This window comes from Ambystoma mexicanum, chromosome 9, assembly GCF_040938575.1.
Source record: "Ambystoma mexicanum isolate Mex_15411 chromosome 9, UKY_AmexF1_1, whole genome shotgun sequence".
NCBI lineage: Eukaryota > Metazoa > Chordata > Amphibia > Caudata > Ambystomatidae > Ambystoma > Ambystoma mexicanum.
In genome coordinates, this window is record NC_090931.1 from 1,138,580,830 (window position 1) to 1,139,734,262 (window position 1,153,433).

General features: G+C 47.7%; 1 protein-coding gene and 1 pseudogene across 3 annotated transcripts; both read right to left on the reverse strand.

Moving 5' to 3' along the window:
- Positions 1-112,730: 112,730 nt before the first annotated feature.
- On the reverse strand, positions 112,731-966,147 carry ACVR2A (activin A receptor type 2A). 3 transcript variants are annotated; one of them, XM_069616513.1, is made up of 13 exons: positions 965,119-966,147; positions 814,851-815,015; positions 785,721-785,928; positions 720,607-720,716; positions 651,335-651,489; positions 618,341-618,364; positions 564,244-564,387; positions 502,713-502,856; positions 347,885-348,030; positions 314,542-314,656; positions 234,604-234,742; positions 189,747-189,877; positions 112,731-116,410 (listed from the first exon to the last, which is right to left on the reverse strand). In XM_069616513.1, the coding sequence occupies exons 1-13, from the start codon at positions 965,171-965,173 to the stop codon at positions 116,216-116,218; spliced, it is 1,731 nt and encodes a 576-aa protein (XP_069472614.1). In that variant the 5' UTR covers positions 965,174-966,147; the 3' UTR covers positions 112,731-116,215. The 3 variants fall into 3 exon arrangements, with proteins under 3 accessions (XP_069472614.1, XP_069472615.1, XP_069472616.1); XM_069616514.1 differs by lacking the exon at positions 618,341-618,364; XM_069616515.1 differs by lacking the exon at positions 814,851-815,015 and having other exon boundaries at positions 965,119-966,146.
- LOC138488992 (ATP synthase F(0) complex subunit C2, mitochondrial pseudogene) lies at positions 239,223-239,976 on the reverse strand (annotated as a pseudogene).
- Positions 966,148-1,153,433: the final 187,286 nt, after the last annotated feature.

A 1,153,433-nucleotide genomic window follows, 5' to 3' on the forward strand; every position in this document is an offset into this window, starting at 1 on the left:
CTGTTCCAATGCTACCCTCAATATGCTAGAGGCATAACTGGTTTTCCAGAGCAGTCCTGTCTCCAAATTGCCTCAGTAGGGGATAAAGAACATCCCTGTTTTTACCATAACTCTTTTTTCCTCGATGCTCGTCCCTGTATTTCAATTAACTGCACAATGGACGTCATATTAAATCCTTCCTTAACCAACATGCATTGCCCTGTTGCTTGCCTTACGTTCTTTACATCACTCTCAAATGTGATTGGGTAATAGGCTGCTTTTTTGGCCTCTAAATCTGTGGCTTTGTTTCCACAATATATTAAATCTGTTCTCTTTGAATGGGCTGTGCATTTTACAATCATTATGGTCTCTGGGAAACTGAACGCTTCAATACATTTTTCTAATAATCCTGCATGTTGCACTGGAGTGCCGTCTGCACGAGGAAACCTGTCCTTTTCCAACGTGACAAGCCTGCTTGTACAGTTGCTGTCACATGGGCGTAATCAGACTACACTGTAATTTCCTCATCCAAAAAGCTTTGCAGCATGTCAATAAGCGTGGCTAATTCTGCAGCCTGTGCTGAATGATTTGGGAACAATCTCCTACTAATCATTACCTAAAATTTACCCTCTCAGTACAGTTTTACCACTGCAGATCTTGAATGTCTCACCCCACTCTTTTGGTCAATTCTCGATGACCCGTCAATGAAGACCTAGAGCATTTTCTCTAACGTGGGGAATTTCATCATAACACACGTTATACGTTATTCAATCACGCATTTCATCATCTTCTCTCACTGGTTCCGCTATGAACATGGCTGGATGCACTGTGCTCCACCTTGACAATTTTAATTGCAGGGTTTGAGATAATTACCTCATATCCTGACGCTTTTTGTGTGGTCAATGTGCTTTTGAGTTTTTCCAAAATTGGGAATAATGCATGTTCTACGAACAACCTCACTGAACACTACATGGTCATGCTTGAGGCTTTTCCAATTGCAAAGGCAGCTGCTGCCAAAGATGGCTCACAAGGATAATGTCATTTCATGACTGCATCTAAGATCCCACTATAATAAGCCAATGGTTTATGATCATGTCATAATGTTGTTCTCTGTGTGAGCATGGCTGTCATGACTTCTCCATTTGAATGACAGAATAAGTCAAATGCTTCATTGTAATTTTAAATTCCTAACACAGGGGCTGTGCTGATCGCCTCTTTTAATTCATGAAATCCTTCAGTTATCTCTTCTGTCCATATTAGTTCATTTATAGTCATCTGTGCCTCTAAGTCCTTTTAAAAGGGGTTGATTAGATGTATTGTAACCAAAGATCCAGGCACTGCAATAATTGTATAGGCCTAAAATTGGTTGCATGTGTCTCATTGTTGTTTGCTGTTCAGTCCTCATAATAGCCTCTGCTCTTTCAGGTGTCACTTTTCTCCCTTCGTGCGAGATCAACTGACCTATATACAGTACTTCTTCTTGGCAATATTGTAATTTCCTCTTATCTACTTTGTACCCTTTCTCTGCCAGTATAGTCATACGTTTGACAGGTCTGCTCTGCATCTTTCTTCTGTCTCACTGCACACTAAAATTTCATGAACATATTGAATTATGGTACTTTCCAGTTGAACATTACCCATGTCCATCTGAAGGACTCTAATAAAAATGGATGAGGACTCACAGTAACCCTGTGTCAAACGAGTATGTTTCAGACAAATCATTCTATATGAAAAGGAAATCAAGTCTTCTGAGGCTTCATGAAGATGAATTGAGAAAAATGCATTTTTCAAATCTACAACAGTAAAATCCTTTGTGTTTGATGGGATATTACACAATATTGTCGCAGGATTTGGAACTAAAGGAATTCTGCTTTGACTATATTGTTTAGGGGTCTCAACTCCTGGATGAATCTCCACGGCCCCCCGTAGATTTTTTGACAGGGTACACAGCCATGTTACACAGGGAATCAGATGGTACCAAAATGCCTGTTTCCATTAAAGCAGATATTGTTTCTAATATATATCCATCTGCTTCTCTAGACATCGGATACTGTTTTGCACGTGGCAGAATTGCTCTTGGTTTGAGCTTTGTTTACTGCTCCCACTCCGTTCAGTAAACCCACATCATATGGACTTGTAGTCCATAAGATACTTGGTACTTTTTCCAAGTTTTCCTAAAGAAAATGGCAGTTTCTTTTTTACCAATGCCATTCTCTGTGGTATTTCTACATTCTCTACTTTAATCTTATGAAAAATACTACCTCCTCATTTGAATAGTCATCCCTAAATAGCTCCCCTACCGATAAACCTGCCAACCTGTATCCTTCATCGAGGGCTATCAGGGTCGGACTGGGACAAGACATAGGCCCGGTCACCCAAACAAAGTGGCCACCCCTCGCCTCATAAAAGTGGCCCACCCCTCACGAACCTTGACCTCACCGGAAGTGATGTCATTTGACCCCACCCCAAAGTGACATCCCGGGAAGTGATGAAACACGACCATTCACCCCTTGACAAAACAGGTAGCGTCATCAAATAGCATTGCTCCTAAGTACACTAAATAACTGTGAATCCAAGCAGACGTCCGAGGCCAAATGATAGATAATATGTTATTGTATAGCACTTACGCTTAAGCTCTTTTTTATAAAAACAAATATGCATACAATTTCACCCAACCTGTGTTGGTACTCATTTATCAACCTAAGAAGGTTTTTTGAAAGAAAAAAAAAGTGATTTTTTTTTTCAATTTTCTTTTTCAACTGGTCCAGGCATGGCCAGAAACTGGCCCCCACTCCCCAGGGACGGTTTCGGCCCGGCCACGGGCCGAAAGGCCGAGGGGCCAAAACGACCCTGAGGGCTATCACCGTTCTCCATCACCTTTACTCATCGTCTATCCCATGAACCATCACCCGTACTTCTCATACTATTGCGGCTTCTAGTTCCAAAGGGATAATTTGCCCTTCCTCATCATCCATAGAAATCTCTGGCGTGAACAAAAACGTATCAGGTATCCTCAATAGCTTCCCGATCAATTTAGGCAACCATGATAATAAGACTCCATACAAAAACACTTCCTCGTCTAGGAGGTACTCTGCGTAGAACTTTCTTTCCTGTGAATGCTAGTAGGAGCTCCCTCACATTTACATAATGTATTCCTAGAGTAGAACACACTATCCCTTTGTTGTTAAAAGATATTGTCATGTTAAGTTTCATCATCAAATCACGCCCTTGAATGTTTGTCAGTGTTTGTCTAGAGTATAATGTCATACACTTATCGTGTTCACCTATAGAAATTGGTAATTCGTCTGTAAATAGAACTAAATTCATTGCCCCAGAAAATCCCTGCGCATTCATGACAACACCAGACATTGGATATTTTACCTCACGGACACAGGAACGAGTTGCTCCAGTGTCCACAAGAAATGAAAGCATCTTGCCTCCTATCATCACCTTGAGCCTTGGTTCCCCTCTGGGGTCTGGTGTTACAGATATCCCTGAACACATCAGGTCCTTCTTTGGGCTGTCCTATTGTGGATATAAATCCATCCCTGTACCTGTGAAAAGATTTCCTCCCACCACAGTCATATTCCCCGATTTGGGTGTGGCTACTTGCGTGAGTCCCGTATCCAAGGGCCATAATAATGCACCTGCCTGTGTTGTTATCAGTGCCTCTTGTGTCTGCATAAGTACTTGCTGTTGTTGCCATCGTGGCAACTGCAGCTGCATTGGGACTTGTTGTATTTGCTGTGCTTGCGATGCATACATCTGAGTTTGCGTGTGACCTTGGGCATAATATCCTTGTGAATCTGTATTGTACTGTTGAGCATATCCCATCCCCTCCTCTTGGAGATTGCCAGTTCTGTTGCTCTATTCCTCCCCTGCTTCCGCATACTCTAGCTAAAAGTCCTTATTCACTGCAACTCCAACATTGCGGTGGCTGTCCACCATTAAATCCTCCCCTTCCTTGATGGTTTTGAAATCCACCTTGTCCGTCTCCTCGAGGCCCATTCCCTCCGTCTCTAGGCATAAAATTATATCCGTTCTGATCCATGGCATATGCTGCATTATTCTGTTGCAGTAACTGCACTGTTTGTGCTATCGCTCCCTCATTGTTTGTCAATATGGCTCCTTCTATGGTGTGTTTGATAATTCTTTCTGCATCAACTTCACTTCTTCCTGTTCTCTACCATCTACTTCTTTTTGTCTTTCTTCCTTAAAATTATACAGTAATGCACAATTGCCAAGTGTATCTTTGGCCATGGCCTTTCTTCCATTCCTACCTCTTTCTTTAGCTGGCGTTTGTTGGGAAGGGGACAGCCCCCCACACTCCAGGTGCTCTAAAGTTAGGCGAGATGCATTTGAGGCACTGTGATGGGCCAGGGGGGAGGGGGAACAGTGAAAGGGATGACTTCCCGTTTTACTGGACTCCATTTTTATATAATCAAATATAGTCTAACTACATGGTGTGGTCCAAGGCACGAGTGGCAGCGCTATTTTGCGTAGATATTAGTAATCAAAGGTAGAAGGAAAGGCCTGCGTGGTATATGCAGCTTTGTATGCACTAGGCCCACGTTTGTGAAGCCACAGAAAGCCCCAGCCATGCCCTAGCTCTCATAAGGACAGTTCACTCCCCCAAACGCCACAACGTCTATTAATTTTTCCAAAAGTGTTGCAAAAATGTGTTTTTCACCCAAGAGGAATGTGCCCTACAAGGTTGCGATCAGAGACCGGCACCTGGTGTGTATTTTACCTCACACTGGCCAAAGCATGACCCGGCTCATCCCGAGTGACCACGAATTATAGCCCATATAACTGACTAAACCCTAAAACCCCAGAATTCCTACTACCAGGTGCCCTTTGACCACCAACCCCAAAGTAACAAGTCCTGAAATGTTCAAAGAGGAGTGACAGGACATATCAGGGAAGTGAAAAGTGTGTGATTTGTATTGCGAGATGCTGGGAGGGCCTCATCGGCACACCCGCTACCTCCTTTCCTGTCACTCTCTGGCCGGCTTCTATGGGCCCTCCACCTGCGCCTGCCTGTGAGGCTAAAAACCTTGGGGTCATCTTTAACTCCACACTCTCCTTCTCTCCTCACATCTCTGACGTCTCTAATAAGTCACACTACCAGCTGCACCTCATTAGAGGTATTCTTCCCTTCCTCTCCTTCCCCCAGAAGCTCACTGTCTCCAGAGCTCTGGTTCTCTCTAGGCTGCATTACTGCAACAGCCTCTTTCTAAATCTACCTGCCTCTACTCTCCGCCCTCTGCAGCTTATCCAAAACAGGACTACGAGACTTGTCCTTGCCTCAAGCCCTGGGATTGTATCTGACTGAAATCCCTTCACTGGCTCCCAGTGGCTGTGAGGATTAAGTTTAAAACCCTCTGCATTGTCCACAAGGCCTTCTGTGGCCTGGGGCCTCATTACCTTAAACTCTCTCTCCCCAAATATCTTCCTTCTCAAGCCCTTTTCTCATCCACCTCCAACGAGTTGGTGGTAGATCTCTTTCCTCTGCTGGGGCCTCCCTCTGGAACATCCTCCCTGAAACTCGAGGAGAATCATCTCTGGTTCGCAGACATCTCAAAACCTTTCTCTTTGCTTCTGCTTTTTCTCCTTCTCTCCCCTGCTGACTTCCTGACTGAATCGGACACTGCACTGGTTACCTGGCCACCTTCGGATCTATGGCCCAGGTCCCCTCCCCTGCCAGTTGCACACCTGCTCTGCCTTCCTGGCAACCCCCACACTTGGGACTGTTTCTGTTTCCCTACTAGTCCCACCACCAGCACTCGACACCCGATGTCTGCACTTACCCTTGCCACCTGCTGGCCGCACATATTTACTTGTTGTTATTTATTTATCCCATGTACATCACTGTCCCCCTCTCCCGCACTTTCCCACTTACCCATCTCATGCACTTGCATGATCTGAATGACACTTGGCCTAGTAGGATCATTGTCCGTCTTCCCTTTGTTCCCCCCTCCCTTGCCTCGTCGCACCTTGAAACACTTGTGTATAGGCGCTTTACAAATGTCATATCATATATCATAAATGATAGTTCAAAAAGAGAGTGGAGAACTTGGGACCAGATGGCACGGAGGGGGTGTGTGAAATGTGTGTGTGAAGGTTAGAGTGCCCCAGAACCTCTTATGTGTCCGTCTTAAGGCCTCCCAAGTGCACAGTATGAGTGATAAAAACAAGCTCTATAGTGGGAGTATAATTAATTTGTTTTCTGACCTTGGACGTGAGGAGAAGATGAGCCCTTCAGCACCTATGTGATGGAAGATGGACAGACTGGGTTGGGGCCAATAAACTGCCGTCCTTTATGGATAAAGGTGGTACATGTATAGGGTCCATTCAATCAGCCGCGCAGGTTTCTATTGTATGTTGTAGCGTCATCATGACGCGGTGTACCTTTAAATGTTTCTGCTTGTACCTCTTTTTGGCAGAATGTTCTTAGCAGCAGAGTTCTTTGCTGTTACTCTCATCTGCGAGTGAGATTTAAACTTGCTAGCCTTACAAAATCGACTTCGGCCTTTCTTCCCTAGCGGGTTGTATTCTCTCTGCTGTGAGCGTTCAGGGGCGTACCTTCAATTGGTGACCCAGATGTGATCCCAGCAACCCCAGTACCTGCAGAGGCTTCCAGGCTGCTTCTCCAGAAGATACCGTGCCCACCTACAGCAACCGCCCCCAAAAAAACACATGTTTCGAGTGGTTTAGCAGGAGCCATTTTAAGAAAAGTCTTCTCTGCTCTATGAAGCAGGACGGTGTTGGACCCTGTGACGGAGGAGTTTGGGTGAGCATGCACATGTGAGTAGACTCTTGTAAGAGATAACAAGTAGGGGACAAATGCATGGGGAAGTGTGAAAGGTGTGAGTACGTGGAGAGCGAGGTCATCAATGTGACGTGGATGAGGTCAGGGTTATTTGCTGTTAAAATACATATTATGAATGGAGTGTTTCGGTAAAGTATTATAGGGTAAGGCATTATAAGGTAAGGCAAAGGTGAGGCAGGGGAGCCCCTCCTTGGAAGGGGAGGGAAGGTGGTACCACAAGGGAGTATAGTATTTAAAGGAGGTATATGGGAATAAAAAAGAAGTGGTCTCGTATAAGTAGTAGGCCTGGAAAAAGTAGTGGTTTGTAGTTTAGTGTATTTCAATATATTTGGGTTGTGCTTTTTAGGTGAAGAACAGGCACTAGAAGGGGCGGTAATTGTGTGCGTTACGGTGTGGCGTGGTGTTGGACGATTTTGTGGATCAGTTTGTGCGCGCATGGAAGGGTGAGAGAGAAGGGCGAGGGTTGATTGTCTTTGTTTTTATTACTAGCAAACGGCAGTGTGCGCGCCACACTAGAGAGACTTTGCAGCATCTGTAAGAGATAGACATCACTAGCATGGGGGGAGGAACACCAATAGAGCACATGTACAAGGCCCTGCAACTGATTGTGACAGGGTGGAGAAATATAAGCAGTGGATTGCATAGACAGGAGGAGGGGGGGATACTCTGTCCATGGCCAGGGCAGAGCTCACACAACAAGATTATTTTGGAACACATGTCTACATTTCTAGTAGCAAAATATAAGAGGAAGCTGCTAAAAGAGTAAAGAAAGTCTCGATCTTTGGTGCATTTTCAAAGACGCAGAAGATCGATGGAATGGACTGGAGGTGCAGAGGCAGAAAGATGGGAGGTGCAGAAAGGGAGAAGGAGAAGGCGGGGCAACAGTGATAGGTAGGAGATTATATCCCTTGACAACATATCACGCAGAAGGGTATACTAATCCAAGCTTTGTTCCCACTGCGATAGGGACCCCTTATGCTACGGTAGGGTCTTTCGCAGCACCAGTAACACAACAGGTAACCACTCCCCCACCTCCATATACTCACCTGCCTAAAGTACCAGCATCAGCAGGTTACAGGTCTAGGGAGTTCGAGGATAGGTTGACAGGATTACTGACAAAACTGAGAAGGATGCAGACATCCCAGGAACAGCAAGGGATATAGGTGCATTAAGAGAAGGGTCATGAGAATGGAAATCAGGGGAAGTGATGCTTAGGATGAACACTGAAGGAATACGACGTGTAGGTGTTCAGAAAGAAAGAAGCCTGGGTGGGTGGATCATCCTGGCAGAGGAGAATACGTTGTTGGGAGAGAATGTGGAGGGAGAGGCTGCGGATATGTTTAATGAGGATTCGAGCAGAGGAGAAGGGATGGGTGAAAAGGCGGCTGAGAATACTGCCCAAGTAGAAGGTCTATGGGCGGGGAGCAGGTTGAGGAATAGGGCCGGCTGGATGCGGTTGGTAAAGAAAAGAAAAATCATGAAGAAGGGTGTGGGAAGTAGGTCAAAGATGCAGTTGCCCCTCATATGTAAGGGGGCAGGGAGGACACAGTATGCGGCCTGGCCCCAAATAGATAAGAATAGTTTAATTAAGGTACTCCCGCAGCTCACAGCAGGGGTGAGCAAGTAGATATACAAATTCAAAACGAAAACAGCAGGGTTGCCCCTGGCAATAGGGTATCTTAAGATCCTGGTGGTTGCCATAATTGGGGACCAAGCTGGGGACGATTGTGTGAAGGCCGGATACCAGGAAGTAACCCCGGGGGACGATGCACATGATGGAGCATCATTTAATGGAGTTAGGGCAATGGTATGAGATGTACTACGGAGGGCATTCCCAGATACACCCTAATTTACAGTCTTTAAAGCAGTATACTATGGATGATGAGGACCCAGCTAGATTTATTCTTAAAATGCAAGAGATGTAGAGAGCTGAGATGGGAGGGCCGTGGAATTAATCAATACCATTACTCTATTTTATTGTAAAGAGGGGCTTGCTGAAGGAAGAGCAGAAGGCACTGGATAAGATCATCGGTATTGAGGCAAAGGTGGTGGCCAGAAATACAGAGGATAGTAGTGAATCATTGTAAAAGGATTAAGGAGCGAGAGGGGGAAACAGTCCAAAGGCATCAGGGGGATGAAGCGAAACTGGTTAGAGAAAAAGTTGGCAAAGGTAGTAGTCCAGGTGCCTGTATCGACGCCAGTACAGGTGGAAGGAACAGAGAGTATCCAGCAAGTGTTGAGTGACGCTATTGCTGTGCTCTGGGCTGAAGGAGGACAAGGACAGTGGGGCAGAGGGCAACAGTACTCCAGCCCACAGTGGCAGCAGCAAGGAAGAGGGGGATTTTGAGAAGCAAGAAGAGGAGGAGGATTTGGACCCAAGGGGTGGGTTCAGACAGTCTCAATGTTAGAATTGATTAAGGTGGGGGCATTTTGCAAGGGAATGCATGAGCAGGTCTGCAGTGGGGTATGATTATGGGCTGCACCAACAGGGTCAAGGGCTCCAATAGCCCCAAAGACCAGGGTACCCACAACAGGGTCAAGGGTATCAGAATCAAGAGTATCCATGGGCACAGTATTAAACCTATAATCAGCAGTTCCAAGCACCGGACATACAAGCACAGCCCCTGCCACAACAGCAGGGTGGTACTGCCCTGGTGAACAGGGTACCAGGTGGGACTGCTGCTCCCTTTGCGGGAGCAGCAGTGGTAGGAGGTAGTCCCTTTTTGTTCCCTGGAGCAAACACATATCATGATTAGGACAGCCCACAGAGAGCACTCATGTGTCCAGTCTTGTTGACGACTACCCACCCTGAAGAGGAACCATTGGTGGGGGCAGAGATAGGAAATAAGCAATTCATATTCATGGTGGACTCTGGTGCAACAAAATCATGTATCATGGAAGGAAACTTTCCACTATCAGGAAAATATCTTGACATGCAGGCATTCTTTGGGACTATTTCCAAGGTTCCATACACTGAGGAGTTGGACGTAAAAGTGGGAGGGAAGGTAGTACAGGCGCATTTACTATATTCCATGAGTTCTCCAGTCAATTTACTGGGTAGGGACCTGCTCAGAAAGTTAAACATGACTATATCATTGACAGATCATTGGATAGTATGTTCCACCCCTGAGATGTGCGCTGTAAGAGTGATGTTGATAATACACAATAACAAGGGAGGTGGAAGTCCGCAGGATTTCCGTAGACCCGGACATGTTTATGGTATTACAGTGCTTGTGAAGGCGGTGCCTCAGATTGCCAAACAGTGTTGGCAAATGCCCACTGATTTAATCTTTTGTCCAGCGGTATCACCTGAGGTGGTGGCAGGAATGATATTGTCATTGGATTTACAGGGGTTTTTGGTGTTGGAAAAGAGGGTTGTCCTATTGCGAATGGACAGGGGTGGGTGTGAGTGGTGCACAGTGCTCTGTGTAGATCCAATAGTGCAGCTAAAGGAGATGATGGATGACAAATTGTTTGAAAAAATTGATGAAGAGGGGAAATAGTCCTAGAGATCTGCATCCCATGTGACATAATGATACAGTACCGAAGAGTGCAGAGTCCCTTAATGGCAGCATTAACTCCATCTCCATTTTTTTTTATGAAGACTTACAGGACGTGCCTTCACAGTTGTGGACTGCACATATACATGATATAGGATTATTGAAAGACAATATCCACTATCAAGAGAGGTGTAGGAGGGAATTAGAAAAACAATGGAGGCTCTACTGGACCAGGGGATTATTGTGCCATCTACGTCCCTGTGTAACACGGCAATATACCCTGTTAAAAATCGACGGGGGCAATTGGAGAATGATTCAGGACTTGCGCTCCCTAAATGATGTGGTGCAGAAAGAATTTCCAGTAGTTCCGAATCCTGCGACAATGCTATGCAGCATCCCCAAAGGCGCCACGTATTTTACTGAAGTGAATTTGAAAAATGAATTTAATTGATTCCACTCCATTCGGAGTTGAGGTACCTCTCAGCATTTATACAGGACCAGATGCGGTTCGAACACACTAGATTACCTGGGGGAAATTGTGAGAGCCTGAGCATATTTAACAGAATACTGCATGCCGATTTTAAGAATATTCAGGTGCCTAGCACGATTATCCAGTACATGGACAATCTGCTAGTGTGTAGTGACAGTGAACAGCATTGCTGAGGGACTCCATTGAACTCCTACAATTGCTGGCCTTTAAGGGGTATATGGTTGGCAAGGCGAAATTGCAACAGGAAGTGCTCTATTTGGGGGAGATCATATCAGCAAATGGTAAAAGAATACTACCAGACAGTGCAGCATCAGTACTCGCTAGCCCCAGACCTGCCTCAGTTAAAGAGATGCAGACGTTTCTGGGCCTGTATAACTAGTGGAGGACTTGGATGGTAGATTACGCAGCGTACACAAGACAACTTCTACAGGCCCTTAGGGAAGCACAAAAGACAAAAGAACATAAGTTATAGTGGAAGGCTGAGATGATCAGACAGTTGGATGACTTAAAAGAAGTCATTAGTTCGGCACCCGTGCTGGCCACCCCAGATAACACGCAGGGATTTGATTTGTTTTCAGACTCTAATGGTCATCTTATGACAGCGGTGTTGATGCAGAAAAGGACTATAGGCCATAAGCCATTGGCCTATTATAGTGGCACTTTGGATGCAGTGATGCAAGGGCAGTTCGCTTGCGAACAAACTTTAGCAGCTGCTGCTTTCGCAATAGAGAAAAGTTCTACAATCATAATGGGGTTTTCAGTGACGTATGTGGAACATTCTTTGTTTGCCATTCTAGAAAGGTCAAAATCTACCCTAACTAGGTCATCGGAATATGAGATCATCATTTCTAAACACCATATTCATGTGGTTAGGTGTAAAACAGTGAATCCTGACACCTTTTTAGCAGACATGCCTACTGCAGAAGACCTGACAGCACACGACTGTGCCACAAATGAGAGGGAGGAGGATGACACTCCCAAAGCAAGGGACTGTGCATTGACAGAGGGTGAGATACTCTTTATCGATGAGTCGCCCACAATTGATCAAGAGGATGGGCAGAGTCAGACAGGTACCGGAGTGGTATGACTTGAGGAAGGGGAGTACAAGGCGGGGGTCATGAAAAGGTTGCCTATGCATTATTCTGCAAAAGCGGCAGTACTTGTGACGCTCATCAAAGCGCTGAGAGTGTGACAAGGGCGTCATGTCACAATATATTCTGACTCGGTGTACGTTACAATGGTACGTACCTGTCTATCCCATTGGAAGAGGGGTTTTCAAAGGGCGGATGGATCCCCAGTGCAACATGCAACAAGGTTAGAAATGCTGATAAAAGCGTTATCACAGCCATCTGCCGTGGCGGGACACACAAAATATCGATGGGGAACGCAGCCACCGATACAGCAGCCAAAACAGCAGTATAGTTGCCAAAGTAAATATTCACTGAGTACGTTGTGACTGCCCCACTCAGTAGCGAACATTCAGCACCTTACGCAGCTTTGCCTATCCCCCAGATTATTGAGCTACAATGAAGGGCACCTGAAAAGGAAAAAGTTGTGTTTACAGAGAGGTTGCAAGCAATTCCTGACAGATCTGTCATGGAGGCAAGAGACCTCTGGGAAGACAGTAATGGCCTAGAAGCTGCTAGCAGCAGCTTTTTTGAACAGTTACATTATCTATCCCGGAGTTCAACGCTGCACATAGCCACAGACATACAGGAGGGCTGGTTTATACCAAACAGCCAGGAAAGCATTACAAAATGGTCAAATATTGCACCACATGCCAATGTTTCAGTACAGGGATGACACTACGGACGTTACGGCACCCTGCAGCACCCTATTGGGCCATTCCATGAATTATACATAGATTATGCTGATATGGGTGAGCATTGTAATGGATCTAGGTACCTCATTGTGGTGGTCTGTTCTTTCTCCAGGTGGGTGGAAGCAGGTCCTTGTGCATACCCAGATGCAAAGTGTGCTACAAGGTTTTTAGTGTGGGAAGTATTCCCGTAATGGGGTGTGTGCGAGATTTTAAGGTCAGACAACGGCACATATTTTCCAATGCATTATTTCAACACGTTACAGCACTGCTTGTCATTAAGCACTGGATGTGTTCAATTTATTACCCATAGGCCAATGGCATTGTGGAAAGAATAAATGAGCTTCTTAAGAGTAAATTATCCAAACTGTGTACCACATTGAAGAAAAACTCGGTGCCCCAGGCCCTTTTTTTATGCACGCAGCCAAGCAAGGACCACCATTTGATCACATGACGAAGTTGTCATTGGCCAGTGTATGCATACTCCCTTATCCCCTGTAAGGGGTTCTGATGCACATAGGGTGGCAGTGGTGCTAGGGGAGAAGTTTAAAGAATATTTGACTACACTTACTCAGGCCATTAAATGTATCTCACGGCAGATTGCACCTCCCATGATTGTGTCGACAGACTCCAGATGCTGAGACTACTACAGTGACAGATCCTGAGCATATGACCACACAACCACTGCAGCCTGCGGTCCTTATTTATGTCTGCAATTTTGTATGCAGATGGAATAACCTTCGGTTCCAAGGGCCTTACGAGGTGGTGTTTTGTACTCCCTTCACAGTAAAATGAAAAGAATTACGTTATCGGGTCCACCTCTCTGACGTTCTTAGGGCACCTCCAAAGAACACACTGGTGCATCAGTTATCTTGAAATGAGGGGTAACGGTCCTTGTACCCTGACTATTTCACTGGCTTGTCCTGGGGTGATACAGGTGTGGTGGCACGATCAAGTGGCAGGCCAAGGCTCAGCTGCTAGTTCCACATTTTTCTTTTTTCTGGGAGTGCTTTCATTCTCTTTCTTTCTTCTTCTTTTGTGTACAAGGTACGTCTTGGACGTTTCTCCCTTTTTGTTGTCTTGTGTGTCTGTGCTTCTATTTCAGGAGAGAAGAAGATGGACGCAACTAATGTAAATAATTTGTTAAGGAGGGACCCGAAACATAGACACACAAATGAGAGAATATGGACCTATATCTATTATTGTGGATCAGTTATTGCTGGAGGACTGTGTTTGATATTACTAGTACTGTTGGGAGTGTGTTGGGGAGGGTATTATAGGTCGACAAAAGTGTGACATGTATCAAAGGCTGGGTTTTGATGTGATTGAGGGTATTCATCACCCGAGTTCACTAATTCGTGGTACTCTGATATGAGTGGTGTGGGGGGAAACGCTGTCAATGGGAGCTCTTATGTGTGTTCACTCATTACACACGCATCCGCGGCTCCCATGGTGTTAGTACCGCAAGCAGTCCCAATTATAAAGACACAATGCCTAGTTCATCTTGCGACATGCAGAATAAAAGGAACGTTCCAGGCACAGTGTGCAATTGCAAATGGTGGGCCCCGATTTTGTAAAGTGCAATGAAGACCCAGAAAACATCAAGTGTGTGGAACTACCCGATCTGATGGTGGAAGGCCGAAAACATGTAAGTAACAACTGGCAGGACGACATACTACCTTGCTTGGCAGAGGGACTGGTAAAATATAGCAAAGAAGGGATAGTGGTCACTTTCTGTGCGCAAATCTGGACAGAGAATATCACAAAGCTGACGTGGATTACAACAATGGAAAAGCTGGTGCGAGTGCATAAGGAAGAAGAATATAGACTGTTTTCGCAGTAAGGGTACAGCCTTTGTTGGCACAAATGAACACTGCAATAAAACTCTCTTCATCACACACATGAAGAAAGGAACGGCTGCCCTGATGGATTACTACTGGGTGTGTGGCCGACAAGCTTACTTGCACCTCCCACCATCATGAAGGGGCTGTTGTTCGCTGGCCTCCCAGAAGAACACCTGAAGGGGGGAGTACTGCCTGCAGAGGGGCCAATGAGTTTCCCCACAGTCGGAAATGAAGATAAGAGCGTGGTACCCACAGAAGAGCACCACATATGGTTGGGAATAGGACAGTTTCAACAACCGCAGAGGATGAGAAGATCAAATTACATATCCAAAGACTTTCCCACATTGCTTGCTGAAATACCAGAAGAATACACGTTTTTCAGCTCAGCACAATCCTTTATCGCATCTATACTCTTGCCGGGATTGCAGGCTGCAGCCAATGTCAAATGGTTGCAAATAGTGAGGTGGGAATGGATCCAGCTCGCAAATGACACATAGGGCCTCATTATGACCCTTGCGGTCCCGTAATGAAAGGTGCCATTACGGGACCGGCACCCTTCATTACGGGAGCTCTGATTACGAGGTTCCCTTTGCGGGACTCGGAACAGACGTCTGGTAAAACCAGACGTCCTTTCCGGTTCCACGAGGGGAAGAGCGAGGTAATAACGGGCCATTTGTAATGTACCCGTTATTACCTCCCTCCTCATTCCCCTTGAGCCCTATGGGGGCTCAATGGGAATGGGGAATGGTTCCTTCAAGGAGGAATTACTGGGTCTTCCAATGTTGGAATGACCCAGTTATTCCTCATTGAAGAAACCCGGTAATGGAGCCAGGTATGGAGGCAGCCATGGTGCTACTAGAAGTTCTACTAGCACCATGGCTACCTCCAAACTCGTAATGAGGCCCATAGAATGGATTCAACGTGATCAAGGTCGAGTTGCAGGCATTGAGATTTATGACTATGCAAAATCGCTACGTGCTGGACATGTTAACAGCGATGGAGGAAGGGGTATCCAAACAATTTGGTGATTCTTGCCGTAAATACGTGCCTCCGGAGGACTGATGGTACCAATTGGGGTTCCAAAAGCACCTTGCAAATCAGAAAATATTGAAGTACAAACTGTGGCCCGAAGTATGAAATGTTCCCCATCCCGTATGGAGATGAAGTTGATCCTCTATAACACACTATCATTTCTCCACCCCCTGATACTGAAAATTACACATAGGTTTGGGTGGACCTAGCAGGAGATGGGGGATGCAATTATATGACTTGTTCACCTGAAGGGAATCTACGTAGGGGGAGAGTTTCCAATCAGTGTATAGGGCTTGGGTGCCAATAAAGGGGACTCAGCCATACATGAATGCAGAGAAGGGGGAGCAGGAGTGCAGAAACATTCCAGAATTTGTTACTGTAGAAGTAACGAAAGGGGGAATGTTAGGAAGGGGACAGCTCTGCCCCCCAAGGTGCTTTAAAGTGAGGTGAGATGCTTTCAAGGCACTATGATGGGCCAGGGGGCAGGGGGAACAGTGAAAGGGACGCCTTCTGATTTTTCATGACTCCATTTTAATATAATCAAATATAGTCAAACTAATGGTGTGGTCTGAGGCATGAGCGGCAGCGCTATTCTGCGTAGATATTAGTAATCATAGGTAGAAGGGAAGGCCTGCACGGTAAATGTGCCATTGCATACACTAGGTTCAAATTCGTGAAAACCACAGAAAGCTCCACCCATGGCCGAGCTCCCCTAAGGACAGTTCACACCCCCAACCGCCACAATGTCTACTCATTGCTCCAAAAGTGTTGCAAAGATGTGTTTTTCACCCAAGAGGAATGTGCCCTACAAGGCCGATCAGAGACTGGTGCTTGGTGTGCATGTTATCCCACACTGGCCAAAGCATGACCAGCTCATTCCCGAGTGACCACGAATTATAGCCCATATAACTGACTAAGACCCCAGAATTCCATGGCAACCAACCCCAAAGTAACATCCTGAAATGTTCAAAGAGGACGGACAGGGCATATCAGCGAATTGGTAATCATGTGATTTGTATTGCAAGGTGCTGGGAGGGCTACATTATAGTTGAAAATGAGGGTGGAGACCTTGGGGCTGGATGGCGTGGAGGAAGTGAGTGAAATGTGTTTGTGAAGGTTACAGTACCCCAGAACCTCATTTGTGTCCATCTTAAGGCCTGCCAAGTACACAGTATGAGTAATAAAACAAGCTGTACAGTAGGAGTATAATTAATTTGTTTTCTGACCTTCGACGTGAGAAGATGAGCCCCGCAGCATCCATGTGATGGAAGATGGACAGACTGGGCTGGGATCAATAAACTGCCGTCCCTTATAGATAAAGGTGGTACATGTATAGGGTCCATTCAATAAACTGTGCAGATTTTTACTGTATGTTGTTGCGTCATCATGACGCTGTGTACCTTTAAAAGATTCTGCTTCTACCTCTTTTTGCCAGAACGTTCTTAGCAGCAGAGTTCTTTGCTGTTACTCTCATCTGAGTGTGAGATTAAAACTGGGATTAAAACTGGTTATCTTTGCAATATCGATTTGGGCCTTTCTTCCCTACCGGGTTGTATGCTCTCTGGTGTCAGCGTTTAGGGGCGTACCTTCAATTGGTGACCCTGATGTGATCCCTGCACCCCCGGTACCTGCAGAGGCTTCCAGGCCGCTTCTCCAGAAGGAGCCGCACCCACCTAGAGCGACCAGCCCCAAACAAAAACACGTGTTTCGAGTGGTTAAGCAGGAACCCTTTTAAGAACAGTCTCCTCTCCTCAATGTAGCAGAGTGCGACTCTGAGGAGAGTGGAGGCCAGTGTTGGAACCCCGTGACGGAGGAGTTCGGGTGAGCATGCACATGTGAGTAGACTCTTGTAAGAGATAACAAGTAGGGGACAGATGCTTGGGGACGTGTGAAAGGTGTGAGTATGTGGAGAACAAGGTCATCGATGTGACGTGAGGTCAGGGTTATTTGTTGTTAAAATTCATATTATGAATAGAGCGTTTTGGTAAAGTATTACAGGGTAAGGCATTATAAGGTAAGGCAAAGTTAAGGCACGGAGTCCCTCCTCGGAAGGGGATGGAAGGTGGTACCACCAGGGAGTATAGTATTTAAAGGAGGTATATGGGAATAAAAAGAAGTGGTCTTGTATAAGTAGTAGGCCTGGAACAAGTAGTGCTTGGTAGTTTAGTGTGATCCAATATATTTGGGTTGTGCTTTTTAGGTGACGGTGACAGGTGAAATATATTTGGGTTGTGCTTTTTAGGTGACAGGTGCTTTTTAGGTGACACAGGACCTAGTGGGGACGGTAATTGTGTGCAATAAGGTGTAGTGTGGTGTTGGACGATTTTGTGGAGCAGTGTGTGCGCGCATGGAAGGTTGAGAGAGAAGGGTGGGGGTTGAATTTTGGCAGCATGCACGGTGCATTAGAGGGACTTTGTGGGGTCAGTAAGAGATAAACATCACTAGGATGGAGGGAGGAGCACCAATAGAGCATGTGTACAAGGCCTTGCCATTGTATCGTGACAGGGTGGAGAAATATAAGCAGTGGAGTGCAGAGATGGGAGGAGGGGGGGTGCCCTCCCCATGGCCAGGGCAGGGCTCACACAAGAAGAGTATTTTGGAACACATGTCCACATTTCTAGTAGCAAAATATAAGGGAAAGCAGCTAGAAGAGAAAAGAAATTCTTGATCTTTGGTGCATTTATGAAGATGCAGAAGATCAAGGGAATGGAGTGGCAGTGCAGAGGCAGAAAGATGGGAAGCACAGAAAGGGAGAAGGAGAAGGCGGAGTGCCAGTGGTGGGTAGGGGATTATATCCCTTGACAAAATATCCTGCAGAAGGGTACACTAATCCAAGCTTCTGTAACGCTCACCTGGTATCCATGGTGACGTCACTCAGCCTGTTCTGACCTCTTATGACCTCGAACCCTTCCCTGGAGTCTACTCGACAGGAGACTGGGCCTGAAACACAGGATTGGTAGAGTTTAACTTCCTATTGTCTCTGTGTGCTTGAACCCCTTCTTCCCCGGGATCCAACCCTCCCCGTTGATCCACAGCTCACCTTGTTTTCTTGGAAAGTGTGCTCATTGATTGATGCGGGGCTCATTGCTGCCTAGTTACTCCACTGGCAAAAGTCTGACAGGTAAGTATAATGAGTCTTTTGAACAGTTCTCTAACTTTGTTCCTTTCCTTCCTTAGATGACGGCCGGGGTCCGGGGATGACAACGTGCTGCTGAGATGAGTAGCGCTGAAGGTGAGTGAGAGCGCGATGCGACCCTTTCGTATTTGTATTGAACTGAGTTCTTTTTCTGTGTCTTTTAGGTGCCGCAACATTTTCAGCGTGGATGCCATTTATGAAGAAGAAATGCGGTGAGTAAGCGCGGTATGCAGCGCCTCTAGATGTTTCCATGCTAACCTGGAGTGTCTTTTCCCTCTTGCAGATGGATGAGATGTTCTGGAGACAGAGTTCCCCCAGAGCGGCTGGGATTCAGGTAAGCGTTTGAAGCTCATACAGTCTTTACAAATAAGCAAAGATTTGCTGAATGCTTACTAATGCCTTTTTTCTGTTCTTTTCCCTTTCCCTTAGGAAGCGTCGTGCCGGGATGGCACTGACACCGCCGAAGATGCCCGCAGAACAGAAGGAGCGATGAATGATGGGCAGAAGCGCCGCAAAGTAAGACTGTTCCTAACAGTGTTCTTGTTCTTGCAGGAGCTGAGCGCAGAAGAAAGATGCAGGCCTACTGGAGACCGATCCAAACACGGTGTCACGCTGCAGGTGCAGAAAACACAAATCATGTTTCTCAGCCTGGGCGTGGCTTAAATAGTCTCTGGGTATCCCAGGTGTCTCTGGGCTGAACCACACCCAAAAGACTAGACTGCACATGCAGTTCTGGGAACCGAAATATGTGGGGGCATCCATCTTGTCCCCATCAATGCACTACAAGTCCAATCCCCAATGTTATCCCATGGGAGTGAGTGAGTCTGGTGCCACAAGCGCCAGGTCTGACTCCAAGTGGGTTTTTGGAGGGATGGAGAGGCCCTTGAGGGCCATGTAGGTGATCATGGCATGGCTCCAGCCTGATATCTTGGAGGGCTGTGGACATGAGGGGCAGGAATCATGACAGCACTCCCTCCCAAGGCCCCTCTCAAGGTGGCTCTTCTGTCTGGTCCTACTTTGTTTGGATGGTTTTGATAAAATCGTCTAAGCAAGCGAGGTGCATGGATGTACTCACAAGGCTCCCATGGCCTCTCCTGTGGACCATACCCCTTCCAGTCTACTAAGTAGTATAATTTGGATCTGACGTACTTTGAATCCAGGATGTCCTTGACTTCGAATTCTGGCTCCCCGGTTACTACTACTGGCTGCGGTGGCGTTGCTACCCGGGTCCCAGGTTGAACAGGTTTAAGGAGAGACACGTGGAACACAGGATGAATCTGCATGTTTGACAACAGAGCTAGTCTGACCGCCACAGGATTTATCAAGGAGGTAACAGTGAATGGACCCAGGTATATTGGACGGAAAGTTCGGGTTCCTTTAATGGACACATGTTTAGACGCCAGCCAGACTTTGTCTCCCACTTGGTAGTTGGGGGCCTTTGCTCGGTGTTGATCAGCAAACTTCTTTTGGCGATTCTTAGCTTGAAGTAGGTGTTCAGCTGCCCTTTTAAAGGTTTGAGAAATGGTTGTGTGCAAGGTTTTGACTGCTGGCATTTCCAGGGTTGTAGGAACGTCCAACTCAGAAGTATGTGGGTACCTGCCATAAATGGTATAAAAGGGTGTCTGCCCAGTGCTGGTGTGTAGGGAATTATTATAAGCATATTCAGCTATCCATAATAGGTCGAACCAGCTTCCTTCAGCTTGGTGTAACATGCAACGCAGATACTGCTCGAGCGTCTAATTTGTCCTCTCAGTTTGACCATCCATTTGGGGATGGTGACTGGTAGATAGCCGGATGTCGATCTGGGCCATAGAGCAGCATTTTCTCCAGATGTTAGATACGAATTGAGTCCCTCGGCCTGAGATCAAAACTGAAGGAAACCCATGGAGCCGTACGATGCCTTCAAGAAATACCTTTGCGAGAGTGGAAGCATTTGGGAGCCCCTTAAGGTCAATGAAATGTGCCATTTTTTAAAATAGGTCTACAACCACAAGAATAATGTTAAACCCTTGACTGGGTGGTAAGTCAGTAATAAAATCGAGGGACAACGTGTGCCAGGGTGCTGGATGGATTTCCAATGGTTGTAATAGCCCAGCAGGTTTCTGCTTGGATGACTTGTTTTGAGCACACACGCCACAAGATAGGATGAATTGGATAATGTCTTTACGCCACATGGGCCACCAATAATTTCGTTTTACCCTGGCTAGGGTTTTGGCGATTCTGGGGTGGCCCTCGATCAAGGAATCATGATTACCGGACATGACTTGTTCTCGTAGTTCTTGGTTTGGTAAGAATAAACGATTCCTGAAGTAGGGCAACTGATCTTTTATCATGTAATGTTCTCCTTATGCACTCCACACTTGTAATTGCTCCGGGCTCATCAGATTTTGGATTTCTTCATGTAATTCTTTCTGAGTTATGGTTGCTGTAATTCCTAGGAGCTTGTCACTCGGGAGGATTGCTATTGGGTCAGGGGTCTGATACCCTTGCTCTTCCACCCCCATATGGGAAAGGGCATCGGTCTTCCCTTTTTTCACCCCTGGTCGAAATGTAATCACGTAGTCATATTCAGCAAAAAAAAAAGACCAACGTAGTTGTCGTGAGGATTGGAACTTTGCCGTTTTTAGGTACTGGAGGTTCCGGTGGTCAGTTATAACGGTGATTGTGTGTCTGGCACCCAAGAGGTAGTGTTGCCATGCCTTAAAGGCAGACTTAATGGCCAGGAGTTCTTTGTCTGTGATAGCATAATTGAGTTCAGGGGGTGTGAATTTACGCGACCAGAAGGCAACAGGGTGTAACTGGCCTGTTTCGGGGTCCTTTTGTGAGAGGACGGCTCCGATAGTCATGCTTGTGGCCTCCGTTTCCACCAGGTATGGGAGATCAGGGCAAGGGTGGCGTAAGATTGGGGCAGATGTAAATCTTGCTTTGAGTTCCTGGAAAGCTTCCTCGGCTTCTGTTGTTCACTGGAACTTTTTGTTGCTTTTCCTTAGCAATGACGTGATGGGATGCACGATTTGCGAAAATCCTGGGATGAACCGGTGGTAGAAGTTTGCAAAACCCAGCATACTTTGAACCCCCTTGAATGAATTTGGGGATGGCCAGTTCAGGATAGCATCTACCTTGTGTACATCCATTCGGATTCCATTCGGGCTGAGAATAAAGCCCAGGAATTCCACCTCAGAGACGTGGAATGAGCACTTTTCGAGCTTGGCGTAGAGCTGGTGTTGACGAAGTTTCTCCAATACGGATCTGACGTGTTTAACGTGGTCCTGCTTTGATGCGAAATATACTAGAATATCGTCGATGTACACTAGAGCACAGACATCAATCAATTCCCGTAAGACATCGTTCATGAAGTTTTGAAATGCTGCAGGTGTGTTGCAAAGGCCAAAGGGCATTACTTGATATTCGTACTAGCCGTATTTGGTGCAAAAAGCAGTTTTCCATTCGTCCCCCTGTTTTACACGAACAAGGTGATATGCCCCCCTCAGGTCTATTTTTGTGTAGATTTGAGCATCTTTGACTTGATCAAGCAATTCAGGGATCAGTGGCAGGGGGTAGCAGTTTTTTACGGTAATCTGGTTCAGTGCGCGATAGTCGATGCACGTTCTCAAGTCCCCCTCCTTTTTCGGTACGAAGAATAGAGGACTGGCTGCTGGAGACTTCGAGGGATGGATGAACCCATTGGCCAGGTATTGGTCTAGATAGGCCTTCAGGTGCTGGTTTTCTGGTTCCGTGAGTGCGTAAATTCGCCCACAAGGGATTTGTGCGCCGGGTATCAGGTCGATTTGGCAATCATATGGTCTATGCGGTGGCAGGGTGTTAGCCTGTTCTTTCTGAAAGACATCTTGAAAGTCCTGCTATTCACTTGGTAGGGTGCCGATTGCCACAGTCGCAAGCGTGGAGGTTCTGGTGTCTATTGGTTGTTTCTCTTGGCGATAACCTGTGTGGGCGCAAGTCTCGGGAAAGGCCAATTCTTTTGCTCGCCAATCGATTCGAGGATTGTGAGCTACCAACCATGGCATTCCCAAAATCAACCGGAACTGTGGTGCCTTAATGAGGTCAAAAACGATAGATTCTTGGTGTCCATCCTGGCACAGAAGGGTTCAAGTTGCAGTGCATTGGGATACTTGACCAGAAGCTATTTCCGTGCTGTCGACAGTGGTAACAGTGTCAGTGGTTGATTTAGGGCGTAACGGAAGCCCCATCTTTGCCGCAAGATCCTGGTCGATGTAATTCCCAACGGCTCCACTGTCAATGTACGCGCTTACTGCGTGCATCCAAGATGGTTGTTGGTAATTGATCAAGACCACAGATAGTGCAAAATGGGAGGTCTGTAGTTCACTTTCGCTCGACAAGTGGACCCCTACACTTGCCAGGCTGGGGAGTTTTCCGATTCCTTGATGGTATCTTCCTTGTCCGTGACCCCTACCGTCCTCCTCGGTGGCTTCACAGTGCACTCATTAAGGAAATGACCTGGCCTTCCACAGTACAGACATAACTGCTGCTGTCTCCTTTTATCCCTTTCGGCTTTAGTCAAGGGGGATCTGACCCCCCCGATTTGCATTGGTTCTCCTAAACCTTCTGTTGTGCGGGCAATATTGTCCTTTGGACGCACATACATAGGGCGAGGGTCCGGTCTGGTTCGATCTGCTCTTCGGTCCTGCAACCTATGATCAAGTTGAACAACAAGGTCAATGAATTCTGAGCAGTCTTTCGGGGGGTTCACTACTTGTGCAAGAACATCCTTGAGCTCCCCCTGCAACCCCTGATGAATTAACGTGGTTCTCTTCTCCACTGGCCATTCTGCTTCAACTACGAGTCTATTGAACGTGGCTATGTATGTTAATAGGTCTTGATTCCCTTGGTGTAGGGACAGAAGTTTGTCGTCTAATGCCTGCCCATGAGTACGACGGGCGAACAGCTTTTCCATCTCCTGCTGAAAGCCCTTGAAGTCATTCAGCAAAGGATCGTCTTGGGCCACAAAGGGTACAGACCAGTCCGCGGCACTACCACTCAGGTAGGATAGCACAAAAGCGACCCTTGATTGGTCATTCGGTTAGGCCCCTGGTCTACAAAGGAAGTGCAGGTGGCACTGGTTCATGAACGTTGCAAACCTCTTGGGATCCCCTGTAAATCGTTCGGGCGGGGCCAAGGGAACTGCCCCAGGAAGGGTTATCTGAACGGGATTGGCTGATGGTGCTGGCATCGAGGGCACGCTTCCCGGCAATGGTGCATCCCCTGCTTGTGACTGGAGAAGTTGCCGGCTTAAATCATCAGTGCGTTCTTTGGCTACTATCAGCTCTCTCCTCAGGGTGTTGGTCTCCTGCCTGGCTGCATGTACTTCGGAACGTAGCTGCCCCAACATGTGTGCTAACTGGTCGGTTTGTGACGTTTACATGATGCCGAGGTGGATTTTGATGTGAGGCTTTGTGTTTGTAACGCTCATCTGGTATCCACGGGAAGGTCACTCAGCCTGTTCTGACCTCTTACGACCACGAACCCTTCCCTGGAGTCTACTCGACTGGAGACTGGTCCTGAAAGACAGGATTGGTAGAGTTTAACTCCCCATTGTCTCTGTGTGCTTGAACCCCTTCTTCCCCAGGGTCCAACCCGTCCCTTTGATCCACAGCTCACCATTTTTTCTTGGAAAGTGTGCTCTCCGTCCTGCTTTCAGCGCAGGCGTGCGTTGATTGATGCGGGGCTCGTTCCTGCCTCGTTACTTCACTGGCAAAAGTCTGACACGTAAGTGTAATGAGTCTTTTGAACAGTTCTCTAACTTCGTTCCTTTCCTTCCTTAGATGATGGCCGGCGTCCGGGGATGGCAACGTGCTGCTGAGGTGAGTAGCGCTGAAGGTGAGTGAGAGCGCGATGCGACCCTTTCGTATTTGTATTGAACTGAGTTATTTTTCTGTGTCTTTTTGGTGCAGCGACGTTTTCAGCGTGGGTGCCGGTTATGAAGAAGAAATATGGTGAGTAAGCTCGATATGCGGCACCTCTAGATGTTTCCACGCTAACCTGGAGTGTCTTTTCCCTCTTGCAGATGGATGAGAAGTTCCGGAGACAGAGTTCCCCCAGAGCGGCTGGGATTCAGGTAAGCGTTTGAAGCTTGTACAGTCTTTAAAAATAAGCGAAGATTTGCTGAATGCTTACTAATGCCTTTTTTCTGTTCTTTTCCCTTTTCCTTAGGAAGCGGCGTGCCGGGATGGCAATGACACCGCCGAAGATGCCCGCAGAACAGAAGGAGCGATGAATGATGGGCAGAAGCGCCGCAAGGTAAGACTGTTCCTAACAGTATTCTTGTTCTTGCAGGAGCTGAGCGCAGAAGAAAGATGCAGGCCTACTGGAGACCGATCCAAACACTGTGTCACGCTGCAGGTGCAGAAAACACGAATCATGTTTCTCAGCCTGGGCGTGGCTTAAATAGTCTCTGGGTATCCCAGGTGTCTCTGGGCTGAACCACACCCAAAAGACTAGACTCCACATGCAGTTCTGGGAACCGAAATATGTGGGGGCATCCATCTTGTCCCCATCAATGCACTCCAAGTCCAATCCCCAATGTTAACCTATGGGAGTGAGTGAGTCTGGTGCCACAAGAGCCAGGTCTGACTCCAAGTGGGTCTTTGGAGGGATGGAGAGGGCCCTGAGGGCCATGTAGGTGATCGTGGCCTGGCTCCAGCCTGATATCTTGGAGGGCTTGGGACAAGAGGGGCAGGACTCATGACAGCACTCCCCCCCCCCCCCCCCAAGGCCCCTCTCAAGGTGGCTCTTCTATCTGGTCCTGCTTTGTTTGGATGGTTTTGATGAAATCGTCTAAGCAAGCGAGGTGCATGGATGTACTCACAAGGCTCCCATGCCCTGTCTTGTGGGCTGGGGACATGAGGGGCAGGAATCATGACAGCTATGTACCCACTGCGATAGGGACCCCTTCTGTTGCAGTAGCGTCTCCCGCAGTGCCAGTAACACCACAGGCTACTGCTCCCCCACCTTTGTATACACACCCGCCTGAAGTACCGGCATCGGCATGTTACAGGTCTAGGGTGTTCGAGAATAGGTTGACAGGATTACTAACAGAACTGTTACGCTCACCTGGTTCCCACAGGGGCGTAGATCGAACCCAGAAAGCTGCGGCCTCCACCAGCATGAAGCTTAGGGCAAAGATGACCGTCTGGACGGACCCCCTTAGTCTTGTAAGCTTGACTCGTAGAAATATTCTCCTGTAGATGGAGAAAGGTATTTAGCCCCGTGGGTGTGAATGCAGACCCCCCTTCCTGCTCCCGCTCTCCCCACTTGCCACCTCCGATATTCCCAGTCAGTGTCCTTACCTTATGTTTTTGATTGGTGAGCTCTCCATCCCGTGTGGCATGCAGGGGCGCGTAGATACCAGTTACTTCATTGGTTTTAGGTGCTGGAGTTCTGGATGATTATTGAGTCTGGAGTTTGTCAAGTTTAAAGAGTTCAAAATGTCCAATGTTCACTCTTGCACTTCCCTGTTGATTTGCAGCGACAAATTCTGTCTGGAGGTGCTGGCGGCGTTCAGGTAAGAGTCTGTATCACCCAAACTATCCTGTAAAGTTGCGTGAGTTTAGCTCATTGTCTTTTCTTTTTTCCTAGATGCGGCGTAAGAAGATGCGGGATGCGGCGTATTGAAGGATAAAGCCTCCGGTGATAATCAGGTAAGTCTTGTAATGTAAGTGATTGTCTTTTTAGTCTCTTTAGGCTCACCTTGCTATTTCTTGTTTTTTCCCCAGATGTTGAAAATCACTGAAAAAGTGACGGAGGCAGCGTTGAGTTAGAGATGCTGTGGGCTGGTGAAAATGGAGCGGCACTGCAGCTGGGATGCGACGCGTGCCGGAAGAATGTCCCTTCCGGCTCGGGGTGATGTAAGATCCGAAATCAGGTAAGGAATCAGATTAAAGTCCGTAATCTAACCTCTTCTCCTATTTTCCTTTCTCTCCTAGGGTCTCCGTGTTCGAGGTGGGCGTGTCAGAAGACTGGATGCAGGTTTGCAGGCACGGTGAGCGTTACGCTGCTAAATGCAGAATAACGCGAAGCGTGTGTTGTAGATTGGGCGTGGCTTAAATAGCTTCAAAAGTAGTCCCAGGTAAGAAGTCCCTAGAACCACACCCGAGTGAAAAGTAGTCCTTGTGGAAAAATAGTCCCTTCCACGTCTCATGTTGGCCTGGATGCATGTGCAGCATGGTCTGCCTGAGGTAAGTGATGACTATGAGCCTGGTGCCTAAGGCACCAGGACTGAACCAAGATAGCCCCTAGCCGGGGCTTCTGAGGTTTAAACAAATGTCTGGATGCCTGCTTCCGGGGCGGATGGGCTTGGTCCAGCTGCCCGGGGGTAGATATCATGACAGCACTCCCCCTCAAGGTTGTTCTTCTTCTGGGCCCTGGTTTGTCTGGGAAGTTCCAATGGAATTTCTTCACTAATCGAGGTGCATGGACGTGGTTACTGGGTTCCCATGACCTTTCCTGTGGTCCGTAACCTTTCCAATCGATTAAATAAAAAACTTTAGATTTAACCATCTTAGAGTCCAGGATATCTTTTACCTCGAATTCAGGTTCTCCATCTATTAGGATGGGGTCAGGTGGTTTGGCTAATCTTGTTCCGGGTTGAACTGGTTTTAAAAGTGAAACATGGAAGACAGGATGGATCCGCATACTAGAGGGCAATTCTAATTTAACTGCTACCGGGTTGATAATGTTTTTAATGGTGTAAGGCCCCAAATATCTAGGATTAAAAGTTCGAGTCCCTTTTAGGGGTATGTGTCTGGCAGCCAGCCAAACTTGATCTCCAAACTGATAATGGGGAGTGTCACTCCTATGCTGATCGGCATTCTTCTTGTATTTCTCCTTTTCTTTTTTCAAATGTTCAGTTGCTTCCTTAAAGGCTTGAGTAATAGTAGAGTGCAGATGGGTCACTGCCGGCATTTCCAAGTGTTGGGGTGAATCAAGTTCTGAGGTTCGAGGATGATGACCATAAATGGTATAAAAGGGGCTTTGTCCGGTTCCTGAATGTACTGAGTTATTGTATGCGTATTCGGCAATTCATAATATATCCTTCCAATTGCCCTCGGTCTGATGTAACATGCAACGTAGGTATTGTTCCAGAGTTTGGTTGGCCCTTTCCGTCTGACCATCGGTCTGGGGATGGTGACTAGTAGATAACCTCACGTCGATTTGCGCTAGTTGACAACATTTCTTTCAGAATTGCGAAATGAATTGACTACCTCGATCTGACACCAATACAAAAGGAAATCCATGTACTCGAACGATGTTTTCAAGGAATTCCTTGGCCAAAATTGAATCGGAAGGTAATCCCTTTAAAGGAATAAAGTGAGATATCTTGGAAAAAAGGTCAACAACTACTAGAATGGTGTTAAACCCATTACATGGAGGTAGATCTGTAATAAAGTCTAGGGACAACGTGTGCCAAGGTGTAGGCGGAATATCCAAAGGCTGTAAAAGACAGGCTGGTTTTCTTCTTCTGACTTTTGTTTTGGGCGCAGATCTCACAAAACAACACAAATGACTTTACGTCCTTTCGCCAGGTGGGCCACCAGAATTGTCTTTTAATTTTAGCTTCAGTCTTGGCAATACCTGGGTGTCCTTCCATCAAAGCATCATGGTAATTGGAGATTACCAGTTCTTGCAGTTCCTTGTGTGGTAAAAACAGACGCCCTTGATAGTAGGGTAACTCATTAATGACTGAATAATCTGGGCCTTTTTTTCCCAGTCCTGCAGGGCTGTTGAATCGAAAAGTTGTTGGATCTTTAAATGAATATCTTCCAAAGTCTGTAAAGTAGTTACGCCGAGGATTCTTTGTCCTGGAATTATGGGTACTGGTTCTGGGTTCGAAAATGCTTCTCCCATTCCTATTCGGGATAAGGCATGTGCCTTACCATTCTTGCAACCAGGTCGATAAGTAATCACAAAATCGAATTCGGCGAAGAATAGTGCCCATCGGAGTTGACGGGATGATTGGGCCTTGGCTGTTTTTAAATACTGCAGGGTCCTGTGGTCAGTGATTACTGTGATGGTGTGCCTAGCGCCAAGAAGGTAATGTCTCCAAGCTTTGAAGGCGAATTTGATGGCTAACAATTCTTTATCGGTAACTGCATAGTTTAATTCGGGGGCCGAACACTTTCTGTACCAAAAGACTACAGGATGAAGTTGACCGGTTTCGGGATCCTTCTGGGACAGGACAGCCCCCATGGCTAAACTAGACGCATCTGTTTCAACTATGTATGGAAGTTCGGGACGTGGATGCTTCAAGACAGGTGCTGATGTGAATTTCGACTTCAACTCTTGGAAGGCTCTTTCAGCCTATTCGGTCCACAAGAAGCGTTTGTTTTTTCGCAAAAGTGCTGTGATGGGGTGTACAACCTGTGAGAAGTCTGGAATAAATCTGTGGTAGAAATTGGCAAATTGGAGCATGCTTTGTACTCCTTTAACTGAATTGGGTGATGGCCATTTGAGGATTGCATCCACTTTTCGAGAGTCCATTCGGACTCCTTTTGGAGTCAAGATAAATCCTAGGAATTCTACTTCTGTGGTATAAAAAACGCATTTTTCCAGTTTCGCAAATAACTTGTGCTGACGTAGTTTCTGAAGGACTGCTCGAACGTGCTCAAAATGATCTGATTCTGAGGAAGAGTACACTATAATATCGTCAATGTAAACGAAAACACAAATGTCGATGAGTTCACGAAGGACATGGTTCATAAAATACTGGAAGGCTGCTGGTGCATTGCACAACCCAAAGGGCATCACCTGATATTCGAACAATCCGTATTTGGTGCGAAAGGCAGTCTTCCATTCGTCGCCCTTCTTTACATGTACCAAATGATATGGGCCTCTGAGATCTAATTTAGTGTAAATGCAAGCATCCTTTACCTGGTCTAGTAACTTGGGGATCAAAGGCAATGGGTATCGGTTCTTCACAGTAATCTGATTTAATGCGCGGTAGTCTATACATGTTCTAAGGTCACCTTCCTTTTTCGGTACGAAGAACAAAGCTGAGGAAACAGGGGACTTGGATGGACGAATGAAACCATTAGCAAGGTATGGTCTAAATATTGTCGTAGGTGCAGGTTTTCGGGTTCCGTGAGGGCGTAGATTCTGCTGCATGGGGGTTGTGCACCAGGGATGAGGTTGATTTGACAATCGTATGATCTGTGTGGCGGTAAGGTATTTGCCTGTTCTTTTTGGAAAACGTCCTGGAATTCTTGGTATTCCTGAGGTAACTGCACGACTGGAGTAGTGACTGTGGCCAGGTCTTTGTTCAAGGGTTTTTCCGGGTAGCATGTGTGTGCACAATCTGCGAAGGTTATTCTAATCTCTCGCCAATCAATACAAGGATTATGTGTTTCTAACCAAGGTATCCCGAGTATTATTTGGAACTGTGGGGCTTTGATTAAGTCAAACACAATAGTCTCTCGATGCCCGTCCTGACCCAGCAATGTCATCTCCGTAGTGGAATGAGTTACAGGCCCTGAGGCAATTTCAGTTCCATCGACTGTGGTGACGACATCCGGAGCAGTCTTTTTGCAGAGAGATAGATTCATCCTAGAAGCCAATTTATGGTCCATATAGTTTCCTACAGCCCCGCTATCGATATATGCCCTTGCTGCGTGCATACGTGATGGGAGTCTTGGATCAATGAGGACCATTGGTATGATTAGATGCAAGGTCTGAGTGTCCTTCTTCAAGCTCGGCAAGCGGACCTCTACGCTTGTCGGGCGTGGTCGTTTCCCGATTCAGGCTCTGTTTGATTTCTAATAGCTACTCCGACTACTTTCTTGGTTGGTTTAATAGGGCAATCCCTTAGAAAATGTCCTGCAGCCCCACAATAAAGGCACAATTGCATTTGTCGTCTTCTTTCTCTCTCTTTTTGCGTTAAGGGTCCCTTAACCCCCCCGATCTGCATGGGTTCTGATGGTTCAGTTCCTTTGGAGGTAACATGTGGTTTGACCAGTACTCGATTCTCGAATTTAGCTCGATCAGCCTTTCGATTCTGGAGTCGGTGGTCTAACTGGACTACTAAGTCTATATATTCTGTGCAATCCTGGGGTGGGTTCACCACTTGGGCCAAAACATCTTTGAGTTCACCCCGAAGCCCACGATGAAATAAAGTAATTATTTTCTCCTCTGGCCAGCCGGTTTCCACAACTAACCTGTTGAAGGTTGCAATATAGGTTAGCAGATCCTGAGTGCCTTGTGTAGGGATGAAAGTTCGTTATCCAGGGCCTGACCCTGCCTATATCTGGCAAATACTTTTTCCATGCTCAATTGAAAAACTTGAAAATCCCAAAGAAGAGGGTCATCCTGGTTGACCAGCGGGATTGACCAATCTGCTGCGCTGCCACTAAGGTACGACAGTACAAAGGCTACTTTGGCTTGGCCGTTTGGGAAAGCTCCTGGTCTGCATAGAAAGTGCAAGCGGCACTGGTTCATGAACACGGCGAACCTTTTCGGGTCCCCAGCAAAACGTTCGGGTGGAGCTAAAGGAATGCTCCCTGGTAGAACCACTTGCACAGGATTGCTCGAAGAGCCAGGAGTTGGATTCCCTCCAAGTCCAGGTAGTGGTGTTTGGCCGGCTTGGCTTTGCAGCAGTTGTCTTGCAAGAGCATCAGTGCGTTCCTTTGACAAAATAAGTTCTCTCCTGAGGGCATTAGTCTCTTGGCGTGCAGAGTGCACCTCTGCCCTAAGTTCCCCTAACAGTTGGGCTAGTTGGTCGGTTTCAGAGGTTTCCATAACGCCCGGGTGGGGTTTTTTAGGTAGGCTTCGCGTTCTGTTACGCTGACCTGGTTCCCACAGGGGTGTAGATCGAACCCGGATAGCTGCGGCCTCCACCAGCGTGAAGCGTAGACAAGGATGACCGTCTGGACGGACCCCCTTAGTCTTGTAAGCTTGACTCGTAGAAATATTCTCCTGTGGATGGAGAAAGGTATTTAGCCCCGTGGGTGTGAATGCAGACCCCCCTATCTGCTCCCGCTCTCCCCACTTGCCACCTCCGATATTCCCAGTCAGTGTCCTCACCTTATGTTTTTGATTGGTGAGCTCTCCATCCTGTGTGTCATGCAGGGGCGCGTAGATACCAGTTACTTCACTGGTTTTAGGTGCTGGAGTTCTGGACGATTATTGAGTCCGTAGTTTGCCAAGTTTAAAGAGTTCAAATGTCCAATGTTCACTCTTGCACTTCCCTGTTGATTTGCGGTGACAAATTCTGTCTGGAGGTTGCTGGCGGCGTTCAGGTAAGAGTCTGTATCACCCAAACTATCCTGTAAAGTTGCGTGAGTTTAGCTCATTGTGTTTTCCTTTTTTCCTAGATGTGGCGTAAGAAGATGCGGGATGTGGCGTATTGAAGGATAAAGCCTCCAGTGATAATCAGGTAAGTCTTGTAATATAAGGGATTGACTTTTTAGTCTCTTTAGGCTCACCTTGCTATTTCTTGTCTTTTCCCCAGATGTTGAAAATCACCGAAAAAAGTGACGGAGGCAGCGCTGTGTCGGAGATGCTGTGGGCTGGTGAAAATGGAGCAGCGCTGCAGCTGGGATGCGATGCGTGCCGGAAGAATGTCCCTTCAGGCTCAGAGTGATGCAAGATCCGAAATCAGGTAAGGAATCAGATTAAAGTCCGTAATCTAACCTCTTCTCCCATTTTCCTTTCTCTCCTAGGGGCTCCGTGTTCGAGGCGGGCGTGGCAGAAGACTGGATGCAGGTTTGCAGGCACGGTGAGCGTTATGCTGCTAAATGCAGAATAACGCGAAGCGTGTGTTGTAGATTGGGCGTGGCTTAAATAGCTTCAAAAGTAGTCCCAGGTAAGAAGTCCCTAGAACCACACCCGAGTGTAAAGTAGTCCTTGTGGAAAAATAGTCCCTTCCAGGTCTCATGTTGGCCTGGATGCATGTGCAGCATGGTCTGCCTGAGGTAAGTGATGACTATGAGCCTGGCACCTAAGGCGCAAGGACTGAACCCAGATAGCCCCTAACCGGGGCTTCTGAGGTTTAAACAAATGTCCGGATGCCTGCTTCCGGGGCGGATGGGCTTGGTCCAGCTGCCCGGGGGTAGGCATCATGACAAGAACTGAGAAGGATGCAGACATCCCAGGAACAACAAGGAATATAGGTGCATCAAGAGAAGGGTCGGGAAAATGGAAATCAGGGGAAGTGCTGCTTAGACTGGACACTGACCGAATAAGATGTGTAGGTGTTGAGAAAGAAAGAATCCTGGGTGGGTGGATCATCCTGGGAGACGAGAATACAATGTTGGGAGAGAATCTGAAAGAAGAGGCTGCAGATATGTTTACTGAGGATCCGAGCAGAGGAGAAGGGATGGGTGAAGAGGCGGTTGAGAACACCTCCCAAGTAGAAGGTCTATGGGTGGGGGGGCAGTTTGAGGAATAGGGCCGGCCGGATGGCATTGGTAAAGAAAAGAGGAATCATGAAGGAGGGTGTGGGAAGTAGGGCCAAGATGCAGATGCCCCTCATACGTCAGGGGGGAGGGAGGACACAATATGTACCCTGGCCCCAAATGGATAAGAATCATTTAATTAAGGCACTCCCACAGCTCACAGCAGGGGCGAGCAAGTGGATATACGAAGTTGAAAAGCAAATAGCAGGGGTCCCCCTGGTGATCGGGGATCTTAAGAGCCTGCTGGTTGCCATAATTGGCGACCATGCTGGGGATGTGTGGGTCAAGGCCGGATACCCGGAAGTAAACCTGGGGGACGATGCACATGATGGAGCATCATTTAATAGAGTAAGGGCAAAGGTATGGGACGCACTATGGAGGGCCTTCCCAGATAACCCTAATTTACAGTCTTTAAAGCAGTATACTATGGATGATGAGGACCCAGCTTATTCTTAAAATGCAAGAGAAGTGGAGAGCTGAGATGAGAGGGCCTTGGCATTAATCAATACCATTCTTCTATTTTATTGTAAAGAGGGGCTTGCTGAAGGAAGTGCACGAGGCACTGGATCTGATTTTGGGTATTGAGGCGAAGGGGTGGCCATAAATACAGAGTATAATAGTGAATCATTGTAAAAGGATTAAAGAATGAGAGAGGGAAACAGTCCAAAGGCGTCAGGGGGATGAAGTGAAACTTGCCGAAAAAAAGTTGGGAAAGGTAGCAGTCTAGGTGCCTGTATCTGCACTAGTACAGGTGGAAGGAACATAGTCCCCAGCAAGTGGTGAGTGCTGCTATTGCGATGATCTGGTCTGAAGGAGGACAAGGGCAGTGGGGTGGAGGGCAATAATACTCCGGCCCACAGTGGCAGCAAGGGGGGGCTGCAGCAAGGAGGAGAGAGATTTTGAAGAGCAAGAGGAGGAGGATTTGGACCCAGGGGGTGTGGGTTCGGACAGTCTCAATGTTGGAATTGTTTAAGGTGGGGGCGTTTTGCAAGGGAATGCAGGAGCAGGTTAGCAGCGGGGTATAACTATGGGCTGCAGCAACAGGGCCAAGGGCTGCAAGTGCCCCAAGGACCAAGGTACCTGCAAGAATGTCAAGGCTATCAGAATCAAGAGTATCCATCGGGACAGTATCAAACCTATAATCAGCAGTTCCAAGCACCAGACATACAAGTGCAGCCCCTGCCACAAAAGCAGGGTGGTGCTGTCCCGGTGAACAGGGTACCAGGTGAGGCTGCCGCTCCCTTTGGGGGAGCAGCAGTGGTAGGAGGTAGCCCCTTCTCGTTCCCTGGAACAAACAGCTATCATGATTAGGACAGCCCACAGAGAGCACTCATGTGTCCAGTCTTGTCGACGACTACCCACTCTGAAGAGGAACCTTTGGTGTGGGCAGAGATAGGAAATAAGCAATTCATATTCATGGTGGACTCTGGTGAAATGAAATCATGTATCATGGAAGGAAACTTTCCATTATCAGGAAAATATCTTGACGTGCAGGGATTCTCTGGGGCTATTTCCAAGATTCCATACATTGAGGAGTTGGACGTAAAGGTGGGAGGGAAGGTAGTACAGGCGCATTTACTATATTCCGTGAGTTCTCCAGTCAATTTACTGGGTAGGGACTTGCTCAGCAAGTTAAACATGACTATATCCTTGACAGATCATTGGATAGTATATTCCACCCCTGAGATGTGCGCTGTAAGAGTGATGTTGATAATACACACAATAACAAGGGAGGTGGAAGTCCGCAGGATTTCCGTAGACTGGGACATGTTTATGGTATTACAGTGCTTGTGAAGGCGGTGCCCCAGATTGCCAAACAGTGTTGGCAAATGCCCACTGATTTCATCTTTCATCCAGCAGTGTCACCTGAGGTGGTGGCAAGAATGATATTGTCATTGGATTTACAGAGGTTGTTGGTGTTGGAAAAGAGGGTTGTCCTATTGCGAATGGACAGGGGTGGGTGTGCGTGGTGCACAGTGCTCTGTGTAGATCCAATAGTGCAGCTAAAGGAGATGACAGATGACGAATTGTTTGAAAAGAACGACAAGGAGGAGGAAATAGTCTTAGAGATCTGCATCCCATGTGACATAATGATACAGTACCGAACAGTGCAGTGCCCCTTAATGGCAGCATTAACTCCATATCAATTTTTTGATGAAGACTTACAGCACGTGGCTTCACAGTTTTGGACTACAAATCCACATGATATAGGAGTATTGAAAGATGTGATACTTGTGTGTATAACATTAAAGCCAGGTGCAGTGCTGTCCCGGGTAAGACAATGGGCCTCATTACGACCTCGGCGGTAGCCATGCCGCTATTGGCGGCATGGCTGCCGTCGAAATAATGTCCGGATTCCCAGAATGAGGAATTGCTGGGCCATTCCGAGTTCGGAGGGCCCGGTAATTCGTCCCTCCAAGGACCCGGACCCAGACCTTCCCCATTCCCATTTCAGCCCCCATAGGGCTGAATGGGAATGGGAGAGGGAGCAAATGTTACGCTCACCTGGACCCCACGGGGGTGTCGATCGGACCCGGACAGCTGCGGTCTCCTTCAACGTGATGCGTAGTGCAGAGATGACTGTCTGGACTGGCCCGCCTAGTCTTGTCTGCTGGACCCGAAGAAGTATTTTCCTGCAAGTGGAGACAGGGATTAACCACCTGTGGGTTTTAGTGATGGCCTCCCAACTGTTCTCGCTCTCCCCCACTAATCACCTCCGATATCCCCTTAGAAACCTCACCTTAAGTTCACCTTAAGTTCGTAAAAGATGAGCTCTCCATCCTGAGTGTCTTGTAGGGGCGCGTAGATACCAGTTACTTCATTGGTTTGAAGGCGTTGGGAGAGTTCCGGTAAGTATTGACTCTGAAGTCCCTGGCGGGATTGGTAAGTATCAAGTTCAAAGAGTTCAATGTGCCCGATGTTCACTCTTGTCCCCTTCCTTCCTTAAGTTGCAACTGAGTTCGTGAGAAGAAGGTCTTGTAGCTGCTGCTGGCATTCAGGTAAGAGTCTGTGTTACCCAACGCTGTCCGGTAACTATTGCATGCGTTAACGTGTTGTTTTTCTCCCTCTTTACAGATGCGGCATATGAAAATGTGGAGAGTTATGGAATAATACCGCCGGTGGTAAGTCTATGGTGGTGAGAGGTTGTATTTGTTGATTCTCTTGGCTCACCTTGTTTTTTCTTGTGTCCCCTAGGTGCCGGATTACGGCGAAGAAATGATGGAGACAGTGCCAGATCGAAAGATGCTGTGAGAACTGGTGAGTATGGCGCCGTGCTGGAGCTGGCGAAGCGACGCGTGCAGGACTGATGTAATTTCCAGGTCCAGAGATGAAATGGTTCCGGAATTAGGTGAGGAATTTGAAATAAGTTTGTTTTCTAACCTTGTCCTTTTCTTCTTCTTTATTCTAGGAGCTCCGGATTCGAGGCGGGCGTGGCAGAAGACTGGATGCTGGCTGCAGGCACGTGGGCCTGGCAATAGACTGGATGCTGGCTGCAGGCATGGTGAGCGTCAGAATAACGCGAAGCATGTGCTGCTGTTCGGGTGTGGTTTAAATAGCCTCCAAAGTAGTTCCAGGTAAGAAGCTCCCTAGAGCCACGCCCGAGTAAAAAATAGTCCCTGTAACAAAATAGTCCCATCCAGGCCTCATGTAGGCTTGGACTCTTTTGCAGCATGGTCTGCATCAGGTAAGTAAAGTCTATGAGCCTGGCGCCTATGGCGATTATGAGTGGCCCGTTGTTTGCTCCCTCTTCCCCTCGCGGGACCCGGTAAGCACGCCTGGTTCTTCCCCCCGAGAGGGGACCTCGTAATGTGGCGGAACGGGTTTAACGGGTCCGCATCCTTTTGCGGCACCCCTTAACCCATTCCACCAGGGTCGTAATGAGGCCCAATATCCACTATCGAGAGAGTCGGAAAAGGGAATTAGAAAAATAAAGGCTCTACTGGATTATCGTGCCATCTACGTCCCTGTGTAACACGGCAATATACCCTGTAAAAAAATCGACGGGGGACAATTGGAGAATGATTCAGGACTTGCGCCCCCTAAATGTTGTGGAGCAGAAAGAATTTCCAGTAGTTCCGAATCCTGTGACATTGTTATGCAGCATCCCCAAAGGAGCCACATATTTTACTGAAGTGGATTTGAAAAATGCATTTTTCTCGATTCCACTCCATCCAGAGTCGAGGTACCTCACGGCATTTACACAGGACTAGATGCAATTTGAACACACTAGATTACCTCAGGGGTACCTGCGAGAGCCCAAGCATATTTAACAGAATACAGCATGCCGATCTTGGGAACATTCAGGTGCCTAGCAAGATTATCCAGCACGTGGATGATCTGCTAGTGTGTAGTGACAGTGAACAGCACCGCCGAAGGGACTCCATTGAACTCTTACAATTACAATTGCTGGCATATAAGGGGTATAAGGTTGACAAGACTAAATTGCAATATTGCCAAAAGGAAGTGCTTTGTTTGGGGCAGTTTGTATCCGCAAATGGTAAAAGAATACTACAAGATAGGGCAGCGTCAGTACGCGCTACCCCCTGATCTGCCTCAGTTAAAGGGATGCAGACTTTTCTGGGCCTGTGTAACTACTGTAGGGCTTGGTTCGTAGATTATGTGGCATCCACAAAACCACTTCTACAGGCCATAAGGGAAACACTAAAGACAAAGGAACATAAGTTACATTGAACGGCTGAGATGATAAGACAGTTGGACGACTGAAAAGAAATCATTAGTTCGGCACCCGTGCTGGCCACCCCAGATTACACGGAGGGATTTTATTTGTTTTCATACTCTGATGGTCAGTTTATGACAGTGATGGTGATGTAGAAAAGCACTATGGGCCATAAGCCACTGGCCTATTGTAGCAGCACTTTGGATGCAGTGATGCAAGGGCAGTTCGCTTGCGAACAAACTTGAGCAGCTGCTGCTTTCACAATAGAGAAAAGTTCTACAATCATAATGGGGTGTTCAGTGATGTATGTGGAATATTCTTTGTTTGCCATTCTAGAAAGGTCAAAATCTACACTGACTATGCAAAGGTCGTCGGCATATAAGATCATCATTTCTAAACCCCATATTCATGTGGTTAGGTGTAAAACAGTGAATCCTGACACCTTTTTAACAGACATGCCTACTGCAGAAGTCCTGACAGCACTCGACTGTGCCACATACGAGGGGGAGGAGGATGACACTCCCAAAGCAAGAGACTGTGCATTGACAGAGGGTGAGATACTCTTTGTTGATGGGTCACCCACGATTGATCAGGAGGATGGGCAGAGACGGACAGGTGCAGCAGTGGTATGACTTGAGGAAGGGGAGTACGAGATGGGGGTCATGAAAAGGTTGCCTATGCATTATTCTGCACAAGCGGCAGAACTTGTGGCGCTCATCGAAGCACTGAGAGTGTCACAATAGCGTCATGTCACAATATATTCTGAATCTGTGTACGTTACAATTGTACATGTTGGTCTATCCCGCTGGAAGAGGAGGGTGTTTCGAAGGGCAGATGGATCCTCAATGCAGCATCCAACAAGGTTACAAATGTTGATGGAAGCATTCTCACAGCCATCTGCCGTGGCGGTTAAGTGTGCACCCACACTAACAGGATAGACAAAATATCGATGGGGAACGCAGCCGCTAATGCAGCATCCAAAATGGCAGCATATCTGCCAAATGAAATACTCACTGAGTATGTTGTGACTGCCCCGCCCACAAGTGAACATTCAGCCCCTTACACAGTGTTGCCTATCCCCAGATTATTGAACTACAATGAAAAGCACCTAAAAAGGAGAAAGAGTTGTGTTTACATAGAGGTTGCAAGCAATCCCTGACAGGTCTGTTTTGGAGGCAAAATACCTCTGGGAAGACAGTAATGCCACAGGAACTGCTAGCAGTAGCTTACAAACAGTTACATTATCCATCCCACAGTTCAAGGCAGCACATAGCCACAGACATTCAGGAGGACTGGTTTACACCAAACATCCAGGAAAGCATTACAGAAATGGTCATACATTGCACCACATGCCAAGGTTTCAGTACAGGGATGAAACTACGGATGTTACGGGGCACCTTGCCCCGCCCCACTGGGCCATTCCATGAATTACACATAGATTATGCTGATATGGGTGAGCGTTGGAATGGATCTAGGCACCTCAATGTGGTGGTCTGTTCTTTCTCCAGGTGGGTGGAAGCAGGGCCGTGTGCACACCCGGATGCCAAGTGTGCTACAAGGTTTTTAGTGTGGGAAGTATTCCTGCGATGGGGTTGGTGTGAGATTTTAAGATCAGACAACGGCACACATTTTTCAATGCCTTATTTCAACACGTCACAGCACTACTTGGCATTAAGCACTGGGTGTGTTCAATTTGTCACCCACAGGCCAATGGCGTTGTGGAGAGAATAAATGAGCTCCTTAAGAGCAAATTATCCAAACTGTGTACCATGTTGAAGAAAAACTGGGTGCGCTGTTTGCCCCTGGCCCTTTTCAGTTCACGCATGCAGCCAAGCAAGGACCACCATTTCGTCACCTCACGAAATAGTCATTGGACAGCATATGCATACTCCTATATCCACTGTAAGGGCTTCTGATGCACATAGCGCTGCAGCGGTGCTAGGGTAGAAGTTAAAAGAATACTTGACTACACTTACTCAGGCCATTAAATGTGTCTCACAGCAGATTGCACCTCCCAGGATTGTGACGACAGACTCCAGATGCTGTGACTACTACAGTGACAGATTCTGAGCATATGACCACACAACCGCTGCTGCCTGGGGACCTTATTTATGTCCGCAATACGCAGATGGAATAATTCTTGGTTCCAAGGGCTTTACGAGGAGGTTGCTTTGTACTCCCTTCACAGTAAAAGTAAAAGAATTCCGTTACTGGGTCCACCTCTCTGACGTTCGTAGGGCACCTCTAGAGAACACACTGGTGCATCAGTTATCTTGAAACATGGGGTAACAGTACTTGTACCACAACTATCTCACTGGCCTGTGCAGGGGCGATATGGCTGTGGTGGCACGATCAAGTGGCAGGCCAAGGGTCAGCTGCTAGCTCCATATTTTTCTTTTTTCTGGGAGCGCTTTCGTTCTCTCTCCCTCCCTTTCTCTCTCTCCTTTTGTGTACAAGGTACGTCTTGGACGTTTCTCCCTTTTCGTGGTCTTGTGTGTCTGTGCTTCTATTTCAGGAAAGAAGAAGATGGACACAACTAATGTAAATAATTTGTTAAGTAGGGACCCGAGGCGTAGACACATGAATGAGGGAATATGGACCTATATCTATTACTGTGGATCAGTTATTGCTGGAGGACTGTGTGATATTACTAGTACTGTTGGGAGTGTATTGGGGAGGGTATTATAGGGGGAGGTCCTATAAAGGAGGTGAAGGGGGAAAATATCATTGTATAATACCCAAATGGAACTATGCATATAAATGTTAATAATACAAGTGGATTTCTATATATTCACACTAATGTGAACAGTAACAATAATAAAGGAATGCATTTAATGACTAATATGGAGGATACGTCAGCTGGGGAGGCAGAGAACAGGGTGTTTACAACAAGTAGGGGATTGTCTACCACTATGGAACGATATGTTATTTCCGATAGTACTGGCCATCCCTGAGAATGTGTATAGCAGAATTAAAAGAGTACGACAAAAGTATGACACGCATCAAGTGCCGGGTTTTGATGTGATTGAGGATATTCATCACACGAGTTCACTTATTCATGGTACTTTGATATGAGTGGTGTGGCGAGAAACGCTGTGAATGGGAGGTGTTATATCTGTTCACTCATTCCGCACATGTCAGGGGCACCCATGGTGTAGTACCGCAAGCAGTCCAAATTAGAAAGACACAATGCCTAGTTCATCTTGCGCTATGCCGAATAAAAGGAACGTTCGAGGCACAATGTGCAATTGCAAATGGTGGGCCCGGATTTTTTAAAGTGCAATGAAGACCCAGAAAACATCAAGTGTGTGGAGTTACCTGATCTGATGGTGAAAGGCCTGAAACATGTCAATAACAACTGGCAGGACATCACACTACCTTGCTTGGCAGAGAGACTGGTAAAATATAGCAAGGAAAGGATAGCACGAATGGTCACTTTCTGTGTGCAAATCTGGACAGAGCATATCACAAAGCGGACGCGGATTGCAACAATGGAAAAGCTGGTGCCAGTGCACAAGGAGGAAGAATATAGACTGTTTTCGCAGTAAGGGTACAGTCTTTGTTGGCACAAATGAACACTACAATGAAACTCTCTTCATCACAGACATGAAGAAAGGAACAGCAGCCCTGATGGATTACTACTGGGTCTGCGTCCAACAAGCTTACTTGCACCTCCCATCATCATGAAGGAACTGTTATTCGCTCACCACACTGCACTCAGTGCTATTAGTAATCTCAGAAGAACACCTGAAGGGCGGAGTACTGCCTGCAGAAGGGTCAACAAGTTTCCCCACAGTCGAAAAAAGGAAGATAAGAGCATGGTACCCACACAAGAGCACCACATCCGGCTGGGAAAATGACAGTTACAACAACCACAGAGAATGAAAAGATTGAATTACATATCCAAAGACTTTTCCACATTGCTTGCTGAAATAACAGCACAATATAGGCTTTTCAGCTCAGCAGAATCCTTTTTTGCATCTTTACTCTTGCCCGGAGCGCAGGCTGTAGCCAATGCCAAATGGTTGCAAATAGTGAGGTGGGAACTGATCCAGCTCGCGAATGACCAAGAGAATGGTTTCAACATGATCAATGTTGCGTTGCGGGCATTGAGACTTACGACAATGCAAAAATCGCTACATGCTGGATAGGTTAACAGTGATGGAGGGCGGGGTTTCCAAAAAATCTGGCGATTCTTGCTGTAAATACATGCCTCCAGAATACGCAGAGAACGCATTATTATCCCACATCATTGCAGCTGTCCATTGCTGGGGTGTTTGCATGAAGGAGGAGGGAGGAATACAGGACAATGATTGGCTGAGTGTCGCATTTAACTAGGCCTAGTTGTGGCTAGGAGCGATCGTGAAAATGTTAATGCCCATCATTGTGTTCATCCTGGTCATTCTCTGCACTTGTCAGCTGGTCCTTCGATGCTGTGCCACTATGGCACCTGATAGTGCAAGATTGATGGTACCAATTGGTGTTCCAAAAGCACCTTGCAAAACAAAAAATATTGAAGTTCAAACTGTGGCCAGAAGTATGAAAATGTCCCCATCCCATATGGAGATGAAGTTGATCCTCTATACCATACTATCATTTCCCCACCCCCTGATCCAGAAAATAATACAGAGGTTTGGGTGAACCTGGCGGGGGAGGAGGGATGCAATTATATGACTTATTCACGTGAAGAGTATGTACGTAGAGGGAGAGTTTGCAATCAGTGTATAGGGCTTGGGTGCCAATAAAGAGGACTCAGCCATATGTGAATGCAGAGACGGGGAAGCAGGAGTGCAGAAGCATTCCAGAATTTGTTGCTGTAGAGGTAACGAAAGGGGGGAATGTTGGGAAGGGGACAGCCCCGCCCCCTAGGGGCTTTAAAGTAAGGCGAGATGCATTTGAGGCACTGTGATTGACCAGGGGCAGGGGGAACAGTGAAAGGGGCACCTTCACATTTTACAGGACCCCATTTTAATATAATCAAATATAGTTTTTTTATTTTATGGTTGCATTTGTGGTTTGCAGGAAACCTTACACAACATAGTAGAAACAGAAGAAAATACAAAACTCATATTTCATAAAAGAGAGAAGAAGCATTAAAACATCTGCATAAAAAAAGAAAAGGAAATAAAAATCCATCACATTACATCAAAGATAAACAAAATCACTCGTTATTTGTTCCATTCTTTGCATCCAATTGTTGGTTTAGAAAATTTGAAAAATTCTTCAAGCTCAAAATAAAGGATACATTTGTGCCCCACATCAAACGACACCAGAACATATCCGTAAACACCACTGTGGTGCCAACACCCAGGCCTTTGAAACATAACCTATGCTTGTTTTGGAAATATGGGCATACTGTCACCAAATGCTTCAAGGTTTCGTACGTTTCCTTCCCACTGCAAAATCTAAAATCAAGATTGTTGCCTAGAAAAATAGTATACTCTTTGCAATGCTTTATTCGCTCAGCAGTGTGAAACTGATTTAGTCTGAAACGCATATCGGTTGTGCGTCTCACATGGAAAGCGTTGGATATAGAGGGGTAAACAATCTTTTGAGTGTGCAAACCTTGAATATTCCACATACGTAGCATAAGATGAAATACCCTCCAAAGTTTCGACCCAGTCAGCTCGAAAAAGACGAGTCTTAACCGCACCAGGCCCTTGTATTAAATCAAGCACAGTAAGCCCAATAGAGTTTAATACCCTAATCATCCTGATTCTAAACTGTTTAAAAGAGATGACAGTTTCGGCTTCCATCACTACATGCAATGCCTCATATAAGGAGTTGGCAGGAGGAGCAAGAATTTTCCTGAAGGTGAATAGTTGTCTACACATAAACCGAGCCTTCAAGGAAGTGAGGCAAAGTTCCTGTCTAATGACAGAATTAGGTACTGCCATAGACAGACCCAATACCTCTTTCAAAGCTTTCCTGGAATCTGATTAAGCAGATTACCCAACTCATGTAAAGAGATGTCAAGGCCGAACAGGATTATCGATTCAGATTTGGCAAGGTAAAAGCGCTGCAGAGGAAGCAAAGAAAATGTACACAATCTATTGAGCAAAAATATAAACTGGGCGGTCAGCTTAGTCACCTTCTAATATAGGCTAGTTTTCAAGGATTCCAGGGATGACCTACTAGAGAGCTTATATGCCAGATAGGTCACCTCTAGAACCTGCTCCACTTTATCCTTGCCCATAATCCAGGCTCTGATTTGAGTATATAGCCCCTGGTAAACACCAAAACCTTAGATTTAGTAGCATTGGGAAGTAGGTTGTTAGCCAGACCGTAGTCACAAAATAAATTCAAATTACAACTCAATCCTCTAGGGGTCCTATCAAAAAGAATAAAATCATCGGCAAAGGCCATCTAGTCCAGTTTGATGTTACTTAGCCTTGTTGGTGCAATGGAAGGACCTTGCCAGATGTTAGCTGCATCACACACATACAAATTGAAAAGGATAGGTGCTAGGGCACAACCCTGTTTTACCCCAATAAATGTTCTAATAGCTCTTTACAGGGCATCTTCCTTGGCTAGGCGTATGCGAATGGACGTGTTGGTATGAAGAAGGGCAAGGAGTTGAACCAAGTTTCTGGGCACGTTCATTTCCAGATGTTTCTGCCATAACCTGCATCTGATGACTCCATCAAAAGCGCTGGTCAGGTCAAGGGATGCCATAAATACATTCCTGACCTGAGTATGATGTACTTGATGTCTGACGTGGGCCAGGATCATGGCACTAAGCGGAGTACCCAAATCAGGCCTAAAGCCAACCTGAAATTGACTTAGTAATTTGTTATTTTTTACTAATGTGCTAGGATCCCTCAAAAGAAGGATTGCAAAAACGTTGCTAATAGCGTCAATCAGGGCGATCGGCCTATAGTTGTTAGGATATGATACATCCCTTTTCTTCAAAATTGGTGTGATAATGGATTGGGTCCATGCGTTAGGAATGAGAGGAGTTAGAAATATCTGGTTGAATAGTGGTTTTAATACAGCTGCCTGGGTATGCAGGCATTCTTTCAAAACAAAGGGGGGTATTCCATGAGGATCCAGGGCACAGGGCACGGGAGGGTTTAACTTCATTTATGGCCCACAAAATTTAATCCCCATCGCAAGGGCAAATACCCTCCTCCACACGACCCAAGTCTCCCCTCTTCTCCCCCACAGCCACTAAACCTATTAGGTAAGGAATATTTCTGCTCATAAAATTTGACCTAGGAAAGTTCCGCTATCGGACAGTTCAAATCTTTCTCTCTGGTGCCCAGAGTCTGATTAATGCTTTTCCAAAATTTGTTTTCACAGCCCTTACATAAGAACTCCAGGGTGAGTTGATGTTTTTGAAGGCAAAGCTCTATCTTAAGAGATTTAACCAAATTCTTGTGGGCTTCACACATTTTATTTTTCTTAGCCTGATAAACAGAATCATCAAGCGATAGCTTCCGTAGAGCAACCAGTTTCCACAGTTTAGCGATCTTAGACTTGGATATTTTGTCACCCCTCACGTACGTTTTAACAATAGTTGGGGGGCATTTGCGCATCACTTTATTAATACAGGCCAAGATTATATTGTATTGAGAGCTATTATATCCCTAAACCCAACTCTGGTCAGCAGAGGACAAGGACCAGGAAAACAACATTTTGGATAGCAGTCCATTCAACTCGGCCACCAACTTTCGATTCTATTTGATAGTGTTCCCGCTCACATTCACTGAAAGACTGACCAAATCAGATCTAACAGCAAAACTAGAAAAAGGGACGGTCAGGGTAAAAGAGAGAAGCAAGTGATCACTTAAGCCATTATCAAAATGCTTCAAGTGGGCACAGTGGGTTCTAAGGCCATTAGAAATATAGAAATAATCAATCCTAGATGACAAAGGGCCGCCTCTTTTCCATGTGTAGCTAGGAGAAGGGGAGGATGGACAACAATCCCACAAAATCATATCCCATTCCGTAAGAAAAAGATCCCATCTCAAACCCCTTAGACCCTGATGTTTCAAGTGAGTAGGGGTAACACCTGCTTCAGTCCACTGAGTACCCTCAGCGCAGTAGGAGTTGAAATCACTTCCAACAATTATTCATTCACCCCACCCCTTGTGGACCAAGCCGAAAAGATCTCACACAGACACTCATGGATGTTTTTCATCTCACCACTCACAGGGGTTCCAGTAGAGGTTTACCTATAGAATGGACAACTGCCACAAACCTAGATCCAGCTTGATAGCCAAATTACATTCATTGCTGTGTGCCAATTCCCAACTGATCCCCAAGTTGCAGTCATTGGAAATTGCAAGGCCCCCCTAAGATGCCCCGCATTTCCCTTAACTGCTGGACTTGTGATGACATGGAAGCCCTTAAGAGAAAAGTATGATTGGATCATGGTCTCCTGGAACAGATAAATACGAAGAGAGTCTGTCCCATTATTAGCAGCCATAAATGTTTTCAAATTTACTCCTCCACAAGTGTTCCAGGAGATCACTTCAACTTTGCTGGTTTCATGCAAGCCCTGCCCCCTGTCTAATGTTCTCAATTGTTTTCAGGACCGGTTGTAACCATGACCAGTCAGAGACAGCACGTCACCATGCTCACTTGAGGCCTGTTCTTTCGGTACCCCTAAATCCACTTTAGGTGTTAAATCAACCAGTCAATAGGCCAGAAACGTCTTGGCCTCCGTAATACTTTTCAGTCCCACCAAGTCGTATCCCAAAAATGCCAGGTTTTCCCTTTGTCCCCACACCATATTGACCACAATTTCAGAATGGAAGTAGGTGGTTATCCACGATTGGCAAGGAGATGGCATCAATATCCTCTGATGTAATAGATCTCAAGAGGGGTATCTTTTTGAAGATAGACAAAAGACTAGATCTATTAAGTCTTAACTGTATTCCAGCTGAATTTTTAATAACCCATCCTACAATTTTGGAGACGGATTGAATAGACTCTTCGGCATGAAGAGGAGGTTGAGCAAGCTCTAAAGGAGCACCCTCATCCGCCATGTCGCCATTAGGCTGAACCTGGCTATCCAACACTTCATGTAGTTTGCATTGATTCTTTCCCTTAGCTTCAATACCCTTTAGAGGATCAGTAAGGTCAGCCTCTTGGTTCCTATGGGACCCTCCAACGCCCATGGTACCCAACATGTTTACCAAAGCATTGGATTCTGTAGAGACACGTGCATGTGTAGTACTAGTAATTTTTCCAAAGACAGTGATCTTGGTCTGCTTGGCCTGTACACGCTCGGGCATAGCCCCAGTCACAGCCACTGCGTGCCCTTGGGGAGCACTCAGAGAAACTTCAGTTGTTTCTTCATCACCCACCAGCAATACTGATTGGTTACAATTGTTATTAGTGAGTTCCTTTGAGCATCTTTGCCTATTGTCAGTATCCCTATCTAGCCCAGATATTTGATGAATGGCCTTTAGATTAGAATTCCTCCCTTTTATCTTAGTAGTTTTCTTCAAGTCATTCTGTTTGTTCTTATGTTTCCTTCTCCTAGGTGGAGATATTCTACGCAGAACTGTTGGGTTATATATGTTAACATTTGAGTATGTATCCCCCATCAAGCTCTTGTTGCTAGGATGTTCTTGAATAGCCGCCAAACTCGCAGCCGCTTCCACCAAGGCCGATGGACTATCTGGGAAACAAGAGCCAGCGCTCCCTGTAGATTGTCAATGGAGGCAGACTCCGCTGATGGTACCTGGGTATCACCTGCCTTAGCCTCCAGGTCCCCACCCAGATCTTTTAGAGTATTTTGCTGCATGTCCTCAATTGTAGAAAGTTTGGCCAGAACAAGCAAAACCTTGGTTTCTAGGCCCACAATTATCTCCATATATTCATCAGATGTGACCCCTACATGTCTTGGAGGTACCATCGATGGAGCCAAACCCCTCACAAAGCCCTCCAAAAAGGTTATTTGTGACATCAATTCATTAAATGCAGTTTGTTGTCCCGCAAGTACTCCCCCAGGCTATCATGGGTTTCAGCTTGTGTCTTGAGAGCTACGTTAAGGCTAATATGCAGATTAGCAAGTAGGGGAGTCTCCCGATCTTGAGCCCCCACAGACTGGTTGTATACACCTCGACCATTCGAGGGACGAGATTTGGGATCCATCCCAGGCCCTGTGCCTATGGTCACATGTTTAGGTGATATACACAGAGCTCTAGTTCAGTAATAAAGACTTGCCTAGCTCGACACAGATCTAAACAACTCATTCTCTCCTCCAGAGGGCTAGCTTGAACATTGGACAATAGTGAATTAATCAGAACCCCAGGTGCGATGTTCACCTAATCAGCCTTAGCCCTCCCAGTTCAGTTAGGTCTACCCCTTGTCCAGCCCCTTTATTTAGAGAACCTGCCACAAGAGGCACCCTTTCAGTGAGAGTAGTAGATGAATCCCATTGTACCCCACCTCCCATACTAGAGCCAAACTCTGACCCCTCCAGTTTACCAACACTTGACAACCTCCTGTGATTCCTTATAGTGGATGACTCTTCCAGAATAGAAGCCATATCCAGATCAATAACATCCTTCAGTAGCTTTTTAGTTGCAGCGGCTGCTATGTGGAACAAGTCTTCCATGCAGAGACTCTCCCGTTTCAATGCATGTGCTTCATCACTGTCCCCTCTCCCTCCACCCCCAAACTCTGGTTAACTACAGTACCGCCAATCTCAAATACTCTGAGTTCTCAATAATGAATCACAACAAGATTTACCAAATACAAAAACATTTGGTACAGAGGATGTAGAAGCGGGAGATGAAGCCATAGAATCTCTTAACAATTCACCAGAGCCCCTGTTTTTAGGTAAAAGGGAAAGATGATTATCCCCAGAAGGGCCTGCAGCTTTTATTTTGTTTGCTGGTCATTTGAGAATAAAGCAGCACCCCCCCTTCTGCAATCACCACCCTGACCAAAGCCACTCCTAAGAGTCAGCATTTCCAAAAGGTGTGATATCTGAACCTTAGGCAGCGTACGTTACAATCTTGTAGAATCAATATATCCTCTAGTAACCACTAATATCCATGGTGAGTAGCAAGAGGGAACCGCAACGGCTCAAAGCCCACAGTCACCGCCCAGCGCCGTAAAAAGACCCAATACAATGCTCTTAAATCAATCAGCTGAACCCCAAACAAGGGCTGTCGCAGCTTAGTACACAAAACGTTGCAAACCTAGTTGCCAACACTTGTATTTTGATGTTATGGCAACATAGGATCAAAGGCAAGAGAATGCCCCCAGTCACGACCCAATGAAAAGACAACAGGTAGTCTGCCTGTATAGAAACAGCAGCCGCTACCTCAGTGTGACCCTGGACAGCAAACTCAACTGGGAATGCCACATCGAAAATACTCAGCAGAAGGCAACAGGAAAGATGGCAGCGCTGTACCCACTCCTGAAGACCAAGTCTATGCTCCTCCGGACAAAGATCAACAACTACAAGGCGATCATCAGACCAACCCTGACGTATGCTTCCCCAGCATGGATGACCTGCCAAGAGCGACACCGGAAGAGTCTTCAGATAGTCCAGAACAAGGCCCTGCGGATATCGTCTGGAGCTCCAATCTTCACAAGGATAGCAGACCTTCACAGAGATCTGGACATCGAGATGTTGGACGAACATCTAGCAAGCTGAGTAAGAACTTCTGCCAAGGACTGGATTAGAACCTGAACCCTCTGATCAGAAGACTCATTGCCACCGCTGCAAACCCCTTCGACTGCTACCCGCGGCCCATCACTGCGAAGACCCTGTGAAACCAGCCCTACTGTGACAAGACCACACAGACCAAGAAGAATACAAACCCACGACTTCATACTCAACCCGAGAAGATAGAGTAATGAGGCTCAAGCCATGGTGTCCAAAATCACAGCTGATGGATAAAAATCTATCAGCAAGAAGAAGAACAAGCACCTGTATAGAAAAAGTGTACAACAGTAGCTGTTAGTTATTACAAAGATGTACCCAGTGCGGGTCAAATGCACTAGGCCAACAGTCCCCTCCTGGAAGAAAAAGTAATCAGTGATTAATGGGACAAACTATACTCAGCAGAACTCAAGTGTAAATACCTACAGTTGCCAGTAGTATACTACCAACGCAGGTCAAAGGCCCTAGGCCCACAGTTCCTGGCTGTTATGAGAATGTCCAGCTAGTTTGGGTAGGAAGTTAATAAGACAAGCTAAGCCCAGACGCTGTATCACATGCAGTACAACAGACAAAACAATTTGTACCGCTGGGACATTCACAATCTGATGTCTTGGTTTATATGCTTGTGCAATATGATATGATATTATTGGTTATTTATAACACTCTTAATACCCAGAGGTTTCTAAGCGTGGACCGGGGATCGAACCTGTGTTGCTCTGTGTGTCTTGTCCCTGAGCTATCCTCCCGAGCTAGAAGATTGCGCCACAAAGATGCAGGTGTGTATTATGGGAATTGTAGTTCATTGAAAGTTTTATGTTCTCAAAGTACTCAAAGTGCAATGTCCTGCCTTCCAGTGAAAGAATCGCGTAACAAAACCCACTAGATAGCAGGGTTATGGAACCAATTGCAGCACTGCACAAACAGCAACCCGCTGAATGTCAATAACGAGAGAAATGAAACAAAATGTAATAATAGTTTCCAAACGGGCATCGTCGTAGCCAAGCTACAGCCCGTGCTTCCCCAAGTGCACACGCGCCCAAAGAAATGTGCCTCGCTGTTGTGAAAAGACCAGTAGGCCCAGCTGAGAAGGTCCTGCAAGTCGTTGATATGCAGTCAAATCAAAATGACAATCGAGCTCCCGTTGTGATGACGGTCACAAGGTAAATGTGATAATAAAGGAGGTATTCAAATCACCCGCTTCGAAAAACAGGCCAGGGATCTAGCAGATAGCATAGGCAATCAACGCAGAGAGGAATCCAGCGACTCGTTTTACCTTATGGGAGCAGCATATAGCACTTCACCCCTCCCGAATCGTATAACCACTGACTGACAGGACTAGCCACTTCACTGCCCAGTCCGGGCCCGGTGTTCCGACGTGCCCACGTTCAATGGGCTCACCTTCAATCAGCCACTGACCCCTCTTGTGCCCCTTCTTATATGGCCCGAAATTGGTCCACTATGCCCTGTTCCCTGTGCCCTGGGATAGCTTCAGACTCGGCTTCCTGTCACTGGATACTTGGCTTGGCTTCACTTTACGAAGTTAGAGCAAATTCTCGCCTGAACTCGCTACAGCCTCACTTCACTGGAGTTGCTGCTAGAGGTAATGACCAGGAAATGAGCGTCAAGCCGCATTGCATTTTGGTAAGTGTGCTCAAAGTCAAATATGGTCTAACTACATAGTGTGGTCCGAGGCACTAGCAGAAGAGCTATTTTGCGTAGATATTAGTAATCATAGGTAGAAGGGAAGGCCTGTGCTGTAAATGCGGCATTGAATGCACTAGGCCCAAATTCACAAAAAACACAGAAAGCTCCACCCGTGGCTGAGCTCCCATATGGACAGTTCACACCCCCAACCGCCACAACGTCTATTCATTGTTCCAAAAGTGTTGCAAAGATGTGTTTTTCACCCAAGAGGAATGTGCCCTACAAGGCCACGATCAGAGACCGGCGCTTGATGTTATCTCACACTGGCCAAAGCATGACCTGGCTCATTCCCGAGTGACCACAAATTATAGCCCATATAACTGCCTAAACCCTAAGACCCCAGAATTCCATGGCACGAAGCCCAAAGTAACAAGTCCTGAAATGTTCAAAGAGGACGGCCAGAGCATATCAGCAAAGTGATAATCGTGTGATTTGTATTGCGAGGTGCTGGGAGGGAGAAATTATAGTTCAAAACGAGGGTGGAGACCTTGGGGCCCGATGGCACGGTGGGAGTGAGTGAAATGTGTGTGTGAAGGTTAGAGTGCCTCAGAACCTCCTTTGTGTTCGTCTTAAGGACTGCCAAGTGCACATTATGAGTGATAAAAACAAGCTGTATAGTAGGAGTATAATTAATTTGTTTTCTGACCTTTGACGTGAGAAGATGAGCCCCGCAGCACCCACGTGATGGAAGACTGATAGACTGGGCTGGGACCAATAAAGTGCTATACCTTATGGATAAAGGTGGTACATGTATAGGGTCCATTCAATCAGCCACGCAGGTTTTTACTGTATGTTGTCGCGTAATCATGATACTGTGTACCTTGAAAAGTTTCTGCTTGTACCTCTCTTTGGCAGAACATTCTTAGCAGCAGATTTCTTTGCTGTTGCTCTCATCTGTGTGTGAGATTAAAACTTGCTATCCTCACATCATCAACTTGGGCCTTTCTTCCCTAGCAGGTTGTATTCTCTCTGGTGTGAGCGTTTAGGGGCATACCTTCAGTTGCACCAGCTCTGGCAGCCCTTGACATGGGAAAATAACACTAATGTCTTGTCCCATGATTAACGCGTTTCCAAATTCCATCTTTTCTGAATCTCCTGAATAAAGGCAATGGGGTCTTCAGTTTCTCCCAGTTTCCTAGTCATTATTTCCTCGTTGAAGGAAACACCATCATTACCTCCCGCGTCTCCTGGAAGTTTGCAGTTATCGAACCACATCTCTACTTCCTCAGGGCGCACCCTGGCGTTTCCGGAGGATGCACAGTGTCCACGTAAGTCTACGAAGCCCAGACCAGCTAATCTAAAGAGTCCGCGTTTAAGGAAAGCCAACATGCCGATGCCTGAAGATTGTGCCATCAGAGCCCTGTTTATGGACAATAGAAACTTCATCACCACCAACATCTTGAAACCCCTGCACAAAGAACTCTGAGAGGCCCTTCATAACAAAATCCTGGCCTGGGTACATGCTAGATCTGGGCCTGGGGTTGTTCGATGTGCTGATCTTAAATGCCTGCACAGGATGAAATTGGATGAGTGGTGCACACAGAGGAATAGGGATTGTATCCTGGTAGGATGTGGTACTAGTACATTACCCCTTTTTCTGAGACTATGCAAACATTTGCATCCACTGCCGAACCCGTGATGGAGCAGGAGCTCTCCCCAACAGCACTGCAGGAGCAGTGCTAAAAAGGGCTTGTGCAACTACCTGTTGCTAGGGAAGACGGATGGCCCCTCCACATTGCTAATTCCAAGCAGAGTATTTAATTTTGTCTAGATGACAGATCTGCGGCGCATTGAAACGCGCTGCACGGTCAGATCTGCACCCTCATCCAGCAGACCTCCATTGCCTACCATGAGGCAGATGCTCTCCAAGATGGCCGCACGCTGATCCGAACGACCAGCAGCGTCCTGAGTGCCTAGGCGGCACCAACACAACCACCGATTGGCCGCCGGCCCACTTTTGCTGCCCAATCAGAGCCGGCAGGCAAGAGCCAGCTCTCCACACTAAGGTAGACACACAAAGGCTACCCCTGTCTAGACACTGTCTGGAGCCGTAGGAGCCTGGGGCCCTAAACGCTGCCCGAGGTAAGCACGACCACTGCTTCACCTTTTTAGCCCTCCATGAGAACTTGATTGACCTTCACAAAAGGACTCTGCCACTGTCGTATCGACACGCAGGCACTCTCCTCCCAGGGAATTTATAAATGCAAATCCTATTGTTGCCTTTATTTGTAATGCGATCTCTTATCTTGCATATCCTGTTTATATTATGCGCGCTGAAATTCAGTTTATTCTCCTCTAACAAATGCAAGTTCTTGCTAACGATATACTACCGCCTCCAATATGTCTAGCAAAAGCTGTATTTGGAAAAAGTGTCGCCCTAACTATTACTAATTTTCTAGTAAGGATTACTTAGTTCATTGTTGTCACATAGCTATACCTTTACTCCAGCTTCGACTGTTAAGCCACTACTGTCCTAAATACTGCACATAGTAATATCTTTATACTATAGAGATCAGGGCACGCTGACACCAGTGCATCCGACACTAGGGTCAGACCTCTCCCTCCACCAAGCACTAGATAGCCTACCGCTGTCCATGCTCTGAATGGATAGCACTTGCTAATCAAACGTGCACCTCTCAGCACACCTCGTAATTAGAGCATTACATCTATTTCAGCATGTACACCTTACATCCCCTCATATGCATACTAGGCACCGTACTCACACCCCAGAAGAGTACACAGAAGACGCACAAGCTACACACAGCCAATCACATTTACTCCAGCAGCCTTCACCTCAATTCCTTGAACTCTCTGCCTAGTCCCATCCAACCTACTCCGCATGCAGCCATGCACCCACCTACACTTCATTTCAGACAACACAGACTTAGGACACGCACCCACCCGATGACCTTTGCTGCCATTCCCAATCCTGTAACTCTCAGAAACATCCGCTTGGGATTGCGGACCACCTACAGAGCAAACGCCAGAGATCTCTGCCTTACAGCTAGTACCCCTAGTATCACGAAGGTGAGCCACCTAAGACCAGTCCACAACTTCACTAAACAACACTGCGTGTCTTGTAAAACAGGCACCCCACCTACAACTAATAAGTACAACCAGCCCCTGTTATACAAACGCGCCCTACTCAATGTACGCTCTCTCAATGCCCATGCGAAAGAAGTTAATGACCTAATCACTAGCCAAGACCTAGACATAATAGCCGTCACGGAAACATGGCTTCACGAGGCATCCGGCCCGGCCATTACACTAACACTTCCTGAAGGTTATTCTATCCTCAGACAGGACAGGCTTGGCAAAACAGGAGGGGGAGTAGCATTAATCTGCAAAGAGAATATAGCTGTCAGGCCTGTACCCCACCAAAGAGAAGGGAATGTAGACATCTTATCAGCTAAATTAGCTCTCTCTCCTGAAAATACTATAAATATCCATGTTATCTACCGTCCACCGGGAGCCACCTTTGACTTCCAGTATCAAGTCACCCACCTTTTAGGGAATAATATTAAAAAATCTACAAACACACTACGCCTAGTCACTTATCCCACTCACACAAAAGGTTGCATCCTAGACTGGGTTATAGACCATAATTGTGACACATCCATCGTGTCTAATACTGGCCTCCCATGGACAGACCACAACTGCCTCCAATTTACCATCCCAGCAACACACTGCGCCAAACCTACTATACCAGCACCTTCTACATTAGCTAGAAGCGATAAAAAACTCACTGCGGAGAACATTAGTGCTTGTCTTAACCTCCCATGCCTATCACCTCCATTCTCACCAGACCCTTACATCTTAGCTGAATTATTCAAAGTCACACTTACCAATGCCATCAACACTATCGCACCACTAGAAAATAAAGAGAAAAAAATCATTCGACTCCAACTCCTGGTTCACAGAAGAACTCCAAAACATGCGCAATGCCAAACGCCGGGCACTTAAAACATGGTAGACCAACCCCTGTGACATCACCAAAGCTAACTTCCAATCCATTGCTAAAAAATACAAAGACTCCATATTCAATGCCAAATCAGAAGCTTACAATAAACAAATTTCCTCTGCAAACTCCCAAACTAAAGAACTCTTTACTGTCTTTAAAGAACTAACAGTACCTCCCATTTGCACTGACAAGATCATTAAAGATGAAGCTTGGTGCAATGGCATACAATCTGCTATGCTAAAAAAATAAACCTCCTCCAAAACAAAATCTCAGACCATTGCAAAGCACTCCCCAAGCAGAACCACCAGAGGCAGAACCGGCTGAAACCCATAAATATCAACCATCCTAAATTCTCATTTACAGAAATCGCTGAAGCAGATGTTATAGACATCTTTAAACATCTCAAACCCTCCCAATCTAAGGGCGATGCTTGCCCACCTAAAATCATCAAAGAATGTGCTGAGCAACTCGCTCCTCTCCTAACTGCCTTCATCAACGCCTCATTCAAATCAGCCATAGTCCCCGACAGCCTCAAAGAGGCCCGGGTACGACCACTCCTAAAAAAAAACACGCTAGACCCCTCTCAACCTAATAACTACCGACCCATAACAACCATGCCATTTCTTCTTAAAATTCTAGATAAGGCTGCCCACAGACAAATCCAACTGTACCTTGAAACTAACTATCCTAGGTAAGAGACAGTCGGGGTTCTGCAAAGGACACGGAACTGAAACAGCCTTACTAGATTTAAAAAAACAAATCACCAACATCCTTGAAAAGGACAAGCCTGCACTACTCCTGCTCCTAGACCTCTCAGCAGCATTTGATCTGGTTGACCACAACACTCTCACCAATCATCTCATGCAGGCTGCGCACTTCTCCAATCATGCAGCAACCTGGGGCACATCCTTCTTAGAAGGCAGAGCTATGAAAGTGTTCTCCAACATAACCAATGCAGAGCCCACTATCATACACTGTGGTGTCCCACAGGTATCCTGTACCGCCCCCACCCTTTATAATCTATTTACCAAGCCTCTTTTTGATAAGCTGGATGCACTTTGGATCACATACACAAACTATGCTGATGACACCCAGGTGCTCCTTCCACTCACTGGGTGCTATCACCAAGACGCTACTACCCTACAGCAAATTTACATCACAATCCAAGCCTGGATGACCATGAATGGCTTGTGCCTCAATGGGGGCAAAACGGAAATCCTCATTCTTGGTCAAAAGTCCACTCTAGTTAAATTAGGATTGGCCTATCTCAACTTCAGTATCGACAACTGTGTCATCCCAGTTCTATCTTCGGTAAAAATGCTCAGAGTCCACATTGATGCCACACTATCCATGGATAAACAAGCAAGCGCCATTGTCTCAGCCTCCGCGCTGAGTACTAAACTGATCAATGGTATAAAGCCATTTCTAACAAAGGACAACTGCCTTTCTATTGCTAGAGCCACTATAGGGGCAACACTGGATTACTGCAATGCACTTCTAGCTGGCACCTCCAACAGAAACCTAACTCGACTCCAAACCACCCAAATAAATGCTCTCAGAGCAGCTCTTAGTATAACCAAAAGTGAACACATTACACAAGTAAGAAAAACTGTTCATTGGCTCCCAGTCAAAGACCGCATCACATTCAAAATCCCAACCACCACTCACAAATGCATGAACTTCTCAGCCCCCTCATACCTATCAGACACACTAACTAGAACTCTATCAACAAGGCCCACCAGACTAGGGTACACCAACCAACTCTCAGTGCCCTGAATCAACAGGGCTAAGGCAGGAGGAATAGGCTTCCCATATCTTGCACCAAAGCTATGGAACACGCTCCCTACTGCCTTCTCTCCACACCTTCCGCAAAAACCTTAAAACTACCCTCTTCAATTAATTAGACACATTAACACACCCTCTATCTGTACTCCTCTATTACACATAACAGTTATATCCAATATCACAGATTTACACGCTAGCATGCTTGCTCAGCTTCTGTATTTTGTATGCATCTAGGCTATGTTCATCTACTGCAATTAGTGCATCAATAACTCCATCTCCTGTTCTGCTCTCTTGTATGTAACTAAGCTATGGTTAACCACTGTTACCAGCGCTACGATGCCCATTGGCTGCTGCATGCTTAACAAAAATGAATAAATAAATAAATCTGCCCAGGGGCTCCTCGGACCTTGGACTAGTGGATTAAGTTCTGCTCGGTCTGTGGGAAGTGACTTGAGGGGCCACCATCATCTGCTTTTGTTGCCTGTTTTATATTATGTTTTCTGTTCTTATTGTGTTATGTAGTATTTGTTTTCTGTAATGTGCTTTGAGCCCTATGGGCATTAAGCGCTGTACAAGAATTTGAAATAAATAAATACATTATTGCCCCTATATCCTATATTCAGGATATTGTACTCTAAGTGATCGCCATACATCTGTTCTACAATTATTAAATGGCAATCCATTGTGCACTGTGTTTTGTGCAGTGACTTTCGGTTATCCTGCTCTTTTCCAAACGTCGGCAGCTCTCTCCCCCAGGATGGCTGATAATAGAGCTTTAAGGTCATCTACACCTAAAGTTGCTCCTGACGTTCTTTTCTCTAGTTCAGAAATCCATGTTCCTGCACCCGAAGTTAAATTTGGTAGAGTGCACTCTAAATTCACTTTATCCATTTGGGGCCACAGTATATATTGTGGTCGACCCCCCCCAGTGGAATACCCCCTCTCGGGACACTAGTATATAGTCTAACCTGGAGCTGGTACCGTTGACCCAGGAGTGGTATGTGAATTCTTGGTTTTTTATGGCTGAGTCTTCATGTGTCAATCAAGTTGTAAGCTGTACAGATTTCCTGTATCTGAAGGCTCGCCTTGGTGAGCGTATTCGTGGCAATATGAGATTTGTCCCATGCAGGGCCTAGGGTAGTGTTCATGTCTCCACCACAGATAATCGTGACTGTGTTAAACTCTGCTAAGTGTGTGATTACCCAGTCGAATGCATTGGTGTTATCTACATTCGGTCCGTATGTTTTTACCAGGATGACTAGTTTATCTTCAAGTACCCCATGTACTAGCAACGCCCTCCCTGCCTCATCTTTTGCCGTTGATAGCAAGCGGTACTTCACACTTCTGTTTATTAGGATTACCACCCCTCTGGCATAGGAAGAGAAGGAGGAGTAATATCAGTGGCAGTCCCAGCTGGTGGCCCATCTACCTTCAAAGGAAGGGAAAAGCTGAGTTTCTTGTGTTAGGGCGATGTCGACGTTATACCATTTTAGTTATGGGACTATTCTTCAAGTTTTAGTCAGGTTATTCCCCCCTCTGATGTTCCATGTTGCTACTTTGAATCTTCCTGGCACTTAGTATGTTTATACAGTATGTTTTTAGGCTTTTATTTGCGGTTTTGTTTGTGTATCTCTGCACTGCCTTTTTTTTTTTAAATATCTAGCAGTGTATTTCGCTGACGGGGACCAGACACCCAAGTAGCGTTATCCCTTATGAAATTCCCCTTCCCAATTCGGTGCACTCTATTCATGCTAGCTTCTGGCAGAGGGTGCCACCTTTTCCCTCCTTCACAGGTTACCCCCAAGCCGCCCGTCAACTGTTCCCTCCCCTTCAACATATAACTTTTGCACAGTGCTGAGCTTGGGGTGCTAGTGCCCAGCCGAGTCCGATGGCTCCCTTCAGGAGTTATACATGGGAACGTCCCAGGTGTGCAGTCAGTATATCTGAGGTGTGTTATATTGCCTCCCTTGTTTAAGTGTCTCTTTGTCAGATTTGTGCTTTAAGGTGTGTGGTTTGTCATTTAGTTTGTCACATACCAGGTGGTCTCAGGTCGGATCTCTTCGGCCTCGGTCTTCTCTCGCTGGTCTCGGATTGTTGTTAGGAGGTCGACAGCCCATTTCATCAAGAAAACTGCTCGCTGCTTCGCGTGAGTTGAAGAACTGTGTCCTCCCGGCATGTTGAATGCAAAGTTTGGCAGGAAACAGCATAGAGAATTGTATTTGACAGTCTCTTCAGTGCCTTTTCACTCCTTCGAAGGACCTACGCGATGCTTGAACCGCTGATGAAAAGTCGGGATATATTTGGATTTTGTCTCCGTCATAATGCAGCTCTCTTTTCTCTCTGGCTAGTCGCAGGATTGTGTCGCTGTAATTGTAGTTGAGCAGCCACGCTATCATGGGGTACGGGGCTGCCCCTGGGACTGGATGGCTGGTAGGAACTCAGTGGGCCCTTTCAACCACGAAGTGTTGGGACAGGGAGGGCTCTCCAAACAGCTATTTACACATGGCCTCTATGAAGTCCTCAATCTTCTGTGGGTTTCGTCTCTCGCTCATCCCGACAAAGTGGATATTATTGCAGCGGTTCCTCCCTTCTAGATCTTCATTTTTGGTCGTTACTGCTTTTACTTGCACCACCAGTGCAGAGACTCTGGCTATTTATGCAGTGCTTCCATCCTTTAGGTCTGACACCCTCTGTTCGGCTGTGTCTAATCGATCGCCGTGTTTATCTAGTTGGTATTTTAGCAGATCGACTTTTGAGGATAGAGTCTAGGTTCCCAATGCCTGCTTTGAGGTCCAACAGAATCTCTCGGATGTCAATGTTCAGAATTTGGGTCTTGTTCTCATTATGTTCCATCATTCTTTCTGGAGGTTCTGACTGAAGTTGTGGCACAGGGGTCTTGGTGGAGGATTCACTCTCGAAGTTCAGTTTCCTTTGTGATTTGTCAGATTTTCCCATATTCAGTGTCTGTTCTTGTCGGGGTTGAGATGATCTTATCGGGAGGTAGCATGACGAATATAGAGGATTAACTGTGACTGGGGAGTTGACGCTGCGGGTCAGTTGTTTCGGGGCTCAGTGACCTACTATCTACCAGTCTTGGTCGCTGGTGCTAACTTGTTTGTGTCTCCAGGTGCCTGATGTTGCTTGGCTTGGTTTGGGGTGTTGCCTAGTGACTGCTGTGGGCCCTACTGCCGCACTATATGTGGACGCCTTGTCTCTGTCCGGGCAGGTGCAGTGTTCATTAATCCCTTGGAGTCTGTACCCTGAATTCTTACTGAGTCTTCTTCCGCTCTAGACGAGTCTTTTACTCACTCTCAGTTTGTTCTGTCGTCGAGACAGCTCATTATACAGCGAGCTGTTTGCTAGTCATGTAGGTGGTATGTGGTACCGACACTTTTCAGTGAGAGGTATCACATAGGGGTGATGAGCTAATTCCAGTATTTTCACAACCACAATCAAGTCAGTAGGTGTGGAGAGTGTTTACAGCTGCTTACGGGGTTGCTTCAGTTGGGTGTTGCTGGCATTGCGCTTTTTACCATACCTGCCAGTCAGCTGATCGCCGCAGATTCAGAACTTAGTGTGGTTGTTATTACTGTGGCCTGTTGTGCTTGTGTCAGTGCATCACTCTGGAGGTGTTGCATATCTTGTACACTGGTATTGTGGTCTGCTTGGTGCAACCACAGGGAGGATGTGACGGCACTATGATGTCAATTTCTGGGCGCATGGTTGTTATGTACAACTGTTCATTTTGGGGATAATGCTGCAATGGGGACCGGGGGATTGGGCTCCAAACTACCTCCAGCCTCAAGTCCACTTCTTCTGTGTTGCAGGTGATTGCTACAAGGAGAGAGGGCACTGACACACTTCTTTAGGCCTATGTTGATGTGGGTCCTTGTTGGCAGTAGTTCCTGTTTGGGCCCACTCTAAGTGTCACCGCTGCTGCAGGGGGGAAGACGCAGATCCACCCTTACCTATGTTGGGGTGAGGGGGGTGCACCCCTTTAAGCTGTGTTGCCCTAGTGTTAGAGGGTACACCATGTACCTTGACGCTGAGGCAGTTGCCGTGTAGTGATCAGTGTCCTTGGTGCTTTTATCCTCTTATTCACTCCACCCCTGTTGGGCCGCCCGTTCTCTCAGCCGGGTCTGTTTATCTGCTGTCACAGAGCCGGTTCTTGTCGGCTCCGCTCTGCTTTCTGGTGCGCTCTGGGCGGGTCGGTCCTGCCGTGTCCGAGGTTTCCCAGGTGGCTGTCGGCGACCAGGGGGCCCGCTGCGCACACGGCCGTGTCCTGTGCGGCCTTGTTTGTAATCTTCCTTCTTCCTATAGCATACGTTTCCCAGCTGTTCCGCCTCCAGCTGCAGATCAGTTTGTCCCGCGATTCGGATCGTGGCTCGCTTCCTTCATTCGAGCTAGTATCGAGTGCCCTATCTACAGGTTGGGCTCATCCTGTTCCCCTTCTGTGCCATTCGGTGGACTGGTGCCAGCTGCTCACATTGGGTTATTTGGGTCACGTGCAACACTGCCGTATTCAGGGTGATTATGAACTGTGTTTGGTGGTTGCTGCTGTGCTCGGCCCAGCACCAGGCTCTACCCTCAAAGCGTTGGCAGGGTTTTGTAGACTTCTTGGGTCTCGTCTGGGTTTTAGCACAGTGTGGGGGACTTTGGCTGCTACTGGCACCCTTCTTTTGCCACCTTAGACGTTGCGTTGATCAGCATCTTTAGGAGCTCTATCCGGAGCTCACAAAGGAGGCACCATTACGGTTGGGCTCTCTAGAGCCCTCTTAAATATTCTATTTCATGATCTTTTAATCCCCTAGTCCTGTTAATTTCCTTTATTGCAATTTATTTATTTTCAATCTTTGGGCCTTAACCTCTATTTCTCCTCTTGCAATCTCGCCTGCTCTTTTCTCCTCACACCTTTTCTGTTCCTCCCTTTGCTTACATTCTTTGTCCCTTTTTTCTTTTTATATTCCATTTTCTTTTTCTCTTGCTCTTCCCTTTCCTCTCTTTCCTGCAGTCCATCAATGCTCTTCTCGTCTAGTTTGAGCAATATTTGTCCTCCCATCCATTCTTTCTGTGATATTGTCATGCCCTTAGCTACATCCTTTGTTCCCTTCTGCCTTTCTACCATTTCCTCTGTTTGTCTTGTTTTTCTTTTCTCTCATCATGCTGTTTATGTTCATCGCGTGTTGATATATTTTTGCATTCTCTATCCCCGCTCTCTTCTGAGTTGCCTTCACTGTTATAAGCAGGAGGCTCATACGTTGGATTACCATACCCCACTGCTGCCTTTAATTCCTTTAAAGGATAAAATCCCTTTTCTTCAATGTTTACATCTTGCTTTTCAGGAGGTAAAATAGGCCCTGAAGGTGTTACATCTTCTCCTTCATTCTGATTAAGCATACACTCCCTTTTAGCTGCATCTTCTTTCTCACTCTGGTACATTTTCCAGATTTCTAGAATTGCCAATCTTTTCTCCAACTTCTTTCCTTTTATGAGTGAAATGTAAGTATGTTGTCATGTGATGTAATACCGGTTTTGATAATGAACCCTCTTGAGTGCCTTATTAGTTGTGAACTTGACCCATTCAGAATGGTGGAACTTTATTATGAAAGTAACAAAAGACTAAGTCACCCACACGAGACCCATGCTGTGTAAGTGGCATAGAGAGAATGTCTAATTGGGTGTGAGCACTGCTAATAAAGAGCTAGGAAATAAAGGAGGGCTCACTCAGACTATTATTTTTATTTTCATTTTTTCCGTGATTGCAATACGCCCATTGATAGGATATCAACACATCTATGAGGTTTTGGTTTAAGAAGAGACCATTCGAAAAGAAATTGAATATTACCTGCGACCACTCACATCGGCGCAAGGTAAGAGAGAGATGAAATACAACATGATTCTATGTGAAACACATAAGCATTAATAGATAGATGCTGAACATAGGAGTAATGATCATTGCTCAACATTAAAACGGGCACATTATCCCAATACAGGAGACCAATCATCAAGATGATGATCCCCATTCTACAAACCCTGGAGATGATCATGGGATTTTTGTCGTGGGTGTTAGTCTTAGCAGTGCACGGTGGTGGCGTGAGTTATGGTTACTTAGCTTACCATAACTGCCGAATTTAAAGGGTTTTTCGGTTTTACTTGGAACCATAACGTCCCTGAATGAATATATATATATATATATTCAGTGAAAAAACATTGTTAAAGGGACATTATGGTTAAGTTGCGCTACTAAAAACCTATGAAATTCAATGAATAAAACTTTGTTAAAGGGACGTTATGGTTCCAAGTAAAACCGAAAAACCCTTGAAATTCGCCATTTATGGTAAACTCAGCAACCATAACTCGCGCCACCACTGTGCACTGCTAAGACTAACACTCAGGACATCAAAGATGACATCACAAATGTCATTGATGACATCACATGTCTGGCTCCCTCTTTTTTCCTTTACTGACATTACTAGACCAGTAGCAGTCAGGAACCACAAATTCATATACTCATAATTCATATTCAAGTACTATATTTGTAGAGTTGTACTTCAAATATGTTCTTACAGTAATTCACTTGGGGTTGACTCACAGCATATGAAACATATACATATGGGAAAACACAGATTTGGAAAACAGTAATGCTTTGTGTGTATAAAGATCATCAGTGAGGTTATCAACACTTTCTTATAGTTCTGCCTTTTTTAAATTACTTTACTTTCCTGGATATGCTCATATTTGTATACATTGTATGCACACTACTATCCGTAGGGTCCAGTCACATTGTATGATAGTTATACATAGCGAAGTAGTAGCTTTGAAGCAGAGCGATCATTTCTGTGTATACAGTTTATCAGTTGGGGTATGAAGATTGGCTGGTAATACTGTTGTTTACTTCATTTTCCCTGTATATGCTCATATTTGTATGTGTTGTTGTAATTTGTGTTTTGTTTCGAATAATGTGATTATGTAGTAAGTGGGTTTAATTAGCTAGTTATTAAATGTTGCACAGTTGACAAAACTGTAATAAAAAGCATTCATCATTTTATTATTCAACATGGTAAGATTAATATTGTACATCCATCATGTATGTTGCACACAATGTGTCATGATCTCTGCTTCCAAAAGGTCAGGGTTTTCCCAACTCCCTTGGAAGCAGATCCATAACCCAGGTTCCGAGTGCCTACCAGTCCCAATTGGGACCTTTTGGACCCAGTCCTGGCGCCAGTGGCACCAGGCTCATAAATATGCCCATTCCCAGCGCTGGAAGCGCCGGGCTCATAATGCTTGGGTGGACTTACCTGCAGCAGACCATGCTGCTTACTTGCCTGCCAGTTGAGCCTCTGATCCTCTTCTGTTTGGAACTACTTTTCCTGTTGGGTGGGGCAGGAGCCACTCCCTAGATTCAGAACACTGGAACTCTTCTGGAAAGCAGGAACTCTTTTCTTACCTAGGCGTGGCTGTGGAAGGAGACACCTAAGCACTACAGGAGGCTATTTAAACCACACCCGATGGATGAATCTTGCTTTGCGTTATTCTGCATCCTCTGCAGCAGAACGCTCATCGTGTCTTCTGCATCTGATCCTGGGCCTAAGGAAAAAGGCTTACCATCCTGAATCCAGTCTTCAGCAACACCTATAAAGACAAGAAAGAACAGGTTAGCATTACGGTCTTCAGTGACAGCTCTTCACTTACCTGGTCCATCGGCTGTCACCAACGCCTCGCGCTGCATTCCGGCATCTGAAAGACAAAGGCTTACCTACTGTTCGTGCGCTCCGGAGGTCTTCACACTGCATTCCGGCATCTGAAAGACAAAAGCTTACCAACTCTTCGCACGCTCCGGAGGCCTTCGGCGCTGCATCCCGCATCTGAAAGACAAAACAAGGTGCGTTTAAAGACATTGGGGAACTTTAATACTCACGTGCCATTACTCCTTTCCACATCTAACCCAGTGGGTATTCCGGCACCCTGCAGCCGCTCCGAACTTGTACCTGCAAAATAAAAAGACAGTTAGAGCGCATCGTGAAGCAGGCAACAAGTGCTTACCTACGTGCTTCCAGGCGCTTCTATTCATCACACAGGCTCCATCTTCAACTCACTTCAGCCCGTCATCCGCCATCGCCGGAACCCTGCAAAACAAGAAACATCATTACTAAAGACTGTAAAGACATTAGAATTACTCGAAACTTACCGTTCGTGCAGTAAACGACGGACAGCAGTCCTCTGAAGTCAAGAGGCCTGCTCCCCTTATCCAGTGAAGAAACTGGTTACAGCACCCTGCCCCGAGGCAGATGGAGAGCACAGCGTTCACTTACCTAAGGTGAGAGCGTTAACCTTTGGGGTTCTACAGGAGAAGAGAAAGGGAAGAAGAGAGAGACATTCAATAACCCAGTTCCTTAATCCCATATTTTCTATCTGCAGACATCTTACCCTTCGAGTCAGACATACAGTGCACAGAGGTCCAGCCCAAAGAGCCAGCCGTGTGTTACACATCACCTTTGAAGATACAGTATACGCCCAGTCAAGACCGGCGCCTCTACGGGAATCAGGTGAGCGTTACACAATGCCTATGTTTCTACATGAGTAGCTTAGTATACTGGAAAGAACCTGATAATAGAATGGTATTCGTATCAATGCATTACTTAATGCACTACGTACCTCATGATATTTATGCCAATAATCCTTCATTTTTTTTAAATCAACATTACTATAAGAATCCCTTGTACAGACTTTTCATGAAAAGTAAATGCACATGTGATGTCATCAGTGATGTCATCAATGACATTTGTGATGTCATCTTTGATGTGCTGAGTGTTAGTCTTAGCAGTGCACGGTGGTGGTGCGAGTTATGGTTGCTGAGCTTACCATAACTGGCGAATTTCAAGGGTTTTTCGGTTTTACCTGGAACCATAACATCCCTTTAACAAAGTTTTTTTTACTGAATTTCATAGGTTTTTAGTAGCGCAACTTAACCATAACGTCCCTTTAACAATGTTTTTTTCACTGAATTTCATAGGTTTTTAGTAGCACAACTTAACCACAATGTCCCTTTAACAACTTTTTTTTTCACTGAATATAAATATAGATAATGGAAATGTTTACTAAGACTCCCTTACCTTACATTTATATAACATAGAAAATACTAAACCCCCTGTCCTGCTAGTGATTTTGATGTCTGTGGACCGTGCGCATGTCCGTGGGCAGACGCGGACACCATCAACACTATCCAAAAACTCAGGGGGTATCTTACATTATTGTATCATACAACAAAAACACCAAACATATTAAAAAAGCACCACATAAATACATTAAATGTAGTAATAAATAAGAAGTGGAAACTGTATATGCAAGACACCAACCATCCACTGAAGTAGCATTTCCAATATTATGGAAAATACCAAAACAAAATAAATATGCCTCCAACTGAATTACCTCACAGAAACTGCACAGCATGAAGCAAGAGCATACTTCCACAGCAGTAACAGCAACAGTTTGTAAAAAAACTAGTAAGTACAGTACATTTATTTCATATACTTATACATTTTCTGTATTAGGTACACTAAAACTAATATTTATTTATTTTTACACAGAAATGTCCAGTACTTTGGAGTGGCTGGAGGAAAATTTCCCACGAGATGAAATGAGTGAAGAGAGTGATAATAATGGTAGATACAACATTTCTCTATATAAGCCAATTAATAACCATTACTTTATGTGTACTTAACAGACCAGACAACCAATACAAATATATACCAAAAGAGATATTAGAAGATCCTCTGAAATGAATGGAACTAAAAATGGATTTGTTAATGCAACACTTCAATCAATTAAAAGAGTGTGTTGTGGACCACATTAAAGAAAACATTAAATACCACTGTCCCACATGTACCTGTTCCCCCTCTCCGTTTCCCAGCCAACTATCCCCTAACCCTCCTCACCAAGAAAAATCGTACAATGAGACTTCCATCCCTTCCTCCCCTCCCATACATCTTGTCCAAACCCCTAATTCCCCTGTATTTGTTTCCGTTTCTGCTTCCCCATCTCTTTCCCAATTTTTCTACTGTTAAACAATAATAACATTTTAAGTGTGTTCTTAGTATATGCCTGTGTCTTATTTTGTTTTTTTAAAGGCTGTCAGGGTGTCCGCAGACAGCACGGCTGTCCGGAGTGTCCTCAATTAACCAAAATAAGAACAACCCCGCTGTTCGTAATGTCCGCAACCAGAATGAATATATCTGTAGAACACATATCCCGTCCGCCTGTCCGCAAAGTTTTGACGCACATTTATTTTATTCGGGGACTTCAACATTGTTCGTAGAACACCCGCGCACATGCACATCACACAACTGGGTCCTACGAACATTGCGCCTCTCCACAACTGTCTGCCACATGTGTGTCGCACTTTTAATTAGTTTGGGGACCCGAACACTGTCCGTAGAACACCCGCGCGCATGCGCACAACCGTCACTGCGCATTTGGTGTCCTGCGGACAGCCGCCCCATTTGCGAACGTGTCCGCGATGTCATCATGTGACCGCACCCACACTGAGCGTGTGTCCCAAGGTATTTTACAGTAAAAGTTCACCATTGCACATGTCACAGACAATGTCCCTGCCAATCTACATCCTTTTTGGAACTTTTTGAGCCCTTTCTTGGTGTTTGAAGTGTTCGGGGACGCGCGGGTGTCCGCGAAGCATACCCCAGCATCCCAATAAAAGGCCACACCCCAGAGCTGATCCTCATTCCGCTTTTGGATTTCCAAGATTTACAACAGGACAATTGTGCAGGTTGCTGTTCTTGGTTCCTGGTTTCTAGTTCCTGGTTATTAACCTTACAGATGGCATCCCAAATTGCTTCTGCTGCTACTGCCTCTGAATCAGCACCCTCACCCCCTCCACCACCACCACGTTCCCAAGGGCCTGCAGAGGGGAATAGGCGTGAGGATGCAGAGGAGACGGATGAAGAGGATGAGGTAGTGGAAGTCCCTACTACTAGCACTCATTGTGAGTCTTGGGTGTGGCGCTTATTTACCACTGTTGATGGAAAGTCAAAAGCTAATGCGAACAAGGTGATCTGCACTCAGTGCCGCATGGTGCTGAGTCGTGGCAAGCCTGGGTCGTATAGCTTTGGTACTACATCAATGAAGCGATACCTAAAGTCATTCCACGGTGCGGCTATTCATAAGGTTGTACCTTGCAATAAACATAGTAGGTTGAGTTCCTCTGCAGCATCTTCTGTTTCCGCTCCTTTCACCACAAAAGACACTCCTGTGGGACAGTGCATCCCTCCACCTGCCTCACAGGCCATTTGTCAGGTCTCAGGCAAGTGTAGGGGTAGTGGCAGGAGTGGTGATCCCTGTGATGTGTATTGCAGGGAGCTGGGAGGCCCTGAGGCATCCAACAAGGTTCTTCAGATGTGTTCTCTACCCTTTCCTCAGGACCCAAGTCCAGGGTTGGAGAACAGCCCAGAGACTACATCACCCAGCAGGCCGTGCGCAGCACGTGACTGCTGGGGAGAAGACAGCCACACCCCCAGCTGCACCCACACAGACACGCATGCGCAAGCCACGCCCCACGAGCGCTGCTCACAATCCTGACCGGCACTGAGGCAAGACGTGTTACCTCAGAGCTCCTGTCGGCAAGCCTCAGTGGGGCACCAACCTGCCTGCAGACACACCCTAGGCCCTGCGTACACTGCCAAGATAAGTAGTGCTACTTGATTTCCTCACGCAGCAGTTTACTGTATGGAAGGAATCCGCCCAGTTAAACCAACAGCTTAAAATCGGAGCTACGAACTAAATGGAACTGATCGCGTGGGGCTCTCTCATTAACCCTGCATGGGCATTTCCTAAAAACTCCCTGCATGCATCTTGGGGACACTTGTTGTCTGAACTCTGTAGAGCGGTCGCTAGGCACGTTTCAGTGGCAAACGAAACTGGAGGACGGTGTATAGACCAGTCACTGCGAAAAGGCCAGAAACTCACAGAACTCGCGCTAAAAACGAAGCTAAGTGTTTATGTTTTTCTTCTGTTGAAGGGGCACGTTCTAGCATGGGGAAATGTGAGTATCCTGTTCAAACTGCATGGTGAAAATGCAGAACCAATGCCTTGCATGATGTAATATGGGGAAAAAGTCGGTGCTTACATGATGTAATGTGAGTTAAGTTAAGGAGCATTTTTTCTTTGACAAGATAATAGTGTGCAGGTTAGCACGTGCACTAGTGCTGCATAGGCACAAACATACTGGTTAGGGGCTCCAGCACAAAGGCCCTCAGGCACTGGGCATATTGTGTGATTGTGAAGTGTGCAGGAGTGAGAGGTCGGAGATCTCCAAGTTCAGAAGCAGGAGCCAAGGATCATGTTATCCTGACTGTCCCCCAGTACAGAAACTTTCCCTCCTCTATCAAATTGTAAAACGAAACAGAAAGTGATTAACAAGACTTCAGCTACCACTACTGCTAACGCTGTACCTATAAATCTTGATGTAGTGGCAAGTAAGCATACCAAGAAAAATGTTTTCCAAAAAATGTTCCGCCACAGAGTCCTTCAGAACCTTTTAAAAACAGGAGAGAAATCATGCACAACCCTTAAAACCTACTGTAGAAAATGAATCCTAGAAGCTGCCATACACAGTGCAATCCTTCTCAAAAGGAAGTTATTTATTTTAGTTTTAAACAGGATGAAACCACTAACATAACTAACTACTAAACTACAAAAAAGGCTTCTCAATAAATGGAATATCAACAAAAATAGCTTCTTAAACATCTGTGGAGGTGAATGGAGTCACACCACGACCACAGAACCATATTTTAATGAAGAAGCATATAAACAAAAGCAAACAAAACCAATTGCCATACATAGCAGTGGATGAGGGTATGAAAAGCTTAATAATACCATTATGGAACAAGAAACTCTGCTCTCAAAAATATCCCCAGAAAACTCAGTATCACCTCCCCATTCTACTCAACCAAAACGTCCAGTCTACAAAGGGCCGTGCACATCAATGTGTAACATTGCATAAAATCTTTCAAATCTTTACGCCACTTCCGTAATCAGTATATAAAAAGCAAAGACAAATTCAAAATGAAACTACTACAAAATATGGATGCCTGTCCATTGCACAAATACACAGGAATACAAGGACATTCATTAGCCTGCATTTCAGGAACTATTTACAAAAGCACCTTCCCTCATATCAAAATGATATCAACAAGTCATTCAACTATAAGAAATCTGGTTCAAAAACTCTACTATGCTAAAAGTCCTGCTTTAGCATTAGCCAATTTAAATAACAATCTTCTACATGGTACAGCCAAACAACTACTTGAAGAAATAGAGCATATCCAGAGAAAATATTTTGGAATTGAAACCCACTTACAAAATGAAATAGATGTACAACAAACTAGCAACTACTGTACAAATAGCAACCTTCTATTAAACACATACAAAAAAGAAATACTAAAGATTAAAAGTACCTCTGCTGAAGTACCAAACCATGTGTGTGTGTGTTGCCGCAGGACTTCTTATAAAAGTACCACGAAAACTATAGACATAACGTACAAAATAAAAGACAATGAAGATTCCAAATGGTTCCAATTAGCTCTCTACCATATAGCGGAAAACAAATAAGACATTACTGACCCCTTAATACTTTGCAATGACTGCACTGTAAAACTTGACAACAAACAAACACCTTCACGTGCTATCACAAATAACTTGGAATTATTCCCACTACCAAAACCCCTGCAACAACTAAATTTATATGAGAGCATCATAATTCAAACATTGCACCCATTTCAAGCAATAATACGCCTCCAACCAAAAACAGCAAAATTACCTCCCTCTGTATTAGTGAAAGGCATTCGTGGCAGAGTGGTCTATTTACCATTTGATCTCAAAGAAAATGTACACACTCTAGGAGTGCAATGGCCAGTAGATCAATCTTTAATTGTCTTTGTAAATGGCATACCTACAAAAGACAAAATCAATTGGCAACAACTCGTCTACTTACATAAAGTTAGACAAGCCCTGCAATATCTAAAAAACAACAATGAATACTACAAAGAAATTAATATTGAAGAAAACCTGAGAGAAACCATTGAAATAATTCTAGAGTCACCAGAAACTGGTCAATTTGAACTTCTAAATCCTGCTACAGAATCAAATATTTTAGACCATTATACAATTCATCCTTTACACTCTAAAGACACTATAGATGATACACTGGAAACATACCAAATGCGACAAGCCAAAGGATCTCCAATGAGCATATGTGAAAAAAGTATAGAAGCACGGGCCTTTCATCTAGTCTTTCCTACTGGAAAAGGAGGAAGGTACGATGATAGACCCACACAGATAACAGCATCAGAATATCGCTCTCTACGAACGTATTCTGATAACCCCAGATTCAGACAAAACATGGAATACATATTCCATCTTCTCTTTGAAAGTGAACTAGCAACTCTATGCTACGGAGTTGCACACACATTAAAATCAGGTACCCATTTTCAAAATTATGTTAGCTATGCAATTATTACAAAAAGTGCAAGAAAAAGATGAGGTTTTGCAGTCAAGTATTACAAATCTTTTAGAAAACATGCATGGTACAAAAGACTTCTGGTTCTGATGTCATGGATATGTATGCTGTATGATAAGAAACCTTGGCCCACCCACTTGGTTTGTTACATTAAGTTGTGCAGAATATGTATGGGAAGATTTACACAATTTCTTATGCATAGCAAACAAAAATAAAACAAACATAGATATAAAAACACCAGGAGAACTCTGCTCTCTAGATCCTGTAAATTTATCAAGATATTTCCATCATCGCTTCATTACTATGCTACACTTTATTTGTAATACGACTGTTCCTACCCTCAGAGAAGTTCAACACTTCTTTTGGAGAAAGCAATAGCAAGCCAGAGGAGCACCAGACATCCACATGCTATTATGGATTAAAGATGCTCCTAAATTTGGTCAGGACAATGATGCCACTGTTTTGCAGTTCATCCAAAAATATGCCACTTGTGAAATCCCTTCACAAACAACACATAGTGACCTTCATGCACAAATTTTACAATTTCAAAGACACAAATGTGGGAAATATTGTCGTTGCAAATATAAAAAAAAGGGAACTACTACACCAAATGCCGCTTTGGTTTCCCTAGACCAGTTTCAGAAACAGGTCAAGTAAACAACTTCATGTCTTCAGTTAGACATGGGGCCTCATTAAGGGTCGGGCGGTCCGGAATTAACAGTGGCGGTAAATCCCGAGTCCTGCAGGCGGGAGGTGATCTTCCCGCCAGGTCTGACCAGGCGGGTTGAACACCTCCCGCTTGCAGGTGGCCGAGGAAACACCAGCACCATCACGAGATGGTGCCGGTGTTTCCACTTCCCCATTCCCATTGAGTCCTCTCGGACTCAATGGGAATGGGGATTAACACCATTCCACCTCCGTGACTCCCGGGACACCGGGGCTGTAATGCCCTGGTAATTCCAGGAGTCACGGAGGCGGAATGGTAATACGAGTCTGGTGGTAACCAGGCGGTTTTACCGCCGCGGTTACCGCCAGACTCGTAATGAGGCCCATAGTGTCAAAGGTAAATCACCCAAGAACACATATTACATAAAAAGAACAGAAGAATCAAAATACATCAATGATTACAATGCAATCATTGCCCTCCTATGGAATGCAAACATAGATGTGCAGTACGTTGCAGTCAATTCCACTGTACTTGCATGATATGTCACAGCCTACTTAACCAAAGCAGAGAAAACAGAGCTTCAGGACCTCTGGGATGACTTATCATCTGATCTGACAAAACACTATCACAGAAATTGTACAGCTTAGGCATAAAAATCCTCTCTCATAGCGAATGTGGCTGCTATGAAGCTGCAGACCGTTTAACCAGTACTGTCTTGTATGGAAAATCTGACAATATAGTATGGCTAAGTCTCGGTCCTGCTAAATCTAGAAAAAGAGTTCTCAAATCACATGAGGACATAGAAACAATAGCCAAAAATGATCACAACAGCCAAGACATTTTGAAAAATCATTTACTAGACACATACTACCCAAACAGGAGTACCACTTTGGAAACCCTGTGTCTCTACCACGTAGCCCAAAACTTCACATACAAAAATATTAAACCAGATGAAAAGAAAGGTAGATACAGAGTGGTAAACTGTGAAGGCAGCTTAGTGAAACCTTCCAAACGCAGCTTAATTAATCATATCAAATGGTCATTAAAAACTCCTCCACATAAAGAACTGTATTACATGTCCCTGCTACAACTTTTTAAACCATGGAGAAAAGAAGAAGAGTTACTGGATACATATGACTCCTGTGAAGACATTTTCAAAGTAAATGAAAGCACTATAACAGACGTAAACTTTACACAGTACCAAACAATGTTGCACAATGAACAGCAACACGAAGAAGAACTCCAGGCCCAACTACAAGTGGCAACTCCCGACAGTAGTCAACCAGCAGAATTAGCCATGATAAAAGTAGAAAACACCATGTGTCAGTATGAACAAGCTATAGAAGACTTTGCTGTACTAAAATCACAACTGAACAATGAGCAGCGTAGCATTTTCCAAGAAATAACAAAAGAAATTGAACATGGTGTGGAACATGAAAATAAAAACTGTACCTGCCAAGACTACAAACCTATACTGCTATATGTGAGTGGTGAAGCTGGTTCAGGCAAAACATTCTTCATCAAAATCATCAAAATCATCAGCAAGTTCCTTCAACAATTGACAAACAACAAACTGTCAGCTGTTGTAACTGCCCCCACAGGTTTATCTGCCTACAACATAGGCAGTGTCACTTTACACTGATTACTACTCCTTCCAGTAGAACACCAAAACAAATTAGACTATTACAAACTTTCCACAGAAGCTGCAATGGAACTACGCAGAGTTTTCAAACAAATGAAAATGCTGCTAATAGATGAGGTGAGCATGGTCTCCAACTTAATGTTGGCTTTGATTCACCTCAGATTACAAGAGGTCCTCAAAACAGACTACGAACAGCTCTTTGGAGGAAAACACATTATTGTTTTCGGAGATCTTCTTCAATTGACACCAGTGAAAGCTGAACCTATTTTTAAAACCTTAGGGCACAAACTGTGCAGTAAAACTCTTGGCAGCATAGGAAATGTCAACCTTTGGCAACATTTCCAATACACAGAATTAACAGAAAACATGCGCCAGTCTGCAGACCTCACATGCGCCAAAATTTTAAAAAGTATTAGAGTTGGTGCACTATCTCAAAAAGCACAAGCAAGATTAAAAACCAGGCACATCCATGCACTCTATGGCCATAACTCATGTTCTACTGATGTCATGGAACAATTAGTACACAAAAATGTCAATTGTATGTTCTTGATGCGAACTCTTGCAAGCTGTTCAAAATTCAATGAAACAATGTTGAAAAAAGAAATGCAACCAATAATTGAAATTTGCTCCACAGATACACTGGATGACATGGTATGACACTACCCATGTGTCATCAAGCCACAACAAGACTAAATACCCTAGAAAACTATCTCCAACACAGCTGGTTTGAAGAAAATATTAAAATTATCTTTAAACTGTAGAGTAATGCGTAAACGAAACCTTGATGTAGAGCAAGGACTAGTTAATGGAGCACTTGGTACAGTTGTTGGCTTTCAAACATACCCACGTGACAACAACATTCAATTTGTCAATATTCTCTTTCACAAACTATCAGAAGTCAAAAGGATAGGACGCCCAACAGCCCGCTTCCTTCTTTTCAAAGACATTTATGTACGCAGAGAATAATTTGCACTAACTCTAGCATACGCAGTTACCATTCACAAATCACAAGGTCTTACCCTAGATTAAGTATTAATAGATATTAGTAGCACAGTCTTTAAAGAAGGCATGAGCTATGTAGCACTATCACGCTTACGTACACTTGACAGGCTATTTCTAATCAACTTTGATGCAAGTAAAGTAAATGCAGATATTCCTTGCATTCTAGAATACAATATGCTGTGTTCACTCCACACCCCCCATTTAAAAACCTATCCTGTTCCACAAAAAGCAAAACATTATAAAAGAAAACGACTTCAAACTGAGACGATACAGGATATCACTAGAATTCCTCCAAAGAAAAAAAAGAAACTAATACTTCATCAAGTACCACAACCAAAGAAGAATCTACTGGTCAAAGTAACTCAACTACTTCTGCAAAGAAGCAACACACACTCCGAACAAATGACTTCGACACAGAACTGTCAGGTCCATTCAAATTTTCAAATATAACTGCTGTAAATTGCTACTCAAATGTAGCAATAAATATTCTATTCCAATTGCCACCAATTATTGAGAACATTTATTTACAAAGTACAGACCAATTGTGTTTGCAAATGTTACTCCTACATAGAAATGCAACCAACAATCCTGACAACACTTAGTGTTCATGGAATGAGACAAGAATTGGAGTACTGTGCTGGAATTGTCCAATTCACTATAAACTCACAGGAAGATCCACAAGAATGTCTAATGTACTTACAAGTACTGGAAAACAAAAACATACCTATAAATGAAATCTTTCAAATTCCATACATGTGGAAACATACATGCACTCTCTGCAACCATGTGGCACAGCAAGAAGTCCCTAATGAACGCTTCGTGTATGTATCCATACTTAACTGTGAATCCATTCCATTTCAGCAACTTGTACAAAATGCAAACCATGGCAGATTATGTACTACCTGCAATTCAGATAATCGCTCCACCTTACAAATACAGACACATAGTAAATACGTAATAGTAATGCTTTTAAGTTACAATGCAGATGGATCCAAAAATAACTGTAAACTGACTGGATTCACACATGGTCATGTATCACGTGGTAAGAAAACCTTCACAACAATAGGTATAATCTACCACGCAGGATCCACAACCAATGCAGGTCACTACACTGCATATATAAAAAAGAATTGTGGATGGTTCGAATGTAATCATAGTACCATTACTCTAAAAAAGAGATGGCCAGCAAATCTTGTAAACGCTTACTTAATATTCTTAAAAGCAAACTTTAATACGTAATCTGTATATGAACATAAGCAAAACTTCAACTTCAAAACTGTGCATAGAGTATGCCAACACGTATCTAACTGCCCCAAGATTCTGCAACAAGCAAACAGATAAATAAATACCACTAGAATCTAAAAAGGAATATACAGTTAGAATATGCCAACAGGTATCTAACTGCCCCAAAAAATCTGCAACAACCCAACAGATAAACAAATACTGATAAAATCAAACAAGAAATATACAGTTAGCATATGCCAACAGGTATCTAACTGCCCCAAAACATCTGCAACAACCCAACAGATAGATGAATAGCATAAAAGTAGAAATAAACAATTAGAATACGCCAACACGTATATAATTGCCCCAATAATATGCAACAAGCCAAAAGTTAGAAGATTAGCAAGAAACAAGAAATAAACAGTAAAACAATGAAAGACATATATTTTACCACAACATAGAAGTTTTTTTTTTTAAACCAGCATGGATTTTTTTCCCACAGACCCAATGATTTAGAAAACAAACACAGAAACTGAGAAAATTGCACAGTATACTGGCTTGAACTAAAGTACTTGTAAAGTACTAATTATGAGGGTAAAAGAATACAGAAATCTCTATTATGCAATGCAATAACTCATTATGAACTACCTGCTCTAACATATGATCTGTTCTTTTATCACAGAGATCGAAAAAGTATGTCTGGTCCAGGTACCCATGTCATGAAAAAGCTGCATACAACCACAAAAAACTCAACCAGTAAGTATACAATAAATAGACTCAGAAACACCATACTCCTTGTTACAAACTCTACAATCTTAACTGCATAGCCTAGCCAAAACTTCACATACAAACTCTACAAATGAAACAGTACACAAACTTTTGGGTTGTGGATATTTGATGGGTGTTTGATTCTATGGGTGTGTTATGCTGTGGTGGTTGTGATCAGGGCCTAGAGTTTTAGGGCATGGCCTTTGGCCTTCGGCCATGCCCCAAGACTCTAGGCCCTGGCCACAACCACTGCAGCATAACTGTAACGCTCACCTGATTCCCACGGAGGCGCGGGTCTTGGCAGGAAGGTGTCCGTAACACGAAACGTGATGTGCAGGATTCGGTTGGCTTCTGGGGTCGAACCTCTCCGCACTGTGTGTCGAACTCGAAGGGTGAGGTTTCTGCAGGTGAAATAATATGGGGATTAAAGGTCTGGGTTGTTGAATGTCCCTATCTCTCTCCTCCCAGCTTGTCTGTTGAACCCCCCTCCCAGGTCAACTTGCTCACCTTAGATAGGTGAATGCTGGGCTCTCCATCTGCGTCTAGTGCAGGGTGCCGTTGCCAGTTCCTTCACTGGTGAAACATTAGCCTCTTGATGTCAGAGGATGAGTACCGTCGTTGTCTGCACGACCGGTAAGTTTCTGGACACCTTTAGTCTGTAAGTATGGCAAGCGCTCTTACTGTCTCTTTCTTTGTCTTTGCAGGCGACGATGCAGAAAGAAGAAATCCGGAAATCGCCACGTGCTAGTGAGTGTAACACTGCTGTTGTCTATGCAGGTGAAGATGCAGCGTGAAGAATCCGAAATGCACAGCGTGCCGGTAAGTAGAATAATGCTGTTTGTCTTTGTGCAGATGCGGCGTGAAGAATCCGGAATGCACGGCGTGCCGGTAAGTAAAATAATGCTGTTTGTCTTTGTGCAGATGCGGCGTGAAGAATCCGGAATGCACGGCGTGCCGGTAAGTAAAATAATGCTGTTTGTCTTTGCAGGCGAAGGTGCAGCGTGAGACACGGCCGCTGCCGATGGATCAGGTAAGCAAACACTGCGTGTGAAAGTTTGTTCTGCTAACCTGTGGTTTCTTATCTTTTGCAGGTGCTGATGTTGCTCGGGTACCGGAATGGTGAGTATAATTCTTGCAGGTTCAGGATCCAAAGAAGAAAAGCTGGAGCAGACTCGGTGAGCGTTCTGCTGCAGATGCAGAATAACGCGAAGCACGTTTCCTCAATCGGGTGTGGTTTAAATAGCCTTGGAGTGATGAGGCGTCTCCTTCCACGGCCCCGCCTAGGTAAGAAAAGAGTTCCTGCTTCCAGAAGAGTTCCAGTGGAGTGGAGCTGCCCCACCCAGGTAAGAAAAGTAGTCCCAGTCCACCGAGGACTTTTAAGAGTCTGGCAAGTCAGCAGCATGGTCTGCCGCAGGTAAGTCCACCCAAGCACCTTCACACTTATGATGAGCCCGGCGCTTCCAGTGCCGGGACCAAGGCTTCTGATGAGCCTGGTGCCACCGGCGCCAGGACAAGGTCCAAAAGGTCCCTGTGGGGACCGGCTGGTGCCTAGGATCAGGGTTAGGGGCCTGCTTCCAAGGACGTTGGACTGATCCCGGCTCCTTGGAAGCAGTGATCATGACAGTATCCCCCCTCAAGGCCCCTCCTAAGTGTGTCTTCTCCGGGGGCTTTGGCTTGTCGGGGTGATTCAGATGGAATCTCTTGACCAGACGAGGTGCGTGGACGTGTTCTGAGGGTTCCCAAGACCTTTCCTGGGGACCGTATCCTTTCCAATCAACCAGATAGTATAATTTAGACCTGGAAATTTTGGAGTCTAGGATGTTCTTCACTTCAAATTCGAGTTCTCCGTCTACCAAAACGGGTTCCGGGAGTTCAGTCAATCGGGTTTCTGGTTGTACTGGTTTTAATAAGGAGACATGGAATACTGGATGTATTTTCATATGCGTAGGTAATTCCAATTTGGCAGCCACCGGATTAATTATGGCAGATATGAGGTAGGGCCCCAGGTATCTCGGAATGAAAGTGCGGGGTCCTTTTAAAGGCAGGTGCTTAGTGGATAACCAGACTTGATCTCCTACAGCGTAGTGAGGGGCCTCTTTACGTTGCCGATCGGCTGCCTTTTTGAATTGAGCTTTAGCTCTTTGCAGATGGGCAGTGGCTTCCTTAAAAGCACAGGTGATCTCCGAATGCAAGTGATCCACAGCAGGTGCTTCAATTTCTTGGGGAGGATCCAGGTTGGAGGTTCTAGGATGGTGTCCATATAACAAGAAAAAAGGAGTCTTCCCGGTTCCAGAATGAGTCGAATTGTTGTACGCGTATTCAGCGATCCAAAGAATGTCCTTCCAGGGGTTTTCTGTTTGTTGGAGCATGCAGCGTAGATATTGTTCTAGTGTCTGGTTTGTCCTTTCGGTTTGTCCGTCAGTTTGGGGATGGTGACTGGTCGAAAGTCTTACATCAACTTGGGCCAGACGACAGCAACTGCGCCAGAAGTGGGAGATGAATTGACTTCCCCTATCGGAGACTAAAACCGAAGGAAAACCGTGTAAGCGAACGATGTTTGCCAAGAATTCCCGGGCCAATACTGAGGCTGAAGGTAGACCCTTCAAGGGTATGAAGTGAGCCATTTTCGAGAATAGATCCACGACTACTAAGATGGTAATATATCCCAAGCATGGAGGTAAGTCCGTGATAAAATCCATGGACAGGGTATGCCATGGACATGGAGGGATGTCAAGTGGTTGTAATAGGCCGGCTGGTCTTTGCTTTTGACTTTTATTCTGGGCACACACACCGCAGGAGATTACAAAGTCTCTAATATCCCTTTTCCACGATGGCCACCAGAAATGTCTTTTAATCTTTTCCATGGTTTTGGTAATGTCAGGGTGCCCCTCCATTAGAGAATCATGATAACCGGAGATTACTTGTTTTTGTAGTTTCTCACAGGGCAAGTGCAATCGTCCTCGGAAATATGGTAGGTCTTGATCTACTGAGAAATCTTTTCCCTTTAATTGCCAGTCCTGCAAATCGGTCGGAGTTAGGAGCGATTTCACCGTGGTCTTGATGTCTTCAAAAGATTGAGTGCTGACCAAACCCAAAATCCTTTGTTCTGGGATTATGGGTATTGGATCTGGATTGATCAAATGTTCATCTACTCCCATCCGGGAGAGGGCATCTGCTTTTCCGTTCTTACTGCCTGGTCGATAAGTAATTATAAAGTCAAATTCTGCTAGAAACAGAGCCCAACGAAGTTGTCTGGAAGACTGAGCTTTGGCTGTCTTTAGGTATTGTAAATTGCGGTGGTCAGTCATTACGGTGACTGTGTGTCTGGCTCCTAGAAGATAATGCCGCCAGGCTTTAAAGGCCGATCTGATGGCCAAAAGTTCCTTGTCTGTAATTGAATAGTTGATCTCAGGAGGCGAAAACTTGCGGGACCAAAAGGCAACCGGATGTAGTTGGTTTGTGACCGAATCTCTTTGTGATAACACTGCACCCATAGCAAGACTAGAAGCATCCGTTTCCATGATGTAAGGTAGTTCTGGGCGAGGGTGTTTTAAAACAGGTGCAGAAATGAATTTAGCTTTTAAGTCTTGAAAAGCTTGTTCCGCTTCAGAAGACCACTCAAAACGTTTGTTCCTTTTCAGCAGAGCGGTGATGGGCTGGACTATCCGGGAAAATTCAGGAATGAATCTGCGGTAAAAGTTAGCGAATCCTAACATGCTTTGAACTCCTTTTACAGAGGTTGGTGATGGCCACTTGATAATTGCATCAACTTTCTTTGAATCCATATGGACTCCGTTAGGTGACAGTATGAATCCCAGGAACTCGACTTCCGTTGCGTTGAAGACGCATTTCTCAAGCTTAGCAAAAAAACTATGTTGACGCAATCTCTCGAGAACCTTTTTAACATGTCTCTGATGTTCTTCTTCAGATGATGAATAGACGAGGATGTCGTCAATGTAGACAACTACACATACGTCAATGAGTTCTCTGAGGACATCGTTCATAAAATATTGGAAAGCAGCAGGAGCATTACACAGTCCAAAGGGTATCACTTAGTATTCGAATAGCCCGTACTTGGTGCGGAAGGCCGTTTTCCATTCACCGCCCTCTTTGATCCGTACCAAGTGGTAGGCTCCTCTGAGATCCAGCTTTGTGTATATACAGGCATCTTTGACTTGGTCCAGGAGTTCAGGGATCAAAGGTAACGGGTATCTGTTTTTAACAGTGATCTGATTCAGGGCGCGGTAATCTATGCAAGTCCTAAGGTCTCCTTCCTTTTTCGGAACGAAGAACAAAGCCGATGAAGCTGGAGATTTTGAAGGACGGATAAACCCATTAGCTAGGTATTGGTCCAGGTACTGTCTGAGGTGAATGTTCTCTGGCTCGGTGAGGGCATAGATCCTGCTGCAAGGAGGGGTTGTTCCAGGTATCAGATCTATTTGACAGTCGTAAGACCTATGAGGAGGTAGGGTGTTAGCTTGATCCTTCTGGAAGACGTCTTGGAACTCCTGGTATTCGGGAGGCAATTTGAGAATCTCCTCAGAAGAGATCGTCGCCAGTGAAACATCAGGTCGAGGATAACAAATGGTAGAACACTCCGGAAACTGAACCGTGTTTGCTCGCCAATCAATCTGAGGGTTGTGCTTCTCTAACCAAGGGATTCCCAGAATGATCTGGAACTCAGGGGCCTTGATTACATCAAACACTATTCTCTCCCGGTGTCCATTATGACTCAACAGCGTCACTTCTTGGGTGGCATGCGTGACTGGTCTGGAGGCTATCTCCGTGCCATCCACAGTAGTGATGACGTCTTTTACTGCCTTAGGGACAAGGGGTAGATTCATCCTGGATACCATTTCATGGTCCACATAGTTACCGATTGCTCCGCTATCAATGTAAGCTTCAATTGCATGCAAACGATCCGGACGTTCAGGACTACGGAGGACCATGGGTATCACGAAATGCGAGGTCACGGGACAGATCTTAACGCTCGGCAAGAGGACCTCTACTCTTGTCGGGCGAGGTCGTTTCCCTGCTCAGAACTTGTGGTACAGGTATCAGCGGCTCCTACAGTCTTCTTAGCTGGTTTCACGGGACAGTCCCGAAGAAAGTGTCCTGAATTACCGCAATAGAGGCATAATTGCAGCTGCCTTCTTCTTTCCCGCTCTTTCTGGGTTAAAGGTCCTCTCATGCCCCCTATTTGCATGGGTTCCACAGTGTCAGCTCCCTTATTCAAGGTCTGTGGTTTGGAAAACACTCGGGTATCAAATCTGGAACGATCTGCCTTCCTGTTCTGTAGTCAATGGTCTAGTTGGACAACCAAGTCAATATAGTCTGAACATTCTTGTGGAGGATTCACAACCTGCGCTAGCACATCCTTGAGCTCTCCACGCAGGCCTCTGTAAAAAAGCGTTATTCTCTTGTCCTCGGGCCATTGTGTTTCCACTATGAGTCTATTGAAAGAGGCTATATAAGCCAAGAGGTCTTGGTTACCCTGTCGTAATGAGAGAAGTTCATTGTCCAAGGCCTGCCCTTGTGCATGTCTTGCGAACAGTTTCTCCATGCTGGACTGGAAGGCTTGAAAATCGTGTAAAACCGGATCATCCTGGGTGACTAAAGGGATCGACCAATCTGCAGCACTGCCACTGAGATAAGAAAGCACGAAAGCTACCTTGGCCTGGTCCGTTGGGAATGCAGCTGGTCGACATAAGAAATGCAGGCGGCACTGGTTGATGAACACTGCGAATTTCTTTGGATCACCAGCAAAGCGTTCGGGCGGAGCCAAGGGCACATTACCGGGCAGATTGATTTGCACTGGGTTTGAAGCTGATGCAGAAGGATAACTCCCTCCTGGAACGGGCAAAGGTGTCTGTCCTGCCTGAGTTTGTAACAACTGCCTAGCAAGGTCCTCTGTTCGCTCCTTAGAAAATATCAGTTCTCTTCTTAGGGAGCTTGTTTCCTGGCGAGCTGCGTGTACTTCTGCTCTTAATTCCCCAAGCAACTGGGCTAGTTGATCGGTATCTGAAGTTTCCATTGCGCCTGGGTAGGAGTTTAGTGGTTGGCTTCGCGTTCTGTAACGCTCACCTGATTCCCACGGAGGCGCGGGTCTTGGCAGGAAGGTGTCCGTAACACGAAACGTGATGTGCAGGATTCGGTTGGCTTCTGGGGTCGAACCTCTCCGCACTGTGTGTCGAACTCGAAGGGTGAGGTTTCTGCAGGTGAAATAATATGGGGATTAAAGGTCTGGGTTGTTGAATGTCCCTATCTCTCTCCTCCCAGCTTGTCTGTTGAACCCCCCTCCCAGGTCAACTTGCTCACCTTAGATAGGTGAATGCTGGGCTCGCCATCTGCGTCTAGTGCAGGGTGCCGTTGTCAGTTCCTTCACTGGTGAAACATTAGCCTCTTGATGTCAGAGGATGAGTACCGTCGTTGTCTGCACGACCGGTAAGTTTCTGGACACCTTTAGTCTGTAAGTATGGCAAGCGCTCTTACTGTCTCTTTCTTCGTCTTTGCAGGCGACGATGCAGAAAGAAGAAATCCGGAAATCGCCACGTGCCGGTGAGTGTAACACTGCTGTTGTCTATGTAGGTGAAGATGCAGCGTGAAGAATCCGAAATGCACAGCGTGCCGGTAAGTAGAATAATGCTGTTTGTCTTTGTGCAGATGCGGCGTGAAGAATCCGGAATGCACGGCGTGCCGGTAAGTAAAATAATGCTGTTTGTCTTTGTGCAGATGTGGCGTGAAGAATCCGGAATGCACGGCGTGCCGGTAAGTAAAATAATGCTGTTTGTCTTTGCAGGTGAAGGTGCAGCGTGAGACACGGCCGCTGCCGATGGATCAGGTAAGCAAACACTGCGTGTGAAAGTTTGTTCTGCTAACCTGTGGTTTCTTATCTTTTGCAGGTGCTGATGTTGCTTGGGTACCGGAATGGTGAGTATAATTCTTGCAGGTTCAGGATCCAAAGAAGAAAAGCTGGAGCAGACTCGGTGAGCGTTCTGCTGCAGATGCAGAATAACGCGAAGCACGTTTCCTCAATCGGGTGTGGTTTAAATAGCCTTGGAGTGATGAGGCATCTCCTTCCACGGCCCCGCCTAGGTAAGAAAAGAGTTCCTGCTTCCAGAAGAGTTCCAGTGGAGTGGAGCTGCCCCACCCAGGTAAGAAAAGTAGTCCCAGTCCACCGAGGACTTTTAAGAGTCTGGCAAGTCAGCAGCATGGTCTGCCGCAGGTAAGTCCACCCAAGCACCTTCACACTTATGAGCCCGGCGCTTCCAGTGCCGGGACCAAGGCTTCTGATTAGCCTGGTGCCACCGGCGCCAGGACAAGGACCAAAAGGTCCCTGTAGGAACCGGCTGGTGCCTAGGATCAGGGTTAGGGGCCTGCTTCCAAGGACGTTGGACTGATCCCGGCTCCTTGGAAGCAGTGATCATGACAATAACACACCTATACTACCAGACATTTTGACTGTGGTATGTGGGCTGCTTATAGGGGATATTAATTACAATCAATCCTCTACTAACAAATGAAAACCAACATCATACTAAAGTAAAATAGCCAGTAGTGCATTTATTATGTCCGCGGACAGCCGCGACGACCGCTGATATGACAAACACATCAGGGGCACCTGCCACCTAAACAAATACAGTACTGGACCCATCTCTTACTCCCCAACCTTCCCCAAGCACTTCTTCACACCAACACACTCCCCAAAATTGCATTTTGCCTCTGTTCGCCACTGCAGTGCGGCGGATCCAAGATGGCGGGCGCATTGAAACAATGTGATGCACCTCACGCCTCATCCCAGCCAATCAGAAAACACGTTGTGTGTCCGCGGACATCACGCCAGTCGATTAGCCAATCGGTGTCCTGTCCGCAGAGCGAACAGGGAAGTGTGTCCGCGGCATAGATATTACTAATTTTTTTGCCTTACGTTTTGGCCATTAAAAAAAAACTACTGCATGGATTTACACCAAATTAATAAAAGTACGCTTTCAGGACTAAACCGCCGCTTCTGCCGCAAATTTGGTGGAAATCTATCCAGCATTTTGAGTTGTAGGCGTGCGCAAAGTTATTTCCTGTTATGTCGATGGAAAAAAAAATAATTTTGGGGCCCCCCCTATATTTTTGCCCCCCCCCCCCCGCGGACCAAACCTCACCAAATTTTGAAAAAGAATTCTGAGTGGGCCATATACTCTTTTTGCAAAGTTTGGTGTGGATTCGTCCAGGGGGAGCGAAGTTATAAGCTGCCCAAAAAGTGCTCTTCTTATGGGATTAGCAATTTAACCATAACTACACAGCCACTACCGTGGGCTGTGTAATATATATATATATATATATATATATATTTGAGAAAAGAGAGGGACTGGAATCCAATCCTGGACGCAACGGCACTCAGGCTGTGTTCATGAGAAAAAACATCAATCTTCTTCACAAATCCACACGCAGTCAGTGTTTTCTTAATGCAGCCAAAAACGTCCTTTATTAGTTAAAAAGTACATGGACAATGGAAGGCAGCAGCAGTTTAAAACAAAAAAGAAAGAACGACGCGTTTCACCCTACTCGGGCTTCGCTTGGTACATAACATGGAGAGAGGACTGCAATATTATAGATAATCATGTATAAGTCCATCTTCAGTGTTTTGCACTTAAGCAAGTTAGCTGAAAAGCACACAGCAAACAAGCAAACAAAACGGGCAGCCATGTTGGAACATTGTGTGCATTACTTTTGTTCTCTGTTAATGTATGTGTTTGTATAGAATACTTGCAGTTCACTATTATAGCTGTACATGAGATCGATCCAAAATTAGATGATCCCAAGTGGGTTTGGACAGGATGATATATAAAAAACTATTTAATAATTTATACTTTTTAATTAATATTATAATGTATTAATTTGTACTACGTGTATCATCCGTTCAAATGTTTGACATTATGAAAATAGCACGGCAGGATGGTTATTCTGCATTTTCTTTTATGCAGACCTAGATAATGTTCGTCTTCCCAAGTGGGTAAATTTATAACTAGGTACTGCATAATACAACAAAGTGATGTGTGCTTTTCAAAAATGCGTATTGTTAGACTATGACTAATTCATATATATTAAAGTGCTGTGTGCTATGTAAACATAGATGAACTGTTCAATAGTAAAGTGCTGTGTGCTGTATAAACATAGATTAACTATTTAATAATAAAGTGCTATGTGCTATCAAAGTGCATGTTAGAAAGATATATATGATTCATATATTAGCATAGGAGGCTGTGTGTTACCCTTGCGGGTGCCTCTATAGTCTAAGTGTGTACTATGTGAACTTAAAAATATTCAAAATACTAAGAGATACTAAATGATCCTGGGGCCCAGATGATTCTAATAGCACTGATGGAGGCTGTATGTTGCCCTCACGGGTGCCTCTACAAAATAAATTGACCTGCCTAAGTGATTACTTTTGAACAAGGACAGGGAGATATGTGATTTCAGGCCATAACCAGAACATGAGTTGTTTATAAGGCCTAAGTGGTTCTGTTGGGACAAAGGAGGCTGTATGTTGCCCTTGAGGGTGCCTCTGCAGTGTAACCTAACCCACCTAATAGGGCTTTCTAGGCAAAACAAGAACGAGAAGGGATTTAAGATATTATGCCATAATCAGAGCTTGGACAGTTTGTTGCCCTTGCGGGTGTCCAGCTATGATCAAACCCTGAAATATAATCACTCTTGTGATTTACAGGAAGGGGCAACCATAATGGGTACTATGACCATACTCCTACTCCTATTGTTGGAGTGTTGACTCAAGTATATTAAAGTGCATAATGCTATATATAAGAAAATCACATTTCATAGTGAACCAGCAAACATGTTAAAATGTATAGCTCACAGTTTTACAAATGAAATCATTAGATGGTTAAAAACAACTGAGGGCTACAGATTAAAGTACAAAATATTAAATAATACAATCATATATTAAAATCTGCGTGTTTGAAGCATTAATGTAACAGTGTTTAGGCATTAAGATTTTGTATCACATTGTCCCTTTCTCAGTCTCATTGGTCATTGTGGTGGGCTCCCTACCAAGTTGTTCTATTCTTGAGAATTTTTCACAAAGATCACCTATTTAAAAATTATACATATTGTGCACTATTGACAGCAAAGCACTTAATCTATAAATGCTTGCCAATCTCTCCTATTTGTGCATGTTAAAACTGTGATTAAAATATACTTATTGGAAAAATAAATAAAATATAAATGCAAAAAACTGCATTCTGCTGAATAGGTATCCAAATCGTACATAGTGTACTGAGAAACTTCACCTATCATGTTATCGCACACTACGTACAGAGAATAGGAAAATGATCGGGAAATTTTTACACTCAAAACACCTGGCAAAAACGGAGATACATACACAACAGAGTATAACAAGCATGACAAACATAGGATTTCAGATCCCATGAATACAAGTAGTTCTTCGTCACGATTGTGACCTCCTGGGTGTTTAGTGTTAAAATCTACTTTGTATCTTGATTCCATTTGTCTCAGAGTCCGCAATCTGTCCCCTCCTCTTGGATGGATTCCCACTGAATAAATGATGAAATACTTGAATGTGTTAATGTCATTCTGGTAGAACTCTTCAAAATGTTTGGCAAGTGGGTAAGACATATCGTGATTCTTGATTGCACGTAAATGTTGTAGTATTCGTAGTCTGGCTTCCAGTTTGGTGCTACCGATATAGCATAAATTGCATGCACAGGTAATCACATAAATGACAAATTGAGTGGAACACCTCAGATCTTGTTTAATCTTAACGTCTTTCCTAGTTCGAGGATGTAAGAAAGCTTTGGTGTTCATTCCATAACGGGATGCTTTGCATTTGGCACAGGTATAGAAACCTTATGGTTTGGTAGTCAACCAGGTATTGATGCTTGGTTTAGGCGATTGAAACATACTGGAAGATAGTTTTGTTTGTATAGATGGTGGTTTCCTATATTTTACAGTGGCATGGGACGATAAGTGTGGACCGACATCAGAATCTCACTTCAAAAGATACCAATATTTATTCAAGATCTGTTTGGTTTCTTGAGCTCCAGAATTGAATGTAGTAATAAACCTAAGTGAGCAATCTTCATTCAGTTGATCTTTGGTCTGTTCTTTAGACACATTGTTTTTGGCCAAAATCATCTCCCGGGTTTTATTACAGCTGTGGTCATAGGCTTTGTTTATAATTCTTTTCTTTTAACCTCTCATTACAAATCTGGCCGCGGTCTTTTTAGCATTGGTCTCCCATACTTCATTTTCGTTGCAGTTTCTCTTAATACGTAAGAATTCACCATACGGGATACTGTTTTTGAGACACTGTGGATGTGCACTTGTAGCATGTAACAGTGTATTAGTACTTGTCTCTTTTCTGTGTAATTCTGTACTGATATTATTTTCAATGACTTTCACCTTAATGTCTAAATAGACTATTTCCGTCTTGCTATGATGTTCTATAAATTGCAAATTCTGTTGATTTAGATTCAGAGAGTGAAAGAAACTTGTCCATTCCATAGCCGTCCCGTTCCAGATGATAAATAGATCATTAATGTACCATTGTCTGTGCATTCTTTCTGATTGTCATCTGAGAAAAGTTTTTCCTCCCATGCACCCATATATAGATTCGCAAAAGTAGGAGCTACTGCTGTGCCCATTGCCGTTCCACAAATTTGGTTGTAGTAGAATATATATATTCTCAACACACCATAATACAATCCCTCTCCCCTTTATCTTTTCCCATATTCGATGGTCTACACACATCCGCTATTTAGCTTGAGTCCCTCAGCATCGACTCAACCACAATCGACCAGTTCGCCTTCAGTCGGTGGGGCGCCTGTGGGGATCGGACAGGAATTTCATCAAAGGTCACCTGCCAAACCGGGCCTTGAACATGTTCTCTTTTACGCTCCCCTCTCCGCAGGAAACTCTGCAATCGTCTGGCTAATGGTAGGAGTCTGCAATTGTCTGGCATATGGACCCGGGCCTAGATCTAGGTCTTTGGACCAGAACCATCTGCCCCGCTACCAAATGTGCTTTAGCACCTTGAGATGTCTTCTATGTGATAGATGGAATTACCAGTAAATATCACAGACCAAATAACTGGACAGACCACAGGAAGATGGTAAAATACTGCTTTTATCTCAATGAAAGAAAGTAGGGCGATATGACAGCTATCAAAGTAGATGTTCAATGTTCACACATAATTTTGCTTGCAGAGTTTATATACTTTCACATATGTCATTTATGATGTCATCCTACGTGGCATTTCATAAAACCTATCACCAGGAGGGATTGGATTAGGGGAACATATCTACTTATGGAATTGTATAAGGGTTAATATCTCATTGGCTTCCCCTTGTCTGTAAGACACACCCTGAGCTACTTCTACGTACATCACATACTGATTATAGCAGAGGGCGAATAACTGCAACATTGTGTATGAAAGTGCATGACAGGCCTTTTCATTGGTTGGCAACCGTATGCAACCTTGGACATTCGGCTCCTTAGCAGCACGTGAACAGAACTAAACCCAGGTGTTCAAGCTGTGTCAATTTATTCTCTTGTTTTCCCAATTGGTCCATCACATTTCATCAACCCGATCCTTAGCCAAGGTCTATCGTTTGTAGTTGACTTCGTAGTGTGCTCAATCTTCTGGGACATTCAAAGGACTGTGACCACATCACTATCTGAGCTCAAGCTCTAATTAATAGTTTTTGTTTTGAGTTCTTCATCACATGTTAGGAGACCACGATTGTGTCCATTACAGCCTCTCAGTTACTGCTCTTTGATTTTATTAAACAGGGTGTAATTTTCCCTTTCTATCCTTTGGAGACTTGCTGACTCCACCTCACAGAGGCTTTTGCCTTTGGATTTGTTCAATACTTGGCATCTGAAAAATGTTCTTGTCCCTCCTAATCTTAGCAGAAATATATCCTATGCACATGGTCCGTTAATTCGACTCCCTTTTTGTGTCTTGCACCCATCTCTCAGAATAGCCTCTTTGACTTCAAGCCAACGTACTCCCTTATTTTACACACAAAAACAGCTTCATAAATTCTGCAATCCTAGGCTTGTATTTTTAGGTAGCTGGGTTGCTTCTTTAAGATTGGACATTGTTCATTTTCTTTCCAATGGCCATCCTAAACGTTATGTATAGAACTCTTTTTAGAAACTTTCTATATGTTTTTTCTACCTTGCATTACAGCGTATTTACAGTTATTGGTCAGAAAGTTACTTCATCTTATTTGCATGATTACTTCATTTTTAGGTACACATTTCTCTTTGTGCTTCAGTTACATCGTCAGACTTAAGTATTTTCATACTTTTTCAACATAGCATGAACGCATCCATGATTCCCATATACACATTCTGGCACTTTAGCAGTGGGCAACATCCTTCCACTGTCTCAACATGAGGGTATCTTCTGAATGGCTGAGTGCATATCAGCTTTCATACAATCGACGCGGTATGGACATGTCGCACAAACTCATGCATGGATTACCAATTGTAGCTCTTCGTCTGCAACTCCAATAAGACGATGGTGAGGGGGCGGGGAGTAGAGAAGAAGTGGCCACCTGCTCCTCTACAGGCTGTTTATACATTCATATTTTTGCAATGCAAAGGATGCTACAACTATATTGGACTGAGCTGGTGGTGACATTGTAGTCCACATTTACTTAAGTGATGCAGTCCCTCCAACCTTTTAGTTGTAACCAAACTGGGTGCTTTTATATAGCTTCTTTGAGCAAAACCACCTGGAAAGCAATGCCCTTTATGTTGGGGCCCTCACACTCTATTCCATATAAGTGAGAGTACTTCGACCTTGGCAATTGGGGATTCTTGTAATAGGAATGTTCACAAGTTTTAGTATGCACTCACGAAATGCTCTACCTAATTGAGACCGCAATAACTTACTGAAGGCCACCCATGACCCAACTCATAATAAATGGGCCTATACTGGAGGTTCTGTGACAAAAGGTCATGTTATTTGGTAGCAGAGAAAGGATTACCAAGGGCACCACAAACGATTGCATGTTTGCTACTGTCGTCTCTAACGGTCTATTATAGTATCTGAACGGCCAGAAAGAGCACAGGTGTGGGAGGACACCTAACCACAACAGAGGGCCACTCACTTCCATCATAAGAACAAGAAATATGCTGGGGAAGATTGGAAGCAGTAAAACAAAAAAACACTGCCTCCTAGTTTAGTATAAGCAAGCCGAAAGGGCAGAGAGCGCAAAGCGGGCACAAACACCAGTCATATCCTGCAACTGGCATAAAAGTGAAGAGTATTGGAGGAAAGGGGGGGGGTCATAATAGATGCATCAAAAGCATAAACCCAGTATCAATTCTTAAAAGAATCTTCCTAATCGAAGAATTGCTGAAAGGTTTTGAAGCCATAATTTCCCCATCAGCTTAGTCCGTACATTTGCGCTGCCGTTTTAGTGCACACCAGGCGTATACGTTGTGGGCGACCGAGGAGAGAAACTAATGAAGATTGTGTATTTTTGCTCAGTCAGTCGGCATACGGAAGACATTGTGCTAATCCGCAAACCTTTCTTTTTAAATGATGCAAAGGTTCCACTGTTAGATGGAATTAAGTTTAAGGTCCTTGTTAAGGTTTCCATCCTCAACCCTTTTGAAGGCATTTGAAGCATGCTGTAGTACTTGAACAGTCTGCATTAATCTCGGGGTTAGCACCTGGAATGTTGTCTTGTTATTCCAAATCGGACACAAAAGGCAGGTTTAAAAAGACCATTTGACAAAAGCGCTTGTAGTTTTCTGGCTATGCTGTACCTCAGAAGCGGTTCTGGTGATAGGCTGGGAGATGACACCTCAAGCCGAGAACCGGTTAAAATATATGGAAGATGCCCATGGAAAATTCTCCTGAGGATTGAGGATTCATGATTTCCCTACCAGGATATGGGCAGTGAAAAATGCTGGGGCAAGGAGCCTATGGACAAAGGTGTGCTAAGCTTCTTCGTTTTATTAAACCTATTTCTAGAGCAAATACCTCATCTCAGGTGCTTTCCGGAGAGCTTTCCATACATATATTAAGCACCTCCTTGTCAACAAACCTAGGAAGGAGAAAGAAGGTACACTCCAACTAACTCTAAATTATAACTTACTTTACTATAACATTACTCCACATACCTCTTAACAAAATATGGCAGTCCCATTTCAAGTTGATTTAGTGCCACAAGCTATTTGGGAAAAATATTTGTTTTAAATCTCTGAAGGACCAATTGGGGAGCTAAAGGTGAAGTTACAGGGAGTGTCAAGAATGATTTTCGTTTTGCTGCTTTACTCCCTTAGAAATAAAATGGTATGTCCCATAGACGTCTATGGTCTGCTTGCTTACCAGACTTTTAGGAGGCAAGTTAAGCCCTCAGCTTTACTTCCCTTGCTTTTTGCTTACTCTTATGGGGAATGTGATCAGTCCCTAAGACTATCAGTACTGGCTCTATTATTGAATATCTTGTATTTTTTAAACTGCACACATCACTTTAAAAAGTGAAGTGTGATTAGGATACTTTGTATCCTTCCAATTGTTATTGTGACCATAAAGTTAGAAAAGAAAAAATGTGTTCTGGTTGCAGTGGAGATGCTCCTGCAGAGTGTTTGACCTTTCACTCGTGCCATTTCGCATTTTACTTCATAATGAAATACAAAGTACCACATACTAAAAATGGCCCTGCTATGAAAATTTCACCTGTACTTTGGCCTTAGTGTCCACTCTAGTCCAGAATTGCCACATATGGAAAACTGTTTCCTGGGCAAAGCTCCTGCATTCCTGGGCAAAGTGGTGGTCAGTGTGTGGTGCTGGATGTGGTTGATACCATCTAGTCCTGGTTCACATCCAAGCCACAGAGTGTCCATCGCTGGGCAGAATGTTTGGCTAGTAGCTGGTCATGATTGGACCGCTCCTGCCAATTTGAAAGGTGCAGATCCTTACCACTGGTGGACCTGGTAGCAACTGAAGTCCAAATCCTGGATAAAAGTAGGACTGCAGCAGCCCATCAACAGATAATCATTGAAGCCAAGACTCCCAACGAAAACGTGCAGCTCGCTGAAGACCCATTGAGGACCACTGCAGCTAACCAGTGTCAACTCTAGCCCAATATATGTGAAGCCCTGCTACTCTGCCCTGATCTCAAGAAGGCCTAGTTGGTGCTTCGACCACTGGAACAGTAGGAGCAATTTGCTCTGACCAATGATCAAGTATCTGTGTCTGCTGAGCCTTGAGAAGTATCCATGGTCCACCTGGGGGACGGACTAGCTCTCTACTGGGCTACCTTGCTCCGGCAGAATCCAAGTGATTTGCCCGCGGCTGAAACTACCGCGGGCAAATTGTTTGCATGAGAAAGGTGCGAACTACCAAACGTTTGCACCTTTCTCATGAGAACACACATACATAGTCACACCCACACACACAACACCCATGACACCTCCCCCACCCACACCCCCAACATAAACAAACCCCACTTACCTTCATCTTCACGCTGGGTTCCTGCAGCGCCAGTTCCATTTAACTTCCGTGATCGGGAACCGGCACTCCAGGGTCCTTTTCTTTTCTTTTTTGTCTTTTTAACGGAAGGCTGCAGGGGTGTCCCCCGTAGCCCCCACTCACTATACCATAAAGTATAGTGAGCGGGGCGATGCGTGGGACAACCCTGCAGCCCCCGTATCTTTTTTTAAAAAATTTTTTACGGAAGGCTGCCGGGGTGTCCCCCGCAACCCCCGCTCACTATACCAAGAAGTGTAGTGAGCGGGGCGATGTGGAGGACACCCCCGCAGCCCCTGCTTTTCCCTTTTTAATGCTACCACCAAAGGTTCAAACTTTTGGTGTTCGACCCTTTGGTGGTAGCATTTTTAGAACTTTTGGTCATTGCGACCATTTTTTTACAGTAAAATCTTCCTATACCACTGCGGCATTCGCTGCTACAAGTGCATTTATTTATTTATATTTAGATAGCGCATAAGACGGGGCCCTGGGCATGGTAGCACTAAACAAGACAAACAGAAACAAAAAAACACAAGGGGATAAAACGAGATAACAGTAATCACACATGCAGAAAAAAAAGAGTAAGCTGGATCAAGACAGAATATAGACCCTACTTCTGATAGTGTCCTTATACAATAGAGTTCACACAATTCAACTGCAATGGCATATCAATGGAGTTGTTGCAGTTTGCTAAGAACAGTGGAAGGTTACTACTACCGCAGCCAGCTAACATGCAGTCTCTGTTCTGTTCTCCTGTGAGCACCATTTATCAATATTAATTCTCTGCAGGACCTTAAAGTCAGTGGTTCCTATGACCCCAGGGACAATCCTTTTTCTGAGCCAGATCATAACCTTATTCCTGTCTTAGGTTCAAAACCTGCTGGTGTCAAAACATTAGAAATAATGAAATTTGAGGGGCGCTGTTGCACACAACAAAGATGGCCGACTAGCCTGTGAGCTCCGGCTTCAATGAATCCTGGCGATCGCCTATCCGTGCTCAGGGCCGCCCTCGCAGCATTAAAAACGCACCGGTGTGCGGCGGACGGTTGTGGCCCCAATCTGGCTTAATCTGGGGTTTGGGCACTGCACCGCGTGGCAGATATGTTGTCTTGAAGATCCGGCGGCTGGGGCCGCGTCGTTGGCCGCCTGCGGGCTCCACGCAACATCCCCTTGGAGCGGCAGGGGGAGGGGTCATACATGGCTACCCAACCTGAGACAAGTGGAGCGCCGGCGCCAACATCAGCGCGAAGAGAGGTCCCGACGGGGCCTGGCAGCCACGGAGGCTCCCTGCTGACACTGAATCGCAGCCCCCCAGGTGGAGGATTGAGGCGGCGGCGGGCTCTGCCGGCGGCTAGTTGCAGGGAGAGCGACTGCGACGCTGTGCTGGGTGGCCGCCCCCCGGCCTCCCTGGGACTGCGTGGGGCCCGGACCTCGCGGATGACATCTGCGACGACACCTGGTGTCGCCTGCTGGGCGGGAAGCCCCCTCCCCGAAGGACTTCTCCCACAAGTAAGGTCGAGTGGAGCGGTTGGTGGGGGGGGGGTTCGCGCTTCATGGGAAGCCGGCACTGGAGGAGGTGAATATTTTGGAGGAGGGCTCCCACCGGACAGTAACTATGTCGGAGGTTGTGGGGCGAGGGTTGAATACACTTGCACACCGTGACACATTGGGGCCTGGGCCTGCTCGCCGCGGATTGCACCTTGGGCTACTCCCCTGATGCAGACTTGAGGCCTTAAGCGGCCAGAGAACTGGATTGAGCACCATACTACCATCTCTGTGCCTGAACTTGGTGGCTGCACACAGCGGCCCACAACGGTCAACGGTGTGTGACACCACATACTGTACTGCTGATCCTGAGAGACTGGCCGCCTACCTACACTGTGCTCGCAATACCTCCTTGCTGGTGCCACTAATACTTGGTTCTACTGGGGTCCATTGCGGCCCGATCGCTCCCCTGGCCCCGCTAGATGAATCCTGCGGTATTGACATTCTTTGAACCCACGCCGCGCGGCGACTGTGCTCGAACACGCTACCAACCCCATATAACGCCTCTACAGCACGTGGATACAGGGGACACTGGAGGTGCTAGAGGCTCCGGCCCACCCTCCTTTGCACATGGGCCGCCACGAGCAGAAGGGAGTACGCTCCAGAAAAACCGGCCCAGTGGACTCCTTTGCTAGTGCCCAGCCTAGCGGGTCCGCAGAACCTTCGTCGCAGCAGGCAGTTAGCTCACCCGAAATGCCAATGGAGGAGAGGGTGGATAGACTGATGGCTATGGTCCAGAATGGCTTTTTGGCGGTAAACACGAAACTGGACGACATTGGGGCAACAATCAGTTCCTTAAAGGCGAGGGTGGACAAGGAGAGTGCACGCACTACTGAGGCTGAGGGCAGAATTGCTCCCAACCAAGACGCGATAGCACAACATGGTCGTGATATTGCCCAACTGAAGGGGGACCTCCGAAAAACCCTTGATAAATGCGAAGATTTGGAATCTCGTTCCAGGAGGAATAACATATGGTTGGTCGGGGTGGCCGAATCCTTTGGTAAAGGATCCATGGAGCGCCAAGTAGAAGCCCTTCTGAAAGAACTCCTGGGCCCGGATGCATTCTCGGACCACATTCTGGTGGAGCGAGCACACCGGCACCTCCGCCCAAACCGGGCGCTCTGCCTCGCACAATAATTGCCCGTCTTCTAAACTACAGGGACAGAGACGCTATCCTGCGAATATCCAGGGAAAAGGGCACTTTACTATATGAGAACAACAGGATACACATATATCCGGACTTTTCCACAAATGTCCAAACACTTAGAAGATCATACGAACCCGTCAAGAGGCAACTAAGGCTTCACCAGGTCCCATATTCACTGGTCTATCCGGTGAAAATGAGGATACGGCATGGTGGCCGGGCTCATTTCTTTGAAAATCCAACTGAAGCCATGTTGTATGTTGAGGCCTCCATCCCGTTGCCGGCCTGGGAACCACAATTTGCCGCCCCGGGGTGTAGCGGAACCCGATGACCTTGCGGGTTGATGTGCCTTCCCTGATGCTGCACCATTATAATGCTTTCACTTGTTGGCCACAGGGCGGCCCTGAATGTTAATGTTTGTTTAAATGAAGCTGTGCAGATCTCTTGGGTTGAAGGCCATGTGAGTGCGGCTCATACCCCCCAGGAGCGTTCCTAGGTTATGGTTCTAGGGGTACATCGTCCAGTTGGGGTTGATGATGCGGGTGGGGGTGGAAAAGAGGTATGGTTGGGCCGGTTGTTATGCCGGATCTGTTTGAGGAGTTTATGTTTAGAGTTGTTATGATTAAACCAGAGAGCGGTTCTGCAGCAGGAATTCCACTTCCCTTGCGGAAGGGGCAGGAGTGTGGACATACGCCCAATTTGTGGTACGAACATGACACAGGTCAATAAGGGATTAGACATTAAGCTCCTTTCCTGGAATATCCGGGGCCTAAATAACCGGATCAAGGCAAGAAAGATCTCAGCGTATGTGGTGCAGCACAAACCCCAAATTCTGTTTATGCAGGAACCACATGCGCTTGGGCAGGTTAATGTTAAATTTTTGCCGGGATGGGGACCCCACAGGTACTTCACAGATTATTCATCACAGTCCAGGGGAGTGCTGACCCTTATACACCCCAGACTGTGCTTTAAATATCAGTCCGGATCTATTATGCCGGATCTGTTTGAGGAGTTTATGTTTAGAGTTGTTATGATTAAACCAGAGAGCGGTTCTGCAGCATACGCCCAATTTGTGGTACGAACATGACACAGGTCAATAAGGGATTAGACATTAAGCTCCTTTCCTGGAATATCCGGGGCCTAAATAACCCGATCAAGGCAAGAAAGATCTCAGCGTATGTGGTGCAGCACAAACCCCAAATTCTGTTTATGCAGGAAACACATGCGCTTGGGCAGGTTAATGTTAAATTTTTGCCGGGATGGGGACCCCACAGGTACTTCACAGATTATTCATCACAGTCCAGGGGAGTGCTGACCCTTATACACCCCAGACTGTGCTTTAAATATCAGTCCAGTAAAATAGACCCACAGGGTAGATACGTGTTAGTGCTGGGGGAGTTGGCGGGGTACCAGACGATCCTGATAAACACATATGGTCCCAACCTAGACGATCCACAGTTCTATTGTACACTAATGGATATGTTAACCTCATCTGGGGAGGCGCGAATACTCTGGGGTGGAGATTTCAATATGATACTAGACCAATCCTTAGACCACTCCTCGACGGTCCACAGGAATCCCACCAGGGCTGCACTTGTGGTTAAACAACTGATGGAACAGATGGGCATTTTTGACGCATGGCGGGCATTACATCCAAACAAGAAGAAATACACTTTCTATTCGTCAGTGCACGATTCTCATTCGCGCAATGACTACTGGATCATTAGTCAATCCCTGGCTGGGGCTGTCTCTCGGTGTGATATACATCCCCGTACCCTTTCGGATCACTCGCCGATAACACTTGATATCAACTTGAGGGACGTTTCCCCCCCGGCGAGGAGATGGAGGATGCCATCCGCAATCCTAAGAGACCCTAACATATGTGAATCGTTGCATACTGAGATTGCGGAATTTCTAGAATTAAATGAGGGTTCGGTTTCCACTTATGCGATTCTGTGGGATGCATTTAAGGTCTGGGTCCGGGGAGCCATTCTGGGTAAGTCAACAGGTATGTTGAGGTCGGTACGGGAGGAATTAGGCTCGACCGAGGTTAAGCTTGATCTATTACAGACTGAATATAGTACTACACAGAACAAAGAAACCCTTTCACAACTTCACACTACACTGGGAGAATTCCATAAGTTGGCCCATAGAGAAGTCCTGTACATGGCCGCACCGGCCAGAGCGCGACGATATGGGGAAAGTAATAAGGCTGGGAGATTCCTCGCCAACATGCTTAGAACTGACAGGCACCATAACCCGATCCCGAGTATACACGCCCCCAATGGTACGCTGGTGAATGGAGAACAGGACATCAACTCCACATTCTACTCCTCTCTCTATTCTAACCACAATCAAAAAAATAAAGAGGATATGTTCCGATATCTGGACAACCTCGACCTTCCCACATTTACTGCTGAGACCCGGGGGGCACTGGATAGACCAATCACTGTGGAAGAGATTGTTGAGTCCATAAAAACTTTATCGAATGGTCGCTCCCCTGGTTCAGATGGCCTGCCTGTGGAATCAGTGATGAACTGGCCCCAATATTGTTGAAGGTTTGGGAGGAGGCGATGGACCAGCGGGTGCTTCCAGAGTCAATGAGAGAGGCGATTATCACCGTCCTCTTGAAACCCAGCAGACCGGCACAAGACATGGCGTCTTACAGGCCCTTGTCCTAAATTAATACTGATGCAAACATTTTTGCAAAAGTACTGGCCACCAGACTTCTCCCGTACATGTCGATCCTTGTCCACCCTGACCAGGCGGGCTTTGTTCCAGCTCGGTCTACGGCTCTGAATCTGAGGCGCCTATTTAATGTAATGGCACAAATAGACCCAGATGCCAAGGCGGCTGTGGTCGCATTGGATGCCCAGAAGGCTTTTGATTCGGTGTCCTGGACCTATCTCTTTCTGGTGTTGGAGCGGTTTGGTCTGGGTCAGTATTACATCAACTGTGTGCGTCTACTGTATACACAGCCGACAGCTAAGGTTTTGACCAACACCACTCTTTCCCCGGCGTTCCATCTATACAGGGATGCCCCTTTTCGCCCATACTTTTTGCTCCGACTATCGAATCAATGGCAGAATACATACATCAACACCATGCGCATAGAGGACTTAGGATGACCGGGCCCCCTCAGATAATTTCGTTGTATGCAGACGATACCCTGTTATACGTCCGAGATCCCATCGAGAATGTAAAACACATCATGGCAGACATCCAGGAATTCTCAGCACATTCTGGATACAGAATTAATGTGCCTAAGTCTGAAATATTCCCTCTTACGGACGGCATGGGAGACCTAGCTGAAGTAGAGGGATTTCGATCTGCCCCCACTAAAGTGAGGTACCTCGGGATACTAGTGGCTAGAAATAAAGACCTGCTATACATGCACAATCATGGGGAATTACTGTCAACCCTGGTGACTAAGTTTCAACTATGGGCCAACCTTCCGCTATCACTATATGGGAGGGTAGCATTACTAAAGATGCTGGTTCTCCCCAAGCTCCTCTATTATTTCAATAATATCCCTGTCTGGCCCGGTAAGCCTTTCTTTGCTAAACTTAAATCTCTTGCCTCCTCATTCATCTGGAATGGGAAGACAGCTAGGATGGGTTGGGATAAAATGGTTGAGCCTTTTGCACAGGGTGGCATCGCTGCACCAGACTTTGAGTTATATTATTTATGTGCGCAAGCTCAATTCGTAAAACACCGGTTTGACCCTGAGGACACGGCCCCACATATACTGATCGAGAAATATTCTGTTCGCCCAAATGACATACGTTCAGTCTTCCTTAACCCACGCTACGGAGACATATGCCGTTTGACCCAGTATATACAACCACTCATGCATGTGCCAGGATATATAGAAGGATCTGCGTGGAATCCCCCTATGACCCGGATGTTCCCTTGTGGGACTTTTCTGGCATCTCCCCCACGTTTGATCGGGCCCTTCAGCAATCCTGGGATCCCAACAAGCTTTTTACATTACGTGATATGTTCCCTGATGGGGAGTTCTGTGACCTCACGAATTTCATTGAGGTGGTAGGCAGGGGACAACTTAAGCACCTCCAATATTATAGAATGAGGGCAGCCTTTTCGGCAAAATGGCCAACATTCCCACAAGAACCCCGGTCCCAATAATGTATCAGGTCAATGGTGTCCACAGATGGTTGCGGCAAGGGGGTCTCCATGCTATACACCCTGGTTCAGGCCCACTCCCCTTCACGCAACACGATGAGGGAGGTTTGGGAACGAGACACAGGCACTCAGATTGATGAGGTCCGCTGGGCCTGGAACTGTCAATTAACCCGATCGGTGTCCATGAATTCTGGGCTCAGGCTAATCCAGTTTAAAGTATTGAACCAACTCCACTACTCCCCCTCCAAGGTGGCTAAATTTGTGGATACTTGCACGGGGGCCTGCCCTAAATGTGACGCCCCCGATGCGGGACCTTATTATATGTACTGATCATGTCCATTGGTTGCTGAATTCTGGAGGGAGGTGGCGGTACTCCTTGAAGACATCACAACCATTCAGGCAACTCTCTTGCCCTTGAAATACCTCCTGGGCGATATAGGAAAGGTAAAGGAAACCACAAGGAGGTTATTCAATATATCACAAATTTACCAATTTCACAAGTTTAACCATATTTAGAGTATCCAGCTCAGTCCGACGAGTATTATCCTCTGCACATAATGCAGTGCTTAATAGGGTCCACTATCTGGACTTCTATATTAGGAGTACATACCAGTTCACTGCAGTCCATCTGAACGGTTTGGCAGCTCTTAAAATCGGTTTCCATTGATAGGGTCCAAAACAAAAGGATTGAATGCCTTTTGATCGACAAAGGATCGGAAAAAAAGGGTCGATTTTTTTTTTAATGGGGGTGGGGTTCACCCCACAGCCCCCCGTTTTCTTTATTAAATACATTTTTTTACCAATCCAAACTAAAAATATATATAAATAAATAAAAATAAAAATTCGACCGTTTTTTTCGATCCTTTTGCATTTGAGCAAAAGGTCACTCGATCATTTTTTTTCGATCGTTTGACTGGACACCCTTAAAATCCATATTAACATGTAAATACTAGTTAGACAGGAATTGTGCACCTTAACAGGAACTACATATTGTGCAGATTTATCTAAGAAGTCTAACCATATACACCAAAGTCACAAACATTTCTGCATTTCTGCAATTCTGGAAATCAGCAATAATTCTATTTTTAACTATATGCCACATTGGTTCGATATTCTAGGGATTCACATTAGAAGTCTCCACTGGATCCATCAAGGACTGTGAAAAGGTGTTCAACTGGGTTTCTGGTTTTCTCTTCTTTTTCTTCTATTTCCCTGCAAAGCTGATGGGGCAAATCGGGACATGGCGGTGACGGGGCCAAATACTCATCTACTAGTTTGCAAATCACCTTCCCCATCACGTAAATTACTAATCTCCTTGTTTAGCTTGGCCATCTCTCATTGTTTCCATATCATTAGTATAGGGGCATTTTATTTCTCCTGGAATCGCCTTCTTCTACAGGCACAGACAGTCAGGACATCTGTTAAGCTGTTCCTATTGGGATTGGAACTCTCCATCACATGACCCCTCTTAAGCCCAGCCATATCCTATGGACGTGCCTCACCTGTTCTTTGCCCTCAAACCAGCCTCTGGGCACCTTTAACTATTTGCCACTCAAATATTCCCAAGACCTGTTGTGCTAAGAGACACAAATAAGCATAGAAGATCAGATGGGTGATGTAAGCAGGGGCGAAACGCCCAATGGCCCAAGCCCACTCAGCTGTATAGCACCCATCAACACAGTGCCATGTAAAAAATAAGGGGAAGGGTTGAGGCATGGTGAGGGACAGGGCAGGTTGTGATATTATGCCCAAGCGTCACAGGCTCAACTTCCTGCTGTGCACCCCATCCAATGCTCACCATTGTACTGTATCTTTCACTCAAACTCTACCCATGGTGCCGGCCTTGGCAACCCAACAAGCTTGCCAGACCACCTCAGCAGACACAAAAACTGGCTCCAATGATCCCTGGGATTTGCCCCACTCTTGTGCTCATCTCCACTTAACGTAGAGCCCAAGCAGTGAAGCGCCACGCTCTGCTTCCTGGCGGCCAGCAATTCCAGCAGTTAGAGAAAGGGACCTGTGAACGTCCCAACAGTCAAGCCGCACCCTGGTAATGCTGCTTCCGACAATCGCAGGCTCACAATTGGTGATAGTTCAAATAAGACACCAAAGCATCCTTGAAACTTGATGGATCTTGATAAAATAAAACATCTGCTTCTGCAGTTTCAGCCTCCTACACTGAAGAGAAGCAGTGCAGGGACTGCTCCTTTGTTAGTCAAATAAAGATTGGCAGTCACCAACTGATGTGTTGACTCCCCCCCAGAATCCACCTTTTGTGCTCTGGAGATCTCCTGAGGTCACCTGACCCATGGAGGTCTGCACCTCTTGCCAAGGGTATTCAGCAGTCCATTCTTCAGAAATGCATCACCAGAGCCTGAATTGCTTAATAGTTGGACCTGATGCCAAAATGTACCTCTGCAGCGGCCCCTCCACCTCCCTCGACCAACTTGCATTGCAGAAATAAGAGAGCCCAGTGGATCTAGGAAACAGTCAATTGGTCCCTGGAAGAATCAGCGTATGGATAGGGTAAGTTATTTTCTGTCGCCCCGTCCCCCACCCCCACAGAGATAGGGTTTTTAATGGGCATAAAGTCCTCACCCCATCTCTTCCTAGCCTGACTAAGATCAGTGGTGATGTGGTCAAGGCCCCCTCCCCTTGAGTGGTGGGACTTGTAGAGAAACCTTTCTGAACTTTCCTGAGCTTTAGAAAATGTACTTGCAGCCTGTGTAATTTGGGGTAGCTGTTGTCGCAAACCCACATTAACAATGTTTTTTTTTTAACTGGTGACTTTTGGCCACAAGGTCTCATTCCTTGTCAGGACTATGTATTACGTGCTAGTGACCTTGTCTTAGGTTCACCTGTAAGTGTTCTATCCATATCACTTACCCAGGTGTACTGTTACGGAAATGGACTGTTTATTTAATTGTTGCTTTTGCTATGACTGCATACTGTTTAAATAATAAGCACCAATGCTGGGCCCCCGGTGCTGTTCCCAGCTGAAGCCCCCAGAACAGGCACTTATTTCCGTTAGCACCCCAGGTTTTCAATTAGGAAACCCATGGTGCTAACAGCAATGTATTTTGTTTCAATCAGCGTGACACATCGTTGTGTGCATTCAAACAAAATACTTACCCAAGATGACCGTAGTAGAGATGGAAGACGGGGCTCCATACAGAGCCCCTCTTTAATTTCCATGACAGCCAGCGAGAACAGGAATCAGGTACATGGGGTGGGAAGGGATCTAAAAACCAAAAGGGCAGGAAAAGATGTAAGGGCGAGCAGCCATCAGGCTGCGTGGAGCATGGGCTGAGATCATGGGATTCAGCCCACTATCCGAGCAACCCGATAGGTTGGCTTTCCCCAGCCCCAGGTACTAATAAAAGTAAATGTTTTTCATAATTGTAGTGTGATGAAACTGACCTAACATTTTCATTGCTTAGAGTATATCTTACAAAGGCACACATAGTTGCATGTTTCTGAACTGGAATTATTGGAGTGTGCCGAGTGTCTCATTGTAGCCCTAGACCTCACTTGCACCCCTCCTCAGTCTAAGCCTTAATGCTCTGCTCCACTACCTTTACTTGGTTTGGCTAGACTTCATTGTCTTTCCTGTTCACCATAGTAGGTCAGTGCTTCTTCGGACTCTGGTAATTCCCATCAAATAATGTTGTCAGCCTTTATCACACTGGTGTGTAACAGTGTAGTATTTTGCCACTAACGCAGTAAGAGTGGCTTCTTATTTATGTGCTGGGAGGTTATCAGCTCCCTGGTGGAGAAGAAGAAAACAACCAGAGGTGCCTGCAGCACCCCCAGTAACTGCTGAAGTACTGCAGCTGTCCTGACCCTGGAATTGACATGGAAGCTCCCCCCCCCCCCCCCCCAAGGATGACTTCCTGTTCTGTGCTGCTGGGCCTAACCAGCCTCAAGACACTCTTCAATTTGAGCTGTCCCCTCGACGTCCTGCTTCCCAATTTGACCACCTTGATGTGCATTGCCTTGTCTTAGACTAATCGTAATGGAACTTCAGTGGAATCTGTGTGGACCTCCAGAAGAACAAATCCTCTCCGTAGAGTCCCCTCACCAGAGTGCAGGACCAAGAAACCAAAAAGATTACAACTGGCAGTGGTTGGTTGTTAGCTACTGGTGCTGAGAAAAAGGTGCCAAAACAAAAGCCGACGCAGGAGTATGAAGATTTCTGTGCTGGCGAGTACCTCTTGACTACTGCTGCAGGAGTCCATGCAGGGTCCCCTCACGACCAAGGATAGGAGTTTGGGTTTGCAGCTCTGCTTCCAGAAGGCATCCAGCTACATCAGCTTCTTCAGTCACAAGGTACTGTGGGGCTTAAGGGAAACTTACCTGAAGCTGTTTATGTCGCTCCTTTGCTTTTGGAGCACTGTTTCTACTGTTTGGGTGTTCACCCATTTACAGCAGCCATGGGCTAACAGCCTGTGCTCCTCCAGAAACGTTTCTCCTAAGCCCCTGAACTTATGCTAAGACCAACTAACCTGGTACTTCCTTGTGCTAAGTAGATTTGCATCAGAACTGTTGCATTCCTATTGACTTGGACATTGCTGGTTTCCCAACAGTAAATCCCCGGAACCTCTTTGCTTGTGCATTGCTCGTTCCCTCCAAAACCTGAACCGAATACCTTCTTTCTTATTAGGGAAAAGACTGCCTAAACCATAAGATTTGGTATTAATATTGTTTACCTGTGATTGTTGCTCTTTACATTCCTGAATTTACCTAAACCTGAATACTGCAGGGTTGATTTAAAAATAAGTACTTTTACTGTCCCTAACTGAAGTCACTCTGTGTGGATAAGAAACGTATGCTACCATTTACTCACCTGCTTTATTTTTCTTAATATTCTTAAATAACGTTTGAGGTTGCTAGTTGATACAATATTTGTCTGAGTTTATAACTGCCTTGTGTATATAGCAAACAAATCCCTATGTTTTTATATAACTGCAAGCGTGTAAGTGTTTCCTTGGATATATGTATGTTCTGATTTCCTTGTACTGATTCACAGCTCACATTCCTCTTCTTAAAATAAGCCTGGCTGCTCTGCCACTCTACCAACCTTGGGTAGTACGGGTTTATATTAGAAGTTGGGGCCTTGACACCAAGGTATAAGTCTTGTAGAGTCCAAAACAATTGCACTGTAGAAAACCTTACCTATAAATTATCCACCTACCATCTACAGACCAATTGGTTTGTTGAAAGATTCAACAGGACCCTCAAAAGCATGATTGGAGCTCTTGAGGAGCACCAAAAAAAGGAAGTGGGTCATTCAAGTGCCATGCTCATTTTTCTACATAGAGGTGCCTCAGGAAGGGGCTGGCTTTGCCCCTTTAAACTTATATTTCGTCACCCGGTAAGGGGCCCCCTTTGGCCATAGTTAAGGAAGAGTGGGAGATCTTATACTTCAGCTACCTTAAAGGTGGTAGACTAAGTTCTGGGACAAAAAACTAAAATACAACAAAAACAAATAAAGGACAATTTGAAGGCTGGTCAAGCACTGGGTAACCAAGCTTCTCTTGTACCTTTTACTCCAGGCCAAAAAATCATGATCATGGACCCGATAAGGATTAGGGCCTTACAGGACAAATGAACAGGCCCTAACCAAATTGTTGTAACTAGACAAGATAACCTATTCAGTGCAACTGGGGGTGGGGAGTGCCCAAAGAACTTTAAGTGTTCCATGTAACCAGGATGAAGGTGTTCATCCCAAGAGTTAAAATGGGAGCCCTGCTACTGGCTTCAGATAGGAAAGAAAAGGAATCTGAACCTCAACCTGATCTGTTCCAAAGCAGCTCTTTAGACCGCTCCATTGAGGGTGTCAAGTAGTCCCCTCAACTGACTTGAGCAGTAAGGTGAGAAGCAAACGTTACTTCGGCATTTCACCCCTTGTTATCAATCCAGGTTTGACACCTTGGTGTCAGCATGACAGACACTAGTCTGTAGTGTGCCTACCAAAAGTAGGAGTTACAGAATGTCAGATAAAGTCAGATCACAAATCACGCCTGAGATTACTAAAGTGTTGGATCCTGGGCTGATGGAGCCCTCTAGTAGTCCATGGCACTGTCCAGTGGTTCTGGTAGCAATTGCAGACACCGGAGATTTGATGTGTGTGGAAAATGTACCTTGTAATGCATCCCCATCCCGTTCCACAAACTGATTAGTAAGTGGACAAAATGGGTGCTGCCAAGTAATTCAGTACTTTTAATCTCACACCAAGGTATTGACAAACATCCCTGAATGTAAATTCATAGGAGAAGGCTGCATTTTCTACACGGAGGGAGGTAATCAGTTCAGGTTAATTACCATTGTGTTAATAGAATGCACCTTCCCCTTTGCAAATGTCCTTCACGGTAAACATGGCTTGGACGATTTCTGCATGGCATATCTTCATGACATGGAAGTCGTCACCCCTATGTGGAAAGAACAGGTAAAACCCCTTGGGACTGCCTGGCAGGCCATTGGACAGGTCAACTTGACCATATAGAATAACAAATGCCACATTGGTCAAGGTTCAGTGACCTACCGTGGGTGTGAGATTGGTGGTGGAAAAACTCAGCCTCTAACCAGCAAAGTAGAAGTTGTACAATACGGAGAAACACCTACCACCCAACCCTGAGGGAGAGTTTTTCTACGGTTTTAGAATAACTTTGTGGCAGACTAGGGCACCATAGCAGCTCTTTTGACTGCATTCACCTCTCCCAAGAATCCCCAACAGAATCCCCAACAGGTAGCATGGTTTATGGAGTATGTGAAGGCCTCTCTCGGCTTAAAGAATTTCCATTTCCAGGAGCCTGTTCTCAGGGCACCTGATTACCAGAGACTCTTTATTGTACAGGCTCATTCCTCGGTCACAGGAATAGGAGAAGTCCTCTCCCAGTTAGATAAATAAGGCAGGGAACACCCTATTTGTTTTATCTTCCGGCAGCTTAAGTGCCGGGAGTTCAGGTGGGCCACAGTGGAATAGGAGTGTTATGACATTGTGTGGGCCATACGAAAGCTGAGAACTACCTCTTTGGGACTCACTTGACCATAAGCCCTAAAAACGACTGATGAACATTAAGGGAGAGAATCCAAAACTGTTGTGGGGGTCCATGAGCCTCAACATCTTTTACTTAACCATTGAACACCCAAAATAGCAATGTGGATGGGATGTGAGGAACGTATAAGGGACGAACAGGAAACCCATCCCCGGGTAAATTAGATTCCCCCTGTCCCTAGTGTGTGTAATTGTGGGGGGCAGTTGAGTGTTAGGAAAGATTACATTTGCTGCTTTCTTCCCATAGTTATATGGGATACCCTATCTGTATGATATTGTTTGCTTATTTACCTCAGCTTTATTTCCCTTGCTTTTTGCTCATTCTTATTGGGAAACTGATTGGTCCCCAAGACTATCAGTACTGGAAGACTGTCTCCCTTAGTGGATTTCTTGTATGTTTAAAACTGCACACATCACCTTGAAGGTGCGGTTAGGCTACTTTGTATCCCTATAACCTTTTATTTTGTAACTTTGTGGTTACAATGATATGATATATAATGTGGCATTTATAACGCGCCTATACACAAGTGTTCCTTGTGTATAGGCGCACAATGACAATGTGTCCAGGATGGGTTGACGATAGCGGATATTTGTTTTTGACTTTTTACTCATGCAATTTTGCATTTTATAGCATAATGCCATAAAGCGTACCATATCCTCTAAATTGACATGCCAAGAGATTTTTGCCTGTCCTTTGGCATTGTTGTACTTCGGCCTTCTTTCTGCCCTATTGGGTCTGGAATTGCTATATTGGGAAAGCCCTCTCCCAGGTAAAGTGGTGATGTGTGTGTGTGTGTCTGGATGTAGAGACTGGGACTGTCTGGTACCAGTTCATATCCGAGCCACACAGTATCAGTTGATGGGAAGAATATTTGGCCAGTGGCTGTCCATAATTGGACTGCCCCAGCACATTTGAATGGTGCAGATACCTACCATTGGCGACGACTCCAGTCCAAATCCAGGATGAAAGGAATACTCATGCAGTCATTCGACAGATCTTTGTTGGAGCAAGACGCCTACGAAGTACAGCCCGATGAAGATCTGTAGATGACTGTTGTAGATGACCAGAACCAACTCGAGCCCAGTCCCAGTGAAGCCCTGCTCCTCTGTCCTGATCTCAAGAAGGCCTTGTCATGCTTACCAATCTGGAGTGGTTTGAACAACCTTTCCAGACCCCCTGCGCCAGGATCAGTGTTAGGGAGAATTCTCCAAATGTGCTAACTTCCCTTACCTTTTGAGACCCACAGCAACTTTGCTGGATTTCTAGGATTGAATTTTTTTACCTTGGAAGAGTGTGAGCCTTTTTTCCACTCGTCCATGTATTTTGTGTGGGTTTTACTTTTGTGTTCTTTGGTTATGGAGTTTTAAAACAACTCCAGTGGCATCATCTTTTTCTGTGTGTCACACAGCACCTTCAGTGCAGTGGCACAGGGGTGTCTTTTCAGACTCTGCAAAGGTTTAAATAGCTTCTATTGGACTGACTGCTGTCTCCCAGAGCATGTAAAGTTAAATTGGCTTTACTAGTCTTTTTAAATTTACTGACCCAGCACACCCCATCTTCCTATAGAGTGCTGGAGGGGTTGCCTATCTTCCCCCGAGTCAAAACACTCGTGTAACAGTAAAATGTTACGCTTTCCTATTTGAAATGACTGGTGGCAGTGGTTTAGATCAACTACCATGCTTTTTCCCCGACCGTTAACAACAGTAGCTCCAAATCGGATCAGCCACTTTTTTCAATATGGCGCCCAAGACCTATCTGTAAAAACAGACTCCGGTCATCTATTTTCACCATTTCTTTTAGGAAAGGTCCTTCTTGTGTTTGTCTCTGTGCGCCAAACCAGGTTTGGTCCCTTTGTTCACTGGCCTTTGGCGGGCTTCAGTGCTGAAGCCCTCCTCTGGTGCCAGGGGTGGACAGGATGTGAGGGAGGTGCCCGAAACTCCCTGTGCTTAGTCTCATAGGAGACCTGAATGCACTCTGGCGTGATGGGCCGGCTGGCTGTCCGGCAAGGACAGCCATCTTGCTGTGCGAGTGACAGCCAGGCTGGAATGAATGGGGGAAAACAGTTTAAAAGCAGGTCTCTGCGACTTGGAAAGCAGAGTCTACCACTGGAACGAAAGAAACGAAGAGGAGAGGAAGGAAGAGGACTGCTGTAACTCGTGAACGACCGGTGAAGCCCTTCAAGGTTAACTTCTTACCTTGAGTTTGGTGGGAACACCCAATTTGCAAGCCTCCTGGACACCGTCCTATTCTGGTCGAATTTTCATCAGAGTGCTCTTGAAAACCGGATAGCCAGAGGGAAGGAAACCAGCTTCTGGACGTCAAGGCACCCACACCATAAACGAACGTCTTGCTACAGCTTTTGGCCTCTTCACCTTACCTTGGCAGTGCAGGAACCTTCCCATGTCCTCCATCTTGTCCCCACAACTAAAGCTCAGGAACAGCGAGATCTGCTCGAACTGCCATGAACTGCCTCAGCTACAGCTTTTTTCATTGACAAAGGTACTGTGCAAACGCGGTCCGGAAATCTTTTCGGCCATCGAGAAAGTGCGTGAAACTTTCCTCAACTACAAAGGCTTGTCCTTCCCTAAACATTCATCAAACTTTTCGCCTAGCCAAATCCTTCAAAAATCTGTGGCAAAGACTTAACCGTTATATACCAGAACTGTGCTATCCTATACAAAATACTCTGAACCATTGACTTTGGCCCAGGCCTATTGAGAAGAATTGCTGGTTGTATCTAACTGAAACCCTTTGCCCTCCCTATGAATATATTTGGGCTGTCTATTCTTATAACCTTGTCTTTTCCCTCCTTTATTAAGTATCTGGAGTGCCATTTTGCTCCCACTTCATTTTGGAGCTAAACTTGTTCAGTTACTTACTGGTTTGATTTTTGTGGTGCATTAGTGTGTAATATTGAACTGCTTATGCTATATGTTTTCTAACTGAGTAAATAAATGTATATTCTTTTACCAAGAAACCTTAAGTATTTACTTGAATCACTGTATTTGTTAGTCCTTTGTGTAACTTGTTCTACTACTCAAACTCTTGAGATAAGTCTGGCTGCTCAGCCATTGCTACCACTTTACTGTGTAGTACAGGCTTGTACCAAAGGTGAAATTGTGCATACTCTTGTAGTCCTAATTGCCTGTAGTGTTCCCCAAGGGTACTGCAGGTGATTCTGCCTGACAAGCATCCATGTCTAAGAAGCCTCCGGAAGGGTCCCTGGATCACCCAGTGGACTGCTGAGCTCTTTCTTGGGCTACCTCACTGACTGAAGCTGTTGCCGTTCCAAGTGGATCTTTGGAACTTTGCAGATCTTTAGCTTGTGCCACAAGTCGCCTGCTCCATTTTTAGCAGTCTCACTCCAAGGGAAGCTGTGCTTGGCCTGCTCCTGTATTTGCCACCTGACCATGGTGACACCTGTTACAACACTCTTTAAATCCTGTGAGGTGTCCCGTAGGGGTCGGCCCCTCAGAAGTCTTCATCTTTCCTAATTTTTGATCTTCAACTTGTACAACAAGAAGTCTGCTACTGCTGTTTCAGCCTCCTACACTGAAGAGATGCTGTGCAGGGCCTGCTCCTTTGTGCTACAAAGATTGCCTTTTGCCGCCTGTTTGTGGGGACTCATGCTGGAGCCCATCTTTGTGTCTTGGAGGTCTCCTGAGGTTACCTGACCCATGGAGGTCTGCATCTCTTCGTGCCAAGGGTATCCAGTCTTCAGAGCCATATCACTGGAGCCTGAACTGCGTAAAAGCCAGACCCAATCCTGATGCTGAAATGGACCTTGGCACCCCTGGGCCTTCATCAACCGGACATCATTGAAACATGAGGGCTCCGTGGATCCCGGATCCCCTGACATGGTCCCTGGAAGAATCAGTGTAAGGGGGTACATTTTACTACCAAATCCTGCCACCCCTCCCACCACGGTTGCATGGGCGTAAGGTCCTCCCTCTATCCGGTCTAAGATCAGTGATGATCTGGTCAATGATCCTACCTGCAGCCTTCCCTTGAGTGGTGAGAATGCGAGAGCAACATTTCCTTTCTGAACTTTCCTTAAATTTGGAACACTTGCCTGTAGCCTGTGGTCTTCAGGGTAGCTATTGTCACAATCCAATAGTAAACCTACCTGAACAGTGTGTGCTTTTAAAATTGTGGCTTTTGGGCACAGTTACGTGTTGGGGCCTGATCACGACTTTGGCGGCAACCCTTAAATCCGGCGGTCCCGCTATTACCGCCGGATTTAATGGTCCGCCAAATCAGGACTTCGGCGGATTTCGCCCCAGCTCTGAGCTGGGGGGAAATCGGCCGAAAATGTGCGCTATTACCACCGGCGGGAAATCCGCTGGCAGTAAGAGCACACATTTTCCCCATTGAGCCCAATAGGGAATGGGGCATTACATTACCGCCGAACTCGTGATCCGGTGCTAATAGCGCCGGGGAGTTTGGCGGTACGGCTAATTACCACAAAAGTCGTGAATAGGCCCTTAGTGTTCTACTAGTGTGATAATACTTAAAGAGTTATGCTTCAAGTATCTTAAAGGCCTAATAAATAATTGTATGTTATACTTCTCTGTTTAACTGGAATTATTGGAGTGCTCTGTGCGTCTCATTGTAGCCCTATACCACTTTCACACCACTCTGAGTCTAAGTCTTCCCTCTCTGCTACAGCAGCTTGACTAAGTTTGGCTAAACTTCAGTTTCTTTCCTATTCACCATAATAGTTTGGCCTCTCAAAATCCGCCCCCAGGGTTGATTCTGAAAATGCATCTCAACAGGGAGGCTGTTGCAAAAGCAAGGACCCAAACAGGAGAAAGCATGTATTTGAATCTAAGCATTCTTAGGAGTTTCAAGAATTATATTTGTCCTACTGCAGGCATGTTTGGGTGTGAAACCCTTAACACATGCAGTGGTGTGACCTGATTGAGAGCTTGTTCTCCCAAATAGGAAATAAAACAATTGACGTGCTATACCATTAAATATAGGTTGCACCAACAAAAAAAAAAGTGTCAATTTTATTATTTTCTATTGGAGAGAACAAGCTCTCAATCCAAACACACCACCCCCAGCTCATGTGTTAAGGGTTTCACATGCAAACTTGCCAAACCCCAGTCAGGGGCAGTACCGTTCCATGCTAACCCTATCACACGCAGCAGGGTAATTACCTATCCACCAGACCAAGCACAGCGTCCCTCTTACACTACTGCAGTAACATCTGTTGTCTCCAAGAATGCAACATTTTAAAGTCAAGTAAGGAGGATAACCTAAATGAATAGCTTTAAATTAAACAATTTTCTTACAATCAACTAGGTAGATAATACAAATCGTCGTCGGTTATTTGTAGCAGTTAGCTTCTAAGATGCTCCCATAATTTTTATGAAGTACTACTGTTCTTCTCAATTGTTAACATTTTCGTTCATATATTCAAATATTCAAAGCTGTTGGAAGAAATCCACAGCGCACAGGAAAGTATGTAAAATGATAAGTCATCAGAGCAAGTATGCAGTATAGAGGACAAACACTACGAAATGGATTATGCTTAGGCATCTCTATTCTTACATATGCATCCAGAATAACCATTGTCCAGCCCACAGGAGTAGATCAATTCTATTGTGCTGTATAATGTGCTGTAGTTTGCAAACCAACAAAGAAAATATAGAAGCACACAAGTTTAAGTTTATGTATATTTATTTACCTTTTTTGGTGGGGATAGCATACACTTTTATTTGTACAATATTTAATCACTTTTATCGAGGGTGTTTCTGTAGATACTTGCAGAAAAATAGCAAGTACTTATTACAGTTGTACAACAACCTGTGCCCTAAACATTGACGGAAATACAGAGTAAAGCTAAAATAATTGCTTACCAATATTGAGAGGTAACGGATAGTATATGGATTGAGACTGCATAAAAATGTACTGCTGGTTGAATATCTGAGGTAAAAGATGTTCAAAGATACTTGCATCATTTTGCCCATAAACCATGAATAAATACGGCATGTGTATGCAAAATGTTTTGAATAAAAGTTATGCATAAAAAGTTTTAAACAACTCTGAAAACCTTGGTAGCTGGACAAACATGTGCTCCTACTACAACCAACAGTTTTTCTGTAATTACGATCAAAGACTTCTGTGATCAAATACTGATTACTTATAGAGGATACATTCAGGACGTGTCCAGGGGAATTGGATTTAACAAAAGTACAACAAATGCCTAATTTCTGGTGATGCATTACAGGGTATATCAAACCTGATGTATATTATGACTACATCTGCAAGTAGTTATTTAATGAAAAAGGAAACCAGATGGATGATGTGTATAACTGAGGAGTGACTGTATGCCAAGCCAGAAAATGGCTAAATCATTTAAATGACCCCATTCATAAGTGGGAAAACGGTACAGTATTAAGTACACAACTAATTTATATAGTTACCATTATAGGAAGCAATGTCAAAACACCCAAAACCTCTGGGCTCTTATTAATTTGTTTCATTCATGGTTTTAGATCTAACCCTGGATACAAATATCCACTGGTTTTGTCCACCTCTGTACATCCAAGCTACACAAAAGGTTCAGTAAAATACACTGCAATATAAAGTATTTTTCTATATACATGGCAGACAAGATCATGTTAACTTTGCTAGATACAGATGTCTGTTAATGATGCATATCATAACTGGCATGCTGCCTTTAAAAACAATGTCATCACTAAAATCTGAAAACAGTACAATACTCAATTGTAGGGCATTACGAAGAAACAGCAACAAGGTTCTCCATTACCACTGTTTAAAACTTTATTTGGTTTCAGTGTAAAAAACTGTTTGGATAACCTTACCATTTGTTGATGGGAACAACAATTTGCCAACAAAACCCACCAAAGCAGAATGCAGACGGTGCAATGCAAAATTACTCAGTACCATGGCGTTGCAAGAAAAACAAAAAACATATTTCCCATGTTTTCATTTTAGAGATAAAAGTGCTGCGTTTGAGTAAGATCTAGATTAATTTGTGTGCATTTTTCAGGCATCTGACTAAAATTCATTGACAAGTTTCAACAATGATCTGAGGCGAGTCATGTGCTTTTTAATAGTATTATTAAGGTATTATGTTTGCCCTCAACAAATCGATATCCGACCTCTAAATAACCAGTGCAGGGCCCACACACATTAGACCCTGCCTTCCTAAAATTCTGATGCAAATCATTGTGTCAAGGGATTCAACACCTCGGTACAACAAAGTCAATTCCAAGAAAAACCTAAAACACCAGCAAAAGTTAAAAAAATGTACAAACCAAAATTAAGCAAATTGCACCCAACAGTACCAGTAACTCATTAAAAGGGGCAGAAATATAGCTACAGTGAAACCAGAAGAAAATGACAAGAAGCTGCGCTAGTTGGTATGTTATATTTAAAATTAGCTATTACCCTTCTTTCCATCCCTGCTCAAGTGTTATTTGTGTATTATGATGTACATTGTTCCCAGAGAATGAGTGCATAAGGTTTGCAAAATGTAGTGTACTGTGATTTATAAATAATTATAATATAATACATTCACAGTGAGCTCCTGATTGCGACATTAAAAGCTTCATAAAAAAAGTAATGCATGAGAAATTACAGGACAAATATATACTATAATACTGCCTATTGGTGTTTCTGCACCGTCGAGCAAATTAGAAAAATCTATGTACTTTAATTTGGCCTTTCTAAATTAAAATCATCCAGTTTAGTGTTATATTTCTCATGAAAAAAAAAACTTTGGCACCTAGAGCTACTGTTAATTGAATTTCCATTCTTTATATGGTAAGGCTTTATGTGCCTGAAGTTATGGATGAGCATGTGAGCAGTTAAATCATTAAAATCGTTGCTTTAAAGCTGACTGATTGAGCTATAAGTGTATAGTAGATAGTGATTTGGGATATTTTTAACAAACATTTTAAATCTGGATAAAACATTTCTTTTGAAGAAAAGTTGTATATAAATGTTAAATTGACAATATGGCATCAAGCTACTACTTGGTAAAGGTGCACGTCTCAAAGCAGAGAATGAGAAGTCTGGGTAATGAAGATTCCTGAGGTGATCCTGAAACAGTGATACAGAACAAACTGCATCCTGCTTAGTGAAACTTAACATACACTAGGCAGAACCTTTTACATACATAAATAGGAATTTCTTTTTCAATTGAATCAGCAAGAACAGAGTTCCAGTGTCACAGCTCACGTAGAAAGAAATAAAAAAAAAAGTCATGCTAAAATGTTCAAATATTCCTCGGACACAGCAAACCTAAATTGTACTTCAATATATGCAATATTTGGAAATTAGAGGTAAGATGCAGTTTTAACTGAATGGCGGAAAAAAATAAAAGTTTTCATATTATGTACAGCACATTTTCTTTATACAAGTTATTACGAGTAAAGGGTAATATGTTGCTAACTGAATGGCCATTAACTTTTGCCATTTCGCATAGCTTACCCTTTTTTAAATAACATTGAATTTGTAACATACCATTACAAAACATGGATCATTTTAATAATCAAATTCTCTTAGTGTTATCTCATAATTTAGCAAACGTGGAACTGAGGTATACCTTGTTGAGGGAGGTTAAAGTAATGCTTGGAAGCCTCTTTGCTATATCCCACTTTGATTACTTTTTTATGTACATATAACAGCAGCACACTAAACATTCACAAGCTGTGTCATATTGGCATTACAATAGTCAATTATAGAAACACAACAGCAAATGCAATAAAAACGAGTTACCCTTTTTTTAAATCTCAAATGAAATGTTCCGATTTAAAAAAAATAGCAGTAGTTCATTTCAGGAAATAAGTCTTTCGGACATAGTACGAAACTGATGTCAACTTCTAAACACATGATTCCAGGTGTCGGTCAATTTTTCTTCATTTCCACTTTGCTTTCCTCATTTTATACTTGCCACTGCTCCTTTAGTCGCAAGTCCTTCTAGCAAATGCATGGAATGAAACAAGTCCCCTGGATTCATGTTGGAAATACCAAAGTCTCCAAAGTGCTGTTCCAAAACTTTCCATTCCATTCTTCTTTTCAAATGAAAAGTCAACATGGTCAACCGTCAGCGGTCCGGTAGCTCAGCAGCCCCTTATACAAGTCATTTTGGTCAGTTTACATGACCACTTCCCCTATCATAGACTAGACTCTTTGGGGGGATAGTCCACATTCGTCACCATCGTGACCACTGTCACAATGTCCTCTGTTGTTATAATGTTTGTAAGTCTTTGCATCTGAATAATCCGTTCTTCTACACAGCCGGCTGATAATCTGGCTTCTGCCTCATGATCCCAACATTCTTCTATTGTTTCACAGAGCATTGCCATTCCCTAAAAGATACAATCAGATAATGTGTTATTTAGCATGCGCTATATTGCAATATAGTAAAGTGTTTCAACAACATTTAATTTGCAAAATAATTGATAAACATGTATGTCTTGGACTACAGAAAGATACTGCTCCCACACGTTAGATGGAACCACTTGTGGAAATAGGAACATTTTTTAGCAGGACCCCCAACACAAATTGTATTGATAAAAACAAAGTATAGATTAAGTATTGTGCAGAAGGTCGTTTTTTTAAACTTCGAAAACACTGGTCTTGTGTCCCATACAAAGACCTGCGTTTATCCCTTCCTGACCATTCATGCCAAATGGGTTCTCCTACCCCGCCCCTTACCCTATCAAATAATGCAAACAAAGTCTACCAACCTTTCATGGCTCAAAAATAAGATCTGGTATAATGAAAGCGTTGCAATATCCCCATCTCCCATTGTTAGGCAGAGTTTGTATGTTATGTTACGTTAATGTCTTAAGCGCGCTGTCACCCGAGGGCATCATGGCGCTAGGGAGGGATGCCAAGTTCAAACCAGAAGTCAAGGTCAGCAGAGGTACATGCCTAGAAGAGTGCAGTTTTAAGTGCTTTTCTGAAAGCCAAATAATTGGGTAGCTTCCTAATCGGGGGGTGGGGGTAACCCGTTCCATAGGTTGGCTGCGGCTATAGAGAAGGCACGGCCAACTATCCTTGTGCGACGGAACCTGGTTACAATAAGGAGACCCTCTGCAGTACCCTCTGGGAACACTACACACAACTATGACTACACTCTGCATGAGGCTGGATACAGTGAGTTTGCCCCCAGATGCCCCATGTACCATTTTAAACACTGTAAAAGTGTTTAAAATAGCAATCCAGCGCGCTCGAGTCCCCTCCTCCTTCCCCCCCTCCTTCCCCAGCGCAATCCCACCTCCCAACCCTCCCCCGGGCATCCCGATTGGTCTCCTGGCCACATCTCATGAACCCTCCCAGGGCAGCCCTCTGCCCGGCAGCCCCTGTGGCTAAGGGCCCCAAGGCCAAGGGCGGCTCCGACATCGGCGGCTCCAAGATGTGTCTGCAGGTGTCCGCAGGGGACGCCAATGAAGCCAGCCGCTAACAGACACCAACAAAAACAGTGTGGCATGGGTGGGGAGTAGAGCAATTACTCTACTCTAGAAAACCACTGCCACTCTATCTTACCTCCCAATAACAGAGTGCCATAATATTAGCATGTCCACACTTAGATAGAATTGTGAACATTAGCCTGCGTCGCATCTAGATGGAATTGTGAATATTGGCATGTCCACGCTTAGATAGAATTGTGAACATTAGACTGCGTCGCATCCAGATAGGATTTTGATTGAAGGATAGCATGCCCGTGCCTAGATGAAACCTGAATGTTTGCATGTGCCACACTTAGAACTGTGAACACCAGCCTGTGCCGCTTCTAGATAGGATTGTGAAGGCCAACAAGTGCCACACTTAGACAAAACTGTGAATATTAGCATGCTTAAGGTCAGGTAACCCACTAACCAATATAACGTCAAACTCTGCATACTTATCGCAGTCAAAGACTCACACAACCATCTCTCGCACCACAAGCCGCACGCACTTCACAGCACTGCAACAACACATAAGCCGGAGCAACAGCACACGCGGACTGACACCGATCCAATACCCGCACCAAAGCTCAGCACCCGGTGTATACCGAGTTGAAGCTGCCAACAGAACACCACTCCTCTCACTATCCTACTCCCTCTTCCCCTTACTAACCCATCCCACCTTATCGTTTACAGATTCGCCAGAGCGCCTGGGGATCAATTCCGTTGTAGTACACAGTTTTAGTAGCGGGGCTGAGCAGCCAGGCTTGTCTCAAAGGGTTAATGTGAGCAGTAATGACGTTACACAGGGGTCTACAATCACAGGTGTTCAAATAAACTCTTACACTCAAGGTTTCTTTGATAAATACTTATTAATGTATCTGTCAGTTATAAAACATTCATAAGGAGGCAATTATATAACACACAAATATACTTCAATACTATTTCAGAATACTTTTCAAGAGGAGTAAAAGGCAAAGATTATTAGACCATGAAAGGTTCCAATTATTCTTAGACAGTGCAAATACTTGGAGTTTACCAGAAGAGTCAATTCAATTCAATAGGCTAGGCCAAAGTCAATGGGCTAAAGTCTTGGATAGGATAAAGCGGTTCTGGTAAGTAAACGGTAAAGTCTCTGCACAAGTTCTCAGAAGTAGTTTGTAAAAAGAAGAATCATATGTTGGGTCACAAGCTGATTAGGCCTGCGAGTTGCAAAAGTTTCAAGCACTTTCACTGCGAGAGGTAAGTACTCTCAGTCTCGTTTCACAGTACCTTACAATGAAGAAAAAGATGCAGCTGATGACTTCTGTTCCTGGCAGTTCCTGCAGATCTCGCGGTTCCTGTGCCTCAGTCGTGGGGACAAGAGGGAGGACGTCGGGGGGAACTCCTGCACTGCACTCAGACTGGTCAAAAAGCTTGCAACTGGAAAACTTCAATTCCGGTGGCTGTAAGTAATGCACACAAGCTGGTGTCCCTTTCCTTGGTCCTACGGTTTCCTGCAGCAACTCTGAGGAAATTCAACCAGCTCCGAGATGGGTATCCAGGTGGCTTACTTTGGAGTGGATTGGTCCTACCAACTCAAAAGGGAGAAGTCGTCCTTTGCAAGGCTTCTCTGTCGATGCAAACTTGGTGATTCGGATCTGCAGCAGGGCTTCACTGGGCAAACCAATGGTCCAGGAGTTGAAGTAGCCGTCCTCTTCAAGCTCTTCTTCGGTTCCTTCGTTCCAGTGGTCGACTCTGCCTTCCAAGCCAAGAGACTCGCCTTTTATTCAGTTCTCTCCCATTCATTCCAGCCTCGCTGTCACTCACCCAGCAGGGTGGCTGTCCTTGCCGGACAATCAGCCAGCCAATTACCACAGAGTGCATTTGGGTCTCCTAGGAGACTAAGCACAGGGAGTTTCGGGCACCTCCCTTACTTCCTGCCCAACCCAGACACTCAGGCGCCAGAGGCGGGTTTCCCTCCTGAAACCCACCAAAGAGACCAAACCTGTTTTGGCGCGCCGAGAAAAAATTCTAGAAGGACATTTCCACAAAGAAATGGCGAAAAAATAAGACTGGGACCTGTTTTAACAAAGGGGGCTCAGACGCCATCTTGAAAAACATGGCTCCTGCGATTTAACGTTACCAGAGCTACGAATAGTTCGCGTTCGGGAAAAATCATGGTAGGTCATTGTAAAACCACTGCCACCAGCCATTCTGAGAGGAAAGGGTAGCATTTGACTGCTACATGAGTATCTAGACACAGGGGATAGTAAGTAACCCTTCGAGCACTCTACTGTAAGATAGGGTGTGCTGGCTCTAGGAATGTAAAAGACGAGTAAAGTCAATTTCACTTTACTTACTCTGGGAAACAGTAGTTTATCCCAAAGTAGGTAGGTAAACCTTGGGAAAGCCTGAAAGGCTTCCCTGTGTCACTGCACTGAGGGTGCTGTGTGACACAATTTAACAAGATGATGCCTATGGAGTTGGTTAGACTCCATAACCAGAGAAAACACACAGGTAAAACACATCAAAATACATGAGAGAGTGGGAATAAGGGTCACATTCTCTCCAGGTAAAACATCAAGTCCTCAAAATCCAGCAAAGTTGCTGGGGGTCTCCAAGGTGAAGGGAATTAGCACATTTTTTAGATGTCTCCCTGACACCCATTAGTCCTAAAGAACTCTGCTCTCACACTATTTTTTTCTAATGAAAGAAAACCTCTTGAAATGATAAAACCACATAAATTGAACCCAGAACCCGTCAGTGAACGCCATAGTTAGCAAGTAAAGTAGGGGTTGGGATTCCCAAGATTCAGCCAGGGAGGAACTGAGTAAGAGAACAGTCAAGGTGTGGCAAGTGGAGGGAGGGTTGTGGGGGAGAGGGGAGGTAGAACACCTCGAACAGCTAGCAGAGGAGGGAAGTGGAACACCCAGAACCAGCTGAGCAGAGTGGCAAGGGACACTGTTGAACCACCCAACTCACTGCATTCCGAGGCCCAACAGAAGCATCATCTCGACAGACTCCCCTGCTAAATCAACTATTGGGACCAATTGGCTCGAGGTCAAACTCCCAGAGAGCCCCATACTGAAGCCGACTCGCCACTGGAACGCAACTGAAAGTCTAGACATTGGCTCGACTTCAGGAAAGTGACAAAAGCACCCAAGACAATAAATAAAGGTATTTGCATTGTTCTTGTTAGCCTGGTACCCATTAAAGGGCCGTATTGACTTTGAAGACTTAACAGTGCCCTCTCTTAAGACATTTCCACATACTCTTCATATTTTCTGCTCATATCAATTGAGTGCACCAATCTTCACCCAGAGTGCCCCTTTTGCTCTCCAAGTCTGCATTCTGTGTTTCCTTTGCCTAGGAAGGTATTTAGAGTTTTAAATTGTGTGCATTGTTAGTTAAAGTTGTTTGTGTTGCAACTGTATAAGCCCCCACCCATCCTGAAGCGTATAGCCTGCCCTCAGCCCACATTCCCCAACAAGACAAAGTATACCAGTCAGGCTCCATCTGTTTCACCTTTATGGTCCGAATCACAGCTGGGTTGATAGTGTGGGGGCTGAGTAGGTGTTTTAGACACTACCCATCCCTGAACTCTTGCATAGCAGTAGTCATTTCATCACAGGTGGGCAGAAGTGGGATCTGATACAGACAGTGCCTACAGCTTAGTCAAGCAAAATAAAAGTATGCATTCAGTGTTCAAAGCACTGACATGTATTTTTTTATTTTTGAACAATGGAACTGAACACAGGCTCATTGAGTGGCCTGAAGTCCAGTAACTGTCCCACCCCGCTCCGCCTTTGCAGTAAGGTAAGTAAATCCAAAATGCTTAAGGGTCACCAAGCTTTTGGGAAGATATGGTGGCAGAGGAGACCCAGGGGGCCAGTAGTGATCTGGTGCCCCCAAATCGGGTACCCATTTTAGTATGGCGATATGGAAGTGGATGGAGATGATATAGATAGTTGTTCCCTCCATACCTCCAAAAGGGCAAATAGAGTGGTTTCCAACAAATCCTGGGGTTTAACTTGGGGATCAGTTAGACACCAAGGCCCTCATTACAACCACGGCGTTAACCAATGGCGCTATTAGCACCATGGTTAACGCTGGTAACTTACCGATTCCGCCATGGTGAAATTGGGAATTACCACCCCATTCCAAGGTTGGCAGGGCGGTAATTCCCCATTTACCATTGGCCCTGCCCCATTCCCATTTTTGCCCCATAGGGCTCAATGGGAAAGGGGAAGGCGGTAATTACGGTACCGAAATTTGCGGTACCATAATTACCTTCAAGGTCCCTTTGCGGGTCCCTACCTTAACGGTTGGTCGGGAGCCGCAAAGGGACCTCGTAGTAAGGCGTTAACGGCGCCGCAACCTTTTACGGCGCCGTTAACCCCTTAATGCCTGGGTCGCAAGTCTCAGCCAGGTCCGTGTGAGGCATCTCTGAGTCTGTCTCGACTGCAACAAAGCTACTTCTAAAGGAAAGGAGGGTGGCCCTAGAAGAACAGAAATAGAAGGATTGGGTAATACTGTATTTGTGCACACAGAGCTTCCGGAGAAAAGTGTGAGACACAATCTTCTGAGGTGGACAGAAGTATTTGGGGAATGCCTAGTCGCCAAGGACTTCATCCAGCCATATAAGGTGGGAAAAGACATCTTGGATTGGTTCGAAGCACTGATGTTAGCCTTCCAGTTCCAGGAGAAAGAGAAATTATAAGTTACTCACCGTAGTGACTAACGTACTCTAAGTCCTAGTCCCCTTTCCTCTATACTGCATGGGCGTTCCTTCCAAGGGATGGGAGACAGAACCTTTTTCACCAGAAAAAACCTACTTCCCATTTAAATTCAGAGGGGTGCGGCCCTGAAGCATGCGCTGCCCTGACTCCGCCCTCCGGTGCCACACCTCAGTCCCCATTGACGCGTCAACAATAGATTTAACATTGCCTAGTGACACCAGTATTATAAGGGCGGAGGATGGTGGGACATATGGAGGAAAGGAGACGTTAGTCACTACAGTGAGTAACTTATAATTACTCTTACGTCCCGTCCCCTTTCCTCCATACTGCATGGGCGATTACAACTGAATGCAACCCCAGGGTGGAGAGGAGACCCTCCTTAAGAAAATAGGTTCTTGAGAACCGCCTGTCCGAAAGCCGCATCAGATCTAGAGGCGGCATCCAAACAGTAATGCTTGCAAAAAGCTGAGGGTGTGTCCCAAGTGGCCGCCCTGCTTATGACTTGCCAAAGGACATGGCGCTGGAATGCGATGGACGTTGCCTTGGCCCTGACTGCGTGGGCGTGCATGTTGGCCGGAAGCGGCTTGTACTGGCCCTCGTATGCCTCTTTGATGGCCAAGACCATGCAGCGGGATATGGAGGCCTTGGAGGCCTGCTGGCCTGGTCTTGCACCTCTGAACGTGACAAACAGGGCGTCTTATTTGCGGAAGCCCTTGGTCCTGTCAAGGTAGAATTTCAGGGCACGCCTGACATGTTTGTTTATTATTTATAATGCGCGATCATACCCTCGGGTAACAGGGCGCAGCGGTTACATGTATATGCGAAGATTGGTTACAACAAAGAAGTTATTTACATACAGGTATTAAATACAAAAATATACAGGTTAAGTCCTATTACTGGAAATTACAAAAAAATATATACAGTAATTCCTGTTACAGACAGGTAGAACAATGGTGAGAATATAACTGGTGCATGGCAACTAGCTGATGTCGGCGGTGTTAGCATGTATGGGTGATAGTGGCTGAATGTGTAGGGAGTGCAGTGGGGTAAGGGGAGGTAGTCCTCACAGTGGGAGCTAGCTACTTTTAGCATTGGTTTTCAGCCACAGGATGGTGTTTGGTCCTGAAGTTTTGGTAGGGAAGGTCAGTTCTCAAAGTGGGAGGTAGGGAGTTCCATAATTTAGAAGCTTTCACTGAAAAGCTGTTGCCACCTATTGTGGATCGATTGAAATTGGAAATAGAGAGGCAATCTTTGTAGGCTATTCTGGAGGATCTCAGGGAGGTCTGTCTGTGGAATCTGTCGGCTACGTAGATATGTGCAGCGTTGTTAAGAGATTTGTGCGTGAGTGACAAAGTTTTTAAGAGAATGCTGTCGTTAGTTGGGAGCCAGTTATTTTGTCTGCTACTCTCAGAGATGTGATCTCTTCTGGAGATACCTAATGCCGCTCTAAGGGCGTTATTTTGTAAGGTTTGGATTTTTCTGGTGATGGCTTTGGTGGACCCTAAATAGAGGGCATTACAGTAGTCCAGGCGAGACAGGATGAGGGCTCTAGCCAAGATTGTGCCGCTATGGTCAGATAGAAAAGGTTTAGCTGTGCGGATCAATTTGCACGTAGAGGATGCTAAGGAATTGACCTGTATGGTAAATGAGAGTTTTGAGTCTAATTAAAAGCCAAGCGTTTTTACCTCATGTCCTACATTGATGCTGTTACCATCAATTATAAATGAAGAGTAATTGGGACCTCGTTTTTTTAGGTTAGTGGTGGTGCCCAGAATGATGAGTTTTGTTTTGTCATCATTCAGGCATAGTCAGTGTGTGGCCATCCATGCCTGGATGATGATATACACTCTGTTCACCAAGGCCAAATCCATTTCATAATCCCCAGAAAGCGGGAAGAGGATCTGGGTGTCATCTGAATAGTTAGTGTAGGTGACACCGAGATTATCCAGATCGAAAAGGGGCTTGGTGAAGATGATGTATAATGTGGGCGAGACACAGGAACCCTGTGGCACACCACAGGTGATTGGTATGGGGTCTGCCGCTACTGTGGGAGAGAAGACCCTCATGGTTCTGCCATTTAGGAAGGATCTGATCCAGAAAGTGGCTTCTTCAAAAAAGTGAGCAGCTGTGTTAAAGTGGTTGCAGAGAATATTGTGGTCGACCAGGTCGAATGCAGCCGAGAGGTCTAGGAGGAGGAGTAAGGCGGCTTTGCCATTGTCTCTGATCTCATCGATTTGGGACTTGAGGTCGATGAGTGCTGTCTCGGTTCCGTGTTGTGGACGGAAGCCTGATTGTCTAGCTCCTAGTAAATGGTGTTCTTCCAAGTATTTCTGGATTTGTACGTAGGCAACCTTATCCAAGATTTTTGGAGAAAAGGTACAGTCGTGATAGGCTTGTAATTAGTCGGTGTGGTAGGGTCAAGGGTAGGTTTTTTTAAGAGTGGAAGTACCCAAGATTGTTTAAGATTAGTGGGGATAGTACCGGTGGAAAAGGACGCGTTAATAAGTTTCGTAATGAATGGAGCGAGGTCTCGAGCAGCATCCTTGATAAGCTGCGCAGGACACAGATCGCCCTGACGATTAGGCGGTTTCAGAGACAGAATGATTCTTTCCACTTCAAGGGTTGAAACTTTGGTGAAGTTAAAACAGGTGGAATCATTGGTAGTAGTACTCTCGGTTGTGTTCGATGGGAGAGGGTTGTTTAAGGAGGCTCTTTTACTAGCAATTTTATTTTGTAGGGTAGACATTTTGTTAGCTAGTGTGTTTTGGATCTCTGAGCGCCATTTTTTATCTTTCATGCAGGCGTCGGGTGATGCTATGGGGGTCTCTAATTCTTTTAGGATAGTGAAAATCTCCTTCGTATTGGATTTGGCTTGGGAGGTGCGCGTGTCGAAAGAAGTTGGTTTTGCTAGACAAATTTCTCTTTTACAAGGCTGAAAGTTTAGAAAGTTTGTATTAGTTAGCTGCTGACGGTAGTTTTTTCCAGGCGGCCTCGCAATTTCTTTTTTGCTGTCTTGAGTTTTTGAGGAATTGTGTAAACCATTTATTCAGATGAGTTTTGGGCTTACTTGGTCTAGGTTTTTTTTTTTATAAAGTATTTTTATTGTTATTATTGTATTATAACAATCACAAAGAACAAAAACAAATCAACATAAGGACTATCATGGTCATTCTAAATCAACAAAGGCAATACACATATCAGCAGTGGTCAAGAGTCTTCCTTAGTACATATATTGGCGTGTAGTACATAGTACCCATTGCACGCTCCCCAGCATGTCGAAGGGAGTCTTAGATCGCTTCTTCCCATCTATCCCAAATTTTCGAGGCTTTGTTGGGACAGCCCCTTGCTGAGTAGATCCTATGCTCCATCCTGGCGCACACGTCCATATCCAGTTTCCATTGATCCATTGTCGGGGAGTCAGGAGCTCCCCATTTCTGCGCTATATTACGCTTAATCAGTCCTGTTGCCGTGCGTAGGAGCAATCTCTCCCACTTGTTAGCCTTGATTTCATTAGGTACTCCCAGGAGTAGGGCCTTTGGGTCCAGTGGTATGGTCTGGGCCAGAACCTTGGAGAGCTCCCCACAGCATGCATTCCAAAAGGTTTGTATCCGGGGGCATGCCCACAAGATGTGAAAGAAGGTTCCCTCCTCCTCCCCGCATCGGAGACAGTTTGGGTTTGGGGCCCTTTTCCAGCCGTATAGGCGCGTCCTAGGGTAATGTACCCGGTGCAGTATTTTCAGCTGCACCAGTCGGAGCCTAGAGGGGATAGCAATTTCTCGGGGATGCATGAGGACTTGTATCCAGTCCTCTGGATCTATTTCCCCCACATCCGCTTCCCATTTCGCCTTGAGCTCGTTCAGTTTGGGGGTAGCAAAGGAGGATATGGCATTGTATAAGATGGAAGTGCATTTGGTGGGAATATACGCTGTTAGGATGTTGCGCTCTATGGGGGTGTAGTCCGGTACCCTTGTGTCTGCTGTTAAGTGGGTTCTTAAGGCGTGGGCCAGTTGTATGTAATGATACCGTTCCGTGTTTGGGTTCTGGAATTGTGACTGCAAGTCTTCAAATGAGGTCAATTTCCCATCTGTAAGCATATCCCCCACTCTCGTGACCCCTGCTTTCACCCAGTTGGGCCATGGCTCAAGTTCCCGGGATGCAGCTAGGTTATTATTTTGCCAGAGAGGTTGTGCGATGGCAACTTTATTGTCCCACCCAATGAACCGGTGTGCTTGTCTCCAGACCATAGTGAGGTTTGTTGTAGTTGTGGGTGGAGGGGTTCTCGGAAGGGGTTGATAAAGGAGGGTCAGTGGATCTGCATTTTGTATAGTAGCTATCTCAGCGCGTATATGAGGTAGGTCTCGATTTCCGTGGAGAAGATCATTAACCACAGTCAGTTGTGATGCCCAATAGTAAGTTTGGAGATGGGGGACTCCCACTCTTCCCTCCCAGATCGATCTCTGGAGTGTGGTTAGCGCTATTCGTGGTTGACCTCCCCCCCCATATAAGGTCTCTAAGAAGTGTCTCTACTAGGTGAAACTCTGAATCTGGGATTCTGTGTGGGGCATTCTGAAGGATGTAAAGGAATCTGGGGAGGGTCATCATTTTAAAGAGTGCCGCTCTACCCATAAGGGTCAGGGGGAGAAGTTTCCAGTGTTGGACATCGATAATGAACCGGTCTGTGATCGGTCGGCGATTGTGTTCTACATAACTTGTCAAGTCCCCGGATATCCAGATTCTTGTCGTAAGCCTTGTCGTTCAACACGGTACGGGCACTCCTGGGGGATGGCCCGCTCTCCTCCCTTTACAGGAAAGAAAACTGATTTATCCCAGTTGATTCTGAGTCTGCAAAATTTACCAAAGCGGACGAGCAGCTGCGTTACGATGGGGCAGGATCGAGGTGGGTCTCCCAGGTATGTAAGGAGATCGTCTGCGTAGAGAGATGTACGATCATCATAGCCCTCAGGCCATCTAAACCCCGTCCTGGCAGTATTTTGGCGAAGCCAAATAGCAAGTGGTTCGATTGCAAGGGCAAACCAAAGGGGGGAGAGCGAGCATCCCTGCCGCGTACCTCGGCCCAAAGGGAAGGATCGAGAGGACCATCCATTTACTTTTACCTCCACCTGGATGTTAGTATAGAGTAATTGTACCCATCCCAGAAAGGCTTCTCCGAATCCCATGCGGCGCATGATCTCCCAAAGGCTGTCCCATCAAATTGAATCAAATGCTTTTTCGAAATCGATTGCCAGCAGGGCCAAAGGTCCGAGTATAATCGGAGATCTCTCCATTGCCAGATGGAGACGGCGTAGATTCATCCGGTTCGATTTGTGGGGCATAAATCCACATCCGGTTCGATTTGTGGGGCATAAATCCACATTGGTCCGGGTGAATCAGGGTGGATGCAACCAGTTGTAATCGGTTCGCTAGGAGCTTTGCGAGGACCTTGGCCTCCCCATTAATCAGTGATATAGGTCTATAGGAAGCACATTTGTGTGGAGGTTTGTCAGGTTTTGGTATGACCACGATGGTTACCCTACACAGGTCTGGTGGGAGAGTCCCTTGTTCCCGGGCGGCAAGAAACATTCTGTGCAGGGGGGCAGCCATTTTGTCTGCTCCTAGCTTTTGCCAGGTTTCAACGGGGAATCCGTTTGGGCCCGGTGTCTTCCCCGGCTGGAGCTGAGATAGCGCCTCTGAAATCTCAGCCTCTGACAAGGCGGAGTCCAAATGTTCCCTCTGCTGCACGGAGAACGTCGGCAACAATACCCCGTCTAAGAGAGAGGGGTCTAGTGGAGAGGATGGGGCTCGGTACAGGTCTGCGTAGAACTGTCGCCCTGACTATTTCCTGGACATGGCGTTGTCCTTCGTCTCTTTTCTGCAGCCAGGCGAGCAGTTTGCCTGCTTTGTCCCCCAGCTCGTATACCCTTGCTTTAGCCTGCCAATGGGCCTGCTTAGCGTCATCCATCGCTCTGTTCCGAAGGCGCTCTTGAGCGCGTTGGAGGGATCGATGGGTTTCAGACGTGGGATCAGAAATATGTTTAGCCTCCCAGTCGCTCACTTCCTTCTCGGCCTCTAGTATCTTTTGGAGCCGGGTGTTCCTTTTATGTGTCGTCCAGGAGAGAATTTCACCCCTGAGCACTGTTTTATATGCCTCCCATACTGTCACAGGGTTGTCTACCGATTCTTCATTAATTTCAAAGTATTCGGCGGATATTTCCTCTAGGCGATCTATCAGCTCTGGGAACCCTAGGTAGTAGCTATTAAGTCTCCACGTTCTGGGGGGGGAGGGCGCCCTCCATACATATTTCCATCGAAAGTGGTGAGTGGTCCGAGATGCCCCTAGGGAGCAGTTCTGCGGACATTGCCCTGTAGAGGTCGGTATGTGGTAGAAGGAAATAATCCAGTCTGGACATAGAACCGTGGGCACCAGAGTGGAACGAATATTCCCTAACATCAGGGTGTAGCTCCCTCCACATATCCCGGAGCCCAAGAGCAGATGTAAAGTTGGCTAATCTGGTAGGGGTATCTGGGTTAGGATTCCGGAGGTGGGAACGGTCAGTGTTGTTATTCATGGTGTCATTGAAATCCCCCCCTAGGATGTACGTGTCAGGGTGATGTTTCCCTATAAGGGTGGTGAGCTAATCCAGTAATTCCTGTCCCAGACCCGGTGGAGAATAAATCGAGGCAATTGCCACCTTTTGACCCCCAGATCATTCCCAGGATGAACACGTATCGGCCCCTGGGATCTTGTTCTACGGTTTGTTGAATAAATGGTATACTTTTGTGTATCAGAATGAGGGTGCCCCTGGAGCCCATTGTGTACCCCGCATGAAAGGCAAGGCGATAGTTCTCTGGAAAAAAGCACAGTTTACCCCAGCCAAGTGGGTTTCCGTCAGGAGGGCCACATCAGGGGAATGTCTATTTAGGAATTGCATGATAAGGCACCGTTTGATTCCTGACCCCATCCCATTCACATTCCAAGTGAGGAGTTTCAAGGATTTAGTGTGCTGCATGAGGGATGTGCGAGTTTGTGTAGAGGACATTTACTACGTATGATGGGGATTTTCAGGGTATAGCGATCCATAAGAGATGGCGGTATACTTCTCGCCTGTACTAAGGAAACAGGGTTGCCTTGTGGAATAGTGCAAGACGTCCCTAACAAGGGACAGTGATTAGTTCGGCCCATGAGCAAGTGGCAGTCCTGAAATAACCAACAAAGTTTTGAACTTTCCCAACACACCCCCACCCCATACTCCACCCCAACACGAAGTACCCGTGGCCCAAACATGCTGATCCTTCAACTTAAGGTGTCAGCTCAAAAACCAGACCCGTAGATAGGGTCGAAACAAGCAAGAAAAAGAGAGGGGGGGGGGAAAGAGAGGTCTGACCAGGGGAGAAATCAGATCTTTCCCCAGAGTTCCCACATTTGCGCCCATTGTCGACAACTTCCGTGGTGGGTAGATTACGCGTTGAGATCGGAGGCGCAGGCGGTGCACGCTCGTGTGTCCCAGCAGTGTTCTTAGGTCCTTTAGTAGGGGACTATAGTTAGTTCATTCCTCTTCTTGTTGTGCCGCTGGCTCCAGGATCTCCTGTCCCCCCCGTTCTGGGTGTCTCCTCTGGGAGGCCTGCCTAGGTCCGGGTCGTCCTCTCGGTCTCCTTGGTCTTGCAGTCTAATCGCCCTCTATGTGAGCCTCTGCCCACTTCCAGGCCTCTTGTGGGCCGTTGAAGTGGACAGTAGTATTTTTATGATAGATCTTAAGTTGGGCCGGGAAGAGCAGGCCGTATTTCACATTCATTTGAGCAAGTTGTTTCTTGAGTGGTTCAAAGGATTGCCGTCCCCGCTGCACTTCTCGGGTATAGTCCGGGAAGAAGGCGATTCGGGAGCCGTTATGGGTGATCGTCCCTTGTGAGCGTGACAGTTGCAGAAGGGCATCCCTGTCGCGGTAGTTAAGCAAGCGAGCAATGATAGTCTGGGGCGGAGCGCCCGGGAGTGGTTTGCCCGAAGGTATTCTATGAGCCCTCTCCACTGAAAAGAATTTTGAGAAGGATTGGGGCTCGAAGATGTCCACGAGCCACTGTTCCAGGAACAATTCTGTGCATTGTCCCTCTTCCCCCTCCGGCAGGCCCAGGATGAACGTTGTTGCGGCGGGACCTTCCCTCCCCATCATCCACTCTCGATTCCAGGGCTTTCAGGCGGTTTAAGGCTTGGGACAGCTGACGATTGATCCCGCCGTTGTTGTCCTCCGCTTCGGAGATGCGGTGTTCCACCTCTCCTGTTCTGGAAATCAACTTCTGCAGATCGTGGCGCAGGAAGGAGACATCCGCCGCCATACTGTCTATCTTGGTCTCCATGGAGGAGCGAGAGTTGGCGATGGCCGCCATTACGTCCCGTAAGGAGAGGGAGTCATCTCCCATGGGGGAGTTTGGTCGTGCTGCTGGGTCCGCCGGGGCCGGGGTGGTAGCGACGGCAAACTGGTCCATGCTGCTCTGTGTAGATGATTTCTTCTGTCTGTCCTTCCCCATATTTTCGGGAGTTGTGGAGTGTCTGCTACGATGGGGCAGGAATTGTTGTATGTACGCAGTTGGAGTGGTCGTACCCCCCAGGTGTGTGGAATGGTGGCCGTGCATCTGGTCAGGTGGAGGGCTGTGAGTTCCAAGAGCCTCCTCCACTAGGGACTGGGGTTTATATGGCGAGAGTACTTTGAGGCCCAGCGCCCTTTGCTGGGCCTTCCACAATACGCGCGGACCTCCGGCGCTTCTAGCTGTTCACCCAGGCAGGTGGTGGTCCCCCTTTCGCTGGTGCGATACGGCCCTCAGCGGGCACCCTGTTAGCAAGGTTCGATCACTTACTTCTGACGCGGCTGTCCTCCGCCGTCCGGGGAGGGGGGGGGGGTGCGGGGGGTGTGTTCGGGGCGTGGTGTCTCAAAGTAGATACAAATCAGGAGGCAGGAGCTGCACACCACCGGGACCCCAGGAGGGCCGCTATTTCTCCCCCCACCTCTCTCGCAGATCGAATCCGTCCAGGCGTCTTCCGGGTGTCAGCGGGGCTCGGCCGGTGAACAGTCTCAGATTCCGCAGGGGAAGAAGAGAGGATGGTCACGGGCGTCCGTCTCACGTTCTGTCCCCTGCCCCACCGTGTCAGGTCGTCTCGGGCCTCTCAGTCGGAGGAAGTCCGTCCTCAGACACCGGCGGCCATCTTGGTCGCGTAGCTCCGCTGTCGGGCCTCGGCAAAATGTAGATTTATCTCCGTCGTCTGGGTAGATAGGTGACCCCACCTCTGTCAATCCGAGCCCGCAGCTTTATGGGCTCGGTCACAGTGTTTATATCGCACGAAATCCCCAGGAATCAGGATGAAAATGCAGGATTATTTCGGCGCTTACGGGAGCTCACTCGGCTCACGTCCGCGCGCTGGCCACGCCCCACTTGGTCTAGGTTTGATGGGGGCAATCAAGTCCAAGGATGTGGACATAATTTTATTATATTCCTCGACCAAAGACTCTGGATCCAACTTCACAGGGAGCATCTTGAGGGTAGGGAGTAAGTTCGGGATAAGTCTCTCCACTGTAATATTCTTTTTATTTCTGGTTAGAGTGGGTGGAGCCCTAATGGCTGGGGGCAGTGGGGGTCTATTGGTAGAGAGCAAGAATGAGACAAGGTGGTGGTCAGTCCAGGCTAGAGGTGAGATAGAGAGAATATTGGCATGACAGTTGTAGTCAGACACCCAGTCGAGTATTCTGCCTTGGTCATGGGTAGGTGCGTTGCTTCTTTGGGTGAAGCCTATTTCAGCAAGGGTGTTACTTGTGGTGAGGGCGAGCTGGTCTAGAGGGTAATTAAAGCCCATATTGAGGTCCCCAAGAATAAGTACTTGTGAGGAACTTTTGAGGTTACTGGACAGAATGGTGTTGATGTCATCCTCAAAGGTTCCGGGGGTGTCTGGGGGGCGGTATATCAAGTGGATGTTAAGAGTTTGGGCATTGGTGAGTGGAACTTTGACAGATAGTAATTCACATGAGAGGACATCAATAGGAGTGGCTAATCTAATGGGGAGGCTACTTTTGTGAATAATAGCGATACCGCCTCCTCTAGATTTTATTCTGTCTTGTCTCAGTATGGAGTAACCATCCGGGACTGCTAGCATAGGCATAGGGCCTGCTGCCGGGTGTAGCCATGTCTCTGTAATGGCGAGGAAGTCAACGTCCTCTCTTAAGATCAGGTCAGCAATTTCTGTAGCGTGTGCTACTAGCGATCTGGAGTTGATTAGAGCTCCCTTGATCTGGGGGCTCACGGTGGTTGTGGTAGTAGCATGATGCGCTTGTGTTATTTTAGGTTTACTATGCTTGATTAGATTTGATAAGGTCAGAATTACGAACAGTATTCGAAAGGTTGGTCTGGATAGGCCAGGTTGGCTTAGTCCTTCGTTCTATTGTGAAGGGAATAGAACTAATGGGAGTTTCATAGATTTTAGCTAGTCTAGCTCTAAGACGCAAGTTCCTAGCTATAGTTGGGCATGGATTACTTGGTAGTGGGGGTTGGGAGTCATTCATGTTTAGGAGTGGAAGTTGTAATGTTATAAGGGTTAGAGGTGTGTGTTGGGATGGGTAAGTGTAGTGACATGGTGTATACCAGGATACAATTTAGCAGGGCTACGGTGTAAGCAGTCTGGTTCGAGGCTAATAGAAGCATGCTAAGCAGTGGTTGCAAAGCTTTCGCGAGCAATGTGTAGGTGAGCAATTGGTATGGTAATAGGCCACCAGGGAACAGGTAAGGAAAGGCAAATCATTCAGTGTCCTTGGAGGAGTTGACCTTGATTTTGACCATAGTTTCCAGAGAGGAGGTGGAGCATACAATCAGTACCTATCACAGCAGATAAAGAGGGGCGCTGGCCTCAAACTCACGAAGAGTTCACAATCAGTTAATGCGGCAAAGCAATAGGTAGGGCAACAAGCATGCACAAACACTCTGTATATGAGCGAGCAGTCCTTACTGGCATGAGCCACCACAGGTCAAGTTTAGGTTAGGCAGATCGTTTAGATCATTAAAGGTGCTAGCACTGTGCTGGTAGCAAATTCTAGGCAAACGGTGGGACATGCGGGATATCAGTTCGGGACATGGGCGGATTCAGGGCCAGTTAGGGCAAGCAGACATAAACTGCCATTGGCTATACAGGTGAGCAATTAGAACAGTGGAGCAGAATCATAGGTCATTCAAGGCTAGTGGGCAAGCCGACATGAGATGCGCAGGCCTCAAGACGGCATGCAGTGAGATAAACATTCAGTGCAGATGCGGTCGTCAGAGCATGATGGGACCAATGTACACGTGAGATTAGATCGAGGTTACATTGGGAGGTGGTGTACTTGAGTAGAAACAGGGTCATGCGTGGTTAATCAGGCACTAGCAGAGGGCAATATTAGGCATGACAGACAGGCAGACATTAGGCATACTTGTGCAGATGTTGTGGATGATACGCTTAATTTACAGGCAAAATATGCGTTCAAAGTGTTCGAATTGATCATCCGCAGGCCTCATGCAGTGATCGGTAAAGTTTGGGCTTCTATTGTCGCGGAGGAGGATTCAACAGAAGTGGGCAAGTAGTTTGATGGTATCCCAAAGGTTTGAGTCTCTCAGGAGGTTCTACATGTACGATCAGCTGCTAGGGAGTGGGCTGGAGATTAGGTGAAGGCGTGGAACGCACAGTATCTTACGTGATGAAAAAGGGAGGACACATGGAATAATCTGCACAGTTGCAAACGGGGAGCATGGGCTAGGAGAATCACCGTAAGTAGTTTGGATATTGGAAGTCGACACTGTTGAGCACTCGAGCACAGCCAAGCTCGGTCAGGCTCAGTCAGGTGGAGCCTTCGTCGAGCCGGCTTCGCCTGCCGGTGCTTTGCTATTGGCTATAAGCCGGGGGCAGCCAATCAGGATCTGGCGAGTGTTTAGAGGCCAGGCAGGAGGACTAGCAGTATGGCGGCGGCCATATTGGAACGGTAAAGCCGCGTGGGTGAAGAGGTTTAAAGCCACTATACATTTCGTTTTGGGCACGAACAACTTAGCGTATGCAAGCAGCAATACGGGATAAGGGACATCAATGGAATGCAAGTGGGTGTGGGTTGCATCGGAGGGCACGGCCTCTGTACGCTTCTAGGGGTATAGCCTCCAGGCTTACCTTGGACACAACACTGCTATCGAGGGGGAATGATCTGCTCCTGTAGTCAGCTGGATGAGGGAGCTCCTGCTCATACCTCAGGGGACAAGCAGTGCAGAACTCTCTGTGCCTCATCCTTAGGATCGGCAAAGAACGTAGGAAGGACTTTTTCTTTGCTCAAATGGAAAGCAGACGGCACCTTAGGCAGAAATTATGGATGTGTCCGCAGGACTACCTTGTCCCTGTGAAAGCTAGTATATGGTTCTGAGGTGACCAGCGCCTGGATTTCGCTGACTCTGCGAGCCGGTGTGGCACCATCGACCTGTGGGCCGGTAGAGCTGCGTTTAGGTGCCCCCTCAGCCGTATTGCTGGTACTAGGGCGTGGCCCCTCAGACATAATGCTGGTAAAAGAGTGGAGCCTTCGGGTGTAGACCCGGTCAAAGAACCTTCTGGTCCCTCAACACCGTCACCGGGAGGATCCCTTGGCCAGTAGGCCAGTAGCTGGAGCAGCCTCGGTGCACGTGCTGGTACAAGGACTTGAGTGGTCCCTCCCACATGGCAAGTCCTTAGTAAGGGGTGCTACCTTGGACCTGGCTCGATGTTTCACGAAGCTCTTGAGGTCCTCTGTAGGTGATTTCTGGAAGAGCTCCCTCCACCTGGCTAGTCTGTTCTTCAGCGACCTCGATGAAAGGGTGTTGCATGCTGTACAAGCTTGCCAACCGTGGTCTGGGCCAAGGCAACGTAGGCAGAGGACGTGGGGGTCTGAAGTCGGGAAGAGCCCGTCGCAGGATGGACACCTGCTGAACCCTGTGGAAGTCGACACGTACCAGGGAGGAGCGTGACGCCCGAGGACCGAGCACCTGAATGATAAAAAAGACAAAAAAGATAAAGAGAAGAAGTATCCGTGCGTGGAATTACATGGCCGAAGCCAAACCCAGGAGCAATGGTGAATTCGGCCTGTTCCCGTCAACACGGAAAAGGGGACTGAGGTGTGGTGCCAGAGTCAGGGCAGTGCATGCTCCCAGGGCTGCACCCCAGCACGCCTCTAAATTTAAAAGGGAAGAAGGTTTTTTCTGGTGAAAAAGGTTCCGTCTCCCGTCTCTTGGAAGGGACACCCATGCAGTATGCAGTATGGAGGAAAGGGGACGGGATTTAAGAGTATGTGGGATGTAGCCCCAATGAGAAATCTACAAATCGCTGGCACTCATTTGGGTTCATTTATGCCAAAATGAATGCTGCTACCCTCCGGAAGTTCAGCAAGACCCCAGAACAATTCCTCAACAGCTTTTGAGAGGTCACAAAAAGAGGATTTAAACTTTTGAGGAGTTTACACGTTTGTCCATAAAGTATCAATGGGTGGGTTACTGGTAACCATGCAGATAGATTTGAAGGAATGTTAAATTTGATTACACTTGAGCAGGTTCTAAAAGCTGTGAGGCGAAGTTACACCAGCATCTAGTGAACAAGACAATCACTGACACTACGGGGCAAGCAAGGGCTGCTGATATGTATGGGATTACTCGTATCGAGAAAGAGCCAGCACAAGGAGGGTAAGAACTAACATGGCTTGTGAGCCGTTAAAAAAGATTTGTATGTTTGCTGCTTTCCCTCTATTGACTTCAATGGGACACCCAATTTTATTTCTATGGTTTTCATACTTTCCAGACTTTTGGAGGCAAGTGGAGTCTTTTTGCTCAACTTACCTTCCTGTGCCTTCTAAGCCTCTAAGTAAGGACTGTAGGCCAGCTCCAGTCAGACAGCAATGAGGCGGCTGGTCACGTGACCAGGACTTGCCACTCAGTTGCTCCGCCCACAACCTATTTAATCAGTCCTCTTTAGGAATCCTCATCGCCTGTGTCCTCAGGAAAGCACGTACAAAAACAAGGGCCTCACCTGTTTGTGCCTGTTCGGGCCAACTAAACTACATTTCAATTACAGACTAATCACTACTACTGTTACTCACCAAAAGATATCACCATGCGTCTCTTCCCTCCACAGCCGATCCCCCCCACAGCCGTTCCCTACTCTCACTAGTGTTCGAATGGCCAAGTGCCCTGGGAAACCCCGGCAAGCAAGCAAGCCTAAAGAACCTCATCAATATTGCCCTTGCCCCCCCATCCAACACCCACGGACCACATGCCCCATCATGTTGATCAATGCTCGCTATGCAGTTGCTCATGCTGCAGAGATCACTGACCTCATCTTGTACAACAACCTTGATGCCCTGTCCATCGCTGAAACATGGTTTACCCCATCCTCGCCACGTTTTCGTCGTACCCCAAGGCTAATGCATCCAACATGCTGCATTGACCAGCCAGGAAGGGCAGGAGGCGGAGTGGCAAACATCAACAGGAGCAATAGGGCATGCGCCATCATCCCCTCTCACATGACAGGCTCATTTGAATCACTTGCCTAGCGGTTCCCTCTATTGCACAAGTAATTCACCACCTTACCCCATCATCTACAGACCACCTCACAGGAGCGCATTTCATTGCAGACATCTCCAACTTATTGTCCTGTGCCAAATTAGCACAGTCTAATAATGTCTTTCTCTGCGATTTTAATGTCCCAGAGTCAGAGGCTGACAACCACACTCTAAGCACGCTTTTTCCGCACTGACCGATTCCATGGACCTTAAGCAAATTGTGCTCTCCCCCACGCACAAAAAGGTATTTGTCTTCACATCATCCCCTGCTTCACCTGTGCAGACCATATCCCACTTGAATGGTTTGACCACGCTGCCATCCCATAATCAGTCACCCACTCGACTATGGCGCACAAAGGTCAGGCTAAACACCCCACTCATTCAAAACCTTCCCAGTCAATGAGCTGGAAGAAACCTTTTCAGACTTCCCCACCACAGGGAATGCCTCGGGCCTCCTGGAATTATTAAGCAACTCTATGAAATGTGGACATCATGCCTCCCTTAAATCCAGCCGGGTTAGACTAAACCATTCGCCTCATGGTACACCCCCAAGCTAGCCTCCAACAAATGATCAATCGGAGCCCTGGAGAAATGGTGGCCAAAAACAATAACCTCATCAGCCTTAAATCTCTGCGTACAAACCATAGGATTCCGATAATCATGGTCAAAGCTGCTTATTACTCCCTTATCATTGCGGCAGCCTCCAACAAGAGCAAAGCCCTCTTTGAAGTAGTAAAGCATTGTTCCAAACCTGCACCCGGCCAAGAGATACCAGCAACTCAGGAGAAATGCGACAGAATCAACTCATTTATTTATTGAAAAAAAAAACAGGACATTGAGAGGCCATCAAATCAGCCTCTCACAGCATTACCATCCTCTGCACCGCAGCATGGACACTGACCCTGTGGACAGAATTCTCTCCTCTTTTTCCCCCGGATCTTCTAAAAATGATTGCCTCCCTGAAACCTACTTCTTAATCTGACAATACAATTCCGGCCTCCATCATTAAACAATTGACAGACCTGGCGATCAAAGAGCTCCTCCGCATCATTAATGCCTCCTCCGCAGAAGGAAGATTCAAAGACACCCTCAAGACTGGTCTCACACAACCCCTTTTGAAAAAACAACCCTAGATCCATACAACCTGGCCAACTGCAGGCCAATTCTGAACATCCCATTTACTGGCAAAATGTTGGAAAAAATTGTTGCTACACAACTACTCGCCAGAATCGAACAACTCCACCTCCTAAATGACTATCAGTCAGTGTTCCGCCCAAAGTGTAGCATCGAGACAGTCCCCATCAAGTTGGTGGATGATGCTTCACAAATCATGGATAAGGGCGACTAGTGCCTCTTCGGCATCCTTGACTTCTCGGCTTCATTCGAAACAGACCACTGCATCCTTCTCTGCCTCCTTGCTGACGATGGAATTCTGTGGCACTGTCCTGTATTGGTTTATCTCCTACCGCTCAGGCAGACACCAGGCTGTGCAGATGAACTTGTCCCATTCTAACAGACTCCATGTCTCCTGCGGAGTCCCCCAAGGCTCCATCCTCTCATCAATCTTTTTTAACCTTTATATGGCACCTCTAGGTACTTTCCTCAAAGATCCCAATATAGCCATCTACCATGATGCTCAGTTATACATGAGAGTAAATAGATTGCAGGATATCATTTGTCTCCGTGATTACCTAGCCATCATCCAGTCCTGTATGTCGACTACCTACCTCAAACTAAACTCATCCAAAACGGAATTCGCCCTCATCGGTCTGCATGCTAAAAAAAACAACTTGTCCAATAATGGCTAAATGATATGCGCCCAGAAAGATTTGATCCACAACTGTCACCATTGACAGCAATCTGTCATTTCTGAAACATAGCCAAGAAGGCCAAATAGCCTGGCTCAGAAGATCTACCCTTTGAAAAATCAAACCCTTCATCCCTCCACAGGACTTACAGACCCTAATGCAGGCCCTTGCGGTCACGCCTTTCGATGTTGGGAAATGCTCTCCCGACATGGGGCGTCCAGCTGCTCACTTGGCTCTCCTAAAAGCAGTCCACCACGCTGCAGCACTTATTACGGGAGCACGCAAATTTGATCGAATTACCCCCAACCTAGCATAACTACATTGGCTTCCACTCCAAGCCAAGATGCTGTTCAAGACTACTTGTATCATCTACAAAGGAGCCACGCGTATCACACCAGCATTCCTGGCGGCTAAACTCCACATATCTTGAGGCACACACGCCTCTGGCAGCAAATCGACCAACTTGTACGCAAAGAGAACCATCAAACAATACTTCTCTTGTCGTGCACCCATCCTCTGGAACTCAATCGCAGTGTGTAAAGTAACCACCGGTGGGGGGCGTCTGTACTCCTGCTCTTTATATGGCAGAGGAGAGGCACAGAGGACCCCAGCCAAGATTCTCTATTGTTGGTAGCAATGGACGAGCAATCAAGGCTTAGCTCTCAGGAGGTGATGCGGGCTGGTTCTTAAGTACATTGTAGTCCCCAAGCACCCACAAAGGAATGTCCACACACTGTATTGGTGAAAACAGTCTTTATATAATTTAAGACAGCAAAACGATATCAACCATAGACTTACGAGGGGAAACAAGCTGGTTAGACAATTGACAGAATAAGGGCCCCTATCGCTAGGCACAGTTCTGTATGAGGATCCCCCCCCCCAACCTGGGCAACCTGTAAATGAAGATACACTACAAGCCCAGTCCAGATTTTGTCTTTTGGAGTTTTATCACCTTCTATAGAAGTTCTTCTGTCCCAAAGTACCTGGTTTCCTAGAGTTCTTCGGTGAGTCGTCGACAGGCCCTTCTTGAGCACACTCCCTTTAAGGCAGGAGCAGCGGGTCATCAAGATTTGGTGAAGAAAGAGGCCAATGTTGTTGTGGAGGGACCAGCTTTGATCTTCGTGGTGCTCGTTGATGAAAGCTTATGAACGTCCTGTGAAGAAGAGGCGTGCGGGGCACCTCGACGACAAGTGTTCATTGCTGCAAAGAGTAAATGAACTTTGGCCCAGTAAGGGCATCGGGTCATCAGCGTCTGAGACGTGACCACAGCTGGCTTCTGTAGCTTCGTCTGCATCTCTGAGGTCTTTGGGTGGCTGGAAACCCACCGGCGTATTCCCCGCGGTCGTCGGTGACCTTGAATTTCTCCGGCAGGACGAAAGCGGTCGACGAGGATGAGCAAGGGAGTCCTTGTATCGAAATGTTCTTAGGCAAAGGGGAGCGCTGCGGCTCTGGTCAGCTACGGCTGTCCGTTGCTTCTCTCCGTTCTCCTCGGCAGTACCCTTCTCCGGTCTGCAGCCTTTCGTAGGTCTGTCTACCAGGGAGCTTTGGCAAAGATCAGCTGGTGCACGATGGTCCCTCATAGCTTGGGAAGAGGTCTCCTAGCCAGGTCCTCTCTTGGATCAGTTCCTTGAAGGCACAGCAGCTTTCAGATTGCAACGAAGGGAACAGCAGTTCACCGTCTTTTTCTGGCTCAGCTTTGAGAGTAAGCAACAAGTGTCAACTTCAGCTTCTGAACGATTTCTAGCTTGTCTAACAGTCAGAGGCCCCCAGATATACTGTTGATCTCCCATTCACTCTGCTGGGTCACTCAGGCGACCAGTCACTCAGAAGGGCATTCAGGCAGTCAGGTAGCCAATCAGGTGCACATTGCATTCAGGCCATTCTTCTCCCTCCAGACACTCACAACATAGAATGTGGATTCGGACAAGCACTCTGCCATTCAGCATTACACACTGCATTCATACCAGTTTCGGGCAGGGCTGTCTCATTCATTGTGTCAAACACCAGATACTAGACACCCATTGCACAGAATGCACATTCGTCATACACTCCATTCACCCAGGTCCCACCCCACGGGCGTACCCACAACATACAGTCATTGGGAAGGCTCCAGCCGGACTGGCCTGGACTTCCCCGCAAACACCATATATGGAACTTCCACCCAAAATTCAGTCAGGGGGAAGGAACAGAGTCAGGGCTTCACAGGACTTCGGAAAAAGTAAGGTAACAGGCGATAGAAAGCAAGAGGCCATAGGGGCCATCTTGTTTCCTATCAGGAATCCACTAATTCCAATGACAGGGCCTGGGCATCCCAAAATGGAGGATGTGCAGGGCACCTGTCAATTCAGCACAGAGCTGCCACCAGCCCGTCCCCTGCTCTGTGGGTCACACACAGGTGCCCAAAAACACACACCAGGAGTACAAGGTCTTACTCCCACCCATGGGCGCCATAAGGGTATCCCAAGGGTCTGTTCACCAAACCAAATACAGGAAGAGCCGCACCGCCAGGAGCCCCACTTGAACTCCTGCGCAGAAAACAAGACAGAACATACATGATAACGCGATAAAGGACAAGGATACGCAGGCCTTGTCCCCCCGATGCATTTCCAGCATCAAACAGTGTCGGCTTGGAATGCTTCCACAATTCCCCAATTTCGCAAATCTCTCAAAACATGCAAAACATGGATCTTTCAACATCTGACCAAGGGCTAATTCCAATGGACACAGATACCAGTGCTCAGACCTCACAGTACCGCACTACTGTTAAAAGATAGCAGCCCAAATGCCGGCTACCCACATTCGTGTATAGTACACCGCTGCTCTCTAGGTCTACGCTTGAAAAAAAAAAATGAAAACAAAAAGCTCATCTGTTTTGAGGCCAATGATTAGTCACTAGAACTCTGTTTTCCATGGAAAAGTTATTTGTTTAATGTTCCTGCACACATCACCTTCTGTGAAGTGTGGTAGGGACATAGTGTACCTGTAACTGTTTTTAGCAACTTTGTGGTTACTTGCATGATGTGTCCAGGATGGGCTGGTGGCGGCGGATATTTCTGTAGTATTTTCTTTTTTATAGTCTTGTGCACTTTCGCATTTTACTGCTTCGTGACAATTAGAGTACCATATACTCTAAACTGGCTCTGCCACAATATTTTCACATGTCCTTTGTCAATCTTGTAATGTGATCTTCCCTTGCAAAAAAGCAATCTGAGGGCAAAGTGGCAGTCTTTGTGTATGGCCAGATATTGGGGCTGTCTCTCTCTGGACCTAGTGCACGTCCTTGCCATTGTGTGTATGTTGCTGCGCAGATCTAGTGGCCAGAGTGCCCATGATTGACAGCTCCTGCACGTTGCAATGGTGCAGATTCTTAGGGGAGTTTTCCCAAAGTCCTCTGGACGGTAGGACTTCAAACTATCCCAATGGTTTGTAGATCCCCAACTCTTAGTCTGTACCTTGGTAGAGTGGCAGAGCAGTCTGCCACTTGTATGTAGCTGCACTCTCTATACCTAGGCATAGATAGTGTCACCTTGCTCGCGACTTCGCCCTCGCCTCTAACAGTCCTTACAGCACACATCTGTACATTTACCTCCTGTATAGATATTGACCTTTTATGTATGAAGATTTGTATACCTCTTATTCCTGTAATCCTGAATATTTTTCTCAGGAGTACCCACCTTTAACAGCCCTGTACATATTTGTATATTTACCCCTGCATAGATATTGACTTTGTATGCTTGAAGATTTGTACATTTCTTATGCCTGTAATTCTGATTATCTTTATCACTACCCCAAAGTGTATATTTCTGCAACATTGTAAGCTTCGAATTATCTTTTGCCTGCGCCCTGTTGCCCCTGGGTAAGGTGCGCGATATAAATAAACAAACAAGCAGTCGGCTTTATCTTAAGAGGAAGATGTGAGCTGTAGGTAAGTAAACTGAACCTAGTTAGTAATGCACATCAAAGAAACACTTACATATAAATGTATATTAAAATATGTTTTCGGTCTATTTGACCTAAAACATTTGACCTAATCACTTTTGATCAAATTTGACCTTCTTGGTCTAAAATGCGGGGGAAACCCCCTGCAATCCCCCTCCCACTTCCCCTCAACCCAATCTATGCCCTTGCCTATATATATATATATATAATACATTACTCACCGTAATCGTATTTCTGATGCTTGTATCTGCTTAGATTCACATGCTGTGCATAGGCCGACATCTAGTGGAAGCTGCGGAGTATTACAGTTTGTTTTTCGAAACTCGAAAATGGGCGTCGACACAGGGCGTGCCAGTAATACTATCCCTAGTGTCACGTCCACTGTACCCAAGATCCCTCACGCGTCTAGGATCCTCAGATTGTATTTTTTCTGACATGAGGTAGCATGAGGAGTAGCGTGAGTACAGATAATCCAAGCAGATAGACAGAAAGGTAAGACTACAAGCAATCCTGCGCCTTCGCTCGGAGGGGAGGAAGGGTGGGTCGCATGTGAATCTAAGCAGATACAAGCATCAGAAATACGATTACGGTGAGTAATGTATCCCTTCTGAGGCTTGTGGAATCTGCTTAGATCACATGCTGTGCATAGATTAGCGAGCAGTACCAGAAGAAGAAGGTGGGATGTGAGAAGGGTCATGAGCAAATAAGTGTCTTAGAACCGCTTGTCCCACTTGTGTATCTGCCTTGGAATGGGTGTCAATGCAGTAATGCTGAGTAAAAGTGTGAATAGAGCTCCAAGTAGCTGCTTTGCAAATGGTGTCAAGGGGTACATTTGCAATGAAAGCCAGAGTGGCCCCAATGCCTCTAGTAGAGTGGGCCCTTGGCGTAAAAGGCAGAGTCTTTTCAGAGAGTGAGTAACACAGCTGGATACAGTTAATAATCCACTTTGAGATGGCACCTTTAGAGACGCGATCCCCCCTCTCTGCCTGTAGCTACGGAGACAAACAGTTGATCTGTTTTCCTTAGCGGTCTGGTTTTATTTACATAGTAGAGGACCGCCCTACGCACATCTAGGGTGTGTAGTTTCACCTCAGCCGAGCTTTACGGGTTCTGGAAGAAAGCCGGAAGCTCGATGGACTGGTTTACATGGAATTTTGATATAAATTTAGGTGAGAACCTAGGGTGTGTGCGTAAAACCAGTTTGTCTTTATGGATAGTAAAGAAGGGATCCTGCACTGACAGAGCCTGAATTTCACTGACCCTTCTTATAGAAGTAATAGCTACTAAGAAGGCCATTTTATAAGTCAGGTGTTTGAGACTGCTTTTATGCATGGGTTCGAAAGGGGGGCCCATGAGCTTGGCTAGCACCACATTAAGGTCCCACCCTGGTGGTGGGTTTGAAATAGGAGGGTGAAGTCTCTTTACTCCTTCCATGAAGGCTTTAACTACTGGTACTTTCCACCACAAAACCTTGCTATGGGAAGTGGTGTAAGCCGAGAGGGCTGCCAGGTGTACTTTGTGAGTTAAAAACTAATCATGCATCTAGCAGGTGGAGCATGTATGTAACAATAGTGGAAGGGGTGCAATCAACTGGGTTGATTTGTCTACTCTGGCACCAGATAACGAACCTCTTCCACTTGTCAAAGTAACAGTGCCTTGTGTTTGGTTTCCTAGATTCCTTTAGGACGTCCATACACCTCTGTGGCAAATTGAGGTGTCCAAACTCTATGACCTCAGGAGCCATGCTGCCAGTTTCATTGAGTTGGGTTGCTGGTGCACTGTTTGACCTTGGTGCTGGGACAGTAGGTTGTACCAGGCTGGAAGTTTGATGGGCTTGCACACCGCCATCCTGCGTAGGTGTGGGAACCACGGTTGTCTTGCCCACATGGGAGCAACTAGGACGAGCGTCATTGAATCCCTGTTCATCTTGTTCACCACTTTCCTGATGAGGAGTTGGTGGAAAAGCATACGCAAACATCCCTGACCAGTTCATCCACAGGGCGTTCCCCTGGGAGTCTGGTTGGGGGAACCTGGATGCAAATCCTCGGCATTGTCTGTTTTCGCTTGTGGCGAATAAGTCTATAGTGGGGAAACCCCACTGAGAGAAGAGATCTTCTACGACCTCTCTGTGAAGAACCCATTCGTGTTCCTCTGGGAGGGAGTCTCTGCTCAGAGCGTCCGCTAGGGAATTGAGCTCCCCTGGAACATGTTGTGATGACAGGAAGATGTTCCGTCTGAGTGCCCATATCCAGATTTTCTGGGCAAGCTTGGACAGATTTGGCGAGCGAGTCCCTCCTTGCTTTTTCAGGTAGAACATGGCTGTAGTGCTGTCCGTCCGGATTTGCACTGACAGGTTTAGAAGGTGGGGCTCGAACGCCTGAAGCGCTCTGAATACTGCCAGAAGCTCTAGCAGGTTGATGTGGTTCTTGGCCACTGAGTGAGACCAGAGACCCTGAGCTGTGTGGTGGAGATGGTGAGCTCCCCACCCCGTCAGACATGCATCTGTAGTGACTACTGCCTGTACCTCGGGATCGTAAAAGGGTTTCCCCTGTGCGAGATTTTCTCTTGTCCACCAGTGAAGGCTTTGTACCAGTGTTGGCGAAACGACCACTAGATCGTCCCACTGACCACTTGCCTGAGACCACTGTTTCGCCAACTATTCCTGCATGGGACGCAGGCGCGCGTGGGGGACCAGGTAAATGCATGACGCCATCATGCCCAGTAAACGCATTGCTTTGCGTTATTTGTTGACCGGACTGATAATGCAGAATTTGCAGTAGTACATTCCGAATTCTTTCTTCTGAAGGAAAGGTCAACCCCTCCTGGGTATCCAGGATTGCTCCTAGGAATTGTTTTGAGGTGCTTGGCACCAGGCTCGACTTCTTCTCGTTGATTGAGAAGCCTAACTCGTGGAGGAGGTCGATAGTCCTTTGAATGTTTGTCCTGCAAATTCCTGGGGTTTCCCCCGTTATGAGCCAGTCGTCCAGATAAGGGTACACTGGGATTGCCTCCCTGCGTAGGTGTGCAGCCGCCACCGCCAGTACCTTGGTGAATACCCTTGGTGCTGAAGCTATCCCGAAGGGCAGTACCTTGAATTGGTAGTGGCGACTGTCCACCTTGAAGCGCAAGTACCTTCTGTGCGCTGGGAACATGGAAATATGAAAATAAGCATCTTTCATATCCAAGGTTGCCATGTCATCCCCCTTTTTTAGGAGGGGGATTACCTCTTGTAGCGTGGTCATACGAAATTTTTGGGGCTTGACATACTTGTTGGCAGGCCGTAAGTCCAATACTGGGCGCATTGTCAAGTCTTTCTTTGGCACAAGGAAGTAAGTTGAATAAATACCCTTGTTTACCCGGTGTCCCGAGACGAGTTCTATCGCGTCCTTTTGTAGAAGAATGGCGATCTCCTCGAGGAGAATCTTCTGATGTTCTAAGGAGTGTACTCTGTCGTGGAGGATGGTTCCCGGGGACGCTGCAGTAGCTCTATACAATATCCTGTGGATACTGTTGACAGCACCCATCTGTCTGATGTGATCCCTTCCCAAGCCTGGGTGAAGTTTGAAATGCGTCCCCCTACTGGGGTTGCGTGAGAAGGGACCCTGAACTGAGCGTCACTGCTTTGGTGGAGGCGTGCCGCCTCCCTTGCTGGGGCTGCCTCTGCCATTACCTCTGCCGTAACCCTGGGTAGACTGTTGGTTGTTATTCCACTGTGTACCCTGCCCCTGGGAATAGTTAGATCCTCTCTGGGAATTTTGGCCGCGTGGGCGACGAAAATTACTATTCCCTCTCTGGTTAGGGGGTTTATTGGTTAACTGGCCAAGGGATTTGAGTGTCTCGTATTCGTCCTTGGCATTTTTCAGTGCGTCTTCGACCGCCTTACCAAACAGATCGGCTTCCACCGGTTTGTCTAACAATGATGCCTGTGTTTCTGCCTTAAAACCAGACTGCCGTAACCACGCATGTCTCTTGATCACAGTACCTTCTGCTATCAATCTGCCTGCGTTGTCCGCGGCGTCGAAGGTTGCTTTCAAAATGCAACCAGACACGGCTCTACCCTCTGCGGAAATCCGAGCTAATTGGCCCTTTAACGGTTCAGGAGCAGAGGCTATGAGAGCCGCGACTTCTTCCCACTGATGGCAGTTGTAGCTAGCCAACAGGGTGGTGGAGTTAGCAATCCTTGCTTGATAGGCGGACGTTGAGGCTACCTTCCTGCCGAAACCGTATAGTTTTTTGCTCTCCTTGTCGGGAGGAGCTTCGGACGAAGACAAGGGTGTCCCAGCCCTCTTACGAGTGTTGGTGACAACTAGGGAGTCTGGCTTTAGATGTCCTCTTATATAGAGAGGGTCAGACTGTGCTTCCCTGAAAAGTTTTTCAACCCTGGGATTGACCGCTCTGGTGAGGTTTGGGTTCACCAGGGACGGATCTATTCTCTGCTGAATGGATTTAAGGATAGGGATGGTCTGTGCAACAGGCCTCCTTTCTCCCACTAACTCTTCTGCAAAGTCCCTTTCCTCCTGTACACCGTGGGTGTCAATGTGGAAAAGTTCTGCTGCGCGAGCGAGAACCTCATTTAGGAGGGGTTGGTTATCGACTGGGGAGTCGGTAACCGGGGAATCTACTCTGTATGTTTCCCGGTCATCCTCTTCTTCTTCCTGGTCCTCACCATCCCCATAGTAGCCCATCCCGGCTTGCTCTTCTATCATACCAAATTCTTGGACTTCACAAAAGGAAGCCTCTCCTTGAGTATGGTCTTGCGTAAGGTTGTACCTCGAAGGGTTCAGACCTCATCAGAGTTTCAAACCGGGCCTTCTTACTCGGGGGGGATAGGATCAGTAGAGCCTGAGGGTGTTGCCCCTTGTGGATCATACGAGAGGAAATGTTCTGGATTTTTATCATAAAAATCAGCCAAAGAAGACATTCTTGACATGACCCTATCTATGTCTTCACTGGACCATTTTTTGGAACTGGGAATGACTCTCTCAGCAAGCCTATGGGATTTATCTTGAGTAGCTTTGCTGGTTGTGGACCTATCAGCAGACCTGGGCTTGTCTGTCTGTTTAGGGGGGGGTGGAGTGTTTCACAGGTGTGGAAGAATGTACAGGTAGTTTCTTCTGCTGTTTTCCCCCCTCCCCGTGCGTAGAAAAATATTTTCCCTGTCCCTTAGTGGCTCCGGAGTTTTTTGACGCCTGGCGTCGAGGATCGGGAGAGGTGTCCCTGTCCTTCGAGCGTGGGGCCTTGCTGGCTTTAATTGCGGGCTCCGACTCCTGGAGCGCGGCCTGGGGGTGGAAGTCGTCTTCGTCTTCCGACAATCGAACTTCTGTTAGCCTAGGGAGCGAGGCACTCTTGGCAAGAGTGGATGATTGCCTGGAGTCATGCGGCGATCTTGATCGAGAGCGCCCAGAGGACACTGAATCGGACCGTTCTGTCTGTGCCTCTTTCCGAGAACTCGACGTCGTCGAGTCTCGGTTGGACTTAGTGTGTTTAGTGTGTGTAGTATGTGAAGCGCTTGTGTCGCCGGGGGTCTTCCCCATAGCCGCCCTGCCGGACGACCTTCCGAGGTCGGGGACCTGCGCTCGGCTGTCTTTCGACGCTGTAATGCCCTCGCCGTCCGAAAGTACGGCGTCGCTGCCATCGCTGAAGGCGCCCTCCGCTGCCATGGCCGCCTGCCTGGCGTGGTGGGCCCAACGCTTCGTCGAAAGGTCCTTAACTGTCTTAGGTTTAAACCTACTACACGCTCTGCAGTTTGCTTCGGGGTGGTCCCTCGGCAAGCAGAGATTGCACGTGGCGTGCCTGTCTACCCAAGGGTATTTGCGATTGCACTTGGGGCAGAATTGAAAAGGGGTACCCTCCATACGCAGCGGGCTATTAAGTGTAGGAAATGTATAAGGTGTACCTATATACCAAGAGTGTAGAGTATGTACCACCCCCCCACTCTCCCTACTTGCAGGGCCGAGGCCAGCGGCCTACCAGGCCTGGGCCGAGGCCAGCGGCCTTCCGAGGCCCAAATCCGTCATGCAGCAGCCGACGGTCGATTTCTTCTCCAGCCGGCGTCGAGTGTCGAAGTTCGACGTTGGGGTGGGGAAGGATATCAATAGATTATTATTTTAAATTCTAGCAAAAGTATGGCTAAGGCCAGGGGACTCCACAAAATGCTTCCGACCAGTATGGCGGAAAAAAACAATCTGAGGATCCTAGACGCGTGAGGGATCTTGGGTACAGTGGACGTCACACTAGGGATAGTATTACTGGCACGCCCTGTGTCGACGCCCATTTTCGAGTTTCGAAAAACAAACTAATACTCCGCAGCTTCCACTAGATGTCGGCCTATGCACAGCATGTGATCTAAGCAGATTCCACAAGCCTCAGAAATATATGTATAAAAATTGATCAAATGTTTCAGGTCAAATGTTTCTAGGTCAATTATGTCAATACCCAATATATAGATCATATTTACACAAGAATAATTTTTAAATACTTGACACTATAAACCTTTCAAAGGCCACTGCTTAGTTTGTAGTTCCTCGTGGTTTTATTTGTTACAGCTTTTGACAGTAATAACAGTTCTTTTATCTGTAATAATGCGCACTCGCAAATCTTAGCAGAAATACGGTAAAGACATTTACTTTGCATACACATAAAATAGTGAATTTTGGGAAGGAAAATCGTTGGTTAGCGTTATACTAGCAAGGCGTAAGGTTCTAGAGGCAGTTTCTTCGCACAGCAAGTCTTAAGTTCCAAAACGCAACCCTAGCTAAAGGCAGTTTGGAGAGGGATTAAAGTCTTGACAGGTAGCAAAATACGAAAATGTTGCTGTGGATACTTTAGAGTTTGTAGTCTTTTAAGACACAGCGAGATTAAACCAACGCAGGAGACCCTGGTTAAGGACTCGCTAAAAGGACGCAAGCAGTGGCTTGAGTTGGACATAAGAGGGGGGTTTCCCTGGACACTTCTACGTGCACGCCAATACTCTGGAGCATCTTTCCGGAGCAAGGTAAGCAATACCTTTTTTTTCCCCACAGTACCTTTGGTTAAAAATAAAGATTGTGGCTGGATTCTCCCCAAAGTGGCAGCGCTGGACCCGACCTATGGATTCCTTCTTCCGACTACAAATGGCAGGACAATGGACGGGATCTCTCGGCAGCAGTTTCGAGGAAGGGCATTTGGCACAGCTTTCAGCAACTTCTCTGGTCAATCTGCAGTTTTGGCGCCTTTACTGCAGCACCAACAAAGGATGCGATTTGTCCGGACAACCTTCTTTGGTTCCTGAAGTCCTGCACTCTGTTGAGGGGGACCTGGACGGGTCAGATTTTGTCTCTGGGGGTTCATCTGGAGCTCAGCAAAGACTTGGACGGATTCAGCGTTTTCATGACAATGCACTTCAGTTAGGTCATATGTATGCTGCTATTGGGGTTCTGCAGCTCTGGAGAGGCACAGCACCTGGGGAGATGGCTCGGATTAAAGTTAGTTTTGGGACTGACTGTTACCAGCAGTCAAAGTGAAGGAGTCGTCCTCTTTGGAGTTCCTCCGTCGCATAGAATACAGGGTCAGGACAGCAGTGGTCGCTTCACTGTGTTGCAAAGGTTCTGCAGGCGTCTCTGGTAGTCTTCTTTCACCTCAGGAGCCTCACCTTTTATACAGTTCCAGCACACACTCCTCTCCAATCTCTCTCAGCAATTTACAGAAAGGGGCGGGTGGCTGTCCAATCAGGACAGCAAGACCCCCCAGTGGGAGCTGGTTCCATTAGGCACTCAGGCAGACTGAGGGCAGGGGAGTGAAAATCTTACTCATTTCTTGCCTGTCCAGGCACACTGGAGCCTAGGCGGGGACACCAAGGGTTCCCGCCAAAGGCAAAAAACACACACAGGCCTCTGCCTCCCTAGGAGATTGTCTATGTGACATAAAAAGTCACAAGAGCAGAGAGAAGGGCACACTAAGTATCCCCTTGGCACTCCACATAAGGTGGTGTGTGCCAATCTCTCAGACTAACGTTTTTGGAGAGATACTAAGTATCTCTCTATCCTTAAGAAAAGATATAGAGGAACGTAGACCCCATAGGACAGTAAAACAAACAGGAAAGTTCCAAAAGAAAGAGCCATTAAGAATGAATGAGTGGAAAAAGGCTCATTCAGGATTAAAGAAAAAAGGCCCAGAAGTCCAGAAAAAAGTGCTTGGGGTCTCACTAGGAGAGGGGATGAAGCATAAAAATGATAAATCTCCCTAACACAGATCCTTGACATTAATGGGTTGGGGTCAACTCCAGCCCGGATCCTAGCTGAAAAGAGGACTAGTGGAGCCTTTATCAAGAACATTTCTGGAGCCAAGAACCCCCATGAAGGAGAGCAGCCCACTGAAGCCCCGAACTTGCTGTCGGAAGATTGGCAGCAGCCCTTTCTTCACATGCCTTAATAAATAACAGCACCCCCCCCCCCAAACTTCTTTTTATTGGTTTCATACAAGCAATAATACATCTGGCATTCTGTAACATGCACCGATTTCAGCGCTCGGTTGCTTGTTATCAAAGGAGACAGTAAACATAAACAACACGTCTATAGAGTCTCAGTGGGAATGAAGGGGACAGGAGGGACTGGGTCAACGGACAGCGGAACGAGATTGAGGTTGACATTTGCAGTTCAGCTCGGGATTGGGAGGGAGCTGTATCTCTGCGGCATGCACCTTCAATAGTCCGCATTGGCTCTCTCAGGAGGGATGGGGAAGGGGGTAGGCAGACAGTAGTCCCGGGCCCTTGTGCCTTTCCCGCTGGAATCCCCTGGCTGTGAGTTGTGTCCTGCTCTTCGGACCTCCTCTTCAGTCTTGCTTGTCCATCCAACGGAGAGTGGGAGGTCGTCTGGCCAGCCTTGGGTATTGCTGTGTGTAGTCCAGGAATGGGGCCCAGGTTTGGTAAAATCTGTCTGTTTCCAAACCGAAGGGCTGTGATTTTCAAGGCCGCTATTATGTCCCAACACTTTACATTTATTGAACGTCTCTGGGGTTCGGTACCACCTTTAGCATACCTTGAATGCCCCCTCCTTGTTAGATCTGCATTTAGAGCTTCTGTATGCTCTGGCTCAAATGTGGCCCCACTCCTCTTGTTCAATGGCCCTCCCTATGTCTTTCTCCCATTTGTGCATGAACGGTTCCTTGCAGGCTGGATCGGTTCTGTCTAGAAGCTTATAGAGGGTCGATATTTTTGCCTTGGGGAGTGTCGCTGTGGGAGTTCGCTCCAGTGCTGTAAGTTCTCTGCTTCCATGTTTTTTCATAACGCTGCTTGAGAGCCAGTGCCTAAACTGTGCATATCTGAACCTCTCGGTCTCCGGAACTTTGAATTTCGTGTGGCAGGCTTCAAAGTACAGGGGGTTTCCATTCTCGAAAAAGTCTTGGACCTTCTCTAGCCCTCCTTCTTTCCATCTATGAAAATTATTTGGGCTAGTACCTGGAGTGAAGTCTGGGTTCTTCCAGATTGGGGTGAGTGGGCCTGTTGTGCTTCCGCATTTCCACAGTTGCGCCGCTTTCCTCCAGTTCAGAACCGTGTTTTCTGTTGCTGAGAGAGGCTCTGTCCTTGTTCGATCGTTGGGTCTCTTCCTATGCAGCAGTGGGTCTAACGGGACTGGGCTCCAGGTTTCCTCCAGCTCCAGCCAACAGGGTTTTGGAGTGACAGTGTTCCAAGCGAACGCCTGCAAGAGCTGCGATGCAAGGATGTATCTTGCTACATTTGGTGCCCCCAGGCCTTCCACTGCCCGTCCTCGAAGCATGATCCTCCTCGGAATTTGTTGCTTCTTTCCTTCCCATATATATTTCATAGTGTTCTTTTGCAACTCCTGTACCGCTTGCTTCGGGATGGTTGCTGGCAAGGCTGAGCAGTGAGAGCAGTCTGGGAATTAGGTTCATTTCAGAGCTGTGATTCTCCCAAACCAAGAGATTTCCTGTTTCCGCCAGCGTATCAGGTCACTTTTGAGTTCTTTGAACAGTGGAGGGAAGTTAGCTTTATATGTTCTATTGGGTTTGACTGGTGGCTGGACCCCCAGATACGACAGTTGTCCTTTCGCCCAAGGTATTAGATAGTCGATTTCCAATGCTGTTGTCAGAATCCGAGGCAGGTAGATACTAATCACTGTGGACTTGGAGAGATTTACCTGAAATCCTGATGCCTCCCCAAATCCCTTCAGTTCCGGCCACAGTGCTTTCATGGACTCCTTGGGTTGGGCCATTGTTAACAGGACATCGTCGCGTATAGGGCTGCTTTGTAGACTTGTTCTTTGATTTCCAGGCCGTGAATTGCCAAGTTATGGTGGACTCTGCTTGCGAATGGCTCCATGGAAAGTGCAAAGAAGAGGGGATAGGGGGCATCCTTGCCTCGTGCCTCTCCTTATTTTGATTATGTCCGATCTAGCCCCATTCATTCTGAGCTTGGTGGAGGGATGTTGGCAATTGGCTAGTGTCCACTTTATAAAATTTGGGCCGAACCCGTAGTGCCTTAATGTTTCTTGGATATAGCCCCAATCTAGCATATCAAAGGCGCAATCGGACCATCCTTTCCATGCCCTTCCTATTGGCGGATTCGATAATATTTATGGTTCTTCTTTTGTTGAGGTTGCAACGGCCAGGGATGAATCTGGTTTGGTTCGGGTGGATTATGTTTGGGAGTAAGGGAGCCAGCCTGTTCGCTAGAATTTTCGCAAATACTTTGGCATCATTGTTCAATAGGGTGATGGGTCTGTAAGAGGCACATTGGTCTTGATCCCTCCCGGGATTCAGTATAAGCACCGGTAGCGATTCCTCCATGGAGGGGGTGGTGGTTCCCGATGAGAGGAACGACTTGAACAGGGCTGCCAGCTGAGTTATGAGGATGTAGGCGAATTTCTTATAGAATTAGGCCGTGAGCCTGTCTGTACCTGGGGTAGAGTTTTTTTAATGTTGAGATAACATTGCTCACTTCTTCCGTTGAGATTGGGTCTTCTAGGGCATTCAGTTGAGGATGCGGAGGGTCCGACCAGACTCCTGCTAGATATTGGACCTGTGCGGATTTTGTCGTCGGGGGCCCTGTCATGATTCCCTTGTGGTGTGTGCTGTCATGATTTCCAGTTTCTCTGCACCATTTCCGTTCTGATGGCTAGGTCAATCAGAATTTGGTCTTGTAACCTCCAGTATCGCTGAGCTGGCTCAGGCAGGCCTTGTACCCTTAGGTTCAACGTGACCGGGGCATGGTCCGATAGAGCTCTGTGTCCTATTTGGATGGTTTCGATGCAGGGGATGAGTGCACTGGACAGGAGCAGCAGGTCGATCCTCGAGTGCCCAAGGTGGGCGTGAGAAAAGAATGTATAATCCTTGACCCCCATATTCGAGAGTCACCATATGTCTATGGTCTCACTTTCCCTTAGAAATTCAGCCATGGCAAGTGCTTTGCCGAAGTCCTACTTTGTTGGAGGGAGCGTTTTGTCCAGATTCGGGTCCGGTGTTAAGTTGAAATCGCCACCCATTATTAAATGGCCTCCTGTGAAGGTTATGATTATGGGAAGGAGATTGCAGAGGAAGAGGCCTTGCGCGACATTCAGGCAATAAATTGCAGCTAGAGTGATGGGAAGCTCCACCAAGAGGCCTTTCAGTAGTATATAGTGCCCCTCTGGGTCTCTTTTGACAGTGATTTGTGTTAGCGGCAGGTCTCGGCTAAGTAGTATGGCTACCCCTCTTTTCTTTTGTCCCGCAGAGGTGAAAGATTCTTAGGTAGTGTTGGAAGGAGATACATTTTTTGTCTGTCGCCAAGAGGTGCGTTTCTTGTAAGCAGACAATGTCGGCCGCCAGCTGGGAGAGCATGTGCTCCACAGATTTCCTTTTACGTGGGGCATTTAGGCCCTGGACGTTCCAGGTCATCACCGAGAGTTTGCTATCCGGGCGGGCCATTTGTGTTTAAGATGGTTGAAGGATTTGTTCTGACCCTGGTGGATTGCGGACCATTAGTCTCTCCTGCCCCGGTGGGAAGGGAGCCCATTGTTGAGGATGTTTTGCCTCGAAGAACGTCTTCCCTTGAGATGTGTTTCTTACTACATGACTCCCCTCCCCTCCATGCTGTCCCTTTGGCTCCCCCCTGTCCCCCAAACCATAACCAAAAAGAGAAAAGAACAAGAACAAAAACAAGAACAGGTATTCCGGTCCAGCCTTCTACCAACGGGGCAACCAGCTGGGCCACTGCTACCAATTCGGTAAGAGGCCCGAGTGCCTCCCGCTATATCGGTGAAATTACTGCTATGTGGGCTTGAATTTCATTGGTTCCTTTGGCGACCGGTGTTATTGCAAGTGGCTGGCCCCTCTGGGGCCCCAGGAGTCGAGTTTATTTGTGAGGCCCTGGCCTCTATCCTGAGGTCCCCTGGGGGATAGTATGGAACCCCAGAGGCTCCTGCGTGGGCAGCCCCGAGCCACCAAGTTAGACAGATGTGACCCGCGGCAAGGGTGAGGTACCACCGGAGGGTGGCATCAGCAATTATTCTGTTTTTTCCCCCTGGCCAGCGGGCCACGCATTCTGTGGCGACCCTCCACCCGAGACCAGGCGCGTAGGGGTTCCCCCTCTGGATTTGGGTTTGAGTTCACAGAGGCTCCCCCTTCTGTGTCAGGGTTCATGAAGTTTTCAGCTTCTTTCGGAGAGAGGATCTGCCGTGGTTTTCCTTCCCATGTGAAGGCGAGGGCTGTAGGGAAATTCCATCGGTAAATGATTTTCCGCTCACTGAGCCAATCAGTCATGGGCCTGAGAGCCTTTCTTTTTGCTAGCGAGGATGCTGCTAAATCCTGGAAGAGGGAGATTGTTGCATCTCGGAAGTGGAGGCGCTCCATGGACCTGGCTTCACACATTATCTCCTCTTTGAGCATATAGAAGTGGACTCTCACTAGTGCTTCTGCTGTGGCTATGGAACTTTGTCTAGGTCTTGCCCTTTGCACTCGGTCGAGTATCATACTCATTCCAACTCGTTAATATCATTACAAATATTACTGAAATTGAAATAAATATTTGAGTGCCATAATGGCAAAGGTAATACCCGAGTGTGTTAAGCACTTGTTGCAGAGATGTGTTTCCACTTGCAAGATCAGAGTACCAAATCCTGAAACGGCTGACTCAGCCTTTCCTCTACAAGGTTGAGAAACTTAAGAATAGAAGCTTCTATGTCATAATTTTGCTTTTTGCAGGTCGCCAAACAAAAAGACAGATTTTTTTTGCCCGATTTTAGGCGACTTACAAAAAGAAAAAAGAAGAACAAAAAAAAAAGGACATTCCTCGTCCCCACTTTTTTGGTTGTCGTTTTTTCTAAAAAGGTCATTTGACCTTATAGCAAATATAAAAATTGGCAATAACAACGGCTATACTACAAAACAAACAAAACTGCACTATTAAGTGTTTAAAAACCTTACATCACTATTGTGGTCATGCCTTCTGCTTTTCCCCTCCAAATGAGGGTTGTAAAACCCAGGCAGATTGGACCAGCATGGCAACATAAGTACCACCTTAATGATGGAGATAATGGGTTAGTTGGGAGAGGTATTTAGGTAGCCAAATAGGAGCCAGCGGAGCCAAACTGCAGATCATATCATGGCTTTGCCAGTGCACAATAATGCGATCATGGAGCAATCATCTTATCTAACTGTAGTAATGTTCGGTCTTCTGTAAGCAGATTTGCCTTCTCATGTTATCTTAAAAGTTATTATACCGCGCACTGTCACCACCTGTCAAATCTGTAAGGCAAGAAGATGAGGGGGATGTAAGTTAGTAGGACTGAGCGTGAGAAAAAGAGGAAGGGTGCTATGATGTGCTGTGCCGTTGGCAGTTCGGTTTACACTGTTAGCTAAGCGTAGGTGTGTTTTTTGGCTGGTAGCCTTCATGTGTTGTTGTGCAAGTTTATGTGTGGTTTGTTTTGGTTGTGGTATTGGATTGTTATTATGGTGGAACAAGTGTGTGGGTGGAGTGAAAAGTGTGGCAGCGGCAACCTTAACTGTACATGTGCTGTTAAAGGCAGTTTCATCTGTATCCAGTTGCTGTCATGGGGCCTCCTCTTCAGTGCCATTCTACAGGTCCGTCTACAAAATATTGTGCTGTAGTACGTTGAGATTTGTCTTGCAAGTGGCCTGTAAGCGCTGCATAAAGGAGAAACTATTGGAATGGGAAGTGAAGATAGACAGATGGGTTGGGATGGACATACAACCTGCAGGTGCTTGTTTCATAACCACCCATAGCCATGCTAGCCACTTGGGCTTCTCTGAAATTGAGACGAGATGTAAGTTATTTAGCTCCCGATTATGGCCTAGAAGAGCCTGGTTAGCTTGACAGAAACAGCTACCAGGAACTACTTTCGGCTCCCCAAGTCAACTGATACTGAACAAGCACACCTATGTGGATTAAACTCTGTTTTTTTTGCTGATAACCATGGCTTATGAGGGAGAAAGGGCTCTAGGCAGTCAAATAACTTAGCGTATACAAATAGGCCAAAGAAACACGAACACCAAAAATTATATAAAAATAATGGTTTACTTTATATGAGATACATTACTCACCGTAATTATATTTCTAATGCTTCTATCTGCTTAGATTCACATGCTATGCATAGGCCGACATCTAGTGTTAGTCGCAGAGTATTAATTTTTTTGTTTTCGAAACTCGAAAAAGGGAAGTCCACCTGGCGTGTCATTAATACTATCCCTAGTGTGACATCCACTGTACCCAAGGTCCTTCACACGTTGAGGTCCCTCTGATTGCTTTTATTCTGACATGAGGTAGCATGAAGTGTAGTGCGAGTATAGATGAAATTAAGCAGATAAGAAGCAATAAAGCCAGAAATACATCTATGCACCTTCTACTCCAAGAGGGGAGGAAGGGTGGGTGCATGTGAATCTAAGCAGATACAAACATCAGAAGAACAAGTTACTCTCTTACCTGGTAACGTTCTTTCGATGGGATGGTCCGACAACGTATTCCATATCTATGACAGTAATCACCACAGCTGTGCTGCTTCGGAAAATCTTTTGGCGTTTGCGTCCTGCGTCGATGTCGATACGCCGTCCTCGAGGACCTCCTCCGACAGCCGATGTCACCAGATGTTATAAGTAGGACGCACGACGCCCGTAGCCTCAGTTGTAGTTTTTTCCCAGAACTGTGGCACCAATCTTCTGCCAGTATGACCATAGAAAGACTTGCGGAAACGTAAGCTGCAATCGCATAAGAAATTCTGTAGCGGGGCAGGGAGGGAGCGATATGGAATACGTCGTCAGACCATCCCATCGAAAGAACGTTACCAGGTAAGAGAGTAACTTGTTCTTCCAGAGGAATGGGTCCTCCGACGTATTCCATATCTATGACAGACTCCCAAAGCAGTACCAACGTAAGGAGGTGGGAAAAGAATTTAGAATATACAAATTTGGAATGCCCAATCAAATTGCAGAGTAAAGGGCCACCTTGCCAAAGGCCAGATACTGCCCCCGGATAGAATCAAGGGAGTAGTGACGTACAAAAGTATGGACCGAAGCCCAGGTGGCTGCATCACAGATGTTACGAATAGGAACACCCCTCTGCAGGGCAGTAGAGGCAGCCATTCCCCTGGTAGAATGGGCCCCTAAGCCTACCGGAGGGTCCTTACCCGCCAAGTGGTAACATACGGCAATTGCCAAGATGATCCATCAAGACAGTCTGCTTAGTAACAGCTTGTCCCAAACGCCTTTCAGCGTAACCAATAGAGAGTTGATCATCCACTCTGACCTGGGGCATGCATGAAATGTAGAAGCTTAAAGCTCTCCTAGGATCCAGCCTATGGAGCCTCTCCGTTTCCTTACCAGGATGTGGAGGAGGATAAAATGCCGGAAGAATAACCTTCTGGCTTAAATGGAATTCCGACACCACCTTCGGAGGAAACGAAGGACGAACTCTAAGGACAACCCTGTCCTTATGAAACAGTGAAGGGTGGCTTAACTGAAAGTGCCTGCAACTCACTCACTTGGCGAGCGGAAGTGACCGCAACTAAAAACACAGTTTTAAGGGTTAACAGTCTCAAAGGACAAGAATGCAAAGGCTCAAAGGGAGCACCCATTAGAAAAGTGAGAACAAGGTTCAGATCCCAACCGGGCACCTGGAAAGGTGACGGAGGGAACACATTAGTGAGCCCTTTCAGAAACTGAGAAAGTAAAGGGATTTTAAAATAAGAACAGCTTAAATATAGACTGCGCCACCAGGTAACCCTTTAACGGTACCCACTTGCAGGCCCTTGTGGGCCAAAGTAAGCAAAAAAAAAGACAGAACGACAGGAATGTCACATGAAAAAGGATCCACATTCTGAACCCTGCACCAGTCGCAGAACTTTCTCCAACGGCACAGGGACTTTGTTGCCGGCCGTCTGGCCGAAAGCAACACCTCCATCATGTCTTCAGGGAGGTCCCAATCCTTATACTTCAAACTTTCAGAAGCCAAGCGTGAAGGTTGAGGGATCTGACCTCTGGATGGAGAACCTGCCCCCTCTCCCGTGAGAGCAGATTGTCTCGGTAGGGAAGACGACGCAGAGGGCAGATGGACTAGTCGAGAAGGTCCGGGTACCACGTCCTCCTGGCCCCTGCCGGAGCAATGAGGATCATCCGGGAACCGAACCTCCGTAACCTCCGCAGCACTTGCGGAATGACGGGGACTGGAGGAAACGCGTACAGCAGTGGGAAGGACCACTCCACTACGAACGCGCCTCCTAAGGCTCCTCTTGGAGGAAATTCCTGCAAGCAGAACCTTTCGCACTTCCGGTTGACACTGGAGGAGAAGAGATCCACTTGACTGGTCCCCCAAAGGGCGAAGATCTCCAGGAGAATTTCCTGAGCCAACTCCCACTCGTGAGAGATTGCACTCTGCCTGCTCAGAGCGTCCGCTGTCTCGTTTTCTTCTCCGGCCAGATGAACTGCCGAGACCGAAATTTCCTGCTGGATTGCCCAGAACCAGAGCTGCATCACCTCCCTGCACAGAGGAAGTGACCCTGCCCCCCCTTTTTGTTGAGCTAGTGCATGGCCACTGTGTTGTCCGTCAGAATCAGGACATTCTTTCCTCACACAGTCGGCAGAAAAGCCTTCAGGGCAAGCCTGATGGCCCTCAGCTCCAACAGATTGATATGTAGTCTGGACTCCGACGGAGACCAACGACCGCTGACTGTCAACTCGTTGGCACGAGTTCCCCATCCCGTGAGGGATGCGTCCATCACGATCGTCACCTCTGGCCAGGGTAGCCAAAATGGAACCCCCTTCATCAGATTGCTTTCGACGGCCCACCACAGAAGGTCTTGGGCGACCGAGGGCGGCACCTGAACGGGGTCCGACATCCTGCAGAGGACTGAGACCACTGGAGCTTGAGTGCCCATTGCAAAGATCTCACCCGCAACCTGGCCTCTGACACCAGAAGAATGCAGGATGCCATGAGGCCGAGCAATCTCAAGAACTCGACTGCAGGGAGACTCTGGGCATGTTGGAACTTGTGCACCATCTGCTGAATGTGATGAGCCCTCACCTGGGGAGGAAAACACTGCCCCAGTGACGTGTCGAGCACTGCTCCGATATACTGGAGCCTCCGAGTTGGCGCGAAGTGGGACTTCTTTAAGTTGAGGGAGAAGCCCAGCTTGTGGAGGGAGTGGCAGGTGATGGACAGATGATCCAAGACTTGCTCGGGAGAGCGCGGCCTGATCAACCAATCATCCAGGTGGGGGTAGACCTGAATCCCCCTTTCCTGAGATGCGCTGCCACCACTACCATGAGCTTGGTGAAGACCCTCGGGCGGAGGTCAATCGGAACGGCAGGACCCGAAGCTGAAAGTGCAAGTCGCCAACCGCGAACCTCAGGTACTTCTTGCGCTTTGGATGGAACGGCACATGACAATAAGCGTCCTTGAGGTCGAGAGACACCAACCAGTCCTGAAGTTGAAGGGCCTGGAGGACTTGAGAAAGAGTAACCATCTTGACCTTGTCCTTCCTGAGGAGTTTGTTCAAACCGCGCAAGTCCATGATGGGTCTCAATCCCCCGTCTTTCTTTGAAATCAAAAAATAAGGGGAATACCATCTCTTGTTCTTCTCCGCTACAGACACCAGTTCTATGGCACCTTTCTCCAGCAGGGATTGAGTTTCCTGCGCAAGGAGTGGATCCTGACTCTTCAAAGAAAGGTTCCCTGGTGGATTGTCATGAGGCCTCTGCCGGAAAGGAAGACAGTAGCCGTGGGCTATGATCTCCAGAACCCACACATCTGAAGTAATGGCACGCCATTCGACAAGATGCTGCGCCAGCCTTCCCCCAACTGGCGAAGCATGGGCCTCATGACTGAGCAGAAGCAGCTGCGGCGTTGCCTGAAGGCAAAGAGGCAACTGCCCGTGTGGCCTTGGCACCTCGAGTACCTTGTTTTCCACCTCTGGCACTCTTATGGTTGCCCCTTTGACTTGCAGCTCCTCTCGCTTTACTAAAGGATGAGTAATAACGAAAGGAACCTCCCCTTCATTGCTGTCCCCTAGGACGAAAAGGCAGAGGTTGGCGGACTGCAGCGCCCAACGACTTCACTGCAGTTTTGGAGGTCTGCAACCTCTCAAGGCTCTCGTCAGCCTTGCTGCCAAAAAGATGTTCACCATCAAAGGGCATGTTGAGGAGCCTGGCTTGCACATCAGGAGCAAACCCGACTTCCTCAACCACGCAAACCCGCGTATTACGGTGCTCACTGCCATGGACCGGCTGACACAGTCTGCCATGTCCAAACCCGACTGAACTGACTCACACATGGCATCCTTGCCATCCTGAATAATAGCAAGAAAACCATCCCGCTCGTCCCCTTCGGGAATATGTTCAGCTGCTAAGGAAATACAGTTCCACAGAGTGTGCGTGAAACGTGACAAGGCACATACGGAGTTGGCCATCTGAAGAGCCATACCCCCTGAGGAAAACACTTTCTTCGCCCAGCCATCAAAACGGTTGTCATCCCTATCAGGAGGGATGGTAGGATACGACGCCTGCTTTGCTGGGGCCGTAGCCGCCTGCACCACCAAACTCTCCGGAGTGGGGTGCGTGGTCAAGTAGCAGGGGTCACTACTGGCTGGGCGGTATTTTTGCGGCAAAGACTTGCCCACTGCCGGGAGACTCTCCAGAGCAGTCTAAGCCGCTGCCGCCCTTCTTTGCAGAGCCATATGGAATGGCAGTACCGGGTCAGTGGGTGCACCTTGGTCGAGGATATCCTTCAGGTCATCCTGCACAAAATTAACTGGGGGGCGCCGACCACCCCAAGTAGTCCGTGACCCTCGACATAAGGCGGTATGATGACTCGGTATGGGTGCCAGGCTCAGGCCTACAGAACTCCAACTCCGGAGAGGTGTCCAGACCACTGGCGTCATGCAGTGACTGACGCAGGTCCTCAATCTGGCTATGACCAGAAAGAATCTCATCTGGTACCGTGTCCGGAACCAAGCCATCTTCAGAACCCTCTTCCACCTCGGTAATATACTCCATAGGTTAGAAATTGGGCATTAAATAAGGGAGAAAGACATGTTTTGCCTTGGCCAAAGCCTTTCTAGTGGGTTCCCCCGTGCCACGGGGTACCTCCGACACCACAGCCTCGAAAGGTGTTGAGGGCGCCGAGTGAAACGGTGTCGACATCGAGCGCGGCGCCGACAGCATCGACGTCTTCGTCACAGGCCTCAAGGGCAGAGCCCCGAGCATGTCCTTCGACAGCCTGGGTGCCGATGGCGTCGACGACTTCCTCGGAGGCGGAGCCTCGAAACAGTCTGTCAACTACCTCGGCACCACCGGCATCGACGTCTTCTTCGAAGACTTCACAGGTGCACACAGGCTCGAGCGCGTTGAGGACGGAGACCTGGAATGGGCATGACTAGAACGATTCCCCTTGTCCGAGCGGGACCTCTCCTGCAAATCGTGCCGACCACCCGAGCCCGAAGGCGTACGAGCGTTCTCTAGTACGGTCACGGCCGACTCCACTCGGAAGCACGGACGGACCGGTGCCCTGGTATTCAAGAATCGCCAACATTTTCTTCCCGAAGGAAGCCCATTCCTCCGGAGAGGAACGCTTGGTGGGTTAAGAAACCCACCAACGGGCGGGGTCCTCGGATGAGGACGGGGAAGGCGACCGATGACGGCGCTTCCAGGAGTGCCTCGAAGAGGCAGATGAGTGGTGGGAACCACTCCGGGACCGAGACCCCCTGGACTTACGACTACGATGCGGAGAGTTGCCCCTCGAACTGTCCGTCGAAAGCCCAGTGGACCGCGCCTTCCGGGGCTTGGACACCTTACCGACCGACAGCTTCTTCTTATGTTCCCGCAAGGCCTTGGACGTAAGCGACTGGCAGTTGACACAATCATCCGTGTCGTGGACCTCCCCGAGGCACCAGAGGCAGGCGTTGTGCGAGTCCGTCACCAACATCTTGGACCCGCAGACCCCACACTTCTTGAAGCCCGGACGGAGGGTGGAAGAAGAGGAAGACATCCCGATAATACTTCACAAAACGAACAGTTTCGACGAACCGAAAGAACAGAAACTCCAAAGAGTCGAGGCGCGCCAAGATCTCCGAAGTGAGCAGATCCGCGGAAAAAACGGAACTGAGGCTACGGGCGTCGTGCGTCCTACTTATAACATCTGGTGACGTTGGCCGTTGGAGGAGGTCCTCGAGGTCGGCGTATCGACGTAGGACGCAGACGCCGAAAGATTTTCCGAAGCAGCACAGCTGTGGTGATTACTGTCATAGATATGGAATACGTCGGAGGACCCAATCCCCTCGAAATACAATTACGGTGAGTAATGTATCCCTTCTGAGGCTTGCGGATCTGCTTAAATCACATGCTATGCATAGACTAGCGAGCAGTATCTGGAGAAGGAAGTGGGTTGTGAGAAGGTTCAGCAGCAAACAGATGTATTTGCAGCGCTTGCCCCACCAGTGAATCTGCTTTAAGTGTGTCAATGCAGTAATGCTGAGTATAGGTATGTAGGGAACTCCAAGTAGCTGCTTTTCAAATGGCGTCTAGAGGGACATTTACCATAAATGCCAAAGTAGCTCATGTACCGCGGGTAGAGTAAGCTCTTGGTGCGAAAGGCAGTGTTTTTGTTAGATAGAGAATAGCAGAGCTGTATACGCTTAACTATCAATTTGGAAATGTGATCACCCTCCCTGCCAGGTGCTATGGGGACAAACTGTTGATCTGTTTTCCTTAGCGGTTTTGTCTTGTTTACATAGTACAAAACTGTCCTCCTTTCATCTAGTGCATGGATGTTACTCTCAGCTGAGCTGGATGGATTATGAAAAAAAGTGGGTAGTTCAATAGACTGGCTAACATGGAACTTGGGTATGAATTTAGGTGAAAACCTACGGTGTGAACTTTGTACTTGTGGATAACAAAGAAAGGGTCTTGCACTGAGTGCTTGTAGCTCACTGACCTTTCTAATAGGGGTGATGGCTAATAAGAAAGCAGTCTTGTAAATTAGGTGTTTGAGGCTGGATTTGTGCATAGGCTCAAAGGGCGGACCCATGAGCTTGGAGGGTACTATGTTAAGAACCCAACCTGGAGGCAGGTTGGAAATTGGAGGGTAACGTCTCTTTACTCCCTCTATGAAAGCCTGAATAACTGGAACATCCACCAGGACACCTTGTTCTGTAAGTGGTGTACGCAGCGAGACGCTAGGTGAACCTTGATGGAGTTAAATACTAGGCCAGAGTCTAAGCAGAGCATGTAGTGAAGAATGTTTGATGGGGTACATTCAAAAGGATTTAGATCTTTTGATCATCACCATTTCACAAATCTTTTCCATTTGTTGAAATAGCAGTGCCTGGTGTGCCTCCTTGAGGATATCCATACACCTTTGGGGTAGTTTTAAGTGTCCAAACTCTAGGACTTCAGGAGCCACGTTGCCAAGTTCATAGAATGAGGATGTGGATGAGTGTAGTCCCCCTGTGCTGGGACACCATGTTCTAGGAGCACAGGAGTTTGATCGGGTTGTACATCGCCAGTTTGAGCAGATGTGCAAACTATGGTTGTCTTGCCCACATAGGGGCAATGGGGATTAGTGTGGCTTGTCCGTGGTGCATCTTGTGCACTGTCCTGATGAGGAGTGGTGTAGGGGTGGGGGAGCGTAAGCACATTTCCCTGACCAGCTCATCCACAGGGTGTTTGTAATGCCTACCTGATGCCCTGTGGGAGCCCCTGGATCTTCAAAGGGTGGCTGCGTGTTATCCTCCTCAGCAACTCTGGAATGACTGTTCACCACCTCCCATTCCTCAAAACGATCAGCGTGGTGTGAATAAACCCTGTCGTGCTAGGGGTAAGGGTGGGGGGGAGAGAATATGGGTGGTCGTTTGCCTTGGCCCCAAATGTGACAGCTAGGAACAAAGCGGCAATTACTACCTTGTTGGCTGTTTCCTACTGCTCCACCACTCCACCGGCTACTGGGAAAGGACTTGACTCACCTTATGCGTTTGTGTTGAAGGATTGCACCAGTATCAGTTACTTCGCTAATCCTGCTGTCCACACCTGCACGCTTGTGGTGCTGGGGCGTGAGAAAACCCCTTCTTGAGGGTCAGTGTCCTTGTCTCAGTCTGCGTTCCAGTTCCTTTGTCCTGTTGATGCTTTCTGCTTTCCTCCTTATGGTTTTGTCTTGTGCAGATTAAGCACTTGCTTCCCTGACACTTCTTCTCTTGCTTTACAGGTTGCAGACTGGCGGAATGTATGTGGATTAGTTAAGTGGTGCCTGATGGCCTTATGGTGAAGCGTGCACTGTTTTCATCCAGGATGTCTTTTCCCTTTCCAGCTGGATTGTCAATAGCGTGGCGCGTGCAATGCATTTTCCTTTCTTGTACCTGTTAGCGTGGCACGTGCTTGCTGTTTTCACTGCTGTTTCTCCTGTTGTCCTTCGGGAGCGGTCCGCTTCTTGCCATTTCTTCCTTTTCTGCTGTTTTCTCGCTGGTTTCTGTAGCGTGAATGCGTGTTTCTTATTGTGGCTTATTCCTGTTGCTGTCATTTTCACACAAATGCATGTTGCTTCTAACAAACCTTTACCAGCAAGGATTCCCACGCAGCACTGAGTAGATGTTCAGCTGCTTCCTTGATGAGCAGATACAACGAGAAGCAGGGAGTGTGCCTCTGGGTGTGGTCTCTATAGCCCTGGGCCGCTCCCTGGATGCATGGTGAGTGAGGTTTGCAAAACAACTGTGGAACATGGTGTCGCCATATTGGTTTTCTGTGAGTCTTTACTGAGGAGGCCATCTTGTAAAGGTTATTCAGTTGCATGTCTTGACTGCGCCTGTTGCCTGCGCCAGCCATGTTCCACAATAGTCTAGTCCTCCCCACTTGCCCTACCCTTGCTTCTTAGAAGTGCCCCAATGGGATTTGGGGCATGTGCCCTAGAGGGGATAAAGTGTGTCTTGAGCCCCATGGTCATGACAGTATTCCACTTTGGACTGTGGTTAGGGAATCCTGGACGCAAAGTCTGGGCATTGTGTGTTTAGGTTTGTGGCGTACAAGTCCAAAGGAGGACAACCACACAGGGAGAAGACTTTGTCTAGAATTTCTCTGTTGGGTTGCCACTTGCGCTCCTCGGGTAGAGGATTTCTGCTTAGAGTGTCTGCTAGAGCATTGAGTTCCCCTGGAATGTGTTGAGAGATAGGAACATGTTCCGCGTGAGTGCCCACTTCCAAATATTTTGGAATAGCCTGGACAGACTTGGAGAGTGTGTGCCTCCGTTTGGGAGAATTCTCAAAAATTTGCTAATTCCCTCTACCTTAGAGACCGCCAGCAACTTTGCTGGATTTTGAGGACTTTGATTATTTTTAACCTGGAGAGAGTGAGACCCTTTTCCCACTCTCTCATGTATTTTATGTGATGGTATACACAGTGTTTCTTTTTGGTTATGGAGTCTAACCAACTCCATAGGCATCTTTTTTAAAACAAATTTTTAATTTGTTTATTTATAACAGCATCTCGGAGAACATATACTTTAACATTTGTTTGCAACCCCTCGAAATGCATATGAATTGACATTACCCCTGTCCCTCCCTCATTATCCCTAGATGGGTCTCATCTGCCAGTCTCATTGGGTTGGACCAGGCACCGAGTGTTTGCTTGTTAAGTGGAGGGCTCTCGCAATCAAGCGTAGCTTATAGGTCAGGGGCGGGTAGTTCTGGTCATAGTCTAACAGCAGTGCCCAAATGTTCATAAAACGATGGAGAAGGCTCGCTTTGGCTGCTGTGACCTTTTCGGCTATTAGGATGTCCCAAATGTTAACCCACCAGAGGGTCATCAAGGGGCCTCCCGCGGACTTCCAGGTGCGTGTCCGCCAGCAGGAGTTGGGTTATCAGCGCTGCCTTCCGTCCTGTCCTTGGTTCGAAGTCTGGGATTTCGTTCCCCAGGAGGACATGCTCGGGGGCCAGCGGTATTGTCACTTGGGTAATATCCTTTATTGCGGCAAGGCATTGGGACAAGAACTGACTTACCTTAGGGCATGTCCACCACATGTGAAGATAGGATCCTGGGAGGCCGCAGAGGCGCCAGCAGTGTGGTTCCAAAGCCTGCTGGAAGTGGTGAAGGTGGAGGATCCTGGGAGGCCGCAGAGGCGCCAGCAGTGTGGGTCCAAAGCCTGCTGGAAGTGGTGAAGGCAGAGGAGGCATGGGGGAAGTTCCAGCGCAGCAGCAGTTTGTGGGCGCATTCCCGATTAGTGATGCAGGGGGAGGCCGTGCGCGTTCTCGACCAGATGTCCATCCAGATATGGGCCTCTATACCGTGACCCAGGTCCGCCTCCCATTGGGTCATATAGGAGGGCTTAATGTGCAAACGGTCCTCCTGCAGTAGTTTATAGAGGGCCGAGATCTTCCCCTGGGCTGGCAGATCATTTACTGTGAGCTCTTGTGGGGCGGGGGTTCGAGTTGCTGCAGCTCGGGTCTGGGGGTGGGAGTACCAGTGCCTCAATTGGGCATAGGTGAACCTGTCTGTTTCTGCAAGTTGGAAGGTTATTTTGCATTGTTCGAAGGTGCGAGGGGCGCCCCCTTCGAAGAGCTGCCCCAGTGATTCGAGACCACTCGCCACTCAATTTCTAAAGTTCATTGGCAGGAGCCCGGGGAGAAAGCTGGGTTAAGGAAGCTTGGGGAGAATGTGCTCAGGTCCCCTGGGATACCTTTGTGCCTCCAGGCCCAATCCCAGGCCCTCATTGATTGTTTAGTGGAGGTCAGCACGTCTGGCCAAGCTCAACGCAGTGCGGAGGGAATAAACGGAAGAAAGCGCAGGGGGAGAGAAAGGCGGGATTGTTCGATCTCCACCCATTTTGGATGCCTCAAAGCGATTCCCTATGCTTGAAAGTGGGCCAGCTATGCTGCAATTTTATATTTGCGGAGGTCTGGAACCCCCAGTCCTCCCAATTCCGCACTGCCCATCATGGTTCTTCGGGGGTTATGTGCTTTCTTGCCCTTCCAGATAAAGTCAATATTTTTCTGTTGAAACCGCTGAAGAGGGGGGAGTGGGATTGAGGTGGGAAGACGGGAGCGGGCGTAAAGGAACCATGGGAGAAGGTTCATTTTGCATGCTGTGATGCGGCCTAAGACGGAGATCTCTTGCGACTGCCAGCGGTTGAGGTCCTTTTCCATTTCTTCGAAGAGGATGGGAAAGTTCATCTGATACACTTTTACTGGATGAGCGGGGATCTGGACCCCCAAGTCTGGGATAAATATGACGCTCCATTGGAATGGGCTTTGCTTCTCTAGGGCTTCCCTTTCGCTTGGGCCCATCCCGCCACTAAGGCCTCCGTTTTTCCGAAATTGATGGCGAAACCTGCTAACCTCCCGAAACTTTGGATTTCGGCCAGGGCCGCCTTCATGGAAGCCTTAATGTCAGTGATGGTTAGTAACACATCGTCTGCGTAGAGAGCAATCTTATGTTGGGCAGGGCCTATCTGAGGGCCTCTTATCCGAGGGTTTCGGCAGATGCGTTGGGCCAGGGGTTCCATGGCCAAAGCGAAGAGTGGGGGGACAAAAGGCACCCTTGTCTCGTTCCACATGTGAGAGGGATCGAGTCCGACAAGAGGCATTTGACTCTCAGCTGAGTCTTGGGGGCTTGATAATTAGCTAGGACCATTCTCTGGAAGGTTGGGCCAAAGCTGAAGGCCTCGAGGGTGAGGCGTAGATAAGTCCAATCAACTTTGTCAAAGGCTTTGGTTGCATCCAGAGCAGGCAGGGCAAGTTGTTGCGCTTCCTGATTAGCGATCTCTATTAGGTCTAGTGCCCTACGGATGTTGTCTTTTGTCAGCCTGTGGGTTATGAACCAGTCTGGTCCGGGTCTATAATGCTAGGGAGGATAGGCACAAGGCGGTAGGCAAGAATCTTGGAGTATATGTTGGCGTCCAGGTTTAATAGTGAGATGGGTCTGTATGAACTATTGTCCTTGGGGTCTTTTCCGGGCTTGAGGATGAGGACTGTGATGGACCCCTGCAGAGTTGGGGTGCCATCCTCTGTGGCGGCAAATGAGTTGAAGAGTGGAGCTAAAGGGGCCACCAGTTGAGGACGGAATAGTTTGTAGAATCGGGTTGAGAACCCATCTGGGCCTGGGGCTCTGGATTTCATGCGGGCGTAAGGAGTGGGAGAGCTGCCTCTCGGATGTAGGACTGCTGTTCGTTTGGATTACTCAGGACTGCCATCATTATCTCCGATTGGTGGGCTACCGCCAGGCGTAGCTTCTCGCATTACGCAAATTGTATCACCCCCTGTGGGTCGCGGAGGCCTAGCATGGTGTTTCTTTTCTTCACTTTGGCCAGCTTGTTTACCAGCAGTTTATTAGCTTTGTTATTATTGACATAGTAGCATTGTTTTGTTCTGGTTAGTAGATTCGCTGTGGCATCGGCGTAATGTGCCTCCAATCTCTTTCTTGCCACCTGTAGGGCCCTATAAGATTTCAGGGACAAGCCCTTCCGCTTGCGAGTGGCTTCCGCTTCTCGGACCTCAGCTTCCAGGATGGCGCGGGCCGCCTGTTTTCGTCTATGGAAGGCTGCGCCTTGGGCAATCAGTTCCCCTCTGAGCACTGCCTTCATGGCGTCCCAGGTGATACCTGGGGAGGTATCCTCGTCATGGTTTTCCATGAATTCTTTATTTATTGTTCTGGCAATGGTGTCCCTCACTGCCATGTCACCCAGGATAGGGTCATATAGGTTCCTTCGGTGGTGAGGGGGGCTCCGGGTTGTGAGCTTGCAAGATTAGTGAGACTGGGGCATGGTCTGAGAGGATTTGGGGGCCAATGGAGACGTCGTCCGTGAAGGCCAGGACCTGGGGGGAGGCCAGCAGCAAGATAATTCTAGAGAAGGTGCGGTGCGCATATGAATAGAAGGTGAAGTCTTTCTCTTCCGAAAAATAACATTCTCCAGGTGTCAACGACATTCAGCGTTCGAAAAAGGTGGAGCAGGTCTTTGCACCCCCCGTCCCAGAGGGACCTAGAATTGGCGAATCTGTCTTTGAGAGGGTCTGTGTCACGACCCTTGCCCAAAACCCCCTCTGGCAAACCCACTGGCCAGGTGGAGTCAGGACTCGGGCCTCTAGAACCTGGCATCCTTTCCCAAAACCCTCTTGGGGCCACTCCTGGCGACGTGACGCTCACCATGTCCAGCTATTCCCTCGAACCTCGGAGAAGCAGAACCTGCAAGGAGACAAAAGGAACATCATTAGCAGCAGCATCTTACCTGCAGTCTTCATCTTTAGCCACTCGCAGCTACTGAGAACAGCTTCCTCGGACGCCAGCTTCCTCGGAGATGCACGCCTCTCGGACAGAACGACCTGAAAGAGGAAGATAGAGGCAACATTAAAGAAAGCAGTAGAGACATTTGCAAGTTATGAACTGCTCAAAAGGCTTACCTGGCTGGTCGCCTCTCGGCTGGCACCACTCGGACATTCCACTCGCGCTGAAAACACTGTGACCTACAAGGAAGGAAAACACAGGATAGCAAAGGCAAGACTTTGCAGCGCTGCGCATAGCGCTTACTTACTGCATCATAACGCTCTTAATAGCCCATCATTTACCAGCGGGGCTCAACCAAGCCAGCTTGCCGCGCTGAAGCTCCGCATACCTAAGGGAGACACAAAAGACATTTTTAAACAAAGAAAGGCATGCAGGATAGCAACAAAACTAAAGAACAGCAATAAGACCTACCTGAACAATATCAAACATGCCGGCATCAGTGAAGTAACTGGACCGCACACGCCCATGAAAGACAACCCGCCCCTGCAAAGAAGGCAGGACAAAGAGCACGCCTAACTCTACCACAAGGTGAGGAGAAGGACCCAGAAGGGCTGAAATCATTCGGGGGTGGAGGGAGGATACTTACCCCGGTCGGTCAGCCTTGAACACAGTCCTCCTGTATTTTCAGGCAGAACCTTCCCCGCAGACCACATCTGGGCAAAGCTGAGAAGCAGACCAGCGAGTAACCCGGCTGTGTGTCGTCCCTGTGGATACCAGGTGAGCGTAACAGAACACGAAGCTTACCGTAACACATCCACCTGGGCGCCATGGAGACATCAGAAATGGCCCAATTGGTCCAATTACTAGGAGAGCTTCGTGCTGAGGTTCATTCTGCCCGACAAGAGACTAATGCCCTCCGGAGAGACCGAATAGTGACCAAAGAACGCACTGAAGAGATTAGCAGGCAATACTTGCAATCACAGGCAGGACAGACGCCTCTACCTGGAAGCAATCCAATGATGCAAAACCCCGCCATACCACCCACTCGGTACAGATCACGTTACGTGGAACAGTTCCTCTGGCACCACCAGAAAGGTTCTCAGGCGACCCACGGAAGTATGCAGCATTCATCAATCAGTGTCGCCTTCATTTTCTTTGTAGGCCTGGAGCATTTCCAAACGACCAAGCTCAGGTAGCTTTTGTTTTATCATACCTGAGTGGTAGTGCAGGCAGATTGGTCGGTGCCGTTGGTAACCCATGATGATCCTCTATTACATGACTTTGGGGGGTTCCAGAGAGAAATGGAAAAACATTTTGCTCGCCACACCCAGGAACAAGCAGTAGACAATGAACACTTGTCCCTCCGACAGGGGAATCAGGACTTGTTAACGTACATTGCTACCTTCAACAGACTGGTTGCCGAAGCTAGGTGGCCAGAAAACAAAAGAACCACGTTATTCCAACGAGGCTTACGAGGCGAATTGAAGGACGTCTTAGCCCAGGTGGTTGATCAACCAAGAGACTGGGCAGAATTCATAAATCTGGTTGTGCAGCTAGACTACCGGTTGCAGGACCGAAAGGCAGATCGGTCTAAGACGGACCCTCGGACCGTGTATGTTCGACCAAGGGAAAACACACCCCGTGTACCCTGCAGATTGGAGGGATACGGCCTCCATTATCAAAACAAGAGCGGGACAAAAGAAGACAACAGCTTTGTTTGTATTTTGGGAAACCAGGACATTTCCTGAAGGACTGTCCAGTAAAACCCCCAAGAAGAACAGTCGGGGCCACAGAGAAGGATGAAGCTAAGGAATCGGAAAACTGCCAAGCTCGACAAACGTAGAGGTCAGTTTGTCGAGTGAGAAGAAAGTTGCTGACCTCGCACTTTGCAATATCAGTGATCTTAATTAACAACCAACAGTCTTCAAGAATGCATGCCGTTGAAGCATACATCGATAGCGGAGCAGTTGGAAATTATATTGATCAAGAACTGGCAGCAGAGATGGGGCTTCCTTTGTGTTCTAAGCCAACTATGGACAAGGTAACGACCATGGATGGGACAGAAATCGCTTCTGGACCAGTAACCCAGTGCACAGCCAGGGTAAGCTTGCTGTGCCAGGACGGACATCGGGAGTCCGTTTCATTTGATCTCATTAAGGAACCTCAGTTCAGGCTAATACTAGGGATGCCATGGTTGGTTGCTCGCAACCCTTTGATAGACTGGCGGGCACGAAAATTAACATTCCCCGGTGACTGCTCCCCTGCCTGCTATTACCAAGAGAAGAACCCCGACGTCTGTATCCCCATGACTCCCGGAGCAACAGTATCAACCCTCGGAGCAACTAATACCTTGCCCAGTGAATACCATGATTTCCAGGATGTTTTCCGAAAGGACCAAGCCAATACATTGCCGCTGCACAGGCCCTATGACTGTCAGATCAACCTTGCTCCTGGTGCACAAATATCTTGCGGCAGGATCTACGCTCTCACAGAACCAGAAAACCTTCATTTGAAATCCTATTTAGACCAGTACCTTGCAAACGGATTTATCCGTCCTTCGAAGTCCCCCGCAGCTAGTCCTTTGTTCTTCGTACCGAAAAAGGAAGACTTGAGAATCTGTATTGACTACTGCACATTGAACCAGATCACAGTGAAGGACCGCTAACCCTTGCCACTTATCCCTGAGATGCTAGACCAAGTTAAAGATGCCCAGATTTATACCAAATTGGACCTTCGAGGAGCGTACCACCTGGTCTGAGTCAGAAAAGGAGATGAATGGAAAACCGCCTTCCGTACTAAGTACGGCTTGTTTGAATATCAAGTCATGGCCTTTGGGTTATGCAACGCTCCTGCGGCATTCCAATATTTCATGAATGACGTCTTAAGGGAGTTAAGTGATGTGTGCACCTTAGTGTACATAGACAACATCTTAGTATACTCAGCCTCGAAACAAGATCACGTCAGGCACGTTCGTTCAGTCCTCACCAAGCTCCGTCAACATCGCTTGTTTGCACCGAAGTAGAGTTTCTTGGTTTTATCCTTACTCCAGGAGGCATCAGAATGGACGTGCACAAGGTAGATGCCATTCTGAAATGGCCTTCACCGACGTACGTGCACAAGGTAGATGCCATTCTGAAATGGCCTTCACCGACGTCTCTGAAAGGGGTACAAAGCATGCTGGGCTTTGCGAACTTCTACCACCGGTTCATCCCAGACTTCTCTCAGGTTGTGCACCCAATCACAGAACTATTACGAAAAAACAATAAAAAGTTTACTTCGACCAAAGAAGCAGAAGACGCCCATCAGGAACTTAAACGAAGATTTACCTCCGCTCCAATCCTGCGACATCCTCGTCCAGACCTCCCTTATGTCGTTGAAACTGGTGCGTCCAGTCTCGCAATGGGGGCTGTCCTTTCACAGAGAGACCCGGAAACCAGCCAGCTACATCCTGTGGCCTTTTGGTCGAAAAAGTTGTCACCTCCAGAGATTAATTATGCCATCACGGACAAGGAACTCCTGGCTATCAAATTTGCCTTTTTTTAAAAAAAATAATTTAATTAAATTTATGCAAACCAACAAAAAATACAACCAAACACGCAGTGCAATTCTCAACCAATACATAAACATCAATCAGTCCTTGTCCACTGCCCCCCCAATACCACCCCCCATTACGAGCCTGGTTGTCCTTCACATTCCGTATCTGCTGCATGAGGCAGGGTATCACTATCCTTGGATTCCGCTGCATCCAATATTGTTCCAAATAGTTCAGCTATTAATAATTTCCATGCCATCAGGGTACCCACTTCTTCCCCATTCATGTTACTTGCCTCTTGCCATACCACAGTTTCAGTCTCCGCCCATTTCTGCAATTCCTTCCACCACACCTCCACCCGTGGTCTGTGACACTTTTTCCACCCCATGGCAATCCTCCGCTTTGCAAGCACATATGCCAAGTCTTTCAATTTCCCAACATGTTTAAGTTTACGTGACCTGGGAAACCCTCCTAGCAGGCAGGCCCATGCTGTGTCTATGACGAGCGTGACCCCTTTCTCAGCTAGTTTTTGTGCCACTCCTCTCCAGAAGCACTCAATTACTGGGCATGACCAAAACATATGTCATATCAGCGTTCTACAAGTCGCACTTAGGGCATGCCTGTCGCCCAGCATTTCTAAACTTAGATATCCTCAGAGAGGTCATATATGCTCTATGCGTTACATACAGTTGTATTTGCTTCAATCTGGCATTCCTTGATACTTTATGGTATCCTAGGGCACGCTCCCACATCTCATCCTCCATCTGGGCTCCCACTTCCGCTTCCCAATCCAATCTCAAATGCGTCAATTCTTTCCCAACCTTAGTCATTACCATTTCATACAATCTAGAAATCTTGTGCCCTCCCTCCGCTATGTCATATATTGTCCCCATAGTGGCATCTGGTTCCTCCACCAATACTGTCTCAGGCCACGTTTTCCGAATTTTCTGCACCAACCTGTGATACGTAACATATTGGCCCCCCTGCAGTCCCGTCTCTTCCCTTAGTCCTTCAAAATCCTTGATGGTCCCCTCTTGCCAGATATCCCCTAACGTTACCAGCCCTACCAGCTCCCAGTAGGATCTGACAATCACCCTCAGTTGCTTATCTCCCCCTACCAAAGCAACCAGCGGTACCTGCGGGGAACACGGAAGCGGGTTACCCATCATTCGGCATGCTTGGCGCCACATTTTCCACCCTAGCATCATCATCCCAGAGCGCTCCTCCATTTCTGACTCAGGCAACCAGATCATTTCCTTCAAGTAAAACGGGGTACAGTGTCGCCCAAACAACTAAATTCAGGGGTTGCTTCATCGGAGAGCCATGTGGCCACATATTGTAATTGACCCGCTACATAATAAACCTCAAAATTAGGCAGTTTGATCCCCCCTTTCTCATGGAAATTCTGCAACTTCCATAGCGCCACTCTGTTCCGGGTGCCATGCCACAGGAAGTCCCTACACATACCGTTCAGTTTAGCAAAAAACCTCTTCGGGATCATATATGGAATATTACTGAAATAATGCAGAAGCCTAGGCAGGACCACCATCTTAAGTATCGCCCCTCGTCCCATCATTGCTAAGGGCAGCTTCTCCCAAAACTTCATAGATTTACGGACTTTTTCAATAGCCATCTCAGTATTATGTCTATGTTCCTCTTCCGCCGTATGATACACATCTATTCCAAGGTAGCGGAAGGAACTACCCGTCCACGGCACCGACAACACTGGTAATCTTTCTACAGGGGTTCCCTTATAACTACCCAACGGGAATATGCTCGATTTTTGGGGATTCACCGATATGCCGGACAGCCCCGCATACCTCTCCATCACCTCCAGAATATACTGAATATTTTCTTCTGGGTATCTCAAGTATAATAACAAATTGTCCGCATATAGGGATATCAGGTGTCTTTCCCCCCTACTTCAATACCTATCGTATCATATTGTTGCCTGAGGTATACCGCCATGGGCTCCAGAGCCAAAATGTACAACATCGAGGACCATGGACATCCCTGTCTAGTGCCCCTACTAAGTTGGCATCTCTCGGATATCACCGCTCCCGTTCGAACTCTGGCTAGGGCCTCACTATACAGCATCTTTGCCCACCTGATATAGCCTGGCCCCACCCCATACTCCCCCAGGGCCGCCAACAGCCACGGCCACCTAATCGAGTCGAAAGCTTTTACAGCGTCTAAAGACACAACCGTCATTTCCCCTTCATTGTTACTCCCCCATTCTACCACCCGATGGAGTCGCCGGTGGTTGTGAGTTATATTCATGTTCAGACATAGCCCGTTTGGTCTGAATGTATTAATTTACCAATTACTTTTCGCAATCTGTTTGCCTGGACAGCCATCAATATCTTGCCGTCCTGGTTCAGCATCGATAATGGCCTGTATGAGCCACAGCTATGCCCTGGTTTATTAGGTTTGGGGAGCAGTATTATGATCGCTTCTCTGAGCGACTCAGGCAACCGTCGCACTTCAAACGCCTCATTAAGCATTTCTAGTATTGGGGGGAGTACTTCCGCTCTATATGCTTTATAAAATTCACTAGGGAACCCATCTGCTCCTGGGGTCTTACTGGTAGGCAGCTGCCTAACAACCTCCTCCAACTCCTCCAAAGTAATTGGTGCATCAAGCTCTTCTCTTTCTTCTGCACTGTTTGGGCAATCCTATATACTCCAAAGTTTCACTTATCTCGTCCTGGCCGCCCCCCGCCTGTCCTCATACAGTACCCTGTAGTAATCCGCAAATTCCGTATTGACTCCCTCTTGGGTGTCTGCTACCTCTCCATCTTCTCTGGTTATTGTCCTAATCGGGGGCCTAGGTGTTTCACTCTTGTACAGCCACGCTAAGAGGCGGCCCGTTTTATCCCCACCCGCATGCTGTCTCTCAACATACTTTTTATAATTCAGGTTGCAGAGCCTATCCCAGTGTTCCGCGCACTGCTGCTGTAGTTTAAGCACTAGCTCCGTATCGACATTTCCCCTTCTTAATTCTCTTTCTAGTTCATCTTCTGTTCTTTGTAGGTCAGCCAGGGCCCCACCCTGCAGCCCTTTTGATTTAGCGATGGCAATCCCCCGCATCACCACCTTGAAGGCCTCCCATAGTGTGGCCGCCGAGTCAACACTGCCTGTATTCACCTCGAAATAATTGATAATCTCATCTCTGATATCCTCTCTAAAAACTGGGTCTTTGAGCGCCTCTGCACGGAGGCGCCATGTCGGAATCCGCGCCCTAGGGCAGCAATATTGCCACCCCAGGACCAGGGGCGAGTGATCTGACAGGACCCTCGCTTTATACTCTATTTGCAAAATCTCTATTTCTACATCTGGCGTGGCAAAAATATAGTCAAGTCTTGTGTGCAGCTGCTGCGGGGCTGAGTAGTGCGAATATTGTTTCTCCCCAGGATGCTTTGTTCTCCACACGTCGTCCAACCCAAAATCATCTAGTAGCGTCTGCAATGCTTTAGCTGCTGGGGCAGGCCTGTCAATCTTGTCATCAGATCTGTCTATCTTGGGGTTCAGTACACAATTGAAATCCCCTCCCCAAATCACTGCACTACCCACACACATACTTAGGTTGGTGCACAGGGTCCTGAAATATGCCGCCGTGTTTTGATTAGGGGCATACGTGTTTACAATGCACACCTCTTTATTCTCTACCACCCCTTTCACTATAACCATCGGCCCCTCAGTATCTACCACTTCCTGTGCCAGCTGGTACGGAACGTGCGGCGCCACCCAGACCAGTACTCCCCTAGCATAGGCAGAGTACGAGGAACCCACTACAGTACCTTTCAATTTTTTCCCAACCAGCTCCAACTTTTCACGCGTTAAATGCGTCTCCTGCAGCAATGCAATATCTATCTTTTGTCTTTTCAAGTATAGCATGACCTTGTTCCTCTTTAGATAACTGTTAAGTCCCCTGACATTCCATGTTACTATCTTAAGATCTCCCATAGCTCTTTTGTACCCATCTTCCTTCCTCCTAGCCAATCCCACCCACTCGCGCAATAAAGATACGACCCTCTAGCTCTTCCATATAGGCTCTTATGTAGACTTAAACTCCCCATAACTATGTACATACCAAACTCCCCTCCTCCCACCCCACCCCCGACCCATCCCTCCCCAAACAACTTTCGCCCAGCTCCATTCCTGGATCTCGGGCACTCCCACATCTAGCCCTGACTATCACACACCTATGTTCGGGGCCCAGCAGGGTAAAGCCGCCCTACTGGCCGCTTAACAATATTTGGGGGGGGGGGGATTGCTCCAGTTCTGTTACTCCTGTTTCTACATGTATTACGCTTTATGTGAATGCTAGACCACTATGAATACATTTGCACTATATTCCAGTCCATACCGAGCTCAAGGCCCCCATATTAATCAATGTTCAACTAGTCTCATTTCCCGTATAGACAGGATCACCCACCCACTTACCCCCGTGTAAATGGTGCAAGCTCCTCAGGAATCACCATCTCACTGGTCTCGGTCCACCTCCTTTTCCAGGCAACCCTGCAAATCCAACCATGCCATCACCTCCTCTGGAGTATCAAAGAAGAGGGCTTTGCCTTTATGCAACACCTTAAGCTTTGCCGGGTACAGAAGCATGTACTTAATGCCTGCTTCGTGCAGCCTCCTTTTGACGGCCACATAGTTGTATCTCTGCCGCTGCACCAGCATCGTATAATCCGGGTATGCAGTGATGTTAGTGAAAGCTCGTTCTATTGTTCCGCCTTTACGAAAGAATTCTAGAATCTTTTCCCTGTCTTTATAATTCAAAATCCTCGCGATGATCGGTCTCGGTGGAGCCCCAGGTCGTGGTCTCCTCATCAAAGCACGATGCGCTTGTTCCACCGCAAACCCTTGCGATAGTTTGTCAGCCCCTATCTCCTGGAGGATCATGTTCTCCACATAGTTAGTTGGGTCCTGGCCTTCTTCCCCATCCGGCAGGCCGACAACCTGTATGTTATTTCTTCTCGCCCTCCCTTCCGCTTCTTCTACTCAATTTTTGAGATTGGCAACCTTCTGTTTTAGCACATGGACTTCCTTGGCATTACTAGTGCTAACCTCTGTGTTGGTCTGTACTGCGCTTTCCAAACCACTGCTTCTTTCAGCCAGCGCTCTTACATCTTGTCTTAACAGAGTGAGTTCAGTCCCCACCGCATCAATTTTAGTTTCCAGGGCTGTCCGTAGGTCCGCCATAGCCAAGCCCCATTTCGTGCTCAACTCCGTTATAGCCTCCAGGATCTGATGTTTATCTCCCTCTGGGGCTTCCTCCGTAGAAGTCGCATCCTTGCTCTGCACCAACGTAGTAGGGGTCCTCTGCGTCTTCGTGAAGACCTCCATTGTCGATTGTTTGGTCTTAGACTTCGCTGGTTTCACCGACATGTCACCCCACGTACGTGTGCGGCACCAGCTCAATGTTGTTGTCAGCTCCATAGGTTCCGCCGGTCGTTAGGGCCTTTATCTCTTGATTTTTGTGTAATTACGACCATTGCAATCGCTCTGCAAATGGATTGCGGCCTCCCACCTATTCCTACCACTGGCTTAATCCTCCATCGTTGAGCTGCCCGAGCCCATGCGGCCTGTGCTAGGTCAAGCGTCTACTTTGGAGAGTGGTATTCAGTTCTTGCAATCAGTACCTGGCCTTTTTCCGTGCGCCACGGTGCTTCTACTAGTGGTGCGCCAACGTGCACCCCACTAGCCTCCTATGTCTCACAGGCCATTTTATGCGAGTTTACACGCTTTAGCATCAACCCTCCTACATTCACCTCTGCACATCTGCTGGCCACCTCTTTCGGTAATGCACGTATGCGGGCTTGTCTCTGCTTATCCTCAATCACTCGGCACCAGCTGCCGTACCAACTACGCAGCAGGGCCTTATGACATGGCCATCACAGTCCGCAGTGTCTCCTCAAGCCACATTGCACTGCTGCGATATGTTAAGTTCTTGTAGCGCAAGTCCGTTCCACGGGCGGTCCTTACCATCGGTGCCTCAGACTTCCCTCTCCCTGCGAGCGAGGCCTTCCTGCCCACAGACCGGCACTGCATCCAACTTTCGCTGCCAGCCATCCCGGCTATACGCAGCGAGACGTTCCCAGCTGACGCTTGCCTAGGCACCACTCCTCCAATACGGGGTCCAAGGCCCTCCTAGCGTCCTTCAAGTACGGCCGGCGCCCCTGATTTCACATGCAGCGGGGTCCAGCCGTAACGTGTGTGCCCACAAGCTCTGTGTCGCTTATTCAAGCAACCTCACATCGCAAAGTCGCCAACTCCAATCCGCCTCGGGGTTGATATATGACAGTTTCAGCGGGGACACTTAGTATCCGTGCGCAGCCAGGCGCCTGCAGACGCTCGTTACAGTGCCAAGCGCCAGTTTCGTTTCGGATCAGCTTTCCCTTTGTGTGCCACCATCTTGGCGACAAAGTATCTTCACACTGTATCCAAGAAATCTTTTTTCTCTGCGATCCGCAGGCCCAGCTCACTCTCCTTTTCAGATTCCTGTAGCATAGGTATTCCAATGCTCAATCCTGTGATTTCAAGGCACACATGCCAGTTGAAAAAGCGTAATTTAGCGAGATGTCGTCGGATCATCAGGAGCCCAGCACGGAGCACTTCCTACTCCATGGCTAGTTAGCCACGCCCCAAAATCTGCCTTTAAAGCCTGGAGGCACTACCTTCTGGGGACCTGACATACCATTACAGTCATCACAGACCACCGAAACCTGCAATATCTCAAAACAGCTAAGGCCCAGTCCTTGTGCCAATTATGGTGGGCCCTTTTCTTCGCCGAATATGATTATGTAATCACGTTTCAACCAGGAGTCAGAAACGGAAAGGCGGATGCCTTATCTCGCATGGGCATAGATGAAATAGTTTATACAACCCCAAGCCCAGTACCTATTATACCTGAAGACAAACTCTTGGGTATCACGACAGCCTACCTGGCGTAAGGACATCATTCAGTATATTCAGTCCTGCGGTGTCTGCGCACAAAATAAATCTCAGAAATAAAAACCATCTGGTCTCCTACAACCATTGGACATTCCTCCAGTTCCATGGCACACTATTTCCCTGGACCTCATAACTGATCTACCTCCAAGCCAATGGTTCAACACCATCCTTGTAGTTGTGGACTTATTCTCGAAGAGGGCCCATTTTATTCCTCTCAAAGGCCTCCCAGACGCAGCCACTTTAGCAAAAGTCTTCCTGGAGGGCGTGGTTAAGCTATATGGATTCCCTTCGGTTCTGGTCTCTGATCGAGGCAGCCAGTTTGTTTCAAACTTCTGGAAAAAATGTTGTGCAATGGCGCAGATCGATTTTCAAGTAGCCTCCAACGGGAGGAGTAAACTTCTAACATAGGCCTCCAACGGGGAGCCAGAACTGTGGCCAGGGGGACCGGATTTAATATATTGGTACATCCCCTCGCCACCCAGGCTGTCATCAGCCAACATGGTTGAATTTCACTCCAAGGGTAAAACGGTGATATCCACCTTGGAGAAGGGTGTGGACCACGTGGGGCCCACAGCAGGCTTAAGTAAGCAGGGTTCGTTCCAATGCTATGTGTTCTTTAGGTGTTTTGTTGATCTTCATTTAGGTTTGCAGCTTCTCTGCACCCTTGTCCAGGGGGCGTGCCTCGGCTTGGGAGAAGCTGTGCCCGGATCGAATGTTTCGGCCGGGGGAGGAGGAGCCTGTGCCCACTGGGGAGCCGATGCGTAGGGCTGACGCTGCGTCATCAAGGTGGCTGATGGTTCACGGAGTGCCATTGTGCGAGAACTGTAGAGCCGTTGGAAACAGCCACCCGTTAGAGGTCCTGGAATATCTGGAGGGGGAGCCCTGGAAAGATAGTTCATCGCGAGTGTGACCCATCGCCGAAATGGCCTCTTTGGTGGTGTAAAAATGGACTCTCGTGATTACACCCGGGGGGGAGGGTGGGGGGCTTGTTGGGGAGTCGGTCCTTCGACGTGGGTGCAATCTGTGGGAGCGATCGAGTAGGAGTGGAGTCTAATCCAGGTTCGGCAGCAGCGACTGGAAGAAATTGCCCATTTACTTGGGTAGCTCCCTGTCGGGGATTGAGGAAGGCACACCTTGGATGCACAGGTTATTGTGGCGGGAGCGGTTTTCTAGATCTTCCTGCTTGAATTTGAGGATCTCGGTTCTGTCCATTAGGGTCTGAATGATGCATTGCACTTCCGAAATTGAGTTGGAATGTTCTAGGACTAGTTCTTCAGATTCTGCCATCCTGTGCTCGATGTTACTGACCCTTTGCTCTGTTTGTTCTAGTTTTGTAGTAAGTTCCGACATGCAGGATCTAAACTCTGCTTTGATATTGGACATGATAGCTTGGAGGTCTTTGGTTGCAAGGGCCCCTCTATCATCTGGCGCTTTTTGAGGCGCGAGTTTAGGAGGGCCCGCTTTCTTCCCTTTTTCCGTTGCCAGCAGCATGGTGGAAGTGTCTGCGGATTTAGGAGGTTTCAGAGATTTGCCCATGGCTCCAGGGTAGGGGGGGCGACTCCCAGGGAGCTTTGCACAAGGTTAGAAATATTAACTGGCGGTAGAGTGCTTGCTGACCCGTAGGAATTCCTGAGCTGCCAGCTAAGGAACCACACTATCTAGGTATGGTGAGCAGACAGGATAGGCTTGTCGGTCCTTCGCCGCAGTGGGGTAGTGGTAAACACCTGTGTAGGGGGGGCGAGCAGGGCTCCCAAACTTAAGATGGCCGTTGGCCCTCTACTCACCAGCTGCTGCAAGCTCTCGGAGTGAAGGTGGAGGGGTCAGGCCCTTCCGTGCTGTTGAAGGTAGGGGGTGGGCAGATGCGCCCCAGGATGCTGAGGGAGGAGTCGATGCCAGCCAGGGCTGCAGTGGAAGATCTGGAGGTTCTGGATTCCAGGGAAGAGTAGTTGAGGCTCTGAGAGGGGTGTGGGGAGGGACAGGTCTTGTGGGACCCGATGGACCAGTCCCTATTGTAATGCGGCGAGGACCCCCAGAGGGAGTCTGGTTGCGGTTGGGCAGCTTTTGGAGGCGTCTGGGGGGCTCCGGGGCAGAGGTGGATGGAGTGCCCCTGCGTTTAGCTGAATAGAGGGGGAGAGGTCCCCAAGTGGCACCTGCGTGGGCTGAGCAAGGGCTCTGTGGAGGCGGTGACTGCTCCTGCTGAAATGGTGTGAGAGCTCAGCTCTCAGTGGAAGCTGACAGGTGCCCCCTGCTGTTCCTAGCTCGCGGGAGGTGGACCAGCTGCATCAGAGGCCGCTGTTCACTGGGGCCCCTTCCTGGGCACAAGGGTCACTGCGGGTGACAGACGGGAGCCCCCCTCCGCCCTCCAGGAGGGCGCCATGTGCTTGTGGGTCCACCATTCCCACATCCAGGAGGAGGGCTCAAACGTCCCACTGGTAGGGCACGCTGCAGTGCGGGCGAAAGGAGGAGTGTTACGGGACCTGGCACCGGAGGGGCGGGAGGATGCTGCCGGCGCTCTCCGCGGCCAGATCAAGGAGGGCCCGATGCGCCCCGGCGGAGATGGCAGGTGGGTCGAGGAGGGACCCGCTGTTTAGAGGCAGGCTGGAGGCGCTGGAGTGGGGGCGACACCCCAGAGGGACACAATCCTCGTGGGCCGGGTCCGGGCCAGGCTCCCAATCAGCCTCACTGTGCCGCGACCGCGGCTAAGGCACCGCCAAAGGAGCTGGTTGTCGTCAGGCTCTGGAGGCGAGCCCAGAGGGGATCCAGCCATCAGGGGCAGTCCCGGAGTCAGCGAGGGTTGCTGGAAGGCTGCAGGAACAGGACCGAAGCGGCGCGCCCGCCATTTTGAAGCCGCCTGATGGTCGCTGTCTGCGGGCCCCCTGCCGCGTTTTCGGGGATCTCGTCCGCGTTATGCGCTCAGGTTGCTGCTGTCGGTGCTTCCCACATTCCGCCACCTAGATCAATCGGTCACAAGCGCGGACCATAGCAGGAACTTGGGATATTCAGATGTTGCTGCAGTCTCATGTGGAGGCAATTAGAGGAGCTGCCACATCGCTGGCGATCCAGGCCACGCCCCCATAGCCATCAGCTTTTACAACTGTGTCACAAAGCACCTTCAGTGCAGTGACACAGGGAAGACTTTCAGATTTCCCAAGGTTTAAATACCTTCTCTGGGATCAACTACTGTTTTCCAGAACAGTGGAGGGAAATTGACTTCACTTAGCCCTGTACATTTCTAGACCCAGCACACCCTATCTTACAATAGAGTGCTTGCGGGGGGGTGGGGGGGGGGTTACTTAGTATCCCCTATGTCTTGTGACTCATGTAACAGTCAAATGTTACCCTTTCCTCTCAGAATGGCTGGTGGCAGTGGTTTTACAATGAACTACCATGATTTACCCCGGCCGCGAACTGTTCGCAGCTCCGGTAACGTTAAATCATGGGAGCCATGTTTTTCAAGATGGCGTCTGAGCCTCCTTTGTTAAAATGGGTCCCGGTCTTCTTTTTTCGCCATTTCTTTGTGGAAAGGTCCCTCGAGCTTTTCTCTGCGCGCCAATCCAGGTTTGGTCTCTTTGTTCATTCGCCTTTGTGGGGCTTCAGGAGTGAAACCCGACTCTGGCTCCAGAGTGTCTGGGGTAGGCAGGAAGTGAGGGAGGTGCCCGAAACTCCCTGTGCTTAGTCTCCTAGGAGACGCAAATGCACTGTGTGGTGATTGGCTGGCTGACTGTCCGGCAAGGATAGCCACCCTGCTGGGTGAGTGGCAGCTAGGCTGAAATGAATGGGAGAGAACTTAATAAAAGGCGAGTCTCTTGGCTTGGAAGGCAGAGTCGACCACTGGACGAAGGAACCGAAGAAGAGCTTGAAGAGGAAGGCTGCTGCAACTCCTGGACAGTTGGTTTGCCCGGTGAAGCCCTGCTGCAGGGTCCGAATCACCAAGGTGGCATCGACAGAGAACCCCTGCAAAAGACCACTTCTTCCTTTGAGTTGGTAGGACCAATCAAAGTAAGCCACCTAGACACCCATCTCGGAGCTGGTTGAATTTCCTCAGAGTTGCTGCAGGAAACCCTAGGACCAGGGAGAGGGACAACAGATTGCGTGTGTTGCTTGAGGGCTGGCCTAAAACTTTTAGAAGATTCTCCGGACTCCCACGAAGCAGTACTGACCAAGCTTGATCCCCCTCAGTTGAGTGCGGGACCTCAGATGTGAGGAAAGTCCACCTGGACAGCCAGGAACTGCGCTTATTGCTATTTGCTGAACTGCAAGGAGCTGAAACGCAAAACAGCCACTGAAAGTAAAGTTTGCTGGTTGCCAGCTTTGACTGTGCCAGTATAGTGCAGGAGTTCCCCAACGTCCTCCCTCTTGTCCCCACAACTGAGGCCCAGGAACCGTGAGATCTGCAAAGCTGTACAGAAACAGAAGTATTCAGCTGAATATTTTTCTTCTTTACTAAGGTACTGTAAAACTAGCCTAAGAGATCTTACCTCTTACTGTGGAAGTGCTTGTAACTTCTGCAACTCACAAGTCTAATCAGCTTGTGGCCCTACATTTGATTATTCGTTTTACTAAAGACTCCTAAGAACTTGTGCAAAGACGTTTCCATGTACTTACCTGAAGTGCTGCATCCTATACAAAGACTTTGGCCTATTGACTTTGGCTAAGCCTATTGAATTGAATGACTCCTCTTAATATCTGAAAGTATTTGCCCTGCTTATGACAATTTGTATTTCTTGTGTTCTAATAACTTTTGCCTTTTACTTACTTTTTAAAGAGTATTCTGTATGCCAAAAGTAAGGTATTAATGTCCCCAGCACCCTTGTTACTGAAGTCACCTGTGGGCGTAAGTTGTGTCTGTGGGCCATCCCAAAAGGGTCTTGTCCGATTCAGAAACTCAGTGTACAGTATTGAAGTATATTTTTGTGTTACTATTCTATTGCTCCCTCCTGAAGAAGGCTTTATAACTGACTGATAAATAAATTATTAATTGTTTATGCAAGAAACCTTGAGTGTAAGAGTTTATTTGAATACCTGTAACTGTGAATCTTTGTGTAACTCCACTACAGCGCACATTTCCCCTCTTGAGATAAGCCTGGCTGTTCAACACGCTACCAAAACTGTGTAGTACAAGCTTATACCAAAGGTTGGGTTGCCTATACCTGTAGTCCTAGTTGTGTGTAGTGTTCCCAGAGGGTACTGCATACAATCTTTGCCTAACAGGCACTTTGACATTTGTTTACCATCCGCGATATGGGAAGAGCACTTACCTCGGGTGGAGAAGCTTTCCCAGATAAGAGTCCAGGTTAGCTCCAATAAACTGCAGCTCCTGCGAAGTTGTCAAATGGGACTGGGACTTTTTGAAATTGAGGGAGAAGCCCAGTTTGTGGAGTGTGCAAGGTGCTGTCTGGATGTTGTAGAGCCTGCCACCACTGCCATCAACTTGGTGATGAACCTCTCAGCGGAGGTCAGCCCAAATGGCAGTACACGAAACTGATGAGCTACTAACAGCGAATCTCAGTTATTTCCTGTGCTATATAGGCAGATGAAAATAATCATCTTGAAGATCCAATGACAACATCCAATCCTAGAGCTGAAGGGCCTGGAGGATCTGCGAGAGAGTGACCATCTTGAACTTGCCCTTCCAGAGGAACTTGTTCAAGCATCTCAAGTCCAAGATTGGTCGCAACTCTCAGTCCTTCCACGGAATCCGAAAATGAGTACCAACCTCGATCTGTTGCTGCTGCAGGTACCAGTTCGATTGCACCATTCCCCAACAGGGCTAGAACTTCCTGGTAAAGGAGCAGATCTGGTACTTTCAAGGACTGGCCTCTCGGGACAGTTTGTAGAGTCCAAGCATCTGTAGTAATACTTCGCCACTCTTTCAGATGTTGGGTTAACCTGCCTCCCACCACTGTCATGTGCCCTAAGTCTTTAAAGTGTTTTAGAGGCAGCTGTAGGCACAAATGGAAAAGAAGCGGAGGGTGCAGCAGCACCTCTGCCTGTACGTCCACGGGAGCCCTGAGGCTGTATCCTCTGTCCTTTCTGCGAAAACTGATCTCTTGTTCTTTCAACAGAGTAGTACTGAAATGAATGGTTCCTCCATCGCTGAGCAGAAGATGGAGCAGAACGACCCTGTTGAGGCTGTCTAATCGCTAAACTAAGGGATTTAGTGGCTGCCTTAGATGATTGCAGGAGCACATTCTGACTTCCTTGACCAGGCAAAACCGGCTAAGAATTTTACCGGCGGCCATAGAACTACTTACACAGTCAGTTGTGTCCAGCCCTGACTGTAAAGACTGACACAGTTTCTTTGCCATCTTGAATGACGCTTAGAAATCCTGCCCTCTTCGCCTTCTGGGAAATGTTGAGCTGCCATAGAAGCCAAGTCCCATAAGGTCTATGTAAATTTAGCCAGCGCACAGGTAGCATTGACCCAGCAGAGAAGACTCTTCCCCAGAGTGTACACTCTTATCCCTGTCCGGTCGAATTGTGCTATATGCTGCCCCTTTAGAATCAGAAGTGGCTGTCTGTAGCACTAGACTTTCTGGGCTTGGATGTTTTAAAAGGAACTCCTCAGGGTTTATGGGGGATGGCCTACATTTTTTGTTTAAAACCTTATGTACCACAGGAGTGCAGTCTGGTCTTGTCCAACACACTATTTTTGACTGCAGTATGAAAAGGAACAATAGGGTCCTTAGTTGGCCCCCTAATCCACAACATATAAGTCAAAACATCCTGCTCATATTCAACTGAAGATCTCCTCAGCCCAGATATTCTATAACCTTAGACATGACTGATCTGTAGGAAGTATCAGCATGTCCAGGTGCCAAATTCCACTTATGGGGAAAGTGTCATGACCACTGGTCTGTTCAGGAGTTTCGAAAAGGCCACATTTTGGATTCTTGAGATACAAGCGCCTCTGTAACACCTGGAGTGCCATAATCTAGTCAAAAACATGGCTTTCCTCCTCCACCTCCTCCTCATAAATAGGAGGCCATATACTTAAAGTCCTTTTTTAGCATGATGTTTGGAAACCTGTGATAACCCTGAAGACGATGAAGGCTTCGACACGGTCGACTTCGAAGCGGATGGACTCTACTTCGACGGCATTGATTGGAGAGGCGGCAGAGTCTCTCCTCGAGATGCCGAGACCACAAGTGGAGCTCGAGAGGCCTTCTGGTCCTTGCTGTCTGGGCATTTGGGAGCGTGGCCAGCGGCTTTCGACGACTCTGTTGGCGATCAGCGCGAGGGGGTCAGAAGTCTCCTTTGAAGGGGTCAGTTCTGCCGCCTTTGCAAAAACCTACACCATTTGGAGTCAAAACTACTCCAACTCTGCTTTCGAAGCCCCTTTCCTTGGAAAGCTTAACAAATTGTCCTGCAGGAAAGGAATCTGCTGAGGTCCAGCTGGAGCGATGGCGCCTTTTCCTAGACCATCTCGATGAGGATGATTAAGGATATCGCAACCTTCACCCTGAGCGTTTAGCATGTTTGCCGTGCCTCTTGGCCCGTTGAAGAGATATACCTCTCAAACACTTCTCTTCGGACGATTTAGCCTTTGAAGGGGAGACCAATGGTGATTTAGGGGAAGGCCTGCCTAAATAGAGTTTCCTCTTCCTCTCTTTTAAGGCTTTTACCGTGATAGATTGGCACAAGTCAGTGCATGCCATCAATGTTGTGACCGACCCAAGCACCAGAGACATACCAATGCGGATTGGTTATGGACCCGTTTTCGGGGTTCAAGTAGACATACTTTGAAAATGTTTCTCAAACTCCACAGTTAGAAAACACTCTGAGGCGAAAGAACCATTTTGAGCAGCTGTGTGAAAAAATGGAACTGGGGCAACTGGCGCGGAGCGTGCCTTTTATCCCGAAGCCAACATAATAATCGAAAAGGATGAGGCCCTCGAGGGACACTAAGTTGGCGACGATGATGCACAGCGCTCTCTGCTGTGAAAAGTTTCCGAGCTGCAAGCAGGATATCGGAGTATATCAAAGAGGAGGAATACGTGGGAGGGCACAATCCATTCAAAAAGTATGTTACTGGATGAAAGGAAGGTGACTTGAGTAGTAGTGTAGAGAAGGGAGCAGTAGTGTAGAGAAGGGAGCAGTAGTTTGGATGAAGAAGCAGTAGTGTGGAGGAGGGAGGAATAACATCAAAGGGTATAAGAAAGAACTAGAAGGAGTGGTAGACATCGGAGGAACAGAAGATTTGAGGGAATAGTGACAAGTGGTTAGAGTCGAGGAAGGGGACTAGAAGAGAGCAAGAGTGGTGAGTGAGTGTGGTAGAAGAATTGAATTCAACATGGTGTCTGTATGGCACATTTTCCCAAATCCTAGCAAAGCACTTACAACTGGATAGAGTAGGGAAAGTTACAAAGTCCCTGAGGGGAGAATAGGTATTCTGCCTTTAGGTTCTAACCGCCAGTCGAAGGAACTAGACAGTAGGGGTCAATCGTCTGTATCCACTAACCTGGGGGTCACGAACATCTGTGTTAGGGAGAAGGTACAAAAGTAAAATGAAAGAGGGACAGAGAACTTACCGAAGTACGAGAAGCAGAACCCCAAACACAAGACCTCCCCAGGACCTGCTTTGATTGAATTTGCAAATGCTCAGAGGACGGATCCACTCCTGGACCAAATTCAGAAGAATCTGGTTTCAGAAGTCGAGCTGAACCCTGAAAACCCTCTATTTCGAAGGAGGACTCTTGTATCGAGAAAATGTGAACCCCAGGGGAGATGCCGTTAATCAATTGTTGGTCTCAAAACCGGGTCAGAAGGCCATACTTGAATTGCCCCACTCCAATCTAACAGCAGGGCATTTGGGACTACAGAAGACACAGAAAACATTGCTTAGCCAGTTCTACTCGACTAGGAGTATATGCAAATACCAAAGAGTTCACTGCTTGTTGTCCCATATGTCAGAAGACCTCTCCTGAGGATGTACCCCAGGCATCCCTGCAGCACTGTCACCAGGGGAATAAAACTGTTTTTACTTTTACATTGTTGTTGCAGTGTTAAGACTCCAATGAATGGCCAGCTCTATAAAATGAAAATTACTTACTGCATGTTTCTGCCAGCAATCCCTTAAAATAGGCCTCTTTTTCTTATGTACTACAACTTCCTGCATGTCTTCTAGAGATGGATGTTGACCAATTTCCTCCTCAAATGGCAACATGTACTCATCAACTGGACCTATATAGGACAAGAAGAATAAACATTAAACGTTTGAAACAGGCATGATTTTAGATCAAATTCTGTGCGTACTGCCTAACAAGTCAACATTTACATCACGAAGCAGAGTCCCCAGTCAGCATCTTTCCTCAGCTACCAATTCCTTTGTCTTTGGCACTCCCAAGTGGATACATTCTACACTGTGCACAACAGACCTATGGATTGACAGTGGCAAAATGAATAGGAAGCGGTCTGCAGGGGAAAGTGATAGGTTTGTGGGGAGTAGACTAGTGTTGTGCCTCACCTTTTCATGCCTTGCTAGGGCTCAATACTTTGTTATGCTGTGTCATTGCATGCTATGCCAGGTTATGCATTGCTATAACGGGTTGCTCGATTGTTTGCACCACTGAACATGCTCACTAGTCTACTTTCCACCTTTCATTACACACAAACAAGCTACTCACCCTGCAGAGGACTCTAGCCAGCAACCTCCTTGACACACCATGGTCCCATGCAAACTGTATGCCTCTCCCACCAGCTTGTCAACAGCCCTGCAGCAACCCCCCCCCCCCCCCCAACACATTCTTGTTTGCAGGGAATACTTGGTAACAAACCATGCAGGATACCTACATCGGGAGGTCCCTCCTGGATACACGTACCCCAAGTGCCCAACAGCACACAGAGCCTTTGTCCTTTCAAGCTGCAAGGAATTCTGATCTCACCTTGGGAAGGAGTCATGGATGCCTGGTTAGCACCACTATACCCTTATCAAAGGTAGTAAACTATCCAGACACAGAGCCTGCAGATTGTTCACTCTGCCAGATGTAGTACCTACAACTAAAAAGGCTGATTTCCAGCTCACATGTTTTACATCCACCATTGTCATTTTTTCCAAAGGCGTATGACCCAAGGCTAAGGAGGAAGGATAGCTCAGAGGCAACATGTTTGTCTTGGAAGCAAGGCAACGCTGCGCAACACAGGTTCGAAGCCCGATCCCACGTTTAGAAACCACCAGCTGGTATTACACGCATTATAAATGAATGAAAAGACCACATCAAGATCTCAGTGAGGGTGCTGTCTTTCCTGGGAGACTACAGATGGAAAAGCCCCACAAAGTAAAGTTCCACCACAGGATTCACAATGGAAAACATTTCTATCAGGGTTGAGATAAGCTCCAAAAGCGGATAAATATGTTCTACGTGACTATATTCAGCCACCATGGTGATACAAGGATAATGTGACAGGAGCAGGTCTGACTAAACCTATGACTTAAGAGAGGAATCGTAGGTAGAGATGCCAAGACTGCCTCTTACATTTCCTCCCATTATCTCCAAGGCAACCATTTATTTCCCCCAACAGCTGCCTCACGCTAGCCAGAGCTCTCATACAATCAAAGTTAGACTACTGCAATAGCCTCTACTTAGGTGCCAACCAAGCGATAATCAGCAAACTCCAAGTCCTTCAAAATAATGCGCTACGAGCAGCGCTAAACATTCCTAGGCGTAAGCACATCTCTGCCACCAGAACCACATGCAAATGGCTCACTATTCAACATAAAATCGATCTTAAATCCCTCTGCCTCACCTACAAAGCTCTCAACAACTTAGCCCCCCCCCCACCTTACTAGCAAATTCACCATGAGAACTTCCATCAGTACCACAAGATCGCCCAATACCCTATGTCTCACAGTACCTAGATTTACTTCCAAAAGAGCAGGTGGCTCAAGCTTCACTGTCCTTGCCTCCCAACTCTGGAACTCCTTGCCACTGAATATCAAGGAGTCCAAATTCTTCTAGTCGTTCTAGTCGTTCAGGAAACTAGCCATTGGGTGGCTCCTGTCAAAAAGCCAACCTTAAGTCTGAACCAGTTCAAACTGCTTACAAACTGCACATGTCTCTTCTGTTATTTCTGCTTGCTATTACTCCCATTTCTGTATATTCTTGCTACATTATGATTATTGTCCTCATTGTATACTCTGTATATACTTGCTACCTTACGATTAGTGTTTCCATTGCACTGTACCTGTAACCTGTACCAAGCGCCCTCATACTCCCGGGTCGGGAGCGCTATAGAAATAAATAAACAAACACCTAGGCACCCTACTGCCTGGCCGCAACTCAAGGTATAGTAAGGGCACTTTTGTTTGGTCCGAGTTGCTAAATGGCCAATTTGCAGAAAACCCCACTAGTGAAAACATGTCTAGGACTAATGCTTGATGAAGCAGCCATTCAAGATTTGCTAGTGAAAGACAATTCATCTTGTCTGCCTCGTCATTGTCTACCCCTGGGAGGTGTTCCTCTTGCAGATGGATCCCATGACTCTTGGCCCACAGCTACAATTGCACTGCTAGGACAAGAGGGGCAGATTTTGTCCCACCCAGCTTGTTCACATTGTACATTGCTGCTGAATTGAAAGTCTTAAGGCTAACTGTCGGAACAAAACCCTTGAGCATTAAGAAAATGACCTGTAGCTCCAGGACATTTGTGGGTTCCTTAAACACCTGATTTGACAAATCATATATCGCTCTCAAACCCAGTGGAGATTAATTTGTTATGATAATCGCCAAAGACACTGGTTCCTCGAAGGGATCCCCCTGCCATTCGATTACTCATCGAAGAACATCTGATGGACTTGTTGTGGAAACCTCAAAACCTGAATTAAGGCTCGGAGGCTTGAGATCCAAAATTTCAAAGAACTCGCTCTGCGCGCTTCATTTTCAGCCATGTCAGATGGACTGCCAGAACACAGGAACCCATGAAGCTTGGGAGCCTCTGGAATCACCATGCCAACGGTGCAGGGAAGCATTATTCAAGATGTCTGAAATCCTTTTCGCAGTTGCAAAAACACTTGACAGCATGGTTTTCCACTGGAAGCCTATAATAATCAGCTGTTAGGAGGGAGTTAAAGTTGACATTTGGAAGTCCACTGACAAGCCTAAGTCAAACAAGGTATACGTTATTTTGTCCCGATAAGCAGTTGTCCAAGTATGCTCCGTAGTTGGACAGCTGCCATCATTATGGTGAATACCTGAGCCAATCTAAGCCCGAATGGGAGCACCTTGTATTGAGAGTTCCGATTCACCACTGAAAAGCAGAGCAATCGCAAAGGAGCCCAAATGGGGATGTGTAGCAAGACATTCTTCAGATCCACTGAACAAATCCAGTCTCCCTGGCGAACACTACACTATTTGTGCAGCTGTGATGATCTTGAATTTTTTTGGGAAAGAAAGGTTGAGAATGGTGTGCAGGTCCCCTGTTCGGTTTTGGTGAAGTGATGTTAGGAAGCCTGAACGCGTGCACCAACACAGAACCTGGTTGATGGCCTCCATCTCTGATGGTGTCTCAATTCCCCCAAAGAGTAAGTAATTGGTAGATGAAAACCTTTGCTCACCATGGAAAGGACTGGAGGGGTTGGGGGGGGGGGGGGCGAAATGGGGGGATGATCTTTGATTATGGCTCGCCAGGCCTCGATGTGAGAGGTCAGCCTCCCACCAGAGTGACATGGGTTCTGGTCCGAAAGTTACTTTGACTTGTCTTTGTGTTAGGCAGAATCCTGTGCAGTGCCCTTAGGGACCACTACACACAATTAAGACTACAGGTGGCAATACAAGTTTTACCTTTGGTACAAGCCTGTACTACTATGTCAGAGTGGTAGCAGTGGCGGAGCAGCCAGGCTTATCTCAAGAGTATATGAGCAGTAGCAGAGATTACACAAAGGGACCACAATTACTGTGACTCAAGCAAACACTGACTCAAGGTTTCAGGTAGAAAAATATAAGTACATTTCTTTTTAAACCATTTGTTATAAACACAACACTTCTATTGAACTTCAATAAAAACCACACGTTAAATATACTACAACTAACCAATTCACTTTGTACAGTAAGTCTCAAGGTAAGTACCCTGTGTTTGAATGAACCGGTGTTATGAACAAAACACGCTACCGCGAATACGATTGCGATCACTTTTTGACAGTTCGGTCTACTAAACAAAAGCGTATCCGTGACATGAAATGCTACCGGGGCAAAAACACACTTAGCACCTGAGATACCCAGAGGGAGTTGGAGACAAAAATCACAGGCAATATTTTGGTTAGGCAGGCAGAATCAAGAAACACTCAGAGACAGGAGGTCAAAAGTCAAAGGGCCGGAGCCAGGGTCGAAAGACACCGGGGCCAGTTGCCGAAGATCACACGGTCAGACAGTTCACGATTCAACATAGCCAAAAGTACTTCGATATTGTCAATGTTCAGAAGCAAAAGTTATAAGAAGGAGGAAAGACAAGGGCAAGCCTTGGAAATGAAGAAAAAGGGGTTCACCCAGTTTCCTCAACAGAACACAGTACCTTGTTCCAGTGGTGCAGCTAGTGCCCTGGCATTTGTTCCTGTTGGTTTCCCGCAGGCCCACGATTCCTGGAGCTTCGTTGTGAAGGAGGACGTCTGAAGGAGGTCTGCACCACACAGGGAGGAAGCCGGCAGCAGCGACAAGGAATAAAAGGTGCGCTCCTTAAAAACAGGAGAGGCTCTTCAGGTGGCTATCCGGACCACTACAGCAGTGTGCAGCGATTTCGACCACGGAAGAGGATCCTCTGGCTGTAGAAGATGAGCTGGTTATCCCCACCAAGCTCAAAGGAAGAAGACTCCGGACTGGATCTTCTCTGAGTCATTGAAGGGCAGATAGCTCAGGTCTGCAGCAGGGCTTCACCGGGACTGGGTAGTTGCAGCAGCTGTCGTTCTCTCCGCTTCTCTTCGGTTCCTTGTAGTTCCAGTGCCGACTCTCTGACTTCTAGCCCAAGAGACCTGCCTTTTATGTGAAAAACCCCCATTCATGCAGCCTGGCTGTCAATCACCCAGCAGGGGGGTTGTTCAGCCCGGACAACTACCCTGGCCAATCAAGACAAAGTGCGACTTGGGTTTCCTAGGATACCCTGTGCAGGGGGTGACTACACCCCTCCCTCACATTCAGCCCATCTAGACACCCAGGCGCCTTGAGGAGGGCTTCTGGGCAGAAGCCCGCCAAAAGACAGTGAACAAAGAAGGCGAACCTAGTTTGCCACGCAAAGTAAAACACAAGAAGAACTTTAACAAAAAGAAATGGCGAATAAACCCAACCGGAGCCAAGAAAAAGACGATTTGGTCAAGCGGGTTTATGTTCGAGGCTAATATAATAGCCAAGAACAGTACCACGTTTATCTAATATAATCGCGGAAGAAAGGTTAGGGTAGATACCACTGCCACCAGCCAAGACTAAATGTTAAAAAAAGAGCGAAACAATGCTCTAGGAGGCACAGATACAAAGGGATACGAGTTAACCCTTTCCAGTACTCCATGGAAGATGGGGTGTACTGGATCTGTGGTAGATTGACTAAGTAAAGTTAATGGTAACTTTACCCTTTTCTGGGGGACAGTAGTCGCCTCAGAAATGGAGTCGAGGGAAGTCTCAAAGACAACGCTGTGCCACGGCACTGAAGGTGCTGTGTGACACACAAAAAGAAGGGGGCTACTGAAGGTGTACTTCAGAGTCCACAATCACAAAAACAGGTAGAAACACATAGCAAAACCCAGGTAATAGTGGGGGAAAAGCTCTCCCTCTTTCCAAGTGGAAAAAAATAAACTCCAGAAGTCCAGCAAAGCTGCTGGGGGACTCACTAGGTGAGGGAAATTAGCCATAAATGAAAATTCTCCCTAACACCTTGGAGGAAAGGGAAACTCCTGATGAGGTTGAGGATTTTGCAAAGAAACCCCTACTTGATCATTTCTGCTGCGTCTCTCTAAGCCATTTTTCTGGGTGCAGAGCCTTTCTTTCTTGGTAGCCCGAAACACCACAAACGACACATTAAATTCCTACCAAGATGAGCCTGAAAGGGCTTTGACTGAGTTTGTTGCTAAGCACAGAGAAGGATTTAGCAGTGTGTGCTAACCACTTTAATAGAGCGATCATCTATGGAGCTCTGTCATAAATCAGTTCTAAAGCATTGTCTTACACCTATTCAGATAATTTGGTTGCATATAACTATGCTTATCTAGAGATATCTGCACCCAATGCCATGAGCTGCTGTGTCAACATGGAGGAAGGGAGGGGGGGGGTGGTCGGGCAGACTGCAAAATATCCTGGAATGCAACCGTGGCATTTATATAGCTGACCAAATTGCTCCATCTTGTCAGGTGATGTGAATGTTTCAAAATCAGTGTACTCCTTCCACAATGTTTGTTTGGCAGCTGCCAACAACGATCACTGTTCGCATACATCTAGTGCATCTAATGCCTGTTCCCATCTTCCTAGGACTTTGTGCCCTTTGAAGATTTTGAATAAAGATTTATGGCTGCCACCCACTACAGCCAAAGAGGCCAGTGGCCATGAAGTACCTGTTCAAAGCCGAAGTGACGATATCTCATATCACTTCTTTTGTCTGTTTGAATGGCCAAACAAGGCTTAGCCCAAACCATTATAGCCTGAGCCAAACCTCTTTCTGTAGGTGGTTCCCAGATCGTTCCGATGATCAATAGGGGTGTCCTTGCCAACACCCTCGCTCTTTCTGTTGGGTCTTTCAGGAAAGGGATTTCTTGAAAATCCTTCATCACCATCACCCAGGTATGGAAAGTCTCTGCTGATAGACAGGTTTTTCGATTCCTCATCAGATAGTTCTGGGGAGCCAAATCTGGCTCTGCAAGGGTCTGCGGAGGAGGCAAAGGAGAGGTTGGAACCTCTATGGGGGTTCCATCTTGTAGTTGCATCTATATGAATTAGGAGGCAGTGGCAAAGGTAACTGTGGCAGAGAGAACCTCTTGTATAAGCTCGTTAAAATAGGTTTGCATAGGATAAAAATGCTTAGGCAGCAGAAAACATGAGATGAACTGATCCTCTGTCAGGGTGCGCAAAGAAGCCACGGTCGGAAGAGCAGGTTGTGTCAATGAATGTATCGAAACAGACTCCCAGGAGGGCCTTCATAGGGCATTCCCAACAACGGGATTAGAGATGTTGAAGAGAGAAGGTGACAGGAAGTGCATCCTCTAAGCAGGTTGCTCCAAAGACTACCCTGGAAGAGGCCTGGCATCCCTTCCTGTGTCTAGCTCGGTGAAACCCTGTTGGACTACCTGATCTCTGAAGACACTGAGCGGTGCTTCACCCCTTGGACTAGTGGGACCAACTAATCTTGACAGGTTTGTGGATGCAGCAGTCCCAAACCTTCTGTAGTGTCCTTGGACCACCCAGTGGACTGAACAGCTCTCTCGTGGGCTATCGTGCTTGCACATCTCCTTGCTGCAGTTGCACACGGAACGTTGGTAGTTGCCAGCTTGAGGTACAAGTCGCCTTCTCTGAATTACAGTGTTCCAGCATCAAGGGATCCTGTCCTAGATACCCTTCAACCGCAACTTAAATGACACTGGTTGTCGCCTGTGTGCGGAGAGAGTCACTGGAACTCGCCTTCCCCAGTCCTGTAAAGTGTCATGAAGAGGCCTGTGCTAGGCAAGATTGTATGCAGTACCCTTTGGGTGCACTACAATAACCTTGACCTCCTGGCAATAGGGACCAAAGATTTGGTATAAGTTTGAACTACACAGGTTGGTGGTGTGGTTGAGCAGCCAGGCTTATCTCAAGAAGGGTCAATGTGAGCAGTAATGTTGTGTTGTGACACAAAGCTTCACAGTAGCATTTATTCAAATCAACACTTACGCTCAAGGTTTCTTGATGAAACAATTATTAATTTATTTCAGTCAGTTGTATAAGCCTTCTTAAGAAGGGAGCAATATATGTAACACTTCTAATACACTTCAAAACAAACTCTTAGATTCTCTAAATCAGATGATACCAATTGGGGATTGCACACAGACACTTTCAACACCCTCAGGTGACTTAAATAGCTAGACACTGTGGACATTGATTTATCACTGGTACATTTAGAGCAATGCTGAGTTGGGTGTAAAAGATAGAATAGAGGCATAAAACAAAGGTTAACAAATAATTCATAAACTGGTAAGTACATTTTGAAACCTTCCAATGTCAAATAAGTTTAACGTTTTCCTGGGGAAAAGAAAGCACAGAGTGAAAGGTAAAGAGGAGTCACTCAGGGATCCAGGACAGCCAATGTTAATTGCACAATGTCAAGGGGAGAAGAAGATCTTCTTTGCAGGTAGGTAAAAAGGCTTGCACAATGTTTTTAGAAATGTTTGTAGAAAATACAACAGTTGAAGGGCCACAAGCTGGGGTAAAGCTATAGCAACTCTGCAAGGTAACCAAGACCGGTCTTAACTGAGAGCAAGCAAAGCTACACAACAAGAGGTGAGTTCTCTTAGACATTACACTACCTCTGGTTAGAAGAAATAGTTCCAGCTGGCCTCTGTTCCTGTACAGCTCTGCAGAACCTGTTCCTGAGCCTCAGTAGTGGGGACAAGAGGGAGGATGTTCTGCAATGGGAAGGTCAGTGGCAGCAATGGGAAAACTTCAATTTAGCAGTCCTTCAGTGTTTCAGCTCCTCGCGTCTGACAGCAAATAGCAACACTGCGGTTCTCCGATACCACTTAAGACTCGCGCATCTGCGATGCCTCTCTAAGCACAGTGAGAGGGAGACCACGTCTGGTTGCCCCCAGGAGACCTAGGGTTACCAATCCCAGGTTCCTTAAAAAATAGTTTTACAAAGGTAGCGGGCTTAGAGAGGCATCAGCTTCACCTCACTGATGATCCCCAACAAGGGTGAAACACGTGTATGGGGTTGCTGGTGGTACTCTCGTTCAGATTGGAGTTGCCATTGTATTTCGGTGCTGGACTGCCCCTGGGCAGGACAAAGACTGATATGCAAATGGATATTTCCCATCTGTGAAAGGCACAGTGAGTAAAAGCAGTGGCTGCGAACTCTCAAGTGGTTAATAACCACTGAACAGGTTATCATGTCTGTTCTTGCGAGAGAGGGGCGCCCGCTACCTTTGTAAAATTACTTTGGAGTTGATTGGTCCCACCAACTAAAAGGGAGAAGTAGTCCTTGCAGGGCTTCTCTAGTCAAAGCGATTTCGGAGTTTCAGCACAGCAGCAGGGCTTCACCGGGCAAACCAATGGTCCAGGAGTTGCAGCAGGTGTCTCTTCCAAGTTCTTCTTCGGATTCCTTCGTCCAGTCGTCTACTGCATTCCAAGCCAAAAAGCTTCACCTTTTATGCAGGTTTCTTCTATTCATTCCAGCCTAGCTGTAAATCACACAGAAGGGTGGTTGTCCTTGCCGGACAGCCAGCTAGCTGGCCAATCACATTTGGGTGCATTCCTGTAACCAAGGGGATTAAGCACAGGGTGTTTCGGGCACCTCACTCACTTCCTGCCCCTGCCAGACATGCTGGAGCCAGAGGCAGGCTTCACTCGTGAATCCCTGTATTCACAACAAAACAAAGGTCCTGGTATATCATAGGTTGGCCCATGTGAAGTGTAAATGAATTAGAGTCATTCACAAGGTCCCATCCTGTATAACTATTCAAGTTATAAATGTTGCATGCGTTAATGTGTGTACAGACACTCCTTCAAATGAAACATGAAAAACTATTAGATTTGAAATGAAACTTTTATATCAAAAGGGTAGTACACATGGTGAAATCTGACATGTGAAGACATATATAATCATATGTAATCAATAAAATAATTAGCACATACAAATACAGAGTGTGGAGTCCTTTAGACAATAAAAAACAAAGAATGGTGTGTGAAAGATAAATATGAAATAAAACTGAGCATTAACATAAATTAGTTCATAATCACTTTAAAGTTCAGTTTCAATCAAACCAGAAGCAATATAGGTTTAGGATTGAAAAACAATTATCCTGAAAATGACTGTGCTCTTGCTAGAAGTTCACAAGTGAAGCAAGTAACCAGTATTGTTATACAGTAGTGAAAATCCCAAAGTGAAATCTTATTGTATGATGGGATTGGGTCTGCCAAGGCCACTCGTGAATCCCGCCAAAGATAAAACAAACTAAGGGACCAAACCTGGTTTGGTGCGCAGAGTAAATCTCAAGAAGGACCTTTCCAACAAGAAATGGGCACCCATCGGTTCCTTACTGTGGTTGTGAACACAGCCCGCGGTAAAAACACACAATGGTCGTAAAAAGTAAACCACTGCCACCAGCCATTAATTGTAGAAAGGGTAACAAAAACATGTTTCATGAGAAACTAGACAAAGGGGATACTAAGTAACCCCTCCAGCACCCTATGGTAAGATAGTGTGTGCTGGGTCCAGAAAGTTACACAATGTAAGTAATGTCAATTTCACTTCACTGCTCTTGGAACAGTAGTTTCACCAAGAGAAGGTATTTAACCCGTTGGGAAATCTAAGAGACTTCCCTGTGCCACTGCACTGAAGGTGCTGTGTGTCATAATGTAAAGATGATGCCTATGGAGTTTGTCAGACTCCAAAGTCAAAAGAAACAGCGAATAACTCACATTAAAATTACATGAGATAAAAAAAGTCCTTAAGTCCAGCAAAAGAGCCGGGGTTCTCTAATGTAGAAGGGAATTAGCACATTTTTGAGAATTCTCAACAGCCTGCCCCCGTGAATCTTGCATATATTCATTGCTAAGGGTTGCACCTGGACCCGACCGGGAGAATCCTTGCACCCACAGCTCCTGGGCACCTCTCACTGGAATCAACGGCAGGAAATCCATCCCGCAGTTGACCCATCAGGTCATCTGGGTAAATTATATTGAGCGGGGCGGGAGAAGTAAACACACATCATTTGCAAGCCCTTCTACCGTCCCCTCCCCGGTCCGCGGCAGACTAACATTGGAAATAAGTCCCTCTGTTTCCTAAACATTCCATTCCACTGCCTTTTGGTTGTCGAACCTGGGAAGAATTTTGATAAGAACACAATTACTTACCATAATACTGTTTTTGAATATCTACTTTGAACAATTCCCAACACAAGTAAATTCTAACTTCCCTGTAAAGAGACATTCTGGGAAGAAGCATTGTGGCTCCTGTGACTTTTTGTGCACAAGGTCCCATTCTCCCTAGAGATTGATCGGCTTAAACTATGCAAATTACTTGCAAATTGGTTCTATCATATACTGCATTATTTACTTACCTTCTGTGTCAAGTCATTTGAATGCATTTTATGAACCTATGGTGAATTTATATGGGATACATCACTTACCGTAGTTGTATTTCTGATGCTTGTATCTGCTTATATTCACATGCTTTGCATAGCCTCACATCTAGTGGTACGTGCAGAGTATTGTTATAATATTATTATTTTTGAAGTCTGCAAAGGGACATTGACTAGGCGTGTTTATAATACTATCCCTAGTGTTACTTGTACTGTACCCATGGTCTCACATGCGTCGAGGTCCCTCAGATTGTTTTGTTTCTGGCATGAGGGAACATAAAATGTATGTGCGAGTACAGGAAAGCAAGAAAGGTGTAAGATGTCTTTGTACCTTCGACTCCAAGAGTGGAGGACAGGTGGGCGCATATAAATCTAAGCAGATACAAGCATCAGAAATAAGAGTACGGTAAGTATTGTATGCCTTCCGAGGCTGGTGGATCTGCTTAGATTCACATGCTTTGTATCAACTCCCAGTCCACAGGTTGCTCCACTATATCCTCGAGTGCCTTATAGACCCCACTCCAGCACTCAGTCTCCCACATGACCACAACATGTGCATCAGATCAGCTTCTTCGCCCCCATACCTACAGCATCTCTGTGTATTAGTTGCATATATTCTCTTCAAGCGAGCTGGAGTGAGGTGTACTCTGTTTAGCATTTTAAAATGGATTCACATGAACCTGGAATTGAGCGACACTTGTTTGGTGAGGCAGCACAGCTGAGACCAATGAGAATCCTTGAACGGGATCCCGAGATCCCTCTCCCATTCCCCTTTAAAATCAGGTAACTGCCCCTTTCTCGCCTCGAGTGCTATTCTATACAGTACTGAGGCGGTTTTCTTGGTTGCCCCAGAAGAGGCTATGTAATTGAGACATGATGTGACTCCGGCTTTTGTGGGAATCCGTCCCATGTCGTGTTATTGCATACCAGAGATATTGTAGCTTCTGAAGTGGAGTGTCATTTACCCTTTGTTTAATCTCCTCCCAGGGCTTAAATATACCATCATGGTACAAGTCTCCAAACTGTGTGATGCCCACCCGCCAGTGTGTGGCTAATGCTGTGTCTGTCAACGCAGCCAGATAGGGCGCATCCCAGAACGGCATTTGGGGACTACACATCACAGTGTTACAGGGCTGTTGCGTGGCCAGTTTCGGGTCTAGGTGATCAGTTTCCCCTCTTTCCAGCAGCTATCCTGTGTAGCAATGTGTCCTTTGACTTTCCTCGTGCTTCTAGATCAACATAAGAGGTTCACGGTGCATCTGCGACCCAGTTCATGGCATAGTATGCTTTGGCTGACAGGTAATACACTTTGTAGTCTGGTGCCGCCAGTCACCCTCACTCACATGCCTGCGTGAGGCGTTGCTAGTTGCCCTCACATTGCCCTTCCACACAAAGGCAGAGCAGGCAGCAGATATTCTCTCAAGGAAGGGTTTGCCTGGCCAGAGCGGTATTGTACTAAAGAGATAAAACTATTTGGGCAGTATGATCATCTTAACTAATGCTAATCGCCCCATGAGCGATATAGGTTCCAGCGATCGAGTTTAGCACACGTCGCCACGACTAGTGCGTCATAATTGAGGGCGCAGAACAAGCTAGCGTTGTGTGCCATCTCCACCCCAAGTATCTAATCTGCTGGGAGGTCCAGCGCAGCCCATTTAGGTCCATTGGCGGAGCCATGCCATCGGTCAGTGGGAACATTTCGGACTTAATTATGTTCAGCCGGAGACCGGAGTACCTCCCGAACTCCTGGACCGCATCTAATACTCTGTGGAGATACTTCTCGGGTTTCCTCACAAACATAATGTCGTCTGCATATAGTGTGATCAGTTTTAAATGCCCGGCTTTGGGAATACCAGCTCTAGCGTGTCTCATCCTCATGAAGTCGGCTAGTTGCTCAATTACAAGTGCGAATAACAACGGGGAGCGCCGGCACCCTGGCCTGGTTCCCCCGCCAACTCCAAAACTGCAGACATCATTCCATTCACCAATACCCTAGCATATGGTAGCATATGGTTGTGTGTACAGGAGTCGTACACACTTGATAAAATTAAGGCCAAAACCATATGCAGCAATCTAGAGAGAAACTGCCAGTACACAGTGTCAAAGGCCTTTCGCATTTCCAGGGATATGGCGACTCCCTTATAATCTGTGGTGATTCCCGCCAGTACATTATAAAATCTTGTGTGTTGGATGACGTCGACCTCCCCAGCACAAATCCTGCCTGGTCTTCGTGTACCATGTGGAGCATCACCGGGTTGAGGGGGCAAGCTAGTATTTTGGCGAAGATTTCCGCATCAGTGTTGATGAGTGACAGCGGACGGGGACTCAGGGGACTTCCCGGGCTTCAACAGCAGAGTAATGACTGCTTCAATACCGGTGTCCAGGGCCTCGGTTCACACCGCCATGAGGCGGGGCGCTAGTTCCTCTGCAAATTCCTTATAGAATTCAGCCCCCAGCCCATCCGATCCCGGGGCTTTCCCACCAGGGAGGTCCTTTATCACTGCCTTTATTTCGCCAAGCATTACGTGGGTCTCTAGGGCATTGCGCGTGTCTTCAGACAGCAGTGTCATGGGTATGGCAGCCAGGTAATCATCAATCTCCTGATCAGTGGCCACACTCTGGGGCAGGGGGGAGCAAGTATAGGATGCTGTAGAAGTTGTAGAACACTCCACTAACCTAATCCGCCTTCATGACTGCTACGCCATCCTGTCTAGTGATACATGGGATGGTCGTGCTTCCCCTTTCGGGAACGCATCCGTTGTGCCAGAAGTTTGCCTGGCCTTGGAAAGAACATTTGGATGCATTTGACAATCCATATTGAAATAGCCGATTTAGAGACAGGATTCTCCCTGCTATGGAAACAAAAAACTGATTTGGTTTCCTCAATGGCTTTGTAATATTTAGATTACATTACTGCTATCCTAACATCTAATGTATTGAGGCTTTTCTCTGCTGAATAAATTGAGTTTTGGAAGAAAGCTGAACGTTCTATGGACTAGTCGACATGGAACTTTGAGATGCATTTTGGAGAAAAACGTGGGTGTGTTCCTAGATCCACCTTGTCTTTATGAGTAACAAAAAATGGATCTTGAACAGAGGGCTTGCAGCTCACCGACCCTTCTTATTGATGTAATGGTTACAAGAAATGCAGTCTTGCAAGTGAGATGTTTAAGACTGGCTTTATGCATTGGCTCAAAGGGGGACCTATGAGTTAATTAAGTACAACATTTAAGTTCCATCCGGGATTTGGATTTGAATTGGGGGCGGCTGTATATTTGAACCTCTTCCATGAATGCTTTAACGCCCTGGTACTTTCCACCATGACAACTTATATTAAGAGGTGGTGTATAATGAAAAAGCTGCTAGATGGACTCTAAGGGAATTAAAGACTAATCCTGAGTCTAAAAGGTAAAGCAAATAGTGTACTATATCAGAAGGTAAGCAGTCACTAGGATTGATGCTGCATGTTCTACACCAAATGACAAAGCGTTTGCACTTGTTCAAATAGCAATGTCTTGTGTCGTGTTTACGTGCCTCCATCAAGATGACCATATATCTTTGTGGCAAGTTTAAATGTCCAAACTCTATGACTTTAGGAGTCCAGCTGCCAAGTTCATTGTTTCAGGGCATGGATGGAGTGTTGTCCCTTGATGTTGGGATAGCATGTTTTTTTTAAACATCTTTATTTATTAATCAAAGGCATACAAAAACAAAGCATAGATACATTTTCCGATAACAGGCTATTGTTGTCAGACAGGATGCTTTATGGAGCCTGCATTCCTGCTCTCCGGGACTAAAGTCGTTTGCTGACCTTCGAGGATTTTCAGGTTTACCCCCATCCCACCCCTTTCCCCGCATCCCCCCCAATCCCCAACATTTGAAATCCAACTTTTGGGATACAGAGTTCCAGTTGCATGAGTTCCTTCGTAGGCAATTGAGTCCGGGTTTTAACCGTGTAGAGAGGTTCATATGAAATGTGTGCTCCTGAGTAGACGTGGCTTGATGAATTGGGCTTCTCTGTCCTCCACCAGCTCGTGAAAGGGTGACCATATTGTCAGGAACCTTAGGTATTTCTCGGTATTGAGGGCACATATCTTCTCCATGGCCATTACTCCCCAGATCTTAACCCACCACCAGGCAGACAGCGGACCCGACTCGTTCTTCCAATTCTGTGCAAGGGTCATTCTCGCCACCAATAATAGGTGAATAATTAAGGTGGCCCCGGCCCCTGACATTGCGTATACTCCTTCTATGGGTACTCCCAACAGGATTGTTTTTGGGGACATAGGTAGCTCCACACCTGTAATGTCTTTAATGTGGCCTAGTATTTCCTTCCAGAACATGATCGCTTTGGGACATGTCCACCGCATGTGGAATAAGTCACCCCTCTTGCCACGGAATAGCATGTTTTAAGGGCACGGTAGTTTGACTGGTGTTCAATGAGACATTCTGAGCAGGTGTGAAAACCATGGCTGTCGTGCTCACAATGGTGCTATTAGGATAAGACTGACTTGTTCCTTGTGCAGCTTGTGGATTATTTTGTTCAGAATTGGTGTTGGGAGAGGCCGGGGGTGACGCATACACAAATCTTGTACTAGCGATTGCAAAATGACCATTAGATTGTCCCACTGACCGCTTGCTTGAGACCAATGTTTCGCTAAACATTCGTGCACTGGACACATGCGCAGACCTACCTGTGGGACAAAGTATATGCATAAAGCCATCCTCTCGAGAAGGCCCATTGCCTTTCGTACAGGTATCTGACAACCGGCTACATAATGAAGGATCTGAAACAGCATGTCTTGTCCTCTCTAGTGGGAGGGAAAGATGCAGCTTTCTTGGGTTTGAATCAATGCGCCCAGGAATTGTTTTACTTGGTTGAGGACTAGACTTGTTTTTTTCTCATTGATTGCGAACCTTAATTGGAACAAAAGGTTGTCACTTGTGTATGGTGTTGACACATTTGTGGCGTTGCCTGCTATGAGCCAGTCGTCTAGATAAGGGTACGCTGGGATGGACTGCCATCTTAAGTGTGCTGCCACTACTGCCAGTACCTTGGTGAACACCCTTGGCGCTGAAGAAATGCCAAAGGGGAGGACTTTGAACTGATAGTGTGTGTTTCCTTCCTGGAAGCGCAAGTATTTTCTGTGCGCTGGCGACATTGAAATATGCCCAACGTTGCCATGTAATCTCCCTCTTTTAGGAGAGGGATAACTTCATGAGTTGTCATTCAAAACCTTTGTTTTGTGGTTTGACATATGTGTTGGCTGGAGGCAGATCTAACACAGGGCGCATAGTTAAGTTTTTCTTTGGAACTAGGAAGTACACTGAATAGATACACTGGTTTACCTTGTGAGGTGGGACCAGCTCTATTGCACTTTTCTTTAGAAGAGACTATTTCTGCTTGTAGAATTGTGTGATGTTCTTGCAACATCTTTCTGTGTCTTGGTGGATAATGTTGGGGGTTTTAGAGAAACTAAATGGCCTAACCCTTGGACACAGTCGACAGCACTCACTGGTCTGACATGATCCCCCTCCCATACATGGGTGAAGAGAAAAATGCGAACTCCTACTGGGGAGACTTGGGAGGGAACTTGAATGGGTGTGTCATTGCTTAGGGGCTGCAGAGCCTCTAGCGTCTGCAACCCTATCTCTACGCCTTCCTTTTTGTAGTCCCTTTGAAAGGTGCACTGATAAGGGGATGATTGGGTCTGGGAGATGTACCATGGAGTGGAAGGTTGTTAGGGTAGTTCTTCTAAAGTCCACTTATGGTAGGATGTTATAAAACTATCCCCTAGGTATACAGAACCCGAACCTCTAGTATAAGTGTGTACTACTCAAGGTTTTGGTAGTATAGCAGAGCAGCCAGGCTTGTTTTAGGAGGGAGATGTGAGCTGTTAAGTAGAAAGACCACAACATATACATAGGCCCAAAGAAATCCTTACATACTTGTAGTTATAGTAAAATAGTTCTTTATTTTATATACACAAGGTTAAAGTTAAATCTCAGGTAATTAAGTACTATTTCAAACTAAGCAACACAATATAAAACTAATGCCATAGCGTCCATCCATTTCCCCTTGCAGTCCAGAGGGAAGGAACAAGTTACTTACCTGTAACTGTTGTTCTCCAGCGTGAGTCTGGCATGGATTCACATGCTCATGAATATTCCCCGTCGTCAGGCTGGGAATCCTCAGTAAAGAAAAAATCAGTTTCAGTTTCGTTTCTGAACTGTCTTTCTACTAATAACCAATCACTGGTCTCTGGGTCATACTGTCCCCAGCCAATGACTGCCCTCTACCTAAGCCCGGCCTCTGGCAGCCATCTTCAGATTTGATAACACAAGTGGCAGTAGGACCAAGAGAAGAGCCGCAGAGGGAAGGAGGGATCGCATTTGAATCCATGCCAGACCCACGCTGGAGAACAACAGTTACAGGTAAGTAACTTGTTCCTTCTCCAGCTTGGGGTTTGGCATGGATTCATATGCTCATGAATACAAGAATACATAGCAGTACACGTGCACAACCACAGGAGGTGGCAAGGCTCAACATTAAGCATCTCTTAACTCCTCACCAGGCTCACCTTCAAGCGAACAGGTTGCGCAGCACTGCCTGGCTGACTCTGGACTCCTCCCTGGAATCCCAGTCGACGCAGTAGAATCTTGTGAAGGTCTGAGTCAACCTCCACGTAGCAGCCCTGCAGGTGTCCAGCAGGGGCACACCAGACAGGAACGCTGTAGTAGCAGTGATCGCTCTGGTTGAATGGGCTCTCGGACAGCCAGGCAACGGTCGGTTTGCCAACCGGTGATAGTGCATGATGCAGCCGGAGAGCCATCTGGAAATGGAAGCCTTCGAGAGGGCCTTCCCTAGGTTCACAGGGCCAAAAATCACAAACAGCTGTGATGTCTTCCGAAAACTCTTTGTGCAGTCCACATAGAACTTCAGCGCTCTAGCCACATCCAGCGAGTGCAAAGTCCTCTCAGCCGGCGGCGAAGGCGACGGGAAGAAAACAGTTAACACTAAGGGCTTGTTGAGATGGAAGTCTGACGGCACCTTGGGCATGAAGGAGGGGTGCGTTCCTAGCATAAATCTTGTCTCGTGAAATGTCAGGTATGGAGGTGTACAGCAGAGGGCCTGGATCTCTCCCACTCGTCGTGCGGAGGTGATGGCCACAAGAAACGCTGTCTTCCACGATAGGAACTTCAGCTGTGCCGAATGCAAGGGCTCGAATGGGGGACCCATGAGCCTGGTCAGCACCACGTTGAGCTCCCACGCCGGGGCCAGAGCCTTCACCGGCGGGAACAAACAGACCAGTCCTTTCATGAACTCCTTCACCAGGCGGTGAGACCACAGCGACGAGCGCCCCAGAGTTCTGGTGTAGCGGGAGATAGCCGCCAGATGGATCTTGATGGAGGCATGTGCCAGCCCCGCCTTGGCCAGCGACAGCAAGTACGGCAGCACTTGAGGGGCCGTAATCCGTAGAGGGTTGATCTTCTGTGCACGGCACCAGACAGCGAACCTGTTCCACCTATGTCCATAGCACTTAAGAGTAGAGGATGCCTTGGCCTTTGCAAGTACCTCCTTGCAGTCCACCGGGATATTGTAGCCTCCGAACTCTAGTGCTGCAGGAGCCAGGCCTGTAGGTTCAGCGATCCTGGGTCGTGATGTAGGATGGCGCCTCCTTCTCTGGCGAGAAGATCCACGTCCATCGGCAGTTTGACTGGGGCGGGCAGGGGGGAGGGGGCGCTAACAAGTCCAGAAGGTCCGGGAACCATATCTGCCTCGGCCACGCCGGTGCGACGAGGATAATCATATACCAGGACCGTCTGAGTTGACTGACGAGTCGCAGAAGCAACGGCAAAGGTGGGAACGCATACAGGAACAGGCCGTCCCAGGGGAAGGAGAATGCATCGCCCACGCTCCCCGGCTGGGGAAACGTGCTGGCAAACCTCCGGCACTTGGTGTTCGCCGCCGTCGCGAACAGGTCGATCTGGGGACTGCCCCATTTTCGGAATAGGAGATCCACTTGATCCTGCGGAAGTTCCCACTTGTGGCAAGAGCGCAGCTCCCTGCGGAGTGAGTCAGCGACTGTTTTTGACACCTGCCAGATGAACATTCCCTAGACGACGGTCCAGTACCACAGGTCCTGCGCTTCCTTGGATAGGGCTGGGGATCTGGTGCCCCCCTGCTTCCGGATGTAGAACATTGTGGTGGTGTTGTCGGTGAAGATCCGTACCATTTTGCCCTTGAGGGACGGAAGGAAAGACGTGAGGGCCCAGAACACAGCCCAGAGCTCCAGGACGTTGATGTGCAGAGACCTCTCCTCCGGGAGCCAACGGCCTCTTGCGTGGAGATCTTTGGTGTGCGCTCCCCATCCCTCCAGGGAGGCGCACGTCGTCACCGTTTCCTCGTGCCTTGGGGTGTCTGGAAGTCCATGCCGCCACGAGATGCGCGTGGGTGCCCCACCACCGGATCACTCCACGGAAAGTCTCATTGAGGGAGATCTGGTCTTTGAAGCTCCCCGCCACTTGCATCCAACGGGCGTCGAGGAACTCCTGCAGTGGTCGCATCCGCAGCCTGCACAGGCGCACGAGGTAGATGCAAGATGACATCATGCCAAGCAGGGTCTTGATGGACCTCACCCTGGCCACTTCCATGGTCTACAGCCATTGTACGTTACCCAGGATGGCCTTCGTCCTCTATTCCGAGGGTGATGACAACCACGCCACTGTGTCGAGTCTGGCTCCCATGAACAGGGGGTTCTGCAACGGTTCCAAGTGGGACTTCGCAAAGTTGATCGAGAATCGCAGATCCGTGAGCAGGTGGACGGTCTTCGCTCTGTGGTTGACGGCAAGGTCTCTTGACTTTGCTCGGATGAGCCAATCGCCCAGGTAGTGGTAAACGTGGATCCCCTGCACGCGCAGCCACGCCACCACCGGTGCCAGGCACTTGGTAAAGGCTCTCGGGGCTGACTTCAACCCGAAGGGCAGGCCCTTGAACTGGTAGTGCCGCCCTTGGACCACGAAACATAGGAACTTTCGATGTCCTTTGTGTATGGGGATGTGAAAGTAAGCATCATCCAAGTCCAGTGACAATAGGAAGTCGCCTTCCTCCAGCTGTCCCAGCACGTGCTGAACTGTAACCATCTGGAACGTCTGGGCTTTGATGTATTTGTTGAGGCGCCGAAGGTCCAGGATGGGTCGCCAGCCGCCGGTCTTATTTCGGATGAGGAAGTACCGCGAGTATACTCTGGAGCCCCGGAGCCTCTTTGGGACGAGTTCTATCGCGCCCTTTCTCAGCATGGCTAGTACCTCCAGAAGCAGCAGTGGAACGTGGTTTTCTTTCCTGGCCACAGGAGGGAAATGGGGGAACTTTCTTTGAAACTCCAGAGTGTGCCCGTGGGCCAGGGCATCTAGCACCCAATGGTCGGTGGAGATGAACTCCGACACGCCGACGAGGTTCGGCAGCCTGCCTCCCACAGCCGGTTCAATCCTGTTTCGCAGAGACCTTGCCACCTGGGCTCCTTGGCAACGACAGCGGTATCCACCGGTCTTGCTGCGGCCTCTGTAAGCTTCCTGCGGCGAGGAACGGGCAGCTTGGCGGTACGACAATTAACTGCCGCCAAATCCTTTGGAGGCGCCTTGAGATATGCCTCCGGAGGATCGAAAGGACGGCCGTCGTTGATGAAGAGCGCCTAGGGCACGGGCCATCTCTGGGTCTGCTTTGATGGCCTGTAGCGACTCGTCCACCGCTTTCCCGAATAGGTTGTTTCCGTCAAAGGGCATGTCCAGTACCCTGGTCTGCACGTCCTGACGGAATTCAGTGGCCTTGAGCCAACCGCGCTGGCAAATGCTGGTGCCCATCTGGCGAAAGCCGGTGTCGCCGATGTCCGTGGCCACCGTGATGGCGTGTTCCGATGCCACCTCGCCTTCCTGCAGGATTTCAAGGGCTTCCGCCCTCTTGTCGACTGGGAGGAAGTCCAGAAGGGGAGCGATCTTGAACCACAGCTCCCTGTCGTAGCATGCCGCGAGGGCGTTGGCCACCTGGATAGTCGTGACCCGTCGTCCCATGGCGTCAAGCTTCTTCCCCTCGCCGTCAGGTGGGGGAAGTGGAAGTAGATGCCGTCGCCCCTGGCGATTTCTTCTTGGCCGCCACGGAGACCACAGAATCCGGGGAATGATGTGCCCTAAGGCACATAGGAGCAGAGTCTGGGACCCGGTACTCCTTCTCGTACCGGTCCCTCTTCTCGTCCCAGATGTCGTCCAGTAACGGAACTGAGATGACGGTCTTCCTCTTGGCCTCCCGTCATTGGTAGAGGAAACCTTCCTTCTTCTGCTCTTTGGGGCAAAGCTGGAAAAGCTCTGATGCCCCGGCGATCATGGCGTGAAAGGAGCTCATTTCGTCTTGAGTGGAGGCCCTGGCAGGGGGTGATGGGAGATCCATCCCGTCGTCACCACCGTCATCGTCTTTCCCCGTCGTCTCCGTTCCTGTCTCATCCCTCGGTGGAGGGGATGAAGGTGAAGGATGGAAGGGAGGGGGAGGATGGATTCGACACGCTTGTTTGGAGGGCTCCCCGACGGTCCAGGCGCTGCTGGATCGTCCGCTGGGAGTAAGGGTAACCTTGTCCTTATCTTCGTACACAGGGTCTGCAAAGCCATCAAGATGGCCCATGAATTGTCCTGCGGCGGAGTCATCGGTGCCGACGGGAGCAACCGTTGGGGCGCAGGGTCATCTGTTTCCTTCACGGCCCATGGCTCCTCGTCGGCTCCACCATTGCTCTCTATGTCCACCTCCTCGGGATCCCTCCTGTAGGCTTCAAACTTCTTGTCCAGGATAGCTTTGACGCCAGCCAGATCATCCTCGGAGGTGGTATCTGTGTGTTAGGGCTACCGTGCCCCTCCTCTTTCTCGTCCCAGGGTTTCACAGGGGTCTTCTCGATATGATTCCCTCCGTGGTATCAGGGAATCTCTAGGCCCGGAAGTCGTCTCCACTGGGGTAGCCTTCACAGGCTTAACCAGGGCCACCACGACTCCTCCAATCGAGGCCTTTGCCGGGTGAATCGGGGCCTTCACGAACTTGGGCGCGTCTGAGGCCTTCACCTTAGGGGGAGGGTCACTGCCTCACCCCCCCCTCCCCTTGGCTTTCTCCGTCAGGATCGACTGGGGCTTCTCCCGAAGCTTACCCGGGTTCTCCGACTTCCTTTTCAACGAGCCAAAGCGTTGGCGCAATGTCACCAACGTTGGCGTCGGTGACATTGCGCCCTGCCTGGCAGCCGAGGAGCCCAAACCAACGGCGCTCCCGGTGCCCGCGAATTTGCGGTGCTTTGCCTTTTGTTGGGCCCCAGCCGCCGGAGCGCCCTCAAAGGTCTTAGAAGACCACTCAGATTTCTTCTCACCTGCTGCGGGGCTCTTCGCCCACAGCCAGTCAGCGAGACGTTTACGGTAGTGCTTCATAGTCCGGACGGACATGTTCGTGCAGCACGCACAGTCCTCCTCCACGTGCGACTTGTCGGCGTGTAGGCATTAGAGGCACCGAGAGTGCTCGTCCTCCTTAAAGACGCTCTGCAGTCCACATCCTGGGCAGTTTCTGAACAGTTTGGATCCAGTAGGCGTTGAATCTCCTTTGTCCTGTGCCATGTCCAACGCAGGGTAGGCGTCAAAGATCTTCCGGAATCCTCCAAGAAGTGTAATTCGTAGACAATCTGCCCTTGGGTGACATAGAAAAATTCCAAAACGGGTCCCCATTGATCAGAAGAAGAATCAGTGGAGTTTGAGGCTCAAATTGACTGAAAAAATAAGGGTAAACTCTTCGAAAAAACGCAATACGCAGTAAAAGCTCGAGAGCTATAGCATGGATGAGGTGCCCCCAAAGGACTTAGAAAACCGCTCCTCGGACCGGCCGGTCCTGGGTGAGGCATGACCCTGCTCGGAGCACGGGTCAGAGGCCTTGGCGTCAAGCTATGCTGCCAGCCTACTACGCCTGTCCTTCATAGGTTTCTTGGAGAAGCCGAGGCATATCTTGCACTCCATCTCCTTGTGGTCCGGGTGCAGGCAGTAGAGGCATTGCAGGTGCTTGTCGTCCACAAACACATTCCGTAGCCTGCATTTGGTGCAGGGACTGAAGAGAGACCTTACTTCCTTCTCCTCCATCATGGTCGGAAGGCACGAAGTAGGCCCAAAAGCCTTGTAGAATCTTTGATTATCTTCGCCCTTGAGGGGCGCGGAACATCACAGACAATGGGTCCCCTCTGTCGGCAAATGAAGAAAAGCGCACACAAGCTTCTTTGAACAAAAAGCCAACTTTTTCTGTCAAAAACACGAAAAAACATACAAATAGCTCGGAGAGCAAACTCTAGGACTCCTAACACTGAAGCATGCAGTACAAATCTGAAGATGGCTGCCAGAGAAGGGGCTTAGGGAGAGGACTGTCATTGGATGGGGCAGTATGACCCAGAGGCCAGCGATCTGTTTAGAGGTGAAATGCAGTTTTTAAGTGAAAGTGAAACTTTTTTCTTTTACAGATGATTCCCAGCCTGACTGGGAATATTCATGAGCAGTTGAATCCATGCCAGACACCATGCTGGAGAATGACAAATAACCTAACGCCCACACTAGTCGAACATTAACAAATGGGGCATAGTCCAGATGAGATCATATGGTGGGTCATGGAAAAGCCAGAAGCTGCGGATGTACAGTCCTTAGAAAGGGTATTAGCCCTGAGCAGTGACGGATTGGCCCCTCAGCCTTTCGGCCTGTGGCCGAGCCAAAATCGTGCATGTGGGGGCCGGTTTCTGGCCATGCCTGGGCCGGTTTGGAAGAAAAAATAATAGAAAAAAATATATATTATTTTTTTTCAAATGTTTTATTTTTTTTCAAAAAGCCTTTCATCCTTCTTACGTCCATTCATGAGTACCAACACAGGTTGGGTGATATTGTATGTATATTTGTTCTATAAAAAAGAGCTTCAGCGTGAGTGCTGTACAATTACATATCATTTGGCCATAGACATCTGCTTGCATTCACAGTAATTTAGTGTACTTAGGTACAATGCTATTTGATGCCACTTGCTGTTTTGTCAAGATATGAAAGGTCATGTTTCATCACTTCCCGGGATGTCACTTTGGGGTGGGGTTCATCAGAAGTCAAGGGTCGTGAGGCGAGGGGTGAGACTTTTTTCAAGCAAGGGGTGGGCCGCTTTTTTTTGGGTGACCGGGCCTATTTCTTGTCCCAGTCCGACCCTGGCCCCGAGAGAACAACATCGGATGCACACCTTGGGCGCATCGTATGATGGTCTCGACTCTAAAGCTGAATGGCACCCCTTCGGGTGCATTTGATGGATCCAGCAATAACAAAACATTCGGTGCGGTCATTTGATAGTCTTAAAACCTTTCATATCATCATCCCCTTAATAGAATGGACATGTATGAGGCTGTTGCCTAAACGTTTTAAAGTGAGCTCTGTACGAGCACATTTATTATATAATCAACAACGGACAGACAACAGCATTTCTGACATCCGTCATACATTCTGAATTTAAGGAGTTTTGATAAAAAAAATGCATGTTTCGAACTGATGTGCGTTTATTAGAATGGCAATCATCAGATTACGAATTGGTAGAAGGTGATACATATTTAGCGCACTAGCTGTTGTAGCACTATGTAAAAATCACGTGACCACACAGCGAAGGTTTTTTTTTTTACAACACAGGCGACCAGGATGGCGTTGAACAGAGCGGTTGTGCAACACAGTACATAGAATGTTCCTTGAGTTAAGTGGGGGGATCATAAAGCCCAGAGCCACTTTACTAAATTTATGGCCATTTAGATATATAGAATCTGCGTGAAATTATTCACCTCACGGTGGGTTTGGCTAGCAGAACACGCCCAAGGCAAGCTCTTTACAAAATCCAATATGGCGTAGTTTTAGATCAATAACACATTTGGATGATATTCAAAATGCAGCACACTAAAGCGTCTTTAAAAACATTGTTTTGAAGGGGCGCACCACAGTTAAAAAAGCGGCAATGTGTTGAGATTAAAGGAATAAAGGCCACTGCACGATTTATTGGCACTTGACAGGTACGATTTCAAGTATATTGGGTAAGGTTGCTGAGGCAGCACACTTAGGCTGCACACTGCATCATGAACAGCAATATCACAGACAGTGCTGTCTTTTGTTTTGTTTCTTTTTCATCCAGCATCGATATGGACAAGACATGCATATATTTGTGATTGAGCCTATCTGACAGAAGGCTCATGGGAACAGGCAGTGACAATATTTGTATATCACCTAGTTTTGTGCGCGCCCACAAAATCAAGGGGTACATTTGTATGCCCATCTGTTATTTTCCGGCATGAGCTGTGATCGATGACGAACTTTTGATGTTAGACACTCCAACAAAATGAGAGTATAAGTGGAGTATAAATTCTCGCACTGGGTTTCACGTGGTGGATTTTCAGATTCAGTGGAATGGGTTTTTCCAACAATATTCATTGTGATTTTATCTAGATTAAATTGTAAAGAATCGGTCTAAAGTACGGACTTAAACGAGGGAACGCACTGCCTGAATGTTGAAACTAGAGGGGAGGACAACACTGACGCGTCCTTAATGAGCTCCAATTAGAAGACAACCATTTGATTGTCTCATCTAGTAGACTTTGCCGATTAGAGCCTTGGTACTATTATTCCGGACTATGGATTGGTTCTTTTCCCATTCGTTATTTCTGATGGTACACACTGGTGGTGATGTATTAGGTTTTGCTATATTATAGATGGTATTTTAATCACCAAAAATGATTTTCTAAGTATTTTTTAACAAAGATGTTTTAAAGCACTATTATTAAAACCTAATAATTTGTGATTATGTATTGGGACTTCACTTGTGTCATCCAGATTGAGAACTATGACTTTTTATATTTCATGGATTGAAGTTTGATTTAGGCTTACTTCTTCTGTTTGTTTTCACACACTGTTTTTCTTCTTAATTAATTTCCGTTGTGTGAAGATTCCATTGGGGACTACCTACAACGCCCCCCTCTTTTACAGTGTGAACAAAGAAAGAAACCATCATTTTGTGTCAAAGGTGACCCTTATGTATTACCGCGGCTGTGAACACAACCAAGGGAGGAAAAATTCACAAGTCTGTAGAAGACGTCCACTGCCAAAGAAATGATAGCATACATATGGTTCCAAGAGACACTGGTGCTCCAAGTATTGTAAAAATAATTGTTTATTTTAAATACAATAGGCCCAGAAAAATCTTGGGGAAGTAAGTACTATTCACAAGTTATAAACCCAACTCAATACTTATAGTATACAAACCAAAGTAGAACCTGATAAAGAACAGCAATAAGCAGCTCAAGGCAAGTCAAACCTACAGTTATACATTTGGAAAGTCAATATGCTATTCTTGGGCAATAAGACTAGGTTAGTTACTTTTAGATTACAATAAGTAATTTAAGGGTAGTAGAGCCTATTAGTCCTAACTGTTATTCACTTTCAGAATCACCCAGCTATTCCAACATTAGTTATGTGGAATATATTGACCCGCATAACACCATTTCCCCACATCACCAAACTGCATTTGCGCAAGAAACAGCAACCTGGCTGTGCTGGCTCCTGTGCGCACCAGGACCTCAAAACTGCATTCTTGCAGCAACAAAAAAATGGCTGCACCATCCTGCCAAGCACACTTCATGCAGGATTGAACAAGGGGACACACTGAAGGAGCGTGCCAGTGTGTTCTGAAACATAAATGGAATGAAGTGAAAAGGCAGCAGTGCTTTGCTGAAAACCCAAAATTCCCCTTCAAAATGAAATTCACCTTTTAAAAATACTGCTTTGATGCCAATTCCATCTGTTCATTCTGAGGGCACTGTGAATAAAAAGGCCCTGTCATGGCCAGGATATTTCACTGTGCTTCACCAAAACCAGGCATAATTCCTGAGTGACAGGCCTAGTCCAACCAACGCTGAGAGCAACTTCACTTTCACTCGCATGGGAAAACGTGTATTTATTTCCAAAAGTATCCAGGCTCAGCAGTTCAAAGAGACTTTAACTCTCTGAGCCAGGGCAGTGTCAATGTATCTATGCTTCAGATAAAACTCCTGCATACAAGGAAATGACTATAGCTGTAAAGACAGTGTGGGGAGCTGCCAAATATAAAGAAAGAAATGCTAGCAGTTATCAACACATGTAAAAATGGGCTTTGCTGACAGAAGAAAAAAAAATGGCCGGTTTAAAAATAAATTGTTGAATGAAAGCCTGCTTACTTAGCAATGTAAAGGGGCTTTGTTGCTGGCAAAAATACACACATGGGATATTTTCTTTCACAGGTTTGTTTAATCCAGGCCCTCTTCCCTTAGTAGCTCCTTTATGGTTTTACTGATCTCGTCCTCTGTTAGAAGCTTGTATTTCTGTCCATCTAGTTTGAAGGAGATGGCTATCGGCAATCCCTATCTATAGCGTACTCCTTTGCCATTTAGCCATTTAGTTAGGGGTATGCACCGACGCCTCTTTGCGAGGGTGAGGGAGGACAGGTCTTGAAATATAGAGATATGGTCTGTGCCCATCATTATTGATCCCTTTGTCTTGGCCTTGTCCAGGATCTTGAGTCTGTCTGGGTAGTTGTGGAACCGCACCAGGATTGACCTCAGGCCACCAGCCGGGCCCCCTGCTCTATGGACCCTCTCGATTTTCGGGACATCGATCGAGTCGTCGTCAGAGAAATTTCACAATTTGGTGGATCACACTTTTGAGGTCTCCCTCTGTCTCTCCCTCTTTCTCCAGAATCCCAAAAAAAGAGGTTATTTCTTCTTTCTCGATTATCAAAATCGTCCATCTTTAAGATAATTTCTGCCTCCCTACGCTCTATTTCACCCAACCTAGAGTCTATTTGGGTCTCCATGATGTCGGGTGAGGACTGGTTGTGTTACACCTCTTGAAGTCTGTCTTCCATTTTGTCCAATCTGCTGTTAATTTTGACTACTTTCCCACCAATGTCTGCTTGCATACCTCTGATTTCCTATAGCAATGAGGCAACATCTCCTTTAGTCGCAAGGAGTCCTGGCTTCCTGCCACCATTGCCTTGTTGTTATTCGAGTCATGGCTGTTCTTCCTGCTAGCTTCTCTTTGTGTTCCATATATTGGCGGGTCACCGCGCCCCAGTTTTTTAGCATTCCTCTCCTATCTCCTGCGTGAGAGGGTGCGAATCCGGAGAATGGCAGGCACACCAGGCTATTGTTGCCAAAGGTGAACTCTTGCAGTGGGCTAAGGAGTGTTACTAATCTTTTGTGATGAGCTGGGTTGTGCTGGTGTATGCGGGGGAAAGCTTCTACCAGCGGGCCGGGGTGGTGGTGATCTCAGGCACTCTCTGGTTCGTTCAATGCGTTTCAAGTGTGCTGGAACATGCCCCAAGTTGGGAGCCTCACACCTGTGTTATTTTCTTCTCATGTGTCTGGATTTCACCCCACTCATGTTCTAGGGGTCTCTCCTCCTCACCTGCAATGACACCTCCACTTCTTAACCCCAGGACCGGGTGGTCTACTGATCTGGAAATCAGTATCCAGGTTCCTTCAGGAGGTTTCGGGTCCCAGGTCACTGAACACAAAGGTGCACTTTAGTGCGGGGGGGGGTCTTCCAGTCAGTCCTTCTGTAGCAAGTTTCAGCTTGGCCCAGACCCCGTGCATATTTTTATTCTTTGGTCTGGTGCAGGTCTGGCAGATGGGCTTTTAGGTGGGTGCCTGGTTTCTTCAATTCCCTATGTTGTGATGAGTCGTTGAGGGGGGCACACGCCCCTTGGTAGGAGGCCCACACCTCCTAGGTCAGGCTTGGGTGCTGTCACTGTATTGATATGATTTCTCGGGGTCCTATGTGCATCCCAGTCTCTTATACACTTAGTAGTGGTGCTTCTATGGGACTTCTGACCATGGCACGTACGAGTGTGGGTTTGTCTCAATCCACAAATCTTGTATGGCGGTTTGTGAAGGAGACCATTTGTTTGTTCAGAAAGGGGGCTGCTGTAGGGCAGTGGAGGGAAGTCAAAGGTTGCTGGGGTAGATCTGAGTCCGGTCTAATTAGGTTCTGACCACCAACGTGATGGAGGAGGGCAGGCGTCGCACGTCTGTAGGCCAGTCCTTCAGTGTCGTGGTATTGCTCGTCAGAGTGGCACCCTCGCGTGGGGAACGTGACAATCCTCAAACCACATTGTATGCCCACATGAGCAGGGATCAATTCTACCAGTGGATGAAGGAGTTGCTGTGTGTCTCTGCTGTGGGGATTTCGTCATGCAGCATGTCAGTTCGGAGTCTGCACTGGAGGCTGGCGTATAAAGTGGTACTTGTGTCTTCCTGGGTACTTCGGAACCACAGTGTCTGATGCAATACATGTTGCCTAATTTCGAGCACTCTGGGGCTCTGTGTCGCGTGTTAGTGACTGTTCCTGCAGTCTGGGCTGCCCGTATGCACCTGCGGCTATGGGGTGTTCCCGCCGTGTGTCTCGGTGTCGATGGGCGGGTTGGAGATGTAGGAAACAGAGGGGTGGGGGGCTACGAATTGTTGCAGCCCTGGTGGCCGTCCCTTATTGCAATTTTAACCACAGCCCATTGCATCCCTTTAGATAATACCTTCCCACGAGAAACCAGTGTTGGAAACTGACATTGGGCACTAGGCCGCACACATCTTAGTGCTGGACTTCTTCAGCAAAGGCAGTTGTGCATGTGATTGTTTCTAATAATTTTTCCTCCATATGACTACTTAACAGTTTCACCTTGTTATTTATTGACGTATTTTAAGTGAATCTATTGGTGAATGTATATATTTGTGATATATGTTTTTTGTGCGATAATTTTAACCTGCTAATTTCATTTCTTAGTATTTTCTGAAAGGTCTAAGAAATAACTTTCTACACATACTGTCTAGCTGAATTATCATTGTGTTATTCTGTGTCGATTCATTGGGGCCCAGACCACTCACTCCTGAGACTAAGCCTTGCCTGCTCTTCCACATACTTTGATTGGGTTTTGGCACAGCTCTCAGAGCTCCCCTGTTCACCATACGCAGGGTGGCCTCCTAAAATCTTTCCCTTGGGGTCGATTTCAGAAATCCATCTTAACACTGACCCCCCCAACTGATGTCCACTTGTTCAAAGAGGGAGAAATTGAACCAGTCCTTAAGAGGGTGCCTTCCTGTCTTAGACTGCCACAATGAAATCAGATGCAAGTATAATATAAAGGGGAAATCATCTTGTGGGAAGTGATACTCTAAAGGGTAATACATTAAACCATTGCCTCTGTCATCTTCAAGTACTGAGGAGCAGGGGTATATAAATTGACTGTACATCCTGGGAAATAAGTAAATATTTCAGAAGTGTATGTGCTTCTGTAATTAAAGATTTTATTAAATAGATCATATGGTGTGTGTATACTAGGAGATCCCTTGATTCATTTTATTTGCAATGTGCAAGCATAGAAGAACAAAGGGCATCTCACTGTGTGCATACATAGACAAATGGAGTAACTCAAGTCATTTCCTGGTTACTTCACCATGCAGAGTTCCGTTACTGGTGCAGATCCATTCGGGAAAGTTGTATTAACTGCCAACTATTTCCCTGGCCTTTAACTTGCTCCCTGAAAATAAGAAACTTTCACCCTTAAAGATTAATGCAATAGGAACATCACTGGAAGGGAAATTTGTAAAGCATACATTTTCCTTTTCACAAGTAATTTACATGTGGGAGTGTTAAGTAGCTTGTTTCAATTGAGTTTTCTAGAACATGGTTTACAATTCTGAGCTGTCCATTGATTTTGGGGTGGCGGGGAGAGGGGATGTTCATTTCTAATGAATAAGGTCAGGGATTTATATAGGCAGGGATGTTCTGATTTTACTGGGTTTTCTATAAAATGATAATTTTATCCCGAGCCCTCATTAGCTTTTCAACCCATGGGAATGCACAATGCACAATCAGGATAAATCAAATATATTTGCGTGGGGATGCAGGCTTTAAAAATGAATTTTCATAATATATTTTGACCATTTATGTTGTAATTTTATAGATTCAGATTTTTTGTATTCTTCAACTAATGACATTTAGTTAGATTGTATTAATAAGTAGGCTGTTGGGAATCAACATTATTAAATTGGGGGTTGCAGGTTCATAAAAAAAACAAATTACACATGCCTGGTTTGGGATGGGTGAAAAATTCCCCCGAATTGGATGTCGCCCGATTAAAACATCCTAAAAAACTCACCATCTAGGATGACCAAGGAGGAACACATCCTGCTGGTCATCTGGGATGCCTTTGACAAAGCAGATCATACAAACATTATTCATTATATGACCCAAACTTGGATTCAAGGCCAAGCTCAGAAGTAGATCTCAGTTTCTTTCAGAGTTCAAATCATCTCCCTTTCACATCCAATCCTCACTTCATTCCCCTCCCCACAGTCTACGATTCTCCAGGGTTCCATCATCTCTCCTCATCCGTTGAAGATCTACTGAAGTGTCATCGCCAGAACAAGTGCCAACCCAAAGTCTGTTTTTCTTTTTGTGTTCTGCAGCTTAGTGGAGCAAAGCAAAGAATGTGCAACAGAAACCAAGTAGAAATGTAGAGATTGAGCAAGCACAGAGCAACATTGTGTAGCCAAGTTGCTACACCCAGGGCTTGGGAAGGGCCGCAGGCTGGCACTGTCAAAATTAATTTGCAAGCCAGTAGAGGGAAGACAAAGGGGAAAAACGTGCAATTGCTAGTGGTAGGAACAAGCTAGCAAGAAGCAAGGGGTAGAACTGTAGTACTAGGTCGACAAGAAGTGCTGTGAGACGAGCACTCCGAGACTGAAAGCATACCAAGGTGAAATACATTCCGAGAGCCAAAACCCAGACACTGGCCACCAATGTAGTGAAAGAGGCACTGCTTGAAAGAGCTGCAGGTTTAGGCAACAAGTAATTTTGACAAAGTTACTCATCGTAGTGACTACCTTACTCATAGTTCCCATTCCTCCATATTTTTGGGGCATTCCGTCCATTGGGATGGGACGGAGCACTTTAAGCATAAAAAAATAATTGCTTTTATTTTTACATGGGGCCACCACACATGAACATAGCTCCGCCTTCCTGAGCTCCACCCCATGCATCGCCCTTCAGCCCTTTTCTATCGCCAGGTAGAAGGACCATTTTAGCAAAATCGAGGATATTTATTAGAACAGACGGCGGGCGGGCGTATGGAGGAAAGCGAATTTTGGACTAGGAGTAAGGTAGTCACTACAGTGAGTAACCATCATACTCCTATGCCCAGTCACCTTTCCTCCATACTTTTGGGAGATTCCCAAGCAGTGACCAAAGAAAACAGGAGGATGGAAATTTCCCTTATTGAAACATGTTTTTAAGAACTGCTTGGCAGAACTGGGCATCAGCCCGGGAGCTCAGGTCAAGACAATGTCTGCAAAAAGGCAAAAGGGAAGCCCACGTAGCAGCCTTGGCTATGGACTCCCAAGGGACATATTTCTGGAAGGCAACAGCAGCCGCTTCGCCACTGACCCGTGCATGAACGCCCTTTGGGGGCTCAAGGCATTGAATTATGTAGGCATCGGAGATACATGAAGCTATCCAACGTGAGATGGAAGCTTTCAAAGCAGGTTTCCCTTTTGGGTCACCAAACAAAGAGTTGTGAAGAACTTCTAAGTTTGCTTGTTCCGTCGAGGTAAAACTCCAGAGTTCGTCTGAAGTCTAGGTTGTGTACAACCCTCTCGGCATCGAAGACCGGGTTCAGGAAGAAAACCAGTAAGGATATTGACTGGTTTAAGTGGAACTCCGCAACAACTTTGGGAAGGAAAGAAGGATGAGTGCGAAGCACAACCATATCCTTGTGGGATGTTAGGAACGCATGTTCGACAAAGAGCTTGAAGCTCACATACTCTTCTCGCAGATGTTACTGTAATCAAGAAGGCCGATTTCAAAGAAAGCTACTGGAGCTGGGTAGTGGCCATAGGTTCAAATGGCTTATGAAACAAAGCGGTGAAGACCACATTCAGATCCCATTGTGGACGTGGACACCTAACCGGAGGAAAGAGATGGTTTGCCAGTGAAAAGGAGCAACTGTCTGTAGACAGATAAGCCGCAATGGCGGATAGGTATGTCCTGCATGAGTAGACGTGGATGCCATAGGTCACAAGGTCTGATATAAAAGACAAGACACAGTCAATAGATGCTGGTCGAGGATCAAGCGGTTTAGCTAGACACCAATGACAAAAACAAAGCCATTTGCTCTTGTACCGAGCCCTCATAGAAGGCTTACGTGCCGCTTGAATTATGCGCATATCCTCTGAAAGGTTAAGGAACAAGTTACTTACCTGTAACTGTTGTTCTCCAGCATGGGTCTGGCATGGATTCACATGCTCATGAATATTCCCCGTCGTCAGGCTGGGAATCCTCGGTAAAGAAAAAACCAGCATCAGTTTCGTTTCTGATCTGTCTTTCGTAGTAATAACCAATCACTGGTCTCTGCGTCATACTGACCACAGCCAATGACTGCCCTCTACCTAAGCACCGCCTCTGGCAGCCATCTTCAGATTTGGAAGCACGTGGAGTGGCAGAATGACCAAGTGAAGAGCCGCAGAGGGGTAGGCGGGAGGGTTCGCATGTGAATCCATGCCAGACCCATGCTGGAGGACAACAGTTACAGGTAAGTAACTTGTTCCTTCTCCAGCATGGGGTCTGGCATGGATTCACATGCTCATGAATAAAGAATACATAGCAGTACACACATGCACAACCACGGGAGGTGGCAAAGGCTCAACATTAAGCATTGCATCAAACTCAACATTAAGCATCTTACCTCCTCACCAGGCTCACCTCAGGCGAACAAGTTGCGCAGCACTGCTTGGCCGACCCTGGACTCCTCCCTGGAATCCCGATCGACGCAGTAGAACTTCGTGAAGGTGTGCGTCGACCTCCACGTAGCAGCCCTGCATATGTCCAGCAGGGGCACACCAGAAAGGAACGCCGTGGTAGCTGCGATCGCTCTGGTGGAATGGGCTCTCGGACGGCCGGGCAGCGGTCGGTTTGCCAACCGATGACAGTACACGATACAGCCGGAGAGCCATCTGGAAATGGAAGCCTTCGAGAGAGCCTTCCCCTGATTGACAGGTCCAAAGTTCACAAAGAGTTGTGACGTCTTCCGAAAACACTTCGTGCGGTCCACGTAGAACTTCAGCGCTCTAGCCACATCCAGCGAGTGCAAAGTCCTCTCAGCCGGCGACGAAGGCGACGGGAAGAATACAGGCAACACCAAGGGTTTGTTGAGATGGAAGTCCGACGGTACCTTGGGCATGAAGGAGGGGTGCGTCCTGAGCACTACCCTCGTGTCGTGAAAAGTCAAGTACGGGGCCTTGCAGGAAAGGGCCTGGATCTCTCCCACCCGTCGTGCGGAGGTGATGGCCACAAGAAACGCTGCTTTCCACGACAGAAACTTCAACGGGGCCGAGTGCAGAGGCTCGAACGGAGGTCCCATGAGCTTGGTCAGCACCACGTTGAGCTCCCACGCCGGGGCCGGAGCCTTCACCGGCGGGAACGATCTGAACAGTCCCTTCATTAACTCTTTCACCAGACGATGAGACCACAAGGAGGTCCGTCCCGTGGTTCTGGTGTATCGGGAGATCGCAGCAAGATGAATCTTGATGGACGCGTGTGCCAGTCCAGCTTTAGCCAGCGTCAGCAGGTACGGCAGAACTTGGGGAGCCGTAATCCGTAGAGGGTTAATCTTCTGTGCGTGGCACCAGACAGAGAACCTCTTCCATTTGTGTCCGTAGCATTTAAGAGTCGAGGACGCCCTGGCCTTTGCAAGAACCTCTCTGCAGTCGGCCGGTATGTCGTATCCTCCAAACTCTAGCGCTGCAGGAGCCAGGCCTGCAAGTTCAGCGATTTCGGGTCGTGGTGGAGGATGGCGCCTCCTTCCCTGGAGAGCAGATCCGCGTCCACCGGCAGCTTGATTGGCGGGGACGCTGACAAGTCCAGAATGTCCGGGAACCATATCTGCCTTGGCCACGCAGGTGCGACGAGGATCATCCTGCACCGTGACCTCTTGAGCTGGTTGACGAGCCGGATTAGCAGTGGCAAAGGAGGGAACGCGTAGAGGAACAGGCCCTCCCAGGGGAACGAGAAAGCATCGCCCATGCTCCTCGCCTGGGGAAACCTGCTGGCGAACCTCCGGCACTTGGAGTTCGTTGCCGTCGCGAACAGGTCGATCTGGGGTGTGCCCCACCGTCGGAAGAGGCGATCCACTAGATCCTGCCGTAGTTCCCACTCGTGGCACGAGCGCAGCTCCCTGCTGAGTGAGTCGGCGATGGTGTTTTTTATCCCTGCCAGATGAAACGGCACCAGAAACATCCCTTGGGCGACTGCCCAATGCCACAGGTCCTGCGCCTCCTTGGATAGTGCTGGGGACCTGGTTCCGCCCTGTTTTCTGATGTAAAACATGGTGGTGGTGTTGTCGGTGAAGATCCTCACCACCTTGCCCTTGAGGGACGGAAGGAAGGACCTGAGGGCCCAAAACACTGCACGGAGCTCCAGGACGTTGATATGTAAGGATTTCTCAGTCGGGAGCCAAAGGCCCCTTGCGTGCAGATTTTCGGTGTGCGCTCCCCACCCTTCCAGGGAGGCATCCGTGGTCACTGTCTCCTGGTGGGCTGTGGTCTGGAAGTCCATGCCCGCCGTCAGATGCGCGCGGGTGCCCCACCACCGGATCGCTCGTCGGAAACTCTGGTCGAGTGTGATCCTTTCCTCGAAGCTGCCCGTCGTTTGGATCCAGCGCGCGTCCAGGAACTCCTGCAACGGGCGCATCCGGAGCCTGCACATGGGAATGAGGTAGATGCAGGAAGACATCATTCCGAGGAGGGACTTGATGGACCTCACCTTGGCCGCGTCGGCCACCAACATCCGCTGCACCTTGCCCAGGATGGTCCTGGTCCTCTCCTCCGACGGGGAGGCCAGAAGGGACACTGTGTTAAGCCTCGCTCCCAGAAACAGAGTGTCTTGCGCGGGTACCAGGTGGGATTTGGCGTAGTTCACGGAGAATCCCAGGTCCGTGAGAAGTTGGACGGTCCTTGCCGTGTGAACCACGGCGAGCTCCCTTGTCTTGGCTCGGATGAGCCAGTCGTCCAGGTAGGGGTAGACGTGGATCCCTTCGCGGCGCAGCTGAGCCGCCACCGGTGCGAGGCACTTGGTGAACACCCTGGGTGCCGACCGTAGACCGAAGGGGAGGGCTTTGAACTGGTAATGCCGCCCTTGGACCACAAACCTGAGGAATTTTCGGTGCCCCTTCAAGATGGGAATATGGAAGTAGGCATCCTCCAAATCCAACGACGACAGGAAGTATCCTTCCTCCAGCTGACCCAGGACGTGCTGGAGGGTGACCATCCGGAACTTTTGCGCCTTGATGAACTTGTTCAGACGTCGCAGGTCCAGGATGGGGCGCCATCCCCCCGTCTTCTTCTTCACGAGGAAGTATCTCGAGTAGACTCCGGAGCCCCGAAGCCTCTTTGGGACGAGTTCGATGGCGCCCTTCTTGAGCATCGCCTTCACCTCCAGGAGAAGTTGAGGGACGTGAAGTTCTTTCCTGGCCAAGGGGGGGACGCGCGGACACTTTCTTTGAAACTCGAGCGCGTGGCCCCGGGCCAAGGCGTCCAGCACCCAACGGTCGGTGGAGATGGACTCCCACACGCTGGCGAAGCTCGCCAGCCGGCCTCCCACCGGGGTGCTTCGGTGGGGGCCCGACCCCCCGGCCGGTTCAATCCTGCTTCGACGAGGCTTTAGCGCCTTGTCCTTGGCGACGACGGCGGGGTCCGCCAGGCTTGCCTCGTCCTCTGTAGGCCTCCTGAGATGACGAGCGGGCCGCTTGACGGTAGGAGGAGAAACCGCCGCCGGAACCTTTGGAGGCGCCCTTGCCTCCGCTGCTCCGAAAGGGCGTCCGTCGTTGTTGCAGAACTCCAAGGGCCCGGGCCGTCTCGGTGTCCGCTTTAATGGCCTGAAGGGAATCGTCCACCGTTTTCCCAAACAGGTTGTTCCCATCGAAGGGCATGTCCAGGACTCTGGTCTGAACGTCTTGACGGAAGTCCGTAGCCTTGAGCCATCCACGCCGCCCAAGGCAAACGCCGTTGCCCAACTGGCGGAACCCAGTGTCGGCGATGTCCGTCGCAACGGTAATGGCGTGGTCCGAAGCCACCTCACCTTCCTGCAGGATCTCCAGGGCCTCTGCCCTCTTGTCGTCCGGCAAGAAGTCCAGCAGGGGCGCCAGTTTGTACCAGAGCTCCCTGTCGTATCGGGCCACGATAGCCAATGGCAGCTTTAATCATCGTCGCTGCAGACGAGATGACTCTGCGTCCCATAGCGTCCAATTTCTTTCCCTCGCCGTCCGGTGGGGAAGTCGATGTGGAGGCCGCACCCCCCCCGCTTTTTTCCTGGCCGCCGCGGAGACGACGGAGTCCGGAGTAGGCTGCGCCCGGAGGCACAGGGGGGCCGTGTCCGGGACCCGGTACTTTTTCTCGTACCGGTCTCTTCTAGCTGGCGTCGTGGACGGGTTCTTGAGGAGGGTGAGGCCCTCATCCCAAATGTCGTCCAATAGAGGCACCGCGAGGACCGTCTTCCTCTTGGCCTCGCGCCGCTGATAAAGGAAACCTTCCTTCTTCTTCTCCTCAGGGCAGAGTTGGAAAAGCTCGGATGCCCTGGCGATCATTGAGTGGAACGATCCAATCTCGTCGGGCAGAGAAGCCCTGGTGGGAGGCGACGACGGTACATCCTCGTCGTATACCTCGTCGTCCGTACCCGTCGCTGCCGTGTCAGTCCCCGTATCATCCCCTCAGGTGGACGGGGAGGAGGGCTGGAAGGGGCGCGACGGCTGAAAAGGAGGTGGAGGGTGGATCCTTCTTTTCTTGGTAGGGGGAACACCAGAAGGTCCCGGTTCTGGGTCCCCCGACGGGAGAGGTTCCGTCGGCAACGGTAGTCTCGTCCTTATCTCAGAGCAGAAGGACTGTATAGCCAACAAAATGGCCGCCGAGTTGTCTCGCGGCGCTGGCAGAGGGGAATCCGACGGGCGATCAGGGGCCCCGTCGGTACCCTCGTCGTCACCTGCGTCGGGATCCATCCCGACGGGCCGGTCTTCTTCCACGCCGAGGCCGTGGCTTAAGACCTCGACCAGCTCCTCCTCCGAGGTTGAGGCCGAATCTACGACGACGCCCTGCCCCCCCTTTTTCTTCCCCACGGGGGATTTCACGGGGGTCCTATCGATGGGCACAAAAGAGGACTCCCTCCGAGGTGGCAGGGAGACTCTGAGTCCCGAGGTCGCCACCACTGGTGTAGCCTCCACAGGCTGAGCCAGGGCCGCCGCGACAGTTTCGATAGAGGGCTTGGCCGGATGGATTAAGGCCTTCACCACCTTAGGTGCGCTCACCGCCTTATCCTTGAGGGGGAGGACACTGCCTCGCTCCCCCTCCGCCTTCGAGCTCGACCGGGGCCTCTCCAGGAGCTTCGCCGGGTGCTCGGCCTTCCTCTTACCCGACCCAGAGCGTTGGCTCGTGGTTGATGGTGCCAGGGAGGGTGCGCCCTGCCTGGCGCCCGTAGAGCCCGACCGTTCGGCGCTCCCGGTGCCAGCGGACTCGCGGTGCTTGGCCTTATGTTGGACCCCCGTCGCCGGGGCGTCCTCAAAGGTCTTAGAAGACCGCTCGGATTTCTTCCTCTTCTTCTCGCCGGACGGGCTCTTCCCTTCTAGCCAGTTGGCGAGACGTTGATGGCGGTCCTTCATGGTCCGCTCCGACATGTTGCCGCAAAACGCACAGTCCTTCTCCACGTGCGTCTTGTCCTCATGTAAGCAGTAGAGACAAAAGGAGTGTTCGTACTCCTTAAAGACGTTCTGGAGCTGGCATCCAGGGCAGATCCTGAACAGCTTTCCGGGCGTCGAGCTTCCCTTCTCCTGGGCCATGTCCGGGCCTGAGAAACTTCTGGAGTCCTCCAAAAGCGTAGCTCGACGAAATCTTCACCCTTGAGGGGCGCAGACGAATCCGACACGGGTCCCCGTTGATCGGATGGAGAGTCGGTGGAGCTTGAGGCTCTTTTGACCGAAAAAACAAAGTTTTTGAGAAAAAACGTGAAAAAATAGCACTAACGCTCGAGAGCAATAGCACGAGGATCCCAACACATGAACGTGCGGTAAAAATCTGAAGATGGCTGCCAGAGGCAGTGCTTAGGTAGAGGGCAGTCATTGGCTGTGGTCAGTATGACGCAGAGACCAGTGATTGGTTATTACTACGAAAGACAGATCAGAAACGAAACTGATACTGGTTTTTTCTTTACCGAGGATTCCCAGCCTGACGACGGGGAATATTCATGAGCATGTGAATCCATGCCAGACCCCATGCTGGAGAAACTGCACTAAGGTACCAGGCCACCAAGCTGAAGGAATGTGGGGAGGGGTGCCACGACTAGTGATTGTTTTGGTGGCGAAGGTTGGGATATGCGGCAACCTGAGTGGGTTGCATACCAACTGGTGCTGCAGCTCCAAAAAGCAGAACCTGACTGGCCACCAAGGAGCTATGAAGAGGAGAGTGCAGTTGGAAGCGTTCCTGAGTTTCCAGAGGGACTGATGAATCAACGGCAAAGGCGGGACGTCATAAGCCTTCATGTTGTCCCAAGCGATCTCGAGAGCGTCCCTCGAGGAAGACACTCCGAGACCATCCCTGGAAGCATAAAGAGGAAGTTTCGTGTTTGTTGAGTTTGCAAAGAGGTCCACCGCTGAAGAACCCCATTGCTGAAAGATCCTGGTAACATCGCTGTTTATCTCCCAGGCAGAACTCCTAGCAGATTGGCAGCTCAGGGAGTTTGCCGCAACATTGATGTGACCCGGAATGTGCACTGCCTGAAGCCAGACATTGTGCTGGATCGCCCAATTCCAAATCTGGATAGCTATATCCACCAGAGGGGGGGACCTGGTGCCCCCCCTTGCTTGCTGATTTAGAACATTGCAACAGAATTATCAGTGCAAATTCAAACTACTCTGTTGATGACAGAGGGCTGAAAAAGTTTGAGCGCTAGAAAAACTGCCAGAAGCTCTAGGTAATTGATATGCGACCGTCTGTCCTGGGGCACCCACAGATCGTACACCTCGAGGTGACATAGCGGTGTCCCTCCCCCACCCTAGAAGGGAGGAGTCTCTGGTAACCGTGGCTTGTGGGCAGGGCTCCTGGAAGGAGGTTCCCACTGAACGGTTGCTGGAGGATGACTACCATTGAAGATCCGCCGCCATGGAGGATGGAACTGGAATCATTTTGGAGCCTGGATCCATAGCCTGAGACCAGCAAGAGGTAGGGCTAACATGCAAGAGGTAGGGCTAACATGCAAGAGGCCATAAGGCCCGGGAGTTTCTGGAACCACCAGGCTGCCATGTGGGAATACTGGAGGAAAAGCGGGCACATGGTTGATAGGTCTGCAATTCTCTGTCAGGGACACTCTCTGGCACCGACAGTATCCCAAGGAGGAACACTCTCTGGCACTGACAGAAGCCCAAGGGAAACCTAGAAAAATCAGGTCCTGAGCAACCGTCAGACGATGTCCGCCAGTTCACCTACAGCCCCAGATGGAACAGGAGCTGGAGGAGTGACTGAAGATTCGGCGTTGCACTTTGTGGGCAAGAACTACGCATAAGCCAATTTTCCAAATATGGATATACATGAATTCCCTGCAGTCTGAGGAATGTTGCGATGACCGCCATCGTCTTCGTAAAGACATGCAGCACTGAGATGAAACCAAAAAGTAGCACTCGAAACGGGAAGTGTCCTGTTCCCACAGAGAACCTCAGGAATTTCCGATGTGGGCCGCAGATCAGGATATGCATGTAGGCGTCTTGAAGATCTACCACACTGAGCCAATCGCCCTTCCGGAAGAGGACCTTATCCTGGGCGTAATCATGAATTTCTCTTGGGGTAGGAAAAGGTTGGAGAGGTTGAGGATAGTGCGCAGGCCAGCCGGGTTGGGGCACAGTAAACAGATGGGAGGAATTGCCCTCCCCTTGCTCCTGCAAGGGAACATGTTCCACTGCTCCAAGGTCTAGAAGTTTCTGTACCTCGGCTCTGAGGGAGGGCGACCCAGTACGCTGCAGAGGAGGGTGGGGTATGAGGGAGGGGGGCAAGCGTAAGCCCGCCGGGGGACGGACAAAACCCATCGGTCTTCTGTGATGGTCTGCCATGCCTCCAAATGAGACGATATTCGTCCTCCCACCTGAGTCTAGTGAGACCAATGGAAAACATCTTTTAGTTGGTTTATCGGTCGTGAGACCCCCCTGTTGCCGAAGAGGAGGCTGTTGACCAAAGAAACTGGCCACCTTGCCTTTGCTGCTTGCGGTGAGGCCCGCCAGAGCGACCTTTGGCATGGCAGTCCTGGAACCCTCCAATACCTCAGAAGGACCTTGTTTGGGTCCCCGACCTAACAGTATAAAGTGCTTGGGCAGGGGTTTTGGCAAGGCCCAACAAAGATTTAGCGGTTGGTGTGCTTGCCTTTGTTTTAATGAGTTCCTGATCAGTGGAGGAGTGAAACCGTTCCTTACCTTCGAAGGGAAGATCAAGTACTTTGGCATGAACCTCCTTCGAGTACTTTGTAGCATGCAGTCATGCTTGGCGGGAGAGGTCTACTCCAACCATAAGGCCCGAGCAGAAGTTTCAACATAATGGGCCGAGGCCTCCAGCAGGTCGAGCCAGCACTTGGGCATCGGATAAGCCGACTTTAAAATCTTCGAGCCTGTCAGAAGGAATACATTCCAGAAACTCAGCAAGCTCCTTCCACAGCTTGAGACTTGCAGCTGGCAGGATGATCTCAGTATTCACCTGTCACAGCTGAAGAGACGAATTGGAAAATACTTTTTCCAATAGCATCAAGAAGCTTGTGCTCCTTGAAAAGGACTTGAGACGCTGCCGTAGAGGATGGCTTAGACTGGAGCGTAGCTGCTGCCTCCACCATTGATGAGGGGAGTGGACATGCAGTCAAGGTTATGTGTTCTGACAAGTATAGCTTGCAGCGAGCCTCAATTTTCCTGTCCAAGTGCTGCTAGGAAGTAGGTTTGTCCAAGACCTTGCAGGCTTCAGCTAACGCATCCTTTTGAAGGAAAAGGCCTGTGCGCTCCTCTGTTGAAAGTGTAAAGGCTCCTGAAAGTACACCTTCTTGCAGAGCTGGAGGCTCGGGTATCTGAATATATAGCAACGCCATCATATCCACAACTCGGTCATGAAAGGCTCTGACAGAGTGGGCCAGGACTCCGCTATGCTGGTCCACTTGATCTTCACCCAATGCGGCGGGAACAGAAACCTGATCCACAGTACACGGCACCTCAAGAACCTGTGGGCAGTCCTGACTGCACAACGGGAGTCTTAAGTATAGGAGGCACTGGTGGTAGTGGAGGAGGGGGCCCCACCGGAAGAGGAGGTGGGACTACCGGAACCTGAGGAGCAGCCGGAGCAGGTTGCAGTTCGAGACACTTCGGATACATTTCTTTGAATAGATCCTTAAAGTATGCCTTCATTGGGTCAGAGTGCATAAGGGCCTGGAACTTGACAAAAAATGCGTCCTCGGGACGGTTTAGGCACAGGGGTAGAGGTGTCTCTGAAGGGAGATACCCCCAGGATTGCAAAGAGGCTGGTTGCCAGGATGGACCTCCACCACCTGGATCCATGTAAACCAAGGGTGCGGATGTAGGAAGGAGCGAGACTGTGTGGCAGCGGAAATCGAGCGTGCCAATCCATTGGAGGGTGCAACGGTTTCCTATTGTCCACATTACGTGGAAAAGGCTGCTCGGCCCCAAAAACAGGCCCCTCTGTACCAGCCGTTGAGAACGTTGGTGTCCGAGTTAGTCAAAATGGCCGCCTCAGACCGCAGGGGTTGGGCCGCCATTTTGTTATTGCCCAAGGTGAACTGCATCTCAGCGGTCATCCATTTTAGCCTTGTGGCAAGAAACCTCGGCAGAGCCGGTGCAAGCAGATTTAGGGCGCTTTTGGGACCCCTTATTTTCTGCTGAAGAATTAGCCCTCGATGAGGTAACCTCGGCAGGGCCGGTACTTAAAGACTTAAGGCGTTTGCTTTCCTTCGTTGCCCCCTCAGCAGGATCGGTTCAACAAAAGGATTGTGTGTGGGAAGGCTTAGGGTCACCCCCGTAGCCAGAGCCCTTGGAGGGGGCCCCTCGATCTTGCCGGTTTTAACTATAGCCCCCTAGTCAGGGATCCTCGGGGGTAATCCTGGTGCTTTTAGTCGCTTTACTGGAAACCTCAATACTAGTCTTGGTACGTTTAGTTCCAGACTTGGAAACCTCAGGAACTACCCAGGTGAAAACAGCCCCAGAAACACTGGGCTTAACTTCAGCCCCCAGATGGGGAACCTCAGATGAAGATCCGGTCCCGACATCCCCCTTACAGGGAACCTCGGAGCAAACTGTGGAGTCCAGGTTAAATCCCTTTCGGGACACCTCAGGGAGAGCCCTGGTACGAGAGCCACTTGGGCCCCTCCCGAAACCAGAAGACCCCGGAAAGGAGGCCCCTGGCCGGGGTGCCTTAACAAACAAGGAACTTACCGGACGCTTCCCTTTTTCTCTGATGAACTGCTGAAAATGAGGAGGAGGAATCCGCTGGAACACCTCCTCCAACCTGACAAGCCGACACTGGAGTGCACAGATGGAGAGAGAGTCGCAGTAGAAGCAAAAGTCCCACCAGTGTTCCATGCCCAAGCACTCCAGTCAGAGAAAATAGGGATCCGTCCTCGCGAAACGACATTTGCACGAAGAACAGGACAAGAATCACAGATGCTTCGGCATAGATGAAAAAAAAGATAACTGTGCAACTGGATCAGGAATATGAAGCACAAGGGAACAAAAAGAAAAAATTCCCTAAGATACAAGTGCGCCTGACCCCGACCGCGTAGAGAAAAGGACTGAAGGGCGATCCGCGGGGCAGAACTCAGGAAGGCAGGGCTAGTCACGTGCCGTGGGCCCGAATAAAAAAAATGAAAGGACAAAAAAAGGGATTTTCTCATGCTTAAAAAGTGCTGTGGTCCAGTCCCGAGCGACAGACTGTCCCAAAAGTATGGAGGAAAGGGGATGCGACGCAGGAGTAAGGGCAATGTAACAAATCACCCCAAATACGGCATGCACAATGAAACATTTTATCGTATGTTCTTTTTACTGAACGTGGACAGCCCTCATCTTTGATGGATTTCATTAAGTGGTGGGTGTAGTTGCCACGTTCCCAGAAACAGACTTGCATCTAGCACGAAAGATTAAGTAGTTAAAGAAATTAAGTACTAATCCCTTCAGTATACGCAAGGGCTAATACTAGCCAAATGCCTTTTGCTTTACTCTTTCTGTTTCACATGGTTAAGATTTACAGATAACACCGTACACCTGTTAAGGCTCACCTAAATAACCAAAGATGTTGCATGGGGGGGATTTGGTTTATGAAGTAGAAAACACTTTTTAGAGGTCAACATTATTGTAGATCGAAATAGTGGCAGGCTATTTAGGATGCTTTGATGGTGAGGTGGTACGTGAAACAAAACTGAAGCCATTTTCCATCCTTGAGAACGCCCAAGTGGACTCGAGTGAATTTGATTAATTTACCCATTAAAGGCTATGCATACAAATAAAACTTAAATGTACCTACCATCCGAGGCAGTGCATCGTGATGCCAGTTCCCAAAGTACTAATCCAATAGCATACATGTCGATTCTCAAAAATGCATCCCTTTGGAAGTTTATTGCACCTTCCAAGACTTCCGGTGCCATATACCTTCGAGTTCCGACCTTAATAAGATAAAAGTACTGCATTAAAATCAAACACTCATTGTAGGTTTGCTTTTCTCTCTAACAATACTAACAGGCGGCAAGATTATTTTTTAAACGGAGACCAAACTGCTTACTTTGTATTACATTGTAACAAACGCAGAAAAAAAGATGAATATACTAAAAGGTCCAAGTTTCATTGGAGATCTAATGGGGCAGATCTCTAAGATTAAGAGCTTAGTGTACACTTGTTGTAAAAGAATACTTACCTCCACGTGAAAATCCTTATTTGACTCTTGCCCCCATCGTGACTAAGTAGGTGAAGGTGTTTTTTGCCATGCTATCCGGATGCTGCTATGCAAAAATCATTGGCAAATATATGATCATATATTCAGTAAGTGCGATACGCTATCTCACCACACTAGAAATCAGTTCTGGAAAATCCATCCAATATCTATTAAGATCCAGTCAGCCAACAAACACGTGTATGATGCCTGCATTAAAGCAATGATGAGGGCACCCAGTTGGAGCGTTTGTAAGTAATGTTCTATTCACTAAACTCTAATAAAATAAGCAACCAGAAGTTCTGGAGAGTGTCTTGCTACTTATGTACAGACAAATCTGTTGTGATGGACACAATGAATATAATAGGACACACCAAACATATTTGGTGGCAAGTGGCCAAACATGGCCACCAGACCCAATATTCACATTCTCTTGGTATGCACACTTCATGGTTTCCTACCTTTCTGAAAGATTGTACAAAACACTAGCCGTTTGACCGGTTAGGCTAGCATTAATAAGATAGTGCTGTGATATTTCTGCAAACCTTCGAGAAGTACATAGTGTATAATAATACATATTTATATAATAATATCTAATGGATACCAAGCCCAGAGTCAATTCCAACTGCATTAGGGGCACAGCTCTGTGCACCTGGATTGCATTGCAACTGTATTTTGGATGTTAGGACAGTTTTTCTGAAGTCCAACTAAGGGCTTAGTAAAACAATTCAAGTGAGGCAGTACAAGACTCCACTCTTAGTATAAGGCTGTACCACCCGAGTAGATGGTAGCGCAGACAGAGCAGCCAGCCTGATCTTAGGAGGGAGAGAGGGCTGTAGAATCAGTACACATGAAATTGTAATACAAATGGTCCAAAGAAACACTGAAACACTATGTATGTTAAAATAAATGATTTATTTAAATACAAGTAGGCCCCGATAAATCTAAGGGTAAGTAAGCACTAAGACATTATATGAAATCACAATATAAAAAACACACCACTACACTTGAAGGCACACAGACCCAAGTATAGACCTTATTTGAAATACCCAGTAGTTCTAGGAAAGTCAAAACCTTTTCATACACATTCAGTATAGGTCACTCCTATTCTTGGGGAGTAAAAACCAATGATTACTTTTCACAATTACATTCAGTAATGCAAGGACAGTAGGCCCTACCAGTTGTACAAGGACTCTCAGTACAAATCACTTAATCAGTAAACTGGACAATATACTTTTTGTGAATAGTGGAACACTTATTCCAGGTGCAGTAGAAACCTAGAACTACTTTTGTGATAACAGTTCTACTAGGTGAGTAAAACCTAAGAATGTAATATACAATTACAGGTGCTTTTGAGATCAGTGAACCACAGATAGAGATAAGCAGTAACTCTTGTAACTTATTTTTGGTTGGCACACAGCTAACACAGGTAAGTAAAACCCACATACTTTTTTAACCTAACACTGAAGGGGAAAGTAAAACCCAATGTTACACTTTACTGAATGACTCAGTTATTCTAGGTAGGCAACAACCTAATGCAGACCTATTCTGGACAGGCTAGCAGCATGTCAGGGGAAGCAAGAGTTGGGGGACACTCATACAATTACCCTGCAGGAATAATCGGGTGAAACCAACACTTTACTTTTGGGAAGAGGCACAACCTAATCACAGGAGAGTAAAATACCTTCACATCTACTTTCTATTAGACTGGCAAAACAGTTGCTGAGGAAGAAAATATGTTAACAAAGCTAGGGGTAGAGGTGCACTCCTTAAAGTTTGACTAAAAATTGAAGACAACTTAAACAAATATCCTAATAGCTTTGTCAAATTCCAGGTGCTCCCTAGTGAGTCTGTGCTACCAGACCGTAGAAAATGTGCAAAAGAAGATGCCCTGAAATAACAGGGTATAACTAGGGGCACACACAAAGAACTACCTAGTTCAGTATTTTAATTAAACAAGAGTAGGTCATGAACATACATTCGAAAGAAATACTTTTGAATTGTTCAATACTTAATGAATAATCAAGCATATATGTCACTTCCAGGTAAGTGTCGATCTTTATGCAAGACTCTTAATTTCACCAAATAACATATGTATACAGAATTCCTCAACTGTGGAAATGCTTACATAAACATTTCATTCAATTTCTCATGAAAAGTACCAAACATAAAAGTTTGTATTCATAAATAAACAAATAATTTCATTTTCCAACACTTCTAAACATATATGTGTGTATGTGGATCTCCAAATCAACAGACAGGTAATGTTGTTCTATACCTATCTATCTAGCTACTACGCGTTTCGGGCCAATCCGGCTCTTCTTCAGGTAATGGAATATCCAGAGCAATACATTCATTAGGATTTCCCAACTACAAACTTTGTAAGAAACTTTTGTTTGAACCAAAAACAATTTATGTCTATCAATATACATTCATCATCATAAATAAATCAAAGAGATGCTGTTCTGTTCATCAGCCTTTACTGGGAGCGAGTTTTAGGGCGAGATCCGCCACTTAGGTGTTCTTGACTGCAGTTTCCTTCTTCACAAAAGGACCCTGTGAGAAGACATCATTGTATTACTACCTTCGATAGTATCACCTAGTACAGTCATCATCGGAGTTTGTGTGGGAATAGGCGCAAAAGTATGCGCTGGGTCCCACTCCAAACTCCTAGTTACATAGTTTCAAGTGTCATGTTCAACCATTCCAAAAATACTCACTCATAGTATTCTTTTAATCTGCTCCGAAATGATATCTGCAGATTCCCTTGGACTGCCCTGTCTGTAATGAGATACCCGAGTCTCCATTAGTGTGTTTTAGATTAGCCATAAGCGTGTCTCTGGTGACTTGTAAACATAAGAATAGATAGGCATACCTGTGGAACTACGATCCGCTTAGAAACGAGAAAACGACCTCCGTAGGCACGGATGAATCAGTTCTCAATGTTGCACTATAATTTGTGTCGCCAGAGCTGTGATAATGGGCTCCTTATGGATGAGACGGTTCCTATTAGAAATAATATGGGTCTAAGTTATGGTCCCGCTGAACTCCAGTATTTAGATATGCTAAGTAGCGAACTTAGAAAACAATTCAGGTATAAAGCCTACCTCGCGCGGACGCGCCACATGCAACACGGAGCGTGAGATGCGCCCGGCTGGTGCGCGTGAGCCGCGTTAGTGTTCGTCTGCTTCCTCCGTGGGTGGACAATCTGTCTGAGCTGCTAATTCTCCCGACTACTTTGATCGAGTGGCGGGTACTGTGAGTAAACACTGTACCTTGCTGGTTACTCCCTCTAATCTACGCTGCCACATCTAGTGCGTTACACTTCAGCACCTTGACCTCCATTTTGGGTGAGTATCAAAGCACTCACCCAGAATGGTGTAGATTCTGCAAGTCACGCGATACGTGTGTGAGGTCACGTGATTTGTATTTACTAGATGTTAAGATTTGAACCATCTATATGAGTCAAAGTACTCACCCAGGAGGGTGCAGATTCTGCAATTTGCTCACGTGATGGACATGTTATGGTAACGTGGTTAATATTAATTAGATACTGATAGTATAACCATCTATATGAATAAACACCGTGTTGTGCTGATGTCGGCTATATTTCTTTAAAAGTTGATAATAGATCAACTAAGAACCTTTTTTTAATAATGTAATCTACGCGTTTACAGACTGATTGTCGCGTGAACCAGCCAACAGCATGTTTTTCTAATATTACGCTTCAAGTAGGGAAATGTTAAATGCACATATTATACTAAATTCCTTACTTTGGACCTCAGTGAAATGATTCAATTGCAGCAACACAAATTTATGTACAACTCTTGCTAATATGTAATGACTTGATTAAACATGCCTCTTGTTCAAAAACACAGTATTGTCACATCTCCATAGAAAAGCACCATATCTTAGTTGGCATAAACAGCGATGTAACCAATTTCTGCTTCAGTGCTACTAGCAGGGTTCTCGGGTGACTCAATAGACAGAACAAGTCCAATATTGACAGGTGACATACCATCTGGTCTTATATGTGTATTCTTATTAACATTAGTACATGAAAACGTCAAAGCCAGGGAGCAAACAGTTTGGTATTAAAGAACAAATTTACAACTTGATCTTCACAGGTAACAAGATAGATCCCAATCTAAATTCATCCCCCGGGGGGACATTGAGTCGAGCTTGTCTATCCAATGCACTTCTCTCTGTTGTAACAATTTCTTTTTTTTTTTTCTCTATAATTACAGTATTTATTGACCTTCCTTCAGAGAAACAGACGTCCCAACGGATTACCTGTGCACAATGGACGAAAGGGAGCGCAAATAGGGAGAATTACAAGGGTCCCTGGGTAATGGAATGAATACCGCTACATACATCTGAAAATATGTTGAAAAGCCTGGGACAGGAGACACGTCTCACATGGCAAACAGGATGAGGAAGGCGACCATCAAACAAAAGAGGCCCATGGCTTCGGAAAGGGCGAATCCAAGGATGGCGTACGAAAAGAGCTGCTGCTTAAGGGATGGGTTTCTGGCATATCCAATAATGAGACTTCCAAACACTTCCAATGCCGGCCCCAGATCCAGCTACTCCAACAGTGGCAGCTCCAGCGCCAATAACCTTGGCAGCAGTGTCAATGTCTCTGGACACAGCACTGGTTTGAAACACACGACGGGAGACTTGGGCCAAGACATTCTGGACTGGCAGCACGGAGAGCACCTGCTCTGTACTGGCTTCTGGTCGGTTCAGCACAGAAGCGGAGAGGGGTCGACAAAGGAGCCTGGAGCCATTCTTCACCAGGGAGGGTGCAGACACGAACTTGGCACAGGCATACATGTTCAGATTCAGCAGGGATGGAGACAAACTGCTCAGGACACCTCTTCTGGGTAAGATCACATGCTCCAGGATTATAAACTTGACTTGTGCAACTGTATGTTTGTATTCTTTAAAGTGCATAGCCACCGGGGATTTAGGTGAAGATTGTCTGATGTTCGACTTGTGTTCTCCCCATCTAACTTTGGCCTTCCTGCCCGTCAGGCCTACATAGAAGAAACCACATGGACATTTTAACCCATAGATTACATTCATAGTGTCACATGTAGACGTGTGTTTTAGTGGTATTGAAAACCCTTTATGAGGGTGATTTACTTGGTTGCCTTGGATCACATTATGGCAGCAGCTACAATTATTGCATGGCAGTGTTCCCTTGTGGATCTTTAATGTGTCTTTCTTGTGACTGAAGTCTGATTTGATCAAAGAATCACGAATACTTCTACTCTTGCTATAAGCAAAGAGTGGTGTCGTTGGGAAGAGTCTTGCCAGATTTGGGTCAAGGGTTAGTAATCCCCAATTCTTCTTTAGTATTATTCTCACCTGATTGCTCTGCTGTGAATAGGTGGTAACATATACTAATTCTGTACCTGATTTCTTGGTACTTTGTGTGTGCCCCTAGTTATACCCTGTTATTTCAGGGCATCTTCTTTTGCACGAAGAAAATATGTTAACCATACTTTTAAGAATAGTGCATCACACATCAAAGGTAAGTAAGAACTTTTGTAACTGTTCACTCGTAGAATTACAGTTACCAACCAACTCTTTACAAGTAAGTAACTTTAAAACACTTATTTTCTTTTCTAGGCAAAAGTCCCAATCCCTTGAAAGTCTTTCCCTTACTCTTGGAGCATGAGGGTTCTCAGTGGCAGAAGGGGGTGGGGTCACTAGGACTAGAGACCAACAGGCAGGGTCGAGATAGGTTCTTTAGTAGCAAAAGTCAGAGTTCCTTAGGAATACTGGGCAAACAGGTGAGTACTTTGAGTTAGAAGAGGGTCCAGGGGCTTCACAGAAGACACACTAGCAGGATTCTAGCAGTGGAACTGTGTGCACTGGATGAGAAGCCTCCCCATCACATAAAACAACCCACAGCTGCACAGAAATCCTAACAGGATAAAGGTAAGTACATATCCAAGCCAACACAGTATCACAGCATTGAAGAAGATGTTGCAGCAGGAGGACCTCGGGGTCTGCAGCCAAATACCCGGCCAGTGGATTCCTTGTCGTTGTTAGGGAGAATTCTCATCTTATGACTAATTTCTCTTACCTATAGAGTCCCCCAGCAGCTTTACAGGATTTGAAGGGTTTGTTTTTTTCTCCTGCTAAGAGTGAGACTCTTTTTTACCACTCTTAGGCATTTTTTTTGCTATGTGTGTTCTAGGCTATTTTTGTCTTTAATGTCTATGGAGTTTCTCACCTCCATAGACAATTTCTCTCACCTCCATAGGAACCATCTTTATTCACATGTGTTACACAGCACACTCCGTTCAGTGACACAGGGGTGTTGTAGCAACCCCCAAACAGACTCCATACCCTGGGACTGACTACTGTCCCCAGGGCATGTAAAGTCCCCATTGACTTTACTAGTCAATTTTTGTGAACTAAACCAGTACAACCCATCTTACTATGGAAGTACTGGGAATAGTTTTTCCCTTATGTTTATTTTCGAGAGGGTACCATACAGTCCCCCTCACAAACGTTTCTGGCTGGTGGCAGTGGTTACTACCGAAAATATTCAAATGCAAATATTTTCCTATGGGATTTTCCCATTGTTCGAGGCTACCACATTTTCTGACAGCCTCTAACATACCGCCGGTGTATTTTAATATTAACTTTACAATTAACTTCTTTCTCGTGTCTTTCTCTAAACTCCTAACCCAGGTCGGGGATCCTTTGTTCGTCCTTTTGGCGGGCTTCTGCCGAGAAGCCCTCCTTTCAGTGCCACTGGGTCTGGGGTGGGTCCATTGTGTGGGAGGGGGAGTAGGACCCCTGGACAGGGTTGCCTCAGCAACCCATGTCGCACTCTATCCTGATAGGCTGGAGGGTCTCCCGCCAAGATGACCACTCCACTGTGCGAGTGACGGCTAGGCTGTATTAATGGGAATCTTTTTGCATAAAAGCAGGGTCCTGAGGACTGGAAGAGCAAGACGTCGCCACTGGAACTAAGAAGCCGAAGAGGAGATAAGCCAAAGACCGCTGCAACGACTGAACCACCAGTGAAGCCCTGCTGCAGCGTCTCACCACTTTTCTCCACACGACGAGAGAAGATCTTCATCTGAAAGAGCCTTCTTCCATTGAGCTGGTGGGGCCAACCAGTTTGCCAATCGTCTCCCCGGACCTGCCCTGGTTGAATCGCCAGTACCCTGTATTTTGAAACCGGATAGCCAGGCACCCGTCCACCCGGACCGCGATTTAAAGGAGCGTACCTTCTATTCGTCAGGCAGCACCGCGGCTGGTTTCATCCCTTGGTAGTGCAGTAACTCGAACCTTCCTCCACGACGAGAGCCTCTCCTCCTCTGCTGGATCCCCCGAACTGCAGGAACTACCAGGAACAACTGCCACCGCAGGAGCCACTTCTTCATTTTAAAGGTACATTGTTCCGCCAGGCCGCCCTTTCTTCGTGGTAGCTCTAAAGGTGTTCTAAATCCTTTACCTACCTGTTGGGTTGGGCGCCCCCCTCTCAACATTGTCTTTCATCTTCTGCATCCACCAAATCGTTAACCAAAGACCTGACTGCAGCTACAAGGTCATTTTGCTCCTGAGCCCTTGCTCTGTACCACTGACTCTGGCACAGGCCTACTGACTCTGGCTACATTTGTTAGAACTGCCTTCTTTAGCTTGCATTTCAATTAGAACTGTGTTGGTGCACCTACTTCTTATAACTACCCTTTTCTTCCCCCTTTTTTTTTAGAACTTGTGAAATGCCATTTTGCTCAGTTTTCATTTAAGTATTTCCTATACTGATGCACTGTCTTGCTTAAACTGGTTCACAAGCTTATGGGAAGTGTTGCTAGGGTGTGTAAGAAGATATTTCTATATAACTTGTGCTTTCCCTCCCTTATGAGAAATTGCTATAGTATCCCTTGTGTGTGGTTTTCACTGTGCCCTTTTGCTCAACAATTTAAATAGGGAGTGTGTATATTTTTCATTGACTTATTTTAACTTGCTTGATGACTGTGATGAATGTGTTTTACTAGAAGTGTATAAAATAAATATATATCTACTTTTTTTTTACAAAGTTTCGGTCAGTGTTTCCTTGTGGCATAGTACTGTAGGCTTATTGTGTAAACCCTGAATACTGCTCATCTCCCTATTGAGATAAGTCTGATTGCTCAGCCACAGCTACCAACTAAATCTTTATGGTACCGACTGATACCAAAGGCGATTTATTGCTCTCACCTGTAGTCCTAATCTTCTGTAGTGCTCCCTAAGGGAACTGCACAGGATTCTGCCTAACAGTTGTGGTGACTGTAAACAAGACCTCAGAAGGAACTTTAAAAAAAAAAAAAATGTTTTTATTTATTTGTATTTAGTTAATATAACCTTTACAAAACATTGTACATTCATTATTAAGTCCATTACATATTTACAATACTAAGACAATTAATTTACTTTCCAACAGATAAAAAAGACAAAAATTATCATATTCACAATATGTAAAAACGATTAAAATATCAAATTCATCTTTTTCTGCATAGGTCATCTTTAGGCATTCAAGGCCAGCTCATTTTCTATGATCCTTCAGCGATGGCCTAGTGCAAATATTATCGGATAGTAATTGCAATTCATCAACCTTTTCCACATGTATTCTTTTGAGTCCGCAAAGTCAGAATGTGCAAATTTCATTAGGAGCATAGAGTGCGCTGATTTGAAGTGTGGACATTCCAAGACCAAATGGTTCAGTGTCTCCAAGGGCTCGTAACAATCAGGAAATCGGCATTTCATACATTGCATTTCAGTTGACATATTGGCCCAATTTCTACATCGCTCCTTCGTATGATACGGATTCAATTTGAAGCACATATAATATGCTCTTATGGTCTTACTTCGAAAAATACAGATACTTGCTACACGGAACTCGCTTATGGATAAATTTGGCATATTCAGTATATGTTGAATATTGTTGTATTTGTTCAATAGTGTATATCCAGTCTTTCTCAAACAGTTTTTTTTTTAACATACGCCGGTCTGAGGTAAAGATCATCCGGGGAGATCAATAGACCCTCCAATACATTCTGCATACATGTTTTATACTGATTAATTGAAGGGACCGTTTGTGCCTTAATCAATGCTTGCAATTCAACGTATAGGCTGTTACTCGGAGGAATACCCTACGTGATAATGAAATTATCCCAACTCATGTCTAATGACACAATTAGGTATGGCTAATGCTAAATGCAATGCTTCTTTAATTAAACGGCCCTGTAACGTGTCAAGGAAAACGGTTAGGTTGTACAAAAGCATATCTAAAATGTAAATTATACAGTCTGTACTTTCATTATGAGAAAATCCCGCAACTGGATTAAGGAGAAACTACAGTATTTCGCAAAGATGATTTTCATTTGGCTTGCAAGGGGCCGTGCTTTTTTATTCAATCTTTCTTTCCAAAGGCTAACCGAGGAGTTGCTACTGAGTTGGTAACCTAAGTAGCATATCTCTGATGGCTGGGCCACCACCACGTCACCCAATTTCCATTTGAATGTCTAACTTCTTTCCTGCATGGAGGACCAATATACTTGTTTTTGCTGCATTAGGTGCAAGATTGATCTCGATATAAACCGGAGCCGCCCCCTTTATTTTTGTATTTGCCAAAATGTGTGACATCAGAGTTGCATTCAACATTGTCCCCATATTTTTTCTAAAACCAATCTGTGCTTTGGATAAGATGTTCTTCTTTGATGGAACAAGTTACTTACCTGTAACTGTTGCTCTCCAGCATGGGACTGGCATGGATTCACATGCTCATGAATATTCCCTGTCGTTAGGCTGGGAATCCTCGGTAAAGAAAAAATCAGTTTCAGTTTGGTTACAAGTAGAAAGACAGTTCAGAAACTAATCAATAGTCTCTGGGTCATTCTGCCCCCAGCCAATGACTGCCCTCTACCTAAGCCCCTCCTCTGGCAGCAATCTTTAGATTTGGTAGCACTTAAAGTGGCAGTAGGACCAAGAGAAGAGCCGCAGAGGGGTAGGAGGGAGGATTTGCATGTGAATCCATGCTGGAGAACAACAGTTATAGGTAAGTAACTTGATCCTTCTCCAGCATGGGGTCTGGCATGGATTCACATGCTCATGAATACAAGAATACATAGCAGTACACACATGCACAACCATGGGAGGTGGCAAGGCTCAACATTAAGCATTTCAACAACTCAACATTAAGCTTCTCTTACCTCCTCACCAGGCTCACCTTCAAAACAGGTTGCGCAGCACTGCCTGGCCGACTCTGGACTACTCCCTGGAATCCTGGTCGACGCAGTAGAATCTCGTGAAGGTGTGAGTCGACCTCCACGTAGCAGCCCTGCAGATGTCCAGCAGGGGCACACCAGACAAAAACGCTGTGGTAGCAGCGATCGCTCTGGTTGAATGGGCTCTCGGACGGCCGGGCAACGGTCGGTTTGCCAGCCGGTGACAGTGCATGAAGCAGCCGGAAAGTCATCTGGAAACGGAAGCCTTCGAGAGGGCCTTCCCTTGGTTCACAGGTCCAAAGTTTACAAACAGCTCTGATGTCTTCCGAAGACTCTTTGTGCGGTCCACGTAGAACTTCAGCGCACTAGCCACATCCAGCGAGTGCAAAGTCCTCTCAGCCGGCGACGAAGGTGACGGGAAGAAAATAGGTAACACCAAGGGCTCGTTGAGATGGAAGTCCGACGGCACCTTGGGCATGAAGGAGGGGTGCGTCCTCAGTACTACCCTCGTCTTGTGGAATGTCAGTTATGGAGGTTTACAGGAGAGGGCCTGGATCTCTCCCACTCGTTGTGCGGAGGTGATGGCCACATGAAACGCTCTCTTCCACGACAGGAACTTCAACGGTGCCGAATGCAGAGGTTCGAATAGCGGCCCTATGAGCCTGGTCAGCACCACGTTGAGCTCCCAAGCTGGGGCCGGAGCCTTCACCGGCGGGAACGATCGGAACAGTCCTTTCATGAACTTCTTCACCAGGCGATGACCACAGAGATGATCGCCCCGGAGTTCTAGTGTAGTGGGAGATAGCCGCCAGATGGATCATGATGGAGGCTTGTGCCAGCCCAGCCTTGGCCAGCGATAGCAAGTACGGCAGCACTTGAGGGGCCCTAATCCGCAGAGGGTTAATCTTCTGTGCACGCAGAACCTCTTCCATTTGTGTCCATAGCATTTGAGAGTCGAGGAAGCCCTGGCCTTTGCAAGCACCTCCTTGCAGTCCTTCGGGATATCGTACCCTCCAAACTCTAGTGCTGCAGGAGCCAGGCCTGCAGGTTCAGCGATCCTGGGTCGTGATGGAGGATGGAGCCTCCTTCCCTGGAGAGAAGATCTGCATCTGTCCATAGTTTGACCGTGGGGGTTGGGGGGGGAACGCTGACATGTCCAGAAGGTCCGTTAACCAGATCTGCCTCGGCCACGCCGGTGCGACGAGGATCATCCTGCACCGGGACCGTCTGAGTTGAGTGATGAGTTGCAGTAGCCAACGGGAACAGGGGGAACGTATAGAGGAACAGGCCGTCCCAGGGGAATGAGAAGGCATCGCCCATGCTCCCTGGCTGGGGAAACCTGCTGGCGAATTGCCAGCACTTGGCGCTCATCGCCGTCGATCTGGGGATTGCCCCATTGTCGGAATAGGAGATCCACTTGATCCTGCCGAAGTTCCCACTCGTGGCCCGAGTGCAACTCCCTGCTGAGTGAGTCGGCGATGGTGTTCTTTATTTCTGCCAGATGGAAGGGCACCAGGAACATCCCTTGGGCAACGGCCCAGTGCCACAGATCCTTCGCTTCCTTGGATAGGGCTGGGGATCTGGTGCCCCCCTGCTTCCTGATGTACAACATTGTGGTGGTGTTGTCAGTGAAGACCCTTACCACCTTGCCCTTGAGGGACGGAAGGAACGACCTAAGGGCCCAGAACACGGCTCGGAGCTCCAGGACGTTGATGTGTAGTGACCTCTCCTCCGGGAGCCAAAGGCCTCTTGCGTGGAGATCTCCGGGGTGCGCTCTCCATCCTTCCAGGGAGGCATCCGTTGTCACCGTCTCCTGATGTGCCGGGGTCTGGAAGTCCATGCCCGCCGCTAGATGCGCGCGATTGCCCCACCACCGGATCACTTGGCGGAAAGTCTCGTTGAGTGAGATCCTGTCTTTGAAGCTGCCCGCCTCTTGCATCCAACAGGCATCGAGGAACTCCTGCAGTGGTTGCATCCGCAACCTGCATAGGCGCACGAGGTAGATGCACGAGGACATCATGCCGAGTAGGGACTTGATGGACCTCACCCTGGCCACGTCCATTGTCAACAGCCGTTGTACCTTGCCCAGGATGGCCTTCGCCCTTTCCCCCCCCCCCGACAGCGAAGCCAATCGCGTCACTGTGTCGAGTCTGGCTCCCAGGAACAGGGTGTCTTGCGACGGTACCAAGTGGGATTTCGCGAAGTTGATTGAGAATCCCAGATCAGTGAGCAGTTGGACGGTCTTTGCTGTGTGATCGACGGCGAGTTTCCTTGACTTTGCTCGAATGAGCCAATCGTCCAGGTAGGTAGGGGTAGACGTGGATCCCCTGCAGGCGCAGCCGCGCCGCCTCTGGTGCCAGGCACTTGGTGAAGACCCTGGGTGGCGCCTTCAATCCGAAGGGAAGGCCATTGAACTGATAGTGTTGCCCTTGGACCACGAATCGTAGGAACTTTCAATGTCCTTTGAGGATGCGGATGTGGAAGTAGGCATCCTCCAAGTCCAGCTACGATAGGAAGTCGCCTTCCTCCAGCTGTCCCAGCACATGCTGTAGGGTGACCATCCGGAAATCTGGGACTTGATGTATTTGTTTAGTCAACTAAGGTCCAGGATGGGTCGCCAACTGCCGGTCTTCTTTCGGAGGAAGCACCGCGAGTACACTCCGGAGCCTCTTCGGGACGAGCTCTATCGCGCCCTTTTTAGCATTGCTCGTACCTTCAGAAGTAGCTGTGGGACGTGATTTTCCTTCCAGGCCACAGTTGGTAGACGGGGACACTATTTGGAATTCCAGAGTGTGCCCGTGGGCCAGCGCATCCAGCACCCAACGATATGGACACCGACACGCTGACGAATTTCGCCAGCCTGCCTCCCATTGTGGTGCTTCGGTGGGGGCCTGATGCCGGGGCCGGTTCAATCCTGCTTCGCCGAGGCCTTGGCCTCCTTGGCGACATCCTCTGGCCTTGCTGCAGCCTCTGTAGGCCTCCTGCGACGATGAATGGGCCGCTTGGCGGTACAACAAGGAACTGCCACAAAATCCTTTGGAGGCACCTTGAGACTTGCCTCCGGAGGTCTGAAAAAGCGGCCGTCGTTGATGGAGAGAAACCAAGGCCCGGGTTGTCTCGGTGTCTGCCTTGATGGCCTGCAGTGACTCATCCTCTGCCTTGCCTATTAGGTTGTTCCCGTTGAAGGGCATGTCCAGTACCCTGGTCTGCACATCCTGACGGAAATCGGTGGCCTTAAGACAACCGCGCCGGCGAAGGCAAACGCTGTTGCCCATCTGGCGAAAGCCGATGTCGGCGATGTCCGTGTCCGTGGCCACCGTGATGGCGTGGTCTGAAGCCAGCTTGCCTTCCTGCAGGATTTCAAGGGCTTCCGCCCTCTTGTCGTCTGGGAAGAAATCCAGGAGGGGAGCAATCTTGAACCACAGCTCCCTGTCGTAGCGCCCCACGATTGCGTGGGCGTTGGCCGCTTTGATGGTCGTCGCAGCCAACGAGATGAATCGTCGCCCCCTGGCGTCCAGCTTCTTCCCCTCGCCGTCCGGTGGGGAAGCGCAAGTTGATCTCATCGCCCCTGCCGACTTCTTCTTGGCTGCTGCAGAGACCACGAAATCCGGGGACGGCTGAGCTCTGAAGCACATCGGGGCAGAATCTGGGACCCGGTACTTCCTCTCATACTGGCCCCTCTTCGCAGGAGCCGTGGATGGGTTCTTGAGTAGCGGCAGTCCTTCGTCCCAGATGTTGTCTACTAATGGTACTGAGAGGATGGTCTTCCTTTTGGCCTCCCGTCGCTGGTAGAGGAAAACTTCCAATTTTGTCCCGAAGAACAGAAGAAGGAAGAGCTCCGAAGCCCTGGCGATCATGGCGTGGAAAGAGCCAATTTCGTCTGGAGGGGAGGCCCGGGTAGGAGGTGATGGGAGATCCGTCCCGTCGTCACCACCGTCGTCTGTCCCCGCCGTCGCCGTCTCCGTTCCAGTCTCATCCCTCGGTGGAGGGGAATGAGGTGAAGGCTGGAAAGAAGAGGGAGGATGGATTCGCCTCTACTTGCTTGGTGGACTTCCTCCTCTTCTCACCTGCTGCTGGGCTTATCACCTCCAGCCAGTTGGTTAGTCGGGTACGACCATCCCTCATTGTCCGCTCAGACATGTTCTTACAAAATGCAGTCCTTCTCCACGTGCAATTTGTCGTCGTGAAGGGAGTAGAGGCACCGAGAGTGCTCATCTTCCTTGAAGACATTCTGTAATCGCATCCAGGGCAGCTCCTGAACAGCTTGGATTCAGGCGTCATGTTTCCTTTGTCCTGGGCCATGTCCACGCGGGGTTGGCCTCAAAGATCTTTCGGAATCCTCCAAAATTTGCCTTTGAGGGGCGTAGAAAATTCCCTGTTGATCGGAAGTAGAATCGGTGGAGCTTGAGGCTCGATTGACCGAAAAAAATAAGAGTAAACTCTTCGAAAAAATGCAAAACGCAGTAAAAGCTCAAGAGCTATAGCACAAGGGCTCCCAACACTTGAACGTGCAGTAAAACTCTGAAGATGGCTGCCAGAGGAGGGGATTAGGTAGAGGGCAGTCATTAGCTGGGGGCAGTATGACCCAGAGACCATTGATTGGTTACTAGCAGAAAGACAGTTCAGAAACTAAACAAACTGATTTTTTCTTTACCGAGGATTCCCAGCCTGACGACGAGGAATATTTATGAGCATGTGAATCCATGCCAGACCCCATGCTGGAGAAATATAGTTCTCAAGTTCGGGCAACACTAACGACGCGAATATTTTTGCACTAGTATCGATTAGTGATATTGGCCGATAATTCCTACGATCGCTACAGTTGCCTTTTTTAAATATGGGGACTATTATTCAGAAGGAACTTTGCATCAGGAATTGATGAAGGCGGCTCTAGGCAAGGTTTACCTTGCGGCTGAATGCTGCTCTGCGGAAGAAGACAGAACATTGCGGTTGAATTCTTGTTGTTACGAAAGTCCAGCAGTCTGTTCAGGGGGACTCTGGAGATCCACTAGGATGCTCACGAAGTTTCAGCAAGATTCGGAATTCGTAAAGACCGTGCACTGCACGATGGCTCGAGTTCCCAGGATATTGGGGTATTGCAACAACGCAAGGTCGCAGCAAAGCGTGGGATGGCTCAAAATGCAGGTCTTCCTGTGTCCAGTGGGTCCCACCAGGCTCTGGGTCGTAGTTTTCGGAGTCCCCAGGTCGATTGGAAGGAAAGGCTACAGCAGGCTCCGGTTACACAGCAGGCTCGCCGGTCGCTGGAAATCGCTTCAGCCGCATTTCCTTCATCTTCCACTTCGGTTTCGGTTCCAGTGGTCAACTTTTCTTCAGCTTCCAGGTTTGCAGTATTTATCAGGAACTACAGAACAACCTCTACATTCTCACCCTGCATTTTACGGGTGGTCTGGTTGTCAAATCCCAGTGGGTAGCTGGCTGTCCTGATTGTTTTATGCCTTGCTTGAAAAAGGACCAAAGGGCTGACGAGTTTTGGACTGCTCCCTCGCTTCCTGCCCTCACAGACAGACTGGAGCCTGGGCGGGGAGCGCAGGGGACTCCCTCCGAAGATAAAAATCACACAAAGGAATTTCCTGCTCGGATTGTCAGGGGAAGGAGCAAAAAACGACAAGAAACACTAAAATTGCGAAAAAAGAAGATGGGTCATTTTGGTAAAATGAGCACCCTTAGGTGTCTTTACTGCAGCTGTGAACACAGCCCGCGGTAAAGGTGCACCAAATTAATACAAAGTATCACTGCCACCAGCCATTGAAGGTAAGCTTGTCCCTGTAACAGAATTGTTACATTTTAATGTGAAAGGGGATACATTGTATCTCCCCAGCACTCCACATAAGGTGGGGTGTGCTGGTTTCACTTAAAATGTAAAAGGGATCCAAAGATTTTTACCCTTGGGAACTATAGTTCATTCAAGGCTAGCAAAAGAAAGTTAAAAGGGGAGCCTCTAGGGTTACCCAGCAACAACAGGCACTTATTGCCAATAAGTTGTTAAAGAGGATAACTTTAAAAAGACAATATGGAGAGTCTTAAAAATGACACCAATAAAAAGAGTTGAATATTATGTGAGTGTGGAAAAAGGTTCCCACTCACTGAGGTATTAAGGAAAAATATCCCACTAGTAAAGCAAAAAAGTTCTAGGGTTGACCTAGGTCAGGAAGATTTACCACTTCTGTGAAAATCTTACCTAACATTGGGCACCCGTGGCCCTGGCACTGTGTTTGAATTGTTATTGAATTTTGAGCACCTACATCCACATGCTTATTGATTCCACTACTTGCACTCGCCATTACACAAGTGTTTCGAGAGATTAATTGTGTGTGCAAACCGCTGTCATGAGCCTTTGAGGGTTCACTTTACTTTTGTTCTGAGAACACTGGACCCTTCTTACAAGGTTCAAATTGTGTGGGGAGATCTCCCCCCCCCTTAGTTTTGGCTCCATGTTTTCCCATGATAGCACCCTCACCTTATGTGGTGTGCTGCCAGGGACCCATACGGTACATTTTGCAATGTCTTTTTGGGTACACTAGTGAGTCCCTAAACCCACCAATTGAGGAGTTGGCATCTGCTTTTTATGAGTTTTGTGTTTTATCTTTGATGGAGTGCTGTGGTGCCACTGTGTCCCCTTCTCTATGCTAGAAGTAGCATTTTTTTTTAAACACTTTCCAGGAATCTTCTGAAAAGGCTGGTGGCAGTTAAGTTTTGAAAAAAATGTGGATGCATTGTCCATTGCTTCTGCAGCCCTGATAATGCACTAAAGGGAACCACATCATGTTTGGCCCCTCTTAATTTGCGGAAGACATCTCAACTCTTCGTGAACTTGGGACCTGTGAATCGCAGGAAGGCCCTGTCTGAGGCTTCCATATTCAGGTGGCTGGCTGCATCATGCACTGTCATCGTCTGGCCAACAGACCTCTACCAAGCCGGCCAAGAGCCCATTGCACCAGAGTAATTTCAGCAACGACAGAGTTTCTCTCTGGTGTGCCTCTGCTCCACATCTGCAGGGCTGCTATATGGAGGTCTACGCACACAAAGAATTCAGGAAGAAGACTGGTAGAACCAAAGGCTTGTTGAGATGGAATTCTGCAGAACGGTTGGGGGGTCCCCAGTACCACCCTTACAGCACGAAAAGACAAATATGGTTGCTTGCAGGAGGGTGCCTGAATCTCCCTGACCCGTCTGGCTGAGGTGGTGGCCCCTAGGAAAGCCGTCTTCCATGAGAGGAACTTCAGAGGGGCCAGATGCAAAGGTTCGAAAGGAGGCCCAACCAATTTAGTCAGCACAAAGTTGAGCTCCCGTGCCGGAGCAGGAGCCTTCACCAGCAGAATTGTCCTGAAGAGGCCCTCAAGTAACTCCTTGACTAGCTTGTGTGACCACAGTGAGGGCTTGCATGGTGTTCGGGAGTACCTGAAAATGGCAGCCAGGTGCACCTTGATGGAGGTGTGAGCAAGCTCAGCCATGGAAAGTGAAAGCAGGTATGAAAGGAGCTGCAGGGCTGTGATGCACTGAGGTGTAATGTTCTGCATCCACTTCTGACTGTAGCATGACAGCGTAGAGGACACCCTGGCCTTGGACAGGATCTTCTTGCATTCCAGTGCGAGAGTAAGAGTGTAATGTCCAAATTCTAGGGATAGGCTCAGTGAGGCTGGGTCGTGGTGTAGTATCGTTCAGTTTTCTGTGGTGAGAAGGTCAGGAAGTGGAGGCAGTCGAATGGACGGAGCCACTGACGGAGCAGGACCGGTGACCAGATCTGCCGGAGCAATGAGGATCATCCTCCAATGACAACATCCGAGTGTGTTGATCATACGTAGCAGGTGCGGAATTGGAGGAAATGTGTATGGGGAGGGCTCCTCCCATGGGAACAAGAAGGCATCCCCCAGCTCCTAGGCTGAGGGAATCTGCAGTGAACCTCTGGCACTTGGGAGTTGGCCGTTGTCTTTAAGATTTCGATCTGGGGCAACCCGACTTGCTGAATAGACGAGATACTTGCACTTGCTGAAGCTCCCATTCGTGGCAGAACCGCAACTCCCTGCTGACCTAGTCTGCAATGGTGTTCTTGATGCCTGCCAGGTGAAAGGGTATGAGGAACATGGCCTGCAGAATGGCCCAGTGCCATAGGGCCTCCCGGGAAAACACAGGAGAGCACGTCCTGCCCCACTTCTGGATGTAAAACATGGTGGTGTTGTTGTCTGTGAAGATGCTCATCACCTTCCCCTTCAGCTGAGGTAGGAATGACCTGAGGTCCCAGAACACGGCCCGAGTTCCAGGAAGTTGATGTGGAGGTCCTTTTCTTCTGGGAGACAGAGGCCCCTGGTGTGGGACTGTCCGGTGTGGGCCCCCCACTATTCCAGGAGGCGTCTCTGGTGACCGTGGCCTCGTATGGAGGTGTCTGGCGGGCTCCCAACCATCATTGATGGTGTCGGAACTCCTGGTTGAGAAGGACCATGTCAGTCTACGTTCCTGTGATCTGCAGCCAGCGTGCATCCAGAAACTCCTGAAGAGGTCTCATCCGAAGTCTGCACAATGGGACAAGGTGCAGGAGGACATCATGCCCAACAGTGGCTTGATGGCTTGCACTATTGCATTCTGCGCCATAAACAGGCGCTGCACCTTCCCGAGGATGGCCGTCCCCCTCCTCTGAGGGGGTCGCCAGGACCGTGTTGAGCCGGGCGCCCAAGAACAGAGTGTTCTGCAATGGCTCTATGCAGGATTTCGGATAATTGATGAGAATCCAAGCTCTGTCAGAAGGCGAATTGTTTCTGTGTTATGCTGGACCACCAGAGAACAGGAGCGGATGAGCCAGTCCTCCAGATGGGGGTAGATGTGGATCTCCTTTGGGCGCAGATGTGCCGCCACCGGTGCCAAACACTTTGTGAACACTGTTGATGCCGACTTTAGGCCGAAAGGCAGAGCCTTGAACTGATGGTGCCGCCAGTGGACCACGAAGCACAGGAACTTCCAATGCTTTGGGTGAATGGGCACGTGAAAGTAGGCGTCCTCCAGGTCCAATGTCGCCAGGACATCCCCTTCTTCCAGCTGTTTGAGCACGTGCTGCAACGTGTCCATCCTGAACTTTTGGGATTTCAAGTACTTAAGGCGCCTTAAGTCTAGGATTGGCTGCCACCCTCCTAACTTCTTCCGTACCAGAAAGTATCTTGTTTTAACCTTTTATTTATTTGGCAAAACATAGAAGAGTACAGGACTGCATATTATCAGTCATACCGACATATATAGTATAACGTAAGTATCTTGGTACAGTACACAGTATTACAATACCTCCCGGTTAGATTATAAGTTACATTATACACAGGAAGGCGACATTGAAGACTTAGCGAAGTGTTCACCCTTCAATCATCAGCGTGTTTGGATAGATATGCAGTAAATTCAGTCCAAATGCTTTTGGGACGGGAGTGTAAGGGTAATAAATTCAAATAGTCCTCCTCACAGGTTTGAGCCCAGGTGAGTGCCGTAGGCCACATCTTAAAGGTAGAGGGGATCGATCTCTTGGCCAAAACACAACTTCGGTTTAGAAAGACTAACCATTTTTTGTGAACAGAGATATTGCATATGCACATTGGATCCCCATCGGTAGACACTCAATAGCAAGCCCTGCAATTTCAGTCAGTGCTCGTGTGACTCCATGCCAGAAGCTTTGGAGTTGTGTGCAGGTCCAAAACATATGTAAATGATCTGCCTCCTGCGAATTGCACCTTGGACATGTGTGGAGTGACTGACGCCAAAACGATTGAGCCTGTGGAGTGTAGTATAACCTATTTAGTAGTTTATATTGTATACATCGAAATCTGAAATTGAGGGAGACAGTATGCACATTAGTTTCCATTGGTCATCCGAGAGCTCCAGCCCTAGTTCAGTTGCCCACTTAACACGGGTTGTACCACTCGGATCCGGGCTTTTGTTCACCATGATCTTATAAAGGGAGGAAACTATCCCATGCGGGCTGCCTGCATTTTCTAATGTAATGCAGTTCCTGAGTCTCAGGGGGTTCATAAGGAAAACATGACCACAGTGAGCGCACCGCTTCTCGCAGCCTATAATATTGCAACATTTCCAATACTGCTCCCGAACATTCCCCCCTCCAAGTCTGGGGCGTAATGGACCTCCCATCTGGGAACAGGTCTGCCAGTGATCTAAATCCCAAGCCATGCCAACGGTGTACGAGTGCAGTGTCCCAAGTGGGTTCTAGTCCCGGGAATCTCCACACAGGGAGCCATCTATAGTATGGGCTGGATTTGCTAGTTGATAGTAGACAGCGCCACGCCAATAATGTGGCGGATGTGGGTTCAAGTGAGGAATCATTTTTTTAGGCATAGTTCAAAATGAGAGTTTTGAGTTCGAAGTCCGCTGCTGTCAGTTGCTCTACTTTGACATGTGGTGGGTGATGAGTCCTCATACCAGAACGAGGCGTACTGGGCTTGCGCTGCCACCCAGTATGATTCAAGGTTAGGTGCTGTGGACCCGCCTCTCTCATAGGGTAAGGGCATGTCTGCCCATTTCTTTCACACTGCACCAGCATGCCACAGGAAATGAGCACACATAGCGTGTAACTTGGTAAAGTATTGCTTCCCAGGCCAGATAGGGACATTTTCAAAAATATAGAGCAATTTTGGTGCCAACACCATTTTCACTAGGTAGAGCCTACCCGCCATTGTGATTGGGGGTGATAGCTCAGAGGCAACGTGCTCGCCTTGGAAGTAAGACGACACGGAGCAACACAGGTTCGATCCCCGGGTCAGCGCTTCGAAACCTCTGGGTATTAAGCGCTTTATAAATATCACATCATATCATACACAGCTTATCTTCGACGTGTTTCACCATGGCCCCATAGTAGTTGGCTAATAGCAAGGATTTAGCCCTGCTCACCTGCACCCCCAAGTATCTAATGCCCTCCGGCAACCAACAGAGTGGATACTCACACGTCGGTTGTGTTCTTTGTGAGTGGGAACATTACTGATTTACCATAATAAATTGTGAATCCAGCGAAGGTTGCCATCTGCATCACATCACTTAGTATCGGGTCAAGGTTTATACAAGGATCCCTAACATATAGCAATACGTCATCAGCATACTGAGATATAATATCCGGCTGGTCATTCAGGCGGACCCCTCGTTGAGCATGCCGAGATCTAATCCTGTCTGCCATGGGTTCCATCGCTAGTGCAAAAAGGAGTGGGGAGAAGGGGCATCCCTGCCCAGAGCAAATGAAGAGGATCTATGGGATTTAACCAGTACACTAGCTGTTGGGCATGTGTATGATAATTTAATGTATCTAATCATTTCCGGACCAATCCCCATCTTTTTGAGAACTACCCACATGTATTGCCATGAGACCATGTCGAAGGCCTTCTGAGCGTCCAATGCTACTGCCACTGCTTCAGGATCAATTCTAGACATCACATCGAAGAGATTTCTGATATTTAAAGATGTAGATCTCCCAGGGACAAAGCCTCCCAGGTCCTCCTGTATCAAATACGGCACACGTGGTAGGAACCTGTTTGCCAATACATTGGTATTGGTAGACCAATATTTTGGTATCTGCATTCATTAGGTATAATGGCCTGTAAATCCCGCACTCGCTGCTTGGTTAACCTGGTTTCAGGAGAACTGTAATGGTGTCATCACGTAGTGTAGGAGGAACGATAGAATTGCTAAGTGACTCACGCCACACCTGCAGTAGGCGTGGGACCAGCAGCGTTACATGTTCTTGATAGAATTCCGGGATGAAACCATCCGGTGCCTTACCTTTTGGTAGTTCCGATATTACCTTTACTATCTCCTCGAGAATAATCAGGTTATCTAGTTCTTCACTGGTCTGAGGGCTCACAGACGACATGGGGATGTCGTCCAAGAGGGAGTGAAGCGTGTGCTCATCATAAGGTGGACTTGCCGCATATAAGGAACCATAAAATCTAGAGAAGACGTTAAGGATCTCGTGGTCAGCTCATTGTGGTAGGCCTTGCTCATCAATAACGCACTCTACCTGGTTCTGCCCATTCTCCACTCGTGTAAGTCTGGCCATTGTTCTCCCCGTCCTTTCACCTTTCCCATATTTCCTGGCCGCCTGTGGGCGGGTGAGGTATCGCATCTCTCTATTAGCGTTGATTCAAACAGTTCCAATTCAGCCCGTATCTGTGCCAGCTTATACAGGCCCGGCTGTGTGTAGAATTCCTGCTCGAGTAGTTTGAGCTTGGTTTCGCAGCAGTGGAGATCCCTCAGAATTGTTTTCAGTATATCTGCTTCCCTAGAAATGGCCATGCCCCGTATGTAAGCCTTAAACACCTCCCATCCGGCCGTGGTGGTCTGTGGTTCATTGCGACTAAAGTATGTTTCAATGTCCGACCGGATCTCAGCTTTAAACACTATGTCGGAAAGCGCCTCAGACTTAAACCTCCAGGAGCTGCACGGTGGAGGTGAGGCTCCCATACTCAGTGACATCGTCACTGGGGAGCGATCAGATAGCGTGCAGGGCTGCATACCACTGTTAATGATCCTGCCCAACAAGGAACCCGATACCAGAAACATGTCTATCCGCAATGAGCTATCATGTACCGAAGAATAATATGAATACTGCCTTCCCTGGGGATGTAGTGTTCTCCATACATCCTGTAGTCCCAATGATGACATGTGAGTGAGTAGTCTACGGGCCGCACGCTAGAGAGGTCTGGTGGCCGTCCCCGTCCTGTCTCATACTGGGCCTCATTACGAGTCCGGCGGTAAAACCGCCTGGTTACCGCTGGACTCGTATTGCCATTCCGCCTCCGTGACTCCCGGAATTACCACAGCATTACAGCCCCGGTGTCCCAGGAGTCAGAGGCGGAATGGTGTTAATCCCCATTCCCATTGAGTCTGATAGGACTCAATGGGAATGGGGAAGTGGAAACACCGGCACCATCTCGTGATGGTGCCGGGGTTTCCACGTCCGCCGGCACCATCTCGTGATGGTGCCGGGGTTTCCACGTCCGCCTGCAGGCGGGAGGTGTTCAACCCGCCAGGTCAGACCTGGCGGGAAGATCACCTCCCGCCTGCAGGACTTGGGATCGGGCGGTCCGGAATTAACAGTGGCGGCGGGTTTACCACCACTGTTAATTCCGGACCGCCTGACCCGTAATGAGGCATTGTGTCAAGAATCAGGTTCAAATCACCCCCCGCCCCCATATGATCAGAATCCCAATGAATCCCATCAGTAGTGACACATTATCAAAACATTCAGGGGTATCCACATTGGGGCATTATGTATTCCCTGCCAGCAATTAGGCAGTGCAGTATGTAGTGCTTTTTCAGGGCGAACTTTATTTATTTGAATTTGTAAAGCACACTGCAGCCCAGAAACATCGAGGCGCTGTTGCATGAGCTTGTCTTGGTTAAATTTAAGAAGGCTTGGTTCATGGTTGTTGGTCAGGGTTACATAGAGCATACTTGCAGACATAATGAGTTTATTGCAATACCTGCGCATATATTTGTGAGTGAAAGTATTACTAAATGAAAAAAATGAAATATACCCGATAATTAATTCATTTAACATACATACAAAGGTGGTTGCAAGGTTAAGGTCTCGTACTGTAAAATCGAGAACATTAATGCTAGGTTTAGGTTAAGGTCTTGTACTGTAACATCGAGAACATTCATTACTATGTTTACACGAAAAGAACAAGTTACTTACCAACTGGTAACGTTCTTTCGACTGGATGTTCCTCCAACGTATTCGTCATCTTTGATATTTCGTCCAGCTTCGGCTGCTTTCGTAAAAAGAAATTCTCGGCAGAGGGAGCTGTGTGTCGAGTCGATGTCCCTCAGAGGCCTCCGTCGAGGGTGACATCAAGTAGCACGCGCGGCGCCCGTTGGCCTCAGTTCTGTTTTTCCCCCTCCTGTTCATGTGGGCTGTAGTGTAGGCAATCAGCAATCTACCCTGCGGGAGCTGAAGCTGTAACAGCATGGACAATTTTACAGAGCGGTAGGCTGGGAGGGCGATGACGAATATGCTGGAGGAACATCCAGTCGAAAGAACGCTACTAGTTGATATGTAATTTGTTCTTCAAATGGATTGTGTCCTCCAACGTATTCCTCATCTTTGATAGACACCCAAAGCAGTATGTAGAATTTGGAGAAGGGAGTAGAATTTTTAATTTTCGGCATTTTATAAGGCAGAATACAGTACCGCCTTACCAAAGGCAACATCCTGAGAGTTGGAAGTATCTAAACAGTAATGCTTTGTGAATGTATGCAGCGATGACCAAGTTGCTGCATCACCGATAGATTTAATAAGTACGCCCCTTTGAAGGGCTGCAGAAGAGGCAATGCCTGTGGTAGAATGAGCTCTCAAGCCTTCTGGCGGGTCCTTGCCTGCCAATTTCTAACATTCTGAGAGGCCAAGAATAATCCACCTTGATAAAATCTGTTTTGAAACAGCTTGACTCAATTTTCTTACGGTATATCCAATAAAGAGTTGGTCATCCACTCGGAGTTTGGAGAACCTAGAAATATACAAGCTTAAAGCTCTTCTAGGGTCAAACCTATGGAGTCTTTCTTACTCTTTACCGGGATGCGGCGGGGGGGTAGAACGCCGGCAGAATAATTTTCTGATTTAGATGGAAATCAGATACAACCTTAGGTAGAAAGGAGGGTTTTACCCTTAACACAACCCTGTCTTTGTGGAATACAGTATAGGGTGGCTTAGAGGAAAGTGCCCGCAACTCACTCACTCTACGTGCAGATGCCAATGCAATCAACAATATGGTTTTGAAGGTCGCAACCTCAAAGGACATGTGCGCAAGAGTTCAAATGGGGCACACATTAAAAACTTTAGAACCAGATTAAGATCCCAAACCGGGACCTGCAAAGAAGAAGGTGGGAACACGTTTGTGAGCCCTTTAAGAAATTGAATCACCAAGGGAATTTTAAAGTAGGAGCATTCTTCTGAAGAGTGCTTGAAAATGGAGAGCACTGCTAGGTTACCCTTAATGGTCCCAACATTGAGACCTTTGTGTGCCAATGATAAGCGGAAAGATAACACCTCTGGAGTTGAACAAAGAAAAGGATCAACTTTCTTTTTCCTGCACCAGTCGCAAAACCTGTTCCAACGGCAACGTTAAAGGGATTTTTGTTGCTGGCCTTCTTGCCGAAAGTAACACCTCCATGACGTCATCCGGGAGGTCCCAATGCTTATATCTCAGCCTTTTAGAAACCAAGCGTGAAGGTTGAGAGTGCTGACCTCTGGATGGAGAACCTGTCCCTCCATTTGTGAGAAAAGATCCTTTCTCTGCAGAAGACAAATCGGAGGACAGATGGACATATCTAGAAGGTCTGGGTACCACTTTCTCCTTGCCCAATCCAGGGCAATTAGGATCATGCGGTTTACGAACCGTCTCAACCTCCTGATTACTTGAGGAATGACGTGGATCGGTGGAAAAACGTAAAGTAGTGGGAACTCCCAATCCATCACGAACACGTCTCCTAGAGCTCCTCTCGGAGGAAATGCCCTTGAGCAATACCTTTTGCACTTCCGGTTGATCCCGGTCGCAAACAGGTCTACTTGAGGGGTTCCCCAAAGGGCAAAGATCTCTTGAAGGATTTCCAGAGCTAGTTCCCACTCGTGGGACACTTCTCTGCCTGCTCAGAGCGCCCGTCGTGTTTTCCTCCCTGGCTAGGTGAACTGTCAATAAGGATATTCCTTCTTGAATTGCCCAGTAGCAGAGCTGCATTGCCTCTCTGCACAGTAGTAGTGACCGTGCACCACCTCTTTTGTTGAGGTAATGCACAGCCACTATGTTTTCCGTCATTATCAGGACATTTGGCAACTACTAAAATCTCCGGCCATGGTTGACAAAAAATGTTCTTGTTAGGGAGAATGCTCATTCAATGGCTAATTTCCCTTACCCAGTGAATCCCTCAGCAGCTTTGCTGGATTTTTTAAGTTAACTTTTTTCCACTTGGTAAGAGTGTGAGCTTTTCCCTCACTCTTACCTGTGTTTTGCCATGTGTATCTCATCTGTTTTTGTGATTGTGGACTGTGGAGCACACCACTTCAGTAGCCCCACTCTTTTGAGTGTTACACAGCACCTTCAGTGCAGTGACACAGGGTTGTCTTTTAGACGTCCCACCGACTCCATTTCTGGGGCTGAATACCGTCCCCCAGAAAAGGGTAAAGTTGCCATTATTTTTACACAGTCATTAAACCACAGATCCAGTACACCCCATCTTACATTGAGTATTGGAAAGGGTTAATCCTTAGCCCTTTTTATTTGTACCTCCTAGAGCATTGTTTTGCTCTTTTAACATTTAGACTTGGCTGGTGGCAGTGGTATCTACCCTAACTTTTCTACCGTGATTACACTATATAAACGTGGTATTGTTTTAGGCTATTATATTAGCTTCGAACATAAACCCGCTTGACCAAATACTCTTTCTGTTGGCTCCGGTCGGGTTTATTCGCCATTTCTTTTTGTTAAAATCCTTCTTGTGTTTTACTTTGCGCTGCAAACCAGGTTTGAACTCTTTGTTCACCGTCTTTGGGCGGGCTTCTGCCAAGAAGCCCTCCTCTAGGCCCATGGGTGTCTAGGTGGGCTGAATGTGAGGTAGGGGTGTAGTCACCCCCTGCACAGGGTATCCTAGGGAACCCAAGTCGCACTTTGCCATGATTGGCTGAGGTGGTTGTCTGGACTTTACAACCCCCCTGCTGCGTGATTGACAGCCAGGTTGTGTGAATGGGGGATTTTCTCATAAAAGGCAGGAGTCTTGGGCTGGAAGTCAGAGTCGTCACTGGAACTACAAGGAACCGAAGAGAAGCGGAGAAGAAGACGGCTGCTGCAACTACCCCGTCCCGGTGAAGCCCTGCTGCAGTCCTGAGCTATTGATCCTTCGACGACCAGAGAAGATCCAGTCCGGAGTCTTCTTCCCTTGAGCCTGGTGGGGTCAACCAGCTCACCTTCAACAGCCAGAGGATCCTCTTCGTGGTCGAAATCGCTGCACCCTGCTGTAGTGGTCCGGATAGCCATCTGAAGAGCCTCTCCTGTTTTAAAGGAGCACACCTTTTATTCACAGTCGCTGCTGCTGGCTTCATCCCCGAGTAGTGCAGGCCCTCCAGACATTGTCGTCCTTACCGAAGCTCCAGGAACCATGGGTATGCAGGACACTACCAGGAACAACTGCCATGGCACCAGCTTAGTCATTGAATAAGGTACTGTGTCCAGCTGCAAGGAACTAGGGTGAATCCCTTATCTCCTCATCCAAGGCTTGCCCTTGTCTTCCTTCCCTCTTATAACTTTTGCTTCCTCTGTTGACAATATCCAAGTACTCCTGGCAACATTAAATCTTGAACTGTCTGACTGTGTGATCATCGACAACAGGAACCCGGTTCCACTTGACACTGGCTCCGGCCTATTGACTTTTGTATTTCTGTCAGCAAGTGTTCTCTGATTCTGTCTGCCTTGACAAAAGTATTGCCTATGATTTTTGCCCCCAACTCTCTCAGGTTAACTCAGGTCTAAGTGTGTTTTTGCCCCGGTAACATTTCTTACCGCGGATACGCGTTTCTTTAATACGAGTGAGCTGTCGGAAAGTGATTGCATATGTATTTCCGGTAACGTCTTTTGTTTCACAGCACCAGTCTGCCAAAACATAAGGTACTTACCTTCAGTGATTCTGTGCCAAGTGAATTGGTTGTTTGTAGTGTATTTTACGTGTGGTTTTGAATTTATAGAAGTGTTATGTTTTACAGATGGTTTAAAAATAAATGTACTTATATTTTTTTTTACCTGAAACCTTGAGTCAGTGTTTGCTTGAGTCACAGTAATTGTGGTCCCTTTGTGTAATCTCTGCTACTGCTTATATACTCTTGAGAGAAGCCTGGCTGCTCCGCTACTGCTACCACTTTAACATGGAAGTACAGGCTTGTACCAAAGGTGAACTTGTATTACCACTTGTAGTCTTAATTGTGTGTAGTGGTCCCTAAGGGCGCTGCACAGGATTCTGCCTAACAGTTCTCCCTTCAGAATTTTGTCCTCGCAGGCCCACCACAGAAGATGCTGTGCGACCCTGCTTGGAACCTGAAGTTGGTCTCATCTTTCCCGAGAACTGTGACCATTGAGTTCTTAGAGCCCATTGAAGGGACCTCATTCTCAGGCGGGCTTCTGGCACCACAAACATGCAGGATGTCATGAGGCCGAGCAACCTCAAGAAATCGAAGGGCGGAAGATTCTGGGCAGTTTGGAATTTGATAACCATCTGAAGAATGTCTTGAGCCCTCACCTTGGGTGGCGAGCTCTTACCCAATGATGTATGTACTACAGCTCCGATGTACTGGAGCTTCTGAGAAGGTGTCATCTGTGACTTCTTGAAACTGAGGGAGAAGCCCAGTCTGTGAAGGGAGTGGCAGGTGACTGAGATGATCCAGGGCTTGTTCGGGAGAGCACGCCCTGATCAGCCAATCGTCCAGGTAGGGGTAGACATGAATCCCCCCTCTCCTGAGACGCGCTGCCACCACCACCACCACCAGTTTGGTGAAAAACCTTGGGGCGGAGTTCAACCTGAATGGCAGGACCAACAGCGGACCTTAGGTATTTCCTGTGCTTGAGACGGATAGGGACATGAAAATAGGCATCCTGAAGGTCCAATGACACCAACCAATCCTGAAGTTGGAGGGCCTGAAGGATCTGAGAAAGTGTGACCATCTTGAATCTGTCCTTCCTGAGGAACTTGTTCAAGTATCTCAAGTCCAAGATGGGTCTCAGTCCCCAGTCTTTTTTTGGGGATCAAAATATATGGGTAATACCAACCCTTGTTCCTCTCCGCTACAGGTACTGGTTCTACAGCACCTTTCTCTAGCAGGGTTAACATTTCCTGCACAAGGAGCGGATTTGGAAGAGTGTTTCCCCGGTGGATTGTTGAGGCTGCGTTATAAATAGAAGGCAGTAACCTTTGGCTATTGTCTCCAGAGCCCAAGCATCTGAAGTAATGGCTAGCCATTCTTCGAGATGCTGAGACAGTCTGTCCCCCCACCGGTGATTCGTGAAGCAAGCTCTCACAGTGATTTTGGAGCGGTTGCTGCAGTTGCCGATGGCAAGGAAGCAGTAGCTGGCTTTGCACTTTTTCCTCGTCCACCACAAGGGTTTCTTCTTTGGCCTCTTTGACTGGCCATTCCTCTCGCATTTCCAAATGAGGAGTAGTAACGATAGGATCGCCCCCTCCATGGTTGTCCTGAAGAACAAAAAGGTTGAGGTTGCCTAAGAGCGGCCCCTAAAGACTTGGCAGCCGCCTTTGAGGTCTGCAACCTCTCAAGGCTCTCATCGGCCTTGTTACCAAAAAGGTGAGACCCGTCAAATGAAATGTTTAGAAGATGGGCCTGCACATCTGGTGCGAAACTCGACTTTCGCAACCACGCAAATGTGCGCATAGACGTGCTTGTAGCCATAGACCGGACGCTGTCTGCAGTGTCCAATTCAGAATGAAGGGATTCCTGCATGGCTTCTTTGCCATCCTTAACGATAGCTAGGAAACCTTCCCTCCCCTTCTGGAATGTTCTCCGCCGCCATTGATATGCACTCCCACAGTGTGTACGAAAATTTGGGTAAGGAACATGTGGAGTTGGCCGACTTAAGGGCCATACTCCCAGCTGAAAATAATGTGCGCGCCCATCCATCCACCCGCTTGTCGTCCCTATCTGGAGGGATGGTAGGGTACGCCGCTTTATTAGTTGTAGCTGTGGCTGCCTGGACGACCAGACTCTCGGGAGTGGGGTGTTTGGGCAGATAGCCGGGGGTCGCTAATGGAAGGGCTGTATTTTCTCGTGAGGGATATATCCAGCGCAGGGATTCCCAATTTTTGACCACCCTATTTTGTAAGGCCCCATGAAAGGGTAAGATTGGGTCTGTAGGTGGACATTGGTCCAGAATATCAGTAAGGTCATCCTGGATAAATTGAGCTGGTGGTTTAGCCCAACCTAGGTATTCAAATACTTTTGACATCAGGTGCCGGGAATCAGCATGTTCCCCCAGCTGTGGTCTACCAAACTCAGTTTCAGGTGATGTGTCAACACCACTAGCATTGAGTCAACCAGATCTCTCATCTTACTCTCCTCTGAGATTAAACAATTGGGGACATAAGGAGTTCCAAATTCAAGGCCAAAGGGAACCTCCTCTTCCTCAGATCTCTCCTCGTCCTCAAAAATCAAAGTGAGGGAATTGAAGTACTCCTTTCTAGGCAAAGGAGTATAAACTTTCTCAGGAACCACCAAAGGTGTAGGCTTTGATTTAGCCTCTTTGCCAGTTTTAACATGGTCAGAAGGCTGAGTTGAAGTCACAGTAATGTTTGGCGCTGATGATTTTGGTGTCGACGTCGACAAAGGCGTGGATGGCAATGGCGCTGAAGGCGTCGAGGATTCGACGGTAGTCTTCGAAGATTTCTTCTTTGGGGTATGTGGAGTCTTCGATAGTGTCGATGACTTTGTCTGATGACCAAACTCTGTGCACTGTTTGTTGAAGCAGGTGAGCTCCCCACCCTTTGAGAGATGAGCCTGTAGTTAGAGTGGCCTCCACTGCGGGGGTTGTGAAGGATTTCCCCTTCAAGAGGTTGTCCCTGGACCACCACCGTAGCGAGAGAACTAGGGCTGGCGAGACAACCACTAGATCGTCACATTGTCTGCTGGCATGACACCACTGGCTGTTGAGCCACTACTGCATTGGACGCATGCGCAAGTGAGGAACCAAGTACATACATGATGCCATCATTCCAAACAGTCGCATAGCCTTGCATACCGTTACCTCTTGACTGGCTACATATTGAGGGATTTGAAACAGCATGTTTTGAACCCTCTCGTTGGAGGGGAAGATGAGGCCGTACTTTGTTCGAATTGCTTGACCTGACTGAGGTCAAGTCTGGATTTCTTCTTGTTGATGGAGAATCCCAGATTGAATAAAAGATCTATCATTCTTTGGGTATTTGACAGACAGGTTTCGTAACAGTCCCCTGTTATGAGCCAGTCGTCGAGGTAAGGATAGACCGGGATAGATTGCCTGCACAGGTGTTCTGCTGCCACTGCTAGTACCTTTGTGAATACCCTTGGTGCAGAGGCTATGCCGAAGGGTAGTACTTTGAATTGATAGTGTTTGTCTTGTATCATGAACCTGAGGTATTTTCTGTGTGCCGGCAACATTCAAATATGAAAGTATGCATCTTTCAAGTCCAGTGTTGCCATGTAATCCCTAGGTGAGAGCAGGGGAATTACTTCCTGCATAGTGACCATGCAGAACTTGTGAGGCTTTACAAATTTGTTCGCTGGGCGCAGATGTAATACAGGGCGCATGTGAGATCCTTTTTGGGTACAAGGAAGTATACTGAATACATATCTTTGTTTACCTGTGAAAGAGGTACGACCTCTATGGCCCCTTTTTCTTGTAGTGTCTCGACTTCCTGAAGAAGGATACGCAGATGGTCTGGTGCCAGTCGTCTGAACGTTGGGGACCGGCTGAACTCTACAGTACCCGTGGGCCACGGCCTTCAGAACCCACTGGTCTGTAGTTATCCCCTCTCATGCCTGAAGGAATTATGTTAACTAGCCCCCGACTGGGGAGGTATGGGAGGGGACTCGAATCTTCGGGTCATTATGAACCTGAGGCCGGGGAGCCTCTGGGAGTAGAGTTCCGGCCCCTTCCCTTCCCACGACGCGGACCCCTTTAGGTATATGGGGTGGTGTATCCACTGGTTCCCTGTGGGGAGGACCAATTGCTTCCCGAGGTGTACTGGTGTTGAGGGAAGCGTTGACCACGAAAAAGGTGTCTGACCCAGATCCATGCCTCGGAGGGTCTGTGTGATTTGGTCTAGCGTCTTCAGGGTGTCGTGCTCCTTTGTGGCCTTGAGCGCCTAGTCGACTGCTCTTCCAAATAGGTTGGATTCTTCCAAGGGTTTATTAATAAGTGACGCTTGCGTTTCAGGCTTGAACCCAGAGTTTCTTAGCCACGCATGTCTTTTTAGGAGGTTGCCCTGAGCCAAAGATCGTCCTGCTGTCTCAGCGGAATCCAAAGTGTTGAGTATACTTTGGTTTACTTGTCTGCCCTTGGTTACCATGGCCAAAAGACGAGTCAGAAGCAGTTCAGGAACCTCCTGCATGCCTTCCTGTAACAAGCCCCATTGAGCGTCCGCGTAGCTGGCTAACAAGGTGGTATTGTTAGCGATGCGTGTAGAAAAAGCTGCTGCAGCCGTGATCCTCTTCCCAAGGGCGTAGAGTCTTTTACACTCTTTGTCAGGGGGTGCCTCGTCGGTTGACAGGGGAACCTCTGCCCTTTTCCTTGTAGTGGTCACCACCAGAGTCTCTGTGGTGGAGTGAACTCTGATATAAAGGGGATCAGAGGGGGAAGGCTGAAAAAGCTTTTGTATCCTTGGATTAACTGCTCTTGTGAGTGCAGGTGTTGCTAACGAGGGAGGCCCGACTCTTTTTAATCGAGTTCAGGAGAGGAAATGCCTCGCTGGCCGGCGGCTTCTCTTTAAGAATATCCTCCACAAATCAGCTTCAGGAACAGCTTTATCGGTGGCGATTTTGAAATGTTCTGCTGCCTTGCGCAACATGGAGTTAAACGTGATTTGATCGTCCACTGGAGAGGGCTGTCTAGTGGGAGTATTCTGGGGGGAATCCAAACACAGGGCATCAGGATCTGGTGAAGCGTTTGGAGACTGCCAGGGCTGAGGGTCACCCATATCCGGGTTTCCCCTCCACCCCTTTATGGGGTCATGCATATCCTCAGGATCGATGAAATGATCTTCGTCCTGAGTGTCTGCAGGAACTTCCTCCTCAGTGAGGTTTTAAGTGTACACATACTCCTCCTGAAGGGGGGGGGGGGTCAAAGAGTCTTGGGAATTTAGCCACATGGTCCAAAAGGCTTTCTTCTGGTGGTCTTTTGGGGGTGGATTGCTCTGAGAGGGTAACAAACCTGTCAAGCCTCTCCATACAATTCTCACATTTTTCTCTAGTCCAAACAGAATACCCAGAGGGGTCTAGAGGTGGAAAGGGCTCCTGTAAATGATTCTCTGCTGTCAAACGTCAAGATTTTTGTCTCAACCCCGAAGAAATACCTTCTTTGCCTTCCGAAAACTCCTCCGGGGGGACCGTGTCCCTGTGCTTCTCCTTAGGCTTAGCGGAAGGTTCCAGTATTCCCCTTAGGCTATCTATCTTTGGATTTAGACAGATCCTTGGCCTTTTCCGTAGGCCTCAGCGAATCCTTGAGCGTCGGCTGACAATTCTCACAATGCTTTCGGCAACGTCCTCCGCAGACGGGAGACGCGTAGCCCCGGCCTGCGGTTATGTAGTTTTCAGCAGAGCCGGGGGCTGGTCTCCGGCAGACGCCTTTTTTTGGCAGAGTCGGGGCCTTGCCGTCGACAGACGCCTTCTTACGATACGTCTCGACGGAACTTGATATATTGGTAGCGCCCTTTGTTTTCGAATACCCGGTCGGTAGGCGCATATGTGGCTGCGTGGAGGGCTGCCGATCGTGGCGGTCGGCGGGCAAGGCCGGAACCTCCGGTGTGCCCGTTGGCGCTGTGGTCATCTTCGAGCCGGGGGTTGTGGGTTTAGTGATTTGCAAATGTTCGTCTTTGTCGCCGGGGTGTATATTCCCCATAGCAGTGCCTGAGCCGTGCCTGGCGGGGCCGGGGACAGACGACACGGAGCGGGAGCGCTCCACCGAAATGTTAATGACCTCCGGGCCGGAGGTATGGCCATCACTATTGCCTTCGTCGCACTCAGCAGTTGCGGCAGAAGGAGATGACTTGGCCTTGGACATCCTGTAGGCTGCCCACCGCTTGACACTGTGCTCCTTCAATGTTGTAGGACGGAGGAGCTTGCAAGCCGCACAACCTTCTTCGTTGTGATCAAGGGGCAAGCAACGGTTACACCGTCGATGCTTATCTCTCCAAGGAAATTTGTCCTTGCAAATGGGGCAAAAACTAAATGGAGTCCTCTCCATAGCTGAGGATAGGGAAAGTGACGAAGACCAAAGAGGAAAGAGAGAGGAAAGGCATTCTCAGATTTGAAAGAAATGCCCACTCCGACCCCGCTCTCCCTACTGTGTAGGCTGGCTGGAAGGCCCGGCCACGTGGTCGGCAGCGCCGACTGGATCACCGTCCGTCGAAGGTCCGTTGGAGGTTTCGGCAGAGATCCGGAAGCCGTCTAAAGGGAGGACGGTTAGGGTGATCTTAAATATTATTATAATATATTCGAACAAAGGTCGATGTAAAAATTCTCTGAACGAGACCCGCTTAGGGCGACCAGTATGCTGGGCAGAAAAAAACAATTTGAGGGACCTCAACGCGCAAGTGATTTTGGGTACACTACACGTTACGATAGGAATAGTGATACAGGCATGCCCATGTCGACGTCCCCTTTCGATTCTCGAAAGACAAGATGCAATACTCTGCGGTGACCACTGGATCTCGAACTATATGCACAGCATGTGATTCTAAGCAGATTAACAAGCATCAGAATAGAGATACTTTTTGGGGGGGGGGGACAGCGGGCGGACGTATGGAGCAAAGGGGACTATGAACTAGTAAGATTGTCACTACAGCGAGTAACTTTGTTATACTCCTACGTCCCGTCCCCTTGCCTCCATTCTTGTAGGAGATTCCCAAGCACAACCAGAGGTAGTATGGGTGGATGGAAAATCCCTTCACTGAAATATGTTTTTGGCCAGGCTGTCCTCAAATTGGGCATCAGCCCTGGAGCTCAGGTCTAAGCAGTAAAGCTGATGGAGGCCAACGTAGCCGCCTTGGCGATGGACTCCCAAGAAACATACTTTTGGAAGGCAACAGCAGCTGCTTTGCCGCAGACTAGATGAGCATGGATGCCCTTAGGTGGTTGAAGGCCTTGGATCTTATAGGCCTCTGAAATTCATGAGGCAATCCAGCAGGAAATGGATGCTTTGGAAGCTGGTTTCCTTTTAGGGTCACTGAATGCAACAAAGAGTTGTGAAGAGTTTCTGAGTTCCCCTGTTCTATTGAGGTAAAACTTGAGGGCTCGCCTGACGTCCAAATTGTCAGGAACTCCCTCAGCATTAGAGGCCTGCTTCAGGAAGAAGACTGTTAAGGAGATAGACTGGTTCAAATGAAAGTCAATAACCACCTTAAGAAGGAAGGAAGGATGAGTGCGAAGCACAACTTTATCCTTGTGGAAAGTGAGGAACGGATGTTCCACAGAAAGCGCTTGTAGTTTGCTTACACACCTTGCGGATGTTATCGCAATCAGAAAGGCAACATTCCAAGAAAGGTACTTCAGATCAGTATTGACCACGGGTTCAAACGGCTTATGGCATAAAACAGCTAGGACCACATTCGGGGCCCACCAACCGGAACATCAGATCAGCGCACACGCGATCCTTAAAGCAGCTGAATCCAGAGAAGGACCGAGTTTGGACCCCTGACCTCAGTGTATAAGGGGCCTTACCTGGAGCTTTTGCCAGGATAGATATAGGCTTGGCTATTTGAGTACTCGCCTTAGTCTTCGTGAGTTCCTCATCTGTGGAGGAATGTAACAATTCCTAACCATCAAAAGGAAGATCCAGCACCTTGTCCTGCACTTCCTTTGAGAACTTCGTAGCATGGAGCTCCGACCATAAGGCCTTGAGCAGAGAAATCTACGTGGTGTGGAGCAGCATCCAGTAGATCCTGTGCCAGCACTCTGGCGTCCGACAAGCCACCTTTGAAGTCCTCTAGCCTATCCGCATGAATACATTCCTGGAAATCGGCTAGCTCTCTCCACAGCTTGACATTGGCAGCCACCAGGATAAGCTCGGTGTTAGCCTGATGAAGTTGGAGCGTCGAATTGGAAAAGACTTTCTTGACAATGGCGTCAAGAAGTTTGTCCTCCTTGGAGAGGTTTTGGGCGGCTGCAGTGGAGGATGTAAAGGCCGGCTTGGACACCAGGGTGGCTGCTGTCACTATAGTCGACGATGGGAGCGGACAAGCCGAAAAAGATATGTCTTCCGAGGTATGAAGCTTGTTTCGCTTGTCAATCCTCTTGTTAAGATGCTGCCCGGAATGAGGCTTTTCCCAGACCTTGCAGGCCTCAGCCAAGACGTCCTTTTAGAGGAACAGGCCGGTGTGCTCCTGAGGCGATACAGTAAAGGCCCCAGAAAGCACCCCTCCTGCAGCGCGGGGGCGTCGGGTACTGGAATGTCAAGCAGGGCCATCATGTCCAGCACCCGGTCATGAAATGCTCTAATAGAGCGGGGCGGCTCATTGCTGTCCTGGTCCGCCTGGTCCTCATCCAGTGAAGCCTGAGCCGAAGACTGATCCGCTGCATGTGACGCCTCAGGTGGTCTCAGACCTGGCGATAGAAAAGAACTGAAGGGCGATGCGCGGGGCAGAGCTTAGGAGGGCAGGGTTACAACCACGTGCTGTGGCCCGCGTAAAAATAAAAGGACAAAAACTAAATTTTTTATACTTTTTGACAAAAGTGCTCCAACTAGCCACGGAGTAGGACGTACTTGGAAGAGCTGCTCCTGAGGATCCGACAGATCCGAAAAAACATGCAGAAAAAACGATCCACGTTCCTTGAAAAATGAAAGCATGGACGTGGGAATAGGTGCCCTGCATTAACTATAAGAGGCAAACGGATTGGGTGGAGGAAGGAGCAGGAAAGAAGCTTTTCAGGAAGCAGCCGCAGCGCAATGATACAAAACAAAATGGCGGACAACAAAGGGAATGAATTTGTGATCGTGGTGGAAATCGCATAGACCCGTGCGGCGGAGGCTGGAGAGGAGGACCGGCGCCCAGTGACTGTGCGAGGCCTGGACGTGCCGGTCTGTGAGGGCGAGGATGGTTTTCACTCCACCAAGCACATTGCAGGACTCGGGGCGGCGAAGCGCTTTGCAACGTGGGCACAACGGTCGCATTCAGCGAGCCCCAGCAGACAACCACGGCAGAGCGCTTGATGCAAGCGTGATGTTCTGGGCGGCAACAAAAGTAGCAATGCGCTGATGCCAGTAGGGCTGAAATATTGTCAGTACTACAAAGGTCATGTAAGATCCACGCTGCGCGAGGATGCCAGCGCGGGTCACATCAGACAGTTCTGCTGTTGCACAGACGGCACCGAGTCTGAGCTGGCGGAGCTGATACATTGTTACTAGGAATTGAACAGCAGCAGCGGAGCTCCCAATGCGCATCGAACGCTCCGAGCAGCCGCAGATGTAATAATACGCGCAGAGCTGCCGGAGAGAAACATTTGAATAAACAACGGGGAGCAAGCCGAGCTGTATGAGGGGAGTGAACGAGGCTTGCAAGATACATTTTTTGATCACAGTGGGGTGCGGAAGGCACCAACCAGAACGCTTCCCTGCTATTACATTAGACAGAATAAGTGCCCCACAAAATGAAGTTTACACTGGTGCTCAAAGGGCATTGTGAGCCAGCTCTACTATCGTGCAGGGGAACATGTGCCCAGGGAACTGAACTAATCTGATATTGCCACCCCTAGGAGCAGATGGGACTTACGCAATGAATATAGACCCACACTAGCACGCTGCTGTGTAAATATAAGCATTGGAGAACACTGGCACTATGGTAAGCGGAGTGAACAATAAGCTAACTTATCTCGGACAGCTGCTGGATGATGGCACGATAAGAAGTAAGGCGGCAGGTGCTGAGTTGAACGCATAACACCAAACGCCACATAAGCCCGAGGTACGGTGGTAGTGGAGAAGAAGGTGCACCTAGGGGCCCCCGGGAACAAGTGAAGGGGGTATTGCCTGCAATAGTCAGAGAAGGTACGTGGGAGGATACAACCCACTCGAAACGTAACAGAGCATGCTACCATATACTGCAGCCCTCTGAGGAGGACGCTCCCGGGCCCAAACTGACCTTGTGGCGTCACAGAGATACCGGGAAACAGAACTTGCACGATACGGAGGGACTGGAATTGGATAAGCAGACAGGGTTGCATGATGTCGGTGAAAGGACTTTGGACCAAGAGTAAGCAACCCACAATGGAGGTCTTTGCCAAGACGCAACAGACTCCCACTGCTCCGGTACAAAGCTCAGCAGCAGCTTCTGCGGACGGCACTTCAGATGGCGAAAACCACCTGGTCCTAGCAGCTATAACAGAGCTAAGAACCACATGGGAGACAGCAATGGCGGACCTACGAACGGCCTTGGAGAACAAAATAGATGCAGTGGGAATAGAAGTCACCCGGCTGCGACAGGATGTCAGAGCGCTGGCAGAAAGAACAAGTGGTCTAGAGTGTGTGGTGAAAACCAACACAGATACCAGCACAAATAACGCGAAGGAGGTCCACATATTAAAGCAACAGGTGTCTAATCCTGAGAACCGAGCAGAAGAAGCGGAAGGAAGGGCAAGACAAAACAACATCCGTGTGGTCGGCCTGCCAGAGGGAGAAGAAGGCCAGGACCCCCACGGACTATGTGGAGAATATGATCCTGCAAGAGATAGGAGCAGACAAGCTCTCACAAGGGTTTACTGTTGAACGAGCACATCAGGCCCTGATGAGGAAACCACGGCCCGGGGCCCATCCTTGGGCGATAATTGCGAAGATCCTGAACTATAAAGATCGAGAGAAGATTTTAGAGTACTTTCGTAAAGGTGGAACGATAGAAAGGGCATCTACCAACATCACAGCGTATCCTGACTACACAATGTTGGTGCAGAGACAGCGATACAGCTATGTGGCGGTCAAGAGGAGACTGCGCACAGCATGCTCCTTTGAAAAACAGCACATATTCGATAATGCACCTCTCAATCGCATTGATTTAAAAGCACAATTTATAAATTTCAAGGGATTTTGACCATATATAACAGGTTTAAAAGTAACACAGAACCAGTATTAACTTAAGCCACGTAATTAACTTTGACTAACAATAACGTTGCCCGAAACATGGCCCTCATAATAGAAACTTTTGTAAGACCACGGCACTCTGAAACGTAATGCAGTGAATTAATCTATTTTATTTAATGGATTCACTAAGTTGGAAACACCCAAGATATCCCAGTGTGTCGTTTTGAATTTTGACTTGAATTTAAAGCAATCGGCAATTACCTTACGCAGAAATAATAATCTAACTACAATGCAAGCCCAAAGTATGGCCGCCATAAGTGGAAAAGGAAGTAGGACTTCGTTGCTAGGTAACAAGTGTTTACAGAAAAAAGCTTGGCAGGGAAGCGGAGCACACGAGGACACTTTCGCACAAGATTGAACGAGGAAGGTAAGCGTGCATGAGGGGCTCCCCAGGGAACACCACTGTTACAGACACACGCGCTATCACGTGGAATGCCTACATTTCAAACGGGAATTTGTATTTAGGTGTTTAATAGGCACCTCGAGTTACATGAGCACTTTTCAGTACCGCCATGATATATAAGCTGTTACAAATAATTAAGGGAAACTACAAGGGACACAGTGGATGCCTGCATGGCTGAGTGACACCAGAATGGGGCAATTAATCTGCACTTTTAGAAAGACCAAATTAGGAATCTCCTAAAAACAACGCGAGGCTAACGTTGTGCATTGTGCGTGGACTTTTTGATTCCCTTCAAGTAAGACTGGGACTACTTAAGGAGTGCTTTGTTATAGATTCTTGTCATCAAAACACAAGTCTTGACACAATTCCATTAACCTTTTCGACTAGGCTGGGATTTAACCCGTGACTAGATACCAAAGACAGAAAGAATTTAAATGTGGACAAGTACCATTGGGTAAGGGCTTTTCAGTCCAAACCTAAATACCATACAATACCATGTTTTTCAAGAACACATAAGCAAATGCAATGAAACATGAAATATGGTACTATTGGTGTCTGTTTACCATGTCAAGGTTCATACTATTTCAAACTAACCTATTTTTATTTTTTATTTTTCATATTTCTTTGATGTTCTTTCTACCATCCCTAAACACTCCTATCCTTCACCCCTCCCACAACGAATGACTAAATTGCAAAAATACATCAATATGGCTGCTTTTAATACCACATAATTGAATATGCGTGACAAATTGTGTACTACATGTAATGGTCAATATGAATGGTATTATTTCATTTTATTTACAAAATATGATTTGCGAAATTTCAATGTGCATTTTTAACACTACCAGCCCTGATTGAAGAAAGACGGTGATAACGTCGAAACACGTATAATCACAAAGGGCACTGCCACTTTGGGAAAACAACAGAAACATTAAAACCAAAAAAACACATTGGAAAACTGAGAAAAGGGTCATTTGTCTTTTTTCTCGGAAAAACGTGGGCGCATGGGTAACATGTTAATGTAACTAGATGAAACCGAATCAAAACACGGCGGCATATTTTAGAACCCTGTGTAATAGCCTTAGCATGTGTGTGGGGAGCGCAGTGATTTGGGGAGACTTCAATTGCGTACTAAACCCTAAGGTTGATAGATCAGATGGGAAAATGGATAGACCTACCCCAGCCGCTAAAGCCCTGCAGACATTGCTGAATGACTTTTGGTTCAGAGATGTGTGGAGGTCACAACACCCCCAAGAGAGGCAATATTCGCATTATTCTGCCCCGCAGCAATTACACACAAGGTTGGACTATGTCTTTGTCACACAAGAGATAATGACGGAAATTGAACGAGGAAGGTAAGCGTGCATGAGGGGCTCCCCAGGGAACACCACTGTTACAGACACACGCGCTATCACGTGGAATGCCTACATTTCAAACGGGAATTTGTATTTAGGTGTTTAATAGGCACCTTGAGTTACATGAGCACTTTTCAGTACCGCCATGATATATAAGCTGTTAAAATAATTAAGGGAAACTACAAGGGACACAGTGGATGCCTGCATGGCTGAGTGACACCAGAATGGGGCAATTAATCTGCACTTTTAGAAAGACCAAATTAGGAATCTCCTAAAAACAACGCGAGGCTAACGTTGTGCATTGTGCGTGGACTTTTTGATTCCCTTCAAGTAAGACTGGGACTACTTAAGGAGTACTTTGTTATAGATTCTTGTCATCAAAACACAAGTCTTGACACAATTCCATTTACCTTTTCGACTAGGCTGGGATTTAACCCGTGACTAGATACCAAAGACAGAAAGAATTTAAATGTGGACAAGTACCATTGGGTAAGCGCTTTTCACACAAGAGATAATGACGGAAATCACGCAAGCGGAATATAAAGCGAGGGTCCTCTCAGACCACTCGCCTCTGATCCTCGGATGGCAATATCGACCCCTGAGAGCGAGGATTCCGACATGGCGCCTCAGAGCTGAGGCGCTAAAAGACCCCTTTTTGTTAGGGAGGATATAAGGGAGGAGATTGTTAACTACTTTGAGATGAATACTGGTAGTGTGGACTCGGCGGGCACGTTGTGGGAAGCCTTTAAAGTTGTAATGAGAGGGTAGCCATAGCAAAATCTAAAGGATTGCAAGGAGGGATCCTCGCTGACCTGCGGGAAATGGAAGGAGAATTGGAAAGGGCATTGAAGGGAGAAAATAATACCAAGGAAGACACTGAACTGATCCTCAGGCTGCAGCAGAAATGTGCTGGGCATTGGGAAAGACTATGTAACCTTAACTATAAAAAATTTATAGAGAGAGCATGCGGGAGGGAATAAACCAGGAAGGATCTTGGCATGGCTATATGAAACCCCCAGAACCACGATTAGAACAATAACAAGGGAAGACGGAAGTGTAGTCGATACCCAAAAAGGAGTTAACCAGGAGTTTGCAGACTATTACAGGCTACTGTATGGAGCTGATGGGGAGAGTAATTGCACTATGATAGTAGAAACATTGGAGGATATAGGATTGCCGCAGATCAGTGCTGAGGAGAGAGAGGAGCTGGATGCACTGATCACTTTAGTAGAGTTAGAAGAGGTGGTAAGACAGTTGCCCACCAGCAAGACTTTGGGGGCTGATGGACTCCCAAGTGAATTATATAAAATATTTAAGGGAGATGTGCTCCCTCTGCTTTTAGAAATGTTGAATGAGGCATATGAGCTGGGCAGATTGCCAGAGTCACTTAGAGAAGCGATTATAATACAGCTTCCCAAACCTAACAAGCCTGGGCATAGCTGCGGTTCATATAGACCCCTATCAATGCTAAATCAAGACAGCAAAATACTGACGGCCGTTTTGGCAAACAGATTGAGGAGGGTTATAGGCAAATTAATACATCCTGACCAGACGGGGTATGTCCCGAACAGGAACATATCTAATAATCTCAGACGACTCCATCGAGTTCTTGCGCATGGGAACGAGAATGAAGGTGAATTGGCAATTGTGTCACTAGATGCAATAAAGGCCTTTGACTCGGTCAAATGGCCATGGTTGCTGGCGGCCTTGGCTGGCTATGGAATGGGGCCTGGATAGCTACAGTGGGCGAAAATGTTATATAGTGAACCGCTGGCCAGAGTTAAAACAGGAGCAGTGATATCTGAAAGATGGCAACTCCGTAGGGGTACCAGACATGGATGTCCATGGTCCCCTATGCTCTATATATTAGCCCTGGAACCCCTAGCGATATATTTGAGGCAACAATATGATACGATAGGTATTGCTGTGGGAGGGGAACAACATCTAATCTCCCTATATGCGGATGACATGCTGTTGTATTTGCGACACCTGGAGGAGAACATCCAATACATCTTGGAAGTGATGGAAAGATATGCAGGTCTGTCTGGTAGAGCGGTGAACCCTCAGATATCTAGCATGTTCCCATATAAAGGGATCCCATTGAAACAGCTACCAGTGTTACAGATACCATGGGAGGTTAGCACATTTCGCTATTTGGGATAGATATATACCACACGGTGGAAGAGGAGCATAAGCGCAATACAAAGGTAGCCATTAAGAACATTGAAAATTGCATGAGGTTCTGGGTGAAGCTGCCTTTAACAATGATGGGACGGGGGCAATGTTGACGATGGTGGTCCTACCTAGGCTTCTGCACTACTTTGGGAATTTGCCGCACTTGATACCAAAGAAGTTCTTTGTTAGATTGGACAGTATGTGCAGGGATTTCCTTTGGCAGGGCACACAAAATAGAGTGGCCCTCTGGAAGCTACAGAATTTCTATGAGAGAGGGGGTATAAAACTGCCTAATTACAAAGTTTATTATATAGCAAGCCAGCTGCAATATGTGGCTAAATGATTTTCAGAGGAGGTGACCTCTGAGTCCAGGCTGTTTAGACAAGATTGTGCCCCGTTTTATTTAAAGGAGATCATGTGGCTTCCCAAGGCAGAAATGGAAGAGCGCCCAAAGATGTTGGTATTTGGATGGAAGATATGGCGCAGGGCGTGCCGGATGATGGAGGGCCCATCCCCGTGTTTCCCGCAGGTACCATTAGTAGCACTGGCGGGTGAAGAGAAACAACTAAGGATGATAATCAGAAACCACTGGGAACAGGTTGGGATAGCAACAATGGGTGATGTTTGGCAAGAATGGACTATAATAGATTTTGAGGTGCTGAGGGAGGAAACCGGGTTACATTTAGGCCAGTATATCACGTATCATAGAATGGTGCGGAGAATCAAGAGGACATGGCCCGAAGTGGTACTGGAGGAAGAACCAGATGTTACCATAGATACAATCTATGACATAGCAGAGGGGGGACATGGGATATCCAGAATATATGAGATGATGATGTCCAAAGTAAAAAAGGAGGTAGTACAACTGAGACAAGACTGGGAGGCGGAGGTGGGAGCCCCGATGGATGATGGGATGTGGGAACGAGCCCAAGGGTATCATAAGAAGGTGTCGAGGAATGCAAGACTAAAGCAGATTCAACTGTATATTACGCATAGGGCATATATGACACCCCAGAGGATAGCTAGGTTTAAAAATGTAGGACGGCAAGCATGCCCCAAATGCGATGAAGACAATGCTGGTATGGTACATATGTTTTGGTTATGCCCGGTCATCGAGCGCTTTTGGAGTGAAGTGGCACACAGACTAGCAGAAAGAGGTATTAAGATTGTGGTCGATAGAGTGTGGGCCTGCTTGTTGGGGGGGGTTCCCTAGACCACAAAAACTCAAGCACGTGAGCAAGCTAAAGGACCTGGCATATGCACTGGCAAAGAGGAGAATTGCTATGGGGTTGGAAGACATGCCACAGACCACGACTAGAGGTATGGTGGAATGATTTGCAGAAATGGGCTGAGGCAGAAACCATGGTATGGCAAGAATCAAACAGTACTGGGGGGAGGAGGAGACAGAGACCCTGATGGCCTGGAAATTATTAATAGAGTTATTTGGGTCAATGCGAGACCCAACGGAACCCTTGGCAAGGGACACCCTATCACAAGATGCAGGAACAGAACATGAGAAGGAGTAGGCTCGAAAAGGGGGGGTGGGATAAGGGAAGCAGTGAACACAATTAAGCGATGCATATTTGAAATGTTACCGTATGCACTGCAAGTTTGGTTTGTATTGTTTATTCACACAAACTAATAAAATGTTTTTTTTAAAAAAGTATGGAGGAAAGGGGACGGGATGTAGGAGTAAGGGGACTATAGACTAGGAGTACGTTAGTCACTACGGTGAGTAACTATTAATTACTCCTATGTCCCGTCCCCTTTCCTCCATACTGCATGGGCGATTACAACTCAATGTAGCCCCAGGGTGGAGAGGTGACCCTCCTTAAGCAATCAAGTTCCTTCGAACAGCCTCTCCGAAGGCTGCGTCTGATTTAGAGCCGGGCTCCAAACAGTAGTGCTTACAAAAAGCTGAAAGGGAGGCCCCCCCTGCTGATGACCTGCCACGGGACCTGCCGCTGGAATGCCACGGCCGTGGTCTTGGCTCTGACAGCGTGGGCGTTCATGTTAGCTGGAAGTGGTTTGTGCTGCCCCTCAAAGACCTCCTTGATGGCCGAAACCATCCAGCTTGCTATAGAGGCTTTGGAAGCCTGATAACCTGGCCTTGATTGCCCAAAAGGAGACAGAGCGTCCGACTTGCGGAAGCTCATGATCCTGTCCAGATAAAATTTCACAGCGTGTCTGACATCCAGACAGTGTAAGACCCTCTGGGCATCATCCTTAGGATCGGCAAAAATCGTAGGTAAACATTCTCGTTTAGATGGAAAATGGAGACTACCTTAGGTAGGAAAGCAGGGTGCGTTCTCAGGGCCACCTTACACTTGTGAAAAGTAGTACAGGGTTTTGATGCCACTAGAGCCTGAATCTCGCGGACCCACCAACAATGTTGTTTTAATTGTGACCAATCTGATGTCGGTCGACGCCATTGGTTCGAAAGGTTTGTGCGCCAGTGCGCCCAACACTACATTGAGATCACACAAGGGGTGTGGCTTCTTGATGGGTGGGTAGAGCCTGGTGAGGCCTGCCAGATGCCGCTTAACCACCGGGTTGGAGGAGGAGAAGACCACCTCCTCAGAATTCCTGTAGGCCCCTATGGCTGCCAGGTATGTGCGGCAGGTGTCTAACTGCACGCCTGAGGGGGCGAGGTGTGCCGAGAAGGACAGCACATCGCCCAATGTGCAAGTAAAGGGCCGGGGGGTGGTGGGGTCGAGCTCCTTAGAGTCCGCCCAGTGACAGAACCTGGACCATTTACTCTTGTACTTGCTCCTAGTAGTCTTGCTCCTAGAGCCCTGAATTATCTCTAGGTTACCCTGAGACAGGCTCAGATGCTTCAGAGTGACCTCTTCAGGCAGCACGCTGCAAGGACTAATTTCTGTGGAGCTTGATGGATGACCCTGCCCCCCTGCTACGAGAGAAGGTGAGCTGGGCCCAGCGGTAGGTGAATGCGTGGCCTGTCGGAGAGGCTGAGGAGCTCCGAGAACCACGGTCTCGCCAGCCACTACAGAGCCATCAGAATGATGCAGAGGTGACACGATTCCCTGATCTTGCAGATCACCCTGTGGATCAGGGGGAAGGAAATGCATAGGCTGTCACGCCGTTCCACTGTATCTGGAATGCATTGCCCAGGGTGCCAGGGCCCTGCCCCTGCCAGGACGCAAACTGTTGGAAATTCCTGTTGGACCAGGAGGCAAAGAGGTCCACCTGAGGGTGTCCCCATCTGCTGAAGACCCAGAGCAGGACCTGATCGTTCAATTGCCATTTGTAATTGTCTGCTCTCAGCCTGCTGAGTCTGTGCGCTTCCAGGGTGGACTCCCCTTGGGAGCTGGATTGCAGTCAGGCAGATGATGTTCTCCAGGGCCCATTCCCACATGCTGACCACTAGGCTGCACAGCGGAGGGGACCTGCTGACACCCTGCTTTTTGACATAGTACATGCTAGTGGAGTCGACCGTCTGGATGAGGACGACCTTGCCCCAAATGAGCAGAAGGAAAGCCTTGAGAGCTAGCCAGATAGCCTTCAACTCCAGCCAGTTGATGTGAGATTCCTGCTCCTGCAGGGACCAGACTCCCTGGACACTGGTTGTCCAGCGTAGCCCGCAGCCTTCCAGGGAGGAGTCAGTGGTGATGGTGACCTGAGGGGGTGCCTGCCGGAAGGGCCTGCCGGTCCGCAGGCTGAACTCACTGGACCACCAGGTGAGGTCCAGGTCGAGATGAGGAATGCTGACCAGGTCCACTTGGGAGCCCCGCTCCCGATTCTATGAGGCTGCGAAGTGCAGCTATAATCTCCTCATCTTGAGTCTTGTGGGGGGGACGGGCAGTAGGACCGCTGCCATAATCCCCAGTAAATGCTGGTACCACCAGGCTTAGGTCACCTCTTGGCTGAGGAAGTGACTTACGGCCCTCTTGATGGCCATGATCTTGTCCTCCGAGGGGAAAACTCTTGGAGCTCGTCTCCCATATGAGGCCCAGAAAGGTCAGGCTCTGGGTAGGCTGCAGCTGAGACTTCTTGAGTTTGATAGAAAATCCCAGCTCATGAAGAGTGTTCATTAGAGCGGAGGAAGTGTGATGCACCGCCTCGGGAGTTCTCGCCCTGACGAGCCAGTCGTCCAGGTATGGGTAGACGTGGTGGCCCTGAAACCTCAAGGGGGCTGTCACTGCATTAATTAATCTGGTAAACACCCTGGGGGAAGTGTAGAACCTTGTATTGGAAATTGCAGCCCATGATCCTTAACCACAGAAAGGATTGATGGGGCTGCCAAATTGATACGTGTAGATAAGCGTCCATAAGATCCAGGGAGCACATCCAGTCTCCCTTGCAGAGTGTCTCTGCTATGAGTGCTGGCGTAATCATCTTGAATTTTTGAAGGAGGGAGAGGTTGAGGGTGTAGAGGTCCAATACAACTCTCAGACCAGCCTGGTTCAAAGTCCTGGAGTAGAATCCCAAGCCCCGGTGAGAGGCTGGGACTTCTTCCCCTGCCTGGCTTTCGATGAGCGAACAAATTTCCTTCAACAGAGGTGCTGTCCCAATCTGTGGGAGTGGAGGGGAGGAGGGAGGAATCGGTAGACAGTACCCCATGGAAACTACAGAAAGGATCCAGGGGTGCGACGCCAAAACTGTGCGTGTAGGGCTAGCCCGCCACCCACCGGAGACACGTGGACCCGAAGCGGTGCATCATGCATTCTTTCCCTCCGAGGCGGTTTGCGGAGGTGGGGGACTGAAAGAAGCCCTTGCCCTGCCCCCTTTTGTTGTTTGCGTCAGTGCTGACTCAGAACGGTCTGGCTGCTAGACAACGCTTCCTGGAAGCCCTGGAACCCGCCAAATGCCTGCCCCTTATCAGAGCATTGATGCGACTGGGTGTATGTCTTGGCTGTTGCTCTTTTTATCTAGCTCCTCATCTGTGGTGGAGTGAAAGAGGTCACCACCCTCGAATGGAAGGTCCAATATGCGTAGCTGGACGTCTGGGTGCAATTTAGTAGCACAAAGCCAGGCAGTCCTCATGTCCGTGGCGATGCATATGGCCCGGCCAGAGGTGTCAATGTGGGCCACGGTGGACTCCATGATGTCTTGTGCCACCAATTTAGCCTCTGCCAGTCCCGCCTTGAAACGTGCCTGGCTCTGCACCGCAGGTTCTGGAAGGAAGGCGGCTATTTCCTGCCAAAGCCTCTGGTTAACAGTTGCCAGCATGGCATCCGCGTTGGATTGACAAAAGGTGCAGTGTGGCGTTGGAATAAAGCTTCTTCCCGTAAACCTCAAAGATCTTCTCCTCCTCGCCTAACAGCGCCAAGGACGAGGTGGCCGAGGATGACTGAGGCTTTTGGTTGAGGGTGTGCCGACAGCAAGAGTGGATCCCCCTCCATTTGGCTATATTTGGCATAGAGGCGCTGATTGACTGTCTGGGCCGAGTGGGGCATAGGCCAACCCTTTTTGGCCAAGGCGACAACGTCCTTTTGCATCAGGATCCCCATTCTAGCCACAGGGCGTAGAGTGAGGACCTCAGCCAGGACCCCCCACCTCCGGTTGTTGGACCTTGGGTTGAGGAAGCCCCAAATAATCTGCCAAACCTGCAAGCCATTCGTGGAGGGCCTTGTCTGATGACGGCGTGTCAGGGTCTTCTTCCTGATCAGTGTCCACCAGGGTGTCCAGCTGGTCCGGAGAATGTGTAGGAGTGCTGAGCGCCGAGCGCTGCAGTGTGGAGAACGGAGCCAGAGGCTGCAGCGGAGGCTGGTGTGAAACCTCCTGAACTGTGGGAGGCAGGGGAGCCGGAATCGAAGGAGCCGGCGAGGGCAGCAGGGGTTGCCCCGGGGCCTGCAGCGCTGGAGCCATAGTAGGAATGACTTTAGGCGGAGGGAGCATGTCCCTGATCACATCCCGACGGACGGTCCCCATCGGAGGAGTTCTCATGAGAGTGAGGAACTTTTCAAAGAACCTGTCCTCACAGGTCAGTGGGGTGGCAGGTGATGTTGATGGGGTAGCGGATGGCTGCTGGGGCCGGTGCATACTCTGTCTAGCCAGTTGCAGGGTAAACATCCCCTGCAATGCTGATCGATGAGCTGTAGGCCCCATACCTGGTTGACACCAGTCCCACCTGCTCCGTTCCAAGGGGTGATATCGGACGAGCAGCCATTTTGTCTGGCACGGCACCCATCTTGTCGTGCTATGTGCCAAAGTCATGGTGCTTGGATCACTGGGCCCGTCCTCCTCCAAGACTCTTGATGGAGCATGACACCTACCCTGCACCTCAGGACGGGGCCTGGTAGGCGTGTTGCCCTCGGCAGGATCATTGGTAGTGCTGTGTGCAGGCGCCCCCTTGGACATCTGGCCGGTACTATGGCATAGCCACTCTGGTGTACACCCGGTAAAAGAGCCTTGAGGTCCCTCAGCACTGTCTCCGGAAGGATCTAATGACCTCTCGGCCTAGCGGCCAGTAGCTGAAATAGCCTCGGTACCAGTGCTGGTGCGAGAACCTGAAAGGTGTCTCCCATTCGGGCGTTTCCTTGGGAAGGAGTCGCCCTTGCGGGGTGCAATGGCAAAAAGCAGCCTACCTTGGGCCTTGACTTATGTCTGACGAAGTCCTTCAAGTCCACTGGAGGCGACCTCTCGAAGAGCTCCCTCCACCGAGCTAGCCTGTTCTTCAGAGCACGCGGTGTAAGCGCGTCACACGCTGTACAACCCTGCCAGCCGTGGCCGGGGCCAAGGCAGCGGATGCAAAGAGCGTGGGGATCAGATGTAGGGAAGAGCCCCTCGCAGGCTGGACACCTGCTGAAGCCCGCTGATGTCGGCATGCGCTGGGGAGGAGCGTGGCGCCGGAGGACTGAGTACCTGATTGATAAAAAGAAGACAAAATAGAAGAAAGTATCCGGCAAAGAGCGCGTGGTATTACAAGGCTGAAACCAAACCCAGGAGAGCTGGTGAAATCGCCCGTTCCTGTCGACGCAGAAAAGGAGACTGGGGAGTGGCGCCGGTGGGCGTAGTCAGGGGAGTGCATGTTCCCAGGCCGCGCCCCTGTGAGCCTCTAAATTTAAAAAGGGAAAAAAGTTTGGTCCCCCGTCCGTAGCGAGGGACGCCCATGCAGTATGGAGGAAAGGGGACAGGACATAGCAGTAAGTGTGGTAACTGTTTCTCTGTAAAAGAAGAAGTGACAGGGGGCCTCATTACGAGTCAGGCATTAAGGGGTTAACGGTGCCGTAAACGGCGCCGACCCTTAACGCCTGATTCCGAGGTCCCTTTGCGCCATGGTGAGTTTAACGCCTGCTTTTTGTAGGCGTTAAAATCCATGGCGCTAAGGGACCATGGTGCTAATTACGCCACCGTAATTTACGGTGGCGTAATTAGCGCCTTCCCCACTCCCATTATGCCCTATGGGGCAAAAATGGGAATGGGGAAGGGTAAATGGGAAATGGGGATTTACCGCCCCACTCAACTTGGAATGGTGCGGTAAATCCGCCATCCACCATGGTGTAAACGTAGTTTACACCATGGTGGTAAGGGTACGACCCAGGCGGTAACTTACCGCCTGGGTCGTAATGAGGCCCAAAGTGTCCTGAAGTTTATACATACCTTTAAGTTGCTGGTTGCGCTTTTAAAAAGTATATAAATTGTTTTGAGATAGTGTGTCAGTCTTCTTAAGAGTAATAGTGTTGGTACTGTTTTATTAATTATTCTCATCTGAATGAGTGTAAAAGCCTAACAATAGTGTCTAACTACTTTGAATAACAAAGTGTACCATTTTGGGTTTGCTTCCGCTGATCTGCTTAGTGCATATCTAAAACAGTCTTGAGATGTATTACTTACCCATGAGTTGCTTGTTGCCCCTCTGTAAAGTTAATGGGTCCTTGCTTACCTCAAACTGTTGACTGCCTTTCTAAAAAGTCTGCTAGAGCTCTTACTTATCCTAGAATTGTATCCCACCCTTCTGAAAAGTATCCTTGGTTAAACTGTCTAATCCTGTAGTATCTAGTGTAAAAGCGTATATACCAATAGGTTATACTGACCGTTCGGTAAGAGTTACACAGCAATGATAAATCTTCCTGACCCGAGTCAACCCCAGAACGTTTTGCTTTACTGGTGGATTATTTTTTCTTATATCTCAGTGAATGGAAACTTTTTGCCACCCTCAGTCTTTTTATGGGCGTCAAGTTTAAAACTCTCCACAGTGTCTTTTTAATTATATCCTCTGACAACTTTCGGCACATACTGCCTGTTGTTGCTGGGTTGCCCTTGGGGCTCCCCTTTAAACTTTCTCTGGCTAATCTTGTAGGAACTACAGTTCCCAAGGGTAGAAAGGATCTTTCGATGACCAGCACCCTCCTACCTTATGCAGAGTGCTGGGGGATACTGGGTATCCCTTTCTCATTCTGAATGTGCTCTAAGCCCCCCCCCCCCACCCCCTACCACCCCACCAGTATTCTGTTTTCGCCATTTCACTGTTCCTCATCCTTTCTTGTTCCTTTCCCTGACCTCCAGGGCGGGAAAATCCTTTGTGTTAACTTTATCTGCAGCAGGAGTCCTTTGGACTTCCGGCCCAGGCTCCAGAGAGTCTGAAGGCAGGAAGCCAGAGAGGAGTGCAAAACTCTGCAGCCCTTTGTCTTCCAGCCTGACTGCGAGAATCCACTTCAACCTGTGAGGCTGGCTGTCCAGAAAGGAGTGTCAACCCCCCGGCCTCCATCTAGCCACCCACGTTGGCTGGGTTCCTGTATAGAAGTCTAATCCTGGAAGCTGAAGAGTTAGTCGACCACTGGAACTAAAACCAAAGAGGATGGCCATTTCCAGCTACCCGAGAGCCTGTGTAATCAGAGCCCACTGTTACCCTTCCTTCCACTCAACCTGGGGACTCCCAAAACAACGACCCTGACCCAGAGCCTGGTGAAACCCACTAGACCAGTGGTCTTCAAATTGTAGGCCTGGCCCCCGTGGGGGGCCCCCGAAGGATGTCCAGGGGGGGTTTGAGGTTCTTCAAAAACAGAGTATGGTGACTGCTTTTAATAGAAAATATAAGCAGATATGGCATATAGCCCCCACTCCCTCAACAGATTGTGTACTCAAGGGGGTGGGGGGCACAGCATCAAAATGATTGAATATCACTGCACTAGATTCAAGAAGACATTCATTTTAAGCCATCCCACGTCGTGCTGAGACCTTGCAGGTTTCAATACCCCAATACCCTGGGACCTCGAGCCATTGAGTGGTGCAGTGTCTTCCGAATCGTGCTGAAACTTTGTGGGCATCCTTCTGGACTTCCAAAGATGTGAATCGAGTGCGAAAAGTCCCTGCACCAGAGTGCTGGATCTGGCAAACACTGAGAATCCGAACAGCGATATTCAGTCTTCTTCTGGCTCCTGAAAAGGGCGCCAAAACCACAGAGCGGCATCCAGCTGTGAAGAAACTCTTACCTGCAGCCTTGTGCATCGATCCCTGCTGAAAAAGCCAAAGCAGGGTCCTGTCTTCTGTCTGCATGATAAGGACTTCAGTGCCTGGGTTCTGGCAGCAGATCCTGAAGTCCTCCTGCTGCAAACAACTTCTTTGCTGGGGTACTGTGTTGGCTTGTGTATTACTTACCTTAAGTCTCTTGGGATACCAGTGTAGTCTTGGGGCGTTTTCTGTGATTGGGAGTCCTCTTGTCCAATTCACCCAGTATCCTGCTGGAATCCTCCTAGGGCGTCTTCTCTGAAGTCCCTTGACCTTCAAATAACTGTGAAAGTAGAATATGTACTTGTTTGGACAGTCTTGCTATGGAACTTTGCCTGCAAATGAGCCCCATCTCACCCTGACTCCAGCTGGCTCCTAGACCAATAGGGTCCTTCTGCCTCAGGGCGAACTCCAATAATAGAATTGGGAAGGGCTGGATATTTTAAGGGGTCTGCCTTGAAAAGTAAAATAAGTTGAAAAGTTGACTTATTTGTAAAAGTAGTTGGTTGGTAACTATAACTCAGAGTGAACAGTTATAAACTTATCTTGAAAGTGTTCTGCCACTTTTACTTTCCTTATGGCATCATGCTAATAGAAAGTAGATAGGTTAATTTACTAACCTGTGAATTGGGTTCCCCTCATCCCAGAAGTAATGCTGGTGGTTCCACTGCACTATTCCTGTTAGGATATGAATGTACCCAATTGGGTCTTGCTTCCACTGACTTGCTGTTAGCCTGTCCAGAATAAGTCTGCCTTAGGTTATACTTACCTTGAAGATGCCGATAGCTCCTTTTGAAAAGTGTACACGGTTTTACTTACCTTGTGTTAGGTGTGTGCCATCCTAAAACAAGTTAAGAGGTATTACTTGCCTTAATCTGTGTTGAACTGATCTAAAAGCAAAGTGTAATAGTATGGAACAAGTTACTTACCTGTAACTGTTGTTCTCCAGCATGGGTCTGGCATGGATTCACATGCTCATGAATATTCCCCGTCGTCAGGCTGGGAACCCTCGGTAAAGAAAAAATCAGTATCAGTTTCGTTTCTGATCTGTCTTTCGTAGTAGTAACCAATCACTGATCTCTGCGTCATACTGACCACAGCCAATGACTGCCCTCTACCTAAGCCCCGCCTCTGGCAGCCATCTTCAGATTTGGTAGCACGTGAAGAGGCAGTATGACCAAGTGAAGAGCCGCAGAGGGGTAGGCGGGAGGGATCGCATGTGAATCCATGCCAGGCCCATGCTGGAGAACAACAGTTACAGGTAAGTAACTTGTTCCTTCTCCAGCATGGGGTCTGGCTTGGATTCACATGCTCATGAATATAAGAATAAATAGCAGTACACACATGCACAACCACGGGGGGGTGGCAAAAGGCTCAACATTAAGCAATACAACAACTCAACATTAAGCGTCTCTTACCTCCTCACCAGGCTCACCTTAAGCGAACAGGTTGCGCAGCACTGCTTGGCCGACCCTGGACTCCTCCCTGGAATCCCGATCGACGCAGTAGAATCTCGTGAAGGTGTGCGTCGACCTCCACGTAGCAGCCCTGCAGATGTCCAGCAGGGGCACACCAGATAAGAACGCCGTAGTAGCAGCGATCGTTCTGGTCGAATGGGCTCTCGGACGGCCTGGCAGCGGTCGGTTAGCCAACCGGTGGCAGTGCATGATGCAGCCGGAGAGCCATGTGGAAATAGAAGACTTCGAGAGAGCCTTCCCTTGATTCACAGGTCCAAAATTCACGAACAGCTGTGATGTCCTCCGGAAACTCTTCGTGCGGTCCACGTAGAACTTCAGCGCTCTAGCCACATCCAGCAAGTGCAAAGTCCTCTCGGCCGGCGACGAAGGAGACGTGAAGAAAACGGGTAACGCCAAGGGCTCGTTAAGATGGAAGTCCGACGGCACCTTGGGCATAAAGGAGGGGTGCGCCGTAAGCACCACCCTCGAGGCATGGAAAGTCAAGTACGGTGCTTTGCAGGATAGGGCCTGGATCTCTCCCACTCGTTGTGCGGAGGTAATGGCCACCAGGAATGCAGTCTTCCACGACACAAACTTCATTGGTGCGGAGTGCATCGGCTCGAATGGGGACCCCATGAGCCTGGTCAGCACCACGTTAAGTTCCCACGCCGGGGCCTTCACCGGCGGGAACGACCGGAACAGTCCTTTCATAAACTCTTTTACCAGTCGATGGGACCACAGGGACGTCCGTCCTGTGGTTCTGGTATATCTGGAGATCGCCGCCAGATGAATCTTAATGGAGGCATGGGCTAGCCCAGCCTTTGCCAGCGATAGCAGGTACGGCAGTACTTGAGGGGCCATAATCCGTAGGGGGTTGATCTTCTGTGCTCGGCACTAGATAGAGAACCTCTTCCACTTATGACCGTAGCATTTGAGAGTCGAGGACGCCCTGGCCTTTGCAAGAACCTCTCTGCAATCGGCCGGTATATCGTAGCCTCCAAACTCTAGCGCTGCAGGAGCCAAGCCTGCAGGTTCAGCGACGCCGGGTCGTGGTGGAAGATGGCGCCTCCTTCTCTGGAGAGAAGGTCCGCGTCCGCCGACAGCTTGATGGGAGGGGACGTTGACAAGTCCAGAAGGTCCGGGAACCAGATCTGCCTCGGCCACGCCGGTGCGACGAGGATCATCCTGCACCGGGACCCCTTGAGTTGGCTGATGAGTTGAAGCAGCAACGGCAACGGAGGGAACGCATACAGGTATAGGCCGTCCCAGGGGAACGAGAACGCATCGCCCATGCTTCTCGGCTGGGGAAACCTGCTGGCGAACCTCTTGCACTTCGAGTTCGTCGCTGTTGCGAACAGGTCGATTTGGGGTTTGCCCCATCGTCGGAAGAGTTGATCCACCTGATCCTGGCGCAGTTCCCACTCGTGACACGCGCACAGCTCCCTGCTGAGCGAGTCGGCGATGGTGTTGCTTTCTCCTGCCAGATGGAAGGGAACCAGGAACATCCCCTGGGCGACCGCCCAGTGCCACAGATCCTGTGCCTCCATGGATAGGGCTGGGGATCTGGTGCCTCCCTGCTTCCGTATGTAAAACATTGTCGTGGTGTTGTCCGTGAAGATCCGCACCACCTTGCCCTTGAGCGACGGGAGGAACGATTTGAGAGCCCAGCACACGGCTCGGGGTTCCAGGACGTTGATGTGCAGGAGCCTCTCCTCCGGGAGCCAGAGGCCTCTTGCGTGGAGATCTCCGGTGTGGGCGCCCCAACCTTCCAGGGAGGCGTCCGTCGTCACCGTCTCCTGGTACGCCGGCGTCTGAAAGTCCTTGCCCGCCGTAAGGTGCGCTCGAACACCCCACCACTGAATCGCCCGCCGGAACACCTCGTTGAGGGGGACCCTGTCTTCGAAGGTGCCCGTCGCCTGCATCCAACGGGCGTCGAGAAATTCTTGAAGAGGGCGCATCCGTAGTCTGCAGAGGCGCACCAGGTATATGCAAGAGGACATCATCCCCAGGAGGGACTTGATGGACCTCACCCTGGCCACGTCCATGGCTAGCAGGCGCTGCACTTTGCCTAGAATGGTCTTCGTCCGTTCTTCCGACGGGGCCGCCAGGCGCCTCGCTCCCAGAAAGAGGGCCACCTGCGACGGCACCAGGTGGGACTTTGGGTAGTTTATGGCGAATCCCAGGTCTGTGAGTAGCTGGACGGTCCTCGCAGTGTGTTCGACGGCGAGTTCCCTCGTCCTTGAGCGGATGAGCCAGTCGTCCAGGTAGGGGTAGACGTGAATCCCCTGCAGGCGCAGCCGCGCCGCCACTGGTGCTAGGCACTTGGTAAAGACCCTGGGGGCCGACTTCAATCCGAACGGCAGTGCTCTGAATTGGTAGTGGCGTCCCTGGACGACGAACCTGAGGAACTTTCGGTGACTTTTGAGGATGGGAACGTGGAAGTATGCATCCTCCAGGTCCAACGACGATAGAAAGTCGCCTTCCTCCAGCTGTCCCAGTACGTGCTGGAGGGTGACCATCCTGAACTTTTGTGATCTGATGTATTTGTTCAAACGACGAAGGTCCAGGCTGGGGCGCCAGCCGCCAGTTTTCTTCCTGACGAGGAAGTACCTTGAGTACAGCCCGGAGCCTCTTCGGGACAAGCTCGATGGCGCCTTTCCTGAGCATCGCCCGTACTTCCAACAGCAGTTGCGGGACGTGATTTTCCTTCTTGGCCACAGGTGGAATGTGAGGGCACTTCTTCAGGAATTCGATAGAGTGTCCTCTTGACAGGGTATCCAGCACCAAACGGTCGGTGGAGATGGACTTCCACACGCCGACGAAATTTGTCAGCCGGCCTCCCACCGGGGTTCTTCGGTGGGGGCCCGAGACCACGGCCGGTTCAGTCCTGCTTGGAGGTGGTGGCCTGCTTGCCGCGACCCCTGTAGGCCTCCTGAGACGAGGAGCGTGCCGCCTGGCGGTAGGACGACGAGCCACCGCTGGATCCCTTGGAGGCACCCTGTCTGCCTCCGTAGCTCCGAAAGAGCCGTCGTTGCTGAAGGGCTCCTAGGGCGTGGGCCGTCTCCGTGTCCGTTTTTATGGCTTGGAGGGATTCGTCCGCCGCCTTCCCGAACAAGTTGCTGCCGTCGAACGGCATGTCCAACACCCTGGTCTGGATGTCCTGACGGAAGTCGGTCGCCCGGAGCCAACCCCGTCGTCGTAGGCAAACACCGTTGCCCAGCTGGCGGAACCCGGTATCGGCAATACCGGTTGCCACCGTTATGGCGTGGTCCGACGCCACCTCGCTCTCTTGCAGTATTTCCAGGGCCTCGGACCTCTTGTCGTCCGGCAGGAAGTCCAATATGGGAGCCATCTTAAACCAGAGCTCCCTGGGCCACGATCGCCAGGGCGTTGGCCGCTTTGATCGTCGTCGCCGCCGCCGACGATATGACCCGCCGCCCCATGGCGTCCAACTTCTTTCCCTCGCCGTCCGGTGGGGAATTCGATGTCGAGGCTCCTGACCCCGCCGCTTTCTTCTTCGCCGCCGAGACGACCGAGTCTGGCGTTGGCTGGGCCCTGAGGCACAGGGGAGCGGTTTCGGGGACCCGGTACTTCTTCTCGTACCGGTCCCGTTTGGCTGGTGCCGTGGAGGGGTTTTTGAGAACCGATAGGCCCTCCTCCCAGATGTCATCGATTAGAGGCACTGCAATGACAGTCTTCCTCTTGGCCTCCCGGCGCTGATAGAGGAAACCATCCTTTTTCTGCTCCTCCGGGCAGAGCTGGAACAATTCGGACGCCCTGGCGATCATGGCGTGGAATGAGCCAATCTCGTCGGGCGGCGAGGCTGTGCGATGCGAGACCCGTTCCGTCGTCGCCCTCAGAACCCGTCGTCGAGCCCAACGCACCGTCATCTCCTGACTCGTGGGAGGATGAGGAGGGGACTGTAGGCCTTACGGGGGCGAGCGGAGGAGAGGGTTGGGTCCTCCGTCGTTTGTTCTGAGGACTTCCCGACGGGCCATGTTGCGGATCCTCCGGCCTGGGCCGTGGGAATCTCGTCCTTATTTCAGAGCATAAGGACTGGATCGCAGACAAAATGGCCGCCGAGCCATCCTGAGGCCTAGGTTCCGGCCGCGCCGGAAGGGAAGGCTGCTCTTCCTCGCCATCGTCGTCTTCCTCGGTTATCTCCCGCAGATCTTCCTTAGGGAATCGAACCTTCTCGAATTGAACTTCGAGGTTCCTCACGGCCTCGGTCAGTTCCTCCTCCGAGGCTGACTCCGAGCTCGAGTAGGCTACTGTGCCCCCCCTCGCTTCTTCCACCATGGCAGCCACGACGATGGGCTGAAAAGAGGATTCCCTCCTTGGCGGCAGGGAAACTCTAGTCCCGGAGGCAGTCTCCGCTGGCGGGGTCTCTGCCGGCTTGGCCAGAGTCGCCGCGATCGCCTCGATAGAGGCCTTTGCCTGCTGGGTAGGGGCCTTCACCACCTTAGGTGCGTCCCGGGCCTTCTCCTTCGGGGGAGGGGCGACGCCTCGCTCCCCCTCTTCCGAGATCGGACGGGGCTTCTACCGAAGCTTACCCGGGGTCTCGGACTTCCTCTTCCCCGAAACGGAGCGCTGGCTCGTGGTTGACGGTGCCGGGGAAGGTGTGCCCTGCCTGGCGACCGAAGATCCCGACCTTTCGGCGCTCCCGGAGCCAGCGGACTCGCGGCGCTTGGCCTGGTGTTGGGCCCCCGTCGCCGTGGCGCCTGCACAGGACTTAGAAGCCCGCTCGGACCCTTTCTTCTTCTTATCACCCGTTGAGCCCTTCTCCAACCAGCTGGCGAGACGGGATCGACGGTCCCTCATGGTCCGCTCCGACAAGTTCTTGCAGAACTGGCAGTCCTTCTCTACATGAGTCTTGTCCCCATGAAGACAGTAGAGGCATCGCAAATGTTCGTCTTCCTTAAACACATTCTGCAGCCTGCATCCAGGGCAGCTGCGAAACAGTTTGGGTCCGGGCGACGAACTCGCATCCTGGGCCATCTCGAAGTAGGCCGCAAATCTTCTGGAATCCTCCAAAAAGTTGATTCGACGAAATCTTCACCCTTGAGGGGCGTAGGAAAATCCTGCAACGGGTAGCCGTTAACGGGAGTAGAAACGGTGGAGCTGAGGCTCGATTAACCGAAGAAATGTGAAAATTCACCTGAAAAAGCGCGAAACGCGCAGTAAAAGCTCAAGAGCTAAGCACGAGGACTCCCAACACTTGAACGTGCGGTAAAAATCTGAAGATGGCTGCCAGAGGCGGGGCTTAGGTAGAGGGCAGTCATTGGCTGTGGTCAGTATGACGCAGAGATCAGTGATTGGTTACTACTACGAAAGACAGATCAGAAACGAAACCGATACTGATTTTTTCTTTACCGAGGATTCCCAGCCTGACGACGGGGAATATTCATGAGCATGTGAATCCATGCCAGACCCCATGCTGGAGAAATATGACAATGCATTACTTACCGTAAAAGCATTTCTGATGGTTGTATCTGCTTAGATTCACATGCTGTGCATAGGTCCGACATCCAGTGGTCACTGCGGAGTATTGCATTTTGTTTTTCGTAGTCGAAAAAGGGGACGTCGACAAGGCGTGTCTAACTTCTTGAAGTGTTCTTAGGTATAGCTAACCTTGGTCTGCGTAGCCTTACAGCCACCCAAAAATAGTGTAATAAGTTCTTCCTGATCTTAGACTATTCCACTGAGCTGAAACCTAAGTGTAACTGCATATTACACCCAAGGCCCGTCTCCCCTAGAGTAACTTTTAGCCTGAATCAGAATTATAGGTTTATACTGTTCCTGAAACAGGTGTTCCACTATTCTGAAAAGTATGTCAAGTTGCCTTACTATGTGATTTCTTGCTGAGCGTCACGGTACAACTGCTAGGGTCTACTACCCTATATTACTGTAAGTAATACAAAAGTAACTATTGGTTTTGACTTCCCTACAACTACTGTAAGGTGTCCAGATTAGGTTATATGCTTTGGTCTGTGTAACTGTAAGCATAGTGTTGTGTTTTTTCTATAATGTGTGTATATGATCTTACTTATTCCCACCCACCCCAGATTTATCTGGGCTTACTTGTATTTAAATAAACAATGCATTCTTTACTATACATAGTGTTTCAGTGTTTCTTTGGACCATGCATATTACAATTTCATTGTACCGATTCTACAGCCCTCTCCCTCTCTCCTGCCTAAGATATGCCTAGCTGCTCTGTCTTCGCTAGCATACAACTCAGTTGGTACAGCCTTGTACTAAGAGTGGAGTCTTGTACTGTCTCAGTTGAATAGTTTTACTAAGCCCTTAGTTGCACTTCAGAAAAATCTGTCCCAACATTGAATAACTGTTGATCGTAAACTGGAATAGAGGGTTATGCTTTCCCTGAACTGCTTTAGTGCACTTACTAAAATAGTTCACTATGTTCATACTTCTCCTTGAGTAGCTTAAGGCCCCTCTGTTAGGGAGAATTCTCATGTCTGTGCTAATTCTAATTCCCCTTCAACCTTAGAGACCCCCAGGTCTTTTGCTGGACTTTAGGACTTATCATTTTTATCCTGGAGTGAGCGAGACCTTTTTCTCACTCTCTTAGGTATTTCTGATCTGATTTGGACTCTGTGTTTCTTTGTTTTTGGAGTCAGACAAATTCCACAGGCATCTACTTTGTGTATGGTGACACACAGTACCTTCAGTGCAGTGTCAGAAAAAAACCTTTAGATTTCTCCTAAGGTTTAAATACCTTTACTTGGGTGAATTACAGTTCCCAAGAATAGTAAAGTGAAACTGACTTCATTTTACTTTTCTCTTTGTAGGTCCAGCAAACACCATCTTATATGGAGTGTTCGGGGGTTAACTCAGTAGCCCCTTTTCCTACCTACTCATGTAAAAAATTATATTTTACCCTCACTACTTTAAATGGCTGGTGGCAGTGGTGTAATTTTCCTACCATTGTGCTTTTCTACCGCAGGCTGCATGCTCAGCTGCAGTATAGCAACCATGGGTGACCATTGTGTCAAAATGGCCCTGGTCTTTGTTCGCAATTTTCTGTATGTGAGATCTTTCTTGAGTTTTATGGTGGCGTGATCAGACGCTACCTCTCCTTCCTGGAAGAGAGAGATTGCCTCCATTTTATCGTCAGGGAGGAACTCCAAAATCGGCCCCAGCTTGTACCACAGCTCCCCGTCGTACCTGGCTAGGATTGCCAGTGCGTTGGCTGCCTTGATAGTGGACGCTGCAGTGTAAATCATCTTCCTTCCATCCATCCTCTTCCACTCGCTATCTGGAGGGCCAGAAGACGAGGAAGGGCTAGCCAACCGTTACTTTGCGGCCGCAGATACCACAGAATCCGGCGATGGCTGCAGCCTCAGGCAATTGGGTGCGGAGTCCGGTACCCAAAACTTATTTTCCAGCCTATCCCAAGGGTTCTTCATGAGGACCCGGTCCTCTTTCCAAACGTCATCCAGAAGGTGTACGGCCATGACTGTCTTTCTCTTGGCCTCGCACCTCTGGTACAAGAAGCCCTCCTTCTTGGTTTCCTCTGCAACTAGCTGGAATAGCCTGGAGGCGCTTGAGATCATGCAGTGGAACAATCCCACGTCATCTGGCGGACGCACCCTATGTTGAGCATCCAAATGTGGGGATTCGCCACCCGCTGGGACAATATCATGGTCAGACGTCATGGCCGTCCCCGTACCAGTGTCTGGGTCTGCTGGGGGAGAAGGAACCCGACGTGGGTGCAGAGGTTGGAAAGGGGGCATAGGATGACGCTTCCTCTTCTTCATTGGAGGCTGATCAGGGACCTGGAGAACCACAGGTACCGGAGGCGGAGGCATTCTCAACTGGATCTCTGACACCAAGGTGTTTAGGGTCGACAGAATATCCAAGGAAATGTCCCTTGGCTGAGATGGCAGAACAGGAAAACTAGGCCCTGTGCCGCCATCCTCTTCCACCACTGTGTGGAGCATCTTTTAAGGACTCCTGGTTGGTCTTCGTCGTCCGTGGATGAGACCTCCATGGCTTGGGCGTCGGCGGCCTCGGAGGGCTGTTTGGGGGCCTCCCCCACCCCCACACGAGGGTCTTGAACCAGGGCCTGAACTGGTTCCCCCCCTTTTGGCATGCCAGCAGACTTTGCCGAAGTCACTGCGGCGGTGTTGCGCCTTGGGGGTCGGGACACCACCTGAGCTGCGGGGGCTACCTTCGCTGGGTCAGCACCCTTAGCTGCAGCAGTCTCCAACTCCATCATCGACGAGTAGGTCTTCGCCTTAGCCGATGGGGCCTGCTTGGGCTGCTCGTCTTTCTCCGTTCGTGGCTTCTCCGATTTTTCACAATGTTTAGCCGGGATAGATGACTCCCTCTTCAAGGAGGAGCTCTATTGCCGGCTGGCAATGGAGGTGGATGGTGATGTCTATGCATCCTAGCCACCTTGGGACCCACTTCTGCAGCAAACCCGGTGGACTCGGACTTGCAGTTCTTGGCTTTATCTTGGGCCCACATGGATGAGGTGACCCCCACAGGACTTAGAAGACCGCTCCTCAGATCGTCCGGTCCTGGTCGAGGCATGACCCTGCTTGTCGCAAGGGGCAGAGGCCTTGTTGAGCCATGCCGCTAGTCTACCATGCCTGTCCCTCGTCTTCTTGGAGAAACAGAGGCACATTTTGCACTCCACTGCCTTGTGGTCCGGGTGCAGGCATTAGAGGCATTGCAGGTGCTTGTCATCCACAAACAAGGGACTTTTCTCCCTTCTCCACCGTCAGGGTTGGAGGGCGCGAAGTCGGGCCCGATGGCCATCTATAATCTTCTGCGATCTTCGCCCTTGAAGGGCGCTGAAATTCACTGACAATGGATCCCCGCTGTCGGCAGATGGAGAAGAGCACAGGGAGGATAGCACAGCGGCAGCGTGCGCGTCTTGGAAGCAAGACGACACAAAGCAACAACAGGTTCGATCCCCGGGTCCGCGCTTAAAAACCTCTGAGTGTTTAAGCGCGTTATAAATACGTAACTAAGACAAAGAAAAAAAAAACACAATTGCACAACTAAGAAAAACTAACAATTCCTGTAACAGCGCCTCGATGCCTGCGGGCTGTGTGAGCGCTTTATAAATGTAAATAAATAAAATAAAATAAATACAGGCTCTTTAGAAACAAAAATAGATCTTTTTTCTGTCGAAACCACAAAAAAACGTACAAATATTCAAAGAGCAAACTCGAGCACTTCCAACACTGAAACGTGCAGTAAAAATCTGAAGATGGCTGCCAGAGGAGGGGCTTAAGGGGAGAACTGTCATTGAATGGGGGCAGTATGAACCAGAGGACAATGATTGGTTTAAATGAGAAATAAAGTTTGTAAGTGACAGTGAAACTGTTTTCTTTTGCCGAGGATTCCCAGCCTGACGACGGGAAATATTCATGAGCATGTGAATCCATGCCAGACACCATGCTGGAGAAGGAAAATAATCTCTAAGGCGGTCCCCAGCAACACTGCCCATAAGGAGTTGTGTGCTGCAATAAGAAAATACAGATGTCTTTAAAGGTTATGCAGGAAAATAGACTCCATAGGACAGGTAGAATACAAAGAATAATTACAAAAGACAGAGCACATGAGAAGGAATGAGTGGAAAAAGGCTCAGCTCATTCAGTATTTGAGAAAAAAAATCCAGGAGTTCAGCAAAAAGTGCTTAGGGTCTCACTAGGAGAGGGGATGAAGCATAAAAATGATAACTCTCCCTAACAACCCCTACCGACACCTTTGAGTCAGATGAAGAAGGCCAAGGCAGCAACTGCTCCATTTCGGAAGACAATGACATTTCGAGGGAACCTTCAAGCTTCTGACTGTGTCAGCCACCAACCATAGAAGGGAGTAGCAGCGTGCTGCTTTGGGGAAAACTACTGGCAACAAAGACACACAGAAAAAGCACACAACCCTAAGCAGCATATGGCATACATTACTTACAAGCATCAGCAATAAAATGATGGTATCTGCTTGGATTCACATGCTTTGCATAGGCAGACATCTAAGGTAAGTGTACAGTATTGAACATGAAGTTTACGAAGTTCGAAAAGGGACGTCGACAAAGCGTGTGTGTAATCTTGACTGTACCCATGATCCCCCACGTGATGAGGTCCTTCCGATTATTTGTTTCTGACAAGAGGAACTGTAAAGCATAAGCGTGGAGAGTAGGTAGTGATCATGAGGTGTGTAAAATATCTGAGTTTTCCCAAGAACCTTCAACTCCAAGGGGGAGGAAGGGTGGGCGCATGTGAATCTAAGCAGCTACAAGAATCAGAAATACAATTATTGTAAGTAATGTATGCCTTCAGAGGCTTGTGGATCTGTATAGAATCACATGCTGCGCATAGATTAGCGAGCAGTACTTTGAGACGGAGGAGGGTTATTTGAAGGTAGAGCTGTAAACATGTATTTTAACACTGCTTGTCCCACCTGTGCATCACCCTTAGAATGTGCGTCTAAGCAGTCATGTTGGATCAAAGTGTGAATTGAACTCTAAGTAGCAGCTTTGCAAATGTCATGTATGGGCACATTTGCTATGAAAGCTACAGTTGCTAGGCTTAAATGGCAGCATTCTCTTAGCAAGAGAATAGCAAAGTTGGATGCAGTTGACAATACATTCTGAAATTGCTGATTTAGAAATCAGGTCACCTTCTCTTCCTGTGGCTATGACTAGAAAATAAACTCTGTTTTTCTGATCGGTTCAGTCTTTTGTAGGTAATACAACACAGTCCATCTTACATCTAGGGTATGAAGGCTTTCTGCCGAGTTTGTGGGGTGTTGGAAAAAAGCAGGACGTTCTATGGACTGATTCATATGGAATTTTGAGATAAAATGTTGGTGAAAAACATGGGTGTGTGCGCAGTACTACCTTGTCTTTGTGCCTAACATAACAGGATCTTGTACTGATAGTGCTTGCAGTTCCCTGACCCTTCTGATAGATGCAATAGCCACTAGAAAATATGTCTTATAAGTGAGATGTTTAAGACTGGCTTTGTGCATAGGCTCTAAAAGGGGCACCCATGAGTCATGCAAGTACAATATTTAAGTCCCAGCTGGGAGTAAGAAATTGGAGGGCATAATAAAAGCATTAACTAAAGGCACCTTCGACCATGACACCTTGTTTTGCAAAGTTGAGTATGCAGAGAGAACACCAAGATGCACTTTTAATGAGTTGAAGACTAAGCCTGAGTCTAACAGATACAGTAGATAGTGTACAATATTTGAAAGTGAACATTCAATTGGATGGAGTACGTGCTTTGCCCCATAACACAAATCTTCCATGCATGCTTCTTTTAGAATGTCCATGCACCTTTGCCCTAGGTTTAAGTTACCAAATTCTATGACCTCAGCAGCCAGGTTGCTAAATTCAATGTCTGAGGGCAGGGGTGAAGTGTTGTCCCTCGATTGGGACATGTCCGATGGGCATGGTGGTTTCATGGGAGGGCAAAGACATAATTTGTAGGTGTGAGAACTGGGTCTGTCGTGCCAGCACTGTAACTATCAGGATAAGTGTTACTTGTTCCCAGTGCAGCTTGTGGACTATTGTGTTAAGAGGTGGGGGAATGGTGGGGCCTGTATGCACATTTCCTTGACAAATGCATTAGTAGTGCGTTCCCTTTGTATCCTGTCTGGGGAAATCTGGACGAGTAATGTGCTCTTAATCTGTGTGCTAGATGGAATTACCAGTAAACATCACAGACCAAATAATCACACAGACCAAAAGAAGATGGTAAAATACTGCTTTAATCTCAATGAAAGAAAGCAGGGTGATATGACAGCTATCGAAGTAGATGCTCAATGTTCACACATAATTGTGTTTGTACAGAGTTTATATACTTTCACATACGTCGTTTATGACGTCACACTATGCTGCATTTCATAAAACCTATCGCCGGGAGAAATTGGAATAGGGGAACATATCTACTTATGGAATTGTATAAGGGCCAGTATCTCATTGGCTGCCCCTTGCCTGTAGGAAATGACCTCTGCTACTTCTACGTAGGTGACAAGGATTATAGCAGAAAATATGGCAGCTGGCAAATTACTGCAACGAAGCGAAGGGCAGTCGAACATAAGGGCAATTCCGGTTTGGATCTGTTCGGACCAGGAGGATCCAGGGCCCGATCCCCTGCTCAGACAGCAGGTAAGCATGCACCAACATGTGTTTACTCCCTCTGTCCCCACAAGCCATACCCACCCCTTTGGTCCCCCTGTGATGTTTCCTTGTGCCCCCCCTCTCGCACACAGGTGTTGCCTGTTTCGCTTGATTCTTCTACCCTGCTCCCCCTTACTCCCTCCAGCCTAATTCTGCATGAGTCTGTCCTGATACATTCTGGTTTCACCATCACTGTCTTGTGGCTAATGCTGGATTTGACTTTTATGGACTTCATTGATTCATGGTGCGCACCCTGAATAATGCTGTTCCCATCTTCATCTTGTATCCAGGCTTGCAGCATTATGTGTTACTACTGCCTTCTGCAATTGTATTCGCTCTCCCCTCTTGCTTCTCCACGCTTTTTACTGCTTACTCTCTGTTCTCTTCTCCTCTCCCTTTCCCTATCTCCTCCCCTTACTTTCCTCTATGCACTTACTCTATCAGAATTGTCCCTGGACCTAGTATGATAGCAACCTCGTCTGTCGGCTCCCCCTCCCCTTATTTGCCCCCCCAAACCCTTCCAGCACTATCTGAAATGTCATCAGGCCTAGTACGATAGTCGCTTGTTTTGTTTCTTCCCTCCCTTTCTGCACCCCTCTCCCTCACCTTTTGTTTTCTCCGGCTCTACAAGAAATGTCGTGAGGCCTAGTACGGTAGTCGCTTGTCTATTTCCATTTTCTTCCACTCCCTTCCTTATCTATGTCTTAGCTCTTGCACTATCTGAAATGTCATCAGGCTGAGTACAATAGTTAATTTCACATCCTTACTGTTCATGGCCTGTAAGAATGTCATTGTATTTTCACTTGTTCCCTTCCTCGCCTTGAAGCGCTTTAGGACACACTGTGTATAGGCGCTATATAAATAAACGATCATATCATAGTGTAGGAAAGTGTGTGGCAGGCCTTTTGATTGGTTGCCAACCCTAACCAACTTTGGACTTTCGGCTCCTTAGCAGCATGTAAATAGAACAAAACCTACGTGTTCAAGCTGCGTCAGCTTGTTATCTTGTTTTCCCAATTAGTCCAACGCATTTCATCAACCTGATCCTTAGCCAAAGCCCATCATTGTGAGTTGACCTCGTAGTCTGCTCACTGTTCTGGGACATTCGGGGAAGTGTGAGCACACCACTATCTCAACTCAAGCTCTAATGAATAGTCTTTGTTTTGAGTTCTTCATCACGTGTTGGGAGACCACGATTTTGTCAGTTTCAGCCTCTAAATTACTGCCATTTGATGTTATTAAAAAGGATGTAATTTCCCCTTTCTCGCCTTTAGAAACTTGCTCACTCCACCCCCATAGGCTTTTACCCTTGTATTTGTTCAATACTTGCCATCTGCAAATGTCCCTGTTCCTAATAATCCTAGCAGAAATATATCTTATGCACATGGTCTTTTTCATTCGACTCCCTGTGTGCCTTGCACCCATCTCTCGACATAGCCTCTTTGACTTCAGGCCAACATACTCCCTTATTCGGCCATCATATGGAAAGGAATGTGCAACACTTAGCAGACGCTTTTATGAGAGGGGATACCCGGATCAATCAATACAAGCAGCCATAGCCATGGCTAACAGTAGAGAACGCAGCTCGCTTTTGACTCCCAAGGTACCCACCAGTAAACAGGTAACAAATGACAGCCCAATAAGATACATCACCCAGTTCTGCAGTGATAGCCATCAAGTACAGAAGATTCTGAAGAGACAATGGCATATCTTATCAATAGATGAAGATATCAAGGCTTGGATCCCAGACAAGCCAATCCTAACCTATACCAAGGCCAGAACACTCAAAAACATCCTTAGATCATTCATGGCGCCTATTCCAATAACTGATGGCAACTGGCTCACCAGCAGCAAACCAGTGGGCTTCTACAAGTGTGGAAACTGCTCCATGTGCAAATTCGCTACAACGACCAAGACTGTGACTTTCAGTACCAGTGACACACATTCAATCAGAGAATACATCAACTGTAGATCCAAATTTGTGGTTTATGCTATTAACTGTGTATGTAATCGCAAATATATTGGGAGTACTAAGAGAGCTCAGAACAAGGATCAGGGAACACCTTGATTCCCTACATTCCCAGGACACCAGATATCCACTGGCATTACACTGGCAGGAAGTCCACCAGTGGGACAACAAGGAAGGCATCACCTTCGTGGGACTGGAGAAAATATCAACCAACATAAGGAGTGGAGACAGAGAACTACAACTAAGCCAAAAAGAAGCAAAACTGATATGCAAATATCGTGCCATTACTTTTGGATTAAACAGTGACCATGATTTCCATGTTTTCCTGTAAATCAGCAGCACACAAACCTGTGAGAGTTTCTGCCTACACATGCATTATGAATACAATTGTGGTAATTTCCTTACATGTACCAATCCTGTTCAGGCTCAGTCTGGGTAAATCCCCTACATTCTATTTTCACCCCTCTGACGTAAACCATGACAGGACCCATGACGTGGGACGGCCATTTTAGACCAATCACACTGCTTGACTAACCAACCAATCCGCTTCATGCTCTTATAAATTCCCGCAAGTAGGGCTGATCCACAGCACACTAATTCCTGAGAACGCTCGCACGCAACAAACTCGCCGGACCCGGCCAACGGTAAGCCTCTCAGCAGACGCCCTTAGACGTCCCTCCCTGGCCTCCTGCCCAATTGCTACTACCTTGCACCCCACTTCTCCCATTGATATGTAATTAACATCGGCCATTCATCCATGGGTCCCATCCCTGCTGAAAACCCTATCTATTGTCAGATCAGCTAACCAGCACCCCTGGCGCCCTTATCTGGGAGGACCAGCTTACAGTAATTGAAGTCCACCCTTCAACTTAATTGGGTAAGACTCTGCTTCCTTTACAGTTACCCAACTAGGCTGTCTTACCAAATTCTTTTGGCCCTTGACTCAACTAATTGACTCTCCCTTTTCTTTCTCTCCGTTGGTACATTGTCTCTTACTCTGTCTCAATTGACTTCACACTGTAACTATACATCTTGTCATGCCTAAATGTAACCATCAATTGCTATATGGTCTGCACTGTCATTTACCCCGTCACCACCACTCATGATCACGGGTTTTGCTAAATTACTAATCTGTTATCACAATGTGCTTCCTTTCCTCATGACTGGAACAAATTATTAAATACATGCATATTGAATGGAATATATATGGTATAAATAAACAATGGGTATCCCTATGTCACTTCACGGTGCACATCACCAAATCACAGCCTTGAAAAAGACTTGGGTTGAAACGCGGGTCGGCTGTGTAGCGAGTTACCATGTCAATCATTTCATTTGTACAAGGATGTTTTCTTTGGTGCTAACTAACCAAAAATAAACAAATTATTGACAATGACCTGACTGGACCATATAATTGATCTAATCGCTCAACAAGCGACCTTTGGGCCACCATACCCTACCAGCGCCCAACTGATCCAGAGTTTGTCATCCCCACTACTCCCTTATTCTGCACACAAACCCAGCTCCTTCAACAATTCTTCAATTTGCAATCCTAGGCTTGTATTTTGAGGTAGCTATGGTTTATTCTTTAACACGGGCCGTCGACCATTTTCTTCCAATGGTCATACTAAATGTTTTGTATATACATCTTTTTAGCAAGCGTCTACATGCTTTTTCAACCTTACGTTACAGCGTATTTACAGTTATTGGCCAGCAAGTTACTTGATCTTATTTGCATGGTTACTTCACTTTTAGGTACATGTTTCTCTTCATACTTCAGTCACATCGTCAGTCTTAAGTATTTTCATATCGTCTGCACATAGGTTTATACATCTTCATGACATCATTCTGTTGTCGTCAGGCTTTTACTTAGCGTTCCATCCATGATTCATATAGCCACATTTTGGCATTTTGGCAGTGGGCATCCGACTTGGTGACTTCCTTCCACAGTCCCAACATGAGAGCATCTTCTGAATGGCTGAGTGTATATCAGTCGATAAGGTATGGACTTGTCGCATAAACTGGTGCATGCGTTCCCAATTGCAGCTCTGTCTGCTACTCCAATAAGATGGTGGTGAGGGGCGGAGACTAGAAAGGAGGCATCCACCTGCTCCTGTACAGTAGTCTAGGCATTGTGTGTTCTCTCGAGTAGCAAAGAGGTATATTTCTGGGAATCCCCAGTTTGAGAAGACATTGTGTAGTACATTTGTTTAGTTGCCAGTCATGTTCTGAGGGAAGCATTGCAATTCTGCTTAGTATGTCTGCCAGAGAATTGGGTTCCCCTGGAACATGTTGTGCCAGGAGAAGGGAATCGTTTCTTACCTGTAACTCCATTTCTCCAGCATTGGTATCTTTCATGGATTCACATGCTTAGAATATTCCCCGTCGTCAGGCTGGGAATCCTCGGTAAGTTATATAGACGTTTTCCATAGGAAAAATTCCGACACTTGTGTCCTATCTACGTCGTTTTCGGCCACGTACGCCGGCGCCACTAGGACGTAGGGGTATATATAGCTCCGCCCCCGCGGCTCCCTCAAAGTATTACGGGGGGATCTCTGGTTTGCATGCTCAGGGGAGGCCGGCGGGCACATGTGAATCCATGAAAGATACCAATGCTGGAGAAATGGAGTTACAGGTAAGAAACTATTCCCTTCTCCAGCATTGGATCTTTCATGGATTCACATGCTTAGAATAGATTGTATAGCAATATCCCCCAACATTGGAGGCGTGTATGCAAACCAACATCACAACAATCACAGTGCCCACTTACTATGGCAACACATTACATTATAGCATGTTAACCGTAAAAGACACGACACTTTAAAGCATAGTTGCCGAAGGATGCAACCCCACTTGGGGCTTACCTTATTGGAACAGGTGACATAGTACTGTCCACCCAATCTGTGTATCCTCAGCATGTTGCTGTGCGAGACAGTAATGTCGGGTAAACGTGTGTGGTACCGACCAGGAAGCCGCCTGGCAGATTTCCCCCAGCGGAATTCCGGACCACAAAGCCGTCGACGACGATGTAGATCTCGTTGAATGGGCCCTTGGACGCTTTTCTAGCGGCTTTCCGGCCTTGGAATGACAATAGGAAATGGCCAGAGACACCCATCTGGATAGTCCTTGTTTTGAAATCGCTTTACCCCTAGCCGCAGGACCATAAACTACGAAGAGTTGTCTTGTGTCTCTGAAGCTTTGAGTGCGATGTAGATAACATTTTAAAGCTCTTTTCACGTCCAATGTATGGAGAGTCTTCTCTGCCACTGAAGACGGTGTTCGAAAGAATGTAGGCAACACAATAGAAGCGTGTTTATGGAACATGGAAGGTACTTTAGGTATGAAATGCGGGTTAGTGGCCAGCACAAATTTATCACTGAAAAACCTCAAATAGGGAGGGTCGATCACAGTGGAATGGAATGTCTCTTCCGAGTAAATCTCGAGATTGCAGCTAGATGCACCTTTATGGATGAAACAGGAGCAACTAGTATGGTAGGAGTTGTTCCGGTGTGATCGCCCGCGGGACCAGGCCTGGTTGACCTGCGCACCATATGCAGAACCTTTTCCATTTGTATGTGTATGAAGTGTTCGTGGAAGGTGCCCTTGCAGCTTGCAAAATACGACGACAATACGCTGGAATCGCTAACGCGCCAAACTTTGCGAAATCAGGAGCCAGGCCGTCAGACTGAGGTTGTCCGGGTCGTGATGCCAAGCGGTCCCTTTCTCCTGAGACAGAAGGTTGGGGATCTTCTGGAACCTCATTGGTACTGCCGCTGAGAGGTGAAGTAGATCAGAGAACCACACATGTCTGGCCCAATACGGGGCCACCAGGATCACCCGACAAGGATATCTGTGGATCCATTGCAGAGTCCGACGGATGAGAGGGAATTGGGGGAAGGCATACAGAAACTTGCCCGTCCACGGGAAGGAGAACGCGTCCCCTAGCGAGTCTTGTTGTGGCCACCTGCTCGCGTATTGGGAGCATTTCTTGTTATCTCTCGTCGCAAAGAGATCGAGGGCCGGATGACCCCATTCCGCAAAGACACAGTGCAGTTGCTGATCGTTCAGTTCCCATTCGTGTAGACAATTCATCTCCCTGCTGAGAGCGTCTGCTTGCACATTTTTTACTCCTGGTAAGTGGAACGCCAACAGATGTATGTCCTGTTGTACGGCCCAATGCCAGATCTCCTGGGCTTCCGTCGACAGGCTCCTGGAGCGAGTTCCTCCCTGTTTTCGTAGATAAAATATTGTTGTTGTGTTGTCTGTCATGATTCTCACCACTGAGCCCTTTATCTGTGGCAGAAAGGATTTTAGGGCCCAACGCACCGCCCTCAACTCTAGCAGGTTGATGTGGAGGGAGGACTCTTCCGATGACCAACGACCCTGAACCTGTAAGGAGTCCAGATGAGCTCCCCACCCAGTTAGAGAAGCATCCGTAACCACTGTCTTCTGAAACGCAGGTTCCAGTAAGGGCATTCCCTTTGTTAGGTGTATGGAGATTCTCCACCATTGAAGCACCTGTACGAGCTGGCCGTTTATGGTCAACTTGTCCGACCAGCGTCCTCGACTTTGTGCCCATCGATCCGCCAAGAATTCCTGAAGAGGCCTCATGAAGAGGCGACAATTGTCTATCAAGGGTATGCAGGATGACATGGTCCCCAGCAGAGACATGTACCTTCGTACTGACACTCCGGTGTCGACCTCCCATTCCGATGCCTTTTGTTGCAGTCTGTGAATCCTTTCGAGGGATGGCTTCACCAGCCCCGATTGTGTGTGGAACTCTGCCCCCAAAAAGACCAAGGTCCTTGAAGGCTTTAACGAGGACTTGTCGAAGTTCACTGCGAAGCCCAAACGTTGCAGGAGGGACAGGGTGGCATCTAGGCTTTCTTGTGCTCTTTCCGGAGACAGTCCCCTCACTAGCCAATCGTTCAAATAAGGGTACACATGGTGACCTTCCTTTCTTAACCAGGCTGCTATTGGAGACAGACATTTGGTGAACGTCCTGGGGGCCAATTTTAGACCGAACGGGAGGACCTTGAACTGATAGTGGGTTCGTCCGACGACGAACTGCAGAAATCTTTTGTGCCGTCGATGCATCGGGATATGGAAGTATGCGTCCTGAAGGTCTAGCGACAACAAATAATCTCTGGGTTGTATCGATCGGATCACCTCCTGAAGAGTCAGCATTTTGAATTTTAAATTCTTGAGCAGTTTGTTGAGCGCTCGTAGATCCAGAATGGGACGCCATTTTCCATTTGGTTTCTTGACAACAAAGAACCGAGAGTACACTCCCTGTCCTTTTTCTGCCACCGGGACCAGTTCTATAGCCCCTTTCTGCAGCATAAGCACCACCTCCTGTAGCAGTATTTGAAGGTGGGGCTGGGCCGAGAACACCGGTGGAATGTGTGGTGGCTTGCCCTTGAACTGTAGAGAATGGCCCAGATGAATCGTGTCCAAAACCCATCGGTCTGTTATGCGCTCCCACTCGTCGATGCGACGAGACACTCGGCTCCCCAGGACGTCCTGAAACATGTAATTGTTGGTTCTTGGTTTGTTTATCTTTCGTCGACGAAGGGTAGGCACCCCGCCGTCTGGAGGTTTGGTAATCTCTGCCTCTACGAGAAGATTGGGCCGCACGCCTGTAGCCTTGGGACGAGTAGGAGGGCCTGCTGAAACCTCGGTCTCTAGATGACCCAAACCGGGAGTTACCAGAGGCCCCTCTGAAAGGACCGAAAATTCCTACCACTCTGGAGGGCTCTGAGTGACCGCGCCGTGTCAGTATCCACTTCAAGGACTCATCAACTTTTTCACCGAACAGTTGCTCCCCATCACACGGAATATCCAAGACTTTATATTGCACCTCCGGTCTGAACGTAGTGCACTTGAGCCAGGCCTGTCTACGTAGAACTACGCCATTATTGATTTGCTTAAAACCGGACTCGGCTAGGTCGACGGCAATGTTTATAGCATGGTTGGAGGCCTCCTCTCCTTCCCGCACTAGCAACATGGTGTACTTTCTATGTTCCTCTGGCAAATGCTCCAAGATAGGAGCCAGTCGGTGCCACATTTCCCTGTCATACCTGAACATAATAGCCAAGGAGTAGGCTGCTTTAACTGTAGTCGCGCCGACGGAAAGCACCTTCTTGCCGAAAGCGTCCTGTCTCCTGGCCTCGTTGTCTGGAGGGGTCGTGCATTTATGTTGAGACCTGGCCTTTCTAGCCGCCACCGCAGATACCACCGACTCCGGCGAAGGTTGAGAGGTCAGGCACTTGGGAGTCGATTCCAGAGCCTTGAACTTCTTCGCTAAACGACCTTTCACTGCCGGCTCAGAGAACGGGTGCCGCATGGTCTTCAGGCCCTCTTGCCAGACATGATCCAAAATCGGGATGGCGAATATGGATTTCCTTCTCTTGCCCATATGATCAAAAAGAAAACGATCCTTTTTCTCCTCTTCAGGGACTAGGCCAAACTCCGAACACGCCTTACTCATCATGGCATGGAATGCACCCACGTCGTCAGGTCGCGATGGCTGTACCGGGCTTCTCGGAGCTTCCATCTCTGCTTCAGAGTCCCAAGTTGGGTCCCTTGAGGGGGATAGTGAGCTGTCTGAACCTGATCGTTCACGGTCAGAGTCCTGCAGTTCTCCTTCTTCTTGCAGGATAGGGCAATCTTCCGGCGCGTGGGACGCGGCCGTAATCCTGGTCGCCGAGCGAGGAGCCGGGCCCAGCTCGTCGACGAATGGTGTAGACTGTATCCGTGTCGGGGCCCTAGGCTGGGGTATTTGTGTGTCCAAACACTGTAATAGCTTCTGCAGCGTATTTAGCACCTCCAAGGACAGAACCGCCTGGGGGTTCAGTAATGACGAGGTTGTAGGGATGGAACCCACACCCAAGAGAGACATTGCGCTAGTCGGCTGCAGCCCCAGATCGGTTGGGCGCGCGACCATGTCGCGTTCCCCGTCAGCCGACGAGATGGAGAAAGTCGCCTCTGGTTGAAGCAGGGCCTCCGGCGGGACGGGATCAAAAACCTCCGGTTGCCATCCCATCGACGGGACCACCGTTGACGATATGTTTCCTACCTACCGCCGCAGTCTGACATGTGGGCGGAGCCGCCGATGACGCAGGCGTCGACGAGCGGGTCGTCGGCGAAGCCAGTGGCGCAGGGCCTTGAGGTGTTCCCGCCGCTTTTGGGGCCGACTTGCTGGCCGCGGCCTCTCGACTTAAGGTAGACTTACGACGGTCTCCGGAGGAGGATTTAGATGGTTCTTTTCTCTCCTTTTTAGATGAGGAGGAAGACAGCGTCTTGTGTGAAGAGGAGGAGGCCTTTGAATGTTTCTCCGAATGTTTCTCCGAGGTTAGTTTTTCGGCCGACTCCGAGGTTCGTTTTTTGGCAGCACGTGCCTTCTTCGTCGGGGGTTCCGATGTACTTTTTGAGGCCGTCGAGCCCACCTCCGAAGCCGGGTACGCACCTGCTGCGTCATTGAGCCAATCGACCAGGCGTCTTTTTCGATCTTTGAGGGTTTTCTGGGAGAAACCCTGACAGATTTCAAAAGTGTCCGCTGTGTGGTGAGGATGAAGGCAGTAAATGCAGTCCATATGACCATCCCCTTCGTACACCTCTTGAGAAGAACAGTCGCAGAGTAGAAAGTACAAACTAACCAAAGAGCAGATACGCGAGGTAATCCCACCACTTTGGAAGACGGTTGAAATCTGAGGGAGCCGCGGGGGCGGAGCTATATATACTCCTACGTCCTAGTGGCGCCGGCGGGCGCGGCCCAAAACGACGTAGATAGGAAAAATTCTGACACTTGTGTCCTATGGAAAACGTCTATATAACTTACTGAGGATTCCCAGCCTGACGATGGGGAATATTCTAAGCATGTGAATCCATGAAAGATCCAATGCTGGAGAAAAATGTGTTTTAGTGCCCACAGCCAATGTTCTGGGCTAGTTTGGATATCCCTGGAGAATGCACCCCCCTGTTTATTTATAACATAGCTGTTGTGCTGTCTGTTAGGATCAGGTCTATCTTGTGTACTAGCTGTGGTCTGAAACCTTGAAGTGCTTTGAAGATGGCTAGTAGTTCCAGCAGGTTGATATGTTTCTTGGTTAATGCTTGTGTCCCGTCCCTGTGTGCAGTGTGATGGCGAAAGTGTGCTTCCCACCCTGTTAGGGATGTGTCTGTATTAAGAGTGGCTTTCATAGTAGGTGTGTTGAAAGGTTTTCCATTTAAAAGGTTGTCCTTGGACCACCACTGTAGCGATTGAAGCAGGGGTTGCGAAACCACCACTAGGTTGTCCCATAGACCGCTTGCTTGCACCAATTGTTTCACTAGCCACTTTTTACATTAAATGCATGCGCAGTATGGCATTTGACACTAGATTAATACAGGAAGCCATCCTTTCTAGAAGGCGCATTGCCTTTTTCACTGTTACCCGACGACCGGCTATGTAAGGAGGGGTTTGAAATAACATGTTTTGTACCGTCTCATTGGAGGGGGAAGACCAGATCATCGTTTGTTCGAATTAGTGCCCCCAGAAATTGTTTTACTTGGCCGGGCACTTGACTAGACTATTTCTCGTTGATGGGGAATCCTAATTGAACATTAATTTGACTGTTTGCTGTGTGTACTGCCGACACATTTGAGGTGTGTCTCCTGCTATTAGCCAGTTGTCTAAGTAAGGGTACACGGGAATAGACTGCCTTCGCAAGTGAGCGGCCACTACCGCTAGGACCTTTGTAAACACCCTGGGGGCTGAAGCTATGCCGAAAGGTAGCACCCTGAATTGGTGGTGCTTGTCCCCCACATTGAATCTTAAGTATTTTTTGTGCGCTGGCAACACTGAAAAATGAAAGCATGCATCTTTCATGTCCGATGTTGCCATGTAACATTGCCTGTTTAAGCTGAGGAATTACCTCCTGCAGCGTAGTCATTCAGAATGTTTGAGGCCCGACATTTGTGTTTGCAGGGCGCAGGTCCAGAACTGGGTGCATTTTATATCTTTCTTTGGAACAAGCAAGCACACTGAATAAATACCTTGATCTTACTCTAGAGGTTGTACCAGCTCTATAGCTACTTCTCACAGTAATATATGAATCTCCTCCTGTAGAATAAGGAAATGTTCTGAAGACATTCTTGTACGAGGAGGGTGGTGTCGATGAATTCTATAGAGTACCCTTTGGCCACTGTAGCGAGCACCCAGCGATCTGACGTTATCCCCTCCCCTTGCTGGGTGAATAGGGGTATGCGTTCCCCGACTGGGGATGCTTGGGAGGGAACGTGAATTGGAACGCCTTTGTTGGCAGGGGAAGTTGAGCCTTCAGAGGTTTCAACCCTGCCTCGCCCTTTCCCTCTGCGAAACCACCTCTTTTGGGTCGACTGATAAGAGGAAGATTGAGTTTGGGAACTGCAGAAAGGATCCAGATGCTCCAAATCCAGGTTGGTTGGATCTATTAAACCCTCGGCTATGAAAAGTACGCTGCATGTTGAATGCGCTCTTTTATCCATATGGTTTATTTGTAATCTGTCCTAAAGTTTTTAGCGTATTGTTTTCTTTGTGGTCTCAAGTTCATCATCAACCGCCTTTCCGAACAGGACTGCATCGTTACTTGGCATGTTGATGAGAGCTGCTTGAGTTTTGGGTTAAACCCGGAATCACAGAGCCACGAGTGTCATTTAAGTAGGGTTCCCTCAGCAATGACTCTCCCTGAAGTGTCAGCTGAGTCCAAGGCATTTTTAAGTATGTTTTGTGCCACCTGTTTTTGCTCTATTGAGATCTTGATACGGTGTGAACAGGTTCAGGTACTGAGTCAAGGTGTTTGAGCAGCTCATCCCATTGTGTACTGTTGTAACCTGCAAGCAGTGTGGTATTGTTTGCAATTCTAGTTATGCACACCCCAGAGGTAGTTATGCGTTTGCCTAAAGTGTATAGGCATGGTCAATCCCTTATTAGGGGGTGCTTCTGAAGTTGAGAGTAGAACACCAGCTCTCTTTCTGGTAGTGGCGACTACCAGGGAGTCGGGTTTTACATGTCCCGGGATGTATAAAGGGTCTGAAGGCGAAGGTCTGAATATTTTTCACACTCTAGGGTTAACTGCCCTAGTAAGCGAAGGTGTCATGAGAGATTGGCTAATTCTCTTTTTAGCAAAGGAATGGCCTGGCTTTCACGATGTCAGTGCTATCAACTACTGTTTCCTTGGTGTGGCTACGGAAATGATGAGCAGCCTTTTTAAGTTAAGTTGTTGCACAACAAAGGATCGTCAACAGGAGATGCATGTCCACTGTCAGGTGCTGCAACATCTGGGGTGTCAATGGTGACATCGGGTCATCCTGATAAAATTCATCAGGGTCTTGACTAGGTCTGTCTTGGTCTACACACCATACATCCTGATCTGTGCGATTATTCCATTGTAGGGAGTCATGGGAGGTGTTTATGAATGTGTGTGGATGTAGGAGTGGGCGAAGGAAGGCACTGTGGGGACTTAAGTAAGGGTTGAGACATCTCCAGGTCTAATGTCTTCTGGAGAATGGGAAATTTGTTCATAAAAAAAAGAAAAAATAAATAAAAAGAAAATGGACAAAAATAAGAAACTGTGTCCATTGTTTCCTCAAAGCGTTCTTTTGTCCAAGTCCCTGTTTTAGGCGTTTCTGCTAAGAGGAACACAATTGCCACAGGGTCTTTTCTTCTTGTAAAGACATTGGGACAAAAGGGGAATGGGCCTCTTCATACTAATGTACATCTTCAGGGGCGGCACGAGTGTGAGATTTATGACTGATATATTTTATGGTGTTTTTCTGTCACAGTGTGACCTTTTTGTTTTTTCGACTGATGTTTTGATGCTTCTGAATCATCCGTCCAGTTGGTTTTACGCACGCTTATTGGCGCAGATTGTTCTTTGTTGCCTTCCTGTAAAGGCGGTTGCTGAATCGCAGCTGGCTTTTTTAGCGCTTAGTTGATCGGTCGCAAAGTGTCTTCCACTGGTGTGCAGCCTTGTTTCGACAGCTCTGTCGAAGAACGGCATGCAGTTGTGTGTTTGGGCATGCATGTGTGTCCTTATCGCCAGAGGTTCTCCCCATAGCAGTGCGCTGCGACTGCCACCCGGGGCTGGGGACTGATACCCGGGGCACAGGTTTGCTTTCCCTTTTTAATTTTCAGAATACTGAGAATAGGGTACTCCATTCCCAGCACTTGCTGTGGGTGCTTAGATCCGCAGACACGTATGGAGAAACAATAACCTGAGCATGATAGAACTAGGTGTTATACCCAAATTAATGGTGAAATGGCAATTGACTCAAGATGCTGTTGTGCAAGTAATTTAAGTGTTCAGAGTAAGTAGCACTGACATGCGTAGATGCCCTAGTATCCAAGCACTACATAAAATGGGCATATCTCCAAAACTGGATTTTTTCGGTGCTTTATGCAATTTGAATAGACAATCTGTTTCCCTCCATAAATTCATACAATTGTACACGAAATTCATTTTTTGGTTGAATCAACCCTTCTGCTTACCTGACCATGTGTATCCCCTGCAGACTTTCCAGCTTCAAACTTTAAAGCCAGTCCGAAATCAGCAATGCAAGCAGTGAGGTTGTTTTTCAGAAGCACATTCTTACTTTTTATGTCCCTTAAAAAACAGAACAGTTTATACTAAACATTTTTGAAAATGACAAAATATAATTGTCTTATGAGAATGTATTCAATGTAAAGTAATCTTGTAACAAAGTACAGATGTTGATTTAAAAAACAAGTTATTCTCATGCAAAATATTTTAATTTACTCTAAGCAGAAACTAATCTACAGAGTTCCCCACAGTCTCGAGAGCCATCAATGGCGTTCAGGATGGGACCAGAATATGCTCTGCTCAGCATAATTTAATAGGCATATTGCATTTCAAGAGAGCCAGAGCATATAAATCATGTGGGTATTCTCCCATCCACAAACACACTGTACACTGACCCCGTTTAATTTATGCCACATCTACAAATAAAGTGCAATACTTTCATGGGGACTATGGAATTGTGAGAACAATAGCAACTTGTACTCAGACTTTCCAGCCCCTTTTAACCCCCCACCCCCAAACACCATTCCAAATACTCACAGTAGTCTGAGAGGAAGGTGACACATTACAAGACACTATTAGATTTCCCAAATAGATTTCCCACAAGACCTGATTGAATGAAGAGTCGCTGCAGCAAACATTCAGAGTCAAGTGACTCAAAGGAGACAGAAGCTGCTTTGACTCCGACTGAAACATCTATACACTGAAGGAGGGGAGGGGATTACCGTGCACTGTAGATAAATAACTTATCTTGAAAGCAAGCCTTTATTTTGCTATGAGACCTTCAGATGGGTGCCTTTCCGAGTCAAAGACACCAAATGTTATAACAAAGATTTCAGACTGTTTGAATCTGGATCACCTGGGTCATTAGAACTTATGGTTCTTCCAAAATTACAGTGAATGAAAAACGTTCAGCAACGGAGAAGAAAGGTGAGAAACCAAGATCTGGATAGAATTATACGTGGAAAAGAGTAAGAAATGTGCAGTGTGTTCTGCACACCAAATCGACCATATGACAAGGCATACGTCACTCTTTATGGAAGTTAGATCGGACTTCACCAATGCTTCTGATTATGGTTGTGGCCAGAATATGGTTTTCAATGTCACCAGTAACTCCGTATGACATGCATTACTTACCGTAATAGCATTTCTGATGATTGTATCTGCTTAGATTCACATGCTGTGCATATAGTCTGAGATCTAGTGGTAATCGCAGAGTATTGCATCTTGTCTTTCGTCGATCGAAAGGGGAGGTCGACATGGACGTGCCTGTAACACTATCCCTAACGTGACGTGTAGTGTACCCAAAATCCCTCATGCGTTGAGGTCCCTCTGATTGTATTTTTCCTGTGTGAGAGAGCATTACAACTATCGTGAGTGAGTACAGAAAGAAAGAAGTAGTAGTAGTGAGAGGTCTATGTTCCTTCCCTCCCGAGCGGGGAGGAAGGGTGGGCGCATTTGAATCTAAGCAGATACAAGCATCAGAAATGCTATTACGGTAAGTAATGCATGTCTTCTGATGCTTGTGAATCTGCCTAGAATCACATGCTGTGCATAGACTAGCAAGCATTACCCAGAGTTGGAGGAGGGAGGAGAGAAAGAACAGTAGTGAAGAGATGTCTTAGTACCGCTTGTACCACCTGAGAATCAGACCTAGAGTGAGCATCCAGACAGTAGTGTTTTGCAAAGGTGTGTACAGAACTCCAGGTTGCCGCCTTGCAAATGGACTTGAGAGGGACATTTGCAATCAATGCTATGGGAGCCCCCGTGCCCCAAGTAGTGTGCGCTAGGCTTGAAGGGCAGATCTCTCTTGGCAAGAGTGTAACAGAGTGTGATGCAATTTCCAATCCACTTAGAGATGGCTGATTTGTTGGAGCTGTTAGCAGTGTTCAAAGCCCTGAAGGCCTTTCAGACAGTTACCCGGGACAGTACCACAGCCATGTATTACCTGAAGAAGCAAGGGGGCACTCGCTCTCCAGGGTTATCCAAACTGTCCCAGAACATATGGAAGTGGGCTCTCAAACACAAGATGTTCCTCCTGTCTCAACATGTTACAGGGGAACTCGATCTTCTGGCGGACGTACTGAGCAGAGACTTCTCGCTTCTCGAATGGCGAATACACAAAGACATCGTCTCCAACGCTTTCGCAGAATGGGGCTTCCCAGAGATCGATTTGTTTGGAACTCTGGAGAACTCACAATTCCCAGATTACGCCTCCAGGTACCCTCAGAACCACTCCAAGGGGAACGGTCTGGGGATAACATATATATTGAGTACAGTAGTACGAGACCAAGAAATAGGAGCCTTACAATTTGTGCAAAATTCGGCAGCAACAGACTAAACAAACACAGAGCTGTGAGGATAAAAAAAACAGGACCTTCAACTCCGGAACAATGACGTGACAACACGCGATTGGGTAAACGGAACCGCGCCTACCAACGAAAATGTAAATAAGAATACGAAAATAGTAACACGCCGGAAAGGGGAACCGGCAGTGACGCGGGCAAGTGCTTCCGGAAGAAGAAAGATTCAACAGACGTCGGTAGAAGCAAGAGAGCACTGGCAGTGACTCGCGAAGAAAGAGCAATCCAGCCCTCCAGATAGAAAGTAAGTAAATCGATGGGGGAAATGAACGATAGTCTATAAGAGAGCTACATCAATAGAGCGGTATCGCCTAAATTTAAAAATGCGTTTGTCCTGCTTCAACAGGTGCCTTTTGCCGTGTAATCGAGAAGCGGACTAAAGATTACGTGGGAACCGGAACTATCGATGTTACAAACAATAAGTAAGTGATACACTTTAAACAGCCAAAGTAATGAGACTTTCTGCAAACAAAAGGGACGCAAGATGTAACACGCGATATTGTGTCTATCTTTACCCTGACTCTGTTAGAGTAAAAGGAGGAATCTACCTCGGATAATGATATTTGAGGAGCCAGGAATAGCTGGGAACAGCCAACGCGGGTGACTGGGAAACAGGAATACATAACTAAGGTACACTATCTTGAGTTATTTAATTAATTGAGTCGTGCAGATCACGCGAAGGACATGAATGATCAGTCCCATTGAGAGTGGTGATAAGATACACCCTTGTATTTATATGTGCCCAAATAGGTGAATACAGAAAGATACATCACGGGCACCAAGAATAAAGGAGCATTCAGAGAGAAATATCTGGATGGAGGAAGATAAACGACCTATATGCAAATGCTAGAAGGTAAATGATTTACCTCTATAATAATATGGGGTTTGAGAAACTAAATATGTGAATGATGCCCCCTTGAACAATAGGGGTACTACTGCCAAATATAAAGAGGGTAGGTGACCAGCCTAATGGTAACCACCATAAGAAATGATATTGTGCTGTGATAGTGTTCCCTTCCAAACCGTGCATGTTAATGGTTAATGACTAAAGAATATATTCTCTTTCATGGTAAATAGTATACCTTAGATGTAGTAATATAATTGCATAGAAGTTGGTTTAATAATTAAATCCATTCTTTATACACTTGCTTCTCACAGATACCCTTTTGGAATTCTGGCCCAGAAATGAAACAGATGGGATTTGAACACAAGAGCCTTGACCAAGAAGCGTAAAGAATATAAGACGACCTAAGGGTCACTACATAACTGACTGTTGTGATACTAAAATTTACCCCTGAAGAATTTCCTGGAATTGTGAAAATCTATATAGGAAAGAAACATGTTTGGGTAGTGTGGATTGTAGAATGAAAGGATGTATGAATGACATAAGTGTGAATGAATAGAACGCTGCATCAGGGAATTTAGAGTACCCAGTTAGGCTAGGTGAGGACGAAAAAACAAAATGCAAACTGAAAAGCTTGTCCTCTATCGATGAACTAATTAACAGCGAAGCTTGGTATTAGGTAACAGAGTGTTATGTAGGTAATGTTGTGGTCAGTAGTGCCATAAATAGAGACACATGTGTAATAATGGATCTCAGACATAAGTGCAATATTTTGTATTAGAGATAACTATGAATGTATTTTTAGTGATGCTTTTATTGGAAGTATATTGGAAGGGGCCAACAAATTGAGAAACAACTTATATGAAAGAGGCTACCCTAAAGAATTGACAAAACGGGTGATGAAGAGAGCTGATAATAACCATCAGGAAGCAATACTGGAACAGCAATCAATAGCCAAAGAAAAAATGATAAATTAGTTTTTGTAAACACGTATACTAACTTGTCAAATCGGATTAGAAAAATCATACCGAAACTGGACGATTATGGAAAAAGGAAAAAGCCCATTGAAAAAACCACTAATAGCCTTCCGAAGAAGTAGGACTGTGAAGGACCAAATAATGCGTAATGATATTACAAAGCAGTATAAAATTCAACCTACCCTTACAGAGAGCTGGGGAATGAGAACACCATGGGTCCACGTCCCATGTGGCAGCTGTACTTACGGTCCACAAACTAAGAAATCATCTCAAATAGATTTAGGACTTAGTGTTTTCAGTTTCCTCTCATTCCTAACTAATTGTAACTCGAAATTCGTGGTCTATGTGATATGGTGCCCCTGTAAAAAAAATCTATATAGGGAAGACTGAAAGAAAAATAAAGACTAGGATAACGGAACATAAGAGCTGCATAAGGAATAGCATTCATTCTGCACCTATGGTAGGACATTTAATTGAAATGATCCATAAGCCAGAAGAACTTAAGTGGTCCGTGGTTTATCAGGTGAAAGTGAGTAATGACATTAATGTCGATAGGAAGAAACTACTGACAAAAGAAAAATAATTGATTTTTCTAACAAAATGCTGTGAGACAGGTCTCAACGAAAGAGTTGAGTGATGTATTAAGGACCAATGACAATGGATACTACAATATGAAATACACGCATAGTTGTATTTAATCGTGCAGTTGTGATCTGAAAACAACTTAGGATAATATATTGAAACTACCTTGCCCATACAACATGCTATCGCGGGACAATGCGGAGACACTGAACGCAAACTTTCAGCGTACACCACGTCCCAGAGAACGGTCTTGTGGTGGAAGATACCAGTGATTAAGGCTTTCATGGAAGAGGTTAAAAGACTTCATCCCCCTCTTTCAAATCGGCTGCCAGATGGGACCTAAATTTGGTACTGATGGGACTTATGGGATCTCCCTTTGAACCGATGCATAAGGCTAGCCTCAAGGCACTCGCTTACAAGACCGCCTTCCTAGTGGTAGTCACTTCAATAAGAAGAGTTAGTGAACTACAGGCCCTTTCAGTTCTAGACCCATTTGTCACTATCCACAAAAACAAGGTGGTTCTGCGCACTCACCCACGGTTTGCGCCCAAATTCATTTCCAAGTTCCATGTGAACTAGTCAATAGAACTACACACTTTTTTCCAGTACCCCACTAACATGGCAGAAAGAAGCCTACACACACTAGATGTGCGCAGTGCTGTCATTTACTATCTGGAAAAGACTCAACCACTAAGAATCACCAACCAGTGGCGGCTGGTAGAGAAGGGGACCCTGTCTCTAAATCAGTGGTTGGCCACTACTGCTGGGATCCAAACGCTGTGCGCCGTCTGCTGGAGGTGAGCACCACCCCTGCCCCATTAGGGATGCGTCCGTCGTGAGAGTAGCTTCTACTGCAGGGTTGGTGAAGGTTTTACCCTTCTAGAGGGTTTTCCCTTGACCACCATTGCAGAGAGAACACGGGGCTGCTGAGACAACCACTAGATCGTCCCATTGTCCGCTGGCCTGACATCAATGGCTGTGAGCCACTCTTGCATGGGGCGCATGCGCAATTGTGCGTGTGGGACTAAATAAATGCAGGAGGCCATAATTCGTAACAGTCGCATGCCTTTGCATACCGTCACCTCCCGACTGGCTACATATTGAGGGATTTGAAACTGAATTTTTTAAACACTTTCGTTGGAGGGGAAGACGAGCACCCAGAAATTGTTTGACTTGACTGGGGTCTAGGCTGGACTTCTTCTCGTTTATTGAGAATCCCAGACTGAAGAGAATGTCTATAGTCTTTTGTGTGTTTGAAAGGCATGCACTGTAAGGATAAACTGGGATGGATTGCCTGCGCAGTTGAGCCACCGATGCTCCCAGCACCTTTGTAAATAACCTTGGGGTTGAGGCAATGCCGAAGGGAAGGACCTTGAACTGATGTTGCTTGGCCTCTATCATGAACCTTAGGTATTTTCAGTACGCCGGCAACATTGAAATATGAAAGTATGCATCTTTCATGTCCAATGTTGCCATGCAATACCCCCGTGTTAGTAGTGGGATTACCTCTTGCAATGCTATCATTCAAAACTTTTGTGGTTTGACAGATTTATCGCTGGGCGCAAGTCTAGCACAGGGCGCATGGTGAGATCCTTTTTGGGTACATGGAAGTACACTGAATAAATACCCTGGTTTACCTGTAGAATGGGGGCGACTTCGTTTGCGCTCTTTTCCTACAGGATCTGGACCTCTTGCAGTAGGATTTTCAGATGTTCCTGTGACAATCGCCTGGTCTTCGGAGGTCGGTTTCAAGGTGGTAGGCTGAACTCGATACAGTAACCGTGGGTGACTTTCTTGAGCACACACTGGTCTGTGGTGAATCCCTCCCATGCGTGGAAGAATGATGTTAACAGTCCCCCGACCAGGGAGGCATGGAAGGCGACCGGGATCAGGGAGTCATTTCTGATTGGAGCCGGGGAGCTTCTAGGGGTGGTGCTTCTACCCCATTCCTTTGCCACTGTGCTGTCCTCTAGACTGATATTGGTTTGAGGCAGCTGACCCCTGTCCTGAGGACCATACGTTTCCCGCTTCATACTGATTATGAGGGGAACGAGGGAAAGATTGTCTGCGAAAGGAGCAGCGAGAGCTTCCACCTCTCTGCTGGAAGGGCCTTTGAGTTATCTGGTTTAAGGACTTCAAAGTCTCGTGTTCTTTCTTTGCGGTTTCTAGTGCCTCATCTACTGCTTTACCAAACAGGTTAGATTCCTCCACCGGTTTGGTTTGTTAATGACGCCCGCCTGAGTTTCTGGTTTGAACCCCGAATTTTTCAACCATGCATGCCTCTTCCATAGGGTACCTTGGGCAAGAGTTCTCCCTGCTGTCTCTGAAGCATCAAGGATATTCTTAACCCCTTAAGTGCCAAGGACGAGGTATCTCGTCCTTGGGATTACCTCCCCATTGCCAAGGACGAGATAGCTCGTCCTTGGCACTTAAGGGGTTAATGAAGGAGAAATGCTGGAAGGCTTTGCATGGTGAAATACCGAAATTACCAAAAAAGGCCTTGGCACTGGAGGGTGGGGGGGGGGGGGGAAGGTCCCATGACACCTGCCTCCCTGCCGACACAATTGCCAGCAGGCGTGACCGTGTTGGTTCAGGGACCTCTTGCAGGCCTTCTTACAGCATATTCCACTGAACGTCGCTGTAGCTGGCCAACAACGTGGTATTGTTGGCAATTCTGGTGGAATAGGCTGAGACAGTTGTGACACCCTTCCCCAGGGGATACAGTTTTTTGCAGTCCTTGTCCGGCGGTGCTTTGCCTGTGGACAAGTGTACTCCTGCTCTTTTTCTGGTCTTAGTCACCACTGGGGAATCCGGCGTAGGATGTCCCCGAATGTAGAGAGTGTCTGTAGGTGAGGGGCGAAAAAGCTGCTCTACCTGTGGGTTCACGGCTCTTGTTTACGATGGCGTTAGCAAAGAAGCAGCGATAAGCTGTTTAATGGAGTTCAATAAGGGTATAGCCTGGCTTACAGGTGGTTTCTCCTTCAGGATATACTCCACAAAGTCGGTGTCTAGCACTGCTTCTTTTGTGGCAATCTGAAAATGTTCAGCAGCTTTCTTCAGAACAGCATTAAATGCCATCTGGTCATTTAGAGGAGATGCCTGTCTTATAGGAGATGAGGGAGGGTCCATGCCCAATGTGTCTGGTGTATTGGTTGGTGACAGCCATGGTGTATTATTCACTGGCTACTCACCCCCCACCCCCAATCTGGGGCCTGGTCAATAGGGTCTTCAAAGGGATCATCTTCTTGAACATACGGTTCCCGAGGAACCTCCTCTGGTTCCGTCAAGTCAAACACCTCCTCATGAAGGTGGCAGGTGGTCCTTTGAAACTTAGATACGGTAGGGTTCTTCACTAGGCCTCTTCGATGTGGTAAACCTTTCTGAAAAGTCAACAAATTTGTAAAGTCTATTCATACACTGTTCACATCGGTCTCTGGTCCATAAGGAGGAGCCAGGCGGGTCTGGAGGGGGGGGAAGGGCTCCTTTTGAGGGTCAGAGTGGTTAGTGCGTCGAGATTTATCTGAAAGATTTTTAGCCTGGGGCTGGGGACCTTCAGAATAGTCTTCCTGCCTTTTTAGGCGTGTGGACGTATCCCTCGACCTGTCTTTAGGCTTACTGGCCGCTGAGAGAATCTTCAAGCTTGCGTATGTTCAGCATCTCTGGGAGATGTTCCGACTGTTCTAGTGGCTTCGCCGTAGTCTTCGAAGTTGCCAGTAGTCTCAGCGCTCTTGTGAATCTTGGTGCGGACGCCCTTGTCAGTAGAATGCCTGGACGCATACCGCTTAGGCGGTTGCAGGGAGGGCTGCTGACCCTGCTGATCGGCGGCTTCCGCTGAGGAAATAGACGTACCCGCTGGTGTCAGACTGTCCAGACGAGTCAGTTGAGGCGGTTCGGGGGGTTGTGCGTTTACCTTTGTGAGTAGCGTTTGCGTCCATGTCGCATGGTGGGATGGGGGAGAGGGGCTGGGGTGCACTCCCCATAGCAGAACCGGTGGCCGGTCTGCCTGACGAGACGACCCGGAGCGTGGCCGCTCCAAAGATAGGTCGATGACATCCATGTCAGAGCCACGGCTGTCACTCAATTCCTCATCACTCTTGGCGCCGAGGGGAGCTACCGTTTAACTCGGTATTCTTTTATCAGCTTAGGATGCAAGAGCTGGCAAGACCGTCAGGACACCTCGTGGTGATCTCGAGGGAAACACTTATTGCACCTCCGGTGTGTGTCCTTCCAAGGGTACTTGCCTTTACAAGAAGGGCAACATTTAAAAAGGTGTCCTGTCCATTGCTCAAGTTTATAGCAACAGCAAAACCAGAAGGGCAAAGAGGGGGGAGAAGGAAATACATTCTTGAAAAGAAATAGAGCCCCGGACCCCACTCTCCCGACTGTATAGGCCAGCCAGAAGGCCCAACCACGCGGTCGACAGTGTCGACCGGAGCACCAGCCATCGAAGTCTGGAGTTGTCAGCCGCGGTGGTAGATAAGTAATCGTCGATGAAGGGGATGAATATATATATAAACGACCGGAGGTCATGGACTAAGAATTTCATTTGCAATTTTAAAGAGCTCCGCATAAGGCGAACAGCTAGCTGGCCGGAAGAAAACAATCTGAGGGACCCCAACGCGTGAGGGGTTTTTGGTACACTACAACGTCCCGTTAAGGATAGTGTTACAGGCACGCTCATGTCAACGTCTCCTTTCGATCCTCGAAAGACAAGATGCAATACTCTGCGATTACCACTAGATGTCAGAAAATATGCACATCATGTGATTGTAAGCAGATTCACAAGTATCAGAAGCATTGATATAAATTGTTTGGTAAAGTAATGGTAGTAAATACACATTGAATGTGTGTCTTTAATGGGGCAGAAGTGCACTCCTAAAGTGCCTCCACCTAATCTTGTAATGAAAGACAATACTACAGATCAGGCATTTTGTGTTGCTGCCAAGTCTGAGCAGCGTTAGTCAACATGAATGTCGCACCTGACAAAGTCGAACATAAAAATTAAGAACCTCTAAAGAGGCAGTCTCCTTTCACATTGAAGCGCATGACACAAATATATGATTTAATATCTGGAGACCTGATGGAAGGCTTCATTCCCACCTGAAAGGTGGACATGTTCCCTTGACAGAAGCCTACTGTACAACAGTTATGTTCTTGGGTACCATGCAACCAAGGGAAGTGGTGAAGGATGCAACCAGTACTAAACATCACACATGGTGGAAGCAATTCATGGATGCTGAGTGGAGGATTGCGACCTTAATACCAAACCCATTTCTGCCAGCAAGCGGCAAATCAGGATTACTGATGGCGACACTTCATTTATTTGTGAAACACATCTGTAACATATGTAGAAGGAGAACCGCAACACAACAGGAGTACCCTCTCAGGATTAGAAGAACTCAGATTTAGGGGAGCCAGACTAAGATGTGGATGACTGGTGTTGGTAAATATTTCAATGTTGCTGCTTTCCTCCCATAGGTGTCTGTGGGACGCTATTCTTTGCTTGATGACCCAACCTATTTTTTTTTTTAGAGGCAAGTAAAGTCCTCAGCTTTAGGTCACTTGCTTTTTACTCATTCTTATGAGGAAACTGATCAGTCCATACAACTATTACTATCAGTATTAGTACTGGAACTGGGATACTAAGTCTCCCTTAGTGCATTTCTTGTATGTTTAATGCTGCACATCACCCTACAGTGAAGTGCAGTTATGATATGATAGGTAATTTATAACACGCTCAATACCCAAAGGTTTCTAAGCGCGGACCTGGGGATCGAACCTGTGGTGCTCCGTGTCGTCTTGCTTCCTTGGCGAGCACGTTGCCCTTGAGCTATCCTCCCTAGACAAAGTTCAAAAACTTTGTATCGTTGTAACATTTTTTGTAATTTTGTGGTTACATTTGCAATTTGTCCAGTATGGGATATGTTTATACAGTGTTTTTGACTTGTTTGAAATACACTTTTGCATTTTACCCCATAATGTCAGAGTATCATATACTCTAAAATGGCTCTGCCATGTGATTTGCGCCTGTGCTTTGGACGTCTACCTGCTCTCTCGGATCTGGAATTCCATATATGAAACGCATTTTCCTGGGGAAAGCTTCTGGTTTCTCAGGCAAAGTAACAGTCTGTGCGTGTGGCCAGATGTGGGGGTGGGGGGCTGGAACTGACTGGTTCCAGTCCACATCTGTGTAACAGGGTGTCTGTTCCTGGGCAGAATGTTTGGCCACTTGCTGTCCATAATTGGATAGCTGCTGCCAGTTTGAATGGTGCAGATCCTTATCATTGTTGGACCCGACTGCAACTCCAATCCAAATCCTGGATAAAAGGAGGACACATGCAGCCATTTGACGGATTATTGGAGCCCAGACCCCCCTACACAGAAGTGGAGCCTGTTGAACATTTATGGATGACAATTGCAGCTAAACAGTTTCAACTCCACTGTAGTCCCAGGGAAGCCTTCCTCCTCTGACCTGAAAGCCATTGTCTGTACTTTGACCCCTGTGTCAGTGAGAACCACCAGTCTCGACGCCCGCTCAAGGATCTATGCCTGTTGAGCCTTCCGAAGTGTCCCTGGACTACCAGGTGGACTGATCAACTCTCCTGTGCTACCTCGCTGCAACTGCCATCGTTCCGTGTGCATCCTTGGAACTTGGAGAATCTTTAACTTGGGCTACAAGTTTCCTGCACTTACATTTAAAGCCTTCTAGTCGCAACAGAAGCCATGGAGGGCCTGAGCATTTGTTTGCCAACCAAAGACTGTCTGTTGTCGCCCGATTGTGATGACTACTGCCAAATCTGTTGTGTCCTGGAAGTCTCACCGAGGTTGCCTGTCTGCATCCTTTGTGAAAATGGTATCCAGCTGTCGATTCTGCAGAACTGTATCACTAGAGTCTGAGTCGCGCACAAGTCGGGCCCTATCTAGAAGCCAAAACGGACCTCTACAGCTGCAGTTCCTGGCTATACCTTGACTGGACACATCACAAAAGAAGGCCCAGCAGATCTAGAAACCCCTGAATAGTCAGTGGAAAAATTGATGTACGGGGGTAAGTTGTAATACATATTCCTGCTCTCCTCCCTCCCATATTGTTATGTGGGCGTAAAGTCCTGCCCTAGGTCTGCTTTGCCTGAATAATACTGGTGTTGGTCTGGTCAAGGATCCCCCCCTGGGCCTTACCTAACATGGTGGGACAGAGAGCCACTTACCTGAACTTTTCCTGATTTCTGGAACTCTAACCACAACCACTGACATTGCTCAAATCCAATAGTAAACCTACCTGAACAGTAGAACAGTGGAAGTGGTGACTTTTGGGAACTAGGCCCCCTTTTCATATCAGAACTGAATTTAGTAAGGATTGGTATCTAATTACAGGATTGTTCATACATTTATTACTATGTTCTACTTGAGTAATTAACTGTCTACTGGCTTTGTATACACTTTTTCTAAATCTTCACTTGATTTACAACTCAGTTATGGAAAGTATTTCTTATGACTATGTTAACTGTGGATTAACTTTCTACAAGAAAGTTTTGGGGCTTCTAAATAGTTAATGTGTATATGTACTTTGATAATCGTTTGGCGACAGTACTTGTGTTCATACCACTCTCCCACCCATGCAGAGTGTAAGCCTTACCGCTCTGCTACCCTACCGTAACTGGGTTTCGCAAGACTTCAGTGTCTTTCCTGTTTAGCATAATAGGTTGGACTCCAAAGATGGATTTTTAAAACTGGGCTAGTGGACAGATTTTAGGAGGCCTCCCAAGTTATAGTGAGCAGGGGAACTCTGGGAGTGTAGTCAACCCCAATCAAGGGAAGCATGAAAAGTGGTCAAGGCAAAGAGTCAGGAAAGGCGAGTGGGGTCAAGAGTCCACACACAGTGAAATACACAATGATTCTACTTCGAGAAGCAAGTACAAAAAAACTATTGTCGGCCTCAAAACACTATAAAAATGAATCAAGCAGGTAACACTCAAAATATAAAAACATATATACAGGGGGCGTGGCTTGGAGCGCCACTGATGCGGTCGCTCCCTTGAAGCCTCCCGTGGAGAACCCGCCGCCGCCGCAATTATCATGCGGTTCCAGCGAAGCTCTGATCGCCAGTACCATCTTTGGTGACTAACCTCTGAAGCATGCCGAGATCGAGGTTGACCTGCTAACGCACACGTTATGCCTAAATTTGCCTCTCAAACCCAGCACCCAGCGTCCTCCTAGGAAAACAAGATGGTGGACGTCCACTAACCCTAACGAGGGGAACGGGCCGAGATGAGAGAAGCTGGCAGACGACGAAGAGGAGGGGCACACTGACAGCCGACAGCGCAAACAGCCGTGATCCCACCTACGGAACCCGCCCGGGGCCGAGAAGGAGGCAGAGCCGGCCGCGACCCTGGTGAGAACCGCGGCTACAGCTATACCTGCGCAGCCACCAGGGGCCCTCTCACCCCGGAACCCTGTCGTCGGAGCCAAGCGGCGACAAGACCTTCCCCAGCATTATCCGTCGGCCACAGGCCCAGACCGAATTTAGCAACAACAGGGGAATGCCCTCGGCCCCTAAAGCAGCGCAGGGCACAGCCAGAAACTCCAGAACTCAGCCTTCTCTCCACACGCAAAGAGCGCAGACCCTTCCCGGTGAAGGACTTCCAGCTAAGCCCCATTTAGATACAAACCCTCACCCCCCACATTCTTCCTGGGGCGCCCCGGCCCACATCCTCGCCCAAGCACGCTCATCCAGCGCTCATCAAAGCAACGGACCTCTGGTGCCCCCCCATGCAATTTGCCTCACGATAGCCACCACTAGACACACTTAATCAACCAGCCCGTCAACACTCAAGAAGTCGCAAGTCCTGGCCCTTGGGGGGAGTTCACCTACGAGCCCTCCTTTACACTCTTGGGGCTCCCTGGTGGCCGCCGGAACCTCCCCACCGCGACCCCTCCGTACAACCACCATGTCCAGGCAAACGAAAGCCGGCAAAGCCGCGGACATCCCCACTATGTTTGCAGGGGCGGACAAAGGCAAGAAACAGGACCCTCTCAAATTGACCCCACAGAAACAGCAGGAGGAAAAAGACACTCTTGCCACAAGAGGGGATCTGGTAGCCTTTATGGCGGACATTAAGGCTGAATTTCGATCTTGCCTAGCAGAACTCACCTCCAAAGTAGAGCAGACAGACCAGAGGGTAACAGAGGTTGAACAACGGCTGGGGAGGTCGAAGATCCGTCACAAGCCCACACCGCCTCCCTTGGAGAAATCCAGCAATCCATCAATGCCGTGTAAGATAAATATGAGATTCTGGAGTTTAAACAGGAGGACCTCGAAAATAGGGCGTGTCGAAATAATCTCCGGATCCGAGGGGTCCCATCCTCTGTCCCCGACAATAAGTTATCGGAATACATAGGGGATTTCTTTCAATCTCTTCTACCAGATCTAGACAAATCCCAACTACTGCTAGATCGGACCCACCGACTGCGCCTGCGCCGGGGAGTGGACTCAGACCCTCTCCCAGATGTGATCACCAGGGTTCATTTCTTTACAACTAAGGAGGCCATCTCAGCGATTAGCCGTACGGGAGACTCCCTCTCGTTCCAGGGCTCCCCTCTTCAGATTTACCAGGACCTTTCGCTGCTCACTCTACAAAAACGGAGAGCGCTCCGCCCCTTAACACTCTTCCTCCAAGACCAACAGGTGCGGTACAGGTGGTTGTTCCCAACGGCGCTACAATTCTCATACAGAGGCACTGTCCGACGAATCACTCATTTGGAGGATGCAAACTCAATCATGCAGCCAACGTCACCCAGAGAGACCTCCTCACTGAAACCGGAAAAGGCGGGGGACTCTGAACCACCCACCTCCCCAAAGCCCAGGCGGTCCTCTTGGTCGAAGATTCAGCGGAACCACAGGAGGAGATAACTAGGGGCGATGCGCACCTCAGAAATCTGGGCCACACTGTCCTCGGCCCTCGGCCGGTTCGCCCTCACTCACTACAGAACCGCCAGCTCATCCCTGAATAAATAGAGCTCTTCGGCGGTGGGACACACCCACGGTCCATACCCACCCCAGAGATAGTTCCAACATCATATCCTTGGAAACCCACGATACTTTACACCTTGACTCCTCCATCGGCCCAGTTGGCCAAGGGTGCGTCCGCACACACAATGTCGGCCCACCCGTTAATTAAGGTTACGCCCCCCCGTTGGGGGCGCATGTTAAAAACTCAAGTGCAGGATGACACACGTCTAAAGCTCAACAGTAATGGCAGTTGACCCACCTCCGCCCAGCTCCCCCCCCTCCGTCAGCTCAACTCACGGAACATGACCGGTTGGCAGACCACCAGGTCCTGAGGCTCCTCTCCTTAAATGTCAATGGGCTGAACTCACCTGCCAAACGGAAAACAATTCTGCTCAAACTTCAGGATGAAGAGGCGGCAATAGCCATGCTTCAGAAGACGCACTTACTACAGTCGGACACTTGCCGGCCCCGCTCCCGATCATTCCCCTTCCAATTCTTCACCTCAGGGGAACTAAAAAAGGGGGCACTGCGATCCTCTTCCGGAAGGACCTGAACCCACAGATTTTGGAAACAAAAGCCTGTTCAGAAGGCTGTTTCATAGCGGTCAAATGCCTTCTGCTAGGAGACCTATACACCTTCATCTCGGTTTACGCCCCCAACACCGGGCAGTCACATTTTTACGACTCACTAAGTACCTCCCTCTCATCATTTATTTAAGGCCAGACAATAATCGGAGGAGACTTCAACGTCGTACCTGACCCCATAAAGGACAAATCGCACCCCCCGACCCCGAGCGACTTCACCCAGGCACTGAGCCTCCTCAAGATGTTCCGTTCACTGGCAGTAGTAGACACTTGGCGGGTCCTTCACCCCACCGAAAAAGACTTCTCCTTTCATTCAGGCGTCCATCGAACCTTCGAGGATTGACCTCCTCTTAACCTCCCCCCAGACTCTAGCTTTCGTCAAGGAGGTGGCCATTGGCACGAGAGCCCTATCAGACCATGCCCCAGTGATCCTGGAAATCCGGGCGCAGAACCCAAAATCTGGACTTTATACGACCCCATCCTCAATGAGATGGCTACAAGGGACAAGAACGCGAAAGCTATCAAGAGCTTCTTTGAAGAAAACCCAGCATCCGATACCTCGGTGGGGAACACCTGGGATGCAATGAAAGCAGTCATCAGAGGTACCCGGATCGCCCAGGGAGCAGCCTATCATAGAAATAGGCGACAAACTCGGACAGCCTTGGAAGACGAACTGAAGGCCGCAGAAGAGACCCACAAGAAGAATGGTTGGTCCCCTAAGACACAGAAAGCCTTGCGCATAGCCAGAAAGAAATGAGAGGCCCATTATGCGGAACAGACCGCCCTACTCATGGCCGGAGCTAAACAATCTTATTACGCGAAGAACAATAAGGCAAATAAAATCTTGGTGGCCAAACTAAGACGTACCAAATTTATGACGGGCCTACGTGACCCCAAAGGAGTTACCCAATTCTCGGAACCCAAAAAGCAACAGCTAGCGATGGACTACTTCGCCAAGATCATGACGGCAAATCCACGAAACCAACCGCAACAAATGGAATAACTATGTAAAGCGGCGCTACCGCGGCTTTCTGACACCGAAAGGGAGGTGCTGGAGGCGCACATCACAGAGGAGGAGATTGAGGAGGCCATCAAGTCACTTAAACCACGAGCCCCGGACCCAGATGGATTCTCAGCAAGGTTCTATAAACTATTTAGGCCCCAACTGGTTCCCCACCTGGTCACACTTTTTAATTCCTTCAGGGAGACAGGATCTGTGACGCCCTCGATGCAGGAGTCGACCACCATCCTCCTCCCTAAACCTGGGAAAGACCCACAAGACTTAGCCTCGTACAGTCCGATTGCTCTATTGAACATTGATGCGAACCTATACTCTTAATTTTGGTGAACCGCCTGGGACCCATTCTACCAGGGATCATATTCAGCCAGACCAGGCAGGTTTCATCATACATCGGGCGGCAGGAGACAACATCCGGAGGACTCTCAACCTGGTGGACCTTACTGCCCGGAACTCCCAGAAGTTGGTCCTAATGGCCCTAGATGCGACCAAGGCCTTCGACAGGGTGGATTGGTCGTTTATGAAAAACACCTTGGGGGCCTTCGGCTTTGGGGCAACATTCCAATCAATGGTACTAGCTAACTACACTGGCCCGAAAACTCTCCTAAGAATCAATGGACACCATTCGGCCCCAATCCCCCTGACCTGCGGGACTAGACAGGGCTGTCCGCTGTCCCCACTGCTGTTCGCCCTGACCATGGAGCCCTTTGCCCAAAGAATCAGACTCAACAATCAGATCAAAGGCCCGAGGATCGGCCCCCCGCAACATAAAATCGCTCTGTATGCCGACAATGTCTTACTCATGCTTTCAGAAGCCAGCTCATCCCTCCGACACGCGCTAGAAGAGAGACAGCTATGGCGAGGTTTCCGGCTTTTCGGTAAACTTCGCTAAGTCTACGGCCCGAAGCATCGGCCTCACCCCGGGAGAACGGGAACCACTGGCTAAAATGTGCCCAACCACGTGGGAAGAAAGGGCGATCCCTTATCTGGGGGTCTATATCCCAGCGGACCCGAAAGACACATACAAGGCAAACTTTCCCCGGCTGTTCGGGGAACAGGAAGGTGACCTGAAACGATGGATGAGACACGAGATCTCGCTGCTAGGGCGCATAACAGCGTGCAAGATTAACCTCCTCCCGAGATTCCTTTACGCCTGTGCCTCCCTTCCAGTGGCGATCCCCGCTCCAGCCCTTCACAACCTACAGAGGAAGATGTTGAAATTTATGTGGAAAGGTAAGAAGGCGAGAATCCCCCTAAAAACGCTATTGGGGGTCCCAAATTGGGAGGTCTGGGAGTCCCGGACCTACAGGCTTACAGGGTGGCAGCCCAATTAGCGCAAATCCACACATGGCAGACAATCACAAACCGCCCCAGATGGGTGGAGCTGGAACAGTCACGGACACCACTACCACTTCGATTCTTGCCACACATCCCACCCCCTCTCCGAACACACTGGGGAGACCTTCTCCTGGCAACTAATCACACCCTAAAGTCCTGGGATTGGGCGCTAAAACGGAAGGGGGCCCCGAGAGGCCTGAGCCCTCAATCCCCGGTCTTCTTTAACCCGGCCTTCTCGCCTGGCACGAGCCCCTGCAACTTCCAAAACTGGATAAACGGCAGCCTTGAAACCATAGACCAGCTATACGGGGAAGGGGCACCCCTGACATTCGAGCAATGTAAAGAAAAATTCCAACTCCAGGAAAGATACAGATACACTTATATTCAACTGCGTCACTGGTGCACACCCCCCCAAACTCTGCAGGCAGCAACACGCCCCCCCCACCGCCCGGGAACTGACACTCAGGGACCTCCCGGCCAGCGGGAAGATTTCTACCCTATGCAGGCGAATTTTGGGGGACTTCCTGAGCACGAGAACGCGCTGCATGGCCCAATGGGAAGCGGACCTGGGTCACCCGATAGAAGACCGGACATGGGTGAACATCTGGACCCGGACGCACACCTCGTCCACCTGCATCACAAACAGGGAAAGCGCCTATAAAATCATGCTACGGTGGTATTACCCGCCCCTCAGACTTCATCATATGAATCCCCAAGTGGACTATCTCTGCTGGAGAGGGTGTGGCCTGCCAGGCCCTTTTTTCCACATGTGGTGGACATGTCCACGGATTCAGCAATTCTGGAAGACATGCCTAGAGACCATTGCGCAAATCACTGGGTCAGCGATCCCGCTGGAGCCGGAGCCCGTCCTTTGCTGACCCAGTGCCTACTAGCCCGGAAAACAACCCTGGCCCGCGCCTGGAAGGCCCCAGAAGGCCCCCTGATGGACCAGTGGTAGACAAAATTTTGGGACATACTGGTGGCGGAAAAGGTAACGGCGGCAAAGGCGGGTGCCCTACACAGATTTCAGAACATCTGGGCCCCAGTTCTGGAATATGACCTGCGATTCCCAGCCTTGACCTATAAACCCATTAACGCTCGCTGGACCCTGAAAGACCAAGAAAACCCCGAAAGGGACACATAGTGGCCGGGTGCGGGACAGACGGCCCCGGAGGGGGTGCCCAGACCTGGGGGGAGAGGGAGGGAGGGTGCACGGGAAAGAGTCTGGGGGTTAACATGCTTAAAATGCTTTAACGATGTTGCAAGTGGTTGTGTAATTGTCATCCTGCCTTGTTCAAAAATAAACAAAGTTAAAAAAAAAAAAAACATATATACAGTCACCGTTGGTTAAAACAATGCATACAATTCACTATAACACCTGAAAGGGAAGGTAAGTAATTAGGCAATTGTATAACCAACCAGTCCACAGGAATAGAAGCCCTAACTAAGTCAGGAAATGTTCCAGAGGGTGTGAAGATTGTCTTTCAAAAGTGATTTACAGTTGGGTAAAATACTTTTTATAGCTTCTAGAACAGCTTTTTCAACAAACGTTTAAAAAGCAATGGAATGGAATATAAATCAAAGTTCTTCACAAACCTTACAATGGAGGAGATCGGGGCACCGGTAACTATCCCCCATACGTGTTTTCAAAGCAACTTACACAATGTTTGTGTGATGGTTGTCGGGCAAATGGATATAGCCGATATTGTATGTTGAAAGAAGGTAGACATCAGGAATTTCCTTAGCTTGCAGTATTGAGCTTCTGTTCAAAACTTTATGCGTCTCTCCAGCTTCAAGTTGCTGTAACCAAACTCATGGGAAGGAAAATGGTTGACTAATGTTCACATTTAATCATTACTCCATCCGACTCTCGACTGATTTCCTCATACCAGTGGAAATAAGTGAAACTGGCTTCTGACTCTGCTATTGAAAAGTCATCTAGCCATCTATTTTACTCTCAGCCACGTTTCCTGATGTACCATCCTCCAAATGTATACAATCATTCTGTGAGTGGACTGTTGCTGTCAGTTTATTTGTATTTGTAGCTTTTGAATGATTTTTCCACAATAGAATATTGGCTACCATTGGACCGGCACTGAAGGTTTTTCAGTCTGTATTCCCCTGTGCCTTTTGGCGATTTAGCTTTTGCTTGCAAGGGTAAGGTATTACTTGTCGAGGGCTGTTCCATGTTGTTTGAAGAAATAACAATTTGACTCTGCATCACTTGCTTCTATGTTTGTTGTTCCACATCTTTTAAAGTTATTTGGATATTTTCTTAAATCTGTGTCCCAATCATTTTTTGCCTTGTTTGGTGCGCAAAGAAATTTCAATTTGGTTCCCTTTTTGACTTTTTATGCAACTTTTGATTTTTTGTTTTTGGCTCTTGTTGTTGACAATTATTTCAGCCCTTCTCATTTGCTTACTGGCATTTCCTATTCCGCTCATGTTTTGGAAATTCAGGCACACTTCTGGATGGTGCAATCATCTTTCCTCTTTCTCCACTGTCCTCCTTCGATCCAAGATCACTGGGTATCTGGGCTATCTTATAAACTCTTCCATTATGGATTGAGAGAGGTGGCTGTCATCAAAGGTGTTTGTCATGGCCTTCTTTGAGTGGATCTAAGCCCACATCAAGCAGTATATTATTCAAGTGATTGCCTTTTGTCAAATTACCCAGATTTGCCTCGACGTTGCAAGGTGGTTATTTGCCGTTAATGACTTTTCCTGCAAGTCATTCAAGAGAGTTGCATGTTGTCTTAGCGCTTAGCCTGTAAATGGCCCAGACTATCTGTAACTATTGTGGATATCAGAGATTTAAGGCCCACAAGTGACAAGTCGCAGCACTTAACCCCTTTTGTAAGTTCCAGGAGGATTCCAGAGCTCACCTGGACTGCTTCCTTAAGCAGTTCAGAAACCAATGAGTTCAAAACAAAGTTCAGAGCCGTTAAAGTGGTTTCAGTTGGACCTTTCAAATGGTCAATTGGTTGAATCAATATCAATGGTGATACATTATTGGGTTCGTTCACTGCAGTGAATCTGGGCGGCTGTACCAATTATTCTTGCATAGCTATTTGCGCCAATGTAATACCGATTGGGATCATAATAAGCTCCCTTATGGGCTGTTCGAGCAGCACATTTGCGGGGCTAAGCTACATAACAAGTGCAGAGTTGGTCAGTTCATAATTCTCAGAATCCCCCAAGCTACAACTTTGTCCATTTGAAAAGAACTCTGATTTTTCATTGCAATTGCAGACGGCATATATTCATAGCCATTGTCAAAGGTATGTTTCGATCTTTTTTTAATTAGTAAAGGGCTTGAGGTTGCATTTAGCTCTTCATCCAAGTTTTTTTCTTATTTTCTGCACTTGATTATTTTAACATGTGTGCCTCGTTTTCCACCCTACCCTACTTCCGGCCAGGTCAAATCAATTTCAATGGCCTTGGGATTGCCTCAGATTGTATACATTATTCATGTCAGACGAGTTGCAGAATGTTAACTTGATTTTTTCTCGACTATGTTGCCAACACACGGATAATAACGCTCTATCTTTACCATGACGCTCACGTGTTATTTCCGATACATTTGCCAACTCTTTGATTCAATGTTTTTTAATTGGCACCCCTTTGCTCGTCACCGCGTATTCGTGGGATACAGTTTTGTTGCAATAGACAATCAACGAGCAATGAAAACAGTGGTAAAAAACAAGACCCACTTTGCGCTCACCGTTAACTCAATGATTTTCAGTTTTACATTATTCCCATCTGCGCAACGAGGTCACAGGGCTTGCTGCAATCTTGACTTTTTAGGAATAGAGTCAAGGACACGGGGACTCCCGTGAATCACGGCAGACCACAAATTCTGCACCCTCTTCCGCTCCGCGCTGTATCTGGGTTTTAGAAGGAAAGCCCACCTCTTCCTGTGGCTGCACTACAAAGCAGTTAAAGGGCCAAAACACAGCTATAAGTTGAATTTTTCAAAACTCGACAGTCCGGGAACACAGAATATTGGTCAGACCACCACTTCCGCAATACATTTTATATCTACAACCAGTAACTTGGGAAAGCTCCTTTCCTGCATTGAGCAATAGTATGTGCTACTGTTGGACCAAGGATGATCCACACGTGGAAAAAATAAGCATCTGTATGCACCTAAGGTAGATTTTCCAACCCAACTCGGATATACTAGAAGCCACTTCCCATGTGCCACTCCTTTCAGTTTTAAAGACACTGCTGTCCAAGCAGCTGAACTATCTCCCCTTTTTATATTTCGAGCAGCTGCCTCTGTTCTAGATGCTGGAGTAGGTCACTGCAGATCGCAGTACAAACTAAGTATTAGGGGGCGCCATGCTACCCACACTTCAATGCTTGGCAAGAAAAACAAAATAGTGGGACAAGAGGAGATGCAGATAGAGGGAAAGTGACAACTGATAGGAATAGAAACGCGAGAGGTGGCATAAAAAACAAAGACCAGAGAAAGCAAGGCAATGAGAGAGAATGATGGGGAAAGAGAAAAGGAGAAGGAAAACACTAAGTGATTTCAACCCGGCACTCCACCTAAGTCAATGCCTAGCGTATGATGCACAGCTGGAACCCGTAATTATTTATTATGTCTATAAATTCTTTTATTTCTGAATGATATATACCCTTATATCACGCCCCTCTCTTTGAACCTCCCCCCCCCCCCCCTGTCACACTGTACCAGGAAGCAGGCTGTTTTGCAAAGTTAAAAGGATTTATTTGATGCATTTCACAATATATATATATATCACACTATTTAATGGTTTATACAATGATCACCAATGGGGTGATGACACAACAACTCTCTTTAATCACACGGAGTAATGATAGGAAAAATAATGCAGCATATAAATAAAACTTTGTGTGGGTTCAATCAAAATGATCACTCTTTCCCCCTGCACACTACTCAATCCCCCCAATATGCAGTATAAAGAGATGGAAGGAGAGAAGACAGGTTTCAGGAATACGCACAACAAATACAGTATCAATCCCAATTTCCCCCAACAAACACAGCGAAAAACAGGAATGATTGCAACTTGTCAAAATGGTTTTGAATGTGGCTTTAAATGAATGGGAAAACACTGAAAATGGATTTTATTCACTAAAATGGATTCAATACTAGTGGGAGCCGCTTTGTATTGCTTCAGATAAACGCTATCAATGAATATTGAGTAACTAGCAGGTTAAAAACTTAATTTTGAGGTCAGATGCAATGTACAGCTGTTTCACACGTGATAGATTTGAGCCAGACAAAAAATCTGCGGCAAACTTTTCCCCGCGCGGTAAGCGCGATTGCGGAATAACTAGAAGGGTTTGTTGGAAAGCCGAGGATGTTAGTTTCAATTTGACACTTAAATTTCATTTCTAGCATACACGTAAGTTATGAAGGTTTTTGTAGAGGTCGATTTTTTTTTTAGAAAGAGTCAAAATTGGCAAATTGTAAAAGAATTGTGCGCTTTTTTAAACTTAAACAAGGTTTCCTTACGCTAGGGGAGACTAGGAAGATACAAACTACCAACGGCACAGCCACCAGATCAGGCTCAGGCTTTGGCCCGCCGAGATGCTTGCCTTTCTTCAGCAAATATATTAGCGCAAAGATGATTTTAACACTACTATTAATAAAGGACTATAGGAATGAGAGAAAGATTTAGGTAAGACAACAGATTTTCTACAATGCAGTTCTGGATGTAAGAGTGGATTTGGATAGGGATGACTTATGGATAATACATATGCTAGAGACAATCCTATGCTATGGATACTCACTACTACTGGTTGGAATGGACCCGTCAGGGATCTGGTCAAAGATTTCTGGACTGGAATCTGCTAGCACACTGGACTGGACTCAAGGCGCTCTGGTTCTGCACTCAGCACGGCACTCTGGACACTGAACGGCGGAATTGGACTGGATCCAACGGGTTGGTTCTGGTTCGCAGCCATCTGGTCACAGCTCTACTGGATTGGATCTTTGGATTCTGACAATAGTGTGGAGCAAGAAAGTAGCACAGCTCAGCCAGGCTGTTCTTTTTTCTGTTCCCCTTGGAGGTCTGGGGTAAAATCTGGTTTCAGGATTTTAAAAGGCCAAGCTGAGAAGGGTTCAGCTTTGGAAATGGGCCTTTCTGCTTTCAAAGTTCTGGAGTCTGGAGTCTTGGATATGGATTTCTCTTGCAAAGTGCTCCGCCAGCAATCAGTTGATGGGTGAATCTGCCTGCCTCTAGGTCCTAAGCAATCTCTATGTATGTATTTTCTAAAGGGGTGGGCAGGCTGAATTATACTAGGCACACCCCTAGGGATTCTATTGGTTAGGGTCTTTCCTCGCCCCTAATTTGAGAAGGAAACATGGTGTCATGATGACGCTGTATTTTGTAATCCAGGGAGTACCTCCCCTTTGTTTCTGCACATGAAATCTATTTTTCATACAAGACAGATTTACAATTTTACAAACTTGCTAGCAACAGCATATTGATATCACAGATTTGGTGGAGCAAGTATTCCTCCCAGCCCCGTCTCAGTGAGAGCTTGGGTCTAGATTTGGCAATTTTTTGCACTTTTGGTCTGTTACCCATGTCAGATTTGTCCACATTGTTACACATATGTGCACATGACATCTGGGCATAATCATGTGAAGTTTCATGTTTCTGGCATCACCGCAATTACTACAAAACCACAAATTCTGTAGTCTTGTCCCTGAACAGAGCACAGAGTTCTGAGTAGTTTCAAAACGTGACCAGCATTTTCATATTACAATGCTGTATTGTACAAATTGTTGCAATTTTGCACAGTACTCCGTCAGTCTCTTACAAAAATATACTTTCTTGTGCTTTAAGAATACACATAGCTGTCTGTCCTGCCTCCAAAGTTTTGGTGGGTCAAGAGCAATCCCTGCCCCTTTCTGGCAGAGGTTTCTGTTGACACTCGCATCTGCATTTTCCTTTCGGCCAAGGGAGTCCGTTGTCTCTCTCGGGGGCAGCAGAGCAAAATCCCCTCCCCTTTTCATTAACATCTGACAGAGTTCCTGGGGCAGAAAGCAGAAGGAAGGCACCTTTTGTTTGGGGCACGCTGTGGAATTTGCTTTGAAACTCTGTGGCTGGCATCAGAGGTTACTTTAACTCACTTTGTTTAAAATTGTCTTTGATAAAATAAACTTACATTTTCAACAATAGGCAAACAGATCTCTAATTCCAGTCTTTTTAAACATAGAGATTGAATAGTGGCAACCTATATTGCTTTTGATGGCAAGTCACTTAATTTCAACCATTTGATTTTCTTGCACAAGTTTTAACTGCCAGTGTAATTAAATGACAGCTTTCATACAGGCGGCCGACGGTACTGCGCCCATAATTTGCAGATTTTTCACAGACAAGCACACTTTTTAATGTGGATATTCTATGATGAATTCTGCTTCTCCTGACATTGTGTGCTTATGTGGATTCTTTAAATAAAGTGACAGGTAACACCCAGCAAGGATGACCGCTCTTTTATGATGTTTGGGAAACATTATTTTGTAATTTCAGCAACCAAGGAAAACGGATTTCAGAGCACTTCTGGGTTTCCTTGCAATAAAGCACTGCCTTTCATGAAGTTTCCATTTGTACTCTGTGGGCAGCCCAATGACAGGTCCCCCCCCCCCTATCCGGCTTTCGGACTATCTTATTAAGAGCACTTTTTTACTAATTCTCAATACGTTGCTATCCTTCACCATTAAACATCATTTACTATATTATATGAGTAAACTGAGCAGCGCTTTATTTCGAGCTGTTGATAGTACTGTCTTTACATTCTTAATGACTTTTTTAGTTTGAGCTGGTGTACTACAGTATTGACGCTAACAGCACGCACCATAACGCTGGTTCCTTTATACTCACTATGTTCATTAGTAGCCTCTCTACTATGGTCGCCGCATTCACTACGGCTTTTGACATTTCCTTAGCAACCTAGGGTAAACTAGTATAAGTATTAGGCATGCGCACGGCGCGCCTTTGTGGCTTCCCCCGTGGATTCAGTCGCCTGCCGTTGCTGGGTAAGATACTTTCCCTTTCTGGACACTGCACAATAGCATTTAGAGACACTTTTGCTCTGCAAACATATTACGTATCAGTGAGCTAATCACCACGGTGCATGTCTCTTTCAGACTGAGTCTGCACGTGGATAGCAACGCTTTTCAGGAATCATTACCGTGACGACTTCAAGATTTGAATTTATGCTGTTTTTACGGCAATGTTAGTGTATTATCATTTGAATGATTTCACTAAACCGTAGAGAAAGAAATAGCTCATTGTTTTTTCTTCGTTTTATCTTCTACCTCTCCTCTCTTTACTATTCGTTCTGGTGCTTCATCATCATGGTGATTTAACAATATGCCAATCCAACTACACAAATGTTACGGCTTTGCACGTATGCATTTGCTTTTTTTTACCATCATATACGATATTGGTATGTGTTTATGTCTTTACATACATATAATCGATCACGTTTTGGGTTATCGATTTTGGACATTTATGCTTTTTGAATACGGGGTACTTACACGCAGTATATTGGAATGCTGCAACCATGATAATGTACTTGCTGATTGCTTTGTTTGCTTGTTTTTTTACACATTTTTTTGGCGAATTAACCTGACGAATGTTGTAGTTTTACTTAACTACTGTTTATATGTTATGAATTGCGGGTAATAGATTTGTTTGTTTATTTCCGACATTCGGATCTCAATAATTTGAGTATGAGCTGGCCCTGACGAAGGAATTCAGTTTCCGAAATGCATTGGCCATTTTTGAGCTCACCCTGCACATCTGCTTTCACTAAGATGTACAATTGCTAAATATTAAACTAAGAATAAACAGCCATACTTTGCAACAATTTGATGAAAACTGGTCATTTCTCTTGATCAAACAACACAGAATAGACACACCACGTTGTGGTGATTGGGAGTGCAGCCCGCACCGCTGGCTTAACGGCCTTGGTCTATACCCTCAGGTTTCGGCAGTGTGGTCTCCTGTTCCACCAATGACACAGGCAAAGTAGATTGGCAGCCAACTTTCTGGTTTCACAGCGCAATTCTCGGAGGTTTAGCGTGCATAGGGCTTTTTGCGGCCATTTTGTTGGTTCTGGTGCCACCAGCACACAGTGATGTCGCAGGGCAGTGCCTAGTGAGTCAATGCATCCCACAACATAAAGTGGGGTGGTGCATACATGTAACAAACCATGCAAGGCATTACCTGTCCCTGAATGGCATCAATAGGGCATTTGAGATTGCCTTGCGCATATCATGGCAGGAACTGGACATGGCAGACTGTAGTTAACATATGGTGACTTGCCAAGTAAGGCATTAACTGGAATAGATGGCACTGCATTGTAAGGTTCAATGTTCAAAATACAAGAATTGAAAAGGGAAACAATGTTTCCCAGTGCTGATAGTCTGAAGGACTGATCAGCTCCCCCATAACAAGTGAGCAAAAGGAAAGAGAAGTGAAGCTGAAGGACTTGCATCCCTTCAAAAAGAATGGGGTACCACAGGAAACTATGGTGGGAATGTTGCAAAAAAATAAAAATAAATTACAAAAGAAAATACTGGCACACACACATACGCCCCTTAGCCCGCAAAAGCTACAGCTGTCCCTGAGAAAGATTTTCATATAAGGCATTTTCTGACCCGAGATGGCAGGAAGAAGGCCAAAGAACACGCGGAATCCCCTGCCCGTGGAACGGCATTTTAGGTTGCTAGTCAGCTTCAGTAGCTTCAGTAAATGCAAAAGTGCACGAGTAAAAATACAAAAACAGTAAAAATACCAGTGCTGCCACTAGCTTGTCCTGGCGAATTGTAAAAGTAACAAAAAAGCCATTACATAAAAAGATATACGGATACAAATGTTCATAACTGTACTCCAATGTAAGGTGATGTGTGCAATTGTAACAATACAAGAATTCATAAAGAGACAGTCTTCTCAGTACTGACAATCTTAGTGACTAGTCCGTTTCCCCATAAGAATGAGCAAATCAGGCACCGGAAGAAAAAGCAGGATTTACTTGGCTCAAAAAGTCAGGACAGAGTTCAAAACAGGCAAAAAGAAAGGGTGTCCCATAAAAAACTATGGAGGGAAAGTTGCAAAAAGAAAAGCTTTCCTAACAGTGAAATTAGGTTCACCAGTTGAGGGGGCTTGTGTGTGAATGCACTTAAATGACTACAAACAGGAATCTTAGGAGGAAGTGATGTTGCATGAGAGCCCGTAGAGGAGGAAAGAAGTTTTAGAGTGAATGTGTGCAGGGGGAGTAAAGATTTGGTTGAGCGATGGGTGAGTTAGTGTATCTTTCTGATGTTCAATAGGTCTGGATGCCATGGCAACCCATGGTATAAAGTAATGGAGCCCGAGATCGCTGTCAGAAAACAGCAATGTTTACAGTCTTGGGGAATGGGGAGAGAAAGTGAATGAATCAGCATATGAAAGAGGGATGAGTGTGAGGAGCATTGTGCATAGGGAGGTAAATTACATCCTTTTTGCATGAGTTGAGCCTAAGACAACAAGGGCTATGCAGTGGTGGATGGCTGAGGCAGTTATAGACAAGATTTCAGGTGTGAAGAACAACATGATCTGGGCATCATCGCCAAAGGGATTAACAACCTGGTATGAGGTGAAAATGGGGCTAAGGTTCCACAAGCTTTTCCCATTACAAAACCAATCTCGAGAAACTTGGCACAAACTATCTTTTGAGGTGACACAAATATAACAGGATTCCTTAAAATATAAATAAACGAAGCAGTAGAAAACGATTTATGAAAATTGTGAAAAGACTAAATAAACATAGGCCAGAGTTTTAATACTGACAAATCAAGGGAATTTGTCCATTCTCCCCAGGGGGAATCCCCCCCCCCTCCCCTGTGAGAATAGGGAGGTGAGCCTGCGCCGCAATACCTTCCTTAGGGGTAGAGGCAAGTGAAACCTCACCAGGAGAGCCTCCCCCCTGAGGGGACAAGGGCTCCCGTTTGCATGAGGAACTACCCTAAGTTACATACTATAGCCTACATGGCATGTTTCAAAATGTCAGAAACCATAAAGTATCAGAACTGGGACGAAGAAACTCCTAATGGATATCGTTATCTTATGCAAAAGGCCATGTCCCTTTCATTCAGAACGCCCCATTCACAGGGGACGAGGACGTTAAAAAGTTCAAAGGATGGTGATCAAGAAGACAAGGAAGGGGGAGATGAATGCATACGCAAGCTGGGGGTGTCCCCATCCTGCGCAACACCTGGAGCCGACGTAAACCAGGAAGGGCACGAGTTTTAAACTCGCTGGAGACTGCAGAATGGAATGCCAGTCTTGTGGCAGCCTCGCAGCACGAGATCCTCACAGAGCAAAATCCCAGGAAGAGATGGTGGCGAGACCACGGAGGGAAATACATGGTGGATAGCTGGTCCGCATAACGTTGCTGATACTACCGGCAGGAGAAGGTCACAGTGTGTGCAGGCGAGCAGCCAAACACTGCAACAACGTGACGAAATGTAAGAACGAGAGGAGACCGACGCTGAAGAAGTGGAGTCGGCTGCTCAAGAGAAAATCGCTCCTGCGGAAGGCTGCTTCCAAATACGTTGCCCTTCAAGAACAAAGAGAAAGGGAAGCGCGAGAGGATTCAAGGGAATCATAACAGAGTTTACTGGTCACAGTAGAAGCTATGAAACAAAGTTTACTTTGAAACAAAGTAGCTACAAAGGTTGTGAGTAACGAGAAAGGATTGCTGAAAAGCTGTACTGTGTGAGAAAAAAAACAATGCATAAAAATACCGTAGGAAAAGGGCGATAACTCCTCATTCTGTACAAGACAAAGATAATAGTAAGAAAGGAAGAGATGAACAAGAGTTCAGAGGCACTAGGTAACTGAGCCACCCTTCCTCTACTGTGCCCTCCCTCTCTCACTGCTCTAACCTTCTCTACCCCCCCCCACTATCCAACCCTCCTCCCTCATCAACATTGCTCTCTGGAACGCTAGATCCCTCTGCAACAAGACCGCAGCTGTTCTTGACATGTTCCTCCGTCTCAACCTTCATTTCCTCTGTCTCACTGAAACCTGGGTCCCTCCTCACAACACTTCAGTCCCTGCCTCCCTAACCATCTCTTCTTCCTCCTTCTCTCACATCCCTCGCGCCACTGTTCATGGCGGAGGTATTGGCCTCCTCTTCAACCCCAAATACCTTTCCTCTCCCTTCTTTCCTTCCCTTCCTTCTTTCCCCTCATTCAAGTTTCTTTACAAATCCTTCTCCTCACCCCATCTCCTTTCTAATGATATATCGCCCTCTCTACCTTCTATGAAAACCTCGATCACCTCCTTTCTCTTATCTCTCCGTCTCCCTCCCCCTTACTGTTCTAGGCGATTTTAATCTTCACTTCCCTTATTCCCCTCACTCCTCTCCCCTATCGTCCATCCTCGATTCCTACCTTCTTTCCCCTCTTCCTTCCTCTCCTACTCACTCCTCTGGGTCCACTCTTGACCTTATCTTTAACTCTTCCTATCCCTCTTCTTCTGTCTCTACACTTCCTCTGCACCTCTCTGATCATGCTTTACTCTCCTTCTCTTACCCCCCTCCATCTTCCTTCGTCCCATAAACCTTCCCCTTCTATGTTCTCATGTTGTGACCTTTGTAACTTTGATCCCTCCCTTTTTTTTTTAAACCTGCTCTTCTCTCCCCCCTCTCCGCGACTTCTCCTCTCTATCAGCCAATGATGCACTTTCTGCTCTTTCCTCTTCTATCTCCTCCTCTCTTGATCTCCTCCACCCCATTTCCTTCTTCCGTCCAACCCAGAAACCGTCTGAATCTTGGCTTTCCCCTCAACTCCTCACCATGCAACGTCTCCTCCGACGTCTCGAGAGACTCTGGCTCAAATCTCCATCACTTTCCAACCAATCCTCCTACTTCTCTTATCACTCCCTCTATGTCTCCTGTCTCACCTCAGCAGAATGCTCTTACTACTCAAACCTTCTTCATTCCCAAACTTCCCACCTCCGTCGTATCTTCCAAACTCTCTCTTGTCTTCCCTCTCCCCAACCCCTGATCCCTCAACCTCCTCCACCCTCTCTCCCTCTGACTTCGCAAACTTCTTCTCCTCAAAGATTCTTGAACTTCGACAAAAAATCAATTCCTCTTCACTCTCCCCTCTCCCCCTTCATCACCCTCTACTTGCATGACTGAATTCTCCCCAGTGTCCCCATGACGTTTCTATCCTCCTCTCCAAAGCCCATCCCTCATCTGCCCCGTCTGACCCCGTCCCCTCCCTTCTTATTCCTAAAATCGTCCCTCTAATTATTCCCTACCTAACCTCCTTCTCCAATATCTGCCTTTCCTCGGCCTCCTTCCCCTCTGCTTTCAAGCATGCCACTATCATTCTGATTCTGAAGAAACCTACCGCTGATCCCCTGCTCACCTCAAACCTCCGCCCTATCTCACTTCTCCCTTTCCTCTCTAAATTTCTTGAGCGCCTTGCCTACTTGCAGCTCTCATCCTTTGTCACTAATCTCTCTCTCTCCATCCCCCCTCTCAATCTGGATTTCGCCCCAAACACTCTCCTGAAACTGCCCTCACTTACATCCTTAACTCCCTCCTCTCTGCCCAAAACGCTAAGCAATCCTCTGTCCTTATTCTTCTTGATCTCTCGGCTGCCTTCGACACTGTTGATCACCCCCTTCTTCTCAACACTCTCTCCTCCTTTGGTTTCAAAGGCTCTGTACTCAACAGGCCTTCCTCTTACCTCTCCCCCCGCTCTTTTACTGCTTCCTGTGGAGGCCGCTCCTCTCCCTCCCACCCTCTTGAATACGGAGTTCCCCTAGGCTCTGTGCTTGGTCCTTTCCTATTCTCACTCTACACCTCCCTCCTTGCCCCTGTGATTTCCTCTTTTGTCATCTCTCACCATTTCTATGCCGATGACACGCAGCTCTTTCTTTCCTTCTCTTCCTTCTCTCCTGACCTCCACCTTAAACTTTCCTCCTGTCTCACTGCTATTAAAAACTGGATGGCTTCTCGCTTTCTTTCCCTTAAATCTGACAAAACTAAAGTAGTTTGCCTCCCTTCCAACTCCCTTCCCCCTCCCTTGGCTGGCTCCCCTTTCATTCTCAACTTAAATTTCACTTCCTCTGCCTGGTCTTCAAATCTCTCGACGATCTTGCTCCCCCTTATCTCTCTTCCCTTCTCACCCTCCTGTCCCCTTCGTTCCGCTGACCACTTCCTCCTCACTGTTCCTCCCTCCCCTTGTGCCCCCTCCTGTTTCCGCTCCTTCCAACTCCTGGCCCCCCTGCACTGGAACGCCTTGCCTCTTTCTATCCGCTCTACTCCTACTTTTTCCTCTTTCTGCACGGCACTCAAATCTCTCCTTCTCCATTCCCAGTCATGGCAACCCCCTCCTCTCACTCCCCTCTCCTACCCCTTTCCCTTCTACCCCCCTTAACCTCTCCCCCCACTTTCCCCCTCCCAATCCTCCCTCCTAACTTTCCATCCCTCTTCCTTCTAGCCCTCCCCCTCCTCTCCCCTTTCCCCTCATTGAATAATTGCTCTACATACTGTTTTTGGTGACTGATTCATGTTTGTAATTTGCTTCTGTTGTTACAGTTTTTGTTATGTTAAATGTACCCTGTTGTAACTGTACAGCGCTTTGGTATAAAGCGCTATATAAGACTAATAAATACAAATACAGACAAAGACAAATTGACCAAGATAAATGGAACTGTTATTACCCAAGAGAAAAAGAATATCAAGTAAGATTGCCTGCCAAGAATACGCTGAGACTCGGGGCAAAGAACATCGAGCTAATAAGGAATCCCCGAAAGGGACATCCTAGACCAGGAAAAACCTCAGAGAAGACACAAGACTACTGGCTGATTGGCATTAAATACTGGTACTAGAGAAGGGAGTCATTCTCCTGACCCAAGTTAGTTTTCATAAGTGGTAGGGTCAGTTAGGATAGTTTTTGAACAGCAGACCTATTTCTTCGGGACACTTATGACTGACAAACTAGCACCTTCGTAACTTGGTAGGCACCACCCATAGTGATGGGGAAAGTTAGGCCTGATAGTGTTACTTTAATAAAAATATTGTCCATCATGCCATTTGAGAGTCTGTGACCTTTGTCCGACTGCACAATACCCATCATCCACATGATAAATAGAAAAGAAAAAATCATAGGTGAAGAGGCATCATTGGAGGAATCAAACAGTAGAGCCTCCACCCTTTCGAGTTATCCTAAATGAAAAGGAAGCTGGTGTGGTTCTGAAAGACCCTGGGCCCGAATTCCAAAAGCTTTTTATAATGGCACAATCCCATTGGAAAATGCATTCGTAAATCAGGCCCCCTGCCTGTTCAATAGATTAAACGTTAAAATGTCAAAAACAGATTTAAAGAAAGTGTTTCAGGATCCCCAAGTCAGACAGGGGTGGGCAGAGGAATGGTGAAGTATCTAAGAGTGCAGTGAACTGAGGAGGAGAATATTATAAACTAGGAAATGTAAAGTTAGTAAATTTAAGGCCTTTGCCCTTTTGGCAAATCAGGATTTCCTTTTGAAGCTTTTTCTGTCAACATATTTGTATTTACCTGTGAGCAATGGCAGGTTTGTGTCCATCCTTTATACCGGGTATATCCTCATGAAGATAAGCCAAGCCCCTCGCCATCGATTCAGCAATATGACACAGGTCACTCCACGAAACAATATTTGATTTGAGGAAATCAGTAAGAGAACTCTGAAGACAAAAACAAAATCACAAAGTGGTGTTCAAACAGCGATAACTATGTGCAATTTTGCAACCAATATTGAAAAAGTGTAACGTTACATGTACTTCACATGGAAAACTTGATTTTTCATTCAAAAAGTTATGGGCACACAACAAAACTGCTGACTTTATGCAAACCTCCGATTTATGAAATGCAACATTGTCTTCCTGCTTTCAAACAGGTTTGACTTCTCCCAATACCATCGAACTTCATTCAGAGAGATTTCAATTTTATTTTAAATACTAAAGAATTTAATTTGCTAATGTGAAGTTGAGAAACAAGAGAATTCTAATTGCAATAACCGTGACAATATTACACAATTTTAGGATTAGAGATTTTGCATATTTTGTTGCATTAACATTTACCTTCTAACATTTGTAATGTGCACTGAGCTCTATAGAAACATTGCACAACACAAAATTAGCTTTAAGTATGAACACTTAATTTAAGAGCAGTATCACGAAAGTTAACCGCTAACTTGAGTTTTAGCCCATCACTAGGCCTCGTTCACCGAATGTTAAATCATTGAATAATTTATTGAGCATTTGAAAGGCACCTATTGTCATCCGCCGCGACTGGCGGATTCTTCCGCATTGGCGATTGCGGTATGGGTGTAGAGGGCGGTAGTCCTTCCTCTTTTTTCACTGCTCCGGGTGCCGTTCTAGCTTTTGTAGCATGGAGCCCCCCGGGAGTACTTATTCCTCCTTCTCCCAGCGGACTCTGCGTTGCAACCCCTCTGGATTGTTTCACGGCTTCCGGGTTAACGCTTCTGTGCTACTGACACTCCGCCTTTGACTGTCAGTTTTCCTCCTCTCTCGCTGGCTTCGCTTCTTGTGCGAAGCCCCTTCGCTCCGCAGCTTCGCTGCATCTTACCTGTCTCCTGGTTTCTCTCGGTCCCCGTGTCTCCTTTCTTCGAGGCACGGCGTCTGTTCTTTCCTCCACTCCCGTTCGTTTTCTCCTCTCCTCCTGGGTCTTCCGGCGCCTTGGATTCTTCCTCCCATCCTCCACTTACCTGTGATCTGTGTTTCCTGTGTTCCGTCCGGGATACTGGGCCTCACCACACATACCTGCTCAACTTGTACTGCTGAATTTCTTCGCCATCCACGCCAGTGACTTTCTCCTGCTGCAGTTTCTTCCTCGCCGGCTATTCCACTTCAGAGGTTTCCCGCGGAGTTGGAGAGAGTACATCTTTGTGCCACATACGGGTTTTTTCTGCCAGCTTGGCTTTTTCCCTTGAATTTCGGCTCGCTTCCGGAAAGGGAGCCACAGGTTTGCTGTCTCATCAGCTTTCACTGTGGCTTCCTTCCGTGACAGGCATTTACCACCTAAAAAGGAGAAGGACTACCTAACCAGACGAACCTGCCATCTGAAAGCATCGACTCGAGCAGTTCAGGTGAGGAGAGTGTTGAAACAAGGGGAGAAGGGGGAAGGGGGAATTAAGAGGTCTCAGAAAGGACACCTATACAACAAATGGTGTTTCCAGGCGCCACAAGACAAATTGGGAGGGGGGGGCCGAGAAGAGGGAAAAAAAAACTGCCCTACTAGGTCTTGTGACATTCAGATTGTGCAAGTGCAGAAACAATAAGTGCGCAAAAAAAGGGGGGGCCCAGGAGATGGGCAAGTGCTGGGGGGAGCCACACGGGGGCTAAGTGCAAGGGGGTGTACCGCCAACTAAGTGCGAGGACCAGACTCAGTGTGAGTGCCAGTCAGGGAGGTGGGCCCAGAAAGGCAGTGCTGAAGGGGAAGGGGAGTGCTGGTATGCACTGGTCAAAGAAGGCCCAGTACCTGTAAGACTCAAGGGACCAGGCCGCCAGTCGCACAAGCAGATTAGATGGGTAATTAGAAGGGAAGGGCGAGTGGGAAAGAGGTGGAGAAAAGCAGGGTTTTGAGAAGTGTTCAGAATTTAAGGGATGTTTTTCCAGAGAGAGGCACCTGCCGAAGAGAGATCTACCCCCCCACTCTCTGCTTGGAAAAATGTCTGATCAGCAGAGAGTTGAAGCTAGAGGACCGAAGGGCTCTAGCAGGGTGGTATTTAGGGAGTGTTGGATATAATAGGGTTCCAGGCCCCAGAAGGCCTTGTGGATGATGCAGAGGGTCTTAAATGTTATCCTCGCAGCCACCGGGAGACAGTGGAGAGATTTTAGAGCTGGAGGGAGCCGGTCGCTGGGCTTGAGGCCAATGATGGTAAGTCTTGCAGTCCTATTCTGCCTTAGTTGAAGGGTCAAAGGGAGGAAAGAGGCAAATTAAGGAAGAGGCTGTAACAGTAGTCAAGCCTAGAGAGGACCATAGATCTGGAGACATTGAGTTTCTGGGGGAAGGTAAGGAAGGAGAGAATGCCTCTAGGGAGGTGAAGCTGAAAGTGTGTCTTCTTGGCAAGGTCCATGATGTGAGGGGAGAATGAGAGAGAGGGGTCTAAGAAGACATCAATGTTTTTGGCCTCACAAGATGGTGAGTGGAGATGACCCAAGGAGGGTGGCCGGGGAGAGAGAAACGGGGAGTAGGTGTCTCAGTCCTACTGGCATTAAGAGATTGTTAGCACTGCACCATGCCTGAATAGCAGTCAGGCAATCGGGAATGAGGGAGGGGAGGTAGCGGAGGGAAGTTTGAAGGAGAGCTGCGTGTCGCCGGCATAACACTGGAAATAAGGTGAGAAGTAGGAAATCAAGTGGGCAAGAAGGGCAAGGTAAATGTTGAAAAGCCACAGTGATAGGATAGAGCACTGAGGAACGTAAAAGGTAGAGAGCGAGGTGGAGGACAGGAAAGTGCCCAGTTGCACTCGAGAAGGACATTCATGATAGGAAGGAGGTCAGCCAGTCCAGTGCCAAGCCCATTATGCAGAGGGTATCGTTTTACGAGGATGGAATGATTGACTATGTCAAAGGCAGAGGAAAAATCAAAGAGGACGACGGCAGGAGAGTTGGAATCAAGGTTAGAGAGCAGGTCTTCACGGGTGTTCAGGAGAGCAGTTTCAGTGCCAGTGGATGCTCTGAAGCCAGAGAGATGGTCATGGAAACAACAAATTTGGTGTGGTTGCTCAGTTGGGAGATGCCCAACTTCTAGAGTTTGCCCAGGAAGGGGCTAGTGAAGATAGGGCGATAGTTAGCCGTGCAGGAAGGGTCAGCAGTCAGTTTATTTTTTAGGAGAGGGTGCACAAGGGAATGCTTGAGGGGTAAAGGGAAGGAGCCACTGGCAAAGTAGTGGTTACAGAAATTAGCTGAGGCAGGAGCGAGAGAAGAAACGTTGTCCTTGATAGTTAAGGAGGAGCAGGAGAGCACCTGTTTGGAGGAGACTTTCATAGAGCGGACACCTTTTGAGATCTCATCCGGTGCTAGGGGCAAAGAGTGCGCGAGAGGGGGGAGGCCAAGGAAGGTCTGAGAGCAGGAGGGGTAGTAGGGAGGTGACAGGATGTCATGTGTTTTAGTTGTGAAATGGGAGACCAGTGCAGTATAGAGGGACTGGGAAGGAAGAGGACAGGTGGAGACTGCAGTAGGATTGGCAAGTTCCTTGCAGATTTTAAACAATTCAGCTGTATTTTTGCTGGCTCCAGAGATGTGGGCTTGGATATTGGCTCTCTTCTTGGAGAGGACGGAGAAGCGGTATTGCCTTTGGAGCATGCGACAGGCCAGATTGTCCGTGGATGTGCCTGAACTCTGCCACTTCCGTTCAGCAGCTCTGCACTTTCGTTTCGTTGAGGCGTAGTCAGAATCGTACAAGCTTGCACTTTGAGGCAGGCATCATGCGGATTCTAGTGACAGGGGCAAGGGTATCAAGGGTGTTTGAGATGGAGAGGTGAAGGTTAGCGAGGGCAATGTCAGTGTGAGTCAATAGCAGGAGTAGCAGGGGGGGGATGAAAGTGGTGGCAAAAGCAGCGACTGACACTCGCTTCATCAGTCGAATGACGGAGAAGGAAGCTGGCTGTGCGAAAGGCGGCTCAGCCAGAGAGTCCAGGAGCTCCAGGTAGGAGGAGAGAAGAGCAGGGTCAGAGCAGGAGAGAGGATTAGTGAGCGGGTTAGAGATAGGGATGTCTGCGGAGATGAATGCATCCAAGGTGTGCCCAGCTGAATGGGTCGGACCGTAGTGAAGAATGGTGAGGAGAGAGTTGCAGAGGTCACAGAAGAGTACAGTGGCCACTTCAGGAGAGTCAAGGTGGATGTTAAAGTCACCAAGGAGGAGAAGCTTGGCGGTAGAGATCAGGAGAGAAGAGGTGAGGTCCGCCCATTCAAAAAGGAAAAGGGAGATCAGGCCAGGGGGCCTATAGATGGTGGCGAGAGTAAGCAACAGGGAAGGGGAGACACGAAGCATGAAGACGAGTGTGCTCTAGAACCTTGAAGCATCTCTTGTGCTAGATGGGATTATCAATATTCTCAATTTAAAAAGCAGGGTCAACTGGTAGACATCAGACTGATGCATGCACACACAAACTTGATTACACAGAGGTTTTATATCCCAATATGCGTCATCTAAGACGTCAACCCATGTGGCAAACTGTAAAACCTATCAACCGGGGGTGTTGTTAGGGGAACATATCTACTTATAGAATACATATGGGACAGTACTCCATTGGCTGTCTCTTATCTGAGAGGCACGCCTTTAACTACCCCTAAATACACAGGATGCTTATTATAGTGTACAAAATGGCAGCAGATTCGTCTATATATATATTGTTTAGCAGGTTGCCCCATAGACCCACTGAGTGGTTGGCATTCCCACCCAACCTTGGACTTTCGGCTTGGCTAGCCACACGTAAGAAAAAGAAACCCAGGTGCTTGAGTCACGTCAGATTACTCCCCACTTTCCCCAATTAGTCCATCTCGCATCAATCTGACCATAAACCAAGGTTCCCAGTCTGCAGTTGACCTTCTGGCTTGCTCTGTTCTGGGACATTCACGGGAGTGCAAGCTGATCACCATCTTCATCCACAGCTTAATGAATTGCCCTTGTTTTCGACTTCTGGATCATGTGTGAAGAGACCGCAAATGTGTCCATATCAACCTCCTATTTACAGCTATTTCATTTAATTATGCTGGGTGTCATTGCTCCTCTTGGCATCTAGAGACTTGCTCACTCCATCTTGTAGGATCGTTATCCATTGTTAATTGTCCAATACTTGGCTCTTGCAAATGTTGTCTTCTTTAATCTAAGAGAAATAGGTCTCTTGTCCATGACTTATCCGTCTGCCTCCCTTTGTGCTTTCCTTGAAATAGCATCCTTGATCCCAGGCCATCAGACTCCTATTCGTTTTGCACACAAAGTTAATTCTCCGTCTCCGGGCTCTGCAGCACTGGTCTGTTTCTGAGGTAGCTGAATTGAATCGTTGCGCAGCTGGCATCCATTTTACTATCATGGCCGTCCTTGCCACGTTACATTTTCCTCTATAGCAAGCTTCTATGCATTTCATCTACCTTGCGTTGCTGCTTATTTACACTTATTAGTCAACAGGTTGGTCAGAAACCTGGAGGCAGTAGCTTCCCTGTATTAGCCGCTAACAGGTTGGTCAGAAACCTGGAGGCAGTAGCTTCGCTGTGTTAGCTGCTAAACTGTGGAACACCCTACCACTTAAGAACAGAACCCTCCTTCCACCTTTACAGAAAAAAACTCTAAAGCATGGCTTCTCTCGCAAGAGAATTAAGAATTTCCCTAATCTGCTCATCTCTACCTATCGATATGTAAGAATTAACCTGTAAATTACTTTGAACATTAGCATGACTCTACTTAACTCTCACTGTACTATTGCTTCGGTTGTACACTAAAATCTGTCTGTAACAATGTATCATATGTACCTGTAAGATAAATGTGCCCAGATGCCCCAGGCTCGGTGCTCTATATAAATAAACAAATAAATACATTACTTCAGTATTCTTCGTATATATGATTACTTTATCGTTTCATACACGTTTCTCTTATCACTTCAGTTACATCATTACTCTTCAGTATTTTCATATCGTTTCAGTAGGTCCTCGTATGGTTTGGGTATATTTCACCGAAATGTCTTTAATCGCGGCAAACTGACCAAAAAATGTATTTGTCCGGGTCCCAATTTATATGCACATGCGTTTTCTTTTGTCCACAGCCTCCAAATTTAAGGAAGCAGCGGACACCCCTGCACCCCCAAAATATCAAACATGGGGAGCGGTGGACAACCCCGCTCTCCATGGTTATTTTGCAAAACATGCGACCAAATTGCCCAGAAGGCCAAATTACCCATGCAGAATTCGACCAAATTGGTCATTAGGTCAATTGTTTTAGGTCAAATAAGCTAATACACCTCGTATAGTTTCTTTATGACATCCCTCTGCCCATGTCAGATTTCACTCAGCACTACACGATATCCAGTAGTGCGTGCCGACATCCTTCCACTTCTTCAGTGCAAGGGTACATTCGATACGGTTGTCGGAGTGCATATCGATGTGGCATAGGCATAACACATGGAGTCCCGTACAAGTCTCTTGTCCTGCTGTTCTAGCAGGATGACAGGAATTAGGCATAATGCGTCTACCTGCTCCTCTACACAATGCATTCAAAAGAAGAGTAGGATTGAGTGGGTATGATACGAGCAGGGACCCATTCAGGGAAGATCAGGGACACTCCACCTCCAGTCCAGTTGGGCCTAGGCTAGGAGAGGATCTTAAAGCCCTCAGGAAGAAGAGCAGCGACAGAGCTGTATGGGCGAGGACGTCTAGGTGCAAGTCTTCAAGAAAGAGACAGATGGAGTGTTTAATAGCAGAGCGAGCAATCAGGGTAACTAAGTGAAGCTGGTTTTCACCTTTGGATGTTTTCAGAGAAGGGGTACAGGGTATGGTACGCCTGCTGGTGGTGATGAAGAGGTCAGGGTGGACGGTGAAGGAGGAATGGAAAGAGAAGGCAGGCAGTTAATGCGAGACGAAAGACAATGATCAAGAAGGCGGTTGGGTTAAGAACCCGGGGCCATAACAGTGCCATTGTGATAGACATTATTGATAAAGAGAAAAAGGGAAGTGTGCCAAGAGTGCTTCTCATCTGGTTCCACCATTGATGGGCGAAGAAGAGAAGGGGGGAGACGATTGAGACCATATGGGGAGTCCATAGGTCCGGGGAGCGGGTGACAAAAAGGGTGTCAGTGATAGTCTGTCTGGAGGAAGCATTGACGTATGTGTCAGCGATGGGCAGGCCTGAGTTACACACCAAGAGAGCTTTCTTAAATATTTTCCTTCCAGGCTTCAAGAGGGAGGTAGGATGGGTAATAGAGTAGCAGTTAGAGTAGATAGGGGAGTTGGAGAGCACCATGGGTGAAGTGGGAGAAAATAGACAGAGGAATTGCACAGTGCACAAAGAAGCTTACCAGGCAGCCTAGCAGCCACAGATGCCGAAGGATAGGGGAAGATGATGTCCTAACCAGACTCTTCACGGCTTCCCCGCCAGTCAGGCCCTCCTATAGGCAGGAGAGATGCAAAGAGGACGCAGCAGGTGAAGGCCATAGGATTTTAAGTCTTAGGTAGATAGAATTCCTCACCGGTGAAAGGCCTCAACAGAGGAGAGAGTACTTTGTTGGTAATGCCCAACTGCACAGTACAAACAAGCATCATTTGGAAGTGTGAGATTACAGATAGGAGGCCACCATTATATGGTACTGAGAGAGCTAAGGTGAAGGTCTGCCATAGCAAGCAGAACGGGCTGAGAGCACTAGCAGAAAGGAAATTAAGAGCACACGTTGATGCGATAAGGGTGAGGTGAGGCCCAGAGGAGGCCAATGTATCACCCTTTCATTGCTGCTGATGATCTTGGTGACATCATAAAGTTGAGCAAACAGGCTGAATCAACTGGAACAGCCAGAGAACGAAAAAGCACAGGGGATTAGAGTTAGGGGCGAGATGCGGCCCAGAAGGCGGGCCAAGGTGACTCAACACTTTGTTGATTGTTGTCATGGTGCCGCCATCACAATGTGGAACGGGCTGCATCAGCCAGAGAAGTGAGGATGCACACAAGGGTGAACAAACAGGCGTGATGGTCCCAGAGGTGAATCACCTCTTCGTTGAAGTGTACAAGCGTGGTCGTAATCAAGATGTGGAATGAAGCAAAGCGAAACGGTAGCAGGAAGTGAACAACACATGCGGGTATAGATAGGGCGAAGGAAAAAAGCCCAGGAGAACGGCCCAAAAGAGACACCCCGTTGTTGGTGTTGAAGAAATGGTGCTGCCATCAGAGCACACACAGTGAAGATGAGATGATATCCCTTTGCTGGCGTAATGGAATTGGTGCCTCAATCGGAGCACACGTAGTGAATACAAGTGCGAAGTAGGGGCCAAATGAGTCCCCCTTTCGTTGGTGTTCTAAAATTGGTGCTGCCATCGGAGCACAATGTGGTGAACGCAAGTGGGGGCGAGGTAGAGGCCAATGAGAAATGCCTTTGCTGGTGATTACAGAATAGTGCCGCCATCGGAGCACCCCTTTGTAAATGTAGTAATTGCAGCAAACTCAAAGCTATGCTGCCAACGCTAGTTGCGGAACGGGGTATAGCTACTGCAACTAAGGAAAAGACCAAAACACACGTGGGAGCCGCTGACAGGAGGAGAGAGGCTGCAGCATGGGCGTGCTATCCGCATGGAATACCTTAGGTGCAATGATAAAGAGGATCACAAGCAGGCCTAACTTGAGAGGCAAGGGTAATTGCCTGGCAATCGCCACGAGAAATCCTCAAATGAACAGCAGTGAGCCTGGTTAGCAGCATGGGCAAACAGGCAGGAATACAAATGGATCCACAGGTTGTGTCTGAGGGTAGCAAACTGCATGTCCAACCAACAACCCAACACCAAACACTCTCCATGACGGAGGGAGATTTAGTAGGGCTGGGTCTCCGGCAATAGAGATGAATGAATTAGTCTTAATTACATGAGTCTGTAATGCTTTTTTAAAGCTTTGCAGTTCATTGTTCACCATTGTTGCATTTTTTGGGCCATCAATCATCTACTTTTGCAATCTGTGATCATTCATTTTTGCTGAACACGACACAATACAGTATTCAGGTCTACAGTAAATTACATAATTACGGCTTCATCGTCTGTGCTGAATTGTCACCATTTCAGCTGTGTATGAGCAAGAGACACTGGAGGCGGCCACAGAGACCCAAACCAGCACATCCACCATTCACAAACTCACATTTCTGTACAAATTCTGGAGAATTTGGTGGCGTTTGAAATACATTTTTACTGTTTTTTTTCCAACTCTTTTTATTAGTTTTTCAACAATAAACACAAACACATCAAGACCATTAACGTTGTCAAAGTGTTATTACAATACTTATGAGACTGCCATGTGCCATGTTGCGCTTAGCAAACGTAATTGGTCTTGAGCCCCCCTCCCTATCCCTCCTAAAACACCCCCTATCCTCCCCAAAATCAGTAAGCTTACAGCTCTATATAACACCAAACCCACTCATTGGTATTTCTGAACTGAAAACCCAATAAGTGTGCACACCATCAGATATCCCCCCCCCCCCAACCCCACCAGGTCATGTTTTCCCACCCTACTCGTCCCCGGCCCCCCCCATATACTCCCTATTGGAATGTAGCCCTTCATCATGACTTAATTAGTCTGTGTGTGAGCATAGATCCTAAAAATAGTTCAAGTGACCCCCAAGTATCTGGCCGCCCGGTCCGTTTTCTTCTGCTGCCTGAGGGCCCCGTGTTCCATGTAGCATATTTTGGACAGGAGGGATTCCATTTGGCTAGAGAAAGTGGGCAAGGATCCTTCCATGCCAAGACCAGGGCTTTCTGTGCTGTGAAGAGGATAGTGTGTATGAGACCCCGGATAGTGAGCTCGTTGTGCCAATCTGCATGATGGGTCCCAAATAGCATCTGAAGAGGCGCCCAACCGACCCTAGCCCTATCTATTTTGTGCATTTTGTAGTGTATCTCTTGCCAGAATCCCTTTATGCATGGGCAGGACCATAGCACGTGCCCCATGGTGCTGAGCCCTCCACACCCATGCCAACAGAAGGGAGATTGTATCAGCCCCATTCTAAACAGCTTGCTCGGTGTGTAACAGAGCTGTTGGACTGTACTGTATTGAATATATCTGTTCTTGACGCAGAACGAGACTGCCGGTATGGCTTCAAACACAGACATCCCCCACGCCAGCCTCGCTGTCTAAGTCAGTCTCCCAGAGAGTCGGCAGGGTGTGGTTATGGTCTACATTGTTTGTAATACAAGTGGAATACAATGCCCGAAGCTTGGGAAAAGCATTCAGATTTTGTTCCATTTGTTTCCCCAGCTGTTGGGTCACTTGCCTGGATTCCTCAGTAGTGTGTTTGCGAACAACTGCCAAAATGGACCTATACTGTAGCCATTGGCCTACACCCAGCACAAGTAGCTGCCTAGCCTCTGCGAAAGGAAGGGGGACCCAGTCATCGAAAAAAATCCATGACTCTGACCCAGGGCTAGATTGTATCCTGTATTCAGAGAATGTTTTGGTCTAGTCCGATAACGAGTATCACCATTACACTAATCCAAGCGGGCGCGACACGCACATGCCACCCCTGAGTGGATCTGACTGTGCCACTGGGCGAGGGTGGGACCCACCACTGGGTGATGCCTCATTTCATTAGGGGGGTGCATGAGTGGTATTGTTAGGACCTCCTGCAGTGCCAACTGCTGCATCAACGAGAGCTCTGCTGATCGCCAGCTGGACTGGTCGTTTTGGTCTAGCCACAGTTTGGCCCAACAGACCTGCGCAGCCATGTGGTACGATTTCCAGGCAGGGAGTGCCAACCCGCCGTCTGCTTTGCTTGCCTGCAGGACCTCGAGCTGAATATGTGCTCTATTGCCTCGCCAGATACATTTTGAGATGTGGGAATCCATGTCACAGAACATTGACGGAGGGGGTTGGAGGGGAGGGGGGGGGGGGGGGGGGGGGAAGTGTGGCAAGGGCAGCGTCACGCCTAAATATAATTTTGGGAAGGTATTCATTTTTACTGCGTTGATCCTGCCTGCCTGATAATGAGAGCGGTAGCGTGGCCCACCTGTGGAGATCCTGTTGAAAGAACAAGTTACTTTCCTGTAACTGTTATTCTCCAGCATGGGTCTGGCATGGATTCACATGCTCATGAATATTCCCCGTCGTCAGGCTGGGAATCCTCGGTAAAGAAAAAATCAGTATCAGTTTCATTTCTGATCTGTCTTTCTTGGTAGTAACCAATTACTGGTCTCTGGGTCATACTGCCCCCAGCCAATGACTGCCCTCTCCCTAATCCCTGCCCCTGACAGCCATCCTCAGATTTGGTAGCACGTAAAGTGGCAGTATGACCAAGTGAAGAGCCGCAGAGGGGTAGGAAGGAGGGTACGCATGTGAATCCATGCCAGACCCATGCTGGAGGACAACAGTTACAGGTAAGAAACGTGTTCCTTCTCCAGCATGGGGTCTGGCATGGATTCATAAGCTCATGAATAAAAGAATACATAGCAGTACACAAATGCACAACCACGGGAGGTGGCAACAGGCTCAACATTAAGCATTACATGAAACTCAACATTAAGCATCTCTTCCCTCCTCACCAGGTTCACCTTAAGCGAACAGGTTGCGCAGCACTGCCTGGCCGACTCTGGACTCCTCCCTGGAATCCCAGTCGACGCAGTAGAATCTCGTGAAGGTGTGCGTCGACCTCCACGTAGCAGCCCTGCAGATGTCCAGCAGGGGCACACCAGACAAGAATGCCGTGGTAGCAGCGATCGCTCTGGTCGAATGGGCTCTCGGAGGCTGGGCAACGGTCGGTTTGCCACCCGATGGCAGTGCATGATGCAGCCGGAGAGCCATCTGGAAATGGAAGCCTTTGAGAGAGCCTTCCCTTGGTTCACAGGTCCAAAGTTCACAAACAGCTGTTATTTCTTCCGAAAACTCTTCGTTCGGTCCACGTAGAACTTCTGCGCTCTAGCTACATCCAGCGAGTGCAAAGTCCTCTCGGCCGGCGATGAAGGCGACGGGAAAAAGACTGGTAACACCAAGGGCTCGTTCAGATGGAAGTCCGATGGCACCTTGGGCATGAAGGAGGGGTGCGTCCTCAGCACCACCCTCGTCTCGTGAAAAGTCAAGTACGGAGGCTTGCAGGAAAGGGCCTGAATCTCTCCCAAGCGTTGTGCAGAGGTGATGGCCACAAGGAACGCTGTCTTTCACGACAGGAACTTCAACAGAGCCGAATGAAAGGGCTCGAATGGCGGGCCCATGAGCCTGGTCAGCACCACGTTGAGCTCCCACGCCAGCGCTGGAGCCTACACCGGTGGGAACAAACGGAACAGTCCTTTCATAAACTCCTTCACCAGGCGATGAGACCACAGGGACGACCGTCCTGCAGTTCTGGTGTATCGGGAAATCACTGCCAGATGTATCGTGATGGAAGCGTGAGCTAGTCCAGCTTTGGCCAGCGACAGTAAGTACGGTAGCACTTGAGGGGCTGTAATCCGTAGAGGGTTAATCTTCTGTGCACGGCACCAGACAGAGAACCTCTTCCACTTGTGTCCGTAGCACTGGAGAGTTGAAGACGCCCTGGCCTTTGCAAGAACCTCTCTGCATTCAGCCGGGATATTGTACCCTCCAAACTCTAGTACTGCAGGAGCCAGGCCTGCAAGTTCAGCGACTCCGGGTTGTGATGAAGAATGGCGCCTCCTTCTCTGGAGAGAAGATCTGCGTCCGTCGACAGTTTGACTGGTGGGGACGCTGACAAGTCCAGAAGGTCCGGGAACCATATCTGTCTCGGCCACCTCGGTGCGACGAGGATCATCCTGCACCGGGACCTCTTGAGTTGGTTGATGAGCCTGAGCAGCAATGGGAACGGCGGGAACGCATACAGGAACAGGCCGTCCCAGGGGAACGAGAAAGCATCGCCCATGCTCCTCGGCTGGGGGAACCTGCTGGCAAACCTCTGGTACTTGGAGTTCGTCGCCGTCGCAAACAGGTCGATTTGGGGTTTGCCCCATCGCCGGAAGAGATGATCCACTTGATCCTGGCATAGTTCCCACTCGTGGCACGAGTGCAGCTCCCTGCTGAGTGAGTCGGCAATGGTGTTTTTTTACCCCTGCCAAATGAAAAGGCACCAGAAACATCCCCTGGGCAACGGCCCAGTGCCACAGATCCTGGGCTTCCTTGGACAGGGCTGGGAATCTGGTTCCTCCCTGCTTCCGGGTGTAGAACATCGTGGTGGTGTTGTCGGTGAAGATCCTCACCACCTTGCCCTTGAGGGACGGGAGGAATGACTTGAGGGCCCAGAACACTGCTCGGAGCTCCAGTATGTTGATGTGGAGCGGCCTCTCCTCCGGGAGCCACAGGCCTCTCGCGTGAAGATCTCCGGTGTGCGCTCCCCACCCTTCCAGGGAGGCATCCGTCGTCACCGTCACCTGGTATGCTGGAGTCTGAAAGTCTGTGCCCGCAGCGAGATGCGCGCGGGTGCCCCACCATTGAATTCCATGGCGGAATGCTTCGTTGAGCGAGATTTTGTCCTCGAAGCTGTCCGTCGCTTGCGTCCAACGGGCATCGAGGAACTCCTGCAGAGGACGCATCCGAAGCCTGCACAGGAGCACCAGATAGATGCAAGAGGACATCATCCCGAGAAGGGACTTGATGGACCTCACTCTAGCCACGTCCGTGGCAAGCAGATGCCGTACCTTGCCCAGGATGGCCTGCGTTCTTTCCTCCGACGGCGAGGCCAACTGTGCTACTGTATCGAGCTTGGCTCCCAGAAACAGCGCGACCTGCGACGGAACCAGGTGGGATTTGGGGAAGTTGATGGAGAATCCCATGTCCGTGAGCAGTCGCATGGTCTTTGCTGTGTGTTCTACGGCGAGTTCCCTTGTCCCTGCTCAGATGAGCCAGTCGTCCAGGTAGGGGTAGACGTGGATCCCCTGCAGGCGCAGCCGCGCCGCCACTGGTGCTAGGCACTTGGTGAGCACCCTGGGCGGCGACTTCAATCCAAATGGGCGGGCCTTGGACTACGAACCTGAGAAACTTTCAGTGTCCTTTTAGGATGGGGATGTGAAAGTACGCATCCTCCAAATCCAACAACGATAGGAAGTCGCCTTCCTCCAGCTGGCCCAGCACGTGCACGAGGGTGACCATCCGGAACTTCTGTGCCTAGATGTATTTGTTTAGCCGACGCAAGTCCAGGATGGGACGCCAACCTCTTGTCTTCTTTCTGACGAGGAAGTATCTTGAGTATACTCCGAGCCCCGGAGCCTTTTTGGGACAAGCTCGATGGCTCCTTTATTTGAGCATCGCCCTTACCTCTAACAGTAGTTGAGGGACGTGGTTTTCCTTCCTGGCCATGGGAGGAATTCAGGAGCACTTCTTTAGAAATTCCAAAGTGCCTGTGTGCCAGGGCATCCAGCACCCAACGGTCGGTGGAGATGGACTTCCACACGCTGACAAACCTTGTCAGCCGGCCTTTGACCGGGGTGCTCCGGTGGGGGCCCGACGCGACGGCCGGTTCAGTCTTGCTTGGAAGCAGCCTGGCCTCCCTGGCGACGACGGCGAGATCCACCAAACTTGCCTCATCCCCTGTAGGCTTCTTGCGACGAGGTGCAGGCCGCCTGATGGTAGGTCGAGGAGCCGCCGCCGAATCATTTGGAGGCATTTTGCTTGCCTCCGGAGTTCCAAAAGGGCGGCCGCCGCTGCTGCAGAACTCCTAAGGCCCGAGCTGTCTCCGTGTCGGTCTTGATGGTCTGCAGCGACTCATCCACAGTGTTTCCAAACAGATTGTTCCCGTCAAAGGCCATGTCCAAAACCTTGGCTTGCACCTCCTGGCGGAAATCCGTCGCCTTGAGCCACCCCCGCCGTCTAAGGCAAGCGCTGTTGCCCAACTGGCGGAAACCGGTGTCTGCAATGTCTGTGGCCACAGTTATGGCGTGGTCTGACGCCACCTCCCCCTCCTGTAGGATCGCCAGGGCTTATGCCCTCTTGTCGTCCGGGAGGAAGTCCAACAGGTGGGCGATCTTGTACCACAATTCCCTGTCGTAGTCGGCCACAATCGCGAGGGCATTGGCCGCCTTAATTGTCGTCGCCGCCGACAAGATGACTTGTCGTCCCACGGCATCCAGCTTATTTCCCTCGCTGTCTGCTGGGGAAGTTGAGGATGAAGCCAATGCCCTCCCCCGCTTTCTTCTTGGCCGCCGCTGAGATGACCGAAACCGGGGTCGGCTGCGCCCTAAGGCACAACGGGGCGGCATCGGGGACCCGGAACTTCTTCTCGTACCGTTCCCTCTTGGCAGGTGTCGTGGACAGGTTCTTGAGGAGGGCAAGTCCCTCGTCCCAGATGTCATCCAGCAAAGGCACCGCGAGGACCGTCTTCCTTTTGGCCTTGCGCCATTGGTAGAGGAAGCCTTCCTTCTTCTCCTCAGGGCAGAGTTGAAAAAGCTTGGATGCCCTGGCAATCATGGCGTGGAAGGAGCCAATCTCGTCGGGCGGGGATGCCCGAGTAATCGGAGACAGGAGGCCAGTCCCGTCGTCACCACCGTCGTGGCCATGTCCGATGTCCGATCCCGTGTCGTACCTCGGGATCGGGGAAGGTGCCAAAGGCTGAGAAGGCCATGAGGGCTGAAGGGGCACTGGATGAATTCTCCTCTTGTTCGGAGGGCTTCCCGACGGACCCGGTACAGCTGGGTTGTCCGTCGGGGGTAGGGGCAGTCTCGTCCTTATCTCTGTGCAGAAGGCTTGGATTGCCGTCAAAATGGCCACCGAGTTGTCCTGAGGCTCGGGTTGCGACTGGCGTGCCGGGAGCGACTGTTCCTCCACGGGAACCTTGTCGTCGTTGCCACCCTCGCTCTCGTCGTCCCCCTCCTCGGGATTCCTCCCGTGGGGCGGGGCCTCTTCCAAATTCTCGGTCAGTTCCTCCTCAGAGGTTGTGTCCGTGTCGGCCACCGCCCCCCCCTTTTTACTACTGGGGTCTTCACAGGGGTCTTCTCGATGGGCCTAAAAAAGGATTCCATCTGCGGAGGCAGGGAAACTCTGGGCCCTGAGGTCGCCTCCACTGGAATAGCCTCCACAGTCATCGCCAGGGCCGCAGCGACTCCCTCAATAGAGGCCTTAGCCGGGTGGATCAAGGCCTTCACCACCTTGGGCGCGCTTGAGGCCTTCACCTTAGGGGGAGGGTCACCGCCTCGCTCCCCCTCGGCCGGTTCCTCCGAGATCGACCGGGGCCTCTCCAGAAGCTTAGCTTGGTTCTCGGATTTTCTCTTCCCCGAGCCAGAGCGTTGGCTCGCGGTTGATGGTGTCGGTGAAGGTGCACCCTGCCTGGCAGCCGAGGAGCCCAACCGTTTGGCGCTCCCGGTGCCCGCGGACTTGCGGTGCTTTGCCTTCTGTTGGGCCCCCGTTGCCGGGGCGCCCTGACAGGACTTGGAAGACCGCTCGGACTACTTCTTCTCACCTGCTGGGCTCTTGCCTTCCAGCCAGTGGAGAGACGGGTCCCGCGATCCCTCATCGTCCGATCCGACATGTTAAAGCAAAACGCACAGTCCTTCTCCACGTGCGTTTTGTCCTCGTGGAGGCAGTAAAGGCATTTCGAATGCTCGTCCTCCTTGAACACATTTTGTAGGTTGCATCCAGGGCAGATCCTGAACAGTTTGCCAGGAGTCGAGCTTCCCTTCTCCTAGGCCATGTTCTTCTTGTCCACGAGATATGCCTCAGAAACTTCTGGAATCCAAGAAGCGTAACTCGATGAAAACTTCACCCTTGAGGGGCATAGATAAATCCAAAACTGGTCCCCGTTGATCGGAAGTAGAAACAGTGGAGCTTGAGGCTCGATTAAACCGAAAAATGAGATAAATCTCTTTGAATAAGCGCAAAACGCAGTAAAAGCTCGAGAGCTATAGCACAAGGACTCCCAACACTTGAGCGTGTGGTAAAAATCTGAGGATGGCTGCCAGGGGCGGGGCTTAGGAAGAGGGCAGTCCTTGGCTGGGGGCAGTATGACCCAGAGACCAGTGATTGGTGACTACTAAGAAAGACAGATCAGAAACGAAACTAATACTGATACTGATTTTTTCTTTACCGAGGATTCCCAGTCTGACGACGGGAAATATTCATGAGTATGTGAATCCATGCCAGACCCCATGCTGGAGAATCCTATTTATAGTCGGTGGGTAATTAAGCTCAATTATATCCTGCCATTTGGGGCAGATCTTAATGCCCAGATAGGTGAAGCTCCTGAGTTGGAGCTTGAAGGGTGCAACACTGCCAGTGTCCCAAGGGATATCGGGTTGCAGCAGCATAAATTCTGATTTTGCCCAATTGATGACATAGCCTGCGATGGGACCTAGAACCTGGAGCAGCTTTCGTAGCGTAGGGAGGGACCTCTTATAGTCGCTGACATAAACTAACAAGTCATCAGCATATGGGAATACTCTGTTGGACGTTTGATGCCTGTCCACCCAGGGTCAGCGCGCAGCTTGGCTGCTAGTGGCTCAATGGTGAGTGCACTGGCGGGTGCCCGAGTGAAGGGAGGGGAGGTGAATCCGTTGGTGGTTACGGTCGCAGCGGGGTTCTTATACAAGAGACGCACCAAATTGATATAGGCAGTGGGAAATCCCAATTGGACTAAAACCTGAGAAACAAACGTCTTTTCGGCGTCCAGCGCAAGTATCCCCTCTTCAGGGTTGGTTCCACTAGAGATGACATGTAAAAGGCGTCTGACATTGTCCATCGAGTGCCTGCCCAGTATAAACCAGTTTGGTCATTATGGATGAGCGAGGGTATCAGGGATTCGAGTCTGCGCGCCAAGCACTTAGCTAATATTTTTGCATCTGCGTTGATCAGAGAAATAGGGCGGTATTAACCAAACGCCTTCGGGTCGTGCCCTTTTTAATGAAAGACAGTGTTGGCCCCGAGCATGGACTTCGGTAATTGGCCTTGCGCCACTGCGTCTGCGAACACCGCCACCAGGGCAGGTGCCAGCTGACTCTCCAATGACTTATGTAGGTCGACGAGGACGCCATCCGGCCTGGCCGCCCTCCCCCTATTCAGAGATTTGATCGCCTGGGCATCTTCTACCATGATAGGGGCGGCCAACCGGCCTGCTGAGGTGTCTGTTTTGGCAGTTCGACCGCATCCAAGAAGTCCACTGTGGTTGGAGGGCCTGATGGGGCGCCCAGGTATATAGTGCGCTATATAACTGTGCAAACCTGCCGTTGATGGCCTCTTTGCCCACTAGCTCCCGCCCGCCTTGGTTGTGGATTGCATCGATTGTCTGGGCTGCCCGTCTACTACGCAAGGCCAGCGCCATCATGTGCAATGGTCTGTTCCCTTCACTGTAATATGCCTGCGACCAGCTAGAGAAGGACTTTTGGGCTCCATCTGTGGTAACGCGCTTCAGATCTAGCCTTAACCTGCCCAGTTTTGCGAGTGTGGTAGGGTTGAGCGTGCACTTGTGTAGTCTCTCTGTGCTTAAAATGTCAGCTCGCAGCTTCGCCTCCTGCGCTCCCCAGCTTTTTAATTTGTACGCCCACCTGGAGATACACTGCCCCCGCAGATAAGCCTTAAATGCGTCCCAACAGGACATTGCTTTGAATTCATCCGTCAGATTCGTCAGCCAGAACATGTCCACACCCCCCTCTAGGATCTCCCTAAAGCCTGGCCAGCTCAGAGCCCTTCGATTCAAGCACCAGTGATGTCCCCTTGTAGAAGAACTTGGCAGGTCTATGCATAACACGACCAGTGAATGGTCGGAGAGAGTGATGGCCACAATGTCGCATGAGCGCATGAGGTGAAGGTTGTGCAAGGGCATGAGTCAATCTAATCTGGAGTAGCTGGTGTGTCTGGCCGAGAAGAAGGTGTAGCCCCTCTGGTGTATGTGTGTCACCCTCCAAACATCTACAACTTTGAGGTCCGTCATGAGGGCACGGAGGGCTGCAAGTTTTCTCGGGGGATGTATGTGTCATGACTGGGGAGTGCAGGCGGTCTATTTCTGGAACCAGTACTACATTGAGGCCCCCCAACTATTAGTAGTGCCCCCATGTGTTGGGCACACCTAGCGAATGTACGAGAGTAAAAGGCTGGCGTGTCAATTGTGGGTGCATATAAGTTGAGGAGGGTAATACTTTGCTGGCCGATCCGGCCCTGTACCAAAATAAATCTGCCCCCCCACCCCCTGTCTACCACCACTTGATCCACCTGAAATTGGATCAGTCTGAATTAAAATAGACATCCACCTCTTGCCCTGATACGGGGAATGTACTGCCATCCTCCCCCAGAACCGCGCAGGATTTTACGACTCTTCCGTGTTTACGGGGGTTCGGTCCCCTGTAAGAAGATATCGCCTTTCATATCTCGCATAAGATTAAACATCCGCTTCCTTTTGATCGGGTGCCCCAGCCCCTGTATATTGAGAAATATCAGCTTGAGGGGGGAGTGTTTTCACCTCAGGGAAGGAGCCTGTGTGCTGTAATCCTGGCTAGTGCCCCTGCTTTTTGGTCCCACCTCACAAGCCAGCTAATAGATAGGGGGAGGGCTTTTCCCCCAACAGCAACATGTCCCCCCCAACCCCAACTTATATAACCAAAAAGAATAACACTGGGTCCCCCAAACCGGGGCCCAGTACTGGACAATCTAAGCCCATACTTGAGGGAAGCCGGGACAGGCCCTGCATCTTGCCCCATCCCTGTTGCATGCCACCATTCCCTCAGCCGGGAGCATGGCTCAAGTTGTCAACCGATGCCCTCCCTTTGCCTGACACGCTCCGTATTCTGTGAGCTCTCCAAAGCCTAGATCATCAGCCCCACTGGCCCACTGGTGCATTTGGAACACTTTCCTGAGGCTGCAAGCCTCATCTGCATGCCCTACCTGACCATGTGCTCGTTAGCGTGGCATCTCATCTGTTTTGAGACAAACAAAATGCTGGGCGCATCGCGGGCCACCAAAGCGAGGCTCAGCTTCTCTTGGTGGCCATGCAATGCGGCTGAATATTTCAGTGAAGCATCCGCCGGTAGGCGGAACGAGCCAGCCCGACAAAGGCCAGATCAAGGCCCCCACCCGGAACAAATCTACGTTCAACAATAAAAATGGACACTGAATCATCTCACTGCCGCCCACACATACCTAAAAGGGAGCCCTGACTCCCACGTAACAAGGCTACAGTGAGTAGGTCACGGATCGGTCTATTATATGTTCCGCCGCATGACACGTGTCTGCCCATTCACTGCATCTTACACAAATTAACTCCAAAATTGTGCACAGGTCCTACTGCACCGCACTACCATGAACTCAATTAATGCACATTTATTAATGAATTATTAATGCACATTACTGTCTTCAATATTTCATTCACTACTACTGATATGCACAGTCCCTCTGAGCCCCCTATGCCACCATCTATACCTGCTCACAGGAGCCCATTAACTGTGCCACCATTTGCTGTGTACACCTACCCTATATTCCAACCCAGACTATAGAACCATCCACCAACATAGCCACACACCAGCCCAGCATACCACTCCACTCGCAAACCATTCCCCCTACAGCATCCCCCCCCCCGCGCTCATTATAGGCGAGCCCCACCTTGCCTCCTTCAAGATCTCTTCACTTCAGCATGCCACCAATACCATATCAAAGCCACCACAAGAAGGGCAGACCCACTCGCTTGCGCCACCTTTACATATCAGAAACCAAAGACTATGATCCCGCTCCTCCAGAGCAACCACTATCACACCCACACGCGCAACTAAAAACCCCCACGCGTTCCTCCAAACAAATACACATCGATATGTTCTCAGGAACTCAGCACTTCACACCCCGTGACCACTGTCATACCTAAAACCAGTAACAAAGCCAATACCCAAATTCAACTTGCACTGATAAATGCAAGGTCAATGCAAGCCCATGCCACAGAAATCCATGACCCGATTACTGACCTGGAGCTTGACGCATTAGCCATTACTGAAACCTGGCTACACGAAGAAACCGGTCCAGCAATATGCCAATCACTACCCCCTGGCTACTCAATCCTCCTCCAGGACAGACCACCCACAAAGGTGGTGGAGTCACTCTCATTGTCAAAGAAACCCTCAAGGCCAGACAAATCAAGTCTGCCTCATATGACAATTTTGACGCCCTCTCTATAAAAATCTCATTCTCGCCCTAAGACATCATTACAATGCACCTAGTATACCGTCCGCCAGGCGCCTTGCTAGACTTCCAAGCCAACCTCCTACACCTCATAGGCAATAACCTAAAATCCAACAACAGAGCCATCCTTCTAAGAGATTTCAACCTTGGATTCAAGGACATAAAAGAAAACAAAATAAAGCCTTTGCAAACTTTCTCCTTGAACTAGAATTCATCCAGAAAGTTGACTCCCCCAACCACGTCAAAGGACGCATACTGGACTGGGTTGCTGACCATAACTGAGGTGTTGATATCAGTTCAAACACCCCACGCCCATGGACAGACCACCACCTAATCCACTTCCACATTCCCTCAAAGGTCACAACCCAACAAAACCTTCCTATGCCAGCCTCATGGCCAGGTCAAAAAAACTGCTTAGCAAAGACAGAATTCTCCCCCTCTTGGAAGCATCAGCTCTAGCACAACCCCTCTCAAACAACCCAACAGAACTGGTCCATCTCTACAACTCCATTCTTAAAGAAGCAGTTGACACCATTGCCCCCTTAGAGAAAGAAAGAACAAAAAACATCAAGCACACCAACTCCTGGTACAATGAAGACCTCCTCGACCTAAAAGTACTCAAAAGGCAAGCCCTAAACAAATGGCAATTCTGCTCGTCCTACTCCACGCATGACTCCTATCTCTCCATTGCCAAGCAACACAAAATCTCCATCGCCTCAGCAAAAGCCGCTGCATACAACATCAGAATTGACAAAGCTAAATCCCAATCCAAGGAACTGTTCACCGTCTTCAATGAGTTGGTTGTCCCCCCTTCTTCCACACATCAAACAGTAAAGGACGAGAAATGGTGCAATGACATCCAACATGCTATGTTGGGTAAAATCAATTTACTACAAGAAAACTTCAACAACCTACCCAAAACCACACACCCTATACCTACCACTTCTAAACCCAAGTCTCCTAACGTTCTAGACCTCAAACCCCCACTGCTTTTTACCTTCAGAAATGTAACCATCCCTGAAGTCACATCAATCATGATGCATATAAAACCATCACTATGCAAAGGGAACATCTGTCCAGCAAGCATAATCAAAGACTGTGCTGCTGCATTAGCCCCCCTTCATCACAGCCTTCATTAATACTTTGTTTGCATCAGGCACTGCTCCATCCTCCCTTAAAGAAGCTTGGGTCCGGCCACTGCTAAAAAAGCCCACATTGGACCCTAACTCCCCAAACAATTACAGGCCCATCACCACGGTGCCATTCCTGCTGAATATCCTCGACAAAGCTGCATATCTGCAGATCCAATCCTACCTCGAGTTTCACAACATAGTGGGAAAGAGGCAATCTGGTGTTCGCCCCCGGCATTTCACCGAGTCAGCCCTGCTTGACTTAAAAAATCAATTACTAGGAAACATGGACAAGGGCAAATCAGCGCTCTTCCTGCTCCTGGACCTATCAGCAGCGTTCGACCTAGTTGACCACAAGATCCTAGGGAAACACCTCACAGACTCTGCATACTTCTCCCATGAGGCCACCACCTGGATAACATCCTTCCTCGAGGGCCGAACCATGAAGGTCTTCTCAGACCAGGCATCAGCCGCTCCGTCCCTTATTGGATGTGGTGTTCCACAAGGCTCATGAAGCCCCCCCCCACACTCTACAACCTTTTCACCTTACAACTATTCAATGACCTAGAAGACTTCGGAATAACGTTCACCAATTATGCCGATGATGCACAAATTCTTCTCCCACTTCCTGGTGACATCGCACATGACCTCACAACCCTACAAAACACATATGCCATCATCCAGGCCTGGATAGCAGCAAATGGCCTTTGTCTCAATGGAGACAAAACCGAAATCCTACTGGTTGGCCCCAAGGAGACCCTCAAAAAACTAGACAAGAACTATTGCAGTTTCAAAATAGAGAACACTGTAGTCACAGTCTCGCCTGCTGTAAAAACTCTGGAGTCTTTCTGGACTCAACCCTATCTATGGATCGACAAGTCAGCTATATCTCCTCCTCAGCAGCAGTCGCAACTAAAATTATCAACGCTGTAAAACCATACCTCTCGGCCACAAATTGTCTCAACATCGTCAGAGCAACCATAGGTGCAAAACTAGACTATTGTAATGTCCTCCTACTCGGCACCTCAGACAAAAACATCAACAGATTACAAATTGCTTAAAACAATGATTCACTCAGAGTAGCTCTCAGCATCCCTAGGAGAGAGCACATCTCTCGGGCAAGAAAAGAGGCCCACTGGCTCCCCATTAGAGAGCGCATACTGTTCAAGATACTCACAATAACCCACAGACGCCTATCCCAAACAGCACCCACCTATCTAGCTGAATGAATACACCAAGTTCAAACACTCAGACCTAAACGTGACATATACTAACACCAACTCACAATTCCCACCTTTAATAGAACCAAAGACGGTGGGTCCAGTTTCGAGGTAGTAGCACCAAAATCCTGGAACTCACTTCCACTTGAACTCAGAAGAGAAACTTCCCTCTTGGCTTTCAGAAAGGCACTGAAAACCAAACTATTCAAGTAAACTGCACCTGCTCCACTGTCTCCCCTGTAACCTTGGAACATGAGCAGCATATGTACCCAACCACTGAACCTGTACCTAAAAATTGTACCTATGTTTTAACCTGCTGCCAAGTGAAAATTCTGTAACAGCGCCTCAGTGCCCTAGGGCAGTTTGTGCGCTTTATAAATGGCAATAAATAAATAAACAGTGTGAACTTAAAAACCATCTGTGGGGCGTTGCTTGAGGCGCCGGCGATGCGGGCGCCCTCTTTAAGAGCTCTGGGGAATAACTGGGCTTCAGCTACCATATGCTCGTTCTACATGCTTGATACAGGCACAGAGGCGACACAGCGGGTGGCGGACCCCCTCCTGGAGCTGCCGCTCGAACGTGGAACAAAATCAGAGCAGCGAAACTTCTACAATTCGAAAAAGCCCCGGGCCGAGGTCCCCAATTCCAGATGGCGGCCTCCTGAAAGTGCCAGGCCAGGGGAGGAGGAGCTGGTCCCCTCAATGCAACGGCTCACGCCCTGTTGCCATCGGACCCCCCCCTGACGCCAGCAACGTGAAGCCTCTGTGTCCGTACTCACTAGTGAGCCACCGGGGAGCCCGAAACTGCAGGCGATCTCAAGCCTGCCCTACAAGCTGCCTGGGCAGAGACGCTTGACTGCGGGAGCATCGTGGTGTGGGGAAGCATCGGAAGCCAAGCGGAGGCCTCAGGGGGAATAAGGGGCCCCTGCAGCACCAGCCAGACCTTGGCTCCCCACCCCCAGCTCACACCACGTGAGCAACTGACGCCCATAGCGGCCGGACCACCGTTGTGGTGATCCCGCAGAGAGACCCAACCATACCGCCCGAGCACCTCACAGGGGCGAGCAGGCGAGTACTAACTCTGAGGCCACGGGAGAAAGGGGGAGGCTCGGCCACCCAGCAGCAGAGGACGCCGTCCCACAGTAAAAAGCCATAGTAGCTCGCTGCAGAAGAGGCGGCCAAACAGTGAGGCCTGCAGGTACCCGGTCCCAGCTACAACAGCCCGTATCCCTAGCAAGGGTGAGCACCAACTCCACAGGAAAGGGAGCCTCGGCCACCCAGCCACGGAGGGCATCATCCCGCAATTGAAGGCCACAGCAACCCAATGCAGCAGGGGCGGGCTATGTTGGGTGTCCTGACCCACGTTTAAGCTATCCTGCTACAACATTTGGTGCTGTGGGCTTAGAAAATTCAAGATGGCAGAAAACCCACATGTGCGCTGAAATCCAGGAAAGCTGCGCAGTTTGTGCGCCCACCAAAATGGTTGCCTCACTTGCCACCCACCAGTGCGAGAATGAAAGGCCGGGTTGCCATGAGGGAAATGGGTTGCCAAAGGAAAAACAGTAGCGCCGGTTAGCTTCAAAGCGCTTTAAAACCACCATTGGACTACCCGCACAGTAGTCTGAAACCATTGGGAATGGCAACGCTGATTGCCAAATGCAACCTAGAATTGTGGGGAATTCATTTCTTAAATCCCAAAAATGGGTGCAGTACCAGTACTCACCACTATCCAAAAGCCGGCGTTTTAAAACCACTCTGTGTGTTTTTCTGAAGGCAAGCAAAATGCCTATTTCAAACCTTGCAACATGTGCAAAATATTCACTGAACACCAGCAGACATTTGGCAGAATGGAGTTTTGTGTGCCTACAAAATCTGGGAAATGAAGAGCCCAAAAACAATGCTTATAACAAAAATGCTATGGAGTCAGCAGCTTAAGCCTAACTACAACTGGATTTAAAACCACCAAAATCGAAAATGTTAAATTAAATGAGTGACCTATGTTTGGTGTCACATGCCTTTGTAACTGTTGAAATGTCATAGTTTTGCGCTTAGAATCAGCATTCTAGCTGCATGTGTAAAATTACAAGTTATTTTAAAAGCAACAAAAAGTTAGCTGAAGGTCTGGCTTAAGGAACTTGATTTTGCCTAGCAACGGATCCCATCAGCAGTGAAACTTGAGTCACCACTATGTTCCCAGGCCAACCTTCCTTTTGCTGCCCAGGCTAAGGATATGCCATCTATCTGATAATTGAATTATCTGTGCTCTGCAAGAGGGTGAACAAAGCCCTCTTCACTCAGGCAAAGGTTTTTATTACCGCAGTCGTAAATTGTAGCTTCCTCTTGGCAGGAGCTGGGAGGAGCGCTGCCTGTGAGAGCAAGCTGGCTTGGCAGAACTGGAAAGAACCAGAAATTCAACCTTGTGCTGAGGGTAAACCACACCCCTTTGGAGCCAGAACATAACTTTAAAAAGATGAATAATTCATAGAGCGGACATGTGAAAATTTTATAAATGATACCATAATTCTTGTGATTTTTCTGCCCACAGTTTAAGACGTGGTAGGAACCGGTGGTATGTTCAGGGGGGTTTTAGCGGAAAAGTGGATATTACTCTAAATGTGTGCATGTTAAAAATCTGAAACTTCATCAGTTAATGTCCCTACCCCCTGCACACATGTATGTAAAGTTGGGTCCATGTCGGAAATTGGAAAAGCAGTTAAAAAGTCAATTATGTACACTCTTTGAATGCAAGCTCCGAGAATGAGCAGATTTGGACATAGACATGGCTAAATTCAGCCACACCATGTATATGTAATTTTAAACAAATGTGTACCTGTGCAAATATGTTTTTAGGTCAGATATAGATTGTGTGTAAAGTTGACAGGGGTGGGTTCTCTGTATCATAAACAGACCTCATCCTGATGACACTTCATTTCATTCCCCCAATCAAGTAAGAAATGGAAGTTTGACCAATTAGAAGCTGAGAGAGAGGTAGGGTCAGTGATGCTAGAACACACCCACATTCTAAACACATAAAAGCAGACAGACAGGACAGATAGGGACTTTCCAAATCCATTTGCAGCGGGACGCTCTGCCGGAAAAATCCATACTTACCTCCATCAACCTCCAGAAAGCCAAACTAGAGACTTCAATCTATCCAGAACTAAGAGACCAGACCAGAGGGAGAAAGCAGTGCTGTGCCCAGAGAGTGACCAGAGCCCAGTCTAAAACCCTGACCAGATCCATGGCGAGGCCCATTTCACCCAAGAATATAGTGTGAGTACCTAGAAAACTGTGCAGAACCAATCTCCTAGTTAAAATCATATAATTCAATCTATTTAACCTAAGTAGAACTGCCTCCTAACTGTCACCTGTCATTTTAGCTGCAAAAGCTGCACGTGTCTTTTTGAACTTTAAAATTTCGAATCTGAAAAACGACCTTTATTCAATCGTTCATATCTCCGCAGCCGTTTGGGCTAGAGACTTGCAATAACTTTCATTTGGAAGCTGAGATCCCAGGCTTTTCTAGGACCCCAAAACGGTAGAGATAGTCCTTGCGGTTCCTTTGTAATAGCGCTCGGCGCATCCGCGAATTTTACCGCGATTTGCAATTTCTTCACATGTAAAAACTGCTGCTGTTTGCTTTCCATTGGCCAGAAATTCGTTTAACCTGCTAACTATCCCTGCATCATTGCTAGTGTGAGCCTGGACTAATATTAACTAGATACCACTCACCCTGAACCTCTATAAGGGAATTAAAAGCAAATTTAGCATATTTCTCATTCATTGCCAGCACATATCCAAGCATTGCCTGTGTTTTCAAAACTCCTATCTGTTTTCTGTTGTCTAAGCTTGCTGGATTGAACTGATTACATTGATTGCATTTCTGAGAACTGTGTGCTTTCCTCCCATTCCCTTGCATTGCATAAAGAGGGGGGGAGTGAATAGCCAGAGAAAAGTGATTACATTGTTTGGTTGAAATCATATTGAGTATTTTCTGTACTGCATTCATTGAATATTGCATCCACCTGAGCTTACATAAAGCATCCTCTACCACATTATACTTTTGTTCCTATTTACCAGTGTGTTACCTTATCCATTCATGTCAACTCATTAGTGATTATAAGAAGAGTGCTAGTGCCAGATTCTCCGTTGTTGATCTTTATCATATCAGATTAAGTGTGCTATTCAATTATTAATTTATTATAAAGTGGGATATATATACCTATTGTTTAAATTATCAAATAAACCTTTAAACTTGCAAAACAGAACTACTTCTTGGCTCAGTGGGGTCAGGGGGATTCCAAGAGAGGGGTGTTATACAAGGGTAGTCATCCAGGACGCATGAACTGGACCTAAAGATATATCAATAAGGGTTTTCATTCAGTATTCTAGACTAGGCGTTAACTTGGCTGTAGTGCTGAATTGAATCCTCTTACAAAGTGGGGGCTCGTATCCGGGATTCTGGGTTAGAATACCACTTGTGCAGCTTAATACAGTGTGCTAACTGACGGGATACATACATCCAGTCGGATCACCGCGCTGCATTACGCTGTGAAGCATTCCTCAAAAGGGACACTCCAAGAAAAGTTCTGTTCTGCAAAACTAAAATACTAACTTCTGTAAGTCAGGACAGAGACCAATCTCTAGAATGACGACCTTAGTAGACATGAAAATAGCCAGAGAGCACCTCTTGCATAAGCTATTTGTGAGAGGTGAATGGACCGAACAGGGCCAGGATGTGTGGTTGCAGGCCATCACACAACAGGTCACTGAAACAGGGTCAGAGATATATAGAGATCAGGGTCCCTTACATGTGGCCCTGAGTGAACTATATATGGCTCCTAAGGCCAAAGATGAGCACAATAAGATCGCCAGGATAGCAGCATACCTGTACCTATATATGGGAGACATGCAGGATAGATGTGCTGAAAGCCAAAATCTGGCAAATAGGCAACAGATGGCGTTAGAGAAGGTCCAATCTGACCTGGTCTCTTCTGAGCAGAGGCTGCAGAGGAGCCGGGAGTCAGAAGATGATAGTAGGCAGCACATCATTAAAATAAAGAAGGATGTGGATGTGCTGCAACAGGAAAAGGTAGAACAGGATACCAGATTTCTGGCCTTGCAGAAGGAACACCAAGAAGGTTTGGACTCCCTACTGCAAAGCCAGAAAAAGCTGGAGCAACAACTGGACTTCAACAGGGTATGTGCTGAGCAGGTAGTCACCCTGCAAGGCCACCTAGATAGAGTGAAGGCAGAGAGCAACAAACTAATTCTGAAAGACCTGGATACCCAGGCAGAGTTTGATGAGGAGCGCCAAAAAGCTGGTGCCCTTCAACGGCAAAGGGACGACCTGGCGGCACAAATGCAGGCTCTTAGTCAGGAAAGAGACGCCACAGGCCAGGAAGTCTGCCACTTAAAAAAGGAAATTGAAGAAAATCACCTGGCCCTCCAGGGGCTGGGTGACCTCCAAAAAGAAAACCAGAACTTGGTAGAGCACACCAGAAGGGTGGAGGATGCTCTAGCAAGAAAGGAGCAGGCCAATAGGGACACAGCTCAGGAGGTAAACCTCCTGCAGCAAAGACTGGCCCAGTTCTCCAGGACCAACCAGGAAGCACAGAGGGAAAATGAGGCCCTCTGTCAACACAATGATAGGCTCCAACAACAGGTAGCGATGCAGGAGAGACTGATAGAGTCCAGTAAGGCCTTAACTGAAGAACTGAAGGCACAAATGCAGGCTCTTGCATTGCAACAGGGAGCAGGGGCGGATAGAGATGAGGTTCGCTGGGAAAGAGAGACTCCTGACCATAACCGCAGGAGCCCTAACACCAGGGGCCTTCATCTTCCCCAGTCCCTGGACTCTACCACCCCCGTGTCCCCTGGCGCACATGAGCACAGGGCCACAGGGATGGCAGATTACTATCCAGCTAAGAGTATGGGGCTCATAGGCCAGTACCATCCAGGAATGGAGGGGTGGGCATCCGGGTATGGGCACCCAAGTACAATACAGTTCAGTGGGGAACCCCAGGAGAGTAGGCCCATTAAGGGCATCCTGAAAACCTCTGCCCAGTTAGGTCAGTGGAGGGGGTACCCATCAAATCCTGACAGCAAGGAGGAATCTGAAGACTCCTCTGAACTGTGCAGGACACAGGAGACCAGGTCCCCACATTCTGCCAGCCATTCCCAGGCTCGCAGAATCCGGGAAAACCTGGAAGAACAGACGGGAACCTCTGGGAGCAGTGCCTCTGAGTCCGACGAAGAATGGACAAGGGTTACCCGAACCAAAAAGGCCAATAAGGCAAAAAGGGCCTTGCTCAAGGACCCCTTAAAGCAGATTAAGGCGATCAGGAGCGTCATCACGCCTTACCATAAGAACGCTAAGTATTCTGTTTGGGAGCACTTAGAGTTGTTTGAACAAATGATGGAGACTTTCCATTTGAAGGACAGCCAAAGCTGCATTCAATATGTAAAGTGGACCTTCTCCCCGGAATACTCCAGTTTCTTTGCGGGGCTGGAGGACCAAAATCATTTAAGATGGTCCACCTATAAGGCGGCCATCCTGAAACATTTTTCTGTTCACAGAAATCCTCAAGAGGCTCGCAAGGCAGCCTACAATTTGCAATGTGGGGAGGATCAGGCCCCACAAGAATTTGTGCAGGAGTTAAAGCGGGCTTTTGCACAGACCACAAGAAGGGTGCGCACGGATAGCCGTGAATTTATAAACACGTTTTTCCATGCCTTGCCCAAATATATCATGACCCAGCTCGTGAGGGATTTTCACGAGAAAAGATCTTTAGACTGGGTCATTGAACAGGCTACCCGCATCTATGAGGTGCAGAAGCCCATAGAAAATAAAAGCAATGCCCAGAAAAACCCCAAAGCCAACAGCACCCCTGCTGCTGCCAAGGTGGCAGAGGTAAAGGTCACCCCCGTTTTAGATTTGGAGATGGGGGGGCCTAAAAACCTACCTGCACCTAATAATGCTAGGCCCAGAAGGTCCTCGGGCCAGTCACAGACAGGGAGCCAGGGAGGCAGCCCCACAAATGGGGTCCCTCGCTCTCCTGACTATGTAAGTCCTCGCTACAAAGGTAACAGACCCATCCTGGGTTATGTGTGGACTCCTCCAGCCCAAGGGGGGGGATCCAGCCAAGCACCTAACCCAGGGAACTTCCCTCCAAACTTCCCACAGGAGGGCAGAAATTTACCAAACCCTGGGCAGAACTTTTTCCCCAGATATCCACCCGACTTCCAACCCCAAAATCATCCATCCTTCTTTCCTCAATTCCCTGAGCCCAGACCACTGAATCCGGGAGAGGGGAGGCCAAGGGTGGAGGGGTACCCAAATCTTCCCAACCCGGGGTATTACCAGAGGAGGGGCAGCTACCCTTCCCGGGATCAGCCCAGGGGAGAAAACAGGGCCCCGTATCAGCCAGAGCGGGTGTCCCAGTTAGAGCGCCAGGTTCAAAACATGGCGCGGGATATGGGTCATATACTGAGGGCGCAGCAGAACCCTCAGATCGGCGTGCCAGCGCAGAATGCACCCAACTCTGGACCTGGTGCTCCAGAACAATGACGGGGGCAGCACCCCGATAACTCACCGGTTCCCAGGGAGGAGGCACAAAGGGAAGGGGGGTGTAAAGCCTTGGAGGAAGCTTCCTTCCTCACTTGTAAACAGCCCCTGGAAACCCAGGAACCGGAAACGAAATCTCTTGCCCCTGAAAGTCTGCCTCCTAAGGAGCAGAGGGGGGGTAGGAGAAACAAAAGACCCAAACAGACTCAGTTTGAGGAGGAGGTACAGATCTTCCAATTTGAGGGAGAGGGATCCTCAGAGGATCCTGGGAAAAGGATCTTCTCCTTCAGAGAGGGGGGAACTCCTCCCAAAGAAAAATGGGTCCCTAGGGATGCAAATCCAGACTGGGGAGATGTGGAGACTGAGCTACCGCCGCCCACCATCTCATCCCAGAACCAACAGCAAGAAAATCCCCTGGTTCAAACCCATCCTGGCGACTGCCTCCAAAAAAGGGGGGGCGGCCCAGAAACGGAGCCAGGGGAACCCACAATGGCTCTGATCTCCAGTTGCAAATTTTTTCTTTCAGATTCCCAAGACTCTCCACAGAATTCTGCCCAAATCTCCTCGCTAGCGATGTCCAAAACCAGAAAATTAGCCCACCAGTTGTCCAAAAATGTACATTATCTGTGCCCCCTTGAGGAGAAGGAGGGAAGATATTATGCCCCGGTACAAGTACAGGGGCAGGGTACAATCTCAGCACTGGTGGACACTGGATCTCAAGCTACCCTTCTCTCCAGAAGGGCCTTTGATGAACTGAATGCAGGAAGGGGAGAGAATTACCAAATTCCTCTCACCTCACTTCCTGGACAACTCCAGAACTTTGACGGGAAGGAAATTCCCGTCGAGGGGACGGCAGACTTGGACATTAAGATCGGGCGACACAAGTTGAAACACCCGGTCATAGTTGTGACCCCAGAGGGCACCCCTTGTTTACTAGGGAATGACCTCCTGAGAAGGTTGTCACCCCTAATAGATTGTGTAAACAAGGTCCTCTGGACCCAGACTAGCCGACCAATAAAATTAAAACAGAGTGTCAACCATGTTAGTTTAAACGGCACATGCCACATGGTTGAACAAAAATCTGACCAAGTAGAATTTCACTTCCAGAATAGCCAAATTCCAGACGTGACAGTAATAGCAGTAGGACAAGAGACTGGTGGTGGAGGGTCCCCTCTATTTCTGAAAATCAACCTTCCTTCTAGTCTAAAGTGGTACTCCACGCTGGAAGGAAACACTCTGAAATTCTATACCAATCCACAATCTGAAACTCCCACTCCTATAGTCCAGAAAGATGTGAAATCAGCTCAGAGCCTGGCTGATATTCAGCAAATTGAAGAGCAGTTGTTCATCCCTGTTCAGTTAAATGATGGGAAGGACTCTGTTCTCGCTCGAGTGTGTGTGAACAACGGTAAGAGCTTCATCAGCGAAGCCATGTTCCGCCAACTCCCAAAAGATCCAGCCATTCCCACCTTCAAACTGATAGACAAATGGGAAATGGACCTGGAAGCACCTGACTCCAAACATCTCCTGCCAAGCAGGTGTATGCTCAAAATCTCCATTGGCAACAAGAGCATAGTCCATAATTGTTGGGTCGTGCGAGACGTCACTGCCGCCTTTTACTTAGGCAGTGACATTCTCAATCGCTTTGCCATTAGTTTGGACCTAATAAACTTCAAAGCTTGGTCCCGATTAGCGGATAATCCCATGGGCTTTGATGATCCAGAAAAAGCATTTAGGTCAGCTCAATTGCTACCTTATGCAGTTGAAATTCAGGTTAAAGAGGAAGTCACCATCCCAGAAAGGACCCGACAATTCTCCCTGGAAGTGAAAGTTAAAAGGGGACAAGAGTTGAAAAACCCTGATGCTTACATACATCTAAATGCTTCTCTCCAACAGCAAGGGTTAGGGGTAAACCCAACTCCATTAGTCAACATAGAACATGACACCATTCCAATAGAGGTGGATAACAGCGACTTAAAGAGTATTACTCTAGCCGCAGGCACCATTATTGGAATGGCGGTTGATGACCGACATTTCTCCATTGATCTTGTAAATGAACTGTTAGGACCAATCCCCAAGGACTGTGTTGACAGTGACAGTGAGGACAATACAACACCAGACAGGATCTTTACCCGGCATGGGGGGAACTTCCTGGTGTACACTTCCTGCCCCTATGGTAAGGAAGATGTGACTTGTGACTTCAGGAGGGATGAGGTGATTTTCCAGGTCCATGAGGGCTGCCTTTCCCACCTGAAGCCTCCGGTCCAAATCAGCACTCTGACCAGGGACTTCTCCACCCAGCTGGAGGAGGCCGCTGAAATAGCCAAACCAGAAGTCTTTCCAGGCTTCAGGCAGATGGTGGAAGAGAGAGTCAACCTAGCCGATGCCTGTGTGACTCTGGAACAAAAGCAAAAGTTGAAACAAGTTTTCTTGGATTTCCAAGATCTCTTTGCGGTAGACTCATATGACTGTGGTCGCACTGACATCCACACAACAACAATCCCCACGGACCCTGGCATGACTCCTGTGTTTGTGAAGCAATATCGCTTGCCTCTCGCATCAATGGAGTCCCTTACCGAAATAATTAAGAACCTTGAGTCCCGGGGAATAATCCGTCCCGTCCACAGCACCTTCAATAATCCGGTGCTGGGAATATTGAAGCCAAACGGCCAGTGGAGACTCTGCGCCGACCTCAGGGAGCTCAACAAACGGGTCCATACTTCCCGATGGCCTCTGCCCTACATTGACCAAGGGCTGGCCCAGATCCAGGGGTCACAGGTATTCACTGCAATAGACCTGACCAATGGGTACTGGACCGTGCCTGTCAGTAGGGAGGACCAATACAAACTGGCTTTTACCTTTGGGGGCCAGCAGTACACATGGACCCGGACTCCCTTCGGATACCTCAACTCCGGCAATGAATTCAACATTTTCCTACATAAGGCCATGCCCGACCTGGGTACGAGGGGTAACCTGGCTTATGTAGATGATGTCCTCATCAAAAGTTCATCTGTGGAGGAACACATAGCAGAGATCCGTTATGTTCTGACACAGTTGAGGGCCGCCGGAGCAAAACTTTCCTTTCAGAAAGCACAGTGGTGTAGAACCCGTGTTAATTTCTTGGGGCATGAGATTACTCCTCAGGGTCTCTGTCCCCAGGAAAAGAAAGTGGAAGCACTTCAGAAACTGAAAGACCCCACAACTCTGCGGGAACTAAGGAGCCTCCTTGGACTGACTAATTACAGCAGAAAGTTCATTGAGGGCTATGCAGAGATCACCAGACCCCTGATTCATCTCCTGAAGGGGGGGGGTCAAGTGGGAATGGGGTCCAGAACAAGCCGAGGCGGTAAAACAACTCAAAAGAAGCCTCTCACAAGCGCCTTGCCTAGCTTACCCTGTCAGAAACAAGGAGTTCTTCCTGGAGACGGGGTTCTCTGATACGTGCTTGACGGCAGTATTATACCAAAAGCATGACAAGGTCAATAAAGTAATCTCCTATGCGAGCAAAACTTTATCCTCTGTGGAGGAAAAATTCAACGATTGTGAGAAGGCACTCCTGGCAACGGTGTGGGCATTGAAGAATTACCGCCCGTTTATCCAGGGGGAACACATCATAGTGGAGACTCCACACCAGCCTCTGCAATATCTCCAAAGTGACAGAATCCGGGCCGGAAATGTGAGTAATTCCCGAATTACTTCCTGGATTCTGTCAATGCAAGGCTTTCCTGTGGAGGTCAGATATGGCCAAAACAAGAAGAGTCCCCTCGCGCAAGGTCTGGCTGACTTGCATGATTGTGCCAGAGAAAACTGTCTCGAGGACGAAAGTCTAAAAATAAAGGACAACATGGAGGCATACCTTAATTCCCCACACAAAGTCTTTGAAGAAGACAAGTGTGAGGGAATGCCCACTGTCTATGTGGATGGATGCTCTTACCATGTTGACTACAACGGGGAGAAAGAACTAGTGGCCGGCGTAGGGAATGCATGGGTGAATGAGTCCCCAGAACCCTCCGCCGGATTCAAAATCGGTCCCCGAAGTAGTCAGGTGGCAGAATTGATGGCTGTGCATCAGGCCATCCTCACTGCTGTCCAACATCAACTCCACGAACTGGTCATAATCACAGATTCGGATTATGTACGGAACGGGTTCGTGGAGCACCTGGTTAATTGGAAAACCAGAGGCATGTTATGTGCTAACAACAAACCCTTGAAACATGGGAAGTTGATCCAAAACATTGATGATCTGGTCACCTCGAATGGGATGACCATCTATTGGAAGAAGATCAAGGGTCATTCCAAAGTAGAGGGACCAGACAAAACTGGAAATGACTTAGCTGATCAGCTGGCCAAAACCGGGGCCATCCAAGGGGATCTAATTGAGATTGAGTCCCTGTTGGGGGAAATCCAGGTCACTGCCATCACTAGGTCCCAGACAAATGCTCACAACGACCTCTCAATTGCACAATGGAGTAAGGAGACCCCTGATGCTGATTTGATTACTGCTCAGAAGGGGGATCCAATAATTGGTAAATTTTACCAGCACCTTGAGGACCCTGAGAACTTTCCCCTGACGGATACCGATTACATTGGGAAAGAGGACCTAAGAGTGTTGATGAAATGTCCCAAAATGTTCCGGATCCAAGACGGTTTGTTGGTAAGGAAATCCAAAGCTGGCCACGATCAGTGGGTGGTTCCTACCTCATTCCGAAGCCTGATGTTAAGTCACGCCCATGATGCGGCCACCGCCGGTCATAGGGGGTTTCACACAACATTGGAAATCTTAAGAGAGGTTGCATACTGGCCACACATGGGGCAGGACCTCGACCAATACTTGAAGGGGTGTCTTGTGTGTGCACAATTTCAGCCATCATCCCTCACGCACCGGGCGCCTTTACAAAAGAGGGGAATGACACTGCCATGGTCAGATTTACAAATCGACTTCGTAGGCCCCGTGATTCGCTCGGCTAGGGGGAATAAGTACATGTTGACCGTCACATGCTTGTTTACCAAGTGGGTGGAATGTCTCCCAGCCCCAAATTGCAAGGCAGAAACTGCAGCTGCCTTGATGATTAACCACATCTTTTCCCGTTTTGGTCTACCTCAAAGGATTGAGTCAGACAGAGGTAGCCACTTCACCAGTGAGGTAATGACAAAGATGTGGGAGATACTGGGGGTCAAGAGAAAGCTGCATATTGCTTACCGGCCAGCTTCTTCTGGGGCAGTAGAGAGATATAACCGGACAATTGTGAGCATATTAAAGAAGTTTGTGGCAGATTCTGGGCCAAGTTGGGATATCCGATTACCTCTGGTCCTAATGGCTATCAGATCTACCCCTTCATCTGCAACCAAAATGTCACCATTTGAGTTGATGACTGGGCGCAAGATGGTGCTTCCTCAGCATTTGCTCTATAGGACCCAAGAGCAGACACTGATAAATGCCTCCACTACTCATGAGTATGTAGAGAATTTAAGGAAACACCTCCAACATGCTTTTGCTTATGCTCAGCGGAATCTAGAAAGATCAGCTGATAGCATGAAGACCCATTATGACCTGAAAACTTCCAGGAAGGAATATCAGGTGGGAGACCGGGTCTATCTATACAACTTCCAAAGGAACCAGGCCAAGCAGCGTAAATTTTTGCCTACATGGAAGGGACCCTTTGAGATCGTCGATAAGATCTCCCCTGTGGCCTACAAGATCCGCATCCCCAAAGGCGGTTCGGCAGAGGGGGAAGACAAGTGGGTCCACATAAACCAGTTGAAATGTTGCCATCCCAGGCACACTCTGCAACAACTGGAGGAATCCTCTGGAATCCTAGCAGGCACTGTCTCAGACTAATTCAGTTCCAACCATAAAACATACCACATCTAGTCTCTAAAATATTGTGATTTGCATGAAACTGTCTCTTAGTTATACTGTTTTTTTTTTTTCTCAAAATAAGAATGTAATGTTTCGTTATGATAAAATGCATATGCTGCCCCACTACCTCAACAGTGGTGGAAAAACGTCTATGAGTAGATATTGCCGCTTTTGCTTTATCATCCTAGGAGAGATGAAACCATGAAGGATGACCAAGGAGGACGATCCGGAGACCGGGAGCTGAGACGCAACGGGCTCGGGGTACCGCCCAATACTCCCATCAGGACCGGCGAGGAGAACCGATCGATCAGTACCGGATGGAGAAGAAGATGCTGAACTGTGCCATCTACAGAAGAGGAAGAAGATTATGCGGACAGACCGGTGCATGGGTCAAAACCCTTGTGCACGCGACTCCCCATCGACTCAAATTCAAAGTGCAGTCGCGTGGGGGGGACTTGTTGGGTGTCCTGACCCACGTTTAAGCTATCCTGCTACAACATTTGGTGCTGTGGGCTTAGAAAATTCAAGATGGCAGAAAACCCACATGTGCGCTGAAATCCAGGAAAGCTGCGCAGTTTGTGCGCCCACCAAAATGGTTGCCTCACTTGCCACCCACCAGTGCGAGAATGAAAGGCCGGGTTGCCATGAGGGAAATGGGTTGCCAAAGGAAAAACAGTAGCGCCGGTTAGCTTCAAAGCGCTTTAAAACCACCATTGGACTACCCGCACAGTAGTCTGAAACCATTGGGAATGGCAATGCTGATTGCCAAATGCAACCTAGAATTGTGGGGAATTCATTTCTTAAATCCCAAAAATGGGTGCAGTACCAGTACTCACCACTATCCAAAAGCCGGCGTTTTAAAACCACTCTGTGTGTTTTTCTGAAGGCAAGCAAAATGCCTATTTCAAACCTTGCAACATGTGCAAAATATTCACTGAACACCAGCAGACATTTGGCAGAATGGAGTTTTGTGTGCCTACAAAATCTGGGAAATGAAGAGCCCAAAAACAATGCTTATAACAAAAATGCTATGGAGTCAGCAGCTTAAGCCTAACTACAACTGGATTTAAAACCACCAAAATCGAAAATGTTAAATTAAATGAGTGACCTATGTTTGGTGTCACATGCCTTTGTAACTGTTGAAATGTCATAGTTTTGCGCTTAGAATCAGCATTCTAGCTGCATGTGTAAAATTACAAGTTATTTTAAAAGCAACAAAAAGTTAGCTGAAGGTCTGGCTTAAGGAACTTGATTTTGCCTAGCAACGGATCCCATCAGCAGTGAAACTTGAGTCACCACTGTGTTCCCAGGCCAACCTTCCTTTTGCTGCCCAGGCTAAGGATATGCCATCTATCTGATAATTGAATTATCTGTGCTCTGCAAGAGGGTGAACAAAGCCCTCTTCACTCAGGCAAAGGTTTTTATTACCGCAGTCGTAAATTGTAGCTTCCTCTTGGCAGGAGCTGGGAGGAGCGCTGCCTGTGAGAGCAAGCTTGCTTGGCAGAACTGGAAAGAACCAGAAATTCAACCTTGTGCTGAGGGTAAACCACACCCCTTTGGAGCCAGAACATAACTTTAAAAAGATGAATAATTCATAGAGCGGACATGTGAAAATTTTATAAATGATACCATAATTCTTGTGATTTTTCTGCCCACAGTTTAAGACGTGGTAGGAACCGGTGGTATGTTCAGGGGGGTTTTAGCGGAAAAGTGGATATTACTCTAAATGTGTGCATGTTAAAAATCTGAAACTTCATCAGTTAATGTCCCTACCCCCTGCACACATGTATGTAAAGTTGGGTCCATGTCGGAAATTGGAAAAGCAGTTAAAAAGTCAATTATGTACACTCTTTGAATGCAAGCTCCGAGAATGAGCAGATTTGGACATAGACATGGCTAAATTCAGCCACACCATGTATATGTAATTTTAAACAAATGTGTACCTGTGCAAATATGTTTTTAGGTCAGATATAGATTGTGTGTAAAGTTGACAGGGGTGGGTTCTCTGTATCATAAACAGACCTCATCCTGATGACACTTCATTTCATTCCCCCAATCAAGTAAGAAATGGAAGTTTGACCAATTAGAAGCTGAGAGAGAGGTAGGGTCAGTGATGCTAGAACACACCCACATTCTAAACACATAAAAGCAGACAGACAGGACAGATAGGGACTTTCCAAATCCATTTGCAGCGGGACGCTCTGCCGGAAAAATCCATACTTACCTCCATCAACCTCCAGAAAGCCAAACTAGAGACTTCAATCTATCCAGAACTAAGAGACCAGACCAGAGGGAGAAAGCAGTGCTGTGCCCAGAGAGTGACCAGAGCCCAGTCTAAAACCCTGACCAGATCCATGGCGAGGCCCATTTCACCCAAGAATATAGTGTGAGTACCTAGAAAACTGTGCAGAACCAATCTCCTAGTTAAAATCATATAATTCAATCTATTTAACCTAAGTAGAACTGCCTCCTAACTGTCACCTGTCATTTTAGCTGCAAAAGCTGCACGTGTCTTTTTGAACTTTAAAATTTCGAATCTGAAAAACGACCTTTATTCAATCGTTCATATCTCCGCAACCGTTTGGGCTAGAGACTTGCAATAACTTTTCATCCGCGAATTTTACCGCGATTTGCAATTTCTTCACATGTAAAAACTGCTGCTGTTTGCTTTCCATTGGCCAGAAATTCGTTTAACCTGCTAACTATCCCTGCATCATTGCTAGTGTGAGCCTGGACTAATATTAACTAGATACCACTCACCCTGAACCTCTATAAGGGAATTAAAAGCAAATTTAGCATATTTCTCATTCATTGCCAGCACATATCCAAGCATTGCCTGTGTTTTCAAAACTCCTATCGGTTTTCTGTTGTCTAAGCTTGCTGGATTGAACTGATTACATTGATTGCATTTCTGAGAACTGTGTGCTTTCCTCCCATTCCCTTGCATTGCATAAAGAGGGGGGGAGTGAATAGCCAGAGAAAAGTGATTACATTGTTTGGTTGAAATCATATTGAGTATTTTCTGTACTGCATTCATTGAATATTGCATCCACCTGAGCTTACATAAAGCATCCTCTACCACATTATACTTTTGTTCCTATTTACCAGTGTGTTACCTTATCCATTCATGTCAACTCATTAGTGATTATAAGAAGAGTGCTAGTGCCAGATTCTCCGTTGTTGATCTTTATCATATCAGATTAAGTGTGCTATTCAATTATTAATTTATTATAAAGTGGGATATATATACCTATTGTTTAAATTATCAAATAAACCTTTAAACTTGCAAAACAGAACTACTTCTTGGCTCAGTGGGGTCAGGGGGATTCCAAGAGAGGGGTGTTATACAAGGGTAGTCATCCAGGACGCATGAACTGGACCTAAAGATATATCAATAAGGGTTTTCATTCAGTATTCTAGACTAGGCGTTAACTTGGCTGTAGTGCTGAATTGAATCCTCTTACAGCTAGCAGAGATGAACTCTCCTTCACCCGCTCCCATACCATGCCAGGAGTGCAGCTGAGACTCAAGCGGAACACTGAGACACCCGGACTGGGTTCGGAGGGGTGCACAGGAGGGCCAGATGACGCAGAATCTCCGGTAAGAGCCCAAGAAGTGGCTGCAAAGGGCTGAGGACCCTCCCAGACACCCCATGTCAACTGGCCCCTTCAAATAAACAGCGCTCCATGTCACGCCCTGGGCCCATTTGACAGGGTGAGCCAACACTATCCCTACAGCCAAAAAAAGGACCCTATACATAGCTAGCAGGGTCCCCAATAGTGGAGCTGGCACCCCCTACCCATTAAGTTAACGCAGGGGCCCATCTCATCGCTCTGGGCAAGACTATACTGAGAGACCCAAACACCTCCCCTGGCTTTGTCATAAGGACCTTCCACTCGCGACCTGAGCGGTTCCACCCTCCAGCAAGAACAATGCCTTTTCACTATTGGGTACATAACCCGGGGGCTAGGCAAAACCTTTATTGGGCCCAAGATCTCACAAGGGCTCTATAAACTCTGATCCAGCAACGGGAATCCGGTTATCCAACACCTCCTGAGCTCCTGCCCCAACCGGCTTCCATTATAGCGTCACGACTGCCAAGCATAAGGGCCCAAAATTAGCTGACATAGCCAATATGCTACACCCACAGGAGAAATCAGGGAAAGCTGACCCCACTAGAGCTCATGCCACGTCACCTGAAAGATCCCAGAGCCAATGAACCATGAAGGACGATATTCAAGCCATTTTAGCGGACATCAGGATGGAGTTCCACAACTGCACACAGAGGTGACGACCAAAATAGAGGGGCTGGACAATCGGAAACTCCAATGCCTAGAAGAAAACAACGAGAGCATGCAAGGCAAGCAGGAAGATTTAGAAAATAGGGCGCGCAGGAATAACATCCGCATTAGTGGGGTCACCGCTTCAGTATCAGATAAAGCCCTGCCGGCATACATCAGTGACCTCTTCCAAACGCTCCTCCTGGACTGCGATAAATCGTTACTCATGCTGGATCGCATCCATGGACTGCGAAGCCGCAAGGGTGCCCCCACGACAGACACGCCAGAAGTGATCACCAGCTTCTATACAAATCTTCCAGGACCTAGCGGCCACTACAGTCCAGCGACTGAGAGCCCTGCGGCCGCTAACAGTCTTCCTCCAGGAACAAAAGATCAAATATCGGTGGCTATTCCCGGCCACACTTCAATTCTCATTTGAAGGACAGACACGTATAATCCATTCCCTCGAAGAAGCGAGAGGTATCATGGGAGGTGAACCATCGACTCCGGATGAAGACCTGACAAACCCGTCCCCGGATAAAACCCAAAGCTCGACCCCGAAATCACAGCGAAACCGTTGGATGAAAGTGTGCCACTCAGCACTAACAAGAAGCATCCTGATCTCCGCGCCGGAACACACTCTCGGCGCCCGGGCGTCCCACGATGCGCCCCAGCCGAGTGAATGGACACACTCTCTGGCCATTGGCCCACTGGGCCTGTTTTGGTTAAGTTCTGGTTTTTGACCGTTGTTGTTGTGGCCCGCCAACCTAAGGGGCCAAGAAGGGACCCGTTTGGTCCCGGTTTAGTTACAAGTAAAACCTGGTTGCAGCAAAACGGCATCCACAGACCAACACCTGAAGACGACCTCCCTCCGGTAGCTTGCCTTCCCTGCCCCCCACTTGACCATGGAAGGTGAGCAAAGTGATACCCCTCAACCACACGAAAAGCTGCCCTACGTCTCGCTGAATGTTAGAGGTCTGAACTCCCAGGAAAAATACAAATCTACCCTTAGGCGCCTGCAGGACCGCCAGAGCTCAGTGGTGTTCCTCCAAGAGACACACTTGTAGGGGAAAGACTCCCCACGGCTGCGAAGTCGGGCACTCCCAATACAGTACCTGGCATCTGGTAACAGCAAGACATGGGGCACAGCGATTTTGACACCCTCTGGGAAAAGGAGATCCTGCGGAGCCCAGACAGCAGATACATTGCAATAAAGGGTGACCTCTATGATCAACTACACACGCTAATACCCTTCTACGCCTCAAACAAGGACCAGGAAACCTTCTTTTATCTGGAATCAACGCTCCTCCCCTTTATTGAAGGCCAAGTAGTTATAGGAGGGGACTTTAATGGGGTCCCAAACCCCTTAATAGACAAATCCGGCTTTCCGGCACCTAGGGATTACAAAATTGCACTTGGCCTTAGCCACCTATTTACAAACTTGGGGGTCGTGGACACCTGGAGGGTCCTCCATCCCGAAACAGTAGACTTCTCTTTTTTTTCGCACGTCCACCGCTCCTCGTCCCGAATAGATCTGATACTGGTAAGTCCACAACTGCTAATGTTCACCGATGACGTAGAGATGGGCACAAGGGTCATCCGATCATGCTCCAATCTTGTTGACCGCCCGGATCTTCGACCCGGACCCCCCCGGAGAAGCCTTGATGGGCTCTCTACGAACCAATGCTACACAATATGCTGGTGCGAGACTCCATAACCAAAGCGATACATAACTACTTCAAGGAGAATCCGCCAGACCTTACTTCCACAGTGACTGTGAAGCCATGAAGGCGGTGATCCGAGGAGAGTTAATAGCCCAGGCATCACCATATCGTAAAAGATGCACCGAGACAAAGGAACAGCTGGAAAAGCAAGTGGCAAAAGCGGAGTCACTTCACAAGAAGGGATGGTCGCCTAAAGCAGCTAAACTCCTCAGATTGGCCCGCACGAATCCGGAGGCCCACTATGCCGAGGACACTGCTCAGACCCCGATCAGAACAAAACAAAGCTAATATGCGAATGGCAACAAGACCAACTGATTCCTGGTTAGCAAACTAGCCAGAACCCGACGATGAAACTACATCACTGCCCTAAAGGGTCCGGAAGGCAGGATCCTTTATGGGGAAGAATTGAAACTACAGGTAGCAACATCCCACCTACCTGACACGTTGACTGTCTCCCTCCGTCCGCAAGCACAGCAGGAGCAAATTGTGGCGCACGCCAATCTCCCACACCTGTCAGAAACAGACAGGTCCACATTGGAGGCCCCCTATTACCGCTGAAGAGATCGAGGATGAGCTCAAAAATTTGAAACTGTGGAGTATTTTTATCCACGCCACTGCGCCACACTGCACCCCTTTGCCAATGGGGAAAGGAAATTGTTAAGAATGGAGGCAATAACCCCTGTGCGCACTAAGTTTGCAAAATTGCGCAGAGTTCATAACCCACCAAAAAGAGCTCCACGCCCTGCCAAATACACCGGCAAAGTGGTGTAAAAGCAGGCCTCACTGCTGTCATGTCATCTGTCACTGGAAACAAGCCCACTGAATGGCTAAAATCCAAAAATGCCCCTAAATACAGTTTCCTAATCAAGGGCAACCTTCAAAGTGCTGTTTTGGCGCTCAATTCAGTTATTTCTCCCAGTGAATTATTGAAGGGAGAGTGTGCTGGTATCATGGATCCTCAAGGCAGTTAGAGGGATCCAGGCATCACAGCCTGAGAGCTGCCAAAAGAAATTAGCTGTAAAACTCATCTTAAATGTATTTCTGTGTCCTGAAAAGTTGCAAAATCTACTATTTCAAGTAGGTTGGTGAAGGGCTAATTCTTTTAAAATGGTTAAATCCTTTATACTCTATACTTATATTTTATATGTGAACTGAAAAGATTTTAATGTCACAGAGCCCAGTCTGAAGCCAATCCACATGAACTCTGATCTGACAGGGCCTGCCCTGGGAAAAATGACAACTCCTGTTGACACTTCCTTAAGAAAGGAAGATTAATGGCTGTTCATGGGTCACGCATAATCCCAGCAAGCCATTCAAAGGAGTTGCCTGGGACATTCGTCTGCTGACTAATCAAAGAACAAAGGACATGTTGAGAATTGGCCTCTGCCAGGAGGAGCAGGAAATGGGGGAGGTTCTCAGTGAACTTCAAAGGACCGGCCAACTGCTCACTTTGGGAAGCAAGAGGAAAAAAAAAACTGGACTGGATTGTGAATGGAAATTACTTGTTTTTGCCTAAGAACTTTATGACATTTAACATGACAGCCAAAATAAGTAGACAAGTGAAAAATACCAACTTATAAGTCTGAACTCATGCTAGACAGTTGAAGAGGTGGTAGACGTTTTTACTACATAAGGAACCAAAGATACACTAAAACACTGATTGTGGCCAATATATTAATATTGCAAGCATAAAATGTATGTACATAATCCACTGATAAGTGCCCAAAGGTGTATCGAATTAGAAATAATGAATCTAAAGTGTTCTGGGTAAATTGGATGAAAATCCATAAAATGACCTCACAAAGATGGAAATTGGATGGTAATGGAGAAAATCAAATGTGAAAAATATGTGTCTAATCTAGTGATAGTACACAATGGAACAAATGTACATTTGTGCAAAAGTATGTTTTGAGTAAAAATCCAGTTGGGAGTTCTCAAATCCTGTCATAAAATGACAGCTCCGGTTTGAGCTGCTAACCAAAACGAAGTGCACGCCTGTAGCCACTCTCATATAGGGAGGTGTGTTCTGAAGTTCTCTCCATGCCATAAAATGTATAATGAATAAATATAGGAAGGGCACTACACATAGGGACTACACAAATCTACTCTACACACTGCTTCCAGAACCCATCCAGATGTCCGCGCAGCACCTTATTGCAGAACTTTTCACTTTATAGCTGACTCCAGAATTCTTTGAGAGATCCAGATTTCATTGCAGAATCCAGACTCTAGCATTGCAGAATTATTGCTAGCCTGACCCAATTGCAAAAATCCCAAACTGGAAGGGATTTAATTTTAATTCAGCTTGGCTGGCTACCACTAGGCTTGCCCACTGAAAACCTGTATCCGGCTATCTACCGTGTCCATTCACCAGAAGGGGCCTTTCCAAATCCAGTCTGAGGTGCAGTCCAAACTTGACCAGAACCGCTCTGCTGACCCAAATCCCTCCAGAAGTGCCTGTTTGCCGGTGGACCTGCCCTATCCATGACCAGAACTAACGGTCCAATTAATAAGTTATTCAGTGAGTATTAATAGGAAAACCAGTGACCGATAATATATTTGCATTGTATTATCTCTATTTTAGACCTATCCCATTTCTAATTCAGAACCATCGTCTTGCTAGAAATATTTTTGAGCTGATTTCTTTTCTCATCTGAAGTAGAGTATCCATAGCGGGCGGGTTACGCTGATCATGTGACTAAGATCCTTCTGTGACATTCTCTTTTTCATAGTCATAGTCTATTGCAATCAACCCATCTGTCTTTCCAAAGTGCATTTTCTGTTTTCCATTCTCGCGCCTATTTTACAAAAACGACTTTTACTAAAACCTTTAACTCCCCCAGTTTTCATGATAGAAATTTCAACTCCCATTTGTACCTTACATCCATAGAACCCAAAACCGCAATGCAAATCAGTGCGATTCTCCCGTTATCGCGCAAGGAAACGTTTGCCGCAAATTACAATTCTGAAAGGCCCAACCGTGCGGGGGGAGGTGTGGCCCTCATCTTCCCTGAGTGGATTCCTGCCACTGTTACTCCCATGCAGACCTACTCCTCTTGAATGTCTTGTCTGCCGACTATCTCTCTCTCCTAGCCATTCCCTTACCGTGGCTACTATCTATCGGCCACCTGGTCAAATTTCCTCCTTCCTCTCCGAGTGGGCGGACCTCTCCTCCTCACTCCTGTCCTCAACCACTCAACTCCTCTTTCTTGGAGACTTCAACATCCACCTGGATGCCTCCTGTCCCCCCTCTGGACTCTTTCGCAACCTCTGCGACTCTCTCTCACTCTCTATTCTCCCGTCTGGGCCGACTCATTCTGCAGGGCACACTCTTGATGCCCTGATGTCCTCTGACCTTCCCCTCTCTGTCCCTCTCTCCACTCCTCTCTCCTGGAGTGATCACTTTCTCCTCTCCTCCCACCTCACCCTCCCTACCCCACAGGCAAAGCCATCCCCATCACTGCCACCTTCCTTCTCGGTCATCCGACCCATGAAGCGCGTGTCAGTTGAGGCTTTCGCTGCCACCTTCTTGTCCGCTCCTCACCCTTCGGCTGACTCCCACCCTGACACAGCCCTCTCCACTCTGCTATATCTGATACTCTTGATATCCTTGGCCCTGTCATGAGAATCCGCCTGAAGCCCCAAGCCAAATGTAACTCCTGGTATGACTCGGATCTCGTCACCCTTAAACGCAAGTGCAGGGTGGCAGAGAGGAAATGGCGTGCTTCATGTTCATCCTCTGACAAACTGGCCTGTCGCCTGCTCCAAAGGCAATACCGGCTCTCCGTTCTCACCAAGAAGAGAGCCCTTATCCAAGCCCGCATCTCTGCGGCATCTAACAATTCGGCCGAACTCTTTAAAATCTGCAAGGAGCTGGCCAACCCTGCTGCAGTCTCTACCTCTCCTGTCCCCTCCCAGGCCCTCTGCACGGCACTGGCCTCTCACTTCATTTCAAAAACTCAGGACATCCTGTCCTCACTCTCCTCCTATAACCTCCCCCCCTCTATTCCCTGCCCTTCCTCTGGCTCTTCTGCAGCCACCCCTCCTCTCTCCTTCTCTTCCTTTCCCCTTTTTTCTGCTGACGAGGTTTCAAGACAAGTCCGATCTATGAAAGTCTCGTCAAAACAGGTCCACCCCTGTTCCTCCAAAACTATCAAGGACCACATTGACTCCTTGGCTCCTGCCCTTGCTGACTTCTGCAATCACTCCTTCGCCTTTGGAGTCTTCCCATCCCCTCTCAAGCACTCCCTTGTGCACCCCCTTCTTAAGAAACCCTCTTCCGACCCTTCCTGCCCAGCTAACTATCGCCCAATCTCTATCACCCCCTTCCTGGGCAAGCTCCTGGAGAAACTGGCCATCTCCCAGCTTAATCTCCATGCTGAATGTGTTGGTAGTCTTCATGACCATCAGTCTGGCTTCAGAGCGGCCAGAAGCACGGAAACTGCTCTCCTGAACATCCGTGAGGACCTGCTCTCGAACCTTGACTCTAACATTCCATGTGTTCTCATTTTGCTTGATCTCTCTTCTGCCTTTGATACTGTCAATCATACCATCCTGCTCAACCGTCGCCGTGATAACCTCGGTATCACTGGTCAGGCTCTGACGTGGCTGACCTCTTTCCTCTCAAATCGACCCTCCCAGGTCCAACTGGGGTCTTTCCTCTCTGACATCTTCTTCTCTACCTGTGGTGTCCCCCAGGGATCTAACCTCTCTCCCTGGCTGTTCAACCAGCATCTGGCACTTCTCGCCCACCACATCGCCGCTCTCTGCCCCTACTTTCAGTGCTATGCGGATGATACCAAACTCATTTTCAGGCTACCCTCGGCCTCCTCTTCTCCTTCCCTCATCTCTGACTGTCTTTCTGCTATCCAGGAATGGTGTGCCGCCAACGACCTCTGCCTTAATGCCAGTAAGACTGAGATTCTACTCATCGGCACTCCCACTCCCTCCTTCCCTGCTGCTCTCTGGCCGGCCTCTCTGGGCCCTCCTCCTCCTGCTCCTACATGCAAGGCAAAAAACCTTGGGGTCATCTTCGACTCCACACTCTCCTTCTCTCCTCACATATCCGACGTATCTAAGAAGTCACACTACCAGCTACACCTCCTCAGAGGTATCCTTCCTTTCCTCTCCTTCCCCCAGAAGCTCACTGTCTCTAGAGCCCTGGTTCTCTCTAAGCTGGACTACTGTAACAGCCTCTATCTTAATCTGCCCGCCTCTACTCTCCGCCCTTTGCAACTCATCCATAACAGGACTGCAAGACTTGTCCTTGGCCTCAAGCCCAGGGACCGTATCTCTCCAGGACTGAAATCACTACACTGGCTCCTAGTGACTGCGAGGATCAAGTTCAAAACCCTCTGCATTGTCCACAAGGCCGTCTGGGGCCTTGGGCCAAAATACCTTCAACTCTCTCTTCCTAAATATCTTCCTTCTCGAGCTCTTCGCTCATCCGCCTCCAACTCCCTCAGGGTCAGCCGCTTCTCCAAACAACGAGTTGGGGGCAGATCTCTTTCCACTGCAGGGGCCTCCCTCTGGAACAGCCTTCCTACCTCCCTGAAACTTGAGGAGAACCACCTCCGGTTCCAGAAGCACCTCAAAACCTTCCTCTTTGCCTCCGCTTTCTCTCCCCCTCTCCCCTGCTAATATTACTGAAACTGCACTGAATCTGCAAATGGGCCATTCACCGTTCTCGGCCCAGCCACTCTCTCCTGCACTGCCTCCACGGCAACCCCTGCACTACGGGACTGTGTCTGTATCCAGACAGCCCCCCTTCCCAGCACTTGTCTGCACTTACCTCGCACTTGCCACCAGCTGGCCCTTGTTATTTATCCTGTATGCTGTATGCTAATAACCCTGTACTGCACTTTCCCCTCTCCCTTTCCCCCATGCACTTTTCCCTTCCCCTCTACCCTTGCACTTGCGCGATCTGAATGACACCTGGCCTAGTAAGATCGTTGTCTGTCTCCCCTTGTTCCCCCCCCCTGCCTCGTCGCGCCTTGAAACACTTGTGTATAGGCGCGTTACAAATGCCTTATCATATCATATCAAAGGTTTTTACACGTGTGAAACAGCAATTGTTTCTGACTTGGACTTTGAGATTTCAAATGCTTTCTTTGGACTAAATCATTGTGTCGGTGTGCAACTGTTCCAAGTGGCTCCCATAGGAATTTGTAAAACTCCAAGTAGTTTTGATCACATTTGGTGTTTTGGCCCAGTCAATTCTAAAGACAGTTTAAAAGCCATACTGACAGCTGAAAAGTACATTCCTTCTTCTCTTGTGTTTGAAGGGGGAAGGTGGGACTGATATTCTGTTTGATTTGTGCTATTCCGGACTACCTGCTCTCTCCTCACATCTATGTAATTGCCTATTGGGGGTTGAGGGGTGTTGCACGGGGAACCGTTAACCATAGTGCCATCTGTCCAAACCAACACAAAGTATTATTTTCTCTGTTGCATTGTTTTTGTGCTCCTTCCTTGATTCATAGTGTATTAAAGTTATTATTCTGTGTTCTGTCACCCCATTGGTGATTGTTGTTTATCTATTAAAACATATTGTGATTACATTTTAAATACATAAATAAATATTTACCTTTGCAAACTAGCCTGATTCCTGGTTCAGTGTGACAGGAGGGTTTCAGAAGGGTGTGATATGAGTGGTATATCTTTCAGAATATTGAACCTATAGATAAAAATTAATAAGGGTTTCAGTTGCGCACTACATGCTGGGCGAGACTTGGGTGTGTGCCAGATTGAAATCACTTACAAAACCCAGAGCCTCAGGTCCTGACGGCTTCTCGTCAAAAATCTTCAAACTCTTCCGTCCCCTGTGTTAGGCAGAATCCTGTGCAGTGCCCTTAGGGACCACTACACCGGATTAAGATTACAGGTGACAATACAAGTTTTACCTTTGGTACAAGTTATAGTGGTAGCAGTAGCAGAGCAGCCAGGCTTATCAAGAGTATATGAGCAGTAGCAGAGATTACACAAAGGGACCATAATTACTTTGACTCAAGCAAACACTGACTCAAGGTTTCAGGGAAAAAATATAAGTACATTTATTTTTAAACCATCCGTTATAAACACGACACCTCTATTAAACTTTACACAAAACCACACGTTAAATATACCACACTAACCAATTCACTTTGTACAGTAAGTCTCAAGTTAAGTACCCTGTGTTTGAATGAACCAGTGTCACGAACAAAACACGATACCGCGGATACGGTTGCGATCACTTTTTGACAGTTCGGTCTACTAAATAAACGCGTATCCGTTACATGAAATGCTACCGGGGCAGGAACACACTTAGCACCTGAGTTACCCAGAGGGAGTTGGAGGCAAAAATCACAGCACTCAGAAACAGGAGTTCAAAAGTCAAATGGTCAGAGCCAGGTTTAGGTGACACTGAAGGCCTGTGTCCAAGATCACACCATTTAGACAGTTCACGATTCCGTAGAGCCAGAGTATTTGAATATTGTCAATGTTCGGAAGCAAAAGTTATAAGGAGGGAAGACAAGGACGAGCCTTGGAGATGAAGAAAAAGGGATTCACCCAGTTTCCTCAAGTAGAATACAGTACCTTATTTCCACGATGCAGCTGGTGCCCTGGCAGTTGTTCCCGTTGGTTTCCCGCAGACCCACAATTCCTGGAGCTTCGTTGTGAAGGAGAACGTCTGAAGGGGGTCTGCACCACAGGGATGAAGCCGGCAGCAGTGCCAAAGAAAAGGTGTGCTCCTTAAAAACAGGAGAGGCTCAGCAGGTGGCTATCCAGACCACTACAGCAGTGTGCAGCGATTTCGACCACGGCAGAGATCTCTGGCTGAAGAAGTTGAGCTGGTTATCCCCACCAGGCTCAGGGGAAGAAAACTCCGGACTGGATCTCCTCTTAGTCGTCGAAGGGTAGATAGCTCAGGACTGCAGCAGGGCTTTTCTCCGGGACGGGGTAGTTGCAGCAGCCGTCGTTCTCTCCGCTTCTCTTCAGTTCCTAGTAGTTCCAGAGGCGACTGACTTCTAGCCCAAGCAACCTGCCTTTTATGTGCAAAACCCCCATTCACACAGCCTGGCTGTCAATCACGCAGCAGGGGGGGGGTTGTCCAGCTGGGACAACCACCTCAGCCAATCATGGCAAAGTGCGACTTGGGTTTCCTAGGATACCCTGTGCAGGGGGGGGACTACACCCCTTCCCCACATTCAGTCTACCTAGACACCCAGGCGCCAAGAGGAGGGCTTCTCGGCAGAAGCCCGCCAAAAGACGGTGAACAAAGAAGGCAAACCTAGTTTGCCGCGCAAAGTAAAACACAAGAAGGACTTTAACAAAAAGAAATGGCGAATAAACCCAACCGGAGCCAAAAGAAAGACGATTTGGTCAAGCGGGTTTATGCTTAAGGCTGCAAAAATAGCCAAAAGTATTACCACGTTTATCCAATATAATCGCGGTAGAAAAGTAGGGTAGATACCACTGCCACCAGCCAAGTCTAAATGTTAAAAGAGCAAAACAATGCTCAGGGAGGCACAGACAGAAAAGGGGTACAGATTAGCCCTTTCCAGTACTTCATGTAAGATGGTGTGTACTGGATCTGTGGTTAAAGTGACTATGTAAAGTAAATGGCAACTTTACCTTTCTCTGGGGGACAGTAGTCGGCCCCAGTGAAAATGGAGTCAGAGGGAAGTCTGAAAGACAACCCTGGGTTACTACACTAAAGGTGCTGTGTAACCCATACAAGAACAGGGGCACCTGGAGTGGTGTGCTCCAGTGCCCAAGATCACACAATGAGTAAAAACACATAGGCCAAAACACATGTAAGAGTGAAAAAAGATGTGCACTCTTACCAGGTGGAAAAAATAAACTCCAGAAATCCAGCAAAGCTGCTGGGGGACTCACTAGGTGAGAGAAACTATCCCTAGAAGGAGAATTCTCCCCAAAACTCGCCCCGCCAGACTAAGGGACAGGAGGATTTAATCCACTCCTGGATAGATCGCATACCTCTAGTCAGTTACAAACATCCTAGAGAGACCATCAGCATTTTGGTGGTGACTTCCTGCTCTGTGCTCAATGGAAAAATCAAACCCTTGCAGGCAGATTGACCATCTGAGTAACTTTGGGTTTCCCCCTTTCATTTGCATCAGCCATCTGAAGGGTTGATGGTCAGTCTGAATGATGAAAGTAGATCCACACAAGTATGGCCTAAACCTCTTCAGTGACCACACAATAGCAAAGCATTCTTTTTCTATTGTTGCCCACCTTGTCTCAGGATCCTTTAACTTCCTACTGGTGAAACAAATGGGGTGTTCCCTACCTTTCTCATCCAGTTGACTAAGGACTGCACCTATACCTACATTTGAAGCATCAGTTTGTACAATGAAGGGTTGGTGATAGTCAGGAGCTCTTAGGACTGGAGCTTGACAAAGGGCTTTCTTTAGACCTTCAAAGGCTTCATTGCACTCCTCATTCCACCTGACCTTTTTAGGAAATTTGGGAGAGGAGATGACATTCAAGGGAGGAGCTATGGTCCCATTGTTCTCTATGAAGTTCCTGTAATACCCAGTGAGACCTAAGAAGGCTCTCACTTGGGTTTGAGTATTAGGGGTGGCCCAGTTCTGTACAGCTTGTACTTTGCTAGGCAATGGCCTTATTTCACCACCTCCTACCTCATGCCCAAGGTAGACCACTGAACTCTGACCAATTTGACATTTGCTTGTCTTTATGGTCAGATGGGCCTGTTCCAGAGCCTGCAATACAAAACCTAGGTGTTCAATATGTTCTTTCCATGTAGGGCTGAACACTGCAATGTCATCCAAGTATGCCATGCAGAAGTCCTCCATCCTATTCAGAACTTGATTGACCATCCTCTGAAATGTAGCAGGTGCATTCTTTAACCCAAAAGGCATCACCTTGAATTGGTAGAGGCCAGCTGGAGTGGAGAATGCAGTTTTCTCCTTGGCATGGTCTGTCAGGGCTATTTGCCAATAGCCTGACGTTAGGTCAAATGTGCTGAGGTACTTGGCTGCACCAAGTTTGTCCACCAGCTCATCTGTCCTAGGCAAAGGATGGGCATCAGTCGTGGTGACTGCATTTAGAGCTCTATAATGCACGCAGAATCTCAATTCTTTGAATCCTGCCTTTGGTACAAGCACAACTGGGCTAGACCATGGGCTAGTAGACGGATCTATAATCCCGAGTTCAAGCATCTTGTTGACCTCATTGCTTATGTAGGATCTGATGTGGTCTGACATTCTGTACCCTCTGCTTTTGACAGGTAAACAGTCACCAGTGTTTATGTCATGCTGGCCCCAAGGGGTCAAGCCTGGTGAAAGTGAGAACAGGGAGGCAAACTGATTTAACAGAAACTTGCACTCATCCTGGTCAGACGTGAGACTGGAAGAGAGATTACCTCCGTCCACTTGCTCATCTAAAGGTAAGCCTCTAAGGTCGTCAGGCAGAGGTTCACTCTCCTCCTCCTCCTGAGCTGAAGCTAGAAGCAGAGCTCCTATATCAGGTCTAGAGACATAAGCCTTTAAACGGTTGGTGTGAAAGACTCTGGGAGCCTCCTTAGGGTTGCCCAAGTCCACCAGATAGTTCACCTCTCCAAGTTTACCCACAACCTTGAAGGGTCCTATCCATTTGTCCTGCAACGCACTCTGCCTTGTGGGGACCATAACAAGAACAAGCTGGTCTTGAATAAACTCAACCATGTTAGCCTTCTGGTCATGCCAATGCTTGACCAGAGCTTGACCAGCCCTCAAATTATCACTTGCTTCTGCCATCATGTGTGACATTTTCCTCCGGAGACCTATCACATAGTCAGTCACTCTGACTGTCTTGGGGGAAGGAGCACTCTCCAACCCCTCCTTGATCAGGGCCAATGGACCTCTGACTGGATGGCCATAGAGAAGTTCGAAGGGACTAAATCCTACTCCCTCCTGAGGGACTTCTCTATAAGCAAAGAGAAGGCATGGCTGTAGAAGGTCCCACTTTCTTCTAAGGGGTTCGTCTAAAGCACCTATCATGCTCTTCATAGTTTTGTTAAACCTCTCTACCGGCCCATTGGTTTGACGGTGGTAGGAAGTTGAGAACTTGTAGGTAACTCCACAGGTTTCCCACATGGTTTGCATGTAGTAGGACATAAAATTTGATCCCCTGTCAGATATCACCTCCTTAGGAAAACCTACTCTGGTAAAAATACCAAGTAGGGCCTTAGCCACAGCCGGAGCCGTAACAGTCCTCATAGGTATGGCTTCAGGAAATCTAGTGGTATGGTCCACTACAACCAGGATAAACCTGTTGCCTGAAGATGTGGGAGGGTCAACAGGACCAACAATATCAATCCCCACCCTTTCAAAAGGAATTCCCACCACTGGGAGAGGCACTAAGGGTGCCACATTCTTGGACCCACTCTTGCCAGAGGTTTGGCAAGTGTGGCAGCTTCTGCAGAATTTATCTACTTCTGTACCCATCTTAGGTCAGTAGAAGTGCAGAGATAGCCTTTCTTTGGTCTTAAAACTTAAGTGAACAGCCAAAGGTACCTCATGGGCTAACTGCAGAAACTGGAGTTGGTTCACTAGAGGTACTACACGTCTTTTGTAGTCTCCAGGGGTATACTCAGTTGGTTCACTGTAGAAGAGGCTATCCTCCCAGTGCAACCTATACTTCCCAGGCTCAGTCCCATTGAGCTGAGAAGTGGCCTGTTGACGAAGACCTTCCAAGGTAGGACACTCACTTTGTCCCTTGCTGACCTCCTTCCTGTTGGGACCACCATCTGCCAGCAAAGACTGCAGCTCAGGATGGTCAACAGGGTCAAGATCTCCTACCAAGGTAAGATCCTCTCCTAGATCCGATTCCTCAGTATCTAGTTTGACCATACAGGGTTGAACCTCACACTCAGCCTCAGCTGGTGTGGGAGTCACAGGTGTGACTTTGGACAGTCTCGGAGATGTCCTTCTGGGCATAGGAGTGCTTGCTGGTTTCTTGCTGGCAGACATAGGTTTCCCTTTTGTCTTTCCGTGCCCTGCAATGGCAGTAAGCAAGTCCTGAGGACTTGGGGTGATAGCTTCCTCTATCATGTCGCCAGGAGAGCCTCTTAAGGTTCTCTCCCTTGCAGACCTTGTGAGCTCCTGCTTCCTACTGCTGGGGACACCTGGGGGTAGTAGACAACTCCAAGAGTTTTAAGGTAATTACCCAACAGGACCCTCCCAGGTACGTTATTCTGCACACTTACAGGTATCCTGACGGTCATGTCATTATACTGGATGAGAGCTGGTAACTGGGGATCCATTTGCACAGGGCCTCCAGCTAACTTGGTTAGGTGTTTGGGTGCCTTAGCAACATCCGCCACCTTGAAAAAACATTCATCAACCACAGTTATGCCGGTTCCAGTGTCTCTGATGGCAGGGGTCTCCTGACCATTCACAAGAACACTATCTTTCTAATACACTTTAGTATTATCTGGGATTGAGTTGTAGACATCTAAGTTCTGTTGTTCCCATAGACCCAAGGACACTAAAGAAACACTAGCTGAGACTCTCATGGGCTCATCAGCTAGTATCTGAAAGTTTCCACTTGTCATAGGTACTTCATCCACCTGGGAGAAGGCTAAGGAGACAGTGTTTATCCCTGAAGGTTTACCGTTACACTTGGGATCTCCTTTCACATGGCCAGGCACTCCACAAACAAAGCATTAACCAAATGCTCTCTGGAATGGGGGCTTGCTCTGACCTCCATCTGGTGTTGAACCAGGTGGTACACTAGCCCGATTCGGTTTACCTTGTGGCTTACCCTGGTTATGTTTGTGGCCCTTTTTTGGATGGGAATTATTGGAATTCTCCTTGTTGTTGTTCTTGGGTTGCTTTCCCTCTTCCTTCTTCTGAGTTGCCCCAGAATCCTTGTGAGTAGCCCTGTTGGCAACCCACAAGTCAGCAGCCTTAGCTAACTTCTTAGGATCCATCTCCTTTGAATCAGCCAAGTGCTGTCTAAGCTCAGGAGAGCAGGCATCAAAAATAGACTCCAACATTACAAGATTCCTCAAACCTTCATAAGTGTTCACTTTGTAACCGTTAACCCAACCATCTAAGTTTTTCAAACAGTCACACACCCAGGTAGGCCAAGGGGTACCATCATGCTTTTTGAGGGTTCTAAACCTCTTAAGATACTGGGAAGGGGTCTTCCCAAACCTAGCTATTAATGCTAGTTACACACACTCATAATCCTGCTTATCCTCCTCCCCCCAACTCCATTACAGCATCACTTGCAACAGGGGGAAGCCGAGAGAAAAGCCAAGGAATCAACTGATTCCCTGAGATACTTTGAATCCCATGATTGTACTCAAACATTGCTAACCAATCCAAAACATCAAGTTTAGTCTCATACATACCAATCATTTCCTTTGGCATACAGGGCACCTTAGGGCTGGAAGACCTAGAAGACTCTGGGAGAGAAGCATTTTCTAGAGACAGTCGGCCTCATTACAAATCAGACGGTCCGGAAATAACGGTGGCGGTAAACCCGCCCCCACCACTGTTTCCGGACCGCCTGATCCCGACTCCTGCAGGCGGGAGGTGTTGATCCCGCCAGGTTTGACCTGGCGGGTTTAACACCGCCCGCCTGCAGGCGCACGAGGAAACACCGCCAGCATCATGAGATGCTGCCGGTGTTTCCATGATCCCCATGATTCCATGATTTCCATGATCCCCATTGAGTCCGATAGGACTCAATGGGAATGGGGATTAACACCATTCCGCCTCCGTGATTCCCGGGAAACCGGGGTTGTAATGCCCCGGTAATTACGGGAATCACAGAGGCGGAATGGTAATACAAGTCAGGCTGTAACCAGGCGGTTTTACCGCCTCGGTTACCGCCGGACTCGTATTGAGGCCCAGTTTCTTCATTTCTAGTTCATGATTCAGCTCCATTTCTCTGAGCTTCAACTCTTGATGTTTCATAGTAGTTTGTGCATCAATACGTTTCACTTCTAATTCAAGTCTCATTTTCTCAAGTGCAATAAATTCAGGAGTAAGTGTATGACCTGTGGAGGTCCCTGTGGACAGAGGTTAGGCATTGTGAGCAGGCAAAGGAGTTGTAGGGTTTCCTAACAAGGACTCATCTACTTCTTCTAAGTTAACACTCTCAGAATCAGAAACATCAAAATCCACATTGGCTGGAGTGGTAGGCCCTACTGACCCACTCTCCAGACATTTTCCCATTAACTTTGCAATCAGTTCAGATTTCTTTCCTTTACCAGAGAGTTTATCTTTACACATGGTTCTAAGAACCTCAGCAGTATAGAGTAAAAGACTCTTCTTGTAGATTTCCATACTTGACATGATTTCTCAGTTAAAATAGATTTAGTGCTGTTAGCCTTGTGGTTAGTTGAACCCAAGTAATAGCAGCACTCCAAGTGTAATCACTCTACTTCCAAATCTTCACCGCTGTACACCAGTGTTCGGCAGAATCCTGTGCAGTGCCCTTAGGGATCCCTACACCTGATTAAGACTACAGGTGGCAATACAAGTTTTACCTATGGTACAAGCCTGTACTACTAAGTTATAGTGGTAGCAGTAGCAGAGCAGCCAGGCTTATCTCAAGAGCATATGAGCAGTAGCAGAGATTACACAAAGGGAACACAATTAATTTGACTCAAGCAAACACTGACTCAAGTACATTTATTTTTAAACCATCAGTTATAAACACAACACCTCTATTAAACTTTACACAAAACCACACGTTAAATATACCACACTAACCAATTCACTTTGTACAGTAAGTCTCAAGGTAAGTACTCTGTGTTTGAATGAACCGGTATCACGAACAAAACACGATACCGCGGATACGGTTGCGATCACTTTTTGACAGTTCGGTCTACTTAATAAACGCGTATCCGTTACATGAAATGCTACCGGGGCAAGAACACACTTAGCACCTGAGTTACCCAGAGGGAGTTGGAGGCAAAAATCACAGGCAATATTTAGGTTAGGCAAACAGTATCGAGAAACACTCAGAAACAGGAGTTCAAAAGTCAAAGGGTCGGAGCCAGGTTTAGGTGACACCGAAGGCCTGTGCCCAAGATCACACCGTTAGAAAGGTCACGATTCTGTAGAGCCAAAGAGTATTTGAATATTGTCAATGTGCGGAAGCAAATGTTATAAGAAGGAGGGAAGACAAGGACGAGCCTTGGAGATGAAGAAAAAGGGATTCACCCAGTTTCCTCAAGTAGAATACAGTACCTTATTTCCACGATGCAGCTGGTGCCCTGGCAGTCGTTCCTGTTGGTTTCCCGCAGACCCACGATTCCTGGAGCTTCGTTGTGAAGGAGGACGTCTGAAGGGGGTCTGCACCACACAGGGATGAAGCCGGCAGCAGTGCCAACGAAAAGGTGTGCTCCTGAAAAACAGGAGAGGCTCAGCAGGTGGCTATCCAGACCACTACAGCAGTGTGCAGCGATTTCGACCACGGCAGAGATCTCTGGCTGAAGAAGATGAGCTGGTTATCCCCACCAGGCTCAGGGGAAGAAGACTCCGGACTGGATCTCCTCTTAGTCGTCGAAGGGTAGATAGCTCAGGACTGCAGCAGGGCTTCACCGGGACGGGGTAGTTGCAGCAGCCGTCGTTCTCTCTGCTTCTCTTCGGTTTCTTGTAGCTCCAGAGGCGACCCCGACTTCTAGACAGTGAACAAAGAAGGTGAACCTAGTTTGCCGCGCAAAGTAAAACACAAGAAGGACTTTAACAAAAAGAAATGGCGAATAAATCCAACTGGAGCCAAAAGAAAGACGATTTGGTCAAGCGGGTTTATGCTTAAGGCTGCAAAAATAGCCAAACGTATTACCACGTTTATCCAATATAATCGCGGTAGAAAAGTAGGGTAGATACTACTGCCACCAGCCAAGTCTAAATGTTAAAAGAACAAAACAATGCTCAGGGAGGCACAGACAGAAAAGGGGTACAGATTAGCCCTTTCCAGTACTCCATGCAAGATGGTGTGTACTGGGTCTGTGGTTAAAGTGACTATGTAAAGTAAATGGCAACTTTACCTTTCTCTGGGGGACAGTAGTCGGCCCCAGTGAAAATGGAGTCAGAGGGAAGTCTGAAAGACAACCCTGGGTTACTACACTAAAGGTGCTGTGTAACCCATACAAGAACTGGGGCACCTGGAGTGGCGTGCTCTAGTGCCCAAGTTCACACAATGAGTAAAAACACATAGGCCAAAATACATGTAAGAGTGAAAAAAGATGTACACTCTTAGCAGGTGGAAAAAATAAACTCCAGAAATCCAGCAAAGCTGCTGGGGGACTTACTAGGTGAGGGAAATTAGCCCTAGAAGGAGAATTCCCCCTAACACCCTGCTTCTGGGCCCAATGACCAAATTATTCAATTCCTTCCGAGACACAGGCACAATAATGCCCACCATGCAAGAATCCACCACAACCCTACTCCTGAAGCCCGGTAAGGACCTTAAAGACTGCACATCGTACAGACCTATTTCCCTCCTTAAGAGTAGACGTTTGCGTCCACGTTAAGTGCTGGTGGACAGACTGGCAGTGGTCGTGCCATCCATCATAGACCCAAAACAGGGTTTATTAGAGGCAGAAGCACAGGGGACAATATCCGTCGGGCCCTAACCTCATAGAAGTAGCTGCACAAAGTGAGCAGGAACTAGAAGTCCTAACCTTAGACGCTACCAAAGCATTTGATAAAGTGGACAGGAACTTTATGCGCCTTACGCTGGAAGATTTTCAGTTTAGCCCCTCATTCCGCGAGATGCTGCTAGCTAATTATCAAGCCCCGAAAACATCACTGGGAATATATTTTAAAAAAAAGCTCGGCCCTGATCCCTTTGTCATGCGGGACGAGACAGGGATGCCCGATTTCTCCAATGATCTTTACCCTCGTGATGGAACCGTTCGCTGAAACGATTCGCTTGAATATCAGGATAGCTGGGATGAACATAGGCGGCGAACAATTTAAGATCTCCCTTTACGCCGACAACGTAATGATCTCCATCACTAACTGTCAATCCTCTTTCCCGACCGCCCTGGCAAAACTGAAAGCCTTCTAACAAGTGGCAGGGTTTAAGGTAAACTATCTAAATCGGAGGCACTGGCGATAAACTTGGGCACAGACGGCACGGCAGCTCTCCAATCGCAATGCCCGCTGAAATGGAACTCTTCGTCCTCATCTTACCTTGGAAATAGCATTACAGCAGACCTGAAACAGCTATACGCAGCAAACTGTCCCCCTTTGTTCAAGGAACTGGAAGCCGACCTGAAACGCTGGGAGGGACAGAAAATCTTGTTGCTAGGCAGAGTTACTGCATGTAAGATGAACCTTCTCCCCAGACTTCTATACCTCAGCTCGACCCTGCCGGTTCCTCTCTCGAAACAATCCCTGGAGCAGCTACAGAAGAAACTCTCGAAATTTGTTTGGAAAGGGGAAAAAGACAGAATCCCGCTAAGGGTCATGACTGGAGCGGCCAACCTTATAAACCTTATTAACTACTTCATAGCAGCCCAGCTCTCAAACGCTAGGGCCTGGGCGGAACAGGCAAACCCCCAAAAATGGACTTGCTTCGAACAGGCTATATGTCCTCTCCAGTTGAACTCCCTGCTTCACATTCCGGGCATAACCCGCAGTCGTTGGTCGACGATCCTATCATCCACCAAAGCCACCTTAGTTGCATGGCAAAGGGCCTGACGCAGGAAGAAGCTACCTAAGGGCCTGACGCAGGAAGAAGCTACCTAAGGGCCTACGCCATCTCCGATCCTCCGGAACCCAGACTTTTCACCCGGAATGGACATATCAAATTTTAGCGGATGGTCCAAAAGGTGCCTAGGACCCTCTCACAGCTCTATGACAATGGCACCCCTCTCTGCCTTGAAGAATGCAAGATTCGCTTCCAACTGGCAGAAACGGAGAGATTTACATACGCCCAGATCAGACACTGGATCTCACAGCTGATGGTCCAACAGGGGGGCACAAGGGATCTCCACTCTAGAGCATGCTATGTAGGAGGGGCCCCGATGGGGGCAAATCATAACGTTCTACAGACTCCTACAAGAGGACATGCTGACGACCAAACCACTGTATATTGGGCCACACACTTGACTGGTTGGCGGTACTTAACACTATCTGCAGTGAAGTATGCACTATTAGTTGTCCCTGGTCTGATCACTTTTTTGTGCATTTCTGATTAACAGTGTTGTTCCCAGTGAAATCAAAGAATAAGCAACCTGGCCATATGCTGCTGAACTTAAAATGCATCATGGTTGATAACATTGAACCTTTGCTTAATAACTCTTTGAACTTTCCAACTGAAATGTCCTCGCAGGCCATGGCTGTAGTCCTAACCAATAATTTATCTAGCATCTCAGAGAATCTTGCACTGTTGAAGCTAAAAAAGCTAAATAAAGAGGATAATATAAGTAAGGCTTGGTTCTCTGAAGAACCTAGAAAACAAAAAACTGCATCTATTAAAGCATTGTTCACATGGAAACATGAACCCAAACCTGATCTCTTAGCAACCTATAAATAAAGTACGAGATTATAAAAAAGCCATTATTGAAGCTAAAAGAAACTTCCATAATAATCGTATAAGCAATGCCAAGTCAGGCACTAGGGAAATATTCAATATCTTGAAAGAATGATATGATATGGCATTTATAACGCGCCTGTACACAAGTGTTTCAAGGTACGACGAGGCAAGGGAGGGGAACAAAACGATCCTACTAGGCCTGGTGCCATTCGGACCGCGCAAGTGCGTGGGAGGGGGGCTGGGACAGTGCAGTACATGGGAAAAGATAAGTAACACCCAGCTTGTAGCAGTGCATGGGTAAGTGCAGACAACAGATGTCAAGGGCTGGTAGAGGGGACTGTAGGGATACAGAAACAGTCCCCAAGTGCAGGGGTTGCCAGGTGGGCAGTGCAGGTGTGTGACGCTGGCTACTAACAAGGGTCGGACCTGGTCCCGAGGTCAGAGGGTGGCCAGTGCAGTTCCAGTTACAGCCAGGAGGTCAGCAGAGGAGAGGAGGAGAAAAACCAGAAGCAAAGAGAAAGGCTTTGAGGTGCTTCCGGAACCGGAGATGGTTCTCCTCAAGTTTAAGGGAGGCAGGGAGGCTGTTCCAGAGGGAGGCGCCAGCCGAAGAAAGAGCTCTACCACCAACTCATTGCTTGGAGAAGCGACTAACCCTGAGGGAGTTGGAGCCGGATGAGCGGAGAGCTCGAGAAGGAAGATATTTAGGGGGAGAGAGTTGAAGGTATTGGGGCCCCAGAAGGCCTGTGGACAATGCAGAGGGTTTTGAACGTAATCCTCGCAGCCACTGGGAGCCAGTCACAGGGATTTCAGTCCTGGAGAGATACGATCCCTGGGCTTGAGGCCAAGGACAAGTCTTGCAGTCCTGTTCTGGATAAGTTGCAGAGGGCGGAGAGTAGAAGCAGGCAGATTTAGAAAGAGGCTGTTGCAGTAGTGCAGCCTAAAGAGAGCCTTTGCATATGGTCTTTCCCTTCTGTAATGGCTTGGCAGGCGAAGAACGGTGGTCTGGAGGGTTGCCCAGAGCATTGCCAGTGGTTAAGATTAATTCTAAACCTTCCAGCCATCACCTCTTTGTTTTTGCTATGTCACCCCGAGTGGGACGGGTATGCCCAGACGTGGGTCCCGTGCCTGCTGGGCCTAGAGACCCAAGCTACTCCTCACTGATGAGCCCCAACAAGGGCGAAACATGTTTGGGGATGCTTGTGGTCTCGTGCAGAAGGGATGTGGCCTAGCAGTTCGGGCTTGCCTGCTCCTTTTGGGGTGGGGCAAAGCCTGATTTGCATATGGTCTTTCCCTTCTGTAATGGCTTGGCAGGCGAAGAACGGTGGTCTGGAGGGTTGCCCAGAGCATTGCCAGTGGTTAAGATTAATTCTAAACCTTCCAGCCATCACCTCTTTGTTTTTGCTGTGCAGCCTAGAGAGAACCAGAGCTCTGGAGACAGTGAGCCTCTAGGGGGAGGAAAGGAAGAATGCCTCTGAGGAGGTGCAGCTGGTAGTGTGACTTCTTAGTGACGTCAGAGATGTGAGGGGAGAAAGTGTGGAGTCGAAGATGACACCAAGGTTTTTTGCCTTGCAGGAGGGAGCAGGAAGAGGGCCAAGAGAGGCCGGCCAGAGAGCTGCAGGAAAGGAGGGAGCTGGGGTGCCGATGAGGAGAATCTCAGTCTTACTGCCATTAAGGAAGAGGTCATTGGCGGCACACCATTCCTGGATAGCAGACAGACAGAGATAAGGGAAGGAGAGGAGGAGGCCGAGGGTAGCCTGAAAATGAGCTGGGTGTCATCCGTATAGCACTGCAAGTTGGCAAGGAGTTCCAGGTATTGGTAGAACAGCCAGGGACAGAGCTTAGACCCCTGGGGGACACCACAGGTAGAGGGAAAGATAGCAGAGAGGAAGGACCGAAGTTGGACCTGAGAGGGTCGGTCAGAGAGGAAAGAAGTTGGCCACACCAGACCCTGACCAGTGATACCCAGGTTATCACGGAGACGGTTGAGCACGATGGCATCGTTGACCGTGTCAAAAGCAGAAGAGAGATCAAGCAGGATGAGGACGCAGGGGGTGTTAGCGTCAAGGTTGGAGAGCAGGTCTTCACGGATGTTCAGGAGAGCAGTTTCCGTGCTTCTGGCAGCTCTGAAGCCAGACTGATGATCATGAAGACAACCAACTGCTTCAGTGTGGAGATTAAGCTGGGAGATGGCCAGTTTCTCCAGGTCTATAGTCATAAAATCGAAAACCAAAATGTCGAAAGTCAAAAAAATTTTTTCAAAAATAATGTTGGAAAAAAAAAGTCGCTTTTCTTTTTTATTTGAAATGGGGGGGTTCTGCCCCCAACTCCCCCCCCCTTTTTTTTGCTCTTACCTTTTTTTTACATGCTGAACCAAAAAATAAATATAAATAAAAAAATAAATAATTTGACTTTTTTTTCCTACATTATTTTTTCTATTTTTGTGTAATTCGACATTTTTTTTTCGATGTTATGACTGCACACCGTTTCTCCAGGAGCTTGTCCAGGAAGGGAGTGATGGAGATTGGGCGATAGATAGCCGGGCAGGAGGGGTTGGCAGAGGGTTTAATAGGATGACTCCCGCTCCTCTAGGCCCCTTAGCGGAAAATGATAAACACCAGTGGCAACTTATTCAAGATGGCATTCAAAACAAGCTGTATATTTTCGGACAGCAATGCTTGAGAAAAAAAAAAGGACGTCCTCAATATCCTCGGACAAGAAACCAACTAAAGTCCCTTTTCGTGACTCGGTAGTTCCTCTATTCAATTTTCATCCAATATGTGAGACTGAATTAACCAAAATCATCGAACAGATGAAAACTTCCCATTGCAGAGGAGATGCATGTTCATCCATGATAATTAAAACTTGCACCCCTCGCCTTCTCAAAGGAGTCTGTATTTTTAATAAACGCTTCCCTGAAGGAGGGCAAGGTGCCCGACGAGCTAAAACAAACAATGGTCACTCCCATTCTCAGGAAACCAGGGCTGGCCAGGGATAACCCTCTGAACTTTCGTCCCATATCGAATACTCCATTTTTATTCGGACTGGGTTGCTTATAGTCGGATTGCGGAGAATCCGGACCTGCATCCCATTCTTCACAAAATTTGGTACAGAGACATCATTCCTTGGTTGAAATCGAAACTCCTAGCTCAGACGGATAAGAGTGTGCTCTCCCTTGATATTTTCTCTAGACGAATCGGCTGCGTTCGATTAATCGAACACACCACCCTGAATTCCATACGGTGGGAGGTTGCCAACTTCTCAGACACTGCAGCGTCTTGAATCGCCTCGTTCCTCGAGCATAGATGTAGTAGAGTCTGTTCTGATGAAGCAACACCAGTCCCAGTACTCTATGGTGATCCGCAGGGGGCCAGCACTTCACCGTGTCTGTATAACCTCTTCATGGCTCCCTTCTTCTTTATGTTAGAAGAGGAGGGGGTCGTGTTTTCAAATAATGCAGATGATACACAATGTGTAGTCCCTTCAAGCGGCACCCACGAGCAGGACAAGCTGGAAATTAATAGAATCTTTAACCTAATTGAGAAGTCGATGTTGGACAACTATTTAGCCCTTAACAGGAGTAAGACTAAACTTATGATCGTGGGCAGACCACATTACTCTGTGCAAACTCAATCAATCTTATAGTTTGTTCAAAGCAGTCTATTATGTTAAATTATTATCGTATCTGAGACCCCTTATTTCCTGGGAAAGTGCTGAAACCATTGCTTTGGCAATAATAGGAGCTAAGATGGATTACTATTGTAGCCTATTGTTGGGCATCAGCATGCATGACATGCATAGGCTCCAGGTAGTACAGAACTGGTCAGTTAGTCACCCTTGGCCTCTCCAGGCAAGACCATGTATCAGAGTCCAGGCGCTCTCTCCATTGGTTACCCATTGAATCGAGGATTACATTTAGGGTACTTGTCATCACCTTCAAATGCAAATAACTGATGCCATCATATCTGCAGAGCTATATTAAGGTTAACGTCAACACAAGAGTATTGATGTCTGGCATTCAAAACTACCTAGTGCAACCAAGATGTAAAGCATCAAAAGCCGAGAATGGAGCTTTCTTTTTGAAAGCGCCCAAACTCTGGGATCAACTGCCAGATCATATGCGTAGTCATAATTCTCCACAGGGTTTTAAGAAAGTCCTGAAAACGCTTTTGTTCACCTGAGAAGGGACAAATTTGTATCTCAGTTGCTAGCATAGCTCGCAGCTAAGGTCCTTGTATATCTGATTCAGATACTCTTCTATCTGGATGTCCTATATGTTTCTATTTGTAACTTGTCCGTGCCTTCATGCCTGCGGGTCTATAGCGCGCATTATAAATGCTGTGTAATGTAATATGGCCAGGTGGGAGGAGAACCTAGGGTACCCCATCGAGGACCAAACATGGGTGGATATTTGGACAGGGATCAATTCTGTGCCCGACTGCCAACTCTTGCGAGCGGCCTCACGAGCGGCCCTGGATGAGCCCGTCGTCGAGGCATTGTCACCGGCTACCAAGGTAAGAGGGAGCCTACTTAGGCTTCAGTAATTTGGAGTAATTGAACAAGTGGTGGCATTATAATTCAAAGTGCTCCTGCATGTCTATATTCCTCTTTTCCCCGCTCTCCGACAAGGCCCTGGTCCCTCCTCCCTCCCGCCCCCTTCCCTGATTGGTCCTACCTCACCTTTTGACACATCCTCCCAGGACAGCCGTCGGCCCGTGCAGCCCAGTGGCTCAGGGCCCAAGGCAAAGGGCGGCTCCCATAGCAGGTGTCAGACAGTGTCGGCAGGTGTGAGCAGGGGAGGCCAGGAGCCAGCCACTAACATACACCAAACCCCAACACTTTCATACCCCTATTCCAGTGGCACTTACCCACGTAATAGGTGCGCCCTTCCACCTAGTTAGCCCTATGCACTGAGCACAAGAGGATACTAAGTGCCCCACCCAAGCCTTCGGATGCAGTAACAGCACCCTTACAACCACAGTCAACAGTAGCTGCAGTACGCCACAGTACCCTGACTTGACACACAACAAACAGGCTGCCGCCAACCAGCATCAACGGATAAGGTAGGAACAATTTCCAATTTACAAACACCGTCTTGCAGCGCCTGGGCCTCATTCCCACTGTGCGGGACTCAAGTCTAGGTGTGTTCTCCTGTACCAATCTGTAGTGTGAAACCTGGTCCTCTCCAAGTGTATTCTCCGCACCATACTGCATAGTGTTTCTCCAGTACCAAACTGCATAGTGTAACCTAGGGCACTGCATCCAATATAGGGCTCTCAATCTAGGTGTTTCTCCTGCACCAATCTATTGTGAAACTTAGGCCTCTCACCCATTATACAGGTTCCCCATTCTAAGTGTGTTCTCCTGTACCAAATTGCATTGGGAAACCTAGGCTTCTCTCCACCTTAACAGGACTCTAAATCTAAGTGTGTTCCCCTGTACCTGGATTCTCAACCTACAACACATACAGACACTGTCATACGAAACCTAGGCCTCTCACCCATTTTACAGGACTCTCAAGCCTAGCTGTGTTCTCCTGTGCCTAATCTGCATTGTGAAACTTAGGCCTATCTAAGCGTGTTCTCCTGTACCATACTGCATTGTGAAACCTAGGCCTTTCCCACTATGCAGGACTCTCAAATCTAGCTGTGTTCTCCTGTACCATACTGCATTGTGAAACCTCGGCCTCTCTCCCACTGTGTGGGACTATCAAATCTAGGTGTGTTCCCCTGTACCAAATTGCATTGTGGAGCTCAGGCCTCTCTCCCATTGGGCAGGACTCTCAAATCTAGGTGTGTTCTCCTGTACCAAACTGCATTGTAAAGCCTAGGCCTCTCTCCCACTTTACAGGACTCTTAGATCTAGGCGACACCCACTGCTACGAGGAACGCCGGAACAAACTCTGAAGCTTCCCGCATATATCAGTGGAGACATCCGTCAAACTGGTAGATCAGTACAACAAATCAGGTTCCCTCACGGTTACCTGCTCCAACATTTACAAATCAAACCTCTCACAAGGAACACCCATGCAATACTACAGGAGCGTCCTCAACCAATCAATCTCAACAGGGAAAATGCCACATTTCTTCAAATAAACATACATCAAGCCGCTCCTCAGGGATACGTAGAGGACCTCTCCAATTATAGACCAATCTCCAACATCCCGTACCCAGCTAAACTCCTGGAAACACACACATAGAACAACCCAAGAATTCATTGAAGAACACAACCTATTAAGCCAGGCACCACAAGTAGGCGTCAGACTGATGAGGAATGAAAACAGCACTTCTCTCAATCTGAGATGATCTAAAGGCAAACACAGACTTAGACAACAGCACTGCTTTGATACTTCTAGACCTCGCTGCAGCATTCGACACAGTTAACCACAACATCATCATCATGAGACTGGAAGAATGTGGAATCACCGATAACGCCTTACTATGGATAAAATCCTATCTAACAAACAGAACAGAAACGGTATGGATGAAACCTTTGAAATCAGAGGGAAGAGAATCATCATGTGGTGTCCCACAAGGATCATCAATCTCCACATTACTATTCAACATCCATCTGTCTCAACTAATCAAAATCATCGAAAGACACAGCCTCACCTGTTACAACTATGCTGACGACACACAAATAGTCTATAAAATACAAGACTTGCAAGCAGAAAACACAACATTAGAGAACTGCCTTCATGAAATATACAACTGGATGAACTCAAACTACCTCAAACTCAACCCAGGCAAAACAGAAATAATGATCATCTCAAAAAACAGAGGAGAAAACTACTATATCCCCCGGCCAACAGAACTTAGTAAAACCACAGCCCCATCATCGATTGTAAAAAACTTGGGAGTCCTGATGGACAACGAACTTACTCTATAGCCAGAAGTAAACGCCCTAATCAAGAAATGCTTCTTTATCCTGTGAGCGGTAAAACGGATCCTACCGTTCTTGTCATTCACGAACAAAACAATTACCGTCATCGCTCTCGTCATGTCCAGATTAGACTACGCAATAGCTTATATCTAGGCATGCCTGAACAACCTCTAAAAAAACTCATACAAAATGCGGCAGCCAGACTGCTCCTTAAACTACCGCAAAGAGAACACATCACACCAGCACTGAAAACGCTTCCATGGCTACCCATTAAACAGCGAATGAAGTTCAAATCAATGTGCATAACGCACTGAGCAATCCACAACCAAGGTGCAGAGTTCCTTAGAAGAAAGGTGTACTTACAATGCACAACAAGGCCACTCAGATCCAGTAGTGACATCCCTTTGGAACCAAAACCATACATCAAAAGAAAACTCAGAGGCTCCTCTTTCTCTCACCTCGCACCAAAAACCTGGAACGAATTACCAAAGAACATGCGTAACACAAGAGATCACCTCCTATTCAGGAAACTCCTTAAATCCTGGCTCTTCATACAATAACTACAAAGGATGCCTATAGGGGCAATACACAGATGAAACAATGCTGAGGGAGGAAATTGATCACCTTTTCCCTAAGCCATCGACCACAACAGTAAGGGATACATCGATCCACAACATATCCACTTACCAATTGAAAGATAGACAACCTAGAACCATACCAAAGAATGACCACAGATCGATCGGGATGGAAGGGTAAGGATGACCTATACCTTGGCCCAGAGTGTAATAACAGGCAGCAATGGACCACCGATAGTAAATAGATAGGATGGGAACAGGTGAATGTAAATACGCCACCAATATCAGAGTGGGGGATAATGCTCACTCTACCGGGTGCACTATTCTCAAAAAACGTAGCTGAGAACCAGCCAAGCCATTGCCCTAGCCTAGAAACTAGACAGCCAGCAAGAAAAATAATATACCTACTGTATGACAACCGGATACATTGAAGAATAATTAGAAGGATTAAGAGACATAACCCACTAACCTAAAGCTCACATTTCTGCATACTTAACTCACACAAAAACCCACACACCACTTCTTGCACAGCAAACCGCACAAACTTCACCACACTGCAACAACAAACAATTAACATATAAATCGCACCAACAGCACACAAGGTCTCGCATTGATCTGATATTCACACCCAAGCTCAGCGAATGGTGAAAACCGAACTGAAGCTGCAAACAGACCAGCACCTTCTCACTTTCCTACACCCTCTTCACCCCACTAACCGACTCTCACCACCTTGTTTGCAGATCCGTCTGAGCGCCTGGGGACCAATTCCGTTGGTGACGGTGCACTTAAAAAATACCTTTAATATTAACATATGCAAATCCCTCAGACGCAGATGGGGAACCACCGTTGCCAGGCACTTCACAAGCTGGGGCAGACTTCAAGCCGAAGGGTAGGGCCTTGAACTGGTATTGCTGTCCCTGCACTACGAAGCATAGAAACTTGCAGTGTTTCCTGTGAATGGGGACGTGGAATTAGGCATCCTCCAGGTCCAGCGACGTCAAGAAATCCCCTCTTTCCAGTTGGCCGAGCATGTGCTGCAACGTGACCATCCTGAATTTCGGAGACCTGAGGTACATGTTCAGACGTTGTAGGTCTAAAATGGGCCTACAGCCCCCCCCACCCCATCTTCTTTCTTACCAAGAAATATCTGGAATAGACTCTGGAGTCACTGGGGAACCAGCTCTATTGCCCCTTTTTGTAGCATGGCCCCTACTTTCTCCAAGAGCTGAGGGATGTGCTGCTCCTGACAGGCCACCAGAGGGATCTGCATACACCTGTGCTGAAACTCTAGCGTATGACTCGCTGACAAAACGCGTCAGCCGACCTCTCACCAGGGTGGAAGGGTGGGGGCCCCGACGTCTTGGCCGGTACAGGCTTGCTTCAGCACCCTGACCTGCTGCTGACGCCGTCCTCCTCCCCTGTAGGCGTGGGAACGGCCCCTGTGGGCATCCTGGGTCGTGGATTTGGAAGGCTGACGGTACAAGGAGGAGAAACCTTTCGAAGACCTGCCAGACTTTCTTCTGGAGGAGCCAAAGGAAGAGCAGTGCTGTTGGAGGGTGCCCAGGGCACGGGCCGTCTCTGTATCTGCCATGATGGCTTGCAGGGACTCGACAACAACCTTCCCGAAAAGGTTTTATGTCGAAAGGCAAGTCCAGTACCTTCGTTTGTAACTCCTGGCAGAAATGTGTGGCCTTCATCCAGCCTTGGCGTCCAAGGGAGACACTGTTCCCCATCTGCCAGAACCCTTTGTCGGCAACGTCCAGCGCCACTGTGATGACGTGATCCGACGCTACCTCTCCCCCCTGGGCGAGGGCGATTGCCTCCATCCTCCGGTCATCGGGGAGAAATGCCAGAATCGGACCCAGCTTGTACCACAGCGCCCTGTCATACCTGGCTAGGATCGTCAGTGTGTTGGCCGTCTTGATGGTGGATGCAGTGGTGTAAATCACTTTCCTCCCCATGGTGTCAACTTCTTACCCTCGCTTTCCGGAGGGACTGAAGATGATTAGGACGGATTAGATGACCGCTTGCAGCTGCCGAAACCATTGAATTCGGTACTTCTTCTCCAGCCTATCCCACTTGGCTGAAGCCGTGCAAGGGTTCTTCAAGAGGGGCAGGGCCACACGACATCCAGGAGGGGGACCGCCATGATGGTCTTCCTCTTGGCCTTGCGTCTCTGCTACAGGAAACTCTCCTTCCTGGTTTCTTCAGGCACAAGCTGAAACAGCTCCAAGGCTCTGGCGATCATGGAATGGAACGACCCCGACTCATCCGGTGGGGACGCCCTGTGCTGCGGGGACCCGCTGCCCGCTTCGACTATGTATTTGTGGCCGTATCCATCCCCGTGTCTGGGTTCTGCTGGGGCCCGACGCAGATGTGGAGGCTGAAATGGGGGCATTGGAAGGCGCTTCCTTTTCGTCGTGGGTGGTTGGTCGGGGCCTCAGGGACCGTTGGAACAGGCCCTTGTCGCATCCTCTTCTGTATCTCCAACACCAAGGTGTCGAGGGTTGATAGGATGTCCAGACACATATCCCTTGGCAGAACTTGCGTGATCGGAACGCTATTCCCCCGCGCCATCACCACCCTCCTCTTCCAAGTCCTCATGGACGGTGTGTAGGGACTCAAGTCCTCGTCTTTCGTGGATGAAATTTCCATGGCTTGGGCCACAGCCTGGGACTGATCTGGGGCCACCTTCACCCCCGCTCCCCCCCCTTTCTATCCTAAGGGGCTGGATCCGGGTTCTGAGGCGGTGTCCCCTGCTCTGGCATGCCGGCAGACTGTCAAAATCAACACGGTGGCCTTGCGCCTCGGAGGGAAGGATACCTTCACCGCTGTGGAGGCTACCTTCTCAGGTTCAGCCCCTTTAACTTTCAAGAGAGCATCAGCCACCAGCTCTATCGTTGAAAAATACTCATCCTGTGCTGCATGGGCTTTCTTTGGCATCTCGGCCTCCTCCTCCGTCCGTGGCTTCTCAGGCTTCTCCCGCAGCTTAGCCGGGTTGGACGACTTTTTCCTTCGAGGAGGAGCACGATTGCCAGCTGGCAATGGAGACGAAAGGTGATGTCGATTGCGCCCTGTCTTCCGTGGAACCAACTTCCGCAGCGACCCTGATGGACCCGGACTTGCGGTGCTTGGCCTCATCTTGGGCCCCCACGGATGAGGCGCCCTCACAGGACTTAGAAAATCGCTCCTCAGACCGACCGGCCTTGGGTGAGGCATGCCCCTGCTCAGAGCACGGGGCAGATGCCTTGGCATTCGCCCATCCAGCCAGTCTACCGTGCCTGTCCTTTGTCTTGTTGGAGAATACACAGCATATCTCGCAATCTCCTTCCTTGTGGTCCGGATGCAGGCAGTAGAGTCTTTGTAGGCGCTTGTCCTCCACAAACACATTCTGAAGCACGCACTTGGTGCAGAACTTGAAGAGGAACCTTCCTTCTTTCTTCGCTTTCGTCCAGGTCGTATGGTGCGAAGTAGGCCTGATGGCCTTCTGGAAACTTCGACGATTTCGCCCTTGAGGGGCGCTGAACTTCAAAGACAATGGATACCCGCTGTCGGCAGATGGAGAGAAGAGCACACAGGCTCTTTTGGAACAAAAATAGAACCTTTTTACATGAAAAAAAACGCAAAAGTAGCTCGCAGAGCAAACGCAAGGACTTCCAACACTGAAGCGCGCTGTAAAAATCTGCTGAAGATGGCTGCCAGAGGTGGGGCTTAAGGAGAGGGGCATCACTGGATGGGGGCAGTATGACCCTGTAAGTGATTTCAATCCGGCACTTCACCTAAGTCAACGCCTAGCGTGTAATGCACAACTGAAATCCTTATTTATTTGTGTCTAAAGGTTATTTTATTCTGAACGATGTACCACTTATATCACGCCCCTCTCTTGGAACCCCCCCGGTCACAGTGAACCAGGAATTAGGCTGGGTTGCAAAGTTAAAATATTTAGGTAGTTACAAATTAATCACACTATGTTTAATAGGTGCACAATAATCACCAATGGAGTGATGTAACTCACAAGAGTAATAGTGAGCAAAACCATTCAGCACAGAAATAATACTTTTGTGTGTGTTCAGAACAGATAGCAGTGTGGTTACTATTTCCCCCTGCACACCCCTCACCGCCCCAACAGGCAATGTAAAGAGATAGGAGGAGAGAGAGAGAGCAGGTATTCAGGAATGGCAGAATTTAAACATATCAATCCCAATTTCCCACCAGCAACACAAGAGAAAAACAGAATTGATTGGCAAGCAGTCAAAATGGTTTTTAAAGTTATCTTGAGAATGGACCGGGTAAAAACACTAAATATGGGCTAACTTGCTGAAAATTGTTTAAATTCTTATGGGAGCCGCTTTGAATAGTTACACACGAACACTAGCAATGATTTGATCATAAGAAGCAATGTGAAATCTTAAAATGAGGGTCGGAAGCAATCAAAAGCTGTTTTACACATGTCAGAAATTCCCTAAACGAAAACTTGCGGCAAACTTTTCTGTGCGCGATAATCGCGATTACGGGAGAACTATATGGATTTGGAAAGCGGTTTTAGATGCGAATAAAAGCTATGGATGTTACAAGCAGAAGTTGAAATTTTGTTTCTAGCATAAAAACGGAAGAAGCTATGGACGTTTTAGTGGAGGTTGTTTTTTCGAGATAGGCGCAAGAATGGGAAGACGGAATGCACTTTGAAATGACAAAAAGGATTTCTTACACTAGAGGATGACTATGAAGAAACAAATACCACACAGAAGCACAGCCACTTGATCAGGGTGACTGCCTGCCGAGGAGCTCGCCTTCTTCAGATGAAAAATATCAGTGCAAAGATAGTTTTAACAATACTAACACAGGAGGAAGAATAGAAGGGATAGGATAGAGAGTTCAGACAATTCAAAAAGATTTCTAACAATGCAGGTTCTGAAGACAAGATAGGTGGATTTCAGATAGGGATTGGAATAAGCCAGGTACCTAGGCTAGTGAAACATTTCTATTCTATAGATACTCACTATATATGTTTTGAAATGAACCGTCAGGATTCTGGTCAGGGATTCTGGTCAGGACAGACTGCTGGGCACACCGGATTGGACTGGGTCTGTTCACAGCACAGGACTGGATCGGTTCTGCAATGGTTCTGGTCACAGCTCGGCACAACTGGATTGGATCTTTTGGTTCTTTAGCAGGTAAGTAGTACAGCACAGCCCGGCGGTTTGTTTGATGTTCCCCTTAGTTTTTCTGGGGTTGGTTCTGGTTCTGGAAATTTAAGGCCTAGCTGAAAATGGTTCAGCTAATGGAAAAGGCCTTTCTGCTTTGTCAAGTTTCTGGAGTCTGGAGCAAGGAAGATGGATGGTTCTGCTGCAGGGTGCTCCGCCAGCAATCGGTCAGAGGGTGAATCTGTGTGTCTTTTTGAGTGCTGAGCTGTCTCTATTTATGCTTATGATAAAGGGGTGTGTGTGCTGGTTTATCCTAAGTGCGCCCCTTTGCCAGGGACTGGTCAAGGTCTCCTCTCTTCCTTGATAGGAGGAGAACAGAGTTTCACCTTTATGATGTGGGTTTACGAGGCCTAGAGTCCACCCCTAGCCTCTTGAACACAAAATCTACGTTTGGTACAATACATATTTCCACATGTGCAACCTCTATAACCATCATATATACAGATTACATATTTTGTGTAGCAGATACTCCTCCAAACCCCGTCGCTGTAAGATTTGCTTTTTACAGAATTTTGCCCTTTTCATCTGTAACACAATGTCAGATTTAGGAGCAAATTTCTACATATGTGCGCATTAAATATGGGCATAAGTGTATGAAGTTTCATGCTTCTATCAAAAATACATTTTGTGTAATATCACATTTTCTGCCGTTTCTTCCTAGAAAATGTCAGTTCTGGCGCCTTTTAAAATGTGCAGCCAACATTAACAATGCTGTTATTTTTGTGTTTTTGACAATTTTACACAGTAAGTTATCAATCCTTTTAAAATGTGTCTTTGATCCTTGTTAAGCAACAAATGGTTGTTTGTCTCTGCCTCCTGTCTCTCTGCAGTTTCAGAAGCAGTCTCCTCCCAGTTCCTGCTGGGCAGAGGCCATTTTACGACCCTTCACACTTGGCAGTTCCTTTGACTGGAGGATGTCCATTGTCTCCTTCCCCCAGCAGACCCAAATTCTTCCTCCACCCTATAATCATCACTTAGGTGTGATTTTCTGGTGAAAAGAGTAGAAGGGAGAGGCCTGGCCTCTGTGGGGGAAGCCGTTATACTGGTTTGGTTGCTTTTAGCCAGGCTTAAATTCAAAAGTTAATTCTGTTACATTTTTCCTTAGTTTAAAACAACTTGTAATTTCAAAACAAACAGCTAGAACATTTATTCCAGATTCGAAACCATAGGACTGAACAGCTACACATAGGTTACTCTTAGTAACAGGCCATTTAGTTTTCAAACGGTTGATTTCAGTTTGTACAAGTCAAGTATAAAGTTTCTGTCACAACCTTAACCCCAAAACATGGGACTCTGGCACCATGGCCCCCGCCACAGTACTTAAACAGGGCCAGAAAGGCCCACTTCGGCCTGTTGCAGGTGCCTTGGACGCAATCCTGGTGCCTTCGGCACCAGGCTCACTTGGCAAGCATGAATTCCAATGGACAATGGGTGAACATGGCTGCCCCTGACAAGGATCATCGGGGAACTGCAACACGCGGTCTAGCATCAGGGCGGGGCCGTCCCAAAGGCACCTGGGATACCTGGCGGGTATTTAAACCACACCCGACCCGAGGCACGTGCTTCGCGTTATTCTGCTCTTGCAGCGTGACGTTCACCAGGTCCTGCTCTGCATCCTGGCCTACACGGGCAAGAGACTTCAAGAACACTGCCATCCTTACCTGTTCAGCTCCAGCTCTTCCATCCAGTCGGAGCCTTCGGGGGCTCTCCATCGTCCTCCTGCTACCCTCCTAGGAAAATAGAGAGAAGAATCAGAAGCTACTTACTCAGTTCTCCTGGAAGGCCTCCGCCATTCCGAACATCATCCTCGGCGTTTGGTCCCCATTTATTGCCGCTTCCAGGAATCCTCTGCCACCTGTAAATAACAGCAGCACAGGTCAGACTACTTGCATGGATGCTTTCTGCGACGCATCTAGCGCATCCTTACCTTTTCAAACTCAGCCATCAGCCTCGGCTCGCTCCATCAGCCCCTGCAAGACAAGAGAAGAAGGTTATTGGAGCATTTACCCATACAGACATTATTCTAAAACCTCTAAAAAGACTTACCTGAAGAGTGGAGTTGCAGCTGGTCTGGACTCCGGGCAATCGCCAGTGAAGTAACGGGGCGACCAAGCCATCAACAACGCACCCCTGCCCAGTACGGCAGGACGGAGAGCGCAACATTCCGAAAATCAAGAACTGATTCCTGGCAGAACGAACCCCGGGGAAGGTTCAGTGTACCCAGAAGCGTTCCAGACCAGTCGAGAGGCGCCTCTGTGGATGCAAGGTGAGCGTTAACAGAACGCAAAGCCGTACTTAATAATCCACCCGGACGCCCGCTATGGAAACCTCAGAAACTGATCAGTTGGCCAAACTGTTGGGGCAATTGCGCGCAGAGGTTCACTCATTGTGGCAGGAAACTAGCGCCTTGCGGAGAGAACTAATTGTGACCAAGGAAAGAACATACAACCTTAGCAGACAACTTCTTCAATCACAAGCCGGACAAGCCCCGTTGCCAGGGATCGCTCCTTCAATGGCAACTCCAGCGAGCAATCCAGTCCAGATCAACCTACCGGTAACAGTACCATTGCCCCGCCCCCCCCCCCCCCGGAGCGATTCTCAGGAGATCCCTGACGATATGCGACTTTCATGAACCAGTGTCGCCTCCATTTTCTGTGTAGACCTGGGGCATTTCCCACCGACCAGGCGCGTGTGGCCTTCGTCCTATCCTACCTGAGTGGGAGTGCAGCAGATTGGTCGGTGCCACTCATCAGTCAGGATGACCCCCTGTTACAGGACTTTGGAAGGTTTCTTCAGGAGCTGGAAAAGCTCTTCGCCCGGCGCCACCATGGACAGGCTCAAGATAATAAACGTGTGTCCCTTTGTCAAGGGAACCAAGACTTGCAGACGTATATCGCCACTTTCAATGGATTGGTGGTAGAGGAGGATTGGCCAGAGGACAAACGGACCACCCTGTTCTACCGGGGTCTGCGAGGGGAGCTGAAGGACATTTTGGCTCAAGTGGTGGACCCACCTCGGAATTGTGCAGAGTTCATTAGCCTAGTGGTACAACTTGATCAGCGACTGCAAGATCGAAAAAGCGATCGTGGTAAACTGGATGCCCGCCCTGTATTTGTGCGACCCAAAGACCAAGCTCCTCGAGGGTCCGAAGGTGCCATTGAACCCATGCAAATAGGAGGAGTCAGACCTCCTCTAACCAAGCCGAACAGGAGAAAAGGAGAGAGCTGCAGTTGTGCTTGTATTGTGGAAAGGCCGGCCACTTCCTCAAAGAGTGTCCCGTCAAGCCGCCCAGAAGGAGGGTTGGGGCTACAGACAGAGAACCCCCGTTGAGGAGCCGGAAAACTGCCAAGCTCGGCAATTGTAGGGGTCCAATTGTCGAGTGAGGAGATTCAACTACAGACCTCCCATTTTGCGCTACCTGTGATCTTAATCACCCACCAGCAGCCATCGGTCATGCATTCAACGGAAGGCTTACATCGGTAGTGGAGCAGTGGGGAACTATATATATATCAGGACGTCGCAGCAAAGATGGGGCGAACTCTCTGCTCTAAGCCAACCACCGAGACAGTCACTACTGTTGACGGCACCAAGATCGCCTCAGGTCCTGTGTCCAAATGCATCACAGAACTCACCCTCTTGTGTGAGGATGGACATCGCCAGATCATCACCTTCGACCTGATCAAGGCACTGCAGTTTCGGCTAATCCTGGGCATGCCATAGTTAGTCGAACATAACCCACAAATCAACTGGCGTGCTCGTGAATTGGTTTTCGCTCATGGCTGCACGCACACTTGCGGAAAGGGAAGCATGCTAGTTCTCCTGAGCGTGAGGGCATAGTGAGCGTCCTGGGAGGGGTCACTACGCTGCCAATGCACTATCAAGACTTTCAAGATGTTTTTCAAAAAGAGCAAGCAAATACCTTGCCACCCCACAGACCCTACAATTGCCAGATCGATCTGCTGCCTGGAGCCCAGATTCCGTGTGGGCGTATCTATGCGCTCACAGAACCAGAAAACCAACACCTGAAGACATATCTGAAGCAATACCTAGCTAACTGTTTCATTCGCCCATCCAAGTCGTCGGCCACAGCTCCGTTATTCTTCGTACCGAAAAAAGAAGGAGACTTAAGAACGTGCATTGACTGCCGTTCTCTGAACCAAATCACTGTTAAAAACCGTTATCCTTTGCCGCTGATCCCGGAATTACTACAACAGGTTAAAGAAGCCCAGATTTATCCCAAATTGAATCTTAGAGGGGCCTACCATCTAGTGCGCATTAAAGAAGGGGACGAGTGGAATCCGGCATTCCGCACCAAATACAGCCTATACGAATATCAAGTAATGCCGTTCGGTCTGTGTAATGCCCCAGCCGCGTTCCAAAACTTCATGAACAAGGTGCTTCGAGAACTCATTGATGTCTGTGCCCTAGTGTACATCTATGACATCCTAGTGTATTCAACATCTGAGCAAGAACACATAGGGCATGTACGGGCAGTCCTGACCAAGCTTCGCCAGCACGACCTCTACGCCAAGCTGGAGAAATGCTTGTTCCACATTACGGAAGTGGAGTTTCTAGGTTTCGTTCTTTCACCGAAACGGATACGTATGGATGCTCACAAGGTCGACGCTGTCCTCAACTGGCCAACGCCAAGTTCAATCAAGGGTGTTCAGAGTATGCTGGGTTTTGCGAACTTTTACCGCCGCTTTATTCCCAGGTTCTCTCAAATTGTACATCCGATTACTTCATTATTTCGGAAGTGCAACAAGACCTTCCGCTGGACATAAGAGGCGGAGAAGGCCTTCCAGGAACTAAAGGTGAAGTTTACCACTGCCCCGATCTTGCGGCACCCACGTCCAGACCTTCCCTATATTGTGGAAACAGATGCGTCTAGTATGCCAATGGGCGCAGTCTTATCACAGAAGGACTCGCACACAGGTCAACTACATAGAGTGGCCTTTTGGTCACAGAAGTTCTTGCCGCCAGAGCTCAACTATGCCATCACAGATAAGGAGCTGCTGGCCATTAAGGCAGTATTCAAGGCTTGGCGACACTACCTATTGGGAGCCAAACATACCATCACCGTGATAACGGATCACCGAAACCTCCAATATTTGAAGGATGCGAAAGTTCAATCGTCTCGGCAGCTACGGTGGCCCCTTTTTTTTGCGGAGTACGATTATGTAATCACATATCGACCCGGAGCTAAAAATTGCAAAGCGGATGCCCTCTCTCGCATGGGCACCGAAGAAATAGCACGTGTACCTCCATATCCCGTGGCCATTATCCCAGGTGACAGAATCCTAGGTATCACCACCACCGTCACCCAGGACGAGCTCCTATATGAAGTCTGGAAAGTACTAACTCAAGAGCAATTACACGAATGGGGTTCCAGAGGTGAACACTATTGCGTTAAGGACCAGTTGCCTTACTACAGGAATCGGCTGTTCGTGCCACGAAGGAACTGCAAGGACAAGTCATTTCAGAGTATCACGACTCTCTCATAGAATGACACCTGGGAATTCCATAGACTTTGGCGAAAGTGAAGAGGAGTTACTGGTGGCCAACGTGATGCAAATATCTAAATCAAATTTATTGCTTCTTGTGGCATCTGTGCCCAGAACAAGTCCTCCAAACAAAGACCTGTGGGGCACCTTCAACCTTTAGACATTCCACCAGCCCCATGGCACACGCTATCCCTAGACTTTATTACGGATCTTCCTTCTTGTCAAGGATACGACCCCATCCTAGTAGTCGTGGACTTATTCTCCAAAATGGCTCACTTCTTCCCATTTAAGGGTCTGCCTAATGCCTCCGGCCTCGATCGGATCTTCCTCGAGCAGATAGTGCGCCTGCACGGATTCTCTTCGGCCCCAATATCAGATCGAGGGACTCAGTTTGTGTCCATCCTCCGGAGAAGGTGCTGCTCTCCAGCCCAAATACACATCCGACTGTCCACTAGCCACCATCCCCAAACTGACGGTCAAATGGAGAGAACGAATCAGACCCTCGAGCAGTACTTACGCTGCATGCTCCACCAGGCGGAAGGGGATTGAAAGGATCTCTTATGGATCGCCGAGTACGCCTACAATAACTCATTGCACAGCAGCTCTGGACAAACACTGTTCTTTACGGTTTATGGAAGACATTCGCGCATGTTCGAGCTGGACATCCCTATGACTCTAGAAATGCCAGCCGTCACAACCCGCCACACAACCATCACACATGCTTTCACAAGAGCTCAAGAACATCTGCAACTAGCCAAGATGCGCCAGAAAAAATATGCAGACCAGCATCGCACCAAAGCCCCAGACTACAAAGTAGGGGATCTGGTGTGGCTAGCCCGAAACACATACCTATAAAAGGTAAACGGACTGTACCCTGTGGAATCCATCATTAACTCAGCTGCAGTAAGGTTGACATTACCAGCCCACATGAGGATACACCCGGTGTTTCACGTATCTCTTCTAAAGCTGGTGAAGCCGGGAACTTGGTTAACTACTCCACCAGGGCCCGTAATTATTCATGGAGAACCCGAGTACGAAGTAAAGGTCATCTTGGACTCTAAATATGTGAGGACGAAACTTTACTATTTGGTGGACTGGAAGGGGTACGGTCCACAGGACAGAACATGGGAACCCAGTGAGTACATCCATGCTCCAAGCCTGCTTCAACCCTTTCATCAGGAACACCCTGGCAAGCCAGGACCATACAGGAGGGCCACAGTGAGAAGGGCCTGGGGGACGGGGGGATGCTGTCACGACCTTAACCCCAAAACATGGGACTCGGGCACCAGGCCCCCCGCCACAGTACTTAAACAGGGCCAGAAAGGCCCACTTCGGCCCGTTGCAGGTGCCTTGGACGCAATCCTGGCGCCGTTGGCACCAGGCTCACTTGGCAAGCATGAATTCCAATGGACAATGGGTGAACATGGCTGCCCCCACAAGGATCATCGGGGAACTGCAACACGCGGTCTAGCATCAGGGCGGGGCCGCCCCAAAGGCACCTGGGATACCTGCTGGGTATTTAAACCACACCTGACCCGAGGCACGTGCTTTGCGTTATTCTGCTCTTGCAGCGTGACGTTCACCGGGTCCTGCTCTGCATTCGGGCCTACATGGGCGAGAGTCTTCAAGAACACCACCATCCTTACCTGTTTAGCTCCAGCTCTTCCATCCAGTCGGAGCCTTCGGGGGCTCTCCACCGTCCTCCTGCTACCCTCCTAGGAAAATAGAGAGAAGAATCAGAAGCTACTTACTCAGCTCTCCTGGAAGGCCTCTGCCATTCCGAACATCATCCTCAGCGTTTGGTCCCCATTTATTGCCGCTTCCAGGAATCCTCAGCGACCTGTAAAGAACAGCAGCACAGGTCAGACCACTTGCAAGGACGCTTTCTGCGACGCATCGAGCGCATCCTTACCTTTTTGAACTCAGCCGTCAGCCTCGGCTCGCTCCATCAGCCCCTGCAAGACAAGAGAAGGTTATTGGAGCATTCACCCATACAGACATTATTCTAAAACTTCTAAAAAGACTTACCTGAAGAGTGGAGTCGCAGCCGGTCTGGACTCCGGGCAATTGCCAGTGAAGTAACTTGGCAACCAAGCCAACAACGACGCACCCCTGCCCAGTACAGCAGGACGGAAAGCACAACATTATGAAAATCAAGAACTGATTCCTGGCAGAACGAACCCCGGGGAAGGTGGAGTGTACCCAGAAGCGTTCCAGACCAGTCGAAAGGCGCCCTTGTGGATGCAAGGTGAGCGTTACAGTTTCTCATGCAGGCTTCTGACGGCTGTCATTAAGGCGGCTGAGGGTACTGCGCCCAGATTTTGACAGATTCTACAGGCAGGCAACTTTTGCTGTGGATGTTTTTGACAAATTCAGCTTTTCGGGATATTGTAAGTTCACAATGATTTCTTGAACTAAGTGAAGTATAACACCCAGCAAGAATATTGGATGTTTGAGGTTGTTTTGTACCGACATTCTGCAGTTTCAGCAACAAAGAAAAAGATTTAAAGCAAGATTTTGGATTTCTTTCAGCAAAGCACTGCTTTTCCCTCTGTGCTCCTTTTTCACTTGTTGTGCAGCCCAGTGACATGTTTCAGGAGTGTGATGCTGGAAATGCATCGGAGGAACAGGGCCTCCGTATCCTTGTCCTTTACTACTTTTTATCGTGTGTTCTGTCGTGTTTTCCGCGCAGGAGTTCATGTGGGACTCCTGGCGGTGCAGCTCCCTCTCTTTTGGTTTGGTGAACAGACCCATGGGATACCCTTATGGCACCCATGGGTAGGGGTACAACCCTGTGCCCCTAGTGTGTTTTTGGGCACATGTGTGTGACCCACAGAGCAGGATACGGGCTGGTGGCAGCTCCGTGCTGAAATTACTGGTGCCCTGAGCGTCCTCCATTTTGGGATCCCAGGCCCTGTCATTGGAATCGGTAGATTCCGGATGGAGACAAAATGGCCCCCATGGCCTCTTGCCTTCCATCACCTGTTACCTTGATCTTCCCGAAGTCCCGGGAAGCCCTGCCTCTGTCCCGTCCCCCTGACCGGCTGTTGGGTGGAAGTTCTGTATATGGTAGTGTGGGGAAGTGCGACCAGACTGGCTGGAGCCTTCTCAACGACTATGTTGTGGGTACGCCTGTGGGTGGGACCTGGGAGAATGGCGTGTGTGACTAATATACATTCTATGTTGTGACTGTCTAGTATCTGGTGTTTGACACAATGGTTGAAACAGCCCTGCCCGAAACCGGTATAAATGCAGCTTGGAGTGTTGAATGGCTCGGTACTTGTCCCAATACACATAACTTGTTGTGAGTGTCTGGATAGAAGTGAATGGCCTGAATACCTCGTGTGTGTAACGCTCACCTGATTCTCGCAGAGGCACCGGTCTTGACTGGGCGACTACCGTATCTTCAAAGGTGATGTGCAGCACCCGATTGGCTCTTTGGGCTGGACCTCTGTGCCCTGTATGCCTGACGTGCAGAGTAAGATGTCTGTAGATAGAAAATACGGGGTTAATGAACTGGGGTTATTGGGGTGTCCCTATCTCTTTCCTCTTCTCCTCTCCTGTAGACCCCCACAGGTTAACGCTCTCACCTTAGGTAAGTGAATGCCGAGCTCTCCATCTGCCTCGGGGCAGGGTGCTGTAGCCAGTTTCTTCACTGGATAGGTAGCGCAGGCCTCTTGACTTCAGAGGACTGCTGTCCGTCGTTTATTGCACGAACGGTAAGTTTCGAGTAACTCAAATGTCTTTAAAGTCTTTAATAATGATGTCTCTTGTTTTGCAGGGTTCCGGCGATGGCGGATGACGGGCTGAAGTGAGTTGAAGATGGAGCCCGTGTGATGAATAGAAGCGCCTGGAAGCACGTAAGTAAGCGCTTGTTGCCAGCTTCACAAAGCGCTCCAACTGTCTTTTTATTTTGCAGGTACAAGTTCGGAGCGGCTGCAGGGTGCCGGGATACCCACTGGGTTAGATGTGGAAAGGAGTAATGGCACGTGAGTATTAAAGTTCCCCAATGTCTTTAAACGCACCTTGTTTTGTCTTTCAGATGCGAGATGCAGCGCCGATGGCCTCCGGAGCGTGCGAAGAGTTGGTAAGCTTTTGTCTTTCAGATGCCGGAATGCAGTGTGAAGACCTCCGGAGCGCACAAAGAGTAGGTAAGCCTTTGCCTTTCAGATGCCGGAATGCTAACCTGTTCTTTCTTGTCTTTATAGGTGTTGCTGAAGACTGGATTCAGGATGGTAAGCCTTTTTCCTTAGGCCCAGGACCGGATGCAGAAGACACGATGAGCGTTCTGCTGCAGAGGGTGCAGAATAACGCAAAGCAAGATTCATCCACCGGGTGTGGTTTAAATAGCCTCCTGTAGTGCTTAGGTGTCTCCTTCCACAGCCACGCCTAAGTAAGAAAAGAGTTCCTGGTAAAAAAAGAGTTCCTGCCTTCCAGAAGAGTTCCAGTGTTCTGAATCTAGGGAGTGGCTCCAGCCCCACCCAACAGGAAAAGTAGTTCCAAACAGAAGAGGATCAGAGGCTCAACTGGCAGGCAAGTAAGCAGCATGGTCTGCTGCAGGTAAGTCCACCCAAGCATTATGAGCCCGGCGCTTCCAGCGCTGGGACTGGGCATATTTATGAGCCTGGTGCCACTGGCGCCAGGACTGGGTCCAAAAGGTCCCAATTGGGACTGGTTGGCACCCGGAACCTGGGTTATGGATCTGCTTCCAAGGGAGTTGGGAAAACCCTGACCTTTTGGAAGCAGAGATCATGACAGTGTGCTTGATTGGTTGCCTGCCTGCATGAATGCCCGTAGTCGTGATTGGATGCTCGAGTGCGACCCAGCGGAATGAATGGGAGATCAACAGTATATCTGGGGACCTCTCACTGCTAGGAATAGGGTTCAGAAGCTGAAGTCCACTACGACGAGTAACTGGAGTGAAGCTTAACCTTGAGCCCTGCTGGACGAGAACAATTGCTGTTGCTCTCCTTCGCCATCCGAAAGCTGCTGTGCTTCAAGAACTGACCCGGAGAGGACCTGGTAAGGTGCCCTCTTCCTGAGCTACGAGGGACCATCGTGCACAGCTGATCTTTGCCTAAGCTCCCTGGTAGACAGACCTTCGACAGGCTGCCCACCCGATACGGGGACTGCTGCGGCACTCCAAGGAGAAGCGCCCGGACTGTTGTCCACCACTGTCGCCGACCGCCGTCGCCGACTGGAGCCGCTGTGCTCCCATTGCCTAAGAACTTCATTGATCCAAGGACATTCTCATCTGCATCGTTGCCACTGTATCCCGCTGGAGAAGGCCTGACCGTCGATGCGCCGAGGAGCATCCACCGGTGGGTTTCCCGCCACCCAAAGAGACGCCGACAACTCGACGCCCTTGCTGTGCCACAGTTCTTCAACTCTTTGCGGTCCAGAATATCGACACCGAGGTGCCCCACACGCCTCTTCCTTGCAGGACGTTTACGCTTCCCCGTCAACGTGCACCGCTAGGAACGACACAGCCACTTCACCGTCGTAGCTCGACATGTTCTCCGTCGGACGTTCGACGACCCGTGACTCCTGCCTGAAAGGGAGGACACTCAAGAGGGGTTGTCGATTTCCCCGACCCGCAACGCTGCAACACCAAGGTACTTTGGGGTTGCCGAACTATTGGGAAGTCTAAGGGTGAACAATATATGGAATGGGCTTGTATCTTTCTTCTACAGGTTGCCCATGTGGGGGGATCTCCACACAGAACTGTGTTTAACGGTAGTTACCAGTATTCTGCCTATTGCTCAACCATCCTGCTTTCCTACCTCTCTCTACTGCTGGTTTTCCTCTTTATTTTGATCTGTGTCTCATCCTGACCGTATGCACTTCAATAAGATTGAGTAACGTTAGTGGTACCACTTTAGAATTGTACATATTTACCATTGTTGATTTTCGGAGTACAAAGTGAGTTATCGTGAATGTGTATATGACCTTAAATATTAATTATATAAAGACTGTGTTTTAACTGATAGTGTGTGGACATTCCTTCGTGGGTGCTCAGGAACTACACTGTACTTAATAACCAGCTCGAATCACCTCCCGAGAAGCTAGGCCTTGATTGCTCGACTACGTTACCATAATTAAGAATCTTTTTCAGGGGTCTCTGTGCCTTCCCTCTACCAAATAGAGTGCAGACCCCCCCCCTGCGGTCTTGACAAGGAGTGCGATCTCTGTTCCACCACTGACAACCTGCATGGTAGATTTGGCAGCCATCTTTTTGTGTTGCAAAGCGTGGTTTTCAGAGATTTGGCACGCACAAGGGTTTTGCGGCCATTTTGATGTTTCTGGCACCATTAGAACACAGTGATGCCGCATGGTAGAGCAAAAGCGGGTCAAGACATCCCACAACCCAGAGAACAGTGATTAGTTTATAGGAGAAATAAAGTTTGTAAGTGAAAGTGTTTTTCTTTTTCACCGAGGACTCCCAGCATGATGGGGATTATTCACTAGTATGTGAATCCATGCCAGACCCCATGCTGGAAAATATGCACTGAAGTCTCTCCTCCTCAAGGGAGTTTTCCCCTTTCAGGATTCGGAAGGAGAGAGGGTACCTTGTACTGCGGCCCACACTTTGGGCGGCAGACTTCTGGGGCTACCGACACTCAGTTCCTGGCCCACAGGTATTTCCAGGGCTCTCCCGACTACTTTCTGGTTACCTTCCCTTTTGGATCTCCCCTGGTGCAGTAGTGGGGCTTTCCGCCAGGTTGGGCGCAAGGTCAGCACTTGTACCCTGGTGGGGTTTGCTCAAGAAAAGTGGCCTTACTCTCACCAGTCTCCTCTTGCTTTTCTCTAAGGCACTCCCCTCTGCACCACAGTATGGTGGGAGGGGTCCCGTACTCCAAATGCATCCACTCTTCCCTAGATTTGTGTGGTCCACCAGAACTTCCATACTACTGCTTCTAGGTGCAGGGTCACTCCTTTTCACTCTTTTCTAGATATTATGGCTCCAACCCGCTTTGTAGCTGTTCAGTCTCTTTCTGTACCATACCATCCAATGGTGTCTCATGCCTACCAATATTCTCTTCCATAATGGCGCTCCTTCTTAACATGATCCTCCTACTCCCTGGAACTCCTCCCAAGAACAATTCCCACTGCAATCGCATTCACCTCTCTTCAGATAGTATCCACTTTCCTCCTGCCAACAAGGCTCTCTTCTCTGATGGTAATCCTCCTCCTTCGGTGGACCTTACACCTGCCACTCTCCAATTCTCTCCTACAACTCCAATACAACACTCCTCCCCCAGATCTCCCTTCTTTCTCTTGCTTACCATCTCTTCCTTCTTCCTCTCTAAAATGGGGTCCCCATCCACTCTACAATTATGATACACAATCTCCTTGCTGATAACCTCCCCCTCCTGTGCAAAATTACGCTCCTCCTACTCTTTCCAGATTGTACCTCTCCCAACTGGTACCCATCTTCACCCAAACAGTCCCTCTCCAAATTTCAAATAAGTAGGGCCATCTCTCCAGGTCCACTGCTCCTCTCATCTAATCAAAAAAGGTTCCTCCAGGTTAATCACTCTTTTCTGCATCACGCGCCTCTCGCCTCAACGTTCACCCGACTCTGTCTCCCCTGTTTTTGCCGACAGGCTTGCCTGCCTCAGGTCAGGAGTCTTATATGTTTTATTGCTGTCAGTTCTCCCATGGACTGACGGGAACCAACTGGGTTGGGAACATTTTAACGGCTGGTGTCGGCTCACCGGCCTTTTGGATTATTGGAAGCACCTTGGTTGCATTTGTAAACTTCACAATGGCCCTGGATATATGGTTGTTCTCCCACCCCACCACCCCACTCCAGAGCTCTGAAGCCAGGCCCTGTTTTTATCTGCGAGTCTCAGTTTCCCTAGCATGTGATTCAGTCAGGGAAAACTCTGGTGAGCAAATGAAATAGTTTTCTTTATGTAGAGTGCTTTCCTTACAAAGAAATTACAAGCTTGTTATCCCAGTGATGCGATCATGAACAAGCCAGCAATTATTTATTTTTAACCTATGTGGTGAACTTGCATACTGTTCTCTTCCTTCCTTACCATTGTTGAGCATCTTTCTATTCCCCACATCATTAGCGGGGCTGGGAAGTCAATGCTAGTTTGTTCACGCCTATGTGCAGAAGATGTGTAAGCCATGGCCAAATTAGTGTCCGGCTAGTGTGAGGGGTCAGCAATGCGTGGTGGACAACTATTTGAGGATTTATCATTTGCCATTTTATTTAAGGAAAGATAAAAATAAATGCCTCACTGTACCCACTCTGCTGAGGAATTCCCTGACTAACAAAAGCTAAGGGGACACACCAACAGAGGATATCTGGCCCTCACCTCACACTAAGCAACAAATATATAAAAGAAAATATATGCCAATACAACATGATATGAACAACATGCAGAGTTTCTGAATAAGCTAATGTCCTGGGTATTTCCCTTCCCCAGGATTCAAAGTCACCATTATTGTTCAACCAGAAAGAAATGTCTCAAATCAGTTATTGATGTTTCAAAGTAAGGATTGCTAACCAAAGTTCCAATGATGGAATTCTCTTCTCCTTGGTGAAATAATCCACTTTCAACTTCCACCAAATAGCACCAATGGTATTCCCAACCACAATGACTTGCCACAGTAAAAAAAAAAATGCAATGCTCACAATTATTTATAATACACAGTCCTTGGTCAACAGTTAGTATTCTTTTGGCTACAACTTTGGAATTCACAATAGTATATTTGTCAGGATTGCTTCTTAATGCGGTTGCTTTCGCTTCAACGACTTCACTTTTACTTGATTTCCTTTGAGAACATTCACCTTTGTCTCACAGCAGTTCACTTGGTTTGGATTACTACAATGTTGCATCCACTGACAACCAGATATATCACCACTGTTTGAGTACTTGGAACTACTACCACAGCTTCAGTGTTTTGTACCTCTGGACAGGCTTCAACAAGATACACTTCAAAGTACTTTAACAACTTCAAGTAGGCAAGGCACATTTCCTCTGAACAACTCTTCAATAGGGGCAGCCTCTTTGCCTTTTGGCACAACAACAACCTGGGTTTTCCTTGAAGACCCACTTCTCTTTCTTCCACAGTCTCTGGCACTACAAGTCGTATCAACTTCAAAATAGTAGCCAGTTTCCCTTCCCCAGCTTTACCTTCACCTTTCTGCCAGTTATTAGCCCAAGTAATTACCCAGAAGCCTTGGTGCCACTCTTAACTTCAGGCAATGCTTGCACACACATCTTACGGCAATTAACTTATTAACTACATAGAACAGTTAGATTGTTTTTGAACTCTGAGAAAGGTGGGCTTTACTGTTAATATGTGGAGACTCTTGGCTTGAGCAGTGGTTGTTCGCTTGTTCAACAGTTATACACTTCAACTTCCTGTCAATGAAACAAATGCTGTGTTAAGATAATGAAGAGGATTCAGTCTCTCTTTAGAAATCCTAATTAGGCAAACATAACCACTTCTGTATAGAGTTTTTAAGGTTTAGAGATTGGTATTCAATTGTATTCCCATGTGAAAGTGAAGGATAGGGTGCTCTCCTCCTTTGGGAATCAAAATTAGGTACACACGACCATTCTATAAAGTAGTTTTCACAAGATTGGAACACTTGTATTGTCAGGTTAGGTACTTGCTAATGGTCTTGGCAGCGTTTTAATTGTGGACACTTAACCACTCCTTCAAGTAGTATCAGTCTTAACAATGGGTTTTGACACAATCTCTTCCCATGTGAGTAAAATGCATTTCACGTTATACGCGAGTGCTACCTTCCAATTGTACGGGTTATTTGGTTGCAGCAAAAAACTTCTACTTGCTTAATTCTTACGCGAGTGAAAAAGGAACTGGATACTGTTGCCGACAATGCTTGCACAAGGTATTAGAACGCTGTGTTTCACTCACCAGCTTCTCCGACACTTGCATTGCGGGTCGCACAACTTCCACTCTTTCTACCACAACTGCTACTGCTCCTGCTCCTGGCTTGCTAGGGACTCACACCCTTCTTCTGTAAAGGTGTCTCCAGTCCAGTCACCCGTTGAGACCCACTGCTTGACTACTGCTTCTTGCCTCGGTCTCCTGCAGGTCTGCTGCTCAGCAAACACGGCAATCAGGCTGACATGGGGAAAGACTGCTCTCCTGCACAACTTCCACTGCACAGCCTCTACACTTTTGGGGGATCCTGACCCTCTCAGAACAAGCAGGTGAAATCTGCTGATTCCACATTCTGGCATCCCTCTTGTTCTCCCACCTCTGCTTGGTTTATCAGCCTTGTGCCTTCTTCCTTCTGCTACAGCTCCCGTTCCAGTCACAGTTCCAGCTCCTTCCACTCCTTCCTACTGCCTGCAACCAAGGGGGCCTTTTATGCCTCCCAGGTTTCTTCAGGTGTGGATTGTTAGGCTTAACGGCCTGACTGCTGCAACTGCATGCCTCTTCAGCCCTCTTCCTCGTCCCAGTACTCATGGATTATCAGACATGTAGTCCCCTTCAACAATACTAACAAAGTTAGTTTTTGGGTGAATTTTAAGGGTGGATTTATTTCCCTTAAAATAATGAAAGGATGGACCTGTTAGAATTAGCGGTTATAAAGGAAGAGATTGGTTTTAAGGCGTTTTCTCTGGCTCATTTTACATTATATTTTTGGGAGTAAGGAGGATGTTTGTCTTGAGGTACTTTGTAATAATTCTCTGTTAATAAGGCTTGCTCGGATTTAACATGACTTAAACTCTGGGTCATAGACATTATAATAGCAATATGTCATTATCTGTTTTGGCCATCCAGCAATGCACTTTCTTTCAGAGAACAAACACGGTCTCATTCCATGGGATCTCCTCACCACCCTGTGCCCAGTCTCCTCCCAGTTGATCCTCCTGCAGTACATCACCCTCAAGGTCAGGATCAAGGTCAGGATCAAGAAGTGTCTGCCTTTCTGTGGCCACCTGGGAGGAGACTTTAGCCAGGGTTTCAGTGAGGGATCTGTTGGATTCTTCACACTAGGTAGGGATTACATACTCTGAAAGTGTAGTGAGAAGAATAAATAACAAACAGACATCAGGATGATTTAAATAGTTGATTCAATGTGCATGTGTGATTTATGCTGCTTTACCTACCTGGCCATGGATATCACCAGCCAGCCCCTTCCTGTGGCCACCAGGAATCCTAGGGAAAAGAACAATGGGCAGGTCTTCCCTGACCAGAGCACTTCACTGATCTTGCAAGAGAGAACATTGTGATTGAAAAGAACATTCGGAATAACAGTTAAAAAATTGAGAGAGAGAGGAGAGCGAGGAGAGAGGAGAGAGAGAGGAGAGAGGAGAGCGAGGAGAGCGAGAGGAGAGAGAGAGAGGAGAGAGAGGAGAGAGAGAGAGGAGAGAGAGAGGAGAGTGAGGAGAGCGAGAGAGAAAGCAGAGGCTTCGATAAATGGCATCCTGGTGGTGGTTGGGGGGGAATACTGTGGCCTTTAGCTCAGCGCCACCTGCCCCGCCCACCTCCAGGCCTTCAGAGATTGGGCAAGCGGGGAAGTGTATGCCAAGTGAAGCCCAGCTAGAGAAGCCCCGGGGGCAATTTGAGTGGGTGGCCCAAGAGAAAGTATGGCCTGCGGAGCCTTTAGGCCGTCCCCAGAAGATTTGGAAGCCCCGGGTCACATCTGCCTAGCGTGCCTGGGAGGGAAGGTGGCTAAACATAGACCCCCCAAATCCACACAAGCAGTTCAACACAGGTAAAAAGACTGGTGTTTGAGCGAGGAATGTAGTGGCCCTAAACTGAACATCGCACAGGTGTAATGTGAGGAACAGGAGGGTCACACCCCTACGTACCAGAGGGAGAAACCAATGACGTGTTGGGCCAGCACCGGTTGGCGATGGCAGTGCATCACGTGGACACAAAGCACTGCATATATTAAGTATTCGTCATGCCAGTGACTCTGTGCAGCGCTCACCCCATAGACAAGAGGCACCACCGTGAAGGGAATACTTCAGGATCTGCAGTGCTGATAGAATCTCCTACCAATGGGGTGCATAACGGCGAATACATTCCCTGGGCCACGGCAGCGACCCGCCCAAAGGAGGCGGGGCTGCCTCAATCAGGAGTAGCCGTGAGGAGATGCGTCCTACTCCAGAGAGCAGCTCAGGGTCTTTCTCAGCGGCTGCAGTGAGTTTTAATGCCAAAGAGTGTGAGGAAAGGAGCCAAAGGGGGCTAGAATAAAAACAAGAGCCCTGCTTTGGCTCCCTTGCTATGTACTTGGGTTTAAATACCCAGCAAACTCCACCCATAAGGGGAGGTTGAGCACAGCCAATTCCTATTGATCAGTGTATTTGATTGGTCTCTAGACGCAAGGGAAAAGGATCTTGCACCCACGTTTTTCCTACTGGCTATTTCATATAAGAAGGCTAGATACAGGAGTCTTAATTCCTGGTTGTCTCCCCTCATAATCCCTCCCCTCAGCCTCTGACATCAATAAATCAGTCTTGGCAGAATCGTGCCAGTATAAATACAGGTTCTGTGTATTCTGACATGGTCAGGATTGGACCGTGTCAGGGTGGGTTGACAGAAAGGGGTAGGGTCCACAGCCAACCTGGGGCAGGGGGCCTACCAGGGCAAAAGCCAGAATCAGCTCTGTCCCAGAGGCGGGGTCTGGGAGTTGGGGGCACCCCAGTCCCTCAAAGCCAGATTGTAAACACGGGTACCACCTTCTGTCAAATGATGCCTCCCAGTACCATGTCTGGCCAGAACTCTCGCTTTTGCCTTGCAGGGCCTCAAGTACCAGAAATCCTGGTGGCGAAGCACAAACAAAGCAAACAGACAGAGGCCGCACACAACACGATCTGCACAGCAATACCGGAAAGCACTTCCAAGTTCAGAAAAAGGACAAAACTCACCACAACCAAGAGAACCTGAGACACCACACCCACATCACATCATGGAGACAGCAGACCGGCCATTTGGGGGGAAACGGCAGAGCTAAGAAAGGATTTTAAAGCATTTCACCCATGTAACCCGAGCCCTGGGGAAAGAGAAGCCATAGATTAGCCAGCAGTGTCAGCTGAGCAATGGATCCAATTGAGTAAAGGGGCAGGGGGAGACGGTTGTTAGGGAGAATTCTCATTCAATGGCTAATTTCTCTTACCTAGTGAGTCTCCCAGCAGCTTTACTGGATTTCTGGAGTTTGTTTTTCCACTTGGTAAGAGTGAACCCATTTTTCCCACTCTTACTTGTGTTTTGCCATGTGTATTTCATCTGTTTTGTGATTGTGGACTCTGGAGTACACCACTTCAGAGGCCCCCTTCTTTTGTGTGTTACACAGCACCCTCAGTGCAGTAACACAGGGTTGTCTTTTAGACTTCCCACCGACTCCATTTCCGAGGCGGACTACTGTCCCCCAGAAAAGGATAAAGTTGGCTTTAACTTTACTTAGTCATTTAACCACAGATCCAGGATACCCCATCTTACATGGAGTAATGGAAAGGGTTACTCCGTATCCCATTTTATCTCTACCTCCTAGAGCATTGTTTTGCTCTTTTAACATTTAGACTTGGCTGGTGGCAGTGGTATCTACCCTAACTTTTCTACCGCGATTATACTATATAAATGTGGTATTGTTTCAGGATATTATATTAGCCTCAAACTTAAACCTGCTTGACCAAATACTTTTTCTTTTGGCTCCGGTCGGGTTTATTCACCATTTCTTTTTGTTAAAGCCCTTCTTGTGTTTTATTTTGCGCGGCAAACCAGGTTTGCCTCCTTTGTTCACTGTCTTTTGGCGGGCTTCTGCTAAGAAGGCCTCCTCTAGGCGCCTGGGTGTCTAGGTGGGCTGAATGTGAGGGAGGGGTGTAGTCACCCCCTGCACAGGGTATCCTAGGAAACCAAAGTCACACTTTGCCATGATTGGCTGAGGTGGTTGTCCGGGCTGGACAACCCCCCTGCTGCGTGATTGAAAGCCAGGCTGTGTGAATGGGAGATTTTCACATAAAAGGCAGGTCTCTTGGGCTAGAAGTCAGAGTCGCCACTGGAACTACAAGGAACCGAAGAGAAGCGGAGAAGAAGACGGCTGCTGCAACTGCCCTGTCCCGGTGAATCCCTGCTGCAGTCCTGAGCCATCTACCTTTCGACGACCAGAGAAGATCCAGTCCGGAGTCTTCTTCCCTTGAGCCTGGTGGGGCTAACCAGCTCACCTTCTACAGCCAGAGGATCCTCTTGTTGGTCGAAATCGCTGCACACGGCTGTAGTGGTCCGGATAGCTATCTGAAAAGCATCTCCTGTTTTTAAGGAGCACACCTTTCATTCGCCGTCGCTGCTGCCGGCTTCATCCCTGTGTGGTGCAGACCCCTCCAGTCCTCCTTCGTCCCGAAGTTCCAGGAACCATGGGTCTGCAGGAAACTACCAGGAACAACTGCCAGGACACCAGCCTCTTCTTTGAATAAGGTACTGTGTTCTGCTTGAGGAATTAGGGTGAACCCCCTTTCTTCATCTCCAAGGCTTGCCCTTGTCTTCCCTCCTTCTTATAACTTTTGCTTCCTCTGTTGACAATAACTAAGTACTCATGGCTATGTTGAATCGTGAACTGTCCGACTGTGTGATCCTCGACAACAGGAACCAGGTTCCACTTGACACTGGCTCCGGCCTATTGACTGTAATTCTGTCTGCCTTGACAAAAGTATTGCCTATGATTTTTGCCCCCAACTCTCTCTGGTTAACTCAGGTGCTAAGTGTATTTTTTCCCCCCGGTAACATTTCTTGCTGCGGATATGCATTTCTTTAGTAAGAACTGCCATTACTGTCAAAAAGTGATCGCAAGTGTATTCCCGGTAACGTCTTTTGTTTCACAACACCGGTCCGTTAAAACATAAGGTACTTACCTTGAGTTTGTTTGTTTAGTATTTATTATGCACACCGGAACCTGGGGTATAAGGGCGCAGAAGGTAAGAAGATTTACAGCTTAGAGCAAGGTTACAAAGGTCATAGGTTACAAGCGTGTTATACATGTGACAGGTAACATTTGTATCAGGCACGTGGGTAGAGGCAGGTGGGAGCAAGTTCATGCATTCATTTAACATTCGTTGTCGTCAACCAGTTAATCATATTTTGCCTGAATTTGGTAAAAGATGGTTCTAGTCTCACAGTGATGGGTAGTTCATTCCACAATTGAGCAGCTTTGACTGGGAAGCTGGCTCCGCCTATGGTGGCGAGTTTAAATCGGGGTACTTGAAGGCGATTGGTGTTGGTTAGTCTTGTGGAGTGTGTTCTAGTGAATCTGTCCTTTAAGTATTGTGGGGCTTTATTATAAAGTGATTTGTATGTGAGGGATGCAGTTTTGAGTCTGATTTTCTCGTGGGTGGAGAGCCATTTATGTTTCCTTCTTGTTTCTGAGATGTGTTCTCTCTTGGGAATGTTCAATGCTGCTCAGAGAGCATTGTTTTGCTGTATCTGAATTTTGTTGATGGTGGATTTAGTGGCTCCGATGTACAATGCGTTACAGTAGTCTAGGTTGGAGAAGATTAGGGCTCTGGCTAATGTTAGACAGCTGTGCTGAGATAAGAATTGTTTTCCAGCTCTGATTAGTTTACATGTGTAAGCATGGGTCTGGCAAGGATTCACATGCTAACCCTCCCGCCTACCCCTCTGCGGCTCTTCACTTGGTCATACTGCCACTTTACGTGCTACCAAATCTGAGGATGGCTGCCAGAGGCGGGGCTTAGGGAGAGGGCAGTCATTGGCTGTGGTCAGTATGACACAGAGATCCGTGATTGGTTACTACTATGAAAGACAGATCAGAAACGAAACTGATACTGATTTTTCTTTACCGAGGATTCCCAGCCTGACGACAGGGAATATTCATGAGCATGTGAATCCATGCCAGACCCCATGCTGGAGAAAGGGTATTTACCTGTTTGGAGAATGATAAGGTGGAGTCAAGGTAAATACCTAGCATTTTTACTTCTTTGTCTACTTGTATGCAGTTCTCATCGATGATGAAGAAGGAGTAGTTTGTACTTAGTTTATTGATGAGGGAAGCGGTACCTAGGATGAGAAGCTCAGTTTTATCATCGTTCAGGCATAAGCCATGGGTTGCCATCCATGCCTGAACAATGCTGTAGATTCTGTTCACCAGTGCTAAGTCCTTTTCGTAGTCCCCTGTGAGTCGGAAGAGGATCTGGGTATCGTTAGCGTAATTAGTATACGTGATACCCAGATGGTCCAGGTCATCAAACAGGGGCTTAGTGAAAATGTTATATAGCGTTGGTGAGACGCATGAGCGCTGTGGCACGCCGCAGGTGATGGGGATGGGGTCTGCGGCTGCTGTAGGGGAGAAGACCCTCATGGTGCGGTAACTAAGGAATGATGGGATCCACACTATAGCCTCAGTGGAGAAGTGTGCTGCTGTATTTAAGTTGTTACACAAGACCTTGTGATCCACGAAGTCAAATGCGGCGGATAAATCTAATAGGAGGAGAAGTGCTGGTTTTCCAGAATCTCGTACTTTGTCTATTTGGGCTTTTAGGTCAATCATTGCAGTTTCTGTGCCATGCAGTGGACGGAATCCCGTATTGACAGGAGCCTAGTAGTTGGTTTTGTTCCAGGAAGTTCTGGATTTGGATATATGCACCTTATCCAGAATCTTCAAGAGGAACAGTACGGTTGTAATCGGTCTATAATTAGTGGGTATAGCCGGGTCTAAAGTTTGCTTTTTAAGGAGTGGGAGCACCCAGGACTCTTTTAGGTTACTCGGGATGGTGCCTGTGGTAAAGGCGGCATTAATCAGCTTTATGATAAACGGTGCTAAATCTCGTGCAGCATCTTTGATGAGTTGTGCTGGGCAAAGGTCTCCTTTGCAATTGGACGGTTTTAGACCAAGTATTACTTTCTCCACCTCTAATATGGAGACTGGAGAAGTGGAATTCGGTGGATGGTTTAGAGTTGGATTGCGTCTTAGTAGTGGGCAATGTGGCAGTGGCTAAAGTCTCTCGTTTTAGTTCTATTTTCTTTTGGAGGTTTAGCACTTTGTTAGATAATGCATGCTGGATTTCGGAGCACCATTTTTTATCTTTAAGGCAGTTATCTTGAGGCGTTATGGTATTTTCCAGTTCTCGGAGTATGGAGAACAATTCTTTTGTGCTTGAGTTGGCTTGTGTAATTCTGTTGTAGGTCTCTTGTTTAGCGGAGATTTCTTTTTTATATTGAGATGAAATGTTAATTTCAGTTTATTTTCCGGAGTGGGGTGAGCTTTCCAAGTATTTTCCCATTCCCTTTTTCTAATCTAAGATTTTTTTAGGAGAGGGGTGAACCAATTATTCAGGTGGCTCTGCGGTTTACTGTTTCTATATTTTAGTGGAGCGATATCATCAAGGGTTTTGTGCATAATATTATTAAATTCTTCCACTAAGTCGTTAGGGTTTAGGTTGTTAGGTAGAGCGTTCAAAGTGGGCATGATACTGGGGAGTAGTTTGTCTAGTGTCATATTTTTTTTGTTTCTGGTAAGTGCAGGTAGTGCACAAGGTTGTTGCGGTTTAGGGGTTGTAGTGTCCAAGGAGAATGGTATCAGATGGTGATCTGTCCATATTTGAGGTGAGATAGAAAGGGTAGAGATTTTGCAGTTATGGTCAGCAATCCAATCTAGAGTTCTCCCTTTGACGTGGGTAGGCTCAAACACTCTTTGGGTGTAGTCCAGTTCAGTCCGAATGTTGGATGCTGCTATGGCTTGTGGGTCATTGATATCATTGAAGCCAATATTAAGGTCACCAAGTAATACTGATTGGGTGGTGTCTGAGGTTTTCTGAAAGGATGGTAGATAAGTCTTCTATGAAAGTCTTGATGGGACCAGGAGGTCTATATATCAAGTGGAGGTTAAGAGTTTGAGAATTAGCTGTAGGAGTCTTAGTAGACATTATCTCACAAGATTCAATGGTCGGTGAAGGAGTAAGTCTCACACCAAGCTTAGTTTTGGCGATGATGGCTAGTCCGCCACCTCGAGCTCCACATCTATCCATTCTGAGGATAGTGTAGTTGTCAGGAACAGCTAGGGAAGCTAGGGATAGTGCTGGGCCTGATGCCTCATGCAGCCATGTTTCTGTTATGGCTAGTAAGTCATAGTCTTCAGTAGAGATGACTTCAGATATTTGTATTGCATGGGCGACTAGAGATCTAGCGTTTATTAGGGCTCCTTTGAGTTTGGGTATGGAGTTGGTTGGAGGGAGTGAGATCAGGTTTATTGACACTGTGGGGGTCAAGATTTTTTCTCTATTTATTTGAAGGTTATTATGCCTTTTGTAGTTATGAGCAACAATCAAAAGTAGGGCACAAGTGTGCTGAATGCGATAGTGAGTCTAGATGCAACTATCACAAGGCAAGGCACACATAGGCTAAGGCCACTAGCAGAGGCAGGGCACACAATATCAAGTTGCAGGGCACACAGTCTAGATGCAGCTATCACAAAGCAGGGCACACATAGGCTAATGCTGCTAGCAAAGGCAGGGCACACATAGGATAATGCTGCTAGCAAAGGCTGGGCACACATAGGCTAATGCTGCTAGAAAAGGCAAGGCACACATAGGCTAATGCTGCTAGAAAAGGCAGGGCATGTAGCAATCAATCAATCAATAAAGAGGCACTAGCCGAGCTTATTAGAAGCAACAAAGGCAATCAAACAGTGAGCAGTCAGCACATGTTAAATGGAACATTAGCCAAGTTTATTCAAAGCAATTCGCAAAGATGGCAGGGCAGTCAATATATGCAGGGTCGGCTAATAAGATGATAATACAAGCATAGGTAACCGGTGAGGGCGCAGGCTAACATGATAAAGTGGTGATTGTACGTTAGGATGCAAAGTTCAAATGGATCGATTTACCGTATACCTGTGGCATGCAGACGTGAACACCGGTGGTTACAATCTGGTATGGCAGAGTGACGCGAGGGGGCGTGAGCCGCGAGCTGGGACAGAATAGCAGGAAAGTAATCGAGTAGATAATGCTGCAGTATAGTTCACCATAGTTCGAGATCACGGGGGGGCTGAAGGCATTATTACAGGCACGGGAAGATAATTATGAGGCAGGCTGCTTTCAGATATGAGGCGCAGCACAAACTTAAATGCAGGTTAATATTATGGCACAGTATGAACATCCGAGGAAGGAAGGTTCAGCAGCTCGTGCGAGGATTAGTGATGCTCGTGCATTCCGTACTGTTCTTTGATGCAGTAATAGTTAGAGTGTAAGAGTTAGAGTGTACCACAGTGAATTGGTTATTTGTAGTGTATTTTACGTGTGATTTTAAATTAATAGAAGTGTTGTGTTTAGAACAAACGGTTTAAAAAATAAATGTACTTATATTTTTTAACTGAAACCTTGAGTCAGTGTTTGCTTGTGTCACAGTAAATGTGGTCCCTTTGTGTAATCTCTGCTACTGCTCATATACTCTTGAGATAAACCTGGCTGTTCCGCTACTGCTACCACTTTAACATAGTAGTACAGGCTTGTACCAAAGGTAAAACTTGTATTGCCACCTGTAGTCTTAATTGTGTGTAGTGGTTCCTAAGGGCACTGCACAGGACTCTGCCTAACAACGGTATAAAAAGGAAACAAATGGATGTGTGTTAGGTAAGAATTGGTGCAGTCACACTGTGTGAGACTACACAAGACATCTGCTTGGTATTAGGTAACCTGCCTTTTGGTATAGGTCTGTACTACACAAGTTGGTAGTGTGACTGAGCAGCCAGGCCCGTCTCAAGAGAGGTAAATGTGAGCTGTACAAATGAAATCCGTCAATACAAGCAACCAAGTAACACTTACACTGAAGGTTTCAGTTATAGTTATTTATTTAACATCACCTTTAAATAAGCATTCTTTAAAAAGGTAATTGTTTGTAACAGTTCAAGCAAACTTTAGAATAACTTTCAGAATCAATAAGCTGGTGAATACTCTTTGGATATGCTGAATACATTTCTCCAACACCCTGAATCAACTTCAATATACTTTGTAGACTGAGGTTCAGAAAGGAAGGGTTAAGGAAAGTAAAAGGTTAGAACAGTTTCTACGAAAACGTGAGGACAGCCGAATCCTCCAATGAAGTCTAGGTAAGCCTTTGCCAGCAGTAACAGTATTTAACAGTATTTAACAAGCTACAAGCATTGGAGGGACAAGCAGTACCAAAGTCAATGGATTTAGTGCCTTTAGGGAGCCAGTAGAGCCAAAGCCATTTGTATCAAGCCTATAGTTCTGATCAACTGCTTGGATAAAGTATTTCACAAAGTCAGATTGTTCACAGAAAATCACTGAAGAGACACAAGCAGTTAGGCCTGTGCAAAGGGGAGTTGAAATCAACTCAGAAAGTTAAGCAGGTGCAAATCTCAAATGAGACAGTACAACTCAAGGCAAGAAGAAAAGAACCCCCAAGCCCAAACAGTACCTCTGGTTAGAAGAAAAGTGGTCCAGCTGGATGTCGCTTTGCTACAGCTATGCAGACCCTGGTTCCTGAGCCTCAGTCGTGGGGGCAAGAGGGAGGGGGTCTGGAGGGCTCCTGCGGCAGTACTCGGGAAGGTCGTCGGCAGCTACGGGCTTTCTTCGGTTGAGTGGCACTTGGTTTCAGCGCTTCGCAAACAGCACTGATGCAGATCGATCATCTCCGGTTGGACTTTCTTTGCTCCTTCGGTCCTGGACTCTGGTGAGGGTACTCTGGATCAGGATTTCCTGCTTCTGGAGTGTCCTTAGGAGGCTATTGGAGCTTTTAGCCGGATTCGTTCTGTGGCAGACGTTGCACTCGGGTATTGACACCCCACCGCTGGCATTGGGCTTCTGCAGCAACGGAGAGGCACAGCAAGTCAGGGATTGTGCCAAAGTGGAGTTTGTCTCTGGGTTAGTTGGTCCCACTAACCCAAGGGGAGAAGTCATGCCATCCGGAGCTTCGCTGTCGAGGTAAAAAAAGGAGGTCAGCATTGCAGCAGGGATTCACTGGGCAATTTAAGGTCCAGGAAGTTGCAGCAGTTTCTTCTTTGGATGTTTCTTCCAGTGGTCGACCCTGCCTTTAGTCCCAAAACCCCCGCCTTTAAAGCAAGATTTTCCACCGATGCACAGCCTAGGCTGTCAATTACACAACAGGGTGGCTGTCCTTTTAGGACATCCAGTCGGCCATTCAGGACTGGTTTCATTCAGGCACTCTTAAAGACAAATGACAGGGGCGTTTCGGGACCCTCCCTCAAATCCTGTCCTTCCAGACACACTGGAGCCAGGGGCGGGCTTCAGGGCTGAAGCCCGCCAAAAGCAAAACACACAAAGGGCTAAAACCCATTTCAATGCCAGAGTAAAAGCTCAGAAGAGACTAAAACAGAAAATGGTGAAAAAAAGAAGACAGGGCCATTTTGGAAAATTGGACACCCATGGGTGATGTACTGCAGCTGAGGGTTCAGCCTGCAGTAAAGATGCACCCAGGTAGTAACATTTAAACCACTGCCACCAGCCATTTAAAGTTAGTGTAACAAAAAATGTTACATGAGAAAGTAGGATAAGGGGCTACGAAGTAACCGCCCAGCACGCCACATAAGATGGGGTTTGCTGGACCTACAAAAAGGAAAAAGTTAAGTAAGATCAAATTCACCTTACTATTCTTGGGAACAGTTGGTCACCAAATAAAATGTATTTAAACCTTATGAGAAATCCCAAGGACGCTGCTCTGAAGGTGCTGTGTGTCACCATACAAAAAGCAGATCCCTATGGAGTTCATCAGACTCCAAAAACAGTGAAAACAAAATCCAAATCAGGGAAAAACACATGGAGTGAGAAAAAGGACCACAACAGTCCTAAGTCCAGCAAAAGAGCTGGGGGTCTATAAGGTTGAAGGGAATTAGCACAGAAATGAAAATTCCCCCCCCACCAGCCCCCCAACAATGTGAGTGTGAGTTATATGGGTGAGGTCGGAAAGAGCGGAGACGGACAGAGACTGAGGACGGTAGAGAAGGGTGCTGAGGAGTTGGCGCAGGTGAGGTGTTAGTTGTGGGAGAGAGTGGTACCATTGAGTTTGACACTGCGAGTATTAGACATTTGTAATGCATTTAATACCAGAGACCAGTCTCTAAGACCAGGACAAGGATGCAAGACAAACAGGTTAACCCCGAGGCATCCTCCCAGCCCTGGAGAGTGATTGTAGTGAGAAGGGTAAGAAGGAGTGGGTTTTGGGAGAGGGGTAAAGAGAGCGTGACCATCTGAGGGACAGAAGGAGAGCAGGAAAGACAACTGGAGTGAGCATGCATAGAAGAGCATGCGTGAGCAAATGGAAGAGCACACAGAAACAAACAGAAGAGAGTGCATACAAGAGAAGAGAAACACATTGGGCCTCATTACGACCCGGCGTAAAGGACAGGACCCGCAAAGGGACTTTGGAGGTAATAACGGTACCGCAATTTGCGGTACCATTATTACCGCCTTCCCCATTCCCATTGAGCCCTATGAGGGCAAAATGGGAATGGGGAAGGGCCATGGTGAATGGGGAATTACTGTCCCTGGCAACCTCGGAATGGACCTCGGAATGGAATGGGGAGGTAATTGCTCCATTCACCATGGCGGAATCGGTAAATTTCCGGCGGCAACCATGGCGCTAATAGTGCCATGGTTACCGCCTTGGTCGTAATGAGGCCCATTGTTCCTGTTGAGAACACTTGGCACGCGGTACAATTGGGCCTCCCTAGAAGAACCCTGGAGGGAGCCAGTAGATAAGGCTTTAGCTTTTAGGCACCGTCACTAGTTTGACATCCTGGGTCATAGGAACGCTTGGGCTAGGATGGAGAGAGGCCATGGGAGGACGAGAGAGGGAAGCCCATTAGTGAACCCTACCCGTAACTTAAAACACATATCATGTACTGCCATTCATGACAGTATTTCCCTAGTTATCAAAATCACATTTTCATTCATTCTTAGCAAGTAGTGTGTCTAGTTTACCCCATCTCTCCAAAATGTCCAGTTGCAAAGTTTTGATTCTAATATTTTAATTTAAAAACTTTACTTAATGCCACTAATCTTCAAATGCATACATGTAATATAAGGTCACAATAAGGCACATAGGTTTATTTTTGTAGTAGGATAATGGGAGAACGAGGTATGGCATTATAGCTAGTACTACATTTTAAGCAGATTTAAATCCACTTTAAACCTTAAACATGCAACAAGATGAGATGCTTTCATTTTGTCAACCCAATCCCCATTTCCTGCCTGCCTGTAAATTGGATATACAGACATCTGTTCCACTAGGGCTTGCTTTGAATAGCCATTGGCATGGTGCAATACTAGGGAGTGCCCACATTCGCCACAGGCCATTTCCCAACAGGCCGCTTTGTTGGCACTGCGGTCTGTCAGGAAATTGCTGCAAGCACTTTTCATGCATGCCTGGTGTGAGAAATCTGAAGGTGTCTCACCCGCTAGTCCCCGGGGATCTGTCATCCAAGTGGCCAGGACATGGCCATCGCTTTTGGATCCAGTTCCTGGGGGTGGACCAGTTCAGGAGGGAGGATCACATGGGTGAGTGGTCATCAGGGAGTGGAAGTGGGACACCGGAAAGTGAGATGCAGAATCCCCTTCCCTGTAATACCCATTCCCCATCCTACCAGGTAGGATACTTAAAAACTCAACGCTCCGCACCCTTTCCCGACACAAACACTTTCTCACGGACAGCTCATCGTGAGTGAAAATGGACTAACACCAGAGCCCTATACCTGACATGTCCCAATAAAATGGTCAGGATAGATAGTCAATTTCTGATCATTACACACACCTGACTTCCATCACACTTCCCCACACGGATAAAAGGCGGAGCATGAAAGCACACTCGGAGTGAGGCAAAGCACACGAGGAAACAGCGGTTTCAAGATGGCAGTTTAATGTGAGGGGAAAGACGGCAAGACCAGAGAGGGTTGCAAGGAGGGAAGTGCCCTTGATCTTTTCAGACCATTACTTTCGCGTACCTTACCCTACAACAAAGCAGCACCAATAAAGATAGTACAGCCGGTGAGTCAGAGAGACTGATGCCAAACCAACCTGTGTTAGAACCGAGGTTGCAAGCGGCAATATTGTATGAAGAAACCTAAAGAATAGCATGTGAAACATATGTGACTAACAACGCGAATATAAATGAAAACCAGACGAGTGATTGAACTTTTGGAGGCCAAATAAGATAACATAGACAGAGTGGTCCAGCGCCACGTCAGTGCTCACTCGAAGGTCTGTCAGGCATCCAATTAATTGGCAACTACTGAAAGGGAAAATTTGAGATCGAAGTGGTCCTGCAACAGGTCAAGCTAAATCCTGTGCACGTTCGAAAGTGTTCGATAGTTGAATGCATACTACAATTGGTCCGATCCCGGCTGAGGGAGACCAATTGTGACGGAAAAAGGATCTGAGCCCGGATGAGGGGGCATCGGGGTGGACCGTGAGTCACCCGAGAAGGTTTTCTCTAAACATTGGAAAAAGGGGACCTGCGCCAAGAAGAGGGGGATCCATGATACTGACTGATCTAAAAAGGGTTCTGAGCCCGGCTGAGGGGGATCCAGGTTGAGACACCCGAATTGAACACTTGAAAGAGGAGGGGAACTTTGTGTTTATTTTGTTCTTGTACATCAGACCCTCTGAGCCAAGAGACTTTGGAAAAGCAGAGACTGCATCACAGAAGGCCCTGATGCTGGTAATGGAACTGTGTCCTTGTGCCGAAGAAGCCAAGAGTGTCTGCTTTGCTCGAGTGAACCGCCTTGTCCTGTGTTGAAAATGTGGGCTAGGGAGGCCAAAGGCCTGAACTTCCCGATATATCATTTTGTGAAACTTTTCTTTTTCATGAACACTACCCTTCACTATGTATGTTTAGCGGTAAGAATTGGCAATCTTTTTTTTATGATAGGCCCTTTTATTTTGACAAGACTCCACTAGGACAGCATTATTATTATTTGATGGTCGTAGCTTGCTCCCATCTGTAGATTTAGGTTTAGATAGGTGTTTATCGCACCCTTGTTAAAGTTCAATAAACACCCTTGAACTGTGGTCACTTGTGTGTCTTATTGTTGAGGCAATGCCTTCCTTACACTGGCGAAGCAACAGGAAGGAAGCCAGAGCAGCAGGTAAGGAGCTTGATTGGATGAGGCCGGTAGGTTTTTTTGTATTGGGAAGGGCAAGGGGCCACGGAGGAAGGGGGGACGGGGGTGAGGCTGTTGGGATGGGGAAGGAGCGAGGCTTAGTATGAGATCCGGCGTTGCAGGGGTGTTCCACAAACAAGAGAGGCAAGAGGGTATGGGCAGATGGGTGGGGAATACAGGGATATCCACTGCACAACACAGGGGTTGGGTGGAAGCGGGGAACAGATTCAAATTGCTTGCAGCGCCAAAACCAAACGCTGGAAAAAGTGTCTCTGCAAAACTGGCCTGCGGGCAACACAGATACGAATGCCTGGCTACAATTAGTGGGGTTAATAGATTCTGTATGGCCAGCTTTGCCACGTATAGTATCATTAAATATAAATTTGACCTGCAAAACAAACATTAAAATCTAGGACCAATCCAGGGTCTCAAGTGAATTTGAATATTTTTAAGCATGGCAAATTTGCTCAAGATATTTGAGAGCATCTGTTTTTGTTAGACAATGAGCTTTCCAATTCCATATTTACCTGCATGCCATGTAGTTCTCTCTACAGCAAATGAGCTATAACGGATTTGTCTGTTTTGAGCATAAACATTATTCCCCAGAATTTTTTACACACATGGGGTTTTTCGATGAGAAAAAGGGTCATTTACAAAATACTCTCTCATTAAATACACTTTTGACTTTTTGCTATGCATATTACAAAACCTTTTGTTACATTATAATGTTGAGCACACAATCCCTTTAGGGCCTCATTACAAGTACGATGGCAATGCAGTGACATTAATGCACCGCAACTTTGGTGGTGAGGCAGAGGAAAGACCGCCAGTAAAATGCTGGATGCAATTTCACCGCCTTAACGCCCGCCCCCAAAAAACAATTTAAAAATACAACAAAATAAAAAGAAATCAGCACAATGATTACCAACGCTAATTCTGCAAGAATCCCCATGGACTCGGACTCACACCGCCATACCACCCACTTGTAATTTGGCAGCAATTCCGCCAGACCAAGTGTCAGTAACAGTAATTCTGTTTAGCAGTATTCCAGCGGATTTAACACAACACGTGTAATGGGGCCCTCAATAAGCCTTAATAAGTAAATACATATATCTACTTATTTCCGATCCCGTTAATTTCTTCTTTTTTTTAAAAACAAACTTTTATTTTTGTTGGCAGAGGTTTACAACAAACACATGTCGAAGCAAGCAATACACTGAATATACACATGGAAAGTAATATAACAACTGCTAAAGCAATCTAAGACCAAGTGGGAGAGTAATAAAGTATGACGCACCACGACATTCAAGTACTTCACTGTGGATCCAGAGACGAGCCGCTCTCAGACGTGCTCTCCTCTTGGTTGTTAAGGTAACTGTTGAATGCAGACCATATGTTCTTGGGGCGAGGGTGAGTAGGAAGCATAGTAAGGTACTCTTCTTCACAATTCCGGGACCATGTAAGCACGCTCAGCCACTTCTGAAATTTCGGGAGGGCGGGATTCTTCCAGCTTTGAAGTACACATTTCTTTGCCACCATGCAGCTTATATTTAGAAATTGAGCCATGCGTTTAATGTCGTCGGATTCCCACACCCCAAACAGGACTCCCAGTGTATCAGGATCGATCACAGTATCAATATCATCAGTGAGTGTCCCCAGGATTCTCTCCCAGAATTCGCCCATTTTATGGCACGTCCAGAACATACGTAGATGGTCTGCGTTCTCCGCCTTGCAGCAGGGACAGGAACGTGTGGTAGTGTGAGCAAACTTGGAGATCCTGAGAGGGGTGTAGTATAACCTGTTCAGTAGTTTATACTGCATAGCTTGATGGCGGAAATTGAGGGTGTGTGAGCACATCTTTTCCCATAACTGGTCAGAGACCTCAAGTCCCAATTCCTCTGCCTATTCACTGCGTGCCCTGGAAGGCTGGGCTGGGGCGTCCACCAGTACCATCTTATATAGCGAGGAGACCACGCCGCGGGCGTCGCCCGAATCGGCAATGTATGCAATCCCTGGAGTGTCAGGGGGCTCGTTGGGGAAGGTGGGCCACGCGACGCGGAATGCTGCACGGAGCCTAGAATATTGCAGGGTCTCCAGCACAGACCCGGAATGACCTGGCTTCCATGTCTGTGGGTCTATAAACCTTCCATCGGGATAGAATTCTGTTGGCGCCTGGTAGCCTAGAGTCCCCCAGTGCCGAGCCAGGGCAGTGTCGTGTGTAGGCTCCAGCCCAGGGAAACCCCATACAGGTTATAATAGGGTTGGGATTCCACAGTTGTGTTCAGTAGTCGGCCCCAGGCACGCAGGGTAGTTCCGACTGGGTCAATGGGAGAGTCGGGTGAATAATGCTGATGTAGTATGAGGGTCATTATATTAACTCCGGTTGCTGCCAGGATTTCCAGTTTGACATGTGGGCGGGGTGGGGTGCCAGGATACCAGTGAGTGGCATGTTGGGCCTGTGCCGCTATCCAATATAATGTTAAGTCAGGGGCCGTAAATTCCCCATCCTTTCATATGGGAGCGCCATATCTGACCATTTCTTGCGCACCGCACCAGAGTGCCATAGGAACGGTGCACATGATTGGTGTAGCCTCTTAAAGTATTTCCCCCCTGGGCCAGATGGGAATGTATCAACTTGGGGAGCAAGACCATCTTGATGGGGGAAAGCCTCCCGGCGAATGAGAGTGGGAGAGCGCCACCGAGCCATTTTTGACTCGGCTCGGCCAGGTAATTGTCTGCCAGCAGAGTTGTCTTGGTCAGGGACACCTGGACTCCCAAATATCTGATTCTGCCAGGGGACCAGCGGAGTGGGTATTCGGTGGCTAGCTGTTGGGTAGAGTTAGTAAGCGGAAAGACCTCAGACGGAGTAATTGATTGTGAATCCCGAGAAGGTACCTATGCGTGTGATGTCACATAATACGGGATCAAGATGGGTGGCAGGGTCACTAATGTATAATAATACATCATCTGCATAAAGGGATATAATCTCGGGGGTGTCTTTCAATCGTATTCCCCTATGGGAATGGCGTGCTCTAATGTAGTCCCCCGTTGGCTCTATTGCTAGTGCAAAGATGATCGGGGAGAATGGGCAACCTGGTCGGGTGTCTCTGAAGAGTGTGAACAGGTTGGATGTCAGAGAATTAACCTGGACCCTAGCTACTGGAGAGGTGTATAGTAGTTTAATGTATCCAATCATATTGGGGCCAATGCCCATTGTCTCCAACACCAGCCACATATACTTCCATGATACCATATCAAAAGTTTTTGGAGCGTTGAGTGTGACCGCTATAGCATTCGAGTCCTGGTCTATTCGGGCAATCACATTGAACAGCTGCCTGATGTTGTGGGAAGTGGATCTGCCTGGTACAAAGAATTCTTGATCTTCATGGACCAGGTACGTCATTATCGGGAAGACACGGTTCGCTATCACCTTGGCGAAGATCTTGGTGTTCAAATTCATAAGGGAAAGGGGCCTGTATGACCCGCATTCATCGCCTGGTTTGTCGGCTTTAGCAACACCGTTATGGTGGCTTCGTGCAGGGGGTGGGGGGAGTGGGTGAAGACACGCAGAGCGACTCGTCCCAGACCTCCAGTAGTTTGGGAGCTAGTATGGTTATGTGCTCCTGATAAAATTTGGCTGTGAGCCCATCCGGGCACGGTGCTTTACCTTTAGGGAGGTCTGATATGGCCATAACTATCTCGTCCAATAGGATCGGAGAGTTCAGCTGGTCCCTGGTCAAGGAAGAGATACATGTTGTAGGTATTCGATTGAGGAGATCCCTCATATGCCGTTCACTGTGTTTGGGGGGAAGGTTTGTGTACAATTTAGTGAAGATATTCAGTATTTGCTGGTCCGACCATCGTGGGACGCCTTGTCCATCCTTGACAGAGGCAATTTGGGCCTGACCCTATTCTCCCCTTGCTAGGTTTGCTAATGTTTTCCCGGGTCTATCACCCTCCCCATACCTTCGCGCAGCCTGTGGGCGGCTGAAGTATTGGACTCCCCTGTGGCGTGTGTGTTAAATGTCTGGAGTTCCTCGCTAATTAGAGCGAGTTTGGCAGGGTCAGCCACTGTTGAGCAGTCCTGTCCCAGCTTGTGCAGTCTGGATTCAGAGCGATTGAGGTCTGCCCTTATTGTTTTCAGCACTCCCTCTTCCCTAGATATGGACATCCCTCTAATGTATGCTTTGAAGGCATCCCACCGGACGCCGGCAGAGGTACCCTAAGGGGTTTTGCACTCAACAAAGGACTCGATATCCGCCAATATGTCAGCCTTGAACACAATGTCTCTGAGGGCAGCGGACCTGAAGTGCCATGTGCTAAAAGTCACAACGGGTGTTCCCAGTTCTACCGATAAGGTAATTGGGGCATAGTCCGATAGCGTGCGGGTCAGAATCTTTGCTTCCTCCAGCCCGCCCATCATTTCACTAGACACTAGGAACAGATAGATTCTGGAGGCGCTATCGTGGACAGAGGAGTAATCAGTATATTCACGCAGTTGAGACTGCAATGTCCTCCAAGCGTCTCGTATGTTAAGTTTGCACAGTGTTTATGCAATCTGCGTGCCGCACCTGAACGGGACCTGGGAGCGGACCCCGTCCTTTCCAGGCTGACGTCTAGTATCAATTTCATGTCACCTTCCCAGATTATTTGGATTCCTACATAACCCAACAGTATAGAGGCCACAGTGTCCACAAAATCAGGGGTGTCTACATTGGGACCATACGTGTTTACAAGAAGGTACTCTCTGTTTACCATTGTACAGTGTAATACGACATATCTGCCTTCCGGATATATGTAGCTCTTGTGTAGTATGAATTTAATGGATTTGTGGATGAGTGTCAGCACGACTCTGGCCTGTGTGGAATAGGAAGTGTAGTATCTGATACGTCCCCACGAAGGTGCCATGCTCGTTGCCAGGCGACCTTTGGAGTGCGTTTCTTGCAACAGCAGTATCTTACTGCCGTGTCTATGGGCATAGGCCATGATTTTGTGGGCCTTGGTGTAATTACTCAATCCCTGTACATTCCAAGACATTATGGTAGTGGGTATTTCTAGGGTACATCCCAACTTGCTCGTCGTGGCATGTGTCTGCAGTTTGTGTTGTTACTCTTGAGATGCTCTAACATAACGTGGTGTATTGGTCCGCCACTGCCAATTCCCATATAACTTCCCCAAACAAAACCTCCCCCACCCTCGCCACCCAACCATAGCCGGCAGCTCCCTTACCCTCCCTCTTCCCATTGTCACTAACAACTACCCAGATATGGGTGTCAGTGGGCCAATCCCAACGTGGACCGACCACACTCCGAGCACAATAGGGGCTTACACTGAACAAAACTTCCAACGTAGTGATTGCAACTGCAGTGGGGTGTGCTGTTGCCATGTTGCCAACCAATAAACCAAAGAGCAGTAATAAAAATACTGCAAAGGTACGTGAGTTCAGCTGTGAGGGCTGTTCGGACGTGGGTTTCCCTTCGCAGGGGCATGTGGGCCAGTGGACGGTACTGATGCAGGTGTACATCTGGCCCAGCATTTTCGATCAGTCCAGCTCAAGAATAACAAGATATATAGGGGTATAAGCTAGTGTCTTATCGTGACTAGTATGGGTGTCATTAGGCGATCCCACTGATGACCCACGTGGCATGGCGAGTCCAATCCGGGGCACCACGCACGCCCGAGAAGAAAAGCGGACATAGCAAATGCTGAGGGATTCTATTTACTAGGTCCTCAGTGAGATCAGGAGCAGTTAAGGTGTGGATCAGTCATTGTCCATCTCCATGTGATCCACGGCAGGGTTATTGAGCGGTATCTGTGCCTCTATGAACTTCACTGCTTCATCGGGAACCGTGAAGTAGTAAAGTTTCCCCCTGAAGGTGAACTTCAGCCGTGCCAGGAACAGTATTGCATACGAGATGTTCCGCTCTCGCAGCATCTTCTTGATCCCGAGGAACTGGCGCCATTCCTGCTGTACCCCCACTGAGAAGTCGTGGAAGATCCTGATTATTTGCGAGCTAAAGCGCAGTTCCCCTTTCTCGTGTGATAGACAGAGGATAAGGCCCCTGTCTCTATAATTAAGCATTTTGGCGATGACAGGCCTTGGGAAATCTCCGGGTGCGGTGTGTGGTGATAAGGCACGGTGAGCCCGCTCCACCGTAAAGAAGGGGGACAGAGCGTGTTGTCAAGCAGCTCCTTTAGCAAGTCTTCAACTGCCAGTTCCATGCGACCCTTTAGGGAACGCCGATTATGCGTATGTTGTACCTGCGCGATCTTGATTCCAGGTCGTCGCATTTGGCTTTAGTGAGTTTCAAATCCCGGCTAAGGGAACCAACAGTGTCTTGAAGGGTGTGTAGGCTATCCTCATTGGCATTAATTTGTGCTTCCGCCTCCGTGATCCTGGTGCCTGCGGGATCCAACTGGGATTTGAGTGATGCGACGTTGGCATTTATATCGTCTAATTTCTTATGAAAGGAGGCAAAGTTCTTGGTCATTAATTCCATCATCGCCGCCAGGTCAGGTCCCGGGACAGGCGAGGGTGAGGAAGGTTCTTCTCGACTGGATGAGGTATGGCCCTGTTCTGATCTAGGCATCGCCTTAGTAAACTTATCCATGGCTCCCGTTTTGCTGGCGCACCGGGATCTGTTAGACATCCCAATGTAATGGGTTTATGAAAGCAGCAGGTGTTGGTGTCCGAATGCTGCGGTAAGAGGCCAGTCGAGTGGGGGCCCAGAGGTACCCTGCAGCAGCAGCTAAGGTAGAGAGTATGCCCCAGTGTAAGTCCAGGTGCACCGTGGCAGACAACTGGGGTTGGCGCGCTGATTGTGTTTTCTCCCAGCAGAAGGGTGGATGTTCCGGTATGGTGATGTAGGCAGGGCCGTGGGTTACGGTTTAAGCGGTAATGGTGTGGACAACGGAGATCAGAGGAGGTGTGTGGGTGTCTTCGTTCCCACTGTCTGCTTTCTAAAGTTTTCCGTGGCAGGTAATGTCTCTATGCATATCCTGCAGACATAGGCGTAAAAAATGGTCCTCAAAGGAGTGATTTATGGGCAGATCTGCTGAGGCTTAGGGCCGGTAGTGGTCAGGGATTTCCCGGTCACTGCTTGCAGGCCCCGACCGCCGCGTATTAACCTGGGTCAGGCGGTTGTGGTGGGGAGGCAGCCTCCTTGGTTACTGTGGGCAGTGAGGTGTCTAAAGCTTGCCGGTGGGGGTTGCGTGGAGGAGTGTTGAGACCACGGGGGGGGGGGGGGGGTAGAGGCGTAACCTGGGAGGGAGCAAGTGCTGGTCCAGGAGCGGCCCCCCAGCACCCACCTCTCAGCCCCCAGGACGGCTGTGCAAGTACCTCGTGTAGAGTCCAGCAGGAAGGCTATGGAGCGGCACGGCACAGGAGCCGTGGCTCAGTCGCGGTGGTGATCACTTTCCGCACGGCCCTCAGAGATGGTACCCCTCCAGGAGCGGCCGCATGTTATGTGTCTGTGAGGCACCGGGGCCCTCAGCGCAGTGTCGCAGCCAGTCTGCTCGAATCCCGGTCCCAGTGGGTAGATGCAGGGGTGTGGATGGGGAAGGGGAGCAATCCTGCAACAGCTCTCACGGCGTCTAGGTATTACTGCCTGCAGGTATTGTGGCCTCTTGGGCACCAACCCTCTGGCCGTGGGGGGCTATACGGGCAGCCTTGTGGGTAGATGGATCCCCGGATCGGGTTCGGCAGCGGAGCCCCTACAGGGGTCGCCACCCACCGCAGTAAGGCCAGAAGGCTCCTAGGCTCTCCGCTAAGCGCTGCGGCCCGTCAGGTCCCCCCAGGCTCGCAGCGGGCAGGGGCCAAGCCACGCCGGGGGTCGCCGGAGGAGCGGGGGAGCAGTCCGACGTGGCTCCCTCGCATCAACGTTTTGTTGGGGGCGGGATGTTTCCAGGCCCCGGCCGGCGTCGCTCCTATGGTCAGAGGGCGCAGGCAGGCGGCCACACAAGGCTATGGGAGTCCGGGGGTTTCCAAGGGGGCCGCAGGTGCAGTTGAAGAAGAGCAGCACACCCAGCAGCAGCGCAGCGGGTGTCCGCCTGCAGGGGCAGCTAAGCACTGCAGCGGCCGCCAGCACTGCAAGACCGCGTGGCCCCAGTCGTCAGCAACAGGGCCGCACACCGATCCAAACTGCCGATGGTCGTAGTGTAGGTTCTAGGCACCAATTTTCGCCCACATCTGACTTGGGCACTCAGCAGGGTGTCAACTAAGAGTGCTGGATGGGGGATTACAATATATGCGCCGATAATTCCGGATGGATGTTGGCAATCTACGGAGCTCAGGAGCTAGGCAGCCATTGTTTCGGCTGCTCAACAGCACCCCACCCCATTAATTTCTTATGTTTAATGCATTTTATAGTTGGTGGTGAAAACACTATACAACCACCTGACTCAAATCACAGATTTAGTTTTAGGGGACTAATTTTGACTGGGGCAATTCTTTGCATGGCGATTATTCTAAATCACAAGAATATCAAATTAATCTACCACAAAAGTCAAATTGTAGAACTAGTTAATTCAGCTACTCATTATTTGTCAATAATGTACCATCATGTTGATCGGGGCTAGCAAATTCGTAAAAATTCCTGCAGGACTAGTGTTTAGTTCACGTACTCTACCCAAAAGAAATGTACTCACCCCCTTTTTAAAGGATAAAAAGCCCCAAAATGTATGTTATGCCCAGTAAAACAAGCATTGGCAATTGTTTGGGCTTTTTCTGTAGGCATTGGAAAGGCTGTTCGGTATTAACTGTCCATTGATAGTTGCAGGTGCAAAATGGTGCGAATACCTGGACATCTAATAGCAGTGCCTGGTAAATGCCTAATACTTAAACACAAGCCAAACATGGCAATGCTGGTTTTTAACAAGACTTCAGTGAAGGACATGCATGGTGCTTATTACTAGTAGCTGAAGGCAGACCTTTGAGCTGAAAGAATTCCCAAGAGAGGTGTTTAGGGCATGAAGGGTATGCTGGAACTGGGTGTGAATGGCCATAGGGATTAGCATGGCCATGGGCAGTCAATGGGTGGGCAAATAACCAGAAACCTACAAGCTTTGTGCCCATCCATGTATGCCATTTCTCCCCATCTGTACTCTAATGCAATAGTTTAAACCCAATAGCAATAGCCCAAAATAAAAAAAAAACAGGACCAGATACAGCACACATACAACAGTGAGTGGGATAACTCCCATACCTCCAGTACCACAATTACAGTAACCATCATAATAGTCCTGTATATCTATGGATCCCTTAATGTACTCAAACATCACTGCATTACTAACAGTATTTTGGGTGCACTACTGCCAAGGAAGTGATTTAAAGTGGAACTGATGTACAGTGCAGAGTTTGGAAAGAAGCAGCATGAAATAATTGCACTATTTTTAAACTATTATTATGAACATTCGAGCCGAGGCTCCCTCGGAACTCTGCCCCCTCATCAAAACTCTGCCCAATCCCAGCCCTTGTGGGATCCCCCTTTACATTTTTGCAATTTCCACCACTGGATGGAAGGACACATTTTAGATGTCTCCCAACCCTGCATTTTGAGTTTTAATTCCCCCACCCCAGTCACACATCCTACATAGATGGGGATTCGGGTGGAGCAGTCTCAAACTAATCTTTTTGCTAAAGTAGGGCTGGCCTGGGCCTTTTATTCACAACTGGCATGTGGCAAATGGAAATTATATTGGGTTTTGCTCATCCTTCTAAGGCAACCACGTTTAACAAGGTTTATAGCACCCAGGCTTCCATTACAAGGGGTTATTCCACCTCATATCAATGTCTATCAAACATTTAATGGCAAATGACACTGGCCAGCTGTTTCCAGCACGTTCTCCAACTAATTTCAAAACAGTGTTGCCCTACCACATATATGTAAAAAATGCCCCATGCATTGGGGAAGAAGCTGGGCTTGCCGTAGTCCAATCATGCATTTACTTAGTAGTTCGGTCTAGCGTCTGCGAGGTCAAAGAAAGAAAGAGGACTCGATGAGCATCTCTCGATAATGCGAGACATGCACACTGTTGGCGTCATGCAAAATTCACTCCACATACCTTATTTTTGGGGTGGCTGGATTGAGGTTTTTTTTAAATGCTGGGTGCTGTTGCATGGCACACTCAACTGCTAGCCTCCCAGTCTGCTTTCACACAGAAATCCTTGTGGCTCTAAATGGGCTCCAGACTGACCCGCCCGTCTCATAATAGACCAGAACCCTTTTACAGCAAAGGAGGGGCATCTCCTTTGAGTGTAAGGGGTTGGCAACAGATTTGCTTTAACTTCCGACTACAGTATTAATGAGGTTACTCACCGTAGTGACCACCTTACTCCTAGTCCACAGTCCCCTTTCCTCCATACTTATGGGACATTCCCAAGCACTCCTGAAAAAGGGTTTTAAGCACAGCCTGGCCAAACTGAGCATCATCTCTGGAGCTCAAATCCAAACAGTAGTGTTTACAAAAAGCCGATGGGGAGGCCCATGTAGCCGCCACTTTCGCGATGGTCTACCAGGGGACATACTTTTGAACGGCAACAGCAGCTGCCATGCCCTGTACCAGGTGTGCGTGAATCCCTTTAGGAGGTTGGAGGCCCTGAACAGTGTAATACTCCATAATACAGGCAGCAACCCATCTGGAGATAGTTGCTTTGGAGGCCTGTTTACCTTGCGGATTACCAAAGGTCACCAATAGTTGAGAAGAAATCCTAAATTCAGATGTTCTGTCCAGATAGAATTTAAAAGCTCTTGTAATGTCCAGGCAATACAAAACCCTTTCGGCTTCCGAAGCCGGGTTTGGGAAGAAGACAGGCAAGGAGATTGACTGTTTTAGATGAAAATCCGAGACCACTTTTGGCAGGAAAGAAGTATGCGTCTTCAGGACAACCTTATCCTTGTGGAAGATCAAGAAGGGATGCTCCACTGATAAAGCCTGGAGCTCACTCACACGTCTTGCCGAAGTCACGGCGACCAAGAAGGACACTTTCCACGAAAGGTGCATAAGATCTACCGTAGCCATTGGTTTGAAGGGCTTATGGCTCAAAGGCGTAAGTACCACGTTCAGATCCCACGTCGGATGCGGTTTGCGAACAGGAGGGTAAAGACGCATTAGACCCACAATGTGCCTTTTAACCACTGGATTTGATAGTGAAAAAGAGCACTGGTCTGTGGATAAGTAGGCGGCAACAGCCGAAAGATAAGTCCTGATTGAGAAGACATGAATACCAGACTCTGCTAGGTGAGAGATGAAAGACAGCACCGTGTCGATCGTAGCCACCCTGGGGTCCAATTGTTTAGCTAAGCACCAGTGGCAGAATCAAAGCCATTTGCTCCTTTGAGATCTCGTCGAGGACTTCCTGGCTGCCTAAATAATGTGCATGTTATCAGCAGACAGTTTGAGATGTTCTAAAGATCTGAACTCAGGCACCATGCCACCAAGCTGAACGATTGTGGGGAGGGGTGCCACAGCTGCTGATCTCTGGTGAAGCAGGTCAGGAACAAACGGAAGCCTGATTGGTGCACACACCGACAGATGCTGAAGCTCTGAAAACCAGAACGGGGCCGGCCACCACAGAGCTATGAGCAGAAGAGAACAGATTACTGTGTTCCTCAGTTTGCAAATTGTCAGATGAATCAGAGGCAGAGGCGGAAAAAGCATAGGCCCTCATATTGTGCCAGGGAATCTCGAGAGCATCCTCCAGAGAGGACGCTCCCAGTCCGTTTCTGGAGGCATACAGAGGAAGTTTCCTGCTGGCAGACGTCGCAAAGGGGTCCCCTTCTGGAGTGCCCCAGCACTGGAAGATTTGTAAGAGGACCTCCATTTTCAACTCCCACTCGTAGCTAACCATCAGTCGTCGGCTGAGGGCATCCACAGTAACATTCAGCTGGCCCAGGATGTGTACAGCAACCAGCCAGATGCCATGCTGCACCGCCCATTCCCAAATCTGAATGGCAAGATCCACAAGAGGAGGGGACTTGGTACCCCCCCGCTTGTTGATGTAAAACATGGATACCACATTGTCCGTGCAGACACGGACCACTTGGTTGACAATGACCGGCCTGAACGCCTTGAGCGCCAGGAAGATCGCCAGAAGCTCCTGGTGATTTAGATGAAGGAGCTTGTCTTGGGGCGAGCAGAGATCGGAAACTTGAAGAAGGTCCAACGTTGCACCCCACCCCAGAAGGGAAGAGTCTGTTGTGACTGTCACCAGCGGAGCAGGGTCCTGAAAAGCGTGCCCACCGACAGATTGCCGAGAGACGACCACCATAAAAGGTCCACTCTCATGAAAGCTGCAATCAATATCATTTTGGAGTCTGAACCCACAGCTTGACACCAAGAACTCCGAAGAGACATCTGGGTCCGTCTCATCTTGAGAAGAGGAAGAGCCAAAACACACGAGGCCATGAGGCCCAGAAGCCTCTAGAACCACCAGGCCGACATGCTCTCCGACTGCGTAAAGACCTGACACGTGGCCACCAGATCCGCCATTCTGTCCCCGGTCAGGTATACCCTGCAGTCGACCGTGTTCCAATGGAAACCCAGGAAAATGTTACGCTCACCTGGTATCCACGGGGATGCCACCCAGCCCTGGTTGGATGATTTGCACTCTCTAACCCTCTCCCGGTCCCTTGGTAAGGCCTTGTAACGCTCACCTGATTCCCGTAGAGGCGCCGGTCTTGACTGGGCGTATACCGTATCTTCAAAGGTGATGTGTAACACACGGCTGGCTCTTTGGGCTGGACCTCTGTGCACTGTATGTCTGACTCGAAGGGTAAGATGTCTGCAGATAGAAAATATGGGATTAAGGAACTGGGTTATTGAATGTCTCTCTCTTCTTCCCTTTCTCTTCTCCTGTAGAACCCCAAAGGTTAACGCTCTCACCTTAGGTAAGTGAACGCCGTGCTCTCCATCTGCCTCGGGGCAGGGTGCTGTAACCAGTTTCTTCACTGGATAAGGGGAGCAGGCCTCTTGACTTCAGAGGACTGCTGTCCGTCGTTTACTGCACGAACAGTAAGTTTCGAGTAATTCTAATGTCTTTAAAGTCTTTAGTAATGATGTTTCTTGTTTTGCAGGGTTCCGGCGATGGCGGATGACGGGCTGAAGTGAGTTGAAGATGGAGCCCGTGTGATGAATAGAAGCGCCTGGAAGCACGTAAGTAAGCACTTGTTGCCTGCTTCACGATGCGCTCTAACTGTCTTTTTATTTTGCAGGTACAAGTTCGGAGCGGCTGCAGGGTGCCGGAATACCCACTGGGTTAGATGTGGAAAGGAGTAATGGCACGTGAATATTAAAGTTCCCCAATGTCTTTAAACGCACCTTGTTTTGTCTTTCAGATGCGGGATGCAGCGCCGAAGGCCTCCGGAGCGTGCGAAGAGTTGGTAAGCTTTTGTCTTTCAGATGCCGGAATGCAGCGCGAGGCGTTGGTGACAGCCGATGGACCAGGTAAGTGAAGAGCTGTCACTGAAGACCGTAATGCTAACCTGTTCTTTCTTGTCTTTATAGGTGTTGCTGAAGACTGGATTCAGGATGGTAAGCCTTTTTCCTTAGGCCCAGGATCAGATGCAGAAGACACGATGAGCGTTCTGCTGCAGAGGATGCAGAATAACGCAAAGCAAGATTCATCCATCGGGTGTGGTTTAAATAGCCTCCTGTAGTGCTTAGGTGTCTCCTTCCACAGCCACGCCTAGGTAAGAAAAGAGTTCCTGCTTTCCAGAAGAGTTCCAGTGTTCTGAATCTAGGGAGTGGCTCCTGCCCCACCCAACAGGAAAAGTAGTTCCAAACAGAAGAGGATCAGAGGCTCAACTGGCAGGCAAGTAAGCAGCATGGTCTGCTGCAGGTAAGTCCACCCAAGCATTATGAGCCCGGCGCTTCCAGCGCTGGGACTGGGCATATTTATGAGCCTGGTGCCACTGGCGCCAGGACTGGGTCCAAAAGGTCCCAATTGGGACTGGTTGGCATTCGGAACCTGGGTTATGGGTCTGCTTCCAAGGGAGTTGGGAACACCCTGACCTTTGGAAGCAGAGATCATGACAGGCCTCTGGTTAAAGATGGGTCTGCAATATAGGAGAGCTTGATTTAATACCAGATAGTCTTTATGTTTTCCCACCTCCCTTGGCCTCAACTCCTTCCTCCCCCTTGGGCCTTCTCCTGACCTTAATATTGTAAAAGGTGGATTCTCCGTCCTGCTCCTCGTGGCAGGGGCGCATAGATGTGGGGGGGCGGGCAGCAACCTACTTACTTCACTGGTGCAAGCCCCCCTGTGGGAATCCAGGCCTGCTGCGACTCTGTAGGTGTGCTGCTTCAAAGTCTTTATATGCAGTTCTTATGTTCCTCTTAGATCGAATAATAATGTCTTGCATCTTTCCTATTAGGTATGGAAAGGTATTTTGGTGTTGTCATGCAGTTTGAAGATGAGCATGGGCCCATAGGCGAAAGTGCGCTGTGCGCGATGCTGTCCGGTGAGTAATGAGCGATGCGTGGCGCTGTTTTGCCTTTTATATTGCTAATCTGTGTCTTTTCTCTCCTTGCAGGTTGCGATTTTCCTCACCGAGCGCAGTAACGTTCCAGCAATGATATTGACCAGGAGATGACTAGAGGAATTGTGTGGCTTTCTTCATTCGGGAGGAAACGTGAGTAAACGCTTACTAATGCTGTCTTTCTTTCTCCTCTTTCCAGGTTATGGTATTCTAGGATTCATGCGGTGCTGGATGATGGAGTTCGTACCTTCAGGTGAGTGGAACTGAAGTCAGCAATGGATTGAAGACAGGATACTGTTCCAGGTAAGTTTCGTAGTGTTCTTTCTCTCTATGCAGGCCCACAGCAGAATAACGCAAAGCATGTTCTGCTGTTTGGGTGTGGTTTAAATAGTCTCAGGTAAAGTAGTCCAGGTAAAATAGTCCCAGGCCTGCCACACCCAAAGTAGTCCAGGTAAAGTAGTCCCAGGCCTGCCACACCCAAAAGACTAGACCACATAGCTCAGTTCCTTGTAACTGAGCTATGTGTGTGCCTCCATGTTGGCTGAACCCCCACGCCCTCCCCAAGTTAAACAGTCCCATTCTAATGTTGGTCTTCATGATAGTTATGAGCCTTGCGCCAAAGGCGCCAGGACTGACTCCAAGGGAGTCTTGGATGAGGTTTTAAGGCCTTTGACCTGGCCCTAACTGGAAGGCTGATTTGCCAGTGAGGGCCAGGGGCAATGGTCATGACAGCACACCTCCCCCGCCCTGCTCCCCAAGGCCCCTCTCACAGTGGCACTTCTGCCAGGTCCTGGTTTGGCTGGGTAATTCTGATGGAACTTTTTAATTAAGCGAGGTGCATGGATGTATTCGCTAGGTTCCCATGATCTGTCTTGAGGGCAGTATCCCTTCCAATCAACTAAGTAGTGTAGTTTGGATCTGGTGTATTTTGAGTCTAGGATATCCTTTACTTCAAACTCTTTTTCTCTGTTAACTAATACTGGTTTTGGTGGTGTTGTAACCCGAGTACCGGGTTGTACTGGTTTCAGGAGTGATGCGTGAAACACAGGATGAATCTGCATAGTGGGTGGTAAGGCTAATTTAACTGCCACTGGATTTATTATGGAATAGAATAAGGTCCCAGATATCGGGGACGAAAGGTCCGAGTCCCTTTTATGGGCACATATTTTGATGCTAACCAGACCTCGTCTCCAATTTGATAGTCGGGAGCTTTACTACGATGTTAGTCAGCAAATTTCTTTTGTCTGTTCTTGGCTCGGAGTAAATGTTCTGCTGCTTCTTTGAAGGCCTGGGAAATATTAGTATGTAGGGTTTTAACCGCTGGCATTTCCAAAGGGGTTGGGAGATCCAATTCCGAAGTACGTGGCTGTCTACCACATATAGCATGGGTGCACAACATACGGCCCGCAGGCCAGTTGCGGCCCGCCATGCCCTTTTGACCGGCCCGCGAGGCACAAAGACTTTCCTAATGGAGGGCGGCCGCGGGCCGCCCTCCATTAGGAAAGTCTTTGTTGTCTTCCGGGCCGGTGAAAACACTGGCCCTCATTGGCTCAGCACACACACGCATCACGTCGCTCCTACGAGCCACGTAATGCGTGTGTGCTGCACCAATGGAGGGCCAGCACTACGGCTGGCGTGGTCCATAAGGCTTGATGCCGGAAGGCATTTCAGCCTTGGACCACGCCAGCCGTAGTACGATTCCAGCGACTTCCAGCTTACCTGCTTTCCAGCACGTCTCCGGTAAGTGGTCTGTTTGTGTTTGTGTGTCGGGTTTGTTTTGCTTTATGTTTGTGTGTGTATGTTGCGGGGGGGTGTGTGTCGGATGTGTATGAATGTTTGTATTTGAATGTATTTTGTGTGTATGTTGTGATGCGGGGGTGGGGGTGTGTGTCGGATGTGTGTGTTTGAATGTATTTTGTGTGTATGTTGAGATGCGGGGGTGGTGGGGTGTGTCGGATGTGTATGAATGTTTGTGTTTGAATGTATTTTGTGTGTATGTTGAGATGCGGGGTGAGGGGTGTGTCGGATGTGTATGAATGTTTGTATTTGAATGTATTTTGTGTGTATGTTGAGATGCGGGGGTGGGGGGTGTGTCGGATGTGTATGACTTAGTGTGTTTGAATGTACTTCGTGTGTATGTTGAGATGCGGGGGTGGGGGCGTGTGTCAGATGTGTATGAATGTATTTGAATGTATTTTGTGTGTATGTTGAGATGTGGGGGGGTGTGTGAATGTTTGTATTTGAATGTATTTTGTGTGTATGTTGAGATGTGGGGGGTGTGTGAATGTTTGTATTTGAATGTATTTTGTGTGTATGTTGTGATGTGGGGGGTGTGTGAATGTTTGTATTTGAATGTATTTTGTGTGTATGTTGAGATGTGGGGGGGTGTGAATGTTTGTTTTTGAATGTATTTTGTGTGTATGTTGAGATGCGGGGGTGGGGGGGTGTTGGATGTGTATGAATGTTTTGATTTGAATGTTTTTTGTGTGCTGAGTTGAGGGTGGGGGTTCAGGTCTGTATGGGTGCTTGAGAGTTTGCTGATTTGGGGGGTGGTGGGGTTCGGGTCTGTATGGGTGCATGTTTGTGTGTGTGCTGAGTTGGGGGGGTGGGGTGTTCGGGTCTGTATGGGTGCATGTTTGTGTGCTGGGGTGGGGGGTTCGGGTCTGTATGGGTGTATGTTTGTGTGTGTGCTGAGTTGGGGGGTTTGGTTGGGGGTGAGGGGGCCACGGGGCATAGTGTTTGGTTGGGGGTGAGGGGGCCATGGGGGATAGTGTTTGGTTGGGGGTGAGGGGGACATGGGGGATAGTGTTTGGTTGGGGGTGAGGGGGACATGGGGCATAGTGTTTGGTTGGGGGTGAGGGGGCCATGGGGCATAGTGTTTGGTTGGGGGTGAGGGGGCCATGGGGGATAGTGTTTGGTTGGGGGTGAGGGGGCCATGGGGCATAGTGTTTGGTTGGGGGTGAGGGGGCCATGGGGCAAAGTGTTTGGTTGGGGGTGAGGGGGCCATGGGGCATAGTGTTTGGTTGGGGGAGAGGGGGCCATGGGGCATAGTGTTTGGTTGGGGGTGAGGGGGCCATGGGGCATAGTGTTTGGTTGGGGGCGAGGGGGTCATGGGGCATAGTGTTTGGTTGGGGGTGAGGGGGCCATGGGGCATAGTGTTTGGTTGGGGGTGAGGGGGCCATGGGGCATAGTGTTTGGTTGGGGGTGAGGGGGCCATGGGGCATAGTGTTTGGTTGGGGGTGAGGAGGCCATGGGGCATAGTGTTTGGTTGGGGTGAGGGGGCCATGGGGCATAGTGTTTGGTTGGGGGTGAGGGACATGGGGCATAGTTTTTGGTTGGGGTGAGGGGGCCATGGGGCATAGTGTATGGGGCATAGTGTATCTAGGGTCAATAAAATATATATAAGTTAAACAGGCGAGATACAATAACTAAATAGAAATAAATTATAACAATGGAAAATGTGTAGTACAAAATGTAAGTTTGAAATGCAAATAAAAATTGTTACCCCTTAAAAACATTCTTTTTCCATCTGTTTAGTACAAATTGGGGGTTTAAAAAGCCTCCTGCCACGCCCCGCCTACCGCCCCGCCCACATTTACTTTTCGGCCCACTATAGCCCTCATGTAAGGTACTTTCGGCCCTCTGTCAAAATCAGTAGTGCACCCCTGACATATATTGTAGAAAGGGGTTTGTCCAGTGCTGGTGTGTAATGAATTATTATAGGCATATTCCGCTATCCAAAGCAAGTCCTTCCAATTTCTTTCCACTTGATTTAACATGCAACGTAAGTATTGCTTGAGGGTTTGGTTTGTTCTCTCTGTTTGGCCATCTGTTTGAAGATGGTGACATAGCGTACAGTTTATGTCGGCGGAGTTTAGTAAGGACGGAGCGTACATGCCTGCCATGGTCTTCTTTTGTAGCAGAATACACTAAGATGTCATCAATGTAAACCAGGGCGCAAACATCGATTAACTCCCGCAAAACATCATTCATAAATTACTGGAATGCAGCAGGAGCGTCGCAAAGTCCAAAAGGCATTACCTGGTATTCATACAAGCCGTATTTTGGTACGAAAGGCGGTTTTCCATTCGTCTCCTTTCTTCACTCGGACAAGATGGTACGCCCCCCCCCCTAAGGTCCAGTTTGGTATAGATTGGGCGTCTTTGACTTGATCCAACAATTCGGGAATAAGGGGCAGTAGATAACGTTTTTTTTACTGTGATCTGGTTTAATGCGCGATAGTCGATGCAAGTCCTCAAATCTCCTTCCTGCTTTTGTACGAAGAATAAGGGACTGGCTGCCGGTGATTTAGATGGGCGGATAAATCCATTTGCCAGGTACTGATCAAGATAAGATTTCAAATGGAGGTTTTCTGGTTCAGTAAGTGCATAGATTCGACCACAAGGAATTTGCGCACCAGGTACGAGGTCGATCTGACAATCGTAGGGCCTGTGCGGTGGTAGAGTATTGGCTTGTTCTTTCTGGAACACGTCTTGAAAATCTTGGTATTCATTTGCTAGAGTACTAGTCACACCTAGTACAATCGCCACCGTACTGGGGGTAGCAGATGAACATAAGTCTGTTTTCCCCTTTTCTTGGTAATAACCGGTGCAAGCACAATCATTGGAAAAGGACAACTTCTTGGCATGCCAATCTATTAGAGGGTTGTGAGCTACCAACCATGACATCCCTAAGATTAGTCGAAACTGAGGAGCTTTGATGAGATCGAATGCAATAGATTCTCGGTGTCCATCCTGGCACAGCAGGGTTAGTGCTGCTGTACACTGGGTGACTGGTCCGAAAGCTATTTCTGTCCCATCAACAGTAGTAACTTTTTCAGTAGTCGACTTGGAGCATAAGGGAAGCCCCATCTCTGCTGCCAGATCTTGGTCTACATAATTCCCCAACTGCTCCGCTGTCTATGTATGCTTCGACAGCATGCATCCGAGACGGTTGTTGGTGATTGATCAAAATTACTGGTAATGCAAAGTGTGAGGTCTGTGGCTCATCGTTCTCGATCAACAAGCATGCTTGCCGGGCTTGGTAGTTTTCCGACTCCTTGTTATCTTCCTTCTCTGTGGCTCCAACAGTTCTCCTTGGTGGTTTCACTGGACATTCTTTGAGGAAGTGGCCTGATTTTCCGCAATATAAGCATAATTGCTGTTGCCTTCTCTTGTCTCTTTCAGTTTTAGTTAAAGGGGGCCATACACGTCCGATTTGCATGGGTTCTACCGTGTTTTCCAATGTACGTGGAACATTATCCTTTGACCGGACATACACAGCTCGAATGTCTAACCTTATCCGGTCCGCTTTTCGGTCTTGTAATATGTGATCTAATTGCACCACAAGGTTGATGAATTCTCCAGTCTTTAGGTGGGTTAACCACGTGAGCAAGGACATCCTTTAGTTCCCCTCATAGACCCCATTGAAATAGTGTGGTCCTTTTTTCCTTAGGCCACCCAGCTTCAACGACTAGTCTGTTAAATGTTGCTATATATGTAAGCAAGTCTTGACTTCCTTGACGGAGTGACAAAAGTTTGTTGTCTAATGCTTGGCCTTGGGTATGACGAGCAAAGAGTTTTTCCATTTCCATCTGGAAACCCCCAAAGTCATGTAACAATGGGTTATCCTGACTTACCAATGGTACCGACCAATCCGCAGCACTGCCACTCAGCTATGACAAGACAAAAGCAACCCGCGGTTGGTCGTTAGGAAAAGCCCCAGGTCTGCAAAGGAAATGAAGACAACACTGGTTCATGAACGTTACATACTTCTTGGGGTCCCCTGTAAATCGTCCAGGTGGAGCTAAAGGAACTGCCCCAGGAAGGGTTATTTGTACTGGATTGGTGGAAGAAGTTGGTACAGGTGCTGGCGGAATGTTACCAGGCAATGGGGTCTGTCCTGCCTGTGATTGGAGCAATTGTCTACTTATTTCGTCAGTATGATCCTTAGTAACAATCAAATCCCTCCTAAGAACATTTGTTTCTTGCGTGGCTGAATGTACTTCGGCGTCTAACTGTCCCAACAACTGAACTAACTGGTTAGTCTCTGAAGTCTCCATGACGCCCAGGTGGATAATATTATTGGGACTTGAGAGCGGGATTCAATACCAGATTGTTGTTTTCCCACCTCCCTTGGCCTCAAGTCCTTCCTCCCCCTTGGGCCTTCTCCTCACCTTAATATTGTAAAAGGTGGATTCTCCGTCCTGTTCCTCGTGACAGGGGCGCGTAGATGTGGGGGGCGAGCAACGACCAAGTTACTTCACTGATGCAAGCCCCCTTGTGGGAATATAGGCCTGCTGCGACTCTGTAGGTTTGCTGCTTTACAGTCATTATATGCAGTTCTTACGTTCCTCTTAGTTCGAATAATAATGTCTTGCTTATTTCCTTTTAGGTATGGAAAGGTATTTTGGTGTTGTCATGCAGATGAGCATGGGCCGGTAGGCGAAAGTGCGGTGTGCGTGATGCTGTCTGGTGAGTAATGCGCAATGCGCGGCGCTGTTTTGCCTTTTATATTGCTAACCTATGTCTTTTCTCTCCTTGCAGGTTGCGATGTTCCTTGCCGAGCGCCGTAACCTTCCAGCAATGATACCGACCAGGAGATGACTACCAAGGTAAGAAATGTGTGGCTTTCTTCATTCGGGAGGAAACGTGAGTAAACGCGAGTAAACACTTACTAATGCTGTCTTTCTTTCTCCTCTTTCCAGGTTATGGTATTCCAGCATGCATGCGGTGCCGGATGATGGAGTTCGTACCTTCAGGTGAGTGGAACTGAAGTCAGCGATGGATTGAAGACAGGATTCTGTTCCAGGTAAGTTTCGTAGTGTTTTTTCTCTCTCTGCAGGTCCTTGGTTTCTGGTAAACTGGCATCAAAGAACTGGACACGGTGAGTGTCACGCTGCCCACAGCAGAATAACGCAAAGCATGTTCTGCTGTTTGGGTGTGGTTTAAATAGTCTCAGGTAAAGTAGTCCAGGTGAAATAGTCCCAGGCCTGCCACACCCAAAAGACTAGACCACATAGCTCAGTTCCTTGTATGTGTGTGACTCCATGTTGGCTAAACTCCCCCCAACTCCCCTCAAGTTAAATAGTCCCAAGTAAATAGTCCCATTCTAATGTTGGTCTTCATGATGATTATGAGCCTGGCACCAAAAGGCACCAGGACTGACTCCAAGGGAGTCTTGGATGAGGTTTTAAGGCCTTTGACCTGGCCCTAACTGGAAGGCTGATTTGCCAGTGAGGGCCAGGGGCAAGGGTCATGACAGAAAATCAGGTCCTGAGAGACCGTCATGGAGGATTTCCGCCAGTTGTTCACCGACAGCCTGAGGTGGAACAGGAGCTGGAGGAGAGACTGAAGGTTGATCAAGGCTGTCCAAGGACAAGGACTGCGCAGCAGCCAATCGTCCAAATATGGATACATGTGGATACCCTGAAGCCGAAGATAAACTGCGATAACCAACATCATCTTCGTAAAGACACGCGGTGCCGAGCTGAGGCCAAAGGGGAGCACTCGGAACTGGAAGTGCTCCTCTCCCACAGAAAACCATAGGTATCTCTGATGTGGATTCCAGATCAGGATATGCATATACGCATCTTGGAGGTCCACCACGCTGAGCCAATCGCCCTTCTGCAAAGAGGACTTTATCTGACAGGGCGTGATCATCTTGAATTTCTCTTGGGGTAGAGAGAGATTGAACTGGGAAAGGTCTAGGATGGTGCGCAGGCCAGCCTGGTTGGATTTGGGCACCGTAAACAGCCGGGAATAGAAGCCCTCCCCTCGCTCCCCTAGGGGAACTGTTTCCACCGCCCTGAGATCCAGCAACTTCTGAATCTCGGCTCTGAGGGAGGGCGGCCCCGACTGCTGGAAAGGAGGATTGATGGGTGGGGTAGGGGGAAAGGGGAAGCGGAAGCCCGCCCGAGCGACTGACAAGACCCACCGGTCCTCAGTGATGGTCTGCTATGCCTCCCAATGATACGCAATGCATCCTCCCACCGGGGTCTCGTTAGAGCGCAGAGAAACTTCATTTAGGGGTTTTTCGGTGGTGGCGCCACCTGAACCTGAAGAGGAGGCTGAGTAACGGGAGAAAACCGGCTCCTTTGCTGCCTTCGGCGGAAATATCCAGATGGGGTATCAACCCTGTGGGACTTTCGATCCAGAAAACCCCAGAAACCAGAGGAAGGCCGAGGCTGCGAGGACGTTCCCTGTGCCCCGAAAGGCGGTTTCACCAGGACCAACAAAGACTTGGCCGTCTGAGCGCTATCCTTAGTTTTGGTCAGTTCAACGTCCGTTGAGAAATCAAAAAGTTCCTTGCCGTCAAAGGGCAGGCCCAAAACCTTATCCTGCACCTCCTTAGAAAACTTGGTGGCGTGCAGCCAAGCCTGACGAGAGGTGTCCACGCCAAGCATCAGGCCGCGGGCTGAGGTGTCGACATGATGCGCCGCGGCCTCCAGCATGTCATGCGCCAGGACCCTAGCATCTGACAAACCCCCTCTGAAATCCTCTAGCTTTTCGGCAGGAATAAATTCCTCAAATTCAGACAGACCTTTCCACATTTTCATATTCGCCCCCGCTAACACCAGTTCTGCGTTCGCTTGACGTAACTGCAGAGCTGAATTAGCGAAAATCGTCTTTACCAAAGAGTCAAGAAGCTTGTCCTCTTTAGCCAGAACCTGTGTAGCCGTTGCAGAAGACGATCCAGCAGGTCTGGATTGTAAAGTGGTCGCAGCCACTACCGTAAAGGAGGGGGGGCGGACACGACGCTAAAGCCACCTCTTCCGAAGAATGGAGCCTATAATGCGTGTCAATCTTCTTGTTGACAAACAGTCCAGAGTGTGGTTTTTCCCAAACTTTACGGACCTCGGCCAAAACATCCTTCTGCAAGAACAAGCCGGTACGCTCCGAAGGAGACAAGATGAACGCCCCCGAAAGCACGCCCTCCTGCTGAGCGAGTGCCTCAGGTACTGGAACATCCAATAAACACATGTCCAGCACCCGGTCGTGAAAGGCTCTGACAGAGTGGGGCTGGTCATCGCTGTCCTGATCCTCTTGTGCGTCGTCCTGCAGATCCGTTCAGGCTGAGTTGCATCAGGCACCACTGTAGACTTGTCCAATGGGGACAACGGAGGCAAGGGAGGAAGAGTCGGGGGAGGTCCAGCCGGTAATGGCGGCGCTGGCGGAACCACAGGTGCCGCCGCTGGGACCGTCGGTGCAGGCGGGCATATCTCCCCAATCAAGCTGCAAAAAAACTCCTTCATGGGGTCGGAATGCATTAGTCTTTGAAACTTGCCAAAAAAGACGTCCTCCGCCGACGATTTAGGCGCGACTGGAGGAGGCCTCTCATGAGCGGAGTAATTCCAGGGACGCAAGGGAGAGGGGGGCCAAGAGGGCCCTTCTCCTCTGGAATCCACATAAATCAAGGGCGCCGATGCCGCAGGAAGCGAGACACTGCGGAAGGGGCATCCAAGCGTTCGTCATAAACTGGACGAAAAGGATGTGCACAAGGAAAACCCACTCCCCACACCTAGGGCCGATGGCGTAGTTGTAAGGGAGGTATCCGAAATGGCCACCGTAGTCTTGGCAGGAGCAGCCGCCATTTTGTCAGCACCTGAGGAGAACTGCGACACGTGTTGAAGTGCAACAGGGGTCTCCATAGGTGGGTCGGGGTCTTCATTTTAGCCTTGATACATGGAACCTTGGCCGAACCGGTGCTGCGAGGCCTAGAATGTTTTGGAGACATGCTATCAGCCAGAGAAGCCTTCAACGGAAGGGCCTCGGTACTGCCGTTAACTGAGGAATTACGGTCTAAGACCTCTCTCCGTGCCCCCTCAACAGGTCTGGTGTCACCACTTGAACGGGAGCGATGAGGAACACACCTCACTGACAAAACTTTAACAGGCCTCTCAGAACTGTTCGTCACCCTAGCCACCAAACGAGTGGCCTCGGACCCGAGCCTGGCAGCTACAGCCCTTTCACCACGGACCTCAAACTTTTGTTCGGTACTAACAGCCTCAACTGAGGCCTCAGGGCATACCCCAGTGTTTTTACGGGATGCTCCAGCCAGGGAGACCTCGAAGCAAGCTCCAGTACCCGCCAACACAGTAGAGCTGGGCCCACAAATGGCCCCCACAGGAGGGGCCACGGATAGTAATCCGGTGTCAATAGGCCCCTTACGGAAACCCTTGGCGAAAACTCTGGTACACTTTTTAGGCCTAGAAGGCACCTCAGGGCAAACCCACGTAATAGAGCTTTTGATGCTCCTCCTGGACCGGGAAGACCCCCAGAACCTGAGTAGCCGTTGCGGAAGACGAAGCACCAGGTCTGGACTGTAAAGTGGCCGCAGCCATTACGGTGGAGGAGGGGGCAGACACGACGCTAAAGCCACCTCTTCCGAAGAATGGAGCCTATAACGCGCGTCAATCTTCTTGTTGACAAACAGTCCAGAGTGCGTTTTTTCCCAAACTTTACGGACCTCGGCCAAATCGTCCTTCTGCGAGAACAAGCCGGTACGCTCCGAAGGAGACAAGATAAACACCCCCGAAAGCACCCCCTCCTGCGGGGCAGGTGCCTCAGGTACTGGAACATCTAATCAACACATCATGTCCAGCACCCGGTCGTGAAAGGCTCCGACAGAGCGGGGATAGTCATCAGTGTTGTAATCCTCTTGTGCATCATCCAGCAGATCCGGTTCAGGCTGAGTTGCATCAGGCATCACTGTAGACTTGTCCAATGGGGACAACGCAGGCAAGGGAGGAAGAATCGGGGGAGGTCCAGCCAGTAAAGGCGGCACTGGCAGGATCACAGGTGCCGCAGACAGGCACATCTCCCTAAACAAGCCTCGAAAATAATCCTTCATGGGGTCGGAATGCATAGGTCTTTGAAACTTGCCGAACAAGACGTCCTCCGCCGATGATTTAAGCGCGACTGGAGGAGGCCTCTCATGAGCGGAATCATTCCAGGGACGCAAGGGAGAGGGTTGCCAAGAGGGCCCTTCCCCACTGGTGTCCACGTAAATCAGGGGCGCCAATGCCGTAGGAAGCGAGACATTTTGTGGTAGGGGCAACCAAGCATTCCAGTCATAAACTGGACGAAAGGGATGTGCACAAGAAAAACGATGTTCACCTGAAAACCCACTCCCCACACCTAGGGCCGATGGCGTAGTTGTAAGGGAGGTATTCAAAATGGCCGCCGTAGTCTTGGCGGGAGTGGGCGCCATTTTGTCGGCACCTGAGGAGAACTGCGAGACGTGTTGAAGTGAGACAGGGGTCTCAACAAGTGGCTCAGGGGTCTTCATTTTAGCTTTGATACAGGGAACCTCGGCCGAACTGGTGCTGTGAAGCCTAGAATGTTTTTGAGACATGCGAACAGCCAGAGAAGCCTTCAACGGAAGGACCTCAGTACTGCCGGTAACTGAGGAATTACGGTCCAAGACCTCACTCCGGGTCCCCTCGACAGGTCTGGTGTCACCGCTTTAACTGAGGAATTACGGTCCAAGACCTCACTCCGGGTCCCCTCGACAGGTCTGGTGTCACCGCTTTAACGGGAGCGATGAGGAACACGCCTCACCGACAAAACCTTAACAGGCCCCTCAGAACTGTCGGTCACCCTATCCACCAAACGAGGGGCCTCGGACCCCAGCCCGGTATCTAAAGCCCTACCACGGGCCTCAAACTTTTGTTCGGTACCAACAGTCTTAACAGAGGCCTCAGGGTGTACCCCGGTGTTTTTACAGGAAGCTCCAACCAGGGAGACCTTGAAGCAAGCTCTGGTACCCACCGCCACAGTAGAGTTGGGCCCACCAATAGCCCCCACAGGAGGGGCCTCGGATAATAATCTGGTGTCAATAAGCCCCTTATGGAGACCCTCGGAGAAAACTCCAGTACACTTTTTAAGCCTAGAAGGCACCTCAGGGAAACTCCGGTAATAGAGCTCTTGACGCTCCTCCTGGACCGGGAAGACTCCAGGAAGGAGTCCCCCGGCCGGGGTGCTCTAAAAAGTAAAGAACTCCCCGGGCGTTTCTTCATTTCTTCAATGAACGTAAGAAAATGCAATGGGGAGCGCGCTGGAACACCACCTCCCACCGCTCCAAACGACATTGAAGCGCCCGGACCGAAAGGGAGTCACAGTAAAAGCACAAGTCCCACCGGTAGTCCGGACCCAAAAACTAAACAAAGGGGATGGGGGTCCGCCCTAGCGAATCGCCGCTGACAAGAAGAAAAAAGAGAAAAATATAACTGAAACGGCATAGACGGACTTGGGACTTCTAGCCGGAGCAGGCGAGGACGACACTGGAAGTAAAAAATCTTCCGAAGATGCAAGTGCGTCCAGTCCCGAACGAGCGGAGAAAAGGACTGATGAGCGATGCGCTGGGCGGAGCTAAGGAGGGCGGGATTACGGCCGCGTGCGGTACCCCGTGTAAAAAGAGAGGAAGGACACATTTTTTGAAAAATGTGATGCTTTTTACAAAGTGCTCCAGTCCCGTCCCACAGGACGGAGGAATGTCCCATAAGTATGGAAGAAAGGGGACGGGACGTAGGAGTATATTGATTGGTTCACATGAAACTTTGGAAGGAATTTAGACGCAAACCTTGGTTGAGTGCGCAGAACCACCTTGTCTTTGTGAATTGGGACAAATGGGTCTTGAATTGAAAGGGCCTGTAATTCACTGACTATTATTATTGAAGTGACTGCCACTTGGAAGACGGTCTTGTAAGTGAGTGTTTTAAGGCTAGCCTTATGCATAAGTTCAAAGGTCGATCCCATTAGTCTAGTTAATATCACATTTAGGTCCCATCCGGGAGCTCGGTTTGAAATTGGGGGAATGAAGTCTCTTAACCCCTTCCATAAATGCCTTGATCACTGCGATCTTCCACCACAACACTTTCGTTTGGGACGTAGTGTAAGCTGAAAGTGCAGGTAGGCGGACCTTCAGGGAATTAAAAACCAGACCGGAGTCCAGTTGATGAGTCAGGTATAAGACAATTTGGGTTGGTGAGCAGTCTATGGGATTAATGCTCTTAGAATGGCACCAGATAATGAAGCATTTCCATTTATTGGAATAGAAATGTCTGGTGTTAGGCTTTCTAGTCTCTTTAAGTATGTCCATGCATCTCTGAGGAAGTTGGAGGTGCCCAAACTCTATGATTTCAGGACCCAGGCCGCTAAATTGATAATTTGCGGGCACGGATGGAGTGTTTCCCCCTTGTCTTGTGGGAGCATGTTGTATGGGTAAGGTAGCTTCACCAGAGGAGAGATTGATATCACCATCAGATGGCAGAACCAGGGTTGGCGAGCCCACATAGGGGGGGGGGGTCACCAGAATCATTGTGACTGGTTCCTGGTGCATCTTGTGCACCATTTTGTTGAGGAGTAGGAGAGTCAGGGTGCCTGGGGGAGGGGATGTGAACAATAGACATTTCCCAATATCCCCGACCATGTTATCCAGAGACCGTTCCCCTTGGCGCGATTCAGGGGGTGTCTGGAGGGGTAATCTGGGCATTGTGTGTTCTCCAGAGTAGCGAACAAGTCGATCTCCGGGAAGCCCCATTCCGCGAAGACGTTGGAGACGATGTCTTCGCGTAATTGCCATTCGTACTCTATTGGTAGAGGGAAGTCTCTGCTGAGCACGTGCACCAGAAGATCGAGTTCCCCTGGAACATGTTGAGACAGGAGGAACATCTTGTGCTTGAGAGCCCACTTCCAAATGTTCTGGGACAGTTTGGATAGCCCTGGAGAGTGTGTTCCCCCCGTTTGTTCAGGTAATGCATGGCCGTGGTGCGGTCTGTGAGGACCAGTACGGTCTTCCCCTTTAGTTGTGTTTGGCAAGCTTTTAGGGCTTTGAACACTGCTAACAACTCGAACAGGTTTAAGTGGTTGGATGCTACTTCTGGGGACCAAACGCTGTGCGCTGTGTGATGGAGGGAGGCCCACCACGTCATAGATGTGTCTGTCGTGAGAGTGGCTTCTACTGCTGGGGTGGTGAAAGTCTTCCCTTTCAAGAGGTTTTCGAGAGAGGGGGAGAGGGGGAGAGGGGACTGCTGAGATAATCACTAGATCGTCCCATTGTCCGCTGGCCTGACACCACTGGCTCTTGAGCCACTCTTACATGTGGCGCATGCGCAAACATGCGTCTGGGACTAAGTAAATGCAGGAGGCCATCATCCCCAACAGTCGCATGGCTTTGCGTACAGTCACCTCGCGACTGGCTACATAGTGAGGCATCTGAACAGCAACTTCTGAACCCTCTCGTTGGGAGGGGGAAGATGAGGCTGTCTTCTGTCTGAATTAGAGCCCCCAGAAATTGTTGGACTTGGCTGGGGTCTAGGCTGGACTTTCTCGTTTATTGAGGACCCCAGACTGAACAGTAGGTCTACCGTATTTTGGGTGTTTAATAGGCATGTTCCGTCCGAATCCCCTGCTATTAGCCATTCGTCGATGTATGGATAGACTGGAATGGAATGGACTGCCTGCACACGCGAGACGCTACTACTGCCAGCACCTTTGTAAATACCCTTGGGGCTGATGCAATGCCGAAGGGAAGGACCTTGAACTGATTGCGTTTGTCCTCTATCATGAACCTTAGGTATTTTCTGTGCGCTGGCAGCATTGAAATACGAAGGAACAAGTTACTTACCTGTAACTGTTGTTCTCCAGCATAGGTCTGGCATGGATTCACATGCTCATGAATATTCCCCGTCAGGCTGGGAATCCTCAGTTTCAGTTTCGTTTCTGAACTGTCTTTCTTAGTAGTAACCAATAACTGGTCTCTGGGTCATACTGCCCCCAGCCAATGACTGCCCTCTCCCTAAGCCCCTCCCCTGGCAGCCATCCTCAGATTTGGTAGCATGTGAAGTGGCAGTAGGACCAAGTGAAGAGCCGCAGAGGGGTAGGAGGAAGGATTTGCATGTGAATCCATGCCAGACCCATGCTGGAGAACAACAGTTACAGGTAAGTAACTTGTTCCTTCTCCAGCATGGGGTCTGGCATGGATTCACATGCTCATGAATACAAGAATACAAAGCAGTACACACATGCACAACCACGGGAGGAAGCAAGGCTCAACATTAAGCATCTCTTACCTCCTCATGAGGTCCACCTTCAGGCGAACAGGTCGCGCAGCACTGCCTGGCCGACCCTGGACTCCTCCCTGGAATCCCGGTCGACGCAGTAGAATCTCGTGAAGGTGTGCGTCATTGGCTGGGGGCAGTATGACCCAGAGACCAGTGATTGGTTACTACTGAGAAAGACAGATCAGAAACGAAACTGATACTGATTTTTTTCTTTACCAAGGATTCCCGGCCCGACGCCGGGGATTATTAATGAGCATGTGAATCCATGCAAGACCCCATGCTGGAGAAAGTATGCATCCCTTATGTCCAATGTTGCCAAGCAATCCCCCTGTGTTAGTAGATGGATTATCTCTTGCAATGTTGTCATTCCGAAATTTTGTGGCTTGACAAAATTGTTCGCTGGGACCAAGTCTAGCACAGGGTGAATGGTAAGATCCTTTTTGGGTACAAGGAAGTACACTGAATAAAAACCGTTGTTTACCTGTAGAACGGGGGCGACTTCGATCGCGCCCTTTTCTTGCAGGATCTCAACCTCTTGCAGCAGGATAGTGAGGTGTTCTGGCGATAAGCGTCTGGACGTTGGTGGTCGGTATCGAGGTGGTCGGCTAAACGGGATATATTAACCATGGGTGACGGTCCGGTCGACGCTGTCCACTGCTTGGCCTTGGCCCTCCAGCCAGGCCTACACAGTAGGGAGAGTGGGACCCGGGGTTCTGTGTCTTTTCAAGAATACATTTCCTTCTCCCCTCTCTTTTCCCTTCTGGTTTTGCTGTCGCTATTAACCTGAGCTATGTTCCAATCAGGAGGCCCAAATTGCCCAGATGCAATCGAAATGAATGCACCATAGGAGTGCCACACTGAAAAGGGTACACATTCTTGTCCTTGCACCAGCTACTGAATTTATTCCAACAACACCGGTACAGGGATTTGGTTGCTGGCCTTCTGGCCAAAAGCAAAATCTCCATTACGTCATCCGGGAGGTCCCAATCCTTATACCTCAGCCTCTCAGAAACCAATGTTGAAGGCTGAGTGTCTTGACCTGTGGATGGAGAACCCGACCTTCCTCTTGCGAGAGAAGATCCTCTTTGTTAAAGACGTATTGGAGGGCAGATGGACATGTCCAGAAGGTCCGGGTACCACGTCCTGCGGGCCCAATCCGGAGCATGGTTTTTTAGGATCATGGTTTTCCTGAATGTTCTCAACCTCCTGATTACACGAGGATTCACAGGGACATTAGGAAACGCGTACAGGAGTGGTAATACCCAGTCCACTATGAACACGTCCCCTAGAGCTCCTCTTGGAGGAAATTCCCTTGAGCAGTACTGATCGCACTTCCGGTTGAAACTGGTCGCGAACAGATCCACTTGAGGGTTTCCACAAAGGGTGAAGACCTCTTGAAGGACTTCCTGAGCTAGCTCCCACTCGTGGGATACTGTGCTCTGCCTGCTCAGAGCATCCGTCGCTGTGTTCTGCTCTCCGGCTAGGTGAACTGCTGACAGAGATTCCTTCTTTTATTGCCCAGAGCTACATTGCCTCTCTGCACAGTTTTAGTGAACCTACACCTTGTCTCTTGTTGTGGTAGTACATGGCCACTGTGTTGCCGTCATTATCAGGACATTCTTTCCCCGTACAGAGGGCAGAAAGACCTTCAGCGCTAGTCTGATTGCCCTCAGCCCTAAAAGGTTGTTTTGTAGTTTGGGCTCCGATGGAGACCAACGACCGCTGATTGTCAGTTCGTTGGTGTGAGCTCCCCACCCCGTGAGTGAGGTGTCCATCACTACAGTTATCTCCGGCCATGGTTGCCAAAATGATTGTCCCTTGAGAATGATGTCCTCGCAAGCCCACCAAATTAGGTCCTGAGCAACTCTGCTCAGACACTTGCAGAAGATCCGACATAACTCCCTGAAAAATGGGGCCACTGAGTCCTGAGAGCTCATTGAAGGGATCTCATTCTCAATCGGGCCTCTGGCACCAGGAAAATGCAGGACGCCGTGAGACCGCGCAACCTCAAAAAATCAAAGGCCGGAAGATGCTGCGTATTCTAAAACTTTGTTCTCATCTGCATAATGTGTTGAGCTCTCACCTCAGGAGGCGAGGCTTGCCTCGAGGAAGTATCCAGGACTGCTCCGATGAATTGGAGTCTTTGAAATAGTACAATATGGGACTTCTTGTAATTGAGGGAGAAGCCCAGTCTGTGGAAGGAGTGGCAGGTTATGCTGAGATGTTCCTGAGCTTGCTCGGGTGAACGAGCCCTGATCAGCCAATTGTCTAGGTAAGGGTAGACGTGAATCCCCCCTCTCCTGAGACTTGCTGCCACTAACGCCATCAGTTTGGTGAAAACCCTTGGGTTGGAGGTCAGCCCGAATGGCAGGACTCGAAATTGAAAATGAGAACTGCCAACTGCGAACCTCAGATACTTTCTGTGCTTGAGATGGATTGGCACATGAAAGTAAGAATCCTGAAGGTCCAATGATAAGCCAGTCTTGGAGTTGGAGAGCCTGAAGGATCTGAGAAAGGGTAACCATCTTGAACTTGTCCTTCCTGAGGAACTTGTTAAAGTTTCTTAAGTTCAGGATGGCTCTCAATCCTCCTTCCTTCTTGGGAATTAGAAAGTAGGGGGAATACCAACCCTTGTTCCTCTCCGCTACAGGTACTTGTTCTATCAACCCTTTCTCTAGCAGAATTAAGATTTCCTGCACAAGGAGCGGATCTGGAATCTTGACACAGTTGGTCACCGGAGGATGACCCAGAGGCCTTTTTTAGAAAATGAAGGCAGTAACCTTGAGCTACTGTTTCCAGTGTCCAAGCATCTGAAGTAATGCCCCGCCATTTGTTCAGATGCAGAGAGATTCTACCTCCCACCAAGGTCTTGTGCGTCAAGGCCTCAGAGTGGCTTAGAGGTGGCTGCAGCAGCGGCTGAGGGCAAAGATGCAGCTGCTGTGGCTGATTTAGCACCCCTTCCTCGTCCAACGCGAGGGAATTGTCTTTGTCCGTCCTGTACGGCCTGTACTCCTCCTCTACCAACTGAGGAATAGTAACGAAAAGAACGACCTCTCCAGGAAGATGAGCCAGAATAAGGTTGTTGAGGTTGCCGAATGGAGGCGCTAAGGGATTTAGCCGCCGCCTTGGAGGTCTGCAGCTTCTCCAGGCTTTCATCCGCCTTACTGCCGAACAACCTCGAGCTGTCAAAAGGCATGTTGAGTAGCCTGGCCTGCACGTCCGGTGCAAACCCCGACTATCTCAACCATGCAAATCTGCACAGTACTGTGCTTCCAGCCGTGGATCTGCTAATGCTGTCAGCAGTATCCAATCCTGATTGTAGACACTGTCCCATCGCCTCCTTGCCATCCTTAACTATATTCAGAAAGCCTTCCCTTTCCTCGCCTTCTGGAATATGTTCAGCCGCCATTTCAACACAGTTCCACAGGGTATGGGTAAACCTGGCTGGGGTACAGGTGACATTAGTGGACTTCAGGGCCATACTGCCCGAGGTAAACACCTTGCGAGCCCAAGCATCCACTTTTTTATTATCTCTATGAACGGAACAGAGGGATAGGCTGGCTGACTGGTGGAAGTCGCAGCTTGGACCACCAAACTCTCAGGTGTAGGGTGTGTTTGCTGAGATAATCAGGGTCAGTGCTTGAAGGCCTATATTTCCTGGCAAAGCTCCTATTGACAGCTGAACCAGATTCAGGATTCTCCCAGTTAGCTACCACCTTCCTCTGAAGCGGTCCTGCTAAGTGTAATTACCTAGCTAGAATGGCGTTTGGGTGCTGCCAATCTTACTGTGCCATTTTATATTTTTCTGGGCATCTGATAAAATACCCATGATAATTGTTATTGCTACGACTGGCATTTTGGTGCAACCAGTCCAAGTATGTCTAAATGAGGCCTTGTTTTACTGTAATGTTATTACAGGTCTAGACCGGTCTATATCGTGCAGCCAGATGGACATGTTTTCATTGTGGCATGGTATTTTCAATAGCAAAGCAATACATTAAATCATTAATGTTCCTGTGCACTGTTGGTGGCTTGCATGTATTGGATTGGTGTTACCCTACAAAACAATTGCAAACGCTCTGACTTTTTAGCCAGTTCTTCTCAGAAAGTGTGCTGCATAATGCATTAAGAAAACAAACAGTGGCTCTGGATGATTGCGCTAGCCTAGATAGTCATGTTTCATTAGCAGGAAATGGTTAACAAATACAAATCAAGATGCAACAACACAAATCAATGGATGTGCTTGGTTAACAGCAATTTAATTCCATGTAGAACAGGTCAGCCCTGCAGTCAGCACTTTTTTCGACAAACTGTCTTTGTCAAGGCTGAATAATGGCCATGACATAGAAATGAAATGTATTATAATAGACCTGTAAATCATTAATACATACCAGGTGTTGATTATAGTTATGGAATTTTTGGGTGTTTCTCATTCCACAGTTTTGATCACTGGATTATAAACAACCCAAGATCGGTCTGAAATGTAACCATTACGTATTACTATGCATGTACTTTGCACCAATCTCAAAGAGCATTTGAATAACAGTATTATGATGGATGATGTATTTTTCAAATTAACCAGGCATCCCTTCTCCATTTGTTGCCAGCCCCGTCCATGCCCTTCGAAAACCCTGCAAAAGGTATGCATTAATGATTTAACAAGATTTGGTGGTGTCAACACAATCAGACGTGACAGGCCATCTGAGTAGGTCGCACAGCTTCTCTTCGGTGTAGGAGGCTGAAACTGGAGGGGCAGACGTCTGATTGAATACGTTGAAGAGCCTCTAAGTTCAAAGGATGCACTTCGAACAGTAACAGCCACATAGGGGTAGCCCAGCGACACTTCAGAAGGCATGGGAAACAACGGTGCTATGAAACACTTCTGTATGAGCGCGATATAAATAAAATATATCCTATCATGGGAACTTTAAGCAGGGTTCGGAAGAGGTTGGTCGCACCAGTCCAGGAGTCGAAGCAGCGATGAGGGCCTTCTTCAGATCAGGACACATGAGCAGAACTTCACCAGGATTGGGCGGAGGTCATCCATGGGTCATCCGCAGGCTGCACTTCTTCAGATGGTTCTTGGTCCCCAGGATGCTCTAATGGCTGCAGTAGTTCTGCTTTTATCTAGGATTTGGGCTGGAGTCACCACCAGGTCAACCAAATAGTAAGGATCTGCACCATTCTAACTGTCAAGGGCAGTGCACACATGGACTACCACTGGCCAAACATTCTGCCCAGCAACAGACAGTCTCGACTTGGATGCAGTTAGGGAGCAGATAGTTCCAGGCTTTCCATATATGGCAAATCCAGAAAGGGCAGGAAGAAATTCTCATGGCTCTGCCATTTTAGAGTATACAGTACTCTTTGACATTATGTGGTAAAACGCAAATGTGCATAAGTAAAAAGTTAACATGGTAGAAAGATATCTGCCGCCACCAGCCAATCCTGGACACATTGGGCCTCATTACAGGTCGGGCAGTCCGGAAATAACAGTGGCGGTAAACCCGCCGCCACTGTTAAATCCGGACCGCCCGATCCCGAGTCCTGCAGGCGGGAGGTGGCGTTCCCGCCAGGTCTGACCCGGCGGGTTTACCACCGCCCGCCTGCAGGCGGACGAGGAAACACCGGCACCATCACGAGATGGTGCCGGTGTTTCCATGATCCCAATTCCCATTGAGTCCCATAGGACTCAATGGAAATGGGGATTTACACCATTCTGCCTCCGGAATTCCCGGGACACCGGGGTTGTAATGCCCCGGTAATTCCGGGAATCACAGAGGCGGAATGGTAAAACGAGTCTGGCGGTAACCAGGCCGTTTTACCGCCTTGGTGTCGTAAAACTCCCCCCGTCTCACCTGTGATCGGGATCTCCCTTGTTCGGCCGCAGGACTCTTCCTGTGGGTGGTTCGGGTCTTGAATAGGCTCGCCCGAGCCTAATCAGGTTGCAGAGCGCGTTCAGAGTTCCGGGATGTTCGTGGTTCCAGGGTGTCCAGAATTAGCGATAAACAAGCAATGTAGGGGGGAAATCCAGGAACAGGAAAAAAGGCAAGGAAGGAAGTTAGAGGATCAAGGAAACAAATGTAGAGAGCAAACATACGTCGGGTCACTATCGAAGATAGCGTTGAGACGCGTGGACCCGCAGGGGCGTGACCAATTTATAGTACATGCCACGACGTGAAAGCTAGTGCGTAGCACGGAGCTTGGTACGGCCATGTTGGAAGGAACAAGGAGTACAAGCCCTTCGTGACCATGACCATGAGGTCCAGAAGGGGCAATTTCGCCGGGTCATGACAGCATGCCCCCTCCGAAGACTGGTTCCTCCAGGCTTGCCTGGGTGAATAAGATGGAATCTTCTGAGCAAACGAGGGGTCTTTAAATTAGAAACTGGTTCCCATGTTCTCTCGCTAGGGGGGTAGCCTTTCCACTCGACCAGATATTGTAATCGACCCCTTCTATACCTGGAATCACATATCCTGAACACCTCATATTCCAACTGGTCGTCCACAACAACAGGTGTGGGTTTGAAGGGTTTTCGAGTAGAACTAACGTAGGGTTTCAACAGGGAAGTATGGAAGACTGGATGCATCTTCTTCCAGGAATCCGGGAGCTTAAGTCGGAAGGAGACAGGATTGATGATCTCCTTTATTGAAAATGGACCATAATAGCGAGGAGCCAATTTGTTTGGTCGCAGATGTCGAGGTAACAGTTTCGAGGCTAGCCAGACTTGATCGCCAACTGAATAGGAAGGTGATGGTCTTCTCTTAGAGTCCGCATATCTTTTGGTTCGAGTCTGGGCCAGTTCTAACTGATCCTTGGCCTCTCTTTGTAAGGCGATCAGCGTCTGAATCCAAGAGTCAAGGGTAGGTACCTGAGTAGATTCTGGAAGAACTGATGTTAAACAGACGGATGATAACCTTGACTGCAAAAGAAAGGGCTGATCTTGAGAGCTGAATGATCTGAGTTATTGTAGGAGAATTCGGCTAAAGGTATAAGGAGAGACCAATCGTCTTGAACCTTGGTGGCAAAACAACAAAGATATTGTTCCAGGGTTTGATTTACTCGTTCCGTTGCCCCATTGGTTTGTGGATGATAGCCTGAATAAAGGGCACGTTGGATTCCTAGAACACGACAGATGTTTCCAGAATTGTGAAATATATTGAGGTCCCCGATCCGAAATAATCTTGGAAGGGAGGCCATGAAGACAAAAAATATGTTCCAGGAAAATAATTCCAGCAAGTTCTGAGGAAGATGGTAGTTTATACAATGGTGTAAAATGAGCTAGATGAGTGAACAAGTCAATGGTTACCATGATGGTTGTATATCCTCGGGAAGGTGGTAATTCAACAATGAAGTCAGTGGCAATAACTTCCTAGGGTCTGGTTGGCAACGTAGGTTGTAGAAGCAGACCCGCCGGCCTCTGATTATCGTATTTGTTCTGACTACAAATTGCACAGGTCTTGCCGTATTGAACTACACTGGACTTCATCCCTGGCCACCAGAACTGTCTTTGTATACGACGGAAGGTGTTGGTTACCCCTCGATGGCCGGAGTGAAGAGTATCATGGCATAGATTCATTACCTTCTGTTGAAGTTCTTTTGTCGGAATGACCACTGAATTGTTCTTGAATAAATATCCTTCCTTGATTGTCAAACGCCAGGGATTTTTCTCGGATATGTCCTTCCAGAGTTCAGATGATTGAGTCTGTACTCTGATTTCTTCCAGGAGATTGATCGCTTGAGCGACAAAGATTGTAGGTGGAAACATTTTAGGATAGATCTTATCCTCCAAGGGACCGTAGTCGAGACGCCGAGAAAGGGCATCGGCAATCATGTTTTGCGGTCAAGGAACATGTGAGATTTGAAATTGATACTGAGCAAAGAAGTAGGCCCATCGAGCTTGTCGATTTAACAAGGGGGGTCCTGGGAGTCTCTCTGCCAGACATTAGTCCTGGTTACGAGAGACTTACCCAGAGTCTTTAGCTCACTATCTTTTCACAGAGAAGAAATATCCCAAACATATCAGTCTTTGTCCTGCCCTGGGGCAGTCCAGCACCGAAATGCGAGGCAATTCTCCTCTGAACAAGAGTACCAACAGAAACCCCAGACACGTGTTTCGGTCTGGTTGGACCTCATCAGTAGGGTGGATCTGTGCCTCTCTAAGAATAGTGAGCAAGGGGTCCACGTCTGGATTCCCCTAGTAACTTAGGGTGAGACCCAAAGTTACTTAAATATGCAGATTTAACAAGGGGGGTCCTGGGAGTCTCTCTGCCAGACATTAGTCCTGGTTACGAGAGACTTACCCAGAGTCTTTAGCTCACTATCTTTTCACAGAGAAGAAATATCCCAAACATATCAGTCTTTGTCCTGAAGACTCTGGGTAAGTCTCTCATAACCAGGACTAATGTCTGGCAGAGGGACTCCCAGGACCCCCCTTGTTAAATCTCCATCGAGCTTGTCTACTGTTCCTGCACTCCATGGATTGTAGGACCTGAAGATTTCGATGATCAGTACGGACTTGAACTGGATATTTAGCACCCAGGAGTAGATGTCTCCATTCAGTGAAGGCATGACGAATGGCCAATAACTCCTTCTCCAGAACTGAGTAGTGAGTCTCACTGGTAGTCAGGGTCCGTGAAAGGTAAGCAATGGGATGTTCCAACTTATCGGATTCTTGTTTTGAAACTGCTCCTATGGCGTAATTGGAGGCATCTGTTTCCACTAGAAAAGGACAATTTATGTCAGGTTGGGCCAGGATGGGGGTCTGAGTGAATTCTTCTTTCAAGCGTTGGAATGCCTTGTCTTGTGGTATAGACCAGTTGAATGGAACGTCTTTCTTCAGGAGATTAACAATGGGTTGAACAATCTCGGAAAAGGTGGGAATGAATTTCCGGTAGAAGTTGGCAAGCCCCAGGAAGGACTGTATTTGCTTTACAGATGTTGGGGCGGGCCCAGCCAGTATGGCCTTCACCTTTGAAGGGTCCATACTAATTCCTTCTGAACTAAGGACAAACCCCAGATAGTGAACTGATGTAACATGAAACAAAATTTTTTCTGGTTTGGCTAAGAGTTGATTTTCACAGAGATGTTGAAGTACTGCCTTTACATGTTCTTCATGTTTCAAGGAATCCTTTGAGAAGATCAATATGTCATCCAGGTAGACGATAACATTGAGAAATAACATGTCAGAGAACACCCTATCCATCAAACGCTGGAAGACTGCGGGAGCATTAGCCAGACCAAAAGGGCATGACTAGGTATTCAAAGTGACCAAAGGGTGTTCTAAAGGCTGTTTTCCATTCGTCTCCTTCCCGGATACAGATCAAATGGTAAGCACCTCGGAGATCCAGTTTCGTGAATATCACTGCACCTCTCACAGCTTCAAGGATATCCGAGATCAGGGGGTAGTGGGTATCTGTCTTTCAGGGTGTGTTGATTTAGGCCCCGATAGTCCAGGCAAGGTCTGAGCTCTTTGGTATCCTTTTTAGGAACGAAGAACAATGAAACACCAGCAGGTGATTTTGAAGGTCTTATGGTGCCATTCTCAAGATTAGTGTCTAGGTATTCCCGGAGGGCTCTCTTTTCAGGTTCTGAAAGGATAAACATCCTGCCAAAGGGAATCACTGCTGAGGGTTCAGTATCTATGGCACAGTCTTCGGGTCTATGTGGAGGTAAGGCTTAACGATGGCAGTAGAGAATACATCAGCATACCCTTGATAGATCTCTGGAACTTGTACAATATTGGAAACCATGAGTGGTATCTCTGGACACCTTGGTAGACTTTTAGGGGTTGTGACTGAGGTATCCAGGTTTAAACAATGGTTCATACAGAACTCCGAACCCAGGAATAAGGATCCGGCCGTCCAGTTGATATATGGATTGTGCCTTTGTAACCAGGGCATGCCCAAAACCAAGGGGTAATGGGCTGATTTTATAATGTCAAACACAATTATTTCTGGATGATGATTTATGGAAAGATGGATCTCCCTTGTTTGCAGACTTATGGGTCCTGAGGAAAGAGGTCTTCCGTCAATTGCTTCCACTGGCTGTGAAAAACTTCTTGCTTCATACAGAATGTTATGACTTCTGACCCAATCTTGATCAATGAAGACTCCCATTGCTCCGCAATCCACCAAGGCCAGTATGGGGTAGACCTTGTCCTTGGATGGCGATAAAAAGGCCTGTAATATCACAAATTTGTTTTGTCCAGGAGAGTTCAAGGATGGAATTGATGTGGAGCAAACATCACTCTCCCGAAACCTTGCTCCATTTAGGATCGGGAGCTGGCGCTTCCCGAGCGTCGGGGAGGAGCCAGAGGACATTCTTTAACTAGATGTTTATTCGAGGCACAATACATGCATAAGCCTGTGTGTATTCTTCTTAACCTTTCCTGCGGGGAAATTGGTCCACGAAAGGCTCCAAGTTGCATGGGTTCAGAATCAGTGCTCGGACTCTTGGCAGATTCTGTCCTTGTAGTATTCTCTAGGGAGTTTCTTTGAATTGATACTTTATTCTTTTTCTTTTCGGCCTTTCTTTCTTGGATTCTAAAGTCTATTTGCATAGACAAGTCCAGGAGGGCCTGGAATGAACTAGGACGTGCCACCCTGGCTAGCTCGTCCTTAATCTCTTCATTTAGACCTCTGCGAAACAAAGTAAAACTGGCTTCCAGGGGCCAGTCCGCCTCTTTGGCTAGCTGTTTGAATCTGGTAACATAGGTCAACATGTCTTTGGATCCTTGTTGGAAGTCAAGTAACTTTTCTTGAGCACTGTGAACCAGCTCCGGTCGTTTGAACATGGTCTTGAGTTCCACGAACAACCCTTCATAATCATCCAGGAGAGCATCCCCTGAATTGAGGAAAGGAGTGGCCCATGTAAGGGCATTACCGGAAAGATGCGATATTATGAAGCCCACCTTAGCCCTAGGAGTTGTGAAATAGTAGGGTTTGAAGGTAAAATGTACCAAACAAGAATCCAGGAATCCACGTAAGGTCTTTGTTGAACCGTCGTATTTATCAACCACTCCTCCCAATAATACGCTGTCCTTGTTCGCGGAGTCGCTTGACAAGGCGAGCTGTTTTAGCGCTGCATTCTCGCCTTTTATATTCTGGATCTCTGTGGAAAGTTCTTGAATTCCGCGCATTAGGTCTTGAATAGCATTCTCCATGGTAGAATCCGTATTGATCGTTCGGCGTCTCAAACTGTGGTAAATCTCCCCCTGTCTCCCCTGTGATCGGGATCTCCCTTGTTCGGCTGCAGGACTCTTCCTGTGGGTGGTTCGGGTCTTGAATAGGCTCGCCCGAGCCTCGTCAGGTTGCAGAGTGCGTTCACAGTTCCGGGATGTTCGTGGTTCCAGGGTGTCCAGGATTAGCGATAAACAAGCAATGTAGGGGGAAAATCCAGGAACAGGAAAAAAGGCAAGGAAGGAAGTTAGAGGATCAAGGAAACAAATGTAGAGAGCAAACACACGTCGGGTCACTATCGAAGATAGCGTTGAGACACGCGGACCCGCAGGGGTGTGACCAATTTATAGTACGTGCCACGACGTGAAAGCTAGTGTGTAGCACGGAGCTTGGTACGGCCATGTTGGAAGGAACAAGGAGTACAAGCCCTTTGTGACATGACCATGAGGTCCAGAAGGGGCAATTTCGCCGGGTCATGACACTCGGTTACCGCCGGACTCGTAATGAGGCCCATTGTATTTGTAATCACAAAGTTCCAAAAGAAAACATTATAAAGACACAAGTGAAACTTACCTTTAAGGTCATTTGTGCAGCTTTGAAAATAGAAGAACTTCACTAAAGAAGACAGTCTCCCAGCAATGATAGTCTTAGGGACCAATTAGTTTCCACATAAGAGTGAGTTAAGGAACAAGTTACTTACCTGTAACTGTCTGGCATGGATTCACATGCTCATGAATATTCCCCGTCGTCAGGCCCTTCTGTAAAGAAAAAAAATCATTATCAGTTTCGTTTCTGATCTGTCTTTCTCAGTAGTAACCAATCACTGGTCTCTGGGTCATACTGTCCCCAGCCAATGACTGCCCTCTCCTTAAGCCAAGCCTCTGGCAGCCATCCTCAGATTTGGTAGCATGTGAAGTGGCAGTATGACCAAGTGAAGAGCCGCAGAGGGGTAGGAGGGAGAGTTTGCATGTGAATCCATGCCAGACCCATGCTGGAGAACAAGAGTTACAGGTAAGTAACTTGTTCCTTCTCCAGCATGGAGAATATAAGAATACATAGCAGTACACACATGCACAACCACGGGAGGTGGCAAAGGCTCAACATTAAGCATTACATCAAAACTCAACATTAAGCATTTCTTACCTCCTCACCAGGCTCACCTTAGGCGAACAGGTTGCGCAGCACTGCTTGGCCGACCCTGGACTCCTCCCTGGACTCCCAGTCAACGCAGTAGAATCTCGTGAAGGTGTGCGTCGACCTCCACGTAGCAGCCCTGCAGATGTCCAGCAGGGGCACACCAGACAAGAACGCCGTGGTAGCAGCGATAGCTCTGGTCGAATGGGCTCTCGGACGGCCAACTGTCGGTTTGCCATCCGATGACAGTGCATGATGCAGCCGGAGAGCCATCTGGAAATGGAAGCCTTCGAGACAGCCTTCCCTTGGTTTACAGGTCCAAAGTTCACAAACAGCTGTGATGTCCTCCGAAAACACTTCGTTAGGTCCACGTAGAACTTCAGCGCTCTAGCTACATCCAGCGAGTGCAAAGTCCTCTCGGCAGCGGGAAAAAAACTGGCAACACCAAGGGCTCGTTGAGAGGGAAGTCCGACGGCACCTTGGGCATGAAGGAGGGGTGCGCCCTCGTATCGTGAAAGGTCAGGCATGGAGGCTTGCAGGATAGCGCCTGGATCTCTCCCACGCGTCGTGCAGATGTGATGGCCACCAGTAACGCTGTTTTCCACGACAGAAAGTTCAACGGGGCCGAATGCAACGGCTCGAATGGCGGACCCATGAGCCAGCTCAGCACCATGTTGAGCTCCCACGCCGGGGCTGGTGCCTTCACCGGCGGGAATGATCGAAACAGTCCTTTCATAAATTCCTTAACCAGGCGATGAGACCACAGGGATGACCGCCCTGTAGTCCTGGTGTATCGGGAAATCGCTGCCAGGTGTATCTTGATTGAAGCGTGAGATAGTCCAGCTTTGGCTAGCGACAGTAGGTACGGCAATACCTGAGGGGCCGTAATCCGCAGAGGGTTCATCTTCTGTGCCCGGCACCAGATAGAGAACCTCTTCCACTTATGTCCGTAGCACTTGAGAGTTGAGGACGCCCTGGCCTTCGCAAGAACCTCTCTGTAGTCGGCCGGGATATCGTACCCTCCAAACTCTCGTGCTGCAGGAGCCAGGCCTGCAAGTTCAGCGACTCTGGGTCATGAGAAGAAAGGCGCCTCCTTCTCTGGAGAGAAGATCTTCGTCCGCTGACAGCTTGACTGGTGGGGACGCTGACAAGTCCAGGAGGTCCGGGAACCAGATCTGTCTCGGCCACGCCGGAGCGACGAGGATCATCCTGCACCGGGACTTCTTGAGCTGGTTGACGAGTCGGAGCAGCAACGGCAACGGAGGGAACGCATATAGGAACAGGCCGTACCAGGGGAAAGAGAAAGCATCGCCCATGCTCCTCGGTTGGGGAAACCTGCTGGAGAACCTCTGGCACTTGGAGTTCGTCACCGTAGCGACCAGGTCGATCTGGGGTTTGCCCCATCGCTGAAAGAGTCGGTCCACTTGGTCCTGGTATAGTTCCCACTCGTGGCACGAGCGCAGATCTCTGCTGAGAGTCGGCAATGGTGTTTTTTATCCCTGCCAGATGAAACGGCACCAGAAACATCCCTTGAGCAACGGCCCAATGCCACAGATCCTGGGCTTCCTTGGATAGGGCTGGGGACCTGGTTCCGCCCTGCTTCCGGATGTAAAACATTGTGGTGGTGTTGTCGGTCAGGATCCTCACAACCTTGCCCTTGAGGGACGGGAGAAAGGACCTGAGGGCCCAGAACACTGCCCGGAGCTCCAGGATGTTGATGTGGAGCGGCTTCTCCTCCGGGGGCCAAAGGCCTCTCGCGTGAAGATCTCCGGTGTGCGCTCCCCACCCCTCCAGGGAGGCATCTGTCGTCACCGTCACCTGGTGGGCGGGGGTCTGAAAATCTGTTCCTGCCGCCAGATGAGTGCGGGTGCCTGACCACCGGATCGCTAAACAGAAGGTCTCGTTGAGAGGGATCCTGCCTTCGAAGCTGCCCGTTGCTTGTATCCAGCGGGCGTCGAGGAACTCCTGTAGAGGGCGCATCCGAAGCCTGCAGAGGGTGCACGGGATATATGCAAGAGGACATCATCCAGAGGAGGGACTCGATGGACCTCACACCTTGGCCACGTCCGTGGCCAGCAGACGCTGCACCTTGCCCAGGATGGCCTTTGTCCTTTCCTCCGACGGGGAGGCCAGACGCGCCACTGTGTCGAGCTTGGCTCCCAGAAACAGTGCGACTTGTGAGGGGACCAGGTGGGACTTGGGGAAGTTGATGCAGAACCCCAGGTCCGTGAGTAGCTGGACGGTCTTTGCTGTGTGTTCCACGGCGAGCTCCCTTATCCTTGCGCGGATGAGCCAATCGTCCAGGTAGGGGTAGACGTGGATCCCCTGAAGGCGCAGCCATGCCGCCACTGGAGCGAGACACTCGGTGAAAACCCTGGGTGCCGATTTCACGGGAGGGCCTTGAACTGGTAGTGCCGCCCTTGGACCAGGAACCTGAGGAACTTTCGGTGTCCTTTTAAAATGGGGATGTGAAAGTATGCATCCTCCAAATCCAACAACGACAGGAATTCGTCCTCCTCCAGCTGTCCCAGCACGTGCTGGAGGGTGACCATCCGGAACTTCTGTGCCTTGATGTACTTGTTCAGTCGCCGCAGGTCCAGGATGGGTCGCCATCCTCCTGTCCTTTTTCACAAGGAAGTACCTTGAGTATACTGCAGAGCCCCGGAGCCTCTTCGGGACGAGCTCAATGGCACTTTTTTTGAGCATCATGTGACAAGGAGCGGGCCGCTTGGTGGTACGTAGAGGAGCCACCGCCGAATCACTTGGAGGCACCCAGCTTGCCTCCGGTGCTCTGAAAGGACGGCCTTTGTTGCCAGAGAACGCCTACGGCCTTAGCTGTCTCCGTGTCCGCCTTGATGGCTTGGAGGGACTCATCCACTGTTTTCCCCAAACAGATTGTTCCCGTCAAACGGCATGTTCAAAACCTTGGCTTGTACGTCCTGGTGGAAATCCGTCGCCTTGAGCCACCCTCCTTGACTAAGGAAAACGCTGTTGCCTAGCTGGCGGAAACCGGTGTCGGCAATGTGCGTTGCCACCGTAATGGCGTGGTCCAACTCCACTTCGCCTTCTTGCAAGATCTCCAGGGCCTCGGCCCTATTGTCGTCCGGTAGGAAGTCCAACAAGGGGGTGATCTTGTACCATAACTCCCTGTCGTAGCGGGCCACGATCGCGAGGGCGTTGGCCGCCTTAATCGTTGTTGCCGCCGACAAGATAACTCGTTGTCCCATTGCATCCAGCTTCTTTCCTTCGCCGTCCGGCGGGGAAGTTGACGTTGAGGCCGATGCCCCCCACCCCCCGATTGCTTCTTGGCCGCCGCTGAGACAACAGAGTCAGGGGTCGGTTGTGCCGTAGGCACAAAGTGGCCACGTCGGGGACCCGGTACTTCTTCTCGTACCGATCCCTCTTGGCAGGCGTCATAGACGGGTTCTTGAGGAGGGTGAGACCCTCGTCCCAGATGTCATCCAGCAGAGGCACAGCGAGGACTGTTTTCCTCTTGGCCTCGCGCCGTTGGTAAAAGAAACCTTCCCTCTTCTCTTTGGGGCATAGCTGGCGATGATGGCATGGAAAGATCCGATTTTGTCGGGCGGGGAGGCCCGGGCTGGGCTGAGGGCGATGGGAGCTCTGTCCCGTCGTCACCACCATCGTCGGTACCCGTCGTGGCCGTGTCCGTTCCCGTGTCATCCCCAGGGACGGGGGATGTGGGATGTGGGCAAAGGTTGAATAGGCCGCGAGGGCTGAAAAGGCGGGGCTGGATGGATCCGTCTTCTCTTGTTTGGGGGGCTTCCCGCCAGGCCTGGCTCCTCCGTCGAGCCTGGTTCCGGTTCCTCCCTCGGTGGCAAGGGCAATCTCGTCCTTATCTCCGAACATAAGGACTGTATTGCCAACAAAATGGCCGCTGAGTTGTCCTGCGGCTCTGGAAGAGACGGGTGACTAGGACCCTCGCCGGTGCCGCCGTCGCTAGAGTCGTCAACTTTGTCGGAATCCCTCCCGTGGCAACGGGCCTCTTCGACGCCCTCGTCGAGGCCCTCTAGGACTTCTACCAGCTCCTCCTCGGATGCTGTGTCCGTGTCCACAATGGCCACCCCCCCTCTTTTTCCGCCAGGGTCTTCACGGGGGTCTTTTCGATGGCTCTGAAAGAGGCTTCCCTCTGCGGAGGCGGGGAGACCCTGGGCCCCGAGGTCACCTCCACTGGTGTAGCCCCCACAGGCTGCGCCAGGGCCACCGCGACTTCCTCGATAGAGGCCTTTGCCGGGTGAATCAAGGCCTTTACCACCTTATGTGGGCCTGTGGCCTTCACCTTGGGGGGAGGGTCACCACCTCGCTCCCCCCTCGGCCACATCCTTCAAGCTCGACCGGGGCCTCTCCAGAAGCTTCGCCAGGTTCTCGGCCTTCCTCTTCCCTGAGCCAGAGCGTTGGCTCATGGTTGATGGCGCAGGAGAAGGTGCACCCTTGCTTGGCAGCCGAGGAGCCCGACCGTTCGGCGCTCCCGGTGCCCGCGGACTCGCGGTGCTTTGCCTTCTTTTGGGCCCCCGTCGCCGGAGCGCCCTCACAGGACTTAGAAGACCGCTCAGACTACTACTTCTTCTTCTTCTCACCCGACGGGCTCTTTCCTTCCAGCCTGTTGGAGAAACTAAGGTGTCAGTCCCTGATGGTCCGTTCCAACATGTTCCTGCAAAACGCAGTGTCCTTCTCCACGTGCGTTTTGTCCTCATGAAGGCAGTAGAGACATTTCGAGTGCTCGTCCTCCTTGAACACATTCTGCAGCTGGCATCAAGGGCAGACCCTGAACAGCTTTCCGGGCGTCGAGCTTCCTTTCTCCTGGGCCATGTTCGGGTAGGCCGCAGAAACTCCTGGACTCCTCCAAGAAGCGTAACCCGATGGAATCTTCACCCTTGAGGGGCGTAGAAAAATCTTACACGGATCCCCGTTAATCGGATGTAGAGACGATGGAGTTTGAGGCTCTATTTGACCGAAAAATGAGAAATTCTCTTTGAAAAAAGCGTGAAGACGCAGCAAAAGCTCGAGAGCTAAACACGAGGACTCTCAACACTTGAGCGTGCGGTAAAAATCTGAGGATGGCTGCCAGAGGCGGGGCTTAGGGAGAGGGCAGTCATTGGCTGGGGGCAGTATGACCCAGAGACCAGTGATTGGTTACTACTGAGAAAGACAGATCAGAAACGAAACTACTGATTTTTTTCTTTACCGAGGATTCCCGGCCTGACGACGGGGAATATTCATGAGCATGTGAATCCATGCCAGACCCCATGCTGGAGACAGCAAGATAAGTAAAGCTGTGGGCTTTACCTACCTCCAAAATGTTAGGACAGAAAGCAAACAAAAGCAAAAGAGAAAGGGTATCCCATAGAAGTCCACAGGAGGAAAGCAGTAAAAAAGAAAATCCTAATACTTCGTTAAAACCAAGAGAAGAGACTTATCAGTTATAAAATCTGCTAATCTGATATTTTTTATTGTCAAAATAAGGTGTTGGTTTTTTAATCTTGGATTATTCTGGGGAATGTTTCTGACATGCATTTTAATGTTTGTATTTGTATGATCATAACAAATGCAAAGTAGTAGAAAGATGTATTTTTTAAGTGCAAATATCTCACTGGAAAACCCCACACGTCTCTGCAGCCTCTAACACGGCCAAACTATCTGCAAGGAGCTGGCCAATCTTTCTGCAGTCTCCAGCTCTCATGTTCCCTCCCAGGACCTCTGTATGGCTCTGGCTTCTCACTTCACCACTAAAACTCAGGACATCCTGTCCCCAGGTCTCCTCTTCCCCTCCCTCCACTACTCTCGGCCCACCCCTCTGGCCGCCTCACCCTTTCCTGCTCCTTTCTCCTCTTTCTCTCCACCTGATGTTTCTAGACAAGTCTGATCTATGAAAGTGTCATCTAAACAGGTGCTCCCCTACTCCTCCAGAAACATCAAGGACAACATTGACACCCTCGATCCAGGCTTGGCCGATTTCTGCAATCACTCTTGCCACAGGAACTTTCCCCTCTTCCCTCAAGCACTCCCTTGTGCACCCCCTCCTTAAAAAGCCTTCTGATGATCCTACCAGTCCGGCAAACTATCGCCCGATCTCAATCACTCCTTTCCTGGGCAAACTCCTGGAACAGCTGGCCATCTCCCAACTTACTATCCACGCTGAATCTGTTGGTTGCCTCCATGACCATCAGTGTGGCTTAAGAGCAGCCAGAGGCACGGAAACTGCTTTCCTGAACACCCGTAAAGATCTGCTCACTAATCTCGATTCAAGCCTTCCTTCTGTCGTATTCTCCTTGACCTTTCCTCTGCTTTTGACACAGTCAATCACGCCACCATGATCAATCGACTCCGAGAACCTAGGTATCATGGATCAGGCCCTAGAGTGGTTGACCTCCTTCCTCCAGTACCGGCCCTCGCAGGTCCAAACATGGGTCGTTTCTCTCCACCTCCCTCTCCTCATGTTTTCCCCAGGGATCTAACCTCTGACCCTGGTGTTCCCCAGGGCTATAACCTCTCATCCTGGTTCTTGAAGGTCTACTTGGTGCCTTTGGCCCACCTTAACTCTACCTTCTCCTTTAACTGTGTGTGACTGTGCTCTTTCAGGCTCCCCTTAGCTTCCTCTGCTCTCTCGCTCATTCCTGACTGTCTATCCGAGATTCAGGATTGGTGCCCTTCCAAAAATCTCTGCCTTAATGCCGATATGGACCCCTGCTCCCGCTTTCCCCCTCTCCCTCTGGCCGCCCTCCTTGGGACCCCTTTCTTAGTATTCCTGTGACGCAAAAAACCTTGATGTCATCTTCGACTCCACTCTCCTCACATCACAGACCTTCACAGGAATGACCACTACCAGCTGCACCTCCTTAGAGGTATTCTTCCTTTCCTCACTTTCCTCCAGAAGCTCATCGTCTCCAGAGCCCTGGTTCTCTCTAGCCTCTTTCTCAATCTGCCTTCCTCTACTCTACACCCTCTGCAACTAATCCAGAACAGGGCTGCAAGACTTGCCCTTGGCCTCTAGCCCAGGGACTACATCTCTCAAGCCCTGAAATCTCCCCACTGAATCCCAGTGGCTGTAAGGATCAAGTTCAAGAGTCTCTGCATATCCACAACGCTTCCTGGGGCTGGAGCCCGCACTACATCCAACTCTCTCTTCCGAAACACCTTCCTTCTCGAGTCCTTCATTCAGCCACCTCTAACTCTTTGAGGGTCAGACACTTCTCCAGGCAGAGAGTGGGGGTAGATCTCTCTCCTCCGCAGGTGCCTCCCTGCACCCTCTCAAACTTGAGCCAGACCACCTGAAGTTCTGGAAGACGCTCAAGATCTTTCTTTTTGCCTTTGCCTCCTCTATCCCCAGCGGACCTACCTGTCTGCTGCGCCGACTGGTGGCCTGCCTACCCTCAGAGTCTCACTGGGTTCCAGACTCCTCCACGATCAGTCGCCCCTGCACTGCCTCCAGGCCTAATGCACACTTAGGGACTTTAACTGTAACCCTACAGTCCCATGCATCCTTGCACTTACCCAGAGCCGCGCTGCCCTGGCTGCACTTACCCAGAGCAATTGCTGCCCCGATTGCACTTACCCTTTCCCTTTGCTTGGCACTTCCCCCTTCTCCCCCCTGCACTTTGTGTCAGCACACCTGCACGATCAGAATGACAAGGCCTAGTAAGATCATTTGTTCGGTCCTTCCTCTGTCTTCCCTCCCTAGTCTTGTAACGCCTACAAACACTTGTGTACAGGCGCTTTCTAAATGACATATCATATCCATCAATGTGCAAGGCACACATTAACATATAAACAAGACATTAAATAACAAAACAATACAATATAAATGCATACCACAAAACAAAGCACCAATGTAACAAGGGCAGCAATTGCTCCCAATTAAAAGCATCTTGTAAAACGTAAGATACATCAAATGCCAATACTTAAGATACTTAGCAAGCGGTGCAAACACATTTGTGGTCATCTCTTACCCACTGTTAGGCAAACGAGATTTCCACCATTCGAGAAAAACTGCTGGAAGATGGCACAGTGCCTGGATGACAAAGTTTGTGTTGGTCTATTCTAATGGACTCAAGTGTGTAATAAGTAGGGGGAATGTTTTCAAACCTTTCCAATTTTAGTGTCAAAATCTTTTTCAATGCGCAATAATTTAGATTTTAAAAGAAAATATGTTCACGGCATATCTTACCTTATCATGAAAAGCAGTTATTAACCACAAATCTGTATCGAAACTGGTGCCACGTTTCTCTGCACCAATGAACTGCAAAATATTCTCATGCTTCATTCCAGGCAGGCTGTAGATTTCATATTCATTCTGCCAGGACTCTTTGTGCTTAACAAGTAAAAGCAAATAGAAAAAGGTTACTAAATAATAGTTTGTTTTCTAAAACCAACCTTATTTTAAAAATACTTATCAGCTAAGAGCAATGCATTTCACCCATTGTAAAGCGATATCTGATGTAAAAAAACATTAGCCAACTTTCAAACTTAATCGATCTTTTAAAAATATTAAAGAAGCCTGCAGCCAACATTGCCAAGTAGTTAAGACGTAATACAGATCACATTTGTGGAAGCCGTCAACAACCTCGTGTAGAGGAGGAGCCAAGTGCCTCTACGGAAGTCCCATCCACATATAGCCTACATGTTGGAAATCAGAAAATGCGACATACATAACGCCAATCATGGTCCCTATACTGCGAAGAGTACTTGAAACGAGGTATCCATTGAGAAAGCCCTATATGATGTATCCGCGGAGAAATTAGTCTTTTAAAGGAGGTTCCGGGAGAAGTGTAAAGATGAATGAAAGATGACTGGTGACGTCACATGAAGCAGAAATGACACACCCAGATCAGATGCCAATCAAGAGAGTATGTAGATATTATAGAATCTGATGGCGAAGTAAAGAATTGAGCAACATTTCACAAGCAAAATTAAGATTGCATGTGCAGAAAGCACTGAAGTAAATGGTAAATCGTTTTACAATTGTACATATGTTGAAACGCAAGTAGACTAAGTAATCACAAGGCTGTCTATACATAGTGAATGAACTGCAGGCGGTGTCGCCATCACTCACACACACACACACACACACACACACACACACACACTTTAGCAACTAGGACCCCATGAACAGAGGGGCTGAAAGTGTGGTGCAGCTGATGAAAACAGCTGACGAAGGAAGTTTCGAGAAAGGTTGTCTGGCCCGGTGTCAAGGGTTGGGGCAGTCAAGAAACTGGTTATCTATTTGAGAAAATACAATTAATGTGAGAAGTGAGACAAGCTCCTGTTGAGGTGTAATGGAAAAACACTAGAAATGCTAGGATTTATTCATTTAATAGTGTTAAATGCGAAGAAGGAGCTCAAAGAGTGGTTTCCTGTCACATGGTCAAGCTGAAAATAGACTTTGGGCAAGCTACACAGAGACTTGAAGATAAGACCATGCTCACACACCCTTCCATTCTCATGTGCAGTGATACTTGCAAGGCCGAGTTCAAAGACTTATTGAATGGCAGACAGCAGGAGTGATGATGGATGTTGGGATAATTGGGTGGGGAGGCATGGTCAAGTCCAACCCTCCAGCCCCTGGGGTACCAGGTTGCGTGCTGCTAGCGAGTGGAATATTCCAGAAGGGTACAAGCGTGCCAACCAATTATAGAGCGCCACGTAGAAAAGAGCCATATAGTTTGAAAGCTAATGAAAAGTTGTGTATTTTATGACAGAGAAAGATGACTTGCACTAGGAATATGGGCATAGCTATCCACCTGACCTTAGAGATCCAATCACAATGATACCCCCAATAGAAAGTATACGTAGATGGTCCCTGTAGACCAGCCAGAATCTCACAATGGTTTTATTTTTCCACATAGTATGACGTCACGTATGACAAATCTTTACTATAAGTAATTTTTTTTAATGTGTTGAGATTTATGCTGTGGGTCGTCCATTGACGCCCGTTGTACTCCGTTTTAGACAATTGCAATTAAAAACAGTTATGTCTTGCCAACTTCCTGAGTCATTCTTATTATTGGTGTAAGAGTAAGCTTTGCATCCCATCCATCCCATAGAGCGCTACCCAGTGGTCGAAGGGGGCAGGAGCGGTGCTCCTCTACTTTTTTTTTTAATTAAGCTTCACTGTTCCTATACTGTTATTTTAAAAAGAAACCGTTCCGGAACGATTTTATTTTAAAATGAAAGTGTAAGAAGAAGTTAAAACTTGCACTTCAGTGCACTGCATCAGGGGAAGGTGGTAGGGGTGGCTTTCATTTTTAGCATGCCCCTTCGGAGGTGCGAATGGTGGGTGATTAGAAAGGGGAGGGTGCGTAAAGCTGTATGGGCAACAAATAAAGTTAATGGGGTATTTTAAAATGAATTTTGCATTTTCTTTCGCTGTGCTTCTTTCTGCCTTTACACAGTGGCCTAAATACACCTATGTAAAAGTATCTCCTGCTACGGCCAATATTCTACACTGTGATTGTATTGTATGCTGATACTGTAATGTACATATCAATGTAAATATAAATTGTATCCTTTGCACAAGCCAAGTATCCATGTAACAGCGCCACGATGCCCTTGGGCTTATGAATCCAAATAAATAAAATAATATAAATAAAGTGGTGGGGGTAGAATTGAGGAAAGGCAGGACCCAGGTAAGGGGTTTGGGGATGGGGTTGGTGGGGGGCGGGCCAGCAGGGAACATAGTTCCACCACTTCTTTTTGTACACTTCGACCACTGGCGCTACCTTGCTTAAAGGGCCCAAGGGTTCACGTGGTAGCAGAGGGAGGATGGTGCAATAATATCCATCAATTAATAAGTCTCATGATTTTCGGATAATACCCTCCGCCATTTAGCCGGAAGATCGCAAAGTTTCCTGTGGAGAGCGGCTGAAATTGAACTCGAGCAAGAAAATAGAGATGGTGGGACGTGTCCCTCTGATGAAATCCCTCCTGGTTTCCACAGGCGCTGAGTGGACTGAAGGCGACGGTGGTCGTTTGGAGGCGGGCAGACGATACCGAAGGCCTAGAGCTGAAGAACGAATGGTGAGTAGATTAAGGGGACTGGCAAAATAAGGGAATGGGATTTTGGTGACACAAAGAAAAGTAACGGGGGGTTGTTAAATATATTTCAAGGAGCGTTAGAAAGCACAGTTTCCTACTTCAAGGCAGGTCTAGAAAGAGTCATTTCAAAACCCCAAAGGGGTAAATAGGCGGCACATAAACAGGTTTATGACGGGGAATGACTCAAACGCCAATCAGGGTATTTTAGGGGCTAGCAGAAAAGGAGTACCATGGTGAAATGTGTAAATTCGACTAGACTATTTTGAAATTCAAAAAAGGTGTCAAAAAGCAATGAGAGCAAACTGTGAGGTTAAAGAAGAGATAAAAAGTTATCTATTTTAGTCATTGTCAGCGCTGACTGAATAGATAGACTGAGATAATGGAGAAGTAGTGGCTTTGAGCGGCGGTGGTAGGAGCGCGCTCATATTTGTTGTTTTTCTGAAACTTATCTGTGTAACTAACGTTAAGAATTGACAATCAATTTAGACTTGTCACAATGGGGGATGTTACTACACTAATGCAACTGTGCAAGACCCTGCCACAACATGCGCCCAAGCTCAGACAGTGTATTGCTGAGTGGGTACACAGGGAAAAAATTGAAGAGGTTAGCTATTTTAGAGCTCTGGAAAATGTACCAGGAGGAATGGGAAGATCGGCCTCCTGAGGATTGGATGCTTAATCAGTGTAGGGAGGAAGGTGTTGAGCCTTCTGCTCCCCTTACCTCGCCCGAAGTTAACAGTGATAGTACAGAAGATGTAGGATTGTATCTGTTAAAGGAACTGAAAGCAGCGGCAGGATATAGTAATCCGATATATGAACCGCCTGCCTACACCAGTGACGATAGTCCAGAAGAGGCTAAAAGAAAGAAGGAGACCTTTAAGGTTTTACAGGGCAAGGAGGAGAAAAGTGAACTGAAAATTTCAGACGACATAGAACGGGAAATTAAGAGATGGAAAGGGGAAAAGGATAAAGCTGATGAGGTAGCGCTCGTGCAGAACGAATGGATGGGTGGACAGATATTGCACAAGCTTGATGGGAAAAGTATTGATGAAGCTAGGCAAAAGGAAGATCAAGACTAACAGGATAGAAAAGACGGGGAACGAGAGAAAAGATTGAAAGATGAGCACAAGAGAAAGAATAGACAGAAACAAGAACAGATGTATCAGGAAGAACAGCAAAGAAAGGAAGAAAGGGTAGAGGAGCAATGGAAATATGACGACAGAGCAATCTAAAAACGAGATAGGCAAGAAGAGAGAAGCGGAGGAAGCACAGAAATTAAGGGATAACAGAATGCAAAGACTAAGGGCAGAAGAGGGTAGAGCGAATTAAAGAAGGGAAGAGAAAAGAAAAAGAGAAAAGGGTTGGATGGGAAGCGAGAAATTAAAGAGAATTAGACTAAGAAAAAGAGTGAAAAAGGAGGCAAAGGAAACGCGATATTGATTGATTCAGAAAGAATTAATGGAACCGAGTCCAGTAATACCATGGGGCAATATAGAGAAGTTCCACCCGTCACAGAGAGCAAAGGCAGGACCATCTAGGATAACCCTAGAGGAAACTGTTGACAGAGGAAGCATCGGAGAGAGAATCTATAGAGCCTATCGAGACTTAAGAGAAAGCAGCAGATTGGGAAGCCGAGGGAAGGGAAAACAATCCCTAGTCCTCCAATCACGAGGTGAAGAAAGAGACACATTTAGTCTCGAACCTAGAGCCTTATCCTTAGACAGGCTGACTTTAAACAAGGGTGATGGGGACGAAAGCCATACTAGTTGGGGACTAGATATGTCAGACGAAGAGAGAGAAACCTTTGTGGGGGGGAGGAGGGAGAAAGTGCATGCAGCACAGAGGGATGTCTGCATACAGACAAGGAAGTAAGATGGTCTGATCTAGAGCAGCCTAAGGATAGGATGCCAGACCCTATAGCATATCCAGAGCACCCTAAAGGACGATCACGTAGTGAGAAGGGAGAGTCGCAACCATATGTGAGCAGACTGAGGTCATTGCCAGGTAGAAGGCGATTAGGAACCATTGTCCCAACTATGGATAGGCAAACAATGGGTGCCGATTGCGGATTTGGGTTCACACAATTCCCTTTATTGGAGAAAGGAGGGGCCAGACCACAGTATATTCCCTGGCCACAAATGGATAAGGATTATTTAAGATGCAAACTTACCAGTTTAACGGCGGGTGCAGGGAAATGGATTTATGAGTCAGTAAAGATGACAGGAGGAAATACTATGGCAATAGGGGACATTAAGGGTCTCCTAGCAGCCATCCTTGGGGAAAGGGCTGATGACATTTGGCCGAGAGCAGGCTACTCAAGTGTCACGGCACAGAACACAGTGCACGATGGAGCACCATTTAATAATTGTAGAGCAGATGTTAGGAAGGGACTCAGGGTACAGTATCCTGATACATCAGATATGGGTGCAATTATGGCACGTAAGATAAAAAGATGACGAAGATCTGCTAGCTTACATTCAAAGTATTCAGGAACGGTGGACTCTTGAAATGAGGGAGCCATGGGGGAAATCAGTGGCAGTATTTTACCACATTCTGTGTCAGGGATTGCCCGAAGAGGTACAGAGACCGTTCAAGAAATTAGTGGGAATGGAAGCGAAGCCATGGGCAGAGATACAGTTGACTCTAGCGCATCACTGCCGGCTGTTACACAAGAAAAACAAGAAGGAAGATGCTAGAAAATTTGAGGAAGCCAAGTTAGTTCAGAACAAATAGTCAAAATATGCCATAGAAGGGGCGGTACTGACAAGCGGAGAGGGACTGAGAATGCAGCAAGCAGTAGGTGCATCGCAGGCGAATAATCAACACCAGATGGACAAAGGAGGGAATGGGTTTGTCGCGAGGCAGAGGAATGGACTACAGAGGAAGGGGTGGTTTTCAGAATATGCAGAATGATTATCAGAATGTACAAGGAGGATTCAACCAAGGAGGCTAGTCAGAAGAGCTCCTCCTATATGTTGGACATGTGGAATGACAGAGCACATCACACGAATATTTGGAAGCCAATGGCATGTACAGAATGGGCAATTCCCAAGGGGGAGGGGTGGACAGCTTATCCTCCTGCATATACATATAGCTCACAAGCTAGAGACGCGTTTGCCCAAGATCAGACTGTATCAAGCACAAGCGCCACAAATACAGCAGGCACTTCAACCACAGCAAGTACCATTGAATCCGCTGCAAAGGCAGTCACAGCATGCACCCATGCAGATACAGCAGAATGGAAACACGGGACAGTGTTGACACCTAAAGTAGGGGGTGTCACTGTGGTGGGAGGAAGTCCTTTTACAGGTACAGGGATAAGTATGTACCCACAATAGGACAGCTCACAGGGCGACTTGATGTGTTCAGTACCATCGGTTGCTGCTGATTGATCTGCTGTGAATTTTGCATAAAAGTCTTGACCATAAGTCAGTGATACATTCAAAACAGTATGATTTGTTACAGGAAATGTTTAATGCACATTCCTGAAATATCCGTTAATATAACTTGTCTTTGCAAATCACACTGGGTTTACATCTCAGTTTGCCCATTATACCCTTAGTTCAGAATCCGGCGACAATACTATGTAGTATCCCCACAGAGGCACGATATTTCACGGTGATTAACATGAAAAATGTGTTTTTCTCAATCCTGTTGCATAAGGACTCTCAAGACCTTATGTCATTTACATTTCGTCAAACTAAGCTGAAGAGCACTTGTTTGCCCCAAGAGTACTGTGAATCTCCATCGATCTTTAATAGGGTCCTGCAGATGGATTTAGGCAATATTGATTTGAAAAGTGTTGTGCTGCAGTACATAGATGACATTTTGGTTTGTAGCACGACATAAGATAAGTGCAGGCAAGATTCGATTCAGTTAATGATTATCCTAGCAGAAAAGGGATGTAAAGTGGACACGCAGAAGTTGCAATAGTGTCAACAAGAGGTGTTGTACATAGGTCAGTAAATCTCACATGATGGGAAGAGAGTCACACCTGAAAGAGCTGAGGCGTTCATGAAAACAGTAAAACCGCACACGATAAATCGAATGCAGCAGTTTTTGGGATTATGAAACTATGTTAGAGCGTGGGCGTTTGATTATAGTTCATACACAAGACCCCTTTTGCAGGCTCTGAAGAAAGCACAACTGAATAAGGAAAGAATAAAATGGACTGAGGGAATGGAGGAAGGATTTGAAGATAGCAATTGTGCAGCTCCAGTTTTAGGAATTCCAAAATATGATGAGGAATTATTTTTGTTTTCACATACGAACGGGACAGTCATGACAGTGGTGCTTACACAGAGGACTGCGTTGGGGTACAGTTGGATTTTAGATACAGTAATGAAAGGGCACTTTCCATGCGAACAGTTGCTGGCAGCAGCCGCGTTCGCAATAGGGAAGTCTACTAGTATTGTGATGGGGTGTTCTATGACATTGTTGAGCATGCTCCGTTTGCCATTTTGGAGAAACCGAAGGGTACATTAACATCTCAGAGGGCTTCCGCTTATCAGGTAGTTATATTGAATCCAGCAGTCAAAATAGTCAGGTGTAAAATAGTGAACCCTGCCACGTTTGTAGCTCTGCCTGTGGGAGAGGGTGAGCATGTGCATGATTGCGCTAATTACGAGGAGTTCTACAATGACATCCCAAGACTGAAGGAGGAGAATGCGCTAGCGCAGGGGAAGGGGGGAGAAGATTTTCTTTACTGACGGGTCTTAAAAAATGGATCAACTGATAAGGAAAGGCATTCAGGTTCAGCTGTGGCAAGACAGAGCCAATGGTGAATTTGAGGCTGTAGCAAGTGCAAGACTACCGTCTCACTTTTCAGCACAAGCAGCAGAATTAGTGGCGCTTATTGTCACTCTCGAGAAACATGCCGGGTGGGAAGTGACGATGTACAGTGACTCCGCCTATGTGACGTCAACCGTGCCCGCAGGGCTAGCACATAGGAAGGAGGGGCTACCTCTGAGCGGATGGCACTCCAGTGCAACACACAGCATTATTGGACAGGCTTATCAAGGCACTACTACTCCCAGTAGCCATCGCAATAGTTAAATGTGCAGCACATACTAAGCAAACCGACTCTCTCTCGCAGGAACAAAGGCCAAAAGGGTTGCATATTCACCAGATATTTCAGGTTTTGATACTCAGGAGGTAAAGGACAAAGTAGTTACAATTTTGATTGTAATGTAAATAAAGGGATTAATCATTTGTCAAGAATACAGTTGACGGAGGTCCAAGGCAGTGCACCACAGGAAGAGCAAGAACTGTGGAACCAAGGGGGTGTTCTTTATCCCCCCCTGAAGCATTGTGGCAACAGATCAGCACTGGAAAGCTGGTGATGCCTGTAGCCTTGTTATGGGTAGCGCTTGAACAGCAGCACTACCCTGCGTATGTAACTAGGAAAAGCCACGCAGCAGCTATTGCAGAGGACTGGTTTGTACCGAACCTGTTAGAACATGTTGCATTTTATGTAGTAAATTGCATCATCTGTCAAAAGTTTACCGCTGGGCACACACTGCAAACAATCAGAGGAGTGATTCCTTGACCAAATGGTCCCTTTCAGCATTTACATAGTGACTATGTTGATATGCTGCAAGTATGTAGTGGATACAGGTATATGATAGTGATGGTGTGCCCATTTTCAAGGTGGATTGAAGCAGGTCCTTGTACGCACCCCGAGGCTACTTGCGCAGCAAAGTTTTTAGTCCGGGAAGTCTTTCCCAGATGGGGAGTATGTGAGGTGCTGGGATCTGACAATCGGCCCCATTTTGTTAAGGAAGAATTTGAACAGATTAGCTTATTGCTTAGTATAAAACACACGTTTTCTTCTGCTTCTCACACGCAAGCGAAAGAGGGATGTGAGAGACTCAACGGTCTACTCAAGGAGAATTGCTAAACTCAAATTGACACTGAAGAAGGGATGGCTTGTCTATCGAGGAGCAGAAGTGATGCCCAGACGACTGCAGAATTGATAGGAAATTAGTTATGTACGCATTTGACATGTATGACCGCTAGTATCTGTAATTTCAGATCAACACAAGCGTAAGGGGTGTCGGTCTCAGGCCATAGATGAAGACCATTCAGTAACCAAACTTCAAGAACTATTTCCCATACCTAGATTGTTTGTGGGAGATGCAGTCCTAGTGCGCAACTTCACAAGGAAGTGGCACGTGCCCCGGTTTAGTGGTCCCTATATTGTGGAGAATGTTACTCCCTCAGCAGTAAAAGTCCAAGAAAGATGTGCACGGACACATTTGGGCAACGTAAAACTGTATGCAGGTGAGACCGATGCATCCCCAACCGTTGATTCGGAAGCAAGACAAGAAGAAGTTGTTCAGCATGTGCAGACTATCAATGACGAGGAAGAAGGACGCTAAGATTGCTGATTAAATAAATGCAAGTGAGCATTTGGACTGTGGCTTAACCCGGACACTTTTTATACATATTATAGCAGGAGTGCTAGGCAAAGTTCTTGAGCCGCAGGAATCTTTGAATTGGACTTTAGAAAGTGTTGACATGCTAAATATGCCAAATCTAGAATTGGAGTTCAACGACTGGAAAAGGGAGCAGTTGCCCGATTCTTTCCTCACTGAGTTTCTCTTTGGTTAAGCCCATGGTCCTATCTGATATCGATGTCTATAGGCTCTTTCTCGCGGTTTTCATTTTTATTTGCAAGCTTATCCTGCTCTTGTTGGGCGCAGTACTAATATACGTGTTTTTCTGCACAATCCTAAAAATGTTGCTGCAATTAGGAGGCTGCTTATGGCAATAGTTGAACGGATCTTGCAGCTGCCTGATTAAAAGGTTTTTCCCTTCCTTAAAGCAGTACACAGGCACAATGAGAACTGTCGAGAATGGTGCAGTTTCAGAAAGTGAGCAAACTCAACGATGTGTGGAGAATCGCAAATGGTGGGGATTGATGTGACGGTGCATAATATATGCGTACTCAGCATTTATTTGTCTGATGTTGCTAATCCATACTGTCTACTTCATTGGTCCAAGAAAGATAGGAGTCCCTTCGATTCTTCCCACTCCAGTGACTTAAGCAGAATTACTTGTTGCAAAGAGACCAAGGACATTTCTGATTATCCCTACACCAGTAGGGAGAATGATCGTCTTAACACCAAAATTTTTACAAAGACAACGGACAGGAACAGCCTGTTGTTGGCAACAAGTTTTCATCCAAACTGAACTCTGGATAGCGTACCTCTCAGCCAGTTTCTGATACAGTAGAACAAGTTCCTTACCAACTCTAACGTTCTTTCGACTGGATGTTCCACTCACGTATTCCTCATCTTAGATATAATCTGCCAGCTTGCTGCTTTCTTTCGGAGGCCGCGTAGCTTTAGTTCCTCGAGGGCCGCCGTCGAGTGTCAACGTCATCCGTCGTATAAAGGGCTCGAGCCGCGCCCATACGTCTCAGTTCTGTTTTTTCAGCGTTAATGGTTGTATCAGTTGTTCCAGGCATCGAAGGATGTCAGGCTCTTAAGTACAAGTGCAAAAAGCCTAAAAACTGTACAGAGGGGTAGGTTGGGAGGGTTGATGAGGAATACGTGGGAGGAACATCCAGTCGAAAGAACGTTACAGTTGGTAAGTTGTTCTTCGAATGGATTGTGTCCTCCCAGGTATTCCTCATCTTAGATAGACTCCCACAGCAGTAGTAAATTGGAGGAGGGAGTACCAGAGTTTTTAATTAAGTACTGAAATGAAGGACGGCTTTTGCAAAAAGGCCTCCTTGGTAAGAAGTGTAATCTAAACAATAATGTTTTACAAAGGTGTGCATGGAACACCAGGTGGCCGCTGCACAAACGTCCTGCACAGGAACATCCCTCTGAAGAGCCGTGGAAGTTGCTATGCCCCTTGTTGAATGAGCCCTTAATCCATGTGGAGGCTCTTTCCCAGCCAACCTGCAACATTAAGATATTGCTAGGATTATCCATCTGGATAAGGTTTGTTTGGAGACACCAATGCCCAATTTGTGTCCAGTGTAACCGACAAATAACTGATCAGTTTGTCTAAATCTTTCAAGCCTAGAGATATAGAAGCTGAGAGCCCTTTTAGGGTCTAGCCTGTTGAGCCTTTCTTCCTCTTTACTAGCATGCGGAGGAGGGTAAAAGGAAGGTAAAATAATCTTTTGTGACGGATGGAAATCTGAAACAATTTTTGGTAAGAAAAAAGGTTTGACCTTCGAAATAACTTTATCCTTGTGGAAAATAGTGTGAGGAGGCTTACAAGAGAGCGCCTGCAACTCACTAACCCTGCGGGCTGAAGTTAAAGCCACCAGTAAAACAGTTTTAAAAGTTAGGAGCCTTAAAGGGCAAGAATGTAAGGCTCAAAAGGGGCACACATAAGACATTTTAAGACTAAATTTAAGTCCCAAATGGGAACCCGAAAAGGTGTAGGAGGGAACACATTTGTTAACCCTTTAAGAAATTGGACAATTAAAGGCATTTAAAATATGAAACTTCTTCTGAGGAGCGCTTGAAGATAGATGGCGCTGCTTAATATCCTTTAATAGTACCAACTTGGAGCCCCGAGTTGGCCAAATGTAAAAGAAAGGAAAGCACCATGGGAGTGCTACATTGAAAAGGATCCACATTCTTATCCCTGCACCAGTTACTGAATTTCTTCCAACGACACCGGTATAAGAATAATTTTGCAGGCCTTCTAGCCGAAAACAAGATTTCCATAACATCGCCCGGAAGGTCCAAATCCTTATATCTCAGCCTCTCAGAAGCCAAGCGTGAAGGCTGAGAGCTTTGACCTCTGGATGGAGAACCTGGCCTTCCCTTTGCGAGAGGAGATCTTCTCTTTGAGGAAGACATACTGGAAGGCAGATGGACATGTCCAGAAGGTCTGGGCACCACGTTCTCCTGGCCCGATACGGGGCAGTTAGGATCATGGTTTTCCTGAACTTTCTCAACCTCCTGATTACTTAAGGAATCACTGGGACTGGAGGGAATGCGTATATGAGTGGAAATATCCAGTCCACCACAAACGCGTCCTGTAGAGCACAAACGCGTCCTGTAAAGCTCCTCTCAGGGGAAATTCCCTTGAGCATTACAGTTTGTACTTTCGGTTGGTACCGGTCGCAAACAGATCCACTTGAGGGATTCCCCAAAGGGCGATGATCTCTTGAACGACTTCCTGAGCTAGTTCCCATTCGTCGGAGACTGTGCTCTACCTGCTCATAGCATCTGCCACCGTGTTTTTCTCTCCGGCTAGATGAATCGCTGATAGAGAGATTCCTTCTTGCATTACCCAGAACCAGAGCTGCATTACCTCTCTGCACAGTGGGAGTGATCCTACGCCTCCTCTTTTTTTGAGGTAGTACATGGCCACTGTGTTGTCCGTCATTATCAGGACATTTTTTCCCCGTACAGAGGGCAGAAAGGCCTTCAGTGCTAGTCTGATTGCCCTCATCTCGAAAAGGTTGATGTGTAGTTTGGACTCCGATGGAGACCAACGACTGCTGATAGTCAGATCGTTGGTGTGGGCTCCCCATCCTGTGAGTGAGGCGTCCGTCACTACCGGTATCTCCAGCCATGGTTGCCAAAAAGGTTCCCCCTTGAGGATATTCTCCATGCAAGCCCACCATAGAAGATCTTGAGCCACCTTGGTTGAAGCTTTCAGGAGATCTGACATCTCCCCCGAAAATTGGGACCATTGATTCCTGAAGGCCCATTGAAGGGATCTCATCCTCAATCTGGCCTCTGGCACCAGAAAAATGCAGGATGCCATGAGGCCTAGCAACTTTAGAAAGTCGAATGCCGGTAGATGTTGGGCATTTTGAAACTTCGTTACCATCTGCAGAATGTGGCGAGCTCTCTGCTCAGGAGGCGAGGCTTTCCCTGAGGTAGTATCCAGGACTGCTCTGATGAACTGGAGTCTTTGGCTTGGAATCATTTGTGACTTCTTGTAATTGAGGCAGAAGCCCAGTCTGTGTAAGAAGTGGCAGGTCATGGTCAAGTGTTACTGGGCTCATTCTGGTGAAACTGCTCTGATTAGCCAATCATCCAGGTAAGGGTAGACATGAATCCGTCCTCTCCTGTAACGCTCACCTGGTATCCACAGGGACATCACTCAGCCTGTTCTGACCTCTTACAAACTCGAACCCTTCCCTGGAGTCTACTCGACTGGAGACTGGGCCTTGTTTTCTTGGAAAGTGTGCTCTACGTCCTGCTTTCAGCGCAGTGGCGCGTTGATTGATGCGGGCTCGTCGCTGCCGAGTTACTTCAGTGGCAAGAGCCTGACAGGTAAGTATAATGAGTCTTTTGAACAGTTCACCAACTTCGTTCCTTTCCTTCCTTAGATGATGGCCGGCGTCTGGGGATGGCGACGTGCTGCTGAGATGAGTAGCGCTGAAGGTGAGTGAGAGCGCGATGCAACCCTTTCCTATTTGTATTGAACTGAGTTCTTTTTCTGTGTCTTTTAGGTGCCGCGACGTTTTCAGCGTGGATGCCGGTTATGAAGAAATGTGGTGAGTAAGCGCGGTACGCAGCGCCTCTAGATGTTTCCATGCTAACCGGAAGTGTCTTTTCCCTCTTGCAGATGGATGAGAAGTTCCGGAGACAGAGTTCCCTCAGAGCGACTGGGATTCAGGTAAGCGTTTGAAGCTCGTACAGTCTTTAAAAATAAGCGAAGATTTGTTGAATGCTTACTAATGCTTTTTTTCTGTTCTTTTCCCTTTTCCTTAGGAAGCGGCGTGCCGGGATGGGAATGACACCGCCGAAGATGCCCGCAGAACAGAAGAAGCGATGAATAATGGGCAGAAGAGCCGCAAGGTACGGCTGTTCCTAACGGTGTTCTTGTTCTTGCAGGAGCTGAGCGCAGAAGAAAGATGCAGGCCTACTGGAGACCGATCCGAACACAGTGAGTGTCACGCTGCAGGTGCAGGAAACACAAAGCATGTTTCTCAGCCTGGGTGTGGCTTAAATAGTCTCTGGGTATTCCAGGTGTCTCTGGGCTGAACCACACCCAAAAGACTAGACTGCACATGCAGTTCTGGGAACCAAAATATGTGGGGGCATCCATCTTGTCCCCATCAATGCACTACAAGTCCAATCCCCAATGTTATCCCATGGGAGTGAGTGAGTCTGGTGCCACAAGCGCCAAGTCTGACTCCAAGTGGGTCTTTGGAGGGATGGAGAAGCCCTTGAGGGCCATGTAGGTGATCGTGGCCTGGCTCCAGCCTGACATCTTGGAGGGCTGGGGACATGAGGGGCAGGAATCATGACAGCACTCCCCCCCACTCCCCCCCCAAGGCCCCTCTCAAGGTAGCTCTTCTGTCTGGTTCTGGTTTGTTTGGATGGTTTTGATGAAATCGTCTAAGCAAGCAAGGTGCATGGATGTACTCACAAGGCTCCTGTCTTGTGGACCAGACCCCTTCCAGTCTACTAAGTAGTATAATTTGGATCTGACGTACTTTGAATCCAGGATGTCCTTGACTTCGAATTCTGGCTCCCCAGCGACTATTACTGGCTGTGGTGGCGTTGCTACCCGGGTCCCAGGTTGAACAGGTTTAAGGAGAGACACGTGGAACACAGGATGAATCTGCATGTTTGACGGCAAAGCTAGTCTGACCGCCACAGGATTTATCACGGAGGTGACAGTGAATGGACCCAGGTATCTTGGACGGAAAGTTCGGGTTCCTTTAATGGACACGTGTTTAGACGCCAGCCAGATTTTGTCTCCCACTTGGTAGTTGGGGGCCTTTGCTCTGTGTTGATCAGCAAACTTCTTTTGGCGATTCTTAGCCTGAAGTAGGTGTTCAGCTGCCCTTTTAAAGGTTTGAGAAATGGTCGTGTGAAAGGTTTTGACTGCTGGCATTTCCAGGGTTGTAGGAACGTCCATCTCAGAAGTACGTGGGTGCCTGCCATACATGGTATAAAAGGGTGTCTGCACAGTGCTGGTGTATAGGGAATTATTATAAGCATATTCAGCTATCCATAATAGGTCGAACCAGCCTCCTCCAGCTTGGTGTATCATGCAACGCAGATACTGCTTGAGCGTCTAATTTGTCCTCTCAGTTTGACCATCCGTTTGGGGATGGCGACTGGTGGATAGCCGGATGTCGGTCTGGGCCATAGAGCAGCATTTTCTCCAGAAGTTAGATACGAATGGAGTACCTCGGTCTGAGACTAAAACTGAAGGAAACCCATGGAGCCGTACGATGCCTTCAAGAAATACCTTTGCCAGAGGGGAAGCATTTGGGAGCCCCTTGAGAGGAATTAAATGTGCTATTTTTGAAAATAGGTCCACGACCACAAGAATAGGGTTAAACCCTTGACTGGGTGGTAAGTCAATAATAAAATTGAGGGACAATGTGTGCCAGGGTGCTGGTGGAATTTCCAATGGTTGTAATAGCCCAGCCGGTTTCTGCTTGGATGACTTGTTTTGAGCACACACTCCACAAGATAGGATGAATTGGATAATGTCTTTACGCCACCTGGGCCACCAATAATTTCGTTTTACCTTGGCTAGGGTTTGAGAGATTCCAGGGTGGCCCTGGATCAAGGAATCATGATAACCGGACATGACTTGTTCTCGTAGTTCTTGGTTTGGTAAGAATAAATGATTCCTGAAGTAGGGCAACTGATCTTTTATCATGTAATGTTCTCCTTTTGCACTCCACGCTTGTAATTGCTCCGGACACATCAGGTTTTGGATTTCTTCATGTAATTCTTTCTGAGTCATGGTTGCTGTGATTCCTAGGAGCTTGTCACTCGGGATGATTGCTATTTGGTCAGGGGTCTGATACCCTTGCTCTTCCACCCCCATACGGGAAAGGGCATCGGCCTTCCCGTTTTTCACCCCTGGTCGAAATGTAATCACGTAGTCATATTCAGCAAAAAAAAAAAAGAGCCCAACGTAGTTGTCGTGAGGACTGGGCTTTTGCCGTTTTTAGGTACTGGAGGTTCTGGTGGTCAGTTATTACGGTGATTGTGTGTCTGGCGCCCAAGAGGTAGTGCCGCCATGCCTTAAAGGCTGACTTAATGGCCAGGAGTTCTTTGTCTGTGATATCGTAATTGAGTTCAGGGGGTGTGAATTTACGCGACCAGAAGGCAACAGGGTGTAACTGGCCCGTTTTGGGGTCCTTTTGTGAGAGGACGGCTCCCATAGCCATGCTTGAGGCGTCAGTTTCCACCAGGTATGGGAGATCAGGGCGAGGGTGGCGCAAGATTGGGGCAGATGTGAATCTTGCTTTGAGTTCCTGGAAAGCTTCCTCGGCTTCTGTTGTCCACTGGAAATTTTGTTGCTTTTCCTTAGCAATGACGTGATGGGATGCACGATTTGCGAAAATCCTGGGATGAACCGGTGGTAGAAGTTTGCAAAACCCAGTATACTTTGAACCCCCTTGAATGAATTTGGGGATGGCCAGTTCAGGATAGCATCTACCTTGTGTACATCCATTCGGATTCCATTCGGGCTGAGAATAAAGCCCAGGAATTCAACCTCAGAGTCGTGGAATGAGCACTTTTCGAGCTAGGCGTAGAGCTGGTGTTGACAGAGTTTCTCTAATACGGATTGGACGTGTTTAACGTGGTCCTGCTTTGATGCAGAATATACTAGAATATTGTCGATGTACACTAGAGCACAGACATCAATCAATTCTCGTAGGACATCGTTCATGAAGTATTGAAATGCTGCAGGCGCGTTGCAAAGGCCAAAGGGCATTACTTGATATTCGTACAAGCCGTATTTGGAGTGAAAAACGATTTTTCATTCATCCCACTTTATGTGAACAAGGTGATATGCCCCCTTCAGGTCTAGTTTTGTGTAGATTTGGGCATCTTTGAATTGATCAAGCAATTCAGGGATCAGTGGCAGGGGGTAGTGTTTTTTTACGGTAATCTGGTTCAGTGTGCAATAGTCGATGCACGTTCTCAAGTCCCCCTCCTTTTCGGTACGAAGAATAGAGGACTGGCTGCTGGAGACTTCGAGGGACAGATAAACCCTTTGGCCAGGTATTGGTCAAGAAAGGCCTTCAGGTGCTGGTTTTCTGGTTTCATGAGTGTGTAAATCCGCCCACAAGGGATTTGTGCACCGGTATCAGGTTGATTTGGCAATCGTATGGTCTATGCGGTGGCAGGGTATTAGCCTGTTCTTCCTGAAAGACATCTTGAAAGTCCTGGTATTCACTTGGTAGGGTGCCGATTGCCACAGTCGCAAGCGTGGAGGTTCTGGTGTCTATTGGTTGTTTCTCTTGGCGATAACATGAGTGGGTGCAAGTCTCGGGAAAGGCGAATTATTTTGCTTGCCAATCGATTTGAGTATGAGTGGCACAGAAGGGTTAAAGCTGCAGTGCATTGGGATACTTGACCAGAAGCTATTTCCGTGCCGTCGACAGTGGTAACCGTGTCGGTGGTTGATTTAGGGCGTAACGGAAGCCCCATCTTTGCTGCAAGATCCTGGTCGATGTAATTCCCAACGGCTCCACTATCAATGTACGCTCTTACTGCGTGCATCCGAGATGGTTGTTGGTAATTGATCAAGACCACAGATAGTGCAAAATGGGAGGTCTGTAGTTCACTTTCTTAGCTTGACAAGTGGACCCCTACACTTGCCGTGCTGGGGAGTTTTCCGATTCCTTGATGGTATCTTCCTTGTCCGTGGCCCCTACCGTCCTCCTCGGTGGCTTCACAGGGCACTCTTTAAGGAAATGAGCTGACATTCCACAGTACAGCCATAACTGCTGCTGTCTCCTTTCATCCCTTTCCGCTTTAGTCAAGGGGTATCTGACCCCCCCCCCCCGATTTGCATTGGTTCTCCTGAACCTTCCGTTGTGCGGGCAATATTGTCCTTTGAATCACATACATAGGGCGAGGGTCCGGTCTGGTTCGATCTGCTCTTCGGTCCTGCAACCTATGATCCAGCTGAACAACAAGGTCAATGAATTCTGAGCAGTCTTTCGGGGGGTTCACTACTTGTGCGAGAACATCCTTGAGCTCCCCCTGCAACCCCCAATGAAATAATGTGGTTCTCTTCTCCACTGACCATTCTACTTCAAATACAAGTCTATTGAACGTGGCTATGGGCCTCATCACGAGTTGGGCTGTATTCCCGGCTGTAATACAGCCGACTGTAATAGCCCTAGCGCCGACCGGTCCGGTGGTATTACCACCGGATCACGGTTTGGGCCTTAACGGTAAATCCCCATTCCTGAATGGGTCCATTGGATCCAATGGGGAATTTTCAGTGCTAATACTGCGGGCTAATATAGCCGGCTGTAATACAGCCAAAAACCGGGATTTTCACCTCCAGAAAAAGGCTGGAGGTAAAACAGCCGATTTAGCGCCCAACTCGTGATAGGGCCAGCCCTTAAATAATGCGGTAATACCGTTACCACCGCATTTAAGGGCTAAAGCCCAACTCGTGATGAGGCCCTATGTATGTTAATAGGTCTTGATTCCCTTGGCGTAGGGACAGAAGTTCATTGTCTAATGCCTGCCCATGAGTACGACGGGCGAACAGCTTTTCCATCTCCTGCTGAAAGCCCCTGAAGTCATGCAGCAACGGATCGTCTTGGGCCACAAAGGGTACAGACCAGTCCGCGGCGCTACCACTCAGGTAGGATAGCACAAAAGCGACCCGTGATTGGCCATTCGGAAAGGCCCCTGGTCTACAAAGGAAGTGCAAACCTCTTGGGATCCCCCGTAAATCGTTCAGGCGGGGCCAATGGAACTGCCCCAGGAAGGGTTATCTGAACGGAATTGGCTGATGGTGCTGGCATCGAGGGCACGCTTCCCGGCAATGGTGCATGCCCTGCTTGTGACTGGAGAAGTTGCCAGCTTAAATCATCAGTGTGTTCTTTGGCTATCAGATCTCTCATCAGGGTGTTGGTCTCCTGCCTGGCTGCATGTACTTCGGAACGCAGCTGCCCCAACATGTGGGCTAACTGGTCTGTTTCTGACGTTTCCATGATGCCCAGGTGGATATTGATGTGAGGCCAACGCTCACCCGGTATCCACGGGCACGTCACTCAGCCTGTTCTGACCTCTTACGACCTCAAACCCTTCCCTGGAGTCTACTCGACTGGAGACTGGGCCTTGTTTTCTTGGAAAGTGTGCTCTCCGTACTGTTTTCAGCGCAGTGGCGCGCTGATTGAAGCTGGCTCGTTGCTGCCTAGTTACTTCACTGGCAAAAGTCTTACAGGTAAGTATAATGAGTCTTTTGAACAGTTCTCCAACTTCGTTCCTTTCCTTCCTTAGATGATGGCCGGTGTCCGGGGATGGCGATCTGCTGCTGAGATGAGTAGCGCTGAAGGTGAGTGAGTGCGATGCAACCCTTTTGTATTTGTATTGAACAGAGTTCTTTTTCTGTGTCTTTTAGGTGCCGCGACGTTTTCAGCGTGGATGCCGGTTATGAAGAAGAAATGTGGTGAGTAAGCGCGGTATGCGGCGACTCTAGATGTTTCCACGCTAACCTGGAGTGTCTTATCAAGATGGATGAGAAGTTCCGGAGACAGAGTTCCCTCAGAGCGGCTGGGATACAGATAAGCGTTTGAAGCTCGTACAGTCTTTAAAAATAAGTGAAGATTTGCTGAATGCTTACTAATGCCTTTTTTCTGTTCTTTTCTCTTTTCCTTAGGAAGAGGCGTGCCGGGATGGGAATGACCCGCCGAAGATGCCCGCAGAACAGAAGAAGCGATGAATGATGGGCAGAAGCGGCGCAAGGTATTGCTGTTCCTTACAGTGTTCTTGTTCTTGCAGGAGCAGAGCGCAGAAGAGAGATGCAGGCCTACTGGAGACCAATCCGAACACGGTGAGTGTCACGCTGCAGGTGCAGGAAACACAAAGCATGTTTCTCAGCCTGGGCGTGGCTTAAATAGTCTCTGGGTATCCCAGGTGTCTCTGGGCTGAACCACACCCAAAAGACTAGACTGCACATGCAGTTCTGGGAACCGAAATATGTGGGGGCATCCATCTTGTCCCCATCAATGCACTACAAGTCTAATCCCCAATGTTATCCTATGGGAGTGAGTAAGTCTGGTGCAACAAGCGCCAAGTCTGACTCCAAGTGGGTCTTTGGAGGGATGGAGAGGCCCTTGAGGGCCATGTAGGTGATCGTGGCCTGGCTCCAGCCTGACATCTTGGAGGGCTGGGGGCATGAATCATGACATCTCCTGAGACTCGCTGCCACTACAGCCATCAGCTTGGTGAAAACCCTTGGGCGGAGGTCAGCCGAAATGGCAGAACTCGAAACTGATAGTGAGATCTGCCAATTGCAAACCTCAGATACTTTCTGTGTTTGAGATGAATTGCCACATGAAAGTAAGCATCCTGAAGGTCTAATGATACCAGCCAGCTGGAGAGCCTGAAGGATTTGAGAAAGGGTCACCATCTTGAACTTGTCCTTCCTGAGGAACTTGTTCAAGTTTCTTAAGTCTCAGATGGGTCTCAATCCTCAGTCTTTTTTGGGGATGAGAAAATAGGGAGGGGGGGGTACCAACCCTTGTTCCTCTCCGCTACAGGTACATGTTCTATTGCACCTTTCTCTAGCAGGGTTAAAATCTCCTGCACAAGGAGCGGGTCTGGAATTTTTGCAGAATTGGCTCCCGGTGGATGATCTTGTGGTCTTTGATGAAAAGAAAGGCAGTAACCATGGGTCACTATCTCTAGTGCCCAGGCATCCAACGTAATGCCCTGCCATTCTTCCAGATTCCGAGTGATTCTGCCTCCCACTGGGGTTTTGTGGGTAAAGACCTCAAAGTGGCTTTGCAGCAGCTGCAGCAGTGGCTGAGGAGGTAGTAGCCGCTGCTGAGACAGATCTAGCGCCTCACTCTTTTCCACCACAAAAGGGTTTTCTCTGTTGGCCTCTCTGACTGGCCTGCCCCCTTCCTTGTCCGAAAGAGGAATCGAAGCAAAAAGGGCAACTCTTCCAGGAAGATGAGCCTGCGTAAGAGTGTTGTTGAGGTTGCCTTATAGCGGCGCTGAGTTATTTTGCTGCTGCTTTCGGGGTCTGCAGTTTCTCCAAGCTCTCGTCCGCCTTGCTGCCAAACAACCTCAAACCGTCAAAAGGCATATTAAGTAATCTAGACTGCACATCAGGTGCAAAACCAGATTTCCTTAGCCATGCGAATCTACGCAAGACCGTGCTAGAAACCATGGACCTTCTTATGCTATCTGCAGTGTCCAGTCCGGACTTGAGGCACTCCTCTGTAGCCTCCTTTCCATCCCGTACTATCGACAGGAAACCATCCCGTTCCTCACCCTCCGGGATGTGATCAGCCGCTGCATTCAAGCAGTCCCACAGGGTGTAAGTAAATCTAGCTAATGTGCAAGTCACATTAGTAGATTTAAGGGCCATACTGCCCGAAGTGAACACTTTCCTCGTCTAAGCATCAATCTTTTAATCGTCCCTGTCAGGGGGCATGGAGGGATAAGCTGATTCCTTATTTGCAGTTGCACCTTGAATCACCAAGCTCTCAGGTGAAGGATGCTTAGACAGATACTTTGGATCTGAAGGTGAAGGTCTGTACTTTCCCACACATTTTTTATTTATAGCTGGTAAAGATTCTGGGATTTCCCAATTTGCCATAACTCTTTTGTAAAGCTTTGTGCAAAGGAAGGATTGGGTCCTTCCGAGGTCCTTCATCAATAATATCCGTCATGTCATCCAGGTCATAACTCGGGGACACTGTCTTCCACCCCATAAAATCGATCACTCTTCCCATGAGATTTCTATACCCAGAGTCTGCGTGTTCAATAGGGTCTGGCCTTTCAAATTCTACCTCAGGTGAGGTCTCTACACCACTGGCCGATTATAGACAGTCATAAAGGTCTGGAACACACAGTTTCTTTGTTAAAGTAAAAGTTTTGAAAATTCATTAAAATTCTGTTTCTGTTCATCTAGAAAGCGGCAAACACATGATCCATTGTGGTCCAACAAGTGTTTTTTAGCACGGCACAGTGCATTCACATACGCTTGTAAGTTTATTTACAGACACGTTGTTCTTTCAAAACTTTTACTTTAACAAAGAAACTGTGTGTTTCTTAAGTGTGAACATTGAACTGGATAACCCACAGTAGGCAATCCCAAAACGGTCCACGTTGTTACATATACAGTCATAAAGGTCTGCCATCTTGGAACTAGGATCTATTAAATCCTCAGGAATTTCTCTTGTCCCAAATCTAACCCCTGCTGATGCAATTCCTTCATCAGAGGATTGTGCTTCAAAAATAGAGGACATGGATTTTTAAAAATTCCTGCCTGGGCTAAGGATGGAAGATTTTTTCTGGTAAAGGCGGTGCCATTGACCTAGGTTTAGCCATAAATGTTGTTTTGGGTATTGGTATAAAAGATTTCCCAGACAAAGGTGTTGATGGAATTGATGATGGTTTCGATATGCTCGAAGGAATCCTTGAGGTCATTGAGGAACGCTTCGATGTCATCGAGCAAGGCTTTGACGTTGAGGCCGAAGGTATCGACGCCATCTTTGGCTTCGACGTAGTCGTCGAAGGACACGTCGAGTCGATGCCTGACTTTGATGATGAGGGCGCCATTTTGTTCTCTTTTAACCTCGATTTGTGCACCAAAGGTTTTTGTTTTGTTTCATGAGGTGCTGGAGAATCATCCTCCGAGGACGCCCTCGACATTTTGTCAGATTTAGCGTGTACAGTTTTAGATTTCCCTCTTTCACTTTTGGAGTGTACAGGGCATGCTCTTCATGCAACTTTTTTTGAGGAGGTTGGGCCACCTTCTCAAAAATCTTCAGCATTGAAGCCCTAAAGGCCTCCCATTTTTTGAGGGAACCATGCTTATAAGGACATGAACTGAACCTTCTGTCAGACGAGGAGGAAGAAGATTTGTGACAGTGTTTTTTCCATTTTTTAGATGAAGAGGAAGATTTCCTCGAGCGACTCCGACCTCGACCGCCTCGAGACGAGATTTTCTACTCAACTCTCCCGAGTCTTTTAGTCATTTTGCAGACTTAAAAGACTCTCCCACCGCTAGCTTACCTTGGCGTTCCTTAAGAGCCTTGTTCGACAGCGCCTGACACGAACTGCACTCGTCGACCCGATGGTCGGGGCTGAGGCACCAAAGGCAGTTGCGGTGAGGATCCACAGAGGACATCTTCCTTCCGCACTTCAGACACTTTTTAAAAACCTGTCTTGGATTTTGTCAGAGTTGAGGATGAAGACATTTTTAATGAGAGAACTGATGTGCCGTTTCGAAACACGAAGCAGAAGCTCGGAAAAACGGAACTGAGACCAACGGGTGCGGCTCGAGCCCTTTATACGACAGATGACGTCGACACTCGACGGCGGCCCGCGAGTGACTAAAGCTACACGGTCCTCGAGCACAGCACCCTCTGGCGAATTTTTTTTACCGAAGACAGCAGCAAGCTGGTAGATTATATCTAAGATGAGGAATACGTGGGAAGACACAATCCATTCGAAGAAATATTTCTAACGTGGAGGAATACAGACGTCAGTCAAAGACATTGGAAGCTAAATTCTTGCAAAGAGGCTATAAGCACGCTACCATTACCACAATAGCTACTAAAGTGGAGGCCATTCAATGAAATACCTTATTGGAGCCTAAAACAAGACCAGAGGCACAATTGGTTTATGTCACTACAAAATAATAAAATTAAGAACATTATAAAGAGAAATTGGCCGATCCTCCAATTGGACCATCGGCTACAAAATCTGTTCCTAAGCACACCAACTTTTGCTTACAAGAATAGCAAAGCTTTACGCAACAGCCTGATCAAAGCTGTACTAACGGAAGAACAGACAGCAAACAGAGAACATTGTGGCACTCAACCATGCCACAACTGCCAACACTGTGGGAACATCATCACGGGAACCAAGATCTCACACCCATACTCTGGAAGGAGTATCGAATTGGAACACTCATGCACCTGTGATGCTACTAATGTGGTATACGCATTGAAATGCCCCTGCGGGCTATACTATGTGGGGATAACAACCCGGAAGGCAGAGCTCCATTGGATGGAGCAGAAGTCCAACATTAGAACACAGAGCCCGAAATCACCTGTAGCAACACATTTTAAAGAGCATCGACACACAGTGACGCAATTAAAATGTGTAACTTTGGAACAAGTCAGATTAAGACCTGGGTGGGGGGACCCTACTTTGGATAGACAGATTAGAATGTAAGCCCGAAAGGTATGAATTGCAAACTCAATGTGATGTGTTGTGTAGTAGATATTGCTTTGGTCAAAGAGATTGTGAGCGGGCTGGGACCTATGAGACATCTAAAATTTTTACAGAATCTATGCTAATCCTGTCAAGATGTACTTCAAGGTGTTATTACAAACAAGCTACACTTATTTTGTTAATATTAATTCCAATGTGTTTATGTAAACAAACTTTGAAAGGTAATAGATTGTTAGCAGCCTATGTCCGTGGGCGGTCTTGATTCGATACTAGAAATTGGAAACAACACACCTGGGGATTGAGCATACATGTTTAAAATCTAAATAGCCCTGTGATATTGACTGGGTTTCCTGACTAAGAGCTCACCCAACAAATTTGCTAATAGCTTTTAAACACCCACAGGTATTATATACCTTGCCCTGGCCACTCGATATAGACTTGGAATACTTTGGAGGCTACATGAATGCCTTGCACACAATACCTTACACTCGACTTGGCATGTCGTAGTCTGTGCACAAATAGCCAGAGCCTCGCGTCCACACAATGGGCATTTAGATATTATCTTTGTGGCACGACGAGGGGTGCGCCGGAGGGACCCGTGATTTGTGCCGGATTCCATCCTTTTATCGCACTCCTGCCGAGTTATTTATTTTGCATCAAATAACCGACTGGGTCGGATGCTTTATCCATCAGCCGATCCAGTCGTGGTACCACGTTGACATGAACATTAACATCAAAGGAACATTTCTTAGATAGCAGGAAAATCGTTCCAGGACTATGGTTGCCTTGACTACCCTTCTAAGCATTGGTCCCACACCAAGATGGTGAATATGCAAAATGGGTTACTCCACGTGTGCGCGTGGTCGCCTAGGTTACCATAAAACTTTCCACAGCCCGAGGAGACGCGTTTGCTCGCTCGGCACCTGGATGTAATATTTTGATACGTTTTTCAAGGGTGCACCTTGGTTAACTGTTATTGTGCAGTTTTATACATTCTATTCAGATCCTTCAATACACATCTCGTATTGCGTGCACAGACCTCTAAACATAGACCTAGGCACTCTTATTATATACACCACTCAGCAGATGCAGTTTAAAGACAATACGTTTATGCAGCTAAATAGACACACTGTCCCGCTGCGAACATCCCATTTTGGGAGCGTAGGAAGTCGTACACCACAGATTTCTAGAAATCATTTTTTAAACTGAGTGAGACTTGTAGCTTCACGCGAGCCCACTAGGAACTTGCAGCACTTCTTGTATCACCATCAGAAGCCTGACACTCGCCCATGTGCTGGGTGAGTACCATCCGCATTTTTTACCTTTGCATCAGTGTATTAGTTGATGGCCCTGTAATTTGTACGGCCATGTTATTGAGTTTAAGAATAGCCAGCCAGCTCGCAATATACTACACATGAGCATGACTGACAAGGACACACTTATGGTTTTTGTCTCATTAGGTACATTCTCATCTTCCTGCACTGATATAGATATTAAGGTCAGTACATTGTTTTATTTTCACTAGGACGTGCAAGAACATGATTTCAGACATGCATATTAAAACACTGATTGGTTACATTTACAGGATGAATAATAAAATATGGAACACTGCTTTCATACGCCCTGAGGATGAACATTGTGTTCGAAACGCGTTGTCATTAGTTGTTTCGACAACTATTTGAGTTTATGTGGACAGTTGATATGCTTCATCTATTCTGAACTTGATTGTCACTTTTTTGGATAATTTTCAACACTGTATCAATACAATTGACAGTTAGATGTGTAATGCGGTGATGAAGCTATCATTTTAAGTTTATATGCTTTCTTTTTGAAACTACGCTTCTCTGTACTTGTTCACTTTGGCAGAATAAGATGGTGGTTTATAACTTGATTTGTATTCGGGCTTCATACCACACAGGTTGACTGTGAAAGCCTGCAATATTCCATTTGATTAACTCAATGTGAAAATTGTATTAAAAACACTTATTTATATTCTGACCTAGCTTGAATACTTCTTGTTTATATTCAACATGAGTCTCTTGTTGAAAGAGATACTGAATGTGGGCTTAGCCACTTTGAATTTTTGAAATTGTGTAACAGTACAATCTTTATTGTATTGCATTTTGGGCAGTGTCCCGAGAGGAGTGCAAGAAGATTTCCCCGTTGGCAACTACGGGCTCCCAGTTCCTATCCCTACACCAGTGACACATGTAAGGTCACCCATTTCTCTAACAAGTGTTCCTATGATTTCCCCTGTAGGAAGGACTTTATTGATGTACTTCATGAGCATTATGCTCACACCCTCCTTGCAAGAGGAAGACACAGGAGAAGTACAGGGGAAGTTGATTATCAGTTAAATAATTATCAAGACAGTGCAGCACATTTGGGGAATAACATGCGGTATCAACACATGAAAGAGGTGGGACGAAGGACGTACAAGGAGAGTTGCTATGTTTGTGCTCTCCTACCTTATGCTACAGCAAATTCTAAAATATTCATAGCTATAGAAGTAGAAGCCCAGAAAGCTCATTGCCTGACGAACCTTGCACGCTGCCATAAAAGAGGTCAGTTCCAGGGTCAACCAGCATCCTTGGTATGGGTAACCAAGTGGACAGCTCCAGAAGATGATGATTTTGTGCAAGATTCAAAGTCAAGAGCAAGAGCACACACCAGAGATCACGGGATAAGATATGAACAGCCTAGAATGAAGGGAGCAGGAATCAGATGGGAAATAAACAGAAAGCTCATTTGTCAAGGAGAAAATTATGAAGAAATACAAAGATGCAGGGAAAGAGGGCAGATGCAAATAATGGGGACAGTGCTTTCTCCAGATTTATGGGAGGAAAGCCTGATTGTATGTAGGGCCTTTCACACGTACAGGATACTATGAGCCGGTTATAAAGACTGCAGAGAAAGAATGCAAACAGCATTGGCTGAATATTGCAAGGTTTCTGACATGGGTTGATGATAAAGGAGGCCTGCTGCAGATAGTGCCTCTGGCCAGCGCAGAACTATGCTTCAGAAACAATGGCACATGAAAGGTTGGAATGAATCAGCAGTGCAGTCGAATTCTCGATTTACCAGGAATGAAGGATAGAACAGTAGTGATAATGGACTGTGGGGTGCATTTAAGGCCCCAAGCAGAAATCCCGTTCACCTTAAAACCACATTTAAACATCGCCACAGAAAACAGCTGCACTGTGTGCTCCCTGGCACGTGTGGCAAGCAGTTGAACACTGCATTCAAGACGCCCCTACGTTTGCTTTGCTTTTATCTGAACCACAAAGTTATGCGTTGCATTGAAAAACGGCTCTACATGTGCTGTTCTGTCATCTGAATACCAAAGTTGTTCACTGCATTCAAGACGGCCTTGCATTTGTTTATTCTTTCATCTGAAATACCACAAAGTTATGCGCTGCATTGAAAAACAGTCCTGCATGCTTTATTCCAACTGAATGCCAAAAGGTTAGGCAATACATCCAAAAACAGCCTCGTCTTACTGTTCATTCACATGAGGATTTCACATTGCAACCCGACACAGCGTTTAGCACTCTGAAACACTGCAAATTAATGAAATGTCTATGGATCAACTACAAATGTCAACCCAACCAATTCAAGAAGGATAAATCAGAAGAAAATCTGACCTACAGAACCGCATTTCAAACATTAAATGAGAAGAACAAGTTACTTCTTACCTTGTAACGTTCTTTCGATCGGATGTTCCTCCGACGTATTCCTTATCTTAGATATCTCCTTCCAGCTTTGCTGGCCTCGGAAAATTTTTCTCTAGAGGGCGCTGCGCGTCGACGTCCGCTGAGCCGATGCCCCTCGGCAGCCGCCTTATCGACATCATCCTGCCCATAAAGGCTGCGCGCAGCGTCCGTTGCGCAGTTCCGTTTTGTAGCCCACAGTTTTTCTGTCTGGACTAGACTAATCACCCTGAAGGAGCGTAAGCTGCAACAACAAGGGAAGTAGTACTGCGGTGATGGATGGGAGGGTCGATAAGGAATACGTCGGAGGAAAATCCCATCGAAAGAACGTTACAAGGTAAGAAGTAACTTGTTCTTCGAAGGGATTGTGTCCTCCGACGTATTCCTTATCTTAGATAGGCTCCCATAGCAGTATTCTGTTATTGGAGGTGGGAGTACTGACTTCATGCTTCCTTTTATTGATGAATAGAGTGAAATACTGCCCTTCCAAACCTAGTCTCTTGACTGGAGGAGGAATCCAAGTTGTAAAATCGTGTAAAGGTATGGACGGACGACCATGTGGCAGCCGCACATATGTCTTTAATCGGCACTCCTCTTTTGAGGGCCGATGAAGCTGCAATACCTCTGGTCGAATGAGCCCTAAGATTTTGAGGGGGCTCTTTTCCTGCCAATTTATAAGATTCCAAAATGGCTAGAATGATCCATCTGGAAATGGTCGGCTTAGTTATCGGTAACCCCAGCTTGTGACCTGCATAGCCTACAAACAGCTGGTCTGCTGGTCTTATCCTGGCCAGTCTACTGATGTAAAAACTTAAAGACCTTCTAGGGTCCAGCCTGTGTAACCTCTCTTCCTCTTTTCCCGGATGAGGAGGATAGAAAGATGGCAGGGTAATCTTCTGAGTGATATGGAATTCAGAAACCACCTTTGGGAGGAAATTAGGCTTCACTTGCAGGGCAACTTTGTCTTTGTGAAAGATTGTATGAGGGGGTTTACAAGAAAGAGCTTGTAACTCGCTCACCCTTCTAGCAGATGTAAGAGCTATTAATAAAACAGTTTTAAGGGTAAGAAATCTTAACGAACAAGAATGGAGTGGTTCGAAAGGTTTGCCCATCAGGAAAGTTAGGACTAAGTTTAAATCCCATAGGGAAACCTGGAATGGTCTTCGGGGATAAACGTTAGTTAACCCCTTTAGAAACTGTATTACCAAGGGTAACTTGAAATAGGATGGTTCTTCCGCAGTGCGCTTAAAGATGGATAGCGCTGCGAGATAGCCCTTAATGGTGCCAACTTGAAGGCCTAAATTCGCCAAATAGAGTAGGAAGGACAAAACCATTGGTGTGCCACATGAAAAAGGGTCGATATTCTTTTCTCTACACCAGCTGCAAAATCTGTTCCAACGGCAGCGGTATAAAGACTTTGTTGCTGGTCTCCTTGCCGAAAGCAACACCTCCATATCATCAGGGAGGTCCCAATCCTTGTACCTCAGCCGTTCAGAAGCCAAGCGTGAAGGTTGAGGGTTTTGATGTCTGGATGGAGAACCTGACCTCCCTTCTGTGAGAGTAGATTCTCTCTGAGTGGAAGTCGAATTGGAGGGCAGATGGACAAGTATAGACGGTCCGGGTACCACGTTCTCCTGGCCCAATCCGGGGCAATTAGGATCATGGTTTTCTGGAATCTTCTCAAACTCCTGATCATTTGAGGAATGACAGGGACCGGTGGGAACGCGTACAGAAGCGGAAACTCCCAGTCCACTACGAACGCGTCTCCCAGAGCTCCTCTCGGGGGAAATTCTCTTGAACAGAACAGATCGCACTTCCTGTTGACACTGGTGGCGAACAGATCCACCTGAGGGGTTCCGCAAAGGGCGAAGATCTCTTGAAGGACTTCCTGAGCTAGTTCCCACTCGTGGGAGACTGTGCTCTGCCTGCACAGAGCGTCCGCTGTCAAGATCTTCTCTCCGGCTAGGTGAACTGCCGATAGAGAGATCCCTTCTTGGATTGCCCAAAACCAGAGCTGCATCGCCTCTCTGCACAGGGGTAGTGATCCTACGTCCCCTCTTTTGTTGAGGTAATGCATGGCCACTGTGTTGTCCGTCATTATTAGGACATTCTTTCCTTGTACAGCTGGCAGGAACGCCTTCAGCGCAAGTCTGATGGCCCTCAGCTCTAACAGGTTGATCTGTAGTCTGGACTCCGATGGAGACCAACGGCCGCTGATGGTCAAGTCGTTGGCGTGGGCTCCCCACCCCGTGAGTGAGGCATTCCGTGACTACTGTTATCTCCGGCCAGGGTTGCCAAAACTGTTCTCCTTTCAGAATGTTCTCCTGACAGGCCCACCACTGAAAGTCTCGAGCCACCCTGTCGGGAACCTGAAGAAGATCTGTCATTCTTCCTGAGAATTGTGACCACTGAGTCCTCAGTGCCCACTGGAGGGATCTCATTCTCAGGCGAGCCTCTGGCACTAGGAAAATGCAGGATGCCATGAGGCCTAGCAACCTCAAAGAGTCGAAGGCTGGGAGACATTGGGCATTTTGGAACTTGATAACCATCTGTAGAATATCTTGAGCCCTCACCTCTGGTGGCGAGGCTTTTCCCAGGGAAGTGTCCAGGATCGCTCCGATGAACTGGAGCCTCTGCGATGGTATAATTTGTGACTTCTTTAAATTGAGGGAGAAGCCCATTCTGTGAAGGGAGTGGCAAACGTGATTTAGCTGGATCTGAGCTTGTTCCGAAGATACAGCCCTGATCAACCAATCGTCCAGGTAGGGGTAGACGTGAATCCCTTCCCTCCTTAGACCTGCAGCCACTACGACATTAACTTGGTGAAGACCCTCGGGCGGAGGTCAGCCCAAATGGCAGCACTCGAAATTGATAGTGAGAGTTGCCAATTGCGAGCCTCAGGTATTTCCTGTGTTTGAGATGGATAGGCACATGGAAATAAGCGTCCTGAAGGTCCAGAGATACCAAGCAGTCCTGGAACTGAAGGGCCTGAAGGATCTGAGAAAGAGTTGCCATCTTGAATTTGTCTTTCCTGAGGAATTTGTTCAATTCTCGCAAGTCCAAGATGGGTCTCAGTCCTCCGTCTTTCTTTGGAATGAGAAAGTAAGGGGAGTACCAGCCCCTGTTCCTCTCCGCTACAGGTACCGGTTCTATGGCACCTTTCTCTAGCAGGTCTAAAATTTCCTGCAAGAGGAGCACATCTGGAGCTTTCTGAGAGCTGATCCCCGCTGGATGACTCTGAGGTATGCGTAGGAGAGGCAGGCAGTAACCTTGGGCAACTGTTTCCAATGGCCAAGCATCTGACGTGATAGCCTGCCATTTCCCAGATGTTGAGTTAACCTGCCTCCTACAGGTGTCTTGTGAGGGAAGTCCTCAGAGTGGTTTTGGGGCGGCTGATGCAGATGGTAAAGAGGCACCTGCGGTTGCTGCGGCTTTTGAATATCTACCCCGTCCACCTCGGGTAGTTCTTCTTTGTCCCCTTTGAGCCGGTCGTCCTCTACCTCTTCCGAATGCGGAGTAGAAGCGAAAGGACTTGCCCCTCGCAGAGGTTACTGTGGGACGAAAAGGTGTCTGACGGATCGCAGCGCCTAGGGATTTTGCTGCTGCCTTTGATGTTGGAAGTTTTTCTAAACTGTCATCCGCCTTTTTCCCAAACAAAGAAGAGCCATCGAATGGCATGTTCAAGAGCCTGGCTTGCACATCTGGGGCAAAACCAGACTTTCTCAACCAAGCAAATCTCCTGGTTGTTGTACTTGCCGCCATTGCTCTGCTGATACTGTCAGCCGAATCAATGCCCGTCTGGAGGGATTCGCACATAGCGTCTTTACCGTCCTGTATGATATTTAGGAACGCCTCCCTTTCCTCTCCCTCCGGGATGCAGTCAGCTTCTGTAGAAGCACACTCCCAAAGTGTATGGCTGAATCTAGCAAGGGTGCAAGTAGCATTAACAGATTTTAACGCCATGCTACATGCCGAAAAAACTTTCTTTGCCATAGCATCATATTTCTTATCGTCCCTGTCCTGTGGGACAGTAGGGTAAGCAGTCTTGACATCAGTAGAAGATGCTGCTTGTACCACCAGACTTTCTGGGGATGGGTGTTTTGACAAAAACTACGGGTCTGCAGAAGATACCCTGTATTTAGTAGACAGTTTTTTATTTACTGCCGGAACGACATCTGGGGTGTCCCAGTTCGTCATGATTTTCCTCTGAAGAGCTTTATAAAAGGGCACTACAGGATCCTCCTGTGGACCTTTATCAAGAATATCCGTAAGGTCATCTTGTTGGAAAGCCTGTGAAGGTGTTGACCACCCCATAAATTCTGTGATCCTGGCCATTAAGGCTCTATAGGGTGTTTCAGCATGCTCCCCCGGTCTGGCCTAGCGAACTCCACCTCAGGGGAAGTGTCTAACCCACTTGCCTCATGTAAGGAATCATGGAGATACTTTAACCTGCGTTCTTCTGAGGATAACTCCTCTTGAACTGGGGTTGCAGGTCCCTGGAACTCAAATGTGTCTTCTTGTTCAGATAGTTCTCCCTCTTTCATAATTGAGGACATAGTTCTCAATTGTTCTGAAATCACAAAGGGTGTGAAACCCATCTCCAAGGCAGAGGGTGTCAAACTTGTTGTAATTGGCCTCGAAAACGTCGATGTCGTCGACGTCTAAGGCGTCGGGCGTGGCGTCGAAAACAAAGGCGGAGGCCTCGAGGTCCTCGACAGAATTGGGATTCTGCTCGAGGAAGTCGACAATCTCGACGCCATCGTCATGGAGGACCTGGGGATAGCCACTGGGTGCGTCGCAACCGTGACTTTCCTTGGCGTCGACGCCAGTGTCGAAGATGGCGTCGAATCGACAGACCCGTGTGCCCAAGGTCCCTTCGACAACGGCGTCGAAGACACCGACCTCGGCGTCGACGGAACCTTCGAAGAAGGTTTCGAGGTCATAGCCTTACTTGAGGGTTCGTGACACGCTCGAGAAGCTTCCTTCGCCGGGTACTGCGACTCGCGGCGTTTTTGACCTTCGGGTCTTTCGACCAGAGCATCGCTCTCGGCAGTCTTCGAGGGGGTCGAGGCCGCTTTCTCGAAGATGCTCATCATATTTTTTCGGAATTCCTCCCATTCAGCCCGGGAACTATGTTTCGTGGGGCAAGGGATTCTCTTAGGAGAAACAGAGGAAGAGGACGACGGAGAAAGGGATCTTCGACGTCTCCTCTTCGAGTGCTTCGATCTCGAGGAGTGATGGGACCCACTCCGAGACCTGGAGCGCGAATGGTGACGAGGAGACGAATGTCTCGACTTCGTCGAGGAAGAAGAAGCTTTTGAAGCCTTACCTTTCTCCAGCTTCCCCCTACGCTCCTTCAGGGCCTTAGCTGTCATGGACATACAGTCCTCGCACTCCGAACAATGGTGTTCAGCTCCCAAACACCACAGACAAACTCTGTGAGGGTCAGTCAGCGACATCTTTTTCCCACAGTCTCAGCATTTTTTGAAGCCGGACCGAGGGGTTGTCGGTTCCGACGAGGAAGCCATCGAGTATGGATCGAATATATCGAGGTAAATAGGATAAATGATCTACGAAACTGAGCAACGATATTCCGAGGCACTGAGTAAGCATGGAAAAACAGAACTGAGCAACGGACGCTGCGCGCGGCCTTTATAGGCAGGATGACGTCGACACGGCGGCTGTCGAGGGACATCGACTCGGCGGACGTCGACGCGCAGTGCCCTCTAGAAAAAAAATTTCCGAGGCCAGCAAAGCTGGAAGGAGATATCTAAGATAAGGAATACGTCGGAGGACACAATCCCTTCGAAATACGGCTGCACACGTGTGAAAAAATATAAAGAAAAATGACGTTTAAAAGCCAATGTGGAATGGTGGCTTTTGTTTGCACAGAAATGTCAGTGTAGGTGGGGGGTTGGCTACACATGTACATTATGTTCTTCCCGACAAGATTTCAATCACTTGGAGACTCTGAATAACCAGCAAAACCAGTTTTGGGCCCAAGTGAAAGCCTGGCTTCCAATGGAAGTCGCATGAATAAGTGAATCATTCCACAATGACATGAGATGTGGGGGAGGGCATGACGATCCTCTGCTCTGCCAGACTAGAAGGCAGTGCTGGCTGGAAAGACAAAGAAAGTCAGTGGGGCTAATGCTTGACCAAGAAGTGCAAGTTCCTCCAGCACCCACTCTGAAGGACAAATTGACAAACTTCAAAGGGGCAATAAAAGTCTTTTGTTGCAAGCTGAGCTGAGGGGGAGACAGTTTGGCTGTGGGGGTTGAAGCACCACCCTCCCATACGTGACAGATCCTAAAAATTTACATTAAAGGAGTTATTCATTTTTTCCCCAGCACCCAGAACAAGAAATAATTTCATTGTATGCGATTTCAAGGCAGATTTTCAGAGACCAAGTGCATGTTTCTAGGACTTTGGGAACTGAAATGGCCGGTCAAGACTCCGTTCTGGCTGATTTTAAAATGGGACAAATTTGACAGTTGGTCAAAAGATGGAGATGTACATTATACATATGCTTAATTATTTGCAGAGTGATAACTATTATACATTTTATGAAAATGACCAAAAGGTGCTAAAGGGCCATGCTACCTCGCACAGAGTTGGCGATCGGCTTGTCTAATTCCCCATGACCCCCTGAAACCACCTATGTATTTCTTATGGCAGTGCCTAGTATAAATTGGAAGTTATGATACATAACTTAGATTTGCTAAAAAGTTGGCCAAGAAAACAAAGACCTGTCATAAATGTCAAATAGACAGATGGTGATCCTCCCCTTGAACCAATGATGCTCGGGCAGGGAAAGGAATGGTAGGCTGTCCTATCCCAGGGTAGAAATCATTCTAGGCACCTACCCAGATTGTAAAATAAATGATGTCATTTTGGGCTATATAAAGGGGGACTGTACTGGACACAAGAATCAGTCAGACACACAAGAATCCAGGCAGACAGGAGAAGGAGGACAGAGGTAGCTGATCCCATCCAAGAAAGTGCAGAGACCAGACCCTTGCCTAGCTGTCCAGAGGGTCCCAAGATCCCGCTGACTTTCCAGAATCCTAAATCAAGGCTTACTTTGTAAGTAGCAAATAACCCCAGTCCCAAATTGTATACCCCTCTCTTCTATAACCTCAATCCCATTGAAAATCCCACTGAAAGTCCAAATTACCAGTATAATTCATTCACTTTTCCATAGAAGAATCGGTATTAGCCTGTGTATGTTAGCGCATTCCTTTGATAAACTTTTCAGTCCTTAGTATCATTTTGAAATAAATCAATTTCCCACTGAAATTCACGTTCAATATTGTTGCCATTCGAAAACAACAATTTTGTTGAGTGTTTTTATTAATTATAGTCATTAAAGTACCACCTTAAAGGGATTAGTCTCGTCACTGAAAACCAAATTGTCTGTGTATTGTGTGCATTCCCACAAATTCCTAATTTGCATCTGTCCCATTGAAAAAACCCAAACCATAGTCCCATTGAGAGCAATCCCTTTCTGTCAGAATCCTATCTGTTATGTGCCTCCGTCGTTGCCCTTAAAACCGATTTCCGATTTTGACAGCACATCCCTTTTCTTAGCTACCCGTCGTCACAAATCCTGTGTAAAGCAAATTTCCATTTTGCTGTGTAATTTTCTTTGCATTTGCTTTCTTGCCAAAATCGCTCAATAGTAATCTTTAGGCTTGCTTACCTCCTCAAGTGTAGCAACACAAATTTCCTTTCTAGCTGTCCCACCGCAGTTGTGAGCTGCTGTGCGAGTAATAAGCAAATCCGACTCTGCCGTTTTGCTCTAAGATTGATTTTTCCTTTTCTTTTCGGACTTCCCATCGTGGGGTGGTGGGCTGTATTCCAAATCCGATTTTTCTCTTTTTATCCCTACTCCTTGCCACTGCCTTCCATCCAAAGGGAATTCAGTTAGCTGCCACAGTATTCATGAGTCTGGTAAAGACCCTGGGTGCAGAGTTGAGGCCAAATGGAAGGACCTTGTTTTGGAATTGGTGGCCCATGATCCTGAACCGTACTAAATAATGATGGGGCTGCCATATCGGGACGTGTAGATACATGTCCATCAGATTCAGGGAACACATCCAGTCTCCCTTGCACAATGTCTCTGCTATAAAAGCTGGGGTAACCATCTTGAATTTTTGTAGAGGTAAGGAGAGGTTGAGTGTGGAAAGGTTTAGCACAACTCTCAGGCTCGCCTGGTTCTTTTTCTGAATTGCAAAAATCCTGGAGTAGAAGCCCATGCCTCGCTGGTTCCTAGTCCATTGTGACACAGGGTGTTTGAAAGACGGGTGCAAGGCGGGTTGGAGGCCTACCTAAATAAAAGAACCTGTGGGTTAGTAAAGATAAAAAGCGTTTTTATTGTACGCCACATTCACTTTTGGGGGAAGTAGTGTGACAGGACCACTACTGGGCCTGTGGATCCAGAGCTTACATTAAGTTGTCTAAGAACTTGGGAGTGATGTGTTCTATAGTGATCATCAATGTTCCAGCATTGGTGATTGCAAAGAGTGACCTGAACACTGGGGAGTTTCCAAAAGCAGATGATCACCTGAGAAAGAGGAGATCAGTTGAATTTCTCAATCGAACAAAGAGGGAGAACTATTTTTCAGCTAAATCAATAGAAGCCTTTGACTGTATTCTGTATGAACACAGGTTGTTCAGTCAGATATCAGCAGTATTCGCGACAATCTTCATGCCAGGGATCCAGACGATGGTCAACGCCAAATCGATACAGATTACCAGATTGGAGCTCCTACATATGATCAAAACTACAAAAAGGGATTCAATGCTATCAAATAAGAGTCGAGAGCCATAAGACTGATTACTCTTCAGAATAGATATGTGCTGGACATAGTTACAGCTATAGATGGAGGTGTTTGTGCCAAAATCGGAGAATCATGTTGCACATTCATACCTTCTCACGATGAGAAGAATGGTACCTTGTCAGAGGTCATAGCGATGCTGAAGAACTTGCACATCAAGATGGAGGATGAAGTAGAAGATATTGCAGATGACAGCTGGTTTGCATCAATCTTCTCATGGGTTCCAAAATGGATGGCGTATATGGAACAAGTTACTTACCTGTAACTGTTGTTCTCCAGCATGGGGTCTGGCATGGATTCACATGCTCATGAATATTCCCCGTCGTCAGGCTGGGAATCCTCGGTAAAGAAAAAACCAGTATCAGTTTCGTTTCTGATCTGTCTTTCGTAGTAATAACCAATCACTGGTCTCTGCGTCATACTGACCACAGCCAATGACTGCCCTCTACCTAAGCACCGCCTCTGGCAGCCATCTTCAGATTTGGAAGCACGTAAAGTGGCAGTATGACCAAGTGAAGAGCCGCAGAGGGGTAGGCGGGAGGGTTCGCATGTGAATCCATGCCAGACCCATGCTGGAGAACAACAGTTACAGGTAAGTAACTTGTTCCTTCTCCAGCATGGGGTCTGGCATGGATTCACATGCTCATGAATAAAGAATACATAGCAGTACACACATGCACAACCACGGGAGGTGGCAAAGGCTCAACATTAAGCATTACATCAAACTCAACATTAAGCATCTTACCTCCTCACCAGGCTCACCTCAGGCGAACAGGTTGCGCAGCACTGCTTGGCCGACCCTGGACTCCTCCCTGGAATCCCGGTCGACGCAGTAGAATTTCGTGAAGGTGTGCGTCGACCTCCACGTAGCAGCCCTGCATATGTCCAGCAGGGGCACACCAGAAAGGAACGCCGTGGTAGCTGCGATCACTCTGGTGGAATGGGCTCTCGGACGGCCAGGCAGCGGTCGGTTTGCCAACCGATGACAGTACATGATACAGCCGGAGAGCCATCTGGAAATGGAAGCCTTCGAGAGAGCCTTCCCCTGATTGACAGGTCCAAAGTTCACAAAGAGTTGTGACGTCTTCCGAAAACACTTCGTGCGGTCCACGTAGAACTTCAGCGCTCTAGCCACATCCAGCGAGTGCAAAGTCCTCTCAGCCGGCGACGAAGGCGACGGGAAGAACACAGGCAACACCAAGGGTTCGTTGAGATGGAAGTCCGACGGTACCTTGGGCATGAAGGAGGGGTGCGTCCTGAGCACTACCCTCGTGTCGTGGAAAGTCAAGTACGGGGCCTTGCAGGAAAGGGCCTGGATCTCTCCCACTCGTCGTGCGGAGGTGATGGCCACAAGAAAAGCTGTTTTCCACGATAGAAACTTCAACGGGGCCGAGTGCAGAGGCTCGAACGGAGGTCCCATGAGCTTGGTCAGCACCACGTTGAGCTCCCACGCCGGGGCCGGAGCCTTCACCGGCGGGAACGATCTGAACAGTCCCTTCATGAACTCTTTCACCAGACGATGAGACCACAAGGACGTCCGCCCCGTGGTTCTGGTGTATCGGGAGATCATCAAGATTCATCTTGCTGCGGACGCGTGTGCCAGACCAGCTTTGGCCAGCGTCAGCAGGTACGGCAGTACTTGGGGAGCCGTAATCCGTAGAGGGTTAATCTTCTGTGCGTGGCACCAGACAGAGAACCTCTTCCATTTGTGTCCGTAGCATTTAAGAGTCGAGGACGCCCTGGCCTTTGCAAGAACCTCTCTGCAATCGGCCGGTATGTCGTATCCTCCAAACTCTAGCGCTGCAGGAGCCAGGCCTGCAAGTTCAGCGACTTCGGGTCGTGGTGGAGGATGGCGCCTCCTTCCCTGGAGAGTAGATCCGCGTCCGCCGGCAGCTTGATCGGCGGGGACGCTGACAAGTCCAGCAAGTCCGGGAACCATATCTGCCTCGGCCACGCAGGTGCGACGAGGATCATCCTGCACCGTGACCTCTTGAGCTGGTTGACGAGCCGGATTAGCAGAGGCAAGGGAGGGAACGCGTAGAGGAACAGGCCCTCCCAGGGGAACGAGAAAGCATCGCCCATGCTCCTCGTCTGGGGAAACCTGCTGGCGAACCTCCGGCACTTGGTGTTCGTCGCTGTCGCAAACAGGTCGATCTGGGGTGTGCCCCACCGTCGGAAGAGGCGATCCACCAGATCCTGCCGTAGTTCCCACTCGTGGCACGAGCGCAGCTCCCTGCTGAGTGAGTCGGCGATGGTGTTTTTTATCCCTGCCAGATGAAACGGCACCAGAAAAATCCCTTGGGCGACGGCCCAATGCCACAGGTCCTGCGCCTCCTTGGACAGCGCTGGGGACCTGGTTCCGCCCTGTTTCCTGATGTAAAACATGGTGGTGGTGTTGTCGGTGAAGATCCTCACCACCTTGCCCTTGAGGGACGGAAGGAAGGACCGGAGGGCCCAAAACACTGCACGGAGCTCCAGGACGTTGATATGCAGGGACTTCTCCGTCGGGAGCCAGAGTCCCCTTGCGTGCAGATTTTCGGTGTGCGCTCCCCACCCTTCCAGGGAGGCATCCGTGGTCACAGTCTCCTGGTGGGCTGGGGTCTGGAAGTCCATGCCCGCCGTCAGATGCGCGCGGGTGCCCCACCACCGTATCGCTCGTCGGAAACTCTCGTCGAGCTTGATCCTTTCCTCGAAGCTGCCCGTCGTCTGGATCCAGCGCGCATCCAGGAATTCTTGCAACGGGCGCATCCGGAGCCTGCACATGGGAATGAGGTAGATGCAGGAAGACATCATCCCGAGGAGGGACTTGATGGACCTCACTTTGGCCGCGTCGGCCACCAACATCCGTTGCACCTTGCCCAAGATGGTCCTGGTCCTCTCCTCCGACGGGGAGGCCAGAAGGGACACTGTGTCGAGCCTCGCTCCCAGAAACAGTGCGACTTGCGCGGGCACCAGGTGGGATTTGGCGTAGTTCACGGAGAATCCCAGGTCCGTGAGGAGTTGGACGGTCCTTGCCGTGTGGACCACGGCGAGCTCCCTCGTCTTGGCGCGGATGAGCCAGTCGTCCAGGTAGGGGTAGACGTGAATCCCCTCGCGGCGCAGCTGCCCCGCCACCGGTGCGAGGCACTTGGTGAATACCCTGGGTGCCGACCGTAGTCCGAAGGGAAGGGCTTTGAACTGGTAATGACGCCCCTGGACCACGAACCTGAGGAATTTTCGGTGCCCCTTTAGGATGGGAATGTGGAAGTAGGCATCCTCCAAATCCAACGACGATAGGAAGTCTCCTTCCTCCAGCTGACCCAGGACGTGCTGGAGGGTGACCATCCGGAACTTCTGCGCCTTGATGAACTTGTTCAGACGTCGCAGGTCTAGGATGGGGCGCCATCCTCCCGTCTTCTTCTTCACGAGGAAGTATCTCGAGTAGACTCCGGAGCCCCGAAGCCTCTTTGGGACGAGTTCGATGGCGCCCTTTCTGAGCATCGCCTTTACCTCCAGGAGAAGTTGAGGGACGTGAAGTTCTTTCCTGGCCGCGGGGGGGACGCGCGGGCACCTTCTTTGAAACTCGAGCGCGTGGCCCCGGGCCAGGGCGTCCAGCACCCAACGGTCGGTGGAGATGGACTCCCACACGCTGACGAAGCCCGCCAGCCGGCCTCCCACCGGGGTGCTTCGGTGGGGGCCCGACCCCACGGCCGGTTCAATCCTGCTTGGACGCGGCCTTGCCGCCTTGACCTCCTTGGCGACGACGGCGGGGTCCGCTAGACTTGCCTCGTCCTCTGTAGGCCTCTTGCGACGACGAGCGGGCCGCTTGACGGTAGGAAGCGAAACCACCGCCGGAACCTTTGGAGGCGCCCTTGCCTCCGCCGCTCCGAAAGGGCGTCCGTCGTTGCTGCAGAACTCCAAGGGCCCGGGCCGTCTCAGTATCCGCCTTGATGGCCTGAAGGGAATCGTCCACTGTCTTCCCAAACAGGTTGTTCCCGTCGAAGGGCATGTCCAGGACTCTGGTCTGGACGTCCTGCCGGAAGTCCGTAGCTTTGAGCCATCCACGACGTCGAAGGCAAACGCCGTTGCCCAGCTGGCGGAACCCAGTGTCGGCGATGTCCGTCGCCACGGTGATGGCGTGGTCCGAGGCCACCTCACCTTCCTGCAGGATCTCCAGGGCCTCCGCCCTCTTGTCGTCCGGCAGAAAATCCAGCAGGGGAGCTATCTTGTACCACAGCTCCCTGTCGTAGCGAGCCACGATAGCCAAGGCGTTGGCCGCTTTAATCGTCGTCGCTGCCGACGAGATGACTCTACGTCCCATAGCATCCAATTTCTTTCCCTCGCCGTCCGGCGGGGAAGTCGATGTGGAGGCCGCACCCCCCCCCCGCTTTCTTCCTGGCTGCCGCGGAGACGACGGAATCCGGGGTAGGCTGCGCCCGGAGGCATAGGGGGGCCGTGTCTGGGACCCGGTACTTTTTCTCGTACCGGTCTCTTCTAGCTGGCGTCGTGGAAGGGTTCTTGAGGAGGGAAAGGCCCTCATCCCAAATGTCGTCCAACAGAGGCACTGCGAGGACCGTCTTCCTCTTGGCCTCGCGCCGCTGATAAAGGAAGCCTTCCTTTTTCTTCTCCTCAGGGCAGAGTTGGAAAAGCTCGGAAGCCCTGGAGATCATGGAGTGGAAAGATCCGATCTCGTCGGGCGGAGAAGCCCTGGTGGGAGGCGACGACGGAATATCCTCGTCGTATGCCTCGTCGTCCGTACCCGTCGCTGCCGTGTCAGTCCCCGTATCATCCCCTCGGGTGGACGGGGAGGAGGGCTGGACGGGGCGCGACGGTTGAAAAGGAGGTGGTGGATGGATCCTTCTTTTCTTGGTAGGGGGAACACCTAAGGTCCCGGTTCTGGATCCCCCGACGGGAGAGGTTCCTCCGTCGGTAACGGTAGCCTCGTCCTTATCTCGGAGCATAAGGACTGTATGGCCAACAAAATGGCCGCCGAGTTGTCTTGCGGCGCTGGCAGAGGGGAATCCGACGGGCGAGCAGGGGCCCCGTCGGTATCCTCGACGATGTCGTCGTCGTCACCTGCGTCGGGGTCCATTCCGACGGGCTGGCCTTCTTCCACGCCTAGGCCGTGGCTTAAGACCTCGATCAGCTCCTCTTCTGAGGTTGAGGCCGAATCTACGACGACGCCCTGCCCCCCCTTCTTCCCCACGGAGGGTTTCACGGGGGTCCTATCGATGGGCACAAAAGAAGACTCCCTCCGAGGAGGCAGGGAGATTCTGGGCCCTGAGGTCGCCACCACTGGTGCAGCCTCCACAGGCTGAGCCAGGGCCGCCGCGACCGTTTCGATAGAGGGCTTGGTCGGATGGATCAAGGCCTTCACCATCTTAGGTGCGCTCACCGCCTTATCCTTGAGGGAGGGGGCACTGCCACGCTCCTCCTCTGCCTTAGAGCTCGACCGGGGCCTCTCCAGGAGCTTCGCCGGGTGCTCGGCCTTCCTCTTACCCGACCCAGAGCGTTGGCTCGTGGTTGATGGTGCCGGGGAGGGTGCGCCCTGCCTGGCGCCCGTAGAGCCCGACCGTTCGGCGCTCCCGGTGCCAGCGGACTCGCGGTGCTTGGCCTTATGTTGGGCCCCCGTCGCCGGGGCGCCCTCAAAGGTCTTAGAAGACCGCTCGGATTTCTTCTTCTTCTCGCCAGACGGGCTCTTACCCTCCAGCCAGTTGGCGAGACGTTGATGGCGGTCCTTCATGGTCCGTTCCGACATGTTGCCGCAAAACGCACAGTCCTTCTCCACGTGCGTCTTGTCCTCATGAAGGCAGTAAAGGCAGAAAGAGTGTTCGTCCTCCTTAAAGACGTTCTGCAGCTGGCATCCAGGGCAGACCCTGAACAGCTTTCCGGGCGTCGAGCTTCCCTTCTCCTGGGCCATCTCCGAGACCGGCCTGAGAAGCTTCTGGAGTCCTCCGAAGTGTAGCTCGACGAAATCTTCACCCTTGAGGGGCGCAGACGAATCCGACACGGGTCCCCGTTGATCGGATGTAGGATCGGTGGAGCTTGAGGCTCTTTTGACCGAAAGAATCGAAGTTTTTGTGAAAAAAGCGCGAAAAATAGCACTAACGCTCGAGAGCAATAGCACGAGGATCCCAACACATGAACGTGCGGTAAAAATCTGAAGATGGCTGCCAGAGGCGGTGCTTAGGTAGAGGGCAGTCATTGGCTGTGGTCAGTATGACGCAGAGACCAGTGATTGGTTATTACTACGAAAGACAGATCAGAAACGAAACTGATGCTGGTTTTTTCTTTACCGAGGATTCCCAGCCTGACGACGGGGAATATTCATGAGCATGTGAATCCATGCCAGACCCCATGCTGGAGAACTTCAAAGTTCCTTGGAGCATTGTTGGTGATGATCATGTTTGGATTCTGTGTGATCAGAAATGATAAGTTACTCACAGTAGCGACTAGTCCTTAGTCTCCTTTCCTCCATACTGCATGGGCTTCCCTTTCAAGGGACGGGAGACGGTACCTTTTTCACCAGAAAAAACCTTCTTCCCCATTAAATTTAGAGGCGTGCAGGGGTGCGGCCCTGGGAGCATGCCCTGCCCTGACTCCGCCCTCTGGCGCCACACCTCAGTCCCAATAGATGCGTCAACAATAGATTAACATTGCCTAATGACACCAGTATTATTAGGGGGAGGATGGTGGGACGTATGGAGGAAAGTGGACTAGTATGTTAGACACTACGGTGAGTAACTTATTACTCTTACGTCCCGTCCCCTTTCCTCCATACTGCATGGGCGATTACAACTGAATGTAGCCCCAGGGTGGAGAGGAGAACCTCCTTAAGCAAATAGGTTCCTGAGAACCGCCTGTCCGAAAGCCGCATCAGATCTAGAGCCGGCATCCAGATAGTAATGTTTGCAGAAAGCAGAGGGAGTAGCCCATGTGGCCGCACTGCTTATGACTTGCCAAGGGGCATGGCGCTGGAATGCAATGGCCTTTGCCTTGGCCCTGACTGCGTGGGCATGCATGTTTGCCGGAAGAGGCTTGTGCGGACGCTCGTATGCTTCTTTGATGGCCAAGACCATCCAGCGGGATACGGAGGCCTTGGAGGTATGATGGCCTGGCCTTGGACCTCCAAAAATGACAAATAGGGCGTCTGATTTGAGGAAGCCCCTGGTCCTGTCCAGGTAGAATTTCAGGGCATGCCTGGCATCCAGGCAATGCAGAACTCTCTATGCCTCATCCTTAGGATCAGCAAAAAACATAGGAAGGACTATTTCCTTGTTTAAATGGAAAGCAGACGGCACCTTAGGCAGAAATGCTGGGTGTGTCCATAGGCCTACGTTGTCCCTGTGAAAGGTAGTATATGGTTCTGAGGCAACCAGCGCCTGGATTTCGCTGACTCTGCAAGCCGAGGTGAGGCCGACTAGTAAGGCCGTCTTGATGGTGACCAGCCTGATGTTCAGAGTTCCTGTACGCCCCGGATGGCTGCGAGGTAAGTGCGGCAGGTGTCCACCTACACACCTGAGTGGGCGAGGTGTGCCGCGAAGGAGAGCACGTTGTGCAGAGTACATGCCAGGGGGTCGATTTCCTTGGAGGCTGCCCAGTGGCAGCACCTAGTCCATTTGCTATCTACGTGAATACATCATTTTCTTTTCAACATCTAATTTTATGCTGGGCCCTGGTAGCCCTGCTCCTTGCATCCTGTATGATCTCCAGATTAGCCTGGGAGAGGCCGAGGTGCCTTAGCGTCACCTGTTCAGGAACCACGCTGTGAGGGCTAATTTCTGTGGCGCGGGGTGGATGACCTTGCCCCCCTGCTGCGCCAGAAGATGTGCTGGGCTCATCGGAAGGTGAATCGGTGGTATCTCCGAGAGGCTGAGCAGCTCCGAGAACCATGTTTTGGCTTGCCACCATGAAGCTATTAGAAACATGTTGAACTGGCCAGACTCCTTGATCTTGCAAATCACAGAGTGATCTTGCAAATCACTCTGTGAATCAGCGGTGTGGGCGGGAAGGCGTAAGCTGTCATGCCATTCCACTGATTACGAAATGCGTCGCCCAGGGAGTCGGGCCCTCTCCCTGGCCAGGAGGCGAACTGAGGGCACTTGTTATTGTGCCAGGTGGCAAAGAGATCCACCTAGGGGTGACCCCATCTGCTGAAGATCTCCTGAGTAACTAGGTTGTTTAGCTGCCACTCGTAGTTGTCCGCTCCCAACCTGCTGAGCCTGTCCGCCTCCAGGTTGGATTCCCCCGGAAGGTGGACTGCCGTGAGGTAGATGTCGTTTTCCAGGGCCCACTCCCCCATGCTGATTGCCAGTCTGCATAGTGGAGGGGGATCTGGTGCCTCCCTGCTTGTTGACTTAGTACATGCTGGTCAAGTCGTCTGTCTGGATGAGCACAACTTTGCCCCTGATAAGTGGGAGGAATGCTCTGAGCGCTAGCTACATGGCATTCAGCTCCAACCAATTGATGTGGTACTCCTGCTCCTATCCGGTACAGGTGCCGTGGACCGAGAAATCGTCCAGCGTGGCTCCCCATCCTTCGAGAGAGGAGTCTGTGGTATGGTGACCTGCAGGGTGGGAGGCCGGAAGGGCTTGCCCGTCCGTAGGTTGCAGTCCATGGACTACCATGTGAGGTCCTGGTGGAGAGATGGAGGAAAAGTTGATCATCTCGGATTGAGAGCCCCGCTCCTGGTTCCATGATGCTGCGAAGTGCAGCTGTATCCTCCTCATCTGGAGTCTTGTGTGGGGGACAGCTAATAGGACCGCTGCCAAAAGACCCAGGAGGTGCTGGTACCACCAGGCCGAGGTCACCTCTCTGCTGAGGAAGTGAGTACTGGCCCTCTTGATGGCTGTGATCTTGTCCTCCGACGAAAAACACCTTCTCGGAGCACGTGTTCCAGATGTTGCCCATGAATGTCAGAGTCTGCGTGGGTTGCAGCTGCGACTTCTTGAGATTGAGCGAAAAGCCCAGATCGTGAAGTGTGCTCATAAGAGCCTGGGAAGTGTGGTGAACTGCTTCCAGTGATGTAGCCCTGACGGGCCAGTCATCAAGGTATGGGTAGATGTAGAGGCCTGGAGGAGGACAGCCACAGTATTTATGAGTCTGGTAAAGACCCTGGGTGCCGAGTTGAGGCCAAAAGGAAGGACCTTGTATTGGAATTTGTGGCCCATGATCCTGAACCGTACTAAAGATTGATGGGGCTGCCATATCGGGACGTGTAGATACACGTCCTTCAGATCCAGGGAACACATCCAGTCTCCCTTGCACTATGTCTCCGCTATAAAAGCTGGGCTAACCATCTTGAATTTTTCTAGAGGTAAGGAGAGGTTAAGTGTGGAAAGGTTTAGCACAACTCTCAGGCTCGACTGGTTCTTTATCTGAATGGCAAAAATCCTGGAGTAGAAGCCCATGCCTTGCTGGGACGCTGGGACTTCCTCCACAGCCTGGCTCTCTACGAGCGATCGGATCACCCCCAGAAAAGTTGCTGTCCCAACCTGAGGGAGTGCAGGGGAGGAGGGAAGAGAGGCTGGGATGGGTAGGAGGATCCAGGAGTCCGCGAAATTCTGGCACCAGAAATGTGCATGGAGAGCAAGGCTGCCCCACACTGGAGATACGTGTACCTGGAGGGGCGTGTCATTCCTTCTTTCCCTCAGAGGCTGTTGCGGAGGAGGGGGGACTGGAAAAAGCCCTTACCCCCCCCTTTTGTTGCTTACGCCGATGTGGAGTCAGCGAGTGGCCCGGCTCCCTGGACCTCCGTTCTTGGAATCCGTGGAACCTTCTGTAAATTCGCCCATTGTCGGAGTGCTGCTGTGACTGGGTTTACGATTTGTGCGTGGTCTTTGTCAGGATGGATAAAGACTTGGCCGTTTGTGAGCGTTTTTTTCTTTTTGTCCAGCTCCTTGTCCGTGGTGGAGTGGAAGAAGTCACTCCCCTCAAACGGCAGGTCTAATATGCGTTTCTGTACGTCCGGGTTAAATTTAGTTGCACGGAGCAAGCTGGCGTTTTAGCAGAGGGGCGTCGCGTGAGGACTTCTGCGAGGACCCCCTCTGCTGGTTGCTCAACCTCGGGTTGAGATAGGCCCAGGTACTCAGCCAACCCTGCAAGACGTTCATGGAAGGCCTTGGCTGACGATGGCATGTCGGGGTCCTCCTCATCGTCCATGTCCGCCTGGGGTTCAGGAGGATCCTGCACCGGTGGAGGAGTGGTGGGAGCGGAGGCTGGAGTACTGGGGCCGGAGGGTGTGGCGGAGGCTGGTACGGAACCGCCTGAGGAATCGGTTGGGGGGCCGGAGCCGGTGGCAAAGGCTGCGCCGGGGGCGGAGAAGCCGGAGTTGCTGGAAGCATTGGCGGGAGCACCTCCCTGATGGCATCCCTGAGGATCACCCCCATCCGAGGGGACTTCATGAGTATGAGGAACCTCTCAAAGAACCTGTCCTCACAGGCTGTAGGGGTGGTAGGGGATATAGACTGAGTAGCGGGCGGCTGCTGGAGGCACTGCATACCCTGTCCATATGGACGTAGCAGGAACGTGCCCTGCGAATATGAAGGATAGGCTGTAGGCCACGTACCTGGTTGACACCAGTTCCACCTTGACACTCGTTCTTCACCGAATTCCTGTTCCTGTTGCAGCGTCGGAGGGTGCTAATGTCTGGCACGGTGACCATCATGTCGAGCTGCCTTCCACGTGCCTGCGTCGTGTTGCTCAGCTCAATGGGCCCAGCTTCCACCAGGACTCATGAGGCCTATCCTGCTCCTCAGGCCGAGGACTGGTAGGCGTAACACCCTCGGCCCGGGGGCCAGTAGAGCTGCGTTTAGGCTCCCCCTGGCCATATTGCCAGTACTAGGGCATGGCCCCTCAGACACATTTTTGATACAAGGGCTTAGCCCTTCGGGTGAAGACCCGGTACAAGAACCTTCCGGTCCCTCAAAACTGTCATCGGGAGAATCTGAGGATCCCTCAACCTGTAGGGCGGTAGCTGGGGAGGACTTGGTGCATTTGCAGGTAGTAGAACCTGGGCGGTCTGGAAGAGCTACCTCCACCTGGCTAGCCTATGATAAAGACTAAAAAGACAGACGAAGAAGTATCCGCACGTGGAATTACATGGCTGAAGCCAAAGACAGAAGCGCTGGTGAATTCAGCCCGTTCCCGTCGACGCTGAAAAGGGGACTGAGGTGTGGCACTGTAGGGCAGAGTCAGGGCACTGCATGCTCCCAGGGCCGCACCTCGGCACACCTCTAAATTTAAAGGGGAAGAAGGTTTTTTCTGGTGAAAAAGGTTCCGTCTCCCGTCCCTTGGAAGGGACGCCCATGCAGAATGGAGGGGACGGGCCGTAAGAGTATAATAATCACACAGTGCAAGAAGACAGCAAAGAAAGCAGTAGGAATGAAGATCATGACTGGTGTCGAGTCAGAGTTGGGACCCAAAGAGCTTACAGATTAAGAAATCAAAAAATATATAGAAGCATGTATTCTAGTACCAGAGGGAACAAAGTTCCTATATCCAAGGAACCACAAGAAGTATGTGGGAAGATGGATCTACTGCAGCCCGAATGGACAATGTACTCTCATGACCTGGAGTGTTGATGACCATGTAAAATCAGCAGCATCTTTGAAAGGAGTAAAGAAGATATGGATGCCCAAGAAGCACTTTTTCAGACGGGATGTCTAGATGTGAAGACTGATGGGAGAGTGGTCGATGAATCAACCAGAGGGGGGAGTGTAGCTGGAAGTCCTACCCCCATATTGCCTATATGTTGGGAATTGGAAAATACGAGATGCACGACGCCAATAATGGTCCCTATTCCTTGAAGAGTCCTTGAAACGAGGTATCCATTGAGAAAGCCCTATATGATGTACCCGCTGAGAACTTAGTTTTTTTAAAGGAGGTTCAGGAAGAAGTGTGAAGATGAATGAAAGAGAAGACTGGTGACGTCAAATGAAGCAGAAATGACGCACCCAGAGAGATGCCAATGAAGAGAGTATATAGACCTTGTAGAATCTGATGGTGAAGTAAAGAATTAAGCATCATTGCACGAGCAAAATGAAGATTACACGTGCAGAAAGCACTGAAGAAAATGCAAAATCATTTTACAATTGTACAGATGCTGAAATGCAAGTAGACTAAGTAATTATAAGGCTGGCTATAGATAGTGAATAGACTGCAGGTGATGCCGCCATTATATATAGAATCTGGATGTTCTATGATACATTTTAGCAAACTAGGACCCCATGAACAGAAGGGCTGAAAGTATACCGCTCTTGATGAAGATAGCTGACGACGAAGGAAGATTCGAGAAAGGTTGTCTGGCCCGGTGTCAAGGGTTGGGGTAGTCAAGAAACTGGTTATCTATTCAAGAAGATACAATGAATGTGAGAAGAGCGAGATGAGCTCCTGTTGAGGTGTAATGGTAAAACACTACAAGTACCAGGATGTATTCATTTACTAGTGTTAAATGCAAAGAAGGAGCTCATAACGCGGTCTACTGTCACATGGTTAAGATGAAAATAGACTTTGGGCAAGCTACACCGAGACCGGAGGATAAGACCATGCTCACACTCTCTTCTATTCTTAGGCGCAGTGATACTTGTAAGGCAGAGTTCAAAGACTAATTGAATGGCAGACAGCAGGAGTGATGATGGATGTAGGGCTAATTGGTTGGGGAGGCATGGTCAAGTCCAACCCTCCAGCACCCGTGGAACCAGCTTGCGTGCAGCTGGCGAGTGGAATATTCCAGAAGGGTACAAGCGTGCCAACCAATTATAGAGGGCCATGCAGCAAAGAGCCCTATAGTTTGAAAGCCAATGAAACGTTGTGTATTTCATGACAGCGAAGATGACTTGCACTAGGGGTGGGCATAGATTTCCACCTGACCTTCGAGAACCAATCATAATGATACCCCCCCATAGAAAGTATACCTAGATGTTCCCTGTAGACCAACCAGAATCTCATAGTTTTTCTTATTTAGCCACGTAGTATGACATCACGTATGACACATTTTTCTTATAAAAATTATATTTTTTATGAAATGTGTTGAGACTTATGCTGTGGGTCGTCTGTTGACGCCCGTTGTACTCCCCGTTTTAGACAATTGCAATTAAAAACAGTTATGTCTTGCCAACTTCCAGAGTCGGTCTTTTTATTGGTGTAAGAGTAAGATCTGCATCCCCATCCATCCCACAGAACGCTACCTCGCTTAAGGGGCCTACGGGTTCACTAGTACATTATAAAAAGTGCCCTGAAATAAATAGTCTTCCTTATCACAATCTTGGAGAGTTATGGTCAAGGCATCAATTCAAGTTGCAGAGTCTACAAAGTCTAAGTTCACAAGGGATCTCATTCGAGTGCCCTCTAGTGCTGGAAACGGGGCCGGGCAGCTTCTAGACAATGTTGCCAAACACTAGCATGTGCTCCTAATCCCTCCCCCCGATGCACTCTGTCTCCAAAATAATGAAATCATTGCAAGTTAAGTATCGTTTTTATATGCTTTTACTTAAAATTAACAAGCAGGCAAAGTATACAACACTATTAATGACATGCATTATTTTTCTGTCATGTTTTTGTTTGTTTAAATGAAGGGCACTCTCCAGTTCCCAGCTATGATAAGTTATAAAGAATGCCTTGAAACTACCATTAAAAAGCGATATAGGAGAAGGCCAGAGAAGTAGAAAGAACAAATGTAATAATACTTGCCAAAGGTTCTGAGAGCATGGGCATTTAATGGGAAAACCTGGAATAGGGTAAGAGTACAGAGTATAGGATGGCAATATCCAGAAAATAATCAAAAACATGGATCAGGGGCAGTGAGGCTGGATTAATTCTACTAGCATAAATTCTGCATATCATCAGATTTAGCAAAACAATATCTTTTTCATTCTTATTCACAACAAAATGTGTACAGATTTCATTAAAATACCATAGATACTGTATACACCACACATTAACCACATCTCTCACTATCACCTTGCATACACATTCATGCCTTCACACACTCGAATATTTACCACACATTCTAGCATATATAAACTATATAATATACACTGTAGTTCCTTTTCCTCTTCACCCATTTACAATAGTGACTTTGGCCCCACATTCTCTTTTACAGTATGCCTTTCTTTTAGACCACTCAGATTTATCTGTGGAAAAGAGGAAAAGGACCTACAATGTATATTATATTGTTTATACATGCTAGAATATGTGGTAAATATTTGAGTGTGTGAAGGCATGAATGTGTATGCAAGGTGGTAGTGAGCGATGTGGTTAATGTGTGGTGTATACAGTATCTATGGTATTTTAGGGAGTGTACAGGTATCCCTTTTTTGTTTTTTTTTTTAATATCCAGAAAATGGCATGAGTATTTAGGCATGTGATGGCAGTACCTACATAGTGGCGAGTTCCTTGGCCTATAATGATAACTTCAGGCAAACAGTTGCATACCAGATATATGGGTCATGTGCAACGTTCTGGTTTTGGGAATGGCACAATGCCACGTAACGAGTCTGAAACCCTGGAGCAACTGACTAGGCCCTTTTTCATAGTGAGGGCAATTAATGTAGTACCATCAGTGGGTAATAACGTAGTATACAAAGCTTAGCAGTGGTCCAACACCAGAAAGATCTCAAAAAATATAATCACCCGATTAGAATTATATGATGGAAGTACAATGCCAGCATATTGAAATGCCTAGTAAATTGTGCTAGTTGCTATTGTCCCATGGCAAACCAAGGCAATTTGTGTGAATACATGGCAATGTTGCAAGTTTCTTACTGTATGAGGAATATACCTGTAATAGGTTTTAAATTAACACATCCTGCCAAAACCTATGACATGATGGTACCTTGGACATGCAATTGTAACGCTAAGCAAATACTGAATGTACATGGGCATGTGATCGCAATACCTACAGTACCAAGATTGAAAACCTTTTCAGTAGGCACAGTTGGCTTTGCCATTAATTTTTGCTACAATAATTTTTCTCTGCCATTGCGCATATATTTTTTCCACAGTAAATACAAAACACACAGGAAGTAATCCCCTTAAGTGCAATTCCCTCAGTCTTCAACCCGACCATTTTTCCAAATCCTGACCCCCTTTTATTGGTTGATGCCCTTTAAGGTTTAGCAATGTGTACAGACATCGCTTTTTTCCATGCTTAAATTGTTTTTACCTCCCAGGAAAGAGCATAGTTTGGCAAGGTGACTGCATTTTACCCGAGCAAGTGATTCCAGTCCCTGGCTTTCTAATAGATCAATGCATTCAGGGAGTTTATTTCAACTGGATTAACGCACCAGAAAACAACGATTTTCAAAAGAAACCACAGTGGTGTTCGGGTGGGATGGAGTCAGGCATTTTATTACTTTAAAACTTCTCACTAACGAACAAAGCAACCTAGCCACCTGCTAAAATAGCATAAATGAATGCCAATTTCTCCCCTTCTTATATTGCGCCTTTCTTTAGTCATTTACTTTTGTCTCCAAATCCTGCCCCCGGAACAGCCTACTCCTGCAGGCTCTCTAACCCTTTTGATTAGCCAGCAAGACAATCCTCCACCAGTGCTATACATACATTATGAAGCGGTTTATGCACGTTTAGTTTCGCAAAGAAACACATTTTCTAGGGCAGAATTCTTTTAAACCAAACTTTGAGCATGGTATTAAGCCATTAGGCTGCAGCCAGGGAGGTAGATTTATTTGGGCAGAGAAGGAATTTGTGCCCTGTCTCCGGCCATGGAGTAAAAAGAAAATGCATGAACATCCCTCCGTGTCTGCTATGAGAATATAATTTGAGAAAAAAAGCAATGTATTGAATGCAGTATATTGTGTGTTCTTAAAAAGGTTTAAGTATAACACAATTATCATTTGTTTTATGTTCAAACACCTCTATTACTAATGTAACAACATAATATGTAAATGCTGAATAGTTTCATTGATACAAGTACACTTCTGCAATAGCCCTCTCATGTTATGACTATTGTCCAGGTTTAGATTATTAGTGTCAGAATCTCTTGCGCCCCCTGAAGCGGATTGCGTTTGTGTGAAATTTAACACAGCGGTAAAGATTTCAAGTTGCAAGCTGCTAGGCAGCCATAAAAAGTCACTCAATCCTAAACTTACAAACCGCGCACCATTTCCTACTTCAATTATCTTTAGCCACTGGCTAATGCAAATGTTGCCCCCTATTTAACAGTGTTATGTTATATGTCACTTGTATAGCGCCTACTGCCATTGGTATGACCTCGAAACACTGGGGGGTGGAACTCCCTTCGGAAGACCGTGGTAAGCGATGTAAGAGGTGGAGGAAAAGATTTCTAAAATGCGTTTTTAGCAGGCACGAAGGTGGGCCGGGGTTGCTAGGTCCCTGGAGGCTACATGTAGTTATTGGTTCATGTGATTTTAATAAATTAAATTGGAGAATGCTGTAATAACGACAATGTTATAATGAAAAATATTAAATGTTTCATTTTTCATGTTGCCCGCCAAGCCCCTATTTCCCTATGCTTTCAAACCCAACGCCTTCCCCACTAGTTTTAACCCCTTATCCCACCCATATACATTTAAAAAAAGAAAAATGTATGTTTTTCGTTAAAAATGTTCGTTATTACAGCATTCTCTGTAATTTAATTTGTTAAAATCACTGCATACCTAGTTATCCTGTGAGATTGGGTGCTGTGGCAAGTTGTCAGAGGAGTGGATTCGTCAGGAGGGTCAGATTATGTGAACTGCTGGTCCGAATTTTTGTATGGTTCTCATCTGTATTCTATAGGATAAGAATGCGTGTTATGGATGTGAGCAATTGAGAAGAGTTTGATAGGTATGCAGGTGAGTGGGCCGAACCCATGCAGAGGTGGTTCTCTTTTGTTGTGGATGCGTGCTTGCCGTTCCATCGAAGAGCGATTGATACCTATTTGGAGGAGATCTTACCAAGTCTTTCTTAAGAGCTTGACTGGATTCCTTCCGCAGTGGGGAGGAGGGCGATGTGCCCTTCCATGTCGATTCATCAGGTGCCCCGGCATTCCCTTTAAGGTGTGAGAAAGATGCTTCCAGGAGTTGGGTTGAGTTTGTTAGGCTGCTGAAGGGAAGAGCCAGGTTTTGAGAACCTTCCTAAAGGCTAGGTTATCTATGCTACGGATGGTTAAAGGGATCGAATTCCAGATGGTGGGTGCTTGGTCTGGGAAAGATGAACCCTCTATTCTTGACGATTTTGTCACAGGTATGATGAGAAGTGCTGTGCCAGATCGAGGTTTCTCAGTGCCTGAATTTATAAAAATGCTTTACATTACAAAATATATTGAGAAAACATACCTACTGAGATGTTGCTAAACATCTGAATTTATGCAGCTCTACAAGAGTTGTGTTCACTGCAAATATGAAAGTTACATCCAAGTATGCATACCTTAGTATAAACAGGTATTTTGTAATACTGTACCCACCAGGGGGGTTGGAAATCAGCAAAAAGGGATACAGGCGGCAAAATACTGTTGCAGGTAGGTAATGTTTCACTTTTAAATGCTTTGCATAGATTAGCAAGCAATATTTCCACTTTGTGAATGGTGTGTGATTGGAAACATTTCATAGCACTGCTGGTTCTACTTTCGAATCTGCTTGTGTGTGAATGCAAAAGTGATTAGGGAAGTTAGAAATTGAACATCATGGCTCTAACTTTGCACTTGCCACTGGCTACTGATAATAGACTCTTGTCGAGTAAGAAAGGGGGTGCTGTGTGTATATAAAAGCCTGACGGGGCAGGAGACTTTCTGCCCGTCTAGTAGCTTACAACCTTTACCCATCCACCATGTGGCAGCTCTGCATATGCGATCTAATGTCACCTTTGCTAGAAAGGCGAAATGAGATTCTTTGAAAATAGACTAAAATATAGTAGTTTGAGGCTAAATCAAGAAACATTTTTGTTGAAAACATGGATATATGTTCAAAAAACTACCTTAATCTTGTGGACATTAAGGAAATGTTCTCCACCGATAGGTCCTGTAATTATCTTAATTATGTTACAGATGTGAATTACATTTAAAAGGCCACTTTCAAAGTAAGATGCTATAGAGGGCCTATGTGAACAGGCTCAAAAAGGTGGGCACCAAAGTGTGCAGAAAAGTATTTCAAACTACCGATTGTAGGATTATCTACTGTCCAAGACGTATTAATAAATATTTCATATCTTTCATAATACTGAAGCAGTTCATCTTGGCCTATTGTGCTCCGTAAAAATACGTTTTTCCATTTACTAAAGTAGCAAAAAAAATATGTTTGGATTTGCATGCTTCGTAAATATTCCTGACAACGTGAAACGTAATGTCTAAACTGTGGATTCCGGAGTGAAGCTGCTACGTTGAGTGTTTTGATTGGGGTGTGTGACCTTCAGTTTTTCGCCAGTGAGAAGGTTTTGATGTGGATGTAGTCTCAATGGTGGAGCTGCTGCCAAGTGAAGATGCGGATACCACCTTTTGAGTGCCAAAAGTGGTTTGGCAAAGGAGTAGTGTCCCTTGATGTTGGCACTGATTTTTTATACTCTGACCTGGTGGACAGAGACGTATGAAAGGCCAATTTAGTTTAGTGACAACTCTGGGAGCTGTAGCATATACAGTTCAAGGTAGCAAGGCAAGTGGTCAAGGCTAGATCTTAGGAGTGGTGGGCCTACTAAGGGGTCCTCAAGGAGTACAATGTGAAAAGTCAAGGAACACACTTTGACAAACAAGTTATAGAAATACTTTTACCTATGGCCATAGAACACTATGAAAAATTACTAGCAGCATGTAATTTCACACTAACGAAATAAAGGATGCATATACATAATCACTGGAGTAGGGCAAAACACAAACCCCTTCAAAGAAAGTGCATTATTAGTATGCAGCACTACAGGTCCACAGAGATACAACACTAACTTTAAAAGTTCATCCCTAAGATGTATGGGACACTGTCTAAATGTTCGCCAAAGTTCCACACAGGTTTTGTGGGTCGGCAAACGATTAGTGGAGGGTTCTGGGGTCCAATAAAGAGTTCCAAGGGGTAGAAGACAAGTTGTTCTAGTGAATAAAAGTGCCCCCACTTTCACAATGCTTGCGCGAGCAAGCACTGGCAAAGCCAAACTGTCACAAAAGTTTCTAAAAGTTTAGAACTTTTTCAAAAGGAAGCTAGGGGTTCAAGTAAGTACTGTTACAACTCGCCCCCCACACTCTGATTCTTCTTAGGACTTGCAGGCTTCAGATGAGGGTCCAAGGTTGCTTTTCCGGCCATCAGCTCCGGTCCTTGATGCCCAGGGATTGCAGGTTAGTGCACTTCTCTGGTCAGCGACAAAAGCTGGTGCAAGGTCTTCAGGATGGAGAATGCAGAAGAACTTGATGAAGGGCCCCTCTCAGCACTGGACTGGACTTGATGCAGGAAGGCCGTTTTGGATGGGGACACACCTGTTGCGGTTGGACTTTGCCTCCTATCTCGGGTGCCCTCAATGTTGGAACCATGAAATTCAGTAGAGAGGAGTCCTGTAGCACAAGCTGACTATCCTCAAAGTTCCAGGATTTAAAGCGAAATGGCATCTGCAGTACGTTAGCCCATACTCTGAGCTGGGCAGCCACTGGGTGATCCAGGGAAACCTCCGAGGGCTCTTCGCAGAATTCCGAGCAGACTATGAGAATGGATGTTCCCTCCACTCCAAGGGTCAAAGCTCCTCCGCAGGACTTCTGAAGATCACATACAAGACAGGGCTCTTCCAGAACAGCAGCAAAGGTTGGTTGCCAGGTTTTCTTCCAATGGGTCCATGGTCTGCTTGCATGTCTTGCAGCTAGAGAGGGTACTCGGCTCCTTCATGTTTCTTCCAGGATCTCTCTGGAATGGGTGCAGATGTCCTCTTCTTATCCAAAAGGCATGCAAGTCTTGAAACTCCCACTAGCCATTGCACTGCTCATGCAGACCATTCAGACACACTGAAACCAGCATGTGGATTGGGACCAGACAGTCCCAACCCACTTCCTGGCAGCAAACACACAAGGCCCGCAGTAGCCCACGAAACTCCTCAGATTCCCAGGAACTGGAAACCCATATACAGATTTACCTGTCCTCACAGGTTAGGAAGAAGGTTTAGTGACAAGATGGCCTAAGGGACAAACAAAAACCCTAGTGGCACGGCCATGTTTGGACACTAGCCACAGTAGGTAGCCAAACATGCTAAACGCGTTAAGGCTAAATAAAATGACACTAAAATAAATGGCAAAAACTGCTGCCACCAGCTTGTCCCTCAGGCACACCTAAAGTAACCAAAAATCCTCAGTGTTAGTTTAGGGTAAAACAAAAAGTGGACCCCATTGTACTTTGTAAGATGCATTGAATAATGATATAAAGTTACAAGTGGCAACAATGTAACAAGACAAAGGGAAACAATGTTTCCCAGTACTGACAGTCTGAAGGACATGTCAGTTTCCCCATGACCGATAAGCAAATGTAAGTGCAGTGAAGCCTCCAGCTTCTCTGCAAAAAGTACAGGTCAGATTCAAAAATAAAAGCAGAAGGTTTGGGGGTCCATACAAATGGAGGAAAAGAAGCTGTAGAGAAGTCTTTCCTAACACTTGAATATTTTGCACCACTTTGTGCGCCAATGGGGCTGGTGGAAAAGTGCAGACAAAATATCTGTTCAATGCCAACGGACTGTGCATATTTGGATGCAAAGATAGTTGTGTTTTCACTCTCTGCTTGATCACAAATAAAATATGAAAAATATCTGTACTTTTCTGAGTAAATACTCTTATGTACCTGGTGTAGTTGTGGCATAAGGGCTTTCACGCTCCGCAGGGTAACCGAATTGTCTAGGCGCTGACACGGCACCAGAATTGGCTATCTAGCCCCAGTGGCAACCTGACTCGGGAGGACCACCTATCAGCTCTATTCAGAGCCTTATCTCTACTCCATTGGCCCTGAAAAAGACTTAGGTCGAAACGCGCGTCGGACTTTGTGCACTTACCTATGTTGAACAAAACTGGCAATTTCTGTCCAACTTAATGTTTTGAAATTGTGCAGGTATTGTTTTTTTGACAACAATAATAAAACAAATGACTAAGACAACTAAGATTCCTCAGACCTGATGATGAACCTAAATCTCTAGCAAATCAGCTATATTCATGGATCATTGAATCCTCCCAGCGCCCGAAATTATCCATAGGTTTGCCTTCCCATCAATTGTGGCATAAGGGCATCTGCAGGGCAAGTCTGGATGCCTGGCATGCGATTTGCCCACAGGTGGATGGTCCCCTTCAGAAACACTATTGACAGATTAATTCTGCTATTTGAGATGGGTGTCGTCAGCAGGGTGCAAAATGCGCACTTAGCACTGGCTAGTGATAATTTACTCTTGGCAAGAAACAGTGTTCAATCTGTATGTATAGACTTGAGGTGGTAAGTGAAGTTTTATGGCTGGCTATTAGCTCACAGCTTGAAATTGTGCACTCTGTCAGTGCGCTTCTTGTTTGTTAATATACTTCTATGTCGGACCTAATCAGAACAGTTTTCTCTCGGATTTCTGTCTGGAATCTTTAAACTGATATACAGACTCTCAATATGTCTACACAGGTTCCATGTGCTGTCATACAAAGCACATATGCCCCTTCCCAATCCCCAGAGGGGTGCATCTATTGGTACCGTCACTTAAGGAGAGCATTTCACCAACTGTACGAGCTTTTGTGTTCCAACCAACTGATCTTCACACTGCCCCTTTGCCCATTGAGTAATACGCAATTCCTGCATTGGTATGGTGTATAATCTTGCTTTTGGTACTAGGCAGATGCTCGATTCCCTGTATTTTTTCATTACATTCCTCACTGTCGGATAGGTGTTTCTGGCAAAGGGAAGGTTTCCACAAAGGCCTAAATTCTCTAATGAAGGAACGTCAAGGAAGGACCTAGGAGCATACCACTTCTCCCAGAAATGTCTTGCGCTGTTGGGTTTAGACTTAATTTTTCAACATTGATTGTGAATTTCAGATATAGAGTCACTGTATCGCCCGTGCCCATGTTGCATTGAGTGGCTGTGCTCACCTTTGTCATCCAGTGCCTATGGTATAAATACACATACTGCTTTTCTGCATACAGGTGATGCCACCAACAATTGCTCCCCTCTGGTTCTGATATTATTCCAAATTGAGGAAAGTAGAACTAATGAGTGACCTCTGAGACATAAGTACTAGGCTTTTGGTGTATTGAAATGTGAAAATAGGAAGCTTTAAGGTCCATGGTTGTCATATTGTCTCCTTGCATCAGCAGAGGTATGAATTCCTGTAATATTGTCATGCAAAATGTCTTTAGTGGTCTTAAGTCTATAATTGGTCCCAGTGATGTGTTGCATCCTTTATGGGGAGATTGAGGTATGGTAAATATATACCAACATTATTTTCCTTTATTGGTACCGCCTCCTGTGCACCCCTTTCCACACAATATTTATATCTCAAAGTACGTAATGCAATACATTAAATATTAAGGTGTTTGAGCGTTTCCTTCTTGTATCTGAGATCAAAGACCTTTAAAGTGTCCAGTTAATTAAATTGGAATGTCATATGTGTATTGCTATCAAGGACAACGCAAATATAAGGCAAGGCTGCCAAATATGCACAACAAACATTAAGATGCTCTTGAAACAATGTTTTGTTAAGATCAAATAAGTTACTATTGCAATACCAAATATACGATTTTTCATTTATTATCTTTGTTGCAAGGGCACGAGACCTTCTGACCAGTGTTAAATTACTCATTCAATTGTACAAAAGGAGGTAAAATATATTTTCCCTTTCGTTTCATGCCACACTTTTGTGTCTCTTAAACTTGCAAATCTGATTGTAAGGCATAAAAGCTTTTTGTGACATTTGCTAATGTTTCTAGGGGTGTAAAACCCAGTTCTGAACAAATAAAAGGAGATCAGTGCAAATTGTGGCACGCCTAAAACTGATCGCCATTAGTGGCCTTCTATTAAACCAAGACCTCAAATACCAAACAAACGCCACACCACAAAATGGCACTCGGCATCCTTTTTGTTAGCTTGTATAAGTGCACATACAGAATAACCTGCATATTTAATATACAACTCTGTATTGCTTCAATCACAAGAATCATTTTTTAAAATTTTAGCTCATAAATCTCTTGTTCTATTTAGGTTACTGGCCAAGCAACAATATTGACGGACAAGATCAGTTGGGCTAGTTTCCAGTTTCCAAATAAAACGCCCCCTCTTATATTCCTGGGTGTTAGAACATTTCTACAAATGTAAAAAAGGCACTGTTCAAGAGTAGTTTTTTGTCAGATCATTTAGTGAGGAAAAGGATGCAAATGCCTTTAAAACAGAGTTATAATATTATCGATTTATAGACCTGTAGCGAGGGCCATACTGGGAGTTATGCGCCCTGAAGACTGAGTTAGAGGCCTGAGCGAAGCAAGGGCCTTTAATGAGGTATGAGGGACCTTAACGCCCGGTTCGGCCTGAGCTGCAGGTTGCTAAAGCTATTAGAACACACTCAGTATTTGATTAAATCAGAAAATAAATGCTGTAGAAATTAACGTAAAGTAAATGCAGGTGTGGGTAACTATTCCTTGTTTTTATAACGCAGGTAATTAGCATTGGGGGAGTGGGTGGAGTGTTTAAATGGGAAAAGTAAATTTATGTGTCTGTATTTGTTGTTTTAATCAAGCAGAGGAATGCAGGAAAAAAGATTTTTTTAAGCAAATATAACGTGCATTTATACAATTATGTATATAAACAAGTGTTTAAATAACATTTAGTAGATGTTCCCTGTTGGGGTTAAAAGTTTTAGAAGATAAATTTACCTTTTTTAATGGAGTTTTGTTTTCTGGTCGTTGCTTCCCTGTGTGATGTTTGTAATCAGGATGGTTGGCTTTGCCAGTACTTTTTGAGCATATATCACACTACTAGTAAACATTTCCGTATTGTCTATACTATCCACGATAACAGTGGACCTACCGAAGTCCCACATCTCATTCTGACAGCTGAAAAACCCATCACAGCATCAGAATAAAAGTAGCAGTTTTAAAACCCCAAACTAGCGTTTGTGCTTCTAACAGCTCGTGCCCTCGGACTGGAGCCTGGGCACGCAAAGCATGCCATAAGATGTTTTGATGGTTTGTATTAACATTGTGAAGCATTTCTATGTATGCAAGAAACAAAAATGCAATTTCCTAGCACTATATCTTTCAACAAGACTCTCTCAGGGAGGACCTAATTTTAATGCTTTAACGATACCACGTTAGGCACGCATTCATGGCAACGGGCAAAGTTAACTGTTGCCAGTGCAGGTGCGAAAACGGCACATTAGGGAGGCGTCAACAATCTACTTTGCTGCAGAGTTATGGCGTAATTAAAGTTTCCGGACTATATTATATCTGCGGGCTATACTAGTATCTATAGCCCGCAGATTAGTCAAGCGGGTGTGTGGAAACACCACTAGGGTGTTCTAATGTTATATAGCTGTAGGTTAAAAAAAGCTTTGTGTAAGGAAGGGCATGCAAGGGGGGTGGGAATTGCTCAGAACTTTAAGCATGAAGAGCTTGTGGTCTGCCACTGAGGGACAACCACGCACACATTTAGATCCAATGAGGTGCAGCCCCCTCAGGGGCGAACATTACGTGGCAACATTTTTCTACCACAGTACATCTTTTTTACACACTTTGAAAGTCATAGTAGGCTATTAAACCAAAGTAGTGCACAGAGAACACTTGAATTTAAATCACATTTCACTTTTTCTTCACTTTGCATATATTCAATGAGACTGGCCCAATGTGAAATCAAGATTTTAAAAACAAAAACACCACCACTACATTTATAAAATACATTTGATACGACTGTTCACTAGCACAGATCTAAAGAAACCTTAACATGTTCTTGTTTCTGGCACATCAGTGATGGACAGAGAGAGCACACAGTAAAGCGAAAATACTTTTTGAACTGGCCTCTAGTTTTGAAAGCGTTTTACAAAGAACATTTAACAATGCATTACTGTGCACAACATACCTGGATTGGAAATATCTTTACAGCTACATATTCAGTTAACAACTGAGCTTTCCAGACGCATCCAAATCGACCCCGAGCTTTAACTTCCAGTAGTTGCAATGGTTTTAAACCAAGCAGAGGAGAGGGTGGTGGAGGCCCCGGATCCTAAAAACAGAAGCAATTGAATACGTTTACATAGTAGAGTAGCCAGGCTCAATTTAAAGATTACTTGGGCAAAATATTAACAGGCAAAGGACATTTATTCTAAATGTGTTTTAAGCGTGGCTTGCATTTAACAATATGATCTTCAATTGTTCATTCTGATCAAGTAGGGTAAGCCATTTGAACAAAGTCACTAGGTTAAAAATAAAATAAAAAAAGATGTCCCCGAAGCGAGAATAAGCAGCACATTTTTGAAATGACAAGTCAAGATGCTCAAAACAACAAACATGAAGGTTCCTCTGCACCATAACACTTCAAGACTGCCTTCATATTTCTTGTATTTGTTTTTTCAGACAGAGTTCGCTAAATCATAGCGTCGCACTTAGGACTAAAACTGACAATTACTGTCAGTCCCATGAGAGAACATTTTACAAAAATGTTTTGGTACACGTTACTTTACGGTTTCATCTATTTGTTTTCAAATATGCAGAATTTACCATCTGCACACATCTATGATCTCAGAGAGAGAACTTCGATCTTGATTAATTTCCTCAATTTTTCCGTTTTTTATAGGTTTCTGATTTTCACATGAACCCTGGCTCCTATCTCACTCAATTTAGTGGCGAGCTGACATCGGTATTTGAGCATGCACAAATGATTAACTCTACACAAGTAAGAGGTCTTTCTTCCCCTTCTTGAATATTTTCTGTGTTGTAACACGTATGAAATTGCAACAATTACAAGTAACATGAAATTTATTAATTTTAATTAGATTGAATCAAGACAAGGAAGCTTAATGACATTTAAAGTGCCACTTTGCCGATACACAATTCCCAAATTCATCACATCACGGATGTATGATTAGTTTTTACTACCAGGTAGGCACCTTTGGGTGGTCTCTCCTCTCCTATGTTTCTTTACTCTTTTTGTGCAATATGAGGACTCTGACAATTTCAGAAAGGGACTAATTTACGAATTTATCAATGTTTTAGATGAGGGCCGGTCCTGACCTGCACATCGTGCTGCTACGCGGCTGTTCATCAGTGACACCGGTTTCTTGTCAGGAATTTTGTCCAGAGTATCCCCCCAGCATTTTTGTGGGTAAGGCTCTATTTTGGACAGATTAAATTTGCAGTCACATTTGCTTATTAAAGAAAGTATTTAATTACCCTGTTAAACGAACATAATCTATATAGAAGTGCATTTGGAAATGTTAGTAATTTGTTTGTTTTTGTTTGTCTGCTTCCCCGTAGGGATCATTATCTAATTTTCTGCACCGAGGAAGGAGTTTCTTTAACATTAACGGTCCAACAGGTGTCCTGCCGAAACGTATATAGGTCTAAGAGAGATGGAGCTTTATGATTCATGAGGTACCTTCATTGTAGATCTCTTTTGACACAAGTAATGGTGCAATTGTACATAGGCAGATCTGTAAATTCATACCATTGTATGATTAATTGTGAATGTGTATTTATTCATCATTCAGTCTAAATATTGATTTTGTTTAGTTTATATCATGTATTTCTCTATTTTCACTAGTAGATCAAAATATATGTGATTTGAGTAATGTGCTTCGCTAATGTACACATTTTTTATTAGGATTGCTTATTTGATTTTCAGTCCTGACACTTAAGTTTCTTTTTCTTTTTTCTTTTAAGTTATTGTGTTGAAAGCCTCTTTTTTCTCTGACCGTACACTATTTTGATTATGAAGAAAGTTGAGCTTTCCTATTCAAATAAAATATAGGAATTATTTGTAAGACAAACTTTTTGCCTTTTTCACTTCTTTGGCTTATGTTCGGGTTCTTTAAAGGTAAATAAATAGGGATATCTTTCGGATACCAATATATGAACAAGTATGTAAATGAAAATTATTCAGAATTGAATTTATTCTATACAGTCTTTGGATATTTTTTGTTTGTACATATACAGGACCCTCACCAGAGCTGTACCACTTTTGGGATCATCCCCAACTTCAATATCCATAACACTTTAGAGGCATCAACGGTCCTCTCGTTTTAAATGCCCTGCACAAATATTAAAAGACCCTGTAAAATACAGAGGCGGTGGTGCAATTATCATGATGCTATAGTGTAGGTGATGGTCTAGTGGCTATGTTTCTGATTTTGGAACTTTGATTCCAATCGTATGACCACGAAAACAAATTGTGCGATTTTGCAGACCACTGATGTTTCTCTATTCCATAGGAGAGGTGGTTGCCTGGACCTGCTTTTTTTCTTCGACATATAGTCCTGAATTTACATTGGGAAAACAAAAGTAAGAGTTCCAGAATACAATGAACAAACAAAACCAGGACTGAATGAAATTTACTAGTCTACAAGGAAAACCTGAGCCCTCTGGAGACGGGCAAATCACTTAAAGGGATGGTCTAGTAAAAATGTTTATTTAAAAAATAGATGGGCAATATAAAAAAAAAATACTGAAAAAAAAACAAAAGCTACCACTGGGTGGCTTTCCCTTCATTAGTGCTGTAGGCGGAGGACAGGGACCGGAGACCAGAGCGGTAGCTTTTGTTTACTACAGCTGGCTGGCCTTTCCTTCATTAGTGCCGCAAAAGCAAAAGCCAGCACAGGAGGGCCTCCATTTCACAAAATGGATGTGCCCATGTGCTTGCTTTTGCGAATTTTGAGCTTGAATAGCTCAAAATTTTACATAGGAAGTTTTAAAACGGAGAATGGTAGTATTTTTTTATGCTGCCTATCTATTTTTTAAATAAAATTTTACTAGACCATCCCTTTAATCTCGGGGTCTAAATTATAAACATGTGAAAAACCAAGGAAATAATGTTTTTTCTAGTATTTTTCAAAGTTTATGTTGCCCTTCCTGTCATATCTTAGTTTCTGCAATCTGGTTTCAAAAGCAACTCAAATACCACACAGGATAGCAGATAAAGTTAGAGATGTTCCTGCTGCAATAAATGCTCCATATAAAGTATTCTGTGCCATGTTAAAACCAAAACACCTTTTTTTTCATTCAATTCATATGAACCTTTAGAAAAATCCTCAAAAGTAATTTGCCACGGTAATTAAAAAAACATTCACTCAACAGGACTCATTGACAGAAAGCAGAGCAGGCTCGAGCAGTTCTTTTTGTGTCAAAGTAGGGCTTCTCAATGCTCAGGAATACTATACACGTTTTGTTGCAGAGGAGCTAAGTGAACGCGATAGTTTGCTTGAAGCCAGAGGAATACACCATGTCGTCCAGAAAGGGCTCTTTTTGAGGCATTTGACCTAGTGCGAAAAAAGCATTAATAAATAGCAGTGTGTTTTATGTGATGAATCTTGCTGAGCCCTCACAAAGACCCTACCCTAAGTCTCCTCCCAGCTGGCCAAGGAAAGGCAGCTGATACCAGATTCTTACCCTGGGGGTTGTATTAGCCGGGAGGATCACTGGGGAGGAGAAGGGCCCCAAGGGAATAGAGGGACTCTGTTGGGTGAGACGCAGTATTTGTCTTCCTCTGGGGAAGAGATGTCAGGGTTGCCAGAATAAGTAATGGCTTGTTGTCAAAGTGAGATTTCTTGCTCCAAAGCTATTCATCATGGGGGCACGAGGTAGGGAAAACTGTCCTAATCAAATATCAGGCGTAAGGATCCCCATCATAAAGTTGCCCACATCTATAATGTTAAGAACTATTATAGTCAACAAGAGAACACTAAACATGGACATCAGAATATTACCGCCTTAAGTTCTGATAAAGCTAAAGCTCCTTTGAAACCAAAACAATCGACTCCTTTTAAATTTCTTTCTGAAAAGGTAGTCAATGGAAGGGAAGTACGTTTATATAAAACATTGTTCATCAAGAAAAAGGTAAGTTGAACATTGGGGACTTCAAGTCCCACAATGCCCAAAGTACTGGGGGCGAGGCAGAGGGATTTGGAGGCATTGCACTGCAAGGTGCAGTCTAATGAACCACACCTGAGGGTCTGGTGAGTATTAAGGGCCCCCCCTCATGTGCAGGCCATTAGGAGAAGCAGAAGGTGGCGTTCTAGTTGAGACTCCAGGATGTAGTGCCAGCAGACGTTGAAGGGAAGCAGACAAGCCGGAGCCGCCGCCGTTTGTGAAACGGATGCCGGTTTTGTGAGGATTTTACCCTTAAAAAACCTGTATGCAGAGGATGCGTGGCGGGAAGCATTGTCCCAGATAGCCTTCACCAGTGTGGCCTTGTATGCAGAGTTTGCGCGGAGGGAAGTGTTAATGTAAGAAGCTTTCCCCAAGGTAATTTGTACTCCGGTGGCGGGTGAGCACCAGAGTGCTGGTGGAGCGAGGAATGCTCCTCTCCAGACTGGTGCCGGCCACGGGAAGCAGAAGTGGCAGCGGAGAAAGAAGTCTCGTATGCAGCACCCAGTGAGTTCACTAGTATATTGTGACCCCGGAACGCTCCGTAATCGCCTGCTGGCCACTAATGAAACTATTGAATACTGAAATAATGCAAAGAAACTAAAGTGGCAGACAAAGAATAACATTGCATACCAATCTGATACAAAGTGGCTAAAGTGGTATAAGAACCATGGGGACAAACAAGAAGCCTATAATTGTATTTTCAAAGATTGAAGTAGTTACCAAAATGTAAAGAGGGCAATATTAAAAGGAAGGTAACAAAAACTACCATTGGCAAAGTCAAGAGAGGGCAATTAAGAAGCAAGCCAATTGTAATCCCTATGGCCAAAGAGAAGTAGAGGCCATAGTTGATAAAGACCAAACAAACATTGTCTAAGCCAAAGAAGAGCAAGAGTGATAAAAATCCATTACCAGAAGTTTGTTGATTTAAGACTGTGAAAAAAAAGTGTGACAGATGAACTGCCATCCTGATAAAAACGTACTCAGGAGGAGAGGAGCATAATTGCCATTTAATGCAAATCCCAAGGGTGGAACAGAATGGCAATGTGTTACATGTTTTCCCAGAAGTAGTCCATATTGAAGTTGTTGATACTGATATTGTTGAAAACCAAAATACTTTTATGTGACACGAGAGCAGCCATACCGATAGAAAGCGTTTAGGAGAAGAGCATAACCTGCATTGCATGTGGTACAAATAGCATTGATGTATTTCATGTCTGTCCAGAAGAAGTATTAATTGCTGATGTTGAAAGTCAAAAGTTGTTTGAAGTAAACTTCACCACAGAAGTGCTTGTAATAGTGTTAAAAGCTTTTAGTCCTGGAAGGCGAGTATTCCAGGGCAAGGGACTTTCTAGAGGCAGACCTGGCAGGTGAGTGGATCAGGTAGAAGTGCAGTGTTTAGTTCAAGACTGAACAAAATTAAGTGGCAAGACCACTACATTATCTTGTGAAATCATCCTGACAAAACATTACTGTTGCTAAAGATGAACTGTCGAAGTGTCTTTGCTACAAGTGGAGAGGCAGAGATTGTCATTTCTTTTGAACTGTTGGAAAGTCGAAGTGAGACTTTTGGAGTAAGAAGAGCCTTATCAGAACTTTGTTGTAGAAGGGAACTTTCCTGATTTTGAACTGTTGATACAACAAGTTCCTGCTTTGAATTTGGGGAAGGGGACATGTGAAACAGTTAGGTTTATGCTGAACATATCTAACCTTTGTATTATATTTGAATTGCCATATATTCCCTTCATGTGAGGGACAGATTCCTTTTTTAAGTGTTTCCTTTAGTTTATTTTGATAGGCAGAGAAATACTCTTCATGGTAGGGATAGAGAGGCGTTTATCAAACCCTTTTAAGTTAATGAAATGGCATCTTATGAAAACGCTTTACAAAGTTGTCCGGCCTCACATTTCGGACCCCTCATACTTAGCAGAGCAAATTGTCTCTAACATGAGGTGCTTTTACATCTAAAAGGATATCGTGTTGGGTTCCATTGAGACCGCGTTAAGAAAATGCTGTGATGGCGGACAACATATAGTTAGGACATAACTAGACTGCACAATTGGTTTTCACACTGAATAGGTTCTACGGCACCTAATCTTTGTCTGAAAATTAGGAGTGTGGTTTGTCAGCAGGGAGAGTGAAAAGGTTATGTGATCTATGGTAATGGCGTGATCTAGGCCAGGTGGGTCTGAAAGCTAGATGGAGATTTTGATTGGTTGTCTGATGGACTAGAGGTGCCCAAGCAAGCCCAAGTATTGTGGGGCTTCGACCAGATTAGTTAGAATTAACTAGCCATGTTGCCAGGAGATCACAGGTTGTTGCCAAGCCAGCTGAATAAGAAGTGAGTACAAGTGTTTCTCGTGTTCGAGATCAATTCATTTGGAAAACAGAAGGAACGCCGCCGGAGAAGAGGAAATAAGGTAGAGTTACGTTTGTGCCATAAGGTTTTCCACCCATTTCCAAGTTAAGGATTTGATGGGGTTGGATGCCATCAGAATAAATGTAATCTTTAAGATGATGGTGGGTGGGTTCCGGGACAGGGACAGGCCATTGGGGAAGTCTGCCTTAGAGACAACTAGAGTATTGCGCCAACAAGACCTTTTTAAATCCTCTCTCCCCTGATAACGCCTAATTAAATCCTGTTAGCTAGGTTATCGTTAATAGAAACATAGCAGCATTTTATTAATGAATCTTTCCTTTTCAGTACCAAGGTAGTCGCAAACACCATGCATTTCGCGGTGACTGGAAACTGGATTAAAATGCCTTTCCATTGAGGAGCCCAACCAGACGGGGAAGCCGGTTCTTTTAAAATTCAAAGACTTTGTTTATGCAGCTTATTAGTGTGTGAAAATAAAAGGTCACATTTATAACAGAGATGCTAATCCCATCACAAAGAAAACCTTCACAGACACGCCTCACCTTTTGTTCATAGCCCAAGTATGCTGATGGTATACAAGTAGTTAGTGAATATTAAGGAAGCAAAAAAGGGAAATCGCATAATAGCTCCTCATTTAATAGACTGTCTATGCCCAACTCTCCACGCGCCCACAATTCACCTCACTACGTACACCTACCCTGTTCTCACCTAAATTTAAACGTTGTGGCCATAATAATCAATCACCCACTGAAGTACCACAAAGGGATTGGTGTGATTTTGTTGCGTTAATTTGGTTGTGGTGGAATTGATTACATTATTTTTCTTTTTTGGTCGTTTTTGCCGCAAATATATGCAGCCCTGCAGCCCCTCCCTTAAACCCCCATATGGAACAAGTCACTTACCTGTAACTGTTCTCCTCCAGCATGGGTCTGGCATGGATTCATATGAATAGTACCCGTCAGGCCGGGAATCCTCAGTAAAAGAAAACAGTTTCACTTTCGTTTATAAACTGCATTTCTCCTATAAACCAATCACTGAGCTCTGGGTCATACTGCCCCAGCCAATGACTGCCCTCTCCCGAAGCCCCTCCTCTGGCAGCCATCTTCAGATGACCAAGAAGAGCCGCAGGAGGGAGGGTTCGCATGTGAATCCATGCCAGACCCATGCTGGAGAACAACAGTTAACTTGCGTCTTCTCCAGCATGGGGTCTGGCATCGATTCACATGCTCATGACTAAAGAATACATAGCAGTATATACATACACAACCACGGGAGGTGGCAAGGCTCAGCAGAAGCAATTACTCTTACCTCTTTACCACGTCCACCTTCAAGGGAACAGGTTGCGTAGCACTGCATGGCCGACTCTGGACTCCTCCCTGGAATCCCCGTTGACGCAGTAGAATTTCGTGAAGGTGTGCGTAGACCTCCATGTAGCAGCCCTGCAGATGTCCAGCAGGGACACACCAGACAGGAATGCCGTCATAGCAGCGATCGCTCTGATAGATTGGGCTCTCGGACGGGCAGGCACTGGTCGGTTTGCCAACCGGTGACAAGGAGTAATGCAGATGGAGAAGTCTTCCGGAAACTCTTCGTGCCGGCCACATAAAACTTCAGCGCTCGGGCCACATCCAGCATGCACAAAGTCCTTTCAGCCGGCGACTAAGGCGTTGGAAAAAACACATGTAACACCAAAGGCTTGTTGAGATGAAATTCCGACGGAACCTTGGGCATGAAGGAGGGGTGCGTTTGCAGCAGCACCCTTGTCTCGTGGAAAGTCAAATAAGGCCACTTGTGCAGGACAGGGCCTGGATCTCACCTACTCTTGTGGCAGAGGTGAAGGCCACGAGGAAAGCTGTCTTCTAAGACAGAAACTTGAGAGGGGCTTGATACATTGGCTCTAATGGGGCCCCCCATGAGCCTAGTCAGCACCACGTTGAGTTCCCACGCCGGGGCAGGCGCCTTCACCGGCAGGAACGAACGGAACAGTCCTTTGCTAAACTCCTTCACTAGATGGTTCAACCAAAGAGAAGACCGTCCTAGAGACCTGGTGTAGTGCGAGATAGCTGCCAGATGCACCTTGATGGGGGAGCGTGCCAGCACCGACTTAGCCAACGACAACAAGTATGAAAGGACCAGGGGGGCCGTGACCCTCAGAGGGTTAATCTTCTGCGACCGGCCCCAAGTTGCGAAATGCTTTCATTTGTATCCGTAGCACTTGAGCGTCTACAACGCCCTGGCCTTGGCAGTCTGCAGGCAGCACGTAACCACCAAACTCTAATGCTGCAGGAGCAATGCCCTCTGGTTCAGCGATCCTGGGTCGTGGTGCAAATTGCGCCTCTTTCCTGGTGAGAAGATCCGCAACCAGTGTAGGCTTGACTGGAGGGGACGCTGACATGCTGAGAAGGTCCGAGTACCAGATTTGCCTTGGCTACGCCGGCGTGACAAGGATCATCTTGCACTGGCACCGTCTCAGTTGACTGATGAATCGTAGTAGCAGTGGCAACGGAGGGAACGCATACAGGAACAGGCCTTTACATGGCAAGGCGAATGCGTCCCCCATGCTGCCCGGCTGTGGAAACCTGCTGGTGAACCTCCGGCACTTGGTGTTCGTCGATGTCGCAAACAGATTGATCTGGGGACTGCCCCATTTGAGGAAGAGGTTTGTCCACTTGATCCTGTCGAAGCTCCCACTAATGGCAAGAGTGCAGCTTCCTGCTGAGGGAACCAGCGACTGTGTTTTTGACTCACGCCAGGTGGAAAGGAATGAGGAACATCCCCTGGGCAACGGCCCAGTACCACAACTCCTGCGCCTCTCTGGAGAGCGCCGGGGAGCTGGTGCCCCCTTGCTCCCGGGTGTAAAACATTGTAGTGGTATTGTCCCTGAAGACCCTCACCACTTTGCCCTCGAGGGATGGAAGAAATGACTTGAGGGCCCAAAACACAGCCCGTAGTTCCAGGACTTTGATGTGTAGCGCCTTCTCCTTCGGCAGCCACAGTCCCCTGGCGTGAAGACGTCCAGTGTGTGCTTCCCACCCTTCCAGGGAAGTGTCCGTTGTGCCAGTCTCCCGGTATGGAGGGCTTTGGAAATCTGTGCCCCCAGCAATGTTGGAGCACACACCTTATCACTCGACGGAACGCCTCGTCAAGCACGCTGTCTTTTAAGCTTCCAGACACCTGGATCCCACGGGAGTCCAGGAATTCCTTTAGCAGTCGCATCCTCCGACAGAGCCTCCAGGCAGGACCCAGTGTTGCGCCTGGACCCCAGGAACAGTGTGTTCTGCAATGGAGTCAAGCAGGATTTTGAATAGTTCACAGAGCACCCCAGATCTGTCAGCAGCCGGACGGTCTTATCCGTGTGATCAACGGCGATGTCCCTCTACTTGGCCCAGATGAGCCAGCTGTCTAGGTATGGGTACACATGAATTCCCTGTAGTTGCAGAAGGGCCGCCACTGGAGCCAGGCACTTTGTAAAGACTCTGGGAGCCGACTTCAGTACGAAGGGGAGAGTCTTGAACTGGTAGTGCTTCCCCTGTATGACGAAGTGCAGGAACTTGCAATGTTTTACGTGAATGGGGATGTGGAAGTATGCGTCATCCAGATCCGACGACGACAGTTGGCCAAGCACATGCTGCAACGTGACCATCCTGAATTTCTGGGACTTGATGAACGTGTTGAGTCGTCGTAGGTCGAGAATGGACCTCCAGCCCCGGTCTTCTTTCTTACCAGAAAGTATCTTGAGTAAACTATGCACAGCATGTGATATAAGCAGATTTCACAAGCCTCAGAAACATATCACCGTAACCATATTTATGATGCTTGTAGCTCCTTAGATTCACATGCTATGCATAGGCCGATGTTGGGGCTGCGGAGTATTACATTTTTTGTTTTCGAAACTCAAAAAAGGACGTCGACAGGGCGTGCCAATAAAACTATCCCTAGTGTGATGTCTACTGTACCCATGGTCCTTCACGCGTCAAATTCCCTCAGATTTTCTTGTTTGACATGATAGCATGAAGTGCAGCCTGAATTCAGATGTAATAAAGCAGATGAAGCCGATAAAGCCAGACAAACATCTATGCGCCTTCTACTCCACAGTGGAGGAAGGGTGGGCGCATTTGACTCAAAGCAGATACAAGCATCAGAAATACGATTAAGGTCATTAATGTATCCCTTCTGAGGCTTGTAGAATCTGCTTAGATCACATGCTATGCATAGATTAGCGAGCAGTGTCTGGAGAAGGTGGATTGTAAGAAGGTACAGCGGCAAAAAGATGTTTTAGCACCCACCTGTGAATCCACTTCAGAATGTGTGTCAATGCAGTAGTGCTGAGTAAAGGTATGAATAGAGCTCCTAGTACCTGCTTTGCAAATGGCATCCAGCGGGACATTTGCAATAAAGACCAAGGTAGCTCCTGTACCCCTGTTAGAGTGAGCTCTTGGTGTGAAAGGCAGAGTTTTATTTGAGTAGCACAGCTGTATGCATTTCACTATCCATTTGCAGATGGTGCTTTTTGAAACGCGATCACCTTCCCTGCCAGGTGTTATGGAAACAGTTGGCCTGTTTTTTCGTAGCAGTTTTGTCTTGTTTACATAGTAAAGGGCCGTCCTCATGACATCTAGTGTATGGTGTTTTTTTCTCAGCTGAGCTTGAAGGGTTTTGAAAGAAAGCTGGCATTTTAATGGAATGGTTGACATGGAACTTAGATATGAACTTAGGTGAACACCTATGGTGTGCTCATAGTACCCACTTTTCTTTGTGGATGACAAAGAAAGGGTTTTGTAGTGACAAAGCTTGTAGTTCACTGACTATTCTAGCCGATTGCCACCAGAAAAGTAGTCTTGTATGTAAGGTGTTTAAGGCTGGATTAATGCATAGGCTCAAACGGTGGGGGGGGGGGGGTCCCCATGAGCTTTGCAAGTACCACATTTAGTCCCATGAATGCTTTAATGACGGGACACCAGTACACCACGTTCAGAAGCGGTGTACGCAGATAGAGCCACCAGGTGAACCTTGATGGAGTTAAATATTAGCCCATAGTCTAGTAAGTGGAGCATGTAGTGGAAAATGTGCAATGGAGTGCATTCTATTGTGTTTATCCTCTTTGACTGGCACCATATTACAAATATTTTCTATTTGTTAAAATAACAGTGTCTGTTGTTTGGTTTGCGTACCTCCTTGATGATGTCCATACACCTTTGAGCTAGTTTTAAATATCCAAATTCTATGACTTCAGGAGCCAAGCTGCCAAGTTCACAGACTGAGGCTGTGGGTGGCACGTTGTCCCCCCGTGCGCTGTGAGCATGTTGTTGGGGAACGCAGGTTTGATTGGATCACACATCGCCAGTTGGGGCAAATGCGGAAACCAAGGTTGTCTCGCCCACATAGGAGCAACTACAATTAGCGCCACTTGTTCCTGGTGCATCTTGTTCACCAACCTGCTCAGTAGCGGAGTCGGGTGGAAAAGCGTAAGAAAATTTCCCTGACCAGCTCATCCACAGGGCGTTCCCCATGGACCTGTGTTGGGGAAACCTGGATGCTAAATCTGGGCATTGGGTGTTTTGGCTAGTGGCGAACAAGTCGGGGGGTGGGGGTAACCCCATAGGGAGAAGATACCGTTTAGGATATTTCTATCCATTTGCCACTCGTGCTCTTCGGCTAGAGGATCTCTGCTTAATGAGTCTGCCAGAGAATTTAGTTCCCCTGGAACATGTTGCAATGTTAGAAACATGCCCCGCTTGAGCGCACACACCAAATGTTTTGTGCTAGCCTGGACAGACTTGGAGTGCATGACCCCCGTTTATATAAAACTTGGCAGTTGTGCTGTCCGTGAGGACTTGTACTGTCTGACCTGCCAGGTGCACTTAAAAAGCTTGCAGTGTTTTGAGCACTGCTAGCAGTTCCAAAAGGTTTATGTGATTTTGGGCTGTGATCTGTGTCCATAGGCCATGCACTGTGTGGTGAAGGTAATGCCCTCCCCCCCCCCCCCAACCCGGTGAGATGCGCCTGTTGTGACAACTGCTTGCAATGTAAGGTTGTGAAAAGGTTTGCCTTTTAACTGGTTTTCCTATGTACACCAGCACAGCGCTTGAACTAGGGTTAGTGAAACCACCACTAGATCGTCTCACTGACTGCTTGCCTAATACCACTGTTTTGCTAACCACTCTTGCATTGGACGCATGCGCAGCCATGCATGTGGCACCAGGTAAAAGTGCATGATGCCATCATCCAAAGCAAACACATTACTTTGGGTGCGGTTATTTGGCGAACGGCTAGATACTAAGGTATTTGCAGCAGTATGTTATGCACTTTTTCGTTTGACCGAAAGACTAGACCCTCTTCTGTTTTTATGACGGCCCCTAAGAACTGTTTGGTCTTGCTTGGAACAAGACTATTTCTTCTTGTTTATTGAGAATCCCAATTGGAACAGGAGATTGCGCATTGCTAAGTCTTTTTTCGGCACAAGGAAGTACATTGAATAAACACCCCCATTTACCTGGTTTGCCTGGACGATTTCTATGACGTCCTTAAGAAGCCGTGCCTTCACCTCTTCCAACAGGATACGTTCTTCCTGTTGTGGGATATATTGACCCACTCAGATGTACCTTACCACATCCCTTGCTGCAATGGTGTAAGAAACAGCAAAATGGTTGTGCTAATTCCTGTGCGCGCCAGGATCTCAAAACTGCATTTTTGCAACAACCAGAAAATGACTGCACTACCCTGCCACACACATTTCAGGTGGGGTGGAACAGAGGACACTCGTACATACGGAGGACTTCTTTGTATCAGGTGGGATTCATCCCTGTGAACTTCAGCACCTTTATGCATTATGCAGTGACTTATGAGCTATCTATATAGCCTGGATTCGATAAAGGCAGCTCTGCCGAAACACGTGTCATCCACAAAGGCTCCAACATCACAAAAATAAACAGGAATTGATTAATCATCACTACTTGCCATTCCATTATTTTTCGGCGCACTATCAAGGGATAGCTCAACACAACCATTATATATTCTCACTGCAGGAATATCAGTGTGCTCTGCAACACTTAACATGGAGTGAAGTGAAAGAGGCAGCATTACTTTGCTGAAAACCCAAAATGCCTCTTTAAAATGACACCTTTTTCAACCTTTAAAAGTGCTGCTTGGCGCTAAACTTATCCAGTCCTTATGAACCACTGTGATTAAAAAGGTCCTGCAATGCCCAGGATCATCCATTTTGTCTCAGCAGAACTGGGCTAAGTTCTTGAATGACACCTCCTGTCAAAATTATCTTTGAAAAATCAACCAGGGGCTTTGTTTTCATTTTACACGGGAAACCCGTCTATTTTCTTTGCAAAAGTATCTAAAAATCAGCTGTTCAGAGAAAGACTCTAGATGCCCGTTTAAATGTATCCACGCTGCAAAGCAACTCCAGTACTCGAGAAAAGAACTATAGCTGCATAAAGTTTGCATTTGCGGGAGATGAAAACCGAATTTAAAGAAATAGTAAAATGTGCTTTTTCTGACTGAAGAGAGAAAATCGCCTATTTAAAAGTAGATTGTTGTGTGAAGGCCTGCTTACTTAGCAATGTAAAAGGATTTGTTGCTGGTAAAAGTACACCTATAAACTGTTTTGATTCCACAGGTTTTGTTCAAGTTAAGATTTAAAATGAGAGAATGAAGGCTAAACTCTTAGGTAAGTTGGCAAGCTATAAAAAAAACTTGCTCTGCCAATTGGTAGCCTTGAGAAAGGGTGACACCTCAAACTTCTCGCACATGGAAAGCGCCAATTGCCAGCAGTCATTCATCTTTGCTCCAGGCTGGGAAAATAGCAGGCTTGTTAATACAGGAGTCTGTGATATAACGGTTTTTCTTAGGGAGAAACTTCGTCCATAACACAATATATTTTTTGATCTTTTCTTCAGAGGGGTATCCCGATTGATTTCCTGGGATATCCTTGGTTTTAAAAAGAGGTCGACCGGTTTCGATGATTATTATTTCTCATCTTCTTCAGGACCGTGGTTTTTGGCCTGTCTTGATAAGATCAGGAACGGGATGGGATCAGAGAAACCGCCATCCCAACTACCTTCCGTGTAGCTCTGCTGGTCAGATGCTGTGAGCCGTGTTGTTATTGTGGACGACTGGAAGGTTGCATCGTTTTTATCCCGCTGGCAGTCGGCCAGTCCCTCCTCGGGCTGCGGGCCCTGCGCAGTGTCCACCTATTCCTCCAGGTGGCTTGCAGAGTAAAGCCACTGAAAGAATAGGAACCCATTAGCCGGAAAGAGCCCCACAGCTCCCAGCCTGCCCCGCCGCCGTCACGCCAACCAAATGCTGCTTGCTGCTAGTAGATGCACGCCTGCTGCAAACTCGCCATCCCGCTAATCGCTAGTATCCAGTAACCAGAAGTGCCAGTCCGGTGACCAGAATGGCCCAGCTGATCCTGTCCCACCAGATCTGCCCAGCTGTCCTATGTTAGACCAGATCCGTGTGGTGACCAGAACACTTGACGGTCCAAAATCCTAAATTAAAGTGGACTGTAAGTATTAATAGGAATCATAGAAAACCATAGCATACCTTGCCTTATCCCAATCTCTAAACCATCCTATCCTTATCTTAATAACTTGTAACATTGTCAGAATCCTTATTGCAATCCTGTCCTTGATTTATCTTGCTAAGTGCCATTTCTTTAGTAATTTTTATCTTGTGTAAATCCTAAACTATCAATCCTATTTCGAGTGATCCGATTGGTTCCGCCAGGACGGGCGCTGGGTATCTGGGGATGAAGTCATGAATCAACTCTTGAGCTTACTTTCTCCCTTCTTTCTGTATTCTAGCCGGAATGCTCTAGTATAAAGTAAAACTTAGAGTAAAACTATTCTTGTTCAAACTGAGTTTCTTTTCTGTTTTCACTATGCGATTTTTTCTAAAAACGCCTCTTATTCTACATTGTAGATCTCCCTCAGTTTAATAGCAAGAGACCTCATTTCAATTCTTCATTATACCTAAGACCTATAGCTACACCCCAACCCAAAAACCCTTTGGTTAATTTTAGGCGGGAATCAACATTTTTGCAAAGTTTTACACGTGTCATTTTTATTCTAAATTATTTTTAACCTTCTATTCAAAATGTTTACTTTTGCCTACTATTGCTTATGACTGCTAGTATCTTTCCAATGTTGCTCCCATAGAAATGTGTACTGATTTAGGGATTTTTGCACACTTTCAGTGTTTTATTCAGCCATTTTCGAGTGTCAATTTAACATTGCAAAGGTTCAAATCCGCTTTTCTCTCTTGTTTGAGGAGGGAAGGGTGGATTCAAATTTTGTTTCTTACTTTGTATTCCTGATAACCTGCTGCTTCCTTATATCTCTTTCGAATTGCTTATTTGTGGGTTTAGGAATATTGCATGGGGAAATCCTAACTTAAGTGCTATCTTTCTAAAAATTCAAAGTGCTCCTATTTCGGTGGCGTTTTCTATTTTGTGTTGCAAAAGCGTGAATTTAAGTGCATTACATACCTTCTTATTTGTTATTGTCACCACATTGGTGATTGCTGCTTCCTATTAAAAAGTATGTTTGATTTGAATTTTAAATAAATAAATATTACCTTTACCAACCAGCCTGATTCCTGGTCCATCGTGACCCGGGGTATTTGAAAAGGGGTGTGATATGAGTGGCGTATCTCTCAAATATTGAACCTATATGTATATAATAAAATAAGCGTTTCAGTTGTGTGCTGCATACTAGGCTGAGATCAGGGTGTATCGCCTGATTGAAATACTTAACACTGAATACTGCCTTTGTCTTGGCGGGTGGTTGGCTGGTGTTTAGATCAGCTCTATGCAATATCCCCCCGCTACGGTGGAAAGAACCCACTTGTCCGAAGTGATCCCCTCCCATGCGTGGTTAAAGTGTGAAATATGACCTCCATGAGGTGGCATGGGCGGGAACCTGTAGAGGGTGGTCATTGCTTAGGAGGAGTTGAGCCCCCTCTTTAGGAGGAGGATCTGCCCACACTTCTAGACGTTCTTTGGCCTCTTTGAAAACTCTGCTGTGAGGACTGCCCCTGTGATGAACCCCTTGGCCACCTTAATTGTAATTAGAGGCCCGTTGGGAGATTTGCCCCCTAAAACGGCAAGAGTTCCAGGGGCTCTGGGACTGAGTCCATCTGTTGAGCAAGTTCATCCCACTTGTGGCAATTATAACTGGCTAATAGCATCGTGTTATTAGCCATCCTTTTTTGGTAGGCTGCCGAGGAAGCTACCTTCCTGCCCAGGGTGTAGATTTTCTTACTCTCTTTGTCAGGGGGTGCTTTGGCAGAGGCCAGAGGATTTCCTGCCTTCTTTTTTGTAGTAGTACCTACTAAAGAGTTGTGCTATAGCTGCCTTCTAATGTATAAGGTGTGTGAGGGGGCGGGTCTGGTCTGAACATCTTCTCGATGTGCGGATTGACTGCCCGTGTCAAATTAGGTGTAAGCAGAGAGGGTTGGATGTGGCTCTCTACCGATTGTAACAGGGGGATACATTGAGTTGCTGATTTTTTTCATCCCCAAGGATGTCCTCAACGAAGTCCTTGTCCACTTGGGCTTCTTGTGTGTATTTTGAAATGCTCTGCTGCCTTTAGGAGCAGATTATATTGCAACTGGTTGTATAGCGGGGATTCTGCCACTGGTAGGTCGGTGTGATCTGGGGACTGAACGACGTACAAGTCCTTATAATATTGGTACAAGTCCACTGTGTCTTTCGTCCTCAGGGTCTGTGTATGTGCCAGGGTCTTGGTAATAAGTGTCTTGCCCTAGGTCCTGATGTGACAAGGTGGTAGCCTGTGTGGTGTTGGGAGTGGGCTCAGTGGCTGCCGCCCTGCTCTGTGGAAGATTATGTAGGACTTTGGGGTGGTCATCAAAGAAATGTCAAAGAAATGTATAAAACAGGACATTCTCCTCATAACTATCGAGTTGTTCTGTGGTCCATTGTGAGGAGCTAGGCAATACAGAGGGAGTAGGAGGGGGTGTGGGCTCTGGGACAGGGATTTTCTTATGGTGCGTAGCCCGTGAAAGGGTGCCCTCTGGGGAAGTGTAATCACTGCATTTAGTAGCTTGAACTTCTTTAACTTGGGGTGTTGAATACTCATGGTTTTTTGACATTCAGGCCTTTAATAGGGTCTCTGGAACGTGCTTTTTAATCAACTAGCTCATTTTTTGGCTATAGTGCTTTTTCTCAAAGCCGCCTCCGCGTCTTGACGTCCAGTCGTCAGAAACAGACTTTACCATCTGTTTCGGGGGCATCTCGTGTGGTGAACGCGATGGCCCAGAGGACAGGGAAAGCTCGGACCTCCCCTTCGACTGCGCGTGTGGTTTATCGGTAAACGACATGGTCGACTTTCGGCCGTGGGGTGTGTGCTTGATGTGATGTAACTTGGTAGTGCCTGAGCCGCCGGGTGTCGTCCCTGTAACAGAACCGCCGGCCTGCCTGTTGGGGTCAGGTGCTCACACACGGGAATGCAATGTATCCCAATCGCCCTCTGCGTCACTCAACATCGATGCTGCCATCGCTGGTGGCTCCCTCAACACCCACGGCGGCCTCAGCCTGATTGGCGTGGTGGGCCCAGAGTTTGGTTTTGCAGTCTTTTAGGGTTTTTGGCCAGAACAGTTTGCAAGACTTGCACGGTCCATCGCCCTGGCCCCTGGGGAGACAAAGGATGCACACCCGGTACAAGTCTTTCCAGGGAAACTTCCTATTACAAGAAGGGCAACATTTAAAAAGGGGTGTTTTCCATGATGTTATGTTAGGTTATGTTACATACACTTATAAAGCGCACGGTCACCCAAAGGCATAATGGCGCTGGTAAGGAAGCTGCAAGCTAGGGAAAAACAATAGGGGCAGAAAGCTAGAACAAAGTGGTCTTCAAGGCTTTCCTAAAAGCCAGATGATTAGCAAAAGATTTAAGTGGTAATGGAAGAGTGTTCCAAAGCTTGGCCGCGGCAATAGAAAAGGCTCTGCCGCCAAGTCTTTCCCAGTTAAACCTGGGGACCGTAAGTAGGTTGGTTGTAGAGGAGCAGAAGTTACGTTCCGGAACATATCGGGAAAATTTAGATTGAAGGAACTCCGCTCCTAAGCCATGAATTGCCCGGTGGACAATACATAATGACTTAAACTTGACTCGCTGTACCACAGGGAGCCAATGGAATCGGCGAAGCACCAGTGAAATATGGGCACCATAGTGGGAGCCAGTGGCCAATTTGGCTGCCAGATTTTGCATACGTTGGAGCCGTTGGAGCAGGCCAGTCGGTTGGGATAAGTACAAGGAATTACAATAGTCCAGCCGTGAGAGAACCAATGCCGCCACCAGCTGGGGGTGCATGGCTTCCGGGATCATAGGTAGGACCTTCTTGAAAACCCTGATCTGATGATGGGCGGACTGACAGACAGCCGAAACCTGGTTTGACATGGAGAGGGAGGCAGAGAGAATAACCCCCAAATTCTTTACCTTGTTAACAGGGCAGGGTAATGGACCCAACGATGAGGGCCAAAAGGCGGTGGTCCATAGTGAAGGGTTAGGAGGACAGCCTACCAGCATCACTTCTGTTTTATCGTCATTGAGCTTAAGCCAGTTTTGGTCCATCCAGACACCGACTGCTTTAAGGCAATCACGAAGGCAAGCTGAGACCACGGATTGATCCTGATCAAGCCGGATCAGGATTTGGGTGTCATCAGCGTAGGAATAACAGTTAAGTCCACAGGAGCGAATAAGGCAGACCAGTGCCCAGATATAAATGTTGAACAAAATCGGGGAAAGAGAGGATCCCTGAGGGACACCACAGGTAAGGACACAGGGGGCAGAGAGAAAGGGGGCATGGCGAGAGTCTGGATGCGATCTGAAAGAAAAGAAGTAAACCAAGCAAGAACAGAACCGGAGATCCCAATCTGTGCAAGCCTTTATAAAAGGATAGAATGGTCCACCGTGTCAAAAGCGGCAGACAAATCTAGCAGGATCAGAGCCCCTACTCCGCCCGCATCGACTAGTCTGGATATATCGTCTTGTATTGAGACAAGCACGCTTTCCGTCCCTTTTCCTGGCCTAAAACCTGCCTGTGCATGGTTAAAGATGTTAGAAGATTCCAAGAAGGAGGACAGAAGAGCTGTGACCAGAGATTCCAAGAGTTTAGCCAGGAATGGGAGTAGAGAGATGGGGCGGAAATTGGCAGGGACGGTGGGATCAAGAGAGGGCTTATTGAGGAGAGGGATAACCCTGGCCAATTTCAATTCCGGGGGGACCAGTCTGGATTGGCAGGAGTTATTAATAGCCGCAGTAATTTCAGCCAAAATGTCAGGGGGAATCGTTTTCATGATGATAGCAGGAATGGCATACTCAGGGGAGGAGGATTTAATCTTTAATATAGCTGCCAGGACTTCTACCTCACTAAACAGAGGGAAGGTCGACCAGCTGGGAGAAGAATCAGTAGGGGGGGGGGCACAAAGCTGGTGGTGTCAGGAGGCAGTGTCATCAAGGATTTAGCAATGTTTGATCTAATCACATCAATATTAGTGGAGAAAAAAGATGCAAGGTCGTTGCAGTTTTTGTGATGGCTTAACCATAGAGGTCAGCGATTCAGAGGAAACAAGAGAGTGAACAATAGAAAATAGAGCTTTCGGCTTAAGTAAGGCATTTTCAATTTTCTGAGCAAAAAACGTAGATTTAGCAAGTTTAACGCTGGCTAGATAGGTAGAGAGACTGATCTTGTATAGGTCTCTAAGAGCTGGATTGTAATTAATCCGCCACTTACGTTCGGCTTGTCTAAGTTGAAGACAAGCATTTTTTAGTAGATCAGTGAACCAGGGCTGAGACGGTAGTCTGCGCCCTTGAATGAGTTTCAGTGGAGCAAGGCAAATGGCGGCAGACGCCAATGACTGTGAAAGTGTGGCTAGCGATAAGGGTCTCAGAGAGGTGCAGTTGGAGGCTATATGAGCACTAAGTGCCTCAGAATCAACAGAACGCCAGGAGCTGAGAAGCGGCTTAGAGGGGAGAACCTTGCAGGGGGTGGGGGGAGACTGACAGAAATGAGCACGTGACCAGATAGTGATCAGACCAGGTCACTGGCTCATCAGCCAAGAAGGAACTCTGCAATATGTGTCTGAACAATCGATGCAGTAGGGGGTACAGTAGACGTCACTAGGGATACTATTACTAGCACTTGAGTTTCAAAAACAAAAAATGTAATATTACGCAGCTACCACTAGATGTCGACCTATGCACAGAATGTCATCTAAGCAGAATCCACAAGCCTCAGAAATACACACACACACACACACACACACACGCCTCACCTCTACAGTTCAGTATTGCTTTGAAACATCACAACAAAAAATATTTAATTGGGCATCTTTGTTAACTTTCCATGAAATGCTCCATAATGCTTGAAGCTGTGAATTCACCAAGGTACAAAGAATTTCAACTTTAAAATAGCGTGTGTGCTCAAAATAATCTCTCTCATTCATGAAGTACTTGTTGCATTAATAAATATGCATTACATCTACTTTAGAGCAAACACTGCAACATATCAATTGTAGTGTCAGTACTCTAGTTTGCCGTTCCAGCATGGCCTAAAGTTTTATCTATCAGGTTGTTCGTGCTAATGAAAATGTTTCAGAGTAAATGTGAAGCAAGCACAGCAGACTTGACTTATTTTGAGACTATGTGGATAAGACTAACTCCTGGTTGTTGAACTTGCATGAAGCCCCTACTCTCACCCTGATCTCTCTCCTTTTGAGGTGTACTTCGTCTGACCCATGCTCTGCCACCAGAGGTTCCATGAGGGGCCTACCCTGACTCTTGAATTATCTGGTGAGGGGGCCCTCGTTCTGAACACAAACCTCCCTCAATATTCTTCTTGCTAGCTCTCTGCTTTTATTTGAGCTAGACAGTGTACTGTGCTGCTCGGATACTTGGCAATAGCCCATGCTACCACTGCCATGTTAGAGTCCTAGAAATGTGAGCACTGATTTACAGCAGTGCACCCCCTAATTGCAGGAGGACATTATGCAGCTAGGTTAACTCAGATTGCTTTCATAAAGTACAACAGAGATGTAAACCAGAGGTAGAACCCTGCTCTTTGGCACCTGCTGCTGGCCAGCACTCTAGGAAGTGGCCTAGTTTGCCTAGTGCCTGCTCAGCCCTAAGTGGTGGTTATTACAAACAGAACTGGTGATAGCCCCTCAATACCAGGGCCCGCTTGAGCACCTCTCAAGTTCCATCACACAAACCACTCACCATATTTCTACCTAGTTCCCAGACTAATCTGGCCTAGATAATCCAATAACTAAATAAAACTATACATGACCTATGCGCTTACCACTGACAACTATCTTGACTTATTACACAAGCATGCACCCACAGCTACTTCAACCTTATCACTCCCCACCTATCCTTTTGTCTTTGCCCATCAATATTCTTCTCATTTCATCTCGTCCTCCTTCAACCAATTCATCCCCAACCCATTTGTCCTACCCTCCTTCTCAATGTGTCATGGTCATGAAGTCAGGGGCACAGGCATGCAGGGGTCGCATGCACAGGAGACCTGGGTGGACACTGTCCAAGCACCTTTGGCGCCAGGCTCATGAACAAAAGTAAACAAGAACATCCATTTAACACCAAAAGGCTTTTATTATGGACATAGCACTTCAGATGCATTAAATGTTAAAGGTATTTGTACCGCGCACCGTCACCAACGGAATTGGTCCCCAGGCGCTCAGGCGGATCTGCAAACGATAAAGGTGGGATGGGTTAGTAGGTTGAAGAAGGGAGTAGGATAGTGAGAGAAGTGGTGTGCTGTTGGCAGCTTCAACTCAGTATACACCGGGTGCTGAGCTTTGGTGCAGGTATCGGATTGGAGTCAGTCCACGTGTGCTGTTGTTCCGGTTTATGTGTTGTTGCAGTGTTGTGAAGTGCGTGCGGTTTGTTGTGCGAGAGATGGTAGTGTGAATTTTTGAGTGAGATAAGTATGCAGAGTTTGAGCTTATTGGTTAGTGGGTGTCCTGACCTTTACCAATGCTAGTACTCGCGGTTCTGGGGAGAGTGGCACTTGTTGGCCCTCGCATTCCCATCTAGGCGCGGCGCAGGCCAATGATTGGGGCTCCATACTGGTGTGATCATGCCAACATTCACACTTATCTGGTCGCGGCGCAGGCTAGTGTTTAGAGATCGGTCCAGGAGTGGGCAAGCTAGCATTCACAACTCCATCCGAACGCCACACAGGTTGGTGTTCACGGCTTTGATTGTGGCATAAGCTAGCATTCACGTTTCCTAGGCGCGGGCGTGTTATCCTTCGAACAGTCCCCTCCACATGCGACGCAGGCCAACGTCCATCTAGATGCGTCTGCCAGCCTGGCTGTGTTCGTCCAGTGCGTAAGAGCGGGAGAGTGTAGGTCTAGGTTTCGTCTGGGTCTAGTTAGGTGGTCAGTCTCTGTAGCCTTCCTTTGCGGCTGTCTTCCATGATGTCTTATGCTCTGTCGAGTGGTTGGTTCTTTGGCTTGAGCGTTTGTTCAATTTGAGAGTGGCCGAAGTTGGGGTTATTTTCATCATTGTTTTAGTGTATGGGCATTCCGGTGCGTCTCCGTGGTGGTTACGCTTTGAAGAGCCATGATTTGAGGAGTTTCCTGACTAATAGGTGGTTTGTTGTATTCCGTATATTCTTAGGTAGTTCGTTCCAGGTTTTGGGTGCCTGGTGAGAGAAAGAAGATCCTCTGAATTTTTTCCTGTTGTAGGGTTTTGGTTCCAGGCGTATGTCTGTCCTTGATCTTGGTGTTCTTGTCGGTTGATGTAGGCGCAGTTTTGCACTTAGGAGTTCTGCGCCTTGTTTGTGTATTGCTCTGTGCGTGATGCACATGGCTTTGAACTTTATTCGCTGTTTCAGCGGTAGCCAGTGTAGTATTTTTAGCGCTGGTGTGATGTGTTCTCTTCTGGGTAGCTTGAGGAGAAGTCTGGCTGCTGCATTTTGTATGCGTTGCAGTTTTTTTTAGAAGTCGTTCGGGCATGCCCATGTATAAGCTATTGGCATAGTCTACTCTGGACATGATCAGAGCGATGATGGTAAGTGTTTTGTTGGCGAACGACAGGAACAGTAGGATCCTTTTTGCTGCTCGCAGGAGGAAGAAACATTTCTTGATTACTGAGTTTACTTGTGGCTCCAGGGTGAGGTTATCCATCAGGACCCCCAGGTTTTTTACCGTAGATGAAGGTTCTGGTGTGGTGCCGAGCTCTCTTGGCCATGGGATGTAGTTGATGTCTCCTCCCTTTTTTGAAACAATCATTATCTCCGTTTTACCTGGGTTGATTTTGAGATGGTTGAGGTTCATCCAGTTGAATATGTCTCGAAGGCAATTCTCTAGTGGGGTGCTTTCTTCTCGGGTGTCTTGTATGTTGAAGATTATTTGCGTATCGTCGGCGTAGTTGTAGCATGTGAGGCCGTGTTTTTTGATGAGTTTGATTAATAGGTACATGTAGAATAGAAGTGGGGAGAAGGATGATCCTTGTGGTACTCCGCACGTGGAGACTCTGGGTTTGGATTTACAAGGTTTCATCCATATTGTTTCTGTTCTGTTTGTTAGGAAGGATTTGATCTATAGTAGGGCAGTGTCAGTTATCCCTAGTCCTTCTAATCTCTTTATGAGGATGGCGTGGTTGACGTTAACCTTGAACAATCCATCCATTAAGCAGCCCCAAGTGTAATCTTGGGTGTGGCTGCTAATGGATTGCCTTCGCACGTGCTCACTCTAGGAATGGCAGGGTGTGGCTGGTAAGCCGGCCCTAATGGGCGTGCACACGATCTCAGCTATATAAGCTGTCCCGATCCTCAAGACAGACGCTTTGCATTATTCTGCACTTGCAAGCAGCGTAACGCTCACCATGGCCTGAGGTCAGACTTACCTTTGAAGATCCTGCTTCCTGGACATCCTGCTTTCTGCCACATACTTACCAACTGGGGGAAGCTGTTCATACCTGTACATCTCTTCAGCAAACCAAGCATTCATCCTTACACTTTCCAGCACGACACGCTCCATCGTCAACACCAGCGCCTGCAAGGAAAAACAGAAGACAAGGTTAGACATTGAAAAAACAGTCAGTTTAAGGTTGCGCTTCGCCATACTTCGCGCTTTTCCTTAAACCATCACTTACCTGCTGTCGAACATTGCGGTAGCATCCATCTTCCATCCGGCCGCGTCTCACAGCTGCATTGAGGCCGCATTTCCATCTAAGGGAAGAAAATAGAAAAGAGAAATTATTGCGGGCATAAATAGGAGCAACACATAAAGACATTAAACAGAACGAACAGCCTCACAAGAGCTCAAGAAAGACTTACCAATCATAAGGAGAAGCATAGTCGAGGCTGGACTGGACTAATCCTTATCAGGGATCAGTGAAGGAACTAGATGCCATTTGACGTGCCCCTGCCAGAAGTAGCAGGACGGAGAGCTTATCTTCCAAAATTCACAGGTGAGCTTTATGGGCCGGCGTATGCTCACAGAAACCGTACTTTGGTGTGAAGGGTTCGAGAGGTACAACAATCACAGACTGGCGCACTCACACACTCTTATCTCCACGCAGGAGCAGTATCATCACGTACCACTGCTCACAGCTTTTCTACTGAGGGAGAGGCCTGAAGGGGGGGGGGTGATTCAAGTTCAGGGAGGGCTGCAACCGTGCCCCAACGCCTCCGCAGAGTCCAGGTGAGCGTAACACAATGTTAGTCCAGCTCCATCTTTCCTTACCCAGAGGCCAAGGTCCTGTATTATTTCGGCGGGGTCACAATATGCGTAATGTTTGAGACATGGTTCAGGTTACTGTAATGTGTGTGCGAAAATGAGCTAAAACATGGTGCTGGTGCGCAGCCATTTTGGACATTCACTTCCAAACCACAATGAAAGTCTACGTTTCTGTGAACTCAGAAGACAGACATGAATTCTGCAACAGTTGCAATATTATGAAACAGAGGAGCTCACTATGAAGGATAGATGTTGTATTGTTCGCTGAGGACGAGCTGAGAAGGGAGTCAGATGTGCGGGTGCATTGGTAAGGGGTGCTGGGAAAGAGCACGCGAGAGACCAGCTGAGTTTTTCTGCTCTTTTCCTTCCATGCTTGCTATCTGGCCTTCGGCTGGGGGCAGTTTGCAACCTATGAGGGGCTGGGATTTGTCCCCCATAAGAAGAGAGGTATCCTGTTGACAGAGAATTGGAACCCGGGTGATTAAGTCTCAGAGTGAGGACGCTCTGCTCCAGACCCCATTAGTACGTGTGATCTCTCTGCCCATCTGCCTTGGGACTGGGTATTGTCGCCGTGGCTGAGATGAAGTTTTCTCCTACAACTGCACTAACAGTGATGTACACCCTTTGTAACCATCATGGTTTGTATTTTTATGTATAACCAATTGCATTTATTCCAATAGTTATTTGTATGCTTATAATTCACGTGAATAAAGGGCCTGTAAAGAGCCATTATCTTCCAACTGTTGGTCTAGGTGTGTATCACGCGAGTTGCTATGAGAATTGCCCGATACAAATATCGAAAGAGAAGAGAGAGTGAAAACCCACAAGGTGGCAATAGTGATTGCCTCCGCAGGGGTTGATTGGGACCCCGACCAATGGGACGGAGATGTATTCGATAGTACTAGTTCAGAGAGTGGTTCAGACAGGGAAACACCATCCAAACCAGAACTTGACAGGAAGGAGGTGATCCAAACCAGAATTTGACAGGAAGGAGGTGATCGCTAAACCAATTACGCGTGGACGAGCAGGGCCACATCCGAATAATCCCGGAGGTGGTTTAGTGGATTTAACAACGTTGGAGGATTATTCTCAACAAGCGGTTGGAGCAATAATTAATCGATTACAATGGAGGGCTGGTGAGCCTCTGTTAACATGGATGGTCAGATTGTTTGACGGAGGTGCAGCAGGTATTTTGGTAGATTCAGCAGATTCTCTGAGGTTCCTGCCTTTGTCCCGTGAAACCCATATTCAAGAACTATTGCGTGCAGGGCCGCCTCTGGATGGTCAAGTGAGAGATCTGCATGCGCCTTTGTTACAGTTAGCTGCTCAACGATCTAATGGCAAGTATCCGATTACCTCGGACTGGCCTAGCGATGAGAAGAAGTGGTACACACACAGAGGCCATCCAAAGGCTCAGGGAGCATGCTAGGAAAGAAGCCATCCATATCGATGATCCAGAACATGTGGGGGTGGTGGCATTGTCTGTTTCAGCAAGAAATAGGATCATTCGGACTGCTTCACTGGCATACAAAAACGTCATTATGACTTTGCTGGTGGGGATGACCGGTAAACTAACAGATGGGATGGTAGATGTTATCAGGCAGTTAGCAAACCTGGGGGGGGTAAGAGAGAAAGAGACAGAGAGAAAGAAAGAGAAAGAAAGAAAGAGAAAGAAAGAAAAAAAGAAAGAAAAGAGAAAGATAGAAAGAGCGAGACAAAGAAGGAGAAAGAGAGAAGACGAAGGAGAAGTTAAGTTAAGGAGATAGAGAAGGAGGAAGAGAAGGAGGTAGAGAAACGGACCCCTGGAAAGAGGTTCGTTAGTAGGGATTCACATGTATCCAGAAAAGATGTTTTTGCCGCTGCTAAAAGATGGAGTGCCATGTGAAGATACTGATGTAATTGAGACTTGCGAAATGTATCAGTTGTATAAAAAGCAAGGGTTGGTAGGGAAAGAGCGGTATAAACAAGTGAAAAGGCAGGATGTGAACAAGCAAAGTGGGGATAAGTCCCCTTCCGCCAGAAGGAGATGGATGACTGCTCCATGGGGATGCCTTCACCATACCAACCGACTAATGCTGATTTACGAAAGGTTGTGAGTGCGATGTTGGAGACCGAGTCCAAATAAACGCATTCGAAATACGAATGGGATTGTGGCCAAACTCTGGTAGCGTCTGCCCGGATTAAGGTTGACGGACAACCTCATGTGAATTACCAGGTTACTCACCGTAGTGACCACCTTACTCCTAGTCCATAGTCCCCTTTCCTCCATACTTATGGGACATATCTCCGTCCTGTCGGACGGGACCGGAGCACTTTGTAAAAAGCATCCACATTTTTTTCGAAAATATGTCCCTCCTCTCTTTCCTGCCCATCAGTCCTTTTCTATCGCAGGGTCCAAGACCCATTAGCAATAACAGAGGAACCTTATTAGAGGGGACGGCGGGCGTATGGAGGAAAGGGGACTATGGACTAGGAGTAAGGTGGTCACTACGGTGAGTAACCTGGTAATACTCCTACGCCCCACCCCTTTCCTCCAAGCTTATGGGAGATTCCCAAGCACTCCTTACAGGAACTATGGGTGGATGGAAATACCCTTTACTGAAACAGGTTCTTCAGCACAGCCTGGCCGAACTGAGCGTCGGCCCAGGAGCTCATATCGAGGCAGTAATGTTTACAGAAAGCAGATGGGGAGGCCCAGGTAGCCGCTCTAGCGATGGACTCCCAGGGAACATACTTCTGAAAAGCAACCGCAGCTGCCTTGCCTCGCACCTGATGTGCATGGATACCCTTAGGTGGTTTCAGCTTTTGGATGGTGAAAGATTCCGTGATACAGGCAGCAATCCATCTGGAAATGGATGCCTTAGATGCCGGCCTGCCCTGGGGTTTACCGAAGGTCACAAACAGTTGGGAAGAGCTCCGAAGCTCGGCAGTCCAGTAAAGGTAGAACTTAAGAGCTCTTCGGACATACAGGCAGTGTAGAACCCTTTCCACCTCCGAGGCAGGGTTCATAAAAAAGACCGGAAGGGAAATCGACTGATTCAGATGGAATTCGGTCCCTACCTTTGGTAGAAAAGCTGGGTTTCTCCGAAGGACTACCTTGTCCTTGTGAAAGGCCAAGAAAGGATGCTCCACCGACAATGCCTGGAGCTCACTCACTCTCCTCGCTGACGTAACAGCGACCAGAAAGGACACTTTCCAGGACACGTACTTTAGGTCAACCCTAGCCATTGGCTCGAAAGGTTTATGGCACAGCGCCGTCAGGACTATGTTTAAGTCCCAGGGCGGGTGCAGAGTACGAACCGGAGGGTAGATGTGTGTCAAACCAGCAAAATGTCTCTTCACCACCGGGTTAGTTAACGAATAAGAACACCGGTCTGTAGAGAGGTAGGCGGAAATCGCTGAGAGATAAGTCCTGCAGGACAAGACATGAACCCCTGACTCTGCTAGGGAGGAGACAAAGGGCAGCACAGTGTCAATCGTCGCCACCCTCGGGTCCAATTCTTTCTTCAAGCACCAATGACAGAACCTGAGCCATTTACTCTCGTATTGGGATCTGGTCGAGGGTTTCCTGGCTGCCTGGATAATGCGCATGTTATCTGCAGACAAACCCAAAGGCTCTAGCGCCGTGAACTCAGGCACCATGCCGCCAAGTTGCGCAATTGTGGGGAGGGGTGCCACATCTGCTGTTCCCCTTGGTGAAGAAGTTACTGGTAACCTGATCGGCGGACACACCGACAGGTGTTGAAGTTCTGAGAACCAAAACATGGCCGGCCACCACGGAGCTATCAGTAGAAGAAAACAGTTGACAGAACTTTTCAACTTCCAAATTGCTCGATGAACCAGAGGAAGAGGAGGGAAGGCGTAAGCTCTCATGTTGTGCCATGGGATCTCGAGTGCGTCCCCCAGAGAGAAGGCTCCCACCCCCCCTCTGGAGGCGTACTGAGGAAGCTTCTTGTTCATCGCCGTGGCGAAGAGGTCCACCTCCTTTGTGCCCCAACGCGAGAAAATTCATGATAGGATCTCCGCCTTCAACTCCCACTTGTAGCGGATCACTGTCCGCCGGCTGAGGGCATCCGCGGTGACATTCAGCCGGCCCGGGATGTGCACTGCAAGCAGCCAGACCCCATGAAGCACGGGTGCGCAAGAGCTTGTCTTGAGGTGACCAGAGGTCCAAGACCTGAAGAAGATCTAACGTTGCACCCCACCCGAAAAGGGAGGAGTCTGTCGTGTTCGTCACCATGGGGCTTGGGTCCTGGAACCCGACACCCACTGAGAGGTTGCTGAGAGAAGACAACCAGTCCAGGTCCACTCTCATGGAATCCGGAATCATTATCCGTTTGGAATCCGGGTCCACAGCCTGACGCCAGGAACTCCGAAGAGCCATCTGGGTCCGCCTCATTTTGAGACGAGCAAGAGGAAGAGCCAGCTCACATGAGGCCATGAGGCCCAGAAGCCTCTGGAACCACCAGGCCGACATGCTCTCCGACTGCGTAAACATCTGACACGTGGCCAACAGATCCGCCATTCTGTCCCCGTCAGATACACACGGCAGTCTATCGTGTTCCAACGAAAACCCAGGAAAGTCAGGTCCTGTGAGACCGTCATGGAGGATTTCCGCCAGTTGACCGACAGCCCAAGATGGAACAGGAGCTGAAGGAGAGACTGGAGGTTGCCCGCTGCTGCCAAACGGGCAAGGGCTGCGTAGGAGCCAGTCGTCCAAATAGGGATACACATGGATACCCTGGAGACGAAGATGGGCCGCAATCACCGTCATCTAGGTGAAGACACGCGGCGCCGATCTGAGGCCAAAAGGAAGCACCCGAAACTGGAAGTGCTCCTCTACCAGAGAGAAACGGAGATATCTCCTGTGTGGGTTCCAAATCAGGATATGCATGTACGCATCCTGAAGATCCACCATGCTGAGCCAATCGCCCGCCTGCAACGAGGAGCGAATTTGGCCGGGCGTGATCTTGAATTTTTCTTGGGGTAGGGAAAGATTGAACTGGGAAAGGTCTAGGATGGTGCGCAGGCCAGCCTGGTTAGGGTTTGGGCACCGTAAACAGCCGGGAGCAGAAGCCCTCCCCTCGCTCTCCAAGAGGAACGGGTTCCACAGCTCTGAGGAGCAGAAGTTTCTGGACCACGGCCTTGAGGGAGGGTGAGCCCGACAGCTGAAAAGGAGGGTTGAGGGGTGGGGTAGGGGTTAAAGGTAAGCGGAAGCCCGCTCGAGCGACTGACAAGACCCATCTTTCTTCTGTGATGGTCTGCCACGCCTCCCAATGAGACAATGCGTCCTCCCACCGGGGTCTCGTGCGAGCGCGGAAAACCCTCATTTGGCAGGTTTATCAGTGGCGGTGCCACCTGAACCTGATGAGGAGGCTGAGGAGTGGGAGAAATACCGCGTACGCTGTTGTCTACGGCGGTTATTCCCCACAGGAGTATCCACTCTGCGATTTTTGCGGTCGAGGAAGCCCCTAAAACCAGAGGAAGGTCGACCTTGCGACAACGGCCTTTGAGTCTTGAAGGGAGGTTTAACCAGAACAGACAAAGATTTGGCCGTCTGAGTGCTGTCTTTGGTTTTGGTGAGCTCTATATCAGTAGAAGAGTGAAAAAGCTCCTCACCATCAAATGGAAGGCCCAGGACCTTGTCTTGCACCTCCTTCGAGAACTTAGTGGCATGCAGCCATGCTTGCCGCGAGGTATCAACCGCTAACGTCAGACCCCGAGCCGAGGTGTCTACGTGATGAGCCGCAGCCTCCAGGAGATCCTGGGCCAAGACCCTGGCATCGGAAAGGCTTCCTCTGAAATCCTCCAGCTTGTCGACCGGGATATGCTCCTCAAACTCCGACAGACCTCTCCACATCCGCATGTTAGCTCCCGCCAAAATCAATTCTGCATTGGCCTGCCTGAGGTGCAAGGCCGAATTGGCAAAGATTTTCCTCCCTAGGGAGTCCAGGAGCTTGTCCTCCTTTCCCCAGACCTGAGTCGCCGTCACGGAGGAGGAAGCTGCAGGTCTGGATTGCAATGTGGCCGCAGCCACCACTGTGGAGGAGGGAGGCGGACAAGACAAGGCCACTTCTTCCGAGGAATGTAGCCTGTACCTCGCGTCAATCTTTTTATTGACAAAAAGTTCAGAGTGTGGCTTTTCCCAAACTCTTCGGACCTCGGCCAGAACGTCCTTCTGCAAGAACAGGCCGGTACGCTCCAAAGGAGACAAGGTGAACGCCCCAGAAAGCACGCCCTCCTGCGGAGCAGGTGCCTTGGGCACCGTAACATCCAAGAAGCTCATCATGTCCAGTACCCGGTCATGGAAAGCTCTGGTAGAGCGGGGCAGGTCCTTGTTGTCCTGATCGCCTTGAGGGTCATCCGACAGGTCCGGCTCCTGCTTAGCCGAGTCAGGCACTGCCTTGTCCACTGGGGACAATGGCGGCACAGGCAGAAGCGCAGGGGGAGGCACCACGGGCAAGGAAGGCGCCGGCCGAACCACCGACGGGACGGTTGGAGTCGGAGGGGCGGGTGGACATATCTCTTTGAAAAGCCCCTTGAAATATTCCCTCATGGGGTCGGTGCGCATAAGCACTTGAAACTTACCGAAAAAGGCGTCCTCAGGAGATTGTTTCGGAACCTGAAGAGGCCTCTCATGAGGTGGACAAATCCAGAGACGCAACGGGGACGGGTGCCACACCGGCCCCTCCGGCGACGTATCCACATAAATCAAGGGAGCCTCCCCCGCGGGCAACAAAACATTGTGCGGAAGAGGCATCCGGGCGTTCCAATCAAAAACTGGCTGGTAAGGATGCGCACAAGGGACCTTAGGTTCACCCGAAGGACCGAACCCTACACCAGGAGCCGATGGCGTAGTTGTAGGGGTAGTACCTGAAATGGCCACCGTGGTTGTGGCGGGAACGGGCGCCATGTTGTCCTCATCTGAGGGGAACTGCGGCACATGAGGAAGTGAGGCAGGGGTCCCCGTCGATGGATCAGGGGTCTTAATTTTAGTCTTAACGTAAGGAACCTAGGCAGAGCCGGTACTATGAGGCCTAGAATGTTTCTGCGACATACCAACCGCCAACTGAGCCTTCGAAGGAAGAGCCTCGGCACTGCCGGTAAAAGAAGAAACCCTCTTTGCCCCCTCAACAGATCTGGTGTCACCACAAGAGCAGGAACGGTGCACGGTCACCGACAGGGCCTTGCCCGGCCCCTCAGAACTGTTGGTAGTCTTAGCCTCTGTACGAGGGACCTCAGACCTAGGCCCGGTAGAAGCCTTATCGGCACGGGCCTCGAACATGCGTTCGGAAACCTCAAGCCCAGCCAAGACCTCGGGGCATACCCCGGATTTGTTTTTGAGGGAAGCCGAAAGTACGGCCTCAGAGCAAGCTCCGGTACCCCACGACTCAGTAGAACTGGGTCTACACACAGCCCCCACAGGAGGGGCCTCGGAGTGTACTCCGGTGAACACAGGCTCCTTACGGAGACCCTGAGAGAAAACTCTGGTAGAATTATTAGGCCCGACAGGCACCTCAGGGCGAACCCCGGTAAGAGAGCGATCGACGCCCCTCCCGGCTCGAGAGGAACCCGGGAAGGTATCCCCAGCTGGGGTGCTCTGAAAATCAAAGAACTTACCGGGCGTTTTTTCTTCTCGTCGACGAACGCCTTAAAATGCGAAGGAGGAGTCCGTCCGTACACCACCTCCCACCGCTCCAAACGACGTTGAAGAGCCCGGACCGAAAGGGAGTCACAGTGTTCCGGACCCAAACACTATAAACAAAGAGGATGGGGATCCGCCCTCGCGAAGCGACAGTGACACAATGAACAGTCTGGAAAATCTAGTTTAAAAGACATAGACTAGTAAACGAACGCTAGCGAGAGCCAAAGAGGGAAAAACGGAAGAAAATCTTCCGAGGATGCAAGTGCGTCCGGCCCCGATCGTGCGGAGAAAATGACTGATGGGCGATTCGTGGGGCGGAGCCAAGGTGGGCGGGGTTACGGCCGCGTGCCTGGCCCCCGCGCACGAAAGAGAGGGACACATTTTTGAAAAAAATGTGGATGCTTTTTACAAAGTGCTCTGGTCCCGTCCCACAGGACGGAGAGATGTCCCATAAGTATGGAGGAAAGGGGACGGGACGTAGGAATATGTTAAAATATTCTGGCATTCAGGAAATACACAAGGTTTGAGCTTTGATTTATACCAGGGCGTAGGCCTCATTAATTCATGGGAATCCATCAAGATTAAATGGCAGACACTTTACCATTACGGGACTTGGAAGGGAAGACCCCCACAGTCCAAACGAGAATGGACATGAAAATTGGTCATTTAAAAAGGAATAAATACCAAGTGTTAATTGTTCCCATCCCTGAATATATTATTGGCTTTGATATTTTGGAAGGATTGACTTTATGATTAGGCGGGAAGACCTATCAGTTCGGGGTGAGTGCATTGACGTGTACCCCTGTCATTGTAGGAACATTGAAAATTCCCCCAGTGCAGGTTCCCTTAGTCACAAATCAGGTATCTATGAAACCATATTGTATTCCTGGGGGGTAGAAGGCGATTGACGACACCATTAAGGATATGTTGAAGCAGGCGGACTACGTCCTGTAACCACGACTTGGATAAATCCGGTTTGTCCGGTTAAGAAGCCGGACTGAAGTTATAGGATGACTGTAGATAATCGTGAGTTGAATAAGAATACTCCTCTGTTAATACCCGCAGTCCGAGATGTGGTTACTTTGATCGAAAATGTGCAGAAGTTTGAAGGAACCTGGTACGCAGTGACTGATTTGGCAAATGCATTCTTCACTGTACCAATTGCTGAAGAATGCCAAGAGAAGTTTGCATTTTCCTGGAATGGGAAGTAATACATGTTTCAACGCTTACCCATGAGGTACATGCATAGTCCGACCATTTGTCACCGGCTGGTGGCTGAACACTTGTATAAGATCCTTCGCAAACCTGATGTCATCAATGTAGTGCAAAATCTGTACATTTTGATACAGGGAAAGGATGAGCAGAGTGTGCGGACGCACCTGTTAGACAAAGTTTGAATGCAGTACCCCCTGGGAAGACTACAAACAACTATGACTACAGGTATAGGCAACCCAACCTTTGGTATAAGCTTGTACTACACAGTTCTGGTAGCATGTTGAGCAGCCAGGCTTAGCTCAAGAGGGGAAATGTGAGCTGTAGTGGAGTTACACAAAGATTCACAGTTACAGGTATTCAAATAAACTCTTACACTCAAGGTTTTTTGCATAAACAATTAATAATGTATCAGTCAGTTATATACTTCAATAAGCTGATTAGACTTGTGAGGTTCAGAGGTTACACACTTCCACAGTAAGAGGTAAGTTCTCTTAGACTTGTTTTACAGTACCTTGGTAAAGAAGAAACAGATGCAGCTGAAGACTTTTGTTCCTGTGCAGCTCTGCAGATCTCACTTTCACTGGGCCTCAGTCGTGGGGACTAGAGGGAGGACGTCGGGGGACTCCTGCACTGGCACTTTCAAAACTGGCAACCGGAAAACTTTACTTTCAGTGGCTGTTTCGCGTTTCAGCTCCTTGCGGTACAGCAAATAGCAATAAGGGTGGTTCCTGGCTGTCAAGGTGGACTTTCCTCACATCTGAGGTCCTGCACTAGACTGAGGGGGTTCAGGCTTGGTCGGTCCTGCTTCGTGGGAGTCCGGAGGATCTTCCAAAAGCTTTAGGCCAGCTTAAAAACAACACACAATCTGGTGTCCCTCTCCCTGGCTCTACGGTTTCCTGCAGCAACTCTGAGGAAATGCAACAAGCTCCGAGATGGGTGTCCAGGTGGCTTATTTGGGAGTTGATTGGTCCCACCAACTCAAAAGGGAGAAGTGATCCTTGCAGGGCTTCTCTGTCAATGCGAACTTGGCAAGTAGTCACTGCAGCAGGGCTTTCCCGGGCAAACCAACGGTCTAGGAGTTGCAGTAGGCGTCCTCTTCAATCTCTTCTTTGGATCCTTCGTCCAGTGGTCAACTCTGCCTTCCAAACCAAAAGACTCGCCTTTTATTCCGTTCTCTCCCATTCATTCCAGCCTAGCTGTCACTCACCCAGCAGGGTGGCTGTCCTTGCCGGACAGTCAGCCAGCCAATCACCACAGAGTGCTTTTGGGTCTCCTAAGAGACTAAGCACAGGGAGTTGTGGGCACCTCCCTCACTTCCTGACTACCCCAGACACTCTGGAGCCAGAGGCGGGTTTCACTCCTGAAGCCTGCCAAAGGCGAATGAACCAAGAAACCAAACCTGTTTTGGCACGCAGAGAAACTCTCTAGAAGGACCTTTCCACAAAGACCTGGCGAAAAAAGAAGACTGGGCACCATTTTAGCAAAGATGGCTCCCGCAGTTAACGTTACCGGGTCTGCGAACGGTCACGGTAAATGTAAACCTAGGTAGTTCAAAACAAAACCACTGCCACCGGCCAGTCAAATGAGGAAAGGGTAACATAAAAAAGGTTACATGAGCATTTAGACACAGGGGATATACTAAGTAACCCCTCCAGCACTCAAGATAGGGTGTGCTGGGTCAAACAAGTACAATGCTAAGTAAAGTCAATTTCACTTTACTGCTCTGGGAAACAGTAGTTGATCCCAGAGAAGGTATTTAAACCTTGGGAAATCTGGAGGTCTTCACTGTGGCACTGCACTGAAGGTGCTTTGTGACAATTGTAAAAGATGATGCCTATGGAGTTGGTTAGACTCCATAACCAAAAAGAAACAATGTATAAAATCACATTAAAATACATGAGAGAGTGGGAAAAAAGGTCACACACTTTGCATGTAAAAAAATCAAGTCCTCAAAATCCAGCAAAGTTGCTGGGGGTCTCTAAGGTGGAGGGAATTAACACATTTTTGAGAATTCTCCCTAACAGCACCTAGACACCATTATTGAGGGTTTGAGAAAAGAAGGATGGGCAATTAATGAAACAAAAAAACGAAAGTCCAGCAGAGACCGTGATTTTTCTGGGAATTCAGTGGCATAATGGGCATCGTGAGATGGAGCAGAGGGCTAAACAAAAGATCCTTGATTTTACGACAACTGTGAATAAGAAACAAGCCCAACAGTTCATAGGGGTGTTTGGGTTCCGGAGACAGCATATACCACATCTGGGGTATATTGGTGCCTCTCTACAAGGTCACAAGGAAAAACATCTGACTTTGAATGGGGAGAGGAACAAGAAAAAGCATTTCAGCTGGAAAAAGATATGATCCAGAGAATGCTGGATTTGTGGCCAGGGGAAGTTGTATATGTCCGTATATGAAATTTATGCCAATTGGAGTTTGTTGCAAAAACGAGACAAGACAAGAAGCATGTTCCTTTTTGATTTTGGAATTGTAAGTTACCCGAAGCTGGTGACGGATCAGTACTCCCTTTGAAAAGCAATTGTTGGCATTGTTGGCTATTTCCCCTCCGCCTCTCCCATGCACTTGCGCGTTCTCAATGTCACTGGGCCTAGTAAGATCATTGTTTTGCTCTCCCCTGTTCGCCTCCCATGCCTTGTCGCACTCTGAAACACTTGTGTACGAGCGCAATAGAAATAAAATATCAATATCAATGCTATTGGGGTCTTGTGGAGACAGAGCAGATGACAGTGGATCATGACATATTGATCAGACCAGAAATCCTCATCATGCAATGGGTAGTGAGCTCTCCTAAAACAAATCGAATAGGACATGCTCAAGAGGTTAGTATAAATAAATGGAAGTGGTACATTCAAGATCGTGCCAAAACAGGAATGGGTGGAACTGCAAAATTACATGAGCAAGTGGCTGGTGTTCCATTGGTTGATTTGGAAGCCTCAGAGGAGACCCAAGTCTGGATTTCCTGTAAAATGGAGAGTCCCTTATGGGGATTTGACGAGTGAAGTGGTGTATAGTCCCAAAATGAAGAAAATATTGACATCAGGGAAAGGGAAGAGTAGTCGATTTGCAGAATTGTATGCAGTTTATCAGGCAATGAAGCAGGAAGCGCCTGGCTGTTATATATATATATATATACTGACTCATGGCCTGTCGCGAATGGACTAGCCGTTTGGCTGCCAACATTGCAGAAGAATGGATAGAAGATTCATGCAAAAGAATTATGGGGAAAAGAACTGTGGCAAGATATCGCCGAAAGGCTACCATCAGGTGGGCACAAATCAAGGAATTAGCATTCCTTTAGAAATGGTAATCACAGTAATTTTGCAATGTCCAGTATGTCTGCATCAGAAACTGAGATCTATTCCACATGTTATTCGTGGTACACTGCAACAAGGTGAAATCTGGTCAAATCTGGCAGATCGATATCGCAATTGAATACTATCAAATTGTTAGATCAAGTGGCAGTATATTATGGGTCACATTTTAAAGGAAAATTGATTCAAGACCATTGTCAGGAAAAGGGTGTCAAATGGGTTTTTCACATTCCTCATCACCCCGGGGCTTCCGGATTGAGAGACTGGATGGTTTGTTGAAAGAACAGTTGCGGAAAACTGGTGAGGGTAATATGAAAGGGTGGCATGAGCACATTTTGGATGCAGTGCAAGTGTTGAATAACAGACCAATCACCAATGGTGAGACTCCAATTGATGTGTATGTTAACAGCAGCCTTACAAATGAAGCCGAATAGAGCATTTGAAACATTGATGAACTGGGAAAAATCATCTGGAGCGCTAGCTCCTTATCGACCAACACCAGAGTCTGCAGGGGTGGTTTTACATACGAGAGAAGAGATTACACTTGAACCCAGAGGACTCAGTATTATAGACACAGGAATTGGAGTGCAAATTCCATCAGACCATATGATTGGGAGGGATTGTTGATGCTTACTACGAAGGAGAAATAAAAGTGATTCTAATCAATATTGGGGAGAACATGCTACCTATCCATAAAGGTGATAGGGTGGCGCAGTTAATTATTGTACCTGTGAAATTGTCTATGGTAAAGAAGGGAGAGCCAGACACTGTGATAACTAGACGTGGGATAAATTAGATAGAGTGGCTCAGTGAGCAAAAGTTTGAGTTGAAAAACCTAGTGGTCCAGCAGATGTAATTGCAGCAGGGGAGGACGAAGTTGTTCTTGTAATGGAACCAGGGAAGAGAAAATTGAGTTATGTTCCCGCTGACCAATGTTATTTACGTGAGTAATGTGCTTCACTGATATATTATAAGTTACTCACCGTAGTGACTAACGTACTGTTAGTCCATAGTCCCCTTTCCTCCATACTGCATGGGCGTCCCTCGCGAGGGACGGAACCTTTTTTTTTTTGCTCTTTATTTTTTTTTTTTATTTGGTATAGCTGATAAAATCAACCTTTCAAATATATGAAAATACAATTGACAATTCACAAATTACAATTCCACATTAGATCATTAGTCGTGAAAACGTATAATTATTTGATTACCTGAATTTCACAATGTATATAACAAATTAGAAACATAAGTAAAAAGGGCTCATTCGATATCATTATCATCATTAGGTAAGATAGCATTTAAGAATTGTGTTATTGCAATTCTAATAGATAGTTTTGTGCTCTTAAATAATTTCATCCATAGGGACATATGCACACAATAATTTAGAAAAAAAGAAATTTCTTGCTAATATTAAAGCTGGGCAGGTCACTAACAGGTGCTGTAAAGTCTCAGGCACGTCTGAGTTTTCACAAAAACGACAGTAATTTAAATGTTTTAAAATCAGCCCTCTCCTTGCCATTATTTCTCTTGTCGGCAGTAAATTGAATCTAAATCGCAGATATTGATGTCTCATATGTGGTGCTGGAAATTTAACTAAATAGTCTGCCATGGTGCGCAGCTTTTTTTGTCCAAACCATTGTTCATTAAAATCTTTGTATGCGCAGCATTTGGCCGTATTGCATATCCAATCATATTGGAACAGCTTTAACTTGGCTCGATCAGGGTTTGTAAGGAGTGTCTCAAGCGATATACTTGCATCTGCTAGGGCGTTTAACACACAAGTTCGCCATCTAATTGGAAAAAAATCTTGGGAATTTGCAAGATAAAACGCTACTGTGCTTAAGATGTTGTTTTTAGCCAACCCTAACAAGCATTTCCTGAATAGTGCACACATTTTCCATAGTAATTGTGAAAATAGTGATACCAAACCCATTTCAAAACGAATCATGGGAAGTGGGGCACAATTCGGTAGTTTTAAAACAGATCTACAAAACCGTGCTTCACATAAGTCCCATATGTTGCTCCTGATAGGGAGTTTGGTATCAACTCCATATAATAAAATCGGAACTACTTTTGTTTGATAAAAGGTCATGATGTGAGTGTATGAGAACTTGCCATAACGATACACAAGTATACTAGCCTGTGATTTCAACGTGTCGAGTTTTGAATTGAGGGTGACAACATAGGCTTTTTCACTTTGTGTGTTATAGATGGTCAGGCCTAGGTATTTGTAGTTTTCAACATTCATTAAGGTGACCTTATTTAGGTGCCATTTGTATTTTTTCGCACAAGAGATGCTGTTAACTTTTTGACAAACAACTACTTGTGTTTTCTCTAGGTTAATTATAAGATTGTTTTCTATTGAGTATGCATATAGCTTATCCAATAGATTCTGTAACCCTTTAGGGGTCTGGGATAAGAGGACTAAGTCATCCGCATATAACAACCAAGCTATGCGTTGAAGGCCCAATCTTGGTGCATCACTAATTATGTCAACAAAAGATTCACCAAGATCAAGAATAAACAAGTTGAATAAAAAAGATGCCAGAATACAGCCTTGCTTAAGACCTCGGCCAGTAAGAATTAATTTAGAGAGCAGGCCTTCCATGGTGAGGCGAACTTGAATCGAGGTATCAGTATGAAGTTGTTTTATAATGGAGATTAAAGAAGAGGGACATGAAAAGCGAATTAACTTTTGATAAAGCAAACAACGGTCAATAGAGTCAAAAGCAACCCTGAAATCGATGAAGGCCAAATATAGCAGGCTATTCCGGACCATGCACTGTGATTTCAGCATATTTAAAATCATGATGTTTGGGGCTGTTCCTAAACCTGCCACGAAACCCGCTTGAAAGGGATCTCTCGTTTTTAAATTGGAAGCCCAATTATTTAGGTCCCGGAGTACAATACGATTGAAGATCTTTCCTGGGGCATCCAACAAGGCGATGGGTCTGTAACTTGCTGGATCAGATCTATTACCTTTTTTGTAAATTGGAAGAATAATTGAACGCTTCCATGAATCCGGAACTAATTGTGTCTGAATTATATTTGTAAACATGTTGTATAATATCTCTGACCAAATTTCGGGGTGTTGCTTTAACGTAAAATTCGAAAGCCCATCAGGACCCGGAGCTCGAGATGCGCTTGCTTTATTTATGAAAAATAGTATGTCTTCCTTATCAAAAGTTAAAGTAAAATGGTTTGTTAATTCTGGCAGGTTCTGTCTATTTATATTTGAACATGGCATGTATAAATTTGAAAAATGTTTGATCCATGCTTGTTCTGACACATTATTAGATTGTTGAGTTATTTGATGATCTGTAGTCACCTTATTTATTGTCGACCAAATTTGTGAAGTGTTTTTTCCTGCTATCATATTTAGCATTTTGGAGCTATCATTTTGATATAAAATCGCTCGGTGTGATCTTAGCCAATTTTTATAATTTGTCCTTAGTTGAGGGTTGACAATGTTTCTTAAATTGGACGGCAGTTTCAAAGCTTGTCGCTTTTTCGAGCGAAATAGTCTTTTTGCAGCTTCCACTACCCTATCGAATACATGCTTAGTGCGAGTGCTAGACATCATACATTTTTTAGTTTTATGTTGAAAGAGTTGCATTACTTTATGATAAGGCGTTTGTATCTGGGAGTGTATATTAGCTACAGAGACTGTTCTGGCATAAAATTGATTAAATCTTTTTAGAGAGGTGTCACTCCAGCATAGGCGATTACCACCATAATTGACAGATACGAAATCTAGGGTGTTATTAATCGCCCGAACGCTTATCAATTCAATTATATTCCAGTGCATAGAGAGGCAATTATGATCACTCAAAGTTGAGGGATTTACTTCAAACTTATAAACTTGTGAAATAAGAGATCGACTTACATAAATGTAATCGATTATTGCTGAGGATTTACCTCTATGCCACGTTGGCTGTGGAGGAATGTCATCTGTGAATGATCCATTTAGCATTTGAAAATTATGTACTTCGATGAAGTGGTTCCATAATATCAATCTATTACAAAATTTGTGATGGTCAAAGTGATGCATATTTAAATCCCCTGTTATGATAATATGTTTTATAGTGTTGTCAAGACTCACCAAGTGGATTAAAGAATTCATGTCTCTCATGAATATGTGGTCGGAAATGCCAGCAGGGTTCCAATATACGTTTATCAAGGCATATATTGATTTACCAATCTTAAGTTTTATCATCTGCTGGAAACAATTTGGAGATGACCAATCTTCAGATTCAATCAGAGGATTTTGTTTAACAGCTATAAGAAGCCCTGACGGCGGTCGTCCATGATTTGATTTATGGGCCAAATTTATATGTATGTTGTAATTGTCCCAAGTTGGGACACTAGTGAGCCGGGTTTCTTGAAACGTGGCTATGTCAACGTCATCAAGGCTTAATTCAACAGTATTCAGTAAATGCCGAAACCCTCTCGTATTCCAACTGGTAAGAGAGACAGGAGTTCGAGGCTTAGATGTAACTAGCTAGTGCTCATTATGAGTTAACTGGCAATTGCAAGACTTTCTAAAGCCAACTGACGAATCCTGGGTGGCAGTTTTAATGTTCTTCTCATGAGTGTCATTTAGAGGTGAGGATTTTGTCGTCGGAGTTTTAGATGAGAATTGACTGACTTCGACGACAAAACCTAAATCATATAGATGGTTTTTAGCTGACCATATGGTATTGACAACCACTCTAGAGTTTATCCACAGTTTTACTGAAGTGAGAGTCTGGACATCTTCAAACTCCACCAACTGAATATCGGTTGAGTGTATATCTTCTAATTCAGGAATTTCAGCAAAGATGGTGAGTATGGAACTGCGATTTAGATCATATTGCACATTTGGGGGTTGACGACAGGCAATGATCAATGAATGCAATGCTGGTCGTTTAAGATCATTTTTGAATATTCTTTTGTTCTGTAACAGAACAGGGTCAGACTTGGCTGAAATCGATTCTGGCGAAACTTGTTTATCTAGAGCGTTTGCTATGGTTGTTTCGATTAATCGTTGTAGTTGTGGACCCAGTGCTGTTAAAAGATGTTTTTCTTGAACCGCAATGTTTATATCAGGCATTGTTTTTTCCGTTAGTGGTGGGTTGCCTGTGCATGTTTGATTAATTGCTTTAATGCAGTTAAGTTCAAGAGAATTCTGGTTTAAGAGTTGAGTCTTAGCAGTCCCAATTTCAGCCTCACAAGCTTGACGAGGGTTTTCTAATCTTGGGATAGATGTATCTTGACCATGGGAAGAGGAGTTGCTGGTCGGATCGTAGTGTCTAAAATATTTTTGTGCTGGTTGTGCTGACATATATGCGTCAACTGCACATCGAATCTCCTTTCTATGTTCTTCTAATGTCTGCTGGGAAGATCCGTGTAAAAGAAGATTTTGATTAATTTGCTTTTCAGATTTATTTTGTGTAGACGGTAGAGTGTGCTCTGGACTATCTACAGTGATGGCCAGGTTATCTAGATTGGATTTTGCATGGTGTTTAGCAACAATGGTGGTTTTTCCTTGATCGTTATTAGCATTATCTTGACGTGCTAAAGTCTGTAAATGGTATTTTTTGGAGATTGCTTTTGATGCCAAAACCATACGTTTCTGCGAAGTGACTGAGGAGTTGATCGATTGCTTCGCCATAGAGGTATCACAATTTTTTGGGTGGACCATGTTTTTCGTTTCTTTCTTGTCTGTCAAGAAAATTATACTTTTATTTGAATCAAGGATTGAACGAGAATTAGAGACAACAGGTTCTCTCTCGTGGGTGAGTGATATTGGAATCGCATTTGGTCTTTGGTTTGCGTTTGCAACATACACTTCATTAGAGCCAAATAGAGGTAGAGTTTTAAATTTACCAGTGCCATGTTTTATTTGTATCTCATGATCAAGTACTGGTGACTGATTTTGACCATGACGATTTTTTAGAAATATGGGGGCAATGGTCCGTGGGGCCTCTTTGATTTGATTAACAGTACTACTAGGTGAAGACGGTAAGATTTTTTTTTAAGGAACTTTTTCGAAGGAAAATTGGAGCGATTTTTAAAGTCTTCTGCAGAGATGATGTGGTAAATCCTGTAGATTGTTCAGAGGTCACTTTGGTGGTTTGCGAACTTGTTAATGTCATCAATGTTGTTTTCTTTACCCTCTCCATGTCACTGGTAAGAGCTATCTCTTGATTTTGTTTATTGATTGTAGTACTGTTCTTGACAATTTTTTGAGGTGTGCTTTTTCTTGTGTTTCATATTGATACCTTGGTCACGTAATCTTCTTTTTCTTCTTGCTTCTTTTTTCCTTTGTTTCTTGCCTCCTGATGACGAAGGTTGTTGTAGACATGAAGTATGCACCACAGATTGCTCTTCATTGATGGCGACCGGATCAATTGCTATATGTGCATTTAAGATGTTCTCATTTTCACACTCAATACTTACATTGGCCAGTCTTCGAAATTCATCGAGAATTGACTCAGACAAAGGAGTATCGTCTAAAGGCTGGTATATGTAATTATCAATGGCTTGAGTGAGTAAAGACGGAGCTTTGATGGCAGAATTTTGTATTAGATTAAGAAGCTCCTGAAGTGAATTTTTATTGGATTCTTCTAAAGTGTTTTTAAAAGCCATGGATCTATGTATAGCAGAGAGATCCATTCCTTGTTTTGCTGATTCTACTTTGAGTTCTTGTATTTGTTGCAAAAGATTGTTGTTGATGAGATTGCAACAACCTACCATCGCACCATCCAAAACGGCAACTTCTTTAGTTAATTCAATAAGGGAGCCTGTCTGTGACTGAACTTCACCCTTTAACAGTTCAAAGACAGAGACTAAGGAATTTAGAACATAACTAAGAGCATGTAGAGTATGTGCAGAAGGACCAGGTGGACTTTGAAGAGGCTTGTCCTGCAAATTATGAACTTCAGACGGGATATGAGGCATTAGTAAATTATTATCTTGGTCAGAGGATAAAGAGTCTGAACTCCCATCTGAATTTGATAGATTTAGCTTCTCGAGAGGATACATAGTTGTGTCAGATATTGGTGATATTGGTACAGAGGCGGCTTTAGTGGATGAGGATTCGCCATGAATGATCACCGGGGCAGCTTCTTTGAGAATTGTTTTTCCACCGAAGTGATCGTCAATTTTTTTTCTGTATCTTTGATGTTGTGACAGTGAATTCGAGTCCCCTTTTCCAGTTTTCAGTTAGGGGAGGACAAGCTTCATGAGTTGTGTGTGCTCTGTTAGGAATTAAAATAGGCGACTCTAAATGAATATGTGCTGTGGTTTGTGGAGGTACTACATTAGAGGAAGATGGTGGCGCAATATCTGGTTGAGTGCTCATCAGTGTATCATCGAATGTCATGGTTGATAGAATAGGTTCTTCTCGTTCCGGTATCTTCAGATCATCTTCAATCAAGTTACTGCGAAGTTTCATCACTTTTAAGTATAGAGTGGTTTTTAAATAAAACTTAAAATGAGCACCTTGTTGTATGATTTTAATTAAATATAGTTAATAACAAGGATTACTTACTTCTACTAGGTCATCCGAGTCAAAAGATTCCACAGTTTATTCAAGCATCAAGATACCTTGTTTCCAGGAAACGGGAAGTGCAGCGAGTTTGACTGTATGCCGGAACTCAATGTCTATGCCTCTCAGAGCCAAACAGCAGCAAAACAGTTCTTGTAAAAATGGGAAGGCAACACCCTTTACTCCGCACCGGGCTTAACGCCGCAAGGGTGAACGGGGCTGCTTTTTGATGTGTGATCAAGTCACGTGATAGGTCACGTGACCGCCGATGGGCTCCGCCTCCTCCAGGAAGCGAGCGCGGGCTGAGAAGGCAAGAGTCCCCCTGGACTCGCAGTGCCAGCCGCTGATGATGCAGATAAGAGGAGTATTCTCAGCAGGATACCAGGTTGAGTAGAACAAAAAGCCTTTTTCACCCAAAAAATCTTCCCCTCTAAATTTAGATGCGCATGGATGCGCAGCCCTGGGAGCATGCGCAGCCCTGGGAGCATACACTGCCCCGACTCCGCCGCCACACCTCAGTCACCAAAGACGCGTCGACAATAGATTTAGCATTGCCTTATGACACCAGAATTGTTAGGGGGAGGATGGTGGGATGTATGGAGGAAAGGGGACTATGGACTATGAGTACGTTAGTCACTACGGTGAGTAACCTCTAATTACTCTTACGTCCCGTCCCCTTTCCTCCATACTGCATGGGCGGTTAAAACTGAATGTAGCCCCAGGGTGGCGATGAGACCCTCCTTAAGCAAACAGGTTCCGGAGAACCGCCTGTCCGAAAGCCGCATCCGACCTGGAGCCGCCATGCAAACAATAATGCTTACAGAAAGCCGATAGAGTGGCCCATGTGGCCGCCCTGCTTATGACCTGCCAGGGGACATGGCGCTGAAAGGCAATGGCCGGTGCCTTGGCCCTGACCGTATGGGCATGCATGTTCGCCGGAAGGGGTCTATGCTGGCCCTTGTATGCTTCCTTGATGGCTGAGACCATCCAGTGGGAAATTGAGGCTTTGGAGGCCTGGTAGCCTGGCTTGGAGCCCCCAAAAGTGATAAATAGGGCATCCGATTTGCGGAAGCCCTTGGTCCTGTCCAGGTAGAATTTTAGGGCACGCCTGACATCTAGGCATTGCAGAACTCTCTGAGGCTCGTCCTTTGGGTCAGCAAAGAATGTAGGAAGGACGATCTCCTTGTGGCACTTTAGGTAGAAATGCCGGATGAGTCCGCAGAACCACCTGATCCTTGTGAAAGGTAATGTACGGCTCGGAGGCAACTAGGGCCTGGATCTCGCTGCACCTGCGTGACGATGTGAGGCCGACTAGCAGGGCCGTCTTGATGGTGACCAGCCTGATATTTGCGGATGCCATAGGCTCAAACGGCTTGTGCGCGAGGGCGCCCGAGACTAGGTTCAAATCCCACACGGGGTGTCGCTTTCTGATGGGCGGGTAGAGTCTAGGGAGCCCGGCCAAATGTCTCCTGACTATCGGGTTGGAGGAGAAGACCCCTTCCTCTGAATTCCTGTAGGCCCCAGTGGCTTAAAAGGTATGTGCAGCAGGTGTCCACCTGCACGCCAGAGGTGGCGAGGTGCGCCCAGAATGACAGCACATCTTCCAATGAACAAGCCAGCGGGTCGATAGCCTTGGAGTGCGCCCAGTGGCAGAACCTGGTCCATTTACTTTTATACTGGGCTCTGGTAGCCTTGCTCCTAGCCCCCTGTATGATTTCCAGATTGGCTTGGGATAGGTTGAGGTGACTGAGCGTCACCTGCTCAGGAACCACGTTCTGAGGGCCAGCTTCTGAGGGGCGGGGTGGACGACCTTGCCTCCCTGCTGCGTCAGATGATGTGCCGGGTCAGTCGGGAGGTGGATTGGAGGGACCTCCGAGAGGCTGAGCAGCTCAGAGAACCATGGCCTGGCTGGCCACCATGGAGCTATCAGAATGACGTTGAGCTGGTGAGACTCCTTGAACTTGCAAAGTACTCTGTGAATCAGTGGAGTGGGCAGGAAGGCGTATGCTGACATGCCATTCCACCGGATCCATAAGGCGTCGCCCAGGGAGCCTAGGCGCTGCCCCTGCGAGGAGACGAACTGGGAGCACTTGTTTTTGTTGTGCCTGGTGGAAAAGAGATCCACCTGGGGGAAGCCCCATCTGTGCAACAAGGTCGTTCAGATGCCACTCGTAGTTGTCTGCTCCCAACCTGCTGAGCCTGTCCGCTTCCAGGTTGGATTCCCCCGGAAGGTGGACTGCCGTGATGAAAATCTCATTCTCCAAGGCCCATTCTCACATGTCGATCAGGGACCTGGTCCCCCCCCTTGCTTGCTGATTTAGTACATACTGGTCGAGTTGTCCGTCTGGATGAGGACAACCTTCCCCTTGAGACAGGGGAGGAAGGCTCTGAGCGCTAACCAGATGGCGTTCAGTTCCAGCCAATTGATGTGGTATTCTTGTTCCTAACGGGTCCACGTGCCGGGGACCGAGAGATCCTCCAGGGTGGCTCCCCAGCCCTCGAGGGAGGAGTCTGTGGTAATCGTCACCTGTGGGAAGGGGGGCCTGAAGGGCTTGCCTGTCCGCAGGTTGCACTCCCTGGGGCACCATGCGAGATCCAGGTGGAGAGCAATGGGGATCTTGCTCATTTCGGACTGAGAGCCCCTTTCCTTGGTCCATGACGCTTGCAAGTAGAGCTGAATCCGCCTCATCATGAGTCTTGTGTGGGGGACGGCCAACAGTACCGCTGCAAAAAGACCCAGGAGATTCTGGTACCACCAAGCCGAAGTAGCGCCTCGGCTGAGAAAGTGGGACGTGGCCCTCCTGATGGCCAAGGTCTTGCGCTCCAAGAGGGTCTTCCCCTCAGAGGACGTGTCCCAGATGAGGCCCAGGAAGGTCAAAGACTGCGCGGTTGTAGCTGTGACTTGAGATTGAGCGAAAAGCCCAGGTCGTGTAGTGTGTTCATCAGTGCATGGGAGGAATGGTGAACTGCTTCTTGAGATGTAGCCCTGACGAGCCAGTCGTCTAGGTAGGGGTATATATGGAGGCCCTGCATCCGGAGTAGGGCTGCAACAGCATTCATGAGCCTGGTAAAGACCCTGGGAGCTGAGTTGAGGCCAAACGGTAGGACCTTGTACTGAAAATGGCAGCTCATGATTCTGTAGAGGAGGCAAGAACGATGGGGTTGCCACATTTGGACATGCAGATAAGCGCCCTTCAGATCCAGGGAGCACACACAGTCTCCCTTGCACAATGTCTCCGCAATAAAGGCTGGCGTAACCATCTTGAATCTCTGAATAGGTAAGGAGAGGTTGGGGTAGAAAGGTCCAGTACAACCCTCAGGCCAGCCTGGTTCTTTTTCAAAGATCCTGGAGTAAAAGCCCGAGTCTCGCTGGGAGGCTGGGACTTCCTCCACGGCCTGGCTCAGGACGAGTGACCGAATCTCCACCAAAAGAGTTGCTGTCCCAACTTGAGGGCGAGGAGGAGAGGCAGGAATAGGTAGACGGTACCCCGAGGAGACTACTGACAGGATCCAGCGGTCCGCAAAGTTCAGTCGCCAAAAGTGAGCATGAACAAGCCTGTCCCCCACTGGAGACCCGTGGACTCGGAGGGGTGTTATCAAGACTTCTTAGCCTCGGAGGCAGAGGAGGGGGATGGGAAAAAGCCCTTGCCCCCCCCCCCTTTTTGATGCTTGCGCTGACTAGGGGTCGGCGAGCATTGCGGCTGCCTAGACCTCCGTTCCTGGAAGCTGCGGAAGCCTCCAGAAGAGCGACCCTTATCCAAGCGTTGCTGAGACTGTGAGCTTGGGTGTGGTCTTTGTCAGTATGGATAAAGACTTAGCCGTCTGAGAGCTGCTGTTCTTTTTGTCCAGCTCCTCATCCGTGCTGGAGTGAAGGAGGTCACTGCCCTCGAAGGGCAGATCTAGAATGCATTCCTTGACATCTGGGTTGAACTTGGTTGCCGTGAGCCAGGCCATCCTTCTCATATCCGTGGCAATACAGATGGCACGTCCAGAGTTATCAAAATGTGCCAGGGTGGACTCCATGATATCCAGAGCCACAAGCTTGGCTTCAGCTCTGCCTTAAAACGCAATTGGCTGTGGGCAGGGAGTTCCGGGAGTAAGTCGGCAATTTCCTGCCATAATCTCTGGTTGGCGGCTGCCAGCCTGGCATCTGCGTTAGCCTGTCTCAGATGCAAGGAAGCATTGGAATACAGCTTCTTACCGTATGCCTGCAAGGTTTTCTCCTCCTTGCCGAACAGCACCGTAGATGACGAAGACAAGGACGACTGAGGCTTGGAGTACAGTAATGCCGGAGTGATCACTGAGGAGTGTGGCTGAGGGTGGGAGGAGAGCAAGAGTGTATACCCCTCCATCTGCCTCTACTTGGCGTCCAGGTGCCGGTTGACTGGCTGGACAGAGTGGGGTTTGAGCCAACCTTTCTTGGTGAGGGACACCACGTCGGCCTGTAGTGGAATCCCTGTTCTGGCAGAAGGGCGCCTCGTGAGGACTTCAGCGAGGACGCCCTCTGCTGGCTGCTCTACCTGGGGTTGGGGGAGGCCCAGGTATTCCGCCATGGCCCGAGTGATGCACTTTGATGGCCCTGTCCGATGATGGTGTGTCAGGATCCTCTTCCTCATCAGTATCCAGATGGTCTGGTGGATCCTGTGGAGGAGGAGCAGGAGGAGGGGGGGGGGGGGGGGGGGGGGGTATCGGAGCCGGAGGATGGGGGTCTGGGGCCACGGCCGGAGGCTGAGGAAGAAGAGGAGGCTGGTATGGCACCTGCCCGTGGATTAGGCTGGGGAGCCGGAGGAGGCGTCTGTGGTGCCGCTAGCATAGCGGGAAGGACTTCCCTGACAGCATACTTGATGAAAGCCCCCATCTGAGGAGACTTCATGAGGCCGAGGAACCTCTCAAAGATCCAGTCCTTGCTGGCCGAAGACGACGACGAGGAGGGCACGGATGGGGTAGCTAGGAGGCAGCTGAGGCCACTGCCGACCCTGTACATACGGACGCAAAGGGAAACAGTCTTGTGCATAAGAAGGGTAGGACGTAGGCCACGTACCTGTTTGATGCGAGTCCCACCTTGATACTCGTTCTTTGCCAAAGTCAGGCAGAGATGTCGAACGGGTGTCCTTTTCTGGCACGTCGCCCATTTTGTTGAGCTGCCTACCACGTGGCTGCGACGTGTTGCTCTTAAGTGTGAGGCGAGCGACTTGCCCTGCTCCTCGGGCACATACCCGTAGGTATACCAACCTCGACCCGGGGGTCGTTAGAGCTACGTTTAGGTGCCCCCTTGGACGTACTGCCGGTAACAGGGCGTAGCCCCTCGGCCATGATGCTGGTACAAGGCAGAGCCCCTCAGGCGCAAGCCCAGTAATAGAGACTGGTGGCCTCTCGACACTGGCACCAGGAGGATCCGAGGACCCCTCAGCCCGGTAGCTTTGACAGCCTCGGTGCGTTTGTCGTTATAAGGACCTGACCGGTCCCTCCCGCGCAGCAGTGTCCCAGGGAAGGAGTCTCCCTTGCGGGTTGCGGATGAAAATCTAGGCCCTACCTCGGGCATGGATCAATGTTTCACGAAGTTCTTGAGATCCTCAGGAGTAGACTGCTGAAAGAGCTCCCTCCACCTGGCTGGTCTGTTCTTCAGCACTTTCGAGGACAGCAAGCCGCACGCCGAACAGGTTTGCCAACCGTGGTCTGGGCCAAGGCAACATAGGCAGAGGGCATGGGGGTCTAAAATCGGGAAGAGCCCGTTGCAGGATGGGCACCTGCTGAACCCTGTCGAGGTCGACATGCGCCGGGGAGGAGCTGTGGCGTCTGAGGACCCAGTACCTAAATGATAAAAAGACAAAAGAAGATAGAGAAAGAATCTGTGCGTGGAATTACATACAAAAAGCCAAACCCAGGAGCGCTGATGAATTCGGCCCGTTCCCATTGACACGGAAAAGGGGACTGAGGTGTGGCACCGGACGGCGGCGGAGTCAGGGCAGTGGATGCTCCCAGGGCCGCGCCTCTAAATTTAGAGGGGAAGAAGATTTGTTTGGTGAAAAAGGTTCAGTCTCCCGTCCCTCGCGAGGGACACCCATGCAGTATGGAGGAAAGGGGGCGGGACGTAAGAGTACTTGTTTTTTTCTGAAATTTGATTTTTTCCAGACCCTGTGGGTGATGTTTGCGTTAGTGGATTTGTGTTCAGTCCATTCACGAGGGTCCGTGGACATGCAAGATGAGGTGACAAATTTCTCCATCCTACAACTGGATTTGTTGGTCTGGATGACGACTAGCAGCTTTGATTTTACGGCGTTGCCTGATGCCATATCTACTACATTGTACTGCAACTTCTTGAGAAAACGTTGTGGTCATGGGTGTGATGTTTTGCCCCCTTCTTTAACTTCTGTGTCTTTTGTGCAGCATGATTGTTGAGCAGCCTGAAATGTATGGGTTTTTCTAGCCCGTCAAGTATTGAATATCTCGCACTTTTGCCTGGCTGATGTTCATGATGCTGCATACTTGATTTCTACATGTCTTGTGGCCGTGCTTACGCCACCCTCTACTGCAACACGGTTTTGGAGTACTGCATAATCTCTAGTTCAAGATTCTGATGTACTGAATTATTTTTCTGTCTAGGAGTACTGCAAGTTGTCTTTGGACACTGATCGCAAACGGAGGAATATGACACGTTGTCACTTATGACATTGCTCCTGCTGATGTTTGCTGTTTCATGACTCATGTGATCCATGTCGCATTGGCAAATATCAACAATTGGACTTCACTAATGATCGTGCTGTGACTGATTTTGAGAACCACTTATGTACTGGATCTATGTCCGTTTGCACTGATGTGTCTAATACTAGGTTTCGTAATTTTAGTGTTTTAACTGCCAGTCATCTTCGGCATGTGAAGCTTCCTATTGGTTGGCTGTTATCCTGTGGTAACTTTACTTACTCTTATATTCCTGCTAACATTTCTGGTTGCCCTTGTGCTTTGACAAGCCTCAGTTTGCTGAGGTTTCCTGTGCAGCCTGCTATTCGTCGTTTTACACTTTCTGTTCATCATATTGGCCTGTCCCCGCACTGTGATGCTAATGTGCATTTGTTGTCTAAACCTGAGGTTTTGGCGCTTGCATTTTCCTTGGTGTGCGTTTGGCTGCTGGGGGCTGTAAATCCTTGATTAGAGTGGCCGGTGTGGCAGTTCAAGGGCTTAATGAAACCTCTCAAGCTTTGAGCTACTATTAGACAACAGACATTTTAGAAAGGGTATTTTGCAGAACAGGGGTTCTATTGATTATTTGTTTTTGATACATAATTTGGGTTGTAATGCCGTGGAAGGGATGTGTTTTGATCTGGATGATCGTTCCCGTTCTATTGAGAAGCTTAAGGACTTGATTTCTCAAGTTACTCAGGACCAGGGCGGGAACTGGTGGGATCAATTGTTTTCATTGATTTCAGAGGCATTGTGTTATGTTTTTATTTGTATTTTTGCTGTGTTTTTTGTTTTGGTTGTTTGTTGTATTTTTTGTATTCCCAATTTGATGAGGATGTTTCGTCAATTTCGGAAACTGTCTTCATTCATTCATTGTGTTATGGCAGTTGTTCGTCAAAGGGTGGAGTGTAAAGCATGTGCGAAAATGAGCTAAAACATAGCACCGGTGTGCTGGCATTTTGGATATTCACTTACAAACCGCAATTAAAGTTTACATTTCTGTGAGTGCAGAAGGCAGACATGAAAACAGTTGCAATATTATACTATGAAACAGAGGAGCTCACTATGAGGGATAGTTGTTGTATTGTTCGCTCAAGGACGAGCTGAGAGGGGAGTCAGATGTGCAGGTGCATTGATAAGGGGTGTTGGGAATGAACGCGAATGAGACAAGCTGTGTTTTTTCCACTAGTGTCTGGATTTTTCCGCTCTTTGGCTCCAATGCTTGCGGTCTGTCCTTCGTCCGGGGGCATTTTGCAAACGATGAGGGGCAGGGATTTGTCCCCCATAAGAAGCGAGGTATCCCGATGACAGGGAATTTGAACCCTGGGTGATGAAGCCTTGCTGAGAGGGAGGACGCTCTGCTCCAGACCCCGTTAGTAGGTGTGATCTCTCTGCTTACCTGCCTTGGGACTGGGTTGTGGCGGAGATGAAGTTTTCTCCTACAACTGCACTAATCGTGATGTAGACCCTTTGCATTCATGCTTGTTTGTGTGTTTATGTATAACCAATTGCATTTATTCCAATAGTTATTTGTATGCTTAAAATTCGCGTGAATAAAGGGCCTGTAAGAGCCAATTATATTCCAACTGTTGGTCTAGGTGTGTATTATTGCCTTCCTGAGTCCAATAACTTTTGGTCCGTGCAATAGGGCGAGTAGTTCCGAGGTCATTACATGCGTCTGAAAAGCAAAACCGTGACGTAAGGTGGTGAAGGGTGGAGTACAAAATATTGAGCATATCACACTGTTCTGTATGATATAGTAGTTGCTGGTGTTCCCTCAGACAGGAGTACAGAAGAGAAAAGGACTTCATGAATTCTCAACACATTTCTAAGTGGTTAAATAATACTGCCGCTGTTGTCACATTAATTTTTCCTTTTATTTCCACGGGAACCCGTTTTTCACTTAAACTTATACTGTCCCTGAAATCAATTTCCTGTGGCAAAGACTTTATTTTGCTTCTGGGATTTATTACATATTCATATGGCACTATGAGGAAAGACTTGGGCTACAATAGAGCTTATGTGCCTGATCATCTCTCAAAGCAATGTTCCCAAACCACAGCTGTATGTCAAGTCAGTGAAAGGGATTGTGCAGTCAAAATGTAATACAGAAAAGAAAAGGCCATACATGTGACTTAAAATCGCAGAGTTAACATTTGTACATAAATTTAAAAAAATGCATAAGCAATATTTGTCCTAAAAGATAGTTTTGTTACCCACTCCAAAAAAAATGACAGTTTTAAAAACACTTTCAGAAGTCAGCCATTAATTAAAAAGGTATTTGGTTAAGCAGACCGATTTTAGGTTTTCTGTTTCCAACTATTCTCAGTGTGTAACCATGTGACAGCAGATCGCTATTAAGCTACAAATCGGCATTACCTAGGCATGGTGGAACGCAAACTTTTTTTTTTAAATGCCATGCATTATCTAAGGCAATGACACGTTTTTGGAAAGCATGCATAAAGACATGCCACTTAAACAAAAATCCTTTTGAATGCCATGCAAACGTCAGGCAATGTTAAAGCATTAACTGTGCACTATTACCACATTTACAAAAACCTTACTGGAAGAAGCAGGTCTTATCTTACCTCTATCATTATGTGAAAGGCGTGCTTGCGAAGAAAACAATTCAAAGACATTACTACTTGTAAAAGACAGAAGTGTAAACACATTAGCAAACTCTTAAACGTCAAAACCTGACCTGAAAAGTGAACATAAAGTGATGCTTTGTCAATTAAGCTTTAACGCATGCAATGTATTCGAGACTATCTAGTCCTCAAACATGTGTGCCTATTTTGGCACATTGCTTTTGTGCAAACATACGTATTTCGTAGTTTAAAACACATTTTTCTGCAAACAAAATATCAAGATGGCAGTTTGCATTCTTTAAAGAAAAAAACAAAACCTATCCTGCAATCACCCGTAGTAAGTGATATGCCTTGCCCACCAACCTATTCTGGCTTCATCAGTTAACATTTTCTTAAGCGTTTTAATGTTACGAGTTCCTATTTTAGATGTGGAGAATGGCACTTTTAGACGAAAAATATTGACCGAAATTATATAATTTAACAAGGATACCGAAAATATCATTGTACATGGGTCATATACAAAAATGTTTCCGCTGCTGCGACCTCACGAGATGCTGCATGTGAAGACAATTTTTGTACGACCCTATGTTGAGGTCACTACAACATCTACCCCCAAGGGGAAGCTAACACACCCAACAAGAAAGGAAAGCCAAATCTCTCTCGAGATAGTAACATGGACAGACCTAGCAGGCTCCACTTTCAGGTTGCGGTAGTAAGCTGACACAAAAGTACAATCAGACCACACATCACTAGAAAAAAACACTACACTGATATATGGAAAATATAGAATGTATTTATTAAGTCACACAGAAATCTATCCAGTCAAAATAAGTACTTATGGTAGAATAGTTTATGCAAATATTTTTTTTTAAAAAAGTAAATGTTAAAAATGACTCCCCTAACTCCACCGTCTACATGTGTGCCCACTAACACAGGTAGGCACCCAACAACAATTAACAGGGCGGTAGGGAAAACAAGGGAAACACCAAACCTAGAAAGCAGATAAAGCCCAGCACAATTTTGTACAGTATCCTTAAGATACAACACATCCATGTTATAAATGTTGAAGCCTAGACCGGGGGCCAGGACCTAACAAACAGGTAAGGGATAGGCAGGAAAGGGACCTAAACATGTTTAACCAGTGAGGACAAATACTGTTAAAAATCCATATGGCCTAGAGCAACACACCAAATCAATAATGCAAATGCACACATTATAATACATCATAGCCGTAACAGGTAGAAAACACTTAACCATAGCAAAAGGCTTGCAAAGGGAATAAGGCATGTCAGCAACAGTTACTTCTACAAATCATTTCAGGGGAAATATTTACAGTGTTACCAAGATTAGCCACAATGTTAACATCCATGCACCATTGGACAAATGCAAAGCAGGACTTTACGAAAATTACAGAGCAGGTTGAAAGTTCCATAGGAAACAATGAGAGGAAGTTAAATAGGCCATCCGCTTAGTTGGAAGTCGGATGTCTACAGGTGCAGATTCCGCAGCGAACACCAGGAAAGGCCAGAAGAGACCCTAAAGAAGAGTTCCAGAGGTCAATGGGCAAACCAAAAACCTCACAAGAAAAAGCAGCAGTAGAGAACCCGTAGTAGAAGTCTACGAGAAATGTGGTAGACACTCGTCTCCAAATAATTATGACCCCCGGGGGAGGGACCTCGGAGGGTGAGGATCTCAAGTAATCGCCCACTCCAGGATCCAGAGTTACGTACTCATGTCGATGGGTTCTATGAAAACTGCTGCAACAACAAGAAACCACCTGGTAAGTACAGAGCTTTTTCATTATGTGCGGATTCGGTCTTTAGGGGCTTGCACCCTGAGCCAGCGATGATCCAGATGACCAAGGAAAGGAACAAGGGGTCATCCTACAACATCGAGCTTGAAATGGAAAACTGAGGAAGACTCCAGGAAGCTGATGCACTCCTACCCTATTGGAATATCTCCTTCACTTTGCCTAAAAAGTTCTTCTCTGCCTTGATTCCCTCTTCGAGGGAAGCGAATATAAAAAAGAAGAACAAAAACAATAACGTAAGGTCTATTCCTCAGGGGGGAGATTCCGCCCCAAAGTCAAAAAAACAGAAAACAAAAAAGAATGTGGGGACCCGGAATTTCATGAGGAGACTTCGAGCGAGGAACCTGAAAATCACTCGGACACCAATTGTCCAGATTCCAGCAGAGCCCCAAGTCATTCCTAAAGTGAAGGTGCCCCAAGAAGCAAGGGATTTTTCAACACAAACTTGCCCGGCTCCAGCATTGCTCCAGCCGCAGCCCGGCCAATGGGGGCAGTGCACGGCCCCGCTGTTCAACCTATTAAATGGGCCCCAATCTTCATCCAAAGAAAGAAGCAGTGTACTGTTCCAATTAGGGAAATAGAGGCAGTGTTTGCTCTGTTGAAGTGGTTGTGGGTGGTGGAGCTGCTGGTGAGGCTGGCACCTCTTTGCCTGTGTGCTTGGGTGCCCAAGAAGAAAAGGAGAATCCACATTTGGGCCCGGAGAAGGCTGCTGAGAGGTCCTTTTGCACTGCCTAGAATATGGGTACACCAGTTGCCGGGAGGGAAGAGTGGATGTGTTTTAAATCGGACGAGAGTTCTGGCCATTACCAGATCTATTCTGGATCTCTATTTTCTACGTTGGATATAGACTATGTATGCTTTCCCTTTGAATCTAGAACAGATGCTGTAGAGATCGGCTTCAAATCTTGCATGGTTTTGGATGCCTTGTTGGCAGCGGGAGAAGAGTTTAAGAAAATGGGCTTCATGTTGTCATCTTCACCCCACAGCGAGGGGAGGGTGGGGGTGTAATCCCGAGACGCGAAGTCGGGTAGAAGTCAGGAGCTTTGAGACCTTGTATAACTCAGGAAGGGGAAGGTTCTTCTACAAGAATAAGGGGGAGGCGGGTAGACAACAGGACACAGTCCACAGTAATATCGCTCCTTCCCCAGATAGTCTCCCAGATCTTTGTACAGCTCGGCCTGACAGATGCCTCACGTTCGGTAGGGGGGAAGGTTTTGCTGTTATGTTGGAATACGCTGGGTTTCAGTAGTTTGACAAAAGAGAGGGTGGCAGCCCTTTTGGTCTCCACGACAGTGTTGCTTCAGGAGACATGGCTCCTTCGACCCTTTGAATTTTAGCCACGGTGGCCTATCGCTGAATAAGGGTGGGGCAGGATAATCTTAAACCTGCAGTACTAATAAATCTGAACTGGAACCCTGCAACCTCCAATCTTGGCGATTTCTTGTGCGCCTTAGCATCACTTTTGTCTAATATTCCATCGTTAAATGAGGGTGCTGGATTGATTATTGCAGGGTACTTAAACTCCTACTGCCTAATTCAGGGTCCCCCCACTGGCCTAAGGGGTAGTAAGCCCAAAGTTAATTGGAAGATCTGGTTCGAGTTTCTGCAGGGTTGGAATCTGAAGATGGCTAACAGTTCCATCCCTGGTGATACTCCTCTTGCCCTGGAGGGCAGGTTAGCAAAAGATCATTGACTATGTTTTTCTATCACCTGAACTGTTTGGTCAATGTAGTTATTTTGGAGGTAAAAACTTCCTCTCTCAGCAACCATGAAATGCTAGTTCTTAAACCGAGTGCTGCCTTATGTCATTTGGACAAAATGCTGTACCCTGCATTGGTTGTGAACCAGGCTGGGTCCCGCAACTCAAAATTTAAGGGAAATGGGAAAACATTAAATAAGAAACTGCATTCTGTTTTGAAAGATGGCGAGGTGGGTGAGCTTGAAGCTCTCCATAACCCTAATCTCTTTTGGGAGTTTTTGTGGTCATTGGATGAACCAGGCCAAGTGTCCGCTACTATGAGGAGGGTGCACAAACACGATTTTGATGAGGAGACCAACATACGGAAAAGGGCCACGAGGAAGGAGATCCGATCCATTAGAAAAACGCAGTTTCAAGCACGAGTTATTCACAACAGCGTAAAAAAAAAAGCATACAAAAGGGTGGTCTCGGTCACAGATGTTTACACCTTCGAAGCAATAGCGAGCAGATGCTCAAACTCAAATGTCTGGGAACCCATTCCTTGCTTAACGTTTGGGAACTAGTAAATCGGGAGGGGAATTCCCAGTCAGCAATGCAAGCAACCACGATTCCCAAAGGGGTATGGCGCTCCCACTACATTGAACTATAGGAAAGCAGACTCTGACTTAGTTCAATTGGGTTAATCTGGTTCCGTGGGATAATAATCTTTCCAAGGAAGCGATTAAGGTGCTGATTAGAAAGACATCTTCCTCTCGTGCATCAGAGCCCAATGGGTTGACTATTATGAGGGCCGATCCTCCTCTGTGGTCCAGGATTCTGTGGGAAATGTTCAAGAATATCTTAGTTTAGAGAGCTTCTAGAGTCATGGCAAACAACATTAATAATTCCAATCTATAAAAAGGGGGTTCGGACTCCCCCACCCCAATTACCGTCCAATAGCATCACTAAACGTGGATAGTAAAATCTTTGCAGAAGCAGTTCTAATAGAACTAGAGGCTTGGGCAGACAGTTGGGGTATTCTTCATAGACAGCACATCAGTTTTAGGAGGGGTCTCTACATCTCTAAACGGCATCACTAAAAGGGCAAGCATGGTTGAAAGCGGGTCAAACTCTGTAAGGCGCATAGTTGGATCTTTCTTCAGCCTTAGATACGATCAATCGTGGTCATCTTTGGAGTAAACTTCAGAATTGGTCACTCCCAGGGGGCCTCTTAACCATCTGGATTCATTTACACACTAATTCTAAAATAAAGGTTCGCCTGGATGGCGAGGGAATTCTTACACAGCCCATAGACAGGGGTGCAGATTGGCCCCCTGCCTCTTCAACCGGTACCTTTCGGATGTGGAGCAGGCTTTGTCTCCAAGCTCTCAGGCCAGACCCAAGATTGGGTTAAGGAACATATTGTGGCTGTCTTACACAGACGATGTAGTCTTGTTGGACTACACGCCTGTGGGTCTCCAAAGACAGTTGGATGTCTTCAATCAATATGCAGAGGTAAATGAACGGACTATAAATCCAACCAAATCGAATATAGTCAGATTCCACCAGAGGGGGAAACGTGTCCCTGGATTAGACTGGCAACTACATGGAACATCTATTCCAGTGGTGCCAGAGGTCAAATACTTGGATTTGTGCTCACTTCAAGTCTGTCTATGGTACCTATAATGAATAGATTGAGGTGGCGGATCAACTCTGCTCCCAAATGAAGGGACTAAATGCACGTTACTGCAGGTTTTCCATACTCCAATTGAGAAGATTTTACAGCAGCAAAGTTATTCCGAAACTGCTCTATGGTATGGAAATAGACCCTCGTTCCTGGTCTGTAGACTGGGTAAGAATGGAGAGGCGCATTTGGAAGAAAGCACTGAATCTCTCACTCACTTCCAATGGCTAGTCTGCGATACAAGTTGGGTTGATCATCTTTGGCGGCCCACCTGCATAGCAGACTAATACTATACTTATAATCCTTATACATATATCACTTCTGGAGAGGGATACACTGTATCAAGATCTAGCACTCCACTCACATATGGGAGCCTCCTCAGTGATGTCCTGACTGAGGGAAATAGTGGACAAGTTACTCTCTCCAGTCTCCCTAATTCAAGGTGGAGAACAGAATTTTTAAGATTGAGGATTAATCGGTTACCGATCAGGGAGGTTCGAGCAAGATCGAGAGCAGAGTTGACGTCCCTAGGGTGCGGCTTGTGCAGTTCCCCACAAGTACAAACTCTGAAACATACAGTTATAGAGTGTAGTGAAGTATAAAACACTTCTCTCGCTTTGTTCTGAATGAGGAATGGTTTACATCCCACCCTTTTTGGGAGAGATTAACATTGGGGCATGAACGGAGCATGGTTCTGGAAGTACTCAGATTTTTAAACGCTCTAGATTTGATCAAATTATCAAATAAATCTCAAATGTTATATTCTTTTATGATGAAATAAGTCAACTACTCAATTTAGGGTAGTTGGAGTCTTATGCTGGTTATCATACTTCACTCCCTTTCTTTCTGACCTTTTTTGTTTTTTCATTCCCTAAAATGTTTCTAAGTATTTTAATTGACAAGAATTAAGGAACAAGTTACTTACCTGTAACTGTTGTTCTCCAGCATGGGTCTGGCATGGATTCACATGCTCATGAATATTCCCCGTCGTCAGGCTGGGAATCCTCGGTAAAGAAAAAACCAGTATCAGTTTCGTTTCTGATCTGTCTTTCGTAGTAATAACCAATCACTGGTCTCTGCGTCATACTGACCACAGCCAATGACTGCCCTCTACCTAAGCACCGCCTCTGGCAGCCATCTTCAGATTTGGAAGCACGTGAAGTGGCAGTATGACCAAGTGAAGAGCCGCAGAGGGGTAGGCGGGAGGGTTCGCATGTGAATCCATGCCAGACCCATGCTGGAGAACAACAGTTACAGGTAAGTAACTTGTTCCTTCTCCAGCATGGGGTCTGGCATGGATTCACATGCTCATGAATAAAGAATACATAGCAGTACACACATGCACAACCACGGGAGGTGGCAAAGGCTCAACATTAAGCATCACATCAACTCAACATTAAGCATCTTACCTCCTCACCAGGCTCACCTCAGGCGAACAGGTTGCGCAGCACTGCTTGGCCGACCCTGGACTCCTCCCTGGAATCCCGGTCGACGCAGTAGAATTTCGTGAAGGTGTGCGTCGACCTCCACGTAGCAGCCCTGCATATGTCCAGCAGGGGCACACCAGATAGGAACGCCGTGGTAGCTGCGATCGCTCTGGTGGAATGGGCTCTCGGACGGCCAGGCAGCGGTCGGTTTGCCAACCGGTGACAGCACATGATACAGCCGGAGAGCCATCTGGAGATGGAAGCCTTCGAGAGAGCCTTCCCCTGATTGACAGGTCCAAAGTTCACAAAGAGTTGTGACGTCTTCCGAAAACCCTTCGTGCGGTCCACGTAGAACTTCAGCGCTCTAGCTACATCCAGCGAGTGCAAAGTCCTCTCAGCCGGCGACGAAGGCGACGGGAAGAACACAGGTAACACCAAGGGTTCGTTGAGATGGAAGTCCGACGGTACCTTGGGCATGAAGGAGGGGTGCGTCCTGAGCACTACCCTCGTGTCGTGGAAAGTCAAGTACGGGGCCTTGCAGGAAAGGGCCTGGATCTCTCCCACTCGTCGTGCGGAGGTGATGGCCACAAGAAAAGCTGTTTTCCACGATAGAAACTTCAACGGGGCCGAGTGCAGAGGCTCGAACGGAGGTCCCATGAGCTTGGTCAGCACCACGTTGAGCTCCCACGCCGGGGCCGGAGCCTTCACCGGCGGGAACGATCTGAACAGTCCCTTCATGAACTCTTTCACCAGACGATGAGACCACAAGGACGTCCGCCCCGTGGTTCTGGTGTATCGGGAGATCGAAGCAAGATGAATCTTGATGGACGCGTGTGCCAGACCAGCTTTGGCCAGCGTCAGCAGGTACGGCAGTACTTGGGGAGCCGTAATCCGTAGAGGGTTAATCTTCTGTGCGTGGCACCAGACAGAGAACCTCTTCCATTTGTGTCCGTAGCATTTAAGAGTCGAGGACGCCCTGGCCTTTGCAAGAACCTCTCTGCAATCGGCCGGTATGTCGTATCCTCCAAACTCTAGCGCTGCAGGAGCCAGGCCTGCAAGTTCAGTGACTTCGGGTCGTGGTGGAGGATGGCGCCTCCTTCCCTGGAGAGTAGATCCGCGTCCGCCGGCAGCTTGATCGGCGGGGACGCTGACAAGTCCAGAAGGTCCGGGAACCATATCTGCCTCGGCCACGCAGGTGCGACGAGGATCATCCTGCACCGTGACCTCTTGAGCTGGTTGACGAGCCGGATTAGCAGAGGCAAGGGAGGGAACGCGTAGAGGAACAGGCCCTCCCAGGGGAACGAGAAAGCATCGCCCATGCTCCTCGTCTGGGGAAACCTGCTGGCGAACCTCCGGCACTTGGTGTTCGTCGCCGTCGCGAACAGGTCGATCTGGGGTGTGCCCCACCGTCGGAAGAGGCGATCCACCAGATCCTGCCGTAGTTCCCACTCGTGGCACGAGCGCAGCTCCCTGCTGAGTGAGTCGGCGATGGTGTTTTTTATCCCTGCCAGATGAAACGGCACCAGAAAAATCCCTTGGGCGACGGCCCAATGCCACAGGTCCTGCGCCTCCTTGGACAGCGCTGGGGACCTGGTTCCGCCCTGTTTCCTGATGTAAAACATGGTGGTGGTGTTGTCGGTGAAGATCCTCACCACCTTGCCCTTGAGGGACGGAAGGAAGGACCTGAGGGCCCAAAACACTGCACGGAGCTCCAGGACGTTGATATGCAGGGACTTCTCCGTCGGGAGCCAGAGTCCCCTTGCGTGCAGATTTTCGGTGTGCGCTCCCCACCCTTCCAGGGAGGCATCCGTGGTCACAGTCTCCTGGTGGGCTGGGGTCTGGAAGTCCATGCCCGCCGTCAGATGCGCGCGGGTGCCCCACCACCGTATCGCTCGTCGGAAACTCTCGTCGAGCTTGATCCTTTCCTCGAAGCTGCCCGTCGTCTGGATCCAGCGCGCATCCAGGAATTCTTGCAACGGGCGCATCCGGAGCCTGCACATGGGAATGAGGTAGATGCAGGAAGACATCATCCCGAGGAGGGACTTGATGGACCTCACTTTGGCCGCGTCGGCCACCAACATCCGTTGCACCTTGCCCAAGATGGTCCTGGTCCTCTCCTCCGACGGGGAGGCCAGAAGGGACACTGTGTCGAGCCTCGCTCCCAGAAACAGTGCGACTTGAGCGGGCACCAGGTGGGATTTGGCGTAGTTCACGGAGAATCCCAGGTCCGTGAGGAGTTGGACGGTCCTTGCCGTGTGGACCACGGCGAGCTCCCTCGTCTTGGCGCGGATGAGCCAGTCGTCCAGGTAGGGGTAGACGTGAATCCCCTCGCGGCGCAGCTGCGCCGCCACCGGTGCGAGGCACTTGGTGAATACCCTGGGTGCCGACCGTAGTCCGAAGGGAAGGGCTTTGAACTGGTAATGACGCCCTTGGACCACGAATCTGAGGAATTTGCGGTGCCCCTTTAGGATGGGAATGTGGAAGTAGGCATCCTCCAAATCCAACGACGATAGGAAGTCTCCTTCCTCCAGCTGACCCAGGACGTGCTGGAGGGTGACCATCCGGAACTTCTGCGCCTTGATGAACTTGTTCAGACGTCGCAGGTCTAGGATGGGGCACCATCCTCCCGTCTTCTTCCTCACGAGGAAGTATCTCGAGTAGACTCCGGAGCCCCGAAGCCTCTTTGGGACGAGTTCGATGGCGCCCTTTCTGAGCATCGCCTTTACCTCCAGGAGAAGTTGAGGGACGTGAAGTTCTTTCCTGGCCACGGGGGGGACGCGCGGGCACCTTCTTTGAAACTCGAGCGCGTGGCCCCGGGCCAGGGCGTCCAGCACCCAACGGTCGGTGGAGATGGACTCCCACACGCTGACGAAGCCCGCCAGCCGGCCTCCCACCGGGGTGCTTCGGTGGGGGCCCGACCCCACGGCCGGTTCAATCCTGCTTGGACGCGGCCTTGCCGCCTTGACCTCCTTGGCGACGACGGCGGGGTCCGCTAGACTTGCCTCGTCCTCTGTAGGCCTCTTGCGACGACGAGCGGGCCGCTTGACGGTAGGAAGCGAAACCGCCGCCGGAACCTTTGGAGGCGCCCTTGCCTCCGCCGCTCCGAAAGGGCGTCCGTCGTTGCAGGACTCCAAGGGCCCGGGCCGTCTCAGTATCCGCCTTGATGGCCTGAAGGGAATCGTCCACTGTCTTCCCAAACAGGTTGTTCCCGTCGAAGGGCATGTCCAGGACTCTGGTCTGGACGTCCTGCCGGAAGTCCGTAGCTTTGAGCCATCCACGACGTCGAAGGCAAACGCCGTTGCCCAGCTGGCGGAACCCAGTGTCGGCGATGTCCGTCGCCACGGTGATGGCGTGGTCCGAGGTCACCTCACCTTCCTGCAGGATCTCAAGGGCCTCCGCCCTCTTGTCGTCCGGCAGAAAATCCAGCAGGGGAGCTATCTTGTACCAGAGCTCCCTGTCGTAGCGGGCCACGATAGCCAAGGCGTTGGCCGCTTTAATCGTCGTCGCTGCCGACGAGATGACTGTCCCATAGTATCCAATTTCTTTCCCTCGCCGTCCGGCGGGGAAGTCGATGTGGAGGCCGCACCCCCGCCCCGCTTTCTTCCTGGCTGCCGCGGAGACGACGGAGTCCGGGGTAGGCTGCGCCCGGAGGCATAGGGGGGCCGTGTCCGGGACCAGGTACTTTTTCTCGTACCGGTCTCTTCTAGCTGGCGTCGTGGAAGGGTTCTTGAGGAGGGAAAGGCCCTCATCCCAAATGTCGTCCAACAGAGGCACTGCGAGGACCGTCTTCCTCTTGGCCTCGCGCCGCTGATAAAGGAAGCCTTCCTTTTTCTTCTCCTCAGGGCAGAGTTGGAAAAGCTCGGAAGCCCTGGAGATCATGGAGTGGAAAGATCCGATCTCGTCGGGCGGAGAGGCCCTGGTGGGAGGCGACGACGGAAAATCCTCGTCGTATGCCTCGTCGTCCGTACCCGTCGCTGCCGTGTCAGTCCCCGTATCATCCCCTCGGGTGGACGGGGAGGAGGGCTGGAAGGGGCGCGACGGTTGAAAAGGAGGTGGTGGATGGATCCTTCTTTTCTTGGTAGGGGGAACACCAGAAGGTCCCGGTTCTGGATCCCCCGACGGGAGAGGTTCCTCCGTCGGTAACGGTAGCCTCGTCCTTATCTCGGAGCATAAGGACTGTATGGCCAACAAAATGGCCGCCGAGTTGTCTTGCGGCGCTGGCAGAGGGGAATCCGACGGGCGAGCAGGGGCCCCGTCGGTATCCTCGACGATGTCGTCGTCACCTGCGTCGGGGTCCATTCCGACGGGCTGGCCTTCTTCCACGCCTAGGCTGTGGCTTAAGACCTCGATCAGCTCCTCCTCTGAGGTTGAGGCCGACTCTACGACAACGCCCTGCCCCCCCTTCTTCCCCACGGAGGGTTTCACGGGGGTCCTATCGATGGGCACAAAGGAAGACTCCCTCCGAGGAGGCAGGGAGATTCTGGGCCCTGAGGTCGCCACCACTGGTGCAGTCACCACAGGCTGAGCCAGGGCCGCCGCGACCGTTTCGATAGAGGGCTTGGTCGGATGGATCAAGGCCTTCACCACCTTAGGTGCGCTCACCGCCTTATCCTTGAGGGAGGGGGCACTGCCACGCTCCTCCTCTGCCTTAGAGCTCGACCGGGGCCTCTCCAGGAGCTTCGCCGGGTGCTCGGCCTTCCTCTTACCCGACCCAGAGCGTTGGCTCGTGGTTGATGGTGCCGGGGAGGGTGCGCCCTGCCTGGCGCCCGTAGAGCCCGACCGTTCGGCGCTCCCGGTGCCAGCGGACTCGCGGTGCTTGGCCTTATGTTGGGCCCCCGTCGCCGGGGCGCCCTCAAAGGTCTTAGAAGACCGCTCGGATTTCTTCTTCTTCTCGCCAGACGGGCTCTTACCCTCCAGCCAGTTGGCGAGACGTTGATGGCGGTCCTTCATGGTCCGTTCCGACATGTTGCCGCAAAACGCACAGTCCTTCTCCACGTGCGTCTTGTCCTCATGAAGGCAGTAAAGGCAGAAAGAGTGTTCGTCCTCCTTGAAGACGTTCTGCAGCTGGCATCCAGGGCAGACCCTGAACAGCTTTCCGGGCGTCGAGCTTCCCTTCTCCTGGGCCATCTCCGAGACCGGGCTCTTCACCCTTGAGGGGCACAGATGAATCCGACACGGGTCCCCGTTGATCGGATGTAGGATCGGTGGAGCTTGAGGCTCTTTTGACCGAAAGAATCGAAGTTTTTTGTGAAAAGCGCGAAAAAATAGCACTAACGCTCGAGAGCAATAGCACGAGGATCCCAACACATGAACGTGCGGTAAAAATCTGAAGATGGCTGCCAGAGGCGGTGCTTAGGTAGAGGGCAGTCATTGGCTGTGGTCAGTATGACGCAGAGACCAGTGATTGGTTATTACTACGAAAGACAGATCAGAAACGAAACTGATACTGGTTTTTTCTTTACCGAGGATTCCCAGCCTGACGACGGGGAATATTCATGAGCATGTGAATCCATGCCAGACCCCATGCTGGAGAATGAGTCTTTTAGTAGACAAGAAATAATTGTATATGTATTTTTTTGTATTTGTGAAAAGTCTTATGACTATAACAAAATACAATTACATTTGTTTTAAAAGGGCAGGCCCAAGAGCACAGGAAGAGCTAGAGGAGTAAAACAAAACAATCCTACTTCCGACATGGGGTTAAGGGAGCAAATTACAGTCTAGCCCTTAGACCAAGGTCACGGGCAGAAGATTTGCGGTAGCCTGCAGCTGTAGAAGGGCCTCGTCTTCTCCATGAAATAAGAGCTCTTGCAGCAGGGGTATACAAAAACCTGCAACTTCATAAAGAACTGGTCTCTGGAGGAGGGTTGAGCTGTGGGCTGGGAGGGCAGGTTCCCTAATCAAGTAGCTTAAGGACACTTGTTTGCAGCAAAGTGCTGGTGACTGTAAAGCCACAGGTCCAAGTATTCAGAGGGGGATAAGAAGCATGCAGAGGAAGGTTTGGCAATAGCAATGTGTGTTTGGTCACTCCACTCCACCCCACTCCAAATGAGTCTCTACCCAATGCAGAACTTTGAGCACAGCGGTGCACCCTAGTTTGTCACTCTGATTGTGACTTGTGTGATAGGAGTATGCAAAAAGAGATTTCCGGTCTTCACTGCAGTCTGCCATTTCGTGGAAGTAAACTTTCATTACCCTGCCCACTTAAAAAAAAAAGTAAATAACCAAGACCTTGTGCCAAGACCCTGTCAATAGACCAGAAGGAACACAGGGAACCTTGGCATAAGCATGGATAGGTAGATGGCCTTCAGAAATGTGGTTCCTTGTCTAGCCCCAGTTGACTTTAAGTGGTAAGAGTGCTACACTTTAGCTCTGCAACAGGTACCTCAGGAAAGATCCTGGTGTCTGTCCTCGTAGGGGGTATTGTGGGACAACTCTTGGAATTAACTACTGATTGGAAATCTTGAATAAAACCACAGGGTCACCACCGGTAGCTTGTTTACTAAGACCACGAGAATCACTTCGGGACAGCTGACCCCTCCAAAGAAGTAAATGTGTCAGTAGCAGGCAGGCAAGAGAACTACAGGTGGCTCAAATAATTTATAATTAGGGCCAGGGTCAGGGTTCCACAACCGGGAGGATAGCTAAGGGGCAATTTTATTTATCTTGGAAGCAAGACAACACATAGCAACAGAGGTTCAAATCCCGGTCTCGTGCTTAGAAACTGGTCTCCAGTATTAAGCGTGCTATAAACATAACAATTATAATTATAACATGGAAGGCTCTCATGCCCACACGCCTGCTGACATGTCCCTTCAGCAGGGCACACTATGCAGCAGTAGCCAGGACCAGAAAAGCCAACTGGGACAAGGAAGCACGGACTACATGCCCCAGGCATGCATCACAGCCACTGAGCAGCAGCCATCTTGCTGACATCAGCAGGCAGACAAGCACAATGATTGCGCTCAAGACGCCAACGAGGAAGTAAGCAGAGTGCAGATATTCCGCGAATACTGGGCACACGCCAGCTGCTACGCCCCATGAAGACATCTCTTTGGCCCCATGCACCACAGAGGTAAGTGCCGGAGAGGGGAGTTCAGGGAGATTCCCCCTCTAGAATGCAGAATCCAGCGGGCGCATATAGAGAAGTCTGTTGTAACGGTTGCAGCAGGGCAACTATGGGGAAGCCCTCCATTCTTGCCATCATTGATTCTTACGGTCTCTCTCCCCTCCCTACATCTCTGAATCTGGCTCTTTTATGTTCACTTCCAGGTCTACCGTCACTTGGAGCATCGCTGGCATAAATCTCTTCTATATCAGATGGTGTGTCATTCTCTTCTTATACTTTGCATGACAATGCACTCTCTTCTAAAAACGTCTCTACTACTCTGATCTCTTGCACTCTCAATCATCCCACCCCCGGTGTCTCTTCCAATCCCTTTCTAGTCTACTGACTCCCCCTGATAATTCTCTCTTCAATGCTTACTGCATCTGACTTTGCTAACTTCTTCACTTCTAAAGTGGATTCTCTTTGTTCTTCTATTTCCCTTACTTCACTGCCGTCTTCGTGCCCTGCTTACCCTCCATCTACTATGGTTCTTTCTTCCTTCTCACCTATCTAATTCCGATAACTCTTTGCTTATCTTGCGGGTTTCATCCTACTGCTTTTCCCAAATATCCTGTTCCCTCTAACCTTATTCCTAAAATATATCTCTCACTGATTTCTTATATTACTAGTCTTAATATTTCTCTCATAACTGGTTTTTTCCCATGGCATTATTCTTCCTTTCATAAAAAAACCTTCTTTGGACCCTGCTATTCTTTCTAATTTTCGTCTCACCCCTCTCCTTCCTTACCTTTCCAGATTGTTGGAATGTCTTGTTTACTCCCCTTTTTCTTCCTTTGTCACCCTTAATTCTATCTTACCTCGTTTATAGTCTGGTTGTTGACCCCTTCACTCCACTGAAACGGCTCTTCTTTCGGTCTGCGACTCTTCTTGCTGCTCACTATGCTAAACACTCTTCTATTCTTACACTCTTGGATCTATCCGCTACCTTTTACACAGTGGATCACACCACTTCTCCAATCCCTTTCCTCTTGGGTTTTTGGTTCTGTATTTGCATGGTTTCAATCCTATCTATCAAACTGCACCTACTCAGTATCTTCCTCTTTCGCACAGTGTTCCACAAGGGTCTGTTCTTGGCCCATTTCTCTTCTCTCTTTACTTTTCTCCTTTGGCTAACATCTCATCTTTTTTATGCTGATGACACCTAACTATTTCTATCTCTTCTTTCACACCTACTAGACACATGAATCTCTTAGCATGTCTCTCTGCTATCAAAACCTGGATGTCCGACCACTTTCCTGTCCTCAATCCCTCTAAATCTGAAGTTCTTTTTCCCAGAAAATACTATCCCTTTGCCCGTTCCTCCTCCCTTTGTTTTATTCTCTCCTTCCAATCTGCCTTTTTCTCTTACTGCCTGCAATCTTGGCTTCCATCTTGACACTAATCTTTCTTTAGCTCATCACATTTCTATTACTTCTTGCTCCTGTCATTTCCATCTTTTCAATATTCGTAAAGTTATACCTTGTAACTTTCAGTGCCACTAAGCCTCTAATCTCTTCCTTAATTATTTCAAGACTATTCTACTGCTCTGTACTTCTCTTTGGTCTCCCAGTCTCTCTTAGCGCCTCCAAAGTCTGCTTTTAATTCCTCTATTCGTCTCTTGTATTCCTTTTCTACTCCTGGCTCAATTTTTGGCTCTCTGCCCTCTCTTCGATGGCTATCTTTCCACTCACAACTGAAATTCAACTTTGTCTGTATAGTATTCAAGTCCTTCTATGGTTTTTCTCCCATTTATCTTCCCTCTCTTCTTTTCTTATGTTCCATCTCGTTCTCTTTACTGTCAATGCCACTTTCTTCTAATTGTACCCAGTCCTCCACGTGCTTCTTCACGGTTCCGCTCTTTTTCATTGTTGGTTCCTCTCTATTGGAATGCTCTTCCCCTTTGTTTGCAGTCTATTCACACTATTCTACTTTCCGTGCTGTTCTGAAAACATTGTTACTTCAATCTTAACTGTATTTTAGTTTCATTGTAGTCATTTAATATTTCTCTATTATATTATTTTCTTCATTCAAGTGTACTGAAAATTGGTCTTGTACAGCGCCTTGGTGTAAGACGCTATATAAATGACAAATACGAAAGCCGGTGCAGAGACTGTAGCTTGTGGTACAGCAACAGCAAGGCAACCATGGCGAATCGGACAGCACACCCACCCACTTGGGGAGGGACCCACCACCTGATTAAAGGGATAGTGGCAATGTGTAGAGGCAGAAAAAGGGCATATATGAATGAAGTGTGACAGGAACACCATAGCTATGCAGTAATAGCCCTTTCTTTCAGACAGAGTAGCACAGAGGAAGCCCTGCTCTTGACAAAAACAGGACACAAGCTGGGACAAGAACTCCAAGTGCTACATTCTCTACATGATTCATTAAAGCATGGTTACTAACATGCATGTGATGTTGCATGAATACTAATGCAGCAGGTAATGTAGTGTGGACCATCACACGTCAGTATTCTGTTCTGATGGTACTAATGTGAGCAAAGAATCATGGTGTGTTCCAGCTAGTAATGTAAAAGTTGAGGAGAAAGGCCACTCCTCATGCTACCACCATGCTGCGTTGAGGACTCCAGACCTTGTCAAAACGGGCTAAAGTGCCTTGATAGAACATGCCCTCACCAGCCTTCTTTACTTTGATGACCTCTTAGATATGGTGGAGGAGTGCAGGAAAACCGATCCTCCCACCAGCGCGGCTGGCGAGTGGACACAGAGCACATTACAGTATAAGCTGCTGTCTCAACAATGTTCAAGGCCCAAGCCCTCAAAACACAAGGAGTGGGGGTCTAAATGCTGGAACCAGTGGCCCGCAACTGAAGAAGCAAGAAAGCGATTTTCAAAGCATCAGGGAATGGCTTGGAGGAAAAAGAATATTCAAAACAGAAAGCAGGGGAGGCGCTGTTGCACTCGACGAAGATGGCCACCTAAGTGGTAGGCTTTGCAGCCCGGGACCTCTTCACGATGCAATCCTCCTTTTGTGAGTGAATGCTGTGAACATTAAGGAGCAGATTATACGGCAGAACATATTTGCTCCGGCTCGGTGGATTCTGCTGGCTGTGCTACGACTGGCCTGCTGTTACACCATGCTCCTGCTGGAGCATACTGCTGCTGCCACTAGGCCCACTCTGCTCGCCTTTCACACCCAACGGTACTGCTGGCCCCAGCGGTGCTGCGGAGCCTTTGGTGCAGCACTCCTGCTAGCAGCGACTCTGCTGGGGGCCTGCCTTGTGCTTAGGTTGCTGGTGCCCGGCCCACCAACCACCCGGCACCACAGACTCAACAACTGGGCACTGCCGAAGCTGGACCGGAGGCCGCACGCACTGCAGAGCCTGCCCTGAGGGGCTGCTTGACGAGGGTGGGGGGTTCCTCTGTGGTCCCATGACGGGATCAGTCCTGGTCGAGTCTGCAACGTGGTACCCGCTGGCGCTTGCTGCTCCCATGGTGGGGGCCTGATCTGATTGGCTCCTGGGTCCGGTGGGGCCGACGGCCCCTGCTGGTTCACGAGACTGAGGGTCAGTCTACTTGGAATCCTTGTCGGGGTTCCTGTCATGATGCCCGCTCCCGGGGAGCCGGTTCAAGCCCGGCGTCTCCAAAAGCGGACATCCAGTCCCCAAGGAAGGACCCAGCAACCCCATATAGGGGCCCTTTGGACAGTGTCCTGGCGCCTATGGCGCCAGGCTCATAAAAGACGGCGCCAGGCTCATTATGGGAATGCTTGGGTGCACTTACCTGATGCAGACCATGCTGCAGGATCCCAGCCTCTGAGGCCTGAAAGGAACTACTTTACCTGTGGGACTAATTTACCATCCGAGCGTGGTCGGGGAAGGATACATACCTGGAACTTCTTCCAAGGCTATTTAAACCCCACCCGAACAGCCACACGTGCTTCGCGTTGTTCTGCATCTAGCAGCTGGACGCTCACCGTGTCTGCTCCTGCATCCTGACTTCTGCCACGCCTGCCAGCATCCTGGATCACCTGCAAAGGAAGAGAAGAAGAGAACAGAAGAAGGAAAAGTCCTTACCTGCTAAATCTGCATCCCAGAGACATCTCGCCGACAATCCTGAAAAGGAAGACTTTAATTTAAAAGCTCATCGCGTCGATCGCTGCAGCGCCGCATTCCACTCACCTTTACAGAGCGCCTCCATGTTCAGCAGCGATCATCCGGATTCGCAGTCAAGCCCCAGCGCCTAGGGAGAAAAAGACCATAACAAAAGGTGAGAGAGGGAAGGGAATAAGGAAAGCTAAATCTCCATGTTAAGACTTACCTGTTGATTCATTCCCTCTTCATTTCGGGTCCGCGCGGCATTCTGGCATTTCCGGACCCCGGCCCCCAAGGGGAAAAAGAGACATCAGCGTTAATGAGCGAATGATAAGACATTACCAAAAAACGCTCATTAAAGACTTACCTGATTTCTACAAGGATTTCACCTCTCATCTCGGGTCGGTGCCTGTTCCCCGGCATTCCGTACCCCGGCCCCTATGGGGAAAAAGACACTAGCATTAGTACATTAATGCATGGACACAAGGGGAACCGCTTATCAAAAAACTTACCTGGAAGCCAAGCAAGTTTGGTTCTCACCAATCCGAAAATCCAGTGAAGTAACTGGACACCAACGCGCCCCTGCATCAGAAGCAGGATGGAGAGCTCGTCCTTCCAGACCCTAAGAAGGATACTTCTGCGAGCCAGACAAGCCAGATTTGGGGGCCCGGTCCAGTCTGTCTTCCGAACACTGCGCATCACCTTAGAGGTCACAGCAGCGCTAACCAGGCCAGCGCCTCCGTGGGAGTCAGGTGAGCGTAACAGTTCCTTGCGCCCTGGCCCATCCTCTACCTGCTATTCGCTTGCCTTCACTGACGCTGGGCCGACCCTTGTGGTGCGCGACACGGCTACTGCGAGGGCCTAGGAGGGTGGAAACACCTCAATGCCGGGCCACCGAGGCACGGTGTCGTAGGCTGCCCTCTGTTGTGAGTGGCGGAGGCTCCCACACCTCATCAGCCTGCCGGACATCTGCACAGATCGCAGAGCTCAGCTCAGGTGTGATCCTGCCAGCAAAGACCAAGGGTTTTTTTTAATTCCTGTTCAGATCTCAGAGTGCTGGGATCTTCAGTGAATCCTGGGAGTTCTGCACTCGCCCAGTTCTACATGAAGGGGCTTTGTTGCAGCTCTCCCTTTTTGGAATTGCCCTGTATGAGGATAAAACATTGAGGGTCGTCTGGCTCCTCCCGGCCTGTGACGCCTGCCCTTACTCCTAGCTGCGGCTGCTTCCAGCAGGCACTTGGATGTGTGCCCGGGCTCTATGATCGGACTACCCCTGCTGCAGCTTTACTGACAGCTGCCCTGCCTCTGGCCCTGGATGGGTGATAGGTCCGTGCTCCGTGGTGCCTGGGCGCATACCCCGATGGCATCAGCTGCAGTGAGTGCACACCGCGCTGCAGCGACCTCCTGTCCCCTGCATTGATTGAGGAGCTGCAAGGCCCCCTCCCTATTTGGTTTACTCAGGGGTGCCTGTCCTGTTGGCTGTGGACACACCATAGGTGCCCCCCCGAGGTCCCTCCCGGTGCTCCTTCCGCTTTGTACACTCAGACGACACTTTAACTGCCTTGCAGTCACCGGCGGTTGGAAAACTCCTTGATTGAAGGTAGCAGCTGCAGGGCGTGACTGAGTGGGATCTGGCTGCCGCTCGGAACATCTTCTCTTTCGCTGGTCTCCGCCTTCCCTTGCTGACACATCACCCCTCATGTCCCAGGTCTGTCTGCCATTATTATGAACTATTACTTCTGGAAGGGACCGTATTTGCACTGGCTCCCGAGCACATTTAAAAAGGCCACTATACGCCATATCAGGGCAACCTTGCGAGATTGCTGCGGCCACATCACCCCACGCATCCCTGGCAGGGAGAGTCACATCTTGTTGATCCTTGTGTAGCCTTCTTCTCGCACATTCCCTGGGACCCCTCCTGGTGTACTGCCATGCTATCATGGCCAAGGGAGGGGGCAAGAAACAAAGTTCAACAAAACATGCATTATTTACCGTAGTAGCATTTCTAATGATTGTATCTGCTTAGATTCACATGCTGTGCATATAGTCTAGTGGTAATCGCGGAGAATTGCATCTTTCTTTCGAGGATCGAAAGGGGGCGTCGACATGGGTGTGACTAACACTATCCTTAACATGACGTGTAGTGTACCCAAAATCCCTCATGCATCGAGGTCCCTCCGATTGTGTTCTTTTCTACCGTGTGGAAGCCTCATGACCAGCGTGAGCGAGTACAGAGCGAGAAGTGTTCCTTCTACTTCATCAGGGGAGGAAGGGTGGGTGCATGTGAATCTAAGCAGATACAATCATCAGAAATGCTAGTAGCGTAAATAATGCATGTCTTCCGACGCTTATTAATATGCTTAGAATCACATGCTGTGCATAGACTAGCGAGCAGTACCCAGAGATGGTGGGATATGTGAAGGAACAGTAGCAAAGATAGCACCGCTTCCCCACCTGAGAATCAGACCCAGAATGTGCATCTAGGCAATCATGTTGTGTAAAGGTGTGTGCAGAACTCCAGATTGCCGCTTTACATATGGACTCAAGAGGAACATTTGCAATGAATGCTATAGCCCCTGTACCCAGAGTAGAATGTGCTCTAGACGTGAGGGGCAGATCTCTCTTGGCAAGAGTGTAGCACAGTGTGATGTAGTTCACTATCCACTGTGAAATAGCTGATTTAGAGACAGGGCCCCCTTCTCTACCAGCTGCCACTGAAACGAAAAACTGGTTTGTGTTTCTTAGTGTTCTTGACTTTTCCAGGTAATAAATCACTCCTCTCCTCACATCTAGTGTGTGGAGGCTTCCTTCTTCCACATTAGTGGGGTTTTGGAAAAAGGTGGGTAGTTCTATAGACTGTTCACATGGAAATTTGAAATAAATTTAGCCACAAATCGTGGGTGAGTGCGCAGGACCACCGATCTTTGTTAATTGTAACAAATGGGTCTTGTACTGAAAGTGCTTGCAGTTCACTAACTCTCCTTATTGATGCGATTGCCACCAAGAAGGCGGTCTTGTAGGGGGTGTGCTTTAATGCTAGCCTTATGCATAGGTTCAAAGGGAGGTCCCATTAGTCTAGTAAGTACAACGTTCAGGTCCCATCCGGGAGCTGGGTTGGAAACTGGGATGAATTCTCTTTACCCCCTCCAGAAAAGCCTTTATCACTGGAATTTTCCACCACGAGGCCTTCTTCTGGGACGTGGTGTATGCTGAAAGTGCAGCTAAGTACACTTTTAGGGAATTGAAAACTAAGCCTGAATCTAGTAGGTGAGTTAAGTACAAGACAAAATGTTTAGGTGTGCATTCAATAGGATTGATGTTCTTGCCATTGCAGCAGATGACAAAACGCTTCCATTTGTTGGAGTAGCAGTGTCTGGTGTTGGATCTTTGTGCTCCCCTTAGTATATCCATACATCTCTGAGGGAATTGGAGGTGCCTTAACTATGACCTCAGAAGGCAGGCTGCTAAATTGAGAGTTTAAGGGAATAGATTAAGTGTTTCCCCACTGTCTTGTGACAGCATGTTGTAGGGGCATGGCAGTTTCCTGGGAGGAGAGACTGACATTGCAATGAGATGGGAGAACCAAGGTTGGCGGGCCCACATCAGGGCCACCAGAATCATCGTAACTGGTTCTTGGTGCATCATTTGCACTTATCTTGTTGAGCAGGGTAGTCGGGGGGGGGGGGAGGAGCATAGAAACATTTCCCTGGCCAGGTTAGCCAGAGACCGTTCCCCTTGGAGCGGTTATGCAGGTATCTGGAGGCGTAATCTGGGTATTGTGCCTTCTGCAGAGTTGCGAATAGGTCGATCTCCGAGAAGCCCCAGTCTGTGAAGGGTGGACTGGGATGGCCTGCCTCTGCAGGTGAGCAGCTACTACCGCCAGTACCTTTGTGAACACCTGTGGTGTTGAGGCAATGCCAAAGGGAAGGACCTTGAACTGATAGTGCTTGTTCTCTATCATGTACCTAAGGCACTTTCTGTGCGCTAGCAACATTGAAACATGAAAGAATTCATCTTTTATATCCAATGATGCCATGTACTCCCCCCTGCACCAGCAGTAGGATTACTTCCTGCAATGTTGGCATTTGGAACTTTTGCGGTTTGACATATTTGTTCGCTGGGCGCAAGTCTAACACAGGGCGCATGGTGAGATTCTTTTTGGGTACAAGGAAATACACTGAATAAATACCCTTGTTTACCTGATGAATGGGGACGATTTCTATGGCGCCCTTTTCCTGAAGGATTTGCACCTCTTCCAGCAGGATTTGCAGGTGTGCTGGTGATAGGCGTCTGCTCTTTGGAGAATGGTATCGCGGTGGCTGGTGGCAATCGATACAATAACCGTGGTTGACTGTCTTGAGCACCCACTGGTCTGATGTGACCCCTTCTCATGTGTAAATAAATTATGTTTAACGTCCCCTGACTGGGGAGGTATTGGAGGGGACCCGGACTGGCGAGTCATTTTCATGTTGAGGCCGGGGAGCCTCTTGGGGTGGAGTTTCTGCCTCTACCCTTGCCTCTGTGCTGAACCTTGTCAGGAGGACCATGGGGTACCTCCTGTGCCATACTGCCTGTGTGGAGATCGGGAGAAGGACTGACTCCGAAAGGAATGGTGCGAGTTAGCACCCCACCGCTGTTGAAAAGGTTTGGCTGTGATTTGGTTGAGAGATTTGAGGGTCTCATGCTCTTTTTTTGCAATTTCCAAGCCGTCATCCACAGCCTTACAGAACAAGTTAGACTCTTCCACAGGCTTGTTTATCAAGGAGACCTGTGTATCTAGCTCAAAACCTGAATTTTTAGCCAGGCGTGCCTCTTGAGGAGAGTACCCTGTGCCAATGTGCATCCCGCAGTCTCAGCAGCATCTACCATGTTTTTAAGGATGTTGTGGGTCACTTGCCTTCCCTCAGAGATGACCGCCAGTAGGCATGGTCGCGCAGGTTCAGGGAGCTTTTGGAGGCCTTCTTGAAGCACGTTCCACTGCACACCGCTTAACTCGTGAGAAGAGTAGTATTATTTGCAATTCTGGTAGAATATGCCGCTGACGTGGTGATGCGATCGACAAGACAGAGCTCAGTGCAGTCTTTGTGGGGGGAGCCTCTGCAGTAGACAGTGGCACCCCAACCCTCTTCCTTGTAGTTGCAACAACCACGGAGTCTGGTGTGGCATGCCCCCGAATGTACACAGGGTCAGATAGAGAGGGATAAAACAGTTTCTCAACCAAGGGTTGACAGCCCTGGTAAGGGAAGGGGACAGTAAGGAAGGTGCAAGTGCCTCAATGGACTTCAGCAGGGGAATAGCTTGGCTTGTGGGAGGTTTTTCCTTTAGAATGCCCTCAACAAAATCAGAGTCCTAAACTGCTTCTTGAGTGGCGATCTGGAAGTTGTCTGCGGCCCTCTTTAGGATGGCATTGAAAGCCATTTGGTCGTCAATGGGTGATGGCTGCCTCTGTTGAGGCGAGGAGGGCGGGTCCAGACAAATAACGTCTGGGTCAGGAGTTGGAGTGAGTGAAAGCCAAGGTGCTTCGTCTGCTGGCTGATCTTGTCTCCAATCTGGGCACTGGTCAGTTGTGTCCGGCCCAAAAGGATTGTCCTCATGACTATAGGGATCCTCTTATGTCTCCTCTGGCTCAGAAACCTCATACTTCTTCCTGGTGTGTTTGTGTTGGAAGCTTTTGCAGCCTTGCTAAAATGGGGCAGGAGTCCTCCACCCTAGGTCTCTTGGGAGTAATGAACCTTTCAGAAAAGTCTATAAATTGTGACATTTTGTCCATGTAATTTTCAAACATATCTCTGGTCCACAGGGATGAAGCAGAGGTGTCTGGCGGAGGCAAAGGCTCTCTAGAGGGAGGTTATTTATTAGCTAAAGCCCTAGAGAGGGGCTGGGGGCTTTCGGAGTACTCCTCTCAAAGTGAGGGAGTGCTTTTAGGCATCCGAAACGATAGCCGCTAGACTCACATATTTTCAGCGGTTGTATAAGGGATTTCGACATGCCTGTAGGTGTCATTGCAGTTACTGGCTCTGCCAAAACGTTTGGAGCCAACGCGCTCTTAGACGGTGTGTCGCCACTCGTGTACATTTTAGATGATACGCCCGAATGAGTGGACGGATGCAGGGAGGGCCCCGGACTGTGAGGTTCGGCAGGCACCGAAGTCTTTGGCGGGCCTGTTGGCATCTGGTGCTTCTTTGACGTATCTGACGAGGAAGCTCGCGGGGTTGTATGCTTTATCCTTGGGTGGTGCATGTGTGCCCCTGTCGCTGGGGTGTGAACTCCCCATAGCAGTACCGGCGGTCTGCCTGTCGGGACCGGGCACATGGGAACCGGACGGTTCCGCTGAAAGGTCTATGGCCTCCAGATCATAGCCATGGCGACTGCTAGAGTCCTCGTCATCCGAGGAGACGACGCCAACTGGAAAACCACTTTAACGTCCTTGGACGAAAGAGTTTAAGACTTACAGGATCGATCGTCGTGGTCACGAGGCAAGCACCTATTGCATTTGCAAAGGGTGTCCTTCCAGGGGTATTTTCCGTTGCAAGACAGACAAATCTTAAATGGAGTCCTCTCCTTAGCAGGCGGAAAGCGGCAGCCAGACTAGAAAAGGAAAGAGGGAAGAGGAAATGCATTCTCATGAAAAAGAATCAACCCAGGACCCCACTCTCCCTACTGTAAGGGTGTGAACTAAGGGCCGAGGCCACGCGGTCAACAGATGTCTATCAATGCACCAGTCGCCGAAACAGCAGTTGGATGTTGTCGGCGTAGGGATTTGCGACGTTGTAACGAATAATTACTATACAATATCAACTCTGACGAGCTCCGCATAAGGCGACCAACTAGTTGGCCGGAAAAAAAACAATCAGCAGGACCTCGACGCGTGAGGGATTTTGGGTATAACTACACGTCACGGTAGGGACAGTTACAGTCACGGACAGTGTTACAGTCACACCCATGTCGGCGTCCCCTGGCGATCCTCGAAAGAAAGATGCAATACCCTGAGATTACCACTAGATGTCGGACTATATGCACAGCATGTGATTCTCAGCAGATTAACAAGCATCAGAAACATATATACTAAGGCTGCACCTAAAATCCAGGGAGGAGCCAAGGGGGATGGTGGCAAGCCTTTGGCACTGGAGGAGCCTATGGAATTGCAGTGCATGATGGATCATAGGCGTGAGGGATTTACAGCCCTACATTCCAAGCTAGATGGCATGAGTTGCACCATCAGCACTATAAAGTCTTGACTGGAGAAGACCGATGCAAGCGTTGCCTAGGTCGAGAATAGAGTGGGGACAACAGAAGACGACATTATGGCATTGAGGGCAGATGTTTCCTCACTCACTAGGCAGGAGCAGTCCATCAGTAGGAAAAACGAAGACCTTGAGTCTTGCTCGAGACGCAACAACCTACGCATCAATGGCATACCGGAGAACAATCTAGACGGCCCCATCGAAGACTTTGTTGAACATACTTTGCTAACCCTGCTGGATAGTCTTAAAGTTCGCCACAATTTGGTATCGAGTGTGCTCACCGTTCTGGCTCCCAAGCCAGGGCCCCACCCACGCCCAATACTCGCTCGGGTTTTTAACTATCGCGACAGGGATGCCTTGCTGAGGGTAGCCAGGGCGAAGGGAGAGCTCCAGCAGGATCCACCTATACCCTGATTTTTCGATTGCAGTACAGAAGGAGCATAAATCCTTCCTGGCTGTAAAGAAGAGGGTCAGGTATGCTATGATGTACTCGGCCAAGCTCAGGGTCGAACATGCTGGGAAGGTAAACTTTTTCACAATACCTGAGGAGGCTGTGAAATTCTTGGCGGACCATTTCCCTGGACGACTCCTATACGCCAGAATTACTCAGATGTCCCATGTAATCGTTTGTTGGGGAATTGGTTCTGGAACTCATTGCGGCGCTACCGCTTGCAAAATATACTTGGCATTTGTTCTGTTACAAGTTCATTTTAATAAGCCGTAAATGCACTGTACACTTGTATTAAACTTGTAACGATCTGTTGTGATATAGGCCGGGCTGAACCGGGCATGCTGCCCCCCCCCCCATGCAAAACTGCAACGATTGTTAGGTTGGTTGGCTTTGGGGTGGGGGTATTCATTCCTCCGATTGGGAGAGGGATGGGGTGGGGTGGGGAAGAGTCGGGGAGATGGGGCGAGATGAACAAAATGTGCTTCACATGTGTGTTAGGTTAGCAGTTCAGCAGTATCCCTATAGTCCTAGCTCTGCGGGATGCTCATATTCTGCACACTGTGCTGGAGACCAGCTTGGAGCGCAGATTAGATGGCGGATAACACTCTGGGCTTCGTGAGCTGTAATGTGCTGGACTGGGCAACACACTGAAGATGCGCAAGCTCCAACTGTACGTCTAACGGCATGGAATTCAGGTTCTCTTTATGCAGGAGAGACATGCACTGGCAAGGGGATGTGACATGCTTGTTAAGTCCTGGGGCACACAACGCCACTACACGGCCTACTCCTCTAAAAGCCATGGGGTCATGACTCTTATTCATAGAACTGTTCCATATGTACACAAATCGTCACATTTAGACCAGATGGGCCACTATGTTCTAACACATGGGGTACTAATGGGCCAGGAAATAGTTATGATGAACATATACGGCCCAAACAACAACGACACAGACTTTTAATCCTAGGTCACGGACTTGTTGGCACTGTACCCTAGTGCCCATACTGTGGGGGGGATTTGAACAATTATGAACACCAATCTTGACAGATCGGGGTGTAGGGCCCATCAGCCGTCCAGGGCTGCACATTCGATAATTGAAGGCCAGACTAGACTAGGTATGGTGGACGCCTGGAGGCTACTGCACCCCTCAACTTGTGCATACTCCTATTCCACGGTCCATGACTCACGCTCCTGCATTGACATGTGGTTGATATCCGATACTCTCACCTGCAACATCAAAAGGGGCTGGTATTTTGTCCAGAACCTTCTCTGACCACTCATGTTACAATGTCACTTGCATGGGGGCGACTTTGGGGAGAGACAGCCGTGGAGACTCAAGCCATTGGCGCTGACAGATCTGGTGTTTTGGGCAGAGATGGAGAAATGCGTAGAGGAATAATTTATGATCAATACAGCTCGGTGGAAGCCCACGCTAGCCTATGGGATGCCTTCAAGGCATATATCAGAGGCATGGCCATGGCTAAGTAATGTGGCCTGATCAAAGCGATGCGTCGAAATATCAAAGTATGCGAAGATACCCTTAGTTGACTCGAGACGCAGTACACAACTGCTTCAGCACCGTCACGCTTTGCAACATTAAAAAGGATCTTGATAACTTCAGGGAACATGCAGACAGAGAATGAAAGTTGTTAGACGACCCTGGAGTGGCAAGGAGGTATGGCGAGGGTGAGAGCCTGGCAGACTTCTAGCCAGAGTGGTGCGTGTGGAGTGAGGAAGCCAACACATTCTGGCGATCTATGACAGATCCGGTGCTCTGGTGCACTCGACATCTGATGTGAATCGGGCGTTCCACTCTTTCTACGCAAACTCTGATGAGAGATCTGTCCCAGAGGTTGAATCCTTCCTAGAGGGTCTGCCACTCTCCATTCTGTCCGTCGAGGCGAAGGAGACGCTAGATGGTCCATTGCCCAGGGACGATACATAACAGGCTATTGATGCTCTTCCGTCCGGTAAAGCACCCTGGTCTGACGATGGAGTTTTATAAATACTTTAAATCTCTCCTAGTCCCACACCTGGCCACTCTTTGGGAAGAGTCATGCACACTAGGGGTTCTCCCTCCTACACAACGAAAGGCAGTCATTATGGCATTGCTCAAACCCGATAAGAGGCACAGCTAGTCGCCAGCTTATCGGCCTTTGTCCCTAACCAAGTCTGATGTGAAGATAGTCACTAAGGTATTGGCCCTCCGTCTCGCTCTGTACATGTCATTGTCCACCTAGACCAGTCTAGTTTCATTCCGGCTGCTCCACAGCTTTGAACAAGAGACGCCTTTTCAACATCCAGGCTCAGATGGACCCTGGTGTGCAGGCTGTGGAGGCTATGCTTGATATCCAGAAGGCCTTCGACTCAGTGACCTGGAGATTTCTTGGGACGGTGCTTGTAAGGTGCAATTTCAGTGCGCACTTTATCTCCTGGGTGGGGTTGCTCTATCCACTTCCAATTGCCAGCATCTGCACTAATGGGCAGCTCTCGGATCCTATTCCCATCTCTATAGGGAGAATCGGCAGGGCTGCATGTTCTCGCCCTTGATCTTTGCCACCGTGATGGAACCTCTTGCCGACTTGATCTGGCATAGACACTCTAACAGAGGGATCATGCTGACGGGCAAACCAGAGATCATCTCGCTATATGCAGATGATACTTCACTGTTTGTGCGAGACCCGAAGATCTATCCAACACCGATTCTACATGATATCCTTGCCTTTGGCACCCTGTCTGGCCTGAAATTGAACTGCTCTAATCCAAACTCTTCCTGCTGACAGATTCCACTGTTGCGCCTCGGGACATGATGGGATTTGCTTGGGCACCTCAGGAGGTTAAATATCTGGGTGTCATTGTGACACGACAGCAGGCCTCTCTATATGACCGCAACTATGGCAGACACATGTTACAGCTCGCGCACACGTTGCATAACTGGCAAAACGTCCCCTTACTATTGTGGGCAGAGTGGCACTCTTGAAAATGGTTGTGTTGCCTAAACGGCTGTATTATTTCTTGAATGCTCCAATTTGGCCGGGCGCTGAGCTCTTTATATACAATGAGAAGCGAAATCAACAACTTTATGTGGCACTCGGGTGCAGCTAGACTCAAGTGGGAAACAAGTCCTGGCTGTCCCAGATTTCGTTAAATACTGGATTGCTGCTCAGGCACAATTTGCAGTGTACTGGTGCAGCAACAAACCCCCCGCCCCCACATGTCAAGATAGAGAGGCTCTCGGCCGGAATGCGCGACGTGAGATCGCTGGTGCTGCTGCCACTCAGAGCTGCCCTGGTTGATCCCGTCGGTGTGACTGCACTTGCGTGGGGCAAGATATGGGAGCAGGTGGATAACCCCCTCCATTGCATGGGGCCTTCCTCTTTGGAATTGCCTCCCAACATTCCCCCAAATAGGCAAGGGGCCCACAGACAACTGGGCACGGTAGGTATGCGCCACGCTGGGTGAGGTTTATGACATGGGATCCATAGTGTAATGGTGTGAATTTCCGGGACCCATAAAGTAGCTCCCCTCCAGCTGGCTGCAGTATGCTGGCCTGAGACGCGCAATCCATGCTACAGGGGCAGAATGCCCTGCATAACCCCCAGATGATCACCAAGGATCACTTAGCCTCCGAAGTAGCTACTACACTAGCTAATTTTGGCTTCCATCAACGCATTGACGAACCTACCCATATTAAGGGCAGGATGCTTGATTGGATTACGGACCTTAACTGCAACACATCCATAAGCTCCAACCACGCTTGTGCCTGGTCTGACCACCACATCATCATCTTCCACTGACCAGCGACCAGCCCTCACACCACTCCTATGATAGCTCCAACCATTCCCATAAGGAATAAAAAAGACATCACCAAGGATAAACTCCTCCCCCTCATCCTTCCCATCCTGAATAAATGCGTGTCCCAACATAACGACCCCACAGTTCTAGTAGACACATTCAATCAAACACTGCTCAAAGCCATTGACAATATAGCACCGCTCAAATTACGGATAGCCAAACAAGCCCACTTTAACTCCTGGTTCACCCCGCAGCTAAGAACCTTACGCAAAGAAAAGCGCAAGGCTGAATCACTTTGGAAGAGCCACCCATGTGACTCTAAAAGATCGCCTCATCATCGCCACCCACACCTACAAGGAAGCAATCCTACAAGCCAAAAAGGACACCTATAACCAACGCATCGTACAAGCGGAATCCAATACTAAGGAGCTATTTAAAATCCTTAAAGAATTGAAATCCCCATCCCCCGCGCCGGACACCTGCACCAAAGACAGTAAATGGTGCAACATCATCCAAAACGCTCTCCTTAACAAAATCACCACCTTGCAATCTAAAATTGATGCCAAACAAACCACCCTACTCACCAACCCCCCGACTAAACCGTCCCACACTCTGATGGCCTCATTTACTCACTCCCCCTTTAGCTTAACCCCACTCACCATCCTTGAGGTCGAAAACATCATTCGCAATTTAAAACCCTCTAACTGCCAAGGTGACTCCTGCCCAGCACCTACCATCAAGGAAGCAGCACATGACCTCGCTCCTTTCATAACCACCTTCATTAACTCCTCATTCCGAACGGGCACGGTACCCAACAACTTAAAGGACGCGTGGGTTATCCCTCTCCTAAAAAAAACGACTCTAGACTCTGAAACACCAACTACAGACCAATCACCACCGTACCGTTCCTTCTCAAAATACTGGACAGAGCAGCTTACCTGCAGATTCAGAACTACTTAGAAACCAATAACCTCCTCGGATCAAGACAATCTGGCTTCAGACCTAAGCACGGGACCAAAACAGATTTACTTGATCTCAAAACTCAAATTGAGGACCTTAAAGATAACGGTAAACTGGCCCTTCTACTATTACTGGACTTATCAGCTGCCTTTGATTTGGTCAATCACCAAATACTATGTCGGCACCTGAAGTCAGCAGCCCATTTCTCAGACAATGCATCCAACTGGATCAGGTAATTCCTTGACAACAGACACATGAGAGTTTTCTCCCCTACTGCATCGGCCGATCCCACACCAGTCCCTTGTGGGCTCCCGCAAGGGTCCTGTGTTTCCCCAACTCTCTACAATGTTTTCACCAAACCTCTATTTGATGTGCTTGACTATCTGGGTGTCACCTACACGAATTACGCTGATGACACCCAGATACTCATACCCATCACTGGTGACTACATTGCTGATTCTAAAGCCCTTAATGACATCTACCTTGTCATACAAGCCTGGATGGCTCAGCATGAATTGTGCCTCAACAATGACAAGACTGAGCTTCTCATTTTAGGCACGCAACAGAGACTCAACAAATTGAGTCACCTGTTCGGCTCCTTTAACATTGATGGCAATCTGATTAAAGTATCTAAAGACACCAAAACTTTGGGTATACATCTGGACGCCTCCTTGACGCTCACCAGACAAACCAATGCAGTGGCCGCTGCATCGGCATAGACCTGCAAAGTGATCTCAGCCTGTCGCCCTTTCCTTACTGCCCAGAATTGCATTACCCTGGCCAGGACCCTGGTCATGTCCAAATTGGACTACTGCAATGCACTTTACCAGGGCACTAACCAGGGCAATCTTAAACTTCAGACAATCCAAAACAATGCCACTAGGAGCAGCCCTCAACATCCCGCGATCTGCCCACATTTCAGAAACCAGGAAGAACCTCAACTGGCTCTCAGTTGCCCAAAGAATCTCCCTGAAAGCACTGGCGCTCACATACAAATGTGTTAACCACCAGGCCCCCTCATACTTAGCCTTGCGATTCACGCAATATACTCCAGCACGAACACTCAGATCTGCACAAACCCTAGGTCTTGCGGTCCCTAGATTCAAGCTTCATTCTGCTGGTGGCACTAGCTTCCAAGTCCTGGCAGCCAAGCTATGTAACACTGTACCACTCACGATCAGAACACTACCCACTTTTAACCAATTCAAACACAAAGCCAAGCTTTGGTTAGCTACATCCCATTAACAACCACTCTTCTGTCTGAACGGGCCATCTGGGACCTAGCTTTGATCGCTGCCGTGATTTGTAACGTCAATTGTACATCTATGTTGTGTAACGTCAACTGTATCCTCTGTTTGCAATCTGCTGGGACCATTGTCTACGACAGGCCCCACCGGTAATGCAATGTACTACTACCTATAATGTAATGTTCCACTAAGATATGCGCCCGGTTGCCCCTGGGCCTGGTCCGCGCTATACAAATAAAACAAATACAAATACAAATACAATGATCCCCTACTTGAACTGGTGCTGAAGGGCTCCTCGGCTCGTAGCCGGGTAACCAGAATATATGAGCTGCTGCATGACTTGGGCAATAAACCACACTTACTAAGCTTTTAATAGCATGTGGTACAGACTTGGGTAAGGATATCACAGATGAAAACTACGAGACTGTGCTCACGGAGCCGCACTGTCTTGCTTAACTCCAGATTCCGCCTGATACAATTCAAACTGTTATACAGGTTCCATTACACTCCAGCCAGGGTTAGTTTATTTTCATCACGCTGCTCTTCCCGGTTTCCGAGGTGTAACTCAGAAGGTGCTGGGATCTACACATGATATGGGACTGCTTGAAACTGTGGGAGTTCTGGAGTGGGATCTGCAATACAGTATCTGAAATGTTTGGTTGCACAGTTGAGCCTAGCCCCTTGACCTGTCTGTTCCACAAGTTTGAGGGGCTCCAGCCACGATACCAGAGACTGGCTAGTTTATGTATGATTCTTGCTGTGCAAAGTATTCTCTTGTTGTGGTTGCGGCCCGTATGCCCCTCTGTGTGGAAATGGCTAGGGCTGTTACATGGGCATCTGATCAGGAGGAGCGCTGGAGATCACTTGAGCCCATCCAGTGAAAACCTGTGGACACATGGCCTCCCTTCCGCAATTACTTGCAGCAGCCGAGGGATAATGTGCCTGATGCCGTGGACTTGAATACTTGATTGTGATGTGGTTCTTTATTCATATGTTCACTGCTGAGCACTTGTAATGGATATGCCTGACCTCCTATGATGGTACTATACTTAATGCAGATGCATGTTGTATATCACTGTTTGATGCTGCTGACCCGATTCGCTGTTGTAATGTCAAGCACTTAAACAAAGTTTAAAAAAAAGAAAAACGAAAAGAAAAAAATAAGACTTTCCCAAAAGGCTCAAGTCCTGCTGACCGTTGTTAAGAAGTCTACAGTGTGACTGTGTGCACCACACCTGCACATGTAAGTGCATAAAATGCTGCTGGAGAATTATTTTTGGAGCTGGACACAAAGGCTCCAGGTCATGTTAGTCTTGGATGGTTATTGCTGGTTTCTTAAATGGTATGTAAGAAAAGGGGGCAAGACAAGGACTATGAAAATCATTCATGATAGTAAACATGATTTGGAGTGCTACAAAGAAAAACATTGATAATGTTTGACCATCAGCAGTTATTAATGTCCACATGAAAAATATTTAGGGAAAACAATCCATACCAAATTAAACATACAAAAGAGTAAAATGTGTCGAGCAACTTACTTGGGTTGGTACAAGTACTGGAGGATAAGCCAACTTATGATGCCTGTACATCCAGAATGAAAAAAGTATGATTACTGCAATCACCATGATGGGCACCAAGGAATAAAGAAGGGTGTTGAATAAAGGTGGCTTTGGCGTAACTGGATTTGATGTGGCTGCGAACAGAAAAATAAGTCAGTCATTTAATATTATTTAAAAATATTTTCAGACGTTTACTAACGGATGGTAGAAACAGTACAAATCGGTTGAAAAAATGTGTGAAAATCTAAGGATATTTTGCACATTTCTACGTGAAAAATAGTCAATTCTGCAGAGGAAACTTGAACATTTGCATTAACAAGTGTGCACATTTTTACTGTGTCTAAATGTAATACTAAATTTATCAAGCTACAACAAAACACAGAATTGCAATTAGCTGGAAAAAGGTTGACGGCCCATAGCTCACCAAATGGTGGGAGGATTTGAGGAAATTGCCAAAAGCAAAGTATGGTGCAGGTATAAACAGAAGAACAATGATATTAATTATGTTGTATCAGCCCTAAATTAAGGGATCCAATCACTATTCCATATGTCGGATGATAAATTACCATGAGCGATGGACACAACCCAGCTACCTTGTCAGGGGAAACCACAGGACAAACTTTGTATTTGGATCCGCTTAAGGAGGGGCTTCTAAAGAACTGCTAATGTACCCCCCCGCCCCCACCCCCCACCCCCAAAAAAGTTCACAAAGCAGGCATGGCTCAAATTGGGACGGGCTTTGCAGTAGAGCAACACATTTTTTTTTTTATAAAATAGAGAAGAGGGCCGTTTGAGAGGATGGTGCCAGTACGAACGCCATTAACATTCCTGAACAACACTGGCTCGAATACTACAGCACTCTATATAGATGGAAAACCATAGTCGAATCTGTTACAGGTCCTAGCCTCCTTGACACAAGTGGGATAGCAGAGGTCAAAAGAACAAGTTACTCTCTTACCTGGTAACGTTCTTTCGATGGGATGGTCCGACGACGTATTCCATATCTATGACAGTAATCACCACAGCTGTGCTGGTTCAGAAAATCTTTCGGCTTCTGCGCCCTGCGTTGATGACATCGATACGCCGTCCTCGAGGACCTCCTCCGACGGCCGACATCACCAGATGGTATAAGTCGGACGCACAACGCCCGTAGCCTCAGTTGTAATTTTTTCCCCAGAACGTGTGGCACCAATCTTCTGCCACTCTGACCACATAAGCCTTGCGGAAACGTAAGCTGCAATCGCATAAGAAATTCTGTAGCGGGGAAGGCAGGGAGGGAGCGATATGGAATACGTCATTAGACCATCCCATCGAAAGAACGTTACCAGGTAAGAGAGTAACTTGTTCTTCGAGGGGATTGGGTCCTCCGACATATTCCATATCTATGAGAAACCCCCAAAGCAGTACCAACGTAAGGAGGTGGGAAAAGAATTTAGAATATATAGAAATTTAGAATGCCCAATCAAAATGCAGAGTAAAGGACCGCCTTGCCAAAGGCTAGATCCTGCCCACGGATAGAATCGAGGGAGTAGTGACGTACAAAAGAATGGACCGAAGCCCAGATGGTAGCATCACAGATGTTACGAATAGGAACACCCCTCTGCAGGGCAGTAGAGGCAGACATACCCCCGGTAGACTGGGCCCGCAAGCCTACCGGAGGGTCCTTACCCGCCAAGCGTTAACATTCAGAAATCGCCAAGATAATCCATCGAGACAAAGTCTGCTTAGTAACAGCTTGTCCCAAACGCCTTCCAGCGTAACCAATAAAGAGTTGATTGTCCACTCTGACCCGGGACATGCGTGAAATGTAGAAACTTAAAGGTCGCCTAGGATCTAACATATGGAGCCTCTCCTCGTCCTTACCAGGATGCACAGGAGGATAAAATGCCGGAACAATAACCTTCTGGCCTAAATGAAATTCCGACACCACCTTTGGAAGAAAGGAAGGACGAACTCCAAGGACAACCCTGTCCTTATGAAACGCAGTGAAGGGTGGCTTAACTGAAAGTGCCTGTAACTCACTCACACTGCGAGCGGAAGTGACCGCAACTAAAAATACAGTTTTAAGAGTTAACTCTCAAAGGGCAAGAATGTAAAGGCTCAAATGGAGCACCCATTAGAAGGTTCGAATCCCAACTGGGCACCTGGAAAGGTGACAGAGGGAAACCATTAGTGAAACCTTTTAGAAACTGAGAAAAGGAATTTTAAAATAAGAACACTCCTCAGACGAGCGCTTAAATATGGACAGCGCCGCCAGGTAACCTTTAATGGTACCCACTTGCAAGCCCCTGTGGGCTAAAAAAAGCAAAAAAGACAGAACCACAGGAATGTCGCATGAAAAAGGATCCACATTCTTAACCCCGCACCAGTCGCAGAACTTTCTCCAACGGCACAGGGACTGTGTCGCCGGCCGTCTGGCCGAAAGAAACACCTCCATCACGTCTTCAGGGAGGTCCCAATCCTTATACCTCAACCTTGCAGAAACCAAGCGTGAAGGTTGAGGGATCCGACCTCTGGATGGAGAACCTGATCCCCTCCCGTGAGAGCAGATCATCTTGGTAGGGAAGACGACGTGGAGGGGAGATGGACAGGTCGAGAAGGTCCGGGTACCACGTCCTCCTGGCCCATGCCGGAGCAATGAGGATCATCCGGGAACCAAACCTCTGTAACCTCTGCAGCACTTGCGGGATGACGGGGACTGGAGGAAACGTGTACAGCAGTGGGAATGACCACTCCACTACGAACGCGTCTCCTAAGGCTCCTCTTGGAGGAAATTCCCGCGAGCAGAACCTTTCGCACTTCTGGTTGACACTAGAGGCGAAGAGATCCACTTGAGGGGTCCCCCAAAGGGCGAAGATCACCAGGAGAATCTCCTGAGCCAGCTCCCACTCATGAGAGATCGTGCTCTGCCTGCTCAGAGCGTCCGCCGTCTCGTTTGTCTCTGGCCAGATGAACTTCGAGATTGAAATTTCCTGCTGGATTGCCCAGAACCAGAGCTGCATCGCCTCCCTGCACAGAGGAAGTGACCCGCCCCCACTCCGCCTTTTTGTTGAGGTAGCACATGGCCACTGTGTTGTCCCTCAGAATCAGGAAATTCTTTCCTCGCACAGTCGGCAGAAAAGCCTTCAGGGCAAGCCTGACGGCCCTCAGCTCCAACAGATTGATATGGAGTCTGGACTCCGACGGAGACCAACGACCGTTGACTGTCAGTTCGTTGACATGAGCTCCCCATCCCGTGAGGGACGCGTCCGTCATGTTTGTCACCTCCGGCGAGGGCAGCCAAAACGGAGCCCCCCTTCATCAGATTGCCTTCGACGGCCCACCACAGAAGGTCCTGGGTGACCGAGGGCGGCACCTGAACGGGGTCCGACATCCTGCCGGAGGACTGAGACCACTGGAGCTTGAGTGCCCATTGCAAAGATCTCATCCGCAACCTGGCCTCTGGCACCAGAAGAATGCAGGATGCTATGAGGCCGAGCAATCTCAAGAACTCGAACGCAGGGAGACTCTGGGCATATTGGAACTTTTGTACCATCTGCTGAATGTGATGAGCCCTCATCTGGTAAACACTGCCCCAGGGATGTGTCGAGCACTGCTCTGATGTACTGGAGCCTCTGAGTTGGCGTCAAGAGGGACTTCTTTAAGTTGAGGGAGAAGCCCAGCTTGTGGAGGGAGTGGCAGGTGACGGACAGATGATCCAGGACTTGCTAGGGAGAGCAAGCCCTGATCAACCAGTCGTCCAGGTAGGGGTATACGTGAATCCCCCCTTTCATGAGATGCGCTACCACCACTACCATGAGCTTGGTGAAGACCCTCGGGGCGGAGGTCAATCCGAACGGCAGGACCCGAAACTGGAAGTGTGAGTCGCCTACCACAAACCACAGTTACTTCTTGTGCTTTGGATGGATCAGCACATGAAAATAAGCGTCCTTGAGGTCGAGAGATACCAACCAGTCCTGAAGTTGAAGGGCCTGGAGGACTTGAGAAAGAGTAACCATCTTGAACTTGTCCTTCCTGAGGAGTTTGTTCAAACCGCGCAAGTCCATGATGGGTCTCACTCCCCCATCTTTCTTTGAAATAAAAAAATAAGGGGAATACTATCCCTTGTTCCTCTCCGCTACAGGCACCAGTTCTATGGCGCCTTTCTCCAGCAGGTCTTGAATTTCCTGCGCAAGGAGCGGATCCGGACTCTTCAAAGAGATTCCCTGGTGGATTGTCATCTGTGATCTCCAGAACCCACACATCTGAAGTAATGGCACGCCATTCTACAAGACGCTGCGCCAGCCTTCCCCCAACCAGCAAACCATGGGACATGGCCTCATGACTGAGCTAAAGCGGCTGCGGCATTGCCTGAGGGCAAAGAGGCAACTGCCCGAGCGTCCTCGACACCTCAAGTACCTTGGACCCTGACTAGCAGCTCCTATCGCTTTACTAAAGGATGAGTAATAAAGAAAGGAACCTCCCCTCCATTGCTGTCCCCTAGGACAAAAAGGCAGAGGTTGGCGAACTGCAGCGCTCAATGATTTCGCTGCAGCTTTTGAGGTCTGCAATCTCTCAAGGCTCTCGTCAGCCTTGCTGGCAAAAAGATGTACACCATCAAACGGTATGTTGAGGAGCCGTGCTTGCACATCAGGAGCAAACCCCGACTTCCGCAACCACGCAAACCTGCGCATTACGGTGCTCGCCGCCATGGACAGGCTGACGCAATCTGCCATGTCCAGACCCGACTGAACGGCCTCACACATGGCATCCTTGCCATCCTGTATCATAGCAAGAAAACCATCCCGTTCGTCCCCTTCGGGAATATGTTCAGCCGTTAAGGAAACACAGTTCCACAGAGTGTGCGTGAAACGTGACAAGGCACATACAGAGTTGGCTGCCTGAAGAGCCATACCCCATGAAGAAAACACGTTCTTCGCCCAACCATCAAAACGCTTGTCGTCCCTATCAGGAGGGATAGTAGGATGCAACGCCTGTTTTGCTGGGGCCGTCGCCGCCTGCACCACCAAACTCTCCGGAGTGGGGTGCGTGGTCAAGTAGCAGGGTTTGCTACCGGCTGGGTGGTATTTTCGTGGCAAAGACTTGCCCACTTCCGGGAGACTCTCCGGGGCAGTCCAAGCCGCTGCCACCCTCCTTTGCAGAGCCATATGGAACAGCAGTACCGGGTCAGTTGGTGGACCTTGGTCAAGGATATCCATCAGGTCATCCTGCAGAAAATCCCCCGGTGGAGCAGACCACCACAAGTACTCGGTGATCCTCGACATAAGGCGCCGGTACGAGGACTCGGCATGGGTGCCAGGCTCAGGCCTACAGAACTCCACCTCCGGAGAGGTGTCCAGACCACTGGCGTCGTGCGACTGACGCAGGTCCTCCATCTGGCTATGTCCAGAGAGAATCTCGTCTGGTACCGTATCAGGAACCATCCCATCTTCAGAACCCTCATCCACCTCAGAAATATAATCAAGATGGTGGAAAATGGGCACAGAATGGGGGACAAAGACATGTTTGGCCTTGGCCAGAGCCTTTCTAGGGGGTTCCACCGTGCCACGGGGTACCTCTGACAAAACAGCCTCGAAAGGCGTCGAGTGAAGTGGCGTCGATGTCGAGCGCGGCGCCGACAGCATCGACGGCTTCGACACAGGCCTTGAGGGCGGAGCCCCGAGCGTGTCCTTTGACAGCCTGGGCGCTGATGGCATCGACAACCTCCTCGGAGGCGGAGCCTTGAGAGAGTCCCTTGACGACCTCAGCGCCACAGGCGTTGTCTTCTTCGAAGACTTCACAGGTGCACACGGTCTCGAGGGCGTTGAGGACCGGGACCTGCAACAGGCATGATTAGAACAATTCCCCTTGTCCGAGCGGGACCTTTCCCACGAATCGTGCTGTCCACCTGAGCCAGAAGGCGTACGAGCGGTGTCTCTAGTACGGTCACGCCCGACCCCACTCGGAGGCGCAGACGGACCGGTGCCCTGCGATTCAGGAATCGCCAACATTTACTTACCGAAGGAAGCCCATTCCTCCAGAGTCGCATGCTTGGTGGGATAAGCAACCAGGCGACCGATGACGGCGCTTCCGGGAGTGCCTCGAAGAGGCAGAGGAGTGGCGGGACCCACTCAGGGACCGAGACCCCTGAGACCTACGATGACGATGCAGAGAGTCGCCCCTCAAATCGTCCGTCGAAAGCCCAGTGGATCTTGAATTCCGGGGCATGGACACCTTACCGACTGACAGCTTCTTCTTACGCTCCTGCAAGGCCTTGGACGTAAGCGACTGGCAGTCAACACTATCATCCGTGTCGTGGGCCTCCCTGAGGCACCAGAGGCAGGCATCGTGCGAGTCCGTCACCGACATCTTGGACCCGCAGTCCCCACTCTTCTTCCACCCCGCGTCTAGGCTTCAAGAAGAGGAAGACATCCCGATTAACTTCACAACGAACAGGTGCGAAGAACCGAAAGAACAGAAACTCCAAAGAGTCGAGGCGCGCAGAGATCTCCGAAGCGAACACGTTCGCAGAAAAAAACGGAACTGAGGCTACGGGCGTCGTGCGTCCTACTTATAACATCTGGTGACGTCGGCCGTCGGAGGTCCTCGAGGACGGCATATCGACGTCATTGACGCAGGACGCCGAAAGATTTTCCGAAGCAGCACAGCTGTGGTGATTACTGTCATAGATATGGAATACGTCGGAGGACCCAATCCCCTCGAAATCATCAAAGGTGGAAATACCGCTGACTGCACAACGAGTAGGCAAAGACCCAGGACCAGACTTCAAAGAACATGGAGACATCTGGATTCCATTTCCAACAAACATTTTAAAAACCCTAAGGTGAACAAGGTGCTGCATATGTGTCACGGGGCCACCTTGGTTCCCATCTACAAAGAGGGAGCACGAAACTTGCCACAAAATGACCACCCCATTTCTTTATTAGACTCTCTTGGGAAGACCTTAAGCAAAGTGTTGCAAAATAGATTAGAAGATTGGTGTATTGCCCACACTGCATTATCCCCTATGCAAGCAGGTTTAGGGAGGGTGTTGCAACTATCGACCGAGCATTATGCCTTTTATTGGTTTTATATAAATTTGTCCTAATGAAAAAGCAGCCATTGTACATTGCCTTCATTGACCTTGAAACAGCTTTCGACTTGGTTTCTCGACCTAAATTATGGCTATTACGGGAAAATTTGAAGATCCAATGGATCTGGTTGGTGCAATTACTCCATTGTATACAGATTTTGTCAAGGTCATGTTCAGGTCTCAAAGCGCACTTTTAAATAAATGTGCGAGTCAGACAGGGGTGTGTATTGGCACCCCTACTGTTCTCACTGTATGTAAATGACTTGATCATAGCAATCTCCAATTTGGAGGCGGATGCCCAGAGTGTTGGTCAGGAATTGGCTACTCTTTTCTTCGTGGGCGATGTCATTCTCTTGTCCAAGACCCCATGTGGCTTTCAACGATAATTGTTAATATCCTAGTGAAGGACAAGGGGCTAAAAATTAAAGTTAATAAAACAAAGGTCAGTCGTGCTGTGCAAAACGGAGACAGAAGCATTCTCACTACCAAGTTTTATATCATGGCACAGTGATCCATACTTTTGACTACCTTCATCAATTAGCAATACTATGAAATGGAGTCGCCAAACGAGACTAATACCATACAGTGCTCCCTCCCCGCCAACCAGGTTACAGTTAGGAATAGGGAATATAACCGAGACGATTCGGGTAAACTCCTTCCTGTACTGTATTAAGATATGGACAAGTTACAGTTTAGAAGCATACATGGAGTCACTTAAAGATCTATCATCAGTTGGCGCAAGTGACTTACCCTGGTTTAAGTATGTTAACTCAATGTTTTATTCACTTCATCTTCCTGATTTATGGACTAACCCCTGCTGCCATGGCATTCAAGCCAAATCTATTTTAAAAAGATGTATGGAGAGTGGGCCATGTGTGAAAGTTTGCAAGCTGCTGTGGGCAGTCGCATCACTGGCGAATATTTGGGAATTTAAAGTTCCCTCTGCTTCGAGAGTTACTTGGATACGTTAGACAGGAGAGGATCCTCTTAATGCAGCTGGGGATTGGACCAGTTCGAGGATTTTACAGCTAGATGGGGCAGAATACATATGCAAAATGCCACTTTTGCCTGACATTTGACGAAACTGCTGCTCACTTCATACTATTACGCCCATTCTACAAATCCCTCCATGCGATACTGGCTGAAACCCCTTATTAAAGCAAATGGAAAAAGAAATCTGGATGATGCCTTACGAATCTGCAAATATACCAGTGATTGGAGTTTAACAAACAAGGCAGCTCAGTTTCTTTTGGAACAAGAGAATGAAATCTATAATGGCGACTTCTTAGCTGGTTTCTTATTTAGCCAACTGGCAGTAATTAATCACGTCATGGAGCCAATAACTTAAGAATCCTGAACGGGTAATAGCTACAGGAGTTCGGAATGGACAAATATTTAAATGTATTGCTGCACATGTTAACAGATTCCAAACTTTAAGCATTATTGAAGTTTGGAATTACTATTTCAATAGTTTAACTATTGTTCAAATTAAATCAAGTTGTTATTCATTATATGAAATGCTATTTTGTATTGACCACTTGCCTTTCATATAGATGTAGAAGCCTTGATAAGATTTTTCTCAATTTTAATTGCTTTTAATAAGGGGACTGGAACGCCCAGGTAAAATGATCCCATTATGGACATTAAGCACATACAGCGATTATAGGGTTTTATCAATCTTAGCTCAATGTAGTTCAAAATGTAGCTAGAGGTTATAAATTCGGTCTCTCTTGCTGTCAAACTGGACCAAAGCTGTCTTTTCTCGCATCTAGTAGTCTTTTTTCAAAACATTTTTTTGTACTAGTGCCGTACCTCCAGTTGTCCAGGGAGTCAAAGTCACAACCTCTAGGCGAGTGGTTTCTATTTCAACAGCAGTACTGGTGTCTGATGAGATCACTACTACTTTGGCTCACTTTGAAGCCGTAGATTTCTTCAAATTAACCTTTCAGGGATAATTTATTGATTTGGCACTATACAGTTTTGTTACCATGTATAAAGGCTACATTAATTATTACATATATATAATTTCTGTTCAGCATCTTCAAGAATTCTGGAGAATTGGTAAATTGATTAAGGCAAGACTGGAGTTAAAATATATATACACATTTTTTGTACTGTTTTATTGGTTTTAAAAGAAACATTAAAAAAAATCAAGAACAAGTACATGTTAAATTATCTGGTTTGAAAAAAAAAAACTAACATCACAACTCAATCATCATCCTTCTCCCGTTAGCAATTAATTTCCAAATGATAAGAGAGGATCTCGAACCCCTTTCACCCACACCCTTCGCTGACTTTCAAATCAGGTTTTGATCGATTATGAAAGTTCATCAATGGTAAATACAATAAATACAATAAGATCCAAAGGAACATATGGAACAAGTTACTTTCCTGTAACTGTTGTAACTGTTGTTCTCCAGCATGGGTCTGGGTCTGGCATGGATTCACATGCTCATGAATATTCCCAGTCAGGCCGGGAATCATCAGTATAGAAATAAAACAGTTTCATTTCTGAACGGTCTTTCTCCTAACAACCAATCACTGGTCTCTGGGTCATACTGCCCCCAACCTAAACCCCTCCTCTGGCAGCCATATTGAGATTTGGTAGCAAGTAAAGTAGCAGTAGGACCAAGAGAAGAGCCGCAGATGGGTAGGAGGGAGGGTTTGCATGTGAATCTATGCCAGACCCATGCTGGAGAACAACAGTTACAGGTAAGTAACTTGTTCGTTCTCCAGCATGGGGTCTGGCATGGATTCACATGCTCATGAATAAAGAATACATAGCAGTACACAAATGCATAACCACGGGAGGTGGCAAGGCTCAACATTAAGCATCTCTTACCTCCTCACCAGGCTCACCTTCAAGCGAACAGGTTGCGCAGCACTGCTTGGCCGACTCTGGACTCCTCCCTGGAATCCCTGTCGACGCAGTAGAATCTCGTGAATGTGTGCGTCGACCTTCACGTAGCTGCCCTGCAGATGTCCAGCAGGTGCACACCAGACAGGAACGCCGTAGTTGCAGCGATCTCTGTGGTCGAATGGGCTCTCAGGCGGCCAAACAACGGTCGGTTTACCAACCAGTGACAATGGGTGATGCAGCTGGAGAGCCACCTGGAAAAGGAAGCCTTGGAGAGAGCCTTCCCATCGTTCACATGGACAACGTTCACAAAAAGCTGTGACGTCTTCCTGAAACTCTTTGTGCGGTCCACATAGAACTTCAGCGCTCTAGTCACATCTAGCAAATGCAAAGTCCTGTCAGCCTGCGACGAAGGCGTCAGAAAAAATACAGGCAACAAAAGGGCTTGTTTAGATGAAAGTCCGATGGCACCTTGGGCACGAAAGAGGGGTGCGCCCCCAGCACTACCCTCGTCTCATGGAATGTCAGATAAGGTGGTTTACAAGAGGGATCTTTCCCATTCGTCGTGCGGAGGTGATGGCCACAAGAAGCACGTTTTTTCACGACAGAAACTTCAGTGGCACCGAATGCAAAGGCTCGAACGGAGGACCCATGAGCCTAGTCAGCACCACATTGAGCTCCCACGCCAGGCTGGAGCCTTCACCGGCGGGAACGAACGGAACAGTCCTTTGACAAACTCCTTAAACAGACGGTGTGAGCACAGCGAAGTCCGTCCCGGAGATCTGGTGTATGGGAGATAGCCCCCAGATGGATCTTGGTGGAGGCATGGGCCAGTCCAGCCTTGGCCAACGACAGGCAAATACGGCAGAGGAGATGATCGATCTTCTGTGCACAGCATCAAACGGCGAACCTCTTCCATTTATACCCATAGCATTTAAGAGTAGATGATGCTCTGGCCTTGGCAAGCACTTCCTTGCAGTCCACTGGGAGATTGTAGCCCCCGAATTATAGCGCTGCAGGAGTTCAGCGATCCTGGGTTGTGGTGCAGAATTGCACCTCCTTCCCTGGCAAGAAGATCTGCGACCACCTGGAAGCTTGACTGGAGGGGCCACTGACATGTCGAGAGGGTCCGGGTACCATGTCTCGGCCACGCCGGTGCGACGAGGATCATCCTGCACCGGGACCGTCTGAGTTGATTGCCTAGTCGAAGAAGCAACGGAGGGGATGCATGCAGAAACAGGCTGTCTCAGGGGAATGAGAATGCGTCCCCCATGCTCCCTCCCCCATGCTCCCTGCCTGGGGAAACCTGCTGGCGAACCTCCGGCACTTGGTGTTTGTCACTGTCGCAAATAGATCGATCCGGGGAATGCCCCATCTGCAGAACAGGCAATCTACTTGGTCCTGATGAAGCTCCCACTCGTGACAAGAACGCAGCTCCCTGCTGAGGCAGTTGGTGAGGGTGTTCTTCACTCCTGCCAGGTGAAACGGGATGAGGAACATCCCCTGGGTGACAGCCCAGTGCACAGTTCCTGCGCTTCTTTGGAGAGCGCCGGCGACCTGGTGGCCCCCTGCTTCCTGTTGTAGAACATTGTGGTGGTGTTGTCTGTGAAGACCCGCACCACCTTGCCCTTGAGGGACAGAAGGAATTATTTGAGGGCCCAAAACACTGCCCGCAGCTCCAACACGTTGATGTGCAACGCCTTTTCCGGTAGCCACAGGCCTGTTGCGTGAAGACTTCCGGTGTGGGCTCCCCATCCTTCCAGGGAACCGTCTGCCTCCTGGTGAGGTGGGGTCTGGAAATCCGCACCTCCGGACAGATGTGCGTGAACTCCCCACCACCGTATCGCTCAACGGAAACTCTTTTTGAGTGTGATCTTGTCCTTGAAGCTTCCTGACGCTTGTATCCAACCGGCGTCTAGGAACTCCTGTAGTGGGCGCATCCGCAGCCTGCAGTCGAATGAGGTATATGCATGACATGTCAAGCAGAGACTTGATGGACCTCACCCTTGTGACCTTCAGGGCCAACAGCCGTTGTACCTTGCCCAAGATGGCCGCTATCCTCTCCTCTAACGGAGACGCCAGGCACAACACTGGGTTGAGACGGGATCCCAGAAACAGCACATCCTGCGATGGGAGTCAAGCAGGACTTTGTATAGTTCACTGAGAACCCCAGATCCGTCAGGAGCTGGACGGTCCTCGCCGTGTGGTCGACGGCAATGTCCTTTGGCTTGCCCGGATGAGCCAGTCGTCCAGATAAGGGTATACATGGATTCCTCGTAGACGCAGCTGTGCCGCCACCGGCGCCAGGCATTTGGTGAAAACCCTTGGCGCCGACTTCACTCCGAAACCAAGAAGCGAAGAAACCTGAGGTGTCCCTTGTGGATAGGGATGTGAAAGTAAGCATCCTCCAAGTCCAACGACGATAGGAAATCCCTTCTTCTAGCTGTCCTAGAACGTGTTGAAGAGTCACCATCCAGAACTTTTGGGACTTGATGTACTTGTTCAGACGACAGAGGTCTAGGATGGACCTCCAGTGCTCTTTTTGATGAGGAAGTAATGAGAGTACACTCCGGAGCCCCGGAGCTTATTTGGGACAAGCTCCATCGCGCCCTTTCCTAGCATGGCCCACACTTCTAGCAGCAGCTGAGAGACGTGGCTTTCCGGCCGGGCCACTGATGGTATTCGGGGACACTTTCGTTGAAATTCCACGGTGTGTCCATGAGCGAGAGCGCCCAGCACCCAATGATCGGTGGAGATGGTCTTCCACATGCCGACGAAGATCGCAGCCGGCCTCCCACAGGGGTGCACAGGTGGGGGCCCGACACCACAGCCGGTTCAATCCTGTTTTGATGTCAAAGGGCTGTCTTGGGGACCCTGGCGACGACGTCCTCCTACGAAGGCCTTGGAACAGCCCCTGTTCTCCTGGGTCGACGAGCGGGAGGGTTGACGATAAGACGAGGCATCTCCACTGAAACCTGTGGAGGATCCTTGGGATTTGCCGCCTGAGGTCCAAAAGGACGGCAGCCGCTGTAGAAACGTGCCCAGGGCACGAGCCGTCTCCGTGTTCGTCTTGATGGCCTGAAGAGACTCATCCACAGCCTTCCCGAACAAATTGTCTCTGTCGAAGGGCATGCCCAACACCCTCGACTGAACATCCGGATGAAAATTGGAGGCCTTTAGCCAGCCCCGTCGATGAAGGCAAACGCCACCTCGCCTTCCTGCAGGATCTCTAAAGCTTCTGACCTCTTGTCGTCAGCAAGGAAGTCCAGGAGGGAGCGAACTTGATCCACAGCTCCTGGTCGTAATGCGCTACAATGACAAGAGTGTTGGCGGCCTTGATGGTCATCGCCGCCGATGTGATGACATGTCGCCCCATGGCATCCAAATTCTTCCCCTCACTGTCCGGGGGGGGGGAAATGGAGGCTGCCAAAGAGGAGGAGCCTGAAGACATCTTGGCGGCTACCGAAACCACAGAGCCCAGCGACGGTTGGGTCCGCAAGCACTTGAGTGCTATGTCCGGCACACTGTACTTCTTCTCATAATGGTCCCTCTTTGATGTGGCCGTGGAAGGGTTCTTCGTGAGGGCCAGCCACTCGTCCAAAATGTCATCCAAGAGTGGGACCAAGAACTACGCAGGCGCTAGAAAATTCAGAAGAGAGTGTCCCAGTCTCTGTGAGCTTCCCCTTTTTTATAAAGTGGGTGACCTCATAGGATTTATTGTTGGGCAGAGCTAATCTAGAGCTACCCCTAAGAACCGGATAGGTCAGCCTGTGTTGGTCGCCTCCTCCAGGAGGGCACTCAGTTTTTGGGGTTGTGTTTTATGAGGTACCAAGCCATCCCACAGTCATTTTTGCATAAGATCAATGATGACATAAATTGCTCCTTTTTACAATTGTGGTGCTTTTACAAATTGCATAGGCAGATGTCATATTTCATACAGAGCATTGTATTCCAACTCCCAAATCTCTACGACATTATTTTGCCCTTCTAATAATTCTTCGTGATTTTTAGTGGGAACCGCTTCACCCAAAATTCCACATTTGTAGATATATGTATATATTATAATAGAGAAGATTTCCATTAATTTTTAACGTTCCACCATATGTACTTTTCCCATGATTCATATTTTCCTGGCGTTTCCGTCCCATACATGCTATGGACAACCCCAATATCTTTTTTTAAAGCCACAAAAATTAAATGTAAACTGTAATACTTTTACATTACTGCGCTGTCTGGTTGTAGAAATAACAGTCTCAAAGTGTATTCATTAAAATAGTCTTTCGAGCCAAATGGGCTGGCCTTTGTCACCAAATTTCAGTTTAGCCCAGGGTTTCCCAGGGAGTTTGTCTTTGGAGTTCCTTAGTTTGAGTGGATGGGAGGTGTCACTTCCAAAAGTAACACGTAGGTGTCCCAGAATCTGAGCGTGTTACATTCTTCCTCTTGGTCACTCAAGGTTTCCAGGGACAAAAAGTAACACGAAGGTGTCCCAGAAATCCATTGTGGCTCCTTTTGGGGGAAGGCCACTCCTGTTGCCAGCACACAAATGTCCTTTGAAGCCAAGCAGGAAACCTGTTTGGCTGGTTCCCCAGTACGGCCAATGCATTTATTTTATTTTGTTCTGAATCAGAAGAAAGTCTGTTGAAATAAAACATTATATTAGATTTTAAACCTAACCCACCTCACATTTCTAGGCAAGGACAGGGCCTTCTTCAACATTACACTTTTAAAACAGATATTTTTCTTGTTTGCAAAAGCACATTTTGACATGTGGTGAATTCTGCTGGGATGTCCCTTTCAAATTCGGCTTTCTCTCCCATCTGGATTCCAAACATTGTTTGCAGCCCTAGTCAGTTTCTCTCACTCAGCAATCTGTTCAAGGCACAGGTCCACTGAAATTGACATATGCAAGAGAGCTAGGGTTTCTTTTGAAGCGTTTATTTGTGACATGTTGTAGCATAAAAGCGTTTTTCAGGACAGCTGAGAGTAAAGTTTCTGGTGATTTCCCAGATCTTGCCTGACACAGCCTGTCATTCAGTGAGACATGCTTTCTTTTGCTAAAGCACATCTTGAATATGGCTGGGCATAGTTGTGTCTTTCTGGATCAGAACTGTATATGTTGAACAGATGAACTGAACATCAGGGTAGCATCATTTTAAATGTAAAATATTTCCTTTTTCAATGGGAAATTTTGAGCTAGCAGCAAAGCAGCGCTGCTTTTCACTTCTCTTCTTTGGTGCACATAAGAAAAACTGGCAGCCTTTCTCTGTGTGTTCCCCGTTCCATCCTGCCCCATAGGTGCTTGGCAAGACACTGCAGCCATAATTTTTTTGTAGCTGCAAAACAGTTTTAAGGCAAGGCGATAGTGCTCAACAGTAGCAGTGCAGCCATTTTGTTGGTCTATGAAGGGGCGGAACCAGTACAAATCTAGTGAATAAATAAACGGTTACAACATTTTCCCACTGACTGCCTTCCCGGAAGGTTGACAGCAGTGGGACACACATGCATTACGATCATTACAGTACTCTGACAATAACGACAAATAATCCCTCACAAGACACAGATAACTATTGATTTTTACTAGAATCTTTGGTGATCCCTTTTGCACGGACAATGAAGAAAAGTACTCCCTGTTATATAAATATACCTATGAACCTAACAAAATATATTGGAAGGAAACCCTTCAAAATAATTACTGCCTAAGGTAGTAAAAAGAACTCTACCTTCAAGAAGGGTTTATAGAGACAAAATACAATAGCAAAAAGTAGAGAAAAAGTAATCAGCTACACAAAAATATCACAATATACCATTTTTATTAATAATTATTAAAAAACATAAAAAAACTTACAGATGTTAAAACCTAGTAAAAATAAAGTGCAAGTGACAGCAAGCTAAATGCAATGGACTAGATGCACAACTCCTATTGACACATTGATGGAGTGTATACAGGAGAGGAAAAATATTGGTCAATGAAGACCCAAATACACAGACCAGTAGATCTAATCCCTGGTAGTATGCCTCGACATGTTTCAGTTCATGTAATTTCTTGAGAACTTTCTTCAGGGGAAGTATTTTGATCCGTCACTTTCTTTTTAGCATTCACTGCGGTACTTCATCATTATAAAGTGCTTAACCCAAAATGGTGCTGCTAGCATCAGGGTGGAAGTAGTACAAGGGAGAGCTGGACAATGTTCCGTCTTCAAGCACAAAATGCACCCTTTACAGATTCAAATTCTGTGGAGATACATACACATCATATCAAAACCTACTATTTAGAGCCTATATAAGCTAACTGTCAAGCGTGAGTCTGTGTTCACATCTACATTCACAAGTATCGACTTAAATTTAGAAGACTATTCAAAACTTAATTAACAGATATCCTCTATTTGACTTTCTCTTTGCGCCTCAATCAGCCGCAAAGTGTGTCTGGGGTGACAACTCTAACTGATTAATATGGACCCATTTCTCTTCTGCCAACTCTCCTTTGGGGATGCAGCTTCTGTAGGTGACAGGTGAAATGTTATCTACAATTTCAAAAGGACCGCGCCAACTGGGGAGATATTTCCGCTCCTTGATCTTCTTCCAGTAGATCGTCATCCCATTAGAGAAGACCAGATCATCAATATTTTGTATTAGCTTGCCATGTTTGAGTGGTTTGTTATTAGTACAAAGCATGCCTCTGGTTTTCCAATAGATCAGGTGCTCCACAAACCCGTTTCGGACATAATCTGAATCAGTGATTATGACCAGTTTGTGGAGTTGGACGGCAGGGAGGATGGCCTGATGAACTGCCATCAACTCCGCCACCTGACTACTGCGGGGACAGATTCTGCACCCAACGGGGGATTCCGGGGCATCATTCACCCAGGCATTCCCAACGCTGGCCACCAATTTCTTTTCCCTGTTGTCAACATGGTAGGAACACCCGTCCACAAACTGTGGGCATTCCCTGGCACTTTTCTTCATAGACTTTGTGCTGGGAATTTAGGTACGCCTCCATGTTGTCCCTGGTTTTAAGACTTTCGTCCTCAAGACAGTTTTCTCTGGCACAATCATACAAGTCAGCCAGACCTTGCGCGAGGGGACTCTTCTTGTTTGGGCCATATCTGACCTCTACAGGAAAGCCTTGCAATGACACAATCCAGGAAGTAATTCTGGAATTACTCACATTTCCGGCCCGAATTCTGTCACTTTGGTGTGGAGTCTCCACTATGATGTGTTCCCCCTGGATGAACGGGCGGTAATTCTTCAATGACCACACCGTTGCCAGGAGTGCCTTCTCACAATTGTTATCCACAGAGGATAAAGTCTTGCTTGCATAGGATTGACTTTATTTACCTTGTCATGCTTTTGATATAATACTGCTGTCAAGCATGTATTCGAGAACCTGTCTCCAAGAAGAACTCCTTGTTTTTGACAAGGTAAGCTAGACAAGGCACGTGAGAGACTTCTTTTGAGTTGTTTTACTGCCTCAGCTTGTTCTGGACCACACTCCCATTTGACCCCCCTTTCAACAGATGGATCAGGGGTCTGATGACCTCTGCCTAATCCTCAATGAATTTCCTACTGTAATTAGTCAGTCCAAGGAGGCTTCTTAGCTCACGCAGAGGTGTGCGGTCTTTAAGTTTTTGTAACGCTCACCTGATTCCTGTAGAGGCGCCGGTCTTGACTGGGCGTATACCGTATCTGCAAAGGTGATGTGTAACACACGGCTGGCTCTTTGGGCTGGACCTCTGTGCACTGTATGTCTGACTTGAAGGAAAGATGTCTGCAGATAGAAAATATGGGATTAAGGAACTGGGTTATTGAATGTCTCTCTCTTCTTCCCTTTCTCTTCTCCTGTAGAACCCCAAAGGTTAACGCTCTCACCTTAGGTAAGTGAACGCCGTGCTCTCCATCTGCCTCGGGGCAGGGTGCTGTAACCAGTTTCTTCACTGGATAAGGGGAGCAGGCCTCTTGACTTCAGAGGACTGCTGTCCGTCATTTACTGCACGAACTGTAAGTTTCGAGTAATTCTAATGTCTTTAAAGTCTTTAGTAATGATGTTTCTTGTTTTGCAGGGTTCCGGCGATGGCGGATGTCGGGCTGAAGAGAGTTGAAGATTGAGCCCGTGTGATGAATAGAAGCGCCTGGAAGCACGTAAGTAAGCGCTTGTTGCCTGCTTCACGATGCGCTCTAACTGTCTTTTTATTTTGCAGGTACAAGTTCGGAGCGGCTGCAGGGTGCCGGAATACCCACTGGGTTTGATGTGGAAAGGAGTAATGGCACGTGAGTATTAAAGTTCCCCAATGTCTTTAAACGCACCTTGTTTTGTCTTTCAGATGCGGGATGCAGCGCCGAAGGCCTCCGGAGCGTGCGAAGAGTTGGTAAGCTTTTGTCTTTCAGATGCCGGAATGCAGTGTGAAGACCTCCGGAGCGCACGAAGAGTAGGCAAGCCTTTGTCTTTCAGATGCCGGAATGCAGCGCGAGGCGTTGGTGACAGCCGATGGACCAGGTAAGTGAAGAGCTGTCACTGAAGAACGTAATGCTAACCTGTTCTTTCTTGTCTTTATAGGTGTTGCTGAAGACTGGATTCAGGATGGTAAGCCTTTTTCCTTAGGCCCAGGATCAGATGCAGAAGACACGATGAGCGTTCTGCTGCAGAGGATGCAGAATAACGCAAAGCAAGATTCATCCATCGGGTGTGGTTTAAATAGCCTCCTGTAGTGCTTAGGTGTCTCCTTCCACAGCCACGCCTAGGTAAGAAAAGAGTTCCTGCTTTCCAGAAGAGTTCCAGTGTTCTGAATCTAGGGAGTGGCTCCTGCCCCACCCAACAGGAAAAGTAGTTCCAAACAGAAGAGGATCAGAGGCTCAACTGGCAGGCAAGTAAGCAGCATGGTCTGCTGCAGGTAAGTCCACCCAAGCATTATGAGCCCGGCGCTTCCAGCGCTGGGACTGGGCATATTTATGAGCCTGGTGCCACTGGCGCCAGGACTGGGTCCAAAAGGTCCCAATTGGGACTGGTTGGCACTCGGAACCTGGGTTATGGATCTGCTTCCAAGGGAGTTGGGAAAACCCTGACCTTTTGGAATTATGTTCTATGCTTTTGTCACCTATAGAAATTTTGAGCATACACCTGATAAGCAGGAGATGTTTGGATTGGGGAGTTTCCAGGCCCATTTCCCACTTATCAAAATGTGGGAATGGCTGGATCTTTTGGGAGCTTTCTGAACATGGCTTTGCTGATGAAGCTCTTTCCGTTGTTCATGCGCATTCGGGCGAGAACAGACTCCTTCCCCTCATTTAACTGAATAAGGAGGAACAACAGTTCTCTAATTTTCTGAATGTCAGCCACTTAAAACAGGAAGGAAGGTTGCTTTTCAGGAATGGAGAGGAGTTCCCATCACCAGTTTGTTGTCCTACAGCAATTACTGTAAAGTCAGGTATTTGATTATTCTGGAAATGAAACAACTCAATATGATCAGATTTTTGTTCAACCATGAGCCATTTAAACTAACCTGGTTGACACTCATGTTTTCATTTTATTGGCATGTTAGTCTGAGTCCAGAGTACCTTGTTCACACAGTCTATTAGGGGAGACTACCTGCGAAGGATGTCATTCCCTAGTAGACTGGGTGTTCCCTCTGCAGTCACGACTATTACCGGGTGTTTCACCTTATGTCGGCCAATTTTTATTTCCAAATCCGCAGTCCCCTCGATAGGAATTTAATTCCCGAAGTTCTGGAGTTGTCCAGGAAGAGAGGGTGAGAGGGATCTGATGTCTCTCCCCCCTTCCTGAATTTAGCTGCTCAAAGGCCCTGTTAGGCAGAAACCTGTGCAGTTCCCTTAGGGACCACTGCAAAAGGCTGAAGACTATAGGTGTTGGCAGTAAACCCAATTGGTAGCAGTTTGTACCGCCCAGATTTACCTGGTAGCTGTGGCTGAGCAGCCAGACTTCTCTCAAGAAGAGTTAGACAGTATATAGAGTATACACAATAGGTACAGAGATACAGTAGCACAAGCAAACACTGACCAGAGATTTGGTGTAAAAGTATATAATTATTTATTTAAAGACACACTTGTAAATTACACTAGCACAAAAAAAGTAAATTCAACACACAGTCACTATTATAGATATACAACCCTGATTACTTATTAGACAAGTCTTAGTGAGAAACACCACTTATTTTCAGACAGAGGTGAGCGCTTAACCTAAGATGGCACTCTAATAAGTTATACAAAAAAATTTCAATACTTTTAAAAGAACCACAATGAGGCAGGTTTGGCAAAGTCTACTGGAGAGCAAGGAAGTTCAAATGCCAGGACCACTCTTAGAGAGAGCAAGCGAAATGTGTCCAGGATCACACGGTGCGGTTATGCCCAAAGAGTCTTTGTAGATAGTTCAAAAAAAGATGAGATCAAGTCAGGAAAAGTTAGTTAACAGGCCCCAGGCTAGCCCAGGTTAGAAAGTCGAGGATTTACTGTCACCCCGAACGATCTGTCGCAAGGGAAGCCAGGCGGGACACAGTACCTGAAATGGGAAGAACGCTCCAACGGGGGAGTTGTTCCTGGCAGCGGGTGCAAGTCTGTGTTTCGTCCAGAGGAAGAGGAGGTCTCGATGTGGAGGAAAGATGAAGGTGGTTGCACTTTCAGGGAAGAAACCAGCCGCGGTGTTCTCCGGTTAAAGGTACTACCCTTTTATTCGTGGTAGTGGTAAATCGTGGTATACCGGTTGCCGGGGTGCTTGGCACAGGCAAGGCGGCCACAAGATGATCCAGGAAGGCGAAAAGACGGGCAAATTGGTTATCCCCACCAGTCAAAGGAAGAAGACTCTCCAGGCTGGAGATCTCCTCTGTCGTCGGGAAAAGTGGTGAGATGGTTCAGCAGGGCTCCACCGGTGGTGTCATCGTTGCAGGTCGGCTCGGCTTCCCCCTCCTCGGATTCTTTAGGTCCTGTGGCAACTTCTGAAGTTCCAGTCCCCAAAGCCGCGCTTTTATGCAGAAAACCCCCATTCATCAGTCCTAGCTGTCACTCAAACATGCTAAGTGGTTTGGGCCAATCACACCAGAGTGCGACTTGAGTTGCCAAGGCAACTCAGTCCAGGGTGCCTAAACCCCCTCCCACACCCCTTGTGGTACCCAGACAGAGTGGCACCACTTTTGGAGGCTTCTGTGGAGAAGCCCGCCATAAAGTGGAACAAAGGGCTCGACTTGGGTTGGAGTCAGAGAAGCGAACACAAATGCCATTTTGGAACAGTTTCGGCAAAAAATACCAACCAGTGAATTTATTTTAATTTAATAAACCGGCGGTATGTTCGAGGCTATTTTAAAAAAGTGGTAGCCTCGAACAATGGGAAAATCCCATAGGAATATATTTGCCGTCAAATATAAAAAGTAGTATCCACTGCCACCAGCCAAAACTCGGTCGGGGGGGACTGGACAGTGCCCCCTCGAACAACAGACCCCAGGGCAATCGAGTTGCCCCGACCAGTACGTCCACAATATGATGTTTTGCACTGGTTCTGTTCACAATTTGAAGACTAGTAAAGCCAATAGTGACTTTACATGCCCTGGGAGACAGTAGTCAGTGACAGGGTACGGAGTCTATGTTTGGGGGTCGCTACGACAACCCTGGGTTACTGCATGGAGGGTGCTGGTAACCCACATACCAAAAACACATGAATCCCTATGGGGTAAAGGACCCCATAGCCCATAAAACACATACAAAGTCAAAGGAACACCTCAAATCATGTCTAAGAGTGGGAGAAAAAGTGTCTCACTCTTAGCAGGAGAAAAAAATAAACCCCAAAAATCCAGAAAAGCTGCTGGGGGACTCACTAGGTTTGGGAAATTAGCCTTTATAGAGAATTCTCCCTAACAGGCCCTTTTTGACAGGAGAGTGGCTTGGGATCCAGTATCCACCAGTGCAGAAAATGCACATTGCCTTTGCACTCGCACTGGGGCATAAAATCTCCCCTCCTTCTCCTCAAGCGGACAAAGTTAATGGGCATTTTGGGCAAGCTGGGTGGTCAATATCTTTATTTTGGACTCCGACACAGAGTTTTGGACAATTTTCTGTGCCGCAGTCTGGGAATCTGTAATAAAAATTTGGCATCCTGAAATAGATGGGATTTCGGAATCCCCTTTTTCCCCTAGCTCTGTGTTGCCCTCTTTTACCTCGAGGCAGTCAATAGGACCAGCTTGTGGGGAGGATCCCTCCTTTACAATGTTTTTCTCAGAATGGCAATTCTGGGGTTCAGGGATGGGTGACTCTGAATCAGACTCCACACCCACCCAGTCTTCATTTAGATCACTTGGGACGCATTTTTCTTTGGGAGGAATTCCCCCGTCCCTGAAGATTATTTTTACCAGAATCCTCTAAAGAGGACACTAACTTCCTCCACAAAAATGGGCCTTTTTGATGTCTTCATTTCTCCTACCCACACTCTGTTCCCTGGGTTGCAGATTTCCGGGGGCAGGACATTTTAGTTCTGTTTCCGGGGTGTCCAGAGGCTTTTCACGGGTGAGAAAGGAAGCTTCCTCTAGGGCTTTACACCCCATTTCCCCCCATGACTCCTCCCCTGGAACCGTTGAATTATCGGGGTTCTCTCCCTGTCATTGTTCTGGGGGTGCCAGACCCTTGGTTTGAGAGTCGCCATGTTCATCTGAGGGTTCTGCTGAGCCCTCAACATGTGACCCAGATCCTGTGCGAGATTCTGCACTTGGCGCTCCAGTTGGGACACTCACTCCGGTTGGTACAGCGGTCTCAGTTCATGCCTAGGTGGTTCACGGGAGGGGTAACTATCCCTTCTTCTGGAGTACCCTGGGTATTGGGGATTTTGGTAACCCTCCACCGTTGGCCTCCCCTGTCTCGGATTGGGTAGTCTGGGCTCCGGAAAGCAGGGAAAGAAAGGAGGGTTGTCCTGCAGGTTGGGGTTTTGCAGATAACCCAGGATTAGGGGGATTATTGCCCTCCTGAGGGAAGTTAGGAGGGAAGTTTCCTGGGGCGGTACTTACTTGGTTGGATCTCCCCCCCTCCTTGGGCTGGGGGAGTCCATACTTACCCCAAGATAGGCCGATTGCCCTTGTATCTGTGACTTATATAATCAGGAGAGTGAGGGGTCCCATTGGTGGGTTTACCTCCCTGACTGCCACCTGTTGCTGATTAGTTAGAAGGCCTTCTTTGCCTCTGAATTTGCTGGTTTTGGGTAGGTGCATTTTTAGGCCACTCCATTTCTAGGTCCAAAATGGGGCCAACCTTCACCTCTGCCATCTTAGCAGCAGCGGTGTTGGTTGGTTTGGGGTTCTTTACCTGATTTTTATTTTCTGCAGGTTTTTGGACCTCATAGATGCGGGTAGCCTGCTTGCTCTATTACCCAGTCCAGGGATCTTTTATCATGAAAATCCCTCACCAGCTGGGTCATGATGTACTTTGGGAGTGCATGAAAGTAGGTAGTTATAAACTCTCCGCTATCCGTGCGCACCCCCCTGGTGGTTTGTGCAAAGGTGCGTTTTAGCTCCTGCACAAATTCTTGTGGGGCCTGATCTTCTCTGCATTGTAAATTGTAGGTCGCTTTGCGAGCCTCTTGGGGATTTCTGTGGGCGGAAAAGTGCTTCAAGATGGCCGCCTTGTAGGTGGACCATCTTGAATGGTTTTGGTCTTCCAGTCCAGCAAAGAATCTGGAGTACTCCGGAGAGATCATCCATTTGGCATAATCTATGCAGTTCTGGCTATCTTTAAGGTGAAAAGTGTCCATCAATTGTTCATAGAGTTCCAAATGCTCTCAGACAGAATATTTTGCGTTTTTATGGAACAGTGCTATAAAATTCCTAATAGCCTTGATTTGCCTAATGGGGGTTTTCACCAGAACGCTTTAGTTTATTTGCCTTCTTTTGCCGTGTCACCCGAGTCCATTCGCTCTCAAGAGGCGCTGCTGTTTTGAGGTCCCCTCCTGATCTTCTAGGCGCTCCCTCATTCTGTGAGCTTGGGAGGGGCTCACAGAATGATGGGGCTTAGTTTCTTCTCCCCTGTGGCGCACAGGAGAGTAGTCTTCTGACTCCTCCCTGCTTCTAGAGTTGGCAGAGGATCCCTCCCACTGCCCTGATAGGGTGGAGTTCTTCAGAATGCTCTTTTGGGGCCTCATTTCATGCTGTTTTTCTGCAAATCGAACCCACTGGTCTCTTTGGAGGTAGTATTTCTGCAGATCTAATTCCCTGACTTTGTCCTCATCGGGGGCTTCCTTGTCAGAGACATCAGCCATAATATTTTGGTATCTATACAGGGACGCCCGTCCATCAATTTCTGGGGGCGCTGACCTGTCAGCTCCATTATGCTAGGCCTATTTAATTCTGACGGCCTCATGGTTTCTGGCTCATGTGAACCAGTAGACATGAAGTCAGTAGTGTACAAAGTATTAAATGGGTTTGATTCCCTTAGTACAGAGGTCATCATACTATGATCAGGGTTTGCCCTGGCCCTCTTTACTTGTTCGGGGTCCCTCCAGTTTGGATTAAATCTAGCATACTTTCTCCAACCTCGCTAGGGTCACCTTCTCAGCCCCTACCACTTGATAATAGGCAACGGTCTGGGCCTCTATGACCCGCTCTTCAGCTGCCACTTGCTGGTGGAGCCCATCTTTGTCCTCACAGAGGGCCTCATTATATGTTTGTGCTGCTTGTATAGTTTGGGAACAATGAGACAATTTTTGTTGCAGGTGATTCACCCCCTGAGTTTGCGCATTTTTAGTTTGGGTGTTCTCTTCCAGAGCACCTTCTACGCACCTGGTGTGCTCCAATAACTTTCTGTATTCTATTTTGAGTTAATTTAGTTTCTGAAGGCCTAACTCTCTTACCTGTAAAACTGTCTTTAGGTTGCTTACTTCCTGTTTAGGCCATCTTTCTCCCGATTTAGGGTGCCCCTCTGTTCAGTTAGGTCATCCCTTTGTGACTTGATAGCATTTAATTTCTGGCGTTCTTGATTAAATTCTGCTTGGAGGTGGAGTGGTTTACTAATTAATTTATTATTCTCCTCTTCCAATTCGTCAACCTGTTTTTGTAAAACGATTATCTGCTCTGAACAGGCTCTGTTATATTTGTTGATTCAGCTTCTGTTGACCCTCCTCCAGAGAGTCAACCTTTTCCTGACACTCCTCTTTCAATGCATCTAATTGGGCCTCTTGGTCAGATTTATTTTGTTGTTGTAGAGCCAAGTCCTCTTACAACTGTTTGATGTAGTTCTCGACTTGGACCTCAGAATCTTGGCTCTTTTGCAAATTTTGTTCCGCTAATTTTAGCTTGGTCTGGATTTGAGTTAAGAATTCAGTTTGAGTTTGCACAAGAGTTCTATTTTCTTCATGCTTTGCCCTCATTACTCCCATATGGAGATACATGTAGGCCTTCATTCTGACAATTTTAATCTGCTCCTCTTTAATTTTCAGAGTCATGTACAACTCGCTCAAAGCTTGTTATAGGCCACCGTCCAGCCACGTGTCCATGGTGGTGCCCTGATGTATCATTTCTTCTAGCCAGACTTTCTCATCTTGCTCTGCCCATTCCCCTCTGACAAATAATTTGTGCAGAAAGTGCTCCCTGGCCATATTGATCTCTACTGTGGCCCATTTTTGGAAAGTGTTCTTTCTTTATTAATTTATTTCTATAGGGGTAAGCTATATTCCGTTTCTTTTTGTCTAGTTTGGGGTTGATTTAGCTTTAATTTTATACACGGGCTTGATACTTAACGTCTTTGTTTTTGGGAGGTGCTTTTTACAGCGTAACAGTGTCCCAACCACACAAAGTATCACTACCTTGAAGGTTAGCCTGCTGTGTTAAGCTGTCACAGGTGAATACACAATCCCAAATCATGGACGAGCCCTCAAGCTGTAAAGGATTCCAATTGGGCGTCACACACCGGACCAGGACTCGTGCCCTTATAGCCTAGGATGTAGCGCTCCATTAGAATACTTTTTTTTTATTTTCTATGAATTCAGATTGAGCTGGCACCCAACCCGTCTCAAACCCTTATAACAAATACCCCGGGTCACAATGGATCATGAACCAGGCCGGTAGGTGGGAATACAATATTTATTTTAAATTCAAAGAAAAATCACAAATTTTAACATTGGCCAGCAATCACCAATGGGGTGATAATTACAGAATAAATGATGATATACACTTAGTTTGACCTTCTGTTATAACATACCCAAAGCACAGATGTATAGGAACAATTTTAACGTTCGGGTAGATAGCACCAGAGTTATGATTTCCCCCTGCAATGCTCCCTCAAACCCCAATTAATTGACTTTTTAGCGGATAGAAAGGAGCAGCAAGTAGTCAGGAATATTGGGCAGCAAACAGAGTTAGAATCAGACGTTCCCTCAATCAGAGGAAAAAACCCTCTGCAATTGCATAAAATGACACTCGGAATTGATAAATAATTAATTTAAACGTGCGTTTGAATAAATGAGGTAAATATGATTTATCACAGTATCAGGAATGTAATATCACTAGCAACTACAAGGCAAGGTCTCAACAAACGGCATACAGGTCAGAAAGCAACTTGAAAGTAAGAACCCAGTGCAGCCAAAATCACACGTTGAAAAGTTGCATTTACCAATTTTTGCAGTTTTAAAAGTCAAAACGGTTTTTAAAAATAAAAACCGGTGAAATAGACAGAATGGGAATGCAGTTTTTAGGCTGGGCGATAGATGCACATCTCAGGGATAATATAGAAGTGAAAGAGTGGCTCTAGCTGAATACCTGGATAAGATTTTCAATGTGGAAGGAGATTCGGTTTTGGGAAAATAAACGCAGTTAACAGAGAAAGTCGGTTTGGAAAAAAGGACAAGTTTTACTTAAACCAGACTATCAAGACTAGATTGTTAAAGATAGACACTGTACGCTCCATGGTTAATTTGCAACATCAACCTTTTCACCCCGTGTTCAGCTCTATGTGGGAATATTCAAAATATGACAGAGGATCTATGCAAGAGAGATGAGTAAAAGAATGGGGCTAAAGCTTGGAGATCAAGGACAGGATGCACAGACAATTCAGACCGTTTTAAACAAGTTACCAGGGTATGGATAGGATTACTTAGAGAATGGAACAAAGAAAGTATCAAGATAGGGTATGCTATGTGCTGCTATGGGATGGGGAAATACTTACAATCCGCACTTCAGTTTGGGATTTGGGGCAGTCAACTGGGTTTTTGGACACAAAGGCTGTGTCACAGCACGGCGGGCTCTCCTAACAGCAAACAGCTGGGCATGTCTGGTCACTGGAAAGCAAGGGTACAGCTGGCATGCAGGTAGTGGGGCAAAAAGAAAGTCTGGTCACAGGATACTCCCAAAAGGGTACCACAGCTTTTCCCCCCCAGTTATTGGGATTTTTAGTGGGGTTTCTGGATCTATGGTCCTGCCTGGATAGGGTGAGCTATGCTCTGGCCTGGCAGTAGAATCTGAAATCTAGCAGAGTGAAGGTGGAATATATTCAGAAGAGTGTGTCCCTGTCTCTGTGAGCTTCCCATTTTTATAAAGCGGGTGACCTCACAGGATTTATTGTTGGGCGGAGCTAAGCTAGACCTACCCCTAAGAACTGGATAGTCCAGCCTATATTGGTTGCCTCCTCCAGGAGGGGACTAGTTTATGGGGTTGTGTTTTATGAGGTACTAAGCCACCCCACAGTCATTTTTGCACAAAATCAATTATGACAACAAAAAGAAATCGCTCCTTTTTACAATTGTTGCGCTTTTAAAAATTACATAGGCAGATGACATATTTCATACAGAGCATGGTATTGCAACTCCCAGGTCTGTACGACATTGTTTCGCCCATCTAATAATTTTTTCAGGATTTTTAGTGGGAACCACTTCACCCAAAATGCCACAATTTTAGATATATGTACATATCGTAGAGCATATTTCCATTAATTTTTAACGTTCCACCATATGTACTTTTCCCACGATTCATATTTCCTGTTTCCGTCCCATACATGCTATGGACAGCCACAATATCTTGTTTTAAAGCCACAAAAATTACATGTAAACTGTAAAACCTTTACATTACTGCGTTGACCGGTTGTAGTTTAGTTTAGTTTATTCATTTGTATTGCGCACCAGACCCGAGGGTATGAGGGCGCATGAGCAGCAAGGTGATTCAAAGCTTGGTTACAGGATGCTTATACTTTACATTACATAATTATACATTACATAATTACAGTGTGACGATGAAGGAACATGTGTACAGTTTGGCAGGAGAGAATGCAGTAGATGTATTTAAAGAATTACAAATATATACAAGTTTAGTATTACAAATTTACAGATTCTCTTAAAGCATGCAACGCGGAGAGCAGCCGTGTGGTGTTAGAGGTGTTAGTGGTTCGTGTTCTTTAACCAATGGATGTAGTTGCGTCTAAAAAGTGAGTAAGGTTCGGGAGTTCTGAGCGATGGTGGTAGGGAGTTCCAGTGTTGGGGTGCTTTCACCTGGAAGCTGTTGCCACCCATTTTAGTGCGTTTAAACCTGGGGACGGTGAGCAGATTAGCATTGGAGGTTCTGGTGGGTCTGATGGGGCTGTGTTTGCATATTCTGTCTGCCAGATAGCGTGGGGCAGCATTATTCAGCATTTGTGGGTGAGCGATGCTACTTTAAGCAGGATTTTGTCTGTTGTGCTGAGCCAGTTATGGGATTTCCTGATATTGGAAATGTGTTCCCTCCTGGGAATATTGAGTGCTGCCCTAAGGGCGTTGTTTTGTAGCGTCTGAATTTTGTTGGTGATTTGGTTGGTGGCTCCTATGTAGAGGGCGTTACAATAGTCCAGTTTGGATAATACCAATGCTCTGGCAAGTGTAGTGCAGCTGTGGGTGGAGAGGAAGGGTTTGGCTGCTCTTATGAGCTTACATGTGTAAGCCGTAGAGGATGCCATCGAGCTAACCTGTTTGTGGAAGGTTAGGGAGGAGTCGAGGTATATTCCTAGGGTTTTTACTTCTTTCGAAACCTTGATTAGGTTCCCATCTATGATGAAGTTGGCATAATTGTGGTCGAGTTTGGTTAGGTTGGACGTAGAACCAAGGATGATGAGTTCAGTTTTGTCATCATTCAGGCATAGACTGTGCGAAGCCATCCATGCCTGGATGATGAGATACACCCTGTTCACCAAGGCCATATCCTGGTTGTAATCTCCCGTCAACGGGATGAGGATCTGTGTATCATCGGCGTAGTTAGTGTAGGTGATACCCAGGCAGTCTAGATCATCAAACAGGGGCTTTGTGAACACGTTGTACAGAGTGGGGGAGACGCACGAGCCCTGTGGGACTCCACATGTAATGGGGATGGGTTCGGCGGCGGCAGAGGAGGAGAAGACTCGCATGGATCTGTTGTTGAGGAATGACTCAATCCAACTGATGGCTTCTTGTGAAAAGTGGGCAGCTGAGTCTAAATGATTACATAGGATTTTATGGTCAACTAGGTCAAACGCCGCAGAGAGGTCTAGCAGGAGTAGTAATGCAGTTTTCCCGTTATCTCTAAGGTCGTCTATTTGGGCTTTCAGATCTATCAGGGCTGTTTCAGTTCCATGTTGGGGTCTGAAGCCGGATTGTCTTATTCCTAGAAGGTGGTTTGTTTCAAGATACTTTTGAATTTGTTGGTATGCTGTCTTGTCTAGTATCTTGAGCAGGAATGGGACGGTGGTAATCGGTCTGTAGTTGGTTGGGATGGACGGGTCAAGGGAGGGTTTTTTGAGGAGAGGGAGGACCCAGGACTCTTTAAGGTTACTGGGGACTGTTCCTGAGGAAAAGAGGCATTGATGAGACTGGTGATGAATGGCGAGAGGTCTCGTGCCGCGTCTTTAATGATTTGTGGGGGGCAGAGGTCACCTTTGCAGTTGGAGGGTTTAAGGCCAAGAATTATTTTTTCTACTTCGAGGGAAGAGACTTTGGAAAAGCTGAAGCGAGCAGAGTTAGGTGTGTGGTGTGAGGGTGGAGGGCTCGAGTGGGCGTTGATGGGGTTGGTAAGATTGGTGAGGGAGTCTTTCTTATTTTTAATTTTTGTTTGAAGGCCAGTGACTTTGTTGTTTAGTGCATTTTGGACACTGGTGCACCATTGTTTGTTTTTAACGCAAGTATCTGGGATTGTTACCGGGGTTTCCAATTCTTTCAGGATAGTAAATAATTCTCTGGAGCTGGAGTTGGATTGGGAGATTCTCAGGTTATAGGATTCTTGTTTGGCCGCTATGATTTCTTTTTTATAGTTGGCCGTTATTTTGTTAAGCAATAGTTTGTTGTGGTCAGTCGGAGATTGTCTCCAGACTTGTTCCAGTTTACTCTTTTCCAATCTAAGGGTTTTAAGATGGCTGGAGAACCATTGGTTGAGGTGCTTTTTTGGTTTGGATTTTCTAAGTTTCAATGGTGCAATAGCGTCTAAGGCTATGCGCATGGTGTTGTTATAGCCTTCTACGAGGTCATAGGGATTAGAGTCTTGGAGTTGGCTTAGTGTAGGAAGAATGAGTGGGATCAGTTTTTCTACCGTGATATTTTTTTTGCTTCTCGTGTGGATGGCTGGGGCTAGTGCCATGTTGGTTGTAGGGCTTGAGGCCTCAAGTGAGAAGGAGAGGAGGTGGTGGTCGGTCCAGGATTGGGGAGTGTTGTTAGTGATCGATACGGCACAGTTATAGTCTGCTATCCAACCAAGGGTTCTCCCTTTGTTATGGGTGGGGCTGGTTACTTTTTGTGTGAAGCCTAGTTCAGACAAGGTGTTGCTGATGAGAGTGGCTTGATTGTCTTTGGGGTCTTTGTAGCCTAAATTGAAGTCTCCTTAGAGAAGGCATTGTGAGGAGTTTTTTAGGTTGTCGGTAAGGATGGCATTGAGGTCTTCCTCGAAAGATCCCGGGGGTCCGGGCGGTCTGTATAGTAAGTGAATGGATATTGTTTGGGAGTTAGCGATGGGTGGTGTGTGGCGGAGTGGAGTCTGATGTTAAGGTGGGTCTTGGCAATGATGGCCAAACCACCGCCTTTAGCTTCAGTTCTGTCCGCTCGGATGATGGTGTAGTCAGTGGGGATGGCTAGCGAAAGGGCTGGGCCTGCGGCTGCATGAAGCCAGGACTCTGCTATGGCTAGGAAGTCTAGATCTTCAGCTAAAATGAGATCAGCGATGTCCGTGGCATGGGCAATCATGGAGCGTGCGTTGATGAGGGCACCTTTTATAGGTAGGGTTTTGGCTTTGGCAGGGGTGGGGGTGGTAGCTGTGATGAGCGCTCTATTGTTGGTTGTAGTGGAGTTGACGGGTTTAGGTTCGGGTTTTTTTAGCGTAAGGTTAGCGCAGGAGCTGATGGAGGTTCGGTGTGTGAGTATGGATTGTGTGGAGTCCCTGGCTCTAGGCTCGTGTATTTTTGGAAGTCTGGATCGTAATCTGGTCAGCCTGTCCGAAAGGCATGGGGGAGCGAGTAGGCTAAGCATGATTGTGGTGCTGGGCTCTGTGAGGGTGGGTGATGCGGTGCCTAGGCTGGTCAAGTTAAGGGGTGAGCTGGGCAGGCATGCGGAATTGGTGATGTGGAGAATGGTTCTCAGTAGTATAGAGTAAAGGCCCGGGAGGAACATTGTGTGAGGGGGGTAAGGTGCAGTGTGTGTCCTGTCTAGGGTCGAAATCTAGCAGTGGACAGTGCGGCCTGCTTGGACGAGCCGAATACTACCTAATCCATGTAGTGCAAGGTTGCAGATTGGCATCTGACTCAGGTACAGGTAAGCAAAGTGGTCATAGTAAGCGTTTGTCAATTAGCTCAGCATTAGGTTTAGAATTGCGCCAGTGTACCAATTAACATCTTGGATCAAAGTAGCATGTATTCAGAATAGCGCCTGGAATGGGAATAGCACCTAGGTTCAGAGTAACACTTAGTTCAAGATAACACCTGGAATCAGAATAACCCCTAACTTCAGAATAGCACATAGAGCAGATTAAGCACAACATTGAGTTTAGTGGCTATAAAAGTATGTTGAGCGGGGACACATTGGGCTGCAGGTCAACGGATCTAGAGGCAGTTGGTGAGCAGATCAGCAGAACAGAGCAGATGGTCACAATGCGGTTAAAAATGGCAGCTAGAATTGCATAGGGTAGCCGAGCAGCAGTGAGGCACAGTGCAGTTATATGTGACAGGGATGATTAGCGACACAGTAGTCAAAATACGACTGAGCACCTATGTACTGGAAATGGCAGCAACTTTGGGCACAGATACAGCATGCAATAAGGCCTGAGTGCACGAGAGTGGCAATAAGTAGCTTGTGGTAACAAAGCCTTTTCCAGAGTCTAGGCAGTTCAATTTAAAAGCGAAGTGGCGTTTACCGTTCAGGTTGGTCTGGAATCCGGCAGGGGGTCCGGGCAAACGGCGAGGAAGGCTGAGGACAGGTGAAGACAGGTATTGGCCTTATTATCCTGGGCTTTGCTGGGAGTGGGCCGGCTTCGCCTACCGGCTGGCGATAGGCTGCTTAAGGTGGCTCAATGGCCAATCGGATGCGAGGACAGTCGGATGTGCTCAGTTAGGCACTGGGGTTCCTTGAGACATGGCGGGCGGCCATCTTGGAAGTGTAAAAACCTTGTGGTGGCTAATGGTGGCAGGGGCAAACACAGCAGCTGTAGGCATCAAGTTTAAAACATGCAGGCTGAGTAGATATTCTTGCAGGTCGGCGGATCACTGGTGCAATTAGCAGCAGGAAAAAACGAATCACGCACGGAATAATGATTCTTACCCGAATTCAAGGGCAATTCAGGATGGATCCAGGAAAGGGAGACCACTGCTCCTGCAGGGTCCGGGGGAGCTCCTGCTCCTCTGGTGAAGGAGGCTGAGACTGTAGAAATAACAGTCTCAAAGTTTATTCATTAAAATAGTCTTTTGAGCCAAATGGCTTGGCCTTTGTCACCAAATGTCAGTTTAGCCCAAGGTTTCCCAGGGAGTTTGTCTTTGGAGCTCCTTAGTTTGAGTGGGTGGGAGGCGTCACTTCCAAATGTAACATTCCTCTTGGTCATTCAAGGTTTCCAGGGGCAAAATGTAATATGTAGGTATCCCAGAAATCCATTGTGGCTCCTTTTGGGGGAAGGCCACCCCTGTTGCCAGCACACAAATGAAGCCAAGCAGGAAACCCGTGTGGCTGGTTCCCCCGTACAGCCAATGCATTTATTTATTTTATTTTGTTCTGAATCAAAGTCTGTTGAAATAAAACACTTCCTCTTCAAAGGCTATACAGACAACAGAAAGTGGCAGCAGCATGGGTACCGCCCCCATTTTCAAAAAGTCAGTAAAAAAAACTGCACACCACGAACAGGAACTGGTCATAGCCGGACGGCTCACGACTAATCTAAAGCAAGCAGAGGGGAAAAGCGTACTGGAAATGGACAAAAAAGCAAAGACCACTCAAAGGGAACTACCAGAATCACAGAAAAGTCGAGATGAGGGGATCTTAAAACCTCAACCCAATAACGTCGTACAGCCAGAGAAACCTTCAACTATCTTGAGACCAGTTCTGACTCTTGATGTTAGTAGTGGGAATGAGTCAGATCAGGATCTATTGAACATTTCGCAACACTCTGTCGGTGAAAAGGCGAGGCCCTCAACATCGGAAAAAATCAGCTCCCGAACGACAAGCTCGCAAAAACCCTCGTCGGGGAAACCGACCCCACAACCGAATGAGGCAACAAACACTAATGGGGGGGGGGGCAAAGGTCTCGCACTCATAGTTCGCCGGCAAACTCACCAAGTATCGCCCTGGAGGCTTTAGAAACTCTTAAAGAACAAGAAATACCAAGAACACGCAAACCAGATCAAGACACAAGCTGCGGGCCAAATCAATGGCAGCACCAGGATAAAACTCGATTACAATCCCATAAATCGATGGGCAGTCACCAAAAGTCAAAGGAAAAGATACAAGAAAAGTTACACGACTCAATACTCTTCAAATTAGAGCAATCCTCTGCAAAGGATACCTATCTAGTATTGAACCGAGGCACAGTCCTGAAATTGCTGCGGAAGATAAGCACGTTGCGAAATTTAAGATCAGCCGATCTTATACTTGTGGAACCATACCATCGGGACCACAGAGCGAAAGCCTACCTCCATGTGAATAGTAAGGCAGCCTTCGATCTCTCCAGAGAAGTTGTAAAGGATCTCCACCGTATGGGCTTGAAAATAGAAAAACTTCGAAACCCACTGCCCTTACACCAAACCCACAAGAGAGAGAAAAATGACACGACCTTACATCATGCCGCAAAATATATTGCAGAAAAGACACCGTATAAACCCAAGTGGTCCTCAAGGACAAATGTAAGGGGAGAATTCAGGCCGTCTAACCATTATGAAAATAAAGAACACAGCAATTACAGGAACAGTCGACCCACAGATCCATCGAAAGCTCAAGGAATGAGTGACGAGAAGCAATACCAGGAAGAACTAGGCAAACGGACGAAAACAGTGCCGAACAAAGAGGGAACCCAATTGAAACCGTGGAAGTGGGTTCAAGACCTTATTGCCCGCCCCCTCAAAGCATAGCAATCACCATCGTGTTCCAACGCCACTATGAGATGGGAGGAAACGCCGCCCACTAAGCAAAAAGAACTACCCCTTCATATGGCATCCTGGAACACAAGAGGTCATCGCCATCTAATGACCGAAAGTGAGACCAACTTAGGAGCCTTCGATCTTATTTGCCTTCAAGAAACCTGGCTCCTGGGAAAACCGGCGTTAGACGGCTACGAAATTGAAGTTTCCCCAGCAACAAGGTCCTTACAGGGACGACCATCGGCTGGCCTACTGACGGCAACCCGGGTAGGCTCAGGAATCTCGAGTATAAAGAAGGTAGCTGAAGATTATGGCATGTTAACAACTCTTGTATCTTGGAATCACCGTCCCCGGGATCTAGCCATAGACGCTACATCAGAAGTAGCAATAATCAACCTATACTGGAACCCTGATAGAGTCTCCACTGAGGGCTTCTGTACGGAGATTGCGAACATCATCGATAAAATTACAATCGACCTAAAGGTCCCCCACGTAATAATATGCGGCGATTTGAACGCAAAATGTGGGACCAGCAAATATAAAGATAAGCCTTACTATCCCATGGCCGACGAAAGAGGTAAAGCGTGGTCAGAATTAATGAAATCACAGAAGCTGTACAATGTGGCAGAACTGGTGGAGCACAAATCCCAAATTCCAACATGGGAAAGGTCGGGTGCGGAGGCTACTCTCGATTACATTTTCATCACCGAAGGTCTGATCCCGTATCTGACGGACTTCACAGTATATCGGACACCAAAAAGTGACCAAAACCTGCTGCAGATGTCCTGGGGCGGTCTTACGAAGGAAAGAGCGCACTACCTTCCAGTGGTAAGCTCGAATATGCAGCAAAACCGACTTCGTCTCTCATCTAACAACGTGAGAGGGTTGGAAATCGCTCTAAAGCAAAAAGGGAGGGTCCCACCGGAAAATCTAATCGAGGGAAGACCTGAATATGTATCGCTACTTATGCCCAAGGTGAAAAACCCTCCCAACCATGTCCACACGTTCAACCAAGAGGTGGTGACAAAAAGACTGGAGCTGAGAAAGCTAAAAAAGAAAGCGATCAAGGCAGGGAAGAGGGAGGCATGGACTGAATACCGCACTGGCGAGAAGATTTACAAGGCATGGCTAAAACACCATCGCCAAGCACTGTACCAGAAGGATGCGGAAGCCATGCTGGTAATTGGGGCGACGAGAAAGACCAAAGATTTTTGGACATTGCTCAGAAGGAACAAGTTACTTACCTGTAACTGTTGTTCTCCAGCATGGGTCTGGCATGGATTCACATGCTCATGAATATTCGCCGTCGTCAGGCTGGGAATCCCAGGTAAAGAAAAAACCAGTATCAGTTTCGTTTCTGATCTGTCTTTCGTAGTAATAACCAATCACTGGTCTCTGCGTCATACTGACCACAGCCAATGACTGCCCTCTACCTAAGCACCGCCTCTGGCAGCAATCTTCAGATTTGGAAGCAAGTGAAGTGGCAGTATGACCAAGTGAAGTGCCGCAGAGGGGTAGGCGGGAGGGTTCGCATGTGAATCCATGCCAGACCCATGCTGGAGAACAACAGTTACAGGTAAGTAACTTGTTCCTTCTCCAGCATGGGGTCTGGCATGGATTCACATGCTCATGAATAAAGAATACATAGCAGTACACACATGCACAACCAACGGGAGGTGGCAAAGGCTCAACATTAAGCATTGCATCAAACTCCACATTAAGCATCTTACCTCCTCACCAGGCTCACCTCAGGCGAACAGGTTGCGCAGCACTGCTTGGCCGACCCTGGACTCCTCCCTGGAATCCCGATCGACGCAGTAGAACTTCGTGAAGGTGTGCGTCGACCTCCACGTAGCAGCCCTGCATATGTCCAGCAGGGGCACACCAGAAAGGAACGCTGTGGTAGCTGCGATCGCTCTGGTGGAATGGGCTCTCGGACGGCCGGGCAGCGGTCGGTTTGCCAACCGATGACAGTACATGATACAGCCGGAGAGCCATCTGGAAATGGAAGCCTTCGAGAGAGCCTTCCCCCGATTGACAGGTCCAAAGTTCACAAAGAGTTGTGACGTCTTCCGAAAACACTTCGTGCGGTCAACGTAGAACTTCAGCGCTCTAGCCACATCCAGCGAGTGCAAAGTCCTCTCAGCCGGCGACGAAGGCGACGGGAAGAATACAGGCAACACCAAGGGTTCGTTGAGATGGAAGTCCGACGGTACCTTGGGCATGAAGGAGGGGCGCGTCCTGAGCACTACCCTCGTGTCGTGAAAAGTCAAGTACGGGGCCTTGCAGGAAAGGGCCTGGATCTCTCCCACCCGTCGTGCGGAGGTGATGGCCACAAGAAACACTGCTTTCCACGACAGAAACTTCAACTGGGCCGAGTGCAGAGGCTCGAACGGAGGTCCCATGAGCTTGGTCAGCACCACGTTGAGCTCCCACGCCGGGAACGATCTGAACAGTCCCTTCATGAACTCTTTCACCAGACGATGAGACCACAAGGACGTCCGTCCCGTGGTTCTGGTGTATCGGGAGATCGCAGCAAGATGAATCTTGATGGACGCGTGTGCCAGTCCAGCTTTGGCCAGCGTCAGCAGGTACGGCAGAACTTGGGGAGCCGTAATCCGTAGAGGGTTAATCTTCTGTGCGTGGCACCAGACAGAGAACCTCTTCCATTTGTGTCCGTAGCATTTAAGAGTCGGACGCCCTGGCCTTTGCAAGAACCTCTCTGCAGTCGGCCGGTATGTCGTATCCTCCAAACTCTAGCGCTGCAGGAGCCAGGCCTGCAAGTTCAGCGATTTCGGGTCGTGGTGGAGGATGGCGCCTCCTTCCCTGGAGAGCAGATCCGCGTCCACCGGCAGCTTGATTGGCGGGGACGCTGACAAGTCCAGAAGGTCCGGGAACCATATCTGCCTCGGCCACGCAGGTGCGACGAGGATCATCTTGCACCGTGACCTCTTGAGCGGGTTGACGAGCCGGATTAGCAGTGGCAAAGGAGGGAACGCGTAGAGGAACAGGCCCTCCCAGGGGAACGAGAAAGCATCGCCCATGCTCCTCGCCTGGGGAAACCTGCTGGCGAACCTCCGGCACTTGAGTTCGTCGCCGTCGCGAACAGGTCGATCTGGGGTGTGTCCCACCGTCGGAAGAGGCGATCCACTAGATCCTGCCGTAGTTCCCACTCGTGGCACGAGCGCAGCTCCCTGCTGAGTAAGTCGGCGATGGTGTTTTTTATCCCTGCCAGATGAAACGGCACCAGAAACATCCCTTGGGCGACTGCCCAATGCCACAGGTCCTGCGCCTCCTTGGATAGTGCTGGGGACCTGGTTCCGCCCTGTTTTCTGATGTAAAACATGGTGGTGGTGTTGTCGGTGAAGATCCTCACCACCTTGCCCTTGAGGGACGGAAGGAAGGACCTGAGGGCCCAAAACACTGCACGGAGCTCCAGGACGTTGATATGTAAGGATTTCTCCGTCGGGAGCCAAAGGCCCCTTGCGTGCAGATTTTCGGTGTGCGCTCCCCACCCTTCCAGGGAGGCATCCGTGGTCACTGTCTCCTGGTGGGCTGGGGTCTGGAAGTCCATGCCCGCCGTCAGATGCGCGCGGGTGCCCCACCACCGGATCGCTCGTCGGAAACTCTCGTCGAGTGTGATCCTTTCCTCGAAGCTGCCCGTCGTTTGGATCCAGCGCGCGTCCAGGAACTCCTGCAACGGGCGCATCCGGAGCCTGCACATGGGAATGAGGTAGATGCAGGAAGACATCATTCCGAGGAGGGACTTGATGGACCTCACCTTGGCCGCGTCGGCCACCAACATCCGCTGCACCTTGCCCAGGATGGTCCTGGTCCTCTCCTCCGACGGGGAGGCCAGAAGGGACACTGTGTTGAGCCTCGCTCCCAGAAACAGAGTGTCTTGCGCGGGTACCAGGTGGGATTTGGCGTAGTTCACGGAGAATCCCAGGTCCGTGAGAAGTTGGACGGTCCTTGCCGTGTGAACCACGGCGAGCTCCCTTGTCTTGGCTCGGATGAGCCAGTCGTCCAGGTAGGGGTAGACGTGGATCCCTTCGCGGCGCAGCTGAGCCGCCACCGGTGCGAGGCACTTGGTGAACACCCTGGGTGCCGACCGTAGACCGAAGGGGAGGGCTTTGAACTGGTAATGCCGCCCTTGGACCACAAACCTGAGGAATTTTCGGTGCCCCTTCAAGATGGGAATATGGAAGTAGGCATCCTCCAAATCCAACGACGACAGGAAGTCTCCTTCCTCCAGCTGACCCAGGACGTGCTGGAGGGTGACCATCCGGAACTTTTGCGCCTTGATGAACTTGTTCAGACGTCGCAGGTCCAGGATGGGGCGCCATCCCCCCGTCTTCTTCTTCACGAGGAAGTATCTCGAGTAGACTCCGGAGCCCCGAAGCCTCTTTGGGACGAGTTCGATGGCGCCCTTCTTGAGCATCGCCTTCACCTCCAGGAGAAGTTGAGGGACGTGAAGTTCTTTCCTGGCCACGGGGGGGACGCGCGGACACTTTCTTTGAAACTCGAGCGCGTGGCCCCGGGCCAAGGCGTCCAGCACCCAACGGTCGGTGGAGATGGACTCCCACACGCTGACGAAGCTCGCCAGCCAGCCTCCCACCGGGGTGCTTCGGTGGGGGCCCGACCCCCCGGCCGGTTCAATCCTGCTTCGACGAGGCTTTAGTGCCTTGTCCTTGGCGACGACGGCGGGGTCCGCCAGGCTTGCCTCGTCCTCTGTAGGCCTCCTGAGATGACGAGCGGGCCGCTTGACGGTAGGAGGAGAAACCGCCGCCGGAACCTTTGGAGGCGCCCTTGCCTCCGCTGCTTCGAAAGGGCGTCCGTCGTTGTTGCAGAACTCCAAGGGCCCGGGCCGTCTCGGTATCCGCTTTAATGGCCTGAAGGGAATCGTCCACCGTTTTCCCAAACAGGTTGTTCCCATCGAAGGGCATGTCCAGGACTCTGGTCTGAACGTCTTGACGGAAGTCCGTAGCCTTGAGCCATCCACGCCGCCTAAGGCAAACGCCGTTGCCCAACTGGCGGAACCCAGTGTCGGCGATGTCCGTCGCAACGGTAATGGCGTGGTCCGAAGCCACCTCACCTTCCTGCAGGATCTCCAGGGCCTCTGCCCTCTTGTCGTCCGGCAAGAAGTCCAGCAGGGGCGCCAGTTTGTACCAGAGCTCCCTGTCGTATCGGGCCACGATAGCCAAGGCGTTGGCAGCTTTAATCGTCGTCGCTGCAGACGAGATGACTCTGCGTCCCATAGCGTCCAATTTCTTTCCCTCGCCGTCCGGTGGGGAAGTCGATGTGGAGGCCGCACCCCCCCCGCTTTTTTCCTGGCCGCCGCGGAGACGACGGAGTCCGGAGTAGGCTGCGCCCGGAGGCACAGGGGGGCCGTGTCCGGGACCCGGTACTTTTTCTCGTACCGGTCTCTTCTAGCTGGCGTCGTGGACGGGTTCTTGAGGAGGGTGAGGCCCTCATCCCAAATGTCGTCCAATAGAGGCACCGCGAGGACCGTCTTCCTCTTGGCCTCGCGCCGCTGATAAAGGAAACCTTCCTTCTTCTTCTCCTCAGGGCAGAGTTGGAAAAGCTCGGATGCCCTGGCGATCATGGAGTGGAACGATCCAATCTCGTCGGGCGGAGAAGCCCTGGTGGGAGGCGACGACGGTACATCATCGTCGTATACCTCGTCGTCCGTACCCGTCGCTGCCGTGTCAGTCCCCGTATCATCCCCTCGGGTGGACGGGGAGGAGGGCTGGAAGGGGCGCGACGGCTGAAAAGGAGGTGGAGGGTGGATCCTTCTTTTCTTGGTAGGGGGAACACCAGAAGGTCCCGGTTCTGGGTCCCCCGACGGGAGAGGTTCCGTCGGCAACGGTAGTCTCGTCCTTATCTCAGAGCATAAGGACTGTATAGCCAACAAAATGGCCGCCGAGTTGTCTCGCGGCGCTGGCAGAGGGGAATCCGACGGGCGATCAGGGGCCCCGTCGGTACCCTCGTCGTCACCTGCGTCGGGATCCATCCCGACGGGCCGGTCTTCTTCCACGCCGAGGCCGTGGCTTAAGACCTCGACCAGCTCCTCCTCCGAGGTTGAGGCCGAATCTACGACGACGCCCTGCCCCCCCCTTTTTCTTCCCCACGGGGGATTTCACGGGGGTCCTATCGATGGGCACAAAAGAGGACTCCCTCCGAGGTGGCAGGGAGACTCTGAGCCCCGAGGTCGCCACCACTGGTGTAGCCTCCACAGGCTGAGCCAGGGCCGCCGCGACAGTTTCGATAGAGGGCTTGGCCGGATGGATTAAGGCCTTCACCACCTTAGGTGCGCTCACCGCCTTATCCTTGAGGGGGGGGGGACACTGCCTCGCTCCCCCTCCGCCTTCGAGCTCGACCGGGGCCTCTCCAGGAGCTTCGCCGGGTGCTCGGCCTTCCTCTTACCCGACCCAGAGCGTTGGCTCGTGGTTGATGGTGCCGGGGAGGGTGCGCCCTGCCTGGCGCCCGTAGAGCCCGACCGTTCGGCGCTCCCGGTGCCAGCGGACTCGCGGTGCTTGGCCTTATGTTGGACCCCCGTCGCCGGGGCGTCCTCAAAGGTCTTAGAAGACCGCTCGGATTTCTTTCTCTTCTTCTCGCCGGACGGGCTCTTCCCTTCTAGCCAGTTGGCGAGACGTTGATGGCGGTCCTTCATGGTCCGCTCCGACATGTTGCCGCAAAACGCACAGTCCTTCTCCACGTGCGTCTTGTCCTCATGTAAGCAGTAGAGACAAAAGGAGTGTTCGTCCTCCTTAAAGACGTTCTGGAGCTGGCATCCAGGGCAGATCCTGAACAGCTTTCCGGGCGTCGAGCTTCCCTTCTCCTGGGCCATGTCCGGGCCTGAGAAACTTCTGGAGTCCTCCAAAAGCGTAGCTCGACGAAATCTTCACCCTTGAGGGGCGCAGACGAATCCGACACGGGTCCCCGTTGATCGGATGGAGAGTCGGTGGAGCTTGAGGCTCTTTTGACCGAAAAAACAAAGTTTTTGAGAAAAAACGTGAAAAAATAGCACTAACGCTCGAGAGCAATAGCACGAGGATCCCAACACATGAACGTGCGGTAAAAATCTGAAGATGGCTGCCAGAGGCGGTGCTTAGGTAGAGGGCAGTCATTGGCTGTGGTCAGTATGACACAGAGACCAGTGATTGGTTATTACTACGAAAGACAGATCAGAAACGAAACTGATACTGGTTTTTTCTTTACCGAGGATTCCCAGCCTGACGACGGGGAATATTCATGAGCATGTGAATCCATGCCAGACCCCATGCTGGAGAAATAGAAATTGCCAAAAAGCGCCACCACTCTCGAGTTCAGTATCTGAACAAAACTGGATCTCCCACTACTCAGACTTATACCGCGTACCAGGGGACTTGCCCCACCAGATTCAAAAAGGAGGGGAATACCCATGGATCGATTTAGCGAATCAGGAAAATATCTTAAGAACAATTGCCAAGTTAAAAACTTCAAGGGCACCGGGCCCGGATGGACTGACAAATGTGGATATTAAAAGGCATCCAGCAGTATGGGCAAATGCAATTTCCGAACTCTTTACCCAATGCCAGACCCAGAGGCAAGTTCCAAAATCCTGGACAGAGGCAATTTTAGTCCCAGTTTTTAAGCAGGGCGATAGAAACCAACCGGCTAACTACAGACCGATTGTACTTCTAGATATAATTGGCAAAATCTTTGCCTCGTTGCTGTTACAACACTTCAAGGACTGGGCCGCCATCTCCCCAGCTACGGACTGTTTCCAGACAGGATTCCAAAAAGGTACAGGAACGGCAATTAATCTTCTGATCCTGAGTATAATCAAAGCCAACGCAAAGAGGGGAGCTACTAAAGTTTACATGGCACTAATAGACCTCTCGCAGGCCTTCGATACAGTAGATCGTACTAAGCTATGGGCCAAACTGACAGCATGGAACTGTCCGCGACCAGTTCTCAACCCCATCCTGGCACTCCACACGGAAACATCGTTAAGGGTCCGTCTAAACCAGCAAGGGGCCCTCTCCGACATGATTCACACCAAACGGGGAGTCAAACAGGGATGCCCCCTGGCCCCGGCCCGGTTTAATGCATTTATTGGGGACTATCAAGAGTCTGAGAAAATGGTGCGAGCATTCCCTCCTAAAGTAGGAGGGGAGAAAGTGTCCAGGCTTTGGTATGCCGACGACCTGGTTCTACTGGACCAAACAGCAATCGGCCTTCAGCGCCAGTTGACCAACGTGGCGGCCTACATGAGCACGAACAATCTGCAAATCAACAAAATGAAAACCAAAATCCTGATACTCTCAAAATCAACAAAGAGCACTAAAACAACCTTCGGCTGGGCTTTGGGACAAACTAAAATCGAAGTCATAACCGAATATAAATATCTCGGAGTAATGCTGGACAACACGCTCCGTGAAAACTCACTCCAAAACTCGCTCTGGTCAAAAGTGCGAAACTTAACCTCTCAAATGCGGGCAGTCGATGGGAAATTTGGAAAATTCTCGTGGTTCCCCGCCCTACAATTCTACAAAACGAAAGTAGTTCCAACTATTACTTATGGCATGGCGGCAAACCTCAATCTCCCGGATGAACTATGGCCGCGTCTAGAAGGCTTCATTTGGAAATCAGTATTAGGCTTGCCTAAGTCAGCTCCCCTGCCAGCAATCCGTCGAGATTTAGGTCTGCTATCTCTTGGAGCGGTGGTGACCATATCTGCAACGCAACTATACAGGAAAATCCTGCTCCAAAGCTCCCCACCGATTTTCAAAATCGTGGCGGCGGAATTACAAGGACAGAACTGCAAAGCCTTGGTAGATTGGGAAAAAAAAATCAAGATCGCTATAGAGGCGGTAGCGTGTGATGAAAAAATACTGATTTCAAATCCATGCCGTGTCAAAACTAAGCTAGAGCAGCAAGATTGGATCTGTACAAACGAAAAAGCTCTTTCTTACAAATCACTAAAGCATCTACCTCCTTCGCACAATCGCCTAAAGGAACCCTTAAAGTACTGTGACAAGTTCCCGGAAAAAAATCTAAGACACACTTTTATGCGGGCACGGCTGAACTTACTGCCTACTAGAGAAATTCTATCTAATAGAGTGCTGTCCCCATCAGCGGAGTGCCGTCTATGCAGTGTGCCGGACAACCGAGAATCACTCCGACATCTGTTAATGATTTGTCCAGCATTATCCTATGAGAGACAATCCTATCTGACACCACTCTTCAACGAAGCCAAGATGTTGGAGGAGGAAACCTACTGGTCACGGCTGATAGCTGGGACTCGGCTAAATGGTCCAGGACAGCCGCGAAATTTTTGACTGTCGCCCTGCAAAGAGCTAATGGGCCAAATTGCAAGAGCCTCCAGGGAGCCCCTGAGGAGGCACCCACGTTAAGCCTGCTCTCGAGTTTAGAGTAATGAAAGGAGTAATGAAAGGAGTCCCCAGGAGTGGTGTCCTTAGGTAGTAAACAAACTGCGCAACAGGGAATGCGAATTTCTAAATATGTTTTCTAAAAACCTATGAGGTTATAAACAAATAAAAAAAAATAAAATAAAAATAAAACATTAGATTTTTAAGCAACCCCCCCCTTACATTTGTAGGTAAGGACATGGCCTTATTCAACATTACACTTTTAAAACAGATATTTTTCTTGTTTGAAAAAACACATTTTGATACGTGGTGAATTCTGCTGGGATGTCCCTTTCAAATTCGGTTTGCTCTCCCATCTGGATTCCAAACACTGTTTGCAGCCCTAGTCAGTTTCTCTTACACAGCAATCTGTTCAATGCACAGGTCCACTGAAATGGACATATGTACAGAGAACTAGGGTTTCTTTTGAAGAGGTTATTTTTGACATGTTGTAGCATAAAAGCCAAGCGTTTTTCCGGATGGCTGAGAGTAAAGTTTCTGGTGATTTCCCAGATCTTGCCTGACACAGCATGTCATTCAGTGAGACATGCTTTCTTTTGCTAAAGCACAGCTTGAATATGGCTGGGCAAAGTTGGGTCTTACTGGATCAGAACTGTATATGTTGAACAGATAAACAGAGCATCAGGGGGGCATCATTTTAAATGTAAAATATTTCCTTTTTCAATGGGAAATTTTGAGCTAGCAGCAAAGCAGCGCTGCTTTTCACTTCTCTACTTTGTTGCACATAAGAAAACACACTGGCAGCCTTTCTCAGTGTGTTGCCCATTTCATCTTACCCCATAGGTGCATGGCAAGACAGTGCAGCCATCATTTTGTAGCTGCAAAACGCAGTTTTAAGGCAAGGCGATAGTGCTTAACAGTGCCAGCGCAGTCATTTTGCAGCTTGGTTATGGAGGGGAATTCTGCTGAGTGGGTAAATGAACCCCACAGTAGAGGCCACCAGGATCATCGTGACTGGTTCCTGCTGCATCTTGTGCACTATTCTGTTGAGAAGGGAAAATCGGGGGAGGGGGAAGCGGAGGCAAATCTCCAGGACCATGTTATCCAGAGACTGTTCCCCCTTGGAGCGGTTCTGTGGGTATCTGGAGGCATAATCAGGGCATTGGACGTTTTCTAGGGCGGCGAGTAAGTCGATCTCTGGGAAGCCCCATTCTGCAAAGAAGTTGAGAAAAATGTCCTCTTGTAGCCGCCAGTCGTGCTCTATGGCTGGGGGGGGGGGGGGGAGTCTGGCAGAAGATTGAGTTCCCCTGGAACATGTTGTGAGAGGAGGAACATGTGTTTAGAGTGCCCACTTCCAGATGTTCTGGGATAGTCTGGATAGCCCTAGAGAGTGAGTGCCCCCTTGTTTGTTCAAGTAGTAAATAGCTGTGGTACTGCCCGTGAGGACTAGAACTGTCATCCCCTGGTGGAGTATCTGGAAAGCCTTCAGGGCCTGGAACACTGCTAGCAGTTCCAACAGGTTGATGTGATTGACGTCTGTTGAAGGAGGTGAACCCCCACTGATCCCCCCCACCCTGACAGAGATAAGTCTGTTGTGAGAGTGGCTTGTACTGCGGGGGTGGTGAAGGTTTTCCCCTGCAGAATGTTTTCTCTTGACCACCACTTTAGAGACTGAACGAGGGCTGCCGAGACAACCGCTGGATCGTCCCAGTGGTCGCAGGCCTGACCCCATTGGCTTGAGAGCCACTCTTGCATGGGGCGCAGACACGCGTGAGGGAATAGGAAAATGCAGGAAACCATCAGTCGGATGGCTTTGCGTACAGTCACCTGGTGACTGGCTACATAGTGAGGGATCTGGAACAGCGTGTTTTGGACCCTCTCAGAGGGTAAGACAGTCTTATGTCTGATTTAGAGCCCCCGGAAACTGTTTGACTTGGCTGGGGGTTAGACTGGATTTCTTTGAGTTGATAGAGAATCCTAGGTTGAAGAGGAGATCTACCGTCTTCTGGGCATTTGTCTGGCATGTTCCGTACGAATCTCCTGTTATGAGCCAGTCGTCAAGGTAGGAATAGATTGAGATGGACTGCCTGCGCAAGTGAGACGCCAGTACCTTTGTGAACACCCTTGGGGCCGAGGCAATGCTGAAGGTGAGAACCTTGAACTGATAGTGGTGTGCGTCCTCTATCATGAACCTGAGGTACTTTCTGTGCGCTGGCAACATAGAAATATTAAAGTATCAATTTTTCATGTCTAATGTGGCCATGTAATCCCCCCTTGCTGCAGCAGTGGTATTATCTCCTGAAGTGTTGTCATCCTGAACTTTTGAGGTCTGATATACTTGTTCGCAGGGCGCACGTCTAAAACAGGGCGAATGGTGAAATCCTTTTTGGGTACAAGGAAGTACACTGAATAAATACCGTTTACCTGGAGAAGGGGGGGCGACTTCAACGGTGCCATTTTCCAGCAGCAACTGAACTTCTTCGAGCAGGATGCGCAGGTGTTCTGGAGAAAGGCATCTCCTAATTGGTGGGTGGTAGCGAGGTGGTCAGAGAAACTTGATACAACCCGTGGGCAATTGTAGGCAATTGTATTTAGCACCTATTGATCCGAAGTGATCCCTTCCCAGCCAGGGATGAATGACAGGCGACGCCCAACCGGGGAAGCATGGAAGGAGACCTGTATCAGCAAGTCACTTGGAGGTGGAGGCTGGGGAGCCTCTGGGAGTAAAGTTTCTGCCTCTACCCTTGCCCCTGCTAGAGCCTCTTTGCTGGTACTGCTAGTTGCCATAGGAGCCCTGACCGCAGGACCAGGGGGTACCCCCACGAGCCATATTGACCTTGGGGCCAGCAGAAGAAGGATTGGCCACGAAAAGACCGGCGGGTGTAAGGGCCGCTGTGCTTGTGAAAAGGTTTAGCCGTAACCTAGCTAAGTGACTTTAAAGTCTTGTGCTCCTTTTCTGTCGTTTCCAGGGTGTCGTCAACTGCCTTTCCATATAGGTTGGATTCCTCCACAGGCTTGTTAATTAAGATGGCTTGTGTCTCGGGTTTGAACCCGGAGTTCTTTAATCAGGCATGCCTCTTGAGTAGGCTTCCCTGGGCAAGGGTGCGTCCAGCGGTTTTAGTCGAGTGCAGAGTGTTTTTCAGGATATGCTGGGTCACTTGTCTGCCTTCTGCCATGACCGCCAGCAGGCATGATCCACTAAACATCATTGTAGCTCTCAATGAGCATGGCGGTGTTGGCAATAATTGTGGAGTAGGCCGCAGATGCGGTAACCCGCTTACCAAGTGTTCTGCAGTACTTGTCTGGAGGGGATTCTGAGGACAGTGGTACCCCCTGCCCTTTTGCAAGTGGTTGTTACAACCAAGGAGACTGGTGTGGCGTGACCCCTAATGTAGAGGGCGGTTTGAGGGGGCTATTATTCCACACTGGGATTAATTGCCTGTGTAAGGGATGGGGACAGTAAAGAAGGAGCCAGACTTTAATAAGGGGATGGCTTTTCTAACCGGAGTCTTTGCCTTGAGGATGTCCTCCACAAAGTCAGTGTCAGGGGCGGCTTCATTTGTAGCAATTGTAAAATGATCGACTCCTCTTTTTAAGAGGGAGTTGAACAGCATTTGGTCATCGACAGGCAACAAGTCCCTCTGCGGAGGAGTAGTAGGGGGATCCAGACAGATGATATCTGGGACAGTGGTATGTGGCGGTGTGTGCCACAAACTCTGCTCCTCTAACTGATTCCAGTCTGGGTCTTGATAGCCCGGGTCCTGGTCATAAAGGGTAAACTTCGTAAGAAACATCCAGGGTCGGTGTCCCTGTGGTTCCTCCAAAGAGGGAAACTGGGCACCAGGGAAGGGAGGTTTCTGAAATTTAGATGGGATGGGGCAAGAGCACACTTCCCTAGGTCTCTTCAAGGGTCCGTCATACTGGTCTGAAAAGTCGAACTCTGCCATCTTAGCCATACACTGTTCAAACCTCTATCTAGTCCATTCTGATGAAGCTGAAGTGTCAGGCGGTGGGAAGGGCTGCCTAGAAACTGGTGAACCCTTATGTAAGGCCTCAGAAAGAGGCTGGGGGGCCTAGAAACAGTCCTCTCAGGGAGAGAGGGGTCTCTAGAGTCCCTGTCCACCGACATTCTAACCGTAAGCTTCTTGCAAAGCTTTGGAATCTGTATTCGCAGCATAGAGGGTTTTGGCGCACCTGTGGGAGCTGCCACGGTCAGCGACACAACAGAGTCCTTAGGCGCTTAAGCAGGTCGATGGTAGTGGACGTTTTATGAGAAACGCCTGTTCCAGAAGGAGTCTTATACCTATTTCCATGGCACGGATGCAGTTGTGGGGAGGGCGCCGAAACTGCGAGTTTCGGAAGGTGGCGTCAACATTTTCAATGGCCCTACGTGCGTTGAGGACTTCGACTGCATCAGCGATGGGGCCTTAGGGGATGTGCGCTTAAGTACACGTGGTGCATGGATGGCCTTGTCACAGGGTGTGACTTTCTCATAACGGTACCAACGGCCTGCCTATCGGGGCCGGAGACATGGGAGCACGTAGGCTCTGCAGAAGAACAAGTTACTTACCAACTGGTAACGTTCTTTCGACTGGATGTTCCTCCAACGTATTCCACATCTTTGACATGTAATGTCCACAGCTGTGTACTTCGGAAACTTTTTTGGCAGAGGGCATCCTGTGTCGATGACAATGTCCGTCGAAGGCCTCCGTCGAGGACGACGTCACCGGATGTTATAAATAGGATGCACGGCGCCCATAGCCTCAGTTTGTTTTTTCCTCCATAACGTGTGACATGCACATATCCAATGCCAGCTTGACTGCACATAGCCTTGAGGGAACGTAAGCTGCAATAGCCTAGGAAATACGCCAGAGGGGCAGGCTGGGAAGGCGATGTGGAATACGTTGGAGGAACACCCAGTCAAAAGAACATTACCAGTTGGGTAAGTAACTTTTTCTTCGAATGGATTGTGTCCACCAACGTATTGCACATCTTTGACAGACTCCCAAAGCAGTACCAGAAAATGGAGGAGGGAAAATAATTTACAATAACCAATTAGATGGCAGAATAAAGTACCGCCTTACCAAAGGCCATATCTTGACAGTGGAGCGTACCCAGGGAGTAATGTTTGACAAAGGTGTGGATAGAAGCCCATGTGGCTCCATCACAACTATTCCTAATATGAACTCCCCGCTGCAGGGCTGTGGAAGCAGCTACGCCCCTAGTGAGATGAACTTGCGAACCCTTCACGAGGGTCCTTGCCCACCAAACGGTAACATTCAGTAATGGTGAGGATAATCCACCTGGACAAGGTCTGTTTTGGTAACAGCTTGGCCCAATCGGTACCCCATACCCCACAAAGAGTTGATCGTCCACTCTGACCCTGGACATCCTAGAAATATAAAAGCCCCAGAGCTCTCCTGGTGTCCAACCTATGGAGTCGCTCCTCTTCCTTACCAGGATGAGGAGGATAGAAAGACGGAAGAACCACTTTCTGGCTTAAATGAAATTCCGATACTACCTTAAGTAGAAAGGAAGGACGTACCCTCAGTAAAACCCTATCCCTGTGGAACACAGTAAAGGGTGGCTTAGATGAAAGTGCCTGCAATTCACTCACTTTGCGAGCGGAAAGTAAACGCAACTAAGAAAGCCGTCTTGTAAGACAACAGCCTCAAAGGACAAGAGTGCAAAGGTTCAAATGGAGCACCCATCAGGAAGTTCAAGACCAAATTCAGATCCCAAACCAGCACCTGGAACAGGGACTGCGGGAAAACATTAGTGAGCCCTTTAAGAAATTGGGAAATCAAAGGAATCTTAAAAGAAGAACATTCTTCAGACGAGCGCTTGAAGATGGACAGCGCTGCTAGGTAACCTTTAAGGGTACCTACTTGAAGGGCCAAAGAAAGTAAGAAAAATAGAACCATGGGAATGGAACACTGAAAGGGTCCAACATTTTGTCCCCTGCTTAAAACGTACGCCAACGGCAAAGGTACACCTCCATTATGTAATCCGGGAGGTCCTAATCCTTATTCCTCAACCTTTCAGATACCAAGCGTGAAAGTTGAGAGTCTTAACCTCTGGATGGAGAACCCCGATGGGACCCCCCCACCCTCTCGAGCACGAGAGCAGATCCTCTCGGTAGGGAAGACGGCGTGGAGGGCAGGTGGACATTTCTAGAAGGTCCAGGTACCACGCTCTCCTGGCCAAATCCGGAGCAATGAGGATCATGTGAGATCCGAACCTCTGCAACCTCCTTAACACTTGAGGAAAGAAGGGGACCGGAGGAAACACATACAGAAGTGGGAATGACCAATCCATGACAAAGGCGTCTCCCAAGGCTCCTCTCGGAGGAAATTCCCTTGAGCAGAATCTCTCGCACTTCCGGTTGGCACTGGTCATGAAGAGATACACTTGTGGGGTTCCCCAAAGGGCGAAGATCTCCAGAAGGACTTCCTGAGCCAACTCCCACTCCTGAGAGACTATGCTCTGCCTGCTCAGAGCTTCCGCCGCCGCATTCTCCTCTTTGGCCAGATGAACTGTCGAGAAGGATATTCCCTGCTGGATTGCCCAGAACCAGAGCTGCATCGCTTCTCTGCACACCGGTAGGGACCCTAAACGCCCTTTTATGTCGAGGACACACTTCCTCCTGCAGAGATGGCAGAAAAGCCATTAGGGCCAGCCTGATGACCCTTCGCTCTAACAGGTTGATGTGGAGTTTGGACTCCGATGGAGACCAACGACCGCTGGCAGTCAAATCTCCGGCATGAGCTCCCTATCCAGTGAGGGAAGCATCCGTCACTACTGTCACCTCCGGCCACTGGTGCCAAAACTGCTCCCTCATCAGGTTCCCCTCGTGGGCCCACCACAGCAGATCCTGTGAGACATAGTGGAATCTCAACGGGATCCGACATCTTGCCTGAGAATTGTGACCACTGCAACTTGAGGACCGACTGCAGGGATCTCATCCTCCGTCTGGCCTCTGGCGCCAGAATAATGCAGGATGCCATGAGGCCGAGCAACCTTAAGAATTCGAAAGTTGGGAGTCTCTGGGCATGTTGAAACTTGTCTACCATCTGAACAATGTAATGAGCCTTCACCTTGGGAGACAAGCACTTCCAAGGACATGTCCAACACAGCCCCGATGTACTGGAGCTGTTGGGGAGGTGTCAGATGCGAAATCTTGAAATTGAGGGAGAAGCCCAGCTTGTGGAGGGAGTGGCAGGTGAGACCAAGATGATCCATCGCTTGCTCGGGAGAACGCGCACGGATCAGCCAGTCGTCCAGGTAGGGGTAGACGTGAATCCCCCCACGCCTGAGATACGCTGCCACCACAACCATCAGCTTGGTGAAGACCCTTGGGGAGGATGTCAATCCGAATGGCAGGACCCGAAACTGAAAGTGCGAGTCGCCAGCCGCAAACCTCAAGTACTTTCTGTGCTTTGGATGAATAAGCACATGAAAGTAAGAATCCTGTAGGTCCAGAGACACCAACCAATCCTGAAGTTGAAGAGCCTGGAGGACTTGAGAAAGAGTGACCATCTTGAACTTGTCCTTCCTGAGAAGTTTGTTCAACCAACGCAAGTCCAAGATGGGTCTCAATCCCACGTCTTTCTTTGGAATCAAAAAATATGGGGAATACCAACCCCTGTTCCTCTCTGCTACTGGCACCAGTTCTATAGCGCCTTTCTCCAGCAGGGTCAAGATTTCCTGCACAAGGAGCGGATCTGGAAGCTTCAAAGAGAAATTCCCCAGTGGATTGTTGTGAGGCCGCTTTAGGAAGGGAAGGCAGTAGCCGTGGGCTATTGTATCCAGAACCCACACATCCAAAGTAATAGCTCGCCATTCTTCGAGATGCTGAGACAGTCTGCCCCCAAGCGGCGAACAATGGGACATGGCCTCATGCTTGTTTTGGAGCGGCTGCGGCAGCGCCTGAAGGCAAAGAGGCAGCTGCCTGACCGGCTTTGGCACCCCTACTTCCCTGACCACCATAGGTACTTTTACACTGACCCCTTTGACTGGTGGTTCCTCTCATCCTACCAAAGGAGGTGTAGTAATGAAAATAACCGCCCCTCCACTGCTGTCTCCTAGGACGAAAAGGCAGAGGTTGACGCACAGCTGCACTCAAAGATTTTGCCGCAGCTTTTGAGGTCTGAAACCTCTCAATGCTCTCGTCAGCCTTGCTGCCAATAAACGCGCGCCATCAAAGGCATGTTCAAAAGACGGGATTGCACATCCGGAGCAAAACCAGACTTCCGCAATCACGCAAATCTGCGTATAACTGTGCTCGCAGCCATGGACCGGCTAACACTGTCGGCCGTGTCCAAATCCGACTGAAGGGATTCACACATGGCTTCCTTGCCATCCTGCATGAGAGCAAGGAACCCATCCCTTTCTTCCCCTTTGGGAATATGCTCAGCCGCTAGAGAAACACAATTACACAGAGTGTGTGAAAATCTTCCTAAGGCACAACCGGAGTTGGCTGACTTCAACGCCATACTCCCCGCAGAAAACACCTTGCATGCCCAAGCGTTTGCCGTCCCTATCAGGAGGAATAGTAGGGTACGGCGCCTGCCTCGAGGTGGCCGTAGCCGCCTGAACCACCAAACTCTCGGGAGTGGGGTGAGATGAAAGGTAGCTGGGGTCGCTACCGGAAGGGCGGTGTAGCCGCCTGAACCACCAAACTCTCGGGAGTGGGGTGAGATGAAAGGTAGCTGGGGTCGCTACCGGAAGGGCGGTATTTCTTAGTTAACGATTTGTTAACTGGCGAAAGAGATTCCGTGTTCTGCCAAGCAGCCGCCACCCTTTTCTGCAGCGTCAAATGAAAAGGTAACACCGGGTCAGAGGACGGACCTTGATCCAAAATATCCATTAAGTCATCCTGAACAAAAGCTTCAGGAGGATTGGACCATCTAAGATATTCAGTGACCCTAGCCATCAGTCACCTGCTGGCTGAGGACGACTCAGCATGAGCCCCAGGCTCAGGCCTGCCAAATTCCACCTCAGGAGAAGTGTCCAAGCCACTGGCATCATGAGGAGTTTGCCTCAACTCTTCCAAGTGACTGTACCCAGAAAAGACAGGAGCCCCATCAGGCTCAACAGGGTCAAAATCCAGAGGGAGGTAAAAGTCACGCCTCGGGACAGAAGAGGGTCTGAAGTCCTGAACAAGCCTCACAGACTTCGAAGTAGCCTTCTTTGGAGGATCCACAGTACTAGGGATGTGCAGATGTAAATTCTGGCCAAAAGGCGCCAAAGGCTTTGGCGTCGAGAGCTCCGACGGCTTCGGCGTCAACGGCTGGTGCGAAGGCAAAGCTTCGACGTCCTTATCCGACGGACAAGGCCCCAACAGAGTCTACGCCGACCTCGAGCCCTTACCTGTTTTCTGCGGTCTCGCTGGGGACGAGGACCGAGACCTGGAAGCACGTCTCTTGCGACCATCCTGATCCTTGTCCGAACAGGACCTCGAAGGTTCCCGATGATTCGCGCCGAGGACCCGAGACCGAAGGCATGCGAGCCACGAATCGACACCATTCCTTGCCGGCTTCTCCCAAAGGCGCGGACGGAACTGTGTACTGGGATTGGAAAATCGCCAGCATCTGCTCCCTGAAGGAAGCCCATTTCTCTGGAGTCGAGGACTTAGTTGGACATGCCACTTTCCTCGCGGCGTCATCCTTATTGGTCATGCAACCTGGAATCTCCATTGGGGAGAAATTGTATGTAGTGTTGAAGCGTTGAGGGCCAATGTCTGTCAAAACACAAGTAAGACAGTGCTTTTGTTAACGTGATATGCTGTTTCCAAAAAGGACAGGGGATTCAGTGGTGCATCTTAAGCACCATATATCCACTGGAAATCGGTTCAACAATTCCCATGTATGCATAGAGTGATGGGTGTATGCTGAGCCTATCGATTTAAAAGCCAACTTTCTGTAGGTGGACTGTGGCAAGGGGAATATTGCTGGGAAAGGGCAATTTTCAAAGCTGTATTACTAGTCTGTGACGAAGGCTCAAGTGAACACAAGACAAATTAAGGTTCAACACAAATAATTTGGTGAATGCCCATAGGACCAAAGGATTTCACCTAAAACGCAAGTGAAAAACTGTTGCATCAGGGTGGTTCTATTCAAATTGTAAATGATTACTTGTCTTCGTCAGAATTCCCTGATCTAGCACACACAATCGTAATAATTTGTTTACTAAATTGCGCTTAATGGCAAATTCTTTTTTGTTGTTGATTGTATACATGTGATCTTTAACCACGTAGCCAAGAATCAATTCACACTTTAAAGTATACTATAACTAAAAATAGATTAAGACAAGAGTGCTGGGCTTAGGGTTACAGCTGGTCTGTTGGGCGACTCGTTCAACATTAACTTAATGCAAAAAATAATTGCAACCAAATCCAAACTGGGGACAGGAATCACCCCTCTGTTCCTCACATTCATTTATGTGTTGCAAACCACTGGACCGACGGTAAGCCACAAGAAATCCGGCAACAGGACGGAGCGGCATATTCGGCATCAGGTAGCCATGGGAACAGTTAAAATAGTCCCAAGATGGTGCTTGTGTGGATCAGCGAAGCCGACGCAAGTGACTACTTTCCTTTTCAAGTAAGTGGTGTCCGTTGCCTCCGCGTATTTACCGATTCATAGTATTGCGATTTTTGATTGTGGACGTGAAAACGTTACATGATACATCATAACTTGTAAAATACACACGTTAACCCAACTTAGTCAACCATAAACATCTTCAAATGGAGGAGCAATACCGCGTTCGCAATACTGAGACTCGAGTGCAGCATTCTACACGTCAGAACTCTGAATTGAAAGACAATTTTATATTTCTCTCCTGGTAACGGATTAGATAACAATGGGATTTGACCCAATACACTTTCTGAATGAGAAGTCAAAGACCCCCGGTGTGGGTAAGTTTTGACATGAAGTAGCCGTGGTTTTTACTGCACACATTATTTAGTGAATAACCGTGACTAATACGTTACTTGTCTTTTGTCTACTGTTTTGTTTGTATGTCTCCCCTCTCTACCCCTTCCCTTTCAACAATTCTCTTACAACTTATAAATGAATGTTTTTGTTTGTTATCTGTACAATCATTTTGATGGTTCTTATATTATATTACTTTCAATGCATGTATTGCCTTTTCTTTTTTGCTTTTGCCTCGAATATGTATGCCATAATACATTGCCCTGTATATCCAATTTTGTATCAGTTTGATTACACCAGCCTTAATTTGAAAAAGGCTGATAGGGGCCGAAACACGTGTAATTAGAAGGGCAATTTTCATATTACAGATGAGAATAAAATACATCTGCATTTACCTTTATAAAGGCGCAATGTCCTGGATCTTTTTGTATGCTTTTGCATATCTTTCTCACATAACTAAAAATACCTCGCATATCATATAGCTCATTCAATACAAATACCACATCAAAAAATGTCACAATATAATTAGGTTAAATTAGTTTCCATTTAAAAACAGATCCCAGAGTCATCGTTTATCAACAATTGAACCATTATTACAGTATTTTCTTAGGTAACTCCACCTTAACATACAATTAAGTGGTGCGCTGTTTCCAATACCAGCTTGCTGCATATTCTACGAATTCCATCTAGTACCCTACCCCTTTGACCCCCAATTGCCCAGGACAATTGTCCACTGCAACTCCCATACGCACAACTCCATCAGTGCCATGGCTGGGAGGCGAGCAAGTGGTAAGGATGGCAAAGGTGGCCGAGCCTCAGAGGTGGGCGCGGTAGGGGACGTGGCCAGGATTTGCAGACTACCCTAGCCCCCCCCCCATGGTTGAGGGAAACGTGGCTGACACCATCCCTGCTCAGCCCTTGTTGGACCGGCCCGTTGTGGCACTTGACCTAGCACAGGGTGACTCCCAGGCTGACTTTCAGGTCGCCAAGTCTAGGCCACGGGTGGCGGCGCAAGCCAGTGTCACCAGGCCACGTGGTACAGGGGCAGCCATGTCATCTGCTGCCCCAAGTAGGCGGGGTGGGGAGGCTGCAGGGGCAGCTACAGCTCCGTCCACCCCAGCTCTGACTCCCCCAGCAAGGACAGTGTTGGTCCCGGTACATCAGACTGAGGTTCCCCCTGCCATCATCACACTTCAGCTAACGCCTGCAGAAAGTCATGTGGTCAGTGTGCCATCGCACACTACTACTACACAGTCCACCGGTGCTCCTACCCCTAGTGTCCAGAGCGGCGTAGGGCACTCCGGATCCCCACCACCCACAAAAAGAAAGGAAGAGTGCTCGTCCAGTACAGGCTGATGACCCCGACACGGCTACACAGTCCGGCACGCCAAGGAAGCCTAGCTTCAATGATGCCGAACTGGATGCACTTGTGCAGTATGTGTCCGAACACGACGCCGAAATGTTGGTCACTTCAGGGTGTAGGATTACACCTGCTCGACGTCAGGCACACTGGCAGTCCATCGCAGACAGCATAAGTGCTCTTGGGTTTATGAGGCTCACAGCTGTTGAGTGCTACAAGCGCTGGAACGACCTTAAGCGTAGGGCTAAAAAAAAGCTGGCCTCAAGTCATGCCGCAACTCTGGTGACTGGAGGTGGGTCTCCACAAGAGGACATAGAACTCACTCTACATGAGCATGTTTGCTGGGACCTACGTCACAGAGGAGCAGATCCAAGGTGTGGGAGAACTGCCAGATTACGAGGCATTGTCCGGTGAGTGCACATGCATGTGTGTGTGATCCATGTGTATGTTGTTTGTGGGAGGGGTTCTGGTTGAGTGCCAGGTCAGGGTGTGTGTGCCCGAGTGTTTTCGCCCACCCATGTGCTTCATCCAATGCATTCGGCGCCCCGGGATTTGGGTATTACAGTATCCCTTCTGGCCACAGTAGGCGTTTTGCACTACATCGCGCCAGTTGCCCTTGAAGTGGCATCTTGCTACAACATTGTTCCGTATTTAGCTGTGTTCATTCAGGCTGATTGTAGGAATTCACCTGGTTCTACTGCGCATCACTCTGCCCTATTGTCACATATATGACATGCCTATGGTACATGCCATCTGTGTGATGGCATGTGTCATGTATGTGCATTGGACATGCCACTCACAGGCCAATGTGTGATGGCACTGCTAGACAGCATGCAGCTGATGTGTTGCTCTCCCATCTTGGTGTCATCAGTGTCTGACATTTTCCTCCCCTTCCAACTCATGGACAGTGCATGCATGGGAGGGTTATAGTCATGTGGGACATGTGTAAATCAAGTACTGGTACTGTAGCTTGTCTGGCCTAATAGCGTGCCATGGTGCTAATGCCTGTTCCGATTTTTTGTCTTTCATGTTTTTCCAGAGGATGACGCACCCGATGCTGTTGAGGGAGAGGAGATGGTGCAGGCCCAGGAGGGATCTGAAGCACGACCAGGCACCAGTGGGGGACGTGGTTTGGTGGAGGGGGGGACCCTCTCTTGCTGCAGGCCATACTGTCCAGGGGTGTCCCTGGCTGCACCTCCCCAGAACTCTTTTCAGGTGTTGATTCGGATGAGGCCTCTGTGGATTCGCAGGTATGTGTTCATGGAAGGGATACTGTTCTGTCCGACCCACCTGCACCAGGGGTAGAGCCCACTATGGGGATGTCAATGTTGGTAGGTGCGCCTGTGGTGGTAACAGATGCAGGGCCACACTCTGCAACATCTGATCCTGTTCCTGGGCCAGCAGTTCAGAGGGGAAATGCAGTCCTGCAGCCTCAGGCAGTGCCGACACAGCAAGGCGCAGTTCGCATTGCCCCAGACAGGTGTGGTGCCCGCCAACGCGGTGGCCGTCCGCCACCAGGCAATACCGCATGGGAGCAATCCATTTACGGTATGGCCAACCAACAGGCAGCATCATCAGAAATGATTGCTCAAGCCAGGGAGAGGGTGGCCACTTCCATTGTCCCCCCAGAAAGGCAGATGGAGCTACTACAGAAGGCAACAGACTCCATTTGCCAATCAGTCAGGGAGGACATGTTGGCGTCCAACAGGGACAGACAGGCGGCCCTGGACAATTGGAGGGAATCTATTTCTATAGATGCCCAGGGACAGAGGGAAGCCCTGAGGGGAGAGGTCCGGCACCTCAGGCAGACTCTTGTGGACCTTGAGGCTTCCACTGTCACCAGGACGGAACAGCTGCTGGAGCGCGTCACCCGTACGCTCTCAGCAGAGATGCAGGCAACTCGGGCAGAGGTCCGGGCAACACGTCGGGTGTTGCATGGGGATCTCCGCACCATATCCCTCCAGAACGAGGCCTTCCAGACCCGCATGCTTGCTGCCATGGAGGACCAAACTAGGGCTTTGCGTGGGCTGCCTCCCATAGCACCACCACCTCCTATGGCAGCAGCAGCAGAGGTTGAGGAGAGCGAATCCAGCAGTGAATCTCCCACTATTTAGTAGCCGTGCAGGCCATGAGCCCATGGAGGTGTTTTTTTCGCAACATTCACGCAGGTGGCTGTTGGTGGGCACCCTGTCCTCGGACCTCCTGGGTGGCCTCCCCCACCCCCCCTTGCCCACACATGGCCATTTTTGATTTTTTGTTGCAGTGTGTTGCCTTGTGTGGCTCCCATGGGCATCCACTGTATTCCGGCTGGGCACATGCAGGCTTGTCCTGACTTTGGGTTAGATGCTTGGGTTCGTGAGACACACACCCCTCCTGCTTCCCGTTTCCATGGGCTTGCAAAGGGTGTGCCCAAGTGACAGTGAATTACACAGTGACGTTGGACTCCCATGAGCTGTGTGGGCAGTCTGTAGTCAATACTGTATATACATTCCTAGTGCATATTGTTGTTGTATTGTGCACTGCATGGTGTATTGATGTGTGCTTGTGCATCCATGTCTCCCTCCTAATTTGCAGGTTCATTCCTCATGTCTTCACAAGGCCGTCCACTTGGAGATGGAGCTCATGTTGTGAGCAGTGGACTTCCAGATGTGCCTGGCAACTACACTGTACAGTTGGAGGTGGTGGATGTGCTGGCATTCTCATGTTGTAAGACTACGTATCCTTTGCCTTAGTACTATCATGTTTATGCTATGTCGATTGTATTGTGGTAAGTATTTGGTCATGTGTGTTGTTTCTACATTTATGTGGGCATATTGTGTGCGGCCAGTTTCCATTAGGGACACTGTACTTTGTGACACGAGTCATGTTTGGGGGATGACTTTGTTTGCTCTCACATGGCATGTCATGCCATGGTGTGTTGGGTGGCGGTGCTGGGGAGGGGTTGGGTGACATGGCACTGTTGTCATGTTGTGTCTTGCAAGGGGGTAATGATTTTAGCAGCATAGAAGTGTGTCTTTTGAACACAGCATTGGTGGTGTTTGTGTAGGTAGGGAAGCACACAATGGAACACTTCCAGATGTACAATCTCAGGCTGGTATGGTTGTGACAGTTGACTGTCCATTGACACATCATAATTGTCAGTTACAATCATCATTGTCAGCTGGTATGTGCCAGGGCTGTGTGCACTCCACAGGGGTGTGATTTTATGTCAAGCAATTAGCCACGAGCTGCGTACGGGCTGCCTCACCCCGTGCCCTTTCACCTCCCATGCGCAGTGGGCATGCATGTGGTTGGGGATGTGGGGGCACCACCATGTCCACGGCCAGGCCCCGGCGTGTTGCAACGTTGTGCAAGACACATGCTGCCACTATGATCCTGCACACTACTGGGGGAGCGTATAACAGCTGCCTGCCAGAACGGTCAAGGGAGCGGAAGAATGACTTGAGCACTCCGAATGTGCGCTCCACGATGCCCCGGGTTGCAATGTGGGCTGTGTTGTATCTTACCTGGGGTGGCGTGGTGGGGTTCCGAATTGGCGTCATCGTGTGGGTGCTGAGAGGGTAGGCACTGTCCCCTGGGGAGGTGGTGATGGGTATCATCAGTGGGGTTGTGACATTACTCAGTATCTGACATGCATGCATGCACAGTGGCATTTATACTCACCGAGCAGCCATGTATCGCCATGCCGCCCAGCTTCTATGTCCCGGTTTAGGGTAGACATTCTGTAGATGAAACTGTCGTGGGTGGAGCCTGGATAGTTGGCGTATACTGAGGTGATGATTCCCTTGGCATCACATACTACCTGGGCGTTGATGGAATGCCAGTGCTTGCGGTTTCTATAGATGTGCTCAGTTGCCCTGGGGGGACGTAGAGCCATATGGGTGCAATCAATGGCACCTAGCACTTTGGGGAATTGTGCCACCCTGTAGAAATCCTGGGCAACAGCCTGCCTTTCTGCAGGTGTTCTGGGCAGGTATATGTGCCTGCGGACTGATGGGCGTGCAGTGATGATGGCCAAGACCTGGTGTAGGCAGCGTGACTGCGTGGCCTGTGACACCCCCCCCCACTATGGCACTTGTCCGCTGAAATGATCCAGTGGCCAGGAAGTGCAGTACATTGAGGACCTTCTCCAGGGGGCTGAGTGCTTGGGAGCACAGGGTGGTTGATGTGAGGTCATCCTCCCACTCACTGACCAAGTCGAGTATTATGTGAGGTGGAAACCTGTACCTCCCATACACATGGTCATCAGGCATCCCAAAAAGGCTGGTTCTGGGTGTAAAAATTCTGGCCCGGACTATCCTCCTCCTTCTCCTCCTGCGGTATCCCACGGCCACTGCTGCTAGGAACGGTATGTTCATCCTGGCGTCTGAGCTTGTTTGTTGTTTGCGTGCACTTTTATGCTGTGCGGGTGGACGTATGCCTACTTCCTGCTGGCGTACGTGTTTCCGGATTGGCCACGTTCGTTTCCATGAATACGTGTTGTAGGCGAGCGTGTAAAACTTCCCGCGCAGCCTTGGAATACCCGCACCCAGCCCAATCGCGTGTGGAACTTCTCACGCACCCCTGAAATACATGCACACGCTCCACCAGGCCCGATCGCGTGTGGAACCACCCGCGAGCCCCTGAAATACACGTACCCCGCTCCCCCAGGCCCGATCGGGTGTGAAACTTCAAGCGCACGCGTGTTCCCGAAACCCGTAATACACGTTCCCCGCTTTGCGTTTGCTGTTTGCCAGTCCGGTAAACTGGTACAGGATTGGCACGGCCCTTTGCGATGGTTTTGCGATCTTGATGGCTTTTCTTTGCGCAAGGGCGTTCTTGGGGGCGTAACTGGCGCTGCTGCAGGGTCGCTGCGCCACTCTGCGCCACGTCTGCTTTTGGAGGCGAGAAGAACAAGTTACTTTCTTACCTGGTAACGTTCTTTCGATGGGATGGTCCGACGACGTATTCCATATCTATGACATGTAATCACCACAGCTGTGCTGCTTCGGAAACTTTTTCGGCGTCTGCGTCCTGCGTCGATGACGTCGATGCGCCGTCGTCGAGGACCTCCTCAGACGTCCGACGTCATCCGTTGTGATAAGGAGGACGCAAGACGCCCATAGCCTCAGTTGTAGTTTTTTCCCCCAGAACGTGTGACATAAGTCAACTGCCAGTCAGACACAAAGCCTTGCGAAACGTAAGCTGCAATCGCAAAAGAAATTCTGCAGCGGGGAAGGCAGGGCGGGAGCGATATGGAATACGTCGTCGGACCATCCCATCGAAAGAACGTTACCAGGTAAGAAAGTAACTTGTTCTTCGAGGGGATTGGGTCCTCCGACGTATTCCATATCTATGACAGACTCCCAAAGCAGTACCAAAAGCAAGGAGGAGGGAAAGAATTTAGAATCAAAATTTAGAATAGCCAATCAAATAGCAGAGCAAAGGACCGCCTTGCCAAAGGCCAGATCCTGTGCTCGGATGGAATCGAGGGAATAGTGACGTACAAATGTATGTACTGAAGCCCCGGTGGCTGCATCACAGATGTTGCGAATAGGAACACCCCTCTGCAGGGCAGCAGACGCAGCCATACCCCTGGTAGAATGGGCCCGCAAGCCAGCCGGTGGGTCCTTACCCGCCAAGCGGTAGCACTCCGAGATGGCCAAAATAATCCAGCGAGACAAAGTCTGTTTCGTCACAGCTTGTCCCAAACGCTTCCCAGCGTAACCAATAAAGAGTTGATCATCCACTCTGACCCGGGACATGCGTGAAACATAAAAGCTTAAAGCTCTCCTAGGATCAAGCCTATGGAGCCTCTCCTCTTCCTTACTAGGATGCGGAGGAGGATAGAATGCCGGAAGAACAACCTTCTGGGCCAAATGAAATTCCGTCACTACCTTCGGAAGAAAAGAAGGACGAACTCTAAGGACAACCCTGTCCTTGTGAAATACAGTGAAGGGAGGCTTAACTGAAAGTGCCTGTAACTCACTCACTCACTCTGCGAGCGGAAGTAACCGCAACTAAAAACACAGTTTTCAGAGTTAACAGCCTCAAAGGGCAAGAATGTAAAGGCTCAAACGGAGCACCCATAAGAAACTTAAGAACAAGGTTTAAATCCCAACCGGGCACCAGGAAAGGTGACGGAAGGAACACATTAGTGAGCCCTTTCAGGAACTGTGAAATCAAAGGGATTTTAAAGTAAGAACATTCTTCAGATGAGCGCTTAAAGATGGACAGCGCCGCCAGGTAACCCTTAACGGTACCCACTTGCAAGCCCCTGTGGGCCAAAGAAAGTAAAAAGGACAGAACCATGGGGATGTCACATGCAAAAGGATCCACATTCTGAACTCTGCACCAGTCGCAGAACTTACGCCAACGGCACAGAGACTTTGTTGCTGGCCTTCGGGCCGAAAGCAACACCTCCATCACGTCCTCAGGGAGGTCCCAATCCTTATACCTCAACCTTTCAGAAGCCAAGCGTGAAGGTTGAGGGATCTGACCTCTGGATGGAGAACCTGACCCACCTCCCGTGAGAGCAGATCATCTCGGTAGGGAAGACGACGTGGAGGGCAGATGGATAAGTCGAGAAGGTCCGGGTACCACGTTCTCCGAGCCCACGCCGGGGCAATGAGGATCATCCGGGAACCGAACTTCCGTAACCTCCGCAGCACTTGCGGGATGACGGGGACTGGAGGAAACGCGTACAGCAGCGGGAATGACCACTCCACCACGAACGCATCTCCTAAGGCTCCTTTTGGTGGAAATTCCCGCGAGCAAAACCTTTCGCACTTCCGGTTGACACTGGAGGCGAAGAGATCCACTTGAGGGGTCCCCCAAAGGGCGAAGATCTCCAGGAGAATCTCCTGAGCCAACTCCCACTCGTGAGAGATCGCGCTCTGCCTGCTCAGAGCGTCCGCCGTCACGTTTTCGGCTCCGGCCAGATGAACTGCCGAGATCGAAACTTCCTGCTGGATGGCCCAGAACTCGAGCTGCATCGCCTCCCTGCACAGAGGAAGTGAACCTGCCCCCCCCTTTTTGTTGAGGTAGTGCATGGCCACTGTGTTGTCCGTCAGGATCAGGACATTCTTCCCTCGCACAGACGGCAGAAAAGCCTTCAGGGCTAGCCTGACGGCCCTCAGCTCCAACAGATTGATATGGAGTCTGGACTCCGACGGAGACCAACGACCGCTGACTGTCAGCCCGTTGGCATGAGCTCCCCATCCCGTGAGGGATGCATCCGTCACGATCGTCACCTCCGGCCAGGGAAGCCAAAATGGAGCCCCCTTCATCAAGTTGCCTTCGACGGCCCACCACAGAAGGTCCCGGGCGACCGAGGACGGCACCTGAATCGAGTCCGACATCCTGCCGGAGGACTGCGACCATTGCGTCTTGAGTGCCCACTGCAAAGATCTCATCCGCAGGCGAGCCTCTGGCACCAGAAGAATGCAGGATGCCATGAGGCCGAGCAACCTCAAGAACTCGAACGCTGGGAGCGTCTGGGAATGCTGAAACTTGTGCACCATCTGCTGAATGTGAAGAGCCCTCACCTGGGGAGGAAAACACTGCCCCAGGGAAGTGTCGAGCACTGCTCCGATGTACTGGAGCCGCTGTGTTGGCGTCAAATGGGACTTCTTTAAATTGAGGGAGAAGCCCAGCCTGTGAAGGGAGCGACAGGTGACCGATAGATGATCCAGGACTTGCTCGGGAGAGCTCCCCCTGATCAACCAATCGTCCAGGTAGGGGTAGACGTGAATCCCCCCTTGCCCGAGATGCGCTGCCACCACCACCATGAGCTTGGTGAAAACCCTTGGGGCGGAGGTCAATCCGAACAGCAGGACCCGAAACTGAAAGTGCGAGTCGCCAACCGCGAACCTCAGGTACTTCTTGTGCTTGGGATGGATCGGCACATGAAAGTAAGCATCCTTGAGGTCGAGTGACACCAACCAGTCCTGAAGCTGAAGGGCCTGGAGGACTTGAGAGAGAGTAACCATCTTGAACTTGTCCTTCCTGAGGAGTTTGTTCAAACCGCGCAAGTCCATGATGGGTCTCAATCCCCAGTCTTTCTTCGAAATCAAAAAATAAGGGGAATACCATCCCTTGTTCCTCTCCGCTACAGGCACCAGTTCTATGGCGCCTTTCTCCAGCAGGGCTTGAATTTCCTGCGCAAGGAGCGGATCCGGACTCTGCAAAGAGAGGTTCCCCGGTGGATTGTCGCGAGGCCTGTGCCGAAAAGGAAGAGTAGCCGTGGGTTATGATCTCCAGAACCCACACATCTGAAGTAATGGCTTGCCACTCTACAAGATGCTGCGCCAGCCTTCCCCCAACCGGCGAACCATGGGACATGGCCTCACGACAGAGTGGGAGCGGCTGCGGCGTTACCTGAGGGCAAAGAGGCAACTGCCTGAGCGGCCTTGGCACCACGGGTACCCTGTCGTCCACCTCTGGTACCCCTGCGTTGGCCTCTTTGACTGCCAGCTCCTCTCGCTTTACTGAAGGATGAGTAATAGCGAAAGGAACCACCCCTCCACTGCTGTCCCCTAGGACGAAAAGGCGGAGGTTGGCGAACTGCAGCGCCCAACGACTTCGCTGCAGCTTTCGAGGTCTGCAACCTCTCAAGGCTCTCGTCAGCCTTGCTGCCAAAAAGGTGTTCACCGTCAAAGGGCATGTTGAGGAGCCGGGACTGCACATCAGGCGCAAACCCCGACTTCCGCAACCACGCAAACCTGCGTATCACGGTGCTCGCCGCCATGGACCTACTGACGCATTCAGCTAAGTCCAAACCCGACTGAACGGACTCACACATGGCATCCTTACCATCCTGGACCATAGCAAGGAAACCATCCCGTTCATCCCCTTCGGGAACATGTTCAGCCGCTAACGCAAAACAGTTCCATAGAGTGTGCGTGAAACGTGACAAGGCACAAATGGAGTTGGCCGCCTGAAGCGCCATACCACCAGAAGAAAACACTTTCTTCGCCCAGCCATCAAAACGTTTGTCGTCCCTATCAGGAGGGATGGTAGGGTACGACGCCTGCTTCGCCGGGGCCGTGGCCGCCTGCACCACCAAACTCTCCGGAGTGGGGTGCCTGGTCAAGTAGCAGGGGTCGCCACTAGCTGGACGGTATTTTCGCGACAAGGATCTTCCCACCGCCGGGAGACTCTCCGGAGCAGTCCAAGCCGCCGCCACCCTTCTCTGTAAAGCCATATGGAACGGCAGAACCGGGTCAGTTGGGGGACCAACATCAAGGATGTCTGTCAGATCATCCTGCACAAACTCCCCTGGGGGAGCAGACCATCCCAAGTACTCAGAAACCCTAGCCATAAGGCGCCGGTATGAGGAATCAGCATGAGAGCCAGGCTCAGGCCTACAAAACTCCACATCCGGAGAGGTGTCCAGTCCACTGGCATCATGCAGCGACTGTCTCAATTCGTCAAACTGACTATGGCCCGAGACAATTTCATCCGGAACCTGACTCGGAACCAGGCCATCAGAATCCTCATCCGCCTCTGAAATATAGTCCAGGTGGCGAAAAGAAGGCACTCGAGAGTGCTTGCTCTTAACCAGAGCCTTCCTAGGGGGTCCACCCGTGCCCAGGGGAACCTCCGACACGAAAGGCGTCGATGGCGTCGAGCGAATCGGCGCCAGCGTCGAGAGAACCGGCATCGGCGCCGAGAGGATCGGCGTCGGCGCCGAGAGGATCGGCGTCGAGGAAATCTGCGTCGACGTCAGATGCAGCGCCTCCAGAATCGGCGGCGTCGACGCAGCCCTCGAGGCCGGAGCCCCGAGCGTGTCCCTCGACGACCTGAGCGTCGACGGCATCGACGACTTCCTCGGAGCCAGAGCCTTGAGAAAGCCTGTCGACGCCCTCGACGCCACAGACGTCGATGCCTTCTTCGAAGACCTCACAGGTGCACACGGTCTCGAACGCGTCGAGGACCGGGACCTGGAACGGGTACGTCGAGAACGAGTCCCCTTGTCCGAACGGGACCTCTCCTGTGACTCGTGCCGACCACTCTTGCGAGCGGTGTCTCTCGACCTCACACGACCGACCCCACTCGGGGGCGCGGACGGCTGAGTACCCTGCGACTCAAGAATCGCCAACATCTTCTTCCCGAAGGAAGCCCATTCCGCCGGCGTCGCACGGCTGGAGGGGTAAGTGACGTGCCGGGCAGAGCCCTCCGAAGAGGACCTGGAAGACGACCGATGTCGGCGCTTCCGAGAATGCCTCGAAGAGGCTGAGGAGTGGCGAGACCGACTCCTAGAAGGAGACCCACGAGACTTCCGACGATGACACGGAGAGTCACCCCTCGAATCATCCATCGAAAGCCCCGCAGACTTCGACCTCCGGGGCTTGGACACCCGACCTACCGACAACTTCTTCTTACGTTCGCGTAAGGCTTTGGACGTGAGCGACTGGCAGTCGATACAGTCATCCGTGTCGTGGGCCTCCCCGAGGCACCAGAGGCAGTCGTCGTGCGAGTCCGTCACCGACATCTTGGACCCACACTCCCCGCACTTCTTGAAACCCGGACGCGGGATCGAAGACGAAGTAGACATCTTCAGAAGGATTTTCACAAACTAACAGGTTCGAAGAACCGAGAAGAACAGAACTCCAAAGAGTCGAGGCGTTTAAACCGAGAAACACGAAGCAACACGTTCGCGGAAAAACCGGAACTGAGGCTATGGGCGTCGTGCGTCCTACTTATCACATCGGATGACGTCGGAGGAGGTCCTCGACGACGGCGCATCGACGCAGACGCCGAAAAAGTTTCCGAAGCAGCACAGCTGTGGTGATTACATGTCATAGATATGGAATACGTCGGAGGACCCAATCCCCTCGAATCCATGAATACGCTGTGCGCGGAAATTGATTTTATCGCACGCGGCTGGCGCAGACATTCGCACGGGCACGCTGTGCGCCAGCCGCGTGCGACACTTTTGAGAGGAATTACATGAATCGGCCTGCTAGTTTTTAGATTCTTTAAAGCATACATATTTATGTGGTGACTGCATAAAAAGTTTGTGATTGTGTGTTGTATCGTAAGTCCCCTCCAAAACTCATAAGAGCTTTTTGAATTTCTTGCTCGATGTGAATTTAAATACTTGGGATTTTCATAATCTAAGAGAATTTACTTTTTTCCCCCCATCCACACGCATCATACTTAAGATGGATAATATTTTCGTAAATTCACATTTAATATCAGCGTTCAATAATTTACTTTAAGAATCCGCTCTGTGGCAGCTTTGGGCTGTATATAAATCTGGCTGATATCAATAATGGGATAGTCTCTGCTAGATTATTATAAGTGCTGCCCTTGGGCAGAAACGGGTTGCATCAGAGTCTCACAGTAATTGTTGTTGGTGCTTTATCCCCTTCCTCGATACTGGATCTCTGTGGAACAGTGAATTAGAGGGAATGGGTCTGAGCTTGCAGGAGGGCATGTTCGGTAGATCACACTGGCACAGGAGCGGAAATGGGGAACGCTGATGCAATACGTGGCTTACTGAGATATCCCTACCTTTCGTGAATGTGTGTGTGTTCTGGAGGGGAAATGCACCCCCATCAGACCTGACTTCCTCCTTCCTGACCCCTCGTATTGTAAGAGAGAGCGCCCTATAGATTGACTAGATTTAGGGATTGAGAGGTGGGGATGGATTTCTGGGGGGATCCCAGATAAAACCCTTCTAGGTAGCACTCACATGGCTTATTAGCATAGCTGACCCCACAGCCGTCCTCCTTCCCTCAGGCTGTTCAGAGTATGGCACCTCATCACACCTATCAAGAAGAGGGGTTCCACCACATTGGTTTAGGTAGAAAGTGCCTATGAAGTTATGTTGGTTGCTTCCAACATTCCAGCTACACTTTCAATTGTCTGAAGAGACAGCCCTTTGGAGAAGAAAATAAATAACAAAAAACAGAGGGCAGCAGTAAATTCAATCAGTGCTTCGCAGCAAGTTCGAATCCGTAAGGGTGATGAGAAATGCATCAGGGCCTGATATTTGTGAACTACTTTGCTCTCGCTTGTAGCTTAGAAGTGAAAAGCCAAAATCACATCAGCTATCAGCAGGAGCTCCTTTTGACTCCCAGGACAATGCGTGCCATGCAATAATGCATTGCATTAACTCGGTTTGGGGAAGAGCATTCTGGATAATATGTAAGGGACAAACGGTTCTAGTTTGAATCTCCTGCGGATTGGAACCTGGGCTTGTGCTAGCTTCTCATTCCCCAGAGCTAGTCCTTGCACACTGGGTTATGTTGGACACTGAGGAGCATTGTTTTGCTAAAAGATACCCAATATTTATTTCATTTTCTGGAACGACAAGAGCCCTAGAAAGCTGGGGACATTTTCAATCCAATAACCATCTCAACACCCCACCCACTTAAGAACCTTCCTGCTTCCGTTCTCCTTATTACATTTACCCGTGGAGCTTAAGAGTGTACAGGCAGCTAATTGGAGAGCAGATGAGGGAAAGGTTGGCTGCCGGGTACACCTCACTCCCTCTCATTTTCATTTCTGACCACAGTGACATCAGCTTTCAAGAAATATCACTCCAAACGAGGAAGAGGGCCAGGACCTAGCATTGAATTGATTGTATAAGCCAGAATTTCTATTTGTTTAGAAAAGAGGGGTGGGGAGGGATAAGAGCTAGGGAGATATGGCAGAAGAAATATAATGCGTGTGTTACACACATACACACTTATTAGTGGAAGACGGGATAAAATGTTGCACAATTAATAAAGAAAAACGAAATTATCAATAGTCCGTTCGTTAGTAAAAGTGACGAAGAGCCAAGAAAGGGTCAGAGGTGTGAAGAGACTCAAAGTAGAAAATACACCTCAGTGAACTAGGGGCAAAATGTCACAGGGACATCCATGGAACACAAAGTGTGAGGGAGGGTGGTGAGAGCAAATAAGGTAAGAGGATTTTGCATTTTGACGCCAATATCCATTTCAAATAATATACTTTGCCATTTAAAAAAAAAAAAGCAACTTAAATGCTTGATCCCCCTGGTCACAACTTTCAATATGCCCTCGGCCAGACTACGATATTGCAACACGATGAAAATACTAGGGCATGTTTATTCTCGTCAATATAACAAGCACAAGCCAGTGTACACTTCTTAGAAAATAGAAACAATGTCGAAAGAAACCATTGATCAACTTACGTTGCGTGACTTCCATTTCTGGCACATAGAGAAACATTTTATTACACGTGTCGCCTTCACAGCAGCAGAAAAACACTTCGGGGCTATCTTTTTTTTCTATGCATTCATTCCTGAAATTATACCAATAAAGAGACATTACTACTGTATTCACTTATGCAGAAATAAAACAGGTTTCTTTTGCTGAAATTTGGATTTAGTGGGTTTGTCCCATCAGCATTAGGTTACTGTAAAATAAGCATGCATCTGTCTGGTTTTCCAATGAATGGAAAAAACGGGGAAATCTTAATTTTTAAAAACGGAAGAACAAAAATAAGGAGTGTAATGATGGATTTGTATAATCTCGCCTGGTGGACAGCTTTAGAAGGCCACCCTAGATAGTGAACAGGAGAACTCTTAGGCTAAAACCCAATCAAGGCAGCAATGGAGAGCAGCCAAGGCTATTCCCAGGAGAGTGCGAGTGGGGTCAGGGGTCCACAGTCCACGCAGTGAAGCACACAATTCAATTTAGATAGGAATGTATGGAAATACTATATGTATACAGTCCTTCATTCTTTTGTGCTGCTTCTGCATCTTGCATCCTTTCTCCCATTCTATCACACTCTTCCGTCATCCTTTTTGCAAATCTACAGCTCACTGCCTCTTTCCGGCCAACCGCTTCCTCTCTGCTTTCTGGCTCACTGCTCCCCCTGACCACACGCTCCATCTACTTTCTGTACCTCCGGTCGCTCTCAGATTTCTGGTCCACCACATCACTGCTTCCTCTGCACTGCTTCCTCCTCTGACCCACTGCTCTCCCTCTGCTTTCTTGCTTATCACGTCACATCTCACCCATCACTCTTCCTCTCTCTCTCTCTCTCCTTTCCCTTTCATAGTGTGACCATTTTTTTAAAATGCAGATTTAGACCATGATACTCAAAAAATGGGACATTTAAGCCGAGGATATGCTATTTTTAGATAACCCATTTTTGGAAAAAGCGGGTCACCTTATTCTCAAAGACAACCTTCGCATTTCCACCAGTATGAGCTGTAGTGCAAATTGTGCGCTGGACAGCTGCCTTGAATAGGGTTCTGGGTTGTTTGACAGACGTGGAATTATTTGCGGCAGAATTGACCGTAGTCAATTTTGCCACAAATAGATTTGTACTTCAGCCAAACAACCCAAAATGTACCTTTCACCACCAACCCACCCCTCCCCTAGTTAACTGCTTGGTTGCCGCCGCTTCCCCTCCAACCCTGTGGTGTCAGATCAGTCCCTCTTACGCAGGACGGATCTGACGCTGCAGGGTCCCTTTTTAGTTTGTTTTTGTTTTCAGACCCCCCACCTCCAATTTTGAAAAAGCGGGGGACACCCCTACAAACCCCAAGGCCAAAATACTGAACATAAGGAGCGGGTGACACCCCCGCAACCCACACATGTTCGGTATTTATAAAAATCGATCGAATGGTACTGGCGAAATAGGTCAAATTGTACCATTCGATCGATTTTTGGCGGTCAAAATGGGTATTACCTTGAATAGAAGCGTTCTCCCGACAGTGTTCTGCCAGCTCCCAGCGCTTCCACTGGAAAATGCGGCCCAAAAATCGCATTTCTATTCTGTTTGAGGAACAGAAATGCAAGCGACATAGCAGCGGTTCATACCTTAAAAAAATGCATGATCGGGTCAAGAAAGAACCTGGGTGTCATTATGAGGTTGCCGGTCCGGAAACAACGATACCGGTAAACTTGCTGCTACCGTTGTTTCCGGACCTGCAAACTACGAGTTCTGCGAGCGGGTGGTTTTCAGCACGCCAGGTCTGACCTGGCGGGCAGAATGGCACCCGCTCGCAGACTTTGACGGATGCACTGGCACTGTTGCACACAGTGCCGGTGCATCCGTCCTCCCCATTGAGTCCAATGGGACTCTATGGGAATGGGGATTTTCCTTTTTCCAGCGTCTGGCCGGAGGGACCGCCAGAAAAAAAAGGACTCAGGCGCCAGCCATGCCGTTTTTAACGGCGCAGCTACCGCCAGACTTGTAAGAGGCCCCCTGTCATGCAGTGGCACTCCCAGCTACTGTGCGCGTAGGGTTGCCTACAATTTCTGCACATTTAAAAGTGCATCTTGCGTGGAAATTTAGGATGCGCCTTCAAATTAGCAGAAACGCCCCCCGATTTACTCAGAGGTGAAAAAGGCCATCTGAATGGGCGCGCATATAAAATCCAAAAGGGACACCTGAATGGGCACATTTTAATAAAATGTGCCCATTCAGGTGTCCCTTGTGGATTGGGCAGCTTTTTTTTGGGTGCAAGCGATGAGATGTGTTTGCGCATTTCATTTCATGCATTGATACGCTTTGAGAATCTGGGACCCTGAGGATTTTTTTTATTATTATTTTAGTTTTTGCAGGTTTTTTTTGCAAAAAACAGCTAGTTTTAGTTAGTAGAGTGACTGAGTAGCCAGGCTTAGCTCAAGAGGGGTTAATGTGAGTTGTAGGGTTATTACACAGAGATTCACAGTGACAAGTATACAAGCTACAAGCCTGGAAATAATAACACAATCAGTAAGCGATCATCATATGCTAATGCTTAGCTGGCCGAGAACTGATCTGGAAAACCAACGAAAACACTCTTGGATGCAACAGGAGCTAAATATAAATAATGCCAAGACACGCTTCAGGTGGACTCCAAAGTACTTAATGGCATACAATACGATATTGTGTGAACGACCGATATTATCCCAATCGCAATCATATGTAGACTCCTTGTCAACATTCAAGAAGTTTCAAATACCAACTAAGAAGAAACAATCATGCATTTAACCAACAGATGCAGCAGGCAAAATAACTCTCGCCAAGACCTCCGAGCTACCAATAGGTTGCCCTTGATGGAGAAGATTAAAGCTTGTAAGACCATTAAATCTCGCTTTAGAACGTGGGCTAGAGCGTTTAAAGGTAAACTTTACCAACAGGATGGAGAAGCGTTTTTGGTGGCTACATCAAATAAAAACTCAGCTCAAATTTGGCAATTATTGAACTTAAACACAACTGATAACCAACTTATCTCACAAGCAAATGGAGTATCTGAGATCAAGTGGACTGCCCATTTTACAGCCCTAAATGCGGATAAGTCTTTCGACTCATTTAAATATGACATACAAGCTACCTCATCATGGAACTTGGAGTGCTCGGAGGAAATTATTGAAGAATTAATCTTGAAATCATCATCATCAAGAGCAGCAGGACCCGATGGGATTAACAACTATATGCTAAAACAGTATCCCAAATACAGGGCAGTCATCTTGAACAACATCTTTCAACGTATTCTTCTCACAAAGAAAATCCCGGATTCTTGGCGCACATCGCTTATAGTAACAATTTTCAAAAAGGGGGATCGTGGTACACCATCGAATTATCGACCGATCGCCCTTTTGGATTGCCCGGGCAAAATTTTTAACCGTCTAGTCCTAAGAGATTTTAATAATTGGTCGCAACTGTTTAATCTACGCGATCGAAATCAAACAGGGTTTGTGCCAGGCCTTGGGACATCAGTCAACAATGATAATCAATGCCCTAAAAGAGCAAGCAAAGAATACAAATATTTCACTGTTCTTTGCGTTTATCGATCTAAATGCAGCTTTCGACTGTCTCAAGAGTTAAACTAATTGAGAAATTGACTAAAGCTTGTTGCCCCCAGGATCTGATAGACATCATCTACTCGACACACTCCTCGACCTCCATACAAGTTCGGTTAACCTTCACGGGTCTACTGTCAGCTGTTATAAAAACTGCGAGAGGTCTGAAACAGGGCTGTATTTTGGCCGCGGCCCTATTTAACTTCTTTATTCATGATGCTAGAGACATTTTCAATGATATTTGTTCAGATTCACCAAAGTTAAACACCACCCCAATTCAGGCACTATGGTATGCAGATGATTTGGTCCTCATCTCTAAGACCCCTATAGGCCTACAAAAACTTATCAGCCATAACTACATATTTTGATGAAAATCAACTAACAATGAATGTCAAGAAATCACAAATTGTAGTATGTTCTAAAAGTCTGACTTGCAGAAATCGATTTGTTTGGAGAGTAAAGGACATTATTTTAGATGTTGAACCTTACTATAGATACTTAGGTCTACCTCTAGAAACAAATAATTCTGCACTAGTTCATACACAGATACTACAAGAGAAATTAACATCAGCTATATCGCAAACCAAACTAATATTATACAAGTATGGTAAATTTACAATCACTCCAGCAATTCTCTTCTGGCAACAAAAAGTGTCCCCTGTTCTATTGTATGGGTTAGAATCGAGACCAATAATGTCAACTAATGCCCTAGACAAACTAGAAGCCAAGTTTTGGAGAAAGATTCTTGGGGTACCTCAGTCAACGCCTGGGGCTTGTTTGCGATATGAGCTGGGCCTGATATCCTTGGGTGCTAAATACCATAGGCAACTATGTGCCCTATTTCGCAAATGCCTTGTCAACACTAATGCATTATCAATCCTTGCAATATTAGCATCCTATGTATTTACGTCAAATCATACTTTTATTCAGAAATGGACTAAATGTGTGTATCAAGTATTGGCAATGGCAGATGTGGACCTGGAAACGCTCATAATGAATCCAGATAGAGCTTAACAGAAAATCTACCTTTACGATTGGATTCTGACGCGTTCACTATGCCTACAGTATAAACACTTTAAAGGTTATGTTGACAAGAGAATGGGAGCTGTTGCCCCGTATCCGATTAAATCTCCTTCACCACATATACGTATGGCTATGGTAAGAACGCGATTCAATTTGTGGCCTACTCGCGTTGTTTTGGCCCAACGAAAACAAATCCCTGTGTCAGAAAGCTTTTGTAGATTCTGTGTTGATCGAATACACAAGGAAACATTAGAACATCTAATAATTGAGTGCTCAGGGCTGATTTCCCTGAGAAACAAAATGTTTATGAAGTATATGTTCCTTGTCGCTAATTTGCAGCCTGAACATAGATGGGCTTTTCTTCTCAATACTAACAATATGAGTCTGATTATAGCCTTGGCAAATTTCTTCAATGTACTATTTCAAGAAAATGATAGAGTTATATGTACATTGTAAGGTCTTGCTAAAACAACTTTGCTGATTTGATTTATAAGTGAGTTGACTTGCCCTTGGTTTTCTTTTTTTTTTATTGCTGTAAACAATAAAGATTTTGTAAAAGTTTTGTAAATTCTGTTAAAAAACTAAAATTTTGAAAAAAGTAGATTTATTTCTGCTAAATTTCAATAAAAAAAGTGACAAGTATCCAAATAAACACTTACTTTCAAGGTTTCTTGATTTATCAATTATTTTTAACAATCAGCCTTCTTTAGAAGGGAGCAAATATATGTAATAATAATATACTTCAAAAATACACATTTGGTTTCAATAAATCACTAGATACCCATTTGGGATGGCACACAGACAAGTCCTACACCCTGAGATGACTTAAATAACTAGGACACTGTGGACATTGATAGATCACTGGCACATTTAGAGCAATACTGAGGTTAATGTCAAAAGGAAAAGATGAGGTAATAAAACAATGGTTAACAAATATTCTTCAGCAGGTAAGTACTTTTTAAACCCTCCAATGCAAAGTAAATTAACCCTTTCCCAGCTACACAAGTCATCTAATGTGTGACTTTTGTTGAGGGATAGTTAAAGCACAAAGTCAGAGGTAAGAAGAGTCGTTCAGGGAGCCAGGATAGCCAATGACAATTGAGCAAAAGTCTAGGTGAGCTGAAGCACTTCTTGCAGGTAGGTAAGAAGTCTCGCACAATGTTTTAGAAATCTTAGTAGAAAATGAAATCACTGTAGGGCTACAAGCTCGAGGCTTGTGAGGACCAAAGCTGCAAGCAACTCTGCAAAATCAACCAAGACAAGTCTCAACTGAGAGCTAGAAAGGCTACACAACAAGAGGTAAGCAACCTCTTAGTTTTACAGTACCTTTGGTTTGAAGAAATTGGTTCCAGCTGGCTTCTGTTCCAGTTGTAGGTCTGCAGATCCTGTTCTTGAGCCTCAGTCGTGGGGACAAGAGGAAGGATGTCTGGTGACTCGTGCACTACGAACTGAAAGTCGGCGGCAGCAATGGGCAAACTTCAGATAAGCAGCACTACGCGGTCAGGCTCTTGCAAACAGCACCACTGTGGTTCTCAGATACCTTTATGGACTTTCCTCACATCTGGGGCCAGCACTCTGTTGAGGTGGCTCAGGCTTGGTCAGCCCTGCTTCATGGGAGTCCAGAGGATCTTCTTGGAGCTTGGGTCATACTTAAAAACGATGTACTCGATCCTGGTATTCCTCTCGCTGGCAATCGTTTCCTGCAGCAGCAATGGAAGTATAGCCAGATCTGAGAGGATGTCCAGACGAGTTTGCTTTGGGGTTGATTGGTCCCACCAACCCAAGGGGAGAAGTAGTCAGTTGCAGGACTTCTCTAGTCAAGGCGAATTCAGAGCTTCAGCAATGCAGCAGGGCTTCACTGGGCAAATCAACAGTCCAGGAGTTGCAGCAAGCGTCTCTTCCAAGTTCTTCCTCGGATTCCTTCGTCCAGTGGTCGACTCTGCCTTCCAAGGCTAGCCTTATGCAGGTTTCTCCCATTCATTTGCAGCCTAGCTGTCACTCACACAGCAGTGTGGCTGTACTCCAAGGACAGCCAGCCAATCACCTTTGGGTGCATTCCTGTAACAAAGGGGATTAAGCATAGGTAGTTTTAGGCACCTCCCTCACTTCCTGCCAGACATGCTGGAGCCATATGCAGGTCTTCAGCAGTGAATCCCGCCAAAGAAAAAAAACGAACAAAGGGACTAAACCTGGTTTGGAGCGCAGAGTAAATCTCAAGAAGGACTTTTACAACAAGAAATTAAAAGACGACCAGGGCCATTTTGACAAAATGGGCACCCATGGGTGCTTTGCTGCAGCTGTAATTGCAGCCCGCTGCAGAAACACACAATGGTAGGAAAATGTAAACCACTGCCACCAGCCATTAATTGTAGAAACGTAACATAAAAATGTTATATGAGAAACTAAAAGGGGATACTAAGTAACCCCTCCAGCATCCTATTGTAAGATAGTGTGTGCTGGGTCTAGAAAGTTACAAAATGTAAGTAAAGACAATTTCCCTTCACTGCTCTTGGAAACAGTAGTTTAACCAAGAGAAGGTATTTAAACCTTTTGGAAATCTGGAAGACTTCCCAGTGTCACTGCACTGAAGGTGCTGTGTGACACAATGTAAAAAGATGATGCCTATGGAGTTTGTCAGACTCCAAAGTCAAAAGAAACAGTGTTCAAATTAATGAAAAAATACGAGAGTGGGAAAAAGGTCTCATTCTGTCCAGGTTAGAAATTAAAAGTCCAGCAAAAGTGCTGGGGGTCTCTAAGGTAGAAGGGAATGAGCTCATTTCTGAGAGTTCCCCCTAACAACCCCGTACTCAAATGGGTAGAAAAACGCCATGCGTTCTGCCCCCTCTCGGAATTCATCAGGCAGTTTTTATTCCAACCCACAAAGCTTGTAGTCTAAACAGAAAGGCACTGCCCTTGATAGCAAACACATGATTCACAGTCAGCTGATCGATGAAACCAACATATCTTGCCTAAACAGTTTTGTAACAAAGCGCCATCTTTCAATGTGTTCATTCTCATAGTCCATATACAAGTACAAAATTAATTAAGCGCTATGCATTACTGATAAACAGTGGATCAAACTTTGAGGGAAGCGTCTTTGATCAAAAACATTCACAAAGAAATAAAGAGCTAAAGTACTAATACCAGACATTATTAAAATAAATCATACAAATGTGATATCCCAAATGTGCAAATTTGTGGCATTGCAAAGACTAATGAAGGCTGCAGTTGTACAGAGTAAAAAGATATCTGAAAGCTCAATAGAGCCAATTAATGCATTCTATAAGTACCAAACTACCGATGTCAAACAACAAAATAATTTATAAAGAGTGGCTACATGTAGCGTATCTACCCATCAAAGAAAACGTAACATGTAAGGATGTTCAAATTGGCCAAAGATAAGCACGCACAACCCACATTTATGAAGTGTATAAATGGATAAGGAAACACTGAATTGCTTTAATGTACAGTGACATGTGACTTAGCTGTAGCTTTTGCATTCCACATCCTCCTCCTTTTACGTGCCCTTGTAAATATAGTTCAAACTGTTATGCAACGTTGTAAAATGGAAGGCGTTTTGATATTAAGTTTTAATATCAATACTACTATACTGCAAGCAGAACATGAAGGCAATACACCTCAGAATAGTGTTTTTAAAAAGTTTGTACATCAATCTTTAAGACAAATCCGAAACATTTTTGAAAGACAGAAAAGGAAGAAGGAATTACCAGTGAGAGGCGTGCGATACCAAAAAAGTGTTATTTCTAGTGAATGTATATGATCCATTACTGACCGTAATTGGATTTCTGGTGCTTGTATCTGCTTAGATTCACATGCTCTGCATAGTCCGACATCTAGTGGTAGTCGCAGAGTATTACAAGATTTGTTTTTCGAAACTCGAAAACTGTTGTTGACAGGGCATGTTAGGAATACTATCCCTAGTGTGATGTGTACTGTACCCATGGTCCTTCATGCGTCGAGGTCCCTCAGATTTATTGTTTCAGACAAGAGGTTGCATGAAGTGTAGCGCGAGTACAGACGTGATAAAGCAGAAACAGTGATAACCCAGAAAAATATTTATGCGCCTTCAAGCGCTATACAAATAAACAATTACAATTACTTCAATAGGGGAGGAAGGGTGGGTGCATGTGAATCTAAGCAGATACAAGCACCAGAAATAGTAATGTATCCCTTCTGGAGCTTGTGGATCTGCTTAGATCACATGCTCTGCAGAGATCAGCAAGCAGTATCTGGAGAAGGAAATGAGAAGATACAGCAGCAAAGAGATGTTTTAGAACCGCTTGTTCCACCTGTGAATCTGCTTTAGAGTGAATGTCAAGGCAATAATGCTGCGCGAAAGTATGGATTGAACTCCATGTAGCAGCTTTGCCAATGTCGTCTAGAGGGAAGTTTGCAATGAAGGCTAAGGTGGCTCCTGTATCTCTGGTAGAGTGAGCACTGGGAGTGAAAGGTAAAACTCTTTTGGATAGGGAATAGCAGAGCTCTATGCACGTGACTATCCATCAAAAGATTTGATTTGATCGCCCGCTCTCCCAGGTGCTATGGAAATGAAGAGTTGGATCTGATTTCCTTAGAGGTTTAGTTTTGTTCACATAATACAAGACTGCCCTCCATACATCAAGTGTATGGAGGCTTCTCTCAGCTGAGTTAGATGGATTTTGAAAGAAGGTAGGAAGTTTTATGGACTAACATGGAACTTTACAATGAACTTAGGTGAAAATCTAGGATGTGTTCAGAGGACAACCTTGTCCTTGTGTATTACGAAGAAAGGGTCCTGTATGGACAAAGCCAGTAGCTCACTGACTTGTTTTATAGAGGTGACAGCTACTAAGAATGCAGTTTTGTAAGTAAGATGTTTAGGCTGGCCTTGTGCATAGGCTCAAAGGGTCGACCCATGAGCACGGAGAGTACAACATTAAGATCCCAACTCGGAGGAGGGATGGAAATTGGAGGGTATAGCCTCTTTACCCTTTCCATGAATGCTTTGATGACAGGAACTTTCCACCAGGACACCTTGTTTTGTGAAGTGGTGTAAGCTGACCGGGCCACCAGATGTACTTTGATGGAGTTGAATACTAGGATGGAGTCTAGTAGGTAAAGCATGGAATGTAGAAGGTTAGCTTGGGAACATTCTGTTGGGTTTAGTGTTTGTGACAAGCACCATACCACAAATCTCTTCCACTTATTGAAATCGCAGTTCCTGGTGTTGGGTTTTCGTGCCTCCTTTAGGATATACATACACCGTTGTGGAAGATTCAAGTGGCCAAATTCTAGGACTTCAGGAGCCAAGCTGCCAAATTCATAGATTGAGGGTGTGGATGGAGAGATGCTCCCTTGTGTTGTTTTAGCATGTTATATGGGCAGGGGAGCTTGATTCGGTTAAACATCGCCAGTTTGAGCAGTTATGGAAGCCAAGGTTGTATGGCCCACAAAGGAGCAACCAGGATTAGAGTCATTTGTTCTTGGTGCATCTTGTGCATTATTTTGCTCTGGAGTGGTGCCAAGAGGTGGGGTGGGGGGGGGCTAGAGGCGAGCGTAAGCATATTTCGTTGACTAGTTCTTCCTCAGGGTGTCCCCTTGGACCCTGGTTGGGGAAAACCGGACAAGATGTCCGGCATTGTGTGTTTAGGCTTGTGGCAAACAAGGGGGGACCCTATTGTGAGAACATTCCGTCTAGGTTATCTCTGTCGAGTTGCCACTCGTGTTCCTTCTGGTAGAGGGTATCTGCTTAGAGTGTCTGCCAGAGAATTGAGTTCCCCTGGAACACGTTGAGAGGGTAGGAATGTGTTCCGCTTGAGTGCCCACTTCCATATTTATTATTTGGGATAGCTTGGATAGACTGATAGTGTGTGCCTCCCTGCTCGTTTAGGTGGGACATGGCAGCGGTGCTGTCTGTAAGGACTTGCAGTCTGACCTGCAAGATGTTGCTGAAAGGCATGAAGAGCCCAGAGGACTGCCAACAGTTCCAGAAAGTTGATATGTCTTTGGGCTGTAGCATGTGTCCACTGGCCGTGGGCTGTGTGGTGAAGGTAACGAGCCACCCCCATTCGGCGAGTGAGGCGTCTGTAGTTAGGATTGCTTGTGCTGGTAGAACACGGAAGGGTTTTCCTGTTAGCAGGTTGTCCCTGGACCTCCAGCGAAGAGCCTGTACAAGGGTTAGCGAAACAGCCACTAGATTGTTTTACTGACCAATTGCTTGAGACCATTGTTTCACTAACCATTCCGCCATTGGGCGCAGGCGTGCGTGTGGCACCAAGTGAATGCATGAGGTCATAATCCCGAGAAAGCACATTGCTTTGCGTACAGTTATATAGCAACAGGTTTTGTAGTGAGGCACTTGCAACATCATGTTTTGTACCCTCGTTTGACGGGAAAGAAAGCTCCTTTTTGTTTTTTTTTTTAGAATTGCCCCTAAAAATTATTTTATTTGGCTGGGGAATAGACTTGATTTCTTTTCGTTGATGGAGGCCCAGATTGAAAAGTTCTATTGTCTTTTGTTAGCAAATTTGAGGAGATTCCCCAGTAATTAGCCAGTCGTCCAGATAAGGGTATACTGGGATTGACTTTCTGCTCAGGTGTGCTGCCACTACTGCAAGCACCTTTGTGAATACTCTTGGCGCAGAGGTGATGCTGACGGGGAGTACCTTGAACTGGTAGTGAACTCCCGCTATCTTGAAACAGATATTTCCTGTGTGCAGGGAGCATTGAAATATGAAAGTATGCATCTTTCATATCCTATGTTGCCATGTAGTGCCCCCATTTTAGGAGGGGGATTACTTCTTCGAGCGTGATCATGCGAAACCTTTGGGGTTTGACATATTTGATTGCATGGTGCAGATCTAGTACTGGGCCCATGGAAAGTCTCTTTGGCACAAGGAAGTACGTTGAATAAATACCCTTGTTTACCTGATTTGCTGGGACGATCTCTATGGTGTTTTTTTTTCCAGCAGAGCCTTTACTTCTTCCAACAATATGCGCTTTTCTTTTGGCATCATTTTCCTCTGTTCTGGCGGGCGGTTGGGAGGTTTTTTTAACAGTTCGATACAATACCCATCTGCCACGGTGGACAACACCCACTTGACTGACGTTATCCCCTCACATGCGTGGGTGAAGTGTGAAATTCAGCCTCCCACTGGAGTGGTATGGGAGGGGACGTGTAGCAGTAGCGTCATTGTTTAGGAGGGGTGGAGTCTCTCCAAGGTGAGGTTCTGCCTCTTCCTATGGACCTTTTATTTCCTCTTTGAAAACCGGAAGAGGAAGTATGTCTTTGCGATGGGCCCCAAGACGAAGACTGTCCCCCCAGACTAATTCCGGAAGAGTGATGAGCACTGACCCTGAAACCTTCTGGAGTTTGAGGAGCCCCGTTGTACGTAGGGCTTGTTTGTTAACTGGCCAAGGGATCTGAGAGTGTCATACTCCTCCTTTGCGCTCTTGAGGGTGTCTTCAACAGCCTTACCGAAAAAAGTACATTAGGCTCAACTGGCATGTTATGGAGGGTGGTCTGAATATTTAGCTTAAACCCAGGCTGTGAGTCAGGCGTGATGCTTTATGAGCGTGCTTTCGGCGATGATGCGTCCTGCATTGTCTGCTACATCAAGATTGTTTTGGGGATGCAGTTTGATACCTGCTTGCCCTCTGCAATGGTATTTAATAATTGCGAGTTTAGGTGTTCTTGAAAAGTTCCAATCTATGTTTCAGGTCATCCCACTTGTGGCAGCCATAACTAGCTAGAAACGTAGAGTTATCAAACCAGAATTGCTATGCCACTGAGGAGGCAACCTTTCTCCCAAAAGTATAGATCTTCTAGCTTTCCTTGTCTGGCGGGGCCTCAGCCGATGCCAGGGGGTGACGACTAGCAAATTAGGTTTTAGCTGACCCCCAATACACAGAGGGTCAGTGGGCACTGGCCTGAATAGTTTCTCCATTCTGGGATTAGCCGCCCACGGGAGATTAGGCACAAGTAGGGAGGGCTGTATGCGTCTTTGTAAAGACTGTAGCAGCGGAATAAACCGAGTGGCAGACTTTCCAAGAATGTACTCCACAAAGTCCTTGTCGACCTGTGCCTCTTGGGGGTCAATTTTAAATGTTGGGCAGCCTTTAGCACCAGTTCATTATATTGTAGTTGGTTGTCAATGGGAGAATCTGCTACCGGCTGGTGTTGGTGGTCATGCGACTGGATGACGTAGATATTGTCATCGTAGTATTGATCCTAAAGGTCTCCTTCAGAGCTAGGATCTTGTGACCCTGAGAGATCATCATTTTACATGTCTTGAGGGGTCTTGGTAGGTCAAGCCCAGTGGGCCTTGAGCAGAGGCGCTAGGTTGTGGCTCAAGACAAGGTTTTTTGGCAGGGAGTTGGTTTGCTGAGGCCCGTGGCTGTGAGGCATCTTTAAGGGAAGTTAGTTCTTCTGGATGCGCGTGCATAAAGTCCACAAGACCTGACATTCTTTTTAAAATTGTATTAAATTGTTCAGGAGTATAGTCACATGAAGGTGGGAAGCCTGACATGGTAAGGGTGATTTGGGAGGGAATCTGGTTCTGGTGGTGCATAGCACCTGAGAGTGTCTATTTGTACAGCCTGAGAGCTTTTGGACAAAGGTGTGGAGGATTTGGGCTTTTTCAGTGACTTTGATTTTAATAGGGTAGCACCTACGTGTTTTTTAAAATTAATTCTCGCATTTTTGGCGCTTGTTTGGGAGACGACGATGTGCCTTTCGTAGCCTGTTCTTCGGCACGCAAAAAGGGTAGACTTTTTGTGCGCGGTGCCCGAACCGACCTTGGGGTCCGGTTCGTCGTGAGGCGAAAGCGTATGCAATGGTCCAGAGGACAGGCAAGAACCTGAGGCTTTTTCCCCCTGCAGACACCGGCGGGCCTTGATGCTTTCGTCGAAAGTCAGCCGTAGGGTATGTGCTTTGTGTTCTCGGACTTGTGTGCGCTATGGCTGCCGGGTGTCTTCTCCATCATGGAGCCGCGTCGGGTTCCGACAAACCCCACTCGCCCTTGGCGTCACTAAGGATACCGATACTGCGCTCGCTGGAGTCCTCCGTCACGTCGACAGAGGCCTCAGCCTGCATTGCATGAGGTGCGTCGATCTTTGAGAGTTTTAGGTCGAAAAAGTTTGCAGGACTACAAAACTTTTCGGGGATATCACTAGGGAGACGGTAATTGCACACTTGGTGCGTGTTCTTCCACGGGAATTTGTACATTATTAATTAAAAGGGCAGTTTGGTGAGAAAAAGTGACAGGGGATGGCAGAATATGCATTCTCTAAAGAGGTCAGTAGGAAGAACATCCCCCCTCTCTACCTACTCTAAGGGCCTAAGCCGAAAGAGGCCCATATAGGCCGCGCATGGTCGTCGATTCAGTCAAGTGGTCGATGACTGAGTTGTCTGCCAAAGGCTGTCGAGCAGTCTGTTGGCCATGCAGCAAAAGCAGACAATAAGGAAAGAAAGAAATGTCTACAAACAAACTTTCAACTAATCAAAGGCATCAGCCTGGAAAGGAACTCTGCAACTTGCGACCGACCACAATGGTGGAAAGAAACAATTGAGGGACCTCAACGCATGACGGGCCATGGGCACAGTACATGTCACACTAGGGATAGTATTACTAACACACCCTGTCGACGTCGTTTGAGTTTTGAAAACAAATCTTGTAATACTTTGTGACTACCACTAGATGGCGGTCTGATCTAAGCAGATACACAAGCTCCAGAAATATATACACACACATACACAAATATATATTGTGACAAATCCCATGATGTTGTTGCTTCTGAAGGGGGCGCCCCTTACCATGAGAGCAGGGTGGTGGAGCAGTTGCCCGGTGCTCCCCCTGGGGGTGGATCTCATGGGATGGGAAGACTCCCCTTTGGGAACAGTGACAACCACATCAGGAGAACATGGTATTCACACCCAGCACATGACACTGGTGTCCCTTTCCAGAATTACCTCACTTTTTCTTCTCCTCAATCCTAGTCACACTTAACTTCACACCCCATCTACTTTGCTAAGGCACCTCAATTAGAGCGTACGGAGACAAGGAGTACTATTGAGTTACCATTTCAATACTCACTTTGTATTGCTCCGCATTTCCTCCTCGTCTTAGTACCGAGTATGCATTTTAACCTCTCACCAGTCTAGTGGTTTACTAACAGCGATTGAAAGGACGAAGATAAAAAACAACAAAAGGACTTGACAGTTGATCAAGCCCTTCCACGAGGAACCGCAAGAGGACAGATGTGCTCAATGAGAAGACAGGTGCTGACCAGGAAGCCGTCCAGAAGGAGAGCCCAAGGCTGGTCCAGGACGGGGTGGCCACAGGGCCCATAAGTGGGCGAAAACTCCAGACGATCCTGAGACCGGAGGACCGCAAAAGCACTCCATCCCTAAGCAGAAGATACCTGAAGAGCTGCTGCAGGGGGAAGGAAGTTCTGGAAAGTTACAGAGTAGCGCAAGTGAGCCGATCTGCCTCGAGCGAGCCAGCACTTGTGTAAGCCATAACACAAGGTATGCAGGAAGCCACAGGGGCTCAAAAACGGTGAGCCTGGGACTTGCACCCATATCGTATATGGACTTGTACCAAGGCTTGGCAAGAGAGTGAACCAAGTCTACAGCATGGAGAGGTCATCCAGGCAACGCTTTGTCAGTGCAGCATTTGGTGAGAGGGACTCAAGGGCCAAAGACACATGACAGCTTGGAAAGAGTATCCAGGCTGTTCCTCTTTAGCACAATAGCTGGTGAGGGTAAGCTAAAGCTACCAATCAGGGTCTGGGACCTCTAAGAGCTGATTTGTAAGCCTGAGCAAGGCAGGGGAAAGAAAGACATTTCTCTGACAGCCAAGGAGTGGCTGTAGTTGAATAAAGAGGATCTGAGCAACATAAGAACTGCCTTTTGTCCAGGGGAAGCGAGTCACCCCTCTGGATCAAGAAGACATTGTCATTGATTTAGTTAGCTTAGTGTGTAAGGGACAGATTTACGATTTTGACACTGGGACTTACTTGAGCATTCAACACTAGTTATTTCTGTTGAGGCAGGGAAAACCGAGTTACGGTTTTCTTTTCCTTTTGCTCATTTGAAGAGATGACAATGCATTACTTACCGTAAAAGCATTTCTGATGGATGTATCTGATTAGATTCACATGCTGTGCATAGTCCGACATCCAGTGGTCACTGCAGAGTATTGCATTTTGTTTTTCGTAGTCGAAAAGGGGACGTCGACAAGGCTTGTCTGTAACACTATCCCTATAGTGACGTGCGTTGTACCCACAATCCGTCACGCGTCGAGGTCCCTCCGTTTGTATTTTTTCTGCCCTGAGGGAGCCTTCTATACGTGAGTGAGTACAGAAAGAGAGAGATTTAGAAAGGTGTCTATGTTCCTTCCATCAGAGCGGGGAGGAAGGGTGGGCGCATGTGAATCTAAGCAGATACAACCATCAGAAATGCTTTTACGGTAAGTAATGCATTGTTTTCTGATGCTTGTTAATCTGCTTAGAATCACATGCTGTGCATAGACTAGCTCCCACCTGGGAGTCAGATCTAGAGTGTGCATCTAGACAGTAGTGTTTTGTAAAGGTGTGCACAGAACTCCACGTTGCTGCTTTGCAGAGGGACTCAAGGGGAACATTTGCAATGAATGCTATGAATGCCCCAGTGCCTCAAGTAGTGTGTGCTCTTGGCTTGAAGGGTAGTTCTCTCTTAGCAAGAGTGTAACGGAGTGATGCATTGAACAATCCATCTAGATATAGTGGATTTTGAAACTGCATCTCCTTCTCTTCCTGCTGCCACCGAGACAAAGAACGGATTAGTCTTTCTCAGTGGTCTGGTTCTTTCCATGTAGAACATGACAGCTCTGCGCACATCAAGTGTATGCAAACTTTTTTCTCCCGAATTGGAAGGGTTTTGAAAGAACGTTGGTAGTTCTATTGACTGGTTTACATGGAATTTTGAGATGAATTTCGGTGCAAACCTTGGGTGCGTGCGTAAAACCACTTTATCTTTGTGAACTGCTACAAAGGGGTCTAAAACAGAAAGAGCCTGTAGTTCACTTACTCTTCTAATGGAGGTGACCGCTATTAGGAAAGCGGTCTTTAAGAGTTGCTTTGTGCATGGGTTCAAAGGGTGAGCCCATGAGTCTGGTAAGTACCACATTCAGGTCCCAGCCGGGAGCTGGGTTTGCTATCGGAGGGTGTATTCTCTTTACTCCCTCCATGAAGGCTTTGATAACTGGGACTTTCCACCACACTTTAAGCTGGGAAGTGGTGTATGCAGAAAGTGCCGCTAGATGGACTTTAATGCAATTGAACACTAGACCTGAGTCCAGTAAATGGGTCAGGTACAGGACAATGTGCGTGGGGGAGCAGTCAACTGGGTCGATGCTTCTTCCTCTACACCAGATGACAAATCTCTTCCATTTGCTAGAATAACAGTGACAAGTGTTAGGCTTTCTAGCCTCCCTGAGGATGTCCATGCATCTCTGTGGGAGTTGTAAGTGTCCAAATTCTATGATCTCAGGAGCCAGGCTGCTAAGTTCATGGTCTGAGGGCATGGATGCAGTGTCCTGCCCTTGTCCTGTGACAGCATGTTGTACGGGCAGGGAAGTTTCACTGGGGGAGATAGAGACATCTCCATCAAGTGAGCGAACCATGGCTGCCGGGCCCACATAGGGGCCACTAGTATCATGGTAACTTGTTCCTGGTGCATCTTGTGCACAATCTTGTTGAGAAGGGGAGTCGGGGGAAAGGCGTAAGCAAATTTCCCTGACCATGGAATCGATAGACCGTTCCCCTTGGATTGGTTCTGGGGGTACCTGGAGGCGTAATCTTGGCATTGCGAGTTCTCCAGAGTTGCGAACAGGTCTATTTCTGGGAATCCCCATTGTGTGAAGACGTCGAAGACGAGGTCTTCGTGCAACTGCCATTCGTACTCTGAGGGCAGAGGGAAGTCTCTGCTGAGTTAGTCTGCTAGCAGATTGAGTTCCCTTGGTACATGTTGCGACAGTAGGAACATGTGTTTGAGAGCCCACTTCCAGATATTCTGGGCCAGCTTGGACATTCCTGGAGAGTGGGTGCCCCCTTGCTTGTTGAGGTAGTACATGGCTGTGGTGCTGTCCGTAAGGACCATCACTGTCTTCCCTTGTAGGTGTTCCTGGAAGGCTTTTAGTGCCTTGAACACGGCCAGTAGCTCCAGTAGGTTTATGTGCTTGGATGGTACGCTCGGAGTTCACACTCCGTGAGCAGTCTGATGGGATAGGTGAGCCCCCCCATCCTGTGAGGGATGCGTCTGTGGTTAGAGTGGCTTCCACTGCGGGTGTGGCAAAGGGTTTCCCTCTTACCAGGTTTTCCTTTGTCCACCACCGTAGCGAGAGAACCAAGGCCTGCGAGACCACCACTAGATCGTCCCATTGTCCGCTGGCCTGACACCACTGGCTGTTGAGCCACTCTTGCATTGGGCACATGCGCAGGCGCGCGTGAGGTACCAAATAAATACATGACGCCATCTTTCCTAGCAAGCGCATCGCTTTGCGCACCGTCACCTCCCGACCTGCCACATATTGGGGGATCTGAAACAGCATGTTTTGGACCCTCTCGGAGGGGGAAGACGAGGCCGTCCTTTGTTCGAATTAGAGCCCCTAGGAATTGTTTGACTTGGCTGGGGTCTAAGCTGGACTTCTTCTTGTTGATGGAGAATCCCAGTTGGAACAAAAGGTCTACAGTCTTTTGGGTGTTTGAGAAGCATGTCTCGTAAGAATCCCCTGTTATGAGCCAGTCGTCGAGGTAAGGGTATACTGGGATGGATAACCTGCGCAGGTGGGCCGCTGCCACAGCCAGTACCTTCGTGAATACCCTTGGTGCAGATGCTATGCCGAAGGGTAGCACTCTGAACTGGTAGTGTTTGCCCTCTATCATGAACCTGAGGTATTTTCTGTGCGCTGGCAACATTAAAATATGAAAGTATGCATCTTTCATGTCCAGTGTTGTCATGTAATCTCCCTGTGATAGCAGTGGGATCACTTCCTGCAAGGTCACCATACAAAACCTTTGGGGTTTGACAAACATGTTAGCTGGGCGCAGATCTAATACAGGGCACATGGTTAGATCCTTTTTGGGTACAAGGAAGTACACTGAATAAATACCTTCCGTTACCTGAGATAGAGGCACGACCTCTATAGCTCCTTTTTCCAGTACCTGGTCCACTTCTTGGAGAAGGATGGCGAGGTGTTCTGGTGTCATGCGTCGTCCCCTCGGGGGTCTGTATGTTGGGGAACTGTTGAACTCTATACAGTAGCCGCGGGCTACGGTGGATAGTACCCAGCAGTCTGATGTTATTCCCTCCCATGCTGGAAGAAAGGATGTTAACCGGCCCCCCACCGGTGATGCATGGGAGGGGACCCGAACCTTCACGTCACTTGGTGTTTGCGGCTTGGGAGCCTCTAGGGGTGGAACCCTGGCCTCTCGACCTTGCAAAGGCTTTGAACTCTTTGATTGTACTGGCTACTATTACTTTGGTAGTTGTTGGCAGAATATTGAAGTTGTTGATTCTGTTGCTGGCGTTGGCCACGAAAAGAACGCTTGTTGCCAAATCCCCGCCTGTTAGGGGGCTTTGAGATTTGATCCAAGGTCTTTATGGTATCAAATTCTTTTTTCGCATTTTCCAGTGCGTCGTCCACTGCCTTTCCAAAGAGGTTAGACTCTTTAATATGCTTGTTAAAGAGCGCCGCTTGCGTTTCCGCCTTAAACCCGGAATTGCGAAGCCAGACGTGGCGCTTCAGCAGAATTCCCTATACCAAAGAGCAGCCAGCTGTTTCCGCTGCATCGAGGGTATTCTTAACGATGCATTGGTTGACCAGAGACCCTTCATTAACTGTAGCCAGCAATCTATTTTTTAGGCGTTCAGGGACTTCCTCGATGTCCTGCTTAAGCTTTCCTCATTGCGCATCAGCGTAGCTTGCCAGCAATGTGTTATTATTGGCAATTCTAGTTGAGAACGCTGCAGAGGTGGTAATTCTTTTGGCTAGGGCATAAAGCTTTTTCCCCTCTTTATCCGGGGGTGCCTCGCTGGTAGACAGTGGAACCCCAGCCCTTTTCCTAGTGTTAGTCACCACTAAGGAGTCCGGGATTGAGTGACCCTTAATATATAGTGTGTCTGATTGAGAGGGTGAGAACAATTTTTCGATTCTTGGATTAACCCCTCTTACTAGTGCAGGGGTGGCCAGTGAAGGGTTGATTCGTCTCTTAACAGAGGCGAGTATTGGAATTGTTTGGCTGGTGGGGGGTTTTTCTTTGATAATCCTTTCCACGAAGTCAGTGTCTGGGGTGACCTCCCCAGTTCCGACCTCAAAATGTGCTGCTGCTTTCCTCAGCAGCACATTAAAGGTGGGCTGGTCGTCAACAGGCGAAGGGTTCCTGACTGGTGTGGTCTGAGGAGACCTGATGTCTATAATGTCTGGCTCTGTAGACTCTGATGGTGACTGCCAGGGATTTGGGCACCCTCATCTGGGTCTTCTTCGTACCCTTCCTCACTTATGTTAGTGTCCTCATGGAAGCCTTCTCCCTCTTGTTGGTTCTCATCATTAATGAACTCCTCCTGGAAGTGAGTGTCCTCTTCGGTGAGGTCGTAAGAGTTCATACCCTCCTGAAAGGGGTTATAGAACAACTTCGGGTATTTAGCCCTTGGACTTTCTAGGAGTACCGCCCTAGGTCTTTTAGGTGTCCTATTTTCTGGAATGGCCAGGAATCTGTCTAACTTGTCCATACAGGACTGGAACTTCTCTAAGGTCCACTGAGGTAGGCCAGAGCAGTCTGGGAGTGAAAAAGGAGTCTCTTCTCCTTGTATTCGCCTAGATCTGTCCCATAGCGTCGAAGATAAGGTGCCTTCGCCTTCTGAGAAGTGTTCTGGCAGGATAGGGCTTTCCGTCGACGGTGGTAGCTGTCCCAGCCTACTTTCTGGCGTTTCTTTGGCCTTGTGCGCGGTTTTCGGCATGTCACTTGACGTCCGTCTCTGGCCGTCCTTGGAAGATATACGCGCGAGGCTTTCGGCGATCATTCTGTCTGCCGAGGGATCGCTCGCCGTCGCGCTAGGTACCATTGAGTCTTTACTGGCAACGTGCGCGCTAGGTACTGTCGAGTCTTTACTAGCAATGTGCGCACTCTTAGGAGGCGCATCACCGCCTGAGGGTTTGGGGTTAGCACCCTTATTTCCAGAGTGCCCGGTCGCCTGTCGCGGGAGCGGTGGCGGGGAGGGATGGCGACGCTTGCGGTCGGCGGAAGACGCCGGTGGGCCCGGCACCTGCGTTGGCGCTCTGGCTGCCTCAGTCTTCGACGAATGCGTGCCGTGGGGTATGTGTTTTTGAGATTTCTTGTGTGCGTCCTAGTCGCTGGGGTGTTCATCCCCATAAGCTGGGCGTGAGTCGGGCTTGTCGGGGCCGGGGACGGACGAAGAGGAGCGCGAACGCTCCCTCGAGGGGTCTACAACCTCCGTTACGGAGGCCATGTATCACTGTCCTCGTCACATTCGGCGGCAGCGGCCGAGGAATCTGACCTAGACATGGCGTAGGCCGCCCACCTTTTGACCCTACGGTCCTTTATCGTTTTGGGCTTAAGTAACTTACAGGCCGCACAGCCGTCCTCCTTGTGATCGAGGGGCAAGCAACGGTTGCACCGTTTGTGCTTGTCCTTCCAGGTATATTTGCCTTTGCAAAGTGGGCAAAACCTAAAGGGCGTCCTCTCCATAGCTGAGGGCAACAAGAGGGAGGGGAAAGAGAAAGGCATTCTCAGAGAGAAAATAAAAGAACACACAACCGCACTCTCCCTACTGTGTAAGGCCGGCGAGACCAGGCCACGTGTTCGGCGACGCCGAAAGATCTCCTCCGCTCGTCCTTCCGTCGAAGATCTTGCTCGGCGGAGAAACAGCTTGCAGCTTCGTCGAGGGAGGGATCTATATGTTAGATATTAATAATAATAAACGACCAAGGGTCGAAGAAATGATTTTGCAATGTCTCTCGAGGAGCTCCGCATAGAGGCGACCAATAACTGGGTGGAAAAAAACAATCTGAAGGGATCTCGACGCTTGAGGGATTGTGGGTACAACGCACGTCACTATAGGGATAGTGTTACAGACACGCCTTGTCGACGTCCCCTTTTCGGCTACGAAAAACAAAATGCAATACTCCGCAGTGACCACTGGATGTCGGACTATGCACAGCATGTGATTCTAAGCGGATTAACAAACATCATTCACATATATATATATATATATATATATATATATATATATATATATTTTTTTTTTTTCCAAGTAAAATACTTTAGTTGCAGGGATGTTAAAATGAGAACTGAAATTGAGCTAAAGCCACCTTAACGTTGCTCCCCCTGTTGCGCAGCCTATGACCACAACAATGACTTCACGGATATCACAAATACCACTTATTTACCATGCGCCAAAGCCTGTATTGCTCATCTTAACATCCCTGCAACTAAAGATGTTTTGCTATAGCACAGTTTTATTCTGCGCCTTTGGCCATGGCCAGTGTATATTTTAGAACACTACCAGACCACTAGCCATGGCCTTTGGCAGTGGCCAGAGGGCACGGCCTTTGCTCGTGCCCACTCCATATTTTAAAACACTTTCAACACATCGCTCAAAGGCGTTCATCAATCACAGACTTTTTAGCAGAAGAGAGCGTGGGACAAAATAGCATTGAACTTTTAAAATAAAATTAATGAACACCAGAAAAATATCCTGAGAGAGGAAATGTTCCAATAAATATGCTGGCAAAGAAAAAAAAGGTACTCTCCTTTTAAACCCAGCAATCTCTACAGATATATACCTTGGAAAATAAGAGACACGTGCTTGTGTTCTTGTGGGCAAGTGTCTGCACTGAAAACATGACAACCAGAGTAAAATCCTAGTAGCCAAATACTTGAGCAAGTTTGCCAACCTCAAAAGAAACCTAAGGGGTTGCGTCCATCCTCTGGAAAAAAAAGGTTACACTGTCCATCCACGTGTCCTTCTCTTGTGCCCTGAAAAGCAGCCACAATCATGGGAAAATGACTGCATCAGTGTCAGAATGTCAACCTTTCGCCACATTCTGGACAAAAAATAAATGACTTACTTTCCCTCTCATCATTTCACCTCCTCACCCCCATGTCTGGCTTTCAACAATACTCTGCTTTATGATGATAACTGGAGAAGTACACATACCACAGTGATAGGTCTGTTTGGTGAGGGTTGGTGGGTTGCGCTGGGCAAAGTGAGTATTAGTCTTATTCTTGGAGTAGAAAATCTCCAAAATTCAAAACTTAGTCTGTATCTACAAATTGGTTTATTAAAGCCATGTATTAGGTTTCAATTGCAGCCGACACATTTTTCTACATTAGGTCGTCCTGTAAGCTGTCATTTAAAAAAAATTAAAACTGTTTGCATCAAATGAAAATGGGTAAAATATAAAACAATGTGTACCAATATGTAGCATATAATATACCACACCATTTTTTTAATAACACTTTTTATTGGTTTTTTTAAGTGTATCTGATGTGTCGGCACATCAACACCTTGCATAACAAACAACCACCATAAAACAGCGGTTCCCGAGTCCTGAGACAATGTGTTTGGAGGGAGGGGGAAGGGTGGGTGAATACATCAGGGAATTATGGTTTGTTTTTTGAGTTATGCTGGGCACCTGCCCAAATGTTTACATGCTGTATAGGCTCTCTGTTGCCTTTAGAAAACCAATAAAAATTGATTTAAAAAAGAAAAAAGAAAAAAAAACAGCCTATGGAAGAAGGTGCTCTCGTCTTGTGAGCAGCGTAAACATATTGGGTCAGTGGCTCGGTTCCAGCGGTAGAGAGCCACTCTTGGGTAGTACACTCTGTGTAGTACTTTTAGCTGTAAAGAGAACTTAGTAGCAATTTGATCACGCACTATATTTCTTTCTATTGGAGTGCATTTGGGCATATAAGAGAATAAGGGGAGATGTGCATGTAATGCGTGTTGCAGCCGGATGTAATGAAACCGTTCACTGTCAGGAAGACCGAAACGGGTGCCTAGGTCCTCAAAGGATGTTATTCTGCCATTTACGATTGCGTCTCCGACTCTATTGATCCCCAATGCAGGCCACCTTGGCCACGCTGGAAGTTTGTTTAGTTTGGATAGGCTACCGTTAACCCACAGCGCCTGTACCGGGGTGATCTTGTCCCAACCAATATATTTATGGGAGACCCTCCATATCATTGCAATGTGTGCTGTCATATTGTGAGGGGAATGAGGATTTTAATTTCTGATAGAGGCATTCCAGTGGGGACATCTCTTGCATCGCAGCAATATCTGCCCGGATATGGGGTAGTTCTTTGTTTCCGTGTAGTATGTCATTGATCACCGCCATTTGGCTGGCCCAGTAGTAGGTCTGTAGGTGTGGCAGCCCAATGCCACCCTCCCAGACAGAGCCTTGTAGTGTTTGCAGCAATATTCACGGGTGCCCTCCTACCCATAGAAGTGTTGAGTGTGCTGTCAATTTTGTGAAATTCTAGGGCAGGTATGTGGAGCGGGGCATTGTGGAGAATATATAAAAATTGCGGCAGAGTCAGCAGCTTGAATAGTGCTGCTCTCCCTTGTAGTGTTAACGGGAGCAACACCCAATGTCCCACGTCTCTTATGAATCTTTCTGTAATCGGATGCAGATTATCGATCACATAAGACGAAAGATTAACGTTGATCTGAACACCCAGGTAGAAGAATTGTCCTGTTTCAATTCGATACGTGCAATTGGACGGGATAGTATTTTCTGCAGCAGTGAGTGGAAACAATATAGATTTGGACCAGTTCACCATTAGACCACTGAAGGACCCATACTGTTCCAATAACTTTGTGACCACTGGGCAAGAGTGCACCGGGCCTCCCAGATATACCAGCATACAGGGAGACTCTATCCTCCATGTCCTCTTGCCAGCAGAAGCCCCACCACGACGGTGTGTTTCTCAGTAGTATCGCTAAGAGTTCAATAATGAGCGCAAAGAGCATTGCTGATTGGGGGCATCCCCGTCGCGTTCCTTTACCCAGCTGGAAGACTTTCGAAGGCCACCCATTCTCCCGGACCTCTGATTCGGGAGAATTGTACAGGAGTTGGACCCATCTCCTGAAGGATTCTCCAAATCCCATTTGAAGCATGATTTCCCAGAGTGCCTCCTAGAAAACCAATCAAAGGCTTTCTTGAAATCAATTGCGAGCAGTGCTAGGGGGATCTTGTAGGGTAGGAGCCCTTTCTATTGCTAGGTGAAGTCTACGGAGGTTCATGCGAGTGGCCCTCTGCGGCATTAACCCACACTGGTCCGGGTGGATCAGCGCAGTGATTACTTGTTGTAGTCTATTTGCTAGTACTTTTGCTAAGATTTTGGTTTCTCCATTGATTAGGGAAATCGGTCTGTATGAACTGCATTTTTCTGGGGGCTTGCTGGATTTTGGTATGACGATTACACTAGCTTTCCGGAGGTCAGGGCCAGGGTCCCTTGTTCCTGGAGTGTAGGAACATTTTAAGTAGGTGTGGAGCTACCTCATTCCAACCCAGTCTCTTCCATATGTCAATCGGGAAGCCACTTGGTCCGGTATTCTCCCCAGCTTTAATTGAGAAATAGCCAATGCAATATCGTCCTCTGTGATATCATTTTCAAGGAGGGCAGGCTGGGTGACATCTAAGTGGGGAAGTGTGATCCCGTCAAGCACCATAGTGTCTATGGGCCATGTTTGGGGCTCGATATAGTTCAGCATAGTAGGCTGCAAAGCCCTCTGCGATGTCACGGTCGGCTTGTAACATCGCTGAGTCATCCGTTTCGATTTCCCTAACCTGCCGATGGCCCTCATCCCTCCGTTCCAGCATTCTTGTCCGCATCATCATGTGTGCTTGTTTGGCATTGTCTAGGGCAGAGGTATTCAAACTTTTTATTTTTTATTTTTATTTTTTTAGATTGGAGGAAATAGGGCAGGGGTGGCTCACATGGTTGGACTGGACCATAATACTTTCTCAGGCACCAATGAAAAAGCACCCCACAGTTGCAAATTGATATTCATTCCTTTAGTCACAGGCTGTTTGAATAGTACCCATGGGGGTGTCTTTTGTTCAAATGTAAGTACATTGTGATATTTAAAGAATATTCATTCAGCAAGAATGGAAAAAAACTACTAGCCCCAGTGGGCCCCCTTACCCATTATGGAGGAGCCGAGGAGCCAGCCCAGTGAAACACTGAGCACTCCCTCAGCTGCTTTTTCCAGCTTGGAGTGCTCCTGTGCTGGCTGAACTGTCAAAGGGAAACACTGTTTCCCTCTGACAGTTCAGTTCCCTAGCCGCACATGCTCACTGAGCCATGCAAGGCTGGGGGCGTTTTGCTTCACCAGCCTTGCAAAGCTCATTGGACATGCTGGCTGGGGAACTGCATGTCTGTATGTGCGAGAGGGAGCTCCTGCGCCTCCTCGCACATACTGACAGAGCAACCTGGAGCGGGGCATTTCAGCACCCACGTGCAGGCCCCTGCAGAAGGTACGTTTATGTTCATTTATTTTTTTATTTAAATGTGTGTATGGTGATGGGTGCTTGCATGAATGATAGAGTGGGGTTGGGGGGGGGGGGGGGGCGGGTGTGTGTGTGTGTGTGTGTGTGTGTGGAGCTGATTTTGGCGAGTGGGGGGGGAAGGAGGGTTGCACCCTCAGAACCCCCTTTGATTGGTTCGGGCTCCCTCACTGTGCTCGGTGGCATTTTTGCAGGAATTATTTATGCCCCTCCATTTAAAAAAATTCACCAGCTCCCACTAGCCCTAGGTCTGTGTTGGGAACAGGGTGGGAGAGCCCAGGGACTGGGTAGCAGTGGGATGAGGGAGCCCGGCGACTGTGATGGGAGCAGGTGAGAGAGCCCAGGGACTAGGGTGCATTGGCGGCGCGCAATAGTTAATAGCCATTTCTATATATTGTCCATTTGGCATTTTTGGCGGGGCCCGGTCTGCCCAAATTTTGCTCAGGGGGGGCCCAAGCCAAAGAAGTTTCAAAACCACTGGTCTAGGGCTATGTTATGGAGGCACTCCTTGGCCAGCAACCGGGCGCGGTATGTTTCAGGTGAGCCAGTGGCAATGTGTGTTTATTCCTTCTGGGCAACATCCTGTTCCGCCTCACTCAGCGCCAATTGTCAGGCTTTCTTGTGAGATGCCGTCCAGGAGAGAATCTCACCCCGCAGAACCGGCTTGTATGCCTTCCATAGTGTTGTCGGGTTATCTACTGACCCCGTGTTCAGCTCGAAATATGTAGTCGTAGTCTTTTGAATGTGGTCAGCGAGGTCTGGAATGCCGACATAGTATCTATTCAGATGCCACAAGGGGTGAGGGAGTAGTCCATCTGTTGTGAGCACTATTAGGAGCGCAGAAGTGATCCGAGATGCCACGCGGGAGTAGGATCGCACCTACTGCTCCATTTGCCTCAGTAACAGGAAAAATAGTCTAGCCTTGACATTGAGGCGTGGACTCCAGAATGGTACGAGTACCCTCATTCCCCAGGGTACAAGTCCCACCACACATCCCTCAGTCCAAGTGCAGTGGTGAAGGTAGCACGTTTAGTGTTGATTTTAGGATTTCTTCCCCGCAGGTGTGATCGGTCTCTTTCTACGTCCATGACCTTGTTAAAGTCCCCTCCCATCACTAAGATATCAGCCGCATTGTCAGTTAGTATAGGTGTGGTGTCTCGGATAAGCTCAGTCTTTAGCTGAGGTGGAGCATATACCGCTAGTATAGCCAGGGTTCCGTTCCATAGTCTGCCGCCCGTATCTTGTGTGACTTTGGACAGTTACAGTGGGAGTCGTTTGTGCACCATTATCAGGACCCCTCTTGAGCCCATGGAGAAGCCAGCGTGTAATGCCGTACGATAGTTTGTACGTCGGAACAAAGTACATGTTGTGCCTGCCAAATGCGTCTCCGTGAGGAGTACTATATCAGGTGTAGGTCTATTTAGGAATTGCGTGACTAGGCGTCGTTTAATCCCTCTACCCAGTCCATTTACGTTCCGTGTTAGGGGTTTCAGAGTTTTCTTGTTACTCCTAGCCGCCATCATACCGGGTGTAATGTGTAGCGGGATATACACATTTGTGCCTAATAGTCTGTGGATGGGTGTAAGTTAGTGGTCTGCACGCTCCGGACATGTACGTGTTTTGATTGGTGGATCTGCAAATGAAAACATAACACATAACTTTCCCTACACCACTCCCAATACTCCAACTCAACCTGAAGCATCAGTCGCCCAAACTCAACAATATTCAAATTTACAATTGCACTATAACCAAACAAGAAACACAAACACTTTGTGTACCAATCCTAGAAGCTCGCCCCAGCCGAACAATGCTGGAGCGCCATTCTGGGGTGTGGGGGGGGTTGGGGGGGGGGAATGGGTCATTTTCCTTTGGCCGCTCTACAATGAGTCTATATGTGGTCAGCATAGGCACACATTGTATGCCCCGTTGAGGTACCAAATCTGTATTTGGGCTTAATGCGGCGTAGGATTGAGCCTCACCTAGCGTAAGCTAGAGAATTCCTTCCGGTGGTGGTTCTTGTCCCTGTGCCGGTGGTCGTGGGGCCGGCGGGTTCCGCTCTGGCAGAGCACCGGGGATTCCCATTTGTTGCTCCGCGCTGTCCTCCAATCCCCTTCAATGTTCTGCCCATTTCCACACATCCTTGGGGTCCATAAAATGTACTGATGTGCCGTTGTGGTATATTTTAAGCTGGGCTGGGAAATGTAGGCCATATTTCACATTTAGGGTTTGCAACAGTTTTTTGAGTTGGTCAAAAGATTGCCTGGCCTTCTGAACTTCCCTGGTGTAATCTGGAAAGAAAGCTATTCTGGAAGCGGCGTAGGTTACTGTACCTTTTGCGCAAGCCATCTGGAGTAGTGCGTTGCGGTCTCTGTAGTTTAGAAGCTTTGCTATAACCGTTCACGGTGGCGCACCAGGCACTGGCCGTCCAGCTGGCATGCGGTGGGCCCGTTCGATGTAGAAGAATTTAGAGAATGTCTTTGGCTCAAACATATCCACTAGCCATTGCTCCAGGAACAGCTCCATGCTGGGCCCTTCTGTCTTTTCCGGTAGGCCCAGAATCCGCATATTATTGCATCGCGATATTCCTTCCACTTCCTCAACCTTCTCCTCCATCGTCTTTAGACGTGTCATGACCCTAGTTGCTCTGTTGTTCGCAGCCCATCTTCTACTCCTGATATGCGCTGCTCTACGTCTCCAGTCCGGGATGGTAGTTTCTGGAGGTCATGGCGGAGGAGTGAGACGTCCATGCTAATGTCATCCATTTTCTGCTCCATCGAAGCACGTGAGTCTGCAATCGCTGACATAATGTCCTTCAGGGACAAGGTGTTTTCCGCCTCTGCCATGGTAGCTGTAAGCTCTGTTCTGTCAAATTGCCTGTGTTAGTTGTTGTAAATTGATCGATTTTGCATTGAGTTGTCACCTATTTGGGTTTATCCTTGCCCATGTTGGGCTTGATTGGCGGCAAGTCGTGTTGTAGGATCTTGTTTCACAGGTTGGTACGAGGGGTCACGGCCGCAGTGGTTTGGTCTTTTTCCAGCAGGTGACACGGTGTCATATCATTTCTAGAGCAGATGGCTGTCACGAGAATTCTTCAATGAGAGTTTGTCAAGTGCCCTCCAAACCAATCAGGTCGAGGTGTCCAGTGTGGCGTCACCTCGTATAGGCGCAGGAGAGGCCTATTGCCTGTTTATATGGTCTCTCCGCCACTAGCAATGGCGATGGTATGGACAGGTCTGCACGGTCGTCTCCATGTGTGTCGGGAGGTGGAGGTGCAATCCGCATGCACCTTCTCAAGATCCCAGCCTTTTTCGCTTAGTGAGCAGTGGTGCTGCCCGCACAGAGTTGGGGCCCCCACTCCACTGACCGTTCCTGCAAGTATGACAGTGATCTTGTGTTCTGTTCTATGTCTGATCGGCGTGATAGTTAGTGCTACTGTGCCATGATATACTTTTGTCCCAGGTTCGGTGTTGTTGCTCCCTTCTCAGGCGTGTGCTGTCATGTCGCGCACGGGGCCCACCCTCCGCCGAGGACCCAAGGTTACAGTGGTGTCCAACACGGGCCTCAACTTTTGCGTGGAAGGGGCTCAGGGGGATTGGGAGGGTTCTAGTTGCTGCTTCTGTATTTTCAAGGAGTTCCCACTGGGTACCTGCGGCGGCAGCCGGGCCCCGGTGTTATAAGGGCCTTAGGTGGACCACTAGAGCCTCTCAGGCTCCGCTCGTGCACCGTTGTGCTGCTGCACTGTCGGGCGTTCCACCCCCTGGATTCGGTCACAGTATTCCAGGATGTACGGGTTTAGGTAATTGCAGAGCAGAGCGGGAGGGTGGACAAAGGCCAGCGCTCGCTGTGGGGGTATCTTTCATCGAGCGAGGGCTTGTATCGCCCGTTTAAAGTGCCAGTAATTCAGAGCCAGAAGCCTGCTCTACAGGGCGTCACTCCAACTGCGTCAGCGCAGACCCCCCGGGAGGGCAGGCCCGCAGCGCAGGGAGCCCAGCCACTCTGGTTCGGTTCTTTGGTCGCCCACAGTAGGCTATCAATCAATCTGCAGGAGATGGTTCAATATAGTGCTTCTTGATTCCACAGCAGATTGGTGCTCTCGTCCCCCCGTTGCCCCCGCGGGAGGAGGTCCAGGTCGGGAACAGGCCCCCGCAGCCTCAGCCGATCGGCGTAGATCTTTATGGGCAGGCCGGGGGCTACAGCGGTACCGGCACTCCCCGGTGGGATCCGGTAACTGGCTGAGAGCTTCCTTCAGTCTGCATGGGTCGGGTGGTGCACTTTTGTCCCTTGACCTCCCGACATTGGTGTAGTTCGGGTACATCGTCCGCCTACCGTTGTTTACGTGCTGTTTTCACAGCTCACGCGGGGAGTCCCACTCCACAGGGCAGCGTCTTGTCCCATAAACCAGGGGGTCCGTTTGTATGTGTTCCCGTTGTTGCTACGCTGATCGGTAATTAGCATCAGCGACATAGATTCAGGTCAGACTTCAAGGCTGTGTTGCAGGTATGATCTTTGTCCGCGCTGTGAGCCTGAGCTTTAGCTCGCGGCCATCTTGTTCACCTCCCTTCACACAATCGCAGGTCCCGCTTCGTTACTTCATTCTCGGTCAGGAGTTTGCCAATTGAGATTAGAACTCGCCTAGTGTTCCTTCGTGATTTTGCCCCTTGACAGGATTATTTCTGTATTGATTTGCCACAAATTCCAGGATTTTTTTGGCGGCCGCGGGAGCTCCAGGGACTCGCGTCCGCATTGCTCTCTCGCTGGCCACGCCCTCAATATACCACAAAATTAATGGTAATAAAGATTAGCAATTTCAAGGAAGTCATAGGGAAAAAAGCTACAAAGTGTCAAAAATGATATACATTACATACCAATTTGGATGTTGGACAGCTGGGTTGGCAAAGGGAGCAAGGAGCATAAGACAGGGAACAGCAAGTCAGACTGTTAACTTATGTTTAGGTCATCGAACTTTAATCAATAATTGCTAAATCTAATGGTTTGCGCAATCGCAGACAAATACAGTCCTTGGTTATATCATGCATTCTATATCAGTGTGACGTTGCCCATATAAAACCATGATTAGCCTTGCAGAACCTCACCATCCCTGGAATTCAATTCTTACTAGACAGTCTAAATGAGCGCTATCCCGAAGTGTGAGTGAGGTGAAGTATTAAACTAAGTGATTTGGTAGACATAGGGCATATAAGTTCTCTTGTCAATACATTGTTTGGTGCATAAATGCTATGTTCAATAGTGTTGGTGGACACAGGTAGTCATAAAGTGATGTGTTCCATCTTTCCGAATTTCCACAATAGTTATGTGGTATTACAAGTTTATTTTAAACAGTTACATTTGAAACATGCCTGCTTACCAAAGCTTGGTAAGCTTCAGAGATCTGAGCAACAAAGAGATTGCATGAGTTCATGATGTAAATTACATCCATGCATATAATTGTATGTCAGGTTCTTGCACTTGATCTCAGCAGATGGTCATTAAGAGCATCTTAATTCATTAGTATCAGACATGGAAGTAGAGATATTTAATAAGAATTAAGTCTCAGATTGTATCATTGCTAAACATCTTCACTCTCACCGTTAATTGTGTGCGCAGTTCCGCAAACATCTATGTGTAGATGGGAAAGGAGATAGCTGGTCGTCTGTTGAGGGTGTTGCTATATTTCCCTAAAATAAATTGGCTACTTTAAATAAAAGTTGCTAAAAATATGTAATGGATGAGTCCAAAAAGTAGTCCTAGATTACTTAATTTGAATATAACCTGATGCAAGTGAGAAAGACCTACCCTCACTTAGCAACGTAGAAAAACATAATTTCAATAAGTCTAATTAACGTTTACCTCAATAAGTAGTGATTCTATATATTGGCTGATGCCTGGTGCCTCATCAGTACCGCTCACACGTGGGCGGCATGCACAAGTCTATTGATATTACTCGCTTCTGATGTGGAGAGCGGCAAAACCATGGCAACGGATGTGGGGTCCCGATTGCCGGCGTTATGGTTCTTGCGCTGAGTGTCTGGCTAAGCAGGTGCCTGTAGTCTACTAAGTTAGAATAAGTAATTATGTGACGACTGCTGTACTTGAGCTAGAGTCTGGTGCTGTTAAGCAGAAAATGATAAGTTACTCACCGTAGTGACAAAAGTATTCTTCGTCCTTAGTGTCCTTTCCTCCATACTGCATGGGCGTCCTTTCCTAGGGACGTGAGACGGAACCTTTTTCACCAGAAAAAACCTTCTTCCCCTTTAGATTTAGATGCGTGCAGGGGTTTGGCCCTTGGAGCATGTGCTACCCTGACTCCGCCCCCCGGCGCCACACTGCAGTCCCCATTGACGGGTCGACAATATTTAACATTGCCTAATGACAACAGTATTATTAGGGGGGGGGGATGGTGGGACGTATGGAGGAAAGGGGACCAAGAGTATGTTAGTCAGTACGTTGAGTAACTTATAATTACTCTTACGTCCCTCCCCCTTTCCACCATACTGCATGGGCGATTACAACTGAATGTAGCCCCAGGGTGGAGAGGAGACCCTCCTTAAGAAAACAGATTCCTTAGAACAGCCAGTCTGAAAGCCGCGTCTGACTTGGAGCCGGCGTCCAAACAGTGGTGCTTACAGAAAGCCGAAGGGGCGGCCTAAGAGGCCACCCTGCTGATGACCTGCCACGGGACCTGCCATTGGAATGCAATGTCCGTGGCCTTGGCCCTGACCGCATGGGCGTGAAGGTTAGCTGGAAGTGGCTTTTGATGCCCCTCGTAGGCTTCCTTGATGGCCGAAACCATCCATCGTGCAATAGATGCCTTTAATGCTTGATATCCGGGCCTTGACCCCCCCGAAGGTGACCGAGCATCCGACTTGCGGAAGCCCTTGGTCCTGTCTAGATCTTGTGAACGGTAGTATAAGGCTCAGAGGCCACCAGAGCCTGTATCTCGCTGACTGAAAGAGCTGTTTCAATGGCGATGTCCGCGGACGCCATTGGCTCGAAAGAGTTGTGCGCCAAGGCGCCCAACAATATATTGAGGTCCCACACAGGGTGTGGTCTTTTGATGGGCGGGTAGAGTCTGGCGAGGCCTGTCAAATGTCTCTTGATTATTGGGTTGGAAGAGGAAAATACCTCCTCCTTCGAATTTATGTAGACTCCTATAGCTGCCTAATACGTGCCGCATGTGTCCACCTGAACGAGCGAGGTGCGAAGGAGAGCACGTCGTCCAAAGTGCACGTAAGGGGGGGTGGTCGAACTCCATAGAGTCCGCCCAGTGACAGAACCTAGTCCATTGTACTGGGTCCTGGTAGCTTTACTCCTGGCACCCTGAATGATCTCTAGGTTAGCCTGTGATAGGCTAAGATGCTTTAGCGTGACCTGCTCAGGAGCCACTCTGCTAGAGCTAATCTCTGAGGCGCGCCCCCCTCCGCCCAGCCGCTATACCAGAAGATGAGCAGGACCCAACGGCAGGTGAATGGGTGGCCTGTCCGATAGGCTGAGAAGCTCCGAGAACCACGGTCTCGCCGGCCACCAGGGAGCTATAGAATGATACTGAGTTGACAAAACTTCTTTATCTTGCAAATCACCCTGTGGATCAGGGGGGTGGGCGGGAAAGCATATGCAGTCATGCCATTCCACTGTATCTGGAATGCGTCGCCCAGGGAACCAGGGTCCTGTACTTGCCAGGATGCAAACTGATGGCACTTGTTGTTGTCCCAGGAAGCCGAAAAGATCCACCTGAGAATGCCCCCATGTGCCGAAGATCTCCAGCAGCCCCATGTCTTTCAGTTGCCACTCATAATTGTCCGCACCCAGTCTGCTGAGCCTGTCCGCTTCCAGGTTGGACTCCCCCAGAAGGTGGATGGCCGAAGGGTAGATGTTGTTCTCCAGAGCGCCATTCCACATGATCGCTAGGCTGCATAGTGGAGGTGACCTGGTCCCACCCTGCTTGTTGATATAGTACATGGTGGTGGAGTTGTCGGTCTGGATGAGGACGACCTTGCCCCCCAACGAGTGGGATGAAAGCTTTGAGCGCTAGCCAGATGGCCTTCAGTTCCAGCCAGTTGATATGGGACTCTTGTGCCGGGTCCAGACTCCATGGACACGGTGGCTGCCCAGAGTGGTCCCCCGAGCCCTGAAGCGAGGAGTCCATTGTAATAGTGACCTGCGGAGCCAGCTGCCGGAAGGGCTCGTCCGTCCGCAGGTTGCAGTCCCTGGACCACCATGTGAGGTTCGAGTGGAGGAGGAGGAACCTTGACCAACTCCGCTTGAGAGCCCCGCCCCCAATTTCAAGATGCTGCGAAGTGCAGCTGTAATCTCCTCATCCCGAGTCTTGTATTGGTTACGGCCAGTAGGACTGCTGTCATGAGACCTAACAGATGCTGGTACCACCAGGCCAAAGTCACTTGTCGGGTGAGGAAGTGAGTAATGGCCCTCCTGATGGCTGTGATCTTGTTCTCGGAGGGGGGGGGGGAAAAACTCTGAGCTCGTGTCCCATATGAGGCCCAGGAAAGCCAGTCTCTGTATAGGCTACAGCTGATATTTGAGGTTGAGCGAAAATCCAGGTCGTGGAGTGTGCTCGTAAGGGTGGAGGAAGTGCCTCCAGAGAATGGGCCCAGACGAGCCAGTCATCCAGGTATGGGTAGAGATGGTGGCCCTGTACCCTGAAGAGAGCCGCCACTGCATTCATGAGTCTGGTAAACACCCTGGGAGCCGAGATGAGGCCGAAGGGTAACACCTTGTATTGGAAATGGCAGCCCATGATCCTGAACCGCAGGAAGGAATGATGGGGCTGCCAAATCGGGACGTGTACATATGCGTCCTTCAAATCCAGGGAGCACACATCCAGTCTCCCCTCGGCAATGAGTGCTGGCGTAACCATCTTGAATTTTGGGAGGTAAAGTGCTAGGGAGAATTCTCTGTTTAGGCTGAATTTCCTAACCTAGTGAGTCCCCCAGCAGCTTTGCTGGATTTTTTGGGGTTTATTTATTTCTCCTGCCAAGAGTGAGACTCTTTTACCCTCACTCTTGGACATGATTTCAGTGTGTTCCTTTGACTCTAGATGTGTTTAATGGGCTATGGGTTCTTTTACTCCATAGGGCTTCATGTGTTTTCGTGATGTGTGTTACACAGCACCCTCAGTGCAGTAACACAGGGGTGTCATAGTGACCCCCCAGTATAGACTCCATACCCTGGGACTGACTACTGTCTCCCAGGGCATGTAAAGTCACCATTGACTTTACTAGTCTTGAATTCTGAACAGAACCAGTACAAACCATCATATTGTGGACGTACTGGCTGGGGCAATTCGATTGCCCCGGGGTCTGTTAGTCGAGGGGGCATGTCTCCGTCCCCCCTGATCAAGTTTTGGCTGGTGGCAGTGGATACTACTTTTTATATTGAACCGCAAATATTTCTCTATGGGATTTTCCCATTGTTCGAGGCTACTATCTTTATTTATTTAATTACGATAGCCTCGAACATACCGCCGGTTTATTTAATTATTATTATTAATTCTCTGGTTGGTATTTTTTGCCAAAACTCGGTTCTAAAATGGCGTTTGTGTTCTCTTCTGTAACTCCAACCCAAGTTGAGCCCTTTGTTCCACTTTTTGGCGGGCTTCTCCACAGAAGCCCTCCAAAGTGGTGCCACTCTGTCTGGGGTACTTACGAGGGGTGGAGGGGGATTTAGGCACCCTGGACTGAGTTGCCTAGGCAACTCAAGTCGCACTCCGTCCTGATTGGCCCAAGTGGTGAGCCGGCCGGCTCACCACTTAGCATGTTTGAGTGACAGCTAGGCTGAGTGAATGGGGGTTTTCTGCATAAAAGCAGGGCTTTGGGGACTGGAACTTCAGAAGTCGCCACAGGACCTAAGAATCCGACGAGGGAAAAGCTGAGCCGACCTGCTACGACGACACCACCGGTGGAGCCCTGCTGAACCGTCTCCCCACTTTTCCCAACGACAGAGGAGATCTCCCGCCGGAGAGTCTTCTTCCTTTGACTGGTGGGGATAAACAGTTTCACCGTCTTTTCGCCTTCCCGACGCATCTCGTGGCCGCCTTGCCTGTGCCAAGCACCTCGGCAACCGGAATACCACGTTTTACCACGACCGCAAAATAAAGGGTAATACCTTTAACCGGAAAACTCCGCGGCTGGTTTCTTCCCTGGCAGTGCAACGACCTTCATCTTTCCTCCAAGTCGAGATCTTCTCTTCCTCTGGACGACGCCGAGACTTGCACCCGCTGCCAGGAACAACTGCCACCGCTGGAGGATCCTTCCCACTTAAGGTACCGTGTTCCGCTTGGCTTCCCTTGCCACCGACTGTACGGGGTAGATTTAGCCCCCGGCTTTCAAACCTGGGTTAGCCTGGGACACCCTGGCTAAACTTTTCTGAGCCTCTCTAAACTCTTTTCGAACTCTCTGCAAGACTTTCAAAGCCTATTGTAACTGTGATCTTGGGCACATTTGTGCTCTGCTCTCTCCAAGAGTGGGCCCAGCCTATGGACTTTGGCTCACAAGTGACTTTTGCTCTTCTGCCTTGCTAAAAGTGTTCCTAAATCTTAGAGTGGTGTATCTTCACATATTCTGTCTTTTTCCCTCCCTTCTTCATGAACTTATTGGAGTGCCATCTATAGTTAAGCGTTCACCTCTGTCTGGAAATAAGTGGTGTTAACTAAGACTTGTCTGATAAGGAATAAGGGTTGTATATATCATAATAGTAACTGTGTTTAGAGTGTTTTACAATAAGAGTGCTGGAGTGTTTCAAACAGTGTGTTTTTAAATAATTATATACTTTGATACCAAAGCTCTGGTCAGTGTTTGCTTGTGCTATTGTGTCTGAGTGCCTATTGTGTATACTTTGCATACTGCTCGACTCTTCTTGAGGGAAGTCTGACTGCTCAGCCACAGCTACCAGGTAAATATGGGTGGTACAGACTGCTACCAAGTGGGTTTACTGCTAACACCTGTAGTCTTAAATCTTTTGCAGTGTTCCCAAAGGGAACTGCACAGGTTTCTGCCTAACAGAAAGTTTGAGGGTGTGAAGATCCAACACACCTCTCTGGCCAGCCTTGTTCTTCTGTATGGCAAAAATCTTGTGCCCGAGCCTCGCTGAGAGGCTGGATCTTCTTCCACTGCTTGGCTCTCGATGAGTGACTGAATCTCCTCCAACAGAGTTGCTGTCCCAATCTGTGGGAGTGGAGGGGAGGAGGGAGGAGAGGAAGGGATCGGTAAGTGGTACCCCGTGGAGACTAACAAGAGGATCCAAGGGTCTGCTAACTTCTGACGCCAAAACTGTGCAAGCCTGACCCCCACCGGAGACGCATGGACTTGAAGGTAAACATCATGCCTTCTTTCCCTCTGAGGCTGTTGCGGAGGAGGGGGACTGAAAAAAAGCCCTTTGTCCCCCCCCTTTTTGTCGTTTACGCCTGTGTTGACTCCCTGAACGGTCAGGCTGCCTGGACCTTCGCTCTTGGAAGCCACAGAACACTCCGGACGTCTGCCTCTTATCGGAGCGCTGATGTGACTGGATGTATGCCTTGGGCATGTCCTTCGTAAGGATAAAGACTTTGTAGTTTGCAGTTTTTCTTTTCATCTAGCTTCTCATCAGTGGTGGAGTGGAACAGGTCACCACCCTCGAATGGAAGGTCCAATATGCATTCCTGGATGTCTGGGATACATTTAGTAGCCCGAATCCAGGCCGTCCTCATCTCTGTGGCGATGCATATGGCCCGGCCACAGGTCGATGTGGGCCACGGTGGACTCCATGATGTCTTGCGCCACCATTTTAGCCTCTGCCAGTCCCACCTTGAAGCGTGACTGGCTCTGCACCAGAAGTTCTTGAAGGAAGTCGGGTATTTCCCACCCTGCTCACTGTGCTTAGAGAGGCTCAGCTTCACCTCACTGATGATGCCCAACAAGGCTGAAACACGTGTATGGGGTTGCTGGTGGTACTCTTGTTCAGAGAGAAATTGCCATAGCATTTCGGTGCTGGACTGCCCATGTGGGCGGGACAAAGACTGATATGCAAATGGATATTTCCCATCTGTGAAAGGTACAGTGAGCAAAAAGCAGATGGCTGCGAACTCTCAATGTGGTTTACAACCACTGAACAGGTTATCATGCCTTGTTCTTCCGAGAGAGGGGCGCCTGCTACCTTTGTTGAATTATTTCCCACCAAAGCCTCTGGTTAACTGCTGCGAGCATGGCATCCGCGTTGGCCTGATGAAGATGCAGCAAAGCGTTGGAATATAGCTTCTTCCCGTACACCTCCAAGATCTCCTTTGCCTAGCAGCACGGAGGACAAGGTGGCCGAGGACGACTGTGTTGTTAAGCGTGGACCGACAGCAAGAGCGTTTCCCCCTCCATTTGCCTGTATTTGGTGTCCAGCTGTCGACTGACCAGCTGCACCGAGTGGGGTTTGAACCACTCCTTTTTGGCCTAGGCGACTAAGTCCTTCTGCATTGGAATCCCCATTCTAGCCGTGGTGCGTAGAGTGAGGACTTCTGCAAGAGCTCCCGCCTCCGGTTGTTCTACTTCTGGTTGAGGAAGGCATAAGTACTCTGCTGGCCCTGCAAGCCGTTCGTGGAAGGCCTTGGCTGACGATGACCTTTCGGGGTCTTCTTCCTCGTCTGTGTCCACCAGGGTGTCCGGCTGGTCCAGAGCGGATGGAGAGGTGCTGGGTATTGAGGGCTGAGGTGTGGAGACTGGAGCCCAAGGCTGCAGCGGAGGCTGGTACGGTACCGCCGGAACTGTGGGAGGCAGGGGAGCCGGAATTGAAGGAGCCGGCAAAGGCTGTAGTGGGGCCTGCAGCGCTGGACCCATAGGAGGAATGGCTATAGGTGCTGGCGGAAGGGTCGAAGGGAGCATGTCCCTGATAACATCCCCGAGGATGGCCTCACCTGAGAAGATTTCATGACTGAGGAATTTTTCTAAGAACCTGTCCTTGCAGGCCAGTGGGATGGCAGGTGATATTGACGCGATTGTGGGCGGCTGCTGGGGCCGGTGCGTATACTGTCTAGTTGGTAGCAGAGGGAACCTGCCCAGCGCTGCCAATGGATAAGCAGTAGGTCACGTACCTGGTTGACACCAGTCCCAACTTGTAACTCGTTCACCCACCTGCTCCGTTCCTCGGGGAGGTATCGGACGAGCGGCCATCTTGTCTGGTACGTCGCCCATCTTGTCAAGCTGCACGCCACATGCCAAAGTTGTGGTGCTTAGCTCACTGGGCCCAGCCTCCTCCAAGACTCTTGATGGTGGAGCATGAGACCTGCCCTGCATCTCAGGCCGAGGCCTGGTAGGCGTGTCACCCTCAGCGGGATCGCCAGTAGTGCTGAGTGCAGGTGCCCCCTCGGACATGTTGCCAGTAAAAGGGCGTAGCCCCTCGGGTATGCACCCAGTAAAAGAACCTTGCGGTCCCTCAGCACTGTCTCTGGAAGGATCTACAGACCCCTAGGCCTGGCAGCCGGTAGCTGAGCTAGCCTCGGTACCCATGCTGTTGTGAGAACCCGAGAGGTTCCTCCTGCTCTGGCGATTTCTTGGGAAGGAGTCACCTTTGCGGAGTGCGCTGGAAAAGAGTGGCCCTCCCTTAGCCCTTGACTTATGTCTGACTAAGTCCTTCAAGTCCTCTGGAGACGACTTCTCGAAGAGCTCCCTCCACCTAGCAAGTCTGCTCTTCAGGGCATGCAAAGAAAGTGCGTTGCACGCGGTACAACCCTCCCATCCGTAGTCGGGGCCAAGGCAACAGAGGCAAAGAGCGTGGCGATCGGATGTAGGGAAGAGCCCCTCGCAGGCTGGACACCTGCTGAAGTCGACATGCACCGGGGAGGAGCATGGTGCCAGAGGAGCGAGTAACTGATTGATAAAAGAAGACAAAAAGACAGAAGAATGTATCAGGGGAAAAGCACATGGTATTACATGGTCAAAGCCAAACCCATGAGCGCTTGTGAAATCAGCCCATTCCCTTCGATGCAGAAAAGGGGACTAAGGTGTGGCGCCGGGGGCGGAGTCAGGGTAGCGCATGTTCCCAGGGCCGCACCCCAGCACGCCTCTAAAATTAAAGGGGAAGAAGGTTTTTTCTGGTGAAAAAGGTTCCATCTCCCGTCCCTAGGAAGGGACGCCCATGCAGTATGGAGGAAAGGTGATGGGACGTAAGAGTATCATTGAATATTAGAGTCTAATTCCTATTGCAACTAATTAAGGGATGGCATGAACCATTAAATAGTAGATGGGTTGGTAAAAGGTAAGTATACAACTTATGCTTGGGATAGTACGTTGCAAGAGCATCATGCAAGTCTCCTGGCAATTCAAGAGTGCAAACAATCTAGGCTAATGACGCAACAGGACGAATAACACAACCTGAGGGGCTGCGATAAAACCAGGTCACATGTATGTCAATACCATTGCGATGTTACGCTCACCTGATATCCCTGGGGGCGTCTGGAAGGCTCTGAGATCTGGAACCCTGGACGCATAGTTTCCCAGTGCTGAATAATGAATCTACAATTACAGAAGGGAGGATTTGTGATAACTTCTCTCTAATGGGTGAATCTCCCACCTCACTCTGACCACTGGGTTTTTTCTCACCTTAGTTATTTGTAGGGTGAGCTATCCGTCCTGCGTTTCTTGTGCAGGGGCGCTTGACATTTGTTGGCGAGCTGCCCGAGTTGCTTCACTGGTGCACTATGCCTTCCTTGGGCTCAGGCCTGCTGTGACCCTGAATCTGCTGGTAGGCAGGTAGGTTTGTTCATTATAAGTCTTTGTTCTGTTTATGGTGGGAATTTGTTAATGTCTTTATCTCCTCCTTTTCAGGTGCGAAGGTCTTGATGCTTACGTGCCGGATGGAAATGCACGTTTCTAGGTAAAAAAGTGCAAAGCGTGTCGCCTTTATTGTCTTTTAAAGCTAACCTGTGTTTTTTTCTTCTTCTCCTCACTGGCCGCTGTGGTGCTGTGAGTGGATGAGAGCGCGATGAAAAACTGGCCCTCGGAATACGTTAAGTACAGCGATGTGCAGTTGTTTAATATTGAAAGCGAACCTGAATATGTCTCTTTTTCCTTTGCAGATATTGCTGTGGTGCTCCGGATGGAAGCGCGGCATAGCGCGATGGAATTCAGGTAAGACTGATGGAATTCAAAGTTTTGGAAGCACGCGTGTTCTAGTATTGTTTTCCTTTTCTCGTTCTTGCAGGTCGCGATGTTCGAGCAGCAGCTGTGGTAGCGGTTCGCCCGAAGTCCTTAAGTTAGTACTCACAGGTGAGTGATGTTTCTTCTTCTCTCGGTTTCCACAGATTGCAGCCAGGTTGAGATGCTGAGTGCTGGATGATGTTTCCTCAGGTAAGACAGAATAATCTTGTTCTTGCAGGACTACCGGATTATGCGGAAGACCAGGAGCTGGACACAGTGAGCGTCACGCTGCTGGTTGCAGAATAATGCGAAGCGTGTTCTGCAGCCAGGGTGTGGTTTATATACCCCAGGTAAAGTAGTACCAGGGGAAGTAGTTCCAGGCCTGCCACACCCAAAACACTAGACCGCACGGCTTGGTTCTTAAGAACTAGACTGTGTGGGTACTTCCATGTTGGATTTAAAGACCCATGTAGTCAATTGAAAGTAAGAGTGGTAAGTATCTCCTTAAAGTGTATGAGCCTGGTGCCGATGTGCCAGGACTGGCTCCAGGAGCCTTTTTGCTGAAGTCTTGAGGCCCTTAGAGTAATTGTGGGAGCTTGCTTGTGGCCCCTGACAGTGGTCATGACACGCGATCATTGTACCAAGAATTTGAAAAGAAAATATTGCAGGATTATTAGATCTAACAGATTCACTAAGCATATACAGTAATATCATAACAACACATCCATTTCATGGTCTGTGTTAAGGCCCACAGAGGTACTACGCAAATTACATACAGACATGCGTCGTAGTTTACATACCCTAGTGACACTCAAATATATCAATTCTTATAGAACTATGTTAAGCCAAAAAGTGTACAATTTTGGCATCCTCCAACTCCCGCTCAATCCCCCTGCATCTGGAATAGGGGACTACAAATACCATACCAGAATGCAATCCAGCAGAAGGCAAATAAAATAAAATGGTCTCGGAGCTCTCCTTCGAGCACTGGGAACATAGAAGATCTTTAACCCATATTGGGGGCGGGGAACATATATATTACACAGCCACTGCAGTGGCTGTGTAGTTATGGTTAAGTTGCTGTTTCCATAGGAAGAGCCCTTTTTGGGTGGCTTATAACTTCGCTCTCCCTGGACGAATCCTCATCAAACTTTGCAAAAAAAAGTATATGGCCAACTCTGAATTTTTTTTGCAAAGTTTGGTGAGGTTTGGTCCAGGGGGGACAAAGTTATAAGGAGGGTCCCAAAACTTCTTTTTTTCCCCCAAAGACTGAATGGGGAAAAAAACTTTGCTCACACCTACAGCCCAAACCGCTGGACGGATTTTCACCAAATTTGGTCCAGGAGCAGCGGCTTGGTCTCGAAAGCGTGCTTTTGCAAATTTGGTAAGAATCCGTCCAGTAGTTTTTTATAAAATGACCATGAAGTAGGTCACAAAAAATGTGTGATATCTATGTTCGGTCCGCATACACACTTCCCTGTTCGTTCCGCGGACATGTCCTGATTGGCTGACCGACTTGCGTCATGTCCTCGGACATGCACCGTGTTCGCTGATTGGACGATGAAGAGCGTGAAGCGTGTCTGATTTTCGGGAACCCCCGCCATCTTGAGTTCACAGACGTCCGCGGACAGCGCAGTGAAACTTGGTGGAGAAATGCTATTTAGTACAGTGTGTTGTTGTGTAAGACTGTTTGGGGAGGGTGGGGGAGTAAGAGATGGGTTAAATGTTGTATTAATTTAGGTGGTAGATCTCCTTGTTGTGTTCAATTTGTCTGCGGACAACACAGATGTCCTGGAATGTTCTAAATAAATGAAATGGGGGTGTTCTGAGGACACTACGTCCGTACGTTTGTTTTCCTAGGCAAGTTGAAACTGTTCTAAGAACATACGCGGTGTACTGATATGTTCAAAAATAAACAAAATGGGTGTGTCTTGAGGACGGTATGTCTGTCTGTACTGTTCGCAAGCAAGTTGAAACTGTTCTAAGAACACATGCAGTGTCCTGGGATGTTTGTTAATAAATAAAATGGGGGTGTCCTGAGGACGGTATGTCTTCGTTTCGTTCGCAAGCAAGTTGAAACTGTTCTAAGAACATATGCAGTGTCCTGGGATGTTCGTCAATAAACAAAATGGGAGTGTTCTGAAGACGCTACATCTGTCCGTATTGTTCGCAAGCAAGCTGAAACTGTTCTAAGAACACTTGCGTTGTCCTGAAATGTTCGTAAATAAACAAAATGGGAGTGTCCGGAGGACGCGGTCCGTATTGTTCGCTGGCAATTTGAAATTGTTCTAATAACAGATGATGTGTCCTAGGATGTTCGTAAATAAATAAAATGGGGGTGTCCTGAGGACGGTATGTCTGTCCATATTGTTCGCAAGCAAGCTGAAATTGTCCTAAGAACACTCGCGGTGTCCTGAAATGTTCGTAAATAAACAAAATGGGAGTGTCCTGAGGACGCTGTACGTATTGTTCACTGGCAATTTGAATCTGTTCTAAGAACACTCATCATGTCCGCGGACATTAAAAGTGCCCATATGGCATAGTCAAAATGTTTGACTCTATGGGTGTGATATGCTGCGGTGGTTGTGGCCAGGGCATATAGTCTCGGGTGCATGGCCATATGGCCATGCACCCAAAACTCTATGCTCTGGCCACAACCACTGCAGCATATTTCACCCATAGTGACTTATAACTTTGGGATCCAAGAACAAATTTATAAGCAACAAAGTTGTAAGCCACTATGGGTGTGATATGCTGTGGTGGTTGTGGGCAGGGCCTATAGTCTTGGGTGCATGGACAAGACCAGATTTATAACCACCAAAGTTATAAGTCACTATGGGTGCGATTTGCTGCGATGGTTGTACTTATTATAATATACTTACTGTTTGGTTTAGTAACTGGAGTACATGTATTTCTTGTTCATTTCTGTGATAAAAGAAAAGATCATGTTAGTATTGGTATTTTGTAATGACTTATAACATTGAATAATCAAGATTTCTTTTTTTTACTCTCATATTTAGTAGATTACGAACTAGTGTACTGTGAAATTTGCTCAGTTTTTGTGTTTGTTTTTAAAATCATTGGGTCTGTGGGAGAAAAAAAAAATCCATGTTGGGATTTTAAAAAAACCTTTTTTTGTTATGCTACAGTCTATTTGTTTGTTTTCAGTGTTCACTTGTTGTTTCTGGCTAATGCTATATGTATTGGCTTGTTGCAGATTTTTGGAGCAGTTAGAAACCTGTTGACATATTGTGACTGTCTATTTTTTGTTATAATGAAGTGGTATTGATTTATCCGTTTGGATATTGTGAAATTGTGGGGCAGTTAGATACCAGTTGGCGTATTCTGTCTTTTTTTTTTAATATAATTTAGTGGTATTCATTTATCTGTTTAATTGTTGTAGAATCTTGGGGCAGTTAGATATCTTTTGGCATATTCTAACTGTTTATAGTTTAATAGAAGGTTTAAGTATAGTTTAGTTAATAAATTTTGGTTTTAAGAAGATTAAATAAGCGTTTGTAAGATTTGCTGGTAATCTCTGCTTTAGAGTAATGGTACTATCATTACATTCGAACCATCCACAATTCTTTTTTATATATGCAGTGTAGTGACCTGAATTGGTTGTGGCTCCTGCGTGGTAGATTTGTTGTGAAGGTTTTCTTACCAAGTGATACTTGACCATGTGTGAATCCAGTCAGCTTGCCGTTGTTTTTGGTACCATCTGCATTGTAACGTAATAACATTAGTATTGCGTATTTACCATGTGTTTGTATTATTAAGGTGGAGCGATTATCCGAATTGCAGGTAGAACATAATCTACCATGGTTTGCATTTTTTACAAGTTGCTGAAATGGAATGGATTCACAATTAGGTAATGAGGTAATCTGGAACATTCATTTATAGGTATGTTTTTGTTTTCCAGTACTTGTAGTAAGTACATTAGAAATTATTGTGGATCTTCCTGTGAGTTTATAGTGAATTTCACCATTCCAGCACAGTAGTCCAATTGTTGTCTTATTCCATAAACACTATGTGTTATTAGGATTGTTTGTTGCATTTCTATGAAGTACTAACAATTGCAAACACAATTGGTCTGTACTGTGTAAGTATATGTTGTCAACAATTGGTGGTAATTGAAATAGAATATTCATTGCTACATTTGCGTAGCAACTTACACCAATTAAATTTGAGAGTTTAAATGGACCAGGTAATTCTGTATCAGTGATTTTTTTTGGGTTTGTCTTCCTTATTTGACGAAGTACCTTGTTTACTTTCCCTAATTGGTTCTTTTTGCTTGTGGTACTTGATGAAGTATTAGTTTCTTTTACTCTCTTTGGAGGATTTGCAGTGATATCCTGTTGTATTTCTGATTGATTTAGTTTTCTTTTACAACGTTTTACTTTTTGTTGAACAGGATATGTTTTTAGATGGGGGTGTATAGTGAACCAAGTCTATTGTATTCTAAAATGCAAGGAATATCAGCGTTTACTTTACTTGCATCAAAGTTGATTAGAAATAGACCGTCAAGTGTACGTAAGCGTGATAGTGCTACGTAGCTCATGCCTTCTTTAAAGACTGTTACCAATGTCTATTAATGCTTTGTCTAGGGTAAGACCTTGTGATTTATGAATGGTGACTGCGTATGCAAGAGTTGGAGAAAATTGTTCTCCGTGTACATACATGTCTTTGAAGAGAAGGAATCGAGCTGTTGAGCGTCCTATCCTTTTTGCAAAGACAATATTGACAAACTAAATGTTGTCACGACGTGGGTATGTTTGAAAGCCAACAACTTTACCCAGTGCTCCATTAACTAGTCCTTGGTCTACGTAAAGGTTACGTTTAAGCATTACTCTGCAATTTAAGGATAATTTTAATTTTTTTTCCAATCCAGCTGTGCTGGAGATTGAATTTTCTAAACTATTTAGTCTTGTTGTGGCTTGTTCACACATGGGTAGTGTCATACCATGTATGTCTAGTTTGTCTGTGGCGCTAATTTCCATTATTGGTTGCATTTCTTTTTTTAACATTGTTTCATTGAATTTGAAACAGCTTGCAAGAGTTGGCATTAAGGCCATACAATTGACATTTGTGTGGGCTAATTGTTCCATAACATCTGCATTATCGCCATAAAGTGCATGAATGTGCCGGGTTTTCAATATTGCTTGTGCTTCTTGAGATAGTATACCAACTCTAATGTTGGCATAAGTGAGATCTGCAGATTGCCGCATGTTTTCTGTTAATTCTCTGTATTGGAAATGTTGCCAAAGGTTGACATTTCCTATGCTGCCAACAGTTTTACGGCAGTGTTTGTGTCCTAAGGTTTTAAAAATAGGCTCACCTTTCACTGGTGTCAATTGAAGAAGATCTACGAAAATAATAATGTGTTGTCCTGCAAAGAGCTCTTCGTAGTTTGTTTTGAATACTTCTTGTAATCTGAAGTGAATCAAAGCCAACATTAGGTTGGAGACCATGCACACTTCATCTATTAGTAGCATTTTCATTTGTTTTAATACTCTGCGTAGTTCCATTGCAGCTTCTGTAGAAAGTTTGTAATAGTCTAATTTGTTTTGGTGTTCTACTGGCAGGAGTAGTAATTGGTGTAAAGTGACACCGCCTATGTTGTAGGTAGGTAAACCTGTGTGGGCAGTGACAACAGCTGACAGTTTGTTGTTTGTCAATTGTTGAAGGAATTTACTGATTTTGATTTAGAATGTTTTGCCAGAACCAGCTTCACCACTGACATACAGTAGTATAGATTTGAAATTTTGACAGGTGCATTCTTTGTTTTCATGTTGTACACCATGTGCAATTTCTTTTGTAACTTCTTGAAAAATGCTACGTTGCTCATTGTTTAGTTTTGATTGTAGTATAGTTAAGTCTTCTTTATCTTCATACTGACACATGGTGTTTTCTACTTCTGTCATAGCTAATTCTGCCTCATTTGTTATTAGTGGCTCTCCCAGTGGTTCTTGGCTTCCTGTTACAGAAGGTTGACTACTGTCAGGAGTGTCCTTATCTAGTTGGGCCTGGAGTTCTTCTTCATGTTGCTGTTCATTGTGCAACATTGTTTTGTACTGTGTAAAGTTTACATCAGCTATAGTGCTTTCATTTGCTTTGAAAGTGTCTTCATATGAGTTATAGTTATCTAGTTTTTCTTCTTCTTTTCTCCATGGTTCAAAGAGTTGTAGCAGGGACATGTAATATAGTTCTTTATTCTGAGGAGTCTTTAATGACAATTTGATATGATTAATTAAATTTTGTTTGTTGAGTTTTACTAAGCTGCCTTCACAATTTGTCACTCTGTATTTACCTTTTTTTCCATCAGGTTTTATATTATTTTTGTATGTGAAGTTTTGGGCTATGTGGTATAGACACATGGTTTCCAAAGTGTTACTTCTGTTTGGGTAGTACGTGTCCAGTAAATTGTTTTTTAAAACGTCTTGGCTGTTGGGATCATGTTTGGCTATTGTTTCTATATCTTCGTACGATTTTAGAACTCTTTTTCTAGATTTAGCAGGACCAAGACTTAGCCATACTATATTTTCAGATTTTTCATACAAAGCAGTACCAGTTAAACGATCTGCTGCTTCATAGGAGTCACATTCTCTATGGGAGAGCATTTTTATGCCCAAGCTGTATAATTTCTGAGACAGTGTTTTGTCTGATGACAGGTCATTCCAGAGGTCTTGGAGCTATGTTTTTTCTGCTTTTGTTAAGTATGCTGTAACATGTCGTGCAACTGCAGTGGAATTGTCTGCAATTTACTGCACATCTATGTTTGCATTCCATAAGTGGGCAATGATTGCATTGTAATAATTGATACATAAAAAGAAACAGACAAAGAAATATATAATATGTATTTTTAGGTGATTTACCTTTAACACTATGTCTAACTGAAGACATGAAGTTGTTCACTTGACCTGTTTTTGACATGTTTTTGTAACCGGTCTAGGGAAACCAAAGCAGCATTTAGTGTAGTATTTCCCTTTGTATTTGCGACAATATTTGCCACATTTGTGTCTTTGAAATTGGAAAATGTGTGCATGAAGATCACTATTTGTTGCTTCTGATGGAATTTCACAAGTGACATTTTTCAATAAACTGTAAAACAGTGGCATCACTGTCTTGACCAAATTTAGGAGCATCTTTAATACATAAAATCATGTGGATATGTGGTGCTCCTCTGGCTTGGTATTCTTTTCTCCAAAAGAAGTGTTGCACTTCTCCGAGGGGAGGAGCAGTTTTATTACAAATAAAGTGTAGCATAGCAATGAAGCGATGGTGAAAATATCTTGAAACATTAACAGGATCTAGAGAACAAAGTTCTCCAGGTGTTAGTATATCTATGTTTGTTTTTGTTTGATATGCGTAGGAAATCATGTAAATCTTCCCATGCATATTCTGCACAACTTAATGTAACAAACCAAGTGGGTGGGCCAAGGTTTCTTATCATACAACGTACATCGTCATGACGTCGAAACCAGTACTCTTTAGTACCACACATATTTGCTAATAGATTTATATTTGATTGTACTTTTTGTAATAGTGTAGCTGACATATTTTGAAAGTGGAATCTCGATTTTAATGTGTGTGCAGCTCTGTAACAAAGTTGCTCGTTCACTTTCAAAAGAGTAGGTGGAATATGTATTCCACATTGTCTAAATCTGGGATCTTCAGAATACATCCGTAATGAGCGGTATTCTGATGTTGTTATTTGAATAGGTCTATCATCGTACCTTCCTCCTTTGCCAGTAGCAAAGAGTTGGGGTAAAAGTATGTGCTTCTATACTTTTTTCCCCATATGCTGATTGGTGACCCTTTTGTTTGACGCATTTGGTACGTTTCTAGTGCATCTTCTACGGTGTCATTAGCGTGCAATGGGTGAATTGTATAATGGTCTAAAGTATTGGATATTGTAGCAGGATCTAGGAGTTCAAATTGACCAGCTTCTTGTGTTTCTTGAATTATTTCAGTGGTATCCTTCAAGTTTTCTTCAATATTAATTTCTTTGTAGTATTCATTATTGTCCTTTAGATATTGGAAGGCTTGTCTAACTTTATGTAAATCTACCAGTTGTTGCCGATTTTTTTGTCTTTTGTAGGTACACCATTTACTAAAATAATTAAAGATTGCTCCATTGGATGTTGCACTCCTAGAGTGTGCACATTTTCCTTTAGATCTAATGGTAAATACACTACTTTTCCCCGAATACCTTTCACTAATTCAGAGGGAGGTAATTTTGCTGTTTTTGGTTGAAGGCGTATTATTGCTTGAAATGGGTGCACTGTTTGAATTATGATGCTCTCATATAAATTGCGTTGTTGTAGGGGTTTTGGTAGTGGAAATAATTCCAAATTATTTGTGATAGCACGTGAAGGAGTTTGGTTGTTGTCAAGTTTTGTAGCACAGTAACTGCAAAGTATTAAAGGGTCAGTTATGTCGTATTTGTTTTCTGCTATAAGGTAGAGAGCTAATTCAACCCATTTAGAATCTTCATTGTCTTCTATTTTGTATGTTAGGTCTACAGTTTTTGTGTTACTTTTATAAAAAGTTCTACGGCAACATACACACACATGGTTTGGTACTTCGTCAGATGTACTTTTAAATTTCAGTATTTCTTTTTTGTATGTGTGTAGTAGAAGGTTGCCATGCATAGAATTGTTGCTAATTTGCTTTAAAGCTATTTCATTCTGTAAGTGGCTTTCACTTCCAAAATATTTTTTCTGGATATAGTCGATTTCTTCAAGTAGGTCTTTTGCTGTACCATGTAGAAGAATGTTATTTAAATTGGCTAGTGCTAAAGCAGGACTTTTAGCATAGTACAGTTTATAGACTAGATTTCTTATAGTTGAATGATGTGTTGATATCATTTTGATATAATGGAAGGTGGTTTTGCAAGTAGGTCCTGAAATGCAGGCCAATGAATGTCCTTGTAGTCCTGTGTACTTGCGCACTGGACAGGTATCCATATTTTGCAGTAGTTTAATTTTGATTTTGTCTTTGCCTTTCACATATTGATTGAGGAATTGGCGTAAAGACTTGAAAGATTTTTGGGAATGTTACACATTTACGTGCATGGCCATTTGTATACTAGACGTTCTGATTCAGTTGAATGGAGGGGTAATTCTAAGTTTTCTCTGGATATTTTTGTAAGCAGTATTTCTTGTTCCATTATGGTATTAACTTTTTCATAACCTCGTCCACTGCTATGTATGGCAATTGTATTTGTTTGCTTTTGTTTGTATGCTTCTTCATTAAAGTATAGTTCTGTGCTCGTAGTGTGACTCCATTCACCTCCACAGATACTTAAGAATTTATTTCTGTTGACATTTCGTTTATTGAGAAGTCTTTTTTGTAATTTAGTCATTAGTTTTGTTAGTGGTTTCATTTTGTTTAACACTAAAATAAATAACTTTCTTTTGAGAAGAATTGCACTATCTATCAACGCTTCTAAAATTCATTTCCTACGATAGGTTTTAAGGGTTGAGCCTGATTTCTCTCCGGTTTTATAAGATTTTGAAGGACTCTGACGGAACAGTTTTGCTAAAATACTTTTTTTGGTATGCTTACTTTGCACTATATCAAGATTTTATCTGTAGTGGTAGCTGATTTTTTGTTAATTGTTTTGTGGTTCGTTTTACATTTTGATAGAGGAGGCAAAGTTTCTGTACTTGAAGCTTGCTTTGTTTCGCTAAATGACTATTAGCTGTTTTGTTTTAACTTTTTTTTACAAATTCTGCTAGAGATGGATGCTTGTTTTGGACACTTCTATTTTCATTTGCTCTGCTTCTCCATTGCTTTCTACGGACTTGATTTTTGGTAGGCATTCTTTAGGGTCTGTTGAAAAAAATAAAGAAGGTATGGGTTGGGCTGTTCTTAATGTATGTGAGCATGAGTGTGAGTAAGATGATAAAGATGTATGTAATGGTGTGCGATTGTCCATTGGGCAACTACAACTTGTTGGGATGGGTACTCTTGAATTTATGTGATACTAAACTGGGGTTCAGACGACAGTCGAAAGTAAGCTAGTGGTGTGGAGAAGTACAAATAGTAAATCTAAAGGTATACAATTAAAATAGTTGTTTGTTCTATAATATCAAAATTCTAGGGGCTAAATTGGGTCATTTGTGTGTCGAAAAATAGGAAATTGTGCACCATTCTGCCTGTAAATCTCAGTTTAAGAAATGGGGATTTGTAGACAGAATGGTGCACAATCTCTATGTTTAGGCACAGAAATAGCATGAATTAACCTTACAGTGTGTTTGAATAATAGTACAAATAATATGGCGGTATTCAAATTACTTTTTTTCAGAAATTAGCAGGTTTCTTCTTAGTTGTTCTTTGTACTTCAAATTCGGCTGCTTCTTTTCAGGAGAATGGTCTTCACTGCCATTGAAAAGGAAACAAATTAGTAATTTTGTTTGTATATAGCACTGTTTTTAATTTAGACATTGATTTTTTTTAATTGACATTGACCCTCGGCGCCTTCCTCAAAATCATGAAAACTATCTTATTCACATACGATGCGTTGCACCAGTTGAATACATATCATATGTTCTTAATGCATAAACAGTATTGTAAGGACTTACTGTACCAACCAAAATATCATTTCTATGCCTTGTGGAATTCATAATGCAGCACTGAATACCACTATTTCTGTAACTAAGCTCTTGTAAGTAACAGCGCCTCAATGCCACGCGCTGCTTGCGCACTATATAAATATAAGTAAATAAATGTTTGTTTTTGTACACGTATTGTTGTTTGATATTTAAACATACTGGTTGCATGCAATTTTGTTTGAGTATGTTAACTCTTCATATTGTACTTTAAATATGTTAGTCCAACATGCTTTGAAAATGTGTGTGTAAAAAGAAAATAAATAGCAGATAGGTTTGGAAGTGACAGTTAATTTTAGGAGATGGAAAAAATTACAGTAAATTCCTTTTATAGATTAGACAAGCTAAAAGTCAGTTAATCTGTTTATATGAATCTATAAGAATTGTACATGTACTATACAGAAAATATGCATACCCTGTAGTTTGTGTTCATGCATATGGATATGTATGCAGCTGCAAGTAGAAATCTTGGAGACTTGTACAGTATTTCTGGTAGAAGGTGCTTTCCAATGATATGACACTTGTACTCAGAGAGATTAACAGTACATTTAAAGTGCTGATCTATGATGATGCAGTTAGATGTAGAGGTCTTGGATGTGATTGGTGGATGGTCATGTGACTTCTTAGCTATATCCAATGAGGGAATGGCACAGAAAGTGAAATGGAAATGGCAGAAGGACTGTCCATGTTACGATATGTCCGCGGACATGGCGGTAGTCCGCGGGCATCGGGTGTTACATCCGGGGATTTTGGGTTGGGGAGCCATGCAAATGAGAATGAGCAGAGAAAGGGATTGGTCAGGAAAGTTTAGTGGGTGTGTTGTGCCAGGAGAGAGTTTCTCAGATACTCTTTTTGCTGAGAGAAGAACAGATGGCTATGGCTGTGTGTTTCAGAAAACAGATTGTTTGGATTTTGGGAGACTCGTGGATACACTGGTTGAAGGTGCATGCAGAACGCTGTGGAGTAGCTGCACATCTTGGATTCCCACATGCGAAAGTGCACTGGCATGGAGTACGTGGAATGAAGTGGTTGAACTTGCTACCTCTCTGTGCTACTTTGGAGACACAGCAACATCCAGACATAATTGTAATTCATTGTGGAGGGAACAGTTTAGGACATGTGTCTGGAATTTCTTTGCAATTTGCAATGAAAGAAGGACTTGGGAAGGTCATGGACATGTTTACAAATTCTCAAGTAATTTTTTTACGGATTGCGCAGAGACAAATGTGGCTTTGTTCTTCTTCATTTGGTCTACAAATGGAGAAAGCAAGGCGCAATGTCAATAAGGCTGTTTGTGCCTTTCTAAGATTTTGGCATGTCCTCTTTTCACAATGAAAATATTATGTTTCGTAGTACATACATTTTTCGCAGAGATGGAGTCCATCTTACTTATGCTGGCAATCAGATTTTTCTGAGAAAACGGAGGATGAAGTAGAGGAGGTCAACCTGCTACGCTCCTCGCAAGGTACAAACTTGCGAATGGCCCCAGTGTGGAATGACCTTAGGTGTCGCTTCATGGTAGTTGTCCCAAAGCTGTATGAACCAGGCCTCCCGCGACTTAGCACTCGTTGCAGGTGACTTGGTTCGCACGCGCCTTAGGACCATTACCACGAACGGTAAATAACCGCCACACCCAAGACTCACGCCGAGTGCTGGTAGTAGGGACTTGGACTACCTCATTCTCGTCATCCTCCTGTGCATCCTCACTCCTGTTCCCCTCTTCAGGCCCTTGGGGAGGCGGTGGTGGTGGTGGTGGAGGGGGTGGGGGTGGTGCTGAGGCAGATGCAGCACCAGATGGCATGAGTGGAGCCATGGAAGCCATCCGGTTCGAGATGAAAATCTGCAAAGTTGGCAGCAAAATTCACTGTGTTCTGTAGGATAGCCAGAAACACAATGAGAATGAGCTCTAGGTGTGGTCTTTTATAGGGGTGCTTGTGAGCGGTTCGCGGACATACGCACTGTCCGCGGACAGATCGAACAGAAAAAAGGGTTCAAAAAGTCAAAAAAAGTATGTAGAAACTCATGATTACTATGAGGGACTTATGCTATGGTGAGTTTTTATTGAAAAATATTGTAGATTGCTTGAAAATGTAGTTTTAAACTGTTTGGGGATACAAACAGTGTTTGCAATCAGAACACACACTCACTTGATAGGTTCGCGAACATGTTTGCGAAGGGAGCGGGTGTCCGCAGGACACCAAATGCACTGAAACTGTTTTGCGCATGCGCGTTGGTGTTCTACGGACACTGTTCGGGTCTTGAAGTGATTAAAAGTGCGTCACAAGTGAAACGAACAGTTACGGACAGGCGTTTGTTCTTAGAACAGTTTCAACTTGCCTACGAACAATACGGACAGGCATAGCGTCCTCAGGACACCCCCATTTTGTTTATTTACGAACATCCCAGGACACTTGATGCGTTTTTAGAACAGTTTCAACCTGCCTACGAACAGGTATAGTGTCCTCAGGACACCCCTATTTTGTTTATTTACGAACATTTTAGGACACAGCCTGTGTTTTTAGAATAGTTTCAACTTGCCTGCGAACAATACAATACGGACAGATATAGTGTCCTTAGGACGCTCCCATTTTTGTTTCTTTACGGACATTCCGTGTCTGTGGACACATGAACTGCTTTTTAAAAAAAGACAAGAAATGAATTAGGACACAATATAATAATTTTACTTTATTTTACATGTATGTTAAATTTATGACAGAGAAGGTGAGGCAGAAACTGAAACAAAAACAGGAGAATTGGGGGTTTCAATAGGATTTATATGAGGTGAAGAAGGGTTGTAAGTCTCATCAAAATGTTTTGGTTCATGGAGAGGGTTTGGGGATAATTGAGTGGGATATGGTGAGGGGGACAGGTACATGTCGGACAATGGTATGTAGTAGTTTGTTTCAAGTGATCCTCCACAAAGTTTTTTAAATTGTTAAAATTTGCGATGAGTAGGTCAATTTTTTCTTCTATGTGCTGAAGTCTTATCCAATACTGCTTTTTCTTTAGTATTTTCAATTTTTGTATGGTCTGTACAAAAGAAAATATATATGTTAAATGTATTCATTTTCATTCACAATTCAATGAAAAAACTTTGTTAAAGGGACATTATGGTTCCAAGTAAAACCGAAAACCCCCTGAAATTCACCAGTTTTGGTAAGCTTAGCAACCATAACTCCCGCCACCACCGTGCACTGCTAAGACTAACACCCACGACATCAAAGATGACATCACAAATGTCATTGATGACATCACATATGAATTTTCTTTTCATGAAATGTCTGAATAAGGGATTCTTATTATAATGTTGAGAAAAAAGTGTCAAGGATCATTGGAATAAATATCATGAGCTAATTAGTGCATTAAGCAATGCATTGATATAAATAGCATTCTATTATGAAGTTCTATCGAGTATACTAAGCTACTCATGCAGAAACCTAGGCAGTGTGTGCAGCATCCATGATGAAGTTATAATATTCATAATGTTGATATGTTGAATAATGAGATAACTGTTTTCTTATTAGAGTTGTGTACTGTGAAATATGTAATAAGTAGCTAATAAAACCCACTTAACATAATTGCATTATTACAGACAAAACACGAAGACACAATAACGCATACAAATATGAGCATATACAGGGAAAGTGAAGTAAGCAAAAAAGCAGAAGTAGTAGCAGAAACAATTCATAACCTAACTGATTATCTTTATGCAAATAAATTATTGCTCTGTTTCAAAGCTATTTACCCTATGTACATGTATCACATGATGTGACTGGACTCTAAGGAAAGTAGTGTGAGTACAATGTATACAAATATGAGCATATACAGGGAAAATACAGTAATAAAAAAACAGAAATATCAGAAAGTGCTGATAACTCTACTGATTATCTTCATGCACAGAAAGGATTGCTGTTTCTCAAGCTTGTGTCTTCCCATATGTATATGTTTCATATGATATGACTGGACCCTAAGTGAATTACTGTAAGAACATACTTGAAGGATAAGTCTACAAATATAGTACGTTTATAATTTCTAGTACCTGACTGTTACTGAAGAAAACCATGTGGCCTAGATATGTCAGTAAAGGAAAAAAGAGGGAGACAGGCATGTGATGTCATCAGTGACATTTGTGATGTCATCTTTGATGTCGTGGGCGTTAGTCTTAGCAGTGCATGGTAGTGGCATGAGTTATGGTTGCTTGTTTTTTAAATATATATATATATAAAACCAAAAAAGGTAATTCTAGCTTGCCTTGCACGTGCAAGCTGGATTTGCAATTCTCCACATATAAGCTGTTTACCCAAAAATAGCTGCTCTTCACGTCTGTCTCTTGGCAGCTTGACCTTTAGAGTGCAATACTTGCAAGGGCTGACAGTGGAATGATCGTTTTAAAAAATAATGCAGATTCAGGAGAGGGCGCTAGAAGGCCAACCAAGATGGCCGCCTTGGTTTAGGCTCCCGATCAGCCCTGCATCAATCCTGCATAATCCTTGCTGTTTTCAGTGTTTTCATGTATTCCTTCCACGTCCCCTGTAAAACAACGAGCCCCAGCTGCCTGCACGCGAAATTTGGAAGAAAATCAGCCATTCCAAGACATTACACGGCCCGCAGGGTCTAGAGACCAAGCCGCGTCCTGCAGGCCTGCCGGGCGCGGGCTAGAGTGCAGCCACCGTCGCCCCCTGCAGAAGCCCGGAGACTTCCTGTGCGGAGACCTGGCGTGCTCAACGAGTGTGGCGTAACAGAGGCGCCCCCCGACAGATCTGTGAAGGATCCTGTGTTCCCGCCGGGACCCAGTCGCTGTGAAGACACTGCCGCCGGAGCTGCCGGAGGCTGGGGAGACTGGACGCGAGGCCAACTACCGCCGCCGCCCCATCCCCGTCCACCCCCCTCCAATGATCGGACAATACACACCAGAATCCAGCGATTCATCGGAGGCGGCGAAGATCAGGGCGGACTGGTGAGACCCGGCAGGGCCGAAGTGCAGACACGATCCGGACAGCCTGGAGAGCGAGCGGACGGCCACGGGTGGAGGTAAGGAGCGGGAGGGAGGTCGTAGTTCCCCCAGTTCGGAGCAGACACGAACGTGGGCCTCACCCCCCTCCGCGCACGAGCAGTCACACAGAACCAGGCGGCTGCGCTCCTCAGAGGGTAAATCCTCCCGATTGCCGTCCCGCGGGGACCGCATTTCACCAGCCCACAGGCGGCCCACCTTCTCCTGGCCCCAATGCTCTGGTGGACAACGGCTGCATGGCGAGTTGAACGCCAAAATCAGAACAGAGGCCCGAAGCAACACCCCGGCGGTAACAGGGGTCCTCTATCCTCTTTCAGGAAAATAAACATTTAATAAATACAATAAAATACCCGCTGATACAAGCACGGGCCCCCCAGGGCCACACGCTGCATCACCTCTGTCGCGGGGGTCCCGTCCCAGGAGACCCTCCCCCACCTTTCTTCCCAAACAAGAGGGAACAGAACTTGGCAAGAGCAAGTGCTTTGTTTTTTGTGGCAACTCTTTGCCCCCACCAGGTTCTCAGGTCCAATACTCTCAGTGCACTACGAGAAATCCTATTCAGTGAAGAGCCCCTTGGGCACCCTGGGCGGGTCGGACCGCTCGCTAGCCTCACCAGCCCCCTCTAAACCCTCAGTCAAGATGGGGAAAAACGATAAATCCCAGAGGAAGCTAAACTTTGACAGCAGCTCAACCCCAAAAGCACCCTTCATTCAGGAAGACCAGGCTTCTTCTTCAGCATGTCCAAAACAAGTAGAGACATCAGTTAATCTGTCTAAAATCAAAGAAATCCTTCTGGACTTGAAGAGTGGCATCGGTAGCCTGAATAGCAAAATGGATGGTCTAGCTTCCAAAGTAGACTTGCTGCAACATCGTATGGACTCACACACTGAACGCATCAAGGAGATGGAACAAAGGGTGTCTAATCTCGATGATAACTCCTTAACCCTAACAAATAAAGTCTCGCAACTAGAAGTGCAAATGAAATCTACTATTGATAAATGTGAGGATTTGGAGGGCCGATCGAGAAGGAACAACTTACAGATAGTGTGAGTGAGAGAACACCAAGTGCAAGGGAAAATGGAGGACATCTTGGAGTCCCTTTGCATATCCCTATTTGGTCGTGACGCTTTATCCCAAATCTTCATAGTTGAGAGAGCACACAGGGTACCCTCGTCCAGACCGGCTCCAGGCTTGCCACCCAGGCCAATCATAGCGAGGCTCCTTAACTACAGGGATCGTGATTCCATCCTTCGGCTGGCCAGAGAAAAAGGCGAACTACTGCATGAGGGGGACATAATTCACTTTTATCCCGACTTCTCCCCGGCGGTCCAGGCTCAGCGGAAAACATTCGCCAATGTTAAACAGAGACTTAGAAACAGTCAATTAACTTATTCAATGCTATTCCCTGCACGACTTAGAATACTTCACGAGGGGAAAGTTCACTTCTTTCAATCCCCTGAAGAAGCCAATACTTTCTTGGATCCACTGGGTTGTCCAGTACAGAACCAGGCGCGTCCAAGACCTCAAAGGGACAGAAACCTCAGGAATCCTCCATAAAACAGTAGAACCACACGGCTCATTGCAGGCTTAGCCAATTTGCTGAATACACCGGAACACATACACTATACGTAAGTCGGGGCTGAATCACTAGGGAAGCCCCTGGTGCCCCTAGCACAGCAACTGTTGGGGTCACTTGGGAATCCCCGAGCGCCCCTAGCACAGCTACTGTTAAGTCGTTTCTTTCCAAGTGGAGTTTTCTCCGCCGAGGTGAAGGTTCACTCCTCGGCATGGTAGCTCCAGGGGTTATTTTGGTTGTTTGTTGGTTCATGAGGGACCTCTCGGTGGGCCAGTTGGGGGTTGCCCACCCTTCAGAGAGTAACGTCTCGGGCCTGTTGGGGTAAGCCTGCGGTTCGAGCCCTCAGAGTTCATTGGGAAAGTTCAGCGCCGCCAGATCCCGACCATCCTGTTCCCCACCTGCTCCTGGCCCACCATCGGAGCCGTCGCCTCAGCCGGGCTCCCCACCTCTGAGCATTGACCCTGGCACTAGTCCGAGGATAACTAGTCCATCGCAGTCCACTGAAATGGCAAAATGGCCCCATATAAAAATTAACTCGCCCCATTCAATGTCTTAACGTGGAATATAAGAGGCGGCAATATCCCTGCTAAAACCAGAAAAATTCTGCATTACCTCAGACGCCACGAAGTGGACGTGGCTTTGATCCAAGAGACTCATCTCACCCCAGGGAAAGATCATCAGTGGGCCAAGAGCTGGGGTTGCCACAGATACTTCTCATCCTTCTCCACATATTCGAGAGGAGTCGCGATTCTCATACAAAGGAGGCTCAGTTTCATGCTACTTCATATGGCAAAAGACAACGAAGGAAGAGCGATTCTAGTGTGTGGCATCATCGCAGGTCAGAAAATGACTTTCATTAATTCATTTGCGCCAAATGTGGACAGCCCCGACAATTTCGGTTGGGTGTTGACTCAGCTCTCCACTCACGACCCCGCAACAATTATTTGGGGGTGGGGAAATGAACACGGCTTTGGACCCTACAAGAGCTAGATCAAAGGCCACACAGCAGCCGCCCTCTAAGGCCTGTCTCCAAATAAAGGAAATTTGCAAAGCGTTTGATCTTCAAGACGTATGGAAAGTCTCTAATGGGGAGCTGCGAGATTTCACCTTCCATTCTGCAGTCCACAACACAAGCTCCCGGATCGACTATTTCTTCACCTCAATAAATGGCCCACTGACACGTGGCCGGTGTTGTATCCATCCGAGAACGCTCTCAGACCACTCACCACTTTTCCTTAAACTCAAGCCATCCAACCCCACACCGCCATTACAGCGTTGGTGCTTTAAAGGGGGCTCACTACATGATGATGATGTCTTTGCCTCTGAATTGAGGGAGGAGATAGACGTGTTTGAGGCCAACCTGGGCTCGGTCCCCTCTGCAAGCACCATCTGGGAGTCTTTAAAATGTTTCATTAGAGGGGTATGCCACACCAAAGAAAATGGTGTCCTCAAGCTCATTAGGAGCGAGCTCACAACCAGCGAAGATAAATTAAAGCTTCTTGAAATCCAGAACACGAACATGGCCGACCCGGAGTCAGCTGCAGCCCTGAAAATAGAACTGCAAAAATTCAATGCCGCAGCAGATCGGGAGGTCAAATTTTTAAGCCGCCCCAGCCAAGTCCGTCAATACGGCAAGGGCCAAAAACCAGGTGCCCTTCTGGCGAATCTAATCAGAGCCGACAAAAAACAGTCCCAAATCGAAAGGATCCGAACCAAGCAAGGCGAGGTGTTCCATACTGACGAAAAGATTGCAGAGAAATTCAGTCGATTCTACCAGGATCTCTACAGTGCTAAACTCCCAAAAGATTCAAACGCCCCACTGGAATATCTAGAAGACACAAGCTCTACTGGGTCGAACAACATCTGCGTGAACCGCTGAATGAGCTCATCTCACAGGACGAGATTAGAGCAGCCATAAAGACCCTACCCTCTTCTAAGGCGCCAGGCCCTGACGGCCTAACGGGAGAATTCTACAAAGCCTTTGCTGATACCCTGGTTCCTCTCCTGGCGGCTGTGTACGAAGAAGCGCTCGAAGTGGGGACTCTCACTCACTCCTCATGTGAAGCCAATGTCATCCTTTTGCATAAACCAGGTAAACCACCAGAAGATTGTGCTTCGTACCGCCCTATCTCCTTGCTTAACCTCGACAATAAAATACTCGCCAAGGTTCTAGCCAATAAGTTGATGCCCCTGATGCCTGGCCTTGTACTAGCTGACCAAGCCGGATTTCTACCGGGCCGCAATACGACCTTCGGCATCCGGAGAATGTTCGGAATCATCGAGGCACTAGACCCCACAGATCAGGCAATTGCGGTCCTGCTAGATGCCGAAAAACCGTTCGATTCAGTGGAGTGGCCGTTTATGTTCATGGTTGTCACCAGGATGGGATTGGGTGCCCGTTTCATCAAGCTCGTCTCGCTCCTGTAAACCAAGCCACAAGCTAATATTGTAGGCACCGCAAAATCAGCTTCAATAAACCTGCAGTGAGGTACGAGACAAGGCTGCCCACTTTCAGCTTTAATCTTCGCCCTGGTAATGGAGCCACTAGCCTCCAACCTTCGAGAGCTCCGACAACAGAGGGGACTCATCATCAGCCCTTACAAGCTCATCGTTTCCCTATACGCCGACGACGCGGCGCTTTTCATACGAGACCCTGAAGTTAACCTGAACCCAGTCATGAGTGAAGTCATCAAATTTGGAGCGGCTTCTGGTTTAAAAATCAATCATGCTAAATCCGTCGTCTTTCCACTGCCTCGTGCCACAAAGCAGTTTGCAGACGAATTCAATCTCACATGGAAGTCCGCCAAGGTTCGGTACCTGGGGATACAGCTGTCTCTGGACCAGCACGAGGTGTTTCGTGATAATTACGAGGAAGTGGTCAAGTCCCTACAAGACAAGGTTTCACGCTGGAAGTCACTTCCACTAACGCTCTGGGGGAGGGCCTACCTGGTCAAGATGAAGGTCCTGCCTAAACTACTGTATCTCTTCAACAACATTCCTCTGTTACTACCGCAAACCTTCCTGAAAAGGCTGAAAAGCTTGGTCCTTGAGTTGCTCTGGGCGGGCAAACTAGCCAGAGTGGCGCACTCAATATTGACACTTCCCGTGTCCAACGGGGGGCTAGCCCTTCCGGACTTGGAGAAATACTTCTGGGCAGCTCAGGCACAATACCTCAGCCACTGGTATGCGACGCAAGCAGTCCGCCCTCATGTACAAGTGGAACGTGCCCTGGCGACTCCCAACTTCCTGACTGCAGTGGTCTTTGGCCGGATCCCCGTGCCTTCCCCCACGATGAATGTGGTGCTCACGACGTACAAGGTCTGGAAGACCCTAGCCCATAAGCTTGGGGTGCAAACAAGGTACTCTCCTCTCTTGCCAGTCAAGTTTATTCCTGGAATCCCCCTAACTTCAGAGAAGGTCTTTCACCAGTGGGTCGACAAGCTTCACATACAATCCCTAGGGGACCTTTTTAATGAGGATGGCTTCCTAACCCCAGATCAAGCAAAAATGAAAGGGGGCAACACTGCACTGGACGTGTTCCTCTATTTTCGGACTCGATACACTCTGCAGACCCTTTTGCCGGACTTCCCATATCAACCGCCAAACTGGCAATTGCTGCATGACGTTATTCAGGCACAGGGTGACGGCAGGTTGGCATTAATCTCGAGCACGACCCCCGCCAACACCGGGGCAAAAAACAGATGGGAAAGAGCACTAAACACAGTCATTTCAGAGGAGGATTGGGGCTACATCCTGAATCAGACTCAGAAGATCGCACTTAATTCATGTCTCAAACTCATTCACTTCAATTTCCTCCACCAAACCTACTACACACCTGAAAAAAATCAACAAACATCACCCTGACACGCAAGCGGAGTGCAAGAGGTGCAGATTATTATCCGCAAACTTTGTCCATTTGTCCTGGGAGTGCCCTGAAGTAGCTCCTTTCTGGAACCGAGTGTTAGACACAACGACGGCGATTGTAGTAGAAGCAATACATCCGATACAAACAGCAGCGTGGCTGCTTTCCGCCCCATCAAGGAAGTTGACTGCAGTTCTGCTGAAACTTGCTCGTAGGAGGGTCGCCATGGCATGGGGCCGGGGTCCCCCTCCATCCTACGCAGCCTGGCGTAAGGACTTACTCTACTACCAAGATGTAGAATCAGACTTTATAAAGCTCCTTCCACTACACGCTCGCCCACCTGACATATGGGGCCCACTGATAATATTCTTGATGAATGAAGCGGAAGCCTCATCAGCTGGTGCATCGGAGACCGGCGGCACACCTTTGATGTGATCTCAGTCCTGGCCAAATTTTCCTCTAGTCATGGATCAGGAGGGAGGTGAGGATTCCCAACGATGACATTGTTTGGGTGTAACGGGTGAGGAAGGTGGGTGGGGGGGGTTGGGAGGGCTCAAATCGGCGGCGCAAAGTTAAAGTCCACCCTAATGTGGGTGTGTATTTGTATGGTGTGTTAAATACCAAAAATAAAGTTTAAAAAAAAAAAAAAGTTAAAAAAAAAAATAATGCAGATTCTGTGCGTTTTCTTAATGTGTTCTGTTAGAAACTAAGAAAGCACACAGCATCCGGTACTGTGGACGGTCTACCATCCATGCAATAACTGGGACGGACCCTACTTAGCATCAAAGCAAGAAGGGACCTCTGGAAAAGTCCCAGTACAATTAGCCCCTCTAAGAGGAACCTCTATTGTGGTGCTTTGATTAGCCCTTTTTGGAGGGAAGCGCTGAGAGCTCCCGGAAGCTTTATCCCCCAAGTGGGAACCTTGAACTTGACTTGCTGGTGTCTAGATCTCCCCCTACCCCCGTTCCCCCAAGCAGGGAACCTCGAAGCATGCGCCAATATCCAGATTAGCCCCAAAGCTGGAGACCTTGGGTTGAGTACTGGTAGCTTTAAGACCCAATCAGTCCCACCCATGACCAGAGTTCCCTTGAAAGAAATAACCAGACCAGGGTGACCTCATGAGAAAATTCACTTACCCGTCTGATATTTCACAGCAATAAAGTTTTGAATAGGTCTTGGAGCCGGATCCTGTAAAACCGCTTCCCAGCACTGAAGTCGTCGACCGAGAGTGCATCACAGTAGAACCAAGCGTCCCACCAGTGTTCAGGCCCCAAGCACTCGAGATAGTGAGTGTGGTTCTGAAGCCATGTAGTGACGCCCATATGAAGAACAAGAAACAAAGCACTCGTCTCGGCATAGACTGAAGGAAACAGAATGCATGCTGGGGACGAGGGGAGGAAGATGCAGTACAGATGAGGGGTAAAAAAAGGGGCAGATAAAGGGCCTGCCGGTGCCACATGAGTTTTATTCATAGGACGCAGAGAAAAGAATTGAAGGGCGAGGCTCGGAGGTGGTGCATGGGGAGATAAACCCTGATGCAATGCGGGTACCTGGACCTGCATAAAAATGTAAAAAAGTTTTGTTGGTGAGACCCAAAAAAAAAAAAACTAATCTTCAGCCATCACCTCGTAAGGAGTTTACAACCTGTTTGGGGTTCTTTTGGAGCGATTTGCCTGTGTTTTTAGTATAATTTCCAATCTGTTTTTTGTGCTGGATTGCCTCTAGAGGCCTTTGTGGTGTAGTCATTTATTTGCCCCCTCCTCCGATCTTAATAGCAAATGGCTAAGGCTCCCTTGCCTCCTCTACCCTCCATTTCCTTTCCCCTGCCCTTCTCCCGAGCTTACTCCTGCCCACCCCATTCCCGATAAGGCCATCCATCTAGTGAGCCGTGGGCAGCCGGCAAAGGGCCAAAAGGCCTGCCATGGTTTACCATGGGCACCGTACAAAGCTGTATATTGCTACAAACAGGTATGGTGGCAGGAATTGGGAGCATAGCCAGTGCTGCGCTTTCTTAATCCTGCCACTGCCTTATTACCTTAGCACAACCATGCGATTCTTACCATGGTTTTGAAATTTTGCTGCACTCCAAAGCTAGCCAATGTATTTGTATCTAGATTAATTTTTGAGGGCATGCAATACTGTTGTATTATACTTGGTGCATTTGTATAGCAATGCCCAGAATTTTGTCGCACTTTAAATTGACCCCCTTCTAAATCCCGCTGCATCTGCACAACCAAGACCCAGCCAGGACATGCGGGTACGTATCACACTCCATGCCTATGGATACTAGCCGAACGCATCTTTCTTCATACACTAACACCTGTCATTAGACTGCAGCTTTCTCCCACGAGAAAAATAAATAAATAAAATAAAAAATAAAAATAAAAAAAAATAAAAAAAAAATAAAAAAAAAAAAATCGCTCTAGCTGCACACAAGGATTCTCCTGCTCTCGCATACCCTCCATACTACCTCTCTGCACCCATCCACATGCCTGCTTGACATAAATGACTGGCAGGGACTTGGCCACCTGTACCTACCTTTGTATTGGCTAAAATGCACTCACGCATTCTATAGTTCTCTGATGCATTTCCATAGCTGGAATTCTGTCTCCTGAGGGCATTCAACCTACAGCGTATTGGAACCATACCAATGGTGAAAGGCGCTATACAAATGATTACATTAAAGAGTTTCAATTCATCATAACTGCAAGCTACAAAATAAATATCTTACCGATCATAGCAGCTAACATCGTCCAACCAGCACCCTTGCCGCACTATTTCAATGAACCCCGAAATATTCTTCCATGTAGCAAAACAGTGTTGTCTTTTATCTTTATCACCATGACAGAGTTCAACGCCGCTGCGATTGGTTTTGTCTTTTTCCCAATGGGTATTGTAGAACATGCACTTCTGAGTTTCTGACCGCCCCAGTATGGCTCCTGTAAAGGAACAGAAAGTAGGTCAAGATTAAAACAGAATTAAAGTTAAACATAATACGTCAAATGTTCTTTACAGCCAAAGCCTGGCAATCGGGGATGCTGGATAACAAAATATGTTGGTTAACCAAAGGCTTTCCAGGTGGTAAAGTGGCAGGTAATCAAGCGAAAATGCCAGATAAAAAACATCCTGAAATCTAGCTTTAGGTAGGCATATTACCATGCGGAAACATTTGCAACCCAACACGTTTTGTTCAAAGCTAGCACACTGCCTTCCCGAATGATTATATCTGAGGCAATAACCGTGGCTGGTTAATATTTTGTCTGGATTAACTTTAAATTCAACTTCTGCTGTAAAGCGTTACATGTTTCTTGGAGGGTTGCAACCATTAAAATCGTTTTTAAACATTTTTGTTTTAAATGGGGAAACCTTTATTCGAATTATAACTTCATAGGACCATAGTTTGCTTTAATATTTAAGCAACACCAAAAATAACTAAATTAATGGTAAATTCTATCCACTTAAGGACAACATACGTATTTTATGGAATGTAAGTCGCAGCACATCAGAGTGGCTCCATGCATAAATATTTCCTCTGAAGCCTTTACAACACCAATGTGAGCCTAAATATTGCTGGGAAAAAAGTAATATACAGGGTTGATCAGTGTAAAAAAGGAAGTCTGATGGGTGAATAAAGCATGAAGATAATAAATCGTTAGGGGACGTGTTGGTTTTATTTAGCGCAGATAATCATACTTTTATTTGCCACTTTCTGTTCAAGGTGCAACTTTTTTACAATGTGCACCTTAACACTTCAAGCTTAAAACGTTGCTATATCTACTGAATGATAAGACTACAGCGACTGACATCAAGAAGCTCAGCGTAGAAACGATCAACCTTTCCCTGGGTGAACATTACTAATCGAGAAGAACAAGTTACTTACCAACTGGTAACGTTCTTTCGACTGGATGTTCCGAAGCCGAGCAACCTTAAGAATTCGAAAGCCGGGACACTCTGGGCATGTTGAAATTTGTCGACCATCTGGACAATGTGATGAGCCCTCACCTTGTGTGGCGAGCACTTCCCCAAGGACGTGTCACACAGCCCCGATGTACTGTCGGTGTTGAGAAGGTGTCATGTGCGACTTCTTGAAATTGAGGGAGAAGCCCAGTCTTTGAAGGGAGTGGCAGGTGAGGCTGAGAGGATCCAAGGCATGTTCGGGAGAACGTGCCCCGATTATACAATCATCCAGTTAGGGGTAGACATGAATCCCCCCTCTCCTGAGATCCGCTGCCACTACCACCATGAGCTTGGTGAAGACCCTCGGGCGGAGGTCAACCTGAATGGCAGGAACCGAAACTGAAAGTGCGAGTTGCCAACTTTTTGCGCTTTGGATGGATCGGCACATGAAAATAAGTATCCTGTAGGTCCAACTACACCAACCAAGTCAAAGGGCCTGAAGGACGTGAGACAAAGTGACCATCTTGAACTTGTCCTTCCTGAGGAACTTGCTCAAGCAACGCAAATCCACGATGGCTCTCAGTCCTCCGTCTTTCTTGGGAATCAAAACATATGGGGAATACCAGCCCTGGTTCCTCTCCACCACAGGCACCAGTTCTATAGCGCCTTTCTCCAGCAGGGTTAAGATTTCCTGCACAAGGAGGGGATCCGGAATCTTCAAAGAGTTTTTCCCTGGTGGATTGTCATGAGGCCGATTTAGGAAGGGTAGGCAGTTGCCGTGGGCTATTGTTTCCAGAACCCAGGCATCTGAAGTAATGGCTCGCCACTCTTCTAGATGCTGAGACAGTCTGCCCCAAACCGGCGAACAATGAATCCTGGCCTCATAACTGTTTTGGAGCGGCTGCGGCAGCGCCTGAAGGCAAAGAGGCAGCTGCTTTAGCGGCTTTGACATCACGTCCCCGTCCACCACAAGGACCATTACGGAGGTCCCTCTGACTGGCTGCTCTCCTCGATATACCAAAGGAGGAGTAGTAACGAAAGGAACCCCTGCGCTGTTGTCCCCTAGGACAAAAAGGCAGAGGTTGACGCACATCTGCGCCCAAAGATTTAGCAGCTGCTTTGGAGGTCTGCAACCTCTCAAGGCTCTCATCAGCCTTGCTGCCAAACAAATGAGAGCCATCAAAGGGCATGTTGAGAAGACGGTTCTGCACGTCCGGTGCAAAACCCGACTTCCGCAACCATGCAAACATGCGTATCACTGTGCTCGCAGCCATGGACCAGCTAACACTATCAGCCGTGTCCAACCCACACTGAAGAGATTCACACATGGAATCCTTGCCATCCTGAACAATAGTAAGGAACCCATCCCTTTCTTCCCCCTCGGGAATATGCTCCGCTGCTAAAGAGACAATTCCACAGAGTGTGCGAAAACTTGGCTAAGGCACAGGTGGAGTTGGCTGATTTAAGGGCCATACTCCCAGCCGCGAATACCTTGTGTGCCCATACATCGAAGCGCTTGTCGTCTCTATCTGGAGGGATGGTAGGGTACGCAGTCTGCCTCGAGGTGGCCTTGGCCGCCTGAACCACCAAACTCTCAGGAGTGGGGTGAGTGGATAGGTAGCTGCGGTCGCTGCTAGACGGGTGGTATTTCTTAGACAACGACTTGTTGACTGCCGGAAGAGACTCCAGGACGTTCCAAGCAGCAGCCACCCTCTTCTGTAACGCCATGTGAAAAGGCAACACTGGGTCAGTGGACGGATCCTGATCTAAAATGTTAGTCAGGTCATCCTGATCAAATTCAACAGGAGGCCCGGACCACCCCAGGTACTCCGTAACCCTCGACATCAACATCCTGTAGCAGGATTCAGCATGAGCCCCAGGCTCTGGCCTGCCACTCATCTCAGGAGACATGTGCAGGCCACTGGCATCATGTAAGGACTGACGCAGATCTTCCAACTGACTGTCCTCCGAAAAGACCATATCCAGAGCTTCAGGAGGGTCCCCAAGAGCTTCAAAAGGCTCCAACTCAACATCAGACCCCTCCTCATCTTCAGATATCTTGCAGAGAATGATAGAACTCATGGAATCAATAGCAGGCCTCACAGACTTGGACAGAGCCTTTCTCGGAGGATCCACAGCTCTGGGGGCCTCCACAGGCAAATTCAGACCTGTAGGCGCTGATCGCATCGAGGACGCAGACTGCTTCAGCGTCGACGTTGACAATGGCGCTGAGGGCCTACTCGAGGGAAAGGCCCCGACAGCCGCACTCGATGGGCCTGTCGCCGATGGCGTCGACACCTTACCAGATTTCGCCGGTTTCGTTGGGGACAAAGACCACGGCGGGTACGAAGGCGTGCAAGCGTCTGGCTGGCCTTGATGAATTTGTTCAGTCGTCGTAGGTCCAGGATGGGACGCCATCCTCCTGTCTTCTTCACGAGGACGTATCTTGAGTAAACTCCGGAGCCCCGAAGCCTCTTTGGGACGAGCTCGATGGCGCCTTTCTTGAGCATCGCCTTTACCTCCAAGAGAAGTTGAGGGACATGATGTTCCTTCCTGGCCACAAGGGGGACGCGCGGGCACTTCTTTAGAAACTTGAGCGCGTGACCCTGGGCCAGGGCGTCTAGCATACAAAGGTCGGTGGAGATGGACTCCCACACGCTGATGAAGTTCGCCAGCCGGCCTCCCACCGGGATGCTTCGGTGGGGGCCCGACCCCACGGCCGGTTCAGTCCTGCTTCGACGAGGCTTTGCCGCCTTGTTCTCCCTGGCGACGACGGCGGGGTCCGCCCGACTTGCCTCGTCATTGTAGGCTTCCTGTGACGACGAACGGGTAGGTGGAATATCCGCCACCGGAACCTTTGGAGGCACCCTGCTTGCCTCCGGTGCTCCGAAAGGGCGGCCGTCGTTGCTGGAGAACACCAAGAGCCCGGGCCGTCTCCGTGTCCGTCTTGATGGCTTGCAGGGAATCGTCCACTGTTTTCCCAAACAGGTTGCTCCCGTCGAACGGCATGTCCAAAACTCTGGTCTGCACGTCCTGCCGGAAGTCCGTTGCCTTGAGCCATCCACGCCGTCTAAGGCACACGCCGTTGCCCAACTGGCGAAACTCAGTGTCAGTGATGTCCGTCGCTATAGTAATGGCGTGGTCCGACGCCACTTCTCCTTCCTGCAAGATCTCTAGGGCCTCCGCCCTCTTGTCGGCCAGTAGGAAGTCCAGAAGGGGGGGAGCGATCTTGTACCACAACTCCCTGTCGTAGCGGGCTACGATAGCCAAGGCGTTGGCAGCCTTAATCGTCGTCGCTGCCGATGAGATGACTCTGCGTCCCATCGTGTCCAATTTCTTTCCCTCGCCGTCCGGGGGGGGGGGGGTTGACGAAGAGGCCGATGCCTCCCCCGCTTTCTTCCTGGGCGCCACGGAGACGACCGAGTCCGGGGTCCCAGTACTTCTTCTCGATCCCTTCTCGCAGGCGTTGTGGATGGGTTCTTGAGGAGGGCGAGACCCTCATCCCAGAAATCGTCCAGTAGAGGTACAGCGAGGACCGTCTTCCTCTTGGTCTCGCGCCGTCGCTAAAGGAAACCTTCCTTCTGCTCTTCTGGGCAGAGCTGGAAAAGCTCGGATGCCCTGGCGATCATGGCATGAAACGATCCAATCTCGTCGGGCGGGGAAGCCCGGGGAGGAGGTGACGACGGAAGATCCTCGTCGTAAACTTTGTCGTCTGTACCCGTCGCGGCCGTGTCCGTCCTCGTATCATCCCCACAGGTCGTGGACGGGGAGGGGGGCTGAGCAGGGCGCGATGGTTGAAGAGGTGGAGGATGAATCCTTCTCTTAGGAGGAGGGCTCCCAGAAGGGCCTGGCTCCGGGTCCCCCGTCGGGAGCGGTTCCTCCGTTGGTGGCAACGGCAATCTCGTCCTTATCTCCGAGCATAAGGACTGTATAGCCAACAAAATGACCTCCGAGTTGTCTTGTGGCACTGGTTGAGGGGGTTACGACGGGCGGTCAGGAACCTCGTCGGCACCCTTGACGTTCTCGTCGGGGTCCCTCCCAACGGGCTGGTCTTCTTCCACGCCAATGCCATGGCTTAAGACTTCGATCATCTCCCCTTCAGCGGTTGAGGCCGAATCCACAATGGCCTCCTGCCCCCCCCTTTTTCTTCTCCGTCGGAAGTTTCACGGGGGTCCTGTTGATGGGCTTGAAAGAGGACTCCCTCCGCGGTGGCAGGGAGACTCTGGGCCCCGAGGTCGCCTCCACTGGTGTAGCCTCCACAGGCTGAGCCAGGACCGCCGCGACTATCTCGATAGAAGCCTTGGCAGGGTGGATTAAGGCTTTCACCACCTTAGGTGCGCTCACCGCCTTCTACTTGGGGGGAGGGTCACCGCCTCGCTCCCCCTCCGATGGGGTCTTCGAGCTCGACCGGGGCCTCTCCAAAAGCTTCGCCGGGTGCTCGGACTTCCTCTTACCCGAGCCAGAGCGTTGGCTCGTGGTTGATGGCGCCGGGGAGGTTGCGCCCTGCCTGCAACCGAAGAGCCCGACCGTTCGGCGCTCCCGGTGCCAGCGGACTCGCGGTGCTTGGCCTTCTGTTGGGCCCCCGTCACCGGGGCGCCCTCAAAGGTCTTAGAAGACCGCTAGGACTACTTATTTTTCTCGCCTGACGGGCTCTTCCCTTCCAGCCAGTTGGCGAGACGCAGATGGAGGTCCTTCCTGGTCCGCTCCGACATGTTCCCGCAAAACGCACAGTCCTTAACGTGCGTCTTGTCCTCATGCAGGCAGTAGAGGCAAAAGGGAGTGTTCGTCCTCCTTAAAGACATTCTGAAGCTGGAATCCAGGGCAGACCCTGAACAGCTTTCTGGGCGTCGAGCTTCCCTTCTCCTGGGCCATGTCCGAGATGGGCCTGAGAAACTTCTGGAGTCCTCCAAAAGCGTGGCTCGACGAAATCTTCACACTTGAGGGGCATAGAAGAATCCGACACGGGTCCCCGTTGATCGGATAAAGAAACGGTGGAGCTTGAGGCTCTTTTGACCGAAAGAGAGAATTTTCCTATGAAAAAGCGCAAAAACGCACTAAAGCTCGAGAGCAATAGCACGAGGATCCCAACACTTGAACGTGCAGTAAAAATCTGAGGATGGCTGCCAGAGGCGGGGTTTAGGGAGATGGCAGTCATTGGCGGTGGTCAGTATGACGCAGAGATCAGTGATTGGTTACTACTACAAAAGACAGATCAGAAACGAAACTGATACTGATTTTTCTTTACCGAGGATTCCCAGCCTGGCGACGGGGAATATTCATGAGCATGTGAATCCATGCCAGACCCCATGCTGGAGAAATGCCATGACACCAAGAGTGCACTACACAGGAGCACTTCATACCATTTTCATGAGGCTGCAGCTCTAACCTATATATGCCAGGAATGGGCACTGTAAATCTCATGCATGAACCTGCTGCTACAACCGATCTACACTAGTAATAGTTACTCACATGCATGAGGCTGACAATCACGGTTTGACAGAAATAGTCTCTGCAAATCACTCGCATGAAGCTGCTGGCAGTCTCTGTAAAGGGGTCTAGGGTGTTGAACAATGCAATCACATACACACACTCATGCACACACCCACTTTGTTGCTCACATACACGTCATCTGAACCACATCTGAGGACAAGTGGGAAGAACTCACAGGGCTGTGAGGAGTACTCTAAACAGAGTTCACAATTTGTCATCGAGATGCATCAGTGAATGCACACAAAATTAGATGTTTGCATATCTAATTTGTATGCACAGAATGTGCGGCAACTGCAGCTATTTTACCACCTTCCAATGATCTGCAATGGATTTGAAGAAATGTGGCACTATCTGACCAGTATGTATTGAATCAGGAGTTTTGCAAGCTCTCGTGAATTTACAGCAAGACTCATGCAATATCAGTAATTACAAGATTTTTTTTTAAAACCCAACCAGCAGCAGTTCAATTTAATGTTCTAAATGCCCACGTGCTGGGTGCAAATACATTGTAAACCACTTGCCAGTCATAAAAGAGAACCACCACCCTGGCATGAATGCCAGTTTTCGATACATGCACCAGTCAACAGCACACCATTTCTTACTTACGTTGCCAAGAGTGAATGATCTCTCAGCAGTTGGTAGTGCAGATTGTTGCCACATGTGCACATCGCGTTTTTCTATTCAGTAGGACTTTATACAAGACTGTACCATGCTCTAAGATTGGAGACCATTAAATTGGGCAACATCACCTATCAACCTCACAAGGATGACGGCTGAGTCAGCCTTGCGGGATACCAACTTACGAATTACATTCGTGGGCGCCATATTTGAAATAGAAAATGTTACTCAACGTAGTGACTAACATTTCTAGTCCAGAGTCCCCTTTCCTCCATACTTCTGGGATATTTCTAAGCACTGTAGAACTATATTACTGGGTGGATGGATAAAAACTCTCCATTTAAAAAGATTTCCGTGGACAGCCTGATGGAACTGAGCATTGGCTCTACAACGGAGATCGAGGCAGCAGTGCTTACAAACAGCTAATGGAGGCCCATATGGTTTAGCAATAGTTGATCTGAGTATCAAAGGAAGGCTGTTTACAAATAAGCAGAACATTTTTGTGATATTTCCACTCAGACAAAGCAGAGTTTATCATACTAATAAACGGAGAGATGGTGTGATTCAATCACTTTAAGGCACCAACATAAAACAGGATTGAAAAGCGAGCCAAGAAAAGATTTAAAGTTTACATTGCCATGCACTTTTTAAATGTCATTTTTTGTGTTTTCAAAAAGGATGCACAAATCTGTAATAGAAACAAATGGCGTTTCCAGATCTTATGAAGTTTTAGCACGGGACACGGACATGACAAAACGGGGCCAAATCCCATCATTGTACTCAACTATATTGTATGGTCATTTAGCACTTTTGCTGCTAGAGACGTTTTCGAAAAGTGCAAGTATACCGCTGGCGTTAGAGTGACACAGCTCCAATCAATCCACCAAGCAACACTTTGGGAAATATGCATACATCCTAAGTGAAATGAAGTAATTAAACGTGTTTGCATTATAGATCTAGGTGAGCAAAACCGTATGCAAACCGGGCTTTGACAAAACGTGCTTCTTTAATTATGCCAATAAAGGTCAAACCTATAGTGCTGGAAAGCCATTACTAGGTAATTGAGGACACAGGCACAATCACAGGACGTACCAAATTGCAGTTCCGCAAGCTCTCACTGGATGTCACTCTAGTGTCAAAGAAGCACTATGGCAGTACCCCTCACACGGAGCAGGACGATTAGGCGCGGCCAGTTCGGCGCGGGCCGATTCGCCGCGACCGATTCGGCGCAGGAGACAATTGGGCGCGCCCAATTTAGCGCGCCCAGTTCGGCGCTGCGACATTTGGGCGCGGGGATGTTTTGGCGTGGGCGTGGGGGGCGGGAATTGTCATTGTTTTGCGTCGTTCAGTATTTTTTATTGTGAATTGCCCAAAAAAAATTATTTATATAAATGTATTTATATAGCGCCATGAAACACATTGTGTATAGGCGCTATATAAATAAACTATCATATCTTGTGGTTAAGTTCCAAGCCTCACAATCTTGCAGGCCATGGTTCGTGGCTGGGCTAAAGCTTTTAATTTGATTGTATTTGCAAAATATCACATTATTTTTATTTAAAAGGGGAAATTAAGGAAAGGTTCAGTTTATCCACAAACCATGGCCTGCAAGACTCTGGGGTAGAGAACTTACCGCAAGGCCACTACCTCCAGCGAATCCCTGTAATCCCTGGCATGGGGAGAGAGGTGGTAGTGGGCAGGTGGTTCGTGGCATCTTGCGGGGGTGGAGGGGAGAGGTGGTATCTGACAGGGGGTTACAGGTGGTAGTGGGCAGGTGGCGGGAGGGGGGAGGTGGTAGTGGGCACGGGGTGGGAGGGGGGAGGTGGTAGCTGGCAGGGGGTTAGAGGTGGTAGCTGGCAGGGGGTTACAGGTGGTAGTGGGCAGGTGGTGGGAGGTGAGAGGTGGTAGTGGGCAGGGGGTTCGTGGCATCTTGCGGGGGTGGAGGAGAGAGCTGACAGGGGGTTAGAGGTGGTATCTGGCAGGTGGTGGGAGGAGGGAGGTGGTAGTGGGCAGGGGGTGGAGGAGAGAGGTGGTAGCTGACAGGGGGTTATAGGTGGTAGCTGGCAGGTGGTGGGAGGGGGGAGGTGGCAGGTGGTGAGAGGTGGTAGTGGGCAGGGGGTTCGTGGCATCTTGCGGGGGTGGAGGAGAGAGCTGACAGGGGGTTAGAGGTGGTATCTGGCAGGTGGTGGGAGGAGGGAGGTGGTAGTGGGCAGGGGGTGGAGGAGAGAGGTGGTAGCTGACAGGGGGTTATAGGTGGTAGCTGGCAGGTGGTGGGAGGGGGGAGGTGGCAGGTGGTGGGAGGGGGGAGGTGGTAGTGGGCGGGGGGTGGTGGTAGCTGGCAGGGGGTTAGAGGTGGTAGCTGGCAGGTGGTGGGAGGGGGGAGGTGGTAGTGGGCAGGCGGTTCGTTTTGGCGGGCGTATGGAGGAAAGTAGACTATGGACTAGGAGTAAGGCAGTCATTTCAGTGTATAACACTTCCTTACACGTATGTCCAGTCTCCTTTCGGACATGCTTCTGGGAGATATCAAAGCATTTAACTCCCTGTGGGTGGAAGGTCATAACCCTTAACTGAAAAGTTTTTTCAGAATGGCTTGTCCATACTGGGCATCTGCCCTCGAGTTTAGATACAAACAATAGTGTTTGCAGAAAGCCGATTGAGGCCCAGGCAGCCACCTTTGCAATCAGATCCCAAGAGACGTGCCTCTGAAAGACCACAGAAGCTGCCTAGGCCTTGACCAGATGCATGTTCAGGGATTTGGGCAGAGTCTACTTTGAATAGCATAAGCTTCAAGAACACAAGATACAACCTATCTGGCTATAGTTGCTGGGGAGTCCTCATTTACTCCACCCAAAGGTTACCAGAAGCTGGGTAGATTTCCTAATAATCTTTGGTTCTGTTGAAATAGAATTTTACGGCCAGCCTGACGTCCAGGGAGTGAAGAACCCTTTCTGCTTCAGCAGTCGGATTGGGAAAGAAATCAAGTGACGCTTCTTGATTGATGTGGAACTCACCCTTCATTTTCACAGAAGGGGTTGTCGGAGTACAACGGTCTATGAAAATCGGTAAAGGATTCCTCAGCTGAAAAGGGATGAATGTAAGGCACCTGGTTGGCAGATGTAATCACCATTATAAAAGCTACCTCCCAGGAGACCACCTTAATCTCTGCTTATGCTATAGGTTCAATGGGTTTGTGGCAAACAGAATGAATGACTATATTGGGGTCCCACTTGGGATGAGGAGGCCTAACAGAAGGAAACAAGGACTATGTCCATCAAAATGCAGCATTACAACAGGATTGGGTATTGAAAAACGCCGCTTTTCAGAACGAAGCTAGGCAGTCAAAGCAGAAAGGTACAACCTGCACATCTCATTCTTATTGCCTGAAGCCGGTAAGCTAGAAATAAAAGACAAGGCGTGTCTAAAGAAGCGGTCGGCAGACTCAGGAGCGGAACCTGAGCCATTTGCTTTTGTGTTGCAACCTTGTGGAGTCCATCCTTGCAGCTAGAATGACGTGCATATTATCCTCGAGAGAGACCAAGATGCCATGCCATGATTACAGGTGCCATACCTCCAAGTTCAGCAATTGTGGGGAGGGGTAATAATTAGGTTCGAGAACAGGAAGACAGAGTGGAGTTCCTGGGGCAGGTTAATCAGATCTGAAAACCAGAACATTCAAACAGGAGGCTATGAAGCTTGCTTTGCAGTGTGCCACTTGCCGAAACATTTGTAGAGTTTGGTAAATCAGAGGAAGGTGGTGTGGGGGAACGTAAGCCATCATACCCTTCCACAATCTCCCTAGAGCGCCCCCAGGTTGCTCTGGCCCTGGCACTTCCTCAAGGCAAAGAAGCCACACTACCTGCGACTCTGTGGAAAATAAGTCCACTTGTTGAGTCCCATAGGAAAGTACGGGGACTGGGTCACTCACGGATGGAGTTACCATTCATGATTGGCCTCTGTTAAAGACTTGGCCAATACGCCACTGTATTGGATACACCCGGTACATAGACAGCTAGAATTGAGATGTTGTGCTGCAAAGCCCACCCCCAGATCTGAACCTCTAGAAAAGTAAGCAGTCTTGACTTCTTGCCAGCTTTGTAGAGAAACCCCTCAATGCATACATCAGAACAAAATAAAATAAATACAACCCGCTAGGGGAAAAAGGCCCAGCCCACTTCTTTCAAGGAGAACAAAGCTTTATTACCACAAAAATAGAAATGCGCCAGCAAAGTACTCTGCTGCCATGGAACGTTTGCCAAAATCAGTATGAGCAACACTTTATGAAGGCACACAGCCATCAGAGACGTAAATTACATAATATACAAATCCGCATGGCTGGTTGGTCGAGACCCTATACATAGGCTACCTGCTGCATATGGGATGCCAAGCCATTGGTCCCAGCCCCTTCTGTCAATCTTCTTCCATGTGGGTTACTCCTTGTATGTCATCAGGAATGAAGCTACAATTAATTGGCAATTATGTGAAGAAAAACAATACAGGATCCATCTCTGACCTGATGTGCACCTGGTACTGCAGACATGGGATGAGAGGATACTTTGAGCCATTGCTTCTAACAACTACAACTCGACCCCAGACATGTTGGCGCCCAGCCAAAGATCCCCACCCTGGTTTTAGCTATGTTGTTTTATCCCTCACGGCACTTCGCAGCACAAATCACGTCACCTATGGTGAAGACAACAGATCCCGGTTTTCAGATCTTTTCTAATCGATTGGGAGTTTACCAGTTTTATGGTCAGGGGTCTGGGACTGACTGGTACCTTGGAATGCTAGGGGTCTTGTGATGGGGGCAACAGAGTGCTATTACTTAGAGCTGGGACGTGGAAGGTCAGAGGCTCATGCCCTTCTCATGGGATTGCTTTGCGCAGAGACCGCTCAAACCCCTCGTGGCCTTGCAGGACACATTCCTTCTGGGATATTAATGCTGGCAACATGAGACAATGATGGCTCTATGAATCTCTGTAGCCCTGGTCTGGTCACTGGTGCCCACGCTACAAAACTATTTCCTATACTCGCATACATACACGTATTTCCATGTGCGTGTGGCTTGAGAAGCGACCCTGGCTGCAGTGCAGCATTAGGCCTAGATTTCAATATGGCTACTTTCTAAGATGGCATTTGGTTCTCTGTGTACACTAAAACAGACACCACCCTCCCGCACTATAGTCCCCGTTAGCGCCCCCTCCCCAAGTCCCTACTGCACACTTCCAGGCCTCTGCCTCATCCGAAAGCGCCAGGGGTCCCAGGAAGATGCCCGCCCCAACATTGTCCCTTTCGTTAATACTACATAAACAAATTCCCCATGTGAGCTCCCCGTCCTTTTTCGTCCTTTCCCTTTCCACTCTCTCAGCCTCCAAGTATGGAGGTGATCCTTCCTTTGATACCCATGCCCTACATAAATGCCATAAACTCTCCCCTGCTTGCTCGTATTACTCGGTATATATACACACACATGTCATATATACAGACCCTTCATCCCCTGCTAAATCTACCCAGTGTTCTGCGTAATTTTCAGGGTCAGGTGGGGGGAGGGGGAGGTGAAGACATTGCACTATTGCAACCATATGTGGCTTGTTTGGATCATCAGTTTGTACTCAGCTATCTTTGGTATCGCAATGTGCCTCCTGTACCCCAATTGAGACCATCATTGCGCTGCTAGGCGCTGCTTTGGCACAGCATTGAAATCCCAGCTGGCAGTTGCAAAAGATCACAAACACGATTACGGGAACCAGCACCTTCACAATAGCTCCCATCCAGGACAGTGCCCACTAGGGGTAGTCAAACTAATCCTTCTTCTGAATCCCAGCTTCCGTTTGCATGTGTGCACTAAGGGTGTGCAGGGCCCCTATTATGTTGGTGAGGGACCCGTCCTCTGCGTCATTAGGAGGTACGTGGCTACTGCAAGAATCACCAAATTTTCTTGCAAACCCCTCCTTCCATAGCCGTGAGAAGGTCTAGCACATAACAATTCTGCAACGTCTTCAGGCAGATGGCACTCATTTCCACCTTGATTGCGTGGAGACCCTGTTCAGTGTCATTAGCCAGTTGGATTACTTCCCAAAGCACAATCCACAGCCACTTGGTGTTTGCTGCAGTCTGCACTCCTGGTAAAAATAAGGAAGCAAAGAAAGTTTCTTCTTTGTGTACAGTCGGTATTGATGTTATTTCTTTTAGCAATTGGGAGGAATCTTGCGACAAAGAGTTTGATCCTCTACGCAACTTTTCTTTCTCTTTTTCTGGCAAAATACAAAAGAATAGCTTTTGTGGTTGCACTGTGGTGGTACTGTTATCCACTGGGGCAGACAAGCCACAAGGTCCCACTATCAAATGTTCTTCAGGGACCACCAGGAGTGCCAAGTAGGCACCCCTCCATGATGGTGGGAGATGCAGGAAAGCATGCTGGCCACACACCTAGTAACTGTCCTTCACGGCTGCTGTCCCTTTCTTGAGAAATGGGATGTACAATGTTGTGTTACACCTACTGTTGGTCCACACAAAAAAATAGTTCATATCCTTCCTGCTTTTGCACTTTGAGTGGTTTGCTTCGATCCACGTGAGTTTTGCCACCTGCTCATTCCAGTACCCACTGCACAAACCGTTTACTTTGTCTATTACTTCTTCTTGGAATCCTACTACTCCTCCTGCCATGCAGCTCGTGGTAGTTTCTTGCCATCTGCTTGCCACGACCCTCACTCCTTCCAACTTTAGGTATGGTCTCTGCAGGCACTGCACGCTTTTGGGTTTTTGAGCACATTGCAGTTGATCAGGATCCATTACATCCAGTCGCACTCTTTGTGCCTGGAAAGTGCTTTGCAAAAGGTCATTTGGAATAAATATTGAGCCTTCACAACAAGATTTTCTTGTGGCATTAATACCGTGGGGGCTACCAAAGTGTTTGGAATCAAGGAACATACAAAACTGCTTTCATTAAATTAGGTTTGCCCACTGAGCTCATGTCTGCATACCAACTATTACTTAACAATGGATGGTACACATCTTCTATTGTGTCTAACCCAAGACTTTGGTATGGATCGTATTAGGCCCTTCTAATTTGTCTAAACATTTGAGCCATGAAAATGTGAAGCAGGAGGAAAGAAAGTGTCATTTATAGTTCTGTTAGAAAACACATTAGGAAATAATGAGAACATGAAGAAAATTTGCACAATTCCCCATACATTACTGGGTGACAAGTGTATCATTAATAAATGCATTATGCTATGTATCATGGCCCACGTCCGCAGTATTGTTCATTGCAATTGTTCTGTTTGGTAGGGATATATTTACAAAAGCAGTACAATCAGTAGTTAAGGAGCCATTTTTGTTGTGTTCATATTGCTCACCCCCCTTTTTATATGCCCACCCCATATAAAACTACACCCTAAATAAAAGCCCAGTCAAAATATAAACAGCTTATAAACCTGCTGTACAGTGCAGCACACATGTACATGTAGACTGGTACTACGAAGTATTCATGAAAACTAGTATTTTTCTTCTTATAAATGGAATGGTTAGACCCTTGTGCATCCATTTATTTATTTTGTTGAGTGCCCAGACCCAGAGGTATCACAGCGCTACAAGGTTACAGCATAGGTAGGAGAAATACTGTAAAGTGTTACCGACAGTAGGATTCTGGCAAAGTGCAGGTAAGGAACAAGTTACTTACCTGTAACTGTTGTTCTCCAGCATGGGTCTGGCATGGATTCACATGCTCATGAATATTCCCCGTCGTCAGGCTGGGAATCCTCGGTAAAGAAAAAACCAGTATCAGTTTCGTTTCTGATCTGTCTTTCGTAGTAGTAACCAATCACTGATCTCTGCGTCATACTGACCACAGCCAATGACTGCCCTCTACCTAAGCCCCGCATCTGGCAGCCATCTTCAGATTTGGAAGCAGGTGAAGTGGCAGTATGACCAAGTGAAGAGCCGCAGAGGGGTAGGCGGGAGGGTTCGCATGTGAATCCATGCCAGACCCATGCTGGAGAACAACAGTTCCAGGTAAGTAACTTGTTCCTTCTCCAGCATGGGGTCTGGCATGGATTCACATGCTCATGAATAAAGAATACATAGCAGTACCCATATGCACAACCACGGGAGGTGGCAAAAGGCTCAACATTAAGCATCACATCAAACTCAACATTAAGCAATCTTACCTCCTCACCAGGCTCACCTCAGGCGAACAGGTTGCGCAGCACTGCTTGGCCGACCCTGGAATCCCGATCGACGCAGTAGAATTTCGTGAAGGTGTGCGTCGACCTCCACGTAGCAGCCCTGCAAATGTCCAGCAGGGGCACACCAGATAGGAACGCCGTGGTAGCTGCGATCGCTCTGGTGGAATGTGCTCTCGGACGGCCAGGCAGCGGTCGGTTTGCCAACCGGTGACAGTACATGATACAGCCGGAGAGCCATCTGGAAATGGAAGCCTTAGAGAGAGCCTTCCCCTGATTGACAGGTCCAAAGTTCACAAAGAGTTGTGACGTCTTCCGAAAACACTTTGTGCGGTCCAGGTAGAACTTCAGCGCTCTAGCCACATCCAGCGAGTGCAAAGTCCTCTCAGCCGGCGACGAAGGCGACGGGAAAAACACAGGCAACACCAAGGGTTCGTTGAGATGGAAGTCCGACGGCACCTTGGGCATGAAGGAGGGGTGCGTCCTGAGCACCACCCTCGTGTCGTGAAAAGTCAAGTACGGGGCCTTGCAGGAAAGGGCCTGGATCTCTCCCACCCGTCGTGCGGAGGTGATGGCCACAAGAAACGCTGTTTTCCACGACAGGAACGTCAACGGGGCCGAGTGCAGAGGCTCGAACGGAGGTCCCATGAGCTTGGTCAGCACCACGTTGAGCTCCCATGCCGGGGCCGGAGCCTTCACCGGCGGGAATGATCTGAACAGTCCCTTCATGAACTCTTTCACCAGACGATGAGACCACAAGGACGTCCGCCCCGTGGTTCTGGTGTATCGGGAGATCGCAGCAAGATGAATCTTGATGGACGCGTGTGCCAGTCCAGCTTTGGCCAGCGTCAACAGGTACGGCAGTACTTGGGGAGCCGTAATCCTTAGAGGGTTAATCTTCTGTGCGTGGCACCAGACAGAGAACCTCTTCCATTTGTGTCCGTAGCATTTAAGAGTCGAGGACGCCCTGGCCTTTGCAAGAACCTCTCTGCAGTCGGCCGGTATGTCGTATCCTCCAAACTCTAGCGCTGCAGGAGCCAGGCCTGCAAGTTCAGCGACTTCGGGTCGTGGTGGAGGATGGCGCCTCCTTCCCTGGAGAGCAGTTGCGCGTCCACTGGCAGCTTGATTGACGGGGACGCTGACAAGTCCAAAAGGTCCGGGAACCATATCTGCCTCGGCCACGCAGGTGCGACGAGGATCATCCTGCACTGTGACCTCTTGAGCTGGTTGATGAGCCGGATCAGCAGTGGCAATGGAGGGAACGCGTATAGGAACAGGCCCTCCCAGGGGAACGAGAAAGCATCGCCCCTGCTCCTCGGCTGGGGAAACCTGCTGGCGAACCTCCGGCACTTGGAGTTCGTCGCCGTCGCGAACAGGTCGATCTGGGGTGTGCCCCACCGTCGGAAGAGGCGATCCACTAGATCCTGCCGTAGTTCCCACTCGTGGCACGAGCGCAGCTCCCTGCTGAGTGAGTCGGCGATGGTGTTTTTTATCCCTGCCAGATGAAACGGCACCAGAAACATCCTTTGGGCGATGGCCCAATGCCACAGGTCCTGCGCCTCCTTGGACAGTGCTGGGGACCTGGTTCCGCCCTGTTTTCTGATGTAAAACATGGTGGTGGTGTTGTCGGTGAAGATCCTCACCACCTTGCCCTTGAGGGACGGAAGGAAGGACCTGAGGGCCCAAAACACTGCACGGAGCTCCAGGACGTTGATATGGAGGGACTTCTCCGTCGGGAGCCAAAGGCCTCTCGCGTGCAGATTTTCGGTGTGCGCTCCCCACCCTTCCAGGGAGGCATCTGTGGTCACTGTCTCCTGGTGGCCTGGAAGTCCATGCCCGCCGTCAGATGCGGGCGGATGCCCCACCACCGGATCGCTCGTCGGAAACTCTCGTCGAGTGTGATCCTCTCCTCGAAGCCGCCCGTCGTTTGGATCCAGCGCGCCTCCAGGAACTCCTGCAACGGGCGCATCCGGAGCCTGCACATGGGAATGAGGTAGATGCAAGAAGACATCATTCCGAGGAGGGACTTGATGGACCTCACCGTGGCCACGTCGGAAACCAACATCCGCTGTACCTTGCCCAGGATGGCCCTGGTCCTTTCCTCCGACGGGGAGGCCAGAAGGGACACTGTGTCGAGCTTTGCTCCCAGAAACAGTGCGTCTTGCGCGGGTACCAGGTGGGACTTGGCGTAGTTCACGGAGAATCCCAGGTCCGTGAGAAGTTGGACGGTCCTTGCCGTGTGCTCCACGGCGAGCTCCCTCGTCTTGGCTCGGATGAGCCAGTCGTCCAGGTAGGGGTAGGCGTGGATCCCCTCTCGGCGCAGCTGCGCCGCCACTGGTGCAAGGCACTTGGTGAATACCCTGGGTGCCGACCGTAGACCGAAGGGAAGGGCTCTGAACTGATAGTGACGCCTTTGGACCACGAACCTGAGGAATTTTCGGTGCCCCTTTAGGATGGGAATATGGAAGTAGGCATCCTCCAAATCCAACGACGACAGGAAGTTGAACTCCTCCAGCTGACCCAGGACGTGCTGGAGGGTGACCATCCGGAACTTCTGTGCCTTGATGAACTTGTTCAGCCGTCGTAGGTCTAGGATAGGGCGCCATCCTCCAGTCTTCTTCTTCACGAGGAAGTATCTTGAGTAAACTCCGGAGCCCCGAAGCCTCTTTGGGACGAGTTTGATGGCGCCCTTCCTTAGCATCGCCCTTACCTCCCGGAGAAGCTGAGGGACGTGAAGCCCTTTCCTGGCCACAGGGGGTGCTGCGCGGGCACCTTCTTAGAAACTCGAGCGCGTGGCCCTGGGCTAGGGCGTCCAGCACCCAACGGTCGGTGGAGATGGACTCCCACACGCTGACGAAGCTCGCCAGCCGGCCTCCCACCGTGGTGCTTCGGTGGGGGCCCGACCCCACGGCCGGTTCAATCCTGCTTAGACGAGGCTTTGCGCCTTGACCTCCTTGGCGACGACGGCGGGGTCCGCCTGACTTGCCTCGTCCCCTGTAAGCTTCCTGAGACGACGAACGGGCCGCTTGACGGTAGGTGGAAAATCCGCCGCCGGAACCTTTGGAGGCGCCTTTGCCTCCGCCGCTCCGAAAGGGCGGCCGCCGTTGCTGGAGAACCCCGAGAGCCCGGGCCGTCTCCGTGTCCGCTTTAATGGCTTGAAGGGAATCGTCCACTGTTTTCCAAACAGGTTGCTCCCATCGAACGGCATGTCCAGGACTCTGGTCTGTACGTCTTGACGGAAGTCAGTAGCCTTGAGCCATCCACGCCGCCTAAGGCACACGCCGTTGCCCAACTGGCGAAATCCAGTGTCGGCGATGTCCGTCGCAATAGTGATGGCGTGGTCCGACGCCACCTCACCTTCCTGCAAGATCTCCAGGGCATCCGCCCTCTTGTCGTCCGGTAGGAAGTCCAGCAGGGGAGCCAGCTTGTACCACAGCTCCCTGTCATACCGGGCTACGATAGCCAAGGCATAGCCGCCTTAATCGTCGTCGCTGCAGACGAGATGACCCTGCGCCCCATCGTGTCCAATTTCTTTCCCTCACCGTCCGGCGGGGAAGTCGACTTGGAGGCCGCACCCCCCCCCGCTTTCTTCCTGGCCGCCGCGGAGACGACAGAGTCCGGGGTAGGCTGTGCCTGGAGGCACAAGGGGGCCGCGTCCGGGACCCGGTACCTCTTCTCGTACCGGTCTCTTCTAGCCGGCGTCGTGGATGGGTTCTTGAGGAGGGCGAGGCCCTCATCCCAAATATCGTCCAGTAGAGGTACCGCGAGGACCGTCTTCCTCTTGGCCTCGCGCCGCTGATAAAGGAAACCTTCCTTCTTCTCCTCAGGGCAGAGCTGGAAGAGCTCGGATGCACTGGCGATCATGGAGTGAAAAGATCCAATCTCGTCGGGCGGGGAAGCCCGGGTGGGAGGAGACGACGGCAGATCCTCGTCGTACACCTCGTCGTCCGTACCCGTCGCGGCCGTGTCAGTCCCCGTATCATCCCCTCGAGTCGTGGACGGGGAGGAGGGCTGAACGGGGCGCAACGGCTGAAAAGGAGGTGGAGGGTGAATCCTTCTTTTCTTAGGAGGGGGCTGCCCGAATGGCCTGGTTCCGGGTCCCCCGACGGGAGTGGTTCCTCCACTGGTAACGGCAGTCTCGTCCTTATCTCTGAGCATAAGGACTGTATAGCAAACAAAATGGCCGCCGAGTTGTCTCGCGGCACTGGCAGAGGGGAATCCGACGGGCGGTCAGGGGCCCTGTCGGTACCCTCGACGATGTCGTCGTCTCCTGCGTCGGGATCCCTCCCGACGGGCTGGTCTTTTTCCACGCCAACGCCGTGGCTTAAGACCTCGATCAGTTCTTCCTCAGAGGTTGAGGCCGAATCCACGGCGACCTTCTGCCCCCCCTTTTTCTTCTCCGTCGGAGGTTTCACGGGGGTCCTGTCGATGGGCATAAAAGAGGACTCCCTCCGCGGTGGCAGGGAGACTGAGCCCCGAGGTCGCCTCCACAGGCTGAGCCAGGGCCGCCGCGACTGTCTCGATAGAGGCCTTGGCCGGATGGATTAAGGCTTTCACCACCCTTCGTGCGCTCACCGCCTTCTCCTTGAGGGGGGGGGGGGGGAGAAACACTGCCTCGCTCCCCCTCCGGCTTCGAGCTCGACCGGGGCCTCTCCAGGACCTTCGCCGGGTGCTTGGCCTTCCTCTTACCCGACCCAGAGCATTGGCTCGTGGTTGATGGTGCCGGGGAGGGTGCGCCCTGCCTGGCGCCCGTAGAGCCCGACCGTTCGGCGCTCCCGGTGCCAGCGGACTCGCGGTGCTTGGCCTTATGTTGGACCCCCGTCGCCGGGGCGTCCTCAAAGGTCTTAGAAGACCGCTCGGATTTCTTCCTCTTCTTCTCGCCGGACGGGCTCTTCCCTTCCAGCCAGTTGGCGAGACGTTGATGGCGGTCCTTCATGGTCCGCTCCGACATGTTGCTGCAAAACGCACAGTCCTTCTCCACGTGCGTCTTGTCTTCATGTAGGCAGTAAAGACAAAAGGAGTGTTCGTCTTCCTTAAAGACATTCTGCAGCTGGCATCCAGGGCAGACCCTGAACAGCTTTCCGGGCGTCGAGCTTCCCTTCTCCTGGGCCATGACCGAGATGGGCCTGAGAAACTTCTGGAGTCCTCCAAAAGCATAGCTCGACGAATCTTCACCCTTAAGGGGCGTAGACTAATCCGACACGGGTCCCCGTTGATCAGATGGAGTGGGTGGAGCTTGAGGCTCTTTTGACCGAAAAAAACAAAGTTTTTGAGAAAAAACGTGATAGCACTAACGCTCGAGAGCAATAGCACGAGGATCCCAACACATGAACGTGCGGTATAAATCTCAAGATGGCTGCCAGAGGCGGGGCTTAGGTAGAGGGCAGTCATTGGCTGTGGTCAGTATGACGCAGAGATCAGTGATTGGTTACAACTACGAAAGACAGATCAGAAACGAAACTGATACTGGTTTTTTCTTTACCGAGGATTCCCAGCCTGACGACGGGGAATATTCATGAGCATGTGAATCCATGCCAGACCCCATGCTGGAGAATAGAGGTTATATCATAGCTGAGGGTGTGGTACATTTCAGGTGAAGATTTAAAATAAAAAAATAAAACATTGTATTGGTTTATAACAACAATGCAACTTACAGATGTCAATAAATGAACCATAACATTAAGCATCAATAGTGTCTGTATACTTTTTACAACCTCCCCAACTCCTCCACCCAACCCCAGCCTATCCAACCCCCGATACTATCACATTCCACCATCTGTCACTAACCCAACATTGGTATAAACTCTTCATATCTCGGGGGAACCTACCACCCCCCCCCCCCGGCTGTGCCATTAACTAATACCGACAAGTCTTGTATAAGTTGCTTCCAGGAATCTAGGGAAACACTTTGTTCATCTAGGCTGCCACGGGCGCCTCCTACCATTCAGCAGTTTCTGCTTTCGACCACTTTAGGAGGTCCCTCCACCATAGGCACAACTCCGGTCCCTTATGCGCTTTCCATCCCATAGCTATCCTATGTTTAGCCAGTATATATGCAAAGTCTTTTAGTTAACTAACGTGTTTCGCCTGCTTAGGGCATACAAAAATACCCAACATGCAAGCCTCAGGGGAACCTTCATCCAATATTATACCTCTAGCAGCCAGGGCTCGAGCCATCTCCTCTCAAAAGTGCCTAATCTTTGAACACGCCCAAAACGTGTAGTAAATCTGTATCAATCATTTTGCATTTCGGACAAACCTGTTCTGTCGCTCTGCTAAATTTGGTGATCTTTGGGTCCTTTTTGGGTTGGATCAATTGGAGCTTTGCATTTCTAGAAACCTTTTTATGGTACGCTAAAGGTAAAGCATCAGTCAGTTGCTCCTGTAAGTCTGCCTCCCAGTTGCGTTCGGTCTGTGCCATCATATCATCCGATCTAGACAGTAACAGCTAGTATAGCTGTGACACCTTGTGTCCCCCTTCTGAAATGTCATACAATGTCTCTATAATCTCACCCTCATGTAATATCCCTTCAGTGACAGGCCATCTGCTCTGCACCCTTTGAAGTAATACTGCATATGCAATGTACTGTCCTGCGTGTATTCCTGTTTCAGAGGCGAGTATGTCGAAATCCATTGGTTTACCATCCCACAATAGGTTGCCCACTGTCATCCCACCCATCGGTTCCCAATATTTCCTCACCTTCAATCCGAGTTGTGAATCTTCACATTTTAGCGACATTAGTGGTACTTGGGGGAAATATGGCGAGTCTAGCTCTACGCCATGCTTCTTTGCCCAGATTCAGGAGTAGCGGAAGGTCCGGGGTGCGTGACCTAACGGTTCATATTATTTCTTTCAAGAGGAATGGAGTACAATGTGGCTGTAATAAGGTGTCTTGGGACTGCTCATCGGATAACCACTTTGCCACAAATTCTTATTGGCACACCATAAAGTAAGCCTCAAAGTGCGAGGCGCCAATTCCACCCTGGGCATACGGCTTTTGCAATTTAGCAAGGCCCATACGCCATCTTGAGTTATGCCACAGGATACTACAACATTGTGTCTAACCTCTTAAAGAAGCTTCTAGGTATACTATAAGGCACATTGGTAAAGTGGAGGTGCCTCGGTAGCACCACCATCTTCAACAGCGTCACTCAGCAACAGCTTCGCCCAGAAAACCATGGATTGCTCCCTTTTATCCACCGCTTTCACCATGTTTTGTAGGTGTTCTGTCCTGGGGTCATGGAACATATCTACCCCTAAATATCTAAATATAGCTACCTCCCATTTAAATCGGCAGTAATGGCAACCCGTCTAGTGCTTTCCCTTTGTACCCTGCTAAGGGGAATAAGCATGACTTTTGAGCATTAATTGTGATACCTTATAAGGCCGCATATCGCTCCAACACAACTAGAATATACTAGAGATTAGTTTTGGGATGTTGCAAGTATAAGGGCATATCATCAACATACAGGGAAAGCAAATGAGTATTGCCACGTATAGTTATGCCAGCATCCTGATATTCCTTGTGAAGATACATCGCAAGCAGCTCCAAGGCTAGTATAAATAGCATAGGCGACCACGGACACCCCTGCCTGGTACCTTTACTTAATTGCCATTGATCTGAAATGCACCCACTGGTCTTAACCCTAGCAATCGGGCTAGCCCTTCAACGCTGCTAGCAGCCATGGCCACCTGACCAAATCAAATGCTTTAACTGCATCAAGTGAAGCCACCATATATTGATGTGTACTAGCTTGCGTGTAGTCGATGATATGGCGCAACCTCCTGATGTTACATGTACTATTTCTATTCGGGACAGATCCAGATTGGTCTGGGTGGATTAATTTAGATATTTCCGGCTTCAGTATATTGGCTAATAAGGCTGTAAGTATCTTCCTATCTTGATTAAGTAACGATAGGGGCCTGTAAGAAACACAGACGTCCTCCGGCTTGTTGGGCTTCAGCAGTGGAACAATCATGGATTCCCTTAGCGATGCTGGCAACATTCCCCACTCCAACGTCTAATTTAGAATTTCTAACAATGGGGCACCACTTCTACCATTAATTCTTTGTAGAATTCACTGGGTAACCCATCCGCTCCCAGAGCGTTGCCTGTCGGAAACCCCTGTAAGGTGGATTCCAGTTCCTCCACCATTATGGGTTCCTCCAGCCTACTTGCTGCCTCTGTCTCTAGTTTGGGGGGAACGTTATCTGCTCCATCGCCTTACCAATCTCTGCTAGTTGCCTTGGCAACATCTCCGACGATAGCCCTCTATAGTAATCCCCCCCCCCCAGGGAGCCAACATCATTCAGGCAGAGATGGTGTGTAGCCATCCATGCCTGGATGATGCTGTAGATCTTATTGATGTTGGTAGAATCTAATTTGTGACCGCCGGTGAGTTTGATGAGGGCTTGCGTATCATCAGTGAAGTTTCTGTACAGGATTTTTAGGCTGTCCAAGTGTTCGAAGAGTGGCTTTGTGTTCCTATTGTACAGTGTGTGTGACGGCAGAATGCTTGTGGGACACCGTAGTAGACTGCGACAGTTGCTTCGGTCCCGGTGAAGACCCTGGAGGATCGTCCGGATAGGAGGGAGAAATAAGAGAGAGAGAGAAACCGAGAGGAAGAGAGAAATAGTGAGAGCGAGAACTTTCTGTGCAAAACAATGAATAGCAGCATTTTTATATATTTGTAGAGGTAGGTTTGTTGCAGAACCTTTTAAAAACTGAAATCAGCAATAGACACAAAACTGGTAGGAAACATGCCATTACACATTTCTTGAAAAACAGTCCCCGAAGGAGACATTAAGTGCAGTGCCTAATCTGCCCAATTATTCTGCAAAGCTTTGGCGGGGGGTGCATTGTGAACATCAGACATGTGCAGCCAACACCGTAATTAAACAAATTTACCGCAAGGGGAGTAGCATAAACCTATCTAGGCGCACTCCACCGGCAGACGAAGTTCTTTATGAAGACACGGTCGCCAGGGAAAAGCTGGAGGGGTGGCGACCTAGGTGAAGAATCAGATGAAGCTGTCAGGGCTAAAACCAAAACCAGGCCAAGACAAGGGGCACAGAGGGGCATGGTGGGGATTGTGATGCTTAGACAGGGCGTAAGGACTATGTCTAGAAAGTTACACCCATATAAAAGGCTCCTGTGCCCCTTTTGTAGAAGCCCTAAAAGGCTGTTTCCCAGCAGATGCTGTCTCCGGACTACAATTCCCAGCATGCCCGGGGTCGCTATGGACCAATCAGGAGCTACGCGCATGCGCAAGCCCCGAGGCACGGGGCTTGCGCTTGAGACTTCGGAGAGAGAGGACGTGCAGAGCCCAGCTCCAGCAGAATCACTCGCGAGGGGCCCAGCCCCACCAGAGAAGCAGCCCGGCCCCTCACTCTCACAAGATAAGTCCTTTTACCCATCTTGGGAATCTGAGGGATCGGGGGAGAAGCACAGGGGGCCATTGCTCGCCCATTCCCATCCCCTGCGCCTACCAAGAAGATAAGTGGGCGTGTATTTGGCGCGTCGCCATACCGCGATTGTGTTGTTGTGGGGAAGTGAAGTGTACGGAAATATCCGCACCCAACTAGTGCGTGTTCCCTCCTCCTGGGACCAGGGAGAACAAGGCGCACAGGAGGCGAAAACACACGTGGCAACTTTCCGCGGTGGTCTGAAGGAAGACCCCTGTGGAAGATAGCGCTGGCAATTTCCATATCAGGAACAAGTGGAAAAAAGCCCAGAAGAGTGGCGTAACCTTGGCATACTCATCCGCGAACAGAGTTCGGATGGCTGCAATGAACGTTGTGTGGCTTGAACGTGTATGAGGAATGAGTGTGAATGTTATCTGAACTCAGAGGACAAAATGTTAACTCGTGTTATTTCTTTTAGCTTGGACCAGCTGTGAAACACTACGGACCTGCCACAAGACTTGACGGCTCTACCACGGACAGGAAACTGAAAACCAGAGTTAAGTTTGCATGCTGGAAAATAATGCTATTTAGTTGTGGACTGATCTATGTGCATGGGCTCGACTTTGTAAGGTTAACCAGTGAGGGGCCTAAGTCCGGAGATGTGGTATTGGTGTGCGAACAGCTACTTGGTACCAAGTACATCAAAAGTGTGCAATAGTCAGCCCTTTTTCATTAAAATACCCCTTCCTATCCACAACCTCTACTCAACCCTCAATCCGGTTTCCCAAAACTCCCACAACCTATCCAACCAGCGAGACCCTAACCCTCCTTCCCTGCTCTGGTCCGGGTTGCCTGTGTAAGCTTTGACTTGCAGGCTCCACGACCATAGTGGGGTTGGTTGGTATTGCGTCACTCCTGTGCCTTGGACCAGAGTGCCTTGACAGAAGCGCTGGTAGTTTCGTCAGTCCTTGGCAGTGCAATCTGTCGAGAGAGATCTTTTATGACTTTAGTTAAGGCACACAAGCTGTGAAATGTGTCCGCATAAATAGACTCTGCCCTGTAAGCATCAGATGCTCTCCTGATTGTAGATTGGGGCGTGTGCATGCAGCGCCCCGTTAACACCACATCCCTGGTGTGTGCATACTGAACAAAGCAAAGGGCAAGCAGTGCACCCAAAATGTCTTTAAGGTGCTGCTAAACTTGGATAATTTACTCTTTAGAAGACAGTTTATCCTCTCCACAACCCCATTGGCCTGGGGGTGGTAAATGGTACACATCTTATGTTTGATGCCCAATAATGCTGCGATTTCCTTGAAAAGTTAATTAAAGAAGTGAGCACCGTTATCGGACCTGATTACGTCGCACACGCCCCAACGAGGAAAACCTCTTGTGCATCCAGATTGTACGTCCATTTTGCATCTGGGTGCACATAAGGACCAGCCTCCACCCACTGTGAGAAAGGAAACAACTATTATGAGGTAACGAGACCTGTTACATCTTTCACTCATATCCACTTATGTAATTCACGGAATGGCCCAGCAGGGTGGAGCAGTGTACCTCAATTAGTTTGTAAAGTAAAACCAGTGCTATAAGTCTGACATGTGGTACAGGTAACCATTTTAGTTATTGCCTCCTGCAGATTGGGGACAAACCAGTCCGCCTGTATATCTGCTGCAATGTGTTGCTTGGATACATGGGAAGGGTGATGCAGCTGATCAAATGCGACTAGCAGCAACTCATGTGGCATAACTGCTTTGCTCGATGTTTCCTGTCCTGTCACCACAATAAATCTGTGGGGGACTGTTTGCATCCTCTTTTCACCCACAATTCCTTTTCTTCCTCCTGCGGCGCTTGGTCCTGTAACAATTAGTTGTCCAATCGGTCTGGCAACTGCTCTTTGCTCTGTGCTACTACTGGGAACTCAGATGTTTGGTACTCCGAGTTATGCCACTTACTTCACTGCCGCGTTACCGAGTGAGACCTTGTCTGTGTTATTTGTATGGACGGTGCATTTCACCACCGCCGGCAGCGAGGGCTGGACAGGGCATCGATAAGTTTATCCAACAATGCTGCATGCTGTACTGGGGACCCGTCAGCCCTCCTAAACCCACTTCTCTTCCAACATGCAAGCCCCGAGTGCAACATAGTGGTGACATACACAGATGCTGAGTAAATAATGACACAGCATCATCGAGATGCTAGGCGCACCATCACTATCCCAGTATGCCTTAAGCCTGTGTCCAGGTCAATAGTTGCTGACCCGTCAAAGAAGAGCATCCCCCATACCCTTTGTGCAGTATTTCCCTTGCTTTTGGGATATCGTCCTCTTCTCCCTCAAATGTTACACAATTGTGCCTGGCAAGGTCATCTTCTGTGCATGGTTCTGTTAAAAGGTGGCATGGTTAACAGTTTTACACCTCACTATATGAATTTTCGGGTTGGACATGATTCTCATATGCGGATGCCCGTTGTGTAGTTCGCACTGATTTAGAGCGATCCAAGATGGCGAACGCTGCATGCTTTATGTACAGTGTTACGGAGCATCCCATGACAATTGCAGAACTCTTCTCAATCGCAAATGCAGCCACGGGAATAGCCTGTTCGCATGGGAACTGGTTCTGCATTACAGAATCTAGCACCCCATTGTAGTAGGCCAATGGCTCTTGTGCAAGTACCACAGTCATCAATTGACCATTGGAATCGGAGAACAGATCAAACTTGTGCGTAATCTGGGGTAGCTAGCTGGCCGTCGATAGGACCTCCTTTAGATCATTAAAACTGTTGACCATGTCTTCTGTCCATGCAATCATGGTCTCATTGCTGGACCTCCTCGAGGTCCTGCAGCAGAGATCTGGGATATGCTGCATAACTTGGAATCCATGCTCTGCAATAAATTACACAACCCTAAATATGTCTGCATTTCTTTGACAGTTTTGGGCTGAGGAGTGCTGCGCACTGTGGCAGCGCGATCGGGTATGATTTTCTTCCCTTATACCAATATCAATAGCCCTAAATAGAGCACTTCTTGGAGGCAATATTGCAATTTTGCCTTGCACCCCCTTATATGCCAGCAGCTGCACGAGGATAGATTCCTCCGGCAATGCTGCTCACTGTCACTGCACACCAAGGGTCGTCAACATACTGGATGATGGTACTGGGCACTTGAGTCGGCATAAAATATTCTGTTGGAAATACTGGGGGACTCACAGTAGCCCTGAGGTAATCTAGTGTGCTCGAAACGCACCCCCCATGCGTAAACGCAGTGAGGTACCGCGAATCAGGTTGCAGTGGTATGGAGAAGATTTTAAGATAGATCACAGTGAAATAGGTTGCCTCTTTGGGAATGCTGCACAGTATCGTTGCGGGTTCGGAACCACAGGAAATTCTATCTGACCAATGTCGTTCAGGGGGCAAAGGTCCTGGATTATTCTCCAACTCCCCTTTTGCCTTTTTGATCGGGTAGATAATGGTTGCATGGAGGGATGGAAAATACTATTATTCCCCGATTCAGGAGGGCCGTGATGGCCTCCTGTATTCCATCCTCCACCTCTTCATCTCTCAGCACAACAGTGCGTCTGGCTTGAGTGTTATTCGTACTTACTCCCTGCAAGAGCACTACATCGTGGGCATTGGTTGTCCATAATTTCTCTGGGACCTGCTCTAGGTCGGTCTCCATTAAGGGGGTGGAGCGACAAGGGCCATCAAGGTACACTGCACCTTGCGATACTGCACCATGATCTCACAGGGTATGCACATTGCTAACAATCTCTCACTCGTCAACCCTGCCCTCGAACAATTTGGCATCTGTCACTTCCTGGAGGGGCACCGTTGGGTCCAATATACTTTCCCAACCACAACAGTCATTTTAGCCGACACAACTAGGCCCTGCAAATTCAGGGTTACTATTGTATCTGCCACAAGCTCCAGTGTTACCAAAGGCCAAAAGATGAAATCCGAAGGTATAAGCAAGATTTACCAATCTGGGGCATTGCATCAAGCAGTACCGGTATTGCATAGACAAAAATGTCCGGGTCTACAGGAATGTGTAGTATCCTATATGTGATGAATGATGTCTGTGTGAGTGCAGGGGCCTTGCAGAATGCTCTAGTGGAGCTTGGAGTGTTGGGGGCACCTGGAAGTTCCACAATTTACGGTTAGGGACTTGGAGCTGGGCAAGGAACCAGGGTGGAGGCCTACGACTATCTCTCCTGTTTACTACCTATACTATGGAATCAAGAAGTAAATAAAGCATGTTTCTATTCTTACTTACCTGGGTCAGCCTGGTTCCTGTTCCTTGTTGTTACTGGCCCAGGGCAGATCCTGCAGGAGGCAGGATACATCAGGATGCCGTGGACCACCACCTCCCCTCCTCGGGTCCGAATGACCATTCCCCTTGAGGCACACATGTCTGGGTTGGCGCAGACTTCCCTTCGGTCTGTAAAGGAAATGGTCATGTTCAGCTTGCTCAACAAATCCCGTCCCAACACATGAATGGGGGATGCTTCAGAGTATAGTAAGGGTACATAAACGCACCACCGTCCCTTCTATTTTGATGGCTATGTTCCAACAGCCCCGGAAAATCCCAGCGTGTTTAGTGTTCACCTGATAGCGGGATGTTCCCCTCACTGATGCATGATTTAGTAGTGGCACCTGCGTCGACCATAAAGATGAACTGCTCGTTACTATTACCCATCTCAGCACCCACCAAGGGTTCCTCGTCCTGGACAAGTCTGGGCACGCAAGAGCTTTCTGTGAACTGTTCTAAACGAGTAGGCGTTGGTACCTGGGAACATAAAAGGGCCCCCCCCCAAAACACTGACCCTTTGATAAGGCGCTATCATTCAGTTTGGCACTGTATTGGACGTGGGCATTTGGCCCCCGTATAAGGTATTCTGTTGGGCCATTTGTGGTTGTGTATTAGGCAGTGCTTGTGCCTGCATGTGAGGGGGTTTTGGTGGTAACTGGGTATAAGCCTGGTGTATTTCATAGGGTATAGCAGTGAACATCGGGGGTTGTGAGGAAACATGGCTGTGGCATTGCAGGGGCTGGTTGTACGGGTTATAGCCTGCTCTCTGCCTAGTTCTACACTCTTGCAAAATGTCCCCACTTCCCACAGCTCCAGCACTGAGAAGGTCCCTTACCACCTGCAACCCCATCCCACCAAGCCCCCCTCTCCCCATCTGGAACCCTCATCTTCCCCCCCCTGCTGACCTCATTGGTGCCATTCAGAATACTGAGGTTGCGTTCCACCGTTCCCATTCCACTGTCTTCCGCCTGGCCAGAACGCGGCTATTCTCACGTCTGTGCGTGCAGCAGTCTGCTCTGCCAAATCAGCTTCTGCGTTTGTTGTCACTGGCCCTTAAAGTACTATTTTGGCTCGCTTTTTCTGCACTAGTTTCGCTTCCTCAGCCTGCAATCTCTGAGCAGTTTCCTTTTCTCGTTCCTAATTCTTTTACAATGGAGTAAAATGATTGTCTGAATTTCGGCAAACCCCTAGCCTCTACGCCCACTATCTTATAGAGTGTTTTCTGCACTTCCTTTGGTAAACATCTCTTAATGACAAAATATGGAACTAATCGATCCCACTGGTCGACGGTCTATGCGCTCCACATCTCCTGCAATTGTAAAATGTACTGAGCAGGGTATTCATTGTGCCCCCATAGTATACTGCATTATGAAATGCAAGTCTGGTGTGTGTCAGGGTAAGCTTGCCGCAGTGCATCCCACACTTGTGCTCCATTATTAAACGGGGCCCCATCATGTGCATCATCTAGTTTTACTCTTAGGAACCCTGCCATAACTCACATGTCCCGAGGCTGGTATCCCACAATTGCAACAAGTACACTTGTGATGTCCCCCACCGCCAGAGGAATTTCAGCTGTCTGTTTCTCAAATGCGTATATCCACTTCTCAGTCCAGGCAGTAAGGGACTGGAACACCTTGATCAATCAAATTATTTTTAGCCATCTGAGCCTACAGCGCATAATGCGTCCTTCCAAGCCCTTTATGCAACAGTGGCAGTTGCTTGCCCATTCCTCGCTCCTGCGCTGTTTGGCTCTTCCCTTTTTCCTTGCCACTGCTACCCGCACAAATCTGTTCCACAATTGTGGTCCCCACAAATTCAACTCGGGGCGAGATCTCTGGCGCCTACTGGGCATCCTCCTCCTCATCTTCCAACTCATCCACAGTATCCCACTCTCCTTCCCGCAGCTCCCTATCTGACCGTAGAGTCCCATATCCTACACTTTCCGCTCTGCAATCGCCACCCTTTCCCCTCTCCATGTGCACATCCTTTTTCGCGGTGCTACCCAATCTGAACAAAATGCCCCCACCCTCCACTCATCTAGGCAGCGTCCTGGTTTGCTCTCCCCTTCCTTCATTGCCGTCAAGTGGGTCAGCTGTGCTCGAGTCCCCTCCAGTGCCTCCTCCAACTCTACTGCGTTTTACTTTAACTTTCCCATTGAATAATGCTGTTTGATGCTGGTAAATAAAGGGTTGGGGCCGTAGCAGATGGGTGCACATACTTTGGATCTGTGTACCCTGTGGCTGGGCAAGAAGTAAGCGGGTACAGCCACTCTCTGGGCGCAGGCTGAGGCGCTTCTTCTGGCACTGTTGCATTCACTACGCTTGGGGTGACACTATTATCTAGCCGGGATGTACACCCGGCAGTGTCCTCTATGTCCTCCACCATTTTCCACAAATCTAAAACCTCTTTCCGCTTCTGTAGTCATTTACCTTTATATTTAGCAGCTAGGAACGTACTCATGTGCTCCAATATCTCCCTATTATTAGTCCCTTGCTCCGGCCAAGGGCAGGGCATTCACCCCCCCATGGGTTTCTGTCGCCAACTGACTGATACTTCTCTATTCTATCCCTGCACAATGGTAATGCACTATGCATGTACTCGCATCACCCCCAAATTGACAATCGTATTTTCAAAAAACGTATGTCACGTGCAATATTCGTAGTCACTACCAGTCCTCCAATCCCACCTCTGAACCGCCCCCTGTCCGCTCCCCCCTTCGTGTACACTTCCACACACTTACAACAATTCCACAGGCACCACCCTCGACCTCCACTAAATTCATAATAAAATACACTAAAACAACAAACAAAAATAATAAGCTAAAACAACCACTACTATTTTGTCTCCTTCCCCCACCCGAAATATATTGGGCACAGGAATCTGAGCTCTCTATACAGCGCTCCTACTTTTGTATCCTTATCACACAAAAAAGGCGCCACCTTCTCCCCTCACCCATGAAGATTCCCACACTCCTGTTTTCCAGTTATCTCCTCAATAAAAATGACGGTAAAAACAAAACCTCGCCATGTGGCCTTTCACACTCTCCTTCTACGCACGTATACTGCACACACCCCACTCACTCCCGTCGCCCATTGTTGTCACTCGCAAGAGCTATACGTACATCAGCGTGTTCACCCGAGCAGGGTCCCAATAATGACTCTGCACCCTCCTCTGAGCCATGCGCCCACTCCAAAGAGCAGACAGCAATTCTGTAAAAACAGCTTCTGTACACCACTGTGGGTTGCTCGCTTGGTAGTGGTCACTGTAGATGGGTGCGGCCCCTCCAGAGATGTGGCCTGGAAGCCTCCGCCTTCGCGGGGGAGGGGGTCACTGGAATCACGTTGGGGTCACCAGAAATATAGAGAAACCCCTCAACCCTCACACCAGAAAAATACAACTCGCTAGGGAAAAAGGCCCAGCACACTTCTTGCAAGGGGAACAAAGCTTTATTCTCACAAAAATAGAAATGTGCCAACAAAGTACTCTGCTGCCAAGAAACGTTCTGCCAATATCAGTACGAGCAACACTTTATGAAGGCACACAGCGTCTTCAGTGACATAAATTATATAAATGTACAAATCCGCTTGGCTGGTTGTTCAAGACCCTATACATAGGCTACCTGCTCCAGAAGGGATGCCAGGCCATTGGTCCCAGCCGTTTCTGTCCATCTTCCACATGGGTTCCTCCTTGCGCGTTATCAGGCATGAAGCTACAATTAATTGGCAATTATGTAAAGAAAAACAATACAAGCTCTATCTCTGACCTCTTGTACTGCAGGCGTGGGCTAAGCGGATACTTCAAGGCCATTGCTTCTAACAAACTACAGCTCGATTCTAGACACGTTGGCGCCCAACCAAAGCTCCCCACCCTTGTTTTAGCTATGTTGCTTTATCCCTCCAGGCACCTCGCAGCACAAATCACATGACCTATAGTGACGGCAACTGGTCCCTCTTTCAGATTGATTGGGGGTTTAAACAGTTTTATGGTGGGTGGTCTGGCACTGACATATACCTTGGAATGCTAGGGTCTTGAGATGGGGGCATCCGAGTACTATTACTTCGAGCTGGGTCATGGAAGGTAAGAGGCTCGTGCCCTCCTCATGGGATCGCTATTCGCAGAGCGCTCAACCCCATTGTGGCCTTGCAGGGCGCATTCCTTCTGGGATAAAAAAAACTTGCAACATGAGACCATGATGGTTCTATGAATCTCTGTAGCCCTGGTCTTTCTCACGCCAGAATCTATTCCCTATTCTTGCATGCATACACTTATTTCCATGTGCATGTGGCTTGAGCCGCGACCCTGGCTGCAGTGCAGAAGTAGGCCTCGATTTCAATATGGCTACCATCTAAGATGGCGTTTGGTTCCCCATGTACAGAAAAACAAATACATACCACCGTCCCTGCACTACAGCCCCCGTTAGCACCCGCCCCCTTACACCTGTACTCTACCAGAGTCCCTACTGCACACTTCCAGGCCTTTCCATAATCCGAAAGTGCTGGGGGTCCTGGGACGATTGTCCACCCTCGCCAACACCACTGTTGATATCAAACATCAAAATTACATGGTCTGTCTTCATCGATACTGGTTTGCTCTTCATATTTGGAAAGAAGGCCGTAAGAGCTAAAAAAATATTGCCTTTAATTTCATAGAATCGGTGTGTTGACTATGAGCCTCATGAGACCAAAACACTCACTCGTCTGAGATCTGTGCATTTTCAGTCTGACCAGAGGCACAGCTTGTACACAGGAGGCCATGAGAGAAAGTAGCTGTTGAAACCACTGTGTGCTGCTAGAGAGTTCAGGAACAAAGAGCATGTCTTCTGAATGTTTGTGATTCCCTCTGTCGTTGGAAAAACCCTTCCCGTGTGAGTCTCCCAGTAGAAGCCGACAAATGTCAGGTCGTTTGCAACCATCAAGGACGACTTCCACCAGTTGACCAACAGGTCCAGATAAAAATATATACAAATGAAACACCAAGAAATTGATGTTGGGTTTAAAAAGGCTTGAAAAAATAAACCCTCTCACCTGAAATGTGAAAGTAGAAGAGTCCATTTTAGCGAAGTCACATTCAGCAATGCCACCCAGTTGCAATCACTGGACGTTCACCTCCAGTTCCAAGCCACACCAGCAAGGAATTGTGGATATGAACATTAGCCCAAATTCAAATATGTATCTCCAGGAAATTGTCTTGGAGGGTAGTGCTATTGACCCAAGACAGACATTTTCCAAAGCTGTTAGGACAACTACATACCTGGTTTCACCCTTACTAGGGATCATTAGTGTAGTATAGGGCTGTCAGGACTATACTGAACGGACGATCCTCCTAATTTGCATACCCACAATGCCTTGCTGATGTGGCTCGGAACTGGAGGTGAACTTCCAGTGATGGCTATCGTGTTGCGTTGTGGACTGCAATCTGCCTTTATCTAGGAGCACCAGCGTTCCAGCTACGGAAACTGCAAAGAATCAAAAATGCTGCGGCCCGCCTGCTCATAAGATTCCCACTTAGAGAACACATCAGCCCTACAAAGCGTCCTCCATTTGCTCCCTATTGGTTGACGCACTACTTTTAAATCCATGTGCATCACTCACCGTGGCATCCACAACACCGGCCCAAAATTCATCCAAGACAAAGTTGCTTGCTATAATCCCTCAAGGAAAATCAAATCTGGTTCAGCATCTGTCCTACTTGGCCCACATTACAACTGTACCAGACTGGGTGGCTCCTCTTTCTCTGTCCAAGCACCCATCAACTGGAACACCCTGGCCCTGCACAACCGCAACATTGACCATCACTTGGCATTCAGAAAGGTCCTCAAAACCTGGCTTTTCCCTTCCTCCTCTTGAAACCATTTCACACTCTATACCGTCAATACGCGCATAGAAACACTGGCCCAAACTCAACACCACACCTACCCATCCAAACCTCCATGGATGCCGGCAGCATTCGCAGTGGCAAACAGTGACAAAGTCGCCCCCTCTTCCCCAAAGCACAGACAATTGCACATCACTCCCCTGTCCCTCCGGGCCCTCTCCCACAGCTCAAGCTCTCAACCTAAGGAGCCCACAACTGACCAGACCAGCCAATTGCATTGGAACTAGAAAAACAACATCGAAGATAAACTCTGGACAAAAGCTGCAGGCACGGCCACCCATCCATGCACTTTAGAATGCAGCAATGACTATGCAATTCAGGTCTAGCAGCTCGCATAGCCATCCACACTGAAACCCCTGACGTACCTCAACACCACTGCCATTAGCATACAGCGTTAACCTACGGAAAATATCAGTCTAGCTGGGCACACATCGAATCTCCAGCACTAACACTATATCCTACACCAACAACAGCACCTGCCCATATGCCCGAGCTATGGCTGCTTAAAGGAGCCCAGCCAGCCCAAGTCCTAACTCAGCAAAAGGAATACATGCATCTTTAAATGAACTCTTAGAATCTCACACACACAGAGTACGGTCACAGAGGGCGTTCGAACCACAAAGCAGCGCATTGACGCCATACAAATGGGGACTATATAAATGAGGACTACAAAACAATACACACACAAACACAGGACATCATTTTGGTAAATATCCTGGGTGCATTATTCCGGTCAAAAAGAAGTACTTGGTTACTGAAAGTAGAGACCACCAATGCAACAACGCAGAAACCTGCAGTGAGGGGCCCACATTCGGATGTGGATCCTTCAGATCCACTGCACAGATCAGTCTCCCTGTTGAAGAGGAGAATGGATCTGGGCTGGAGTGATCATCTTTATTTTTTCTAGGAGGAGATACAGGCTGAAATCCTCCAAATCCAAAATGGTGCGCAGGCCGCCTGGTTGGATTTTTGCACCAAAAAGAGCCTGAAATAAAACCGTTGTCCCCTTTCCGTGAATGGCACTTACTCTACGACTCTCATTGAGAAACTTGGAATTTCATTCAAGAAAGGGGATTGATCTGCATTGGGGGCAATCTGAAACCCCTGCTGCCCACTACAATCACCTACAGATAGTTGGGGGTGGTTTTACTGTACTTGATGTTCAGGGAAATTCTCCACCTACTGTGGGATCTTCTCATTTATTTTGATTCTCCTCTGTGGCTGGAGAGGCTCCAGATGCTGGGGCTAAGGGAGAGAAAATCCCTCGAACCGAGGACTTTTGTTGCTTTTTCGTCCTGTTTTAGTGGTGAGGGTCCAAGCTTTCTTTTTTGAGAACGCCTAGTCCATCGTATGGTGGAACAAATCCACCCCATGAAAGGGATGGTCAACGACCTTATCAGGGACCCTCTTTGTAAACTTGGTAGCAAGAAGCCACACTAGCCTACAGGTGTCTGCATCTCTGGTGCCTTCTATTAAAGAGGTATACACATGACGAGCCTCCATCTCTAGGAAGCCCTGGGTGATCACTCTAGCATCCACTAGACCTCATTTATCCTGTTCAAGATGTACAGGCGAAATATACTTTTCAAACTACAATGGATAACGTCAGATTTGGTTGCCGTTGCCAGTAATGCTGTAGCATTAGCCTGGCGTAATTACAGTGCAGAGTTGGTATAGACTTTCTTGCCTAGAGCTTCAAGGGCTCGTCTTCCTTACTCAAAATATTCGGAGCAGAGGAAGAAGCCAGTCTGCAATACAAAAGGATAGCCACCATTACTGACCAGGGCGGCCGGGGACAAGAACGTAGACTTGCTCAGTCTGCATCAGTCATAGCAAAGTAACTGAGTCTGGCTTTGTCCACATCTTTCTCGCTTCAGTGAGAATGTCTTTCTGTAGGCCAATGACATACCTTTATTGCCCTTATTGAAATGGCTCCTAGCAGGACTCCCGCTTGAGTAGGAGGGTATTCCAGGATGGGAATATCCAGAAAGTTTAACAAATCCAAAAGCAGGTCATGGAATACTCTTGCACAAGAAGGCATCTCCTCTTCTTCCTGTAGAGCGTCATCCTGCTGATCTGTGGGACACACAGACGGGTCATTAGAAAAAGGTATTGGCCCAATTAGTGGAAGAGGTGCCACCGGAGTCGTCTTAGTGATGTTTACTGGCTGAGTAGGCTCTAATACTTTTTCCACAGGTTTGGGTGGATCTTGGTTTTAGAATTTAGTCCTGAAACAAATATCTTTAAAGTAATATTTCACTGGTTCCGAATGCATGATAGCTTGGAATCTGGTAAAGAAAGTATTTTCTGATGACTGGCTACTCCTACCCGGACGATGAGGCAAAGGTTGGTTGCCAGGTCAGCATAGCTAGCGATCTGTACCGCCGGTTAGGTAGCTCAGTGGGTTGAGCGCTCGCTGCTGCGATCGGAGCGTGATCTGCAGGTCGCAGGTTCGAATCCCGGCAAGGCCAACTCAGCCTTTCATCCTTCCGAGGTCGATAAATGAGCACCAATTTCGGTTGGGTGATATTGAATGCAAATATGTGCTCTGTAAAGCGGTTTGGATTAAGGCGCTATATAAATAACACACCATTATCATTATTACATATAATATAGATGAGAAGATGTGGGGGCTAACAACAAGGTTGGTGGTAGAGACATCTGTGTTGGTGCTGACCATTCCACTTTTGGCGCAAACAGCCTTTTTCCCATAGAAAGGCACTAGGGTTAGACCTAGGTCGCGAATCAGTAGACCCCACGATGGAAGAGGACTATGAACTAATTGTGCCACTTGACTTTGTCATTTCATTTTGTGAGACGTTGTGACAGGAGTGGGAAATGGTGGCGCCAACTGTCAAAACAGGCTCATTTTCTTAAGTAGGCCTGACTGGATGGAATGGCTGCAGAAAGCTCTAACTCTCTCGAGGTATAGTCTTCAAGGTAATAGGATTAGTCCTCGATGGGGGGAGCATCGGGAACGGTCCTGGTAACATTAGCCACACAAGGGGGAACTTCGATGTTGCAGATGGAAGATTTAACCCTCGCAAAGGTAACCTCGGAGCAAACTCGTACTGGTAGCCACCAATGGGGCATCCTCTGCCCTGCCGGTATTAAAGTTAGGACGCAGGGACAACTCCTCCTGCGATTGGAAATCCCCCAGTGGAGATCCCCAGAATGATGTAAAGAAAAAAAAAGAAAATAGTTTTGTGTTTAGATCTCTGTCTCTTGGTTGATATGAGTGCGTGCTGTGCCTGTTGGAATGTTGGTCTGGAATGTTTGTCTGTAGTATGGGTTGTACATTCCATGTAATTGAGTTGGGGCCTTGAGAGTATTGGATGAAGGGCCGGTGGATAGCTCCCTCCCTATATATGTACCTACTTGACTCACCGCCTGTATTTACCTATCCAACTTCAGTAACCCAGTAAAGTCTTGCACCCATATTAACGGCTCGGTGCAATTCATGGAACCCCGAGAGTACAACTTATCAAATAGCTTACTGGTCGCTGTAATTCCTCTGAAATTAACTCTGGAAGATGCTTTGGAGCCAGGCGGCGGAAGTCCTAGTGCAAGAGACAAAATCAACACTTTGGGCACAAAGCAAATGCGCATCACAATAAAAACAAGCGTCCCACTGGTGCTCCAGTCCCAGCCTCTAAGCTGAGAAAATGGGTGTCTGCCCGCCGGACAAACAGGCGTTTTTGTCCCAGCATAAGCGGGAGAAAAATACGACCACAAAGGTAGTGAATAGGGGAGACAGTTGTGTGATGGAGGGCGGTTGGGGGGGGGGGGGGGGATTTCTTTTTTAAAAGGCAGGAAAGAAAAAAAATAAAACACCTGGTGCCACAAACGACTGACCAAGTGGAGAAAAGGACTCCGGCCGAGGCCCGCAGGGGAATGGCCTACGTGTCCAGGGTTCGAAATTCATTTTAATCCGTGCTCAGTTTAGCTTTCGTTTCAATCAGTGCTCCCAGGAGCATCAGCGCCTGCTGTGTAACGTTTCAGTGCGATTTAGATAATTACCACTAGATGAGAGCACAGTGACCAGAAGACCTGAAAGCATGAGCCTACTACCAGCGACAGCTCTAAATGGCAATGCAACTCAGCGCGCCCAATTGCCAGAGCATGATGGCCCCAGGTAAACATTACCACATTACTTGGTGGTTGTGCCCAGGGGATGGGCGCAGATGCAGCCTTCATAAGCATTTTGGATGAAAAAAGTCACGTAAAGAACTTGTTATGCACGTGCACCATAACCTGACCTGTAAACAGAAGAACTAAACCGCCTTCACGCAGGAGGAATGAGCTGCTGCATAAGGCAGGGTCTATCACCAGAGGTCTTATAGAAAGAAACCAGTGCTGCAAAGCCTGATCTTTAAGTGCATGTTTCTTTAATTAGGCAATTGCTGCAGCTGTACACCACGCTGCAATCCCTCATCACTGACCAATCCAAATGCCTCACCCCACGCTGCCATAAACTGCTAACCACAGCCGCTGCCAGATGGACATGGGCTTATAAAACATTTTTTTGTTCAGCGTTTTCTCAAAATACAATTGAAAGAAAAGAAAATATTATGAAGCTGGTTCATTGTAGATTGATTTTTTGTAACCCCTATGCTTTTACTGCTGGCTATTGAACTTTTGTAATGCAATCCAAAAACTGAACGCGTAGCTGCAATGACCAAACAAAATTGCAAATGACGATTACACATATTACTGTAGACGTTTCTAGTTGACGCATACCTCCCAGACAACATTTGCCGTGTGTCTGGTGCAGCCCCCCTATGCAAAGGCAACATTCATACCAACAAGAACACGTTGATCTGAAAGTTATTACCCCGTTGCATTTCAAAGCCTGAATGAGTTGATTTCAACTCAGCTGTTTCACTGCTGAGAATGCGGCGCCCCCACATTACCCCTCTTATTAGCATAGCATACAGTGTCTCCGGAATTCAAGCTACTACCCCTGCTCTGTTCAGGCTTTGTACAAGGCCATGTTCAACTGCTTAACTCCTCAAGGCACATTTGCAACTTTGCCAAGCCTAGGCACATCTGTCCCAAACGTTTGCGTTTAAAGGGGTGCTACATTTTCAGCATTCTATGCTTTGCCCGTACACAAAAGCAGGCAGAAAAACCTTGTATAGATGGCTCAAAAGGCCGTTATTTCTAAAAAAAAAAAAAAAAATGTGTTCAGTCTGAGGATGATTATGGGATTCCAACTTTCCGTTCGGCCTTGCCACCCTTTCCCGAGATATTATTTGGTCCCTTACTTGGCCACTTTTCTTTCATTTATCTTCCTTTGTTTGGAATCGCACCGTGACCTTCGTAGCCAACGACTGCGTTTGCTTGAGGTTTCCTTTATGATTTGACAGGTTATGAGGTTGGGTAGCAAGGGCCATTTGGCTCTCAATTTCGGCCCATTCCGTCTTGCTAAAATCGTTCCAGCTGTCGCATCCTCCAACTTCTCAATTAGGTCACTAAGGCAGCTATCTGAGAGATCGACTACTTCAGGAAGACTTTCTACCGCAGATTTTATCAGCGGGTCACCTACCACTTCACTCAACTGAAGCATCAGCTCTTTCCTTGCATGTTTGGGAATGGGTCTATTATCCGTTGGAGGTGGAGAGCGTACATTTCTTAAAAAGGCTCCTGAACCATTCAATTTCCGCTTAGTCGCATTGACATATTTTTCAAATTTTTTTTTCTGTTGTGTAGGTTTCTTACTACCACTTGCTGGCTCTTTAGTGGCTTACGAGGGCTTCTTAGGTTTAAACATTGAGATGTTTTCCTCCCTAGTAGATTTCGGGGGTGCTGATTCAATTGGTGTGATCAGGACCCCCTCCTTAGTAAAATTCGTCTCCTTTTCTAATGATGGCTGGAGGGCGGGGGGTCTCTTTCCACTTCCTTCAGTTATTTGCATTCGTCTCCCATCCATTTACAATCGGCTAATACAGCATCCATCAGCAAAACTTTATCCGTGCATTCTCTTCTTGCTAGATCACACAAGCGATTTTGCCAGTTTCCCGAGGTTTCTGCCCGTTTATCTAGACGAGTCTACCTTGTTAGCCAGCATTTCCAACCCCACCATCTTGTTAGAAATAACTGCAATGAGAGCGGATTGATCCTGTCGAGTGGTACACAAGGCTTCATAGAGTTTTGTAAATGGTGCCAAAAATACTGGAGAAGTCATCACTATTTGCTGGATAGAGGCCCCATCATCCATTCTCAGAACCCCCTCAACTTTCCGTTGTTTCCATCTTGAACTCTGAGGCCTGCCGAAAGGAGACTGACAAGGGGGTGTTGGATTCACTTTCCCTGTACTCCTCCACCTCCTTCTGGGACTCACTGTTCAAAATAGAGCCCCAATTTTTTCCACTATTCTTTTGCATAAATTCTTCCCTACTTGGACTGAGCACTTCAGGAGCCATTTGCTCAATTTCCAGATTGTGATTCTGTGAGGCCAAGTCCCAGTGTAAGTCTAATTCATCTGTTTGTTGCTGCATAGATTTTCGCTCTACAGGCCGCTCATTTTCTCCAAAGGCTGGGGCTTCTATCTCCTTCACTACTACCTGTTGTTCAGCACTCATACCAGCTTGTTTCAATGATTTGTCTAATGCAAGAAGTCGATCCTTCACATAGGACAGACAGCGTCTTTTCTGTTGTGCGATTTTAGTAGTTGGCTCCATTAACTCTCTAGCAAGATGAGCTGCTAATTCCGGCCTCTCATTGGGGAAAAAAACAGAATCACCTCCTCTCTCACAGTTATTTAGCATTTGCGTATTATGTTGCACCCCAGATTGGCTACTTTGAGTGTTGAGAGGATGTCCAAGCCCCCGTAGGGGGCGTTCGAGGGACATCCCACATAGCGGGACGCCCCTCTGGCCGCCCGCATCCCCTCGTTAGGTTCTGTCCCCCCTCCTGGAGGAAGGGGCATCTCCAGGGCAGGAGCATCCGGCGTGCCCTGGGGACAAGTATATAGGGCGGGGATGGACTTGAGCCCAACGACATCCCGACAGATCTCCACAAGACCGACCTGGCGCTGTATGCAGACGATGTTGCAGTCATCTCCCAGTCATTCAGCGAAAAGGAAGTGGTAAAGAACCTGCAAGCTTCATTGGATACCATTGCAAAGTGGTACAGCGACTGGAGGATAGAACTGAACACCAGCAAGACAACCGCAACGCTGTTCACCAGAAAGAAGATCAGGGAGCACCCACACATCAGCCTCAACGGGGAGACCATCAAATGGGAGAGCAGCAGCCGCTACCTCGGTGTGACCCTGGACAGCAAACTCAACTGGAAAAGCCACATCAAGAATACTCAGCAGAAGGCAACAGGAAAGATGGCAGCGCTGTACCCACTCCTGAAGAGCAAGTCCATGCCCTTCCGGACAAAGATCAACGTCTACAAGGCGATCATCAGACCAACCCTGACGTATGCCTCCCCAGCATGGATGACCTGCCATGAGCGACACCGGAAGAGTCTTCAGATAGTCCAGAACAAGGCCCTGCGGATATCTTCTGGAGCTCCAATCTTCACAAGGATTGCAGACCTTCACAGAGACCTGGACATCGAGATGTTGGACGAACATCTAGCGAAGCTGAGTAAGAACTTCGGCCAAGGACTGGATCAGAACCCGAACCCTCTGATCAGAAGACTCACTGCCACCACTGCAAACCCCTTCGACCGCTACCTGCGGCCCATCACTGCGAAGATCCTGTGAAACCAGCTCTACTGTGACAAGACCACACAGACCAAGAAGAAAACAAACCCACGACTACATACTCAACCCAAGAAGATGGAGTAATGAGGCTCAAGCCTCGGTATCCAAAAATCACTGCTGATAGATTTTTATCCATCAGCAAGAAGAACAAACGAGCCCAGCCTCTTTCCAGTCCCCCCCCCCTGCCTAAACAGTGCCTCCCCAGCTCGAAGCAGTCCCCCTCCGGCGAATTAGCCGTGTGTTTTGATCTCTTTTACAAAGGTTGGGTAAGTAGTTGGGCGGCCGTAGGCGCCTCCGGCTTTAAGGGCGAGTGCTTGCCTTCAAATATAATTTAGGGCCTTCACGCGACACTGACCGCCTCGCTGGGTGAGACGTGGTCGTTGATCTATCGTTGAGGCTGTCGGCACAGCTCTGACGATAGGGGATTGGCAAAGAATTACATGTTTGAGGCATGCTTTAATGGGAACAATTGCATTACACGCGCATTCCTTCTGTTGGCAATCACGGCTTTTTCACCTCGCCACTTGGGCAGTTATGGGGGAGTGAGTTCTCGTGGGTGCCAGTCGGGACGAAGGATCTTAGGGCTCGAAGGATTTTAGGGCCAGCGAGCCGTTATGACCATTCGTTTGTTGGTCCTTTGTGAGGGCGCCGTGTGCATTGAATGCTGCCTTTTGTTAACGAGACTGCTGTGTAGAAATGCTTTGGGATTAAGAGTATGATTACATTTAAGGAAGGGAAAGCATAGGGACATGGTAGTATTGATTTGTCATGGTACGCTTTACCTAGTGTTCACTGTAACGCCGTTAGATGTGGGAGGTCTCGGCGGGGAGGGGGGGGCTACTGGAGCGGTTTCTCTGTGTAGCGTCGGCATGGGCCGCTTCCTTGAATGCAATTTTGTTGTTCTGCTCGTGTCGCAGCCAAGTTTACGTTGGGGATCGTTTTCCTTGTTGGGCGTCAGCATGCGGCCAGGACCGTTTGGTGGATGCTATTTACAGCGCATGTTTGTTTTGGTGGCCCACATCTATTTTGAATGCTTTGTGTACGATGAGCTAATTGTTAAATAAAATGCATCGTGTTTTTGCTGTGAAAGTAGTAAACCGAGGTGCGGTGCGGAGAGTTGGTTACAATGTGTAATTTAAATTGTTTTGTTATTTGAAAGGGATTAAACCATTGTGGCAGGGATGTGTTCAGGATTGTAATATTGCGTCGCATCCTTTCTTTGGAATGGACTAAACCGCGGTGCGGAGAGGGGTGAATGTATTTCAATGTGTAAACTAAATGCATGGTGTTTTTGCTTTGAAAGGTTTTAACGGCGTGCGATGCGGAGATTGTGACAAGGACGAGTTAATTACATCGGGTTTGTTAAAAATTGATTAAACCGCAGCGCCGGCCAAAAAACGAGGTTGCCGCCATTAGGCGCACAGCAAAGGGGCCAAGCCTGGTATGGGCGACGGTAGGTCCACAACCAGATACAATGGCGGAGTGGCCACTGTGCCTTATGCTACGTTGGTGAAAAGTGTGAGGTGTTTTGTTTTCTGCCGGCCGAGATAGAGACCCAAATCTATTTGGAAATGGAAAAGAGGCATGCATGGTTTAGTTGTAATAGCGCTAATTTATGCGTCTTGTTTGTGGTTCAGACCGCGGGGCGGTGTTGCAGGTGATGCATCATGTTTGTGCTATTAAATGGTAAACCGCAGTGCAGGGATTTCAATGTTGTAATATAAATGCAGCATCTTTGCGCGTAAATGGGTCAAACTGCGGGTCGGGGAATGTTTCAAGTTTAGGCATCGGGTTTGTGTTTTTTAAAAGGTATACCGTGGTGCGGTGAATGGGTTTCAACAAAGGGACTTTGTCAAATGGGTTTCAACAGTCTAATGTAAATACATTGTGTTTGTACCTTTGAAATGGTTTAGAACGCGGTTTTTATTTTTCGGGGAGTGGGTGGCCGATGACCCGGAATTATCTGATTTATGTCGAGTTGTACATTTAAATGCGTCAGGACCACCACATTAATGAATACACATTCCCTAAAAAGAGGAAAATTACAGATTTGATTTAAACCATGCAGACAACAGTCTTATAAATCCAAAAATCGGCCCCAAATTTGATCAAACAAATTCATTTTCTTATCCCTGTATAAAATCAATCTTTCCATTCTGGATACTTGTTTCAGATCATCCATCCATTCTGAAATTGTCGGTCTGTCATCACCTTTCCATTTTCTCAATATAATTTTTTTGGCAGAATTTGACACCCTGAAAAACCAACACCTCTGTGGAAAGGAGAGATCATCCACCATGTCATCCTCACCCAAAATTACAGTTGTATAATCAAAGTCCAAATGCATCAGAAGAACTTCATTCATCTTCGTAGTTACCTCACTCCAGAAAGACCTTAGTTCATAACAATCCCAAATCATATGCTCAAAAGAACTTGTGTTTCTATTTGATAATTCAAATGCTTCGTGTTGGTCTGGTTTCTAATTTTAATGCAAATACTTCGGGTGGTTTCTTTGAAACGGATTGGTATAGTTTCTAGAGCTTTTGCTTGCAAATCAAATACATATGTGTCGGGGGCATTTCTCACACATGAATAGAGCTTTCTACAAAGCATGTGCGCCTCGGGTCTATGGAAGACACACCGTTTTGATTTGAATTTGTGCATTTCTCATGCAGTAAAGGTACTTTTGCCAAGACGGGCCTAGGTTTGCCACGTGCAGGTAAAGGATGGTACTACCTTGTGTGGGGGAATTGGGGGATTCGGCACAGGGTTGTTTGCATTAGGATGCAGCACGGGGGTTTGTATTTGGATCATATTTTTGCTCACTGACCCCTTTCTCGTAGTGGAGTATCCTTGAGGATCCATTTGTTTGATCAGGGTGGAGACAGACTTATGGCAACACAGGCGTTTTAATGTATCGTTCATGCTAGAGTGCTTAATAGTAGCCAGTAGTTTCTACGCGCGCGCCGATATTCAAACCTGTGTTGTGCTGCGTTGTGTTCGGGCTTTCAAGGCAAACACGTAGCACCTGACTCATGACCATTGTTATGCCACGAGCAGTTCATAAACAGGATCTGTGTCTTCAATGATCACTACTGATTATTAAAGCAAAGTGGTACATTTGAAGTAAAACTGTTAGTCATCAAAGCATGGGCAGGGTTTGTCAGGATTTCCAATCCAGCCACAGCTCTAAGCAATACTATCGAAGCACGTCAGTGTAGAGTTATTCACCGTTTCAGTTGTAACTCTAGATTTTGCAAAGCCTTTCCTAAACTGGAAGGCTGGCTCTTAGAGACTCACCGTTGACTCCACCAGATTTGAAAGTAATAGGTTATTTTGATTGCGCAGAGATGAATTTGATAGGGGCCTTTTTATTACAAGCAAGGAGAGACGGCCCAGTGACACGAGCACTTGCGTTGGCCACCGTGTTGTCCTAGCGTTTTGTGTTGCCGACTTTCTGTAAGCGGGTTATCAGGGGTCAATTTAATATACTGCTGGGTTGCAATAGTTGGAACTAAAGGGTGGTGTTGGATGCGCCCCATTGCGTCCCCGCCTACATCTGTTCGTGTGTGCATAGGTATGCATATGTTGGTAAGGATTTATTCTTTCATGCACGCTAGTTGATTAGAGAGGGATGCTCTCAAAGTTTTGAAGTGAGATAAAAGGCACGGACAGCGTTGCACACGTATGTACACTTCAACATTGTTGGAGTTGTACTGTTGCTTGCTCCGTAGTCTACCACGTGTTCCAATTTAAATGTATAACGAAATAGGAACAGGATTTACTAGATGAGTTAAAAAGTATGGTGGCCCGCTTAGGAGGGTGTTTACCTATATGCCCGCGAAAGTGGGCTTTATACGCTGCACGTTCCAGTCTTTTGTAGGATAGGACGGTTTGTCCTTTTGTACGTGCATTTAGTAATTTCGCGGCTGTTGCAATCTGTTACTGGGGCAGTTTTTCTTTTAGCTTCAGCATTGTCGCACAAAGCCGCCGACCGAGAGGCCATTTAAAGGAATGGGTAGCAAGCGAGGTGAACACGCTGTGCCATTGCTACATAATGTAATGTCTATATTGGTATTCGGCAAGATCAATTTTCCGTGCCGCAAGGGAGTGTAAAGTTTCCTTTTGTTCCGCCATTCCCGATTGTTAGAAACCTGGATATACAGTGTAGAATCCATTATGCTCGCTTGTAGGGGGGAGGGATCAAGGTTTTTTGCATTGATAAGGCAATGGGTGCAGGTTTTAAAATGTATACCGTGGCAGTCAATGTGTAGGGCATTGCTGTGTGTTCCCTCACAGGCCACCTTGCTACAGGGTTTATCTAGCTTTACAGGAGGGCAAAAACTTGGTAAAGTGAACTTGGGGCCACAAGTTTTTTCTTTCTCCGTTGTTCCCTGCAGCGCTAGAGGGTTGGTTGTTGCAGACCGAGCCCATATTTGTGGTAGCAGCTACAAGATGTTTAAGTATCGGGGATATAATAGCACGCCTGGCAAGAAGTAATGTACACAGGCCAAAAACGTTTGGCTTTGTCAAGGTCTGTTTTAACAGGACTCCAGCCAAGTGCACCCATGGTGCTTAAAAAGGGAATGGCTGTAGGCAGACGTCATGAATGCCCAGGAAATTGAGGTCCGCACCAGCGGCTGGTTTGGCCAGGGGAACATAAGGTGGATGGATGGACCAACTGGGGGCACGGTTCTGCGGATGTACAATGCAAATAACAGATGTGTGCTTATGTGTCATCATAGGACAGGGAATAATATCGGACGTCTACGGCCTCCTCAGTCTGGTCCCAGGAGTGTGACTAGGAAGGCGACAATGATCCCAAAAGGGCTGGTAAGCTGTGGGGCGCTCCCACAGCGACATGTTTTTGGTAAGACTGAAGGGCGTCATGAATGCACAATGTGTTTAAATTACCTTCCACGTATAACTTAAGGGTCTGTTTATTTACATCCATTTATACATAATTTGAGGTGACTAGGCCCAAGGTACAGTGAACATAGCATACTCATCGGTAAGGTGGTCATGGTTTTTGGAATTTGTCCAGAGTTCAACCAGGGTTGCTGGTGCAGATTCTGAAACACACGAGTGGCAGCTTATTGATCGTTAATGGGTGCCACTGGTACTGGGGCATAAAGGAAAGGAATGGGTAGTTATAATTGCGCACCATTTTTCCATTACGGCGGGGCCAGCCCGTTATAGTCAATTTTGGGAAACGGTCACCGCCAGATGGGGCAAGCCTGGTACAGCTGCATTTTGGGTTCAATCTTCATTTCAAGGTCACTGGGTGAACACAATTGCCTGTTTCCATTAGGTTTAATGAATAACGTCAATGTAAAAGGAATGAAGACTAAACAGAAAGGAAATAAGGGGTGGTTATCTCGCCTTCAATGCCCCTCTCCACTTGTCTGCTTTCATTGTCCGCGTTAGGGATAGCAGGCCAGTGGGGCAGACAGTCCTACATAGAAGGGTGTATTAACATGGGAGTGAAATGTGTAGGGGTAAACCAACACCACAGTAAATGTGCGGTAACCCTGACCACGTCCGGGTTCACTGTCAGTTTTTAAAAACAGATGGCTTGGTGGATTGCACACGGGCAGCAGCGTCGTAGTTCATACCACAGCGTTAGCCCACCAGCAGTTGATTGGCCACGGGAACCAAGGTTGGGGACTTGGGGTCCCACCAAGGGTGGCCACTTATAGATGGGGCCAGATGGGGGTGGGGGAGGAGGGGGCACGGCTCTGCAGATTGGCAGTGTGAATAACAGATTTGTGCTTGCGTTACCATAGGATATGAAGACAATAGAGGACGTCTACGACCACCTCCGCCTGGTCCCGGGAGTGTGATTGAGACGCAGCACTACGATCCCGAAAAGGTTTGGTAGGTTGTGGGGGAACTCCCACAATGACATACCAGTGGTAAAACTGGAGGATGGCAGAAAGGTACGATAAGTGCAAGGTTTGCTTTATGTACAACGGAAGGGTCTGTCCAGTAGCACGGCTCAGGGACCTCCAAAAGTTTTCATAAATGGTGGGACCTCCCGCAATGGCATACACAGGGAAAAAAAGTGGACGGTTGCATGAGCAACTTATCTTTTTTCAATTATGGTTGGGGTGCAAGTTAATGCCCAGGACAGGAATGCACCAGAACGGACACCTACACTTGGTACTTCCGTGCAGTAAGACCGGGTGATTGCATACATACACTGGTAAGTTGCAATTGTGGTTACATACAATTGGTAGAGCTGCCCAGTAACACAGCACCATGACCCTGTGAGGTTGGGCAGGCGGTGGGACATGGCCTCAGGAGGAATGCCATGACAAAACAGGAGGATGGCACAAGTACACCTAGGGTTGAAATTAGGGTTTGTGTACAATTCAAGGGCCTCGACAAACAGGGCGGGCCCGCCACCAGGTTTGGGCAGGGGGGGCACATAGACTATCAAGTGATTAGGTAGTCCTGTGCCACCAGCAGGTTTTTCGGCACTAGAGCGCCAGTACTGATTTACAAAGGTAAGCAGGGGAAAGCAGGTTATGGCCCAAGGAGACTGAACGCTATAGGATGGTGGGTGCTGAACTGGGACATAAGTTACGGGACAAGTGTAAGGTGGGCAAAAAAACCACCTTGCCCCAGGAATGGTACCAATAGATCTTGTTTAGTAGCCCCCCCAACCTGCACATACATGACAGGGGAGACACCCGTTTTGTGCAGCCCACAAGGTGCCGATGGCGCAGTTGGGTGGCAGGATCTGGCCACCAGCGGAAGGGGCCCGACCATGGGCTCAAATTCAAATGGGTCTGCGCGCACTGGCAAGATTTGCCTGGTACCGACATCATCAGGTCGGAGGTGGTGCCCAGATTGCAATGGCACGGGAAGGCATCGCACAGGGCATGGGGGAAGTCCAGTCGCAGGCTCAACAGAGGGAGCAGAAAAGGTTCAAGGCAGAGGGCTTTGGGTTTTGTAGGACACACCTGTTTTAGGAAGGAGTATGGCATGCAAGACAATCTGGAGCGTATGTCTGCTGCCTTGCTAAAGCTGTGTGCGACAAGGGGACAGCGTGTCCATTCAGAACTTGGCATTGCCCTGCTTATGGGGCCACCTTAGAAGTCTAAGGGAGGATTACGACATGCAGTACAATCAGAAGCGTATGTCCGCTGCCTTATCATGGGCGGCTAAAGGAAAGGGGAACATTAAGAACTCGGAAAGGGCTCCACTTTGTCCCTCCCGACTACATGGCAGACGCTGTGCATCTGTTGGATGGGGGAATGGCCTGTTCATCACAGCCATTCTGGGGGCCTTCTGGAAGGTCGGTTACAGCTACAACGATGGCAAGTTTTAGTGGAGCATGGGGGCATTGGGGGTGGTGGGGCGGGCCACCCCCAAAGCGTGGCGGAGTTCGGGGCATTCCTAGCCGGGAAGAGGAGTAAGCCGCGGCTTCAACCACGGGCAGGTTTCCAGAGGGCCACACTCAAGCCAAACTCGGACGATGGGCACCGAGTACCTTAGAAACACTTGAGATTCCTCACCTGCAAGTTTCAGTGGCCCGAGAAGGAGTACTGCGTGCAGTACAATCTGGAGTGTATGTCTGGCGCCTTGCGAAAGCCGTGGGTGGCAAGGGGACACCGTGAACATCCAGAACTGTATTGCCCTGCTGTCGGGCCACCTTTGAAAAAGTATGGTAATGTACCATGATGTGTTTAGGGCTGGGACTGCCCCTCTTGTTATGCTCCAATAAATTGTGACCTGTTTCCAAAATGTAGGACTATTGTCTGTCCATTATTTGGTTAGTAACAGTATGGGGCCAGTAGCTGGTATCCCCCACATGGAAGAGGTGCTGGGGGGCCAATGGGGGCTGACACTGCTATGTATTTTGTTCGAAAGAGCCCAACTTCCCCATTCCCAAACTGCGGAGGCTATTACACTGACTATGCCTTGGACCAATTAAAGTTCCATGTGTATTCATTAGATTGGGCTCATTTTCTTGAAATTTCACACCAGATTTCATATTTGGCACTTTATTGGACGCTTGTCCACACAGGGCGCCATTCCCCTCCTCCAGTGGTTCGTCACTCGTTTGCTTTAGAGCAATCAGCAACTGCCAATCCGTACACTCCTTGAAAGTCTCCTCCACCTGCCCATTTCCAGGCAAACTCTGAGAATGTTACACTTTCCATGGGGGAGGGGACATGATACGTGTCAATTTGCAATTCCCCACCGGGAGACTGAACTCCCACTGGGTCCATCACACTCACAATGTCAGCTCCCAGTCTTACCTGCAAACGTGTTCGAGTACCCAGGGGGTTTATTGCAGTAGACATTTGCCGCCATCACTATCTTAGTAATGCTTTTTTATTCGCCTCACTTTCCTCCGTACACCGCCCACTGAGCCTCAGTGAACTCCAGTCAGCTCTGCGTCGCAGAGGAAGGATATTCTGTATCCAAAAGTAGTCTAGTCAGCTGGGCAGGGAGGGGTTTGGCAAAAAGGCAAAATTAAAAAAAGGTACAAAACAGCTTTTCCTGCACATAGTTTTCCTCCAGTCAACTCCACTTAGTGCTGTTATTGCAATGTTTGTCACTAGCAACCTAGATGCCATTGTCATGGCCATGCAGAATAGCTGATGGTTAAACTGTACTGGTTAAAGAACAGTTGCTGATGGACCTATATTTAGGCTCCGCACTCCCTTATTCTTCAGTGTGTGTTGCCTGAAGATACACATCTTCTGTGTACTAAGACGAGAAACAGTGCCTACCCATACAAGAGGGGAAATTATTGTATAATCAACTCGAAGTCTTCTGAGCAGGCACAGAAATATCCTCGTAAGATTTGAAAGGTCCCTTCTGGTATGGTGCATGGACTCCAAAAGCTGCAAAACTGTTCCGCGTCTGGGCATAAAATGTGGAGATTTTACTTGAGTCTTGAAAAATGTCTGCTCATGTTAACAGTAAACAGAGTCTACGTAGCATACCCTACAAGTTGCAAAGAAACGTTTTTTTTAAACATTAAAAATCTGACTGCACATGATGTCTGTACAAAATGCATGTTCGCCATTTAGATATTGATTGCAACATGGCAGTGTTACTCAGGAAGGATGTAGATTTTATTTCCATTGCACTGGGATGTGTACTCCTGGTTTTAGTGTCTAAAAGGAGAAACGAGCCACAGGCGGCAAAGAAAAACAAGATTCTGGAGGAGTATCGGCTCATGGTTTTGGGGGCAAGGAGTTGCCAGTCGGTATGCCTTTTTTGGAATTGCAAACATTAAGCAGATTTCCATGCATAAAACAAGCATCACTGGTGTGTCAAACAGTCTACAAGCACGTGACACAGAGCCTCTTTTGTGGTATATTGAAGTAGTTAGGACAGCAGATATCCATCTTAACTTGTCCCAATGTCAGATGTGAACTCAACTTTCTTTTTGTAAACCTGGCTTACTAATAAAAATGCAAGTCGTGCATACTGTGTGCAGGAATGCAAAATGTTGTGTTAAAAAAGCTTCATAACATGACCTGCACGCTTTTTTCCTGTGCATTCTTAGGAAAGAAGCGAGTTAATGGAGTGCAGAGTAAAAATGTCAAGTTGAAAGCTACTAGACGGCATAAAAAGTCACTTTCTCCACATACATGCTGCACACAATTTTTTGTCAGTGGCTAATGGCAAGTCCAAATGTTGAGGCCCAAATAGTAGACCGTCTTGTTAGGTGGTAAAAGTGGACTTTGTTTTATCTGAATCATTAGCTTCAGGGGCTGTCGTTTGCCAAACATACAATTTTATTTACGGTGTTGTGGAGCTACTGGTATTCCCTGATGCAGAGTGAAGTGTAATCTTTCACCAGGTATCTTCTAGGCCAGTGGTGAGGAACCTACAAATATCTGGACATCTTGGCCTACAACTCTCATCATCCCTAGCCAGCATAATCCGTGATAGACCAGGTCAACCAAACCATTTGCAAGGGTGCAGATTGCCTGCCGCAGCTCTAGAGTGTACTGTTTGCAGGAACATATATGAACCCAAGATCTGTCCCTTCCTTAATCACGCATTTTGGAGATTCCAATTGTAATGAAAGTACAGGCCTTGTAAAAATGTTGGATAAAATATGCATGTTTTCCAATCGGTTTCTTTTATTCCTGTTGTGTTACCTGCATTTTGCACCATAAGGCTCAATTTCGACCCTCGTAAGTCTGTATGTAGGAAAGGGGACAGGACGTAGGAGTAATCTGCATTTCATGTGCAGTATTGTAACACATCAATTCTGTGATTGTGGAAGGAACGCCACACCTACAATGAACAATTTGATTGTCTTGAGACTCAACTGCCTATCCTAATGGCAAACTGCCATGACAAATGAAAATGTACAGCAATACTTTCAATGCCCCTTTAAAGCCCGGAAAATGCCTATCAAGTATGTTTAGTCATTACACCATGTGTATGCATGGGAGTGCGTGTGTTGTCAGCATGTCTGGCCCTTCTGTGCTCATTCTGAGCAGGTACTAAAGGCAAGCCAAGAAGCTACTTATGAAAATCCTCCTTCATTGCAGCAGATCTCACCACCGGAGGGTCAATGTATCATAAGCTTAAAAGGGGCAAAGTCATCAATCTTTTATATACACACAATTACAAAATGGCATCTGGCGTCACTGGAAAGCAGAGTGAGAGTCCTTATCTAAGGTTAACTTGGATGTAGACACTCTTATATCTAACGCATTGAAAGTCAAGAAGAAGCTGGAATCCTTTGATTGGATAGAGACAATCGAGAGTCAGAATGTCTTCCTCTGTAAATCCAATTTCACAGGGTGAGAAAAAAATTAGGTTGCCTCTCCAGCTATCTTACAAAATTTCCAGAAAGTTCGACACTTAACGACTTCCTAATGTTAAGGCTAAACTTGGCACACTGGAGAAGTGCTAGCAAGGAGAGAGCAAAACAACAATGTAAAATCTGTATTGTTCCAGCAAATCAATCACTCAGGCACCATTTGATGGAGTGTGAAGCCACGTGGATTCCGCGACTAGCACTCTTCAGGAGATTTGTGCGACAGAGGGTCTTGTTTCACAATTTCTTTGGGACAGACTATTTCGGGCCACAATGCTGCATTGACATCAGCAGTGGTACGAGTGTTAAAAATCAGTGAAATAACTGTCCGAAATCTAATGCAGCCATAATATTGTAAATAGTTAGAGATCAAACATTTTAGTTAAGGCAAGTATTTGATGTTAGTAGCTTGAGGGGAAACTCAATTTCTAGCATATTGCTTGTCTTGTTCTTAACGTTTGTACTTACTGAGTTATAATGTGTTTTTTAGATGTACAACCATTGAGATTTTGTAAAGGCGTTTTTGTGAGCCAAACATTTTTAAAAAAATGAAAAAAATGGCATCTAGTAGAACACCAACAGACTCCCAAATATCCCAAGACATGAGCCCTCCACAGTTGGTTTATAGGGACTGCCATGTTTCTCACTGCATTGGATAATGCCATGGCAAAAGTATCAATAGAGTGTGAACGCTGCAGGATATTTATTGCAGTGACGGGCAATGGCTGTCACAATATATCAAGAATGGACTTGGACCATAAGAAACATTTTTCATTTCAGAAGTGCAATGATACAAGTCTGAAACACACCAACTTTTGCAATATTATTACCCGTTTTCCACCGTTTCCTTCCTACTCTTAGACTTTTTATATTTTTACTTTTATCTTCTTCAGCGCTCCATATACTCTTTCCTTTGTTTTCTTTCCTCATTGCATCTTTCCCATTTATTTTGTACTCACCACAATGGACTGCATGAGAAGCTTTAAGTCCAATGTCAGGAAAAGGAACAGTGGAGTGTGATAAGCCTGAACTCAAGGTTTATGGAAGAGACCTGCTGAGTACCTGAAACCTCAAGGTCTAAGCTGTAGTGACCTGGCATAAACACTGAATTGCAGGGAGGTCTGGAAGAAAAGGTTACTCACCAAAGTGACTGGAGTACTCATAGTCAATAGTCCCCTTTACTCCATACTGTGTGGGCATGTCTGCATAAGGACAGGATCAGAAAATGTTTACCCTAATAAAAAAAAAAAGCACAATTCCCCATAAAATTCAGCGCACGTAGAGGTTGCGGCTGCAGGCACGTGCCGTCCCCTTTCCTCCATACTGTATGGGCGATTTCAACACACCCATCAATAAGGGAGGAAGAATAATTGCTGCTCCTTGGTAGGCGGCATCTGACCAGGCAATGGTGTCTAAACTGTAATGCTTACAGAAGGAGGAGGGTGAAACTTAGGTGGCCACCTTGCTTATTACGTCCCACAATGCTTGCTGCTGGAAATGTTCAGCTTTGGCCCGCACGTGCATGAAACAAAGCAGGGGGGAGGTTTGTGCTGCACCTTTTACACTTCAGAAATAGCTGCAACCATCCATCTGGCTACCAGGGCTTTGGGTGCTTGATTACCCAGGCAGGTTCCTTGAAAAAGGTGATGAAAAGCGTAGCCGACTTTCGGAATGCTTTTCCTCTGCAAAGGTCAAATGTAAGCACCTGACGCACAAACAGACAATGAAGACCGGTCTACCTCCAACTTGGGAACTGTAAAACAGTGGGAAGCTTGCTTGGTTAATATGGAAAGCCAAGACAACCATCCACAAAAAAGTAGGCTGCGCACAGAGTATCACTTAGTCTCTATGGAGGACTGTATCTGGCTCTTAAGATGCTAAAGCTTGAAATTTGTCAATTCTGTGCACAGATGTTAAAGATACCAAGTAGAGCGGTTTTCCATGTAACCCATTTGATGTCTGCGGAAGCCATTGGTTTAAAGGCTTTATGGGCCAATGCCGCTAGTACCATATGAAGGTCACTGGAGGGCACATTCTCGCTACACCCTGCAGAGGCCTTTCAACTACCAGGTTAAACCTGCAGGCTCCAATTGGTGCCAAATATGTTTGCCACCTGTCCACTTGGATACCCAACTGCGCAAGATGAGCGGAAAGACTACACGCATTTAATGAGCAAGAGAGGGTGTCAATGCCGTTATCCTTGACGCAAAAACAAACGGGGGCACTTACTCTTTCAGGGTTTGAAATTGAGGGGAGCTGGGAGCTACTTGGCTCCTGCTTCTAGCACAGTAGAGCCTGGTTAGCTTGAAACCAACGACCAGGCGCTACTTTTGGCTCCTAGAGCCAACTGCTGCTTTCCAAACATCTAAATGTGATATTAACTGAGTATTTGAGAAGGTTTATAAAGAAGAATTAAAACACATCTAACATACATTTAAAAACAATGGTTCATACAAAATGTTAAAGAAGCATCACTGGAAGCTATTGGTTCCCCTGCGGTAGCTCCTGCCAACAGGGTGATGCCAGACACCCAGGAGGTGGTTTTAGCTTCTGCTCATCCAATTGCATTATTGTATTCTGGCCGATTCCTTCCTTGCTCTTGAAACAATCTGCTGATTCCAATGCAACACCCCTGTGTCTAAAGAGTTCATTCTTCTGGAGTCATGCTTCTAGAGCAAGGCTGCCCGGGGCTGGGTGGATCACACCCCACCCCCTCAGTTAACAGGTGATGCAAGTTTCCCTGGGACAGTATTGGATCCTGAACAGCAAGATGTATTAGATCCGAGAACCAAACTCTGGAGGGCCAGAGTGGTGCCAGTCGAACCATCCTGCAGCAAGATGATTCCCAGAACTTCTGAATCACTTTCTGTGGGAAGGGGGGGTTGCAGGAAATGCATAGCACCATAAGTTGAAACAGAAATTAATCTCCAAGGGAACCCTTGTCCTGCCCTTCCCATGATGCAAAGAATGGGCACTTGGTATAGCTCCACCTCTTGTTATCCCCAGGACTGAAACACTAGGTATAACGCTTCCTGGTGCAATTCCCACTCATAAGTGCTCCTCCCATCCCCAAGCTGCTTAGTTTGTCTGCTTCTGTGGTGTCGTCACCCGGAAGGTGTACGAATTGGTGGACAGCATGGCTTAACGCCCAATTCCATATTTCTAACACCAGTATTCAGAGGGTAGTGAGAATTTGGTTAGCCCCTGCTTGTCGATGTAAACCACTGTCCTGATTAAAATGACCTTGTTCTGGAGCAAGGGCAGGAAGATTTTAAGAACTAAGCTAATTGCTTTGAGCTTCAGAAAATGTATGTGGCGTGTCTAGTCAAACGGAAGCCATAAGCCACGAGTTGCATGAATTCCAAGAGTGCCCCCCCCAGCCATCCAATGATGCAACCACTCAGTGAAGGGTCTGGCGATGGGAGCGCCACACATTACGTTACTCTCTTTCTTCCACCACAACAAATCTTCCTGAAAGAAGGGTGGAATTTAGACCCTGTCCAACTGAGACCCTTCTCTTGGTCCCATGATTCACCAAATGAAGCTGCAAGGACCGCTTTTTGAGTCTGAAAAGGGAAACCAAATACATGATTCTAGAAGCCCCAGTAAATTTAAGTACTACCAAACTGGTCTGGTGTGCCTGGAGAGAAAGGTTGATTGCTCCGAGTGCCCAGGATCTGTCTGGAGTGCAGAATATCTTTTCTCTCACCATCTCCAATCCGACTACAGGGAATATTAACTCGTCGGATATTAGTTCAGGCTTTGAGGTGAGCAAAACCCCCAAAGTGTACCTGCATTTATTCCGGATGATGTAAGTAGCCTTCTCTGTCGAACTGACTCTCCAGTCATCCAGGTATGGATATATGTGGGGACCCCTTCCTCTCCTAGTAGGGATACAATCACATTATTTTTGTGAAAACAGGCAGGTGATGAATTAAGACCAAATGGAAGAACTTTTTATTGACAATATCGTCCCATCACTGTGAACCATACGAACATCCGGTGAGTGTGTCAAATGGATAGGTTGAGATAGGATAAATCCAGAGCTACTCTCAGACCTGAACATTTTCGGGACTCGCAAAAATCCTTCAGTCGAAGCCCTTTCCTGCAATGGGAGCTGGATACACTGCTTGATCCTGGGGGAGAAGCAGGGGGAGGAGGGTGAAGAGGGATCTGAAAATCTATACAAATGACAACTGATAAAAGGGTCTCAGGTCACTCCAATGACTCACATGCCAAGCCAAACTACCACCATCCAGGGTGTCATGGACCTGGATGCTGGACATAATGCTTTTTTGGGCTATGAGGACTGTGCAGAGGAGGGAGAAAAGAAAGGCCCTTTGTCACTGTGCATTGCGGTTTCCTACGGTGTGTAGTATGAGATCTTTCTGGTTGTCTGGTCCTTCTCCAGAAAACCTTGAAAACCCCAAAAGTATCCAGAACCCTGATCTTTCCAGATTTGAGTTTGAGAAAATTGTTTTGATACTGGCTTAGATAGTATTGCCAGTGTTTTGGTTCTAGGTATGCTGCTCTTTTTTTGTCAGTTCGTCTGTTGTGGAATAAAACATTGGTCAATATAAAATCCGGTCTTGATATTCTGACACAAACGTGGTGGGGTGCATCAGCATCAAAACTGTGCCGAGGCACATACCCCAGCTGGTACTCTCAATGTAAGCCACTGATGAGACTAGCATGTCTAGCGCCATTAGACTTTATTCAGCTACTCTGGCCAAGAAAGCCGCTTGACGATCCATTTGTAGGTCAGGAAGGTAAACCCCCCCCCATTTCTTGCCAAAGTTTTTGGTTGGCAGCTGCTAACATTTTGTCTGCATTGGCTTGCCCGAGATGTAGACCTGCATTGAGGCAGACTTTCTTGCTGTAGGCTTCAAGTAGCCTGCCCATTCTTCCTCCTCATGCCTATCCTGAATTAGCTGAAGCCGCTTCAGAGACTGACTTACAGTATAGAGAACCTGCTGCTTTCACTGTGTGATGTGGTTGAGGACGTGAAGACAAATTAAACACAAGAAGGGAGGTGTGAGGAAGGTACAATCCCGTTTCTAGTGTATCCTCAACATAGGCGAAGCCTTAAACATGGAACAAAAAACACTAGGAGATAAAGAATCTCATTTCAGAAGAGAAATTAAACTTGCGGGCCAAGTAAATGCACCTTGAGTAACTACAAACATGCACAAGACTATTATTGTACAAAAATCAATCAATTTTAATTAGTATCAAGCCAAAGTTTAAAAGCAAAGTGCTCAATGCACTGCAGCATTAAAACAAAACACCAATCTTGAAGAAATGCAAAAAGCAAATAAAAAAATAAAAATCTACATACACATATGCAAAAAGGTCATGCAGACAGTAATAGACAGTACCAGGTCAAATACTTGACACATTTAGTAAATGCCTATTCGTTGAAAGTGTCATGTGCTGTGCAAATTTGAGATGTAGATCACATATAGTCATTTCAATCATACTATTCCATCACTCAAACAAACTCATTCTCATTCAGATACGTCCCAACATGTTTCATTCTGGAGTGTGTCTTAAAGAAATTGAGCAGAAATACATCAGGGGAATGTCTGCACAAAACCCAATAATATGTTATTCAGGATTGGTTAAAAGAACAGAAAACAAAAATCATTAGTACAAATTAGACAGTACAACAAACGAAGCGAGAGTATGGAAACAATCAATCACTCCAAGGTACAACAATAAGTATCAATTTCTGGCGGCCTCTGCAAGGTAGACTCCTAAAGGGGGTCCGTCTTTTTCTATACTTGACCAGCAGTGTAATTCAACATCACTTCAAGTATGAGAAAAACAGCCCAGGTACAGAAACATCAGTGGGTTGAATCAAGGTGTGACAGTCCACCAGGAGGTCTTGGGCTTCCTGTGCTTATTCTTGATTCTACCAGTAGTGCACTGAAATGCTAGTGCAAGTTGTGTCGTAGAATGTGCTACGTGAAAAGGTGCACAGTGGTGCACTGTAGAGTTGTGCCTTAGGTTGCTGTTGCCAAGCGTGGTCAAGAATTAGAAGCGGGCGTCTCGCAGAATATGACCAGACGGGGGGAATGAATCCAAACGGAAGTTGAACTGATGGTTCAGTAATCAATTCAGCGTGGATCCACTGTTGCGTGACAATCGGCATAGCATATCAGTTCAGCCGTCAAGAGGGGCACCGCGTATATGAATACACGTGCGGTCTTCCTAGTAAGAGTTAACTCGGGAAAGCTCTTTGTAGCGGGCTGGTCTGCCAGTCTCCTTCTGGAGGGGCTAGCATAAAAGAAGCCGCTTCAGAGAATGACTTGCAGTATAGAGAACCTGCTGCTTTCACTGTGTGATGTGGTTGAGGACATGAAGACAACGGTAGATTCACTATACAATTGCCTACGTTTAGCAATTGCCTACATCTAGCGCCCAGTTGCTTATTTACAGATGGTATTGAGAGTGGCCTTTGCCATACCTTCTTTGCCAGCAACAGAATTTGTGGCGTGCAATACCCGACTAATTGCCTGCTCAGGCAGTTAAAAACGCTGTCAAAACACTTTCTCGTTGACCCCGTTGAGAAGTAGGAACCCCTAACAATTCTGCTAGTCTTCCATTCGATCACTGAAGGAGTCTCTAGAGTCCTAGCGTTGAGGTAACCAGTCACGTTGTGACATGGGGATAGTAGGAATGGACTTCTTCAGCAGGACCTCCAGTGGCGCTGCATGAGCCTGCAAGGGTTGTAGAGGTGTGGGCTCATGCAGCTGTGGAAACGACAAACGGAGGCGGCATAGGCTGAGGAAGGGGCAGCACAGGCTGATGTGGCGGAGGCAGGGGCATTGGTTGAGGAGGATGGGCTGCATCCAAAAAGGTTTTCGAGTATACTAATAATTTGCTGCAATTTCAAGAGGTTCCTGAACTGGTCAAATAATCCCTCCAGAGAAGCTGCCTGCATAGCCTATAGAGCAGATGTTTGAGCCACTGCTGTAGGTGTCCACTGTGCAGAAGGCCTCCAAAGGCTTAGTCTATGTGAATAGCCCCCCCCCAAATATCTCAAGGAATATTAAGATGTGGAGCATGATGTGCACCAAGGGATTAGGCATTCCCCCCCCTTTCCCTTAAAAATGTCACAAGGTAGGTAGTGTTTATTTAACAATTGTATATTTGACTGGGTAGACAATTCAGAGGGGGGTGGGGGATCTGCACAGGGAGCGGGGGCCCCCCCTCTTCTGACACAGGCACAAAGGTACCAGATTGTTTAAAAATCACTGTGGGGGCTGGAGTTTGGTGCAGAGCCCCGATGTTTAGGCGTATGTTTGTGTTAGGCAGAATCACCTGCAGTACCCTTTGGGAACACTACATGTAATTAAGACTACAAGTATAAGCCCAATTTCACCTTTGGTACAAGCCTGTACTACACAGTAAAGTGGTAGCGATGGCTGAGCAGCCAGCCAGACTTACCTCAAGAGTTAAGTGAGCAGTAGAACAAGTTACACAAAGGACCAACCAATATAGTAATTCAAACAAACACTTACTCAAAGTTGGTAAAAGAATATACATTTATTTACTCAATCAGTTCGAAAACATTACACTAGCATAAGCAGCCCAATATCACACCAATAAACCACAAAAATACAACCGGTAAGTAAATGAACAAGTTTTAGCTCCTGTGAAGTGGGAGCAAAACGCACTTCAGATACTTATTAAAGGGGTAAAAAGACAAGGTTATAAGATAGACAGCCCAAATACATTCATAGGCAGGGCAAAGGATTTCAGTTCAATACAACCAGCAATTCTTCTCAGAGGCCTCGGCCAAAGTCAATGGTCCAGAGTCTTTGTATAGGATAGCACAGTTCTGGTAGATTAAGTCTTTGCCACAGAGTTTAGAAGAATTTGGCTAGGCAAAAAGTTTGACGAATGTTTAGGGAAGGACAAGCCTTCGAAGTTGAGGAAAGTTTTACGCACTTTCTCGATGGCCGAAAATAGTTCCGGACTGCATTTGCACAGTACCTTGTTAGTGAAGAAAGCTGTAGAGGCAGTTGTTCCTGGCAGTTCGAGCAGATCTCGCTGTTCCTGAGCTAGGACGATGTCGGGAGGTTACTGCACTGCCCAGGGAGGAGGTCAAAAGCTGTAGCTAGACATCGGTTTAAGGTGCGAGTGCCTTAAAGTTCACAAGCTGGTTTTCTTCCCTCTAGCAATCCGGTTTTCAACAGCACTGATGAAAATTCGACCAGATGGGGACGGTGTCCAGGTGGCTTGTGAGTTGGTTGTTCCCACCAAAATCAAGGGAAGAAGTAAACCGTGAAGGGCTTCTCTGTCGATGGAGTTTCAGGCAATTCGAACATGCAGCAGGGCTTCACCGGTCGTCCAGGAGTTGTAGCAGTCCTCTTCCTTCAGCTCGTCTTCCGTTCTTTCGTTCCAGTGGTCGACTCTGCTTTCCAGGTCCCAGAGACCTGCTTTTAAACAGTTTTTCCCCCATTCATTCCAGCCTGGCTGTCCTTGTCAGACAGCCAGCCGGCCAATCACGCCAGAGTGCATTCAGGTCTCCTAGGAGACTAAGCACAGGGAGTTTCGGGCACCTCCCTCACATCCTGTCCACCCCAGACACTCAGGCGCCAGAGGAGGGCTTCAGCACTTAAGCCCGCCAAAGGCCAATGAACAAAGGGACCAAACCTGGTTTGGCGTGCAGAGAAACACAAGAAGAACTTTTCCTAAAAGAAATGGCGAATAAAAGATGACCGGAGTCTGTTTTTATAGACAGGTCTGGGATGCAATATCAAAGACATGGCTGACCCGGTTTTTAGCTGCCGTTGTTAGTGGTCGGGAAAAATCACGGTAGTTGATCTAAACCACTGCCACCAGCCATCTAAAGTAGGAAAAGGTAACATTTTACTGTTACATGAGTGTTTGGAAGCTAAGCAACCCCTCCAGCACTCTATGGGAAGATAGGGTGTGCTGGGTCAGTACATTTAGAGAGACTAGTAAAGCCAGTAATCAGTCGCAGAGAAGGTATTTAAACCTTGGGAAGTCTGAAAGACATCCCTGCGCCACTGCACTGAAGATGCTGTGTGACACACAAAAAAAGATGATGCCACTGGAGTGGATTTAAAAAACAATAACCAAAGAACACGAAAGGAAAACACACATCAAAATGAAAAGTTCAAAGCCCCAAAAGATAGCAAAAGAGCTGGAGGGCTCTAAGGTAGGGGGAATTTAGAACTTGTGTGAGAAATCTCCCTAACAGTTTGCACTAGAGTCTTGGCTCATTAAAGCTGCAGACCTCAGAGGAAGGGAGGTGTCTCAGCCTCAGGTGTTGACCTGATAGTCCGATTGAGTTTAGGTGCCCCCCTCAGGCATGTGTATGGTGATAAAGCTTTGATGAGGCTCAGACCAAGTCTGGGATCTGATCCCGCACACCCCTGGGCGCCAGTTCTGGTAGTGTCAGTAGAACCCCTAAGTTTGGGTTCAAGTACCCTTACAGGTCTTGAGTCGGGTGCTGGCAAAAGGATTGCATTGACCCCTCAGAGAACTCCCTGGGAAGGTGTACCATTGCTCAGGTGCTCTGGTGAAAAGATAACGGTTTGCTAGACTGACTAGTGATGCAAAGGCCTTCAGAGGTTCTCTAGAACATCACTCTCTCCACCTGGAGTGTGTCATCACACGCTGCAGAAAAATCCCAGTGTATCAGCACCCAAGCACTCTAAAATGAGCACGTGGGGTCTGAAACCAGGAAGGATCCCTCACAGGATGTACAGCTGTTAAAACTGCTCCTGACAGTTGCGGGGGTGACGAAAACAGTTGGTGGGAAAGGTGTTGCACAGATAAATACGTAAAGAAAATTCTTTGACGCAGTTTGACAACCCATGGTCCAGGAGAAGGACATTTTGTGAACTCTGAAAAAAGCCAGGGCTCATAAGGGACCACTGGATCGACCCGCAAAGGGCCAATGATCGGAAGGATCTCAACATCCAAACCTTTGGTGGCAGGAAATTATACTCGGTGGCTGTAACTCAGTGTGCCATCTCAATTTTAGTGAGGAGACATTTACAGTTATAAGCTTGTGTGCACCATTGTCAAATTGATAAGACCCTCACAGAATTGTTTGGAGGCAGATTACATTTATTGGCTTCAGTGGGCTGCATTTTTGTGACCAGGTTATATTCTTGTTTGGAAAGGGTCTTCAAATCCCGTTCATGCAAGAGTGCATTCTGAGTCAGAGTAAAGGAGGTCCCTCAACTAATTCGGGGGGCATGACCTGGGCACACTCTGGCAAAATAGATTGCCTGGGTCAATCAAATTTGTTTGTTTGTTTTTTACTGTACCAGAGGATCAAGATATGAATATTCACTGTGTTGCGAGGTAAAACGCTTACCAATATATATGGTTTGACAGGTATCAATATGTGCAGACATTTTTACCGGGCAAACACGGGTCTATTAAACAATAATTTGCGTCATCTAAAATGCTTATTACGCCTTGAAATAGAACGTTGGATGAGCAATGATAATTGGAGATGGGCCCGCTAATTCAATGGTAACTAACAAGTAGTCTCTTTTCAATGTGAACGCGTCAAAGACGAGAGTTCTCTCCGCTGCCTTCGTTTGTCATAAATGAAGAAAGGAGTCCCTTTTTAGTGTTTATACACGGAAGAGGAGAGATAGTCCTCTTTCTTGCTCGATGGTTTTGCGAGCATAAATAAACGCACGCGTGATGCACTAAACTAGCGCCAGAAGAGGAATGTGACACGGTACACAGACGGGCTCTGGAAGTGGAAGGCACAAGGTAAGCAGGAGAGGCTGAATGGTAGTCTGGGAGAAAAGGAGTGGGACACTGAATAGAAGGATCACACACAATATTTGAGCACTGGAAAGATAGGCTTTAGACACTTTAGAATTTAATCATGAGTACATAGGAGGGCTCTGATGGATATTGGAGTCAGTAGTTAATAGAAACAGGGAAGGACTGTGACAGGTGGGAATTTAAAAAGGTCTCATTTCAAGATGGAAGTTCGTAAACAATCCATTTTCAGTCTATTCCCTTAATCTGTTTTTCAGATCCTGTTGTAGGATTATCCTCAGAGCGGTACTTGGTGGCTGCAGATGGAAACATCTCCCTGTATATAATATGTTATAACAGGCGTAAGTATTTTATTAATCCATCGATAAAAATAGTCCTTCCACTCCTACATGTAGAAATTGTGAAGATTACTAATATCCCCTCCCCGCCCCCCCTTCCTTGTAGGAGCTATTTGGAAATCATTAGCCCAGTCTAAACAACGAAGAACCTCTCTTGAAGAGTCCATAGAAATTACACTGATTTATGAATACAACCGATTTATGAATACAGCAACATAATTAATTTGAGTAAGTACAAGAACGAAATTATGTTAAAATTTGGGTTTATTTGCATCTTGGATATGGACAGGGTAAAGTGGCCATTATGCAGAGATGCAGATAGGATTAATCTGATAATCAATTTAATGGGTGTTACTAAGTCTATCACTCATAAATATTGCTATAATGATTACGGTTTAGAATCGTTTTTTCTGCACATCAAGTGTGATTTAAATAAGAGGGAATAGCTTATGTCAATGAAATAGAATATATGAATGTTTGAGTGATATCCAGTCAGGTGTGTTGATATTCTGTATTGTATTTTAGGTGGTGATACTCACCCGATTTGATGCTTATGGCAACAAGGCAAAACCCCCGATTTTCTGTCCTGAAGAAGGTTGCAAGATCTAAGGGGCAATGAATGCGGATGCACCGTTAAGACAACCTAAACACGTGTAGACATAGGTCTGTGTGATTAGGAACACGCAGGCAGTACCATCATATGATTAGATAGAGGACTTGTTTGATCACTGTGTAAACAAAAAATTGGAGGCTGTCCATGAAGGAGGCCAGGAGACAATAAGATCTATAGGCTGTGATTACAAAGTAAAGAGTGGAAAGATTGGTAGGAGTGAATCAGTATGAATGTGTGATGCAGATATTTGTTTTTGTGTAAATATTTGATTTTATATTTTTCATGAAATTTTGATATGTGAATAAAGGTTTTTAGAAATCAACATATAGAACATTTATTGGTATTGATAAATAAATGCTGTGAATAGCTATTCCCTGTTCTGTTGGTCCAACTCTATATTTTTTTGTCAATTAAATCACAGCCAACAAAAACATTCAACAGTGTACAATTATTTACTCATAGAAAAGAAGTACGAACAAATAGAAAAATTGTGACAATTCAATAGCTGCAGAACAAACGAAAAGTAACATTTCATCACAAAAATAAAGATTAGGTTTATACTGCTTGTGTGAGTTTTTGCATTAAGCAAGTTGTGTATACATTGAAGTACGAGAAAAATTAGATTTCATCGGTAACAATCACAATTAAGGAGTTTGTGAGAACATATATCTCGCTGGGGAAGAGTTCTAAGCTGAGACCAGGTGGTGTGGCTCGGCGCGTCTTCTATTTGCTACGACGTGTTTCGCACAAAAAGCACCCTTCATCTGGTAAACTATATTAGTTGTTCTGGTTGGAGTTCCGATTGTGGGTTTTGGGGGGGTGGGAGGGATCCTGCTGCGACAGGGATCAGTAATTCAGTCTGGTTTAACACTAATCAAAAACTGTCGCATTGTGTGTGGGCTTAGAGTGCTCCCACTACTCTCTTAATTGCAGTACATCAATTCAATGCCACCACACAAGCTGCGCCATTTAAAGACGTTTTATTAGTGAGGTTTGTCCATTAGTTGACACGCGTTTTGGCACTTGGCCTTCAAACCGGACAATTACCAAATCATAATCAAAGTAAAGTATCTTGAAGTTTGCAGAATGTATTCCTGTGCAGTAGTTAGTAACTGGGTAAAATCCACTGTAAAATCCCTGTGCCAAAAACAATACCACAGTTACGGGGAGGGAAATAAAGCTACTCCTCCAATTGTAGTTTCCAAACAATCTAGAAGAAATTAATGTGCAAAAACATAAGTGAAATGGGTTGGACAATGCAACCAACAATCACCACACTTGCAATCAGGTGTGTATTAGGCTCTAAATTAGCACATAACGAAAAGCCAAATTGTAGATTTTTTTCAAACTTCAGTGGAAAGAAAACAAGACCTCAACTGCAGCCCTACCCCAGCAGCCAAAACCATTCCACCACTGTCCCCATGGTCACTCTGGAAAACACTGCTGATGTGCCAACATTATTCCAGGCACTGAGCCCTAGCTCTGCTTCTCGCAGTAATACTAACTCAATGTGCCAAATCAGTGTGCTGGAGCTATGCAAGTGTGGCCAAAACTATCACAGAAACAATCACCTACCCCTATCTTGTGGCCTCGTTCTATGATAATCAGAATAAGTTGGCACAAAGCAGAAATAGAAACACCGGTCGTCAGAGAAACAAATATGTCAGTTTCTCTAACACATCTAACACTACAACTAGTAGGGACTCTGAAAATGCCTCTTCCGCGAATGGCCCCAATGCCAGTAATCAACCTCCTTTTTTTCGGGGGCACGGCAAGAAAACCCGTCACTGGCCACAAGGACCACCCCCATGCAGACCCGCAACTGGAGAGGCCCTCCTCAGAATTGGTGATTCCCATTTTTAACTTGTTCACTCACCTTCTCACGGATTTAGAAACACAAGTCCTGAAAAATGGACTCAGATTTGTTCCCACCACGAAAGCTAAAGATTTTGACACTCAGGTAGAATTGCATAAATTCTTCCGTTTAATCCGTCTTAAATATTTCTTTAAAGACAGACACACCTCCACTAAAGAACCCAGTGTAACAGGACTTAAACCATCATCAAATTTTACACCTTTGAATCATATGGTCAGCCCTGCTATTTAAGCTTTTGAGAATAAAATTATGGAAAAAACCAAACATCTACTTAGAGATAAGAATCATCATACTGACAATCTCACTAGAGCAGAAAGAACAGCACTCACTGAACTACAAAACATCTCGGCCTTTCTGATAAAACCAGCAGATAAAGGCGGCGACATTGTCCTCTGGGACACTGCTTTCTACAAAACAGAAGCTATGTCACTACTAGATAATCCTCTTTTTTACCGAAAACTACTTAGAGACCCCACAGTACACCTACAAGAGGAGATTAAAAGTCTGATGGATCATGCGCTACAGCAGAAATGGGTTGACCAAGATGAACATCATTTCTTGATAAAAACTTAACCCACCATCCCGGCCTTCAACCTCCTTCCCAAGGTTCACAAAAATTCGCTGATCCCGCCAGAAAGACCAATTGTTTCGGCAATCAACTCCATCCTCGAGCCTCTCTCTATGTATGCTGATTTCTTTCTCAGACCCTTTGTAAAATCCATGAATTCCTTTGTCAAGGACAACTAATATGATCAATATAGTGGATTTGATGCAATTAGAAACCACAGACCTTCTTGTCACCTTAGATGTGACCTCTTTGTACACGAGCATCCCCCAAACGGAATGCCTGTCTATTATGGAGTCTTATCTTAACAAACGCACAGATTCCCTCAATAAAGTACCCACCGCTTTCATAATGGAGTGCATCAAGATCGCACTCACTGAAAATTTCTTCCTATATGAGGGGTCATTTTACAAACAAATCCATGGCACGAGTATGGGGGCAACATTCGCCCCAGATTTGGCTAACCTTTTTATGGATAACTTTGAGTCCACCTCCGTTTATGACCCCGCAAGTGGTTACGCTACATTGACGATGTGTTCCTTATTTGGAAAGGTGAAATTACAATTCTTCAATCTCTTGAGTGGCTGAATAATCACAATCCTCATATTAAGTTTACTATGTTGTATGCCTTAGAATCCATCCCTTTTCTTGACCTGTCAATCTATAAAACGGCTACTGGTCTTTTGAAAACCAAGTTGTTTCAAAAACCAACCGATAACAACACACTTTTGAGATTCAATAGCTTCCATCCTCGGAGCCTATGTGAAAACCTCCCAGTAGGTCAATTCCTCAGAGTAAGAAGAAACTGCTCTGACGACAGTGACTTTATCCTAGAAGGAAAGGAACTTAAACAGCGGCTTATCAACAGGGGTTACACAAGAAAATGTATCAACAGAGCATACAAAAGAGCCAAACACACTAATGGAGACAGATGTCTCCACCCAGAGCCTACCATCTCAGAAGAAAGAATCACATGCGTAAGTACATTTAGTCCTATTAGCAACGCCTTACAAAGAACAATAAAGAAACATTGGCATCTTTTAGCTACTGAAGATTTCTGTCCGATACAACCGAGGTTCGCATTTAAACGCCAAAGAAATATGAGGGACATGCTGGTCCATACTTACCCCAAGGAATCGACACCTTCGACTCAAACTACCCTCTGGAACCTTCCACCAGTTCTAGGCCACTATAAATGTGGGCACTGCTCAGTGCGTTCTCTGACAAACAACTAAGACTTTGGACCTTAATGGTAAAATTTGGAACCTCAGGTTCTTTTCGAATTGCGCCTCTGAATGGGTCATTTATGGCATCAAATGCCCCTGTAATCTACTTTATATAGGAAAAACCAGTAATGAGACAAAGAATCTGTGATCACAGATCGTGTCTTAAAAATAAAACTGAAAATAAACCCCTGGTCGCCCATTTTACAATAGCTAACCATAAACATACAGAGCTACTATGGTTTGTTATCCAAAAAATTCCATCCTCACCAAGAGGGGGCAATAGGGAGTTAACACTAACTCTGGCAGAACAAAGATGGATTTATAACCTCAATACGGTCAATCAAGGTTTAAATTCATCCATCGAATGGAACAATCTCCTATCCTAGATCATTGTGTCTTTCTACCATTTTGACCCCTTTATGTACCCTCATCTTCGCCCTGATGGCCATTTATGCATTGGCATGCCACCCCATAATTTCTTTCGACTTCCTCAAGTGATCCCACTAAAACAACGCAATACTCGTTCGCATAAACGCTTCGAAACTCGTAGATGTCCCTTCTAAAAATAATTTTTTGGAAGGACTGACTGTACTGTTTTATCAATAGATCTAGCCACCATATGTGCTATGCAATATTCACTGCCATGGGTCACTAGTACTGTGCTCTGCACATGGGTAGTACACCTTTAAATCATACTTCTAGTTATCGAAAATCATGCGACTTTGGTCACATGCGCGCAGCGCGCCGATCCCGACACAATACTCACGTCAGTTCACGCTCGTTCTCAGACCTTAACAACTGATCTGCTTGCGCTGTCTCCAGTTGAAGGTTAGCCAGCACCCGAAGCGTACGACTGATCCCGGCTTCCCTGCGACCCAGGTATACATGCGTTTTTCTTACCAAACATTCCTTGTACTAGACGCTCTTCCCGCATCTGTCTTTCTAACTAACATGGAGGCGACTTTTGCTGCTGAATTGAACCCACCTTGCAGGCACTTTTTCAAATATCGCACAGATTTATCATCTGTTTTCTTTTTGTAAATTTGTTAGATCTCGACGGACGTCGTATATTTGAACAGAATTACCAACACGAAACCAGTTTGTTGGACACCTATACGCCCGGTCTCCCAATACGATTAATATAAGAGCTCTTCCTTGAGCCATTCATGGGAGTTTCTCGAAGTAAATCACCTAGTATGCATTCATTATGCATCTTTCCCTCTTTAAAGTTTTCTCGTGTATTACACAAGTAACCTATTGGGCCTTCCCCTATTTGTTTCCATCCACAGAAGGATATATATCTTCAATTTGGATTGCATTCATTTCTGACCCGCACATGCAGCTTCTTTGTACAATCAAAAGATGCGGTGTTAAAGTATAGTGGAAGGAACGCTGGTGACTAAACTATTTGTAAGTCCCTCTCTAGCTTATTTTTGAACATTAGTAGCTAATTTGTCATTTTCCAATTCATTTTATGGAAACCCCCGTACACCTAAATTATGCGAGATAACTCCGTATATGTTCAGACTTTTGCTTACATTAAATGATCAAACATCTGACATTTAATAAAACATGTGAACATAACCTTATATGTTCTTTTTTTAGAAAATAGGATGTGGTGCACCTTGCCATAGTCCCTACGATTTGTGCCGCTAATGTGCCGCCAAACGTACGTAAAATAACTTTGAGACGGATGAACGTTTGCATCTACTCCAGCACACTTGACCCTGTGGAATTAAGAGATTGCTCCGATGTTTCCGTCACTCAACTAGGAGTTATCCGTATGTTCTATGTCGTCTTATTTTTGAAGTGTACAACACCTGTTTTACACTGTGTAGGCTATAGATTATATGTACTGCCTTTTTTTAAAAAAAACTTTATACATTGCAAATTATGTGAACATTACCAATAGAAGACAACTGCAATCTCTAAAAATCATGCATCTTGTCAAATGAATTAATTATGCATACATTCTTTTAGATCACGATGTTTCATCTAAACTACACATCAGCTTAATCATAAAGAAATTTGTTGTCCTGAAGATGGCCATTTCACTTATTCGTGAATGGATACCTGAGAACGTATCTAATCTGACATCTGGCCGAAACATGTCGACACTCTCTTTCTCTAATAGCGTCTAAGCAGAACCGCTACAGTCAAATTTCTCAAATGTGAAAGGAGGACTGATAAAATCTTCACTCTCCCCATTGTATGTCTTATTACATAGACAGTTGTCTTGTGTTTTTCGTGATGCACTATTGTATGAATATATATTGTTTTTAATATTTATCAATAAAATAAGATTTATACATATTTCGCCCACTTAGATTGCTCTATTTTGTCTCTAGTCCTAAAGAGTTCCATTGCAATGTACTTTTATGTGACACATTTATGGTGTTTGTAGTTTGTATGTGATAATAATCGGTCAATCTACTTCCCCTGGGGTTCCAGTAGTGAGGGGTTTTTCAATTCTCTGTGCTTCATGCACCATTTTTTGCCTCCTGATTAACGTCCCTTCTTGAGAATTGGTTCCCCGAAAACAAAAACTTTGGGACTTTGCCCTTTATCTACATATCCAAAACTATCACAGGCAATATGGAAGAACATGCTAGCTCACAGCTAAACTGGTGGTAATGTGGTCGGTCTATTTACTTCTTGCCACATTTTGTTGAAAGCCCTGCTTTGTCAGGCCACGGGTAAAGCAAGTGAAGGCTGTACAGAAATGTACGACAAAAGTACTTCATGCAGTATGGCAAACACTAGATCAGTCGGAGGGCTACAAAACTCAATTTCAGCATGGACACGTGGATAGACCACTACCTGCATGTTTGACTGCACAGTATGACCTTCCCTTTCCATGCAAGCTAAGAGGGGTATTGATCCCCAAATACACCTAGAGATCATCAAGTACATACAGTCCTGCACCAGGCGACTTTCTGTAAGCAAGAATTTCAAAGAAGCCACAGGGGGAATGGACATCTGGGAGGAGGTAGTGGCAGACAATGGGTTGAATATTCTTGCAGCCCTACGAATTGGCAAGACTGCATGTTCCTTATTTTGCACATGTCCTTCACATTGTGGTGCAATTGCCAGCCCAGGAAAAACAGGATTGATGTGGCCGAGAAGGTCAGCTCACACTTCATGTGCTACACCGATTGTAGGTGCACAGCAAGTTGCCACAGCACTACATGAAGACTGCAATTGCCACCTACTTAAATCCTACATTTAACATGTTGGACTGAGTAAGTGAACAATGCAATCACAGATTATTACAACAGCCAAAATGGATCTTAAAACAGGGAATTCTTTAAGCCAGAACAGGTTCAGCTGAGGTGTGTTGTGTGCTACGACCACCAAAGGTTTTAAATGGCCATCACTCAGTGAGGTACTGCTACTGGGTAACATGGCCAATTTAAGAATCCCATGATTTGGCTGGGGAAGGTGGATGCAGTGTGGCTGGCTATGGATGTGCTACCAATCCTGCATGCAGATCCATGAAATGAAAACTTTTAGGACTCGCTTCGTAGCCTACTTTTCAACATAAGCGCATCTGCATGAGTGAACTCAGCAGAACGGTACAGTTAAGCTGTGCAAAGATGCATCGATGCAGCAGCCATAACAGTTGTGAAAGGCAGTAAGGGAAAGGTTTTCACAAGTCGCTTCTAGCACAAAGGGTTTCACAGCAGGTTTCACTTTCTATATTTGAGGTGGTAAAAGGCTTAGGGATTCCAACAAAGGGCCTTGCAAAGGGATTTCAAAACAGGTTTCTTATCCATCCACCCTTTTAACTTTGGCGAGGAAGGCGATTTAAAGGGCGTGAAATAACCAAACAACCCGAAAGGGGATCGCAGGGGGAATCAAGACTTTAAGAACGTAAAAAACAAACCATCCACAGTAACATTTCAGAAACAGAATGAAATGTAAAAAAACCAAAATGCTCTCAGACTCTAGTTCTCTCCAAACATGGATCAGCTGTGTTCCCCCCTCTAACTGCCAAGCAATTCCCACCCACAAAGAATAGGAACATCTGCTTGGCTTATCAGGGCCCATCCCCCAGCGAAGCAAAGACTCAGAATGGTCAATTGAAGCACTGCATGATGTTCTGTGGCACTGACTGGCCCACCAATGAATGTCCCGCACAATAAATCTCTTCCGGAGGTTCTGGTGTAATTTTGGAATGCCAGAGGATCCCAGAGTACTGCTGAATATTGAAGCAAATATGTGCCTCGACCCACGATATCAGTTTGGCAGGTTGCACACCACCCTTACTATGAAGGTGGTATTTTAAAACCGTGGATAGCAACGATTAGCTGCTCATTGAAATGAAAACCTGAGAAATCTGTCCAAACAAGGACTGTATAGGCCTGCTTACAGGGTAGTTAAGGGCACTAGAATAGTTGGGACACTACGCTTGTTCAGGTGAATTACGGGTTGTCCTGCTGCATGTGCAAGTGTTTGCTTGGGACGGTGCCCTGCAGTTCCTGGGCTGGGTTCATAACAATTTTGTATGTGAAACCCTGGGCACATGCGCTGGGCGATTGGAATTGGTTTGAGGGCACAATCTCTCATAGAAATGAAACTAATTAACCGTTGGGTTTGTGTAACCTATATTTATTAGGATAGCAGACACGTGTTTCGACCCACCTGGGTCATTTTCAAGGCAATTGAGTCTCTGGCAGGAAAGCAATAGAAGAGTTGAGGTTCTCCAAGCACTGCAGGATGGACTTGCGTTTGGCCAGAGAATTGAGGCCTTTCACATAGTGTTCCATATCGCAGTTTACAATGGGAAGGCTGCGCCAACTAATCCTCTGAATCCTCCCTTGTGGTTGGGGAAGGGCGACTGGGCTCACCGGTTGCCTGTCTCATGCGTCTGTGCAACCAGGTTTTTGAAGTTTACAAATAGGAACCAAAACTATGCAAACAGTTCAAAAACAAAAACGGGTCTACCTCTCAGGTTACCCATATCGCACTCTTGGTTAGGCGAAGTCATGCAAAGCCCATCTCAGTTGTTTTGTCAGAAACGACGGTCGGTGATGTCCTATAGATTGCAGCAATCCGATGATCACCGTTCTTTAGTGCAGCCTGGTCGGGAACTCATGTCTGGTGCGGGAGGGCTCCAGATTTCCCCACTTTCGTCCACATTTTGCGCTGGGCCTTAGGGCTACACCGCAGGGTTAGTGGTGGGGCGTGGGGGGAATAGGGGGGTGAGGTTCACTGGATATCTAATTTCCACTAAGACAAGTCTGCCCACACCCTCCTCCAGCGAGCCGATGGTTTGTCTCGTGCCCTCAAAATTGAACTGCAGCGTTGCTGGGAAGAGCCACCAGTACTTGGATTTTCTGGTCCTGCAGGACAGTCGATAACAGGCTGAGCGACCTCCTTTTCTGGATCGTAGCCATCGCTAAATCCCCGGGAGATCTGGAGGGACGCTCCATGATAGATTAACTCCACTTGCACCCAGCTTGCCGCAATCATGTCCTGCTTGGCCATGAAGATGTAGACCTGTGTAATCACGTCTGGTGGGGTATCCGACGAAGACCTGTTCTGTCCTTGTAGCCGAGTACGGTCCAGCAGGAGCACTGCCTTATGATGTGGCAAGAGCATTTGAAATACCTTGTCCACGTACTCTCCCAGGGCCTGATCTGGGAACTAGGAATGACCCCTTTAATTCGCAGATTGCTCCTACGGGCCCCATTCTCCAGGTCTTCTTGCTTGGATGCCATGGCCTTGCCTCTTCCCTCCAGCGACTGAACTTGCGGTGTAGGTATGCAATCATAGACGCTTGCTCCGTTTCAGTAATTGATTTGGTATTTCAGCACTAAAACAGGCCTGCAACCATCATCCTGTTCTAATTTAGCTAGCACCATCAGGTACAGTCACTCCATTTTGAAAGGGTTGTCACATGAGTACAAAAGACCATGAACTGAATAACCACGCAAAATGTCCAATATATTTTAGAGATGCAACCTTTTGCAAGATCTTCAATAGCACTTGGGGTTTGGAGGATTCTTCTTGATTGCTAATCTTTACAATTCCATGCCAATACCATTTAAATTGGCATCAGATGAGAGCAAAGAATAGAACAAATGAACAGTGTGTGCACATGTCAAAGTCAATAAACATTCCATGAAACCTTGAAGAGTTTTCACATTCTGGTATTCAGAGGAGAAATGGAGCATATGACGGAACTCTGGCACTTAAAGCTAAAAAATACAAATAGAGCAGGCATGTGAGGGCAAATTATAACACAATCATGGGCATTCTGTGACGATGGGAACAACAGTATCCAGCTCATCTTCTGCAAGAATAAACCCTATTGAGCTTTACCGCTATGCAGAGTAGGGAAAACCTGCTTATAGGTCCGGTACAAAACTAGAGACCGACCAAGCACAAACAGGACAAACTATATAGGTGCGTGTGGTCTCTTAGGCCTACCTTATTTCTAGTGTGAGGCTCATGGTTGATCCTTGCTCAAAATATTGCACAATGACTCAAAATGTGCGCTCATCACTAGCTATGGCAAGTAAGAATGGTCTCTTGGAGAGTAGGAAATGGTGTGCTGTGTGTAAACAGAAAATGGAGTATGGGAGCGATACCTGGAAAGTATCATGAAACTTCAATTTGTAACCCCTGCTACAATAGGTCTAAATATTAGGAATGCAGACAAAATGAATAGTGTCTAAAAAGCAGTGACATGGAAAAAAATACATTTTTTTAACTAACTGGTGGTGCACACACAGCAATTTTCCACAATCTAGTGCAGGGGCCTGGTGAAGCACAGGACAATCCATTACTTCAAAATATAAGCAGATGTGCATCCTAACACGGCCTGTAAATTCATAACTCATTTACTCAGCATTTTAGAGATACCTTTGGAAATTGGCAGAAAAATCACAACCATTAAAAGGATCACTTGACAGTCTTGTTGCAAGGTAGAGAAGGTATAAACATTATTTCTTTAAAATGGGACCCCCAAAAAGTTTTACAAAAAAAAGTTTGCCATACGATTTAAATTCTGCTTCCTGTAAGACAACTCATATGATGCACAATTAATGTTTTTCAAAACGGTAAGCTTTTCAGAATATTAAGAGCATAATCACATTGAAACGCCCACACATCTTATGTTCTAATAATGAAAATGTTGTCAACATCCTAAAAATTACCATTAACGATTCATGAAACAGACTGGATGTACCCATGCTGAGATTACTGAGAAATAGCCAGCTAGCAAATAGTTCAAACATTTTCAATCGCATTACGTACCGTTTCAAGAAATATTAAACTTACAGCACAAAGTATACTAAAGGGCAAAACATTCGGAATCTCAACGTTTTTACATTTTAAGAAAATATTTCAGTGGACAATCTATTTGCTACAGTTGCTGGTGAAAATAAAAATAGGCTTCCTTGTCTCACCGATTTTCCTGCAACGACTAACTTTAGTTACTGAAAATTTAAAATTGAATAAGAGAACAAAAAGGCTTTTTTTAAAAGCCTTAAGTTACCCATAACAGAACTGTTTAACGTTTACCAGTAGATTTAAATTGTTTGGATACAGTTGTGCTTTCAATATTTGATCACCATCTACAATGAAAATCTTTACATTTTTACTCCGCAGGTGTGCAGACAGAAAGGTTTGCAAGACTGAGGTAAAAAAACAAAAATTGTGCATTTTTCATGTCACACAATTAATCACCATTATAACACTGGAACGTTAGAAGGCTGTTGTAATCATACGTTATCAGAGGGCCAGCACCTCTAAAAAAAAAATCTTTAAAAAAACTGAAAAAACGTGATGCCGCCTTAGCCACGATATTCCACCCAGTCTCAGTCTCTCTGCAAACCAACATTTCATCAGGCCTATAATTACTGCAAGGTGCGGAGCTCCTTCTGCAGTAGTTTTGTTTCAAACTTGTTTTACCCAGTCTTTGGGATTTAGACTTATTGTAATAGCATAGTCCTGGGGAGGAGGGCTGAAAATTCATCACCACTTATCCTAACCATCATCTCGGGCCCCTTTATTTATTGGGCAATTATAACGCGCATATTCACAATGTGCATTACACCCCCGGTTGTGCTTCGTTAACACCAGTTCCAGCCCTCCTCCTCTGGGCTGTAATGCCTCAAATGCCATAATGCCCAAGTTACCATGCTCTGGTGTACGGATCAAAACAAAAAAAGTTGTACACGAGTTTACAGGTTTAATGTTCTCCATGAAGCTTCCTCATGTGTCCTTGGTCAAAATTGGCAAAGTTACTCACTGTACAGCCTACCTCACTCTTAGTCCATACTCCTCTTTCTGCCATACTTGGACATTCCGTCCTACACAATGGGACCAGAGCACTTTTTAAAAGCATCAAAAAATTACCTTTTTTGTCCTATTTTTGTGCGGGGCCAACGCATGTGACCGAAGCCCTGCCTCCCTGAGCTACGCGCATCGCCCTTCAGTCCTTTTCCATCACCAGGATAATTTAGCAACAATAGAGGATTCTTATTAGAGGGAACGGCGGGCGTATGGCGGAAAGGGGACTAGGAGTAAGGTAGTCACTGCAGTGAGTACCTGTCATACTCCTACGTCCCATCCCTTTTCCTACACACTTGTGGGAGATTCCCAAGCACGGACCATAGGAAATACGGGTGGATGGAAAATCCCTTATTGGAACAAATTCTTAAGAACTGCCTGGCCGAAACGGGCATCAACCAGGGAGCAATCTGAAAAAAATGCTGATGGTGAATCCCACGTAGCAGCCTTGGCTATGGACTCCCAAGGGATGTATTTTTGGAAGGCAACTGTAGCTGCTTTCCCACAGACCATGTGTGCATGAATGCCCTTTGGGGGCTGAAGGCCTTGAATTTGGTAGGCCTCGGAAATACATGAAGCTATGCAACGAGAGATGGATGCTTTCGAGGCTGGTTTCCCTTTTGGGTCACCACACCCAGGAGTTGTGGAGAACATCCAAGTTCCCTTGTTCTGTCGAGGTAAAACTTCAGAGCACGTCTGACATCTAAATTGTGTATAACCCTCTCAGCATCGTTGGTGTGAGCTTGTCAAATTGGCTGCTTCAGACCGCGTGGGTTGAAATGCCATTTTGTCACTGCCTGAATTGATCTGCGTCACAGGTTTTAGTGAGGCCATTGTCTCTACAGGGATTGCAGTGGGGCTTTTGGATCAGTTTTAGCCCTTGGACAGGGAACCTCGGTAGAGCCGGCACTAGCAGACCTGGAGCACCTTTCAGCCCTTTTGGTTTATGCAGAATAATTAGCCCTAAGTGAGGGAACCTTGGCAGGGCTTGAAGACTTGGGGCCTTTGCCCCCTTACCAGGACTGGTATGACTACATGAATTTTTGTGATAAAGCTTAGGGGCACACCCGGTAGCTAGAGCCCCTCGATCCCGCTGGTCTTTGAAAGAGCCCCTGATTGAAGTACCAGGGTAAAACCCAGAAAATCCCCAGTCACTCGACAGGAAACCTCAAGACTAGGCTTGGTACGTTTGGTCCCAGACTGAGAAACCCAGAGAATCACCGTTTGAAGCAGTCCCAGAAGCGTTGGTCTCGTCTTAGTCCCCAGATGGGCAACTTTAGAGGAGGATCCAGTGCTTGTGGTCCCATTTGATATTCTTTGATGGTCTGCCACGCCTCCAGATGAGACAATATACGTCCTCGCACCAGAGTCTTGTGTGACCGATGGCAAACATAATTTGGATGATTTATCGGGGGTGGGACCACCTGTTGCCGAAAAGGAGGCTGATGACCGAGAGAAAAAACAGCACTTTGCCTTTGCTGCTTGTGCAGAGGTGCACCAGAGGAGCCTCCTACCCGGCGTGCTGGACACACCTGGGACCCTCTGCAACTTGAGAAGGATGAAGGACCTTGTCTGGGTCCCCGACCTCTGCATATAGGCCGCTTTAGCTGGGTGTTTGGCAAGGACCGACAAAGATTTAGCCGTTTGCGTGCTTGCCTTCGTTTTATTGAGTTCCTCATTGTTGGAGTGTAATGAGTCATGGAACCGTAGATTGCATGGGAGTTGATTGAAAAAGACTCAGCAATAACCGACTGTAAAGATCTACCCTTCCTAAAAGTCACACTGGCATTTGCTTGAATACATTTATTAACATCTGGATGTCTCTGTAAAAGGAACCAATGTTTGGCCAGGATTTTCCCAATTTCCTTAGCTCCATTGTTATAGGTTGTAATAAATCTGATGTTGACATGTTTAGAACCTTGAGCTTTTGCTTTCTTAGTTTTTTTGAAGAGCTCTTCTCTGGTTGGTTTGGCACATTGGTTGTATGCTTTGTTTATAGTAGACTTTTGGTAGCCTCTAGCTACGAATCTTGCTGCCGTTATTGCGTTCTGTTGGAATGTTGACGACTCGCTGCATTGTGTTTCATCTGCAAAAATTCCCCATGGGGTATACTTTTTTCAGGCACTCAGGGTGGGCACTGCCTGCATGTAGCACTACATTGGTGCTAGTCGGTTTGCGGCAGACTGCTGTCGTGATAGTTTCATTAACCTTATCTTTGATGTCCAGGAACATCACTTCTGTACGATGGTGGTGCTGGTAAATTTAAGGCTTGTATTTCACTGCCTTCCCATAGGATGAAGAGATCGCCAATATATCGACCCTACAAGGTTACTTTGCTTGTGTAAACTTGTAGAGTCTCATCAGACAACAGATTTTCTTCCCAACTCCCCATGTAGATATTTGCGTACGTCGGGGCTGCTGCTGTGTCCATAGCTGGTTATAGTATTGGCCGTCAACCATAAAAAGGTATTGTTAAGGATTTCAAAAAGTCACAGTACACTCCAGACCAGGACCCTTTCTACTGGCCGGGTATGCAGTGCACAATCAAAATACTTTTATTTTACTTATTATGAATTCAATTTGAGAAGGTACCCAACCCGTCTCACACCCACCTTTACAACCCGGGGTCACAATGGACCATGAACCAGGCTGGTGTGTAATACAATATTTATTTTTAAATTTCAATGAAAATCACACACATTTAATATGGGGCAGCAATCACCAGTGTGGTGATAATAACACTGTAAAACGAATGATAAAAGGTCAAACTATGTGTGTTCTAACATCAGATATATAATGCACAAGTGAATACAGGCAAGATTATTTTTGGGAGGTGTTTTCTGATAGCACCACAGTTAGTATTTCCACCTGAAACGCTCCCTCAAACCCCTGTTTGTGTGGGTAAAGGAGTAGTAGGGAGTCAGGCATACTAGGCAACAAACAGAATGCAAATCCGACCTCCCCCCTCTGAATGGAAGGCAAAATCGGATTGAAAACCTTTGAAAATTGAGCAGAATAGCACTCGGAATTGCTAAATACTTATTTTACATGTGCGGTTGAAGGAATGAAGTAGAAATTAGTGTAGCAGTATCAAAGATGTAAGAACACTAGCAAACTACAAGGCAATGTACTGACAATGGGCATACAGTTCAGAAATTGGACTTGGGAAAGAAAAAACAGTGCAGTTAAATCATGTGTGGAAAAATTGCATTTGCTTATTTTCACAGGTTTAAAATGACGAAACAGCTTGAAAAAATGGGTTAAACAGACAAAATCAGAATGCGGTTTTGATGCTAAGGGGCAAATGCACATCACAGGTATAGTATGAAAATGAAAGGGTAACTCCAAATGGATGGCAGGATGAGATTCTTAACGGGAAAGGAAATTCGGTTTTGAAAACAGGAATAATTTCACGGGACAGCACAGTTTGAAAAGTAAAGGACAAGTTACGAAATTTTGACCATCGCTATTTCTTGGTTTGGATGCATTTGAATTAGCGAAAAATGTAGCTAATCTTATTTTTCTGACAAAGCAGCGTAGGTGAACCCTGGATTGGGCATAGTCAAATTCTGATGTCAAACAAAAAGATATACCATTCACGAGTACTTTGATCTCCATGTGACTTAAGATTCTTCCCGATAAATTGACAACTTGAGGCGTTTGGCAAAACCAAGAAACGGTAACAATGGACCAGAGTGTGTCTGACAGACTCCTGATTGTCCTCTTTCTTACTTTCCCTTGATCCTCTGCATCCCAGTCTGTTCTTCCTCTTGTTAATGGTATAGAGCTTTGCTTGTTTCTGGGCTGATTTCTCCCCTGTGAGGTTTTCCCCACTTGATGTAAATGTCAAATTTCTTCTAAAGAATTGAGCTTAGAAAGATCATCATCAGTGTTGCTAGAAACGGAGGTATAGGTCGATGATCCTGAGCTGCTTTCTGAGTATATCTGGGGTAGCAGAGATCAGCATCTCTTTTTGATTTTGTATACTTTAACAGAATATTTTTTTGCAAAAGCATATATTCTGCCCGTAGCAGTTTTATTAATCTCGCAAAAATGTCCTTTTTCCATCTTTGATTTCATCCTCATATTTGCTGACGTTCTTGTCCATCTGTATTTTTAATTTGTTGGCAGTTTTTGATTGTTCCCATATAGACGCCGTTTCCAGATCATCAATGTCTTTTAGCGCTTTTGCCATATCACTTCCAGCATATTTAACCTATGTGGCCAACATTTTAAAGTAACATTCATTTGTCGCTTCTCCCCATTCTTGCAATATTTCATGTGGGCATTTTCAAAATTCTTAGACTTTTTGGGAACCGTCTGTTGCCGATGTAGTATTTCCTGCCATTTATTAGTTTCCTTTATGTGTAGCTTCTCCAATAAAAACATGTATTGCTGTATAGATTTAGTCTGCCCAATCTGTACTTGCTTTGTAACCCCATCGGGTTGATAGAAGGCAGAAGCTTCCACATCTCTGCTGCGCTCCTTGTCCACCATATTGCTTTCGTCAGGGTTAGGAGTAGTGTGGAGTGAAATACAGTAGGTATGTGAAAACATATCACTCGAGTTTCTACAAATCTTTGAAGAAGTGTGAAACCAAAAACAAGATTTGTGGTAAAGCATTTTTTTTGCAAAGAAAAAAGTAGTATAATTAAACGTTTTGATATGAAAAGAAAATTGTTCATTTTTTGGATTGAATAAACTTAAGAAATTACTTACGACGACTACACTATTCTATACAAATATAGTTAACAGTTCATGTACTTCCACATGACACCTTTTGTGACATTTGATGGAGAGTGGAAACACTGCTCATATGAAAAGATTTTTTAATGAGTGTTACATTCAAGGAAAGAAAATTCACCTAGCTATTGACGAGAGTTGGCGTAGCTATAAAGTCAAAAATGGTGTGAATCATATGGTGCGATAATACAGAAATGGAAAGTCAGTCAAAAATAAAACAAAATAAGGATTGTGAGGCATGGACATACGATTTTGTGTGCAATATCGGTCTAAAGAGATGTTTGCAAGTTTTGCAAAAAAACAATGTTTAAAGACAGATCAAAATGCTACAAAGAATAGATGGATGACTAAAGTTTAGGAGAAAAAAAACTTGTGTCACTCTCTAGCTTCTCTTGATAAAAGTAGATATAAGTCAGTGTCATCATATACAGATGCTGGCTGCACATCATACTAAAATGAGATGCCTTCTAGTTAAGCTGTATTTCTGTCTCTAGCAGTTTTAAATCAAATACTTTGGACCAGAACCATAAAAAATTTAGTTTCTTCAATGCATTTAAAAGAGTATGTAGATGGAACACTTACAGGAAGTGGAAATGATCCTATGCCTTTAAAGGATCAAATTATTCAACATTATAAAAGTATTGCAATATTTGAGTTTGTCTTCTAGTGAAAGACAAGACACTCTTTGCATATAAGTGCAACTAGTGTACATTGAGAAGAAAATTAGATGATGTTTGGAAAAAGCTTTATCTGCATTTGTTTGTAGAAGAACGATTTGACACGAGAGGCTCTTTATGTTTGTAGACACCAATCAAAGAAGAAATCCTCCAAGAAGTGTTTTGAATGACAGTAGTGCCCGATATCCCTTCTGTGCTTCATAATTGAACAAGTGATTGCAATGCAAACTGTTAATATTTTCCAAGTTATTGCTAGATTGCAGACAAAGATGTCAAATCCGCCTAAGAAATCATTAATGCAAGGTGTGAGGCAAAGTTGCGTATTTACCTCTCAACTTGGAAGCAAATGTGAACACTCTAGGAGTGAAGCGTGACATTGCAGATTCTTTGCTTTAGTAAATGGTGTTGCCACTAAAGCTAAGAGCATTTGGCAACTGCTTATAGATATTGGAAAAAGGAAAAAAGCATTGGCGTTTCTATTGGAGCACAATGATTTATACAGAGGCAGTCTGACTGATATATGATATGATATGGTATTGTATTGTATTTGTAACGCGCCTATACACAGGTGTTTCAAGGCGCGACGAGGCAGGGAGGGGAGGAACAAGGGGAGACAGACAACGATCCTACTAGGCCAGGTGTCATTCAGATCGCGCAAGTGCAGGGGTGGGGGAGGGGGAAAAGTGCAAGGGGAAGGGGAGGGGGGAAGTGCAGTACAAGGTAAGTGGCGTAAAGTAATAAATAAATAGGGCCAGCTGGTGGCAAGTGCAAGGTAAGTGGAGAACAAGTGCTGGGGAAGGGGGGGGCTGTAGGGATACAGAGACAGTCCCGCAGTGCAGAGGGGTTCCAGGGCATCAGTGCAAGTGGAGAGTGGCTGGGCCCAGGGCCGAGGCCGTTTAGAGAGGTCCAGTTGCAGGATCAGTGCAGTTTCAGTGAAGAATATTAGCTGTTCAGCAGGGGAGATGGAGAGAGAAAGCAGAAGCAAAGAGGAAGGTTTTGAGGTGCTTCCGGAACCGGAGATGGTTCTCCTCGAGTTTCAGGGAGGCAGGAAGGCTGTTCCAGAGGGAGGCCCCTGCCGCGGAGAGAGATCTACCCCCAGCTCGTTGCTTCGAGAAGCGGCTGACCCTGAGGGAGTTGGAGGCGGATGAGCGAAGGGCTCGGGAAGGAAGATATGTGGGAAGAGAGAGTTGAAGGTATTTAGGACCCAGGCCCCAGAAGGCCTTGTGGACAATGCAGAGGGTTTTGAACTTTATCCTCGCAGCCACTGGGAGCCAGTGTAGAGATTTCAGTCCTGGAGAGATACGATCCCTGGGCTTGAGGCCAAGGACAAGTCTCGCAGTTCTGTTCTGGATGAGTTGCAGAGGGCAGAGAGTGGAGGCAGGCAGATTAAGATAGAGGCTGTTACAGTAATCCAGCTTCGAGAGAACCAGGGCTCGGGAGACAGTGAGCTTCTGGGAGAAGGAGAGGAAGGGAAGAATACCTCTGAGGAGGTGCAGCTGGTAGTGTGACCTCTTGGCGACGTCAGAAATATGAGGAGAGGAGGAGAGTGTGGAGTCGAAGATGACCCCAAGGTTTTTTGCCTTGCAGGTAGGAGCAGGGAGGGGGCCAAGGGAGGCAGGCCAGAGAGCTGCAGGGAAGGAGGGAGTGGGAGTACCGATGAGTAGAATCTCAGTCTTACTAGCATTAAGGCAGAGGTCATTGGCGGCACCCCATTCTTGGATAGCAGACAGACAGTCAGAGATGAGGGAAGGAGAGGGGGAGGCTGAGGGTAGCCTGAAAATGAGCTGGGTATCGTCCGCATAGCACTGGAAATTAGGGCAGAGAGCGGCGATGCGGTGGGCAAGGAGTGCCAGATACTGGTTGAACAGCCAGGGAGAGAGATTAGATCCCTGGGGGACACCACAGGTGGAGAAAAAGATGTCGGAGAGGAAGGACCCCAGTTGGACCTGGGAGGGTCGATTTGAAAGGAAAGAGGTCAGCCACGCCAGAGCCTGACCAGTGATACCCAGGTTTTCCCGGAGACGGTTGAGCAGGATGGCATGGTTGACAGTGTCAAAGGCAGAGGAGAGATCGAGCAGAATGAGAACACACGGAGTGTTGGAGTCGAGGTTCAAGAGCAGGTCTTCACGGATGTTCAGGAGAGCAGTTTCCGTGCTTCTGGCAGCTCTGAAGCCAGATTGATGGTCATGAAGACTACCAACAGATTCAGCATGGAGGTTAAGCTGGGAGATGGCCAGTTTCTCCAGGAGCTTGCCCAGGAAGGGAGTGATGGAGATAGGACGATAGTTAGCCGGGCAGGAGGGGTCGGAAGAGGGTTTCTTGAGAAGAGGGTGCACAAGGGAGTGCTTGAGGGGGGAAGGGAAGACTCCAGAGGCGAAGGAGTGGTTGCAAAAGTCAGCCAGGGCAGGAGCCAGGGAGTCGATGTGGTCCTTGATAGTTTTGGAGGAACAGGGGTGAACCTGTTTAGACGAGACTTTCATTGATCGGACTTGTCTGGAAACCTCGTCAGCAGAGAAAGGTGGAAAGGCAGAGAAAGAGGGAGGAGGGGTGACTGCAGAAGGGCCAGAGGAAGAGCCGGGAAGGGAGGGAGGGAGGTGAAAGGAGGAGAGCGAGGACAGGATGTCCTGAGTTTTTGAGATGAAGTGAGAGGCCAGTGCAGTGCAGAGGGCCTGGGAGGGGACAGGAGAGGTAGAGACTGCAACAGGGTTGGCCAGCTCCTTGCAGATTTTAAAGAGTTCGGCGGAGTTGTTTGATGCCGCAGAGATGCGGGCTTGGATAAGGGCTCTCTTCTTGGTGAGAACGGAGAGCCGGTACTGCCTTTGGAGCAGACTAGTCCAATGCTTGATGTTGAGTCAACAAACAAAAGCACTGAAGGCAAGTTCTAGTTTCTATCTGTTGCAGAAGGGAATAGTGTGCAAGAACATTACGAATTGTATCAAATAAAAGTAACAAAAGGTGCACCAATCAGTCTATGGGAAAAGATATACATTTTTTTCTAACTAGTAAAGGTGGGAGATTGGATGATCGGAAGGGGCAAATATGCTTCAGAATATCGTTGTACAAGAATGTTATCTCAAGATTCACAATTCCACACTAATTTCATACTATTGTATGAAAGTAAATTTTCAACATTACGTCATGCCGTTATGTTGTTGCTCATACACTTCAGACCGATCTAGATATCAAAATCTTTCTGCATGCGAGATGCTGCAACAGGTGAAAGGGGAAGAGAAAATGTTTTTTAAAAAAGTATGAATTTTCTTGCTATGAGAGGAACCAAGGAATATTTGTATAGGAGACACGCAGAGGTTAGATTGCACAATTAGAAATTTGGGCCCTTCAACTTGGTTTGTGACTAAATTGCGCGGAGCATGGTTGGGAGGATATTGCAGAGTGGATTTGCGAAAGTAATCCACAGAAAGAAGACCTAGAACACATATCACCAGGAGAATTGTGTTCCATGCACACCAATTGTATCGCGGTTCTTTCATCATAGATTTTTAATCATGCTAAAATGTATATGTAATAAAGAAAATGGTCGATTAGGCACTGTGGAACATTTCATTTGGAGGAAAGAGTACCAGGAATGTGGGGCTCCACATATTCATTTGCTGTTGTGGTTTGAAGATGCTCCTCAGTTGGGTTAAGGAATGTGACGAGTTCATTGAAAAATATGTTATACGTTCCATTCCTGCTCTACTGAACAAGGTTGAAAGGTTTCAAAAGGCACTCATGTGGACAGTACTGCCAGAAAAAATACAAAAGGTACTACACTCAGTGCAGATTTGGCTATCCAAGGCCTGTGACACCAGTTGGTCAACTGAATAGTTAAGGTTATCTGTTCAACACCATGTTACTGGTACGTGACCGAGAAATACCAATCTTTTAAAAAAGAGATAAGGCATGCCAATTGATAAATGATTAGAATCCTGTCATTGTTCAGCTATGGAGTGCATAAACGGATGTACAGTTTATTGATGATACAACAGCTGTTGCTAGTTATGTTACAGCATACATGACAAAATCTGAAAAGAGCAATGCAGCCGACGCATGGGCAGATTTATATCAGCAGATAAAAGTCTTAGAAACTTCCAAGCTTTAGTCTGAAGAGGCTTTCACATGGAGAGTGCAGTAGCTATGAAGCCGCAGATCGGCTAACTAGTTTGCCTCTGTATGGACGTCGCATGAATGTACTTTGGTTAAGTCTTGGACCAGCTAGTACTAGAAAATGAGTGCTGAAGCTTTTCAGTGAAATTGAGCAGTTCACTGATGCAGTACCTGACAGTACAGAGATTCTGAAAACCAACTTCAGTGAAACATATTATCAAAATCGATCTGAAGTGTTGAGGATCTTCGTTTATGAAGTAGCACAACGTCACCAATATCAAACTATTGAAGCAAACCATGAAGGAGGACAGTTTAAAGTTAATGGACGTACTGGTTGTCTATTGAGACATGAGAGGGCAAGTTTCATTAACCGCATGAAACTGTCTTGCCAAACTGCAGAGAAAAAGGAATTTAATTTTTGTCTTTTGCAGTTCTTCCCATGGCTTGCAGTGAATTGCTTGGAAGTTTTGAACAATCATTTGTTGCTTACAGAAAACCTAATTACATAGCCAAAATGGGACCAGTAGTTGGAGTTACAGGAGACAGAACTATGTGAAGAACTTCTGGCAGCTGAATTCACAAAGGGGACTCCTGAAGGAAGTCAAGATTCTGCAGCAGGAAGTCAAAATGTGCTTGGTAAGCCAATTTTCAAACTGATGTTGAGCTTGCCATAGAGGAAGTACAAAGTGTAATGCAACAAAGTAAAAGGTTGCATATGCGAATTGTGATGAAATGGTTAGTAAACTTAATGTAGAGAAAAAAGATGTAGAGAAAAAAAAAGATAAAATTAAATATGGGTTCTTACATGGTTTACAGCATGACAAGCTTGAATGTTTATGTGTTGAACACAATCCTGTATTATTTTATCTTCGTGGACAAGCAGGAACAGGTAAATCTTTTTTTTTTAATTCTTGCAATAAGAGCTATTGATACAAAATGTAATGGATTCCTCCGTCATGTATTGTAAGTGCTCCAACAGGCGTAGCAGCATTTAATGTAGGAGGTGTTACTTTAGACCGCCCGTTGATGTTTAAGTGCTTCACCAGAGGTAGGAAATGTTCTTAGAAAATTATAATAACTTGATTGTAGATGAAGTATGGTGTTTAACTTGATGCAATCTTGTATTCACTTGCAAATGCAAGAGGTTTTGAAGACTTACTACAGAGTTTTTAAGTATTGGAAATTTTAACATTTGGAATCGTTTTAAATTCCAGGATCTTAACATTAATCCGAGGCAATGTGAAGACTTTAAAAGACTATGCAGAAATGCTTAATGCGATTCGTATAGGATTTTGTGAGGAGCATGTGAAAGCAGTCTTAAAGGGAAGACTCATTTTTAACATGTTTGATATAGATTGCAGTCTATCTAATGTCATGTTGACTCTTATGGAAACACTTCACTTCAAAGCAAACGAAGACTTGGAGAGTATAAAACGTTCTCTACGGTGCTCCTATCAGAGAAGCAAATTATTGTGCATATAAAATCGTGTGACGTTTTAGATGGTCATGTTATGCCTTTAGAGTTGGATAAGAGAACACTGCCCCAAAATACTGGTCCAAAGAATGAGACCCACCTCTACTATAACAGTAATATTGATCCATGCACACCACAGTGTCCCTCCCTTGATCAAAGTAGTGAAAGGAGGAGGGTCCAGCTGCCCTACAGTTGCAGCACATCATTGGAACGCACTAACACCTACACTGAGAGGAATGGAATCCTACTGGCCTTTACGAAAGGCCCTAAAGACTTGACTGTCTAATTTACACTGCAAGATGAACGAAAGAATAAAACCATAGGCTACAAGATTTCATATCATATGTCACTGGTTCCTTTACAGCGCCCGGATGCCCCAGGGCTAAGGTGCTCTACAAATGTAAAAATTAAGTTCAAATAGGTCAACTAGAAAATTCAATTTCTAAAAAAGGTCTGGAAGGAGATTTAAAACTGTGCATCAATGCACAAGTAATGTTAAAGAGAAACTTGAATGTAGGTATTGGTCTAGTCAATGGAGCGATGGGAACGAGTGATTGCATTTCACACTTCATCACAGTACAACTATTAAACATGTTGAAGTTATGTTTGATCGTGTAGAACGAAATCGTTGGATTTCTCGGACCTCTGCACATTTCATGCTTTTAAAGAATACCTTTGTGAAAAGAACAGTTTCCATTGTGCTCTGCTTATGCAATAACTATTCATAAATCACAAGGGTTGACTTTAGAAATAGCACTTATTGACATTGGTCATACAGTGTTTAAAGAAAGTCATATGTAGCTTTGTCACGTGTGAAAAATAGGTTAATTTTTAACAAACTTTGATGAAAGAAAGTGACAGCTGACATTTCTTGCATTGAAGAATGTAATAGGTTGCATGCTCCTCACCTGAACCTTATACCTGTTCCTGTTCCTGTGAAGCTCATCCAGGAAACATAAAGAGTCAGTGAAAGTACATTCAAATGAAATCAGTCCTTGTACAACTAACAGTTTTGGAGAGTTGTTCAACTATAACATACTCTCATTGCAGATTTAGTAATGAAACAGGAGTTGAATGCCATTATAATGCAGCTTTGTGTAGGTTGTTTCAAATGACTCCATTGATGCAAGAAATAGCTTCCAGAGCAGAGAAGTAACTATGTGGGGAACTTTCAGTACTTGAAACATATGTAGATGAAAAATCGTTTTACATTCGGCAATGTCAACCCGAAGGAAATCAACAATTTTCTCAAAATGGACAGGAAGATAGTCAAGAATTTTTAAATGACCGTCTTCAATGTATTAGTGAAGGAAACCGAGTGTAGATGAGTATGTAGGAATTAGTTACAAGTGGAATCCTAAGTGTCCACAATGTAAGAAAGTTTTCTACTCAAGATTTTTGTGCAAGATGTGCATGTGCCTATACCAGATAAGAACAATTTACACTTTTCTGATCTTATAACTAAAGCATACCATTACATGTAATGCAGCGACTGTGGTTGTAATTTACAATCAATATTACAAAATCTAGTTTAATAAGTATGTATTGATTAGGTTTCAAAGATAGGGTAGATGGCAGGAAGGAACAAGCTACTTACCTGTAACTGTTCTCCAGCATGGGTCTGGCATGGATTCACATGCTTATGAATAGTCCCCGTTGTCGGGCTGGGAATCCTCGGTAAAGAAAATAAAAATCAGTTTCAGTTCTGAACTGTCTTTCTCCTAACAACCAGTCACTGAGCTCTGTCATACTGCCCCCAGCCAATGGCTGCCCTCTACATAAGCCAATCCTCTGGCAGCCATCTTCAGATTTGGTAGCACATAAAGTGGCAGTAGGACTAAGAAGAGCTGCAGAGGGGCAGGCAGGAGGGTTTGCATGTGAATCCATACCAGACCCATGCTGGAGAAGAGTAGTTCCAGGTAAGTAACTTGTTCCTTCTCCAGAATGGGGTCTGGCATGGATTCACATGCTCATGAATAAAGAATACATAGCAGTACACACATGCACAACCATGGGAAGTGGCAAGGCTCAACATAAGCATCTCTTACCTCCTCACCAGGCTGACCTTCAAGCGAACAGGTTGTGCAACACTGCTTGGCTGAGTCTGGACTCCTCCCTGGAATCCCTGTTTCCGCAGTAGAATTTCGCGAAGGTGAGCATCGACCTCCACATCGCAGCCCTGCAGATGTCCAGCAGGGGCACACCAGACAGGAACGCTATTGTAGCAGCGATCGCTCTGGTACAGTGGGCTCTCGGACGGCCAGGCAGCGGTCAGTTTGCCAACCAGTGACAGTTGGTGATACAGCCGGAGAGAGCCACCTGGAAATGGAAGCCTTGGACAAGGCCTTCCCATGGTTCGCAGGACCAAAGTTCACAAAGAGGCGAGAGGTTTTCCAGAAACTCTTTGTGCTGGCCACATAAAACTTCAGCGCTCTAGCCACATCCAGCGAGTGCAAAGTCCTCTCAGCCGGTGACTAAGGCATCGGAAAAAACACAAGTAATACCAAAGCTAGTTAAGATAAAAGTCTGACGGCACTGTGGGCATGAAGGAGGGGTGCGTCTGCAGCACCATCCTCGTCTTGTGGAAAGTAAAGCAAGGTGGTTTACAGGAGAGGGCCTGGATCTCCCCCACTCGTCATGCAGAGGTGATGGTCACGTGAAAAGCGGTTTTCAACGACAAAAAGAGTGGTGCAAAATGCATAGGCTCAAACTGAGGTCCCATGAGCCTACTAAGCACTACATTGAACTCCCACGCCGGGGCCGGAGCCTTAACCTGCGGTAACGAGCAGAATAGTCCCTTGACCAATCAGTGGGACCACAAGGATGGTCGTCCTGGAGATCTGGTGTAGCAGGAGATAGCTGCCAGATGAACCTTGATGGAGGCGTGGGCCAGCCCTGACTTGACCAACGACAGCAAATATGGAAGTACCTGAGGAGCCTTGATCCTCAGCAGGTTGATCTTCTGGGAATTACACCAAATAGTAAATCACTTCCACTTAACTCCGAAGCATTTCAATGTAGATTAGCTCTAGCCTTGGCGAGAACTTCCTTGCAGTCTGCCGGGAGATCGTAGCCATCGAATTCTAGCCCTGCAGGAGCCAGGCCTTCAGGTTCAGAGACCCTGGGTCGTGGTTAAGAATAAGGCCTCCTGGGGGGGCGTGGCCAGCGAGCACGGGATGAGGACGTGATTCCTCGGAGCTCCCGCGGCCGTCAGCCAAATCCTGGAAATGTCCTGTAATTTGGGCACCACAACGGCGGAAACTATATCCAGGCGCAGCGGAGCCTTGGGCGCTCGGGTCGTCATAATACCGACCCGAACCGCAGCTCCAGTCGGGAGCAATTGGTCCGAGAAGCCCGAGACGCCGGCAACGGACAAGATGGCCACCGGAACGGCGACCTAGAAGAGGACGCGTAATACGGCGCCAACTGCAGGAGGCAGACACCCTGCCCCGCTGGGGCCTGGAGCAGCCGCGCAAAACCATAGCGGAGAACGGAGAGCGGAGGGGAGAGACGAGCTCGTGGACTCCTGCCGGGCGGAACGAATCGTACGAGCGGGAGCCGCCTGCGACTGGGAAGGTAGGCGGTCCCCATTGCTGGCGGCCACACCACGCCGTGTGCTTCCGAGCGCACACGAATCTGACCCCCCGCAGCCCCCGCAGATGCGTTTGACCGCCGGAGCGGCAGACGAGAAGAGGACGCGTTGCACGGCGCCAACAGAGGAAGGCAGACACCCTGCCCAGCTGGAGGGCGAAGGGGGGACACGAACCCGTGGAGCTGCCCGCAAGTGAGAAGGTAGACGGCCCCGCTCCTAGAGACCACATCCTCCTGTGTGTTTTCGGGCGTGCATGGGCCCGGCCCCCGCGGGAGCGCTGTCTCGCCGGAGGCAGACCTGACTCCGTACCCCGCCCCGCATGATAGAGCTGGTGGAAGTCTGAGACCCTGGGGATCGGATTTGAGAGAGCGGCACTGAGGCGCCGGAGACGACGCACCAAGCCAATGTAGTGTCCATCATTAAACACTACATGAGTAGCGACTGGAGTGCCTGCATACCTGAGGTGACCTGAGGCTTGGTGCTTAGGACGCAATCTGCAGACTGACCTCTTAGCAATGCCACAACGAGAGATCAACAACCAAGCACACAGTGCGGCAATAGAGGAGTAGAGGCAAACCAACCCACCCATCAACCGCTGGGCGCCAACATACCCTACCAGCTCCGGAACGGGGTGCCGCACCTACCCGCCCTACAAACAGCCTTAAGAAGCATACGTCGAAAAGCCTTATAAACAGTGCGTGAGTGGGGCCGACCTCCCGAGGTCCACTAGATACCTTCAGATATGGGTAAGGATAAGGCAAGAGGCACGACAACGCAGAGCAAAATAGAGCAGTATGCGACCCCCGCTCAAGCCCTCCCGCCGGAGCAACCCGGTACTACCGCAACACCAGAAACAGAGGAGAACATTTCGCTGAAGGATGTCATGAACGCCATAGCAAGTTCGAGAACCTCCATGGAAAAGAAGATGGATGGCATCAGCGCAGATGTGTCATTATTACGCCACGACCTCCAAAAACTCACAGCCCGTACCGGAGAAGCCGAGGGTCGAATATCTGAAACAGAGGACATTTTAAGGACGATGAACCAGCAAATGTCAGGAGCGCTAGCTCGCCTCAAAGCATTGGAAGAAAGGGTGGAAGAGGGGGAGGGTAGAGCGAGACGAAACAACATTCGGATCCTCGGTCTGCCGGAGAAAACGGAAGGAGCAAGCATGGAACTGTTTCTAGAGCAATGGCTCGTAGACATCTTTGCCCCCAAGACCTTGTCGAACTTCTTTTCAATTGAAAGGGCCCACCGAATGCCAACTGGCAGGCAAATCCCAGGTGCCCCACCCCGCACAGTGATAGCGAAACTTCTGAACTATAGAGACCGAGACGCAATACTCCAAATGGCCAGAGCCAAGGGCACTATAACGTTCAACGGCTCCAGGATAGGTTTCTTCCCGGATTTCACTAGAGAAGTGCAAAGAGCTAGACAATCCTTTGGCCCTCTCAAAAAACGTCTCCAGACCCTCAACGTAAAATACGGACTCCTATTCCCGACGCAGCTGAAGATATACTTTAATGGAACAACTGTGCACTTCACGGACCCAGCAGAGGCATGGAGTTGGGCGGCAAGACACCTGGAGGGTGACTGGAGGCCAGACGGAAGACAGGGTAACGGTAGGAATCGCCCGAGGCGAGACAGGGCACCTCCTGAACCCCCGCAGCACCAACCCCAGGCACAGCCTAACAGGGACAATGACTGAAATGGAGAATAAGGTACCCACGCGCAGTTACGCTTTGAGTCCTGGCGCCATGTTATTAGCCCATGCTAACAGCGAATTAACTGTGAACCCAATGTCTGAGTAACTGACGGCCCGGTCCACGCAACCCCCACGGCCGGAACAGGGCAACTTAAGACTAAGTAGTGTTATACCACTTGAGGAATAGTCCTAGGTTGATGAGTTGACTGTCCCCTGACAGTCGGTTGTATTTGTATGTCCGGGCGACAGGTACTTCAAGTTGGGGTGGAGTATAGGGTGGGGGATGAAAGGGAAAGTTTTAATGTTGTTTTGTTAGTTCGAATCCATAGCATGTCCAACCACAGACCTAAAAACAGTCCGCTGTACATTACACCCTGCTGTACTGTGTATTGGAACCATATTCCCAACAGACACACTAAAGGGAGGCAGCTCTCCCGACCCAGACATCCTCCGTGTCCTCCAACGGAAAGCTCTAGATGACACACCCACAAACACACCCACCCCCACCCGATCGCCCCAGGTCCCTTAAGCTGCTCAGTTGGAATGTGAACGGAATGGGCTCTGGGATTAAAAGACGTCTGATTAAACAGCTGTTGAATAGGCACTCTCCCGACTTGGCCCTCCTATCAGAGACGCACCTAGCGGGAACACACTGCACCCTTTTTCAGCGAACAAATTACAGGACCGCATTCCATGCAGGGTACACGATGGGATCCAGGGGCACCCTTATTCTTATACACAAAAGGCTCCCGTTCTCCCCACAGGTGGTGGAATTGGACCCACGGGGTCGCTATGTACTCATTCTAGGTTCACTCTGGGGCGAAACGCTGGCCATTGTGTCAATATACTCCCCACCCGGACTGGGCCAGGGACTCTTGGAGGACGTCACCGCTCTCCTGGGGACGCACCACCCAGATCGATGGGTCCTGGGGGGAGACTTTAACGTCATGTGCAATACTATGGATCGTACCCATCTTAGAGGGCGTAACCCGGATGCTCCCACGAAACTCTCCAACTTTGTGTCCGCCTTGGGCCTCCGAGATGTGTGGCGCGAATTACATCCCCAGGGTAGAGGCTACACGTTCCACTCGGGATCACATGGCTCCCTCTCTAGACTTGATTACCTCCTGGTCCCGAACACAGACCTACACAGGGCAATATCCGCTGAATACCTCCCTTGTGGAATCTCGGACCACTCCCCCCTATTGATTGAAATACGAACGCACTTTGTAACTCCCCCTAGAACGTGGAGGCTAAACAGCTACCACCTTGGCTTCCCAGAGTTGGTAGACCGCCTTACGGAGCTGTCCGATGAATACTTTGACATAAATATACCAGCAGTGGATGACCCGGTGGTGGTGTGGGAGGCTTATAAAACGGTGTTGCGTGGGGAAATCATCTCCTGGGTGGCAAACAAAAAGCCGGAGAGACTCCAAAAGATAGTAGAGGCGGAGGCTGAAATGGTCCAGGCCGAAAGCACGCACATTCTTGACCCCACCCCGCAGACTCAAAGGTCCCTCAAACAAACCACAGAAACCCTCAGAAATATCATGCTAGATAATGCCAGGCAGGCTCACTGGGACACCAGAGCGAGGATATACGAACTGGGAGACAAGGCGGGCAAGATGCTGGCCTGGCTGGAGAGGAGGGAGGAGGGGAGACGTCATGTCAGGGAGATTGTTGCCCCAAATGGTGTTGGGTATCAGACGGATGCTGAAATAGCAGAAGCATTTGCCCAGTTCTACGCGGAACTCTACCGAGCCCCGACAGCACCTTTCGACCCGACCCTACTAGATGAGATTACACTCCCAGCACTGACACCACAACAACGGGAGGAGCTAGATTCGGATCTCGCTGAATCCGAGATAGCCGAAGCCCTAGCGCAACTCCAAACAGGGAAAACACCGGGCCCCAATGGTTTCCCGGCCGAGACCTGGCAAAAACTTGGAGGGAATAAAATGGCGACCCCCCTATACAGGATGTTTCTTGGTGCCCCCGACCAGGGCACCCTCCCACCTGACCTATGTAAAGCCACTATTGTGGTCATTCCCAAACCCGATAAGAGGCGCACTGCTCCGGGGGCTTATCGGCCTATCTCGCTTATTAACAGCGAAGCCAAGGTTCTTGCGATGCTCCTTGCCAACCGGCTGCAATCAGTGATCCATACCTTGATCCACCCGGATCAATGTGGCTTTATGCCACACAAATCAACGCGTATGAACCTGCGCCGGCTCCATCTGGCGCTGGAGCGGGCCCCGATCATTGACACCCCTCTCGCCCTACTGGCAGTAGATTTTGAAAACACCTTCGACTCGGTTAGGTGGGACTGCCTTTGGGAGGTCATGAGGCGTATGGGGTTCGGGGACAGCTTCCTGAGATGGGTGAAATTACTCTACACTAACACTCGAGCGGAGGTCAGAGTGAATGGTTGGTCGTCCCGGTCCTTCCCGTTGGGAAAGGGCACGAGACAGGGGTGTCCCCTTTCTCCCCTTCTCTTTGCCCTGGCAATTGAACCTCTAGCCCTTTGGCTTCGACAAGACGCCGCATGGACGGGGTTCGGATGGCCTGAAGGGCATGAGGACCGGGTCTCCTTGTATGCAGATGACCTCCTGATTTACCTGGGAGACCCAGCTCGGTCCTGCCCCAAGGTGACGCAGATGCTTACCCGTTTTGGTGTCCTTAGTGGGCTTAAAATCAATTGGGGAAAATCAGTTCTTTTCCCGGTGAAAGGCAACGTGCAGGCTGACCCTCGGGAATGCCCGTACCGAACAGAACCGCAAGGTTTTCGATACTTGGGGATCTGGGTGACCACAAACCTGAGTGAATGCACACTACGCAATTTTCAACCGGTCCTTGACCGTTTCGTTAATGACGCCCACCACTGGAGACTTCTTCCTCTTACGCCCATGGGAAGAGCCGCACTCTTTAAGATGATAACTCTCCCAAGGTTTCTCTATGTCTTACAAAATGCCCCACTAAGGATCCCAGACTCCGACTTTAGACGGGTTGAATCCCTTTTTCGGGAACTAATATGGGGGGGTGGTCAACCGAGGATAGCGCTCACTACGCTCCAAAGATCGGTCTGGGAGGGTGGGATAGGAGCTCCGCGCCTCCAAACATTATTGGGCCGCACAGCTGGCAGTAGTCAACGACCTGCTTCATGGAGATAGGGAGCTCCCCCACATCAAGGCCGAGGTTGCAGCCATGCACGATACCGACCCGTGGCAACTGCTATACCAAACTCTTCCGAGACCCCTCCCACCAACGACCATGGTTCATACTATTGTGGTTTGGAAACAGGCGCATAGATTCGTTGGGTGGGAAAATAGTGTAACTGTGGCACAACCCTTGTGGAGAAATTGTAACCTGCCTGAGATAAAGAAGCTTCAACCATGGCCTCGATGGGTAAGGGCTGGAATTCTGAGGGTTGGGGACATTCTTGAGGAGAGGGATATAGCCTCGTTTGAAACTATCCAGCAAAAATTCCAACTCCCGGATACTGAGCGATACCACTATGTACAGCTGGCCCACGCCCTAAGAAACCACATACCTGCAGGCACCAATATCCCGGATTACACACCAATAGAACGTAATATGTTACCAGCTCTTATCCCCACCAAATGCACCTCCATCCTATACAATGCTATTACATCCTTTGCTACGCCGGAACTCACGACCCTGAAAACTAAATGGGAGGCGGATGTGGGGGTGATGGATCCAGAAGACTGGATCCAAGTACTAATGCACCCACGGGAGGTGGCCATTTCTTCCAGGATTCGGCTGGTTCAATTAAAGATCCTGCACAGGGTCTATTACCCCAGGACGATACTATATAGATGGGAAAGAGCCTTGAACCCGAACTGTCTCCGTTGTGGGGATGAGGAGGGGACCTTCTTCCACACCCTGTGGGCATGCCCCCAAATCCGCACCTTCTGGAATGAATGCTGTACTGTACTCGGCAATGTCTTGGCGTGCCGCATACCACTAGACCCGAAGATTCTCATTTTGGGGGCTCCGGTTGAGATTGAACTTACTAAATGGGGCAAGCTGCTCCTGAACACAGCAGCGGGACTGATGAAGCGCAACATAGCGCAGAAATGGGGAGCCCCGGAGTCCCCAACGATGGAGCAATGGGCAACAGATATGAACATTTGTGCCACCATAGAGCACCGAGTATATACCGCCAGAGGATGCCCTACTAAGGCGGACAAGATATGGGGGAGGTGGGAGGAGATTGGTCCCTAGAACCGGCTGGACCCGGTCGTATGCAGTAGGAGGGATATGGTCGGATTGCACTAAAACCTGGGGTAATGTCTTGAGTGATTAATACATGGTCTATTAATGGTTGTACTTTGGGAGGACATGCTAATTCATGAAAGCTGTTGTTGTGTAGTTTGGAATGTTTAAAACAATAAAAAATGTTTTATCAAAAAAAAAGAATAAGGCCTCCTTCCCTGGTGAGAAGATCTGCGGCCAATGGCAGCTTGATTGGTGGAGACGCTGACATGCTGAGAAGGATCCGGGTACCAGATCTGCCTAGGCCACGCCAGTGCGACGAGGATCATGCGGCACCGGCGCGGTTTGAGTTGACTCCAAGTATCAACGGCAATGGAGGGAACGCATAAAGAAAGAAGGAAACCTGCTGGCAAACCTCCGGCATTTGGTGTTCGTTGCTGTCGCAAACAAGTCGATCTGGGAATTGCCCCATTTGAGGAACAAGTTCTCCACTAGGTCCTGCCAAAGTTCCCACTCATGGCAACAGCGAAGCTCCCTGCTCAGGGAGTCGGCGACCGTTCTTCACTCATGCCAGATGAAATGGGATAAGGAACATCCCCTGGGCAATGGCCCAGTGCCATAAGTCCTCCACCTCTTTGGAGAGTGCTGGGAATCTGGTGCCCCCTTTTCCGGATGTAAAACATCGTCGTGGTATTGTCCATGAAGACCCGCACCACCTTCCCCTTGAGGGATGGCAGGAACGATTTGAGGGCCCAAAACACAGCCCGTAGCTCAGAACGTTGATGTGCAACGTCTTCTCCTCTGGCAGCCAAAGGCCTCTAGCGTGAAGACTTCCGGTGTGGGCTCCCCATCCCTCCTGGGAGGCGTCAGTCGTTACTGTCTCCTGATGCAGTGGGGCCTGGAAATCCGCACCTCCAGTCAGATGAGAGCACAGGCCCCACCAGCTCATCGCCCGCTGAACTCCTCATGGATAGCGAGGGCGGCCTTGATGGTCGTCGCCACAGAGAAGATCACACGTCGTCCCATGGCATCTAACTTCTTCCCCTCAGTGTTCGGAGGGGTAGACACTGCCGAGGAAGAAGAGCCCAGCGACTTCTTGCCCGCTGCCGACACAGTCTGGTGGCAGGTGGGCCCGCAAGCACTTGGGTGCAGAGTCCGGCACGCTGTACTACTCAAGGCGATCCCTCTTTGCTGGTGCCGTAGACGGGTTCTTCATGAGAGACAGGCCCGCATCCCAAATGTCATCCAAGAGCGGGACCGAAAGAATGGGCTCTTAGCCTCGCAGCGCTGGTACAAGAAGCCCTCCTTTTCCTCTGGAGCGAGCTGGAAGAGCTCCGAAGATCATAGCTTGAAACAAGCCCATCTCATCCGGCGGGGAGGACCTGGGAGGCGGCGACAGGAGGTCCCCCATCCTGCCGTCATCATTCATGCCCGTTGCTGCCGTGTCAGGGTCAGTCTCATCCCTCGGGGAGGGAACCAGGGGGTCGGTGGGGGGGCCGTAAAAGAGGGCAGCGAGGGGTTGCAAGGAGGCAGCGGGTGCCTCTTCCTCTTTCTTCTTGGTCAGCGGTTGCCCCGTTACCAGAGGGTTGGCCATCACCGGGGGCGCCGGCACAACAGACATCCTCTTCTGTATCTCGGAGACCAGAGTATGTAACACAGAATGTCCACATAGAGGTCTCTAGGTGGTAGCGGAGGTGGAGGTGGAACAGAAAGCTGGGGTGCAGGCAGAGGGCCCCGGCCTTCTTCAACCTGCGGCTCTCCATTGACTTTGACGGTATCCTAGACGTTCATCAGCGCCCTTGTCGTAGGGCCTGATCCCGATGTACTCCTCCTCCTGGATGGTCTGAAGATAGACAAGCTCCTCCTCCGACGAGATATCGGTGCCCTGGAGGACCTCCGCACCCCGCCCTCTTCATGTCCAGAGGGGACATTCTCAGGGAGATTACCAGCATCTTCTGGATACTTGCCTTTGGGGGTGCGCCTTGCGGGTCCGTATCTGCTGCCTTTGAGAGAGACGGTGCCACCACCACCTCGATGGAAGGCGGGGTCTTCGTCAGGTGTACCGGGGCATTCACGGTCAGGACTAGTCCCATGTCCTGCTTGGCCTTGGGCATCCCGGACGCTTTGTCCTGCTTGGCCTTCTCCTTTGGGGGGAGGGTCAGAGCCTCGGTCTCCCTTGGCCTTCTCCGGCAGGTTGGTCTTGGGCTTCTCCTTGGCCGTCTCCGGGGCCACCTTGAGTTTGCCCGGATGGTTAAACTTCCACTTGGATGATCCGGAGCGCTACTGGTGACTGAAATCGCTGGAGACGTCAGACGCGAGGAGCCTGCCACAGCGGCACTCCCAGGGGCAGTGGACTCGCAGTGTTTAGCCTATTGTTGGACCCCCGCGGGAGGGGCACCCTCAAAGGTCTTAGAAGCCTGGTCAGTATCCCCGGATCAGGGAGAGGCATGCTCCTGTGACTCACCCAGTGCAAAGGCCTTGGCCTGTAGCCATTCCTTCAGCAGTCTACACCGATCCTTCATCGTACGAGTTGAGAGCTCACGGCAAAACGCACAATCTTCCTCCTTGTGCACCGGGTATAGACAGTAAAGGCATTGGGAATGTTTATCGTCCATCTAAACATTCCACAAACCGCAGTCGGTACAAAGCTTGAAAAGAGCGAAGGATTCCTTCTTCTCGTCTGCCATGATCCACGCGGTGTAGGCCTTTAAGAATCTTCTGGAAGTCTCCACGAAGAAACTTGACAAAATTCACTCTTGAGGGGCACTGAAAGAGTCCAAAAACGGCTTCCTGTTAATCGTAAAGTTGATCGATGGAGCATAGGTGCTCCATTGACTGAAAAATAGAGTAAACTCTTCCAAAAAAGCGAAAATGCTGAAAAATGCTCAAAAGCTAAGCACGAGGACTCCCAAGCGAACTTGAGTAAACAAAAAAAAAAATCCAAAATCGTAGGCTGCATTTTAGGGGGGCTGAGGGGCACCCTAAATTGGCAGCGAACGTTGTACTGCAAGGGGGGGTGGCACTCACCCCTCCCACCCCAAATGGAGGCCCCCACCTCATGTAACCCTCCCTGGGGGCAGATATCTGCTCCTAGGAAGGGGCATCTGACCCCACAGAGGGATGCTTGAGGTGGGGACCTCCATTTGGGGTGGGGGGGGGGGGGGAGAGCCCCCCGTTGCAGTACAACATCCGCTGCCAATTTAGGGTGCCCCTCAGCCCCCCCTAAAAAGCAGCCTACGATTTTGTATTCTTTTCTTTGTTTACCCAACTTCGCTTGGCGCAGATGGCCACATTAGTGTGCGAATCTGGCCCCATGGTGCCCAAACCCTACTGCCCCATCTATTGGAGGTCCAGCCCCACCTTTTGTGGTGGCCCTCTCCTAACCCACGGGTGTCCTCTTTTGGGAAATGCCCCATTTCCCTTGTTGGCTTCGACACCCTAGGCCCAAATCTGTAGGTTGCCCACATGAACAAAATGGGCAGTGGCGAAAGGCTTGGGGTTACCAGTAAGTTACCCTTTTCTTTTTGCGCCCCGGTAGGTGCGCCCACACATGTGAGGTACCGTTTTCATTGGGACACCTGTGGGAACGCGGGACGGTAGGCCGTGTGTTGTTGGGGGGGGGGGGGGGTGTTTCGATGGGTGAGCCGTGCGGAAAATGCGTTTTTTCCCACATTTCGGACTTTGCGGGGGTGTCTGGGTAATAAATTCTGGGGCGATTTGGGCATATCATACCTCTGGGGATTCCCACGGGTGTCCTCTTTTCGGAAATGCATGGGGTTCCCCGTTTTCCCCAGTGGCTTGGAGACCCGAGGCCCATATCTGTATGTTGTGCCGGTCGGCAGAGCGTCTCAAATTCCGGTCTGAAAACAGACTTGGGGTTACTTGTGTTTTAGGCTTTTCCCCTTGGCCGCCAGGTAGGTGCACCCACACATGTGAGGTACCGTTTTCATCGGGACACCTGTGGGAATGCGGGACAGTAGGCCATGTGTTGTGTTTGTGTGGTTTTCATAACGTTTTGACCCATTTGCTGGTGCCCTTTGTCACACAACCCTTTCATTTCCCAAATGTGACCTACATTTAGTCGCTGCTTTAGGCACCATACACTTTTGTAACCTGTACAAGTCACCTACCCTTGAAAAGGTCTGCCTGTGCCCTTTCAAAAAAATGTATGCTTGCGGTTCCTCACCACATTGGTTTTCCCGATGTACACATGCTAAGTGCGTCTGTTCAGGCTGTGAGCGTAAAACTCCTGTGTACCATGGCTGTGTTTGGCTTGTTGTATTGCCTGTTTTGTAAAACACCACAAAAAATGTGTGCTCTCCTAACTGCAAGAGTCGGGGTAATGTAACGGAGCATTGCTTTTCTCAAAATGCATAGAAGCCATTGCCGTACCAAGCCAACCATGTCCAACACATACCTTTTTTTCGGTCATTTTCCCGCTTTTCCCCCAATCTATGGCAGTTTCCCCTACTTGGTTGTTGCCTGACCTACGCAAATCACCCCTTCCGAAACTTGGAATTTTGTCTACTTTTCAGAAATACTTGCCTTTCTGTCCTCCAATTCGGCTTTTCTACCCTTTTCTTCCATTCCGTCCATGCATGTCCAATTGGCAAAAATGGCCAAAATCGCCTACCTCTCACAAAACAGTTGATAACCACATCAAAATACATTTTTTTCGTTTCCACTCAACCTGTTCTTGAAAGCCAGGAAATTGGGGAATTCATCACAGCAAACCATTCGTTCCTAGCTCTTACAAGGAAAAAAAACAACAGGCTTCTTTCTTTGTACATCATTTTATTGGCATTTTTTGAAAAAACCCAAAACTTTCGCCCTTTTTGCTCATTTTCTCTCACCCCCATACAGCAACCTAGGATTCCTGGGTGGCGTTACGACCGCCTACATGTGGGAAAAAAAGGGGCCAAATTTGGCCGAGATACCTCATGTAACAAAAAAGTTACAAGCCATTGAATGGCCACATAACGAAATCACCAAAAAAGGCCCTGGCACTGGGGAGAAATACCCATGGCACTTAAGGGGTTAAATAATGTTTGTACAGTATTGTTAACATATATGCATTGTAGTGTAATGCCTATCGATGCACGAATTGAAGTTGTGGGCAATTGAATTTGCAGATGCAAAACCAAGTTCTGATTTACCTAAATGGTTATCATAGGTGAGGTGCTAATACTACATTTGTTTCGTATACTGCACTGTAGCACCTTTGTGAAGGGTGTTTTTTCTATGTTTATTTTATAAAATTGTGTACATTTTTATTTTACATGTTAATATATACTTGTAGAAAGTGAGATACTGCATATTTATATATAAATTTAACAATTATATATACTAGTTAAATATTTAAAAATAACTGAAGGTTTTTTTTCTCTGAGAAATTATTTTCCTCTACAGTGCGATTAATGAATACAGCCAGTTAATGGTTGTGTACTAGAAATACAATCAGTATTCACTTAGTGCCATTATTGAGAACATAAATACAGAAATCATTTTGTTATAAACTATATTTTATTTTGTTTCCGCATTGGAAAGGTATTTGGTAAGACATTTCATGAATATAGGATATGTGAAATGCACATAGGTACGGTTGCATTTTAAAAGAAATATTTGTAGCCATGGCTACAGCATCACCCAATGAATTGAAGGATTGTGCATGCATGGCTAAGGAGAGCAATGACTGGAGTGCTTTTATTCGCTGCTAAACTGCTCCTCATGTTAACAGTGTAACCGCAGCTAAACATTCGATTACTGAAACCGCATCAAATAATAGATAGTAATATATTTTTGCAGTCTGTTCAATTTGATCTATTTTTGTAACTTAAAAGGTAGCCCTCAAAAGAGCCATTTTGGGGGACAGAAAAAAGGGGGGTGGTGAATAGGGGAGGAAAACACCAGGGATGAAACCTATAACAAAAAGGAATTAAAATATAAAGCAACGTTTTGTTGCCATTTTTTGAAAAAAAGGGGGCAAAAAATGATCATAAAAAACTAAAAAAAATTAAAATACATGGAATGACCCGTGATGTGGTGTTCAATTAACTTTTGCCATTACTCAAATGTGGTACCCCACGGACTACCCATTCGAGACATCATCTACACATGACTTGCATCATGGAAAGATCAGGAGTCGGTAAAACAGGAGTCTGCAGTTGACACCTCTGCAGAAGTTGAGGCTTAATTTGCAGTTTGATGTTACACAGATGCAGGTGCTGCTGATGTCAGTCTACATAAAGACTGGGACCCATGTATTTTTCTTCCATGACGTTTGCACGCTTTCTGATAATCATTATTGTCATCATTCCAGTGGACTCCTAATAGATGACCCCAGGCTTTGAGATGGAACATTAGAGTTTTGTTGCAGAATGTGCAAAGTACCTCCTGTGCCTCTTTTCTGGAACAAGAAGCACCAACTGTCAGCAGTGGTTTTCATCCCATTTTCCTTCTTCCTCAGTGGCGATTGATTCGGAACCCAAATGATAATATCATCACTGCTGGTACTCGGACATCTTGACGTCCAACCGGGGAGGAATATTTAGACAAAAAAAAAATGCCTCCAAAAATTAAGGTTTATTAAAAAAGAACAAAAAAAGTCAAACAAAAACTAGACAAACTGAACAAATCACAAGACAAAGAAAAATAGGATATGGGGAAAGTGGGTAAAAGGATCAGAATTAAGGGGTAAAGTGGCAAAGTGATTGCAGTTACTCAGAAACCCTTTCACTAGCAAGTACAGAAAGCATTGATAAATGTCAACTTTTTTGTGGGTGTGGTGTATTCGCGGCTACAGACTTCCACACCCGCTGATTGGACGGTGTCGTACACGTGGTCTGTGAGGTCATCATTGTGGTCATAGGCTGAACAACGGGGGGGGGGGGGTGCGGTGAGTTAGTGGCTTTCACCTTAACGTCCCTGCAACTAAAGTTTTTCCTTGAATATATATGACAATGCATTACTTACCGTAAAAGCATTTCTGATGGTTGTATCTGCTTAGATTCACATGCTGTGCATAGGTCCGACATCCAGTGGTCACTGCGGAGTATTGCATTTTGTTTTTCGTAGTCGAAAAGGGGACGTCGACAAGGCGTGTCTGTAACACTATCCCTATAGTGACGTGCGTTGTACCCACAATCCCTCACGCGTCGAGGTCCCTCTGTTTGTATTTTTCTGCCCTGAGGGAGCCTTCTAGACGTGAGTGAGTACAGAAAAGAGAGAAATATATTAGAGGATGTCTATGTTCCTTCCATCCGAGCGGGGAGGAAGGGCGGGCGCATTTGAATCTAAGCAGATACAACCATCAGAAATGCTTTTACGGTAAGTAATGCATCGTCTTCTGATGTTTGTTAATCTGCTTAGAATCACATGCTGTGCATAGACTAGCGAGCAGTACCCGGAGTTGGCGGTGGGTTATGAGAAGGAACAGTAGAGAAAAGATGTCTTAATACTGCCTGTCCCACCTGGGAGTCAGATCTAGAGTGTGCATCTAGACAGTAGTGTTTTGTAAAGGTGTGCACAGAACTCCAGGTAGCCGCTTTGCAGATGGACTCAAGGGGAACATTTGCAATGAATGCTATGGAAGCCCCAGTGCCTCGAGTGGAATGTGCTCTTGGCTTGAAGGGTAGTTCTCTCTTAGCAAGAGTGTAACAGAGAGTGATGCATTGTACAATCCATCTAGATATAGTGGACTTAGAGACTGCATCTCCTTCTCTTCCTCCTGCCACCGAGACAAAGAACTGATTAATCTTTCTCAGTGATCTGGTTCTTTCCATGTAGAACATGACAGCTCTGCGTACATCTAGTGTATGCAGACTTTTTTCTCCCAAGCTGGAAGGGTTTTGAAAGAACGTTGGTAGTTCTATAGATTGGTTTACATGAAATTTCAAGATGAATTTTGGTGCAAACCTTGGGTGTGTGCGAAGAACCACCTTATCCTTGTGAACTGATACGAAGGGGTCTAGTACAGAAAGAGCCTGTAGTTCACTTACTCTCCTAATGGAGGTGATAGCTATTAGGAAAGCAGTCTTAAGAGTGAGGTATTTAAGAGTTGCCTTGTGCATGGGTTCGAAAGGAGTGCCCATGAGTCTAGAACGTACCACGTTTAAGTCCCATCCGGGAGCTGGGTTAGCTATTGGGGGTGTATTCTCTTTACCCCTTCCATGAAGGCCTTGATAACTGGTATATTCCACCACGACACTTTAAGTTGGGAAGTGGTGTATGCAGAAAGTGCCGCTAGGTGGACTTTAATGGAATTAAACACTAGACCTGAATCCAGTAAATGGGTCAAGTACAGAATAATGTTAGTGGCAGACCAGTCAACCGGGTTGATGTTCTTACTTCTACACCAGATGACAAATCTTTTCCACTTGCTAGAATAGCAGTGGCGAGTATTAGGTTTTCTGGCTTCCCTGAGGATGTCCATACATCTCTGAGGGAGATGTAAATGTCCAAATTCTATGATCTCAGGAGCCAGGCTGCTAAGTTCATGGTCTGAGGGCATGGATGCAGTGTCCTGCCCTTGTCTTGTGACAGCATGTTGTACGGGCAGGGAAGTTTCATTGGGGGAGATAGGGACATCTCCATCAAGTGAGCGAACCATGGCTGCTGGGCCCACATTGGGGCCACTAGTATCATGGTAACCTGCTCTTGGTGCATCTTGTGCACCACTTTGTTGAGGAGGGGAGTCGGGGGAAAGGCGTAAACAAACTTCCCTGACCATTGAATCAACAGACCGTTCCCCTTGGACTGGTTCTGGGGGTACCTGGAGGCGTAACTTTGGCATTGTGAGTTCTCCAGGGTTGCGAACAGGTCTATTTCCGGGAAACCCCATTGCATGAAGACGTCTAAGACGATGTCTTCGTGCAATTGCCATTCGTACTCTTTGGGTAGGGGGGGTGGGGGGGGAGTCTCTGCTGAGTTTGTCTGCTAGCAGATTGAGTTCCCCTGGTACATGTTGTGATAGTAGGAACATGTGTTTGAGAGCCCACTTCCATGTATTCTGGGACAGCTTGGACAGTCCTGGCGAGTGAGTGCCCCCTTGCTTGTTGAGATAGTACATGGCTGTGGTGCTGTCTGTGAGGACCATCACTGTCTTTCCTTGTAAGTGTTCCTGAAAGGCTTTCAGTGCTTCGAACACTGCTAATAGTTCCAGCAGGTTTATATGTTTGGATGCTAAGCTCGGAGTCCACACTCTGTGAGCAGTCTGACGGGATAGGTGAGCCCCCCCCCATCCTGTGAGGGATGCGTCTGTGGTTAGAGTGGCTTCCACTGCGGGTGTGGCAAAAGTTTTCCCTAATAACAGGTTTTCCTTTGTCCACCACCGTAGCGAGAGAACCAAGGCCTGCGAGACCACCACTAGATCGTCCCATTGTCCGCTGGCCTGACACCACTGGCTGTAGAGCCACTCTTGCATTGGGCGCATGCGCAGGCGCGCGTGAGGTACCAAATAAATACATGACGCCATCATCCCTAGCAAGCGCATTGCTTTGCGTACCGTAACCTCTCGACCTGCCACATAATGGGGGGGATCTGAAACAGCATGTTTTGGACCCTCTCGTTGGAGGGGAAGACGAGGCCGTCCTTTGTTCGAATTAGAGCCCCTAGGAATTGTTTGATTTGGCTGGGGTCTAAGCTGGACTTCTTTTCGTTGATGGAGAAGCCCAGTTGGGACAAAAGGTCTACGGTCCTTTGGGTATTGGAGAAGCATGTTTCGTAAGAATCCCCTGTTATGAGCCAGTCGTCGAGGTACGGGTAAACCGGGATGGATAATCTGCGCAGGTGGGCTGCTGCCACTGCCAGTACTTTCGTGAATACCCTTGGTGCAGATGCTATCCCGAAGGGTAGTACTCTGAACTGGTAGTGTTTGTTCTCTATCTTGAACCTGAGGTATTTTCTGTGCGCTGGCAACATTAAAATATGAAAGTATGCATCTTTCATGTCTAGTGTTGTCATGTAATCCCCCTGTGATAACAGTGGGATTACATCCTGCAAGGTTACCATACGAAACTTTTGGGGTTTGACAAATTTGTTCGCTGGACGCAGATCTAATACAGGGCGCATGGTTAAATCCTTTTTGGGTACAAGGAAGTACACTGAATAAATACCTTCTGTTACCTGAGATAGGGGGACAGCCTCTATAGCTTCTTTTTTCAGTAGCTCTTCTACTTCTTGAAGAAGAATAGTGAGGTGTTCCGGTGTCATGCGCCGGTTCCGTGGGGGTCTGTATTTTGGGGAACCGTTGAATTCGATGCAGTATCCGTGGGCTATGGTGGATAATACCCAGCGGTCTGACGTTATTCCCTCCCATGCTGAAAGGAACGATGTTAGCCGGCCCCTGACCGGTGATGCATGGGAGGGGACCCGAATCTTTGGGTCATTTGTTGGTATTGGGCGTGGGGCCTTTTGGACTGGAGCCGCGCCCTCTTCCTTTGCCACGATGTTGGCCTCTTTGACTGAACTGGGTGCTTTGGTTAGAGGGCCAGTTGGTAGCAGAGTAAAATTGTTGTTGGCTTTGCTGCTGGCGTTGGCCACGAAAGGAGCGTCTATTGCCATAGCTGCGTCTGTTAGGTGGCCTAGAAATTTGGTCAAGAGTCGTGATGGTATCAAACTCCTTCTTCGCATGTTCTAGGGCCTCATCAACTGCTTTTCCAAACAGATGTGTTTGCTCTATGGGCTTATTTATTAGGAAAGCCTGGGTTTCTGGCTTAAATCCCGAATTGCGCAGCCATACATGGCGTTTGAGAAGTATTCCCTGAACCAGGGAACGGCCAGCTGTCTCTGCGGCATCTAAGGAGTTCTTTACGATGCCCTGGTTTACATGAGTTCCCTCTGATATAGTAGCCAACAGGCGTGAACGCAGGGGTTCTGGTGCGTCCTCTGCTTCGCTGCGCAGCTTGCTCCACTGTGCATCTGCGTAGCTAGCTAGTAGGGAATTGTTATTCGCAATCCTAGTTGAGAAGGCGGCGGAGGTCGTGATTCTCTTCCCAAGTGCATAGAGCTTCTTGCCCTCTTTGTCAGGTGGTGCCTCACTAGTAGATAGTGGTACCCCCGCTCTCTTTCTTGTGTTAGTAACTACCAGAGAGTCCGGAATAGAATGTCCCCTGATGTACAAAGGGTCAGAAGACGAAGGGCTGAAGAGCTTTTCTATCCAAGGGTTGACCCCTCTGACTAAGGCCGGATTGGAAAGGGAAGGAGTTATTCTTCTCCTTATAGAAGCCAGGAGCGGAATGGACTGGCTGACCGGGGCTTTTTCTTTAATAACTTTTTCTACAAAGTTTATGTCCGGAAGAGTCTCCCCTGTGTCTATTTCAAAATGCGCTGCTGCCTTGCGCAATAGTGCATTAAGTGAAGGCTGGTCATCTATGGGGGAGGTGTTCCCAATAGGTGAGTCCTTGGGAGGAGAAGGGTGAAAGACATCAGGGTCTGAGTGCACTGATGGGGATTGCCAAGGCTGCACTGATGGGGAGTGCCAGGGCTGTGAGGTAGCTGTATCTTCTTCAAAAGCTCCTGCGCTAGTGTAAGGGTCTTCCTCAAACCTCTCCTCCTCATGTTCTTCCTCTCCACCTAAACACTCATCTTCCTGGAGGTATTGCTCCTCTTCAGTGAGGTCATATGCATCTGTAGAAGGGGGAAACAGCCTAGGAATCTTGACCCTAGGGTCATCCTGGGTCCATTCTCTTGGTCTTTTGGGTGTGGGTGGGTTTTGGCTACCCAGAAACCTCTCCATCTTTTCCATACAAGAATGGAGTCTTTCCAAGGTCTCATGGGGAACCCCTGAATAGTCTAGAGGGGGGAAATCAGTGTTTTCACCTTCAAAACGCTTCGAACGCTCCCACAACGTCGATGAAAGGTTTCCGTCGCCCTCAGAAAAGCCCTCCGGTAGTTCAGAAGTGCCTTTAGATGAATGGGGCAGTTCCTGGCTACTCTTGTGCTTTTTCGGCGTTTCCATTTCCTTGGGTGCGGTATTCGACGTCTGTTTCGTCGTCCGCTTACGTTTGTCCTCGGAAACAATTCTCGCCAGACTCTCGACGACGAGTTCGTCAGTCGAGGGTTCTGGAGTCGGCGTTGCGCGTTGTTTTTCGACAGCCGCTCTATGGAGCGTTACATCGGATGTTTTTGAGGTAGCGCCCGTGTTAGATGAAAGCCCAATCGCTGGTCGCGGCTGCGTTTGCGGGTGGGGCTTGAGACCCTTGCGGTCTGAGGTCGACGCCGGAGTGCCCTGCGTCCCCTTCAGCGCTGGTGGATCCTTCGTCCTTGACGAAGAGCCCTGGGTTGTGTGCTTAGGCCTATGGGGTCTGTGTGCGTCCTTGTCGCCGTGGTGTTCATCCCCATAAGCAGGGCGTGAGCCGAGCCCGTCGGGGCCGGGGACGGACGTCGAGGAGCGCGATCGCTCCTTCTGGGGGTTAATGACTTCCGTAACGGACGTCGAGTTATCACCCTCCTCGTCACTTTCTGTAACAGCGGCGGCGGGTGAGGAAACTGACTTCGACATAGCATAGTCCGCCCACCTCTTAACTTTCCGTTCTTTAAGAGTTCTTGGTTTCAAGAGCTTACAGGCCGCGCAGCTGTCCTCTTTATGATCGAGGGGCAAGCAACGATTACAGAGCTTGTGTTTGTCCTTCCAAGTGTATTTGCCCCTACAGCGTGGGCAAAACTTAAAAGGTGTCCTCTCCATAGCTGAGGCAATAAAAACTGGTGATAACAACCCCAAGGGAAAGATAGGGGAGAAAGAAAGACATTCTCGACGAGAAGATAAAAGTTTGAACCCCACTCTCCCTACTGTATGTTGGCCGGCGAGGCCTGGCCACGTGTTCGGCAGCGCCGAGGGATCTCCTCCGTCTCTTACCCTCCGTCGAAAACTTGCACGGCGGAGAAACAGCTTCACAGCTAACGTCGAGGGGAGGGATCTTTAACAATAAGTATATTATAAAGAACCGAGGTCCGTAGTAATTGTTTTGCAATGTCTCTCTAGGAGCTCCGCGTAAGGCACGTGAGGGATTGTGGGTACAACGCACGTCACTATAGGGATAGTGTTACAGGCACGCCTTGTCGACGTCCCCTTTTCGCCTACGAAAAACAAAATGCAATACTCCGCAGTGACCACTGGATGTCGGACCTTTGCACAGCATGTGATTCTAAGCAGATTAACAATCAGAAATATATATATATATATATGGGATACATTACTCACCGTAATCGTATTTCTGATGCTTGTATCTGCTTAGATTCACATGCTGTGCATAGGCCGACATCTAGTGGAAGCTGCGGAGTATTACAGTTTGTTTTTCGAAAGTCGAAAATGGGCGTCGACACAGGCGTGCCAGTAATACTATCCCTAGTGTGACGTCCACTGTACCCAAGATCCCTCACGCGTGTAGGATCCTCAGATTGTATTTTTTCTGACATGAGGAAGCATGAGGAGTAGCGTGAGTACAGATAATCCAAGCAGATAAACAGAAAGGTAAGACTACAAGCAATCATGCGCCTTCTCTCGGAGGGGAGGAAGGGTGGGTCGCATGTGAATCTAAGCAGATACAAGCATCAGAAATACGATTACGGTGAGTAATGTATCCCTTCTGAGGCTTGTGGAATCTGCTTAGATCACATGCTGTGCATAGATTAGCGAGCAGTACCAGAAGAAGGAGGTGGGATGTGAGAAGGGTCATGAGCAAACAGGTGTCTTAGAACCGCTTGTCCCACTTGTGTATCTGTCTTGGAATGAGTGTCAATGCAGTAATGCTGAGTAAAAGTGTGAATAGAGCTCCAAGTAGCCGCTTTGCAAATGGTGTCGAGGGGAACATTTGCAATGAAAGCCAGAGTGGCACCAATGCCTCTAGTAGAGTGGGCCCTTGGCGTAAAAGGCAGAGTCTTTTCAGAAAGAGAGTAACACAGCTGTATACAGTTGATAATCCACTTCGAGATAGCGCCTTTAGAGACGCGATCCCCCTCTCTGCCTGTAGCTACGGAGACAAACAGTTGATCTGTTTTCCTTAGCGGTCTGGTCTTATTTACATAGTATAGGACCGCCCTACGCACATCTAGGGTGTGTAGTTTTACCTCAGCCGAGCTTTGTGGGTTTTTGAAGAAAGCCGGAAGCTCGATGGACTGGTTTACATGGAACTTGGATATGAATTTAGGTGAGAACCTAGGGTGTGTGCGTAAAACCAGTTTGTCCTTGTGGATAGTAAAGAAAGGATCTTGCACTGACAGAGCCTGAATCTCACTGACCCTTCTTATGGAGGTAATGGCTACTAAGAAGGCCGTTTTATAAGTCAGGTGTTTGAGACTACTTTTATGCATGGGTTCGAATGGGGGTCCCATGAGCTTAGCTAGCACCACGTTGAGGTCCCATCCTGGCGGTGGGTTCGAAATAGGAGGGTGAAGTCTCTTTACTCCTTCCATGAAGGCTTTAACCACTGGCACTTTCCACCACGAGACCTTGTTATGGGATGTGGTGTAAGCCGAGAGGGCTGCCAGGTGTACTTTCAGTGAGTTAAAAACCAACCCTGCATCCAGCAGGTGGAGCATGTATGTCACAACGTTGGAAGGAGTGCAATCAACCGGGTTGATTTGTTTATTCTGGCACCAGATAACGAATCTTTTCCACTTATCAAAGTAACAGTGCCTTGTATTTGGTTTCCTGGACTCCTTTAGAATGTCCATACACCTCTGTGGTAATTTGAGATGTCCAAACTCTATGACTTCAGGAGCCATGCTGCTAGGTTCATAGAGTTGGGTTCCTGATGCACTGTTTGACCCTGTTGCTGGGACAGTAGGTTGTACCAAGCTGGGAGTCTGATGGGTTCGCACACCGCCATCCTGCGTAGGTGTGGAAACCATGGTTGTCTCGCCCACATGGGAGCAACTAGGATGAGCGTCATCGATTCCTTGTTCATCTTGTACACCACCTTCCTGATGAGAGGAGTTGGTGGAAAAGCGTACGCAAACATCCCTGACCAGTTCATCCACAGGGCATTCCCTTGGGAGTCCGGTTGGGGGAACCTGGATGCAAATCCTGGGCATTGTTTGTTTTCGCTTGTGGCGAATAGGTCTATAGTGGGGAAACCCCACTGAGAGAAGAGATCTTCTACCACGTCTCTGTGAAGGACCCATTCGTGTTCTTCTGGGAGGGAGTCTCTGCTTAGAGCATCCGCTAGGGAATTGAGCTCCCCTGGAACATGTTGCGATGACAGGAAGATGTTCCGTCTGAGTGCCCATATCCAGATTTTCTGGGCAAGCTTGGACAGATTTGGTGAACGAGTCCCCCCTTGCTTGTTCAGATAGAACATGGCTGTCGTGCTGTCCGTCCTGATCTGCACCGACAAGTTCAGTAGATGGGGCTCGAACGCCTTTAGCGCTCGGAATACTGCCAGAAGCTCTAGCAGATTGATGTGGTTCTTGGCTACTGAGTGAGACCAGAGACCCTGAGCTGTGTGGTGGAGATGGTGAGCTCCCCACCCAGTCAGGCATGCATCTGTAGTTACCACGGCTTGTACTTCGGGATTGTAAAAGGGTTTCCCCTTTGCGAGATTCTCTCTTGTCCACCAGTGTAGGCTCTGTACGAGTGTTGGCGAAACGACCACTAGATCGTCCCAATGACCACTTGCCTGAGACCACTGTTTCGCCAACCATTCCTGCATGGGACGCATGCGCAGACGCGCGTGGGGGACCAGGTAAATGCATGACGCCATCATGCCCAGTAACCGCATAGCTTTGCGTACTGTTATCTGTTGACCTGACTGATAATGCGGAATTTGCAGAAGTATATTCCGAATTCTCTCTTTCGAAGGGAAGGTCAATCCTTTCTGAGTATCTAGGATAGCTCCTAGAAATTGTTTTGAGGTGCTTGGCACCAGACTTGACTTTTTCTCGTTGATAGAGAAGCCTAATTCGTGGAGGAGGTCGATAGTCCTCTGAATGTTTGACCTGCAAATTCCTGGGGTCTCCCCCGTTATGAGCCAGTCGTCCAGATAAGGGTACACCGGGATTGCTTCCCTGCGTAGGTGTGCAGCCGCCACCGCCAGTACCTTGGTGAATACCCTTGGTGCAGAAGCTATCCCGAAGGGCAGTACCTTGAATTGGTAGTGGCGACTGTCTACCTTGAAGCGTAAGTACTTTCTGTGCGCTGGGAGCATGGAAATATGAAAATAAGCATCTTTCATATCCAAGGTTGCCATGTAATCCCCCTTTTTTAGGAGGGGGATTACCTCTTGTAGCGTGGTCATACGGAATTTTTGGGGCTTGACATACTTGTTGGCAGGCCGCAAGTCTAATACTGGGCGCATTGTCAAATCTTTCTTTGGCACAAGGAAGTAAGTTGAATAGATACCCTTGTTTACCTGGTGTCCTGGGACGAGTTCTATCGCGTCCTTTTCTAGCAGAATGGCGATCTCCTCGAGAAGGATCCTTTGATGCTCTAGGGAGTGCACTCTTTGTCGTGGAGGATGGTTCCGGGGACGCTGCAGTAGTTCTATACAATATCCTGCGGATACTGTTGACAGCACCCATCTGTCTGAGGTGATCCCTTCCCAAGCCTGGGTGAAGGTGGAAATGCGTCCCCCTACTGGGGTTGCGTGGCAAGGGACCCTGAACTGAGCGTCACTGTTTTGGTGGAGGCGTGCCACCTCCCTTGTTGGGGCTGCCTCTGCCTCTTCCACGACCTCTCTTGTTACCCCTGCCGTAACTCTGGGTAGACTGCTGGTTGTTATTTCATTGTGTACCCTGTCCCTGGGCATAGTTGCCTCTTTGTGAATTTTGTCCGCGTGGGCGACGAAAATTACTGTTCCCCCTCTGGTTAGGGGGTTTGTTGGTAAGCTGGCCAAGGGATTTGAGAGTCTCATATTCATCTTTGGCATTTTTAAGTGCGTCTTCGACCGCTTTCCCAAACAATAGGTCGGGTTCCACTGGCTTGTCTATTAAAGAAGCCTGGGTTTCTGTCTTGAATCCCGACTGCCGTAACCACGCATGTCTTTTGATAACAGTACCTTCTGCTATCAATCTCCCTGCGTTGTCAGCGGCGTCGAAAGTTGCTTTTAAAATGCAACCAGACACGGCTCTCCCTTCTGCCGAGATCCGAGCCAGCTGGCCCTTTAATGGTTCTGGAGCAGAGGCAATGAGCGCCGCGACCTCTTCCCATTGATGGCAATTGTAACTAGCCAACAGGGTGGTGGAATTCGCAATCCTTGCTTGGTAGGCGGACGTTGAGGCTACCTTCCTGCCAAACCCGTAAAGTTTTTTGCTCTCCTTGTCGGGAGGAGCTTCTGATGAAGATAAGGGCGTGCCAGCCCTTTTTCTAGTGTTGGTAACCACTAGGGAATCTGGTTTAAGATGTCCCCTTATATACAGAGGGTCAGACTGGGCTGCCCGGAAAATCTTTTCAATTCTGGGGTTGACAGCTCTGGTGAGGTTCGGATTCACCAGGGAAGGATCTATTCTTCGTTGGATGGATTTGAGGATAGGGATGGTCTGAGCGACTGGTCTTCTCTCTCCTACAAACTCCTCCGCGAAGTCCCTTTCCTCCTGTACACCGTGGGTGTCGATGTGGAAGTGTTCCGCTGCTCGGGCGAGAACCTCGTTAAGGAGGGGCTGGTTATCAACTGGAGAGTCAGTAACTGGGGCTTCGCTTTGTACTGGGGAATCTACTCTGTAAATTTCCTGCTCATCTTCTCCCTCCTCCAAGTCCTCATCCTCCGCATAGTAATCTGTCCCGGTTTGTTCTTCCATCATGTCCAACTCCTGGTCCTCTCTAGGGAAAACTTGTCCCTGGTAACTGGGGAGTGGAGTAGAATATGAAGTGGAGTAAGGCTGAACCTCGAAGGGTTCAGGTCTTTCGACCCGGGGCTTTTTACTTAGCGGGATGGGATCGGAGGAGCCTGAGGGTGTGGCCCCTTGAGGGTTATATGAAAGAAAGTGTTCTGGGTTCTTATCATAAAAATCAGCTAAGGAAGACATCCTAGACATAACCCTGTCTATGTCTTCACTGGACCATTCCCTGGAACAGGGTATTACTTTAGCAGGTGATTTATTTTCAAGGGTAGACTTGTGTTTGCTTGTCTGCTTAGGCTTTACAGGGGTGGAAGGCTGTGCTTTCCGCTGTTTCCCCCCTTCTCCGTGCGTGGAAAAATGTTTTCCCTGTCCCTTGGGGGCCCCAGAGACTTTCGACGCCTGGCGTCGAGGGTCTGGAAAGGTATCTGTGTGCTTCGGGCGTGGGGCCTCACTGGTGTTAACCGCGGTCTCGGTATCTTGGAGCGCGGCCTGGGGGTGGAAGTCGTCTTCGTCTCCCGACGATCGAACTTCCGTTAGTGTGTGTAGCGAGGCACTCTTGGCAAGAGTGGATGATTGCCTTGCGTCGTGAGGCGATCTCGATCGAGAGCGCCCAGAGGACACCGAGTCGGACCGTTCTTTTTGTGCCTCTTTCCGGGAAGTCGACGTCGTCGAGGTCCGGTTGGTCTTAGTGTGTTTAGTGTGTGTTAGGTGTGTAGCGCTTGCGTCGCCGGGGGTCTTCCCCATAGCCGCCTTGCCGGACGACCTTCCGAGGTCGGGGACCTGCGCTCGTCGGCTGTCTTTCGACGCCGTAATGCCCTCGCCGTCCGAAAGTACGGCGTCGCTGCCATCGCTGAAGGCGCCCTCCGCTGCCATGGCCTCCTGCCTGGCGTGGTGGGCCCAACGCTTTGTCGAACGGTCCTTAAGTGTCTTAGGTTTAAACCTACTACACGCTCTGCAGTTCGCTTCGGGGTGATCCCTCGGCAAGCAGAGATTGCACGTGGCGTGCCTGTCGACCCAAGGGTATTTGCGATTGCACTTGGGGCAGAATTGAAAAGGGGTACCCTCCATACGCACCTTAAGGCAGCGGGCTGCTAAGTGTAGGAATATATATAAATGTAACTATATATCAAGAGTGAAGAGTATGTACCACCCCCCACTCTCCCTACTTGTAAGGGCCGAGGCCAGCGGCCTACTAGGCCCGGGCCGAGGCCAGCGGCCTACCGAGGCCCAGATCCGTCGTGCAGCAGTCGACGGTCGATGACTTCTCCAGCCGTCGTCGAGGTTGAGGGTCGACGTTGGGGTGGGGAAGGGAATGAATAAGAATTAAAATTATAATAACAGCAAAAGTATGGCTAAGGCCAGGGAACTCCGCAAGATGCTTCCGACCAGTATGGCGGAAAAAAACAATCTGAGGATCCTACACGCGTGAGGGATCTTGGGTACAGTGGACGTCACACTAGGGATAGTATTACTGGCACGCCTGTGTCGACGCCCATTTTCGACTTTCGAAAAACAAACTGTAATACTCCGCAGCTTCCACTAGATGTCGGCCTATGCACAGCATGTGATCTAAGCAGATTCCACAAGCCTCAGAAATATATATATATATATATATATGATACATTACTCACCGTAATCGTATTTCTGATGCTTGTATCTGCTTAGATTCACGTGCTGTGCATAGGCCGACATCTAGTGGAAGCTGCAGAGTATTACAGTTTGTTTTTCGAAACTCGAAAATGGGCGTCGACACCGGCGTGCCAGTAATACTATCCCTAGTGTGACGTCCACTGTACCCAAGATCCCTCACGCGTCTAGGATCCTCAGATTGTATTTTTTCTGACATGAGGAAGCATGAGGAGTAGTGTGAGTACAGATAATCCAAGCAGATAGGCAGAAAGGTAAGACTACAAGCAATCATGCGCCTTCTCTCGGAGGGGAGGAAGGGTGGGTCGCAAGTGAATCTAAGCAGATACAAGCATCAGAAATACGATTACCGTGAGTAATGTATCCCTTCTGAGGCTTGTGGAATCTGCTTAGATCACATGCTGTGCATAGATTAGCGAGCAGTACCAACAGAAGGAGGTGGGATGTGAGAAGGGTCATGAGCAAACAGGTGTCTTAGAACCGCTTGTCCCACTTGTGTATCTGTCTTGGAATGAGTGTCAATGCAGTAATGCTGAGTAAAAGTGTGAATAGAGCTCCAAGTAGCTGCTTTGCAAATGGTGTCGAGGGGAACATTTGCAATGAAAGCCAGAGTGGCCCCAGTGCCTCTAGTAGAATGGGCCCTTGGCGTAAAAGGCAGAGTTTTTTCAGAAAGAGTGTAACACAGCTGTATACAGTTGACAATCCACTACGAGATCGCGCCTTTAGAGACGCGATCCCCCTCTCTGCCTGTAGCTACGGAGACAAACAGTTGATCTGTTTTCCTTAGCGGTCTGGTTTTTATTTACATAGTAGAGGACCGCCCTACGCACATCAAGGGTGTGTAGTTTCACCTCAGCTGAGCTTTGCGGGTTCTGGAAGAAATCCGGAAGCTCGATGGACTGGTTTACATGGAACTTAGATATAAATTTAGGTGAGAACCTAGGGTGTGTGCGTAAAACCAGTTTGTCTTTGTGGATAGTAAAGAAAGGATCCTGCACTGACAGAGCCTGAATTTCACTGACCCTTCTTATAGAGGTAATGGCTACTAAGAAGGCCGTTTTATAAGTCAGGTGTTTGAGACTACTTTTATGCATGGGTTCGAAAGGGGGGCCCATGAGCTTAGCTAGCACCACATTGAGGTCCCATCCTGGCGGTGAGTTCGAAATAGGAGGGTAAAGTCTCTTTACTCCTTCCATGAAGGCTTTAACTACTGGTACTTTCCACCACGATACTTTGTTATGGGATGTGGTGTAAGCCGAGAGGGCTGCCAGGTGTACCTTCAGAGAGTTAAAAACCAAACCTGCGTCCAGCAGGTGGAGCATGTATGTTACAACGTTGGAAGGAGTGCAATCAACTGGGTTGATTTGTTTATTCTGGCACCAAATAACAAATCTCTTCCACTTGTCAAAGTAACAGTGCCTTGTGTTTGGTTTCCTGGATTATTTTAGGATGTCCATACACCTCTGTGGTAATTTGAGATGGCCAAACTCTATGACCTCAGGAGCCATGCTGCCAGGTTCATTGAGTTGGGTTCCTGGTGCACTGTTTGACCTTGCTGCTGGGACAGTAGGTTGTACCAGGCTGGGAGTTTGATGGGTTCGCACACCGCCATCCTGCGTAGGTGTGGAAACCATGGTTGTCTCGCCCACATGGGAGCAACTAGGATGAGCGTCATCGATTCCTTGTTCATCTTGTACACCACCTTCCTGATGAGGAGTTGGTGGAAAAGCGTACGCAAACATCCCTGACCAGTTCATCCACAGGGCGTTCCCTTGGGAGTCTGGCTGGGGGAACCTGGATGCAAATCCTTGGCATTGTTTGTTTTCGCTTGTGGCGAATAGGTCTATAGTGGGGAAACCCCACTGAGAGAAGAGATCTTCTACGATATCTCTGTGAAGGACCCATTCGTGTTCTTCTGGGAGGGAGTCTCTGCTTAGGGCATCCGCTAGGGAATTGAGCTCCCCTGGAACATGTTGCGATGACAGGAAGATGTTCCGTCTGAGTGCCCATATCCAGATTTTCTGGGCAAGCTTGGACAGATTTGGCGAACGAGTCCCTCCTTGTTTGTTCAGATAGAACATGGCTGTCGTGCTGTCCGTCCGGATCTGCACCGACAAGTTCAGCAGATGGGGCTCAAACGCCCGAAGCGCTCGGAATACTGCCAGAAGCTCTAGCAGGTTGATGTGGTTCTTGGCTACTGAGTGAGACCAGAGACCCTGAGCTGTGTGGTGGAGAAGGTGAGCTCCCCACCCAGTGAGGCATGCATCTGTAGTTACCACTGCCTGTACTTCGGGATCGTAAAAGGGTTTTCCGCTTGCGAGATTCTCTCTTGTCCACCATTGTAAGCTCTGTACGAGTGTTGGCGAAACGACCACTAGATCGTCCCACTGACCACTTGCCTGAGACCACTGTTTCGCCAACCATTTCTGCATGGGACGCATGCGCAGACGCGCGTGGGGGACCAGGTAAATGCATGACGCCATCATGCCCAGTAACCTTATTGCTTTGCGTACCGTTATTTGTTGACCTGACTGATAATGTGGAATTTGCAGTAGTATATTCCGAATTCTCTCTTCCGAAGGGAAGGTCAACCCTTTCTGAGTATCTAGGATTGCTCCTAGGAACTGTTTTGAGGTGCTTGGCACCAGACTTGACTTCTTCTCGTTGATAGAGAAGCCTAATTCGTGGAGAAGCCTAATTCGTGGAGGAGGTCGATAGTCCTCTGAATGTTTGATCTGCAAATTCCTGGGGTTTCCCCCGTTATGAGCCAGTCGTCCAGATAAGGGTACACTGGGATTGCCTCCCTGCGTAGGTGTGCAGCTGCCACCGCCAGTACCTTGGTGAATACCCTTGGTGCTGAAGCTATCCCGAAGGGCAGTACCTTGAATTGGTAGTGGCGACTGTCCACCTTGAAGCGCAAGTATTTTCTGTGCGCTGGGAGCATGGAAATATGAAAATAAGCATCTTTCATATCCAAGGTTGCCATGTAATCCCCCTTTTTTTAGGAGGGGGATTACCTCTTGTAGCGTGGTCATACGGAATTTTTGGGGCTTGACATACTTGTTGGCAGGCCGTAAGTCCAATACTGGGCGCATTGTCAAATCTTTCTTTGGCACAAGGAAGTAAGTTGAATAGATACCCTTGTTTACCTGGTGTCCTATCGCGTCCTTTTCTAGCAGAATGGCGATCTCCTCGAGAAGGATCTTCTGATGTTCTAAGGAGTGTATTCTTTGTCGTGGAGGGTGGTTCCGGGGACGCTGCAGTAATTCTATACAATATCCTGTGGACACTGTTGACAGCACCCAGCTGTCTGAGGTGATCCCTTCCCAAGCCTGGGTGAAGTTGGAAATGCGTCCCCCTACTGGGGTTGCGTGAGAAGGGACCCTGAACTGGGCGTCACTGCTTTGGTGGAGGCGTGCCACCTCCCTTGTTGGGGCTGCCTCTGCCTCTTCCACGACCTCTCTTGTTACCCCTGCCGTAACTTTGGGTAGACTGCTGGTTGTTGTTCCATTGTGTACCCTGTCCTTGGGCATAGTTGCCCCTTTGTGAATTTTGGCCGCGTGGGCGACGAAAATTACTGTTCCCCCTCTGGTTAGGGGGTTTGTTGGTAAGCTGGCCAAGGGATTTGAGAGTCTCGTATTCGTCCTAGGCATTTTTAAGTGCGTCTTCGACCGCTTTCCCAAACAATAGATCGGGTTCCACCGGCTTGTCCATTAATGAAGCCTGGGTTTCTGTTTTGAACCCCGACTGCCGTAACCACGCATGTCTCTTGATAACAGTACCTTCTGCTATCAATCTTCCTGCGTTGTCCGCGGCGTCGAAAGTTGCTTTTAATATGCAACCAGACACGGCTCTCCCTTCTGCCGAGATCCGAGCCAAGTGGCCCTTTAACGGTTCAGGAGCAGAGGCTATGAGCGCCGCGACCTCTTCCCATTGATGGCAGTTGTAACTTGCCAACAGGGTGGTGGAGTTTGCAATCCTTGCTTGGTAGGCAGACGTTGAGGCTACTTTCCTGCCAAACCCGTACAGTTTTTTGCTCTCCTTGTCGGGAGGAGCTTCTGACGACGATAAGGGTGTCCCAGCCCTCTTCCGAGTGTTGGTAACCACTAGGGAGTCTGGTTTAAGATGTCCTCTTATATAAAGAGGGTCAGACTGGGCTGCCCGAAAAAGTTTTTCAACTCTGGGGTTGACGGCTCTGGTGAGGTTAGGATTCACCAGGGATGGATCTATTCTACGTTGGATGGATTTAAGGATAGGGATGGTCTGAGCGACCGGCCTCCTCTCTCCCACCAACTCTTCTGCGAAGTCCCTTTCCTCCTGTACACCGTGGGTGTCGATGTGAAAATGTTCTGCTGCGCGAGCGAGAACTTCATTAAGGAGGGGCTGGTTATCAACTGGCGAGTCGGTAACTGGTGCTTCGCTCTCTACCGGGGAATCTACTCTGTAAATTTCCTGCTCATCTTCTACCTCCTCCAGGTCCTCATCTGCATAGTATTCAGTCCCGGTTTGTTCCTCCATAATTTCAAACTCCTGGTATCTGGGGTGTGGAGTAGAGTATGGAGTAGAATAATGCTGCACCTCAAAGGGTTCAGGTCTTTCGAACCGGGCCTTTTTACTTAGGGGGATAGGATCAGAGGAGCCTGAGGGTGTGGCCCCTTGAGGGTCATACGAAAGGAAATGTTCTGGGTTTTTGTCATAAAAATCAGCTAAGGAAGACATCCTTGACATGACCCTGTCTATGTCTTCACTGGACCATTCTTTGGAACAGGGTATGACTTTAGTAGGCAACTTAGAGGACTTATCAAGGGTACCCTTGCTGGATGTTGATGTCCCAGTAGATTTGTGTTTGTCTGTCTGCTTAGGAGTGGAAGGCTGTGCTTTCCGCTGTTTCCCCCCCTCCTCGTGCGTGGAAAAATGTTTTCCCTGCCCCTTGGAGGTCCCAGAGACTTTCGACGCCTGGCGTCGAGGGTCGGGAGAGGTATCTGTGTGTTTCGAGCGTGGGGCCTCGCTGGTGTTAACTGCGGCCTCGGTCTCCTGGAGCGCGGCCTGGGGGTGGAAGTCGTCTTCGTCTTCCGACGATCGAACTTCCGTTAATCTAGGGAGCGAGGCACTCTTGGCAAGAGTGGATGATTGCCTTGCGTCATGAGGCGATCTCGATCGAGAGCGCCCAGAGGACACCGAGTCGGACCGTTCTATCTGTGCCTTTTTCCGAGAAGTCGACGTCGTCGAGGTTCGGTTGGACTTAGTGTGCTTTGTGTGTGTAGGGTGTGTAGCGCTTGCGTCGCCGGGGGTCTTCCCCATAGCCGCCCTGCCGGACAACCTTCCGAGGTCGGGGACCTGCGCTCGGCAGTCTTTCGACGCCGTAATGCCCTCGCCGTCCGAAAGTACGGCGTCGCTGCCATCGCTGAAGGTGCCCTCCGCTGCCATGGCCGCCTGCCTGGCGTGGTGGGCCCAACGCTTTGTCGAACGGTCCTTAAGTGTCTTAGGCTTAAACCTACTACACGCTCTGCAGTTCGCTTCGGGGTGGTCCCTCGGCAAGCAGAGATTGCACGTGGCGTGCCTGTCGACCCAAGGGTATTTGCGGTTGCACTTGGGGCAGAATTGGAAAGGGGTACCCTCCATACGCACCTTGAGGCAGCGGGCTGGTAAGTGTAGGAAATATATAAGGTGTACCTATATACCAAGAGTGAAGAGTATGTACCACCCCCCACTCTCCCTACTTGCAGGGCCGAGGCCAGCGGCCTACTAGGCCCGGGCCGAGGCCAGCGGCCTTCCGAGGCCCAGATCTGTCGTGCAGCCGCCGACGGTCAATGTCTTCTCCAGCCGTCGTCGAGTGTCGACGTTGGGGTGGGGAAGGATGTCAATAAATAATTTTAAACTTCAATAATTAGTAAAAGTATGGCTAAGGCCAGGGGACTCCGCAAGATGCTTCCGACCAGTATGGCGGAAAAAAACAATCTGAGGATCCTAGACGCGTGAGGGATCTTGGGTACAGTGGACGTCACACTAGGGATAGTATTACTGGCACGCCGGTGTCGACGCCCATTTTCGAGTTTCGAAAAACAAACTGTAATACTCCGCAGCTTCCACTAGATGTCGGCCTATGCACAGCATGTGATCCAAGCAGATTCGACAAGCCTCAGAAATATATATATACACACACACAATGCAGAATGGTCATTCGTAGATGCATCCTGGTTAATAATGCAATTACTAATAAGATTAGTAAGACTCGATTTTTTATTAGGATACAGTTTCATATATTCATGTATATTTTATACAAATAAAAATCTTCTAAACTCAAAAGAATCCAATGAGTCTTGTGCAGGCCTGGAGCATGCAGCCAAACCCTTCATCCAGCAAGTTGTAGTGTGGACATTGTGGGGTATTTTGACATACACTAATCAGTAATGTAAGATCTTTATTGTACCACACCAGTCCAAGGCCACATGATTACTTTTGCACCAACTTACAATTCTCAGTGACTGTTCCTTGGTGAACTAGAAGCATGCTGACCCCCAAGCAGGTATACTCCTTGTATCTCAGTACACATCCACCTCGGAGCTGCCCCAGAACCACTCCCAGCCAACTGCCTTAACCAACAGGCGTAAATAGCAGACTGACTGCTAAGTAATTGGAATAAAACTTGTGCACCACTGCCACCTATAGGGTAAGTTTAAACAGTTCAGAAACTATACCCTACCATGCGGTAGAGTACGGTTCAACAAGCTTAAAACATACTCCAAAATGCTAGTGGTTGAGTGTGTCTCAAAAGCCCAGATTCTCCTTGCCTTTGATTTAAACGAATTAGAGGTCTGTCACACTACATACAGAGCTTAAACTCTTAGGATTAACATCAAGATACACCCAACATTTATATCGGGTGTAACAACTTCATAGGAGTATCTAAAATTGATTGATACATTTCTATATATACACACACACTGTCAATTGTTTTTTGAAACAAACATTTTCTGTGCAATTTTCTTTTTCCATAGCGTCTTGAAGCCTCTGGGTAAGACTAAACATTTTTTCGTTTAAAATTAAAAAATAAAGAGCCTATAATGCATCATACAACAGAAGCTGTAAGCAAATTCACGCTTTTACATTTTGGAAAAGATTTTTTTTCTAAAAAAGGTGCACATTACATATTTTGCCGTTTAGCAGATAATCATTACAAAATTTCACTGAGCAATATAAAGTGAACATATGAGTTAGTCCTCTGGTAAACTACGTGTGTTCCTCCAAAGAACATTGTTTTGCCGATAGAGTCGCAGGGTGTGAAGAAGCGTATAACCCAGGGCTCCCTGCAGCACACTAGTTGGTTCTAGAGCTACATAAACGTTTGCACACTGCATATGTGACAACAATTACTTACCCAGTAATAGCGTTTCCAAAGCTAACTGTTTTAGAGTCACACACTTCGTATATTTTGCTATTTAGGGGTTGGTCCAGAGTATTTTCATTCATGGTTTTCTTCAAAAGTAAAGTTATGTATTGGCAGTGGCATTCCTGTTGCTCTACCCATTCACCAGTACGTGTAGTCTCTCTCGCATTGCTCATTGGTGGTTACACCCTCATAATTTTTCTGTCAATATGTTGAAAGGGGTGCAGGCTTTTAGTTATGCCTCCATGGCGAGGATGGGTGGTTGCATGAGGACTGCAGAAAGATTATTACAGGGTAAGTAGCATTTGTCTTCTGGTGCTTGTGAAACCTTTTAGACCAGGAGTAACCAGCCAGGTTGCCAGCTACTAGCCAGCATAAAAAGTTACAAACCGCCCTCCATTGTCTACACGCACACAGCACACCATTATACTCACCAAGAGCCATTTATCACAAGCCAATTATCACTAGCCAATGGCTACTCAAGAGGGCCATATTGGGGCCTTGTTTAGATTCACTTTCTTTGAATAGACTAGCGAGCAGTCCGTTTGTGGGGTAGTGGCCAAGCAGAAAAAGAGCAGAATAATTGCAGACCACTGCTTGACCCACCTGCAAATCCACTCGAGTGTGTGCATCTCTGCAATTGTGTGGTAAAAAAAAAAAAAGATATGCACTGAACACCATTTTGCCACTTTGCAAATAGTTTCTAAGAGCACTGCCCAGGAAGGCAAGCATAGCTCATTTTCTGGCGGAGTGAGCCTTTCAGGTTTACACAAGTGCTTTTGCGCACTTTCATAATACTCCCGAATACAAAGTCAGAAATGCTAAAAGCAGCTCCTGTATATCCAGGATTAACCACCGAGCAGGAGCTACCACTTGGAAACAAGGGGTTAGAACATAGTGCTCTGCTAATCTAACTTACACATAAGATGCAAACTTAAACACATTGTCTATTATTTAGGATTACTTGCACTTAAGAGTGTCATATAGATGTGTGCCAATGCTCATTTATAGACTGTCCCCAACATAGAGTTAGCGTCACAAACGTATGCTGGTTCAGCTCATGGTAGCAGTTGGTGACAAGCTAACCAAACTTTTCCAGGCTACAAGCAGGAGGTAAACCGCTCCCATCTCAATTTTGAACCGTGAATGTACAACCCATAATGCTGTTAATTAGTAGGTTACCTTCTTGACCTGCAGCAAAATAAAAGAACCGACTAGTCTTTAATGGTTTTGTTGTGCCCATCTAGAACATTACTACTTTAAGCACAACTACTTGGTGTATGAAGATCTTTCTGCCCACGAAAAGCTTTTGGGAGAACACAAGAATTTCAATGGCAGGTTTACATAAAATTGGCCACAGTCTAAATATTACATTGTTTCTGTGTATTGCCACAAATGTCTCAATCATTGAAAGAACATTAAATTCTTACTTTTTTTATGGATGTAATAGCCACTAAGAAAGATACCTTGTACGCAAGATAGTTAAGGAGCAGGCAGGGAGAAATTCAAATGAAGCACTTGTCTTTATCAGACTATCAATCCCAGCGTTGAGCCAGCTGAGTAATCAGCGGTTATATATTTTTAACTGCACCCATGAAATATTTAACAAGTGGTAATTTCCACCATGAAACTTTGTGTTGATCTGTAGTGCATAGTTCAACACTTTAGTTGAGTCAAATAAGTCCAGTAGGTAAACGAGTATGCCTTCAGACGTGGAACCTATACGAAATACATTTTTCCACACCAGGTCAAACTTCATCCACTTGTGAAAGAAATGTGAGCGTTGGGAGCCCCTTTACTTGGTAGCAGAGGGCAAGGCTACAGCATTTGGCAATAATACTTGTTCACAAATAGATTTCAATCTGAAGTACCCCATTTGGCAAATAGGTTTACAAGGCATAAAATAAGCAGTGTCGCATAGCAATTTGCTATGCAATTATGCAGATTTGCTAATTAAATGGACAGTGTTGCAAAACTAGCTATTTAAGTTATCCTGTTCAATTAAAGTACAGCTCCCCCTACATTCCTCTCTTGCCCAGTCTCTCCACTCTTATTTCTGTTCACTGCAAGTTCAAAGTGGCCAATGGAGAATGCAGTAGTAACCCTCTCCTCCAATCTTAAGCGTCAAAGGCATGTGTGGGAGTGCTAGGTACGGTTCTTTTTTCAAATAATTGTTAACTAAACTTAATTGGGATGACACTTTTACTAAGCTAACTATATCCTGTCTGGCAAAGACCAGTATGTGTTAACTTTGTTTATTTATTTTCACTTTCTTTTTTTGTTTAAAAAGGACTGTCACGTAATTTCATTCCCAAAATTGCAAGTTGTTATGCAATGCATAATTACAGCATTGCTACTGTCAAACACTTTCGTCTCCAAGCTTTACAGTAAAATGTAGGTTAGTGCATCTAAATCTCATAGTGTCATCTATATTTCATTTAATTGGGAAAGGTGCATCACATTGACGAGTGAACACTTGAAAATGTACATGATCACACAACCAAAAGCTTTGGTGGAAGACCTAGGTCTGGCTCATGTTCGTTGCATAGATGTGCAGCTGGTGCTCGACCCATGAGCTGATCCCATACTCATTGACATTCTAATTTAATCACCCTGTTGCTTGAAACCAGATACCCTGAAAGTGAGATGGCCGAAAACTGCAATATTCCACCTAATTTTCCCAGTTCTCTACCTGCATTGTGATCCACTCTGATTAGCCTCTTAATCTCTTGCATAATGGATCCACAAAGCCAACTAGATGTTTACGCAAAGTAGTTAGGAATAATTCCATCCACTGTACAGCTACAAATCTGCTGCAATACCATACACTCTAGTTCGCCTCCGAGCTCGCTTTGCTCCAAGATTATGATTGCATTATATTTTCGCACAGTGCTGGCCAAACTGTTTTCAGAACCTTTTCATCATATCCAGTCATTTATTTGTGTCCATTCATAAAGCCAACCTTTTATATTTTACAGACACTCATCCAGGGCTTGCAAAGTCTACTTGCCCACTCAAGTAGATTTTATGAAGGGCGAGTATCATTTGCTGGGGATGTTTGAATGTTTTAACATTTACTTTGTTTGCAATTAAAGTCAAATAAAATGTTTCAGTTTGAATGGTTGGCCTCTGGTGGCAGCAGTGTGCCAAACATGGTGCATGTCACCGCAAACGCACTATTTTCAGAAAACAGATTTACATTTGTTAACATAAATTGCATTTCCCCTAGGTCCAGTAGATAAGGTTAGGGGACCTGCAGGTCTAGTAGAATTTTAAAGAATTTGCCAGGCCTTACTTATCTCACAAATGTCTTACTTCAGCGGTAGGTAAAAATGCTATACTGATGCTCATTTTATGTTTTGGATACAAACATGTTTTGACATTAAAAAAATGAGTACAACGTTGCTAATCAAATGGGTTGGTTAGCTAATCAAGAAAATTGTAATTAGCTAATCAGTTTTTGTAAACTAATTTATGCCTTGGGTTTACCTGTTGGTCATGTCTGCGGAGGCTGTTAGAAACTCTTGGAACATGATACAATTAAGGCATATGTTCCTGTGGATGCGCAAGAGTCACATCTGTTTCACCATACTAGATGGTGCAGGGCCCAAAAGTAAGATTGGATAAGCAGGAACTAAAAGCAGCTTCTGGGTATCCAGCATTACAAAGTGACCAGAAGCTACCATTGTGGAACAAGGAGCTAATACATAGCGCTCCACAAATAGATCCTCCATATAAGATTCCATCTTATCATTTTCTCCATTATTTATTAACCCATATGCTTTAAAAGTTACATAGATGTGTCCTAATGTTGATACAGCGATTATCCCAAATGCAGAGTTCAATTCACATAGGTGTAGCCGTTGGTGTCAAGCTAACCAGGCTCTACTAGGCTACAAGCAGTAGTAGCTAAATAGCTTCCAGCTCCCCTAAATTGCGAACCCTGTGGTGTCAGGGAATGGGCCGCCACCACCACCACCACCACCCCTCTGTCTAGCTAAACATTGTTCTTGTATTGCATCTTTTTATTTATTTTTTTAGGAGAACACTTCTTTTAAACGTGTGGAAGCTTAGCAATGCATTGCACACTGCCTTGAGATCTAAAGCATTGGTGTGCAACATTCTCCTGATGCCCACCGTCCCAAAGTTGTGACATGGTAAAGATGTGCTGCCAAACTTTGTAGGGAAGCATCAATGTTAATGGTCCCCTGCACCGACAGACTAACAAATTGTAATCTCATGACCATTGCAAATTGCTGAATCGGTCTTGCGTGAAGATTTGAATCTGCAACCAAGCTAATAGAGAATCCCACCATGCTTAAAGATTCCATACCCCTTTTTACTGTTATAGACATGCTGACAGAGGGGGGAACAGTTTGGAAAGCCTGGACCCTCTCAGAGTAGACTAGTGCCGTGTGTTGCATTTAATTCTGCCCTCCCCCAAAAGGTTTATTTATAAATGTATATAGCACTGATTAGCCTGTGGGCATCAGGGCGCTCACATGAAAACACAGACATTTACAAATAAGACGATACAAATACCTACCTAAATGTGTTTCCTAGATGAACATTTCATCTGAATAGGCTGGTTTTCAGTGCCTTTCGGAATGCATAGTGGTTCTTCTCCACTCTCAGTTGCACCGATAGAGGATTCCATTATTGGTCTGCTTTCACCGGGAAAGCACAGTGTAGTCCACTGGTCTTTTTAAACTTAGGACAGTTGATCAAGCCCCGATTCCCCGATCTCAAATATCTTTCAGGTACATACGGTAAGATCGTTTCCTCTGGGTACACTGGTGCGCTTTCTGAAATACACCTCTGTACTAAGGATTTTGAATTGGATTCTATCCTCCATTTTTAACCAGTGCAGGTCTTTCCTATCCTTGGTTATATGATCTCTTCAGGCTTTTTTCTTTACAATTCTTACCGCACTGTTTTGAAGTACTTGACATCTGGCCATATAGCCTTTGTTTGCGCCAATCACAAGTGCGTTACCATAGTTCAGCCTGGATAAAATTGTGGCTTTGGCAGCACTATTAGCCTCACTTAGGAATGGCCTCATGGACTTGAGCAGTCAGGTAATATTGGCAATTTCTTGAGATAAGGGACCTGAGCTTCAAAACACATTGAGGCTTCCAAGCATACTCTCCCTTTGTCTTCACCTTCTGGACCATGGTGATCGGAGAGCCTTTGATAATGGTTTTGTACACTTTACTGAGTTTTGCATGGGTTTGTGGGGAGCCGAAAATCATCAGCTCCATTTTATTCCCGTTAAGGCACATCCAGCTTTCGCTCATCCAGGCTTCAATGGTGTTATAAAGAGACATTACCTTGGTAGAGTCTTCTATCACCAACTGCGTGTCATGTGCACAGTTTGTAAAATAAGCTCCGATCTGATCAAGCACTATGCAGAGAGATCTTAAGTATAGATTAAAAAGCAGTGATGATAGACTTGCCCCGTGCGGGATGCCACACCTTATGAGAGTTTTGTTTGAAAAGCCCCCCCCAATGAATTTTTGATTTTCTCTCTGATAAAAATGAAACGACACATCGGGTCGCTTCACTGGAGCAGTTACCTACATTTTCCAAGGTCCATTGAAGCTGCTGGTGGTCCAGAAGGTCAAAGGCTGTGCTTAGGTCCAACAGGATCAATAGGCCGGCTGTTGGTATGGGGTTATACTTAATTGACACATTTATAAGAGATCCCCAAGTGATGTACTCGGAGTTTCTGAAGCACGGTTATGCACAGTTTCTGGTTATCAGCCAGTCTAGATAGGGGTAGATTGGTTTGCCCAGCAACCACTGCCAACACGTTTGTGAAAATACAAGAGATGCTCATAATATGCCAAAAGGAAGAATTTTCAACTGATAGGACAGAAACGCTACATTGAAACAAAGGAATGCTTGAGGATTCTTGAACAAGGCAATATAAAAAAGGTAGGCAGCTCTCATGTCCAGAGTGGTCTTAATACTTCTTGCAGGATTGTCATCTTGAGTCATTGCAGTTTTATGAACTTGCATTCTGGCCTTAAATCAAGGCATAGCCTCATGCATCCATGGTGTTGAGATTAGAATGTAATGGAATATATTCTGCTGTCCTTTTGTGAAGAGAGATCTCCTGGATGGCCCCATTTTGTAGAAGTACTGCCACCCCTTACTTTATTAAAATCTGATGCTCCGATTTGGTGCTCTTGTTACTGCTATTTAGCTCCCGTTTGTATCTTAGACCCTCGTTAGCTTGCCAGCAGGTGCTACCTTTGGCTCCCTAGGCTAACTGATGCTGAACAAACACACCTATGTGAATTTAACTGTGCATTTGGAACGATCTACAGACATTAAGACATCTATACACCATTTAAACCATAAGAGGCATAAATAATGGACAGGCTGTTTGCATCTTATGTGGAAGATACATGCTATGTATTAGCTCTTGGTCACTGCTTGATACCCAGGAGCCGCTTTTAGTTTCGGTTTATCCAACCATAGTTGAGCCCTGCAGCATCCTTGTTTTACCATAGCCAACACTAGTTGTGTCTGTAGTGATCCTCTGCCACGGATGAAAGTGTGTATGCTACATCCAACTAGAATAGTAAAGAGTAGAGGTAGTCACCGTTTGGTTGTGGCAACGCCTTTTTCAGTGTATGCACACCCACAACCCATGTCCACTGATGTTGCCTGCAATATGCCTTGGGAGGACAAATAGGAAAAACCAATGCATGCATGGCCGCATACCTTGTCCGTGGCTAGCTTAGTAGGCTGTTTTGTTGGTAAAAATGCATCATCACTGGTATAACCTCTTTTTTTGTAGAGGTTACCCCTCTACAAAAAGGAGCCAAGCCCTGAAGTTTGCCCCAGCACCTTGAAGGTTACTAAATTATTTGTGGCCTTTTCGGTTTTCATCAACCTGGTTAAGGTGGTGATCCCCATTCAGAGGTTTCAGGCATGAATCCTGTAACTTAACCAAGTGTATTGCCTTCAAATTGTAGCACTGGCCACTTGTAAACTCATTATTTGGCAATGGTTTGTCCTTTAGTACGAAAAGTGTCAGGTACAACTAAGGAGCTATTGTGCAGTGTCCAACTAAGCTGACCTATCTGCCCCTGAAGACTGTTAAAATGTGACTAGAATTAACAGTGTATGCCAGTGTAGTGCTAATCGTTTTTCACCATAAGGAATGGTATCTTACTTTATCTAGTGGAGAAATCCCTTGAGGAGGTGGGCAGCTCAGAGTTTCCACATGTGGAAATGTATGAATAACTGTAGGCACTTTGTTGAAATAAATGAACATAAATTCTACAAATCAAATCGTCTGTGCACATGTTTAAAGAGTGCTTAACCTGCAGGAAAAAGAAAGCCCTTTTTGGTTTGCATGCATTCTTGGAGCAGGCTCCAGGAGTGGAGCAACAGCTTCATGTAGTAAATGGAGACCCTGGCTTGTGTTCACATTTAACCTAAGTGATATAATGACCCGTCCTGAAGCAATGTGTACCAAATGCATAAAACCCATTTGTTCTCAGAAGAGGCACGGATGAAGCAGTTGATGGTCATCATGGGCCCTGCTTAAGCGTGTTAGAAATAAACTATGAAGTTTTGGGCTCTTCAGTGCCGATGCCTCATTTAAGATAATTATGAACACAGGTAGGTATTATGAAAATAATTGCCCACAAATTGGGTACTCCAGATGGAACCTTGTTGCAGTTACAATCCAGTTGGACTAAGCTGCCATGGTTGGAGTGCAGGCAAAGGACAGGACGAGGTTGTGGGGCGCACTGCGTTATTTGGACAAGAGATTTCCTGCAGCCACAACCTTCACCAACCAGCTGGTCTATTCAGCACATTGATCTCTGCAACCGAGGATCCCCAGTCTGGAACGGTCTCACCCTTTTTATCTGGAGTGTGTGATTATTTAATGCAGAATGATGTTGTGCAACCTGATGTTATGAATATGTAATGTTGTATTTCCTATGGGAGCATACTGTTACATGAGCCATAGAGAGAAATACACCTAGTTTACACAAGTTGAAACCATGGGAAGGATGAATCATGAAATGAGCATGTAGTTTGTGGGCGAACTGTGTTAAATGGGACATTAACAATGCAACCTTGTGATCACAAGAAATAGTGACAGAATGGAACATTCATGTACTAAAGGATGTTGTGGGTTACGATGTAAGAGTTGTCCAGAAGCAATGGGTCTACTGCCCTGGAAGTATGCCAGGATGGGAGTTGATGAGCAAGAAAGGCTTGGGAGTAAGGGGGGGGGGGTTAGTGTTTTGGCACAAATGCTATGAATATTCTTCCAACAACCCTGATTTGCAGTTCCACGTGACTTGAAAAAAAAAAAAAAAACTTTACAAAAAAAAGATATTTAAAGGGAAATGTTAACCGCTAGACCCCTGCAATAAAGATTATGCTCGACAAAAATCAATGGGAGAAGCACAGATTAAAAGACGCAAACTACAATCCGAAACAAGATAAAGTGCACGCATATGATCATAGAGATATTTTTTTTTTTTTTTTTAAAAAGGATTGGGAAGAGGGAGACCGTGAAGATATGAGAATTCAGGTTTGTGTAGTCAAGGTTTGCCCCTCAGCCCCGACTCCTGAATTAAAAGTGACCTTAGAGGTTGAGACCGACCGGTTACTAGAATGTTTACTTATTAAAAAGACCTTCTCCGCCCCCTTATCAGAATGAGAAACCTGTTGCTGAAGCACCCTCCATCACCTTGATCCCGTAATCACAGCCACAGGCACTGCAGAAAGAGTAGTTGCAGCATGGATCCAAAAAAAGCATGACGAACTAGAAATGGCTTAAACCTATGTGCCCCAGCAGCAAGACCCGCTCGAATTTGCAATAGTACAAGAGTCATGCAAACAAATGTGGCGTAAGCATAAAAGTTTAACCGCTGAGCAGGCGTTACAACCCCTGCCAATTGATGAGGAAATAGACCAAGCAATTAATGATTATTAAATTGATTAGGGCAATAGTGTCACCATTTTTATGTTCATCATAAATGCCCCTAAAAAGTCTATGGTAACTCAAACGTTTCCCATGAGAGAAGTGCTTGTGTTTGAAACCGATAATCCAACAGACGAGATCCATGTCCCCTGGAACAGGATTGAGTTACTTCCCTTTACTAAAGATTATCCAGATATTAGACAAGATCCAGAATAGTGGTACACCCAGACAGACCAGGTTCTTAAAACAGGTGGGCTCACATTTGTCTGCAATGTCTGGTGCTGAAAGCACGCCTTCAGCTGAGACATTGGACACTTGTATCGTTGTTAGTACCAAAGACATTGCTGGAGCAAGAGAACTACGATATAAACTGAGACCAAGGAAACTGTGATTATAGAACTATGTTCAAATGACCAATTGTGGAAAATTATGAATAATTGTATGCACTTTGTAAAATGAATGAACATTAGCATCTGGGTTGGGGTGGGTGGGGGAGCCAGCCAATCAGATGGCTAGGAACGTGGGCTTGAACCGCTGGTACAAGCCCATGTTCCAAGCTGCCCGACGGCCGGCGCCCCCACCTTCTCCCTTTTTTTAATCCTTCCCCCAAAACCCTACTCATCTTTTCCCGGCGGTGGTGAGTCCCGCCACTGCATCCGCTCCTTCCATCCCACAGGCCGCCATGGAAAGGGAAGAAGGGCTCCATACAGAGCCCTTCTTCCCTTTCCATGGCAGCCATCTTTGTAAAGGATTTTCCCTTGTTTAACGGGATGCGTGCAGTGGTCTGTTGAACAAGGGAACATCTTTTTGTAAAACCCCTAGTTACCGCTTCGGTAACCCGGGGTGCTAATGGCCTTAGCACCCGATCCGGCCCAACGGATCAGGTGTTAACGCCATATAGGTTCTCTAAATCAGCTGGTCTGAGCACGTGTTTATAAAGAGCGTTTGCCTTGCAGGAAAAGGAAAGCCCTTTTTGGTTTGCATGTTCGCATTTATTCTTGGAGCAGGCTCTAGGAATGGAAAGACAGCTGAACATATTAAGTTGAGACCCTTGTTTGTGTTCACATTTAGCCTATGTGATTTAATGACCTGGCATGAAGCAATGTATACCAAATGCATAAAAGCCGTGTTCTCATAATAACTTCAGAAGGGGCACGGATGAAGCAGTTGCTGGTCATACCAGGCCCCACTTAAGCATGTTAGAAATTAACTGTATGAAGTTTTGATTTAAATGTACTTTTACAGCAGCGCCCCAAACACTCGGGCATCAGGGCGCTAGTTACAGTGAGAGCCAGGTGAACATTCTTAAAAAGGGAAAACTCAGAAGTTACATCCCACAAGTAGTTCTTGAAAAGAATCTGACAAAAAGTCAAAATCAGGTAGGTAGCAGATAAGCAAAATATTTATTCAGCATTTGTGTACAGATCAGGTTAGGAAGGATGGAAAACATGTTAGGATGCATGTTAAGCATTGGGCTGCAAGATGCAAAGATGTAAGGGTCCAGAGTACACCTGGAGCAAAATGCTGGTGGTCACAATTAGGTAAGCTGCGAGTGAAGTACATTAGTAGCAAAAAACGGTTACGTTTACAAGGGAGATATTTATTCATTTATATAGCACGCCGAACCCAGGGCCATCTGGGCACTGATACAACAGATATCTGACAGGACATAGTATTTATTTATGCTGTGCCGTAGCCCACAGGCATCATGGCGCACACAGACACAAAGGACTGTTGGCTGTCTCCACGACCATCAGTCTGGCTTTAGAGCTGCCAGAAGTAAGGAAACTGCTCTCCTGAACATCCGTGAAGATCTGCTCTCCAACCTGGACTCGAACATCCCCTCTGTCCTCATCCTACTCTCTCTCCTGCCTTCGACACAGTCAACCGTCTCTGTGACAACCTGGTTTCAAAGATCAGGCTCTGGCCTGGCTGATCTCTTTCCTCTCTGATCGACCCGCCCAGGTCCAACTTGGGTCCTTCCTTTCTTCTATCTCCCTCTCTACCGGTGGTGTTCCCCAGGAGTCTAATCTTTCACCCTGGCTTTTCAACCAATACCTGGCAACTGTTTGCCATTTTGTGCTCCAATTTTCTGTACTAGACGGATCACAAGCAACCGATTTACAGGCTTCCCTCCGCCACCTCTGCTTCTCTCATCTCGGATTGCCTATCCGCCATTCAAGAGTGGTGTGCCGCTAATGATCTCTACCTGAATGCCAGCAAGACTGAGATACTCCTCATCGGCACACCCTCACCCTCCTTTACAGTCAACCTCTGGCCGGCCTCCCTTGGCCCTCCCCTAGCCCCACCTGCGAGGGTAAGAACCTCAGGGTCATCTTCGACTACACGCTTTACTTTTCTGCCCACATCTCTGATGTCTCAAAAAAGTCAACTGCCAACTGCACCGCCTCAGAGGTATTTTGCCTTTCCTCTCCTTCCCCCAGAAGCTCAGTCTCTCAAGCCCCGGTTCCCTCTAGGTTGGATAACTGCAACCGGCTCTTTCTAAATCTTCCGGCTTCTATTCTCCACCCTCTGCAACTCATCCAGAACAAGACTCGTCCTTAGCCACAAGCCCTGGGATCATATCTCTCCAGCCCTGAAATCTCTTCATTGGCTCCCAGTGACTGCAAGGATTAAATTCAAGATCCTTTGCATTGTCCACAAGGCCTTCTGGGGCCTGGGTCCAAAATACCTTCAACTTTCCCTCCGTAACACCTTCCCTCAAGTTCTACGCTCCTTCCCCTCCCAACTCCCTCAGGGTCAGTCGGTTCTCAAAGAAACAAGCTGGGTGTAGATCTCTGTCTTCGGCTAGGGGCCTCCCTCTGGAGCAGCCTCCCTGCCACTCAAACTTGATGAGAACCATCTCAGGTTCCAGAAGCACCTCAAGACCTTCCTCTTTGCTTCTGCCTTCGCCCTTCTTCTCTCCTGTTGATCTGTTCTTCAGCATTGTGCACCTGGTTACCCTCCGATTTCGGCCCCAGGTACTTGCTCACCCTGCCACGCACCCGCACCGCCTCCTGGCAACTCTTGCACTTGGGTCTGTATCTGTAACCCTAGAGTCCCCCCTTTTTCTGCACTTATCAGACACCCTACGTCTGCACCTTAAACCTAGCACTTGCTGGCTGCACTACCACTTTATTACATTCCCTTGCTTAGCACTTTCCCCCCTCCCTCCTGCACTCCCCCGCCCCCTTTCCTCTCCAATGCATGTTCTCAATGTCACTGGGCCTAGTAAGATAATTTCTATTCTCCCTTGTTCCCCACCACTGCCTCGTCATGCTCTGAAACACCTGTATACCATGAGGTGTTTGCCTTCAGTTAACTTGGGGATTTCCCATGCAGACACTTTCAAGTAGGGTCGCTGCTTTGAATTGACATCTAGCTGTGACTGGTAGCCAGTGTAAATCCTGCTGGTGGTTTCGAAATGTGGCATCTTAGGACCTTTTAACGATCCGGACGGCCTCAGTTTGAATGGTTTGGAGGCACTGGGTACTTTTTTTATCCTCACCTACTAGGAGTGTGTTACAGTAGTCTAATCTTGATACTATAGTTGCCCGGGCGATGGCTTTAGGTGATACGAGCAATTTTTGGCAACTAGGTTCACGTGGGACTGCACTCAAGAGTGCAGTCGGTTTGTACACCAAGGGTTTTGAATTTATTCTTCACTGATATGCTGCAGTCCTGGATGGAAAAGGACTGGTACCAAAGTTTGGCCCTGGCATAGGAGCAGCCAAAGATAAGTAGCTCAGTCTTGTCCTTATTGAGGCACATACAATTGTCTGCTGGTTATAAATATTTTGGAGCAGTAGGCCGTCAATGGCATAGTCCCCCAAAATATCTAGAACCAGTTGGGTGTTGTCTGCGTAGTTGGTCCAAAATGCCCCAGATTCCACTAAGAGGCTACACAGCGATAGGAAGTATAGGTTAAACAAGATGGAGGAGGAGGGACGACGACATGCATGCTCCCTGTGGGAACCCATGGTGGATAGAATTACGAGCCGTGGTGGCAGTACCTTTCGATTGTCTGTCCAGTCATGGAGTGTATCCATTTACAGGCTGGGACCGAGCAATAGCAGGTGTCTTTTAGGATGTGGCGGAGTCGTTCGCAAGGAGTCGTTCGCAATCTAATAAATCGAATGTGGCGGGTAGGTCTAGTAAGACCAGGAGAACGAGCTTAACCTGATCCATGCTGCTAAGCATCTGGCTCTGAAGGTCAATAAGGGCTGTCTCTGCGCTATAGGCAGGGCGGAAACCATACTTCCTTGGGTGTAGGATATTCATGGATTCGATATAGGTCTGAATCTGACGAGTGGCTACTTTGTCTAGGATTTTCAAGAAGAAGTGGCAATTCCTGGTAGATCTAGATCGGCTGTGTCATTTGGGTCCAATCCTGGCTTTTTCAGGAGCGAAGTCATTTTTAATGCCCTCAGGAACGTTATTCCAAAAAGAGGTATTGATGAGTCATGTCAGAAAAGGGGCAAAGATATCCTTATCCAGGATAATTTTTTTTTGGGCGGGGGCGGATTTAGGGGCGAATTAGATAGTGCTGGAGAGAATTCTCTGTTAAGGCTAATTTCCCAAACCTAGCTAGTCCCTCAGCAGCTCTGCTGGATTTTTGGGGTTTATTTTTTTCTCCTGCTAAGAGTGTTGACCATCCTGAGCTGCAGTCTTTACTGGCAGAAGGTGGACCCAACGGGGCAGACTTCAGTAAGGGACAAAGAATATCCAACTCTGGAAGGTCTTCGCCACCAGGCATCCTCTTAGGCAGATGGGCAAGAGCCTGGGAAGTATAGGTTGCACTGGGAAAGGTAGAGAGCACCCCATTTGCTTCATCAGTAGAAAGCTGAAGGATCTTGAGACAAGGTGGGCAACAATTGAAAGAGAAGGTTTTGCCATTGTGTGGGCTCTGAGGAAGTTTAGGCCATACTTGTATGGTTCTACTTTTGTCATTCAGACTGACCACCAACCCTTGAGATGGTTGATGCTAATGAAGGGGGAAAACCCAAAACTATGGAGATGGGCAATCTGCCTTCAAGGGTTTGATTTCACCATTGAGCACAGGTCAGGGTGTCACCACAATTCTGATGGTCTCTCTAGGATGTAGGTCATCGACTAGAGATATGAGATTCATCCAGGAGTGGATTAAATCCTCCTGTCCCTTAGTCTGGGGGGGGGGGGGAGAGGGCGAGTGTTGGGGAGAATTCTCCTTTAAGGCTAATTTCCCAAACCTAGCGAGTCCCCCAGCAGCTTTGCTGGATTTTTGGGGTTTATTTTTTTCACCTGCTAAGAGTGAGACTCTTTTCTCCCACTCAGGCATGATTTGAGAATGTCCTTTGACTATGTAATGTGTTTTATGGGCTATGGGGTCTTTTACTCCATAGGGCGTCATGTGCTTTTGGTATGTGTGTTACACAGCACCCTCAGTGCAGTAACACGGGGGTGTCATAGTGACCCCCAAACATAGACTCCATACCCTGGGACTGACTACCGTCTCCCAGGGCATGTAAAGTCACCATTGGCTTACTAGTCTCAAATTGTGAACAGAACCAATACAAACCATCATATTGTGGAAGTACTGGTAGGGGTAATTCGATTTCCCCTGGGTCTGTTTTCCAAGGGGGCACTGTCCCGTCCCCCTTTGTCGAGTTTCTGGCTGGTGGCAGTGGATACCACACAAAATATTCCCCCGGATTTCCCATTGGTTTTAAAACGCACCACTTTTCGGTGCAATGTTAAAGATACCGCCGGGCTATTTAATTAATATTTATTACCCGGTTGGGTCTTTTTGCCAGGACTCGGTTTTAAAATGGCATTTGTGTTCACCTCTGACACTCTAACCCAAGTTGAGCCCTCTGTTCCACTTTTTGGCGGGCTTCTCCACAGAAGCCCTCCAAATGGTGCCACTCTGTCTGGGGTCAACAGGATGTGTGGGAGGGGGATTAGGCACCCTGGACTGAGTTGCCTTGGCAACTCAAGTCGCACTCTTGTGGGATTGGCCCAGTGGTGAGCCGCCCGGCTCACCACTTAGCATGTTTGGGTGACCGCTAGGCTGATGAATGGGGGTTTTGCTGCATAAAAGCAGGGCTTTGGGGACTGGAACTTGATAAGTCGCCACAGGACCGAAAGAATCCGAAGAGGGGAGAAGCTGAGCCATCTACGACGACACCACCGGTGGAGCCCTGCTGTACAAACTCACCACTTCCCCGACGACAAAGGAGATCCTCTTCCAGGAGAGTCTTCTTCCCTTTGAGCTGGGGGGGGGGGGGGGAAATCGAACCAACCAGTTCGCCTTTTTCGCCTTACTGGATCATCTCGTGGTCGAATCGCCCGTGCCAAGCACCCCGGTGGCCGGATAGCCACGCTTCACCACTACCGCAAATAAAAGGGTCGTACCTTTTAATCGGGAAACTCTGCGGCTGGTTTCTTCCCTGGCATTGCAACGACCTCCAGCTTCCCTCCACGTCGAGATCATCTCTTCCCCTGGACGAAGTCCGGACTTGCACCCGCTGCCAGGAACAACTGCCCCCGCTGGAGCTTTCTCACCATTTCAGGGACTTTGTCCCGCCTGGTTACCCTTGCAACCGATTGTCCAAGGAGGCCCGTAAATCCTTGACTCTCTATCCTGGGTTGACCTCGGACCTGCTAACTTTACCTTTCTGAACTGATCCAACCTCTTGACTTTTCTGCAAAGACTGAGTGCATTTCCACTGTGTGATCTTGGGCACATTGCGCCTTGCTCTCTCCAAGAGTGGGCCTGGCCTATGAACTTTTTGCTCTACAGTAGACCCTGCCTTTCTTGACTTGATGTAGATTCTTAAAAGTGTTGGTACTGTGTTATTTTCCCATTCTGCCTTTTCTCTCCTTTTTAAACAAATGATTGGAGTGCCATCTACGGTAACACACTCACCTCTGTTTTGCTAAATAAGTGGCGTCTTAACCTAGACTTGTCAAATAATTAACTAGGGAGGTGTATATACTTATAGTGACTGTTTGAACTTGCTTGACATTAGTGCCAGTGTATTTTTTACAAGTGTGTTTTTAAATAAATAATTATATACTTTTATACCAAAGCTCTGGTCAGTGTTTGCTTGTGCTACTGTATTTTTGGCCCTATTGTGTATACTCTATATACTGCCTAACTCTTCTTGAGAGAGGTCTGACTGCTCAGCCACAGCTACCAGGTAAATCTGGGTGGTGCAGACTGCTACCAATTGGGTTTACTGCTTACTCCTGTGTCCTTAAACTTTTTGCAGTGGTCCCTAAGGGAACTGCACAGGTTTCTGCCTAACAATGGTGTACAGCAGTGGGATTTGTGTTGAGCATACATTTTAGTGTGCTTTTTGATACCCTAGTGCAACTAACCACAAAGCTTAGCATTAAATAGTTTATTTTCTAACCTGTCAACTATGGAATGTTATAGTCAGAGTCCCCTGATACAAAAACTGCTGATTGTTTAAGGGTTCTCTGTAAGCATAAGAATCTCCTGACTAAAGGCAAGAAAACGGAGCTAATAGAAAGATTGTTAGCAAACCAAAGTCTGGGTGATGGTTCAGAGGAATCCACTCTCCCGGAAAATGTAGATAAGTGATGACATTGATATTGATCCAAGTATTGATAATCTTGAGGCAGAGTCAGAAGAGGAGGGTGAGGCTGTTGTAATTGTCCCCCCTGGGCCCCTGTCTGCTCTACCAGCTGTACCTACTGGACCTTTGCCAGGTCCCACATTTAGTCCTCAATGTATTGAGCTAGAGAAAATAAAGCTTGAATTGGGGTTTAAGAGACTTAATGCTCAAGCAGAACAAAGGCACCAAGAACTGAATCAAGAACTAAGGCTCAGAGAAATGGAGCTCAAGCATGAGCTATGATGAAGGAATTGTCTGTTGAAAATGCGACTCTCTCTCTCCGGATCCTCTAGGAGTACCAGTCCCAAAAGACCACGGATGCCTAAAGAGATTGTGGGTATGTATGAGCCTAGGTTGGATGTGTTGGATTGGTTGGCTATGTTTGAGTATAATCATGGGCTCCAGGATATCTCAGGGAATGAGTTACTTCCCTGGTTGTTCTCTAGGCTCCCCCCTGTTGCATCTGATGTGGTGATGGAATTGGGGGAGGTGGATAAGAAGGATTATGAATGTGTGAAGCTAGCTTTAATAGCTAGATTTGGGAAGATCCCTTCCCAGTACCTTAAGAGGTTTAGGACCCTCAAAAAGCATGATGGTACCCCTTGGGCTACCTGGCTGAGTGAAAGTTTGAAGCACTTAGAGGGATGGATTAAGAGTTACAGGGTGAACACTTGTGAGGGAATGAAGAATCATGTGATGTTGGAGTCAATTTATGATGCCTGCTCTCCTGAGCTCAGACAGCACTTGGCTGATTCAAAGGAATTAGATTCCAGAAAACTAGCTAAGGCTGTTGACTTGTGGGTTGCCAACAGGGCTACTCACAGGGACTCTGGGGCAACTCAGAAAAAGGCTGAGGACAACAGCCTAAAAAGGACTCCAAAGAGAATTCTAATTCCAATCCCAAAGAGGGCCCCAAACAAAACAATAAGGGTAAGCCACAGGGGACACCAGATCAGGCTAGTGTACCTTCTGGTGCCAAACCAGAAGGAGGTCAGAACAAGCCACCAAAAGGCATTTGGAAAATGCTAGGTTTGTAGCTCAACTGATCATGTGAAAGGGGATCCCAGATGTAAGGGTAAACCTTCAGGGGTCCACACTGTCTCCTTAGCCTTCGCTCCAGAGAAGGAAGTACAAATGGCCAGTGGGAACTTTCTACTACTGGCTGCTGATCCCATTGGAGTCTCAGCCAGGTTTCTTTAGTGTCCCTGTGGGTGTGGGAACAACAGAATTTAGATGTGTATAATTCTATCCCAGATGAGTATTATAAGGACGGTGTCCAGGTGAATGGTCAGGAGACTCCTGCCATTAGGGACAGTGGGGCCAGCATAACTGTGGTGGATGAATCATTTTTCAAGGCAGAGTGTCAGTCTAGAAATGTAGACACCCCCAGAACGGAAGGCTATGCAGGATAATTGATTGGCCGAAAACCAACCGCCTCATTTAAAGTGTTAAGAATATATGCTCATTAGTTATTACGTAGCTATTAGCTCAACTAGAGTGCCGCCATTTTAAGATGACCAGAATCGCCATTTTGTTTTCTCTCTGCCTCATGTAAAACTGCTTTATTTTGCTTCAATGGTCCAAGGCTAAGAAACATGCTTAAACATTACACTGGAAAGCCAGACAGAAATGCCAGATTCCCTCCCTCACATATCCTTGAAGGCAGGGAGCATTTAATCAGTACACAAATGCCAGCGAGTCTCCTGAAAGAATAGCAATGTACGAAACTAACATTTAAAGAGTTGAATTATGTTGTTCTTTACGGACCCCCTTTCTGAGCACAGTGAGGCCCCGGAGAGCAAGCTGACCTCTAGAGCGAGAATCGAAACTAAGATAGTGAGGCCTGGTATGTGCCAGTCTCCTACATGCAGCTTGCCCATGAAAACAGAAGCGCCGTGTTCTCACAAATAAAGAATGGTGTCTGTAAATTTGAGATTGCAACCTGTTACTAAATATGGTGGTCTAAAGTGTCATAATCGTCACCATGGTCAATCATCGCCTCCAATTCAAAGGGGATGAATTAGGGGCTGCATCAAATGTGTCATTACTGATTGTAGGATGCTCATTTTGTATTTATGTAACTGATGTATAATTTTTGCTTATATCTCCCCGAGGTCTGTTAGACACAGGTCGCGGGGCATGGGACCGCTTGGCCAACTGGGACTATTTGTTTTGCAATAAACCCTAGATTTTGAGAATACAACCTCGTGTCTGGCGTATCCATTCGTGTGTGGTGATTGTGCCTCGTTTCCACATCCGAGGCGCCCCTTCAATATGGCGCCCGAATAGGGACCCTCCCCCACTTGTTCCATCGTGTACGTTGCAAACTCATGAAGGCGACAAGAACGGCGAGGACGGGAGCGATCGAGCCGGTATCAAGGGGTGTCCGGGGCACCCTGCGAAAGTGATGACTCCTTTGCAGATCTGCACACAGCTGATCCCTCATCAACGTCCCTAGCCAGCGAACAAGGAGGCGAGGGTCCCGAAATGAGGCAGTGCCGAGATACGCAGACACGTGGTATGGGAGCGATAATGTTTTGTGAAACTTGGCATAAGCAAAGCAGGAAGACCTTCAGTGGCCGAGGAATGGGAGTTTTGAGATGTACCGGATAGATAACCTAGAAAAGGTTTTGAGAAGTAAGAGCACGCTCTGGGGCACTTGATAATCTCAGAGACTGGAGGAAGGAAGCAATGCTCCGATTTAGAAGTAGAGAGAAACATGCGCGCAGGCATAAGTCAAAAGCGGAGAAAGCTGAGGAGGAGGAGGAGCAGCAGTGGAGTAATAGTTTGAGAAAGGCAAGGTGGCGCGATGAATTAAACCTAGAAAAAATATATCCGCAAAGGGAGCTACATTCATCAGATGAATTAATTAACAAGATATTAACTGAAACAAAACAAGGCCCGAGGAGTGAGACTAAAAAGATTACCATCCAGCCCCCTCCTATTGCTCAAACTGTCCCAACACCAATACAGACACAGGCAGCGTTAGTAATGGTACCGCCCTCTAGTCAGCCAGCCCCAAGTGTTTCACAACCATCACAGACCCAGCAGATTTCTCCTGTGCCCACTGCCCCTTCTACAACTCCCGGTCAAGAGGGTGCCTACGTCCCAACTGCCCCTCCCATAAGCAAATTAGAACAAAGCGAGTGTGTGAGAGTGACCCGCAGCGCGATCAGCAAGGAGAGAAAGCGTGAACTGCAAGAACAGGCGGAAATGTATATAGACGAGAATGATGGGGCGGCCACGTTAGCGTCAATACATGACTTCAGGAGGAGCAATGAAAAACAGGCATTGTTGTAATGCATGGGGGAATATTTGTCGGCACAATGGAAAAAGTTAATTGGGAAGTTACCAACGCAACGATTGTAGAATTTGAATGCATTAGCCCGTTGTAGAGGGAGAGATGAGGAAATAGAAGAGCATGTGAAGCGACTGTTTGAAATAAAGAATGAACTTGAAAATATTCTGAAGTACTTGCTACACCGGGGAATAGGAGAAAGAATATTGAGAGGGGTAGACAGCAGCGATTTGTGTCACCAGCAGCGCAAATTAGTGCTGAGCTAAAAGGATGTATACGGGAGGCACGAAAATGGATTTCAGATCCTAGTATTCCCACAATGGAAATACATGGAATATTTGATGAATACACTATCAATGAAAAGGAGAGCATTACTGACAATGGTTGAATATTTAATAAACAAAGATATAAGCGAGGAAAAGGTTAGCCCTCCTGCACTGTTGGCGGTATATAAGAGGGCAATGGAACGGGGAACAGGAGAGACAGCTTTATCCCCTCGATCTGGGAATATTGTTGCATATGAGTGGGGAGAGGGGGGGAATAGTGAGTGTGGCATTCCCGTTGAGAGAAGTGCCCCCTACTTTTGTACCGAAGGTAGAGACTCCTGCAGTAGGTAGTGCGCGGCCTGTGGCAATTCCAGCACATTACACAGCCCAATATGTGCATGTTCCCTTCTCTAGATAGGAAGTGAATAATATAAAACAATCCCTGACATACGGAAAAATCCATCGGGTTTTTATAAAGCAGAGTATTGCAATCCTCGGTGTTCACTATGAGTGATCTAGATCTAATATTCCCCGTGATATTGCCCGCGGACATATGGAAACTAATAAGAAAGGTAGATGATGAGAGCCTATGGCGCCACGTGGGCAAATTTAATACTGGAGGATAAAAATAAAAATGTGGGTGCACAACCAGGGGCGAATGTGTTAGCATTGCCGGCAAGAATAGTACAAAAGTTAAAAGAATTGGTCCCAGAGAAAAGAATTCAATGGGACAAAATGACTGCGTGTGTTCAAGGTAAAGACGAGGGGATTAATACTCCCGGTTCAAAATTTGATAATGACATCAGAAAGTGCATGGCAAGCAAAAGCGCTAGGAGAAGTATTACACATGGCCCAAAATTATGAGAACAGGGTAAATACTGAGAAGGAAAAAGAAGCAAAGGATAGAACACATTTGAAAACATAGGTGTTACTCCAGCAAGTAGCGGGACATAACAGGGGAAGGTGAAATGCACAGGGCAGGAATAATTCGAACATGCATGGAGGGCCTTTGGGATTAAACCAATGTGCATATTGTAGAGAGGAAGGACACTGGAGGGCACAATGCCCACATTTGCAAAATAGAGGCGGATATGGTGAGAGAAGACAGCACAGAGGGCACCCGGGAGCAAATGGTCACAACAGAAATCAGATGCCACAACACCAAAGTAATCAAGGGAATGGTGCACAAAATCAAGGTCAGGCGCCGAATCAGATTACTTCTGCTCAGAGTCAATATCAGCAGGGTGCACAAACTGGAAATAGAGGAAGAGGTGGGAACATTTTTGATATTCAGACAGAAGCGTACTATAATAACAGTGGTGACTACAAATCGGATGATGTGTTGTTACCCCAATAGGACAGCCCAGGACAGGGGTCAGAACCAGTATCCATTCCCGCAAATCAGAAAGGACCCTATGTAGAAATGAAAGTTGGGAATGAAGAGCATAGATTCCTCGTAGACACGGGGGCACAGAAGTGCTCGATAGATCATCACTTGGTTCAGATATACCTCTGTCAGGGCGACAAAATATCTCAGTAGGGTTTGCAGGCACCCCAGTAATAAATCCTGAGTCCAAATCAGTAGCAGTGACAATAGGGCCCTTTACTGAACATTGCCCATTTCTTTTAACAGAGCATTGTGGGGAAAATCTTTTAGGATTGAATTTATTGAAAAAGCCAAGTGCACTTATCCACTGTACACCAGATGGGGTATTTTTGACTATGTCTCCCCAGAGTATGCAGACTTCTGAATTTGTGACGAAACCTTTAACAGGAGAATTGAGTGAGGTGCCAACTTGTATTTGGGCCGTGAATGACAATGATGTGGGATGCTTGAAAATAGAGCCAGTAAAAATTGCTGTAAAAGAAGGCGTAAAGTTACAGCGTATTCCACAGTATAAAATTTCAGCAGAAGGGGAAAGAGGATTGAAAAGTATTGTTTCTGATTTGGTGAAATTGGGAGTGATTGAAGAGATTACAGGTAGTGTATGTAACAGCCCCCTTCTGCCAGTGTACAATAAAGGGGGCAATGACGTACCGTTTCATAATTGATCTCCATGCACTAAATAAAGTAGTAGATCCCCAATTTCCGTTAGTGCCAGATATCACTACAATATTGACAATGATCCCTGCATCGGCAGAATACGTTATCGATTTGAAGAACGCTTTCTTTAGCATTCCAGTACACAGAGAAAGCAGGTATTTGCTTTCACTTTAGGAGGACGATCATTCACATTCACATGCATTCCACAAGGTTATACTGAAAGTCCGAGCATATACAGTAGGGCATTGAAAGAACAGCTAGACATGTTAGAATTACCGGCAGACTGTGTGTTGCTACAATACATTGACGATTTACTAATCGCTGCTGACACGGAAGAAATATGTAAAAAAGGTACTGTTTTGTTATTGACTCATCTAGCGGCGCATGGCCATAAAGCAAGCCTAAAGAAATTCCAGTACTGTCAAAAGGAAGTAGTTTATTTGGGTTACCTACTTTCAAAAGAAGGGAGAAGATAACGCCAGAGAGGATAGAGCATTTCTAGTATGCCTATTCCAAAGACGCAGAAAGGAGTGAGCTATGGCATGGCTTCATATTGCCGTCAATGGATTGTGAACTTTGCTTTGATTGTGAAACCAATGGTGGAATTGACAAAGGATGCTGTGATGCCTTTGCAGTGGAATGAAGAATGTCAGAAAGCATTTGATTCGCTAAAAATCATTTTGAGTTCTGCTCCAGTTTTGGTCACGCCAAATTATGAAAAGGTTTTTAGACTGTTTGTGCATGAGAACGAAGGATGTGCATTGTCTTTTGTAACACAGGAGCAAGATGAAAGAAATGGGCAGTGCGGTTATTTTTCTTCTGCGCTGGACCCTGTAGCGCGCGCGCGCGCGCACACACTACCCCGATGTTTGCGAGCTGTTGCAGTGTCAGTGAAACAAACAGAAGGGATGGTATTGTGGCACACTTTAGGTGCCACATGCCATAGATGTTCTACTCAATAGAACGCAGACGCAACACCTCACCTCTGCTAGATTGACTAGATATGAAATTGTATTGTTCGCGCCCTACATCCAAATTATGAGGTGTAGCGCTTTGAATCCAGCAGAACTAATGCCAATGCCCGGGGAAACTATTTCTGGACTGAATTACCTCCCCATGATTGTTTAATGGTTACTGAGGAAGAAACAAAAGGGAGAATTAATCTGAGTGACACATCACTAAAAGAACCAGAAGGGGAAATGTTTTGTGACGGCTCCCGTTTTAAACTACCAGACGGCACATCAACCGTCGCATACGCCATCACTACATTAAAAAGTGTTGTGGAGAGTAAAAGAATCCCATACAACTCTGCCCAAGCAGCAGAGATAATTGCCTTAATAAGGGCTTGTGAAATTTCAGAGAACTGGAGCGTAAATATTTACACCGATAACCAGTATGCCTTTGGCGTGGTTCATAACTTCGGCCGATTATGGGCTGAGAGAGGTTTCCCAACATCATATGGGGCTAGAATTCAACATGGCCCTTTGATTGTACGATTACTGTCTGCACTTACGTGACCAAAGCACCTGGCGATAGTGAAATGCGAGGCACATAAAAATGTGACATGCAAAGTGGGACAAGGAAATGCATTTGCAGACAGAATTGTGAAACAAACTGCCACTGATTTAAATGCAAAAATGTTAACAGTACAATCGGAGGAAGTGCCCTGCATGATAGAAAATGGAATTTTAACTGTTAGAGAGATGCAGGCGGAAGCTACCGCCGACGAAATGCAGGAATGGGCCAAGGGCTCTGCAGAACTGGACTTGGAGGTTTGTTGGGTGGACAAGAGGAGCGGGAATTGGATGTTGCCAAATGCTTATGTAAATGCAATGGTTACAATGGCTCACAGTCCCACACATATCTGTGCGAAGGAAATAGTCCAACATTTGGCCACTGTCTGGGAAAATCCTCTTATAAAAAAAAGAATGCCGAAAGGCTAGTACAGAACTGCATAACGTGCCTACAGCACAATGTGGGGAAAGGAACAGTGACTCCAACAGGAGGTTTCAGCCCTCCCTCTATGCCATTCGAAGTGATTCACTTTGACTTCATAGAAATGGAGCGATGCCAAAACCTGAAGTATGTTCTGGTGATCATATGTGCATTCAGCAAATGGGTGGAAGCATATCCGTTGAAAGACTGCACAGCCATGAGCACGGCGGAAGTAATGCTAAGAGTATTTCTCTCGCTTCGGTCTGCCCTGTGTCATATGGTCGGACAATCCACCATTGATAAAATTCTATATAGAAAAGGTGGTTCCTATCATGTTGTATAGTATGGACACAAATATACTGGCATTTGATGTGAATTGGGACCGGATTGAATCAAAATTTTGGAAAACAATACTATCGCTTCCAAATTGTGTTCCAATTGCCTCTTTGAGGTATGAATTGGGGCTCTCTCCTTTAAGATTGTGGCTCGAGTGGAAATGGATTTCCCTTTATAGGTCCCTGTTGGTTCCTATAAAGGATTCTCTATATGAGTATTTGTCCACCCTGCTCCATGACAATACCAACATATTTTTGGAAAAGTTAAGGCTGAAATGTCAAGAGCTAATAAACAGCGTAGACTGTACAACAGATATGTTGATTCAAAACCCAATTGGGATTGGGTGACCACCAGAGATAGGATGAGAAATTATCAATCGTTTTCCAGTATGGGTAGAAAAAGGTCAACTCTTCCCTCATACTTGGAAAAATATCCGGATCCTTATTCCAGGGATATGTTCTTGAGGTTTAGACTTACTCTACTACCTACTTTTCCAATCAACCAGAAATGTGATTCAATCAGGGAAATGCTGTATAAAATGTGATGCCAATGACTGTCAAACATTAAAACATCTGGTAATTAAGTGTTCTGGGACAAGGGAGATGAGAATCTTGAGACTGAGAAGATTCGTACACGATATTAGTTGGTTAGATACGGAGGAATTTTGGTCCATAGCTTCTTCTGTTACTGAAACTTTCCTAACAGCCGAAATGGTTAGATTATTGAGAGATCTAAAGCTAGATAACTAGTAAAGGGAACCGGGATGAGAATGGTAATTTTTATAAAGTTTTTAGTATGAATATTTTTCTTGATATGGTTTATATGTTTTTTAGGTGAAATATGTTATGTTGCTGGTTCTGTTTGTGAAACGTTTTATATGTAAAGAATAGTGTAAAAAGTCATACTTTGCTTAATGCACAATAAATAAAAAAATTAAAAAAATATGGTCGGACAATGGTCCGCATTTTGTAGGTGCAGTAATATTACAGATTTGTGCAGTCTCCATATCGATAAGCGATTCCATTGCTCCAGGCATCCCATGAGTGCTGGACTTATTGAACGTCATAACGGCATCCTGAAATCCAAAATAAGTAAGATTTGTGCAGGCAACAAGCTAAGTTGGGTAGATGCACTGACAATAGCGTTACTGTGTATGCGAACATCATTGCAAGCCAAAACTGGTCTCTCCCCATACGAAATCATAATGAGAAGACCGGCGAATGTGTGGAGTGCACCCCAGCCGAAAAGAATGAGAGGTAGAATACCCTGTACTCAGAATTTATTGCAATTTGTTAGTAAAAAAAAACAGTTTGAGTCATCAGCAGGTGCAGAAGGCATTACCGGTGAGGTACACTGGCCCAGGACATGCATTGGAGCCAGGAACCTGGGTGCGGATTAGAAATTAATTACTGGCACCCAGGTGGCGTGGGCCCTACCAAATCCTTTTGACCACGCAGACAGCGATACGTGTGGATGGACGGAAGGTGTGGATCCATGCCACACATGCCAAGAAAGTCCCGCCATTTGACACGTCGACTGATCGGGACAAAGACCAGAAAGAGACGGCAGCGGTTCCAGACACGAAAAATGCCATTGCCAGTCCCTTGCCACAGAAACTACCTGATCCAGAAACAAAGCCTGATGAGATTGCCATAAAAGAGGAAGGGCAAAGAGTGCCCAACGTTGTGCAGCAGATTCTGCATCACTGCTGGTCGATATCAAGCGCATACCTCTGTGGCGGGCACCATCTTCTGTTGCACCGCAGCCTGCATCGTTGCCTGGGCATTCATCATAATCTGCCATTGTGCCCCAGGCTGACTCCAAGCTTGAGACCGCAAGTGCACCCGCAATATTTGTCGACCACACGATACCGGGAGCAAATCAGTATAACCTGCGAAGCAGAAAAAAGGAGTGATCGCATCTTCAGCTTTTTGTGATTTTATTGCCTCTGTTTCCTATTCTCGGATGAAGTAGGAACCAGAGGCCTAGAGGAGAGTGGTGTGAGAGTTGTGCAAGCCAGACAGCTCAACAAACGCAACTACTCAGTGCTAAATCCATGTGTCCGGAACCCGAGCGGACAAGCGGGGTGCATATGGTACAAAGGCAGCTGCTCTGAAACTCTAGAGCAATGTGCAAATGCAAGGGGAATATTACCAAACAGATAAGCAATCCAGGCTGAACGAGAACTGGCATTGAAGGACTGTAGACATTTATCGAACTCCGACATCCCAACAAGCGCATCGGCATGAGATATTCACGACAAACACGGCGAGAGCAGAACAACGAGGGAAGATGCCGGAGCCAGCCAACATCCTGCACCAATGCTGGTAGCAAGTTAAACGCAGTACATAGAAAGGTGAAAAAGGGACATGGTCGAAAGAATTGTATGTTGGGTTTAACGATAATGTGTATAATGAGTATATTAGCCCCAATATTGACCATGTCAGTATTATGGTACCTAGAAGAAATGCACCCCTTTGAAGTACGGTTGCCTACTGTGAACATTTCCACGACGGAAGGTCCAGTCCATGTGATTTCCTATACCTTGTCCCCAATGGAAGAGAGACATAGGGAAGGAATTGGGAACAACATTACTATTGATAATGAATATGACACACTCAATACTAAGAACGAACAACTGTTGGGTCTGTGCCCACCTACTGCAGCATGGTGGTCAGGGAATGGGATGGTATGTACAGCCCCTGCCCATAACTTCTGCATGTTATGCTTCTCTAAGTGCCTTATATTATGGGAAATGGAACGAAAGTGAAGTCAACTTGACAAAACAAACATGAATGAATTCGAGGAAGTGATTATGAAACCGGTGGGTTGCTCCATATTCCATAAAAGACGGTTAATTACACCAGCAATAATGCCACAGGATAGATTGTCTGTACCTTATAAATCTTCTGTGATCACGTTCCACATGAACCCACAGGGGGAATAAGGAGGCGGAACCCCCTTCATATACAGTGAATTATAACCCTCATTCTGTTTAAAGAAAAAGGGTTCTTTCCAGGTAGGAACATTTACCAGATGCAGGAACGTAGCATTCCTTGATAAAGAAGTGGAACCAATATATGTGGGAGATCCTGTGTATGTATTTCATATGTGGAGAAAAAGCATATCCTTGGTTACCTAGAAACTGGGGAGGCACGTGTTATTTGGGATTTCTGTTTCCTGGTGTGTTTCTTTTAAAAACATCAGATATAACCAGATTGACCAGGTCACGACCTCGCCGGAAAATTGAAGACTGGTTGATTGTAGGGGACATAGCAAAATCATTCATACCATTTTGGGGCCAGGCGATAAACTCTTATAACATAAGACCGTCTAGAATATTGGAAGAAACAATAAATGGAACCAACGACATATTATATAATATGACTCTTGAGGAAAAAGGAATTAGATTGATGTCATTGTAAAACAGAATGGCACTTGATATATTCTTAGTTGATCGCGGCGATGTTTGCAAAATCGTGGGATCAGCATGTTGCGTATTTGTAAGTGACTCCTCCCTCACGATTTTCGAAGAGATAAGAAAAATTGCATGTATTAAGCTCTGACCTTCGCCCTCCTGAGAGTGGTTGGGAGTTAAATATAAGCTCCTGGTTCTGGGAAGTGTTACGGTCCTGGGGATGGAAGCTATTTGCAATCTTAGTAGCAATCCTAGGAATATTCGTGACATGTTGTTGCATACACTGTCTTCCCATAGTATGCACAGAAATTAGTGAGGAATGTGTTCAGATGGTAGAACGAAAACACATTACTAGACCAAATACCCACAATAATGAATCGAAAACAATTAAAGAACTCATGGCAATTAATATTGACGATGAAAAGGAGAAATCTGAGAGCGTATGAGTCATAGTGTGGATCAAATTCCGAGCCCGATCTAAGCACTTAGTCGGAGGAAGATGCAATGTATGGATGAGGCGTTTGGCATACGACCAAGAGTAGGGTTTGTCAGTCTAGAAAAATAGACACCCCTCGAATGGAAGGCAATGCAGGATTGGCCGAAGACCAACCGCCTCATTTAGAAGTGTTAAGAATATATGCTCATTAGTTATTACCTAGCTATTAGCTCAACTAGAGTGCGGCCATTTTAAGATGACAAGAATCGCCATTTTGTTTTCTCTCTGCTCTCTAACGTTGCCCCTTTGCCTCATGTAAAACTGCTTTGCTGTAGATATTATTTCGCTTCAATGGTCCAAGGCTAAGAAACATGTTGAAACATTACACTGGAAAGCCAGACAGAAATGCCCGATTCCCTCCCTCACATATCCTTGAAGGCAGGGAGCAAGGCATTTTAATCAGTACACGAATGCCAGCGAGTCTCCTGAAAGAATAGCAATGTACGAAACTAACATTTAAAGAGTTAAATCATGTTCTTCTTTACGGCCCCTCTTTCTGAGCACAGTGAGGCCCCGGAGAGCAAGCTGACCTCTAGAGCGAGAATCAAAACTAAGATAGTGAGGCCTGGTATGTGCCAGTCTCCCACGCGCAGCTTGCCCATCCATGAAAACAGAAGCGCTGTGTTCTCGCAAATAAAGAATGGTGTCTGTAAATTTGAGATTGCAACCTGTTACTAAATATGGTGGACTAAAGTGTCATAATCATCACCATGGTCAATCATCGCCTCCAATTCAAAGGGGATGAATTAGGGGCGGCATCAAATGTGTGATTACTGATTGTAGAATGCTCATTTTTTGTATATATGTAACTGATGTATAATTTTCGTTTGCTTGCGTCCCCCGAGGTCTGTTAGACACACGTGGACCACTTGGCCAACTGAGACTATTTGTTTTGCAATAAACCCTAGATTTTGGGAATACCTCGTGTCTGGCGTATCCATTCGTGTGTGGTGATTGTGCTTCGTTTCCACATCCGAGGGTCCCAAGAGGATGTTGCTAAGGCACCCAAACGCCTCACCAAGTTAGCTGGAGGGCCTGTGCAGATGCTTCCTCAATTACCAGTTCTCATCCAGTGCAATGATAGGACTGATAAGATACCCGTCAGTGTACAATGTGAGGTACCAGGAAGGGTTCTGTTGGGAAATGACCTGAAAACTCTTGGGAGTAGTGTCACACACCCCCAGACCTCCTAGTAAAAGGTTACAGGAGCTAACCAGACCTGCAAGAGAGAAAAACATGAGAGGTTCTTCTCTGGAGATAAGATATCACTCCTTCTCTACTGGAGCAACTTGCTGCAGTCTTAAAATCAACAGAAGCAAAGGGGCAACCCAAGACTTCTAAGAAGAAGCCAGCAGCAAACACTCCAGTGCTTCCAACAAGGACTTCCCCAAAGTTGTCCAAAGTTACACTTGTAACTCCACCTCCAGCTGAGGCTGAGAGGGAGGTACAACCCTTTGTGGTTGAACTAGACTCTGAAGAATAGCTAGTAGAAGGCCAAGAACTTATTGGAGATCTGGATCCTGTTGACCATCCTGAGCTGCAGTCTTTACTGGCAGAAGGTGGACCCAACGGGGCAGACTTCAGTAAGGGACAAAGAATGTCCAACTCTGGAAGGTCTTCGCCACCAGGCAGCCTCTCAGGCAGATGGGCAAGAGCCTGGGAAGTATAGGTTGCACTGGGAAAGGTAGAGGACACCCCATTTGCTTCATCAGTAGAAAGCTGAAGGATCTTGAGACAAGGTGGGCAACAATTGAAAGAGAAGGTTTTGCCATTGTGTGGGCTCTGAGGAAGTTTAGGCCATACTTGTATGGTTCTACTTTTGTCATTCAGACTGACCACCAACCCTTGAGATGGTTGATGCTAATGAAGGGGGAAAACCCAAAACTATGGAGATGGTCAATCTGCCTCCAAGGGTTTGATGTCACCATTGAGCACAGGTCAGGGGGTGTCACCACCATTCTGATGGTCTCTCTAGGATGTAGGTCATCGACTAGAGATATGAGATTCATCCAGGAGTGGATTAAATCCTCCTGTCCCTTAGTCTGGGGGGGGGGAGGGGCGAGTGTTGGGGAGAATTCTCTGTTAAGGCTAATTTCCCAAACCTAGTGAGTCCCCCAGCAGCTTTGCTGGATTTTTGGGGTTTATTTTTTTCTCCGGCTAAGAGTGAGACTCTTTTTTTCTCCCACTCAGGCATGATTTGAGAATGTCCTTTGACTATGTAATGTGTTTTATGGGCTGTGGGGTCTTTTACTCCATAGGGCTTCATGTGTTTTTGGTATGTGTGTTACACAGCACCCTCAGTGCAGTAACACAGGGGTGTCATAGTGACCCCCAAACATAGACTCCATACCCAGGGACTGACTACTGTCTCCCAGGGCATGTAAAGTCACCATTGGCTTTACTAGTCTCAAATTGTGAACTGAACCAGTACAAACATTGTGGAAGTACTGGTAGGGGTAATTCAATTAACCATGGGTCTATTTTCGAAGGGGGCACTGTCCCGCCCCCCCCTTGTCGAGTTTCTGGCTGGTGGCAGTGGATACCACACGAAATATTCCCCCAGAATATTTCCTATGGGATTTTACCCATTGGTTTTAAAAACACCACTTTTTTGGTGCAATGGTAAAGATACCGCGGGTTATTTAATTAATATTTATTCCCCGGTTGGGTCTTTTTGCCAGGACTCGGTTTTAAAATGGCGTTTGTGTTCGCCTCTGAAACTCTAACCCAAGTCGAGCCCTTTGTTCCACTTTTTGGCGGGCTTCTCCACAGAAGCCCTCCAAATGGTGCCGCTCTGTCTGGGGTCAACAGGATGTGTGGGAGGGGGATTAGGCACCCAGGACTGAGTTGCCTTGGCAACTCAGTCGCACTCATGTTTGAGTGCCAGCTAGGCTGGTGAATGGGGGTTTTGCTGCATAAAATCAGGGCTTTGGAGACTGGAACTTGAGAAGTCGCCACAGGACGTAAAGAATCCGAAGAGGGGAGAAGCTGAGCCATCTACAACGACGACACCACCGGTGGAGCCCTGCTGTACGAACTCACCACTTCCCCGACAACAGAGGAGATCCTCTTCCAGGAGAGGATTCTTCCCTTGGAGCTGGTGGGACCAACCAGTTCGCCTTTTTCGCCTTCCTGGATCGTCTCGTGGTCGAATCGCCCGTGCCAAGCACCCCGGTGGCCAGATAGCCACGCTTCACCACTACCGCGAATAAAAGGGTCGTACCTTTTAATCAGGAAACTCTGCGGCCGGTTTCTTCCCTGGCAGTGCAACGACCTCCAGCTTTCCTCCACTTCGAGATCATCTCTTCCCCTGGACGAAGCCCCGACTTGCACCCGCTGCCAGGAACAACTGCCCCCGCTGGAGCTTTCTCACCATTTCAGGTACTTTGTCCCGCCTGGTCTCCCTTGCAACCGATTGTCCAAGGTGTCCCGTAAATCCTTGACTCTCTATCCTGGGGTGACCTCGGACCTGCTAACTTTACCTTTCTGAACTGATCCAACCTCTTGACTTTTCTGCAAAGACTGAGTGCATTTCCACTGTGATCTTGGGCAAATTCAACCTTGCTCTCTCCAAGAGCGGGCCTTGCCTATGAACTTTTTGCTCTACAGTAGACCCTGCCTTTCTTGACTTGCTGGGATTTCTTAAAAGTGTTGGTACTGTTTTATTTTCCCATTCTGCCTTTTCTCTCCCTTTTTAAACAAATTAATGGAGTGCCATCTACGGTTACACGCTCACCTCTGTTTTGCTAAATAAGTGGTGTCTTAACCTAGACTTGTCGAATAATTAACTAGGGTGGTGTATATACTTATAGTGACGGTTTGAACTTGCTTGACATATTAGTGCCAGTGTATTTTTTACAAGTGTGTTTTTAAATAAATAATGATATACTTTTATACCAAAGCTCTGGTCAGTGTTTGCTTGTGCTACTGTATTTTTGGCCCCATTGTGTATACTCTCTATATAGCCTAACTCTTCTTGCGAGAGGTCTGACTGCTCAGCCACAGCCTCCAGGTAAATCTGGGTGGTGCAGACTGCTACCAATTGGGTTTACTGCTTACTCCTGTGGTCTTAAACTTTTTGCAGTGGTTCCTAAGGGAACTGCACAGGTTTCTGCCTAACACATAGTATGGTCCTGATGTCGGGCAGATGGTAAAATGGGCAGCAGGTCCGAGTTGGACACTTGCGCAAAGCTAAAAAGGAAGCGCTACTGTCAAGGAGTGCTGATGAAAGCGGGGAAGAGGCCCCCTCTGGCCCCCGAGGGGATATGTACTATGGGTTTGGACCTGCAGCAGTCAGAGATTGGATTTTCGCCCTAGCTTTGAGTATCTTTTCTTGGAAAGCGTTCTGCATTCTAGTGCAGTCTGCATGTGTGGATTTGTGGGTGGGACCGGTGTCAATAGAGCTTTGAGAAGCTTTAGTATCTCGAACAGCTGCTTGGGTTTATTATTAGCTTTAGCAATTTGTTGGTTATAAAGGTTTTTGCATTTTTGATCAAGTCCTTATAAGATTCTGCGAGAGTCTTCCATATGTTTTTATTGTCAGGTGAGGAGCATGTGAGCCAAAGCCTTTCTATCAGTGTAGAAAAATGGATACCTCTCATGTTTGACGGGAAACGTATTTTGGTGGTCGTGGGCCAACCGTCTCATGCACGATATGACAAGACATAGGTTTCCGAGTCTGCCAATGAACAACCATTTTGATGTAACAAGGATCGCCATTTTGTTTTTTTCTAACCATTGCTCATTGCTTTCTGTTCTTATTGCTTTGCAGCACATTTTCTGCCTACACTGCTCGACTGTAAAACATTGTTGTCTGCACGTGAAAGGACAAGGCCGCAGGGCCGTGAGGATAACAAGAGCTTGTTGAAACACAACGTAGGCAGCACCAGGAAGGAATGCCCGGCTCCCTCCCGAATGTAGCCTTGAAGCAGAGCTGCAGGGCATTTAATCATTTCGCAGCTGCCAGCCAGTCTCGTTATATGGTAGAATAAAGCAGCTAAAGGCTTGAATTATGCTCTTCTTACGGCCCCCCTTTACGGAGCCCTGTAGAGCATGTCGGCTCCCAGGACACGAATAGCACCTCATAGATAGCAGGGTCTGGAATGTGACTCTACCCCCGTATGTAGCTCGCTTCCAAGAACAGAAGCACTGTGTTCTGATCAACAATTGAAAGATGCCTCCACACTTGCAAATTGCATATTGTTACTAGAATAGATATTTGAAGGTGTCATAATTGTCGGAAGTGTCCATCATCACATCGAGTTCAAAGAAACCCAATAAAGGGGGGTGTTAAACATGTCATAGCTGATTGTATCATATGCATTTTGTATATATGCAACTGATGTACGTAATGCACGCTCTTGTGTCCCTCGAGGTCTAGAGATACACGTCGCGGGGCGCGAGACCGAGTTGGCCAACTGAGACTATTTGCATTGCAATAAACCCTAGCTTTGGGAATACAACCTCAATTCTGGCGTATCTATCGTGTGTGGTGACTCTCGTTTCCATAGACATAAGGGACCCCTTTCATTTCTGCTCTTCTCTTGACAGCAGGGCTACAGATAAGGAGCGTACCAGGCCTTTTTACAAATATGGCAGCTTTATTATTTTCCTGGGTACATTTACACACAGGTTTAGAGCAGAAGGCAGTGCAAAGGTCAGGTTACTTGACAGAAACCAGAAGGCTTCTTTTGATTTTTATCTACATGGATGTAATTGCAAGCCACCTCTGAAACAGAATGCATTTCTCTGAAGCCTTTCAAAAAAATAAACCACACACTGATGAAAGGAATGGTTTCTTTCCATTCAGCTTCAGAAGCACTGTTCATGTTTTCCTAGAATTTTAGGATTGTAGAATAAGATTGAAAACTAAGTTGCAATAGAGAATAATTATTATTATTATTTTTTTTAACGAGTTATGCTTTTTTTCCAGTGAAAGCAAACCAGTATTGCACAATTGTATTTTTCAGAGTGCTGGTGCTGTGTGCATAATGACGCAGTGGCAGATAATGTTACACTTCTAATTTAATTTACAGTCTAATTATAAAAACAGTGTGTAAAATGATGACTCTGCACAGTCTAGTTTACATTCATTCAACCTTGCAGTCAATGGGGTACATTACTATAAATGGTCAGTGGCAGCAGAGTCTTTGCTCAAGGGTGAGTAATTGTCATTACACTGATCACAGGTGTTATAGCCTCTCAAATCTTCAAGACTACAAATAAAACATCCAAATCCTGACTCTCGAAAGTGCAAGCGCTGTTCAAAAACAACCAAATGAAAGTTACATTGGTAATTGAAATAGAAACTCAGCAAAACCTGTCTCTGAGAATCCAGATAGGTATTTAACTTTATGTAGTGCTTCATGAATGGTTCGTCATACATCTAGGTACTGTGATCATTATACCTCAGTCGATACTCAGTTAACCAACCTCTGAAGGATGTTAGCCAATAAGATAGCTCAGCCTGTTGAGCACTTGTTGCTGAGATCTGTGTGATCTGTGGGTTGCGGGTTCGAATCCCGCAATGTCCAACTCAGTCTTTCGAGGTCGATAAAGGAGTACGGACTTTGGTTTGGTGGTAATTGTATAAAAATGTTCTATGTACAGCGCTTTGCCAAAAGAGCTATATAAATAACCATTTAACCACTAAATTAGATATAGAATTTAACATGGAGTTCTTGCCTCTCTGCACTGTTGGATCATAGCATTGGCATACCATCAGGTAGTAATAGCTCCAGGAAATTAAGACTTTTATTAAACATCAAAAGACAATACTGCTATCGAATCTCAAAACACAATGCAAATTCATGAATGCTTTACTATCTAATTGGCTAGATTTTTGCGATTTCAACATTTAAATATTATATACATGAGAGATTAATGAAAGGTGTATTCCGTCACAGTGCAGAAAGCTGCCACATAGTAATGATTTCCATACAGTTTTTTCACACATCAGCTGGATGTCGCATACATTTTACTCTTGCAAAGGAGGAGTCATTTTTACTCTCTTAAAATCACATTTACTCTCAAAGTTTAAAAATAGAGAGTAAAATACTTCAACCTCAAAATCTGGAGCACTGCTTGTCAGCTTTTAGAGAACTAAGCGCAGAGGTGAAAACCATGTTTTATGGTTAGGATTGTCCCAGACCGTTCACGACAGTGGATTTTATGGTAAAAACCTCAATTAGTGCATTGGGGGTGGGGGGGTGTTCTGCCGCCAAGGTCGATAACATGATGTTTGCGTTGCATTCTTTGAGGTCGTCAAGGGCTGAATATTTTCTTTAGGTGGCTTTTGGGGGGTGGGTGGGGCTGGTGCAAGGACAGATGTCAAATTGACCAGAAGTAGTGTTGGTGATCTGGGCCTTGAGATTTCGTGAAACATTCCAGTCCAGGATGTTGCCTTTTTCGTTGGTGGGGGTCAGAGTTTAAAACATGGCAGTCTATGTTATTTAGGCTGGATTCGAGGAGGATGGCCTCTTTATCCTATGGATCCCCTCATCAGCGATTAAGGTCTCCCAAGAATAGAGATGCACTATTTGTCCCATTGAGGTCTGATAGCATATGCAGGATTTTCTCATTAAAGAAATCTGTGGTGGTTGGAGGGCGATGGATTAGGACAAAATGTAGGCAACTGCGGGGGGTTTGGGGTCAGGTTAAGGTGCAGGATCTCGCACACAGTACAACGGCTAGGTTAGTTAAAAAGGGAGAGATGGTTTCTGGCAATAATTGCGACCGACCCTGCCTTTCTTCTCGATTTTTCCAGTAGACGGTGTAGCCATCTGGGACTGTGAAGAGTTATCGTGGGCCCACTAGTTTCCCAAATCCTAAATTTCAGTCATGAACCGTAAATCTAACTCATTATCAGTGATGTAGTCAGAGGCATGCTTATTTAAAGAGTGCATGTTCAGCAGTGCTTGGGCTTCATTAATGAGGACGGCTTGGTGACGATTGCTGGTGTTGACGAGGTAGGTGATCGTGGGGTGTTATCGTTACACCGAAATAATATGATCCCTGGTGTAAAGCCATTTCTTTGAGGGGCCCTAGCGAGGAGGGGGTTTAGTTTGTTCTCAGTCCCAGGATGGTCAGTAGTCCTCAGCAATGCTGGCTTCTTACTAATCAAATCAGGGATTTGGAATGTAGCCATCAAGCAACATGCCATGTGTGGTTCCCCATGATTATCTTGGGGAGAGCTAGTTGAAAGGTTTGCATCTGTTGAAAGTGGGGTAGCTGCGTGTGGTGGTGGGGGTCATTCTAGGTAGCGATTTTTGATCCAAATAACGGGAAACTGCCCAGACGTTCAGCCCTCTGGCAGGCAATAAGAAGGTTGAGAATTTTGGGATGGCACATGGTTTGGGATAACAGCATAGCCATGACGTGGGTAGTAGGTAGGTTGCGAGTGACCAACTTTTTTCGCAAAATGCTGGCAGGTTGCAGTGCCGTGAGGCAGTTACAAAGTGTAAGATCCCACTGGCTGTGGTTACAATACAGCATTAGTGTGCAAAGGCAATCCGGGCTCACTATGGTACATGCTGGGAAAAGTCATCGGATTTTAAGTTTGAGTTCAGCCAGTACGAGCAATTAAAAGGCGTGAGAAGGCGTTTGAAATGATATGGCCAGGGAGTGCAGAGAGGGAGGCAAACAAGATATAATCGGCATCTGCTGTATGAGGCAAAGGTGGCGGTAGCATAGTCAAGCAGGGGACCTGGCGCATTTCAGAACAAAGAGCGGACTCCTTTGGCATGAAGGGGGTAAGGGGAAAGAGTATTGAGCTGCTAAATTATCAGTGTAGAGATTACAGATGTAGCACGCACTTTGAGAATTGCCTGATGAATTGAAACAAACGCGGACTGCGTATTCAGGGATGCGTTTTCCAGTACATGGAAAATACTATGGGGGAGGGGGAAATCAATGATTGATCAAAGATCTCGTCCTCCAAAGCACTGCTCTAAAACACTGCCTGTGCCCAGACAGGGGCTGCAGTCGTTCTCTGCTGGTGCCTCATTTAAGATTATTATGGAACAGGCGGCCATTATGAAAAGCATTGCCCGCACACACTGTAGTCATCACATCAGAAGGATACGCAGGTCAAACGATTTGTAGGTTTCCAATTCTGGCCGTTTACCACCCTGGTTGCAGTCGGCCAGCAAGGATTTAAGCTGCTTCATTGTGGACTGCGAGAGAGAAGCTATTGGCTTTGGCTTCTCCTGTAGGTCTTACATAAAATCCCTTTCCTGCTGCATGTCGGTATTGAAGCGTGCCGTAGCACTTTTAAGCAACGTCACACAAGTTGCTTTGTTTTCTGTAGGAGAATTAACAGTGGGGTTTATAGATCTTCTGGGTAGTCCACTGGGTATTACTGGGGATTTTTTGCAGTTGGGCCTAAGACATTACAGAAAAATACGTTTAACAGAGAAATGCATTCTAGCTTTACTTCTCGAAGAGTGCTGTACTCTTTTACAGCAATGGGAGTCACCTAAAAAAAAAAAAAAATTATCTTTCATTCACAGAGCCATAGCACTGCTATGGCATTCCTCAACAACAAAATCTAGCTCTACTCCCCTGGACACTCGTACTAATTAACCAATACGTGCTTTAAACATCATGAGCTCAAACGGACACCGGTTCTTTGTGTGGCAATACAGTTTGTGGAACGCACCATTTAAGTCCCCCCTTCCATCACGAATAAGTATTTTGCAATATGCATAAACAAGGCCAAATAGTATCCAGTCTAGGCTATCAAGTATAGTTTTTGTTTAGCTGAAATTGCCTTCTGGCCGGTGCACTTTCCTGTGAGGTTAACTCAAGATAACTCACCAACAAGAACCAGGAGCAACTTTTGAATCCCATGGGGAACATGTGAAATACAACTTATCTCTATGCTTTTGGGGATCGATATAAAAAGCATTTGTACTCCTCCATAGGACGAGGAGTATAATAGATCAAACATAAAAAGAAATACAAAAAGGTATACATTTCCTCTCGTGCAGAAGTACGATTTTCAGCATGTTATGCAAGAGTTCCAGGTATGCGAATACAAAGCAACGTTTTAGCTCCTGTTCAAACCTTTATTATCCACTTCAGCTTACATAGATCTCGATTGAGATTTGTGATTGTATCAAACGAAATGCAAAAAACGTCCCCACTTATGGTTGATAGGGAGAAGTTGTAAAGAGAACCCGATTATGTACTCTAGCTTCACCAATAAATGTTACCCAAATGATTGACCGGTTCCATAACATTACCTCGGAACAGAGAAACGTTAGGATCTCGCCATGTGGTGAAATGTGTTAAACGGATTTGATCTGAAGTAAACACATTTCAAACTGAAAGATGGAAATTAGAAAGTCTGAAGAAAGAAACACTGAATCTTCAAATGTACAAGAGGGGATAATGCTGCGAGAATTAAATAGAAGCCTGCATTCTGTTACCACAATGTTTCTTATGGAATAGTTTTGTTGTGTTCGGTTATTCAGGAAAACAGGACTTGCAAAATCTACTCAACCACTCGCATAGTCGAGATGTTTACATGAAGGTAGAGTACCATCTATATGGTGCTCTACCTTGCTGGCGAGTATGGGATATTTAAAAAGTTAGGACATTTACTGAAACTATGTTGGCATGGAATGTCAAATAAAAAGGTTTCACTGTGCGTGGTCGGCCTCTGGGTGGCAGCAGTGCACCAAACATGAAGTGGATTTATGGTAACGTACCATTTTACAGAAAGCGCTGGTAAAATATTTTGTCACGTGTCACTGCGGTTTTCAGTGCATTTCTTAGGGTATGTAAGGTACAGGGCCTGCAGGTCTAGCTGGGTAGAGAGGATGGGTGGCTGGGAGAGTTAGTCACCGATTATAGAGTACTAGATACATTTGCACATTCGAATAGAAACGGCTATTTCGTTTTCTCATCTGTTGGTAATCAATGAGAGAACTTGGATTTTAATTTCTGTACCTTTATAAAAAAAAACTAGAATTCTGAGTATTTTGGTCATTAATCCAAAGAGAAAGATTACATTGTGTTCACACCAACAACCAGGAGAATAGATCCAAGCATCCTAGTTCTACATTTCACAAAGACGTGTTTCGTCACTCAAGAAAGAAAGAAAGAAAGAAAAAAAAAAAGGAAAAAGTTGCACATGGTGTTGCCGATTTAACCGATTGGTTTTGGTTGCCTTCGGCCCCCCAAACAGGGTTTTAGCAAGGGTTTAACGATCTCTGTAATGGCCCTTTGTTGCGAATTACCTCTTGGAATGTGCAGTGCCACAGATAGTTTTCCCCTTATGTCGAATGCCCAGTTTTTAATTCCTTTGGGATTATAATCCTTCAGGAGGTACAGTTATTGGACACTCTTTCCTTCATGGTTACACCTCTTTTACAAAAAGCGGGACATCGAAGTAATGGAAGGCTGGTTGGCAGCCTTCAGACGCAATTAAAGTAGTACAGGAATTTGGAAACACACATGGCTCTTGCGACTAGGCCAGTTTTTAACTGTCATTTCCAGTTGTCAACCTATATTGGATCCAGATTACACAAAAATGTAGACCGAGTCCCTAGCAGAAATTCTCTTCCTGGTTGGAAGAGAGTTACCCTGAAAACAAACAGCAGGATTTTTTTTTTTAGTTGTACTAGCCCCGATGATATTGACTTCACTCTGCCGAACCCTTTCTTCTATGGGGAACAGGAAATTCAGGGGCTTCTGTAGGATGCACTTGTTAGGGAGAATTTGCATAAATGCGCTAATTTCCCTTACCTAGCAACTTTGCTGGATTTCTAAGACTTTAATTTTCACCTGAAAAGAGTTTGAGCCTTTTCTTCTCCACTCTTTCATATATTTTGATGTGCGTTTTACTTTTGTGTTCTTTGGATATGGAGTTTTACACAACTCCATAGGCATCATTTTTTTCTTGTGTGTCACACAGCACCCTCAGTGCAGGGGCAGAGGGATGTCTTTTAGATTTCCCAAGGTTTAAATGCCTTCTCTGGGACTGACTACGGTCTGCCAGTGAAGGTAAAGTTAAATTGACTTCACTAGTCTTTTTAAATTGCTAGACTCAGCACCCACGGCCTAGCAGAGTGCTGGAGGGAATACCTATTGTTCCCTATGCCTAGAAAACTCATGTAGCCCCGATAGGCTACCGTTTCCTCTCATAATGGCTGGTGGCAGTGGTATTACCATGATTTCCCCGACCGCGACCCGTTTAAACACTACGGCAGCTGAAATCCACCGGAGCCATGTTTTTCAAGATGGCGTCTGAGCCATCTCTGTAAAAACAGGTTCCGATGACTTTTTTCATCATTTCTTTTTGGAAAGGTTCTTCTAGTGTTTGTCTCTGGGTGACAATCCAGGTTTGGTCCAGTTTGTTTGCCTTTGGAGGGCTTAAAAAATTAATAAATAAAAAGCCCCCCCTTTGGCACCCAAGTATCTGGGGTGGACAGGATGTGAGGGAGGTGCCCGAAACTCCCTGTGCTTAGTCTCCAAGGAGACCTGAATGCACTGACGTGAAGGGCTGGCTGACTGTCCAGCAATGACAGCCAACCTGCTGGGTGAGTGATAGCTAGGCTGGAATGAACAGGAGCAAAACTGTTTAAAGCAGGTCTCAGGGACTTGAAAGGCCGAGTCGACCACTGGAACGAAAGAACCGAAGACGTGCTGAAGGAAGACGACTGCTGCAACTCCTGGACCGTTTTGCCTGGTGAAGCCCTGCTGCAGGTCCAAATTGCCTGAAACTCCGTCAACAGAGAAGCCCTTCAAAGACGACTCCTTACCTTGAGCTGGTGGGAACCACCAACTCACAAGCCACCTGGAAACCATCTCTATACTAGCGGAATGTTCTGCGGAATGCTGTTGAAAAACCTGATAGCCAGTGAGAAGGATACCAGATTGTGGACTTAGGCACTCGCACCTTAAACAGACGTTTTTCCAAGCTTGTGACTTCTTCCCTGTGCGGTGCAGGAACCTCCAGACGGCCTCCCTCTTGTCCCCACGTCTTAGGCTCAAGAACAGCGAGATTTGCAGGAACAACTGCCTCAGCTACAGCTTTTCTTCATTCAAAAGGTACTGTGCAAATGTGGTAGAGAAATACACTTTGCAGCAGTGAAAGTTTGTGAAACTTTCCGAACTTTGGAGTCTTGTTCGCTCCTAACCCGACATACAACTCTTTTTTTGTACAAACTACTTCTAAGAACATTGGCAAAGACTTTAACTGTTTATTACCAGAACTGTGCTATCCTATCCAAGACACTGAACCATTGACTTGGCCCAGGTTATTGAATTTAATTGCCTCTTGTAGTGAGCTGAAACTATTTGCCCGCCTATGAAAGAAACTGTGTTTTGATTCTTATAACCGTCTTTCTAACCCTTTTGAAAGTTACTGAAGTGCCATTTTGCTCCCACTTCAGGGGAGCCTAACTTGAGAAACATATTGGTTTAATACTGTAGTGTATTGGTGTGTAATATTGAGCTGCTTATTACTAGTGGAATGCTTTCTAACTAAATGGGTAAATAAATGTGTATTGTTTTACCAAGAAACACGATTGTTTGAACCACTGTGATTGCAAGTCCTTTGTGTAACACCTTGTACTGCTCACATCCCTCTTGAGATAAGTCTGGCTGCTCAGCCACTGCTACCACATGACAGTGTAGTACAGGCTTGTACCAAAAGTGAGATTGTGCTTACACATGTAGTCTTAATTGTGTGTAGTGTTCCCAATGGGTACTGCATGTAATTCTGCCTAACAGCTCTGGTACCTGGGGCCTTGTTAAACTTATTTCTCAGACGATATACCTCGTTTTTACTTTGTAGTCATTCCTTCCTTTGTATAATTGCTGCAGTGGGTTTCAGTTTTTTTTTTTTTAATACAGCTTTAAGTGACCACCACTGGCTGGAACCCGAATTTCTTCTGAATTGTGCCTCCTGGGTAACAGCACCTTTTTTGAACTCTCTTATTGTGGCACCTGGTCGTAATCACGTATTACGGCATCCAAAGAACAACGCAGCAGCCTTCAATGGTTAATTTACGTCAGCTGCCTTTGCTGTGGGCCATCAGAAACATCTCCAATGGAACTGGCAAGGAGACACTTAAGATCAGTTGATGATCAAAAATGTGCTCTCTGGGACAAGCCAACTGTCAGGCAGTGAGCTTATATGCTTAGTTTTGAAACCCAAACAGCGATATAAGAACTAGAACAAATCCTACAATCAATCAAATGCTGGTCAAGGATAGCCAACACATGCTGGAAAGTCTTATTTCAAGACAGGACTGAGTTTTGGTCACTTAAATAAAAAGGTGTCAGCTAAACAACTTTACTTGCAATGCAATTCCCTATCTGAAGAGAATTGGCATTTACATTCTCGCAGAGGGCTGCCTATGACTAATTTGTGATCGTTTCATGGGCCTTAGGTCTAGTCACCCTAAGTTTCCTAGGGTCATCCAGACGAGAACCCCTTACTCACTCTGCTCAGAGGCACAGCTCCACCTCACTGATGAGGCCCAACAAGATTGAAACACGTGTCTGGGGTTGCTGTTGATACTCTTGCTCAGAAGGGAATTGCCAGAGCATTTTGGTGCTGACTGTCCATGTGGGCCGGACTCTCGAGTGGGTACCTTCCCAAAGAACAGGTCAATGGGCCGTGTTTTTTCTCGCAGAGGGGCGCCTATGACTAATTTTTTATTATACATAAATCTCTGAACCAATATACGCAACACTGACCAAAGAACAGCACATCATCGTAGTTCTGCTCCTTCATTTGCCTAAGCATAGTGTCTGCTGTGGATGAGACATTTCAGTTTCTCCTGCAAGCGTTCAGAATTAGGATAGTCCCACGTGTAGGTCAGAATCATCACAATTTAATATATTGTTAACCACAATTCTACGCGATTGAGGACAAGTAAATTATATCATAGGCACTGGCCTTTGTTGTGCAATCCAGATTTACCTAGATTGGTGGGATGATGGTGGCCATGCAGTCAATGATTTCACCTGACATAGTGCAATAAACTACTAATTGTCTATTTAGATTCCCTCTCCCACATGAGCAATCATTGCCTCGCCTTTTCTATTAGCATTATTTAGTTTATACAAACTTTAACATTTTACACAGGTGTTAGTTAAGCAGGTGTATAAATAACAAGCATCCCCAACTTCCCTCTTAGACAGTTCTCTCCTATTACAATATTTTGCTGATGGATTCTAGTTCCACATCACCTCAAGAAAAAAACATGGTAATCTCAATACGATCTAAGCATACATCCCCAGATCTTCAACTGGATGACAAGCAGGAGCCAAAGCCTTAATGACGGAATTAACCAAGAATCTTATTGAGCATGCTAATTGACACCCCTGCCCTTCCAATAGTAGGAGTAGCCCCTACGAACGCTGCTAGAAGTAAGGGGTGGGACACCTTCGGCATCACCATGTCCTTCAAACCCGGGTAAACAATCTACAAAAGAGTCAAATTCCACATTCACCTACCTAATAAAACTAAACTACACCTGGAGGTGCGAACAACATCTAAGTCGGGTCATTGTGAGAAATTGCCATCTGATAAGTGTGTAGATTCCCTGGCTTTTTTCATTTGTATTAAATACAAGTATGGGCAATTCTAGCTCAGTCAGTGTGTTAATCAGACCCCCCCTTTCATAAAGCTCCATGACAAAAGTTGCAAGTCTCCTGATCTGCAGCATCTGCTCTCCAGTGGCACAGATCAGGTTCAAAGGACACATGTGCCCGTTTAACAGCTTCTGCGACAGCAAAGTCACTGGAGTGAAGAGTTTGCACTTAAGTCTGCATCTCTGATGCAAAACCACACCAACCGCCTGGTGGCGGTGCAATCTTGAAAAATAAACTATTCTTGGGTTTGGTACAGTGACTGGTAGTTCACAATTATTAAAGCTACATATGATTTGTAGCATACACATCAACACTTTGAGACCAGCTGTTGAAGGGTTGTTGCATTCTAGTTACACAGCATGTTCCTGCTCAGCCAGCAGGGCAACAGGTCTCTCCGATTTGATAACACCTCTCCAGCCCAGGAAACTCATCAGAGCTTAGGGGAAGCAAGCCTGAAAGGATAAACCCTAAACAAAAGTACAAGCTTCATATCAGCTGTTGCACTCCAAAGAGCGTTTGCTGCTGTGGGGTTGGGAGGGTGGCAGAGTTAATGCAGTCAGGGGGAGATCAGCAGATTTGGGGGACAGGTTCCTCAATCTTGCTTTTCTCTGGACTTCTCATTCCTTCCTGTCGTCTACACTTCCTACAGTGCAAAGCACTTTGGATGTGATGCAATAAGACAAATACCATGTGTTACCTTAACAGGGATTGGGCCCCTTAAAACGAGTATTATTCTACCTTCACCGAAGCCCCTGTGCCTTTATAAGGAAAGGGGCACCTTCCCATTCTGCGATTCACTTAGTTTCAAGGACATCAGAAAAAATTCCTCTGGAGAGAGCAGTTTCCTCCAAAGGCCACTGCCAGGAGGTGAAGGCAGGCGCTCCAAGCCAAAGGCAAGCTCTGTCCCATATAATGGCCAGGGAACACTGGGGGGGGGGTGACTGATGTTAGAGCGAGACCTGCATAGTGCACTGGTACCCTGGAGGTGAACGATTCCTGCATATGTCAGCTAGCACTCCGGACTTGGAGTGAAGAGGAAAAAGACAGCTCTTATCAGAGACCCTGGATTGGTACTCGCAGCACCCAGAGTCAAAGAGCAGCTGGAATCCGGTTCACACAGCTTGAACGGGGTTGACGCTATAAGAACTGACAGAATATCACTGTTCGCACAGCTTTGAACTTTGTTTCACACCCTGCATGCCCCCGATTGAACAGCTTTGAAACGTATTCGAACTGTATTCAACAACCTTTGAAATGACAGGTCACACAGTGACAGTGCTTTTTTGGAACTTTGTTCACATCTTAGAACCACTACTACCGCCAAAAACAACACACACGCCTGGTTTGATGCGGTTGCACCAGGCCAGAAAGAGACTATAGTACTGTTTAGAGGCTCAGTCCACCCAGGTGCTCTTGGGACAAAATCAGCCACCCTTTTGGACCTTTTTCTACCTAGACATATCCTTTTAAAAAAAAAAAAAAAAAAAGGAACATTGTTGCAATTTCTTGCTCTTCGCCACTGCTACATTTCCAATAGCGCCTTCATCTCAATGTTCTGCACATTTAGTGTTTTTTACTAGTTGCATGATCGATTTAAATTATATCTAGGTTTATAGACCTTTAATTTGACGTGCTTTTATTTTGGAACTGTTGCACTATTGCTGTTTGGGTTGCTATGGTAACTCACCCCTCTTCTAAGAGTATACCCTTCCCTTGACTCACGTTATCACAAAAGGTGGAGGTACATCTCTAGGATGTGCCCATTTTATCACTTATGAGTGGGATCACTGTATGTTTGTAGAGGTCTGAGTCAACTCCTGAAGAGCTGAGGTAATTTTTTTTATTTAAACATGTTACATAGTTTTACAAAATGGACAACTTTTCAACACGCAAGAGAATAAAAAGGAATTCGCCCAATCCTAGAAAGGAAAATCCCATTAATACCTTGCCAACCAGAGTTATTCGTTCCCAAATACTCGCACCCTTTACAATTTACATAAAGACCATTCAAAATTGATGTCAACTAGTCAACTTTCTCCACATAATTGTAAAAAAGATAATACAGGATTATTGCCATTCATTTAAAGCGTCAAATTCCGGTAGGCCGACAGGCACCCGTCCTTAATGTCGCTACTGCTTCACAGCTCATTAAGATATGTTTTGCAGTTAAAGCTGAGGTCCACACAGAGTATACAGTAACGAAGAGACTGCGAAATGGTAAACCAAGCTACAGTTATTTCAAGTCTTAACTACATTCATTAGTAGTCCCATACAGAGGGAGTTAACCACAAACTGATGTATTCATTCATGGTGACGCTCCTATGATGGGATATATTTGTGTAATAAAAAGGCGCAGTTACTCTTCCCAGAGAGCTTTGCAATCTGCTGGTCGTGGTAGCTTTGGAAAATAGATTTCATAATGAGTTTATGTCTGTGGTATCCCAAAGGACAGCCCAATGGCAGAGTATGCCAGCGATGCACCACCGCAGTAATGTTGGCAATACTACTATTATGCATGAAGTTTGCTAGCCAGTTCCCAATCAGTATTAAGACATGATAACTGGAATATCGCATTGCATGAGGGCATATTAAATTCGAAGCAAATCAAATCCACCGAGGCACACACTGGCAATTTAAAATTTCTTCAGGAGTACTTATTTAGATTGGGTATGTTACCAAACGCCCAGTTTTCAGCTCCATACATGAGAAGCTGAAGGATCTTTGCCGTGTATAATTGAACCAAGATCCCTAAAGAATAACCCCCTCCTCTGCGGGCAAGCTTAGCCAAACCACCCATGACCTGGGTACATTTTCGCTCAAGAAGTCAATGTGTCAGGCACCTAATAAATTCTTCTCAGACACGCACCTAGATGTTTATATTCCTTTACCACCTACAAATTATTCCCGTCCAACCACCAATTTAGATATTGAGCCTTGCCATAAGGCAGGGTAAAAACCATAACCTGGGTTTTATTAAGGTTTACTGCCAAGGAATTCATGTCAGAATTCCTCGAGTTGGTTTAAAGCTGCCTGAAGTACAGCATGGGCGAGATCTAACAGGACTAGATCATCTGCATACCCCATCCACTGGAGCGGAAAATTCCCCAGTTTCGGTGGTATATAGATGGGTTACTGAGGGCCATTCCCATATCTGCCAAGTACAAATTCTAAAGCAGGGGTGCAAGAATGCACCCCTGTTGAAGTCGCTGGTAAATTGGGATCCAAGATGACATCCTACCATATTTGTTGAACCGGACTTTACCTATAGTCCTATCGTGGAATGCAATTGTCATAGCAAGTAGCGCAGCAGCGATGTTCCAATTGACAAGTTTATTCCAAAGCCTGGACCCATTAACAGAGTCGAAGGCAGAGCTATAGTCGATAAATGCTATGTACACTGTCCTCCGTCAAATAATCCAAGCTTGTTGGATGGTTGCTGACAAGGCGAGACAGTTGATCGTCATACACAAGCCCTTCTGGAAAACGGTCCAATTAAAAATGGAATGAAACTGGAGCTTATAGCCCCGTTCCACAATTCATCGAGCAATAAGCGATAGCATTTTTGATGGAGCATCCAACATCGCTAACAAGCGATAATTGCTAGGGTCAGTATGACTGCCCTTTTTTCAAATGGGCAGGATGATACAGTCAAACCAAGACGAAGGGAAGACTGGCTCTTCCACTAGATTGGAGCTAGCCAAATTAGTAGGGTGCGATTTAATCAAGGTACTACAGACCATCAGGGCCCGGAGCTCTAGATGATTTACTTCTCCCAATCAGCTTTAAAATATCGGCAGGGCATTTTGAATTCACCCATTTATCCGAGGAGGAATTCACAAAAGGGGAAGCCATGCAGCCCTTCCCCAAGGATCTACAGATGTTATCAACCCACTCCAATTCCGGGATGCCAATTACATCACGAGTCACTGGGATACCACCCTCAATGGTCTCCAAGAACTGGTGAGCATCGTTAGTTAATGAGCAATTCATACCTACGTTGTCTCAACCATTTGTGATTGTTTCTTTTGGCCTGGTTGACTTGCAAAGCAAATTCAAAAGGGCTCCATGTCATACATGGTAGCTCCCAGAGAGAGGAACGCAGTTTTCCTCCTCTTGACAATTAACTCAAACAAATGTTCATGTGGTCTCCCGGGAACTCACTCGGGCATTACTATTTCTTTTAACAAAGGTCTTTGATATAATTGCCTGGATGAAAACACCAAAGTCCTTAATGGCATCAGCCGCGCAGGAGTTGGAGGTTTCAAACAACCTTTCCTCAAGTTAGAATTCTCTCAACTCCCATCATATTTCAAAGGCAGTGGGGAAATACAACAGTTCAACCAGGATGGAGACACGATCACTCTAGTCTATGGATCGCGCCTATATAGTTTACCAAAGTACAGGAGTTAGCCACAAAGACAAAATCCAAAAAGACAAAATCCAAAAGGACTACAGGCTTTTTGTCCGATACGGGTGTATTGAGGGGGGAGATCCGACAGAAAGTATCCATTAATGATCTTCAATCCAAAGGAATAGAGGTTTGCCCACTCGAGGCCCCTCTTGTAGAAACATGAGCGCAAGTCCTTGTCCGCCAAATCAGGCAAAGACAAAGCATCTCAATCGAGGGGGCCAATTCCCTCAGAATTCTAGAATTGAAATACCCAAATATTATACACGGGAGACATCCGATTTGATGATAAAGTAATGCCTCCCATTTCAGACACTAACGAATCATGTGGTGACCTGTAGGGAGGATCATATACATTCACTATAAGTAGTTTGTTAAAGCCCTCTCCAACTGGACCAGCTGGGCTTGTGATTTTTTCGCACTAATAAGTTGGGAGAATTTAAAGCTATTTCCACTATGGATAGGGGAATTTTTAACAGCTAGATGACCAATTTGCTAGTAAGGTGGTCTCATGGAAAGCCACCACAGAACAGTCATCAATTTGCTCCATCAGGCCACCACCCTCTAGCAGGTGATGGAATCCACGGGTGTTACAACTAATAGTCCGAGCCTGGGGGCTGTAGTAGGAGCTGAAGGCCCAGTCTCCCATGCTGGGCCTCCAGCTTGGCCAGCCGAGCCAAATGGGATTCTGCCTCCCCCCCCCCGTATACTCCCTAGTCCCAGCAGCAAATGGCAAGCTTGGGGCAATAGGACATGTCACCTGGTCCAGCAACATTGGGTGTCCCCGGCACACTTTGCCAGGCAAAATCTCTTGCCATACTCCGTTTCCACTAAAGCACATTCACAGCCCATAAGACCAAAAGAACCCACATGTTCCAATACATACCACAAAGTACTATTTGCAACAACAAAAAAATACAATTGAAGTACTTGTTCACAAATGTGTGCATCATTACTCTGAATATATTGCAACGGGATAATGGCATGGAACAAATCCAGTTTGTGGGCACGGTTCAGTACAAGGCCATCATCGCAAGAGGCGCTCTGGATCTGAAGGGTCTTGGATGTTACTCTGCTTTTAGTGAGCCGCACCCCCAAACAGTTTTCTGCGCTGATGACAGGTGGCCGACTATCGGATCCCCCGATCCCCCAATAGGTAGCTGGGCAACAGCCACATCAGAGTTACTAATTACAGTGGGAGGGGGACCAAACCCCCATTCAGTCTGAGCAAACTCGTCAGTTGTAATAGTGGCTAGCTCTGGTCGATTATCAAACAGATTCCAGGTTGATGTCAAGATCCAATCCCTCCTTGTCAGGGGCAAGCCCCGATTGCAATGTTAGAGGAAAACAGGCGTTTTTCTTCTTATTCAGGATGGAGCCTTTGAAGATTTCCTCAATGAAGACTTCTTTGGAGCACTGATGTTCATGCATCCCAAAGTTGGGGCGTACAAGGTGGAATTAGTCTGGTCACCATCCAGACAAAATGTCGAAATTTCTGCGGGTTCCCCTGAATAAACTGCACAATTAGTCAATGATAGAAACCCCTTGTTCACATTTAAAGTTGGATCCAAAATGTGGCTAGATGGAACATGGGGTAAAGTGGGCAGCTGGTACTCTCACACGGGCCTTGCCAGGCACATACTCTTTCCTCAATAGTTTTTTTAGCAGCCAATGGTTCATACATCAATGCATTTTAATAAGTTTGTGCTGTTGACCTTGCCTGCCAGCCACTGGTAAACGGTCCATGAGGATTTCAACCAGCGCCTCCAGACCGTTTTTCAAGTTCAGACAAAGCAAGGGATGATTTGAGGATAACTGCTCAGAAAAGGAAGTAGTTGAGGAAGATAGTAAAGAGGAGGCGATAAGGGTGCAAAGTTCTGCAATAGTTGACGTCTGTGTGTCGAAAAGGCTATAGAGGATATTCACCATAGCCTTAGTCTTTGTTAGTTGATCACATTGAACATCCAACTTCCTCATAATACTTCACTTTTGTTAGCATTAACAGTTTCTCCAGGATATTGAACAGCACTACAGACGATCTGCTTTCATTCAACACATCTGGAGAGTTTGGAAAAGATGGCTACGGGAGGCCATTAGAGCACAGTAATTCTACAGGGTGTAGATCATTCGTGGGTAACGTGTGCCTGAGCAGTAATGGTATCTCATTATCTAGGTTGAATTTGCACGCCTCAGGGTCACGATTTATCAATGGAGCCAACACTGCAATTTCCGGCACTTTCTCCATGCCGGCTTTGTTCTGTGCTGCCCATTTTCTTTTAGAGGGTTATAGCCCTCTTGCCGCGTGTCAAAGAACACAGTGCTGCAAATGGAAAGAAGCGGCATCTATCTGGTGAACCGAAATATTGGTAAGGGCATTTACCACTATCGTTTTAGATCCCAGGCAAGCAAGTGATTAAAACTCCTCAAAGAGGTCCTCATGGCAAGACACGCTGGCAAGTTCTGTGGGGATCCCGTTGCTGGAGGTGGGAAAGTAATCAGTAATTTTCTTATTGCCCGTGGACCTTTGGGACAAAGAGGGAGGTATCGGGGGAGGCAGCCCGTCCGCCAGCAACTGCTGCGTACTGCGCTGGTTTTGTTATGGTACTCCTCCAAACCAGTGGAAACAGCAGACAGACTCCCAGTCAGGACTCCAGGCTCTCAGAAGTACACACTGCCACAGAATCCCCCCCACACCCCCTCCCCCAAGTAAGTTTTTCACAATTGGTGTACTCCCCATCTAGACTACTATAGCCTACTCAGAGACCCTAAGAAAGACTTCAAATTGTTAAGAACCATGCAAACAGAATTATTCAGGGGACACGACAGGCTCACAAATCTACCTCACATGGCTGTACTTTCAAGATACTACATCTCATTCATAAAATATATGGCCAAAGCACAGCAGGCATACTTTTCATACCCTAGTCCTCGCACCAAGAACCCGATATTGCCAACTGTCATCTCCGATCACAGGTTATGAATTTGTCAGTAGGTTCTGCGTTTAGCCTAGTAAAACTTGGAAGCCTTTACCCAATGGGTATCAGGAGCTACTTTTCACTTCCACGCCAACTGACGTACTGAACATCTATGTAATATTAATTCTGCAGGTTTGGGAATGTGCTTCAAGGAGAACAAAGGATACGTCTGGGGGACATGTAAGCATAATAGATGATATATTGGACAAGAAAAGCTAGTCTGAATCTCATGTGGCAATCAGGTGTGCTGTGCGCTATGTACTATAGGCCCTGCTTCCCCAAGGGTGCCTACTGGATGATACCCGATACCCAGGAGTTGGTTTTAGTGCATGTTCAATCAAACCTTCATTTGAACCCCATTAAACAGGAAGCATGCACTGTAGCAAAAAACAAAAATGCAATTGGGGCCCTTTTATGGAATTACTCCTGGATGCCCGACTGGTGCAGCAATCACTAACAAAACAAACATTTGAAAGCCCAGCTGTCATCTAAATAACGCAGGTCACCGGGGCCTAGGTAAACATGATAAAGGACTACAAAACAGGCAATGATGCTCCCACCCAACAGCCCTGCTCCCCTTCAGGAACCTAGTCTTCTACATTCTCCTTTATCCCTGGTTGTGTTTTTTCATGTTGTCAGCATTATGCTCTGACCTTGAAGCCCACCTTCTTGCGAGTCACGATAGGTCTCCCTACCTCGGTGAGTGAGCCCTTCAACCTCTGCCCAATTTTACTTTGAAGCTGCTTGCCGCAATGTAGTGCTACACAAAAAATGCCCACGCAGCTTAAAAATTGATGCGTACCTGGTCAAAAAAGTAACGGAAAACAAAAACGATGTTACATTAATCGGTGTACCATTGCGCTAGTCACCTCGAAAGGCATTAACCACTCGTGTCAATTTACTACAATGAAAACACGGCCGTCACAAAAAAAAAAAAACTGGCAGCTGTCGTACTACCACCCCATACTGGTCGAGTCAATGGGCCCATGTGTTGGCAACTCCAAGAGAAATATGCAAATAGGACGGTTGGGGGGGCGAAAGAATCCATTATAACAATGTGATCAAGGGCGCTTTAACGACGTTAATAGCGGGAGGCCCAAGAAACCCGCACCTTAAAGTTGGAACTGAAATAATCCTTTTAGATGAATGTAGGTATCGACCGAGTTACACAAAAAAAAAAAAAAAATCCGCCCCTTGCAAAAGTTTAAAAACGAATACAATAGCAAGGTGGGATGACAAATACTTGCAGTTTTTTTTTAATGCACATATATCCGGTTAAAAAAAAAGCTAGATTAAAATATTAAAAGATCGCTAATTAAATGTCACTAAAGACTCAAATCTTTCCCGACTATAATCGGCCTGAATAACGATCGTGTCTGCGAGCGTCGATGTCCCAAAAGTTGTGCAAACAACATTACTCTCTGTACAATAAGTGTGTATGAGAAAAAACTCAGTACAACACGCTTTGAGCTGTCGTATTCGTAATCAAAAGCACGACAACAAATGGTGCAGCTGAGAAAACCATGACTTTCCTCCATCACGTCCACCAAACAAAACATGATTAGCATAAAAGATTACATTTCTTCAGTCCGACTAAGGGAAGGCAACGCCCTCGTGGGCACGAGTCACAGTGGTAGTAGTCACTATATAGTAATTGACTCGTTGCCAACACCGGGGACTGTCAAAATGTCAACTTTTCCAACGCAAACATTCAAACAAGGTATGCTGGTGGGGAACGGAGCAATAAGACAATCGCAGACCCAGATTGCAGTAGAAAAGGGAGTGCAGGGATGGGTATATGTACTAGATTAGTCAGGGAAGCGTTTATCATGTGCGCTGAAAATATTCTACCATATGTGTAATGTAAGGTAGGTTTACTAAACTAAATTTTGCCGCGGCAAAACCGCAGCTGCGAGTTTTGAATCGTGTTGCGATGACTTCTCCAATGCCCCTTACAATAATCAAACCCGAACTTTGGAAAAGCCTGTAATTAACGGCAATTTTAACCTGGTTAACGTGACATGTTCGTCTGTCCCAGATTAGAATGAAAACCGAGGCCAAGTGACCTGAAAACCTATAACCGGAGTCCAGTGACTGAGCGAATACATTTAGATAGTAACCATGTCATCCACCGATTGAAAACGCTACATATCTAAATCAATTTTCAAGAAGGAGGCGGCAACAGTGTATACAAATACATATTCTATGGCAATTGGTTTACAATTTAACAAAGTTTAATTCCAGATATCGTAGAAGAGACAATGCTTGAAATCCATACTTAGTCGAAGTTACTGAGTATCGAGTTACTTAAAAAGCACCAAACATATTAATTACTGTAGCTCCTTCGATTAACGGGCAACGTTACAGTGGGGCAAGTCCTGGGCAATGTTCTCCATTTCAAAGCACGCCATCTCTACGTCAAATAATCAATATCTCCACAGACAGGCAGAAGACAAGACTCCATTTACTAACCACATCAAAATGTCCCCAAGAAGCAGTCTCGGGAGGAAATCTGACTAGATAACAAGCAACCAAGCGGGGGTGAGGGTCACAAAAAAAAGCATTCAAGACTGCGTCAGCCACGAATTCCCATGGTGGAAAAGAATCAAATACTTTGGATGTCACTTTTAAAAAACAGAACAAACGACAACGCAAGGTGTTAGTGTTACCAATTTCGCCTTGGTGGCTGCGGCAAAGAAATTGTAATCAACCTACAATGTATGTGTCACCCAGGAAGCCATGTCCACTGCCATGTGCAAGGCTGACTTTTTGGACCTTTAGCCACAGTTCGCTAAGGTACATCTATCATCTCTAGGAAAGGGTGCCAGAACTCATGCTGGCCATGTGCACGGACAGGCATAGGATGGCCAGCACTGAAGAGACCTGTGGTCTGAACTGCCAGGTAAGACAACACCCCTGTTCAAACATGCAACACAAATCAAACATTAACCGACAAAAATGACAAGAAAACTGCAGACTGAAAACCCTGAGACAGTAACCGGGGAGTCAAAATGCGCTTAACGCGTCCCATTGATGTGGCAAACGTCCTTATTCATTTACCGTTCAGTATTACACGATTGATATGCACGTAAAGCAAACGTTAGTTCTTAGCCGTGCTTTTCCAGCCCATTATTGGAGGTCTACACCGACAGAAGCATATGAAAAGTAATGCAAGGAGACAGAAGAAACATTGGGTGGATCTCGCTCTGTCCTGCTGAGTCCTTCTAAACTCACTACTACTTCCACGTGCGAGATGACCTACAACGCTGGAGCTCTTCTCGGGTATAGTATAGGACGAGGCATGATACACAGTTGCTTCTTTCCACATGAAACAGTTAATAGCGTGTTCAGACCATTAATAAAAACATTTAAAAAAACACGAGGTGAGCGAGGGGCTTCCCACCTTGGCCAGACTTACCAGAGGAGCAGGAGATGAGAAACACCGCGAACGCCAGTTTAGTGGCGGCTCCCATTTTCAGACACCTCTCAGGGTATCCCCCAGTGTTAATCCAGATCTTAACTGCCCCAGAAAAAACAAAAACAAAAATACGTATACACAATGTCAACTGTTATAGAGCCAGGTGAAGAAGCACATTTGGAACAAACGGGGCGAATTTCCAACCAGTAAATAGTGATCCTGGTGCAGAGGCAGGACCTCTATGGAGGGCACGTGCGGTGGTGCGGCAATTGCAACAACACACTGGGTCTGAGATAATGGATCCTAGTTTTGGAGATCCCACCGGCCCGAACTTCAAGGACTACACCCGGCGGCTGCAGGAGGGGGCGGGTCAGCTGTCAGTGAGGCGGCTCCGAGACATCGCCTGCCTCGGGTTCCCCTCCCGTGCCTCGGTCGTAAAGAGCAATGCCCTCAGTGGTTGGGCACGGTTAAAGTAATAAATGTGAGGGTTTCGCTGGATGCTGCCAATGGTGCGCTAAATCCTTCCCAAAAGGCTCCCGTCCGTGTCCACCTCCAGGGCAACTGCGACAGGGGCCGACAGGAGAACTCGCCGCTGCATTCTGCTCCCTCCACGTTCAATGCTGCCCCGCTGCACCCAGAGGACCGATCACATCCATTCAACAAGCCTGCAGTGCAGCCACCGCCTCTCCCACAGGAAGACTGGCAACGCCGCGCGGAAACCACACCAGCAGCTGCGACGGGAACACACTGCTGTCCGGCACCCTCTGCCCACCTCACTCAGCCTGCCACTTCCAGCAACACGCTCCCGGGCATGGGGCAGCCACCGTGCTCTGCGGTTCATGGGACAAGCTTCCGCCAGCTTCGGGCCAAGGGGACAAAAAAACACGGGCTGTAAAACCCTTTCTCTTCGGGTCTTGAATCTGAGTGGGCGTCCGCGGCGTCCCTTTCAATACCATATCTACCCATTCAGCCGCACGAAGCCTCGGCCCAAGATGGCGGCGCGAACGAATTGTTTTTGTTTTCCCCACCACCGCCTCCTCCCTCCCGTCCCCCCTCCCCAACACTCCGCTCTTTACCTCCACCCCCCCTGCCGTCGCGCGACTCATCTGTAACCTGAGAATCTGCACCTTTTTTGATGGACACAAGCCCAGCCAATCAGGCAAGTGAAATTGAAACAGAATGGGCTACGCCACTAAACGAATGACTAATCGGACTACGGGGCGTAAAAATGGGGCGGGGAATGACAGCTCTGGGACACTTTGGAGGAGGAGGTTGGAATGTTGGAGCCGTCGGACTTTCCTTGAGTAGGCGGAGTTTTCGATGTATTTAACCAATCGTGTCAGTCCTGCGGGCACTGAGTTTTGACATGGAATGACAACTACCCAATCACAGATTAGCAGGCGAAGAAGGACTACAATCTTTCCTCCCACCAACATGATTTAGTTGATGTCCATCTTGGAAGGGGAAAGAGCGTGGACCACGGCTTCTGCGTGTCTTTGCAATGTAGTAAAAATACTATCAGATTATTCATAACTAAAAGCATGATATACGCACACGAAATGTATCTCTGGAAGAGTTGCCTTGAAATACTTAACCTTAATTAGAATCCGAAAGCAATTGTTAAGGGGCTCGAACTGTAAGCAATATTGTGAGGTAATCAAAAGTTACATTTACCCTCTGATCAGAAAACGTTCCAACAATTAAGAAAGCTGCGATCCATAAGCTTACTTTCCTGGGCCATGGGCCGTAACTGAGTTATTTGGTTAAGTGAAGCATAAGGTTTTGTGAAGTACGTTCGCCACCCTTACATACTTGCCAACATTCAGTAACCAAAAAGATGTGGGGTTTGGCAAGTTTCAAAAATAATTTGCGTAACAATGACATCACAGGAAAATACAAAACCTACATTGTTGGCACCATTGAAGCATTCTAAAATACACAATCCATCAAACAGCATGTGAAGATGTGGATGAGCCTACAACATGCTCCGTCTCGCCAATCAGTGATCTCTTTCAAATAAGGGATGGACGCAGGGAGGATCAATCAAACACGTCCTTATTGAATGAACACTTCTCAGGAACTGCCCGAGCTTAAACACATCTCGCTCCTCCCCTTCCTGTTGCCCCGTGTTCCTCTCCACGTGACACGTTGGTGACAACATCACCCCCCCTCCCCCGATACTAAACATAACGTTCAGAATCATGGCATCTCCTCAATGAGACGATGTGGTTTTCTTCGAGTCCTTTGCGGCCTCCCGCTATTTCTCTCACTCAATTCCTGCGATAGCCAACGTGGCTCATCTGTGCCAGAATCCTCCATGTCTGCTTTGTAAGGTGCATCTCTTTCCCATGTATCTCTTGGTGTGCAAGGCTCAATTAGGGGTATGATCCCTGGCAGTCTTCTGAAGTGAGAGCTGTTTCTTGTCATGACACGGGTACTGCCTTCAGCCATGATGAGGGACCCTTTTCTTTGGTTTATGGTGAGGGGTTCTTCATTGAAAGCCGCCATGTTCTTGCAGATTTGTGGCTGTCTTGCAATGACAATGTCTCCTGGTTCTAAAGCATTCTCTTCGGCCCTTCTTCTCTTGTCAGCCGTTTCTTTCATGTCCATTTTCCGTGATGCATCCTGCTGTCTCATTTCGGCGTCACCTTTGTACCTTTCCTCTTCCAGACCTATGTGAGGTAGTCTGGTTCTTACATTTCTTCCGAACATGACTTCCGATGGCGATTTGCCTGTGGTACTGTATGGGGTGTTGCGATAGTCCCTCATTAATTGACACAGTAGTTTTTCCACTGATTCTCCAGTCAGGCGAGATATCTGCGTGGCGCGCTTAATGTTGCCCATGAATCGTTCAACTGTACCATTTGCTTGGGGACACAACAGTATTACCTTGCGGTGATGGAAACCCATGTATTCTGCGAAGTTTCTGAAGTCTTGTCCCGTAAACGGTGGCCCATTGTCTGATTTTAATACTTTTGGAATGCCATATGTGGCAAACATCCGATCCAGCGCAGGGATGGTATGATGCGCCGCCGTGGATGGTACGATTTGCACATCAGGGAATCTCGAATATTCATCAATGGCTACAAGGATGTATTCGCCTCCTTCCAGAGGGCCATAGTGATCTACTGCAATTTCTTCCCAGGTCCCTTCAGGTAATTCAGTCATTCTTAGCGGTTCTGGTCTGGTCTGAGGGTTAAGGACCACAGAAGTGGGGTAGTTCTTGAGCAGTTCTTGAGCAGTTCTTCCATCTGGGTATCCAATTGAGGGAACCACACTCTTTGCCGCAACATCCTTTTTGTAGACATTATCCCTCAGTGTCCTTCGTGTGCAAGCTCAAGGACTTTTTTTCTCAGGGTCTAGGGAATTACTAATTTTGTTCCCTTAAGTAGCAATCCTTCCTCTGTTTTGGCGTGTTCCTCTTTTACAGCCAGTAGACATGTGATGTCTTGATTGGTTTCATTTCCAATATTCTCCTTGAGTTGCTTTGCATGCTTCCACCGACCCGTCTCAAGGCATCTCATGATGATCTGTATTGCTTGGATTCTCTGGTGATTTGTTCCATGTCCAAACCTTGCGGGGCATTTTCTTGGACCACATACATTATGTATTGGTCCGCTATGGATGGGTCTGGGCTGCAATCTTGAGTGGGGTGTCGCGAAAAGGAAGTCCGCTGGATTTTGTTCTTTCCCTGGCCGATGAATGATGTCAAAGTGGTAGTCCTGCAGTCTTAAGGCCCAACAAGCTATCCTAGGAGGCATTTTGGCCTGAGCGTTGCCGTAAATGAACAGTAGCGCCTGGTGGTCCGTGACTATTGTGAAAGGTTTCCCATAGAGAAATAGATGGAAGTGCTCACATGCCCAAACCACAGCCAAACCTTCCTTTTCAGCTTGTGAGTAAGCTTGCTCAGTTTTTGATAAGCTGCGACTTGCATAGGATACTACATGTATGGCTTGACCATCTTTGCGATCAAGTTGAGTTAAAATGGCCCCAAGTCCAACTGGGCTTGCATCCACAATTAGTTCTGTGTGCCGCTGTGGATCGAAATACGCCATGTTCTTGGCATCCGCGATGCGATTTTTGATGACTTGGAATGCTTGTTGGCACTCGTCGGACCACCTGAATTCTGCATTGGTTTTGGTGAGGTCTCTCAGGGGTGCACTGACCGATGCAAAGTCATAACTTGGTATGCCTAGAAATGATCGCAGATCGGTGACAGAATTTGGTGGTGTAGTGTTTGTGAGGGCACAAACCTTCTCGGGATCCGGTGTCATTCCACTTTCAGAGAAGATGTGCCCGAAGAATCTTAGTGTTGTCTTCCTAAATTCGCATTTGTCTTTGTTAAGAGTGAGGTGCGCTTCCTCCAGTGCCATGCAAACCCGCGTGAGTGTATCATCGTGCTGTTCTTGAGTTTGCCCAAACACTAAGATGTCATCGCTATAGTTCAGACAATTTGGCACAAGTTTGATGATGTTATGGATTTCTGACTGAAAAATTTCCGCGGCTGAAGAGACTCCGAAGCTGAGTCTCTTGTATCTCTAGAGACTCAGGTGAGTAGCAAATGTGGTGATGTACCTGGATCTTTTGTGGAGTTCTAATTGATGGTACCCTTTATTGAGATCCAGTTTCGAAAAGACAGTGGCTCCATTGAGCAGATGAACCATATCCGTGATTCTGGGAGATTGATGACGTTCTCTCAAAATTGCTTCGTTTGGCTTTCGCATGTCCACACAAATGCGGATGTCTGAAGAGTCTTTCTTTGGTGTGGGTACTATGGGGACACCCACGAAGTGGGGCCTTCTGCGGGTTCAATTATGCCTGCCTCTAGAAGTTTGATCAGTTCATTTTCTACCTGCTTTTGTATGTTCATAGGAATTCCCCGATAGTGCTGTGCTACGGGCGGGACGTTTTTGTCTATGTGTAGTTCAATCTGTCTGTCCTTCAATTTTCCTAGTCCTTTGAACAGTGCAGGGAAAACTTGGGCAATGTTTGCCGTGCGATCCAAATGTTTGTGCATCATGAGTCTGTACAGAACATGTATTAGTCCCATGTTGACTGCAGCTTTGTAGCTAATAATGCATCCACTGTCTGTGGCGGCTTCTAGAACGTGCATGGGTATTTCTTTTTGTGTGATCTTTGTATCTACATGATGCCATGAAGAAGCCTTTGCACGCTAGGGGTGTCTTGGAGCCGTATGGAATGATGAGCGCTCTGGCTGGCTGCAGACATGGTGCATTTGGTATGTTGTTGTATACCTCCTCACTGACCACATTGACCGTGGCTCCCGTGTCCACCACAAATTCAGCAGCCACTTTGTTGACTTGTATTATGAGCATGGGGCTGTTCTCTTTCGCGGTGGGGTTCCCTAGTGCATATAGGTAGCCTTTCACCCGTGGTTTTCCTTTTCTTGGTTTCATTTCATTCCTAGGGTTGTCCTCTGAAGAGGCGCTGGAGACACTGTCTGACTGTGACTGTTCCACCAAGCATGTGACGTATCTCTGAGGACGCCTCCTTCGCCCTGAGGATGCAGACTTGTTTTTTCTCCATTCTTGTGTTGCTCTTGTTTGTCTTCGGTCTGATGGTTCTTCCCTGCTTCTGCGGCGTGTCGAGTCATTCTGGTGGTGTGAGTCGCGACTGGGGCTTGGACATCTCGACTCTCTTTCTGGTGTGGAATGTCTGTTTCTTCCACTACCCCGCATTTTGCTGCGATATATGAAGCATACAGCCTTGTAATGGTTTCCCCCCCACATGCAGAGCAAATTTGACCCATGGCGGGGCACGCGCCCTCATGTGGGTATTCATGCCCACAACGATAACAGAATGGATATGTGTTCCCTTTTGAGGTGTTCTCAAGTTTGTGCACACTCTAAAGCTTCCCGTGGGCGATGGTGATGCCATCAAGACCTTCCACTTGTGCTGTGAGTGCCGCCTCTGATCGGGCCAGGCGTAGGATCTCTTCAAGACTTCGTGGCTTTTGCAATAGTCGTCTCCTGAAATCACCGCTTTCACACCCCACTATGATTTGGGTGTGAAGCGCCTCCTCATTTGAATATTTGTTGAAGTCCCAGTGTTTCATTTTTACTCTTAGTCTCATTACAAATGCATCCATTGTCTCACCTTTCAACTGTTTTGTGGTGTGGAAGATGTGCCGTTCATAGTCCACATTGGTGTGCGTCGTGAAATAGTCAGTGAGAGTCGTTTTGAGGTTGGTGTAGATGACTATGTTGTCTTCGGGAAGTTCATCTAGAATGTCTCTTACATTTGACCCTATGGCGTGAGTGAGTAAGCTGTGTTTCCTTTCATCCTCCAGGGGGCCTACTGCTTTGAGACATACTTCAAAGTCCCTTAACCATTTCTTCCACCTGGGCCCCAATGTGCTGGTGTCACTCAGATCAAAATTGGGGGGCAGCTGTGATATGAGACTGTCCGTCATGCTTGTGCGTGCTACTCGGGCAGGTGTTAGCTGTACGGTTAGTGATTCCTCCGATGAGTCATCCGGCATGACAAATGTTTCGCCGGCGTGCACTTACAATTTGTCGCGGTAGGAGAGTGGGGAGCCGCCTTGTTCCACCCTTTTGGCTGCTGCCTGCGCAGGAACTTGCAATGTGTTGAAATTAAAGAGGTGTGGGGAACCGATGCGTTCCACCCACGTTTTGCTGCCCGTAGCCGGAATTCCTTCTGCGTGTGGGGAGCCGAAACGCTCCACCCACTTGGGCCGTTGCTATTTTGGCGAGAAGACTGTGGGGAGCCGATGCGCTCCACCCACTTGGGCCGTTGCTATTTTGGCAGGAAGACTGTGGGGAGCTGATGCGCTCCACCCACTTGTGCTGTTACTATTTTTGGCGGGAAACTGTGGGGAGCCGATGCGCTTCACCAACACGTTTCCGTCGTTGGCAGGAGTACGGGAGCGACGGCCTACCTCCACGTGAAGATCCGATGCATGTGGGGAGCCGATGCGCTCCACCCACCGCTGCCTTTCCAGGGCCAACGCCGTTGACAGGGATGATCCGTCCGGAATGCAGGGAGCCGACGCGCTCCACCCGCAGAGTGTTCGTTGCCGTTGGCGGGTACTCACAGTACCCCGCCCGGAATCCTGATGAGGATTGTGGCTGGCGGGGAGCCTTCTCACTCCCACCCGCTTTACCTTTACTGTTGCGCCTTGGCAGGGCCGCAGCCTGCCGCTCGCCCGACACTTGATGAGTCGAGCATGAAAACGCCGGAATGGTAATTGTTGTGGCATAGATTCTTCCGCCTCGTTGCCAGTGTGAAGATGTGGATGAGCCTACAACATGCCCCGTCTCGCCAATCAGTGATCTCTCTCAAATAAGGGACGGACGCAGGGAGGCTCGATCAAACACTGTTGGGTGTCTTGGCCCACGTTCAAGTTATTATGCTGCAACACTTGGTGCTGTGGGCTTAGGAACTCCAAGAGGGTGGAAAAGCCCACATTTGTGCCAGAATCCTAGAGAACCGTCCAGTTTTGCGCAGAGCAACATGGTCCCCTGACCTGCTACCCACCAGTGCGAGCGTGAGGGGCCAGGAGTGCCATGAGTGAAATGTGTGCCAAAGGAAAAACAGCAGTACCGGTGGCTAAAAAAAAAGCGCTTTGAAATCACCTTTGTTTCTCTGAAATGCAAGCTAAAAATGCCTATTTTAAACATTGCAAGATATTCAAAAATCTCAATGAACACCAGCAGACATTTGGCAGAAGGTAGACTTGTGTGCATACAAAATCTGGAAAGAGAAAGAGCCCAAAACCATGTTTATAACAAAACTGTCTGAGCTGTGGATGTCAGCAGCTGAAGTGAAATTGGACTGAAGGACACTAAAATCTAAATGTTTAAAATAAATGAGTGACCTACTGTTGAGTGGCACATAGTTTGCAACTGTTAAATGCCATAGTTTTGAACTTAGAATCAGCGTTCTAGCTGCATGTGTAAAAATTGCAAGTTTGGTTTGAATGTAGAAAACTGGGAACTAAAGTGACATTTAGCTGAAGCATGGCTTGAAGAGAGTGAATTCTGCCCGGCAACTACCCCCGAAAGGAGTGAAACTTGCTCAGCCACTCTTCCCAGGCCTGGCTGCATTCTGCTGCCCCCACCAAAAGGAGATGACACCTCCCTGATTGAATCAAGGGAGGAGCACCTGGGGACGGCAGGAAACTAAACAAAGCACTGTCCTTGGCCCAGGCAAATGTTAAATTAGGGGGGTTGTAAATGGCTTCCTCTTGGAAGGAAACGGGGAGGGGCACTGTCTGTGAGCAAGCTGAGCTTGGGGGAAGTGGATAAACCAGAAATTCCACCATGTGCTTTGGAAAACCACACCCCTCGGGGCCAGAGCATAATTTTAAAAAGATGGATAATTCATAGTGCAGACTTGTAAAAATTATATAAATAACATCATCATTCTTGTGATTTTTCTGTGCACATTTTAAGAGGCGTTAGGACCCTGTGGTATGTTCTTGGGGATAGTAGCGGAAAAAAGGTTGTTACTCCAAATGTATGCATGTTAAAAATCTGACACTTTATCATCTGAAACCCATATCCCTGGTGCACATTTGTGTAAAATCTGGAAAGGTTTAGAGGTCGCTATCTGGATGAAAAGGGGAGAATTCTGTCATAAGTGGACACGACATCTTACAAAGACAGGGATCGGATGGGTTGGTGCTACAGAAAATATGTAACTGGACATATAATATTAGAAAAATGGTACATAGATACATATGTATTTGGATCAGAAATAGATTTGTGTGCAATTTGACAAGGGGAGGATCCTCTGACCATAAACCTACCTCATCACTCTGACTCACAACCCAGTTCCCCCAATCAAGGGAGAGAAGAGGAACTGGCCAATGATAAGTTGAGAGGGTTGAGCATAGAAGATGAGCCGACCCTCCCACTTTCTAAACACATAAAAGGAGACTGTGCAGGACAGGTAGGGACATTCACTTCCCACTTCAAGCTGATTTCTTGCGGAGCGTTTTGCCAGAAGACACCAGATCCAGCACTTAGACTTCAAATCCAGACAGAGACCAGAACATTGAATTCAGACTTCAGAATTTGTCAGCAGGCCTAAAAATCTTTTGCAGACTGATTCACCCCAGACTTCCAAGGGGCACATCAGAGTAAAACAGCCGGGCTGAGCTGTTTGATTCTGGCCTAAAACCCTGTGCCAGAAACACCCAGAAAGCAGAGCTGTACCCAGAACCAGAGACCAGACCGCCGTGCAGTGCCAAGAACTTTTGCCAGAACCTGAGATCCAGATCGCTGTGAGCAGAACCAGGCAGAGACCGTCCGTGGCGAGGGAACCGCAGTCCAATCCTGACCCGATTTGTGGCGAAGTCACATTCCTGTCCAAAATATAGTGTGCGTACCGCCAGAACTGTGCAAAACCCAATCTCTTAGTTTAAAATAATCTAATTCAAACTATTTTAACCTATTGAGAACTGCATCCTAGAAATCTTGTGTTCCTTCTGTGATCTCAAACCTGAAAACTGTCATCTGTCATTCTGAGCTTGACTTTTCTTTTGAGAATTTACCTTCACGAAATTGTCCGTTTCTCCTTTCTATTCATTATACTTTTTCCGTAATGGTGCTCGACGCACTCGGAAAAATTGCCACAAATTGCGATTTGGCTCAATTTCTTCACTTGGCAAAATAGCAGCTCCTTGCTTTCCTTTGCTGAAATTCGTTTGCCACCTGACAATCATTCATAGAGCATTGCTAAAGTGATCCTAAACTAATACAAAGTAGCTGTCACCCACCCTGAACCTCTAGAGGGAATTAAAATCATTTGAGTATATTTTTCACTTCATTGCAACCACATTTAAAAGGATTGTGTTTAAAATCATCCTTCTGATCTAAGCTTGCTAGGGGGGAACTAAATTCGGATTGTACTGTGATTGTATTCCTGAAGACTGTGTGTGTTACTTCCACCTCCTTACATTGCACAGGGGGGGGGGTGAATTGCCAAAAGGGGAAAAAGTGATCACATTATCTTTTGCTGAAATCATATCAAGTTTATTTCTGTACTGCCTCTTATTCATCTTTGCATCTCCTTGAAACCATAAAGCATTCTCTGATACCTTATTTCCCTGTTCCTAGTCATAAGTCACCAGAACTGTGCTATTATAGGATTACCTATTGCTGATTACTGCTCATATTCACAAGTGTGATATCAGTTATTAATTTATTATAAAAGTGATATATATATATATATATATATATATATATATATATATATATATATATTGTTTAATTCTCAAATAAACCTTTTAAATTTGCAAAACAAACTTACTTCTTGGCTCAGTGGGGTCAGGGGGATTCTAAGAGAGGGGTGTTATATAAGGGTTGTCATCCAGAGTACACGAACTGGACACAAAAATATATAAATAAGGGCTTCCCTTGAGCAATCCCAGACAAGGCTCTGATTTAGTGGGACTGCTTGATTGGAGTCTTTAACAAAGTGGGGGCTGGTAGTCGGGGATTCTGGATTAGTTCTATCACTTGTGCAGATTAATACAGTGTGCCAGCTGACAGGATACATATCCGGTTAGATCACCACGCTGTGTTACGCTGTAAAGCACTCCTCAAAGGAACGCGCTAAGGAAACGGTCTGTTTTGCAAAATAAAATACAAACTTCTGTAAATCAGGAAGGAAATCAATCTCCAGAATGACGACCTTGGTAGATATGAAGATAGCTAGGGAGCACCTCTTACATAAACTGTTTGTGAGAGGTGAATGGTCTGAACAGGACCAAAAAGTATGGTTGCAGGCGATCACACAACAGGTCACAACAACTGGATCAGATATGTGGAGAGATCAGGGTCCCTTACATGTGGCCCTGAGTGAACTATATATGGCTCCTAAAGCCAAAGATGAACACAATAAGATTGCCAGGATAGCGGAATATTTGTATCTATATATGGGAGCCATGCAGGACAAATGTGCTGAAGGCCAAGATCTGGCAAATAGGCAACAGATGGCGTTAGAAAATGCCCAATCTGGCCTGGTCTCTTCTGAGCAGAGGCTGCACAGAAGCCAGGAGTCAGAAAACGAGAGTAGACAATACATCATTAAAATGAAGGAGGATATGGATATCCTGCAACAGGAAAAGGCTGACCAGGATACCAGAATTCTGGCTTTGCAGAAGGAGCACCAAGACAGTTTGGACTCCTTACTGCAGTACCAGAAAAAGCTGGAGCAACAGAACAATTTCAACAGGGCATGCACAGAGCAGGTAGCCACCCTGCAAATCCAACTAGACAGAGAGAAATAGGAAAGCAATAAAATGATTTTGAAAGTCCTGGATACCCAGGCAGAGTTTGATGAAGAGCGCCAGAAAGCTGGTGCCCTTCAACGGCAGAGGGACGACCTGGCGGCACAGATGCAGGCTCTTACTCAGGAAAGGATACCTTAGGCCAGGAAGTCTGCCACTTAAAAAGGAAAATGGAAGAAAATCACCTGGCCCTCCAGGGGCTGGGTGACCTCCAAAAATAGCATCAGAACTTGTTAGAGCACACCAGGAGGGTGGAAGATGCTCTGGCAAGAAAGGAGCAGGCCAGTAGGGATGGGACTCAGGAGGTAACCCTCCTGCAGCAAAGACTGGCCCAGTACTCCAGGACCAATCAGGAGGCACAGAGAGATAATGAGGCTCTCTGCCAGCACAATGATAGGCTCCAGCAACAGGTAGCCATGCAGGAGAGACTGATAGAGTCTAGTAAGGCCTTAACTGAGGAACTAAAAGCGCAGGCTCTTGTATTGCAACAGGGAGCAGGGGCTGACAGAGATGAAGTTCGCTGGGAAAGGGAAACACCTGAGCATAACCTCAGGAGCCCTAGTACCAGAGGCCTTCATCTCTCTCAGTCCCTGGACTCTTCCACCCCCATGTCCCCAGGCGCACATGAGCACAGGGCCACAGGAATGACAGATTACTATCCAGCCACAAGGATGGGGTTCATAGGCCAGTACCACCCAGGAATGGATGGGCGGGCATCCGGGTATGGGCACCTAAACACAGTGCAATTTAGTGGGGAACCCCAGGAGAGTATGCCCACTAAGGGCATCCTGAAAACCTCTGCCCAGTTAGGTCAGTGGGGGAGGGTGGTACCCAGCAAATCCTCGTAGCAAGGAGGGACCTGAAGACTCCTCGGAGCGTCACAGGACACAGGAGACCAGGTCCCCACATTCTGCCAGCCATTCCCAGGCTCGCAGAATCCGGGAAAACCTGGAAGATCAGATGAGCACCTCTGGGAACAGGGCTTCTGAATCGGAGGATGAATGGACCAGGGTTACACGAACCAAAAAGACCAATAAGGCAAAAAAGGGCCTTGCGTAAGGACCCATTAAAACAGATTAAGGCAATTAGGAGTGTCATCACGCCTTATCACAAGAACTCCAAGTATTCTGTGTGGGAACACTTGGAGCTCTTTGAGCAAATGATGGTGACCTTCCATTTGAAGGACAGCAGTAGCTGCATCCAGTACGTCAAATGGACATTCTCCCCAGAATACTCCAGTTTCTTTGCGGGGCTGGAGGACCAAAACCATTCAAGATGGTCCACGTATAGGGCGGCCATCTTGAAACATTTTTCTGTTCACCGGAATCCCCAAGAGGCTCGCAAGGCAGCCTACAATTTGCAATTTGGGGAGGATCAGGCCCCACAAGAATTTGTGCAAGAATTGAAGCGTGCCTTTGCGCAGACCCCAAATACATAATGACCCAGCTCGTGAGAGATTTTCACGAGAAAAGATCTTTAGACTGGGTCATTGAGCAAGCCACCAGCATTTATGAGGTGCAGAAACTGGTGGAAAATAAGAATCAGCCCAAAAACCCCAAAACCAACAGCACCCCTGCTGCTGCCAAGGTGGCAGAGGGAAAGGTTGTCCCTGTTTTAGATTTGGAGATGGGGGGGCCTAAAAACCTGCCTGCACCAAATAATTCACAGCCCAGAAGTCCCTCGGGCCAGTCACAGACAGGGAGTCAAGGAGGTAGTCCCACAAATGGGGTCCCCTGCTTCCCTGACTTTGTAAGTCTCAGCTACAAGGGAAACAGACCAATCCTGGGTTATGTGTGGACTCCTCCAGCCCAAGGGGGCAGGGGTCCAGCCAAGCACCTGACCCAGGGAACTTCCCTCCTAACTTCCCACAGGAGGGCAGAAATTCCCCAAACACTGGGCAGAACTGTTTTCCCAGGTATCCACCCAATTTCCAACCCCAAAACCATCCATCCTTCTTTCCCCAATTCCCTGAGCCCACACATCCTAATCCGGTAGAGGGGAGGCCAAGGGTGGAGGGGTACCCAAATCTTCCCAACCCAGGGTATTACTAGAGAAGGGATAGCTACCCTTCCTGGGATCAGCCCAGGGGAGAAAAAAGAACCCCGTATCCGCCTGAGCGGGTTTCCCAACTTGAGCGCCAGGTCCAAAACATGGCACGGGATCTGGGTCACATGCCAAGGGCGCAACAGAACCCTCAGATGAGCATGCCAGCGCAGAATGCCCCGAACTCTGGGCCTGGTGCTCCAGAACAATGACAGGGGCAGCACCCCGATAACCCACCGGTTCCCAGGGAGGAGGCACAAGGGGAAGGGGGGTGTAAAGCCTTGGAGGAAGCTTCCTTCCCAACTTGTAAACAGCCCCTGGAAAACCAGAACCGGAAACAAAATCTCCTACCCCTGAAAGTCTGCCAGCCAAGGAGCAGAGAGGAGGTAGGAGAAACAAAGGACCCAAACAGACCCATTTTGTGGAGGAGGTACAGGTCTTCCAATTTGAGGGAGAGGGATCCTCAGAGGAACCAGGGGAACCTAAAACCGAATCAATAGACTGGGTAGATGTGGGGATTGAGCTGTCGCCACCCATCATTCTATCCCAGAACCAACAATACCAAAATCCCATGGGTCAAACCCATCCTGATGACTGCCTCCAAAAAGGGGAGGGCGGCCCAGAACCCGAAACCATTTCCAGTTGCCAACTTTTTCTTTCAGATTCCCCAGGCTCTTCACAGAATTCTGCCCAAATCTCTTCTCTCACCATGTCCAAAACCAAAAAATTAGCCCACCAGTTGTCCAAAAATGTGCATTATCTGTGCCCGCTTGAGGAGAAGGAGGGAAGATACTATGCCTCGGTACAAGTACAGGGGCAGGGTACAATTTTGGCACTGGTGGACACTGGATCCCAAGCTACCCTTCTGTCCAAAAGTGCCTTTGATGAACTAAATGCAGGAAGGGGAGAGAAATACCGTATTCCTCTCACCTCTCTTCCTGGACAACTGCAGAACTTTGACGGGGAGGAAATTCCTGTCGAGGGGACTGCAGATTTGGACATCAAAATTAGGTGACACAAGGTCATAGTAGTGACTCCAGAGGGCACCCCTTGTTTACTAGGGAATGACCTCCTGAGATGGTTGTCACCTCTAATAGATTGTGTAAACAAGGTCCTCTGGGCCCAGACGAGCCGACCAATAAAATTAAAACAGAGTGTCAACCATATTAGTTTAAACGGCACCTGCCACATGGTTGAACAAAAATCTGACCAAGTAGAATTTCACTTCCAGAACAACCAAATTCCAGATGTGACAGCAGTAGGACAACAGACTGGTAATGGGGGGTCCTCTCTATTTCTGAAAATCAACCTTCCTTCCAGTTTAAGGTGGCATTCCACACTGGAGGGAAACACCCTGAAATTCTTTACTAATTCACAATCAGACATTGAGACATTTCCACTCCAATAGTCCAGAAAGATGTGAAATCAGCTCAGAGCCTGGCTGATATAAAGCAAATTGGAGAGCAGTTGTTCATCCCTGTTCAGTTAAATGATGGGAAGGACTCTGTTCTCGCTCGAGTGTGTGTGAACAACGGTAAGAGCTTCATCAGCGAAGCCATGTTCCGCCAACTCCCAAAAGATCCAGCCATTCCCACATTCAAACTGATAAACAAATGGGAAATGGACCTGGAAGCACCTAATTCCAAACATCTCCTGCCAAGCAGGTGTATGCCCAAAATCTCCATTGGCAACAAGAGCATAGTTCATAATTGTTGGGTCTTGTGAGACGTCACTGCTGCCTTTTACTTAGGCAGTGACATTCTCAATCACTTTGCCATTAGTTTGGACCTAATAAACTTCAAAGCTTGGTCCTGATTAGCGGATAATCCCATGGGCTTTGATGATCCAGAAAAAGCATTTAGGTCAGCTCAATTGCTACCTTATGCAGTGTAAATTCAGATTAAGGAGGAAGTCACCATCCCAGAAAGGACCCGACAATTCTCCCTGGAAGTGAAAGTTAAAAGAGGACAAAAATTGAAAAACCCTGATGCTTATATTCATCTAAATGCTTTCCTTCAACAGCAAGGGTTAGGGGTAAACCCAACACCATTATTCAACATAGAACATGACACCATTCCAATAGAGGTGGATAACAGCGATTTACAGAGTATTACTCTAGCCGCAGGCACCATTATTGGAATGGCGGTTGATGACCGACATTTCTCCATTGATTTAGAAAATGAACTGTTAGGACCAATCCCCAAGGACTGTTTTGACAGTGACAGTGATGACAATACAACACCAGACAGGATCTTTACCCGGCATGGCGGGAACTTCCTGGTGTACACTTCTTGCCCTTATGGTAAGGAAGACGTGACTTGTGACTTCAGAAGGGATGAGGTGATTTTCCAGGTCCATGAGGGCTGCCTTTCCCACCTGAGGCCTCCAGTCCAAATCATCACTCTGACCAGGGACATCTCCACCCAGCTGGAGGAGGCCGCTGAGATAGCAAAACCAGAAGTCTTTCCAGGCTTCAGGCAGATGGTGGAAGAGAGAGTCAACCTGGCTGATGCCTGTGTGACTCTGGAACCGAAGTAAAAGTTGAAACAAGTTTTCCTGGATTTCCAAGATCTCTTTGCAGTAGACTCATATGACTGTGGTCGCACCGACATCCACACAACAATAATTCCCACGGACCCTGGAATGACTCCAGTGTTTGTGAAGCAATATCGCTTGCCTCTCGCATCCATGGAGTCCCTTACTGAAAAATCTAAGAACCTGGAGTCCCGGGGAATAATCCGTCCAGTACACAGCACCTTCAATAATCCGGTGCTGGGAATATTGAAGCCAAACGGCCAGTGGAGACTCTGCGCCAACCTTAGGGAGCTCAACAAACGGGTCCATACTTCCCGATGGCCTCTGCCCTACATTGACCAAGGGCTGGCCCAGATTCAGGGGTCACAGATATTCACTGCAATAGACCTGACCAATGGAGACTGGACCGTGCCTGTCAGTAGGGAGGACCAATACAAACTGGCTTTTACCTTTGGGGGTCAGCAGTACACATGGACCCGGACTCCCTTCGGATACCTCAACTCCGGCAATGAATTCAACATTTTTCTACACAAGGCCATGCCCGACCTGGGTGCGAGGGGTAACCTGGCTTATGTAGATGATGTCCTCATCAAAAGTTCATCTGTGGAAGAACACATAGCGGAGATCCGTTATGTTCTGACACAGTTGAGGGCCGCCGGAGCAAAACCTTCCTTTCAGAAAGCAAAGTGGTGTAGAACCCGTGTTAATTTCTTGGGGAATGAGATTACTCCTCAGGGTCTCTGTCCCCAAGAAAAGAAAGTGGAAGCACTTCAGAAACTGAAGAATCTCACAACTCTGTGGGACTAAGGAGCCTCCTTGGACTGACTAATTACAGCAGAAAGTTCATTGAGGGCTACACAGAGATCACCAGACCCCTGATTCATCTTTTGAAGGGGGGGGTCAAGTGGGAATGGGGTCCAGAACAATCTGAGGCAGTAAGACAACTCAAAAGAAGCCTCTCAGAAGCACCTTGCCTAGTTTACCCTGTCAGAAACAAGGAGTTATTCCTGGAGACAGGGTTCTCTAATACGTGCTTGACGGCAGTATTATACCAAAAAGCATGACAAGGTCAATAAAGTAATCTCCTATGCGAGCAAAACTTTATCCTCTGTGGAGGAAAAATTCAACGATTGTGAAAAGGCACTCCTGGCATCGGTGTGGGCATTGAAGAATTACCGCCCGTTCATCCAGGGGGAACACATCATAGTGGAGACTCCACACCAGCCTCTGCAATACCTCCAAAGTGACAGAATCCGGGCCGGAAATGTGAGTAATTCCCGAATTACTTCCTGGATTCTGTCAATGCAAAGCTTTCCTGTGGAGGTCAGATATGGCCAAAACAAGAAGAGTCCCCTCGCGCAAGGTCTGTCTGACTTGAAGATTGTGCCAGAGAAACTGTCTGGAGGACGAAAGTCTAAAACTCAAGGACAACATGGAGGCATACCTTAATTCCCCACACAAAGTCTTTGAAGAAGACAAGTGTGAGGGAATGCCAATGTGGATGGATGCTCTTACCATGTTGACAACAACAGGGAAAAAGAACTGGTGGCCGGCGTAGGGAATGCATGGGTGAATGAGTCCCCAGAACCCTCCGCTGGGTACAAAATTGGTCCCCGAAGTAGTCAGGTAGCAGAATTGATGGCTGTGCATCAGGCCATCCTCACTACTGTCCAACATCAACTCCACGAACTGGTCATAATCACAGATTCGGATTATGTACGTAACGGGTTCGTGGAGCACCTGGTCAATTGGAAAACCAGAGGCATGTTATGTGCTAATAACAAACCCTTGAAACATGGGAAGTTAATCCAAAACATTGATGACCTGGTCACCTCGAATGGGATGACCATCTACTGGAAAAAGATCAAGGTTCATTCCAAAGTAGAGGGACCAGACAAAACTGGAAATGACTGAACTCTGATCAGCTGGCCAAAACCGTGGCCATCCAAGGGGATCTAATAGAAATAGAGTCCCTTTTGGGGGAAATCCAGGTCACTGCTATCACTAGGTCCCAGACAAATGCTCACAATGATCTTTCAACTGCACAATGGAGTAAGGAGACCCCTGATGCTGATTTAATTACGGCTCAAAAGGGGGATCCAATAACTGGTAAGTTTTACCAACACATTGAGGACCCTGAGAACTTTACCCTGATGGATACCGATTACATTGGGAAAGAGGACCTTAGAGTGTTGATGAAATGTCCAAAGATGTTCCGAATCCAAGACGGTTTGTTGGTCAGGAAATCCCAAGCTGGCCATGATCAGTGGGTGCTCCCTACCTCATTCCAAAGCCTGATCTTAAGTCACACCCATGATGCGGCCACCGCCGGTCATAGGGGGTTTCATACAACACTTGAGATCTTAAGAGAGGTTGCTTACTGGCCACACATGGGGCAGGACCTCGACCAATACTTGAAGGGGTGTCTTGTGTGTGCACAATTTCAGCCATCATCCCTCACACCGTGCGCCTCTCCAAAAGAGGGGGATGACACTGCCATGGTCAGATTTGCAAATCGACTTCGTAGGCCCTGTAATTCGCTCATCTAGAGGAAACAAGTACATGTTGACCGTCACATGCTTGTTTACCAAGTGGGTGGAATGTCTCCCGGCCCAAAACTGCAAGGCAGAAACAGCAGCTGCCCTAATGATTAACCACATGTTTTCCCGTTTTGGTCTACCTCAAAGGATTGAGTCAGACAGAGGTAGCCACTTCACTAGTGAAGTGATGACAAAGATGTGGGAGATACTGGCGGTCAAAAGGAAGCTACACATTGCTTACCGACCAGCTTCTTCTGGAGCAGTAGAATGCTACAACCGGACCATTGTGAGCATCTTAAAAAAGTTTGTGGCAGATTCTGGGCCAAGTTGGGATATCCGATTACCTCTGGTCCTAATGGCCATCAGATCGACCCCTTCATCTGCAACCAACATGTCACCATTTGAGCTGATGACTGGACTCAAGATGGTGCTTCCCCAGCATTTGCTCTACAGGACCCAAGAGCAGACATTGATAAATGCCTCCACAACTCATGAGTATGTGGAGAATTTAAGGAAACACCTGCAACATGCTTTTGCCTATGCTCAGCGGAATCTAGAAAGATCAGCTGATAGCATGAAGACCCATTACGATTTAAAAACTTCCAGGAAAGTATATAATGTGGGAGACCGGGACTATCTATACAATTTCCAAAGGAATCAGGCCAAACAGCGAAAATTTTTGCCTACATGGAAGGGACCATTTGAAATTATAGACAAGATCTCTGTTACGCTCACCTGACTCCCACGGAGGCGGTGGCCTGGTTCGCGCTGCTGTGACCTCTTCTAAGGTGATGCGCAGGGTTCGGAAGACGGACTGGACCGGGCCCCCAAATCTGGCTTTTCTGGCTCGCAGAAGTATCCTTCTGTAGGCTAAACTAGGGGATTAACTGTCTGCGGGGTAATGCAATCGGCCTCCCACTTTCCCCTCTCACCCTCCTTGAAACCCTTCTGTGATTTCTCGTAGCATCTCACCTTAGGGTCTGGAAGGACGAACTCTCCATCCTGCTTCTAATGGAGGGGCGCGTTGGTATCCAGTTACTTCACTGGATTTTCGGATTGGTGAGAACCAAACTTTCTTGGCTTCCAGGTAAGTTTTTTTGATAAGAGGTTCCCCTTGTGTCCATGCATTAATGTACTAATGCTAGTGTCTTTTTCCCCATAGGGGCCGGGGTACGGAATGCCGGGGAACAGGCACCGACCCGAGATGAGAGGTGAAATCCTTGTGGAAATCAGGTAAGTCTTTAATGAGCGTTTTTTGGTAATGTCTTTTCATTCGCTCATTTATGCTGATGTCTCTTTTTCCCCTTAGGGGCCGGGGTCCGGAAATGCCAGGATGCGGCGCGGACCCGAAATGAAGAGGGAATGAATCAACAGGTAAGTCTTAACTTGGAGATTTAGCTTTCCTTATTCCCTTCTCTCTCTCACCTTTTGATCTGGTCTTTTTCTCCCTAGGCGCTGGAGCGTGACTGCGAATCCGGATGATCGCTGCTGAACATGGAGGCGCCCTGTAAAGGTTAGTGGAATGCGGCGCTGCAGCGATCGACGCGATGAGCTTTTAAATTAAAGTCTTCCTTTTCAGGATTGTCGGCGAGATGTCTCCGGGATGCGGATTTAGCAGGTAAGGACTTTTCCTTCTTCTGTTCTCTTCTTCTCTTCCTTTGCAGGTGATCCAGGATGCTGGCAGGCGTGGCAGAAGTCAGGATGCAGGAGCAGACACGGTGAGCGTCCAGCTGCTAGATGCAGAACAACGCGAAGCACGTGTGGCTGTTCGGGTGGGGTTTAAATAGCCTTGGAAGAAGTTCCAGGTATGTATCCTTCCTCCAATCAGGTATGTATCCTTCCCCAACCACGCCCGGATGGTAAATTATTCCCACAGGTAAAGTAGTTCCTTTGAGGCCTCAAGGAGGCCGGGATCCTGCAGCATGGTCTGCATCAGGTAAGTGCACCCAAGCATTCCCATAATGAGCCTGGCGCCTATGGCGCCAGGACTGATGTCTTTTATGAGCCTGGCGCCATAGGCGCCAGGACACTGTCCAAAGGGCCCCTATATGGGGTTGCTGGGTCCTTCCTTGGGGACTGGATGTCTGCTTTCGGGGACGCCGGGCTTGAACCGGCTCCCCGGGAGCGGGCATCATGACAGCACTCCCCCCCAAGGCCCCTCCCAAGGTTGTTCCCTCCGGGGGTTTTCGTTTGTCTGGGAAGAGTCGGTGGAATTTCCTGACTAATCGAGGTGCATGCACATGGTCGCTGGGTTCCCACGACCTCTCCTGAGGTCCGTACCCCTTCCAATCAATTAGGTAGAACAGTTTTGACCTAAACATTTTTGAGTCTAAAATGTTCTTCACTTCGAATTCGGGCTCCCCATCTATTAGAATAGGTTCTGGAGGTTTGAGTAGTCGGGTTCCGGGTACCACTGGTTTCAGAAGTGACACATGAAAAACAGGGTGAATTCACATACCAGCTGGTAAATCAAGTTTAACAGCCACTGGGTTAATTATTGCCGTAATAGAATAAGGTCCCAGATATTTTGGGTTAAAAGTTTGAGGTCCTTTGAGTGGTAAATGTCTGGTAGCTAACCACACTTGATCCCCAATCTGATACGGAGGTGCTTCACTCCAATGTAGATCAGCATTCTCCTTGTATTTTCTCTTGGTTTGTTGTAAATGCGTAGTTGCCTCTTTGAAGGCTTGGGTAATTGTAGAATGCAGATGTTCTACTGCAGGCATTCCGAGGTTCTGAGGTGAGTCAAGATTTGAGGTTCGAGGGTGATGCCCAAACAAAGTATAAAAAGGACTGTGGCCAGTTCCAGAGTGTACCGAATTATTATATGCGTATTCGGCTATCCAAAGAATGTCTTTCCAGTTGCTTTCAGATTGCTGTAACATACACCGTAAGTACTGTTCAAGGGTCTGATTTGTCCTCTCGGTCTGACCATCGGTCTGAGGGTGGTGACTGGTCGATAATCTTACGTCGATCTGCGCCATTTGACAACATTTGCGCCAGAAGTGGGAAATGAATTGGCTTCCCCGGTCAGAGATTAGTATAGATGGGAATCCATGTAGCCGAACAATATTTTCGAGGAATACTTTGGCTAGGACAGAAGCTGAAGGTAAACCTTTCAAAGGAATAAAGTGGGCCATTTTGGAAATAAAATCCACAATTACCAGAATAGTATTGTACCCCGAACAAGGAGGCAGGTCCGTAATAAAATCCATTGATAGGGTGTGCCAGGGTGCTGGTGGTATGTCTAGAGGTTGAAGGAGACCGGTTGGTCTTTTCTTTTGACTTTTATTTTGGGCGCAAACACCACAGGACATCACAAAAGATTTCACATCTTTTCGCCAAGAGGGCCACCAAAATTGTCGTTTCACCTTTTCCTCTGTCTTGGCAATACCGGGGTGTCCCTCTATTCATGTATCATGATAACCGGAAATAACTAGTTCATGTAATTCCTTATGTGGCAGGAATAAGTGTCCTTGGAAATAAGGTAAACCATTATCTATGGTAAAGTCTGATCCCTTTTGTATCCATTCCTGTAAGGTTGTAGGGTCCAGGAGTTGTTTCACTCTGGCTTGAATGTCGTCAAGCGTCTGTAACAAAGTCATGCCTAGAATCCTCTGTTTGGGAATTATTTGTACTGGTTCTGAGTTTGTATCAGATTCTCCCATTCCAATTCGGGATAAGTCGTCGGCTTTGCCATTCTTGCAGCCAGGTCGATAGGTAATCACGAAATCAAATTCAGCGGAAAACAAAGCCCATCGGAGATGCCGTGATGACTGAGCCTTGGCGGTTTTCAAATACTGTAAATTCCGGTGATCAGTGATCACTGTGATGGTATGTCGAGCGCCAAGCAGATAATGCCGCCAGGCTTTAAAAGCGGACTTAATGGCTAACAGTTCTTTGTCCGTGATTGCATAATTAACCTCGGGTGCCGAGAATTTTCTGGACCAAAATGCTACGGGATGCAGTTGATTGGTTTCGGGATCTCTTTGGGACAGGACAGCTCCCATGGCTACGCTGGATGCGTCAGTCTCGACGACATAAGGGAGATCTGGACGCGGGTGTTTCAATATAGGTGCAGAGGTAAACTTAGCTTTTAAAGGCCTGCTCGGCTTCTTCAGACCATTGAAAACGTTTATTTTTCCTCAAGAGTGCAGTAATGGGTTGTACCACGCGTGAAAATTCCGGGATAAACCTGCAATAGAAATTGGTAAAGCCGAGCATGCTTTGAACCCCTTTTACAGAGCTAGGTGATGGCCATTTGAGGATGGCATCCACTTTTCTTGAGTCCATTCGGACTCCTTTGGGTGTCAGGATAAAACCTAGAAACTCGACTTCTATGGTATGGAAAACACATTTCTCCAATTTAGCAAATAGTTTGTGTTGGCGCAGTTTTTCAAGTACTGCCCTGACGTGTTTTCTGTGATCAGATTCCGAAGAGGAGTACACCAGAATGTCATCGATATATACGACAACACAAACATCGATGAGTTCCCGAAGGACATCATTCATGAAGTTTTGGAAGGCAGCCGGCGCGTTACACAATCCGAAAGGCATCACCTGGTACTCGAATAATCCGTATTTAGTACGGAAGGCAGTTTTCCATTCGTCGCCTTCTTTAACTCGTACCAGATGATAAGCCCCCCGGAGATCTAACTTGGTGTATATGCAAGCGTCCTTCACCTGGTCAAGGAGTTCAGGGATCAGAGGCAGAGGATAACGGTTTTTAACCGTTATCTGGTTCAATGCGCGGTAATCGATACAAGTTCTAAGGTCGCCTTCTTTTTTGGGCACGAAGAACAAAGCTGAGGATGCCGGGGACTTTGACGGGCGAATAAAACCATTAGCTAGGTATTGATCCAAATATTGTCTCAAATGCAGATTCTCAGGTTCGGTAAGGGCATAAATCCTGCTACAAGGGGGTTGTGCACCGGGCACCAGATCGATTTTGGCAATCGTACGATCTGTGAGGAGGTAACGTGTTGGCCTGTTCCTTTTGGAAGACGTCCTGAAAGTCTTGGTATTCCGTAGGTAGTTGCATGGAGGCAGAGGTTACAGATGCTAGATTAATCTTCAGGTTTTCTGGGTAGCAGGTTTGTGAACAATCCGGGAAGGTTATTCTCTTAGCTCGCCAATCAATTCGAGGATTATGTGTCTCTAACCAAGGGATTCCAAGAATAACCTGAAACTGTGGAGCCTTGATTACATCAAACACAACACCCTCCCGATGGCCGTCGGGACCAATAAGAGTCACCTCAGTAGTGGAATGTGTTACCGGTCCAGAGGCAATTTCAGTTCCATCGACTGTGGTGATGACATCTTTGCTGGTTTTAGGACGGAGAGGGAGGTTAATCCTAGAGAACAATTCACGATCCACATAGTTTCCAATAGCCCCACTATCGATGTATGCCTTTATTGCATGCAACCGCTTAGGCTGTTCTGGATCTACAAGAACCATTGGCACAATGAAATGCGAGGTCTGAGAGTTAGTTTTCAAGCTCGGCAAGCGGACCCCTACACTTGTCGGGCGTAGTCGTTTCCCGAAACAGAGTCTTCATGGTTTTTATCAGCGGCTCCTACTGCCTTTCGGGGCGGTTTTGCCGGGCAATCTCGTAGAAAGTGTCCAGAATTCCCACAATAAAGACATAATTTTAACTGCCGCCTCCTTTCACGTTCCTTTTGAGTTAAGGGTCCTTTAACACCTCCAATTTGCATAGGCTCAGAGACATCAACTCCCTTGGGATTAGCATGGGTCTTGACCAACACCCGGGTCTCAAACCTGGACCAATCTGCTTTTCTGTTTTGAAGTCTGTGATCCAATTGGACCACTAAGTCTATATACTCTGTGCATTCTTGGGGCGGATTTACAACTTGGGCCAAGACATCTTTAAGTTCTCCGCGAAGGCCTCGATAAAACAACGTGACTCTTTTATCCTCTGGCCATCCCGTTTCCACAATTCGTCTATTAAAGGTTGCAATATAGGATAGGAGGTCCTGATTGCCCTGTCGCAGGGATAGAAGTTCGTCATCCAGAGCCTGCCCCTGAGAGTGTCGAGCAAATAACCTTTCCATGCTTGCTTGAAACCTTTGAAAATCACGGAGAATCGGGTCATCTTGAGTAACCAGTGGAACTGACCAATCGGCAGCACAGCCGCTGAGATATGACAATACAAAGGCTACCTTGGTCTGATCATTAGGGAAGGCCCCAGGTCTGCATAGGAAGTACAAACGACACTGATTCATGAATACGGCGAATAGTTTTGGGTCCCCAGCAAAGCGTTCGGGTGGGGCCAGCGGCATGTTTCCAGGTAGATTAATCTGCACAGGGTTACTGGAAACCACAGGAGCGGGGTTCCCTCCGGAACCGGGTAGAGGAGTTTGCCCAGCTTGACCTTGCAAAAGCTGTCTGGCCAGGTCATCAGTTCTTTCCTTTGATATTATTAATTCCCTCCTGAGGGCATTAGTCTCCTGACGAGCGGCATGTACTTTGGCCCGCAATTCCCCCAGTAATTGGGCCAACTGATCAGTCTCAGAACTTTCCATAGCGCCTGGGTGGGAATTTGTAGGAAGGCTTTGCGTTCTGTTACGCTCACCTGACTCCCACGGAGGCGCTAGCCTGGTTCGCGCTGCTGTGACCTCTTCTAAGGTGATGCGCAGGGTTCGGAAGACGGACTGGACCGGGCCCCCAAATCTGGCTTGTCTGACTCGCAGAAGTATCCTTCTGTAGGTGAAAATAGGGGATTAACTGTCTGCGGGGTAATGCAATCGGCCTCCCACTTTCCCCTCTCACCCTCCTTGAAACCCTTCTGTGATTTCTCATAGCGTCTCACCTTAGGGTCGGGAAGGACGAGCTCTCCATCCTGCTTCTGATGCAGGGGCGCGTTGGTATCCAGTTACTTCACTGGATTTTCGGATTGGTGAGAACAAAACCTGCTTGGCTTCCAGGTAAGTTTTTTTGATAGGAGGTTCCCCTTGTGTCCATGCATTAATGTACTAATGCTAGTGTCTTTTTCCCCATAGGGTCCGGGGTACGGAATGCCGGGGAACAGGCACCGACCCGAGATGAGAGGTAAAATCCTTGTAGAAATCAGGTAAGTCTTTAATGAGCGTTTTTTGGTAATGTCTTTTCATTCGCTCATTTACGCTGATGTCTCTTTTTCCCCTTAGGGGCCGGGGTCTGGAAATGCCAGGATGCGGCGCAGACCCGAAATGAAGAGGGAATGAATCAACAGGTAAGTCTTAACATGGAGATTTAGCTTTCCTTATTCCCTTCTCTCTCTCACCTTTTGTTCTGGTCTTTTTCTCCCTAGGCGCTGGGGCGTGACTGCGAATCCAGATGATCGCTGCTGAACATGGAGGCGCCCTGTAAAGGTGAGTGGAATGCAGCCCTGCAACGATCGACGCGATGAGCTTTTAAATTAAAGTCTTCCTTTTCAGGATTGTCGGCGAGATGTCTCCGGGATGCGGATTTAGCAGGTAAGGACTTTTCCTTCTTCTGTTCTCTTCTGCTCTTCCTTTGCAGGTGATCCAGGATGCTGGCAGGCGTGGCAGAAGTCAGGATGCAGGAGCAGACACGGTGAGCGTCCAGCTGCTAGATGCAGAACAACGTAAAGCACTTGTGGCTGTTCGGGTGGGGTTTAAATAGCTTTGGAAGAAGTTCTAGGTATGTATCCTTCCTCCAATCAGGTATGTATCCTTCTCCGACCATGCCCGGATGGTAAATTAGTCCCACAGGTAAAGTAGTTCCTTTCAGGCCTCAAGGAGGCCGGGATCCTGCAGCATGGTCTGCATCAGATAAGTGCACCCAAGCATTCCCATAATGAGCCTGGCGCCTATGGCGCCAGGACTGATGTCTTTTATGAGCCTGGCACAATAGGCGCCAGGACACTGTCCAAAGGGCCCCTATATGGGGTTGCTGGGTCCTTCCTTGGGGACTGGATGTCCGCTTTCAGGGAAGCCAGGCTTGAACCGGCTTCCCGGGAGCGGGCATCATGACAATCTCCCCAATAGCTTATAAGATCCGCATCCCCAAAGGTAGTCTGGCGGAAGGGGAAGGCAAGTGGGTCCATATAAATCAGCTAAAGTGTTGCCATCCCAGGCACACTCTGCAGCAACTGGAGGAGTCCTCTGCAAGAGGGGACCGCTCCAGATTAATTCAGTTCCACCCTAAAATATTCCCTATATAGCCTATAAAATGTTATGATTCTTGAATATGTTCTTGCCTCCTGAGTTAAAAAAATGTATATGTTCATGTTTTTGACTATATCAATAGTGGGGGAGAAATGTCCCCCACTATATCAATAGTGGGGGAGAAATGTCTACGAATAGGTATTGCCGCTTTTGCTTTATCATCCTAGGAGAGATGAAACCTGGAGACTGACCACGGAAGACGACCTGGAGACCGGGAGCAAAGATCCGAGGGGCCCAGGGTACCGCCAAATATTCCCATCAGGACATGCGAGGAGAACCAATCGATCCAACCGGATGGAGGAAAAGATGCTGAACTGTGCCATCTGCGGAATTGGAAGAAGAGGATGCGGACATACCAACGCGTGGATCAAAACATCCTTTGCACCCGACTCCCCCTCAACTCGAAATCAAAGCGCAGTCGGGCGGGGGGGCTTGTTGGGTGTCTTGGCCCATGTTCAAGTTATTATGCTGCAACACTTGGTGCTGTGGGCTTAGGAAATCCAAGAGGGCAGAAAAGCCCACATTTGCGCCAGAATCCTGGAGAACCGTGCAGTTTTGCGGACAGCAAAATGGTCCCCTGACCTGCCACCCACCAGTGCGAGCGTGAGGGGCCAGGAGTGCCATGTGTCATTATGCCTACCCCCGGAGCACCAGGCCAGGCCCAGCACCCCCGGAAGCAGGCATCATGCCCTCAGGTAAAAGCCCAGCAGCCCCTTATAGGGGCTCTTTGGACTCAGTCCTGGCGCCTTTGGCGCCAGGCTCATGTTGGACATCAGTCCTGGCGCCATAGGCGCCAGGCTCATAAAGGGAGGCGTTTTGTGCACTTACCTGATGCAGACCATGCTGGCTGCTTCAGGCCTCCCTGAGACCAGAAAGGGACTATTTTTTCATAGGGATTATTTTTTCACTCGGGCGTGGCCAGGGAAGGATACATACCTAGTTGGGGAAGGATACATACCTGGGACTTCTTTGGAGGTTATTTAAGCCACGGCCAGACAGCAGCTCATGCTTCGCGTTGTTCTGCTTCCTGCAGCTTAACGCTCACCGTGTCTGCTCCTGCTCCTGGACTCCAGCCACGCCCGCCTCGAACCTGGAAGACCTGCAAGGAAGGAAGAAAAGAGAAAGGTGAAAACCAAGGACTATTTCAAACTTCTTACCTGCATCCGGAATCTTCTCGCCAGCATCCCTGAAGAAAGACTTCCATTTAAAAGCATTGCGTTACTCGCTGCAGCGCCACGCTTCACTCACCTGTCCTCAAGACATGTCCCGGCTCCATCGCGGCTGTCAGCATCGGACGCCACATCTCTGCACCTAGGGGAGAGAGGAAGAAACAAAAGGTGAGCAGAAGGAACACAGAAGGAAAGCCTGATTAATAGCCATAATACTTACCGGCTTTTCTTCCACATTTCGGGTCGGCGCCGCCCCGTTGGCAGGTACCGTACCTCGGCCCCTATGGGGAAAGGACAAGAGACATTTCTGGGGAATGATAAGGACATTTAGAGGGATCACCCTCATCACTACTCATCTTGGCAGTTTAACCCCTCGACGCATCGCCTTCATTCTGCACCTAAAATAAAGGACAGATCACAGGTTAGAAAGACAACATAAAGGGGGCCTCACTTGAACTTTGAACTTTCATACTTACGGCGCATCGCTCAGGAAAGTCAAGTGGATTTTGCCAGCGCCATTCTGAAAACCAGTGAAGTAACTGGACAAACGCGCGCCCCTGCACCAAAAGCAGGATGGAGAGTTCATCCTTCCAAACCATAAGGTGAGCTTAAACCGGGGTTTGGAGGAAGTTAGAGAGGAACAAAGGGAGAAAGGGGGGAGCTAGCACACTATTCTGCAGACTGTTAATCCCCTTTCTCATCTGCAGAAGGATATTCCTACGGGCCAGGCAAGCACGATTTGGAGGTCCTGTCCAATCGGTGTTCCGGGTCCTGCGCATCACGCTAGAAGAGGCTACAGCAAGCCAGACTAGACCAGCGCCCCCGTGGGAACCAGCTGAGCGTTACACATGAGTGAAATGTGTGCCAAAGGAAAAACAGCAGTACCGGTGGCTAAAAAAAAAAGCGCTTTGAAATCACCTTTCTTTCTCTGAAATGCTGTAATGATCTCTGCTTCCAAAAGGTCAGGACTTACCCAACTCCCTTGGAAGCAGACCCATAACCCAGGTTCCGAGTGCCAACCAGTCCCAATTGGGACCTTTTGGACCCTGTCCTGGCGCCAGTGGCACCAGGCTCATAAATATGCCCAGTCCCAGCGCTGGAAGCGCCGGGCTCATAATGCTTGGGTGGACTTACCTGCAGCAGACCATGCTGCTTACTTACCTGCCAGTTGAGCCTCTAATCCTCTTCTGTTTGGGACTACTTTTCCTGTTGGGTGGGGCAGGAGCCACTCCCTAGGTTCAGAACACTGGAACTCTTCTGGAAAGCAGGAACTTTTTTCTTACCTAGGCGAGGCTGTGGAAGGAGACACCTAAGCACTACAGGAGGCTATTTAAACCACACCCGATGGATGAATCTTGCTTTGCGTTATTCTGCATCCTCTGCAGCAGAACGCTCATCGTGTCTTCTGCATCTGATCCTGGGCCTAAGGGAAAAAGGCTTACCATCCTGAATCCAGTCTTCAGCAACACCTATAAAGACAAGACAGAACAGGTTAGCATTACGGTCTTCAGTGACAGCGCTTCTCTTACCTTGTCCATCGGCTGTCACCAACGCCTCGCGCTGCATTCCGGCATCTGAAAGACAAAGGCTTACCTACTCTTCGCGTGCTCCGGAGGTCTTCGCACTGCATTCCGGCATCTGAAAGACGAAAGCTTACCAACTCTTTGCACGCTCCGGAGGCCTTCGGCGCTGCATCCCGCATCTGAAAGACAAAAGAAGGTGCGTTTAAAGACATTGGGTAACTTTATTACTCACGTGCCATTACTCCTTCCCACGCCGAACCCAGTGGGTATTCCGGCACCCTTCAGCAGCTCCGAACTTGTACCTGCAAGATAAAAGGACAGTTAGTGCGCATCGTGAAGCAGTCAACAAGCGCTTACTTACGTGCTTCCAGGCGCATCTATTCCTCACACGGGTTCCATCCTCAACTCACTTCAGCCCGTCATCCGCCATCGCCGGAACCCTGCAAAACAAGAGACATCATTACAAAAGACTTTTTAAGACATTTGAAATACTCTGAACTTACCGTTCGTGCAGTAAACGACGGACAGCAGTCCTCTGAGGTCAAGAGGCCTGCACCCTTATCCAGTGAAGAAACTGGTTACGGCACCCTGCCCCGAGGCAGATGGAGAGCTCGGCGTTCACTTACCTAAGGTGAGAGCGTTAACCTTTGGGGTTCTACAGGAGAAGAGAAGGGGAAGAAGAGAGAGACACCCAATAACCCCAGTTCATTAATCCCATATTTTCTATCTGCAGACATCTTACTCTTCGAGTCAGACATACAGTGCACAGAGGTCCAGCCCAAAGAGCCAACCGTGTGTTACACATCACCTTTGAAGATACGGTATTCGCCCAGACAAGACCGGCGCCTCTGCGGGAATCAGGTGAGCGTTACAAATGCAAGCTAAAAATGCCTATTTTAAACATTGCAAGATATTCAAAAATCTCAATGAACACCAGCAGACATTTGGCAGAAGGTAGACTTGTGTGCATACAAAATCTGGAAAGAGAAAGAGCCCAAAACCATGTTTATAACAAAACTGGCTGAGCTGTGGATGTCAGCAGCTGAAGTGAAATTGGACTGGAAGACACTAAAATCTAAATGTTTAAAATAAATGAGTGACCTACTGTTGAGTGGCACATAGTTTGCAACTGTTAAATGCCATAGTTTTGAACTTAGAATAAGCTTTCTAGCTGCATCTGTAAAAATTGCAAGTTTGGTTTAAATGTAGAAAACTGGGAACTAAAGTGACATTTAGCTGAAGCCTGGCTTGAAGAGAGTGAATTCTGCCCGGCATCTACCCCCGACAGGAGTGAAATTTGCTCAGCCACTCTTCCCAGGCCTGGCTGCATTCTGCTGCCCCCACCAAAAGGAGATGACACCTCCCTGATTGAATCAGGGGAGGAGCACCTGGGGACTGCAGGAAACTAAATAAAGCACTGTCCTTGGCCCAGGCAAATGTTAAATTAGGGGGGTCGTAAATGGCTTCCTCTTGGAAGGAAACGTGGAGGGGCACTGCCTGTGAGCAAGCTGAGCTTGGGGGAAGTGGATAAACCAGAAATTCCGCCATCTGCTTTGGAAAACCACACCCCTCGGGGCCAGAGCATAATTTTAAAAAGATGGATAATTCATAGTGTGGACTTGTAAAAATTATATAAATAACATAATCATTCTTGTGATTTTTCTGTGCACATTTTAAGAGGTGTTAGGACCCTGTGGTATGTTCTTGGGGATAGTAGCAGAAAAAAGGTTGTTACTCCAAATGTATGCATGTTAAAAATCTGACACTTTATCATCTGAAACCCATATCCCTGCTGCACATTTGTGTAAAATCTGGAAAGGTTTAGAGGTCGTTATCTGGATTAAAAGGGGAGAATTCTTTCATAAGTGGACAAGACATCTTACAAAGACAGGGATCGGATGGGTTGGTGCTACAGAAAATATGTTAACTGGACATATAATATTAGAAAAATGGTACATAGGTAAATATGTATTTGGATCAGAAATAGATTTGTGTGCAATTTGACAAGGGGAGGATCGTCTGACCATAAACCTACCTCATCACTCTGACTCACAACCCAGTTCCCCCAATCAAGGGAGAGAGGAGGAACTGGCCAATGATAAGTTGAGAGGGTTGGGCATAGAAGATGAGCCAACCCTCCCACTTTCTAAACACATAAAAGGAGACTATGCAGGACAGGTAGGGACATTCACTTCCGACTTCAAGCTGATTTCTTGCGGACCGTTTTGCCAGAAGACACCAGTCCAGCACTTAGACTTCAAATCCAGACAGAGACCAGAACTTTGAATTCAGACTTCAGAATTTGTCAGCAGGCCTAAAAATCTTTTGCAAACTGATTCACCCCAGACTTCCAAGGGGCACATCAGAGTAAAACAGCCGGGCTGAGCTGTTTGATTCTGGCCTAAAACCCTGTGCCAGAAACACCCAGAAAGCAGAGCTGTACCCGGAACCAGATACCAGACCGCCGTGCAGTGCCAAGAACTTTTGCCAGAACCAGAGATCCAGATCGCTGTGAGCAGAACCAGGCAGAGACCGTCCGTGGCGAGGGAACCGCAGTCCAATCCTGACCCGATTCGTGGCGAAGTCGCATTCCTGTCCGAAATATAGTGAGAGTACCGCCAGAAATGTGCAAAACCCAATCTCTTAGTTTAAAATAATCTAATTCAAACTATTTTAACCTATTGAGAACTGCATCCTAGAAATCTTGTGTTCCTTCTGTGATCTCAAACCTGAAAACTGTCATCTGTCATTCTGAGCTTGACTTTTCTTTTGAGAATCTACCTTCACGAAATCGTCCGTATCTCCGGAACCGTTTGTCCTAGGAACGAAATTCAACTTTTTCCGTAATCGCGCTCAACGCACTCGGTAAAAAATTGCCATGAATTGCGATTTGGCTCAATTTCTTCACTTGGCAAAATAGCAGCTCCTTGCTTTCCTTTGCTGAAATTCGTTTGTCACCTGACAATCATTCATAGAGCATTGCTAAAGTGATCCTGAACTAATACAACGTAGCTGTCACCGACCCTGAACCTCTAGAGGGAATTAAAATCATTTGAGTATATTTTTCACTTCATTGCCACCACATTTAAAAGGATTTTGCCTGTGTTTAAAATCATCCTTGTGATATAAACTTGCTAGGGGGGAACTGAATTCGGATTGTACTGTGATTGTATTCCTGAAGACTGTGTGTGTTACTTCCACCTCCTTACATTGCACCAAGGGTGGTGAATTGCCAAAAGTTGAAAAAGTGATCACATTATATTTTGCTGAAATCATATCAAGTTTATTTCAGTTCTGCCTCGTATTCATCTTTGCATCTCCTTGAAACCATAAAGCATTCTCTGATACCTTATTCCCCTGTTCCTAGTCATAAGTCACCAGAACTGTGCTATTGTAGGATTACCTATTGCTGATTACTGCTCATATTCACAAGTGTGATATCAGTTATTAATTTATTATAAAAGTGCGATATATATATATATTGTTTAATTCTCAAATAAACCTTTTAAATTTGCAAAACAAACTTACTTCTTGGCTCAGTGGGGTCAGGGGGATTCTAAGAGAGGGGTGTTATATAAGGGTTGTCATCCAGAGTACACGAACTGGACACAAAAATATATAAATAAGGGCTTCCCTTGAGCAATCCCAGACAAGGCTCTGACTTAGTGGGACTGCTTGATTGGAGTCTTTAACAACACGTCTTTATTGAATGAACACTTCTCAGGAACTGCCCGAGCTTAAACACATCTCGCCCCTCCCCTTCCTGTTGCCCCGTGTTCCTCTCCACGTGACACAGGAGTTGGTGACGACATCACACAGCACAACATGGAAAGATATTCAAATGTTAAAAATGTATAATTCCGAATGGAAAGTTAACACTAAATCCAATTACACAGAACGTAATCACACAGAGCCGGTAGGCAACATTTGCCATTGCTCTGTAGCAGCAGCCTAGGCAATACATATGTATTCCTGCAGTGCAAGTTGAAGATAGAATGACATGGAGACTGATACCCCCCTCAGTCTGATAGGCAGGTACTGTGTGATGGTGGTACGCTCTGCCACTTGCCTTCTGAGCCCAATCAAAGTAATCACCTACCAGTCCACTGTACAGGCAGCATAATTAATGTGTTGCATGCTTTGTCCTGGAGCGTGCCTTAGAGTCACATAAATGACCTGCCACTGTAAAAAGCAGTAGAATATGTCACTGAAATCTGTAGGCGGTAGGACTGCTTAAAAAGCAGCAGCCTACTGCATAAATCTGTAGGGTTGGCAAGTATGCGTTTATACCCTTATAAAAGCATATACTGCCATTAGTAAACTATAGAATGCTGCAATTATACTCAGTGCTTTAAATGGAAAAAAGAAGTGCAGGCACTCAGCAATCTAAGCTTAAGTAAGCCGGGTCCAAAAATTACGCTTGTACCGTTCCACCGACCCATTTCCATTCAATTTACCATGTCTCCCCATCCATTTGCATCGTCCTCTATTTGTTTCGATTTCTATGTGTCTTTCGCCTTGTCTCTATTTTTATCACTTTTTATTTGTTTTTCATTACACTTTACACCGCTCCAATTATATGTTCACCCTCTCGCTGTGTGTAAATTCCATTTTTCTGAGCTTGGACGATGCAACACTGGCACACTGAAACATAACAATCAGGGATTCCAACCAAAAGCTCAATATAATGGTGAACATTTAAGTAATTGGCTTGACATTTGATTTTGCCAAACTAATGCAGTCAGTCATCTACCAAAGATGTCCATCAATCACAGACTGATACTGCCCTGTTTTGGCACGATTATTTTTATGTACCCAAGTTAGCCAGCTTAGAATGAAAGGAGGGCAAACAGGAAAAATACCTATGATCTGTGGGATAAACTAAGGCGCTTAAAGAGTTAAGTCACTAATAAACTCTCACAATCCCCATTGAAACCCACGGAGGGACACAGGGTGACTGCATACATGAAATAATGAGCAGATAGGTGTATAACATAACTTTAAAACAATCATCCTAACAACTTAGCTTTAAAATGGTATCCAAAAGTGTCTCGGGAGGATAGCTCAGGGGCAACATGCTCGTCTTGGAAGCAAAATGACGTGGAGCATCACAGTTTTGATCCCTGCGTCCGCACTTAGAAACCTCTGGGTATTAAGCGCATTATAAATAACCCGTTACAATCCAGTCATTATTTTGACAGGAATTGTGCTGAGGTGCTTTACTTAGACAGAATTCTGCTGCAAAAACCAATCAAATTATATGGGGGGCAGGTCAGGGGTTAGAACAGATGGAGAGGGGCCTGGGGTAGGGGAATTAGTGTAGGGAAAGGGGTGAACTTGGGTGGGACCCTCAAATAAAAAATAAAACAGTGAGTTTTTTTCTGCAGAATTTCAGCGTATTAAAGTACTTCGGCAGAAATCCTTTCGAAAAAACGAACATAGAACCCTTTAAAATATGATCATCTTAACAGGCTGATCTGCAGACAATTAGGTGTGTAACTTAGCTTAAAACCTGATCATCGGAAAGTTGCTCTGCAGATTTTACTGAAGACAACATACCACGCCTACGCTTGGGTTGGAAGGGGATGGGGCATTTTCTTCCCTCTGCTAATTGCACGGAGAGAACCTCTCTCCCTGAAACTGGCATGTTAGCAGTCCTTGCACACACTTTTGATTGTTTTCACCACAAAGCGCAACTGCATGGAAATTCAGGTGGACCCGAAATACAGTGTATTCTTTGCACTTTGTAGTGCATTTACATGAATTCCTATGGAATCCGCAAGCTTTTACCAGTTGCTGAAAACTGTCATATTCCATAGGAATCTAATGCATATCTGCCAGAATCAGAAGCTGGTGGATAGGCATTCGTTTTTGAAAGATGGAGCGTATCTGGTGGTGGGCACATACTTTTAGTTCTGGAAGCCCACAAAAGTCAGTCAAAATCTGACTGAAAATGCCACGGAGTGGCAAATGAGGTAAAAAACCATGCATACATCTTTTACACATGGTTTTCACACTTCATTTAACACTCTGGAAGATTCGAAAATTACCCCCTAAATCTGCCCCATTGTTAGGGAGGATTTCTTCTCAGGACTTCTAATTTTTGTACATAATCCACTGTGAGATTAAATGATTTGCCCAGGATCACACACCTTCCTTAAGTAGTGAAACCAGGATTTGGGCCCTGTCAGTGTTAGGCAGAATTACATGCAGTACCCTTTGAGAACACTGCACACAATTAAGACTACAAGTGTAAGCACAATTTCACCTTTGGTACAAACCCGTACTACACAGTTATGTGGTAGCAGTGGCTGAGCAGCCGGACTTTACCCAAGAGTAATGTGAGCAGTACAAGATGTTACACAAAGGACTTGTAATCACAGTAGCTCAAACAATCACTATTCAAGGTTTCTTGGTAAAAGAATATACATTTATTTACACAGTCAGTTAGAAAACATTCCACTATAAAGAAACCAGCTCAATGTCACACTCTAATATACTACACTACACAGCCAATAAGTTTCTGAACAAGTTAAGCTCCCCTGAAGTGGGAGCAAAATGGCACTACAGTTACATTCAAAAGGGGTAAAAAGACATGGATAAAAGAATTTAAAGCACAATTACTTGCATAGACAGGGCAACGCGTTTTAGTTCACTACAACCAGCAATTCAATTCAATAGGCCTGGGCCAAAGTCAATGGTTCAGAGGCTTGGATAGCATAGCACCGTTCTGGTATTAAACGGTTAAGTCTTTGCCAATGTTCGAGGAAGTCGTTTGGCAGAAAAATAGTTATATGTCGTTTTAGGACCGAACAAAGCCCCAAAGTTGGGAAAGTTTCACAAACTTTCACCGCAGCAGAAAAGATTTCCACACCACGTTTGCACAGTACCTTAAGGATGAAGAAAAGCTGTAGCTGAGGCAGTTGTTCCTGGCAGTTCCTGCAGATCTCGCTGTTCCTGAGCTTCAGTCGCGGGGACCAGAAGGAGGCGAGAGGTTCCTGCACTGCCCAGCGAAGAGGCCACAAGCTTGGCAAGACATCAGGTTTAAGGTGTCAGTGCCTTAAAGGCCACAATCTGGTATCCGTCTCACTGGCTATCCGGTTTTCAACAGCACTCTGAAGAAAATTCGACCAGTATGGAGACGGTGTCCAGATGGCTTACAAGTTGGTTGTTCCCACCAGCTGAAGGGAAGAAGTCGTCCTTGCAGGAGCTTCTCTGTCGATTGAGTTTCAGGCAATGTGGGCCTGCAGCAGGGCTTCACAGGGCAAACCAATGGTCAAGGAGTTGCAGCAGTCGTCTTCCTTCAGCTCGTCTTCGGTTCTTTCGTTCCAGTGGTCGACTCTGCCTTTCAGTCCTGGAGACTCACCTTTTAAACAGTTTTCTCCCATTCATTCCAGCCTAGCTGTCACTCACCCAGCAGGGTGGCTGTCCTTGCTGGACAGTCAGCCAGCCAATCACACCAGAGTGCATTCAGGTCTCCTAGGAGACTAAGCACAGGGAGTTTCGGGCACCTCCCTCACATCCTGTCCACCCCAGAAACTCAGGCACCAAAGGAGGGCTTCAGCACTGAACAAAGGGACCAAACCTGGTTTGGCGTGCAGAGTTAAACACAAGAAGGACCTTTCCTAAAAGAAACAGTGAAAAAAGATGACTTGAGTCTGTTTTTACATAGGGGTCATGGGCACCATATTGAAAAACATGGCTGACCCGATTTTTAGCTACCGGTGTTCGCGGTCAGGAAAAATCATGGTAGTTTGTTCTAAAACCACTGTCATTTCAAGAGGATAGGGTAACATTTGTAAGTGATTTCAATCCGGCACTTCACCTAAGTCAACGCCTAGCATGTAATGCACAAATGAAATGCTTATTTATTTGTGTCTAAAAGTTATTTTATTCTGAATGATGTACCACTTATATCATGCCCCTCTCTTGGAAACCCCCCCGGTCACACTGAAGTTAAAGTATTTATGTATTCACAATATAATCACACTATGTTTAATGGGTATACAATAATCACCAATGGGGTGATGTCACACTAAGCAATCTCTTTAATCACAAGGAGTAATAATGAGCAAAACAATTCAGCACAGAAATAATACTTTTTGTATGTTCATATCAAATAGCAGTATGGTTACTATTTCCCTCTGCACACCCCTCAGCCCCCCACCAAGCAATGTAAAGAGCTACGAGGAGAGAGAGCAGGTATTTAGGAATGCAGAATTCAAGCATAATGTCCATCCCAATTTCCCCCCAGCAACACAAGAGAGTAACAGAATTGATTGGCAAACTGTCAAAAATGGTTTTGAAGTTATCTGGAGAATGGATTGGGTAAAACGCTAAATGTGGTTTAAATTGCTAAAATTGCTTAAATGCTAATGGGAGCTGTTTTATATGGTTGCAGACAAACACTAGCAATGATTTGAGAGTAAGAAGCAATGTGAAAACTTAAAACTGAGGTCGGGTGCAATTGAAAGCTGTTTTACATGTGACAGAATTTTACCTAAAACAAAATTCGTGGCAAACTTTTCCATGTGCGGTAATCACAGTTGCGGGAATCTATGTGGATTTGGAATGCGGTTTTATTTTCTATTTAAATCCGTGGAAGTTAGCTACAAGCAGAAGTTGAAATTTTGTTTCTAGCATGGAATTTGACGAACATATGGACGTTTTAGTGGAGGTCATTTTTCTGAGATAGGCACAAGAATGGGAAAAACAGGGATGTGCTTTCAAAAGACACACAGGCTTTCTTTACACTAGGGGATGACTATGAAGAAGAAAATACTACATGGAAGCACAGCCACTAGATCAGGGCACCACTGAATCAGGGCGACTGCCTGCCGAGCTTGCCTTCTTCAGATGAAATATATCAGCGCAAATATACTTTTAACAATACTATTACAGAAGGAGATAATAGGGATAATATAGAGAGTTCATGCAATTCAAAAATATTTCTAACAATGCAGGTTCTAGATACAAGAGAGGATGGGTTTAGATAGGGATTGGACTAGGGACAGTACATATGCTAGTGACACAGTCCTATCTATAGATACTCACTATCTGGGTTTCAAACGGAATGTCAGGGATTCTGGTCAGGGATAGACTGCTGGGCACACCGGACTGGACTGGGTCTGCAATCACCGAAGGTGCTCTGGTCACCGAATGACAGGCTGGAAAGGGGAAAGGATTGGCACAGCATGGCACAGGATTGGGTTTAATCTGCCCTTCTTGGTTCTGGAGATAATTATTTAGTAGGCAAGCAGTTACAGCACAGCCCAGCTGTTTCTTTTGTTTCCCCTTTAAGTTTTGTGGGATTCTTTCCGGAAATTCAAGGCCTATTTGAAAATGGTTCAACTAATGGTGTGGGCCTTTCTGCTTGCCAAGTTTCTGGAGTCTGGATCAAGGAAGATGGGTGGTCCTCTCGCAGGGTGCTTCGCCAGGATCAGGATAGTGGGTGAATCTGTGTGTCTCTCTACGTCCTCAGCTTTCTCTATTTATGCATATGGTAAAGGGGTGTGTGTGCTGAATTATCCTAAGCGCGCCCCCTAGGCAGACTATTGGCTAGAGTCTCCTCTCTCCCTTGATTGGAGGAGAAAACAGGGTGTCACCATGATGGTGTGAGTTTATGAGTCAGAGAATCCTCCCCTTGTCCCTTTGAACATAAAATCTACTTTTAGTACAATACATATTTACAAATGTGCAACTTCTGTAACAATAACATATATAGATCACATATTTTGTGGAGCGAAAACTCTTCCAAGCCCCATTGCTTTAGGATCTTGGGTCTGGATTTGACAGATTTTTGCACTTTTTTTCTGGAACACATGGTCCAATTACGGAGCAAATTTCCATGAATGTGCACATTGTATAGGGGCATAAGCGTGTGAAGTTTCATGCTTTTGGCATAAATATATTTGCTGCAAAACCAGAATTTCCCCTGTTACTTCCCAGAACATAGCACAGAGTTCTGACAAACCGTGCATTCAGAAATCACATTAACAATGCTGTTATTTTTATAATTTTTACAATCTTACACAGTCATTTATCCTTCTTTTTAAAAATGTGCTTTTTGTCCTTGTGAATCCACAAATGGTTGTCTGTCTCTGCCTCCTCCTGTCTGTTTGCAGTCCAGAAGCAGCCTCCTCCCATTTCCTCCTGGTAGGGGCCATTTACGATCCTTCCTAACTAGCATCTCCTTGAGTTGGAGGAAGTCCATTGTCTCGTTCTGGCTCCCCAGAAATTTACACCTCCCCGTGAGTTCCAGCTGGGGGGTTGTGTCCTCTTTCTGGGAAGAAGCTGTTGAACTGGTTTAATTGTTTTTAGGCAGGCTTAAATTCAATGTCATTTTGTTACATATTTCTTTGTTTAAAATAAACTTGCAATTTTCAAACAAGCAGCTAGAACACTTATTCCAGCTTCTAAACCATGGGATTTAAATAATTACAACCTAGGTTACTCTTAACAATAGGTCACTTCGTTTTCAGAGATTAGATTTCAGTTGTACAAGTTTAAATCTTTATGATGCAATCTACTGACAGCTGTCATACAGGAGGCCGCTGGTACTGTGCCCAGATGTTGACAGATTTCACAGGCAGGCCCATTTTTGCTGTGAATGTTCTGATGACAAATTCAGCTTTTCTGTACATTGTCTGTTCATAATGATTTCTTGAATGAAGTGACTTGTAACACCCAGCAAGAATATTGGATGTTTTATGGTGTTTTGGACCGGCATTCTGCAGTTTCAGCAACCAAGAAAAAGATTTGAAAACGAAATTCTGGATTCCTTTCAGCAAAACACTGCTTTTCATGCAGTCTCCATTTTTACTTGTTGTGAATCCCCGTGACATGTTTGAGGAGTGCGGTCTCCATTCCACCACTGACAACATGCATGGTAGATTTGGCAGCCATCTTTTCGTGTTGCAAAGCGCAATTTCCATAGGTTTTGGCGCACAAAAGGGTTTGCGGCCATTTTGATAATTCTGGCACCATCAGCACGCAGGGATGCCGCAGGGCAGAGCATAAGTGGGTTAATATATCCCACAAATTCCCCCCTCACGACTTGAAGTTTGACTGCCCGTCAAGGGGAAGTCGGGAGATTGGGATGTCATTCTTTCTTTTTGGTCCAAGTGTAAAAATGTGTCTGCTTCTCCCATCAGTGCTGGATCAACAGGTTCTCCTCGCTGGTTCTGGATGGGTGTACGGAGCGATACTCCCGGCCCCTTGGGTCTTTCCTCCTGGTCCCGAGTAGTCCTCCTTGGTACTTGGAATCCTTGGTTTTAGTGCTATAAGACAAAACAGAGCATGTTTGTGGACATTTCCCCACCACTATTCATGTAGTGGGGCAGATGCATACATTTGACCTATAATTTGCAATCTTTCCCACCTGTAATTACTACTGATTTTAACAGGTGGAATGGTTTTTAATAGTTGTAATTTTCTAGGGATCTCGAATGTCCCCCTCTGGGTTTCCAGATGCCTCCTCTAGTTGCCGCAGAGTATGCCGAGGATGGCAACACTTCAGCTGGTTGATGTGGACCCACTTATCTTCCCCTTCTGCCAAACTGCCTTTGGGGATACAGATTTTGTAGGCGATTGGTGAGATTCTGTCTGCAATTTCAAAAGGACCCCGCGAGCTAGGAAGAAATTTGCGCTGTTTGGTCTGGTTCCTTTGGAAATTGTACAAGTAGACCCGGTCTCCTACTTGGTATTCTATTCTTGTCTTGAGGTGATAGTGGGTCTTCATACTGTCTGCAGATCTTTCTAGATTCTGCTGAGCATAGGCAAAAGCATGTTCAAGGTGCTTTCCCAGATTCTCAACATACTCATGAGGTGTGGAGGCATTTATCAAGGTCTGCTCTTGGGTTCTGCAGGGCATATGCTGGGGAAGCACCATCCTTTTGTCCAGTCATCAGCTCAAACAGTAACATTTTTGTTGCAGAAGAAGGGGTAGATCTGATGGCCATCAGGACAAGAGGTAATCGAATGTCCCAACTTGGCCCAGAATCTGCCACAAACTTTTTTAATATGCTCACAATTGTCTTGTTGTATCTTGCAACACCACCACTAGAGGCTTACCGGTAGGCAATGTGTAGTTTCCTTTTGACCCCAAGTATCTCCCACATCTTTGTCGTCACTTCGCTAGTGAAGTGGCTACCTCGGTATGACTCATTCCTTCGGGGTAGTCCAAAATGCGAGAAGATATGGTTGATCATCAGGGCAGCTGCTGTTTCTGCCATGCAATTTGGGGCCGGGAGACATTCCACCCATTTAGTGAACAAGCATGTCACGGTGAACATGTACTTGTTCCCCCTAGAGGAGCGAATCACGGGCCCGATAAAATCGACTTGTAAATCTGACCAAGGCAGTGTCATACCCTTCTTTTGGACGGGAGCACGGTGTGTGAGTGATGTTGGCTGAAATTGTGCACACACGACACCCCTTCAAGTATTGGTCGAGGTCCTGCCCCATGTGTGGCCAGTATGCAACGTCTCTTAAGATTTCTAGTGTTGTGTGAAACCCCTGATGACCGGCTGTGGCCGCATCATGGGCGTGACTTAGCATCAGGCTTCGGAATGAGGTAGGGACCACCCACTGGTCATGGCCAGCTAGGGATCTCCTCACCAACAAACCGTCTTGGATTCAGAATATTTTTGGACATTTCATCAACACTCTGAGGTCCTCTTTCCCTATGTAATCGGTATTCATCAGGGGAAAGTTCTCAGGGTCCTCAATGTGTTGATAAAACTTACCAATTATTGGATCCCCTTTTTGAGCCGTAATCAAATCAGTGTCTGGGGTCTCCTTACTCCATTGTGCAGTTAAGAGTTCATTGTGATCATTTGTCTGGGACCTAGTGATAGCAATGACCTGGATTTCCCCAACAGGAACTCGATCTCAAGTAGATCTCCTTGGATGGCTCTGGTTTTGGCCAGCTGATCAGCTAGGTCACTTCCAGTTTTGTCTGGTCCCTCTACTTTAGAATGACCCTTGATTTTTTTTCCAGTAGATGGTAATACCATTCGAGGTGACCAGATCAGCAATATTTTGGATTAATTTCCCATGTTTCAATGGTTTGTTATTAGCACATAGCATGCCTCTGGTTTGCCAGTTAAGTCTGTGATTATGACCAGTTTGTAGAGTTGGTGTTGGACAGCAGTGAGGATGGCTTGATGCACAGCCATCAACCCTGCCACTTGACTACTTCGGGGACCAATTTTGTACCCAGCGGAGGGTTCTGGGGCATCATTCACCCATGCATTCCCTATGCCGGCCACCAGTTCCTTTTCCCCGTTGCTGTCAACATGGTAGGAGCACCCATCCACATACACAGTGGGCATTCCCTCACACTGGTCTTTCTCATAGACTTTGTGTGGGGAATTAAGGTATGCCTCCATGTTGTCCTTGATTTTAAGACTTTCGTCCTTGAGACAGTTTTCTCTGGCACAATCATGCAAGTCAGCCAGACCTTGCGCTAGGGTACTCTTGTTGTTTTGGCCATATCTGATCTCCACAGGAAAGCCTTGCATTGACAGAACCCAGGAAGTAATTCGGGAATTACTCACATTTCCGGCCCAGATTCTGTCACTTTGGAGATATTTCAGAGGCTGGTTTGGAGTCTCCACTATGATGTGTTCCCCCTGGATAAATGGGCGGTAATTCTTCAATGCCCACACCGTTGCCAGGAGTGCCTTCTCACAATCGTTGAATTTTTCCTCCACAGATGATAAAGGGCCTCATTACAACCTGCCCGGGCCGGACCGCGGTAAATCCTTGACAGCGGTAAAAACGTTTCCGTGTCCGCAAGGTTGCAGAAAGACCGTCCGATTACATGTTGTCGGTCGCGCGCACCACACTGATGCGGAAACGTTGTTACCGCCATCATGGAAAAAGTCACGGAAATGGACATAGCGCTGCCACAAGTAGCGCAAAACCCGTGTCTGCCTCTGTCGCCACGGACACGGAACCGGAAATACCATGATCGCCAAAACAGGAAACAGAGAGGCGGCCATCATATAAAAGCACAATCCATTGCCATCCAGAGTCAGCACAAGCACAATCCATACTGTGAGAAGGCAAAAGGAACCACCAGCATGTCTGCCAGGATTCCAGCTCAGGGGCAGCGCAAACAGCGCTTCAGTGAGGCGGAGCTAACTGTCCTGGTGGAGCACATTGTGGAGAATGCAGAGATGCTGTTCAGCGCCGATCAACGGCGTGCCACACAGCAGCGGTGGAAGGAAGTGTGGGCGGAAGCAGCACGCAACATTGCGGAGCGTCAAGGACTGCCACAAGCGGTGGGACGACCTCAGGCTGAGGGTACGCAACCTGATATCCACACACCGCCAACGCAGCAGTGGTACAGGCGGAGGACCCCCTTCCCCACTGAGGCTGCAAGCATGGGAGGAGCGTTGCAGCAGTGTTCTCCACCTTGAGGGCATCCATGGTATCGGGTAGGCTGAGGCAGGAGTGAGCCCACCTGCAGGTGCTGGTACGTGGTGAAACCTGAATGCCATATGAGAATATGTAGATGGCAGTACTGGCCCATAGGACCCATCATCAACAACCCCCCCCCCCAGCAGTGCATGACTGGCCCATAGGACCCATTAACAACCCCCTCACCCCCAGCAGTGCATGACTGGCCCATAGGACCCATTAACAACCCCCCCCCGCAGTGCATGACTGGCCCATAGGACCCATTAACAACCCCCCCCCAGCAGTGCATGACTGGCCCATAGGACCCATTAACAACCCCCCCAACAGTGCATGACTGGCCCATAGGACCCATTAACAACCCCCCCAGCAGTGCATGACTGGCCCATAGGACCCATTAACAACCCCCCCCCAGCAGTGCATGACTGGCCCATAGGACCCATTAACAACACCCCCAACAGTGCATGACTGGCCCATAGGACCCATTAACAACCCCCCCCAGCAGTGCATGACTGGCCCATAGGACACATCAACAACCCCCCCCCACCGCCCCCAGCAGTGCATGAATGGCCCATAGGACCCATTAACAACCACCCCCCCCCAGCAGTGCATGACTGGCCCATAGGACCCATTAACAACCACCCCAGCAGTGCATGACTGGCCCATAGGACACATCAACACCCCCCCAGCAGTGCATGACTGGCCCATAGGACACATCAACAACCCCCCACCCCCATCAGTGCATGACTGGCCCATAGGACCCATTAGCAACCCCCCCCAACTGTGCATGACTGGCCCATAGGACCCATTAACAACCCCCCCAGCAGTGCATGACTGGCCCATAGGACACATGATCCGTATGGCAACCAACATCAGAAAAATGCATACCCCCAGCAATCAGATGCATGTAGCTAACACTATTCAATGTCCAACCTGTATGACGCATGTGATGCACCCATCAGCCACCACCACAACACTAATTGCATGTCCTTTGTGTCCCCACAGCCGTATCAAGTGACAGTGACACTGCACAACAGGCCAGGCAATCTGCACTGGCAAGTGCCCAAGCGACCGCCACCACACAAGAGGATGCTGCCGGCAGTTCGGCATCTCTGCCCACATTACCGACAGCAAATGATGTGCTGCCCACCACCACCGACATCCCCACCGTCTCCACACTGCCTGAGGCAAGACAGGTGCCACAGAACCCATCATGGCCACCCAACCCAACACAGAAGGCTGCATCACTGCAGAGGGGGCGGCCTGTAGTGATAACAGTGCCCCGCAAGAACACTCTGATACTGGGCCACAGGGGGAGATGCCCACATTTGAGGACATGGGTTCCTTCCATCAGCTGGAGTTCAGCCCCACCTCACTCAGGAGTCCCATGAGGTCACCCACCCCATCTATGGCCGAGCTGAATACCCGCATGCAGCGGATGGAGGAGCAGCAGGCTACCCTCACCCAGCTGGTGGAGAGGCAGCTTGAGGAATCTAGGCTGCAGAGGGAGAGCTATAACACCTCAGTGCGTCGCCGGACAAGGTGTATTGGACGCTTTGCTAGCACAATAGTCACCCTTGCACGCCATGTGCGGGAGGGTAATGACAACACCTCAAGGCTCATAGAGGCCATGTTGATTGGGCAACAGGCAAATCTGGCACGGATGCCATCAATACCAGATTCAGTGCCATCAAACACCACCACCCCATCCAGCTCCACTACTGCCAGTCCAAGGAGGCGCTCGAGTAGGCTAACGGGGCCCTCGGGCAAGGTTGCACAGGCACAGAAGCGCACACGGAAGTGATGGCATGTGTGTGGGGCAGAGCAGGACACACGTGGACTTGAAGGGTGTGAGAGGGGTGGGCACGTTTGGGTGGTGGGGGAGGTAGTTTTGGGGGTTTGAACAATGGGGCCTGGGTGGGGGTGGGTACGTTTGGGTGGTGGGGGAGGTAGTTTTGGGGGTTTGAACAATGGGGTCTGGGTGGGGGTGGGCACATTTGGGTGGTGGGTGGGCTCGGGTGTACAGCTTTCCTAACCAATGCACCTCCTTCCCTGTTGTGTTTACATCAATATATCACCATTTGAAATCAAGACATACATGTGTGGACATTGATCATTTCATTGGCATTGCAACTCATCATTTATTGTCGTCACCATGTTTGTGCATTGCTGTGAATGTGCTGTGTCTCAAAAGTAAATGCAAATCAGGCCATCCCGTGCTCTCTGGCCATCAAGTGGACCCCCAGGGGGAGGTGGTGCCATCCCATCCCCATCTCCATCCCCATCCCCATCCCCATCTTCCTCATCTGCGTCTGGTGGCATTGGGATGTTCCTGCGCAGGCATATATTGTGCAGCATGGCACATACGAGCGTGATTTTACCCGTCTTCACTGGGCTGTACAGCAGTGATCCGCCAGATCTGCTCAGACAGCGGAAATGTGCCTTTAGCAGTCCGAATGTCCTCTCAATCATTCCACGTGTGCGGACATGTGCCCTATTGTATGCCTCTTCATGCCTGTTCCTTGGTCTCCATACAGGTGTCATCATCCATGGCGTGAGTGCATATCCGGCATCACCTACATGGGATGTAGATGGGGGAACATGTCAGTGTTTGTGGCATCATGTACTCATCTGATGCTGTGCAATCTTGTATCATTGTTCATTCATGCATATGTGCCATGCAGTGTTTGGAGGTGTATATTGGGCATCAGAATGTATGCCAGAAACTGGATATGGGCCAACACATTAATGTGCATGTCTACTGTGCCCTGCGTGTGACATTTGATTGTGAGCATGTCACAGTGCAGTGCTGTCCACACATGGCAGAGTGACTCCACTGTACTGAAGTAGTAGATGCACAACGTCTCATTTACAGGCATCTCGTGCATTTTGAGGGCAGTGTTTCATTTGAGGGTGGGTGTCTGCAGTGGCACAAGGTTCATGGGACAGTGACGGGATGGGCTGTGGCAGGGTGTGCACAGGCACATTGCGGTGACCTGTCATGTCTTCCTTTGTGATGTTTGGTATCTGCTGTGTATTTGGCAGATGGAAGCAATGATGCATGTGCGGTCACAGCGGCACACTCACAATGCTCATTGGCCTGGACACACACACACCACTTCGACAGGGTTGGTGCATTGTCAGCTGTACTCACCCAATAGCCATGTGCTTCGTCCGGCATAGCGTTCCATGTACCGTGGCAACGTGGAATTCCGCAGTACCATTGAGTCATGGGTTGAGCCTGGGAAACATGCGCAGCAGTGTGTGATCAGTTGCATGGCATCACATACCATCTGTACATTCAACAAGTGATACTGTTTCCTATTGCGGAACACCAGCTCAATTGCACGTGGTACTGTCAGCTCTATGTGGGTGCAGTCAACTGCACCTATGCAATTTGGCATGCCTGCTATGGCATGGAAGGACAACGTGGTGGCAATGACCTCGGGGAGGGTGCGGGGTAGGGCTATATGTTCTGACACATGGCGCAACAGGGCATCCAGTACCTGTACCAGGATTTTTGAAAAACAGGGTTGTTATATGCCGTGCAGCTCACCAACCGTGTGTTGATAGGTGCCAGTGCCAAGGAAATGCAGTACTGCCACAACCTTCAGGGGGGGTTGGCGGTGGGGGTGTCAATTTGGCTGCTGATGTCGTCCTCAATCATGGCGGTGATGTGCAGTATTGTTGCACGGTCCAGCCGGTATAGTGTGTGGATCTGTCCTGGGGTGAGGTTCCAGGGTGAGGCCCTGATGCGTGGTATTGCTGGCTGCCTGCGGGTTAGGGCCGGCTGGACAATGGGGTTTGCCATAGGTGCAGGGTTGGCTGGGTGCCGCCTGCGCCTCCTCCGCCTCCTCCTCCTCTGCACCATTTCTGCCATCATGTGCAGTGCTGCCTGTTGGTTGAGTAGGCCCAGTCCCAGTGCTACTAGAGCTGCTGCCTGCATGGTTCTGTGTTGTGTTGGGCTGAGTGTGGCCCTTTTGTAGGCTCCCAGTGGGCTGCTAGGTCCAGCTGGGCTGATTTGGTGCACCTGTGCCCTGATTCAGTTCAGCAGGCAGTGTTTAACGTCATGTTCGCGGTGGCGGTGGTACCGCCACCGTGATCAGGGTTTTATCGCCATTTTTCTGGCGGTGTTTCTGTGTCCGCGCTAGTTGTGATGCTCGCGGTGTTTCCTGTTGCCGGTAACGGAGGGGTTTCCGTGCAGACGTACTTAACGGAACACTTATTTCCGCAGTGGCGGATGGGGGTGGTGCTGTTTCCGGGGCCGCGGGTCATGATTGGGCGGACGTGGAAACGGTGCCCGTATGGTTTTACCGGCAGTGTTAATTCCGGACCGGAGTACTTGTAATGAGGCCCAAAATCTTACTCGCATAGGAGATTACTTTATTGACCTTGTCATGCTTTTGGTATAGTACTGTAGTCAAGCATGTATTTGAGATCCCTGTCTCCAAGAAGAACTCCTTTTTTGACAGGGTAAGCTAGGCAAGGCGCTTGTGAGAGGCTTCTTTTGACTTGTCTTACTGCCTCGGCTTGTTCTGGACCCCACTCCCACTTGACCCCCTCTTCAAAAGATGGATCAGGGGTCTTGTGATCTCTGCGTAGTCCTCAATGAACTTTCTAATGTAATTAGTTAGTCCAAGGAGGCTCCTTAGTTCCCACAGAGTTGTGGGGTCTTTTAATTTCTGGAGTGCTTCCACTTTCTTTTCCTGGGGACAGAGACCCTGCGGATTAATTTCATGCCCCAAGAAATTGACATGGGTTCTGCACCACTGTGCCTTTTGAAAGAAGAGTATTGCTCCGGCAGCCTTCAACTGTGTCAGAACATAACAGATCTCTGCTATGTGTTCCTCCACAGTTGAGCTTTTGTCTAAAACATCATCTACATAGGCCAGGTTACCCCTTTGACCCAGGTCGGCATGGCCTTGTGTAGAAAACTGTTAAATTAATTGCCGGAGTTGATGTATCCGAAGGGAGTCCGGGTCCATGTGTACTGCTGCCCCCCAAAGGTGAAAGCCAGCTTGTATTGGTCCTCCCTACTGACAGGTACAGTCCAGTACCCATTAGTCAGGTCAATGGTAGTGAATACCCTTGGCCCCTGGATCTGGGCTATCCCTTGGTCAATGTAGGGAAGAGGCCATCAGGAAGTATGGACCCTTTTGTTGAGCTCCCTTAAGTCAGCACATACTCTCCACTGGCCGTTGGGTTTCAAAATCCACAGCACCGCATTATTGAAGGTGCTGTGGACTGGACAAATTATCCCACAGGACTCAAGGTTCTTAATTATTTTAGTAAGGGACTCCATTGATGCGAGAGGCAAGCGATATTGCTTCACAAACACTGGAGTCATTCCAGGATCCATGGGAATTGTTGTTGTGTGAATGTTGGTGCGACCACAGTCATATGAGTCCACCGCAAAGAGATCTTGAAAATCTAAGAAAACTTGTTTAAATGTTTGCTTTTGCTCCAGAGTCTCACAGGCATCAGCTAGGTTGACTCTCTCTTCAACCATCTGCCTGAAGCCTGGAAAGACTTCTGGTTTGGCTATCTCATCGGCCTCCTCCAGCTGGTTGGAGAAGTCCCTGGTCAGAGTGCTGATTTGCACTGATGGCTTCAGGTGGGGAAGGCAGTCCTCGTGGACTTGGAAGATCAGCTCATCCCTCCTGAAGTGACAGGTCACATCTTCCTTACCAAAAGGGCAGGAGGTGTACACCAGGAAATTTCCCCCATGCCAGGTGAAGATCCTGTCTGGTGTTGCGTCGTCGCTATCACTGTCAAAACAGTCCTTGGGGATTGGTCCTAACAGTTCATTACCTAAATCTATGGAAAAATGTCGGTCATCAACCGCCATTGCAATAATGGTGCCTGCGGCTAGAGTGATACTCTTTAAGTCGCTGTTATCCACCTCTATTGGAATGGTATAATGTTCTATGTTGACTAGTGGTGTTGGGTTTACCCCCAACCCTTGCTGTTGGAAATAAGCATTGAGACGAATATAGGCGCCAGGGTTTTTCAATTTCTGTCCTCTTTTAATTTTTACTTCCAGAGAGAATTGTCGGATCCGTTCTGTGATGATGATTTCCTCTCTAATCTGAATTTCAACTGCATATGGCAGCAGTTGTGCTGACCGAAATGCTTTCTCTTTGTCATCAAAGTCCATGGGATTACCCGCTAATCGGGACCAAGCTTTGAAGTTTATTAGGTCCAAACTAATGGCAAAGCGATTGAGAATGTCACTGCCTAAGTCAAATGCAGCAGGGACATCTCGTACAACTCAACAATTATGGACTATGCTCTTGTTGCCTATGGAAATTTTGAGCATACACCTGCTAGGCAGGAGATGTTTGAAATTGGGTGTTTCCAGGTCCATTTCCCATTTGTCTAACAGTTTAAATGTGGGAATGGCTGGATCTTTTGAGAGTTTTCGGAACATGGCTTTGTTGATGAAGCTCTTACCGTTGTTCACACATACTCGGACGAGAACAGAGTCCTTCCCTTCATTTAACTGAATAAGGATGAACAACTGCTCTCCAATTTTCTGAATATCAGCTAGGCTTTTAGCTGATTTTTAATCTTTTTGGACTATAGGAGTGGGATTTTCTGATTGTGAATTTGTAAAGAATTTCAGAGTGTTTCCTTCCAGTATGGAATGCCACCTTAGACTGGAAGGAAGGTTTATATTCAGAAATTGAGAGAACCCCCCATCACCAGCTTGCTGTCCTACTACAATTACTGTCACATCTGGGATTTGATTATTCTGGAAGTGAAATTCTATTTGGTCAGGCTTTTGTTCAACCAAGTGGCCTTTGTTTAAACTAACATGGTTGACACTCTGTTTCAATTTTATTGATCGATTAGTCTGGGTCCAGAGGACCTTGTTTACACAATCGATGATGGGTGACAACCTACGCAGGATGTCATTCCCTAGTAAACAAGGTGTGCCCTCTGGAGTCACAACTACGACCGGGTGCTTCACCTTGTGTCACCCAATTTTAATGTCCAAATCCGCAGTCCCTTCGACGGGAATTTCCTTGCTGTCGAAGTTCTGAAGTTGTCCAGAAAGAGGGGTGAGAGGAATTTGGTATTTCTCCCACTTCCCGAATTCTGTTGATCAAAGGCCCTTTTTGACAGAAGGGTAGATTCGGATACAGTGTCTACCAGTGCCCAAATTTTATATTGCCCCTGTATTTGGACCGGGGCATAGAATCTTCCCTCCTTTTCCTCAAGGGGGCAAAGATAATGTACATTTTTGGACAACTGGTGGGTTAGTTTCTTGGTTTTGGATACTGACAGAAAGGTGATTTGGGCAGGATTCTGTTTGAGGTCTTGGTAATCTGGAAGAAAAAGGTAACAGCTAGATATGGGGGAAGTTTTGGGTTCCCCTGGTTCTGATTCCGGGCCGCCCCTCCCCCCCTTTTTGGAGACAGTCACCAGGATGGGTTTGAACCAGGGGATTTTCGTGCTGGTTATTCTGGGGTTTGATGATGGGCGGTGCTAACTCGGTCCCCAGATCTACATAGTCTGGATTGGGATCCTTTGGGACCCATTTTTCTTTGGGAGGAGTTCCCCCATCCCTGAAGGCGAAGATCCTTTTTCCAGGATCCACTGAGGATTCCTCTCCTTCAAACTGGAAGATTTGTACCTCCTCCTCAAAATGGGTCTTTTTGGGCTCTTTATTTCTCCTACCCCTCCTCTGCTCTTTGGGTGGCAGACTTTCGGGGGCAGGAGATTTTGGTTCCGGTTCCTGGGTTTCCAGGGGCTTTCTACAAGTGGTGAAGGAAGCTTCCTCCAAGGCTTTACACCCCCCTTCCCCTTGTGCCTCCTCCCTGGGAACCGGTGGGTTGTCGGGGTTCTTCCCCCATCATTGCTCTGGAGCACCATATCCTGGATTTGAGGCATTCTGAGGCGCCATGCTCATCTGGGGGTTCTGCTGAGGCCTCAGCATGTGACCCAGATCCTGTGCCATGTTCTGGACCTGGCGCTCTAGTTGCGACACCCGCTCTGGCTGGTTCTGGGTCCTCATGTCTCTCCTGGGCTGATCCTGGGAAGGGTAGCTATCCCGTCTCACAAAATACCCGGGTTAGGAAAGTTTGGGTACCCCTCCGCCCTTGGCCTCCCCTCTCCCGGATTGGGATGTCTGGGCTCAGGAAAGTGGGGAAAGAAGGATGGGTTGTTTTGGGGGTTGAAATTTGGCGGGTACCTAGGAAGGAAATTTGGTCCGGTATTTGGGGGATTACTGCCCTCCTGGGGAAAGTGAGGAGGAAAGTTCCCTGGGTTTCCTGCTGGCTGGTTGGACCCCCCCCTTGGGCTGGAGGAGTCCACACATAACCCAGGATGGGTCTATTGCCCTTGTAGCGTGGGCTGATGTAGTCAGGGGAGTTAGGGGTCCCATTTGTGGGATTACCTCCCTGGCTCCCTGTTTGTGATTGGCCCGAGGGCCTTCTGGGTTTGGGGTTGTTTTGATTCTGTGCGGGGAGGTTTTTAGGCCCCCCTATCTCCAGATCTAAAATGGGGGCAACCTTCACCTCCGCCACTTTAGCAGCAGCAGGGGTGTTGGTTGTTTTAGGGCTCTTGGGACTATTTTTGTTTTCCAACGGCTTCTGCACCTCATAGATGCGCGTTGCTTGTTCAATGACCCAGTCTAGTGATCTTTTCTCGTGAAAGTCCCTCACTAGCTGGGTCATAATATACTTAGGGAGAGCATGAAAGAAGGTGTTTACAAATTCTTTACTGTCAGTGCGCACCCTTCGAGTGGTCTGCGCAAAGGCGCGTTTCAACTCCTGAACGAATTCTTGTGGAGCCTGGTCTTCCCCACATTGTAAGTTATAGGCTGTCTTGCGAGCCTCTTGAGGATTCTTGTGAATAGAAAAATGTTTCACGATGACCGCCCTATAGGTGGACCATCTGGAATTATTGTGATCCTCCAGCCCCGCAAAGAAGCTGGAGTACTCAGGAGAAAATGTCCTTATTCACATACTGAATACAGCTTGGCTGTCCTTCAGATTGAAAGTGTCCATCATCTGTTCACATAGCTCAAGGTGCTCCCAAACTGAATATTTAGCATTCTTGTGGTAGGGCGTGATGACGCTCCTAATGGCTTTTATTTGTTTCAGGGGATCCTTGAGCAAGGCCCTTTTTGGCTTTTTTAATTCGGGGCACCCTGGTCCACTCATCCTCTGACTCAGAGGCACTGCTACCAGAGGTGCCTGTCTGGTCTTCTAGGCTCTCCTGAATTCTGCAAGCTTGGGAATGGCTGGCAGAATGTGGGGGCCTAGTTTCTTGGGTCCTGTGGTGCTCAGGAGAGTCTTCTGACTCTTCCTTGCTCCCAGGATTGGCTGTGTACCCCCCCACTGTCCTAGCTGGGAAGGTGTTTTTAATATACTGTTAGTGGGCCTACCCTCATGGAATTCCCCACTAAAATTTACCGTCTGATCTATGGACAAGTGGTATTTCTGAGGATCCATTTCTCTGATTCTCCCCTCATTGGAGTCTCCCTGATCAGAGAATATGGCCCTAGCCCTCGGGTACCCATACACAGATGCCCGCCCATCCATTTCTGGGAGGCGCTGACCTATTGGTCCCATATTCCTCATAGTGTTGAAGTCTGCCATCCCTGTGGCCCTTGGCTTATGTGAGCCAGTGGACATGGGGAAGGCAGAGTCCATGGAGTTAAAGAGATGAAAGTCTCTGGTGCCAGGTTTCCTGAGGTTATGCTCAGGTGTTTCCCTCTCCCAGCGGACCTCATCTCTCTCAGCCCCTACTCCTTGTTGCCATGCAAGAACCTGACCCTTTTGTTCTTCTATGAAGGCCGTACTAGTCTCTATTAGTTGTTCCTGCATCGCTACCTGTCTGTGTAGCCTGTCATGTTTCTCACAGAGGGCCTCATTGTCTCTCTTTGCTTCCTGTGTAATTTTGGAGTATTGGGCCAATTTTTGCTGCAGGAGGGTTACCTCCTGAGTCCTGTCCTTACTGGCCTGGTCACTTTTTGCTAGAGCATCTTCCACCCTCCTGGTGTGCTCTAACAGTTTTTCGTAGTCTTTTTGGAGCTCACCCAGTCCCTGAAGGTCCAGGTGATTTTCTTCCATCTTGGTTTTTAAATAACTGACCTCCTGGCATAAGGTGTCCCTTTCCTGAATTAGAGTACCCCTCTGTGCAGCCAGGTCGTCCCTTTGTTTGTTTAGTGCACCAGCTTTCTGGCGCTCTTCATCAAATTCTGTCTGGGAGTCAAGGTCTTTGAGAATTAATTTGTTATTTTCCTCTTTTATCTCATCAATCTGATTTTCCAGAGCGGTTATCTGCCCTGTGCAGGCCCTATTATAGCTTAACTGTTGCTCCAGCTTTTGGTGGCTCCGTAGTAGAGAGTCCAAACTTTCGTGGCACTCTTTTTGCAGCACCAGTACTTTGGCATCCTGCTCTACCTTCTCTTGCTGCAGAATATCCAGATCTCCTTTTACTTTTATCAGGTACTGTCTGGTTTCATTTTCTGATTCTTGGCTCTTTTGTAGCCTTTGCTCTGCAGAGTCCAAATCAGTTTGGGTTTTTTCTATTGATTGTACTTGCCTGTTTGCCAGATCTAGGTTTTTGGCATATTTTTCCTGTATTGCTCCAATGTGGAGGTACAGATATGCTGCTATTTTGGCAATTTTACTTTGCTCTTCTTTTACCTTAGGGGCCATGTACAATTCACTAAGTGCCATGTGTAATGGACCCTGATCCTGCCATATATCTAATCCTGTGGCAGTGGCTTGTTCTTTGATTTCCTGCAGCCAAACATTCTGATCCTGCTCTGTCCATTCACCCCTGACAAATAATTTGTGCAGTAGGTGTTCTTTTGCCATATTAATTTTTACTGGGGTCACCATTCCGGAAATATTAATTTCCTTTCTGACTTACAGGAGTTATTTTATTTTTTGCAAAACAGGCCAACTCCTTAGAGCATTTCTATTGAAGGCTGCTTTTACAGTGTAGCCCAGTGTGGTAGCCCAACAGGGTTTATGTACCCCGTCAGTTAGCGTGCTGTATTAGACTGTCACAAGTGGTATGTCTAAATCAGAGATCCCGGACGAGCCCCCAATCTGTAAGTGATTTCAATCCGGCACTTCACCTAAATCAACGCCTAGCGTGTAATACACAACTGAAATCCTTATTTATTTATTTGTGTCTAAAAGTTCCTATATTCTGAAGGATGTACCACCTATATCACGCCCCACTCTTGGAACCCCCCCGGTCACACTGATTCAGGAATCAGGCTGGTTTGCAAAGTTAAAGTATTTATGTATTCACAATATAATCACACTATGTTTAATGGGTATACAATAATCACCAATGGAGTGATGTCACACTAAGCAATCTCTTTAATCACAAGGAGTAATAATGAGCAAAACAATTCAGCACAGAAATAATACTTTTTGTATGTGTAGATGAAATAGCAGTATGGTTACTATTTCACCCTGCACACCCCTCAGCCCCCCACCAAGCAATGTAAAGAGATAGGAGGAGAGAGGGCAGGTATTCAGGAATGCAGAATTCAAGCAAAATGTCAATCCCAATTTCCCACCAGCAACACAAGAGAGTAACAGAATTGATTGACAAACTGCCAAAAATGGTTTTAAAGTTATCTGGAGAATGGATTGGGTTAAACACTAAATGTGGTTTAAATTGCTATAATTGTTTAAATTCTAATGGGAGCTGCTTTATATGGTTGCAGACAAACACTAGCAATGATTTGAGAGTAAGAAGCAATGTGAAAACTTAAAACCGAGGTCGGGTGCAATTGAAAGCTGTTTTACACGTGACAGAATTTTACCTAAAACAAAATTTGCGGCAAACTTTTCTGTGCGCGGTAATCGTGATTGCGGGACAACTATATGGATTTGGAATGTGTTTTATGTCCTATTTAAAGCTGTGGGTGTTAGCTACAAGCAGAAGTTGAAATTCTGTTTCTAGCATACAATTTGAGGAAGTTATGGACGTTTTAGTGGAGGTCGTTTTTCTGAGATAGGCACAAGAATGGGAAAAACAGGGATACGCTTTCAAAAGACACACAGGATTTCTTTACACTAGGGGATGACTATGAAGAAGCAAATACCACACGGAAGCACAGCCACTAGATCAGGGCGACACTGAATCAGGGCATCTGCCTGCCGAGGAGCTTGCCTTCTTTAGATGAAATATATCAGCGCAAAGATACTTTAACAATACTATTACAGTAGGAGATAATAGGGATAATATAGAGAGTTCAGGCAATTCAAAAATATTTCTAACAATGCAGGTTCTAGATACAAGAGAGGATAGGTTTAGATTGGGATTGGACTATGGACAGTCCATATGCTAGTGACACAGTCCCATCTATAGATACTCACTATCTGGGTTTCAAACAGAACGTCAGGGATTCTGGTCAGGGATAGACTGCTGGGCACATCGGACTGGACTGGGTCTGCAATCTGCAAGGTGCTCTGGTCACCGCATGACAGGGCTGGATAGGATTGGCACAGCACGGCACAGGATTGGGTTTAATCTGCCCTTCTTGGTTCTGGAGATAATTATTTAGCAGGCAAGCAGTTACAGCACAGTCCGGCTGTTTCTTTTGTTTCCCCTTTAAGTTTTGTTGGATTCTTTCTGGAAATTCAAGGCCTAGTTGAAAATTGTTCAACTAATAGAGTGGGCCTTTCTGCTTGCCAAGTTTCTGGAGTCTGGATCAAGAAAGATGGATGGTCCTCTCGCAGGGTGCTTCGCCAGGACCAGGATAGTGGGTGAATCTGTGTGTCTCTCTAAGTCCTCAGCTTTCTCTATTTATGCATATGGTAAAGGGGTGTGTGTGCTGAATTATCCTAAGCGCGCCCCCTAGGCAGACTATTGGCTAGAGTCTCCTCTCTCCCTTGATTGGAGGAGAAAACAGGGTGCCACCATGATGGTGTGAGTCAGAAAATCCTCCCCTTGTCCCTTTGAACATAAAATCTACTTTTAGTACAATACATATTTACAAATGTGCAACTTCTGTAACAATAACATATATAGATCACATATTTTGTGGAGCAAATACTCTTCCAAGCCCCATCGCTGTAGGATCTTGGGTCTGGTTTTGACAGAATTTTGCACATTTTGTCCAGAACACATGGTCCAATTTCGGAGCAAATTTCCACAAATGTTCACATTGTATCGGGGCATAAGCGTGTGAAGTTTCATGCTTTTGACATAAATATATTTGCTGCAAAACCAGAATTTCCCCTGTTACTTCCTAGAACATAGCACAGAGTTCTGGCATCTCTTAAACTGTGCATCCAGTAATCACATTAACAATGCTGTTATTTTGTATAATTTTTATAATTTTGCGCAGTCATTTATCAGTCTTTTTAAAAATGTGCCTTTTGTCCTTGTGAATCCACAAATTGTTGTCTGTCCCCGACTCCTCCTGTCTGTTTGCAGTCCAGAAGCAGTCTCCTCCCATTTCCTCCTGGCAGAGGCCATTTACGATCCTTCGTAATTAGCATCTCCTTGAGTTGGAGAAAGTCCATTGTCTCCTTCTGGCTCCCCAGCAATTGGCACCTCCCCGTGAGTTCCACGGGGGAAGTGTCCTCTTTCTGGGAAGAAGCTGCTGGACTGGTTTAATTGTTTGTAGGCATGCTTAAATTCAATGTCATTGTGTTACATTTTTCTTTGTTTAAAATAAACTTGCAATTTTCAAACAAGCAGCTAGAACACTTATTCCAGCTTCTAAACCATGGGATTTAAATAGTTACAACCTAGGTTACTCTTAACAATAGGTCACTTCGTTTTCAGAGATTAGATTTCAGTTGCACAAGTTTACTGACAGCTGTCATACATGCGGCCGCTGGTACTGCGCCCAGATTTTGACAAATTTCACAGGCAGGCCCATTTTTGCTGTGAATGTTCTGATGACAAATTAAACTTTTCTGAACATTGTCTGTTCATAATGATTCCTTGAATGAAGTGACTTGTAACACTAGCAAGACTATTGGATGTTTTATGGTATTTTGGACCGGCATTCTGCAGTTTTAGCAACCAAGAAAAAGATTTGAAAACAAAATTCTGATTCCTTTCAGCAAAACACTGCTTTTCATGCAATCTCCATTTTTACTTGTTGTGAATCCCCGTGACATGTTTCAGGAGTGCGGTCTCCATTCCACCACTGACAACATGCATGGTAGATTTGGCAGCCATCTTTTCATGGTGCAAAGCGCGATTTCCATAGGTTTTGGCGCACATAGGGGTTTGCGGCCATTTTGATAATTCTGGCACCATCAGCATGCAGGAATGCCGCAGGGCAGAGCATAAGTGGGTTAATACATCCCACACATTTGACTATTACATGAGTGTTTAGACACAGGGGATGCTAAGCAACCCCTCCAACACTCTATAGGAAGATAGTGTGTGCTGGGTCTATGAATTTAAAAGGACTAGCAAAGTCAATTTAACTTCACATGCTCTGCGAGATGGTAGTCAGTCGCAGAGGTGGTATTTAAACTTTGGGGAGTCTGAAAGACCCCCCTGAGCCACTGCACTGAAGGTGTTGTGTGACACACAAGAAAAAGATGATGCCTATGGAGTTGTCTAAAACTCCATATCAAAAGAAAACAAAAGTAAAACACATTGAAAATGAAAAGTTCAAAGTCCCAAAATATAGCAAAAGATCTGGAGGGCTCTAAGGTAGAAGGAATTTAGCACTTGGGTGAGAATTCTCCCTAACACTCAGTAATGTAAGCACTTGGCCCCAACTCTTCCCATCTATCATAAATATAAGTATTTGTTAGGGTTTGAAAAGATTAAATAATAGTTTTATACCAAGTGCACTTAATAGTATACAAAATTACATAAGACTCTAACCTGATATTATATAAATCGTTTTAGAAACATGTTGAGCAGAAATATGACTAGCTTTATTTTATCCATCCTGACTAGAACACTACAGAAGAGTGTGAGTTTTTAAAACTGTTTTGACAGTGAAATAAAAATATCTGCTAAAGTGTTTATTTCACACATAATACAACATTATGCTCCCCTCCTATTTGTTATCACCCTCCATTCACACCTCTTAATGGACAAAAGGCCCTCCCAGGCACACTTGTTTCCGGACCATCAACCTATAATCTTGCCTATTGTAATGCTTTGTTGGCACAAATTGAAAACTCAGGGGGAGCAGCTGTTCTTTCCTGTGCTTTGACGTTTCCCGCGGAAAAAGTGCAACTGCAGAGCTAGGAAGGCTTTGGACAGCAGGGGGGGGTGTCAAAACTTCATCGAAGAGAACAAGCTCCTAGGGTTACACCAATCTGGCTTTCGCCCTAGGCACGGCACATAAATCGTCCTACTTGACCTCAAAAACCAAATGGATTATGCGAGAGACCTAGGTAAACCAGCCCTACTTCTCCTTCTCGACCTCTCTGCAGCATTTGACCTCATAGACAATAATATCCTATGCCACCACCTTACTTCCACTGCCCAATTCTCCTCCAACGCCACTGCTTGGATCACCTCCTTCCTGCAAGGTAGGACCATGCAAGTATTCTCTGATTTAGCCTCTGCCTCACCCACCATCATGCTCTGTGGAGTGCCTCAGGGCTCCTGCCTCTCCCCCACGCTCTACAACATATTTACACGCCCCACTTCCTCATTCTTGATACCATGGGTATCTCCTACACCAACTATGCTGACGATACCCAGATCCTCCTCACCCTCACAGGCAACTATGACTCAGCCTCCACGACATTTAACAACATCTATAACACCCTCCATACATGGATGGCTGTCAACGGACTCTGCCTCAACTCCGACAAGACAGAACTCCTGCTGGTAGGATCTACAGACAAACTCAAAAATCTTGACACTCAGTTTAACCACTTCACCATTAACTCCATCAAAATCCCAGTATATGACACAGTGAAAACTCTTTCACTATCTGAATTCCAACCTATCCATGACCAGACAAGTTAACGCAATCGCCTCTTCAGCAGCGTATCATGCGAAACTCATTAACGCGGCTAGGCCTTTTCTCTCCAAAGAGGACTACACCAACATAGCCAGAGCTATCACCGGTTCAAGGTTGGACTACTGTAATGTACTCTTTTAGGGACATCCACCAAAAACCTGAAAAAACTGCAAGTTGTCCAGAACAGTGCTCTGCGGGCAGCCCAAGGTATCTCCAAAAGAGAACACATCACGGCCGCCAGAAAAGCAGCCCACTGGCTCCCAATAAAAGAGAGGGTTATATTCAAAGCCCTGACACTTACCCATAAATGCATCCACCTCTCCGCACCTGCCTACCTATTGCAAATAATCCACCCCTCTATCACCAGAAGGCCAACAAGAACACCTTACGCGAACATGCTCACCATGCCTAGGGTAAAAAGAGCTACAGCTGTAGGCGCTAGCTTCCCCTACCTTGCTTCTCTACACTGGAACGCCCTTCCTTCAAACCTTCACTGTGAGGCTTCACTCATTGTATTCCGCAAAGCCATGAAAACCACCATCTTCACCTGATCAACACCACAGTCCCCTTAGGTGACTGCTTAACTCATCTCCTGTTAACCTGCAAATATACTTGTAACTTCAGATATAATGTATTAATGTATAACATGCAAATGTATAACCTACCCTGTACCTTCCCTGTAACTAAGCTCGCCACAAGTAACAGTGCCACGATGCCTGAGGGCTGTTTGTCTGCTATACAAATGTAAAAAATAAAAGTAAATAAATAACGCTATTGAGTACCGGTACTCTCCTCAAGTTTGGAGAAGTCCTGGCCCTGAAAATGGCCAACAATTAAAGGTGCACATTTTGAGGGCTGGTTGGAATCTGCCCGTTTGAAGCACTGAGTTTACTGTTGTTAGGGAGAATTCTCAGAAATGTGCTAATTCCTCTCTACCTCAGAGACCCCCAGCACTTTTGCTGGACTCTAGGACTTTTTAATTTTTAACCTGGAGAGAGTGAGACCCTTTTCCCCACTCTCTCATGTATTTTAATGTGATTTTGAACACTGTGTTTTTTTTGGTTGTGGAGTCTGACAAACTCCATAGGCATCATCTTTTACCTTGTGTCACACAGCACCTTGAGTGCATGGCACAGGGAAGTCTTTCAGATTTCCCAATGGTTTAAATACCTTCTCTTGGATAAACTACTGTATCCAGGAGTAGTGAAGTTAAATTGACTTTACTTAAATTTGTAACTTTCTAGACCTAGCACACACTCTTACAATAGGGTGTTGGAGGGGTTACTTAGTATCCCCTTTTTTAGTTTCTCATGTAACATTTTTATGTTACCCTTTCCTCAAGGAATGGCCGGTGGCAGTGGTTTACTTTTAACTACTGTGGTGTGCTTTTACCGCAGGCTGTGTTCGCAGCTGCATTAAAGAAACCAAGGGTGCAATTTTTGTCAAAATGGCCCGGTCTTCTTTTTTCGCCATTTCTTTGTGGAAAGGTCCTTCTTGAGATTTACTCTACGTGTCAAACCAGATTTGGTTCCTTTGTTCATTTTGTCTTTAGCGAGATTCACAATTGAAGCCTGCCTCTGGCTCCAGGGTGTCTGGCAGGGGTAGGAAGCGAGGGAGGTGTCCGAAACCCCTTGTGCTTAGTCTCCTACGAGACAGGAATGCACTCTTAGGTGATTGGCCAGCTGGCTGTCCGGCAAAGACATCCACCCTGCTGGGTGACTGACAGCTAGGCTGGAATGAATGGGAGAAACCGGCATAAAAGGCAAGGATTTTTGGCTTGAAAGGCAGAGTCGAACAATGGACACAGGAATTCAAAGAAGAACTTGGAAGAGACGTCTGCTGCAACTCCTGGACCGTTGGTTTGCCCGGTGAAGCCCTGCTGCTGTGCTGAAGCTACAAATTCGTATTGACAGAGAAGCCCGCAAGGACAACTTCTCCCTTTGAGTTGGTGGCACCAATCAACTCCAAAGTAAGCCACCTGGACATCCTCTCAAAGCTGGTTGAATTTCCACTGCAGTCGCTGCTGGAACCAAATAGCCAGGGAGAGGAACACTAGATCGTGTGGGTTGCTTTTTAGCTGGCCAAGAGCTCCAGGAAGATCCTCCAGACTCCCAGGAAGAACCTCAACAGAGTGCTGGACCCCAGATGCAAATAGAGCCCATTGCGACAGCCAGGAGCCTCCGTATTGCTATTTGTGGTAGACACGAGGTGCTGAAACACTGAAGTGCCTCTTGTTTGAAGATTGCCAGTTGCAGTCAGTGACCGATCCATTGCAGTGTAGGAGTCCCCAGAAATTCTCCCTCTTGACCCCACGACTGAGGCCTAGGAACCCCTGGATTTGCAGAGCTGCACAGGAACAGAAGCCACCTGCTGCACTTTTCTTCAACCTAAAGGTACTGTACAGTCTAAGAAAACCTACCTCTTGTTGTGTAACTTCACTTGTTCTCGTTGGAGACTTGTCTTGGTTACCTCTGTAGAGTTGCTAACAGCTTAATTACCTCCTAATCCTAATCATCTTGCGGCCCTACTTTGATTTCTTCCTATTCTACAAAGACTTTTAAAACATTGTGCAAGACTTTTACTTACCTCCAAGAAGTGCTTCAGTTCACCTTGACTTTTGCCAACTTAACATTGGCTGGCCTAGCTCCCCGAATGACTCTTCTCTCCTCTGCTTATGTGTTTTTGCCTTCCTTCTAGGAAAGAGTTAAGTGACTTTGCATTGTTTTTTATAAAGTACTTACCTGATTGAGAATAATTGTGTGAACACTTGTCTTATTCTGAAACCTCTTTTCTCTGACACGCCTCTCAATAATATTCTAAATGCAACAGTGATATATTAATGTCCCCAGTAACCTAACTATTGAAGTCACCTGAGGGTGTAGGTAGCGTCTGTGGGTCATCCCAAATGGTTATTTGCTGATTTAGAAAACTAAGAGTGTGTATTTTGAAGTATATTTGTGTGTTGCTGTATTTTGCTCCCTTCTGAAGAAGGCTTATTCAAACTGACTGTTAAATAAATTAATAATTGTTTAATCAAGAAACCTTGTATGTAAGAATGTATTTGAATACTTGTCACTGTGAATCTCTGTGTAACTCCCCTAGAGCTCACATTGACCCCTCTTGAGATAAGCCCGGCTACCCGACCACACTACCAACCTGTGTAGTACAGACTTATACCAAAGGTTGGGTTCCTATTGCCAGGCGGTCAGGGTTGTTGTAGTGCACCCAAAGGGCACAATCTTGCCTAACACTGGTGGCAGGCAGTGAGGATCTATTGTAGAGTTGTTACACTAAGAATTTATTTTGCTTCTGTTGAACTAAAAACCTTCACAAGGCTAAGCTCCACTAGAAAAGCAAATGCAACATGCCAAATATTAATAACTTCAGTCAGGAAGCCCTGATCATTTTAACAGTAGAGTAATTGAAAGAAATGTGTACGGTCAGGAATCTCCCTGTTAAAGGAAAGAAACATGAATTAACTGCAACATTGTTGAATCATCAAAGTCTGGGTAGTAGACCTGCTACACCTACTAACCCAGACATTGTGGAAAGTGATAATGATAATGATAATGCAGAGTCTAATTCTGATGTCTTAGAAGAGTCAGAAGAGGGAGAGGAGTCCCAGGAAGGGAGGCCCTCTTTGCCTCAACAGGCCCTTTTGCCTCAACCGTTAGCCACTGGGACCCCACAAAGTCCATCACTGAGTCCAGAATTTGTGTCTCTTGAGAAAATGAGACTTGACATGGAATTCAAAAGATTATAGATCCAAACTGAAACCAAACATCCGCACATCAAACTTAGGGAAATGGAATTGCAACATGCTCTTGAAATGAAGAAATTGTCTCTTGAACATGTTTCTATCCCAGAGTCCTCTAGGTCTTCCAGTCCAAAGAGGACTTGCATGCCCAAAGAAGCAGTCAGCATGTATGATGTGAAACGTGATATTTTAGATTGGTTGGGTGCTTTTGAATACAATTATAGGATTCAGGGTGTCACAGGGAATCAGTTGATTCCTTGGCTTTTGTCTAGGCTCCCCCATGTTGCAAATGATGCTATAATGGAGGTGGGGGAACTTGAAAGATTGGAACATGAGAATGTGAAGCTAGCTTTGATAGCTAGATTTGGAAAAACTCCTTGCCAGTGCCTTAAGACGTTTAGGACCCTCAAAAAGACTGCTGGTACCCCTTGGGCCACCTGGTTGTGTGAATGTTTGAAAAACTGAGATGGTTGGGTTAAGGGTTACAGAGTGAACTCCTTTGAAGGAATGAGAAATCTATTTTTGTTGGAGACTATTTTTGATGCTTGCTCTCCTGAGTTGAGACAGCACTTGGCTGATTTAAAAGAGATTGATCCTAAGAAGCTAGCACAAGCTGCTGACTTGTGGGTTGCCAACAGGACTACTCACAAGGATTCCGGGGCCACTCACAAAAAGGACCAGGGGAAGCAGCACAAGAAAGATGACAAAGAGAATTCTAAAACCTCCCATCGAAAAGAGGGCCACAAACATAAGAAGGGTAAGCCATATGGGAAACCAGGTCAGTCTAGTGAAACCTCAGGTCAGTAGAAACCCCCATTCCATAAAACATTTGATAAATGTTATGCTTGTGGGTCTACTGACCATGTGAAAGGGGATCCCAGATGTAAGGGTAAACCTTCAGGGTACCACACTGCCTCCTTAGCTTTCATCCCTGAGGGAGAAGTACATATGGCAAGTGGAAACCTTCATCTATTGGATGAAGACCCGATTGGAGCCTCAGCCAGTGTTTCTTTAGTTACCTGGGTCTGTGAGACCTGCAGAATTGAGATGTGTATAACTCTATTTCAGATAAAACAAAAGAATACCACAAGGACACTGTACTTGTGAATGGTCAGGAAACCCCTGCCATTAGAGACACTGGGGTCATCATCACAGTGGCGGATGAAACCTTTTTCAAAGCTGAGGATGTTGCTAAGGCACCCAGAGGCCCCACTAAGCTTGCCCTGTCCAGATGGTTCCAATACCACAGCTCTGTATGTCAGTATTCAGAGTGAGGTGCCTGGGAGAGTCCTATTGGTGAATGACTTAAAAACTCTTGGAGTTGTGTCAAGCACCCCCAGGCCTCCCAGTAAAAGGAAGCAGGAACAAACTAGGAAGGCCAGAGAGCTCCCTTTAGAGGACTCTCAATGGGTTTTTACAGAAGAACATAAAACTCCCAGTCCACAGGAAGGACCAGCTTCTACTTACAGGAAAGAAGAGACAAAAGGGAAACCCAAGGTCTCAGGAAACAAGAAGAGTAGCACTCCTGTGCCCAAAACCAGGACATCCCAGAGAGGACAGTCCAAGGTCACACCTGTGACCTTTATGTAGGACACTGGGGTACATGGCATTATTTCAATGGAGACAGTCAGTAGATATGAGTGCAAATAGAGACAGCAAATTATTTAGTGCTAGTGGAGACATCAAATTAAAAGGTAATGCAGTGGGCTCATGGGGGGCTGTGAACTAGGTTTTTAATGGAGTCAATAACATGGATGCAAAGACAGCAGATTTAATGCACTGAGCATAAATAAAAAAGGTTTCATGTTATAAGTGAATTCACTATCTAGTTATGCATTGAAAAATGAACCCAGATTAATCCATTAACAAGTCCCTATTAAATAACATTGAACCATGATTAATAAATGTTCCATTTTAACAATGAAATGCAAAGTGACTCAGATGGAAAATTCTGTTTTTTATTTGGCTGAAGTAAATGTGCGTGCAAAATGAATGGGCTGTTTTTCCAATCAGAAAAAGCTATTGTCCTGTGCAGGAAGCAAAGTTGATACACGTAGGCCCTCGTTGGGTGATTGGACAAAGTAATGCTATGGTTCTATAAGTTTACTGGGGTAATAGAAGATGTCAGGAAAGGGGCAGGAGGTAGTTTTGACTGACAAGGCTGATCTATAAATGTAGGAGGCTACAGGGTGTGGGGCTCTTTTGCTTCTGGCTGTCCGGAGAAAAGAGGGAGAGCAGCAGACAGAGGGAGAGCCGAGCTGTCCAGGCCTTAGATGCAGCTGGGGGTGTGAGCTGAACTTCGGGGGTGATGAAAGCAGCGCAGAATCTGCAACACTTTCTGTGCTGATAACCCACAGCAGAGAGGGGGCTTTTCCTGATAAAGCGCAGAGACTTTGCAGTTTAATGTCAGTATTTGTGGAAATTGAGAAGCGCAGACGATTGCATGTGCGTTTCCCATCAGATAGTCAGGACAAATGTTTATTTTTAACAAAGTGTTTGCTGTTTTTCTCTCACATGTTTAATGGTGATTTACAAAAGCCGATGAAAGAAAATATTTCCATGTATTGTACTGTGCTTCATATTTCTTCTCTTAGATAACCGCGTCAGGTTTGAGGCGTTGGTAAGGACAAACAAATGTTTTCATTGTGAACCGAAATAACATAATGATTACTGTAACTAGTGTTATTTTAACGCATGAATAAAAATGGCAAAGGCTGAGCTGGTGGAATTGTTTTATTGTGTCTCTGGTGATTATTTTTAAAGGAGGGGAAGTAAAATGGAATTGCCATAGTGCATATACCACAGTGGTAAAATATTTACTGCAGGTGGTAGGGTAAAAAAAATAAAGGTTGGAGAACTATATAGCAAGCTAGAAAATCCGTGATGCACGTGTGTGTGTGTGTGTGTGTGTGTTCAGCTGTGCATGCTGGAAGCTGAACAGAACCGTAGGGGTTTCATTTTACCATAGAAGACAGGCCAGGGTGTAATCACCAAAATTCTGATGGTCTTTCCAGAAAGTATGGCCAATTGGAGTAAGGAGATTCATCCATGGTGGATTAAATCCTCCTGTCCCGTCCCTTAGTCTGGGGGGTACAAGAGTTAGGGAGCATTCTCAGACATGTGGTAATTCCTCTCTACCTTAGAGACCCCCAGCACATTTGCTGGGCTCTAGGACTTTTTAATTTTTAACCAGGAGAGAGTGAGACCCTTTTTCCCACCCTCTCATGTATTTTAATGTGATTTTGAACCCTGTGTTTCTTTTGTTTGTGGAGTCTGACAAACTCCATGGGCATCATCTTTTACATTGTGCCGCACAGCACCTTCAGTGCAGTGGCACACGGAAGTCTTTCAGATTTCCCCAAGATTTAAATACCTTCTCTTGGATAAACTACTGTTTCCAAGAGCAGTGAAGTGAAATTGACTTTACTTACATTTGTAACTTTCTAGACCCAGCACACACTATCTTACAATAGGGTGCTGGAGGGGTTACTTAGTATCCCATTTGTCTAGTTTCTCATATATTTTTATGTTACCCTTTCCTCGAGGAATGGCGTGTGGCAGTGGTTTACTTTTACCTACCGTGGTGTGCATTTATCACAGGCTGCATTCGCAGCTGCAGTAAAGCACATTTATTGTCAAAATGTCCCAGTCTTCTTTTTTTGCCATTTCGTTGTGGAAAAGGCCCTTCTTCAGATTTACTCTGCCCGCCAAACCAGGTTTGGTCCCTTTGTTCATTTTGTCTTTTGGCGCGATTCACGAATGAAGCCTGCCTCTGGCTCCAGGGTGTCTGGCGGGAGCAGGAAGCGAGGGAGGTGCCCAAAACTCCCTGTGCTTAGTCTTCTAGGAGACAGGAATGCACTCTTAGGTGATTAGCCTGCTGGCTGTCTGGCAAGGAGAGCCAACCTGCTGGGGGACTGACAGCTAGGCTGGAATGAATGGGAGAAACCTGCATAAAAGGTTCTGAGTTGGTCCTGTGTTCTCAAACCCTGGCTGGTTGTGGCTACACTGGAAAAGACTTGGAAAAGTTAATGGTTTCCCGAGGAGCACCTGATAGTTGTGACTACAGAGCAGAGGTTGTGTGGATAACCGAGGCCTGTGTGCAGGAGCAAGCCAAGGGAAGTAGGAGAGAAGGAGACTCTCCATGTTTGAGGCTGGATCGGAGACACCCATTCTGCAGGGGTGGGGGGTTTCCAAGAGTGCTTTAAGTAGTAGTAGGAGGAAGAAAAAGTCGGGACGTGGAAGCCTCCCGCACCTTCAGTGTTTTGGAGAGTGATGCTCTGTACTCATATTCTCTTAAAACTCCTTGCCGTTGTAAGAAATGCATGGTATCGAAGTAGGACAGACACAAGGGACCAGAATTCAAGGGTGTTTATTGAACTTTCACAAGGGGGTGAAAAATGGCCATCTAAACCTAAATTTACATATGGGAGCAAGTTACAACCATCAAATACTAATAATGCAGCCCTAGTGGAGTCTTGTCAAAATAAAAGGGCCTATACTAAAAAACCTATTGCCAATCCTTACTGCTACTTTACAAATAGTGTGGGGTAATGTTCATGAATAAGAAAGAAGTGTTCACAAAATTATAAATCATGATGTTCGGGCCGTTGGCTTCCCTTCCCTGTGTTTTCAGCATGGGGAAAGGCTGGTTACTCGAGCCAAGCAAACACTCTGATTTACAGTTCCAATTCCAGCATCAGGGCCTTCTGTGCTCAAGTCTCTTTTCCATCAAAGTCTCTTGATGCAGAGGGCCTGATGTACAAAACAAAATAGAAAGTTATTTTCTTCTTATAATTATATGGTTCGGGGGTCTCACCCTGGATCCCCCTCATCCAGGCTCAGATCCCCTTTTAGATACTGCGGATCGCCCTCTTCTGGACTCAGATCCCTTTAAAGATACTTCGGATCCCCCTCCTCCGGGCTCAGATCCCTTTATTTACAGTTTCCACAATTATACTTTCTCGGGTGGCTCACGGGTCATCACGGAACCCACTCAGTCAGGCACAGATCCCTTCTTCACATTCAATTAGTCTCCCTCAGCCAGGCTTGGACCAATTAAAGTTTGCTTTATACTTATCAAAGACTTTCAAATGTGCACAGGGTTTCACCTGACCCGTTGCAGGACCACTTCGATACAAAGTTCCTCTCTTAAAATGCAGTTGTCATTCAGTTGGATACCTAACAGAGACCTTCGAGTGAGCACCCATGTGGCGCCTGACCCCTCTGTACACAGTATCTGGTTTGGCTTTTCCAAGTACATTCATTCCTTTAGTTTCCACTTGCTTGCACCTCTCATCACATGCGCTTCAAACACTGTCGTTTGTGGTTTTCTTCATACAATGTTGCCGCTTGCAACCTTGGTTCTAACACATGCTGATTTCGTATCGATTTCTCCGACTCACCGGCTGTGCTGCTTCTACTTGCGCAGCTTTCTTACAGGAGCCAAGGTCAGTAAAACAGCGGCAATTGCTCCTCCTGGCCTGGGTTATCAACACAGGAGTGCCCCACATACCTTTGATGCACAGTGTAGGCTTGTTAAGTTTCAGTTCCCGGTTTTAGGCTTCTCACTCTCCAAGACTCGTAAAAGTAACGGTTTCTAGAGGTCAAGGGTACTTCCCTCCTTGCAACCATCTCCATTCCCGCCGCCTTTCTCCTCTTGTTAAATCGCCACCTTGGAACTGCTGCTTTCTCGTGTGCTTTTCCTCACTCAGAGTGTGCTTTCGTGCTCTGCCTTTTATCCATGTGGGGTAGTGTGATGGGAGTCAGGTGTGTGTAATTTCCTGACCTTACCTGACCAGGGTGAAAAGAGGGTATCAAAAAGTCAAATTGACCTCTAACTGGTATATGTAAAAAAGAGACAACACAGAGTGGTTGTGGTATGCCAAATGTAAGGTAACCAGTTTATTTCAATAGACTTGGGAAAAAGCAAGATTAAAAGCCAAGCGCTCACTCCATAATTCTCCACAATTCAACAGGAAACAACATGTTTTGTAGGAAATGTGATGTCACAGTTATGAAAACCTATAGCTCCTGGTTACTGGCTCCCTCTATTAAGCTATATATGGAATCCCATATGTGTACAACTACGTATCGGACAGTCGTTATATAAGATCCTTCCCATGCACCATCCCATAAAAGGTGCTAACTCATCACATTTGGAAATTAATTGGTAGGCCCTAAATTACTTCTGCAGTGAAAAAAGTAACATGTGCTCATCGGGTACAATGCGGTCACACTATCCATGAACTGACTGTATGATGACATGTTTATACAGGTAAAAGAGAGTGAGAGGCAAGTGAATTGCCTTATTTTAAATAAAATAGCCCATGTTACCTCCCATGCCATGAGTCGCCGAGGCTCAAGGCCTTGTTCGCAATCCGTGGTCGGCATCCTGCTCTTGACATATTTATGAATAATTATTTTTTGAGTCATCCTGCTTTTACCCTGCTAGGATTTCATTGCATCATTTAGTTGTTTTTTTTTAGTCACCTCTTGCGTCCTTCTGTCACGCCTAGCCAACTGCAGAAACATTAATCTGCAACTCCTTCTGATTTCCTGGGATGCCCAGTTTGTCCCATAAACTTGAAACAGTCTGCATGTTTTCGCAACTTAATTTATCTGACAGCTGAACACACACAATCATTTCTTGTTCTGTTATGAAATACTCTTCTACAAGGCTTTGGACTGTTGACATTGCTTTTAATGGAGCTACCATCTAGCTGGCTACAGCATTTTCCCTGAATTAACTGTATTTGTTGGAGCATGCTTAACTGGGCTTTTTCCTTAAAGCTCTAGCGCTCAAGTCTCTGCTGCTGGTGCAATTTAAAATGGCAACTTCTGTTCCTCCGCAGGACACATTTGTTCTGCATTTATTTGCTGTCTACTGGGTCCTGGTGCATGCCTGGCACATAACATTTCTAGAAATAGGTACGCTGCAACCTCATTCCTACCTATAGAGATGCTGCCCTACTTGTGTTGTGAGTCCCTTATCCTGGTTACACGCCTACCTGTCACCTAGTCTATTCTATTTAAAAAGACACTCTAATTGTGCAAGCTAATGCCTCCTCTGTCCTTACTTGTGTAGAGAAACGTCTTTGTGCTAGCTGCATTTCCAGGAGGATTTAAAGTGCAGTTTCAATGTGTTCTTTCTGATTTTGTAATTCTGTGTTTTCTGGGGAAGGCAGGGGGGGCACATGCTCTTTAGTCAACAATCACCTCACTACATTCCTCCCTCTGGTCGAGTCATCAACCACACCTTCATTGTTTTCTCATCATATTATAGCCATCCTTGGGCAGCCACACTCTGGGGATCCCCCTCATGTTACCTTCTTGTGCTACGTATTCTGCTGGACTGCATGTCATAATCCAGCACTCGCCATTGTCATCACATTTCATCCAGTGCTCCTTGTAGTTATGGGTATCTTTTGGACATGTAAGCAATGCTCCAGGTTGTCTAGTCGGCGGCCCCAATGGGTATATGGGACAGTACATTTCCTCATCAGTTTGAGTCTACTGATATACAGTATCAGCCACATTAACCATTACTGTCATTTGGAGTGCCTTCTTGCCAGTCCTTTTACATTGGCTTATTGCTATTCTCAGGATGCAAAGCCATTAGCACCAGTACCAAAATTGCCAACAGAAATGTGAATGTATCTGTCAGCAAGGTAGGCATCCGGGAGAATAGATAACTGAACCAGATATCTGTCACGCTCACCTAATTCCCATGGAGGCGCAGGTCTGGCTTCGAGTGCTGATGCTTCTTCAATGGTGAAGCGCAGGACTCTGAAGATGGACAGGTAGGGCCCCTCTACTCTGGCTTCTCTGGCTCGTAGGAATATTCCCCTGTGCATGAAATGGGAGTATTACCTACTGACTGAATAATGCTCAAGCCTCCCACTCCCTTCCAACCCTCCATGATACCCTTCCACGATTCCCTGTGAAGTCTCACCTTAGGGTCTGGAAGGATGAGTTCTCCATCCTGCTTCTGATGCAGGGGCGCGTTGAAACCCAGTTACTTCACTGGATTGAGGTTTGATGGAAGTTCAAATAAGCTTGACTATTCAGGTAAGGCGCTGTAAGAGTTCTGTTGCAAGTTCAAAAGTTCAAGCTTAATAATAATGTTCATTGTCTTATTGCAGCAAGCGCTAACGCTTATGTCTTTTTCCCCTTAGGGGCCCGGGGTTCGGAATGCCGGAGATATGGCGCCGACCCGAAGTGAAACGTGCAGTTCCAATAAATGACAGGTAAGTTCTGAATGAGCGTTCGGGTAATGTCTTTGCATTCGCTCATTCAATGTCTTTGTCTTTTTTCCCCATAGGGGCCGGGGTCCGGAATGCCAGGAAGCGGCAGGACCCGAAATGAAATGGGAATGACCCAACAGGTAAGTCTTAGAAGGAAACTGAGCTTTTCCTATTCCCTTCCTTCTCTCACCTTGTGTTCTTGTCTTTTTCTCTCTAGGCTCTGGGAAGTGGCTGCGGATCCGGATGATCGCTGCTGAAGATGGAGGTGCCCAGGAAAGGTGAGTGAAATGCAGCGCTGCAGCGATCGAAGCGAAATGCTTTTAAAAATGATGTCTTCCCTTTCAGGATCGTCGGTGTGATGTCTCCGTGATACAGCTTTAGCAGGTAAGGTCTTCTTTCTCTCCAATTCTTTCTTATCTCCCTTTGCAGGTGACCCAGGATGCTGACAGGCGTGGCTGAAGTCCAGATGCAGGAGCTGACACGGTGAGCGTCCAGCTGCGAGGAGCAGAACAACGCGAAGCGTGAGTTGCTGATCGGGCGTGGTTTAAATAGCTTTGGAAGAAGTTCCAGGTATGTATCCTTCCACCGATCAGGTATCTACCCTTCCCCGACCACACCCAGGTGGAAAGTAGTCCCACAGGTAAAGTAATTCCATTCAGGCCTCAAGAGGGCCTGGATGTAGCAGCATGGTCTGCATCAGGTAAGTGCACATTAAAACACTTGAACACATGTCTAGCTTTATGAGCCTGGCGCCTAAGGCGCCAGGACAGGGGTCCAACATGAGCCTGGCGCCTAAGGCACCAGGACTGTGTCCAAAGGGCCCCAGCTTGGGCCCGCTGGCACTTCCCTGGGGGGAATGATGCCTGCCTCTGGGGTTGCTGGGTCGGACCTGGCTCCTTGGAGGTAGGCATCATGACAGTACCCCCCTTCAAGGCCCCTGCCAAGGTTGTTCCCTCCGGGGGTTTTGGCTTGTTCGGAAATCTTCGGTGGAACCTTTGTATTAATCGAGGTGCGTGAACATGGTTACTAGGCTCCCACGATCTCTCCTGAGGTCCATATCCCTTCCAGTCAACAAGATAGAAGAGTTTTGACTTTAACACCTTGGAGTCTAAAATGTCTTTAACTTCGAATTCTAATTCCCCTTCAATTTGAACTGGGTCTGGAGGCTTGGACAGTTGGGTCCCTGGTTGTACTGGCTTTAAAAGTGATGCATGAAAAACTGGATGAATACACATGTTGGACGGTAAATCCAGTTTAAAGGCCACAGTATTGATTATAGGCTTGATGGGATAAGGTCCTATGAATCTGGGATTGAAGGTTCGCAGGCCCTTGAGGGGTAAATGTTTTGTTGCTAGCCATACCTGGTCTCCTACTTGGTAAGGAGGAGTTTTACTTCGGTGCAAATCAGCGTTTTCTTTATACTTTTTCTTGGCTTGCTGTAAATGAGTTGCAGCTTCTTTGAAGGCTCGGGTTATTGTGGAATGCAAATGATTTACTGCGGGCATTTCCAGGGTCTGAGGTGGATCTAGGTCAGAGGTCCGAGGATGGTGACCATACAAAGTATAAAAAGGAGTTTGTCCGGTTCCAGAATGCACTGAATTGTTGTATGCATATTCTGCGATCCAAAGGATGTCTTTCCAATTTAACTCGGATTGGTGTAACATGCACCGAAGATATTGCTCGAGAGTCTGATTGGTTCTCTCGGTTTGTCCGTCGGTCTGGGGGTGGTGGCTGGTGGATAACCACACATCTATTTGTGCTAGTTGGCAACACTTCTTCCAAAAATGGGAGATAAATTGACTTCCACGATCCGAGACTAATATGGAAGGGAAACCATGTATGCAAACTATATTCTCCAGAAATTCCTTGGCCAAGGTGGAAGCTGAAGGCAAACCTTTTAAAGGGATAAAGTGGGCCATTTTGGAGAATAGATCCACAATTACAAGAATAGTGTTGTAACCAGCACAAGGAGGCAGGTCAGTTATAAAGTCCATTGACAAGGTGTGCCATGGTGTCGGTGGAATATCCAAGGGTTGAAGTAGGCCGGCTGGCCTTTTCTTTTGACTCTTGTTTTGGGCGCAAATTCTGCAAGACAATACAAAAGACTTTATGTCTTTTCTCCAAGAAGGCCACCAGAAGTGGCGTTTGATTTTTTCCTCCGTTTTAGCGATACCAGGGTGTCCATCCATTAATGATTCATGATGATGGGCAATAACAAGTTCTTGCAATTGTTTACTTGGCAGAAACAACCGCTCCTGGAAGTAGGGTAAATCATCCTTAACGGTGTAATGAGGACCCTTTTGACTCCATTCCATTAAGGCTGAAGAGTCTAGAAGTTGTTTTACTTGCGTTTGGATGTCCTCAGTAGTTTGCAATGAAGTTAGGCCTAAGATTCTTTGTTCAGGTATGATTGGCACAGGTTCTAAACTCGAATTGGGTTCTTCCATGCCAATCCGGGATAAGGCGTCTGCTTTACCATTCTTGCAGCCAGGGCGATAGGTAGTTACAAAATCAAATTCCGCAAAGAATAGAGCCCATCGGAGTTGTCGTGAAGATTGAGCTTTGGCCGTCTTTAAATACTGTAAATTTCTGTGGTCCGTAATTACGGTGGTGGTGTGTCTTGCCCCGAGAAGGTAGTGACGCCAAGCCTTGAAAGCAGATTTAATAGCCAGTAACTCTTTGTCGGTAATTGCGTAGTTGATTTCAGGAAGAGAACATTTCCTGGACCAAAAGGCCACAGGGTGTAGTTGGTTAGTTTCTGGGTCTCTTTGCGACAGGACAGCTCCCATGGCCGAACTGGATGCATCGGTTTCCACAATGTAAGGGAGATCTGGGTGTGGGTGCTTCAATACTGGTGCAGAGGTGAATTTGGTTTTCAGGTCTTGAAAGGCTTGTTCGGCCTCAAGAGTCCATTCAAAGCATTTGTTTTTCTTTAGGAGAGCAGTGATGGGTTGGACTGTTCGGGAAAATTCCGGGATGAATCTTCGATAGAAATTGGCGAAGCCGAGCATGCTCTGAACTCCCTTCACCGAGCTAGGAGATGGCCATTTGAGGATGGCGTCCACCTTTCGCGAGTCCATTCAGACTCCTTGTGGTGTCAGGATGAATCCGAGAAACTCAACTTCTGTGGTATGAAAAACGCATTTTTCGAGCTTTGCAAATAGTCTGTGCTAGCGCAATTTCTCAAGAACTGCCCTAACATGTATTCTGTGATCGGATTCTGAAGAAGAGTACACCAGGATGTCGTCAATATGAACAATGACACAGACATCGATAAGTTCCCGAAGAACATCATTCATAAAGTACTGAAAGGCGGCAGGTGCATTGCACAAACCGAAGGGCATCACCTGATATTCGAAGAGCCCAAATTTGGTGCGGAATGCAGTCTTCCATTCGTCGCCTTCTTTTATACGCACCAGGTGATAAGCTCCTCGAAGATCTAACTTGGTGTACACACAAGCGTCTTTCACCTGGTCGATAAGCTAAGGGATCAGGGGCAGAGGATAACGATTCTTAATAGTTATTTGATTTAGGGCGCGATAGTCTATACATGTTCTAAGGTCGCCCTTTTTTTCGGCACGAAGAACAGAGTTGAGGAGACAGGAGACTTGGACGGGCGAATAAAACCATTGGCTAGGTACTGATCTAAATACTGACGCAAATGCAGGTTCTCAGGTTCCGAAGAGCATAAATCCTACTACAAGGTAGTTGAGCATTGGGTACCAGATCGATTTGGCAATCATAAGACCGATGGGGAGGTAACGTGTTAGCCTGTTCCTTCTGAAAAACTTCTTGGAATTCTTGGTATTCTGACGGTAGCTGTACAGGGGTGGAAGTTGCTGAGGCTAGACCCATAACTGGATTTCTTGGATAACAAGTTGGTTCACAATCAGGAAAACGTATCTTCTTTGCTCGCCAGTCAATTCTGGGATTATGTGTTTCTAACCAAGGAATTCCAAGAATTATTTGAAATTGTGGGGCCTTGATCACATCAAACACGATTGCTTCCCAATGTCCATCCTGACCCACCAGTGTCATTTCAACAGTGGAATGCGTTACAAGCCCTGAGGCTATTTCGGTTCCATCTACTGTAGTAATGACATCTTGGGTTACTTTCGGGCGGAGAGGGAGGTTAATCCTGGAAGCCAATTCACGGTCTATGTAATTTCCAATAGCTCCACTGTCGATTTATGCTTTTATAGCATGCAACTGCTGAGGCTGTTTTGGGTCCACGAGCACCATTGGCATGACAAAATGTGAGGTCAAAGAATTTGTTTTCAAGCTCGGCAAGCGGACCCCTACGCTTGTCGGGCTAGGTCGTTTCCCGAATCAGGTGTCAAAAAATCGTTATCAGTGGCTCCAACCACCTTCTTAGGTGGTTTAACCGGACAATTTCGAAGAAAGTGCCCGGAAGTCCCGCAATACAGACAAAGTTGCATTTGCCGCCTTCTCTCTCGTTCCTTCTGCGTTAATGGTCCTTTAACACCGCCGATTTGCATAGGTTCGGATGCGTTGGTACTCTTAAAGTTGGCGTGGGTTTTGATCGGTACTCGGGTTTCGTACTTGAACTGATCTGCTTTTCTATTTTGAAGTCTGTGATCAAGTTGAACCATCAAGTCTATGTAGTCTGCGCAGACCTGGGGTGGATCTACTATCTGAGCTAGAACATCCTTAAGCTCTCCGCGCAGGCCTCGATGAAACAATGTGATCCTTTTGTTTTCTGGCCATCCAGTTTCCACAACCAGTCTATTAAAGGTGGCAACGTAGGACAGGAGATCCTGATTACCTTGTCGTAAGTATAGCAGTTCGTTATCAAGGGCCTGTCCTTGAGAGTGTCGAGCAAACAATCTTTCCATGCTGGCCTGGAAACCCTGAAAATTCTGGAGAATGGGATCATCCTGATTTACCAATGGAATAGACCAATCGGCAGCACTGCCACGGAGGTAAGATAGTATAAAGGCTACCTTGGTCTGGTCGTTAGGGAAGGCCCCGGGTCTGCATAGAAAGTGTAAACGACATTGGTTCATAAAGACGGCATATTTCTTGGGATCCCCCGCAAAACGTTCAGGCGGGGCCAAAGGCATGTGTCCAGGTAGATTGATTTGTACCGGGTTATTCAAACCCATTGATGTGGAAGTACCTCCGGAATTAGGTAAAGGAGTGTGCCCTGCCTGGGCCTGCAATAACCTTTTGGCCAGGTCATCTGTTCTTTCCTTGGATAGGATCAGTTCTCTTTTGAGAGCGTTAGTCTCCTGGCGGGCTGAGTGCACTTCTGCCCGTAATTCCCCAAAAAGCTGGGCCACCTGATCTGTCTCGGAAGTCTCCATAGCACCCGGGTGGGAAATTGTGGGTAGTCTTCGCGTTCTGTCACGCTCACCTGATTCCCACGGAGGCGCAGGTCTGGCTTCGAGTGCTGATGCTTCTTCAATGGTGAAGCGCAGGACTCTGAAGATGGACAGGTAGGGCCCCTCTACTCTGGCTTCTCTGGCTCGTAGGAATATTCCCCTGTGCGTGAAAAGGGAGTATTAAAGTTCTCTGAATAATGCTCAAGCCTCCCACTCCCTTCCAACCCTCCACGATACCCTTCCACGATTCCCTGTGAAGTCTCACCTTAGGGTCTGGAAGGATGAGTTCTCCATCCTGCTTCTGATGCAGGGGCGCGTTGAAACCCAGTTACTTCACTGGATTGAGGTTTGATGGAAGTTCAAATAAGCTTGACTATTCAGGTAAGGCGCTGTAAGAGTTTTGTTGCAAGTTCAAAAGTTCAAGCTTAATAATAATGTTCATTGTCTTATTGCAGCAAGCGCTAACGCTTATGTCTTTTTCCCCTTAGGGGCCGGGGTTCGGAATGCCCGAGATATGGCGCCGACCCGAAGTGAAACGTGCAGTTCCAATAAATGATAGGTAAGTTCTGGATGAGCGTTCGGGTAATGTCTTTGCATTCACTCATTCAATGTCTTTGTCTTTTTTCCCCATAGGGGCCGGGGTCCGGAATGCAAGGAAGCGGCAGGACCCGAAATGAAATGGGAATGACCCAACAGGTAAGTCTTAGAAGGAAACTGAGCATTTCCTATTCCCTTCCTTCTCTCACCTTGTGTTCTTGTCTTTTTCTCTCTAGGCTCTGGGAAGTGGCTGCGGATCCGGATGATCGCTGCTGAAGATGGAGGTGCCCAGGAAAGGTGAGTGAAATGCAGCGCTGCAGCGATCGAAGCGAAATGCTTTTAAAAATTATGTCTTCCCTTTCAGGATCATCGGTGTGATGTCTCCGTGATACAGCTTTAGCAGGTAAGGTCTTCTTTCTCACCAATTCTCTCTTATCTCCCTTTGCAGGTGACCCAGGGTGCTGACAGGCGTGGCTGAAGTCCAGATGCAGGAGCTGACACGGTGAGCGTCCAGCTGCGAGGAGCAGAACAACGCGAAGCGTGAGCTGCTGATCGGGCGTGGTTTAAATAGCTTTGGAAGAAGTTCCAGGTATGTATCCTTCCACCGATCAGGTATGTATCCTTCCCCGACCACACCCAGGTGGAAAGTAGTCCCACAGGTAAAGTAATTCCATTCAGACCTCAAGAGGGCCTGGATGTAGCAGCATGGTCTGCATCAGGTAAGTGCATATTAAAACACTTGAACACATGTCTAGCTTTATGAGCCTGGCGCCTAAGGCGCCAGGACAGGGGTCCAACATGAGCCTGGCGCCTAAGGCACCAGGACTGTGTCCAAAGGGCCCCAGCTTGGGCCCGTTGGCACTTCCCTGGGGGGGAATGATGCCTGCCTCTGGGGTTGCTGGGTCGGACCTGGCTCCTTGGAGGTAGGCATCATGACAATATCATCCCCAATGACATCTACTTCCTTCTCCATTTTTATCATGCAGCTCCTTCAGGGAGTATATGGCCTCTGTCAAGGTCCCATTCTCCTCATCATGTGTGGGTACATATGCTACCCGAGTTGGGTGGAAGCTGCATATAAGCTCTCGTACCGCAAGCCAAGTAATGGTTCATTAGTACAGCTGTGCCAACTTTCATACCTGGCAAATCCATAATGCGTTTGCAACCTTTATTGTCACCAAGCTTTGCTGAACCATTATTTCTAAAGCATAATGTTGGTACTTGTAGTTTGGTTATGGGTAGTGGTCCTGCTCCATTTTCTACCCATGTTAGAAACTTTGCAGTTTCTTTCAATTCCTCACGGCACACTCTGTCTGCATTTTTTATCACTTCTGTTGGTGCAGTCCATACTGCCTCTGCTTTGCATCCCATTATTCCATCAACCCATCCTCCTGAGGAATATACTTTCTCTTTTATTTGTAATTGTGGTTTGTCGGCACAATGAGATATCAAATTAAATTGGGCATCCGTACACCTTAATATTTGTTGATCCTCTACTTCAATATCTCCTCTTTTTGGACCTGAGAGCATGTACTTGAGTACCTTACTTTTCATTCTTATATTCTCCATTATGTGTGCTTCTTTTACATAGTTGTCTACGTATGGGAATTCTGATCCTGTGACATACTTTATCATGGCCAATTGCCCCTGAAATTGTCCTCTGGTCTGGTATACTGCGAGATGTACCAAGCAGAGTTCTCTTTACACAGGTACGTCTTGAGGTATAAATACTTCAGAGGCTGTCATGGCATAGGAGATAAGCGAGCAAACAAAACAAAACAGCTTTCCCTTGATCACTCTCTCTCCCTCTCCCTCTCCATTGACCTATACCATGAGTTTCCTTCAATATTTATAGAATTATCAAAATACCTTCTCATGAAATACTCATCATCTGTAATACCTCTCCTAGCCCTTAATGTCTGCACAACTGGGCATAATACAATTTCCTGCTCTAACTGGAAATCTACTTGTTTTCCAACTTCTTCACTAACATTATGCCATATGGACACATTTATCTTATCAGTTAAATGTAATGTGAGATAAAATAAGAAATAAAACAACAAAAGAGAAGGGAAAACATAAGTATTGCAATAGCAATGATGTCAATTGTATGTAGAGGTGTCCTGCGGTGTATTGATTGGGGTGTTATGAAGATATCAGGAATATAAGGATATGAAAACATTCATACAGTTTGCTTAGTACCGGGCAATAATGAATCATTATTTTTGCAAGTGAGTGAGGCGAGCTGTATGTACCTTTTTCAAAATATTTTGAAACCACATGAAATAACAATAATAAAATATTTGATTGATGATTTTCAAACCACTTCCACTATTATGTGGTTCATTGAAAAATATAAAAATAGTGGTGATTAAAACATAAAAATATAACAAATGTGGACAATAGAAATAGTCCAAAAAAAATGAAAAGATAAAAAAGTAGAAAAAGTAGTCCTTTGTAGATATGTACTCTTGCGAAAAATAAAAAATAATTAAAACATTTTAAAACGTCCCAATACAATGTGAAGATAGGATGGTAGAGAAAATAGCCTGTTATAGATGATTGTTCTTGTAAACAATAGTCCTCAGCAGCAGCAGAAATGCTGTGTTGGTGATGTATTCAAAAAGTCCTCAGCATACTGTAATTTAAATCTGTGCCTAGATGTGGCTTGCCACTTTGTTCCTTTGGGATATGCACGTTAGAAATCCTAACTCAACCTTAAACAGTAAAATCAAAGCACCAAATCCTTTCTTATTGTTTCTGTGAAAGTTCAGCATAAGTGTAAGTGTTCCTCAAGTGGTGCAATGTGATTTATATCTTCCTTACTCCCAAGCTCCTTATTCCTTTCATCTTCTTTCTCAGCATGCACGGGAGCTCTTGTTCTGGGTCTGGTTTTCGTTCTCTTCTCCCTCGGGATCCTGGTAGCTGGGCAGGAAGGCACTCTTTTATCGTCTTATGTTGGCTATGTTGACCCTTAGAAAAAAATGTTGACAATTGCAGCTCTATTCAATTCTATTTAGCCTTTTTCTGTGCCTTTAGCGATAACTCCCCTCCTTTCCTTTCCTGTCAAGAACCGAAAATCAGACGTATTTAGTCATGGACATCAAATAGTCATGTAACATGTTTACAAACACAGTCGCAATGCTTTTTTGGGCATCTGTCTGCGCACGCATGGGCAAGGTAATGGAAACATACATCCTGCGACCTGTGACCGACTCATAAGGAGTCAGGTGCAATCTCACTAACCTGTGATGCCCGAGAGTTTTGTGCTTTTTATACATGTAAAATAAATAAATAAATCTCCACAAACCTCCCTGAGAATTTTTCACTATGTACACAACAGTGTTGCAAGGAGATTCTGATGGCACTATTACTCCATGCTTAATGAACAATTTTATTGTTTCATAAATACCCTCATCTGCTTCTTTGGACATTGGATACTATTTCACTCGAGGTAAAATTGACCCTTTCTTTAATTTTATTTTTACTGCTCCAATTCCTTTGAACAACCCCACAGCATATTGACTGGTCATCCATAGTGTGCTGGGTACCCTTGCCAAATTTTTCCATAAATGATGGTACCTTTTTGGCTAACATTATTTGTTGTGGCACCTATGCATACTCTATTTTCCATTTAAGGCTTGTATATATTCTTTTGTTGTCTGGAACTATATGCCTGGTGTAGAGCATATTATTATTATTTTTTTTTTTTTTTCTTTTTTAATTGAAACCGTTGTTTTATTAGTTCGATCAACAAACTTTTACAACTTTTATAATATGTACATATTCTTCCTTTTACATATTTTTAAACAATGTTTTCTGGGACAAAAATTTCATTTTAACTTTAGATACATTGGGTAAATCTGGTCAACCTAATTCCTTAGTTAATAATTTTACTCAAGTAACCATCAATTCGTAAACTATATTGCGTTTGACATCCTTCCATTTACATTCAAACGTGGAAACCTTAATATACAATCATCCGTAACAGAAGTTCAAATGGTGAGAGCAACAACTCATGCGTAGCTTTCAAATTTCGTTATGTGGAGCGGCATACGCGGTACCTACATATAGGAATATCCTACAGTTTCTAAACTTCATGCTTTCAGGAAAACAAATGGTACGCTGTTATAGTGGGGCCATAGAGGCTCATCTGTTGACTTCAAGTTCTGTTATATAATCAGCACCTGCATTGTATTAGACGGGTGTTCCGACAGTTTTTCAATTCCTTGGTTTCCGACAGCAGGTCATATGTAATTGAGCTGGGGTCACATCAATAAGTTGCCTAACCGTTTTTCAATTTATACAGTTTCTCCAATTGATTATTTATGGAGTTCAAAAAGCGACAAAGGGCTAAGATGAAACTAGTGCGAGTCCCCCACATACAGGCTAGCCATAACCATTCCCTTGTTATATCATTTTCCATACAATGAGGTGCGATTGTTAATGCTCGTTCTGCCGCAAAGTAAGGACAGAATAGAACCATATGTTTTAAGGTTTCCTGGATCGAACCATCCTTACACAATCTACATCCTAGCCCTGCTTGTTGTTTCCATTGCGGGCTCCAGGCATATATACGTTCTAGGGTATGGAATTGATTCATTTTAAAGCGCAAATAAATGTCTCTTGCCTTGCTACAAGGGAATTGAATTAAATATGGTTTGTGCGGCCGTCTAGGTGAACAGAAACGAGCTGCCTCTTTGTAGCCCTTAAGCGCCGCCATACCAGTTATCGTTTTACACCAATCGTTCTCAATAATGCGATATTTCACATAATTAGGTCTATGTTCTAGATCAGCTGGTGTCAGTGCAATTTCGTCAAGGAGCGCAATCATTTTCACATAATAGGTCGTAAGAGACGATCTTTCGGAAGTGATCATTAGTTGACCCAAGTCTTCATAAAGACAATTCGCGGGAGGATACAACATCCTAGCAAAATTGGCCAGCATACGCCAATTCCTTCGTGCTGACAAAGCAGTGATGCCCAATTCCTGCCTTATCACAATATTAGGTGTGGACTTGGCTATCCTCAATGCCCCCTTCCACATACATCCTTGCAGTTGATCAAGGTAGCAGTTGATATTCACTAAACACATATCTAAGGCAAAGAGAATAATAGATTCTACTTTCAGGATGTAAAATTGTAGTAAGGGAAGCAAGGAAAATTTACAAAACTTCAAGTAGACTATCCGCATTTGCGTGGCGAGTGGGGCAGCTTTTTTATTTAGTACGTCCCTCCACATTGCTAAAGACTGCGAATCTGTTATGTGATAGCCCAAATAACGAATCTGGGTAACTGTAGTTAAAGGGAAGTTGTCAATTCTCCAATTACGAGTGATGTTCTTCCTCTTGAAATTTCGCAATACTACTATATTGGATTTTGCAACGTTACATTTTAGGTTATGCGTGAAACAGTAGGCTGAGAATAAGTCCAATTTGATTTGCATGCTTTTTGGCGTACGATCAAATATTACAATATCGTCCGCAAATGCCAGCCATTGAATTTTAAGATGACCGAGCCTTGCTGGATAGGAGATTTGTTGTTCCCAGATATCATTAATTCCAGAAAGATAGATATTAAACAGCGTGGCAGCCAGATTACATCCCTGCTTAACCCCAATGTTTATCTGTATTGGGTGGGTCGTTGCACCTTCGTTGTTCACTCTTACTAAATAGGTAGTATTTGTGTGGAGCTTTGATAACAGTTGTATAACATACAGAGGGATATTCATTGCAATCATTTTTTTCCACAATAATGCACGGATAACAGAATCGAAAGCAGAAGTGAGGTCTATAGAAGCCATGTATAGCGGTCCAGAATCTTTAGTTTTATGTTTTGCTATAATATGCGCCATAATTGTTGCATTTAATGGCGTACCCATCCTTGCACGAAACCCAATCTGATATTTTGATAAAATGTTACACTCTTTCACTAACGCTTGTAACTCTCCCAACAGCAAGATGGCAAACACTTTGGCAGCAGTATCAATTAATGCTATTGGACGGTAATTACATGGTTGTGATCTTAATCCTTTTTTATAAATTGGCACAACTATAGAGTTTAACCATGATGCCGGTGTAAGTGAAGTTGTCAGCATGCTATGAAACAGTTTTGCATAGAACCCAGCCCACATAGTTGGCTGTTGTTTGATAACACACGGGGGGATCCCATCTGGGCCTGCAGCCTTCGAGAATTTAAGTGCAGCTATCGTAGCCTCAATATGCGCAAGATCCCATGGCGCGAAGGATGCAGGAGCTAGACAGGTCCACTTGAATTCGATTTCGCTAAATCTCAGGGGGAGGGCAAATTTATGCTCAAAATAAGTTCGCCAGGCCTGGGCCGAAATTGACAAAGACTGAACAGAAGAGAGTAGAGTGGTTCCGGCCCTAAGCAGACCCCAGGTAGAGCGTCTATCCCGATGACATAATGTACTCAACATTTTTAGATTCTCCTGAGTACGGAGAAAGTGCCTGTGATCCCTGCATTTATTACGATAATTGTTTAAGACACTTTTTTTCTCGATCATGTATTGCCCCCATGTCGGTGAAGTTTTAAGAAGTGCCCGCAAAGCTACCCTTTTAACTCTTTTTGCTTCACGAATAAAACTTGAATGTTGCCCAGGCATACAGTCAGGTGGATATAATGGTCTAGTCTTCAGCGATTTCATTATCTCAGTTATTAGCTTATTTGTAATGTAAACCTGTTGAGTCAGGGTGTTCTGAAGGAAGCAAGAATCATAGCATGAATGTAATCGTGCAGCAATCATGTTATTTACCCTGATGCAGAGTTTGGTATCCCATCGAAGAGACAATCCGGGGTGGTCCTCCATTAAAAACTCGTGCTGCGGATCAATTGGGAGGCGGGCCACGTATAGATGTAAATTTAGATGTATCATGTGGTGGTCACTGGCCCCTGGATCATAGATTGAAATTGGATCAGCAGATCCCTGAATACCACGTGATGTTGCAAAGTAGTCAATACAGGTAGCTCTATGGCCTCTTCGCCAGGTGTTACAACAATCACTATTTACGAAAGGGAGAATATCTAGTTCCCAAGACTTCAGGTATTCATGCCATAAATTCCCTCTGTAGTGAGCTTGAGTAAGTATCACAGGATTTGTGTAAGGTAGGTTAACTTCCATCCAGTGGGCATTAAAGTCTCCTCCCAGAATAATCTCACATGTGGGATGTTGGGTCAAAACCTCATCAAATAGTGTGCCAAGTTCTTGGAAGGCAGCCGATTGATTAAGCGTTACTGGGTTATGGTATAGAGATATCAGTAAGATAAGCATTGGTGGGAAGCCCCGGTACATAATTAAAGCTGCCATCATTACAGTTGCATAAAAAACATCTAAAACTAATATATTTAAGTGAGTGCTTATGCATATTGCCAACCCCCCATACGGCCGACCATTGGTGCCCCGTTTCGCTTTAGTTTGAATAACAGTGAATCCAGGCAGCAAAAGTTCATGTGTACACATGGTCTGCTGACATATCATAATATCACATTTAATTCCTTTATGTGGATTGCTAAACCATGCCTTCAGATTAGTGAATCCACATGAGTTCCAAGATAGGATAGATAAGTCAACAGGCTACTTAATGAGGAGTATTATTCATTGCTGCGTTCTGAGTATTTTGGAGGGCAGATAACCATGACCAGTCCTTGCTGGAGTTAGATAAACTTACCAATTGTGCAATTACATCAGTGTTGATACCAGACAAAGGAGCCCCAGAAGCTATGTTTGGCAATTGAACTGGCGGGGGCGCAAGAGGCGTTTCATTAAATGAAATGGCATCATCAATTGAGTCAAACGGATAGAGCATTAATCCAATGGAACGTAACTCTTCCATATATTGCACAAGAAGATTTGTTATAATGGGTGATTGAACCTTGCACACCATGCGATGATTTTGGATAGGTGGCAATGTTATCCATTCAATATCATTTGTGTGCAGGGTGCGCAGACCCGGAATGCGGTTGAAAGCTTGCATTAGGGCCGAGCGATTAAGTCGCTTAGTGCCATTACTAGAGGATATAATTTCCCAACCTATGATAGTAGAGGAATATTTGGTTGGTTCACTCACTGGTTCAGAATTCTGCATGTGCCCCTCCGGAACTGGCTCGTGAGTATTTTGATTTTTCCCTATACATAGTAAGTCCTGGTGGGGTAAGATTTTTTTATCAAATTCACAAGGGTTATCGGAGCGTGGTTTAATCAAAAATTTATCGTTGGGCACAGAAGGCTCAGCAGCAATCACCAAGTCATTCATTATGTCCGTGGGGCCAGCAAGATCTTCTACTTCCTTTTCTAGTTTTAATGTTTTGTTCTCAATAGGTTTAAAAAAGTTGGGTAGTTGCGTCTGGGATGAGGAGTGGGCAGTCTCTTCGTTGAGAGTCTTTGATATGTGGAGATGCGAATTCTTGAGTTTTTTGTTGGTTGTTTTGTCTCCACTCCCCAGATTATTCGCGGCTATTTTCATCCTGTCAGCCTTTTTCTTGGAGTTAGCTGTAATGTTAATCTCGGTTTTTGGATTTTCTTCTCCAGTTAGTTTTGGTTTAGTGCTAGGTTCCTGTTGATAGTTTTTATCAACCTTTTTGCGATCCGCTTTTCTTTTCATAGCCCGCAAGAATAGCCTTTTTTCCTTCCTGGATATAAAAGAACGCTCCACTTGGGGAGACGAAATTTTACCAGGTGTAGGTTTGTTCCGTGGAGGCGTAGCTGGAACATTAGCAGATGCAACATCCATTGAGTTTGTAGTCTCAAATAGTTTGATTAGAACCGAGGGGCTATCAGGATAAGGCTCCTGACCCCTATCCACGCTAGGTGAAGTAGGCCCCATTTTTTCCTCCCCCTGGTTGGGTTGTAAGAAAAACAGGAGCTGCTCTAATTTTTCGGCGTGGGATGCAACTGTCTTACATAGTTGGGAATGCGTAAGGATATAGCATGTAGTGTCAGGTGCCGGAGCGGTTACAGCTTGTGCAAAAGATTGCGGAAAAGCATATGTAACCTGAGGAGGCATCGTGGTTTTACAGTCATTTCCTGGAAAATAAACCGGATCTGTTTGAGTGGATATAGTATTGTTTGTTGGGATTTCTTTGTATGTAGCATTTTGACGTCCCAGTTCGTATCTAAGGCTGTCAGCAAATATGAAGCCTTCTAATTTATTGATTTTTATTAAGATTTCAGTGAGTGCTGCCTTGCATTCCCTCAATTCGTAGTGTGTATATTCATGGCCACGATCCAGTAGGTTTAGTATTCTTGTTAGCACCGGGTATGATGCTTCCAGAGATTGTATGTCACCAGTTGGTTCCAATATATCAAAACCCAGCGGATTATGAGAGGACTGTTTATTAGAGGAATGATAAGGGTCCGCTGTCAGTTGGTTAGGACTAGATGAAGGCACTGGGGGAGAAGACGGCCGGTTAGGAGAAGATGGCCATGAACTAGTCACCGGTTGCTTGGAGGAAGGTGGAATCTTTATGGAGGGCACTGGGGAGGTCTTGAGGTCCTCTGTATGCGAGGCTTCTTTGTAGTGAATGTGCACGTCAGCCCGTTTGAATTCAGGGAACGTGACTGGTGTTGAAGGACCTTCTGACAACCTTATCCGTTTTTCCAGTGTAGCAAGTACTACTGGCGCTAGGATCGAGTTGTCTGAGGGCGAGATAAAGATATCTTCAGTAAGGAGTCGAGAATCAGAGGGTCCAGTATCCATACGCATACTCAGGAAGCTTTTGCGAGGTGTATTTGGTGAGTGTTTCCTACTAGGCATATTAGGTACTGCCGGGAGCACTCCGAGTGATGTTTTTTCCAGTTCCTGGGCCCGCGCGTGTGTAAACGCTACTTCATGTTTACTTAAGTTCTGATCAGTAACGGGTCCCCAATGTGCGGCTAATACGGTGCTTGCTACAGAAACTGCATCGTTGCCCTTAGCACTCTCATTTCGCAATGCCATTTTTTTATTATTTTTACGGGTTTTTTTCGTGGTTTTGAAAGAGCCTGATTCCAAAAGCCGCCCACTGCGTAAACTTGCCACCATTTAGCCTACACATATAAGTTTAAACGATAGAATTGGGAGCTTGGAAAATGACCTTACCCCATACTCCCAGCCTAACAGCCAAACAGCACACTTAGCGACACTTGGATGCGCGCGCAGGATGCGCGTGCATGGGGTTTTTAAGAATGAATCCGAGGCGGGTTCCAAGAGGGGGCGTGTGCACGGCTTGCAGAGGATCTGCAAAAAGAATAGAATAAACACGTGTCAGGAGGCAGGCAAGACTAGAGGACTATAGGGAGAGGCAGTACGGTCAGGGGGAGGAAACACTAGCCCAGCCCAGCCCAGCCGAATTCCCAGGTGTATTCAATAGCCCAGCCCAGCCCAGCCCATAGACACGTTTAAATCACTAAAGTAAGTAAGTGTTTACTGTGGGAGGTGAAGTCCTTTCACATGTTGTCCAGCAGGGCAGCGTTTCGCCGCATTTCTAAAGATGAAAACTTCCTCTTGTGCATACAGCCTTGGAAAAAAGCAGGTCGACGGTCGTGGCTCACAGCAGAGTCCTTTCCAAACGCCAAACAGCACACTTAGCGACACTTGGATGCGCGCGCAGGATGCGCGTGCATGGGGTTTTTAAGAATGAATCCGAGGCGGGTTCCAAGAGGGGGCGTGTGCACGGCTTGCAGAGGATCTGCAAAAAGAATAGAATAAACACGTGTCAGGAGGCAGGCAAGACTAGAGGACTATAGGGAGAGGCAGTACGGTCAGGGGGAGGAAACACTAGCCCAGCCCAGCCCAGCCGAATTCCCAGGTGTATTCAATAGCCCAGCCCAGCCCAGCCCATAGACACGTTTAAATCACTAAAGTAAGTAAGTGTTTACTGTGGGAGGTGAAGTCCTTTCACATGTTGTCCAGCAGGGCAGCGTTTTGCCGCATTTCTAAAGATGAAAACTTCCTCTTGTGCATACAGCCTTGGAAAAAAGCAGGTCGACGGTCGTGGCTCGCAGCAGAGTCCTTTCCAAACGCCAAACAGCACACTTAGCGACACTTGGATGCGCGCGCAGGATGCGCGTGCATGGGGTTTTTAAGAATGAATCCGAGGCGGGTTCCAAGAGGGGGCGTGTGCACGGCTTGCAGAGGATTGTGGGAGGTGAAGTCCTTTCACATGTTGTCCAGCAGGGCAGCGTTTCGCCGCATTTCTAAAGATGAAAACTTCCTCTTGTGCATACAGCCTTGGAAAAAAGCAGGTCGACGGTCGTGGCTCGCAGCAGAGTCCTTTCCAAACGCCAAACAGCACACTTAGCGACACTTGGATGCATATTATGCTGTCCTCTGTTAATGATATTGACCTATTAAGTTTGGCCATAACATCTCTTCCCAATATGTTGGCAGGTGTCTTCCTGGAATATAAGAATGGGATAGCTACCGTATGGTCTCCTACTGTCACAGGATGTTCCTGTCCCAGTGTCAACTAAAAAATAAAGAGTCTGGTCGCCTATAAATACCTCCACCCTCTGTTCCTGTTCCTGTTCAGTGTCTTTGGTTACTGATAGGTTAGGGCACATCAAGCTATTCTGTGGGCTGTCCTATTGGGGATACATGTTCAGTCCTGTCCCTTTAAAAAGGTTCCCCCCAACCACTGTCACTCCTCCTATCCGTGGCGTCTGTGTCTGTGGCAGAATATTGGTATCCCACTGTGTCACTGCTTGCTGCTTGCTGTGATTGCACTGAACTCTGTTGGTTTCTATGTCAATGTTTGCTGTGGTTGTCCTGGCACTAGCTGTGGCTGTATCTGTGGCCTTTGGGGTTACTGCACCTGCTGTGTTTGTGTCTGATCTGGTGAATTTAGTGTGTAGTCATAGTGCTCATAGTTTTGCTGTGGTGTACTATATGGTGCTGGATATGCCATCACCCCTCTTGGTCCATACTGTATTACACCTTGCTGCATTGCTCCTCTACTTCTACATACCCGCGAAATGTATCCTACTTTCCCACATGCCCAACATTCTGCTCCAGTTGCCCCAGGTCCTCCAATGTGGGTCTGTCCCCCACCAAACCCAAATCCGCTCCCTCTGTGAACAAATCCTCTTCCTCCTCTGTGGTAAAAACTCCTCTCCCATCTTCCAGCAAAATAAGCACCCATGCTAACTCTGTGACCATTATTCTTATTTTTTGTATTCATCAATACCACTCCTTCTACCGCCATTTTGGATAATTTGTTCTGTAACAATTTTGCCTCTTCCTTTTGCCTTTCCTCTACTTTCTTTTGATCCTTCTCCTGCTTTAGCCTACAGTGATGGACAATAGTCAGTTTTATTGCTGACCATGGTCTCATTTCAATCCCTACAATCCTTTTTTAACTGTCTCTGTATTTCTTCAGGCAGGCCCTGACATAAAATATGATAAAACACTGGTATATCTTTATCCCAATTGTCTTTCGGTTTCAAATGCCAACGTTCTGTAATGTCTTGAATATAGACAGGGAGGTCCTCAGTAGGCCCCATATTCCTAGTCAATAAAGAACTCATGTCAGATTGATCTGGAAATAGCACCCTCACTGCCTTCCATACATTAGCTCTGCAATTATTATATTAAATGGTGACCTGTCATATTTAGTGGTGTTATCATCTGTCACTGCAGCTAATGTTATCCCAGTGGTCTCTCGCTCTAGCTTGTAGATCCAACGGCCCGCCCCTGCTGTCAGTGATGGCAGCTTATCCATCAAGTTATTTTTGTCTGTCTGATTCCATGGAGTATAGTGAGGTTACCCTTATCCCTTGTGGAGCAGTGGGAATTGTGTTACACCTTTCGTGCGCAAAGGTGCTCTGCATGAATTTTCATTTTCAATGTCTCAGCTACACGGTGTTGCTGGTGTTTTGGTAAGTTTCCTAAGAAATATGGTGATTTATGGTCTTCATTTATGGGCAGTACTGATGTGAGGGTTGGATACATGCTTAACTTTGGACCCAGTAAATCTCCTATCTTTCCCATGCCTGGTCCTGTGGTATCCATTTGTGGGGCTTGCACTGCCTCTTCACACCCGTCTTCACCATCCATCTCTATCCAATCTGTCTCCCTCTCACTTTCTCCACTCCCGTCATCCTCAAGTATGAGATCAAAACTCACTTTCTTAGCAGGCTCCCTTACATATGTTCCACTCATTACCTCTGGCAACACATCCCTGCCCCTGGTCTCTGGGGTTATTATCCTACTCCCTTCTCCCCACATCTCTAGCATCATACCTCTGCTCCACTTCCCCCAGCCCCCAGGTCCTCCAATGTGGGTCTGTCCCCCCCCACCAAACCCAAATCTGCTCCCTCTGTGAACAAATCCTCTTCCTCCTCTGGGGTAAAAACTCCTCTCCCATCTTCCTGCAAAATAAGCACCCATGCTAACTCCCTGACCATTATTCCTATTTTTTGTAATCATCAATACCGCTCCTTCTACCACCATTTTGGATAATTTGTTCTGTAACAATTCTGCCTCTTCCCTTTGCCTTTCCTCTACTTTCTTTTGATCCTTCTCCTGCTTTAGCCTACAGTGATGGACAATAGTCAGTTTTATTGCTGGCCATGGTCTCATTTCAATCCCTACAATCTTTTTTAACTGTCTCTGTACTTCTTCAGGTAGGCCCTGACATAGAATATGATAAAATACTGGTATATTTTTATCCAAATTCTCTTTAGGTTTCAAATGCCAACATTCTGTAATGTCTTAAATATAGACAGTGGGGTCCTCAGCAGGCCCCATATTCCTAGTCATTAAAGAATTCATTTCAGATTGATCTGGAAATAGCACCCTCAGTGCCTTCCATACATTAGCTCTGCAATTATTATATTAAATGGTGACCCGTCATATTTAGTGGTGTTATCGTCTGTCACTGCAGCTAATGCTATCCCAGCGGTCTCTTGCTCTAGCTTGTAGATCCAATGGCCCGCCCCTGCTGTCAGTGATGGCAGCTTATCCATCAAGTTATTTTTGTCTGTCTGATTCCATGGAGTATAGTGAGGTTACCCTTATCCCTTGTGGAGCAGTGGGAATTGTGTTACACCTTTCGTGTGCAAAGGTGCTCTGCACGAATTTTCATGTTCAATGTCTCAGCTACACGGTGTCACTTGTGTTTTGGCAAGTTTCCTAAGAAATATGGTGATTTATGGTCTTCATTTATGGGCAGTACTGATGTGAGGGGTGGATACATGGCCCCAGTAAATCTCCTATCTTTCCCACACCTGGTCCTGTGGTATCCATTTGTGGGGCTTGCACTGCCTCTTCTCTCCCCTCTTCACCATCCATCTCTATCCAATATGTCTCCCTGTCACTTTCTCGACTCCCGTCATCCTCAAGTATGAGATCAAAACTCACTTTCTTAGCAGGCTTCCTTACATATGTTCCACTCATTATCTCTGGCAACACATCTCTGCCCCTCGTCTCTGGGGTTATTGTCCCACTCCCTCCTCCCCACATCTCTGGCATCATACCTCTGTTCATCTTTTGACTCATCTCCTTCCTCATTTTTTTAATTTCTTCCTTTTTTCTTGTCATTCTCCTGTTCTTCTTATTTAGTCTCTTTACATACTCATCCCTTTCTCCTACCTCCCTCTTCCTTCTTTGTCTTTCCTGTTCCTCTCTCTGCATCTTCTCTGCTGCTTCTCTCTGTTCCCTCTCTTTCTCCCTTTGTGCATTTTACTCTATCTCTTCCTGTGCCTCCATCCTTACTTCCTCCCTTGCTACTTCCTTCATTTCTTCATACTCAACTACCTTCACATAGCTATTTTCAGTGACTTTCCCACTGGTTTTCAACAAGATTGTTCCTCTTACCCCTTTCTCTGGTTTCATAATGGTCTCTCCACTATCCCCATTACCTATAGGTACGCGTCTTGCCCTGTGGCTAACTATCTGCATGCCTCTCACTCTCTGAAGTTCTTCCTTAGCTGTGTTTAGCTGTTTTTCTAAGCTATGTAGCCCTCTATATTCTTCCTCATTCCTTAACTGTGTCTCTTAGTTGTACCATGCTTCATTCTCAGTTTGCACTAATGGCACCTTCCCTTTTGCCACTTTCACCCTTCTCTTATTTTCATCACTTTCCTCATCAAGGTATTGTCATGATGCCTGCTCCCGAGGAGCCAGGTCAGGCCCAGCGTCCCCGGAAGCAGACTTCATACTCACCAAGCAGGACCCAGCAAACCCCTGTAGGGGCACTTTGGACCTTGTCCTGGCGCCTTTGCGCCAGGCTCATAAAAGGCATCTGTCCTGGCGCCATAGGCGCCAGGCTCATCATGGCAGACCATATGGTAATGCTTGGGTGAACTCACCTGAGGCAGACCATGCTGCATACTCACCAGAGGCAGACCATGCTGTCTGAAGCTCCAAGCCAACTAAGGCTGGGGAGGAACTATTTTCTTTCAGGAACTCTTTTCTTACTCGGGTGGGGCCAGTGGAAGAACACTCACCTGAAGCTCTTCCAAGGCTATTTAAACCACGCCCGGATGGCCACACGTGCTTCACGTTATTCTGCATCTGCAGCAGGACACTGACCGAGTCGGCTCCTGCATCCTGGCTCCTGCCACGCCCGCCAGCACCTGGAACACCTGCAAGGAGAGAAAGGCAAGCATTAGGACATTACTTACCTTCATCCAGCATCTGGATTCTTCACTCCGTCGATCCTGCAAAAGAAAGTCAAGGGTTAGAAACGCATCTCATCGCTCGCTGCAGCGCCGCTTCCACTTACCTTCACGTGGCGCTGTCTAGCTCTTCAGCGGTCATAGGCGACATCGGCCGCATCCCAGCACCTACAGAAAAGAAAGACAATAGTTAGAAGCGCTCCGCTTCTCACGCTTCCGCGCCGCCTCCACTTACCTTCACGTGGCGCCGGCAACCTTTTCAGCGCCCATAGGCGACATCGGTCGCATTCAAGACCTACGGAGAAAAAGGACAAAACAAGGTGAGCAACGAACTAATTGCAAAACGACAGATTACTCACCTTAAGTCTTACCTGAATTTTGTTGGGACCTCAGTTCCCTTTTCGGGTCGGAGCGGCTTTTCTGGCTTTTCCGTACCCCGGCCCCTATGGGGAAATAAGACACACTCATTAAGGTGTCGGAGCAAACAACTACGGCACACCTTCATTAAAAGTACTCACCTGAGTTTACCTCGGCGAATCCATTCCTCCACACGGATTCCTCACCTAGTCCCTGAAAATTAAACAAAGGCCACGGGGCTAATAAGACTTGATCTTTTGAACTATATACTTACGGCAGCATTTTGGTAAAAGCAAGCAGACATCGAACCCTCGCCAAATCCGAGATCCAGTGAAGTAACTGGAAATCTACGCGCCCCTAAGTCAGAAGCAGGATGGAGAGCTCGTCCATACAGAAATTAAGGTGAGAGTCTGCGGAAGGCACAGCTAGGGTTCGAGGAAGGTGAGAAGGGGAAAAAGGGGAGAATCTCACACACAATCTAGCAGAAAGTTAACTCCCTTTTCCCATCTACAGAAGGATTATTCTACGGGCCAGACAGACGAGGTTTGGGGGTCCAGTCCAGTCCATCTTCCAAGCACTACGCTTTACCGTCGAAGAAGTTGTAGCAGTCCAGAACTGGTCGACGCCTCCATGGGAATACAGGTATTCATAACTGGGATTACTATACCACATAGCTGCTACTTCCACCGGTTATATTCCTGGGATGGTCGAGGCTGGTGTGCTCTCCTCATATGGAGGAGGTACTGTGAATTGTATGTGGCTGCCTGCCTCAGCTGGTGGTGGCAGAGCTGTTGGCTGTGTGTAAGTGCTTTCCTCAGAGGGAGGAGGCGGCCCTGCTATGGGCTGCTAGGGCTACCCCAGACAGATATTAAGCATCCATTCCTTCTTAGGCCTCTCTGTTTTTTCCTCAAATGCCTTCCAGAGTTCTAATACCCCTAATGTTCTTGAGCTTCCTGCCCTTGTGTGTGGCATGTAAGTATGTGCACGTATTTTGGAGTACATTTTTACAGTGAGTGACTGTTAGGCAGAATCCTATGCATTGACCACTACACACAATTAAGACTACAGGTGGCAATACAAGTTTTACCTTTGGTACAAGCCTGTACCGCTATGCCAGAGTGGTAGCAGTGGCGGAGCAGCCAGGCTTATCTTAAGAGTATATGAGCAGTAGCAGAGATTACACAAAGGGACCACAATTACTGTGACTCAAGCAAACACTGACTCAAGGCTTCAGGTAGAAAAATATAAGTACATTTATTTTTAAACCATTCGTTATAAACACAACACTTCTATTAAACTTAAACAAAAATCACACGTTAAATATACTACAACTAACCAATTCACTTTGTACAGTAAGTTTGAAGGTTAGTACCCTGTGTTTGAATGAACCGGTGTTACGAACAAAACACGTTACCGCGAATACGATTGCGATCACTTTTTGACAGTTCGGTCTACTAAATAAAAGCGTATCCGTGACATGAAATGCTACCGGGGCAAAAACACACTTAGCACTTGAGATACCCGGTGGGAGTTGGAGGCAAAAATCACAGGCAATATTTTGGTTAGGCAGACGGAATCGAGAAACACTCAGAGAGAGGAGTTCAAAAGTCAAAGGGCCAGAGCCAGGGTCAAGTGACACTGGGGGCCTGTTGCCAAAGATCACAGTGTCAGACAGTTCACGATTCAGCGTAGCCAAAAGTACTTCAATATTGTCAATGTTCGGAAGCAAAAGTTATAAGAAGGAGGGAAGACAAGGGCAAGCCTTGGAGAAGAAAAGGGGTTCACTCAGTTTCCTCAAGCAGAACACAATACTTTGTTCCAAAGGTGCAGCTGGTGCCCTGGTAGTTGTTCCTGTAGGTTTCCTGCAGACCCACGATTCCTGGAGCTTTGTTGTGAAGGAGGACGTCTGAAGGGAGTCTGCACCACACAGGGATGAAGCGGGCAGCAGCGACGAGGAATAAAAGGCATGCTCCTTAAAAACAGGAGAGGCTCTTCAGATGGCTATCCGACCACTACAGCAACATGCAGCGATTTCGACCAAGGAAGAGGATCCTCTGGCTGTGGAAGATGAGCTGATCATCCCCACCAAGCTCAAGGGAAGAAGACTCCGGACTGGATCTTCTCTGAGTCGTTGAAGGGAAGATAGCTCAGGACTGCAGCAGGGCTTCACCGGGACGGGGTAGTTGCAGCAGCCATCGTTCTCTCCGCTTCTCTTCAGTTCCTTGTAGTTCAAGTGGCGACTCTCTGACTTCTAGCCCAAGAGACCTGCCTTTTATGCGCAAAACCCCCATTCACACAGCCTGGCTGTCAATCACCCAGCACGGGGGTTGTCCAGCCCGGCCAACTACCCTGGCCAATCATGACAAAGTGCGACTTGGGTTTCCTAGCATACCCTGTGCAGGTGGTAACTACACCCCTCCCTCACATTCAGCCCACCTAGACACCCAGGCGCCTTGAGGAGGGCTTCTGAGCAGAACCCCGCCAAAAGACAGTGAACAAAGAAGGCAAACGTAGTTTGCCGCGAAAAGTAAAACACAAGAAGGACCTTAACAAAAAGAAATGGCGAATAAACCCAACCGGAGCCAAAAGAAAGACGATTTGGTCAAGCGGGTTTATTTTCGAGGCTAATATAATAGCCAAGAACAGTACCACGTTTATCTAATATAATCGCGGTAGAAAAGTTAGGGTAGATACCACTGCCACCAGCCAAGTCTAAATGTTAAAAGAGCGAAACAATGCTCTAGGAGGTACAGATAAAAAGGGATACAAATTAACCCTTTCCAGTACTCCATGGAAGATGGGGTGTACTGGATCTGTGGTAGATTGACTAAGTAAAGTTAATGGTAGCATTACCCTTTTCTGGGGGACGGTAGTCGCCTCAGAAATGGAGTCGAGGGAGTCTGAACGACAACCCTGTGCCACTGCACAGAAGGTGCTGGGTGACACACACAAAGAAGGGGGCTACTGAAGTGGTGTACTCCAGAGCCCACAGTCACAAAGAAACAGGTAGAAAAACAGATAGCAAAACACAGGTAAGAGTGGGGGAAAGCTAACACTCTTACCAAGTGAAAACATAAACTCCAGAAGTCCAGCAAAGTTGCTGGGGGACTCAATAGGTGAGGGAAATTAGCCATGAAATGAGAATACTCCCTAATACTCGCCCCACCCCAGACTAAGGGACAGGAGGATTTAATCCACTCCTGGACGGACCTCATACCTCTAGTCGGTTACAAACATCCTAGAGAGACCACCAGCATTTTGGTGGTGACTTCCTGCTCTGTGCTCAATGGAAAAATCAAACCCTTGCAGGCAGATTGACCATCTGAGTAACTTTGGGTTTTCCCCTTTCATTTGCATCAGCCATCTCAAGGGTTGGTAGTCAGTCTGAATAGTGAAGGTAGATCCATAAAAGTATGGTCTAAACCTCTTCAGTGCCCACACAATGGCAAAGCATTCTCTTTCTATTGTTGCCCACATTGTTTCAGGATCCTTTAACTTCCTGCTGATGAAACAAATGGGGTGTTCCCTACCTTTCTCATCCAGTTGGCTAAGTACTGCACCTATACCTACATTAGAAGCATCATTTTGTACAATGAAGGGTTGGTGATAGTCAGGAGCTCTTAGGACTGGAGCTTGACAAAGGGCTTTCTTTAGACCTTCAAAGGCTTCATTGCTTAGTTCTCTATGAAGTTCCTATAATACCCAGTGAGACCTAGGAAGGCTCTCACTTGGGTTTGAGTAGTAGGGGTCGCCCAGTTTTGTACAGCTTGTACTTTGCTAGGCAATGGCCTTATTCCACCTCCTCCTACCTCATGCCCAAGGTAGACCACTGAACTCTGACCAATTTGACATTTGCTTGTCTTTATGGTCAGATGGGCCTGTTCAAGAGCCTGCAATACATAACCTAGGTGTTCAACATGTTCTTTCCATGTAGGGCTGAACACTGCAATGTCATCCAAGTATGCCATGCAGAAGTCCTCAATCCCATTCAGAACTTGATTGACCATCCACTGAAATGTAGCAGGTGCATTCTTTAATCCAAAAGACATTACCTTGAATTGGTAGAGGCCAGCTGGGGTGGAGAATGCAGTTTCCTCCTTGGCATGGTCTGTCAGGGCTTTTTGCCAATAGCCTGACGTTAGGTCAAAAGTGCTGAGGTACTTGGCTGCACCAAGTTTGTCCACCAGCTCATCTATCCTAGGCAAAGGATGGGCATCAGTTGTGGTGACTGCATGTAGAGCTCTATTGTCCATGCAGAATCTCAACTCCATGGATCCTGCCTTTTGTACAAGCACAACTGGGCTAGACCATGGGCTAGTAGAGGGCTCTATAACCCCGAGTTCAAGCATCTTGTTGACCTCATTCCTTATGTGGGATCTGATATTGTCTGATATTCTGTACCCCCTGCTTTTGACAGGCAAACAGTCACCAGTGTGTATGTCATGCTGGCCCCAAGGGGTCAAGCCAGGTGAAAGTGAGAACAGGGAGGCAAACTGATTTAACAGTAACTTGCACTCATCCTGCTGGTCAGATGTGAGACTGGAAGAGAGATTAATTCCTTCCACTTGCTCATCTAAAGGTAAGCCTCTGAGGAAGTCAGGCAGAGGTTCACTCTCCTCCTCCTCCTGAGCTGAAGCTAGAAGCAGAGCTCCTATATCAGGTCTAGAGACATAAGCCTTTAAACGGTTGGTGTGAAAGACTCTGGGAGCCTCCTTAGGATTGCCTAAGTCCACCAGATAGTTCACTTCTCCAAGTTTACCCACAACCTTGAAGGGTCCTATCCATTTGGCCTGCAAGTGTCACGACCCTCGCCCAAAACCCCCTCTGGCAAACCCATTGGCCAGGTGGAGTCAGGACTCGAGCCTCTAGAGCCTGGCATCCTCTTCAAAAACCCTCATGGGGCCAGTCTAGGGGGCCAGGCTCATACACCATGAACAACAATGTGCTTGGGAACTACTTTATTGTATTGTCGGCCAACATGGAGGCATCCACATAGCTTGGTTCGCAAGAACCAAGCTTTGCGGTCTAGTGTTTTGGGTGTGGCAGGCCTGGAACTACTTTCCCTGGCACTACTTTACCTGGGCTATATAAACCACACCCTGACTGCAGAACATGCTTCGTGTTACTTTGCAGCTTGCAACGTGACGCTCACCGTGTCCAGCTATTCCCTCGAACCTCGGAGAAGCAGAACCTGCAAGGAGAATAAAAGGAACATCATTAGCAGCAGCATCTTACCTGCAGTTTTCATCTTTAAACACTCGCAGCTACTGAGAACAGCTTCCGCGAATCTGCACGCCTCCCGGACAGAACGACATGAAAGAGGAAGATAGAGGCAACATTAAAGAAAGCTGTAGAGACATTTACAAATTACGAACTGCTGAAAAGGCTTGCTTGGCTGGTCGCCTCTCAGCTGGCACCACTCCGGACATTCCACTTACGCTGAAGAACAATGCGACCTACAAGGAAGGAAAACACAGGTTAGCAAAGGCAAGACTTTGCAGCGCTGCACATAGCACTTACTTACCGCATCATTGCGATATTAATGCACCACCATTTACCAGCGGGGCTCAACCAAGCCAGTTCGCCACGCTGAAGCTCTGCATACCTAAGGGAGAAAAAAAGAGACATTTTAAACAAAGAAAGGCATGCAGGATAGCAACAAAACTAAAGAACACCAATAAGACCTACCTGAACAATATCAAATGGGCCGGTGTCAGTGAAGTAACTGGACCGCACTCGCCCATGAAGGACAATGCGCCCCTGCAAAGAAGGCAGGACGGAGAGCACGCCTAATCCTACCACAAGGCAGAAACTTCCCCGCAGACCACATCAGGGCAAAGCTGAGAAGCATACCAGCGAGTAACCCAGCTGGGTGGCGTCCCTGTGGATACCAGGTGAGCATAACAGAACACGAGGCCTACCATAACAAATCCACCTGTGCGCCATGGAGACATCAGAAATGGACTAATTGGCCCAATTACTAGGAGAGCTTCGTGCTGAGGTTCATTCAGCCCGACAAGAGACTAATGCCCTCCAGAGAGACCTAATAGTGACCAAAGAACTCACTGAAGAGATTAGCAGGCAATACTTGCAATCACAGGCAGGACAGACGCCTCTACCTGGAAGCAATCCAACGATGCAAAACCCCGCCATACCACCCACTCCGGTAAAGATCACGTTACCTGGAACAGTGCCCCTGGCACCACCAGAAAGGTTCTCAGGCAACCCACGGAAGTATGCGGCATTCATCAATCAGTGCCGCCTTCATTTTCTTTGTAGGCCTGGAGCATTTCCAAACGAAAAAGCTCGGGTAGCTTTTGTCTTATCATACCTGAGTGGTAGTGCAGCAGATTGGTCGGTGCCGTTGGTAACCCATGACGTTCCTCTATTACATGACTTTAGGGGGCTCCAGAGAGAAATGGAAACACTTTTTGCTCACCATACCCAGGAACAAGCAGTAGCCAATTAACTCTTGTCCCTCCGACAGGGGAATCAGGACTTGTTAACGTACATTGCTACCTTAAACAGACTGGTTGCCGAAGCTAGGTGGCCAGAAAACAAAAGAACCACGTTATTCCATCGAGGCTTACTAGGCGAATTAAAGGACGTCTTAGCCCAGGTGGTTGATCCACCCAGAGACTGTGCAGAATTCATAAATCTGGTCGTGCAGCTAGACCACCGGTTGCAGGACCGAAAGGCAGACCGGTCTAAGACAGACCCTCGGACCGCGCATGTTCGACCAAGGAAAAACACACCCTGTGTACCTGAAAATGCTGTAGAACCCATGCAGATTGGAGGGATACGGCCTCCATTAACAAAACAGGAGCGGGACAAAAGAAGACAACAACAGCTTTGTTTGTATTGTGTGAAACCAGGACATTTCCTGAAGGACTGTCTAGTAAAACCCCCAAGAAGAACAGTCGGGGCCACAGAGAAGGATGAAGCTAAGGAATCGGGAAACTACCAAGCTCGACAAACATAGAGGTCAGTTTGTCGAGTGAGAAGAAAGAGTTGCTGACCTCGCACTTCCAGTGATCTTAATTAACCACCAACAGTCGTCAAGAATGCATGCCGTTGAAGCATACATCGATAGCGGAGCAGTTGGAAATTATATTGATCAAGAACTGGCAGCAGAGATGGGGCTTCCTTTGTGTTCTAAGCCAACTATGGACAAGGTAACCACTGTGGATGGGACAGAAATTGCTCCCAGACCAGTAACCCAGTGCACAGCCAGGGTAACCTTGCTGTGTCTGGACGGACATCTGGAGTCCGTTTCATTCGATCTCATCAAGGCACCTCAGTTCAGGCTAATACTAGGGATGCCATGGTTGGTTGCTCACAACCCTTTGATAGACTGGCGGACACGAAAATTAACCTTCCCCGGTGACTGCTTCCCTGCCTGCTATTACCAAAAGGAGAAACCCGACATCTGTATCCCCATGACTCCCGGAGCGACAGTATCAACCCTGGGAGCAACTAATACCTTGCCAAGTGAATACCATGATTTCCAGGATGTTTTCCAAAAGGACCAAGCCAATACATTGCCGCCGCACAGGCCCTATGACTGTCAGAAAGACCTGGTTCCTGGTGCACAAATCCCTTGCAGCAGGATCTACGCACTTACAGAACCAGAAAACCTTCATTTGAAATCCTATTTAGACCAGTACCTTGCAAATGGATTTATCCGTCCTTCGAAGTCCCCCGCAGCCAGTCCTTTGTTCTTCATACCGAAAAAGGAAGGAGACTTGAGAACCTGTATTGACTACCGTGCATTGAACCAGATCACAGTGAAGAACCGCTACTCCTTGCCACTTATCCCTGAGATGCTAGACCAAGTTAAAGATGCCCAGATTTTTACCAAATTGGACCTTCGAGGAGCGTACCACCTGGTCCGAGTCAGAAAAGGAGATGAATGAAAACCGCCTTCCGTAATAAGTATGGCTTGTTTGAATATCAAGTCATGCCCTTCGTGTTATGCAACGCTCCTGCGGCATTCCAATATTTCATGAATGACGTCTTAAGGGAGTTAATTGATGTGTGCGCCTTAGTGTACGTAGACGGCATCTTAGTATACTCAGCCTCGGAACCAGATGATGTCAGGCATGTTCGTTCAGTACTCGCCAAGCTCCGTCAACATCGCTATTTTACAAAGCTTGAAAAATGCTTTTTTCACGTCACCGAAGTAGAATTTCTTGGTTTTATCCTTACTCCAGGAGGCATCAGAATGGACATGCACAAGGTAGATGCCATTATGAAATGGCCTTCACCGACGTCTCTGAAAGGGGTACAAAGCATGCTGGGCTTTAAGGACTTCTACCACCGGTTCATCCCAGCCTTCTCTCAGGTTGTGCACCCAATCACAGTACTATTACGAAAAAACAATAAAAAGTTTGCTTGGACCGAAGAAGCAGAAGAAGCCTTTCAGGAACTTAAATGAAGGTTTACCTCTGCTCCAATCCTGCGACATCCTCGTCCAGACCTCCCTTATGTCATTGAAACTGATGCGTCCAGTCTCGCAGTGGGGGCTGTCCTTTCACAGAGAGACCTGGAAACAGGCCAGCTACATTCTGTTGCCTTCTGGTCGAAAAAGTTCTCACCTCCAGAGATCAATTATGCCATCACGGACAAGGAACTCCTGGCTATCAAATCCGCCTTTCGAGCCTGGAGGCACTACCTTCTGGGGGCCAGACACACCATTACAGTCATCACAGACCACCGAAACCTGCAATATTGTCATGATGCCTGCTCCCGGGGAGCCAGTCCAAGCCCTGCGTCCCCGAAAGCGGACATCCAGTCCCCAAGGAAGGACCCAGCAACCCCATATAGGGGCCCTTTGGACAGTGTCCTGGCGCCTATGGCGCCAGGCTCATAAAAGACATCAGTCCTGGCGCCATAGGTGCCAGGCTCATTATGGGAGTGCTTGGGTGCACTTACCTGATGCAGACCATGCTGCAGGATACCGGTGTCCTTGAGGCCTGAAAGGAACTAGTTTACCGGTGGGACTAATTTAACATCCGGGCATGGTCGGGGAAGGATACATACTTGATTGGAGGAAGGATACATACCTGGAACTTCTTCCAAGGCTATTTAAACCCCACCCGAACAGCCACACGTGCTTCGCGTTGTTCTGCATCTAGCAGCTGGACGCTCACCGTGTCTGCTCCTGCATCCTGACTTCTGCCACACCTGCCAGCATCCTGGATCACCTGCAAAGGAAAAGAAGAAGAGAACAGAAGAAGGAAAAGTCCTTACCTGCTAAATCCGCATCCCGGAGACATCTCGCCGACAATCCTGAAAAGGAAGACTTTTATTTAAAAGCTCATCGCGTCGATCGCTGCAGCGCCAATCCGAAAATCCAGTGAAGTAACTTGATACCAACGGGCCCCTGCATCAGAAGCAGGATGGAGAGCTCGTCCTTCCAGACCCTAAGGTGAGACGCTACGAGGAATCACAGAAGGGTTTCGAGGAGGGTGAGAGGGGAAAGTGGGAGGCCGATTGCATTACCCCGCAGACAGTTAATCCCCTATTTTCGCCTACAGAAGGATACTTCTGCGAGTCAGACAAGCCAGATTTGGGGGCCCGGTCCAGTCCGTCTTCCAAACCCTGCGCATCACCTTAGAAGAGGTCACAGCAGCGCAAACCAGGCCAGCGCCTCCGTGGGAGTCAGGTGAGCATTACAGAACGCGAAGCCTTCCTACAAATTCCCACCCAGGCGCTATGGAAAGTTCTGAGACTGATCAGTTGGCCCAATTACTGGGGGAATTACGGGCCGAAGTACATGCCGCTCGTCAAGAGACTAATGCCCTCAGGAGGGAATTAATAATATCAAAGGAAAGAACTGATGACCTGGCCAGACAGCTTTTGCAAGGTCAAGCTGGGCAAACTCCTCTACCCGGTTCCGGAGGGAACCCCGCTCCTGTGGTTTCCAGTAACCCTGTGCAGATTAATCTACCTGGAAACATGCCGCTGGCCCCACCCGAACGCTTTGCTGGGGACCCCAAACGATTTGCCGTATTCATGAATCAGTGTCGTTTGCACTTCCTATGCAGACCTGGGGCCTTCCCTAATGATCAGACCAAGGTAGCCTTTGTATTGTCATATCTCAGCGGCTGCGCTGCCGATTGGTCAGTTCCACTGGTTACTCAAGATGACCCAATTCTCCGTGATTTTCAAAGGTTTCAAGCAAGCATGGAAAGGTTATTTGCTCGACACTCTCAGGGGCAGGCTCTGGATGACGAACTTCTATCCCTGCGACAGGGCAATCAGGACCTCCTATCCTATATTGCAACCTTTAATAGACTAATTGTGGAAACGGGATGGCCAGAGGATAAAAAAGTCACGTTGTTTTATCGAGGCCTACGAGGAGAACTTAAAGATGTCTTGGCCCAAGTTGTAAATCCGCCCCAAGAATGCACAGAGTATATAGACTTAGTGGTCCAATTGGATCACAGACTTCAAAACAGAAAAGCAGATTGGTCCAGGTTTGAGACCCGGGTGTTGGTCAAGACCCATGCTAATCCCAAGGGGGTTGATGTCTCTGAGCCTATGCAAATTGGAGGGGTTAAAGGACCCTTAACTCAAAAGGAACGTGAAAGGAGGCAGCAGTTAAATTATGTCTTTATTGTGGGAATTCTGGACACTTTCTACGAGATTGCCCGGCAAAACCGCCCCGAAAGGCGGTAGGAGCCGCTGATAAAAACCATGAAGACTCTGTTTCGGGAAACAACTTCGCCCGACAAGTGTAGGGGTCCGCTTGCCGAGCTTGAAAACTAACTCTCAGACCTCGCATTTCATTGTGCCAATGGTTCTCGTAGATCCAGAACAGCCTAAGCGGTTGCATGCAATAAAGACATACATCGATAGTGGGGATATTGGAAACTATGTGGATCGTGAATTGGTCTCTAGGATTAACCTCCCTCTCCGTCCTAAAACCAGCAAAGATGTCATCACCACAGTCGATGGAACTGAAATTGCCTCTGGACCGGTAACACATTCCACTACTGAGGTGACTCTTATTGGTCCCGACGGCCATCGGGAGGGTATTGTGTTTGATGTAATCAAGGCTCCACAGTTTGAGGTTATTCTTGGAATCCCTTGGTTAGAGACACATAATCCTCGAATTGATTGGCGAGCTAAGAGAATAACGTTCCTGGTTTGTACACAAACTTGCTACCCAGAAAACCTGAAGATTAATCTAGCATCTGTAACCTCTGCCTCCATGCAACTACCTCCGGAATACCAAGACTTTCAGGACGTCTTCCAAAAGGAACAGGCCAACACGTTACCTCCTCACAGATCGTACGATTGCCAAATCGATCTGGTGCCCGGTGCACAACCCCCTTGTAGCAGGATTTATGCCCTTACCGAACCTGAGAATCTGCATTTGAGACAATATTTGGATCAATACCTAGCTAATGGTTTTATTCGCCCGTCAAAGTCCCCGGCATCCTCGGCTTTGTTCTTCGTGCCCAAAAAAGAAGGCGACCTTAGAACTTGTATCGATTACCGCGCATTGAACCAGATAACGGTTAAAAACCATTATCCTCTGCCTCTGATCCCTGAACTCCTTGACCAGTTGAAGGACGCTTGCATATACACCAAGTTAGATCTCCGGGGGGCTTATCATCTGGTACGAGTTAAAGAAGGCGACGAATGGAAAACTGCCTTCCGTACTAAATACGGATTATTCGAGTACAAGGTGATGCCTTTCGGATTGTGTAACGCGCCGGCTGCCTTCCAATACTTCATGAATGTTGTCCTTCGGGAACTCATCGATGTTTGTGTTGTCGTATATGTCGATGACATTCTGGTGTACTCCTCTTCGGAATTTGATCACAGAAAACACGTCAGGGCAGTACTTGAAAAACTGCGCCAACACAAACTATTTGCTAAATTGGAGAAATGTGTTTTCCATACCACAGAAGTCGAGTTTCTAGGTTTCATCCTGACACCCAAAGGAGTCCGAATGGACTCAAGAAAAGTGGATACCATCCTCAAATGGCCATCACCTAGCTCTGTAAAAGGGTTTCAAAGCATGCTTGGCTTTGCCAATTTCTATCGCAGGTTTATCCCGGAATTTTCACGCGTGGTACAACCCATTACTGCACTCTTGAGGAAAAATAAACGTTTTGAATGGTCTGAAGAAGCCAAGCAGGCCTTTCAGGATTTAAAAGCTAAGTTTACCTCTGCACCAATATTGAAACACCCGCGTCCAGATCTCCCTTATGTCGTCGAGACTGACGCATCCAGTCTAGCCATGGGAGCTGTCCTGTCCCAAAGAGATCCCGAAACCAACCAACTGCATCCCATAGCATTTTGGTCCAGAAAATTCTCGGCACCCGAGGTTAATTATGCAATCACGGACAAAGAACTGTTAGCCATTAAGTCCGCTTTCAAAGCCTGGCGGCATTATCTGTTTGGCGCTCGACATACCATCACAGTGATCACTGATCACCGGAATTTACAGTATTTGAAAACCGCCAAGGCTCAGTCATCACAGCAGCTCCGATGGGCTTTGTTTTTCGCTGAATTTGATTTCGTGATTACCTATCGACCTGGCTGCAAGAACGGCAAAGCAGACGCCTTATCCCGAATTGGAATGGGAGAATCTGATACAAACTCAGAACCAGTACCAATAATTCCCGAACAGAGGATTCTAGGCATGACTTTGTTACAGACGCTTGAAGACATTCAAGCCAGAGTGAAAGAACTCCTGGACCCTACAACCTTACAGGATTGGATACAAAAGGGATCAGACTTTACCATAGATAATGGTTTACCTTATTTCCAAGGACGCTTATTCCTGCCACATAAGGAATTACACGAACTAGTTATTTCCGGTTATCATGATACATTAATAGAGGGACACCCCGGTATTGCCAAGACAGAGGAAAAGGTGAAACGACCATTTTGGAGGCCCTCTTAGCGAAGAGATGTTAAATCTTTTGTGATGTCCTGTGGTGTTTGCGCCCAAAATAAAAGTCAAAAGAAAAGACCAGCCGGTCTCCTTCAACCTCTAGACATACCGCCAGCACCCTGGCACACCCTATCAATGGATTTTATTATGGACCTGCCTCCTTGTTCGGGGTACAATACTATTCTGGTAATTGTGGATTTGTTTTCCAAAATGGCCCACTTTATTCCTTTGAAAGGTTTACCTTCAGCTTCTGTCCTAGCCAAAGAATTCCTCGAAAATATTGTTCGGCTACATGGATTCCCATCTATACTAATCTCTGACCGGGGAAGCCAATTCATTTCCCACTTCTGGCGCAAATGTTGTCAAATGGCGCAGATCGACGTAAGATTATCGACCAGTCACCACCCTCAGACCGATGGTCAGACCGAGAGGTCAAATCAGACCCTTGAGCAGTACTTACGGTGTATGTTACAGCAATCTGAAAGCAACTGGAAAGACATTCTTTGGATAGCCGAATACGCATATAATAATTCGGTACACTCTGGAACTGGCCACAGTCCTTTTTATACTTTTGTTTGGGCATCACCCTCGAACCTCAAACCTTGACTCACCTCAGAACCTCGGAATGCCTGCAGGAGAGCATCTGCATTCTACAATTACCCTAGCCTTCAAAGAGGCAACTACGCATTTACAACAAGCCAAGAGAAAATACAAGGAGAATGCTGATCTACATCGGAGTGAAGCACCTCTGTATCAGATTGGGGATCAAGTGTGGTTAGCTACCAGACATTTACCACTCAAAGCGCCTCGAACTTTTAACCCAAAATATCTGGGACCTTATTCTATTACGGCAATAATTAACCCAGTGGCTGTTAAACTTGATTTACCAGCTAGTATGCGAATTCACCCTGTTTTTCATGTGTCACTTCTGAAACCAGTGGTACCCGGAACCCGACTACTCAAACCTCCAGAACCTATCCTAATAGGTGGGGAGCCCGAATTCAAAGTGAAGAACATTTTAGACTCAAAAATGTTTAGGTCAAAACTGTTCTACCTAATTGATTGGAAGGGGTACGGACCTCAGGAGAGGTCATGGGAACCCAGCGACCATGTGCATGCACCTCGATTAGTCAGGAAATTCCACTGACTCTTCCCAGACAAACCAAAACCCCCAGAGGGAACAACCTTGGGAGGGGCCTTGGGGGGGGAGTGCTGTCATGATGCCCGCTCCCGGGGAGCCAGTTCAAGCCCTGCGTCCCCAAAAGCGGACATCCAGTCCCCAAGGAAGGACCCAGCAACCCCATATAGGGGCCCTTTGGACAGTGTCCTGGCGCCTATGGCGCCAGGCTCATAAAAGACATCAGTCCTGGTGCCATAGGCGCCCAGCTCATTATGGGAGTGCTTGGGTGCACTTACCTGATGCAGACCATGCTGCAGGATCCCGGCCTCCTTGAGGCCTGAAAGGAACTACTTTACCTGTGGGACTAATTTACCATCCGGGCGTGGTCGGGGAAGGATACATACCTGATTGGAGGAAGGATACATACCTGGAACTTCTTCCAAGGCTATTTAAACCCCACCCGAACAGCCACACGTGCTTCGCGTTGTTCTGCATCTAGCAGCTGGACGCTCACCGTGTCTGCTCCTGCATCCTGACCTCGGCCACACCTGCCAGCAACCTGGATCACCTGCAAAGGAAGAGAAGAAGAGAACAGAAGAAGGAAAAGTCCTTACCTGCTAAATCCGCATCCCGGAGACATCTCGCTGACAATCCTGAAAAGGAAGACTTTTATTTAAAAGCTCATCGCGTCGATCGCTGCAGCGCCGCATTCCACTAACCTTTACAGGGCACCTCCATGTTCAGCAGCGATCATCCAGATTCGCTGTCACACCCCAGCACCTAGGGAGAAAAAGACCGGAACAAAAGGTGAGCGAGAAAAGGGAATAAGGAAATCTGAATCTCCATGTTAAGACTTACCTGTTGATTCATTCCCTCTTCATTTCAGGTCCGCGCCACATCCTGGCATTTCCGGACCCCGGCCCCTAAGGGGAAAAAGAGACATCAGCGTTAATGAGCGAATGAAAATACATTACCAAAAAACGCTCATTAAAGACTTACCTGATTTCTACAAGGATTTCACCTCTCATCTCGGGTCGGTGCCTGTTCCGCGGCATTCAGTACCCCGGCCCCTATGGGGAAAAAGACACTAGCATTAGTACATTAATGCATGGACACAAGGGGAACCTCTTATCAAAAAAACTTACCTGGAAGCCAAGCAAGTTTGGTTCTCACCAATCCGAAAATCCAGTGAAGTAACTGGATACCAACGCGCCCCTGCATCAGAAGCAGGATGGAGAGCTCGTCCTTCCAGACCCTAAGGTGAGACGCTACGAGGAATCACAGAAGGGTTTCGAGGAGGGTGAGAGGGGAAAGTGGGAGGCCGATTGCATTACCCCGCAGAGAGTTAATCCCCTATTTTCGCCTACAGAAGGATACTTCTGCGAGTCAGACAAGCCAGATTTGGGGGCCCGGTCCAGTCCGTCTTCCAAACCCTGCGCATCACCTTAGAAGAGGTCACAGCAGCGCGAACCAGGCCAGCGCCTCCGTGGGAGTCAGGTGAGCGTTACAAATATCTCAAAACAGCCAAGGCCCAGTCCTCGCGCCAATTACGGTGGGCCCTTTTCTTCACCGAATATGATTATCTAATCACATTTCGACCAGAAGTCAGAAACAGAAAGGCGGATGCCTTATCTCGCATGGGCATAGATGAAATAGTATATACAACCCCAGATCCAGTACCTATTATACCTGAAGACAAACTCTTGCGTATCACGACAGCCTTAACACAAGCAGAACTACGAAAAGAAATCCAACGGACAATGAATCCTGATGCCTACCTCGCATGGCAAACTCAAGGAGAACAATATATCATCAAGGACCACCTACCCTTTTTTAAAGATCACCTATATGTACCCAAGAAGAAATTACAACAGCATATTAATTCAAACTATCATGATTCAATGATCGAAGGACATCCTGGGATCGCCAAAACGGTGAAAGAGAACTTTTGGTGGCCTACCTGGCGTAAGGACATCATTCAGTATATTCAGCCCTGCGGTGTCTGCGCACAAAATAAATCACAGAAACAACAACCATCTGGTCTCCTATAACCATTGGACATTCCACCAGTTCCATGGCACACTCTTTCCCTTGACTTCATCACTGATCTACCTCCAAGCCAAGGGTTCAACACCATCCTTGTAGTTGTGGACTTATTCTCGAAGATAGCCCATTTTATTCCTCTCCAAGGCCTCCCAGACGCAGCCACTTTAGCAAAAGTGTTCCTGGAGGGCGTGGTTAAGCTACATGGCTTCCCTTCGGTTCTGGTCTCTGATCGAGGCAGCCAGTTTGTTTCAAACTTCTGGAAAAAATGCTGTGCAATGGCGCAGATCGACGTTCGGCTATCTACCAGTCACCATCCCCAAACGGACGGCCAAACTGAGAGAACCAATCAGACACTCAAGCAATATTTACGGCGCATGCTGCACCACGAACAAAGGAATTGGAAAGACCTACTATGGATAGCCGAATATGCATATAACAATTCTTTGCATTCAAGCACGGGACAAACGCCCTTCTATACCCTTCATGGCAGACATCCACATACCTCTGAACTACACCTTCCAGCCAGCTTGGAAATGCCAGCGGTAAAGACTCGACACACAACCATTACTCAGGCTTTCAAAAGGGCAAAGGAACACCTTACTCATGCCAAAGAAAAACAAAAGTGATTCTCCGACCAACACCGGAAAAAGGCCCCTGATTATCAAGTAGGAGACAAAGTTTGGTTAGCCGTTAAATTCGTACCCATCAAGGGCACCCGGACCTTTCATCCCAGATTCTTAGGACCCTATACCATTAAGGCAATTATCAACCCAGCAGCCGTGAAACTGGATTTACCACCTAATCTACACATCCACCCGGTATTCCATGTGTCCCTCCTGAAACCAATGCAACCCGGCACACGGATTGGGACACCACCTAAGCCCATACTTGTTGACGGAGAACCAGAATTCGAAGTCAAAGATATCTTGGACTCTAAATACTCTAGGACCAAGCTATATTATCTTGTCGATTGGAAAGGATGTGGACCACAAGATAGATCCTGGGAGCCCAGTGAGAATATCCACGCACCAGGTCTAATCAGGAAATTCCATCTGAACTTCCCAACCAAACCTGGGCCAGACAGAAGGAACACCATGGGAGAGGCCTTAGGGGGGAGTGCTGTCATGACCCTCACCCAAAACCCCCTCTGGCAAACCCATTGGCCAGGTGGAGTCAGGACTCGGGCCTCCGGAGACTGGCATCCTCTTCAAAGCCCTCATGGGGCCAGTCCTGGCGCCTATGGTGCCAGGCTCATACACCATGAACAACAATGTGCTTGGTAACTACTTTATTGTATTGTCAGCCAACATGGAGGCATCCACATAGCTTGGTTCCCAAGAACCAAGCTAGCCGGTCTAGTGTTTTGGGTGTGGCAGGCCCGGAACTACTTTACCTGGTACTACTTTACCTGGGCTATATAAACCACACCCGGACTGCAGAACATGCTTCGTGTTACTTTGCAGCTTGCAACGTGACGCTCACCGTGCCCAGCTATTCCCTCGAACCTCAGAGAAGAAGAACGTGCAAGGAGACAAAAGGAACATCATTAGCAGCAGCATCTTACTGCAGTCTTCATCTTTAAACACTCACAGCTACTGAGAACAGCTTCCCCGAATCTGCACGCCTCCCGGACAGAACGACCTGAAAGAGGAAGATGGAGGCAACATTAAAGAAAGCTGTAGAGACATTTACAAATTACGAACTGCTCAAAAGGCTTACCTGCTGGTCGCCTCTCAGCTGGCACCACTCCGGACATTCCACTCACGCTGAAGAACACCGTGACCTACATGGAAGGAAAACACAGGTTGGCAAAGGCAAGACTTCGCAGCGCTGTGCATAGCGCTTACTTACCGCATCATAGCGCTCTTAGTGCGCCATCATTGACCAGCGGCGCTCAACCAAGCCAGTTCGCCGCGCTGAAGCTCTGCATACCTAAGGGAGAAAAAAGAGACATTTTAAACAAAGAAAGGCATGCAGGATAGCAACAAAACTAAAGAACAGCAATAAGACCAACCTGAAAAATATCAAACGGGCCGGCGTCAGTGAAGTAACTGGACCGCACTCACCCATGAAAGACAACGCGCCTCTGCAAAGAAGGCAGGACGGAGAGCACGCCTAATTCTACCACAAGGCAGAACCTTCCCCGCAGAGCACATCAGGGCAAAGCTGAGAAGCATACCAGCGAGTAACCCAGCTGGGTGGCGTCCCTGTGGATACCAGGTGAGCGTAACAGCAAGGCCCTATGCCTTGTTGGGACCATAACAAGAACAAGCTGGTCTTGAGTAAACTCAACCATGTTAGCCTTCTGGTCATGCCAATGTTTGACCAGAGCTTGACCAGCCCTCAAGTTATCACTTGCCTCTGCCATCATGTGTGACATTCTCCTCCAGAGACATATCACATAGTCAGTCACTCTGACTGGCTTGGGGAAGGGGCACTCTCCAACCCCTCCTTAATCAGGGCCAATGGACCTCTGACTGGATGGCCATAGAGATGTTTGAAGGGACTGAATCCTACTCCCTCCTGAGGGACTTCTCTATATGCAAAGAGATGGCATGGCAATAGAAGGTCCCACTTTCTTCTAAGGGGTTCTTCTAAAGCACCTATCATGCTCTTCATAGTTCTGATCAACCTCTCTACCAGTCCATTGGTTTGGGGGTGGTAGGCAGTTCAGAACTTGTAGGTGACTCCACAGGTTTTCCACATGGTTTGCATGTAGTGGGACATAACATTTGATCCCCTGTCAGATATCACCTCCTTAGGAAAACCTACCCTGGTAAAAATACCAAGTAGGGCCTTAGCCACAGCCAGAGCCGTTACAGTCCTCATAGGTATGGCTTCAGGAAATCCAGTGGCATGGTCCACTACAACCAGGATGAACCTGTTGCCTGAAGATGTGGGAGGGTCAAGAGGACCAACAATGTCAATCCCAACCCTCTCAAAAGGAATTCCCACCACTGGGAGAGGCACTAAGGGTGCCACATTCTTGGATCCACTCTTGCCAGAGGTTTGGCAAGTGTGGCAGCTTCTGCAGAATTTGTCTACTTCTGTACCCATTTTAGGCCAGTAGAAGTGCAGAGATAGCCTTTCTTTGGTTATCTTAAAACTTAAGTGACCAGCCAAAGGTACCTCATGGGCTAACTGCAGAAACTGGAGTCCGTTCACTAGAGGCACTACAAGTCATTTGTAGTCTCCAGGGGTTGACTCAGTTGGTTCACTGTAGAAGAGGCCATCCTCCCAGTGTAACCTATACTTCCCAGGCTCAGTCCCATTGAGCTGAGAAGATGCCTGTTGGCGAAGACCTTCCAAGGTAGGACGCTCTCTTTGTCCCTTACTGAAATCTTCCCTGTTGGGTCCACCTTCTGCCAGCAAAGACTGCAGCTCAGGATAGTCAACAGGGTCAAGATCTCCTACCAAGGTAAGATCCTCTTCTAGATCTGATTCCTCAGTATCTAGTTTTACCATACAGGGTTGAACCTCACACTCAGCCTCAGCTGGTGTGGGAGTCACAGGTGTGACTTTGGGCAGTCTCGGAGATGTCCTTCTGGGCACAGGAGTGCTTGCTGGTTTCTTGCTGGCAGACTTAGGTTTCCCCTTTGTCTTTTCTTGTCCTGCAATGGCAGTAAGTAAGTCCTGCAGACTTGGGGTGATAGTTTCCTCTATCATGTCCCCAGGAGAGCCTCTTAAGGTTCTCTACATTGCAGACCTTGTGAGCTCCTGCTTCCTTCTGCTGGGGGGCCTGGGGTTACTAGATACAACTCCAAGAGTTTTAAGGTCTTTACCCAGCAGGACCCTCCCAGGTACGTTATTTTGCACACTTACAGGTATCCTGGCAGTCATGTCATTACACTGGATGAGAGCTTGTAACTGGGGAACCATTTGCACAGGGCCTCCAGCTAACTTGGTTAGGTGTTTGGGTGCCTTAGCAACATCCTCCACCTTGAAAAAACATTCATCAACCACAGTTATGCTGGCTCCAGTGTGTCGGATGGCAGGGGTTTCCTGACCATTCACAAGAACACTATCTTTGTAATACTCTTTAGTATTATCTGGGATTGCGTTATAGACATCTAAGTTCTGTTGTTCCCAAAGACCCAAGGACACTAAAGAAACAATAGCTGAGACTCTCATGGGCTCATGTCATGATTCCTGCTCCTCATGTCCCCAGCCCTGTAAGATGTCAGGCTGGAGCCAGGCCATGATCACCTACATGGCCCTCAAGGGCCTCACCATCCCTCCAAAGACCCACGTGGAGTCAGACTTGGCGCTTGTGGCACCAGACTCACTCACTCCCATAGGATAACATTGGGAATTGGACTTGTAGTGCATTGATGGGGACAAGATGGATGCCCCCCCATATTTCGGTTCCCAGAACTGCATGTGCAGTCTAGTCTTTTGGGTGTGGTTTATCCCAGAGACACCTGGGATACCCAGAGACTTTTTAAGCCACGCCCAGGCTGAGAAACATGCTTTGCGTTTTCTGCACCTGCAGCGTGATACTCACCGTGTTCGGATTGGTCTCCAGTAGGCCTGCATCTTTCCTCTGCACTCAGCTCCTGCAAGAACAAGAACACCGTTAGGAACAGCCTTACCTTGCGGTGCTTCTGCCCATCATTCATCGCTCCTTCTGTTCTGCGGGCATCTTCAGTGATGTCATTCCCATCCCGGCAAGCCGCTTCCTAAGGAAAAGGGAAAAGAACAGTAAAAAAGGAATTAGTAAGCATTCAGCAAATCTTCACTTATTTTTAAAGACTGTATGAGCTTCAAACGCTTACCTGAATCCCAGCCGCTCTGGGGGAACTCTGTCTCTGGAACTTCTCATTCATCTGCAAGAGGGAAAAGGCACTCCAGGTTAGTGTGGAAACATCTAGAGGCGCCGTATACCGCGCTTACGCACTGCATTTCTTCTTCATAACCGGCATCCGCGCTGAAAACGTTGCGGCACCAAAAAGACACAGAAAAAGAACCCAGTTCAACACAAATACGAAAGGGTGCATCGCGCTCTCACTCACCTTCAGCGCTACTCATCTCAGCAGCACGTCGCCATCCTCGGATGCCGGGCATTATCGAAGGAAGGAAAGGAACGAAGTTAGAGAGCTGTTCAAAAGACTCATTATACTTACCTGTCAGACTCTTGCAGTGAAGTAACTAGGCAGCACCGAGCCCGCATCAATCAACGCGCCCCTGAGCTGAAAGCAGGACGGAGAGCACACTTTCCAAGAAAACAAGGTGAGCTGTGGATCAAAGGGAAGGGTTGGACCCCGGGGAAGAAGGGGTTCCAGCACACAGAGACAATAGGGAGTCCAACTCTACCAATCCTGTGTTTCAGGCCCAGTCTCCAGTCGAGTAGACTCCAGGGAAGTGTTCGAGGTCGTAAGAGGTCAGAACAGGCTGAGTGACGTCCCCATGGATACCAGGTGAGTGTTACAGAACGCAAAGCCTTACATCAAAATCCACCTGGGCGTCATGGAAACGTCAGAAACTGACCAGTTAGCCCACATATTGGGGCAGCTACGTTCCAAAGTACATGCAGCCAGGCAGGCAGGAGACCAACACCCTGAGGAGAGAGCTGATAGCCAAAGAACGCACTGATGATTTAAGCTGGCAACTTCTCCAGTCACAAGCAGGGCATGCACCATTGCTGGGAAGCGTGCCCTCGATGCCAGCACCATCAGCCAATCCTGTTCAGATAACCCTTTCTGAGGCTGTTCCCTTGGCCCCCCCGAACGATTTACAGGGGATCCCAACAGGTTTGCAACGTTCATGAACCAGTGCCACCTGCAGTTCCTTTGTAGACCAGGGGCCTTTCCGAATGGCCAATCACGGGTCGCTTTTGTGCTATCCTACCTGAGTGGAAGCGCCGCGGACTAGTCTGTACCCTTTGTAGCCCAAGACAATCCTTTGCTGCATGACTTCAGGAGCTTTCAGCAGGAGATGGAAAAGCTGTTCGCCTGTCGTACTCATGGGCAGGTATTAAACAATGAACTTCTGTCCCTACGCCAAGCGAATCAAGACCTATTAACATACATAGCCACATTCAATAGACTAGTAGTTGAAGCAGAATGGCCAGTGGAGAAGAGAACCACGTTATTTCATCGGGGTTGCGGGGGGAGCTCAAGGATGTTCTCGCACAAGTAGTGAGCCCCCCGAAAGACTGCTCAGAATTAATTGACCTTGTTGTTCAACTGGATCATAGGTTGCAGGACCGAAGAGCAGATCAAAGCAGACCGGACCCTCGCCCTATGTATGTGCGTTCAAAGGACAATATTGCCCGCACAACGGAAGGTTCAGGAGAACCAATGCAAATGGGGGGGGGGATCAGATCCCCCTTGACTAAAGCGGAAAGGGATAAAAGGAGACAGCAGCAGTTATGTCTGCTCTGTGGAAGGTCAGGTCATTTCCTTAAAGAGTGCCCTGTGAAGCCACCGAGGAGGACGGTAGGGGCCACGGACAAGGAAGATACCATCAAGGAATCGGAAAACTCCCCAGCCCGGCAAGTGTAGGGGTCCACTTGTCGAGCGAAGAAAGTGAACTACAGATCTCCCATTCTGTGGTCTTGATCAACCACCAACAACCATCTCGGATGTACGCAGTAAGAGCGTACATTGACAGTGGAGCCGTTGGGAATTACATCGACCAAGATCTTGCGGCAAAGATGGGGCTTCCGTTACGCCCTAAATCAACCACCGACACTGTTACCACTATCGACGGCACGGAAATAGCTTCTGGTCCATTATCCCAATGCACTGCAGTTTTAACCCTTCTGTGCCAGGATGGACATCAAGAATCTATTGTTTTCGACCTCATTAAGGCACCACAGTTCCAGTTGATTTTGGGAATGCCAGGGTTGGTAGCTCACAATCCTCGAATTGATTGGCGAGCAAAAGAATTGGAATTTCCCGAGATTTGCGCTCACACATGTTATTGCCAAGAGAAACAACCAATAGACACCAGAACCTCCACGCTTGCGACTGTGGCAATCGGCACCCTACCAAGTGAATAGCAGGACTTTCAAGATGTCTTTCAGAAAGAACAGGCTAATACCCTGCCACCACATAGACCATACGATTGCCAAATCGACCTGATACCCGGTGCACAAATCCCTTGTGGGCAAATTTACGCACTCACGGAACCAGAAAGCCAGCACCTGAAGGCCTATCTTGACCAATACCTGGCCAACGGGTTCATATGTCCCTCGAAGTCTCCAGTAGCCATTCCTCTATTCTTCGTACCGAAAAAGGAGGGGGACTTGAGAATGTGCATCAACTATCGCGCACTGAACCAGATTACCGTAAAAAAACACTACCCCCTGCCACTGATCCCTGAATTGCTTGATCAAGTCAAAGATGCCCAAATCTATACAAAACTAGACCTGAGGGGGGCATATCACCTTGTTCGCGTAAAACAGAAGGGGATGAATGGAAAACCGCTTTTCACACCAAATACGGCTTGTACGACTATCAAGTAATGCCCTTTGGCCTTTGCAACGTGCCTGCAGCATTTCAGTACTTCATGAATGATGTCCTACTGGAATTGATTGATGTCTCTGCTCTAGTGTACATCGACAATATTCTAATATATTCCGCATTAAAGCAGGACCACGTTAAACACGTCCGATCCGTATTGGAGAAACTCCGTCAAAACCAGCTCTACGCCACGCTCGAAAAGTTCTCATTCCACGTCTGCGAGGTGGAATTACTGGGCTTTATTCTCAGTCCGAATGGATCTATACAAGGTAGATGCTATCCTGAACTGGCCATCCCCAAATTCATTCAAGGGGGTTCAAAGCATGGTGGGTTTTGCAAACATCTACCGCTGGTTCATCCCAGGATTTTCACAAATCGTGCATCCCATCACGCCATTGCCAAGGAAAAGCAACAAAAAGTTCCAGTGGAAAACAGAAGCCGAGGAAGCTTTCCAGGAACTCAAAGCAAGATTCACATCTGCCCCAATCTTACGCCACCCTCGCCCTGGTCTCCCATACCTGGTGGAAATGGACGCCTCAAGCATGGCTATGGGAGCCATCCTCTCACAAAAGGACCCCGAAACGGGCCAGTTACACCCTGTTGCCTTCTGGTCGCGTAAATTTACACCCCCTGAACTCAATTACACTATCACAGACAAATAACTCCTGGCCATTAAGTCAGGCTTTAAGGCATGGCGGCACTACCTCTTGGGCACCAGACACACAATCACCGTAATAACTGACCACTGGATCCTCCAGTACCTAAAAATAGCAAAGGCCCAATCCTCACGACAACTACGTTGTTTTTTTTTTTTTGCTGAATATGACTACGTGATTACATTTCGACTAGGGGTGAAAAACGGGAAGGCTGATGCCCTTTCCCGTATGGGGGTGGAAGAGCATGGGTATCAGACCCCTGACCCAATAGCAATCATCCCGAGTGACAAGCTCCTAGGAATCACAACAACCATAACTCAGAAAGAATTACATGAAGAAATCCAAAACCTGATGAGTCCAGAGCAATTACAAGCGTGGAGTGCACAAGTAGAACATTACATGATAAAAGATCAGTTGCCCTACTTCAGGAATCATTTATTCTTACCAAACCAAGAACTACGATAACACGTCATGTCCGGTTATCATGATTCCTTGATCGAGGGCCACCCCGGAATCGCTAAAACCCTAGCCAAGGTAAAACGAAATTATTGGTGGCCCACGTGGCGTAAAGACATTATCCAATTCATCCTATTTTGTGGAGTGTGTGCTCAAAACAAGTCATTTAAGCAGAATTCTGCTGCGCTATTACAACCATTGTAAATCCCACCAGCACCCTGCCACACGTTGTCCCTTGATTTTATTACTGATTTACCACCCAATCAAGGGTTTAACACTATTCTTGTGGTCGTGGACCTATTTTCAAAAATGGCATATTTCATTCCTCTTAAGGGGCTCCCAAATGCTTCCACTCTGGCAAAGGTATTTCTTGAAGGCATCGTACGGCTCCATGGGTTTCCTTCAGTTTTGGTCTCAGACCGAGGTACTCAATTTGTATCTAACTTCTGGAGAAAATGCTGCTCTATGGCCCAGATCGACATCTGGCTATCCACCAGTCACCATTCCCAAACGGATGGTCAAACTGAGAGGACAAATCCGACGCTCGAGCAGTATCTGCGTTGCATGGTACACCAAGCTGAAGGAAGCTGGTTCGACCTATTATTGATAGCTGAATATGCTTATAATCTTTCTCTACACACCAACAGTAGGCAGAGACCCTTTTATACCATGTATGGCAGGCACCCACACACTTCTGAGTTGGACGTTCCTACAACCTTGGAAATGCCAGCAGTCAAAACCTTGCACACAACCATTTCTCAAACCTTTAAAAGGGCAGCTGAACACCTATTTCAAGCTAAGACTCAACAAAAGAAGTTTGCTGATCAACACCGAGCAATGGCCCCCAACTACCAAGTGGGAGACAAAGTCTGGCTGGCGTCTAAACACGTGTCCATTAAAGGAACCCGAACTTTCCGTCTAAGATACCTGGGTCCATTCACCGTCACCTCTGTGATAAATCCTGTGGCAGTCAGACTAGCTTTGCCGTCAAACATGCAGATTCATCCAGTGTTCCACGTGTCTCTCCTTAAACCTGTTCAACCTGGGACCCGGGTAGCAACGCCACCGCAGCCAGTAGTAGTCGCCGGGAAGCCAGAATTCGAAGTCAAGGGCATCCTGGATTCAAAGTACGTCAGATCCAAATTATACTACTTAGTAGACTGGAAGGGGTATGGTCCCCAAGACAGGACATGGGTGCCTTGTGAGTAAATCCATGCACCTCGCTTGCTTAGATGATTTCATCAAAACCATTCAAACAAACCAGGACCAGACAGAAGAGCCACCTTCAGAGGGGCCTTGGGGGGAGTGCTGTCATGATTCCTGCCCCTCATGTCCCCAGACCTCCAAGATGTCAGGCTGGAGCCTGGCCACAATCACCTACATGGCCCTCAAGGGCCTCTCCATCCCTCCAAAGACCCAATTGGAGTCAGACTTGGCGCTTGTGGCACCATACTCACTCACTCCCATAGGATAACATTGGGGATTGGACTTGTAGTGCATTTATGGGGACAAGATGGATGCCCCCACATATTTCGGTTCCCAGAACTGCATGTGCAGTCTAGTCTTTTGGGTGTGGTTCAGCCCAGAGACACCTGGGATACCCAGAGACTATTGAAGCCACGCCCAGGCTGAGAAACATGCTTTGCGTTTTCTGCACCTGCAGCGTGACACTCACTGTGTTCGGATCAGTCTCCAGTAGGCCTGCATCTTTCTTCTGCGCTCAGCTCCTGCAAGAACAAGAACACCGTTAGGAACAGCCTTACCTTGCAAGGCTTCTGCCCATCATTCATCGCTCCTTCTGTTCTGCGGGCATCTTCGGTGGTGTCATTCCCATCCCGGCACGCCGCTTCGTAAGGAAAAGGGAAAAGAACAGAAAAAAGGCATTAGTAAGCATTCAGCAAATCTTCGCTCATTTTTAAAGACTGTACGAGCTTCAAACGCTTACCTGAATCCCAGCCGCTCTGGGGGAGCTCTGTCTCTGGAACTTCTCATCCATCTGCAAGAGGGAAAAGGCACTCCAGGTTAGCGTGGAAACATCTAGAGGTGCCGCATACCGTGCTTACCCACCGCATTTCTTCTTCATAACCGGCATCCACGCTGAAAACCTTGCGGCACCTAAAAGACACAGAAAAAGAACTCAGTTCAATACAAATACGAAAGGGTCGCATCGCGCATCTCGCTCTCACTCACCTTCAGCGCTACTCATCTCAGCAGCACGTCGCCATCCCGGACGCCGGCCATCATCAAAGGAAGGAAAGGAACGAAGTTAGAGAAACGTTCAAAAGACTCATTATACTTACCTATCGGACTCTTGCCAGTGAAGTAACTAGGCAGCAACAAGCCCGTATCAATCAACGCGCCCCTGTGCTGAAAGCAGGACGGAGAGCACAGTTTCCAAGAAAACAAGGTGAGCTGTGGATCAAAGGGAAGGGTTGGACCCCGGGGAAGAAGGGGTTCAAGCACACAGAGACAATAGGGAGTTAAACTCTACCAATCCTGTGTTTCAGGCCCAGTCTCCAGTCGAGTAGACTCCAGGGAAGGGTTCGAGGTCATAAGAGGTCAGAACAGGCTGAGTGACGTCCCCGTGGATACCAGGTGAGCGTTACAGCTCATCAGCTGGTAGCTGAAAGTTTCCACTGGTCATAGGTACTGCATCCCCCTGGGAGAAGGCTAATGAGACAGTGTTGATCCCTGAAGGTTTACCCTTACACTTGGGATCTCCTTTCACATGGCCAGGTAACCCACAAACAAAGCATTTCCCAAATGCTCTCTGGAATGGGGGTTTGCTCTGACCTCCATCTGGTGTGGAACCAGGTGGTACACTAGCCTGATTCGGTTTACCTTGTGGTTTACCCTGGTTATGTTTGGGGCCCTCTTTTGGATTGGAATTATTGGAATTCTCTTTGTTGTCTTTCTGTGGCTGCTTCCCCTCATCCTTTTCCTGAGTAGCCCCAGAATCCTTGTGTGTAGTCCTGTTGGCAACCCACAAGTCAGCAGCCTTAGCTAGCTTCTTAGGGTCTATCTCCTTTGAATCAGCCAAGTGCTGTCTAAACACAGGAGAGCAGACATCAAAAATAGACCCCAACATTACAAGAATCCTCAAACCTACATAAGTGTTCACTTTGTAACCCTTAACCCAACCATATAAGTTTTTCAAACATTCACACACCCAGGTAGCCCAAAGGGTACCGTCATGCTTTTTGAGGGTTCTAAACCTCTTAAAATATTGGGAAGGGGTCTTCCCAAACCTAGCTATTAATGCTAGTTTCACACACTCATAATCGTGTTTATCCTCCTCCCCCAACTCCATTACAGCATCACTTGCAACAGGGGGACCCTAGAGAAAAGCCAAGGAATCAACTGATTCCCTGAGATACCTTGAATCCCATGATTGTACTCAAACATTGCTAACCAATCCAAAATATCAAGTTTAGTCTCATACATACCAATCATTTCCTTTGGCATACGGGGTCTCTTAGGGCTGGAAGACCTAGAAGACTCTGGGAGAGAAGCATTTTCTAGAGACAGTTTCTTCATTTCTAGCTGATGGTTGAGCTCCATTTCTCTGAGCCTTAACTCTTGATGTTTCATGGCAGTTTGTGCATCAATACGTTTCACTTCCAATTCAAGTCTCATTTTCTCAAGTGCAATAAACTCAGGAGTAAGTGTAGGACCTGTGGGGGTCCCTGTGGACAGAGGTTGTGCATTCTGAGCAGGCAAAGTAGTTGTAGGGTTTCCTAACAAGGACTCATCTACTTCTTTACAATTAAAACTCTCCGAATCAGAAACATCAAAAGCCACATTTGCTGGAGTGGTAGGTCCTTCTGACTCTCTCTCTAGAATTTTTCCCATTAACTTTGCAACCAGTTCAGATTTCTTTCCTTTATCAGAGAGATTCTTATCCCTACACATGGTTCTCAGAACCTCAGCAGTATAGAGTAAAAGACTCTCTTCAGTGTAGCTTTCCATATTTGACATGATTTCTTAGTTAAATAGAATTTGTGGTGTTAGCCTTGTGGTTAGTTGAACCCAAGCAATAGCAGCACTCTAAGTGTAATCACTCTACTTCCAAATCCGCAACGCTGTACACCAGTGTTAGGCAGAATCCTGTGCAGTGCCCGTAGGGACCACTACACACAATTAAGACTACAGGTGGCAATACAAGTTTTACCTTTGGTGCAAGCCTGTACCGCTATGTCAGAGTGGTAGCAGTGGCGGAGCAGCCAGGCTTATCTCAAGGGTATATGAGCACTAGCAGAGATTACACAAAGGGACCACAATTACTGTGACTCAAGAAAACACTGACTCAAGGTTTCAGGTAGTAAAATATAAGTACATTTATTTTTAAACCATTCGTTATAAACACAACACTTCTATTAAACTTAAACAAAAACCACATGTTAAATATACTACAACTAACCAATTCACTTTGTACAGTAAGTCTCAAGGTAAGTACCCTGTGTTTGAATGAACCAGTGTTACGAACAAAACACGTTACCGCGAATATGATTGCGATCACTTTTTGACAGTTCTGTCTACTAAATAAAAGCATATCCGTGACATGAAATACTACCGGGGCAAAAACAGACTTAGCACTTGAGATACCCAGAGGGAGTTGGAGGCAAAAATCACAGGCAATATTTTGGTTAGGCAGACAGAATCGAGAAACACTCAGAGACAGGAGTTCAAAAGTCAAAGGGCCGGAGCCAGGGTCAAGTGCAACCGGGGGCCTGTTGCCGAAGATCACACAGTCAGACATTTCACGATTCAACGTAGCCAAAAGTACTTCGATATTGTCAATGTTCGGAAGCAAATGTTATAAGAAGGAGGGAAGACAAGGGCAAGCTTTGGAGATGAAGAAAAGGGGTTCACCCAGTTTCCTCAAGCAGAACACAGTACCTTGTTCCAATGGTACAGCTGGTGCCCTGGCAGTTGTTCCTGTTGGTTTCCCACAGACCCACGATTCCTGGAGCTTCGTTGTGAAGGAGGAAGTCTGAAGGGGGTCTGCACCATACAGGGATGAAGCCGGCAGCAGCGACGAGGAATACAAGGTGTGCTCCTTAAAAACAGGAGAGGCTCTTCAGATGGCTATCTGGACCACTACAGCAGCGTGCAGCGATTTCGACCAAGGAAGAGGATCATCTGGCTGTGGAAGATGAGCTGGTTATCCCCACCAAGCTCAAGGGAAGAAGACTCCGGACTGGATCTTTTCTGAATCGTTGAAGGGAAGGTAGCTCAGGACTGCAGCAGGGCTTCACCAGGATGGGGTAGTTGCAGCAGCCGTCGTTCTCTCCGCTTCTCTTCCGTTCCTTGTAGTTCCAGTGGCGACTCTCTGACTTCTAGCCCAAGAGACCTGCCTTTTATGCGCAAAACTCCCATTCACACAACCTGGCTGTCAATCACCCAGCAGGGGGGTTGTCCAGCCCGGACAACTACCCTGGCCAATATGACAAAGTGCGACTTGGGTTTCCTAGGATACCCTGTGCAAGGGGTGACTACACCCCTCCCTCACATTCAGCCCACCTAGACACCCAAGCGCCTTAAGGAGGGCTTCTGAGCAGAAGCCTGCCAAAAGACAGTGAACAAAGAAGGCGAACCTAGTTTTCAGTTGCGCAAAGTAAAACACAAGAAGGACTTTAACAAAAAGAAATGGTGAATAAACCCAACCAGAGCCAAAAGAAAGACCATTTGGTCAAGCGGGTTTATGTTTCAGGCTAATATAATAGCCAAGAACAGTACCACGTTTATCAAATATAATCGCGGTAGAAAAGTTAGGGTAGATACCACTGCCACCAGCCAAGTCTAACAGGCCAATTCATGGAATTAATGTGCGCTGAAAATTCCCGCGCAAGCGTGCAAAACCGTGCCAATTCCAGTGCAAGTGTGAAAATCGCAGCAAAACCTATGCACATCGATTCATGGAAGTCCGTGCGCGAGTAAAATGTGGGATGTGCGCTGAAAATCTGCGTGGCGCACGCCGGCGCACAGGTGATCTAACGGCGTGCACTACGGCAACAGCGAAAGCGCACATAGCGCGGCATACATAACAAAAGTAGGCGTAACACGGGGTGTGCCTTGCGGAATGGGGAACAACTTGTGAAAATGTGGGCGTCACGGGGAAAGTACGGGAGGCAAGTGCGCGGAACACCCACATGCTCGCCAACAACACGTATTCATGGAATCGAATAGGGCAAACCAGCGCACCGGCAAAGACGCGCACACGCCTAAACACATACGCCACACAAAGACAGGCGGTAGCGTCCCTGCGCATGAAAAAAATGTGTGCCAAAATGTGCGCTAACAAAAAGCACGTATATACAGCTCTGATGATTGTCCCATACTGTGGCCCTCTAGGACAAATGACATGCAAAGGGGTACGCGACAAACACGAACACCCGCTGTGTCAAAAATAGCGTGTGCATCTATTTCGGGGGTGCGCGGGAAGTTTCACGCGCAATTGGCCTTGGGCGAGCGGGGTGCGTGTATTCCTGGGGTTCGCGTGAAGTTTCACACGCGATTGGCCCTGTGCGAGTGGGGTACGTGTATATCTGGGGTGCAGGGGAGTCCTACACGTGAATTGGCAGTGTGGGCCCTCCCAGGTGTTCCCTCTAAACCCTCCACGGCCCCTGCAGGCAGCCCACACCACAGGGGACTACCCTGCACCCCATGTCATGTCCTGCAGGCAGCCCATCCACCATGGGCATGCCCCCCAGCCAAGCCACATGTTACCTTGCACTACTGATCACCAACGCATAACCCCCTCCATCCCCACCCCCCAGCAGTGCAGGGCACCTGCCAGCAGGCCCCCACTCATGTCTCCTTGCACCCCCACCTCCCAGCAGTGCAGGGCACCTCCCAGCAGGCCCCCACTCATGTCCCCTTGCACCCCTACCCCCCAGCACTGAGGGGCACCTGCCAGCAGGCCACCACTCATGTCCCCTTGTACACCCACCGCCCAGCACTGAGGGGCACCTGCCAACAGGCCCCCACTCATGTCCGATTGCACCCCCACCCCCCAACACTGAGGGCACCTGCCAGCAGGCCCCCACTCATGTCCCCTTGCACCCCCACCCCCCAGCATTGAGGGCACCTGCCAGCAGGCCCCCACTCATGTCCCCTTGCACCCCCACTCCCCAGCACTGTGGGGCACCTGCCAGCAGGCCCCCTCTCATGTCCCACTCATGTCCCCTTGCACCCCCACCCCCCAGCAGTGAAATGGCGATCTCATGACACAAACCAAAAGTCAACTATGTACATCAACACATTTCTGCCACACGAAGGCAGGCGGTAGCGTCCCTGCGCTAACAAAAAGCATGTATATACAGCTCTGATGAATGTTCCATACTGTGGCCCTCTAGGACAAATGACGTGCAAAGGGGTACGCAACAAACACGGACACCCGCTGTGTCAAAAATAGCGTGTATTGCGGGGGTGCGCAGGAAGTTTCACATGCGATTGTGCCTGGGCGAGCGGGGTACGTGTACTTCAGGGACTCGCGGGAAGTTTTACATGCGATTGTGCCTGGGTGAGCGGGGTACGTGTACTTCAGGGGCTCGCGGGAAGTTTTACATGCGATTGTGCCTGGGTGAGCGGGGTACGTGTACTTCATGGGCTCGCCGGAAGGTTTACACGTGATTGTACCTGGGTGAGCGGGGTACGTGTACTTCAGGGGCTTGCGGGAAGTTTTACACACGATTGTGCCTGGGTGAGCGGGGTATGTGTACTTCAGGGGCTCGCGGGAAGTTTTACACGTGATTGTGCCTGGGTGAGCAGGGTACGTGTACATCAGGGGCTCACGGGAGGTTTTACACGCGATTGTGCCTAGGTGAGCGGGGTACGTGTACTTTAGGGGCTTGCGGGAAGTTTTACATGCGATTGGGCCTGGGCGAGCGGGGTACATGTATTATTGGGGTGGGCAGGGAAGTACAGGAGGCAGATGCGCGGAACGCCCACAGGCACGCGCCAAAAAAGACGCGCTAATCCGGAAACACGTACGCCAGCAGGAAGCAGGGGTACGTGGACCCGCGCAGCATAAAAGTGCACGCAAACAACAAGCAAGCTCAGACGCCAGGATGAACATACCATTCCTAGCAGCAGTGGTCATGGGATACCGCAGGAGGAGGAGGAAGATAGACAGGCCCAGAATTTTCACACCTAGAACCAGCCTTTTTGGCATGCCTGATGACCAGGTGTATGGGAGGTACAGGTTTCCACCTCACATAATACTCAACCTGGTCAGTGAGTGGGAGGATGACCTCACATCACCCACCCTGTGCTCCCAAGCACACAGCCCCCTGGAGAAGGTCCTCAATGTACTGCACTTTTTGGCCACCGGATCATTTCAGCGGACAAGTGCCATAGTGGGGGGCGGGTGTCACAGACCACGCAGTCACGCTGCCTACACCAGGTCTTGGCCATCATGACTGCACCCCCATCAGTCCGCAGGCACATATACCTGCCCAGAACACCTGCAGAAAGGCAGGCTGCCGTCCAGGATTTCTACGGGGTGGCACAATTCCCCAATGTCCTAGGTGCCATTGATTGCACCCATGTGGCTCTACGTCCCCCCAGGGCATCAGAGCACATCTATAGAAACAGCAAGCACTGACATTCCATCAACGTCCAGGTAGTATGTGATGCCAAGGGAATCATCACCTCAGTATATGCCAACTGTCCAGGGTCCACCCACGACAGTTTCATTTACAGAATGTCAACCCTAAACCGGGACCTAGAAGCTGGGCGGCATGGCGATACATGGATGCTCGGTGAGTATAAATGCCACAGCACATGCATGCATGCCAGATACTGAGTAATGTCACATCCCTACTAATCATACCCATCACCACCTCCCCAGGGGACAGTGCCTACCCTCTGAGCACCCACATGATGACACCAATTCGGAACTCCACCACGCCACCCGAGGTAAGATACAACACAGCCCATATTGCAACCTGTGGCATAGTGGAGCGCACATTCGGATTGCTCAAGTCACGCTTTCGCTCCCTTGACCGTTCTGGCGGGCAGCTTTTATACGCTCCCCCAGTAGTGTGCAGGATCATAGTGGCAGCATGTGTCCTGCACAACGTTGCAACACGCCGGGGCCTGCCGGTGGACATGGTGGTGCCCCCACATCCCCAACGACAGGCACGCCCGCTGCGCATGGGAGGGGAAAGGGCACGGGGTGAGGCAGCCTGAACGCAGCTGGTGGCTAATTACTTCACTTAGAATCACATCCCTGTGGAGTGCACACAGCCCTGCCACATACCAGCTGACAATCAATGATGACACAAGAGACAGTTAACTGTCACAACCATACCAGCCTGAGATTGGTCACCTGGAAGTGTCACAATGTGTACATCCCTACCTACAGAAACACCACCAATGCTGTGTCATCAAAAGACACATGCTGCTAAATGCATTACCCCCTTGCAAAATACAACATGAGAACAGTGCCATGTCACCCAACCCCTCCCCAGCACCACCACCCAACACACCATGGCATGTCATGCTATGTGAGAGCAAACAAAGCAATCCTGAAAACCTGACACAAGTGTCACAAAGTACAGTGTCCCTAATGGAAACTGGCCACAAACAATATGCTCCCAGTAATGTTGAACTAACATCACACATGACCAAATACTTACCAACAATACAATGCAGCTACACAAGCTCAAACATAACTAAAACATGACAGTACTAAGTTAAAGTAGTCATAGTCTTACAACCTGAATATGCCACCACATCGCCCCCTTCCAACTGTAGTCTTGCAGGCTTCAAAACTTGTCTGTGTACTGCATACAACATGAACTCCATCTCCAAAGTAAACGGCCTTGTGAAGACATGAGGAATCAACCTGCAAATTCAGAGGGAGACATGGAAGCAGAAGCATACATAATTCCAACATGCAGTGTACAATACAACAATAATATACACAAGGAATGTCTACAAAGTATTGACTACAGACTGCCCACACAGCTCATGGGAGCCCAACATCACTGTGTACATCTCTGTCACTTGGTCACACCCTTTGCAAGCCCATGGAAACGGGAAGCAGGAGGGGTGTGTGTCTCACGAACCCAAGCATCGAACCCAAACTCAGGACAAGCCTGCATGTGCCCAGCCGGAATGCAGTGGATGCCCACGGGAGCCACACAAGGCAACACACTGTTAAAAAATAATCAAAAAAGTAAAAATCAAAAATCAAAAATCAAAAATGGCCATGTGGGTGCCTGGGGGGGGGAGGCCACCCAGGAGGTCTGAGGACAGGGTGCGCACCAACAGCCGCCTGTGTGGATGTTGGGGGAAAAAAAAACACCTCCATGGGCTCCTGGCCTGCACGGCTATGCCAATGTGGGAGAACTGCTGCTGTCCCTCTGAACACCCTCTGCTTCTGCCACAGGAGGTGGTGGTGCTATGGGAGGTAGCACACGCAAAGCCCTGGTATGGTCCTCCATGGCAGCAAGCATGCGGGTGTGGAAGGTCTCGTTCTGGAGGATTATAGTGCAGGGATCCCCATGCAGCACCTGACGTGATGCCCAGATCTCCTCCCGAGTTGTCTGCATCTCAGCTGAGAGCGAACGTGTGAGCCGCTCCAGCTGTTGTTCTGTCCTCAAGTTAGTGGAAGTCTCAAGGTCAACAAGAGTCTCCCTGAGGTGATGGAGTTCTACCCTCAGGGCTTCCCTGTGGCCCTGGGACTCTATTGATATCGATTGGCGTAGAGTCTCCAGTGCCTCCCGTCTGTCCCGGTTGGACGCCAACATGTCCTCCCTGTGTGATTGGCAAATGGAGTCTGTTGCCTGCTGTAGTAGCTCCATCTGCCTTTCAGGGGGGACAATGGAAGTGGCCACCCTCTCCATTGCTTGAGCCATCATCTCAACTGATGCTGCCTGTTGGGTTGCCATACCGTGAATGGATTGTTCCCATGCGGTATTGCCTGGTGGCGTACGGCCACCGTGTCGGCGGGCACCACACCTGTTTGGGGCAAGGCGATCTGCGCCTTGCTGTGCCGGCACTGCCTGAGGCTGCAGGACTGCATTCCCCCTCTGATCCGCTGGCCCAGGAACATGATCAGATGTTGTGGAGTGTGACCCTGCACCCGTAACCGCCAAAGGCTGACTAACCAACACTGACATCCCCATAGAGGGTTCTACCCCTGGTGCAGGTGGGTTGGACAGAACAGAACCCCTTCCAGAAACACTTACCTGCGACGCCACATAGGTCTCATCATCCGGATCAACACCTGAATAGAGGTCTGGGGAGGTGCACCTAGAGACACCCCTTGACATTATCGTCTGCAGCAAGAGTGGGTTCTCACCCACCTCCACACCACGTCCCCCACTGGTGGCCGGTTGTGCCTCAGGTTCCTCCTGGGTCTGCACCATCTCCTCAACCTCACCAGCATCAAATGCGTCATCCCCTGCAAAAACATGAAAGACAAAAAATGGAAACAGGCATTAGCACCATAGCACACAAAAAGGCCTGACAAGCTACAGAACCAGTACATGATTTACACATGTCCCACATGACTATAACCCTCCCATGCATGCACTGTCACAGAGTTGGAAGGGGAGGCAAAAGTCTGACACTGATGACACCAAGATGGATGAGCAACACATTTGCTACATGCTGGGTAGCACTGCCATCACACATTGGCCTGTGAGTGGCATGTCCTATACACATAAATGACACATGCCATCACACAGATGGCATGTACCGTAGCCATGGTACATTCCACAAGTACATCCATATGTCAGTGAATGAGTACTGTCACCCATCCATGTGAGATGGACATGAAGAGATGAAAAATGCCACATAGTGTGAAAAGATACGCCATGTGCCACACACTGCAACACATCCAGTGTACAAAAATACAGTGATTGCAGGGCCATGTACACATCAATGGTTGTGCACTTCAACATGACAGGAAACAACTAGCATGTTCCACATTCAAACAAGTCCAAAAACATCATGTGATCAGGACAATACTCATTCAGCCTGAATGGTCAAATCTTTCAACTACCAAGGTGACACATGTGGGCCTATGTGGGGTTCTTCACTGACAGAAGCATGTCACATATGTCACAATAGGGCTGAGGGATGTGTTGCAAAAGTGGGAGAATTGAAACAATCAGCCTGAAAGAACACTGAAAAATACAAACAGTGTTGTTGCATGATGCCACCTCAAGGGCAACTACCGTAATGTTGCGCTAAATTACTACTGTGGGCAGAAGGGATAGTGTCACACCCAAATTCAAGGCCGGAGAATGTTTTGGATGAAGCACATGGGTGACCTATACTACTCAGTCACACACACCCTCACCTGGCACTCAATCAGAACCCATCACCCAAACAACATACACATGCATTACACACACACACATGGGCACTCACCGGACAATGTGTCATAATCGGGTAGTTCTCCCACACCTCAGATCTGTTCTTCTGTGACGAAGGTCCCAGCAACAGACTCATGTTCAGTGTGTTCATTGTCCTCTTGTGGAGACCCACCGCCAGTCACCAGAGTAGCGGCATGACTTGAGGCCAGCTTGTCCTTTGCTCTGCGTTTCAGGTTGTTCCACCGCTTGTAGCAATCATCATCTGAGCGCCTCACAAATCCAAGGGCACTTATGTGGTTGGCGATCGTCTGCCAGTGTGCCTTACATTGACCAGGTGTGGTCTTGGACCCTGCAGTCACCACCACTCCGTGGCTATGTTGCAACACATAGCTCACAAGTGCATTAAGCTCCACGTCATTGAAGCAAGGCTTCCTTGACGTGCGAGAGTGTGTAGCCCTGCCTGTGGTCTCAGTGTGTCATGCCAGAGCACCCTTATTCCTCTTTTTAGAAGGTGGAGCGGAGCCAGAGTGGCAAACGCCGCTCTGGTCAGTAGGGGCAGAATCACCGGTGGACTGGGTTGTTGGTGTGCGAATGCACATTGACCATAGGACCGCGCCAACAAGGAAGGACGGGAGAGGATCTGGGATGACGCAGTGGTTGCCATCAACGCGGAGGGGGTGGCAACCCGCAACTACCAACATGTCAAGAAGCGCTGGGAGGACTTCAGGTCCAGGACCCTCAACAAGGCCCGGCACATCGCGGAGGGGGGGCGGGTCAGCCTGAGCAACATCCAGAGGGTCCTGGAACGCGTAGGCCCAGCGCTCCACGCTCAGATCCTTCGGAGGCAGACCCGTCTGGAGTTGAGCGGTAGGTGACCAAGCATTGCTGTGTGAGACAGGGCATGTTGCAGTGTGCTGGTAGTCTGATACTTGCCTGTATGTGTGACATAGGCCATGTATGGATGTGTGTGTGCAGGGACATCATGGTCATGCATGTGGGACCAGTTATGTGTGAACCACATGGTAGGTGCATGTGTTTTAATGCAACATGGGGACCTCTATGCAGAATGCACACCTGAAAGCATGCCAGTCTCTGTTCCTGGACATGGAGGGGGGGGTGAGGAATGGGTGCTGATGTCATATACATGTATGGTGCACGTGTGTGTGTGTGCGCCAGAGAAGTGTGTGATTAACTTTGAAACGCCATGGATGCATGGACTTTGAAGGCAACATCTTGGTTTACAGGGGCCCTTGTACATGCGTGTTGATGTTGATTGCAGGTGCCGGGAGTGTTTCTGCATGTGTGTTGCATGCATTGACCCATGTGTTGTGGAAGGACAGGATGGAAGTAACATTTGACACTGGCGCTCATGTGTTATTGCTTCCTGTCTAGGGTATTTTGTGCTGTAATCTGATGCTTGTGTTCTATGTCTCCCTCTATGCAGCGTCAAGTGAAGAAGAGGGCGGAGACGGCGCTGTGGAGCCAAGCGGCGGGGATGCCTCAACCGGGCGGCGACGCATGGCCCAGCCACCCTCCCAGGAATTACCATCATCCGGGAGCGAGGGGGCTGGTGCCGCGTCTGCCACAACGGCTGTGGCGGAAGGCGGTGTGGAGACATCCAGGTTGATGGTCTCCACAGAGGAGGAGGAGCCCGCTACTAAGCCGCACATGGGGCCTGGTGGGGGTAGTACCACTGGTGCAAGTGGTGCAGTCCAGGGCCAGGGTCAGGAGGCAGCACAGGTCACCGCGGAGGGGCCTGTGCTGTCGCTGTCCTTGACCCTGTGACTGCACCATCATGCACCAGCAGGGAAGCCCTGTCCCAGGCCTGTCCGCAGGTAGGGGAGAGTGCCATATCACCTGCCTCTCCACTACCTGCGGGCGAGGGGTCCCGAGACCGTATGGGATCTGTCCTGGTGGGTCGCGTTACGCATGCGTGACATTCGTGATGATGTGCGTTGTTCCTGGGCAGAGAACGTACGCCTTCACGGAGAGCAGCGTCGTGACGTGGCACTGCTGGGAGGGGCCCTGGTCAGTGGTTTCCTACATGTGACGCGCACTCTGGCGGACCTCTCCTCCTCTGTGGAGGCTATGCGCCGGTCGTTCTCCACATCGTCTTCCGGCCCAGATTCCACCAGGGCCCCCTGTGGACCTGGCCTGACCAACACAGCCAGCTTGGTGGAGATCCCATTCCTGCCACAGTCGAGAGTTGGCGGTCCAGCAGGGGTGGACACCACAACTGGAGACCAGCAGATGGAGGATGTGCAGGCACCATCGGACAGGACACATGGAGAGCAGCAGCAGCAGCAGGAGCAGGCTGTAGGTGGGAGCAATGATGGCTCGGGGCCATCAACATTGGAGGGGCAGGCAACGGCCATAGGGCAGGAGGATCCAGGAATGGGAGTGTCTTCCGTGTGGCTGCGGTTGGGCCAGCAGATAGGTGCGGAGCGGCGGCGGGCGGAAGAGGCGCGGCTCACGATGGTCAGGGCGGAGAACTCCATGCGTAGGGCCGTGAGGTGGGCCGAGTGCCTCGAGGCCATTCGCAGGGACCTGGAGATTCAGATGTCATCGTCCCTGCGAACCCTCGGGGCCATGGAAGAGGACCGCCTCCGGGACATCGAGCATGAGTTCGATGATGCCCTGGCCCGGTACATCAACAAGTAAGCCGTTGGACTTGCCCGCTGCCCATGTAAATAGTTAGTTGGTTAGTATTAGGTTTCCTTTCGTTTTTTCTTTATTTTGGACCGCTTGGACAATGCACCACATTTTTGTATATAGTTTTTTTTATTAGGTAGTAGTTTTTCGTAGGTTTCATTTCTTAAGTTGGGGTCATGGACCCAAAAGGGACATGAGTGGGGGCCTGCTGGCATGGGCCCTGCACTGCTGGGCCGTGGGTGTGCAAGGGGACATGAGTGGGGGCCTGCTGGCAGGTGCCCTGCAATGCTGGGGGGTGGGGGTGCTGGGGGACATGAGTAACACCGCTGCCTCCTTAGCACACAGTGCTCGCTGTACGTACCACACAGCATTCATCGCTGGCTGCAGGATCTTTCCCCGGAGCCGTTTGCTAGATCCATTTACGCTCGGTGCAGCTACTTTCAATTCGAAGGTAGGAACGACCCTCGGTCCCATACCGCCTACTACTTTTTGAGTAGAGAGCACCCACAAGGCATCAATGGAGATGCTACGAATACCGCGAATGTTATTAGTTGTCTATTGATTGTTGTCTTGGTTACGTGGTTAATTATATACCTCCTGATGAATGTTCCAGAATAACTGTAGGAACTGAAACATGTCGAGCTAATACTCTGTATTGTTACCAGAGTTACTAATTTGTTGGCATACTAAACCTAACCACTGTAGGGTACGGTACACTATTTGTAAAAATGTACCTACTGATGTTGAATGTGTCTATGGTTTGATACATTGTCAATCAGCTAGATTATAGCTTGTCACGTAACGACTGTTTGTTTTCTTGTTACTCTGTTTATGAATTGTATGTATTGTGGACCACATTATTTAATCACTTTTTAGATCCTACCCCATTAAATTTGATGTTTATCATTTTTTTAAAATGACTGGTCCTTGTGTGGTCTCCCGACTCTGGGAGTCCTGTATATGTGTGGCATCTACACTATAGCTCTGTCTCCGCTTTAAATACTGATCTTTGTCCTCCCGGACTCAGAGTATACGTTGCTAATTTATTTCAGTCAACTGTATACCGGGCTTCCTCCATATTTAAGTTGGACATGAGTGGGGGCCTGCTGTCAGGTGCCCTGCACTGCTTGGGGGGTGGGGGTGCAAGGGGACATGAGTGGGGGCCTGCTGGAAGGTGCCCCGCACTGCTGGGGGGTGGGGGTGCAAGGGGACATGAGTGGGACATGAGTGGGGGCCTGCTGGCAGGTGCCCTGCACTGCTTGGGGGTGGGGGTGCAAGGGGACATGAGTGGGACATGAGTGGGGGCCTGCTGGCAGGTGCCCTGCACTGCTGGGGGTGCAAGGGGACATGGGTGGGGGCCTGCTGGCAGGTGCCCTGTACTGCTGAAGGGTAGGGGTGCAAGGGGACATGAGTGGGGGCCTGCTGGCAGGTGCCCTGCACTGCTGGGGGGTGTGGGTGCAAGTGGACATGAGTGGGACATGAGTGGGGGCCTGCTGGCAGGTGCCCTGCACTTCTGGGGGGTGGGGGTGCAACGGGACATGAGTGGGGGCCTGCTGGCAGATGCCCTCCACTGCTGGGGGGTGGGGGTGCAAAGGGACATGAGTGGGACATGAGTGGGGGCCTGATGGCAGGTGCCCTGCACTGCTGGGGGATGGGGGTGCAGGGGACATGAATGGGACATGAGTGGGGGCCTGCTGGCAGGTGCCCTGCACTGCTGGGGTGGGGGTGCTGGGGGACATGAGTAGGGGCCTGCTGGCAGGTGCCCTGCACTGCTTGGGGGGTCGGGGTGCAAGGGGACATGAGTGAGGGCCTGCTGGCAGGTGCCCCGCACTGCTGGGGGGTGGGGGTGCAAGGGGACATGAGTGGGACATGAGTGGGGGCCTGCTGGCAGGTGCCCTGCACTGCTGGGGGGTGGGGGCGCAAGGGGACATGAGTGGGACATGAGTGGGGGCCTGCTGGCAGGTGCCCTGTACTGCTTGGGGGGTGGGGGTGCAAGGGGACATGAGTGGGGGCCTGCTGTCAGGTGCCCTGCACTGCTTGGGGGGTGGGGGTGCAAGGGGACATGAGTGGGGGCCTGCTGGAAGGTGCCCCGCACTGCTTGGGGGTGGGGGTGCAAGGGGACATGAGTGGGACATGAGTGGGGGCCTGCTGGCAGGTGCCCTGTGCTGCTGGGGGGTGGGGGTGCAAGGGGACATGAGTGGGGGCCTGCTGGCAGGTGCCCCTCAGTGCTGGGGGGTGGGGGTGCAAGGGGACATGAGTGGGACATGAGTGGGGGCCTGCTGGCAGGTGCCCCTGACTGCTGGGGGGTGGGGGTGCTGGGGGACATGAGTGGGGCCCTGCTGGCAGGTGCCCTGCACTGCTTGGGGGGTGGTGGTGCAAGGGGACATGAGTGGGACATGAGTGGGGGCCTGCTGGCAGGTGCCCTGCAGTGCTGGGGGGTGGGGGTGCAAGGGGGTAATGTGTTGGTGATCACTAGTGCAAGGTGACATGTGGCTTGGCTGGGGGGGCTTGCCCATGGTGGATGGGCTGCCTGCGGGACATGACCAGGGGTGCAGGGTAGTCCCCTGTGGTGTGGGCTGCCTGCAGGGGCCATGGAGGCTGTAGAAGGAACACCTAGGAGGACCCACACTGGCAATTCATGTGTAGGACTTCCCTGCACCCCAGAATACACGTACCCCACTCGCACAGGGCCTATCACGTGTGAAACTTCACGCGCACCCCAGTAATACACGTACCCTGATGAAATTGCGTGTGGATCTTCCCGCGCACCCCAGAAATACACGTACCCTGCTGAAATCGCGTGTTAAATTTCCCCGCTCCCCAGAAATACACGTATCCTGCTGAAATCGCGTGTGGAACTTCCCGCGCACCCCAGAAATACATGTGCCCTGCTGAAATCGCGTGTTAAACTTCCCCCCTCCCCAGAAATACACGTATCCTGCTGACATCGCGTGTGGAGCTTCCCGCGCACCCCAGAAATACACGTGCCCTGCTGAAATTGTGTGTTAAACTTCTCCGCATCCCAGAAATACACGTACCCTGCTGAAATCGCGTGTGGAACTTCCCGCGCACCCCAGTAATACACGTACCCTGCTGAAATCGCGTGTTAAACTTCCCCGCACCCCAGAAATACACGTACCCTGCTGAAATTGCGTGTGGAACTTCCCGCGCACCCCAGTAATACACACACCCTGCTGAAATTGCGTGTTAAACTTCCCCGCACCCCAGAAACACATGTACCCTGCTGAAATTGCTTGTGGAACTTCCCGCGCACCCCAGTAATACACGTACCCTGCGGAAATCGCGTGTTAAACTTCCCCGTACCCCAGAAATACACGTACCCTGCTGAAATCGCGTGTGGAACTTCCCGCGCACCCCAGTAATACACGTACCCTGCTGAAATCGGGTGTTAAACTTCCCCGCACCCCAGAAATACACGTACCCTGCTGAAATTGCGTGTGGAACTTCCCGCGCACCCCAGTAATACACACACCCTGCTGAAATTGCGTGTTAAACTTCCCCGCACCCCAGAAACACATGTACCCTGCTGAAATCGCTTGTGGAACTTCCCGCGCACCCCAGTAATACACGTACCCTGCGGAAATCGCGTGTTAAACTTCCCCGTACCCCAGAAATACACGTACCCTGCTGAAATTGCGTGTGGAACTTCCTGCGCACCCCAGTAATACACGTTCCCCGCTTGGCGTTTGCTGTTTGGCAGCCCTGTATACTGGTCCAGGGTTGGCGCAGCCTTTGCGCTGAATTGGGAATTTTGATGGCTTTTCCTTGCGCGAGGGCATTCTTGGGGGCGTAACTGGCGCTGCTGCAAGGTCGCTGCGCCACTCTGCACAGCTAAAATCCATGAATACGCTGTGCGCAGAAATCGATTTTAGCGCACGTGGCTGGTGCAGACATTTGCACGCGCACACTGTGCGCCAGCCGCATGCACCACTTTTGTGCCAAATTCTATGAATTGCCCTGTAAATGTTAAAAGAGCAAAACAATGCTCTAGGAGGTACAGATAAAAAGGGATACGGATTAACCCTTTCCGGTACTCCATGGAAGATGGGGTGGATCTGTGCTAGATAGACTAAGTAAAGTTAATGGTAACTTTACCCTTTTCTGGGGGACGGTAGTCGCTTCAGAAATTGAGTCGAGGGAGTCTGAACGACAACCCTGTGCCACTGCACAGAAGGTGCTGGGTGACCCACATAAAGAAGGGGGCTACTGAAGTGGTGTACTTCAGAGCCCACAATCACAAAGAAACAGGTAGAAACACATAACAAAACACAGGTAAGAGTGGGGGAAAAGCTCACACTCTTACCAAGTGAAAAAATTAATTCCAGAAGTCCAGCAAAGTTGCTGGGGGACTCACTAGGTGAGGGAAATTAGCCATGAAATGAGAATTCTCCCTAACCATGACCTCTTGTGGCTATAACAGATATATCTTCCCAGCAGTCCCTTTCACCCATTCAGTATGATACTTAGTGATTTTGGCACTACATCTAGGGAATGCTTTGCATAGATGAATTATTGGGGTATCTGACATGGTGACAACTTTTAGGCAGCGCGCAGCTTAGCACTTACAAAGAATAAACAATGCAAAATAGTGGTCAGCTTCCGAAAATTTAGAGCAGAAATAGTTTTTGACAATTTTCTCACACCTTTCCCTTAGGGCCTTGCCCCAATATCCAAATCCTACCTCTGGATCACACCAAAAATCTTCTCACAATCTAAATATTCATACTTACCCCATCAACCTCTATCAAACAATACTATCTGCTTCTTTCACAACACACAAGAAAAAGCACCTCTAAAAGATCTGTCTCACAACACAACACAATGCTGGCAGAACAACAAATTAATCAACAAAAACACAATACAACACAATAAAATATAGATATCTTCCGGTTTTCCCCTCGGGTATCCTTATCTCTCTGTATCTTTAATTCTACCATCAAGAGAAGGTTGGGCCCTCAGTGGCCCTACTGCACAGTCTTCCAAGTCTTGAGCTATCCTTAATCAACTTTAGTTTCTTAAATAGTATACAATAAATGTCCCACCCAGTGTTAACCTGCACATAGCCTACTCACATTTACTGTGGAGCCTTGAGGGGTGTGGGCTCCGGGGTACCCTCACTTTGCCAGCTCCTCCTGTTGCTTCCAGCGGTCGGTGGAAGACCAGACAAAGTTCCACTCCAAAGTCGGCCTTGCTGTCCTTCCTGTTGAGTTGCACACAAAAGAAAATCTGCTCCCCTGACTGATCTGTAATCAAACGGTAGGGCACCTCAAAATCTACAAGCTCCTACTGTCCTCTGCTGCCAGATAAAAAGAGGGTCTCAAAAAGCAGAATTTCCCTCTAACTGGTATTTGTCAAAAAAGAGACAACACAAAGTGGTTGTGGTATGCCAAATGCAAGGTAACCAGTTTATTGCAATAGACTGGGCAAAAAACAAGATTAAAAGCCAAGCTCTCACTCCAACATTCTCCACCATTCAACAGGAAACAACATGTTTTATAGGAAATGTGATGTAACAGTTATGAAAACCTATCGCTCCTGGTTATTGGTTCCCGCTACTAAGCTACATATAGAATCCTATATGTGTACAACTACGGATTGGACAATCGTTATCTAAGATCCCACTCATGGAGCATCCCATAAAAAGTGCTACCTCATAACATCTGGAAATTAATTGGTAGGCCCTAAATTACTTCTGAGGTGAAAAAACAAACATGTGCTCATCTGGTATAATGTGGTCACACTATCCATGAACTGTCTGCATGATGATATGTTTATACAGGTTATAGAGAATGAGAGACAAGTGCATCGCCTTATTTCAATTAAATCAAATAGCCCATGTTACCTCCCATGCCATGAGTCGCTGAGGCTTAAGGCCTTGTTCGCAATCTGTGATCTCCATCCTGCTCTTGGCATATTTATGAATAATATTTTTGTGAGTCATCCTGCTTTTCATCGCAGCATTTAGTTGTTTTTTCTTTAGTCACCTCTTGTGTCCTTCTGTCACACCTAGCCAACTGCAGAAACATTAATCTGCCAACTCCTTCTGATTTCCTGGGATACCCAGTTTGTCCCATAAACTTGAAACAGTCTGCTTGTCTTCACAACTTAATTTATCTGACAGCTGAGTGCACACAATAATTTCTTGTTCCATTATGCAATACTCTTCTACAAGGTCTTGCACTGTTGACATTGCTTTTAATGTAGCTACCATCTAGCTGGCAACAGCATTTCCCCTGAATTAACTGTGTTTGTTGGAGCGTACTTAACTGAACTTTTTCCTTAAAGCTGTAGCGCTCAATTCTCTGCTGCGGCTGAAATTTAAAATGGCAACATCTGTTCCTCTGCAGGACAGATTTGTTCTGCATTTATTTGCCATCTACCGAGTCCCGGTGCATGCCTGGCATATAACATTTCTACATATGGGTAGGCTGCAACCTCATTTCTACCTATAGAAATGCGGCCCTACTTGTGTTGTGAGTCCCTTATCCTGGGTACACACCTACCTGTCACCTAGTCTATTCTATTTAAAAGGACACTCTGTGCCAGGAAATGCCTCCTCTGTCCCTACTTGTGTAGCAAAACTAACTGTTCTTTGTGCCAGCTGCATTTCCAGGAGGAATTAAAGTGCAGTTTCAAATGTGTTCTTTCTGATTTTATAATTCTGTATTTTCTGGGGAAGGTGGGGGGGCACATGCTCTTTAGTCAACACTACAAGTGTGTTGGGACAGGTCAGGTATATGGCTCTGGTGTTAGTCTGTTGTCGCTCAAGATGAATTGACCGTGAGAAAGTGCTCATGTTGGGAAACGGGGGTGAGGGGTTGAGCTACCATATATCCTACCTGGTAGGATGGGGAAAAGGTGTTTTCGGAAAGGGGATACCACGTCTCACCCTTCGGTGTCCCACTTACACTCCCCGAAGACCCTTCATCCAGTCGATCCTCCTCCACACTAGTCCACCCCCAGGAACTAGATCCAATACAAATGGCCGTGTCCTGGCCACTTGGGTGACATATACCCGGGGACTAGCTTTTGAGACACCTTCAGGTTTCTCATTCCGGTAACTGTAACCAACTCAAATTGAACTCGCATAGAAGTAAGAGCAAGTAAAAGTTGTTTGTTGCCATGGAAGTATTTATAACAAAGGAAATGTATCACGCCCACGTTCAACACAAGTCAAGTGTTCGCGTATAAGAAACATCTTCTCTTTTCCATTGCTACATTAAATAACCTTACAGGAGTGGTTGCGTTTCTGGAATTAAGAGGGAGAACACTGTTTGTAATCAGTCGAACGGAAGCAGCTGACATTCCCGAATTGTTACAAGAACTCTTACAACCAAGAAAGGTTGCGTACGAGTGATGGTGATTCCCGATTCAATTTAAAGCAGCATTCTGTATGAATGAAAGGAAACTCAAAACTTTATAGTCTTTAAAGGTGAAATTCTCCATCTAAGAGCGGTCATGCGTACCTAATTCTGTTTCCCTGGTGAGACCTTAATCTTTTAACATCCAGAATAAATACGGTATAATTGTAGAAGTTGCTGAAGTAGCGAGAAGAGCAAGCAGTACCCAAGCCAGTAGGGAAATCCTTTCTATTGTGCAACCAGCCCTATTAAGATCTAACACCTATATTTTGAAGTTGTCGAAGTTGTTACAAATCCAGTGTCCTCCGATACAAGTGTGACAAAGTTATACAAGGCTGGAAGAGTGGCAATATAGCTTTGAGGTAACTACTAGAATGAAGAAGGTTTGCATAAATCTGGGGAAGGGAGCTGAGTGCTTGTTATAAGAACAAATCAACTATCTGTAAAGCTGAGACTGTCAAAGCTGAGATAAAGAAGCAGTCTAAAAGCCAAGGCAGATTCTAGTGGTTGCTGCAAGACAGTCAGACAAGGCCAAGAGGCTGCCCCTTTCTTATGGCATAGGAACGAAGTGTGCCTTGCCTACCTGTGGAGGTTGAAGAGTCTTGTCTTTAAGTTGTCGAATAAACCTTTTAACCCCTTAACTGCCAATGGTCACTATCCCCAGTGCCAAGCCCTTTTTTGGTGATTTCGGTATGTGGCCATTCAATCCCTTGTAACCTTTTCGTTACATGTGATATATCGGCCACATTTGGCCCCTTTTCTTCCCACATGTAGGCGGTCATAACGCCAACAAAGAATCCTAGTTTGCTGTATGGGAGTGAGGGACAGTTTGTGTTTTTTCAGAAAATGACAATAAAATGACGTACAAAGAAGCCTGTGGGTTTTTCCTTGTAAGAGTTGGGAACAAATAGTTTGCTGTGCTGAATTCTCAATTTTCCAGGCTTTCAGTAACAGATTGGGTGGAAACCAAAAAAAAACAATTTTTATAAGGTTACCATCAGTTTTGTGAGAGACAGGCGAGTTTACCCTTTCTTCCCAATAGGACATGTGTGGATGTAATAGAAGTGGGGGGGTAGGAAAGCTGAATGGGAAGACAGAAACGCATACATTTCTGAAAAGTATACAGGATTCCAAGTTTAGGAAGTGGTGATTTGTGCAGGTCAGGCAACAACTTTGTAGGGAAAACTCCCATTGTTTAGGGAAAAACTGGACAAATGACAGATAAAAAAGGTATGTGCTGGGCATGGTTGGACCTGTAAGGTAATGGCTTCTGCGAATATTGAGAAAAGCAATGCCCGCTACGTTTTCATAATGTTTCACAAAACAAGCAAAACTACAAGCCAAAAACTGAGCCATGGTACACAGGCTTTTTATGCTGACTGCCTAAATAGATGTACATAGCATGTGGAAATAAGGAAAACACATCTGGTGAGGAATAGCAAGCATACATTTTTTGAAAGAGCACAGGCAGACCTTTTGAAGGGTAGGTGACTTGTGCAGGTTACAGAAGCTTACAGTGCCTAAAGCATCAACTAATGGTAGGTCACATTTGGGAAATGAAAGGGTTGTGTGACAAAGTGCTGTCGCAAATGTATGAAAATGTTATAAAAAACCAAGAGAAAATAGCAAATGTCCATACTTCCCACATTCCCACAAGTATCCCGATTTAAAAGTTCCCTCACATGTGCAGGATGCACCTACATGGGTGCACAGGGAGAAGGCCAAACCACTGGTACATCAAATACCCTGGGGAAGACTGGATTTGGCTTTGTGGATACCCCACATATTTGGGTTTGGGGTGTTGCAGCCACGAAGGAAAACAGGGAACTCATGCATTTCTGAAAAGAAGACACCCATGGGAATCCACAGAGGTCTGACTTGCGTGAATCGCCCTAGTTTTTATTACCCACAAGCCCCACCAAAGTCTGAAATTTAGGGAAAAAAACATAATTTTCAGACGTTTCCCACATTCAAACCACCGAAACAACCGGCCATCAACACATGTCCTACCTTCCCATATTCCCACAGGTTTCCCGGTGAAAACGGTACCTCACATGTGTGGGTGCACTGACTTGGACTCAAAGGGAAAAGGCTAAGCCACTGGTAACCCCAAGTGTTTTGGGAGAGCGGATTTTGGAGGAAATTGCTCTTGTGGACAATCTACAGATTTGGGCCTCCGGTGTCGCAGCCACCAAAGAAAACAGGGAACCCCATGCATTTCTGAAAAGAAGACACTTGTGAGAATATCCAGAGGTCTGCGATGCGCGGATCGCCCTAGAATTTATTACCCTCAAGAACCGGCACATTCTGAAATATAGGAAAATAAACAACATTTTCAGACATTTCCCACCTGGAAACCACAGAAACATGCCGCCAACAACACATATCCTACCTTCTCACGTTCCCACAGGTGTCCTGACAAAAAAGGTACCTCACATGTGTGGGTGCACCTACCTGGGTGCAGAGGCAAAGGCTAAATCACTGCTATCCCCAAAAAGGTTTGAGGGGGCACCCTACAGATTTGGGCCTGGGGTGTCCCAGCCACCAAGGAAAACAGGGAACTCCATGCATTTCTGAAAAGAAGACACCCGTGGGAATCCAGAGAGGTCTGACTTGGGTGAATTGCCTTAGAATTTGTTACCCACAAGCCCTGGTAAAGTCCAAAATATGGGGAAAAAACACAATTTTCAGACGTTTCCCACCTGGAAGCTACTGAAACACGCTGCCAACAACACATGTCCTACCTTCCCACAGCCCCACCACATGTGTCCGGATGAAAACAGTACCTCACATATGTGGGTGCACCTACCTGGGCGGAAAAGCAAAGGTGGTGCACATCCACAAGTCCAACAGCAGTCCCAGGGAGACCCAGCAGGGTCCCCATCCATTCCCCAAGGGAAATTCTGTAATGCTGCCTAGCCAGAGCTCTAGGATGGTCGGGGTGATGTCCCTGGGTTTGGGTGACTGTCCCTCATGTGGGATGACCGTCCACAAGTCCAGTGGCAGTTTCAGGGAGCCTCAACAGGCTCCCTGTACTTTCCCAGAGGGAGAAGGTGTAACTCAACCCAGCCAGAGCTCAAGGATGGTCGAGGGTGATGTCCCAGGCATTGGGCATCCGTCTTCCATGGGGGTCGACTAGCCTCCAAGCCCAGGCTGGAGCTCTGGCTGGGCTGTGTTACAGCTTTTCCCTCCGGGGAAGAATGGGGACCATGCTGGGGCTCCCAGAAACTGCTGCAGGATTTGGGGACGCTCGACCCACATGGGAGACAGGTGCCCAAGGTAAGAGACATCAACTCCGACCATCCTGTAATTCTGGCAGCCTGCATTACCCAATTTTCCTCTGGGAAAGGAAGGGGTTCCTGCCGGGGCTCCCTGGGACAGCCGCTGCACTTGAGGTTGGTCGCCCCATATGGGAGACAGTAACCCAAGGCAGGGACATTAACCCGATTATCCTGGAGATCTGGCTGGCCTGTGTTACAGCTTCTCTCTCCGGAAAGGTCAGGACCCTGCCGTGGCTTCCCAGGACTACAACTGTGTTTGGAGACGGTAAACCCACATGGGAGACAGATGCCCAAGGCCGGGGACATCACCTCCAACCGTCCTGGAGTTCTTGCTGGCCTGTGTTACAGCTTTTCCCCAGCAGAGAGCCCCAGCAGTGTACCAATAACTGCCTGAAGGGAAAAGCTGTAACGCAGCTCAGCCAGAACTCCAGGACGGTTGGAGGTGATGTCCATTTCCTTGGGCATCCATCTCCCATGTGGGTGTACTGTCCCCAAGCACAGCAGCAGTTCCAGGGAGCCCAGGCAGGACCCCCATCCATTCCCTGAGGGAAATTCTGTAACAGTCCAGCCAGCGCTCCAGGATTTGTCAGGGGTGATGTGCCTGGCCTCGGGCGGCTGTCCCTCATGTTGTTGACCGCCCACAATCCCAGCAGCTGCTCCAGGGAGCCTTGGCAGGGTCCCATTTCCTTTCCCAGAGGGAGAAGCTCTAACACAGCCCAGCCTAAGCTCCAGGATGGTAGGGGGTCATATCCCTGGCCTTGGGCGACGGACTCCCATGTGGATTGAACGTCACCAAGCCCAGCAGTGGTTCCAGGGAGGCCCGGCACATTCCCCATCCTTTCCCACAGGGAGAAGCTGTAACGCAGGCCAGTCAGAGTACCAGGATGGTTGGGGGTCATGTCCCTGGTCTTGGATATCCGTCTCCCATTTGGGTTGACCATCCCCAAGTGCAATGGCAGTCCCAGGGAGCCCTGGCAGGGTCCCCCTCCCTTCCTGGGGGTAAATTCTGTAACGTAGCCCAGTCAGAACTCCAGGACGGTTGGGGTGATGTCCCTGGCCTTGGGCGGTTGTCCCTCATGTGGGATGACCGTCCACAAGTCCAGTGGCAGTTTCAGGGAGCCGCAGTAGGCTCCCTGTACTTTCCCAGAGGGAGAAGGTGTAACTCAACCTAGCCAGAGCTCAAGGATGGTCGAGGGCGATGTCCCAGGCCTTGGGCATCCGTTTTCCATGGGGGTCGACTAGCCTCCAAGCCCTGGGAAGTACAGGGAGCCTGCTGAGGCTCCCTGAAACTACTGCAGGACTTGGGTACGATTGACCCACATGGGAGACAGGTGCCCAAGGTCAGAGACATCAACTCCGACCATCCTGTAATTCTGGCAGCCTGCATTACCCAATTGTCTTCTGGGAAAGGAAGGGGTTGCTGCCGGGGCTCCCTGGGACAGCCACTGCACTTGAGGATGGTTGCCCCATATGGGAGACAGCCGGCCAAGGCAGGGACATTACCCCGATTATCCTGGAGATCTGGCTGGCCTGCATTACAGCTTCTCCCTCCGGGAAAGGTCGGGACCCTGACGGTGCTTCCCAAGAGTACAACTGTGTTTGGAGACGGTAAACCCACATGGGAGACAGATGCCCAAGGCCGGGCACATCACCTCCAACTGTCATGGAGTTCTTGCTGGCCTGTGTTACAGCTTTTCCCCAGCAGGGAGCCCCAGCAGTGTGCCAATAACTCCCTGAAGGGAAAAGCTGTAACGCAGCCCAGCCAGAACTCCAGGACGGTTGGAGGTGATGTCCATATCCTTGGGCATCCATCTCCCATGTGGGTGCTCTGTCCCCAAGCACAGCAGCAGTTCCAGGGAGCCCAGGCAGGATCCCCATTGATTCCCTGAGGGAAATTCTGTAACACAGGCCAGCCAGCACTCCAGGATCTGTCGGGGGTGATGTGCCTGGCCTCAGGCGGCTGTCCCTCATGTCGTTGACCGCCCACAAGCCCAGCAGTTGCTCCAGGGAGCCTTGGCAGGGTCCCATTTCCTTTATTAGAGGGAGAAGCTCTAACGCAGCCCAGCCATATCTCCAGGATGGTAGGGGGTCATATCCCTGGCCCTGGGCGACTGACTCCCATATGGGTTGAACGTCCCCAAGCCCAGCAGTGGTTCCAGGGAGGCCCGGCACATTCCCCGTCCTTTCCCACAGGGAGAAGCTGTAACGCAGGCCAGCCAGAGTACCAGGATGGTTGGGTGTCATGTCCCTGGCTTTGGACATCCATCTCCCATGTGGGTTGACTATCCCCAAGTGCAATGGCAGTCCCAGGGAGCCTTGGCAGGGTACCCCTCCCTTCCCAGAGGTAAATTCTGTAACGCAGCCCAGTCAGAACTCCAGGACGGTTGGGGGTGATGTTCCTGGCCTTGGGCGGCTGTCTCCCATGTGGGTTGACAGACCAGAATTCCAGGCTGCACCTCCAGCTGGGCTGCGTTACAGATTTTCCCTCTGGAGAGGAATAGGGACCCTGCCAGGGCTCCCCGGAACTGCTGTTGGACTTGGAGATGGTCGACCCACATGGAAAACAGGCACCAAAGGCCAGAGGCATCACCTCCTACCATCATGGAGTACTGGCTGGCCTGTGTAAAAGCTTTTCCATCCGGGAAAGCACCAGGACCCTGCCAGGGCTTCCTGGAACCACTGCTGGGCTTGGGGACGGTCAGGTCAACCCACATGGGAGACAGCCTCACAAGTCAGGGATATCACCCCCGACTATCCTCGAGCTCTGGTTGGCCTGCATTCTAGAATTTCCCTATGGGAAGGGATGGGGACCCTGCGGGCTTTGGGACGGTAGACCAACATGGGAAACAAATGCCCAAGGCCGGGGACGAACACATCTTAGATAGCCACTCATGGACTGTGGGGATCCCCTTGCTTTTCCATTTTCTGGCCACCACTAGAAGCGCCGCTAGTATAAGTACCATTCATGTTGGGCTTGGTCCTGTGACACCGTTTCCATTTTCCATAACCCCAATATGCAGATTTTCATCCCCAGGTCTAGGTTGGGATTAACCATCTCCTTGATTGCGGTCTGTACTTTCTCCCAGAAGGGTGGTAGTGCCGGACTGGTCCACCAGATATGGCTCCAATCCCCTCCTCTCCCGCATTCCCTCGGACAGGTTGATGGTGCCTCTGGATACCCCGTCTGAAATTTAGCATGGGCATAGTGACATTGGAGAAGCATTTTATACCATGCTTCCCTCAGTTGTATTGACCTGGTTTGTCTGGGAATGTTGGCCCACAACAGCTCCCACTCTTCCAGGGAAATTTGATGACCCACCGTTGCCTCCCATTTCCCCATATAAGGCTTGGGTCCTACCCCTGTTTTCTCAGATATAGGTTTGTACAGAGCAGAGACTAACGGGGTCATTCTGACCCTGGCGGTAGGGGGTCAACGGCACCGGTAAGGATACCGGTTTCGTTAACCCCCTACCGCCCTATTACCAGCCGCCCTTAGCGGGAGCTGCTAAGGGACCAGGGAGCAAATAACGGGCCCGCTATTAGCAGGCCCGTTATTAGCTCCCTCCCCATTCCCATTAATGGGGATTGGTTTTTTGAATGGGGACTTACCAGGTCCTCCTAGGTTGGAATGACCCGGTAAATCCCCATTCAAGGAACCCAGACCTGGACCGATTTTGGAGGCAGCTATGGTGCTAATAGCAGGCCAAATTGCTTTTTGCACTGCTCGAATGGTTTTAACCTCTTATCCTTCCCTCAGATCTCTAAGTCAAAGACAGCCCAACTCCCTCTACCGCTTGAAGGCCCTACCAAATAATGGTGTGAACAGTTCTGGAATAGTCATGATCCCCACTCGAGTCATTAGATTGTCCCACACTTTCCTCACTAGTGCCATGATCTGCGAGGTGAACATACGAGCAGGCCTATCTGATTTGGCCAGCCACACAACTCTGGCTAGTGGGGCCCCGACGACCGCCCAATCCATACATGCCCATAGCTTCATGCCTTCCCCTGATAACCACTACTTTATTACCCTCAGTAGTGCTGCTTGGTAGTAATGAGTGAAGTTCGGGACCGCTAGCTCCCCTATGTATTTCGGGGCCATGAGGACATTCAGCACATTACTCGTTATCTGTTCTTCCACATAACTGCGGAAGAAATTCTGGGGAAGGGAAACTGGTAGGGCCTGGAAGAAGTATAAAAACCAAGGGAGAGTGATCATCTTAACCGTGGCCATCTGCCCCATCCACGAGATATGTAGGTGATTCCAGTTCTCCAAGTCCATCTTTAGAGTGCAAATCAGTCGGGCAAGTTTGCTACATATATTTAAGACAGAGACACAGTTATATGGACCCCTGGGTATTTGATATCCCCCTTGCCATTGAAATGGAGTGCTCTCACATGCCTCCCCCAAGGTGTCGTCCCGCAAGGAGAGGTTCAACACCTCTGATTTGTGCACATTGATCTCAAGGTCAGCAAGCACCAATCCGAAAATGTCTATCTCTTCTTCCACTGCCGCCAAAGGGGGAGCAGGCTCGGGGAGGGCCCAGAGTATATCATTGATGAAGGCCATAATTTTATGGTCCTCGCCTCCCAATGGCTTACCCTTCAACGGGACTGACGGGACCGACTCTCTCAAGCATTGCAAGAATGGTTCAAGGTAAATCATGTAGAGCAGGGGAGATATCCGGCAGCCCTGTTTAGTTCCACTTTCTAGGCGAATGGGGTGTAATAGGTGCCTGTTGATTGACACGCAGATACTCGGACCATGATAATTTGCTTGAACCCTCCGAAGAAATTTCCCCCTAAACCCCAATGCGAGCCATGGTGTGGAAAAGGAATGACCATTCTACCTGGTAAAATGCTTTTTCAGCATCTAGGGCGAGCAGTACCGCAGGAATCCCTCGCTTTTAAACCTTCTCCACTAGGTGGCAAACTCGCTGAATGTTATGGAACGTCTGTTGGAATTTAATAAATCCCAATTGGTCTGAATGAATGAGCCCCGGTAGCAGGACCTTAAGCCTCGTGCCAGTATCTTAGTATACATTTTGGCATTGTCATTGAGGTTAATGAGCGTTATCAGTCGAAAGGAGCTGCATCGCGTGGGATCTTTGACCGGTTTTGGAAACACCACTAATTTCTCCTGATCCATCATTTCCATAATGCCCTGTGCCACTTCAAAGGAGTTATATAATTGGGCCAAGGTTGGGGCTAGGATGGATCGATATTTTTTGTAAAACGCAGCTGTGAAACCGTCTGGGCATGGCTCTTTATGAGGGAGTAGCTTTGCTATGGCCAAGCTTACTTCCTCTTCTGTTATGTCCCGCTCCATTGTCGCTCTGTCTGCTTCTGATAGTGTGGGTAAGGACATTGAGATGAGGTATTCTTTCTGGGGTCCCTCAAAAGGTCTATCGGCGGTGTACAGAGCTCTGGAGAAGCGTTCAAAACAATGAATTATCTCCCCCGTCTCCACTGCATCCTCTGCCTTGTCCTCCCGAATCTTCTGGATGGTTTGGTTCACCACCTTCCTCCTCAGTAGCTTTGCTAAAAGCTTGTCCGCCCTGTTGCCCTTCACATAAAATTGCTGCTTTGCATTTAAAAGACTCTTCTCTTCCCTTTGTGCTCCCATTAGATCTTGCTGGCCCCGGATTTACCTGTATTTGGTGAGCATAGACCTTGTTGGGTGGTTCCCCATTTTAGGCATGATCTCCTTGAGTTGTGTTTCCAATTGAGTTCATATGTTTCTCACCTGTTTCTCCCTTGCAGCCATTAGAGATATCAAGTCACCCTGTATCACCACCTTAAATGCGTCCCACTTGGCACCTGAGGAGGTGTCAGATATGGAGTTGTAGTGGAAGTAATTTCTGATCTTTTCCCCCACCATCTCTGCAAGTATGCGGTCCCTGATAAGCCACTCCGTTAGGGACTACTCCTCCAGCCCCTGCAGGCCCAGACAGAGGTGCACTGTCAATTCTAGTGGGGCTTTATCTGAGAGAGCTATAGAGCCTAAGGATACCTCCTGCATTTTACAAACTATCTGCGCAGATGCCCATATATAATCGATACGGGATAGCGACCTATGTACGCGGAATAATATGTGAATCCTGCTTCTGCCCCCCTACATGACAGCCACATATCCACCAGTCCCAACCCCTTGAGCTTATCTTTGAGTTTCTGCAAAGGGGGCCCTGTGCGGCCTGCCCCTTTCCACTACGGTCAACCCCTGGCACCCAGACAATGCTGAAATCCTCTGTGAGTATGATGTTTCCCTCCACCATTTCCTCTAGCTCAGCCAGCGTTGCTCAAAGAAACCCATCCTATCCCGAATTTGGAGCGTATACCATCACAAATGTGCAAGTTTGAGCCCTAATTCTGAACTTAATGAAGATATAGCAGCCTTGTTTGTCTTCTCTTGTGTCTAGAAATACCAGGTTGGGGATATTTCTGATTACAACCATCACTCTGTCTATCTTGTCCTTGGTGTTTGCTTGAAATACATGGGGATACGTGTGAAGCCGAAATCTGGGTCTGTTGCTTTTTCTGATGTGCGTTTCTTGAAGCGCGAGAAAGTCTGGTTTCTCCCGCCTCAAATAATGATCCACTTTACGCTGTTTCACCAGGGAGTTCAGCCCCCTTATATTATATGTGATGATTTTGAAGTTGTAGCTCTTACCCCATCCCTTCTGCACTGTACACCCCCGGGACCTCTGCTCTTTAGCGACCCCTGGTGCCTCCTCCAAATCCCCAGTTCCCTCCTCAGACTCACTATGTATCTGTCCCCCAACTCCTGATATTCCTCCCCTACCCTTCCTCCCCCTTCCTTGCCATCCCATTGTATAGACTGGATGAGGGTATCTGTACTCCTGCTCTCTATATGGCAGAGTAGAGGCACAGAGCACCCCAGCCAAGATTTTCTATTGGTAGCTAAGGTCGAGCAATCAAGGCTTAAGCTCTCAGGAGGTGATGCGGGCTGGTTCTTAAGTATAGTGTAGTTCCCAAGCACACACAAAGGAATGTCCACACACTATGTTAGTGATAACACAGTTCTTTATATAAATAGGCTCAAGTTATGTACACAATGACAATAACACACTTTTTGCTCAAAATGGTAAATATACACAGTTTCTAGGTGGTACCACAATTGCTCATTGATTCCATTAAAATACATCAAAATACATTAACTGTACTCAGTTCAAATGTTATACAAATCAGTAAACAATGTGAAACAGCAAAAGACATAAGAGGAAAGCAGGTTGGTTAAAACAATAGGCAGAATACTGGCCCTTACCAATAGACACAGTTCTGTGTGAGGATCCCCCACCTGGGCAACCTGTAAATAAAGATATAATACAAGCCCAGTCCATATATTGCTTATAGGAGTCTTATTTCCTTCTAAAAAGGTTCTACCACCCCAATGGTACCTGGAATAGCAGAGTTCATCGTCGGGATGTCGATGGATCCTTCTTGAGCTACCCCCTTTCAGACAGGAGTCACGGATCGTCGAGATCCCACGAGGAAATGGTAAACAAAGGCATCGAGGCAGCAGCTTCGGTCCTGGCGGTGCTCGTCGATGATCGGTCATGGACGTCCCGCAAAGACGAGGCGTGCGGGGCTCCTCAACGATGATAGTTCGTTGCCGCAAAGAGTTACTGAAGAACTTTAGCCCAGCAAGGGCGTTGAGACGTCGGCGTCTCTGTGGACTTCAGGTGGCGGGAAACCCACCGGCGGATTCTCCTTGGTGAGTCAACGGCCTTTACTTTCTCAGGCGGGACAAAGCGGTCGTCGGTGAGGAGCAAAGGAGTCCTTCGTTCAAAATGTTCTTAGGCAAAGAAGCACTGTGGCTCCGATCGGCGACAGCCGTTGTTGACGTTGAGGGACTTCAATGTCCAGGCGCTTTACTTTGTGATTCCGCAGCAGTCCCCATCTCCGGTTGGCAGACTTTCGAGGGTCTGATGTCCAGGGAGCTTCTGAACATTTTCCATCAGTGAGAGCTCCCCAGATATACTGTTTGGTATCTCATTCACTCTGCTGGGTCCCACTCAGGCAACCAATCATTCAGAAGGGCATTCAAGCAGGCAGCCAATCAGGCTCACAGTGCATTCAGGCCATTCTCCTTCATCCAGACACTTACAAGGAATGTGTATTGGGACAAGCACCCAGCCATTCAGCACTCCACAACGCATTCATACTAGTTTCGGGCAGGTCTGTCTCAGTCTTTGTGTCACATACCAGAAACCAGACACCCATAACAAGAAGTGCATATTGGTCACACACTCCATCCACACAGGCCCCACCCCAAGGGCGTATCCACAACATATAGCCATTGGGAAGGCTCCAGCCTGTCTGGCCTGGACTTCCCCACACTACCATATATCGAACTTCCACCCAACAGCCAGTCAGGGGGAGGGGACAGAGACAGGGCTTCCCACGACTTTGAGAAAAACAAGGTAACAGTTGATAGAAAGCAAAAGGCCACAGGGGCCATCTTGTCTCCTATCAGGAATTAACTGATTCCAATTGCAGGGCCTGTGTGTCCAAAATTGGAGGATACTCAGAGCACTTGTCAATTCAGCACAGAGCTGCCACCAGCCTGTACCCTGCTCTGTGGGCCATACACAGGTGCCCAAAGACATACACTAGAAGTACTGGGTCGTACTCTCCCCCATGGGTACACTAAGGGTATCCCAAGGGTCTGTTCACCAAACCAAAACGAGGAAGAGCCGCAACACCAGTAGTCACAAGTGGACTCCTGGGCAGAAGATAACACAGAACATACACGAAAAAGGACTATAGAACAAGGACAGGGAGGCCCTGTCCCTCTAATGCATTTCCAGCATCACAGTCGCCCCCCCCACTGAGGATAGGGTGTCTAATCTCCCACGAGATTGACACCCTCACCCAGACGGTCAACATACCTTCTGGAAAGGCCATCTGCATTATCCTGACTCTTTCCTGGTATATGCTAAATGGTGAAGTCTAGCCCTTGCAGGCTAATGGATCACCTGAGCAGTTTTGTGTTTTCACCCTTCATCTGCATAAGCCACTTCAGGGGCTTATGGTCTGTTTGGACCTTGAAGGTAGACCTTGTAAGGTAGGGCCTAAAACGCCTAAGTCTACAAACTATACTGAAACATTGCTTTTCAACAGTAGCCCATCTAATTTCTCTACCCTTGAGTTGTCTGCTGATGAAGATGATCAGATGTTCCCTCCCTTTGTCATCTAACTGGGACAAGACAGATCCAATTCCGGCGTGCAGGCATCCGTCTGGACGATAAAAGGTTTGCTGTAACGAGGCACACACAACACAGGTGCCCTACACAGACGTTTTCAATCCAACAAAGGCCCTCTGACAGTTTTCTGTCCAATGCACCTTCCTTGGTTGTTTGCGCGAAGTCAGAGCTGTCAGAGGGGCACCTATGGTTCCATAGTCCTCCATAAAGTTGCGATAATACCCAGTGAGGCCCAAAAAGGCTCTTACCTGGGTTTGAGTAGTGGGAGTCTCCCAGTCAGGTACATCCCCTACCTTACTGGAGAGAAGTTGGATTGGACCCCCTCCTACCTCATGACCAAGATACGTGCCTTTCCCCTGAGCTATCTGGCACTTGGGGGCCTTAATAGTGAGGTCAGCCCATTTTAAGGCCTGCAACACCTTATCCAGGTGAGTCAAATGCTCTTCCCAGGTGGAATTGTAGTCAGCAATGTCATCAAGGTAGGCGACAAAAAAGGCCCCCAGACCACTGAGCGCATGATTGACCAATCTCTGGAAGGTGGCATGTGCATTTTTCATCCCAAAAGGCATAACTCTAAACTGGTAGAGCCGCTCAGGTATTGAGAGTGCAGTATTTTCCTTGGCATGATCCATCAGAGCTGTTTGCCAATAGCCTGAGGTAAGGTCAAAGGTGCTCACAAATTTGGCAACACCTATTGTGTCCACAAGCTCATCAGTCCTGGGCAATAGGGGCGTGTCAGTTTTGGTGACGGCATTGACTCCTCTGTAATCCACACAGAACCACCAATCCTTGGTAACTGCCTAGGAACTTGCCTTGGGGACAAGGACCACTGGACTGGACGAGGGACTGGTTGAGGGTTCATTAACACCCAGATCCAGTATCTTGGCAACCTTAGCCTGGATTTGGTTCTTTACAGTATCTCACATCCTGTAGCATCTGCTTTTGACAGGTACGCTGTCAGCAGTGTCAATTTCGTGCCTGCACCATGAAGTGAGGCCTGGTATCAATGAGAACAGAGGTGCATACTGCAGGAGCAAAGGCCTGCAGGCCCTCTGCTGCTCTGGAGTCAGATCTGGAGAGAGATGCACTCTCTCCACTGAGACATGAGACTTCTGCTCGCCTATGGAAAGGCTTCAGCCTGTTGACGTGGAATACCTGAAGGGCTACCCCAGGACCTCCCATGTCAATAAGATAAATGACCTCGCCCATCTTGGAGATGATCCTAAAGGGTCCAGTCCACTTATCTGCCAAAGCTTGAGGCTTGGTAGGCTCCATCACTAGGATCTCCTGTCCTGGAGTCCAATCCACTGGTGAGGCTTTAAGGTCATGCCAGTATTTGTTCAATTCCTGGCTTGCGTTAAGGTTCGCTGTTGCCTGAACCATCATCTGTGTCATCCTCTGTCTGAGGCCTAACATATAGTCCCCCACTTGCTTGGCAGGACCTGGAGGGGTGGCTTCCAAACCTTCTCTGATTAAGGCAAGGGCCCCCCTCACTGGATGGCCAAAGAGTAACTCAAAGGGGCTGAAACCAATACCCTCTTGAGGTACCTCCCTGTAAGCAAACAACAGGCATGGCAGGAGGAGATCCAATTTCCTCCTTAGGGGCTCTTCCAAAGCACCTAACATGCCCGTGAGAGTTTTGTTAAATCTCTCAACCAGACCATTGGTCTGGGGATGGTAAGAGGTGGAGAACTTATAGGTTACTCTGCACTCTTTCCACATGGTTTTCATGTAACTCATATATACATTATATATACAAATACATTCATAGGCAGGGCAAAGGGTTTCAGTTAAATACAACTAGCAATTCTTCTCAATAGGCCTGGGCCAAAGTCAATGGTTCAAAGTCTTTTGAATAGGATAGCACAGTTCTGGTAAGTAACGGTTAAGTCTTTGCCACAGAGATTGGAAGAATGTGGCTAGGTGAAAAGTTTGACAAATGTTAAGGGAAGGATAAGCCTTTGTAGTTGAAGAACGTTTCACGCACTTTCTCGATGGTCGAAAAGATTTCCAGACCGCATTTGCACAGTACCTTGTCAATGACGAAAGCTGTAGATGAGGCAATTGTTCCTGGCAGTTCGAGCAGATCTCGCTGTTCCTGAGCTTCAGTCATGGGGACAAGAAGGAGGACGTCGGGAGGTTCCTGCACTGCCCAGGGATGAGGCCAAAAGCTTTAGCAAGACGTCAGTTTAAGGTGTGAGCGCCTTAAAGTCCATGAGCTGGTTTCCTTCCCTCTGGCTAACCGGTTTCCAACAGCACTCTGATGAAAATTCGACCAGATGAGGATGGTGTCCAGGTGGCTTGCGAGTTGGTTGTTCCCACCAAACTCAAGGGAAGAAGTTAAGCTTGAAGGACTTCTCTGTCGTAGGAGTTTCAGGCAATTCGGAACTGCAGCAGGGCTGCACCGGTTGTCCAGGAGTTGCAGCAGTCCTCTTCCTTCCTCCCCTCTTCGGTTCTTTCATTCCAGTGGCCGACTCTGCTTTCCAAGTCCCAGAGACCTACTTTTAAACAGTTTTCTCCCATTCATTCCAGCCTGTCTGTCAATCACACAGCAGGGTGGCTGTCCTTGCCGGACAACCAGCCAGCCAATCATGCCAGAGTGCATTCAGGTCTCCTAGGAGACTAAGCACAGGGAGTTTCGGGCACCTCCCTCACATCCTGTCCACCCCACTCAGGCACCAGAGGAGGGCTTCAACATTGAAGCCCGCCAAAGGCCAACGAACAAAGGGACCAAACCTGGTTTGGCGGGCATAGACAAACACAAGAAGGACCTTTCCTAAAAGAAATAGTGAAAAAAGATGACCGGAGTCTGTTTTTACAGATAGGTCTTGGGCGCCATATTGAAAAACATGGCTGACCCGATTTTTAGCTACCATTGTTAGCGGTCGCGAAAAATCACGGTAGTAATTGCCACCAGCCAATTAAAGTAGGAAACGGTAACATTTTACTGTTACATGAGTGATTTGACTCAGGGGAAATGTAACGCTCACCTGACTCCCACGGAGGCACTGGCCTGGTTCGCGCTGCTGTGACCTCTTCTAAGGTGATGCGCAGGGTTCGGAAGACAGACTGGACCGGGCCCCCCAAATCCGGCTTGTCTGGCTCGCAGAAGTATCCTTCTGTAGGCGAAAATAGGGGATTAACTGTCTGCGGGGTAATGCAATCGGCCTCCCACTTTCCCCTCTCGCCCTCCTCGAAACCCTTCAGTGATTCCTCGTAGCGTCTCACCTTAGGGTCTGGAAGGACGAGCTCTCCATCCTGCTTCTGATGCAGGGGCGCGTTGGTATCCAGTTACTTCACTGGATTTTCGGATTGGTGAGAACCAAACTTGCTTGGCTTCCAGGTAAGTTTTTTGATAAGAGGTTCCCCTTGTGTCCATGCATTAATGTACTAATGCTAGTGTATTTTTCCCCATAGGGGCCGGGGTACGGAATGCCGGGGAACAGGCACCAACACGAGATGAGAGGTGAAATCCTTGTAGAAATCAGGTAAGTCTTTAATGAGCGTTTTTTGGTAATGTCTTTTCATTCGCTCATTAACGCTGATGTCTCTTTTTCTCCTTAGGGGCCGGGGTCCGGAAATGCCAGGATGCGGCGCGGACCCGAAATGAAGAGGGAATGAATCAACATGTAAGTCTTAACATGGAGATTTAGCTTTCCTTATTCCCTTCTCTCTCTCACCTTTTGTTCTGGTCTTTTTCTCCCTAGGCGCTGGGGCGTGACTGCGAATCCGGATGATCGCTGCTGAACATGGAGGCGCCCTGTAAAGGTGAGTGGAATGCGGCGCTGCAGCGATCGACGCGATGAGCTTTTAAATAAAAGTCTTCCTTTTCAGGATTGTCGGCGAGATGTCTCCGGGATGCGGATTTTAGCAAGTAAGGACTTTTCCTTCTTCTGTTCTCTTCTTCTCTTCCTTTGCAGGTGATCCAGGATGCTGGCAGGCGTGGCAGAAATCAGGATGCAGGAGCAGACACGGTGAGCGTCCAGCTGCTAGATGCAGAAAAACGCGAAGCACGTGTGGCTGTTCGGGTGGGGTTTAAATAGCCTTGGAAGAAGTTCCAGGTATGTATCCTTCCTCCAATCAGGTATGTATCCTTCCCCGACCACGCCCGGATGGTAAATTAGTCCCACAGGTAAAGTAGTTCCTTTCAGGCCTCAAGGAGGCCGGGATCCTGCAGCATGGTCTGCATCAGGTAAGTGCACCCAAGCACTCCCATAATGAGCCTGGCGCCTATGGCGCCAGGACTGATGTCTTTTATGAGCCTGGCGCCATAGGCGCCTTACACTGTCCAAAGGGCCCCTATATGGGGTTGCTGGGTCCTTCCTTGGGGACTGGATGTCCGCTTTCGGGGACGCAGGGCTTGAACCAGCTCCCCGGGAGCGGGCATCATGACAGGAAACTAAGAAACCCCTGCAGCACTCTACAGGAAGATAGTGTGTGCTGGGTCAGTAAATTTAAAGACACTAGTAAAGTCAATGTAACTTTACATGCTCTGGGAGACAGTAGTTAGTCCCAGAGAAGGTGTTTAAACCTTGGGGAGTCTGAAAGACACCCCTGTGCCACTGCACTGAAGGTGCTGGTTGACACACAGATAAAGATGATGCCATGGAGTTTGTTGAAAACACCATAACCAAAGAACACAAAAGTAAAACATACATCAAAATATATGAATGAGTGGGGAAAAAAAGGCTCACACTCTTTCCAGGTAAAAAAATAAAATCCTAGAAATCCAGCAAAGATGCTGGGGGTCTCAAAAGGTAAGGGAAATTAGCACATATTGAGAACTCTCCCTAACACACATAGGTGCCCAACAACATACACTAGGGCTACAAGGTTGTACCCCACCCATGGGTGCCATAAGGGTATCTCAAGGGTCTGTACACCAAACCAAAAAGAGGAAGAGCTGCACTGCCAAGAGTCCCACATGGACTCCTGGGCAGAAAACAATACAGAACACACAAGAAAAAGGACTACAGAACAAGGACAGGGAGGCCCTGTCCCTCCAATGCATTTCCAGAATCACACAAGAAGACCAAGCAGAGGCTCTCTGCCCATTTCTACTGGCCCCGGATGGGAGTAGAAGGGGAGTCCCACTGCAGTTGTCTGGCAAGACTGGAGGCAGTGTCATTGCCCCACTGTAGCCATTGCCAGTGGTTGGCACACCGTTTGAGAGGGTGGACATCGACACTGTTGGTCTCCTTGACCCTCCCACTTCAGGTGGACATTGGTTCATACTGGTCTTGGTTTGGCTGATCATGCCACTAGGTAACCTGAGGCTATACCCCTTCGGACTGTTACTGCCAGTGTGGTTGCCAGGGCGCTCCTGAATATTTTTACCCATGTTGGATTCCCTAAGGAGGTTGTATCTGACAGAGGATCCAACTTCATGTCGAGTTCTATTCTTATAACCTTGTCTTTTCCCTCCTTTATTAAGAATCTGAAGTGCCATTTTCCTCCCACTTCATTTTGGAGCTAAACTTGTTCATTTACCTTCCGGTTGGATTTTTATGGTTTATTAGTGTGTGATATTGAGCTGCATGTGCTAGTGTAATGTTTTCTAACTGACTGAGTAAATAAATGTATATTCTTTTACCAAGAAATCTGGAGTAAGTGTTTACTTGAATCACTATATTGGTTGGTCCTTTGTGTAACTTGTTCTACTGCTCACTCAAACTCTTGAGATAACTCTGGCTGCTCAGCCATCGCTACCACTTTACTGTGTAGTACAGGCTTGTACCAAAGGTGAAATTGTGCTTACACTTATAGTCCTAATTGCCTGCAGCGTTTCCAAAGGGTACTGCAGGTGATTCTGCCTAACAGTGTGTAGCCCACAGAGCAGGATATGGGCTGGTGGCAGCTCCATGCTGAATTTGACAGGTGCCCCAAGTATCCTCCATTTTGGGATACCCAGGCCCTGCCATTGGAATCAGTTGATTCCTGGTAGGAGACAAGATGGCCCCTGTGGCCTCTTGCCAGTGGTTGGCCTGTTACCATGTTTTTTATTTTTGTTTTTTTTATTTTTGTATGGCGCACTGAACTTGGAGGTAACTGGGCGCAAGAGGTACAAGAAAACTTTAGGCTTAGGTTACATAGTACAGAGTAACCAGGTAGGTATTCACAAAGACAGTGGTCATAGGGATGATACATACAATTCTCAGCCATTTCTCAGCCATTTCACAATATTACGTCTGAAACTGAAGTAAGTTGTTTTCACTCTCAGTGCAAGGGTGAGTGAGTTCCAGGTTTGAGCCGCTTTGACTGGGAAACTACTACCATCAGATTTTGCTAAGTTGAATCTGGGTATATTAAGGCAGAAGGAGTTAGCAGTCCTAGAAGGGTGGCTCAAGATTTTCCTGACTATACATTCCATGAGGTATAGTGGCGCGGCATTGTTAAGGCATTTAAAGGTCAGAGAGGCCGTTTTAAGCAGAATTATGTTGTTTATTGTCAGCCAATGATTTTGTCTTCTTAGTTCTGAAAGATCCTCTCTGTCTGGAATATTTAGTGCTGTTCTGAAAGCGTTGTTCTGTAAGGTTTGTATTTTATTTAAGATGTATTTACTTGCTCCCATGAGGGCATTCCAGTAATCCAATTTCGAAAGTATGAGGGCATTTGCTAAGGTGATACAGCTGGTTTGCACCACCAGGACCAAAGTTGCTGCCTCAATGCCATCAAACCTTTTCATCTGTGACTCTCGACGCCAAGGTTCACCTTCCTTGAGGACTATCAACAATCTGTGACTCCTGCCTTAAAGGGGGTCACTCAAGAAGGATCTGTCCACGACCCATCAAAGAAATCTGCTATTCCAGGTACATTGGGGTGGTAGAACCTTGTTTTTCCCAAAGTCCTGGGAAGCCCTAGTTCTGTCTCTTCCCCCTGACTGGCTGTTGGGTGGAAGTTCCATATATGGTATTGTGGTGTGGCCAAGGCCATACTGGCTGAAGCCTTCCCAGTGACTGTATGTTGTGGGTACACCCTTGGGGTGGGACCTGGGTGAATAGAATATATGGCCAATATGCACTTCTTGTTATGCGTGTTAAGTTTCTGGTATGTGACAGAAAGACTGAGACAGACCTGGTATGAATGCAGTGTGGAGTGCTGAACGGCTGGGTACTTGTCCCAATACACATTCCTTGTTGTGAGTGTCTGATAGGGAGGAGAATGGCCTGAATGCCCTGTGAGCCTAATTGGCTGGTTGCCTGAGTGTGACCCAGCAGAATGAATGAGAGTCCAAACAGTATATCTGGGGCCTCTCCCTGCTAGAAATCGTTCAGTACCTGAAGTTGATACTTGATGCTTATCCTTGAAGCCCAGCTGGAAGAAGACGACTTGCTGCTGCATTTGCTTCGACCCGATCCGAAAGCTGTCGAGTTTGTCGAGGACTGATCCGAGAGAGGACCTGGCTAAGGGACCTCTTCCCAAACTACGAGGGAACATCGTGCACCGCTAACCTTTGCCGAAGCTCCCTGGAAGTCAAACCCTCGACAGGCAGCCGACCGGAGACGGGGACCGTCGAGGAGATCGAAGAGAAGCACGGGACATTACATCCACCTCCGTCGACCAGGGTTCGCAGGTTTGCTACAACCACTGGAGGCCTGTCAAAGCCGTGTTGCCCAGAAGCGGGGACTGGTTGACGCCATGCCGCCGATGACCGGAGCTTCAACGCTCCATTGATTAAGACACCTTGGGCCTCATTACGACCCTGGCTGTATGGGGTAAACGGCGCCGTAAAAGGTGCCAGCGCCGTTTACCCCGTACCGCCTCATTATGAGGTCCCCTCGCAGGACCCAGGAAGCAACGCCTGGTCAAACCAGGCGTGCTTACCGGGTCCCGCGAGGGTAAGAGGGAGCAAACAACGGGCCAACTCGTAATGGCCCATTGTTTGCTCCCTCTCCCATTCCCATTCAGCCTTATGGGAGCTGAAATGGGAATAGGGAAGGACCGGGTCTGGGTCCTTGGAGGGAGGAATTACCGGGCCTTCCGAACTCGGAATGGCCCGGTAATTCCTCATTCTGAGGACCCGGACGCGATTTCGGCGGCAGCCATGCTGCCAATAGCAGCATGGCTACCGCCGAGGTCATAATGAGGCCCCTTGATTCCAAGGACTCTTTTGCCAGCAATGCCGACCGATTTGTCCTGCCGGAGAAAGTTGAGGCCACCGATGCACCGAGGAGAATCTGCTGGTGTGTTTTCGGGCACCCGCAGACCGCAAAGACCCTGACGACCCGACGCCCTTGCTGCGCCAAAGTTCTTCAGTGATTCTTTTGTGCCAACTAACTATCGACGCTGAGGTGCACCACACGCCTCGTCCTCGCAGGACGTCCCTGACAGGTCATGGGCGAGCACTGCCAGGACCAAAGCTGCTGCCTTGATGCCATCCAACCTTTTCTTCTACGACTTTCGACGCCAAGGTTCACCTTCCTCGAGGACTATCGACGATCCGTGACTCCTACCTTAAAGGAGGTCACTCAAGAAAGATCTGTCGACGACCCATCACAGAATTCCAGGTACATTGGGGTGGTAGAGCCATTATAGAAGGAAATAAGACTCTAAGAGACAATATATGGACTGGGCTTGTTTTATATCTTTATTTACAGGTTGCCCAGGTTTGGGGATCCTCAAACAGAACTGTGCCTGGTGATAGGGCCCCAATATTTTGCCTATTGTTTTAACCAACCTGCTTTCCTCGTATGTCAATTGTTGGCTCACTTTATTAACTGATTTGTATGACATTTGAACTGAGTACAGTTCATGCATTTTAAAGGAATCAAAGTACAATTGTGGTACCACATAGAAACTGTATATATTTGCCATATTAGATTAACTTGAGCCCAAAGTGTGTTATTGTGATTGTGTATATAATAGAAACTTTATTTATATAAAGAACTGTGTTATCACTAACATAGTGTGTGGAAGTTCCTTTGTGGGTGCTTGGGGAATACACTGTACTTAAGAAACAGCCTGCAATACCTCCTGAGAGCTTAGGTCTTGATTGCTCATCCACGTTTACCAATTAGAGAATCTTGGCTGGGGTGCTCTGTGCCTCTACTCTGCCATTTAGAGAGCAAGAGGACAGAAACCCCCCTCCAGTCTTTACACTGGTGGTAGAAGTGGGATGCTAATGGTTTTAAGAATGACTGTGTGACCTTGCCACTTGAAAAATATCTACACTTTGTTAAATTGAGGTTTAGTTGTGTACTAGATACCTGCATAACAATCATTGGAGTCTATTGCAAATGGTAAATTGACTAGGATGAGCGTAGAGGCTCTCCAGACTGCTTGTGAAGCCAGGGAGTTAGACTTTGAGGATATGTCTAGGGCTGAACTGATAGCTGCCCTGGTGGACTACCAGACTGATTGTGAGGCTCTTAATGAAGGGGGGCATGCAGCCATCGAGGCCCCTGCCCCTGAGGGTGTTGTTGAATCTGATTCTGGGAATGCCACCACTCCTGCTGCCTCTGTTTCGACCTCCAGCAATGTTTCTTCAGGAAATTCCTTGGAGCTTGAATTATTAAGGAAGAAATTGGCCTTCGAATATAGAAAGTTTTAAATTGAAGCTGAACTTAAGAAACAGGAGTTGGCACAACAGGTGATACTCAAAGAAAAGGATATTGAACGTAAAAACAAGGAAACTGAATGTCAGAAAATCCAGCTAGAGTGGAGCCTTCAGCGAAACCAGTTGAGAGTGTCAGGTCCCCAGCCACCAAGTTTATGAAAGATTTGGTTGGTGTGTATGCGGAAGGTTCTGATATCCTCCAATGGATTGAAGCATTTGAGATGGCTTGTGGAATCCATGATGTTGATAAAGGAGATTGGGCTAAGTGTTTGTTAAGCAGAGTGCCACAGACTGGATATGACTGTATTCTGATACTGAGTGTGGAAGAAAGGGGCCAATATGAGTGCCTGAAGTCTGCTTTGATTGCCAAGTCTGGCAAGACACCTACCCAATATCTTAAAAGGTTCAGGGAATTTAAGAATTTAAGAACAGAGAGAATGTGTCTTGGGTTGACTGGGTGATTACTGCACATATGAACATGATGGGGTGGATAGATGGTTACAAGGTGAAAACCTTAGTTGAATTGTCCCATCTTTTATTTTTTGAGCATTTTTCTGAAGCCTGTTCACCAGAGCTGCAGCAGTATGTTGCTGACCAGAACATTTTGGATCCCTTTAAGCTGGCCAGGCTGGCTGACAAGCTGGCCTCCCACTGGGTCTCCTCTAAGGACTCCAGTGGGAAGGACAAGGACAAAGACAAAGAAAAGGGGACCTCTCAGAAGGCTGAGGAGTCCCAGAAGCAATCACAGTCGAGTAAACCAAAACCTTCCTCTCCTAAGACCCAAAAACCTAGTGGGGATAATTCTAATGTGGAGTAAGAGTTGTGGTCCACCTGCTGCAAAGCAGGCTCCCAGTGATACCAGTACTGTACCCCACATTCCTGGCACTTGTTGGGACTGTGGGGCTCTGGATCACAAGAAGGGTGATCCCAAGTATAAAGGTAAGGCACTTGGAGTCCAGGCTGTCAGCCTGACCTACCCTTACCCCATGCCTGAGGTGGAGGCCACTGTCCTCCCCTCCTCTACAGGGATCACATTTGGTGCTCCTGTAGAGATTTCAATAGTGCCCCATGGGGCCAGGGACCAGTACGCAGAAGTATTGGCGACAATCCCACAGAACACTCGTAGGTTTTTGAGAAGTGTCCTCTTGAATGGCCAGCCTTCTACTGGTTTGATAAACACTGGGGCAAGCAAGACAGTGGTGGACAGGACCCTGCTCAAGCCAGAGGACTATGTAGGTGCTCCTGTGAGAACTACCAGGTTAGCTAGGGGGGGGGGCTCCCAAATTATCTCCTGTAGCCTTAGTCACACTCATGATTGGAGACAAGACAGCAACGCTTCCTGTCCTGGTTCAGGACAATGTCCCTGCTAACATTTTGTTAGACAACAATCTAGTAGAGCTGAGGTTGATCTCTGATGGTCTCCCCATGACTGCTGCTGCCGCCACTAGGTCACAGGTGACACTGGGTCTGACTGATAGTCTGGTACCCAAGCCAAAGGCAAGGCCTAAGGCAAGAAGGAGGAGCAAGAAGGCCACCTCTCCTCCTGCAGCACCCATTGGGATTCATGATATGATATGATGTGATATATGATATGATATGGTATTTGTAACACGCCTATACACAAGTGTTTCAAGGCGCAACGAGGTAGGGAGGGGGAACAGAGGGAAGACAGACAACGATCCTACTAGGCCAGGTGTCATTCAGATCGCGCAAGTGCTTGGGTAGAGGGGAAGGGAAAAGTGCAAGGGGAAAGGGAGAGGGGAAAGTGCAGTACAAGGGTAGTAGAATAACAAAATAAATAATAAGTGCCAGCTGGTGGCAAGTGCAGGGTAAGTGCAGACAATTGCTGGGAAGGGGGGCTGTAGGGATACAGAGAAAGTCCTGCAGTACAGGGGTTGCCAGGGAGGCAGTGCAAGGGGAGAGTGGCTGGACCAAGGACCGAGATCGGTGAGAGTGGCCCAGGTGCAGATTCAGTGCAATTTCAGTCAGGAATTTAGCAGGAGAGAGGGGGAGAGAAAGCAGAAGCAAAGAGGAAGGTTTTGAGGTGCTTCCAGAACCGGAGATGGTTGTCCTCATGTTTCAGGGAGGCAGGAAGGCTGTTCCAGAGGGAGGCCCCTGCCGCGGAGAGAGATCTACCCCCAACTCGTTGCTTGGAGAAGCGGCTGACCCTGAGGGAGTTGGAGGCGGATGAGCGAAGAGCTCGAGAAGGAAGATATTTAGGAAGAGAGAGTTGAAGGTATTTTGGCCCCAGACCCCAGAAGGCCTTGTGAACAATGTAGAGGGTTTTGAACTTAATCCTCGCAGCCACTGGGAGCCAGTGTAGAGATTTCAGTCCTGGAGAGATACGGTCCCTGGGCTTGAGGCCAAGGACAAGTCTCGCAGTCCTGTTCTGGATGAGTTGCAGAGGGCGGAGAGTAGAGGCAGGCAGATTTAGATAGAGGCTGTTATAGTAGTCCAGCTTAGAGAGAACCAGGGCTCTGGAGACAGTGAGGTTCTGAGGGAAGGAGAGGAAAGGAAGAATACCTCTGAGGAGGTGCAGCTGGTAGTGTGACTTCTTAGAGACGTCAGATATGTGAGGAGAGAAGGAGAGTGTGGAGTTGAAGATGACTCCAAGGTTTTATGCCTTGCAGGTAGGAGCAGAAAGAGGGCCAAGAGAGGCCGGCCAGAGAACTGAAGGGAAGGTGGGAGTGGGTTTGCCGATGAGTAGAATCTGAGTCTTGCTGGCATTAAGGCAGAGGTCATTGGTGGCACACCATTCCTGGATATCAGACAGACAGTCAGAGATGCGCGAAGGAGAGGAGGAGGCTGAGGGTATCCTGAAAAGGAGCTGGATATCATCCGCATAGCACTTAAAGTTGGGGCCGAGAGCGGCGATGCGGTGGGCAAGGAGTGCCAGATACTGGTTGAACAGCCAGGGAGAGAGGTTAGTTCCCTGGGGGACACCACAGGTAGAGAAAAAGATGTCATAGAGAAAGGACCCCAGTTGGACCTGGGAGGGACGATTGGAGAGGAAAGAGGTCAGCCACGCCAGGGCCTGACCAGCGATACCCAGGTTGTCATGGAGACGGTTGAGCAGGATGGCATGTTTGACAGTATCAAAGGCAGAAGAGAGATCAAGCAAAATGAGAACACGCGGAGTGTTAGAGTCAAGGTTGGAGAGCAAGTCTTCACGGATGTTCGGGAGAGCAGTTTCCGTGCTTCTGGCAGCTCCGAAGCCAGACTGTTGGTCATGAAGACTACCAACAGATTCAGCATGCAGATTAAGCTGGGATATGGCCAGTTTCTCCAGGAGCTTGCCCAGAAAGGGAGTGATGGAGATTGGGCGATAGTTAGCCGGGCAGGAGGGGTTGGAAGAGGGTTTCTTAAGAAGATGGTGCACAAGGGAGTGCTTAAGGGGGGATGGGAAGACTCCAGAGGTGAAGGAGTGATTGTAGAAGTCAGCAAAGGCAGGAGCCAGGGAGTCGATGTGGTCCTTGATAGTTTTGGAGGAACAGGGGTGAAGCTGTTTTGACGAGACTTTCATAGATCGGACTTGTCTGGAAACCTCGTCAGCAGAAAAAAGGGGAAAGGCAGAGAAGGAGGGAGGAGGGGTGGCTGCAGAAGGGCCAGAGGAAGAGCAGGGAATAGAGGGAGGGAGGTGATAGGAGGAGAGGGAGGACAGGATGTCCTGAGTTTTTTAAATGAAGTGAGAGGCCAGTGCCGTGCAGAGGGCCTGGGAGGGGACAGGCGAGGTAGAGACTGCAGCAGGGTTGGCCAGTTCCTTGCAGATTTTAAAGAGTTCAGACAAATTGTTAGATGCCGCAGAGATGCGGGCTTGGATAAGGGCTCTCTTCTTGGTGAGAACGGAGAGCCGGTATTGCCTTTGGAGCAGGCGGCAGGCCAGTTTGCCAGAGGATGAACATGAAGCACGCCATTTCCTCTCAGCCACTCTGCACTTGTTTTAGGGTGACGAGATCCGAGTCATACCAGGAGTTACATTTGGCTTTGGGCTTCAGGCGGATTCTCATGACAGGGGCAAGGATATCAAGAGTATCAGATATAGCAGAGTGGAGAGTGGAGAGGGCTGTGTCAGGGTGGGAGTCAGCCGAAGGGGTGGGGTTAGAAGGTGGCGGCGAAAGCCTCAACTGACACGTGCTTCATGGGTCGGATGACCGAGAAGGAGGGTGGCAGTGATGAAGGTGGCTTTGCCTGAGGGGTAGGGAAGGTGAGGTGGGAGGAGAGGAGAAAGTGATCACTCAAGGAGAGAGGAGTGGAGAGAGGGACAGAGAGGGGAAGGTCTGAAGAGATCAGAACATCAAGAGTGTGCCCTGCATAATGAGTCGGGCCAGAGGGGAGAATGGTGAGTGAGAGAGAGTCGCAGAGGTCGCAAAAGAGTTCAGAGGGGGGACAGGAGGCAACCAGGTGGATGTTGAAGTCTCCAAGAAGGAGGAGTTGAGTGGTTCAGGCCAGGAGTGAGGAAGAGAGGTCCACCCACACAGAGAGGAAGGAAGATACCTGACCAGGTGGCCGATAGATAGTAGCCACAGTAAGGGAATGGCTAGGCGAGAGAGAGAGCCTGCAGACGAGGCATTCAAAAGAGGAGTAGGCCTGCATAGGAATGACAGAAGCAGGAATCCACTCAGGGAAGATAAGGGCTATGCCACCACCAGAGCGGTTGGGCCTGGGCGCAGGGAGGATCTTGTAGCCATCAGGTAGGAGTGTGTCAAAGCTGGTGACAGAGCTGGCCGTAAACCATGTCCCAGTGAGGCTGAGGACATCTAGGTCAAGTTCTTCAAGATGGTGGCAGATGTCAGAGGAGTGTTTGACAGCGGAGCGGGAATTAAGAGTGGCAATGTGGAGACGGTTGCCCCCCTTGAAAGGCTTCCGGGGAGGGGTACAGATCAGAGGTACGCCCTGTGGAAGTGTAGAGAGTGCCCGAGAGGGGGCAGAGAGTGAGGTAGAAGGCAAGGTAGCCGAGGAAAGGGGGGGAGGGGACAGCAGGAGAAGAAAGGAAGTTGATAAGGCGTGGAAAGCGTCTATCAAAGAGATGAAGGTTGGCCTGAGGGCCTTGGACCAAGACGGTGCCATTAGAGTAGACATTAAGGATGACCTTAGAGGATAGGAAGGAGGCTAGGAGGGCGTCCCAATGGGTGCCACCATTAATGGGAGAAGAGGAGAAAGGAGGGAGCACATGGACCCAGCCGTTCATGCTCCAGACAGGCTGGGTCCAGTGGTAAATCCAAACTCAATTCCTGAGGGAGAAGAGGCAGAAGACCCTCCTGCGGGAGAGGTGCTCAAAACGGAAGGCTACCCCGACCTTCAATGCCTGTTGGCTGAAGGGGGACCCTCCAAGGCAGACTTCTGTAGAGGACAGAGAGAGTGCCACTCTCTCGAGGGTTTGAGGAAACTGGCCCTGTCCCAGGCACAGGGAGAAGTGCCTAGGACATTCCGGATAAATTGGGAGAGTGAGCTCCTTGTTAGTGAGCCCACTAAGCCTGAACCTGGTGTCATCAAGAGGTTGGTGGTACCCCAGGTTTACTGGCCCTTCCTACTGCAGTTGGTGCATGAGGTGCCCTTGGCTGATCATCTTGGTACCAAGAAGACTAAGCAGAGGCTCTCTGCCCATTTCTACTGGCCCCGGATGGGGGTAGAAGTGGAGTCCCACTACAAGACCTGCCCAACTTGTCAGTTGTCTGGCAAGACTGGAGGCAGTGTCCTTGCCCCACTGCAGCCGTTGCCAGTGGTTGGCACACCATTTGAGAGGGTGGGCATCGACATTGTTGTCCCCTTGACCCTCCCACTTCAGATGGAAATCAGTTCATCCTCGTCTTGGTAGATCATGCTACCAGGTACCCTGAGGCTATACCCCTTTGGACTATTACTGCCAAGGTGGTTGCCAGGGCTCTCTGCGGCATATCTACCAGTGTTGGATTCCCTAAAGAGTTTTTCTCTGACAGAGGATCCAACTTCATGTTGAGTTACATGAAAACCATGTGAAAGGAGTGTGGGGTAACCTACAAGTTCTTCACCTCTTACCATCCCCAGACCAATGGTCTGGTCGAGAGATTTAATAAAACACTGAAGGGCATGCTAGGTGCTTTGGAAGCGCCCCTAAGGAGAAAAGGGGATCTCCTCCTGCCATGCCTTCTGTTCGCTTACCGAGAGGTACCTCAAGAGGGTGTTGGTTTCAGCCCCTTTGAGTTACTCTTTGGCCATCCAGTGAGGGGGCCCCTTACCTTAATCAGAGAAGGTTTGGAAGCCACCCCTCCAGGTCCTGCCAAGCAAGTGGGGGACAATATGTTAGGCCTCAGACAGAGGATGACACAGATGATGGTTCAGGTGACAGCGAATTTCAAGGCCAGCCAGGAATTGAACAAATACTGACATGACCTTAAAGCGTTGCAAGTGGATTGGACTCGAGGTCAGGAGATCCTAGTGATGGAGCCTACCAAGCCTCGAGCTTTGGCAGATACGTGGACTGGACCCTTCAGGTTAATCTCCAAGGTGGGCAAAGTCAATTATCTGGTTGACATGGGAGTCCCTGGGGTAGCCTCTCAGGTATTGCACGTCAACAGGCTCAAGCCTTTGCATAGGCAAGCAGAAGTCTCATGTCTCTTGCTAGCTTCCGAGCAAGATGAGGACGAGAGTGAGCCCCTTCCTGATTTGCTGCATAGAAAACCTCAGGATGGCTCAGTGGAGGGAGTGCATCTCTCTCCAGATCTGACTCCAGAGCAGCAGAGGGCCTGCAGGGCTTTGCTCCAGCAGTATGCGCCTCTGTTCTCGCTGACACCAGGCCTCAGCCCATGGTGCAGGCACGAAATTGACACTGGTGATAGTGTACCTGCCTAAAGCAGATGCTACAGGATGTCAGACACTGAAGAACCGCATCCAGGCTGAGGTCGCCAAGATGTTGGATCTGGGTGTTATTGAACCCTCAAACAGTCCCTGGTCCAGTCCAGTGGTCCTTGTCCCCAAGGCAAGTTCCCAGGCAGGTACCAAGGATTGGCGGTTCTGAGTGGACTACAGAGGAGTCAACGCTGTCACCAAAACTGACGCACACCCATTGCCCAGAGCTGATGAGCTCATGGACAACATAGGTGCTGCCAAATTTGTGAGCACCTTTGACCTTACCTCAGGCTATTGGCAAATAGCTCTGACGGACCATGCCAAGGAAAAGACTGCATTCTCAACACCCGAGGGGCTCTACCAGTTTAGAGTCATGCCTTTTGGGTTGGAAAATGCACCTGCCACTTTCCAATGTTTAGTCAATCATTGTAACGCTCACCTGATTCCCGCAGAGGCGCAGGTCTTGACTGGGTGAATGCTGTATCTTCAAAGATGGTGTGTAACACACGGTTGGCTCTTTGGGCTGGACCTCTGTGCACTGTATGTCTGACTCGAAGTCTAAGATGTCTGCAGATAGAAAATATGGGATTAATGAACTGGGGTTATTGGGTGCCTCTCTCCTCTTCCCTTTCTCTTCTCCTGTAGAACCCCAAAGGTTAACGCCCTCACCTTAGGTAAGTGAACGCCGAGCTCTCCATCTGCCTCGGGGCAGGGTGCCGTAACCAGTTTCTTCACTGGATAAGGGTGCAGGCCTCTTGACCTCAGAGGACTGCTGTCCGTCGTTAACTGCACGAACGGTAAGTTCTGGGCACTTCAAATGTCTTAAAAGTCTTTTGTAATGATATCTCTTGTTTTGCAGGGTTCCGGCGATGGCGGATGGCGGGCTGATGAGAGTTGAGGATCGAACCCGCGTGAGGAATAGAAGCGCCTGGAAGCACGTAAGTAAGCTCTTGTAGCCTGCTTCACGATGCGCACTAACTGTCCCTTTTATCTTGCAGGTACAAGTTCGGAGCTTTAGAGAAGCTGAAGGGTGCTGGAATACCCACTGGATTCGGCGTGGGAAGGAGTAATGGCACGTGAGTAATAAAGTTGCCCAATGTCTTTAAACGCACCTTCTTTTGTCTTTCAGATGCGGGATGCAGCGCCGAAGGCCTCCGGAGCGTGCGAAGAGCTGGTAAGCTTTTGTCTTTCAGATGCCGGAATGCAGTGCGAAGACCTCCGGAGCATGCGAAGAGTAGGTAAGCCTTTGTCTTTCAGATGCCGGAATGCAGCGCGAGGCGTTGGTGACAGCCGATGGACCAGGTAAGAGATGCGCTGCCACTGAAGACCGTAGTGCTAACCTGTTCTTTCTTTGTCTTTACAGGTGCTGCTGAAGACTGGATTCCAGGATGGTAAGCCTTTGTTCCCTTAGGCCCAGGATCAGAAGCAGAAGACACGATGAGCGTTCTGCTGCAGAGAATGCAGAATAACGCAAAGTAAGATTCATCCATCGGGTGTGGTTTAAATAGCCTCCTGTAGTGCTTAGGTGTCTCCTTCCACAGCCACGCCTAGGTAAGAGTTCCTGCTTTCCAGAAGAGTTCCAGTGTTCTGAACCTAGGGAGTGGCTCCTGCCCCATCCAACAGGAAAAGTAGTCCCAAACAGAAGAGGATCAGGGGTTCAACTGGCAGGTAAGTAAGCAGCATGGTCTGCTGCAGGTAAGTCCACCCAAGCATTATGAGCCCGGTGCTTCCAGCGCTGGGACTGGGCATCTTAATGAGCCTGGTGCCACTGGCGCCAGGACAGGGTCCAAAAGGTCCTAATTGGGACTGGCTGGCACTCGGAACCGGGGTTATGGGTCTGCTTCCAAGGGAGTCGGGCAAGTCCTGATCTTTTGGAAGCAGAGATCATGACAGCACCCCCCCTCAAGGCCCCTCCCAAACCGGGCTTCTCCGGGGGTTTGGGCTTGTTAGGAAATGTTCGATGAAATCTTTTGATTAGACGAGGCGCGTGGACATATTCTGCAGGTTCCCAGGATCTTTCTTGGGGACCGTAGCCTTTCCAGTCAATCAGGTAAAATAGTTTAGATTTGGAGATCTTGGAATCCAGGATGCTTTTGACTTCAAACTCGAGTTCTCCATCAACTAGAATAGGTTTTCGAGATGTAGTTAGTCGGGTTTGAGGTTGCACGGGTTTTAATAGAGAGACGTGGAAGACCGGATGTATCTTCATGTGAGGGGGCAAGTCCAACTTGACCGCTACTGGATTTACTATGGTAGTGATGGAATGGGGACCAAGGTATCTTGGGTTGAATGTGCGTGGTCCTTTTAGAGGTAGATATTTGGTGGATAACCAGACTTGATCTCCTACTTGATATTGGGGGGCTTCCTTCCGATGTTGGTCTGCTCCTTTCTTGTATTGTTCTTTAGCCCTTTGAAGGTGAGAAACGGCTTCCTTAAAGGCTTGGGTGATTGTAGAATGCATGTGGTCTACTGCTGGTGTTCCAAGATCTTGGAGTGGATCCAACTCCGAGGTTCGAGGGTGAGTACCGTATAAAAAAAAAAACGGGGTCTTCCCAGTTCCCGAGTGGACAGAGTTATTGTAGGCATATTCGGCTATCCAAAGGATATCTTTCCAAGTTTTTTCAGTTTGTTGTAGCATGCAGCGCAAATACTGTTCCAGAGTTTGATTGGTCCTCTCGGTTTGTCCGTCGGTTTGAGGGTGGTGGCTGGTCGAAAGTCTCACATCAATTTGAGCCGACCGACAGCAACTTCGCCAAAAATGAGAAATAAATTGACTACCTCGATCTGAAATTAGAACTGAAGGAAAACCGTGCAGTCGGACGATGTTTTCGAGAAATTCTCGGGCCAGAGTTGCTGCTGTTGGTAAGCCTTTGAGTGGAATGAAATGCGCCATCTTGGAGAATAGGTCCACGATTACTAGGATCGTATTGTATCCGGAGCATGGAGGTAGATCGGTGATGAAGTCCATAGAAAGCGTATGCCAAGGGCGAGGCGGGATGTCAATAGGGCGTAAGAGGCCGGCTGGTTTTTCCTTTTGACTCTTGTTTTGGGCGCATACCCCACAGGACATTATAAAGTCTCTGATATCTTTTTTCCAAGACGGCCACCAGAAGTAGCGCTTGATCTTTTCCGAGGTCTTGGTCATACCGGGATGTCCTTCCATTAAAGAATCGTGATAACAAGAGATTACCTTTTTCTGTAAATCTGTGCTGGGCAGGTATAACCGTTCTTGGAAATATAATAGGTTGTCCTTCACCGTAAAGTCCTTTCCCTGCAGATGCCAATTCTGTATGTTTGCTGGAGTTACCAGTAGCCTGGCTTTATCCTTAACTTCCTCTATGGATTGTGTGGCGATTACACCTAGAATTCTTTGTTCGGGAATGATAGATACAGGTTTAGGATTGATCAAATGTTCTTCCACTCCCATCCGAGAAAGGGCATCAGCTTTACCGTTTTTTGTACCAGGTCGATAGGTAATTATGAAGTCAAACTCGGCAAAGAATAGTGACCAACGGAGTTGCCTAGAGGATTGAGCTTTTGCGGTTTTCAAATATTGCAGGTTTCGGTGATCTGTAATCACAGTAACGGTGTGTCGGGCCCCCAGAAGATAATGCCGCCAAGCCTTAAAGGCCGACTTGATAGCTAGAAGTTCCTTATCAGTAATAGTGTAATTGATTTCAGGAGGCGAGAATTTGCGGGACCAAAATGCCACGGGATGCAACTGATTGGTTACTGGGTCCTTTTGTGATAGAACTGCCCCCATGGCAAGGCTCGAAGCATCAGTTTCAACGATGTAGGGGAGTTCTGGGCGAGGATGTTTTAAGATCGGTGCAGAGATAAATCTAGTCTTCAAATTCTGGAAAGCTTGTTCCGCCTCGGTAGACCATTCAAAACGTTTGTTTTTCTTTAACAAGGCGGTGATGGGCTGGACTATTCGAGAGAATTCGGGGATAAACCTGCGGTAAAAGTTAGCGAAGCCTAACATGCTTTGAACACCTTTTACGGAGGATGGCGATGGCCATTTGAGAATTGCATCGACCTTCTTTGAATCCATACGCACTCCGCTAGGTGATAATATGAATCCCAAGAATTCAACTTCAGTCACGTTGAAAACACATTTTTCCAACTTAGCGAAAAGTTTGTGTTGACGCAATCTCTCGAGGACCATTTTCACGTGTTTCCGATGTTCAGTTTCCGATGAAGAATAAACGAGGATGTCGTCAATGTAAACAACAACACACACATCTATGAGCTCTCTGAGGACATCGTTCATAAAATATTGAAAGGCGGCCGGGGCATTGCAAAGTCCGAAGGGCATGACCTGATATTCAAATAGCCCATACTTGGTGCGGAAGGCCGTCTTCCATTCATCGCCCTCTTTTACTCGTACCAAGTGGTAGGCTCCTCTAAGATCCAGCTTTGTATATATGCATCCTTTTCTGACTTGGTCCAGAAGTTCAGGGATCAAAGGTAACGGATATCTATTCTTAACGGTGATCTGGTTCAGGGCGCGATAATCTATACAAGTTCTAAGGTCCCCTTCTTTTTTTGGAACGAAGAACAAAGCTGAGGAAGCAGGGGACTTGGAAGGACGAATAAACCCATTCGCTAGGTATTGATCCAGGTATTGTCGGAGGTGAAGATTCTCAGGCTCGGTGAGGGCATAAATTCTACTACAAGGAGGAGTAGATCCAGGTATCAGGTCTATCTGGCAGTCATAAGACCTTTGAGGAGGTAGAGAGTTAGCCTGATCCTTCCGGAAAACATCTTGGAATTCTAGGTATTCAGGAGGTAACTGGGGAGCCTCCGAGGGAATTGCTGCCAGTGCAACACCAGGTCGAGGGTGACAAGTAGAGACACATTCTGGAAACTGAACCGTTCTTGCTCGCCAATCGATCTGAGGATTGTGCTTCTCTAACCAAGGAATTCCTAGAATCATCTGGAACTGAGGGGCCTTGATCACATCGAACACGATCTTCTCATGGTGTCCATCTTGACTTACTAGCGTCACTTCTTGGGTGGTATGCGTTACTGGTCCGGAGGCTATCTCCGTACCATCCACCGTAGTAATGACGTCCTTTAAAGCCTTTGGACAAAGAGTCAGATTCATCCTCAAAACCATTTCATGATCCACATAATTGCCGATGGCACCGCTGTCGACGTAAGCTTCAATCGCATGTAATCGATCCGGATGTTCAGGGCTAATGAGGACCATAGGTATCACGAAATGCGAGGTCACGGAACTGGTTTTAACGCTCGGCAAGAGGACCTCTATTCTTGTCGGGCGAGGTCGTTTCCCTGCTCAGAGTTTGTGGTAACTCTGGTAACTGCAGCTCCTACTGCCTTCTTGGCTGGTTTCACCGGACAGTCTCGAAGAAAGTGCCCCGAGTTTCCGCAATAGAGGCATAATTGCAGCTGTTTTCTCCTTTCCCGCTCCTTTTGTGTTAGTGGTCCTTTCAGGCCCCCTATTTGCATGGGTTCCCCGGAGTCTACTCCTTTGGTAGGAGTTGGTGGTTTGGAAAATACTCGAGCATCAAACTTGGAACGATCGGCCTTCCTGTTCTGCAGTCTGTGGTCAATTTGAACGACTAAGTCAATATAGTCCGAACAGTCTTGCGGGGGATTCACTACTTGGGCTAACACATCTTTGAGCTCTCCACGTAGACCTCTATAAAACAGCGTAATCCTTTTGTCCTCAGGCCATCGAGTTTCCACTATCAGTCTGTTGAAAGACGCAATATAAGCCAAAAGGTCTTGATTACCCTGTCGCAATGAAAGGAGCTCATTGTCCAAGGCCTGCCCCTGTGAATGTCTTGCAAACAGTTTTTCCATACTGAGCTGAAAAGCTTGAAAATCATGGAGAACCGGATCATCTTGATTAACTAGAGGGATCGACCAGTCTGCCGCATTGCCACTAAGGTACGAAAGCACGAAAGCTACCTTAGCTTGATCAGTTGGAAAGGCTGCTGCCCGGCATAAGAAGTGCAACCGGCACTGATTAATAAATACTGCAAACCTCTTTGGGTCACCAGAAAATCGTTCGGGCGGAGCCAGAGGTACATTCCCAGGTAGGTTGATCTGCACTGGGTTCGTAGAGGATGTTGAAGGAAGATTTGCCCCTGATGCAGGTAACGGAGTTTGTCCGGCTTGTGACTGTAGCAATTGTCTAGCGAGATCGTCTGTTCGCTCCTTGGAAATAATCAGTTCCCTTCTTAGAGCATTCGTTTCCTGACGGGCTGCATGCACTTCTGCTCTTAGTTCCCCAAGAAACTGGGCTAGCTGGTCGGTATCCGAGGTTTCCATAGCGCCTGGGTGGGAGTTTTGCGGTAGGCTTTGCGTTCTGTAACGCTCACCTGATTCCCGCAGAGGCGCCGGTCTTGACTGGGTGAATGCTGTATCTTCAAAGATGATGTGTAACACACGGTTGGCTCTTTGGGCTGGACCTCTGTGCACTGTATGTCTGACTCGAAGAGTAAGATGTCTGCAGATAGAAAATATGGGATTAATGAACTGGGGTTATTGGGTGCCTCTCTCCTCTTCCCTTTCTCTTCTCCTGTAGAACCCCAAAGGTTAACGCCCTCACTTTAGGTAAGTGAACGCCAAGCTCTCCATCTGCCTCGGGGCAGTGTGCCGTAACCAGTTTCTTCACTGGATAAGGGTGCAGGCCTCTTGACCTCAGAGGACTGCTGTCCGTCGTTAACTGCACGAACGGTAAGTTCTGGGCACTTCAAATGTCTTAAAAGTCTTTTGTAATGATATCTCTTGTTTTGCAGGGTTCCGGCGATGGCGGATGGCGGGCTGATGAGAGTTGAGGATCGAACCCGCGTGAGGAATAGAAGCGCCTGGAAGCACTTAAGTAAGCGCTTGTAGCCTGCTTCACGATGCGCACTAACTGTCCCTTTTATCTTGCAGGTACAAGTTCGGAGCTTTAGAGAAGCTGAAGGGTGCTGGAATACCCACTGGATTCGGCGTGGGAAGGAGTAATGGCACGTGAGTAATAAAGTTGCCCAATGTCTTTAAACGCACCTTCTTTTGTCTTTCAGATGCAGCGCCGAAGGCCTCCGGAGCGTGCGAAGAGCTGGTAAGCTTTTGTCTTTCAGATGCCGGAATGCAGTGCGAAGACCTCCGGAGCATGCAAAGAGTAGGTAAGCCTTTGTCTTTCAGATGCCGGAATGCAGCGTGAGGCGTTGGTGACAGCCGATGGACCAGGTAAGAGATGCGCTGCCACTGAAGACCGTAGTGCTAACCTGTTCTTTCTTTGTCTTTACAGGTGCTGCTGAAGACTGGATTCCAGGATAGTAAGCCTTTGTTCCCTTAGGCCCAGGATCAGAAGCAGAAGACACGATGAGCGTTCTGCTGCAGAGAATGCAGAATAACGAAAAGCAAGATTCATCCATCGGGTGTGGTTTAAATAGCCTCCTGTAGTGCTTAGGTGTCTCCTTCCACAGCCACGCCTAGGTAAGAAAAGAGTTCCTGCTTTCCAGAAGAGTTCCAGTGTTCTGAACCTAGGGAGTGGCTCCTGCCCCATCCAACAGGAAAAGTAGTCCCAAACAGAAGAGGATCAGGGGTTCAACTGGCAGGTAAGTAAGCAGCATGGTCTGCTGCAGGTAAGTCCACCCAAGCATTATGAGCCCGGCGCTTCCAGCGCTGGGACTGGGCATCTTTATGAGCCTGGTGCCACTGGCGCCAGGACAGGGTCCAAAAGGTCCTAATTGGGACTGGCTGGCACTCGGAACCGGGGTTATGGGTCTGCTTCCAAGCGAGTCGGGCAAGTCCTGATCTTTTGGAAGCAGAGATCATGACAGCCATGCACTCAGTGGGCTGGAGGCCTTTTCTGTGGCCTACTTAAATGACATCGCCGTCTACAGTTCCACTTGGGAACAGCATTTGACTCCCTTGGATAAAGTGTTGCAGGGCTTGAAACGGGCTAACCTCACTATCAAGGCAACCAGGTGCCAGATAGTTCAGGGGAAATTATCTCATCTTGATCATGAGGTAGGAGGGGGTCAAATCCAACCTCTCCCCTGTAAAGTACAGGATGTACATGACTGGGAGACTCCCACTACTCAAACCCAGGTGATTATTGCAACTTCATGGCGGACTATTGAATCCTAGCTGCCCGTCTGACAGCCCAAACATCCAAAGAAGGTTAATTGGACACCGGAATTGGAGCTGTCTTGTCCCAGTTAGATGACAAAGGAAGGGAACATCCGATCATATTCATCATTAGTACCCGGCGAGAGTCAAGCAGAATGCATCACGCATTCTGATTGGCTCTCGCCGGGTCCTTACCCGGCCGGGAATCCCTCTGTCGGGATTCCACGGCCTTTGCCCTAGGGGGCGTGACAGCCTCCCTGCGGATGAGAGGCTGCCTTTGCCCCTCGCTGGGTACTCGGGTAAGTCTTTTATTTATTTTTTATTCCCTTCCCTCCCTCCCACCCGCCCCCCAACTTACCTTCTTGTTCCTGCGTCCCCGGTGGGGGACGAGGGAAGCTTCCATCCGTGTGGAGACTCAGAGCTCCATACGGCTGGAGGCTTCCCTTGTCCCCCGGCAGGGAGGCAGGTAATTTTTTTTTTTTCTCTTCCCCCGTCCACTCCCCCCTCCCAACCCCACTTACCTTCTTTTTGATCCTTTTTCGGGAGCGGACGCACTGGGAACAAGTTTTCCCAGCGCATCAGCTTCCGATGGCCGCCGCCATGGAAAGGGAAAACGGACTCCGTTTTCCCTTTTCATGGCGGTGGCCATTTTCTTGGTCATTTTTTTTTTCTGTCCCGAAACGCTGCAGCGTTTCGGGACAAAAAAAATGCTTTTAGTGTCCCGGTCATGCACATAATGCGGGCTGGGGTACTAATAGCAATATAACCCTCGCATAACCCTCGAGGCGGGGACATTACCGACTCAGGTAATGCCCTGGGGCCTTCGGTAAGGCCCTCGCATCGCTCGGGGCCTTACCTATGGGCCCCGGGGCATTACCTGAGTCGGTAAAGCCCCCGCCGCTCGGGTTATATTGTTTAAGTAGACAACTCAAGGGTAGAGAACCTAGGTGGGCTACTGTTGAAAAGGAATGTTTCAGTATAGTTTGGAGCCTTAGGCATTTTAGGCCCTACCTTGCAGGGTCTACCTTCAACGTCCAAATAGACCATAAGCCCCTGAAGTGGCTTATGCAGATGAAGGGTGAAAACCCAAAACTGCTCAGGTGGTCCATTAGCCTGCAAGGGGTAGACTTCACCATAGAGCAGGGGTGCACAACTGTTTTTGACAGAGGGCCGAAAGTACCTTACATGATGGCTATAGTGGGCCGAAAAAAATATGTGGGCGGTGCGGTGGGCAGGGCAAGGCTGGGTGTGGCAGGAGGCTTTTTCAACCCCAAATTTGTATTAAACCCAGGGAAAAAGAATATGTTTTTGAGGGGTAGCGATTTGTATTTGTATTTCAAACTTACATTTTATACTACACATTTTCCATTGTTATAATTTATTTCTATTTAGTTATTGTATATCGTCTGTTTAATTAAATTATATATATTTTATTGACCCTTGATTGAACATTCCATTATTTTGGACTGCTATACTTTGCTGTTTGGGTTGCCCAAGAGGAGTATGGCCTTTGTTGAGTCAGGTTTCCACAAAAAGCAAAGGATGTACATCTCCTAAGTGTGCCTGTTTTAGCTTTATTATTGGGTTCACTCTTGGAGTGCAAGACTATGCCCCATGGCCCCCACCTGCAACCACACACTATGCTCCATGGCCCCCACCCCTCAAGCAAACACTATTCCCCATGGCTCCCACCCCCAACCAAACACTATGCCCCATGGCTCCCACCCCCAACCAAACACTATGCCCCATGGCCCCCACCCATCAGGCAGCAAACACTATGCCCCATGGCTCCCACCCCCAACCAAACACTATGCCCCATGTCCCTCACCCGCAACCAAACACTATGCCCCATGGCTTCCACCACAACCAAACACTATGCCCCATGGCTCCTTGACCCCCAACCAAACACTATGCCCCATGGCCCCCTCACCCCCAACCAAACACTATGCCCCATGGCCCCCTCACCCCATCCAAACACTATGCCCCATTGCTCCCTCATCCCCAACCAAACACTATGCCCCATGGCCCCCTCACCCCAACCAAACACTATGCCCCATGGCTCCCACCCCAAATAAACACTATGTCCTATGGCTCTCACCCCCGACCAAACATTATGCCCCATGTCCCTCACCCCCAACCAAACACTATGCCCCATGGACCCCACCCCCCAAGCAAACACTATGCCCCATGTCCGTCACCCCCAACCAAACACTATGCCCCATGGCTCCCACCCCCAACCAAACACTATGCCCCATGGCCACCACCCCTCAAGAAAACACTATGCCCCATGGCTCCCTCCCCCAACCAAACACTATGCCCCATGTCCCCCACCCCCAACCAAACACTATGCCCCATGGCTCCTACCCCCAACCAAACACTATGCCTCATGGCCCCCTCACCCCCAACCAAACACTATGCCCCATGGCCCCCTCACCCCCAACCAAACACTATGCCCCATGGCCCCCTCGCCACCAACCAAACACTATGCCCCATGGCCCCCTCACCCCAACCATACAATATGCCCCATGGCTCCCACCCCTAACCAAACACTACGCCCCATGGCCCCCACCCCTCAAGCAAACACTATGCCCCATGGCTCCCACCCCCAACCAAACACTATGCCCCATGTCCCTCACCCCCACCCAAACACTATGCCCCATGGCTCCCACCCACAACCAAACACTATGCCCCATGGCTCCCTCACCCCCAAACAAACACTATGCCCCATGACCCCCTCACCCCCAACCAAACACCATGCCCCATGGCTCCCACCCCCAACCAAATACTATGCCCCATGGCTCCCACCCCCAACCAAACACTATGCCCCATGTCCCTCACCCCCAACCAAACACTATGCCCCATGGCCCCCACCCCCCAAGCAAACACTATGCCCCATGTCCCTCACCCCCAACCAAACACTATGCCCATGTCCCTCACCCCCAACCAAACACTATGCCCCATGGCTCCCACCCCCCACCACACACTATGCCCCATGTCCCTCACCCCCAACCAAACACTATTCCCCATGCCTCCCACCCCCAACCAAACACTATGCCCCATGTCCCCCTCACCCCCAACCAAATACTATGCCCCATGGCCCCCTCACCCCCAACCAAACACTATGCCCCATGGCTCCCACCCCCAACCAAACACTATGCCCCATGGCCCCCTCACCAACTCAGTACACACACTCTCAAACATGCACCCATACAGACCTGAACCTCCCACCCCCCAGCTCAGCACACACACTCTCAAACATGCACCCATGCAGATCCATACCCCCACCCCTCAAATCAGCATGCACTCTCAAACATGCACCCATACAGACCCAAACCCCCCACCCCCAACTCAGCATACAAACTCTGAAGCATGCACCCATACAGACCCTGCATCTCAACATACACCGCACTTACACTCCAAAACAAACATTCATGTACACCCGACACCCTCCACCCCGGCATCTCAACATACACCGCACAAACATGCAAAAACAAACATTCATGCACACCAGACACACCCCCACCCCTGCATCTCAACAAACACTGCACAAACATACAAAAACAAACATTCGTGCACACCCAACACCCCCCCACCCCGCATCTCAACAAACACTGCACAAACATACAAAAACAAACATTCATGCACACCCAACACCCCCCCCCCACCCTGGATCTCAACAAACACAGCACAAAGATACAAAAATAAACATTCATGCACACCCCCCACCCCCCCCCTCACCCCCGGATCTCAACAAACACAGCACAAACATACAAAAACAAACATTCATGCACACCCGACAACCCCCACACCCGCATCTCAACAAACACAGCACAAACATAGAGCAGAACAAACCCGACACACAAACACAAACAAACAGACCACTTACCGGACGTGCTGGAAGGCAGGCTAGCTGGAACACTGGCGAGGTAACTGGAGTGGTACTACGGCTGACGTGGCAAGGCTGAAATGCCTTATGGCATCAAGCCTTATTGACCACGCCAGCCGTAGTGCTGGTCCTCCATTGGTGCAGCACACACGCACTACGTGGCTCATAGGAGCTATATGGTGCGTGTGCACTGAGCCAATGAGGCCAGTGTTTTGTCCTGCCCGGAAGAGAAGAGTTTCAAAGACTTTCCTAATAGAGGGCGGCCGATGCTGCTTGCGGGCCGCACTCCATTAGGAAAGTCTTTGTGCCTCGCGGGCCGGACAAAATGGCATGGCGGGCCGCAACTGGCCCGCGGGCCTTATGTTGTGCAGCCATGCCATAGAGCATAGACCCAGGAAGAGTCACGATAATGCAGATGGCCTTTCCAGAAGGTATGTTGACCGTCTGGATGAGGGTGTCAATCTCGTGGGAGATTAGACGCCCTAACTTCAGTCTGGGTGGGAGGTGAATGTGATGCTGTAAATGCATTGGAGCCACAGGGCCTCCCTGTCCTTGTTCAGTAGTCCTTTTTCATGTTTGTTCTGTATTGTTTTCTGCCCAGGAGTCCATGTAGGACTCCTGGCAGTGCAGCTCTTCCTCTTTTTGGTTTGGTGTACAGACCCTTGGGATACCCTTATGGCACCCATGGGTGGGATACAACCTTGTACCCCTAGTGTAGGGTATCCCAGAGCAGGGTATGGGCTGGTGGCAGCTACATGCTGAATTCTCCATTTTGGGATACTCAGGACCTGCCATTGGAATCAGTTGATTCCTGATAGGAAAGAAGATGGCCCCTGTGGCCTCTTGCTTTCTATTGTCTGTTACCTTGTTTTTCCCAAAGTCCTGGGAAGCCCTGGCTCTGTCCCTTCCCCCTTACTGGCTGTTGGGTGGAAGTTCCAGGCCAGACTGGCTGGAGCCTTCCCAGTGACTGTATGTTGTGGGTACACCTTTAGGATGGGCCCTGGGTGAATGGAGTGCATGACCAATATTCACTTCTTGTTATGGGTGTCTAGTTTCTGGTTTGTGACACAAAGACTGAGACAGCCCTGCCCAAATCTGGTATGAATGCAGTGTGGAGGACTGAATGGCTGGGTATTTGTCCCAATACACATTCCTTGTTGTGAGTGTCTGATAGGGAGGAGAATGGCCTGAATGCCCTGTGAGCCTAATTGGCTGCCTGCCTGCTGAATGCCCTTCTGAGTGATTGGTTGCCTGAGTGTGACCCAGCAGAATGAATGAAAGTGCAAACAGTATATCTGGGGGCCTCTCACTGCTAGAAATTGTTCAAAAGCTGAAGTTGATACTTGATGCTTATCCTTGAAGCCCAGCTGGAAGAAGAAGACTTGCTGCTGCATTTGCTTCAACCCGATCTGAAAGCTGTCGAGTTTGTTGAGGACTGATCCGAGAAAGGACCTGGCTAGGAGACCTCTTCCCGAGCTACGATGGAACATTGTACACCGCTAACCTTCACCAAAGCTCCCTGGAAGTCAGACCCTCAACAGGCTGCCGACCGGAGGTGGGGACTGCAGAGGAGATCGAAGAGAAGCACCGGACATTCCGTCCACCGTAGTCGACCATGGTTTGCAGGTTTGTTATAACGTCTGGAGGCCTGCCGAAGCTGTGTTGCCCAGAAGCGGGGACCGCTTGACGCTGTGCCGCCGCCGACTGAAGCCGCAACGCTCGATTGATTAAGACACCTTGAATCCAAGAATTCTCTCGCTAGCACCGCCGACCGCTTTGTCCCGATGGAGAAAGTCAAGGCAGCTGACGTGCCGAGGAGAATCCGGCCAGTGGGTTTCCCGCCACCCGAAGACCACAAAGGCACTGATGACTTGACGCCCTTGCTCGGCCAAAGTTCTTCAGTGACTCTTTTGCGGCAAGTAACTATCGACTCCGAGGTGCACCCCACGCCTCATCCTCGCAGGACTTCCCTGACAGATCTTCGACGAGCACCAACTGAAACGAAGCTGCTGCCTCAACGCCATCAAACCTTTTCATCTATGACTCTCGACGCCAAGGTTCACCTTCCTCGAGGACTATTGACGATCCATGACTCTTGCCTTAAAGGGGGTCACTCAAGAAGGATCTGTCGATGAGCCATCGAAGAAATCTGCTATTCCAGGTACATTGGGGTGGAAGAACCTATATATAAAGAAATAAGACTCTAAGAGACAATATACAGACTGTGCTTGTTTTATATCTTTATTTACAGGATGCCCAGGTAGGGGGATTCTCATACAGAACTTTTCCTGGTGGTAGGAGCCCAATATTCTGCCTATTGTTTTAACCAACCTGCTTTCCTCCTATGTCTATTGTTGGATCACTTTATTAACTGATTTGTATGACATTTGAACTGAGTACAGTATATGCATTTTAAAGGAATCAAAGTACAATTGTGGTAGCACATAGAAACTGTACATATTTGCCATTTTAGATTAACTTGAGCACAAAGTGTGTTATTGTGATTGTGTACATAATAAAAATGTTATTTATATAAAGAAATGCATTATCACTAACATAGTGTGTGGAAGTTCCTTTGTGGAAGCTTGGGGACTACACTGTACTTAAGAACCAGCCTGCAACACCTCCTGAGAGCTTAGGTCTTGATTGTTCATCCACGTTTACCAAATAGGGAATCTTGGCTGGGGTGCTCTGTGCCTCTACTCTGCCATATAGAGAGCAAGAGTACAGACACCCCCCCCCAGTCTTTACACTGGTGGTAGCGGTGGGATGCTAATGGTTTTAAGAATGAGTGTGTAACCTTGCCACTTTAAAAATATCTACACTTTGTTAAATTGAGGTTTAGTTGTGTACTAGATACCTACATTACAAGCAATGGAGTCTATTGCAAATGGTAAATTGACTAGGATGAGCTTAGAGGCTCTCCAGAGTGCCTGTGAAGCCAGGGAGTTAGACTTTGAGGATAAGTCTAGGGCTGAGCTGATAGCTGCCCTGATGGACTATGAGACTGATTGTGAAGCTCTTAATGAAGGGGGGCATGCAGCCATTGAGACCGCTGCCCCTGGAGGTGTTGTTGAATCTGATTCTGGGAATGCCACCTCTCCTGCTGCCTCTGTTCCAACCTCTAAGGAAGAAAATGGCCTTCAAATATACAAAGTTGGAAACTGAAGCAGAACTTAAGAAAGAGGAGTTGGCACAGCAGGTGATACTCAAAGATAAGGATCTTGAACGTAAAAACAAGGACACTGAATGTCAGAAAATCCAGCTACAGATAGCTAGAGTGGAGACATCAGGGATACTAGTTGAGAGTGTCAGATCCCCAGCCACCAAGTTTATGAAAGGTTTGGTTGGTGTGTACGCGGAAGGTTCTGATATCCTCCAATGGATTGAAGCAATAATATAGAATCTTGGCTGGGGTGCTCTGTGCCTCTATTCTGCCATATAGAGAGCAGGAGTACAGACAAACCCCTCCAGTCTTTACATCTTGGTACCAGCTAAGGGCACCTGATGTGCCAACTGCAGTAGTAAGGGCCTGTAAACCTGGGGTACCACCAGCCTCTTGAGGGCACCAAGTTCAGGCTTTGTGGGCTCACTACAAAGGAGCTCACGCTCCCAATATATCCGGAATTTCGAGGCACTTCTCCTTGTGCCTGTGCCAGGGCCTGTTTCCTCAGACCCTCGAGAGAGTGCCACTCTCTCTGTCCCCTACAGAAGTTGCCCCTAGAGGGCCCCCCTTAAGCCAGCAGGCATTGAAGGTCGGGGTGATCCTCAGGGTTGAGCACCTCCCCCGTAGGAGGGTGCTCTGCCTCTTCTCCCTCAGGATTTGAGTTTGGGTTCACCACTGGACCCAGCGCATCCGGAGCATGAATCCCAGTGGGTGATGCTTAAGCAGCAGGAAGAGAAGGAGCCCCCTCTGCAGAGGTGGCCTTCTTACTCTTCCGTCTTCTTGCCTTGGGTTGCCCCTTTGGCTTGGCTACCTGACTGACAGTCAGACCCAGTGTTATCTGTGACCTAGTGACTGCAGCAGCAGTCGGGGGGAGACCATCAGAGATCAAACCAAACTCCACTAGATCATTGCCTAACAAAATATTAGCAGGTATATTGTCCTGAACCAGGACAGGAAGCTTTGCTGTCTTATCTCCAATCATAATGTTGACTAAGGCTACAGGCGACAAATTTGGGAGGCCTACCAGCTAAACTGGTTGTTCTCAGAGGAGTACCTACATAGTCCTCTGGTTTGAGCAGGGTCCTGTCCACCACTGTCATGCCTGACCCAGTGTCTCTCAAACCAGTAGAAGACTGGCCATTCAAGAGGACACATCTCAAAAACCTACAGGTGTTCTGTGGGATTGTAGCCAGTACTTCTGTGGACTGGTCCCAGGCCCCAAAGGACACTAGGGAAATCTCTACAGGAGCACCAAATGTGATCCTGTAGAGGAGGGGAGGACAGTGGGCTCCACCTCAGGCATGTGGTAAGAGTAGGTCAGGCTGACAGCCTGGACTCCAAGTGCCTTACCTTTACACTTGGGGTCACCCTTCTTGTGATCCAGAGCCCCACCATCCGAACATGTGCCAGGAATGCGGGGTACGATACTGGAAGCACTGGGAGCCTACTTTGCAGCAGGTGGACCACTACTCTTACTCCCTCCCACATAAGACATATCCCCAGTAGATTTTTGGGTCTCAGGAGGAAGGGTTTGGTTTACCCGACTGTGACTGCTTTTGGTACTCCTCAGACTTCTGGGAGGTCCCTTTTTCTTTGTCCTTGTCCTTCCCACTGGAGTCCCTAGGGGACACCAGATGGGAGACCCACTTGTCAGCCAGCCTGGTCAGCTTAAAGGGATCTAAAATGTTCTGGTCAGCAACATATTGATGCAGCTCTGGTGAACAATCTTCAGAAAAATGCTCAAAAAACAAAAGGTGGGACAATTCAACAAAAGTTTTCACCTTCTATCCATCAATCCACCCCATCATGTTCATATGTGCAGCACTCACCCAGTCAATCCAAGACACATTCTCTTTTTTCTTAAAATCCCTGAACCTTTTAAGGTACTGGGTAGGTGTCTTGCCAAACTTGGCAATCAAAGCAGACTTCATGCACTCATACTGACCCCTTTCTTTCACACTCAGTTTCAGAATACATTCATAACCAGTCTGAGGCACTCTGCTTAACAAACAATTAGCCCAATCTCTATTATCAACATCATGGATTCCACAAGCCATTTCAAACGCTTAAATACATTGGAGGATATCAGAACCCTCCACATACACACCAACCAAATCTTTCATAAAACTTGGTGGCTTGGGACCTGACTCTTTCAACTGGTTTCGCTGAAGTCTCCACTCTAGCTCTCTCCAGCAGATTCTTCTGGTGTTCAGTGTCCCTATGTATGAGTATATCCTGTTGTGCCAACTCCTTTTTCTTAAATTCAGCTTCTGTTGCCAACTTTTTATATTGAAATGCTAACTGTTCCTGTTGTAGCTCCAATTTTAAAAGTTCAATCTTCAAGGCTTCCCCTTGAAGAGCAGTGCTGGGATTCGGAACAGAGGCAGCAGGAATGGTGGCGTTCCCAGAATCTGATTCAGCAACAGCCCCAGGGGCAGGCTCCTCATTGGTTGCATCCCCACCTTCAAGAGCTTCACAATCAGTCTGGTTGTCCACCAAGACTGCCATCAGCTGAGCCCTAGACTTATCCTCAAAGTCTAACTCCCTGGCTTCACAAGCACTCTGGAGAGCCTCTAAGCCCATCCTAGTCAATTTACCATTTGCAATAGATTCCATTGCTTGTAATGTAGTTATCTAGTATACAACTAAACCTCAATTTAACAAAGTGTAGATATTGTGTAAGTGGCAAGGTTACACACTGATTCTTAAAACCATTAGAATCCCAGCGCTGTCACCAGTATAAAGACTGGAGGGGTATCTGTACTCCTGCTCTCTATATGGCAGAGTAGAGGCACAGAGCACCCCAGCCAAGATTCTCTATTGTGTAGTGAAGGTCAAGCAATCAAGGCTTAAACTCTCAGGAGGTGATGTGGCCTGGTTCTTAAGTACAGTGTAGTCCCCAAGCACCCACAAAGGAATGTCCCCACACTATGTTAGTGATAATACAGTTCTTTATATAAATAGGCTCAAGTTATCTACACAATGACAATAACACACTTTGTGCTCACGTTAATCTAAAATGGTAAATTTATACAGTTTTTAGGTGGTACCACAATTACTCCTTGATTCCATTAAAATGCATTAACTGTACTCAGTTAAAATGTCATACACATCAGTAAATAATGTGAACCAACAATAGACATAGGAGTAAAGCAGGTTGGTTTAAACAATAGGCAGAATACTGGCCCCTACCAATAGACACAGTTCTGTGTGAGGATCCCCCACCTGGGCAACCTGTAAATACAGATATAATACAAGCCCAGTCCATATATTGCTTACAAGAGTCTTATTTCACTCTAAAAAGGTTCTAGCACCCCAATGTACCTGGAATAGCAGAGTTCGAAGTCAGGTCGTCGACGGATCCTTCTTGAGCGACCCCCTTTAAGGCAGGAGTCACAGATCGTCAAGATCCCACGAGGAAATGGTGAACAAAGGCATCAAGGCAGCAGCCTCGGTCCTGGTGGTGCTCGTCGACGATCGGTCGTGGATGTCCTGCAAAGATGAGGCGTGCGGGGCACGTTGACGAGGATAGTTTGTTGCTGCAAAGAGTTACTGAAGAACTTTGGCTAAGCAAGGGCGTCGAGTCGTCGGCGTCTCTGTGGTCTTCAGGTGTCAGGAAACCCACCGGTGGATTCTCCTTGGCACATCAAAGGCATTGACTTTCTCTGGTGAGACAAAGCAGTCATTGGTGATGAGCGAGGGAGTCCTTCGTTCAAAGTGTTTTTAGGCAAAGGAGCACTGTGGCTCTGGT

Excerpts from the sequence above, each read along its gene's own strand:
- ACVR2A (XM_069616513.1), bottom strand. The coding sequence starts at position 965,173 with ATGGGAGCCGCCACTAAACTGGCGTTCGCGGTGTTTCTCATCTCCTGC. Across the intron at positions 564,388-618,340 it reads CCTTTCACATAATGATAGAG|GATCCGGGGCCTCCACCACC; the intron begins GTAAGATAAGAC and ends TTCTGTTTTTAG. Across the intron at positions 189,878-234,603 it reads ACGATGCACTGCCTCGGATG|GTCCAGTTGATGAGTACATG; the intron begins GTAGGTACATTT and ends TGTCCTATATAG.